This window comes from Lycorma delicatula, chromosome 9 (genome assembly GCF_047948215.1).
Source record: "Lycorma delicatula isolate Av1 chromosome 9, ASM4794821v1, whole genome shotgun sequence".
Lineage (NCBI taxonomy): Eukaryota > Metazoa > Arthropoda > Insecta > Hemiptera > Fulgoridae > Lycorma > Lycorma delicatula.
The window spans coordinates 59,248,102-60,401,534 of NC_134463.1; the positions used below are offsets into that span (position 1 = coordinate 59,248,102).

At 29.1% G+C, this 1,153,433-nt stretch overlaps 7 protein-coding genes across 19 annotated transcripts in view; 6 read left to right on the plus strand and 1 right to left on the minus strand.

Moving 5' to 3' along the window:
• CenG1A (Centaurin gamma 1A) overlaps nucleotides 1–187,269 on the plus strand; it is a 332,755-nt gene extending 145,486 nt beyond the window's left edge. The window contains exons 3-17 of one of the 3 annotated variants that reach the window (XM_075375074.1): nucleotides 31,069–31,301; nucleotides 150,921–151,062; nucleotides 155,254–155,388; nucleotides 159,209–159,396; nucleotides 160,616–160,824; nucleotides 162,278–162,479; nucleotides 165,716–165,863; nucleotides 166,959–167,049; nucleotides 168,810–168,964; nucleotides 169,130–169,257; nucleotides 172,580–172,697; nucleotides 173,302–173,419; nucleotides 178,499–178,729; nucleotides 181,575–181,719; nucleotides 186,474–187,269. In XM_075375074.1, the coding sequence (XP_075231189.1) occupies nucleotides 31,069–31,301; nucleotides 150,921–151,062; nucleotides 155,254–155,388; nucleotides 159,209–159,396; nucleotides 160,616–160,824; nucleotides 162,278–162,479; nucleotides 165,716–165,863; nucleotides 166,959–167,049; nucleotides 168,810–168,964; nucleotides 169,130–169,257; nucleotides 172,580–172,697; nucleotides 173,302–173,419; nucleotides 178,499–178,729; nucleotides 181,575–181,719; nucleotides 186,474–186,743 (2,513 nt within the window). In that variant the 3' untranslated portion in view covers nucleotides 186,744–187,269. Of the gene's footprint in view, nucleotides 1–31,068; nucleotides 31,302–105,245; nucleotides 105,359–150,920; nucleotides 151,063–155,253; nucleotides 155,389–159,208; nucleotides 159,397–160,615; nucleotides 160,825–162,268; nucleotides 162,480–165,715; nucleotides 165,864–166,958; nucleotides 167,050–168,809; nucleotides 168,965–169,129; nucleotides 169,258–172,579; nucleotides 172,698–173,301; nucleotides 173,420–178,498; nucleotides 178,730–181,574; nucleotides 181,720–186,473 lie in introns of those variants that run through there. The other 2 variants (XM_075375073.1, XM_075375075.1) reach the window with 2 other exon arrangements.
• A 23,473-nt stretch (nucleotides 187,270–210,742) lies between these two features.
• On the plus strand, nucleotides 210,743–242,693 carry LOC142330572 (germinal-center associated nuclear protein-like). The gene is made up of 8 exons (XM_075375950.1): nucleotides 210,743–210,866; nucleotides 213,172–213,306; nucleotides 216,737–216,946; nucleotides 218,827–218,988; nucleotides 220,822–221,031; nucleotides 226,989–227,129; nucleotides 232,188–232,374; nucleotides 242,562–242,693. The coding sequence occupies exons 2-8, from the start codon at nucleotides 213,230–213,232 to the stop codon at nucleotides 242,652–242,654; spliced, it is 1,080 nt and encodes a 359-aa protein (XP_075232065.1). The 5' UTR covers nucleotides 210,743–210,866; nucleotides 213,172–213,229; the 3' UTR covers nucleotides 242,655–242,693.
• A 39,578-nt stretch (nucleotides 242,694–282,271) lies between these two features.
• Nucleotides 282,272–343,303, plus strand: LOC142329807 (uncharacterized). Of its 9 annotated transcripts, none has more exons than XM_075374636.1 (9): nucleotides 282,272–282,482; nucleotides 287,369–287,447; nucleotides 291,551–291,754; nucleotides 296,954–297,115; nucleotides 298,542–298,745; nucleotides 302,694–302,834; nucleotides 308,549–308,735; nucleotides 318,454–318,476; nucleotides 343,073–343,303. In XM_075374636.1, the coding sequence occupies exons 2-9, from the start codon at nucleotides 287,377–287,379 to the stop codon at nucleotides 343,146–343,148; spliced, it is 1,068 nt and encodes a 355-aa protein (XP_075230751.1). In that variant the 5' UTR covers nucleotides 282,272–282,482; nucleotides 287,369–287,376; the 3' UTR covers nucleotides 343,149–343,303. The 9 variants fall into 9 exon arrangements, with proteins under 9 accessions (XP_075230751.1, XP_075230752.1, XP_075230749.1 ...); XM_075374637.1 differs by having other exon boundaries at nucleotides 282,272–282,403; XM_075374634.1 differs by having other exon boundaries at nucleotides 282,272–282,688; nucleotides 343,073–343,302.
• LOC142329808 (dnaJ homolog subfamily C member 9-like) lies at nucleotides 318,077–355,987 on the minus strand. 3 transcript variants are annotated; one of them, XM_075374644.1, is made up of 5 exons: nucleotides 355,736–355,970; nucleotides 354,670–354,822; nucleotides 352,340–352,459; nucleotides 322,600–322,811; nucleotides 318,077–320,628 (listed from the first exon to the last, which is right to left on the minus strand). In XM_075374644.1, exons 1-5 carry the CDS (start codon nucleotides 355,827–355,829, stop codon nucleotides 320,356–320,358), a joined length of 852 nt encoding a protein of 283 aa, XP_075230759.1. In that variant the 5' UTR covers nucleotides 355,830–355,970; the 3' UTR covers nucleotides 318,077–320,355. The 3 variants fall into 3 exon arrangements, with proteins under 3 accessions (XP_075230759.1, XP_075230761.1, XP_075230760.1); XM_075374646.1 differs by lacking the exons at nucleotides 318,077–320,628; nucleotides 322,600–322,811 and adding exons at nucleotides 340,032–341,836; nucleotides 346,217–346,425 and having other exon boundaries at nucleotides 355,736–355,987; XM_075374645.1 differs by lacking the exons at nucleotides 318,077–320,628; nucleotides 322,600–322,811 and adding exons at nucleotides 340,032–341,836; nucleotides 346,205–346,425 and having other exon boundaries at nucleotides 355,736–355,987.
• A 1,025-nt stretch (nucleotides 355,988–357,012) lies between these two features.
• On the plus strand, nucleotides 357,013–813,070 carry qless (decaprenyl diphosphate synthase subunit 1 qless). The gene is made up of 8 exons (XM_075374783.1): nucleotides 357,013–357,241; nucleotides 567,844–567,981; nucleotides 647,188–647,321; nucleotides 702,985–703,126; nucleotides 799,462–799,551; nucleotides 802,040–802,171; nucleotides 810,304–810,498; nucleotides 812,597–813,070. Exons 1-8 carry the CDS (start codon nucleotides 357,044–357,046, stop codon nucleotides 812,816–812,818), a joined length of 1,251 nt encoding a protein of 416 aa, XP_075230898.1. The 5' UTR covers nucleotides 357,013–357,043; the 3' UTR covers nucleotides 812,819–813,070.
• A 24,150-nt stretch (nucleotides 813,071–837,220) lies between these two features.
• Nucleotides 837,221–850,671, plus strand: mRpL32 (mitochondrial ribosomal protein L32). The gene is made up of 4 exons (XM_075375327.1): nucleotides 837,221–837,461; nucleotides 837,806–838,063; nucleotides 843,129–843,271; nucleotides 850,362–850,671. Exons 1-4 carry the CDS (start codon nucleotides 837,368–837,370, stop codon nucleotides 850,479–850,481), a joined length of 615 nt encoding a protein of 204 aa, XP_075231442.1. The 5' UTR covers nucleotides 837,221–837,367; the 3' UTR covers nucleotides 850,482–850,671.
• Nucleotides 850,672–1,011,423: 160,752 nt separating this feature from the next.
• The window catches only part of hh (hedgehog signaling protein), a 238,696-nt gene continuing 96,686 nt past the window's right edge, over nucleotides 1,011,424–1,153,433 (plus strand). The window contains exon 1 of the mRNA XM_075376113.1: nucleotides 1,011,424–1,011,917. Coding sequence (XP_075232228.1) covers nucleotides 1,011,636–1,011,917 — 282 coding nt within the window. The 5' untranslated portion in view covers nucleotides 1,011,424–1,011,635. The remainder of the gene's footprint in view (nucleotides 1,011,918–1,153,433) is intronic.

Sequence of the window (1,153,433 nt, forward strand, 5' to 3'; positions counted from 1 at the left end):
GTTAATCTCCCTCCCCCCTAACGACACCACCTTGGAAAATCTGACTGGGTGCAGTGGTGATTTCTACAAATTCTTTGGAAATCCTCTAGAACAAAGGCGGCTCCTCTATATATATATATATATATATATATATATCTTTCCTTATATATATCTTTCCTTTCGTTAAGTCGTATCTCTTTATACAGAAACAGTATAATCTAAATGTCGTACAGGCTCGTTTGGCGTGTACAAAGAGGAAATTTATAACATAAGCTGAAATATTAACTTATAATTTCAACATCTTAAAATAGAAACTAAATTCAATTACGTTTATTTTTTCGTCTTTAAATTAAACTATTATTGCAGTTACAACTAATTTTATTGTCGTTAATCTATCGTGATTATTTTTAAGAATTAAGTCAATTATCTTGTTTTTATTAGTTGTTGTTATAGTCATATTATGATGATGAAGATGAAAAAATTACTTCCGAAACCAGTCCGTAGTAATCAAATTCATATTAAAATTCTTTAATGCTATTATTATCTTGTACTCTTTAGACAGTAATGTTCCTTATACTTTTTCCTCTTTCTCTCTGTATATGTTCGTGTATTTTCTCTTTCTTTTTTTTCACTGTTGACCGGTAATGATGTGTGTCAAAACGTGATCACAAAATAGTTCATCTTTTACATTAAAATGTGTGACTGTATTTTTAATAGTACGTTGTACTGTTATAGTAATAGCCTTTTTTATCCCTTTATTTTAGGTTAATATTTATTGTCGAATACATTTAAATAATTGTTTTCTCTTCTATATGTTTAAATAATCGTATTACTTTGTTATTTAAAAATTATGTTATATAATGTTATTTTTTTATTATTTTGTAATGAATGTAAGAAATGTTTATTTTTTTACTTATTTCCCTGTTCATTTCAAGGATAAATAAAAATCTTTTGTAAGTTATTCATCATCTTCGTTCTTTTCTTACTGTTATTCTTGCGATATACCGGAATTTGAATATTTTAGTGTATAAAAGCCCTTCTGACTTTCTGAAAATCCATTTAAATATTTTTTATTTAATATACTTGCTGGATTATGTTAATCTACGTATATAGAATTTTTTTTTATCTGACTTCGATAACGTTTTTGTAGTATTATAATTGTTTAATAAAAATATAATAGTGATGTATAGGAAGTAAACGATGCGTTTAAAAATATTTTTAAATAACAAGATATCGGAGCAGGTTTCAAATTTCAGTCGTTATACCTGTAAAATATTTTGTGTATTGTATTGAAAAATTGTAAAATCTAAGAAAAAAACGAATCCTATTTGCTGCAAATTTTTTCCCTGTGTAAGGAAAAATTACTAATTTATTATTTTTTTTTACTCTTTATTTTGGATTTTTTTATGACTTTAAACGTATAAAGAATGTTAGATACAAGCGGCACTGTTTAACGTTGCTTTCTATGGGGCTATTTATATTCATTATATAGCCGATTTAGCGGTCAATGAAATACAGTGTGTCTGTAAAATAATAGTGAGCTTTTAAGCGGTTATAGCTTCGGAAAAAATCATTATAGAGAGATGAATTGTACGTTAAAAAGAGAATAACTCCAAGTTTCTTACCTTTTCAGAAGATTTCGGTTGCTGTGCTCTCTTAGTTGCCCTGCAAAACATCATATGATATTCAATTTCTTGCCATACATGGCAGAGAACATCCGGCGTGATAGAAAAAAACAGCTTCAGTGATCCTTTTTTTTTTGAACCAGTACTTGTGTTTTATAACGACGGCGCCACCATCGTTGGGAGGTTATAACCAGTGCGACTGTTGGCGAGTTAAATTAACTACGTTCTACTTTTTATCAGTAAGACAATAAATTAAAAATATTTGTTAAAGTTAACTGTGAGCTTATAACTAAAATGTATGCACTTTGAATTTGGGATCTTCCACTTTGTGAAGTGGAAGCTGTTAGATTTTGCAGGAAAAGGTATTCTTTAGAAGGGATGAAAATGTGCCAAAGAACATGATATGATTTACTAAGCATTTGGCACCGTTGGTACTAATATAATTGTATAAATTAAATTTCCACTTACCAACAATTTAAAAAGTGTAAATACTGTTTATTTTCGGAGCTGTTACTCCATCTTCAGGGATTTTCTAAAAGATGTTGATTTAAATTGAAATCGATAATCGTTTTTAAATTAAACTGTTATATTCATAATAGTCGTTCGTCAAGAATAAAATTAATTCGTACGCCAATAAGACAGTAACGTCAGGTTGTAAGATATTTGCGACTATTATGACTATATTAGTCTAATGTATTATGACTCATAGTAGTCATATAAAACTTCGCAAACATAAACTTGGAGTGTTTCTACTTCATTGAACGTACAGTTCATATCTCTACAATGCTTTGTTCGGATACTGTTTATCACTTGTGCTGAATATGATTTGTATTACGATGGGTTCGGTATGTTGACTTACAATTGCTATCCGGCATTCCACAGGCAGTCTGGAATAGACCGATTATCATCTAATATATCTATTAGGAAATGACCGGTGTCTCGTCAGGTCGACCACTTACCATTAACTTGATTTTTTCCGTTTAACGATTTACTATGCATCCGTATTAATGCCGGATTTGACTGATCAGTAGGATATACCCGGAGACAATTTTCTGTACGACGGCGGTCCAGAAAGTAACTTACGTCTGTGCCTAGCGTGGAGAGGGGTTGGGGGTAGAGCCGCCATCTTGGTGTGAAAACGTTTCTACACTCAGTACTCATCAAACTGTCGTAGCGGGTGTACTGTGATTTTTCTACTTTGTTCGTTGAAAAAAATGTGCATTTCAATAGAAAATCCCGCGAGTTGTGAGGTGCGTTCAGTGATTAGGTTTTTACTGGCAAAAAATTTCAAACCAATTGAAATTCGTCGGCAACTTTGTGTGGTGTACAGAAATGGAGTAATGTGTAAAAATGGAGTGAGGCAGGTGCAGTCAGTTTATAGCTGGCCGCACCAATGTTTATGATGAGGACCGAAGTGGTCGGCCTAGCCTTGTGACTGATAAACTGACTATGAAAATCGATGATAAATTTCGTGAAAATTGCCGCATTACGATTCTCGCTTCATTTCCCCCAAATTTCACGAAATTTACTGCATGAAATTGTATCGGGGAAGCCTGGTTATCACAAGTTTTGTGCAAGATGTGTCAAAAATCTATGGCGGTAGATTTCCACAGAGAAAGAATTGAAAAGCTTGTGCATCGTTATAAGTGCCTCGATTTAAATAGCGACTACGTAGAAAAATAATTTAAGGTTGTCCCTTTCAAATGTATATAATAAAATTTCTTTTTTTTATTGTTTGGGTTTTTATTTCAAAACGTAAGGTACTTTCTGGACAGCCCTCGATATTATGCCGTTATAAGTAATTTAAGGACAAATTATTTTATATCCCAGATGGAAATGGATGAGAGGGTTTTTTGAATGTTTGGTATATTTATGACCCTGAACGGATACTCATCGTCCCCTTATGTTTTGTCATTACCTCATAATTAATTTCGGTATCACGAGTATAAATGAATCTTACGTATAGATATAATTATTTTCTATGTGGTTTGCAACAGGTGTTTGGTGAATTATAAACAGGGCGAGTTTTGAAAGGTAGGCTATTATGTTTTTTTTTTTTTAAACTCATATTAATTTTTTAATCTTAAAGAAAACAATTTATTGCTCGGCCACCGCCTATCTGATAACAATTCCGAAAATATAAATTCTAATCGTTTACTTTCGATCACGTTTCCGAACTCGTTCCAGTTGGTTACACTCTATCTTCCATATCGTCCTACATATTATAACCATAATACAATATTGTTCATTGACGGTTATATGGTCTAGTTTTTGTATACTTTTTATCGATTATAGAAAGCATTAAAAAAAATTACTTAAAAAAAAAAAAAAAAAACATTTCCGTATACTTGTAGAGGTTGTTTCTAAGTGTTGATTAAATAAAAAAATAAAATTCTTTGAATGTTGTGAGAAAGTGGTTATTAATAAATACATGGACGTGACGGTGTAAACTTAGATTTGATTTGTGTCTTGCTGCAAGTCATCATGAATAATATGTTACATTGTTTAGAAATCAATCGATCAATTTATTAATATAGTATGGTTAAGATACATTCGATTTATAAATTGTCAGATTTTTTGTTGTTGTTTTTTTTTTTTAGCTTCCGGGATACCGTTAGATGTTGCTTCAGAGGATAAGATGAAATGGCAATTTTGTAGTGTGTGAAAATGACGTGCCTGATCGGGATTCAAACCCGGGACCTCTGGATGAAAGGCCGTAGCGAATTTACCACTCGCGCCACGGAGGCCGGCATTCTATATTGATATATACTTTGCATAAAAGCATAGCTCTAAAACTATGCTGCAAGAAGGAAAGTATAGTAATCCATCAGAAAATTGGGTCTGAAAGTTTCATGACACTGGGGCAATTTCAATTCTGTAAAACGTTTTACGATTTTATTTTTTTACAACTTTTTTTTTATTTTACAATTTTTTTACAAATTTGTAGAAACTTACATTTAACAATTTTTCAGAATTTTTTACGATTTTACAATACTACTTTTTGACCGGGGAAAATCGTGCAAAACTTTGCCAGTTTCCTATATATATATGCAAGAAGACCTGTCGTGGTCTCACCCGATCTATATGGTTATTTGTGTTTCTCGTCGCGGTCAGGGGATGCTTAGCCTCTCAAGGCTTGCTTCACTCGCCCTTCCGTCTAGCCAGGGGGCTCTGCCCTGTGGATCCATCTGTGTTTATTATACTCATGTTTGTGGGAATAATAAATAAAAACTATCAGCGTACTGTAATTTTTTCACAGCAACAGTTTAATCAGTACTGGCCTTAGCTTTGAGTAATCTAAAAATGTCGGTTTCGAAACAGTTGGTCTCTATCTTAAAAATATTAGTTATAACTGGTTACGGGTAATTGTATTATTCCCGGTTCTTATCTTTACCCACTAGGAAGTGACCGTACTTCGTTTTTAATTTCTTTTTTCTATTATTATGTTTTTTAGTGAAATAACCAGAGTCAGATGCAGCATTCTTCCTCGTACGTACTAGTAACTATGGCAGAGTTGGTTGAGCCGCCGCGCCGTACACCCCTAAAATAGAAATTTAAAAAAACTCGATAATGGTTTTTGGATATTTACCTGAAGAGTATTTGCAAGCCCCAATCTAGTGAATATCTCGTTTAATATAATCGAGAATGGAGAAAATTTGTAAACATTGTTCAAATATTTTTACCTTTCTTCACCTCTTTCAAGGTTGTATTTCGAAAAATTGGTTCTTAGATATTCACATGAAAATTACACACTCGTAAAATCAAGTTGATATCTTCATTTGTTACCGAGAAATTAAAATAAAAAAGTAAATTTCAGTCTATTTTAACCCTTTAAACTTGAAATTTCAAAAACTCTTTTCATAGTGTGCACTTACACCGTAAGAAGAACACGTATTCAAATTTTCATCAATTTATCGTCAGTTGTCTTTGCTGGGCGTTGATGAAGCAGTTTGTCAGTCAGGAGAAGTTTCTTTTTAAGTACAGATATATTTATATAACGTGACCGGTATTCTTATGTTTTTTAAGATTCATTAATTCATTGGTAGAATAATTTATTCGATTTTCTTAAAATAATTCAAGTAATCGATCTTAATTGTATCTTATATTGTTTACGAATTTCATGTATTAGGATTTTTCATTTTGTAGGATGGAACATAAATTTTATGTTTCATAATCATAATTTTTTTTGCCAATCCATAAATCAATTACGCATTAAATGTTTAGATTTAATGTGTATTTTAATGCAGGAAATGCTCCTTTTTTTTAATTAGCATATTCCATCTCGCATTTCCTGTAGTCAACCATTCATATCGATGTAATAATATATTCAACAAATATCTGTTACATTCATAAAAATATTATTAATGCACTGTAAACGTCTAGGATGTTGACGATAATAAAAAATCGGATACGGTTAAAGCCAACGTATAATCGACCTTTAATTAATTACTTTAAAACAACAATGAAAGGGTAAATAAAACTACTATTAAAGAAGATATAGAGAATAACTATCGCTATTTAAGAACAGAAAAAAAAACAGTAAAATATATAGAATTACAAATTGTTCTTAAAACATCGATTTCAATATTCAGAAAATATATAAGATTTCTATGCCAGTATTATAAATGAGTAGAATGCTGACTTATCTTCACATCGGAGGAAGTAGTCTTATCCGGAAGGACCCGGGCTCAAATATTTAGTCAGGTTTGTTATTCTGTATTGTGCTACAAATTACCCATTCCATATTCATACAAAAATGTTTTTCAAACGTATTTGGAAAAATTAATGATAAAAAGTTCGAAAATTAACTGATATTTTTTGTTATTAATATGGAAAATACAATCGATTATCTAAAGATAAGCCATGCAACTTATATATTTTAATTAAAAGAATCAAATAAGTATTTCCTTATTTTAGAATAAATTCTATTAAAGAAATTATGGTAGATTTATTATAGATTCTAGCATAATTTCTAGTTGTAATTTCACTAGGATTTAGACGCCATTATTTTGCATCAGGTTTGTTAGGTACTATTAGCGTAGCGAGTTTATACGGGGTGGTTCAAAAAGAACTTCACAAATTTATAAGCATAAATTGTTGTTCATCATCGTCTAACTGAAGAATTAGAAAATTTTGAAGCATGCCCAAATGAATGATACCATTTACGGTTCCCTCCTAGTAGAAGAACATGCCGTTCTGTCTGGAACGAAGAGTCTGTCTCAACGAAGTTTTGGTATCAAGACTTATTTGTATGCCTACCAGGAGTCTCCCTACAGTATTATCTACGAAAATTACATTGAACTGCAGTTGCTGGCTGCAAATCGTGAAACAAAAACACAAGCGATCATGTTCCCCACCGATAAATTTATCCATTTTTAAAACACTGGTGACCGAATTCTTCATTAATGAACTAGGTGAGTCAAAACGATATGTTTTGCTATGAAATGAGACCTCAATCGAATCTGTAGGTTATTTCAATATAGTTTTGCATACTTTTAAAGTTGTGAAGTCCTTTATGAATCACCCGGTATAGTCGACTTTGCTTATGTAAAAAATCACTTTCAACAACAGAATATCTATTTTGAAGAATAACAGATATTCCGTGACAGAATTACTAAAGAAATAATAAGTGAAGCGTTATTCACTTAATCGGTTTTTTCATTTAGTTGAATATACTGTTATAAATCAGTTCGCCCAGCCGATTGAAACTTGGTCAATACACAACCCATTCATTCTATTGAATATAGAAACCGACGTTATTGAATAAAGTCGGTTCTGTCACCGATTTATTGAACATAATGATTTGCAGAAAAAAAAAATTCTGATTAGTATATCTTCTACTTCAGGTTTTTTATGAGCGAACAAAACGATTTATTCTACTCTGTTGTGAAATCGTTATATTATACACAAGCCCTTTTGGGTTTTCATTTTAATGTATATTACACTATTTATTAATAGTTTGTTTTACCAAATCATTTCAGGTCGATAAAATTCAAGTAACAGTAAGGTAAGGTTAAGTAACAGTAAGGTTTTGTAAGGAGTAACAGTACAAGGTGAAAAGATAAAGATGCTACGATTTGCTGATGATATAGTAATTCTAGCCGAGAATAAAAAGGATTTAGAAGAAACAATGAACGGCATAGATGAAGTCCTACGCAAGAACTATCGCATGAAAATAAACAAGAACAAAACAAAAGTAATGAAATGTAGTAGAAATAACAAAGATGGACCACTGAATGTGAAAATAGGAGGAGAAAAGATTATGGAGGTAGAAGAATTTTGTTATTTGGGAAGTAGAATTACTAAAGATGGACGAAGCAGGAGCGATATAAAATGCCGAATAGCACAAGCTAAACGAGCCTTCAGTAAGAAATATAAGTTGTTTACAATTTAAAATTAATTTAAATGTCAGGAAAAGATTTTTGAAAGTGTATGTTTGGAGTGTCGCTTTATATGGAAGTGAAACTTGGACAATCGGAGTATCTGAGAAGAAAAGGTTAGAAGCTTTTGAAATGTGGTGCTATAGGAGAATGTTAAAAATCAGATGGGTGGATAAAGTGACAAATGAGGAGGTATTGCGGCAAATAGATGAAGAAAGAAGCATTTGGAAAAATATAGTTAAAAGAAGAGACAGACTTATAGGCCACATACTAAGGCATCCTGGAATAGTCGCTTTAATTTTGGAAGGACAGGTAGAAGGGAAAAATTGTGTAGGCAGGCCACGTTTGGAATATGTAAAACAAATTGTTAGGGATGTAGGATGTAGAGGGTATACTGAAATGAAACGACTAGCACTAGATAGAGAATCTTGGAGAGCTGCATCAAACCAGTCAAATGACTGAAGACAAAAAAAAAAAAAAAAAAATTCAAGATTACCATTCGAGAGAGAAAGCAGGAAAACTTATGTTTTGTAAAGAGTTTTTATTAGCAATGATGGATAAAAATCCTAACGTTTTCGATTACCTTGTAACAATTGTTGGAACCAATTTTCATGTGAATGCTTTTGCAAATAACTGTCACTGTTAGATAGAGAATAACCTTCGGGAATTATACAAAATCCCATTGCATAGATTTAAAGTTGTATACTGTGACTTGCATCGGATTATTGGACTTTTTATTTTTTTTTTAAAGCAGACGATGTTTCTGTAAAAACAATAGTGAACGTTAATGTGCATACTGGGATTTTTTTTGTGAATACTTGGTTAAATTTTTTCGAATGAAAGGTGTAGAATATGGTTTTAATAAGTTGGAGCTACTGCCCACAGGACCAGTGAATACAAAGTAGAGTGTTCCCTAAACGCCTTATTTTCCGGTATGTTATCAACTACCTTGCCTGGATATTTGATTTCAGCAGTGGATGTTTTCTTTGGGGAATATTTGAAAGCCAAGAACTGTGAGACACGGCCGATCAACATTCGTGAACTGAAGGATTGCATTCAAGAGACCATAGGTGTTATCCAACAAACCTACCGGGATGGTCTAATGGTGAACGCGTCTTCCAAAAATCAGCTGATTTGGAAGTCAAGAGTTCCAGCGTTCAAGTCCTAGTAAAGACAGTTACTTTTATACGGATTTGAATACTAGATCGTGGATACCGATGTTCTTTGGTGGTTAGGTTTCAATTAACCACACGTCTCAGGAATGGTCGAACTGAGATTATACAAGACTGCACTTCATTTACACTCATACATATTATCCTCATTCATCCTCTGAAATAATACCTGAACGATAATTCCCGGAGTCTAAAAAGAAAAAAGAAAGAGAGAAAGATGTTATCCAACAAGACTTTAACTATGAGTCGCACATTCCCTTCAAGGTAGAATAGAATAGTGTTTAAAAATTATTGTAGTGATTCAATGAACATTGTTTTTAATAATTAAATTATATTGACTTAAACTTATGTATATTTACGTAGCATTAGATTGTAGTTTTCTGTAAGTAGTCACAATTTTATTTGGAAAAGCATCTGCTATTTATGCTCACTCTGTATTTTTTTTTAACCGGAAATATTTCAAAATGTCTAATATCTTATTATATTTTTATTTTAATGTATAACTTTAAATATTTTCATTAATTAAATCTTTTAAATCTACATTATATAAAACTTATAATAACGCGTTGCATTTCCTTGTCTGCCCTCGTGTTTTGTACTTTATAAACGGATTAACATTATTCAAGGGAACACGTGACTGAATATGTCAAGTGAAAGGAAAGAAGGTGCTATTGTTAGAGTAGTGATTACATTGATTCTAGCTTATAGCGTCATTATACTTTTTTTTTAATATTTGTTTTACGTGTGTGTTTTTACTTAAGAACTTAAAATGTAAAATAATTTTACCAATTATTCATGGAATATAAAAAATATTCTATAACTTTTAAAAAAGTGATATAATAATTAAAACTTTTATTGTTTTTATTATGCAATGTGGTTTGTATATCTTATATATAAATGTGAAAATTTGTCTGTTTTTTTTGTATTAGCATCACGCGTGAACCAATCGATCAATCCCTTTCAAATTTGCAGGATACATTTGTGTTAACCCAGAGAAGGTTTTAAGCCATATATCGAGGCCCTATCCTCCTTTGGGGTGAATTCATCAATTAAAAATATTCATGAAAGAAAGAAAAAATTAATCCATTTAATTCATTATTATATTTCTGTTGCTATGACAATTGATATAGGTTTTCGGGTTTTCCTCTTCAAAGTTATGTATCTTTTAGTTGCCATTATTCTGTCTTTTGCAATCTAGTTTCTTTTTCAGATTTCTATAAAGCCTGAATACTTTTATTATTATAAATCAGTATTATTCTCGCAACCACGAGGGTAATGAATAATGGGGGAGTACAGGGGGCGGAGCCTTCTGGTCAGACGAGAATGCACGCTCTGCGCCCCTAAGTTCAGGCGCGTGATCACTGGAGACTCCGGGACTTGCTTGGGTCGACTGGACGCCGATAGACTGTCGGGCGAGCGAATCAAGCCCCCCCCCCCCCGACCAGCTAGTGTTTATATATATATATTTTTTTTTTTTAAGAAGAATTTAAAGATCTATATGTCATGTTATTAGATTGAAGTAATTGTTTTTCCTTTTTGTTTTACTTTTTTTTATGTAAAGAAGTACATTTCTATTCAGTTGTAGAACAATATGAATTATGAATGAATCTGGAAAGGATGGTAAGTCGGTTTGTATGAATAGTGGTAGGGGAAATAGAATCATTGGAAGTGTTTGTTAGATTGTAAGATAAGATGGATGTACGTGATCTTGATACTAATAAGCGGACAACTCAGCATTTATACCTGAGTTAAGTTATCCATTTTATATTATACGCACCCTATCTGACTGTTTTGTCAATTGCTATGAACGATGTTGAAATATGCGATTCTATAATTTCATGATCGTCAGACTTTTGATTTCCAACCGGAAATTCACCGCCGGATATTGGTGTTATTGATGCTTAAATTTTTTTTTTTGCTTATGTATTCTACATGTAGTAAAAAAATTTAGTCGGTTAAATTGCAATTAGTTTATGCCGTGTAAATCCATCTTATTTTTTATTAAATAAATAATATTAAGAAATATTTCTCACCTGTAGAGATTTATTAAGATAAAATTAACTTGCCTGGAGGGTGTAAGCTAAATAAAAATTTGTAACTATAATTTTTTCTTCTACTTGTTTTCGTACGTTCGTTCATTGAAGATCGGCTATCATCCTCGTAATCACAATTTTATCAACTTAACTCAAAACTATTCTAATCGTTAAAAAAGGAACCGCCAATTCAAATAACAAAACCGTGACATCTTTCTCTTCCTGACGTGACTACTTTTTTACCGTTTAATTTCCTCTGAATTATTGAATGAAATAAATATTTATTTACCACCTCTTGAAATATATAAAAAATGTGATGTGGACATTACATGACTACTTGTACACCTATTAAATTACATATACACTTTTTTTTTTAATGAAACGTGTATAAAATTTTATTTCATTAATAACTTCTGATATTTTTTCATATTTTTTTTTTATTGAATTATTTATTGTAAAATCTTGTTTACAATCAGAGGTTAATAATTATTAATAAATATGTAAAATAATAAATGTAAATATGTAAATAAATATTTAAATTAAAAAAAAGGAGATGAAGTCTTATTCCAACCGATGTGCCTTCCCCTTGTAAGATTAAAATATTTCATTAATTAAAACTTTATTTGGCTATAACTCTGGAACCAATGAAAATAAGTACCACTTATGATATATTGTTGAAAAGCTGTTAATGAGAGCTTAATAGTGCAGTTTAAGAGAAAGGAAAAAATCCAAATTGTTTGGATTTTGGGTTTTTTTGGACACTTTTAGTCCAGTCGATTGCAATCAAAAGGGGAGATTCACAACTAGTTGTTACAACAGTCCTAAATCCAAAATTTCAACATCCTACGGCTAATCGTTTTTGAGTTATGCGAGATACAAACATACGTACGTATAGACGTCACGCCAACACTAGTCAGAATGGATTCAGGGATGGTCAGAGTGGATATTTCCGTTGAAATCTGAAAACCGAAATTTTTCGCGATCACAATACTTTTTTTTTTACTTCGTACAAGGAACTAAAAATGCTCCATTCTTCATTTCTTTACTTTTTCTCCCGTTTCTGCCAATTGTAGAATACGTTACCACTTTTCTTGGCATTCCTCTCCTTACTTTTCTGCCAGTACTTTTTAAAGTCTTTCATTAACCGCTCTCCTGAATTCTTCTTTTACTAATATTTTTTTTTTTTTGTTTTAAAAAGAAAACCCTCTTTGCCAAGTTCTAACATTTTTTTCTTAATTTCCGTTTTAGTTAGTCCAGAATTTTTTTTCTTCACGTTGGTTTTAATCAGTTTTAACTTATTACAATGTACACTTTCAGGCTTTCTTTACAGATAAAAGAAGACGATTTTCTTGAGAAATCTACCAGTATTACACACTCATCCTTAAAATGTATCGTTTGAAAACCTATCTCCTCTTATGCGTTCTTTCTTTTGTTTCATTAAATATCTAATATAGAATTTTTTGGCGAATACAAAATATATATACGAATATATATATATATATATATATATATATATATATATATATACATATATACACACGAAATATTTTCCTTAAAATTCATTTCTTTCTTTTGGATTTGTTTTAAAATGTCCCTATTGATGGACATCAATAGGGTTGCCAATCACTGGTTGGCGTCGTCAAACATTCTGCAATGTTTTACGCTTCTAGATGAATCACTGTATTAAAATATCTTAATTTTGCAGTTAAAAATTTGTTTTTGTACATTTTTTGTGTTAGACATTAGGCATTCAATTCTACTTTGTTCGTTCGATTTCTAAGGTATACTTTTCAGTAACATTGAATACATTCTATAAGCAAGTACTCTGGAAGACAATGTAAATATTCTGCTGCATACAATGTTTGTGGATGCTTCTGGATCGCGGTATTCAAATGGCTTAATTTTGCATTTATAGATTTTTTTACTTACTTTTAATAAATTTGTTATTATTTTGCGTATTCCCTAAAAAATCATTATTGCAAATTCTTTCTGTCCAAACTATTTTAAGAATTGCTTGGTAAACCTATATTTTAAACGCTTTCAATTTTTAATGTTTTTTGTTTTAATCTTCAAATTTTTATACCATAACAGAGAAGTTACTGGGCTAGCCTAGTGGTTAACTCATCATCGCAAATCAGCTGATTTCGAAGTGAGAGTTCTAAGGTTCAAATCTTAATGAAGACGGTTACTTTTTTACGTATATTAATACTAGATCGTGGATACCACTGTTTTTTGGTGGTTGGGTTTCAATTCACCACACATCTCAGCTATGGTCTTTCGACTTTTTCTTTTCTTTTTCTGTTTAGCCTCCGGATCCTCCGTAATGTATTACTTCTGAGGATGAATGGGGATGATATCTATGAATGTAAATGAAGTGTAATCTTGTACAGTCTCAGGTCGACCATTCCTATGATGTGTGGTTAATTGAATCATAACCACAAAAAACATCTATCCACGAGTCAGTATTCAAATTTGCATATAAGTAACTGCTTTTACTAAGTTTTGAACCTTAAAACTCTCGACTTCGAAATCAGCTGATTTGCGATGACGAGTTCACCATTACACCAACCCAGTGGATTAAGTATGGTCGACTTGAGACAGTACAAGAAAGACTAGAACGACAAGAAAGACTTCATTTATATTCATACATATCATCCTCATTCATTCTTTGAAGTAATACCTTACGGTGGTTTCAGAGGCTAATCGGAAAAAAGAGACCATAAAGGAGAGTAGAAAATCTGATTAATTTGAAACTATGAATTAACATTCCTATCGGATAACATTTTTCATTATTTAAATTTAAGCAATTTTTGTACACTTCAAGGGACCTAAATCACCCGTTACAGTTTAGCAAAGGATTCGGATTTTTTTTAATATTAGTAATTTTAAAGCAAGCATATAAGACGTTTCGTTTGCAAAGTATCATTAGTTTGGATTTCTTGAGATTAATTCTTAAAACTATAGTCACCAATCATATAATAATTCAAGCTTTGACTAAAACCTTTAAATTTTCAATAATATCAGAAAGTAAAATAATATCGTCTGTATATCACATGCTATAAATTTCGTTTCCAAGGTGGTAAACGCATGGTAAAATTAGTTTTTTAAGTTCTACTCTTCCTGTTGTAGAGCTGTACGGTATGCTGTATAAGATAAAGTATGTTAAGCGATTTATAATTTACATCTCAGGATTTTTACAGATCTTGACATTTAATGATCACTTCTTATCAAAAAACAATTTTATCGTTAAAAAGTTATAAGTGATGTACGTATAATAGTTTTTTGCGTGGTATCTTCAGAATGGATGGATCGATTTGGATGAAATATGGCTCGACGATTTCTGTTTTTTATTGATGTCATTTAACATCAGTCATAATGGTCATGAGGACAAAGAATACGAACCTTATGGGTCTCGTATCAAAAACATTTTACTCAAAGTGTGGGTACATTTTTAATGGCTCTTAGGTAGCTTTCTAATTGTGTTTAATCTTACTGAAACCCCCATAAGTGTGGGGATAAAACTATCTTTTTTTCTTTTTTGTCGTTTCTGGACTCAGAAGTAATTTTCTTGACATTTTTTCATTACATTAGGGTCGGCTTGGTTATATATTCGAACAATTTTGTTCAGGAATGGGCAATAATTTTATCTTTATCGGATTTCCAAAGAAAATTACTATCGGATTTTTGCAAGAAATTACTTCTACGTTCGGAAAGATTTTCGAAGGGGTTGTCGAGGGAACAACTTTTCTTTACGTTTTGGAATCTTCTGAACACGATTCTGCAATGTTTACATACATATGTGTAAGATTTTTTTGGTCTGCTCTACCGAACGCAAATCTTAACCGATTATGGCGAAACTTGGTAGGGTGATGTAGACGTATTGGAAATAGGCCATATTGATTTTCAAGCGAACCGGTTTACAGGAACAGGAATTATAACTAACATAACTGGGTTTTTGGGTACATTCCAAAAATTATTACAACAGTGCAACATCCTTTGTTTTTTTAACTGAAACCGGAAATGCGCTGTTCTGACGCATTTACTGCTATAGAGTTTTTTTGTTTCTTATCATTTTGGTTGTTATTTTCAAACTGGGGTAACCGATTTTAATGAGATTTTGTACGATTACTTCTTAATATGAGTTTTTGACACCATTTAATTTTAGTTACAATCGGTCAAGGACGTGAGGTGATACGGTTACCTTGTACCCTTATCTTAAAATTTTACTAAATATGTAGAATAATTATTTACATAATACTTTACGTGTTTACTTACAGAATTTAATGTTCTATTTATTCTTCTAAATAGCAGTCTTCTTTCTTTTTCCTGTTTAGCCTCCAGTTACTACCGTTTAGATAATACTTCAGAGGAGAATGAGGATGATATGTATGAGTGTGAATGAAGTGAATGAATAGAGAAAAAATAATAGGACTTTAAAAAGCATATAAATGAAACAAATAATTTTATTAAAATTAGTTAAATAAATAACTGTTTATTTAATTAATTTATAATAATCTATCTTCGATAATTAATTAGTCAGAGATCTCTATTTCTTCAAAACGGTGTTTTATAAAGTGTGTTTAAAAATGTAATTTAAAACCTGTTAACGAAAAGTCTTTTTTCCTGTTTAGCCTCCGGGAATCACCGTCAGGTAATTACTTCAAAGGATGATATGTATGAGTGTAAGCGAAGTGTAGTCTTGTACATTCTCAGTTCGACCATACCTAAGATGTGTGGTTAATTGAAACCCAACCACCAAAGAACACCGGTATCCACGTTCTAGTATTCAAGTCCGTGTAAAAATAGCTGGCTTTACTAGGACTTGAACGCTGGAACTCTCGACTTCCAAATCAGCTGATTTGGGAAGACGCGTTCACCACTAGACCAACCCGGTGGGTCCTAAATAGCAGTCTGTTGAGGGCAAACCATCCGTAGCCGACATACAGTTTACACTCTATGCTGGTGTAGTTTTATTTTTTGAATCATTATTCATTTGTATGATTTGGTGCTACATTATTCTCTATTCCTTTATTTCCTTTAGTAATCTTCTAACATTAATCTAATTACTAATTCCTGCATCAAGTATTTTGTTTTAATATATTCCGAATTAAATAAAAATATCGTTCATTTGTTTTTTTATGAGTAAAATACTTTTTTTGATTTACTTTATTGTTTTGAATTCATAATTCTTAAAGTCTGAATTTATTATGTATTATTAGTATAACAATAAGTTGTATTTAAATATTAAACATAAGAGATATTTTGCTTTTTTAAATAATTTTTTTTTAAATTCTGTACGGAATATTATTCGTTGATATGGTAATTTATGGGATTAATTCTGAATATTTTTATGTGTGTATGTGGGCCTCATATGTAAATTTTTTTTCCTTTGATCATAAGCCATCTTTTGGTCTGACATGATTCATTATTACTTTAGGTTTGTGCTAATCTTTTTTATAATCTCAAAATTTATCCTACATCCTCAGTTAAACCTATTCATGTATTCTAATCGTTGATTTCCGTTAAAATTTTTACCCTTTATATTTCTTAATTTACAAATCCTGGATGTTTAAAAGATATTATTATGTCCGTTCCCATTACTGATTCTCTTTACAAGATCTTTTCTTGTCCTTTATCAAATTTATCTTTTATTTTTATATATTTCAACGCTTTTTTTATATATTTATGTATTTCTTTGAAATATTTCAAAAAAAAAATTTGTTATATACGAGGTGCGACAATAAAGTAATGAGATTGATTTTTCTTTGCAAGATGTGGCAACCCTGTAGCTTGCGTAGGCCCACCATCTTTGACCTTGGTCTATAAGCTACTTCTAGTCCAAGCGGCCCATTGATGCAACTACTCAGTCGTGAGTTGTGCTGTAATAAGTGAACACGTGTTGTGTCTCTCGTCACAGAAATGAAACCGCAAAATATTGCGCAACGGTATGCCATTTCTTTTTGCGTAAAATGGGGTGAAAACGCGACGACAACTTATGGTAAGCTTCAGAAGACTTTTGGAGAGGAGGTTATGTCAAGAGCTCAAGTTTTTCGGTGGCATAAAATTTTTAGTGAAGGCAGAAAGAATGTTGAAGATGAAGACCGCAGTGGACGACCATCAACCTCATGGACAGATGTCAACTTGACCAGGGTGCGTAAAATCGTACGATCTGATCGAAGATTATCCGTGAAAATGATTGCAGAAGAACTCAACATCAATCGAGAAACGGTTCGTCTAATATTAACTGAAGATCTTGGTATGAGAAAGATTTGTGCAAAAATAGTCCCCAAAAATCTCACACAACAACAGCGAGAAACACGGAAAAATGTGGCAGCCGATCTGTTAGAGCAAAGGGAAATCAATCCAGATTTGTTGAGCCGTGTTATCACTGGTGATGAAGGTTGGTTTTTTCAATACGATCCAGAGACAAAACGCCAAAGTTCGCAGTGTTGCTCAGAGGGATCACCCTCTGAACAACACGTGTTTTTTTGGGATCACCCAAAAAAAGCTCGCATGTCAAAGTCAAAAGTAAAATGCATGCTTGTATGCTTCTTCGATTCCAAGGGAATTGTTCATAAAGAGTGGGTGCCTCCTGGACAAACAATTAACCAATATTTCTACAAATAAATTTTAGAAAGACTTCGTAAACGAGTTCTTCGTGTCCGTGCCAACACTGCTGGTAATTGGATTCTGCATCACGATAATGCGCCATCCCATACTGCTCTGTCAGTACAGCAATTTTTAACCCTAAAACAAATTTCAGTACTACCACAGCCACCTTATTCACCAGATATCGCTCCGTGCGACTTTTTTGTATTTCCAAGAGTCAAAATGGCGGTCAAGGGACATCATTATCAAACAACCTAAGATGTCCAAAAAGCTGTGACGAGGGTCTTGGAGGATATTGCAGAAGATGAGCTCCAGAAATGTTACCATCAATGGCAGAAGCGCTGGAATAAGTGTGTGCAATCAGAGGGGAATTACTTTGGAGGAGACAACACTAAACATGACTAAAACGGTAAGCAACATTTTTTTTTTCACATCAGTCTCATTACTTTATTGTCGCACCTCGTGTGTTTGATACTAATAAGCAATACTTTTGCCTGAATGAAATACGTCCTCTCTTATTTACTTTTAGTCGGCCTTAACGTGATGTGAAATTTACTGATTCCAAGTGTTAAATGGAATGTCCAATGTTAAGTTCAGTGATAAATGAAAGATTGCTGTCTTATGTTATTGAATATAAAAATGTGTGTGTGTAGTATTCATCTTCTTCATCCATCCTTTGTAATTTTACTGCCTAAAGAATAAAATAGTTTGCCTGCTAGTATATTATTTTCTTTTACTTTTATAGTTAATTAATCTAGATAATTCTATATTTATTATCACTCTTTCTTTTCTAAGTTCAGTTTTATTTTTTCCTTCAGTTTCTTCGTCGCTTCTTTTATACGCAAGTAAAAAAAAAAAGTTGACAACAATTGTGTCTGATGGACGGCTTATACACACAACGTAATTAAAAATATTTATCATTTTATTTAAATATATTTTTTCGTTTATTTAATTCGATTCGCCACACGCGGGTGTGGCGTACTAGCGGAACTAATTAAACTAATGTAATCTCACAGCTTATGTACAACAAATTTCGCTTGTACGGTCGGCAGACTGGTGTAGCCGCGAGGCTTAACGCACCAATTACCGAGTCAACCGGGCGATCGAGTTCGAGACCCAGCCAGATTGAATTACTTTTTTACTCTTCAAATATTATTTATTTAATTCTACCGCTCACCTGTGACGTTACAACATAGCAGAAGACTACAACAGCATTTTTTAGGGGTGCGAATTTTTGCAAAGAATTTTTTTTTTAAATATTATTTTTTAATTTTTAACAAATGTGTCTTAAGAAAAATATATGACCTTAATTAGGAGAAATATCGAAATACTGACCTTACTCTAAAGCCTCATCCCCTTGACCTTTTAAGTTAAAATTTTAAATGCATCAATGCCCCATATGTAGAAGTAATCTAACCAAGTTTGATCCAAATCGGTCGTGTAGTTATGGAGATATAAGACAATTTAAAGGTCAATACCGAACACATGTACATGCGAAGATAACATCCGACAAATTTCCATCCGGTGTTTTAGGTTCCTTAGGTGTTAAAACGTAAAGATCCGGTGAAAACCTATTACAATACTTTCCCTTCTAGAGCTGCTACAACGCTTGATAGCGTTGTAGCTCTGCTGCAACGCTATCAAGCTTGAAAGTAAAAATTATTAGGATTAATTACGTCACAAATTTACTCTTCTTTTCCCCTTGTTACACGTATCCGCAAATTTTACTTTAAAAATACTTTTTTACTAAAAAAATATATTGTTTTAATAACATCTTATGCTTTACAAATTTGTGCAGGTGCGTATATTTTTTCTTTAGTTTTCCACTTAATTGTTTAAAAGGTAGTAGTTAGTTGTAATACTCATCTAATAAATTTCACATCAAATTTTATTCTTCTGTAAAAAAGTTTTTAATAATTTGGATACTTGAGATATATGATGGTATCGTGAGTTTTGCATATATTATTCCTGTTTTGTTTATTTTTAAATTTTGTGAATATTTTTTATCAGTACCGATTTTTACAGCGTGTTCGATGTTTCTCAATAATATCCGCTTATTTTTTCAAAAATATTCTAAAGCTATATCAAAGTCTGAATCATAATGTAAGATCTCAAGTGAAATCGATTACCGTTTAATTTTCTATTATTAATCTCATCGGATGTAATTTTCCCGCTTTCGTATAAATGTTTTATTAATTTCTGCCCCCTGTTAGCTTCTTCCATTCTTCCTTTCAATGATCTTCCGTGCACATTTTCGATAGAACATTTTGATTTAATTTTCTCTATCGTTCTGTTGTCTCACTTTTTATCTGTAACTTAATAATTAATTTTTGATTGTTCTTTTTTGCTGTATACTTTATATTAGTATGTTTATTTAAGTGTTTGCTCTTGCCTTAATCGTTTACTTTTTTTAACATTGTAGATTTTCATTTTCTGTAGCATCTGCTTTCTCAGTAATTTCCTACCATTCAGTTTTAGGTCTTTTACATTTTAATATTTGTGTATTCCATGTTTTTCTTTCCAATTTTTATTTTCCTTTTTAATTCTATTAAAATTCTTAATTCAGCTTATTTGTAATCTTAACCGTGTTTTTAAATTGATGCATATTACAGTTACGAGAGGTGGCTGAAGTATAATGTAAGTCGCTGATAACTCGCAAATTTAAGTAGATACTCAAATGACTGAATGTGAAAATAGGAGGAAAAAAGATTATGGAGGTAGAAGAATTTTGTTATTTGGGAAGTAGAATTACTAAAGATGGACGAAGCAGGAGCGATATAAAATGCCGAATAGCACAAGCTAAACGAGCCTTCAGTAAGAAATATAATTTGTTTACATCAAAAACTAATTTAAATGTCAGGAAAAGATTTTTGAAAGTGTATGTTTAGAGTGTCGTTTTATATGGAAATGAAACTTGGACAATCGGAGTATCTGAGAAGAAAAGATTAGAAGCTTTTGAAATGTGGTGCTATAGGAGAATGTTAAAAATCAGATGGGTGGATAAAGTTACAGATGAAGAGGTATTGCAGCAAATAGATGAAGAAAGAAGCATTTGGAAAAATATAGTTAAAAGAAGAGACAGACTTATAGGCCACATACTAAGGCATCCTGGAATAGTCGTTTTAAGATTGGAAGGACAGGTAGAAGGAAAAAATTGTGTAGGCAGGCCACGTTTGGAATATGTAAAACAAATTGTTAGGGATGTAGGATGTAGAGGGTATATTGAAATGAAACGACTAGCACTAGATAGGGAATCTTGGAGAGCTGCATCAAACCAGTCAAATGACTGAAGACAAAAAAAAAACTCAAATGAAACAATTATGTCCAAAAATATTTGTTTATTTGCTATAAGAACTTTACAGCTGCACATTTCTCCTAACGGTGAATCAGTTTTCTCATTACGTCAATGAATAACACCTGGCGGTCTTTCTTTGACCCACTACCTTATTGCGTCTTTCAGTTCATATTCTGTGATACCCTTAATATCACTCTTTAATTGCGGAAAAATAGCTAAATCTGCTGACAATGTAGGTGTGGAATAGGTTCAAATCTCAAATCCACTAGGAATTTCAGAGATTGCACCCGATGTATATAGCCTAGTACTATCATGTTGCAGAATTATCGACTCCTGTGGATTGTTGAACACGACACACACATCTCCTAAAGTGTTTTAACGTCTCTGCATATCGCACAGAATTTACAATCGACCAAGTTTCCAAGTAATCACTCAGGTATACGTGCTTGGAATCCCAGAAACTGTCAACAAAATTTTTTGCAGAGAATTGTGTTTATCTGGGTTTTTTTCAGAGAGCGTACTATCTGGGCGGCAATGCGTTGTCGTGTGATGCGACGGTCATTTTGAATCGTTTCATTCATCTCCTTTTGGTGCTTCTTTTCGGTTACAGAAACCGGTTGACTGCTGCGATGGTTGTCCTTACTAGCTTCTGATGTACGAAATTTTATTGCACATCTTTTCACAGCACTTCAAGACGACGATGAATATCATTATCGTTCACTTTTTCTACTGTTAAAAATTCAATTCCTGCACGATGTTCAGACGCGTAGACATTGCAGTCGTACTCTACACCGTAACAATGGGATTGACTGAAAATAAGAGGTTGTGCCGAGATTTTTAAGTAGTAGGAGAATAAAACTACGAGATAGCAGCACCTTGTTTGTCGCTTTTTGCAACATTTTGTTCTCGTTACGTTCCGATTTACATTAGATTTCAGCCGTCCTTGAAATGTAATGTATATCTTTTTTGTCTACATTTTAAACTGCATTTAAATTTAGTATTCAATTATTTATCATGCGTTATATTTATCGTAAATATAATTCAGTAGATTATGCATGTTTTATCTATTTCTCGTCTAGTTCATTTACAGGCGAACAATTTTAAACAGCTTCGTTCAGTACTTTTCATGTTTAGGTAGTGTTAATAATTCGTATTTAACTGATAGATGATCATCGATTGTGCGGTATTGAAAATTTATTTATCGAGGTGGAAAATATCTTTTGCAATTTTATTTTCTGTTTTATTAATTAAAATTATTTCTTTAGAATGTAAATAAGTATAATATACTGTGTAATTTTTTTTCTGCTCTTATTTTATTTGAAACCGTTAAAAAAAATAACTTTTGCAGGAAAGATTATTTAACGATTTCGTTTTTCATTTACAACTGTTCTGCGTAAAAATCTAACTTAAATTAAATCGCATAATTTTTTGCAGCTTTTTTTAAAAATTTAATTCCCTTAAAAATTAAACAAAATTCCTACATATGAATCTTATTTAATATCGTTTTGTATTTTGCCACTAATAAACGATCGACCTGGTAGATTGAAAGTTTACCAAACATTATTTTAATTTAAGCATAGACTTTAAGTTATGTATAGGTTGATTTGAATGTTATTTTCTGCCTTTCCTAGCAGTTTGATCCTAACGTTAATATAAAAAATTGTGAAAATTTCACGTACAGGATAATAAAAGTTATCTCCCATGGGAATCTGGGAAAAAATAGTTATAGTTCTGTCTATATTTCTGCTCGTAAATGCCTTTCGAATCCGAGTAGAGTCAAATTTTTTTTTAGTAAATCATTTATTATTTTTTGATGGCTTTCTAATTTTTAAAATAAAATACGTTTTTATTGCAGCATTTGTATATTTAACTGTATTACGCAAAATGGTCAATCAGTAACATACTGTTCCCATCCGGGTAAAAATTCTTCCATTTTCTGGACGACTGAAACTTGACAAGATCGAGATCTGAAGGGGATCTTGACTAATTCGTTTGATTTTTTTTCGTAATGCGGTTTCTCTGAGATAGTTTGTCCTTTTCAATTCCTACCCTTTTTTTCTATCCTTCATCCATCTTCCCCGTTTTCGGTTTTGTGTTTTGTGCTGACAGGGTATATCTGATCCTGATAGATCCAGAACTTACAAAACGGATTCATCGTTAGTTGAATTTCTTAAGAGCCATTTTGTAGTGAACTAAACCGGGAAACAAAAATACCAATGGTAGAGGTGCCTAATGGGTAAAGCCGAGTTTATCGCTCCTTAAAGAAATAAAAAAACACAAATATAATTAATCACATTTAATTTTGAAAATTTTGGATGAATTCTCTCAGTTTTTATTTCTGAATGGTTTTATTGAAATCCTTATTTGAGTACCGATTTCAGATTGGGTAACGAAGTATCATGTTCGAAAAATATTTAATTTATTACTCTTTATACAAACCGTGGAGAGGGTATAATCTTAATTTCAAAGTAGCAGCGTGTGAAAGAAAACTTGTATATTTAAACCTCTGGTGTACGTTATTTTATTTTTTAAGAAAGATAGAAAGCTTAAAGCTGATATTATATATTATGGTACACGGGCTATTTTTCATTAAAACTTTTTATCAGAAATGTATAATAATCACACTATGCGCGCCCGCGCACACACACACACACACACATACATACACATGTATATCACGAAGTTCTCCCGGGACATTCATAACCTATTCTGCTCGTGAAAATAATGGAAAAAGTTCTGATAAGCATGTGTCCTACAATTCTTCGTTTGCGAGTTACGGCTAGTGAAATCTTTCACTAGCCGTAACTCAATACGCTAGCTGATTTTGTTCGGTGAAGTGAGGTTTGCAAAAAGTCCAATATAATGCACTTTGGTCTAGCGTTCTGTTTCTAAATATAATTTGAATTTTTCTTTGTTTTATTCAACTTACATTATTTTCTTAATAATTAAGTTCTCTAGAAGTTTTGTTTAAAAGTTTAATGTGTTTATTACTCATTTAATAAAGTTACTGCCCGTCAAACATAAAAAACAGGATTTTTCCCCCCAATTTATTGGTTTTCACCTCAAATTTCTCAAAACATACTGCAAATATGGTTCAGGGACTTATTTTATTCGATGTATCCGGTAAAAAACCATAAGTAATCACTAATTTTGCCTCTTAATTAACGTCCTAATAATTTCAGTACGAACTCATTTCACCGGGGTAGCTGAAATCCAAGTGTAATATTTCACTAGCCGTAACTCGCAAACAAAGCATGTGTTTATATAAAAATTTTCCATTATTTTCGCAAGCAAAATAATTGTTTATTTTGTTTTTCTCTCTCACTCTATCTCTCTCTCTCTCTCTCTCTCTCTCTCTCTCTCTCTCTCTCTCTCTCTCTCTCTCTCTCTCTCTCTCTCTCTCTCTCTCTCTCTCTCTCTCTGTGTGTGTGTGTGTGTGTGTGTGTGTGTGTGTGTGTGTGTGTGTGTGTGTGTGTGTGTGATTATTTTTAATTAAAAATATTTTTTTTTTTGTAAATCAATATAACAGTTAAAACATATGTTGTCTTGTTTTGCACTTGTTAGAATAGCTTTTATTTAGCTATTTATTGTCCGCGCGTTCATTTATTTATTATTCATTCGTTGTTTTAATTAAGTATTATTGATATTTTATTATTTTGTCATTTTTTTAAACCGGTGAAAACAAGTTAATTCTAAAAAAAATTAAAAGTTCAATTACTCGATTTAATTGATAACATGTTGTTTACGTAATTTAAAATTTGCATAATTGAATTAAATTGTCAGTTTTAATTATTATTAATGAACATTTAAACTTTAAAAACAAGTTTAACTGCACATTTAAAATATAATCTTAACTTTGGATTGAGAAAAAATTAACTTCATGATGGAGTTCTTAAAGATGTTGTTCTTAAAAGTCGCAGATTTTACGGGCTATTTTTTTATTTTAAAATTAAATAAGACTTTTCATAAAGTTTCAACACGATGTACTTAGTTGGGATGAATCGACGTTATATTAATACCCAAGAAATAGTGCAATGCATTTAACGGTTTGTAGAAACAGAATCAGGTAGTACAGCACAACGTAAGAATAGAACTTGGTGTAATAAATCACTGTCAAACGGTCTAGTGTTAGTGCCATATTTAGTATTAAAATTTATGCCACAGAAGGGATTGAACATAATAACTAAGGTTACAGACCGCCTAGTGTATCTGACAGAAATTCGGAGTAGTGCAAATCATCTCATTATAGTTTTCTCAAGTGAACAGGAAAAGGCATGTGAATTGAATATTATTAGCCTGATTTTTTTCCATCAAATGTTATGAAAAACTTCAAATCGTATATCAGAATGATATTCAAATCGTACGTAAGAAAATACAATTATTCATAAGAATTTTACCAGCTTTTATTGTTGTACATTATTTATGTTATACGACTGTTGACCGGGCTTGGTCGGTCGTTTGGAAGATAATGAAAATTTTATTACCTAAATAAATTTTTCTTTGAGCCTACTTTTCTTACCTTAGGCATCAGAATTTCTAGTAGTGAACGCGTCTTCCCAAATCAGCTAATTTGGAAGTCGAGAGTTCCAGCGATCAATTCCTACTTAAGTTAGATATTTTTACATGGATTTGAATACTAGATCGTGGATACCGGTGTTCTTTGGCGGTTAGGTTTCAATTAACCACACATCTCAGGAATGGTCGAACTGAGACTGTACAAGACTACACTTATACATATTATCCTCATTCATCCTCTGAAGTATTATCTGAACGGTAATTACCGGAAGCTAAACAGGAAAAGAAAGAAGCAATGTATCAGAATTTAGAGCTCGAAAAACTAAATTTTAAAGCCAAGCACGTAAAAGAATAGTGTCGCCTATCAATCGATAGAGTTACTGGACATTTTCTGTCAGAGTTAGTGGACATTTTCTGTCCATAAAAAAAATTTGAAACTATGTTATCTCTTCATGCTGGAAAACTTTGCTTATCCTTAGCTACAAGAATTATAACTAATTATTTTACAACCGGGTAGTTCTCCAGAAATTTCCTAATTATTTGATTTAGTGTCAAAGGTCATTGAACTTATTTTATCTGAATCATAGTTGTAATCATAAAAACTTTATTTTAATTCATAAAAAGATTATGCATTACCTCTGTATCTCACTTAGTTATTTTGAAGGAAGAGGTTTACGTGATGTTAATATTCAAATAAGCGATTGAATCGATCAAAAATTCAGATAGTTGGTGCTCTGGTGATCATCCTGTCATTGCAAAATTTAAATTTGTCAGTGCAAAATTATTGTTTAGTAATGTTCTGTTTCCGTCGTGGAAAAAATTGGTGATATCTTCTGAGGGATTGTAGATAGAATAAGAGTCTGATACTAGAGTACGTTTTCAGTTATTCTCTGGATAGTTATGTTTGTCTACGGCTGCACGATCTTCGAAAATAAATTATGTTTATTAATATACTCCCTTTTCCTTTCTTTCACTTTTTTATTCTGAATTACGTAGCTGGAGTTATGTAGCATGCAAATTAATTTAATAAACAAAACAAATTTATTTAATAAAAAGAATCTTTATTTGGAAAAAAAATCTTATTTTTACAATTTATGAATATATAGTTATTAATGCGAGGGTTATTTTTTTTTCAAGGTCAGATCGGTCACGAAATTAAAACCACAGTGAAAATAAAAAAAAAAATTATTTGTAACAAGTACTTACATATTTACGCTATTTCTCTACATAGTCGCCACTCTGATTTAGACATTTGTCGTAGCGTGGTACCAACTTTCCAATATCCTCGTCATAGAATGGAGCCGCCAGTGTTTTCAGCTATGTTTCTACGCTGGTCTGCAGCTCGATGTATGTGCCAAAATGGTGTCCTCCTAGCCAGCGTTTCATGTGAGCAAAGAGGTGAAAATCGGATGGAGCCAAGTCCGGGCGGTATGGTGGGTGATACCCACCATATAGCCCGGTTGAAAAGTGATATTTCGTTAAAAAGCTTTCAATGAGGGATTATTACTGCAGTAAAATATAAATAAATAGTCCAAAACCAATTTTATTCGATTTTCGGCCTCTCTTGACACTTTTGGTCCAGTAGATTGCAATCAAAAGGAGGGGAGATCCACAGCTAGATGTTACAACAGTCCTAAATCCAAACTTTCAACATTCTACGGCTATTCGTTTTTGTGTTATGCGAGATACGTACGTACAGACGTCACGCCGAAATTAGTCAAAATGGATTTAGGGGTGGTCAAAATGGATATTTCCGTTGAAAACTGAAAACCGAAATTTTTCGCGATTACAATGTTTCCTTTATTTCGTACAAGGAAGTAAAAACAAAAAAATTCTGTTAATTCAATAAAATATTTTGATATTACGATTTAAACTCAATTAATCTATGTTTTTAATTAAAAAGCAATTTAAAGTTATTTAAAGTAATAAAAGAACATTGATAATTACAATCCAGTTACAATCTTTAATTGAAATATCTGAAAAAAATCTTTTTATGATTATCTCTATTGTAAATTGTAATCCATAATAATAATTGTACACACTACTGCAATAATTACAATTGATATTAAATATCTCAAATATTATTTTATTCGTTAACATTTTGTAGTACATTATAAAGTCTTGATTTATCTACTTCAAAAATCGTCATAAATTGTTCCAAAATAAAGATTTTCTAAAATTTTAATATCATACATTACTTTCGTGGCATCATAGCTCTAAAGCTATGCTGCAAGTAGGAAAGTATGGCAATCGGTCACAAAATGGGGTATGGGATTTTGTTTGCATTGCTCGACGGTTCACGATCCAGGGATCTCAAAAGATAAAAAAAAAGTTGGGGTATTGTTCATACGTATTTGTATTGATGTTAATAACATTTGATTGGATAAACCGATTTTAATAAAATTTGGCACGGAGACTCGTGTTTTTGTGGAAATTTTTTATTAAAATTTTGGGGGTCAGTATTTCCAGGGGGGGGTTTGAAGAGTCAATTTTCTCATGCTTTTGCAATTACTCTAAGCTCGGTACACGAGTACATGCTTATCTGACCATTTTTTTTTTTTTTGTCTTCAGTCATTTGACTGGTTTGATGCAGCTCTCCAAGATTCCCTATCTAGTGCTAGTCGTTTCATTTCAGTATACCCTCTACATCCTACATCCCTAACAATTTGTTTTACATATTCCAAACGTGGCCTGCCTACACAATTTTTCCCTTCTACCTGTCCTTCCAAAATTAAAGCGACTATTCCAGGATGCCTTAGTATGTGGCCTATAAGTCTGTCTCTTCTTTTAACTATATTTTTCCAAATGGTTCTTTCTTCATCTATTTGCCGCAATACCTCCTCATTTGTCACTTTATCCACCCATCTGATTTTTAACATTCTCCTATAGCACCACATTTCAAAAGCTTCTAACCTTTTCTTCTCAGATACTCCGATTGTCCAAGTTTCACTTCCACACAAAGCGACACTCCAAACATACACTTTCAAAAATCTTTTCCTGACATTTAAATTAATTTTTGATGTAAACAACTTATATTTCTTACTGAAGGCTCGTTTAGCTTGTGCTATTCGGCATTTTATATCGCTCCTGCTTCGTCCATCTTTAGTAATTCTACTTCCCAAATAACAAAATTCTTCTACCTCCATAATATTTTCTCCTCCTATTTTCACATTCAGTGGTCCATCTTTGTTATTTCTACTACATTTCATTACTTTTGTTTTGTTCTTGTTTATTTTCATGCGATAGTTCTTGCGTAGGACTTCATCTATGCCGTTCATTGTTTCTTCTAAATCCTTTTTATTCTCGGCTAGAATTACTATATCATCAGCAAATCGTAGCATCTTTATCTTTTCACCTTGTACTGTTACTCCGAATCTAAATTGTTCTTTAACATCATTAACTGCTAGTTCCATGTAAAGATTGAAAAGTAACGGAGATAGGGAACATCCTTGTCGGACTCCCTTTCTTATTATGGCTTCTTTCTTATGTTCTTCAATTGCTACTGTTGCTGTTTGGTTCCTGTACATGTTAGCAATTGTTCTTCTATCTCTGTATTTGAACCCTAATTTTTTAAAATGCTGAACATTTTATTCCAGTCTACGTTATCGTAGACTGACCATTTAAAAATAAAAAATTGTCCCTAAATTCTCCCCTTTCCCCAAAAATCGAAAAAGCTATTTTTAATTTATTGCATTTTTATCCAAAAATTTTTATATCATCCAAAACATAATATTACTGCAAAAGACCACCAAAAAAATACTTTGGAAGCAATATTGGGAGTGGAGGAGCCAATAAAAGTTTAAAAATTTCGATTTTTTTGAATCTTTAAAAACTTTTTTTAGTTTATTTTCAAGTATCATTATTTTACCGTTGTATGCAAATAAATGACCAATATTAGGATAGTATAAAAACTTTGTTGCCAGGATTTTTTGTGATTTTTTTAATATTATATCCTCTCAAAAATATGAAAATGATTTAATTTAAATCGAGATGTATTTAAATACCTGATGTTCCCATATTTTCCCTTATCTTTTAGATTCATTAAAATTTGATCGTTCCGGGGTGTGAAAAATTAATTATGTGCCGATCCGATCGTGCATAGTTCTAAAGCTGTTATATTTTTTATAATCCATATTTCAGGCTTGTTCTCTTTTTACGTCATTCACTGGGGTATAATTATTGTATCCATTCATTATTCTTATTTATTTTGAACGTCTTACGTAATCATAATTATGTATATTGTTTTTATACGTACGTATATAACTGACTGTAGTGTGTATCTTAACATAAAAATACCTTACTAAAAACCACGGTTATTATTATTTTAAAAGAAATATAAAAATTTTATTTAAAATAAATGTAATACAAATGCCCATTTCTGTGGCGGTATGGTAGCGTCTTGGCCTTTCATCCTTTCTTTTTCCTGTTTAGCCTCCGGTAACTACCGTTTAGATAATTCTTCAGAGGATGAATGAGGATGATATGTATGAGTGTAAATGAAGTGTAGTCTTGTACATTCTCAGTTCGACCGTTCCTGTGATGTGTGGTTAATTGAAACCCAACCATCAAAGAACACCGGTATCCACGATCTAGTATTCAAATCCGTGTAAAAATAACTGGCTTTACTAGGACTTGAACGCTGTAACTCTCGACTTCCAAATCAGCTGATTTGGGAAGACGCGTTAACCACTAGACCAACCCGGTGGAGTTGGCCTTTCATCCGGAGGTCCGGTTTGAATCCTGGTAAAGCAAATTTTTCATACGCTATAAATCTCAGTTTTCACTTTCTTTTATACAAACTTCTTCATAAGCTTCTGTGGTGAAGAAGTTTGATATCAATAAAAATAAAAGTCGATTAACTTGCGTCCGGGCAGTAGACAAATTTTTTTTCGTTATTTTAATCTAGGTTTAATACCATTTAATCTTGTTTATTAATATTGCTAAAAATAATCATTAATATTTTTAATGTTTAAAAATATTAAACTTAAAAAACCGGCAGATGAGGAAACGTCAACGTTCCAACTTGCAGCGTCATAATAAACTACGCTTCTAAATTGTCCCGCATAGATTCTTTCGACCTTAAATTGAGCTAACTGAAGAATGATTTAACCAATCTTGATAAAAGTTTCACATGCAAAACTTCCGTACACTACTATAATATATCTAAATTTAAAAGAAATTGATGTAGTTAGGAGATTTTCGAGCCACAAAATTTTGTATATAGTCTTATAAATAAATATATATATATTTACAATTTAAGTAAATGGTAAGTGAATTTTGGTGAATGTTTTCGTGCTCCTCATACGTAAAGAAAATTTATTTTCATCCCTTACTGCCACCATGCGACCGAAGGTAATACCGTACTTTTCATCGAAAAGTCATTAAAAATAGATTTCTAATTATGTATAAAATAGACCATTACTGTAATTAATTAACTTATAGATTTATTCATTGTTTCAGATTCGTTTGTGAATAGTCAAGAATGGACTTTATCTCGTTCTGTACCAGATTTAAGACTGGGCATAGTTGGTGCTTTGGCTTCAGGAAAGTCAGCCTTAGTACATCGATACTTGACCGGTTCGTATATGCAAGAGGAATCTCCTGAAGGCGGTCGATTTAAAAAAGAAATTTTATTAGATGGCCAAAGTCATTTACTATTAATACGGGATGAAGGAGGACCACCTGAGTTACAGGTATGTTTTTTATATTGAATATTTTTAACGGTAATTAATCTTTTCTAGTAAACAAAAATCGTACCTTTAGTATAATCATTAAATTTTTGTAGTTATAAAGTTTAGTAATCGAAACATTTTATCCTGCGTTCATAAATAGCATTTTCTTGGTAGTATTTTTGGATATTTACTATTTTATCCAGGACATTTTGATTTATTGTTACAATCATAATAGTAGCATCTTGAAGTAGGCGGTGAAATACTTCACTTTTTATTGCCTTAAAACATCTCTGGGACACCACACACTGGATGTGGCGTGCATTTCCATAGCAACTGCTACCTCCCCACCAACTGATTAACGATTAATGATCATCCCTTCTTTTTTGGAATGCTATTTCATATTTATACTTCAGCTTTTTAATAAATACTGCTGGTTATAATTCTGTTTTAAATGCAAAGAATTGTTTTGTATGTTAGATGCGATTAGCTACATTTTTTTAATGTATATTTTTATTTAAATTCAATTAGAAAACTGCGGCAAATTTTTAAAAAAAAATCGGAGTTGAGTTTGGTCCCGTGTTTTGTTTTATGTATTCTTTTATATTTATTTATTACAGAAAATATTATTTTACTTAGACTTCTCTGTGAAATATGTTTTAATATTTATAAAATAAAGAACTCGAAAGTTTCACTGCTTTTCACCAATGCTTTTCAACTTGGTTTGAAATAATGCCATGTAAACTTTCCGAGAAAATAATGACAAGTGCAAAAATAGGAACAAAGAACCACAACGTTAAGATTAAATGCCGAGCTTCTGCCGATGACATAGCACTCTGCAGAATCAGAACAGGAAGCAATTAGTCAAATTAACCAATTGAAAGATGTAGCTGGAAAAAAAAGGCTGGAGATCTTCTTTTCGTCAAAGATAGAAATGATGAAAAGTACCAGTTAATATCCCAAATAGACATTAGGAACAAACTGTGGCAAAATTAAGATCACGGACCATTTTAAATATCTTGGAGGAATAATTAGAAAAACTGTTAGAAATTGAGACCAAAAATACAAATTAAAACAACTAACGTTTTATAGAAAAAATATTTATAATAAAAATAACCTCTCAATAAACGCATAAGGTATTATAGCACAGTTTTAAGATCGGTCATCTTTTTACGGCATGGCGACTACAAATATAACTGGAATAGAAAATCTACTCGAGACAGAAAGAAGAATTTTAAGAAGGATTTATGGTCCAAGAAGAATACAAGAAGGCCACAGACTGATATCAAATAGATATATACGATAAAATTGAAGATCTGGAAGTAACAATAACAAAACGACAACTGAAATTCTATGGACACATGGCCCGAATGAATCAATCAAGGCTAAACGAGTAGATTTTCAATAAACTCGGAAACTACGACTACAAAGGTCAAAGTGGCTGTATTAAACAGATAAAAGAAGAGCTCAAAAAGTTCAATATTAGAGAAAACGACTGTTTAAATTAAAAAGAGTACAGAAAGAAAATTTTTAAATTAAAAGTTCCTGTAGGTGAAAGGAAAACTCAACAGAGGAGAATGAACTGAAGAAAGAAGAGCTAAACAGTCCGAAAGATTGAAGAATTTCTGGAAGAAAAAAAAATAAATTACGTGAAATTATATTTGCGTGGTGGAGAAAAAAAGGAACATGAAAAACTACAAATCAGAATACTTAAGTATTACCGAGTGTATACGTTAGGTATTAGTTAACATTCATATAATAAATCAAAAGTAAATCAAAAGATATAAGAAGAAAAAAGAAATTAAAAAAGCATTGCATAATTAATTAATCATCAAATTTAATTTAACCACAAAATTACATCAGCGTCACCGCATGAATAACAAACATTAAAGTTTAGTTTACATAGTCTACGATTTTAGTTGCAACATTAACATGTAATGAAGGTACATGTACGACGCTTGTGACCCCTTGTGGTTTTATAATAATGTTCTGGAGGATGCGGCTAATGAGTTTCAAATTTGTTCCAATTAAAACGTAAATTTTCTTGTATTAATCTCATTAATAATACAATGTACTTCGCTTGTAATTTTAATATTTTCGTAGATTTTAAAATCTTATATGTGTAATTTAGGTCAAATTGAGGTAAAATTAGCTATTGAGCTAAATTCTACGGCGCTTCGTAATTGTTCGTTCGATTTTTACTAGTCTTTTTAATTATTGTAGAAGAAGGGTTTTATAAATATCTGAAAACGTTTTATCTCTTTATAAGTATGATAATTAATTTTTTTCTTAAACTGAATTGAACTTACATTTTCATTAATTTATAAAATTATTGAACAATATTTATCAAATTTCTTTTTTATTTTTAACCGCCATAAAAAAAGAGAGTTCGCTTTTCAATCAGTATTTATTTTTTTATCTATTCTTTTTTAGGTAGATTTCATTAGAAAGCTACCTATTGTAATGGGTACCATGATTCGACTTCCGAAAAATTTCGAAATATCTTCGGGTTTCACATCCCCCAGACCCCGAAATCACCATCAGCACAAACGTATATATATATATATATATATATATATATATTGCACTTTCTTGTGGACATGATAACTGCCGTAATTTTCCGTCAATCACTTTCAAAATGTTCCCTAAAAAAAACTCGACCCAAAATCTCGGTCGAGTTCGTTAACGGCCAAAATCGGACCATGGGGGAGGAAATGCGGTGGTTTTTTTTCGAAAAAAACAAAATATCACTATAACTTTCTTATTAAGTAAAATATCGAATTCGTTTAATGTTCTAACTATTTTTTGGATATGGGCCTAAATCTTATTTAAATAATGTTTTTTGATATCACCAACAATTGGTCTACGGGTGGAAAAAAATGCGGTTTCGAAGACAAAAAATAATCATACCTCCTATAATAGACACGGTATCGAATCGGTTTAAAGTGGTCGTTAGTCCTCTAAATATTACCTAAAAGTTTTGTCTGAAACGATTTTTGATATGACCAATCCTTATGGCAAGGGATGACCAAAATATTACTGGAATTGTAAGAAGATGGGGCTTGTCGTATGCTAAACATGTGAAACTTTTTTTCACATGCAACTATTGTCGTATTGAGTAAATTTGAAGTTTTTCTGAACTTTAAGGTGGAAATCTTTTTTATCTCCTACTTAGCACCGGTGAATTCTACCTCCGCCTTCCGGCGTGCTGAAAGGGATTTTTTTTAATTTGTTGAGAAAGTTCCTTTGGTATTCGAGCTGTTATTTTTCACACCTTAGGAAAAAGAATTTCGTAAACAGGAATTTACATTATTTTGATGAACAATTTAAAGTTTTATTTTCTCGTATTCTTCACTTAATATTGAATAATTACAACGGTATGATAGGTATTCTGCTACAGTAATGATGGCATTCAAACTAGTTTCAACCAAAATTTGAAGAACGTTAATTGAAATATTTAGGTAGAAATAATATCTCCTTTCGTATATCAAAGAACTTTTATTTTATAAAAACAGTAAGAGTCTCTAATCGTTTCTTTACATCTTTTTTATTTTTCAAAACGCATAAAAAATACATATTCCTGCAATTCTAAAGAGCTTTTGCTCTTGCTAAGTTCTCTTTACATTGTTTTCTTAGTTTTTATTAATTAATGTGCAGGATTCTTATATTTGCGATTTTTTAAATAACTTTTTATCGTACGAGCAGTACTTTGTTAGACCTATCCAAATATCAAAAGGTCAAGGGGATGAGGCTGTGAAGCAAAGTCACCCTCAGTATCTCTAGATTTCGTCTAATTAAGGTCGTGCTTTTTTAGGCAAATTTGTAGATAATTAAATAATAATATTTGAAAAAAAAAGTTGCCAAATCGCACCCCCACCCAAAAAAAATGCTCTGAAGTAAGGCTATGTTGTGACGTCACAGGTTAGCGGTAGAATTAAATAAATAAATAATATTTAAAGTGTAAAAAAAATAACTCGATCTGGCTGGTTCTCGAACTAGATCGTCCGGTTGACTCGGTACCTGGTGCGTTAAGCCTTGAGGATACACCAGCTGCCGACCGTACAAGCGAAATTTGTTTTATGTAGGTTGTGAAATTACATTATTTTGCGTAGTGCCGACCGTCGCCGCTCGTACCGCCACACCCGCGTGAATTAAATAGGGTATGCGCGCGCTCGTGGTTTAGTTAGAATCGTTGAATTAAATAAACGGAAGAATATTATATTTAAATAAAATGATAAATATTTTTAATTAAGTTTTGTGTGAATGTATGTGTAAGCCGTGCATCCGAGACAACTGTGTTGTCAGTGTTTTAGTGGTTTTAATCTCTTTTTTTTAAATTTGGTTTGGCCTTTTCATTGCAGTTATTATTTTTTTTAACTTTTTGAAGAATTCAAAAATAATATTAATTATTATTTCTTATAATCTGTTATTTGGATAATCATATTTTTATGACATTTTTAACCTTGCTGGACAAATTTAGGTTTTTAGAACAAATCTTAGATTTTTTTCGTAATAGCTTTTAGACTGTGAATTCTTTACTATATAGGAAAAATATTTTAGAAAATTTATTTCTAGATGTATATTTACTATAAAAAGTTGTAGTAAATATTAAATTTAAATTGATATGGTTGTAAACTATTTTGAAGATCTTAATTATTCAAAAAATTCAGTGGATTATATATTATTATATGCTGATAATTTACTGTTTATCTGGACTCGTGTATATATATACTCGAGTTGTTTTTAAGAACCATATATCTTTAATTGGTCTGCTATTTACTTTCTTGAGGATAAAATATCTCTTAACAGTAATTTTCTGTTCCTATCCTAGAAAAATTGCTCCAATTTTCATAGTGATTATGAACGAAATGGGCCTCTCTTGCTAGGAGGTTGCCTTGCGTTTCCTGTGGGTAGTGGATTTATTTTTTCTGTATCTTGCTTTCTACGACAGTCGATTTCCGAGATCTTTAGATTTTGTGTATTTTTAGTGTTATCTGGAAGAAAGCAGTTTGTGGATCATAACGGCTGAAGCTCTTTTTCCGAATAAAGTCGAGCGTTCTTATCTTTCCTAAAAAGAAAAAATACAAACACACTATTAATATTACACAAGAAGGTACAATTAATATAAATACTGAGAATTTGTTGAATTGGTCATAAAAAAATTGGAAAATGATTCGGTAGTTTAAAAATAATATCGAATAAATAACATTATTGAACGTATCGTTGTAGAAGGCATCTTATGCAAATATTACAGATAATACTAAATAATGCAAATAATACAGATTTTCATCGCGTACTATTTTATGTATATTTATATACATATTTATGAAAAACTGATCGAATTCAGTTATTAATTCGTGTGAAATTGATTTCTTATAATCTTGATGGTAATATCATTTTTATGAAAGCTTTACCAGCTTTTATTTTTCTTTTTTTACAGGAAGCGAACAATTTCGCTTCCTCTAAACTAATTTAGAGTGAAAATTACATAAAAAAAAAAATTTTATTTTACATTCTACTATCGTGATTTCTAAACCTGTGGGCTTTTTGTATTATCTTCCTGGTAAAATCGACTGGAGATTATATATCGGTTTAGGGAATTTAATAATGATTCCACATACTTTACGTGGTACAAAAACTGTAAATAAACCAATTATAAAATTTAATTTTTTTTTTAAATCCCAACGTTAAAAAATGAAGTAAAAAAATTAAAAATAATAAAATGAAAATGACTGAAAATCTTCGGGGGAATATAACAAACAATTTTGTGAAAAACCAACTCGATATCTGCAATAGGTGCCGAGAAAATCGTCAACATACTCCGCATAGATAAACTACACAATAACCCCCTTTTTTCGTTTCCCTACGTTCAAGGGTTAAATATATAAAAAGGATAATCGAAAAGATAAGGAATATACAGGTAATAAGTAATTTGAGATAAAAAAGAAATTCGAAATAAAGATTAATGAAAAAAATAAATAAACATTCAGAGATTTTAAATCTTTTAAGATATTATTTCTCCTATCTGTAAATAAAACGTGCATAACAGTATAATTTACTATTGATCATAACGAGGAGATAAATTAGACTTCTGCTGTGAAGTGATATACGAGTTTATTGTTAATGACTTCACTGAAAATTAATAATAAATGTTAATAAGCTTAACTCGTAAAATAATTAATATAATTAAATGTTACATTATAATACATGTATGTGTATATATAACACATACCATTCATATTTTACAAACGATGTAAATTTAATCACAATTGCTTACTGCGACCTATTTCAAACTAACGTATATTATTATACTATAAACATTTTAATCACAAAATTAACTTTGATTTATGTAACTTAGAGTAATTACATTACTAAATCCTATACGAGAATGAATTTAGTTGTGGAAAGCATATCGGTTCTATGTATACTTTGAACAAACCTGTTAATCCGTTCGTTTCCTCAAACCATAAATTCAATTTATATATATAATATGTATTATCACATCTGAGGAAGGTAAATATTTTCATCTGACAATCCTGACCTAAGATAAATATTAATAATAAGAGAAGATATATATATACCGGGTGATATTCAAATATGGAAATAACTTTATATTGCACATGTGAGAGTTATTTGGAGCAAGAAAGAATGGGGTTCTAAATAGTTTTTAAAAAATCTGCATTATGGTGAGTTTTTCATTTTTGTCCGCCGTCTTGGATGTGCCATATCGAATAAAATATATTTTTTTTTTAGGTAGGAAAGTGAAGATATGACACATGATTTCGATTTAAAATTTTACAAGCAAAACAATGGTTGAACCTGTTTTTATGTTAATGATTTCGTTATCGAGTTATAAGCATTCAAAGTTGCAAATTACGGAAAAATCTTGTAATATTAAAAAAAGGTAAAACGCGCTGCATGAACAATTTTATTGCATATTTTATTTATAATACATACAATAACGATCTTTAAGCAGTGCTATAACTGATGATAACATTAAACAATAACTAATAATTGAAAACATAAATTAAATGACTATATCAACTGATATTATTTTCTAAATAAAAATTAACTTCCATTGTTAATATCAATTGGTATTTTTTACTTATCATAAATGAAACAAATAAGCTGGAAACACATCTTCATTTTTACTAGCACTATCAAATTTTACCATTACAAGTATGTTGAAGTAAAAATGTGAAATGAGGAGTTAATAAGTCGCATTGTTTCAACGTAATACAAATCGCATTGTAAATTAACAGCTGAGTACTCAAATAAATTTGTAATACATTTTTACTTCCTTGTACGAAGTTGAGGAATTATTGTGATTGCGTAAAAAAAAAAAATTTCGGTTTTCAGATTTCAACGGAATCCCTGAATCCATTTCGACTATTTCGACTTGACGTCTGTCCGTACGTATGGATCTCGCATAACTCAAAAACGATTAACCATAGAATGTTGAAATTTTTTATTTAAGATTGTTGTAGCACCTCCCCTTTTGATTTTAATTGACTAAAAAGTCCAAAAAAGCCCAGAATCCAAAAGCAGTAGTAGGTTATCGTTGAGAGCTTTTCAACGATATATCATAAGTGGTACTTATTGTACTTTTTCCAGAGTTATAGCCAAATAGAATTTTAATTAATGAAATATTTGAATCTTACAAGGGGAAGGTACATCGATTGGAATCAGACTTCATCTCCTTTTTTTTAACTTTTTTTTTTATTTAAATATATTGATTTATTTATAATTATTAATGTCTGATTGTAAAAAAAAATTACAATAAATAATAATTCAATAACAAAAAATTGAAAAAAAAAAAAACAGAAGTTCGTGTATCGATTAGTTCGATACACGAACTAGTATCTGTAATTCAATAGGCGAACAAGGAAATCATGCGGTGTCTACATCAGATTTTTTAAGTAGGTATTTCCAGCTGATTTGTTTTATTTAAAATCAGACAATATGTAAAACTGAATGAAGTTTTTTTTATAGCTTTGGAAATTATGAAGAAATTTTTTTCGCAGTATATTTTTTCTTTAAACTTAGCATAATAAAAATAACATTTTTGGTGAATTCGATCTGTTATGCAGTCTTTATACAAAAAATCTATGTACAATCTATACATTTTGTAGTGTTTTCTCGGCGGGATTTTTATTAGCGTATTACGTATACTGACAGTATTGTTGTATTTCATAACTAAATAACCTGTATAACGTTTTACTTATAATCTTAAGCTTTTTAAATGCTAAAACACACAAATATTCTACATTTGATTAGCTAAACTAGAGTCCAGTTCATTGATAATTAAAATTACCAATTATAATTTCAATTAAAATTATCAGTTATAATTAAAGTTAGTATCTCTGTGTATGCTATCTCTTGAAAAAGCTGTGGATTGATTATTAGCGTTATGTTGTATATTTGTCACTTGTTTATTTTGGTTAATTGCATATTTAATGTATGGGTCGATAAACTTACACAACAATATTATTATTGTTGTGTCATTAATAATAATAATAATAATACGGAGAGACGTCGATTTTCCCGATATCCAACCGTCCGGACTGTTTTCATCCGCATTAGACAATCTAAAAAAATAATTTATTTATATATAAAACGTACCGTAACCGGTCCAGGTATTTATGTGGTCTTTATTTTTAATTTAATTAATCCATTCCTGCCGAAAATAGTTGTTAAATATTCAATAAATAGTAAACTGTCGGTCCTCCTAAAAATTCTAAACCGGGAGAGGAGAATGAGAAAAAATTGACTGATTATTAAGCTATTAATAAGGCATTTCTTCGTAATATTTTTTCTAGCATCTCAAGAATGTAAAGTCGTATTAGATTAAAAAATAATTGAAAAAGCAGTTTTGTTATTAAAAAAAGAGATTCCAGTAATGGAATGAATTCCGATAGGTTTACACAAAAGTGATGAAGTAGTAAATAAAATATGATTTCCTTAAGTGTTTATAGTAATTAGGAAACAAATCTGTTATTAATACTTATCGGAAAAGATATGAAGCAATCTGATATAAAAAATCTGATGTGGACACTACAAGACTTCCTTGTACGAATATTAAATTACATATACACATTTTTAAAAAATGAAAGGTTCATAAAATTTTATTTCATTAATAACTTGTTGAATTCTAATTTATCGTAAAACTTTTTTTATAGTCGGAGCTTAATAATTATTAATAAATCAAACATGAACTTTATTTATACAATTAAAATTATTACAATTGGTATACATTAACTGTAAATAATTAACTTTTAACATCATTTTGTGTATATATGTTAATGATGAATTAAATAAGATAAATATATAGAGGAAGAAAACATTAAGACCAAAGAAATAATAAAAAGATTAATAGAAGATGATGAATATAAAGAGAGAGAAAATTTGAAAACCAAAGAACGGGTACACAAATTAAGATCAGAAGAATTATATCAAACCAAAGAGCGATTAAATGAATGGCAACAAAAAAAACAAATAAGTGAAATGATGATAAACCTCGACTTAGGGAGAATATTTTCAGACAATATCAGAGAAGTAACGAACTAATAGGTAAGAATCTTTTGCAATTTATTACAGATGGGGCAAGTATGCCTCAGTGTATATGTTGTTCTTCTGAGGGTGTATTTTTCAGTCACTGTAGTTAACTTTAATGTGAATAAAATTAAACAGAAATTTCAGAATAATTAAATAAAATTAAACAGAAATTAAAGTAGAAAATCCATAAATAATGCGATTCTAAATTATAATTTTCAATTAATATTAAATAATCTGATGTTTCACCAAATCTATTACATATACATATATGTAATAATGCCTATTAAATTACATATGCACATTTTTAAAAGTGCAGGAAATTTATTTCACTAATAACTTTTGAGTTTTTTCATTTTTTTTTTTTTTATTGTTATTATTGAATTATTTATTTTTTTTTTTTTACAATCGCGGATTAATAATTATTAATAAATCAATATATTTAATTTAAAAAAGAAAAGTTTAAAAAAAACTTTAAAAAAAGATAAAATAAAAAAGGAAATGAAGTCTGATTCGAACCTATTATCCTTCCCCTTAAAGATTAAAATGCTTCATTTGACTTTTGATGTTGTAATTTTCTGCTATAATTATTAGGTTTATTATTGTGAGAAAATTATTACTTAATTTGATACTAATTTACAGTACTAGAATTAACAATAAATATAAACAATTAATATATCATCAAATTGAACGGAAAGTGGTGTACATGAAAACAGACACAATTACATCAATTTTCTGCCATAACTTGACCGATTTTAAATATAAAATGTCAGTTTTTTCAAAATGAAAGGCTTAATATTTTAGCACGTGACATACATTTTGTTAAGACTTATATTTATGGAGATATAACGGATTGAATAATAAAAATAGCCTTTATTTTGTAATTTGCGAAGGTATTTACGTCCTGATTTTTTGCTAATTTTAAAACTTTATTACCAAGACGCTTTCCAAATATTAATGTGATTCGTCTATTCAGATATAAATTTTTATATAAAAGTAATAAAATGGTGGACAGGGAGAGAACGAAGGAGAAATTGATGCCTGGTATAAGTAAAACTGTTCGTCACAAACTGCTTGAATTATGCTAATAAATATTATGTTAATTAATTTTTAATTGTTAGCATGTATAGGTTAAAACAGGATTAAAAACTTCATTACTGACGATGACCGAAGAATCAAAATGACTCTGAATATATTAATGATCAGCTTTTTCATACCATCTTATAAGGTCCTTTTCTTAATTATCTCCTACTACCTTGTCATATATTCAGGTAGTATATAAAGAAGTTACACTCAGAATCGCATAAATTCGGTGAACTAGGGGAACTGATTTAGATCCTTTAATAATTTTCATTTATTCCTTGCCTCCCGTCTGTAACATTATTTTTTTAGGATATTAATCTCATCGGAATTAATTTTTTTTTAATCTAATAAAATATACTTTTAAATAAAAAAAGAATTTTTTAAATTTTAAATGCCACCCTTAAACTTAATTTTCTGCTATATTCGAAGAGCTAGAACCTTATGTAAATACGATTATTATTTAACAACTTGCTTAATATTCCAATAAAAAATGTTATATATTACTCTTCTTTTTTTTAATGAGTTTTTTTGTTTCCTTCATGCTGATTTTGTGCTCAAAAAATTTAAATTTCTTATTAAAGAAACAACTGGGAATATTTTAATTTAGTCATTATTGTGCATCTAGTTTATCTGTAAGAACATTTTTTAATATTCATCAGGCATATTCCTTGTAGTTTACTGTATACATAAAACAATATATTCGCAGGTTTTTATTACATTCTTGGTCATCTAACAGATTGCAATTTTATGAGTGTACTTCCGGATTATCATTTCATTTATAGCGTATTGTTTTACATAAATGGAAAATTACGTTAATATCTTATTCAGTTGTTAATTTTATTACTGCTGTTAAAGTATAAATTTAACGATTATGTTAGAATAATATACTTCCGGAAATCGTACATTGTAGAATATTTTCTAGTTATTTTACAGGCTTATAAAAGTATTTTTATTATTAGTAAAAGTGGCTTTTAATAACAATATTTAAATTCGTGTAAAAGTTCTAATTTGGCGTATCACTTCTTACAAAGGTGTGCCCTTTTGTAAGCGTAGTTCGATTAGCAAAAAATTTACCTAGTTTGTAACATAATTTTTAAAATATTGTAAAACTTTTGTTATTATCCAGATAAAATTAAAATTTGTATATTTATTAAGAAATCATGTATTTAAGTTAGTTGCAATAAATGTGCCTTATTTTTGAGCCGGGAATGGACATTTTAAAATTTAAGATTTTATTTTTTAAATGCCTCTCAAAAAAGAAATTTAAAAATACTGCTAAACGTCTTCAAAATTATACTCATAATGATTGTAATAATAATAGAAGAGATGACACTAGCCGTTTCAAAATTATCTTTATGAATCAGCATGGAAAAGTGATTATATTCGTTTTTATTTTTTTTAAATAATTATAAACAATAAGTTACAAAAAAGCTTTTTGATGATCAAAAATAATTTTTTTTTTATACGTTGTGCAATTTATATATAATTTACAAAGTGTCTCAGTAAGAAATTGGGGAAATATTCATGATATGTTCAACAAAAAAAAATTAATTAAAAAAATCGTATAAACATGGGTTCAAACACGCTAGCGAAAAATTTTGTCCAGATTTTTGCTCCAAGATAATAACTCATATTAAAATTGTTAGGAACATAAATTATCAGATAAATTTGATAGATTCGTATGGTATTTGACCTGTAAAAAACAATAAAACAGGGAAAAAGTGTATCTTTAGTAATATTTCAGAAAATTATTGTAAAACACAAAAACTTAGTGTCACAAAACACATTTTTTTAATGTTGACGTACAATTACTTCAGCGTTAGTGTTAAAATAAAAATTATACAGAATTCTGGGAAAATCTATGCAACGTCAACTGAATATGACGCGTTTAAGCTTTAAGAAATTTGACTTTTATTAAAAAAAAGTACATTGAAATGTTGTAGAAAAATGCTGTATTATAATTTTACTGTTAACAAGAATTTTTCAATTTAGGAAACTGTCTAGAAAAAACTATTAATGAAAAGAAAAGTTAAACATTGTGGTAGTATAATAGCTGTTAGGCGTAGTTCAATTATTCATTTTCTTTTTTTTATCGTGAAACGTCTTTGAAATCACATCGTAAGATACGGGTACTAGAACAAATATTTGTGGCGTAACGAAAAGGTCTATATCGTCCTACCTAAATAACTCCCTAACTGTTAGTCTCAGAGACGTGAATACGATGTCATTTTATAACTTACATGGTCAGCTCGCCGATACGACTGAGTTTGCGTCACTGACAAATGGTTTGGCGGGGAGGAAGCACAGCGCAGATCGGCCAAAACTGGCGCTCTTGCTTATTTCTATTCAGTGAACCTCACGACTTAGTCGTGATAGCGCTGTAATTTGTGTGTTTCTATTTAAAATTTGTCGAGATAGATAGATTTATGTAATAATAAGTGTATTTTGGGCAATATTTTACCTGTAAAAAATTAAAGTAAACATGTAAAAAAGCATAAAAATTCAATATGTCAGCCTCAGCCCGAGCAAAAGCCAGCCGGAAATATATATTACGTATGTCGTTGGAGAGGGGAGGTTATGGGCCACGCATAGTTACCCCAATGTCCGGTGCCGAGGAGCGAAACTGTTTCGGAAGCGTCGCAAAGCTGGCACAGCGCGCTCAGTGAACGACGCCGACGGCGCGAGCACCTCTACCGCTGTCAATTATGCCTTATCTCTCTTACTTCTCATATCACAGACCGATGTTGAACAAAATTGTCTTCGAACAGCTTAGTTGAAATAAATATCATGCATCATTCAGTGTCTGTTTTATGTTAAAATTGAAATAAATATCGTGTACCATTTAGTATCTGTTTTATGTTAAAATTAAATTTAGTATGTAGTCAATGTCTCTTTTTTTTTATTTCAATCCAATACACTAAAAGTAACTCACTGACGTACAGACCGACCAATTTATCTGTAAAGTTGGCCAAATGAAGGAACTAAAATTTTCCATTGGAGACTTGCAATTTTGTTAAAAAATAATACGATTGTGGCTCTCCCACACCACAGATAAGTTGCTTGGTCTGTAGCTCGGAATAACTTCAGCCAAGCTCTGTAAAGTTTCACGTTAAACTAACGACCGTGCGCACCGACACAGCTTCATCCGATTCTTTTCCCGGCTCTACATGAGGGAAAACAAGTCAAAAAATCAATTTCTGAGATTTTAATAAATCTTGACATTTCGAATCCTTAGTAATTTATTTAGACAAAAAAATAAACATTTTTCCGGATGTTTGAATGTACGTATGTTCATACGTACAAATGTATGTGTGACGTATTTTCTTCCTCGCTAATATTCAGAGTGGATGAATTAATTTTGTTTAAAATTGACCAGATATCCATGTATGAAACATTTATCATAAAATTTTGTTCAATTTCTTTGAGAGGTTGAGGAAAATTTGCGAATTCTTCGTTTTGAACTTTTTCCTTTTTTTTTTTTACGTACTCCCCCACAAAGTGGGGGAGTGTCGGACTCGTACAGGTTCGGCTAAATGTTGTTATCAGAACCTATGTGTGCCCGTACCCTACGGACTAAAACTCCTATTTCACCGTATCTCCCCACCCGAGGCCGGATTAACAGTCAAGCATAACACAACCTCGGAGGTGACTTTTGAGCTCAGGGTGTCAAGAGTCTCTGTGCCTCATCACCAGCACCCATCCGCTCAGGTGCAGACGAGTGATGGCTCCGCAGAGGGCTGTCCTTCACCCCTTCGCTCTCTGTTTAGTTTACGTCTTTTGGTCTTCCCAACCACCAGTAGTGTATGTTACAGGTCAGTTCTCTGTTCTGTTGGTTGCCTCTAGCTCCTAGAGTGAAGTGGCCAGTCCAACTATGTTGGCCAGGTCCATTAGTAGATTAGAAAACAACGTTTTTTTCTAAACTTAGAGTAAAATAATTTTCAAAATTGTTTACTCTTGCCTCCATCTTCAAAAAAGTTATATAGTATATTTGACTTTGTAATCTGACTCATAATTAAAATATTTTAAAGTAGATTTTTAACTTTAAAAGAAACAGCGTTCTAAAACATCTTGAAATTGAGTGAGAAAACAATTTTCGAAAGATTCTTTCATTAAAATGTTTTTTTCTACAATTTTTTATTTCTACAGTAAAATTATTGATTATTATAAAAAACTGGTTTTAATAGATCCTTGGAACAAAGGTATCTGTTAAAAGTAATGATTTTTGTTTTAATATCTATCGTAGCCATAATAATGAAATAAACTACGTGGAATTTTAACTTGTGTACTACATATTTTTTGGAATTTATGAGTTGTAAACAGAAATTGTACAGGTGAGTGGGCAAAAATCAAGTTTTACTGACATTTTAAAAATATCAACTGAATGTTTCTGTTTGTTTATGTGAGTTTTGAAAAGAATAAGTTTTAATTGATTTTTAATAATATTTGAGTTTATATTTATTACGCATATTATTTTCTTTTTTTTCGAAATCATAACAGTACCACTCAATTGTTTTTTTTTTTTTGTTTTTTTTGTTTGTTAAGCAAATTTATAAACTTATACTCTTTTAGGTAGAAGAAAGTCCTTCATATCACTTAACTTGGATCGTTCTAAAAGTTCTGCAAACTATAGCAATCCCGGGCAGTTTTTGCTGTTGAAATTGTCATTAATATCAAGAGACTGTAATACCAGTTATCCTAGAATGAAAGGTCCTAGAATTAAAGCGTTTTCTGTTTGTTAGGATCTTACCTTTCTATTTGGGAATGTTACCATTTTTGTTTAGAAGTATTATTTTGCATTCATAAAAGATAATTATTTGAAAAATAAAATAAACCTCGTAGTTGATGAGCCGTCGGAAATTTTCTTCAGTTTCTTATAAAAAATAAATAATATAATGGCTCATAGTAATCATACTTATTAATTATACTTTTTTAATTAATTATACTCGTATGTACAGTATGTTTTAAGTGAAGATCTTGTGTAATTATACAAAAATTTGATTTTGTGGTTTTTAAGGAATTTATGCCGTTAAAGAATCATTGAAACTCCAAGAACCAGTTCTTTGTAATTCTTGTGGTTTATCTCATTTTTTATCTACAGATGACCTTTCTCGTTATGAAATTAATGAACTATCTTATCTTACTACAGGAATGCTTTTATAAGTATATCTACAATTATACAATTAAGTGGCAATTCTGCGAGACGCTGTAAGAATAAATTGCTCACACACATACATTAATGGTGTATATATATATATATATATATATATACACCATTAAACGTAAAAACTAAAAAATATCAAAACTAAATAAAACTTATAAGCTTGTAGTTGGAAGTTAAATTAATAGTCACTATCTTGCTACTAAACAAGAATCCTAGTTTTTATAACGTACAGTTTGTTTTACAACTGTGTTTCATTCAACAGATAAACATTTGAAGAGCATCAATCATTACTATTTTACAGTCATTAAAATAAATATATACATTTATTTCTCCACTCTATACATTTTTACTACTGCAAAATAAACATTTCAATATGGCTTTATTATGCTCTAGAATAAAATATTCCAGTCACAAAATTCTTGTTCCATAAATTTAACAGTTAGTGGTGTATATATATATATATATATATATATATATATATATACTAGGATGGTATACCTTTTATTATATTGTATATATCGAACACTGGTGTACTTTTCATATACGCTTAAGCAGCCGACCACAGTGATGAGCCAGTTTAAATTTGATGCTTGTGTGAAGGGTCTACTTGTTATTTTTAATTATTTCATCAAATTACGGTTATAATAATTTAGTTTTCTTATAAGCAAAAAATATATTTCAGTATTAAATTTAAAAAAAAATTATACCTCCTTTAGTTTTCTAATTTAACTTTTGTTACGTATATTTCTTCTGAAAAAAAATTAACCAAAAAAATATATTAAATAAAATAACGAAACGTCGGTCTTGCGCAGAACTGCGCATGAATTTTATATTACTATGTTCTGGTGTGTTCTGTTGTAAAATTTTGTTGCATAAATAATAAAGATTTATAAAAAAAAAAAAGATTATCTAGTTTTTTTGAGTGTGGTTTATAATAAAATACCTTTTCCAAATGTTGATTATTTAACCGTTGAACATAGGATAATACAGTATGGAAAGATTTTCTCGCAATTCTATTGAGAAATCTTTTTCATTAAAAAAAAAAAAAACTCTTAATTTTGTTAATGTAGAATTATAGCTATAATATAATCCTTTTTCTGTTTATTTTTCTTAATACAATTCTGAATTATAGCTTTTATGAAATTTTAAATAATTAAGTATTTCAATATCACAAAAAATTAACTAACTTACTTTTTATTCTAATAGCATTTAAAAAATATTAAAGTTTGTCTGAAAAAAAAATCATACTTTATCCCGTAAGTAATAATATAATTACAAAATTTTCATCGAATTAGAGATTAATTGGACTTGAATTTATTTGTTATGTACGTTTTACTACGAATATTTATTAAATTACATTTTAAAATATGTTAATTCAAATCGTACAGGAAAACTCTTATTTGAGCAATACTTTTAGCTTTGTAAAGTTTTTCTGGCAATAACTTTTATGTTTGTACATATATTTAATGCAGAAGTTTGTAAAAGTTAAAAAAAAATTGCATCCTAGCAGCAGAACATATTAATTAATTAAAAATCCTTTTTCTCCTTTTCCCAGTCTTGTCGAATATTATTCCAGATACCAGATATCTCTGCTTCTTCAGAACGTTTTTTTTTAGTATAAAAGACAAATTTTAAAACTACAGATGCAGTTGTTTACTACCTCAGTTATTAAAATAAAATGTATTTTAATGACCGAGATATGCGACTGTCACAGCTTTACAGTTTACTGTTACAGCTTTAGAATTTCTTAGGTTATTAATTTTTTATATTAAAAAAAACTTTTTGTAAAATTAGAAATCTCTGTATAAGACGCTGCATGGGAGGAAGAGAAAAAAGTATGTAATTACTGTTTTAATTAATTTTAACAAATATAATTGTCTGTTCAAGCATTATTTATGAGCAACATATCCGTTTCCAGTAAAACTCGTAAATTTATTTGATAAAGCCTATATTTAAGTGTAGATTATATATATATAACTTTTCTCAAAAACATGCAAGAGGACGCTGCCTGGTTAGAGAAATAGTGTTTTTTTTTTTTTTTTTGGTTTTTTTTTAATAGAATGAAAATTTCTAATTTAACTAAATTAACCTCCTCAGCTTTTTGTATCATATATATTTATAAATAAGGAAGAATTTGTTTGCCTTTTCTGCAGATCTACTACAGTTTTATTTCGATCGTGATGAAATTTTTCAACAGTTCGAAACAAGAGGAAAATTGTTATCTGCATTTCATTTTTAGAAAAAATTACCCCACTTCCTCGTAAGAAAAATTTTAATATGCAGCTTTACGGTTTTCGCGAATATCTCGAAAACGACGAGGACTCGACCAAAGTGGAAAGTGATTTTCTGAAAGCCTATAAAATTTGTTATAAAATACAATTTTCCCGGCTCTGATAGCGTTTTTAGTTCTGAGTTATTAACAATCAAATTTGAAAATTAGTACACAATTGTTTTGTTCTTTACCCTGTTATGAGTGTCACCATTTCATCTTCAATCTCCTTTTCACCCGTTTTCCACCTCATTGTCGGTCTCACTCGCTCAGTGTTCTACAAAAAAAGATCCCACAGCATCCAGAGCTGCCGAAACTGAAGATCAAACGAGCGTCAGAGAGTTCAAGCTGTACGTTAAGTACGAGTTTTAAGCCGCGGGTAGCCGATAATATTTTAATAAAAAAATAATTTATATTTATAATATTTTGAATAACTTTTTTTTTAAATACATTTCAATTCATTTGACATTTTTCCGTTATTTGTACGCTTATATACAATATATCTATTCATATATACGGTGCTAGAATAATATCGTCAATATACAATGTATTTACTGAAAATCTTTTTTTTTACATTTATTATATTTTATTAGTAAAATAAAAATAAAATACAAGTCAATCTGAAAACATACAATTTAAAATAGCTTTAATAAAAGGCTTTGAGGAAACTACTAACCAATCACAGTTTTAAAAAAGGAAGTAAACCCCCGTTTATAAATAATCATTTGCGGTATGTCTTATGATATTCTAATCCGTTGTCGTTTCTATTTTTATATAAGGTCGATTGTTAGAACTGATAAGTGTAGATCGATTCTTACTCCATCGGGGTTACAATTTAGTTTACCCATAAAACGTAATTACAAATGGTAAAACCTATCGTTTATTTATGGAATCCATAAGAGTGAGCGTAATGTAATTTTTACGAAGGGTGCATTTGTTTCGCCTTAATATTTACGAAAGAAATCGTTGTATTTTAGATATAATAGATGTCTTTGAACATCAGTAAATTCTGCAGCCATAGACCCAAACAAAAAAGGATTTAAAATCCAGAAATTTTAGAAAAGGTGGAGAAATTAAAAATAAATACGAACTATAAAATTAGAGAAAATAGAAAACTGTATGATTTGTGTTGACATGATTATTTAGACCTATAATTTCTATGCTCGGCTTTATGGATATTAAATCTTTTTTATGTTTTTCCAGTTTTGACAGCTGATTTTTGTCTACCTTATTCGTAAAAATAAAAAAAAGCTTTTGAAATTATATAAAAATAGTAGATTATCACACATTATATATATCTTCTTTCTTTTTTTTTTTTTCATTTGTTATATCTTTCCTGTATTTTACTGTACAAGCTTCGTAACGGTATTTGTAAAAAAAAATTCCAATGAATTATTTTAATTTAAAAAAATGTTTTTTACGTATTAATGGGGCAGACTATTTAAGAATAGTTCAAAGCCTGATATTCTTTCTATCACTAAAAATAAAGTTCTTGCATGAAAAAATTGAACAGAGTCTAAAAAATTATTGGTATTATTTTCATTAAATTGCTGAATTCGGAAGCATTTGAAGGATTTAATTCATCCTGGATAAGGGAGTGGATTCCGTAGTGTTTTTTCTACATTTTTTTAATTCTTGATTTTTCCAGTTTTTTTGGTGGATTTTTAAATTTCTTTTTGGTTTTTATTATTTTTACCCACGCTTCATTTATATTATACGGTTTTTTTTTACAAATCGTTGATTTGACAAAGAAAGATTTCTATTAATAAAATATTTTTTTTAAGATTTCTGAAGCAGAAGTAAACTTTTTGATGTAACTTTGTAGCATTGTCTCGGCAAGAATCTCAACCTCTGCTAAACGGTAGGGGATCGATTGATTTGGATAGAAGTAAATTCATATAATTGTATAAACGTTAATCGTTACCGATTCAAAACACTTTTTAACGAATTTTGCGAAAAATTTTACTTTTTGACAAAAAAACCTAAAATCTGTCTCAAAGGTTTACTGGAAAAAGTATGATCGATTGAATAATAACTTAAACATTTTATTTATTTAGAATGAAATTTTAAGATGTTTCTGCAAACTTGAACGTTAAAAAAATAACAAAAAAAAAAGATTAAAAAAAAATTTTATATTTCTTACATATAATTTTTAAAATTACGAAAACATTACCCATTATTTCATCTTTACATAGTATTAAAATAGCTCACCGAGCTGGTCTAACGGTTAAGCTGACATCGCAAATCACTTGTTTTACAGCTGATTTTTGAAGTCAAAGTTCCGAGGTTCAAATCCTAGTAAAGTTCAGTTGCCTTTATACGGATTTTAATATTAAACAGTGGCTACCAGTGTACTTTGGTGATCGAGATTCAATTAACCACATATCTCAGGAATGGTTGGCCGAGTCTGTACAAGACTACACCTCATTTATTAGTCATACATATCCTCATTGGGCAATGGGGAGGGGGTTGCTTATTATTCAGTAGTTGAACAGATTACAGTGTACACGTTAGGAAGAAAAAAAATTAAAAAATTCTGTAGCAGTTTTCGGATGTTAACATGGAATATAATGTTCATAGGAGTACTGTAACTATACTGTGTACTTAATCTTCAGATTTATTTCTTAAAAAAATTTTTTTTACAGAAATGTTTGATAATTGTACATTTTTCTTTTGTTATAACGTCTTGATTATTTTTACTAAATAATTCCATTATATATATATATATATATTTAAAAAAATATAGGTTATGCATAGACTGTGTAAACTACGTATCAAAAGTGACTGTTCATAAAAAAAATAAACGAAGCTTTGTTCAAAAAAACGCTTCGCAATTTACATATTATTAGTAATTTTGCAATATATAAATGTATATATATATATATATATATATATATTTAAAATACATATACATATTTACAAATATAACATATAAATATACATATATACATTTATTATACATATATTAATACATTATATATTTATACATTTATATATGATGGTAAAATCATTTAACGTTATTGTATACCTTAGTCTGTCGATTTTTTAACCGATTAAAGGAAAAAAAATTGGTGAAGTTCATAGTTCGACAAGGATATTTTTTGCAAGATTTACTCTTCGAACAGATTGATTTCTTATTTTGTCTTTCACTTTCGGTTACGTCATTTGTGTTTTTAACATAACCTTAAAGGAAGATTGAATTTTATTTAACAAAAAATTATATTATGGATATGTAGATAATTATCTTATTTTTTGTTGTTATTTCTTAGTATCGGATTGTTAAAACGTATTATGTAAATACTAATTTAATTTTGATATTTAAACTACTCGTATTTCTCTAAGTTAATTCGTCGACGCTTTAGTTAAAGCGTCTAGCGGTTAATTCGTCGACGCAAATCAGTTATTTAACAGCTGATTTTCGAAGTTGAGGTTTAAATCTTAGTAAAAACAGTTACTTTTATAGGGATTTGAATATAGTTGATACCAGTGTACTTTGGTTGTTAGGGTTCAATTAACCACACATTTCAGTGATGTCGACCTGAGTCTGTACAAGACTAACCTCATTTATATGTACTAAACTTCATCCTCATCTTATTGGGTCGTCGATGGGTTGCTTATTGTTCACTAGTTGAACAGATGCAGCATAAGCATTTGGAAAGAAAGAAAATATTTTTACCTGGAAATTCATGATTGATCCGACAAAAAACCGTGTAAAACATAATACCTAGTTCTGCATTCTTTTTTCATTATTATCAAGACTTGGATCATTTCTGTTTTTCTGATATTTTTTTATTTGCAGTGTGTCATATTTGAAGTATAAAATACATGTGTATAAAAAAAAATAAAAAACGATAATGAAAATTTACAAAAAAAATTTTCGTTTCTCTGTACCAAATTAAATGTTAGTTAGTCGTTCTTAATTCAATGCTGACTTAAAAAACGAAATTATAAAACAATTGAAAAAGGATTAATTAAAAAATGTTAAATACCATTTTTTTAATATGCCAGTTAATAAATATTAACGTAATTAATTATTAAAATGAATACTATATATTAAATGACGATATCTGGGCGGAAAATACTTTAAATCACACGTGTATAAATTTTTATTTTATTATCATATAAAGGATATAAAATAGAGTATATTTAATAAATACTTTATCGCGTTGTTGGTTATGAAATACGAACCCTCGCGTACGTGTAAGAAAGAGTACGGAATAAAAAAAATATATCCCTGACACGTGTGAAAGGAAACGCTTAGATTTGCGATAAATAAAATAACGAAAATATTAAAATTAAATTAATCACTGCGCAAAAAGTATAGTTTATGTCAGGTCGCATTAAAAATTAATTCTGTCTGTATTTATATTTTAACTTTGTTTTTACTTCATATATATTTACATTGAGAAAGAGGAGCGATAGGGTGCGGGTGTGTAGAGAGAGAAAAAATATATATATTATACACGTCAGTAGGGAAAACCAATCGTTTTTAAAGGGTAGTTGCCCCCTGGTGATACGCTGATGACACGTGTGTTATATCTATCCCTGTCTTTTCCTCCTTGCCCTTCTCTCGTTCAATACAAGCACTTTATCACAGTAACATTGACAGACGTACGCGGGTACACGTATTCACACAACTTCTCTAGTTTATTACCCGTGTTCCACCTTTACCACCATCTACTTCACCGCAACTTTCCCTCGACACTGACCCGAGATGGAATTCAATCCGACACGACAGTGAAACTTCACTTCTTATGATTATGATATAAATCAAAACATCGTATTCAAACTGGGTTAAAAAAAAAATACCTACAAAATATTATCTTGAGTTCTTTGTACTTAAGGAATTTATAAGTGTGTTGGTTACATTCAGTAACATTTATATTTTCAACGTATTATGTTGTTTATAATTTATAATATTATTAATGTTTCTAAGTTAATATATTTTACGAACTACAGTATGCGGGAATATTTCACTTACTTACAAAGACCAAGCGTCCATAAACTTAAAAATATACTGTGTGAATGTTTTGTAAACTACGTATATATCAATGTATAAAAAGTGACTATTCGTAAAAAAAATAAACGAAACTTTGTTTATAATTTTTGTTAAAAAAAACGCTTTGTTCTCACTGTAGTTTTTCAGAGGGAAATTAACAACAGGAAACGTTCTATTTCATAATTTATTGTATTAACTAAACTCAGAAATTACTAATTAGTTTTAAAAAGTAATTTTAGAAAAGAAAAAAAAATTAGTTCTTATAAGGAACTATCTTTTGTAGCGTCTTATAAAAAAAGAAACATGTGCTAAAGTTATCTTTTTGTGTGTGTGTGTGTATATATATATTACGTTCCCGGCTGATAAAGTTAGAATAGTATTGAAGGGGAAAGTATGTCAGAAATTGGGTATCGGATTTTGTTGAAAATCTTTACATTTTAGGATTGAGCTAGTTCATTTAGCCAAAAAAAAGATATATGTATGTACGTAGGAATATATCTAAGTGTGTCGTATTGCTTTAGGCCTTATAATTCAGAATTGATCAAACCTATTTTCTTCAAATTAGGCTGAAATATTTGTATTCGTATATACAGGACGTTGATCGTATTAATTTTTTTCAAAATTCGTTTAGGGGAGGGAAGATATAAAAAAAAAATTCGATTTACTTCAGAGAAATTTTAGTGAAAACTATTTAAAGAAAATTTGTTACCTACAATGTATATATAAATAATCCACAAAAATTACAATGTATATATAAATAATCCACAAAAAATTTTTTTCCAAAAAAAACACCCCCTTCTTAAAATTGAATTATATGTTTTTATTTTATTCTTTTGCTATATATCTTCTTTATTTAAATATTTTTCAAACAGTTTTTGATAGTTTATACTTCATATCAAGCTATTTTTTTTTCATAACTATCAAGAAATGTCTTCAATCTGTTTTTTTATAGGCCTGTACCTATAATGTAGAAAAGTTTCTTGAAAGTTTTATTTTTATTATTTTAGCCTTTATCGAAGAGTATATTAGATTTAGAGAAAACCTTATTTAAGTAAATTTGTTTATATATCAATGTTTTTAGAAAATAATACTTAAAATTTATTCCCCATCTCTAAAATATATATATTTTTGTTTCAACTCTTTTAATTTTTGTTATTATTAGCTGGGAAAGTCAGATAATACTTAGTCAGCTTTTACATATGTTTTTTTTTACCTCCGGATCCACTGGTAGGCATTCTTCAGAGGATGAGATGAATGATTTGTAGCGTGTGTGAAAATCCCATGCCTGACCGGGATTCGAACCCGAGACCAGGAGATGAAAGACTGCGACGCTACCACTCGCGCCACGGAAGCCGCAGCTTTTATATATCTATACACACATACACATACACACACACACACACACACACACACACACACACACACACACACACACACACACACACACACACACACACACACACACATATATATATATATATATATATATATATATATATATATATATACAGCCGTTCTTTGTAAGAACGGCTGTATTAATTTTTAGAAAAAATATTAGGACGAACTTACCTTAACCTTGACCGGGATTAATGGAATTTTAGCTACGTCAGCCTAAAATATTGAAGTGGTTGCTCCCCCTTTCTGTAAGAGAAACAAACAAAAAATATTACTGGATAGAAATTATTGCAAAGTTAGATTTATAAATTTGTTTTTTCTTAACATTTTTGAGAGGTTGTCTCCTTTGAAGCGGGAATTTTATTTTTTTGCTCCTTAAGGATCTATTCTAAACAATAGATTTTAGATATAAAAATTAAAGAGAATTAAATATGGAATTGCGTTTTATTCAGAAATTTCAGATAGATTACATCTTAAATTATTTTATTTAATTAATTAATTAATTTATTTTTTTGTGATCAGTTCAGGCTTAATATTTAATAACAAAATATATTAAAATAATATAAAATAAAATCAGAAATTCTTAAGCTTTTTCGATTGATGTTTCATTTGTCCATTAATTACCTTTTTTTTCTTAATTTCTTTGTTGAGAATTTACGATAAAATAAATCAAAATTTCGATGAATTTTCAATGAAAATTTTTTTCTTAATTTCTAATTGAGGTTATTTTTTTCTCTGGTAAGAAGAATTTTTTATGCTTTACTAAAACAATAAAAAAATTAATTTTTTTTATAAATTATTCAATTTTAACGGGATTTTTTTTTAAACTTCCGTAAATTTTTCTTATTGATTATTCTATTTCATCTGTTATTTCTGTTAGGATATGGGAAACCACATTTCTCACTTTCCTGGTAAGGCTTATATCTTATCTTTGGTATAGCTTTGTCCGCTTCGGAAGTGGCATGCCCTTGTATTAGGACGCCTAAATTATTTTATCCATCACTTTAATAGTTTATGTAATACTGAATGAAATTTCTCTTTTTACTAAGATATCTAAGTTTTAACTAATTTTTTGCTGTTCTCATTTATTAATTTTTTTTTTAACAATTAATTATTCTACGTTTGTTAGTTGTAAATAAAACAAATTATTTGTTTTTGTAATCTTTTTACACCTTTACATTCAAATTTTGTTTCTCTCAATACAATTTCTTGAAAACTTTTAAATATTTGGAATACAGCTTATCTTTTTGTCTTAATTGCATCCTAAATTCAATTATATTCGAAAGTACATTTTAATATATTTTTTAACCTTTTTTTCGAAAACTTTCCAAACGGATATTTTTAACACGTAATTTTTTCTTTAACATAACTTGTAAGTTACACATCGATTTATTATACTGTAATTAAGTTCCGTAGTTGTAATTCTCTTTTGTCACGCGATACAGAAAATACTAGTATAACTTTTTATAACTTTCAATCACTTTTTCTTCCTGTAAAACTTGAATAATTAATTTTATTATTCGGAACAATAAATATGTGGTAGATATATATATATATATATGTATGTGTGTGTGTGTGTGTGTGTGTGTGTGTGTGTGTGTGTGTGTGTGTGTGTGCGTGTGTGTGTGTGTGTGTGTGTGTGTGTGTGTGTGTGTGTGTGTGTGTGTGTTTAATTTAACCAGAAATGGTGTATTATTTTCTCAATAAATTGTGTATTTTTTTGTTAGATTTCTATGTATAAGAGTATTTATTATTTTTATTATCTGCTGGTTTTGTCTAGTAATATTTTTTTACTACGAAAAATCTATCTATTTTTGTTTTTGAATGTGGTTTTTATAAAGAAATTTTTTTTACCTTCTTTTCTGGGCCGGATCCTGCAGTTAAGTATTTATTACACAGCTCAGGGAAGTGTCCATTACTCTAACGGGCCTCCACGTCGGCCCGCCGGTCTGATCTTACTTTGCGCCCGCCTCAAACCCCCAGAGTAGGATCCACCAGGCCCGGCTATGCTGTCCCTCGGTCCCCCACTCCGAGAGCCGAGACGCGGTCTTTATGCCAATGCCTCTAACGGGGACACCGGGAGTGTGGCATCCCCGCCGGGACTCGATCTTTTTCGCTTGGGGGTGCGAGAGTCCCCGTGCCTCAACGCTACCGTACATTCGTGCAAGCACGTGCGAACGGCAGCTCCGCAGAGGGCTGTCCCTCATCCCCGAGCCCCCCGATCTTTCTGAAGAACACTGGCTACGAACGCTGCATTAGTATCAAAACTCTTGGGGCTCCGCAACATGGTAGAGATGATGTTCTCTACGCTGAGGGGTCCGGCATTCGCCGAACAAACTAGGCGGTATTCATCCCACTCCAGAACACCACGTGTTCTGGAGTTATAAAGAAAATTAAAATAGTTCTTTAACGAATATCATTTTTTTTTTATAATTATCTTTGTGGTCTATTTGAATTTTTTATTAATTTGTGAAATCCTGCTAAAGGTTTTTAATTGTAGTTCAGATTAAACCCACAATTTCCTTTGAGGAAAAATAATATTAATATTTCATTAATTATTAAAACCAGATTTTTATCGTACAATATAATATAAGATTTTTATCGTAAAAATATATATATTATTATTATTTGCGCTACTTGTATTATCCTGACTTATTGTGACTAAATTTAACTTAAATAATAATCCATATATATTTTTTAAACAGCGTGGATATACATTTTGGTTTACACGGATTTTAAATACCATTCATTTTTATAAGAATTCCATTTCACCGGCGGTTGTGTTAGTGTTTATCTCCGAGATGTTTTATGGATTTGTATAAGTATTAGTCATTACTTTTTAAAAAAATGTAAATTTTTTAAGGTTGTGTTCGTGTGCAATTTTTGATATTTATTCTTCTGTATGTATATATATATATATATATATATATATATATATATATATGTGTGTGTGTGTGTGTGTGTGTGTGTGACGTAACCAAATTTTTTTTTTCAATACCTTTGAAATAACGTTTCAAATCCTTTCAGTTTAAAATCGTGAGTTATCTTCCTTAGGGACTTCGAAAATATAGATCATTATATTTTTCTATACTTAACTTTTGAAAAGTTGTTTAAGGATATCATACTTTATCAATATCATGTATGCGTGTATAATATATTGAGTGTTGAGCTGAAGAATAATTTCCCCTTTTATCATGCCGAAACTAGTCAAAATGGATTCAGGGATGATCAAAATTGATATTTCGGTTAAAATCTGAAAACCGAAATTTTTCGCGATTACAATACTTCCTTTACTTCGCACAAGGAAGTAAAAAAAAGATTAAAACACTTTTAATACGATTTAGAAGAAATGTCCTGAAATATCGAACTTCTCCCTTACGCGTTATGGTATAGTTAACTACTGAAGTACACATTTTTCCGATAAAGTTTTGCCCCGATTTACAAAACTATCTGTGTTAAGCTGTACACTGTACAGCTTAAAACTGTTAAAGTATTTGAAAAATATATCATGTCTTTGACGATTTCTTAGAATTTTAGAGATATTTAAAAAAATTGTATTTATAGACCGGTTTCGTTCATATTCAGAATATATATTAATTACGTAAAAAGAAATTTTTTTGCAAAAACTATACCCGCTAGATTGCGACGGTGTTGATATATTTACGAAACAAACAAACAAATATACAAACAGACTTTCTTCTTCTAGATATATATAAAAGGCAATGTTTGTATTTGTGTCCGCTATAGACTAAAGAACTACTGGACTGATTTACACGAGGGTTTTTGCAAAATGGTCCGCGTTGTCCGGAGAAGATTTAAAGCTCGATCTGACCAGTAGAAAGAAAGTTAGGGGTATTTTGAACCGACTACTGTATTCAGAGAGTAATTTGAATTAAGTCCGACAGGTGTGCTGTTTTGACAATTGGATTTATTTACATTATGACTTTTTATAAAATGAAAGGTTACGTTTTTTGAAGTTCTGTAATGTTTTGTAAGTCTCGTAATGTTCAGTATTAATTGTGATGATTTTGCAGCCATATCTCTTTTCGTTAAGAAGTTAAGTTATTTTCCACCGAATACTGTGTTTAGAAAGTGGTTTGAGTTAAATCCGGTAAGTAGTGCTATTGTTTTGCCCATTGGATTTATTTACATTCTGACCTTTATTAAGTGAAAGATTAAATTTTGTGTGGTTCGTAATGTTCAGTTTTTTAATGTTTTATCAAACTTCCCGTTGTGTTTATTTAATCTACATATGTACTCAAATCTAGCAATAGCGAAGCATTGCCGGGTCTGCTAGTTATTTATAATTAATTTTTGATTGTATGAAATGTTTACCTACGTTCCTTTAGAAGTTATGCGATAGATAATCTTACCTAATCTGATCAGTGATATTGTTTGTTATATTATTCTTATAATGTATACATTTTTAATCTTTACCTGATGTATGCTTGCGACTATAGAAATTTTAAAGGGAATACAGTAAAGTTAGTAGAAATAAAGTTCTTTTACATTCATTTTATTGAAATAGAAAGCTTTAGAAAACAGCATTCAATTCATGAAGGTTGCTCGTCTCAAGCGTGAATCGAACTCGAACATCGGGATATAAAAGCTTTGACTTACTCCATTTCTCAAAATTAGTTTACTTTAAGCAGACAGTCAGAATATTATTTTCTTTTCTTCTGAATATATGCGTTCGTACATCTATGTGAAAGAAAATCTGGCGTCCTTTACATTTTATTGTATGAATAGAAGCTTTTATTTTTTGTTGTTGTGGTGGAATTAATAGTGCTGGAACTCGCAGTACTATATTCAATAATTTTATATTTTAGTTGTAGATATTTTAATGATATGACTTTTTTAACAAAAAGAAATAGTATTACATAGATTCATTTTTAATGAAGACCATCCATTTTTGGGTTTTTTTTTTATTAATGATCACCTTGAAACAGAGTCAGTTAAATCAGTTTTATTTTTTCTTTTGTTTTTATCATTTCGATTTCCTTAAGTTAGTGTCAAATTAAAAAATTACCAATTTCTTACTAAACCTTAATTTGGCCCTGCCTCAAAAAAGTCGTAATTTATGGAATTGAAATATTATTCTTTTATAGAGGTTTTGTTTTTTATGTTTTTTACGTCACATTTATTTTTATTAGAAAACAAAAAAAGTCGTTTGGAAAAAATTAATAAAACGTTTCGCAAAAATAAATTTACAAAATGTCTTGTTATTTACAAAATAACAAAAGTATAAAAAAAAGGTAACAACAATAAAGAGAGAGGTATATATACAATATAGGTATATAAACCAGTAGAGGTATATAAACAATACAATTCGTTTGGATCTCGAAAAATAATGAAAATAAAACTGCTTTTTCCCGTTAAAAATTAAAAGAAAACAATTATGTTATTGGTAAATATTTAAAAAAAAATAAAATTAAAAAGAGTTTCATTGACGATATCGAAAAGAAAATGAAGAACAATTTGTAAAAAATATACACGATTCTAAATTTCACAAGATCTTTTATTTTTATTCGTCTAAAATATCGCCTATAATTATTTATTTGAAATCGAAATCAGTGGGAATAAGTATGGTTATTTGGTTTATCTATAATTTTTATGCTATAAAAATTTAAAAGATATGTATAAATAAATATTAAAAAACCGCAAGCATTCTAATAATAATTATAGCTATTTCTGCTAAAAAATAATTTTTTGTTTGTTTTTAAATCGCAACAATTTAAAGGTCATTAACAACTTCATTGAAGTTTATTTGTTATAATTTTTTCAATATCTTTGCCGGAAAGTTTTTAAAAATTCAAAAAATCGATATTTATAAACATCGTTCGACTCTCTCCCACCCCCTTATTATTGTCCACAAAGTATTTTTTTGTGGGGGGTGGGAGGTCGCTTGCACTACTGCTATGCGTAGTAAGACATTAAAAAAATTCGTTTAAAAAATATGCAATAAGTAAAAATATAGCTTTTTCGATTTTTTGGTGAAGGGGTGGTTTTGGAGAAAATTTTTTTAAGAATGGTAAGATAAGCTTGCACGCATTTACTGAGCTTAATACAAAATCGGTTTATCAAGACAAATGTTATCAAGCCTTTCGTCCACACGTATGTACGATTTTTTTAAAAATATGAATGAAAAGTCGAGAAATGTAAAAAAAATCGTACCTCATTTTTTGGTTGATTACTATACTTTCCTTCCTGCACCACAGCTCTAGAGCTATGATGCCAAGAAAAGAAAAATTTTTGTATCGAAATAAATAAAAAAATATAAATGAATTGAAGAAAAACGTTTTGATTAAGGCAGCTGATTTTTTGTTTTTAATTTTAGATTAATTTATTATCATATATGATTTTAGGAAGTAAAAGTGGCTGTCCCCGATAAGCCAATACCTTTTGTGACGGTAAAACATTAATCTTGGGAGAGTCGGAGCAGAAGTGGCGACTAGAGTTAAGGGAAAAGCAATGGGCATCATTACTTGACGAAAAGGAACGAGTCTCAGTAGATCTTCCAAGGGTAGAGGCCGTTGTACGGTTTCGAATTAAGACGGGAAACGACTATCTCCAGAGCCACCTTTACTGCATTGGGGTCGCCGAATCAGGAACATGCCCACTTTGTCGATAAGGGTCTATGACAGCCCTGCATCTATCGACCTGTCCTAAATTACGGGACGTTAGAATCACAGCGAAAAGTGAGGGTGAAGTTTATTGGGTTGCTGGACGCCGCATCGCCGAAATGGCTCAAGACAATAAAGGTATAGGATAAAAAGGAAGTAATAATATTTCTCGAATAAAATTTTAATCTTGTGGAACAGAAATTAAACTCTGATACGCGTATAGATGTTTCGGATGCTATCTCAGATTGTCAGCTTTAATTAGGAATTAGTTCTGATCGATTGCTTTTACTTCAGATCGCTAGATTTTATCTTTTTGCTCGGTAGTAAAGTATTTGAAAAATTCTGATTAATTTTTGAGATGCAAATTGGTTTCATTTGTAAAGAAAAAAAGAAATTTTATTGTCACGGCATAAAATTTTAATTAAATAGTTATTAATGAACACATGTTTTTTATTTTATTTTATTGTTATCGAAGTTTTATAACATTAAACGATTTAATTTAACTAGTTTTTTATGTGTGCAAATTGTATACTTACTGTATAATAAAATGTGAAACAATGTGAAAAAATAACACTTTAACTCACTTTCATATAACTTTCCATCTTAGTTTTACCACAATCAACAGCTACATTGTTTCTTCGTATTATAATTATACTTTCTGTTCATTCGTCTTGTATTTTTTTTTTGCTATGATATTTTAATTATTTTTAAAAGTGGACTTTTTAAGATTATAAAGACTATCTTGTTTAAAACACTTTTTTTAAAACGTATTTAAATTATATATATATATTTTTTTAAATCTTATTCTATAACACTTTATGTAGATACAGCGGGTTTGATGTAAATATGCTTGTGGTATTATTCTAAACCTAGAGAACACAAAAGAAATTATGGTGCTGGTTAGAGTCACTTTTTTCACCATTTAGAAGCACTCTTTACCGGATAAAGATCGATATATCGGCAAAAACAATTGCTTTTATTGCTTTTAGTATTAAATTAAATATAGCCATCATTTATCTGTATCGGATTAGATCTGTATCTTCTTTAGAACTCGCTTTCAGTGAACTCTTAAAGTTAAATCTTTTATTGTCCATTCATATTTAAAATGCTATTTACTGTCTTCGTAAATTAATAATATGGAGAAATAAGTTCTTTTTTTTTAAATACATTCTCCAGTTTTCATCAAGGGATGTTATAAAATATATAAGTATTAGCGATTGCTTTTAAAATTTCACTAGTTTTTTTTTTTTTTTTAATATAATTTTATTGATCGTCCTATTTATGCTGTTATATTATTTATTTATTTTCCTCTTATCAAATAGAGTTTAATAAAACACAAATATGCAAAAAATATTTTAATTTTAGCTTCAATTTATGTATTTATTTTTACTTTCCTGGCATCATAACTCTACAGCTATGCTGCTCCAAGAAGTATAGTAATCAGCCAAAAAATGGAGTATGTTTTTTTTTTTGCATTTCTCAACGTTTTATGATCCAGGGACCCCCAAAAACATAAAAGGTAAGGAGCTAATGTTCGCATGAACTATGTTGGCGTGTTTGAAACTTTTGACTGGATAAAACCAATTGTGAATACGGGGCAATTTACTGGTAAAAGTATGGTGTCGATATCTCCAAGTGGTTGGGGTCAATTTTATCAAAGTTTTTCAAACATAACTCCATTTTATATTAAGCTCAATACAATGCGTTCATGCTTATTTTACCATTTTAAAAAAAAACTTAACTGTCAAATTTCTCCACTTCACGCACTTAGCGGGCGGGAGGCTAAGGAGGCTACAGTGCCGCCTAAATTATCGAGCGATGGGGGCTGCATCTCCTAAGTTTTCAAGTTCTTTTGCCAGGTTCAGATAGTTCTTTCTGGAAAAGTGGATGAACTAAAAATCTTAGTGACGTATATTATGATAATAAATGTTCTGAATCTGTTGTCCAAGCGAAGAATCTTATTTGGTAGGAGGAGATAAAGTCATTAAATTTAAAATTCTATCTAGAAGTGATTAAGTATTGGATCACTGCAATAAAAAATATTTCCCGAATGTCCATTACCTTTTGCAAGTTTTAGCGTCTCTTCTGGTAACATGTACTAATGAATGCTCGTTCTCCACAGTGAAGAGAGTCAAAACGATTGCGTGTAAGAAGTCGGGGAAGGAAGATTAAATTCGTTAGTTTCTTTGTCACTGCATAGAGATATTACTGTTAATCCTGATGAAGTATTAGATATTATGGTAAGAAAGAAAAATCGACGACTAGCTTTCTAATAAATCATAACTTTTATTGGAGTGTAAATGTGTGTCTGAAGTAGTATAAATGTGGAGTATGAAAAATATTATGTACTAAAATTATGATTCTTCGTTGCGTAGTAAATGATGTATTAAATCTAAACATATGTTTTGTATTTTTCAAATGCAATAAGGTATTAAAAACCGTTTCAAATATAAAATTATTTTCATTATTACACCTTAGGCCCCCCTGAAAAAAAATGCTAGCTACGTGCTGGTAAATCCACCAAAATCAAAAATATCTTATTTATTGCATATTTTTTAATTGAATTTTCTTTTTTTTTGTCTTCCTAGGCCTAATTAAGTTACCCAAAAACATACACAAAGGGGGTAATATTGGTGGTTGAGGAGCTAATCAAAGTTTAACAATGTCGCCTTTTTTAATTTTTTAAAACCTTTTTTGATTTATTTAAACTTTTAATAATAATAATATAATAAAATTTAATCATAATTTACCCCCACCCACAAAACGAAAACTAAGAAATCTTTTATTGGTTGTTCATTTTTTAGTGGAATTTTTAAAAAATGTCTTTCATTTTTGATTTGTTTCAAAAATCAAAAATCTTTCATGGGAAGTGATTTTAGGGGCGGGGAACGGGAAAAGTAAAAAATTACCGTTTTTTAATTTTTTTTATGTATTTTTCCACTATAAAAATAAATAACCAATTCCAGGAGAGTATTAAAAATTTGTTGTCGATTTTTTAAAATATTAATGAAATATAAAATAAAATATTAAATTTCAATGAATAGTTTTTTTTAATTCGTAATATAAAATTGTTTTTTTTTTTTAAGTTTTTTTGTGTCTGGGAACCGATAAATCATTTTTTTTACGATTATCGTCACCTCAATAATGACAAAATGTGAAATGTTCTACTTGTTTTCCTTATTTTACTATTTTATGAAAAACCGTCGTATATTAACTTATAGATTGATCGAAATTGTTTTAAATATATAATTTTTAAGTTATAAATAGCTTAAAAATCGAATATAACTAAAATCGGCGTTAAGTGTTTTTTTCTAAAAATATAATATAGGTGCCCTTTGTTTTTAGTTAAAAAAAGCTTAATAAAACAAAGAAAAAAATATCAAAGATTTAAACTTTGTATGTAAAGGATTTTTTCAACGGATTATTAGAAAATTAAAACACTTAAAAATTAGGTTGTTTTCTTTCACTTTCTTAAACTAAAGTTTTATTTTTCAATCACAAAATGTGATGTTGCGTAATATGAAAATCTTATTGAATAAATTGAATCTTAAATTAAAATATACAAATATAAATATTGAAAGTTCGTAGTTTTGTTTTACTTAGCTTACTTATAAATTCAAATTTAAAAGTTTTAATAATATCAATTTTAAAGCTGTTTTTTATGCAAAATTATGTATACTAAAAATATTTTTAGAATTTTAAAATACTAGTGGTATATTCGTGGAAAATCTCGTTGTAGAAGAGATTTGTTTTTAATTTTTATGTAAAAAAAAAGGATTTACTTTGATTTTCTATAATGTTGAATTTGACCCAGTTTTTCCTTTGTCAAATTTATTTATTCTCAAGGTTTTTGCAATATTTCTTTTAAAATTATTTTTATTTTAATTCAGATGTTACGTCGCGTAAACAAAAAGAACATGATTATATTACAGATTTCGCTTTGCTGAGAATTATTTGTTACATTTTTAACATAAAATACTAAAATGCAAACCAGGCTACGTGACGCGTATTATATTTATTGTTGACAGTGTATCACTACTGTTTTTTTCTCATGTAGATTTAATTTTTTTCTACTTTCTTTTGTCTTTTAACATAGAATAAGTTTTTCAAAATTAATCTTGTATGTTTTCTAAGGTCGGTCGAATTGATTGGAACAATATATCTTTTTCGTTAGTTTTCACAGCACGAACGTGGTTTTAATATTGCATGTTAACCCTTTTATGTAACTCGTCCAAACGACATTGAATAAATGAAATTATCTGAAATGAGCGTATGCCGTACTCCCATTTCTTATTAAACGTAATCGAAGAGAAGGGTTTCCTCTCTTATGTCGGTTCTCTCTTTGATTTTTACCCTCGTTTATAACCATTGCGTTTCCGGATTGCCCTGCTCACTTGTAGTTTGGCGCCGAGAAAATACTTTGATGGGATGAGTTGAATTCGAACTCGATCAGTAAAATTTTTATTTGTCCTGATATTATATTTAACCCTTTCTAAAATGAAATTTAAGCTGAGTGAAATGCAACACGATTAAAAATATTTTGATTTTCATCGATTAATCTATAAATTTAAGCTTTTTTTTAAATAATTATTGCTAAATATTGTAAAATAACTAATACCTCAACCTGGGTGTATGGTAATATGAGAGGGTTCGCGAAATTAACCCTAAAACTTTTCACGTAAATAATAATGAAATCATTTTATATGGAAAAAATTCATTTATTATAAGCATTTTACTTATATAAGTACATATGTAAACAAAATAAATTACTGAAATGGTTACGTTTGATTTTCATTAAACGTTTCTCCATCAGTGGATCTATGTTAGAAATACACAAAAGCAAATTGTTTTCAGTGGTAAAAGACGATTCCTATTCTTAGTTTTTAGCGCAACCGCAAACGATGAACCCTATTCATAGCGGTAAAACGTGGCGAATTTTCAATGCTTCTTTGACTAAATTTCCATATTACCTTCGACGAGCAAGCCTAAACGTATCAAAATTTTCAGTTATAAATTGTAGTTGTAACGTTTTATAGACAGACGTTTCGATGAGCTGGTCGTGAATGTCGGCTGGTAACTTAGCAGCTGTAACAACGTTTTCACTAAATATTTAGTACCTAACTCTTCGAGAATCATTTTCATCTTCCGGGAAATACTCCGACAACTAAATTTTTAATTCACACAAATGTACCTTCAAGCTGTTCAAATTGTGGTGAAAAATAGTGTCTTCTTCAACCAAATTTTTTTCATTATAATCGGAAATGAGTGGAAACATATCAAAATTTTTGCTTTGAAGGTGAATAATCCGGATATCGAGCTTCTTAACGAAAGCATTAACTTTGTCATTAATAAAATGTTTTTATAATATCCTTGTAAATTCGCACTCAGGTCGTTTAAATGTGAAAATATATAAGCTAAGTAAGCCAACAGCAACATATACTCATTATTCTGTAAAAATATTAAGAATGGCCTTTACTTATCCTGGAGAAATATTATTAATTCATATTGCAATTTTTAATAACCGGGTTAACAGTTTCCCCCCGCAGTAACCATCTAATGTCTGTACGAAAAAGAAGAGATTTTTTTCTTTTCCCCTATTTCATTACATAGTTTAACAAACAGCCTGTTGTATAACGGTCGAATTTAATAAAATTAACCTTTTTTACAGATTTACAAAGAATTTGTTTGAGTTTTTTAGGCATATTTTTTGTGACTTTTTTTTTATTATATGACGACCTTATAATTTTTTTCAGAAATCCATTGTTCTTTCCCGTTATTGCCATCATCACTACGTACTGCAATAAATTTTGTCCAATCTATGCTATAGCTTTTAGTAGTTTCATAAAAAAATATCAAAATATCATTGTCCTGTTGCATGACCAGGCATGAACTAGCTACGACTTTTCATCCAATAAGGTAAAACCATAATTTAAGTAACTATCATTGTACAACCTTGTTTTTTTATCAATCGATTTACTTGATATAGATGGTTCACTTCGTTTTTTCACAAATTTATCCGTTTTGCATAAGAATCTAATTGAAAAAAAAAAACATTTATCTCGTTTGTTTTAAATATTTATCCCGCATACTATAAAATGGAAACCTCAATTATTATTTTCAATGAAACTACGCTTTTAAAATCTTAAATAAAGGTACCAGACGCACGCTTCGCATTCGAAACTTAATGACATTCTGTAATCCCTTACGGCTCTTTTATACTGCAGAGAGCGCATCGTGTTCAAATGCATCATATGGAACGGAACGGATCGTAAGATTGGCGGGAGTATCACCATTTCTCCCTACGAATCGCAGAGCCTGTACAATGTCCCTTGCTGCTGTGCGATTCTGTAATCGGATGTGTTTCAAGGGTTTTAACTTTTATTTATGGACGGATTTGGTGATTTGCCTTCTCATCCGTTTGGACCAGCGTTTTCAATTGATTACTGGGTCTGACCGTGGGAGATTAAGCTTTTTGAGCCTGGTGCTTCCGGCGTGATTCTCTTTCATACCGTCCACTGAAGTCCTTTCGGTACTAGAACCCTATGGGCTAGCAGGAGTACGCCAAAACGAGGCCCTAGTTGTTTCGAGGGAGCAATGCGTTCCCTTCTCCGGAGGGAGTCGCATGTATGGATTGAATTAAATTGTAAGTTTATATGCGTGTTTGAACATGACTTTCTTACAGCGAATATTATGCAAACAGACCAAATTACAAGAAGCCATCAAGTTGAAACCTGTAAATTGCTCATGTTTGTATAATTAATACGTATAAGTTCATACCTGTCGCTGTCAATGCAGCTAAATAGTTTTGACTGTGTTTCATTGGGTTGGAGTTGGGGGTCCCGAAATATTCATTGTATACTCGTATTGTTTTTTTTTTTTTTACTTTTTGGGGATCGTGGAGCTGAAAAGGTTGAGAATTACTATTGCTGTAACCTAATATTCGATAGGTAAGTGCTTAATCACTCAAGTCTGACCCGATATTACGAGTAAGTCATAATGATTTTTTATTAATGTTTTTAAGAGGTTTGATGAATGAAATATGATAACGGTTACATCACCACCTTTTGTAACGTTTACTATGAACCCCAATCCGTTTCATCTGTACAACTTTTTATAGGATAGAATTTTGGCAATATTGATTTTTTTTTTTATTAATTTTCATATCTACTCTTTATTAATTAAAAATTTTCCCCTCTTGTTGAAACCAGATACATTTCTTTAAAATGTTCTACTAAAGCTTTTATATCTAATCGATCGCCAAATAAATCTGTTTTTAAAGTATAAAGTATCTTTATTTGAAATATGTTAAACAGCTTTCTTTTTTCCATAGTCTGCACTACTTTTCGTTCGTTAAGTTGAAAAAATACATTTTATTTTGTCTGCGGCTTAAATTAAAGTATGGCAATTCAAGAGTATTCAGAAGTTTCTGAATTTATAAAACGACTTGCAATTCGTCGAGATAGTGGGCTAGTATTTATATAAATTGTTTTAATGGCAACGAAAGAACGGTACGAAGATTTATATTCATAAAGAAAGTTCTGCAAGTTATCATCGTGTTTTGTATCAGTTGCAAGCGGTTGGGCGATAGAGTAATCTACTAATTCAGATGGGCGTATTTTTATCTCTCTTTCTATCTCTCTCTCATCCTCTACCTTTTTGTCCTCTCTCTCACTCAGCTCTTTGTTTCTCAAGTACTATTCTATACGTATTTTCGGCATTAAATATGCCATTTTTACTTTCTTATACGGATAAAGGAAGTGTTGTGAAAAATTTCAGTTTTCAGATTTCAACGGAAATATCCATTTTGACCATCCCTGAATCAATTTTGACTAGGTTCAGTGTGACGTTTCTGTACGTACGTATGTATCTCGCATAACTCAAAAAATATTAGCCGTAGAATGATGAAATTTTTGATTTAGGACTGTTGTAAGGTCTACACTTCCTCTTTTGATTACAAGCGACTGAACTAAAAGTGTCCAAAAAGCCCAAAATCCGAAACAATTTGTCTTTTTCTTAACTGCAGTAATCAGCCCTCATTGAGAGCTTTTCAACGATAAATCATAAGTGGTACTTATTTTCATCGGTTCAGAGTTATAGCCAAATAAAATTTTAATTAATGAAATATTTTGATTTTACAAGGGGAAGGTACATCGGTTCGAATTTGACTTCATTTTCTCTTTATTTTAACCTTTTTTTTAAATTTAAATATATTGATTTTTAATAATTATTAACCTTTGATTGTATAATAAGTTTTACAAGTTATAATTCAATAATAATAATAATAATAATAAAAATATGAAATAAATCGGAAGTTATTAGTGAAATAGTAAAATTTTTGTACTTTAAAAAATGTATATATATATATATATATATATATATATATATATATAATTTAGTAGGCGTACAAGGAGCTGGCCTCTACGGAGGCCAGCTCCTTGTCCTTGGCCTCCGTTGAATGGTAGCGTCTTGGCCTTTCTTCTGGAGATTCCTGGTCCTAATCCCGGTCAGGCATGGCATTTTCATACTCGTTACAATTCATTCATCTCATCCTCGGAAGCAATACCTATTGGTGGTTTGAGTTAAACAAACAAAAAAAAAAACGCGTACGAGGAAGTCATATGGTGTCCACATCAGATTTGGTAAAACATCTGATTATTTAATAGTAATTGAAAATTACAATTTAGAATCGTATTAAAATTTTATGTACTTTTCATTTAAAAAAAATGTGTATATATAATTTAATAGGCGTACAAGCAAGTCATTGGTATACACATCAGATTTTTAAACTTTGACCCTTTCGGAGGACCTCCCCGTTGTTTCAATCGAAATTTCTTGAAAGACGTACCCCCTTTATTTATGATAGAGAACCTGAATCAAGTGTCAAAACTCGGAGGGCAAACATTTTGGATTCACCTGAACTGAATTGGTGATTGCTCGTCATTTATAATATTAATTAATTTAGTAATAAAGAGTAGTTCTCTGCCTCTTGTTTTTGACACATGATATCATCATAGTGATTTTCACCTTGTTTATAGATTTTCTAAATAATTAGTTTATTAGCCGTCGAATCATTTTCACAGTTTGTATACCTTGGAAATTTTTCATTGTTCAGCTCTATAATTTTTATTTACCCCAAAAAATCGCTTAAAACTACATTTCAAAAGCTTAAGTTTTTTTTAATTTTTCACTTGAAAAATGTTCTGTTATCAAAGTTATGTTCTACACAACAGTGTAGTAAAAACGTACAATACGAAATCGAAGTTCAAGGCTAATAACGCAGTCAAAAAAGATATTTTGTTAGTCGAATACCATACTTGCTGTTTCAACATGATTTCTTATTTCCTTGGAAGATTCATTCAGCCGAATTCCTTAATATTTATAAGATGTTACTTTCTCAGTTGGCAAGTTTCCGATATTCAAATATATTCTATTGTTTGAAATTTTCGTTATTTCTATGAATTTAGCATTTTTAAAATTTATTTTTACTCCATACAAAGTCTGTGAATATTTTTACGGTCTACTAGATGTTTTGCATTTATATTCTGTGTATTATTATTTTTTTTTATTTTTATAGATTATTTAAGGACCGCAAATTCATAATTTTTGATGTTTCTAAGGATCCATTTTTTTTTTTTTTTTAATACGAAGTCTTTTAAATATCGTTTATTCTGACTGAAATATTTTGCTGCCTTTAAATGGGTTAATTAAGGACTAAATTTTTTCACTTCCTTGTATGACGTAGAGGAAATATTGTGATCGCGAAAAATTTATTTTTCCAGATTTCAACCGAAATATTCATTTTTGTCATCCCTGAATCTATTTTGACTAGTTTCGGCGTGACGTCTGTACGTACGTATGTCGCATAACTCAAAAACGATTAGCCGTAGGATATTCAATTTTTGGATTTAGAACTGTTGTAAGGAACATCTAGTTTTGCACCTCCCCTTACTATTGCAATCGACTGGACCAAAAGTGAGCAAAAAAGTTCAAAATCAATTTTTTGGGATTTTGGATTTTTTCTTAACTGCAGTAATAAGCCATCATTGAAAGATTTTCAACGACATGTATCATAAGTGGTACTTATTTTCACTGGTTTCGGAGTTATAGCCAAATAAAATTTTAATTAATGAAATATTTGGATCTTACAAGCGGGAAGGCACATCGGTTCGAATCAGACTTCATCTCCTTTTTTTAACTTTTTTTTTTAATTAAAATATATTGAATTATTAACCTCTGATTGTAAAAAAATTGTTACAATAAATAACAACTCTATAACAATAAAAAAAAAAATATAGATATGAAAAAATATCATCAGATGTTATTAATGAAATAAAATTTTATGTACTTCTCATTTTAACAAAATGTGTGTATGTAATTTAATAGGTGTACAAGGAAGTCATGTGGTGTTCACATCAGATTTTTAGGTAAATTTTATAAGAAAGCTACCTATTGTAATGGGTACCATGATTTGACTTCCGGAAAATGTTGACATATCTTCTTGTTTCACATCCCCCAGACCCCAAAACCACTATCAGTTTAAAAGTGTATTTATGCATTTATATGTATTTATTTATTTCACTTTCTTGTGAACATTTTAATAGCCATAATTTTCCGCCAATCACTTTCAAATTTTAATATAAAAAATAACCACTTAAAATCTCGGTCGAGTTCGTAAATGGACAAAATCGGACCATGGGAGTGGAAATGGGAGGGCTTTTTGAAAAAACAAAATATCGCTATAACTTTGCTATTAAGTAAAATATCGAATTCGTTTAAAGTTCTTACTATTTGTTGGATAAGGGTCTAAATTTCTCTAAGTAAAGTTTTTTTATATCAGCAACCCTTGGCCCAGCGTGTGGAATTAATTTGATTGCTAAGACAAGAAAAATCATATCTCCCTTAATAGGAACAGTATCGAATCGATTTAACGTGGTCGTTAGTCCTCTAAACATTACCTGAAACGTTTGTCTGAAAAAGTATTTGATATGAACAACCCTTACGGTAAGGGATGACAAAAATGTTGCTGGAATTGTAAGATGTGGCTTGTATGCTAAATATGTGAGACTTTTTTCACATACAACCATTGCCGTATTGAGTAAATTTGAAGTTTTTCTTAACTTTAAGCTGAAAATCTTTTTTATCTCATACTTAGCAGCGATGAAATCTACTTCCCCCTTCCGGCGTACCAAAAGGGATTTTTTTTTAATTATGGTGGATTTATTGACTTTATTTTACATTTGTTTTTTTACGTCTTTATTTAAAGTAAACATAAATTTGTAAGAAAATTTATTATATGAAGTTACAAAAAAAAGTTTATATTTTTTATTTTTTTTAAACAAGACACACACACACACACACACACACACACACACATACGAGTGTTCAGAATTGTAAATCTGCTGAAAAGTAAATTATATTAAGAATCCTACACCTGGTATCATATTCGGCATATTGATGTAAAATAACACGTTAAAACTACTCGTCTAAGTTATACATCATCAATTATTTTGATAAAATAACGTAATTCTATGAAATAATGGAATTATATTACAACCACAGCCTGTGGACACATAATAATTATGTAGTTCTCATCTTATAGATTAATTAGGAAAATGGATGTGATGTCCGTCGATGTTGCAAACAGAGCCTTCAGCATAAATATTAAATAAACTGATTTTTGTACGATGTAACTTTGAAAAACATTAAATAATTTTGCTAGTAAATTCCTTACATAAAATTCCGTAACAAAAATACACTTCAAGCAGTCAGTGTAGCCGAATTCTAAATCAGCGGGTCTCGGATTCGACTCCTGGAAAAAATAAGCCATTTTGCTTTCCTGGAATCAAAGCCCTTTCCGCCAAAGTGTGTATATATATATATATATGTATGTATATACACATACATACCGGGTGCCCTAGATCCCCCATACCCATTCTAAAATTGAAGGAAGTAATTTTTCAGGAAAATGCACAAACGATTTGGTCACCATACCAAGTCGCGGGCACCTACCTTTTGGTCATATTGCCAACTGCCAGTTTCGACCGGAAATTCATTTTTTTTTAAATGGGACACATCTCTTCACCGCGAATTTTGATTCTAGGGGCAAACATATGTAAATCTTGTCCGAAACATTTTTCCATTAAGTGCCTTCTTTAACCTGTAAATTACCTTCGAACTTTACCTTGTCCTGAATTCCTTTCAAAAATTTTTTAAGCACCAAAAACTTGATTTGTAACAAACAAACAAAAATTTAAAACAGTAAATTATATATGCCAACTTCCGATCAAAACCGGAAGTTGGCAATATGACCAAAAGGTAGAGCGCACCCGACTTGGTTTGGTGATCAAATCTTTTTTGTATTTTCCAGACAAATCCTTTCTTCAATTTTAGAAGGGGTGGACTTGTGGTCTAGGCACTGATATATAATATATATTTATTTATTTATTCTTATATAAACTCTTTTTTTCTCTTTAGCCTCCGGAACCACCGTAACGTATTACTTCAGAGGATGAATGACAATATGTATGAATGTAAATGAAGTGTCTTGTACAGTCTCAGGAACGACCATTCCTGAGATTTGTGATTAATTGAAACCCAACCAGCAAAGAACATCGGTTACTATAATCTAGTATTCAAATCCGTATAAAGTTCTAGAATTTAAACTTAAGAACTCTCGACTTCGAAATCAATTGTTTTGCGATGACGAGTTAATCAGTAGACTAACCCGGTGGTTTCTTATATAAACTCAGATAAACTATACATATATATATATATATATATATATATATATATATATATATAAAACATCTGTAAATAGAAATTGCATTAAATCTAACAATAATAATACCCAAATATACGATACAAACATGTAATATGTATTAATCGCAAGCGATAATAACTTTGTTAGAAATGAATTAATAATTGAGAAAACAGTAATACTAATAAGAATGTTCATTCGAGAAAATCTTACTAATTTTTTTTGCTTTGAATTCACTAAAGTAGCTTTGAAAAGTTTGTAGAGTATTAGACATGGAATATTGTAGCCTAAGAAAAATTATACACCTGACCTGGATTCGAATCCGGGACCTTCGGATGAAAGTCCTAGACGCTACCACTACTCCACGGAGATTGATGAAATATTTTATTAAAATATTTCAGCTTATTCATTAGATTAGATTATATAGTATAAAAAAAGAACTATGGCAAAAATTAAACATTTCCGGACTTATGATTGTAATTTGTTTATTATTTTTATGTAAGAAAACTACTCCCAGTTTTTTTCAGAATTGTTCTGGGATTTCCTGTATTTATTGAATAAATAAAATTTGCATTTGAATTAATTTCACTGTTATAATACAAATCATATTGTTATAAAATTTATCAGAAGAATCAATTTCCTTTTTTATATCAAGTTACACAAGTGATAAACAATTGTGTCTATACATGATACTCCCAAATTTTATTGATTATTTAAATGTGGATTTGTGTTTTATTTGTACGTCATTTATCTCTTATCAGTATTAAATTCTGTATTTTTTTTAATCTACTTCGTGTGTATGTGTGTGTTTAATGGGCGGGGTTTTTACTCAATAATACTTTAGGGCAGATCATAGAGTTATTAAATTTGAATTTTAAATTTATTTGATCAGTTAGTAATGTTTGTTCGATTTGCTCTGTTATTATTTATAGAAATTTGTTCAAGCATTATTTTATACATCAGATATTTTATTTGTATTACTTTCGAAGTATTGTTGTTATTTGCTTTTAATGTCTGATTAAATACCCGATCGATATCATGTATATTGCAAAAATTGAAAGCCTGTAAATAATAAAATGCGACTGATTACACAAAAACAAACTACTGTTTGATAGAAAATCGGTTTTCATAATTTTCACCTTTTGTTATAATATTAACTATTGAACTTTTAATTTTTATTTGCTTATTTTTATAAAATTAAACTTTTTCTTTTATATAATTGAAACCGTTATTTATCTAATTTTATTGTCCAAAACCAAAAATATCTTACAGAAAACTTATTCATCATAATAAACTTAAATTATAAATAATATGTTTCCGTTTCCTTTTTTTATACATATATATAACTATTTTTGGTTTACTGCTGTGTAATGTTTTGTTTGATTATATAATCGCTTTATTGCGTAATAAACCTAGTGAATGTTAAAGAATTTAATATATGTATTTATTTTGGCATCTTCTGTATATTTATGTCTACGTGGACTAGTGCATTTTATGATGTAATTATTTCTGTATTATTTTAGCTGTTTATTTATTATCGACCGAGGTCCTGTTTTAACTTTTGGCATTTTGTCAGTTTGTTTTTTCCGTAACAAAATGGCGGCCATTTTATTCTTACATATCGGGGAAGATGTCAGAGAGGGGATGTTTCTAATCCCCAGTCACCGTCATTTGGTCTCCTCTTCATTCCTAATGCGATCTATTCAATCATCACCCAAGATTTCCAGTCTGTGCCTCAACGGCTACTCGTTAGATACCTTTTTCTTTATGACTACTTCATCTACAGAATTTATCTTTCAGACCGTTCTTGTACTATTTTACAGTTTTATTAGTTTCTCAGTACATTAATTAACTTAATCTTAAACTGGTTTTGGAAAAATAATTCTTATATTCATTTTTAACTTGCAAATCTTACTTTCGACTCGTACCTAAAATTAGTGTGGGGTACTGCTCCAGAAAATTTTTTCCTGGGTTTTTCTAAGAGCATGGTTAAAGTTTTCTGTAAATTAAAGAACCGATAAAAAATAAATCAAATAGAGTAGCTGAAAGTAGGATAATAATCTAATTCTATATACTTTATCACATTCAAGAATACGGTACACGGTTTTTAAGCACATTATGCTTAAAACTCGTATTCGGTTTAAGCGAATAAATAATAAAATAGCAATAGAGATAATATTTTTTAGTATTATTAGATAACTTAATAAAATGTCCACTTAAAAACACTTTAGTCCAACGGTGCTTAATTTAAATTTCTATGTACACAGAAACAACTACATAGTTAGTTTTTACTAATAACCTTCTCTTTCGCCCTTCTACCGTGTTTTTGGACAGATTTGGCATTCAAAGAGCCTTGTTTTCCGCCATATTCTGACACTATTGAAAAAACAACTGAACCGATTTCATATTCCTTTCACCGACTAAACTAGAAAAGGACGAACAAGGAATGTTCCTTACACACGCGGGGTAAAAAAAAACTACCTTCCACCAGCATGCCAGGGTCGGCACTGCGGGAGAGACAGTGCTCTCTTTCCCTCACAGTCTCGCGTGCAGCTTCCTATGTACGCATTTACACAACAGCATAACACCACGCCGCTGGAACTGTGAAACGCATAGTTCCATACAACGATTTTTTTTTTCTTAAACTGGGGGGTGGCTACTGACATTAAGCTTAAGGATTATATATTGCACAAGTATAAAGAAAGAATTAAAGAAAAAGGACTCATTATATTAAATGTTATAAATAATATCGAGTGGAAGTAGGGTGTGCTGCAGTTCCTCAATGCCTATTCGCGAGCCACCACTGCTTGAAAGAGGAAAAATAAAACAGAGAAATGATATAGATAGTCAGTTACTCTCAAAAATGTTACAGACATCTTTTAATAAGCATCCCATGCAAAATTTTAAAATCAAATTGAAAATTGAAGTAAATTTCCTGTCCCGTTAATTTGTTCAATTTGCACTGATATTTATTGTATATTATAGACCTTTAACTATATTATTTAATATAGACCTTTTAACTCATCGGTAATGATTAAAAGAAAAGAATACAATTTTATTGTAAATCACGTGCATCCTATCGAAAGGTGAGCTCATTAATTTCCAGTCTAGATCGGAATTAGATTATTTTGACAGTATCTCTATTTTTTTCGAAGGAAACGTAGTACTCATTACTACAGAACGGGAAGCTGTGTTATTGTAAATCATTGTTTTATAAAAATCTGATTTTTGGTGCTTAACGTCATTTAGACGTTAAAGATGTACTTCATGAAAAAAAATTTCCGACAAGATTTACTTATCTCTGCCCCTAGAATCAAAATTTGGAAAAGAACATATTCAACTAACATAAATTGGTATTTAATCTTTAAAAGCCATCGAAAAGAATTTATTTAACTATAAAGATAGATATTAAATTTAAAGATAATTAACAGATTTAAAGATTTGTAAGATAGATGTTTAATTTTTAAATAACCTTGGAAAAGAACATATTCTACTAATATAAGTAGGTATATTTAATTTTTAAATAACAACGAAAAAATATTTTAACTATAAAGATGGACATTTAATTTTTAAATAACATCTAATATAAACAGATATTTAATTTTTAAACCACCAGCGAAAAACTTTTTAACTGTAAAGATAGACATTTAATTTTTAAATAACCTTGGGAAAGAATATATTCTACTCATATAAACAGGTATTTAATTTTTTTAAAACCATCGAAAATAATTTATTTAACTATAAAGATAGATATTTAATTTTTAAATAACCTTGGAAATTCGACGTCTAGCGTGCGGTGTAAAAACTAAGATTTTCTTAGTAATCATGTAATTTCCCAGCACAATTTTCGTTGTCGCAAGATTAATTTGAAAGATGAAAGGAGAAAAAAAAAGGGGAAAGGGTTAAATAGGAAGGAGGAAAGGGAAATAACGGAAAGAGAAATGACGGAAGGAAAGAAAGATAAAAAGGAGAAAATGATGGAAAGGGAAGAAAAGAAATAGGGGAATCAGAAAAGAAATAAGGTATAAATGAAAATTGAAAAAAGGGAAGAAGGGTAAAATGGAAAAAAGTAAAAACGGGAAAAGGAGACAGAAAGGAGAAAAAAAAGGGAAAGGGAAACAGAAATGAAGGAGATAAAGGGAAACGGGTAGAAAAAGGAGAAAACTGTAGAAAGGGAAGAGGGAAAATGGTGGAAAGAGAAAAGGAATATGGTAAAAATGAAAATGGGAAAAAGGAAAGAAAGGGAAAATGGAAAATATAGAAAAACGTGGAAAAGGAAAAACGGGAAAAGAAAATGGAAAGGGGAAAGGAGAAAAAAGAAAACGGGAAAGGAAGGAAGGGAAATAAGAAAAGGAAAGGAAAAGGAGGAGAAAGTAGTGGAAAGAAAAGAGGGAGAAATGGGAAGAGAGAAAGGGAATATGTTAAAAATGGGAAAAGGAAAGAAAGGAAAATTGAAAAAAGGAAAAAAAGGAAAACAGGGGAAAGATAAAACGAGAAAAGGGAAAGGAGAAAAAAGAAAAAGGAGGAAAAAGGAAGAGGAAAAGTGAAATGAGGAAAGGAATAAGAAAGGGAGATAAAAAGGAGAAAATTGTGGACAGGGAAGAGAGGAATGGGGGAAAGAGAAATGGAATGTGGTAAAAATGAAAATGGGAAAAGGAAAGCAAGGAACAATTGAAAAAAGAAAATAGAAAAAGGGGAAGATGTGAAACGAGAAAAGGAATAGCAAAGGGGAAAGAAGAGAAAGAGAAAGGGTGAAAGGGAAATTAGGGAAAGAAATATGAGGGAATGAAAGGGGAAAGTGAAAAAGGAGAAAATTGTGGAAAGTGAAGAGGGGTAAAAATTGTAATGAGAAATAGGAAAATGGGAGAGGAGGAAAAGAACAAAGAAACTGAAAATGAGAAAGGGAAAGGGAGAAATGGGAGAAAAGGGTAATAGAAGAAAGGGTAAAAGGGAAAGGTTAAATTTTGTTAATTCCGTAATGTTCATTTAATATATATATATATATATATATATATATAAATAAATATATATATACTCAAATCTAGCATTAGCGAAGCAAAGCCGGCTTTGCTAGTATATATATATATATATATATATATATATATATATATATATATATACATATATAACACAGGTTTTTTTTTTATTTAACTTGTGTTGGCTGGCATCGACTTCAAAACTATTGTCTTAAATACCTTTACTTAGTTAATAAATAAAAAAATAATTGTTTGTTACATTTTAGTACTATTATTTTCCAAGTCGGTTTTTATTTATTTATTTTTATTATTTATTACTCTACTGACAAATACTAGTTACAAGAATGCCAATTATCGGTACATGTTCGAATGTCATCTCCGTCAAACGATGTCTCTGGCTGCATCAGAAGTTTCTTCTAAACAACGTTGAAAGCTGTCCATAACTCCTATTTACATATCATCAGTGATAATGGTTGCTCTGATGCATTCCTTCAATCCCAGTGTGGTGGCACCATGTTTTTGGAAGAATATAAGTTGGATAGTAGATACAGAATCGTTATTGTTAATTAATTTGTAACAGAGAAAGTATTATGTTTAGCAGTCCTGCTCTCTACGTCGATATGCGGTGTTATGAGATAATCTTCAGAATTTCAGTTACTAATTTAAATAAAATGTCCATTTTAAAAAATGTAAATTTTTGAATTAATTATATAATTGTAAAATTAATAATTACTTTATTTTATTCTTGTATTTTATCTCAAGATATCATCGCAGATTGTAGTCAAATTACATTTAAAAATACTAGTGCGATGAAAAATTACAATTATTTGTTATTACCAGTATCTAAAATGGTTCCGGTTTATTTTTTATTTTCTTTACCATGTATTTAAAAAGAATAGTTTTCAAGTTAGTGGATTTTTATCAAAGAATTTTTTAAGGTAGAAATTTCATCTTTTGTTTCTTTCCTTTTTTAAAAAAAAATTAGCTTTGTTTGTGGTTACTATTATGGTTTTTTAAACAAAAAAATAATAATAATAAATAAATAAACAAATTTTTAGTAAAGTACTTGGCTTTGTATTCATAAGGATGCATTGTGATACTGTTAAAAAGGATGTTTTTTTTGTTTTGTTTTTTTTTATATCTGTTGTACAGTGTTGTTGAAGAAGAGTGATACCGTTAGGGGTTGCAAGTGTTCTTACATAATATAACACTTTTCAACACTACACTTGAACGAGAGATAACATTTGTGGCGTATATGTTTTGTTTGAAATACTCCATGTTGTAAACTGGAGGCGTATCCATCCAACTACGCTGTGTTGTCATTTACAACAGCTTATCTACTCTTCTTTTTTTTTCTTTTAAGTGTCTGCGTTGCGTAAAGGATGATACACCGGTTTAGTTTTGTTTTCATCGTAACTGTTGTTAATCATATCCTTTGAGTCAAGCGTAGGTTTTGCCGATTGTTGAAGGTCGTGTTATGTTTGTTATGTACTTGTATTTATGTCGGTCTCATTAGATAGTTAGTTAACTTTGGGCAGCTTATGTTTGGTACTGTTCTTACCAGTTGTATCGTTTAATCGCAATTATTCATCTCTTCATTGTGTTATATAATTCTGTTATTGTTGTATTTTTTGCTACTCTTTAGCTTTTTGTTTTTTGACAACACTACTTCATTCTAAAAAACACACATTTCAATAAATTCACCCTAAAACACTTACATGTTTGTCCTACAAAAAATGTTCATTATTTTTATATTTAATTTATTTTTAAATATACGTGTAAGTAATTCTGTTTTAATTGAATGGCACCTGTTGATAAATAATTGTACGCTTTAGTTTACAATATAGTAGTCCACGTGTTTCTGTGCACTGCGCAGCTCCTTCTGAATCAGTTCGTCATTCGATTCTTTTCTTACCGACTTTTCGAACATAAGTACGATATTACTTTCGGTCGCATCATGCTTTGATTTGTCGGAGAGGGGGGTGAAGTGAATTTTCTTTACGTTTTGAGGATATGAGGAGTACAAAAATACAGTTCATTGAAATTTGTGGTTTCCTTATATATTTATTTATAGGCCTATGTACAAAATTTTGCGGTTCGAAAATTTCTAAAAGTACTCGATCAATTTCATTGAAATTTAAATATGCTTTAGCAGTCTATCTGAAGTTGGGTATGTCAAAATGTTATGATATTTTGAGTCATTCTTGAGTTACGGTCAAGATAAGGTTGAACAAATTTGAGCGGAACAAGTCAGAAGAGAGATTCGTTGTGATGCTGCAAGTTGGCGTTTTTTTTTTTTTTTAAATTTTAGATTAGAATCGAGATTATACTTTTTCTTAAAAGGAAACAAAATAAAATAACGAAAAGTTTCGTTCTTTTTTTTATTTATTTTTGTTCTCTTTTTTTATTGTAGATAGAGTTTAGAGAAAGTTGTTGAATATTATTTTTAGAAACAAAATTGTTTAATAAAAACTTATTTTGAACATTTTTTTCTTGTACGTATATGCAGCTGTTTATTATTAATAATTACATATTCTCATTATTAGCAGTATTATTTATTATTATAAGTGAACATGTGTGTAAGTTATTAAACGACCACACATACACGTAAAAATTTTCTCTTTACTTATTGTTTTTACGTTATGTTATTATTACTTTTGAAATAATGTTATTGATAATTATTTTTTAACTAATATTTATTATTTTTATTTCTTTTTCGTAAATTAAGTTCTTAGCATTTATTGTTGATCGTTTAACATCTAACGTTAGATCTTAGGAAAATCTTCTTTTTTTTGTAAATTATTAGCGACTTATTTTCCAATTTACGAGTATATTACTTTTATTATGTTAATAATAAAACGGACAATAATCCGTTTTCCTAAGAACCGGATATCTTTATCCTTCTTAAAATCTGTTTAGAAAGATATTCTCTTATGTTATTCTGCGGTGTTGTTGAAAGTATTTAAATGTACTGTATTTCTTTTTAATGTACTTATGTTAACGATATATCTTTACTTTTTTGTTTATTTGATTTTATTATTTGTATGTACCTAACACAGATAAGTGGCATAGATATTTTCTAAAACTCTTGATAACCGCAACTTAGCCGTAATTAGGTAAGATTAATAGAATCATAATATTTCTGTTGTATAAATACCATACTTTTTTCATGGTTATTCGCCTGTTTCAATTACCCATGAAAAAAATGTTTTTTTTTTTTATCTTTTATTTTCTTATGTCATTTGCAACTAAATTTGACTTGCTACAAAAAAAATATTAATTTTTTGAACGGCTGTTTTTTGTAACAAGGATATGATTGAAATAGTTTTTTTTTAATAATTTGTATTAATTTATTAGTTTTAATATTAGACGATGTAATTTCGGTTTCGGTATATGCATTAGAGAGAGTACGTTAGAAAAATATGATTAAAATAAAGAAGAATGACTCGACTCCTAAAGCAGTGCTTTTAAACCCCTTTCCTTTCTAGTGCACAATCTTCTAAAAAGGTAGGAATTGATTGATAGAAGAGAGAGTGACTGAAATCTAAAAAGTTTAAAGGGGAGGGAAAAAGAGAGCGAGGAAGTGAATTTATATGATAAGAGAATGGATCCATATAGCTTACCCAGATAATATAAATTTGATAACGTTCTATCAAATTCAGCGTCATGGGATGTAGGGTGAATTATACTTCATCTAACGCACAAAAAATTTATCTTATCGTATTTCTTTTCTTTACTCAGCGATTTTTTTTTTATAAAATAACGTAGAAAATCAATTTTTTATATATATTTTGTTATCCTCCTTATTTATTATTATTTTCTTTTTCAAGATAGAAGTCTTTTTAATTAAATTTCATGTTACACCTTCAGTGATGATGAAGAAAAATTTTAAAAACCTTATAATTCACTTGAAATATGTACAATAAAAATAAAATTATAAAAGTATTAGTAAAGAAATAACTAGTAACGATGAATTTTTTGTTTGATTTTTTAACTTTACTAATATATTACTATGGGAAAATACTAGTCAGGACGTCGGTCTACAGACGATTTTCAGGCGGGAGGGTTGCATTTCATCAGTTTATTTTAAAAAATTTATTTATATTTTTTTAGAAAATAAATAAATTTGTTAAATTTTTATAACTTAATTAATATTAAAAACCTCTACATCAGTTTCATAAGTTCTATACCACCTATTAACTAATATATTATGGTGTTTTAATTGCTTAAATTATACGAAAAGAACGTTGTAAACGTAAAGAAAAACGTAGTTTAATATATAAAGTAGAAAACTACTTACGTTTTAGAGTTTTCTAATTATAAATGTTAAACAATAATATTTAATATTATTCTTTAATATAATTATTATTAATAAATATAAAGCATTTTTCATACGCTACAAAATTCAATTTCCAAATTCCTACGTACAAGCTACAAGCATCTGTGGTGAATTGATTCACCAAAAAAAAATTTAATGAATATTTATAAATCAATAAAAAATATATATATATTTTTTTTTAATTTCTTTTTAAATTTGATGTACAAAATTAATAATTCTACGCAAATTTATTCTTAAAATATACAAATAAACGGAAAGAACTTCATGACATATTTTACAAGTTGAACATTAGTTCAGAAACGCTTCTTTTTTTTCTTATAACTTGCGAAAACTTTCACCTTGTTGTCCTCTCGAAAGCAAAAATGAAGCGATACTGAAATTCTTGGTACTTAAATAAAGAATTTAAATTTAATGGTTCCGTACGGTTTTTGACATGAAAAGTGAAATAATACACTTTCCAGAACTGTTCCTCTAGTAATTTTCGAGAAAATTATTGCAGAAAACAAAAAATGAGCATCGTAGAGTAATATTTTTTTTACGTTTGACGAACAGTATTTTTGTTAAATTTTTGTTAAACGAATAAAATTTGTAGAGAATTTATTTCTAAAAAAAAATATCTAAGTGATGTCGAATTAATTTGAAAAAAATCTGAGATTTTTTACTTTTTTATTAGAAGTAAAAATAACAGAAAACAAAATAACAAACCGTATTATTCAAAAAGAACTTCATAACTTTACAAACATATAAAAATTTATTTAGATAACTTATAGATTCGGTTGAGATTTCATTTCATAGAAACACACATAAAATTTGTCACCCAACATTCACTTTGGTTCGAGATGACTTTCATTTGTAACGTGACGTACATCCCTCCTGAAGTCTATTTCGTTCCAGGCTGAGCCAGCAAGTCGGGCACTATCTCTGCAGTTGCAGCATTAATTCGAAGTCTTAGGTCAACAAGATCAGCAGGCAAAGACGGTACGTAAATCCAAACTTTTTGAGATTATGAAGATTACGTACCAAAAATCAAATTAATATCTTCATTTGTGTTACCTAGAAAATCAAAATAAAGTAAATTTCATTGTTACTCCATTTTAACCCTTTAAATTCAATTATTCTTTTTTAGTGTGCACTTATACCGTAAGAAGAAGGTGTACAAATTTTCATCAATTTATTTATTTTATTTATTTCAATGTGTTTTCTGGGTGTTGATTATGAGAATCATTAGCGACATGTTTATATACGAATATATGTTATATATATATATATATATATATGCTGTTAGTGTTTAGTTCTTTAATATTGTATTTTTTTTTTTCATAATTTTAAAATTTATATTTTTTTTTCAGAATTAGTACATATTTCAAATGTTTTTAAATATAAAATTTAATTTAAGTTCGTAATCAAATTCTGTTACAAATTTAAAAAAAAATTAAGTTTAATATTATATCAGCTTATAATTAAGATATACATATTTATATATTGAAAATTAATATCATAAATTACAATTTTTTGTTTGGATTTCCGATCTCCATGGCGAAGTAGTAGCGTCTCGACCTTTAATCTGAAGATCTCGGGTTTGAATCCTGGTTAGGCATTGCACCTTTCTTACGCTACGAGATTCCATTTCCATATTTCACGTACAAGCTTCAAGCTTACGTGGAAAAATAAAAAATTAAAATTATATTACACACCTGATATTAAACTTTCAGTAAATTTTTTGTTTGTTTAGGGAAGACAATTTGGAATAATAACCGAATATTTTATTATGCTATTCTATTGGGGAGCGTGTATTATATATCATAGATATAGCCTAACTGTAGTCTACTGTATTACGACACAAAAGATCTATTGTTACATTTTGCTCGTTGGATCTATTATTCTATCTCATTCAAGCATTTTATATGTTGGTTTGCCAAAATTGATTTACGTATAATTTATTTTCATTACATCTATTATATTTTTATATTTGATACGAGAGTAGTTGCAGACCATAATGAATCTTATTTCTTACTTAATATTTTAAACCAAAAAAACAGCAAACCGGTTAAAACATTTTTTCACAACATTATATTTGTTTAAAAAATACCATATTTAAGTATACAAGTTTTGATCTGTATTTGCTACTTAATGGTATAAAATGCAGGAAATTTTAATGATGAGTTGGTTATTTCATGAGTTTCATTTTAATTAGTCCGAGTTTTCTATCTTCTAATGCCCATCTATTTAAGATATATGAAGTCTCCCAAGAAAAGAATTTTTTTTCTCTTGAAATAGAAAATATTGATGAAATTTTTTATTTAAAAAAAAAAAGGTATCTTGGTAAATATACTTCCCTTCGGATATCTTTAGATTTACTTCACATTTAATTTACGTCACGTCAGGACAAATATTTAAATCTCCTTAGGGATTACAGTAAGAGATAAGTAAGAAAGAGCGTAATTTGTTTTTGGAATCGGTAATAATTTAAATGTAATTTTAATTAATTTATTTAAAGTGTACTTTAGAACCGGCTTCGTAAATTAAACACAGATTTGTTTGTAGATAAACTAGTACAAAGTAGGTACTTTGTACTTATCCATGATATCATTTCACAGAAGATTTAAGAGGGGATTAATTTAATACAGCGATTTGTATTTTTTGCATCGTGCAATAGCTAAATCGATTTTACTGTAAGTTTGGAGCAACTTTTATTTTTAACCTAAATGTTATCTAGAAAATGATTTAACGTAAATTATTTACTGAAAATGTAACTCCATCCTAATGAGAATTAAATTCTACTATTTTAATAACTCAGAATATATTTTACCAAAAAAATAAATAAATTTGGAAAATAATTCATAAAATATTCAGGAAATTTTGTACAAAATGCAGCTGCGAATGATTCATTAATTTTATGAATGAAATGAAAACGTAATTAAATTCAATTTTATACCTTCTTTCCTTTTCTGCCTAACCTCCGGAACCACATAAGGTATTACTTAAGAGGATGAATGAGTTTGAAGGAAATTGATTACAGATGGAGCATCTGCCATGTTACAAAAGTAGCCAACCATATTGAACATTTGTAAGTAATACTTGAAGATATTCAAGTTGAAGGTACTTAGTGTTGAATCAAACATTTCTGTAGGTTATATACTTTTTTCATTATTAAAGATTACTTTTGTATAACTAATTTAGAAATACCCTTTTTATATCTCCTATAACACTAATAAACCTTTTTATCCTTGCTCGTTAAAAATTAATTGGTCCACCGGTTTTGATGTTCAAAACTTTCATTCTCTATACGGCAAGGAGTGTTCAATAATTAAAGATGCAAATGGTAACAGCGGAAAAACTATTTTAATAAAATAAACTAAACCTTTCTGATTGGCACCCCCACATAGAAAATATCAGCTGTTCTAAAAATATATTGAATACATCCTTTTAGGCTTATATTAACATTTTTGTTAATTTCAGAATAACGGTTTCACTTGAAACGTATACCGTGGAAGAACAACGTACTATGATAAAAAAAAACTTTTCTGATGGTGTAAAACCAGCAGAAATTCACCTGTGAATATTAAAATAGTGTAGTAAAAATGTGTTAACCGTAAAAATTTTTTTAAGTGGATTGAACAGTTTAAATCGGGTAGAAAATGTGTCACCGATTTTCATTGTAGCGGAAGAATAGTATGTTCCATTATCAGTGATAAGATGAACCGCAAAAAGTGTTCAATGTGAGTTCCGAGACGGTCACCTCGAGATCATAAGTACATCCAAATTAAATTTTTTTAGATCGCACAATTATTTGTGATGAAACTTGAATTCTTTATTTTGAGCCGGAATCCAATTGTCATATTATTGTATGAAAACAATCGATTTTTCCCACCAGAAAAAAAATCAAAACGTACGTGTTAGCCGATAAAGTAATGCTAACGGTGTTTCGGCCCAATTTAATGCCATTATTTAAAAGAACAGCGTACAGTCAACAGAAAGTCCTGTTGTGACCCTTAGAAAATAATGAATGCGGATTTCATTTCGCCCGGAGAAGATGTCCCGATTCTTTTTCAAAAAGTTTAATTCTTCTACATGATAACGCCTACCCGTACACCGCCTAAAGAGCTATTCAGAAGTTGTGTCAGAAGGTGTTGCCTCACCCAACGTACAGTTCCGATCTCGTGCATCATATTCTTTTTTGTTCGGTCCTCTCAAAAGGTTTTTACGTGGCACCAAATTCAGCAGCGATAAACAGATGAAGAATGTAATACAAGAATGGACACCAAGGTGAACAATTCTTTACCGCTAGAATTAGAACATGCACAGAAAGTTGGAATATGTTTCTAAATGTAAAAAAATAGCGTAAAGTTTCAATGTCATAAAATAAATAATTTCTCTACAGTCATTTGTCTCTTTAATTATTGAACGATTCTGCAACTTTAGTGTACAAAATTCTTCCAGCTGACATCATATCTGATCGATAGTATCAGCTGTGGTATTAAATATCACCTGCATTCGTACGGGTTCGACATTCTACTGTAGATACAATTCATTAACAACAGGAAGAGTAAAAAAAAAAAAATTATTCATAAAATTCGCTAGAAATTCTTGTTATTTTTACTTCCTTTTACGAAGTAATGGAAGTATTGTGATCGCGAAAAATTTCGGTTTTCAGATTTCAATGGAAATACCCATTTTGATAATCCCTGAATCCATTTTGACTAGTTTCGGCGTGACGTCTGTACTTATAAATCTCGTATAACTCATAAACGATTAGCCGTAGGACTGTTGAAATTTTGGATTAAGGGGTGGTGCACAACTAGTAACATCTAGTTGATCCCATTTTGATTGCAATCAACAGGACCAAAAGTGTCCAAAAAAAGTCAAAATCCAAAACATTTGGATTTTGTACTTTTTCTTAACTCAGTAATAAGTAGTCTTCATTGAGAGCTTTTCAAAAATATATCATGTGGTACTTATTTTTTTTATTGGTTCCAGATTTATAGCCAAATAAAATCTTAATTAATGAAATATTTGGATCTTTGAAGGGGAAGGCACATCGTTTCGAATCAGACTTCATTTTTTTTAACCTTTTTTTTAATTAAAATATATTGATTTATTAATAATTATTAACCTCTGATTGTAAAAAAAATGTGTACGATAAATAATAATTCAATAATGATAATAATTTTAAAAAACATATGTAAAAATATCAGAAGTTATTAATTTATGAAATAATATTTTATGTGCTTTTAATTTAAAAAAAAAAATGTGTATATGTAATTTAATAGTCGTACAAGGAAGTCACGTGGTGTCCATATCGGATTTTTTAGAATTATATACTTTATCTGGGAGGGATTTATTTTTTATGTGTTAAATTCCCTACCTAACAAACAGACTAAGTCCGTATCAATTGAATCGTTTGATGAATTTGTTGTAATCGTTTTTTTCGAGTATTTTTTTCTTGTACGAAATTCCCGTACAAACCATGTGTAGCTTGAATGAAATAAAAAACAATTCCACGGCATTAATTAATATTTATATTTGTGTGGTTGTTTTTTTTTTTTGTTATTACTTCCTTATTTATTTACTGTAGAATATCGATAGTAGAATATAAATAATGATTCAATATTTCATTATCGATTGAAAGTGTAAGAAAGATGAAGTTCAATTTTAAGATATATTATCTTATACCCGGAAATATGATGATTACAACAGCTATAACAATATGTAGGTCTGCTGATATGCATGTCGAGGTTATATGCAGAAACGAGGAGTTTTTCCCTATGGAACCAGACTGTAAGCGGAACAGGAACAGGTCAGGGACTCCCGGGAACTAGGGCATAACTACCTCCCAACCCTTCCCTTCGTATTTATGTTACCGTACTAACCGACCTCTATTATATCATTCCACCCTTGTTATTCGTTTTATATCTTTATTCTTACCCCCTTTAGTCATCATCTTCTTTTGTCGTAACTTAAAAAGTTATTTAATAAAGTTGTTGTTTTTGTGGGTAATCATTTGTTTTCATTTATTGTTTAAGTTAAAAATTTATTTGCAACACCTGCCATCGTTGTTTATTTTTATTTGTATATTTGTGTAATGTATATATGCGGTCCTTATTTATTTAATTATTTCTTTTTTTTCTGAATTGAATCGTGACTTTATATTACGTACTTTCATATCTGATTTCCGAAAAATCTCGAAAATAAATGTATTTCGGTTGGATTTTAATGTAATGAATATTTTGGAGATTTAAATGCCGTTCTGTTATATGTATATGTTATAACGGTGAAAATTAAATAATTTTACAGTTTTAATTTCTAAAAATCTCCTTTAATTGTAACCGTAAAAAACTGCTTTATACAATATCCGCTTTTTTTCACCGCTAAAAAATTTAATACAGCTATTTTAGATTATACATATAAATTTTTCTTACAGAATACGAACATTTTAAACCGGATAAAAATCTTTTTTTTTACAGTTTCCTGATTTGAGTAAATTTATCGGCTACTTGTTTCATGGCGTTTGCAGATGAAATTTACAACACACCAAGTTTTTCTAGTTTTTCAGAATTGAACGTAACCCTCTCACAAATACAGATTCTTATGTTATTTTTTTGCGTAATTGTATCTTTACTGGATTTTTCCCTTAATGTTCTTCACCTTGAATAATATTAGTTAAATATAAATAAAATTGCTAGTTAGAATTTTATTTTTCTGAGATTAATGGTGTTTTTAGTTCTTGCAAACCGATTGAAGGTTCACATGTAGCGCTAAATATTGTCTACGTTGTTAAAATTTTATTTTAAAGTAAAATTTTATTATAAAGTTAAATATATAATAATAATAATAATAATAATAATAATAATAATAATAATATTGGGTACTTACGTATTAACGCCACCGCAGCTACAGCTTTATTTAAAAACAAAGTAGTCAATCGGATTTCGGTGGAAAATGGGCCGATATAGAGTTTAACATAGATTCAAAACAGTCTCTTTATTAATTTTAATAAATTTTATAAATATATAATTTAACCAAACTTAACCAACGCTCGCTTCGCTCGCTAACCTTGACTAATTAACATCGTAATTTTTTGAGTATTTATTTAATAAAGTCAATAATTATTGTTATTTAAATAATTGCAATAATTACTGAATTTATTAAATAAATACTCAAACAATTACGGTGTTAATTAGTTAAGGTTAGCGAGCGTAGGTTAAGTTTGGTTAAATTATATTTATAAAATAAATAAATATAAATAACCATTTCTTAAAATTAATAGAGACTCAATAAAATAAATACTCAGTTTTAAATAAGCTGTAGCTGCGGTGGCGTTAGTACGTAAGTACCTAATATTGTAAAATATTATTTTATTACATTATAAAATTATAAATTTTATTATAAAATAAAATCGATTTTTTTTAAAGGCTAGGTGTGCATATATTCAACAGTATATTTCATTAACTGAAGAAGACAACGGTAAAATAATACGCCTGATTGAAATGCTTCTTACCTTTGTCATTTACGTTAACTATTCTGCTATGACTTGTATCTCATGTCAGGTCGCCTGAAACCGTAACGGCTGCTTAGCTGTTAGGTATGGTTCGTAAGATACCGTAACCTTACATACACATGCATATTAATAATAATTTCTTTTAATAAAAAGTATAAATATTCTTCTTATGATTTACTGATTTTATTAAAGTTTTCCACAGAAAAATAAGTGATTTTCTAGGAATTGATATCTCCTAGGGAAGTTGAAGATTTCCGATTCGTTATTAAAAATCTAAGAAAGGACGTAACAGAAAAGTAGGAAGAATTGTTTTCAGTTTTCATCAGTTTTTCAGAAAACTAACAAGTTAAAAGTTAGAATAACTTGAATAGTGTTGGTCTTCAAAACAAGTACTTTTTGCGTGTGGTGTTCACTCACGTGAACGCAACTACAGATGCGATTATTGTTTTTTAAAGGGTGTATATGGAAAGCTTTAACTAGTGATAATTAAAATAAGAGAACACTTTTATAGACTACTTCAGTATTTCAAGCATTAAAATGAGATGCTAAGAACAAAGAAATCAGCCGATCGAAGATTTTTTATATCCAGGAATCACTTTAAGAAAGATTATTCATTTCATTTTACATTAAAAATCCCAAAATTGTAGAAAACTTTAACCAAATTCACTTCATTTAATCGTTCAGTTTTTTTAAGGAATAAAGAAGGAAGTAAAACCATAGAAAATAGGATATTTATTACTGATTGGTTGGAATCATTTACCTCATTTCGATTATAAAAAAATCTTATTTGACGATAATTTTATTTTATCAATCACTTAATTTTTTTCATATTTTTATCATAGGCCTACGTATATCATTCTACCAACAAAAGTGAGATATAAACTATCTTAAAATAACTAATTAACCCCCATATTTTATCAAACGATTCGTTAATTTGAAATTAAAATTATGGCAAAAAATTATAAAATGTTTATTTAATTAATACGGAATTTTAAGGAATAAAGTATTAGTTTAATGCTATTTGTTAATTCTGTTTTAAGGCTATTTGCCTTGATATCCGATTGGCTGATATCTTTATCTCATTAAGTGCAAAAACATCCTCCGTAAGTTCTTATTGGCTGACAGCGTATGTATCAGCATCTATATTTTTTTAAGTTTTTTATTATTCAGTTTGTTACTATTATTAAACACAAAAATTCTAATTTCTGTTGTTTTATTGTCTATTTCTTTGTATAAATATATACTAGTATTTCCCGTCGTGGCTTCGCTCGCGAAATACATAATCAAACTTTGAACATGAATACGAAAATTAATTTTTCAATGCCAAGCTTATTTTTTGAATTACAATAAATTAATAATTATTCAAAAATACAAAGCGTCTTGGAAAAAATAACGCAAACAATATGCAATGTACATGAGTTGAAAAAAAGATAGCCGATCAGGGCTCACTTCGCTCGACCTTCCCGCAGCCCCCTCGGACCCTCATGTATTCATTAAACTCATGCTTTTGAGAATAATAATAGATAAAAATTAAAGCTTGTTCAATTTTTAAAAAAAACTATCAGTACGTTGTAATTTCTTCTGAGCAAGAGTTTGGTTTTTAGATTTCCATTGCGGCTTCGCTTGTGAAATACATAATCAGAATTAAAAACATAAATTACCATCACAATGTTACCAAAACGATTTATTCAATAGCGAGTAGCATAAAACAGTAGATTTAAAAAACCATTACCGTTTTTTTAATCCTTAAAATATTAAAATTTAAAAAAACCGAAAGTGGTTTTAAAATATTTCTCTGAAGTGTATTTGCTAGCCAAATCGACTGAATATCTTGTTTAGTATTATCGTAAATGGGAAAAATTTACAATTATTATTTGAAATCTTTTTATCTTTGTTCACCCCTTTCAAGATCGAATTTCAAAAAATTTAGAAATTATTTTTTAGATATTCACATGAACATTACTCACACGAATAATCTAGGTGATATCTTCATTTTTTACCGAGCGAGAAAAAAAGAATAGTAAATTTCATTGCTGCTCCATTTTATCCCTTTAAAGGGAATTTCAAAAAATTCTTTATCATTGTGCACTTACACCGTAAGGAGAACGTGTACGCAAATTTTCATTAATTTAGCTTCAGTAGTTTTTGCTCGGCGTTGATTATAAATCAGTCACGACATCTTTAAATAAATATATATATTTATCATTAATTTATCATTTGTATTTAACGTTTATTTTTTTATCTGTTTACTGCTGTTTCCGTTGTAGTGTCAGAACTCCATATAAACTACTTTAAGTTGACGCCTGGGAAAAAGCCCTATTGCCATTATTTCACTGCTTATATGTATAATAAAATAAATGTTTTTTTTTTTTTTATTTTAATTTAGTTAGTAGTAACCCACATTTAATTAAAATTTAAAAACTCTGTTCTTGTTAGAGTTTTAAAAATTAATAAATGATAATTCAGATTTATGAAAATATAACTATAATGTTTGTTGTATTTTCTGAATGATTGAATTATTATAATGAAGTCAATTGTTTTTTTTTTCTTATAATATAAAGTAAGAAAATATTTTTTTCTGAAGATATTCTTTACAATTGTGGGATGTGGAAAAGACTCTTGACGTACATTAAGTTAAGTAAATACGAAATATTTCTCTTTCAAATATTCTCATGGTATCAGAAATGTGTGAAGTACTTTAACAATGTGACGTCTAAGCCTGTTTATTGAATTTTTATCATCTTTTATTAGAATGTTCTTTGATACAGTCTGCCTTTTTACGCTAAGTATATATATATATATATATATATATATATAATTTCCGGTATGCTTCGTTGGACAATGGTGTTTTTAATCAAAAACGAATTCTCTTGTAGAAAATTCTTTTATCTCTTTAAGAATTCCATTGATAACTCTTCAATGGTATTTATAGGAACTTAATTTTCTGAGTGTTATTTATATTGTTTTTTAAAGAAATTTTTATTTTCTTATATTTACTTTTAATTAATTATTTACATATTTCGTTTGTTTAAATGTTACTCCAAATTGTAACATGACAAAGGTCGATATTTATCGTTATTACAGTTCTTCATCATCAAGCTCTTATATACGATAGGTCAATTAAACATAGTTATTTAAGCCGCTGCACCCACACACTAATTCAGTTAGTGGGCACGATTAATTACAACTTAATTATATTAGATATAAAAACAATACATCAGAATAAACTTTTACTTTTAACTGGATAACGTAAAACTACGAATAAAAACGGTAATACAATAACAACATATTTATAACTATTTAGCTACGTTAATACCGACGGGTATGAACACGAATGTATGAACTGTTGTACAAACATGGGAAATTTACAGGTTCAATCTTGATGTGTACATGCTCCTTGTATTTTGGTCTGCTTGCATAATATTCGCCGTGAGAGCGTCATGTTCGAACATGTATATGATACGTTTGAACACGTCGTACTCTCAGCAGTTTAAAAAAGGTGTAAGGGATTGCAGAACAACAGTTTACTTTCGAATGCGAAGCGTGCGTCTGCTACCTTTATTTATGTTTTCAAAAGCATAGTAACACTGAAAATAATAATAATTGAGGTTTCGGTTTTTTAGTGTGCGGTCAAACATTGTTACTGTTTCTTCTTCAGTTAGATACTTATGCAAAACGAATAAATTTTTGAAAAAACGAAGTGAGTCATCTACGTCCAGTAAATCGATTCGTAAAAAGACAAGGTTGTACATTGTACAATGACACTTATTTAAATTACGGTTTTACCTCATTGGATGGAAAACCACAGTGCATTGTTTACATTCAAGTCCTCTCCGATGAAAGCATGAAGCCATCAAAATTAATTTAATACTTGGAAACTAAACTTACGGATTATAAAAGCAATGTAATTTTTCGAAAGAAAATTACGTACTTTGAGAAATCAACGAGCTGCTATTTGTAAATCTAGCCATACTGATGAAAATACATTTGAAGCATCTTATATCTTAGCATTAAGAGCAGATAAGAATTCAGAGTAGATAAAGCGTTGGAGTAGGTAATGAGTACCATTGAGTCCACACAATTACAGAAAACCTCATATTGCCTGCTGCAATCTATGTGGTCAGTATTTTTAATAGGCGTGAAGAAGTAAAAGATTCTACTTTCTAACAATACAATATCAAAGCTATTCGATGACATGGTTGCCGATGTTTGCGATTAGATAATTCAGCAAGTGGATTAAAGAGAATTTTATAGTATTCAATTTGACGAATCAACAGATGTGGCAAAAGTGTCTCATTTCTTATGTTTTGTGAGATATGAATGCGATAGGGACAGATCAATGAAAGAAAATATGTTGTTTTTCAGATCAATAACTAATCATACAACAGGATAATGTGTTTTTGATGATTTTTTATGAAGCTACTAAAAACTGTAACATAGATTGGTATGTATTGATAGTGGATACAAAGGCGATAACAGGAAAGAACAGGGGATTTCTGAAAAAATTAAAAGACCGTCTTATACAAAAACGGGACACTGCTTCCTTCACAGATATCCTCTTGCCACAAACAATATGCCGAAAAATCTCAAACAGATTCTTTGTAAAGCTGTGAAAATGGTTAAAAAATGATAAAAAGTCGACCATTACAGAATAAGCTGTTTGCTAAACTATAGGATGAAATGAGCGAAAAGAAAAAAATCTCGTCTTTTCCATACATAAATCAGATGGTTATCCTGGGGGAAAGCGTTAACCCGGTTATTAAGATTACTAGATGAATTAATAATATTTTTCCAAGATAAACACACACACCATCGTCAGTGTTTTTACAAAATAATGAGTATATATATTACTGTTGGCTTACTTAGCTGATGTACTTTGGCATTTAAACGATTTTAATTTGAATTCCAAGGACTTTATGAAAACACTCTATTAATGACAAAGTTCACGCTTTCAATAAAAAGCTTGGTATCTGGATTATTCGCCTTAAAGCAAAACTTTTGATGTTTCCATTCAATTCCGATTATATTGAGAAAAATTTAGATGAAGAATATACTATTAACACAGTTTGGATAGTATGAAGATTTATTTATTATTAATTCAGTTGGCCGAGTATATTCCGAAATATAAAAATTATTTCTTAAAGAGATTGTACTGAATCTGTTTAATGAAAACGTTAATTCATCTGCTAAGTTACCAGTTGAGATTTACAACCAGCTCATCAAAATATCTTCCGATAAAGGTTACAACTGCAATTAGCATCTGAGGATTTAGATACGTTCTGGCTTGCTTGTCGAAGTGAATATGGAAATTTAGTTAAAGAAACATTGAAAATATTAATTCCTTTCGCCACGTCTTACCTCTATGAATAGAGTTTTTCGTCTATGGTTGCACTAAAAACTAAGAAAAGATATCGTTTTTTATCGTTTGAAAATAATTTACTTTTTATATTTTTAACGTAGATCCACCATATGGAAAAATGTTTAATGAAAAAAAAACGCAACCATCTAATTAATTTATTTTCTTAACATGTGTACTTATAAATTTAAGTAAAATGTTTATAATAAATGAATCTTTTCTCTCATAAAATGATTTCATTATTGTTTAGGTGTAATGTTGTAGACTAATTTCGCGACCCCGTTTTCATATCACTGCGACTCCCAGGTTGAGATACGCTGCCTTATTGTATCGTTTTATTACTAATTTAATGTACATCGATTGAAATGAACAGGTTATTCTTTTTTCAATTTAATTTATAGTCGTAGATAATCGTCAATAAATGCATTTTTTAATAGAAAATATTTTTAATAATGAACTGAAATTTTTTATTTAAGTTTATTTAATAATCTTTTTTATAAAATAATCTACCTTGAAATTTCATGTTGGTATAAAAGAAAGTCTTAATTATTTTTTATTTTATTATCATTTAATGTTGCAAAGGTTTATTCATTTTTAATAGATATAAAGTAATTAAATATGTTCGTATTTATAAATTATACTACTTTTCATAAATTATTTTCTACGCATATTTATTTTTATTTATTTTAGTATCGCTTTCTCTTAATAACATTGTAGTAATTGTTAATTATAAATTTATAAGGAAGTTCTGCATTTACTTGTTGCATATGAAAATTATTTCCCATTTTTTTCTTTCATTTAATGTTGCGGTACATTTCGGTTATTTCTCATATTCAAATATTTAATTTGTTTATAGTTACTACTTTAATCGAGCAAAAGCTAGCGAATATAATTATTATTCTGTTACCAGACGTAATTATACTATTATGAAATATTGTTCATTTTCATTCATACTTAATAACTTTAGAGATATTTTTATCTCTAAGACTACTGACTTTTATCATCATCTAATTTACTTCCTTACTAAAATTATTTTTCTCAACATTTCTGTTTATAATTAAAGTAGAATGTCAAGGTATCTAATAAAAAAGGAAAGAACTTTAGAAGTTCTGTAAGCGAAAGTAAAGAAAAAGGTTCTGGAGACAGGATCTGGATACACTTCGTTTTCGAGTTAAGCTTGTATAAAATTTCACCCTGATTTCTGATCCAAAGGTAAAATAAATCCGTATTGATGAAATTCTTGGAATTTAAATTTAATATTAAATTTTATTATTTCATATGGTTTTTGACGTAAATAATTAAATTCCATTTACAGGTCCTAGAACTGTGCCCCTAGAAAATATTTGTAAAAATACGAAAAGTGGTATCTTAAATAATAATTTTTAGGGTTTATGTTCAATAACTTGTTAATTCCTAGTAAATAAAATTTCTAGAGAATTTAAATTTGAGAAAATTTGTGTAAGTAATATCAATTAAACATAAAAAAGAATTTAAGAAATTTGGCTTTTATTGAAAATGAAATAGACCGGAACGTGGTAAAAATTTTTTAATTTTAAATCGAAATAAGAATCATTTCAATATTGGAAAATATCTAGGAAAAAAATCAGTCGTTAAATATAAATAAAAACATATTACTAAATTACTATTATAAAATATTTTTCAAAATGTTCTTTTTCCGCTGATTACAGAAATATTCCGTTCGATTTAAGATTCCTTTGATGGTTTGTCTTAATGTATCAAGATCGTTTCGAAAAATTTCAAATTCGTTGAAAATTCTTTTTTCTGCTTTTTTTTGTTAGATATTATAGAAATCATATTTCAAAATTTTCCGTAATTATAAACCTAAAAAACTATGTATTGTGAAACAATTTTTTTATGATTTACAAGTTTCTAAAAACTTACAAAAGATGCAATAAGTTACTAAAACTTACTGCATGGGTGAGCAGAATTTGGGATCTAATTTATTCAATTTTTAGGTCAAAAACAGTATGAAACGATCAAATTTAGCTCTTAATTTAAGTTTCAAGAATTCCATCCAGTACGGTTTCATTTTATCTTTGGGGTAGAAATTAGGACGAAACTTTTCGCAAGCTATATAATTTGAAAACAAAGCATTTCTGGAGCCACTTTTATGTGAACATTTTTGTTTATTTTCACTTGTAGAACATGTACTGAAATTCTTTCTGTTTTTTTTTTATTTTCGCGAAATACTGTATTATATGTATTAATTAATGAAACGTACTTGATTAATATGAATGGACAAATTTTTTAGCTTATGAAATAATCAGAAAAGAATGGGAAGTAGTGGTAGTACATCCGATTATTCACTCTCTTTCTCTTCCCTGGCAGAAATTACTAGGATCAACTTTTTTTTTTAATTCACTAAATAAACTGAAGATTTTGCTCAGGAATATGGTATAAATATTTATGTTACGTGAAAAATAGTCATTCTATCCGAGGTTAAAACCCCTGATCCTTCTGATAGAATGGTGGAGATTCTACCGCTCTGCCACGGAAATCCGTTATGATTATAGTGAGTTGCATTAAAAACATTACTATTAAACAGTTGGTTGTACTAGTTTTGTTTATTTTCAATGTATCGATTCTTTATTCTTTGAGAATTTGAAAATTTGTACAATTATTTATTATATAAAGTGGATACAAAACTGATTTTTTTGTTTTTTTATAATTTATAATATTGACGTCGATATCTTCGAATCGTGCAATTTTTTACGTCATGCTATAGATTGGTAGGTTTATCTCATTAGTGAGTCCTTTTGATCATTTATTAGGTGAATCAATAAATATATATTTTGATATGCAGAAAAGAATTTATTATTATTACAATTTTGATCGATGAAGTATTACCAACTGAAATATGACAATCCATTTAATGATATTTTACTCAGTATGGGTGGTTAGAGTAGCCGTTGTTATTGTCCGATGTAATTTGGCCAATATGAAATGATTGTGTTTAAAAGGGAATTTAAAAAAGTCAATTCTTGAGCGATTTGTCCGATCTATTTATTTTAATCTTAGCAGTATTTCCTCCACATTTTTAAAAACATGTTAATTAAATGTTTTTTTTTTTTTTTGTTAACTGTGTATTTACTTCACAAATATTATAATTAATGAATTAGGGATGCGTTTAATTTCAATCGTGGTTTACCATACGATCGATTCTATAAATTGTTAATTTCTGCATGGTGCGGTACGTGGTTAGTTTATCGTTTTGTAGTACGGATGTTGAACAGAATAAGGTAACCCACAACCGACCCACCTCCTTTTAGGTAAATGTATGCATCAGTTATTTTAATTCTTACATTTATCTGTAGACTTTAGGTTCTAGTGGCGGCTCGTAGCAAAAATTAGTGGGTGTGCTGTCCCAGAAAGTTGTTTTTGGGCTTTTCAAGATTATGGTAAAAGTTTTCTGCAAAATAAAAGAATCGAAAAAATGAATCAAATAAAATAGCTGGAAACAAGATAATAATTTAATTCTACACTTTATCGCATTCAAGAATATGGTACAGTCTTTTTAACCACGTTGTGCTTAAAACCCGTATTCGACTTAACCGAATAAATAATAAATGTCAATACAGATAATAATTTTTAGTATTACCAGAATAACTTAATAAAATGTCCGCTTAAAAACACTATAGTCCAGTGGTGCTTAATTTAAATATCTACGTACCCAGAAACAAATATATAATTAGTTTTTACTAATTATTTTCTCTTTCGCACTTCCAGCGAGTTTTTGAAGAGATTTGGCAAGCAAAGAGTCCTTGCTTTACGCCATCTTCTGATCACTTCTGAAAAAAACAGCTAAACTACATTCATATTCCTTCCATCGATTATACTAGAAAATGGAACGGAACGATCCATACACACACGGAGTAAAAAAAAACTACCTTCCACCAACACGCCAGGGTCGGCACTGCAGGAGCGACTGTGTTCTCTCTCTTCCTCGCAGCCTGGCGTGCAGATTCCTATGTGCGCGTGCGCATAACAACCAAACACCAAGCCGCTGGAACTGTGAAGCGCACAGTTCCATGCAAAGATTTCTGTACCTTTTTCATAAAATGGGGGATGGCTACTGACATTAAGCTTATGGATCATATATTGTACAAGTATAAAGAAAGAATTAAAGAAAAAAACGACTCATTATATTTAATGTTATCGATAATATAAAATGAAAATAGGGGGTGATCCAGTTCCACAGTGCCCATACGCTAGCCTCCACTGTTAGGTAATTGAATTAAAAAGTTTTTAAATAAAAAAATTATTACAAAAGTATGTTTTTATCTCGTAATAGGCCATTATCGATTTTATTTTAAGTTTATATCGATGTATAAAGAAAGCTATTTATATAAATAGTTTGAAGAAACGATCTTTTTCTCTTTAGCCTCCGGAAATCAGGTATTACTTCAGAGGATGAATGAGAAAGATATGTATGAATGTAACTTAAGTGTAGTGTTGTACAGTCTCAAGTCGACCATTCGTGAGATGTGTGGTTAATTGAAACCCAGTCACCAAAGAATATTGGTATCCACGTTCTATGAGGGATATCTCTAAAGTAACGACCGCTGGGAAATTTCTCTCCTTAAGGTTGGCGAACCTGTGTCGCCGGTGACCACGCTTGTAATTTACACACTGCATTGTTGTCTGTAGGATATCGCGTTGTAGTATCTTTGATTGTGTGTGAGTTGTTACGTTATAAAATAATTAGGAAAATCGATGTTGCCGCCGACTTTGAATACGTGGAGTCGTAAGTTTTTAAACCATCAAAACGTTTAGCCGGCTGAAATTCATAGGCAGTCGGTTGCTTTTACGGTGATAATGTAATGAATGAAAGAAACGTCTGAAAATGGTGTGAAAGGTTTAGAAATAACAAAATTAATGTGCACAATGAAGAACGTTCGGAGAGGCCCTCGATAATCACCGAAGACTTGTTGAAACGCGTCGATGATGAAATCAGAAGAGATCGTTGCTCAACGATTTCTGGCCCCCCTTTTTTTTATGTTTCAAGAGCCGTTATCGGTCGCATTTTTCATGAACATTTAGGCTTCGGAAAGGTTTGTGCAAGTTGGGTGCCGCACGTCTTAACGGAACTTCACAAAAAAATCCGAATGGGATCTGCTTTGGAATTTTTGATATGCTACACAGAAAAAGGTGACGAGTTCCTTAATTCAGTCGTTACTGGCGATGAAACATGGATTTCACGCCAAAGAGAAAACGGCAGTCAAATGAATGACATCATCGTCAATTACCAACTAGACTGACAAAGGTCGAGCCACAGCCATTTGAATGCAAACTGATGGCCACAGTCTTTTGGGATCGGTTTGGCATACTGCTGACCGACTGCGTCGTCCTGCTGCACGATAATGCACGTACACATGTTGCGGTTCGACACGTGATTTACTGAGAACATTTGGATAGAAAATTTACGATCACCCACCATATAGTCCGGACTTTTAGCTCCTTGTAATTATCATTTGTTTGGGAAATTGAAAGAATTTTTGAGTGGTGAGTAATTCGCGGGTGACGATGAAGTTAAAAATGCTTTTAATTAGTGGCTGAATGGACTAACGGCTGAAGAATACGACGAGGGTGTATTGAAGCTGGTGTATCCCTACGATAAATGTCTTAATTTATGTGGAAATTATGTAAAGTAGTATAAGGTATGTAGTTTAAGAAAAATAAACAATATTTATAAAGTTTTCAGAATAAACTTTTTACAATGAAAGGGTCTTTACTTTAGAGATGTAACCTCTCGTAGTATTCAAATCCATATAAAAGTAACTACTGCCTTTACAGTTTGAAGACACTGGAAAATATTAATAGAAGTAATTGAGAAAATAATGACTAACTGTTGTTTTATTAATAGTGATGTACTTTAAGTCTTCTGTGAGTCTCAAGACCACTATCGGTGACTAAAAAATATTAAAATAGATTGTAGTCTATAAAACGAGAATGTAAAGATTTTTTGTTTGTAATAAACCTAAACCTTGTAAAAATTTAAAAATATTTATTTAATGTTTAAAAAAAATTATTTTCTTTACATATCTACAAAGAAACCGTTTAAATTTAACCATTAATCAGTCATGTAGTTTTTTTATTTATCATTATAGAAATCTTTCGTTAGTTTTTTCACCTTCATCAGCTCTTTTGATCTCATAGCTTTTAAAATTACCATCGCGTAAAAATACTTTTAGTTTTGGAAACAAATAGGAGTCACTTGTGGGGGTGGTTGGACAAATCAAGTTAAATAATAACGAGTTCCCAAAAATATATTTGAAACAGCGCTTGCAACTTATATTGTGAATTAAAACAGTGTCATTTGATAATATTCATTTTATTTGTTTTATATAACGTGACAGTGCTGGTTAAATGTTTTACAATCAGTGAATTTTTTGTTGTGTTACTCGGCCTAAAATCAACGAACAGGACGCTTTTTCGGTACCAGGAAACCGCTTCCCGTTATTCTTCTTCTTCTCAGTTTATGCTTTGAAAAGTTTCTAAACGATTCCATACATTCGATCGGTGTTGAATTTAATAGTTTTATTATATTCAATATATCTGAATATATATATATATCAGATATATATATCTGAATAGATTATTATAGGAGTATAACGTTTATTCCCCTCTCCTGTATATCAAGTATGAAAATATTAAAACTACTCCAGACACATTTTTTTTAAATCTCAGATAGTTGTTCAGGAACCCATCCGGTACAAAAGTGTTTTTTTTTTTGTTCAAAGCAATTTTTTTATGGTTAATTCATCATATAAGCTTCAAAGCTTATGCATGAGAATATGAAATGAAATTTTTGTAGTGTATAAAAATGCCATGCCTGACTCGGATTCGAACATGGGAACTCCGAATGAAAGACCGAGCTGCTACCACTCTCCCACGGAGATCGGTGATTTCATGTAAGAGTGATCATGAAATTTAGTTTTGTGCGAATATATATATTTTATCTTTTAGTTATTGCTTTTCCTTTATTACGATTTTATTTTTATTTTTTTATGAAATATTTTGATTTCGGTGATCTTCGTAGTAAACACCATATTAATATTTATCTTATATTATATTTAATCAATTATGTTTCTAATTAATTTTTCTTTTAAAAAAATCTTACCTGATAAAGAAGCAGAATACTTTGATAAAACACTGAATGGAGATTATTTTTTTAAAAACTGGCCGTAAAAATATAATAAATAAAATAAAAAATTAAAATTTATATCTTCCTTTTAGGATGTAAATAATTATATTATTTCAAACGAAAAAGATATAATATTGAAAAATATAAAATCAACAAAAAACATTTTTGTGATCGGCAAAAATATCTTTTGGATGTATTTATTTATTTTTTTATCTCATATTTATAACAAAATATTTTATTTCAAAATTAATGAGTTTTTCAGTTTAAATAAATGCGGTTAATTAATTATTTGTTCGTATTTTTTTATTTTTCTTTTTAAGATTGCATCGTTTATTATTAGCCGTTGGTTTATCAATTAATTAACAGTACTTCATTAGTTATAATCAGGGTCGATCTATTTGCTATATTTGCAATGATTTATGGGTAAAAATCAGTAGTACTTACATTGTGCACAACGTCTGTCGTTCTGTCCGTCGCTGCAAATAGCGTTATTGGGTGATGCGGTAGGTATATACCTTTATTTAGTATTGTACATAACTTATATATATATATAGAGCATAGTGGCGATACTGAACGGTACAATTACAAACCGACTGAGACCGTGTGCTATCGCACTGCCGAGGTGAAGTATGTCAGGAGGGTTGGACGGTTTTGTAGACGAGAAGGGTTCTGTGATAGTGGGAGTGCGGTAGGGTTACTAGATCGATGGGATAGCGACGGCGCGGGGATGCCGGGCACGCGTCGGGTTCAGGCGACGCCAGTGCTACGTCAGCGACGGTCGTGGTATGACATGTACTCGATATAACTTCGACTAATTTCTCACCTATAATTTGTATCGGTTAGTTATTAGTACTATTCGCACATTATTTTTATTATATATTCGTATAATTAATTTTGCTTATTTACAGGTAATTATTTTAAAATAATTATATTTTTAATTTTATTGAAAAATTTTTTTTTTTTAAGCTTAAATATTTTATTTATATAAATTAATATTAATAAAAATAGCAAGTGTTTAAATATTAATATAATTGTTATGTTTTATGTATATTTTTTTCTTTTTTTTTAATGTAATTAATATTATTAATTCAAACATATATTAATTAAAAATTATGTCGGAATTTATTTGTAGTTGTTTATTTTTAATATTATTTTTCTATATAATTGTTTTATTATCGGCCATTAAATTTTTTTATGGTTCTACTAGAGGGCCAAGGTCAATCTGTTTAACAGGTTTACCGGCATAATTTTCTGTTTTATTGTATCAAAATACTTTGAAAAATTCGATTATAAATGGATCATATTTTATTTAATGAGTTTTTGTATAATAAAAAATATATTTTATTAAAAAGTAACTCCAATTTTTTTTTAATATATGTTTAGAAGTGAAAATTATATTTTTTAATGAATAATGAAAAAAAAACTATTTACATATATAATATATAATGAAATCATTTTGTATTATTGAAATCTGGGTAATAAAATTAATAATATAAAACAGTAAAGTTTTTAATGATTAAGTAATTACTATTTAATAATAAATAAAACTTAAGTATAAATTAATGTAATGTTACCAGAACATTTAAGAATCGATGTTTACCGACCGGGTTGGTCTAGTGGTAAACTCGTCGTCTTAAATCAGCTGATTTCGAAGTCGAAGTTTTCAGATTTAAATCCTAATAAAAATAGTTATTTTTAATCGGATTGGAAAAATAGATCGTGGATACCGGTGTTCTTTGCTGAGTGGGTTTTTCAATTAACCGCACGTCTCAGGAGTAGTTGTCCTGAGTTTGTTCAAGACTACAAATTTATCGGTGCAGTTACATTAAACTGGTAAGTCGCTAACCACTATAATTGTTGATGCGACTATAAATAAAAGTATTAAAAAAAAATTAAAGAAATGGATTTTATTCAAAAGAAAAAAAGTTAAAATTATAGCATGGATTGGTGTAGTCATTAGTAAAATAAATATATTTATTAGTTAATTTATATCAAACTAAACTGTGATTAACTGGAACCGGTATTTTTTTATTCTATTTTTCCCTGTTGACGTTTTACAACCGGTTGATCGTCCTGTATTTAAACAGTAATAATACACTATAAAAAATGTGTAGAATCACTTCGAATTTCATTTTTTAGCATTATTCTGTTATAAAATTATTCCAATTTGAAGCATTAAGTAACTCTACTTATTTCAGTGTATCCTGTTACGTTGAGGAATTATTTTACTTTACCTGATTATCCGAAACTGCTTTCCTGATTCGAAACAACCCATTTCTTTTTTGAGTGATCATCTTTTTTTCTTTCCTGAATTTTCCTTTTTTAAAACAGTACAGTATTTTATTTTATAAAAAAAACTTGAATACTGTTTGACCGAAATAAATTTTCAAATTTTTTTGTAAACGTTTTTATATTATACAATTTTCACAAAATTATTTGTTAATACTGTTTTAAAAATTTAAAAAAAAAATATATATATATATATATGTTGTATAAATATATATAAATTAATTTCTCGTAACTGATTGATACGATATTTGTAACATTTGATTATATTTATTTTTGTACATAAGTACTGAAGTAGTTAATTGCCCTTATTTTAAGCAATTAAAAGTATTTCTTTTCAATTTTTTTTTACGAAAATTAAATTTTTTCTCTTTAGCTTTCTACACGTTACTGGCTACTGTTTCAGAAATATCGGTTTAAGGAATATCGATAAAAAGAAAATTCCAAATTTTTTTTTAAGTTTTAAATTAAGTTAAAATAATCATTAAAGAATTTTTTTTAAATTCAGTTTCAAATATATATATATGTAGATTCTTTTATATTACCCTGAAAAAGGTGTCGTTTTCTTCAGTGGAATACTTTACATATTTAACCTTTGTTTAATTTTCTTATTGTTTAATCGTTTGTTTCACTAAATATGTTGTATTTTGTGATCTATCGGTAATCTATCTATTTAATTAACATAACTATTCCCTCAAATTCTTTCTTTCATTGCGAAACTTTTTTGACGTGAGAACTCTTTAATTCACACCGTAACATACTTGTACCAGAACAGAAATTTGTAGCGTATCGAAAAGGTCCTGCCTTAACTCCCTAACTATTTGTCTCAGAGAGGGTAAATGCGTGTAATTTTATAACTTATAGCTCGCCGATACGACTGGAGTTTGCGTCACTGTCGATTGGGTTGGCGTGAGGGGGTACAGCGCAGATCGGCCATAACTGGCGCTCTCGCTCATTTCCATTCAGCGTAGCTCACGACTTAGACGTGATAGCGCGATGATTCGTGTATTTATGTTTAGAGTTTATCGAGATAGATCGATTTCAGTAATAATAAGTGTATTTTGGACAATATTTACGTGTAAAAAATTAAAGTAAACATATAAAAAAGTATAAAAATTCAATATGCCAGCCTCAGACCTCTCAAAAGCCAGCCGGAAATTTAAATTACGCATATCGTTGGAAATGGGCCACGCAGAGGTACCCCAATGTCCAGTACAGAGCGAGCGGGACCGTTTCGGGAGCGTCGCAAAGCTAGTACGGCGCGCTCAGTGAACGACGCCAACGGCAAGAGCACCTCTACCGCTGCTGTACCGTAACTAATGGACATAACGAGTGAAGATAATACCCGTACATCTATCGAAGAAGTCCCCGGGCTGATGGATATCAACATCAGTCGAATTAATGCGATGAAGAACCATCGGCGTGAAACGGACAAACGTTTCAAAACGTATTTGAAAACAATCCGTTTTGTACATCTTGCAGCGTTTGTGATCGACTTTGGTTCGATAGAGATTAAAAACAGACGAAAGCTCGCAACATTTTCTCTTCTTCAGAAATTTCCGGGCGGAAAATGTAGCGGAATTTCGTTTACGTGGTACCTGTAGGAAGTCGATAGATGCTAATAAGATCCCAAGGCTGTCGCGCTCAAACGGATTTCGATATCCCCCGAAGGCGGACGGCCTGCCACCGCTTGACCCGATTACTGTTCGCTTGATTTCGCTGCGTTTACCCTTTATGCAAATTCGGCCTGTAGCTCAAAGGAACTTCATCCTAGGTTTGTAACGTTTCACGTTAAACTAACGACCGTGCGCCCTCGACACAGCCCCACCCGGTTTTTTGTTAAGTTATCAATTAAGATTTTATATTTGTAATAGTTAAATGTAAATTCTTAATGAACGGTGTTGCATTTCATATTTTATGGAAATTAATATTCCATATTACATTATAAGAATAAAGCTTTTTTACTTATGGTGACAATTTAAAAAATATATCTAGTTAAGTATTTATGCTTTATTTAAACATTTTTTTATTCTGTATGAACAAACAATCGTCTTTTCGTTAAAAAATTAGCTATTTTAGAATATATTTGTTAAGAATAATTAATTAAAATTCGTATTTTTATTTAAAAAGGTCATTGAACTTTTCTGAAAGTTTGTTAAATGTATTGATCAACAATGTAATGGTTTCGTAACAATTTTTTACCATGTTCTATAAATACTTGCTACTGTTTGGTTACCACTAATTGTTTTTTATTTAACGACTCTTATATGCTGTTTTTCTGACAAGTCTAGTTTTAACTTAACGTTTGCCGACAAATGTAATAATTATTCGTTTTTTTTCTTTTACTTACATGTTTGTCAGTTTGTAGTTAGAAATTACGTAATTGGATGCTAATGAATTTACCCATTGATGAAATAAAAAAAAAATTTTTTGTATAGAAAATAAAAGAAAGAAATGTTAATATGATTTGACGTATTTATCTTGTATTAGAATTTTTTCTCGCATAAATTTTTTTTTCTGGTACTATTATGGATTCCATTTATTTATTCCCTTAAAAATTATTATTAAGTATTTAATTGTTATTATTTATCAATCATTTAAAAATATGTAAATTTAGGCATTACTGTTTTTAAAACTGGAGCCTTCAATTTGTATATAATTTTTGTAAGTCAGGAAAATCTTTATTTGAAGTATCTAAAATTTATTTTATTTTTTTATAAATAAAATCGACTTTGTATCCAGGAATGTAAACCTCCACGATCCGTCCGTTTGTCAGGGAAATTATTTATGTGACTGGAAACAGCACAAGAGAAGTGGTAAGACGTGCCAACGGGCTAAAAGTACACATTACGTTTCGACGCTAGAAGAACATCTTCAAGCGCTGCGGCAATTCTTCTTGAAAAAAGTGCATGTCGAACCTCATCATTGAAGCAGCTAGGCAATATGAACGGTCCAAACAGCTGATTGTGAATAAGGCCGCACTACACATTAACGCTAAATCGGTGCTTAAAATTGCCTTCTACCGTTTAATGAGAATTTACTTATGCGCGTAAAATTGGGCGGGATTCGAACCCGGGATCTGTGGATGAAAAGCCGAAACGCTACCAATTCACCTCACAGTTTGGTGAAGAAAATGACATTAGTATTTACAAGAAATTATTTTTCCTGGAGAGTATTTAATGTAGTTGATAAATTTTTTCATCTTGGAATTTTATTTTAGGTTATCATTTTTTTTAAGAAAATCAAATTTTCAAACGATCTGTACGATTTATAATCTTATAATTTTTTTATTTAATTTTCATGATAATTTGTTACATGGCTTAAGTGAGTTAATAAATTTTTCCCTTTATCTGAAATAGATTTTATAAAACGTTAGGTAGATTTTTCGTTCGAAAAAATTATTTATTGGATATTAAATATGTTTTAGCAGTTTTCATTTTGATTTTGTTCCTTTTTTTTTTAAAGAAGGATTTATAATTTTGTTTCTTCAAACATCTTATATATCCTTTTGTTAAGTTAAAAGTTTTTCAAACTTAAAAAAAAAAAAAATAAACAGTGGAAGGATGTTTATGCGATAAATAAAGGAGAAACTTTATTATTTAATTTAGTTTTATTTACATACATTTTAATCGGAGAAAGTCGTCTGCCGGTCATTTTAATTGATATTATCTTTATTTTTATTTTTTTTTTACTAATCTGATGTCCAGGTGGACATTTCTCGATGTTCGATTTTTATCTTCCCGCAGGCTATCAAACCCATCTGTCCAATTTCTGGCTTACGTGCGCATAACCTTTTCCGTTCCGTCTCTCTTTTACCCGTTCTTATCTTTTGACAGCAAATAATTTTTAAAATTTTCTCTACCTATCCGTCTACTTCATATGATCTACCTCAGCTAGTGATATAATGGTAACAATACCTTCCTTCTCATCAATTCGTCATCTACCTCTTTATTTATCGATGGATTTTTATTAGGAAGAGGCAGTTGTTATTATTATTATTAATTTATTTTTTTATGAAATTCAGTTATGAATTTTTTTTAAATTTTTATAGGGATTCCTTAACGAGGTCAAATAGTAAATTGCATTTCTCATCGTTTTACTCTACTTGTAGTGTTTCGTATTATTGTGTTACATGCCTTTTTAGATACAAAAGGCATTAATCAGAGTTACTTTATTTAATAATTGTTATGTATATTTCAAACTTACTTTCTATAATTAACAGAATGGAGGTGTCTCGTGTAGGACTGAGTATCACTTACATTTAATCATCGGGCTCCGTATGCTGATATGCAGTCATATACTCGGTTCTGTGAAAAAGGCATTGGAAAATTACTTTTCCCTAGAAAGCTTGATATGTTTGTTCTTCGGAATGGGTTGTGTCATTTTAAAAAAAGATTGTCTAATATCAGGTTAACGGCCCCTAACGTTAATACATGTTTCTCGGGAGAAGCTGTGTTAACAATTCATATATAATAATTTTATTCTATCTACCTTATAAAGTTAGAAATGAAAATATTGTAATGAAAACTTTATTTTGACGATTGTTTTGAAGTATGATTCAAAATTTTTGATTCATTTTTACAATTTTTTTTGTACTTCTATATTTGTTTAAAGTGACAAATTATTAATACTGAAAAAAAAGTTATATATTTCAGTTTTTATATGTCCCTAACTCTTTAAGGAGAACTGACTCACAGAAAATTATTACTCATTCTCTCTCTTTCTCTTTCTATCTATCTCTCTCTATGTATATGTATGTGTGTGTGTGTGTGTGTGTGTGTGTGTGTGTGTGCGCGCGCGCGCGCGCGCGTACTCTTTCTTTCATGCTTCTTTGAAGTTATGTTATTACATTTGCATTTAATTTTACATCGTTCTGATGTCATCCCTCACTTCTCATCGTAACCTATTTGTGAGTCATAAAAATGGAGAAATTTTTTTTCCTCCATACGCTTGCGTATTATAAAGATTAAGTAATTATTATAATGATTTACATTTTTGAATTTAAATCACTGACACAATTTAAAGGCATGTCTAGAAATAATTTAACTCATTTTTTATATCTATAACTTATCTTACAGTAAAGTTTTATCAGATACACCTGAAATTATTCAGGTCTTATTTCATCATTATTAATTCTTATGTAAATATAATTCAGCGTTGTGTTTGCTGTACAATTTGATTGATATATTGAATCAATGTTATGTAAATAGAAGCGAACATTTTACTAGGTTTAATGGATTAAACGTGTTCTGGGTCTGATAAAATATTTAAATAGCCGGTACCAAGAAGTTCCCCAAACTGACCTTTTAAAAAGGTGTTAGTTGGAATGAATATTTGAAGTATTTTTCATCAAACTGAACTTTTTTGCAGTTTCAAAAAAAAATTTCTATTATAATCAGAAATTTAAAAACAGTTTTTGATTGAAAACGAAACTAATAAAATATTAAGTAACTCATAATGTTTTCCTTTTTTTTTAAAGATCACAATTACTAATTCCTAAAGTATATTACTAAATAAAAAGCATTGCCTACATAAAGGATAAGATTGATTCATTTATTTTTAAACTACTGTCTATTACTTGTTGAACTTTTAACCTGAAACATACACAATAACAAAAAAATAAGAAGAAAAAGAACAGCCTGATAAAAATTTATTTTCATTTGAAAATATATTTAACAGTTGAGGAGATTCTCAATTCGATCTTAATATTTTTATATAGGCTACGTTCAAGCCATCGTTATTCCCATTTGCACCAATTCAGATGATTCTGAATATATTTCTTAAGAAAACATCACTGGAAGATTCTTTAAAGGAAAAATTACAGCGTCACGTAAATGATTGGGATTGTTTTCTTTTTTTATCATCATTACTTACAATTGTTATAGCATAAAAATAATAATAATAATAATAGAATAGTTATTCTGATAGTTGCAATGTTGTACACGAAGAAAATTTGTTGAAAAAATAATAATCCGCTGTAATTTCTCTTTTTCTTATCTTTTGCATTTTTTTATCGTTTTTTTTTTTGCGAAGGAGATTAGATTTTTTTTTGGGGAATATTCATTTGAAATATTACTAAAATTAAAATTGTTACATAAAATCGATCTCCGTGGCGGAGTAGTAGCATCAGCTTTTCATCCGGAGATCCCGGGTTCAAATTCCGATCAGGCATGGCATTTTTTATACGCTACAAATTTCCATTTTCATATTATCACATACAAGCTTCTTTGTAAACTTCTGTGGTGAATTAATTCATCAGCAAAAATAGAAATAAAAATAATAAAGAAAAAGAGTTGGCAAAGAACCGGCTTTTCCCGATGAAACCAGGAAAGTAATGCGACTGTAGCTATCACTAAGAATTTCTCCCGTACGCATTATTTAGAAGAATAATTAAGCGGTACATTAAAGTATGTACCGCTCTATGTTTACTCACGTAAATAAATCTACATTTTGAGCCCAAATTTTGAGATATGGGATCCGTAATAACTGCATCTCCCCACCTCCTTCATCATTTTAGCAAAAATTAAATGGCATTAATGACCGATATTCAAAAATCATTACAAAAATATCGTAAAAATCGGTTGATCTAGTCTGAAGATATCAAACAGAACAATAACTGACGATAAAACAAAAAGATTAGGCTTATTATTATCCCTCAGCCCTGAATGAATTTGCCCAAATGTTTAACCAAAATGACATGCCAGTATATTGTAATGGCCTAATTAGTACAAGTCACCCATTTTGGTCTAATGGTGAACTAGTCATTTGATTTCGAAGTCAAATGTTCTAAAGTTCAAATCCTAGTAATCCTAGTACTTTTATACGAATTTGAATACTAGATCGTGGATACCTGTGTTCTTTGGTAGTTGGGTTTCAATTTACTACTCGTGTTAGGAATGGTTATTTTTAGAATATACACTTCATTTACATTCATACGTATCATCCCCATTCATCCTTTGAAATAATACCTTATGGTGGATCCGGAGGCTAAATAGAAAAAGAAAGAAAAGAATCGTCTAGTACAAGGATATCAGTTTGAGTCCAGTCAGTGGCAAAAAAAGGAAAAAGAGTCTTTTGCTCCTTAAGGCTTGAATTAGACCAAGCTAATCAGGAAGTATGTTAGATACCTATAGGATATTAGATTATGTGAAAAACTTACTTACACTGAGTAATTATTTGAGATGGGGGACCCAAAAGAAGTCATCTTCCTGCTCCCTTGACCAATTGTGACCAATATTAAATTACATCAATGCCCAAATTACATATGTAATTTTGCCAAAAATTTCATCCAGATTGATTAGTCTAGTCTGGATATATCAAGATAAAATATAGCCTGACATACACGCATCTTCCGGAATATTTTAATGCTGTTTTTGTGTTTTTTGGCTAGAAATAATCACGAGACGTCAAGATTTGTAAACACTACGACATGCATAGTTTGATCCTATTTGCATTCTTTCCTATTTTTATTTCTTATTTGTATTTATTTCTCTTTCTCATTCTTTCGTAAGTTATAATGTATAGCTTTACAGCTGTATAGTATAACCACATACCCTTAAAGTAAAATAATTGGAGAAATTGTCTACAACTACATTAAAAAGTAAAATACTATATTGTTCAAAATGCTATTGGCAATAAAATATAGTTTGTATTTCACTTAATGATAGTTAAAGCAAATACTTTGAAACATTTTTTTGTGTGTATTTTATCATCAATACTTATTCATTTCGGTTCAAACCGTATCGGCCTGGTCTTTGATTAATTTATAATCCAGAATTAAAAAAAAAATCCTTCGTTAAATTGGATACACGGTTGATAAACCAGTTTCATTGAAACTGTTTAAAATGAATGATTAGGTAAGGAATAGGATTAGCGGGTTGTCTTTCCCTGTAACTGGTAAATAATTTTCGAGACATAGTCAAACGAATAACATTTTAACGCTAACAGCTCTTTGATGCTCCCTTTTAGCCACTGTTCTGATTTTGTCTTCTAATTACAACACATCTCAGTCTGATATCCACAGATTAACGAACTACATGTTAACTTACTATACGAATAAGGAACTTAGCTGTTTATCCCTTATAAACAACAAACATGCATACGTATAAATTGCATTAATATCGTGTAGATTCTTCGATCAAACTACTTCGTGAACTCAGTGTCAGTAGGAATTTAAAAAACCCCTTTCGGCACGCCGGAAGGCGGAGATAAATTTCGCTGGTGCTAAGTACGGGATAAAAAAGATTTCCACCTTAAAGTTAAGAAAATTTTCAAATTTACTCAATACGACAATGGTTGCTTGTGAAAAAAAATTTCACATGTTTAGCATACAAGTCCCATCTTCTTACAATTCCAGCAACATTTTGGTCATCCCTTGTCGTAAGGGTTGGTTGTATCAAACATTGTTTCAAACAAGAGTTTTAGGTAATGTTTAGAAGACCACTTTAAACCGATTCGATATTGTAGCTATTAAGGGAGGTATGATTTTGTTTTGTCTTCACAAAACCTCATTTTTTCAACCCCCTGGGCCAATGGTTGGTGATAAAAAAAAAATTTACTTAGATAAGATTTAGGCCCTTATCCAAAGAATAGTAGGAACTTTAAACGATTTAGATATTTTACTTAATAAGAAAGTTATAGCGATATTTTGTTTTTCGAAATAACCCCCCATTTTCACCCCCATGGTTCGATTTGGCCCATTAACGAACTCGACCGAGATTTTGGGTCGTTATATTTTATTTATTAATTTGAAAGGGATTGGCGTAAAATTACGGCAGTTATCGTGTCCGCAAGTAAGTGAAATATATATATATTTATATATGTATAAACTTTTGAACTGACGGTGGTTTTGGGTTCTCGGGGTTGTGAAACGTGAAGTTATTTCGAAATTTTTCGGAAGTCGAATCATGGTACCCATTACAATAGGTAGCTTTCTTATGAAATCTACCTAAAAAAGTCGGAAAAAATATATTAATTGTTTATTTAGAATAAAATTAGCCGGTCCCAGCTTCAATTCCCAGCAAGAATTCTAAGTTTCGTATGTTTAATTTCATTCATGTCATATTATTAATTTAAATATGAATATAATAATGAAGAAAGAAGCATTTGGAAAAATGTAGTTATAAAAAGAGACATACTTATAGGTCACATATTAAGGCATCCTGGAATAGTCGCTTTAATATTGGAGAGACAGGTGATGGGAAAAATTGTGCAGGCAGACAACGTTTGGAATATGTAAAACAAATTGTTGGGGAGGTAGGATGTAGAGGGTATACCGAAATGAAAAGATTGGCACTAGATAGGGAATCTTGGAGATCTGCATCAAACCGGCCCAAAAAAAAATAAGAGCGAATCCAAAATAATATATATATATATATATATGACACAGACGAATTGAAAAAAATGGTTATTGCATTGCCTCCGGCTAATTGAAAAATGAAATATAAATGTATTTCCATTATTTCTTATAATTATAAATAAAAGCTAACCAAACGTAACCAACGCTCGCTAACCTAACTATCGTAACCTAACTATCGTAGTTTAAGTTACCATAGTAGGTCAAGTTAGTTATTAAGTAGGTTAAGTACCATATATATATTAAAAACAAAATTCTACGTGGAATATTTTAATAGATAAACGTATATATGCCTAGAAATTACTGATTGCATCTGTATTAATTTTATCACCAGAAATTTAAAAAAGTATTAACCTAATAAATTGAATAATGAATGAAAATATTCCAGGAAAAGTAATTAAGATGTTTTCAGCTGAATAAGAAATTTTAGAGTAGTCTTTTTTTTTACTTAATCAGTTAATACTCGTACTTTGTTGTTTGATTACATTTTTTTTATGACTTTCTTTCAAAGTAGGATCATGAATCGCCCATAACGCTTCGTTTAATGACTTGAAAGCGGTTCGTTTTACGTAATTTTATAATTAAAAAATCTGCAAATCTTTTTCAGTTACCTTATATGTTAAGAATATTTTTAATGGTTTTTTTTTTTAATTTTAAATCAGTTATTCATTTAATGTGTATGCAACATTGTCGTGATTTTAAACGATAATTAATACATAAATACATGTGTTTAAAATACATATTATATAAATAAGATTATTAAAAAATTATTTTTAAACTAGATATTTAAATATTTAACTTCTACCGTTTAAAAAAATTAAATCTTTCAGCTTCTTGTATCGTTAATTAAACTTGTCTGTAAAATGTGTTTTGTATTGTTTTACGTTTAAAAATATATTCTGTCAATTCAAACGTACTTTATCTTCAATCCTCTTTTATCACATGATCATAATTAAATGTTGTTTTTTATACCTTACATGTATTTAATTTTATCTTGAAATAGAATCTTTTAAAAATTAAGCACCTTATATTTCATCAACGTTGTAAATAGGATTCAAATTTTAGCGAGAGAAAGATAATAATTATTGACTAAAATTCTACCCTTGGGTAGGTTTTAATAAGTTTTTCCATTTCTTCCTTTGGGGCTCACGGTGTTGAACATAATTTTTTCATCTTGTGACATTTCAGGTCAGCTACTGATTTTTTTTTTAATCTTTCCCTATATATTTAATTTATTCTTCTTACATGTTCTTATAAATATCTTTAATCGTCTTTCTTATAACATACACCCTATCGATTGTTTTTCTTCCCTTTTCATTATATATATTTTTTTTTTATATTCTTGTACGAAGTAAAGGAAGCATTGTAATCCCGAAAAACTTCGGTTTTCAGATTTCAACGGAAATATCCATTTTGACCATCCCTGAACCCATTTTGACTAGTTTCGTCGTGACGTCTGTACGTACGTACCTACGTATGTTCGTATCTCACATAATTCAAAAACGATTAGCTGTAGGATGTTGAAATTTTGGATTTAGGACTATAACATCTAGTTGTGCACCTCCCCTTTTAGTTGCAATCGACTGAACCAAAAATGTCCAAAATCCAAAACATTTTTTGATATTGGGCTTTTTCTTAATTGCAGTAATAAGCCTTCATTGAGAGCTTTTCAACGATATAAGTGGTATTTATTTTCATTAATTCCAGAGTTACAGCCAAATGAAATTTCACTTAATGAAATACTTAGATCTTACAAGGGGAAGGCACATCGGTTCGAATCAGACTTATTCTCTTTTTTTATTTAAATATATTGATTTATTAATAATTATTAATCTCTGATTGTAAAAAAAAATTTAAGATAAATATTAATTCAATAATAATAATAATAAAAGATATGAAAAAATATCAGAAGTTATTAATGAAATAAAATTTTATATACTTTTCATTTAAAAAAATATGTATATGTAATTCAATAGGCGTACATGGAAGTCATGTGATGTCCACATCAGATTTTTTTCTCTCTAAGAACTGTAGTGATTTTTGTTACGTATTATAATTTTATAAACTTTATTTTAATTAATCCCACATAATAATTAATAATATTTATTCAAATAATTACGTTATAAATGTAAAATGAAACGGAGTAGAATTTTTGAGAGACCTTAAAAGCGATGGCGTTTTATATATAATATTGGATTTGAAACGAGATGGTAGTGTTGTTTTTAAATATAATTTCCTGGTTATTTGTTTTAATTAATTTTGATTATTTTATTTTTTTTATTAAGAAACGGATTTTAATCAACTACTGTAACAAACTGTAATTAATTTTGTAATCTATTTTTAGTGTGGATTAGGATATACTTTATTTTAGAATTGCGATTTCAGCTTAGTACTATCTATAGACATGTTTTGTGTGTGTGTGTGTGTGTGTGTTTGTATTTGCTGCAAAGCAATAGGTTAGAATTTAGTCACTGGACCGTATAATGAAGCTTGACAGGTGACTGTTACGATAAATAATATATCAACCGTAACCTCATACTCCGTTCTCTCTTAAACACGCGTTCTTTCTCTCTTTCACACAGGCATAGGCACTCGTGCGCGTACTCAATATTCGTAATTTATCCTGATTTTCCATGAATATTTATTCGATATTTGGAAAATTTTAGTTATAATTACCTATCTAGCTATCGTTTTGTATGAAAATGTGCTTACATTAAGTAAAAAGCTTTTATGTATTCATATTAACTCTTTTCGGTTTTAGTAGTTTTCGATCAATATTATCAGTATTTATCAGTTTTGTTTGTTAGTAGTTTCAATAAAGTGTTATTACTAAATAAAATCGTGTGTAATCAGATAAAAAAATCAATAATCTGATTTAATTCGGTACACTTTTTCACATTTGTATGTCTAGTACGTTGTACAGTATTTCTATTTTAGATGGGATGAGGAGGCTTGGTTTAACGCGATTGGTAATTTAATATTTAGGCTTATTGTGCTGTAGCCAGAAAGGAAATAGAATCCCTGAGTCGATACGCAGGGTCCCTTCCGGTTGGTGTCCATAATGAAACTAAGTCACGAGTATGAACTAAAATTGAGTTCACTAAGGGAACTGGACTAAATTTCGTTTTTGCGAACAAAATTTCTGGTGGTATGTTTTTGTTAAATTGCCTCGTATTTTGAGACATTTACTAGAAATAGGTTCAAAGTAAAGGTAGTACAAGGCGTGTGGTTCGTGCTTCCGCAAACTCGGTTAGCTAGTTCAGAGGGCAACGATGTAGGACATTCAAGATGTCCGGACGAGGCCTATAGCAAAGGCAAAAGCTGAGTTTGAAAATCACCGAAGTAAATGTCTACCGAGGCACTTACATCCGTGGCATCCCAACGAGACCTGCCTTATTACTGTGAGATGTAAAAAGTTAGTGGGCCAAAGATGACTCCCTTTAAAGCCCATCAAGGCTAGGACCCGTTGGGGGGGGGGGGGGGTGGCGACCGGAAGCGTTATAAGGCGGCTGTCTTCCCCTACGGGGTTGGGATGGTCCCTTCCGGTTAACACTTGAGGATGCAACGATTCTATAAGTCCTGGAATTCTTAGCTTGAAGGATGTAGATCCTCACAAAGTCAGACCTACATCCATAGAACCGATGATATTAAAAAAACATTAAGAATAACAAAATAGTCATTCGTTGAGAAAGTGCGATTTTCCCACAGATAAACCGCAGTATAGACGAACAACCCCTCCAAGAGAAAATCTCAATGTCACCATGGACAGCGGCTTTTCGTCCTCTCCCAAATCCCTCGGAAGATCGGGTTAGTTTTAATCAATCAGGTGCAATACATTACAGATCAACGATTCTGTGTCAATATCAACCTTTTAAATATACGCGTTAAAATTTTTATTTATCCATTAAGTAATTACGCGAGAAAAATTAGATTTCTGTAGGGAACAATTCTCCCATCCCCGGAATTGTTTAACGTGAGAAAGTATCCGATTGTAGAATAACCGGTTACGTCAGAACACCCCTGAAGATAGTAAACGCTTTAATCTTTCTTTTTTTGTTTTGTAACAATTTTTGGAACTATTTGAATAGAATTAATTTTTTTAATTACCAAATCCCGTTTAGGAAATCAACTAGAGGAAATTAATTTTTTTTTATTTCGATTCCTTAAATTTATAATTAGTTTTAGATAGGTTATTTTTAGTAATTTTAGTTGAGAATATCTTATAATTACTCTTAAAGCTATTGAATTGTAAAATTATTGCATTTGAGGAATCTAATATATGTTTGTATATACATATATATATCTTATCGGGTTTCCAAAGAATTTGTAAAAATCCCTATTTTCTAAGGGGGGTGGTGGACTAACTTTTCTTTATGTTTTGGAGTCCGCAATTTTATTTACATATGTATGTACGTATAACATTTTATCGTCCGTTCTGCCGGCTGCAAATCGTAGCCGATTTGACGAAACTAGATAGGTTGATGTAAACCTATTCGGAATAGAGCCAAAAATTGGCTTTTTGGGTACTTTTTCAGATATTTTCTTTTTACTGGGCGCAATTTTTAACCGATTGTAATGAAACTTGGTAGGATGATGTAAATCTGTTAGAAATAGACAGGGGTCTATTTCTAGGGATTGATTTTCAAGCTTATCGGTATACAGAAACCGGAGTTAGAGGAAAGAAACTGAATTTTTGGGTTCGTTTTCAAGGTATTCATGTTGAAAGTCTTGAAGGGTAACGTGTTAGAAAGCCAAATTAAGATTTTTTCAAGCATCACCATGTGCGAGCTGGTTTCCCAATAGTCCAAAACATCAAGTTTGTAGCCAAAATGATATTTTAAATAGATGATTCAAATTCAAAAAACATGTTTGAAGCCCAAATCAAATTTTTGCAAGGATCTCTAGGTGGAAGCTAATTTCGCTCTAGTATTTACTTTCGTAATAATTCAAAATATGATTTAGTATGAAGGAAAGGGGTTAGTGTCTAGAAAAATCAGTTTTGAAGTTTTAATCGTTTGGTTCAATTTGAAGTTTTTTTTTTATGAGCACGGCTCCAAAACGACACAAATTATGGGTAACAGTATCAAAATGGATTGTTGGCAAGTAACTGTGATAAACAAATCATGTAGTCACAAATCAATTATGTTAAAAGGAAGAAGATAAAAAATACAGATATACAAGTATAATGTATTTATTGGAACAATACAATACACAGTACCTCACAGCATTATAAAATCACATGATACTAACATACCATGAAATACACAAAAAAAAAAAAAAACCGAAGGCAATATTATTTTCAAAAATCATTACAGCAGTGCAACATCCTTTCTTTTTTAACTAAAACCGGAAATCCGCCCTTCAGACGCACTTAATACGACAGAGGTTTTTTTATTGACTTGGTATATTTTCCTGTTTTTTACTCGATCCACGTTGTCACAATAATATTAAATCAGTTTACTCTTATTTCTCCGTACCATTTGCGTTTTTTTTTGTACGTTCCAGCAAAGGTTTTTTTCGTTCTAAATACTGTAAAACCGTGCTGATAAAAAGAAAAACAATAGTAAAAAAAACATGGAATGAATTTTAACATTTAATAAACTATTTTTGTGTATCAGTTATATATAAAGACATTATGTATAAAACAGGATGCAAAACCAAGTTATGATAATGTTTATTTAACTCTTTTTTCATTTTATTTCCTTATAGGAGTAAAGGAAGTATTGTGATCACGAAAAATTTCGGTTTTCAGATTTCAGTTTTCAGATATCCATTTTGACCATCCCTGAATTCATTTTGACTAGTTTCGATGTGATGTTTGTACGTACGTATCTCGCATAACTCAAAAACGATTAGCCGTAGGATGTGTAAATTTTGGATTTAGAATTGTTGTAACATCTAGCTGTGCAACTTCCCTTTTGATTGCAATCAACTGGACCAAAAGTGTCCAAAAAAGCCCAAAATCCAATTTTTATTTTTTATTTTTGACTTTTTATTAACTGCAGTAAGAAGCCCTCATTGAGAGCTTTTCAACAATATGGTACTTATTTTGATTAGTTCCAGAGTTTTAGCCAAATAAAATTTTTAATTATTGTAATATTTGGATCTTACAAGGAAAAGGCACATCGGTTCGAATCCAACTTCATCTCCTTTTTTTAACTTTTTTCTTTTTAATTTAAATATATTGATTTATTAATAATTACTAACCCCTGGTTGCAAAAAAACTTTTACAGTAAATAATAATTTAATAATAACAATAAAAAAAATATGACAAAATATCAGAAATTAATGAAATAAAATTTTAGGTGCTTTCATACAAATTTTTAAAAAAATAAGTTTATATGTAATTTAACAAGGAAATCATGTGCCCACATTAGATTTTTTTTTTATATAACAAAACCGAAAAATAAAAATACCGAGATCACACATAACTTTAATTTAACAATAGATATAGAAAATGATTCTTTCGTAGCTAAATCCAATTTATTACCATTTTCGTAACGTTTGCAGTGACTTTTGGTGTTCATTATTGTTTGGAATCTGAATTCAGTACGTAGTAAAGTTGTCAGGTATATGAAAATCTTCCGAAAAATTATGCTTTGTAAATATCTTCCACCTAAAATAACAACTAATCCTGATGCATAAAATCAGATAATTTTGCTAGCTCAAGTCTTATAAAATCAAAACAAAATTAAAAAAATATTCTTGCGCAAGAAGATCGACTTTCCCCTTTATTTTATTTCCTTTTGAAAAAGTATCTACTCATTTTAATCTCAAATTTTACAAAGAAAACGAATTAAGAAATAAATAAGAAACAGAAATAATTAAAAAATCAAGAAGCAAATTAAAATAAAATAAAACTATACACAAATATAAATAATAACAAAAAAAAAAAAAATATATATATATACATACTGTAACAAGAAAATCAGTAATAAGCTAATAATTTCGACGGCCTCACTATTTCGCAGTCAGAAATTCATTAATTTTTAGAATACAACGCACTACGTACATTCGATTAACCTGTAGACTCTGCACACAAGCATCAAGTTTCAACTCACTCACCATTGTGATTCACTGCGTAAGCGCGTCTGAAAAGTACACCACTACACAGTCAACATAACCTTAGATAAAAAAAAACACATACACAGTCATCATAATCCTCAAAGTAAGTAAAGTTACCGGAGTACGGTAAAAAAGTAAGTAAAAAATATCTAGTGATATGCCTGTCGTATCCATTACCAATATGACTGAGGAGCACTTATTTTGCCACCGACATTTTTGTCCTTTCTCTAAGGTTGCAATAAACTGCCTGACTAAGTCATGATAAATTTCACCACCTACAGTTTTATAAAAACATAAGAACCTTTTACTCTGGGTGTTAGAAAATTCTACACCAAATTACTAATTTTATAGGTGTAAAAGTGTGAGATTTTTACGGCGCTAGATTTTGATTGTTGACGTAAATATTCGGGTGAAATCAGCCTTATCACTGAAATAAGCACGTCAGACCCACTTTCATTAATTAAAGATTATAATTGACGGTTACTATAAACGTTTTTCGTTGATTGTTTCTTACAATTAATTCCGTTGCGGTAAGTATTCGATTATAACTTAATAATTATGAAAAAATGTTATAATATATCAATATATTTAAATTAAAAAAAAAAAAAAGTTAAAAAAAGGAGATGAAATCTGATTCGAACCGATGTGCTCCTCCTTCTAAGATCCAAATATTTCATTAGTTAGACTTTTATTTGGCTATAGAAGACCACTTCATTTACATCCATACACATAACCTTAATCATCTTCTGAAGTCATACCTTATGCTGGTTCCGGAGGCTAGACTGAAAAAGAAAAAGATAAACCAATTTTGATGAAATTTAGTACATAGGCTCGTGTATATAAGGCAGTTTGTGGCTAAACGTTTGGGGTCAATATTTACAATTTGGGATCACTTTTCTCTTAAGTTTGCAAATATAATCCCGCTTTATATTAAGCTCAGTACATGTATGCATGCTTATGTAACCATTTTTTTTTTTATTGTTCCAAAATTCTTCTTTCTATAAAAATCAAAAAAGAGATACAAAAGAATTGTTCGATATTTTTTTTTAAATTGGGAGCTTCTCATCAGGGGAGAATTATTTTACTGATTTTGTTGTTTTGAGTATTAAGAATTTCAAATCGCGAAAAAAAAAGTTTTGGATGCTCTTGTACTGAATGGGAAGCATTCGGATAAAATTAAGTTTCAAAATCATAATCCCTAAATGGTGATAAAAAATTTAAGAAAATATATAAATGTTATTTATTACATATTTTTAACAGATTTTTTTTTATATCTTCGTAGTAGTATAGTGCAATTGACCCAAAAAAAAAAAAATACTTTGAGACATCATTGGTAAAAGAGCCGTTCAAAGTTTAAAAATATCGATTTAAAATTTTTTTCGGCTTATTTTCATGTTTATTTTCCCACTAAATAAGAATAAATAACTTATGCCAGGAAAGTTTTACAACCTTGTTGTCAGTTTTTCTCATTTTTTTAAAGATTTACGAGTATTAACACAAAAGAGTGAAAACTGAAGTGACAATATTTTTCCAGCTGCTGTTTATAAAACACCTCACGAAGAAGGTGATAGAATTTCAGGATAAATGAAAATAAAGAAAAAAATTTCATATAAACGGATCCTGAAACGCTCCGTTTTCGAGTTATAGTTTGCGAAAAATATCGTCCTGATTTCTAATCTAAGCGTAAAATGAAGCTATACCGAAATCCTTAGAGCATAACTTAGGAGTAAATTTAATGGTTCCATGTGGTATTTCATTCTTAAAGGTTGTGTAAAACAGATCTCAGGACTGTCGGTATTAATTTTTTTATAAATTATTAAAAAAAAAAACATGAAAAATTTGTAATACAAAACTTAATTTTTTAGGTTTGACGTATAATAATTTGTCAAATTGGTAGCAATCAAATAAAATATTAGAACAAAATCCTTCTAAAGACTTTTGATTTTTTTTAAATCTGTGAAAGCAACATCAATTGATCATAAAGTTTAAGAAATTTGACATTTATGAAAAACGTGGCAAAAGATTATTATACTACAATCTTCAATTTGAAAATGAAATGTTTTCGGACGTTTGTTTGTATGAGCATTTTTTTTTCTTTATTTTACTTATAGAATATAAGCCGTAATTTTTTCCTCTTCTTTGTGACATACCCTATCTGGTTAACCTTGTGTACAATGTTACTAACAGAGTAACGTAAAATTTACTCATGCGTAAGTTAAACACCCTCATATACGCAACCGTATGCAACCCTACGGATTGCGTTCTTTTTGAAACACCTTTGAATGTTTACCTATTTATATATATTGCGGAGATTATTTTATAAATTATTTCTATTTTTATTTAATAATAAGTAACATAATTATTTCTCTAATATTACATGTACCAGTAGAATAAAAATTGTATGTAATTTTGTTGTGTCTTTTCTTGTATTTATTTTAATTAAGTTTTTAATCTGACAAAATAAAAATGTACAGAATTATTTATAAAGCAAGATTTATTTTTCGTTTATATTTAATAAGATGTTATCTGTTTAAACATTTTTTTCTTTTTACATTTTAATGAATTTCGGCTAGTATTTGAGTCGAGTGGTTTAGAATAAGAAAAAGATGAAAAAAGGTTATAAAAATTGTGGAACATAAAAAAAAAAATAATGACGAGTCGTGTCTTAAACTTGATCTCTTTTAAGTTGTCTACTGTCTGTTTGTTGATAATTCTTTCTCTCTCTTTCTAGTAATATTTGTTTGCCTCTCTTTGTTTACTGGTCTCCCCATTTTGCATTTATTTCTCTCTGTGTCTTTTTTTCTGATTTTATTGGAATGATGTTTTTCACTTTAATCATGTCTCGGTACATTTTAGTGAAAGAGAAGGGGGTGAGCTGAAAAACGAAAAAGATGATTCGACTACAAAGTTTAGAAGAGGTAAGAGAAAGAAAGGAAAAAAATTGTGTGTGACATGAAGAGAGAGGAAGTGTCATTATTGAAGTACCAGTGGTAGCGTTGTATGTAGTACTTAGCTATTGCTGTCTTGTGTATCGGGGGATGAAGTATACCCTCAACTGTTTTAAGGGGTTATAGCAGTAAAACGTATAGGGTTGTATTTCCTACATACTACATATTATAATACACTCGTACATGGAAGTCCCTCGCTTCTTTTTTTTTACCCTTCTAACGTTTCTCTGTAGTCACAATATCGTTAAAAACTTGGGGAAGATTAGGGTAGAATTTTACGTCGTCATTACGGTTCTCGTTATTTATTAAAACAGATATTTTCATTTTTTAAATTTTACTTATTTTGTTGATATAATTTTGTCGATACGTTCATAGAACGATTTTATAACGGATGGACATGGGTTTCCTGAGTTGTACTCAGGTTGTAATGGATTTATACTTTTTTTTTAAAACAAAAACTGTTAATACAGATTGTTCAAAAAATGACGCAACCTTATGGGGAAAATGAGTAAGTTATAATAATTATTGAAAGTAGCCTCCATTATGCGGTTCACATAGTTGAATACGTTGCTCTTAAACAAATGTAATGTTTGTTTACGAATTGCAGCGACACATCGTTCAATTTCGCTCTGCATTTCGGAAATGGTGTGAAGATGAGTTTTGTAAGCAGCAACCTTAAGATATCACCACAAGAAAAAGTCAGGAGATAAATCAGGAGACCGATGGGGGCCACAGCCCCTTCGAAATCACTTATCCTTGAAAATACTGATCCAAGAAAGTAATAGTGTTGTTGGCTGTATGAGCCGTTTTATTGTCCTGCTGAAACTAAGTGTACTCTCGCCGGTCTGCAACTATAGTGTTTAGAAGTGGTTATTAAATCTAGCGCTCACGTAGCGCTCACTGTTCACTGTGCCATAAAAGAATGTCGTGAAGATTCGCCTACGTGAAATTGTTCTTTTTGTCCGTGAAGAGTAGATTCGTAAAGTTAATGCGTATTTTCCGTTCATCAAATGCGTGAATTCTGTGCGTTCACGTATCCATCAAGGTGGGAACCACGCCTCGTCAGACTAGACCCAATCATCCAGTTCTTCCCCGTCTGGCGTTACAGATGATATGAACCACTACAGAAAGCTACATGTTTTCCAATGTCTTCAGTAACAACTCCTGAAGAACACGAATTCTTATAGATGCATCTTTAAACACTTGCGCAATGCCGTTCGGGCATTACCAATGAAGAGACCAGACTGGCTAGATAGGCGTCGTACAAACCTCTTAAGAATAACAGAATACGCGGCTTACACGTCGATTAACGTTTCTGGTTAATCATTTTCGGTCGACCACTTTTGGTTACATCTACCACATTCCCTGTCTCTAAAAACTTGTACAGCCGCTTGATGGAGGACTTGTTTGGTGCATCCACACCATACTTTTCTGTGAAGGCATTCACAGTTAAGTTTTTACTGCTGTGCTACAGTGACTATAAAGCTTACGTTATACAAAGTTATTTCTTATGGTTGCGTTTGCCTATTTATTCTGATTTTCACTCATATCTCCGTTCTCTGTTCCTGATTGTATTGCTGGCTGAGCTGGTAAAAGATTGATGTACTGTATTTAGAAAATATATTTCGCCGCTAATTTATAATAGTGCGCGTATGCTTACATGCGTACGTGTTTGTTAACAGCGAAGACAGTTAACATTCTATCAAATCAACCCTTCTAAGAGATGTTCCCGTCCTATGAATTGCAGCGAAAAGTTTTATGTCCTTTACAACGTTCATCATGATTAATTGAATATTACGTTACAATAAACCTAACAACCCTGTCAAAGCTATGCTACTATTTTCTATGAATTGAAAACACTATAGAAGAAACCATTTTTAATCGTTAATACCTACGATTCTATTTGTTCTTCTTACTGATATTTAAAAACTCGATGAGTATATGCTACGTGTATTTAAAATAAAATGTTTTGCTACGATATCCTGAATGTATGCAAGTTTAGTTACTTTATATTCAAAAATACTCTAAAGTCAAGTTAAGTTTTTCACGAATATTTCGTTGTTTTAATGCAAAGTATAATATAAAAGGAAGAGTACAGTATTATACCTATTAAATGGAAAACTTTCTTTCTATAAATAAAAGAATAAGCCATTATTTTTTATTACAATTTAAGTTACTTTACAAAATAAATCTCATCGTCGAATATATTTTAAAGAAACGAAAATTTGTAAAGTAAATATATTTATAGTTTATTATTAATAGAAAATGACTTTATATTTTTTGTCGACTTTTTCTCATATACCACCAAACAAAATTGATATAAATTTATAATATGTATTTTTAGGTAGATTTCATATGAAAGCTACCTATTTTAATGGGTACCATGATTCGACTTCCGGGAAATTTCGACATATCTTCACGTTTCACATCCCCCAGACCCCAAAACCACCGTCAGTTCAAAAGTTTATATATATAAATATATATATTTCACTTTTTTATGGACACTATAACTGCCGTAATTTTGGGCCAATCACTTTAAAATTGATACATAAAATATAACGACCCAAAATCTCGGTCGAGTTCGTTAATGGGCAAGATCCGACCATGTGGGTGGAAACGGAGGGGCGGGGATTTTTCGAAAAAACAAAATATCGGTATAATATTCTTATTAAGTCAAATATCGAATTCGTTTAAAGTTCCTACTATTCTTTGGATAATGACCTAAAACCTGTTTAAGTAACGTTTTCTGATCACTAACCATTGTTCCTGGTGGTGGAAAAATTGGGGTTTCGAAGACAAAAAATCATGCCTCCCTTAATAAACACAGTATCGAATCGCTTTAAAGTGGTCGTTAGTCCTCTAAACATTACCTAAAATTTTTATTTATAACAATTTTTTATATGACCAACCCTTACGGCTAGGGGTGACCAAAATGTTGCTGGAATTGTAAGGAGATGGGGCTTGTCGTATACTAAATATGTGAAACTTTTTCCACATGCAACCATTATCGTATTGAGTAAATTTGAATTTTTCTTAACTTTAAGGTGGAAATATTTTTTATCTTCTACTTAGCACCAGTGAAATCTATCTCCGCCTTCCGGCGTGCCGAAAGGGATTTTTTTTATATCTATTAAATTTTTGAACTAATTGCCAATTTTAGCAAAAAAAAAAGCCGGCAAAGTGATATTTAAATTTCTTAGTTTTTATTTCATTCACGGATATTTATTTCAAATATGGCATTGGTTTTTCAATTGTTAATTATGTCATTACGCAATACTTATTATGGTTCAGTGGTGAAAAAGATCAAAATTCTCTGTAAAAAAAATTTGCATCTGGATTGATCTACTAGACGAAATGATATAATTATGCAGGGTTAGCATATATTTGAGAAAATAATAAAAATTCTTGGTAAATTATTTTGCGTTGTTATTATCGAATTTACAGCATAAATGTTTAAAAAAATTGGAAAAATATTTGGGTTCCATTTGATCCCCGTGCTCGACAGTTGCCTCGTAAGAAATTTTTAATAACAGCCAAAACTTTAAAAGGAAGAAATCAAAATTATATTTTTTTTATTCTTGTCTGGACCCATTTTAAAAAATGGGACTTTTTTATAAAAAAAAGTCCATATGTTGTTAACATTAATATTAGATTCAATTGGATTTTCAATCTTGAAAATCAAAATTAAAAAAAATATATATGTATTTCAAGTATGGGTCCCATACAACCCCGGTGGTATTTTGAGGGGCTTAAAAGTATATTTGTTGTTTTAATTATTTACTTTGATAAGCAAATTCAAGTCTGCTGAATGTTATTCAAGGCCAAAAAGCAATATATCGAGATGCAACCTTGTCAGATGGTATCTAAAATCAAGCAGAGTTGTATACCGGTATATATACCTAAACAAGACTTATTTTTCGATACCGAATTTTGCGTTTTTACGTCGAATATCTTAAAAACTACTGGAGTTACAATTCTGGAACCTGTTTTATCCTATTTACCAGCTCATTACATAAGAAACCACTAATTTTACTTCTTAATTTGTATCTCAAAAATTACAGTAGGGCTTCTTTTTATTAAGAGAGCTGAAATTCGGGTGAAATCTTTCGCTAGCCGTAATCACAAAATGTTTCCAGATGTTTTTTTTTTTTTTTTTTTGTTTTTTGTTGCTTTTACGACCTCATAGGATTACTTTAATTCAATTTCTGGGCCAGTCCATTTTTTAATCGGTTCTTCTTATTTCCGAATCGTATGAGTTGTTTTATTCTTGCTTCTTTTCTTTTTGCCCACATCCTTTTTAGGCGTTCCGATCTTTGGCGCCTGTGTCTGAATACCTTGTTGGATTTCTTTTTGATTTTAGATCCAAATGTTATCATATTAGTTAGTCATATTTTCCAGATTTTGTGATTAGATCTTCTTTGGAGATTCTCAACTCTTTCATATCTTTTCAAACTTCCTTTATCCATTTCGGTTTTGTTGTTCTTTTCCAGTATAAGTTAATTATTTTGTTTGCAATTCTTGTGTTTTCTGCTCTAAGTAGGTGCCCCAAGAGTGAAATTCTTTTTTTCCTGAAGAAATTTGTTAGTGGGGTTATTATTTTATATACTTCTTCATTTGGGATTATCCTCCACTGTCCTTCTACTATGTTTTTCTTGTTTATGCATTTTCTGACTATCTTCCTTTCTATCTTTTTGATCCTTTCTACTTCTCCCATTTTGTATGGTCCGAAGAGACTCTCGCTGGCGTATTGTATTTCTGGAAGAATTGCTACCTGGTAATGTCTGATTTTAGTTTTTGTCGTTAGGCATTTTTTATTGTATATGTTTTGGGTAGTTATTAATGATTTGTTAAGTTTCTCAGTTCTTTTTTGCCAGTTTATTTTCTCATTAATATTATGTGTTATGCTATCTCCTAGGTGTTTAAATTTTCCCGCTAGTTCCACTTTCTTTCTGTTTACGTTTACACGATTAATGCATAGTGGATCCCTCACCTTAATTTTAGTTCTTTCGTATGATATTTTCAAACATATTTTTTCAGCAAGTTGTTTTAGTGTTTCTATTTGGGTTATAGCTTCTGTTATGTTGTTTGAGAGGAGGGCTAGATCGTCTGCAAAACCCAGGCAGTTTAATTTATGACCTATGTTTATATGAACATTTTCATATTTTCACCAGTAGAACATGTCCTGAAAATTCCTCCGTTTCTTCGTGGGACACTGAATATTGAAAAACTTATTTTATTTAAATATTGGATTGATTATTTTACAGATTTTCATATGAAAAATAAACTTTTAAACCCTATATGGTTTTTGAAATATTTATTCTTTTAATTAAAAAAATAATAAATAAGTAGATTCAAACGTGTAATCTTGAAATTTGAAAGGCGTAGTTCTGTTATTAAACCGTCCTTAATTTACCAGATTTAAGAAAAAGATAAATCGTTTCAAATAACTGTTTTTATGGATAGATAGATATCTTCGTTTAAACAACATGAATTATTAATACATACCAGATAAGTATAATCAAGTTCTAAATAAAATAGTGATGTCATTAAAATAGTGTTGAAGATTTCACATTCTATGCGGGTGTAACTTAGTACGGTATGGTAACCGTATAAATTGTATCTCTTACATGTGTTTTTGTTTAGTATAATAAAAATAATTTAATTCCATCATTAAAAACAATCGTAATACTAAGGCGTTGTTAATAATTTAAATAAAATAGTTTTAACGTTATTCATGTTATGTAAAAAAAAGAAGAAATATCTTTCAAATTATTCAATAGATATTGTTAGAAACTAGCAATTCAGATAATTATCACTCGAGTATTAATTTATTGTACGCCAAGGTTATAATAAATAGTTTTTTCAAAATAAAATTATTTTTTACTCTGATAAAATTTCTTATATGATTCAGAAGTTAATTTTTTGAGAAATTATATGTAAATTTTTAGATGTAAATTTCCCAATATGGGAAAAGATGATTTTTTTTTAAAGCAGCATAAAAATTAAATTTGTAAAAGATCAAACTTTTTTATTTTCTTTATAGAATCGATTACTTCATTTAAAGAAATGAAGTAAAGATTTGACGTTTGAAAAGGGTTTTATTATGTTTACCAATTTTTAATGGTTAACGAGACCTGTATAAAAGATTTTTTTTTAAATCTATTTAAAAAGCCAGTTAAAGGACTTTCCCGAATGAACATTCTTATTATTATTACTGTTCTCTCAATTATTAATTCATTTTTAAAAAGTTAATATCTCTAACATTTACTCACGTTGCATATTTATCTCGTGTTTTGGCGGCTTTATGGCATATTTTTTTCAATGATCGAAAAGTAGGGTTTTTCGCCGTTTTTGAGTCCTAAACTTGATTTAAAAAATTGATATTTATGTATTTTATGCAGTTTAGTAAACCTTACATTTTTTTTATTTTTTATTTTTATTTCTTTAAACACCCCCAAGGCAACCGGTCTCCGCCGTTAGACATAACACGGTTGCCTCAGGTTTCCGTGGCCTGTCTCCCCTAGCTTGGCCCAACCCAGGTCACCCATCGGAGTCCCCCTGGATCGCAAGGACGCCCCGACTCCCTCTTTAGGGCAGCCTAGATGCCCCTCCTCTGGAGGGCTACTCGTCCCCGTGTCTACTTTATTAGGATCCAGGCATGCATTACGCATGCCCTTCCTCTTACAGGGACCATCTTAAATCGCAAGGGTAAACCTTATATTAGTGCATTTAAACTAAATTGATAGCTTACATCGTTATTGCGTTATAATTATTAAAAAATTTTAATTTTGGCGGGTTTTTTGAGGTGAACCCGATGGCCGATCACGCCATTCGCGTATTTTTAAAATCTACTTACGCTAAATTAATATAATTTATTTATCATGCGGTTTTATGGCATTTTTTTTTTTTACTATTATTAAGAAGTAAGTTTTTTCTCCATTTTGGGATCTTACTATTGATTTACGAAATTGATATTTATATTCGTTATGTATTTTTGTAAACCTTATATTATTGAGTTTGAACCAACTTGTAGATGTAAATATTTGAACAAACTTGTAAATTTTGTAATAATAATTATGTTAAGAGTCACTCTATTTTTCTTCTTATTAATTTATAAACACATAAACTGTCTCGTTTTTCTTATTCTTGTGTAAAAGTAACGCAAGTCGGTTTGTCATATTCGAGTGTTCAGAAAGCCGCAAAAAAATTGAAATTGTATCCGTATCGCGTACTATTAGTCCAAGAGCTTCAGCCTCCAGATTTAAACAAGCGATTGCAATATTGCCGTTGGTTTAAGTCTCTCGTAAATGATAACGGAATCGAATTTTTAAACACAGTGTTCTTTAGCGATGAAGCTTGGGTCCATCTCGATGGTTATGTGAGCAGTCAAAACTGTCGAATTTGGGCGGTTGAAAATCCTAACGCTTTACAAGACAAATCTTTGCATCCTGAAAAAATTGGTGTGCGATATCTTGTCATCGTGGGTCGTCGGACCCATATTCTTCGAACAGACAGTAAATGGTGAAGTATACAGGAATATTGTGTGCCAATCTTTGTCCCTCCTGGAACCTCAAGAACGGTATTGCTGGTTTCAGCAAGAGGGCGCTACATGCCACGCGTCTCGAGAAACCGTGGATTTTCTTCAAGAGTTCTTTGATGATCGAATAATAAGCAAGGGACCTGAAAGCCTCCAAGGTCCCCAGAACTCACATCTCCTGACTACTTTTTGTGGGGCTATATTAAGTCTGAGGCCTTCAAAAACAATCTTCACACTATTGATGAACTTAAAGTCAATACTACAGACTTAATCACGAATATTTCCAATGCAACTCTTAAAGGTTTCTGCTTATATGCTGAAAAGAGTCCGTGCGTGCATAACCGCAATGGGTGGGCATTTTGAGCATATTCTTTAACAATTATGTAAGTAATAGTTTTTTATTAAATCTCTTTTGTAAGTAACAAATACATTTTTTTATTCCACCTAAATTTCCCTTTCTTAAATTACATTTAAAATTGGGTAACAGAATTTTAAAATCACTCTGTATTACACCGAAGCGGTTAGTTATTCGAACATATTTCGCAATAATGGTATTACTGCGTATGATATAATATTATCGTTAGAGCGTAATGATATTACAAAATGTTAATTTTGGCGGTCATTTTTAAGTGAACCCGATCGCGATCGTGGCCGTTCTTGTACTTTTATAATCCTCTAACGATGCTTATTCCGAAATCAAAATCAAAATCTGAGACAAAACGTGTTCACATACATAACACACATACATGCACTTAAATGATTCTTATTAATGAATTTTTAATTATTTTCGTTTTTATGATTCGTTTTTAATTATGATTTTTTAAATTAATATTTACTTACACATATTTCCTTTAATGCTGTTTCGTATGTTTTTTTTTTTTTAATTATTTTTCTGATTAAGATTTTATTGAGATTTTTCTCAATTCGTTGAGGAGAATTTCGTTTATCCGTGCTGTAGCACACTTATTCATGTTTTTCATGCAATAGAACATTTAATCCAATCCTGACCCGATCTGTATCATAAATTATTATGTATCGAAATGAATAAATTATTTATTTATTTATTTATATTTATTCTGTTAGGTAGTAACTAACGTCTTGACATTTCGTGCGGAGGACCCGGGTTCGAATCCTGGTCAGGTATAGCACCTTTTCACACGCTACTAATTTCCACAGGCTTAATGACCATATCTGTTGATGCCTACTCTTATAACAGAAAAAAAGAATTCTGCATTTTTTTTTTAAAAATAAGGATTTTTTTCTAGTTAATTAATATAAATTTTTGATAAATGATAAGAGATTGTAAATGTAGTCGGATTATGAAGGTTACATCGATATATTATAAAATTGAGGTTCATTAATTCAAGAAGTAAATTTTGTTATTAGAAATAAAAATAATGTACATTGTTCAAAATCGTAATATTATTATATTTATTACATTAAAATTTTAAACCAACAGGATCAATTGTTTATCTATTTACATGCGTAATAATGTTCAATCTTAATTCGTGACTAAATTTATATTACTTTTTAATCAAGAATCGTTTCGTGACTTTTTATAGAAATTATTTATCAGCGAAAGTTATTATTCACGATACAAGTTATTTAAATAATGTTGTTTATCTCGATCTTATCTAAACTTTTGCATGAATTAATGAATATGTATATTTATAATGCTTCCTGTTTTACAGTCCTGTTGGTATGTTTTACTAGTGAAAGTTGCTTGACTTGTGTCGGTTTTTAAATGTTGCTTTAATTTTATTTTTTTTTATTTTACATTAAAATTTGAATTTCTTATATTAACATTTATTTAAGTTTTATTTTTAAAAAAAATGTTTTATCTTATTACCATTTTTTTTTGTTGTATTTTATAATTTTTTTTTTTTGTTTGGATGGATTGGAATTTTAAATTCGGGTATTTTATTTTATTTTTATAGTGTTATTCAGTATTCTCTATTTATAAGTTACTTTTTGGTTATGGGATATATTTATGATGATTTTCAATTAAAATAATGTTTTTTGACAAATAAATTTCAAAAATTAGCATACCAAATTTCCAGTATCCCAAACTTTTCAAATTGGATCAGTGTGTCTGCACTTTTGTGTGCACTTTTCTTTTCTTTTTTCTTTTTTCATTTATATACAAACTTATTTTTCAAAATTATTATTACTTTCTATTCAGTTTCTTAAAGATTTCTTTTAAGTATGCTATTATTGCGCTGTAAAGTAATTTATCTCTTAAACGAAAAAAACAATAAGGTTTGATATTTTATATTGCCCATAATATTAAATATATGAGCGCACGGTTAGGTAAAGATTATAAATGTTCATTAAATAAATTTTAATTATCGCAATATCATACAGTTCTTTAATTTTTCTTTCTTAGAATATTACATTTTAGGGAAAAATTTTTAATTTCTTTCATACAGAACACTAAAGATATTTGTTTTCATAAAAAAAAATACATGATGTAAAATGAATATATCATAAAATTATCATTTTATTTGTGCGATATATATAAATAAATATTTTAATATATATATATACATAACATACACATAACCACATTTTTTATGAACCACACATATATATACAGAGTGAACATAAATTATTCAGCACATTTTACTTATGGGTTAATAAAAAATAAATTAAACAATATAGCGCGCGTCGATTTTTTTTAAACATTAGTGTAACTATACACAATTCACTTTAAGCTATCTTGTTGTAAACAAACCGCGTGGTGTTGTAATAGATTGTCTCGAAAGTTACGCGCAGAAATTACAAATTATACGTTTTGATGTTTTATGTTTGATTTTTTCATCTGGCGCCGACTGAATCGAGTTATTTACGAATTAATTACATGGCAGCTGTATTTAAAGTTGTTTCACTGTTGACAAAAACACAATACACGATAGATTATATATATATATATACTTCTTTCTTTTTCCTGTTTAGCCTCCGGTAACTACCGTTTAGATAATTCTTCAGAGGATGATATGTATGAGTGTAAATGAAATGTAGTCTTGTACATTCTCAGTTCGACCATTCCTGAGATCTGTGGTTAATTGCACCCAACCACCAAAGAACACCGGTATCCACGATCTTGTATTCAAATCCGATATATGTATATACTGGTGAGGGCTAAAAAATTGAGTCAGCCGATACATTACTGCACTAACAAAGTCTCATACTCACTGCAGTAAATTCTCACCTCTGCAAACAACACCTAGGATAGCTCTTACTCTGAACACAGTATACTAAACTTATTGATAACCTTGAATAAACACGCTGGCGCGATGTAACGACAGTGGTATCGTCAGTTGAGCATTGGCTTCTGCGCAGGAGAAAACAATGTGTGCACTGTGGTTTCATGAAAGTGAACCCGTTTTTACTTATGGTAGACATTTTCGTTTAGAGTACGGCCGAGATCTTCCTAATAAACGTGGTATCAGCAGTTTAAGAATAGGGTAAGTATAGTTGACATAAAAGGTGTTGGTAGATCTCTCATCTCCGAGGAAGTTGTGGTTAGAAGAAGAGAAACTTTTCAAAGAAGCCTGTGTGAATCGACTCGTCATGCGAATTTAGAACGGGGAATACCATAATTGACTACTGTAAAGGTTGTACACAAGCGCCTAAAACTTCATATATACAAAATTCAGTTAGTGAATTCAATTAAAAATGACTATAAACCATGCCGTTACAATTTTATCGTGGGTATTCTTGATAAAGTGAACAAAGATAATGCGTTTTTAGAAAAAATAATCTCTGACAAAGCTACGTTTCATGTTTCTGGTCATGTTACCTTCATAATTGTCTGATTTGGGGTAGCAAGAACCCCCCTCATGTCTTTCAACAAACATAACATGATAGCCTGAAAATTAACTCTTTGTGTGTGTGTGTTAATTTTTTACGAAATGATCAGAACATTCTTCTTCACCGAGCCAACGGTTATAGTACTAATTTTCTGGGCATGTTACAGGAGTATGCAGTACCACAAATTGAACATCAACAAAATAATATGGTGCACCTTCACATTGAGGTTTACAGTAGTACTGTGAATTTCTTGTGACAATTCAAACCAAAAGCACCATATACTAATTTGGCTCTTTGTTACATAAAATATACTGTCTAGATGAATGTTGTATGCTGTTACATAGCAGTTTTCTGAGGACTTTTTAGAACCATCATTGGATGACAGGAAATATTCATGTGTTGATCAAGTTTGTCTTAAAGGATACACTATCTTATATCAATGACTTCCATCCTTGAAAATCATCTGAGGACAAGTTTCCTTAGTGGCTGAGATTAATTGGATTGCTGTACGGTTAGAAATCCGGTAGATATTGGCACATATATCGTGTATGTTGACAGAATTAAGGTATAGTTTATGAGATTAAACATCAACCTTGTTTCGATTGGCTTAACATTCTGATCCACAACAGGATATTCAGCAAAGAAAAAAGTTATGAAAATCGTTTACTCCTTCTTAAGGAATTCTGGTATGAAATATTTGTTATCGTTGAAAATGAGTGTACCATTTTTAGGAGTAAATTGTGTAACCCTTGCTGTTACAGCATTTAACAGACATGATCAATATATGTATATTTTTTGCAATCACTGTAATACTTTGTTCAATTTTTAATCACTTTATTGTTTCATTTATATTTTATGGTGTTTTAGTATTTTACTCCTACGTGTTAATTCAAGTACCTTCTTTTTTTTAATTATTTTGAACAATGTGAAATGTGTAGTAATTAATATGTATAATACCATGCTATAATTAGTGCAACCCCATTTAATATATGACTTAAGTGCTCACAACATTAAAACTTTGTACAGATTTTACAGCCATTCTATGATTTATTCTCTATAGTCAGTCACTAACCACCCTTCTATATTGTAAGCAAGTGCTTGTACTGCAAACAATAGCTATAGTATTCTATATTTTTTAATTGTTTATGCTCTTCTACATCAGCAGTTTTCCTCCCTTCTTTTATTTCAATGATGTATTTACAAAAAAAAAAAACTACCTCTTACACATCTGTGATTTAATCCCTACTTTTTACAGAAATTTATTACATATTTATTTGACATTTTATTCCTCTAATCATTAAAAATTATTATTTATCTTTGTCAGATCATTATGAAAAAAGAAGTAGGAAAAAGATAAATAGGTATTTACTAATAAATTGGTATTTTTATTTGTTTATATTTGAATAATTATAAATAAACATTTATTAGGAATTTAATTTCACACAATTATTTTTCTGAGATTTTTTTACTTTACTATGCTATATAGGTTTTTAAAATTATATTGATGAAGAATCTATGATTTAGATATGTAAAAGATAGATTTTGTACTATATTACAGTCAATAGAATTGATTTAATTGTAAAATACAAAGTGTACAATACTTCATGTGTTCACCTTTCTCCAAGTTTTGATGCTATTTGCATGATATCCATTTTTTAAATTGTCAATTTGCTCATATTTCATTAATCATTTTTTTCTATACTTTATTATTGTTTTTATTTTGATTAAGAAAGAGATATCGGCTGTAGGATCAGCTGTGGTAGAAATTTATTCGTATGACTTGGTATATCTTTAATTATTTTTTTGAAGACACTGGTTTACCTAACGGTTAAGTTATAGTTAACAGGTTAGTGATTATATTGATTAGCAGTTCAGTTTAAATAGCCTTGGGTTTTGTTCTCAAAAAGGGTCAGTCACTTTTACTTCCTTGTACGAAGTAAAGGAAGTAGAATTTCTTTACTGTGAAAAATTTTGGTTTTCAGATTTCAACAGAAATATTCATTTTGACCATACTTTAATCCAATTTGACTAGTTTCGGCATGATGTCTGTACGTACATATGTACGTATGTATCTCGCATAACTCAAAAACAATTAGCCATAGAAAGTTGAAATTTTGGATTTAGAGCCGCTGTAACGTCTCCGCTGTGCGTCTCTCCTTTTGGTTGCAATCGACTGAACCAAAAGTCTCCAAAAAAGCTCAAAATCCAATTTTTGGGATTTTGGACTTTTTCTTAACTGCAGTAATAAGCCCTCATTGATAGCTTTTCAACGATATATCATAATTGGTACTTATTTTTCATTGGTTCCAGAGTTATAGCCAAAAAAAATTTTATTAATGAAATATTTGGATCTTACAAGGGTAAGATTTGGTTCAAATTCTACTTCATCTCCTTTTTTTTTAATTTAAATAGGTTGATTAATTATTAACCTCTGATTGCTAAAAAAAAATTACAATAAATAATAATTCAATAATAACAATAAAAAAATGAAAAAAATATCACAAGTTATGAAATAAAATGTTTTATACTTTGTATTTAAAAAAAAAAATGTTTATATGTAATTTAATAGGTATACAAGGAAGTAATGTGGTGTCCACATCAGATTTTTTTTCACCTATCAATTCATTTAGCTCATCTGCCTAATTTAAATACTTGTAAAGAGTGTGTGATATAATACTAAAATAAATAAATAAAAATATGGGTTAAGATGTGACAGTACTATGCTTCAAATCAAAGTAAATTTTAGAAGAATTTTATTTAATTGAATTGTAAACTATTATGTTAATGGTATTTTTAGATCTATGGTACAATAAGTGGCACTGCCCCATCGTTTAATAATAATTATTCCAATGTAATTCTGGATAAGATGAATTTTTATGTTATATTTCCACTAAAAATTTCTTGTGAAATGTTAATTTATATTAAAAAAAAAGTTTTGTTGCTGTAATCTTCTTTTAGATTTAGTTAAGTATATATCTTCTGAAGAAAATTACTGATGAAATTAAAACATGTAGTTGAGTTGCTTACTGTTTAAGTTTTTTAAAAGTTTTTTTTTAAAATGATTAATACTACTAACTACAGTAATTAGTTCTACAGATTACTGTAATGATTTAACAGTTTTCTGTTGGTTGGACTATTTTTAAAAAAAATATTTATTCTTACAAAATAATATCCATCCTTACTAAATTAGAAACATAAATAATATTTTCATATAACTCAACTCAATACTTAGATTTACAAGAAAGGGCTTTATTACACTTCCAGTATCATTTTTAATAAATTATCAAACCAGTTGAAAAACTTGTATTTTAATTTTTTTTTAAATACAATTAAAAGATTTTCTTTTAGGGAAAAAATATTACTCTTTCAACAAATTTTTAGATAGTACTTATAAAAAGTAGTAATGAAAAAATCCGTGATTTTCTGTTTCCCATTCAACATGTGCAGAAATAATTTTTAATGTATTTACTTTAACATTATTTCAGGTTCTTGTATTTAAATAATTAATATCTGCTTTAATTACATCTGTGTTTTTTCTTATAATTTCTTTTTATATTTATAATTTATCTTATAATGATGTGCTCATTATTATGTATTATGTACCAACAAAAATAAAAAAAATTATTTTCACGGTGGGCTAAAAATCAGTTAATCTTTTTTGCAAATTTAAATTTTATAACGCTCTATTACAGTGAAAAATTTTGGTTTTGTAGCTGGAAGTAATAATCAGCTGATATAATTGCTATTTAGTCTGTATTCATCTTACATTTATATTACTATAGAAAATATTGGTGTGTAAGTACACCGAATAAAGAATGAGTTTTTGGTGTTTGTAGAGAAGTAATAAGGATAGTACCGCAGCTATCCATTATGAATTTCATGTGAGATTTCCCATTTCTCCATTAATGATTTCATGTGATTTTTCATTCTGAAAACCACCAGACATAGTATTTCTTTCAAATCCAAATAACCTAGAAAGTTTCAAATTTCTAATTGAAGATGCAGTTCATATAATTGGAGGAAAGCTTTAAGTAATTTACTGGTTTAATGCCGATACAAATGTGTGTGGGTTGATAGATGAATGACGTACTGAAAACATGTATATTGAGCATGTAATAATAAAAAAAATATTTTTGAACAGTTTTCTTATTGGGATAAATGACTTTTAGACAACATGGTACAATATAAAATTAAAAAATTAATTATTAAACATTATTTTATATATACAAATTACATGTAGAACATAAATAATATTTTAATGATTACATTGTTTTACTGTAATAAACACTATACAGTATATAATAGTTAAATATATACCAAAACAAAGTATAAATTATAAGATATTAATGTATAATATTATTTAATGATACTTTAATATTGTAATATTGTACATAGTAATCTATAAAATAAAACTAGACAATAGTTAGCCACTTTCAGCTCAGTTTCTAGTAGAGAACTAGTATGGAAAAAGATTTAAGAAAATCGTTCTTCAAAAATATATATCCATGGGTCCATGATTTAAAAAAAAAATGAAGTTAAATATTAATATTAGTTGAAATAAGAAAAAAAAAAATCATTATTTTTTTGGAATATCTCTCTCTATTATCAAATTTTTCTTATTAAATTTGTAAACTTTGTTATGATGTGAATTTGTGTTAACAGTTTGATTGATTTATGAACTGGAAACTAATACATTTGGGATTCATTTATCTAAACTCAAATCAACTTTGCAGTGTCAGAGCAGATAAACTGATTTCAATTCCCACTAGTATCCAACCACGTTTCTTTCATGCACCAATCACTTTATATCTATTTTCAGTATATTACATATATATATTTATATATATATCTGTACCTAATGTGTAATTTGATAAACTATAATACAATTATTACTTAATAAAAATATTTAACTTTATAAATATTTATAATTGAAACATTTCAAGAGATTTATCTTTATATTTTATTCATTAATTAGCTCTTATTTTATATATATATATATATGTATGCATGTGTGTGTATGTGTGTGTGTGTGTGTGTGTGTGTGTGTGTGTGTGTGTGTGTGTGTGTGTGTGTGTGTGTGTGTGTGTCTGTAAAAAGATAGAGAATTAAAAAACAATTAAGGTATTTCAGTGGTTGAATTATGGCAGTTATTTGGTGAATGTCACCGAAGTATTACAATCTATAATTCTTCAGTGTTTCAGAGTAACACAAATGAATCGATACTAACTTAAGCCTTCTTGGGCAGGAAATTGTTAATTTGAGGCCAGACTATGTGTTATCACTAATAGCTCCTCAGTACTGCCTTAACCAACATTCTTTAGTTGTGTTCCAATTAGCAACACGTTTAGGTCTGGTGATCAATTAATGTAACTAAGTACAAGTACATCCATTACAAAAACAAGGGACATAGCTATCTATTGACTCTAAATCAAGAAAAATGTAATAAATGCATGGTATATATCCAGAAAATCTCTTATAGTTTAATTTAATGAGTTTTATTTGGTACGTTAATGGGAAAGACATAGGTGGTTGACCACCATATCCTTTACCATTGAATTGTTGATTTTTGCTAATTATGTCCCAAATTAAGTATACAATTTCAAGAGGTAGCTAATTTATATTTAATTTACACTATTATTAATTATTTGCTCAATTATTGTATTCTTTAAGCAGTTATTAGTTTATCTTGAAAAAATTTTTAAAAGAATTGTATGGAAACATCCTCTCAAAAAACTTCTTTGAGATAATTATGTTGTTCCTTCTTCAGTGGAATTACCAGTGAGTGTCTATACCATGGTAATTCCTCAGAAGGAGCTTAAATTAGATTTGAAAGGTCTTTTGGAAAGTCATTTTCCTCATAATTTGAAAATTAATCATTAATAATTTTTAATTGTTTTTTACATGGTTCAGTGAATTAAAATTAACATTTTTAAAACTTCATTCCAAATGAACTGAGATCAAGTTTTTAACAAATCTGAATAAAAATGGTAAAATTATTTAACTAATTCTAAATTACTATTATTATTCTGTGATGTACTATTGTTGGGCAAAGATATCTTTAAACATTTTCTATTCTTATCCCTTTTTTGCTAAACTTGGCCAAATTTGCAGTAAATCTCTAAATATTATCTGTCTATCTTGTTTTTAAGTGATTTCTGTTTTTCCCCATTATACAGACTTCATTATGTTTTTGCTCTAGTTTTTTTCTGATTGACAAACAAGTTCAGTCCAGCTATATTTTTGTTTTTTCTTGTCCATACTCTTTTCTCTTCAGCATACTTCTTTCTATGGGTGTACACTTAATTTATTAGCTTGCCTTTATTAGTTAAAACTAAGTCTACAGTCTGTAAGTTAAGGTAGGCAAGATACCTAAAACGTTTTCTTCATTTCCAGTGGCAGATGTCTCCTTTAAAATACAGATCCAATGTCCAATATCTTTTCAAGCGGCTTTTATCCTTCACTGAGGTACCAAAAATACCTGAATGTATCTGCTTTCCTAAATACTTTTATTCATTTATACATTCTGCAGCATTATTGTTTAAATATATTTTAATTTTTCAGTTCAATTATTATCATAGCCATTTTCTTTATTGTGTTTACTTTAAGACCTGTTTTGTGTCATTTTTCAGCCATATCTGCCATCATTGTCTGCATTTTTGTAACACAACACAAACAGTGTAATTGTAATTTTTCTAATACAATAAAGTAATATCATTAGTTAATCTCAAGTTATTGGCAAACCTCAAGTTAGGTTTTTCAGCCTAAAACAAACTAAAATTATGTATTGTAAACATCTCTTAATCAGGTTTTACTTTTTTAGGTAAAAAGTAACAGGTGCTCTACAGCAATTTGTCTTGTTTAATGTAATCAAACTTAAAATATATAATATCCAAGTAAAATTAATTTGATAAATAAAGAAGATTGCTGAGAAATTATATTATTTATGTTCAACAATAATTTATATAAATGGTGCTTTGTTTGCAATATTCTCATTTTATAAATTACCAAAAAATTACCCATAATATAGTAACAAAAATGGGTGTAATTTCACTTTTACAGTATTATTTTAATGTATTCATTCTAAAGAAAATTTAGTATGATAGATTCAAGTGGTTAACTGAATTGCTTAATAAAATATAATGAAACTTAGCTAAGAAATTTTATAATAAAATCTACCTCAGTTTAGAAAACGCAACAAAATCAATCTATTGGTTTAGGTACTACGTGGGAACGCCCACATGTTGAGACAAGACATTTAACTCCCTCTTTTTTGTCATTAGTTAGTAACAGCTGTTTTTAGTTTTCATCAATATCATTTGTCACACTCCCTAAAATTTCACCTACACTCAATTTATTTTCTTATATTTACCTAAAATGTACTGTTTCGGGTACCTAATGCTAAAAAGTGGAGATTATTAAAGATAATTAAAGATATTGTGTCACGTATTTTAATCTAATTTTATCATAAATTTAAAAATTGTAGGTAAAGTATTTACTGAGAAAGTATTTGCAGAATATGTAGGTTTTATTTTGGTGGATGGGTGCTGTAGATGACCAGTTCAATTTCAGAAAGAACATAGATACAAGGGAAGTGATTCTGTCCTTGATACTAATCTTAGAACGCAGGGTTAAGAGGAATAATAATGCCACTTACATGGTATTCATAGGTCTAGAGAAAGCATTTAATAAGATTAAATAGAAGAAAGTGTTAAAAATTTTATAGAAAATTGAATTGAAGTATAGGTAAAGAAGATTTTTATACATTCTGTACAAGAATCAAGAGTATTTAAAAAAATATTAAATAAAGAAAAACACACTCTGATTCAGATAGTAATGAGAAAGGATATTACTGCTCCCAAACCTTTTCAACTCTTATCTAAACAAAAAGGAATGCAGAAGGAATATTAACAACAATTCTGAGTAGAAAAATTGTACATGGAAAAAAATTAAAATGTTTCACTGATGATGTTCTTTAAGCAGAAAGTGGATAAGAGTTAAAAGGAAGAGAAAAACATGGATTTATTCCTAGGAGAGATCAGTATAAAATAAATAACTGTAAAACAAAGGTAATGAAATGAGACACAAAAGGGGATAATGAGAATTAAATATTAACATAGGGGAACAAAATATACCACAATTGATAGAAGTTTACTACTTAGATAACAATATTACAAAGGATGGATGAAATAATGCAGACGTCAAAAGCAAATTGGAACAAGCAAGGGGAAATTTTCATTCAGAAAACTTTGAGCCACAAATTTTTTCCTTAGGCATATATATGTGTGTGTGCATGTATAAGGAAATTACATTAAGTGAATGGTATTTTCATACTCCTCATACCTTAAAACGTTAAGAAAATTCACTTTTACCCCCAATCACACCATGTGACCAAAAGTAATATTATACTTTTCTTTAAACTAACTTCTTTACTAACTTTGAAAAGTTAGTAAAAAAAGTTTACTAATGTCAAATATAAATCTAATTAGGAAGTGTATTTTTAAAAAATATCTGTACAGTATATAACATGAATAAATAATTTTTTTATGTGTATGTATACATACAAGTATGTAATACATAATATATTACATAGAACACACCAGGAAAGGGATTGATGCACTTTGTCACAGTTTAAAAAAAAGGAAATGACTGGGTAATTGCCCAGAAATTGACATGGTAAAACCTCGATTGGAGGAGCATCATAAAATACATAATTAATTACAAAATAAAAATATATATTAACTAAAAAGTCTATGTAATTGAAGACTTTAACTAATTAATTATTTAAATTATAAACACTGAAATAATATTATGATACTAAATATAAAAAATTCTGCCACCACAAAATAAATCACAATTCAAAAGAAGTTAATGAAAATTTTTTGAACACATATTGAATGGAAATACAGAAAATTCAGGATTTTTTATTATTTTAAATAAATTGAGAAAATTTTTTTTAAATGGTTTGATATTTTAATAAAAACGGCATTGGAAACATAATAAGGTTTTTTTTCATAGACCAAAGTATCATGATTAATTAGACAAAACATTTCTGTTCTTTGGTTTGATATAGGTGGATATTGTTATTTTTTAAGGATAAGTGACTATTATTTTTTGTAAGAATTGCAATATTCATAAATATATATTCTCTACAATAATGAAACGTGGGTAATAGGAAAATCATAAAAGAAAATGAAATTTATAATAAAAATGTGAATAATCTAAAGTAGAATATAGACTAGTGAAATTTGATATGGGAAAATGTTAAAAAATAGGTTAATTTTATTTTACTAGCCAGCCAAAAAACATTTTCTTTTATTTTTTCTTAGTATTATATACGACAGATCTGTAAATTCTAATCGTGATTGAGGCTGAAAGTTTTTTTATCCTGTTGACCTAAATAAAATGTGATCTATGTTTATGGTTGCGATACATAACGCTGGAATTGGATTTTGGATATATAGGCCATGTTGATTTGCTTGTGCTTATATGCCAACAAGTTGGAGCTAGGTTTTATTGTGACTATTTCAAAAGCCAAAAAAAGATGAAAAATATAGTAAAATGTACGTAATTCGTATTTCATTTGTAATAATTAGATTATCCTATTTTCTGAATAACTCTTATGAAATAATGTTGAGTTACTGATTTCTTTATTTTTTTATTTCTTTATTTTTTTTTTATTAACTATTATTGTTTTTTGTATAAAATTTGTGAGAGAGGGTGAATTATTAAAATTTTATCATTTGTCCAATTAAATAATTTGAACTTCCCTTAAAATATTTGAACCTCTTAATTAATATCTTTTTTTGTATTTCACATATTTACCATATCTGGTTCTTAGTGTAAATATAACCATTCTTAATGTAATAAATACTTATATCAATTACTTATATAAATACTAATATTACTTACTGTGAATTATAACTTCAGTTTTAATTGTGATCTCTTTTGCTATTATTGTTTATGTAGAACACCAATCCATTTTGTTGGATTGTGAAAAGTAATTAGGTTTATCTTATATACACCTCTGTCATCAGTTTGAGATTTTATATAGCCACCTGTTTTGTTTTGTTTATTTTCTATAATTAAAGAAATAAATATTTTATTCTGATCAGTAATAATAAGTATACTAATCACATCATGAATATTTAGATGTGCTACTCCATGAATAAAAATGAAGCTGCCTAATATTGCCTAGATGGATCAAGAGAGACTGTTGTATACATTAAGTAATATTAAGAGAAATACATAAGGATAATATATATATAAAACGACTTGGTACTTGTGTATTATGACGGCGCCACCATCGTTAGGAGGTTATAACCAGCGTGACTGGTGGTGAGTTAAGTAACTGTGTTCTACTTGTTATCAGTAAGACGATAAATTAAAAATATTTATTGAAGTTAACGGTGAATTTATAAGTAAAATGTGTGTGCTTAGAATTTGGGATCTCCCACATTGTGAAGAGAAAGCTGTTAGATTTTTGCAGGAAAATGGTATTCTTTCGAAGGAACAAAACTGTGCCAAAGAACATGATATGACTGTATTTTAGTGAAGTAGTCATTTGGCAATGCAACAAGAGAAGTTGCCGCAGTAAAATAGATATCTGCACAGGTAATTGGATGAAAGGCAGCAAAATAAGTTTTCTGAATGGAGTCCCATTTTATTTACACCTGACATATGAAATTAGTTCTTACAAATGGTGTTCACGTGAGCCAGACATGAGTAGTCATACATGTGCAGACTGGAACAACTACCTTCGTGAGGTATGCATTTCACAATTAATAAATCAGCCTGGAAAAGTAGGAGGTCCAGGTAGTAGAATAGTTGAAATAGATGAAACTCTATTTAATTGACGAAAAAATCAGGTTGGACGAGTATTCCCAACACTGGGTTTTGGGAGAGAATTTGTCAGGAGACGGGTGAATGTTTTATAGTCAAGGTTCCTGACAGATCCTTCAGTACTGTTTTGAATAAAGTCCTAAAACATGTTGAATATAGTACAACTCTGTATTCTGACTCATGGAGAGCATATAGGACAAATGAACTGGAGAAGCATGAAGCATGGTTACCAGCACTTCACTGTCAATCACAACTATAATTTTATTGATTCTGAAGTAGGAGTATACACACGAAATGTGGAAAGGAGTTCTTTGAAATGGAGAAATAAAAAACATAGAGGCACTGCCAGTAGAGTCGTAGAGTCGTATTTTTCTGAGTTTATGTGGCACCAAAACCATACATCCAACAATGTATTTCAAGAAATATTAACAAGTATTGCCCAATTTTGGCCACCGGAAATTTGAATAAATAATCCAATTTCTAGTTTTGTATTTCTACTTTATTTCTAACTGATACCAACGGCCATCATAAATTTACACATCTATTACATATATACTTCCAACTGTAGTGGCCCCATTATTATACATAAGCACCAATGACTTTAATAAAAATAACTACTTAGAAACTATTAATGAAAAATATTTGACAACATGTTAAAAGAGATGTAGAAAATTCTGGTTTTTTATATGGATACTAAATACCGATTTGACAGTCTACCTTTGTATCTTGAAAGCCCATTCTGATTTTTTGAGGGAATCCTAAGATATAATATTTTACATTAGATGGGAATGTGCATAATTAATATTTAATCATTTTTCCTGCAATTCTTAAATTACTATTTTACCTTCTTTAAAATTCAAAACTGAACTATGGAATAGTATGTTTAACGAGTAGTTATAAAATTTATTTTAAATTAACTTTAATATGTAAAATTCTTTCTGTTAATATTAATCTAAAAATATATTCTCTATTCAATTTATGTATATTTTTTGAAATTTTATTGTTTTATACATTTAATAGGTGTTTGGGGGGTGATGATGTTTGAAAATAAGAGAATAATAATAATTTTCGAATTATTGAATTGCTAAAACCTCTGTGCCTTACAAAAGAGAATTTTAATATTTTTAACCCAAAATTTTATTTTTATGTTCATTCAATTAAAAGTTGTAATGTTGTACAGTATTAAAAAATGAAGAATAGTTATTTACCTGAATATATTTATTTTCATGTTAGTATAGTTGTGTTCTGATGTTATAAAAATAAAAAAAATTATATAGTAAAAACGGAAGTAATTTATTATCATATATACATTGGTAATTGGAATTAATATGTATTGTATTTATAAAAGATAATTTTTTGTTAATTTTTGTTATTGACTAGGGTATGTGGTATGAATGTAACATGCTCTTTATATGGTAATTTTTTTCTTTCATTTGTCTTGAATAATAATCGTTGTTTATCATTATTTGTACAACTATTATAAGAAGAAAATAAATTCATTTAGTTTCACTTGAAAACTGGTATCTAAAGTAGACACCATTAAACATGTTGTTGGTTATTTTGCAGTTATGCACACAGTTAAGCCAAGTCCCACTTCTCTTTCCCTTTCATTGTTCAACAATATAATATAAAAATAAATTCATTTTTGAGGTCATAATTGAAAGGGGAGAAAACATAAAATACATGAAATTCAAGTAAAAATATGAAAACATGTCAATATATTATTATTTTATAACATGTAATAATTTGAGGATTTAAAGCACTTCCAAACTGATATAAATTTTCTGATTAGACTTGAGTTAAATGAATGAATCTATATAAGCATCTTACTTTATCCAAATTTTATTTTTTTTTTTATAGTTTAATTATTATAACTTTATATAATTATTAATATTAATATTTGTTCTAATTGTAGTACAAGTTTTAAACGTGATAAGTACTCATTCAAACAAACAAGGACTAAAGATGAAACATTCTCTTTGTTAAAATAGTTTTTTATTTTTAAAAAATATAATAAATTAAACAAGACAAACAATGTCAGTTAATGTAAAAATGTCTTTATCAAAGCAGTAATCAAACCCACACTAATAATCAAACTACCACACTACCTTTGACCATTACTGTCATCTACTGACCGAATGGTGAGATTTACTATAATTAAATAACAGTACATTTTCATTTGTGAATATGAATAAGTAATTTTTTTTTGTTATTAAATTTTTTATTATTACCTCTTCTGGTTAATTGATTTTATATTGATGCAGTGTTTTCAGGTATGATTGGTTGTTGCGGTAGCAAGCACCATTATTATTTATTGCTAATAATAATATTAATGCTGATTCTATGTGATAAAACTGTAACAATATCATTTAGGTTTGGTGATCTGTGGGAATTAATATAATGAATTTAAATTTGACTCATCATTTTATCTATAGTTCCCTAATTTTCTGATTGTTGCTTATTGAGATGTTCCAGCTATTGTAAAATTATTTTAAGGGATATAGTTTACTCTTGTACTATGGGTGCTACTAAATTAATTTAAATGGAATTGAAAATTTTTTTTGTATTTGTCAAAATGTCTTCCATCGAGATTATAAAAAAAATTGATTTTATGTTTTTTTTTTCAGTTTACTTCATGGGTGGATGCTGTGATATTCGTTTTCAGCCTGGAGAACGAAGCAAGTTTTAATGCGATTTATAGTTATTATACAAAAATGGCTCATTATCGCAATTCTGCTGAAATACCATTGATATTAGTTGGAACACAAGGTAATACTACTGTAATTATTATTTGTATTACATTTTGATTTAGTGTTTATATCCCATCTAGTTTTTTATTTTTTTTGTAGGATGAAACGTTTGTAATATTTTTTTAAAGTATTTTATTAAATGTTGCTACTTAAATTGAGCAACATGTTAATGTGTTGAAATATTTACTAATTTAGCAAGGTGATGTAAATTAATACATGCAATTAAATGACATGGGAACTGTATCCTATATTTGTGGATTTAATTCATATCTCAAGGCCAAAGCCTTGAGCAATAACCTTGGATCAATCGTTCACTACCCAAAAGTAGTAATTGTTAGTATCAATAAAAAGCATTTTTATTTATTTTTATACCTTTAGGCTGATATCAGTATAGAAACATAACGTCCTCCATCAGTGGTAATTTTCTTTATTTATTGTGGTTAAATTATAAAATGTTGATCCGTAAACTTTAAAGTTTAGTTAAAAAATATTCAGTTATTGACATAATTAAAAAAGATACTAATAATTTCTTTGTTGTGTTGTATTTCTTTTACGTTAAATGAAATTTCATTAATTTGGTGTTAAACAATACAAAAACTATAGACAGACCACTTACTCTGTAGAACAGAATTAAGTATTAAATTTACTTTCTAGTATCTATTGAGTTTATTATTGATCAAGTTGATACCTGGAAAGGATGCATCATCCTCTCCCTGCACCCAGTTGTTTTTTGTTCTTGCTTCAGATTATGGACTTTATATTAAACTCAGTTTTCCCATTATTCTTCCTTGAAAACTTTATTCATCTCTGTTCTCTTTTTTAGGTCTTCCTTTACATAATCTAATCTTTTTTATAGTCTTCTTTCTATTATATTTAAATTAAAGTTCAACTCAAACAGGCTGATTAGAGTCAACAGATTTAAGCAATCTTTTCAAAAAAAACAGTCATTTGCTCATGATTTTTTTTCATATTAAAATGACTTTTTTGTAGCTAATAACTTGTTCTGATAATGATGATCTCATCAGATTTGTAGTTTAAATTGAAGTTTCTTATTGATTGAAGCTGTATTTACTATTACTCTTTATTAGTTATTAACAAAGTTTAACTTTAACTAAAACTTTTCTTTAGTATATTACTGAGCAGTGTAGCAAACAGCTTGTGTGGACTAAATTCCTATCTTAAGCAGATCATTGGTAATAATTAGTTAGTTCAGTTTAATTAGTTTTTATTTAATTAAATAAAAACCATTTAATATACTAAAAACTTGTCAATTTTTGTTAAATATTTAAAAGTATTCTCAAATTCTATCATGAAGTAAAATTTCCTTATACTACAGAAAAAAAACCTTTTCACATCGTTATTACAGTAATTTAACATTATTGAAAAAAAAGTTTCATATTATTTTAATTTTTGGGTAATGGGGAGTTGTTCATATTTTGATTATTAACATTTTGACTTTGAATGTATTTCTTTCCCAAGAAAAAAAAGGATGGTGCATGTGAGTTTGTTTGTTTGTTTGATGTGTGTGCTCACATGTTTATTCTAGCTGCTATTGGTGCAGAGCGGAACACGTGGTGCACTGGGCAGTTGTGCATAGTGCACGAACGATTCATTCATTCAAATACTTTATACTTCTTTATATGAAAGATTTATCTAAAATTATATTTGTGTTTTGGGGATAAAAAAGGAAAAAATTGGAGTTAGAGCAGTATTAAAAAATTACAACTTAAGAAACAGCTAAAAATGTTCAGAATTTTTAAGCTTTTTGTGTAAAAGTTTTTATTGTTGTTAGTATATAAATTCATGAACGTTATTAAGTTACAGTTGGTAAAATAATTAAACAAAATCATATGAAATGAAACGTAAAGAATGCATTTTCTTGGCGGGCCACAAGCCTGCCTATTTTCTAGTACCTATAAACATATCGCAGCTCATAAAAATAAAAAATGATAAAAAGTACTTTTCAAGAGTTTTTACTGGGGAGGGTTTCTAACATTTTTCTTTTATAGACAATTTTTGATACCATATTTAAAACTGAAAAATTGAACTGAAAGCTTTCTTTTTTTTTGAATATGTTTTTACATTTTTAAATGCGAATACATATAAAAACAGCAGAACATGATTGAATTTAGAATTACATATTTATATAATTCTTTTGTTATTATATTTTTGTTCCTACAATACTTTTTTTGAAGCTATAAAGTAACATATGTTTAGCATGCAAACATTACGTGTATTTTATTCTGTGATATAAAGTAATTTATAATTAATCATTAAAAGTTACATTCAGCATAATGGTATCATTTATTATGGCAATTAGAATTTATACCAGTAAAGTGTTTACTAAGCCGTGATATGACAATTGCATAATAGTACTGTCAAAACTACAGTTAAAGTTAAAAAAAATAATAAACCAACACAAAGTTCTATTAGTTATCTTCAAATTAAATTATTTTAATTTCAAGATAAAAGTAGAATTTTGTGTTGGTTTATTTTTTGATTGAGTAGAAAGTGTATGTCAAATAAAGCCTCCTGGCAACAGTGATTGTCATGCTGGATGACTTATAACTGCAGTGATAATATACAGTTGCCAGCAGATCAATAACATTTAGTTATTTATATGCTGTGAAATAAATTATGTTGTATTGCTAAATTACAATACATAGTAAAACGTTTTAGTGAAAATTTATGGACATTCTGTATAGTACCATGATGAAATTCATAATAGAATGAAAAAGACAGTTTTGCATTTTAATACGTGTAAACTAGATTATAATGTACTTTTTTTTATTTTTATACTAACGTAGTATTTATAAAGAAATCATTTATTTCATTTTACAAAGATTACAGATAGTTTGAAATTTATGTTAAAAATTCTACATTATATTTGAAGTGCTTTATTTTCAGTTTTCTGTGAATAATGTAACATATTAACTGAAATGAAATTAAAAATACGAAAGAAATAATAAATTTTTCTCTAACTAATATCTGTATGTGTGGAGTTTTTTTTAAGTTTAAATTGTAAAAAAATTGAATGAATGAAATGAATCGTGGTGATTCTCTTACTACCTGGAGGGTTTGAAATTTCTTCTTCGGGGTTGTTTGTCTTATACTAAACTCTCAATGTTTAGATTGTCCTTTTCATACGTACCCTTCTTCTTTATTTTTTATCTCTTTCTTTTCCATATTTGGCTCTGTGAGTTCAACTGTACATGTTCTACGTCCAAGACAACATTCATTTATTGCATTTAATGGTATGATCCGTTAGAAGGAGAGCAGCCTTTGTTTATTATTTGCTAATTGCAAAATAAGCCTAATGTTTGAAGTACCAATTGGGCGTATTTCTTAGAATACTTTTAAAAAATAGATATAATATCAATTTTTCAGTTTTTTTATCAAACTATTTTTATTTATTTATTTTTTTTAACCTCCGATACCACCGTTAGGTATTGCTTAGGATGAGATGAATGAAATTTTTGTAGGATGAGAAAATGCCATGCATGCCTGTGATTCAAACCCGGGACCTTCAAATGAAAGGCCAAGACACTACCACAAATTGTTATTATTTATTGTTTTTTTTAAAACCTCACCCCAAGTGAGGTTTTAAAGGTGAATTAAATTTTCTTAATTTAATGAAACTATTTATTTAATAATTTCATTTGTATTCATATTATTTAATGGATCTCAGCTTTGTTACATATAAGTTCCCTGGAGTTTATGTGTAAAAGTATATTAACTAAACCTTACTACAGTTTAAGAGAAACTGATAATAAAAGAAGTTTACAGGTAAAGAATAGGAGATTTGATGCTAAAGATATATTGACATCAGGAACATAATGTTCTAATCACTGTGGGCAGCACATTTTGGTATAATTTTAATTTGCTATATTTTCATTTTCATATCAATTATATCTATTTTTTTTATTATAAACCAATGCAAGAAAATTATGTATGCATTCAAGAAGTTTGATTGTGAGATGTTTTATGTATACATCCACTGTTAAGTACTCATGCTAAACTATGCGAGTACTACTATAATGTTTAAGATTACAATTATAAAAATTAAAAATAATCTGAAAAAAAGATAAATTTTATTACGGTTACTATAATTCATTCATTTTTATTAATATTAACACAATTTTTAAATATAGAAAATAATAATAATATACTTTTATTTAAATTTTCTAATGTATATAAATTTTTTTTTTAGATGCCATTAGTGAAAATAATCCAAGAGTTATTGATGATTCAAGAGCTCGTAAATTAGCGACTGATTTAAAAAGGTGTTCGTATTATGAGACTTGTGCCACATATGGACTTAATGTTGAAAGAGTTTTTCAAGATGGTACGTAGTAGATTTGAATTTTTTTGTATAATAAATGGCGGCAATTATTATTGTCATTATCCAGTAATAAATTCCAGCTGAATGTATAGAATTTACTCTCAACATTATTTAAATTTGGCGATCTACTGAAATTGGTTTGGGTGTTAGCATTTTTTCTTACTTTGCATCCTAACATCCTTCAATTTTCCAGGATGTTCCTGGCTGTAAAGGAACAATCAGATTATATTAGATACTCTTTACCTTATCATCTTATCCAAGACTTGTAATTATTATTATTATAATTAATTATTTTTGTTATTGAAATATAAACTTTCATTAAAAAACATTTTAAATTTTCCTGGTGGATTAATTTCCAGGTTTTTAGTGATATTATTTACTTAAAAATTATATCATTAAATTATTATTTTTTTTTTTTTTTTGTATAATTTTGAATTAAAATTGATTTTCTTAAATATTATTGTATTTACTTATAATAGAATTTTTATCTGCAATTTTTGGGGAATTAATTTTATTATTTATTCTAATGAAGTAAAATTAGTTAAAATATGTTTAAAAATTTCAAAAGCATTGCATCTAAGAATCTCCAATTATAAAAATTAAAACATGTCATAGGAATTATAAAGAAAAATTCGGAATAATAAAATAAGGATTTTAACTTTTGTATGTATTTTATGAAGTTTAATCCATTCATACCTAATTATTACAGTTTACATTATTGGAAAAATTATTTCACGTATATAAATGTAGTCTTTCTTTATAGGAATAGATGACAGATAACTAAACTGAATAGAGACTTCACAGATTTTCTCATATTATTAAGTTGTTTTATTTGTTTAATTAATTTACTGGAAATCTGCTGTATACATTGTTCTGGAAATAAAAATTTAGATATACAGCTTGAATAGCTGTCTAATTTTTAATTTATACACTATATTTGCCTTCTACATAAATTGGTCATTCTTTTTCTTTTGTAAAACTGACCTAAGCCAATTGGTTTAGGTCAGTTGTCTTTTTTCACTTGTTTTCTATTGCTTGTGAAATATTAAGGGTATTATTTATTTTATAATAGTAATAAATTAATTTTACTACTGACTGTAAATAGTGTAAATACACTAGAGTTGATTGAATTAGTGGTTTGCAGCCGTTCAAGTGTAATCAGAACATTACCATGTTTGTATTATGACATTTAATCTGTCATTTATGTTGACATTAGTTTCATGGTGGGAGTGTTATGTAATATATATTTTCAACGTTATTAGTTAACTTAATAATGCTTTTATCAGTTCACTTTGTACATAATGTATTGTAAATTCTAAAAGAATTAAATTATTGCGAACAATTTAGAAAAAAGTAAACATTCTGTAAAACGAATGTTTATAATATTTTTATTTAGAAAAGTGTTTGTATTCTATCTAAATTTTTCAGTATTTGTTCGAATTATATAAAAAATAATAATAAATAAAAAAATAGCAGCAATTCTATTAAATTTTCTTTTCATTTATTGGATGTGTAATGTAATTCCTTTCCTAATTTTAAAATTAAAAATAATTTTTTCCCAAATAATTTTACTTAATTTCTTATTTGTTTTTTGCCTACTTCTATTTAAAAAATAATATAACTAGATTTTCTAGATTAAAGTGTTAAACCAAAAAATATATAAATTAAAGTTTTACTAAATTACTCTTTCTTAGGTCGCCGTAACATAGTTAAACACATTAAATAAGGTCACAAATATATTAAGTTTAATAAAATTTCAGGTTGATCTAATTAAAATGATAAAAAATAATTGTAAAGATTTATAAAACTCATGTTTCTTTATGTGTATTTAAACTCGAACCTCATTACGTAAGATAAATATAAATATTCAGGAGATCATCTTTTAACAGATTAATATATCCTCTGGTGTGTGTGTGTGTGTGTGTGTGTGTGTGTGTGTGTGTGTGTGTGTGTGTGTGTGTGTGTGTGTGTGCGCGCGCGCGCGCGTGTGCATGTATGTATAATATAATCTGGGGAATTAAAAAATAACACTGGGATTGGTCAACATTTTTATTAATTTATTGATAACATTACAGGTTGTACTTTTATTCAGTATTGTTGCTTAATAATGATTCTATGTTAATCTAAAATTATTTGCGTTTTTAAAATTAGTAAACCTTTTTCAAGAACAAAAGCAGTTTATGAAGTTGATTACTTCAAAATATATTGGATACTCATTCAGTTAACGTTTTTGGATTTTGAAAAAGATTTATTAATCTTGATTTATTTTTCAATATTTTACGATAACTTCATGAGGTTTTGTTTGTGGTCTTACCTTGCCACTTTCTAGACTAGTCTTATTTTCATCTATTGTATTTAGTGAGTTCTTATCATGGCCTTGGAAGCTTTTTGAGTTTGCCCTGTAATAATAATACTTAGAAAAGTAAACAGCTTTTTGAACAGCGGATTAAGAATCTTGTTAATGAATGTTGGTTTATTTTTATCTCTTTTCTAGTCCTTTTTGAATTAGTTAGCACCAAATCATATATGTTTTCCTGTGATTGATATTTTTTATGAAATTAATTTTTAAGTTTGTAGATCTCTGAGATCAAATGTCATCTTTGTTAAAAAAATATAATAATCTGCTGAGAGGACTAATAGGGAAATAAAAAGAGCTGATGCCCATTCCATAAGAAACTTAGTTTAAAATTAAATTAAATGTTCAGAGTGGATTGATGAGTTATCCTTATCATACAAAAAATCTCTGATAAATGAATCTCTGATTTGGACAGTATAGATGTTTGTAGAGTGACCATAATGATAAATTATCACTTAACCTTAGCAGTAATATGACGAGAATGGAAAAAAAATTATATTTGTGTAAACTATGATGAAGTGATAATAGAATATTGACTTGCCGGAGAAATAAAATAATATTACAGTGGCAACATTAAAATTGATCTTTATCAGTAATGGCAGAAATCCAGTTTCAATGTTCAGAAAGAAAGACAATGAAAGCAGTTTTTTTAAATATTTTTTCTTGATTCTCTTGTACAAAAAAGAACAACTATCCATAATTGTAGTACAATTTTTAAATGAATTCCTGGAATAAACCTTAGAATCCATTCCAAAACCAAGACAAGCCATGTTTCTCAGTCTTATTTTTGTTTCCTTTTGTTTCTATTTTCTCATTTATTGGATTATCACCTCTTCAAAGATTTTTTACAGGATATTTTTTCTTGATTCTCTTGTACAAAAAAGAACAACTATCCATAATTGTAGTACAATTTTTAAATGAATTCCTGGAATAAACCTTAGAATCCATTCCAAAACCAAGACAAGCCATGTTTCTCAGTCTTATTTTTGTTTCCTTTTGTTTCTATTTTCTCATTTATTGGATTATCACCTCTTCAAAGATTTTTTACAGGAAAGAAATTCAATATAAATAAGAAAAGATAATTTATGCCTGCTCAGAGTTGATTCAATATGCAACCAAAGGTTTCTACTCTCTGGGATCAAGAAACTTCTAAGCACTTGACAAGTTCTACTCTCCTGGAATGAAGAAACTTTCCAGCACTTGACAAGTACATTATGATTTGCAAGAGGATGTTGTAATATATTATTTAAGGCTTCATAGTATTTAAGTGTAATCAAACAATGGCAATTTATATTCTATCACCTTTCCTTCTTTAGTAAAAAGTTGTTCTTAAACTCTTTCATAGACTCTACATCTTAGTAATTTTTTTTTTTTTATAAATAATATATGACATTAACATAATTGTTGAGGAGTATAATTATTTACATGTTGTTATCTGAATGTGTATTTTATTAACTTGCATTCCAGCTTGCCAGAAAATAGTTCAGCAGAGGTTATCAGCATCTACCACCTGTTTAACAACACCAACTAATTCAAGACCGTCAACTCCAAGTAATCCATTAGCACCTACAAGAGGGATGCATCCTGCTCCATCTCCACCACTTACATTACCAACACCTCAATCACCTAGCCATGCACATACTATTTCTCATAAGGTATTAGTTATATCTAGTGTTATATGATTAACTGTAGTATTTTTTTTTTAATTCATTATATATTTTTTAGCTCGCTTTAGTTAATCTACTGGCTAAACTCGTCATCACAAAATCAGATGATTTTCAAAGTTGAGAGTTCTAAGGTATGAGTCCTTGTAAAGGCAGTTGCTTTTATATGAATTTGAATACTAGACTGTGGATACCGTGTCCTTTGGTGGTTGGATTTCAATTAACCACACATCTCAGGAATGGTCAACCTGAGTCTGTTCAGGACAACATGCTTACTAGTACATTTACACTTACATTTGCAGCTGCAGACCTGGCAAGCCAGTAGCAATAATTGCATTTGCCTAATACATACACATACAGATTTGGCAGCAAGCTGGAAAAACTGATTGATATAATATATATATATATATATATATATATATATATATATATATATATATATACATTTTTTTTTGTTTTTTTAAATAACTTCATTTTTTACAACCAAAAAATTATTTTTTTATAGTTCCGTCATAATGTTTACATATTTTTCTTCCGAATCTATAATCTTTTCTTTGAAAAATAAAGCATTCTCATACATTAAATATAGGTATCCATTTTCATACCTATCATCTCTAGCTAAGAATTATTCATCTCCATTCATGAATGCCTAAAAGTTTTGCACCTGTAAAACATCTAAAATAGATGATACATGACTGTTTTTTCATTCTAAACTATAAATTAGATTTTGCTTGGTTACAGCGGTCATTTTTATACTCTAAATGTGTCTGTTTTAACTTTTTTTCTTATGTTCAATGTGAAAATTTTATATTAAAATAACACATTGTGTTGTGCAGGATAAGGTGTAGTTTTGACTTTTGAGTATTTTTATAATATATTTGAGGTATATTTTTACATTTTTCTATATCATAATTTTTTAAAAGATGTTATCTGTAACAAAAGTTATTGAAGATTAAGTTAGGAAGTGATTTTTATTTACTTAACAATTTTTAAAGATTGATAACCTATATAATGCCTGATAATTTAGCTATGTTTGATGTAAGAAAAAGATTAAAATGAATAGGAAATAATGAAAACAGGAAGTAGGTCATAAAATTTTGATTAGGTAAAAAGTTAGAAAAATTTGATTAGATAGAAATTTAAGTTTTAGATAATAATTTTATATTTTATTATTTTTTCATTTGTTTGTTTTTTTTTTTTTTTGTTATAGGAATCATCTTTAGGTTTGAACAGACAACTTGTACATAATCATAATTTATCATCATCAACTCATCAATTACATAAACCAGTTATAGAAAACAATATATTGGATAATAATAATGTTGCTAAAATACCTCCATCAACACTAGGACCATCAGATAACCTAGCACCACCACCCAAAGATCTACCAACACCGAGTTCAACACCAACTACCACTAGGTAAGTTTAAAAGTTTTTAATAGTACAAGATGAATAATTGAAGAAATACAGTAGTCTTTAATATTCATAAAATGGATTAGTTTAAAATTTCAAATCTTATAAAGTTATAAAAACCATAAACAAAATTTTCTTCCCAGTTTTGGCATGTGTTTTTTTAGGATAAAAGTTAATTATCTCTTTGGATTATGTATAACTAAACATTTGAAAACTTATTGCAGTGTATTGGAGTTTAACTCCAGTTCTCCCAGATGTTGTTTTCAGAAGCAGTTTCACAATATTGGTGTATAACTTTCCTCTGAACTACATCAACTAAACCAAATTTAGCTGGAGATTGAACCTAAAAAAAGGGGAAAAAGAAGTTTATTTTTTTTATTGTTAGCAGTTTACAATTTAAATTGTTTTGAATAATCGCAAGGATTCTTTTATTTGCTCTGATTTAGAATATACCATATCGAATTTCTTATTAGCAGCAAAGGATTGTGACATTTATACTTATTTTGCCAATCTCATGTTTTCTATTATATTAAACTGTGAAGTGATTGTATAAGTAAGGCTTTCCATCTGACTCAAAAATATTATCTAGTGCTCACAATCAGTTAATTTTATTTCAGCTTCAGAAAGAGGATTTTACTTTATTAATAATTTGGATAAAAGCTTTTTGAAATATTACAGTCCTCAGTGAAAAACACGTTTTCAGTATATTGCACAAAGATTGCAATAGAACAAGTTTCATAGTACTCACTTTCCATGAACCTTGTCAATAAGCTTAGTGCAGTTAATAAGAAGAGTAAGAATCTTTTGTTCTACAAAGAATATTAATTACTTTCCTTGTGGTAATAAACATCCTCGTTGTCAAAAAAAACACAGAAGTGCAGTTGTGTATCTGGGGTGTTTGAAATAATTTTCACTACAAATAGTACAGTGGTAGGAAAATTCTACTGCGACAGGAAGCCAAATGTAGCAAGAAGCCAGTCCAACAATCCATCCCCATTCTGAGTTTTGTAAATTTGGAAGAACTTTTACATTTTGAATAGAAATTAAGCATTACAGTAGTTGATTAATAAAAGAATATTTTCAAATAAAAATTCTGTAGGATCTTGAGGTCCTTTTAAGTATTATTGGTTTGGGAATTGAAAGAACAGAAGTACCACTTGAATAAAACTATTTCTAATTAATTGACTGACTAGGAATGCAGTGTTTTTATCATTTTAACAATATAAAAAATAGGTATAATTCAGGTCATTTTTGTAGTTATGTAAAATTTAAATTCTTGTTTGTTCATTTTTAATTTTATCACATTTATTTTTTTAATAAAATCAACTGTTTTTTAACATTGACAAGGTAAGTGATAATTTCATGATTCCTAAAGAAAGCAAAATTTTAATTTTTTTTTAAAAATACAAATTTTTTCTTAATTTAATTTTATCATTTTCCTTTTTTCAAGGAAAACCAGAAGAAGATCAAATTTATTTACACCATCAAAAAAAGGTGATGATAAACTAAGAAATGGTTGCGAATTGGGTAGTGGGAGAGCAATACCACTTAAACAAGGATACCTATATAAACGTAGCAGTAAAGCTTTAAATAAAGAATGGAAAAAGAAATATGTGACATTATGTGATGATGGAAGGCTTACATATCATCCTAGTTTGCATGTGAGTATTGTAATTTATTTATTTATGGTATAATGATTACTACTTTCACTGGATTAGTATTGATGTAATAACAACAACATGTGTTTAATGTAAATATATGTCTGTTTTTGAATTTATTGAACTGTCTGTAACTTAAAAGTATTATTTTTTTATGTACATAAAATATTCGTAGAAAATTTTTGTTAGTTCTTTTTTTGTGAAATAAATACAAATATAGGGTTATACTCATTCGGTAATAGCCTGTGATTAATTAAAGTTGGACATTGCGTAGCTTTTATATATGTTTGAGAAATTATAACTGTTTAATTTTAATTTTATACAAATTATTTTAATAAATGAGCTAATGTATTTTTAAAGATATGTTTTTTTTGTGGTGTTTCATGTTAGAATCTCTAGAGGACTAAAACTATTTTTTGAATTATATTGCATCTGTTATATTAAACATAAAATATTCTATTAATTGTCATCCTCATCTAGTGACATGTCCCTTTTACCATCACTGTTTCCATCCATTTCGTCCCAAGTGTTCTTCAACTCCTTGTAGTTTCCAGTGTTCATCTTATTTATTAATTTCGTCATTCTTCTTTCTTGTTTCGTTTTTCTTTACTGGCCCTTCTAATCCAGTTGTGATTACACTTTCTTTAATCATATGCCCTAACCACCAGTTTCATTTCCTTTTATTTTCTGCATAAATACTCTTTCTTTTTTAATTCTGTTAATTACCTCCTTAATCTTCATTTTATCCATCCAACTTACTTTCTCCATATTCACATCTCAAAACCCTCAATCTAGTCCCTCTCCCTCTTCCTGATTCTGTGCTTTGGTAACCTCTTTCTTACTTTTAAGTCCAGACTCCTATTATATAATAATTTCCTCTTTTTACTGAAGGCTTCCTTTTCCATCACTATCCTTTCTTTTGTTTTTATTGTTCTCTCCAGTCTTCTGTTGCCATATTTCCCACCCAAATATCTGTACTTTTTTATTGTTTTATTAACATTACTTCAGTTTTTTATATATTTAACTCATTCCATATTCTTTCTCTTATTCTTCTTCCAGGGTTATTAACAAACAATCTTTGAAGTGTCATCAGCTAGAATTACCATATTTTCAGCAAACTTTAAGCATATTTCTTCTTCTCTTCTTATATATTCCTTATCATATCTTTAACATAACTGTTGAACAGTGTCAGTGAAATGCAATATCCTTACCTAACACCTATTGTATATTTTTATAAAGAACAAAGCAAAAAATGTGCCATTTTACGCCAGTTGTGTATAGATATGTATTATTATTATTATTGTCAAGGGAAATATTACAAAAAATTGACTACAATAGATCCTTTTTACTAATATGCTTCAAATATAATATTAATATTCTTTAAACATTAGGCATAAAAAAATAAATTTTAACTCTTGAAATATGAAATTTGCTAAACTTCCTAACTCAGCTGTACCAAGGAGTTGAGTTGTACATTATCAATTTGTGTTGTACTTTATTAATTTTCTATCCATTTATTTAAACAGAAGAAAGTGATTTCATCATTGAAAAAATATTTGTTTATCAAATTGTACAAATTGTCTGATTGTAAATACAGTCAAAAAACTGCTTGGTTTTATTTTACATTTATCTAGTCACGCTTAGCATGACATTTTATCTACACATTTTATGTATCACATTTTGTTATTGCAGCATTCTTGTATTATTTAAATACTGCATAAGTAAATGGATAATTTTTTTGAATGTTGTTAATTACACCTGAGTCATATTTTTAGTAACAAACACTACTCTTCTTAGTTACAAACTTCTTCATATATGAATGAAATTTTATTTTTTTTAATTTTTTATAGTGTCTTTGATAGTGTTTTAATACTATCTTGATAAGTTGTTGTAAATAAATGGTTATTTTAACTGTATTTTGCTGATGAAGAATGTGCCTAGGTCTTATGTTTTTTCTATGTTTCTTTCATTTTTTATTTTATTGCTGGAGAGAAATAATTTATGGTTAAAATGAAATTTATGTTAAATTCTTTCAGTAGCTCAAGTTTTTCTAAATAAATTGATATTTATGTTAATTGTCTTTGTAAACATTTAAATAATAAGTTAAAATTTGAAGTTTGGAAAACAGTTGAATTCAAACTGTGTATAAACATTACTCTTACTGCATTAATTATTGTGTTTCCTAAAAGTGCTTAATTTTAAAGTTTAATTTAAATCTAACAGTTTGACCAATTTTATAAAATTTTGATATATTTATGATTGTGTGGGGTACTAAGTTATTTAATGTATTATAAAAACATCTTAAGACAATTTTTTTTTAAGTTGTTTAAAAAAAAAATAATGTTTTCAGTAAATTTATTACTGGCGATCATTTTGGAAATATTAATTTCATAATAGCAGATATTTAAATCAACTTTAAGAAATAAATCATTATCATGTTTAATCAGCTAGAACTCTCTGTATACTTCCACCCAGATGAACTTTCTTAGTGTTAATAAAATTTTGAGGTGAGACTTAACTCTAGGCAGTGATAACTCAAAAATAAACAGATAGGAGCCATCACCTTACTGAAGAAAGTACAAATAAAGTCTACTCTAACTCATTAAGGTTAGTTATTGAAAGTTATGTGTTTGAAAAAATGTCCAAATTTAGCTATATTTTTAAACCTTCTTGTGTTCATTGCTTGTATCCTGACAGATATTATATGCCATCATCTAATTAATATTATTAATGGTATTAATATTATCATATTTTGTGTAGTTTAAAGGTGAAAACTGTAGTAAAGTGTTAAGTGTCTTACAAAAAGAAAGGACAGTATACAGATCATTAGTTATCTAAAAAACTGATTTTCAGTTTACTTCCACTTGTTAGAAATTATAGTATCGTTTTGTATACATATTGAGATATTTTGATGCAGATTTAATTAAGATTTAATTCTGTGAATGAGTTCCCTTCAAAGCATCTATTCTTTTTGTTGTTCAAATACATACAACAAATCTACTGAAACAATTCTCTATACTGTTTTGCCATTAAGATAAAGTCTATACTAAACTGATTTATTTATTAATTTACCTGATGATATATTTACCTAAATATAATGTAATTAGGGAATATATTTCTTACACTTCATTTCATTCTGTTGAAGTTTGAATGTAGCAACAAAATTATCACAGAATTATTAAATTAAGTATTATTATGTTAGTGATAGATTATTAAAATAAAATGGTTTGATATTTTAGGATTATATGGATGATATACATGGGAAGGAGATATCTTTACAGTATGTTACTGTTAAAGTACCAGGTCAAAAACCAAGAGGTTCTAAAACAATTACACCTCCAACTACAAATGGAATTAATGATAGTCTGTCGTCTTTATCTATTACCAGTAAGTATATGATCGTAATATCAAAAAATAAGTGTTATTTATTCTTTAACATTAAAAATAGTTATTTCTTTTTTAGTTTGTAGTCTGTAGGTATATTTCATTACTTTAGAAGCAGAATGTAAACTATTGTTTGAATATTGAAAGGGTTGCATTAATTTTTTTTCTAGTCTTTTGTATGATTATGAAAAAACTCTGGAGCTGGAGCAAACACTTATTAAAGTTGCTTTCTTTGATGTTTAGTGTCCTGCTACCACCTCACATTGATAAATGGTAGATATAACTGTTGGGACTGAATATTACTTGCAGCTCATTCAATGGGAAACCTATTTGTCATTTACCTTATCTAACATGGAATGAGGTGTTTATCATTGTTGTGAATAGTTGTACCATTTCTATAATTGACTTCTTTCTACTTTATTTTAATGGAACATCTAAAATAAAAAAAAAGTATGTATGTAAAATATCAGTAATTGAATTCTGTTCTACTGGATAGTTTTCAGGAAGGAAGTTTATGGTCCTTATTCTAAAAATGGGTTGGTCATAAAATATAGTTTAAGGGTTTAAGGCCATTTTGGATCTGTCTTGTTCCCCTCACACACACACACACACACACTCTCTTTCTCTCTCTCTTTTACACCCTTTCTAAAAGAGAAGTCAAATAAAATTAGAAATGAATTTATGTAAAGGTTTTAAACAATTTTTTCTAGAAGGTAAACTTACAAGAGCTTGGATTCTGTTAAAATTTTGGTTTAAAAGTTATTTAATGGATTTTATAATTCTGAAAGTGTTCTAAAAGTAATTTTTCCTTAATAATAGTAAAAATTATTACTATTATAGTTATTAGTATTATTACTATTAATATTAGAATATTTCAAATTAAAAAACTTGGTTTCTGCTCAAAAATTGTAACCTTACATAAGTTACAAGTATTAAAATAATAGTTATAACATTGTAGTTGTAATATTTCTTGTGCCATTTTATATAACCTAAACATATATATTTATTATTAAACATAAATTTTAACTTATAAAATATTTATTGTGTTAAAATTATATATATTAATTATTTAATTGTAAATATAAATATTTTTTTTAGGTTATCAAGGTAAAGAGAAAAGGCCTCAAGATAAAGTTCAATTAACAGCATTTGAAATACTAAAAGAGCCTGGAAGATTAATACAGCATAGGTTCGTTCTTTTTTAAATTTTATGTATTACATTATTTAAATTTGTGAAGTGTAATATGTAAGTTGACATAGTTTATCTTTCATATAATTCTGTTAGAATTTTAATTTTAAGTTGGAAACTGTGAAACTTTGTGAAGTTGTTGAATGGTAGGAAAGGTCTTATTTTTAGATGTCAAACTCATGGACTGAGGTAAAATAAAAGTTTTGTTCTACGTTATGCTTAATTAGTTCTTAAGTTTACCACTAAAGAAAGTCTGCCCTGTGTTATCAGGCTTTCTCTCTGTTTTATATCTAAACTCACATTTAAGTCATACCTGGTGACATCATATATAAAATATGTAGGAATTACAAAGGATTACTATAATAAAACTTTTTTTAATAACATAAAGTAAAAAGCAAACATATTTTTCAAAAATAAATATTTTTTTCAGAAACAAATCCTGTTTTATTGTTTTATTTTATAAATAATCTTTCAAATTTTGTAAATTAGATTAGAATAATCAATCTAATAAATTTATATAATATTTGTTCAGTTAGATTGTGGTTGAGTTACCTACTTATTTTGTTTATAGAAAAAAAAAATCTTTTTCATTAATTGAGTTGGTTTATATTCGTAAGATATGTAACCCTTAAATTTTTATTATTATTTCAAGTAAAGGTATTTTCAAGAAATTTATTGTTCTTTTTAAGTGTTAAAATGTGTTTTTATTGCCTTTTATATTAAGCAATCATAAATTGTTTTTTGAGTCAGCCAAATTAAAATTCATACTTTTCTCAACAAAATAATTTTAAAAATTACAATGATTTAAAAATAAAAAAAATTACAATTACAAGTAAATTTTTATTCTGTACTCATTTTTGTTTTTTTTGTTTTTTATGTACTGAAAAAAATTAAGTCCCCTTCGCCAAAGTAACATCAATTTGCCTGAAGCTTAATTTATTTTTTTGGGTAAGATATGTTGGCTATGATTTAGAAGGGGGGTGTGAAAAATATTTATGAAAAGATTTATTTTGAATAATGGATGAAGGAATGGATCATTATTTTGAGGATTCAAATTAAAATGCAGTGCTCAGAGAATTATTCGGAAACGGCTTTGATATAAGAGATATGAAAAAGAATAAAACCGAATACCATAAAAGGCATAATAAAGGTTTGGCCCTGGAACAACAAACAGACTAATGAAACCTTTTCCAACTGCAAGTATACAAACATCTGTAAAATGAATATAACAGCTGTTGTAGGCAGTGAAATTTTTGGAACGTATTTACAGTTGTAACAAGATCATTCTAATGGCTTAGTTACAAGATGATTGTAACAAGCCATAACAAGATGATTGTAATGGCTAAGTCATAAAATTTTTATGATTCAAAAAGTAATAAAACTTTTATCACTTAACCATTATACTCATCTTTTTCAATTCCTGCAGATGCATTCAAAAGTGTGATGAACACTTTGAGAAATAACTTACAATTTTTTTTAATCCAGGATCATTACTGTTGATCTAAGCGTAATTATTTTAGATGAACACATTCTTTTTTATTATAAAAACTGTGAATGTTGCCAACAGTTCATTGGGTTTATTGATTATTGAAGTTACAGTATTATTATTATTATTTTTTTTTTTTTTGTAATAAACTCTATTACTCTACAACAAATAGAATTACTCTTTTACTTAATAATTGTTTGAATTTTAAATCATTTTAAGCCCTTATTTTATATTTATCGATATAATCTGTAAAATATTAAATTTTTTTTTCTAGTAATGATGATCCAATGATTACGTCAAATAATTTATTAGTAAATGGAAGTAGTGGTATAGGTGGTATCCTAGCTGATGGCAAGGTTGAAACACCCAATGTTAAGAAAAGACATAGAAGAATAAAAAGTAGTGGAGTTAAAAATCAAGAATGTGAAGGTAATTTTTGTTATTGTTCTTTAAACTTTAATTTTTAATCAATTTATATTTTTCTAAATAAATTGTGTTTAAGCTTTAAAAATTATTACTTAAGAGTTAATATTATTTAATTTAATTTTATGATTTATTTTTTTGTAAACTCTTTGTTTTCATTTTTATTTTTAGATTCTGATGGTTATGAATTTCTAATTGTATCACTTGATAATAAACAATGGCATTTTGAAGCAAACAATTCAGAAGAGCGTGACGAGTGGGTGTCTGCTATTGAACAGCAAATACTTAATTCTTTGCAGGTCAGTTTTAGATTTTATTTCACTCACTTTATGTAAAATAGAACAGTTATTTTTTATTTATCTTTTCTTGTTTTTGTTAAGGGAATGTATTACTGAACATCATTTTGTAAGCACCATCAGACCTTATTTTTATAAAATATGTTTACATCAGCTGATCTGTTCAGCTAGAACATTTTGAAATCTTAGTATTCTAAGGGAATTGTATGATACTTTGAACATTAAAAAAATTGAAAAGAAATTTTAAAACTAATTCAAATTAAAAGCTTTTTCATATCAATGTGCCAATTCCATAAAATGTAGCTGATATTCTGCCCTACAAATAATGTCTTCATTCTGTTTGCAATAGGGATTGGTTGTAAATGAATAGTTTCAGAGAAAATTACTGTGAGCATCATCTCCTGTACCTCAGGTTTATTCACATGTCATAGTCATTAGAAAGATTGGGATAAATAGAGTAAAGCAACAAATAGGAGTACCTCTTCTCAATATGAAACTATACAGTGCATACAGTTTCTTCTCAGTAGTATAAGACTATTATGCAGTTATACTGGCTAAGGCAGTAAACTTCCTAATGGCATTTTCCTTTTTTACCTTATCACTTATTTCTAATTCTCATAACTTACCAATAATGAGAATCTATCCTTATTTCTCATTATAAATTCTGTTGGTGTAGTTAGATTCTTGATGCTGAAGATCATAGAATCTGAAGAGCCCATACATCTTCAGTATCTGGTAGCAAGGCTGCTTGTGGACTGACTCCAAAGATTCTTTTCCTATTTGTTTGTTGCACAAAAAGACCTATTACTGAGGTACCACAGGTAAATCTGGGGCTTCTAACCCTTCTACTAATATCCAGAACATCAGTAGTTTGATCTGGAGCTTATTAGAATTAATTTTTTATTTGCTTACAAGTAATTAAAACCTTCTTGGATGTGTGTATTCAGATGAAGTTATTTACTGAAGTTAACAAATGAAAATAAAATCTGTCCTACTTTAATGCTAAATAACAATCAAGGTTTTTTTTATGCTAATTACTAATTAAATATTTAATAAATAGTATTAATTAAGGAATTGGGTAGTCAATGATGTGCTCTTATAATAATTTCATGGTCCCTTAACACCTGGAATGTTTCAAGAAATCACTTCCTGAAAAGTGAATAGTGTGAAGTCAGTTTATAAAGCCGATAATTAAACTCATGTTTAATTAATTTAATTCATCTTGGCTACAGTTTAACTTCTAAATTGAGAAGTTAATGACACACTGTTTCTTTCTCAATCTAAGGATTGATTTCTCTTCTACATCTCATTTTTGCTAACAACTTCTTCTTTGTTTTTATATTACAACATTCTCACTAATCTTGATCTAATGCTTCTATTACTACTAACCTATACTCTTCCCTTAAGTTGTTCATTTTGAAAAACTGTTGTGCCTGCATAAATTTTCAACAATATGAACTCCTCATTTTAAATTAATCTTTTCCAAAAAGTTCTATTTTCATCAACACTTTTAATAATTTCCTTCTTCCCTTTTGCTGTGTCAGCACTTTATAAAATTTTCTGCATTTTTAACTGACATCACATTTTAAAATCCTCACTTTATTATTTTCATATTCTCTGAAAGTCTGACTTTCTTAGACAAATAATATGTATATTTAATGAAATTGGATAATTGTTCAACTAATAATTGCAGTATATAAAAAATCTAAAGTATTTTTTTTTTGTCTTCAGTCATTTGATTGGTTTGATGCAGCTCTCCAAGATTCCCTATCTAGTGCTAGTCATTTCATTTCAGTATACCCTCTACATCCTACATCCCTAGCAATTTGTTTTACATATTCCAAACGTGTCCTGCCTACACAATTTTTTCCTTCTACCTGTCCTTCCAATATTAAAGCGACTATTCCAGGATGCCTTAGTATGTGGCCTATAAGTCTGTCTCTTCTTTTAACTATATTTTTCCAAATGCTTCTTTCTTCATCTATTTGCCGCAATACCTCTTCATTTGTCACTTTATCCACCCATCTGATTTTTAACATTCTCCTATAGCACCACATTTCAAAAGCTTCTAATCTTTTCTTCTCAGACACTCCGATTGTCCAAGTTTCACTTCCATATAAAGCGACACTCCAAACATATACTTTCAAAAATCTTTTCCTGAAATTTAAATTAAATTTTGATGTAAACAAATTATATTTCTTACTGAAGGCTCGTTTCGCTTGTGCTATTTGGCATTTTATATCGCTCCTGCTTCGTCCATCTTTAGTAATTCTACTTCCCAAATAACAAAATTCTTCTACCTCCATAATCTTTTCTCCTCCTATTTTCACATTCAGTGGTCCGTCTTTGTTATTTCTACTACATTTCATTACTTTTGTTTTGTTCTTGTTTATTTTCATGCGATAGTTCTTGCGTAGGACTTCATCTATGCCGTTCATTGTTTCTTTTAAATCCTTTTTACACTCGGCTAGAATTACTATATCATCAGCAAATCGTAGCATCTTTATCTTTTCACCTTGTACTGTTACTCCGAATCTAAATTGTTCTTTAACATCATTATAAAAGTATTATTCTAAAAAAAAATTTAATTATTTAAAGATAAATTGAAAAACAAGAATATATTCAAAAATTGTTTTTACAAAATTTTACTTAATCTATATGAACATTTCAAATTTTTACACAATCATCATCAGTACGTAGTAATGAAATAGTGTATATAAGTAATACATTTTAAAAATAAGTTATCCATTTGAAAAATTTCTTAAAATTTTTTAGCTAGGTTTGCTCTTCTGACTGGGATTCCGTAAAATTATTAAAGTTATTTGTATTTTATACTCCAAAAACGTGAATACGCTTTGAATAAAAAAATAGTGTTTTAGAAGTGTATTTGCCAATTTATATTTATTATTATTATTGCTTCATTTTATTTAAATTTATTAATTTATTTTATACAAGTAATATTTCCTCTAACAAGTCTATATATTGAATATGATTGCTTAACAGTCAAATTTGTCATGTAGTTTTAGATTTAAAGCACAGTTTTTGTAAGTGATTTTCTTGTTTTCCAATAATCATTTAGCATTGCGTTTTTTGTATTATGTTTTGCCAAAATTAACTCGAGTGATTTTTAATAAACAATCAATTCATTTACATATTTCAGAATTTAAGTGTCTGGCTTATACTGTATACTGACTTGTTAAATTTTTATTTATATTTACTTATGCTCTACTTTTTATTATTCTTGTGTTGTTCAGATTAAAAAGATAAATAACTAAATAAATTTTATGTAACAATTTGCTCATTATTTCATATTATTTAATTACAGGGTAATGAAAGTTGTAAGGGTAAATCAAGGTTACATTCTTCTGTAGAAGCTGCTTCTATACATTCTATCAGAACTAGAGTACCTGGAAATACGCATTGTGTTGACTGTGATGCTCCTAGTAAGTATTATTTCTGATTTGGTTTTGGTATGTGATCATGTGAATGTGTTGTGTATATATTACATTTAAAAAAAAAGTATATATATATATATAATGAAATATAAACCACCAAAACATAGTAAATAGATAAGTTAAACTTAACTTATAATAAATATTAGTTACAAAGAATCAAAATCATATTAATCTCAAGATGGATTTTTACAGGATCCACATCTTCAGTTTTTATTAAATTCTATAATTTCATTAAACATATTTATTTAAAAATTTTGTTAATTTGTTGAAATTGTTTTTTTTTTTTTTAATTTTTAACTTTACTACAGATGAATACGCAAATATTATGTTGTCCAGTAATATTATTACATCATTACAGTACTGAAAATAAACTTATTTATTTACTATTTTTTGGTGATTTATGTTACATTCAATATTAAACTGTATTAGCGCAGTGGTCAATTTGAATTTTCAAAAAATATATGAGTATGTCTCAAAGGTACGTTTTGATACTTCTGGCATGAATTTTTATATCAATTTTTATGAATTATAACAAATGACATTATATTATGTTATTCTCTATTAAATAATTTTCTTTCTCTTTTCTTCATAGATCCTGATTGGGCAAGCTTGAATTTAGGTGTGTTGATGTGTATTGAATGCTCTGGTGTTCATAGAAATCTTGGTTCACATATATCAAGGGTTAGATCGTTAGATCTTGATGAATGGCCGTAAGTTACCAGCTGGATTATCTTTTTGTTTTTTTAATATTACTTTTTAAATTTCAAAATTAGAAATGAATTTTCTATTTCTGCATTGTTATAAAGTAACAATTTGCATGCAGTTAACCTGAATAAAGGCAGTTTGAATATTGATTGCCTTGTTTTAGCTCACTTAAGAGTCTGGCAACTTTGGAAAATCACATTAGGAAAGACATTATTTTTCATCAGTACTTTTTCTACTGCTTGAAATAATAATAAAGTGTAAGCAAAGCAATTGTTACATTTAATATTGTTTACCAGATGATTTTAATTTGTTATAACACAAAATTGTAGTAGATCCCAAAAATTCACATTCACAATGTGTTTGCATTTGGAGAGAAATGTAATCTCTACTCATAATCAGTAAACTAATGTGTGAAGGTGATGTCTGCTGGTTAATCAAAGGGGATTAATGGAAGGAAATCATTTAATTTTTTTTTGCAATTAATGTCAGGATCAATTCATATTTCAAATAAAACAAATAATGAAGGCAAATATTTTCTTTCACCCTAAAACTTCCTGTACAGTATTGTTTTCATAATGATTACTGACTTGCTAAATTTTTGCCAATCAGTTAGTTATGGACATTGAGAATTTGAAAATTTGAGAAAGCCTCTACTCCAAGTAACAAACTGAAACAGTTGAAAATGAAATTAAATATTGCTGAATTAAGAAATTAATTTTAGACTACAGGATTACAAACTATAATATTTCTTATCATTGTATATGCTTTATCAATTTGTAATCAAAATAAAAAAGTGATAGTTGTACAAAAAAAATATACTATTTTCATGTTAATAAATTAATTCTGTAAAAGATAATTTTATAAAATTGTAGGTTTCTCATTCAGTAAATAGTTTTTATTTATTTTTGAACTTGATTGTTTTCTACTACCTCAGTCGCCATTGATAGTATTTGAATCACATCATAAAAAATGTTTTCAAAATGGATAAATAAATATAAAATTCTTTGTTTGTCCTTTATTAAAGGTGTTATGTTTATTCAATCACACTCATCAACAGACTTAATAAAAATTTTAGAGTTTCATATTAAATTGTAATTCTTAAGTTAAGTTTAACTTAGTGATTTTGTATTTCACTTTTTGTTACCTATCGATCAGTCAAAGAAGTTGATTTTATAAATCTTTTAATAATGTTAGGGCTTTATCAGTGTACATTAGTGCTCTCCAAAAAGGTTTAATGAATGTATATTCAATGTAGATGCTTACACTTTTGATATCAGAATTCTGTTGAGCATAAAAAGTTTGTGCTTTAATACCTTTATCATTCATGTACAGCCCTCAGTAAATCTGAGTATAATTTAGGAAAAGAAAGGAATTACTCTTAAGCTTCTTCCTTTCTTTCTTTCTCCTCTCCACAGATGAACTACACAGCCTGTTCTAGCACCTACCTTCTGAAAGGTCTTCCTTGATCTTCACTTCCATACTCAACGTAGCATACCCAGCAGTTGCTCACAAGAATGTCATTTCTACTAATTGAATTTTTCTTGCTGTATTATGAGCCATAATTACTTCCATATAATAAAACGGTTATTACCAGTGTCTTATAAAATTTAATTCTTGTTTCCTTCCTTGTTTTATTTTTAAAAGTTTTGAACAGTTCCACAAATCGCTCTAAACTTGTTCAATTTATTATTAAAAACGTAATCAACTTTAAAAAAATAAGGTAATTAGTATATGGAACTTTTTCTAGTGTAATTTTATCAGTGGACTACTTTTGTTATGACTGGAAATTTACTTTTCAAGGCAATTGTCTTTGGTCTTATTTCTAATATTCAACGTCCATATTTTTATCACCGTATTCCTGTTATAACTTAAGTATTGTTTTCTGCAGGTTATCTTCAGTTTTCTCAACCATTGTCACTTTATCATCTTTGTACAACAAGGAATTTAACCTTTTATCAGCCACTTGTACACCTTTATCTTCCATTTCCTCAGAATCCAGTCAATATAGATATTAAAAAGCATAAGAGATATATTACAACCCTGCTTTACTCCCTTGTTTCTCATAATAGTGGAGGACAATTTATTACCTAATTGAACTACTCGATCAACTGTTTTAAGTATGAAAACTATATCAATGTAAGAACTCTCTTCTAAAATGCATCTCCCCTTCTGCTGTCAGAGACAATCTGCAATAATTTTTAAGCACTCATTAATTATTGAAGTGTAAAGTTTTCGAGTATAAAAATCATTTAGTGAACTGGCTCTATAATTAGTACAACCATTCCTGTTTCTTCCTTTTTGAACAGATTAATCACTTTAAATGCTTTGAGAGGTTGGTATTCTACATTCTTCCTTATGCATGATATATAGTTACAATAATCTTTACTATGTTTAAAAATAATAATAAACATACTTCAGCATATTTACATTAGCTCCTTAAAATTCAGCTTCTATATCTATACTAATCTACCCACTGACTCACTGGCTTTGTTGTTTTAAGTTTTTTACATCTTCCTATTCAGTTTATTTAGTGTGGTCACATCTTTTCTTTTCTGTTTAGCCTCCAGAACCACTGTAAGGTATTATTTCAGAGGATGATGTGTATGAATGTAAATGAAGTGTAGTCTCGTACAGTCTTTGGTCGACCATTCTTGAGATGTGTGGTTAATTGAAACCCAACCACCAAAGAACACCATCATTCACGACCTAGTATTCAAAAGTGTGATCACATCTGGTTAACAGTTAGTTCACTCTATCAGAATTGGAGCATCATACTCACTTGCTCAGTATACCATATATTTTTATAGTGTTTCTCTAACTACTTACCCTCTTCAAATGTGAATTTCTCCTCTAACATCAACATTTACGATTTTCATTTCTTTGTATGCTACCAGTTCCCATCTGCACAAATGATCCTCTATTTCATTAATGAGCAGTTCTAAGACTGACTATGTATTTCCCGGACTAACTTCTTCATTTTTGCTCTTGACTGTTTTATATAATGAAATTGTTTCTTCATTTTTGTAATTCACCGTTTTCGTGTATTGTTCCTGCTTCTCTGCCATTTTATCAGCTACCTCCTGGCACCTCTATATTTTCACTACTGCTGCATTTATTTTTGTACCCAGATGCTTGAAAAAATCTTGCTTAAAAGAATTTGGTAAATTCTGTATTTCTCATTTACATCATCACTAAGCGCATTATTATGTCTGTTTATGTTTTCATATTGTAGCAAGTTCACTTTATAAACTTTTCATTCTTGTACATTTACTATTAGAGGAAATACTTTTCTATCTAGAATAAAGGACTGACTTTGAGACTACAAGATAATGATCCAAATTGTTATCATTACTTCTTTACACTCTATCCTGTATTTGTCCTGATAACCTATTTGTTTACTATGAAATCAGTAGCTACCCTTGTATATTTATGTATGTCATACATTCTAAAAAAAATTTTAGTTATCTAGTTTATTAAGGCTGCAAATTTTCTAATCGTATCTCCATTTCTGTTGCAAAGACAATTTCTCTTTTTTTTGGTTTGTAGCTAACGAATCTTGCGTTTGGATCTTTAACTATAATAACAATGCATGTTCCTTCCACTATTGTTGACCTTCTGAATCTCTTTTTACATCTCTGTGGTTTTCAATATTTTCTCTTCTTCTAGAATATAAATTCTACAACCAATAAATTTCCTTGTAAATATTTGAGTTGTACTTTCACTTTCCTATCTGATACATGTCTGTGATCCTTTATTTTATCCTGCCACATTTCATTTATTATCAAGACTACTCCTTTACTTCTATGTTCCTTATTGCTGGTGCCACTGTATATCGTTAAATAATTATCAACATATATAAAACCTTGAAGCTTCTTTTTGTTTTTCATGATAACCAGAATATCTAACTTATATATCCTCCTCCACTATCTTTGTTAGTTCCTGCTTCTTACCAGCTGCTATGTGTATATTCCATGTAACAATCTTTAATTCATCTATTAAAAAAAAAAATATTAAAAAAATCTTTTATTTCTTGACATTCTGATATTTTATTAATGTTCCTGACCCAATAGCTAAGGCTATTTTGGGTGCTGCCAAAAATTAAAAATTTCTATGGTTGTATTATAAACACTTCGTAGGGTAAAACCAATCAATTCTATTTCTGCCTCCTTGAAGCATCTGAACATACACTGGATTTCATTTGAAAATTCATTCTAGGTTCTAGGTTCAATTCTAGGTTCTTTTGTCTTCTCTATCATTGAAAATATTCCTCATCCTCTGGAGGACATTAAGAGTTGTATCCTGTAACTCCAGCCAGAGGCTTTGTAATTAGGTAGTCATCCAAAGTCAGATGAACCTGATTTTTTCAATCAAGGTTTATTTTTGGGTTGAGGTTGTTATTCTTCACCCTTGCTACTTCCTTATTTATTTGTAAAGATGACCCAGACTTGGAATCAGCTTGCAGCGCTACTTTTAAGCTTCTTCTGAAACGTGTGACTCCTTAAAGATAAAATAATCCTATAAAGATAAAAAAATTGAATAACATTTAAATAGAGCATTATTTAATAATGAATTGAGTAAGTGTGACACGTTATTTATTAATCTCTTATTGTTTCATCATATTCTGACAACCTATTATTTTTTAGATATTTATTTTTAGATTGGTATATTTACTTCTGTCAATTTAGTCTGTAATTATGTACCTTTAGTATTCGCCTATCCATTTTTGTATGAATTTATTAAAAAGTAACTTTAACTTATAAATTAAACTGAATAATTATTACATATTCAATAATAATGAACTGAAATTCCTGCTTTTATTATTAATTAACCATAATCCTTTATTATTCAACTTGAAAATTTGAACTTTGTTAACTGAAAAAATGTTATTTTCTGAATTTATTATTGCCTAAGAAATGATTACTTTTTTGTTTGCAAACTGAGCAAGCATGATATAAATTATATCGTAGAGAAGAAAAACTAATAGATTACTAAAATAATATAATAAAAGATTTATTTATTTTTTCTTAAATTTAATTTTTTGCTTTATATTTTTGTATTTATTAATTAATTAATTTTGTTTGCAGTGCTGGACATTTAAGTGTGATGCTTAGTGTTGGTAACATAATGGCAAATAGTGTTTGGGAAGGCATGGTCAGATTAGGTAGAGCTAAGCCAACACCTAGTTCAAGTAGAGAAGAAAAAGAAAGATGGATTAGGAGTAAATATGAAGCTAAAGAATTTTTACCACCTTTACCAAATACTGCAGCTCAATCACAGTCATCTTTAACACAATTTATCATTGACACCGTATGCAGGTAATTTATGAGTATTACTTAATATAATATGCGTGTATTATTTATTTTTCCTTAACTGACATATTAAAATTTTTATTTTTGTTTTAATCTTATATGTGGTAAGAGTTGATTTTTTGGTGGTAGATCTAATATTAAAGCACGTTATTGATTTTTTTAACCTTGCTGCTCATAGTCTTTTGAAGGATTGTAATTCTCATTATTTAAAATTTTCTCAAATCGTTTTCTTATTTTCAGTCTCTTTTCATTTAAAAACCATTTTTAAAAACTGATTTTTTTTAATATATCAACACCCAAAAGAAAGTTAATTTTCTCTCTGAGCAGTTATTCACTTGTGACACATTTTAAATTTTGTAAAACTCTTGAATCATATTTCTAATGTATAATAATTGTAAGTCAAAGTTGTCTACCTGAGCTGTCATTGAAGAAGGATTTTTCCTAGAGTTCTGAGAATTTAGATCACCTGTTTCTTAACGTTATTGATTCTATTCCTTTGTTATAATTTTGATAATTTAAATATTTTTTTCATTCTCTTGATTCTATAGCCAAGTCTGGCTACTGAAGAAGCTGCCTTAACAGATTACTATTCAGTAGGAAAATTAATCTTCTGAGTAAACTTTTGAGATACTACTTTAATAATTGTGCATTTCCACCCTCTCAACCAGTTGTAACCAAAATTAAATGGCATCTATGACCCATATTCAAAAATCATTTTACAAAATGTTATAAAAATCAGTTCTAGTCTGAAGATGCAACAAAATTAGGCTTTATTATCTTCACCCCTGAATGAAATTTTCCAAATCCATAACCAAAATGTTGTACTAATGAAATGGAATCAGCTAATTAGTACAAGAATGTATCTTAAATCCAAAAACAATAACAAAGAAAAAAGGTTTTTTTTTTGTTCCCACCTTCATGGAGGTTTAAATACGACCAAACCCATCAGGAAATAACTTAGCTACATAAGGCGCATTAAATTATGTGAAAAAATATATCTAACCTTTTGAGGAAAATTTTCAGATTTAAAACCCATAAGATTTATATCTTCCTGCTTCTTTGCTGATAGTGAGGAAAATTAAATGAAATCAGTGCCTTTTATATAAAAATGTTCATGCCAAATTTCAATCAAATCATTCTATCCAGACTGGTGAAAAGGAAAAAACAGATCAATATCCATTTGTATCTATGTACATACTTTCTTTCCAGAATTTTTAATGTGAAAAATTTTATTTTTTTGTTAGAGGGGAAGGTGTTCATAAAACATTGAGATCTGACAAAATCGTGACCCAGTTGATCTGAAAAATTTACCCAATTACCATATTCTCCTTTAAAAAATGAATATATTATTTTTTAATAATTACCTTTCAGGAAATCAGAAATTTGTAATTATTAATTATAAAAATGAGTAATAAGCTCACAATAAATGGACAAAGAACAGTATTTATAAGCAAGATAGTATAATGCTCAAGATCAATTAATTCCCTCCACATATTGCCTTGCCTCCTTTCAACCTGTGATGAGAATAGATAACCAAAATCTAGTAGAATGTGTTTACTGAATTAACTGTTGTTTAATTACTGATATTTGTTCATCTACATTTTGAAGAAGATTGGATTTAATAAATATTTTACTAACACAAGAATTTAGCTTATAATTAATGCCATCATAAATATTATTGGAAATTACTGAAAAATTGTTGTAAAAAGGACTTCATTTCCTTTAAGAGCCATGTGTTTTATTGTTTTTTAACATAGTTTATTTACTAAACACATAGTGCAAGGACCTTGCCCTTGTAACACTGGACAGATAACCGTATGATGACTTATTTACTTTTTTAATCTATGGACTTAGAATTTTTTAAATTCTAGATTTTTTATTTTCTCTAGATAATTATTAAAAAGATGGGAACAATTTTCAACCCTTATAAAGAAAGAAGTAATACTCGCTCCTACAAACATAACAGTTCTATAAATTTACCTAACTTTGTATTTGGATAACCTATCACATTGAAATTTCTTTAATTACTTTTTTTTAAGTGTAGTATTAAAATGGGAAAAGTTTTCAGTCTAAATAAGTATATAGAGGTAAAAATAATTTTCACCTTTAAAGAGAATTAAATTCACCTTTGGTAAGGAATTTAAAATTTAAGCTCTCTGCAAATTGTCAGGAAAGTGCAACTATACTTTTTTGCAGGGGTAAGGTTGTGACCACAAACAAAGTCAGCTGATAAAGTTTAGGACAGTTGATGTTTCATATTATTATGTAATTTATGATTGATTACATCCAGATATTAATAAATTAACAGAAACAAATGATACTGTTGAAATCTTATCTAGTAATTATGAATTTGAGAAGCTCCTATTCATTAGTACTTTTCTAAATTATTGTTAGTTAATAATCATCTTTAAAGCAAAAATAACTTACACATTTTTTTTTCCTAGTACTCCAAAGCTTGAAATGCTGATTAACTCCTTTTTACAATGCATATACATTTTGTACATAAATTGTTATCGGTATACACATCAGTTTGTTTGTTAAAAGTCAATCGCATTCACCTACACCTCAGCAACAAGATCCGTTTAATATATGATCAGTGCAACCTGTGTAGTTACTTAATAACAATACTACTATAATTGTGGTGATGATTTACCACATTAGATTTTATTCATTTAAGTTCATTTATTTGATTAGCTTTTTTTGTTGGTACCTATTTGAAATAATTACCTTATAGAAACATTGTTGTTAATTTTTTACTTAAGTTAATTAAAAAATTCAATGATGTATACTAAATATTGTTTAGAAATTATACTGTTCTTTTTAACAGTTGTTATTATTTTTTCTTTTTTAGATCTGATATGAAGAATTTAATTCTAGCGTTGGCTCACTGTACACCTGAAGTAGTCAACGGGTATGTTAATCAGCGTGATTTAAGGACACCTTTACATTTTGCTTGTGCCATGGGTAATTTGCCTGTTGCACAGTTATTACTTTGGGTAAGTTTTTCAAACATGTGTAATATTTATAAATAGTTAATGAACTAATTAATTACATTCTTTGAAGGATGAGACTGTTGATTTGTTCCAAGTTGTAGAAGTTTTTTGTTCTTTTATATATATTTTTTTTCTCTCTGCAGTCATTTAAAATAAGTTTAATTTTTGTCAGATTATCTAATGAAATATTTATATGTCAGTAATAAAAACAGTTCAGCTTTCTTGTCATGTAAAATTAAATTAAAATTACAAAACTGATATTGTAAATATCAGCCATTTCCAGTATGCTTTACAAAGGAACCTTAGTCTGTGTGTGTGTGTAGATGTGTATATATAAAATTATAATGGAAATTACCTCAATAACTCATCACAAATTATATTTTTAGGTATTCATCTTTCTAAAAAAATGTAATAAATAAAAGTCCTACCCTTTATGATAAATATTTATACAAAAAAGAGAAATAATGATAAAAAAAATTTAATTTATCACAATAATTCAATAAATTTACTTTTGAAGATCCCATGACTGAAAAAGTGATTTTTGAAAATATCACTCTTTGTATCTTTTTCTCTCTGCAAAATTTATCTGCATAAGATAATTAGATTTAAATCAATTATTATTGATTTAATAATCCTAGTTAAAAATTTGAATCAAATTGAGAGTAAAACTTTCTTAAAAATATATCTTTTTTTTATGACACTTAAAATGAATGTGGAATTATTTTAACAAAAGATATTTGAATGATGTTTGGTTTTTTTCATTAATGGTGTGGAAGGTTTCACTGCTTTCAGTAAAAAAAGGAAATAAAACCCTTTTTTATTTTAATAGCCTTATTAATTTTTGTTAATATTTAAATCTACCCAGTATCTTACAGAAGAGATAGTTGTATAATAAATTATCTATCCTTCAGTATCTAATTAGTGTGTCTAGAATCTTTGTTAGACAATGCTGTATTTTAGTAATTACATTGTTTCTTCTTTTTATATAATTAAAAGCTATACAAAAAAAAACTGTTATAGAATTAATGGAATTTTTTCTTTAATTATACAAATTCTATTCTAAGCACTATGTTTTGCAGTTTTGCTTTTGCCCAGAAAAATTTTATGTTTATTTTTATAATTTTTGTTGCCTAATTTTGTGTCATTATGTCAAGTTCTAGCATTATTGTTTTAAATACAAAGAATTTTTTGCGTAACTGAAATAGTTTTCTTAAATATTGATGGAATTTGTTTAACCAATAATATTTTTTGGGGGCATTATTCATAAAAAAGTGTTTAACAATTTCTCTTGTGTTGATGTGCAGCTGTGTTTTCATGTTGGGAATACAATTGTGAAATATATGATATGACTGTCTGCCATTTATTTCTGTTATTTATTAATATTTAAAGACCTTTAGATCATTCTATAACAAATCTTATTTGCATCAATTTGCACAACAGTAAATTAAATATAGTAACAGAAAAAAGTTTGTCTTAACACTACATCCAATAGCAGGCAACTTTCATCTTAATGTAAAAATTTGTTCTTTTTTTCTCTGAATGTACTTTCATTATTTTTGGCCTGAAGCTAGTTATTTTCATTTAATATTTGCCAATTTTTAAATATTATCGAAGTTTAAATAGTAATATATATGTATTGTTTAATTTATCTTATGTTTTCATTTATTTTTTTTTTTTTGTACTTTTATTTACTATATTATTTTATATTGCTGAAAAAAAAGTTATTGTTCAGTGCTTTTATAGAAAATTTAATTTTTTTTTTCATTTTTAACTAACTGAAAATTATTGGTAGGAATAAGCTTTTACAGACTTTTCGAAGTATTTTCGGTCACATGATGGGATTGGAGGGTAAAAATAAATTTTCTTTACATTTAAAGGTATGAGAATTATGAAAATACCATTAATATATAAAATTTTATGTCTCAAAAATCTCCAAAACTACTTGATGAATTTCATTGAAATTTAGTTATCCTGTAGTTGTGTATCTGAAGTTGTGCATGTGAAAATTTGATGAAGATTGTTTGAATCGTTCTTGAGTTACTCTCAGTTTATCCAAAAAGTTTGAAAATTCTGTGGCTCAAAAATCTACTTTTTCAATTTCATTGAAATTTAGATATACTGTAGTAGTCTATCTGAAGCTAACCATGTGAAAATTTTATGAATATTGGTTGTGTCATTCTTCACTAACTCTCAATTTAAGGTTGATAACATAATTTCAATAAACAAAAAACCTCAAATTGAGGTTATGTTGACTGTGTAGGGGTGTATTTTTCATATACGCTTATGCATTCAGTCACAAGGGTAAGTGAGATGAAACTTGATGCTTGAGTGTAGGATCTAATCATTAATCAAACTCATGTAGTGTGTTTTTCTCTGAAAATCAGTGCAGCTCTGACTATGAAATAGTAAGGTTGTCGGAAACAAAAAACTGGTCTTCTTGTGCAGAACTGCTCATAAATTTTTTTATTATTTAGCTTATAATAATAATAATAATTTTATTCGTTTATATTATTATACTTCTTGTAGTTAAAACCAAAAATCCAATATTCAACAATAATCATAAGAAAAACTTGTGTGGTGAAAGTTGCATGTACAATGAAAAATATACATTAGTAAAAAAATTAATTTTATCAGGAAAAGTCTATGGTTATAATTTTTAGTACAAATCTCAGTGTACAGTATTTTTAGGAAGGATATTGGGATCATGAATGTATTTGTTTGTCTATAATATATATAACAAATTTTTTCCCCTTCCTACATCTCTGCACTGGATCAACAGTTAAGCATGGCTCAGCACAGGGTTATGTCCCTGAAACTCAAATGAGGGTCGCCGGTTAGATCTCTTCTTTTGATTTTTGCTCACTCTAGTGGGGGTATACCATTTCTGGCTTCCTCCCCTCCAGTTTGGGTCTTTTCTTTAATCGTCCATTCAACTGAGGGAACACCATTGTTGGCTCCCCCTACTGGTTCGGATCTTTTATTTCCCATTAATCATCATCATTCACAGCGAAGGGATCCAGAGTCCCCCCCCCACTTAACAACCACTACCGATCTAAGCAAGCCCAGATGAATGGTGACTTCATGAGGGGCTATCCTTCACCTCCTGGCCTCCACCTCCTTGCATAGCAAAATTCCATTAATAAACCCAGCTATCTTCTCAAAATTCCGTCTGTGCAATAGCATCTTGGTAACTATGTTCTCAACGTTCAGTGGACCAACTGATCTCTCTATCTTCTCCCGCCTCTTGGCTATCCACCTACGACCCTTTGTCTCCCATACAAATAAACCCTGAACCCACCATGGCCGGTTAGGAACTGAGTCAGCCAGAAATTGACCTCCCCAAATCCCCTCCTGGCCCACAGTCACAAACCTTATGAGGTAATGCATCCAGCACCCCTGGATTCTAATTTATAATAAATTAGAAAAACTTTAATTAATTTGGGATATTTCAACCTCAGTGTTTGAGTCTGTCAGTTATGTAAGGCTTATTTCTACATTATTTTTCTTTTAAGTAATTTCAAAGAAAAAATCCATAGGAGATAAATCTGTTGACCTAGTTGCTATAGACCACAGGAAATGCCTTTCTCCCCAAAGAGCTCATGTAGCACCAACATTGCATTATTCGCTGTTATACTATCTTGCTGCAGTCAGCAATAGTTTTCATCTTCTAGCGCCCCTATAAAGTCAGTTATAATCTACAGATAACATTCAGATGTTATTGTTTCTGTGAATAATATCAAACCCACGATTCTCTTCTGAAAAATTGCACAACAAACTGATGTTTACTGAATGTAATGTAGTCTCAAGAAAAGTGAGGATTCTATGCACTCCAGTATCGGTTGTTGTGATTGTTTACATAGCCACTTAGCTGAAATCATGTCTCATCATGAAATAAAGACATCAAAATATTATTATGAACAAAACTTACCATTTGCAATAAATTAGTCTTTGATGGTGAGGTTCTTGCAATTTCTTCCTGATAAGAGTACAGTACAAATGTAATTTTTAATCTCTTTGTGGATTTGCAGACACTCCGATATGATAATCCAATGTGTGAGATAAGCCTTCTTATTGACTTTCAAGGTGATCATTCAAAGTGTGCATGAACATATTTTAAAGATTTGTTGTTTAAACTGTTGGCTGTTTATGTTCTCTTAATGTAACTGTTCTGTTTATGTAACTGTTGGTAGTTTTTGTTCATCTGCATACTAGTTTCTCTAAAATGAGTGAATATATGTGAAATTGTTGACTTATTGAGTATATTTGATAGAAGAAAAGCTTCAATAAAATCTTCATGGCACTTAAACAGCGATTGTGAATAAAAATAACTCTCAAAAATAAATGCGTTTGAGACTGTAAAATGCATGAATTTTTTTACAGCACCCCTACCATTGAAAGACAAAATAAGGAGGGTTACTTGATTGTTGTGTATATGTTGTTTTCTGCAAGGTCAAAAATTACCAACCCATCAATTAGTGCCAAGCTCTAAGCAAATTTCCAATTTCAGTAGATTAATGAATTCAGAGTTTTGAAACTTTTCACTCGCTCTGTAATAAGAAATCATGATATATATTTTAATTTTATTTCAAAATCATGATTTTTCATGTTTGAACAAACTCAAAACATTAGGAGAAGATGAATTATTCACCTTGTTTAACCATATGTTTAGTATTAATAAATTCTAGTTCATTATTGATAATTAAATTAGTTTTGGAAATAAAAATTACATTAATTTTTTTATTTTTTTTAAATTACAGAATAATGCAAATGTAAAAGCTATAGATCATGAAGGAAGAACATGTTTAGCACTGGCTAGAACAGCATCTCGCGGTCATAGTGAAGCAAATAGTGGTCTGGCAAATAGTCTTATAGAATTATTAATTGCTCATGGTTGTCCTGAAGTATCGACCCAACAACAACAGTTACAATTACAATCACAAAATTGTGGTACAATGCCACGGCATCAGCATCAGTCACATTCTCCTCTACCTCAGCAACTTGATAAATTACCATCTAGTATTATATGATCAATGCCACCTATGTAATTTATTTATAAAAATACCATAATAATTGTGGTGATGATTTACCATATTAAATTTTATTTATTTGTTATTTATTTTTTTTATTTATTTTTTTTACTATCTCTGAAATAATTAACTTGCAGGAACATTATAGTTAATTTTTTTAAATTAACTAATCTCAAGAAATTCAATAATATATTGTGTGTTTTGTTTAGGAAATGTATTGATTTTATTTTCTACCGTTATGAAAAGTAAAAATTGGTTAACCTGTAATTTGATAACTTTAGTTAATTTTTTTTAATTTGATGAATTTTCTGGTGTATTGTTTATATATGTATATATGTGTTAGTAAAATTACACTGTTATTTTAATTTATTTTAACTGTTACTATTGTTAATGTGTACATTTTATTTTGAAAAAATGGATTAGTTTTTGTTGATGTTTAAAAACCTGTTTGAAATTTTTATAGAATTTTATTAAACAATTTAATAATTAAATGTTATATTTTAATGTTTATTTTTTTTCAAGTGTAATCAAAATCGTTTTAAATGAATTGTATACGTACTGTCTACTTTTGTTTTTGTTTTTTTATAATCAGAAAATCTTTTATTCAATTTTTTTGCAAATAATTACATTATTAGAAAAAAATATATAAATATATATATCCATTTTTAACTTTTTATTTTGTCATAAAAAATCCAAATTGTCTGATTTCTTGATTTTCATTAGAAAGAATACATCTTTCAATGTCATTTGTTAATTTTTCATTGTGATGATATTTTGAAATCTTAGAAAGAATTAAGGTATTAGTTTCTTTTTTATTTCTGGAAAGTTGGCTTTACATTACTGAAATATTTATAGCACTATTATTTCATTACATTGTATGTAAAAAGTACTTACTGTAAAAACTGAAAAATTAAAAATATATGTTCAGATGAAAGAAATTTTTAAATTATTGAATTTTTTTGAGATTATCAATTTGTGATTACTTAACTATTATTGTTTTTTATAAGTGTTTGAATTCTTAAAACATTTTTATGAAAATAATATCTGTCAAATTGTAATAAATAATGATTAATTTGCAATAAATGTGTATACAATATATTAATAATAATAATAAAATTGTAACAGATTATAGTTAAAGTAACTATATATATATATATATATAGGAAATTTTAACTTAAAACTGTTATCTTAAACAGAGTAACAGGTTATTAAATTGTCTAATAATATAAAATTGAGTTATATTTATTATCAAAGTATGTAAACTGAAAAATGAGTTGGTTTTTTTCTATTTCTTTAAAACAAAGCTAGCCTACCTGTGAGGTTTTTAAGCAACCAATTTTATTATTTTTTTACGTATGATAAAAAAATTGTATCTATTAAAATCATTTGTAACCACCCCATTGAGATGAGACCTCAACCAGTAAAAGCGAAATTGTCTCTTTTATAATGCATTATAAAATCTGTACATCATTGTAAAGAGATTCTTAACAAGTGTTACTACAATACTTTATTAATTTAATAAAATACAGACTAACTAAAATTGTTGATTGTAATTATTTCAGGCTTTCAATCATTTAAGAGTTATTGACACTTAAATACTATATACATACTACAGGTCCATTTTTATTAATATGCTCTTAATGGTTTCTTTTGGTGTTTCGTAGGGACAACATCAACGTTATTTATTTAACATCATTCCATTTTGCTAAACATCAGTCATTTTTAAATGTCATTTCATTTTACTGAACGTCATTTATGATTTTGATAAGTGAAAGCCCTAAAATTAAAACACTGTCAAAAATTAATGTAGACTTTTAACAAAAATGAGAAACTAAAATTTAAAAAAATAAACTGAGTACAATTTCAGTGAAATAAAAAATTTTGTCAAAGTGGTTAATGTGAAAAAAATTATAATTACCTAATTAATTATAACATGTCATTGTGCAGTGTCCACTAAGATAGATTGTAATCAAACAGAAAAAGCAAATGTAGTTTTATTGCTATTTAAATTATTTTATATTTTTTTAAATATAATTTCATGAGCATTTAAAGAAAAAGTTGTTAATGATTTATCAGTTAAAAATTCTTGTTTTAATTATCTTTTCTTAATTTTGTTTCTTGAATTGCAATCAGTATAATTATTGTAGAAGTTAAATTATTATATAATTAGAATTTTATCTATACGTTATTTAGAATAAAAAGTAACATGGTATTGATGTTTTTAACTAGACTAAAATAACTAAATGGAAGAAATATTGTTCAGCTGTGAATGGCAGATTAAACTGTGACCAGTTAAGAGGAAGTCCATTGTAAACATTTTACTCTTTTTAAATGCATATTTATAATTTATAGGAAATCTTTTATTTATTTTTATTTTCTCACTATACTGCCATTTTAATTTAAAAATAGATAAATATTTGCACTTTTTTACCAAGAAGTTTTCTATTGATACACCTGCTATTTTGAGTATTATTCCATTGTAAAGTAAGCTGAAAGTGTTACCATTTGTCCTTGGAATATGAACACCCTTCAACAAATTATAAATGAAACACACCATACAATATTTCCATATATTTGTCTCCTGTAGTCTGAGATTAGTTTGCATGATGAACTATTTTTTTTAAACATAAATTTTTGAATTTTTTATTGATAATGGTTTTTGCAGATTTTTTTTTAATGATTACTTTTTTGTTTTTCGTTAATCCTCTATTGCCAATGTTTTGCTATGTAATTGGTTCTCCAATGGAAAATGTGGCTTCATAACAACCAAAACACAAACTGGAGAACAACCTCAAGAAAACTATTTAAACAAGAACCCTAATTGGGGACCTCAGCCACATGATCTACTTCAGTGACAACAAGGGGTTACAAGCTCAAGAACAAGAGAGAGAATTGGAAGATCAATGCAAAAATGCGGGCCTTGCAGAACTGTATTTATTTATGTGTTTTTCATAAACACAAAAAAATCAGTAACATCAAAGACCATTCACTAAAAAGAATAATACAAACATTTACAAACAATACACAGAAGAATGTATTGAATTGAAGAAGTGGACTGCGACAGAGCCAAATGGATTGAGTACATGCTAAAAGAAAACAACCTAGACCCAATAGAAATATTTGCATGGATGGAAATAATAAAAAGGAAATAAATTTTAAAAAATCAACAGGCTTGTGCTATACAGTCAGTCCTACTAATGCAGGAAAGTCATTGATAGTAGATAATGCAATGCCTTAAGAAATTCCAAGAAAATGGGACAACAGTGAATTTCATCTAGATCAACTACATAATGCATCAGATACACTATTCGAAGAACCAATAATAGCACTAATAAATGTGGGTACATGAAAAGTGCTGTTGGAAGAGAAAACTGTAAAAACCAATATAAAACACTGACAAAGAAGAAATGAGGAGATACAGATCAGTCAATGTATAAAAATATTTACATTTACAAAAACAATATACCACAGAAATGAGGAATATACATTAAACAGAACACTGACAAATAACAGGCTACAAAAACTACTAGGTATAATTTATAACTCTTTACACTTTGCAATACTTTACATAATATACAAAGAACACATATTACAAAAAATAGTAAAGTTAAACAAAGACCATACACTAGACAACAATAACAGCCAAAGACATCTTTATTAGCATCGTCATGTTTCATTATCTCTTGGAACAGCAATAGATTTTTTCACGCAATTTAATTTTTCATCTTTTACTGTCTTTTACATTTTGTATTATCATGTGTAAACCTCATTCACTTAGATAGTAACTACCCCAAACTGGACATATATTTGGAATCATGATTATCATAAGCTTAAAAATTTTCTATTTCAAGAGACATTTAATGAGAACTGTTCATCTTGCAACACCGTAGATTAAAAAAAAAAATGAATTTACTATATATTTACCAATAAGCTAATTCATGATTAATTACCAAATAAGTTATTACATAAGGATTTCCATCTTTGCTTTAGTTCCAATAAGCTTTACATCTACATAAGTTTGAGCATCTTGCATGAATTTTTAGTTGCTTTTCATTTTAATACAGTTTACTCATGCAAAAAAAAATCAGATCAGTGACAGGTATTTATCTCTTTTTAAGTTTATTTTAAATATATATTTAGCCTGAATATTGTTGCAGCTAATCTCAATAAAACAATTTATTTATTCATAAGAATCTTTTGAAGTCTTTTTTAAGATTCTAATTAATTTTAGTTTCATTGGCTTAATAAAATTACTTTAATAATTATTTGGCATTTATTATATTCATAATAATTTCATGATTTTTTTTATAAAGTAACTAGTCTTTAAGTCTCATGTTATTTTCTAAACATTTAAAAAAGATTTAAGAACAACTGCTTTGGTCATTAGCCACTAATAAATGCGATCAACATATAGAGAAAAACCATCCTTAACTTTGGTAAGAGCAACAGAACCTAATCAGGTTCTGTTATTAAGTGTGAATTTTTGTTGCATAAAGTCACTGGACTCTACAATAGGTAATATTTGGGTCTTATGCAGAGTCCATTTTTACTATTGAGAATAATATTTCTATTAGAGTTTTTCTAAACTGTTATTCAGTTCTTAATTTAAATCAAATATTCTGAAAATTTTTATTTTATTTATTATTTTTAGTGTTTCTTTCTTTCGATATACAAAGTAATTCAAAATGATAGTCAATTTTATAACTCTGTATTCCAAATTAAGAACTAATGACAAATGTGAAGTAAATTACATCTGATAATACTCACAATAAAGTTTACAGATACAATTCATAAATGTTCAATGTGGTCCCCTTGGGCTGCACAGCACACATCTAAGCGGTAGCTGAACACATCCCACACATGAGAAAGCATATCTTGTGTTACTGAGTTCATTGCAGCTGTGATACAGTTCTGTAGGTTGGCCAGATTTGTTGGTAGAGGTGGTACATAAATTGTATCTTTCACAAACTTCCACAAGAAAAAGTCACATGGTGTGAGATCAGTGATCTTGGAGGCCAGAACTGAAGAGCCAGGTCTTCATTCCCGATGTGTCCTATCCATTGTTGAGGTAAAGTTTCCATTCGGATAGCATCAAACATCTAGGTGCCAATGGGGTGGTGCTCCTTCCTGCTTAAAAATGAATTCTTGTGAATCTTCATTTAGTTGAGGGAAAAGCCAGTTTTCCAGCATGGCAAAGTAAATAATATAGATTTTCAAATTAAATTTATATTGTAATTAAATAAAGTCATAAATAACAATTAATTTTTTTTTCTTTTTGTGTCTCAAGTTTTTCTGCTTACGTATTCTTTTTTTTTTTGTTTTTATTGATATCTTTAATATCTCTATCAATGGCTAACAGTTTAAATGAATCTATTAATACATTTATGCAGTTATAAAAAGTTCTTGATCATTTATGTTTCTTGTTTTATTTCATTAAATGTGTAATGTTTTTTTAATTCCTGACTCACACTTATCTGAACATTTTTTTAAAAATTTGTTCCCTCTTTCTCTTTTCATGATCTTATTTATTGATTTTTTTTTTAGTAATTAAACAATTCAGTTTTATTTTCTTATTGCAATATTTCCATTTCACTTTCCTACACCTACGTTTTAAGTTAATGTGGTAAATTAATCATTAAAATACATATATATATTTCTTACAATAGTCATGCAACTAATACTGTTTGAATGTAAAGAGATGATAGTAAGTCAAGGCTATAAAATGATGAGAATTTTTTTTTGTTTAAAGAATTACAAAAGATAAGGACACTAACAATTTATAGTGCTAATTAAAAACCCTTTTTTCTTTTAGTTTATAACTAGAATACTGTTTTTTACCTTTAAGATTAAAAAATAGATATTATGATTTCCTGATAAATTATTATTTTAATTTTATTACTGATTTTTTTTATGTCATCATAACCTATAAATTAATAATCTGTTAAACAAATTTTTATTTTCTGTAGATATGATAATGGAAGAAATATCTGAATATCTAGATATATGATGATGCATGAAAATTAAATTTTTATAAACAATTATTGTAAATAATTACTTTTTTTTAATGAATGTTTTATTACTTTTTGTCTGTTCTTTTTAATAATACTGTTTCATTAAGATATTATTATTGCTATTTATAATAACTGATTATTAAATTTTATAAATTTGTTATATATTGTAAATGAATGTAAATTATTAATTTATTGATTTTTCTGTTTGTTTCCTTTGTTTAGGTACTTGTGTGCATGAGTATTTAAATTATTGTTTTTATTTTCATTTTTAATTAACTTTTTAAATTGTTTTTCTTTTTATGTGCATTTATAAATTTATGTATATATGTATATGTGTAACAATTATAAATAAAAGTTTTTATTTTATTTAATACATTATAAATGATAAAATAATTTTAATTGTGTTTCAGATTGTATTATAAATGAATGTAAAAATTAGTATTGAATTATTGTTTTTAACACTGAGCACACACTACTCAACTTGCTTATCACTTTGTGTAAAAATAATTTCTTCTATGAAATCTCCTAAACGCTTATACTTTTTATTCATATCATTATCTATACTTATAAAGATTGTTATTTTTTGTGACTGCGTCAAGTTGTGAATTAGTAAAATAATGTACTTTGTTTTGTTGATCTCTGTAAATTTCTATATTCTTTAATATTTGAACTAGTAAAACTATTTTAGGTTTTTGGCTTTTAATTTTTTGTTATGGAGAAATCAAAATGTTGCTGAAAATTTATACAATTTTTGTATCACCTATGTTACTTTTGTAGAAAAAGGTTTTGCACTGTTTGCTTCAATGTAATATACAATCTATTTTTTTTAATTTTGTTTTTAAACAGAAGATTCTTTACAGTACAACACCATTTATCTGAAGTCTATCATATATATAAAATGAATCTAATAAAAAATTGTTGCTTACAATAAGTACCATTTTATTGTGTATTATTAATTTGTTATATATATATATAATTATAATTTATATAATTTGTATTAAGCATTATTATTGTAAAAATACCCAAAACAATAAAAAGTAATAAATTATTATTAAAATGTTACAGCAGTTTTCATTTGTGAAAGTTTACCTTTTATAAGCCATTTTATTTGGTTTTCCCTCACTTTGTTTAGATCTTAAAATATCATTGGCGTTTTGGCGCATGCTATTAAATAAACAGTATTTTATAAAAAAATTTTATAGTTTTTATTTTAATTTTAATTTTCCTTTTGTTCTCTTTAATATTAAGTATCCAAGATTCATATACCCCAGTTATTTTGGAAAGTGGGGTTGTACTGTATTTTGGATAATTTTTTCCATGTTTTCTACTAACTATATCAATTTTATTTTTAGCTTAAGTATTGCTTTGAACTTTAGCAGTGAGAATTAGATGTATTAGAAAACCTTAATAATACAAGATGTGTATGTTAGCCCGTCAATTTATATCACCATGAACTATATCTCTACCTTTGTAAATATGATGTACTTTCATTTCAGGAAAAAAGATCTGTTAAAAACAAAAATTAAAACAGTTAAAATACAAAAAAATAATAATTTTCAGAATTACGTTTTCAGTTTTATTAAACTAATTAAAATAGAATATAATAAAAAGCATTTTTAATTTTTTCAGAGGAATGACAAATAGAAGTTTTAAAAATTGCTATCGGAAACACACAGGTGTGTATATATTTATATATATATATAATATATATATAAATATATAAAATAAACTAAAAAAAGAGACAAACTATCCAAGTGATATTATAAATCATCATAAATTTTCAATTATAGAAGACAAAATTAAAAATTAGTGTTTATAATTCATTTGTAAATTAATTAAATAAGCAATAAATTTAAAATCAAAACTATTGAAAATAAGATTTGAAATCATGTCAGTTAAAATTATTTGTAAAATTAATCAATGTAATTTGTGATTAAGAAAGTGTGTCATTGTTCTTGTTCATTTTAAACAAACTTTGAATGGATTAAACATGGATTTATTCACCTGATCAAACAGTATGTGCTGGAAAAGCAGTATTGGAAAAAAGGGAAAAATCTTAAAATATAAAGCAGTTTTTGAAATACTTAATAATTTTTTTTTTGCGATCTATTTCAGTAAATTATTTACCATTTAAATTTTGAATGTTTCTGAAATTTTAGGCACAGTTTTGGTATTAAAAATATTTTTTTCTGATTTCAATTAAACTTTGTTTTATGGTAAAAATATTGAATACATAAATCAGTTGTTACATTTTGTTTAAATAAATATGTTAAGTAAACTTGAAGCTCTTCTTCCAAATTACCACATAAATTTTTCTACCATCATGTATGCTGTTGTTAGATTCAGTTTATTCATGTTCAACCTTTTAACAAACTAAGTAATATAATTTTTTTGTTAAAAAAAACTGACAACACAGTTATAGGACTTTCCCTTCATGTAGCTTTTTTCTGATTCACAGCTTATATAAACAATTTAATTAAAAATATTAATAATTTTATTTAAATATAATATTTTTGGTTTAATCCAATGATTCCAACTAAAGCGCACACATACCATTATTTCATTTGCGCAGATGTGGCACTACTAACTAAGCAGCTACTTTAAATACTTTTTTTACATATTTTTTAAATATTATTCATTTATTTAATTCTGTCATTCACCTGTAATTTTACAACATAGCAGACTACTACAGAGCTGTAAATCAGTGCTACACTAGCACTCCTTGTAATGAGAGGACCCACTTAGCCTCTAGTTTATTTAGACTATTTCTTAGGTTGGGGGTATGACTTTGCAAAAGTTTTTTTTTGGAATTATTTTTTAATTGTTTACAAATGTGCCTAAGAAAAATAATACCTTAATTAGGTGAAATCTCAAGATACTGAGGGTGACCTTGCTCTACAGCCTTACCCCCTTGACTTTTTAAGTTGAAAATTTAATGCCCCGTATATAGAAGTAATCTGACCAAGTTTGGTCAAAATTGATCCAATAGTTCTGGGGATATAAGGAGTGCAAGACCAAACACATACATATTGCATACTAACATCCGGAAAATTTCCATCTGATTTTTTTGGAAAACGTCAAGATCCAGTGTAAACCGCATATGCCCAAATTGGACCAATTACAATACTTTCCCTTTTAAAGCTATAGCAATAGACGAAAAAGTAAAAATTATAGAAAATAAATCGGTTAAATTTTTAATTTTTTTATCTGTATAATCCTTTTGAAATTAGAAGATTAAAGAGACAAAAAAAAATCTCATCAAGAAAGGGATGGTTAAAATTTAAAAAAAAATCTTCAACAGCTTTAATTTTTACTATTGTATGTTTTTGTTATGCTAAGAAAGTTTTAGAATTTCTGAAAAGTTTTAGATAAATGTTTTTGGTGATGTTTTATTTATCTTGTCATATGATTATTTTATATTTTTTACATACATGTAAGAAATAATTTTTAAAAAACTGTTATCATAGAATAGTGACATTTGATATGAAAAATTTAATGTAGACCACTACTGAATCAGAATTAAGATTCACAGATTTTTAAACTGGTTCAACACTATGTTGTGACATTATTTATACAAACAATCCATTTAACTGATGCTACAATTTTAAAAATTGGTATTCAGAATACAGAACAAAAAATTCTTCAATGTACACACACTGTATAAACTATTTATGATTACAAAATGTTTTGTAATGAATAATATTTTTTATAAATGATATGGAGAATTTACAGACATATCAAAATCAAATCCTTGGTATCCACATGACTTTGATGCCTAAATTTCTAAACTAATTTTGAAAATTTTTGGGTATAATTGCAAGGTTTGGTCTTATTCTTGGATCATCAAAAATTGAACTTGGATATAAAAATGATCAGTTTGAAAAAAAAAGTAGTTTCACTTCAAAAGTCTCCTAATATTCTTCATATAATCTATTTGAGAGTATGTAGGCTTTTCATAATTTTTTTAAATGCATTATTTTTGCAAAAATTAGTTAAATGCTTAAATATGAAATTTCTCGGACCAGTATTTTTGGTAATAGTAGTTATAATAATATGTATAAGTGTTTAAAATTTTTTTTTTTTTTTTTCAGTAACATTTAGATAATTACCTCTAAATGCTAAAAACTTGTGTGAATACTGATTACTTCACATAGCAGTAGACATAATTTTTGAAAAATTATGAAATTCATTGATTGTGTTTTTTTTTTATTTTTAATGTGGAAATTTAGCATCTTAATAGGTTCGTTGTAATTAATTACTGTAATGAGAGGAAACCATATTTTAAATCCTAGATTAAAGTAAATTAAATTATTACATTTTTTAACAAATAATAAACAAAAGTTTAAAAAAAATAATAAATTACAACTGTTCATTTTTGATTTCTAATTTCACTCTACATATGAAGTAATTAGTATTACAGCTTTGTTTGTATATGTTACTTTTATTTTTATTTGTTCTTGATAATTTTAAATTATTGTTTTTAATGTTTTTAGCTAAAAGTTTTAATCCTGAAATTTGTAAAAGAAAAGGAATGGGACCAAGAAGTATTTTTTTATGCTAATGATAAAATGATAAAAGTGTTAGTTGTGAATTTAAAAAAAAATACAATCTTTTATTAATGTTATAAATTTTTTCAAAATTTAAGCTAAAAGGGTGAAATCAAAATTAATAAAAATGCAAAGATTTCTACTTATATCTCAAATTTTCTTTCTCTTGATATTTATACAAACATTATGTTGGTAATTATCAGCCTAATATTATTACTGTCATATTTTTATCACATTCAGTCCTGACTTTGCTGGTAATTTGTTATGCTAGATAATTTATTGAAAGACATAAAATTAAATGTATATCTACTAGTTTTTTGATAAAGTTCAAGAAATTAAAATTTAATCATAAAATAAATAGTAAAATGTTTTCTCTGATTTCACTGGAGTGTTTCAATGTGTATATAAATGATGCATTTTATTTGGATTACCAATTCTTTGCTGTATTGTTACGTTAGTGTTATTCTGTGATAAATGTTTATATAAATATGGATTTTTGTTGTAGAATTTATTTACTACCTTAAGACATGCTATAACCATCACTTTTCAGTTTAATTATTCCTGCTTCTATCTTTTTAGCTTTACAATGTCATGTTTGACTCATGACTTATCCCCTATAATAATTTCGTTTACAAATTTATGCCCCTTTGTATTGTAATGCTTATGGAATATCAAGTGCTGGTCATTCTTTGAGATTTGTTCTTATCAATAAGTTCTTTTGGTTGTCACTAGTCATCTTGCACAGAATTTATGAAAATACAACCTACAAGCAATATAGGATTGTTTATTACAATCCTATAAATAGAATTTATATCAGAATCAGTTAAGTGTCACCCTTTTTCCATTGTCATGTATATTGTAAGCTTCATTTAAATTTTCAAGTATCAATCTGTCATTCAAAATATTATCGCAATAAGCACAGTGTTACCATTGATGGATTTTGGTGACAGTGTGTCCTTCCCTGTTGCAAAACTCAATGCACTCTATGCTCAAACAACTGGTGGAACATCAGTGACAACAAGTCCCATGTTTCATTACATGTTATTTTACCAGCACTGAACGGAATGAACAACAGATAGATATGTAATGAGATTGCATGAAACTGCTGGTGGCTTCTGTGGATATATTGTGTTCTACCTAGGAGCACAATATATATAGTGCCATTGATTGCGTTATTTTTAATAGCTAGTTGAAGTTAATTTTGAAGTAACATACATATAAACATTATATAATAAGTACACAATTCATTACATAGTACTAATAGTAAGCATACAGTAAAAATTATGCACTCAATAAAGGATTAATAAATAAAGGATTCTTTCCAGGAATATTTATTATCATACATTAAAACTAGCATCCTTGTTGCGGCTTCACCCTCACTGCTTGTTTGCGTATTTCCTGTCGTGGTCAAACGATATTTAGCTAGTCAGGATGAGTAAAGCAAGCCCTTCCTATCTAGCCAGGGGGCTCTGCCTTTTGGACCCCTCTGTGTTCATTAAACTCATGGTTGTGAGAATAATAATGGTAAACAAAAATTAAACCCTGTTCAATTTATAAAAACTATCAGTTATATAATTTCTACAGAGCAACAGTTTGGTCAGTACAAGACCCACTAATTGGATTTTAGATTTCCCATTGCAGCTTTGCTCACAAAATACATAATCAGAATTTCAAACCCTATTGATTCAATAGTGTCGCAAAAATTAAAAAAAAAAAACAATTATTGTTTTTTACCCGTTAAAATATTAAAATTCAAAAAACTCTAAATGGTTTTTAGATATTTATCTGAAGAGTATTTGCAAGCCCAAACCGAGTGAATGTCTCGTTTAGTATAGTTTGAAATAGGGAAACTTTGCAGTCATTCTTCAAAATTATTTTACATTTCTTCACCGCATTTAAAGTAGAATTTAAAAAAGTCTAGAAATTGGTTTTTAGATATTCACATGAAGATTACACACACCAAACATCAAGTAGATATTTTCATTTGTTACCAAGAAGTTGCATATAATGTACAAAAAAAATTATTAAATAATATAATCCTTGCTGACATTCATGGAATTTGTTTTCATTATGTAAATTACTTTTGTAACCATACTATTGACTGGATTTGAACAAGGCCTGCAACATTGCAAAATATTCTGTTTTATTTAATAACAGTTTTTGCTAGCAATTATAATCTTCAACTCTTCTATGAATTTAATTTTGAGATACCTTAGTAGCTTAATTTGGTAGATCAGCAGATACTAGAGTAATAGATTCAATTTTCATCTCATGCTTAGTATTTTTTTCATCATTCAAATTAATTTTGTTACTTTTACACAGATATAATATTTTTAATAAAGTATAAGGTTATTTTTAAATTATATTATATTGTAAATCTAATTTTCAGTCTGTTTATTGCATTAAACAGAAATACAGTAAATAACATTGTGCAAGTTATACCTTCAAACTGGTTCAACTGATTTTAGTTAATGATTGTCTATGAATATTATTTTGGATCATATTAAATTTAAATGTAGTTTTTAGCTACTTTTTTAGTGAATTTATATTTTAGAAAGCCCAGCTTTAATAAATAGGAAATTCAGCAACAGGCTTATTGTGCAGTCACAGGAAGCAGAGACAGTAGTCAACCCACAGGCAGGCTCTACGCTAGCAAATTACACCAAGGATGCATTCTTTCTATAGATCCAGTATCTCAGCATGGTTCTAGCTGGAGCTGACCTACATCCACTAAAAGCAAAATAGAATAGGTGAAACATGACTGCTAGAGAAGCAATTCCATTCTGACCTGAAAGCTTCTCTCAGTACCAGACACTCATTTTGCTCATAATTATTTGGGAGATCAGGCTATTTTTACATAGAATGATAGTTGCACGTTAGTGATCAATGTTTTCATCTTTACCAGTTTAATTCTATATAGCAAGAAAAGTTGTTTTTCCTCTAGAAATAAAAGAACTAAAGAATTCATTCAAGCTTCCTAAAGAAAATCTTTAGCACCTCCAGAATTTGATACCATGTACAAATATTTAACTAAAATATTAGCCATTCAACCAAACACCATTTAGAAGGGTTTTGTAGTGTACCATACTTTTTTAACAAATTTCAAAAAAGGGCATATCCTCAAGTAAATCTGTATTTTCAGATGTTTTTATGTTTCAACCTTATTTTTATCTAAATGGACTAATTGTAATAGTTCTTTTTCACTGAAGAATTTGTCTGGTGTTCCCATTATAATTTTTTGTAGGAATATTTAAGCGATAGATTTTTCTAACAAACTACATAGATAATTGTAAATATTATTTTTTTCATCATTGACTTGTTTTGAGTTTTTTAATAACAATTCTGATACTCATGAAAGATTAAAATAAATTTGTCAAATAACAGAATAAAAATATAATGAATATTTCTGCATTCCAGATAGATAGCTTTATCAAATGGTCAGTAGTAAATCTATTTATGTTTTTCACTAGAATGTTTACTGTTTATAAAAAAATTTGTTTTTCCTAGTAGGACTACCTAAATTTAAATAAAACTAAAAGATTGAGTAATAAAATAAATTTTAACAGTAATACCAACTTCTAAAAAATGCTCTAAAAGATAATATTTTTTTAATTCTTTAAATAAAACTTTTGGTCAGCCCCAAATTAAGATTAGTAAGTTTTTTGTAATTAAAATAATGCCATCTTCAGAAAGTCTGAATTTAAAGAATTAAAAAAGTGTTATTTATATTTTTTTGGATTATAATTGATTTTTTAAATGTTTATTTCATAAAATTGATGAAACAGAAGACAAAATATTGAAAAAAGGCTTTTTTCGCCTAAAGTATGGAATATATCCTTACTAAAAATTTTATTCTAGAAAAATGATAAAAAGATTATATACGTTGTTGACATTTTTATATGCTATATTACATCTTGATATTATGCTGAAGAAATCTATCATTTTACTTTTTTTAATGTATTTTATAATCTTGTTTTAAGCCACATTAATGTTTTCTCTTCTGAAATTTATTGTAACTTTTTATCACTTAATCTAGTAAAGCTTTATTTATATGTAAATTTGATATTTAGATTAGTTACTTGTTACTATGTTGCTAATTAGAAAAATTTTAGTGCAGTTTTATTATCTGAACACTCACATAAAATTCATATATTTTTCAATTTTGGATCACAGTGTTATTAAACATATTCTGTGACTTTAATTGGGAAATGTTTAGTTACAAACAGGCAGCAATATGCAGTTACATACTTCACATTCATCTAATTTATTAATTTTCAGTAATTATAAAGGTCACCTCCAGTTAACATCAAATTTAAAACTTGAAATACAGTATTGTTATAGTATCTATGAAATTTTTACTTATCTGTTAAAATGTTATTAATTCATAAGTGGTAGTATTAACAGATAAGTAAAAAAATATTTTAAAATAGAGATAGGTAGATACTTAGAAAGAGAAGTAGATATTTATATAAAATCTTTTGATTTTTAAATAAATAGAATACTAAAAAAAAGTGATAAAAATTATTTTACTGTATATTTTAATAAATAAATAACAGTGAAGTTATATTCATTAAATAAATACACTGTAAAGGTAATAATAAAGAGAACTTAAAATTGAGTTGAAGAAATTTGGCTCTAAAAATGAAATTATTATTGAAGATGTTTATAAATGTGTAAATATATTATAAAATGTTCTTATTATGTAAATTTATCTATTTACGTTGTAGATATATGTTGCAACACTCACCTGCCTTTAAATAATATTTGCCTTTTCATTAGTAATTAATTAGATGTATTATTAATTAACTAATGTTGCTCAATTTAATAATTATTATGAATTTAATTGTTTATTAAAAAATTTTAGCATGATTATTTTTATTATAATTTTTTTTTTTTTAATTAATACTGCTTCTTGTGGTGTACATGTTGATGTGGAATTATATCAATTCTTTTTTGTTAATTTAATTTAAGTGTATAAATTTATTATTTATAAAATTAGTTACTATTTGAAAAAAAAATTGTGATAATTTATGATATGGTGGTTAATTACATATTTCTAGTTCTAATTTTTTTTTCTTAAGGTGTCGGCTGTTAAATTCAATAAACAAAAACCGCCATATGTATGTTAATATGCAAACAAATAGGAAAATATGGGCTTGTTTTATGCTCCTAATTTTTTTTTGGCTAGCATGTTAAAATTTTGGGGTCTGATAATTTTGTATTTTTTAGTAAATATTTTTGTTTGTAATTTGTTTGTGTGATAGAATTATATTAATTGATTATATTTTTGTATAATCTTAAAGTACATATTTTCCAGAGTTCAAATCAGTGTTGTCAAACTGTTACATAACAACAAAAGATTTCTCTTATTTATTCTTATTAATCCTGAAGCTAAATAATTAGCTCAACTGGTACAGGACTGACCAATAGAAGAAATTTTGGATTAAAAAATTGGCTTAATTTTACATTGTTTCTTAATCATATAATACTATTATCTCAATTACAATTAGGAATTAAATATTGTTCCATGCTTTTTGTACCATGACAAATGTAATTATTGTCTCTAAAATGTAAATATTGATAAAAGTATAACTTATAGTTTATTGAAATCTATATCACTTACTGAGTTAAGATTAATCAGAAACAGTAAAATTATGTACTTCGTAATAACTTCCATAATACTAATACATATTTTAAAAATATAACAATAACAAAATAAACCCCAGATTGTAATCTGGGATGTTTATTGACTAAAAAGGGTATATTGATTTCTTGCTTTTCAGTTCCAGTTTTTCTTATAGCTCTCATGTATATAAAGCATCTGAGCATCATTAATCAGAGTCGCTTTCTGTGGGATAACATTTATTTGATTCCTTTAATGAACAGATTGGAAATATCAATTGCAGGGTTCAGTATTACTTCTATTTCTGTGGAATTCAGTTAGTGATATGCAACTTTATATTGTGCTGGTTATGAAGTAGACAATAGGAAATTACTTTACATCTTGTCTTTCCTTACAGCCTGGCATAGAATTCATGATTTTCTTTAGAAAGGGTGTGATATTTCTAGAAATAACTTGTTTTTTATGTTGGGTTACCTGCAATCTTCCTGGTTATAGCACCTGAACATATATTTAACTCTAATTACTTAATTTCATTAAATAAAAAAGAAAATTATTTTTTCATTGATGAAAAAACAAAGATTTTTTTTATTCATTATCAGAATAACCTGACCAGTATTTGTCAATTTGTCATGGTCCATACAGATTACACTGATTTAAATGTGTACTTTTCAAATGTTTGATTTAATATCATTAAAATATGTTCGTTGTGTTAAAGCATCATGATTGATTTGGTTGCACGTAAAGAATTATTGTGATATTAATCCAGAATTATAAATTGATTTAAAATTTTTCACTAAAATGTTGTTAATTTATATAAATAAGTAATTTTATTGTATGATTTATATTAATATTTTTTTATATAATTATCATTTTTACCATGCTTTCTAAAATGATACCTTTTTCAAATTTAATAAGTAGCAATTTACTTATATTTAGAATTATAACCAGAATATTTAAGTTTTTTGATTCACTTTTTATAATTTTTTGCACATAATTTTATTTATTTTAATATAAAAATAAAAAATATTAAAATTGTATTTAAAATTTCAACCATAAAACACAAAATTAACTTAATTTTAATGAAAGTTAACAAAAGAAAACAATCTTTTCTTAATTTTCAATTGTGTAAATAACTTCTTCTTTCATTGATGCATCTTAGTGGTTCAAGTTCTGAATATCTGCTAACTTTCAACTTTATGGAAAATCTTTAAAACTGAAATAATTTTTGGATATGATTTTAGTAATTACTGACATGGTAATTTTTGTTTGTTTTATTGCATACAATTTTATAAGATAAATGAAAATATAATTATATTCTTAGTTCATGAAATAAAAATGGGTTAATGCATTATTTACTGATAGTAACGTAATGCACTCACTTTCAGTTGATGTCTAATTTTATTAATTATAATTTGAGTACATTTTAGTGTATTACGTACTTCATTAATGATCTTATTTATTGTATGTAAAATTTTTTTTATTTTTTTATTAATTTGTTTTATGTATATGTAACTTGAGTCCTTTCTTATATGTGTATATCTTTTACAGTACCAACTAACTTAGTTGCCTTCATCACATCCTTATATATAAAAAAATGCACTGCTAAATTAAATACATTATAAATTAATAAATAAAATATCTGTGTAAAGTAATATTTATACATTAAAATATTTATATATCACATATAGTACATCTTTAATAACCTACTTGTGCATTACTGGTATGTTTGTTGCAGAAAATACATATTTATATATTACCATAAAACATTTAATATTGATTGCACTATTTAATGCTTTTATTTTTGTTTTTTTATTATTAAAAAATAGTACTATATAAAAAATATAGTTTTGTAAATAATTTGTTAATTTTTAGTTTTCATTAATTAAATTTTATTCATGAATTTAAAAAAAAATTATTTTAGATTTTTGGTATCCATGTAAATACATTTTTTTTCATATCAACATCCTTTGAGGTCCTCTAGTCCAAATAAGGGGTTTCAGAAAATGCTACAATTTAATGATATCCGTCCTAGAGGTTTGACCATCTTCAGAAATTTAAAAATTTAACTATTCCATTTTTGTTGTATGGATCCCTCTGTATATCTATAATTTTCTAAATGCTGATTAAGACACCACGAAATGGCATGTAAGGCCCATTGAAGGCCTTTGAAGAATGCAACTTCCTATAATTTTTATTATTGGAATGAGTGGTGGTAAAAAAAGTCACTGTTTTATAGAAATGGCAAATTAAACCTTCAGACAGGGAGCACGTGAATGTCACGCACATGTTAAGTTGTATGTATCTGCAAGTGGACGTGACAGTCTCGCAGTGCTTGCTTCAAAACTTCATAACACTGCCATCTCGTAATGTGTATTTGAACAACTGGCTCTGTTATCACAAGGCTTTGTTCTTCCCCTCCGTGTTTTTATAACTACGTAGGATTGCATATCGGTGAAGAAATACGATTTTGTTCTACAAAGTTGAATGCTCTTCTTTCAGTCAGTTGCGTCAGCTGTGAGTAAATGAAAATGGCGGGGTCAAGCACGTCGCGTAATCTTACATCGGAACAAATTATTGAATGTTTAGATGAGACGTGTGACAGTAACATTAGAATATTTGATAGTGACGAAAGTGATAAAGATTTTGTGCCAGAAAATCATAATGAAAATAAAGAAGATTTTGAACAGAGTAGTGGCTATAGTGATGACGATATTGATATACAAGTGAAGCGTACAAGAAAAGACATAGATTGGAGATGGGAAAGAGTGGATGATTCTTCTGCTGAAAATTTGGTTTAAATTGGTGTAATAGTTTCGAAGCTATAATTTTTTACTTTTAGTACTGTAATACAGCTGCTGGTTGGGCATTTAAATTACCGGCAGTAGGGTAGGGCTTTAAAAATTTAAATACCGGCTTGAAGGGTTAATTAATCTTAAAATACTGGAAATTTTTTTTCATAGGATCTTTGCCTTCTCAGAAGCACTTGCAGAAACTTCATTGAAGAAGATGTTACGTATTAGAAATGAAAGTTGCTAAGAAAAAAGAGATTGCAGTATTCTGAAAACCAAACAATTTAATATTTAACGTTTTATCATACTATTCAATGAATAATAAATTCCTAATTAATTAAATACTTCCTGATTTACCTTCCATTGTACAGATTATTATTGCTAAGTCAGTATTAATCTTTTTCTATTTTTGAAGAACAAGATAGATTTTTAGTTTTTTTTTTTGGTTCTTATGATGAATGAAAATCTTCTAGAGTACAAAAATGTAGGCATAAGTTGTGTATATGTATTAGGAAGCCCAAATTTATCATTTAAGCTCAAAATTGGCCACTTTGTATGGCCACTGGGTAAGAAATGAATCCCTGGGTAGATCTATAGACAAAGCCAGTGTGAATTTAAGGAAGAAGGTGAATAATTTGAATGAAATAATATACTGTTGTACAATCACAAAGCGAGACAAATAATTCTACCCAAAGGAGTGCTTCAAGGTTCTTTTCCAGACAATAAGTATCTAATACAACCATATTTTCTCAGAAGATATATATATAATATATATATATATACCCAGGATGGGAGCAACACATTATTAATCAGTGATTTTATATTGACTGGAATACATGCTCCAAGAAAGTACCTTTCCTTCTGATATTAAAGAACTGAGAACAGACTCAGATTTCACTAAGAAAACTGTATCCATTCCAGAATTGACCAAAATGCAGAAATACAAATCAATTCCTTTGCTCTCATAGAGCATAAGAGCTAAGTTATCCATCAAGTTAAATGTAAATTCACTGTTCTGCCATTTGTTGGATCACTGCCAGCGAATGAAAAAAATCTATTAAAAGATAAAAACCTATTATCTAAAAATCTATTAAAAAAAACTCCGTGGAGTATTGTTTCAGATTTTATTGTGTTGGTTTTTAAATCACAGAAAAATTGTTCCCAAATATTTAATTATTTTTAATAGTAAAAAAAATTTTTCAAGAAAATATTTTATTCCCAAATCACTAATAATATATTTTAAGTTATGTTCAAATAAGAAGGTGGATTTATCCATCATTCATGTGTGGATATTAATTTAGCCCCTGTAAGGACTGTATAAAGTTACGTGATAATATTTTAATCAAATTGTTAAATTTATAAATATACTCTTTTGTTTTTTTCTTTAATGATAATTTTACATGTACTGTTAATAAAATTTCATGCAGAAATCTGAAAAATATACAAATTTTTGTAATTGTAATATTGGATTTATATTGTTTATGTATCACAGAGTCTAAATGGTACTTCAAAAATATTTAGATCAGAATTAATAAAATAATAATACATACTGAATAATTGTAATGTAATTATACTCTAATTGTAAATATTATTGTACTTAAAATAAATTTAATTACAAAGAAAAATCATGGTAAAATTTGTAATTATTTGCAAGTGATATTGTTTATTATTCATATCTGTAATAATGATCATTATATTAACAATCAAATATAGTAAAATGTAATAAATAATTAAGAAAATTAATATTAAAAAAATATATAATAATTGGCCAAAGAAAATTTTATGAATTGATTACACTTATACTTATGACTGTAATAATGTTAATGTGTATTATGATTAAAATTTATTGTAATATGTATTATTTTATTTAAAACTGTAAAAAAAGAATAAATAAATGACCTATCCATGAATATACTGCTGCACTGCTTATTAATTTTTCCATTAATATTTGGGAAATAACAATGATGGCTCTTTTTTACCATATTATAAAAAGACCATACAGTAAAACATGAGTAATTCAGGCTATAATTTTATATATCATTATATATAGACATTTGATATAGTTTAATTTAATTTAAGTGTTTTATTTTTTATACAATCTATTACAAATTTTGTCTTTTTAATTATTTTTATTGAGCTTTGTGTAAAACAACAGATTTTTTTATTCTAAATGTTAAATTAAATTGATATAAAATTTACAGAAATTTGCAATAAACATTGAAAATATATTTTGGAAGAATAATTCATCTTAATTTGAAAATGATTTGTTAATCAGTTCTAATCTTTTAAAAAGTCATCATGTTTTGTCATAATAATTAACAAATATTTAAAATTGATGTGCAGTAATGCATATCAATAAGTTGAAAGTAATGTAAGCATTAGTGTGAGGACCCCTTACTTGAATCAGAAAAACAACATTTTGAAAATAAAATTTTGTTAAGAAATTCAACAAGAGAAATTAAAAAAAAACAGACTGATCAGATTTACTCTTAATTCTGAACCAATTAAGTTTATTTCATATGTTAGTTTGACTGCTTTTAAATATTTTAATACCTTGTCGATTTTGGTTACTTTATCATTTCAATCATCACCAGTTATGCATGGAAATTAAAAATTTATGTATGCAGTGCCATATAATGAAAAGGATCAAAAATATTAATGAAACAGTACATGGCAGATACCCATTAGATAGATTGAAGGATCACAAAGTGACAAGGAGAAATCCATACATTAACAAGTGTGTCATAAATTCAAAATTTGACTTCAACTTTGCTTAACCGATGATTTCCATGAGAATATTACATCTTTTATGTGTAATAGCTAATTGCTAAAATGGAGATTGAAATGAAATTGTCACCATATTTGTATTTGTTAACAATATTTTTAATTGTGGATGATGCGTAATTTTTAACAATATAGAATTAATTCAAACCAATTAAAATTATGGTTAAATGAGAGTGGATGGATTCCCCATTTTACTAAGAACTTTTTTGCAAAAAATCCAAAATTTATAATCAAAATTTTTTATAGTTTTTATTTTATTAAATAAGAATAACTAAGATAATCTTAAAAATTGATGCTCATCTTAATAAACTATCAAATTTTCCTAATAAGTTGCATCAAATTTAAAAAAGAAAATAAGTAACAAAACATTTCATTATTCAAAACAACTAATTAAAACATACTTTCAGAATATACAGTATATAGAAAACTAACAGTGACAGACATTCTTGTTCACATTTTAGACTACCTAATCCCCATGTAAACTATCTTTATTTGGAAGTATGAACCTCAGATTACTAATAAGTAGTCTATGGATAAGTTATGAATCTGAAAGCCACGTAGCGATATTTAAAATAATATAATATCTGAACAAAGAAACATAACTGGACACACATAAAATAAATAAAGGTAAAGAAAACAAAAAATGCATCATACTAACATACATAAACAAAGCTAGAGAAAATTACTAATGAGTTAAAAGAATCTGGGTACAGTGTTAACTTTCACAACAAACAAAACAAATTATTATTAAAAAAAAGTCTGAAATGAATTCAGATTCGAACCGATGTGCCATTCCGTTGTAAGATCAAATATTTCATTAATTACAATTTTATTTGGCTATAACCCTGGAACCAGTGAAAATAAGAACCACTTATGTATTTAGTTTAAAAACGCTCAATGAGGTCTTATTACTGTAGTTAAGAAAAAGGTTTTTTTGGGCAATTTTGTCACAGTTGATTGCAATCAAATGGGGAGATGCACAACTAGACGTTACAAGGTCCTAAATCAAAAATTTCAACATTCTACGATTAATCGTTTTTCAGTTATGCGAGATATTTACGTACGTACATACAGACGTCACGCCGAAACTAGTCAAAATGGATTCACGGATGGTCTTAATGGATATTTCCGTTAAAATCTGAAAACCGAAATTTATCGCAATTACAATACTTCCTTTATTTCGCACAAGGAAGTAAAAATGCATTTAAATCTTTAAATTTTAATAATTCGTATAAAACTTATTATATTTATTTTCAATTGATTTCTGTTCAAGCCAACTGATTTTGAGTTGACTTGTTAGTCAACTTGGTTATAAAATAAATTCTGAGTACAGTATCAAAAAACCTGATGAAATTTACATCCAGCTAATGTTAAAAAAACTCTGATGTGGACAACACATAACTTCTTGTACGCCTATTAAATTACATATACACATTTTCTACTTCCTTGTACGAAGTAAAGGAAGCATTGAGATAGCGAAAAATTTCGCTATCTCAAAATGAAAATTTCGGTTTTCATAAATCAGTATATTTAAATAAAAATAAAAAAGTTAAAAAAAAATGTTTGCAATTGCTAAATAACAGTTGTAAACATCTTAGTCACAAGACGTTTTACTTTTAACGTAGACTTATTTTAATTATTGACAATCAACTGCTATGGACATATTAGTAATTTTTACTTTCATTTTAATTCTTATGTTTAAAAATTTATATGTACAACTATAAAATTCATAATTTATCCCCGATGATTGAGGAATAATCCGAAAGCGCTTGGGTAATCAATACTCACAAATGTTGGTAAGTGTATATTCTATTTTTATATATATTGTATAATACCAACGATGCCAAATGTTAAGAAAATTAAACCTAATCTATCTATTACATTCGTTTGTTTTAAGGCTAAGATGATTCGAAGATGATTACGGAATCATCAAATCAGCTGCTATGACTAATATAGTTCCTCCACTCCTATATAATTTGCTGATTCCGACATAATATTAACTAAGCCGAATTTAAAACAGCATATTTTAGCAGTCGAGAGAGTACTAGGTGTGTTTAGTTTGTTCGTTCGAATCATAACTGTTGTCACAATGATTTTAAGTTGCGGCTCCTATAATAACTACTGACTGATTCGAGGCAGTAGAGCATGGGATTTGGATTCAAGGAGTTCGAACGATGGATTTGATCCGAGCAACAAATCATTAAATCGTAGCCAACTCTCTGTAAACTGGCGGGTTAAATGAATTCGACAGGTTATGTTGTCGAAATGTACATTCACAACAAAAACGTATTCTTTTTATACATAAAATCTTAACTTCTCTTAGTAGTTTTGTAAGAATTATAAAGGATATGTTAAAAGATATTTTACTGGTGAGTGAAATGTATAATTCTTTTTTTATATCATTTACCATTTGTGGTCTTAGAAGCCCGTTTAACCTACAAAAAAAGGATTTTTTTTTACTTCACACTTTTTTTATTTTTAAAATGATTCTTCACGTAATAATCGAAAAAAGGTACTTACAAAAAAAGTATGGTAGTAATTATTACATATCAAAGGATTAGAAAGAAATTCTTTAAAACATTTGTGTGGAGTGTACTGCATTATGGTAGTAAAATTTGGAAGTAGGAATTGAAATAGGATATGGAACTGAGGATTCTGATGTTGTAAATATGCTGAGGTTAAAGATCAACATATAACAGAAAGTCGTGGAGAATGGCATAACTAACTTTTTACATTAAAAAAAACCTGTTACATTTTGTAACATTACATTAATTTTACCATGTGTGGATTATCTAGTGCCATCAATTTGTTTATTCAGTGGATTATCTAGTGCACTTATCAACTAAAATTCATGAATAAAGATAATTTGAATGTATTAATTCCATATTAACAATTTGAATTTCTGTTTATTTTACTTCTGAAAGTAGAAATGAGAATAAAAAATATTTTTATTTACCTTTGAAAAACTTTTGTTCTGAACAAGGTTTCTTCTGATTTTTAAAGTTAAACTTTTTAAAATTGTTTCTTAATAAAATTTTATAAATCCTAATTTAAAATATTATTTTTTTTATTGTAAGAAAATACTGCTAACCCAACATGTAGTGCCAGACAGTGTTGAACCAAACTTACCTGTAATTTTAATAAAACATTAAATTATTTGTAAAAATAATCATGATATTTTATAAAGTACATTAAAATATGTAGATTAAAATAAAATTGACAGACTGGAGTTTCTAATAATGTGTTTATTACAAATAGGTATGAGATTAATATGTAAAAGTTGTGTGCTTGTAATCTTTTTTCTGTTCTGAATTATATTTAACAACATTGAACAGTGTATTAATAAATAGAACAGTGTAAATAACTTTTGGCAATCACAACAGTACATTCTATTTTTTTAATGCATGTTATGTATTTCTTGTTATTCTCTCCATGCTCAGCTGTATTTAATTTCCTTTTGTTTTACAAGTGAAAATATCTGCAGTAGTAGTTGTTATCAATGATAAGGTTTAGTTATTTTTATAAATTGAGTTTTCGTGTTTTTGATTTTGTTTCAAAATTATGTAAAACAAAGAGGTATCTTCTTGTAATATAATGTATACTACATGATAAAATACTATTACCTCTTGACTTCAATAAGAAATAATTTTTAATTTCTAAAAAACAGTTTATTGTTTTATCATATATGTTTAAAATACAATAGTATGTGCTCAAGAACCATTTAAAAGAAAGAAAACCTATAATTAGATGTGAATTTTGATTTAAATAATTATCGGTAGATATGAAAGGAATTAAGAATTGATCTAAATACAGAAAGAAAAAACTAATTGATGAATAAAATAAAAATAAGAGAATTTGAACATAAAATTGCTTAACCTTTGCATATGACCTTGCATTTCTAGCAGAAGATGTAGAAACAACAATAGAATAAATTAACATCCTGCAGAAGTTGGCAGAAAAAACATGTCTTAACAGATATTTTTGAAAAAACTCAATGTACAAAAACATAGAACTAACTCCCAAATATCTATAATCAAGATTTGAAAAATCAAGAAAACAAGAGAGATTCAAGTACTAGGCAAAATAATCCAACCACATGGATTAGATACAGAATCAAATTAAATAAGGATCAGCAAAATACAGAAAGCCAAAGCCTTTACAAAGAATTCATAAAATAATAAATGGAAAGGTGTAGGTATTATACTCGTATTATACACTTACTATAGTAATCCTAACTGAATGGTCCCGTATGATGCAGAATAAATAACACTAGATCAGGGAGAAGTAGATGGAATAGAAATTAGCGAGAGAAGAATCTAAGAAAGATGCTTGGACTAAGGAAAATGGATGAGGGTTGAAAACTAAACAAAAGTATACATTTTAAATTATAATTGCACAGTATAATTCAAGTGTTAATTATGCAGTCAATAATGTATAAAGAAATTTTACAAGCCAAAAATTGTTACACTATGCGAATATTTGCTAGCTCTATATGCAGTATTAATACTCATACTTTTATTAATTGGTTTTCTAGTTTGGCATTTAAATAATAGTTTACAACACAACCTGAAATTATTTATTAATTTTTATTCATTATTTAATAAAATAGAATGGTTAGATTTATTCGTAATTTTGGTCATCAATTTTCTTATATATATATTTTTTTAATTACAGCTTTTAAAGGTGCACGCACACATTTATTAGTAGAGGTATAATTTTTTTTGTAAGTTATATGAAAATGGAGTCAGATGAAGAACACTTTTATTTTGGAACATGTGACACAATGTGTCCAATAAGAGAAGCAAAGATGTAAGTCATAAATTTTATTATGATAAAAATAATTAAGATCATTCATTATTTACTAGGTTGTAGTATTTTGGTATTGAGTATTATCTTTAGTTTTAACTGAAGATTTTAATTCACTTTTCGGTACTATTTACCTAATGCTTTGATTTCTATCAGTTGCGAAGTATTCTTGTGACCATTGCTACAATTAATAGTTAGGTCAGTGAAAATAAATGAAGTAATAATGTTTAATAGAATTTAGTGTTATTAATTGAAATTATTAATTATTTTTGTATAATTAATTGATGTAAAAAACGTTTTGGTTAATATTCTTGGTATGTTATACTAATCTTTAATAACTTTGGCTTCATTTGTATTGAGTATTTTACATTAGCTTTTATGAAGTACTGTGACTTTGCTTGTTTCAACACTTTTGTAATTGGCTGAATTAGTAGTACAGATTTTTGCTCTTCTACTTACATATATGTCTTAGCTGGCCTACCAGTATAAGTTTGTTCAGTTGTGTATTCATATCTTAAAGTTATTTTTCATAGATCACTGTTACAATCTGTACCAGTAAATACTTGTCAGTAAATATTTTTATTATTGTGTTAACTTTTGTATGTCTATTATCGTTTTATTACTGCTGAACTATTTTTTTATAAATTTTTATAGATTTATGTTTGTGTGAATATTTTTTTTTTGTCGTGTCTGATTGTAAATGATGAGTAAAGTATTTTATGGTCAGACAGTTTTGATTTTAGGTTGAATCTGTGATGAATCAAGTGAAGATGATTTACTGGTAGAAAGTTTTGATGAAGAAGCTACCAATGAACATAGCAGATTGTACAAAGCACATGTTTGGGATAGGTTTGACCAAAACCCTCCTATCTTCCATAATCACTTCATCTTTTTTATTCATTGGTAAACTGAAAATTAATGTAGATATTAATGTAACTACACTTGTTCTTTGTTTTAAGCTTATTTTATTTTTTTTTTATTATACATTTACATGAGAGTATTTTTAAAATTAAAACATCTGAAACAAATGAATATGTTATATTTGTCATATTAGTGGAAGCAAATATATCTGTTTAAAAAAATTTAAGGGTGCTGTAAAAATTTTTCTATTCTTCAGGATGCTGTAAAAAGAAATCTTAATTTCTGTTGTATTTGTAAAAAAATTTTTACAGATTCTGTTTTGTTTTTAAACAATATCCTACTATAGATTTTTAGAAATAAAAAATATTTCCATTTCTCTGATAACACCTTATTTAATCCAGTGAAAACTCACCTGATTCCCAAACTGAGTATTATTTGACTCTTTTTTCACAATATTGTTGAAAACTTTCAAAAATCTTATTCCTGAAATTGATATTACTGATGAAAGCCTTTTTCTATACAAAGGCCAACTTCAACTGTACAAAGAGAAATAAACAGATAAAGTCATATTTTTAATATTTTATTGTAGCAATACACTTTCAAAATAAATATGGCAAAAAAATTAAACAACTATCTTGAATCACTTTAAAGTAAGCTGGAAACTACAAGTGATTGATAAACAAAGACCAATACTTATTTACGTTATGTTACAGTCTTCATTTGCAGAAGTCATATACGAGTATATAACATTTCAACACCTGCGCAAAGATAATGGCTCCATCAACCACAAGACGTACTCTTACACCATTTCTCCCCACTTTGATTACTTGTCTTTGAAGAACAACAATACAAACACTCTTCATCACAACTATCTTCATTGTTGGTTGACATAAGAGATAGTTCACCTAATGAAAATAGTTCTGAATCAGCTGAGGAACTGGAATCCTCAACTAATTTTATCTTTTTCTGGGGTTTTTTTGAGGTTTTGTTTGTATGTTTTTCTCATTGATATTTGAAATGACTGTCCTAAATTTTTTATAATTTTCGTAACATGTCCCACAGCTTTTATGGACTTTTGTTTATTTGCTTCTGCTCTTTAATTGCATTTTTTCTGGTGTGTTTGTTGCAATCATTGTTTTTCCTGGTTTTCTTCCTTGCTTCCTCTTTTTACGCTCTTCAGCCCTAGAATAAGGTTGAACTTGAACTTCTTCAGGAGTGACAAATGTCTTTATTTCATGCTTGTTGCTGGATGTTGTACAAATACCGCCAGGAAATCCAGGTATTGACTTAGTAACTGTTGTGATTGAAGCTGAAACAGAATAAGGAACCAAAGAAGCTGCTGATCCAGTGTTCAAAGAAACAGTTTGCTCAAGAGCTGAAGAAGAATAAGAGGAGCTAGAGGCTAAAGAAGTATAACACCCAGTTTAGTCAGAAGTAGAAGAGCAAGGGGATGAAAAATTAGAAGAACAAAGGGCTGAAGTATCTAATTTTTGTATTTAATTTATTACTGGGAGGGAATAGCATGCTTTTTTTGTAGTGGAAGGGGCTAATGACCATAGCAGTTGATGATCCTAAAGTTTCAAAAAAATAAAAATAATAATATTAGTAGTATTTAAGAACTATGAAATTTACAAACTTCTTTGCTTTCTAACAGGAACTTGATTGTGATTCAATATACAAGTGATTTAAAAATAATTATATACATATAATACTGTAATAGTAATAATTTACTTTGCTTACTGGAAATATATTCAGTAATTTCATAATTTTCTAATGTATACTGTATAAATTGTACATGCAGTATAAATATGTGTAGTTTACAGTATATGTTTTTAGTGTATGCTAATGTTTTATTTTAATTACATAACTAATCTCAGTTTAATTTTAACTTTTTTTCATTATTTTATGATTAGCAGTGCGTAAACATTTTGAATTTACTAAAAACAAGAAGTAATTAGGAAAATAAAATTATTTGTTGTAAATCTAAGAAATTATTCAGTAAATATAAATTAAGTATAAATTTTGTAATTAAACTAAAAAAAAAACCATTAAAAGCTGGAAAATAAAACATTACTTTGATATTGTGTCGGCATTTAAAAAAAAAGTTAATTTTTTTTTATAATTCTTGAATGGATGACTACCAAATATGGATGTTGAAACAGTGAACTAGGCCTTGATTACCTAAATTGTTTAAAATTCCCAAATTAGAAAGTTTTATTTTTATTTAACATAACATGTGTAGGCACACATGTGTGTTTTTGTGTGTATTAGTAGCAAAACTACTTCAATTACATACATATAGAAAAATTTCGTTCAAAATTTTCTTTGTACTCATAGTTTGTTTTTAGTAAAGAAAAATTACTAATGTATTTAAAAAGTGCTTGCATTTTGTATCTGAAAAAAAAATTTGTATTGAGAAAAATAAAACAAAATATTGTTACAGCTTTTCTCTTTCTAAATAAGTCTTGATGTAGCTTTAGTAATTTATTTTCAACAATTACAATGGTTTAATAATCTTAGCATTCAAAATCAATTAATTTCATAAAGCTCAATAATCTTTTTTTCTTTCCAGGAGACTAAGAAATGGATTAATGCACATTCTAGAAACAAAACGACGAAATGGTAAAAAAAATAAAATAAAAATAAGTGAAAATTGGTTTAATCTACAACTATTTGTCAAATGTTGTCAAATTTCTACTGCTAATTCAATTGACTTATGCGTTGAAAAATATTTACGTTGTCCAGAAACTCTTTTAAAGACTGTTAATTATCTTCTAACAAAGTATGTATAGTATATTTGTTTTAGTTTTACTTAATTTTCGGGAACATTGTATTTTATACAATAGGTTTGATATTTTGTTAACATTTTTTTGTATTCCTTAATTCATTCCTTACGCGTAATATGTTGATATGAGATTTCATGAAAAATTAATATTTTCCAATAAACTGGAATTTGATTGGAATCATCAGAATGCTGCATAAAATGTAGCATGCAAAATTTTTTATGAATTAACCTAATTTGTTATATTAGAACTTATCTAATATATTTTTTATTATGAACTAATAAAGTTTTGATTATTTTAGAAAATATACATTAGACACAATATAATTTTGTTAATACAAACATCATTTGGTCAAATGGGACCTAAAATCTTTTATTAAAAATTTAATTTAATTTTTTTTTTTTTTAGTAATTATATTCTACTTACGATATAATTTTGATGAACAAAGATTATTTGGTCAAACAAGACCTAAAATCTTTTATTAAACAATAAAATTTTAGTCTTATTTTAATCTCTTTTAAGTACTTGTCTTTGATTTATACTAAAATGCACACAATGTCTAATAAAAATTGTCACATTGTATAAAATATAACGCATGAGTAATTGTGTTAAATTTTTGACGAGAGTTCCTGAAGCTAAATTTACATCAGTAGATGTTTTTATTGATTATGCGCTATTTAATAAATTTTAAGGCTTGTAATGGCATAATTTTTCTACTGATTGGTTCCATAGCAAAGTGGTAGCCTCTCTACATTTTATTTGAAAGGCTCTGGGTCGGAATCTTGAACAGATATGGAATTTTTGACATGCAAAATTCACCTCTGTTAAAAAACCAAATAGCACAATAAACTGTAACTGGGTCAATGAATTATTTTAAAATAAAAATATAATTTAAGAACAATCATATTTTTTATAATTTCCGTGTTCTATGCTAAATTCTGAATGTGTTTAGAGAAATAATTACATTTATAAAATTTCAATTAAAATAAGTTTGTAATGTAATGCGGTGTGGCTTAAAAATTACTAATATATTATTAAAAGTAATACAATAAAATTAGTCTAGTAACATTGTTACTTTCGTGTCATTGGTATTTTTTTTTAACAAGCTGATTGACTTGTTATTATGAATAAAGAATAAAAATAAAATAAATTATCCATCTTGTTGTTAGTGCACCCAGTAGCCAAATCTGATATTGGGAATTCTATCTGCAAAGAAGTGCCTAAAAAATAAATTGAAGACCTCTCCTTAAATAATCATTAGTCTCCAATTACGTGGGTATTAATGGGAGTAGGGAATAAAACAATATTATAAAAGTATTAAAATTTAAGTAAAATTTTGAAGCCATCCTAAATTTTTCTTTCATTTAATATTTAAAATTATGCACATCATTCTTTATTTATTTTTTTTGGTACTGGTGAAGAAAGGAAGGAACTACACTTTTTAAACTCATTTGAAAAAATCTCAAATAATAGTTGAAAAAAGTAATTTAATGTAATTGTGTATCCAAACTCTATTTATTTATTTCTTTAAAAAGAAGTGGTTTTTAATGCAAATATTGCATTTTTTACCAAAAAATCCTCTTTTGAATGTATTTTTTTTCCAACAAGTTTGTTATGGTTAGAATCTTTTATAGGGTTTTCATTATTTTGGAGTAATAATATGATTTAATTAGGTTTTGGTGATAGATAAATTATGAAAATAGTTAAGTATGATTTTAATAGTACAAATATGGTCCCACATGGTAATGTAATACCTAAAACATTTCTGGAATTTTCTTTTTTGGTTAATGCAGTATAATTATAAAAATAGCATGGTACAGTGGAATTTAACTGAGGAATTTCTATCATACGTATATAATTATAATAAATAAAATTATAGGGTTATACTGGATGATCGAGTACCATGGAATGAAGTAGCTGATTTTCTCTGCGATCGCCTCAGAAGTGTCAGACAAGATCTAGTTGTTCAGGATGTACCAGGTCCAGACTGTCTTGAGATATTAGAACCTATTGTTAGATACCATGTGTATGCAGCGTACAGGTAAGGTTATTTTTGTAACTTAAAGTTATGTTTTTATAATAAAAAATGTAAACAGTTTTTAGTTTTAATGCTTGTATATAAATATGTGTAATTTACTTAATCATGTTTTATTTTTATTTGTGATCATATCACTTGATATTCAATGTCTACTACAGCAAAAAAATGAAACTTGATATTTTATTAATCATCAAGACAGAATGCTTTGGCATATGCTATTTTTCTGTCACGTTTTTTATTTAGTTTGTTTCTAGTTTTTTTCTATACTCTTTTCCTATCAATTTTAATTTCCTTACTATGTAGTTATACTGCATAGTTATACAGTATTCCATGTAAGGGAAAGTATGTTAACTAATCAAATTTTGAAGATATTGACCTCAAATTTGTTTTTTGCAGATATTGAAAATTCATGACCCCTCTAACATTTTAGCATTGAAAAACTCATTGTATATATATATATATATAATATTGTTGTTTACTTGAGAACTTCAGCATGGATGGACTGATTTAGATGAAATTTTACATAATGATTTCTGTACGTGGGGGATTGATATCATTTAATTTTGGCCAAAATCGGTAAAGGGTGAGGGAGATACAGGTGTTATGGGTTCCATATCTCAAAATTTAATTCAAAGGATAGATCAGTTTTGCATGTAATTTAATTGCCCTGAAATAGCTAAGATAATTTTTAATGGTAATCTTATTCAAACCCCCTGTCAGGTGTAGTGAGTAAAAAAACTCTTTTTTATTTTTTTGTCATTTCTAGAACTTACATTAATCTAATTAAATGATTTAATTGATATCGAACTACGCAAAACTCAGTGCCTGGCTGTAATACTCCTTTGGAATATTTAAAAAAAAGATCAAGTCAAACAGATATATTTACTGATTTAAATATTTGCCTGAATTATTATTTTTTACACCATAAGAAGCACCAGTTTTTTTTTGGTGGTCATTTTTCTCAAAGCAACATAATCCCACTTTATATTAAGCTCAGTATACATACTTATGCATACTTATCTTACCATTTTTTTTTAAATTTCTCCTTCCCCAAAACTGAAAAACCTATAATTTAATTTATTGCATATTTTTAACTGAACTTTTTTTATTGTCTTCCTAGGCATAGTAGTAGTGCAAGCAACCCAACAAAATACTTTGGGGGCAATATTGGGAGTGAGGGAGTCAATAAAAGTTTAAAAATATTGATTTTTTAAATTGCTAAAACATTTTTTGGTTTATTTAAACGTATTGTGATAATTTTACAATAAAGTTTCATCATAAATTACCCCCATTTCAAAATAAAAAACTTAGATAATATTTTTTAAGTATGATCAGTTTTCCACTAACATAAGAATAAATAACCCAATTCAGGAAAGTTTACAACTTTATCAACTTTTCTTTTCATAAAAATGCAATAGAATAATAAAAACCTTCTTAAAAGTCAATGTAAGGATTTGCATTCCTTCCTATAAAGGAACTAAATAAATAAATGCCTGATTTTTTACCTTTAATAATTTACTAATTTTTTGTTTGTTTAAAATTCATATTTTTTTAAAATTAAATACTCTTAATTCATTGAAATTAAATAATAACAATTTTAAATAAATTGATAAGTGTTGATAGTTCTCTAGGTTTTCTGATTTTGTTATTCTTGAACTAAATTTTACAAGTAAATTATTGATCCTTAAATGAAATATAAGTTATAAATATAAGAGATGATTATTATATAATAATGAGGAATGGTTCATCAAATAAGTAAGGGACTGGTGACAACAAAAATTTACTTGAGAGTTATTTAAACATAATTTAAGATAATTTATATCTGTGTCTTTTTAGGTTGAGTGGTGCATCTCTATCAGAATTTGACTTAAAATCAAATAATGATCATCTTACAATATGTTTAGATCAAGTTTTTGGTCTGTACTATAAAACAAAGATCCGTGAATACTGTGTAAATAGACCAGAAATGGAGGCTTTGTATCAAATCATTAATTTTGGTAAAACTGATGCTATCGTTAGAGGATTAACTTTTCTACAAAAGTATCAGTAAGCATTTTAATTAATATATTTACAAAGAATTTGTTGTAAAAGATTTTTTAGAAGACAGCATTATATCATTTTTTTTTTTTTTTTTTTTTTTTAGTCATTACATGACTGGTTTGATGCTATTCTACATTCATGTTTTTCCTGTGCTGCTCTGTTTTAACCTCAGCATATTTACTTTATCCTGGATCCTAGCCCATCAACCTTGTTCATTTCTACAAAATGTTGCCACAAATTCCTTTTTTCTCCTATTTATCTTAAGATTTAAAAAATTTTTAATTCAGCAATCCTCATTTTGAAATCCTTTTTTATTTTCTATTTTTCCCATTGTTTATGTTACAACAATGCACTACTATACTGCACACAAATATTTTTAAAGAATTCTTCTAATTTTTACAACTATATTTGATATATGTAATTTTATATTCTTGTACAAAATCAACATATTGATAATTTTTAATAGTATAGAATCTGTTTTGTTCTGGTATTTTTTTAACATGAATTCATGATAACAATTTATTTATAACAATAATCCTGTCAACTTGGAAGAATACAAAAATGCCACTTTTTATCTTTAATAAATAATCTAACACTGCTGAATTAGGTAAATATTTTTGAAAAAAAGCACTGCCTTCAAGAAAAATGTGCATTCTTATTATTATAAAATAATGCATTTTAAAATTGTTATACGACATTGGAAAGATGTGTTAGAACTAGAGTATCGCCAAAAAGTGGATACATCATATGATGGTTATTTGAATAGGTTAAAATAATATAAGTTATTAATAATAATACATTATTAGATATATATTTTTATTGGAGCTCTTTACATAACCTTGCATCAGTTTCATGTAGCAAAAGATTACAGAGATTAATGAGCACAGTTTTATATTGTAATGTTTTCATATTTACTTATTAACATTGTTTAGTAATTTACAAAATTAAATTTCCAAATTATATTGTGTTCAGTAAGAACTTTGCTGTTATAAACAAACTACCTTGAAATTATACAAATACAAAGTGGGCAAAATAAAACCAGCCACAGGAAATAAAAATTTTAAAATGAAAAAGTAATATTAAATTACTTACAGTATTGATTCTTGATTACAGTGCTTTTGAAAAATTTTTATAATATTGCAATGTAATTTTAACATCTCTGTTCAAAATGTTTACCACCTACAATATTGCAATGTAATTTTAACATCTCTGTTCAAAATGTTTACCACCTACAATATTGCAATGTAATTTTAACATCTCTGTTCAAAATTTTTACCACCAGCCGCTCAACAAAGTTCAGCGTGCTAATTATGTTCAGAAAAACTTTCTGCCATTCTCCAGCTGGAATCCAGGCAATCTCTTGTCATATGTTGTTTTTTTAACTCTTCCAATGTTCATAGATTTTTGTTGTAGGCTATCCCTTTCAGATAGGTCCTGAGATAAAAATTGCACGGTGATAAGTCTGGAGATCGAGGTGGCCATGCCACTGATATCCATTGATTGTTCTATTCTTTGTGAAATCTCGATGGATTTGAATAAGAGACCGTCTTGCTTCCAAGATGGAGCGAGTCGCTCTGTCTTGTATTTATAAGTATTCATAAGAAAGTTCTTCTGGAGTCAAGTTATCTATAAATTCTTTGTACAGTCATAAATAGAACCAGAAATGTCCAGAAATTGCGCACCAAACACCAATTTTTAAATCACGGAATGGTTTCTAATGGGTATAAAACTTGATAAATGGAACCACACTTCATACTTTGAAATGAAGAAAAAAGGATCAAGGAATCCTTCGTTGGTATTCTGTAAGAACCACTGGCAGTAATTTACTTGTTTACTTTTGTCATGTTGTTTTACTTCATGCACAACAGTCACATGATAGGTTTTCATTTGTAAACCGAAGTATGCGCCGACATAATGATAGAGAAACTCCAGTTTGTTGAGCTAATGATCTTGTTGTCTTGTGAGGACTCCTTTCAGTACTATTCGTCTTTTCACTAAATCTTGGTTTGTTTATTTTGCAAGAACATTGCTTTTAGGTTGTCCCTTGAAACCTTTCACAAACCAAATTTATCGAAGTTGACATAATATATATCAAGTATTATTTAACAGCATTATATTTAAAGTATTACTTACTTGAGTATAATTTCTGAAGGTTTTTGATGTTTAATACATCTCTATATGTGCATCATTCTTTGTCCTGCGTATGTCCAGACAGTAATCCAGTTCTTCCCATGTACTCGCCAGCATGTCTGGTATAATGGATTCTACTGCTGCAACAATCCTCTCCTGTAGGTGGTTGTTGTCACAGATTTTTTCCAAATAAACAGTATTTTTCACATACTTCCTCAAAAAGAAATCTAGTGGTTCATGTCTGGGCTCTTTGGTGGCCATCCAATAGGTCCTCCTCTTCTAATCCATCTGTTTTGAAACTGAATATTTAATGCCACACAGACATAGTTGCTGTAATGCGACGGAGTAACATCTAGCAGGTAGAAAATGAATCCTTTTTCTTCTTCAATATCATCAATCTGTGGAAGACATAAAGTTTGAGCGTATCAAAGAAAATATTCCCATCAATTATGCTTTCTACAAAAATGAACAAGCCCACAATACAGTCATTCATCAGTCCTCACCAAAGATTGACTCTAGGAGAGTCATGTTCACATTCAATAATTTCATAAGGTGGCTCTGATCCCCAAATCCTGTAATTGTGTTGATTTATTGACCCACTAATGTGGAATGTTGCCTCATCTCGAAAGACATTACTTATCTGATGACATTATTCAGGTAGTCCTCATTTTTATCGACGTTGTTAAGTAATGCATTTGCAAACTTAATCTTTTCACTTTGTCATTGGGTTTGATTCCATGTAAAAGTGTCTTTTATATGCACTTAGTCTAAGTCTTTTATGCACCACTTTGTAAACTGTAGATTTAGGTATTCCAAACTCTAAACTGTGCCTTGCTAATGTCTTTTTTGGGCTAGGCTTACAATATGCTCGAATCTGTTACACATTCTGTTCAGATACAGAGGGCCTGCCTGGTACCTTACACTTAAGATTAAGTGTTAAGATTACACTGTGAATTTCCTTAACTGATTAAACCACTGAAATATTGTTTTATTCATAAGCACAGCACCGCCATATTCATGTCAATAATTACGCTGAACTGTGATAACTGATCTTGTTTCAATAAACCAAATCACACACTGTGCTATCTGATGCAGTGTCATGACTGAAAGTGAGACTGCCAACCAGATACACAGTAAAGGTTACACAGTGGTGCCAACCTTGATGAATATTTTTGTTAAAAAACTTAATTATATAACTAACATAAATGTGAATACCAGATGGGTTTAACTGATTCTATTATTTCATTTCAATTTTTTGGAACCAAGGAGTTCTTATATATATATATATATATATATATATATATATATATATATAAGTTCTTATCTTATATCTTATATATATATATATATATATATATATAAGTTCTTATCTTATATCTTATATATATATATATAAACAGAGTGTCCCACAAAGAAACAGAGAAATGTTCAGGCTATGTTCTATAAGTGAAAATAATGAAAAAGTTCAGAAAAGTTTTTTTGAGTTAGCTAGTGAAAAATTTTGTCTGGATTTCAGTCAGTTCTAATGAAAAAAAATTTAGTGTTGAAAAACAAGTTTTGTTAAGGTTTGTAGTACAATAGCATTGTTAAATGACTTATAAATGCGGAAGATTTAGAAAAAAACCTATAAAGAATTTAGTCTTGAGAAAATTAATTTAAATAAAGCCAATGAAAAGTAAATAAAACATTTTAAAATCGGTTTTTTATGGAAGCAAAACAAATGAAAAATAGACAGAAAATTGTATTATTCTTTCTGTACCTGATAAACATTATTCTTAATATAGCAAAACTAAAAAATAAAATACATGAATTGCCTGGACTATGGTGAATATGCCGAATCACATGATGTTCATCATTAACATGATGGCTTACTTGGCATTCAACAGAAAACTAACATATTGGAAACTATCCTTTCATTTGTAAATGCTAATACACCAAAGAATGTTTGCCACTATTATAAGGCAAATTTCATGTTGAACTGGTTTGTAAAAAAGCAAATTGTGGCATATCCTACGGAAAGAAAATCTATATCCTTTACGCCTGCAGAAGGTTCAAAATTTGCAGCCAATAGATTACCTCCAGCGGTTAAACCTCTGTCATTGGCTTCAAGACAGTGCTGATAAGGTAAATTCTAATTACTCATGAAATCACTTTTACAAGAAATTGAGCCTAATTCTAAAAATAGTAATTTATGAAGCAAAGACAATCCACATGGTACTGTGGAAATTGGTTTCCAATATAAATTTCATATTAATGTTTGGTGTGGCATTATTTATGAAAAAATTCTGGGACCAATTGTTTTCAATGAAGACTTTACAGCAGATGTGTACATTAATTTCTTGAAAAATAATTTATCAACTCTTTTGGAAGATGTACTGTTTCAAACCAGATTGCAAACGATTTTCCGGCACGAAGGTGCAATGCCACATTTTTTGTTAGTAGCTAGAAATCACTTGAATGCTAACTTCTTAAATTAAATTGAATGTGGTGGACCAATCAATTGTCTACCATGATCACTTGATTTAATGCCATCAGATTACTTCATTTCAAGTCATATGAAAATGATAGTATACCGACAAAAAGTTAATACTAAAGAAGAGTTGCTCATTAAAATATGAAATGCTATTAAATTTATACGAAATGATCCTGAAATGGTAGGAAAAGCCACTAGAAATATTTTACGTCAGGTAGAGTGCTGTGTACATTGTGAAGGGAGGAATCTCAAACAATTACTGTAACTGAGGTTTGTTATTTTGTTACCATTAATCATGTCATGTATTTTTATTTTTTGTTTCCCTGTATTAATGATAATGTTTATTAAGTACAGAAAGAAAAATATGATTTTCTGTCTATTTTTTGCTGTTTTGTTTCAATAAAAAACCAATTGTAAAAATTCTTTATTTACTTTTTATTGACTATATTTACATTAATTTTAATAATCAGGATTAAATTCTCTACAAGTTTTGTGACTAAATCTCCCATATTTATTAGTCATTTAACAAAACTATTATATTACAATCCTAAAAAAAAAACATGCTTTTTGACACTGAATTTACATTGGTAAATGTGTTTTACATTGGGTGTCTTAAAAACTACTGGAGTTACAGTTCTGAGACATATTTTATACTATTTCTCAGTTCAAATTACACAAGAAACCACCAACTTTACTCCTTGATTTGGGTCCCAAAAATTACATTAGGGTTTCTGTTTATTAGAAGAGCTGAAATCTGGATGAAATCTTTTACTAGCCGTAACTTGAAAAAAAGAAGCATTTCCAGACCTATGTTTATGTAAATTTTTTCATTATTTTCATCAGTAGAACATGTACTGAAAGTTACTCTGTTTCTTCATTGGACTCAATATATATAATATACATATATATAAGTTTTAAGTAAATGAACTTATGACCAGGTTCAAATCCTGGTCAGGCATGGCATTTTCACACGCTACATTAATATTGTCATTCACCTCATCCTCTGAAGCAATACCTAAAGGTGGTCCCAGAGGTTAAACTTAAACTTGAACTTGTTTGCTACAGATAAGTCAAAAGATTACATTTGCTGTGAATCTTGTTTGAGTTATGCTGGTCAGTATGTAGAGTTAATGATGGCAGACCATGCTGAATTTCTTACCAATGTTGTGGGTAGTTCTTACAGTTATGTAATTAATACACTATTATATTAATGTAGTTACACTTATTATATTCCTTACGATTATCAGTGAAATTATGAACAATTGTTATGAGGTTAATTTTTTAATTATTAAATGAAGAGTGAATGGTGTTACAGGAACATTTTTACTTTGTTAAATTTTATCATATTTGTTTTTTGTAGGAGTGATGATTTGAAAATTGCAACAGAAATGTCATTAGCTTGGTATCGAAGAGATTACTTTACAATTCTAAAAAAATTGAAATTTCTTAACCCTATTTTACAAGCAGCAATAGTAGCATTTAAATTTCCAGAAATAAGAAGGTATTTATTTATATTTAACATTTGTATTTTATTGATGAGGTTATGCTAAACACAACTATGAGGATTGAAAACGGTGCTATTACTCTAAGTGGTTTTGTCAACTTTGATTTCAGTATTCCTAAAGAAGTTAAATTAATCTATTTAGTTTGCTTTGTTTTTATCCAGGCATTCAATGATGAAAAACTTTTTAAATAACAGATGAATCAAATCTAATTAATACAAAGTTGTTAAAACTCTGTAAATAATATTTTCAGTTATTTTTACTTCTATTTTGACCCTGGCATCAGTTGATGTTATAAGTCTGCCAGACATATGTTTAGAATCCTCTGCATAATCCCTCGACATATTCCTGCAGTCGGTTATCTTTTTTCCTATTAATAGTAAGTAGTCTTCTGTTTGCAACTCTAATATTAATATATTTTTGACGACATTTTTATTATTTTTTTCTATTTAAATTGTAATTTTTCTATTTCAGTTACTTACATTCTAGTAATCATGATTTCTCTTCTTCATAGATTTTTCCCTCAACCAATATTTTTTTGCTTTTTTTCTATTACATTTTTTTTTGTAATAACTTCTAAGCCTGCAATTGTAATCTATGAAATTTTAACACTGCATCAATCTCTTTTAAGTTATGTGTGTCCCATCTCTATCTCACATTTTTCTTAAACTTTAATCTAAATTTTTTTACCGCTACTTAACTATGGTCTGAGTCAGTATGTGGTCCTGAATATGTTTTATAGGCCACAATTTTGCTGAAAAATCTCTGTCTGATATTATGTAGTCTGAAACTTTCCTTTGATTTCTTGTCTTAGACATGGATCTCTTATTCTTATATGATTTTTAAAATGATTGTTTGCAGTCACTGGCCTATATTTAATGAAAAATTATAAAAATATACTTTCTCTTTCTTTGACTAAGCTCTTAATCCCCCAACTATTCTCCTCCTATTATATTTTTTCTGCTTTAACATTATTACTAAAATTCCCTCGTTGGTAGATCACCTTGTAGACTGTTCTATTTATTTATTACCTTTTCTATCTCTTATTAAGTTTTTGATTGAAAAGGTTGCTATATTAATCTACAGTATTGGTTTTGGTTTGGACCAGGAATCTGTTCTGATTGAAATAATTCTCTGTAATCTACTCAATGTACTAAAAATAATACAAGAGTTTAATTTATTATAATATCTCTTGGATGAGGTATACAGTATTGATTCAAGGCTAGAATCAAAGAGCCAAAATGGCAGGTTTAATTGTGTGCATGGCTGTAATTGTTTCCTTATATTTCTGGTTGTCAGTCCCACCAACAAAGGAGGCAACTCCTGAATAGAAAGTCTTCTTCTGTGTTTTGCAGTTTGCTAAATGTGAATCTATACTTATAGTTTGACATAAATTACAGAAAGTGTAATTGTGATTCTCCAAGTAACAATAATATGCCAGCCTCTGTGGCACAAGTGGTAGTGTCTTGGCCATTCATCTAGAAGTTCTGGGTTTGAATCTCGGTCAGGCATGGCATTTCACACGCTACAAAAATTGTCATTAATCTCATCCTCTGAATTTATACCTTAACAGTGTTACCGGAGGTAAAAAAAAAGTTGAATGCTTCAGGGAATCTTTCTGTAAACGTCTGTAGGATGGCTGGCCATGAACTAACAATGCCAGTGATGACTGGAATATTTTCAGGAAATGCTTACATATGTGTTCATATTATTTATGGCTGTTACAGACTTGGAAGCCTACTGATTACATTGTGTGTGCAGACATCGCAATCAAAATGTTGTAGCATGAAGATGACAGCTTTCTTGAAATTATTTTGTTTAGTGACGAGCCATCATTTCATTTTAGTGAAAAATTTATTATGAAAAATTATAGCCAGTGTCTGGGAGTCAGAAATTCTTATCAACTCTTACAAAGTGAAAGGGACTCCCCAAAATTAATTTTTTTCTTCATGATATCCCGATGGCAAGTTTACAGGCTGTTCTTTTTTACTAAAGTAAATGTAACGGAAGTTACTTATTTGTATGTGCTGCATGCATGGTTCTTTCCTCAACTGCAAGATGGAGCAGAAAATTTTATTTGGCAACCGCAATGGCATAATTCTATTGAGGATTGCTTGGAAGATGTTTTCCCCAACTGCTGGTTTGATCGCATGGACTCAATGACAGAGATTGTTTGCAGTGGCTCCAAGATCACCAGATCTAACCTCATGTAGTTTTTTCCTTTGGGGTTTTCTTAAAGGATACTGTGTATGTGTGTTAGCTACCTACTGATCTACCTGGTTTGAGGCACATGATTGAAGCAGTTGTTGCTTCCATTACTCCAGACATGCTTGTTAAAGTATGGGATGAACTCTCCTACCAGTTGGATGTTGTATGCCATGCGATGAAAGGTGCTCACACTGAACACTTGTTCAGAAAAACTAAGAGTTACTCTTTCATTTTATTTATGATTTTTTAATGTAAGTAAAAGTTAAAATATAATAAGTAGCTTTAAAATCCCTATATTCTTTTTTGTACTCTCTGTATACAACAGGATATTGCTACATTGAAGTATTACATTCATTTATATTGCACAATTACATAACTTATCACTCTTTTCTAAACCTTGGGTATTCCATAGTTGAAGTTAAAGTGACTCATGTGTCTTTTATTTCCTTTTGAGTAATTCCTACCATATATAAGATAAAGACTATCTTGCTTACCTCTGTAATATTTTACCTAGAAGATGTTGTCATACTGAATAAAAAAATTAAGATTATTCCACATTCTAGGAAGCTACAATTATCATCTTCTATTATTTTCAAGTCTGCATTATTCAAAGCATAATAGGCTGTATGCTGTTATTGAAGCTTGATATCAACCAAACAGTTAGTTGGCAACTTCATCATCATACTGCGAGGACTGTTTTGAAGAGTCCTTCCATCACATTTATTTTGGAAATCAACTTGTAGGCTCTTCTGCCCTTATTTCTCTTGGGATATTCAAAGGTTTACCATTTAGAGTAAGTAGTAAGTCATTTAAAACACTTGGGGTAGAACAAGAACCGACTAAGCACCGGGGCGTGACGTATCGTTAAGGCCGTTCAAGTTTGCTCTTAGCAGTGATTATTTAATGGCAGCACTGAGCATGATTTAACATTATTATAGGATATATCAGGATTGAATATCTATTCTGCAAAGCTTTATCAGTTGAATATAAACAATTTTTACTAATTTAATTTATTATCAGTGTATATTTATTATGTACTTAATGATCAAACATTAATGGCTTTTTCAAAATTCTAGAAAACCTGTAATTTTTATACCTATGGCAGGTTGTTATTTTACAAACTTAATTATTGTTAAAAAAATTAATTTGATTATTAGAAACTTTAGTATTTGGTGGTATTATTTTATGATTTTTTTTTAAAGCACTTCAATTGCCAGATTCCAAAAGTATAAGATCTCCTCAGAAAGATCTGGTCATAAGTCATGAAAAAGAAATAACGTACTTAGTTGCTTTCAACCCAAATGTCATTTAAAGTAGTCCTCTTATGGCTCCTTAAACATTTAACCCAGTAATCCTTTATCTTTTGGAGTGGCTGCCAGCCGTGCTGTCTAGTTCATCCTTGATGTCAAATCCTTTCAGAGCAGCATATTTAGTTTGGGGAATAAGCTGAAATTACAAGGAATCATATTTGAGAAGTAAAAAAGCCTGGCAAACCTGAGGAGTTTATGACCAAGGAATTTTGGATTAGTCCTGATGAATAGGTGGGTGTGTAATCACGATCCAACTACCACTTGTCCAATTCCTACAGCTCTTGTCTCTTATGCCAAACTGCATCACAAAGCTGAGGCAGAATCTCCAGATAGTATTGTTTGTTGAAAATTTGATTATTTGGTGTTCATTTTGTCATGCACACTTTGGTTTATGGAAAAAAGCAATCGGCATCATCTTTACTTTGCTCCTTACTTCGCTTGCTTTATGTAATCTTAGGGATGATGGTGACTTCCACTGTAATGACTGCACTTTTGTTAGGGTCTTAAAGAAGTTAGGATCATCACAGGTGCATCCAGCATGTTTCTGCAATGTAAAAAGAAATTTCTTTCTGTTTAAGTAAAAGTAGTTTTGGTATAAATTTTCTGTGAATGCCCAAATCATTGTAAGAAATTGTGTATGCAGAACTGTCACTAAGTGCAATGTCATTTGCAATATCTCAGACTCTGTTGATTTTGCATTATCAAAATTAGCATATATTTTTAATAATAACATTTAGATTTTGGCAACTGAAATTTTGACCATTTTGAAAACGGTTTTACCACGTGTTAATTGTGTGTTCCTTATCTTCATTCCAAAAGGCTGTTAAATTGTTTCATTTTGTTATTACCAAGCTTTTGATAGAACTTGATGAAATAATATTGCTTAATAATACATTTCATTATTATAGAAAAATAAAAATGTGACCTGTTTTATTACCTCATAATGGCTGTTGGATAATAACTGATTATAAGAAATTAATGCACACTAGGTACTAGTGCTGCGCTCTACCAAGCTTTATACTCTGTATTCAAATATTTTATGAGAAAATATCGTCAGATCCTGTTTGAATAGACCTCATACAGAAGAGTTAAATAATTAATTTAAACATTTTTTTCCATACAACATTTAGTTTGATAACCTTATATTTTCTTAATAATGATCATGCCAAACCAATCAATTTTTACTGTATTTGGTATTTATCAGTTGGTAACACCATATTTCGTAATATTTAACAAATACATTTAAAAACATAAATCAATTTCTGTAAAGTATTAAGGGCATTAAATAACTGAACTTGTGAGAAAGTTGGTAACACTATATTTCGTAATATTTAACAAATACATTTAAAAACATAAATCAATTTCTGTAAAGTATTAAGGGCATTAAATAACTGAACTTGTGAGAAATGGTAAAAAATTTAATTACTTTAATATATTAATGGCTAATCTGAAACCTGATATAAAAAACAGTTAAATAACCTCTATATTTATTGCACATCATTTTTTTGTTTTAAATTATCTATTACTTTGGTTTTATAGATGTGTACTAGAAATTATGTCTGTGGCATATAGTTGTAAAAATTCAGGGTATCCAACTGAATATTTGGCACAATTACTACTTTACAACTCTGTATCTGCAGCTGAAGAAGATTGTGCATATTATAATCTTCAAGTATCGAAAGGTCTGGTAATCTTTTGGAAGGATTCATTTGATTTACTAAAGGAGGTAACTGAAAAATTATTTGTATTTTACTTAACTAGGTAAATCTTATTCGTTCATTACCGATGAACTACATTTTGATACTAATAAATTTTTATTGTTAATAATCCATTGAAGGTTTCACTAAACATTGGTAAATTTTTTTAATACTAATGGCAGCATTAATCTGACTATATGTTAAGAAGTTACAATGTGCATTATGCAAGGAATTATTGTCACTGTGTTATGTATTTCTAGACTTAAATATGGGGTGGCATCTTTCATCTTATAAAGAAATTATTTTAACGGATTAATCATGTTTCAGGAGTCCATGAAGATCTTTGAGATTTGCTAGGTAACACACTTACCTAGCAAGGGGGGGGGGGGGAATGAAAAGCTATGATGGGTTACTAAAGGAGTGGAAGGGTAAGACTTGGTAACACTTGGTTAAACAGCCTTGAAAATAAATCCCCGTAAAACAAACTAATGACATTCAAACTGGATAAAAACAATTGATAATATTAAAATAAACCAGAAGATACCTTAAAATAACTGGTCACCATATTCTTCCCACAGTCAGGAGGTAGCCAGCCAGATCTACAAACGATAATAGATTGTTTTTATCCAAAAATTATGTAAACATGAATAAATCTTTCATAATAGTATACATATAATTAAGTGAACACTTTTGTACGATATTACTTCTGATTACATGGTGTGAGGGGGGTGGGTGAAACTGAATTTTCTTTATGTTTTGAGGAATGAGGAATACAGAAATACCATTTACTTAAATTGAGGTTTCCTTATGTTTGGAACACATTTTTTATATGTAGGTCTGTGTATAAAATTTTATTCAAAACTATTGAATCAATTTTACTGAACTGTAGATATGCTATAGTAGTGTAACTGAAGTTGTGCATGTGAAAATTTGATTTGAAAGTTTGGTTGAGTCGTTCTTGAGTTACGCCTAATTTAAGGTCAAAAAAATTTCAGCAGTGCAGCATGGTTCATTATGATGCTGTGAGTTAAAACATTGACATTTCTTTATTTATAGTATCTATTGTTAGCAGTATTAGACCAAATTAAAAAAAAAAATTAAAACCAAATTAAATGGATAATTGATTTTTAGTGTGTAGAATTGCGCAAGAGGTCTTTTTGTTTTTGAAGTGATCTTTCTGGAAAGCTTGTTGATGGACAACAAATTGGTCACAGTTAATACATAACTGTGACCTTAAAGATATAGTTTATTCAGAGATCAAAACTCCAAATTTTGATGTATTACAAAAGCTACTCCAATTATTGATTTAGGACTACCTGCATTAACTTATTTTTATAAAGCTTAAATCATTAAGCTTTATAACAAGCTTAAATTGTTTAAGAATTGCAGAACGAAATGAATACACGTGTAATTTACTAGACATTTTTGTGTAAGGAGATATTCTTATTTTTTTTTTAAGATAAGTGAATTTTAGAATTTTCAAAATAAATTTAACTATTTAGGGGAAGTAAGCAAAGAGAGTGGCCAAAATTCTTTATAAATAGATATTACATTGTTTACGAATGACTACTTTTCACCAGTTTACATTTCAGTAATCCTGTGATTGCAGTGCACAGATTTATATAAGAAAGTAAACTATTCACTTAAAAAATTCAGTTGGTGATAAAATTAAACCTGAGGATTGCTAGAAATCTTCAGATTTTGTTCAAATATGCATTAATGTGATTTGCAGATAAAAATTATTTTCTTATTTTTTCTGACAGCTGTATTTCATTCACCCCAAAGTTTGTGTTTACTGGCATAATTATTAACGCTGGATATCTGAATATTTTGATTAGGTATCTGAATATATTATAATTCTTAAAAAATTAATAAATAGCTTACACTGTACCACTAAGGTTATATTGGTTAAGTTTTTATTATGAAAAACAGTAACAAGTAACAACTACCTGTATTTTGCTTGAGCAATTTCTTTTACTGATTAATCAGTTTGTGATAGAATGATTTTCATTTAATATTCTAGCAGGATAGATGCCTCCTGCTAGAGAGATAAGTTAAACAGATGTTTTAGATGCATTGATTGAGGAATATGCGCTAATAGGAAAATTTCTTGGTGACAACCTTTTGCGTAGCTTCTTAAGGGCCTTGATTTAACATATTTGGACTTTTTGTAGGGATACATTGATTTTTCTTCTTCTTCAATTCTTCCAGAATTGTACATTCAGTTGTTTCACTTTATCCAAGCTGTTTTACTAATATTGGTTTATTTTAATATTACAGCGTGTACTAGGTCTGAAATTGAATACCAGTTTGATGGCTTTTGAATAACGAATGGATCTCATGTCTAGGCGGTACTTATTTTAGTAAATGAAATTTATCAGAGGTATAAAAAAAATCTAGTGGTGTCTATAATTCTGTTATTCTTTTACACAAAAGGTGTTAAACTAATTGAGCTGAATTGTTGCACGAATATAGTTTTTATACCAGAAAAAAATTAATTATTTGTAAGGAAAATTAAATTAATTACCTGAAAATTAAATGAAATTATTCGTAAGGAATATTTTCATCATGAAATGTTTCACTGCATCAAGATTATTGATGTTTTAATAGCTTGCAATAACAACCAGATTATGTTCTTTGCCAAACTATTGGTCGAATTGAATTTGAAATGGATTATTTGAAATTAGATTTTCTACAAAACAAGGTTCTTTGTCTTTTTTGATATTCTTTTGATAGTCAAGAAAAATAACTTTCAGTGTATGATATGGAAGCTGAACCAACACAGCCATTGCCACTGTTACTGTGGATGCAGTGTGACGCGACTAATTGTACCTTCCTCTGGTTACTTGACTAAAAAACATAAAATAGAATAAAGACACAAAAATGAGAAATGAAAGTATGGTCACCTCCTCATGGTGTTTATCAGGTAATTCTAAGAAGCATGCAAAGTACTTTACCTATATGAAGAATGATTAACCAGCTATAACTACTATCTAAGATAGGAGCCTACTATTCTGAAACCCAAATACTTCTGATTGCTTAGAGTTTCAAGTCCTGTACAAACCAAACTGTTGCTCTGAAGAAATTACAATATACTGATATTTTTTATAAATTAAACAGGTTTTAATAGTTATTTATCAGTATTATTCTCACATCTATGAGGATAGATTCCTTATGTCCTGTGATGGACTATTTTTTCTATAAAACAAGTTGCTACAGCTATAAATAATAATTTTATTTATATTCTTCATAAATTAAAAATTTTTATGAACTCCTGTTATTCAGAATAATGTGTCAATAAATTTACTCCACAGATCATTTGTTAAAATTAATCTACTATTCCCTATTACTAGTGAAAAATTAGGTCTAGCTGAAAAAGAACAGAATTTTTATTAAAGAGAATTTTGTGCTCTAACATTTTTTGACAGTTTTGTATCTGATAATATTTACTGTATGTTAAAGAGAAAATTTTTCATTTCTAATTGATTTGTTTTGTATTGATACCATATTGAATCGACACCAAAACAGTCATAGAATCAATTATTAACTTTCCAAAAGTACTTTCACAAACTACTCACATCGTCAGTTGGTGATGTTATACTTATATAAAATGATTAAATGAATAAAATGAATACATAGCATACATATAATTTTTGAGTATTAAGCATAAAATCAGCTGGAATATGAATTATGTTATGTTGTTATGAGTGTTGTTGGCAAAAGTTATAATTTATTCTCTTTAATTAAAACATCGTTTTCAAAAATTACTTGTTGGTTGATCATTTTATTTTTGTGTTTGAATTTATGGATATTGTATTTTTCCAAAATGTTTATTTTTTTATTGTTGTTGCAGGTTTCTAAAATTTCTAAGTTATGCTTGTAATCAGTATTAGTGTGTTTGTGGTTATAGCAGATGTTCAGCCATATTAGACATGTTTTTTTTTTCTTATTCTTGTATGCATTATAGTGTCCTGTGAATCTTTTTTTGAAAGATGTGTTAGATTTACCAATGTATGTATGTGATTATATATATAATCACAATCGTTACACTTAATATTGTAGATTCCATTTAAATTTTCTCCATTATTATTGTTTTTACTAATAACTATTAAATATTTTAAAATGTGGTTGTAGGTTTAATATACTTTTTTATATTTATTCTTATCGTAAACATCAATAATTGTTTCTGTTATTTTGTTTGTATAAATGTGTATTGTATGAAATAATTGTTAGTTCTTGTAAAACTATTTTGATGTTTGGTTGTTTATTTTTTATAAATTCTTTCAACAATTTAATTATCAAAGCTATTGGAAATTGCTATTTGTTTTATTGTATTTATTTCTTTTTTGAGCTCACTAGTTATTTTTTGTATATCACAATCCCTTAAAAATTAAATTTTTATGTGCCAATTTTTTGTGACTATGGATGACTGGAATCTTTGTGTAATATGATGTTATTCACTGTTGGTTTACTATAAGTGGTTATTTTTATAATGCTGTTTCCATTTGTTTCAATCTCGATATCTAAAAAGTGTATTTTTCTGTTAACCTCCATTTCATACATGAATTTTAAGTCAGTGTTATAATTATTAAGTCTATTTAAAATAGCTATATGTTCATCATTTGAAGTTGGATTGTATAAGACTAAATCTATCAAACACATATCTAATCCATAATAATATCTGATGCTTGTTCAAAATATCATGAATTATAATGTTTTCAAAATGTTGTATGAAAATTTCAGACATGATTGCAGATATAGATGACATAGGTAATACTTTTGTCTGTAGATAACGTTTGTTATCATATTCAAAATAATTTTGATTGCAAATATTTCTTATGATTGTGGTTCTGCATTTGTAAATTTTGGTGTTTCAGTTTTTAAGTTGTTCTTTATTATCTCATCGTGTTGTCAATTGTTATAGGGGGGTGCATATGCTGGTTATATCATAACTCAACCTTTTTTTATTGTAATTAGTTTTAATATTATTTTATTTATTTATAACATCATAACCAATTTTAACTCCATATTTATAATCAAGGTTCATTTTTAGCCAAAGGATATTATCAATTATTTTAATTTAAACAAATGTAACATACATAATATGTTACATCAGTAATATGTTCAATCTCTCACTTGCTGTGATTCATCATAAGAGAGAATAATTATTTTTAATTGTATTCTAACTAATTAAAGTTTTTTAAGGTTTCTCAATTAAAAAATATTTTCTGAAGATTATATTTTTTAAATAAATTTAATTTATTTTTTCCTTTTCCTAAATTCTTATTTTTTCTACAAAATGACTGCTAAGAAAAAATAATAATTATCTTTGTGCTTGAATTAATTATCTACTTTAACATGGGCTGTCATGAGATGAGATAATTAATAAAGCTTATCATATTGGCTGCATTGTTGATTTAAAATGCTGATAAATACAATTCACTTTGTACGTATTTTTAAGTTTCAGTTTTTATTTTTTAAAACATGTAATTTTTAAAATTCAACGAGATTTAAAAAAGAAGTATGATAGAGGTATGTAAAAATCATAAATCTTTAGAAAAATACAAAATATATTCATAAGATAAAAATATTTTCTTTGTATTTTTCTGCCTAGGTGAATTCATTAATGTGAACAATTTTTTTTTTCACATTTATTTGAACAAAATAAAATACAAAACATTTTAATCGCTTTTATTTGTAATTTCCCTCACGTTGTACATGTTTTTCCAATTTGTGGGAAGGGGATCCCATGCTTATTCTGACTGCTACTGGCTGTATGAAACTTGGCCTTGTCGTGAAGGAGGTTCAAATCTCTGATTGGCTAATGGCATATTTTGTTCTTGTAGGCAGCTTTCACATAGTGCAAAAGCTGGCACTAGTATGAAGCATTCACAGTGCATGGAGAAAATGTATGAACATTATGCCTTTCCAGTCTGAGTAGTATATAGCATTCACAGTGCAGCATTCATGGAGAAAATCTGTAAGTAATATGCTTTTTCAGCCCCAAAAGATGGTTGCAAAAATTTCCCCAACTAAGTTTTTGCCTCTACAGACAAGGCTGTCCATCCCAATTCTACTTCATATTTATAGATTTCACTTGGGAGTAATGATAAACCTGCATTTCATCTCATGTGACTGTTCAATGCAGAAAAGTATTTCCCTCTTATCGAAATTGATTCAGGAACATTTAGCAAATTTCCTGTCAGGCCTTTTTCTGATTTTGGGTAGAAATTCTTGAAGCCCACCCCGCTCAGACTGTGTAAAGTCAGAGATTTTTTGGAACTTGAGGTGCTTTAAGGTAATAGAGTGAGCTTTTCATAACTGATAACCACTTTTGAAGTAATTTTCATCAACTGTAAGCTGCCAATTGTCTTCAATGAGATCATAGATCGATTGAATCATCCATTACACATTCTTGAGTGCCTATTATGACTGATTTTCTGCAGCTCCATGCCTCCTTTAAATTTGCTATCCCAGTTGTAAACTTGGGTATGTGATATCAGATAACCAAACTGCACATGCAGTCTATGAGTGCTGAACTCATTTGAGTTTTATAATACTACATTGTTTAATGGAAAATTTCGGCCTTTACACCTGAGTAGAAGCTACAAAATTAGAATTAAGGATATGATCATTCGTAATCATTGTGTTTGCAGAAAACCTATTTTCAAAAATAAGACAAATATTAAGAATTACTTGTACATGTTTTTTTTATATTAACAAATCTAGGTCTACTTTCAAGTTATGATCAAAGTATATAAATAATACTGCATTCATTTAGCATCAAGAATTAAAAATTTAGATACATATGTTCCATTACATTCAAGTAAACAAAATTCAAAAGAGTTTGTGTATTTTAATTTCTTTCTTTTATCTTTTAACTCTCTTTTTAAATACTTAAATATCTGTTAAATATCTCATAGACTAAATAATGTTTCTGGTCTAATTCAACCCACTGTATAAAGAGGAAACATAATCTTTGTTTCATTAAGTGGTAACTTCTACTTACATTATTACATTTCAGTGTTTATTAAGTTGAGCCATTAAAGCAGGTGATTATAAACATTGGTTTTTTTCCTGTAACATTTGGTAATAGTAAATTCTTCTTCCTGTAGTATTTAATTATGATGGAGAATTGGATGGGTGAATAATACGCAATTAAGGTCCTTACCTTAATTGCGTATTATTCACCATCCTACAAAAATAGTAAGAGTTTATGGCTATGCAATGGTTGTTTTAAGTAAGGCCACTTTTTAATATCCATCAAAATAAAGTAGTGCAATAAGTCCATGCCATTAAAGTCTGGATGCATAATTTGAAGAAATTAGTTCAATTGAATGAGAAGCCTCCTGGTAAACAAAGAAATATCTGTACACCTGAAGATATAGATACTGGTAAGAGCTGCAATTCTAAAAGCCTCAAATGGTCGGCCTGTTGTCATTTGGTTTTATTTGACTTATTGACCAAGTTTAGCATTCCAAAAAATTTAGAATTCTAAATCTCTTAGTGCTCATTTTTAGTATTTTTAAGATTCTTCATAAGATTTACACATATACCCTCATGAAAAGAGTGGCTACACATTTTAAAATGATGCTGAGATAAACTATATTATTATTTTGCTGCCAACCTTTGAATCTTAAAAAAACATTAAGAAACATATTCACATTGCTTTAATTAGTGATAAATTAAATTTCCATCTTTGTAGATATATGAATATAAAATTTATTCAGGCAATAAATAACCCTAATGATATGCAAAAAAAGAACTTCTGTGCTACTAAAGTATTAGTCATGGTGTAGTATACACAGTAGGTCTGAAAAGTTCCCGAACTAAATTTCTGTAGTCGATACAAGTAGCGCCATCTCTAGGACTACCAAGGAACTACGTAGTACGATGTCTGCCGAGTGTGTGTACAAAATTTCATCACGATTCGTCAGTCCAGTCTCGAGTAAATTCGGCCGCGTACGTTGTGTTCATGTAACCTTGTGCGAGCTCACGACATCATATGGAACATTCTTACCCCATAGTGGAAGACACCCTCCATTTGACTTCTACGGTCGCCACGCCACCCATCGCAATGTGACATTGCGATCGGTGAAAAACAAAAAACTCAAAACAAAACATAAGTCTCAAAAACAGCAAAAATGTAACTCATAAGACAAGATAAAATTTTATGTTCAGACTTCAAAAATCTTTCGTTGAAACTTATTCTATGAAACAGCAAACATTCGGTAATGAAGCCGCATCTCACTTGTACTGCAACATACACATGATAGAAGCGGTTTAAAAACGATAGAGAGTTGTTGGATGACGACGAACGAAGCGGGAGGCCGTCAACAGTTGTTCACGACGAAAACGTTGCGAAAGCGCGCGCGCTCCTGCTCGAACAACCTCGTCTTACTCTTCGGGCAATAGCAGAAGAGCTAAACATCGGTAAAGCCGCGATACGTTCAATTCTAACAGAAAAAATACAACAAAAAAAAAACAGTGTGTTCTCGTTTCGTACCACACTTTTGAAAACAGTTGCGTCTTTCTTGCGCTCAAGATTTCGTTCAAACTGCGACCTGAATTTTTTGCAAATATTTGTGACTGGGGATGAAAGCAGGTGCTTCATGTATGATCCACAAATGAAGCGTCAATCCGCTGCTTGGTTGAGTCCAGAAACACAAAGACCGGCGAAAGTCAGGCAGCAAAAATGAAAACTATGTTGATTGCATTCTTCGACTCAAATGGCCTGATTCATCATGAATTTGTCCCAGCTGGCCAAACCTTGAATTCTAAATTCTATTTGGAAGTAATGAAATGCCTGATGCGTAGCATTCGTCGAATCCGGCCCGAGTTCCGGGTACCGGGCAGTTGGACTCTCCTCTTATCCCACCCACCCCATTCATCCGACTTGGCTCCAGCAGACTATTTTCTGTTCCCGAAACCCAAGTTGAAGATGAAAGGCCGCTTTTTCGAAGACATTCCGGCCATCCAAAGGGCTTGCACCAAGCAGTTGAAGGCGATCCCACAGTGATTTTTACAGAGCATTTGACGGGCTCTACCGGCGCTGGAACGAGTGCATAAGTAGAGAAGGATTCTACCTAGAGGGCTAATATGAGTAAATTCGTTTATCTCTAAATCTGTTTTTTTATTTAATTAAGTTCGGGAACTTTTCAGTCATACTGTGTACAGCATATACACATACATGATAAGATTTATTGGGTAGCATTGAAGAACCAAGATGGTTTGCTATATATTCATGTGGACTAGATGCCCAAGACAATGTTTACCAATAAGTAAACCACTTCCTGCATTCACCCACCATGTCCACAATGGAATTCTTATGACTTACTACTGTTCACTTGTTCTTACCACAGTCTTACTAATATCTCTGTCACCACAACTGCGTTGAACTCAGGCTTTCAAAACTGTTCTGTTATTACTTATTATCACGACTGTACTAACCTGCTTTCTTTGTCAGCTGGTCCCTGGCAGTATTTATATCCTTTTTTTCTTTTTCTGTTTAGCCTTCAGAACCACCGTAAGCTATTACTTCAAAAGACGAATGAGGATGATATGTATGAATGTAAATGAAGTGTAGTCTTGTACAGTCTCAGGTTGACCATTCCAGAGATGTGTGGATAATTGTAACCCAACCACCAGAGAACACCGGTATCTGCAATCTAGTCTTCAAATCTGTATAAAAGTAACTGCCTTTACCAGGATTTGAATCTTAGAACTCTCGACTTTAAAGTCAGCTGATTTGTGATGATTAGTTCACCACTAGGCCAATCTGGTGGGTAGTATTTACATTCCTGGCCTGCAGAACCAATACCTGCCTCATCCTTTTTAACATTCCTGGTCAACTAACATCTTTTGGAGGAGGTGACGTCTGTATTACAAAGAAAAGATCGTTAAATGAACCTGTTATTCTTAGAAAAAATTCCCTTTTATTTTCTTCTGAATTCTTCTTTTCATTATTATTTTCTCTTTCTTTTTTCTTAATTTTATTACACTGGTTCATGATAGTGGTCTTGTTGCAGTATAATTAAATATTAAATAAACTGCCAATTTGTAGTAAAGTTTTTGTAGTAAAATTTTTGTAGTAGAATTTGTTTTTAAAATATATTATTAAAAAAATTGTTAAATTTTTAGAATTGTCTGTTTTATTGGCTTATCCATTATACTACTTGTAAGAAAAAAAATTTTTTTATTTATTTTTAATATTTAGGGATTAAAACGAAGAGAAAATTGTCTAAGCAGATTTCTTACTTCTGAAAGTTTACCACAAATACTTTTGAGCACTTCACAAAGAAATGTTTAAAAAATGACAAAGGTAATGAAAATGTAAAAATTTAGTGTGAAATTTATGCTTCAGTTAATTGTTTAAAAAATAAGTGAGTGACATTGTGTAAATTTTCTGTTTAATAAAAAAAAATATTTCTAATCTTAGGAAATCACATTTGTTAAAGGATTGTAATTGTAAATATTTATACAAATTTAAAATAAAAATTATATTTTAATCAAAATAATTTATTCCATGAATGATTTCTTACAAGTTTCAACTGTGTACTTACATTGTATTATCACAATGCCCTATATGCAAGTATGTAGCATCAAATAAGGCTGTGAATTTTGATATCTAAAGACAAGGTTGTTTTTGTTGCTCACAGTAGGGTCCAGATTAGAGTAAAATGTAGATTTTTTTGCGAGTGCCCCTCTAACCATCATTACATCTCTGTTGTTAACTGTAGAAAACCAACCATCAACAACTTTCTTACACTATTTTATAACGATATTTTTTTTTATGTATCATAAATTCAACCCCTGAAACAGGTAAGTTGAATAACTAAGATAATCTCATGAAACTAAGATTAGGTAGGTTCCATGGTAACTCTATGCCATGAAACTAAGATAGGTTTAAAAAACAAACCAACATGCAATTGATTCAAGTATATGGCAGCCTACAAAAGTTAAGTTTTAATCTTAATAAAATAAATAAATGTCTGTCTATAAATATTCCTAATTGTTCTTGTAAAAAAAATTCCTAAAATCTGATATTGAATTAATTATATTTTACAATAACTCTTAGTTGAATTTTTATGACAATGTTCAAATCATCTATTTGAACATTTTAAAATAAAAAAAAATAATGCTAGTGTAAAAGAACATATATACTTAAATTAGATTTGAAAATCCATTAAGTTCATAAATGACAGTTCTGCTTGTTTTATTCAGAAATTCTGTTTAAAGAATATGTGAGGATTAATAAATAAATTTAAAAAAGTTGATTTCTTTATTGCAGAAACACGTGTAACTTCATATTCTATACATTCATTGTTTAAATCTGTTACTGTAATTCTAAATGACTACTTTTAATTTTTAATAACTTTTTTTAAAATTACAGTGCAAAAGTTGTTTATAAACCAAAAAATGTTTTGACTACTAGAAGGAATGGAGTACAGAATTTTTTTTGTAGTTTATGAAAAATGCCCATGCCTGGTCATGATTTGAACCAAAATATTCAGATGAAAGAGATGTTACCACTCCATTATATTAATAAAATAAAGATTCAATAAATTGGACATGTTCATTGGAACTACAGCCCATAACTTTTCCCTTTTGGAAAACTTGCTCCGATTAAATATACTCAACATGACTTTCCTTCAGTTGCAAATCTTCTATAAACTGAAAATCTGCAGTTTAATTAAAAAATAAAACAAATTATCATGTAAAAATGTCACATAAATTTATCATGTAAATCTTGTGTTATTTTACCTTTCCTGAGATATATGTTAATGATTTTAATGAATTTTCTAATGTTTACATAAATCTCTGTTAAAACTTTACTTATAAATTGCTGAAACAATTCCAAAAAAAAAACTTGCAGGACTGCTTTTAATACGATTAACATCTTGGTAATCTGCCTCTCTCTTAGTATGTTGTAAAGTGTTTTATTATAAACTATTCTATTAAAAATGTATTTAGGAAAAATTCTTATATTTAGTAATAAGTTTTATTATAATATTTTGGGAGGTTTGTGCCCCCTGCTTTTTATAAATCTAATGAAACACTGTTTCATCAGGAACTAAAAATTGCAGAAATTTTGCCTTATCACTGTTAGATTAAAGATTTATTTAAAACATTATTTGCTAATAGAATTAAATCAGTTTTTTGCAGATTTTATTATAAACTAATAAGTTAATCATAACTACTAATCCCATTGAATCAATGATTTAATTAGCATTTAAGGGATTGCAAAATCAGACTGCCAGGAAGGCCTTCGACTTCAACTAATGACATCTACATTCAGAAAATCAACAATCTAGTGCATGCAAATCACCAGTTGACTGTCAGAGAACTTACAGAAGAGGTTAGCATCTTGATTGGATCATGTCATGACATTGTGACTCTAAAATTGAACATGCATAGAGTTGCAGCAAAGTTTGTCCCTCATTTGGTGACAACAGAAAGGACATCAAGTGGACATTTGTCAGCAACTTCTTGAACAAATCAATAATGATGAAACATTCATGCAAAGAATCATAACGGGAGATGAAAGCTGGGTTTATGGCTATGACATCGAGACCAGCGTTCAGATATAACAATGGATTGGCAAAGGATCTCCACGCCCCAAGAAAACATGTCAGTTGCGATCCAGTGTCAAAGTTTTTTCGATTTTAATGGAATTGTGCATTTGAATTGTTGCCTCAAGGTGAAACAGAACTGTGCATACTATAAAGGTGTTTTACAATGTGCAAAAAGAGACCAGAGTTGTGGCGGGACAACTCATGGTTCCTTCACTATAACAAAGCACTCGCACACTCAGCTTAGTCAGTTCTTCAGTTTTGTACTAAAAATCAGATGACTGTCCTCCCGCAGCCTCCCTACTCGCCAGCCTGGCTCCTTGTGATTTTTTCTTATTTCTGAAATTAAAATCAGTGATGAAAGGATGCTGCTTTGAGACTATTGATAACATTAAAACAAATTCATCACAGATTAAAGGCCACTTTAAATGAAGCTATCCAGGACTACTTCGCGAAGTGGAAACGCTGCGGGGAAAAGTGAGTAAATAGGGGAGGGGAGTATACTTTGAAGGGGTCAAGAACCAATAATCTGTAAAATTAATAATAAAGATTAAAAAAAATAAAGTTCGGTTGCAGACCTTGTATATTAAGTATTGTAGCTTGAAAAGAAACTTTTTTGAACTTATAAAGTTTCTTTTAGTGCTAATGAATCAATTTAAAAATAATTGTTTTTTCAAAAATATTATAAATATATGAGATTAAAAGAAATATATGTGTGAATTAATTTTTTTTTATTTTGAAAATACTTGCAAATAATTCTGTATATAACAAGTATTTACTTTTACATTCTAGTAATTAATAGTATTTTGGGTCTTTTAGTATTTTTTGGGCACTTTTATTATAAACTAATAAGTTAATCATAACTTCTAATCCCATTGAATCAATGATTTATTAACATTTAAGGGCCACTTTTTCAGATGACTCCCACTGGTTGTAAGTTTCTTTACTACAATAGAAAATAACTTGTAGGCCTATGCAATTTTTTTGTTAATGAATGTAATTACAATATAAAGTCAATCGAAATTCAAAAAGATTTAAATATTAAAACAAACTGTCATATTAATTGTAATAAGCAGTATCTTCCAGTATTAACAGGAACGGATTACAGCTACCAAGATGATGTCTCCACAAGAACTCACACATGTAATTGTCTACCATACCTTGATGAGTTTCAAAGTGATGCTGGTTCCTTCTTTTCGCTTAGCTCCATAGTCCTTCCATACATTGTGTATGAGAACCAGTAATTTGATCAATAAAGTTATGTAAGTGATTTACAGTGAGTGTAGTTGCGGTTGGCATTTCTTATGCCGTTATACGCTGTCCATTGATCGGAATGGATAATTGTTCCTGGCCTAATGTTTTCAACAATTATGGATAGTACAGTAGCTTTGCATCAGGAATGGCATACAAGAAGCATTCATTTGTTTTGCAACATACACCACCAAAAACCCATTGACTGAATTGTTGTCACCTGCAGTTATATTTCCTTTTTTTTAAACCAATTCATCTACTTCAACATTCATATTACATCTACCAATTTTAGTTAAGATTCCTAAGCAATTTCGCCATGCATGGCTCTTGTAAACAGTTATTCCTTTTCGCCACTGTTTAATGTGAATTGTTCAACTCCCTCTCACAAAAAGTAATAGCTGCCATTTCATAATTCCAACAATACAGTGGAATAGTCTAGTTTTACTTGTTTGAGCCATGTGTCTTTCTTCAGCAGTACATCTTCACAACATTCCCTACAGTGACAATGCCAATGGTCTCTTCAATCAGATAGACATAGTCATTTCAAAACAAAGCGAACACATTTTAATAAAGGGTAATATTCTCATGCACTGCAAAAATTGAACTGTGTTTTCTTTTCAATTTACTAATTCATGCAACACAAATTTTAACTTTCAGAAAAAAATAACAATAATCATAAGAATGAAATTGCTATTGAACAACTCCCTCGCTCTGACTCTGTAAATAAACAGTTATTAACAACTAAACAAACTAATTTTTGAAATTTGAATTTATATTAAAAAAAAACATACTGAAATGAAATGATGCCCTCTGGTTGTTCAACACCAAATTGAAAATCAAGTCTAACACAGATTATAACCTTTTTTTTTTATTATAACCTAAGTTCACTAATGGAATTTTTTTCTGCTACCCTGGAAACTTCAAGTAGAATATTTTAAAATATAATTGGTGCTGTCTATCCTAAAGAAAACTAAAGATTAGGTCATATAACATTCAAATCCGTTGGGAACAAATTAACATACTTCACATACAATTTTATGAAGATGTTGAATAATACTGCATCCAGTAGGAAAATTAAGTTACAAATTAAAAATTGACTCCTGTTACTTTCTGCTACTGCCATTGCTGATGAATTATGAATTCGGGCTTGACTATGAAGTTTTTTTTCTTAATTGCGGATTTAAATTTTGTCATAACAAGCCAAAAACAAAATATTGCTAATAATAAAATATAAAACCAAGCTTTTTTGAATACATTTTAACATTTAAATGAGAAAAAACTTCATTAAAACTAAGAGATGACTAAGAAAGAGTATGAAAGTATTTATTATGTGCCTTTGAAACACAGCCCGAGTACCCTTATAGACACTAAAAATGAATCTTAAATTCATTTATTCATGATAATTTATGAAGGAATTGTGCTACTGCGTATAACTGAACTAAACACAGGGTGTGTATATGTGCGCATATTAGTGAAAGCATGTGCACAGAAGCCATCTCTTCTAAAATTGATCAATTTAGCGGTTGTTTATTTTTACTTAAATATATAAAACTTAAAAAATTATTTTAATATGTTAATACTAATTCTGATTTTGGTTTGAGAAAGGAGAATATAGGACTGATCCTACCCTACACTAAAGGGCATTTGTAAGTAGGTCTGTGTGTGTGTCCATCCCTCTTAGCTTAGGACCAGAATGTACTGATCACTAGCGGAAAATCCCAATTTGTTAGTACAGGTTTCATGCTGGTCAGGTGTATACTTGTTTTATTATTATGTATCGATATATCTGCGAAATATATATTAACATAGTTCTTTATCTATGTTATTGTTTTTCTTAAAAAAATAATTAACTATAACCAAAAAGTAGGCACCGGAATGTACCGATCACTAGCGGAAAATTCCAATTCGATAGTATCAATTTCAAGAGTTAAATTTTCAATTTAACTTCCGTTATATCAATTTTCATCTTAAAAAGAAATAAATATTTTTATAGAAGTAATCAATTTTGGAGACTTAATAATCCCACTCCGAGATGCCGTCCACCTGGGCAACCCGCCTGGAGGGCCTAGCTGCGGACTCTGCAGCTAGTTAATTACAAAATTTTAATTCTTATAAGTCATCAAAATAGAATAATTAAAAAATTTCTCAACAATAAAAAAAAATCAAAAGTAGATTTATTTTGTTGCTACAGAAACGTTGTTAATAAATTCTCATTTCATTAATAAGAGTTGCAGATATTACACATCTAACTGATTTTGTTACTGGAATGAATTTTAAGTTGATTTTACAGAGTGTACGTCCCCTCCGATCCTGTTATTACGCCAAAAACATAACACAAACAAGTCAGGATAGGTCAATCTGGTACCATGACACTTCGGATCGATTGAGGTAATGCTTTAAGGCTGTACCGGGTCGCTCTGAGAGTGTTTAAAAAAAAAGAAAAAAAAGTTGGTCTCACGTGGATGGCTGGGGATCGTTTTTTACTTTAATAATTTTTCCTCTTTTTTTCATTTTCTCATTTTCATTCACATTTCCACAGTATACCACTGTGTTTGTATACACCAACACAGGATCGTGAGACGGGCGAGTATCGTACAAAACAGACACTTACTTTGTAAAATACAATAACACACACATATAGGAACTCACACGTAGGGGCTTGCCTGTCAAATGAATGTAGATACCAAGTGTGTATTAGCAGGAAGGAGTGGACGTATCCCTCACAATTATTAATTTATGTTTTGTTTCAAAAAACAAAAACCAATAAACACAGAAAATAAAGAATATAATTAATTTGCACTAATGTATTAATTGTATTTACAACAATAACTTTTAAAATAAATGCTTTTGATTACTATTATTCAAAATAAAAATATGTAAAAATTATAAATAAAATAAATGCGTAGTGAACTTGAGAAAAATTATTCCTTATTCCCTAGATACAATAAAAAACTGAACAAAAACAATTATAACCATTTATTCAAATAATTTTATTTTTTAATATAAACAATTACTCATGAAAAATACACAGTTGATGTAAGAATACATTTACGGAAAGGGTAGTATAATGTGTATTACACCTTCCTCTCACAGCCAAGCTCGTTTTTTCATCTGGCGTACAATACAAATAACTATAGTACTACGAATTTTTATAAAAAAATTACAGAACTGATCAAATTTGACGCAGCTGAACACCTTAAGAACTATTATCAAGGATACCTACGCATGTAAAATATTGCACTAGGCTTTGTATAAATAAGAAAGATAATTTGAAACGGTATTTACGAGAGTCAAATATAAACCAAATATATCCCCCTCAAGTTCAACACGAACCTTCTCTTCAAGCTCGTATATGAGCATGAGGGAGCTGGCGCAAACGGAGATGTAAGAAGAGGCTGAACATTCCAGCAGTCTCAGCTTTCTTCTTTCTAATCAGTAGCATTTTGTCAGGGCAAAATTTTATTACTGAGAATTATCTCAAGAATCAGGGCTTAAATCTCTGAAATTTTAACTAAAGTTCATGCGTAGTTTGGGATGTGACGTCATGTACCCGATTTTACAACTTGAGTTAGCAAATTTAAAGAAGGACAAGAAGCTCTAGAAAATGAGCCGCAATAGGCGTTCAATGTCAAGTATGACAGATAATATCGATTGAACTGTGACAGAATAATCTTTAATTGAAGTTTAATATTTCATAATAAAATGTTAATACGTTGTCCGATTTAACTGACAAAAAAAACTGATGATAATATATCGTGTTTTTCACTAATTTGAGATAAAAATCCAGTTTTCTTACTCATTATTTATATTTTTCATAATATTCCTTCAAAAACTGAATATTTTTTTGGTAAATTTTGCTTAGTTCTTTCAAAATTAAGTTTTAAGTGTTATTCTGTGTTTTTGTGTGTGTGTGTGTGTGTGTGTGTGCGCGCGCGGATATTAATTTCCAGTAATACATTTGGAATTCGCTCGCTGAGTAAATTAATAAACACATTAAGGGAATTATTTTATCTAAAGGGAGAAGTCCTAAGATATAGCATGAAAATAGGCAGTAACGAAAAAAAATAATTCATGTTTAATAATTTCTTATATAAATTCGTATATAATAATAAGAATAGTTATACAAAAGCAAATATAAAAAGGGAAGATATGTATAGGTCTTTATATATTTATATTAAATTGTTTTTTATTTGAAAGGTAACAGGAATTATTTATTTAAAAGATAACGAATTAAACTAAGTAAAGAGAAAATATGGAATTGCGTGATATGAATTCATTACCGAAGGATAAATTCAAAGTTAGGAATAAAAAATAAGTTGATGAAATGTGACGTAAACGAAGATAATTTTAAGATAAATACTAAAATAGGAAACCATAACACAACCAGAATTTGAAATATGTATTTTTCTTACATAAAAATAAATTATTAAAAACCAAACAAATTACGTTCGATTAAACAAGCAGAGATATTTTAGTATTTTACCTCTAACAAACGTATTTTAATTAAAAATATGATATGGATGAAATTACGGTGAAAGCACATTAGATACTTACAAGAATCGAACCCAATATATGTAGAAAAAAAATTTGATAATATCAATCATAAATTCAGGAATTAGAAAAAGAACTTTTTTAATTTTAAAAAAATGTAACGCTTTATCAGAGTCAGAACGGGCTCCTTATACAGGAGAGTGATTTGAAGAATGGATAAATTTATACTAAACATAATTTATTACTATGGTCATTTTATATCTTTTCTAATGACTTGGAAACTTAATAATTTGCTTCATAATGTAAAACATGGAAAAGTAGTTTTTTTACAAGTGCCCAAAAAGGAGTGTAATGTATTTAGGATGTATATATGTATGTTCGCTCCACCGTAGCAGCTCAACGGTTGAACCGATTTGCTCAACGGATGATCCTGCTTTGGAATCCTTACATTACCCTGGTAGTGTCGTAGGCTATATATATGCTTGTGTGTGTGTGTTTAAATAAATGTCACCCACACGCTCTTTAATTATCATTAAGGAACAATTTTTTTTTTAGCAGTAATATATTCTAATTTTTAATATTTATCACTTGTTTCTCATTGTCTTCTTCCTAGCGTTCCAAATTTGGCTATTCGGAATAACGTTTTCCAGTTATTAGCCGTTTTTTTAAGATGTCACTATTTCAGTCAGGAATTGTTTTTACACTAATATATTTGTTTTAAAAACACAAAATATGTTTGATAATTAAACATTATCATTAGTATTCAAGAATATCTTTTAAAATATCTGTTTGGGAGGAAAATGTAGATTAAAAACTACATTATAACGTAAATATTAACATAATTTATATTGTGAATTTCTGCCGATAAGACAAACCAACAGTACGTAATTTTTTTATGAGAGTTAATGTAATTCGTCCAGTCTTGCGTAAAGTATTTAATCACATTTTATTTGTGAATGTATATTAACCATCTCACCAGTCACTTCATGAGTGTAATAATGGTTACGTTTATTTTGTATACTAATCATACACAGCATATCCAAACGAACATATTATTTTTTTTAACCAAGTTTTTTTTGTAATAGCTCTTTTTTTAATGGTCAATAACTACAAAATTTTAGTCCAAATATTTCAAATTTGAGTAAGAACGTGATTAAATATTAGTTAATATGAAGTTAATTTGAAATTATTAGAATTTTTAAAATATAAAATTATTAAAAGGGGTTAAATTTGAGTTAAGCTAAAAACGACAATGATTGTTAATGTCTACAAGTGCCCATGAAGATGATGAGGTAGAGTGTGTGTACTAAGAAATTGAAAAAGAAATTAAACACATAAAAGGGGATGAGAATTTAGTAATAGTTGGAGATTGTAATGCAAGCATCGGAAAAGTCAAGGAAGGAAGTATTAAGTGTGAATACAGCCTGGGCAAAAAAATGAAAGGAGGGGTTGACTTATTGAGTTTTGCGTCAAGTATAATTTAGAATTGCAAACTCAGCTTAAAAATAATAGTAAAAGAATAAGCACATGAAAAACGCCAGGCGATACTGCAAGGTATCAGATAAATTATATCATGGTTAAGCTGACATTTAGAAATAAACTTGACTGCAAAGCATATCCAGGAGAGCGACCATAATTTAGTAATAATGAAATGTAGATTGGGGTTTAAAAACCTGAAGAAAAGATGTCAGATGAATCGGTGGAATTTAGAGAAGCTTGATGAAGAGGAGGTAAAGAAGATTTTTGAGGACATCGCAGGAGGTCTGAGTAAAAAAGATAAAGTAGAAAATGTAGAAGAAGAATGGGAGAATGTTAAAAAAGAAATTCTTAAATCAGCAGAAGCGAACTTAGGTGGAACAAAGAGAACTGGTAGAAAACTTTGGATTTCAGATGATTTATTGCAGCTGTGGATGAACGTATAAAATATAAGAATGCTAGTAATGAAGAAAGTAAAAGGAACTATAGACAATTAAGAAATACTATAAGTAGGAAGTGTAAACTAGCGAAAGAAGAGTGGATTAAAGAAAAGTGTTCAGAAGTGGAAAGAGAAATGAACATTGGTAAATAGACGGAGCATACAGGAAAGTTAAGGAAAATTTTGGAGTACATAAATTAAAATCTAATAATGTGTTAAACAAAGATGATACACTGATTTATAACACAAAACGTAAAGTCGAAAGGTGGGTAAAAGATATTGAAGAGTTATGTGGAGGAAATGAATTAGAAAATGGTGTTATAGAGGAAGAAGAGGAAGTCGAAGAGGATGAAAGGGGAGAAACAATAATGAGATCTGAATTTAAGAGAGCACTAAAAGATTTGAGTGGCATTGAAAGGCTCTTGGAATAGATGAAATACCTGTAGAATTACTACACAGTGCAGGTGAGGAAGCAATTGATAGATTATACAAACTGGTGTGTAATATTTATGAAAAAGGAGAAGTTCCGTCAGATTTCAAAAAGAGTGTTATAGTCATGATACCAAAGAAAGTAGGAGCAGATAAATGTGAAGAATACAGAACGATTAGTTTAATTAGTCATGCATCAAAAACCTTAACCAGAATTCTGTACAGAAGAATTGAGAAGGGAGTGGAAGAAGTGTTAGGAGAAGACAAATTTGGTTTCAGAAAAAGTATAGGGACAAGGGAAGCAATTTTACCGCTCAGATTAATGGTAGAAGGAAGACTAAAGAAAAACAGACCGACATACATGGAATTTATAGATTTAGAAAAGGAATTTGATAATGTAAACTGGAATAAAATGTTCATAATTTTAAAAAATGATGAAGGGTTCAAGTATAGAGAAAGAGGAACAATGGCTAATACTTACAGGATTTGAGCATTTTAAGCTTATATTGTATTTTGTTACCTCATTTTTTATTGTTTAACTTTATTAACATAATTTGTAAGCTATAAATAAACAATACTAGACAAAGAGTTAAATCATATCGTAGTTACATATTATGAGATCATATCTAATACTGAAGAGCGAGTCTTCATGAACAAGCTTAATCATGTCTGTGCAGGTGAAAGCATGTAGCTGAAAACACAGCTGTGTTATTTGTATTAAGCACTGGATTTGGGAATGAATTTTATTCATTCATTCATTCATCAATTTTATTCATCTTATTGCTGTCTTAAGTTTTTTAACAGTGTAGTGTAAAATTTGTATTGTTCACCGGGAAGGTGAACAATACAAATTTTACACTAACTCTTTTACATTTTGGATTTGGATTTCTAAGGTAATATTTTTATATACCTATCGGATAAAATAATGCTGATGTTAATTTTCACGCTTCATTTTGGAAAAATAAATTTATTGTGCGGATGTTTCTCGATCTGTGTGCCTGAAAAATGTAAAGAGTTTTGATTTTATATGATGTAAAGTAAAGAGAATTCAGGGACAGTTTGTATTTTACCGGTCGATATTTGTTGTCTTCCTATTGGTTCGTTTAATTCATACCTTACGATTGATTAAATACAGGGATTACGATTGGTTGGAGATTACTGCCTTATAATTTTTCAGTTCCTTTCACAGCTGTTAATGGCTTGAAGTTGTAACTTTTTGATTGGTCAGTCATATTTGTACTTTTGACTATTTAGGAGAATACAGTATTCTGATTGATTGTATATTGAACTAATCTGTTGTAGCGGGGAAACTGAGTGTGAACCGCGATATGCTGGAATGAATGTGCATTATCACTGGTTTATTTTTATCGGCATTGTAATGGAAAGATTACAATCTTGTTTGCGACATGTTTTAGTCTTTTTTCGCAGGTTAAGTGGTTCTTATGAGTGGGCAAGTAATACATTAATGTTTATCTAATTGCACTTAATAATCTTCCTTTTATACAGATGTCAGAAAGTTCTTAGATGACTTATCTAAGAAGGTTTCCTACAGTTGAAGATGTGGTTAGAGTTATGGTACCAGGAGCTGATAGAAGATTATTGGCACATCATCAACAAAATGAATTTCTTGGTCGAAGTTAATGAGGATATACAAATAAACAAAACCACAAAATAAAAATAAATGTGAAACATTAATACCAAGTGATTTAGAAGGCGTTGATGCCTTTTGAAGGAATTGTTTTTTTCTGACATCAACTGTCTGTTTCGTAATCAAACTTCAATATAGTCGTTTTATAATCTCTCTTACTCTAAAGAATTGAAGATGAATATTTTATCTAAAAGTAGCACCCCTAAATAAACCTATCACACCAATATTTTCTGGAATGATATTATTCTAGTCCATTGCTCCTCCCGTATATTAAAACAAACCTTTTTCAACACTAGTCACAAAATAATTGATCACCTTTTTGTCTATCTCATGACAATGGGTTTTATATTTTAAATTGTTTTGTATAATTTATTTCCTTATCTTCTATTTTTTCTAATAACCTTTTGCCATCTTTCTGGCAACTTCATAATTCCGCGCTCATAGAACTCCTGGTCCTTATAAGAAAAAAACTGAACCGAATGCCATTTTAGGTCATCATCATTAGTGAAAGTTTTACCAAAGATGTGTTAGACCTTCAATCGTATTGGTGGAATACGATTCTTTTGCGATTTGCTAATTCTGGCCGTTTTCTTCGGCTGCTTCTTCCAGTTTTATTAGAGGTTTACATTTGAATTGATCCTTTGATTCCTTGAAAGTAATTTAAATTATACAAAGCCCACCGGGCTGGTATAGTGGTTAATTCGTCATCTCAAATCAGCTGATTTCGAAGTCGAGAGTTCTAAGGATCAAATCCTAGTAAAGGCAGTTACTTTTATGCAAATTTGAATATTAGATCGGGATACCGGTGTTCTTTGGTGGTTGGGTTTCAGTTAACAACCCATCTCAGGAATGGTTGACGTGAGATTCCTATACTTTATTTACATTCATACAATCATCCTCTGAAATACCTTACGGTGGTTCCGGAGGTTAGACAGAAAAAGAGAGGCAAAGGTGTCGGGAGTATGAATTTTTTTTTGGAGGGAGCTCAGAGAAAAAAAAGGAAAAATAAGTTACGAAATGATATATAGTATAATTTAAATTTATTTATAAATATAAAAACGTATATATAAATGTAAAAGAAAATTATTAGTAAACATACAAACAAAAATCTATAAGGCAATTCTTTTATTATATTCAAAAAACTCTTCTATTCAACAAACAAAAATCATTGTTCCACTTATCAGTTTAGACCATACAAACTTTCTCGAAAAACAATATTTTTTACTCGTTTATCTCTATGCTCTGAAGACAATTTCACTTTCATTCCACTCCATGCTTTTACTCTTGATAACGCAACAAACAATTGTCCATACCCAATAACTTCACTTCTCAAATCAATACCAACCAATTGAGACTTTTTGTCATACATTGCACAGGAAACTGAAGTCTCTTCAGTGAAAATCCTTTTGTACTCTCATCCAAAAGTTATTCTTGGAATACGCACTGTTTCTCCTTGTATATTTCCAGTCAGAAAACATTATTATCCATTCCTGTAACAAGAAGTCTCGTTCCATTGTATAAATCCTCTTTATGCTCAAATTTCTTAAACACATGACAATCGAATTCTTCCTTAACTGCAAAACATAATTTGAAAAATATATTAGCAACATGTTTCGCATATATATATATATATATATATATATATATATATATATATATATATATTAATTAAAGAAAAAAATATTATTAGTATAAATAAAAACAAGTACAAATAATAAATATATAATAATATAAAAAGTATAACACATGGCCACCACGGGACATGTACTAACGAATCGGGATTTTCCGCTAGTGATCGATCGATACATTCCGGTGCCTGTTGTCTGAGCACATTTTTACTTATTGTTGTACGGGGATTCGCATCACTTGGGACTACTGATGGTTTATGTGCTAAGCTGAGGGGGGCGGACACACAAACAAATGCCCTTTAGTAGGGTAGGATAAACATTGTTAATACTATAAAAGTATGCAATTTTTTCAAAATAAAAGTAATAAAAAAATAATTACCTAAGATAATCAAAGAGTTTTTTAAAAGTAACGTAAATAAATAATTAAGTGTTATTTTCATAATAACATAATTAATTTTCAAAATAACAATAATTATTATTATTTTAAAAATTAATCACAGAATATATACGTTCAACATTTTAAAGTAATAATTGTTTAAAGCGTTCGTCTAAATCTTACAAACATAAGATTTTAATAATTTAATTCAGAGATTTAGAAAAATGGTGGTACCTATTACAAACAAATAACAACATTAACATTCAACACAGGCTGGTATTCAAAGTAGGTGACATGGGAACACAATATAATGAACAGTGTTAATATCGGACACCGTAACATCAGCGGACAATTAGGTGATGCGTTGTATTACATAAACGTAGTTACAGTTTAACCGACGTAAAAAATAATAGTATTTGAAAGTGGTAGCCGGGGTAAAGATCGAGTGAGAAGAAATAAATCTTACTGACAGAAGGACAAGTCATTATCAGCCAGTCAAACAGTCGGTATAGCCAACTTAAAATTTGAATTACGGTTGAAATAGGTTGAAGTAAGGAGAAGAGTAGAGAAATAGCTGAAATGTAACAGTAGAAAACACAGCAGTTTAGAATTTCTTACCCTTAAATATGTTAATATAGATCCTGACCGAACCTGGAACTGACAGTTGGTGTATTACTTAAGAATTTTCCACATCCCTTCGTTAGTTTCACAAGTGAAAAAAAAAAAATTGTAATTATTTCTTAAAATGTATTATGTTTCTTCAGTTTTCAATATATATATATATATTTTTGTCTTCAGTCAGTTGACTGGTTTGATGATTCAGCTCTCCAAGATTCCCTATCTAGTGCTAGTCGTTTCATTTCAGTATACTCTCTACATCCTACATCCCTAAGAATTCATTTTACATATTCCAAACGTGGCCTGCTTACACAATTTTTTCCTTCTACCTGTCCTTCCAATATTAAAGCGACTACTCCAGGATGCCTTAGTATGTGGCCTATAAGTCTGTCTCTTCTTTTAACTATATTTTTCCAAATTTCTCTTTCTATATGTGACCATTGCAGTGACTCATCACTTATACTATACCCATAACGAGAAAGGAACTACTAAGCGATACCAGTCGCATCGTAGACCTAATTACGGCAAGTCCTTCAATGACCCACCAACTCTAGGATATAGCTCTACGAGCATGTTAGTGTGCGGAAATTGTAGCCACATACGTCAGAGAAGTGAACCATTAATAGACCAAATGAAGAATCGTAAGAAACGTAAATTTGACCTATCAATACATCCACTCAAATCTGCGTAAATCACATCGAGCTTCCACCATGACGACGGGAACATGTCGACCGTCCCCAAGTGTCACAAAATGCAATTTACTTATCCTAAAAGGATCAATCTTATAAAAGCATATAGTAAGATGTGAAATGTTACCTGCGTAGGAAGGAACAGAATATGGCAGTGGTAAAATTGAAATAATAATAATAATATCTATAAATCGGCAAAGTGAACTTAAGCGGAACAAAGAGAAGTGGTAGAAATCCTTGGATATTACAGGATATATATCATCTGATTGATGAACGTTTAAACTATAAGAATGCTAGTGATGAAAAAAGTAAAAGGAACTATCGACAATTACGATATACTATAAACAGGAACTGCAAACTAGCGAAAGAAAAGAGTGGATTAAAGGAAAATGTTCACAAGAGGAAAGAGTATCATTGAAAGAGTTCACAAGTGATCATTGGTAAAATAGATGGATAGGATTTTAAAGTGAGGTCATACATCTAAATCGGCTCAATCGTTGAGCTGCTATGGTGGAACAAACATACATACATATACCCTAAAAACATTACAGTCCTTTTTGGGCAGTCCTGTAAAAATGGTTTTACACCATGTGTTTTTTTGCAGTTCAAGTAATCTCTACCCTTACATACGATAAAAGTATCTTATCAATAAGATTTTACATCAAATTTACTTTGATGAATCATTTAATACATACCTGCTATGTTTATATAAAATAAACTTTCCAAAAATTCAATTGAACCTTTAAAAAACACAGTATTGATCAATTAAAAGAAAAATTTCAACTTTTTTACAAACGACTATCAACACCTTACTGATTCCCACTGTTCTAAAAAAAACGTTTTTACAGTTATATGCGTTTAATGAAGTGTTTGTCTTATAGCTACTTTTATGTGGATTTCAGTTCCGCAAGGCAGAGTATTTAGTATTACGAATTTAAGGAAAACGTGATTTTTTTAAGGAGTTATGACATCTCATGTACCATGGGTCAGTTTATTGTTTACAAATTTCCAGACTGTGATGTACATATATTTTTTTTTTTTGTCTACAATCATTTGACTGGTTTGATGCAGCTCTCCAAGATTCCCTATCTAGTGCTAGTCGTTTCATTTCAGTATACCCTCTACATCCTACATCCCTAACAATTTTTTTTACATATTCCAAACGTGGCCTGCCTACGCAATTTTTTCCTTCTACCTGTCCTTCCAATATTAAAGCGACTACTCCAGTATGCCTTAGTATGTGGCCTATAAGTCTCTCTTCTTTTAACTATATTTTTCCAAATGCTTCTTTCTTCATCTATTTGCCGCAATACCTCTTCATTTGTCACTTTATCCACCCATCTGATTTTTAACATTCTCCTATAGCACCACATTTCAAAAGCTTCTAATCTTTTTTTCTCAGACACTCCGATTGTCCAAGTTTCACTTCCATATAAAGCGACACTCCAAATATATACTTTCAAAAATCTTTTCCTGACATTTAAATTAATTTTTGATGTAAACAAATTATATTTCTTACTGAAGGCTCGTTTCGCTTGTGCTATTCGGCATTTTATATCACTCCTGCTTCGTCCATCTTTAGTAATTCTACTTCCCAAATAACAAAATTCTTCTACCTCCATAATCTTTTCTCCTATTATTTTCACATTCAGTGGTCCATCTGTTATTTCTACTACATTTCATTACTTTTATTTTGTTCTTGTTTATTTTCATGCGATAGTTCTTGCGCATAGACTTCATCTACGCCGTTCATTGTTTCTTCTAAATCCTTTTTACTCTCGGCTAGAATTACTATATCATCAGCAAATCGTAGCATCTTTATCTTTTCACCTTGTACTATTACTCCGAATCTAAATTGTTCTTTAACATTAATAACTGCTAGTTCCATGTAAAGATTAAAAAGTAACGGAGATAGGGAACATCCTTGTCGGACTCCCTTTCTTATTACTGATATTTTTTTGTTTTAATTTTAAACTTTATTAAATTTTTCGGTCCTTAATTGCTTCATATAAAAAAAAATTTGAAAGCATATCATTCACCAAGAAATAATCAAAATGTTTCTCTTTAAAAGAATATGGCAGTGTTAAAGTTGAAAAAGCTATAAAATGAAGTGAAATATAATTTTTGATAGAGTTGGCTTCCATGTAAGCTGGTCTAGATAAAAAACATTTAAAGACTTTCCACCAATGAAAGTTACACCGTATCCAGTACAATTATCGAGTAGGATTCTACAGAACATAAAGGGATGTAATCTAATCAAACCTTTCAAGAGATCAAGATCTCTTTCAAAAATGTGGAAACACGAAAAGGTCTCACAATATACTTTTATAAAACTATTGCAGATTTTACACGCAAACATGCAAATTATAAAATTTACAGCGCAGCTAAACCACACTATCCACTCACAGACCATTGAAACACCACACCAAATGTAGTGCACCAATACGTCCGCAGTAGACCGACTAGTCGATAAATTTCAAATTGTACATGTGTGTACTCTTTCTATATGTGACCATTGCAGTGACTCATCACTTATACTATACCCATAACGAGAAAGGAACTACTAAGCGATACCAGTCGCATCGTAGACCTAATTACGGCAAGTCCTTCAATGACCCACCAACTCTAGGATATAGCTCTACGAGCATGTTAGTGTGCGGAAATTGTAGCCACATACGTCAGAGAAGTGAACCATTAATAGACCAAATGAAGAATCGTAAGAAACGTAAATTTGACCTATCAATACATCCACTCAAATCTGCGTAAATCACATCGAGCTTCCACCATGACGACGGGAACATGTCGACCGTCCCCAAGTGTCACAAAATGCAATTTACTTATCCTAAAAGGATCAATCTTATAAAAGCATATAGTAAGATGTGAAATGTTACCTGCGTAGGAAGGAACAGAATATGGCAGTGGTAAAATTGAAATAATAATAATAATATCTATAAATCGGCAAAAGTGAACTTAAGCGGAACAAAGAGAAGTGGTAGAAATCCTTGGATATTACAGGATATATATCATCTGATTGATGAACGTTTAAACTATAAGAATGCTAGTGATGAAAAAAGTAAAAGGAACTATCGACAATTACGATATACTATAAACAGGAACTGCAAACTAGCGAAAGAAAAGAGTGGATTAAAGGAAAATGTTCACAAGAGGAAAGAGTATCATTGAAAGAGTTCACAAGTGATCATTGGTAAAATAGATGGATAGGATTTTAAAGTGAGGTCATACATCTAAATCGGCTCAATCGTTGAGCTGCTATGGTGGAACAAACATACATACATATACCCTAAAAACATTACAGTCCTTTTTGGGCAGTCCTGTAAAAATGGTTTTACACCATGTGTTTTTTTGCAGTTCAAGTAATCTCTACCCTTACATACGATAAAAGTATCTTATCAATAAGATTTTACATCAAATTTACTTTGATGAATCATTTAATACATACCTGCTATGTTTATATAAAATAAACTTTCCAAAAATTCAATTGAACCTTTAAAAAACACAGTATTGATCAATTAAAAGAAAAATTTCAACTTTTTTACAAACGACTATCAACACCTTACTGATTCCCACTGTTCTAAAAAAAACGTTTTTACAGTTATATGCGTTTAATGAAGTGTTTGTCTTATAGCTACTTTTATGTGGATTTCAGTTCCGCAAGGCAGAGTATTTAGTATTACGAATTTAAGGAAAACGTGATTTTTTTAAGGAGTTATATAGTATGACATCTCATGTACCATGGGTCAGTTTATTGTTTACAAATTTCCAGACTGTGATGTACATATATTTTTTTTGTTTGTCTACAATCATTTGACTGGTTTGATGCAGCTCTCCAAGATTCCCTATCTAGTGCTAGTCGTTTCATTTCAGTATACCCTCTACATCCTACATCCCTAACAATTTTTTTTACATATTCCAAACGTGGCCTGCCTACGCAATTTTTTCCTTCTACCTGTCCTTCCAATATTAAAGCGACTATTCCAGGATGCCTTAGTATGTGGCCTATAAGTCTGTCTCTTCTTTTAACTATATTTTTCCAAACGCTTCTTTCTTCATCTATTTGCCGCAATACCTCTTCATTTGTCACTTTATCCACCCATCTGATTTTTAACATTCTCCTATAGCACCACATTTCAAAAGCTTCTAATCTTTTCTTCTCAGACACTCCGATTATCCAAGTTTCACTTCCATATAAAGCGACACTCCAAATATATACTTTCAAAAATCTTTTCCTGACATTTAAATTAATTTTTGATGTAAACAAATTATATTTCTTACTGAAGGCTCGTTTCGCTTGTGCTATTCGGCATTTTATATCACTCCTGCTTCGTCCATCTTTAGTAATTCTACTTCCCAAATAACAAAATTCTTCTACCTCCATAATCTTTTCTCCTATTATTTTCACATTCAGTGGTCCATCTTTGTTATTTCTACTACATTTCATTACTTTTATTTTGTTCTTGTTTATTTTCATGCGATAGTTCTTGCGCATAGACTTCATCTACGCCGTTCATTGTTTCTTCTAAATCCTTTTTACTCTCGGCTAGAATTACTATATCATCAGCAAATCGTAGCATCTTTATCTTTTCACCTTGTACTATTACTCCGAATCTAAATTGTTCTTTAACATTAATAACTGCTAGTTCCATGTAAAGATTAAAAAGTAACGGAGATAGGGAACATCCTTGTCGGACTCCCTTTCTTATTACTGATATTTTTTTGTTTTAATTTTAAACTTTATTAAATTTTTCGGTCCTTAATTGCTTCATATAAAAAAAAATTTGAAAGCATATCATTCACCAAGAAATAATCAAAATGTTTCTCTTTAAAAGAATATGGCAGTGTTAAAGTTGAAAAAGCTATAAAATGAAGTGAAATATAATTTTTGATAGAGTTGGCTTCCATGTAAGCTGGTCTAGATAAAAAACATTTAAAGACTTTCCACCAATGAAAGTTACACCGTATCCAGTACAATTATCGAGTAGGATTCTACAGAACATAAAGGGATGTAATCTAATCAAACCTTTCAAGAGATCAAGATCTCTTTCAAAAATGTGGAAACACGAAAAGGTCTCACAATATACTTTTATAAAACTATTGCAGATTTTACACGCAAACATGCAAATTATAAAATTTACAGCGCAGCTAAACCACACTATCCACTCACAGACCATTGAAACACCACACCAAATGTAGTGCACCAATACGTCCGCAGTAGACCGACTAGTCGATAAATTTCAAATTGTACATGTGTGTACTCTTTCTATATGTGACCATTGCAGTGACTCATCACTTATACTATACCCATAACGAGAAAGGAACTACTAAGCGATACCAGTCGCATCGTAGACCTAATTACGGCAAGTCCTTCAATGACCCACCAACTCTAGGATATAGCTCTACGAGCATGTTAGTGTGCGGAAATTGTAGCCACATACGTCAGAGAAGTGAACCATTAATAGACCAAATGAAGAATCGTAAGAAACGTAAATTTGACCTATCAATACATCCACTCAAATCTGCGTAAATCACATCGAGCTTCCACCATGACGACGGGAACATGTCGACCGTCCCCAAGTGTCACAAAATGCAATTTACTTATCCTAAAAGGATCAATCTTATAAAAGCATATAGTAAGATGTGAAATGTTACCTGCGTAGGAAGGAACAGAATATGGCAGTGGTAAAATTGAAATAATAATAATAATATCTATAAATCGGCAAAAGTGAACTTAAGCGGAACAAAGAGAAGTGGTAGAAATCCTTGGATATTACAGGATATATATCATCTGATTGATGAACGTTTAAACTATAAGAATGCTAGTGATGAAAAAAGTAAAAGGAACTATCGACAATTACGATATACTATAAACAGGAACTGCAAACTAGCGAAAGAAAAGAGTGGATTAAAGGAAAATGTTCACAAGAGGAAAGAGTATCATTGAAAGAGTTCACAAGTGATCATTGGTAAAATAGATGGATAGGATTTTAAAGTGAGGTCATACATCTAAATCGGCTCAATCGTTGAGCTGCTATGGTGGAACAAACATACATACATATACCCTAAAAACATTACAGTCCTTTTTGGGCAGTCCTGTAAAAATGGTTTTACACCATGTGTTTTTTTGCAGTTCAAGTAATCTCTACCCTTACATACGATAAAAGTATCTTATCAATAAGATTTTACATCAAATTTACTTTGATGAATCATTTAATACATACCTGCTATGTTTATATAAAATAAACTTTCCAAAAATTCAATTGAACCTTTAAAAAACACAGTATTGATCAATTAAAAGAAAAATTTCAACTTTTTTACAAACGACTATCAACACCTTACTGATTCCCACTGTTCTAAAAAAAACGTTTTTACAGTTATATGCGTTTAATGAAGTGTTTGTCTTATAGCTACTTTTATGTGGATTTCAGTTCCGCAAGGCAGAGTATTTAGTATTACGAATTTAAGGAAAACGTGATTTTTTTAAGGAGTTATATAGTATGACATCTCATGTACCATGGGTCAGTTTATTGTTTACAAATTTCCAGACTGTGATGTACATATATTTTTTTTGTTTGTCTACAATCATTTGACTGGTTTGATGCAGCTCTCCAAGATTCCCTATCTAGTGCTAGTCGTTTCATTTCAGTATACCCTCTACATCCTACATCCCTAACAATTTTTTTTACATATTCCAAACGTGGCCTGCCTACGCAATTTTTTCCTTCTACCTGTCCTTCCAATATTAAAGCGACTATTCCAGGATGCCTTAGTATGTGGCCTATAAGTCTGTCTCTTCTTTTAACTATATTTTTCCAAACGCTTCTTTCTTCATCTATTTGCCGCAATACCTCTTCATTTGTCACTTTATCCACCCATCTGATTTTTAACATTCTCCTATAGCACCACATTTCAAAAGCTTCTAATCTTTTCTTCTCAGACACTCCGATTATCCAAGTTTCACTTCCATATAAAGCGACACTCCAAATATATACTTTCAAAAATCTTTTCCTGACATTTAAATTAATTTTTGATGCAAACAAATTATATTTCTTACTGAAGGCTCGTTTCGCTTGTGCTATTCGGCATTTTATATCGCTCCTGCTTCGTCCATCTTTAGTAATTCTACTACCCAAATAACAAAATTCTTCTACCTCCATAAACTTTTCTCCTCTTATTTTCACATTCAGTGGTCCATCTTTGTTATTTCTACTACATTTCATTACTTTTATTTTGTTCTTGTTTATTTTCATGCGATAGTTCTTGCGCATAGACTTCATCTACGCCGTTCATTGTTTCTTCTAAATCCTTTTTACTCTCGGCTAGAATTACTATATCATCAGCAAATCGTAGCATCTTTATCTTTTCACCTTGTACTATTACTCCGAATCTAAATTGTTCTTTAACATTATTAACTGCTAGTTCCATGTAAAGATTAAAAAGTAACGGAGATAGGGAACATCCTTGTCGGACTCCCTTTCTTATTACTGATATTTTTTTGTTTTAATTTTAAACGTTATTAAATTTTTCGGTCCTTAATTGCTTCATATAAAAAAAAATTTGAAAGCATATCATTCACCAAGAAATAATCAAAATGTTTCTCTTTAAAAGAATATGGCAGTGTTAAAGTTGAAAAAACCTATAAAATGAAGTGAAATATAATTTTTGATAGAGTTGGATTCCATGTAAGCTGGTCTAGATAAAAACATTTAAAGACTTTCCACCAATGAAAGTTACACCGTATCCAGTACAATTATCGAGTAGGATTCTACAGAACATAAAGGGATGTAATCTAATCAAACCTTTCAAGAGATCAAGATCTCTTTCAAAAATGTGGAAACACGAAAAGGTCTCACAATATACTTTTATAAAACTATTGCAGATTTTACACGCAAACATGCAAATTATAAAATTTACAGCGCAGCTAAACCACACTATCCACTCACAGACCATTGAAACACCACACCAAATGTAGTGCACCAATACGTCCGCAGTAGACCGACTAGTCGATAAATTTCAAATTGTACATGTGTGTACTCTTTCTATATGTGACCATTGCAGTGACTCATCACTTATACTATACCCATAACGAGAAAGGAACTACTAAGCGATACCAGTCGCATCGTAGACCTAATTACGGCAAGTCCTTCAATGACCCACCAACTCTAGGATATAGCTCTACGAGCATGTTAGTGTGCGGAAATTGTAGCCACATACGTCAGAGAAGTGAACCATTAATAGACCAAATGAAGAATCGTAAGAAACGTAAATTTGACCTATCAATACATCCACTCAAATCTGCGTAAATCACATCGAGCTTCCACCATGACGACGGGAACATGTCGACCGTCCCCAAGTGTCACAAAATGCAATTTACTTATCCTAAAAGGATCAATCTTATAAAAGCATATAGTAAGATGTGAAATGTTACCTGCGTAGGAAGGAACAGAATATGGCAGTGGTAAAATTGAAATAATAATAATAATATCTATAAATCGGCAAAAGTGAACTTAAGCGGAACAAAGAGAAGTGGTAGAAATCCTTGGATATTCAGGATATATATCATCTGATTGATGAACGTTTAAACTATAAGAATGCTAGTGATGAAAAAAGTAAAAAGAACTATCGACAATTACGATATACTATAAACAGGAACTGCAAACTAGCGAAAGAAGAGTGGATTAAAGGGAAATGTTCACAAGTGGAAAGAGAAATGATCATTGGTAAAATAGATGGATCATACAGGAAAGTTAAGGAAATATTTGTGGTACTTAAAATTTAATAACGCGTTAAACAAAGATTGTATACCGGTTTATAATACGAAAGGAAAGGTCGATAGGTGGAAATTAAATCTTACTTCTAACTCTCTTCGATGCTGCGCAAGTACGCTAGTAACCGTTAATGTAAATTTAGGAAAGATTAGGAAAATGTTCTGAGACTCCAACACATACACACACACACACACACACACACACACACGCGCGCGTATAAAACCCTAATCTAATACATCCAAATATTATCTAACAATAGTTATTAGATGATACAAAATATAATTTCTAATTTATACCAATTTTATCATAATTACAATTACTTAAGTATTTTTTATCTTTTAATTATTATAGTTTAAGGACGATGGTGTTTTGAAATGTGCAGAAATATAATTGTGAAAAATAAATACTGATAGAAATTATTATAAGAAATACAATATCTTTTTTGTTTTATTATATTATTTTTGAAGAAAGGTTTTCCATAGTAATTGCTAAAATAAAATTTCAGCCTCTGGTTGGTTAGTTGATAGTTTAACAACAGTTTTAGAAATTGGGCTTCATTACTTTATATAAAATAATTATAAAGAACAGTTATGTTATATAAAGAAAATATAGATAAAAAATGTTATTAGATAAAAATGTTTGCGGTCAAGAGGTGCGGAAAATTGGCCAGTTCCTTTCTCCTTTAAAAGCATAGAAAAAGATTGTAATATTTGCGATGATTTAAGAGATAATGTTTACAGATACAAACACTTAATTTTATTATTAATTTTAAAACCTACATAAACCACAAACTATTGCAGTTGATGTATACTTATCTTTTTTCATTTTGTAGTGCTGAAATTAATGTTACTGTAAAGGAATAGAAGAAACTCATAATTTAATAAAATGAATGCAAATAATTTATCGAATTGATTATAAATCTCTTCTTTCAAAAGTAATTTTCTGTGGTTTTATTAATATTTAGATTCAATTAAGCTTAAAAATTCTCTACTACGAATATTCTTTTATTATATTTATGAGGTATTAAAACTTCACACAAACCGGCTCCATTGCAGACTGAATTTAAAAAAAATATATACGTTACTAAGATATTATATTAATAATATAAAATTTACGAATGGCTTTTTATTTATTTTTTAATTAAATTTCACTAGGCGTTTTTTACAATAATTAAACTAACTAAACATTTTACAATAATTAGCATTTAAAAAAAATGTGTTTCACAAAAAATTTGATTGCAATTTGAGTAGTAGATAGTGGATATCGGTGTTCTTTAGTGGCTGGGGTTCATTCAATTCACCACATACTTAGAAGTAGTCGATCTTTCTTTTCTTTTTCCTGTTTAGCCTCCGGTAACTACCGTTTAGATAATACTTCAGAGGATGATATGCATGAATGTGAATGAAGTGTAGTCTTGTACATTCTCAGTTCGACCATACCTGAGATGTGTGGTTAATTGAATCCCAACCACCAAAGAACACCGGTATCCACGATCTAGTATTCAAGTCCGTGTAAAAATAGCTGGCTTTACTAGAACTTGAACGCTGGAACTCTCGACTTCCAAATCAGCTGATTTGGGAAGACGCGTTCCCCACTAGACCAACCCGGTGGGTAGTAGTAGTCGATCTTGTTGGAGATTACAAATTTACAGTTACGTTACCCTGATAAGTCGCTAATGACTTTAATTGTCGATGTGGCTACATAAAAAAAACCCCTCTTCTTCTTTATGTAGTAGTATAGGTTTTATTTAACGTAAATTTAATTCTATTATTTTTGTAATATTATTCATTCGATTGATTCGAATCGTTCAGTTGAAACCCCCAGCTAGAAAAGTGACAGGACTCTCAGTCCGCAGTTCATTAAATCATTTGCTTCAACCGGCAAATCTCTACTACTACATTTATATAATTTTCTTCGAAATGAAATATATCAAAAAACCTTCTCAGTAATGCCAAAAAAACATCGTTAAAAATCTGGTTGCGATTGATCGAGTAAAATAACAAATTTACTATAAGCAGTCATTACTGAATTTATAATTTAAATAATTAATCAAAATATTACTGTTAATTAATCGTCATTAGCGAGCGAATCTTGTTTAGGTTATGCTTAGTTAGATATGTTAATTTCGTATATTGACGAATGGTTCGTATATCACCATAACCTAAACAGACATAATCTATTCTCGCTTCGCTTCTTAGAAGAATTTTGTTATTTGGGAAGTAGAATTACTAAAGATGGACGAAGCAGGAGCGATATAAAATGCCGAATAGCACAAGCGAAACGAGCCTTCAGTAAGAAATATAATTTGTTTACATCAAAAATTAATTTAAATGTCAGGAAAAGATTTTTGAAAGTGTATGTTTGGAGTGTCGCTTTATATGGAAGTGAAACTTGGACAATCGGAGTATCTGAGAAGAAAAGATTAAAAGCTTTTGAAATGTGGTGCTATAGGAGAATGTTAAAAATCAGATGGGTGGATAAAATGACAAATGAAGAGGTATTGCGGCAAATAGATGAAGAAAGAAGCATTTGGAAAAATATAGTTAAAAGAAGAGACAGACTTCAGGCCACATACTAAGGCATCCTGGAATAGTCGCTTTAATATTGGAAGGACAGGTAGAAGGAAAAAATTGTCTAGGCAGGCCATGTTTGGAATATGTAAAACAAATTGTTAGGAATGTAGGATGTAGAGGGTATACTGAAATGAAACGACTAGCACTAGATAGGGAATCTTGGAGAGCTGCATCAAACCAGTCAAATGATTGAAGACAAAAAAAAACAAAAAAAATATGTACATCACAGTCTGGAAATTTTTAAACAATAAACTGACCCATGGTACATGAGATGTCATACTATATAACTCCGTAAAAAAATCACGTTTTCTTTAAATTCGTAATACTAAATACTCAGCCTTGCGGAACTGAAATCCACATAAAAGTAGCTATAAGACAAACAGTTCATTAAACGGCATATAACTGTAAAAACGTTTTTTTAGAATAGTGGGAATCAGTAAGGTGTTGATAGTCATTTGTTTTTAATTATGCCAACTTCAAAAAGTTGAAATTTTTCTTTTAATTGATCAATACTGTGTTTTTTAAAGGTTCAATTGAATTTTTGGAAAGTTTATTTTATATAAACATAGCATTTTATATAAACATATAAACATAGCATATTTTATATAAACACATTACACTCCTTTTTGGCCAGTCATGTAAAAACAAGTGATTCCTTTTATAAAATATTTTAAGTTATATAAATAACTTAACAATTAAAGTTAATTGTTATAATTAAAAAAATTATAGGCAACTTTACACAAGATATTAGGCACTTGAAATTAGGCAAAATTAATTTCAAGAAAATAAAAGTATCTCATGATGAGCTTCCTTAAGAAATTTCGAAGTGAGGTGGTAGTATTCCATTACTTTCTTCTGTCAGTTAATCATACTTTTTTGTAAATTTATATGTCAAACCTACTAAAATGTAGGTCCGCCCTACTAGTAACACCTTGAAAGGAACTGATTGTATAGTGAGTATATAAGTTGAAAAAAGTAATTATTGTGGTTGATGCCACTTACCTGTTGATTTCATTCAATAGGGGATTTCCTTTTTGGGTTTATTAAATTTATTATTTTTGAAAATAATTCAATTTAAAAAATATGTCTTAAATTCTTAAAAAATCAACCCCGACCTCATCGTATTCTTAATAATTTGGCTTTATAAATTTTTATTCTTTAAACTTAATGTGAAAACCTTTTTTATCTCCTTTCTAAAAGATAGATTATCATGATGGAAGTAAACTACCAACTTTATATAAGAGATGATGCTATCAGATGCAATAAAAAAAATTATACATTTTTAAAAATAATCTTTTTTTTATTAACCTGGTAGATCTGAATCATTACTCCTTTTTTTAAAATAATTAATTATTTAAACGGGTAAGAATAGTTTTCAACCAATAAGAACAACGTATTAAGCAAACTGTTAACACCCATACCATCTATAGACCAATCAAAAGCCAGAAATCTATGCGGGAAATTTCATTGAGAATTACATCCAGAAATAGTTTTAGAAAACGTTAAGTCGAAAGAACAAAGTTGATAAGTGCTTAATATAACTTAATTTTTATTTAAACATTTATTGGTAGTTTCATTAATAACAATTTATATTCTCTTTTAGACAACAACAGGCTAAACGATCGTAATTATAGCCGCTAATGAAAGGTGAATCTTTGTAGCGTATGAAAAAATGTCAAGCCTGACTGGGATTCAAATCCTCTTAGTGAATGCAAAAACGCTACCACTCCACCAAGAAGGTCGGCATCAATATTAATACAGTAGAAATCGCTTACAACGAGCAAGAATTTAAAAAAATGATCGGTTTCCTATATTACTAATACACAGTAAAGTTGTTTTAACGAGCTAATAACGAAATTAGAGGTCGGTTATAACGACCAAATTATTTTCTTTCGAATAATAAATTTTTCTTCGAGTAATTGTGATTTTAAAATTTAGATACAGAAATTAAATGTTAGTCATTTTGTATAACGACGTTATACAATTAGACCAGAGAGGCAATGGCCTGTTTCCAGATGCACTAATAAGCCATGTACAGTTTTGTACTGGCTATTTCTGAATTCTGATTCAGAAATGGAGGAATTCCATTCCTCCATTATTATGGAGGAAAAGTTTGTACCGGTAGTACGACGATGGAAAATTTGAGTAATTTTACAGTCGATTCTTAAACAAATTTGTTGCTGCTTTGTAGAGTACATTCGGATGTTTAACTCGAGCTGAAGTCAGTGTACTTTGTGCGAGCGTGTGTGGTGTTTTTTTATAACTTTTTTTGGCACAGAAGAAATATCGGGTGTTAAAAAAAATTTTTCAGTTTGCGACAAATTAGAAAACGGACGTCTAATTTTGACGTGTGTAAAACTCATGGGTTTACTCATGAGTCACTGTCTCAACGATTCGAAAGAACCGTTATAACTTAAGAAAAGCTTTCGAAAAAATCAGCTTCGGATAAAGAAGATAAGAAAGACTATGTGAAAAAAAATTATTGGATGAATCTCTTATTATTTGGTTCAAAGTAAAAAGGAGTGAAAACGTTCTCATAAATGGACCCATTTTGAAAATTCAGGCGGAAAAATTTGCTGACCAGGTAGGATACAAAGGAGACGGTTCTTTGTTTGTAGCGATGGTTGACTGAGCCGATTTAAAAACAGAACGGGAAATCGTTTTTGGTAGAAAACTTTTGATTTAGAATTTGGAGAATTATCAGCCAGTGAATTATGACAAGGGACGGAGATTATTATTAACTACCATTGATTCAGTAGAACGATTGGAAATTAATTTTCAGATCCCCAATTCATATCATAAAATTCTTCATTAAATCATAAATATTATTGACGAATTCACGGCCTTGATTATGAAGAAATTGAAATAAAATAATTTAAAAATTTCTCAACAATAAAAAAATCAAATAAAATACAATTTTGTTGCTACAGAATCGTTGGTAGTAAATTATAATTTCTCTGCAGTACGTGCAGTTGTACACGTACAACTGCTTTTGTCACTGGAATGAATTTTAAGTTGATTTTACAAAGGGTACCTCCCCTCCGATCCTGTTATTATGCCAAAAACATAACACAAACAAGTTAGTCTCGCAACTTCTAGCCTAGAACACCTTGGCTCGCCCGCACTTAAGAGCGGGGAAGTCGGGGTGCTTCCGATGATAGCACGGAGGACCCTGATGGTATGAGAAGGAGTGTTGAGGGGAAGGGCATGCGAAATGCTTACCTGGAACCTAGTACGTTATGGCTGGGAAGAGCAGCTCCATTGGGGAGGGTCACCTCGGCTATTCAGAAGCGGAAGTCGGGTTGTTCCTATGATCCAGGGGAGACCCCGATGAGGGCCTCTGGGGGGCCCAAGTCAGGATAGGTCAATCTGGTACCACGACACTTCTGAGCGATCGAGGTAATGCCTTAAGACTGTACCAGGTCGCTCTGGGAGTGTTTAAAAAAAAAAAGAAGAAAAACGTTAGTCTCGCGTAGACTGTTGGGGCTTTTTCGTTTTTTTTTTCATTTTCACAACACAGGGTCACGAGACGGGCGAGTATCGTAAAAAAACTTACACTTACAAGGTAAAATACAATAACACACAAGTAGGAACTCACACGTAGGGGCTTGCCTGTCAAATGAATGTAGATACCAAGTGTGTATTAGCAGGAAGGAGTGGAGGTATCCCTCACAATATTAATTTGTTTCGTTTCAAGAAACTAAAACCAATAAACACTAAAAATAAACAAAGGAAATAATAAATTTTCACTGTATTAATTGCATTTATAATGATAACTTTTAAAATAAATGCTTTTGATTACTATTATTAAAAAAAAAGTGTAAAACTATATAAATAGAATAAATCTATAATAAACTTCAAATAAAATTGTTTCTTATTCACTAGATACAATAAAAAGCTGAACAAAAAAAAATTATCTCCATTTAATCAAATAGTTTTTTATTTATTACTATAAACAATTACTCATGATAAATACATGGTTAATATAGAAATACATTTACAGATAGAACAGTATAACGTGTATTACAAGCATCTTCCTCTCACAGCCAAGCTTGTATTTTCATCTGGCGAATTGTACAAATAACTGTAGTATAAGGAATTTTTTTTTAAATTACAAAAAATGATCAAATTTGATGCACCTGAATACCTTAAGAACTATTATGAATGATACCTATGCATGTTACATTGCGCTAGGCTTTGTGTAAATAACATTTGTAGTAATCATTATAGTAATCATAAACATCATTTATAATAAGATCATTTTAAACAGAATTTACGAGAGTCAAATATAAACTGAATATACCCATCCTCCCCTCATGTTCACACACGAACCTTGTCTTGAAGGCTCGTATATGAGCATGAAGGAGCTGGTGCAAACGGAGATGTAAGAAGAGGCTGAACATTCCAGTAGCCCCAGCTTCCATCTTTCTGATCAGCAGCATCTTGTCACAGCAAAAGGTTATTGCCGAGAATTATCCCAATAATGAGGGCTCAAATCTCTTAAATTTTGACTAAACTTCATGCAAAGTTTGGGGATATGTCATGTACCCTATTCTACAACTGAGACATTCAACTGAGTCGATCTTCATTAAGTTTCATCATTTTTGATATCTTGACACTCCCTCTTTAAATGAATGTATACACAAGTTCAACCGAGTCATCTACCAAATCTTACCTTTAAGCAAATCAGAAATGAACTGCTTATCTGCAAAAACATTTTAAGTGAAAAAACAGATTATAATTGTTTGGTACTAAGTCTGAAATGTATTCCAAACAAAATAAAATAAAATTTTCCTTCAAAATTCATGATTAAATTCTGTCATATTTCCAAAATATGGTCTGATAATATCATACAGCAGGTGCCTTACTTTGGTATGATCATTTGATGTGAATTTTATATCATAAATGTTTCAGCAACTTAATGTAGATTTTTTAATTTATTATTGTGTTACTGGTTACAAATTTCACCTAAATAATTCTTTGTTTAAAACCATAATACACAAAACCTTCTTAGTCAATATAGTTGTTTGAATTTTATTTTGTTTTGGTTATTCCATATTCAGGAACCGATGGAGTAGTAACTTATGTGATCAAATATTTTGGTATTCCCTCACAGTCATTTTATCTCTAGCATTCTGATTATAGATGTTAATCATCTTTCCTCCTTGGAAAGACTGTAGAACTGATTCTAAATAATAATAAGATTCAGAATGTAGTCAAGATACATCAGTAACTAGAGGAACACCTTCACTCAAGTTTCATATAGATCAAGTTCTACTGAAGGAGATATACATAAATTTAATTAATTTTTTCTATATTTGTCTTATTTTAACATATTTGTTAATCTCGTACTTTAAGCTTTAATTAAAATTGTACATTTCTTTCATTTATTTTTATAGGTCTTAAATTGGATGTATTATTGGTAGTTGCTTTTGGACTATTGGAACTGGAATTAGATATTTAACAATGAATGAAATAAGGTTCACTTAGTGAATCTAATAAAAAGTTTAAAAGCACATAAATTTTTATGTATGATTATGTTTTAATTGCTAACTGAAAGATAGAAATGTTATTTATTAGACTATATTTAAATAATACAAGTAGATTTACAATACATTTAATACATGTAGTATTAAATTATTAAAGTATACTTTGTTCACATGAAATAAGAACTTGTAACTTTGAATAAAATGTACTTAGTTTCCTTTCTATAGAGTCTATGTCTATTATTCTCATATAATGTTCTGTGTTACTTAACATATATATTATATGTTATATTATGCTTATAAATGCTTGTATGCTTTTATTTCTTTGAAAATTATCTTACAAAAAAAATCAATACAAAAAAAATTTATTTAATTAACAATTAAATCCAATTTAATTAACAGTGGAAATTTTTTTTTGGCTTGACATTATCACAGAAGCTTCAAGCTTGTGTATGAGATATGAAAATGGAATATTGTTATGTATAAAAAATACCATGCGTTACTGAGATTCAAACCCAGGAAATTATACTTATTATCATTATTCTGAATGATCTGTGAAAAACATGGCTTCAACCACTGGTATTTTAACAATACTGTATATACTTTTCAAAATGTTAATGAGAAATTCCTAATTTTTGGACCCACCAGGTTGCAAGGCAGGCAATGCAGCTGACCGTTTAATATTTCTGATTTTTTACTTTTTAGAACATTTAAATTTATTCAAAACATTTACATTTTTTGAATAATTATTGTAAATTTGGAGTCACAGAATAAACCTCATCAGAATAATTTTTATGTTCAGTAAAGTTTTTCATCAATCTTCTTTATGGTTTCTTTAAAACTATTTCTTTTCAAAAATTAAATACATTATGTCAATGGCATAATTTTCTGTTTCCCTTTGGAAATAGGATGTGCTGTCGGTCCATCCATTCATCTTTTTATACAGTAATATAAGCAGGTTCATATATTTGTCATAAAACGTTCTACATAGTAGTATCATTTCATCAGAATCCAAGTCGATAATAAAAATTCACTTAGAATTTACATATTTACTTACATACATCTTTGTTGGGTATCTGAATTATAAAATTATGTTCAGTGCTTTATGCACAGCCAAGATTTTTCCTCCTCAACAGCAGAGTCATGAAATGCTACCACATTTATGCGGCTTTCACTAAGCGTTTCAAAATTTCCCATTTTCCTAATATTTCTTAAATTATTGGTATGTCAAATAATACGGAAAAAACAGAATTCTGGAAGAATATTTATAGTTGCCCATTAACTCAGAGAAGTATATTTGTTAATATAGTTGAATATAATTAATTTAACTGATGTAACAATTTAATCTGTCATAAAATTTATTCTACTGTACATATATGTTGATCCCGATTATATTTTTTTAATGATGGATGAATTTTTAATGTATAAAAAATGCCAAACCTGGCCAAGATTTGAACCTAAAATGTTCCATATGAAAGGCACCACCATTCTGTCACAAAGCAAAGTATGTAGTCCTTAATGTAAACTTTATAATATTTATTCTTAAAAATTATGTTTTTTATAGCTGTGCACATATTGGTGCTTTTGTAAATGCTATTACTGGTGTCATATTTGGACCATCTGTTGTTCTATCATCTACTTGGTTTCCAGTTAATCAAACAGTATCAGCTACAGGTATAATAATAATAATAATAATAATAATAATAATAATAATAATAATAATAATAATAATAATAATAATAATTACAGCATATAACGTTATAGAAATTATTTGTGGCAATATTATGTTTTATCTACTTTAATTTTCTGTTTGTTAATTTAACTATTGCTTATCGTATTTAATTTTCATAAGAAATCGAAACAAAACAGTAAATGTAATAAATTTTTTCACATCAGAAATGATATATTAATTTATACTTCATTCCTAGTTCTGATATAACACATGCAAATTCTTAAAGTACAGTTGGCATAAGTCAGAGTTCCTTCCTTTAAAGGAATAATATCCTCTATGATCAGTTGCTGAGGTGAACAGTACAGTTATTTAGGGCTGACCATTGCCTGCATTTTGGTGGGCATGGAATACTAATATGCAACCTAGTATTTACTTTGAATATTTATCTCATTGAAGATTGGAAGATCATTTCATTCCCCACTTTCCCTAGTAAACTTGGTATGTTTCCTACTAAATAAGCTTGTCAATCTTGGCAGTGACTATATTATATTTGGGAGTACTATGATTTATGATTGTATACATCTATAGTGAGAAAATCATTACTATAGATATGCTGAGCATGAATGAACAGGTGTGGCAGAGGGTTGAATGTCATTCTATAACATGCAGTACTAACAAAAACAATGCACTATTGAGATTTATGAAGAAAATTAAAAAATGAAACTTAAACTTTCTGATCATTTCAGCCTTTGAATCATCTCTTTATATTAAACATCTTTGGAGCTAAAAATTTCTGAATTCTCATACGCTTTTTCTATGACTGTGTGTACATTTATACTATATAGTTTATGTTTGTTTATATAATTTTTTTAAATAATCTGCACATTAATTTTAACTCATAACTGATTATGTATTTATTAAATAAATTTGTTACTAGAACAATAAAATAAGAGTCAAAAATTAAGGGAAGTTTTTCATCCCTTAGCCATCTTAAAATAATTAATAATCATTTAATTAATTATAATTTACAAGCTGAACAACCATTATTCTCTGAAATCAAAACTTATTTATTACAATTAAGGGAATCAATCCTCAGTCAAAATTTGAAAAACTACATTATTTATATATTATCCCTTAACAAGACTCACGAATCAAAATGTTGGGCACAAATCGAAATAAATCAAGCCATTACCTACCACAATCTAATGTATTTCTCCTAGGTCATGGAGGGCAGTCTGAGATTTGAGATTGTATCAGTGATGTAGATGTCTATAAGATAATTTTATTCTTTTAATTGGTATTGCCTAATACAACAAAAGTTGTTTATATTTTATAATTTTCTCTTACAGGTTAGGAAGCCTGTCTCTTTTGCCTCAGTTGCTGCCGTGCCTGCACCTAAGTGGGTTGGTCCACCACCATCAGGCATTGGCAGCCAAAATTAAGTGGGCCACTGTCAAGGTGATCCCGCTTAAACCTGGTCTGGGGGCTTCGTTAGTAGTGATGGAGCTAACCCTTAAGAAGGTCCTCGACGTGATGAGAGAAAGGATCCAAGTCTCTCGGGTCACAAAAACAAGAGACGATGGTGTGATCTTGGAAGTCATTAGTGAGCAGTGGGTGAAGCAGCTGCTGGAGGCTGACATTCTGCAGAAGAACAGGTTGAAGGCTCAGTTGCTGGCCGAGTGGAGACTGCAGATAAAGGTAGAGGAGCCCGAAATCCTCAGGGCCATGCACCGTCAAAACCCTACTTTGGATATGGCCGTCGAGGACTTCCTTAAGGAAACCAAGGTGGTTCAGCAGCTGGGGAAGAAGGAGCTCCAAAAAGTCACTGGGTTTTAGAGACCTCACCGAAGATCTGGCCAGTGAACGTCTGTTTTTCGAGGTGAAGCTCATGTATGGTTGTCGACCATATAGAAGTCACCCGATGCTTCAAGTGTAAGGGCTTTGGTCACACCTCTCTCTGCTGCAGAGTGCAGTCAGAGATGTGTGGTCACTGTGCTCTTCTGGGGCACAGGGTAGTCAATTGCCCTGCCAAGTGTGCTGCCTGTACCTTGGTGAAAGGCAGTGATGCCAGACACCGGATCGGGGGTAGACAGAGTAGGGCGTATGAGATTGCTCAGACAGTAGCTGTAAAGAATACAGCTTATGGTGATGCCTGAATTGGGGGAAGCCTTTGTGAAAGTGGTGGAGGCACTGTTGCTGTTGTACTTCCTACTGCAGATAGCACCATTACTACCTACTACATTACTGAAGAAGGGGCTTTATTATAATAATGACAGTTATTCTAAAAATATAATTTCATATTATTAGAAATCAATCATTTTTGACATATTTGTAAAAATTTCTATCGTATTTTGTCATTGTATAATGTAAGGATAAAGAAAATCTGTTTCTTGGTTGATCATAGTTTCATATATTTTCAACAAAATTCATCATAAAAGAGCTTCTACCAAGTTAAATTAGTTAGTAAAATCTCTCTTTTAAAGGTTTTTTGAAGATATTCTAAAATATTCTACAGAATAAATAATTTGTTTGAAAATTTATGAAGTTGGATTACTTTCTTTTATTACAGAAATTTTTAACAAACTTATATAACAGTTTGGGCTTAAATATAAATAAGAAGTTTTGTTATTTTGGTTAGCTGATGATTAACTCTTTGAAAAACCTATGATAAATATTTTCATTTGCTTTTAATACAAAATACCTGAGATAGTTTCGGATACCTACTAATTAATGATACAAATGATTAAAAATTGTTTATACTTCTGGTACGCTTTGTAGTTATTGAATTAATAATAAAGTAGTAATAATTGATAAAAAGATAAATAAATAAATATTATAGAATAAGGATATATTTTGTAAAAAAGTATAAAATAGTAAGTAGTAGAATATTTTATATCTGTATTTTATATTTTTATAATATATCAAGAATAAGAAAATCGGCAATTTTTATATTATTTGACTTTAAGAAATAGAAATATTTGACTTCTTGGTTTTGCTGCAGCTCTTTGTTCAGAAATGACAGGTCTACGGATATCACAACTGAAAATACTATTTTTTCTTAATATGGTTTTACTGTGGTAATTATGTATTTTCTTCTTTTTATAAACAATCATAAATCATAAAAAATAAAAATAATGACTGACTTTTAATATGGTAGACTGTCTCTTAACCAACATACAGATAATTAGGACTAACAGGGTGTTGAATAAAAAAAAAGTTGGCTTAATGGGTCATCTTTTTTTAAATTTTGTATTAAGCGATTACATTAAAAATCTGATGTGGACACCACTTGCCTTCCTTGTACACCTATTAAATTACATATACACAATTTTTTCTGCACTTCATTTAAACTTATTTCATTTGAAAGTGAGATACAATCCACCAATTCTTTAATAAAGTGGACAGTTAAACAATTGCTAAGTTGTTAATTATTAACATCAAATATTTATGCAATTATTATTAATTCAACAACCTTACCTGAAACACTAGGATAGAGTAAAAGCTCCTTTATTACTTTTTAAATAAATGTATGTCTTATGTCTATTTAACATTATGTTTTTTTAAATTATTATTATGTAACCATCAACAAAATGAAAACAAAAATGAATAATCAGATGTTTCACCAAAGCTGATGTGGACATCACTTGACGTACTTGTACACCTATTAAATTATATATACAATTTTTTTAAAATGAAAAATACATAAAATTTTATTTCAGTTATAACTTCTGATATTTTTTCATTTTTTTTATTGTTATTATTGAATTATTATTTATTGTAATCTTTTTTTACAATCAAGAGGTTAATAATTATTAATAAATCAATATAATTAAATTAAAAAAAAAAGTTAAAAAAAGAAGATGAAGTCTGATTTGAACCGATGTGCCTTCCTTCTATAAGATCCAAATATTTCATTAAGTAAAATTTTATTTGGCTCTAACTCTGGAACCAATGAAAATAAGTACCACTTATGATACATCATTGAAAAGGTCTCAATGAGAGCTTATTACTGCAGTTAAGAAAAAGTCCAAAATCCAAATTTGTTTGGATTTTGGGCTATTTTTGGACACTTTTGGTTTAGTTGATTGCAATCATAAGGGGTGCACAACTAAATGTTACAACAGTCCTAAAACCAAAATTTAAAATAAAAAAAAGTTTTAACAATCATAAATAATAGAATTAAAGACATGAACACCACAATTAAATTAAAATGGCTGATCTCCATGACAGAGTGGTAGTGTCTTGGCCTTTCATCCGGAGATCCCGGGTTCAAATCCCGGTCAGGCATAGCATTTTCACATGCTACAAATTATTCATCTCATTCTCTGGGCAACACCTTAATGAAGCTCATCATTTGAAGCAAAACTTAATGGTGGCCCCTGAAGTTAAAAAAAAATTAAATAAATAAACATCCCTACCATCATGATTATAGTGGCGCAGGCATACAATGGTTTTATTTAGTTCCCAACATTTCATTCTGCGGCACTGCAGAATGCTTCAATATTTAACCTTAATTGCATTCTATGCCATAAGGCCCCCTATCCAGTTATATAAAGATCAGTGATATAATTTAACCAAACTTAACTTACACTCGCTAACCTTGACTAATTCAAAGTAATGTTTTGAGTATTTAAATAATGAATTCAGTAATTATTGCAATTATTTATTATTTAAATAATAAAACATTACTGCTAATTAGTTGAGGTTAACGAGCATAGGTTAAGTTTGGTAAATTTATATCTATAATTATAAGCAATAATGCTTAGATTTTTAATGTGTAAAATATGTTAATGATCCCGTAACTTTAAAGTATTTTCAAAGTTACCAGATCATTATGGTTATGGTCGATGGGTTAATAGTACCAAAAAAAATTAAAGCAAGGTTTATGTGTTTTTTATATAAATTTTTGGTAGTATTCATTGGCTTAGTGATTAGCTATTTAAAAATACAAGCAGCATGCACTGCAACTACATTCAGTATTATTTAACTTAAGTGTTTTATGGGGATTGGTTTATTTTATTATAGCCTTGACAGTTGTTCTTTATTATTTTCTTCATTAAAGGACAGAATCTTTTAATTTTAGCTTATTTCTTGAGAGAGTTCAGAATGTTAGAACCGTCTGTTTGTAGGTAATAAAGTTTATCCTTGAAAACTGTGTGTCTTCTCTGTAAATCGTATTGTTAAGAAAAGTGTCTTTTGATACTGGAGAACCAAAATCTATATGCAGATAATTGTCAAGAAACACAGAATCAACTTCTTCAAGAGACATGATGTCCATATTTTTCTTGAAAATGATCCAGAAAAAAGAACAGTTTTATTTTTGAGTCATTTCGTTTTAAGAAAGTAATCCTGAATGACAGTGTTTAATGTTGTGTTTTCAGATAAGTCTATCTTTTAATAATAATGTATTAAGTCAACACACCTGTCATCTTTATAATTTTACATTGGATATACCAGATTTTTTTATGTTTAATTCACTATACAATAATTATACTATATTATATACATCATGACTATACTATTATAATTAACATATATTTAATTATTAAAGCAACACATTCACCTTTTCCTTAGGTGAATTCTATCATTCTCCAACTGAATATTGCTTCAGCTCATTATATACAAAATGAAAAATTGCTAAATGAAATAAATAAAAATTTTCTTAAATGAAAAATTGCTAGTCATTTGATTAGACAAGAGTAATGAATTTTACTCTGTCTTTACTTCTTAAAAATAGTTTTTTAATAAATTAATTATTTCTTTTTTTTTAGTTAGAAACAACAAGGGTTCGAGTTTGGACATTATATCAAGTTGTTGTCACTTATTACTGTCAGTAGATTTTCAGACTTACTTTAAGGTCATATAAACGGAATATTAAATAGGTTTATCGAGAAAATCAATCGTAACGAATTTGTGCTGATAACCAGGTGTTGTAATTGATATTTTTCTATTCTCGATTATTGCATTCGAAGAACATTAATGTACCAAAGTTGTCATAAATTTGAGGTTAGGTTAATATGATTTTGTTTTGATCGACAAACTATGTTTTTTGAAAATTTCTTTTTGTAGTCTGAAATGGTGTTCTGATGAGATTATCTTTCGATAATTTATTATTACGGTTTGTGATATGTAAAATACCACATATATTCTTAAATAATTTATTTTGATATTGCCAGTGTAATTGAATTTCCAGCGATATTTTTGAATCTATAGTAAGTATAACATTAAGCTGCGAAGTAGTTAATTTTATAAAAAAATTAATTTCCTTATTCCCCTGTTGGTTAGTTTATTCATATTTATATTATATTTTGGACTTAATATATGTTTTTTAATTAATTAATATTTCTGTATTATATTTTACGACGGTGTAGTGCAGTGCAACGACAATGAACAAGTGTATTTTATTATATTGTGCTGCTGTAATTACTCGCTTTCGTGTTAAACAAAAAAATTATTATTAGGGAATTGATAGAATATTCACAATTGGGATAATTAGTCTCATTAATATTACAGTGTGATAAACTGTTAACTAGATTAAAAATATTAGTTTGATTTACAATAAGAAAATTTTGACTAAATTGTTTTTGTTATGGTTTGTGAAAGCCAGAAAAACATTTTGTTATGGATTTTCACCCAGTAAATCCATCGATTATTTAATTTTATGTAATAATTTTTTTTTATAATAAAATACAATATGAGAATTTGAAAGTTTAGTTATCCAGTAAAGGTTAAAGAATCCACTCTCTGGGGAATGAAGAAGCAAAAGTTACTATGAAACTTAATCTAGAATTACCAACCTTGTTTTTGAGATTCTTATCTATACTACAATTTTTTATTTTATTCTGGTATCGTGCACATCTATGTTGAGAAACTTTTTTTTTTGAAAACGAATTTAGTATACTATACATATATTCATTTTTTGCTTTACACTATCTCTTCCAGTCTCATTTTATGGCTGTGTTGTATGTAAATACATATCTGATTTACCAGTGACCAGTGTTGCTGTCTTTGAGAATTATGATGTTTATGAGAAGATGGTTCCTGTGGTATACAGGTTAAGGTGTCACGTGTAGAGTTGGCACGTGCATTTCATTTGGCTTGGCATGCTGATATGCATTCATACATATGCATGAATATGTGAAAAATATTGATTATGTCACCTGGTTATCAGCATTAATTTAATAAGATCAATTTTCTTGGTAAAAGCAGGCCTAACAACCCAATTCAATTCTGCATGAAGTAGAAAATTGTTTTACTCCTTGCTTTTTCTTGTAAGTGTGGCATAGTATGCTTTTTATTCTTGAAGGTGACTCCATCATTTTTTGGAGTAACTTGTGATTAATTTCCTAAGTTGGCAGAGATGTATGAAAAGCATGTGGGGTTCAAGAGGAAGATACTTAATTGATAGACTTGAATACCGAATACCTTTTTTTGGTGCTTAATATGTTGATTTGAAACATTATGTATACATGACTCTGTTAAAAAAGTGGCAATGAGAAATCCTCACTTTTCATTATATTTATGGTATGGGATGCTTTTTGTTCTTGAGAATGGTTGCAAAACTTTTCATAGTGGCTATGACTTATATAAGGGGTTACTACAACTTTTCAGTTACAGCACAACAGATACATTTATAAAATAATGCATGTTAATCATTTTGAAAAAAAAAATTAAATTGAATGAAAGCCTTGTTCTTCTTAATCATATAAGTATGAGATCTTTAGGAATAGATTTTCAATATTTAAATTTGTATTTAAATATATATTTTATACAGTGTCTATCACAAAGTTCTCCTGGGATTTTCATAACCTATTCTACTCGTGGAAATAATGGGAAAAAATCATATAAACGTATGTCCTAATATGCTTTGTTTGCGAATTATGGCTAGTGAAAGATTTTGCTTGAATTTCAACAACTCCATTGAAATGAGGTCATAATGAAATTTTTAGGAAGTGAATTAAGGGACAGAATTAATGATATCTTATGGTTTTTGACTGTAAAAATTGAATGAATATACCTATTTATTGAAAATAGGTACCAAGTGAGAATAGGCCATATCTGCAGTTAAATTTTGAGAAATTTATGATAAGACACCAATAAATTTGGGTAAAAAAAAAACATTGTTTTTTATGTTTGATGTACAATAACTTTGTTAAATGGGCAAAAAATTTTAAGTAAAACTTGTACAGAATTTAATTCTGAACAAAATGGTATAAGATAAGTTAAATAAAACAAAGAAAGGTTAGAAAAATTCAAATTTTATTTAGAATCAGTACGTTACTACATTTGTCAGAAAAGTATTTATTTAATGTTTGCAAAAACCAAATTCTAATTTGGTGATAGAAATTAACTGGTAATAATTGCTGTTAAAAATTTTTTTTAAATTTTGAAAATTACACAATTGTAAAATGAAATTAAATAAATAGAAATTATCTGAAATACAATGAATGACAGAAATACAATAGATTATTTGAAAAATTATTATTTCAAAGTTGGCTATAAAATAACAAGACCTGATCAATAATTCGCAATACTGTACTAGTGTTTAAATCATTTTGAAAGGTAAATCAAGTATATTGTGTACTTTGAATTGTGCTGTCAGCAGTTTTCTTTGAATTTTAATTTAAATGTAATTGGTTTTCCATTGAGGTAATGTACTTATTTACATTAGAGGAATTTGCTGATATGCTATTTATTTTGGGTTTGTGTAATGGTAATGCTACAGCTGCTACATTTCTGAACCTGGGGATTGCAGTGATATGAAACAGGTTTGCGAAATGAGTCCACAACAGTACATATAAACAATAATGAAATAATTTTATGAAAAAAAAAATTGTTTATTATAAAATTTTACATTTATAAGTGCACTTAAGAAAATAAATTAATGAGATGGTTGCTTTTTTTTCTTTTAAGTTTCTCCGTATGTGGATTTATTTTAGAAACACACGAAAGCAGATTTTTTTCAAATGATAAAAGACAATTCCTATATTTAGTTTTTAGTTCAACCATAGACAAAAAACCCTTTTAACAAGGGTAAGACATGACAAAAGAAATTAATATTTTCAATCTTTCTGTGACTAAATTTCCATATTCACTTCCACGAGCAAGCCAGAATGCATCTAAATCTTTAGGGATTGTAGTTGCAACATCTTATTGGCAGACATTTCGATGAGCTGGTCTTGAATCTCAACCGGTAATTTAGCAGCTGCAACAAAGTTTTCACTAAATGGATTCAGTTTCAGTCTTTTCGAGAAGTCATTTTTATCTTCCAGGAAATACTCTGCCAACTAAATTTTTAGGTCATACAAATGCATCTTCATGCTATCCAAACTGTAATGAATAATTGTGTTTTCTTCATGTAAATTTTTCTCAATATAATCAGAGATGAGTGGAAACATCAACATTTTTGCTTTGAAGGCAAATAATCTAGATAAAAAACATCTTATGAAAGCATGAACTTTGTTACTAATAAAATGCTTTTATCACATTCTTATAAATTTACATCCAAGTTGTTTAAATGTAAAAATACATCATCTAAGTAAGCCAACAGCAACATATAGTCATTATCCTTTAAAAACATTGATTATGGCATTTGTTTATCCCGGAATAATATTATTAATTCATTTAGCAGTTCCAATAACTGGTTTAATGCTTTCCCCTGCAATAACCACCTGATTTTTGTATGGAAAAGTAGAGACCTTTTTCTTTTCGCCCATTTCATCACATACTTTAGGAAACAGGCTATTCTGTAATGGTTGATTTTTAATAAAATTATCCATTTTTACAGCTTTACAAAGAATTTGTTTGAGATTTCTGGCACATTTATTGTGGCAAGAGCATGTCTATGAAGGAAGCAGTGCCTCCATTGTGATATAAGACAATTATTCAATTTTTTCCAGAAATCTACTATTCTTTCCTTTTATCACCTTTGCAGGTGATAAATTTTGTCCAATCTCTGTTATCGTTTTTAGTAGATTCATAAAAGACAAAAAAAAAAAAAAAACAACATAAGAACTGACAAATGTTTGTCATAAAATTAAATGTTTGTTGATTCATAAAATGAATAATAAAAATCTCACTTGCTTAATTTTCTTATAGTGAATATCAGCAGCCATATCATCAATTTGCCTTGATACTGTGTCTTTAGAAAGCAACATTTTCTTTTCTTCTTCCATGCTTATTTAAACACTGACCATATCAATTGCAGCAATCAGTACGAGGTTTTCTGCGATTGTATGGAGTTTGAATATCTTAGTTACTCTTAATGCTATGTGATAAGATGATTCAAGTGTTCTTTTATCAGTATGGCTTGATTTACAAATAAAGCTTGTTGATTTCTGATAGTATGTAATCTTCTTTCGAAGAATTTCATGGGTTTGCTTTTACGACCCAAATGTATAGTTTTCAAGTGTCAAATTTATTTTAATAGCTTAATGTTTTCATGGTAGAGGACTTAGACGCAAACAATGCCCTGCGATTTTCCATCCAATGAGGTAAAACCATAATTTAAATTACTATCATTGTACAATCTTGTCGTTTTACTAATTGATTCTATGGATGTAGATGGTTCACTTTGTTTTTCACAAATTTATCCATTTTGCATAAGAATCTAAAAAAAAACGTTACCGTTTGATCACACACTAAGCTGCATCAAACCAATCAAATGACTGAATACAAAAAATTATGTTATGTTTCTAATTTATATACTTATAATTTATAAGGATATGTGCTTAAAATTTTTACATTTGTGAAGTACCGTAAGCTGGTACCTAAGCATAAATATTTGGAGACTAACTGATGCCATCTTTTTGTCTCTTCTTTCTTTGTATTGTAATTTGTTTTTTTTTTGTTTGGTGTTGCTCATGTAGTTATTTATAATGTATTCTTTACAGTGTTAAAAATGGAGAATGATTCTATCAGCTTTGTTCATGGAAGATGCCTTACTATGTGTCCAGAAGAAGAGATTAATATGTAAGCATTTGAATTTTTTAAAGAATGGTTAAAATAATTCAAAATAGTTATTTATATGTGATTAATTTTAATCGCAATGTATTTATAATGTATTAAGTTATTTTAGTGAGTTTACTGTTTAAAAAAATACATTAGAATTAAAAATTTGAAATTGTGAAATGATTTTTTTTAATTTTGGGAGCTCCCATACTCAAGGGGAAATATTCGAGTAAAATTAATTTTTAAGAAAATAATCCCTAACTTTTGATAATAAATTTAAAAAAAAAAACATCAAAATTGTTTAAAAAATACTAAGATACAGCCATAATTCTAAATAAAAAAAAATGTAATTTTCTAGGAAGATAGTGAAAATTTCTGAGTAAGTTTTTCAAGAAATACTAAAGAGTAATGGCTCTAAAAAAAAATCAAGTTACTTACATTTAAAATCAATGGGTAACTTGCAAGATGAATTTAAATATAAAGTAATCTTTAAAAATTAAAAAAAGATTAAAAATATATATTTTATTACCATAAACCGTTGGAGCCAGATGGGTAATAGCTTTTTTGTAGTGGTTTAAAGGCCTATTGATGTAGAAACTGTAGATGCCAAAAGCTCCCATTAACTCCTTTTCTGAAGCTAAATATAGTTAAAAATATATACGAGGTGTGTTCAAAAAGTAATAAGAAATTTGAAATTTCGCGGGTTGTATTAATCCAATTCTCAGGATTTTTTCGTTGTTATATCGGTAAACATGTCTGAAAAGTATCTGGATTTTTAGTCTGTTATATTGGATGTTTAGTCTGTTATCAGCTGTAAAAACAATAACATGTTTTTTGGTACGATGGGCAATTTTTTATTTGTATAAATAATGGATCAGAGAATTTATATTAAATTTTGCTATAAGAATGGAATAAAGTGCAGCAATGTTTTAAAAAATTTAAATATTGCTTTTGGTGAGTCTACTATGAGTAAAGTAAGGGTGTATGAGTGGTTTAAGCGTTTCCAAGAAGGTTGTGAAGACATTGAAGATGACAAGGGCGCCAGATGTCCCAGCACGCCAACAACAGCTGAAAACATGGAAAAAGTGAAAGAAGTGATTATGAATGATCACCAGATCACAATCAGAGAAGTCGCTGATAATGTTGGAATATCAATTGACTCATGCTATGAAATTTTTTTGGATGTTTTAGGTATGAAACATGTGACAGCAAAATTTGTTCCAAAATTGTTAAATTTTGAACAAAAACAATGGCGAATGGAACTCAGGAGTTGCTAAATGAAGTCAACAGTGATGCAGAACATGTCATAACTGGTGATGAAACATGGGTTATGGATATGATGTTGAAACTAAGGCTCAATCGTCCCAATGGAGGCATTCTGGATCACCAAGACCGAAAAAGGCTCGACAAATACAGTTGAATTTGAAGGTTATGCTCACCGGGTTCTTTGATTTTAATGGCATAGTGCATCATGAATTCTTGCCACAAGGCCAAACAATCAATAAGGAGGAGTATTACCTACAAGTTTAATGCCATTTGCGTGAAGCAATCCAAAAAAACGGCTGGATTTGTGGTGAAACTATCAATGGCTTTTGCACCACGATAATGCGCCTGCTCACACTTCATTGCTTGTTTGTCAGTTTTTAGCCAAAAACAATGCTGTAATACCCCAGCTGTCATATTTGTCAGACATTGTCCCATGTGACGTGAATTTTTTTTTATTCCCAAAAATAAATAGAACCTTTAAGTCATTTTAATTAGCGTAGATGAGATTAAAAGCATTCCAGAAGTGTTTTGGGGATTGGAAAAAGCACTGACATAAGTGTATAATATCTAATGGGGACTATTTTGAAGGGGATAACATTAATGTAGATGAATAAATAAAATTCTTTCCAAAAAAACAAAAATTCTTGTTACTTTTTGAACATACTCCATATATAATTTTTTGGAGAGGAGTTAAATGTATGTAAAAATGTTTGGTAATTTGTGATTCTGATAAAAAAGCTTCAACATTTGCAAGAAAAATGTTTGCTGAAGTATTCTAGTAAAGATTTAACATTTATTTTGGCTGAAACAACCCACCCCTTTTTCCAGTTTTTGCAAAAATGCATTTCATATTCTTTCCGCCCAAAGGTGGTACCAGTCTACCAAGTTTGAATAAAATCAGTGTACTAGGTCCAGAGTCATTAGACTAAATACAAGTCAGCATAGATGTTCATACAAATATCCATCTGTCAAAAATAATTTTTTTAAATTTGGAAGCATTGAGATAAAATCTTTTTTTACACATTGCTTACAATTTTTAAATCTATTCTTTTTTTTGTTAAAATTTTTTTTAAAAATATCTCCTGAAGAAACAAAACCTAAAACAGGCTAATTTTTTTTTACACTGAAATCAGAGTATATTCCCATTTTTGCTGTAGCAACTTATGTTGATATAGCTGGGAAAGTAAATGAAAAGAAAGTAATGTAAATGGGTATTGGCATACAGTTAATAGAATAATAAGAAAATAAATAAAATATGGTTACTACAGATTATTGAAATTAATACTAGGTGCAGTTTACACTCACTGTTAATATTTATATTCCAAAATTTACAACATTTTAGAACAAAATATTATTTTTTCATACAACCAAGGAGATTGTATGAGATAATTTACAATTTTCATCTTTGTATGATGAAAATCGTAAATAATCTCATACAAATAAATAAATAAAAATAAAATAAAATTGTAAATAAAAATATTAAATAAAAAAAATTGTAAATAAATAATAAATTGTAAATAATAATATTTCTCATTTTAGGAGTAGGTATTTAAAATATATTAGAATAAAAATATATTTGAAAATTTATTCTCTTCAGTGTACAATACTATGAGACTGACAGTTTTTTTACAAAAAAAAAAACCAAGGATGTTTTTGGGTAAATTTAAGTAAAACTATTGCAGATCTGTTGTAACATTGTAATAAATATGATAAAGTGTTCATAATATTCATGTATTAAACACTGTGTATTCCAAGTTATCTTGTATAATTTGATCATGTAACATTTTATCCTGCTCGTATAAATTATAATTACTGTTTAACCTAGAATTCTCAAAAAATAAATATTTTATTCTGATCGGTTTATTATAATACTAATAGTTCATTATACAGATTATAGTTCATTGTATAGAGTGAGCAACATAAAACTGAACCCATAGTGAAACTGTTACCCAACACTATTTAGGAAAGACTTTTACACTAGCCATGCTGGCTAGTGCATGTATATGTTACTACTACTGATTGCTGCTGCCATTTGTCAGGTGGTTAGTGTCAGTTCAGTATATATTTTGTTGCAGTGCAGTTGTGTTTGTGTAAAATCCAGGTGAAGATAGCTATAGTTGAAGCGTATATTCGTTCAAAAAATCTGTGGTTTTTTGAACGGTTTACAACAGGTTTGGGGTTTCAAATGCAAAACAAAATATTCAACCTTCTGTTAGGATTCCACAGGCCATTGTTGATATTGAAAGGAGAATGTCAGTCCAAACAAATCGCTACACAAGTTATCCCAACAATCTGGTGTTAAACACATATCTTGTCATAAAATTCTTCATGAATTAAAATTGAAACCATACTGTGTTACAATCGTGCAACAGCTGAAGGAGACATACAAACTGAAATTACTTGATTACTGCTACTGGCTTTTCAAAAACATTGTTGGTGGACAGATAGACTTGATGTTGTATTTCATGTCAGACGAGGTATAGTTTCATTTATCCAGCCATGTTAATTTGTAGAACATGAACTGAAGGTGAACATTCAATGAAAAATCAGTGCAATTGACAACAATGTTTTGGGTCAGATGACTCAATATGATCAGTCAAGCACTATTGTGCTCGACTGCATATTGTGCTGGGCATCAATGCACTATTGTGCATTGATGCCCAGGGTAGTAATTTTGAACATCTTTTGTAACAATAAGGTAGATAAATGCAACAGTAAACAAAACATGGGTAGTGAACTCCATAAACTCAGATTTTTATTTTTAATTAAAAACAATATAATTTTTCTTTATTTTATTTTTTATCTCTTTTAGTATTGTGTTATTAGTAGTGCGCAATGTAATATTTTTCCTTTTTCAGGAGGGTAAAAAATGGTTTAATTCACATTCTAGAAACAGAACGGATTGAAAATGTACATTCAAAAACATATTCAAGCTCTGAATTTGATCCAAAACTAGTTGTTAAATGTTTTCAACGATCAGCAGCTGGAGTTAATCTGTGTAATTCAAAAAATTTACGTCATCCTGATGTTCTTTTAAAAACTGTTAATTATCTTCTTACTGAGTATGTAATATATTTTTAATTTGTGTTCAGTTTTCTTTAGTAATTTTTTGCGATTGTGTATTAATCTTATTAATATGATTTATAATTAATTAAAGTAATAGTAGAGGGCTTTACTAATAACTAGAGTACACAGGAAATATTGATGACAGTGCAATTGACACTGAATCAGCGTCAATTTAATAAATAATGAAATCCTTTATTTTGATCAGTACATAATAATACATTATACAGGTCAGCATTATAAGATAAATTATAAAATTACAAAAACACAAATTATAAGATAAAAAATTGATGTGATTGAATTCTATATTAATTACTTAAATACAAACACATAAAATAATGTTAAGGTAAGTACATTAAATAAAATAAAATTAATATAATATAATTCAGAAGGCACCATTGAAAATTATTTTGAGCAGATATTTTATACACAAATGGGATGCAAAATTTTCAGGATTTTTTTAACATTTTTAATTAATATTATTTAAAAGTCCGTTGAAAGAGTAGTATTATTACTGGAAAAGAAAATCTTTTCAATACAAGGTTATCGAAAAAGGTTGCAGCAATTTAAAAAAATCGTACTCAGAAACTACTAGAGATAATCAAACAAGTATTTTTTTTTTAAATTCATCCACTCAAAAAGTTTTTTTACATATGTTAGAATGTTTCAATATGAACTCCGTTGGTTACTCTGTAAACATCCAGCTGATAATCGACTTCTGCTCAGGTCAGGTGGATCATTGCAGGCGTAACTGTGGCAAAAGCAGCAGTGATCCGTTGTCTTAAACGTTGTATATCACTGATTTTTTCCACTGTAGGTAATACTTTAATGTACTCCCATAGAAAAATGGTCTAGGGTGTTAAATCTGGGTTTCTCGGAGGCTAAAGCATAGGACTGGTCCTACTAATTCAATGATAGGGAATCTTTCATTAGGAGCACCTTGAACGCTTAGGCTGAAGTGTGTGAGCGTGCACCATCTTGTTGAAACATTACAGCAATGTTACTTTCTTGTTCAGTTTGGTCAACTTGTTAAAAACACAAGTTTACAGTTATTGCCATATATAGACTTTTCAAATGTCAAAAAATTTAATTAATTAAAATAAAAAAATTATAAACCTTATTTATTTATTAAATATTGTTATGGAAGCATAATAAGGCCCTTTCTTGAAAGCCAAAGTGTAGAATTGAGTTATACAAAAAACAGTTCCGTTGTCTGGTTTGATAAAGGTGGTTATTGTTATTTTTTAGAAATACTTGACCATTATTTGTTGAAAAAGATTGCACATTCATAAATATAAACAAGTATAAATTAAGATATTTAGTTTTTTAACTATCTGTTTACATGATTCATACTTATGGGTGCCAGATAATGATCTGAGCTCATTTTTGTATCTTAAAAATGTGTTCATACATTTTGAGAAGCTAATATACTTTATACAAGCAATAAATGTGGGCATAATAAATATTTAATAATGTTGACAAGCTAGCATTTTATTAAGGCACTTCAAAGAAAACAGTACGGTTTGATTTTGTTACAATTTGATCATTCCACAAGAAATTGTTATCTAATCAAACGCCCAGAAATTTTGCTTAGTGAGCAACAGAAATACTATTGTTATCATTAGTAAGAATTCTATCCACTCGATAGCAATGTTTGATACCGGTAAGTGCAGTGCTACAGTTTTATCCACATTTAAAGTCAGATGATTAAAATTCATTTAGTGAATAATTTTTGTGTTGTTATTGTACAATTTTCAATCCCATTTAAATAGTTATCTTCAAATATAGGTACAGTTGTGTCTTCTATGAAGAGAATTACAATGAATGACTTAAGATTTTGAGGCTTACCATTAATAAACAATAAAATAGCAAGGCACTGAAAACACCTGAGGCACTTAATATTCTACATCTTGAAGCAAGGATTTATTTTACATTTGTATTCTTATCAAAAGATAGAATTTCAAGTATTTGTTTACAGTTTGTAAGGTTTGACTTAACCAATTGTGCAGCGCCTCTAATGCCATAGCTGCTAAGTTTTTCCATCAGTAAAAAATATGGAACTAAATTAAATGCTTTATTACATTTTAATGTTTATTAATTATTTAATAAATATTTGTAGATGTTGTAGTATATAATGCGTATTTGTATTTATTTTTAATTTGACTGTCTAATCATTTATATAGATTATACTGTTAGTTTAGGCTATTAGTATTAAGCTATAGAAAAAGATCCAGTTTGTAGCAGTTTTTAAGGCTATATTTTTCATGATATGTTCTATTTTGCACAGGATTAAATTCTTTTGATATTGAAAAAAGGCAATAAATCTTACCTTTGGTACTTATTTGAAAGTATGATTATCCAAAATTGTCCTAAATTCTACGTCCATAACCAATATTGAATATTTTTTTGAAACTGGATATAAGGTGAGGGATTATTTAACTTTATTTCCTGGAATGGATAAAGCAAGCAGCTAACTACTTCAGTTGCAATCTTAACCTTAACCTTTCTTAATTTATTTTTAAATAAGGTATACATAACATCTTTTTAGAGATCATGAAGAACTAACTGGTTCTAAGATACAGAGTAGTATATCATAATAAAAAGTACCGCTAGTTATATGTAGTTTATAAGAAAACTTTATTTATTTTTATAGTTGGTTATTATCAAAACAAACTTAATTAAAACAATAAATAATAGTTGAATGAAACAATACATAAAAGTAAAAACTAGTTATAATAAAATACTGATGATGGATTGTACCAGTGATGTCACCAACAATTACATCCAGTCAGCTGAAATAGTATACGAGACAAAAATGTTAATAGAAATAAAAAGAAAAATGAAATAGGTTGTAGTTGAGTCACAAAGTTTGATGAATGGTCAATTCTCACTTTTGAATTAAGAATAAGGTAATTTTAAGGTGCTAATAACTATGAAGTAAATGAGGGAATAAAAATTATACTGTTTAGATCATGTATCAAGAAGAAATGACAGCTCCGAGCAACATGGTGGAAAAATATTGAATCCGTGATGAAAAATTTAAGTTTTAAGTGAAGATACAGAGAAATCTAATTTAGCAAAAGATCTATTTTTTGGGACAGGAATATTTGATGATTTTGTCATAGTTGGAGTGATATCCTAAACAATTGAAATGTCAAGGAGGAAAAATCATTGTTATGATAAATTATTAGTCTTACAGAACAGTAGTAATTTTATTAAACTAATGATTTCATTAATATCAAAATTATTATAATAAAGTCGGGGGTGATTCAAGAAATGAACTGATGTGTTCTATAAGATCCTGTTTCATTCCAGACTTGTTTATAATTTTTTAATTATGAGATTTATTCAACATTTTTCAGGACTACTTTACTTAGAATTGAAATTGTTCATCTTTTGTAATTGCTTAGAATATATAGTTATTTATAATAAATCTTAGTCAGTTGTGAGGCTGTCTAATCTTAAAACAAAAATTTCTTCAATAAGGTGTTTCATTTATTTATTTCTGTTTTTGTAGCCAAGAAACTGACATCATTTGTTGTAGAATTTTCAATAGATATTTTAGTAATTACAATTTTGATGCATGAAGTTACACGGTAATAAGACTTTCATAATATTTTGTGTATAGTCTTGGAGCTTTTATTTTCAGATACTTTTCTAGTGTTTCTTTCATTTTCCTTTTCCTCTCCATTGAATTATTTTTATTCTTCTTCTGTTATTATCATGCCCTTAACCTTATACTGTTGAATCCTCCAACTGGTTTTGTTCTGATTTTGCCCTTCCCTTCTACCAGTCCTCTTAAATAATGTTTGTCTATTCCTCTTTCTTGGATTGCCAACACCCTGATTTATTGATCCCATTCTTTCATGGGTCTCTACTATTTTATAGATGAGTCGGCTTCTTTTCTATCTAATGAGATAATATTCTGTGTTATAATTCATAAACCCTTTCTCTTTTCTAGTATATTTCCATTAATCCATTTCATTACATTTTTATTGCTTTTTTGAGTAATTGAGAACCTCATACAGATGGTATGAGATCATCAGGTTGTAAGGTAAAAACCAAGGATAGAATCTTCTGCCCTATCTTTCAGTTCAGATGGGATACCTGATCTAATTGGTTGTTTGATAACAGGGGCACCACTTGTTTTTTAAGTTTCTGAGTTCGGGTGAGAGAAGCTATGAGAATTCTGTTGAGCAAATTCCTACATTATATAATGAAAATATAGACCATCATCATTCCCATTCATCAGATCTGAAACTCTCTTGGATCACCAAATAAGGATTCTAAGGTCTTTATTTTAATTTCTTCAAGTAAATTTTCCCAGCACTTATTTCTGGTACATGATGCCCATATTTATTTCATCTTTATAAGTTTCATTATTTTTTTCTTTAACTAAAGTTATTGGCTTATTTTATTAGATTAATATATTATTTTAGCCGCAGTAACTTTTTAACAGAATTCATGTTGAAAACAGGATATTTATTTGCTTGTCTTTATATTTACTTTTTATTTTTCCCAGACTTGAATAAAAACCAGAATTCTATGAATCACAACTAATGATTTTTTACAATTCTAGAATTTTTATTAAACTACAGCTTTAAAAGATTTTCCAGTATCAAAAAAAAGTACTCATTTTTATTTATAAGTAAGTACTAATCTAATATCCTTTGATAAAAGAAAAACATTTACTTATTGAGTAAAAATGTAAACATTACCTTTGTAAAACTAAAAGATATGTTAATAGTGGTATAAAATATATAGGTTTCTGATAATAAAACAGTTTCTGATACTGACAGTTTATATGTCAGTATCAGTCATTTGCAGTAATAGCTGTTTTTTGTACCTAGTTTTTTTTAATAAATTTAAAGGGACTGAAATGTAACATTTATTGGAACATAACAATAGAGCAAACTGTCGTACTTTTATGCCATATTTATACCATTTGACTATCTCTTTTCATTTGTTAGTTATGAGCAATTTTTTATTACACTTCAGCCATCACTTGCATTCAGATTTTTTTTGTAAAATGAAGTCTTCTATCTTAATGAACAAGTCTATTTCTTTTAATGAATGAATTGAAGAACGTGTCATTTTAGATTATAATATATGTTGTACTGAAAACCACTTATTTAAAAATATTTCATTTAATGGTAATATGGTACATGTATATCGTTATCGTTTTTATTATATTATAGTGTCATAGTGGATGATCGGTTACCATGGAATGAAGTGTATGATTTTATCTGTGATCGTCTTAGAGCTGTACGTCAAGATCTAGTTATTCAGCAACCTCCAGCTCAAGTTTCTCTTAAAATTTTAGAACCAATTGTTCGATTTCATGTGTATTCAGCATATAGGTAAGATGCTTTGTTATCTGGTTTTTATTTTTAAAAATATTTAACTATGTAATACCATATAGTAGTTATCTAAAACAAAAAAATTAAATTAAATAATAACAGATGTCAGCAGACAAACTTTTAATTATTTATTTATGGTTTTATTTTAATATTTTAAAATAATATTATAATAGTGAGTTAAAAAAAATATATATATATATATAATACAGTGTGTTAATAATTTGATTTGATAAACGTTTTAGTATTAAACGAAAGTATTAAAATACTTTCAAGAACAGAATAAATTTCCTCGCTTCTTTCACTGTAAATACTTATATTTATTAGTACCTCTTCTTCGTCTTTCAAACTGCAACAATAATTTGATCGATTATATAATATTTAAAGTTTAAAAGTAATAGAGAGAAGCAAACCATACCTGCTCTCATAGTTGGTTTGAATAAACCTCAAACTATTTGGAAGAACAATGTTTCAGGTTAACAGTCTAACTATCTCATCCTACAATATAAAAGAAGTCATACTTTTCCATTAAAACCTTTCTAAAATATTGAAATTCATGTATGTTAATAAATAATAAGATTTTTAATTGTTTTACATGTTTTTATCGGTTCTGTAGTTTGTGTTAATTTGAACCTCTTTGTTAAGAGTTTTTTAATTTCTTTTAAAAAAGTAATAAATTAATCATGACTCAAATTACCTGGAAATATCCCTCCAGAAGATCTTTTCAGGATTATAATCAAGTCTTTTTCAGTAATGTTGCAGATGATACTGTTATTTGTCTTAAGTGGTATTTGTCCAGAACTCATTTTGTATGTTATCAAATAGTATGTTTGATCAGTTGTGCTTGTTCATTTATTTAGCTTATTGTTTTTACTTGTAAATTTGTTTTGTCAAGTGTAGTATTGTCAATTACTGTATTAGGTAAGTTAATGTGAAGAACACACATAAGCATGACAAGTGATATTAGGATCATTTTTTTTTTTTGTAAATCATCTCATGTAAATGGATTATGCAAATAAAGATATTAACCTTAACATGAAAATTTTATGTTTAACTTTTTGAAGTCAGTAATTTAATTTAAATACTTGAACTACACAAACACTAAATTTAAAAAAAAATAGCACACTGAATCTACAAATATAACACTGATCAAGAATATTATTTGACTCATCTTAAACTGTTCTCCTAACTGTTTTAAGATGAGCACTATCTGCTACACTAGTAAGTCAAGCGACTGGATTATACTGGAAATATTTTAAAAATTTGAGTCGTGATTAATCTATTATTTTCTAAGATTGTAAACTTCATATATCATGCTGATAAACAAATTTGTATTAAATTTACTCTACTACTATTTTATTTGATGTACTGTATTTTATTTTATTTGTATTCTGTATTTTTTTTCTATTTATATGTGTTGTTTCTTTAGGTTATGTGGTGTACCTCTAATAGAATTTGACCCAAAATTAAATATTGATCAACTTAAAATATGTTTAGAACAGATTTTTGTTCTTTACAGTAATGTAAAAGAATTCTGTGATAATAGAGAAGAGATGGAAGCTTTGTACCAGATTATTTATTTGGGTAACAATGATGCCGTTTTAAGAGGCTTTAAATTACCAGAAAAGTATTTGTAAGTATTTAATTAATATACTTGTAATATTTTGATTATACTATTATCAACAACAAATTTAGTTATTTAAACAGATAGTTATTTAAATTGCTATGAAAGAAAACATTTTTAACTAACATATTGTACGCAGTTTTAAGCCATTTGACATTAATTCAAAATCTATTTTGAATAATGAACAACTAACTAACCAAATAAGTCATTAAAAAATAAATAAATGCCAACAATTTCAATTCTACAGACACACCTTACTCCGATAAGGTCGACTAATGTGTGTTGCAACTGTCAACTAACTGTCCATATCCTTGTGGTTGTATCTGTTATGTACATTGCATCACAAGTTTAACTACAGGCTAACATGCAAACTATTCTAGGGGATAATGAAATGCTGTTACCTTATATTTAAAATATCTTATGGCCATCTGTTTATATTCAAATAAATTACTACAGTATGTCTCAACTATTCATGCTACTTGCCATAAAGCAGTTGGTAATTTTACTATTTTAATTGAGATATGTAATGTGATAGATCACATTTATTTTTATTTCACTTTTATCATGCATTACAGGCTTTTTACTTTGAAGATGTATTTTAACAATGCTAGGTTTTTAGTTTTTAATTAATTTTTAACTGTCCATTTTTTAATATTTATTTTTTACAAGAAATGTATTGTGTCCAGGCGATAACACAAAAGTGTTTCACCCAGAAAAACCAAATACAAAAAATAGAACCGAATGATACTATGCACCTCATAACTGGCAGGAGCTGCAACATTGCTTCCATATTTCATCATGTGGTACTTGATCAGTATGTGGCTGACTGCATGTGTACGATATTTAAAGTTAACTGATGTCTACTGTGCTTGTGTTATGTTGCTATGGAAATCTGTTTTTTTTTTTTGTAACACTGACCAGAGGTTAATCTATAAATACCCAACGTAATAATAGATCCGATTACAGAGTGTCAAATGTGCAGAACCATCCAGTTTCATGGATACACATAGAAAACGTTTTTACAAGAAAAGTTTATGTAATTTGAAATACATGTAAAATTTGATTTTATTCTTTAATGTAACAAATTTAAAAAAAAAAATTAGTTTTCATAATTAATTTTAGAACAGGCTTTGGCAGGGTATTTGGTTGGCATTTGTTCTATTGTAATACATTTATTTTATTTTATTAATACAAACTACAGGTTGGTATTAATTATTCTAATTACGTGAATGTAAAAGTTAATGCTTATAATTAATAAAATACATTGATAAAAAGAAAAAGAATGTGGTTGAATAGTAATCTTTTCAACAGTGGGGAGTGATTTATGATGGGTAAATAAATTATTAAAAATATATCAAGAATTTAAAATAAATATTTTGATATGTGATAAAAGAAAGGAAACGAGAAAAAAATTATTTTTGAAGATAATGAAGATAAAAATGAGAATAATAATACTGTTAAGAATAATTTTGTTAATACAGTTAGAGAACATTGAATGGAGCAACACTGTTATTCTGTTATTTTAATTAACACATTTATATCTTTCACATAATTAAGTGCTATTGGTGCACTTTTCATCAACAAGAATATGTGCATTTTATTAAAAAAATATAATTTAAAGGAACTGTTAAAAAGTACTTAAATTCAAATTTAAAACATTTTATGTTTTACAGCTGAAAAAATTTAATAATTTTTTCTTTGCACTGCATAGAATTAAATTTTTTGTGATAAGGAAGTAATTCATTTATTAAATGCAAAAAGGAAGGTTATTTTGGTTGTCTTTATTAATTTAAAAAAATTTGGTCATTTTGATATTTAAAAAAAAAGTCAACGTAAAATTGGTATTTAAGATTGTACAGAAGTATTTGCACACTTCCATCACATATTCAAACAATGCAATAAATATAATAGGTCCTAGAATAGAAATTACAATAGAATTACATGATCTGAAAACCATGATCACCAGTCATATTTAATTTCCATTCTTTCACCTATGTAACTGCCACTGCTGTAATTATTACAAACAGTCCAGCATTGTGGTGTAAGATTGAAAATTTGTAGCATCAGAGCAAAGTGCAACTGTTTATTACAAAATAACTAATGCTAACAGTAAATATTTTATTTAGATTCAATCTTGAAAATTTAGTTTGAACATGAACCTGAAAACTATGGATATAATTGCAGTATAACAGTTCAGAGTTTACTTTGAACAGCTCCTTCCTTATAATTAAACTGGGTTGAGCTTAAAAATTAAGCTTAAACTTAAAAATTTTTTTATGAGAAATTTTTCTATTAAATTCATATCTCTTGTTTATTTTAACACTGCTGTAAGCTGGTCCCATATTTCAAGAATATGGGGAAGTATAGAGGGGGAGGAGTAATAACCTTGAAAAAAAACCTGGGTCCATCTGGTAGCATCCAGTTATAGGGCCCCTGAATAGGGTTGCAGGTAACAACTAGCCAATGATCTTGAAAGCAGACTAGGAGTAGTTTCCCATCAGCGGAGAAGGCTGAAGAGCCTAGGGAAATGTAATCTCAAATAAAAATCCCTGTAAATGTGAGGAGAGTAAGATGGCAGCCCCATCGCCAAACTTTGCTTGTGTGGGACTCGTAACCCAACCAGGTGAAAATTTTTCTTACTAATTCCATAAGAATAGAAACCGGGCTGGAATTGAGGACAATTAATTTGGGTACAAACAAATATTATGATTTTGGAAAGCGGAATAAAAAACCAAATGAAAGGAAACGGAGATTTACGTGGAGGTAGCTGTCTGGAACGTTAGAGGGGTATGTGGAAAGGAGTCTGAACTTGAGAAGGAATTGGTGACAGCTAATGTCGATATTGCAGTCATATCAGAAACAAAAAAGAAACGTCAAGATTCGTGTAAGTTGACAAATTGTATAATGATCTATGCTGGAATGGAGAGAGACAGAGAGTGAGAGAGAGAGAGAAGCATGGTGGAGCAGTAGTGGCAATTTTAGTTAGGAAGAAGTTGTGAATTGTGATTCAGTTTTACTCATTTATAAATGAGAGAATCCTGAAAGTCTCTGATGATTCAATGGGAGTATATGGCAGTAATCGGTATATATGCTGCAGAGGAAGGCAGATGAGGAAATTCGATGTTGTTTTTTGAGCAATTGCAGGAAGTGCTTGATAAGCAGAATAGAACAGCTTTCTTAATTTTGGCAGGGGACTTTAACACTAGAGTAGGAAGTGTGTTTGTACAGAATGTGATTGGATGTTTTGGAGAACAAGTTTTAAATTATAATGGTAAATGTCTTATAGACTTTGCCTGCTACAATAAACTAAAGGTAACGAACACATTTTTTAAACATAAAGACATTTGTAAATTTACCTGGAATGCCAGAGTAACTAAGTCAATCATAGACTATGTTTTGAAAAATATGAAGAGTGCATCTTTGATGAGAAATACTGGAGTTTACAGAGGGTTTGATCCTTCTTGATTATATCTGATGTTTTGCTCCCAGTAAGATGGAAAAGGAATAAAATACCAATAATGATGAATCAATTTTCAAGGTGAACCTTCTAGAAGATATGAGAAGTAGGGAGCTTTTTCAGAATTATGTTAGGCAATGTCTGACAGATTCAGAATTACAGACATAAATTTGTAATGGAAGGAACTGATAACTATATTGGAGAAAACTGCTCTCGAGGTTAGTTATAAAGAAGAAAAAAAGTGCTATTGGAATATTGAATTAGATGAAGTAATAAAGGAGAAGAAAGAAACATATTTGAAGTACTAGTAACTCATTCTCTGCAAGTGACCTGAATTTCCATACAAAGTTAATATAGGCAAACTTAAAGGAATTTTTGCAGTTATTTATAGGGTATTTTAAATTAAAGTACGTGATATTCTAAATAGATATTATTACACATGTTACTTTTGAAACACACTTTACGTTAAATTTTTGTATATTTTTTGTTGTTTTATGTAGACGATATGATCTGAAGATTGCAATGGATATGTCAGTAGCTTGGTATCGTAGAAATTATTTTACTGTTTTAAAGAAATTGAAATTACTTAGTCCTTTGTTACAAGCAGCAGCAGTAATATTTAAACTTCCAGATATAAGAAGGTAATAATTATTTTATGAATTTTTGTTAAACAAACAATAGAGACTTTTTACATGTATAGGAAGAGTGAAAAACACTAATAACGAACATCTTATCTTTAAATATAGTATTATCAGTAATATTATGATTTGTTTATATTTTTTATACTAAAGAATTTATCAGTAAATTTAATGTGTTGAGTATAAAATTTTTGATTTTCACATTTTAAAAAAGAGCAAAAATTCTTTTTATAGTACTAGATTGTGCTGTTGTTATTATTATATGTAGTTATAGTTTGTTTATCTAGCACATTAATAATCTACTGCATTGTATTAATGACTGGTATGGTTATCTGAAGTCCATATTGTAAGAAAAGTAAAGTATATTGTAAATTTCTTTAATAAAGTTTTTAGGTCCTGTACCAAATTTATTGAAAAATACTATAACAAACTTAGGTAAAATAAAAACTTTAACTTAAAATAAAATTTCTTGTGTAAATAAGATACAAAAATCATACCTAGATGTTATATTTGTTATTAAAAATATTCTGTCTTTCTACTGTTAAATATAAATTGGATGATTATATTGATGAATTTGTTCCTTTACATGGAATTTGTGATAATTATAAGTTATGTAATGGTTAATTTTTTTGGAATATTTTTGAATAACATTTTTTAAAATTTTATATAAAATTTATTTATGTTACATACTTATATTACTTATTTATATCTACAACAAGGTATGAAAAAAATAATACTAGTTTATGTGTTTTATATATATATACATTACACCCTCAATTTAAATGTAATTTTTTTAAGTGATTTCATTTATATGTGTTTGAATAAGTAAGGAAAATTATTTCTGAATACGTGATAGATTTCATTTATATGCAGTTACTTTCATTATCATATTTTGTAAACCAGACAAAAATACTGTAGTACAGTACATATTTCGATTACAAGATTAAATATCCGCACAATTATCTTGTACTCACAGAAAATGCTTTTGAGTCATTGTAATGAATAGTGCACTGTTTTCACAATCATTGTTCATTTGCAGTTTATGTTAGCCTAAGTGTGTCTTTGTACAAAAACTCGAAGTTAAATACGTCTTGTTACTGTTATTGCAGCTATATTCATAAGACTATTTTTTTTTTATACTGTACTGTTCCTCTACTTACTCTGATAAAAAATGAGTGCTGTGTTAAAACCAAAGAATCAAAAAAAGATTTTATTGTTATTAGAAAAAAATAAATTTCTAAATTGTCTAGATAATAAATATGCTGTGGCTAGAAAGTTTAACTTAAATGAATCATCTGTGCATACAATACGGCTTAATAAAGACAAAATACGCCAAAGTATCATGGCCAGTGTACTGGTTGTTGAAGAATTAAGTGACTCAGAACTTATGGAGACGATAGAAAACAAAATTGTACAAGACATTAATGAAAATGAAGAGAAAATTTTGATAAAAAATAAAACAGTTGACTTAACAAATGTAGCCAAATTTGTAAACATGGCGGAGGAATTGAAAGAATTTATAATTGCTGAAGATCCAGTGATGGAGCGTAGTTAGTAGTTTCAATGGGAACTAGAAAATATAGTTGTGTCATACAAGGAAGAACAAAGACTTTTATTGAACAAATCCTTACACTCCACCATTACTTGTATTTTAATGTTAAGTGAAAAAAAACTAAATGATAATAAATGTTAAATGAAGTTAGTGGAAATAATTTATATACAGTAGCCTACATACAGTATATATTTTTTGCTTTTTAAATACAAATATTCTTTTTAGATACATACATTGTATTGTAATATCATTAAAATAATACAATGATACAGTAATAATAAAATATTAAAATAAAGTACAGTATTTTTTGAGTACAGTAATTTACGTATATCATTTATTACATAACTTAACAAGAAACTAACTTGTATTTCTGCATTAAATGTGAGTCTCAGTTTACGCTATTTCATTATATGCGGGAATTTTCTGGAATGTAACACCCACCTAAATTGAGGGTGTACTGTGTGTGTGTGTGTGTGTGTGTATAGATCATGTGTTTCAAAATGAATATCAGAGTTTTAAAGTTACGCAATATTAAGTTTTACTTATATTGATAAATTATATATGAAATGTAAGAGCAATTCAATTAGTTTTTCCCATTAGTGTTTACTGAGAGCACCATGGCATCACTTGGCATGCATCCAACCAATAGGGGAGTTCATCCTGTACTTTAATCAGCTAGTCTGGAGTAATTGATGTGACAGCTGCTTCAATTCTGTGTCTCAGGTTGGGTAGGTCAGCCAGTTACAGTGGCACATTTACTTGATCCTTTATGAACCCCAAAGAAAAAAATCACAAGGGATCAGATCAGGTGAACGTGGAGGCCACAGTAAACAAGCCCCATCATCTGGTCCCTGGCGACCAATCTAGCAGTCGGGGAGAATTTCATTCAACCAATCTTTTACAACATTATGCTATTGAGGAGGTGCATCATCTTGTTGATGAATAAATTTCTGTGGTTCATATTGCAGTTGAGGAAAGAGCCATAGTTGTAGCATATCAAGATAATTAATTTCAGATACACTTGCTTCCGCAAAAAACAATGGCCCATAAACTTGCGGATGGGATATGGCACAAAACACATTCAGTTTTGAGGATTCTCATTCACAATGCAATATTTTGTGAGGATTTTCTGATCCCGAGATACGCATATTGAGTGCTGTTATTTCCATTAACATGAAATGATGATTTATCATTGAATATGACACAATAAAGAAGGTCTTCATTGCCCACTGCATTATTTCATTTGTAAAAGTAGCATGCAAAACATAATCTGTAGGCTTTAGAGCTTGTAAGAGCTGTAAATGACATGGACACAGTTGTAAGCGTTTCCTTAAAACCCTCCATGCAGACATCACTGGAATTGCTAATTCGCAGCTAGCCTTCCTAACAGATATCCTAAGACTATGCACAAAAGACTCTTAACATGTTCAACATTGTCTTTGGACACACTCGATCATCCTGTACTCTCCCCTTTACAAATACCGCCAGCGGTTTCAAATTGTTTATACCATCCACGAATGCTATTATCACACGGGGGATCACAACAGAACTTCAATCTAGAAAGACTTTATATATTTAAATATAAAGGTAAATTTAATTTGATCAACCTACATACAGAGTATGAGGATGACACAATCATAAAGCTACTGTAGATAGCAGCACTTCTTAAGACACTGATCATTCATAATATTTCAACTCTATACAGTCACATAACTTTGGCTAGCTAGTCCACATGGATTTCTGTTTTGTTTAAATTATTTATTTTATTTTGTTTTTATTATTGATTTTTGTTTTAACTGAATTTAATTTTAGTAAATGACTTCATATTTGTATATAGGCAATTAAAAATTACTTTTTTAAATATAAGATTAAAATCTTATTTAAAAAAAATAATTTTTAATTAAAAATTTTTAGTTTTATTTTTGTTTTGATTTTAATTTGGAAAAGGATCTTTTAACAATTTTAAATTTTAAGTGTAGTATAAAATGATTTTTAATATCAATTTTAATATGTAATTTGATACGAATGATTTGAAAAAATTATGTGCAGCCACTGATGATGCATCAGTTGCTAGCAAAAGTGTAACTTGAGTAACTCGCAAAAGCACTTTTGCATGAATTATGGAATAAGGTAGGTTTATCCTATTTTATTTTATCTATTAATTCTGTACTTAGGTTGATCAGATTAATATAATTTGTACAGTGTAGAGGAATATGATTCTCAAAAGGATCAAAAAATATATATTACACTTTATATACATATTACTGGAATTATTCTTTTTAAAATTCATGTTATTCCTCTCAACTATTAAATTATATTTAGATTAATATATTAAATTATGTACATATCTCTCTCTCTCTCTCTCTCTATATATATATATATATATATATATATACTACTTTAATATTATATATATAATATTAAAGCAAACTGAAGATGCATATTAAGCGTGTTAACCTGAATTAGGAACTCATACAGGCAGTTGGATACATAAACAACTAACCAAAAGAAGCATTTAGTGACATTAGCACTTTAAGTTCGATTAAATGGCTGCACTTTGATATTCTGCAATCTGATTTAAGCATTTTTGAAATTAGAAATAAATATTGTATTTTTATTTCTGTAAGAGGTAATAATTGATCATTCCTGTATTGCCATGGAGAACTAGCCTCTGACACATCAGTAATAAATATAAGTGTACAGTTATGATACGAGATGTATTCTTTAAGTAAGTACTATTTTGACATATGTCAGCTGCAGCGTGGCTGTTGCTGTTTCATGCATGTGCAAAGTAACTACATCTTGCTACAGAATCCATTACGTGGTTGTTAGTCTTTGTTTATAGTTTACTTTGCATATTTAAAATGCCTATAACTAGAGACAGTGCTGCTAATTGTGAAATATGCATTTAATTCGTAAATGCAAGATGTACAAAAGTGACCAAAATTCATAGATAGATTAGTGAAGTGTATGAGAATAATGCTTTGTCCAGTGGAATGGTGACAAAATGGATTAGAACATTTAAAGAGGCTGTATGCATGAACACAATGTATAGAATGAGGGACCTTCTGTCATTACTGATGACCTGGTACAGAGAGTTAATGGAAAAGTCTGTGAGAATAGATGGTTTATGATTTCATTGCTATGCAATGAATTTCCTTTAATTTCACAAAGTTTTCTCGTAGAAATTGTGTCTGAACACTTAAATTATTAGAAGTTGTACTCTTACTGGGTACCAAAAATGCTAAGTTCCGCAAAAACAAATGTTTAGCTTGCTTTGAATTTTTTCACTAGTTACAGCAATGAAGGCGATTTGTTTTTAAGCTGAGTTGTTACTGGTGACTAGAAGGTGTCTCACATTGCACCAGAATCAAAACAACAGTCCACGGAATGGAGACGCTCAACATCTCTAAGAAAATGAAGTTCAAATAAACAATGCCAGCCTGTAAAATCATGTACACTGTGTTTTGGGATAAACAGGAGCCATTGCTTATTAATTTTTTCCTTGGTGTGAAATGATAAATCCTGTGGTAAATTGAGACCTTGACTAAATTGCACTGCACAATCCAAAACAGAAGGCATGCTGGCATGCTCAGTACAAGAATCGTGCTGCTTAAAAATTGTGCTCGGCCACACACGACACTATTTGGCTGAGAACAAATTGATTACCCACCATATAGTCCTGACCTGATGCCAGTGACTACCACTTACTTATTCCTGCATTTATGCAGCATGTCGGTGGTGAGCACCATGATATCAAAATAGCTGTTCAGCAATAGTTATTTTTTCAGGCGGTAGATTTCTATGAAGCTGGATTGAAGAAGGTGATCACGCAATACAACTATCTTAATATAGGTGGAAATTATGTAGAATTGTAGATTAAGATCCAGGTTTTCATGTGTATAATTTAAAAAAAAAAATTTGCTTATTTTTTATACCAAAATTGTACTTACTTAAAAAACATGCCTTGTATAATAACAATAGTAATAATGTGTGTGTGGGTAATTATATATTTGCATGTACATACATACGTTGTACATAAAAGTAACCTTGATTATAGACTTGTTATTTTATGTAGTATTTTTGGTTAGCTTAAACAAAAATAAAATGCATAATAATAATAAACATAGTAATTCAATCATTGGTATACTATTTTTCTTCTCAGATCTGTACTTGAAGTTATGTCTGTGGCATACAGTTGTAAAAATTCTTCTTATCCATTGGAATATTTAGCAAAGTTACTACTTTATGATTCTATGACTACAGCTGAAGAAGATTGTATTTATTATAATATTAAAGTTTCTAATGCCCATATTGTGTTTTTGAAGAGTTCATTTGACTCATCAAAGCAGGTAAAAAATAAAAATTGTTTGTATTTTTACTTTATAAGTTGACAAGTAAATTTTAAATAAAAATATACCTGAAAATAGTCAATACATGTTAACATATATCTCTGCAGTAGTTTTTGATTTTGTTTGGCTTTATTTATTACTTGTATCACAAAAGTAATAAATATTAAATAAAATATCTATTTTTGATATACATACCTAGATATAAATGAGGGATGACTGAAATGTAATGTGTAGCAATAAATGATGACTATGTGGGAAAATAAATGTAAATTCTTGTGGGAAATAGATTGAACATTTATGCCATATTTTTATCATTTGCAAGTTAAAAGAGATTTGCATTATATTTCTGCCAACCCTTGCATATTATTAATATAACATTGCAGCATATAAAGTTGGAATTCAGTTATTACATTAGTTATAATATGTATCAAAATATTCAGGTATGCTATTCAGAAAAGAAAAACCATTGATACATAATAAAATGTGTTCTTAACATACCAACAAATCATGCACTTACTTTAAATAGAAATAATTATGAAACCTTAACTTAAATACAATAGAACAGTATAACACAAATTTACAAAACATTTTGCAGTCATTCTTAATGAACAACTCTTGACACATATCTCACACTGATACATTACAGATATTTAAAGTAATCCTACCTTTTGATCTTCATTCTTAATTCACCCTTCTGTGTTCTTAATTAAGTCCCATCTTGCTTGAATTTATGTAATGGCTTCTGTATTCCCCTTCATTTTATAATGTTAACCTTTCCTATGTTTTTCTTTTAAGCTGTAAAAAAAAGTATATTTTATTCCTAAAGACACTTTTAAATATTTCTGTTTTAGTTTGTTAAGTAACAGTTTTTTTTTGTTTTTAATTTCTTCCAGGTTATTGGAAGGAGATTAAAATGTGTTACTGAAGCTGTTGACTCTATAGCTGTATCGCAATTACTTTTAAATTGTTCAACAAGAGAATATTAAAAAAAAGATATATAAAATTATTGTGTTGATACATTATTCTTTTAACCCCAGTCTTTTGTATAAAATTTTTTATTGCCTAAAAATAAATTCCTGAAGATAAAAATTATTTATAAAATCAGTTAATGTGACAACCATTTATAATGAAGTCATAAGGTGACAGAAAAACTGCAATTGAATTACTTAAACAAATACCAGAAATAGTTTTATGTTACTTTCCCAGATGCATGTAATCTGACACGAGTCATTCCAAAAAAAAATGAGAGCTGTCTTCAAGATCCCATCCCAGGATTACTCGAGAGAGTGAAGTGATATTGCATTGCTTTCTTCACCGTAACAAAAAATAATTGAATATCAGCCCAGCATGCCAAACTGATATCAGTGTTTATCATATATTTGTTCAAAAGTAACATATTAACTCTGTTCATTGAAGGGATTGGCTATATTGTAAAGATCATTACTCTTAAGAAAAGCAACAATATGCTTTTTTATTTTACATGCATTAAAAAAAAAAATAGGAAAGAGGTTGTAAAGCAGTAAATTAATTTATCCATTTTTCATATAAAATAGTGTGTTATTTACGCTATTTTTAACTCTGCAAGGGAACATGTTAAAGTATTAAAAGTAAATTGATTGAACTCTAAACAGTGTTACATATAAAAAAAAAAAACAACATAATGTAGGTAATATTTTTATTTAATTAATATTAATTTGCAAAACCCATGTCTGTTAGGAAATTATCAATGTATTTTAGCAATGCACTTTACAGAAGCTTCACAGCACGTACATTATAAAGCATTTTATAAACAACAATAATTATATGTAGAAGGTTGACTGTGCCATTTCCTTGTGTATTTAAAATTGAAATTTCTTGTAACAACTTGACTATTTCCAATTTTTATGTTTATTTGAGTTGGGTATGTTCTATTAACAGGAATTCACAGAATATTTAAAATTGTTTTCCATCAGTTATCAGTATGATTTGATATCAAAGTTGTTCATTAAGGAAGTATTATTTTTAATCATTAACGAATGATTATTTTTTTAAATTTATATATTTTAAAATAATTTTGATATTAACATATTGGTTTTCAATTGAGTCCAAAATCGTACGTTTATAAACAAATTGTTACCTCCTTTTTTTGCGACGGTTACAGGTTAAAATATATGTAAATTAAAAAAAAACTTTACGTGTAACAACGTATAAACTTTTTTTTCAATTTTTATGATTACATTTTACGTAGTAAAATACATGTTTTTTTTTTTTTTTGTAAATGTTTCCAGCATCGTAATTAGAAATCAATCAGAAATATCTTTTCATTTGGACGTTGCAGGTTAAAAATATATTTAAATAAATAATTAATAATTTACATGTAAAACCCAAAAGCATTGTTTTCTAACGTTAAAATTATTATATATTAAAATAATGTTGAATTTTAAGTTTTTATTAGAAAATGATTCGCTAATAGTAACTGAACCTCAACACTTACTATCTTTAATCCTGTGACGGTAAAAGTTAGCAATATAATAGAATAAATATTTACATTTTAACGCATAAGCAAATATTTTCTAAGTTTTAAATTCATATATTTTTATATAGTGTAGAATTTATAGTTTTCAATTTAATATGATCTCAAAATCGTAATTCCACATCGAAAATTATTATCTTATCGTTCGTTTCGCCTCGGAAAAAAATATTATTAAAAAGCTACATAAAAATTAACGTGTTATTAAAAGCAATTTATATAATAAAATAATTTTGATATTAACATATTGGTTTTGAATATGATTTCAAAATCGTACGTTTATAAAAAAACTATTACCTCTTCTTTTTCGCGACGGTTACAGGTTAAAATATATGTAAATTAAAAAAAAAACTTTACGTGTAACAACGTATAAACGTTTTTTTCAATTTTAATGATTACATTTTACGTAGTAAAATACATTTTTTTTTTTGTAAATGTTTTCAAAATCGTAATTACAAATTAATCAGTAATATCTTTTCATTTGGACATTGCAGGTTAAAAATATAATTTAATAAATAAATAATAATTTACGTGTAAAACCTGTAAATAATGTATCATAATTTTTAACTGAAAACATTGTATAAAAAATATAGATGAGGCCTGTTTATTAATTTACTACTATGCCTGCTGTAGAATTACATTATTTTAGCATTAGATCAATTAAAATCTATTAATCAGCTTATTGCCACAACGTCAACTTTTGTGTGCGGTATTATTATTATTATTACACATTACAAGTTTTCCTAATTACCCCTTTTGCATAGGATGATGAAAAAGTAATAGGTATGGGAATAGGTCATAAAAATATACTTTTAGTAAATTTATTCTTATTTTAAAATATGTTTCATAAATTGATCTGTATGATTCTTAAAATAATTTATCTACAAATAACATTTTTATCTATGTATTTTAAATAAAATTACAAATTTTGTAATATATTAATGTTAACAAAATTTTATACATATAGGTTCACTGAACTTGTTTACTATAAACAAAGAACCTTTATTACCATTGTATAATTTATATGCATGTTGCCCTAAAAACAGTAGGGTCAAGAGAATAAAATCATTTATGCATTTAAGACTTAATAACAATAGAGAGAAAAGTGATACATTCTATTTATTATGTAACATTGAGATATACAGTGGTATTTTTTTAAGGTTAGGTCAGGAAGATATTTCCATGGCTCATGGTCTGTGTCATTGCATTTCGCTTTCATTCTTTATTAAAACAGTTAAACTAATTAATAGTTCTCCAAGTCTTAGGTATTTCTGAAATAAAACTCAATGTTTTACCTTTTTAAAATAAAAAGAATAAAAAAAAAAACAAAAAGTATAACCATCTTCTAGCCCTTGTTTTACCATTGTCATGGAGTGGTTTGCACCGTGATTTTGCTGTTAAAGAGCATTACAAAAATTTTTGGTAATTGGTGATCTTGATAAAAAAAACAACTTTTGTAAGAAAATGTTTTTGCTAACGTGCACCAGTAAAGTTTGAAGTTTTATTTTAAACATAAAACCCACCCCTTTTTTCAAAACTTTAACGCATTTTTTTCCCAAAGGTCTACTAAGTTTGAAGAAAATCGATCAACAGGGTCCAGAGTTAAAAGATCAAATACAGGTCAACATACATATGTCCATCTGACAAAAATAGATTTGTTTTGATTTTGTGAGCAATGGAATAAAAAATTTTCACAATTTATTTAAATATATATTTTTTTGATAAAAATGTCTCCTTAAAGCACAAAACTTAAAAAAATCAATTTTTTTTTATCAATCTATATACAAGGTTTGTAAATAAATTAATGAGACTGGTTCAGAAAAACATTTTGTTTACAATCCAGTTGATACATGGACTCTATCACCTTTGAAATAGTTCCCTTAGGAAGCCATGCAATGCTTCAAATGGTTTTCCCACTTTTCATAGCAGTGTTGGAATTCAAACCGGAATATTCTTCAGATGGTCGATTACATTTTTTTTATGTTTCTACTGTTCCAAAATGGTGTTTTTTTTAACGTCGTGAACAGGAAAAAGTCACAGGGACTCAAGTCAGGTAAATAAGGTGGTTGAGGAACAACAGGAATGTTTTTCTTTGCTAAAAAATCATTAATTGAGAGTGCAGTGTGATAAGGTGCATTGTCATGATACAGCATCCAGTTTTCTTTGATGGCTGGTCTCGTGCCACGTGGACAACTCTTTTCTGCAGTCTTTCAACAATATCTCGGTAAAAATATTGATTTACAGTCTGCCCTGTAGGCAAAAACAACTTATGGACAATGCCATTACTATCGAAGAAACAAATTAGCATGGTTTGATTCTTGATTTTCTGGAACATGGTGAGTTTGAAGTGTGCCACTCCTTGCTCTGGTATTTTGTTTCTAGGTCATACTCAAATATCCAAGATTCATGACCAGTATTAACATTTTTAGAAAATCAGGATCAGTTTCAGTTCACCCTAGAAGATCACAGCACACTTCCACCCTGTTATTTTCTGTTCAACAGTAAGGTTTTTTAGGACCAATTTTGCACAAACTTTTTTTATGCCCAATTCATTTGTCAAAATTTGATGGCCTGTGGTAAGGTTCAAATTCAATTGTTCTGCAATCATTCTTACAGTTAATCGCTGGTTGTGTCATATCAATTCTCTTAACATTGTCGTCACTTTTTGACGTTAATGGTCTTCCAGGGCATGGATCATCCACAATTGATTCGCGGCCATCTGAAAATGCTTAAACCACCTAAAACTTGGGCTTGTGATAGAGTGTTATCTCCATATGCCCTTTTCAATTTTGAAAAAGTTTCAGTAGCATTCTCACTGAGTTTAACGCAGAACTTGATTGTACAACAATTAGTATCACTCACTGTTGTAACGCACAACAAAAGCTTGTTAAAAAAAAATGTTTGTTTACGTCTCACATGGCAACAATAGACTAAAAATATTATTTAATATCAGCAATAACAATGGACAAACTAACAGAACTGACGAGAGCATGAACGTGGCCCAACCAAAAGACAGAAAAACACCAATATTCGACAATAACGAACAAATACAGAACAACGATTTACAATGCACTGAGACGATACATGACACTGAAGAAGAATGAGATTACATCAACACAACACCAAATAAAAGAAGTCATAGCCAACACACACTTACATTTATTTACTCCGGATCTGGGTTCCAATTTTCTACTAATGGTGGGCGAGAGTGGGAGAGTTATATACTTGGCATTGACGAATACGTTAAGCCAGATTATACGAAAGACGATCTGATCCAGTATATCCACGATTTGGAGCAAAACTATCAGCTCGAAAAACGTGGGTACAACTGGGCCACAAACAAGCGGAGGTGGAATGTTACCAGACGAGAACGGAGGAGGATGCAGTGACGGTGATCTGCAAATCAAGAATGGAAGTGGTAGTGACACTACAGATGGACAATGCACTTCCGCCATGGAGATTTATGTTCAAAGTGATAACATACGCTGAGTCCATCACTGTCGTATTGTCTGTCCTTGTTCGTTTATGTTTAATTTTAGTCTCTTTGCCAGTAATGTTTTTTGTCTTTTGCTTAGTTCCCTTTTCTGTCCATACGTTATGATGGACAGAAATAACCCAGCCCCATTGCCAGAACATCAGGCACAGAAGCAGAAAAGGGAACTAAGCAAAAGACAAAAAACATTACTGGGAAAGAGACTAAAATTAAATATAAAAAAACAAGGACAGACAATACGACTGTGATGGACTCAGCAGACGACCACGAACTGAACGAGATGATGACACTGAAAGAGAAGGAGTTGGAGGAGATGATAAACTCTGTGGATACATGTTCATCATCCACCATTGAAATCAGGCAGGAGACTGCAGGAAGACCTCAAGTCTGAGTTCAAAAGAACTCCAGTTTGCACTATTCAACCACGGAGACCGCAGCCACATATAAACATATGTTTACTAGTAACTTTACAGTGTTGTCACTTTGGCTGCCAAAAAAATTAGTCTCTACATTATTTACTGTACATTACAATAAATGCTTAGAAATCATTTTAATACTCCTCATAATGATCCACTGCTTTCTGCCCACAAAGTAAAAAGATTAAAATTTTGTATCCTACCTGGTCAGCATGACAGAAAGCATTATTTCTGATCGCATTGTAAGGATCTGACTTCAGTTATTGGGTGTGATAATGGTTAATCCAGCTTTCTAAACCATCTTTTGATGAGCGATGAGGCTCATCTCCACTTTTTGGGCTCCATCAGTAAGCAAAGCTTTCCCTACAGGTCAAGTTTAAATTCTCAAAGGTTACGCTCCACAGTGTCAAAGTAACAGTCTGTTGTGCTATTTTATCATTTGGAGTTATAGGGCCGTATTTCTTTGAAGAAGACATTTGGTGTGCAGTTACAACAAATTCACAATGTTATGTTAATGTGTTGAAAAACTTCCTTTGAACTGAAATTAACTCATCATCCTGTTAAAACATATTATTTCAACAAGATTGTGCAACTTGTTGCACTTCAAGGGTTTCTGTGAAATTTGTAGTATTATCGTTTCATAATCATCTCATTTTGAAGAAAAGATACATTCTGCGACCAGCAAGATCACCAAATCTGTCATGATTTTTTTCCTTAGGGTACTTGAAATTTTATGTTTTCCAAACATTACCACCATGCAACCCTCCACGACCATACAAAGTGAATGATAAAAAGGACAGATGGCTCATATGCAAAATCTGCGACCATGTGTGCAAGGCTGCTGGATTGTGTAAAAAAAAGCTTCTTGTGAATCTTACTAATTAGTAAGACAAATATTAGTACTGCGTACTCAATCCTGGAAGTTTTTAAGTTTATGTCATTTCAAGACATGATTTAATTGAATTATATTTGAGAAACTCTAAACATACAAGATAACCTAATATCTTCCAACACTTGGAATAAATTTTCCAATTTTTTATACATTAATATTTTATCTGTTTATTTTATATTATCCTCAATTTAAGCTTACAATCAATAAAAAGAGCTAACTAGTATTAAAAAGTGGTCTTTCTGTTTAAAACTGATACTTCTAATTAATGATCATTTATTGGCTCTTTAATTACCAAAGTACAAGATAACAAGGACAACTAGATCCAATTAAAAGTTGCTCTTTCCTTAACAGATTTGTAAGTAGGATCTTGCTGACACTTCTTTTCCAGAAAAAAAGATTCTACTTCAGAAAGCAATGATTAATCAAAAATCACTATCCCAGTAAAACAATATAAAAAAATCTGATGTGGACACCTCATAACTTTCTTGTATGCCTATTAAATTACATATAAACATTTTTAAACTTAATTTAAACTTATTTCATTTGAAAAAAGTACCTTCAATTCTTTAATAAAGTGGACAGTTACACAATTGCTAAAATATTAGTTTTTATTAACATAACATCAAATATTAGGCTAGAATAAAAGTCCCTTTATTAATCTTTAAATAAATTGTTTTTTAAATTATTATGATGTTACCAAATTTTATAGCGATATTTATTATCAAGTAGACTGAAACAAATGCATAAATACAAAAAAATTATTTAAAAAAAAATATATATACAATCTTTTGAAAATTTTACTAAGAAAATACAAAAATAATACGATTCTAAATTATAATTTTCAATTAATATTAAAATAATCAGATGTTATTACATCTGATTATTTTAATATTACGATACTGACATTAATCTGACTAACCATGTATATTTACATGGTTATTACCAACATAACATTCAATTATGCTAAATGTTGACTGCAATCAAAAAGGGAGGGGCACAACTAGATGTAACGACAGTCCTATATACAAAATAATACAAATTTCAATACAATACAAATTTTCAATATTCTGTGTCTAATCGTTTTTGAGTGTGTAAAAGGTAAAACAAGATCGGCTTTGTAAATAAAATTATTCTAATATACTAAGATCATGCTTAATGTTTAAATTTCCTTAGCATTTTATATTAGTTTATATATTAATTTTGTTTCATGTCACTCAAGTAGAGATGTGGTGTAATTGAGAATGTGTTGGGTCCATAACCCACACATCAGTTTGAATCCGACTCATATAAATATTTTTTTTTTTAACTTTCTTTTATTTTAATTTAAATATATTGATTTATTAATTAACCTCTGACAGTAAAAATTTTTGAATTAAAATGAAAAGTTCATAAAATTTTATTTCACTAAAAAATTCAGATTTTTTTGTATTATTGAATTATTATTTATTGTTAAACACTTTTTTACAATCACAGGTTAATAAATCAATATATTTAAGTTAAAAAAAAGTTAAGAAAAAATATATGTATATGAAGTCAGATTTGAACCGATGTGCCTTTCCCTTGTAAGTTCCATTATTTCATTAATTAAAATATTTAATTTGGCTATAACTATGGAACGAATGAAAATAAGTACCACTTATGATATATCGTTGAAAAAGCTCTCAACAAGGGCTTATTACTGCAGTTAAGAAATAGTCCAAAATTCAAATGTTTCAAAATTGATACCCCCGCTTTATTTTGAGGTCTCACTGTATACTCATTTTTGGCCCAGTCAGTTACAATCAAAAGGAGGGGAGGTGCACAACTAGCTGTTACAACAGTCCTAAATAAAAGATTTCAACATTCTATGGCTAATTGCTTTTGAGTTATGCGATACATATGTAAGTACGTACAGACATCACGCTTAAATGAGTCAAAATGGATTCAGGTATGGTCAAAATGGATATTTCCATTCAAATCTGAAAACCGAAATTTTTCTCGCGATTACAATACTTCCTTTACTTTGTACAAGAAAATAAAAAACAAAGCAAATACAGATTTGAGTTTTATTTTTTAATTTTATAAAAAAAAAATGTATTACACAGACAATTACAATATTATACACTATACACATAACTGTTTCCAAACAACAAAAAAAAAACTAAACATAAGCTAATGAATTAAACTTTACATTATAATATCTTGAAACATTAAAATAATCACCTAACTACTAAAAAAGTAAACGTACAAATGAACAACGTACAAATAACTTATTTTATTTTATTAATAGCAGCCTGTGTTAATTTTGTGCATTTTTTCATTAGATTCCATCAGCAATAGAAAAATAAACAGATAAACAAAAATAGAAAATAGTGAAAATGTATTTATAATCTTTGAATTAATTATAACAGTACATTTTTTTCTTTCAGATTTCCTGTTTCACTTTATTCATGTAAGTCTTACAAACATGTCCTAATTGCATGATTAAAATAAATTTAATAATAATAATAATACAATAAAGTAATAGATTTCATAATTATATCAGATTATTAAAAAAAATTACACATCTAAATATGAATAGAAGATTATAAATCAGTCAGTAAAATATACATTTTGGTAGCAAGCCACAACATCAACTCTTTCACTGTAGGTGTTTCAGATATTTTTTTTAAACCCATCAAAAAATTATTTAATATGAAATATTAACGTGATAATATTTTTATCCTGCGAAAACCTCATGATAAAAGTATTACAATATATAAATTAGTAACATAGCAGCCATTAGTATCCGGTTTTTTTAAAAATATTTTTTCTAATAAGTAATAGCAAACAAATGAAACAACTTAGGTAAGAAATAGTAGAAGAATATGATAATTTTGGTTTATGACTAATTTATTATTTATAAAGAAAAATGGGTGTTATAAAAAAAAAATTAGTTAGTAATTATATAAACTAAAACTTTATACAATTAGAAAATAGGATATACATTTTTCATAGAATAACTTAGTAAAAACCAATAATTTTCAAAAATATTAGAATGCAACCAAGTTACTCCAATTTAATAATAATAATAATAAGCATACTATACGATAAAATTTATGAGCTACATACAAGATAATTCATAAAATATGTCACACTGATGGCTCTAAAGGACCAAATGAATTTGTAAAGGACCAAAACAAGTTAATAGACAGAGAGAGAGTGAGAGGGAGACAATTAACACTGACTCCCAAACCTGGGTATATGCCTGTAATTAACATTGTATTACTAAACCCAAGCTTAACTATGGTAATCTTAATTAACTGTTGGCTTTAAAGTCTTATTTGTTGATAAATTACAACTCAAATTGATTTGAATTATATATATATATATATATATATATAAAATAAAAAAATGTGCTGCTCTGTTTTATGTTGGTTTTATAAATAGTAAAAACAAAAATAAAATAATTTATTTTTTTATTTAAAAAAAAGATGTTAAAGACACTCCTTTATTTATCACTGTGCATTACATATTAAGAGTTTTCATATATTGTTTGGTAATGCATGCTGATATTTTTAACTAGTCAGTTTGTCTAACAATAGTAACTAATTTTGTTTTGGAAAAATATGTTTACTAATCAAAAACATTTACTCTATATATAAATAAGTTGTAAACTGTATCATGTAGACCGGTTTAAAAAACTTGATTTCATTCTATTCAGTGTCCCTTTGGAAGAAGAATATATTGAATTTGAATATAAATTTGTAATACTGTTGGAAGAAAAGTCAAATATTATGTACAATGAGTGACATAAAAGGAACAGAAGTTACATACAAACCAACTACAAACAATAATGAATGTGACATAGTTTATGAATATCCCTGAATTGTTAAAAATAAACAACTTGTTGAACATAAAGATTTGATATATATAAAATTCTGGAATATGTAATTTTTCAAAAAATAATTCTAAATCATTGAGCTGGTGTTTATGCACTAATATTACAGTAAACTATGTCCCATTACAGTACTTCAAAATAAAATCTACCCAGTTATTTAATGTTAGCTACTTTATGTTAAGCTTTACTAAGTATATGTAATGGTCCCAGTTCAAACCAAAAATTAATAATTAGAGATCCATTGCAGCATTTAAGTATTTTAATCTTAATTGTAATTAAGTTTTAGATAAATACTAACATCTGTACTAAAAATATTATTTTGGAGGTAACAATAAAATTAATATGCCTACACATAGAAAAAACCTGATAAACAGCATAATACTTTATAAATACAAAAATACAAGGTATAGACAAACAAAAATAAAATAGCAGCACAATTTTTGCATTAATATTAAGTTTGTTTTCTTCCTTTGCGATCGGTAGATGTTCGAGCTGTGTTTTTCTTTCCTTCTTTTTGTTTAGGAGAAGCATATTTTGCACCAAGGTGATCAAAAAATGAGTTCATGGAAGCTTCTCTGTTCTTTTTACGCTCCATTAAAGCCTTTTCCAAACCACCACTAAGTTCATCTTCCATAGAATTATCATCATATCTTGCTTTCTTTTTTTTTCTTTGCCTTTCCAATTCTGCTTCAAGTCTAGCTGCTTGTTGAGCTTCTTTTTCCCACTTAAATTAAACAAAAATAAAAGTTAAAAGTTAGTAACAGAGAAAAACTGTCCTTTTCAATGAAATAAGAATTAAATTCCTCCTTCCTTCAAACAGTAAATCAACTAAGTTTTCATTTTTTTCATTGCTAATACTTAAAACATGTATGTTAAAAAAAATTTACGATATAATAGGTACTAACTGTACATAATTAATCATATGATCTATTAAATATTAAAACATTATCTTTATTGGCAGTTAGTTTGCCAATACTTTCTAATGTTACTGATCTGTTTATGAGGTTTTGTTGAGTTCATTAATATAATCAGCTGCAGTTTTAACAATCATTCGCTTATAGTTTCATCATGTTTTAATATTGTAATTAATAATATGAGATTATGAGATCCTCTTTCAGTACAGGAAGGAGTACTTAGCATTTCTCCAATAAAGAGCAATCTTTCCAAACAGTTACAAATATAAGAATAAACAAGATATGAAGTTGTACGTTTTGGAAGTACACTTCAATATTATGTCAGGATATAAGGATGTTGTTTAACTAGCTAAAAGTTACATAGATCCCTTTCAAAACAATTATACATTTTATACACAACTGTACTGAGTAATTCATATCAATAGAATTCTGTTAATAGGCACTTAAGTATATACAAGCAGTCAATAATCAATGGGAATATGTATTTACGTGACGTTTGTTGCAATAGTAAATACAAAGACAATGTTAAGAAAATTGGTGTGGAAGGGCTTGTTACAGAAATGGATAAGTCTACTTATGTACAGCAAAAATCATGAAAGAATGTTACTACCAAGGCAATTACAATATGATTATACATTTAAAGAAAAAACTAAATGTGTATAGTATAAGTTCCAGATAGATAAGTGCACAAATTTAATGTTTTTAAAAATAGGATTGATCCAGATCAATTTTGAGCTTGAAGCTGTAGGATTTGTTTCCACATAGTTTGTGGATAACAGGGTCATCTTAATTAACTGCTTGTCTGGAGCTGCTCATATGCAACATATAATAATGTAGTGAAGCACACTGTTTACAAAACAATCTGTTCTACAGTGGAATTTCGATTTGCTGAGGTAGAATAAAATTGTGAGTAAAAGATTATAATACAATGTTATGTAACTGTTGTAGTATAGAACAATATTATAATTATACAAAATTGAAGTAATAACGTTTCTGCTGTAAGATACATGTTTCTGGACCAATAACTTTAAAATCTCCCACATAATAAAACAACAACATTTTCATTCTGCAAAATCAGAATGAATTTCCAGAATTTGAAAATGGGTTGTCAAATCCTTGTTTGAAATAAATTTGATTTTAGTAACCAATCTTAGAAAATTAAAAATTCTAACAGTAGTAATTATTCCCAACTAGGCATTAGAAGTCTTTTATGCATTTAGAAGGTATAAATGCTTCAGCCTTTAAACAACTTTTTAAAATAATTAAACAATTTAAACTTAAAACACTTTGTTTCAAAGACTTTAAGTGTTTAAAACAATTTAAGAGTTTTAAGCAACTGTTTTAAGTTTTTTTTTACAAAATTTATCATTTGTCATTGATGTAATAATAAAATAAAAAGCTCATAATAATCTACATACCATGACACAATTTTACTTAAACAATTACTCAATTACAATTATTCTTCATTTTTTGTGATTCTCAAAAATTGACTGATAGTATTGATCTGAACAATATAACTTGAAATTGAAATGTATTTTATTACTTCCTTTGTGTTTATCCTTATTATATTTTATTGTCTACAGCAAGGGAAAAAATGCCTGTAATATTTAAGATGATAAATAGCACTTATGTGATTAAAAACACTTATGTAAAAAGAGTGAAGTTTATGCAAATGAAACTTTAAAAGAATCAAGGTTTAGAGACTAAAGATATCCTAGATTAGTCAACTGATATAGAAAGAATAAAAAAAAAAGAAAAAATAATTTTATTTAAATATATACTTTACGCTTCCTTCGTTCACGTTTCTGTGGTGTCTCATTTACAAATGCATCATATTCTGGTACTTCCCCTCTATCAATAAGACCTTGTATCAGTTTACGCAAACGAGGTTCTTCATTAGTGTGTGTAAAAGGAACAGCCTCTAATATATAGTTCATATCACCTTTGCGATCCATATAAGCTCTTTTAAGATCAGCAAGCTCTTCATCAGATTCTGTAAATAAGTTGAAAAAGGTAGAATAAAAACAAATGCATTTTTATTTAATAAAATAGTTTTCAATCATGAAAAATGTAACTAAAACTGTAGACAAATAAGATAAATGCTTGACTATTAACTGTTAGCTTTACAAACCATAAATTCTTTTATTGCTTAAGTTTTAAACCTAATTTGCATAATTTTTCTATTGCTGTTTTCACATATGATTTATAATTTCAGAAGTCGTAATATCATGTTTGCTAGTTTTGGTTAAAATAGAAAAAATTATATCCATAAAGAGCAAATACACAACAGCTAAGTATGCTGTTAACATGTAAAGACAGTCTAAGAAGTAATGAGACAACAGTTTATTTTGAATCTACATTTACGTGTTCCTTTTCAAACATTGCTTCTAGAACTTTGTCGACTTTTCAAACACGAAATCAAGGCCTTCTTTTGTGTATTTTGCCTCCATGGCTTTTGCAACATCTAGATTTGTCTAACATTTTTGCCCTTTCAGGCCCTTAACAGCCAGAAGTCAAACAGAGCTAGATCTGGACTGTTTGTTGGTGAGGAACTATTTTAATTTATGGAACAAGAGGAGTACACTGGAAATACATATTCATGAATAACAATGAGTAGTACATTACCTTGCACACCAAGTTATTTTTCTATTCACCAGTTTAAGAGTTAATAAAATACAGAATAATCATTTACCAGTATCAAATTTTTACAATATACATCAATTATTATAAATAATATATTCAGTCAAGCTAATAAAAAAACAGGAAATTCTACATCTACATGTAGCTCATTTTTTGCAAGAGAAATTTAAGCCAGAATTAATCCAAATCTTTTACCACTTTGGGAAAATAAAAATGATTAAATAAATCACAAATTCAACATTTCAAACAAAAAAATGGATAATATCCCATAAATTTAGATGATGCTCTTTTAAACTGGGCAGAGTTGAAGATAGAGTAGCATATATCAAACAGAATTATAAATTCCACACTGATACTACACTAAGTGAGGTTATGGAAATGATTAAAATGGAAAAGAATATAATGGTATCTAATACCGACAGTTCTTGTAAATGCCTCTAGCAGTGATCTTATGACAAAAGATGTATTTAAAAATTGCTCATTAGATCTTCCTTTTAATTTAGATGGGTTAAAAGCTTATTGCTTGGGTAAAAAAGTGTCAATTTGATTAAATTCTTTTATCAGAATATTGGAGGTGTAAGAAGTCCTAATTGAACTGAAGCCAAAATTGAAAACATTAAAAACTGTGAATTAGTTTAGATTCTGACAATATTATTAGGTGTGACTGTTCAATTTTTACAATTCGGAAGAAGAGTGGGGAAGCTGTATTGCTAGCTTTGAAAAAAAAACATAGTAATATTGTACTTGTTGACAATTTATTTTACTGTGTTTTAGGCAACATCACATTTAATGATAGTAGTAATATTATTGTAGGAGTTGCATATATTCCAGCTGGTTCTTCTTCCAACTGTAATGATGAGTTTATAAATTCTATTTCTAATTCACTTAACCACAAACATTAACAGTGCAGTCACAGTTATATTATTATTATTATTAGGTGACTTTAATGTCCCAGGTTTTGTACAGGAAAACTTAGAAAATGTTTCTTAAGCTAAAGGTTATCCAAATTTAAATGTTCAAAATGTTTCAACTTACCTTATACATTTTTGTACAAATTGTAATTTTTTACATTAAATAATCTGTTGCGGTACTAAGTGGTATATTGCTTATGTCAACATTTTTGATTGTGATATATATCATCATTTATTTACCTTTATATAATATTATGTATGATTTTACATTCTAATCTTATATCTGATAGATACATAAAAGGTGGAGCAAAAGACGCATGTTTTTTAAACTAAAAAATTTTTATGTTGAACGTCGAGGCAGTTCCAAATTGAAATATCATACTTGGATGCGTTGAGGCATTTAAAAGCACTGGATTTGTGATGAATACTATACACTATAAAATAAAAATTGTCTTATAAATGTTTTTTTCATAGAAGGGGTGTACTTACCTCCTGATCGTCCCTCGAACATGTTTTTTTGAAGGGTAAATCTACCCAAATGAACTTGTGTATATGTAATGAACTAAATAATGGTTTTATATCTTGATGCAATTTATATTTTTTTAGTTGTACGCAAGATGTAGTTAATATCATATTTCTTATTAGAAAACTTGCTGCTTGTGGTTTTAATGGTAAATTAATCTTGTTTACATTCATTTCTATGTTAAAATTGATAATTGATATGTTAAATTGTATGTTAAAATTGATAATTTAATCAAGTCTATGTTACATCTGAAGCAGGGCAAGTAATGTATTTGGGGGCTCCAATTTTCTTAGTATTTAATTATACATTATTCATATTTTTTTTATAATTTGAAGATGATAAGAAATTTTGTAAACCTATTTATTACAAACCTAGTTGATATTCAATTACTTCAAATCAACTTCTGAACTCAGTGCAAAAATGGTGTGACTTAAATGATATTTCTTGAAATTTAAAAATAAAGTTTTCATTTCAATTTGGGTGATTTGTGAATGCTAATTATAAATTGGCGATCACAACTATCACATGGTGGATGTCTTCCCCTATAGGGTCAGGATGTTTAATACTGCAATATAAAAGGTATCTTCTATTAAATTTAGATGTATATTTTGACAGTATGTCATCCTTCAGTCAACACACTGGTTTTACTATATCTTAAGTCACCAAAAATGATAAATTTGATTAAGATTCTCTACACATTTTAGAAATATTAACTCTTACAGAATTTTGTATTATGCTTTTATTTATCTGATAGAATCTTTCTTAGATATGCTGCCTATAAAATTGATGGTTGTATGCATTTTACCCATCCAATTTATTAAAAATACAAAGTATTAAATCATCTCTGATGAGAATAGATTTAATATTTCACTATAAAATTTTAAAGAGTTATTTTGTCTGTCTTTATTACAACTTTTTTATATTTATGTACCAACTAGATAGCTTAGGCATAATTTTCAAGATTTTTATCTTTTAATAGATTCATAGATCACCTTTTTCTGGGCTATCTTTAATATGTAATGAACCTCAAGCTGTCTAGATATTTACAATACTAGATTAAATACTATTAATAACTTATCAAGAGCTATTTAAACTTATGAATGAAATTTTATTATTTTCTTAAATTATGTTTTTTTTATATGATTTTGTATTCATGGGTTTCATGCTCGTTATTTGAATTACATAAATAGTAAAGGAAAAGACATGGTTATTTTAAAAATGTAGTGTTGAAAGCTATCAGCTCATCACCTTTGCTGTAAAATACAATGAAAACCTTGTAGATTTACGACAAAATTTAAATTACTTTTATATTTTAATAAATTAATTTTATAATTACTGATAAAAACAAGAATAATATATTACATTATTAATGATGAGGTTCGAGGTAAAATCTTTAATTAAAGAGATTATGTAATATAAAAAATTAACTACACTTCTGATTTGTTGAGTCAATAAAAATAAATTATAATAAAAAGAAGTTAAATTTTAAAAATAAAAAAATAAATTATGATCTTATGATATTGAAAACAGAAAAAATAATTAAATTTGAAATTTAAAAAAGTATAGATTGGAGGTGGCAAGCTGGTAATGGTTTAGCAAATAGTTCTGTTCCCAGGGTTATGGTAATATTACCGTTAAAATTTTACTTGTGAAAGGAACTTTTTGTTTTATGTTAGCTTAAACATACAGCCTAAAACCTAATTAAAAAAAAAAAAAAAAAACTGACAGTGTAGGATATTATAATTCTTTATTTGTCTATTGAATTAAATAATAAAATTATTGGCATTAATAAATGGAAAATAAGATTAATTTAATTTTCCTCATTTAACTGTACAACTTGCTACTATTCATGTGTGTATATTTCCAGTGTTTTCTCCTCTTCTCTTGTTCCCTAAACAAATTTTTATTTTTACTCTTGTCCATTGTTATATACATTAGGTAGACTACATATATTCATTCGTAAGTTTCATTTACACAAGGACAATCCACAGATAAGGAAATTATTTTTTTCTGGAAAATTTAAAGCTTGCATGAATACCGTACCCAGATATATTGTCAATTTCTAATTGACAATAGTCTGCTGTAGTAATTGAATGTCAATGGTTGTTCATGTAAAGTGTTTTTGGGTAATCTTCTAGAATGGAAAAAATCAGAGGCTTGTTTCTGTGTTTGAAAAGTTGATCAAGTGGTGGAAGCTCCATTTAAGGGAGACTATTTTGAAAACAAACTTGTAAATATACGAGGGTTATTCAATAATTAAACAGATAAACATTTTTAGTGAAGGAAACACTTAATGTAGGCAATTGAAACTTATGTGAGTGTTAGTTGGCAACCTTGTGAAGCATGTTAGTCAGCTGTTTGATTAATATTTATGTAAACATAACATCTAAAGTCTTAGTTACTATGGCATGACCGCTCAAAGAAAGTATTTTTGAAGAACAGCGTTCTGTGATCTGAATTTTACTTTCAGAAAGTGTACAACCGTTAGAACTATTCTCTCGAATGAACAAACAGTACGGCAGTAGTTGGATCAACCATGCAAGTATTTACATGTAGGTGGAAAAGTTTAAAAATGGCCACAAAAGTTTGACCAACAAGCACTGCTCTAGGTGTCCAGTAACAGTGTTGACCTTGGCATTAGATTCTCATATTGATTCACTGATCCAAGAAGACCGATGACTTACAGTTGAATAAATTACTGAAAAATGTCAACTAAGTGTTAGCACATCCTGACCCCCAAAGGGGAAGACACCCTCTGCCACCCCTTAGTCCTTCTGGGTATTCTTAGTCCTTACGGGCTTTACCAGAGGTTATCTTTGAAACCTCAGCTTTTGACATATATCAGTCCACCTCGGCCAGGATGTCACCGATGTGAATACATTCTCGTCGGTGTACTACTATTTAGTGAAACAGAACACATCTCACAGAGCCTTAAGCAAGACTGAAAGGATTTAATGAAACAAAGGAATTGAACTACCTACCCATAGAAGGCAAAAGTGAGTTCAACACACACATGAAACATAAAAATCTTATACGGAACATAACAATAGTAATAATGAAACAAAACAAAACAAAAACATAATACAAGAGAAATCCAAGCAGGGTTCTAGATCCCTTCAGTAATCCTCTCCTTTGCCAAGTACATCACAAAATGTTTCACTATTACCCATTCGACCGGGCTCTTCCAGTTTACACAGAGATCCAACACCAACCCAATAAGATCAACCCGACAGATGGTCTCCGTGTGCATTAACTTGTACTATGAGCACTCATAAAAAAACATAGTAATGTCATCCAATTGTCCACACTGAGGACACATTCCAGAATCTACCAGGCCAAATTTCTGCATTCTGCAGTGCATCTCTAAAAGCACCACAGCCGGAAAGAGGGTGGGCGTATAACGCCCACCCTCTGTCTCATCCCATCTGGCCTGCCATGTTGTTCAATTTCTCAAACTTTATCTGAAGTCAACTCACCAGACTTTTTAGCAATGTATTGCTGCTGCTTCTCAGATGCAATCAAGTCTACTGGTTCCACACTGCAATCACCAAGACTGTCTCCCTTGAAATAATGCAGTAACCATCCGTTACTGTTAATAATATTAGGCGTTGAGGTCTTAATAATATGTCCTGATAATTTTTATATTTTAGCCTATCAACCCAAACAGGCGCCATATATAGCATAACAGCCTCGCAGATGCATTTATACAGGATGCTCATGGTCTTATAATTAAGACCTCAATCAAGATTCATCACACGCCGAATAGTGAAGAAGGCATTGCAGGCCTTCTCCTTCAGAAGGCCTGCAACGTATTGAAGATGCTTCTTAAATTGCAGTTTCTCATCTAGAAATACCACAAGGTACTTTTGAACCTGAACATACTTTATACGCTGGCCTATCATCGAAACACGGACACGTTGCCAAACAGCCTTTAAGGAGTATCATCGTAGTCTTTCCTAAGCTAAATGTTATCTTATGTTGATGATCCCACAGCACAAGCACCCAGCAAGCTTGAGTGGCGTGCAGTTCAACCTCCCTCCATAAGCATTCTTCAACTAGCAAAAGCCAATCATCAGCATATGCCATGATGCAACACCCATTGGGTAACCTCAGTCGCAGGAGGGAATCAAACTCCACCACCCACAATAAAGGTCCCAACATGCTACCCTGGGGACAACCCTTAGACAGTGTCTTGCCAACCTCATGGCTGCCCTCGCCGAGCAGCACATCCCAATGACCGAAGTAACTTTGCATAACTTGCAATTCACTTACATTACATTCTCTTTTTTGGAGTTAGAAAATAGCAGAAGGCCACCATATATTATTACATACGGGAAATGTCTAGGAAAATCCCCAGGACATGGCAACAACTCATTCCATCATTCAAAATAAGCTGACTTACCAAGGTGTTTCCCAGAGAGTTTACCATTCATCACAAAGCTGAGAGATTTCGCATTTGCACCAAACTCAAAAATTGTTTCAATAATGAAGATAACATATTTTTGGACAGGATTTTAACCTCTGATGAAACCTGGATACATCATTTTGAGCCGAAGTCCAAGCGTAAAAGCATGCAATGGGAACACCCTGAATCGCCTGTCTGTAAGAAATTCAAAACGTAACCATCGGCTAGTAAGGTAATGCTAACTATCTTTTGGTTTTCTTAACCTTCACCTCGGATTTTTATCTTTTTGGTCTGATGAAAGAAGCTTTACGTGGCATCAAGTTCAATGGTTCAATGACAATGAAGAGGTAAAGAAAAAAAGTACAAAACTGGCTTCGAGATCAAGGTAAAGAATTCTTCACTGAGGGGATAAGACTTGTAAAAGATGGGACAGGTGCAGAGAAGTTGATGGGGATTACGTGGAAAAGTGGGCAAAAATATTGTATTTATTTAATAAACCATTTTTTCTGTTCAGCCATTTGTCTGTTTAATTATTGAATGACCCTTGTAGATTCAAAATAAAGTTTTTTCAAACTACAACTGTTGTCTCATTACTGTTCAGGACACCCTTGTATGTTTATCAGCATACTTAGCTATTGGGTATTTGCTCTTAATAGCTGTAATTTTTTAAATTTAGTTTTATAAGTTATACGGAATGATTACTTTAGTGAAGGTGACAATCATCACTAGCAAACATGAAATAATGACTTCTGGTTTTATAAAAAGTTATATATATGTGAAAACAGTAATAGAAATAGTGTACAAATTAGGTTTAAAACTTAAGCAGTAAGGAAATCTTAGGGATTGTAGACCTAACTGTTAATAAGTCACATGTTTGTCTTATAAATTTTAGTGATTTTTTTTTTATGATTGAAAATTGTTTTATTAAATAAGATATGAATTTGTTTTTATTCTATTTCAGCTTAATCATTTATAGAATCTGATAAAGAGCTTGCTGATCTTAAAAAAAGTTTATATGAATTATATAATACAGTGTGTGCCTTTTACACATAGTAAGGATAAACCTCTTTTGTGTAAACTAATACAAGGTCGCATTGATAGAGGAGAAGTACCAGAATATGAACGGAGGAAGCAAAAAGTATATGTTTAAATAAAATCATTTTTTAATTTTTATTTTCTATTCTTTCTATACCAAATTGACTGACTAATCTTGGATATCTTATGTCTACATCTTTGATTCTTTTAGAGTTTTATTTGCATGACTTCACACTTTTTATAAAAATATTTTAATAACGCAAGTTGTATTTAAGAAAAAAATATTTTTCTTTATAAAGGACAATAAAATATGGTAGTTTGTTCACAAAAGAAGTTATAGAATACATTTCAAATCATAGTGTCACGGTCAATACTATCAGTCTGTTTTTGAGTACAATAAAAAAATATTGAGAGTAATTGTTTAAAAAAGCTGTCATACATTTTTTATTTATGAAAATTTGTATGAATATCAAGAAAACATCATGTCAATAATATATAGATTATTATGAGTTTTTCTGATAACATTATCAGCAATATATGATAAATTTTTGATAAAAAAAACACACTTCAAACACTTTTAAGTGTTTTAATGTTAACTTGTTTAACATTATTTACTGGATTCTTGAGGTTAAACAAGTTGGTAACAAAAAAAATTTTTTTTAGATCATTGTAACTGATGAAATAAAGACATTAGATCTTTATATAAAAAAAAGGGCTGCAAATTTTCATTACTTGAAAATTATGAAAAAATACTTGATAAGGCCAAAAAGTAATTATTAATTATGTAAGAGTGGTAGGTGGCTATTCTGCCTATTCTATAGATTATAGAAAGGAATTATACCTGCCTTGAAAAATCAAAGGAATAATGAAAACCAGTATTACAATCACCAAAGTATTAATTATGGATAAAATAAATGAATAAAAAAAGAAAGTGTTATATTCTGTACTAGTAAATACAAACATAATAATTTATTAAAGCAATAATACTTCTATGTAACAATACTATCTAATATCAGTGGCAAAATAAAGCAAAAATTTCAAAGGATTAATTGGATAATATTTAAGCATATGTTACATAAAAGTAGATATAATTTAATTAAAAATACGTTGTCTATAAGTAAAGATGTGTCAGATCTTTAGATAATTGTTTAAATATGGCAAAAAAATGTAATAAATTCCTTCCTTATAAACTAAAGCATTTGTGCTGTGCAAATGCAAAAACAGTTCTAATGCCTAGTTGGGAATGACTATTGTTAGAATTTTTAATTTTTCTAAATTTGGTAAACAAAAATCAAATTTATTGCTACCAAACATGGATTAGACAACCCATTTTTGAATTCTAAAGATTCATTCTGATTTTGAAGTTGCTCCATATTGTTTTATTATGAGGGAGTTTATAAAGTTTTTAGCTCAGAAACTTGTTTCTTTTGTAGAAGTGATTATGGACATTAAGTAAAATTTTCTTGATGTTATAACATCAATCTTATGATTACTTCTTATAACAGATTACTTGACTTTTTAAAAAAAACTGACATCATTGTATAGAACATCTAAGTGCCTGCATTAACAAGTGCCAGACACTGCTATAATTGTCACATACATGCAACTGAAACATATATTTAATTAACCATCAGATAAATATTCCAAGAAAATCATGCAATCTTAACTACAATCAATATTGTTGATAAGTATATGTAATAAAGATAGATTTATAACAATAATGCTCATGGTGTTTTCTTAATACCTTGTTTACAGTTTATATGAAAATGAATTTTTTTAACACTTAACATTATTATTTCAATTTTATATAATTATAATATTGTGTTACACTACATACTACAGCAGTTACATAGTAGGAGTTTATTATAATTTTTTACTCACAATTTTGTTTTACATCAGCAAGTCAAAATTCCACTGTAGAACCGAATAACATCTGATCCAATCTCTGATCATTATTCATGAAATATGAAGTCATTTCTAAATGGTATGCTTCATTTTACTATTCTATTTGCATACGAGCTCCAGTCAATCAGTCAGTTAAGTTGTGTCTTTGATTCACAAACAGGTGTGGATGCAAATCCTGTAGCTTCAACCTTTTATATATTTGGGTAGTCCTATTTTTGAAAACATTAAATGTGTGCACTTATCTATAAGGAACTTATATAATAAACATGTAGTTTTTTCTTTAAATGTATAATCATAAATCAATTGCTTAGGTAACCATTCCTTCATGAGTTTTGCTGTAGGTAAGTAAACTTATCCATTTTTGTAACAAACCCTTCCCCACCAGTTTTCATAACATTGTATTCATATACAGTATAACAACAAATCTCATACAAATACATATTCCAGTTGATTATTGACTTCTTACACATATTTAAGTGTTTGTTAATAATCTATTGAAATTAATTACTCAGTACAGCAGTGTATAAAATGTACAAATGTTTTGAAAAGGGTTTATCTTGTTAACTGACACCCTTAAATTTTGACAAGATTTAAGGGTGTACTTCCAAAATATATACCTTCATATATTGTTTATTCTTACATTGCAACTGTTCGGCAAAACTTCTTTTTATTGGAGAAATGCTAGGTACTCCTAGGATTCCATAATCTTGTATTACTAATTATGTCATGAAAACACGACGTAACTACAAGCGAATGATAGTGGAAATTGCAGCTGATTATATTAATGAACTCAATAAAACCTCACAGATTACCAACACTAGAAAGTATTGGCAAACTAACTGCCAATAAAGATAATGTTTTAATATTTAATATATCATTTGATACAATTAACAGTTAGTACAGACTATAGAGGAACAACATAAAACAGGCTTAAGAAATACAAAATAACAGAAACATATCAAATATGTATAAAACTAGATTAATTAGTTATTAAATAACCGAGTCTATACACAAATTACTTTATAATGATATTTTCTAAAGCAATGATTCTCAATTTTTTTCGCTCCACAACCCAAAAAAAAAATATAATGAATATTCATGACCTCCCAATCATAACCCAGTGAAACCTAGTTGCAACAATTTAGCTGCGTTGATAACAATGGATATGAACATGCATGTTTGAAGCGTACAAACATGAGAAACTTACAGCTTCATTACGCTTGATGTATACATGCTCCTTGCAATTTGGCCTGCTTGCGTAATATTCACTGTGAAAGTACCATGTTTGAACAAGTCGTGCTCTCAGCAATATAAAATAGGCATAAGGGATTGCAGAACATCAGTCTAGTTTCGAATGTGAAGCATGCATGTGGTGCCTTTATATAAGTTTTTAAAATCGCAGTTTCATTGAAAATAATAATAATAATAATTGAGGTTTCAGTTTTTTAGTGTTGGTCAAATAATGTAACCGTTTTTTTTTTAAATTAGATTCTTATACAAAATGCATAAATTTGTGAAAAAAAATGAAATAAGCCAGCTACATCTAGTGAATAGATTGGTAAAAAACAAGATTATACAATGATGGTTATTTAAATTATGGTTTTACTTCATTGGATGGAAAGCCACTGTACATTTTTTGCTTTCAAGTCCTCTCTGATGAAAGCATGAAGCCATCAGATTTAATTTCACACTTGGAAACTAAACATCCAAAACATAAAAGCACATCCTTGGAATTTTTTGAAAGAAAATTACATACTTTGAGACATCTCTATTTGTAATTTAACCCATATGATAAAAGTAAACTTGAAACATCTTATCTTGTAGCATTAATAGCTAAGATATTCATACTCCATATAATCGCAGAAAACCTCATATTGACTGCTGCAATTGATATGGTCAGTGTTTTAATAGGCATGAAAGAAACAAAAAAAAAAAAAAACATTTGCTTTCTAACAATACAGTATCAAGCCAAATCGATGATATGGCTGCTGATGTTCATTAAAAGATAATTCAGGAAGTGAGTTAAAGTGGATTTTTTAGTATTCAATTTTATAAATGAACAGTTTTGTAACAAACCCTTCCCCACCAGTTTTCATAACATTGTATTCATATACAGTATAACAACAAATCTCATACAAATACATATTCCAGTTGATTATTGACTTCTTACACATATTTAAGTGTTTGTTAATAATCTATTGAAATTAATTACTCAGTACAGCAGTGTATAAAATGTACAAATGTTTTGAAAAGGGTTTATCTTGTTAACTGACACCCTTAAATTTTGACAAGATTTAAGGGTGTACTTCCAAAATATATACCTTCATATATTGTTTATTCTTACATTGCAACTGTTCGGCAAAACTTCTTTTTATTGGAGAAATGCTAGGTACTCCTAGGATTCCATAATCTTGTATTACTAATTATGTCATGAAAACACGACGTAACTACAAGCGAATGATAGTGGAAATTGCAGCTGATTATATTAATGAACTCAATAAAACCTCACAGATTACCAACACTAGAAAGTATTGGCAAACTAACTGCCAATAAAGATAATGTTTTAATATTTAATATATCATTTGATACAATTAACAGTTAGTACAGACTATAGAGGAACAACATAAAACAGGCTTAAGAAATACAAAATAACAGAAACATATCAAATATGTATAAAACTAGATTAATTAGTTATTAAATAACCGAGTCTATACACAAATTACTTTATAATGATATTTTCTAAAGCAATGATTCTCAATTTTTTTCGCTCCACAACCCAAAAAAAAAATATAATGAATATTCATGACCTCCCAATCATAACCCAGTGAAACCTAGTTGCAACAATTTAGCTGCGTTGATAACAATGGATATGAACATGCATGTTTGAAGCGTACAAACATGAGAAACTTACAGCTTCATTACGCTTGATGTATACATGCTCCTTGCAATTTGGCCTGCTTGCGTAATATTCACTGTGAAAGTACCATGTTTGAACAAGTCGTGCTCTCAGCAATATAAAATAGGCATAAGGGATTGCAGAACATCAGTCTAGTTTCGAATGTGAAGCATGCATGTGGTGCCTTTATATAAGTTTTTAAAATCGCAGTTTCATTGAAAATAATAATAATAATAATTGAGGTTTCAGTTTTTTAGTGTTGGTCAAATAATGTAACCGTTTTTTTTTTAAATTAGATTCTTATACAAAATGCATAAATTTGTGAAAAAAAATGAAATAAGCCAGCTACATCTGGTGAATAGATTGGTAAAAAACAAGATTATACAATGATGGTTATTTAAATTATGGTTTTACTTCATTGGATGGAAAGCCACTGTACATTTTTTGCTTTCAAGTCCTCTCTGATGAAAGCATGAAGCCATCAGATTTAATTTCACACTTGGAAACTAAACATCCAAAACATAAAAGCACATCCTTGGAATTTTTTGAAAGAAAATTACATACTTTGAGACATCTCTATTTGTAATTTAACCCATATGATAAAAGTAAACTTGAAACATCTTATCTTGTAGCATTAATAGCTAAGATATTCATACTCCATATAATCGCAGAAAACCTCATATTGACTGCTGCAATTGATATGGTCAGTGTTTTAATAGGCATGAAAGAAACAAAAAAAAAAAAAAACATTTGCTTTCTAACAATACAGTATCAAGCCAAATCGATGATATGGCTGCTGATGTTCATTAAAAGATAATTCAGGAAGTGAGTTAAAGTGGATTTTTTAGTATTCAATTTTATAAATGAACAGATATGATAAACATTTCTCAGTTCTTATGTTTTATGAGATATGAATGCGATAGGGACAAAGGAATCAAAGAAAATATGTTGCTTTGCAAATCAATACCTGGTCATGCAACAGGACAATGTTTTTTTGTGAATCTACAACCAGTATTACAACATAGATTGGACAAAATGTTTTGCAGTATATAGTGATGGTGCAAAGGAGATAACAGGAAAGAATAGTGGATTTCTAAAAAAATTGAATGATTTTCTTATATCAAGGATGGAATGGATGCACTGCTTCCTTCACAGACATGATCTTGCCATGGTGTAAAAAGGGTTAATTTTATTAAAAGTCAACCATTACAGAATAGGCTGTTTGCTAAATTATGCGATGAAGAGGGTGAAATGAAAATATCACTTTTTTCACACAGAGGAAAATATCACTTTTTTCAAGTCAGATGGTTATTGTGGGAGAAAATGTTAATTGGAATTGTGAAATGAATTAATAATATTTTTCCACGACAAACAAATGCCTTTTCAATGTTTTTACAGAATAATAAGTATATGTTGTTATTAGTTTACTTTTAGCTGATGTATTTTTTCATTTAAATGTTTGATGTAAATTTACAAGGACGTGATGAAAACATTTTTTGACGAAGTTCATGCTTTCATTAAGCATGATTAACTGCATTATTCGTCTTCAAAGCAAAAATTTCGATATATTTCCATTCACTTATGAATATATTGAGAAAAATTTGGTTGAAGAAGACACTATTATTCATTACAGTTTGGACAGCAAGAAGATGCATTTGCGTAAGCTAAAAATTCCATTGGTAGATTCCCTGAAGATAAAAATGATTTCTCGGAGGTGGGTACTGAATCTATTTAGCAAAAATGTTGTTGCAGTTGCTAACTTACCATATTCATGATCAGCTCATTGAAATGTCTGCCGATAAAATATTACAACTGCAATTAACATCTGCAGATTTAGATACTTTTTGGCTTGCTCATTGAAGTGAAAATGGAAATTTAGTCACAGAAGCATTGAAAGTATTAAATCCTTTCACCACGTCTTTTTGTGAAAAGGATTTTTTGTCTATGATAGCGCTAAAAACTAATAATAGAAATTATGTTTTATCACCTGAAAACAATTTGTTTTTTGTGTTTCTAACATAGATCGACATATAAAGAAACTTTTAAATGAAAAACACACACAACCATCTCGTTAAATCGTTATTTCTTTACAAGTGTACTTATAAATAAGTGATTTTTTTTTATCTCGTAGAATGATTTCATTATTGTTTACATGTAAAACAGTAGGCTAATTTCCCAGATTGACAAACACTGATCTAAAGGTTAAGAAAGAATATATTTATTGTTATTTACATTAAAAAATAGAACAGCTTCATAAAACACATTAACATACAGAAACATTACATAATTCATTAATCAGTTAATACATATTTCATTAATATGTTTTTAACATACAATTTTAAGTTGTAACAACAAAAAAAAAAGAAAAACTTAATAGATTCATTGTCTGCAGGAGGAATTTAATTCTCATTTCAATGAAAAGGACAGTTTTTCCCTGTTACCAACTTTTATTTTTGTTTAATTTTAATGTAAAAGGGAAGTTCAAGAAGCAGCTAGACTTAAAGCTGAATTGGAAAGGCAAAAACACGAAAAGGAAGCAATATGTAGAAATTCTGGTTGTGATTTAGAAAAGGCTTTACTGGAGCTAAAAAGAGCAGAGAAGCTTACATCATCTTGAAGCAGAGCAGTTTTGATCACCGTGTTACAAAATATGCTTCTCCTAAACAAAAAAAAGTTAAGAAAAAATGCAGCTCAAACAAACTTAATATTTATGTAAAAATTGTGCTGTTATTTTATTTTTGTTAGTTTATACCTGGTATTTTTGTGTTCATAAAATATTATCACTTTATCAGGATTTTCTTTGTATAGGCATATTAATTCTATTGTTACCTCCAAAGTAATGTTTTTAGTAGACACGTTACGTTTACCTAAAACTTAAATTATAATTTTGATTAAAATACTTTGTTGCAGTCATTCTCCAATTATTAATTTGAACAGAGACCATTATATATATTTAATAAAACTGAATGCTAACATTAAATAATTGGCTGTACTTTATTTTGAAGTATTGCTTTCATATCTGCTTTACATTGAATTTTATAGTATAATGGGACATGATTAGATTTTTGTAATATTAAGTGCAGCTTCATGTTTTCTAATTATTTTTAAGAAAAATTGCATATTATAAGATTTTATACATATAAAATCTTTATATTGAACTATTTGTTAACTTGGATATTCATAAACTGTCACATTATTTTTTGTAGTTTCACCTCTCTTCCTTTTATGTCACACAGTATTTGATTTTTCATCCAATATTACTAATTTGTATTCAAATTCAATTTATTTTTCTTGTAAAGGGGCTCTGAATGAAATGAAATTTAGTTTTTTACAGTTTGTAACTTAGTTTTATTTAGAGTAAATTTTTTTATAAGTAAACACATTTCCCCCCATTTTTTTAAATCTTCATCTATTTAAACAAAAACTTAAAATACAGTATAAAATTAGATACTATTGTTAGATAAACTGGCTGATTAAAAATGCATGCATTTGCTTACAACATGTAAACTCCTAACTTGCAATGCACATTGGTAAATAAAATAATGCTGTAAATGTTCAAACCCAAAATAAAACGAAGTAGCACACTTGTGTATATTAAATTGAATAAATACTCGTAATTATAAATAGTCAATATTGAACAGCAAAGATAATTTTTACCACAAATATATTTTTATGTTTGTTTTTACTTAGCAGCATATTAACATATATTTACTAAAATACTGTAATCGCTGAGGATATCAAAAATGTTGATAAAAAAATTAATGGCTAAGGTCTTATGAAACTGATTTACATCAATTTCATTTAATTAAATTCAGTGTGAAATCAAGTTATGTAATGATTCCTAATAGCTTCATTATTTTTACAAAATACACTTTCCAAAGTGTAACAAAATAAAAATATTTAAAATGATTAACACACAACAAAATATACATTTTTACCTTACAGTAATATTGACATGTGGATTCTTAAACCACTTAAGTAAATTACTTAATATAGAAATATTGAAACATGACACTGCTTTAAAAATTAGGGTCGATGTAGGTTACACTCTTTAAATGCTTTAAAAAATTTGCTATATTAAAAATATAAACATTAGATAAACCATTATTTTGCAGATTATAATTCATTTAAATCTATTTATTTTTTTGATGAAAGTGCTCCTTAGGGCACAATACTTAAAAAAAAAGATTGATTTCTTTTAGACTTTTTTGAAAGTTGTAAGGAAATTGTTTCACAATCACCTCACTTTGATAAAAGGTTATCATTCTGCAGCTAGCAAGATCATCAGACCTACCTATGATTTTTCCTTTAGGGTATTTGAAATCATATTTTCCAAATGTTACCACCAGGCGACCCTCTAGGACCTTAAAGAATGGATCCAAGAACAGGTGGCTTAGAAACAAATGACAAACTTAGGTTTGTCATTTGAAAACATTTTAATTGAATTCTACCTGAAGTAACTGGAAATAACAAGATAAATAACATCATCTATCACTTGAGCAGACCTTCTAATTCTTTACACATTAATATTTTACAGGTTTATTCTATATTACCTTCAATTTAAGGTCACAATCTTTGATTTTTACCAAATCAATAAAAAGCAAATCATTATTAAAAGGTGGTGGTCTTTCTATTTCCTAACTAAAACTTCTAACATTTATTCAATTAATTAATATTTAATTAACAAAATGTAAGATAAGGACAATTAAAAATTGTTTTTTCTTTAACAGATCTGTAAGTAGGATCTTACTGACAATTCTTTAAAAAAAACTTTATTTCAGATAAGCAATGGCACATCTAAAATTGCTATATTAGAAAAACAGTAGTAAAAAACAAACACAGATTAGAGTTTTATTATTTAATTTTATTAAAAAAGAAATGTATTTTATTGACAATTATAATATTATACACTGTACACAAAACTGACTCCTAACAACAAAAACAAAATTAACTCAAAAGCTAATAAATTAAACTTTTCATTATTAAATATATCAAGAAACATAACTAAAAGAATCTACGAACTAATGTATTAACCATACAAATGAACAGAACACAAACTTATTTTCTCCTATTAACAACTGACTGTTAAATGATTCATAAAAAATATAATAAAACTAAACAATAAAAAAATTAACACATAAAAAATAGAAAAATAGTGAAAATGTCTTTATAAACTCTGCATTAACAGCAGTATATTATTTCTTTCAGATTTCATGCTTCACTTTATTCAATGTAAGTCTTCCAAACATGTTCCGATTGTCACAAGACAAACTCTTTTCACCATAAGTATTGCAAATATCAGTTTTTAAATCCATCCAAAAATAATTTAATATTAAATCTTAAGTTGATAATATTTTTATTACATGAAAAAATAATTACCTGAATTTAATTTTTTACTTCAAGATATAAGATTAGTAACACAGTAAAACATACTGTAGTCATTAGCACCCCCCCCTTTTTTTTTTGAAGAAACAACAAACAAATGAAAGAACTCAGGTAACAGAAAAATATGATTCTTTTGGTTGTTAATTTATTATGTTAAAGCAAAATGGGCGTAGAAAAAAAATTAGTAAGAACCAATAATTATCAAAAACAAGATGTAACAGAGTTACTCCAATTTAATATAGGCATACTGTGCAATGAAATTTATGATAAATGTGAGATGATAATTCACAAAATGTGTCACACTGATGGCTCTAAAGGGCAAACAGAATTTGTAAAGATGATGGTCAGAGAAAGTGGGATGATTAAACATTGAAACATAAACCTGGTGTAAGGATGTAATCAACATTTTATTAACAAAACCAAACACAACTCACGTTATATTAATTAACTGTTTGGCTTTAGTCTTATTTATTTGTTGATAAATTATATTCAATTTATTTGATTTGATCCTGCCAAATACTTCACCAAATAATGAACATTACATCAAACTGTGATTTGATTTTTTGTTGTTATTGCAGCATACATTTACTTTATTTATGTTATCTTGCTGTGACCTAAACATTTCTTTATTGAAGAATAAACATTTCTTTATTAAAGAATAAAGAAATGTAGTTTAAAATTAAACATAAATAATTTAAAAACTGTAAAATTCAATGCAAAGCAGATATAACAATATTAAAAATAAAGTACAGCCAATTATTTAATGTTAGCAGCTACTTTACCTTGTTTTACTAAATATATGTAATAGACTCAGTTCAAATGAATTAATAATTAGAGAACCGCTTCAACATAAAAGTATCTTAGTGTTAATTATAGGTAAGTTTAAGATAAAAGATAATGTGTCAACTAAAAACATTACTTTAGAAGTAATAATAATAGAATTAATATGCCAATACAAAGAAAATCCTATAAATGCGTAATTACTTTATAAGCACAAAAAATACAAGGTATAGAAAACAGAAAATAACAGCACAATTTTTAAATAAATATTAAGTTTGTTTTCTTCCTTTGTGACTGGTAGATGCTTGAGCTGCAATTTTCTTAATTTTCTTTTTTTATTTAGGAGAATCATATTTTGCAGTAAGGTAATTAAAGAATGAGTTCATGGAGGCTTCTCTGTTTTTAATTCCAGCCTAACCTTTTCTAAATCACAAACAAGTTCACCTTCTACAGAATTACTACATCTTCCTTCCTTTTCTTGTTTTTGCCTTTCCAATTCTGCTTTGAGTCTAGCTGCTTCTTGAGCTTCTCTTTCACACTAAAATTAAACAAAAATAAAAGTTAGTAACAGGGAGAAATGTTTTCAATGAAACAAGAATTAAATTCCTCCTTCAGATATTATACCTATTATGTTTTATTTATGATTAATATTTAAAATTGGTGTGTTAAAAACAATTTACCGTATACTACATAAGCTGTTTCTTCTTAAACTTAAAATAACAATGAATATATTCTCTTTTACCTTTAGATAATACCATTTATGAAATGATCTGTGCATAGAATCAGTTATTTAAGAACTAATCAATCTAGTTTTACACCTATTAAGGTATTTGTCTGTTATATAAATCCTTCCCTTATTTCTTAATGTACTCTGTTTTAATTTGTTTCCATATAATAGGTACTAAGTAATTGTAATGATTTGTTATCAATTATGTTTATTTTCTATTAGAAATTAAAACATTATCTTCTTTATTGGCAGTTAGTTTGCCACTACTGATTAGTGTTGGTAATCTGTTTCTGAGGTTCTGTTGAGTTCATTGGTATAATCCAACTGCATTTTTCACAATCATTTAGCTTGTAGTTTCATCGTGTTTTAATATGATAATTTAGCAATATGAGATTGTGGAACCCTCCTTCATAACAGGAAAGAGTACACATTTCTATTAATAAAGAACAGTTTTGCCAAATGGTTGCAAACATAAGAATAAACAAGATATGAAGTTGTATGTTTTAGAAGTACACTTTGGTATCATGTTGAGATATATTGTGTTGGTTAACTAGCTAAAGGTACAGTAGATCCCTTTCAAAACAATTATACATTTTATACACAACTTTGCGAGGTAGAATTCTTTTTACAGGCATTTAAGTATGTGCAGAAGGCAATAATCAATTGGAATATGTATTTTTATCAGTTTGTTCCTTATACTACAAACGAAGACAATGCTAGGAAAATTGTTAGGGAAGGGCTTGTTACAAAAATGTATAAGTTAACTTATGCAGAGCAAAAATCATGAAGGAATGATACTATATAGGCAGTTGGTTAATGATTATACATTTAAAGAAAAAAATTATATGTTTATTATATAAGTTCCTGATAGTTAAGTGCACACATGTAATGTTTTCAAAACAGGACTGACCCAGATCTACTACAAACTTGAAGCTGTAGGATAACTTAACTGCTTGTCTGGAACTCAAATGCAACATACAATAGTGTATTGAAGCACATTTTTAGAAAATTATCTTTTTGATTTCATATTTCATGAAAAATCACCAGAGAGTGGCATCAGATGATAACATTCTGTTCTAGAGTTGAATTTTCACTTGCTGAGGTAAAACAAAATCGTGAGTAAAAAATTATAATAAAATTTTACGTAACTGCTGTAGTGTGTAGTGCAACACCACCATATCATAATTATATAAAATTCAAGTAATAATGTTAAGGGTTAAAAAAATTCACTTTCACATAATCTGTAAACAAAATATTAAGAAACAATCATAAACATTATTGTATGCAACTATCATTATATATACATATAAACAATATTGTTTCTAGTTGATTTTCTTGTAATATTACCTGATGGTTAACTTGATATATCTTTCAGTTACACTCATATGACAATAATATTAAGCAGTGTCTTGACAACTGGTTAATGCAGGCCTTAGATGTTGCATAAGTAATTAAAAGGTTAATGTTAAGATAGTTAATTACGAGGTTGCCATGTTAAAAATTATTTGCAAATCTTTCATTAGTAAAAAAATAATTTCATTTGCAACTATTAATCATTATTATTACCTTAAACACATTGAAGTTTGATTCAAGAAAATAAAATGAAATCATGTTAAGAAATGTTTAATCTAGATATCCATAATCACAGCTGTAAAAGAAAGAAACAAGTTTCTGGGCTAATAACTTTAAAAACCCTCAACTAATAAAACAATACGGAGCTAATTCAAAATCAGAATGAATTTTTAAATTCAATAATGGGTTGTCAAATCCTTGTTTGGTGGCGATAAATTAAATTTTTTAAAACCCATTTTTAGAAAAATTAAAAATTCTAACAATAGTCATTCCCAACTAGGATTAGAAGTCTTTTTGCATTTAGACAGCATAAATGCTTGAGATTATAAGGAAGAAATTACATTTTTACTGCCATATTTAAACAATTATCTAAACATCTGAGACATCTTATAAACAATGTATTTTTAATTAAATTATATCTACTTTATGTAAATTATATTTTTCTATTGGCGATTTAAAAAAAATTAACTATAAGCTCATGTAACATATGCTCAGATATTTGAAATTTTTATTTTATTCTGTACCGATTTTAGATAATACCAGGCGATTCAAAAAGGACTTCACAGTGTTAAAAGCATATAGAAATTTATTCACATAACTTACAGATTTGGTTGAGGTTTCATAGCAAAACACAAAGTTCTGACCTGTATAGTTCATTAGTACCGAATTCAGTGTTGTTAAAAATGGATACATTTACTGGTGTGGAACGTGCTTACTGTATGTTTTTATTTCATGATTTGCATTTAGCAATTACAGTTCAATGTAATTTTCTTAGAGAGACAGTTGGGAGCCTCCTAGTAGGCAAACAATTTACTCTTGACACCAGACCTTCATTGAGACAGACTGTTCTGTTAAACATACAAAATCACCAGGACACTCATGCATCCCTGAAACTGTTGCGTAACAACTCTGAGAAAGCTATACACGTAGTTCAAATTAATCAACATGACATGCATTACACAAACAACTCTTTGGATATTATGTAAACGACTACATTTAAAGCTATACAAACACATTACAGATGACAAAGTTGCTCGGCTGCAGTTTTGTGTGGAAATGATGGATAGAATTGTAGACAATACATTTTTAGTGATTAGTCGAAGTTTCACACCAGTAGCAAGGTGAACACCCATAACTGCCGAATATGGGGTAGCAAAAACCATCATGAAATTTTTCAGTACATTCGTGATAGCTCTAATGTTAATGTTTTTTGTGCCCTAAGTAAACAAAAATGATATGGTCCATTCTTCTTCCAGGAGGCAACCGTAAATGGTATTGCTTATCTCAGACATGAAGTCTGAGATTTTTTTCTTAATACAAATTCCCATGTCGGTGGTTGGTCGTGAAAGTCCAATTGCATGGCCACCTTGCTCCCCAGATTTGATTCAACTAGATGTTTCTTGTGGGATTTCATTAAAGATAATGTTTATGTACCATCTTTGCCTGCTAAGCTAAAACTTCAAATTAATGCTGTAGCTGCAGATGCAATGCCAGATTTGTTGGCTACAGTCTGGAATGAAATCGACTTCAGCTGGGATGTAAGTTGGATTACAAATGAAAGTCGTATCGAACCAAATTGAATTTTGGGTGATGAACTTGATGTGTTTATCTATGAAATGAGGCCCCAACCAAATCTGTAAGTTATCTCAATAAATGTTTATATGCTTTTAAATTTGTGAAGTCCTTTTTGAATCACATGTTATTTTTCCAAAGAAGTAAATGTTTCAATAAATTATTACATTTATACTTACTAATACAGAATATAGCACTTTCTTTTTTTATTTATTTTATACTTAATGCTACTTTTCAGTCTTTCAAGGCAGATGTTGTAGTTCCTTACTGTAATCCATAGAATAACCACCTACCATTCCTACACATTGAATAATTATGTTTTGACCTTATTAAATATTTATTCATTTACAATAAAATGATCTGATAAGATCAAAATAATACAATAATTAAATAGCCCCAAGTAATGATTAAAGTTTTAGTGAATGAATGCATAAATAGCCAACTCTACTAATTTGTATTTTTTTTTATAATGATCAAACATTACTCATCAGTTTTAATGATCTAAAAAGTCTTTTTGTTATCAACTTGTTTAGCCACAAGAATCTAAAGAAATAACATTTCACACTTTGTCTAAGTGCTTTTTCCCCATAAATTTATCATTTATTGCTGATAATGTTATAAGAAAAAACTCATAATAATCTATATATCACTGACAAAACTTTATTCTCGATATGCAGACCAATTTTCATAAATTTATCTCCATAACAAAAAAAAAAAAGTATGTCAAATGTTTTTACTTAATTACTCTCAACATTTTCATTATTCTCATAAAATGACTGATAGTATTGACCTAGTCATTATAACTTGAGATGTATTCCAAAACTTCTTTTGTGAACAAAAATATATATTTTACTGACAATTGTAAAGAACAGGTTTTTTATGTTTAAGCTAATAAATACTACATATGTTATTAAAAATATTTTCATAAAAAGTAAGAAGTTCACGCAATATAACTCTAAAAGGATCAATGTTATCAAAGATATCATTGGTCAATTAGTTATAGAATAGAAAATAAATATTAAAAAAAAATTTTACTTTAATATATACTTTACGCTCCCTTTGATCACATTTCTGTGGTTCATTTATAAATGCATCATATTCTGGTACTTCCCCTCTATCAATGAAACCTTGTATCAGTTTACGCAAACGAGGTTTATCCTTACAAGTTGTAAAAGGCACACTCTTTATTATATGATTCATATTACCTTTGCGATTCATATAAGCTTTTTTAATATCTGTAAGCTCTTCATCAGATTCTGTAAATAATCAAGACATAATAAAAACAAATTCATATCTTATTTAATAACAGTTTTCAATAGTAAAAAAAAAAAAAATCACTAAAACTGTAGACAAATAAGGTGACCTGACCTATTAAATGTTAGGTTTATAAGCCTTAAGATTTCCTTATGGCTTAAGTTTTAAAACTAATTTGCACAATTTCACTATATCTGTTTTCACAGATATAACTTAAAAAACCAAAAGTCATTATTTCATATCTGCTAGTGTTGATTATCATCATCACTATAAAATGTTCATTCCTGAAAAACGTTATTTTGTTCAAAATAACTTTTTTTTTAAACTGCAACTGTTCGTCTGATTACTTTTCGTGCCTTATTTTCTATTCACAGCTGTAATTTTTTTTACAATCATTCAGTTTTTTACAATATTAGTCAGTTTTTTTACACCCATTGAAGTTTTCAGGAATGAACATTTTATAGTGATGATGATAATCATCACTAGCAGATATGAAATAATGACTTTTGGTTTTTTAAGTTATATCTGTGAAAACAGCAATAGAAAAATTGTCCAAATTAGTTTTAAAACTTAAGCCATAAGGAAATCTTAAGGCTTAAAACGTTATTTTGAACCTATTAATTTTTTTGAACCTTTATTTTTTTTTTATTTTGAACTATTTTCAAAATAATCTTAACATGATCTAACGTTTAGTTTTTTTTTCTTTCTTGGGCGCTATTTTTCTGAAGTCAGTACTATCTTAACCACACTGATGTACCACAGAGTATTTAAAGTTGTTCCTGTAGGTACCTGATTTCAGTATGTTAATCTTTAATGAAAAAAAAGAAATCATGACTTTTATTAATTTTGCATACAACTTTTGCTTTTTTCAAACGGGGGTAATGAAGTTGACTTCCACAGTTTTTTCTCCAAGAGATAAAAAAACAACCAAGACTAGCAACAGTTTCCACATTATGCAAAAAATGTGTTCCTTCCTTCTAAGAGCAAGCCGACAATTCTAAGCAAATGAATACACAGAATTACTTTTAGTCATGCGGCACAGCTGCAGGACCCAACAACACGGAATGCATCAGTTCACTCAAAATATTATGTACACTGCTTTTTGAGATGTGTGATAGCAGTTCTGCTGACTATTGTTCACCAATATGACCTTCTTGAATCATGTGCTCGCTGTGTTTCACCATAACATAGTTAACTTACTCTTTTATATCTTACACACACTCTTTTCCAGCCAACAAAACGTATTGCATGTGATGCATACACTTCCTTTGAATGCTTCTTTCAACATTTTGTATGTTTTAGAAGCTGATTTTTTAAATACATGAAACTGAAACATGTATGCCAATTGATACTTTTCCCTATAATAGGTGATACGTAACACACTATGCAAACGATCATTGACACTCAATGATTATAACAATCAACTTGAAACTGACAACATATCTGGGTACTAGTACAGATGCAAGGCTCTCACTTTGTGGGATTTAAATTTCCCAGCAAAAAATAGTCTCATTACTTTTTGGAGTGCCCCTGTATAAATGAAATTTACAAATGTATATTGATAGTCTACCAAATATGTGTAACAATGGAGAAGATTATAAATTCAGTAAAAAAAAAAGAAAGTATTTAGGAAAAAAGAAAAGAGTACAATGGAAACACATACTCAAATAAAGAGTAGTGCAGTTCCTTGCAAACCAAATTAACCTTCCTATTCAGCAATTTAACAGTTAATAAGGTACAGAATAATCATTTACCAATAAAAGATTTTTATAGTAATAAATAATAAATCCATTATTACAAATAATAGTGAATTAAGAAGTCAACCTAATAAAAAAAACAGGAAATTATACACCTACATCTAGCTTATTTTTTGCATGAAAAAGTGAAGCCAGAACTGAGAAAAATATTTTACCACTTTGGGAACGTATAAATGGTTTAATTAATCACAAATTCAACATTTCAGATGAAAAAATGGATGTGTCACTGAATTTAGATGATGCTCTTTTTAGCTGGGCAAAGTTGAAGATAGAGTGGCAAATATCTAACAATTATAAATTCAGCATTGATCCTATACTTACTGAGGTTATGGATAGGATTAAGAGGGAAAAAATATAATGATGTTTAATACTGTCGATTCCTGAAAACATGGCTCCAACACTGATCTGGTTATGATAAAAGATGTATTTAAAAATTGCTCATTAGATCTTCTTTTTGATTTGGATGAGTTAAAAGCTGAAGTACTGCCTGGGTAAAAATTTTACTTAAGGTAAGAATCAACCCTTTAAGGTTCTTTTCAAATCATCATATGTGAACTGAATATTTCAGAATAAAGAAATATTGCAGATGGTAAAAATGTTATTCAAGATAAAGCAACAAGCTTATTTTCATGAGGTGCACTCTGAACTTTCAACAAGGGCAGATTACAGTAAAGAGGATCTTTTCATTGCCTATGATAATTAAGTTCCACATATTGCCTGAAAAAGTAACTATATGACAGTGTTGCTTTGATTAATTTCTTTCATCAGAATATTAAAAACGTGCGAGTTCAGTTACTTGAATTGAAGATTTTTTAGGTTATAATATAACAACACTAATCGAAACATGATTATTTGAAGACATTAACAACTGCGAGTTAGGTTTTGATTCTTACAATGTTATTAGGTATGAACAATCAATTTTTACAAATAGAAAGAGTAGTGAGGGAAATGTATTGCTAACTTTGAAATAATCTTAACTATAGTAAAATTGTATTTATTTTAGTGTGTTTTACTCAAAATCATATTTAATGATAAAAGTAATATTATTGTAGGAGTTGCATATATGACAGCCTGGTTTTATATATGAAAATTTGGATTCTAAAGGTTATCATCCAAATTTAAACGTTGAAATGCTGCTACTCAATTTCACATTTTTGAAAAAATTATAATCTTTTTAATCCAATAATCTGCTAAAACTGTTGTGGTAATACTCTTGATTCAGTTTTTCTAATTTTATTGACATTTGTGTTAATATTGATTATTATGCAATTTCAAAATTGTGATAAATATCATTTGCATTTAAAAAGAACATTATTAAAATTTTGAATTCTAATTTTATATATGATATAAGCATACTAGATTATACAATACAAATTTTGAAACAATTCAATATTTACTAAATCAGAGTTAGATTCTAATTAATACTGATTTTGCATATTGATACTAAAATTTTTGCTGGGAATTGCAACTTTAATATTGTTGATAGTCATGTACCAAAAGTACTTGTAACAAAGGTAATTTTCCAAAGTGGTTCTCTAGTGAATTTATTGCAATTATTAAGGTAGAGTTCCAAAAATTTCATATACAGTAGGCTATTATTACGATCTATTTAAGAAATACATATAAAATACTCTTAGTCATAGAGATTTATTTAATTATACTGTTGAAGTTGAGGAATCTTTATCTAATGATTACAAAATTGACAATGGTAGATCTTATCAATCTCGTATGCATCTAAAAAAATGAGTACGTTGATAAGGGTGCTGCTATTGTAGAACTTTCTGTTGAAAAATTTGGGAGTGTCTATACTCATGATTTTTCTCGACTGAAATTACATTTACATATGATTGCTTCAGTAACATTATTTTAACCGAGAATGATGTTGAAGAGTCCATTTGCCAACTTAATCATAATCCTTCAATGGGCCCAAATAATATCCATTCTCTTTGAGTTAAGAAGTACTGTATTTTTGCTAGTGTTTGGAAAATTTGGTACATAAACCCACTATTAACATTTTGATCCTTCAGATAGCAATAATTATTGCCCAATCAGCAAATGCAATGTTTCTGCCAACCTCTTATAAGTTAATTTACATGAAAATTACACCTTACATAAAAAAAATTATAGTTCCTGAACAATGGTCTTTTAGAAGGTAAATCTATTCAACAAACTTGGGTATGTGTGTATATGTATGGAACACATTCTTGATGTGCTAAATAATGGTTTTATATCTTCATGCAATTTAAACTGATTTTTTGTGCGCAAGATATAGTTAATATCAAATTTCTTATTAGGAAACTTACTGCATGTGGATTTAATGATAAATTGTTGTCTTGATTACACTGATTTCTTGCAAAGAGAATTCAGTATGCTAAAAGTGATCATTTTATCTCTAAGCCTACTTATGTTACAATTGGGTTACAAGGCACGTATTTGGGTCCTTCAGATTTCCTAGTATTTATAAATGACAGTTTAATTATACATTATTAACATTTTGTATTATTTGCAGATTACATGAAACTGTTTTAAGTCTATTACAGAAATTGTTTATATTTCATTATTTTAAATCAATGACTTGAAAACCCAGTGCAAAAATGTTACCACTTAAATGGTATTATAATTATTTACTGAGTAATACCGCAATAAAAAAGGTATCTTCTATTAAAGACTTAGGTGTACATTTTCACAGTAAGTATCCTTCAGTGAACACATTGTGGTTTTACTTTAAGTCACTAAAAATGACTTTTTTTTAAAATTACTTTTTAAAATTACTAAAATTACTTTTTTTTAAAAGAAAAAACATTTAATGCTCTTACCTTTATACTTCTTTCGATAATTGTTGATGTCTTCAATTGTAACTTCTTTAAAATACATTCTTCAGCATTATAAAAACTAGATTGATTATTCATCTACTTATATATTTTCAATCAATCATAAATCATCTATTTCTAGGCTATCTTTGCTATGCCAACTCAAGCTGTCTACACATTTATAATAATAGATTAAGTGATATAAACAACTTATAAAGAACAATCTAAACTTATGAATGATAATTTTGTTACCTACTTATATATTTTTTTAAATATGATTTTGTATTCATGCCTGTTATTTGAATTAAATAAATTAACAGTAAAGGATGGTTATTTTAAAAATGTAGTATCTAACAGTATAGTCTTGTTTGCTTTGCCATAAAATCCACAGCAAACCTTGCACATTTCAATTTATTTTATATTGCAATGATTAATTTTACAATTACTGATAAAAATAATAATACTTCCAGGCCCTAGCCCCATTGGGGATTAAGATATTAAAGACAATCATTAAAGAAACAACAATTAATTCTTTATTTCATTATATTTCTATCTCCGTGGCAACACAAGGTCCTTTTTCTTACAGGCATTTTTTCAGTATCTAGTAAGTTATTCAGCAATGTGAAATTTAATATTACTTAAACATTTTATGTTGTATTCAGGTGCCTGTTAGTCGTAACACAGTGGAGGTCATTAAAGTCACCATCTTATATAGCCTACACAGACACCCAACTACAATATAAAATGTAGAAATAATATTTTCACACTGCTGATTACTTACTGTATCCTGAAAAGATTCTTCTAAGAAAAAAAAAACTTGTTTAATTTTTGTTTGTTTTTCATAATTATTCTAGGTAGGTATGTAAAATTAGAAGTCACGTTTTTGTTTTTTAATCATTTATTTAGTTTTTTTTCTGTTTACATAACACTTTACCATTCAATAAATTAGTCACCTAGATATGATACTGGTGTAAGTTTAAAAAAAAAAAACATGGTGCTATTTAAATAGAAATTTGAAAATTAATGAATGATAATGTACATGCGTGTAATATATATTTTATGTTTGTGCTAGTTGCGATGCCTTTTACTGAGCATATTTTTTGATTATTGGTAATGCACTTAAACATTCAAGAAGTTTTTCTAATTCTATGTGATGAATTAATTTGATGATGATGATTAAGTCAATTGCATGATGAGTTTTGTGATTTGGGGCTATTTGAAATTAAGACATTACAAAAATATTGTATAAATCCTTTGGGGTTCTCTGTGAGAGTCAGAATCCATTACAGTATATATAAAATTTGACTGGTCTTCTTTTAAAAGAAAAAAATATGTAATGTTCTTCTTACCTTTATATTTCTTTTCATAATTGTTGATGTCTTCAATTGTAATTTCTTTGAAAAGCATTCTCCAGTATTCATCCCAGTCTTTCCCATCCTCCAGTTCATCATCTTCATCATCCCAGCTTCCTAAGTCAGAACATGCCAATTAGTTTTAACAATTTAATTATTAAATTTAACACTGATTATGCTAAATGAAATAACATTTAGTTTTGTGTATTAATCATGCTGCTTTTTGTATGTATTTTTTAAAGCTTGTTTTAAAATGGTTAGAAATCCTGTTTATAGTACCTGGCCAAATAACAATTTATTTAATTTGACTGTCAAAACATAATAACTAGATGATCTATGAAACTTCTGGAAGTGTAATTTCAATATATTAATTATGAAAATTAACTTCTGGTAGAACTGATTAACTATTTCTACTTCCTTGTGTCATGTAAAGTTAGTAGTGTGATTGCGAAAAATTTTGATTTTCAGATTTCAACAGAAATATGCAATTTGACATCCCTGAATCCATTTGACTAGTTTTGGAGACATCTGTACATACGTATCTCGTATAAATAAAAATTATTAGCCATAGGATGTTGAAATTTTGGATTTAGGACTGTTGTAACATCTAGTTGTGCAGCTCCACTTTTGATTGCAATCGATTGAAACAAAAGGGCACAAAAAAGCCTAAAATCTAAAAAAATTGGATTTTCGACTTTTTCTTAACTGCAGTCATAAGCCCTGACTGAGAGCTTTTCAATGATATAAGTGGTACTTATTTTCATTGGTTCCAGAGTTATAACCAAATAAATTTTAATTAATGAAATATTTGGATCTTACAAGGGAAGGCACATTGGTTCGAATTAGACTTTATCTTCTTTTTGTAACTTTTTTTAAATTTAAATACATTGATTTATTAATAATTATTAACCTGTGATTGTAAAAAAAAATTTACAATAAATAATTATTCAATTATAACAATAAAAAAAATTCAGAAATTACTAGTGCAACAAAATTTTATGTACTTTTAAAAATGTGTATATGTAATTTAATAGGCATTATTACATATGTATATATGTAATAGATTTTGTGGAACATTGTATTTAATATTAATTAAGATTATAATTTAGAATCGTATTATTTTTGGATTTTCTAATTTAATCTTACCTACATTAAAGTTAACTACAGAGTGACTGAAAAATATACCCTCACAAGAACAAAATATTCATTGAACATACATGCCCAATCTTTAATGAATTCTTGTGATTTAGTTTATTACAACTTTGATATTGTCAGACAATATTCTCAGAAAGTTGGAGCTGATTATCATTTCGTTTATTTGGTTTTTGTTGCCAATAATTTAATCGTTCTTTGGTTTGATATAATTCTTCTAATCTTAATTTGTTTAGATGTTCTCTAGTTTTAGTAACTGTATACTTCATTAAAGAATTGGAGGATTGTATCTCACTTTCAAATAGAATAAGTTTAAATGAACTGCAGAAAAACGTGTATATGCAATTTAATAGGCATACAAGGAAGTCATGTGATGTACATATCAGATTTTTTATATCACGTGCTACAACTAATAGTTGTTTTTTAAATAATACACATATAGTTACATCTTAATTCCAGATTATTATTTATGGGCATTTAACTAAATAATAATTATTAGCATCTATTATTTAAATTAAGAGTTGCTTAAAAACAGGATATCTGTTCATAAACAAATTTTTAGTATGGTACATGGTTTAGCACACCATGTTTAACATGTTAAAGTAGGAATGTATGTAGTTTTTAAATTTGTAAGATTGAGGTTGTATGTTTACATTGCACAGGACTGAAAATGAAAAAAAATGTTTTTTGTATGTAGATCTTTCATTTGTTGAAACAATGTACTTCTGTATATATGATATGAGACTGTACTGCATGAAATGCTTTAGTAGATGCATTACACCTACATTGCAAATATTTTCATTAGTCATCACTGTATTCAGTATTTCATCATTCTCTTTGGGTAGCAAATATTTCTCTAATGTGTTTGTGAATATGCACAATAAATATATAGTATAATTTCCTGCTGTGATAGGATTTTTTACTCAACTACATCCCTCAGCTTCAGGTTCAAAACTAATCTACCTTCAGCCATATCAATGGGCAAATTACTTAATAATTTGGTAAGTAAAACTAACTCGCAGTAAATTTGTTAATTTACTGTATTCAATGTAATAAAGCTGTTGCTTATTTCACTGATAAACATGATAAAGAAATTTTTTAAAGAATAACTGCAAAATGCCATAAATTTAGAAAGCACACTTTTTAAATTATAGTTTATATTTTCAGTTACTAACCTGTACTATTATATAAAGCTCTTTTACCACTATCACTTAGTATTGTGTGAATTTTTCCTAATACTTTAAATTTTTCAGTTGCATTAAGTTTTTGTTCTTCATCAACGCGATCAGGGTGAACCAACAATGACAATCGGTGGTATGCTTTCCTGACTGAAAAACATATCAGCTATCAAAACATAAAAATTAAAATAACATTATATAAATTATAGATAGAAGTCTCAATAACCAAAATAATAAATACTAATTTACAGACATTATTTTTCTATTGTTATAATAAATATGAATAAACTATTCTGAATGTGTTTTGCATGTATTTAATAAAAACTTTAGCCTGGTAATAATAGAACTTTTGAGTACAAATAATAGAACGTTTTTGGGGAAAAGGTTAAATATCAGAAATTTGATGACTTAACAGCTAGATTAGGAATTTCTTTAAAAAAAACTGTTCTTTCTATAACGCAACTGTTGGCAGATATATAAAATCTGCATTCATGAATAGCCTATTCAAAACATGATAGGTTTCAACATATAACATTTTAATTCAGCACTTTTGGGTCTTGAATGTTCAACAAATTTGTCTTGTCTTTAACAGTAAACAATAAAACAAGGATTATAACGGTTGAACAGATCGATCCACACTCAATAACTAAGTTTTCTAACAAAACTTAAAAACATTCTAGAAGCTGTTAATATATGAAACGGTTACATTTTGTTCATTAAAATTTTTTGTTTTATAAAAAAGAAACAAAACAAATATCAAAATGAAGTAGGCTGTTAAAAAAACAGTGAACGTTTATTTAAGTCATCAAATTGTTTAAATAACAAACAATATTTTTATTTTCGAAAAAGCTTGTTCATCCTCACCAAACGTAAATCCCGCCAAAACTTCACAAACGTTTAAACACTTAAAACCACACTAAATTTTCCCAAAGTATCATTTCCACAAATTTATATCAGAATATCGTCTAGAATCACGCACATTCAGTTTATAATTACTTCCAATTTTAAAAATTATATTTATTTCATAAACATACTTCTCAAAACTAACCTAAATTCTACTTACCTTCTTTGTCAGTCGCAGTTCGCGGTATGTTTAGTATTTCATAAAGATCTTTACTTCCAAAGTACTTCTGGCATGATTCAATCAGACCAGGCATAGTGATCAAGTTGTAGTAAGGATAAAAAAAAAACAAAGAATTTTTTGCAGCGAAGTGGCGTTTTCACTGGCCAAAACCGACAACACACTTAACACAATAACACATTGACAACGGCGGCAGCTGATCGCTAGGTTTTTAAGATCACCTCTAAAGTACTATTAGCGCTCCTAGGAAGTTTTTATATAACCAATGTGATGAATCGTTACCGGACTATTATCTAAACGGTTTTCTGAACTTACGTTTATGTACACAGAAAGTATCAAAAATCCTTTGTTACCTTGAACTACATTTGTATATTTTTTAAGTTAACTGCTACTCCTTATTTTTTAATTTTACTGATGTGGGAAAATGCTCAATTAAAAATAAATATTAAAACATATTGTTTCTTATCGTCGTTGGCGCTAATAGTGGAAATTATAAGAACTATATTATGCTGCGTTCTGTTATCTATTTTTAATTAATCTTCATACATGCGTCCACTCTGTGATCACATTAACAGGCTGGATGTTTTATTTCTAATTGGTAAAATAATATTTTACACCATAAAAAATTTCATACAGTTCTGTTAACTACCGATTATTTTTAATGTAAATTTAGTTAATGATCGTCAGATTTCGCGTTAAAGTTAAAAAGGGTTTTCCTGTGAGAAAAACTTGTTTCCATAATCTACAGGAAATCTATTCCATGTAAAGAATGGAAAAATGAATTTCCGTGCATATCACACTGCCTGTTTTTTTGTTTGTTTACGAATGGATATTTAACACTAACAAATATGGGTTATTATATACAAAATTAAATCAAAATTCATATATCTTTAATAAAGTATACTTGTTAAAGGACCTATAATATTCTCTAATTTTATTTTTTTATAATAAAACTTTAGTTAAAAGTAAAATACCTTGAAAAGTAATGGTATTGGCAATATATCTATAATTAATTTCTTATCTCAAATCTGTTAGAAGTACGTCACTTTGCTTTATTAAGATCATTTTATCAGTAAACAAACAAATAATATATATGTTTTTAAATTAATTTATTAAACTTAATGGTATTCTATTAATTTACTTCTTTTACATTTTAACTGAAGTAATCTATTTGAAAAATGTATTATCAGTTTAAATCGATTAATCGATGTTTGTTCAAAAGAGAAAATGCCTCAAGAACGCACTCTTCAGTCAGCTGATTGAGAATGTCGGAACGACTTTCAAGCAAGCATGTTAGGTGATCGTCGTCTCATAACAGTCTGTACTATGGCGTGTTTAGGATCGGGTAGGCTCTGTGTTCGTGGTGTGGAGAAGTTGTGTCAATTTGGACAGAACATTCAAGTTAGAAGAAAAACATCGGCTGCATTTGTAAGGATCAAAGATACCGGCATTCAACCTTTCGCTCGAACTCTTTTAAGAAACTGCCAGGTACCTCTACAATTTATCTTTTGAAATCCCTACTCTGTAAGTGTTCTGGGGCTTAGTGGCTTTGTAAAAAAATTCTGTATGTTTTAAGCTTTTTATTAATTATAGACTGTCATTTGAACTCGTAATACAGTATTAAGATCATAACCTCAAAAGTTGAGGTTGTTAAAACTTGTCCGTTTATTTATTTTAAACGCTCGAGATATGCTGATTTATATTTTTTTATCAAAGGAAATTCGTTATCTATATTGACAATTAAGCTCAAAAGCTTTTCTTTTGAATAGATATTAAGTTAATATAAAAATTATAAAAGTGTTTATTCGTATTTATTTTTATTATTGCTGGCGAAAGTATTTATTTTTAATGTATTTTATGTATCTTTATTTTAAAAAAAATGTTATCATGTTTTTTAAGTTAATGTTTTTGCGTTATATTAGCAGACGACGGATGTATTTATCTTGATAGAGTTACTACGTAATTCAAAAACCGATAAGCCGTAGAAAACTGATTATTTTAGAATATTTGCTATTTTGATCTATTTATAATTACGAAAGTATTGATTACCGATTTGAAAATTTTTATTTATTTATTTTTATATAAAACTTTAAAAGTCATTGGCGGATTCATGTTTTACCAATCGCTTTAATAGGTTCAATATTCTATTTTACGTATATGTTCTCAAAGGTTGTCGTAATGTCAAGTTTACTTTGATTTGAAGGTTTGATATGTTGCTGTTTACATATGAACAAAAAATTAAGTGTTTGTTTCATCAAATTGTAATTTTACTTAAAAAATAATTTCACGAATAGGTAATAGATAATCAACTTGCTTGTTAATATTTATCTTTTTTTTTTAATTTTCGTCTGCTTTCTTTTAATACATTATTATTTATTGAATACTGTTATTGTTCAATTTTTTTTTGATTTGTCGTAATTAAGAATAAAAAATTGCCTGTATTCTAACTGAAATTTCAAAGTATCAGTTCATTTTTTTATTTATTATTTTTATTATTCATTATTGCCTTGTTATTTTTGCTAAAACAGATCTTTACTTAAAGTGTACACAGTTTGTTACTGTGTAAGTTCTTAAAAATTATTTATTTCTCCAGTATACTTTTCATTTAAAGATTTATGTTCAATTTTAATAATGCTATCGAGGGTAGATTTTTAACAAAGTAGGCCTTTAGAGTATATGATAATATTAGTATTTTTTGTTCTGAAATGTTTCCTATGTATCTCTTGATTTTAAGGTAATAGGTTTTGTCTTGTTTAGAGTACTAAATTTAAAACAATTTATTTAATGTAATTTACTTATGAGAAATAATTTTATTTTTTGTCTGTTTTATATTTTATAATGATGCTCTTTGTTTATTTTTTTTAATAACTTGTATTTAAGTAATGGTTTAAAAAGTATCAGATTTGTGCCTATATGCAGCTTTACCTTGATTATATGAAGTTTGGTTTTTTGATTTTAAGTAATATCAAAATTCAGCTGTTATATTAAAAATACAAATTTATTATTTATATTTTCTTTTAAAATCATTATCTAGTTTATATGATAGAAGATATTTGTTTTATTTATTTTTATTATATTTTAATGTAAAATATTGGAAACTGATTTGTAAATTTAAAAACGTATGATGCTTAAGAAATGTGTAGTTTACAGTCTGAAATCTGACTTCTGATGTTATGATATCCTAATATATTGATATGTAATTATATTTTTATTTTGAATTTATTATTCACAACTGTGTGTATGTTCTATATATATTGTTAAAAACTCAAAAAACTGTTGTTATTAAATCTTTTATTTTATATCAGTTGATCACATATTGATTAATTTCTAAATAAATCTTTTTAAATTATATTTTTATATTTTTCACTTATTATTTGTATTTAGATTACTCTGTTGTGTGTACCACCTATAAAGCAATCTGTACCACCTATAAAGCAACTTGTCCTGACCGACTGGCTGATTCATCAACGCCTTGTACATACATACATGTTCTTATGTTTTTATTGCACACTAAGAAAGGATTTTTTTTAAAAATTACTAGTTAAAATAGTTAAACGGAGTAACAATGAAATGTACTATTTTTTTAATTTCTCAGTAACAAATGAAGACATTAACTTGATTTTTTGTGTGTGTAATCTTCATGTGAATATCTAAAAACCAATTTCTAGATTTTTTGAAATTCATCCTTGAAAAGGAATGTAGAATGGTAAAAAATATTTGAGCAATGCTTGGAAATTTTCCCATTTCCGACTATACTAAACGAGATATTCACTAGATTGGGGGTTCCAAATACTTTTCAAACAAATATAAAAAAAACCATTTTCGGGGTTGTAGAATTTCTATTTTAATTTTTTTTTGGATTACGTTGTACGGCGCAGCGGCTGTCAACCGCCACGCTGTACATTGCGGATGAAGTCGTGACGAGGGAACGCTATATATATATATATATATAAAACACCCCTATAATCTGTAATAGATTTATATTTACTATTTTTTTAAAAGTTGATTTCCATTCGTTTTACTGGTGCATTTTCTTCTTGAAGATTCAATTAACTACTATAATTGATCTGACATTATTTTTATATAGCAGTGTTTGTAAATAAAAACAAGTAAATAATAAATCTGTTAGAGAAATAATTTCCGGCAGTTTCTTAATTTTATGTCTGGTAAATAATAATTATATTATGGAATATTGGAATTAGGATCAGATTTATAACTTGCGTCGTTTGAATGTAAAATATTTTATCTCTTAATTTACAGGCTTGCATTTTGTTTAATTTATTGTCTTAATTTTTTTTTTTGTATATTGTATTCAATAAGGATTCGCGACTTTTTGGTTTTGGTTTACAATTTTGATTCTTGCTGTAGTGAAAATAATCTCTTGTTTAATAATAAAAGCTACACAAGAACGACAACATAAAAAGGAATATTTTATGTACAAAGTTTATTAGATTATTGAATTAGTCATAATGTTGGTGCTACAGTATTTACTACTTTCATTTGTTTTTCTTGGTTGATTATTCTGGGCTAAAACCTAATGATCTAATACAATTGCGTACAACGCGAAACTGGTAATATTCGTGTTTGTGTTCTTCAAATAATTAAAACTTTTTGAATTTGAGAACAACATTTTAATTAAATTATTTTTACTTGTACGTAGTAAAGGAAGTATTGTGATCGCGAAAAATTTCGGTTTGCAGTTATCAACGGAAATATCAATTTTGATTATCCCTAATCGATTTTGACTAGTTTTGGCTTGACTTCTGTACTTGTGTATCTCGCATAACTCAGAAACGATTAGCCGTAGTACGTTGAAATTTTTGATTTAGGATTGTTGTAACATCTAGTTGTGCACCTCCCCTTTTGATTGCAATCGACGGAATCAAAAGTATCCATAAAAAGGCCAAAATCAAAAAAAGGTTTGGACTTTGGACTTTTTCTTAACTGCAGTAATAACCCCTCATTCAGAACTTTTCAACGATATATCATAAGTGGTACTTATATTCATTGCTTCTAGAGTTATAGCCAAATATAATTTTAATTAATGAAATATTTGGATCTTACAAGGGAAAGCACATCGGTTCGAATCAGACTTAATCTCTTTTTTTACCTTTTTTTTAATTTAAATTTATTGATAATTATTAACCTGTGATTGTAAAAAAAGTTTTACAATAAATAATTATTCATTAATAACAATAAAAAAAAAAAATATGAAAAAAAATTGGAAGTTATTAGTGAAATAAAATTTTATGTACTTTTAAAAATGTGTATATGCAATTTAATAGGCATTATTACATATGTGTATATGTAATAGATTTCGTGAAACATCTGATCTTTTAATATTAATTGGAAATTATAATTTAGAACCGTATTATGTTTGGATTTTCTAGTTTAATTTTTGTTTAATTTTATCTACATTAAAGTACAGAGTGACTGAAAAACAGACCCACACAAGAACAAAATATACAGTGAGGCATACATGCCCGATCTTTAATAAATTGGAAAAGATTCAAATATTTTAGTTCCTTACTCCTTTACTGTTGTCGGACAATGCTCTAAGTCGGAGTTGATCATCATTTCTTTTATTTCCTTTTTATTGCCAATCATTTAATCGCCCTTTGATATAATTCTAATCTTAATTTGTATACACGTTTTTTAGTTTTCAAATTTTCTTTCTCTTTATGTTTATCATCCTGTCTTAATTTTTTATTCTTTCCTTGGTTTTAACGTTTTCTTCCTCTTTATATTTATCATCTACTCTTAATCTTTTTATTCTTTCTTTGTTTGCAACATTTTCTTTTTGTTTATTTTTTTTTGGTTTGTAACATTTTCTTCCTTTTTTCATTTTCCTTTTTTTTACCTTCTTTTTTTTAATTTAAATATATTGATTTATTAATAATTATTAACTTTTGATTGTAAAAAAAAATTACAATAAATTATAATTCAATTGTGATAAAAAAAAGACAAATTACCAGAAGTTATTAATGAAATATAATCTTATGCACTTTTCATTTAAAAAAATGTATATATGTAATTTAATAGGCGTACAAAGAAGTCATCTTGTACGAAATAAAGGAAGTATTGTGATCGCGAAAAATTTCGGTTTTCAGATTTCAACGGAAATATACATTTTGATCAACCCTGAATCCATTTTGAATAGTTTCAGCATGACGTCTGTACCCTACATATGTATCTCACATAACTCAAAAACGATTAGTCGTAGGATGTTGAAATTTTGGATTTAGGACTGTTGTAACATCTAGTTGTGTACCTCCCCTTTTGTTCACAATCGACTAGAACAAAAGTATCCAAAAAAGCTCAAAATCCAAAAATATTTGGAGTTTGGACTTCTTCTATACTACAGTAATAAGCTCTCATTGAGAGAGCTTTTCAACGAAATATAATATGTATCATAAGTGGTACTTATTTTCATTGGTTCCAGAGTTATAGCCAAATAAAATTTTAATGAAATATTTGGATCTTACAACGCACATCGGTTCGAATCAGACTTTGTCTTCTTTTTATTTTTAACTTTTTATTTTAATTTAATATATTGATTTATTAATAATTATTAACCTCTGATTGTAAAAAAAAATACGATAAATAATATTCAATAATAATAAAAATAAAAATATATGGAAAAATATCAGAAGTTATTAATGAAATAAAATTTTGTGTTTTCATTTTAGAATAATGTGTATATGTAATTTAATAGGGGTACAAGGAATTAATGTGGTGTCCACATCAGATATTTTAATTTTTAATTCAGTAGGAGATCTTTATATACCTCATCCCGAATCGATAGTATTTATATTTTTAACAGTTGTTATAATCTTATTTTGATTATTTTTGGTATAGTTTTTGTTTTAAATAATGTAAAAAAATTCTTGTTATCAAATATGTAAATTTAACCCACCGGGTTGCTCTAGTGGTAAACTCGTCATCGTAAATGAGCTTCGAAGTCGAAGTTCTCAGGGGTTCTTTTTCTTTTTTCTGTTTAGCCTCCGGAACTACCGTAAAGTATTACATGCGGATGAATGATAATATATATGAATGTAAATGAAGTGTAGTCTTGTACAGCCTCAGGTTGACCATTCCTGAGATGTGTGATTAATTGAAACCCAACCACCGAAGAACACCTGTATCCACGATCTAGTTATTAAATCCATATAAAAGTAACTGCCTTTACTTGAATTTGAACCCTAGAACAACTGATTTGCGATAACGAGTTCGCCACTAGAGCAACCCGGTGGGTTAAGTTCTCAGGTTCAAATCCTAATAAAGGTAGTTACGTTTATTCGGATTCGAATACTAGATCGTTTTTTTCTTTAAATTTCCGGAACTACCGTTAGGTATTGCTTCAGAGGATGAGATGAATGATTTGTAGAGTGTGAAAATGCCGTGCCTGACCAGGATTCGAACCCGGGACCTCCGGATGAAAGGCCAAGACTCTACCACTCGCGCCACGGAGGCCGGCTTCTTTGGTGGTTGGGTTTCAATTAACCACACGTCTCAGGCGTAATCGCCTGAGTTTGTTCAAGATTACAAATTTACTGGTACAGTTACATTACATTAATAAGTCGCTAATGACTTTAATTGTTGATGCGACTATAAATAAAAGTATTAAAATAACCTTCATTATTTAAAAATAGTTTGAAATAAATTCATAATTTTTTTTATTTTGTAAGTCGACAATAATAACAACCAATCAGAAATTTAAATCAGTTGACATTATATAGATTTTTCTCACGATTACTTTTTCTCCAAATTTTGTAGCAAAATTATATTAGTTTACTGATAATTTAACAGAGTTAAGTATTGTGAAATCTAATAAATGATCGCGAATTTTTTTTAATAATAAATTGGCAAACTAAGAGTATTTTCTTAGAAGAAACAACAGTTCGTAATTACTTTTGCAAAGGTTTTGTATATCTTTGGAATTCAAGGTAAACGTTTGCCGACACTGTTTTCTGTAGTCTTGCAATTATCATTCAGAGTTTGTTTGGATTTTTATTACACTAGTTTGAGGTCTTGCCTATCAATTCGATTGTTTAGTGCTTTAAACTGAAAAAAAGTATTGATTTTTAGATATTTTATATTTTTTTAATTATTATATTTAAAAATTTTACGAATCGTTTTTGAAAAATTCAGTTTTGAAACTTTTAAAAATGGTTTTCAGTTGTTTACTTGGAATTTTGATAGTCGTTATTACTTGACACGATTCCTAAATTGTAATACAATTTTATATTTCAATGGAAAAATTATGTATCGTTAAGTTTGATTTATATTAGGTAGCCTTTATACAACTTTAACTTATACTATGAGGTATTACTGGATAATTTAAGGCAAATCGAATTAATACTTTTTACTTTTTTTAAACCAAACATTTGGTTGGTATTACTCTCCGATAATAATAATTTTAACTTATAAAATTTAAAACGAAAAAAATTCTTCATAATCTATGAAATGATTTCTTACTAATTTTTGATGTTAAAAACGTTTCGAAATGATTTATTACTAATAACATTTGTTGTTAATATTTCGTACTTGGATGTAAAGACTTTAAATGGGATCAAAAAGATTATAGTTGTGCCTCAACGATAAGTTCATTCTGTTAAAATGTGTGCTTTAAACATTAATTTTACGTACAATGGTTTGTGTGACAGTTAATCTACATTAACAGAAGTTGATTGTGATTATTAACAAATTACTGTCAGCGGTGGGAAACTGGAAATAATTGTTTTGTAAATAAGTTTAAATGAATTTCTGTAAGACGGTACTATTTAATTCTTCCAATTTAAAATAAAAAACTTAAATGGTTGTCTTATAATATTAAGGTACCGGGTAATTAACTGCTCAGCTGCGTACGGTATCCGATAAGCATCGATCACGTGGTCATACGAGTTGTCATTACTATATGACGTCTCGGCTAAATAAGTATGTACTACTTTTATTTGTGATTTAAGAATCGCGTGTATAAATAGATACTTATCATTATACTCCGTTTCTTTTGGAAAATGATCGTAAGAAATGGCGAAATTATAAATTTTTTTTCTTACTTCTTATGTTTTGATTGAATTTAATGAAATTTTGTATTTGTAGTTTCTTTTAATATCTGCTACCGGTCAAGGAACGTTTTATTTTTTGTAATTGTCTATATTCGTTTGTATGGTCTTTGCTGGAGGCTGAGTTTAAAGCTGGTGAAGTAAATTAAAAGTAATTTGTTTTGATCTGATCACAGAATGCTGTGGTGTATGTGACACTGAGAAAAAATCAAAATGGTAGGTAGGTAATATTCATAGAAGTTTTAAGCTTGGGTCAGAGATTGTCTAAATGAAAATGGTCGTTACGATTCGAAATGTTTTACTTTTCTTACATCGTACCTCTACAGCTATGCTGTAATAAGGAAATTATGGTAATTAGTAAAAAAACTGGGGTTTGGGTTTTTTATTTCCCGACCCAGGGACCACAAAAAACAAAAAAAAAGATGAGGAGTAATGTTTGTACACATGCACGTTTTTTGGCGTGTTTGAAGTTTAACAACTTTTGACTGTATGAACCGATTTTGATGAAATTTGACATAGAGATTCGTGTATATGGGGCAATTTGTCGGGATCAATATCCCCGGAGGGGTGGGGGTTGGGGGGTAGATAGTTTCTTAGCGGTCAATTTTCTCAAAAATTTGCAAACATAATTATTCCACTTTATTTTAAATTCAGTACATGTGTAAATGCTTACCATACCATTTTAAAAACATAATGTCCCCAGATTTTTCCCTTTCCCAAAAATCAAAAAAGCTATTTATTGTATATCTTTTAACAGATTCTTTTTTGATGTCTTTCTAGCATAGTAGTAGTGCAAGCGACCCAAAAAAAAATTTGGGGACAATATTGCGGGTAGGGAAGTCGGTCAGTGTTTAAAAATATGGAGTTTTTGAATACTTTAAAACTTTTTTTAGTTTATTTAAATTACTAATAATAATAATATTACAATAAAATTTTATGATAATTTACCCTCATCCTCAAAAAATAAAAACCTTTAGTAACTTTTTATTTATTGGTTGTACATTTTTCAATGGAATTCTTATTAGCGTCTTCCATTTAACATAATAAACTTAAATAAATCAAAACGTTTTCTTAGGAAATGAACATTTTCTTGGAGGTGAGGAGCAGAAAAAAAATATAGATTTTTTGAATGTTTTAAACTTTTTTCATATATCATTCATGATTGTTTTGTTTTAATCGATTTTATTTGTTTTATTTTCTTAGCGCAGTATAAATGTTTCTGTTAACAATTTTAATTTTGTTTTAGCTAAGTACGTTTATATTTACATTAATGAATTGTGTGTAACTGATTTTCAATCTTAAACACAAATTATTTATTTGATTACCCAAATGTTAATGTTTATATAGTTTCTTTATTGGATTATTGTAAGTTATATATTTTAAAGACTTCGTCTGCGGTATTAGTTTTGAGTTTTATTTTACCTTCTTGACTCTTGTTTTAGTAAATTTGTATTATATGATTAATATTAATTTTACACCTGATGAGTTTTATTATTTTGGAGTTATTTTAACCCTTTATTAATAAAATTCCGGGCGATGATAATGCCCAGCCGTTTTTCGCCAATAAACAAAAAAAATAAAAAAATGTTAATGTGTTGTCCCGTTTCCATGGGGGGAAAAGGTTTTTGGATAATTTTAGCTTTTTTTTAACCGTTTGAATAGTAAAATATCGTCTGAATCCGTAATTTGACTTTATCTTCCTTTTTGTTTGATAGACTAAGGAATATTTATATTATCGAAGAAGTCGTTTTTTTTTTAATAGTTCTTGTGTTTCAATTGCTTTTTTGATATTTTTTCTAATTTTAGGGTATGAAGTGATCAAAATAAACGATTTTGGAAATACTGTTATTCAAGAAATCGAGAATATTTACAAAGCGCGAATCAAGGCGTTTGCGCATGGAAGTATAAATATATACGGTATATTTTTGTGCCTATATGAATAAATCTAGCAAAATGCATCATAACAGTTGGATATAATTGTTTAAAAAAAACATTTATACAGTCCTATTTCACATTAAACTAATAGGTGTTCTCGAAGAGATTTCCGTCTCGTCAGACTTACGAATACATACGAGTATATATATTGGATTAAAAAATTTTCGAAAAATTGAAATATAGAGAGGTATGTTTACCTTTTCGGTCATTAAGAAAAATATTACGATTGATAATTGTATTTTTTTGTACCTCTTTATTTTAATTTTTCGGGTTTGTTTTTAATCCATTATATATTTCGTATTGATCTGTGCGATACTTAGCGTGGAGAAAAGAGATGAAACAGTGACAATGAATAAATAGTTTACGTATACTGTATTTGAAAGTTATTAAATGTACAATTATTCCTAAATGTAAATTTAGCCGGTTAAAAAAGTTAAGAAATTACGTAAATTAATTGAGTATAACTTGTAACCGAAGTTGAGCAAAAATTGGCCTTGAATTTTAAATATATGGATTACTGTAACTTAATTTATTTATGTATTTACTTTATATGAAGTTTTTTCTAATTTAAAAGGTTTAATGTTTTAAAATTACTACTGATATTAAATTTTTACTACCGGTAAGTTAACAAAATTAATATCCTTTCTTAACATATATATACAAAAAACTCCCCTCCCCCTTTTTTTCTTATTATTTTATTTTATATATATTTAACTTAGACGGATATGTATTTAAAATATATAATTATACAGTACACTTTAATATGGAAAGGTATGATAATTAATCAGGGCAAATTTTGCATGCCGGGTTGTTTGTAAATCTTGACGTTTTATGACCCCCTCCCTAATAAAAAAAATAAAATTTTAGAATTGAAAGATTCCGTAAGAATGTTAATGTTTATGAATGTTTTTTTCTGTTATCTTCAGACCGGATGGACCGATTTGGATGAAATCTGGCATGATGTTTTTTTGTATATGGGGCTTCGGTACTATTTTAATTACGACTGGTCATGGGGGCAGGGAGATCCGTACCTTATGGATCTCGTATCTCAAATTTTTACTTAAAGAGTAGGTACATTTTTCCTTATAATTTTGTGCCTCTGAAATAGCTAAGATACTTTCTAGTAGTGTTTATCTTATTAAAACAACCCACAAAGAGGTGAGAAGAAAAGATTTTTTTCTTTTTTGCTATTTCTGGACTTAAGACACATTCTTTTACTAATAAGATTCCATTACATTAGTATTTCACTTTGATTATGTATTTGGGCAATTTCATTCAGGAGTAATGGGTAATAAGTCCAATTCGTCGCTCCGGCCTCCGTGGCGCGAGTGGTAGCGTCTCGGCCTTTCATCAGGAGGTCCCGGGTTCGAATTCACTTAGGCATGGCATTTTACCGCTACTTGTCATTCATCTAATCGTCTGAGGCAATACCTAACGGTGGCCTCGGAGGTTAAAAAATAAAAAAATCGTCAGGGGATAATTTTCTTCGGCTGTTTTGTTTTGTTTGATATTTAAAGTCTGGGTTAAAGGATTTATATGAAATTTCGAACGATGACTTTTGAATATAATTCATTCATTTGATTAATTACCGCTACTTAATTTTATTAAAATTGGTTAACCAAGGAGGAAGGAGAATATACGTCACCATGGGTTCCGTATCTCAGAATTTTACGCAAGAGTAGAATAATTTTTTACTTTCATAGTTACATATTTTAGTATCCCACTTCATTTCCGACTTTATCGGGAAAAATATGTAACTCTTCGCCAGGGGTTTTTAAGTAGTACTTTTACATACTTGACATCATAGCTCTAGAGCTGTGCTTTAAGAAGGAAAGTATGGTAATTAGCCAAAATATGGGGTATGGGTTTATGCTATTGTTGACGTTTCATGACCCTTTCTCTTTTTTGTTTAGCCTCCGGAACCATCGTAAGGTATTACTTAGAGGATGAATGAGGATGATGTGTTATCGGGCCGATGACAGTCTCAGGTCGACCGTTCGTGACATGTGTGGTTAATCGAAACTCAACCACCAAAGAACACCGGTATCCACGATCTAGTATTCAAATCCGAATAAAAGTAACTGCCTTTACTAGAATTTGAACATCAGAACTCACGACTTCGAAATCAGCTGATTCGCGATGACGAGTTAACCACTGGACCAGCCAGACGTTTTATGACTCAGGAACGACAAAAAACAAAAAAAGGGGGTTAATGTTCATAGTACATATTTGAAGTTTAATAATATTTGACTGAATTAACCGACTTAGATGAAGTTTTGTACAGAGACTCGTTTATATGGGGCAATTTGATGGTTAGATTTTGGGGTCGATAACTCCAGGGGATGGATGGGTTTTGGGGGTCAATTTTTTTAAATTTTACAAACATTAACCCCGTTTATACATTAAGATCAGTACATGCGTGCAAGCTTATCTTTCTATTTAAAAAAAATTTCCCCTTTCCAAAAAATCAAAAGGTATCTTTTTATTTATTGCATATTTTTAACCGATTTTTTTAAACATTTCCTAGGCATAAAATAATGCAGTTGACCCCCAAAAATTCTTTGATGACAATATTGGAGGTAAAGGAGCTGATCAAAGTTTAAAAATACAGATATTTCGTTTATTTATACTTATTAAAAATTGAGATAATAAATTTTTTGTAATTTTATTTTAATAATATTCCATCATAATTCTTCTCCTCTCCAAAGAATAGATTTTAGGTAACTTTAATTTCCCGTCTAGCTGCTGCAGAAATTATTGAAATACAAGGGAAATTATTGTAATCGGTCCAATTTAGGCATATGCGGTTTTCATTTGATCTTGATGTTTGACACCTAAGGATCCCAAAAAAACAGATGGAAATATTTTGGATGTTAATGTTCGTAGGTACGTGTGTGTGTTTTCAGTGTTGATCTCTAAATCATCTTCTTATATCTCCAGAACTACCGGACCGATTTTGACCAAACTTGGTCAGATTAAATCTATATATGGGGGATTGATACCATTAAATTTTCAACTTAAAAGGTCAAGAGGGTGAGGCTGTAGAGCAAGGTCACCCTCAGTATCTCGAGATTTTCCTAATTAAGGTCATATTTTTCTTAGGCAAAAAAAAAAATTATTTTGCAAAATCGCACTCCTACCCCAAAAAATGCTGTGTAGTCTTCTGATATATTGTGACGTCACAGGTGAACAGTAGAATTAAATAAAGAATAATTTAAAGTATAAAAAAGTAACTCGGTCTGGCTAGGTTTCGAACCCGATCGCTCAGTTAACTCGGTACCTGTTGCGTTAAGTCTCGCGGCCACACCGTTCTGCTGACCGTACAAGCGAAATTTGTTCTATGTAAATTGCGAAATTATATTAGTTTAGTTTGTGCCGACTGTCGCCACTAGTACCGTCGCACCCGCGCGAATTAATTACGGTACGCGCGCGCGCTTTAGTTAGAATCATTGAATTAAATAAACGAAAAAATATTATATTTAAATAAAATGATAAATATTTTAAATTAAGTTGTGTGGGTAAACCGTACATTAGAAACAACTATGTAGTCAGCATTTTTTTTTCACCTATAATTATTTTTACACTGTGTATAAGAATAACCAACTATTAGAAAAGTATTACAACTTTGTTGTTAGCTTTTTTCTTGAATGTAAGAAAATAATATGTTTTCATTAAAAATGGAGTTATGAATTACGTGCGATTTGTTTTTAAAATCAGATTCCAAAATTTGATAGGCATTGTAGTTCTCACGACATAACGTATATCTTTTTCTCGAGGGAAATAAAAGGAATGTGCAGGGATAAAGATGATTTTTGTAAAAAAAATGTTATATTTCTTCCTGGTAGTGTGTAGGACTGTTTTTTTTTTGTGTAAAACAATGTTTCATGAGGTTCTTTTTCTGTAGGATTAAAATTTAAATAATTATCCCGTTATGTAATTGTTATTTTTTTAAATTTTTTAAATTAATTTGTTTTTATTAATGATTTAATGATTTTTTTCTTCCAATAAATGTTTTAAATTCTTTAAATTTATTTAAGATCTTATTTTCTTAATATTATCTTTATTAATATCATATTTATTTATTTTCGTTTACAAAACTGATATTGTTTACTTTTTTTTGGATTAATATGCTAATAATGTAATTATTACGAAACAAGCTTGTCTCCAATCAGACAGTACGTTGTGTTTTTTGTGATTTTTTTCTTGTTCACCTCCATAACATTGCTGTGCAATGCAATGTATCTGTGTTATTGACCCGATTTAATTTTACTCTTTTTTTCATCATTTAATTTATACTATAAAATTTTATAATAATCTTTTTATAAAAAACCAGTAATAATTTAATTAAAGTAACTAATTTAATTTAATAATTTATTTTATCAGTACTTCATTTGGTAATTCTTTTTTTCCTAAATAAGCAGTTTTATGGTTACAATTTTTAGTTTATTTATTTATTTTGTTTCTGATACACTTTGTAACTACTTATTTGAAATTTATTTAGGACTGTCGTTCCATAAAATCTAAAATAAAGTAGATTTAATTTTACCGCTTAATTTACATTGGCTTCCAATATCTGTTCTGTTCAGTTATTTTTTTAATAACTGATTTTTAATTTACAATAGACACACATTTTGGCCGCTACTGGTTATACGCGTACCAAATTTATGTTACTAGTAGGTTCTATCTGTGCGTTAATTATGAGCAGCCAGGAATTCCTGTTTGAAACGCATTGATAATTACAAGAATCTATATGATTTTAAGTAAACTTACGTATGTTATACTTAAGTTAACTCCGGTTTGTTAACCTAATTATTAAAATTATTACTAAAGTTTATTAAATTAATTTGTAGTTTTAGATGGGAATTTTGCTTTCGTTTTTGTGAGAAATTAATAATGTGAATGTTTTAAAAGCGATGCGATTTTAGGTTCATTATATACGAATCTTTAGAAGTTGAAGAAATCGTTTTTTTAATACTGCGATTCCATCAACTCATGTTATCGATGTTGGTTTTTATTCATATTTAAAAAAATTTAGTCAAATCGTACGTTAGATTGCAATTGCTTCTTTATTAGTTTTGTTGTCGGTATTGGAAGTATACGTTGCGTCTATCTTATATTAAATCTGTGCATAGTGAAATAGACTCACCAATTATTTTATGTATATTATTACTAATTATATATATTCCCATCATCTCATTATTCAGTATCACTAATTATCCTATATTTATTAGTACGTATAACTTTCACGTTCATCTGAACCCTTCAAACAATTTGAAGTTTACCAAAAAGAAAAACTAAACTGCGTTTTACCAAATGGACAGACGCATTCGCTTTTTTTTTATTATATCCTAAATACCTAGTTCCTAGGTTTAATATTTATTAATTAATAGACAATCATTGATAGGTTTATATGCTATTTTTGAGTGTATCTGAATTAAATATTGTTGTGGGTATCATTTTGTAGAAAAAATGTAATGTAATTTTAAAGGTGAAACTTTTTTTTTCACCCTTTTAGCTACATATTAGAGATTATTTAGAATGACGCAAAAGTTATTCAGTAGCTTTTATCCTCCCATATTTTTTTGAAAAATTATTTTTTCAGGTGTATAAAACGTATTATACCATTAATAGCTTAGTTACTGAGTTGTAAGTTACATAATTTATTAAAAAAGGGCATCATTTACATATTTGTCTCGTAAATTTTTCCACTTAAAGGTTTACAAAAACGTAGATATATATCTATTAAAAAAAAAAAAGAAAAGTATTTTAAATTAGTTTCATTTATAAGCTATATTTGTGTAATTGTTTGACAGTGCTCGCGTATTTGCCCGCGATCATATAACATTGTTTAAAATATAGTTGGATAATATAAAAAGCTGACAAGACAGTTAGTTGTAGGACTTTCCCGTCAAGCGGCTTTTTTTCTGATGAATGGCTTACACGCACAACTTAATTTAAAATATTTATCATTTTATTTAAATATAATACTTTTTGTTTATTTAATTTAATGATTCTAACTAAAAGCGCGCGCGCATACCGTATTTCATTTGGGTGTGGCGGTACTAGCGGCCACTTTAAATACCTTTTTACATTTTAAATATTCATTTAATTCTACTGCTCACTGTACTGCCACAGCATAGCAGACGACGACAACAGCTGTATGTCATTGCTACACTAACGCTCTTTGTGGTGAGAGGGGTTACTATTGAGGTAGTATACCCAATCGCCGCTAGTTTATTTAGATCATTTTTGGGGGTTGGGGTTCGATTTTGCAAATTTTTTTTTTGAAGTATTATTCATTTTTAATTGTTAACAAATTAGTCTAAGAAAAATTAAAACGTAATTAGGCAAAATTTTGAAATACTGAGGGTGACCTTTCTGTGCCTCACCCCCTTGACCTTTTAAGTTTATTTTTCTAAAGAAGTAGAACATAAAATATTTATTTTAATTAACCAAAAATGCGGAAAAATTGTTTTGAATGATTTTCGCCGTATTATCAGTAGTTTTTTTAAAGGAATAAACATAGTTATCAGCTTTTGTTACTATGATCCCTCTGAAAATGTTTTTTTTTTTTTTTTCAAAATTTAACCCTTAAAATTTACATGGCGCAGTAATATTGAATATCTTCAAATTAAATCATTTTAATTCGATATTTATGTTGGTGTTTGCTGTTCGTCATTTTGATTTTTAAGATTTCCATGTACAGATTGTAATCCGCACAGGGAAGACGGATTAATTTAATATTTTCATCATGTAATTTGATACAGGAGTTCATGATTTACGAGATGTAAAATAAATTAAACAATTTTCTACTTCGCGAATGCATTTCCTTCTTTCTTAGTTAAATATCTTAAAAAATGAAAAATATTGTAATGTCTAGTGTGTTACTCGGATACAAATTTAATTTCTGCCATTCATCTCGATTAGTGTTTGAATTTTTGTATTTAATACATATTTATCTCAAGAGGTAAAGTTTCACTTAGCGATTCTAATCCTTACCTATGGATTTTTTTAAATGTTATCTGTTTTTCTAACCGAATTTTTATAATGTTTTGAACCGAATAAAAAATAATTATACGAGATTTTTGTGTGTATATGTATAGTAATAGTAATAATGATTTTATTATACATAAATTTCTCTTAACAACTCACGTTTTACATGAGAATTAATTAATTAATAATGGAAGTAAATTTATATTATACATTTTATTCGTAACAGTATAATTATTAAATAATTAGATTTTAAGGTCCTTTCAAATTCTTTCTCTTTAAATTGTTTTATCTTATCTGATCGCTTTTGAGATTAAAATAAGAAAGCCGAATAGGATTTATAAGTAAAAAAAAAAATAACTGAAGTTGTGGTCGATGTTTTAAATTATGTCTCTCCATTTCCGAAAGAGTATTTAAATCCTGAGTAATTCCCAAATCCGGAAATGGATGTTTCGTACGAGCTTTACTAACACAAAAATTATTTTTAACATAAAATTTTTTCAAATTATCATTTAGCGGTGTTAATAATAATAATAATGAAGAGTCGAAGAGGAGTGAAGCATACAAGAAATACAAGTAAATACATTTAAAACAAAAAAATCAGTGATCAGTGATTACCTGAAATCACGCGTGGTTCTTATTTACAACAGCGAAGTTCTTCGGTATGATTCCTAGTTAGTGTTTGAAAAATTTGTAACTAATCAACCTTCTGGTAAGTAAAATTTGTTCCGTAAAGAACCGTAAATAATACAGAGTACATATTGTCAGATTATAACTTGTGTCATGAAATTGGAATGTATTTCTTTCATAAATTCATCAACCGTTCGATCAAAACTAAAATAAGTTTTGAACAATTTAAATTTCTTTACGTAATTTTAAGCAAAATTACTCCGGATTCATTAATCCGTTTTTTCAAACTATGATTTTTATAGAACGGTGGTACATGACGGGTTTTGTCCCAATGATACAAAAAATGTAATGATTGTAATTTTTTTTGTAAAAAAGTAGAGAAAGAAAAAATATAACTATTTTCTGGTAGCTGGATTAGTTAGACTGGAGTATTATAATAATAGTAGTTTAAAAACGTTAATGTAGACACCACATGACTATTATACGCCTATTAAATCACATATACACATTTTTAAAAGAACATAACATTTTATTTTATTAATAACTTCTGATATTTTTTATATATTTTTTTTTAATTACTGAATTATTATCTATGGTGTTTTTTTAAAAAATCAGACGTTAATAGTTATTATTAAATTAATGTATTTAAATAAAAAAAAAAGATGAAATCTGATTCGAACCGATGTGCTTTCCCCTTCCTTGTAAAATCCAAATATTTCATTAATTAAAGTTTTATTTGGCTACAACTCTGGAACCAATGAAAATAAGTACCACTTATGATATATCGTTGAAAAGCTCTCAATGACGGCTTATTACTGCAGTTAAGGAAAAATTCAAAATCCAGATTATTTTGATTTACAACAGTCCTAAATGCAAAATTTCAACATAACTACGGCTAATCATTTTTGAGTTATGTGGGATGCATACGTACGTACAGAAGTCACACGGAAACTAGTCAAAATGGATTCTGGGATGGTCAAAATAGATACTTCCGTTGAAATCTGAAAACCGAAATTTTTCGCGATCACATTACTTCTTTTACTTAATACAAGGAAGTAAAAAGGTTTTACAATTTTTTTTTAACGTACATTAAACTAATCCCGCTATCAGGTCGGATGTATACGAGGAAGACAAGAATAATATCTCATTTTGACTTTTCAAAGAAAAGTACAATATTACTTTCGGTCGTATGGTGGGAGATGGGTGGTGAAAACGAATTTTCTTTACGTTTTGAGGAATGAGTACGAAAATACCACACTCACTTAAAATATATTTTCCTCAAGTATAATAAGTGTAATTGTATTATAAGTGTATGCATTTACTTGTATTTCTTGTATACTACAATCCTCTTCGTGTGTACATTATGATTAACACCGGTAAATGTAATTTGAAAAAATGAAATTCTAAAAATAGTTTATGTATATAAACGAAAAGTCGTGTCTTCTTACGCAGAAGTCCGCAAGAATTTTTTTTTTCAATAAGGACTCAACCAGACTTATTAATTTTGTTTTTACTTCCTTGTATGCATTAAAGGAAGTATTGTGATCGCGAAAAATTTCGGTTTTCAGATTTCAATGGAAATATCCATTTTGACTAGTTTCGGCGTGACGTCTCTACGTACATACGTACGTATGTATCTCGCATAACTCAAAAACGATTAGCCGTAGGTTGTTAGGACTGTTATAACATCTAGTTGTGCAGCTTTCCTTTTGATTGCAATCAACTGACAAAAAGTGTCCAAAAAGTCCAAAAACCAAAAAAATTGGATTTTGGACTGTTTCTAAACTTCATTAATAAGTCCTCATTGAGAGCTTTTCAACGTTGTATCACATAAGTGGTACTTATTTTCATTGGTTCTCGAGTTATAGCCAAATAAAATTTTAATTAATGAAATATTTTTATCTTACAAGGGAAGGGACATCGGTTCGAATCAGATTTCATCTGCTTTATTTTTTTACCTTTTTTTAAATTTAACATATTGATTTATTAATAACCTCTGATTGTAAAAAAAAATTACGGTAAATAATAAGTCAATAATAACAATAAAATAAACAAATAACTAAAAAAAAGTTAGAAATTATTAATTGTTAATATTTATTTATTTTATTTATTTATTGTTAAATTATTATTAATGAAATAAATCTTTATGTACTCTTAATTTAAAAAAGAATGTGTTATGTAATATAGCAGGCGTACATGTGATGTCCACATCAGATTTTTTGTAATTTGTTTATTTTATTTTACAATTAACATTTATTTTTATTTAAAATACGTTTTAATCTACATTAAACGGTTGGCAAAAAGTGAGAAACTTATATATAAATAACAGCAGGAAAAATAAAAACGATAGGCTATATAAAAACGATTATTTTATTAGTATTGAGTACGAGCTAATTCTATTTGTAATGGAAGTAATATGTATTCAACTTTATGTTAAGATTTCTAATTAATTTCCTTTTATTTTCTAACATTAATTGATATTATAATATCTGTGTGTATATTTCGATATAATGATCCATTTACTAAGTAGTAACGTCAAAAAAAATCTTAATTTTCTTTTCACTTCTTATTTTAAAAGAACTTTCCTTCTTATGTATGTTTATTATTTTTTTTATTTAAAAATAATTTCCGTTTAAGATACGAAAAACCGTCATTGTGACAACTAGAGGAATTTTATTTACAGAATAAAAAGTTTAAGATAAAAGCTAAAGTTAAGAAAAAGTTTATTACTACTTGAAAAAAAGTTAAGAAGTTAAAGTTAAAAAAAAAGGAAAAAAGTTTAGGAAAAAGCCATTTTAATTGTTTTATTTGGTTTAGAGTAATTTTTTAATTACATAAAAAGGAAGAAAAACACATTAAAATTGAGCATTCTTCTCAAAAAAATTAAAAAACCAAAGGTCGAAAAATTTGAACAATGGTTTCTTATATTCAAAGATATTCGAAATTTATCTAATTTAACATAAAAAATTAAAAATTTTTTTTTTTTTAATAGCTGGTTGCTAATCCGATTTAAGAATGTATCAGATTCGATTTTATAAAATTAAAACGTGAAATATGTATTTAAAAAAAATTAAGCCCACCGGGCTTGGTATTGTGGTAAACTCGTCGTCGCGAATCTTGTTTAACTTAAGTGGAAGATTCAGAGGTTCAAATCCTAATAAAAGTTAGTTTTATACGGATTTGAATATTAGACAGTAGATACCGGTGTACTTTGTTGTGTGGTTGGGATTCAATTAACCACACGTCTCAGGAATGATCAATTTGAGTCTGTACAAGATTACATCTTATTTATATATCATGCTTATCATCTTCATCTCATTTGGTTATTGGGGGGGTTGCTTATTGTTCATTGGTTGAACATGTTCCAACGTTCACATAAGGAAAAGTGTAAATAAATTTGTTTAGTTTAATTAACAATGTACCAGCTGATTCTATTGCATATATATATATTTTTATGTAATGTTTATGTAACTTTTTTAAATGTTTACATTCGAACTGTTTTATCATAAGGATTTTTTTTTTTAAATGCGTGTACTATGATTTAATTTTAATTACTTTCTGCTATGTGAATATCCTGTTTTATGAGTCTAACATCTATTTTTAAGCTCTGTCTTTTTACAATAGTTATTTTATTACCTTTTTTATTTTTTATTACTTTTCTTTTTATTTTTTATTTTATGGTGTGTTGTATTTTATGACTCCGTTTTGGTGGATAAGAATGTCTCCAGGTTGTATTATTATTATTGTTTTATAGTATTATGGTGATGATGATTTAACGTAAAGAATCTATTTAGTGTATTAAATGTACCTGTCTTGCGAGGTACTCTGTAGTTTCTAGACAGACAGGTAGATGGAATTCCACAGAAAGGGATAGGAAACGGATGCAGATAGGTGAAAACAGAATAAGAACGGGGAGCGGGAGCTTGTAAACGAGTGAGAGAGATAATGTTGGAAAGGAGAGGGAGATATGACCTTGATTCTACCTACACCCCTAAGTAGGCCGCCCTGCAGTACTTTCTCAATAAGTGTAAGAGAGATGGTGATAGAGTTACCACTTTCTCACAGTGTCGGACGAGGATGGAACTGCGGTGAAAGTTGATTACCTCTTTTCCATTACTTACTATTGATGTTATTTATTTTATATATATATTGTTTGTGTATATGTATTTCAACCTAGGTTACCGCCCTTTTGGGATCAATGACTCTAATCCCTTCCTAATGGCATATTTTAAAATTATTATTATTATTAAATCTATTACTTGAAAGCTATAAAAAATTTATTAAATCAATTTTTTTAAAATTACATTTCAAAAATTAATCTAATTAACTGGTAAATAACGAAATGATATAATTGCGTAACGAGACAAAATAATTATGTAATTTTCTGAAATTATGTATTTATCCTAAAATTTTGAGTATATGAATTTTTTTACGTTCACATATTTTTTTATAAGTGTTCAAAAATGATCGCTAGAATCTCTACTGGACTCGTTAACATATTTTTTTATGTTCAAGCCTTATTCTTCACTCTGACCATTTGAATGATTCTTTTTTTATTTTGTAAAGGAAGTTATTTTAAGTATAACTTAAATTATAAAGCTTAGATATACTTAATTTTCAAATAATTGAGTAAATGTTTTATTCGAAAAATTATGTGGTCTACGTAGTTAATTGAAAGGTATTTTTCATTGTTTGTCATCCAGTGCAATTTAGTATTTGATCGTTATGATAATCTGACATATAGAGTATTTTCAAGTAAATATTCATGAAAATTAATTTGAAAAATTAAAATAAAGCTTAATATTTAAATAAAGCTCTTTACTTAATAGTAAGTATTATATTTTTTTTCATAATTTTACCTTTTGTCGGAGTATTTACGCATATTTTAATTAAAAAAAGTTAAAAATTAAAATAAAACTGGATTAAGAAAATTCACGCTAAAAATTAAAATGGATACTTTAAAAAAAATATTTTAAAAAATTTTAACTTTTGTCAAATTAAGCAGTAATAAATAGTTTTTAATTTTTTGCGCCCATTCGTGTCAAACTTTGTCGAAAAGTTAAAAAATTATTATTTTTATTGTGCTTTTTTGAAGTTAGCTCTTTTTTGAAATTGTGCTTTTTTCCAATTTCTAGATTATTTTTAACACGCTCTAAGCCTGACTACAGTTTTAAAGTTTGTCTTTTCCAGCCTCATGCTAATTATTTTTAAAACAGTGCTGTTAATTGGATTCCAATAAATAAATTATGTTAGTAGTATACGAACATTTAAAATCTATTTAAAGCTTAATTACATTTTTAAAATGATTTGAACTGTGTTCTTGGAAATAGATTACTATAAGTTTTTATACATTTAATTGAGTTTTTTTTTTATTAACGGCCATCCTAGATTCCATTACTGGGACTTTTTCGGAATCCGACGCCAGTTTTTTAAAACTTTTTTTAACAAAAACAAACTTATATTTTGGCAATACAAAATACAACTTTTTTTAGTCAATAAACAGAAATAAATTCACAAATTTGTTAAAACATTACTTCAAAAAGATATTCTTCATTTCTGTATCTATGTCTCCATAAAAATTGACATAAATAGAAATCCATTAATTCTCGGGATTCATTAATAGAATTTGGGAATTCATTAATTCACAAATTCTTTGTTTAATTTTTCTTAAAAAGTAATAATACATCTATTAAAATAAAAAGACTTAAAAAAGTGGCTGTCTGATTCCGAAAAAGAACCCCATTTCCGTATGTTATAATGTTTTAATATCAGAATATTTTTTTATCCTTCATTCCCAGTTTTTTTCTATGTACAGTGTTCCACGATGGTAAAACATTATTTAGGGAAGTGATTCTTAGACTAAAAGTAAGAAATGTTATTGTAAACATAGGTTAAAAAATGTTTCATTCTTTTTGTTACGATTGCCGAAGCATTTCACCTTAATTTTTTCCCGTAGGGTAAATAATAATGAAATGCAATATTGTAATTTTGTGTACATTAATTATAGTAAAAAAGCCGTTCAAGGGTTGCACATCTTTACCGGCTTTGTTCGTGACAGATTTTTATTTCTAATATACCATACACTTTTTAAATATTAATGATTTTATTATTAGTTAAAATCGATAAAATTAATTACAAAATACAAAATGGAAAACAATTTTGGAAATCGATTTCAGATAACGAATGTAGTAAATGATTTTAGAAAATGGTTTTGCGTTTATAAAGGTTCCAGTTATTTCACTATGTATTAGTAGCCGCTCGAGTGTAGTCTACCTCATGCAATTGTTGTCTCGGACTTAACTTCAAAATACGCAAAACTTTTTTTTTTAAAAAAACGTAAATACTCATTCGTATATACAAATTTTGGTTTATTGTCAAAATTGTTGAGCATTTTTTTGTGAAAAGATACATCTCATTGCACAAATATAATTTCAAACTGAGTTGTAGCTGAATACGTTTCAAGTATTTTATCTCTTTTCATTTTCTCATGTACAATTGTAAAATCTTGTAAATCCTGCTAAATCTACATCAGTTAACAGGACTACATTATCATATAACATATTACATTAACATATGGACTACATTATCCAACGTTCTTCCTGTATTCCTGTATGTAGAATCTTAAACAAACTGGAGTCAAGAGTTTGTAATACAGAGAGAAAAGATAAAAAAAAAATTTTCACACACACATACATATATATATATATATATATATAAACATCCCCGTCGTAGCTTCGCCCATGCTATATGGTTACTAGCGTTTCCCGTCGCGGTCGAGGGATAATAGGTTCCCGTCTAGCCAGGGGGCTCTGCCCCTTGGACCTCCTGAGTTCATTAAAGTCATGCTTGTGAGAATAATAGTGATAAAAAATATTTATAAAAAATATTAGTCTATTGTAATTTCTTTAGAGCAATAGTTTGGTAAGTATAGGACCCGAAACATTAAGTAATCTGAAAAATGCCGGATTCAAAATAGTCGGCCGCCATCTTAAAAATATTGTCGAAAAATCTAGAATAAAAATTACACACACCAAAAATCAAGTTTGTATCTCCATTTGTTACAGAGAAATATAAAAATAGTAGTTTCAAAAAAAAATTTAAACTCTGAATTTCAAAAATCTAGAAATTAGGTTTTAGATATTCACATGAAGATTACACTTACCAAATATCTATTTTATATCTTCATTTGTTACCGAAAAATTAATAAAATTGTAAATTTCATTGTTACTCATGTTTAACCGTTCAAACCCCGAATTAAAAAAAAATCCTTTCTTAGTGTGCCATTTATACACTGCAAGAAGAATGTGTATACAATTTTTCTTAAGTAGTTTTTGCTGGGCATTGGGGTAAATTTTTTACAAAAATAGATATATTTCATAATTTTATTTTTTTGGTGTAACACCTGTCATTAATTCTAATGAGACTGACGGGATACAGGGCAGTGTAATTTGAAATTATAAATATTACACATTTATAAAGCATTAACCTGTAATACATGTAGTTGAAAATTTTGCATGCAAATAATCAAATGCATACATTTTAAAAACTAACCAAGATAGGAGAAGATAACTGTTAATATTTAGCGATTACCCCTTATTTACCCCGTTTTATATTTTATGATGTAGGATAGCATGCATTGGTAACAAATCTTGAGGATATTCTCCTGCAATCTATAAAATTATTCAAGTTTTTGTAAATATTTATTAATGTGGAAAATGTTCGCCTGCAATCACATCATGTTGTTTATATTTCTGTAGAATTTTTGCGAAGTAGGTAGTAATTATTGATTTTGTGGTCTTCAACTGTGTCAGTTTCTGAAATTGTTGATCTCATTGAAGGCTGATTTTGGTGAATGTGATATTTTATTACTGACTGACTGGTCAGAAGCTCTTGGTGTAGGATTGCTAAATAATTTAATAATAATCAAGAGAAAATGAGCTGCAACTCCAAGTTGATTTCCTAATAATTTATACAAAAATATATTAAGATCAAATTAGTGATTGTTGGTAAAATATGTTTATGGCAATTATGATCCAAAAATCAAACAATAGTCATTTAAATGATACCATTTAGGCTCTCCCTGGCCAAGAAACAAGAATCCAAATGTAATATGAAAATGTATGGCCACAGGTGTTTTGAAATTTAATTTGACTATTTTGAAAAGGATGGAACTGTACATTGAAAGGAAAAAACAAAGAAGTTGAAAAAGAAATTGAAAGGAAATTCTTATCTGTTGTTATGACAGCAGCGCCAGAACAGTATTTTAGTGATAAGATATGAGAATTAGCAAATAAATGCCAAGTATGGTTGAACTTGAAGAATATGGAACATATCTAATTTTTTAGGTGTTTGTGGTCATTTCTTCTTGTATGCCCTTATATGTAAATAAATATTTTATTCTGTTCAATGTATAATAATTAATACATTATATAGATCACATGAGGTATACTACTAAGCATTGTACTATATCGAACAGTGGTACTAGACATAGGACTCCACAGATAAAAAAAGGACTGCCCACCATTTGTGTAGATGTATCAAAGGAAGCTGTAAGTAGATGAGATTAAAAATAAAAATGTGTGAAATGAGTACTAACTAAATAAAAGTTCAATATATTCACAATACAGAAGTCTAATAAAAATTATTTAAACACATATTTATGAAGAAATGGAATGCAGAAAATTCCAATTTTTAATTTTTAATTAGTACTGTTTTAAAATTTATTGGCAGAGTAATATTGTTTCTGGAATGGAAATCCTTTTACTTACATTTTAAGTAAATTGGTGGAAGTTTTTTAAATTGTTCAATAATTTAATAAAAATTGCTTTCAAAGCATAATAAGGGCCTTTCTCCTAAGATAAAATATTGTGTTCAATTATATGAAGACAGTTCTGTTGTCTGGTTTGGTAATGATGTTTGTTATTTTTTTTTAAAAATAAGTGACTTGTTATTATTTTTTGCAAAAATTGCATATTTATAAATATATGAAGTTAAAATTTTTAATTTTTCTAACTATGCCTACATGATTCATACTTATGGGCACCAAATAATGACCTGACAGCCCGATTTGTGTATTGAAAACTCCTTTTACTTTTTGAGATAGCTCAAAGAGATGATATTTTTACTTTAGATGGAAATACATGTAAGCATATAATAATTATGTAATAATAACAAACTTATTGTATCATTAAGACACTTCAAAGCAAAGCAACACGGTTTGATTGTCTTGCAAACAAAATCAATTTGATCATCCTAAGAGAACTTTACTTTAAATAAAAAATCCTAGAAATTTCACTTTTCAGGCAACAGAAATACTACCATTATCATTCATGGGAATTCTATTCATGTGATTAATAATGCTAAGTCTTCCTGAGAAGCACAGAACATTGGTTTTATCCATTTTTAAAGGTAGATGGTTGTAATCGTATTCAGTGAATAATTTTTTTAATTACTAATGTAAAATTATATTCAATTCCTTTTAAATTATCTTCATATGTAGATATAGATACAGATTCATTTGTTTCATTATTTGAAAGGCACTGAATTATAATTAATAGAATGTCTCTAAACATATTTTTATAAATTTAAATCGTAAGTTAGTGCAGATTCCAAATTAATGGAATTTTTTATTCTTCAGAGAAGCTCCATCTGTTGTTTGGTAATAATTGTATCGTAATAATCTAATTATATCAGATTCTATTATTTTATTAGCAGGTGTGAATTGTATTACATCTAATAGAAATCAGATTATTTTGCAAATTCTATTCCTTTCAAACAAAAAAAATGACCAGACAATTTAACAACAGTATTAATATCACATTGTGATGTTCCCATAATTATCTCATGTTATTATTTTAATAATTTTTAGGCATCCAGAGGTAATCTTGAATTTATTCCTCTACCGGCGTCATTAATAAATTAAATAAACAGGAGGGTTCCCAAATTTGATTCTTGGGGGGAATGCTTGACACTTAACTTGAAAATTTCTGTTAAACAGGTAGGATTTTATCCATTTTTATCAGTGCAGTATAATTTTTTTAACAAGATTGTATTAGGAACGGTGTCAAAAAGGTTTTTGAAAATTGAAATAAACTGCATCCACCTACCTAGTTATTAATTTACCAGCCCAATGAAATTCATCATAACAATTAAATTTGTAGCATTTGATCTTCTAGATATTAAGCCCTGCTATTCTGTAATAATATGATGTATCAGGAAATTATATAAATATCTATGAATACTCTTCTGAAATGTTTTATGTAAAACTTCCAAAACAAATACTGGTATATATTTATTAATTTCAGTAGGTATCTTTTTTGTTTTTAGCATAAGTATTACAAATGTCGATTTCTGTTGATGTAGGGAAACAACTGTTAAGTTTAAAAAAGGAACTTTATATTTTATAAAATATTTTTTAATTTTATTTTATGTCTGGGCCACACCCCAAGAAGTGGTTGAAATTTTATTTCTCATCAAATGGTAAAGTAGTTGACTGATACATTATCCTTAAAGTTATAATATTCTAGCTGGAACAGTTTTAAAGTTGTTCAGGGGATTCCATACTTTTGACTCGCTCTGTATAACTGTCAAACAGGCACAAAACAAAAATGCATATATCTAGATTTACTTATTAGGAACTTGACAGTGACCACCTCTATTAAGGTTACATGATTTTATACCCAAGTAAAATATATAAAAAATTAGCATATTATTATATAATATAGTAATTATAATATATTATACAGTATTATAATATAATTATAAGTATAATATATATAAAACCATTGCATAAAGGAACACAATTATTCATTTATTTGAGCTGAAATTTCTACTAATTTCCTATGAGCAGTGTAGTGTTGAAATATGTAGCAAACTACTTAATCAAAATTGCTCTTATAGCACATTTAATATATATTTTTTCTATTTTTTTACAATATAGTTACTTTAGGGTGTAGTGGAGGCTTGCGTATAGGCACTTTGGAACTGTAGCATTCCCGATCTTCACTTTATATTATCGATAACATTTAATATAATGAGCCCGCTTTTCTTTATTTTTTTATACTTGTACAATATATAATCCTTAAGCTTAATGTCAGTAGCCATCCCCCAGTTTATGAAAAAGATACAAAAATCTTTGTTTGGAACTGTGCGGTTCACAGTTTCAGTGGCGTGGTGTTTGGCTGTTGTGCACATGCGCTCATAGGAAGCTGTATGTGAGGCTGCAAGGGAGAGATACCATTATCACTCCCGCAGTGTCGACTTTGGCTTCTGGTGGAAGGCAGTTTTTTTTTTTACTCTGCGTGTATATGGAACGTTCCTTGTTTGTTCCCTTCTCAAGTTTAGTCAGTGGAAGGAATATGAATGGTTTAGTTGTTTTTTCAGTAGTGATCAAAAGATGGCAGAAAGCAAGGACTCTTTGATTGCCAAATCTGTCCAAAAACATGCTGGAAGGGTGAAAGAGAAGGTAATCAGTAAAAACTAATTATGTATTTGTTTCTGTGTACATGGAGATTTATAACATCATTGAACTATAGTGTTTTTAAGCAGATATTTTGTTAAGTTATCTAATAATACTAAAGAATATTATCTGTATTAACATTTTATTTTTTATTCGGTTAAACCAAATACGGTTTTTAAGCACAATGATGTGCTAAAAAACTGTGTACCATATTCTCGAATGTGATAAGGTATATAGATTATTATCCTGCTTCCAGCTATTCTATATGATTCATTTTTTTTTTAGGTTCTTTTATCTTACAGGAGCCTTTAACCATGGCCTTGAAAAGGCCCAGAAAAAAATTTTCTGGAGTAGCACAACCACTAATTTTAGCTATGAGCTGCTACTGCTTGGACATTGATGTATAGTTACATTTTATGTAAATGTAACTAACATTACGTTTACATAAAATGTAACTAAATATAAATGAGCCCCTAGATTGATCTAGCCTTAGTCATTTAATTGTGAAGTACTTTTGTTGAAGTGGTAAATTATATCCATTATTGTCAATGGCACAACTGTTAAAATAGTTAGGAAACCCCTTTAGTTAATACATGTAGTGAAATATGTGTAAATAAATTTGTGTTTAAAACTCATTATATGAAAAAATAAGATAGAGAATATTACATTATAACAAAGGAGTTACTTGATAACAAAGACTGGTGCGGTTAAATGTTATCACATTTTATTGTACTGTTAACAATGTAAATCAATATTTTATCTAAAATTTCTGTATGGAATAATAAATTCTTTGTCACATTGATTAATTTAGCTTATGATCTGTCTAATTCATCCATTGCATGAATGAATTAAGCAGAGCATGAATTACAGCTTTGTTCTCTTTTTATTTGAACATTAAATAGTTATTTAATGGTGCAATGGACTTAATCAAAGTAATAGTATTATATTCATGGTGAATAAACCATCGTGGTAAATATATTCACGGTGAATAAAGTAAATTTAAAAGTTACAAATTGGCAGTATAATGTGAAATATATAAATCGAGTATTAAAACAGTTCTTATGGTAATGACAGTTAAGAAAGTGTTGCTATCTATGAATGGCCCTTTGTTAACTTTTATCAATCTGAAAGAAGTCATTTGGAATTTTTAATCACTTTTAAGTGTTTACTGCATTCTGCCATACAGTTTAACAAATATAAATTAATTTCCAACTGATTTCATTCTGTATATAGAGTAGTAAATTCTTTTTCACTCAAGCCGTAATTACACCTCTTTTAATTCCACGGTTGCTGTGTTATCTTTTTTTTGTATACTTTTTTCTTTTTTGCATCCTGCAATCAAAATGCCAGGATTAATTTCATACTGAATGAACATTTAAGTAAAATAAATTAAAAATGTAATAAAGTGTGTATTATAAATCTGAGAAGAAAGTGTAAATTAAGACAAATGTAAAATGAACAAATGAATAAATAAGAGAAAGTTACAGAGATGTTTCTACACTTCTGAGATGGAATGATAGTTTTTCTCTGATTTTAATTTAGGTTCCAGGTTCTAATCCTGGTCAGACTGGGCATTTTTGATACAGAAACAGAATTTCCATTGTGTACATTTCAAATAAATTCACTTTAAACCTATCAGGAGAATTATATTAAAAAAATCATTATTGTCATTAAACAGTAAATAGTTACATGTTGTAGTAGATTTGAATTTTGAAGCATAGTGTACTGTTAGTAGAATAGCTAATCAAGATATACAGAATAGCTGGTCAGCTAATTTTGAAGAATGGCATTATAAAACAAAGAGAAACTTCTCACTTTTCTTCTTTGAAGATAGAGCAGGAGAATCACCTAAAGAATGTAGTTTTGGAAGCATTGAGATTTGTTTAACTGGGTCTGTCAATTAACACCTTTTTCTGCTGAGGGTTACATAAAGAATCCTTAGTGTCTGCAACTCAGTCAGTTTAGACCGAGATACTAAGTATCAGACAATACTCTTATATATGAAATGAAAATTTTAATAGATATTTCCATTTCAGGAAGTAGTGTTTTGTCAATTAAATACAAAGAAATTAGCCTAGATGAAGAAAATCTGTATGTAACTAATACATTTGTTATTATATCTTTGTATAATGAGTTGATTACTAAAAAACGTTTGAATAATAAGTTTCTGAAAAAGAGAATCTGTCAAACAGGACTCATTTCATACAACAGTGCCACAAATATACTGTAACTCCTTTTTTACAAATTAAAAGATATTTTTCACAGATTTGTGAATGTGGAAACAAGAAAACATTTATATCTTTGCACAAGAGTCTATGTATTGCATTCTATTAATGTCAAATAGATAAGTTAAGGATAAATGCTAAATAGATAAGATAAATGTTAAGGTCATTGTAACTCTCTCATTCGTTGAATAATATTTTAAGTACAGGTGTACGACGGGTCATTCTTTGATTTTGTACGACCTGGTTTTATTTGCACTTTTCTTCTCTCTAATTTTTAATAATTTTATATCTATTTTGATTTTAGTTTCAGTCAAGAAGTTTGATAAAAGTCAGTGTTATTTTATTCAATGAAATTAGGCAATTAGTCCTTTGGTACTAATAAATTTATAACTCCAGAACCTATCAACCGATTTTCAAATTCAAATTGCTCTTTCTTATAAACTAGTATACTTGCCCATTATTCGTTAAATTCAAAGATTTGTCTTTTTAGTTTGTATTTGAGAGAAAGAATAAATTGATTTATTTGATTGTTACCTTCCAACGTTATAAATACGTGTCTGGCCAAGATTTTAATACTTTATATTCAGATTTTTGAAATTTCTAAATTATCAAACCTCAATATTTGTTTTAAGAATTTTCTGTAAATGAATTTGGTTTTCCCCATTTTTTCTACGTTAAGTTTTCAAATTTTGCAGTTTAATAAAGATTTTAATTAGGTAAATATTATTAACGCCTTATTTTATTTCTGATCATTACTAGAAGCATCAGCTTTTCGTAGTCTTAATTTCAATCGATGTCTTAAATTTTGTATTTTATTATAATTTTTAAACTTAATCCCTTGTTAAAAAAGGGATTTTTTTTAGGTTTACTAAATTTATATCATAGTTGTTTTTAATGTCAGTGTAAAATGAAGAAATTGAAAAATCCAAGAAGACCGAAATTTTTGTTAGATCTGTTGGCAGTGTATTGGCTAACCTTGTGGAAATTACATTTAAATGCATTTTGTTGAGGTAAATAAATTAAAAAAATAAATGACATTAAATTTGTTGAACGACAACAACTTTTATCTTTCATATTTATAGCAAGTACTTAAAATATATTTTTTACAACTTAAATTTTGTTAAATGTTAAGTTTTAATTTTGTTATTACAATATGTAGAAACAAAAAATCCTATATATGATTTGTAGTGCGGCTCTTTTCTTGTAATAACTTAGGAATTAAGTAGTTGGCATCGCGTAACGTTAAAAAATTTTTTTTTATTGACATTCTTTAGTGGATGAAAGCGACACGTGGCTGCTTTGCACGTCGGTTAAATATTTTTTGTTAAAAATCAGTTACAAAAAGATATTTAATAGGCCGTGTTATAAAACATAAAATTCCGCTCAGGTGGTAATGGATGTACCTTAGTTAGAGATAAATATCGCATGACACCGCATTCTAGCTGAGACTCAAAATGGCTGTGATTTCAACAGAGACTCAAAATGGAAAATTTACGACAACTCAAGTGACTCAAATTCACTACAGCAAATAGATTATTGGAATGGGTTCAGAAAAGTATGTAGAATAAAATTGTGTTCTAGCGGACATGAGCGAATAAATACTTATTTGTTAATTAAAAAATAAAGGAAAATGTTTTAGTTTTTCGCCTATAGCGGCTCTATTTTTAATATGTATAAAAAAACACCAACAGAGCTGAGGAAATGATCGTATAAAAAACTTCTTGGGTACTTTCTTCTACCAGTAAAACTAAGGGCGCTCGCGAATTTTACAATAAGCCCCAAAATCGTGCTATGGTAGAGAAGCTTGGAAACCGGGTACCTTCGCGTATACAGTAAGACTAAATGGAGAAGTTAATAATTTATCCATAATTTCTTAATTTCGCGCGTAGAAAAAAAGTGTTTGGGAGCTTTTTTTTATGAAAAATTGTCTTAGTTTAATACTGGTGGTATTTATTTTTTCATAAGATTAAAAATAAACAAAATATTGACGAAAAAATAAATATTTTTCAAGAACGATGTTTCCATGTTGTTTTCCACAAAACAAAATTAAAAAATTTTTCATAACCAATCATGACTTCCTTTTACGCCTATTAAATGACGTATACACATTTTTTAAAAAATAAAATTGTACATAAAATTTTATTTCATTAATAACTTCCGTTATTTTTTCATATATTTTTTTATTGTTATTATTGAATTATTATTTACTGTAAAACTTTTTCACAATCAGAGGTTAATAATTATTAATAAATCAATATATTTAAATTAAAAAAAAGAAAAAAGTAGATGATGTCGAATTCGAACCTATGTGCCTTCTCCTTGTAAGATCCAAATATTTCATTAATTAAAATTTTATTTACAAAATAAGTACCACTTATGATATACCCGTATTGTTGAAAAGCCTCAATGAGGGCTTACTTCTGGAGTTTAGAAAAAAGTACAAAATCAAACTTTTTGAATTTTGGGCTTTTTTGGACATTTTTGGTCTAGTGATTGCAATTAAAAGGGGAGGTGCACAATTAGATGTTATGACAGTCCTAAATCTAAAATTTCAAAATTCTACGGCTAATTGTTTCAGAGCTATGCGAGGTACATGTACGCACATACGTACGTACAGACGTCACGCCGAAACTAGTCAAAATGGATTCAGGGATGGTCAAAATGGATATTTACGTTGAAATCTGAAAATCGAAATTTTTTGCTATTACAATACTTTTTCGTACAAGGAAGTTAAAAGTATTCGGCAGTTTTTTTCGTGCGAAATTTTTTTAGCTATCTAGTGGTGCTTTTTATTTTTATATCCAATTAAAAATAAATTCTCCATTTGCGAAAAATTAAACATTTTTTCTTAATTTGTTAACAGATTAAATAGTTAATCGCTTAGGATCCGCTAGGGCACACTTTTATTCTACATATTTATCCGAACTCATTCCAATAATTTGCTATAGAAAATGTTTTCGATGTACTAAATCTCTATCGACTCGGCTATTCCATTCATATTGCACACATTAACAGTTGATTATTTTGTAGGTTATGAAGAAGTTAATTGTTTAGACCAGATTAGTTCTGTATATCATGAAGTATGAACTATTATTTATAGTATTAATTTCGTGTTAGCTTTTTATTATTTTAAAGTACTAAAAAGGTGTCGATACACCTCAGTTATTATAATGGTTTTCTGTGTTTTATTGTGTTTATAAATTCAATAGTGTTATGCTAAACATTGAAAAATTATCTCATATAACTGCTTAATAGTCCAGCAGGATAGTAAAAAATGTGAATGAATCTGAATCGATATGTAAAATATTTGTAAACACTCCGTGTTCTCGTTGGAAAATTTTTGGATGTGTACTTTTGAATAGAGAAAATAATCTTTTAAACACTTCGATAGCAATGATCGCATTCTTGAAGATGTTCTACGCAAAATTAAACAGACATACAATTTTTTCTCTATTATAGATTTCTCATAATTATATTACAAAAACCTATTTGAAAATTTGAAATATTTATTGATATGTGAGGTGGCATCCGTCTTCTTAGATTAGATGTCTTTCATTAATAAGTAACTTTGTATCGCCTTCCCTTTTTTGTATTAAAATTTACTACAGCAGATCGATACGTTTTCTCTATTGAAGATTAATTATTTAAACAGCAGTGAGAATTTTCAACATTTTTTGTTTAAATTACTTTAATTTACTATTGAAATTATCTTGTTTTGTCCAGCGATGTTTTTCAGTTAATAATGAATAAATATGATTAAAAATAATTGTTTACTTTTTGGGAATAAAATTATTAAATATTAAAATATTATTATAATTTTCATTAATGTCCTCTGAATTGTGTGATTAATTTTGCAGTAATTCTCTATATTTAGTGTCTTACATTATTACTTTAACATGATTTCATGTGTTTATATTACTTACCTAGCAGCATTGCTCTTGAGCTATTCTGCAAGCAGGAAAGTATATTAATCAGTAAAAAAGATGAAGTTTGGGGTTTTTAACATATCCTCGACGTTTTATCAACCAGGGACTCCAAAAAACAAAAAAAAAAGTGGGAAGGGGTAATATTCATACTCTATGAGGGCTTTTCAACGCACAAGTGTTACTTATTTTCATTGGTTCCAGGGTTATAGCCAAATAAAATTTTAATTAATGAAACATTTTGATCAAGGTGTACATGGTTCTAATCAGACTTCATCAGATTAGCGTGTTAGAAGCTTAACTTTTGACTGGATTAACCGATTTTGAAGAAATTTTGTACAAACTCGTTTACATTGGTAATTTATTGGTAAAATTTTGGATCAATTTTATCAAAATTTTGCAAACATAACTTTAATGCTCAGTACATGCGTGCAAGTTTAATTTTTCCATTTAAAAAAAAAAAAAAGTCCCATTATTTCCCCTTTGGCAAAAATCGAAAAAGCTATATTTTTGTTTATTACGTATTTTTAACCGATGTTTCTTTACCTTCCTAGGCATAGTAGTAGTTCTAGTGACTCCGACAAAATACTTTGAGGTGATATTGGGAATGGGGGAACCAATCAAAGTTTAAAAAAATGAATTTGATTTCAAAACTTATTTTAGTAATCTAAACTTCTAATATTATGTAAAGGTTAGATAAACTTTTAATAATATTACTACAATAAAATGTTATCATAATTCACACCCCTCACGCAAAAAAGAAATTTTAGGTTACTTTTTACTGGTTGTACATTTTTTAGTAGAATTTTATTTTTAGTTTCTTCCATTTAACATAGTAAACGTAGAAAAATGAAAAAAAAATCTTTTAAGTTTATTGTGGAGGCGGAGGAGCAGAAAAACCCAGATTTTTCAAAATTTTTAAACTTTTTTCGTTTATGTTAAATGATAATTTTACAATAAAATTTCATCAAAAATTATTCCCACTCCAAAAAAAATTTTAGGTAATTTTTTTTCACGTATAATTATTTTTCCACTATATATGAATAAATAACCAGTATCGTGAAAGTATTATAATTTTGTTATAAGATCGGTTTTACTGCGTTGTACGAAGTAAAAGAAATATTGCGATCGCGAAAAATTTCGGCTTTCAGATTTCAACGGAACTATCCATTTTGACCATCCCTGAATCCATTTTGATTAGTTTTGGCGTGACGTCTTTCTTATTCCTATTTAGCCTACGGTAATTACTTTTCAGATAATACTTCAGAGGTTGAATGAGGATGATATGCGTGAGTGTAAATGAAGTGTAGTCGTCTTGTTCAGTCTCAGTTAGACCATTCCTGAGATGTGTGGTGAATTAAAACCCAATCACCAAAGAAAACCGGTATCCACGATCTAGTATTCAAATCTGTGTAATAATAACGGACTTTACTAGGATTTGAATGTTGAAATTCTCGACTTCCAAATCAGCTAATTTGGGAAGACGCGTTCACCATTAGACCAACACGGTCGGTTTTGGCGTGACGTCTGCGCGTACGTATGTGTACAACATCTAGTTGTGCACCTCCCCTTTTGATTGCAATAGACTGGACCAAAAGTGTCAAAAAAATTTGAATTTTGGCCTTTTTCTTAACTGCAGTAATAAGTCCTCATCGAGAGCTTTTCAACAATTTATCGTTGGTGTAATTATTTTCATTGGTTCTAGAGTTATAGCCAAATAAAATTTTAATTAACGAAATATTTGGATCAAGGGGAAGCCACATCAGTTCGAATCAGACTCCTTATTTTTAAACATTTTTTTTAATTTTAATATATTGATAATGTTAAAAATTATTACTATAAATAATAATTAAAAACTAACAAGAAAAAAAGAAAAAATATCAGAAGTTGTTAATGAAATAAAAATGTACTTTTCATTTTAAAAACACGTTTTTTTATTAAAAAAAAAAAAATTAATAGGCGTACAAGTAGATCATGGGTGTCCACATCAGATTTTTTAAATAATTAATAGCGCACCTACATTTTTTATTTTATTATTGACTATTTTATGATTCTATTCTGATCATGGTTTTACCACGGTTTCCCTTGTTCAATCCAGGAAAATTTTGGGTCGGTTACTTTTTTTTTATCCTTGGAATAACATATCTACCAATTCCTGACGCGATCTATACAATGTATTGTTAATACATTTCTAAACATGTTAATAAAAAAAAAAAATAATAATAATAATAAACCAACTATTATTTAAATGGTTATCTGATCTCTGTAAAACAATAATTATATCAAAAATATATTGAAACTTGCTTTATTCTGCTTCAAATCCATCAGTAATACTTTTAGCATGACCAATATAGTTTTAACAACCTCAAGCTAAGAATTTTTCAAATAATCTTCAAACAATCCCCATTCATCCTGCTGAATTTTTTTTGTAGATCAAGTAACTTTATCTAAATTGGAATCGACTATTAACAATTCAGTTTTAAGCTACAAACTAATATTTTATCTTTAAAAATTAAAGAGCTACTTGATATTGGGTTTAGGTTTATTTAAAGAAAACATTCACTTATCTTCAGGATCATTTTGCAGTGTGGATGTATCCAGTTGAACTACAAACCTTCCAGCGAGTTTCCTTCCCCCTCCATTAAGCAATGGAGAGTGATTAATAGTGAATTTATTTACAAATAATTAGTGTTTTGGAAGTTGTATAGTTTAAAAAAATTAAAAAAGAAATTGTATATAAATTATTAATGTTGAGATATAGCTCCTCGTATTCACGTTGAGCAGCTTCAGAATTTCTCTTACAAAATTAATAAATAAAAATTAAATCTGCATATTCCTCGTTAAGAAACTGCATTTTTACACTACGATATGATAACACTACACTTCCTTTATGTGTATGATAATTTATGACAACGCATTTAAAGTTCACAATTTTCATTTTTCACCAGCTGTTTAGTATTGCCAACCTGTACAATAATTTTTTTTAAATATTTCTAAGTAACATACATTTCAATTTAATTTTTTACGTAATTATTTCGTTTTATCTGTAAATTATTGCATATTAACATCTAAAGTATTGTTTTATAAATTTAGAATTTCATTTAAAATTATTTTCAATAATCCGCGTTTTTGTTTTTAAAAAAATGTTTATTAGATATAGAAAGAATAATACGGGTTTCTTGTCTATTTTTCTTCTGTTTTACTTTTTATTGGCTGTATTTACATTAATTTTTCCCAGAATTAAATTCTGTACAAGTTTCGTTACTTAAGCTCCGCGTTTATTAGTCATTTAATGACGCTATTGTACTACAAATCTAAAAAAAAAAAAAATTATTTTGACACCGAATTTTGTGTTTTACGACTTTATGTCTTACTATCAGAGTTACAGTTCTGGGACCTATTTTATCCTATTTCTTAGCTCAAATTACATAAGAATCCTTTCTCATTAATATCGATCCCAAAAATTACGGTAGGTCTTCTTTTTATTAGAACATCATAAATCCGGGCGAAAACAAAGCATTTCCAAACTTATGTTTTCATTATTTTCACCAATAGAAAATGTCCTGAAAGTTTCTCCGTTTCTTCACGGGGCATTCTGTATATATATATATATATACACATTTCTTTTTCTTTTTTTTTAATTCTGCACTTGATTTTTTTGTTTACTTATTAATTAAGCTCATTTTACTGTTTAAGCTCATTCAAACTATTTGTTAATGGCTATCTGTTTTTATCAATCAATACTTTCCTATGGTTTTTAAATGCATTATTACTTTACTCTTACTGCATTACGTGTACAAAAAAAGTCTTGAAAATTATATTGTTTAGCAAGGAATAATAATAATATAAATTATTTATTATTATTATTATTTGGAACCTATTCTGAACGGTTTACATTGATTGGAATGTTAGTAAAATTACGTATGCGAACTTTCTCGAATATAAGATTAAAAAAAATTATTTAATTTTTTTTCTCTATAATTTGACTAAGGTGTAACCGTAATTTAAATAAAAATCATATGTACTATTGTGATACATATAAAAGAAATCAGCTTATACTTTTTTTTCATTTTTATCAAATTTTTTTACTTAATAAATGAAATGTAAAAATTTTATATATCTTGGAATGGAGAGAAGATTCTGATGAAAGTTAGTAGTAGCAATTGGATACAAGTAAACTGAAAAAGGCGAAAGTTGTTGTTCGAAATGTTTACTAAGCGTGTTATATGTTTATAGTTATTAATAATACAGTTGGACGTAACAGGAGTTAACTTTTTTTTTATAATTGGTTCAGATAAGAGTTTAATATATAATTTGTTATAAATACATGAATATGTGTGTGTGCGCGCGTGTTTATTGAAGGCATTTTAAAGATATTATATACATTTATATTACAGTAAGTTCACCAATTTATTTAATACTACCAGGAGTTACTTGAGCAGTTATACTCTTAGTGTAGTTCTTGGAGATGAGAAAAGTAAATACTCGGACACAAAGTTTCATCCGAACAAGAATTCTTTATTTCTTTTGAAAAGAATAAATAAATGCTGTTCCATTTAATAATTAAAATAATTAATAAAAAAATTATAATAAATCGTCGTATTTTATTCGTTGATGGAAGGGGGTGGTTTGAGATTAAATTTCGATTAGAATTAATTTTTGTTTAACTAAACTTAACAACTGCGACTTTCTTACATAACAGACATGACTAACTTTATACTATCACGACCAGCTGTTGTGATTTTAACATTTTAAAATTTTACTTTTTACATAATTTAATTTTAATGATATAAATTGAAGAATAACTTTTACTCAGGATGGTCGAATGTCCGGAAATACTAGAAAAGAGACTGTGGTTGAATTTCATTTATTTATATATAAACAATATTATATATCAACTGTGCCATGTTTAAAAAACTTAACTAAAACTTACAACGAAGGTAAGGATAATTTTATTTAAAAGGTTCACAATTCTTACTGTTAGGCGATTCAAAAAACACTTCACAACTTTAAAAGCATATAAAAAATACTGAGATAACATACAGATTGGTTTGAGATATCGTTTCATAGAAAAAGATATAAAGTTTCTCACCCAACATTCATTCACTTTGGTTCGATATGGCTTCCATTTTTAACGCGACATACATCCCATCTGAAGTCGATTTCATTCCAGACTGTAGCTAGCAATTCGGTCGTTATCTTTGCAGTTGCGGCGTTAATTCGAATTAATGCCGCAGCTGTCATAAGCTCAAGAAGATAAACAGGAAAAAACGGTGCATAAACCCGATCATTAATGAAACCCCCATAAGAAAAATCTTAACGGGGTCAAATCTGTGGTGCGAGGTGGTCATTCACTTTCACGACCGATTCACTCGACCTGGGAATCGAGTAACAAGAAAATTTTGGACTTCTAGTCGGTAGTAGGGAGGTAGTGTCCCGTTTTGCTTATAGTAATGACGTCATCATTTCTAATTGAGGAATTAGAAAGTTTTTTAGATTTCCAGATTAAAGGTACCACCTGGAAGAAGAACTGACCGTACAGTCTTTGTTTGTTACTAACAACGACTATCTATCTATCATTATTTTAGACAATACTATCTATTATTTTGGTTACAAATGTTCAAAAGTGTGGGGAGATACAGCTCTTAAGAGATTCCAATCTCAAATTTTATTTACAAGAGTTGAATAATTTTTAAAAATAATTCATTATTTGCGTACTTACTCGTTTTTAAATCTTCCACTAGATTTCCTCCTAAAGGCAAAGCCCTCTGTAGTCAGAATTTTAAAAACTTTCTTTGGCCGGTTTTTTTATATATAGATTTTTAAAATTAATATTTGGCTGTTATTTTCTACGTGTTGGCATTATTTTTAAAGGTACACAATTTTAGCTTAAATATAAATTTATCTCAAGGTAGTGTTTCTTATTGTTTAATGAAACAAATTGAAACAATTTGTTTTACCCCGTAATAATATTCACATTATCGTCATGCTAAAACTGTTTATGGCGAAACATTAGGCATCCAATTACTTATGAGCTTCATAAAGTTTAAGTGAAAAAAAAAACTGTTAAAGTATCATTTTAAATGAAAGTAGTGGATATACAGAAGTATATAAAACTCATTATTTGTTTTTAATTTAATACATTTTAAGTAAAATATTCCAATATTGAAGTCTGATTACCATTTGAAAAAAATTGCAGAAAAGAAAAAAGATAATAAGTGGTGAACGATAAATAGTTAATAAAAAAGCTTGCAGAGAACATACGATTAAAAAAGTGATTATAGATAAGGAGCCAGTGCCTCTTCATATAGTCATTTAACCGACAACGATACGTACGTGAGATATACTAGTCAGTGTTATGTGTAACCCACCGGGTTGTTTTAGTGGTGAACGCGTCTTATCAAATCAGCCAATTTGGAAGTCGAGAGTTCCAGCGTTCAAGTCCTAGTAAAGTCAGTTATTTTTACACGGATTTGAATACTAGATCGTGGATACCGGTGTTCTTTGGTGGTTGGGTTTCAATTAACCACACATCTCCGGGATGGTCGAACTGAGACTGTACAAGACTACACTTCATTTACACTCTTACATATCATCCTCAATCATCCTCTGAAGTATTATCTGAGCGGTAATTACCGGAGGATAAACAGGAAAAAGAAAGAAGTCAGTGGTATGTGTATTCTGATGTGTTATTCATTAGATACAGATTATATTATTGCTACTGTATTTTAATTGCAAAGTTATAACGAAAGAAAGGATAACAATTTGTATTTATTTTTCCGATTATCCTGCTAGAGGTAAATCATCGTTTGGAATAGTGAATGAGAACTCATCTATTCCTGTTTTTTTTACTTTTCTTTCCCACTCCCGATTTCATTAATGGATGTCTTAAACGCTTTCCATTCCGCTTTTAGAGACTAAAAAATTCTCGGTCCATCTTAATTTTTCGCCCCTCCGCCGGGTTAATTTCAATATATTACATTCTTGAGGATTTTCGCGCGAATTTTACAGTAATGTTTCTTATAGATTCCTTGTAGAGACTCAGGCCAATCGTTCCTGACATGTGTGGTTAATTAAGCCATTTGTAACATTATGTTTTTTTGTTTTAAATTTAAAAAAAATTACATTTGAGGTTAAGGTATTAACCTTAAGCTCAAATTTTTAAGTTCTTTTTAATTAAATACATTCAAAAATTATGAAACCATAAATCGGGAGAACAATTTTTCTTAAAAGGCTTTACATAAATTGAAATTTATTTACTTTGTAATATATGTGAAAAAAATTTCGTTTGCAAATTTCGTTTTTTTCTATTTCATTTTTGAATCAATTTATTATTAAATGAATAATTTTGTTATTAGTGTTAATAATAATATTATATTATTAAGTTGTAGGTGAGTCTGCATTTGCCCGCGGTTATTTTTATATTGTATTTGGCTAAGTGTCATTTTAATGGTGAAATTGTTCATTGATAAATCCATTATGAAAACCAAAAACAATTTCTCGTCCATGATTATATTTATTCATGCTAGTAATTTTATAAATAACTTCCTGGTTATCTCATTTCAAATATCATATAGTTCTTTCCTTGTTTTTATACGGCTAACCATATTGATATTTTTTCGTAAACCGGTTTCTTGCTGTAAAAAAATGTTACTCTCTCTGGTGTGTATTTGTGTATGTGTATGCGCGCGCGGTTGTGTGTGTGTGTGTGTGTGTGTATTTGGTTGAATATAGAATAAGTAGAACCTTTTTTTATGATTAATTCGCTGTATTAGCTTCAAAGTTTGAGCATGGTAATATGAAAATTGAAATTTTGTAGCGTATAAATTTGGGATTCGAACCTGGGTTCTCCGGATGAAAGGCGAAACGCTACCACTCCGCCACAGAGAATTTTACTTTTAACTGTTCCTATCATATGGAGTCAGAATTGTATCCGAGTATATTTGGGGCAGAGGCGGATCCGCAAATGCGAGTGAGTGAACGTGTGAGCGTATGAGCATGTGTGTGTGTGTGTGTGCGCGCGCACACACGTGTATTTCTTCCTCTTAAATTTGTATGTGATTGTCGTAAAAAAATAAGCGTACGGTATATATTTGTTTATGTTGTCAAGGTTTTGAGTACGTATAGGAAAGTTAAGACTTATCTAAAAAAAATTATAGGTTTTGTTTTTGAACTGATTTTTTTCTCTTCCTTAAATTACAGAAGTTGCTCAGTTTTCCCCCTATGTATTTTTACTTCCTTGTACGAAGTAAAGGAAGTATTGTGATCGCGAAAAATGTCGGTTTTTAAATTTCAACGGAAATATCCATTTTCACCATCCCTAAATCCATTTTGACTAGTTTCGATGTGACCTCTACGTACGTAGGTACGTATGTATCTCGCATAAATCAAAAACGATTAGCCGTAGGATAATGAAATTTTGGATTTACGACTGTTGTAAGATCTAGTTGTTCACCTCCTCTTTGATTACAATCGTCTTGACCATAAATGCCCAAAAAAGCCCAAATTAAAAAAAAATTGATTTTGGACTTTTTCTTGACCGCAGTAATGAACCCTCATTGAGAGCTTAGGTGTTAGAGTTATAGCCAAATAAAATTTTAATTAATGAAATATTTCGATCTTAGAAAGGGAGGAAAGGAACATCGGTTCGAGTTCAACTTCATTTCTTTATTTTTTTTAAATTTAAATATATTGATTTATTAATAACTATAAACCTGTGATTGTAAAACAAGTTTTACAATAAGTAATAATTCAAAAAAAAAAAATATGAAAAAAAAACCGGAGTTACTAGTGAAATAAAATTTTACATACTTTTAAAAATGTGTATGTGTAATTTAATAGGCGTACAAGGAAGTCATGATGTTTCCACATCAGATTTTTATAATTTATTTTGAAAAGAAGTAGACAACCTTTTAAATAAAAAATACGATGTTTATCTCTAGATAATTAGAGATAAACAAAAATTAAACAGTAAGCAATAATAAGTGTTAAAAAAAAATATTTATTTTTTTGTAATCATTGTTCAGTAACTGATAATTATAGCTAAATGATACGTAACCTGAATTTATTTTTATATTCAAAAATTCTGGAAAACTTTTTTTTTATTCTCGAAAATTCAAGAAAGTTATATGCAAGTATTGTATCATTTTTTAAAAATAAGCAATAAAACAAACAATAGATTTTATCAGTATAATTATTTCACTTATTTTTTTAATTTTATTTATTCAGCAGAAGTGTGTGATGTCCGTTGTTTTTAATAATGTATTTCAATAATAAATGGGAAGGTTATGGGTTTTAAAAATTGAATAGTATCAATATGTCAACCCACTCCTGGGATGTTAAGAGAAATATGACGGCCAACACAAAAGGAAAACACACACACACACACACACACACACACACACACACACACACACACACACACACACACACACACACACACTATTGTTGTTGATTTTTTTATTGGTTTTTTATACCCGTAAAAAAATATATATCTTTAATGAGTTGACACATTAAGAATATTTTCCCTTATTACATTCTGTAACAGTCAGAAGATTAGAAAATACATGAAAACAGATAGACTGGAAATTTTTTCGTTAGTTTCTAAATGTAGAATCGTTTCCTGAAGTTTGTGTGATATTTTGTAATTACTCTTTATAACATTATAATAATAAAAAAATGAAGTCTGATGTGGACACCACAAGAATTCCTTGTACGCCTATTAAATTACTTATACACATTTTTTTTTAAATGAAAAGTACATAACATTTTATTTCATTAATAACTTTTTTAATGTTACTATTGAATTATTATTAATCGTAATCTTTTTTTTTACTGTCAAGAGGTATTATTAATAAATCAATATATTTAAATAAATAAAAAAATTAAAAAAAAGATGAGTCTGATCTATGTAAGATCCAAATATTTCATTAATTAAAATTTTATTTAGCTATAACTCTGGAACAATGTAAACATATCGTTGAAAAGTTTTCAATGAGGGCTTATTAATGCAATTAAAAAAAGTCCAGAATCCAAAAAGTTTTGGATTTTGTGCTTTTTTGGACACTTTTCGTTCAATCGATTGTAATCAAAAAGGGGAGGTCCACAACTCGATATGTTAGAACAGTCCTAAATCCAAAATTTCAACATCCTATGGCTAATCGTTTTTGAGTTATGCGAGATACATACGAATGTATCTCGCCGAAACTAGACGAAATGGATATTTCCTTTGAAATCTGAAAACCGAGATTCCTTTACTTCGTCCAAGGAAGTAAAAAATTTGCTTTTTTTATTACTATTTTTTTTTTTTAATCTGTGATAATGGTGATCATATTTCTTATATTTTATATTTATGAAATGGATTTAGATCTTTCATAACTAAATCATTTTACCTTCACCCCTTTGTTTTTAATGTGGTTTATTCTTTACATTTTAGGCAGATTTCATAACAAAGCTACCTATTCTTTAATGGGTTCCATGATTCGATTTCCGGAAAATTTCGACATATATTCGCGTTTTACACCCCCCAGACCCTCAAAACAACCTTTAGCTCAAACGTTTATATATGTATTTGTATATACTTCACTTACACGATAACTGCCGTAATTTTGCGCCAGTCACTTTGAAATTGTTTAAAAATAACTCGTTCCGAAATCTCGGTCGATTTCGTTAACGGCCAAAATCGGGTCATGGAACTGGAAATGGGGGGCTTTTTCGAAAACATAAAATATCAGTATAACTTTGATATCTCTAACCATTGGTCCACGAGGTGAAAAAAATGGAGTTTTGAAGACAAAAAAATCATACCTCCCTTAACAGGCAGAGTATTGAATCGGTTTAAAGTGGCCGTTAGTTCTCTAAATATTACCTAAAACGTTTGTCTGAAACAGTTTTTTTGATATGATCAATCGTACAGCAAGGGATGACTGAAACAAAAAAAAAATATCGCTTTAACTTCTTATTAAGTACAATATCGAATTCGTTTAAAGTTCCTAGTATTCTTTTTATAAGGTTCTAAAAGTTATTTAAGTAAACTTTTTTTATATTACCAACCATTGGTCCAGGGGGTTGAAAAAATGGGATTTCAAAGAAAAAAACAATCACACCTTTCTTAATAGGCACAGCATCGAATCGGTTTAAAGTGGTCGTTAGTTCTCTAAACATTACCTAAAAAGTTTGTCTGAAACAACTTTTGATATGACCAACCCTTACGGCAAGGGATGATCAAAATGTTGCTGGAATTGTAAGAGGATGAGGCTTGTCGTATGCTAAACATATGAAACTTTATTTCACATGCAATCATTGTCATATTGAGTAAATTTAAAGCTTTTTTAAGGTGGAAATCTTTTTTATCCCTTCTTAGAACCGGTGAAGTTTACCTCCGCCTTCCGTCGCACTGAAATGGATTTTTTAAATTATTACGTACTTTAAGATCAGTTTTAGTCGACAGTCATTAAAACTTTTTTTTTAATATATTCTAGATTCCTGTTGTATACGTAGCCTTAAATGTTTGAACAGTATTGAGTAATAAGAAATTAAGAAATCTTTAAGTGATTTTATGTACTTTAGAAAGAAATACCACTGGATGTCCTTCCTATACATATCATTCGACTACTGCATTAAAATATTGTATATTTGTCAATAAATCATCTAGCAGGTGTTTAAATAAAAATAGTCCCAGTAAAAAATGAGCTTTTTTTTATTTTTATTTTGTTATATTAGTGTGGTGTTCGTTTTGGGAGAACTGTTTTTATATTTTTATATTTTATTTCGTATGTCTTTTCTTTGATATTATTTTTGTGTTTATCTTTATTTGTAATATATGAATTTCTGTGACCTTCTAAGCTATCTTGTATTATAATTTAATTTGAATAAAACTGTTTTTGGCAGGTTTTAACAATATTTTAACTCAACGATTTAAATCCCTTCCTTAATTTAACATTCCCTTCCTTAATTTTGATAAAATATTATATAAAGATGACAGATTGTCATTTCTGTTTTGTTATGATATAGTGATACAACTTTACTTTCTATAAATAAATAAAAAAACAGCTACTTTAACTAATTTTTTGTATATTGCTCATTTATACAGTAATAAACGTTAGAATCAAATTCTATTTTAAAATTTTATGTTTTTATATTTTAACCACAGAGTTTAATAATATTTATTAACATTTACGCTAAGTAATATTTTTTCAATAAATTTAGCGTTCGATTTTTAATGTTTTTAAAAATAAACTGTTGATATGATTTGTGTTCAATAACAGTTTTAGTTTTTTTTTCTTTGTAATTGAAATTCTGTCTGTATTTCTGATAAAAACTTATATTCGAATTTTTAGTTAGATGTGAGAAATAGTAATATTTATTACTGAGAAATAATTCATAATAAAGACTTCTACATTTTTTATTCATTTGACTGTTAAATGTTATTAAAGCTAAATGAAATGGATAACGGTTTTTATTAATGTCCATGCGCTTACTTGTCTGTATATTTTGATAGCAAAGTTTTAGTTATCATTTCCATTCTAATACATTTTACTATTATTTTTTTGATTGATCCATTTCATTAGTCGAAGCTTGTACAGAAATTGAAATTTTGTTCGAAAATCCAGACTGGTTTTCAAACCTAAAACCTTTCGGGCGAATGGCTGAAACGTTCGGACAAAGTAGTAGATTCAATAATTTAAACGAAATATTGTTGCTTTATTTCGTTAAATAATGGCAAAAGGTTATCTTATTGTTATCATATGTGGTCCCCCAAGTTCTTTAATTTAGAAGCCCTATTTAATTTTGTTAGGATTTTGCGTATTTATATCGGTTTGACACGCCGATTTTTGCTTTATCGTAACGTTTGAGTGTTCATATGCATAGCTACAAAAAAAACCCTTTCGGCACGTCGGAAGGCGGAGGTAGATTTCACCGGTGCTAAGTAGGGGATAAAAAAGATTTCCACCTTAAAGTTAAGAAAAAATTAAAATTTACTCATCACGACAATGGTTGAATGTGAAAAAAGTTTCAAATATTTAGCAAACAAGCCCTATTTTCTTACAATTCCAATAAAATCTGTGTCATCCCTTGCCGTAAGGGTTCGTCATATCAAAAATTGTTTCAGACAAAAGTTTTAGGTAATGATTCATTTTAAACTGATTCGATAATGCGCCTATTAAGGGAAGTATGATTTTTTTGTCTTCAAAACTCTATTTTTCCACCCCCTGGGTCAATGGTTGGTTATATCAAAAAACTTTACTTACATAAGTTTTAGGCTCTTATCCAAAGAATCGTAGGAACTTTAAACGAATTCGATATTTTATTAAGCAATATTTTGTTTTTTCGAAAAAGGCACCCCATTTCCACCTTCATGGTCCGATTTTGGCCGTTAGTAAAAATCGACCGAGATTTTGGGTCGAGTTTATTTTAGGGAACAATTTGAAAGTGATTGACGCAAAATTACCACAGTTATCGTATCCAAAGTAAGTGAAATATATATAATTGTATATACAAACTTTTGAGCTGACGGTGGTTTTGGGGTCTGAGGGATATGAAATGGGAAGTTATGTCGAAATTTTCCGGAAGTCGAATCATGGTACCTATTACAACAGGTAGCTTTCTTATGAAATCTACCTAAAACGTTTCAGAATCTTAACGAGTAATATATTTCGAGTTATTTCCTCGTGATAGTATGTGAGTGTCATTATTCCTCGTGAGTGTCATCGTAGGGGGCGGGGATTGCTGACAGGATTCTACTGATTATCGTTGAAATGAAAGGAAGTGTGTTGAGCTAGACTTTTAATGCGCTGCGTAAAGTAAGAATAGTTTCAGATGAAATATTAACACTCTGTTATCGCCTGAAGTGTGTTCAGTTGAGTTTGTCTTGAGGCATATCCTTCATTAATTCCGTGTTGTCTAAATGTATGTATTTTCAACATTAAAACTATAATTGAAAAATCTACGGTGGAGTCTTGGCCAGTTGATTTTGTTTTACCAACTTACGAAATTATAATTTCTAAAATTTTTAATGTAATAGTGAATTTGAGAAAGATACGTAAGGTCTATTGTCTGAATAACATTAGTACTAGATTTTTTGTATTATTTTTTGAAATATTAACACTGTTTTTTGTATTATTGTACTTTTTAGGAAAACCAATATGCTTTTTACGTGTTATCTTTCGTTTTCATACGGTAATGGTTAGTAAAAATATCGAATTTCTTGAACTTGTATATGTTTTTTATTTGTTTATTTTACATAAAATTTCTCAGAATTAAATTCTTTACTTTTAATAAATGTATTTCTCTCATTTAAGTTTTGATAATAAAGTTTACGTATTTATTAATCATTTAACAAAGTTTTTGTATTGTAAACGTAAAAAAAACCTGGTTTTAGACAAAAATATTTTTGTTTTACGTCGGATATTAAGAAAACTTCTGGAAAAAATGGTTCTGAAACCTGTTTTATTATCAGGTAAAAAACCATATGAAATCCCTTAATTTACCCCGTAATTTAGGTTCTTAGAAATTTGGTATGGTTTTATTTCATTCTTTGCCCAGGAATCAGGGCGAAATCTTTCGCTAACTGAGCCGTTTCCGGATCCATGTTTATTGTACTTTTTTCATTATTTTCGATTGTAGAATGAGCTCAGAAATTACTTAAGCTTTTACATAATATTTCATAATTACGTAAAATACATTCTTCGGAATAGTTCGGTCCAAAAGCTAACCTTGGAAGGTCTCAATTTTTGATATCATCCTTATCACAGGAATATTTTGAAGCAAACCTGTAATGGCCGTTACCTGAGGCTTTGTTTTAAAAATTTGTGCGTACGGGTAACATAATTAATTTTATAAGATATCCTTGTAAATTTCTCTTTAATTTTTTTAAAATTTTGCTTTATTTCACCCATACAGTCCAGGTTAATCATATTAATGAACAGAAAAAAGCGTGATTCTCATTTATCAAAAGACAGGCAAGACATGTTTCTTTGCTCTGCTACTATGATAAACTAGACACATATGTTTTTAATTGCCGTTTTAATTAAATAACATGTTTCAACGTTATAATATTGAAGATTGGTCTTGTAGTATAATTAATGGTTTTTTTATTATGTTCAAATTAATTTAATTTAAAAAATTCGACGCCGAAAAGTTGAAAACTGAAAGCAGTCTGAACACAGCTTAACTTCGTAAAATTCCCAGTTATTAATAAATAATTTTGTTTTTAATCACTTTACAACCACTTTCTTATAATTTCGATAAATTTGTGAACGCTTTTAATGAATGATTTTTCATTTATTTTTCAAGTTTAGTTATTCAGCTAAAATGTTATTATTTCTAAAGATAAAAACGTTTTCAAGTAGTGATCCCATGCTGATTCGTAACGTTATAATTACAAAATAATATTGTATATTTTAAAAACAATCGGCAAAAAACTTCATTTCTTCACAACATATTTCACCCCCAACTCACTTGTTTCTGTCTTTCCTTTCGTATAAAAGTAAAATGCGTTCTCAAAACCTCTCTACAGTCCGTCCGGATTTCTACTGGATGGTTCGGACTGATTTTTAGGTAGATTTCATAAGAAAGCTACCAATTGTAATGGGTACCATGATTCGACTTCCAGAAAATTTCTACATGTCTTCTTCGTTTCACATCCCCCAGACCGCAAAAACTACCGTCAGCTCAAAAGTTTATATATATATATATATATATATATATATATATATATATATATATAGAGAGAGAGAGAGAGAGGGAGAGAGCTGCCTTAATTTTGCGCCAATCACTTCAAATTTTTTCCTGAAAAAGACTCGACCGAAAATCTCGTTAAGTTTGTTAACGGCCAAAATCAAACCATGTGAGTGGAAATGAGGTGGCTTTTTCGAAAAAACAAAATACAGCTTAAACTTTCTATTAAGTAAAATATCGAATTCGTTTTATATTTCTTAAGTTCCTACTATTCTTTGGATGAGGGCCTAAAACTTATGTAGTAAAGTTTTTTGATATTACCAACCATTGGCTCAGGGGGTGAAAAAAATGGGGTTTTGAAGACAATAAAAAATCATATCTCCTTTAATAGAGACAGTATCGAATCAGTTTAGTGTTCTTTAGTCTTCTAATCAATACCTAAAACTTTTGTCTAAAGCAATTTTTTATATGATCAACCCTTACGGCAAGGGATGACCAAAGTTTTACTGAAATTGTAAGAAGATCGGCTTATCGTATGCTAAACATGGGACATTTTTTTCACATGCAACCATTGTAATAAGAAAATTTGAAGTCTTTCTTAACTTTAAAGTGGAAATCTTTTTTATCTCTTACTTAGCACCGGTGAAATGTACGGTGAAATGTGATTTTTTTTCTATTCGCTCAAAACGATTCCCAGATATGTCGTCATACATCGATGGACTTTCAAAAAATCATTTTCCTGTGATTAGAAAGTTTCGCCATTAAAGAATAAATGAGGATTTCTCAGTGGAGACTGAAGTTTGGGATCCGATGTCGCTTGATGACATATCTGTTGGCCAATCAAAACTTGAACAGAAAATCGTTTTCTTCTATTAGAAAATAAATAAAAAAATAAAAATTGCTTGAACTACCAAAAAAAAATTGGTTGAGCCAAATGCCTGCTGATTAGGAGATGTTGGGCTTACTGTTACAGAAGAATGAAAAAACTGATAAGTAAACTGTTAAATAAAACGAAGTTTTTTTTAGAATAATACATAGATTTTTAATAACATAAAACCAAAAAAAGGCAAAAGTTTTGAATGCACACAATTTTTCTCTAACTTATTAAAATAAATTAAATTTTTTTATAATTTGCTAACTTGTTTTTGGTGTACTCCATCGAGTACTTTGAAGAGATATCTCTGCCTTTTCAGAACAGTTTTTTTTTTTATATACGAAATTAAAAAATACAATTCAATTTTAAAATTAAATAAACTATTCTTCCGCTATTTAATTTAATCAATTGACAGTAAAACAATTACTTTTGTACAATATTAAGGAAATTAAAATTACATCATATTACAGGAAAAATGAACACGTAATTTCTAGTATAGAAAAAATGATAATTTTATACATCAATAGAGACAAAATTAAATTTCTTTAATATCAAAAAAATTAAATATACAAACACAATATATATGATATATATTTGATGAACAAGTGAAATTTGAACTTAAGAACAGAAAAATAACCTTATATATTTTTAAAAATGGGCTGAAAACCGATTTTTAGTCCTTTTCGATGTTCTAAAAGACGGATAAAGATGATTTTGTTCGGAATGGCCAACAGAATGTTGGCCATTCAGAATGTTCAGAATGTTCCGAACAAAATCATCTTTATCCGTCTTTTAGAACATCGAAAAGGACTAAAAATCGGTTTTCAGCCCATTTTTAAAAATATATAAGGTTATTTTTCTGTTCAAAAATTGTGTGCATTCAAAACTTTTGCCTTTTTTTTGGTTTTATGTTATTAAAAATCTATGTATTATTCTAAAAAAAACTTCGTTTTATTTAACAGTTTACTTATCAGTTTTTTCATTCTTCTGTAACAGTAAGCCCAACATCTCCTAATCAGCAGGCATTTGGCTCAACCAATTTTTTTTGGTAGTTCAAGCAATTTTTATTTTTTTATTTATTTTCTAATAGAAGAAAACGATTTTCTGTTCAAGTTTTGATTACTGAAAAAATAGTATATGGCAACTTAAAAATAAGAATTTAGTATGTTTTGAAGTTTCGTTAAACTAAGAAGAAAAAACTTGTATATAGATACTGTTGATTTCAAAATGGATTTTGCTATTTTCACCGTACATTGTGTTTTTAACATTCAACTTAGTTCGAAAAGAAGTCTTTAAAGAGTTAAAATAATAATAATGAGAAATAGCAAGTGTGCGTACGTCATTCTGATAGTTATCTATTGGCTAAAGAAAGCGTTCGGTTTGTTTGTTTATACTGGTTGCATTTTGGAGAGAAAACACGCATACAAGTATTACAGAGCGTACTCTATATTGTACGTACATTAATTGAATAATTTATTATCTATTGAATGAAACGTGTCTGTATGTGTCAACAAAGAGTAAATTAAATGGGTTAAGTACAAGTATAAGGTAAAATTACCTGTATTCATTTGATTTTGTTTTTAACTCAAAATTAAAAAACATGTAAACATTTATAAAAATTTAACTCAAAAACGGCCGAACTGTTTTTTTATGATAAGGTAAAATAACTTTTAAATCTTTTGATTTGTTTTTAATATTGTGCTTAGAGAAGTGTTTGTGGTTAATGTCGATTTAATAAGGGAAGTAGAAAAAATTAAAAATGGTTCGAATTTCCCATTTTTCCCTTTCAAATTGTAAATTAGATTACTAATTCAGAAATCGTTCGACTTTGTTTCTCGTGTTCTTTTCTTTCCATTTTAAACACATTTTATTTCGTTTTATGTCAATTAAAGGGCGGTAATTTATATAAAAGTTCGATTACAAATAAACCTGTATTACGTATTCGTTTCTATTCGTTCTCTAATTTTAACATCCGGTAAATTTGTACAATAGTATATTAATAGTAAACAAACATGTAATATTTTTTTTTTAAATTGTAAGACATCTCAATATATAAAGTGAAAAACAAAATTTTCAGTAAGTTTAGGATTTAAACAAATTGTATTTTATTATTTATTTTCATGATTTTTCAACTTAAACTTAAAAATTAAACTGTTCAGTTTTTTTTTTAATTTGAAAAACTATATTTTTTAAACCCTGCAAAATACACTGAAAGTTTCCTTTTTATAATTTACATTTTAAAATTCTATTTTCAATTTAAAATAATTATTTTATGTGACGTGCTTCTCGACGATATTCAAACGATCTGTATAGTTTCTTTTATTAAAATCTGATACGTCTTCGTGATATTCGGAGATGTAAACAAACGATTTCATATGTAACTAATCATAATTGGGTTAACCATTTTTCGAAGTTATAATGATTCTAACATACATACGAGGTGTTAAATGGATTACCTTCTTTCGGTAGTCAGATAAATAAATAACTTTGCGTGCTCACACGTAGGTTATACGTGCGTGAGCACACGTCCGCATGGATTTCGACATTATGTTGCCTATTAGATTATTGTTTGTTACTACTTGTATAATAAATAATATTTTTAAAAAATTATTCAGTAATACATCTGAAAATTTTTTCTGTTAATTACTTTTTATTTTTAAATTGTAGTTTAGAAGAAATATATATAGTTAGTTTCTTGAAAATGTAGATCGTCTAAAATTGAAGTTTCTTTGTTTTTATATAATAAATATATAATTGTTTATGCAATTATTTGGATTTTCCAAGCTTGAAATGGCCAAAAATATTGCGTTTCTCCTTTATATTCTTAACCTTAAAAAATTAAAAAAGTGTTCTAATTTCTATTTTAATTAATAAACGTTTTATTATTAAAGCAAGAATTTCTAACCACTATATCCGAATGGAAGACGATATTTGACTAACAAATTGAAACAAATCATTTTATGTTTTATTTGCTTTAGTAATTTTTTTTTTCTCCTTTAGGGAAATAAAATAATGCTAACGATTTTAGGTGACATGACATGTGATAAAAATCATCCAAAATCACGACTGTCATTTTCAAGAACAATATACGTACAATTCCTGGTATATTAGTCAAAATAAATAATAAAGTGGTTTCCAGTTTTCTTCTTCGCTGAGCCAAACATATTTTTGCCAAAATTTAATCGATCATATCGTTTGATCTCGGTTAAATTTTTTGAAAAATATGTATAATCTATTAATGAAGAAAACCAGAAACTATTTATAATTTCTCTCTCACTTTTTTTCACCGCAAGGTATTATTTTCATGATATAGCCTTAATGCCTGTAAACGATCTGAGACAAGTAAACGTAATAGCCCTTTTTTTGTTTGCCCTTTTACTGATAGAATCCTTTCACTGATTAGAATGTACTATGTGTATCACTAAGACAAGCCCACCGAAATCCGTCTGATATTCAGATCTAAAAAACCTACTTTATCTCTGTTCATTACATTAACTGGCTATAAAGTTAATATCATCATTACTCTCATAGAAAGTACTTGTTGATTCCTGTTTTATATTCATCGTATTGTAGAAAAACTGGAAATGGTAGTGTATAATAGTAAAATGATGTACCCGTTCTATCAGAAAGCAGTGTATAATAATAATAATAATATTATTATTAATACTGTGACTAAGCTGAACATTATTACTTTCAGAGAAGGCAACCTGGACTACAGCCTCTTATATCTCAGGTTCTTTATGCGTTACAATCCTAAGAAAAAAATTATATTTTCTATCTGTTAATTATGCTCGATATTATTAAGCACGCTACATTAAGAAATGAGCGGAAGTTAAATCTTCACGCATATGTAATAAGGTGCAGATTTACATTTTATATCGTACCCTTATTTATGTTTATAAACACATTATTGCACGTATGAAATTTTTATATCTGCTACTCCCCACCATATGTGATTTTATAAATTTAGTAATATATTCGTTAATATAGCCAAGAATTAATTTGCATGTTAAAAGGTTTCATTTTCTGTCTGGTGAATACTTGTTCAGTTGTTAGGTAATAGTTTTAAAAGATTATTTATATATGTATACTTTTTAATTTCTCTTGTTTTGGTTAAATTTATCTTACGTAAGGGAAAGCAGATGCACCTTTTCTGTATTCAAAGGTTAACCGTTTATCAAAGAAAAAAACTGTTTAAATAAAACATTAGAATTTATTTTATATTATCCTTACTTTTTAATTATCAATTCCGTATTGTCAGTATTTTTAGTTGTACAAATTTTATTTTGTTGTAGTTTAATTTCTATTTATTTATATACTATATTATGAAGATTTTCTTATTCCTTGTTTTTGGCTTTTTTTTACATTTTTGTATATTTTGTTTATGAAAATCTGAAGAACTTGTGTTTTACCAAGTTGTAAACGAAGTATTTTACGATTTTCTCCATATAACGAAGTTTTCGGAAATTACTTTATCTTCGGTTTTTATTTTTACAATTATGTAATTCCGTTTAGCGAATCTTTCCTTCAGTTTAACGAACTTTGTAAATAAATCAGTATTATCCAAATTATTACAATTAAATACGAATTATTGTTTCGAATTGTATATTGTGTGCCTGTGTTTTTAACAATAATTTCTTTATTGAAAAAAATTAAATAAAAATGAATGATTGTTATATTAGTACGAGCCGCCTTTTAAGTTTTTACAAAAACAATGAAAGAAGGAGATTTTTTTTTACAAGTCGTTTTATTGTTTCTCAAAATATTCGCCTTTAAAGATTTATACACTTTTGCATGCGTTAGAACCAATTCTGAAGATTTCTTCCACTCTGAAGTTGGTACCTCAAAAACATGGTTATTGAAGGATTCAGCAGCTTCTTGAGGTGATCAAAGTTACTGACTAAGAATTTTTGTTCGATATTCGGGAACAAAAAGAAGTCGTTAGGCGATAAATCAGGTTAATACGGGCAATGATACATTAATTCAGCGTTTTTCTCTTTCAAATAATTATAACGTGCTGCGTAAGAATTGGCATTGTCAAGATGAAGAATGATGCTACATTTTCGGTTGTTTTTCCTGATTTCATGATGAATTTCCTGATTTCACTTTTGTTTGATTCGGTTAACACCCAAACAGTTGATTGTTGCTGGTTTCCGATTCGTACAAATATATCCAAGTTTCATCCCCTGTTACGATGTTGTATACGGATGTTGCATTTCCTCGGTCGAATGTTTTGAGCATTTCCTGACACGAGCCTGTTTTTGAGCTTTGATATACCTAAGGTTACCTCTATCTCACGGTAAGTCATATGCCGATTCTCAATCATGTTGCTTATAGCATCGATGTTTTTTTGGAAGAGCAACCGATTTTGGTCGACCACGACGAAATTCTGCAAACCAGTTGTAAATAGTCTTTTCTGACGGTGATACATTACCAAAAGTTGAAGAAAGCGATTCGAGATATTTTTGTTGAGTTAGGCGCGTACTAAAATCGAAAATAAAAATCACCTAAAATTATTTCAGGTGATTCAGGTTTCAGGTGAAACCTTCACCTGAAATTTCCATTTTTTCAAAAACTGTTTTTTCTTTTAAAGGCTCACTCGGCCCATTTCTAAGCTGCCATTGTTGTAACAATAAAAAAGTCAAATTTTAATACAATAGTAATGTCGCATTTTTAATAGTGCCATCTAGTGTGGTCATTTTTAAAAACTTAAAGGAGAGGTAAAAAGGATATTTGCAACCTGTTTCGGAATACCCGCAAATTCATTATCAACAATTCCAAAAAAAACTGAAAAAGGGTTGCATAAGTTTCCCAGCTTTACCCGTGAAAGATCGTTATTTTAAATCTCACCATTCTGTTTTTAAACATGTTGACCATTTTACTTAAAATCGATCAAATAAATTACGAAATGTAAATTGGAAATTATTTTGAAATCCATTTTAAAGCGAGTTTACAATTCTATAGTTGTATACTGTTTCAGCGATGTTTTACTAATTAGTACCGAATCTATCAATGTTACCTCGTGTAAAAATTAGAAAATGAATGGGTCGTCGTGGTCCGAATGAGTGGCCAGCCAGGAGTTCTGATTTAAATTCCCTTATTGGTTTGGTTAAAGGAGCAAATTTACTATACCAAATGAAAGACTTTGGAACAACTTAAATGGCGACTACGTATAGTTATGCCTTCTATTCCACTCGAGTTCCTGGTTAAATCAATTGAGCAGTTCCTGGGCGATTCGAGAAGCTGGTAGCGAAATCTACCATTTCGAATTAAAAAAAAAAAACATGCTAAACGCTTCCCTCTCGTATCCATTTTTTAAAAAGAATTATAGTTAATAAAGAATTTTGAAATTGGAATAACTTTTCACTGTATATAGGCCTTAAGTAAAATATTAGCTTTTTTAATCTTCGACGTGAAAACTGTTTAGAGATATTCTCATACCCCTAATTCCGATTGATTTTAAATTTTGTAATTTTAAACAAATTAATCAGTATTTTCATCGTACTAGTTCAATTCTCTATGAAGACTGTTTAAAGAATCAAAAATTCAAAATTGTGAAACTACCCCAGCCTTTTTGAATTTTTCCTTAACTTTAATGTCATCAGTGTATTTGGAATTTTTTAAGCCATTTTCTAAGAATTTTTGTTAAATTCTGGAGATATTAATCAAAATATAGAACAATTTACTTAACCATTTTCCGGAACTTTAAAAGTTTTAAGTGTTTTGGGTTTAGGGATCTTGAACTTCGACATTCACTAAAAAACTGAACATCGAAATTTTGGACGAATTTTATATTCTTTCCCTTTAGTAGTAATTGAGCTATAGCCGGGAAATTAACAAAACAAAAATCAAGAGAAGGAAACTGGTAACGTAAATTCTTACAGAAAACGCGTATCGATATATCTGAAGATATTAGTAAAGCTATATGGACACAGTTACTTGTTGCTCATTTCAAATATTTGCCTATGTTTGGCATTAAGTAAAAAAAGCTTTAGAATATACCAATGTGTTTTGCCATTAAGAATTTCGATGAAAAAACGAAAAAAAATTACAGCTTTTTTTTTTTGCAGTGCCTTAACAAAAGTACTAAATCTGTAAATAGTTTTGCGTATATGTATGTATTTTTTAAACATTACAAAAATAGAAAAACAGTTTACTAACTAGTTAGAAGCGTAATAATTAGTTAATATCGGTGGTATTATTGTTTTCTGTACAATGAATCTTTGAATCCGGCAACGATTCGCTGTTCAGAAGTTCTACTAAAAATGCATTTTCATCATGGTGTGATGGGTAGGGCTTTGGTATCCAGCGAATTTATTTATTATACACTTTTATCTTATCCGATATAACTTTCTTCAAAATCAGTTTTCATTATAATTTGATATAAAAGCTCTCGAGTGACAACAACGCGTTTTTCTTTGTTATCAAGTCAGCAGCCGTAGTAAATATTTTTCCGCAAAACGTATTTCGTAATGCGTAGGATTTATATAACTCTTCAGTTGTACATATTAATGTAAGCTAATTTAAACATTTTCTCGAGTTCAGTTGAAAAACTGCACATTAAAGAAAAAAACAAACAAATGTTGATTTTCATAATTGTCTTGAGTCCTTCTTTTGGTTATGAGTAATGTAACGCACCTAAAGTACAAAATGAACCAGTCAAGAGTTGCTTTCTCTGAGGGTAATGATTATCATTATAGAATCAGTGTGGTGAACAAAATTGTATTGTCATTTTTAAGGTTGAAAATTCCTTGAATTTTAGTGGGCTTGGCAACCGTTTGTTTGAATAGTGAGGAAGGAAGCGGGAAACTACTTGATCTAGTATTTTCAATAGTAATATTTGAATTAGATCTTGTTATTTTTGAGAGGGCTACGTCATCTTCAGGTGATCTGCCCATGTTATATTGAGTACAGTGATTATGTTTACAGCAAATATCATACACAATAATGTTAACACATTATGAACTTAGTTTTCTTAGTTATATTCTATGATCCGGTAGCTGATTTCTGCAGGTATCAATGAAACTTGATTTAAATGAATGATTAATAATTTAATACATTATTGTCAGATTGCCTAGCAAAAATTAGCCGCTATTACCGTTAATTAATTTATTTTAACGAATTGCAGCTATATTTTTTAAGTAATTGAACGTTATTTGAAAGAACATGATGAGAAGACTGTAAAAAAATATATTGCCAGCACTGTCAGCCGCAACCTCCAAGTTGCCAAGTGTAAACAGGTATATTATTGATAATTATTTACGCTCATCGTGTTTTTCAAAAAAAAATTAATGTTTTCTGTACACGATAGTTGCGCTGCGTTCTTGTTTACAACATAAAGCAGCGCGCGCATTCCTTATCTCTCGTTCACACTCATCCAGACTGAAAGTAATTAGTTCAAATAATTTTTACAGGCAACCATGTGTTGTCATGTACAGAAAAAATTAAACTTCAGTTTAGAATATTTTGAAAATCACGATAAGCCTAAATAATTAACAATAACATACCTGTTTAAACCTTGCAACTTGGAGGTAGCGGCTGACTGACAGAGATGGCAACCATTTTTTTTTTCACTTTCTTCACATCGTTTTCTATCAAATGACGTTTAATTCACTTAAAAAAAAATATAGTTGCGATTCGTTAAAATAAATTAATTACAATATATTTATTTAATTAAAAGTAATTGCGGCTAATTTTTGCCTGGCAACCCGACCAGTAATGTATTAAATTATAATTAATCATTCATTTAAATCGAGTTTAATTAAAAAAAAACAGATACCTGCAGAAATCAACTGCCGGATTTTTGTACTATTATTGTTGTATAAATGTTCGTTAATGTCATTCTATATTTGTAATAGCGGAGCTAAATTTTTAAATAAAATGTATATAATCTATACTGAACGTATATTTTATACGGAAGTTTAAGTTTTGAGATTAATCATATAAATTATTATTTTTTTTTTTTTTGTAAAAAAACTTTGGCTCATGAATCATATGCGTTTAGATTAAATGACGACGTACTGGGATTATTTCCTATTAAATTAAATATCAACCGGTATATTTACATTTAAGTATATTGTGAAGATTTCCTGTTTTCATTTTTAATAAAAATTTATTAATATTATTTATTGTATCATTTTGTAAATTTCCTTTCTTTTATAATTGAGAATTTTAAAGTGGTCAAGAAATGAATACTCTAATATACTACATTTAGTTTCTTAATGTTTGTTTTTTAAACAAGAGTTCCGTGCTTTAAATTAAAATAAATAAACATAAAGACTAAATATGTGCAGTGTTTCGGAAAGAAAAACTTGTTTTATAATTAAATAATGTTTACCTTTGTTCAATCAACAAGTTTGTTCACTATAAAAAAAAATCTGATGTGCACATTTCATGACTTCCTTTTACGCCTATTAAATTACAAGTACACAATTTTTTTTAAACGAAAATTACATAAAATTTTATTTCATTAATAACTTCTGATATTTTTTCATATTTTTTTTTATTTTTATTGTGATTATTGAATTATTATTTATCGTAAAACGTTATTTACAATCTGAGGTTAATAATTATTAATAAATCAATATAATTAAATAAAAAAATAAAAAATAAAAAAAGGAGATGAAGTCGATGATATTTGATGATCTAAATGTCTTTTCCTTGATGATCTAAATGTTTCATTAATTAAAATTTTTTTTATGCTATTACTCTGGAACCAATTATAATTACCACTAATGATATATCGTTGGAAAACTCTCAATGAGGGCTTATTACTGTAGTTAAGAAAAAGTCCAATTTTTGGGCTTTTTTTGGACAATTTTAGTTCATTCGATTGCAATCAAAAGGGGAGATGCATAACTAGATGTTACACTACAGTCTTAAATTCAAAATGTCAACGTCTTACGACTAATCGTTTTTGAGTTGTGCGAGATACATACGTACGTAAGTACGTACAGAAGTCACGCCGAAACTAGTCAAAATGGATACAGGGATGGTCAAAATGGATATTTCCGTTGAAATCTGAAAACCGAAATTTTTCGCGATCACAACACTTCCTTCGTACTTTTTATTATTTTATTTTAATTTGTGCTAGATTGTACCGGAACCGATTCAATAACCAGCATTATAATAGCTGTTGCGATAAACTAGTTAACTTTTACGATTACGTTTTATATTTTACATCGCTTATTTACTTTTCTCTGTGGGCTTTTCTAGGGACGGAATCGAATTTATGTATTTGAACCGTCATATTCAAATTATATATTTTACAAGTATTATCATTGATTTAAATTCTCGTAAGCTTGTGAGCTGGATGACTGTCCATTTGCTGAGGTAAGTAATATTAGAAATTCCATTGGAATCGTTTATCTCCCTTTGAAATCCTTTCTTAGGATCTATTATTTTTTATTACCTTTGAAGATTTCCACCTCGGTGTTCTCTGGATTTTGAAAGATAAAACCGCCTTCAAAAAATCTGACAGCTGTGGGTTGTTTTTGATGCACGGCTTACACACGCAACATGATTTAAAATATTTATAATGTTATTTAAATATTTTTTTCGTTTATATTTATATTTACATTCTATTTAAATCAATGATTCAAACATGGGGGTGTGGCGGTTCTAGTGGTGACGGTCGGCATTAACTAAACTAATGTAATTTCACGACTTAGAAATTACAAATTTCTACTGGTACTTACAAATTTCGCTGGTAGTTCGGGCCGCGAGTTTTAAGGCACCAGGTACCAAGTTAACCGGGCGATTGAGTTCGTAACCCAGCCAGTCCGAGTTTAGAGTATTTTTTGTAGTGAGGGTGTGATTTTGCAAATATATTATTTCTCAATTAACAAATGTGCTTAAAAATATGACTTTAATTATGCAAAATATCAAGTTAATGAGAGAGACAGTGACCTTGCTACACACCCTCATCAGTCCAGTAGTTCTGGAGATATAAAGTGGTTTAAGAGGCCGACACAGTCGTACATACGAACATTAACATCCGGAAAATTTCCATCCGTTTTTTTTTGTTGTTTTTTTGGGTTTCTTAGGTGTCAAAATATCAAGATCTGGTGAAAACCGCTTATGCCCAAATTGGACCGACTACAGTACTTTCCCTTCTAGAGCTATAGATAGCTCTATATAGATGGGAAAGTAATAATAAAGTATTTAAGTATAAGCACTTTTTTTTTGTTATAGTTGTAAATAATCGTGATTTGGAGTATGTAAATAGAACTTATTTGAAGATTTTTAATTTGTTTTAAGATCTATAGACGTAAATCGCTATGGTGTAACGTTTATGATAGAAAAGTAAAAAACTTTTTTACGTTTTTCTGTTAGTTTAAGGTTTAATTTTTACAAAAGTGTGTGTGTGTGTGTATGTGTATATGCATGTGCGCTTGTTTACGCGCGTACAAGCATCTTTGTTTATTGTGATGAAAGTACGGTTGTGTGTTTAATTTAAAAGTAAACAGAGCGTTAGGTATTAGACTAATAATAATCCATTTGTAGATTTTTTTTTAAAATGTTATTCTTTGTTTTAGAAAATCATGCATCGTGATTTAAAACGATTGTGTGTGTGTGTGTGTGTGTGTGTGTTAATACATACTACTATCACTAATTAGAAATGCGCTTGCGTACAGTTGTAGCTCTTTCACGTAGCAAAAGTTCTTTCGTTCGCTCATTTATTACTTTCTCAAGTGCAGTACATAATATAACACTTTCCAGTGACCAATTCTAGTATTGTGTTACTAGTATTGGACTCGGTTGCCAGTTTAAACAATATTTACTTATTTATTGGACTCTTTCTATTATTATTCATTTAAAATAGAAATATTTATTTTCTTACTTTAAAGAAATGAAGAGATTTTATCTGGCTAGTTACCGCTTGAGTATTTTATTATTTATTTTGGAAACATCTACACTTTAATATTTTTTTAATTTTGTTTACTTCCTTAATAATTCTCGGCCAGATGTCAGCTTTCGAAATATTCCATTAAATCTATGGGAAAGGAAAGTAAAGTTTTTGTTTTAAAACTGTTATAACCCCTAAATCGTTTGCGGTCAAAGATTAAAATATATCTTCAAAAGGAAACTTTTTACGTTAGTACTACAATATATATTAAAAATGGGCTAAAATGTTTGAAGATAAAATATCAAACAAGAAGTGCTAAGAAGCGTTAAAAGAGGAAAGGAAAATACCGGATGTTAAAAAGAAGAAGAAACATAATTGCATCTGCCAGGGGAGGGAATGGTGAAAGCACAAGAGGAAAAGGAAGAAGAGGATACAAGATGATAGATAACATCAGGCAAGGAAAGAAAGGCTGCAATGGAATGAAGAAGAGAGCGGAAGATCGAGAAACTTAGAGAAGGCAGCCATGACTGGACCTGCCAAAAGGCAGAACAACTGGTGATGATGAAAACCTATTAATTTTCCAAATACAGACTTATTTAAGCAAGCAGATTTTACTTAAATAATTTTATAAAAGAACCGGCTATAAATAGACGATGTTTTAATTTACACCGATAGGTATGTAGTTCTAAAACTAGGTATCATTTTTCATTTTACGAAGTGGTTACCCATTAATATGCACACATACAAAACAACTCATAAAAGAGGCTGTAGTATATCGTATGTTCATAAAATTCCAGAGCAACTGAAAAAAGGCAGTGTGTAATGTGTTCATCTTTTTTTTCGCGATGAGTCTGAGAAATACCATCTATGTATCCCCATAAATGGGGTAGTGTTGGATTCACATGGGCTCGGCTTGATGTTATTAAGAGCCTATGTGTTCCCGCACCCTACCGACTAAAACTCCTATTTCACCGTACCCCCCACCCAGAGCCGGATCAGCATTTAAGCACTTACTCAGCTCTGGGGAAGCCTGTTTCTAACCACCAAGGAGGAGCCGCAACAGGCCCGGCTATGCCGTCCCCAGCCCCCCCAACCAGTGGCCGAGTCTCTGTATTTTCGGCTCAAGGGGTCGGGAGTTTCACCGCTTCATCGCCGCCGTCCACCCAGGCAAGCCTAGACGAACGACAACTCCACGGAGGGCTGTCCCAATCCTCCTCGCTCCTTTCTCTTTTATCTGTATTTGGTGTTAATCTTCACTCCTGTTTCTTCTAGTTTCATCTTCCTTGGTCTTTATTATGTCAGCGGTTAACTTTGACACCTCCTCCTACTTAGCTCGTCCTCAGCATATATTCAACTGTATTATGTGGTGTCAGCCACCCCAACCCATAAAGATGCCTATTCTGATCCCATCTATGACAGTTGTAAAAGGTTATGTTCAGCTGTATTTTCTAATCCGCAGTATTGACAATCAGGTGTCCTCCTTCTTTTGAACTTAAACAGGTAAGAGGAAAACCCCCGTGTCCCGACAACTAATCAGTAAGTGGGTTCAGTAAGTGTAAATCGGTAAGTGGGTTCATCATGTTTCCTCCTAATCCATGGCGGTATTAGGTATGTATTCCATCGTCCCTTATTCGTCTCATCAATTATAGATGAGTCCTAGATTTTTCAAAAGATAAACTATGAGATGGAAGTGTACAGGATCACCTATCAATCTTTCAAGATATCCATTTTCTGTTCCTTGTTGCATTTATATGAGTATTATAATTGTTCTGAAATCGATTTACAAGCCTTATCGAGTGCATTTCATATACTGTATTACATCCTCAAGTTGTATTGTTAATTATAATTAAAAAAAATTATTCCCGTTATTCGATAAAAAGAATACGGGGAAGGTTCGGGGTGATTGTATTCTCGTAACATAGTTCTGAAAAACTGTACCTGTATTTCGAAAACCGATTTCACGATGACGTTCAAGATTTTCCCTTACAATGGTTTTCATTTAAACTGTTAAGGACAATAAATTTGTACTAACTAGCTAAGAGCTACATTTTTTATTAAAAGATTTTTTTCTAAACCGTTTAAGTAAAAAGTCGAAAATGAAATATTCGCTAATTTCCCCCCCCCCCTTCCTATTTGCGTGTGGTATGTACATCTATCAGGATAGTAATTTATTTTTTTATGGTTTTAATGGATTTGTTAGCGTGTGAAACGTTGGATATTTGTCAAAAACCAAGTAGATGATTTGTTTACTGATCATTATACTTTACTATTTATGAGTATGCTCGGAAAGAAAAAGGGAAAAATTATTTATAATTCTATCTGCTGATTTGTTTTTGAATTATCAAAAAATTAATGAATTATTTTACGCTTTTTAGTAATGTATTGGATGAAGTCTTACGCAAGCCCTTCCTAAATTTTGTTATTTGGGAGGTAGAATTACTAAAGATGGACGAAGCAGGAGCGATATAAAATATCGCTCCGATAAAATATAGCTGTGCCGAATAGCACAGCTTTCAGTCAGAAATATAATTTGTTTAATCAAAAATTAATTTAAATATCAGGAAAAGATTTTTGAAAGTATATGTTTGGAGCATCGCTTCATATGGAAGTGAAACTTGGAAGATTACCTGAGAAGAAAAGATTTAGAAGCTTTTGAAATGTGGTGCTATAGGAGAATGTTAAAAATCAGATGGGTGGATAAAGTGACAAATGAAGAGGTGTTGTGGCAAATCGATGAAGAAAGAAACATTTGGAAAAATATAGTTAAAAAAAGAGACAGACTTATAGGCCAAATATTAAGGCATCCTGGAATAGGCTCTTTAATATTATATGGTCAGGTAGAAGGAAAAAATTGTGTAGGCAGGCAACGTTTGGAATATGTAAAATAAATTGTTAGGGAGGTAGGATGTAGGATCACTAGATAGGGAATCTTGGATAGCTGCATCAAACCAATCAAATAACTGAAGAAAAAAAAAGTAATATCTATCTCTTTTTTCGTCTTCTTTTTTTTTTAGACTCGAATTTCTTTGTAATGGTTTACTTGTTATTTTTTAGCGAGTTATCAAAGAAAAATATGTTATTACTTTCAGTCGCACGGTAGGATTGGAGGGTGAAATTGAATTTTTTCATGGCTCGAAAATCTCCAAAACTTCAATTTCAATGAAATTTAGATGTGGTGAAGTAGTGTATCTGAAGTTGAACATGTGAAAATTTGATGAAGGTTGGTTAACTCGTTCCTGATGTACGCTCAATTTAGTATCGGCAACAAACAATATATAACCTGAATTTGAGGTATTTTTTTCGGTCGTATGTGGGATTAGAGGGTGAAAGTGAATTACACCCCCGTAATCCCACCAATGGTGGGGATTTGAGGCGTGTGGATTACAAAAATTCCATTCATTTATAAAATTTTTGTCGTGCGACAATCTCAAAAACTAGTAGATCAATTTCATTGAAATTTAGATATGCTGTAGTAGTATATTTGAAGTTGTACATCTGAGAATTTGATGAAGATTGCTTGAGTCGTTTCTTAATTAATCTGAATTTAAGACCGACAACAATTTCGATTTGAGGTTATTTGCAGTGAGTTACAATTGTTTGCGAGTTGAAGATTGATGCTTGTGTGTAGGGTCTGTGTTCTACACATTCATTTTTAATTATTTCATAAAATTACGGTTATAATTTTCATATAAACAAAAAGTATATTTTAATGTTAAATAAAAAAGGTTATACCTCTTTTAATTTACTAAATTAAGTATGTTTTGTATATTTCTTACTCAAAAAATTGTACAAGATAAAATAACGAAAAGTCTTCTTCTTGCGCAGATATACACAAGAATTATTGTTTTATACCGGTTATTTTTTGTATGTTTACTTACAATAAAATTATAACATTAAAAGGTTAATGAAAATAAATCTAAAAAAAAAAAACACTAAAAATGAAACAAACAAATAAGAAGCTTTTTGAAGTCCACATCAAAAATTAAGCTTAAGTAGCTTGTTAGTTTTTAATTTAGCAGCATCATCAAAAAGTCAAAATTTAAAGAAAAATGAAAGAAAAGGTTTCTTTTTGTTTTTTAGTTCTGGGCCTAATTTTTTATCATTAAGATAACTAATTGTAATTATTTAGGAAATATTTTATTAAAATGTAGGAAAAATTTTATATATTTTTTCTTTGTTTTTAAATTTTATTTACAATCCATTTTTTATTTAAAAACTGCTTATGAAAGTTAAGTAAATTTAAATTTCTCAATCCTCATATAATGCTGAAAGTAAATTGACATTGTATAAAAGGAAAGCTGTTATCCTTGTCGTCTAATTTTGTTTTGTAAATAAAATAAAAATAAAGAAAAGAATTAAAAATTTAACTTTTTTTTAAACTTTTTTTACTGAAATATCAGAATACAGTTGAAAAGTCTGTGGTTCGATTCTATTTGTGTAATAAATGTTTAAATAGTAGTAAATCTTTTTGGTTTATAATTGCCTATCGATAATGATACATATTTTACCTTTAATATGTATAATTTTCTTTTTAATTAGATTTTATGAAGAGAATACTTTTTTGTATGAAGGTTAACCAGTTAAAGAATTTGTAAATCTGTTTTCTTATGTATTTGATTTTGTAATACCGTTTAAAGTTCGATTGGAATCAATTTATGTGCATCAATTAGTATAATTATAATAATTTTTGGGCCATGTAGGTTACTATTAAATAATGTAAACTTTTAACAATAATTAATAATACATTCAATAATAACTGTTTAACAATAATTAGCTACAATAACTATTTAACAATAATTAGCTAATATGTCATATGGGAGATTTATCGGGATTTTTTTTACAAGTGAAAGTACTTGACATCAATTCTATTTTAGTCATTTTTTTCTTTTGTTGGTTATTAATTCTTTTTTCTTTATACATTATGCAATAGTGATTATTTTAGGGGTGAATTTAATAATGTTTCATTTCTTCTTCTTATTATTATTATTATAACTCTGTTTTGTACATATTTAAAAATGTAATCGTCTTAATAATTGAAAAAAAAGAATATTCAAACGAAGGGTGCATAAAATTTTAAACTTTTTTTTATGAAATAGATTTTTTAAATTTATTTGCTTTCCTCTTGTTGTTTTGAAGGTGTGTGTAACGTAAGTTTAGATATTATTTTTTATGACGAGAAATAATTTTAAATTTTGCATTAACAAAAACAATGACAATCACTCCTTATGTCTGTCGTAACGAGTCCGTTTAAAAAGATTTTTGTCTTTAAATTGGGTACAGATTTTTTATTTATCAAGCTACTTGACCAAAATTTGTCATGGGTACCAAAACGAATAACAAATTGTGTCATTAAAATATCAATTCTTTTTTCTTAAATGTAATAATATAGGGATTTTTTCAAAATTTAAATTAGTGTTCTTAATGTTTTAGAAAATTTATATGACTTTGAATTGACTTCAATTTATTCGTAAATTTAATAGTAATTTTAAGCTGAAATTTCCTTTAAAAAACTACTTAAACTGAAGGGTACCCAACAATAACGATCCATTAGTGATTTATAAATGTAATTTTTAAAATTTTATGTTTAAATATGATTTAAATGTATATGTGATTTTCCAATATATATTCTTTCTTTTAATTAGCTCCATAAAAAAATTTACATATAATTAAATTTGTAGAGTCTTATTGGCTAATTATAAAGCTTGTTACTCGGTTCCATACAACAACCCGGCAATTCATTACTTAACGACAGTTTTACTACGATTTTATCATGAATCGGAGCATTAATTTTTTTGGAAAAAGATTCAGTTTTTGAAGAGTAAATGGGGGGGGGGGGATTTGTTTGATTTGATGCAATTTATATATACTTGATTGTTTCCCAGTAGAAGGGGGTACATTAATTTGTTTTTTTCATAATCTATTCCAGTCTTATGAACAGTGACACATATAAGCAAAGTACAAAAGAAATGGGTCAGATATGCTTTCTTTGAGAGTTGTGATGTTCAATATACAGCCAGTTCCAGTGTTGAAGAGAATGTCACTTGTATGTCGGAATATTAGCTACATTTTATGATATGTTTAACTTATTTATATACAATTATAAATTTAGCTTAGTGAACAGGAAACCACGTTACTTTCTGTAATATAAAGACATTGAATACTTTTTATTTTTACAAAAAATACTTGATGATTTAACGTATTTGTTGATCGTGTGGTTATCAGTTACTTAATTAGATAAAAATCATCAGTAACGGACTAATCAAACTAATTCATTTTTAAATTAAGTTATTATTTAAGTACGTGAAAATAGAGTGTTCTACTTTCTACTAGAAGCATATTAACACGAAAGTGATGGATTTTTAAACCATGTTATGTTATTTAATGAGAAAGTAGGCCTAGTATGTTTAAGTTATCTCAAATAGTCAAGGTCACAGTGTAATAGCAAATTGATGAAATAATTAAGGAAGTTTCATTATGAATATTTTTTCATAAACAAACCAGTTTTGTAGCGTAATTTTATTTAAAGACAGGATTTATTAGATAAAAATTAAGAACCGCATTTTTTTCATTGATATAAATATATTAAAAATGTCGCAATAAGTGCGTCAGAAGGGTGGATTTCTCGTTTTAGTTAAGAAAGAAAAGATGTTACACTGATGTGATGATTTTTCAAAATAATATTGTTTTTAGTGTTTTAACTAGCTTTGGTGTTTTAGCTAGCTTTTGGTGTTATGTTATGTTAATACCTGTGTTCTTTTATAATACTGCGAGGTACTGTGTATTATTCCAATAAATACACTTTACACTGTATACTTTTACACTGTATCAATTGCTTATCAATGCTACTTGCGAACAACCAATTTTGATACATTACCCATAATTTGGAGCTGTGCAAAAAAGAAAAAGGTACAAACTGACCCAAAACGATGAAAACCCCAAAATTGATTTTTTTGGATTCAGCCCTTTTCCTTCATACACATTTTGAATTATTCCGAAACTACCTTACACCTGGCGGTGCTTGAAAACCTACGATTTTGGCTTCAATGATTATTTTTGAATTTGAATCAAAAATCACCTTAGAAAATCTGACCGGGCGCATTATCGATTTCTACAAATTCTTTGAAAATCTTTCTTTGAAAAAAGGGAATATTTCAGTTTAACGATTTACCTTGTTGTGGAAGGGGCTAATTCCTTTAATTTTACTTCCGTTTAATTTAATTTAAAGTTCTGTCGCTATTTTTTTTTCTTTTTTTTTAGGGATTTCCAAACATTTTGAATTCGCTATTGCCCCGGTCATGTTTATATACGTATTTATGTAAGTACAAGATTTTTTCGTCCATCCTGCCCGATGAAAATCTTAATTAATTTTGACGAAACTTGATGGGGGTGATGTAAACCTATTGGAAATAAGATTTCTATTGATTTGCAAGCGAATCAGTCACAGGAACCGAGTTAGAGCCAAAACAAAACTGACCTTTCGTTATTTTATTTCGACCTTTAATTGAGTTTAACTCAGGAACGGCTCAACCAATCATCAAATTTTCACAATGCACAACTTCAGATAAATTTGAATGAAATTGATGTAGCAGTTTCGAGGCACAAAATGTTTTTACACAGACCTATGTACGTGAGTATATAAACATACAAGGAAACCCCACTTTAAGTAATGGATGATATTTTCATACTCCTCATATCTCAAAACGTAAAGAAAATTCATTTTCACCCTCCACTTCAACTATGCGACCGAATGTAATACCGTACTTTTCTTTGAAAAGTCTGTAAAAAACGCAATTACATAAAAAAAGCTAGTTTTGTTGTAATTCGAAAGTTCTTTTTTAAAGAAGCGTGAACCTGTTTTCATGACTTTTAATTTTTACGGTTAACAGTCTTTATGTCATTATATATTTAAGCTAATCATCTCGATATCGTTGATAAGACATGTGTACCTATAACTTGCTGAATAAAATCTTCTCCGATGTGTTGAGGGTTTTGGGCGGAATAGGAATCTGCTGCCTATCGGGGTTATAAGTTGTTGTCCTTTTGAAAGGATTTTTTATGTTGTATTGTCGTGTTTTCTTCAGTATATCTTTATTTCATATTATCCATCTAATCTTTTTCAATGTTTCTTTTCTTTCGGTGTAGGTTAGAACCTGCTAAATCCATTTTGAGAATATTTTAGATCTGAAGAGCCTGTGCTTCCTGCTTCCTCGTGGATCTGATAGGAGATGGTTCCTTATGGAATTATCCAATAATTAATAACGAGCCGAAGTGTCTATATTAGATAACAGCCGGCTCGTCTCATCCCCTAAATTTGTATCAAATATAATGTTGTTTATATCTAAACAAAATAAAGGTAATAAAGGTTTTAAGCTCTTAGATAATTTCAATCCAATCACTGTAAAAACCGAGCAAAGAATTCTTGGAAACATAAATTTTGGGAACGAATTCATGAATTAATTCGATGGGATTTTTGACGACTTACATAAGAAAATATGGTTATAGAAACATGTAACTTATGAAAACCTCGAATTTTATTGGTTATCAATCTGTACACTTTGAATGAAAGGCTGGCAAAACTCTGCCGTTCTTATTTCTATAAAATGAAGCTTTTTAAGAGACGTCAGTAAACCTTTAATTCTGAATAAAATCCCATTATTTATTGATTGTCGGAATGTGGAATTAGGTTGGAATTATATGATTTTGCTGTTAGTAATTTTATTTTGAAAGTGCAAAATTTGACAGAAATATACGATGTTTTAGCGTAACGTACTACGTACAAACTTATCTAAACCTGTCTTCCAAAGGTTATACGTACTACGTTAATCTTTTTGTCTTCAGTTGATTTACAATTTCCATTACATATCGTAGAAATTTATGAAGTATGTGTATATTTTTGTTCATTAATTTTCGCTTATGAATTCTTTTCAGGATTGTTTAGTTATTTTTTAATAGGCCAGTCAAAGTTAAAAAATCAACATAGGCTTTTAATTAATGTATTAAATAAGATCGCATGCGTTATACACGTTTGTTTACGTAAACATATTCACGCACGCGCTTTTGTACTTTTGTACTACGGTTGCACATTTTTAAATGTATTTATCATTTTAAAATAATTTTGACAATTAATCATTAACTACAATGGGTAACATACAGGTATGAAATATTGCATTATAATTATAACAGCTGAAATTTGTTTTGTTTTTCTGAGAAAGGAATCGCGTTTATTCAGTGAAAGTTTGTTCTTTTACTTTGTTTGTTTACTTGTGTAAGCCCGTCAAACATGTAGTGACTTAAATCATATTGAACCTGAATCTCTAGACTCGTTTGAAATTTCTGTCCATTGTGGTTATAATAAGTAGTAAAAGATACGTTTATTTAGCATGGTTTTTCTCTCTGTTTCTTCTCTCTTTCACTTTTTTCTCATTTATTTTATATTATATGAACTTTTATATGAACGAAAATAATTATCAAATTTAAATTTCTAGCGTGATTATATTTCAATTTTTGTTTTTAAATGTATTTTTATTTCTCTGTCATACTCAATAATAATATAAAATAATAAAATATAATTATTAAATTTTCTGTCAGCATTCATAATAATTTAAATATAAAATGGAAGAAGAATAGATAATAATTGCATAATTTAATAAAAGAATTGTGTTAAGCTAATCATTTTTGTGGGTTTCTTTTCAGTGCCTAATGTGTTTTATTTTTTAATATCTGAATATTCATACTGTATATATCTTGTAATAACTTTAATCAGTAAATTACGAAATTTTTATCAGCAATTACAAACTCTATTAATTAAACGCCGTTAAGTTCATTTTTTAATTGATGTTGTCAATAAATTATATTTATTGTAATAATTAAAAATAAAAATATTCTTTTATTGTTTATGGTGTGGGATATGCGTAGAGAGAATTGCCTTTCTGGAATTTCGAATTAATTAAAAATAAAAATGTATTATGTCTTTATATGCTTTTTCTGAGAGTAATGTTGGCTAATAGACAGTTCTGTAGTGAAGAGAATGAATTTCAGTTGCGTTTTTTGATCGGGTTGATGTAAAAAAAATTTACGTTTGAGTTCAGCTAAGTAGAGGACAGAAAATCAACTTCAACTTCCATTTTATTTAGTAGGCTTGGCATGGAATGCTTCTTTTTAGCGTGGCTATGGCTATGTCATTTTTCAGCGAGGTTTGTGGGTTTTTTCCTTGTGATTTTGAATGTACCGGGCAGATAAACCTTTTTTTAAATAATATATAATTTTCTTTTTTAGTTACGGTTTTAAATGTTATTCCGGGCAATTATTTTAATTTTAGATGATTGGAATAAAGTGGCAAATGAATTGAATAATGTGATTTTCTATATACATATATCTTTTGCTGTTAGCGCTTTCAGTATTATTTCATGCTCTCATTGCTTTAATGAGGAAGATAAAATTATTGGTTTGTTAAGTGTAAAGGAAAAATTAGAAGACCGTTTGGAGAATTGAACCCGGGACCACCAGTTTCACTTGCTACTATATTGATATTTAAACCGGAATACCTTCGGTCTTCGTAAACCGAGTTTATCGTCCTGTAATAAATTATTAATTTAATTTCGTTTTATTTAATATCTGAATATTTTATATTTTCAGTTATAATTAAACATTATAAATTTGTTGTCATTGGATAAAGTGTAATATTAATGATGTGAAATCAGATGGGTGTATCATTGAGTTCATGAATTTTTAAAGATTGATAAATTACTCTTCAAAAATAAACCTTCAAGCAAAGAAAAAAAATTGCGATGTTAGTTTAAGAACTAAGGTAAAGAGAAATTGGTCTTTAGTAATAATATTGGTTAAACTAACTGGAAAATATTATTTTAATATCTATAACACTTAATTAAATTAAGACGTTTCATTAACAAATTGTAACCCGTATTGTGTGTTAGTGTACAAAGTGTATTAACGCGTACTGTTTGTTCTCTGTACTTCATACTTAATGCTAATGAAGATAATATAAAGTCATTATAGGGTTTTTTTGTTTCATATTTGTAATCATCTCTTATTCTAAAATTGAAAATTTCGTCTGATAGGTGAAATATTCATAAAGGTTAAAAAATAATTGTAATAGTATAGGCGTTTGTTTATGCATCCCGCTTAGTAATTATGTTGTGCAATCTGCATAACTATATTTGGCAAGGCGCTCTGCAAAATATATTAGGAGTTCTATTGCCCAATGATTTCACACGTATTTCATGTACTATTAATTATTGTTACCTGACTATTGTCATATTTATTTATTCTTTAATTACTTAGTCATTATTTTTTTCCGTAATATTTTTTCACAATTTATGTTTTATATTTTTTCGTTCAAACGGGTGTATTGTACTTTTTACTATTATTAGTAACTAATTTTTAATTATTAACGTTATTTTTTCCCATCTAATTATATGTATGGTAAATTATCTTGTTTTAGTGATTAATTTGGTTTAATAATTTACTGACATATTACCATGTCAGTAAAGAAGCTTTTTGTATTTTCATAAAAATTACAGTATGGAAAGAAATTCTTCTAGACATGAGAAATGATGTTAATACTCGTACATAGAAATATAATAAACACATTGAGTACATATATGTAAAATTTTCCAGATCATATATGTGACTAAATGTACAACAAAGTTTTTTGTATGTGTTTAGTTCTGTTTTGTTATGATGCACGGTATGGGAATTTGAATTTCGACTGGAATTAGAATTTTCCAATTCTTTTCTAATTGTCAATTTTTCCAAAAAAACGTGTGTTTTATATTTCGAAAACTAGATCAAACGGTCTTTTCTTTTATATTATTATTATCTTAATTATTATTATTATTATTATTATTATTATTATTATTAAACGTCGTGGTTGAACGTCTTTTTTGCGGGCTTCATTTACCCATGTGATACAGTACTTTAATTTTTAGTTTCAGAATTTGCCTGACATAGAAAGATTGTTGTTACCTGAAGGTATGATTATAACTAAAACGTATGAAGGATTTTTTTCTGTCTGGCCAGGTATCACTGTAGCCGATGTTTGTCCAGAAAAAATTTTTAAAGGACCATTACTTTAATTTTTTAATCAGGAAGATTAGTATATTTTTTCCGCGTAAAAGATGCTCGAGAATAATGAAAGCGATCGAATAATGTTAGACGATCGATCTACGAAAGGAACATTATAAGGACAACATCATCAACCATAACTTATAATTTTACTTCCAGGCAGCAAATAACCAAAATCATCAATTTATTTAGGAAAAATAAAAAGAAAGTCTCGGATTTTCTTGATATTCATTCTTGACTATTCTCGGGAAAACGGTACACAAAAGTATTTAAACTAAAGTACTTGCGTTGACTAAAATAACTTCATCGTAACATACAGGTGGATTGAAAAGTAGTACACACACTTTTTATTTTAAAAGGGGAGCTGAATAAAAATCATATTAAAAAAAATCTAATGTGGACACCACATGACTTATTTGTACGCCTATTAAATTACATATACACATTTTTTGCTGCACTTCACTTAAACTTATTTTATTTGAAAGAACTTATTTTATTCTTTAATAAGAACTGTCGTTTTACAGAACATGTTTTAAAAATATGTGATAGTGCAGAAAGAATGCAATGTTGTATGCCGTTCCGGCATGGTGGTCAGCATTCAATATTGGAAGGAATAGAGATAGAATGAAGAAGATACACAGAGGGAGTTGTATCGGCCTATACAGAACGGTCTCTTATGAGGCCCTCTGTGTCCTTTCTGGAGTTTTCCCTATAGATCTTATCGCTAATTATAATAGAGTTGAAAAATACTTAGGCAGAACAGATAATGAAGTAAAAGAAGAGATATACAACTTATGGCAGCAAAGATGGCTGGATGCAGGGGTAGCTAATTGGACTAGATTATTAATACCTGACATATTAATATGGACAAGTAGGCGTCACGGTGAAATGGATTGTTATGTTACACAATTTTTAACAGGGCATGGTTGTTTCAATGCATATCTTTATAAAATTGCCAAAAGAGATCAGCCTATGTGTATGTACTGTGTAGAACAAGAGGATGTTGAGCATACCATTTTGAGGTGCCAAAAATGGCAGGAGTTCAGGCAGTATACAGGTATTAGAGGGAAAACGCCGAAGGAAATATTTGACTATATGCTTGATAGTGAGGTAAAATGGAAAAAGGTTGCTGATTACATAAGAACAGTTTTAAAGCAAAAGAACATAGATGAAAGAAATATGGGGTACTAGTTTGTTAGGTGGGGTGGACAGCCTCATCAGTGAGAGACAGCATGCTGAGGTGTGCTGGTTTCAGTGATCTGCTGAGGACTCCTTGGGTATGTTTGGTAGGAATAAAAAATATCAAAAGATCCATGGGCCACACCACGGCATTGAGGTATGGTGTGGCACCACACCATACCTCAATGCCTAGGTGTGGTGCTATAAAGGACAAAAATGAAATAAACCTCAAAAGAGCCACCGGTTAGCCCGACCTGCCATGCCGGTAGATGGGGAGGGCTAATTAGAGTAACGGACACTCCCCTAGGTGGCGTAATACCATCAAGTCGGTCCGACCCAGGGGAGTAGAGGGGAAAAAAATTCTTTAATAAGGTGGACAGTTACACGATTGCTAAAATATTAGTTTTTATCAACACCAAATATTTATACAATTATTAATTCAACAATCTTACCTGAAATATTAGATTACAGTAAAAGTACCTTTATAACTCTTTAAATAAATTTAAGCCTTATATCTATCTAATACTTTTTTTTTAATATTATGGTATAACCATCAACAAAATGAAAACAAAAACGAATAATCAGTTGTTTTACCAAATCTAATTTGGACACCACGTGACTTGTATGCCTATTAAATTGCATATACACATTTTTTTTTTTTAATGAAAAGTAAATAAAAATGGATATTTCCGTTGAAATCTGAAAATCTAAATTTTTCACGTTCACAATACTGCCTTTAGTTCGTACAAGGAAGTAAAAATAACAGCTTAATTTATGTCGGATGCGGAAATATTTCCTAATTCCATATACCTTTAGGTCACATGCTCTGTAGCAGTTTTTTTCTTTATTATTTTTTAAAGATTTTATTATGGTGGAGGTTCTTTGTATACGAGCATTATCTTTTGTAATGTTCTCAATCTATTTCTTTTATAAAAATAAAAATAAATACTGTAGAAAGAAAATAACTTCAAAAAATAAAAGAAAATCAGTTTTAAAAAATTAAACTGTTATATATAAATGCGAAAGTTTGTCTATTTGTTTACAACAGAATCACGTGAGATCCAACCGACCGACTTATTTCAAATATTCGAACAGTGGCGGCTCGCGTATAGACACTTTGGAACTACAGCATCCCCTATTTCTACTTGATATTATCGATAACATAATGAGTCCTTTTTTCTTTAATTATTTTTTTATACTTGTACAATATGTAATCCGAAAGCTTAATATAGTGTAGTAGTCATCCCCCAGTTTATGAAAAAAGATACAAAAATCTTTGTATGGAACTTTGCGCTTCACAGTTCCAGCGGCGTGGTGTTTAGCTGTTTTTCGCTTGCTTCCGCGCATATAGAAAGCTGCAAGCGACGGTTAAAAACCGTGTACGTATTCTTGAATTAAATAAAGTGTAGAAAATTATTATCCTGCTTCCAGCTATTCTATTTGATTGGTTTTTTTTCAAAACAAGAAAAATTGATTTCATTTTCAAATGCATAAATGAAGCTTGAACTGTAACAATTCAGGTTAAAGTAAGTAAAAAATGTGTGATTATGTTCTTTTAGGATTTTATTAAGTGTCTGAATACATTTTATTTTTATGCATGTTTGCTTCCATTTACACAATTTTAAAACAAAGGCTAAAAAGTTTGTGGAGCAGTACCCCCACTAATTTGAGCTACGAGCCGGCACTGTTTTTGAATACATTCGTGTTTGCAGGGAAAGTTTTAAGCCATATATCGAGTCTATAGCCGTCTTGGGGGTGAAGCTTGAATTATAAATATTCATTAAAAAGGCAAAATTATCGTAATTCATTATATTTATAATAGAAATGAAGTAAAATTACTAATTCATCTTTCTTTTGTGAACATCTGTAAAATATATAATATTTATATTTTCTATTACTATTATTATTTTGTCTTTTGTAAAGACTGTGTAATTTCTTCTTCTTCGTTTCCTATTCTGTTTTATTTTTTTTGCGCATAACATCTTCTTTCATTATTTATTTTTCTTCTTCTTCCTTTCCTTTAGTTTTTACAATCTTTTTCATTATACCCTGTAAAAAGAAATCGAAGAAATCGTAGCTGGATTTCACGAGAACAAGAAATCAAACAAGAAAGAGGTAGCGCCTAGCAGTTGAATGAGCATATAAATGCGAAAGTTTTTCATAACCATGAGTATAACGAACGCGTCGGGGGTCCAGACAGTCCGACCGGCTAGTCTATATAAATAAAAGACAATTTTCGTTTTGCGTGTATTCTAACGACTCAAAAAATACTTAACCGATCTATTATTTATTATTTTTACTATTTATTATTTTTTCCGTTAGTATATTCATGTTATTAGTTCAATAATATTTAATAATATAAGAATTTAATAACATAATATTTAATCACATAATAACTGTCTGAAGAAGTCTATATTGACGTAGACGGTCGATAGAGACAATGACAGTCAGTGTAGACGATTTAATTTTCTTAACATTTTGCACCGTTGTTATTGATGTAATTTCTAAACAATATATTTCCACTTACCAACAATTTTTTTAATGTATTGTCCAGGCGCTTTCAGAGCTATTTCTCCATCACCAGGGGTTATTTAAAACTATGAACTTGTATCCGTGCATATAATGTTATTATGACACAAAGTTTGACGCAGAGACAAAGACGTGTCTTTGCTTGACGTTTTATTTTACTTTACGTATAACTTATTTTAATTATTGACGACCGGCAATTTTAATTTAATTTTAATTATAATCATACATATAACACCGTATGCATGGATACAAATCGTAGTTTTAATCCCTGATGATGATGGAGAAATGACTTGGATAATACATTAAACAAATTGTTGGTAAGTGGAAATATATTGTTTATACAAAAAATATAGACGATATCTCTTGATATATACGACGACATCGAATTTAGTAAAAGATAAACGTTTTAGGTTGGTTATTTATTTAATCGTTTTTTCAAAACCATAAGGATAACGAACGCATCGGAGTTTGAGACAGTCCAGTTGGCTAGTATTTTTTTTTGTATAAAACATAATTAAAAAATAACATTTTTTTCTATTTCACCTGTTTGAAATCTGTTTTAAATTATTATTTATTATCTTTTTATTATTATTGTTTGGTTGTATAATTATTAAGGATAATAACTGTTCTAATTTTACACCATTCTTTCAAAATAAACTTAATGGATTTTCTGCCCGTGTGTAAATCTTCGTGAATTAAATTTTAAACATACAACTCTTTTTTAGAGAAAAAATTATTTTTTTCTGAATTAATATAATTGATTCAATTCTGAAAAATAATTTAGTAATAATGATATTATTTCAATTTCAACATATTTCGTGATTATCATATGTAAAATGCATTGCATCTCATGTGATATGATGATGTAATATTCTTATGCAATGTAATATTTGAGAAATTTTGTTGAAATTATTATTATAGGTGGGAATTATATGAGATGAGATGATTGAAGAACTTTTATAGTTTAGTTTAATTTATTCAAATGGCTTGCTTTCTCTTGCTAAAGGGAATTTAAAATTAACCCATTACTTTACCACAGTTCATGATTCTACTTAACCACCTTAATAGCTAACATTTTTATTTACTATTAAAAAAAAATTACTTACATATCGCAACCTTGTGAAGAGCATTTGTTTTACTAATTTTGTAATATCATTTTATAATTTTATTAGTGTTTTTTTTTTTTAATTAACATATTTTTATTATTTATTGCTTGATTTTGAAAGTTAGGGATACTCAAGTCATGATTCGCTTACCTTTTAAAGAAGGTTTAAAAGAATATAATAATTTGTTTTATTTGAACAATCAAAATTATGGGGGCGACCTGATTTCGGATTTACTAAATTGAAAGCAATCAAAGATTAATTCATTAAGAAACATATTATGTGTGTCAGGAAAAAGGTTTTAAATTATATTGAAGGAAATTTGCGTGAAAATAAGGTTAATATTTTTTAATTATTATACCGGGTGATTTAAAAAGGACTTGACGAATTTAAAATCATATAAACATTATTTAGATAACTTACAGATTCGGTGGAGGTCTCATTTCATAGCAAACCACAAGTTTTGACTCAGGTAGTTCATTAGTACCGAATTCGGCGACCAGTGTTGTTAAAAATGAATACATTTACTGGTGCGGAACGTACTCGCTTTGTGTTTTGGTCTCACGATTTGCAGTCAGCAACTGCATTTCAACGTAATTTTCGTAGAGAGTACGGTAGGGAGCCTCCTAGTAGGCGTAAAATTTACTCTTGGCACCAAACCTTCGTTTAGACAGGTTGCTCTGTTAAATTTAACATCATCTGGACGCCCACGCTTCCTTGAATCTCCTGGGGTACGACTCGAAGAAAGCTTTGCACGTAGCCCGAAGAAATTAACTTGACGTGCGTCACGTGAGGCAGGAGTTCCAAAAATGACAGTTTGGTGCTTATTAAGTAAACCAGAGGTCGGCAACCTTTTTGTCAGTAAGGACTCGAAATAAATTCAAAACTTATTGGGAGCGCATGAAAGGTTATTGGGGGCGCCACACTATTATTACACTATAAGCAACATTTGCATTTAAAGTTAATAAGACAAGATTATTCTTCCCAACCAACATTAAAACAATAAATTCTGTTACAGTTATTCATGCATGATAGGTTATTTATAAAATCCGTTTAACCAGTACGATACGTATTTGATAGTGAAAAGCGCGACTATCTAACGTGATATGGTTACTTGTAAAAGGTAAATAATAATATATAGTCAATAATAATAACACTCAAAATACGTAGCACTCACAATACGTTAACATACTACCAAATTTATCAGAAGCGAGAACATTCCTACGTGCTAAGTAGCAAGTGTGTCAGTGTATTATGACCTTGATTGCTATTTGCTGGCACTGAGCTTGCGCAGTTGTACGACGCCGATACGGTTAATTGGGCTTAGTAGGTGTGTAATATAGTGAGGGCATATAAAAAATCTCATCGAGGGCGCCATGGCACCCGCGGGCGCCGCGTTGCCGACCGCTGATGTAAACGATTGCTCTTGAAGACATACAAACTAGACGTGGTTCAACAGATTTCAGATGACGACAAATCTGATGCTGTTTTGTGTGGAAATGATGTATAGAATTGCCGACAACGATACATTTTTAGACAATGTAATTTTTAGTGATAAAGTCAACTTTTCACATTGGTAAGGTGAACTGCCGAATACGAGGTAACGAAAACCTTCATGAAATGTTGCAACACATTCCTGACAGCCTTAAGGTCAATGTTTTTTGTACTTTAAGCAAACAAAGACTGTACGGCCCGTTATTCTTTCAGGAGGCAATCTTAATTGGTATATTTTATCTGGACGTGCTTAAAAATTTCCTAATTTCTCAGACGATGATCAAGATGGACGCCATTACTATCAGCAGGACGGGCCCCATATCACTACCGTCTAGAAGTCAGAGATTTTCTTGATAATTTGATTCCCAGGTCGGTGGATTGGTTATGAAGTTCCAATTACATGACACCCCACACAAATTTGACCCCACTAGAATTTTCTTGAGATGTTTCATTAAAGATTGGGTTTATAGTACCACCTTTGCCTGCTGATCTTGTTGAACTAAGACTGCGAATTAATGCCGCAGCTGCAGAGTTAACGCCCGACTGTCTGGAAAGGGATTCGACTTCGGGTGAGATGTATGTCGCAGTAAAAATGGAAGCCATATCGAATCAAAGTGAATGTTGGATGATAAATCTGATGTGTTTTATGAAATGACACCTCAACCGAATCTGTAAGTTATCTCAATAAATTTTAAATTTGTGAAGTCGTTTTTTAATCATCGGTTGTACCATTTATTATTCTGAATATTTTTTTTTTTTTAATTCGAAACTTTACTTTTTTATTTTTTAATTCTCTTTAAGACGTTTAACAAACCATCGTTTAATTAACAGTACATCAGAAGGCGTTGATGTATTATATTATCCAATGAATGGTAAAATTACTTGAAATGATGAGATAAACTATTACGCATAACTTTTAATTAAAGGCCCGTTAGAATGTAAAATATATGATGTTAAAATTGGAGTAGAAAATTTTTACCTGTAAAAAAAAATCCTGTTTCTTTTGTTTATAATACAGCGTCCACTATTCTCTTGATCGATGAGGAGTCTTAATAATCAGAACACTAATACTTTCTACACTTTTTTATCTTCATTGTGTCGCATCCTTCTTGATACTACACAGTATTAATCGATTTTATATTATTGATACTTTTTTCTGAATCTATGACCCTTTCAGTTGATTTTCCCTCAAAAAATTTTTGTAATCTAAAAATTACGTAATTTAAAATCGTTTTTGAAATTTTGAAAAACTTTTTCGGTTGTTTTGGATTACCGAGGGGGGCTAAAAAATGATCATTAAATTTAAAATTAAGATTAAAAATTAAAAATGATCATTAGATTTTTTTTTGATATGAAAGTGCGGTCATCAACATCTATAGTCATTAGCCAGTAGGAAATTGGTAGCGTATAAAAAATGGCATGCCTGACCCGGATTCGAACCCGGGATTTCCACTCGAAATACCGAGACGGCATTTCCTAAGGAGGCATTTCAGCCTCATCCAACCGGGTCGGCATCATTAAATTTGAATAGATTAAAACTACTGTTAAAGATAAACTGTACGAATTAAATTAAAATTTTGGGAATTGCTTTTAGTTAGTTTTTTGTTTATATTGAATTGTATTTATGATAGAATAAATTCAAAATAACAATATATTTAAAGTTTTTGTAATTAAATTTTTCTTTGTTTTTATTTAAAACCTTATGTAATCTAGATATGTGTCTTGTTTTCAATTTGAACAAATTATTTTCCCTCATAAGACATTCAGTGGAAAAAAGAAAAATGTAGGTTAAACGTTTAAACTTAACCTTTTTTTTTATTTTTTCGGAACGTTTTGTTCCGAACTGAAACGAAGATAATTGTCAAAAAAAATTTCCTTAGTAAAAATAAATCATATTTAAGTCGGCAATGTAGGTGCATAACTTTATCTATCGGCTTCGTTATGCAGTTCATTTTAGAAAAAAATTTCTATTCATTTTGTGGAGGCTTCCATATAAAAGGGAAAAGCATTGGGGTAAAATAATTTTTAAGAAAATATTCAATTAGTGGTTGGTTGATGATAATAGATTTAAAATAATCTAATGTGGAAACTACGTTAGTTTCTTTACGCCTGTTAAATTACATATACACAAATTTTTAAAAAGAAATTAAAATTTTAAAAATTATAAATTTTATTTTGTTAATAACTTCTGATATTTTTTCATTATTTTCTTTATTGTTTTCTTTTTTGTCTTCAGTCATTTGACTGGTTTGATGCAGCTCTCCAAGATTCCCTATCTAGTGCTAGTCGTTTCATTTCAGTATACCCTCTACATCCTACATCCCTAACAATTTGTTTTACATATTTCAAACGTGGCCTGCCTACACAGTTTTTTCCTTCTACCTGTCCTTCCAATATTAAAGCGACTATTCCAGGATGCCTTAGTATGTGACCTATAAGTTTGTCTCTTCTTTTAGTTATATTTTTCCAAATGCTTCTTTCTTCATCTATTTGCCGCAATACCTCTTCATTTGTCACTTTATCCACCCATCTGATTTTTAACATTCTCCTATAGCACCACGTTTCAAAACCTTCTAATCTTTTCTTCTCAGATACTCCGATTGTCCAAGTTTCACTTCCATATAAAGCGACACTCCAAACATACACTTTCAAAAATATTTTCCTGACATTTAAATTAATTTTTGAGTAAACAAATTATATTTCTTACTGAAGGCTCGTTTAGCTTGTGCTATTCGGCATTTTATATCGCTCCTGCTTCGTCCATCTTTAGTAATTCTACTTCCCAAATAACAAAATTCTTCTACCTCCATAATCTTTACTCCTCCTATTTTCACATTCAGTGGTCCATCTTTGTTATTTCTACTACATTTCATTACTTTTGTTTTGTTCTTGTTTATTTTCATGCGATAGTTCTTGCGTAGGATTTCATCTATGCCGTTCATTGTTTCTTCTAAATTCTTACATTTTTTTATCGTTACATTGATTTATTTACTGTGAAAAATCTTTTACAGCCGGAGGTTAATAATTTATTAATAAATCAATATCATTAAATTTGAAAAAAAAGGAAATGAGGTCGGATTGAACCGATGTGCCTTCTCCTTGTATTTCACACACATATATAAAATCGCTATAGCTGGGAAAGTAATATAAATTTCACCGTATTAATCCTTCATTGTTCTAATAAAATTTGAACGTAAAAATTAATTACATACATATAATCGTTTAGCGTGCGAAATTTTAATTATCAAAGTGGTCTACGCTTTTTAAAATGTTGAACACTTCCTATAACATACTTATTAACTTGTTTGTGATGGATAATGAAAGAACCTTCACGTTAGCTTCCTCTTTCACGTTTGGTACAGAATACGTTTTACTTTTTTTTTCACTATAAACTCCAGATGCTTGAATGAGTAATCATTTTATTATTATTTTTTATAACTTTAATAATCTTAAGTTTTATATATTTTTATTATTATGAATAAAAAAAATTATATTAGGCTCTTGCAGGTAGTGACTTTTTATTACCAAATTATATTTGAAAAAAATATCATTTTTATGGGAAATCTAATGTAATCATAGTTTTTAGAATGTTTTTACTTCCTTGTACGAAGTAAAGGAAGTACTGTGACGTCGAAAAATTTTGATTTTCAGGTTTCAACGGAAATATCCATTTTGACTAGTTTCAGCGTGATGTCTGAAGGTACGTATGTATCTCGCATAACCCAAAAACGATTAGCCGTAGGATGTTGAAATTTTGGATTTAGGACTGTTGTAAAATCTAGTCGTGCAGCCTCCCTTTTTGATTGCAATCAACTTAACCAAAAGTGTCTAAAAAAGCCGAAAATCCAAACAATTTCGATTTTGAACTTTCTCTTAACTGCAGTAATAAGCCCTCATTGAGGGGTTTTCAACGATACATAAGTGGCACTTATTTTCATTGGTTCCAGAGCTACAACCAAATTAAATTTTATTTAATGAAATATTTGGCTCTTAAAAAGAGAAGGCACATCGGTTCGAATCAGACTTCTTTTCTTTGTTTTAACTTTTTTTTTAATTTAAATATATTGATTTATTAATAATTACTAATCTGCGATTGTAAAAAATAATTTAGGATAGGCAATAATTCAATAATAACAATAAAAAAAAATATGAAAAATATCAGAAATTATTAATGAAATAAAATTTTATGGACTTTTCATTTTTTAAAAAATGTGTATATGTAATTTAATAGACGTACAAGGAAGTCATGTGGTGTACAGAATTTTTTAGATTATGCAAATACCAACTATTATTAGTAATATATTTCAAAATTCTATCAGAATTTCTTACTGATTAGTGTATATATTGGATTTTTCCCCTGAGAAAGAATACATTAATTCGATTGCTTTATACTATCTCCTCTAGTCTTTGGATAATTTTGATTTATGTAAAAATGACATACAAGTAGAGAGATTAGTTATGTTTTCTTTTTTTGAGAATTATGATTTTCATTATACAACTATCCTATGTGGTAAATGTAGTCAATTTGTTGCACTAAATTACATTTTAGCTTTGAAGGGCTTATAGTATAGTGATGTGAAACAGGAAATAGGGTTCATTGAAAAAGGCGAAGGGAAACATTACTTCTTCTTCATTTCGGAGCTACAGGCTGTGATTTTTTTTTTAACACTAAAAAAGAAAAGGCAAAAACCACACGGCAAAAAACACAGCTTTGAGCCTTGACATTCTCAACAAATCTCCACCTCACTCTAGTTTTCGCTCTCTCCTCCATCTGTCATCTCAATCTCGGCCTACCCCTTCTTTTATGGTTTATTTTTGCACTTGATATCAACAAATCTTATTTTTTAAAAAATAATTAAAATTTTTCTACTGTATTATAATTTAATTAATTTTTTTTTTCTTACAGGTATGTGCGTGATTAAATAAATTTATTACGTGAAAATTCTTTTTGGTCAGTAATTAAGGTAATTAAAATTATAATTATAATTAATTGTTAATAATAATATAACTATATAATTTTTATGAAATTATAATATATTTCAAGTAATATTTATACATTTTTGTTTATATTTTTTTAGTAATATTGTGAAAATAATATGGTTTCATTCATACACTCGTAAATGTATTTATTTTATACACACTGAATTAAATTACTCCACTTCTAGTGTCTTATTTTAATAATTTCTTTCTTTTTATTTTTAATTTTTAAATATCTTACTTTCTCGCTCTGAGGAAAGTAAGCTCGCATACTTATTATACTTTCTTTTTTTATCGTGAAAATTTTCCGTGTTTAATTTTTAAGTGATCGTGCGTTAATTACATGTGGTTTTAGCATTCATGACTCTATTAAATGACTTGTATGTGCGCGTGAGTATTATTTACGTATGTATGTCATTAAATTGATATATGTTGTAGAAACGTAACGAATTTGTTAAGAATGAAAAACAATAGTTATAAATTAATGGATTAAAAAATGAAGCTGTTTATTTAAAGCTAAAAGCCTAGTTAAAAAGAATCTTAGAATTTAGTCGGTTTAGTGGTATTATCGGTATTATCGGTTTTAGTCGGTTTAGTGGTCATTAAGCGCATTCGGTTAAACGTTTTTGCCATTGACAAAGAATGAAAATGTGTGCTTTTAGTTATTTATTTTCCTGCTTTAAAGAGAAATGTTAATTATTTTTTATTACTATTCCGGTTGTGGGCATTCAGTTAGTGAATTTCGGGAGTGCTGATGGCTATGTATTGGCTGATTTGGGGGAGGTGGTAATCTTCTCTTGGTATCATTCTCCAAACACTGATCTGGGCACTACATAAAATTCTTAGATTTTCTCTTCGGTGACGTCACTCAGTTTCTGGACGGAAGCTTGTCGTTCTGGGCAACTTCAATGCCTAGTCTCCCGATTTTACATGCCTGCAACGGAACACCCATGACCTGGTGTGTGTCAGTGATGATGTACCAACGTTCTGTTAGGAGTGACTTGTCATCTTGCATCGACTTTACTTTTGTGAATTCTCCCCGTGTGGATTCTTACTTTTTTTTGCTTACCTAACTTTTTGGATTTTATATTTGCACCATTATGATAAGCTTCATTTTTTAAAAATAATTTTTTCACGGTATTATTTTTTTATGGGAGAATTATTTCAATAAAGTGGTTTACTATGAAATATATCTGTGGAAGGAAAATTAAATAGAATCTACTAGATTGTATTTTTACCAAGTTTTTGAAAGAAGTTCTTGTCATATATTAGGTTCTCTCAGAAGTATTGAGTCTTTGAGGTCAAAATCGAAACCATATTTATGATTATTGGTAAATATCATTATGAGACCACATATACATAATATTTTTTATGACTTATTGCCATATTTCGACATCTGTAGAACTACTATGGTTTCCGGTCAAAAATTTGTGATATGTAGTTTTCACAGGCCTCTTTTGAAACTAACTTAACACCATTCAAGGGGTCCTTCAGAAACCGAAACAAATGATAGTCTGAAGGTGTCAGGTCCGGGTTATACGGTAGATGCATTAAAATTTCCCAGTCAAATTTTCTCTATCTCTGACGGGTGGTTAATAGATGTATGCGGTCTGATGTTGTTCGCGCGGTATGTGACACCTTTTCTGTTGACCAGTAATGCCGTTTATTTTAAATAGCGCAATCGCGTTAATCGTCGACAGTACTGGTCTGAGTTTATCGTTTGCCTGGCGGTAACACCTCGTGACGCAGGATGCTCTTCCAATCTCACCAAACGCACATGATAATCTTCCTGGGCGTCAGTGTGGGCTTTACGGCATACCGTGGAACTTTTCGCTTCAGCCAAGATCTTTTTCGCACATTGTTACCTTAGGTTATCCATTTTTCATCACTCGCCTCTTTTCTTCAACCGCTTCAGTAACGGCTCGATTTCGTTATGTTTCAGTAGAGATTCGCAGATAGAAATTCGATCGAGTAAAATCTTTTGAGTTAAATAGTGCGGCACCCCAAACGTCGAGTTTGTTTCTAACTTTCTCAAAATTGTTTAACGCTGTTTGGTGGTGGATGTTTAAGTCATTGGCGATGTCATTACTGTTTGCGTGCCGGCCTTCCTCGATACTTTTTAGATTATAAAATAAGTTTATATATATATCCTTTTTTAATTGCCTCTGCTTAGATTTATTATTGAATATTCTCGGGTATTAATTAGATCTATGAATATATGTATGTATATTGTTTGTAATTTAATGTTGTGCATAATTATTTATAATTGATGAATTTTAATGAAGGATGGAGTTACGTCTTGAACATAATAAAAATATAATAATAATAACTGTTAACAATAGTCATCTCACGTTGAAGGACAAAATTTATCATACTCATATATACATACATATACCATCTTACTATACATATAAAACTAACTGTTGGGAATCTTTGCTAATAAATTTACATCATATAATGTTACGTTATTCTGAGACTGTAGATGTTATGGTCACAACACATCCTGATTTACGAACTACATAATTATTATTACTAGCCTACTAGCTTAAGTGACAAAACTTCTAATACCAATGGAATGTTCTTTTTTATTTATTTATACGTGCGTTTATCGGCAATAAAATTAATTGTAAATTTTATTCTATTTTACTACTTTTTTATATTTTGTTAATGAGTAAAAAGCGCATGTCAGATAAAACAGTCTTTTTTTAAATACCGTGCGTTGCTTAAATTTTTTGTTTTACGATTTTTTAATTTTCTTGTGTAAATGAACTGATTTTTCTTGAATATTATATTAAAAATTTTGTTACTATTTGTAATAAACATGATTTTCTCATGTAAGTTTTATTTTTACGAATTAGTCTTCTACATATTTTCCTTATTGTTTTCATTTTCATCATTATTTTTCCCGTGTAGCATTTTTCTAATTTTTCGATATTTTATTTTGAAAATTATTGTATTAATCTATTACAGTTATAATGTGTGGGCCAAAAATAACGCCGGTTTTAAAAATTTATCGCCATTGTTGTCTGGAATGAATATCCATCTTGAATGTTTTTCTTATCTTACCCACATTAGTTCCGATTAGTAGACATGGATTGCTACACTAGAGAATCGCATTGTTTATGGTGGCCGCCTTTAAGTTTTTACAAAAACAGTTAAAGAAAACAAAATTTTCGTACAGATCGTTTTATTGTTTCTCAAAATATTCTCCTTTAAAATTTATACACATTTGTATGCGTTAGAACTAATTTTCGAAACATTTTTTTCACTTTGAAGTTGGTACTTCAAAAACATGGTTTTAAAAGGATTCAACAGCTTCTTGAAGTGATGAAAATCGCTGTCAACGCATTTTTTGTTTGACATTTGGGAACAAAAAGAAGTCGTCAGGCGATAAATCAGGTGAATACGGTCAATGAGACATTTAACTCAGGGTTTTTCTCCGTCAAATAATATTGTTTAACATGCTGTGTGAAAGTTAGAATTGTCATGATGAAGAATATTGCGACGTTTTCGATTATTTTTCTTGATTTCATTGATGAATTCTGACAAAATTTGTTGTATATCATTCAGCATTAACTGTTCTTCGATCCTTTAAAGCAGTGGTTGCTACATGTCCAGTATAACCAAAGAATCAAGCGATCGATTTCTTGGAAGTGCTCCGCGAACGAACCACTTTTGTTAGATTCGGTTCATCTTAGAACACTCAGTTGATTGTTGCTAGGTTTTCGGCTCGTACGAATATATCCAAATTTCGTTTCCTGTTACGATGTTACATACGGATTTTGCATTTTCTCGGTCGATTTTTTTCAGTGTTTCCTTACACCGATTGACACGGGCCTGTTTTTGAGCTTCGGTCAAATTTTGCGGAATCCGTTGGGTATAGATCTTTTTCACAGCTAAGTGTTCATACAAAATGGAATTTCCTGTAGTCTTCGATATTCCTAAGGATATCTCTTGGTATGTCTCACGCCAATTCTCTTTGATCATGTTACGCATAGCATCGGAGTTTTTTAGAACAACCGATTTTGGTAGACTTTCATGAAATTCATCGCTTATGAAAGCACGACCACGACGAAATATACAAAATATTGTAAATATTCTTTTCTGATGGTGAGTCATTACCAAAAGCTGAACGGAGCGATTCGAGGCATTGTTGTTGAGTTAGGCTAGGCCCTTACTAAAATCGTAAAAATTGATCCAACGGAAACCTTGACGTGAAATTTACATTTTTCCACAAAGCTGGTTTTTTAAACGCTGTAAACAAATTACTCCGTCGATTTCTGAGCGGCCATGTTGTAACAATAAAAAATGTCAAATTTTACAGCAATAGTAATATCACACTACAATAGCGCCATCTCGTGATCGTTTGTGAATTTAAAAGGCTGCATTCGTATTATTATAACTCCCTACAAATGCAGTGAGTGTTTTGCGGGAAAACATTTTGGGAGATATTTGTTAGAGAAAGCGCAACGAATAAGTCAGATAGACATAAAACAATCTGGTCACCCTCACCACGGCCGGTCTCTAATCAGTGTGCGGCAGTGTTGTAGCAAACCCAAAAACATCGACACATCTCAAAAAAACTTGGGATAACGAGAACAACTTCAAAAAGGGAATTCTAACAAAATAATTACCATATGCACCCGTATAAAATAAAATTAACATGCTATTTAACCCCAGAGAGTTTGTTAATTTTGTGTTGTACTGTCAAGCAGTAACCAGTGATTTTGCAAACACGATAATCGTTAATGTTGTAGCACATTTCCATCTTGATGGATATGTCAACACGCAAGATTGTCGATTTGGGTGACAGAAAATCTTAGAGTTCTTAATGAGGTTCAGATACATCTACTGAAAGTCAATGTTTCATCTGAAAGAGTTATAGGCCCATACCTTTTTGAGGTTAAGGTCGGAAATGAGGCTACGTTTAATGAGAACGATACCGTAATATGCCGACTGAAAGTTTTTGACCACGGTTAGACTATATTGGCCGCAATAACTTATGATTTTATCAAGACTGTACAACGACCCACTGCGGGAGAAATACTGTGTTTCGTGAGAAATACCCAGGGCGCGAAATTGCCACCGACATCATGCGATCGGTCATGATTACTTTTTTGGGTGTTCTTTAAGTCAAAGGTTTTTGAAAACTCTTCAGTCAATTCCTGAGCTAAAGGGGAGATTCAGTTAGTGACTGCAGAAATCGAGCCAGACCTATGTTTGAAAGTGATGGGAAACTGAAGTAAAAGAATGACGATATACCAGCAGAGGAGGATATTGTTTGGAGGACATTTGTCTGGCGTTTATTCCTCTTCTAAAATGATAAAATGTGTTAAGGTATTGTTGATTTCCGAATAAATTCTCTGTTTTTTTAATTTTCAAAATAGGCATTTATTTTTGGCTTGCCCTATACTGATATTGGCTTACGGGAAATGCGTATTTACATTTCTTGGAATATAATATACCACTTCTTTTAGAAGATGTGAAACAAGAAATAATTTTTCAACGTGATGGGACTCATTTTTTATATTTTTTTCTCAAATTATTTTACTCATGTTTTCTTAAAAATTCAGGAATTATTTGAAGATAAGATTTATGAGAACTGGATCAGGCGAGGCGGACCAGTTAATTAGACTCTTAGATAACTTGATTGATCATCAATGGACTATATTATCTGTGGAGTCATGAAATCATTAGTATATGGAAAAAAGTATCTAAAAAGACTAGTGACTTAGTGATTTTCAACTCGATTTAAACTATACGGAACAGTAGTACACATTAAAAAGTACTATCCAAAAAATTTTAAATCGAGCAGAATTTTTTGTTGACAGTAAAGGAGAATATTTTCAACAATAGTAATAATTAGATTATAATACTTTTTTATTTATTTTTAATAATTTTTTTTCTAGATATTTAAAAAAAAAATTGAGTTGATTTTTGATTTGATTTAAAATGATAGATTTATTTCTGCTACATTTCGGCCTGTTTTGTTATTAATAAAAGTCAAATTTCTTAAACTCTTTGTGCTTTGTGGACGTTAGTCCACAATAGATATTCTCAGAATATAATTCCGTTCAAATTGTGTTGCAAAATTTTATTTGTTTACTAGCAATTATACTTGAAAAATCGTGTTTTTCGTTACCAATTTTTTTTTTTACTATATTTTTTTTAACAAAATTACTCCAGTAACGGATTAACACAGTTGCTTGACCTGTTTATTCAATTTTTCAGGTCAAAACCATATGAAACCTTAAAATATTTCTTAATTTTATTTTCAAGAATTTCAGTATGATTTTATTTTACTTTTGGAGCACAAATAAAGGTAAAATATTTCGCAAGTTATAACTCGAAAATGAAATGTTTCCGGGTTCACGAACGCGGATATATATATGATTTTTTTCCTATAACTTCTTTCTTATAATATACGTATAGTTTTTGTACTTTGGGATTTTATTTTTGGGTCAAGGTTATAAAATTATGTTATTTGCATAAAAACGAATAAAAACAGACTATTTTACTACTTAACATTAAACAGGTTCTCTAACCAAAACGATGTCATCATTTTTTATCTTTTTTATTTTATAACAACGTCATCTAATGACGGAAGTCGATTATAATTTTTAAAAAATTAGACCCTTTCCTGTAATTCTCTTTTTACTTACTTATTGTAAGAAAAGTAGAGCATTACTTTGGATCTCATGGTGGGAATGGGGATGAAATGAATTTTATTTATGTATATAAAGGCCTATGTATAAAATTTTGTAGCTTGAAAATCTCCAAAAATACCAGATCGATTTCATTGATATATATATATATATATATATATATGCTGTAGTAGTGTATTTTTTTAATCTTAAAAAGTTTAGACCAAATTTCCTAGAAGTTTAAAAATTATATTCAGTAGTTTCTTGACCGACTTTTTAGTCTTTTCTTTGCAATCTTTTCTTAAGTTTATTAAACTGAAAATATTCTCCCATACATTTCTTACTTGAGATTTTTTAATATTAGCTTACCGGGGTTTTTTTTTGTATCAGAATAAAATTAAACTTATTAAACTTAAACCAATTCTAAAACACTTTAACCTGTTTTGATCTAGTTGTGAATTCGTCATTGCAAATCAGCTGATTTTAAAGTTGAGAGTTCTGAACTTCTGAATAGTAGACTAGGTGTTATATGGTGTTTGGGTTTCAATTAACCACGCATCACAGAATGGGCGATGTGAGACTGTACACTTCATTTACATTCATCCTCTGAAGTAATACATTACGGTGGTTCTGGAGGCTAAATAGGAAAATGTATTCCAAAATACGTTTAAAATAATATACTTTTTCAGTTTTTTCAATTGGTATTTAAATTTTAAATGATTAAAATTAGCGCCCAAAAAAATAAATAAGTTGATATATTTTTAATTTGTTGCCGAAAATTTGATAAACACTTATTTTTAGTTTTAATATTAAGTTTTTTAACATCAAATTTGATGATTATAAAAAAATAACTAAATATTAATAACTAATTTTTGGTTAACTAAAATTATTTTAGAATGTATACTTTAAAATTCTTTTGTTAAACTGAATTAAAATTCTTAAAACTTTTCCTAGTAAATTTTCTTTTTATATTCATATTCATTTTGTGGTTTATATATATATATATATATATATATATGGTTTTTATATATATATTCTCTTTTTTTTTTGTAATTTTTTATTTTGTACTTCCTCATGGACCATGAATATAATTTTAGTTATACTTCTTGCGTTTCCAAAAATCATGATTAATTTATTATGTTTTATTTATTCATGATATGCAATGTAAAACATGTTAAGTTCAGTAAAAGACATAAAGCAATAAGGCAGACAATTGGCAATTTATGTTACATGTGCCAGCTTTGTACGTGTTTGGATTATAGTTGAAATTCTTTATGAATACGTTTTTCTCATTCATAAATAGAAACGTTTCACTCTACGGTATTTATTTTATGCGTGTACGCATGTTTGCTTATCTATACATATTTTTTTTTTAATTTTTGCAATGTGAGAGTAGGTTCTTGGCTACTTATACGATAACACTTCTTATACGATAATAAATTAAAAGAAATTACATACAAATTATCAGTTATGTTAATCTTTTCTCCCTTTTTATAGAACTGTAAAAAAAAATGTTTGAAGTCGTATTATTACACATTGAATTTTTTTATTATCCTCCAGTTCTCTGTTAGATATGTGGTTGATTTTTCTACAGTGATGTAGAGGACAAGGCGTATTGGGTAGTTCCTGCCATTATTTATTTATCTTTCTCCTTCAGTTTTAAGACATCAGTTTCGAAACTACTTTCGTAAAATATTTCACATTGTTTTCTTTTATGTTTTGTATACAGAGTGATTCCGGAGGATTGGGAAATAATTTGGATACTGATTCAAGAGCTTGAAATAGGGAAAAAGGTTCATACAAATATATGTCTGGAAACACTTTATTATCGAGTTAAGGCTAGTGAAATATTTCGCTGAAAAAATATTCAAACATTACCTGAAAAATCGAATAAAATAGGTCCCAGAACTGTATCCCCTGTAGCTTTCATGATTTTTATAGTAAAACTGAAAAATTCGATGACGAAAATTAATTGATTTTTCAAAGGTATAAAATTATTGAATTAAAAACAGCTGTTTTTAATAAATTTTGTTTTTAATAATAAAAGTATTTTTTTTTTGTTTTACGTAAGATTACATAAATTTTCTCAGAATTGAATTATCTACAAATTTTGATAAAACTTACATTTTTTTTAGTCATTTAACAAGTTGTACTTCAAATTTAAAAAAAAATCTCTTTTGGCACGCTGGAAGGCGCAGGTAGATTTCACCGGTGCTAAGTAGGGGATAAAATAGATTTTCGCCTTAAAGTTAAGAAAAACTTCAAGTTTATTTAATACGACAATGGTTGCATGTGAAAAATAGTTTCAAGGCCCGTCTTCTTAGAATTCCAGCAATATTTTGGTCATCCCTTGCCGTAAGGGTTGTTCATATCAAAAACTTTTTGAAACAAAAGTTTAAGGTAATGTTTAGAGGACTAACGACCACTTTAAACCGATTCTATACTGTGCCTATTAAGGGAGGTATGATTTTTTTGTCTTCATAACGTCATTTTTTCCACCCTCTGGCCTAATGGTTGGTGATATCAAAAAATTTTACTTACATAAGTTTTAGGCTCTATCCAAAGAATAGTTTGAACTTTAAATGAATTGGATATTTTACTTAATAAGAAATTTATTGCGATATTTTATTTTTTGGAAAAAGCCCCTCCCTCCATTTCCACCCCCATGGTCCGATTTTGACCGTTAACAAACTCGACCGAGATTTTTGGAAGAGTTATTTTTAAGGAACAATTTGAAAGTGATTGGCGCATACTACGGCAGTTATCGTGTCCACAAGAATGTGAAATATATGTATACAAGTATTTATATACAAATGTATATATAAACGTTTGAGCTGACGGTGGTTTTGGGGATTGGGGGATGTGAAACGCGAAGATATGTCGAAATTTTCCGGAAGTCGAATCATGGTACCCATTACAAAAGGTAATGGGTACCTTATGAAATTTACCTAAAAACCTGATTTTTGTCAGCTAATGTTTTTGTTTTGCTTTCGATATCTTGAACCCTCAAGGGTTCTAGGACCTGCTTTATTCCATATTGTAGGTAAAAAAACATAGCAGATCAAGTTAACCCCTTATATAAAGCTTTAAAAATAACAGTTCATTTCATCGGGGAAACTGAATTCCGGGCGAAATTTTTCGCTAGCCGCAGTTTGAGAACTAAGCGTTTTCGGACATGCAATTGCATGAACGTTTTTCTTTATTTCAAACTCTAGAATCAGTTCCTAAATTATTTCCCTTTCTATCTGTGTACGTTATAATGTTTAACATTATATTGTTTAAATTTTTTAATGAAATAAATTTTACGTACGATGCATGTTTAAAGCATACTTTTACAGTAGGGATCTTCATGAATCATGAGTAGAGGGGGAGGCTTTATACTTCAATTGATACATACGCAATCCTGCAATATGTTGCCTAAAGGTTGGATTTGTAATTTTGAAGATTTCCGAGATTGTTTTTAAGATTTTCTATTTGTTCTCGGCTTTTCTGGTGAAAAGCAGTCTGATTTGTTTTTACCCGACCCGGACAAAATTATTGATCTCCTGTGGGATTAGGGACACCTGTTGCCTGTAGGTGAGGTGACCTTTAGCTACAGGTTCGATCCGTCCTCTGGACGAGACGGAGATTATTTTGTATTGAGGTACGTCGAATAGGTACCCATTTATCCCGTTGTTCCCAATTTCAACTTCTGTATCTGTTCTGACGCTGCTAGAGTTTTTGTTAAGGATTCCAGGATCTAATAAAGCTAAGGGTGTTCTGATTGGGAAAGGCTGTCTGGGGGTTAATTCTGAGTTAGCAGTTGTCCGACAGGTGCAAAGGTTTAATAGTTGAAGTGTCTCAATGGTAATAGTAATTAATGCAAGGACTCCTACAGAGACAGTAATATTTTTAAAAGGGTGGATTATTAGCTAAACATTACGATCGCTTTTATATTTTTTTGTTTTAATTTTCTCCAAAGGAAGAATTTGTTTTAAATTTGATTTTGACGGAAAAATTTATTGGCGAAGTTTTTGAATGGGAAATCTATGGAATTAATCTAAAGTATTTGACTGGGAAAACTGGGAAATATCCAAAACTTTTGATTTTTAGGAAAAGCAAACGCATGAACGACCGTGAAAATGTAACATATTACAGTTAGATTCTGTTTCAAATACATATCTGAAGATTCACAAGTTGAGAAGAAATTTACTAGTTGAGAAATAACTCGAAATGAACTGTCTAAGTTGGGAATTGAAACGTAAAAATTTTAGATAGAATCTTTGTGGTCAACTCAAAGAAATGTTATTAAAGAAAAACTAAAGTTTTATGCTAGATAAAAACAAATTATCCAAGGCTTATGTCCGGAAATAATTCAATTTTTTTATTTAATATATTCAGTAATGAATGAACTCTGCTTCAAGAAAATTCGTTTATATTTAAATCTGTTAATTTAGTAAGTGGGTGTGTGTTTTTGATTATTCTTACAATTATTAATCTATATTATTGCAGATTCAATTTAGATCATTTCCACCAGCAGAATTATTTATCATATATTTGTAATTTAATTATCCGTGCAGAATTGTTAAAATTATTATCAGCAATATCAATCAGTTAATTGTTGATATATCGAAAACAAAGATCCGATTTTGATAAATAGAATACTTAATTGTTTTTTTAAATTTGAGTGTAGATTTGGTATAATTATCTTTAGACAAAGCTCAATTTTCTAGAAATTATTCATTTACTTAACAATTTTAAAACTTGAAATAAGATCGACAGATTTTATTTAATGGGTTAAAAATCTAAGAAGAACTTATTTGATCATTGCCGATTATTAACAGCATTCCGTACATATTACAATCGCTCCTTTACGGAAGTCTACGGAATGTTAGCTGACCTCCTTAGCTGAGTGGTAGCATCAAAGTATTTTATCCTGAAGGTCACGAGTTGAAATCCTGGTCAGACTTGGAATTTTTCATACGTTACAGAATTTCTATATCGTATTCCTATACATAAGATTAACTTATGTAATGAATTAATCATTAAAAAAAAAGTTGTACATATAACAACAATATACGGATAAAGGAAATTGAGTTTAAATCAGTTAATCTTTTATTTATTTTTTGCTTTGGTTTAAATGCTATTTTTTAAAGCATCAGTAGAATTTTTTTTACAATATAATATCACGTAGATATAGGAGGGAGGGACAAACAAAGATTTTGTGATGTGTGCTAGACACTGACATTGGTATCTAAAAAAAAATCAACAAAAGATACTAATCTTTTCGGACCACCTCTGCGTTAAAATAGCTGTACATCTCATATTAATTCATTAATAATGCCCTGTATTGTTTATTTTTATTTTGGTCTAGTAATTTATATGCTGAGTGTAAAACGGTTCGATACATATCTTTGTAGTATTTAACATAATTTTAAATACTTTTTCACTTGCCCGTCTATAGTGATATATGCTGCTATAGCAAGGAGGATTTATAGGAGGTATAGTTATACCTCCTATAAATGGAAAGTACATATATATGTAGTTCCATCAAAAATTTCGGTGTCGGTTTTTTGTCGTGTAACTTTCCGCGACCCCCGAATTTAAAAAACTTAAAAAAGAAACTGTAGAAATTTCCTGAAGATGTGTGTATGTATGTATGTGTTCTGATTAATTTTAGAAAAAAAGAAAAAAGGGGAGGGGTAGATTTTTGCATTTTGAATCTTCTACTTTTTGTAAAGTGGTCGTAGAAATTCGTAAACATAAAGTTATTTGAAATTCTAAAGTTTTAAGTCAATCGTATTTTGGAGTAGGTGATATGCAATATAATTTCTAAACAGTTTTTGTCTCGTATCTCGAAAATCAGTTGACTGGAAAAGTTTGGAAGTTTGTCTTTATATTCTTATACCTCAGCTTCGGTTTGATTTTTCACCCCATCGGACTATGTACCATCACGGTATCCTGCATTTCGCTCTCCCATAAATAGCTGTAAAGAGTATCGTAGGAGGTGCTGGACAAATATAAGGGACCGATTCAGGACATGAAAATAAACAAAAACGTTCATGTGGGAAAAATAGCCTGATCTCGCTTCAATTTTCGTCGTTCCCGTTTATTTTTTTCAATAAAAATATATATGTTAATGGATTGGGATTTTAATGAAATTTTGTATGTATGTACCCAATAATATTTTCTACAAAAATAATAAATTTTAAAATTTTACCGTCGGATTTAAAAACAAAAATCTGATGTGGACGTCACAAGACTTCATAGTACGCATATTAAATTACATATACACATTTTTTATTGCCCTTCATTTAAACTAATTCTATAATAAAGTGAACAGTTACACAATTGCATTGTGGTGGACACCACATTGTATGACATTTTTTGTGGTGCCCGTATCAACATTTTATATTAGTTTATATATTAATTTTGTTTCACGTCGCTCAAGTTCAAGTAGTTATTTGGTGTGAGACGTGTCGAATCCCATAACCTTGAACATATCGGTTCGAATCCGACTTCATATATACGTATTTTTTTTTAACTTTTTTTTAATTTAAATATATTGATTTATTAATAATTATTAACCTCTGTAAAAATTGTTGAATTAAAATGAAAAGTACATAAAAGTTTATTTCATTAATAACTTATGATTTTTTTTCATATTTTTTTTTTCGTGTTGTTATTAGTGAATTATTATTTATTGTAAATTTTTTTTACAATCAAAGGTTAATTATTATTAATAAATCAATATATTTAATTTAAGAAAAAAGTAAAAAAAAAAAAGATTTATGTATATGAAGTCGGATTCGAACCGATCTGCCTTCCCCTTGTAAGATCCAAATATTCCATTCATTAAAATTTCATTTGGCTATAACTCTGGAACCACTGTAAACAAGTATCACTTATGATATATCGTTGAAAAGCTATGAATGAGGCCTTAATACTGCAGTTAAAAAGTCCAAAATCAAATTTTTTTGGATTTGGGGCTTTTTTGGACATTTTTGTCCAGTTAATTGCAATCAAAAGGGGAGGTGCACAACTAGATGCTACAACAGTCCTAAATCAAAAATTTCAACATTCTACGGCTAATGGTTTTTGAGTTATGCGAGATACGTACGTACGTACGTACAGACGTCAAGCCGACTAGTCAAAATGGATTCAGGAATGGTCAAAATTGATATTTCCGTAGAAGTCTGAAAACCGAAATTTTTCGTAATCACAATACTTCCTTTACTTCGTACAAGGAAGTTCAAAAAAATATGGTAAAGTATTTATTGTTTTATAATTATTAATTTTATTGAATTACGTTTTATTAGATAAAATGTTAAACAAAATGATACATCTCATTTTTTCAAATCGGTTGACTAACAGTTTAGATATAAATGAAATTGTTTTAAGTAGATCGCTAAAATCGTTGGTGTAAGCAGGCAAATAAAATATTAGAATAGATAATTTCCAGTCCCTACCAAGAAGCGGGTATAGTACTCTTTTAGCAATTATATTAAATACTGTATAATTGATTTGTCATCTTGAAATTTTTTTTTGACACAAGGGGTCAACTGGACCCCAATTATTTTATTAAGAATTTAGTTAGGTTCCTCAACTTTATTTTCCATACTGCATAAATTTTAAGGTAAAAAAGTCAGCTGATCAAGGTAGTCAGACCTTGATCAAATGATCATTACCTCAAGGTAACGGACCCAAATTTTTTACTGAACACTGAAATTATTTTGCAATTATACTTTAAATATTTCATAATTGAATCACTAATATTTAAAAAAATTTGGTGTGAACACCACATACCACATGACTTTCTTGTACGCCATTTAAATTATATATACACATTTTTAAAAGTACGTAAAATTTTATTTCAGTAATAACTTCTGATATTTTTTTATCGAATTATTATTCAGCGTAATAATATATTTACAATGAGAGGTTAATAATAATTATTAATTAATCAATATATTTAAATTTAAAAAAAAAAGTTAAAGAAAGAGATGTATGATTCAAACGGATGTGTCTTCCCCTTGTAAGATCTAAATATTTTATTAACTAAAATTTTATTTCGCTATAACTCTGTAACCAATGAAAATAAGTACCACTTATGATGTGTATCGTTGAAAAGCTCTCAATGAGGACTTATTACTGCAGTTAAGAGAAAGTTCAAAATCCAAATTGTTTGGATTTTCGGCTCTTTTGGACGGATCAGTCGATTGCAATAAAAAGGGGACGTACACAGCTAGATGTTACAACAGTCATAAATCCAAAATATCATCATACGGCTAATCGTTTTTGAGTTATGCGAGATAACATACATACGTACGTACAGACGTCACGCCGAAACTAGCCAAAATGGATTTAGGGATGGTCAAAATGGATATTTCCGTTGAAATTTGAAAGCCGAAATTTTTCGCGATAACAAACTTCGTACAAGGATGTATAAATAACTCTGTGGCGTATTTGAAATAAAAATCTTGTCAACAGTAAAGCTGGAAAAGTTATGTAAACTTTTGACAATTTTTTTCATTTTATTTAATTAATTTTTATGTATAATTTTATAAAATAATTGTACAATTTTTTTTCTACGTTTATAGCAATCTTTTTTATTATGTTCCATAAAAATTAAGGTAGATTTTTATATCCAATCATTATGCTAAAATCTTATTTATAAAATACTACAAGTTGATTGACATATTTTATTACATAAAAAATTGTTTTCACTTCAATTCAATTTACACACTTGCTTTGTTGTGCTATTTAATTAATGATTTATTACCTTATAATAAAAGTGACTTAAATTTTACTGTGTAATGATTTGAAAGATCAGTTTGTATTAGTTTTATGGTTATATATAAAGTATTGTTTAACTCAGTCGTATGTCTTATTTGTTGTGAAAGTTGCTGCTACAACTTGTTTAATGTCAATAGTGAATCTACATTTTACTACCTTTGGTTTTATTTTTAATACCAGTTGTTTTTTACGTCTTTTCTATTTGTGAATTTAGTTTTAAACTGGTTGTCTTTTTATAAAAAGGATTATAATAATTTGTGTAAAACTTATTGATTGATTATTAATACATTTTTTCATGTATTAAGAAAATGTTAACGATTAATAGTTATTGATAGATCTGTAAAGTACACGTTTTGCTACTTTTCAGGCAGTTGTTACTTTTTCTGATTTAAATATTAATTACTTTAATGTTTAACTATGTAGTGAATTCGCACGGTTATGTGATCATTTTATGGTTCTATAATTTATAAAATATTCATAAATATTGAGAAGTCTAGAGTTTAAAATCAAATCATGCAGTATGAATTTTATTTTTTTTTACAATGATTTTTTATGAATATAATTTATAAAATTTAAGTAAAATATTTAAAATAAAATTAATAAAAATTAATATGTCAATTTTTAATTTCACTTGTGTTATGAAAAGATTTCCATCGAAATTTTTCTTCAGTTATAAATTCAAATATTCTTCTTGGTGAAATTCAATGCAGTTTTTATATATATTATCCATAAGCTTTTTGTAAAATTTTCATCCCGGTCTAGGTATGTTTTGTTATTAATAAAAAAATAAAAACTATTAATAAATAAGAAACTATTTCTAAAAAGGAATAATTCATAATAATATGATTTAAAAAGAAACTGTGATGATGATACACGAGGTCTGTTAAAAAAATAACCGAACTTTTTTAATTACGCGCCAACGGAGATATATAGTTACGTGCGGTTGGCAACATTGCGTTCTGCATAACCTCCTCTGTAATCCCATGTTCTTGGATTGTTGATGTCTTGTATAGTTTTCGTGTTATTGTTATTTGAGTGCAGCATGTTTGAGTTTTAGTAAGCGATTTTTGTAATGTTCGTTTTTCGGGACCAACGATACAACGTAAAATTTTGCGTGAAAATGGGGAAATCTTTTCGAGTTTTGAAAAGCTTACGGAGATGATGTTTTGAGTCGTACGCAATGCTGCGAATGGTTTTCACGATTTAAAAGTGGTCGTCAGTCGATTGAAGAAGTACCTCGACTTCAACTGAGCACATACGTTCGGAAAATCAACGATCTGGTGCTTGCAAATCGCCGATTGACTGTTAGAGTACTTGCGGAGGTTAGCATCTCTATTGGATCATGCCCATGACATTTTGAATGAAAAATTGAACATGCATCGTGTTGCAGCAAAGTTTGTTCCTCATTTGATGACCGAACAGCCGAAAGAACATAAAGTGGACAACTGTCGGCAAATCCTTGAATGATGAAACATTCATGCAAAGGATCGTAAAGGATCATGCAAAGGAGACGAAAACTGGGCTTTATGGCTACGACATTGAAACAAAAGTTCAATCATCAAAAAATCGCACATTACAATAAACGATATATCAACAGTCCAAGAACACGTGGTTATTGAGGAGGTTATTTGGAACACAATTTTGCCAACCGCATGTCACTAATTATCTCCGTTGGCGGGTAATTAAAAATTTTCGGTTAGTTTTTGAACAGACCTGGTATATATAAGAAATTTTTCAGGTTTTCGTCGATAATATTTTTTTTGAATTATTTCTAGCAATACGCAAGAAGTATGTATGTAATATTGTTATATGAACGATGTAAATTAATTGTTAGATGAGATATCCAGTTTAAAATTTAATAGTGATGAAGTTACTTAATTTGTCACGCAATTCTGCGGGAGTCGCTTAGGATTATCTTTTAAAAAAAAGCAAAATTTTACCCGATCTGAAGAAAATACTATTTGCTTCGGCATATATTTTAACCGGTTGAAAGTTTCAAGGTAAACCATTACGTAGATGGTTGTTGTAATAATTTGGGTAAAGGATCACGATCTCTCAAGGAATTAGGATCAGGATGAATGGAACAGCCTTGAAGAAGTTTTTTCTCCATCCATTTGGGGTGGCCATGTTTATTTCATTCCATAAAATTATGTATAGATTATGGAATCATTTCTTTTTATATTGCCTATCCTTTTATTTTCCTGGGATCATAGCTCTAGAGCTTTGTTGCAAGAGGGAAACTATGGTAATCAGTCAAAGTATGGTGTATTTTGATGCTTCATGGCCCAAAAAAAGGAAACACGTGAGAGGGGTGTTGGTCGTATGTATGTATGTGTGAAACTTATTAACTTTTGACTGGATAAACCAATCTTGATGAAAATTTTTACAGGAAACGTGAGTATGGGGCAATTTGTTGGTGATAGTTACAAAATAATATCTTCAAGGGGTGGAGTAGACAGTATCTTTGAGGGTTTATTTTCTAAAGGTTTACAAACATAACCCCACTTTTATTAAGCTTATGTACTGACATAAGTGAATGTTTGTCTTACAGTTAAAAAAAACTCCCAAAAATTTCCCCATTTTTTTATTTATTGCTTATTTTTTAACTTATTTTTTGGTCTTCCTAAACATAATAGTGCAAGTGGCCCAAAAAAATACTTGGGAGCAATATTGTTGGTGGGGAAGCTAATCAGAGTTTAAAAATATCTAATTTTTTGATTTTTAAAACTTTTTTTAATTTATTTCAACTTTTAATTGTAATATTACTTTTATATTTCATCATAATTCAACCCCATCTACAAAAAAGAATCTTGGGTAAATTTTTATTGGTTGTACATTATTTTTGTGGAATTTTTTTGTTTCTAATATTTAACATATTGAACGTAGCAAAATCAAAAAAAAAAAATCTTGGTAGCTGGTTATGAAGGTGGGAGAACAGAAAAAGAGTAAAAAGATTGTTTTGTTTTTTAATTTTTTAAACTTTTTTAGTTTAAACTTTTAATTGTAATATTACAATAAAATTTCATCAAAATTCACCCCTCCACCACCAGTTTAAGTTTTTATTTTTTCAAGTAAACGTTAAAACGTTTTTTTGATTTTTCTACGTTTACTATACTAAATGGAAAAAAAAACTTTAAAAAAATGCCACTGAAAAATGTACAACCAATAAAATGTTACCTAGATTTATTTTTTCTTGGTGGGGGAGGGCTGAATTTTGATGAAATTTTATTGTAATATTACAATTTAAAGTTTAAACTAAAAATATTTTTAAAAATAGATATTTTTCCTACTTCCCCACCCTAAAAATCGCCATCCAAGATGTTTTATTTTTTTTTCTACGTTCAATATGTTAAATATAAAAAAAAAGTCTTGGAAGGTGATTTTCGAGGTGGGGGAGGAGAAAAAACAATTTTTTTTTAATAATGGTTTTATTAAAATGTTATTATTTTGGTAATTAGAGTAGTTTCTCAAATTTTTAGATGAAACATTTGAATAAAATTCGAGATAATTTCACTGTAGAATCTTTTTAAAAAAATAGAACCAGGACTGTGATCCATATCCTTAAAATATCTACAGTTTTGTTAATCGTTAATAGAAGAAAGTATAAAGTTAAAAATTATAAGCTTATACCTGTAATTTGAGGATGCCAATGTAATAAAAATATCTTGAAGTTTAATTATTGGTATGCAACAAAAAGAAATGAAGAATTACTCAATTTTAAAAATAGAGTTAACTTACAATAATATTGAGTAGTGTTCGTTGATTACACCAATAACGTTATTACTGCGTAAGTCTTCGTATTTGTAAATGTACTTATTTTATGTGGATATGCGTGTACTTGTATTTAATTTGAGTTTGAGCCAAAAACGTTGTAACTATGACGGAATATTTAGGCATTTTATGTCTGTTTAAAAATATGTGTAGAGATTACATTTAGTATCTTATTTTATGTTATAACCTTTTATATTATGCAGAAAATACAAATTAGAAATTGTTTCGTAGATGTTGCTTCTTTATTTTCCATTATTAAAATCCAGTTTCTTGATTTCTATTTGATATAAAACAATAAAATTATGAATTAGTTTTATTCAGTTATTTAATAAATGCTGGTTACGTATTTATGGAGTACATTCACTGACATAGTTTTCATTAATAAATACATTAAATATATTTTACTTGTTTTTATATTCCTTATATAATTCATTCTTTTTTCATTAATTTTACCTGTATGGAAATAATTACAAATAAATATTCATGTTTTATAAAAAAAACTTTTGTATTCATTATAAAGATATTTCATTATTTATATATATATATATTTTTAAAAAAAAATTTTGTGTAGAAAAATCTATTTGAATAAAACATTTAGAAAGTTTAACAACTGTTATTTGTTTTCTTTTTAAAATGTTTATTTATGGTTTATTGATAAGCTTTTTTATATTAATACGAATAAATTCTCTACATAGTACGAGGGTTATTTTTTTTTCAAGGCCCGATCGGTCACGAAATTAAAACCACAGTGAAAATAAAAAAAATTGTTATTTGTAACAAGTACTTACATAGTTACGCTATTTCTCTACATAGTTGCCACTCCGATTTAGACATTTGTCGTAGCGTGGTACCAACTTTCCAATACCCTCATAGAACGGCGCCGCCTCTGTTTTCAGCAATGTTTCTACGCTGGTCTGCCACTCGATGTCTCTGCCAAAATGTTGTCCTTCTAGCCAGCATTTCATGTGATCAAAGAGGTGAAAATCGGATGTAGCCAAGTCCGGGCTGTATGGGGGGTGATCAAACACTTCCCAACGAAAACGCTGGAGAAGCTTCTTTGTTACAGCTGCAGTGTACGGCCGACGATTGTCATGGAGAAAGAGAATGCCTGATGACAACATTCCTCTCCGCTTATTCTTATTCACCCACCATTCCCTTGAATTATTTATACATGTTCCTCTCAAATGCGTGATCGCCCTGGATGGACTCTTCCTCCTTTTATAAAAACTCCGATTCTTCAAATTGTTTATACCAGCGACAAAATTTTTCAACCGATGGTGTATCAATCTTGAAACTCTGTCGAAATGCATTTTCATCCGATTTTATGGACTTTGTCTTGCTAAATTGTAGAACCATTAACGCTTTCTTTTGTTTAGACGCCATGTTGTTTACGACTGAATTTAACGTACGTTTGAGTACTAGTAGTGGAATCTGGCGGCCGGTATTTAAAACACTAGTACGTGCTCTTTCAAATGGTGCAATTTCAATTAAAAAAGAAGGGAAAGAAGAATTAAATATTAGGCAGGTGAAACATAATCAACCGGGTTAGTCTAGTGGTGAACTAGTCACTGCAAATCAGCTGATTTCGTAGACGAGAGTTGTAAGGTTAAAATGCTATTTTTATACAGATTTGAATACTAGGTCGTGGATACCGGTGTTCTTTAGTAGTTGGGTTTCAATTAACCACACATCTCAGGAATGGTCGACCTGAGACTATGCAAGACTACACTTCATTTACATTCGTACATATCATCATCTGAAGTAATACCTTAAGGTGATTTCGGAGACTAAACAAAAAAAGAAGATGTGAAATATAATATACTAGAAGTTAACAGAATTTTGGTATTAAGAAGTAAAATTTCGAAGGATTGATGGTGAGATTGACTTTAAAAGAAAATTGGCGGCAAAAGGTTTAAATGCAAAAAATCAATCTGATTCTGTCAAATGTAGATATAAGAATTATATAGATATTCTTAATAATATTAATCAGGAATGTTGTGTTTTATTGGATTTAAATATTGGCAGCGAGAAAAACAAAGGAAAAGAAATTGAAAGTAAAGGAAAACAATTTTAAGAGTATTACAGAAAGATATAGCGAATTAATTGAGTCGATAAATTTCGAAATAAAGAGGTGTTAAAACGAATAAAAGAGTAGAGGTCTGTAGTAAAATCTTGTAAAGGAATGAATTATCAAGGTAAATCATGAATTAAGATATCCTGGTTTAGTTAATTCAATGGACAAAGATGTGTGGAAGGTAAATACTGTAAAAAAATACAAATATCAGCTGGTATTTATGAAACAGATATCTCAGATGTACGGTGTCATTAATGTGTTGAAATATTGAAAATGTTGAATGATTAGCACAATAAAGAAAGCATTGAGGAATAGCATAAAACAATTTAAGTGATTTACAAATCGTTTGGCTATATAATTAAAAGATAGTTTGTTAATTTCCTTTATTTTACTCTCATATAAATTAATTTTTTTTTTTTTTGTAAATTTGATTGAAAATTGGGGAATAGTTTTTCTAATAAAAAAATTCCTCTCTCTGTTTTAAGAACTTTACTAGTGTTAGTTTCCAGATCTTTAATTTCAAATTTCACATCTTTGCTACCTTCTTAATGGCAGTATATGTTGTATACTTAAAATTTGCGTAATATATCCTGAATTCTGAATAATCACACATGGATTAGTTTTCGTTGTGTTAATATCTTTGTAGCTACAGCCTACGCTGAAAGAATGGTGTTGAAATTTATGTTTATTTGTTTTATATATAATTAGTCTAACCGTATTGTATGATATAATTATTGTTATCTTATTTAATTAACCGGAATATTAGCAAATTTAGCAGCCTTTGGCATCCTTCGAAGAAATGTAAAAAAATGAGAGGAAAAGTGGTAAAGATAGGTTGCTATTAACCGCTCTCACTTCAGTATAATTTCTGATGTAATTCTTGACTGTTGCATTATATCTTTGAATACACGTAGGGTTTTTTTAATAATTAAAGGTCTTAGTTATAATTATTACGCAGTTTTTTCCTTTTAATAAATAAATACACCGGTATTTACAATTTATGAATAAATATTATTTTTTACGTTGTAAAATCGAGTTTTGTTATTATTTTTTTTAAATAACCAATGCTCTTATGTTAGTTTTTATATCTGCAGGTTGTTAGTAATTTCAGAATTTACAGACATGAAATTTTTTGGAAAAAAGATTGTTTTAAAAAATAAATTAAAATAGTGTAGTTTCGGGCAGTTACACACACGGAGAGCGCATGCACGTAATTTTATGTATGTACGAACATCGAAATTGCGCATACGGGCTTGCCTTATATGGATCCATTTGTGGATCCGATTGTGTTAAAAGTAAAACAAATTTAACAAAAAGTAGATTTTAAACTGATATAAATCATATTTAAACTTTTCTTTTATAATGGGTTAATATTTATATAAATCAATCAGGCATGAGCCAATCAACTGGCATAAACCTCAGATTTTTTAAAAAAGTTGAAAACATATTTAAAAAAAAAAAAAAAAATTGTTACAAAAAAACATGCCTATCCTCAAAAAGATCTTTGATATATCACAAACCAAAATTTTAAATTAAAATAAATAAGCAAAAAAAAAAAAAAAAAAAAAAAAAAAATAGGAAAACAATGAACAAAACGATGCTATCATTTTTTACATAGTACAAGGTATATTTCGAAGAAATGAAGAATTTTTTTACATGTTTTAAAAGTGAAAATAAAAAAAAAAATCATGTAAACATGAGTTTGAAACCCTTCATTTTTGAGTAATAGCTTGCGAAAAATTAACTATTATGACTATTGACTATTGTTTATTTAATTTTTGTTATTTATTTTTTAATAATTGATTTTGTTTCTGGATTTTTCTATTAACCCAATGATTTTACTTTCTCGGCTGTAGCGTTATATGCTGCTATAGCTGTAATGGAAAAATATGAGTATGTAGTTCGTGAAAAAAAATCTAAAAAACTGTTTATTCCAATTCTCGCAAGTCCAAAATATCAATTTTTGTCAGACGCTTGTTTGTGTGTGTGTGTATGTTAACCTATAACTCTGGACAACGTTTACCGATTTTCTTTAAACTTGTTTAGACAGGTATTATCTTCGTGGAGGGGGGGGGGAAGTATTAAATTTTGGCAAAAATTGGAGAAAGGGTGGAGGTGTTTTGGCCGAAGTAAGATATCAAAATTTTTCTGGGGTACTTTAGCAAAATATTTTTCTTACTTGAAGTTTTTTTTATCAAGATCGCAGTTTACCAAAAGTTTATTTTTAATATTAAAATATTCACCGATTTCCTCCCCCAAAGAATTACTTTATATATATATATATTTTTTTTTATTTTGCTTCAGAAAAGAGAGTTAATGGGAATATTTTGCAAGTTATATTTTCTACATCAATAGTCCTTCAAACCATTATAAAGATTTTCTGTCCATACAACCAATAAATAGTCTGTGATAACAAAACGTATCTTTTAAATTAAAAAAAAAAAAATATTAAATCCATCTCACGAGTTACCTACCATCGCGTTTAAAATGGAAAAATCGAAATTTTTCGATAGCTTTAACTCTTATTCTTTTTGAAAAAAAAACCAAAGATTTTCTCCCCTTTCCTAGAAAATTACAACTTTGTTTATTTAGAATTATGTTGTGTCTTTGTATTATAAAAAGTTTTTTTAAATTTATAATCACCACTTAAGAATTATTTTTTAAAAAAACTAGTTTTCCCCTAATGCGTTTCCCCTTGAGTATGGAAGCCCTAAAAGATTTTTTTTCGTTTTGTTTCAGCTTTAGTTTTTTTAATGTTCAAATTTTATTTTGTTAAACAGTAACGTCAGTAAAATAACGTAATATTCCTTCCCTGATTTCTTGCACAGATTTTGTTAGAACTAAATTCTCTACAAATTTTGTTGCAAAATATTATTTGGGCACACATATTTTTGACGAAGTATAAATTTCTCAGGATTCGCCAGATTGCATTAGTACTTTATTACTGCTACAGCTGTAGTAGTACAATATTTGCTGGGCATATAATGGAATTTATTTTTCCTAATATTATACTTAAAATTAGAACATTCGTTAGTCTCCTGATATTTAATATTTAAGGTTAATTAGAAGAGGTTAACAAGCGAAGCGAGCCTAGGTTATGTTGATGATATACGTACGGGGTTCGTCAGTACATGGAATCAATATAATCTAACCAAACATATAACCTTCGCTCGCTAATTTCGACTAACAGTAATGTTTTAATTATTAAAATAATAAATGTATTTATATGAATTAATTTATCTTTTCCGGCCCTCACATTATTTTGTAAAGTAGAAAGATATTTTTTTTAAATTACTTAAAATTAGCGTTAGCTAAATATAAAATACATGATCATAAGAAAATTATGTAAAATAATTTGCATGCAGGTTAATGCGCAAGTACCATTACTTGGTTAAGGGAAGTTTGACAAAGTCAAACCTAAAAAATTTTAAGTTTTACTGTACCAGTTTTTTTCTGTTTCACAATAGTTTTCTCAAAACTAGAGATATAGTTCTGGGCCCTGTTTTATTCAAATTTTCAGTTCAGAAACCATACGAAAATTCATAATTTGTTAATTTAGCGCTTAATTTAAGTTCCTTAATTTCAGCATGTTTTCATTTTCAATCAGATATTAAAGCGAAATTTTTCGCAAGGTATCACTCAAAAATGAAGTCTTTAGGATTCGTGTTTGTATTTATGATCCTTTTTCTTTCTTTTCACTTATAAAACATGTCCTGCAATTTTTTCTGTTTCTTTGTTTGGAACCTATATATGTTTGTAAGTACGTATTTTTTATTATTGGAAAGATCTTGAATTCCGCTTGCTTTGAAAATTTATATCCTTCGATAGAATCGAACCCAGGAAATTAATTTTAGTAAAAAATGATGCTACATCTGAACTACTAAACCTGTCGCTAGCTATATGTACATTTATTATATTAATCACGATTGCAGCTTCTTAAGAGCTTCTATTTAACAAAAATGCATTAGATACGGCTTTAGATTTTTCTTTTTTAGTTCGGGAATATGATTCATTCTGTCTCAACGTAAAAATTATTACTTCATTTTACTGTTTTATCAATTTTGCTATTAGTAAATTCATGCTTCTGAGATAATTTGCATTAAAGGTTTGATTTAAGGTTTTGATTCATTTAGGAGTTATGTTTTCCCTAGATTTTAATTATATTTTTAAGTGTAAAATTTACATTTAAATTAATTTTCTCCGTTTTTTTCTCTGCTTGTTGCTTTAAAAAAGTAGTATCTGTGTTAATTACGCGTTTACTTTCATCAAATTACTTTTGACGAAATTATTGTATATCATCTCAAGGCCATTTTAGAACGGTCTTAATAGTTATTTCATAACAGTAATATAAAATTTCTTCATTCACATATATGTAATAGACATAAAATTTCATTAAATTAAACATATTAAAAAACTTTTTTTTTATTAAATATTTACTTTTTTAACTTTAATTTTTTAATTTTAGTATCATGATAAATGAAAAAATACTTGAAGCTGCCCGGGAATCGAACCCGAGATCAGTTGATCAAGAAATCAGGATGTTACGATCCAACATTAGGATTGCACTAATCGTTACATTAGGCGGAGTGGTATCGTCTCATCTGAAAGGTTCTGGATTCGAAACTCGGTCAGGTGTGTTCATTGTGTTTTTCATGCGCTAAAAAAATATAAATATTCTATAAAAAAATAGAATAAAACGAGTTATCAAAAAAGTGTAATAAGACTTTCACGAACGAACATTCTTATTATAATTACTGTTCTCTCAATTATTAATTCATTTTAATACAAGAGTTTGTTGGGGTTTTTCCGGGGCCCCAATCCCCGGAGCCCAGGTTAACCCAGGCGAACCCCGGAGCCGATCCAGGGGTTCCCCGGGGACACGGATCCTACCCGAGGGCCGCAGAACTCGCTTCGATCGACATTCCTGTCTAGCCAGAGGCTTCACCTCTTGGCCCCGCACAGAATTTTTTACCCTCTTGGTTGTGAGAGTAGTAGTGATATATAACAATTAAAGTATTCCGGCTTTATAGAAACCGGAAAAAGAAAATAAATTACAAAAGATAGAATAGTAGTAACTACGGTAACTGAAGTACAAACATCTTCGACGATAATAACGAAGTTGTTATCTCTAACTTCTACTTAACTCAGATTGTTGTTACGTATTCGTATAATAATATATTTGAATATTTTGTATGATTTTACATATTTTGTTATCATAATTTCATAGTCTTATATAATGTTGGTTCGTTTTCAGTATCTACTACAGTTAAAAAGTTACACATTTTTTCCAATTTTAGAAATAAAAGATTTTTTTTTAAATCTGCATGTGGCATAGAGATTTTTATGATTTTAATAAATCTTTATTGGAATCCTTGATACACTAAGTTAATATAATTCATTTATCTAATTTTTTTGGTGATTGATATCATATATATATATTTTTTTTCAATTTTTAAAAAGTTTGTTTTTCCGCCATTTTGGGGGTCTACACTTTATTTATAAATTTTATATTTAAATATTATATGCATTTTAGTAAATCTTACAGTACTATGTTTGGGCCAGCTTGTGTTAGCTTATATCGTTATTGCTTAATGATTATTATAAAATTTTAATTTGGGCGACCATTCTGAGGTAAACAGCTGATTGCGGCCGTTCGTGTGTTTTTTTAATCCTCTAACGATACTTAAAAATCAGAATCCGAGACTCATACACAGTACATATTAAATTCAATAACAAACTATTGGTTCGCTGAGAAAAAGAAAGTAATTTATTGTAATTGGGCGTTCGCCTGTTGTCGCCGATACGAATAAATAAATAAATACATTAAGAATAAAATAAGAATCCGTTTCAGAAAAAAAATTTAACAGTTTTATATTATGTATTCATAGTAAAAAAAAAATATTATTTTACATAAAAATGTTGTACTTAATTTGATCATTATCACATATATGTTGATTGGACGTATTTTTGACGGGTTTTAACTATATTTACATTTTATATACTGGTTTATATATATACACATCACATTTCAAACAATTTTTATATACTCTTACTTAAGGGGTTCTTAATATAACCGGGAGGTTGATTTAATTAACAGTGTCAGGTAAATGTTTATATTCAGTATGTTATAAGATTAATAATACGGCTAAACACACAGGGCTCTCAGAATACTGAAATAAATGATCACTAAAAAAGGTCTATTTATTTTCATTGTACACCACTACATAACAAATCTTTAATTTTTTTCAAAAACACTTTGTCACATTTTTAAAAACTTATACATTTTTTTAGGCTTATTATTTCAGTTATTTTACATTACGGATAGAATATTTATTTAGCTTTGTGGATTCTGAAAGCGCGGGAATTTTTTGTTAGACTAAAAAATATAAAAAGAATTAAGAAAATGTAAAATTATTAAATAAAAACCTAGAATCTAAACCGGCGGAACCCAGGTTAAACTAGGAGAACCCTGGAGCCGATCCGGGGACACTCAGCCTACCCTTGGGCCACAGAGCTCGCTTCGGTCGACATTCGTGTCTAGCCACAGGGCTTCACCCCTTGGCTCCTCGCAGTATTTGTTACCCTCATGGTTGTGAGAGTAATAGTGATAAACAGTGTTCGAGCTTTATAGAAACCGGAAAAATAAAATAAATTACAAAAGATAGATTTGTAATAGTAAAACTACGGTAACTGAAGTACAAAAATTTCCGATGACGAAATATTCATAATTTATCTATTGCCATGGTGACAGATATAGTAATGAAGTAAAATGAGTAATATTTTTTTTCTTTAATATCAAATATCATTAATTGACAACTTTACCGCTAAGAGGGCTTGGGCCTCGCTCTTGGACTTAAAATCTTCTCTGGGATAACACTAATGTATCCTGAAAATTTGAAAGCAGTCGGTAGGTTGGTTCTTGCGTGATGCGAGAGCAAACGGCAAACTTTGTATATATTGGAAAATATCTTATATACACGTTTTAATGAATAATTTCTCATCTCAATTATAGCCCATGACACTCCGGATTATATATTCCTGTTAAACGTTTTTAGCGATTAGTTTAGCGGTTCTTGAGATTTTTTCCGACATACAAACGTTTCCTGTTTATATAATAGAGAGATTGAGAACAATGTTAAATTTTTTGGTCCATTTTTATTATAAATTCCAAATTATTTTGGAATATTAAGCTGACATTTAAAATTGTTGAATCGTGCCACACAAGAAATGAAATTCTCAATTTTTGAAACCCCCTACACTTGGGCAAAGTAAGACTTGCATGAAACTTATACAACACATTTCTAACGTACATTTTCATTTAATGTGTGATGCAGTCATCACACACTTGGTGACAGTCTAATCGATCATATTTTCTTACCATTAAGGATTTCAAGATTGCAGTATTTAGATTTCTTTTAAACGAATCTGATTAAAAACTGAAGATGTGGTTTATGTTTGCTGACATAGAGACTCGCTTGCGTGGTATTGTAAGAATATTTAAATAATACATTCGTTATTTAGATGAATTGGACCAGTAAAATGGCCATTGAATGTCCCGATTCTCAACATCAAATTATTTCTTTCTTTGGAGTTTGATGCGGTCGTTAGTTTATTATACACGTTTCAGCAGGTAAGAATAATTAAGAAATCGCATCATATAAAGTGTAGTATTTTTTTTTTTGTTAGCCTCCGGAACCACTGAAAAATATTACTTCAGAGGATGAATGAGGATGATATGTATGGATGTTAATAAGTGTAGCCTTGTACAGTCTCAGGTCGACTATTCCTGAGATAAGATGTGTGGTTAATGGAAACCCTACCACCAAAGAACACCGGTATCCACGATCTAGTATTCAAATCCGTATAAAAGTAACTCCTTTACTAGATTTGAACGTTAGAAATCTTGACTTCGAATTCAGCTGATTTGCGATGACAAGTTTACCACTAAACCGGTGGGTTAAAAAGTACAGCGATTACTAGGAATACGTTTGACGTTATAAGATGTACTCGAGATGTAATAAGATGTACTGAACCGCTGAAAATTTCTCTCTACGGTTGGCGAACCTGTGCCGTTCATGGCCACGCTAGTAATGTACACACTGTATTATAGTCTGTAAGTTGTCGCGTTGTATTATCTTTGATTACGTGTGAGTTATTACGTTATAAAATGAATAGGAAAATAGATGTTGCTGCCCACTTTAAAATACGTGGAGTCATACGTTTTTTAAACTATCAAAACGTTAAGCCGGCTGAAATTCATAAGCAGTCAGTTGCTGTCTACGGTGATAATGTAACGAATGAAAGAAACGGAGACTGGTAATAAACGAGGACTTGTTGAAACGCGTCGATGATGAAATCAGAAAAGATAGTCGCTGAACGACTTCCAACCTGGCCCTTCATTTTCCTGATGTTTCAAGACCTATTATCGGTCGCATTGTTCATGACCATTTAGGCTTCAGAAAGGTTTGTGCACGTCGGTTGCCGCACGTCTTAACGAATGTCACAAAAAATCCGATTGGGTTCTGCTTTGGAATTTCTGATACGCTGCACAGAAAATGGTGATGAATTCCTTAATTCAATTGTTACCGGCGATGAAACGTGCATTTCGTATTACACGGCAGTCAAGTGAATGGCGTCTCCTCAATCATCAACCAGACCGACAAAGGTTAAGTTACAGTCATTTGGACGCAAACTGATGGCCACAGTCTTTTGGAATCGGTTCGACATACTGCTGATTGATTTCATGCCACGTGAAACTACTATAAATTCAGAACCGTACTGCGAAATTCAAAATCGGCGATGTGGGCGGCTGATCGATGGGGTTGTCCTGCTGCACGAAACTGCACGTCCATATATTAGGGGTCCGACACGTGATTTACTGAGAGAACATCTGGAAGAGAAATTTACGATCATCCACCATGCAGTCCGGACTTGCTCCTTCTGATTACTGTTTGTTTGGGAAATTGAAAGAAATTTTGAGCATTAAGCAATTCGCGGGTGACTATGAACTTTTAAAAATGCTGTTAATCAGTGGCTAAATGGACTGGCGGCAGAAGAATACACGAGAAGAATACACGCTGGTGTATCGCTACGATAAATATCTTAATTCATGTGGCGATTACATAGATAAGTAGTATAAGGTAATTAGTTTAAGAGAAATAGAAAATGCAAAGTATTCAGAATAAATCTTTTTACAATGAAATGCTTTTTGCTTTAGAGATAACCTTTCGTAGATCATTTTGAAACTTGATTTACTTCAATTTTCTAAAATTAAAGTTTTCTACAAACTCTGTTTGAAATTTTTATTTGTTTATTTTCCAATTTAACGATGTTAATTTACAGCAAACCTAAAAAAAACGTTTTTGACTATAATTTTTTTTGGCTTTGCCATTATTTCATCGAAAAATACTAGAAATACAGTTTTGGGATCTGTTTTAATGAGTCTTGCAGATCGAACATAGAAAACCACCAAATCTGTTTTTCAAGAGAATCAACAAATGTTTGTCCCAAGAAATTTCTGTGCAGCTTCATTTTCCCCTTGTAGCAGAATCAGAACGAAATATTTTCCTAGCCGTAACTTGAAACAAAGCTTTTCCCAAAATATGTTTGTAGAAATTAATTTTAGTTATTGTCTCAAATCAGCTTCTGAAGTATTATCATAAAATTTTGAATCGTTTAAGAAATATGGAAATTTGTTTCAAATAAATTTAATCTTTTATTTGGTATTTTAATTTATTGCAATCCTATAAAGGTTTCAATATTATTCAAATGACTTTATTTTAATTGTGCTTATTTCATAGTCGGTATTAAAAATTTTTAATGAAACCGGTTTTTAAAATATTATTGCATGTTTATAAAGGCGATTATGTGTACGTGGCATATGTTCTCTTGTCATATGTTTTACTTTTTTGTTTGCAAAGCAAAATTTATTACTTTTAGTTAGGTTAAGGTAGTTTTTTAATGGTAATGTAATAATATAATAGATATAAAAAGCTAACACGAATAGTATTTGTTAACTTTGTGGTAAGGAAATGTATTTTTTTTATTTTATTAAAAGTGGGGTAAAACTATTCTGTTATTCACAAGATTTTATACTAATTATATTCTGTTATTACTATTATTATTATATATACTCGCTATAAAATATGAATGAAAATATTTCGAAATACTTCATTCATTAGTATTTCCCACCTAATATTTTGTAAGAGTTTTTTGTTGCTTTTATAGTCTATTAATTAGATATTCAAATAAATTCCAGTTGCTTAATTTCTGTAAAATATTACTATATATATTTATAATTATATATATATATATCATCACACACATACTTATTTATTTTAAATATTATGCTACCATATTTCTAAAATTTTGCCTATAAAAAAAATGTTTTCACACGGCTTTTTGTGGTTTACTAACTCCAGTACTCGCATTAAAACCGAAGTAATCAGACACGTTTAGTAAATATGATGTTGTCCATTCATAACAGCTGTCAATTCATTAAGTGTATGTCCGAAAACGATTTGTTATCGAGTTACGGCTGGGGAAACATTTTGCCTGGATTTCAGTTCCCTCGGTGAAATGAAGTCATAATGAAATCTTTAAAGCATTATATAAGGGGTAAACTTCATGGTTTCTTATGTTTTTGGACTCGAAAAATCGAATAAAACAGTTCAAAAAACTGTCTCCAAAATTTTCACGATACCCAACGTAAGACGGAAAGATTTGGTAACAAAAAACATGTTTCTTTAGGTTTGAAGTACAATTACTGTAAGTGATTAGTAAATTTTATTACTTGATTGTACTTTTTCATACAATAAATTTAAATCTTTGAAACATTTACGTTGGATGTCATGAAAATTATGTGTGATGCAATTTTTTTCTCTTTTTCAGGTCAAAAACTTAGTAAACCATAAAGTGTAAAGTTATGACCCTTTATATGACGCCTTAAAAATTTTAATTTAGTATCTTAACCGATATTAAGTAACTAGTATAATTTCGTGAAATTCGATGCATATGTTTTGGAATTTAATTTACCCACTATATATATATATATATTTATATATATTTAAACACCAAGTTTCTTTACGAAGAAACTGAAATTATTTCATGACATGTTCAACAAGTGAAATGAAGAAAAAAACCCATAAATTTAAGCTCAAAAATACTTAGTTTTAGAATTATAGTTTGCGAAGAATTTTGCCCTGATTTCCGCTCCAAGAGTAAAATGAAATGAAGTCATACTAAAATTCTTTGAACTTAAATTAAGGGGTAAATTTGATAGTTGCATTTGGATTTTGACCGTAAAAATAGAAAAAAAAAAAAAAAAATAAAAAAACAGGTCCCAGAAATGTAATTGTAATAAGTTTTGAAAACATTATTGTAAAACAAGCATAATTTTTTAGGTTTCACAACTTTGTTAAATTACCAGTAAACAAATATAATTTTGTTATACGTTTGGCGATAATGTAATTCTGAGAAAATGTTAACCGATTTCAATTGCTGATCGGTTGTTAATACTGTCAACTTACAAAATAAAACAAATTATGAAATTCTAATATATATATATAAAATTTTATTTATAGTCGCATCAACAATTATATTTATTAGCGACTTAAATAACTATATTATCATAAATAATAAACAATGAAAAACACCAAAAACAAGAAAAAATATCACTATTTTTAAGTAATGTTGTTTAATTTGTTATATTTTTAACATAACAATGAAATTTTAATAATGCTATTAGTCTTATATATTTTTTCTTTTTATTTATTTTTAATTGTTGATTTTGTTTGTAGATATTTTCAAATGTTGAAATGATTCTTGTTTCGGTTTAAAATTATAATTTAATATTTTTCTAAAAATATAAATTATAGATTCCGCTTACCAACAATTTATTTATTTATGTTCTAGTGTTTTCAGAAAAGCATAGAAATTGATATGCTTTTATCGACGTATAAACGTATGACTTTTTATAATTAGACGTTCAATTATAATTTTTATATAAATTTTATTTTATTTTAATCTACATCAGTTTTAATATGTGAAGTGAGTACTTATAATATATACAAGTACATCACGCGTTCCTGAAGGTGGAAAACAATTTTTCCGAAAACGCTAGAACATACATAATTAATTACGGGCAATGCTAAATAAAATTAATCTAAATATTTTTCTATACGTTTCGGTTACTCATTTATTTATACATAAATAAATGAAATTAAACCTTACCAAAAGTTCGTCCGCGTTCTCTTTTGTAGCACTTTCGGTCATTTGACCATCCTCGAGAAAGGTTATTCTTTAATTTCAGATCATTATTAATAATATATGTAAAATGTATTAGAAGAATATAACAACTGCGACCTTCTTACATAACAGACATGATTAACTTTATCCTATGACGACCCGTTGTTGTGATTTTAACATTTTATAAATTTAAATTTTACATAATTTAATTTTAATGATTTGAAATTAAATAATAACCTTTCCTGAGGATGGTCCAATGACTGAAAGTGCTAAAAGAGAACGCGGACCAATTGTGTTGGTAAGGTTGAATTTTATTTATTAATGTATAAATATTATATACCAACTGTGTACCTCGTTTAAAAATAAATCATGTTTTACGGGTCTAATGTTTTGTGTTTAAAATGGTAAAATGATTCTCCATACAATTCTGAGTTCATTTATATCCAGTTAAAACTATCAAATTTAACCCTTAAAAAATTTAAATCCTAAGAATTTCAGTTTGGCTTCATATTAACCGTAGAGAAGAAAACAGGGAGAAAATGTTCGCAAGCTGTAATTCAAAAACGAAGCGCTTACCATCCGTATTGAAAAAAACTTAAAAAATTTTATATAATTTATAATTAAGAAGCCCTAAAACTCTTCTTTCTTCCTCATATATACATATATATTTTTTTTGTTTTCATTCATTTGAATGGTTTGATGCAGCTCTCCAAGATTCCCTCTCCAGTGCTAGTTGTTTCATTTCGGTGTACCCCGTACATCCTACATCCCTAAAAATTTTTTTTACATATTACAAACGTTGCTTGCCTGCCTGCACAATTTTTTCCTTCTACCAGACCCTCTAATATTAAAGCGACTATTCCTGGAAGCCTTAATATGTGGCCTATAAGTCTGTCTCTTCTTTTAACTATATTTTTCCAAATGCTTCTTTCTTCATCGATTTGCCGTAACACCTCTTCATTTTTCACTTTATATCCACCCTTCTGATTTTTAACATTCTCCTATAGCACCACATTTCAAAAGCTTCTAATCTTTTCTTCTCAGCTACTCCGATCGTCCGTTTCACTTCCATATAAAGCGACGCTCCAAACATATACTTTCAAAAATCTTTTCATGACGTTTAAATTAAGTTTTGATGTAAACAAATTATATTTCTGGCTGAAAGCTCGTTTCCCCTGTGCTATTCGGCATTTTATATCGCTCCTGCTTCGTCCATCTTTAATAATTCTACTTCCCAAATAACAAAATTCTTCTACCTCCATAATCTTTTCTCCTCCTATTTTTACATTAGTGGTCCATCTTCGTTATTTCTACTACATTTCATTACTTTCGTTTTGTTCTTGTTTATTTTCATGCGGTAGTTCTTGCGTAGGACTTTATTGTTTCTTTTAAATATTTTTTACTTTCAGCTAAAATTACTATATCATCAGTAAATCGTAGCATCTTTATCTTTTCACCTTGTACTGTTACTCCGGATCTAAATTGTTCTTTAACATCATTAACTGCTAGTTCTATGTAAAGATTAAAAAGTAACGGGGATATGGAACATCCTTGTCGGACTCCCCTTCTTATTACGGCTTCTTTCTTATGTTCTTCAATTATTACTGTTGCTGTTTGGTTCCTGTAAATGTTAGCAATCATTATTCTGTCTGTGTATTTGAACCCTATTTTTTTTTAAATGTGAACATTTATTCCAGTCTATGTTATCAAATCGAATTTGGTATCAAGTCTGTTTAAAATGGTCGTCCTCTAATCATTACCTAGAAAGTTTGTCTGTAACAGTTTTTTGATTTGACCAACCCTTACGGCAAGGGATGACCAAAACAAAAAAAACAAAAAAAAAATACTATCGCTTTAACTATCTTATTAAGCAAAATATCGTATTCGTTTAAGGTTCCTACTATTCTTTGGATAGGGGTTAAAACAAAAAATAAAGTTTTTTTAAAAAGTAAAGTAATATTGTTTGTTATCATCAATCATTTTCCCACGGGGTGGAAAAAATTGGGTTTCGACGACAAAAAATGAATTTACCTTCCTTAATAATAGGCAAAGTATCGAATCTGTTTAAAGTGGTCGTTATTCCTCTGAACATTACTTATTACGTTTGTCTGAAACAATTTTTGATATGACCAACCCTTACGGCAAGGGATAACCAAAATGTTGCTGGAATTGTAAGATGGGGTTTGTCGTATGCAAAATATCATTGTATTGAGTAAATAACTTTAAGGTAGAAATCCTTTTTGTCCCCAACTTAGCACCCTTGAATACCTTCGCCTTCCGGCGTGCCGAAAGGGATATTTTATTGTTTTTTTCTTAAAATAAATGTTTTTATTGTTGCTCCAGAAGAGTCTGATTGAAATCCTTCTCATGCTTGATAAATTTTTAATGTTATAAAACTTATTTTTTTTATCAAAAAAAAAAATATATATATAATAGTGTTTGGGTGTGGTTACTTGAGATAAATAAATTCCATTATAATTGGATTTACCTTAAAAAACCTTTTTATTTTGTGAAGTCAGTGTGTTATGACACACAGTGTTGGTTTGTTTTTCCCTAGGTAAATTTCTTGAATATTATTTAGTCGTAGTAAATCAGTGGTTAGCGCCTCACCTTTTGTCAATGTTTATGTTTGCTAGAACACTTAGAAAGCATTCATGTGACACTTGCCTATGTTACCTAGTTACTTACAGGTTTAAATGATAAATTGTGTAATACCAGTGTTTGTATATTACGTTTGTGCGTATCGGTTAGATCAACATTTTAAAGTTTTTGTTTATTTTTTGTTAAGATTAAATTTTGTTTACCGGGTGATAACGTTTTGTAATTAGAAAATCACGGTTGTTTTCTTTAGTACCTATTACGAAATCTTCAAGGTATGTAAATTGAAGCGTAGAAATTAATTTACTTAATGAGTTAGTTTGTTGCTAATTTTGCTTGTCTGGTAGTTGGGGTTTTCTATTATAAATTGATATGAAGAGGTAGTACATCCGGGGTTATTTTTGTCATAAACAATTATTTGGTTTTATTTTATATAGTGGGTTTAATTTTTGTTTAATCATGGAGAACAAGGTATAAAAAAATAATTCAACAGATTTGATTAATTCAGTAACGGTTCCCTATTTAAGTAGATAATTTATTTGTTATTATAAGGGTGATTTGATTGAAAAAACCTTTCTGTGTGAACATTATCGTTTCTTAAATTAATAATATGATCTTGGAAGGTTTTATGTTGGTTTGCTTCTGTTACGGTGAAATTTTTATTACCTAGGAAAACCAAAGTTTAAGAAAAATAGAACACAATTTAAACTTAAAAAAATTTCAATATTTTCCTAAATCTTTCTTTGACCTTTCTGTGGAAGCTTCGCTATCCAATGGCAATTTTTAGGTAGATTTCATAAGAAATATACCTATTGTAATGGGTACCATGATTCGACTTCGGAAAATTTCGACATATGTTCGCATTTCACTTCCCCCAGACCCCAAAACTACCGTCAGTTCAAAGGTTTATATATGTACATTTGCGCCAATCTCTTTCAAATTGATACATAAAATATAACGACCCAGAATCTCGGTCGAGTTCGTTAGTGGGCAAAATCGGATCATGGGGGTGGAAATTGAGGTTTTCGGAAAAACAAAATATCGCTGTAATTTTCTGATTAAGAAAAATATTGAATTCATTTAAAGTTCCTACTATTCTTTGAATAAGGGCCTAAAACTTATTTAAGTAAAGCTTTTTGATATCAGCAACCATTACCCCAGAGAGAGGAGAAAATGGGGTTTCGAAGACAAAAAAAAATCATACCTCCCTTAATAGGCACAGTATCGCATCGCTTTCAAGTGCTCGTTAGTCCTCTAAATATTACCTAAAACTATTTTGGATATGACCAACCCTTACGGCAAGGGATGACTAAAATGTTGCTGGAATTGTAAGATGAGGCTTGTCGTATGCTAAACATGTGAAACTATTTCACATACAACCATTGCAGTATGGAGTAAATTTTAAGTTTTTCTTAACTTTAAGGTGGAAATCTCTTTTATATCCTACTTAGCACCGGTGAAATCTACCTCCGCCTTCCGGCGTGCGGAAAGGGATTTTTTTTAATCTTATTAGAAGTTATCATTAATAAACCTGCACCTCTAAATATAAATGATCTATACATAAAATCTTTTACTGTCAATCTCTGTCCCCTTGAAATTTTTATTTTATTTTCCCAGCGAATGTGACTGGAATAGTTATTTTAAAGGGGACATTAATGGTGATCATGTAAAAAATGAGGTATCGGGTTTTTTTTTTGAAAACTTACGTTTTATGATCCCCTATTCATTTGACCAAAAAAATATGTGTATATGTCTGTTTGTGTTTCGCAATGCTTGTTGGCCTTATATCTCAGGATTGACCGATTTTCTTAAAATTTGGCTCAAATATTGCTGTATATCCAGCTTTGATCTTTTTTTTCCAAATTCATATAAGGGGGGATTGATATCCTGAAAAAAAATTTCGAATTTAGTCAGAGTTATTCTAGAGAAAATTTTATAAAGCAATTTGTTACGTACGATGTTTTTATAGATAATCCAAAAAAAAAAATTCAATGAATCCAACTTCGCCTTTTAAAATTGAAATATATTCTTGTTCTTTTTCTCCATCTCCGTTTGGTTAAGTTTTTGAAAGTTTATGCTTTATATATAGCGCTATCAAGAAATGTCTACAATTTAAACAAAATTATAGATCGGGCCTAAATGCAAAAAATGTTTTTGAAGATTTTTTTCTAATTTTTATCTTTATAGGATGGGTGTAAGATTTCTGAAAAAAAGAAAACATTTCTGAAGCACAATTTTTTAAGCTTTAACCTATGTATGAATGTTTTTAGAAAACCATTTCTTAAAATTTATTCTCCATCTATAAAAAAATATATATTCTGTTTTTTTTTGTTTTTTTTTTTTGGCTCTAACTTATTAATTTTTTTTGTTGTACTTTATCACTTAAAGGGATATTGCAATTAAGTTCGCTTTGGCCCCCAAATTATATTCCAGACCCATCATGAGAAACAATTTTTTTTCATTACTTTTATAGAAGTAATATTTTTAAGGATTCTCTTGTAAATTAATTTTTTTAGGGGTTACTCTTCTAAATAATATTTCCCACAGTATAAGGAAATCCCTAAAATCAAAAATTTTCTTATTTGTAATTTGGGAATTTTGATGATTAAATTTTATTTTTATAATCAGGACTTTTGATTGGCGTAGTCGGGAACGTCCTGCAATATATGCCAGTTTTTTGTAAATAAAATTTACTAGAATTGAAATTGTTTTAAATCTTAATTTTAATTGTGAAAAGTGGATAAATTCTATTTTCTTTTCAATTTGTTTGTTGACACACCGCACTTTATTGTAATTAGATTTATGAATCGTTACTGTAGAACACACGGGATTAAATTTACTCGAATTTAAAACCTCAAATTATTTTTATTCTTTTGATAAAATACAAATAATTGATTTACTACAAAAGCCGTAATTATAGTAAAAATTCGGAATTGCGTCACAATTGATTTAATTTTTAGGTTTTACGGAAATACCAGGAATGATTAACAACAGTCATCACCAGTTTCTTTTTTTTATTTACCACAATAGGTTATGTTGGTATTTTTTTCTTTTTAATTCTAAACTTTTTTCTGGATTTTTTGAGTAATTGGAGTTTGAGTTTTCGGCATTACAATTTTTTTCGCGAAACGTATTGTTTATGTACGTATCAATTAATTAGTGATATTAATAGAACCGTTTTATACTTTTACTTAATAGATTGGTATAGTTATATAACTTGTCCACGTAACCACATTTACCTGGATTTTTTCTGATGATAAATTTTCAGTTGTAAAAAATGTTTTTACGAAACTTACGATTTTTTTGAATCTTAGTATGAATTTAGTTCATTCAAGAGAAAGTTACAAAAAACAAGGCCTAATTCAGCTCAGTTTTTTCTTAAATCTTTACCATTTCTTTATATAGGAAAAAAAATTTTTATCAGCTGTATTTACTTTTGTATAAAAATTAATTTTTAAAAAAGTTTTTCTTCGAGTTGTTAAAGAGATATGGAATCAAAATTGTTTCTGCTTCTATAAAAAACAATTTTTTTTCTGTTTTCTTCATTTTTTGTACAATTTCTCATTTATGTTTAGTCTTAATACTAGCATATTGGAATTGTACGAGAAGTTAAATTTTCATACTTTTTTTTTACATTAAGAATTAAGTATTTGTAAATTTTTTCTATCAGTTTAAAAAAAAAAAAAACGTTTAATTATTTTTTTTACAAGAGACCGGATTATATACACCATAAAAAGCTTTTGAAATATGAATGAAAAATGCCTAAAATATGCATAGAAAGTATCAAAATATGTAACTTTAAATAATAAAAACATAGTAATTTTTAGTTTATTTCAAAATCAGCGAACAATTAGTAAGTAGTTGAATAAAATATCGATAAATTCAATAATTAACAATTATTTAACATTTTGTTACTTTTGTAAACAGTCAGAGGTACTGTTCCGCGGCTGCTAAGAGCCGTGCGGCTAATAGGTTTGGCCGGCTACAACTAAGATTTAATATATTAACAAGGGACCATACCGAAAAATATTGAAAATATAGCGAAAATACACATCGTCACTAGATTTTAAGGAAAATATGCAATAACCGGTGAGAATGGGCTTAATATGCAAATGCATATAATCCGGTCTTTAATTACGACATTTATAGTGGAAAGGGGTTAGAAAATACATAGGAAATTGATTTACTTTTCTTGTTTAAATTTTAACTTTTAATTGTAAATACAGAAAATATATGTTTAAAAAACAAGAATGTATAACATAACTTGTTACTTAATTTCCTATCTCTAATGTATTTTACATTGCTAAAATGGATATATTGAAGTTTTAAGCGCATATGTATTTGTTTGTATATCTTATATTAGATTAATAAATTATGTGTAGGCGCAATTTTAAATAACTAGGCCGCTGCGATGGCGTGCATGTCTTTATGCATTGCATAATCAAGTACCGTAATTACAACAATGAACTTACTTTGGTTGGCTATAAATAATATTACTTTAGTAATATTTATTAATTAAAATAAATAAAGTAGTATATATATGTATATCTGTCTGCTGTAAGTATATTTAAAAAAAAAATCATTTTTTTAAAAGTTACTTTAAAATTGTCTGGTGTTCTGCATTGTAGAATACAATAAGTCTCGTGGTTATAGAACCCTTTTGTTGTTTATAAATTAGAAAGAAAATCTGTTTTACTTTCCTGTTGTAATAAAATACAATCAGTATTGTTATTGTGTCAAAAATTACCTACTGAGATTTAGACCCGTAGAACGTGAAACTCCTTGCAAAAATTTGTGTTTTTTTATTTGTGTAAAATATGTTTTCGGGTTGCTAAATTAGAGTTTTTGAAAAACATTTAAAAGGGTAGAAAAGTTAATGAATTTCAGCTTTTAAATTGAGTTTACATAAAGATTTAGTAAAATTACTTCAATTTGTGAGGTAATGTAAATAAATTTTTGAAGGTGTGGGGAAAATAGAATAGTAGCGAGTATGGAATGTTTTTATTCCTTTATCAATAAGAATAATATTTGCGGGTTTTTAAACAGTCTTTTCACAAAAAGATTCAAACAGTTTGAAAAAAGTTTTCAATTTTTCAACGCAAATTTGTTTTCATTGAAAAAATTTCAAACGGTTTTTCACCGATAATGGTTTTTACTAATTCAGTTGTGATGTAATAGTTTATTATTACTATTATACAGGGGCGAAGCTGGGAAAGATGTGCAACTCGATGCGCTTTTTTCTTGTTTAATTTTTTTTTGAACAAAGCAATTTTCTTCTTAAAACTAGCATGGCGAATAAACTTTCGCTTAAAGCAGTTGGTAATATGATGCGGCGGCTCCCAGCTGTTTCAAGTTTTATTATTTACTTTCAACTGTAATATAATAGTCTATAAAAATACGCTTACATTTTACTTTAAAATTTTCAAATTCTGAAAAAAATTATATGTTTACTTCGTAATTTAAAATGCGGTATCAATACACATAAAAGTATTACGCGATAATGAAACGTTCGTAAAATTATTAAATTTTGTTTTGAGATCAATAAGCGGGTACGTTTTAACATTAGAAAGTCTAATTTACCTAAACAGGCGCTTCAGATTTAACGTACATTACCGGAACAGAAAGAAGAGTACGTCGGATACGTTCAGAAACAACCACGCTAACTGTATCACACAAATGACGGGCTGGGTTTATACATCCCCTCATCTTCAGTGTGCTTCTAATGGATGTTATGTAAACATTTGAATTTAAATTAGATGGAAGATATAAAAAAATTAAAACAGGGTCAGATGGAGAGAAAGAATGAGATAAATAGAAGGAATGATTATTTGAGTAAGTTATCTGAAGGACAGCTTTAGGGTTCTGGCCCACCGGGCTGATTTCGAAGTCAGAGTTCTAAGATTCAAATCCTAGTAAAGGTAGTTACTTTTATACGGGTAGGAGGGGATGATGGATCGTGTGCAACCTTACATCTGTAGAAGTATACAATCCTAAAACTGATTCTTGGTATATGCTTTCATCTTCAATGAGTATTGGGCGGAGTTATGCTGGTGTAGCTATTATTGATAAACCTGCAACCATGTGAATTTTAATGAGACTGACTTATTCAAATTATTTATTGTCGTATACGTCAATCATCATTATTTGAATACTAGATCGTGGATACGGGTGTTCTTTGGCGGCTGGGTTTCAATTAACCATACATTTCATGAATGGTCGACCTGAAACTGTACAAGACTTCTTCATTTACATTCATAATTATCATCCTCTGAAGTAATATCTTAAGGCTAAACGGAAAAATGAAAGAGAGCTTTAAGATTCTGTCGAGCAGTGAGTACACACGCCATCCGTAATTCCATATAACGAGACATCTTAATCAGAATCGGAATAGCTTATTACTAATCGACAATTATCGTTGGCCGAGTCAAATTATGCGTAATAAAAAAGGTCTAAGTCAGAACATCCTCAAAGTTTACCAAAGAAAACCCTCATTCATATTCGGAATCGTTTGATAATTTCTTTAAGTAGATAAACCCCCTCCAATATTTAACTGAAGACTTTATCTCTTAAAGTGGTATAAGGCCTTATACCTCAAAAGTGAACGAAGGCCGTTTGAAATGTTCTCGGCCTGACAAAAAAACGCAAGATTTTTCAGAAATCTTTATTTATCAACGTAGTCGCCTTGAAATTCATACAATTAACAACTTTCCAAATTTTTAATACCCTCATTATTAAAAATTTGGAAATTTGTAGATTTAACCGAAATTCAAAATTTCCAAATTGAAAATTTAGTAAGCGATTTTCAAACTCTGCAAAATAAGCAGTTGTCTCAACTTACCCTCATCGTTTAAAGTAAATCTTCGTCCAGCGAGCCATTTTTTCAGTTTCAGGAAGAAGAAATAATTGATGGGAGCCAAAGGCAGCGAATACAGCGCTTTTCAAAGCACTCGAAGCGTGTCATGGGATTTTGCAGAAACAACCTGAGGGATGTGTGTAGGCACCATTATACGGGTGAAAGAGCACTTAGATTTTTCAGCTGTGATCCTTTAGCTTGAATGGCACCCTTAAGTCGGTTAAGTAGTGAAGCGTAATACTCCCGAGTGATGGTCCCTGCCTTTTTCCAGGTAGTCTACACCATAGATTCCCAAACAAGACCATAGTCAGACCTTTCCTACAGATGGACCGTTTTTGCTTTCTTGCGCAATTTCACCTGCTCTCACCCCTATTTGGACTGCTGTTTGGTCTCTGACGTGTAATGGTAAATCCATGGTTTATCTACTGTTATAAAACGAGAACAAACTCAGCAGAATTGCATTTAAATAAGTTAGATTTCGACGAAATTCTGTATAGAAATTCTTATATGTGGTATAGATTTGCTGGTAAAATTTTGAGCTCATTATCTCCACGGGGTAGGGTAGATAGTTTTTTGGGATCAATTTTCTCAAATTTTTTCAAACATAACCCAACTTTAACCTCAGTACATGCGTGGTACTTATTTTAGCCATTAAAAAAAATAACGTCTTCAAATTCTCCTTCTCCCCCAAAAAAGATATATCATAAGTGGTACTTACTTTCATTGGTTGCGGAATTATAGCCAAATAAAATTTTAATTGATGAAATATTTGAATCTTACAAGGGAAAGCACATCGGTTCGAATCAGACTTCATCTCTTTTTTTTTTTACCTTTTTTTTAATTTAAATTTATTGATTTATTAATAATTATTAACCATTGATTGTAAAAAAAAATTACGATAAATAATTCAATAATAACAATTAAAAGTAATATATATCAGAAGTTATTAATGAAATGAAATTTTATGTACTTTTTATATATAAAAAAAAAGATGTATTATTTAATAGGCGTACAAGGAAATCATGTAGTGTCTACATCAGATTTTTTATAATCGAATCCTTGAACCATGTAAAAAGATTTTAATACCTTTTTTGAGTGCAAAGGAATAATAGTTTTCTGTATTTGGTGTATATGATGTGCGTGCTTGATGCTTAAAATACACGCACATTCATATTTGAATCTGTTTTTATTTTAAAAATAAAATTATAAATAAAATATATTATAAAATTATAAATAAAATGAATTAAACGTTTTTGTATCAAAATTATGATATTTTAATTATAAAATTTAATTATAAAATTATCAAAATTAATATATTTTATTACTAAAATTATCATGTTTTATTAATTAACAACAATAATAGTTTATTATTTTTATTATTTCTTAAAGTGTGGATGAAAATATATATTTATAAACCTACATTAATCTTTTTTTCATTCTTTTATTACTACGGTATTGACGGTTATTATTTTCACGTAATTTTGTATTTATTTACTTACTGTTTTTTCTAAATGTTTGTAATTACGGCACGTAGATAAGGTGAATCTTTTGCCAGATACTTTCCCTTGTATTATTTTCTTTCACGTAGAATTTTTTTTAAATTTTATATCTATATGTACACGAGTACAATATTATTCTTAGTTTGCTTAATCGGTATTTTTCTTATATTATTGTTATACTTTTTCTTTAATCGTAAAATACTTTATTAAAAAAATTATATTGTTTATTTATTTACAGTTTATTTTAATTTTTTTTTTCGAATATGTAATATTCTTTATGTATTAAATAGACAGAATCGTTCAGTAAATTCTGATCTTTATTGTTATAATAAACAAATTGTTGGGGATGTAGGATGTAGAGGGTATACTGAAATGAAACGACTAGCACTAGATAGGGAATCTTGGAGAGCTGCATCAAACCAGTCAAATGACTGAAGACAAAAAAAAAAAAATTGTTATAATTCGTGAAAGATCCTTCAAATTGCCTTATTATTCTCTTTACAGCATTTAAAAAAAAAATAATTTTATTGCGTAGTTGTTTAAATACTCACAAAATTTATTAGGTTTCAGAAAATCATGTTCTGAATTTTTTTTTTAAAGATTTAAAGGAGGAACGAAAAATTCTCCGTATTTCGAAGAGCCTTAGTTCAACCATTCTCTTTACGCTGTTCCTTCGCATTCATTATTTATTATTTTTTCTGTTATGTTATCTTTGCATATCATTTTTTTGTATTGGATTGTACAGGATAGCGTAACCTAGATGGCATTTAGCAGCACTTCGGATAGCTTGAAGTTATGATCAATAGTATTAACATTATTTGCTACTGTGAATTATTTTTATCAAGATGTAGATTTTTGGCCTTTGAATTTCTTGTGGATGGCTTTGTGTTTATGCACGGTTCTTTTCCCGAAGAGGCGGAAAATATTACAATACATATGTTCTAAAAGTAAAAGTAAAGAAAAAATTCAATGAACATTGGTCCTTTACGCTTGTTTATCAAACTATATTCCGCGAAAACGTTTTCCCTGATTTTTGTTCCAAGAAGAATTATTTTTAATTGATATTGTTTTTTTTTTTTTTTAATATATTTTCCAATACTGAAATGATTGTTTCGTTTTAAAATGATAATGCAGTATTTTCTGCCAAATTTCGGTCTGTTTTGTTTTTAATAAATGTATAAATTTTAAACCTTTCGACGTTATTCTCAGAATTAAATTCTCTAGAAAATTTTTGGAAATCTTTTATTTGTTATTTACTTTTAATCTATTATACATTTTTATACATTTAATAAAAAAAGAAATGTGTTTTACACACAAATTTTTTGTTTTTTAAAATAATTTTTTCAACAATTAGTTGTTTTGGGTCTTTTTTTTCAAAATTATTGCACGAGACATTCTATATATAATAATTTACGTCGGCGATGAAGAAACAATCAACTTGTTACATCTATTATAAATGACAGGGTATTGATATCTACCATAATCCCGGACGCACTTATTTAATCTGTATATTTTCTATCTTGATGTTAGACAAGAAAAATGGCATATCTTACGATTAACATCAATCAAAATTACGTTTTTACAAATAGACATCAATCCGAAGATATTAGCATAACATAGATTTAAAATCTCAGTTTGTTAACGGTTAACATAAAATATGATTACGTTACTCTGATAGATTAATAATCATCAGAGACAAAATCATTTTACAAATGCTGTCTACAATAAATCAACACCACTTATCAGTTTTTTAACAGTAATTGATCGTACAAAATTAAATAAAATTAATAATAAACGTTAATGTAAAACATATGTAATTTTAAATATTAAAATTAAATAAAAAAAAAAGAATATTTGAAGGAAACTTAATATAAGGAAACACGCTTAAGGAAACACAATATAATTAAAAAAATTGATGTAAACACCACATGACTTCCTTCTACGCCTATTAAATTACATATATACTTTTTTTAAAAAAAAAGAAAAGTACATAAAATCTTATTTCATTAATAACTTTGATATTTTTTGATATATTTTTGTTGTTGTTATTATTGCATTATTATTTATCGTAAAGCTTTTTTTACAATCAGAGGTTAACAATTATTAATAAATCACTGTAATGTGATTATAAAAAAAAATTTAAAAAAGAGATGACATGTGATTCAAACTGATGTGAGACTCCTTGTAAGATCCAAATATTTTATTAATTAAAATTTTATTTGGCTGTAACTGTGGAACCAATGAAAATAAATACCACTTAAAATATATCGTTGAAAATCACACGGTGAGAAATTATTACTGCAATTAAGAAAAAATCTAAATCCAAATTTTTTTTTTGATTTTCACATTTTTTGGATACTTTGGTCCAATCGGTTGCAATCAAAAGGGGAGGTGCGCAACAGATGTTACAACAGTCCTAAATGAAAATTTTCAACATCCTACGGGTAATCCTTTTTGAGTTATGCGAGTTACATACAGACACACGTACGTACAGAGGTTACGCCGAAACCAATCAAAATGGATTCAAGAATGGTCAAAATGGATATTTCCGTTGAAATCTGAAAACCGAAATTTTTCGCGATCACAATACTTCCTTTACGAATTAAGTAGAAATGAGAATGAAATCTAATTGTCAACATCAAATTAGTTATTCTTAATTTGTAAAAAAGTACTGTTATTGTTAACAAAAAACGTATTAGTATAAGTTTTTAATGTGATGTTTTAACTCAGATTAAATCTATATTTAAAAAAAATATGGTTTTACTTAAAGTATGGTACAGACAAAAAAGTTTAAATATATGTATATATATATATATGTGTGTGTGTGTATTTTATTAATCTGCTTTGTATTCTTTATACCTTTTTCAATTTTTTACTCGCCCGGCCATGTTTACAAACATTTGTATGTATTAAGATTTTTTCGTCTGCTTCATCGGACATAAATTGTAACTGATTTTGATGAAACTCAGCGGGGCAATGTAAACCTATTAGCATAGAGCCCTATTGATTTTCAATTAAATCGGTTTACAGGAACCGGAGAGCCAAAAAACGGGGTTTTTGGTTACATTTTCTGTTTTTTTTTTCGTTCAACTGAGCGCAGTTTTTTTACATTTACTTTTATTTTCTTATGAATACATTATTTTAAGAAGTAAGACTGGTTTGATGCTTATTAATTGTTCTATACAAATTGTATGTAGTATACACTGATGAATCAAATGAAATACTTTTATTCTTATTGTCATAGGTAATATTTAAATAAACGATAATTTATACTAAATTAAATTTTAATTATACGCCAGTAGAAATATTTTTTTGATTAGATTTTTTATATACTAACATATAAAGTTAAATATATAAACAGTAGTACAATAAATATTAACTTTTTTTGCGGATTTCAAAAAAAAAAAGTAGACTTCATTCACGTTTTTTAAAGATTTTGTCGATGTGGGAGGGGGGACCAAACTTTTCTTTACGTTCTGGATTCTCCTATAAACGATTTTGCAATAAAAATTGAACAAAAAATTTAAAAAATAAATTTTTAGTGAAGTTATCGAATAGTGGGGAAATAAACAGAACATACAAACTTTATTCCTCAAAATACATATTTGGCTCTAAGCCAAAAGCCATATTCGTCAAGGCTCTAAGCCTTATCGGCAAGTGCCCATTCAATACAGTACAAATACAATAATAATGCTATACTCGTACATACAAATACAGAACGAAATACATTAATAATTTTATAAAAAGTCTGATGTGGACACCACATAACTTCCTTGTACGCCTATTAAATTACATATGCACATTTTTTGCTGCACTTCATTTAAACTCATTTGAAAGTGAGATACGATCCTCCAATTCTTTTATAATGTGGACAGTTACACAATTGCTGAAATATTAGTTTTTATTAACATCAAATATTTAAACAATTAATAATTCAACAATCCTACATGAAATATTAGGATAGATTTATTACTCGTATTTATAGATCAGAAAATTTTAAACCAAAGAAAGAATAAAAAAAGAAGAAAATGTTGCAAACCATTGCAAACAAAGAAAGAATAAGAACATTAAGAGAAGACGATAAAGATAAATATAAAGAGAAAGAAAATGTTAAAAACCAAAGAAAGATTAAATAGATTAAGAGAAAATGATAAATATAAAGAGGAAAAAATGTTAAGACCAAGGAAAGAATAAAATGATTAAGAGAGGATGTGAATGGACAGAGAGAAAATTTGAAAACTAGAGAACGTGTACACAAATTGGAACCGGATATACCTTCCCTTGTAAGATCCAAATATTTCATTAATTAAAATTTTTTATTTGGCTACTCTGGAACCAATGAAAATAAGTTATATTGTTGAAAAGCTTTCAATGAGGGCTTATATTACTACAGTTAAGAAAAATTTGGGCTTTTTTGGACACTTTTGGTGCAGTCGATTGCAATCAAAAGGGGAGATGGACAACTAGATGTTACAACAGTCCTAAATCCAAAATGTGAACATCCTACGGCTAATACTTTTTTGAGTTATGCGAGAACGTACATACGGACGTCACGCTAAAACTAGTCAAAATGGATTCAGGAATGATTAAAATGGATATTTCTATTGAAATCTGAAAACCAAAATTTTTCACTATCACAATACTTTTTTACTTTGTAAAAGGAAGTAAAAAACGAAACTAAATTGTGTATTACCAAAATGTACTACTAAGTTTTATAATAAAAATATTATTAATTATTAAAAATATTTAGCGGCGTCGTAAAGTGGTTGCTGTAAAAATTATATATTTAATCGTAATAAAAATATTAAACGCTTTAACTATTGCTTTAAAATTAACAGATATCTACAGTTTCAGAGGCTAGCCACCGAAATACTTCTTTCTTAAATAAATTATATTTGAATAAGTGTCGAAAAATTAAAAGTTTTGTTTTACTCGATTTTTCGATACAAGTAATATTTGTGAAATTTTTTTCAGAAAACCACTAATCCCCCAAAAATTTCAAATAATAGTGGTTTTCACAAATTGTAACATGTTTCCAGGAAATAAATAAAATTCTTGTAATTTTTTTTTAAAATTCAATTTATTTATTATTAGAGATCACATTTTAAAAAATATTTAAGTTAGTAAATTTTAAGCAATTTTTTTAACAGACTTATCTTATAACTTTGTATACGGGTTTTTCCTTTACACCAGTTTAACAACTCTTTCTGTAATTATTAAAAATGTTTCTGTCCTTTTGAAAGTTTATTTTTATGTTGCATAAGAAATTTATAGAAATAAAAGAAGTCAAACTTTTAATTTAGTTGTATAATAAATTCGTTTCATGGTTTGTTTCATGTATAATACAGATTTTAATTTTTTTATTTTTTTTTTTTTTTTGTTTTTGTTTTTATTTAAATAAGTTGAAACGTTCCATAAATGATTCCGTTTCTCATATTTTGACAAAATTTATAATTAATTTTGTCATATTTTTATTTCTAAATTAGAATAGTAACTTTCTTTAGAACATGATATGTATCGTATCTTAAAAGTGTAAAAGATAAATGTTAATATTTCGTCTACAAGTGCGTTCAGTTTGGTTGGTTTAGGATGAAAGAATTTTTGTTTTTTACTGGCATTTTGCCGCAATCATATTTAGAATTTCGGTGTATAATTTTTTTGTGGGATTATGATTAATGAAATTGAACATTAATTTTTTTTTCTTTCCAAATGATTGCATTCATACGTAAATTGAATATTCTGTATGCGTCTTCTGTCAGGAGTAAATAAATGAATTATATACTAGTAAGTTTTTTTTTGTTGGTCGTGTTAATACTCGTTAACTTTCTTCCTTGCGACCTTGCCATACTTACTGTATCCTGTTTTTGTGCAGTGTTCCACTGTTTGCTTCGGCTGTGCGTTAAGTACGTACCGACCGACCGACCTGTTATCTCTCAACTCTTGCCTTTCACTCACAATTAATTCTTTTTACGGAGTGATTCTGAACTTCTGGGTCACTAACCGGTCTATATGTTGTTGTCGGATCTTGTCCCACGACCCACGTGCCACTGGTCTTTCTTTTAAAGTTAACGAACCTTTAAGATGTATGTTAACCGAATTGATCCGCCTACTTTATAGTGGTATCGTAGGATCTGGATGTATTAACTGATTTGCTTTGCGTTGAAAACATTCTTTTAAAATAATTCGTTTTTCTTATATTTGTATTTATATTTCTTATATTTTGCTCTACTTTATTACTACGTTTAAAAAACGTATAGTTTTAAACTCTTCCTAAAGAAGAATGTGTGTGTTTCTTCTTTTGTTTGTCTTTAATACCCTTAAATGGATGCATCAATTTTTCCATTAAGTATGAAAATCTATGACTCCATGTTTCAAATAATACTAGATATTCGGTAGTATTGAGAAGAATTTGTGTTTGTTTTTAAAGTTATTTTATACAAGGAAAAATAAAAAATCTGATGTGTAGACCACATGACTTCCTTGTATGCATATTAAATTACATATACACATTTTTTTTTTTCAACTGAAAAGTACTAAAAATTTTATTTCATTAATGACTATTATTATATTTTTTAATATTTTTTTTTATTGTTATTATTGAATTATTCATCGTAATTTTTTTTAACAGAGGTTAATTATTAATAAATCAATATATTTAAAGTAAAAAAAGTAAAAAAAAAGAAAAGGAAATGAAGTCTGATTCGAACCGATGTGTGTATCTTCTTTTGCAAGTTACAAATATTTCATTAATTAAACCTTTATTTGGCTGTAACTCTGGAACCAATGCAAAAAAGTACCAATCATGATATATTTTAGAAAATCTCTCAATGAGAGCTTATTGCTGCAGTTAAAAATTCCAAAAACTAAATATTTTGGATTTTGAACTTTTTTGTACACTTTTGGTCCAGTTGAGATTGTAATCAAAAGAGGAGGTGCACAATTAGATGTTGCAACAGTCCTAAATGCAGACGTCATGCCGAAACTATTCAAAATCGATTCAGGGATTGTCAAAATGCATATTTCCGTTGAAATCTGAAAACCGAAATTTTTGGCGACCACAATACTTCCTTTACTTCGTACAAGGAAGTAAAAATCGTCTGGTACTCATTTATCCGTTCATATAGAAAGTAAGACGAGAAAGAAGTTTACGGTTAATTTATTTAAGACGATGGAAAAGAAATAGTATCATTTTTTTTCTTTTCCCGATATATAATAGGTAATCTAAAAAGGTAGCAAAGATGGCCGGATGCAGTGGTAGCTAATTGGACTAGGTTATTAATACCTGACATATTAATATGGACAAGTAGGCGTCACGGTGAAATGGATTATTATGTTACAGAATTTTTAACAGGGCATGGTTGTTTGAATGCATATCTTCATAAAATTGCCAAAAGAGATCAGCCCATGTGTATGTACTGTGTAGAACAAGATGATGTTGAGCATGCCATTTTGAGGTGCCACAAATGGCAGGAGTTAAGGCAGTATGCAGGTATTAGAGGGAAAACGCCGAAGGAAACAGTTGATTATATGCTTGATAGTGAGGTAAAATGGAAAAAGGTTGCTGATTTACAGTTTTAAAGCAAAAGAGCATAGATGAAAGAAATATGGGGTACTAGTTTGTTAGGTGGGGTGGTCAGCCTCAGCAGTAAGAGCCAGCATGCTGAGGTGTGCTGGTTTCAATGATCTGCTGAGGACTCCTTGGGTGTGTTTGGTAGGAATAAAAAATAACAAAAGATCCATGGGCCACACCACGGCGTTGAGGTATGGTGTGGTGCTATAAAGGACAAAAATGAAATAAACCTCAAAAGAGCCATCGGTTAGCCCGACCTGTCATGCCGGTATATTGCCGGTAGGTGGGGAGGGCTAATTAGAGTAATGGACACTCCCCTAGGTGGCTTAATACCATCAAGTCGATCCGACCCAGGTGAGTAGAGATGGGGAAAAAAAAAAAATCTAAAAAGTACTTAGTTTTTTGCGTACGAGATAGTGTTAAAAGTATTCTGGTAAAAATTAAGAAAGACCGGCATATAAGCAAGCAGTCATGATATCGCCAATGAACTAACCATCCATCACCAAACAGTATTCAACGATTTGGAGAAAGCCGACTACAAAAGAAGCTCGACGTTTGGGTGTCACTTGATCTAACGTGGAAAAATTTACTCGATCGAATTTCTACTAAAACTCTTTACTAAAACGTAACGAAATCGATCCATTTTTGAAACGGTTGATCAGAAGTGATAAAAAATGCCCTTCGACAACAGTATGCGAAAAAGGTCGAAGTGAGGAGACGTTCCACGGGTTGAGGCAAAACCCACATTGATGTCCTGGAAGATTGTGTTGTTTGTGCGTTTGGTTGGATTGGAAGGGCATCGTGCTTCACGAGCTGCTGCCCTTTTCGGTGTATAATTTTTCGGTGCCCTTTTCGGTGTATAATATTTTTGTGGGATTATGATTAATGAAATTGAACATTGTTTGTGCGTTTGGTTGGATTGGAAGGGCATCGAGCTTCACGAGCTGCTGCCCTTTTCGGTGTATAATTTTTCGGTGCCCTTTTCGGTGTATAATACACCTTTTCGGTGTATAATTTTTTTGTGGGATTATGATTAATGAAATTGAACATTAATTTTTTTTTTCTTTCCAAATGATTGCATTCATACGTAAATTGAATATTCTGTATGCTTCTTCTGTCAGGAGTAAATAAATGAATTATATACTAGTAAGTTTTTTTTTGTTGGTCGTGCTTCGACCAAATGGCATCGTGCTTCACGAGCTGCTGCCACCAGGCAGAACGATAGACTCTATCAATTAGCGTGAATGCATCTAGCGATCCAAAAGAAACGGCCTGAACTGGTGAACAGAATGGGTGTCGTATACCACCCTGACAATTTCAGACCACATACATTTTAAAAACTTGTCAGAATTTGATAGAACTTGACTGGGAGGTTTTAGTGCAACCATCATATAGTCCGGACCTGGCACCGTCAGACTATCATTGTTTCGGTCTCTGCAGAACTCTCCGAATGGTGTTTAGTTAGTTTCAAAAGACGCCTGTGAAAACCACATGTCTTAATTTTTTGACCAGAAGGCACAAAGGTTCTACAGCGACGGGTGTTGCTGGAAAAATTGTAGGAGGTCATAGAAAAAATGGTAGATATAATGTTATTTTCCAATAACAATAAATGCGTTCTCAGTTTTGACCTCCAAAAGCTCAATACGCTTTAGGCAATTTAATATTTATATTGCAAACTATATATAAGAGAAAGTATGTTAATGGGTACAAATTTTAATGTCGTAGTTTTTACATATCTTGTCGTTTCATCACTCCCTCGAACCAAAAACACAATTTTAGTATTGAAAAATTCTGAAAGGATATTGGCATGTTGTATATTGGACGGTTTTTTGCTTGATATCTCCAGGTTAAATAGAACGATTTGTATGAAATTTGGTTAGATTACTTCTACTGATACTGATTTCATTCATTTTTGACACAGTTTGATACGGAACGTATGGTTCCCGTATCTCAAAATTTTATTTAAAGGGTAGGTAAATTTTTTCACATAGTTTTATACCTCTTAGGTAGTTAATATGTGTTTGTTTGTTATAACTCCCATAAAAGGATAGAACAAAATATCCGTTTCTTTTTTCTTTCTAAATTTTAATTCAAGTTTTTCTATTAATTAGTTGAGCCCTTTACATTAGTTTGAGCAATTTCATTCAGAGATGAGGAATAATAGGCATAATGTTTTCGTTTTGTTCGAAAGTTTTGCTTGTTATCTTCAGATCATATTAACCGATTTCTATGAAATTATATAGGATTACTTTCTAAATATGGCTCATTGGGCCTTTTTAATTAGTTTACAATCGGTCAGGGAGGTGAGAAGTCATCATTTTTCGTGTACCTCAAAATTTAACTCGCATTTTATTTTTCACATTCAATCGGTAGCAGTCTACAGAAGAAAGGATAATTAAAAACCTTTTTTAAACGCCAACCAATTTTTTTGAGGGAATATTTTTTGACTAAGTGCATGCATAACTAATTTATTTTTTCTTATTAAGCAACCTTAATCTATTGCCTTCTCTTATTCAATAGTATATGTATGTTAATATTTAAATTTTTCAAGCCTAGCAGGATGTAGTCGTAAACGTGTTGCAAATCAGTTAACAGCTGATTTTCAAAATCGAAGGTTCTGAGGTTCAAATCTTAGTAAAAATTAGTTGCTTTTATACGGATTTGAATACTAGGATAATGGATACCGGTGTACTTTGGTTGTTGGGATTCAATTAACCACACGATCCAGAAATGGTCGGCCTGAGTTTGTGTAAGACTACATATACTTCATTTACATGTCATACATAGCATCCCCCTTATTTGGTTGGGCCGTGGGAGTGTTTCTTGTTCCACTAATTGAACAAATTAAAAAGTCCACATTTGGAAAATAAATAATAATTAGAGAGGATATAGTTTTCAAGTCACTCTGGTATATTATGGAGGCAAAATTTATAAATATTTTTTTTCAAATAGTTAAAATTCTTTTCATTTAAAGAATTTATTTATTTAAATCAGATTGCATAAAATTTCTGAAAAGAATACAAAAATGTTAACTTAACCGTTATTACAAATGCACATTTATCATTCTGTAGAAATAAGGTAACTTATTTGAACATAGGTCCGGAAATTAAAAGTAATTATATGGAGATATAAAAAGTAACGGTGGAGTTGTAAAAAGCCGATAGTAAATTGCATAACTTTTTCGGCTACGCCGGTCAAGAAATTTTTTTTTTTCGAAAATGTATTTTATCAACAGAAGTACATTTGACAGAATCATGGATAAAAAGATTTCTGACAGGCGAAGGTAATGTCGAGGCATTCGGGTAAAATTAATATTTACGAAATAATCCCTAAGTGGGGAAAATAAAATTAAAGAAAAAAAATTTTAATTGATTAAAAAAATACAAAAATACAGCCACAACTTTTTTATCGATGTCACAGCACTTGTTTGTGGTAACATAAAATATTTATTTTACATTTAAATCCATATTGCAAGTTACCCATTTCATTTAAAAAGTAAAAATGTCAATTTTTGATAGTAGTATCTCTTGAAAAAAAAATTACCCAAACATTAACCCAATTCTAGAAAATTACAATTTTGTTTTACTTAGAGTTGTGGCTGTATTTTTGTATTTTTTTAATCAATTAATTTTTTTTTTCTTTTTTCTTTTTCTAGAATGGGGTTAATGTTTGGGTAATTTTTTTTTTCAAGAGATACTACTATCAAAAATTGACATTTTTACATTTTAAATGAAATGGGTAACTTGCAATATGGATTTAAATGTAAAATAAATATTTTTTGTTACCACAAACAAGTGCTGTGACATCGATAAAAAAAAAGTATAATAGTTTAAAGAAACGACTATAAATATTTGATGTAGAAAATAGAAGTAAGAAATTTCCATTAACTTCTTTTCTGAAGGAAGATATAGTTAAAAACAGGAAAATATACAGTCATTTTTTGAGTGTGTAAATGTTAAGTAAAAATGTTCGGTAATTTGTGATTTTCAAAAAGAAAAGGTCGACTTTTGTAACAAAAATGTTTTTCTAAAGCACCACAGGAAAGATTTGAAATTTTATTTCAGTCAAACATCTCAACCTCAATTTCCTATTTTTAAAAAAAAAATTATATATTGTTCCCGTCGAAGTTAACTCTGTCTTTACCATGTTTGGAAAAAAAAATCGGTCAACGGGGTCCAGAGTTAGAAGACCAGATACAAACCAACATATTTACGCACAAACATTTGTCTGATAAAAATAGATTTTTGAACGTGGGAACATTTTAATAAATAATTTTTTCGCAGATTATTTACAATTCATTTAAATGTATTTTTTATTAAATTTTTTTAAATGTGACCTTAAGGCACAAACTTAGCTGTACTAGCGACACTTTCACTCTGTTCACCAAGGGAACTGGGTAAAATGAACATCATTATTCTTAGAGAAAGCTACTAATTATTATTATTATTTCGAAGCATATTTCGCTATACCCGGGAAAGTAAAAATAAGCTTATTATTTTTTAAAATAAAATAGTTTATTATGATAAAAAATTCGGCATTACACAAAGTTTTTTAAGGTTATTTTTAAAAGTCTTTCCTATTACATAATATAATTTTAGTTCATTTGGAAGGATAATAAGATGTTGCACGGTAACGTAACTTCTATTAGAAAAAATAATTTTTTAATTTTACCACAGTTTTGTCTTTACTTCTAGTCTTGCTATTAAACTCCAAAAGTAACTGCACTCTTCGTATAAATAACAGAATTATTTTTATTTACCTGTAGGAGCACTGTCTAATTTATACTAACTACGTTTTTGTAACTACAACTTACAGAGTACTTAGGTTGAAGTTAGGGTTGGGTGAGATCTTTTATTCATATACAGATTCAGGGCTGTGTTAGAATATATAACGATACTACACTACAAAGGCAGGGATGACGAGGTAGCAAGGGGGTGATGGACAGCCACCTCTGGAGTCGTCGTTCGTCCGGGCTTGCCGGGATGGGCGGTAACGATGAGACACAAGGACTCCTTCGCTTTCAAGCTGTTAAGACCGAGACCCGATGTGGGCCCCTTTGTGGGATACTCAACATTGGAAGCAAGCATCAAAACAGAGTCCCGGCCCCTAGGGTGTGGTCAAGGACGACATAGTCAGACCTGGATACATTGCTCTAGGGGTAAGAGGCAGGCACTGAAACGACCTGATAGAGTAGACAATCTCCTGGTCTGTGCTTATGGTTCACGGTGAATCCAGCTCAGGGGAGTAGGGAAACAAGATAAAAAAAAAGCTTCTTGTGCCAGGCTTACTAAATAATGTGAGGTGTGAAGTGTTCTTTTGTCTTCTTTATTGAGAAACAACCCCATATTCGGGTTGTATTATTAGTACGTTGTTAATCCAGTGAAATTTATGCGAAATTTAACTGTACTAGTGACATTTTCACTCTGTTCACCAAGGAAACTGGGTAAAATTATTAGAGAAAAATTATTATTATTATTATTCTCTACCCCTCTACCCCTCTTCTCCTACAGTCTCAATTTCACAATATTTTGAGTTTCCACATGTCCTAAAATCAAAAGTTTCAGTTACAAAATTAAGTCAACATTTGGTTTACAAAATTTATACATATGTTGACATATTTTATGGATTATATCTAAGGAATGATGGATGTATCTAACATACAATAGTGAAGTCGATAAAATAGCTTGAATATTATACAGATTAATCCTTTTAATTTTTTTAAAATATGTAGGGGCGTTAAGGTATTGAGAGACATTTTATTAAAATGTGTAAGATTGACTGTTGAACAATTTTAGTTTTAAGCGCACAGCTAAAACGTTATGAAATTTTACAAAAACGTTTTCTAAAATCCATCTATTGACTATTGTATATTTGAATTTTCAAACCTTTTTAGTGGTTTAAAAAAATTTCTTTAATGATTTTCAGTAATTTTTCTTTAGATAAAATATATTTAAGATCGTTTGAATGAAAATAATTTTGAACTGTTGAAGTTAGAAGAGAAGTTACGTTTTAAACTATATTCAAATACTGGAAAATTTGAGCGATACTCATCTATGTTTTTTATTTATCTAAAACTGAGGTGTTGACGTAATTAAACAAATATGAACTTCATTGCGATATATTCATATTTTCATAGTAAAGATGTTTTTTTTTTAAACTGTATTCTAATATCATAAATTTTGTATTGTCATCTGATGGAAATCCCTTTTCTTTGTGATATAAAATCATGAAGTTAGTATCTATTTTTAATATCGGCTTTAATTATTTTAATGAGTTAATATATATATATATTTTTAATTTTTCTTTTGTCTTTTTATTTCATAAAATTAATTATTAGATGCATGTTTTAATGTCTTCAAGGAAAAAAATGAATGTTAATTCAAGGTGTACTCTCTACTTCTTATGTTTATTAGACTACGTCTATTATAAATAAAACTGTAAATGACCAAGGTTATTTGATTAATGTTGCATATAATTAAATTTAAAAAAAAAAAAATGTAAAGATTCCGCTTTATTTATTTATAGAATTATTACGTTTTATACATGATGGACAGCGTCCAATTTTATTGAAATTCTTTTACATATACGTACTATTTGTGTTTAGAATCGCAAAATTTCTTAATTTATGAAATATTATTTGTGCGTAATAAAAAGTTTTTTTTTTAATGTTTTTATTCTATAAAAATATGTAACTTTATTTCCCCATTATGTATATGCGATTATTTAAAATTCTCAAATCGTATTGTTTTATTGTAAACTGTTAACAAAAATATATATATATAATTTTATAATTTAAGATTTTTGTTTAGCAAAGATTTTAATCTAAAATTTAAGTTCTTAAACTCAGTTATATAGCTTTTTAATAAATAATATCCTTGCAGCAATGCTGCGAGAAGGAAAATATGGTAATCATAAAAAAATGGGGTATGTTTTTTTTGCATTTTCGACGTTTCTTTGCCCCAGGGACACCAAAAATAAAAAAAGTGGGGAGTAATGTTCGTAAGTATGTACGTAGATAACGTGTGTTGACGTGTTTGAAGTTTAATAACTTTTGACTGGATGAACCATTTTGATGAAATTTAGTACAGAGAATCGTGTATATGGGGGTCTGTTAAATGTGTATATAACAGTTTTGTTAAAATTTTGGGATCAATGGCTTCAGGGAGTGGGATAGGTAGTTTATTTGGGGGTCAATTTTCTCAACATATTTCTAGCATAACCCCCACTTTATATTAAGCTCAGTACATAGTATATGCTTAAATTATCATTTATAAAGTTACCTTCAACAGCTCCCGTCTGCCCAAATATAAGAAAAGATTTTTTTTTAATCTATTGCATACTTTTTAACCGAATTTACTTTTTATGTCTTCCTAGTAATGCAAGGGACCCAAAGAAAAAATACTTGGGGGCATTATTAGGTGTGGGAGCATTGATCAGAGATTAAAATATCTATTTTTAAAATTTTTTTAAACATTTTTGGTCTATTTAAACTTTTTGTTAATAATTTTACAATAAAATTTTATCATTATTCACCCCTCACCATCACAAAAGAAATCTTAGATAGCTTTTTATTGGTTGTACATCTAAATTTTTTTTTTTAGTTTCTTCTTTAACATATTTGAAAAATAAAAAAAACTTCTTGGAAGGTGATTTTGGTGGTGGTGGAGCAGAAAAAATATGATTTTTTTTTTTTAATTTTAAAAACCAAAAACTTATTATTTTTCACGTATTATTTTTACCACTTAATGATTAATTCGTAGTATCGCTAAAACGTTACCCAAGATTTCTTTTAGGTGGTGGGGGTGAATTATGATGATATTCTATTGAAATATTATTACTAGAAATTAATTATTTAAACTTTTAATATTATTAAAAGTTTTAATAAACCAAAAAAGTTGAAAAAAATCAAAAAAATTGATTTTTTTAAATTTTTGATTGGCCCCCCCAACCCGAATTTTGATCCAAAATAATTTTTTTTGGATCGCTTGCTCTACTATTATGCCTAGGAAGACATTAAAATAAAATCGGTTTAAATATACGCAATAAATAAAAGATAGCTTTTTTCCAATTTTGGTAAAGGGGGAATTTTGAGGTAAATTTAAAAAACAAAATGGTAAGATTAAATATGTATATATGTATGTATTGAGCTTAATATATAGTGGGATTATGTTTGCAAGTTTTGACAAAATTGACCCCCAGAAATTCCCTCCCTCACTTCGTAGACATTGACCCCAAAATTTTCTCAAAAAATTGTTACATATGCACGGGTTTAAAAAATTTCATAAAAATCTGATAATCCAGTTAAAAGTTTCAAACACGCCATACATATATACGTAGTACGAATGTTATCTCCTTTTTAATGAGGGGATTCCTTGGTCATTAAACGTCGAGAAATACAAAAAATTGCAAAACTTATTTTTTGGCTGATAACTCTACTTTCCTTCTTGCAGTATAGCTCTAAAACTGTGAAGCCAGGAAAGTAAAACTGTACCAAAGATATATTTATTTTAATTTTGTCTTTTTAAAGTCGATTTCAAATTAAGGGTTAGTTGGTTGTTTGCAGATTTGGTTATTTCGGCACTGGTTTCTGCGGTACAAATTTAAAGACGTCTTAAAAAGTTTTTGTTAATTTTTCAAATTTTGGGTTTTTAAATATATTATAAAACTTTGCATTTTTATTCCTAAATGTTACAAAATTATGTATGGTAATGGTGCGCCAAAAAAAAAAAATGATGTGAACACCACATGACTTCCTTGTACACAAAATTACATATACAAAAAATTAAATTTAAAATTTTTTTAAAATGAAAAGTACATAAAATTTTTTCATTAATAACCTCTGATTTTTTAGTTTTTTTATTGTTATTGTTGAATTATTATGTGTTGTAAAGCTTTCTTTTAAAATCAGAGGTTAATTATTGATAAATGAATAATTTAAATTAAAAAAAACGGTTAAAAAAAGAAAAGGAGATGAGTTGATTCCAACCGATGTGTGTTTCCTTATAAAATCCAAATATTTTATTAATTAAAATTTTTCCAAATATTTTATTAATTAAAATTTTATTTCGCTATAACTTTGGAACCAATGAAAATAAGTACCATATATGATATATCGTTGAAAAGATCTCAATGAGGGCTTTTTACTGTAGTTAAAAAAAAAAGTCCCAATCCAAAGTTTTTTGAATTTTGGGCTTTTTATGGACACTTTTGGTCCAGTCAATTGCAATCAAAAGGGGAGGTGCACAACTAGATGTTACAAAAGTTCTAAATCCAAAATTTCAACATCCTACGGCTAATCGTTTTCTAGTTATGCGAGATACGTACGTATGTACAGACGTCACGCCAAAGCTAGTGAAAATGGATTCAGGGATGGTCAAAATGGATATTTCCGTTGAAATTTGAAAATCGAAGTTTTTCTCGATAACAAACTTCGTACAAGGTGTATAAAAAATCCTTTGGCGTATTTGAAATAAAAATACTGTCGACAGCAAAGCTGGAAAGTTAAACTTTTGACATTTTTTTTTATTGTATTTAATTCATTTTTAACAATAATTTTATAAAATTATTGTACAATTTTTTTTCTACGTGTAGCAACCTTTTTTTTATTATTTTCCATAAATGTTAAGGTAGATTTTTATATTCAATCATTATGCTAAAATCTTATTTATGAACTACTACAAGTTGATTGACTATTATATTTTTTTTTTTTTATTGTTTATATTGAATTATTAATTATTATTTATCGTAATTTTTTTTTAAATCAGAGATTAATAATTATTAATAAATCAATACATTTAAATTGAAGGAAATGAAGTCTGATTCGAACCGATTTGTGCCTTTTTTTTGCAAGTTCCAAATATTTAATTAATTAAACCTTTATTTGGCTATAACTCTGGAACCAATGAAAATAAATACGAATTATGATATTATGTTGAAAAGCTCTCAATGAGAGCTTGTTACTACAGTTAAAAATTCCAAAAACCAATGGTTTTGGATTTTGAGCTTTTTTGGACACATTTAGTCCAGTTGAAATTGCAATCAAAAGAGGATGCGCACAATTAGATGTTGCAACAGTTCTAAATGCAGACGTCATGCCGAAACTATTCAAATTCGATTCGGGGATTGTCAAAATGGATATTTCCGTTGAAATCTGAAAACCGAAATTTTTCGTGATCACAATACTTCCTTTACTTCGTACGAGGAAGTAAAGAATTATGACGCTATGTCAGCATTTCTCTAATCATAGTAAGAACAATTAGAATTCTATTTAGAAAAAATATTTTGTTTGCATGAATATTAAATTAGTAAGAGAGTTCTGTTTATTTACGTTTTTTTGAATAATTTCTTTTAATTGCTAATTTTAATAATAATAATTTGTATATTCTTCAGGTAATATCTTAATGGATCGTGTGAATGTAACAAGATAGAAAACCTAGGTATTCGGGGTTATTTATTATACTCTTTTCCTAAGTATTATTTTTTTTTGTAAATATTATAATATTTTCTTATTTCTTCAACACGTTTAAAGTAAACAATGAATAAATTATTATTATTTAATAAAAAATATTATTATAATGCTGGTATTTCGTAATCACCGTCATCTGGTGTGTAGGACATTATAGGACCATAAATACACTATAGAGTATATATATATATTATATATATATATATTTTATTTTATTTTATTTTTCTTTTAGTATTAGGTATAATAAGCGTAAAAGATTACCCAGTAACAATACGGTTGCAAGAAAGAATAAAAAATAATTTGCCAATTGTTATTGTTTTATAATATACATGTACATTTAATATTTCCTTAACTTTCTCAACATAAAAGCCTATTTTTCATAATTTGTCCTTACGTCATAAAATGAAAATTAATGATATATCCTTGAAAATGTCCTGTCAGTGAAGGATGCAATTAAATTACTATTTGTTATGCTATTGTATTTGTTTTTTATTATAATTATTTTTATAATATTGTTCTTATAACCCTACAAATGTTAATGAAAGTTATTATTAAAATATATTTTATTACTCCGCTACTGGTGTCTATATATAACTTGCTTTGTAAAATCAACAATTATTTTGTTTTTTTTTTTAAAGTTAGATCCTGTTATCTTAATGATTAATTTTTATTTTTAAATTATTTTGTTTTTCTTTAAGATTTTCTTAGTTTTTATAATTCAATTTTAATTAAATTTGGCTGATATTTCTGCAAGAATGATTATTTCATGAACGTGATTTAGTATTATTTGAATTTATTGTAGGAGTTTTGAGAAGCAAGATAAATTAAATAGCTTGTAGTGTTTAGTGTACACGGATATTTTTTTTATAATAATCCAGTAAATAAGCTTGAATGAATCCAAAATAAACTTTTGAGAAACGAATTTTTACAAAGGTTTTTTTTTGTCATAACTGCCCATGCCATCAAATATTTATTTAAAGATTTTATTCAGCAATACGCTACATTTGAAATTAATTCTAGAATGTATTCATGTTTTTTGGATATTAGTGAACCGTCGTTTTTATTCTACACCCATGTTATAAGGAACTATTTTTCATCATTAAATAAATTTCTGAAATATTATATAATGATTCCAGCGATCTTAATATTATCAATGATTAATTTAGAGAATTATGCGTATTCCTTTAATTAATCGATTAATAATTTTTAATTTTTTGTTTTGATCGTATTTGTTTTTTGAAATTTTTATTGGAAGCGTTTCACTACAACGATGTTTCAATCATTCTGTATTTTGTCATCGTTTTTTATTATTTTTACTTCCTTGTACGAAGTAAAGGAAGTACTGTGATCGCAAAAAATTTCGGTTTTCAGATTTCAACGGAAATATCCATTTTGACTATCCCTGAATCCATTTTGACTAGTTTCGAAGTGACTTCTGTACGTACGTTTACGTATGTATCTCGCATAACTGAAAAACGATTAGACGTAGGATGTTGAAATTTAGGATTTAGAACTGTTGTAACATCTAGTTGTAAACCTCCCATTTTGATTCCAGTCGACTGTGAACCAAAAGCGTCCAAAAATGTTGAACTTTTTTTTAACTGCAGTTATAAGCTCTCATTGCGAGCTTTTCAACGCTATATCATGAATGGTACTTATTTTCATTAAATATTTGAATCTTACAAGAGGAAGGCACATCGGTTCGAATCAGATTTTGTTATCTCCTTTTTTGTTATTTAAATTATTCTTATTATTAACCTCTGATAGTAAAATACGTTTTACAATAAATAATAATTCTATAAAAAATCAAAAAAATCTGAAAAAATATCAGTTATTAATGAAATAAAAATTTTATGTTGTTTGAAAAATTATGTAATTTAATAGGCGTATAAGGAGGTCATGATGTGTCCACATCAGATTTTTTAATTTTTATTTATTAATGATACATTTATTATTGATTAATCCTCTTTATAATTATTTATCCTTTTTTACTTTTCCGTCTAGCGCTATAACCGTAGAAGGGAAAGTATTGTCGGTCAGTTTGGGCATACGCGGGTTTTTACCGGATCTTGACGTTTTGACACCTAAGGAACCCGGAAACCGTATGAAAATTTTCCGGATATTAATGTTCGTATGTACGTGTATGTATTCGGTTTTGGGCTCTAAATCACCTTATACCTGAAAAACTACTGGACCGATTTTGACCACTTGGTCAAATTACTTCAATATATAAGACATTGATGTCATTAAATTTTCAACTTAGAAGGTCAAGGGGGTGAGACTGTAGAGCAAGGTCATCCTCAGTATCTCAAGATTTCGTCTAATTAAGGTAAAAATATGTATTTTGTCACACGATGTACGTAGTCCATTTTCATCAAGATTATATATAGTGTTTGGGACAAGTTTGATAAACTTAAACTGATTTAGGACAACAAAATAAACAAAACCGTTCATAAAGAAAAAGTCACTTCATTTTCCTTCCTATCTGACATTTTGTGATTTTTAATAAAAATGATATCTTAAGAATAGAATAAGATATTTTTATGAGATTTTCTGTAGATGTATCAAAATTTTTTTTTTTAAATTCCTTCTTGAATGCGTAATGTAGAAAATAATGATGGTTTATGCCAGTGGTTCCCAAACTTTTCCGAGTCGCAGCGCCCTTTTTCAATTAAAATTTTTCCATGCCGCCCTAACCCAATTAAAATTAGGACTACTCATACGTAAGAGATAATAATAAATAAAACTCGTGTATATTCATTATATTTTTACTTTATTAATATTAAATTAATAATTATAAATCTCTTGGTCCAATTAATTATGAAGCTTTTGCAATATTTCGCGACGCCCGTGTGAAGAGGCCGCGGTTCCCCAGGGCGACAGTTTGGGAATCATTGGTGTATGCCATTCGCAGGAAAAGTGAATTATTTATTCGATTCAGGTTACTTGTTTATCGTTTTTTGGGTAATTACTACATACATACTATGTATGATATTATGTAAATATGATTACTCATACTTACTTTTGTACTATTATGTACTATTATGAAATGTGAGTTCAGAATTACGTGATTTTGAAAATTGTTTAAACTAATTTTTGAAAATTTATTAAACTAATTTCCAACTGATTTATTAATATAAGACATATAAATGCATATAAAATTAATAATAACGTTTAATGAAAGCTTAAAATCCATGTACGATGTGCGGGCTATTTTTCTAGTTGCTCATGGTACATGGGTGTATATGATAATAATAACTTTAAATGCGCTTTTCGCCCACGGTATTCTACCGGTTCATGAAAAAAGTACTTCAGAAATTTAAAAGCATACAAAAATTTCATAGAAAACCATATCAAGTTTGTCACCCAACATTCACTTTGGTTCTGTATGGCTTCCATTTGTAAAACGACATATATCCCCACATAAAATTGATTTCATTCCAGAATGTAGCCAGCAAGTCCGGCGTTACCTCTGAAGCTGCGGCGTTAATTCATAGTCTTAGCTTAATAAGGTCAGAAGGCAAAGGCGAAAACCGATATTTAATGAAACCCCACAAAGAAACTCTAGAGGGGTCAAATGTGGGGAGGGAAGTGGACATGAAATTGGAGCTTCACGACCGATCCACCCACCTGGGCGAGTATCAAGAAAATCTCGGACTTTTATGCAGCAGTGAGGTGATTAATGATACTCCACAAGAAAAAATATAGCTTGGTCAAATCTGTGGAGCCATAAAATTGGACCTTCATGATCGATCCACCGACCTAGGAATCGACTTCTAGACTTCTAGACGGTAGTGAGGTGATGCCCCGTCTTGCTGATAGTAAGACAATCCTGGTCATTAGAAAATTTGAAGCATGTCCAGATAAACGATGCATGTCCAAGTAAACCATTTACGGGATGCGACTCGGAAGAAGAACGGGCCGTTAAGAAAAACAACCTTTCTCAACGAAGCTTTGTTACCAAGAGTAAATTGTATGCATACTAGTACGTTCCCTACCGTACTCTCTACGAAAATTACGTTGAACTGTTTTTTGGTTTTCTTGGTATTTCTCCTGCCACCACCCCATACGGTCGCTTTAAAACATAAGACCGAATGTTTGTGCCAAAAACGGTTATTGAGTCGTTTAGCGACCACTGTCCTAACTAGCTCCTAGAGCTAACCTAAAAGCATGAGCGGAATAAGCGTGATACCGTACACCACTCGCTGTCGTGTCCCACCGCCCACTTGTCATATATCACTAAAATGGGTAGGCGCACCCCTTCAACTATTAAAACATATATGACTATCAATAATTAAATTTATCTCGTCGAAGACAGCAATTCGCTGCCACTCCTAGGCCGCTGAATGCCAGCGAGTACCTGTACACCATTAAAGCGCTTGGAGCCTTAATCTAGCTGGTAGCCAGCTGTATCTCTACAGCAGCGCGGTAGGAGTCTTTTCCCTTATCTAAACTACTGATGCCGGTTGAAGGAAGCAACCGCATCAAGGAACTCCCACACGGTCCGATAATGCGGCTCTTGTCACATTGACTCGCCGCTTGTTAGTGGCCAATTTTCCCCTTGACCACTAAGTTCCAGGGGGGCCTGAGTTCTACCCCCCTCCCAAGAGCTGGGCAGTTGAAGATCATGTGTTCGTTCCACTGAACTTCCCCATAGACGCACAGATCATCAGCTGCCAGGAGGAACCGAAAAAAATATTGGTTTAAATTTACATGGTTGGAAAGTACTCGGGCTCCCGTTGCCATTAAAAACGAAGGAGAAGCATGATATTCCCCCAGATCCTGTATAAATCTATACAAGGACCTTCCTTGAGTCGTGGCATGCCATTCTTGTTGCCACGCTTCCATCGCGAGGCTGTAAAGCCTCCTCCGCAGGCCGGAGATAGGCAACTATTCGAAATTTAGAACCGGTGCATTGAGATCACCGTTCCGCTCCGATATAGGCCCGGCTCAAAACCTCTTCACAAATACCTCGGCCTCCCTGCCTCTTCGCAATTTCCAGATGGCCACCCGAACTTTCACCACAAAATCGATTGGGAGAGCCTTTCCCAATACCTCGTAGCCTCGTAGCCTCGTAGGAGGTTGTTTTAAAAACAACAATTCAGGCTCTGCGCTGTGCACTCCTTTTAAATTTTGAATAAGCGCTCGATTTCTTTCCAACCTATGCGTCCAAACGGACGCCGCTTAAGAGGTCATACTTTCGAAGACACCTCGGTACACCATGAACAAATGACAGCCCGACAGTCCGTAATCCGTAATGTTGAATTGCAGTTGCTGACACACTGCACGTTCCGCACCAGTAAATGTATCCATTTTTAACAACACTGTTGATAGCAATGGTGGACGATTTCGGTACTAATATGTCAAAACTTGTTTTATGAAATGAGACCAAATAAATCAATTTTTTTGTGCTTTTAAATTTAAGTCGTTTTTGAATCGCCTGTATTTTAAGAAAACAGTTGTTCGCGGCTATTCTTTCTGTTATTCCAATTAGCAGGTCGTGTTACTTGTAAAATTATTTTCGTTAGTAAATTTAAAACCCTTAATTTATATTCCTTATAGGCCTAGTAAGTTCCTGTTATAAATGATTCGTATTTTCTTATGTTGTCAGATATAATATGTTTGTGTCTTATGTAATCTTTATTATTATTTTTATTACAATAGACAGTTAATTTAATGTCATTTACATTTAAAATAACAGGAAGCTGCGTTATTAGCAAATAATGACATTGCTATCGTACTAGTGAAATTTTTATTTATATAGAAATTGTAGTATATTTTTTTTTACGATTCCTTTTTTTCATTTAGTTGTATTATTTAGTTTTTTAATTTTAAGTTAAAATTTTAAAGCAGTTATAAAAGAAAGTCTTTTTAATAAAAATTTTTAATGTTTTATTTTTATTTATATTAATATTTTATAATAATATTACGTTTGTTTATTAATCTCTTGATTATTCACATAGCTTTATGGAAAGTCATAGCTTTGTGGCAGTTCCTGGCAAGATTACGTTTAAATTTTATTATATTTTAACGAAATGTAATTTTGGTTTATGGTTTTATTATCTCTAATTAATGAAAACTTATGATTATAAATGCTAATGACTAAATGATTATTTAGTTAGTTCCGTTTTGTATGGATGTAATTTATATCGTTATTGTGTTTTTGTAAAATTTAGTGTTGTTTTTTTTAATATACGAGATTGCAGTTTCATGTAACAAATGATATGTTATTAATTAGCATTATTCTTTATAATTATTTGTCTTGTTACAGTCTACCAGTTGTGTGTTACAATTTATTTTATTTAATAATTGAATTAAAATGAAAATCATTTTTTTTTCATTAACTTTGCTCATCGTCTGTAAATAATTTCAGTCTTTTACTATTATTATTATTATTATTTATGTGTATGTATTATATATAAATACAGTTTTTCTTTTCATGTATCACGAAATTTAGTTACGGTCTAAAAAATCTTCATAAATTTAAACAAAAAATTATCAATTAAGAAAAGGAATAAAGAACAATAAAAGAATATAATTTTTAATCTATTCGTTTCCGAGAAGAAATTTCATGCAAATTGTAATTTTTTTTCTATTGTTTCTTGTAAAAGGTTTCCTAACTTTTCAAAACTTATAATTTTATAATTTTTTTTTCGTTTCGCCTAATTACGCTTAACATTTGTTAATATCCGAAATTTCTCTTCTTATTAAGTATTTATTTATTTTATCACAATATATGCTTTTAGTTTTTGTTTGTAAAAAATAAGGATTTTCTTGGGAATTCTACTATTATTTATCCTTAAAATACGATTTGTAATAGAAAATCTCTCATGCGTTATTATTTTTAAATTTCTGGAATATCATTTTTTGATGGTGGAGTTGTATAAATTGTGTCGTCCTTGGTAGGGGCAAAAATTTAAAAACCTTTTTTTGTTTCTTTTGGATTTCTTTTTAAAAATCCGTGTCGATAATTTTCAGCCATTTTGTTACGTAGAATTCTCCTTCCTCGTACACATTCGGTGTTAGAGGAAGGCGAGGAAATTACGCTTCTGCGAATCGGTTAATTTGATCGTTTAGGGTTGTAAGTTATATTAGGTTATGTTACTAGTTATGTTTGGAAGAAGCCAAGCCCTTCTAGTGGTTAACTCATCGTAAATCGGCTGATTTCAAAGTCGAGAGTTGTAAGGTTCAAATCCTAGTAAAGGCAGTTACTTTTATATGAATTTGAATACTAGATGGTAGATACCGGTGTTCTTTGTTGGTTGGATTTCAATTAATCACACATCTCAGGAATGGTCGACCTGAGACTGTACGACTTCATTTATATTCATACATATCCTCTGAAGTTCGGTGGTTCCGGAGGCTAAACAGAAAAAAATAGGTTGGAAGAGGCCATGCAAAGGTAAAGGCGATAGGTTGCGTAAATACGCCGATTGGAAACGTCTGCCGGGGCATTTGCATCGGTGACATCTTGACACAGACAAAACTGATGACTATGATGTGTTATCAGTTTAGAGGGTCTAAAAGACGACCTCTGGTAAAGCCCATCAGAGCTAAGAAGGAGGAGGTTGTGTGGCGACCGGGATGGTTACAATGTGTCTTCTCCTATAAGGATCAAATGCTTCTGGACGAATCATTGTATTCAATTTCGTTAATTTTACATTCATAGAGTAAGATTTTTTGCTGTACATATTTTTTATATAGGACGACAGAGCGATTTTATATAGGACGACAGAGCGATTCCATTTTATCCGTCGTTTTGTAAGAGTTATTTTTCCCTGGCCGTTCCATTCTATAGTTTCTTCACGGCATTTGAACTATTTATCTTTTTCTATTTTTCCATATATGGTTTTTAACAGATTTATTTTTATTTTTAGATCTATGCTATTTTAAGTTACAGTAAATTTTTTTAAAGTGATAATTATTTTACTTTTAATTATAAAACCGATTCAAATACAGGTGTTTAAAGCAGCCGGGTTATCTATTATAGTTATTTGTGTAATAAATTCTGTAGAACCCTGAGAAGTTATATACTGCTCGATTCAGTAGTTCTTTAGCTATGAATGAATAAATAGATAAGATATTATTTAGAGCTCGCTATCCTGATTTTTTTATGTATTTTGTCGTTAATAGATAAAAATATTGATCTTTCGTCTCAAGGTTTTGCTAGGTTTTGAAAAAAATTTCTGACCTTGTTAAAGTACTTTCCTTAAATTTACCTCTTTCTCTAATGATAAAAACAAAAATTATTTTTATATTTATTTTCTTATGTGAAAAAAGTTTATGATTGATTTGTCAAACCGGTTACAATAAAAAAGCATTCTTTTTTACAAATTTGTAATTAGTATTGTTGAACTTTGTACTTTGTTGTATTTATTTTCTTCAGGTTTGTTCCCTCTCACTGCGAAAATCATTAAAATCGCTTCATGAACTATCTTGAACTATCATTGAACTATCATCCCTCAATTTATTTTTAAAAAAAAATCAATTCTCGTGGTACATAGATAATTTCTTTATTGTTATTTAATCTTTTTTCTAAGATTTAAACCTAGTAGATATCCTAGCAGTTTTTTTTTTGTAAAAAATAATGTACCAACAAATTTTCTTTTACTACCAACAATTGGTCAAATAAAAATCTCAGTGATATGAGAATATGGAAATAACTTACTTTCTAGTTAATTGATTTATGATAAATTTTTTATTGTTTTCATTTGTGTTTGTTTTATATTTATATATTTTTTCTTTTTTTTTCAGGTAAGAATGATTTATCCACTCAACATCCTGCAATCAATGTAATATGGAATTTTTTTTAATAGAAATATAAAAATTTGATTTTTAAAATTCTCGTAACCACGTATTTTTAATTATTTTTGAATGAATTATATAAATAAATATGTTATCCATATACTTACTTCTCAATCATTTAGTTATTAATAAATAGAATATTTAAAAAAATATTGCTTTTATAGAAAAATAAAAAAATATAATTAAAAATGAATAAAAAATTGGAGATGTTGAATTTTTTCTTTTTTTTCTTAATTAAGTCTGAGATCTCAGACTTAGTATCAGCACTGTATGTGTCAACAGTATCAACACTTTTATGTATCTTCTGTAATGAATATTACAGAATATTTTCTGTAAAATTTTGATTTTACAGAAAATCATTTTGATTGTAATTAAACTTATTTTCTGTTCATTTAAATTTCTTTTCTGATGTTGTAAAATGAATTATTCAGTTATGGATTTACTTTAAACTCAGTAAGGCAGTTTTTTCTAGGTGGATTTACTTAATGTAGCTCAAAATATGATATTATAGTTTCAATCTGTTCGTACTATAGTACTGTTAAAACTCGTTATGAAACTATTAATAAAATTACGGTTATTAGTACTGATCAGCAAAATGAAAATATTTTTCCTATGGTTATATAAGGTCATATATTAATTGTTGAAGTAAAATCTATTGCTACTATGATTTTTCTAATCCCTGCACGATATTTAGTGAAAAAGATTGTAGATTACTTCTGTAGATTTTTTATTTATTGTGGTTGTTTAAAGTATTATTGAATTATTTATCGTAAATTTTTTTTACAATCAGAAGTTAATAATTATTAATAAATCAATACATTTAAATTAAAAAAAAAGAAAAAAAAGAGATTGTCTGATTCGAACCGGTGTGCCTTCCCCTGTAAGATCCCAATATTTCATTAAAATTTTATTTGGCTGTAACTCTGAATCCAATGAAAATAAGTACCATATATAGTTTAAATACTCTCAATGTGGGCTTATTGCTCCAGTTTAGAAAAAGTCCAATCTCCAAATATTTTTGGATTTTTGGCTTTTTTGAACACTTTTGGTTCAAAACGGAAAGTGCTCAACTAGAAGTTACAAAAATTCTTAAACCAAAATTTCAACATCCTATCGCCAATCATTTTTGAGATATGCTTACATTCGTACGTACAGATATCATGCCGAAACTAGTCAAAATAGATTCAGGGAATGTCAAAATGATTATTTCTGTTGAAATCTGAAAACCGAAATTTTTCGCGATCATAATACTTCCTTTACTTTGTACAAGGAAGTAAAAATATTAAAATAACGAAAAGTCGTTCTTTTTGCGCAGAGTTGCGCAATGTTTTTTTTTTTTTTTTTTCAACTAACTTGGCATCTTATTAATTTTGTTGACCTCCGTGACGGAGTGGTAGTCTCTTTCATCCTGAAGGTCCTGGGGTCGAATCACCAGTCAAGTTTGGTATTTTTCACTAGGAATAAAAATTCATTTTCATTATTTCAGCATTTGTAATAAGGCTAATTAATATCTGTAGTTACTTATATGGTTAGATAAATAATACTTGCAATTTGAAAGAATTATGATGTATATATGTTAAACAGTCTTATTATGCGCTTGCAGTTTTGATTTAATTTAATTATTCATTTGCTACCTCGTTATTGTTTATTCATAATCGTATTTTATTATTTTGTTAAGTTTTAATTACATATTACACAGCTAATTAGAAAGTTTCATCGAATAATGTATTAATTAACTAGACATATTTCAGTTTCTAATCTTTGATAAGTCTTAATAATGAAATGATAAATTTATTGCTCATTACTTTGCGTTTATTTTATATATATATATATATATATATATATATATATATATATATATATATTCGCGCACACACTCGCGCGCGCGTAACATTATTTATATTTGTATAATTTTAATATATTTTTGTTAAGTAAATTTATTTACTATTGCTGTTTGCTGGTTTTTTGTTTTGCTGGAGTGTAAAATAAGATTAAGATTCTTTAATGATTGTCATGCGTCATATATAATTTTTAACATTCTTAGAGAAAGTTCTTTGTCGTTTATTATTTTAGTGTGTTTGCAAATCTAACAATTTTCACAAAATTTTCTTATGTAACCTTTTCGCTTCAAGTTATTCATTAAAATTACACGTTTGTTTAGTTATTTATTTATTTATTAAATCTCTCGTTATATAAAACAAGTAAATAATTTTGACATTTTTTAGTAATGACTAAAAAAATTTATCTTTACTTCTATGTTAATAGTGGCTTTGTTTGTAATTTTAATTTTTATCAGTTTTTTGGTAATCTCTTTTAATCATTTTTGCAATTTTCCAGCTAATATGCAATAAAAAAATTTGCCATTTTTTAAATTATTAATATTTTTTAACTTTCTTTTTGTTTGTGTTTTTATGAAATGAATTATTTATTTACGTAAATAAAAATGTAAATGTTCGTTTGATCAAAATCTTAAATCTCCAAAAGTTCTTCACCGATTGCTTTGAAATTTTGACACAACATTACATTCGAATACGCGCGCGTTTTTATATACCTACTATTTATATACCTATGATGTCACACCTGTGACAAGTAAAAATATGATTTTTTAGAAAAATATCGTTCTCTGTTGGACGTTCCGATGTTGGACGTTCTCTGTTCAATGTTTCCGATATGTGTGTCCGCTATAGACTAAAAAATTACTAGACCGATTTACGCCCGGGGAAGAAGGGTGAAAGGGAAAAATCGGAAATAGGGGAAAATTTAAAAAGGTAAAAGGGAAGAGTGGGAAAATGGAATAAAGAAAAAAGGGGAAAATAAAAAATGGGAAAAGGAAATGGGAAGGGGAAAGGCGAAAAAATAAAAGTGGAAAAGGAAATAAGGAGGAAGGAAAGGGAATGGGGAAAAGAGAGAGGTAATATGGAAAAAAGAAAACGGGGAAAAGGAAAATGGTGAAAGGGAGAAAGTGTAAAAGGAAAAAAGGGAAGGGTTAAATTTTGTGAAGTTCCGTAATATATTGCCAAATTTTTGAGAAAATTGACTCCAGAGATACAATCTACCTCATGTCCTGGAAATATTGACCCCAAACTTTTACCAACAAATTGTTCCATACTCACAGGTTTATGTGCCACATTTCATCAAAATCGATTTATCCAGTCAAACGTTATTAAGCATCAGACATGCTAACATAAATATATTCATACTTATGAACATTACTCCCTACTTTTTTTGGATCTCTGTGTTACGAAACGTCGAAAAATAAAAAATAAAAACCATACCTCTTACTATCCTTTTCTTCTTGTAGCATATCTCTAGAGTTATGATGCCTGAAAACTAAAATAGATACGATTAAAATCTACATCAGTTATTTAAAATACAAACACGTGAAATAATATTAAAGTTATATATGAAAATACTAAATTTATTAAATAATTCACAATTCATTAGTGTTAATAAAAATTATCTAAGTACATATTTATGTTCACGTTGAACAAATGTAGAAAATTCACGTGAAAACATTTTTTCAATTAGTATTATTTAAAAATTCATGTATAAGTAATACTGTTTCTGTAAAAAATATATATATATTTTTATTTGAAGTAGATTGGTGAAGAGACCTTTTAAATTGTTCGGCAATTTATTAAAAAAGGCAAAAAGAGTATAAAAAGGTCCTATCTTAAACCGATGTATTATACTGAATTACACAAAGTAGATAACTGGTTTGATAGAAGTAAATATTATTATTATCTTTAAGTGACTTTTATTTTTGCTAAGATATGGTACAATCATGTAAACGTATTGTAGAGAAATTCTAAAACTGTATATAAAAATTTATACTATATTGTCGTAGCCGAATATATTTAGGTAAAAACTTTATTTTCAATGTATTTTAAAATAATGTCTCAACCCTACTCCTTCCATTTATGTGTTGCTTGCCATGAGTTAATCGAGGACTGGTGGCCTCCTACGAAAAATGGGTCGTTTTGTCATAGGAAAATTTGATAATTTAATTTCATACGTTCTGTGGAAGCATAGATCTCTGCGAGTTTGCTTAATTTAGAGTAAAGAAAAAGAAAACCCGCGCGCATGCACACAACACACACACATTCTCATGTTATGTAACTGAAGCAATCTTTTCAAATACTTCAAAAAGGAAGTCAGAGCACGAAAATATAAAAAAAATTATAAAAAATATATAAAATTAATAATATAAATATATAAATAATATTAATTCTTAAATAAATAAAAACAGTATACACTCATAAATAAATCCAACCATTAAAATATAAAATAATAAGTACAATTTACCTTTACAAATTAACTTTACTTATTATTAAAGAATATTTAACGTTTTAACAACGTTAAATATTTAATGTCAGTCAACATGAATCTCTCTTAATATTATCACTAAATTTAAAAAAAATGAATTTATAGATTTTCTTCTGTCATGCAAAACGTTTCACAGCAGGTATTTAGTTACTCCAGTTACAACTCATTGTATTATGATCTACCTTTTTGTAATACATAATAATGTTAATTTTACACGATCTTCATCGAAAGAGAATTTATCGAACCAGCCTAAATCATTTATGAGTACATTTATAACAAAACTTAAGTATTACTTTTGGACCTGAGATTTCATTTTTTCAACATTTTTTTTAAGAGTGCTGTAAAAAGGGCTTCGGTTTTTTTAAAGAGGGCTTCGGTTAAAATAGATCTTTTAATTCGTTTATTGGAAAATTATGAATAACATAAAATGAAGCCATTTTCGTTTCGGATGACGACAAAGTCCAAAGATTTTTACGACAAAATTATTGTTTTTCAATGCATTTTAAAATGACTTATCATAATCTTACCTTTTCTATTTATAAATATTGAGTTGCTCCCCAAACAGGTTAACTGTGGTGGTTTCATACCGAATTAAGGTAAGAGAATTTGCTAAATTAAATATTTAAAAATTTTTTTCTACGTTCATCATTCAAAAAACTTTTTATCGATTACCGTACTTGAATAATCTCTATATATGAAATTTAACTAAGTTTTAGCTTAGTAATAATATATATCATAAATAATTTTTTTTACGTAAGGTTTTAATATAGTAAGTAAAAAATTAACCCACCGGGTTGGTCTAGTGGTTAACGCGTCTTCCCAAATCAGCTGATTTGGAAGTCGAGAGTTACAGCGTTCAAGTCCTAGTAAAGCCAGTTATTTTTACACGGATTTGAATACTAGATCGTGGATACCGGTGTTCTTTGGTGGTTGGGTTTTCAATTAACCACACATCTCAGGAATGGTCGAACTGAGAATGTACAAGACCTACACTTCATTTACACTCATACATATCATCCTCATTCATCCTCTGAAGTATTATCTAAACGGTAGTTACCGGATGATAAACAGGAAAAAGAAAAAAAAGAAAGTAAAAAATTACAGAGTAGTTAGTAAAGTTATTAACAAATGTTTTTTTTTTTTGTTTTAAGGGCTTTATTAGCTCGTAGTTGTAAATAGGTTAAATTTAATGAATGTATAATTTCGTTAAAATTACGTGTAGTCCGTTCTTTAGAAAATTCCAATTTTTTCCCCTTGATATGTTTGATTCATATTTTAAGGGTTAATAATACGTATGAGCATTTAAAATTATTGTATATAAAATTATAGATTTGTTGATGTAATTTAATAATTTTTTTTGCAGCCTTAGTCTATAACTACCCGATTAAGGGCGCTGCCCTCTGTACTCCTTATGATCATTAATCTCATGCTTATACGAAGAATAACGACGAATAAAAATTAAAGCCAATTCATTTTATAAAAACTATCAATGTGTTGTAATATCTTCAGAGTAGCAGTTTGGTCAGTACAGAACGAAAAACTTGGATGATTTGAAGAATGCGCGTTTCAAAATAGTCGGCCTCATCTCTCCATTTTAAAAATAATAATTATAGCTTGTTTTCCTTCCTTCCTACGGGCAAAAATGTATTTTGTCCTGTTCTTAGCGTTATCCTGGATTATGACCCCTCCCCCCCTCCATAGGGGAAGACAATCGCCTTTCCATTTCACCATTCCATTTTACTGGAGGTCATCTTTTAAGTCTCTAAACCTGATAATACAACACAGTCGTTAGTTTTGGTCTCTGTAAGGATGCCACTGATGCAAAAGCCTCGACAAACATATTACAGTCACTTTATTTACACAAATTACTAACTTCTTAAGGCTTCTTCCAACTACGAGCGCACCTATCATAACTTACAACCCTGAACGATCAAGTTAACCAATTCGCGAAAGCGCGATTCTCGCACCGAAGGTTTCACATAAACATTACTAGGTGGTGACCGTAATTCGTTTTTCATTTTTCTTTTCAATTTTTTTATGAATAATAAATTGCGCCGTACACCGTCACACTCTTAAAAAGAATTGAAATTAAAAATAAACCGAAAATTGTTTTATTTCAATTGATATTTCATTTGTTACCGCAAAATTAAAGTATTAGTAAAATTCATTATTACTTCATTTTAACCCGTTAAATTCGGAATTTCAAGAAATCCTTTCTTATTGCGCATTTGGCACCTTAAGAACGCGTATAAAAATGTTTATCAATTTATCTTCAGTAGTTTTTGTTAGGCGTTGATTCTGAGTTAGTCAGGATAACTTTTTTTGTAGGTAAAACAAGATAGCAATCAATCTTAATGAAATAATAAATTTTATTCTGTTTTAATTGTAAGCGGATGTTTCATAAATTTATTATTTGTTGCTTTTACTGAATGTATTATAATTTCCTCTTATTTCTTTTCATTAACATCAATGCCATTTATTATATTATTTTGCAATTATTTTCCAGTGCTGCACGTTAAATGATAATTTCTAACTCGCTTTTCTTTCAGAATAATATATAATTACTATTACAAAATTATGCCTGGTATGTGTACATCTTTTTTTTTTAATTGCTCTTTACTGCAATAATTAATTATGTATTTTTTACATTAATTGCTTGAAGTTATTTATTTTTTAATTGTTAAAGTAAAAGGTTTTACACATCCTCATTACTAATCTTTTCCTTCCCTTTTTATATCGTTTTCCTTTTCCTGTTTTTTAAAGTAGAAAATAAACATTTTCTACTTTCATGTATTTACTATGTTTTATTTTAACGATTTATAATTAGTATAGTTGAATGGTTTAACCCAAGAGATTAATAAAGATAATTTTTAAATAAAATATGTCTTGTTATTATATTTAATTTTGTTCAATCAAGAGAAAAATGTACTTAAATAAATTACATTTAACTTGATATATAAATATATATTAAGAGAGAGTGAGGGGGTATCTGCTCGACTGTTATCGATCATTGGTGTCCAGTATCCCTGAAAACGGTGATAATGAAGTCAAGAATACAAAATAAAATAAGATTTTGTCATTTGCGAAATATTTCACAATAAAATTAAGATCGGTATTTTTATTTTGAATTGTATTTTAACTTTTCCTTTGTTAATCAAGTTTCATTTTAGAGTTTTGTCATTAAATTCAAAATGAGTAGAGTTATTACTACCAGTAGTAATAATAATAAAAATAAGTACTCTGAAACATGCAGTGTAGGTTGTAAAACCGCACTGTTACTATTGTTTCTTACTAGTGGACCCTGCAATGCTTCGCTGTTGACAGAATCTTTACTACAGTTCAAACCTCAGCAATCTCACTAATATATAAATCATCAAAAAAAATATAAATAAGTAACCTAAAACTTCTTTTACTTAATTTAATGACGTTGTATATATCGAGAGATACTCGTACGTTTATATCGATTGTTATTGTCTATATCGATCGTTGTCTACATCAATATCAAATTCCTCCGACACTTATTATATGATTAAATGTTATGGAAATTATAACATGCAAACACCCCCGGAAAAAAATAATAATAAATTGTTTAATTTTCAACAAAAAAAAGTAGTTTTTGAGTTATTAGGGTTCACACAAAACGAAAATTGTTTGTTATTTATATAGATAATCTTTTATGATTATAATGGGGGATTGGTATAGTATAAGATTTGTCGCATAACACGAATTCATTCCGTTTGTTCTATACATTTATTCCCATTCGTTGAAGTCCTAACTTTAGAAATTGTACCAACCGAATTGAAATTACAAGGAAACTTTAAATATTTTTCTTTTTGACTAGTTTGATGCAGCTCTCCAAGATTCCCTATCTAATGCTAGTCGTTTCATTTCGGTATACCCTCTACATCCTACATCCCTAACAATTTGTTTTACATATTCCAAACGTTGCCTGCCTACACAATTTTTTCCTTCTACCTGTCCCCTCAATATTAAAGCGACTATTCCAGGATGCCTTAATATGTGGCCTATAAGTCTGTCTCTTCTTTTAGCTATATTTTTCCAAATGCTTATTTCTTCATCTATTTGCTGCAACACCTCTTCATTTGTCACTTTATCCACCCATCTGATTTTTAACATTCTCCTATAGCACCGCATTTCAAAAGGTTCTAATCTTCTCTTCTCAGGTACTCCGATCGTCCAAGTTTCACATCCATATAAAGCGACGCTCCAAACATATACTTTCAAAAATCTTTTTCTGACATTTAAATTAATTTTTGATGTAAACAAATTATATTTCTGACTAAAAGCTCGTTTCGCCTGTGCTATTCGGCATTTTATATCGCTCCTGCTTCGTCCATCTTTAGTAATTCTACTTCCGAAGTAACAAAATTCTTCTACCTCCATAATTTTTTCTTCTATTTTTACATTAGTGGTCCATCTTCGTTATTTCTACTACATTTCATTACTTTCGTTTTGTTCTTGTTTATTTTCATGCGATAGTATTTGCTTCATCCATGCCATTCATTGTTTCTTCTAAATCCTTTTAACACTCAGCTAGAATTACTATATCACCAGCAAATCGTAGCATCTTTAACTTTTCTCCTTGTACTGTTACTCCGAATCTAAATTGTTCTTTAACATCATTAACTGCTCGTTCCATGTAAAGAAGAAGAAGATATTATTAAATATCTTAGTTTATATATATATGTAAAAGGGAGTATTTCCACGTGTTAATATAAATAAATATCCTTGAGGAATATGTAGATAATCTGTCGTGATAATTTGAATTATTCGGAATTATATCGGTGTGGATTATATGTGAATTACAAAACTTAGCCATAAAAAATTATGCAACTTAACCGTGAGGTTTTAATTTTAATCTTATGTTTAATTATAATCGTTTTATACTTAGAATATTTATGATTGGTTTTAATATTTTTGTTGTCATTGTTTCTTTAAGTTGATCAATTAAATGAATTGTTTTTACGCAAATAACAGCATAATAATATTATTAAACTATTGTTAATTATATTTTATTTTGTACTTAAGATTTTACGTCATCTGTAAAACAGATAAATTTATGTTTAAATGTTAAATATGTATATTTTTATATTTAAAAAGGTCGAATAAAGACGATTATTTTGTGTTTTATGTTTCGAAATAATTGACTGGACTAGATTGTTAGTCTTTTAAATTCTACTATTTAATAGTCTTGTCGTGATTTATTCATGGCACAGAATTTTGGCAATTTATTATTTTGATTCTATTCCATTCACGGCACACCTATATTTATCAAAAATCATCTCTCTTTTTTCCTATATTTACTTTCTAATTCTGTTTATTTATGTCGGCATATTCTTTTTAACTTTATTTTAATATAAGAATAATATTTTAAATATACAATATGTAATTTTATTTAAAATAATATATTTTATTTGATAAGCTATATTATTATGTAAATATTTGATGGTATCAAAAATATTCAGTTTATTATATACGAACAGTTGACGTACAGCTTTATCAGATTACTGGTTGCTTGTCACTTATATATCCTTTTAGATTCGGTAAATGTTTTCTTATGAATATTAGACAATGTGATGAAAGATTAATAACAAGTAATTTTTAGTAATATAATAATAATAATAATAATATAATAAATTTATAATTAAATATTTTAGTATTACCTTATTAGAGTAAATTCAAAAATGTGTGTATAGTTTTTTTTTAGATTTAGATGGGAAGAAGAAACCCACCGGGTTTGGGATTTCGACTTCCAAATCAGCTGATTTGGAAATCGAGAGTTCCAGCGTTCATATTCTAGTAACGGCAGTTACTTTTATACGGATTTGAATACTAGATCGTGGATACCAGTGTGTTCTTTCGTGGTTGGGTTTCAATTAACCACACATCTTGACTTGAGGCTGTACAAGACTACACATCACTTACACTCATATATATTATTCACGATCATCCTCTGAAGTAATACCTGACGGTGATTCCTGGAGGCTAAAAAGGAAACAAAAAAAAGAAAAAATATATTTCCATTTATTTAATTTTTTTTGTGCGGGTAGAACATGAAAGGATCACGAAAATACTTTTGTGCTTCTTCAGTCCGTTTTCTATAACTGGGCTTTTTGTATTCCATATGCATGTTCAATTTGTACAAGAACTTAATATACTCATTTCAGTTTGAAAAAATTTCCTGAGTTAGATTGGATTGTATTTTTGTATTTCAAATTTTATCGAAGATTTGTTTTTTCATTCTAGATTCATTCAGTCTAATCATATGTTTAAAAAGATATCTTAATCTTATTTTTACACGACTGCCCAGTAAGGAGTGTAATGTATTTAGGGTGTATGTATGTTTGTTCCACCGTAGCAGTTTAATGGTTGAACCGATTTAGATGTATGACCCTGTGTTGGAATCCTCACGTTACCGGAAGTGTCATACGCTACATATATATATGTTTAAATAAATTTTAAAAATTTGAAAATAATTATACTATATACAAAATTATCTCCTGCATGCTCTTTAATTATTTTATGTTAGTAATTATCCTATAATGAAGTGCAATGTTTGTCGGCAATGTTTTTACTTCCTTGTACGAAGTAAAGGAAGTATTGTGATCGCGAAAAAATTTCGGTTTTCAGATTTCAACGGAAATATTCGTTTTGATCATCCCTGAATCCATTTTAACCAGCTTTGGCGTGACGTCTATACGTACGAACATATATATCTCGCATAACTCCAAAACGATTAGCCATACGATGTTGAAATTTGGGATTGTTTTAACATCTTGTTGTGCACATCTCTTTTTGATTCCAATCGACTGGACCAAAAATGTCCAAAAAAAGCCCAAAATCCAAAACATTTGGATTTTGAATTTTTTCTTAACTGAAACTAATAAGCCCTCATTGAGAGATTTTCAACGATATCATTAGTAGTACTTATTTTCATTGGTTTCAGAGATATAGCCAAATAAAAGTTTAATTAATGAAATATTTGGATCTTACAAGGGGAATGCACATAGATTCGATTTACCCTTCATTTCCTTTTTTTTTTAATTTAAATATATTGATTTATCAATAATTTATTTACCTGTGAATATAAAAAAAACCGTTACAATAAATAATAATTCAATAACAATAATAAAAGAAAAAATATCAGAAATTACTAAAGAAATACAATTTTATTTACTTTTAACTTAAAAAAAAAAAAAAATGTGTTTATGTAATTTCACAGGCGTACAAGGAAGTCATATGTTGTCCACATCAGATTTTTATTCCTGGTGGTCGTATATTTAAATTTTAATATTTATGTCTTTTTCTGCAGTCTGTTTATAGCGAATTTTGATCAATTTTTTTTTGTTTGATCTTTATCTATAAGTAGTTTGGTTCTTTTTAGGTCCGTATATTTTTCTGAAGACTTTATATTTTTTTTTTTTTTGTTTTTTTTTATGTGTTAAAATTTACAGTTTCCATATGAGATATACAGATTAGTTACTGTATTGCGATGTCTAATTTTAATTTTAATTCATCATTTTTTTTATAATTTAAAAATGTTTATTTAAAAATGCTATTTAAAAAATATACATATATATATATATATATGTAGTAATTTCTTTCTTAAATAATATAATTTTTAACACAAAATATTCATATACTTCGTAAATAAGTTTGGTCTTCATCATATTGCATTTTAAAATAAAATTTGTCGTCAATATATCTTTTTGTATATCCATATATTTTTTCTTAGCAGAATCGATCGAATTTTATCTGTATGAGGCTGATTTCAAGTCATGAATTCGGACTATCCGGTGTTTAGTTGTCAACAAAAATGTAAAATTTTACATGAATTTATGATAAAATTACCAGGTTTTTTAAACCTCTTCAATAGTCGCAAGAGATGATTTCAATGCATCCTTTATGTCAGGCATCCTATATATGAAATTAGTAGCTCCAGGCCAGGCCAGTTCCCCGCTGGCAGGTAATTCATTGGATAATAGTTGGTCAAGAAACTCGACAATAATCTGCCTTTTTGCTTGGCTTTAACGGTTGATCGATTGTCTAACCTTTACTGGAAATTGTTCGTTGTGAACAAAAAAAATAATTACTTATCGATAATCTAATTTTTCTCGTTTACTCTTTTTTCGAATAATACTTAGGATCATAGTTAGGAATATTTTTAAATTCTAATTTTAATTACGTAAAATTATCTAACAAAGTACTTTTTTCCTTTTATCGGTTTAAACTTGGTAGTTTTAGTTCAATGATATTTGTACCGTAATACGTTGGCCATGTTCAGAGCGTTATTGATGGGTTGATTTATAAAAAGGAATTGAAAACAGTGTTGAACGTAGATTTTAAACAATGAACCAAGGTTATCAATATAAATTGTCGTACTGTCTGTCTGATAAAAAAAAAGAAGGGAAACGTCTGGGTTCGAATACATTATTAATGATCATTTCTTTCTGTTCCATTTCTTCTTCTTCTTCTTCAGTGTATGAAAAGATTTAATAATGAAATAAGCACTGTTCATTAACAATTATAATATTTCCTGAACATAGAAACAAAAATCCTCGACCGCGACTCGTTTCCTCACATTTAAACTCGGGCTGTATGGACACAGGTAATATTTCTTTAATACAATAAACTCCTTTCTTTTTTTTTGTGTTTTTATTGTCTATCTTCACATCAAGGACTTTGTATCTTAAAAAATTGTACCCAGATTGTTATTTTAATCATTCATGATAAATTCTTTAAAATGAAAAACTTTTCCTTGATCTTTATGGCGTTATTTAGTGCATATATGATTTTCGAAATGCATACATCGATGTTATGTATTTTGTTAACCTTGCATTTAATGACCTTTATTTTTATTATTATTATATCCTTTTTTAATTATGCTTATATTTTTTATTATACAGCAGTGTAGATGGATTAATATTATTATATTGTTTTTTCTTTTTTTAAATTTAATTCTTAAATGATATTTATTTATTAATAAAGATATTAGTATAATGGTGCTTAATGATTACTATTTTTTGATATAACTGTATTTATTGTGCTTAATGCATTTAAGTGATTGTATAGTTTTTTACGCCTTTTTTTTTTTTTTTGAATTAGTTGCTATTATTTCCAACAATCACTCACTGCAATTTTAAATTACATCAACTGTTATTATCTACTATTATTATTATTATTATTTGTTTTATTCACTACCTCTTTCCATTCTTGTTTCATTTTACATTATTCTTTCTACTATTATTGCCTTTAATCATATTAAATACTTTGTATAAATTTTTATTTTTTTATTCCTTCTGCAGTTTTTATTATAACTTTCCTGACCTTCAAAATAATCTTCCTGCTGTAATGGATTGCTTCATTCTATTCGATGCTATGAAAAAAAATTTCTCTTTGTTTGTTCCGACCCAGAAATACCGTCTTTCCATCTCTCTGATTTTAATTATTTTTTACTTTCGTAGAATATAACTGTTTATTAAGAACAGTCTGTTTTTGTCTGTTTTTTCATACATAGTCTGAGATGAAATACGTTTTATGGAATATTTTTGTAATCTCTCTGTGGTTTTTAAACTTTTTTTTTGTTTTATTTATTTTTATTAAGGCATTTAATTTATACAAAAACCATGAATTGATTATTTCTTTTTCTTATTTACGTGCCATCTTCTATCGAAGGTCGAGTATCGTCTTGACAATACAACTTTATTAACCTTAGTACTAAATAATTCTATGGTCGAACAAAGGAATCATCCTCGAAAATTCTCGAGCCATAAAATCTGTCTCTTCTTGATACGTTACTGTTCAAGTTTCCTTGAATTATTAAATGAAGTGTAGAATATTTCACTCCTCTCAAATTGTGACCTAAACAGTGACGGTTCGCTTATAGGCACTGTGGAACTGCAGCAAGAAATAAATTAAAAAAATAAAGCAAAATCAGTTTAAAAAAATTGAAATGTTATATATAAATGCGAAAGTTTGTCTATTTTTTTACAACAACATCACGTGAGATCCAACCGACCGACTTATTTCAAATTTTCGAACAGTGGCGGCTCGCGTATAGACACTTTGGAACTGAAGCACCCCCAATTTCAACTTGATATTATCGATAACATTTAATATAAGTCCTTTTTCTTTAATTCTTTCTTTATACTTGTATAATATATAATTCTTCAGCTTAATGTGAGTAGCAATCTCCCAGTTTATGAAAAAGATTCAAAATCTTTGTATGGAACTGTGCGCTTCACAGTTCCAGCGGCCTGGTGTTTGGTTGTTGTGCGTATGCGCACATAGAAACAGTGCACGCGAGGCTGCGACGGACAGAGAGAACTGTCGCTCCCGCAGTGGTCAACCCTGGCGTGCTGGTGGTAATTTTTTTTTTTATTCCACATGTGATCAAGGAGAAAATTATTAATATTTTCGCGCAAATTGAAACAAGAAGAATGGATTTCATTTTTAAATTAATAGATCAAGCTTGAACTGCAACAATTTTTATTAAAGTAAGTAAAAAATGTTTGATTTTGTTCTTTTAGGATTTTATTAAGTTTCTGAATAAATTTTATTTTTATACTTGTTTGTTTCCTTTTCAACAATTTTAAAACAAAGGCTAAACATTTTCTGGAGCAGCATCCCCACTAATTGTAGCTACGAGCCGTCACTGGTCCTAAATATTGGAATTTTCTTGGGCAAAGGGTGAAGTAAAATCGTATTGAAATTCTAGAAATCAAAACTTAAGGGAAAAAGTGTATGATTTTTCATCTGATAAATTGAATAACAGAACAGTTCCAGAACCACATTTCCACTAGTTTCCTTGATATCTGACGTAAAACAGAAAAATGTGTTTTATAAAAACATGCTTTTTTACGTTTGTAATACAAAACATTTGTTAAATGTCTAATAAATGCATAAAATTTATCAAACTTCTATAAAACTATTTATAAAACTTCTGGAGAATTAATTCTGAGAAAATTTATGTAAAATAGCCCAATAAAAAACAAGTTCAAGAAATATGATTTTATTACTAACACTTATCGTATGAAACTTTAAACTCTTTTATTCAGTTTGTCAGGTCAAAAACTATCCGTCAAGTTTATTCCTTAATTTGGGTTCGCAGAATTTCAATATAGTTTTATTTCTGCTCAGGAATCAGGAGAAATCTTTCGCTAGCCGTCACTAGCTAATGAAGCTTTTCCGGAGCCATGGTTTATATGAACGTTTTTCATTATTATAGAGTCAGTCGCTAGTATGAAGTCAGAAAGCGCCGGTAGCGTTACATGAATCAACCTGTAGAAGTAAAATTCATATTACATAAATCAAATAAATTTAGTAAATAAAAATACTAGTTATGTTACGTAAACAACCTCTTAGCATCTTTTTTAAAAAAATAAAATAATTTCCGTTTTTTTAAGTTAAATAATGTTTGAAAGTAGAAGTAACAAAAATAAAAGTAAAAAATCAGATAAAGCTTCTCATTTTTAGAAAATCTGAGGTGACACCACATGACTTCCTTGTACGCTTATTAAATTACATATACACATTTTTTAAAATGAAAGTACATAAAATTTTATTTCATTAATTATTCTTATTTATAGTGAATTTTTTTATAATCATCAGTTAATAATTATTAATCAGTACATTTAAATTAAACAAAAAAGTTTAAACAAAAAGGAGGTGAGGTCTGTTTCGAACAGACGTGCCTTCCCCTTATAAGATCCAAATATTGCTTAATTAAAATTTTATTTGGCTATAACTCTGGAACCAATGAAAATAAGTACCACTTACGGTGTATCGTTGAAAAGCTCTCAATGAGGGCTTTTTTGGACACTTTTGGTCCGCTCAATTGCAATCAAAAGGGGAGGTGCGTAACTAGATGTTACAACAGTCCCAAATTCAAAATTTCAACATCCTACGGCTAATCGTTTTTGAGCTATGCGAGATACATTCGTACGTTCAGACGTCACGCCGAAATTAGTCAAAATGGATTCAGGAATGGTCAAAATGGATATTTTCTTTAAAATCTGAACCGTAATTTTTCGCGATCACAATACTTCCTTTACTTCTTACAAGGAAGTAAAAAGGAACGGAAACGCGCGATTGTAAACTTGCAAACGGGTGGAGTAGTTTGCAAGAAAGAAGAGCAGCATTAAATAATCCGTTTTTTACAGTATGAAGGTGTATATAAAGAGCCGAAATTTATAAAAGATGTTTGACATAATACGGGGACAGTGTTCCCGTATTACGAATGAATGTCTGTAAGTGGATTGAAAAATTGTAAAATGGTTGCACAAGTGTTAAGTGTGAAGGAGCCGGAGGTCCGGTTATCGTTATAACTCAGAAAATCAACTGGGCTAAAGTGCGTTGAAAAGAAAGATAATTACATTGAAAATAAGTTCAAAAATTTGTTATTTTTATTCAAATAATATTATAGGCGCACTTTCTACTTTGTCATTAGTCAGTTGATTGGTTTGTCATTTGACGATTTTCTAAATTCATTTTTTTTCCTGTCAATATTTTAATTACAGCATATTTACTACATCCTAAATTCTTAGTAATTTACGTACTTCATTGTCTTTTATTATAGGTTTTACTTCCACACATCCTTCTATTACGTCACAAAAAGCTGAATGTCTGAATATTTATCCAACAAATTTAGTTCATCTCTTTACAAGATTCTTTCACATATTTTTCCTTTCTCCTGTTTTCTCTTCATTTCGAATTTTAGATCTACCTAGTTTTTAGCATTTTCCTTTTCTCTCTGGTTTTCCTACTTTCTTTTGTCACTTTATCTTAGTGTGTTACATTCTACATATATATTTTAAAGAATATCTTTCTAATTGTTATTTCTTTATTTGATGCTTGGAGATTTATTTTTAATAAAAAGTCTTCTTGGTTGGGCTAGTCTTCTTTTTATATCTAAATTACTTATACATTTTTAAATTGTTATTGCCTAAATAATAAAATCACATAATTCTAATGTATTAATATTATATTTCTCTAACTTAATAATTAATTCCTTTTTATCCTAATATTGGTAAAATTGAATTAGTTAAAATAACATCAGTTTCTATTACTTGTAAAATCAGATGGTTAGAATAGTAAAATTTTAGTCTAATGAAAAAAATAAATTTTTTTCACTTGATGAATTGAAACTGTAACTATAACGGTATTTCAATGCAAAACATAATTCTAACTAAATGAATAAATTTGGTACTCTGTCATCTTGATAATTAAAATTGGTGAACCGGTTTTTCTTTTTAATGTTGAAAGAATGCTTCTTGGACCTTTAAAGGTTGGGGAAAAATATTTAAAGGATTAGATAGTGGCATATCGGAAAATGTGTCAGTATAACTTCATCTAGAGGGATAGTGTAAGGAGCAGTATGATTACAGAGTAACTGAAGTTGAGAAGCCTTGTTGAGACATTTGGACTATCAAAGCTCAGGTATTTGAACTTATTGAAAGGATGGATGAGAAAATATTTCTAAACAGGTTGCTGCATGCAGAGGAAAGGAAACAGGTAGAAGACCAAGGGGTAGACCAAGAATGAAGGGGATAAATACGGTGATGGAGGAGGTGTGCAAGAGAGGGGATGTGGTGAGAATAATGGAAGAGAGATGGTTCATGGATCGAGACATTTGGAGAAATCTTGTAGAAGTTCCAACCGATACTTCTAGGAGGAAAACAACAACCGAAAAACTTTTTCGGGCAACCGAAAAACTACAAGGAGGAGGAAACTTGGATTAAAGAGAACTGAAAATGATTGTGATTATAACTTCATTAGATCGTTAGAAAATACCTTTTTTGTTTGTACATTTTATATTAAAAATATTTAAATATAAAAATGTTAGATAGCTTTAATTTGTAATTCATTTCTTTTTTCGACTTTTATATACGGGTAATATGTTACTGCTTTTTTTACGGTCGTTTAACATTTATTCCGTTATCTGTGAATGATCTTTATGTATATATGTAATCTTGTACAATAATTGCTAAATTTAAATTTATTTAGTCTTACAAATATTTTCAGCCATTATTTGATTATGTATTAGAACCATTATCAACAGTTCTACTCGTAGCAGCTTCTTAGTTAGGCGATGCGGATCTGCCTCACATAGTGAATCAGCTGGAATCAGGTAACCGTGCAAAGTTAGGATTGGCCATTTTCAAAGTCTAAGATGAGCCCCGGGGCTCACCTTAGACTTTGATTTCCCCAAAACAAAAGGGTTCAAGTGTAGTAAAAAATCACAACCTAAGATTAAGGAATAACTAAAAAAGGGAACTGATGAACTCAATAATTAATTTAAATAAATAAGCAAATAATAAAATAAATTTATTTTTAAATAATAAAGACAAAAAAAAAATAAAAACCAAAATCCGTTTCTAGATACACTTTTCAGTACATCTACTTTGTTACGACTTATCTCAATTTATGAGAGTGACGGGCGATATGTACATAATTAAGAGCAAAATTCAAAAAATTACTATTAAATCCAAAAAATTACCGGCTTCACCTAGGATGAAGATTCCTTGCTTTCAGTGGTACCCTACTAATAGCGGGGAGGGCTGCTTAACTTAACTCGAGCAAGCATACGTGGATTCTTGCTGGACTTTGACTGGCGGTTGGAAATGCTAGTGGGCGGATAAATTTCGCTTCACAGTCCAAGGGACATGTTAATGGTTGAATGATAGCTAAAGCTTTCCGAAATTATAGTTGTCGCTGCATTCTTAACTTTCGGTTGGAAGGTACGGGTGATATTAGTGATTAAATCATGGGTATGGAAGTCGGCTTTATAGAGCCCCCATAGAAGTAAGTTCATGGTCACTTGTCGTTCGTTGTTGTACTTCTATCATTCACACAGAATGTATCGTTTCTATTAACCGTATTCTTATCGTCTATTTAAATAGTAAATAGAAACTCCGCTAGGCAATCATTTGTATTTTTATCTAAACAAGATAAAGATTTTGATTAGGAAGCATGATCCTAAATTTGTTTTTTATTAGCAGCCGTTTTATGAAGAAAATGAATTATAATGTATAATTTCATATAAAACATGAGGTTAAGGTTTTTGATATGATACTGTTAACGCAGAAACGAAATAAAATTTACGATTAGAAAATTTTTTTCTTACTTTCAAGTCAAGGATAATAATTTCTCCGTACGCATTATTTATTAACACGTTTAAAACAGCTTTCTTTATATTTTAACTATTAAAACAAATATGAGTCTACACATCGCAATCTATATTAGCCTAAATAGCTAATATCGCCTGTGTATGCAATAACTTTGGTAGCATAAACGTAACTTATTTAGTAAATTATGAAATGGTGTTATTGTTTGTTGTAGTTATTACGTAATTTTAAACCCATAATCATTTGTCACGATAAGCAAAGAAGTAAAGCAAAAAAAGTATTCTATTCTTTCATCCGTGATTTGAAAGATCGTGTTAAAGGATTCCATTATTTCCTGTTCAAAACAGGTTCAAATTCTTTTTACTGGTATCTTATTACTCGCGACCAGATGTATTAAAATCGGGTCACTTTCTTATAATCTTTATTCATTTATTTTCATACGAAATATGGTATAATAAATGTGATTATTATTTTAAATTATTTAGATTATGTTAATATAGTATATGCGTATTAAAGGATGAAATCATCATACCTTCTGATTGCAGGTTATTGCAGTTGGATATAGTTTAAAATATATTTCTTGCTAGATATTCAGTTCTAATTACACTGGTCAACATGATTTTTGTCTCAGGAGTACAAATAGATGTACTTACTGCAGTTTTTTATCCTGTTTTCAAATATGTATTCGGAATTTCTCCATAACCCACAATTTTTTTATTTTAATTTTTTTAAATATTTAAAAAATTTTTTACTTGTCCATTGTCAAGTAAAAGCATCCCGGTCAGGCATGGCATTTTTCACACACGCTACAAATCATTCATCTCATCCTCTGTACAGTAATGCTTAACTGCGGACCCGGAGGTTAAACTGAAAAAGAAAAAAAAGTAAAAGTTCCTAGAGCATTGTAAATGAGCTAACTCAAAGGGTAGCGTTGTTACTATTGTGCACGATCAGACGTGTGTAGACATGTACAAATGTGATCTAGTTTAACACACATTCATCAGAACAATGCCAGTTGTGAGATAGTAGTGAACTAGTAAACACTCATTGTGAGTACTTTGTATGTCTGAATTATTGTTATTACATATTTACAATTTTATTTTTTTTTAATTAGTCGTTAATTACAAAATGCCTAGAGTTTGTTTAAATCATCATAACAATTTTTCCTATATTTGTGGTGAAGTGACGCCAAGTCCTAAAGTAGTCCTAAAGGCGAAACATTACTCCATCAGTAAAACAGTTTTATGAACTTTACTTTGGATGTAAAGTCGGAGACCAAACAAGGGCCTGGGTTCCACACATCTGTTTATCGTTTTCTAGGCTTCTCACTTTAAGGAAAAATGGCACACGCCATATGCCATTTGCTATCCCTTTGATTTGGAGGGAACTTCTGTTATTTCTGCTTCTGTTTTTCTTTTCTTTTTTTAACCTCCGGGACCACCGTTAGGCATTGTTTTTGAGATGAATGATTTGTAGCCTGTGAAAATGTCATGCCTGATTGAGATTCGAACCTGAGATCTCCGGATGGAAAGCCGAGAAACTACCACTCGCGCCACGGAAGCCGGCTCTGTTGTTTCGGCTTAACATAAATTAAAGAGATTGCATCAAAATCAAAACGTAAAGTGGTGTACCCTAACTTGTAATCTGCAGACTAGTTCCACACTGCGAAGAAATGCCCATATCAAAGCCTCCAGAACATGTGACATTAGATGAAGAGAGTTCAGAATCTGATGGAAGTAAGCAAAAAAAGAAAAAGATTCTGGTGATACAACTTTTGAACGTAGCAGTTGTCATCTGAGCCTCATTTACTGACTTAAGAAAATCTTAAAGATGTCATACGAGATTTAAAGTTATCCAAAATACAATCTAAAATGCTTGCTTCCCGGCTAAAGGATCGAATCTTCTTCAAAAGGTAAAGATATGCACTTAACGTAATCGTCATTCTGAATTTAAAGATTATTTTTCTGAAGAAAATGGCTTAGTATTTTGCAATTATATTTATTCTCTTATGTAGACACTTTGTAATGAACATAACCCAAAAGAATGGCACTTGCTTATTGATTTCTCAAAGTTCGTTTAAAAGCTGTGCTTCTACATAATTGCAATAAATTCCCATCAGTACCGGTAGCTCCCTCTATTATTATGAAAGAAACATATGAAAAATTTAAATTTATTTTAAAATAAATTTAGCTATATTTATTTTAAAATAAATAAAGCTTTTTGGAAAAGCTTCAATATGCAGTGTATGAATGGAATATTTGTGATGATTTGAATCTACCTCCGTTATATATCAAACTAGGATTAATGAAGAATTTTGTAAAGGCAATGGACAATACTCCTGATTTCATCTACTTAAAACAGAAGTTTCCTAAAATTAGTGATGCAAAAATTATAGAAGGAATGTTTGTGGGTCAACAAATACGATCATTAATGCATGATGAAAAGTTTGAGGAATACTGAATCCACTGGAAAGCAGCTTGGCAAGCATTCAAAAGTGTTAATCGGTGTTTTTTTTTTTGGTGGGGGGGGGGAAATCGAAAGGCGGAAAATTACCGTATACGGTCTTATAACATCTTATAAAAATTTGGGTTGTAATATGTCCTTAAAAATGCACTTTCTGCACTCACACCTAAATTTATTCCCGGAAAATCTTGGCGCAGTGGGCGATGAGCACGGGGATCACGTTCATCAAGAGATTTCATTTATAGAAAAGAGGTATCAAAACAAATGGAATCCTAATATGCTGACCGATTATAGTTGGACCATCAAGAGGGATGCTCCATAAGCGAAATATAACAGAAAATCGTCATTTGTTACTTTCTAGGTGAGTCAAATGATGAATATTGTTTAGTTAAGAATGCAGAAAGTATTAAAATGTTTGAAATTATAAATGCCGTCACTCGGAAACCTTCCGTTATGGAAAAACCGATATCATATTTCAATTCAGGAGAAAAAAATACTATCAGATCATATATTTTTCTTCCTGAGACAAAAAAAAAATTATTTTTTTGTTCCCCAGTGTTATTATTATGGTACAGTATATGAAAAGAAATATTAAAATAATAAAACGCTATGAAATCTTCACATTATTCATTAGAAAAGAAAAGGTTTACTTTTGAATAAAATATCTTAAAAATTAATGAGGAAAAAAACGAGTTTTTGTACCTTTTAAAACTTACTTTTTTGCGTTGTTTTGTTTTTTATGAATTGCCATCTGTTTGAAGAAAACTTGTACGAATTAAGGAAAATGAAGTGTAAAAAAACCTGCATTTCATTTTCGTGTTTTATTTTTGTTTTCCATAGCTTCGTTAAAAAATTGTTTTTTACACGACTGCCTAAAAAGGAGTGTAATGTATTTAGTGTAATGTAATGTATATATGTTTTCTCCACCGTAGCAGCTCAACGGCTGAACCGATTTAGTTATATGAATCCGCGTTGGAATCCTTACGTTACCGGAAGTGTCATAGCCTTTATAAATATGTAATAAATATATATATATTGAACTGTGAACTGTGAGTCTCTATCACTGTGTGAGCTGGGTTTGAACTGAATGATTCGAATCAATCGAATGAATAATATTATAAAAATAATAGGATTAAATTTACGTTAAATAAAATAAAATAGTATTAAATAAATTAAAAAAAATCTGTTTATTTAATAATAATAATAATAATAATAATAAGTTTCCCGTGGGCTAGAGTGGTAAGGTGATGCGAGCATTTTGTTCGAGGCTAGATCGATCATCACTATCAACTGGTATGGGGTGCCCTTGGGGCGCTGTTTTGGAAGGTGCAATGGGATGCTCTTGTAATATATCTGCAAACAATCGTCCGATTTTCAAAATTAAAACGGGGTATTTGGTTAGTAGCTTGAAGGCTAACTTTTACATACTTCAGGTACACGCTCAGATCACGGTTATTCTTAATGTTTTATATCTTCGTAACCAATTTTCAGAGTTCAAACAGGGTATTTTTTAGTATAATACAAAATGACGATGGAACCAAACCAGAATAAAAAGAGCAATGCTTGTCAGCAATGGTTTTTTTTTTCGGCAGTCGTGTTTTTTAATATTTATCTCTTGTTTTTTTAATGAGTGTATAGTTAAATATATAAAACGTAATATTTAATCTCTCGTTTTATTAAAAAAATTATTTTTTTTATTATTTTTTACAGGTTATTTAAACTATTTTACTATTTTTGTGTGATAATTAATTTCGTCAGCCCTCAGCACCAGATTATCTCATAGTTTTGAATTTCTCTTATTCTTCAAAACGGTCTCAAAATAATATTAAATCGTTATTTTATTGTTGAAATTGATTGAGTTAAATAATAAAAACAATTTTTTTTTTTTTTAAATACACGAATTTATAAAAATTGATCAACCGATATGGTTTATCGGCGGTACAGATTTATAAATTGATGTGAAATCTATGTATAAAAGATTTATTTATTCCAGCGAATCGTAAATCAAAATTGGATGCTACCTTTCTGTCCTGAGTTACCTCCAGTTATTTATTCAAATTACTAGTATATTTAAGTAAAATAAAATCATTATCTTTATATATAGAAACTAACGAAATACAGTTACAAAATAATCCTTTTTAAAAATATATGTTCAATGTTACCGGTATCCTATAAATACAGGTCTTATCTCATTTCATGGTAATTATAATACACGTGTCAGTTTCAGGTCGAATTCGAGGCCATGTAGAAATTCCAGTCAATGAACTAGCTGATTTAGCTGCTGTAAAATCTTGTGACCTTCATAGATTGTGTTGTTGTCAGTTTCATTTATTAGTGCTTTGTGAGGCGTCGGTTGTAATCTATGCGTCAGAATGTTTAGTTGTTTGTTGTCGGCTGCTGGCTGCGACTAATCAAAATTGAAATTGACGTGTATATTACCGTGGAAATCTAAAGTTCGTGCCAGTTTTAGTGAAAAGATCGTCTTTTACCGTTTTGGTTTTGGATACACCGAATTAAAAAGTAGATTCTTCATGTCGTTTGATGATATTGCAATAAGCTTACTTGATACCTTCCGCTTCTTATTAAATTTACCTCTGTTCTCTGGTATTTGGGTAAAAGTTGAAGCTGGGGTGCCGAATTTTCAATAATCATGTGGTAAACGTAGCTGGTAAATATTACTTTTTTTTTTAAACTGTCTAAACTTTTGTGAAATTTTACCACATTATTTTTTGCAGATGGGAACCCTATTACAATTTTCCTCTCGAATTATATTAAATGGCTCGATATATTGTCTATTATTACAATATTTTTTTCAATTTTTAAAGTAATTTTTTTCCCGAAGTTTTTTTTTGTTCGATGAATTAATTCACCACAGCAGCTTGAAGTTTTATGTGGGGACATGAAAAGAGAAATTTTGCGTATGTAAAATGCCATACTTAACTTGGATTCGAACCCAGGACCTCCGGATGAAACGTTGATACGCTAACACCCCGCCGCAGAGATCGGCAATTTCGATAATTATGTTCCTTTTCGTGTAATGCCTTTTATAGCTTTTTCATCATAATATTGTCTTTAAACTTACGATAATCAGTGGTAAAATTAGTATAAAAGTATTAATAATTATTTATTACTAACAAGTTATTACCAATAAATTATGTAATTTTAGCGCTTTCAGTTGTAACAGCATCCTCAGGATCAGTTGAATTGTAAGTTTCAAAAATGCATATTATTGTTAAACAAATCAATTTTAAATGTTTTAGCTTTGTAGTCCAAAATATTTTGGAATATTTTAATAAAAAATGGACCATAACATTTAACATTGATCTCAAGCTGCCCATTATATAAAGAGGAATCGTTTGTTTGTGTGTTAGCAAAAATCTCAAGAACCTCTAAACTAATCGCTACCAAATTTTACAGCAGCTTTATTAAGTAATCCAGAGTGTCATAGGCTGTATTAAGATGAAAAATTATTCATTAAAACGTGTATATAATAAATAATTCGTTACGGTGCTCCTCTTTTCATTCGGGCCGCTAAGTGGCGAGCCTTTTTTCATACTCCTTTCTTATGGCGTGTCACTCCCAAGATATTTTTCAATAGCTATATTATATATATATATATATATATATATATATATATAAATTTGCCTGGTTGTTTGTTCTCTTCCAACCGGCCGATTACTTTCAGATTTGAATGATACATTTGTGTTATCCCAGGGAAGGTTTTAAGCTACAGACAGAGACCCTTCCTTGAAGGTTAAGATATTAAAAATATGCATTATCTTTACGCCCCCAAGTTGGGCGAAGTTGTGAATTAAAGATATTCATTAAGGGAAAAAAGATTAATCCTTTTACTTCGTTATTATATTTCTGCCACCATGGCAAAGAAACAAGTTATGAATTTTTCGTTGTCAAACGTGTGCGTATTTAAGTTACTATAGTTATTATTCTTTCTTTTGTAATTAAGTCTATAAAGCGTGAATACTTTAATAGTTATTTATCAGTATTATTCTTACAACCATGAAAATAATAAACAGTGCTCCGGGTAGACGGGAATGTCGACGGAAGCGAGCTCTGCGGTGTCCAGGGCGCAGGTCCCCCTGGCAATACGGGAATGACGACAAAGCGAACTCTACAGTCGTGGGGGTCCCCAAGCAACCCTTAAGTTTGCTCCACAGTTTACCAGGGCCCCGAGAGTCCAGGTCTGGCTAGACGGACCGGCTGTTGTAATTTATTTAAAAAATTTGTATCATAAATCGTTGTTTCTGATTATATGACATCCTGACCCCGTAAGGGAAGACACCTAACATGTAATAGTTGCGGTCGCCACGCCACCCCCTCTGTACATAGCCCTTATGGACTTTACCGGAGGTCATGTTCAATACCTCGGCAAAAGGCATCTCTCAGCCTTGCCTCAGTCAGGATACCACCGATGGGAATGTCACATGTGGCATCTCTAAGAAATCCCCTAAGAAACAACAAAACTAAAAACAAAACACATCTTACGTTAGTCTCAAACAAGACTGAGTGAAAAAAAAATGGAAAGTAATTAAAACTCATTATCTACCCGAAAGCAAAAGAAGTGAGTTCAACACCGAATTACAATAAAACACACAAGAACAAAAACTTAGTAACTACAAAAAAAAAACAAAAGAAGAATGCGGAAAAACTCAGGCGACAACCTAAAAGCCCTCGGTAATCCTTTCTTTTGCCAAGTAGTGTATGAAAGTCTCAACTGTTATCCATTCGGCCTTGTTTCTTTTTTTCCTGTTTAGCCTCTGGGAATTACCGTTTAGATAATTCTTCAGAGGATGAATGAGGATGATATGTATGAGTGTAAATTAAGTGTAGTCTTGTACATTATCAGTTCGATCATTCCTGAGATCTGTGCTTAATTGAAACCCAACCACCAAAGAACATCGGTATTCAATCTAGTATTCAAATCCGTATAAAAGTAACTGTCTTTACTAGGACTTGAATGCTGGAACTCTCGACTTCCAAATCAGCTGATTTGGACAGGCGCGTTCATCACTAAATCAACTCGGTGGATTTATCCATTCAACCTGGTTTAGCCAATTGACACGAAGATCTAAAGCTGCTAAAGCTTTTTTATTATTTTTTGTTGTGATTGAATTTTTTTCCTTTTTTTTGCTTGATGAATTAATTTGTTAATTCACTACAGAAGCTTTGAAGCTTGTATGTGGGAGTATGGCAATGGAATTTTGTATCGTATGAAAAATTCAATGCCTAAGCGGGATTCGAACCCGGGATTCCCGGACGAAAGACTGAGACCTTGTCAATCCTCCACGGAGATCGACAATTTTATTATTTACTTCTGCAGTTTACTTTCTTTGTTTGATTTTTTACTATTTTTTGTTAAAACAAAGTATATTCTACTTAGCAAAATTAAAAAAAAAAACTTTTTAATTATATTAATATTTATCTTCTTGTCAAGTTTATAAATTTAAAATAAGCTAAAATTTTTGATATTTAAAGGTATTTGTCCAAATGGATTTCTAAGGAAATAGTTGTATCAATATAAGACACAAAAGAAATGATGAAAACCGAAATAACAGTTAAGTGATATTTATAATATTTTTCTGTATTAGAATGTAAAATAAAAAAAAAATATTTAAAGTAGTTGAACTAAGAATTGTTTTGAAATATTGAATTTTGTCTCACTTCACGTAAAAGGTCGGATACAGTTATTAATTTCATGTGTATTAAGAAACTTTTAGTATTTTGATAAATTAATTACATTAAATTATATCTCTGTAAATTTTTTGAATATTATGAAATTTGCAAATTACTAGTTTAATGATAAATCATGTTTATTAAAATTGTTATGCATATTCTATATTTAATTACCAGATTCGTCACGACTTTTTTTTATGTACGATTGGTTTTTTTAATTGTTCAATTCAGTTAGGTCTGAAAGTTTTTTTTTGTCTTTCCTGTTTTTATTTGATTTTTTTTAAATGTAGTAATTGTACTGTAAGGGATAATTAAATTTTAGTTTATCTATATATATATAAAACTCGAAAGAAAAATTATATACAGATTTATAAATTTAAAAACAAATTTTCGTAGTCTGAATAAAATTAATTATGTACTACTTTCATTATTACAAACTACTTTTTATATTATATAAAAACATATGTATATAGTTCTCATTAATAATATTTTGGTTAAAATTTATTACTTTAGAAACGGTTCTTTACAAGCGCAATCAGGATTCATTATACGATAAAGATATATAAACCTTTAAATTTTAAAGTTATTTTTATTGTAATGGTAAAAGAGTAAATGTAGAAATTTAAAATTAATACTACGCTAATGACATGTGACGTAAACTATCCGCGAAAACATGATGGCGATATTACGTTTTTTATAACATTAATATCCGCTAGTTTACCTTCGTTTATATAAAAAAGTTATTTGACCTAACGGATACATTAACATATAGCAATATTTTCTTGTATTTTTTTTTTTAATTTATCATCTAAAGTAAGTTGTACTTCCTATTACAAAATACAGTAAATAAAGATTTAAGCATTATATTTTAAAATAAAACAGTAAATTACTTTTTGATATTTTATCTACACAAAGTCTTTCTTTCCGTAATAAAAATCAATATTAATAGAAAAAACGAGTTGTAAGAATGATGTAAGAAAAGTAAGTAATAATTTCTTTATAATGTTACATGTGTATACTGGATAAGAACAAAGCTATAACTACGAGTACAATTACAAAAATCTCTTTCATCATCGTATGAAAAATACAATTAAGTTTTGTGTGTGTGTGTGTGTGTGTGTGTGCATGTGTGTGTGTGTGTATGTGTATGTGTATGTGTATGTGTGTGTGTGTGTGTGTGTGTGTGTGTGTGTGTGTGTGTGTGTGTGTGTGTGTGTGTGTGTGTGTGTGTGAGCCGTGCATCAAAAAACAACCCAGAGTTGTAGGACTTTCCCGAAACGCGGCTTTAGTCGCGTGATGGGAAAGTTCTACAACTATGTTGTCACTTTTTTTTTTCTTGTAGCAAAGATTGATTTATATATTTCTTTATTTATTAGAATAAGTACAAGTTCACTTCAAATTACGTAGCTTATATTTAATATTACATGGGAACAAATGCGAATTATTGCTGGAAATATTTTGTTAAATTAAACCTGTTTAAACCTAAAACTAAAAGATTCTAAATTGTGATATACTAAATCAAAAACTGTAATGAGCAGCCGAAATATCAGGAAAATGGTACATTTGTTAAGTACGGTATATTAAATATGTTAAGTATTATATATATATTAAATATTTGTTGAGTATGGTATATTTGTTTTAAGCTATTTAATGTGACTCCCAGAACTGGGATAACTTGTCTTAAAATAACAATCATCCCATTCCAGGCTTAATAAAAAAAGTTGAATGTTTTCCCATTGCCTTGTCAGTGTACCAGGCGTATCGATATGCAGGTGATATTCATTCCTAGAAGGGATTCTTCACTTACTTTGTAAAATATACATAGATTATAATAAAATAATTCATTTAATAGGTGATCTGATTCACTTGGCGCTTTCTTGCGTTCATCATTATATGATGTCATCAGTCAAGTAGAGTTAGTGATATATTTTTATTTTTAAGCTTTATTATCTAATGTTCTCCATTCTTTTAGAAAAATATTTTTTTTTTTTCTTTACATCCTTGTACGAAGTAAAGAAAGTATTGTGATCGCGAAAAATTACAGTTTTTAGATTTCAACGGAAATATCCATTTTGACCATCCCTGAATTCATTTTGACTAATTTCGACGTGACGTCTGTTCATACGAATGTATCTCGCATAGCTCAAAAACGATTAGCCGTAGGATGTTGAAATTTTGGATTTAGGACTGTTGTAACATCTAGTTGTGTACCTCTCTTTTTTATTGCAATCGACTGAACCGAAAGTGTCCAAAAAGCCAAAATCCAAAGAAATTTGGATTTTGGACTTTTTCTTAACTGCAGTTGTAAGCCCTAATTGAGAGCCTTTCAATGATGTATCATATGTGGTTCTTATTTTCATTGCTTCCAGAGTTACAGAGAAACAAAATTTTTATTAATGTGATATTTGAATTTTACAAGGTTATGGTACGTCGGTTCGAATCAGATTTCATCTCCTTTTTTGTAACATTTTTTTAAATTTAAATATATTGATTTTTTAATAATTATTAACCTCTGATTGTAAAAAATGTTTTACGATAAATAACAATTCAATAACATTAAAAAAAAGATAAAATATCAAAGTTATTATGAAATAAAATTTTATGTACTTTTCATAATATATAGTATATGTAATTTAATAGGCTTACAAGGAAGTCATGTTGTGTCATCAGATTTTTTTTTTAGTAGATTATATAGGAAGTTCACAAAAGACTGTTTAAAGCGCTTTATTTAATTCGAAAAATAAAAAAAAAGTATATAGAAACACCATTGTTTGTTGTTCTTTTTTAATTTATTATTTTATGAAGTCGTAAATAATGTTACAATTCGCCCACATTGTTCTTTTGGCAGGTATTATAAAAAAATTAGTTAGATGAAGTTTTGGAATATCATAGATGTATTATTGAAAGAAATTAGTTTGAAAAAATTAAAACGTATAGTTAATGAATTATAGTATAAAGGAATATAGAGAGATGGAAATTTGTGGTTATAGAAGAAAATTAGGTAGATCTATTAATTATGAAATGATAAAAGTCTTAAAGACTTGAAGAAAGAATGAATTGATGAAGGAAATTTGTGACAGAATCTTGTAAAGAAAGGAAATATCGCTTGTTTATCTGGTTTAATTAATATGGTAATAGAGGGACGTGTAGAATGTTAAAATTAAAAACTATAGTGGAAGAAAAAAATTGGGATATACCAGGACGGTCCTTAAAGGAATGAGACAACAGATATAGTTCAAAATATGTTTATTTTTAATCTACATTTACATTTTTCTTTTCGGTTAAGGGTTTCCTTTAAGTGGAATACACAATTTCCAGCGCTTTATTTACTTTTCAAACACGATATCTAGGCCACCTTTTGAAGGCACTTTGGATTTTCTCTTCCATTGTAAGCATTGCATCTGGGTACTTATATACATGTAAGGCTTTCACTTAGCGAGATTTAAATTTCCCCGTGAAAATCAGTGTCATTATTTTTGGATCGCCCTCGTATAAAATGGATGATTGAGAATGTATGATATAAAAATAATTTTATTAAATAAATTAAAAGGAAAGGAATTAAAAACAGCATCAAACCAGTAAACAGATGGATCTTTAAAGAAAAATAATATAATTTATGCTGATAGAAAGGAAATAAATTGCTCGGCTGGTTTTATCTAATATTTTCGTGATTTTATAGTTTATTTAAGAAAAAAATTCACAAAAATTGATAAAACTTACGAGTTTTCGATCGGCATATCAGTATAATGTTGTCACGTTCCAAATTATTCACTTTTTCTAATTTATTTTAATATTATATTTCGATTACAAGCATTATTACAAAATTGAAAATATTATTCAGCGTATTACTGTTAATCGAATCCTCACGTGAAAGTAGTGTGAATTGTGAGCTATTATAACCTTGCATTCCTTGACATGCTTTGCGTTATGTCTCTCTTCTTTTAATTTAGGATAGAAGAACCTGCTTTCTGTAAATTATACAACCAAATTCCTAAATATATTTACTCATATATATATATATATATATATCTAGGTTTTTTTATTTATGTATAAGGAGTTGGAAACATAATAATAAAAATAATAGATTTTTTGTTTTATTACTCTGTTTACTGTTATTTTAATTGTATAATAATTATTCAAAATTTATTGTTTTGTGTTTTGTGTAATAAAATATTATTTAGAATCTTGTAATGGAATTTTTATATACAGAGTGATTTACGAAGAATGTAACAAACTTTATGGATATGTTCTGTTGGTGAAAATAAAGAAAGTTTGTTAAAGTTGCAAATGCTTCGTTACTAAGTGTAGGCTGACGAAATATTTTACCCTGATTTCTCTGCCTTTGATAAAATGAAGCCAGACTATAATTTTTGCCAACCGAATTGAACAGTAAATTTTTAATTTATTAAATGGTTTTATATGAAATCTGAACTGAAATTTTTTTTTCAAAATGTATTTTTAATAGTTTCGAGAAATCTGGAATAAAATACAAAATGTAGGGCTCGAAAAACACACCACTATTTTACGTTTGGCGTAAAGTAACTTTGTTAAATGGGTATTAAATACAAATTTTTTGAATTAAAAATTCCACTTCGAGTAACTGTGGCTTTATTGGTAAACAAAATTACGTTAACATTGTCCAGAATCCAGTAACAGAAATTTAAAGTACAAAAAGATCTCTAGGAAGTCATTTTTTTACTCTTTGTAGATTAAGAGGTTGAAGTTTCTTTTCGAAGTATAAGCCATTCCTTATTTTATGGTAAATTACTGCAGTAAGAAACTCTTCTGGTATTGATGTCCGAGTTATGTTCAATGGTCTGAATAACATTTGTCTAATAAATTGTTTTATTTGATTTTTCTACAATATTTAGTTGTTTTGTTTTTAATAAACTTTGAAATTCTTACATTTGATTTAGTTTCTTTGGACTTGATTTATATCATTTTATTTAGAATTAAATTCTCCACAAGTTTTGTTTGAAACTTTTATGTATTTATTACTCATTTAACCTTTTGTTTTTTATCCCAAATTGTAGAAAAACTATTAAAAATACAACTCTGGGACCTTTTTTTAAAAAATTTGTCAGATCATATGTCATATAAAAACCACTAAATTTTTCCCTTAGGGTCCTAAGGGTTACAATCTGGTTTAATTTTACCGAAGGCACAGAAATCAAGAGTGAAAGTTTTGGCCAGCTGGCAGTCGCTAATGAATCGTGTCTGAACCTATGTTTATATGAACTTTCTTCTTTATTTTCATGGTAAAACATGTCCTGAAAGATTATTACGTTCTTCGTGGAATCATTCCGTAGAAATTTACCTATTGTAATTATGTTGCGTTCATCGATAATATTATACTGTTCGCTGTGTGAAGATATCAACATAACTTCAATATCAATCTATCGATTTCTCAGTCAGAATAATATATATTAATTTTTTAATCGATATATTAGTTGTAGAATTTTATTACACGGTTAGTAAAATTATAAAAAGACGGACGAATTAAACAAGAAAAAAATTTCTTTCGGGACATCGGAAGACGGAGGTAGATTTCACCGTTGCTAAGTAGAGGATAAAAAAGATTTCCGCCTCAAACTCAAGAAAAATTCAAATTTATTCAATACGACAGTGGTTGCATATAAAAAACGTTTCACATATTTAGCATACGAGAAGCCCCATCTTCTTACAATTCCAGCAACATTTTGATCATCTCTTGCCGTAAGGGTTGGTCATAGAAAAAATTGTTTCCGCCAAACGTTTTAGGTAATCTTTACAGGACTAACGACCACTTTAAACCGATTCGATACTGTCCCTATTAAGGGAGGTATGATTTTTTGTCTTCGAAACTCTTTTTTCCTCCCTCTGGGCCAGTGGTTGGTAATATCGAAAACCTTTACACAGATAAATTTTAGACCCTTATTCAAAGAATAGTAGAAACTTTATAAACGAATTTAATATTTTACTTAATAAGAAAATTATAGAGATATTTTTTTTTCGAAAAACTCCCCATTTCCACATCCATGGTCAGATTTTGCCAATTAACGAACTCGACCGATATTTTGAGTCGTTATATTTTATTTATCAATTTGAAAGTGATTGACGCAAAATTACCGCAGTTATCGTGTCCACAATAAAGTGAAATATATGTCGGAGAATAAAGTACAGTGGAGTATCTTCCGACAAAACGATGAGAATATTCTTTAGAATATCTGTATTTTTAGTAGTTTTAAGAAATGTACTATTACTAGTAATATTTTGTAAAATAAGGTTTAAATTGTTTTATTGCGGTAGGCTTAGGCCTAGGTAGGCACATGGTTGTCAACGTAGTCGGGATCCCAGGACGATAGGGGTATCATAAAATTAATAAGGAAAAGGAAATATGCAGTAGGTATATTATTTGAGAATATGGAGAAAGGGTAGTCTTGCTTTGGAACCCAGATCGAACAGACGTCCTGGTGGTCGCGAATTCGTTATTTCCCTGAGCCTCGGTCTATCGCAAGTTGTTTTGATATTATTTGAATTCTAAATTGAATTAATCTTATATTGTAATTCGTGTGCTACTGAGTTATTGATAAGTGATAATTATCATTTGTAATTATTTCATTGTACGAGTTATCTACTCATTTTTATTAATTGAACTTTATTGTAATCTTATATATTCTCCACTTGTAATGGTGGGAATGAGTGAAGCACAAAACGTTGAATCCCTGACAAATCTCCTCGCCTCTCCGACATATATATATATATATAAACTTTTGAATTTACGGTGGTTTTGGGGTCTAGGGGATGTGAAATGCGAAGATATGTCGAAATTTTCCGGAATTCCAATCATGGTACTCATTACTAAAAAAGGTAGATTTCATAAGAAAGCTATCTAAAATGATAGAAACAAGAGATCTTGCAAACAATATCGTTTGCCGCTTTTCTTTCTTTTAATTGTTGTTCATACTACATCTTTTGAACTATTTTTTTTTTATATATATTTCAGTGAAATTCACGTAGTTTTGTTTTTTTTACTTGGGAGGGGTGGGCAAAAAAATCTAGATATATTAGTATTGTATTGGACTAATATGAATGGAAAATAGAATGAAAAACTAAATAAACTATATATATATAGGTTCACAATATCTGGCATATAAAATTTTCCCGGTTTTTTTTAAAGTGAATTTATAATTCTTTGATTTTAAGTTTCAAGAACAAATCATGAAATTTTATTGTTATTTTGAAACCGCTGGTAATTATTATTGGGCTTTGACATGTAATCGTATGTACATTTAAAGAATCTAATATTTTACTTTAATATTACGTATTTTTTTTAATTTTTGTATTATTGAACATAGATATTCTACATAGTTTGTTAGTAAAAGAATTGTAACTAGGTCGCTTTTATAAGCTCTTTGTAGATATTGTAGTGTGTATGTAGATTCATCTCATTCCAGCTGAATCAGATTGGATACACTTTCTTGGACGATACTATTTATAATGGAATCTGAAAGGAATTCTCTTCATTTTATCTAAAAAAAAAAAAAAAAACTGCTACTTCTGTTATTAAATCTGGAATAATCTGTAGTTACATATTTACTGTTTTTTAATTTATATTTTTTTTTTATTTAAGGTAATTTTATTGCGGTTTGCTTAATGAAAAAAAAAACTGCTGAATTTAACTATTTATAGTTAAAAAAAAGGTTTTACATTTTCGTAATAGCTCCTGTTTTCCCCACCTAAGTTATTTTATTAAATAATCTATTTTTATAACAAGAAACATGTCATTTATAATTTAAATAAAAACGCAGAAAAAACGCATTTTTTTTAAGCACGTCTTCTTCTTTGTATCTTATTCCAAACTATATAAAGCAAATCCAAATAAATATGTACTAGTATGTATAATTTACCTTTACGCCGCATCAAATTCCACGTAGTTTCGTTTATTAGTTTGGCTTTACGCTCTAGCGGATATGAGCGATTAACTATTTGTTTATTAAAAGATTAAGTAAACAGTTTCAGTTTTTCGCCAGCAGCGGCTTTATTTTTAATCGCATGTAGAATTAAAAAGCATCATTAGATAGCTGAGGAAATTTTTCATGAAAAACCTCTCGGGTACATTTTTCTACGAGCAAAACTAAGGCCGTTAGCGAATTTTATATAAGCATCAAAGTCGCGCTATAGCTGTATGAGTTTTAGGAAGTAAATATTTAGTATACTTCGTAAACATATGAAAATGACGCAAGAAATAAATTGTTATAAAAACGAATGAAAACAGATATTTTTATGCAACTTCGTAGATTTATGTAAAAATGCATCATTTATCAATCTTAGGTTTGATTGATTTTGCAAAATTTTACTGTTTGTGGAAAAAACATTTTTTTGAGAAAATATCTACTTTTTCGTTAATATTTTGTAGTTTTGCATAAAGAAGTTTCCGAACACTTTTTTTCTACGAGTAAAATTAAGATGGATAAATTATTAATTTATCAATTTAGTGTTACTGTATACGAGAATGTACCCAGTTTCTAAGCTACTACTCTACCATAGCGCGATTTTGCTGCTTACTGTAAAATTCGCTAACGTCCTTTGTTTTTCTCGTAGAAGAAAGTACCAGGAAGGTTTTTTCATGGGAAATTTCTTCTATTGGTGATTTTTATTTTTACGTATGATTGGAAATAAAGCCGCTATTGGCGAAATATTAAAAATGTTATCTTAATTTGTTAATAAACAAATTAAATAGTTATTCGCTGGTGTCCGCTAGGGCACACTTTTATTCTACATACCTTTCTGAACCTATTCCAATAATATATTTGCCGAAGTGAATTTTTTTGGGCCTTTTTGGGTCTGATTCAGTATCATTAGATTTTATAAAATTATTCTGATCATCCCCAAATATCATATCGAAAATATCGTATTGCGCTTCAACGACAACGTCTCCTACTATTTGCAATGTTTGTCTTAGAGGCTACGCGTGAGATACTACTTCATTCTTTCGTTTAATTTCATTTTTAAAACTAACGTCGCTCTAAAACGATACTATTGTACAGCTTCGTTTTTTTCTACGATTTTAAATAGTGTATTTAGTTTGATATTGATCTATGATCTTATTTTTTTATCGTTTTTTTTTTCAAACGCATGATATATATATATATATATATATATATATATATATATATATAAAATAGAAAAATAAATAATGTATGAAATACATGGGGATAGGGTGAAATATTTCTTGATCGCATTCAGTCAGTGATATCCGTCCGTTGTATTTATAAACTGTGATTATAACATCGCTAATAGAGTAAGTAACACTACTAGCAATGTTTCAAAACCAGTTATGACCAATAATTACGTATTCTATATTAATTTTCACTAAATTCAGTTTAGTTATATAGATCAATTTGTTGAATTCGTCACAGAATAGTTGCCTCTATTGTTTACAGAATTGCTAAAAAATGCGATTCTGATTTTACGGATGAATGCAATTTTTAGTTTCTTTGCTAAAGCCATTTACTGCTGTGAAAAGATACATTTTTGCCTAAAGCCTGAAATAATAATTGGCAAAAACACTAGAAAATTGATAAAAATAAAAGGAAAATCTTCTAAAATAGTACATTTTTATGATGTTTTATTATTGTTTTATATAAGTTCTTCTTCTTCTTAACTGTTTAGTCGCGTCTGACTCTCGGTCATTTGATGGATTATGCTTCTCCACTTCCTCCAGTCTCTGACAGTTTCTTTCAGTTACCTCACATTCCTGCTGGTTGCTTCTTCGATGGTGCCCAGCAAACGGGTTCTTGGTCGGCGACCCATTCGTCTACTTCCGTTTGTCATGCCTAATAAGATATCCATTTCCAAGTAGTTATTTTTCCTCATGACGACCAAAGTATGGTAGTTGCAGCTTCAGCATTTGGTTTTCTGAGGAAAGATTAGGGTTGATTTTATCTAAAATTTCTTTGTTAGTTATTTTGGGCACCCTCGTGATTCTTAGCACTCGGCTCCAACACCAGTTCTCAAAAGCGTCGTTTTTTTATTCAGTAGTTTATATAGCTACATTTTTCGTTTGTGTACTTATTAGATAGGTTGGTAAAATAAGAGTTAGGAAAATATAAAAGCGTGTATAAGCTGGATTTATGTATACGCTTGCATGAATCCAGTTATGCATGACAGAAATATTAAGCGATATAAACTGATTATATCGTAAATGATTTTATTCAGGTCGAACATAAATCTGCAGTAGTATGTACTCAGAAAAATCATTCGACTCGTTTCCATTAGAATTTTGTTCGTTATATCTGGTTCGTTATATCTTTGCTGATATTAAAAAGCGAGTTCTCTTCAGTATAAATTAAAAAAAATCTTATACTCTTTTTGCGTTCAAAATTTTATAATAAATTTTTTTTATTTTATTATTTTTAATCGTAAGACGAAGTTAGACACATGTGAAATTCTCATACGTATCTATACATTATAAAAAAGATGCATCTCAATAGTTACCAAACTCAAACATTACAAAATTGTAATCAGACCTATAATATCATATGGAAGCGAAACACACTTCAAACTAAAATCCAACATTTCCTACTCAGCAGAGATGCAAAGAATAGAAAAAAGAATTCTATGAACATGAATAAATAAAAGACGACTTACTGATGGGGGAGAATGGAGACTTATACCAAACCAACAGGTACATAAAGACGTAAAACCAGCTCTAGAATACTTTAGAAAAATAAGAATCTCCTTCTTTGGACACATAACAGAACCGAACAGGCTCGTCAGGAAACTGGTCGATAAATACTGGAAATAGTCCAAAACACTGACCTGAGTCACCGAAATTAAACAAGATATGCAAGAACTAGAAATCTCAATAGAAGATTTACGAAACAAAACTGACGATATAAAAACACTAAAAGAAGCAAACTCCAGATTTAAAATTAAAGAAAAGAAAACAACAACAAGGGCTTGTTCAAAAGAATTCTAAAAGCCAAGATCTGACAAAATGAAGTATTGGGAAGCAAACAAGGAAAAAAAACAAAAAGAAAAGACGAACCAGAGTTGACTATAAAGTGATCCACTGTGACCTCAAAATCCTTAAAAAAATAAGAAGATTCGATTTATAATAACATATTAGTAATTAGTTAGCTAACTAATCTTTTCTCATTTCCCTTGTCAAATTTGTTTTTTTTTGTAATTAAAAAAAATGGAATTTTCAAAGTATTTAAAGCTGCATCAGTTAGTAATTTTTAAAAATACAAAAATCTAATTTGTTCGTTTTAATGAAGTATTAAGTAAATATAAATAGTAATGAAAACTAAGCGTTATTACTTAGTTTATTATTCATTTAAATATTTCGCGTCAGCGGGCGATTTACTAATAGCTTTCGTACGAAATTGTTAGCCCATAAATCGTCGTAATTATTGGTAGCTGTCCACAACATAATCTGTGCAATTTGTCTCATCTATGCGATAATCATAAAGATTTAATATGCATAATCTTTGCAAATTTTAAAGAGCTTTTTCCTCTTTTACGATAATTCTAAAAGAATTTTTATTTTCAAATATCACTACTATGACTCACTATCTCTTTCTTATTAATTTATAAATATATAAGCTGTTTTGTTCTACTTACTCATTTTTAAAAGTAATTAAATTTGTATATTCAGCTAGCCTATTTTATCAGCTGATATTTTCTATTGGTAGTTCATTATTACTAATGCATTGTTCAATCTAAATTTCGCTCTCATTCTGTCATGTACACTTTCATTAACAATGTAATCTTCTTTTAATATAAACTAAAACTTAAAACATATAATGACCATTATAACTTAATAAAATTAATATTTAATGTTTTAGTTTGAAATAAGATTACATTGTTAATGGAAGTGATGAAAGTGTATATAACAGATTGAGATCTAATTAAACTGAACAATGCATTATAATGAATTACTAATATAATATATCAGTTGATAAAATAGGCTAGCTGAATATGCAAATTTATTTACTTTTACAAAAGAGTAAGAAGAACGAGACAGTTAATGTATTTATAAATTAACAATTACATTTAACAATTACATTTCTTGAATGTTTTTAAATATATTTTAAGATAATCTTTGGGTAGAGTACATAACACAGAATTTAAGTTATTTAAACTTTTATAATTTTTTATTGTTCAGCAGTAATTATGAACAGTTTTTGTTATGTTATCTTTAAATTTAAAAAAAAAGATACAAATCTGATATAATTAATAATACCATCTTGATATCGTCCTAAATTACAATAATGTGCCCACAAAATTTCTTTTAAACCTTTTGAAATTTTCATGTTACCTTTAGACAGACAGGAATAACCAAAATTCCAGGTTTTTTTAGCTTGTATTCTGTATCTTAATTTTACTGGTGTGTTAAGTATTTTTTTATTTTTACACAATGTTACGTATGTTGATCTGTATGTAACATCTGAGGAAGTTACTGTGTACCGAAAAAGCTGTCATTTTTAAATAAATTTCGTGAAAATCATAAAACATATTTTATTTTGTTATTATGGATTTTGAAAAAGTAGAAGCTTTATCCATCGACTACATATATGTTAGCCTAACGATGTCCGATCATGAATAGAATTTGTTTATTTGTATTTTGAAAGTTTTTATTCATTATGTTTAAAAGATGTACATTCATAAAATTTTATGTAAGGCTTGATTGGTAATTCAGATTTGCAGAAGAATAAAAAACAAAAGATTGTTCGTTTATTTTCTGGTCAATTTTAATTGTTAATATTAAGTTAAAGAAATTAATATTTGTATTAGTATGGAACTAAAATAATACTACTTAAAACAGGTTTTTCCCGATTGTAGTATTTGGAATTTCTTTAAATGTTACGTTATTCCTTCCCACCCTCTCTCTCTTTCAATGATTATTGGTTACCTACAGATGTAATTGGAATGGGGTCAAGGACGTTTCAGGACTTGTTGCTCAGAAATTTCTTATTTGTCGCGTGACATTCATCTTAATTTAAAACTGTTTGTTTTTCATGCTTACCTGAATGTTTCGTTATATATAAAAATCAGGTAACTTATTTTATTTTATAATTATTATTAGTATTTTTTTTCATGTATATTTAATAGTAATGATTCGTTTACTTTTGGTTTATCTAAAAATTACAGCTTTAATTTATTCTTTACATTTTCATTTAAGCAGAAGCATATTTTGTAAATTTGAAATAAACAGAATTATTTTTAGGTAATGAAAAACAAGGTATTTGCGTACCGCTACGGGTAGTCTGCTTGTGCGTATATATAATATATCCAGTACATTTACATGTGTAGTGCTTTAATTACATGTTGCAAAGGTGTAGCTCGCTACGAAATCGTTTGTCACCGACCTATTTCGGAAATCGTAGTAAAATAAAAATGTATTATTAAAAATGAATGTCAAAATAAAATTTGACCTTCGGTGAGAAACATATTCTCGTAAAAACCATACAGCTACATACTTGTATTAATTTATGTTTGTGTGTATGTGTGGTTGTGTGTGTGTGTGTGTGTGTGTGTGTGTGTGTGTGTGTGTGTGTGTGTGTGTGCGTGCGTACATTGAGATTTGGAAGGAAATTCGCAGTTACCATTTCAAAAGATATTTAATATCTTAAATCTTTTATTTAAATATCTTTAATTATCTAAATATCTTAAAATCTTAAATATCTTTTATTTTTTTATTCGTAGAAAAATCGTTTTAAATCTTAATTGCTATAATTGTTGTCTCCCTGAAATCGTTTATTAGAATTCCTCTGTACTTTGTTAATTCCAGAAAGAAAACTGTTTCTCCAAGAATGGGGAGAAAAGTCCCGATAGGATTTTAAGAAGAATTTAATGAAAGTTGTATACAATTTTGTTTGTTTTAATTTTCATCGCTTGTTATTTTTATTTATAAATGCATCTTGATTATGTAAATTTGAAAATACGTTAAGAGGAATGGGTTAATTTTTTGTTCTTTTACTTTTACTTTACTGCTACATGAGTAGATGTCAAACATCTTTTCTTTTTTTTTTTGTTCAAGACGGTCTGGCTTGCCGGTAAATATTTCAAGTTAAACCAGTTATCAGTGAAAAGTCTAGTAAGACTGTCCCGAACTAACAATCTAATAATTATTATTATTATTATTATTATTATTATTATTATTGCCCTCTCAATTAATTATTAATTCATTTCTTAAAGCTATTATCTCTAGCTTTTACTTAACTCAGATTACTACACATTACATGCTTGGATAATATATTGAAGTATTATTGATGGGTTTCATATATTATGATAATCATAATTTATAGTTTTATATGACGTGGGTTCCTTTTCAGTATCTGTTAAAACTTACTAAAACTACTATTAAAACTAAACTAAAATTTACGGGCGCCTAAGCAGTGTCGGGCTCGCTAACAGGTTCCGTCAGTTATGATCAAAGGCGTATGTATACTTGCGCAATACCGACTAAATCTCCACCCCTGGCTTCCCTCTTCCTTGGTCCGCCTATAAAAATATTTCACCAGAAGAAGGGGAAATCGCCTACACACACAATCACAACAATCCAATAATGTCACACACCACACAAACAACAATACTGGAAACAACACATACAGCACGTCAAAAATACACATACTGACAACAACACAAAAGAACCTGCAGAAAACAGGACAAGCTACTAACACCCTCGCAGCCGTCAAGACAGAAATCTGAAATAGTCCCCACTACTTACCAGTAGCCACCATCATAGTGACACTATGCACGAGCATAGTGTCCCCGGCCTCATCGCACCCAGGCGACACCCACACCTACCAGGTGACCCCCCACGCCTAGGGGATCCCTAGGGAGCTCCCCTAGGCACTCAACCGAGGACCTGTCCACTCCCACTCCTTCCGGCGCCGTTCTCCTCTACTGGACTCCTCATGTAATTAGAGCTTTCTCATGACCGTCCTGACGAATCTTTCCACAATCTTCCACTGTGACTCAACTTGTAATAGGACTCGTAGGGTATCTTCAGAGAGAAAGGTGTGCTCACGTCTCAGGTTGCCGAGCATCTCTCTACGCTCTAGGGCGAATCGCGGACACAAAAAGAAAACATGTTGGGGGATCTCTTCCACCTCGCACTCCGGACAATTTTCAGATTGATGGAGCCCGAATTTATACAAATAAAACCTCTGATGTTTCTGTTAAAACTAAAAAGTTACACATTTTTGTAATTTAAAAAATTTTCAGGTGGCCCAAATGAGTTTCTTACGATTTTAATAAATATTTTGGGGTCCTGCTTACGTTAATATAATTTATTTATATCGTTTTTTGGCAGTTTTATGACTTGTTTTTCAATTATTAAAAAATTAATTTTTCCGCAATTTTAGACTGTTAAACTTAATTAAAAAAATTGTAATTTATGTATTTTATGCATTTTAGTAAACCTTATATTACTGCGTTTGAACCAACTTTATAGCTTACACCGTTATTGCATGATAATTATACAAGATTCTAATTTTGGTGGCCATTTTGAGGTGAACTCGGTGATCAATCACTCGGTGGCAATTTGTGACTCAGCCATTTCGTCACTCGGAGGCAATCCTCGTAACGATGTTCAATCCAAATCTGAAATTAAAATCAAAATCCGACAAAAAGTGTTCATATACATACACAGATTGAATTCAATAACGACGAATTCTTCGTTTGTTGAAAATAAAAATTACTAAGATTTTATTCGTGGAAATATCTATAGTGTATGTGTATGTGTGTGCGTGTGCGCGCGCGCGTGTGTTACCTTTAGAACAATTTCCTCGATTTAAAAAAATATGAATGTCGAAATAAAATTAGCTTTTGGTAAAAACACCATACCGGTACAAAAACTATCTCTTATAAAACATGATTTGTGCGCGTGCGCACGTGTGTGTGTGTGTGTGTGTGTGTGTTTCCAAAGCTTATTAAACTGCAATACGTTACACCGCAGTGCTATATCTTAAGGCAGCGGCTATCACCATGATTAACTTAACTCTCGTTTCTATTCCTGCAAACATCCCTCTCTATTCATTGGTTGTCTAGCTATCTCAGGTCGTGTATTAGTAACTCACTGTATTTATGGTAGTCGCTATCGTTGTCTATAATAATAATAATCCACATGTGTGCGCATACGTGTCGGTATGCTGACAAATTAGACAAACATTCAAACACAATGACACCAAATGATTTCCTGAAGTCATTAAATTTGCTACGTTTAGTTACGTGTATGTGAATCTATTATACGTAATCCCTTACAATAATAGAACACATACAAATCGAGGTAATTCGTATAATTGAAATAAACAAAGACGTTCAAAAATTGTCTTTTTGGTTTTGTTTTTTATACAGTACAAGGTAACATTAAAATAAAATGCTGCTTTGCAATTATTTACAGATATAACTTTTAATTACATACATGCTGCACATCATTTATGATTTCATACATGTAATGCTCGCTACGAAAAAATTCTGTCATCGATCTTAATAATAAAAAAAATTGGTGTGGACACCTCATGACTTACTTGTACGCCTATTAAATTACTCATATACAATTTTTTTAAAATGAAAAGTACATAAATTTTATTTCAGTAATCACTTCTGATATTTTTTCATATTTTTTATTTATTTATTGTCATTATTTAATTATTATTTTATTGTAACAATCTTTTTACCATCCTAGGTTAATAATTAATAATAAATCATTGTATTTAATTTTTTTTAAAAAACGTTAAAAAAAAGGAGATGAAGTCTCAATTCAAACCGATGTGCCTTTCCCTCGAAAGATCAAAATATTTCGTTAATTAAAATTTTATTTGACTATAACTTTAGAACCAATGAAAATAAGTACCACTTATGATATATCATTGAAAAGCTCTTAATTAGGGCTTTTTATTGCAATTAAGAAAAAAATCCATTGATTTATTTTTGGAGACTTTTGATCAAGTCGATTGTAATCAAAATGGGAGATGCACAACTGGATGTTACAACAGTCCTAAATCCAAAATTTCAACATTCTACGTCTAATCGTTTTTGACACATACGTCACACCGAAATTAGTCAGAATGGATATTTTCGTTGAAACTTGAAAACCGAAATTTTTCCTGGTCACATTACTTCTTTTACTTCGTACAAGGAAGTAAAAGAGTAAACAGATATCCCATACCAGACTTATTATTAGGGAACATGAAGAGTGAAGTGGTTTCTTATTGCTTTTTTCACTATACTGAATAAACTTACGTATGGGCACGACAGACCCAGCGAAATGTTAATGATACTCAAGCTTAAATTTATATCTTCACTCTGATCACAGGTAGTTGTTTGCAAATATTCATATTAATCAAAATAAAACCGTAAATAAATAAAAATTTAATAATATTTTTTATGTAGAATTTAATTTATGTTTTCCATTTATTTTATCGTTGTTTTTAAATGTTGTAATTATGTTAAATAATCTTGCAATTGTTTGTTAGGTGCAGGATGGTTAATGTTTTATTAAATTAAAGCAATTTGTTAATGAAAGATGCTCGTATTTGTAGATTAAATTAAAATGCAGTACAAAAGCGGGTCGGTTTTATTTCAACAGTTGTGTATTGCAATAAATTATTTTGCTTTCAATGTTATGTTGTGAAAACTTTTTTTTTCTTTTTTAGTTATAGAAGAGTGAGTAAAATGACCTTTAAATAATTCTTGAGACATTTAATCGGTTTCGATTTTGCTAAACATTATTCTTTCGTGTTTATTATTATTATGGTGTTATTACTTCTTAATAATGATGAAACTAAATCCGTAGTCAGGTTTGTTATATGAAAATATTATTGTATGATGTTTTTGTCAGTAATAATTATTACAGTGAATGTACGTTCGCGCATGTTGCATCATTGTACTTTTTTTTAATAACTCGTTCCGACTTACCTGTAGTAGTAGTAATATCACTGTACTGTTATATAAAAGAGTACTCTATTTAACACTTTTCTTTACCATACATTGTACTTATTCAGCAACAAAAGACTTCATAACTTTTACCCTTCACTGTTATCTGGTCAAGGTGCTTTTTTTTATTCTGTTGCATTTTAATACTTTTTTTTTTTTGTATGTATGTGTGTATTCACAAAATATCTTGCTTACTTTTTAATTCTTAAGCCGAATATTTAATTGTTTTAAGTAATTAAATGTCCTTGAATTGCAGTTTAATTTTGATAAAATAATTCAACTCCGAGACTTAAAATGAATATAAAAACCACTATTATCATTTATTAATATCTTCTCGCTCAGGTATTTTTAAGTTAAAAGTGAAAGATTTTACACGTCGGGACAAATATTACAATTTTTTTTTGTGTTGGGATTTAAATGTTTGTTGTAACACCGTTCTTGCGTATAATTAGTTATTTTATGATTTATTTTTCGACCGGCAACAAATATAACAATGTACTCTTTATTATTATTATTAATAAATGCCTTATTTAAATCATTATTTAGCTCTCTACTGTGAAGTGGTAGCGTTCCTTCATTTAATTCCGAGATTCTGGTTCGAGTCCAAGTCAATCATGACATTTATAAAAAATGAATTATTATTATCATCATCATAAGTAAATGTTATCGAGTATAAACCTATTGTTGTAGATAAATAAATAATATTTATTCAGTCGGCGATTTCAATGTACACATTGCTCATGTTTAAAATTTCTGATTTTGAAAATAAGATATCCACGAGTTTGATTTATATTAATAAGGTACCCGATGAAAGTTGAAGAAGCCTTGCATAATTAAAAATGATTTAAGCGCTGTAAAATTGTAAGGAAATGAAATTCATTTCATAAAATGATTTTAACCCTGGAAAAAATGTACAAATGGAATACGGTGTGTGTGTATTTACATTATATATATATATATAGGCTTTGATAGAATTGGTAATGTAGGAAGGAAAAATATATACGTAGCTAGATAATAAGAGGTGGTTTACCTCTGTTCAAAATTATTTTACAAAGATTAGAAATACAACCAGAATCTTAAGAAGGCAGGACAGGTACGAGGGTCAGTCGAATATAAACCGAACTTTTATTTATAACATTTATTGTACAGAAAAGAAATAAAAAACATATTTATTGCTTTCTTCGTAGTCTCGCTGAAGTTCTACACATTTTTTGTTTGTAGTGCTTGTAGAGCCCTCCTTCAAAAAATGTTTGAGGAATTGTCACAAATTGCGCACAAATCACATCGTTGTCGCTATGGAATCGTTAAAATTATTAAAGTTAGTGGGGGTGCTGCTCCAGAAAATTTTTAGCCTTTGTTTCAAAATTGTGTAAAACGAAACAAACTTGTATAAAAAGAAAATTTATTCAGAAACTTGATAAAATCCTAAAAGAACAAAATCAAACATTTTTACTTTAACCTAAATTGTTCCAGTTTGATTTATTCATTTAAAAATGAAATCCATTCTTCTTGTTTTGAAAAAAAAAAAATGAATCAAATAGAATAGCTGGAAGCAGGATAATAATCTAATTCTACACTTATTACATTCAACAATATGGTACACAGTTTTTAAGCACAACGCACGCGGAATAAAAAAAATTACCTTCCACCAGCACGTCAGGGTCGACACTGCGGTAGCGACAGTGCTCTCTCACCCTCGCAGCCTCGCGTGTAGTTTTCTATTTACGCATGCGCACAACAGCCAAACACTACGTCGCTGGAACTGTGAAGTGCACAGTCCTATACAAAGATTTTTGTATTTTTTTTCATAAACTGGGGGATGGCTACTGACATTAAGCTTAAGGATTATTTATTGTACAAGTATAAAGGAAGAATTAAAGAAAAAAGGACTCATTATATTAGATGTTATCGATAATATCAAGTGGAAATAGGGGTTGCTGCAGTTCCACTGTGCCTATACGCCAACCGCCACTTGTTTTACTCTAATGACTCCTTCAATGATCCAAACAAAAAACATCAAAGGGGATAAACGTTAATTATACGTAGAATATTCGAAGGTTTGCCTATAAATCTCGTTGAGTTTATCCCGATTATGTAAGATCTGGTGATGTACAGGAAAATGACATCTATGATTGACTAACGGCGCCTTTTGTTCCTGTAGGCGGCTTTCACTCCGTTCAAAACCTGGCTGTACGCAGCATTCCCAGTCGATGTTCGTGAGAAAATCGACGAGAAATACGCCTTTCCAGTTCCAAAAGATGATGAAACTGGTGTAGCTGAACGGATTAAGGCGACAGTCTCAAAAGATGGTTGCGAAAACGTCCCTAGCTGACGTACACGTTTTCGCGTTTACAGGGCAAAGCTGTCCATTCTTACGCTACTCAGTACTCACCGATTTCAATTCGGGAATGTAGTGATGATTTGTTTCTCATCAATGCAGAAAATTATTACTGTGTCGTCGAAATCGATTCAGGAGCTTTTGCCAGATTTCCTATCGGGTTTGTAGCTAATTTTGGATAAAGAATCTTTAAATCCATCTGACTCCCTAACGGTGCTTTGGGATAATGGCACTTTCATGATTAATACCCATTTACGAAGCAGTTTTATCAACAGTAAGATACCGATTGTCTTCAGTGAGATGACGCATCTATCGATGTTGTCATCCGTCACTCGTGTCCTTAAACACCTATTGTAAATCATTTTCTACAGCTTCATTTCCTTTTTTGAATTTGCCGGTTCAATCCAAATTCTCGTAATCAGAATCTCGGGTTTGACATCCTCATTCGTGAGAAACTTCACGATAATACGTTACACAACCCATAATGGAACTTCTTGCTCTGACATGATGCTACTGATCAGAAAGATGAGAGAGCCTAGGTAGCAGGAGCGTCCATTCCTTCCCCTCGTGACTATCGTCGATATTCCTCCGGGTCAGCCCATTCATGTTTGTACGAGAACCGGTAAAGGCTAAAGTCCGGTTTATATTTGATTGATCCCCTTAAGTTGACAATGTTTGATAAATTAACAATAGTTTTTTATATTTAAATATTGTTTTAATGTTTTATTTTTTATTTATTGACAGGTTAAGTGCTATGAGAGACATATTTATCTCTCGGGGAACAAATCCAAGACTGATTATTCACCAAAAAAAAAGTTTGGTCATTTTTGCTGAATGTTTTTTTAAAAATATTTAAATTTATTTTAAAGTAACAATTAATCAGAAATATGTAAAGTAAATATGTAGTAGTATTATTATTGTTTTTTGTACTATTTATAACCAAAAAAAGTTGAGAGATAAATTTAACCAAAATACGGTGTAGCACTCAACCTGTTACAAATAAAAAAACTCTTCAGAGGAATCTTCTTATAAATTTAAAAAAAACTATGTCTAAGAATGATTATAATTCAGATAAATGCGATTACTTGATCTATTTGAAATGTTTTATCACTGTCATAATATTTAAGTAATGGATTACCGATTTGACCCAATTTTATACACATTATTCCTCAATGACAAAGAGGTTGCAACTCTAGTTGTGAAGTGATTTAAAAGAAGACGGTAATAGAAATAGTGTAAAGCACGATATAATGAATTGAATTAATGATTTATGTAATATTAATTAATGAAGTGGATAATATCTTATGAAATATTAAAATTAATGATATTTAACATTTATATTAACAATCGATCTTCAGCTGTCTACATGTTATATTATTCATTTAATATATTTTTTCTGTTAAAATGTGTAACAGTTGTAAGAATTGTTTGGTTGGAGTTTTTTGTCATTAAATTATTTTATAAAACATAGTAAGTTTTTAACAGTTGTTTTAATAAAATAATTTTAAAAAAATAACTCTCAAAAGGCTAAAATAATACTAAAACTAGATGCATATTTTGATTATTAAGTTATCACCTTCGATAGTGTAAAAAGATTAGTAAAAAATAAACATAAATGCAAAAAAAGAAGTATTTCTAACTATATATATGATCGAAAAAACTAAATACTTCATTGTTTTGATCAAGCTAAAAAAGTTTATAAATTAAATACAGTTTATACAGCGTGAGCAATATAAAACCGAACCCATAATGAAACAGCTGGCCAACACTATTTATGGAAGACTCACACAACTAGCGCGACTAGTGGATGTATGTGTTACTACTGATTGTTGCTGCCGCTTGTCAGGCGGTTACGTATCAGTGCAGTATACGTTTTGTTGCATTGGAGTATTGTGGGTGCAGTTGTGTTTGTGTAAAATGCCTTATTCAATCTCCAGGAGAGGATAGCTTAGTTGAGGATAGTTGAGGTCTATATTCGTTCTGGATCGTTTGAAGAATCACGTCAAGTATTCATAGAAACGTTTCCGAATGTCTGTATCCCAGCGAAGAGTAGTAAATGGTTTCAAGGTTTCAAATGCAAAACGAAATAGGCAACCTTCCGTTAGGACTCCACAGGCCACTGCCTAAATTGAAAGTAGAATTACTGCCAGTCTAAAAAAATCATTACACAAGTTATCCCAACAATCTGGTGTTAAATACACATCTTGTAAAATTCTCCATGAATTAAAATTGAAACCATACCGCGTTACAACTGTGCAACAAGTGAAGGAGACAAGCAAACCGAGACGACTTGATTATTGCCACTGGCTTCTCGAAAACATTGTTGATGGACAGGTAGAGTTGTCTACTTGCGATTTTTTCCTTTGGAGCTAATTAAAGGAGAGAGTTTATGCATCTAATTACTAAAATATTAATGAACTGAAGGTGAACATTCAACGAGAAATCAACGCTATAGATAAAAGCGTTTTGCGTCAGACAACTCTCAATATGATCAGTCGAGCACAAAAGTGCATCGATGTCCAGGGTGGTCATTTTGAACATCAATTGTAACAATAAGGTAAAAAAATGCAAAATTTAAATTGTTTTATGTTTTTCTTATTTAATTTATCCGTATCATTCATAAAATTTCATTCCAACATAACCTACCGATTCTGCAGCGGTTACGTTATGGGTTTGGTATTATGTTTCTCATCTATATCATCTGACCAGTCCAAGCACAACTTGTTTGATTTTTTTAAGATACTGTCAGTCCATGTTTTATGTGTTTTGGTGATGAAAATTATTCTATAATTTAACCTTTTCACTTACAGTTTGGACTGTGCTGAAAATGAAAATAAATAATGCAAAATCAATTTTTTTTTTAATATTGTGTATATTCATATTATTTTTATTTATATCTTTCGAAAAAATACGCCAAATTTTCCGGGGTAAGGGGGGCAAGATTAGCTCGGAATTACGTTTAAATTAATCACGCCCAAAATACTGCTATTTACAATTTTTTTACAGGACAAAGAAGAAATAAAAACAAATTTTATTTTGTACTCAGTCGCGACATATAGACAAATTGTTTTAAAATATTAAAAAAAAAAAACAAATACTGAGGATGTTTTTTTAACTATCGAAATGCGTATTAGTTCTAAATTTTTGACTTTATATCAACGGTTTATATTTCTTATTATTTTACTCCAGTTACGGTTAAGCATATCTTATTTTTTTTATAATCATTTCAATGACAGTTATCAGCAAAATTTGTTTTTCGTAAAATTTTTAAAGGATCTAACCTTTTTACTGAATAATTTTTTTTTTTTTTTAATTTTGACAGTAAATAAATACAAATTGTAATAAAATCTTAGTATTTTTGAGATAATTTGCTGAGGGTTTTCATCATTTAATTTTTGGTTTTCCGAAATAATTACCTTCTCCCCTCAAAACCGATTGCTATATTTTTTGTAAATTTCTTTTTTTGGTAGATAAGCCATTATCTATGATTAGATATAATTTATTGAGTACGGGTTTTAAGTATAATTTTTAAAATATGCTATTTCAGTTTAGATGGTTTAAGAATTTCGCCAATATGACACACAAAACCAGGAATTTTAGCATAACTTATAAACGTCTTCTTTTTTTTAAATAAAAAAGGATTTATTTTCTGGTAATTAGATTTTTCTTTTTTACGATTTTTTTTTTTAATAATAAGAGATTTAGTGTTATATTTTATAGACTACCGTGTAAATCTTATATTGTATTATATAATTTTTATATAAGTTGGGAGAAAGTCATGTGCTCACGATTTGCATGTGAATTATGGAGCACGATCCATTTCGTAATTTGTTCTTTGATATTTTTAGTTCTGAATTGATATCATCTCGTTAAAGTACGTGTTTTTAACCCTTTATCCAACGTTGGTTGTTATGATTTTGAGTTATTATTTATTGACTTTAAAGTAAAGTATCTTTTTCTTATAAAGTATTATTTTACCAATCGAAGTCCGGAAATAGTTTGTATAGTTGGTCTAACAGGTAAAAAAAGGGTGTAAGAATTATTCAGCCTGGTTGATTATATATCTTGACCTATAAAAGTAAAGAACTGTAAGGTAGGAAAATATAAATAACTTTTTTGTAGTATGGGTAATAAAATTTGATCAGTTAAAACCTTTTACAGTTTAAGGTTTTTAGGCGTACCAACTAAACCTTTCGGTATTCCTAATTTTAAAGATGTTTTTTGTCTAAAATGAGAGCACTTTTTCTCCTCTTTACATTGTTGAAGATAAAAATTACCTCTTGAAGTTTTCTCAGCTGTAATTAAATTTTCTTGACAAATGTAGATAATTTAAGGAACAATCAATTTTTCTGAGATTAATAGTGTTAACTTCTGTTTAGCTAGTTTTTATTGCGAAGCGATTAAGTCCTAGTAATGTAGTTATTTTGACACGGATTTGAATACTAGATCGTGGATACCAGTGTTCTTTGGTGGTTGGGTTTCAATTAACCACACATCTCATGAATGGTCGAACTGAGACTGTACTAGAATACACTTCATTTACACTCATACATATCATCCTCATTCATCCTCTGAAGTATTATCTAAAAGGTAATTACCGGAGGCTAAACGGGAAAAAGAAAGTTTTTATTGCGAATATAGTCAAGGATTCATTTGGAAGGCTCACTATGATCTATATTTTATCGGTGAAGAAGGCAGCGGAAATCTATTTACTATATTACTTACCTTAGTAAGCTTGGCATGAGATGCATATTATAATTGATAAAGCCCATTTTAAATGCCTTTTATACGTCATTTTTGTCAATAGTTGTTCAGCTATAGCGCCGATCTAATGGGTATATTCAAATACTATTTTTCTACTTGATTGAATTTATATTTATCCTTTAATTTTTTTATGTTTCAGGATACAAAAACTCAGACAGGATGCAGATCACTAAGTTCACATCAAGTTGGTCCTGGTTCAATGCCAGATTTTCAACCGGTCGATCCATATCGACTGCTAGAAGATGATCTAAAAGATATTTATAAAGATATACGGAAGGTTAGTATTAAATTTTTTAATTTTGTTTACTTTTTATCACTCTTAATGCTAAAAATCTGATAACTTAATTTTTAATTTATATACACAGGTTCAACAACATAAAACCGAACCGCTGCAGATCAAGCACAGTTGCGATTTGTAATATTATTATATGAATGAAACGAAAGATGTAAACGCAAAATAAATTAAGTTCTGTATTCACATTGGAAAGGTTTTGTAAAAATATTTATAATATTTTTACAAAAGATGTTCGAAATGCTCCCCTGCTTACTCATTCGTTTTCGTATTCGAGTAATTATACTGAAAGTAACCTGACAGAAAATGTTGTAGTCATGCCATGCCGTCGATTTCTTGTTGAATGTTCACCTTCATTTCTTCGATTGTAATGTAGGTATTCAATTCATAAACCTTACCCTTCAAATAGCCCCAAAGGAAAAAAATTAACAACTAGGCAAATCCGGGAAATGCGAAAACTGCCGCCCTCTTCTGACAGTTTATTCATTATAAATATAAAAGCCGTACGAACGCGTGCGAGTGAATCGTTTGATGTTGCGACATGTTGCTCCGTACTCTTTGAAGAACTCGTGCACGAGTTATGCCAGTTATGACGTTATTAGGATAGATGCAGCTTACCTTCTATGGATCTAAAACGTCTGTGCGGGTTCAAAGCACAGCTGTAAGTGCCTCCATGGACGGTTGTTCATCCTCAACAGCATATCAGGGGTGGTCATTTCAAATGCTGACCGCACAGCGTCTTGGAGCTGCTCGTTGTTGACGTATCTGCGTTTTCGGATCTTTTCTTTTATAAAACCCCAGAGTGCATTGTAAGGTTTGGTGAGGTGTCGGTGCTTCTTGCTGGCCAAGGCAACGGGCCTTGGTTATCGGCCCGTTGCTCTGCTGACCCACTTCCAATTCAGTGATTCGGATAAATTTTATTGAGGCGTCTGCGGATATTCAAAGCAAAGTGCGCTTGAACATCGTCTTGCTGAACGTAATGATGTCAGCGATCCCTTTTGCCGTTAATTCTGGAAGCAACCGCTCGTCGATCATTCTCAGATAACTGTGTTGATTAATTTCGCCATCGAAAAAATAAAGACCAAGAAGGATATTCAGCTATCACCCCAGCGCAAATCAAAACATGAAACGGATGATGATGATCGATTTCCTCAAAATATTCAGGATTGTCTTTGACCTAGAAAAAAACATTTCGGATACAAGAGCTTCGATGAATTGCACGTCTGAGAACATGACGTTCTTTTTATCGCTTGCTTTCGGAAAGCGTTCAAGCAACAATTGACATGCACAAACACTCGATCAAGGTCATTGTCCTCAACTCATCAAATGTAGCTGGACGAAAACATTTATTTTCCAAGTCCTTCCTCATATAGTCTCGCATTGTCGATCGTGGAATGCCTAACGTTCTGCAGATCGTTTGCGCGTTGATTTCATCGGTGATCGTTGAATCGATGCTTCCGCAGCAGCACACATCTCAGTTCCAGTGCTCGGCCTCCCGCTGTGTGGAATATCAAGAACATTTCCCGTTGCAAAAACCTTGTTCAACCATGTCAGTAACCTTTGCCGTAATGGTAACGATTTCCCAAAACGCACAAAGATGCGTTTTTAATGTTCTTCAATATTTTATAACACTGTGTTGACGTTTGTGGACCCACACGCAAGCTAACAAACGCTCTTCAACAGTGAACGCACTCGTATCCGCCATCGTTCCACTCTCGACTATAACCAAGGTCATCCCACTACAAAACATCGGACGATTCCTACCACGGCTAATCTTCCCCATCTTTTCCAGCAACAATGAGCGATATCAGCGGTGATAATTGGCAGCAGTAGAGCCCGATTAAATTGGATTTATTATTTATAAAGGATTTGCCGCCCATCCCGTACGTAAAGTCTAAAATACTGTCTTTTGCGACACCAATTTGTGTCATTTATAATAATTTTCTCAAAACATACTAGTGATACAGTAACGGGACCTAATTTTTCAATTTTTCAGGTCAAAAACCATCACATTTACCTCTTAATTTAAATTTCAGAGTTTAAATATGGTTACGTTTTATAATTGCTGTAGAAATCTGGACGTAATTTTTCGCAAGCTATACCTCGAAAACGAAACGGAACTTTCTCGATCGGTGTTTATATGAACTTTTTTCTTAATTATCACTTGTGGAGCACGACCTGAAATTCTTTGTAATTTTTCTTGAGACACCTTGTATGTTGCCCAATTAAAATTCATAATATTAATCCGTTTAAGAAAATACTATAAGATGTAAAGTATATATATATATATATATGCACCCGTATAGTACATATTGAATTGATTCGTGGGAAAGAACTGCTTCTTTAATTTATAAATATATTATTCTAAACTGTTCGTTTGTAAAATGCCTAATAAATCGATTTTCTATGTTTATAGTTTCGTAATCTAGCAGAGATTCTTCTAGCTGTTATCTAAACAAACCTTTTACCATAATTTATTATTTCGTTTCATCGGTTATACGAATGGATATACCAGTCGTATTCTGGACAAGTAGAGGTTATTTTATAATACAGATTCAAATAAGAAATAACTGATTCAGGTTTGTGCATGGTTTAAATATTTAACTTTATATTATTGTTACCCAGTGTGAGATTGAGATTTATTAAATTTAATTCCTCAGCCGTTTTTTTTTTTTAAATTCGAAAAAATTATAAGGTAAGAAAATCTTATAAACTCAGAAATTTAAAAAACAGTCTTTATATAAGATATTTAAATTTCATAATGTTTATTACAGCCACAGGCACGTTTCTGTTTATTTTAAATTGTATTTCCTTTTCTCAAAAATTTAAAATACGGTAATGAATTTCTGAAATTTGTACTTCATAAACATTTTTTCATTATAATTGATAAAAAATCGATTGCATTCGCTGAATAAATATAGTGATCTCATTTAACGTGCACAAATTTGAATATTCTTCGTTTTTATGTTTGTATTGACATAGACCTTCGCTTAAATCTTTAAAACCGCTGATCCGATAAAAATAATTCTTTTACGTTATATTTTTTGAACTTTGAGAAGGTTTTAAGTTAATTTTTTTTCTTATTGGAGAATCTATGACTAATAAAAAGAAAGTTCTGTTTTTACAGATTCCTTCTTTTAAGTTTTACATGTTTTTTGATTTTTCGATCCAACCTGTTAGTGAATACATAATTTAAGTATTCAATTTTATTCAATTAGTGTTTTTAGTGAATTTAACTTTATCGATTGATTTTTTACGTTTAAAAGAGTACATAGCCCCTTTTTTTTATTTTAGGACCACATTGGCTCACTTAAGTTTGTCAATTCTCCTTCTGACTTTCTTCGTTGGGTTGATCTTCTGTTTTTGTCAATATTTCTTTAAGTTATCGGATCTAAATTTTCTTAGTTCGTCCGAAACCCTTATATTTCGGGTAATTTTGACTGTAAAAAAATATCTTGTTTTTAAAGTAATTATTGCTTTATCATTTACGTCTTCAATTTTTAGTCTTTATTTATTTCGTTAATACGTTATTTACGTCGTTATTTCTGTTACGTATTTCCTACCATTATTCAAGCTCAGGCTTCTGATTACCAGTTGTTTTAGTAATCTATTTTCTGGCATTCTTATGATGCGGAAAAGTGCGAAAAAGTTCGTTTTTTATTAGATCAGTAATTGGTTCTGTAATATTTTTGTAAACGATTCTCGATACTGTTGATTCTCCATGTCTGTTCTGATTAATCTTCGTTCTGTTTTGATCGTTTGGTCACTTGTAATTTGGAATAATGTTTCGCAAGCATAAAGTGCTTTTGGTAAAATTATTGTTCTTTAGTGTCACATTTTTGCGTTTATTGACAAACATTTTTTATTGTATGTTGATTTTGTTAACATTTGAGCGTTTCTCATTTTTGTGGCTCTGTTGTTCCAGATTGAATTTTCTATTAATCTGTTATCTATAATTTCGCCCAAATATTCAAACTTCTGTATTAATTTATATCTTATTTATGCACGATGGTTTCATGAATATCTTTTCATATAGAATTATAACTCTAATTTTCTCAGCAATTTTTTCCAGGCTGATTATTTGCTTTTTAACTTCTTCTGTATTTTGGGCTAATACCGGCTAGATCATCAGCAAATCCCAAACAGTTTGTCTTTATTGCGTTGATCCCAGTTCCGATTTTTATATTTTGTTGGTTTTCTTTGGAGAATAATTTCATGATAAAATCCAGAGCAATGTTGAAAATATGTGGCGAAAGTCCATCACCATGTCTTAATCCCGATTTTATTGTAAAAGTTTCGGAGATTTCTCCTTTGAATTTTACTTTTGATTTTGTGTTTATTAAACTCAGACCAATTATATCTTCCATAAAAAGGGATGGTACGTGGGTTTTTTGTTTGACGTATGTGCTCACATTTTTATTTTAGCTGCTATTGTAACAGAGCGGACCACGTGGTGCGCTGGGCAGCCACGCGCAGTGCACGAACGATTTATTCTTTTCTAACGATTCATTCGTTCGTTCAAACGATTTATCTAAAATTATATTTGTGTTTTGGGGATAAAAAAGGAAAACATTGGGGTTAGAGCTGTGTTAAAAAAACTCAAGAAACAGCCAAAAACGTTCTGAATTTTCGTTGTAAAAGATTTTGTTGTTCGCTAAATTCATGAACGTTATTTAGTTACAGTTGATAAAAACATTTAACAAAATCATGCATAATAAAACATAAACCATGTAACGTTTTTGCGACGGGCCATAGGCTCACCTTTTTTCTAGTATGCACTAATTTTGGGTGTAATCCATATTTTTTAGAATTTTTAACAGGGTTTGTCTGTGAATATAATCGTACGGTTTTTAGTCTATAAATGAAATAAACATTTTTTTGTATAATTTTCCATAATTAATTTTAATTTAGAATTTGATCTTAGCAACTTCTGTACTGTCTAAATTCGCCTTTATATTCTCAGAGTTGTGGTTCTAGAGTATTTTTAATTTTATTTAACATTATTCGTGATAAAATTTTGTACGTACAATCCAGCAAAGTAATTCCTCTGTAATTATTAGGATCTGATCTCTGACACCCTTTTTAAGCAACGGGTGAACTCCTGCTGTCTAGTGTTTTGGTAATTTCTCGTTGATCGCTATACATAAAATTATTTTTACGCTTAATTAATGATTACGTTATCATTATTTAACAGTTCGAATTCTCTTTCGTTAAATAATTTATAATGTAGTAATAAATCTATTTTTATTAAGTATTTTTAATTAAATTTCCCTGTCTGTTTTAAATATTTTTGCTAAAATCTTATATAAAATTAATACGATTAAATTGAAAAAAGTGTACTTCAGTTCAAAACCTTATCTGTTTCCTGATCGTAATTAATCTTTAATTGATTTACTAATTAATTTGAAATATAGTTAATTAATTATGTTTTCTTGTTTAGGCTACAATATCCTTGATATTGAAAGATATTTCCTAGGTTAATTATTATTTTGTAAATTTATATGGATATGTTATTTAGTTGGACGTCATATCTTTTTATTAATATTTATTTTATTGATCAGTAATTCACTATTTTAATTTATTTTCTAGTCCTTAAATTCTAATTATTTCCTTATAGAAAAATTTCAGTTTTTATATTTGGCACTGTATTATAGCTTTGACTTTTTATCTTATTAAATACATTATTATTATTTATAATACATTTTTAAAAACACAGCAATATAAGTGTTGCCTTTTTCTTAATTATTTTATGATTTAATTAAATCTTATTAACAAGTTTTATTTTGCTTCAGTTATTTGGTATCTAGATGTACATGTATGTGACTTTTTTCAATTTTGTCTGCTCTTTTTGTTATGAAGAATCAAAAAATTAGTTTCGTGTGGTATATTTTATATATTTGAAGTTAATTTCAAAATTATTAAGTCTTAAGCTTTTTGTAATCGTACTTTTAAATTTGATATTATTTACAAATCTTAACTGAGATAAGCCTGATTTTGAAGTGTGAATTTGTTGTTATAAGGAGATACTTTGGAACTCTCACCATTAAAAGTTTTTGAATCTGAAAACGTGTGTTCCTACCACTAAATAAGATGATTCCTTCTGATATCAGCGTAACTATTTAATTGTTAAAAGCTTTATAGCAATAGATTTCATTAACGTAATAACATGTAATTTGCCTCGTATTTATACTTTTTTTATATGTACGTCAATTTTGTACAAAAGAATCGATTTCAATGATTTTTTTTAAATTTTATTTTATAGAGGAAGTAATTTTAGTGGACCCGTCAAAAATTCATTTTAGATAACTTCATTGGATGATTTATTTTTAACAAATAATAATTACGTTATCCTCATTATTTTAAGAAATTTTTAACGACAACATAGATTAGTAACTGGTAGCTATACGGTAAGACTGTATAGATTGATGTTATTGTGATATTTGAAATGTATTTTAGTAAAATTTCAAGAGTTATTTGAAAACGTGGGAAAAAATTATACGGTTTTTTCATGCGGCAGCGGGTTTCTTTTAGCGTAATCATGTTCTAAATTTAAAAAAATAAATAAATTTAAAAATAATATTAAATCAACATCATAAAAAACGAGTTGAAAATTAAAAAAAAAAAAAAAAATAATAATTGCTAATAAATTACTTTTACTTTCTCGCCTAGCACTATAGGAAAGCTATAGCTTTAGGAGGGAATATTATAATCGGTCCAATTTGGGCATATGAGGTTTTCACTGGATCTTGGCGTTTTGACACCTAAGAAATCCAAAAAACCGGATGGAAATTTTCCGGATGTTAATTTTCGTACATGGGATGAGTTTTCTGTGTTGGCCTCTAAATCACTTTATATCTCCAGAACTACTGGGCCGATTTTGACCGAACTTGGTCAGACTACTTCTGTATATGAGGTATTGAAGTCATAAAATTTTAAATTATAAATTTAACCTTTTATTTTCACTTTAAGGGGGTGAGGTTGTAGAGCAACGTCACCCTCAGTATCTGTCGATTTCGCCTAATTAAGGTCATATTTTTCGTAGGCTCATTTATTAACAATTAAAAAATATTTACAAAAAGAAAAAAAGTCGAAAAAGAGTCGTACCCCTACCCTAAAAAATTTCTAAATAAACTAGTGGCTAAGTGGGTATAGTACGTCACTAGTACCCCCTCTCAACACAAGGAGCGCTAATGTAACACTGATGTACAGCTGCTGTAGTCGTCCGCTATATTGTAACGTCACAGGTGAATGGTAGAGTTAAATAAACGAATAATATTTAAAGTGGCTGCTGGTACCGCTACACCTGCGCGAATGAATACGGTATGCGTGCGCGCTTTAGTTAGATAGAATCATTGAATTAAATAAAAAATATTATATTTAAATAAAATGATAAATATTTTAAATTAAGTTTTTTTTGTGTAAGCCGTGCATGAGAAAAAAAACCGTGTGACGGGAAAGTCCTATAACTGTGTTGTCAACTTTAAAAAAAAAAATTTATACGTAAATCAATCATTTTTTTGGAATTAATTCAATTCGGTTTATCTTCATTATTGTTTTTAAGATTTTTATTATTAATATACAAGTAGTTTAAGATTTTAAATCAGGTTTTATATAAAGAATTTTTTTTTTAAATTAAGGGAATTGGTAATTTTTTCCGTATGTAAAAAAAGTTACACTTAATTCTAGATAATGTGAAAATTTATTTCGTTGTAATTTTTACTTTATCAGCTGATAGTAAATTACAGTGAGCAGGATGCTGTTGGTCAAACAATCCCAATCCTCCTGATTTTTATATTTCACAATGAAGTGCCTGAGCCCAGAAACATCGTAAGAGTTCGACAACATTGTTGCCAGTTTTTTATTGTTTCAACAAAATAGTTGAACTTGTAATGCCTTTTACAAAATAATAAAACATTAAGAGGGGTATTAACTGTATAATAAAGAAATTAATAAAATGATGAGTAAAAGTAGACTAAAAATAATTTAACAATATTCCTTATAACATTTTATCCTCACTTGGTGACCTTGAGTAACTGTAATACGAAATTTAATTTAACAAATTAGAAGAATTAGAAATTTGTCCCATAATTGTAGGAGCGAAAAAAGTAATCAAAATCGGCTGTGTATCTTTCGCACAGATGATTTGTCAGTTCTAACATAAAATTTTGGATCATCAGAGATTCAACATAACTTTCTCCAAGAAATAGTGGAAAACTCCGGATTACAAATTTCCAAAGAAAAAATTAAATTCATGACAAATGTTAAAGATTTGATGTAGACATCACGTGACTTCCTTGTACGCCTATTAAATTACCTACATATACACATTTTTTTTCTGCACTTCATTTAAACTTATTTCATTTAAAAGTGAGATACGATTCTCCAATTCTTTAATAAAGTGAACAGTTACACAATTGCTGAAACTAGAGAACGCGTACACAAATTAAGATCAGAAGAATTATATCAACACAAAGATCAATTAAATGATCGGCAACAAATAAACGAAATGATGATCAACTCCGACTTAGGAAGAATATTGTTCGACAATATCAGAGGAGTAATGAACTAAAAGATAAGAATTTTTTATAATTTATCATAGATCGGGAATGCATGCCTCAATGTATATGTTGTTCTTGTGAGGGTCTATTTTTCACAGTCATTCTGTAGTTAACTTAATGTAGATAAAATTAAACAAAAATTCAGAATAATTAAATAAAATGTAACAGAAATTAAACTAGAAAATCAAACAATAAAACGATTCTAAATTATAATTTCCAAATAATATTAAATAATCAGATGTTTCACCAAATCTATTACATATGTAATAGTGCGAATTAAATTACATATACGCATTTTTAAAAGTACATAAAATTTTATTTCACTAATAATTTCTGTTTTTTTCATATTTTTTTTATTTTATTGTTATTATTGAGTTATTATTGTAAAAAAATTTACAAACACGTGTTAATAATCAATATATTTAATAAATCAATATATTTAAATTAAAAAAAAAGTTAAAAAAAAAAGTAGATTAAGTCTGATTCGAACCGATGTGCCTTTCCCTTCTTAGATCCAAATATTTCATTAATTAAAATTTCAATTGGATATGACTCTGGAACCAATGAAAATAAGTATCACGTATGATATATCGTTGAAAAGTTGTCAATGAGGGCTTATTACTGCAGTTAAGAAAAAGTCCAAAATCCAAATGTTTTGAATTTTTTACTTTTTTTGGACACTTCTGGTCTAGTCGATTGCAATCAAAAGAGGAAGTGCACAACTAGATGTTACAACAGTTCTAAATCCAAAATTTCAATATTCTACGGCTAATCGTTTTTGAGTTATGCGAGATATGTACGTACACCCAGACGTCACGCCGAAACTAGTAAAAATGGATTCAGGGATGGTTAAAATGGGTACTTCCCTTGAAATCTGAAAACCGAAATTTTTCGCGATCACAATACTTCCTTTACTTCGTATAAAAAGGTTAGGAAAAAAAATGGGAATCCATGAAAGAATTGGGAAAATGAAGAAAGCGTACGGAATAAAAAAGGTAACTTTAATAAAAAATGTTTTTTCATGAACTCAATACAAGACTTTAAACGCAATAATTAAACCCAAAAGTCTTTACGCATCGGACTTTTTTATTCTTCTTCTGATAAACAAATTCTTAAATTTGTAAAAAGAAAAAACATTTTTAAGAGACTTTTATAACCCAAAAATAGTGAAATCTGGAGAATAAAAAATAATTTCAAAATGTACAAAAAACCTTGATTCGATAAGAAAGAAAATGTTAATGATTAATGGTATCGTTTGTACAAAAATATTTTTGAATTTTTTGAAAAAAAGTAAAATGCTGAATGAACTTTGTTCTTAGAAGTTAGAAAAGGCTTTAGAGAAAAATAGATCTTTGATAATAAAATCTAGTATACTAGAAATCTTTAGAAAAAATCCAAAAAAAGGAAGGTTTCCTACGGAAAATAAAATAATCACCCTTAAAACTAGATCCTCTGGTTGGAAGAAAAAAGAAACGGCGCTGTGAAACGATGGAATATTGAAAAAGGGAAAACAAAAAAATGAGGCGAATTAAATAAAAGTTGTTATACCGTCCGTAGTGATCATAACGTAAAAACAATACTTAATTGAATGTGTGACTATGATTTCACAAAAAAAACTCTATTGGCTTATTGTGTATTTATTCATGTAATTCTATCTACTCTGTTGAACTAATAAACAATTTCTATTGTATTTATTATTATAATTATTAATATGAAAAGCTCTTAACTGTAACATACCATATATTTATTATATAATAAATTAAAACTTATAAAAGGGTATTTTTTTTTTATCAAACGTTTAGTTTCTATTTGTTGAATTTACTTTTAAAACATCGTATGTACTTTTTCAATATTATTATTATAATCTTTATGTAATACGTAATATTAGGTTATGTAATTTGTAGGTCTGTTTATACGATAGCGAAAGTTCTACCTACGAAGTTGTACTTAAATAAAACATGGCTTTTATCGGAGTAGAAATGTGTGTTAATGTTTCTAAGGAAGCATTCTTTACCGTGATTTATTTTATATATATAAACCGATCCTTTTTTATTTGTGGTGTATTTTTTTAATCTTTGTTACTGAATTCGTGTAAAGTAGATTACATAATAATTTAGTGATGTCTTATAATCACATGCCGTTAATGCTTTGTATTAGTCTTTTTGATTCAATAAATTTGATTAATTTTTGCATTGTAACAAGACGGGTATAGCGGACCTGAGTAATGGATTCCTACTAATTAAGAAGAAAGTAGTAGAAAGTATAATAATGGGAGAAATCTAGAAAGGAACCCTTTTAGTAAAGGTAACAGGTTTTTTTAACAATCGTCTTTTGTAATACTGCCCACTGACACACCTAAATCAAATGTTCTTCTGTCAGAAGAGTTACCGGACCCAAGTTTGGAATGCATGGGAACGAAAGAGCTCGGACGATCGTTCTCACTCTCAACTGGGGTCTGGTCCGTCAGGTAAAGAAGATAAGAGAATAAATACTCCGGGGAAGACCAGTTAAAAATGGTTAGGTTTAAAAAAAACTGCAAAATCAGTTTAGGCGAGTCGTTATGATGTCAATCTGCGAGATGTGAGTCGGCAAGGAGAGTCTGCAAAAGGAGTATCGCGAGATCTCTACCTCTGCCTTCCGGTGTGCCGAAAGGGATTTTGTTTTTTTACGACTGCCCTAAAAGGAATGTAATGCATTTAGGGTGTATGTATGTATGTTTATTCCAACGTATCAACTCAACGGCTGAACCGATTTAGGTGTATGACTCTGCGTTGGAATCCTTAACGTTACCGGGAGTGTCGTAACCTATATAAATGTGTGTATGTGTGTGTGTGTGTGTGTGCGCGTGTGCGTGTGTTTAAATAAATTTGAAAAAATAATACTTACGATTACTACATTTTCAAAATTGTCACCTGCACGCCCTTTAATAATGTGCCCTTTAATATGTCCTATATTAAATTGAAATGTTTGTCAGCTTGGGTTTTTTTTTGGAAATCGTATGTTTTAGCATCTTTTGTTTTCTTTAATGAATATTTTTAGCTTCCTTCCCTTAAGATTTTTCGCTAAAGATTTAATTCAGTACTTCACCTCTAAGAAAACCAGGGTTTCAATCTACAGCTTAAAATCTTCCCTGGTATAACACAAATGTATCTACAAATTTGAAAGCAATCCGGTCGGTTGGTTCTCGTGAGATCCCAGAATACGCGAACAAACAGATTTTAAAATAGTTTTATTTCATTTAAAGTGTATTATTATTTTTATGAAATTAATATTAGTTTTTAATTGTATGATTTCCCACAAATTATTCGCAGAAATAATATATTTCCTTTTCTTTTGTAATGCAAAAATTTGTTTACATTTTTTTATGGAAATATTCAAATAATTTAATAAAGTTTGTGTAGACAGGGTTTTTTATTTATTAAATTTATCTCTCTTCTTTATTATTTATTTATTTTGGTTTTAAAAGTAAAAATGATATAAAATTAAAATAGGAATGGCTACTGAAGGATTTAACAGAAAGAAATATTAAATGATGTAGTAAGATTATGAAGTGATGTATTTTGAGTGCCCTTCTGTGTAGATTGTATTGTATGTATACTAAGAAAAAGATAAAAAGGAAATTTGGGCATTTTAATTGCTTTAAGAAGATTAAATTAATATAAAAACGTGAAAATTTAATAAGTATTGAGGGAAGTTTACGAAAATAGATCAGTTCAGAGTAGGAAAGGTAATTGTCAGGATATATCTTGAAAAGAGAAGAATTTTTTAAAGTAATGCTAGAATAATGAGTGGATAGTGTAAATAAATCTGATGTGAACATCACTTGATTTCCTTGTACGCCTATTAAATTACATATACAGACTTTTTTTTTTACAGAGGTTAATAATTATTAATAAATCTATATATTTAAATTAAAAAAAAAGGAAATGAAGTCTGATTCGAACCGATGTGCCTTCCCCTTGTAAGATCCAAATATTACATAATATTTCAAATATTTGGCTATAACTCTGGAACCCATGAAAATAGGTACCATTTATGATATATAGTTGAAAAGCTCTCAATTAGGGCTGATTACTGCAGTTAAGAAAAAATTCAAAATCCAAAATTGTTTGGATTTTGAGTTTTTTTGGACACTTTTGGTTCAGTCGTTTGCAATCAAAATGGGAGGTGCACAACTAGATGTTACAGTCAGGAACAGAACAAGATTCAGGGATTGTCGAAATTAATATTTCCGTTAAAATCTAAAAAAAATTTTTCACGATCACAATACTTCCTTTAGTTTGTACAAGGAAGTAAAAATAGTAAACATTGAAATTTATAAACGATATAAAATAAAATGGAAGCTATATTTTAAAAAGTTAGCTGGGAAAAGACAAGAAGTAGAAAAGGAACTAGTACATGGAACCTGGCTCAGGGGAAAATAATTACAACTACTATTTTCTTGTAATGCTCTATAGTCCGTGAGAAAGATTACGTAAAGATTTCTTTAATCTTGTAGAGCCGTTTACGAGAAAAATAAATTTGATTTTGGATGCCATTTTTCAATACGGTTGACTAAATTACCATCGTTTAGGTGTTCAGTTTTTTTTTTTTATTAAAGTACAAAAAATCGTCTTATGTAGAAATAAATAACTTACCAACAATTGTGAGTATTGACTATCCAAGCGCTTTCGGATTATTCCTCCATCATCAGGGATTACTGATTAATTATGAATTTTATAGTTGTTCATATATAGTTTTATAAATGGGAATTAAAGTGAAAATAAAATTGAAAATTATTACTTTCTCATCAGTTGATTGTCAGTAGTTAAAATAAGATAACATTGAAAGAAAAACGTCTTTTAATGTTATAGCTGTTATCTATGATATATACTATCATATATATATATATATATATATATATATATATATATATATATATATATATATATATACAGTATGATATAGTGATATAGCTGTTATCTATGATAAATATCAAAATATAATTTTGTCATCAAATATAACATTTATAAATATATCTATAAATATCAAATTTTAAGAAAATTTAACCTAAAAAATCGCTGTGTAACTTTAATTTTCCTCTTAAATAACCCCCACTTCTTAAATCTTTGAACGAAGTGTTTTAATTTTGGTGTGTAATTGTAATTTAATCGATTGATGTTTTTGTAGTTTGTTACTAATTGAAATGTAATCACGAAGTGATGTTACTTGTTAGGTAACTTTATGTATAAATCGAACTGTGATTGAATTGTTATATACTTAAGCAACATGTAATACACGATGTTTTGATTATCCTTTCTTCTAAATTACACGTTAAAGATGAAGTTCTAATGATTCATTCAATGTAATTACTGTTTATTTCATGTTATTACCAACATATAACTTCTGCTTGTATATTTATATATTATGTTATTTGTTACATGGTTCTTTTAATCTAATTAAGTTAATAATAACATATCGGTTCTATAATTAAATATAAATCTTAGCTGATTGGGTACCTTAATGTATAGTGAAAGAGAATGTTACTTCTGACGTTAAGAAAAATGTTGAAATGGTTTATCGCGTGAAAAGTCATATCTTATAAACTTAATTGACGTTCACGAAAGTACGTAACTTATTTTCTATTCACGAGTTTCTCTATCGAAGTAATTACTTGACACGTATAAATTGTATGAATGTTCGCTTAAAAAAGCTTATCGTAATGAATTTATTTCATTATAACAACGATATTGATAATGATGCTTGCCCTCTTGTTGTTACTGAAATATATTAAACGTTTGTTCAATCGTACTGGATCCGCTGTAAAAGTAATTTGTAAACCGAAAGGAGATTAATAATTAAAATTATTAATGGCTCTTGTTTTATGTTACCTTTTTATTGATATTAACTCGTACTGGTTAATTTTGGTTTTAGTAGGCGTGTAGTTCTACAAGTGAAATGGCGTCTGCCTTTCCTTTAGCATCTATCTTATTGATTAGAATGTGCGATATTAAAGAACTGACATCGAAAGCGATATTAAAGAACTGACATCGAAAGGGATTGAATCGCTTTAACCGTTTATCCCCACCAGATAAATTTCTTAAGACGTTTTTTTTTTTATTTTCTCTCTATTCCCTTCTACTCGTTATTAACAGCTGTTCTAACCCTGTAAATAAGAATTGATGAAGTTACAATTAGTGACAAAATACATGAACGAGAATACATATAGGATAGTGAGTGGTGAATAGATGAGATGAGAAAGCAGCTCTTATGTATAAGAGCACGGTGGAAGAAAAATTTAACGAGTAAAACTATTTCCTGTTGCTGTTTAACGTAACATTTTAATTCTTTAAAATCGGTTACTTTTTGGATAAAGCTGTTCTTTAATATTTTTTATTTACTTATGAATGAGACTTATTAGACAATCGAGTGTACTCCGGAAAAGATCGTCCATTAATAAAATCATTGATATTATTTAAATGATACGTCCATAAAATTATTGGAATAAATACATCCATAAATTTATGTAGATAAATACGAGTAAAATCATTGATATTATGCTGAATCGGTAGATGGAAATATTTTCCTAAAGAAAGTTCATATATTCCTCTACGTAGAAAAGTCAAATATTGTTAACCTAAACTTCTTAGCTGCTGTTTTTATTATGTATGTTATTTTTAAAATTGACTGGTTCTGTGCGGGTTTTTTTATTCATATTCTAGAATATAGTCTTGCTTTAATTTTCTGCCGTGATTCTTACTTAAAATCAATAAAGCCTGGAAGGGCAGGACTTCACCAGTAGTGATTTACATATAGTGTATGAATAAAACATACTAAAATAGTTTAGCACTTATTAACGTAATAAAATACTGCAATTTTGAAGAAAATACTCAGATTTCTGTTGTTGTAAATTAGGTTATGCTATATAAAGCTGTGATAGCGTGGTTTAACAATTCGGTATAATTAAAAATTCTTAATTTTCAAGTTAGTTTTTCTTTATTTTTAAATCTGCACTCAAGTTATTTAAATTTTAAAGTAATTTATTTTTATTTTAATTTAATTTCACTTGGAATATATAGTGGGCATAATGTAAAAATACTTTTTTAAATTACCACGCATTCGTTTCCGATAAACAGTTTTTTAATATTCAACGTTTAGAGAACCAGAACGAAGGGACAACTTATTATCTGAGAAATATTTTTGGTTCTCTTCGCTTAGTAGAGAACAAATTAATCCGAACAAAGGGAATTTTTGTTCTGTTGTAGGGAATTTTCATTCTGTGTCAGACTTCTTGTTGTTTCGTGTTTCAGGTTATGTTGTTAGTTCATATACAAACAGAATTAGTGGTTTTTGTGGTTTTATATTTCATTGTCAATTAGTTTTTGGTGACCTTGTGAGTTTCTGTTATGAGTTTGTTATTCGTTTCTAGTTAATACAATGGATATAACCCCCACGAAAGCAGTCAAAAATTGTTGCTGTATCCTAACACACACAGATGACTGAAAGACAGATTGCCAGTGAGTGTAGTGTGGGGTTAGATACTGTAAACGAAATCGTGAAAAGGTTTAGGGAAACAGGTTCGGTCTCTCCAAAGAGAAAAGGAAAATGTAGACGGAAAAAGAAAACTTCGCTTACACAGGATCGATTACTAATAAGAAAAAGCAAAATTAATCCACGATTGTCAGCTGTTGACCATAATAGGGGGACTTGAAAGCCAGTAGGACTAATGTTTCTGATATTACAGTCCGTAGAAGATTGTTGGAAGCGCGAAGAATTCCTCGGAAACCTAAAAAGAAGCAGTTATTGACACAGGTTATGGATACAAGAAAACTTCGATGGATAAAGAAACATAAAGAATGAACTATTAAGATATGGAAAAAGTTATTTTTTCAGACGTAACTCATTCCTTTGCCCAAAGGGAGAGAGTAGCTACATTCGTAAGACAGCAGATGATCCAACAGGACCTTTCACTATGTCACACGTCAAAGAAAGCAAAAGAGTTTTTCAAAAACCAGAAAATTCGAGTGCTCTTGTGGCCAGGAAACTCCCCGCTCTGAATCCGATTGAAAATTTATGGACCATACTAAAAAGAAGACTTGGGAAAATGAATTGTGGCACAAAAACTGACATTAGTTCAGTGATACAGCTTTGGTTTCGTGATGAAGAAATCAAAAATTATTGTTCTATAGTGGAATGAATACCAAAGAGGATTAATGAGATAATCAAAAACAAAGGAGGACACAAACGATTTGAATAAGTTTGACTATTAAACATTTTTTCTTTTAAAAATAAAATTTTCTATTAAAAATACTGTGTTCGGATTAATTTTTTTCGCTACTGTACTTACAATGTAAGTCGATCCTTTTGGTTCATATAAAATTTTCCGCAATTTTATGTATTATTACCGTCATTAATTTTATACCTTTGTATCCGATTCTGGGTGAAAGAAAAAACCGGTCTTGTTTAGTAGAAGTAAATTACTAGATCGTAGTAGACCTCGGTGATGGTTTAAATTCCAACGAATCATTTGTTATTTATTAGTTACTATAATATTTGTTTTGATTTTTTACGTTTTAAATTTATTATTTTTTTCTTATCTTTACAATGATTTTGAGTTTTCAAATACGTTTATTTAAAAAATTGCTTTTTTATTTTAGTTTTTAGAATATCCGTTTGCTGGTTTAGGATTAGAAATCAACTAATTTGAATTAAAAATCATTATTCTCGGAAAAAAAAATCGCTGTACATATAATAAAGAAAATGTTTAAAATTTACGGTTATGAAACAAGTGTTAAAATTTAATAAACAAAGTCGTATGATTATCTAAAAAGGACTATACATAAATTATCATAAGTGATGATTTTTGTTTAGTTTAAATATTAAGAGAACACACAAGACAAAAAAAATATTTCTAAAGCTTAAAGTATTTTGAGAATCTCCGCGGATTTATTTACTATTTTGATAAATGTGTAATTTGTAATTTTGTAAGAAAGGCCTGTAGCGTGTTTTTTGGTGCATTATTTTTTTTAAGTTAATTCTGAGCATAGTTTATTCTTTACTAGTTTATTTTCTCTATTTTCAATAGATGTTCTTAAAACATTATAAAATATATTATTTTGTTAATTATAGTCATTTTTGTTACTAGTATTATTTATTTTAGTAATATTTAATACCTATACTCGTACTTATTTAATTATTGTTTTCAATTCTTAGAACCCGTAGTGTATTGACATTTTGTCATATTTATGCACGTATAAACGTTGCCGACCGAGCTTGTCAAGAATTTGTATGAAATACAAGCGACAAAGAAAAGTATTTAAAAAAAAGAAAAAATACAGTCAAGAAGCTATTAAATTTGTCGGTCTGCAGGTTTTGAATACTAATGAGACGAATTGTCTGTTATGTTAAGTATTATTTGCAGATACTTGTTCAGTTTTGCCATTATGAATTTTTTATGTAAATATTAGATTATATGGGCATCTTCTTCATATAACAACATAGAAATACAGCTGACTTATTTTGAAATATATTCTTTGGTTGTCGATTAAAATATTTATTATTTAATTGTTTTTGTGATAAAATAATTTATAAAAGATAATAATTTTTTTTATAATTCTCTTATAATTTTTTTTAGTATGTAATGAATTTTTTTTTGTCTTCAGTCATTTGACTGGTTTGATGCAGCTCTCCAAGATTCCCTATCTAGTGCTAGTCGTTTGAATGTAATGAATATTACAGATTAATTAATTTAAAACACTATTCAACTGTTTACTGAAGATGTCTTAATTGCCTAAATTACACGCGTCAAATATATTTTGGTAAAACAAAATTATCATCTATTGTAATTTTTTATTTACGAATTTTATAAATTAAATAAAATTTAACATATCAGAAAATACCAAACATAAAATTAAAACAGAAACGTACAAATTTATTCAATAACTATTAATTAATATTTTAATATAGAGTTTTTAAATTAAAATTACTATTAGTAAAATTATTACCAAAAACAAAAAAATTTTAAGTAAAGATCGATTTCCTGCAGATTTTTTTTTCATAAATCGGTCAATTTTTGAAGCTAAAATAAAGAACGAAAATAATTTCTCAAAAACGTATTTTTTGAATTTTTTTTGTTACGTTTAAAGTTTACGATCTAACTACTAGGAAAAACAAGCATAATATAAACATATTTTCTATTGATGGGAAGGGGTTAAGAAATTCAGAAATTAAGCAAGTTTACTCGATTATAAGAGATAACTCAATTTTGTTTTATCGTAGACTGTAAACCAAAAAACCAAATTCCAGGGAAATTTATTATGAGCTTTGTAGGTAAATATACGAGTATATTAATAAATAATTAAAATATAAAACCCACTTACCAACAAATATTTTATGTGTTCAAGCGCTTTTGGAAACTAATTCCATCTTCAGGAACTTAATTTTTTTTTTCAATATTATTCTTAATAAAACTAAAACTTCGTTGTCATAAGTCAAATTGTTATGTAAAGTGTATAAAATATATAACAGCGATCGTCATATGTTTAATATTGTGTCGACTTAAGGTCCTGTCATGAATGTCTCCACCGTTATGGTAAAATTTTTATCTTTAGTTTACCATAACGGAGGAGACATTCATAATGACAAGACGTGTTAAGTCGATACAGTTTTAAACACATGACGACCACTGTTATATATTTCATACACGTTATATAAAATTTTACTTATGACAACTAAGGTTTAGTTTTATTAAAAATTATATAAAAAAAATTAAGTTCCTGAAGATAGAATTCGTTTCCGAAAGCGCTTGAACGCATAAAAAGATTTGTTGGTAAGAGGGTTTTATATTTTTATTATTTATTGTATAACCATACCAACGGGCCGTTAGTAATATATATATATATATATTACATATTATATATATATATATTTATATTATTATCATATTATATCCGCTTACATAGCTTTGACTTATTTTTTTTCCAAAAGGCTTTCATTCTTTTGCTCTGTTGTCTTCTTTCTTCCGTCCATCTTTTGAGATTTACACGCTTCTTTTTTCTCTCTGGAGACTTAGATTCTTGAATCACTTTCTTACCTTATCTGTCTTTACACAGAGCCTTAGAAGGTTTAATGTTTTTAGATCTGTTTCTGTTTCTTTAAACCAATTTGTGTTTGTTTGTACCTCTGTTTATGCAGAAACTAAATATTTGTTTTGTCAATCTTGTCGTTTATTCTGCACAGTGTCCATAAAACTGTAATCTTTTCTGGATTAAATTCCCTATTTTTTCTGTATGTTTGTAAATCCTTTTTATCCTACTTTTACTATTTCTTGTTCTGCCCCATATAGTGCTTTTGAAAGGACTACAGTTTTATAGTACCTCAATTTGGAGTTAAATGATAGGGATTTTTTTATTGTAAGCGTTCTTCGTGAGATGATTGGCAGTTTACATTTTTCATACTCTTCATCATCTCATTTTTTATACAGCTACAAATATATATATGTTTTTTTTTTGTTTGTAAAATCAATAATTGTTAAGTATTGGCAAAAAATTACAATTACATCCAACCACTGTAATACCAAAGTAGTTCCTATCAGGTTCTCCAAAATCTGAAAAAATAAGTGAATCTAAATATGCCAAATAAAAAATCAGAAGCCTCTAATTACTTCCATTTTATATTCTGTTTTTAACCTATTTTTGTGTTCTATATACTTAACTGATTTCCTTAGCATTTTATTTTTTTTTAAATAGAAGTTGATTATTTTTCGTTACTCCAATAGGTCCAGCCGATTCTTTCTGATAAATGGTCTCTTTTTAATTCTGTCGATCGCAAATTCCATTTCGTTCCGAACCTTACGTTTTCTATATCATTATTATACTTTTTTTTTGCTGTTGCTTACATAACAGATTTTAAAACAACTTTTTTACGTAACTTTTATTTTTATTCTATTATCTAATCTTGAATTTAACCAAAACGCTTTTTATAAGAAATAATTACACGCTCTTCTGGAATTTATATGAGATTCCGACAATATCGATTTTTTTTTAATTTTTATTGTGGTTGAATCATGAATGTGTCAGTCTTATTCAGGGTAGAAAATTAGCACGAGTCGAATAATAATTACAAAACAGTAATCAGGAGAGATTATACTTCTATTTCAGGGGATTAGGAAGGCCAAAAAGTTTTCAGTTTCCCAAACAGATTTAATCAAAAAGAGCTAAGTCTGGCCTTTGTGGTGGGTGATTGTAAATTTCGTGTTTTCAGAGCAAAAGAGAATTTTTAAGAAATAAATAGACCTTTAATGTAAAGAAAAGAATATTCGCGAGTTCTGCTCTGGGTTTAAGAAAGTTTTTAAGGAAGGAGTAGACATAACAAAATATAGCAATGGGGATTTTGTTGCACATTCCAAGACATTCTTAAGGAATAGATGAATTACTTCAGCAAATTATTGAACTTCAAAGGAAAGAAATATGCAACAGTTATAATATACTTTCAAGTTCATTCAGTCTTCTGAATCCCACGTGATTAGACCATCCATCAAAGAGGTGAAACAATCGATAATGGAGCATCATAAAGCTTACCAGATAGATTACGTTGCTTCAGAATTAATAAAATCTAGGAAAATCTTGGGGAAATCGGGTATAGGGATCACAATGAGGTCGGATTGATTGAAGATAGTTAGAATTTACGAACATTTCTTAGTGCGCCTATGGATTTTCGAATTTCCGAGAGATATCAGTGATATTGCCATAATGAAATCTGAAGGATTAGCAGTGCCATTCATTAGCTTTTATCTGTTCGTAGACTAAATTTATTACTGACATATTCTTGTCATCTTCAACTTTTTTGAAATTAAACGGTTTATTTAAGTAAAACTTTATGAAAATGAAAATTTTACTGTCATTTGCGATTTTTATGTTGTGTACGATAGGTACCATTTACATAATCTTTATGTTATAATTTTTAAGTATTTCATTTTTAATAAACCTGTAATATGTAATTGTATTAGATTTATTATCTGAAAAAATAATAATTTCAGAGCTTGGTGTTCTATTAAATTCAGACTATCCTTTTTCCTTCACTTCTGTTTCCACCATTTTTTCCTAATCTAGAAATAAAACTATGATTACCTAGTTGTAAGTTTTACCGGAACATTTAATTAATTTATTTTGGAATGCGGCTATTTCAGAAAATAAGTAAAAAAGGTACGGTTTACTCTTAACATAGACAAATATGCTTATTTCAAAATTAAAGAATATTAAAACAACAATTATAAAACTTTTACAAAATTTTTCAGTGAAATGGTCTTTATAATATTATTTTATATTAAGGAGACTGATATATATATATATAGTTTATATCATAGATAATGACGTAAAATATCTGTCAGGTTCACAGTTGCAATGATTTTTCAATAAATATACAGAGTGTTTCTAAAATGATGGGCTGGCTATACTTTTTCGGATTCTGCTTGTAAAACTAAACAAAAAATATCCTTAGGAAAAATGGAAATTTCTTCTTCGTTCTCACGCTGTCCGCCATTTTGTTATTTTTATATAATAATTTATATCTCAATTCGGATAGACGAATCAAACTAATATTTGGTGAGCGTCTTGGTAATAAAGTTTTAAAATTAGTAAAATATCAGGAATTATACCTTCGCAAATCAAAAAATTGCGGCCATGTTTATTTTTCAATCCGTTTTGTCAGCATAAATATTAGTTTTATCAATATTTATGTTATTTGCTAAAATATTAAGCCTTTTATTTTGAACAAAAGTACATTTTATTTTTTAACAAATAGTCGAGTTATGGGAGAAATTTGATGTAATTTTGTGTCATAATTATTAAATCTATTATTGTGAGAAAATTATTACTTAATTTGATATTAATTTAAATAAATTAATTTACAATTAAAAATACATAAAAACAATTAATATTTCATTGAATTAAACAAAGTGGAGGACATGAGAACAGACACATAATTACCACATCAATTTCCTTCCATAACTTAGCTCTTTTTTAACCGATTTTCAAAAATAAAATGTCATTTTTTTCACAATAAAAGGCTTAATATTTTATTAAATAACATAAATTTTGATAAAACTAATATTTATGAGGATATAATTGAAAAATAAAAATGGCCGTCATTTTGAAATTTGCGAAGGTATTTAAGTTCTAATTTTAAAAGTTTACTATCAAGACGCTTACCAAATATTAATGTGATTCGTCTATCCGAACTTAGAGATAAATTATTATATAAAAATAACAAAATGGCGGACAGCTGGAGAACGAAGGAAAAATTTCCATTTTTCTTAAGGATATTTTTTCTCTACTTTTACAAGTAGAATCCGAAAAAGTATACTCAGCCCACCATTTTATAAACACTCAGAAGAATATATATATATATATATATCTTCTATGTATAAAAAATGAATGTTTGTTTGTTTGTCCCGTATGCCTTCCTATACCATTCATCCGCTTGCGATTAACTTTGGCGAGTTGTTGTGCGCACGCCGGCGAAGATTTCTGAATTAGTTTGGATCCGCTGGGGTAGAGATATTTCGAAAAATTATATATTTATGGTCCGATTTGGCTCATATTCAGAATATATATCTGTTAAGTGAAAATAAATATTTTTGCGAAAATGGACCGGTTAGGTGGCACTGAGGTTGATATACTTAGAAAAATTGTATTTGTGGACCAATTTGGCTAATATTCAGAATATATATTAGGTAAAAAGAAGAATTTTTGTAAAAACTATACTCGTTAGGTAGCGCCGGTGTCGAGATATTTACGAAACGAAGAAACAAATATATAGACAAATAACAAGAAACAAATAACAGACTTTCTTCTTCTTTATTTATAAAAGGCAATGTTAGTATGCGTGTCCGCTATAGACTAAAAACCTATTGTACTGATTTTCGCGCGGGTTTTTGAAAAATGGTCCGCGTAGTCCGGAGAAGTTTTAAAGCTATTGGAATCCTCGATCTGACCAGTAGAAAGAAAGTGAGGGGTATTTTGAACCGACTACTTTGTTTACAGAATAGTTTAAATTAAATCCGATAGGTAGTGTTGTTGTGAAGTTGGATTTTTTTACATTCTGACTTTTATAAAGTGAAATGTTAAATGTTAAATTTTGTGAAGTTCCGTAATGTTCAGTTTTTTAATGTTTTATCAAACTTTCAATTGTATTTATATAATCTATGTATATACTCAAATCTAGCAACAGCTATGTACTGCCGGGTCTGATAGTGTATATATATATATATATATATATATATACGAGGGCTATTCAGAAAATAAGGAAGGAATCTTTCCACCTGACGCCGCCAGGCGCACTGCAATCGCGTATATATTGGTGTGCTCGTGCTCGGCACCTCAGTTAGCGTCCAGCCGTGACAACGGGAACATCTCCGCACTGCCCGTTTTTTTTAATATACAAATTTGAAATGTGTGCTGCAATAGAAAATCCCACCAGTTGTGAGGTGCCGTCTCTGATTCGTTTTTTGTTGGCAAAAAACTTAAAACCAATAGAAATTCATCGGGAACTGTGTGAAGTGTATGGGAACAACGTAATGAGTGAAAGTTCTGTCAGGAAGTGGTGCATTCGGTTTAAAAATGGCCGAACAAACGTTCACGATAAGGAGAAGAGTGAACGTCCGAGCATTGTGACTGACGATCTGGTCTCCAAAGTAGACGAAAAGATTCGTGAAAACCGCCGTTTCACAATAACTGAGCTTTCTCTATGTTTCTCACAAGTTTCACGGATTTTATTGTTTGAAATTGTTTCACAGAAGCTAAGCTACCACAAATTTTGTGCAAGATGGGTGCGTCACTGAGTGGTTGAGATCACAGGCGGCAGAATTCTATGACACAGGAATTTCAAAGCTTGTGCACCGCTATGATAAGTGCCTGATTTTGTATGGTGATTATGTTGAAAAGTAGTAGTCCCTCTTTCACATGTATATAATAAAAAGTTTTTCTTTTACTTGTTTTTTTTTAAATTCCAAAACGTTCCTTACTTTCTGAATAGCCCTCGTGTATATATATATATTTGTTTAGTTGCTAACACTTGATAAATTTAATATTTGTTCTAATATAATCAATCTTTTCTTCAAATTTATTAACAAAATTAAGTGTAACATCTTCGGGATATCTAATTATATAATTATAGATTTGTATTAAATTTTCGAAAATGAAATATATTTAAGTAAAATATATAACGTTGCACTGCTAAATATTACTGAAAACTAAAAAAAAAAAAAATTCTCCAATACAAAAGTATTAAAAACTTGTTTAACGAAATAAAAATTTCAAAAAAATCTGTTTACATCTATGATTTCGATGGTCTCGCAGTCTACCAATAAATAAAAATAATTATATTATTATGATCATTTTACAATATACGTACATTTTATATTTATATATTTGGAGTATCTCACGAAGAAACGAGAAACTTTCAGGGCATGTTCTAGTAGTGAAAATAATAGAAAACCTACAAGTAAACGCAGGTCTGGAAACGCTTTGTTTCCGAGTTACGGCTAGCGAAAGATTTCTCCCGGATTTAAGTTCTAATAAAAAGAAGCCCCACTGTAATTTTCTCGACCTAAATTAGAGTAAAGTTGGTGGTTTCTTTTATGGTTTGAGCTGGGAAATAGGATAAAGGTCCCAGAATTGTAATTTTGGTTGTTTTTAACATATCCGACGTAAAATATAAAATTCGTTGTCGAAGAAGAAATGTTTTTTTAGGTTTTTGGTACAATAGCTTTGTTAGATGACTGATAAATGCGGAAGATTTAGTAACAGAACTTGTAGAGAATTTAATTCTCAGAAAATTAATGTAAATACAGCCAATAAAAAGTAAATAAAATCGTTTAAAAATTGTTTTTTTATTGAAGCAAACCAGACCAAAAATAGATAGAAAATCGTATTATTCTTTCTGTACCTAATAGACATTCTTCTGTGTATCATTATTTACGAACGGATGGGCCATTTCCAACGTCTTCGTTTTTTGTTGAACATCAAGTAAATCATCGTGTCACAGGCAACACTGATAAGGTAAATTCAATTTTATTTACTGATGAAGCCACTTTTACGAGAAATACGGAGTCTTCAGTTTTAAAAATAGTCATTTATGCAGCGAACACGTAAAACGGAGAAGCACCAATTTGGTTTTATTTTTTAGTTAGTTTTACTGTTTTCTTAAAAGAATTTTTTAATGATCGAAGCTTATGCCGTTGGAATATATTTTATGTTCCTAATTTGTACGTTGCGATCTGTTCCAACTAGTGAGCAATAAGCAAGTCCCCCATTGCATAATGAGATGAGGATGATATACCTGTATATGACGTGTAAATGAAATGTAGTCTTGCACAGACTCAGGCCGACCGTTCCTGAGTTGTGTGTTTAATTAAGCTCAACCACCAAAGTACACCGGTACTTTGGTAGTATCCACTATGTAGTATTCAAATCCGAATTTTTTTGTTTTACGTTGGTTATTATGAACGGGAAGTACAGTTCTGGGACCTGTTTTATTTGATTTTCAAGTCAAAAAACATAGAAAAAGACCATCAAGTTTACTTCTTATATAAAATTCAGTATGACCTCATTTCATCGGGAGAACTGAAATCCGGGTGAAATTTTTCACTTGTAGTAACTCGATAATAAAGCGTTTTGGAGCATATTTTTGTATAAATATTTTTTTTAATTTAAAGCTCTAGAATCAGTTGCCAAATGATTTTTCCCTTCTTCCTGAATCACTCTTTATATTTCTTAATTATTAATTACTTAAATGACCTCACTTATTTACACGTGATTTTATTAATATTAACGAGTTATTTTCGTGACTGCTATATTTGAATGGCGTTTGTATTATTTACGCTTCCTCAACTTTAATGTAATGTAGAATACACAGTAATAAATACTTCGTTATGCTGTTAGGAATAAATAACTGCAACTGCATTAACTGTCCAATATGCAGTTTGAATGCATATATTGTATTGTGCTGTTAGAAAGCAGTGACGTCTTCTCTGCAATATTAGTGATAAATTTTACTGTATATTTTTTTGTACGTTTAAAAACGTTGGAAGATTCCACATTGTTTAACTGTTTACTTTCAGTTTTATTATTGACATATCGCAATACGTTTCGTCCTGAATACTTTTATTAGTCTTGTTTATAATCGTTTAGTTTTTTTGTATTGCTTAATTATTATTCTCTCTCTTTTTTTTTGTTATTTATTTTATATAATGAAGAAGTTCGATATTATAAAAAATATTTATTGAAGTCGTTATTTTACGGATTTTTTTTATGATGAAATTCACTACAGAAACTCCAAGCTTGTGTGTAGGAAAATGGAATGTAATTTCTGTAGCGTATAAAAAATGTCATGCCTGACCGGGATTCGAACCCGGGACCTCCGTATTACAAGCATAACTTCAACTGTGCTTTTACGTCTTCAGCAGTAGAGGACGCGTATTGAAATGTGTGCGTTTTCAAAACCATGGTAGTTATGTAGATCATATTATATAAATAAAAATTATTTTCATAAAAATATATTATATTTCTATGTATGGAAACTTAGGGACACTTTGTGTAATAATTGAATAAAGGAGAAGGTTCCTAATTTGACCCATAGGTATTTTTATTTACTTCCTTGCACGAAGTAAAGGAAGTATTGGGATCGCGAACAATTTCGATTTTCAGTTTTCAACGGAAATATCCATTTTGACCATCCCTGAATCCATTTTGACTAGTTTCGGCGTGACGTCTGTACGTACGTATGTATCTCGAATAACTCAAAAAGATTAGCCTAAGAATGTTGAAATTTTGGATTACGACTGTTCTAACATCTAGTTGTGCACCTTCCCTTTCGATTGCAATCGACTGGACCAAAAACGTTTGGACTTTTTCTTAACTGCAGTAATCAGCTGTCATGGAGAGCTTTTCAACGATACATTATAAGTGGTACTTATTTTCATTGGTTCCAGAGTTATAGACAAATAACATTTTAATTAATGAAATATTTGGATCGTACATGGGGAAGGCACATCGGTTCGAATCTCACTTCCTTTTTTTAACCACCGGGACCACCGTAGGTATTGTTTTAGAGGATGAGATGAATGACAAGTAGCGTATGAAAATGCCATGCCTGACCGGGATTCGAACCCGTGACCTCCGGTTGAAAGGCGGAGACTCTACTACTCGCTCCACGGAGGCCGGCAAATATATTGATTTATTAATAATTATTAACCTCTGATTGTAAAAAAAATGTGTGTATCATTTAATCGGCGTACAAGGAAGTCATGTGGTGTCTAGTCAGATTTTTTTTCGTATGCATATACAAATATTGCTCTTCAAATAGATTAATTTCCATGATTTTTTTTTTGTTTTGTGGAGAGGAAGAATTTTTATCTTGCTCTGTTAACAAGTTTTATTCCAGTTGATTTAAATTGAACAATCTTTACTAAATTATTGAGCCCTAATTATAAATTTTTAAACGGACATAAAGAAAATTTGGTGATGACTAAGAATAAATGAATAATGATTTATTTGTAATAATTTTATTTATTAAACTATCAGAAGAATTTAATGTTTTATTTAGTAATAAATTTATTACAATATACAAATTTTATAAAATAAATATAGAAAATAAATGATAACATATTTTAAGATCTTCACTTTCATTGTTTATTACAATTTATATAATTTTTTACTTTCCTGGCATCATAGCTCTGACCTATGGTATAAGAAGGGAAGTACGACTAACCAATACCCCATTATATGACTGATTATCATCAAATAACGGGGTATTGGTTGTTTTGCATTTCTCGACGTTTCGTAACCCAGGTACCCCTAAAAAAAAACAAAGTGGAGGGCAATGTTCGTATTTATGTACGTGTCTTGGCGTGTTTGAAGATTAATAACCTTGGATAAAGCGATTTTGATAAAATGTTTTACAGAAAATCGTATGTATGGGACAATTTTTTGGTAAAAGTTTGGGGTTATATCTCCAGAGGGTGGGCAAATAGTTTTCTGGAGTCAATCTTCTCAAAATTTTGCAATTGTAATTCCGCTTATTCCACAATTTAAAAAAAAATTACCCTCAAACTCTTTCTTTACCAAAAATCTAAAAGATATCTCTTTATTTATTGCATATTTTTTTCTACAGATTTTTAAAAAAATGTCTTTGTAGGCATTGCACTAGTAGTAGTAGTCAAACGACTACCAGAATACTTAGGGCAGTAATTAGATTGGGGGAGCGGATCAAGGTTTTATAACATCAATTTTTTGAATTTTATTATTTTTTTTAATTATAAAAAGTAAGTAATATTACAATAAAATTTCATAGTAATCCACCCTATCCTTAAAAAAGAAATCTTGAGTAATTTTTTATTGGTTGTACTTTTTTTAATATTTTTTTTCCATTTAACATAGTAAACGTAGAACCAATCAAATAATCTTCTTTGGAATGTGATTTTGGAAGTAGTTGTGCAGAAAAAATTAAAAAAAAACCAATTTTTTGGTTTATTAAATATTGTAGTAATATTGCAGCATTATAGTAATTTTATAATAAAACTTCGTCATAAGTGACCCCCACCCCAAAAAGTAAATCTTAGGTATTTATTTTATGTACCATTATTTTTCAACTATATAAAAATAAATAATCAGTGCCAGGAGAGTATTACAACATAGTTATCAGCTTTTTTGATTAATAGTTTATTTTGTTTTAGCCAATATGGAGTACGTTTTTTCAACTAATTACTTTTTTATTTTATTTTTCTTCCATATCTCCTTCATTATTTCCCAATGTTTTTTTTTCTATCTAATGACTAGGTATTCTTATTTCTTCCATTGCTTTTGTTTTTCCTGGAAACCTTTGATGTTTTGGAATTTTTTCTCAGTGGTGATTGGTGTTGATGTGTTGTGTTATTTTCAGTTTCTTCATGTGTCTTTCAGGACCTCTGATCCAAATGTTATTGCTTTTAGATTTTTAAAGTGTGTAAATGGCATGTTTGCCAGTCCGTTAGAGTTTAGGTGTCTGTAGAGAACCCACCGGATTGGTCTAGTGGTGAATTCGTCATTGCAAATCAACGGATTTTGATGTCGAGAGTTGTAAGGTTTAAATCTTAGTAAAGGCAGTTACTTTTAAACGAATTTGAATTCTAGATCTTGGATACTAGTGTTCTTTGGTGGATAGGTTTCAATTAACCAAACATCTTAGGAATGGTAAACCTGAGACTGTTGAAGACTACACTTCGTTTACATTGTTACATATCATCCTCTGCAGTAATACCTTACGGTGGTTCCGGAGGCTAAACAGAAATATAGAGAGGTGACCGTAGAAGATCATTTTTCTTATTACATCCGACTTTTTCTCGTATGTTCATGTATAGTTGATTTTTGTGTCTTCTTCTGTAATCTTCTTCGACTTCGTTACGCTCTAGCCTTTTCGAGTAATATTCTTTTTTTGTTTGTAGTTCATTCATAAGAATTCTTTTTTTTTTTGTTAATTGTCAAGACTAATATTTTATTAATATTTTTTTTTTTACACAACCAGGAACTATTTAATACTATTATTTTTTTGGTACTACTTTTATTTTAATCTAATTAAGTGATGAGCTTTTGGTTTTCGATAGTTTTGTAATATTTACTTTACGTAATACAGTCTTTACAGTGTTAGAAATAAGTATTTGGAATAACGTAAGATCTTGAAATATACGAAGGTTAACACGCGTTCTCGTTGATGTTTGAACATTAAATGCAATTATTTTCTTATTGAATATTAAGTTTTTATTCTTATTATCTTGGAAATTGGCGTTTATAAAATTATCCCATCCTATACGAACAACAAAAAATTATACGATAAAAATTTTTACGACACCATACTGTAGTCAAATAGGAAATTAATTAAATGTTATTTCTTATTATACTAAAACATAGTTCACTACCTTGAACTATTGTGAAAAAAAAACCTTAACAACAAAGCTTGAAACAGGTTCTTTATATACTTTTTGGAGTGGTATCATCTTTCTTGAGATTTGTGATTTTTTCCTCTATCGTTCTTTAATAAAATTTACATTTAGACATGAAGTAATAAAAATAATTGAGTACTACAATTACGGAAGGTTTAACATGGAATAAATTAAAGGTAGCTTACTGTGGGAATAAAATTAACGTTTTTGCATTGTGTATACGTAATATTTTGATAATGAATTTTTTTTAATAGAATTTAGGCTGTTCGGGTTCGTAAGAATAAATGTTAAGTTAAGGGTTTCTATTCTTTTACATTGCATTGTATTTGATTGGTTTGATTTTGTGGGGGGGGGGGGGTGAAATTAAATTTTCTTTAGGTTTTGGTATTTAAGGAGTACAAAAATATCATTCACCCTTGTTTATATATATATGTATGTATGCCTATGTATAAAGTATGTGGCTCGAAGATCTCCAAAGGTAATAAATCAATTACATTGAACTTTAGATTTGCTGTAGTAGTGTATTTGAAGATGTGTGTGTGAAAATTTGATGAAGACAGTTTTTTTCTATTTTTACCTACCTCCGGGAACCAGATCCCCAATTAAGCATGAACACGATTCCGGGTGGTGCTTTTGCCTAATCGCCAGGCCCCCGGCTATGCCGTTCCCGGCCTCCATCACCCAGCAATCGGGACTCGGTCCTTTGTACTTCGCTGCTAACGGGTACACCCCCAAAGGGACGACCCCGCCAGGACTCAGTCTTTTAGCTCAGGGGCTCGAGAGTCCCCGCACTTCATCACCACCGTCCACCCCTGCGATGAAGACTGTTTGAGTCGTTCTTTAGTTACGCTCAATTCTTCCAAAACATTTGAAAATTTTGTTGCTCGAAAATTTCTAAAACTACTCTGTCAATTGCATTGAAATTTAGATATACTGTAGATATGTGAAGTTATGCATTTGATTAAGATTGAGTGTGTCATTTTTTAATAACACCCAATTTAAGGTGGAAAACACGTAACCTCAAATTGAGGTTATGTTGTCTGTTTTCCACGTTTGTATTGGTGTATTTTTCACACCCGCTGATGCCGTGAGTTACAATGGCGAGTAAGTTTAAACTGATTGCTTGTGTGTAGGATCTACCCGTTATTTTTAATTATTTCATCAAATTACGGTTATAATAGTTTATTGAAATTGTACTTCTTTTGGCGCTTTAGGAGAAACTGATAGGAGTGTATTTTCAGCAAGTTACGGAAGTTGCGTGCGCATATGTAACACACCATGAAGATTTGCGCAGGTCCAAGTGGATCAGTATTCACGCACAGCGTGTAGAGTGTCTAATTCAGTTAGTCGTTCAGTGTAATTAACTGATTAGCACGTGTTGTAAACATAACAGATTTTAAGTTGTAATAAATATATATTTATATACACGGATTTCTGAAGACGGATATTTTAAACTGTGAATTGTTGTTCATATTCATAAAACTTTATTTATATTGCAGTGTATATTTATTTATTTATTTTTCTTTTGTAAAAATTGTGTATCAAGATTTGAGCTTATATTTATATAAGTATTATTTTTGATGAGTAAAATTATATTTTTTAATGAGACAGAAAATAGCATACATCAGATAAATTCTTGATTTAGCATAAATAATTTTAAATTTACCAAAAACAACGTTTTTGATAAAGTACACTATTATAAAATAGAATTATTCGTATCATATTTTTCATATCATAAGCCGCTTATAATCCTGGTGCCTATTTAATCGTCATGCGAAAAATTAATGGAACTAAACTAATCGAAATATATTCGATGAACTTTGTTTTATATGACAACGAATACTTCAATACTTTTTAAACTGTATAAAAAAATTGTATAAAATAAGTATTATTTAATTTAAGTATTATTTATTAAAACTTTTATTCGTGGTATTTAATGTCGTTTATCGATCGTTTGACTCAGTTCAAAATTGTTTGAATGTGCAAAAAAATGATTTTTTACTTACTCCAAAGAAGTATAACTTCTTACCTGCCTACGTAAGTATACACGATTTTTTTTTTTTTTTTTTTTTGTAATTAACCGAACATATATTTTAATATTAAATAAATAAAAAAAATTTAGTTCGTTTAGTTTTTTATATTTCTTGCGCAAAAAATTATACAAAATAAAATAACGAAAAGTCGGTCTTGTTTTGCATAGCTGTACAAGAATCTTTTTATATATTTACTTTTTTAAGAATAATTTTATTTCAGTTATGAAATAAATATAACAGAAAATTTAGTATGGAATAAGGTATGACCACGGATACATGTTTATTTGAACCCTTTACCGAATTTCCGAAGAAAAGTATGGTATTATTTTCGGTCGCATGGTTGGAAAGGGAAGAGGGGTAAAAATGAATTTTTTTTACGTTTTGATGTAGGAATAGTACGAAAATAGTATTCACTTAAATTGTGGTTTCTTTATTTATTTATTTTTCGGCCTGTATTGTAGCTCGAAAATCTCCAAAACTACTAGATCAGTTTTATTGAAATTTAGATATACTGTAACAGTGATCTGAAGTTGTGCATGTGAAAAGTTGTTGAATCTTGTTTAAGTTGTTCTTGAGTTACGACAATTTAAGGTCGACAATAGAAAACATAACGTCAATTTGAGGTTATGTTGTTTTTGCAACGATGTAGTTTTCATACCCGTTTATTCAATGAGTCACAGTTTTGAATGAGTTAAAACTTGATGCTTACGATACCCATGGTATTTCATGCAAAAATTAAAGAAAATTAGTTGGATTAATTACGTTAAAAATAATCTTTATTCAAAATAAGCATAGAAAATTCAATTTAGCATAGACTGGATTAGCTCGGGCTTTATAACAATCTATACGTCGTACGTGGTTTTTTTATTATTTTTCACACTTTGGTTAAGATACAGATTTATCTTTTACTGCTTCTGCTAATGATTTTTTTTCTTCATATCAGAAAATTTTTTTTGCAGACACAGCTATATTTTAATTAAAACTTTGGAAAACTTTTTGAATAAAATTAATTAAACCCGACTTCAAATTATTAAAAAAAATGTTTTAAAACGTAAAATATATTTTTTAAATTTTGACTTTATTAAATTGATATCAAATTAAGGGTAGTATAAATTGTTGGTACTGTTATGACTCGGGTCTCATTTCCTCCTTTTTTATTTGTAAAATTAAAAAATGTTCACTTTCTTCCTATTCTTTATAAATTCTCACTTATTTTGTTACTATTATTAAATGAATTTGTCTAATGCTCTATTTTTAGTCAGTCTTGTTCCATTCTTTAAAGACCAACATGTGTTTATTACGAATGTATAATTAAATTATACAATAATGTTGTTATATATATATGAATTACAAGTTCAAAGATCATAATAAAAAATAATTTATATTATAAATGAAATAAAGACTTTTGCTTATTTGAATGACCCAGGAAATAATAAAATATTTAGAATAATTAAAACTAACCGAGGTATTTGTTAACCAAGGCGACATATTATTCGACAGGTACCTTTTTTTCATCTAATATCTATTTCTAATGATTGAAATTTTAAGAATAGTTAAGAATGTTTTTTTTTTTTTGTAATTTTTCGTAGATTTTAATCGATTTTATTATTTCTACTTTCCTGGCAACACTGCTCCAGTGCTACGCTACAAGAAGGAAAGTATGATAATCAATCAAAAAACGGGGTACTGGTTATTGCGTTTTTTTTTGGCATCTCTCGGCATTTCATGATCAGTGATCCAAAAAAAACCAGAAACGTGGCGGTAATGTTCGTACGTACATGCGTTGGCGTGTTTGAAGTTTAATTATTTTTGATTGGATAAACCGATTTTGACGAAATTTTGTTTTTGGGTGGGTTTTGAGAATCAATTTTCTCAAAATTTACAAACATAACACCACTTTATATTAAGCTCAAGTACATGCGTACATCTTTATTTTACCATTTAAAAAGAAATTTGCCCCTAAATTCTCCAGAAAATTTTAAAAGCTATGTTTTTATTCATTGCTTATTTTTTAACCGATATTTTTGTAATATCTTCATAGGCATAGTAGCAATGCAATGGTTTGAAAAATATTTTAAGGGAAATATTGTGGGGAGCCGATAAAAATGTAAAAATGTCGAATTTTTGAATTTTTTCATGTATCATTCGTTTTTCACTACATAAGAATAAATAACCAATGCCAGGAAAGTATAACAGCTGTAATTTAAAAAAAAAAAATATTTTCGTATGTAATTTTTTTAACGTCATGTATTATACGAAATATCTTTACTTGGTTAAAAGTTGTGGATTTGAAAAAAATACGGATAGTTAAATACGAGTTAATGAAAAACTTGTTCAAGTAGGCTGTGAAAAACGTTTGATTGGGGGAAAATATGAAGGTATTTTTAAAACTGCGCTTTGCGAACAAGCTGAGCGTGTCGACCTGAATTAGAGAACCGTGTACTTCATTCATTTATTAAAAAAGATACATGAAAATCAAGTGAGCAATTCTTTAAAACATGTTTTTGCTTTTCCGAAATGATCAAGAGATATCTTCAACATTCATAAAAGTTATAGATGTTGATGAAGAAACATTTACTTTTTTTAGTAAATTATTACTGTTCACACGTGTGTTTGCACACGTATATTTTATATATATATATATATATATATATATATATATATATAAAATAATACTAGTTTTATAAATTAAATAATTTATAAATAATTTTTTAACTGGTATCATTTTAGTAATCACTTTAATCGAATAAGTAACTCAACCTAGAAAAGTATCAAAATCTTAATTTAAAATCCAGTGTATAAGACGACTATTCCTGATTTTTTTTACTTGTATTTTTTTTGTCTCAAATCTCTTACTTATGTGTCAACATTTTAGCCATATACGTTTTTAAGATGTTTAACAAATCATAGTTGTAAATTATTGTGCCGCTGTATAATTTAATTAGATTTTCCATGTGTCCTACGAAGAGGTATACGCTTTTGATTTAGTATCACTCGTCCATTCCCCCATAGTTCTATTGAAACAAAAAACAAAATGACGGCCTTGAAATAAAAACATCAATTTTAGATATACTACATATTTTATTCATTGCAAAATAGCTGGTAAAAATCATTAAAACCAGATGATGTACTGTTACATCATCGAAAGTAAATCTTGTTGCTACATATATAAGTGAGGTACTACACCTCATCACACTGAAGTGCAATGACATATATCTTCGACTGACTGGAGCTAATGAAAGTATACTGTGTGGATGTCAAACTCCACTAATGTGAATCACAAGAAAAAAAAATTTGGAGGAACTGGCAAAAAAGATTCTGTTGCCAGGGGGTCGAATCATGAACACGTGCAGGGCCAGGGAGGCAGCCTCTTCGCTCAGGGCGTTTGGGTTCAGCAGATGGCTGGATCAGGACGTTCTGATGGCGCATTGAGGACCTTCGAGGTTTGTGAGGTGGGCGCGCGATCGATTCAGGGGAGGTATGCGTGGTATGCATACCCGGACTCAGACTAGGTGATAGGGATGGGAAGGATAGCCCTCTTTGGGAGAGTCACCATGGCAACCAGGAGGGATGACGTGATATCTTAATGATCCAAGAGGGGCCTCGTCGGGAGATCAGCTTCAAGCTGCACTAAGGGGGGGGGGGGCTAGTCTTCATCCACGTCACTTGGGAGGCGAAATAACGTCTTCTAGGCGGTTACCGGTTGCTCTCAAGTGGTAAAAGAAAAAGATGTATTGTTAAACAGCTGTTTAAATTGAATAAAACAAGTTATTTTTTTTCTTTTAAACTTCCGGGTCCACCACTGTTAGGCATGCTTCAGAGGATGAGATGAATGATTTGTAGCGTGTGTGAAAATGCTATGTGTGCTAATGCTACCGGGATTCGAATCCGGGATGAAAGGCCGAGACGCTACCACTCGCGCCACGTAGGCTGGCAAATTAATAATTTAGTCATAACCTTGCTTCACTTTCCTGTGTAAACATTTAATTGTTAAAATGCGATTTACAGCTCAACAAAAAGTTAAATGTTGTGCACGGATCATTGCATTTGAGAGTCTAGAAGAGTCCATACGATATTTTAGAGCTGAATTTGAAAGCCGCCATTTTATTTTTATAAACCATAGAAGGTTGAAATTTTTAGAGAACATTTTTAGAACCTTCGTTAAAAGATCTGTAAAGTTTCAATCTGTTGAGGAATGTGCGAATGATACCAAATCAAATGTTATACCTCTTCGTTGGAAACATTGTATGACTACACCTCATTTACATGTCTTTTCTCATCTAATTGGGCCAGGAAGGGTTTGTTTAAAATAAATATGTGTAAATTTATTCATGTATAAAATATGTTTTTATAACAAAAGCCCGCAAGCATCACGGATACCGGGTCCGTTTATTCCAATATTTTCAAAATAACAGCCCTTAAAGGAAATTAAAATTGTTTTATGAAGATTTAATATTGTTACCTGAAATTTTAGTTTGGAAATCCCTCATTTTCTAGGAATTCATATCATGTATTTATTTTATTATTTGTTCTTAATTACCGGCCTAAAACTAAATTGGTTGTAATGCTTAGTTTTTTATTGCGATGATTTTGTATTACCATTTAACTAATTAGTGAATTAATTTACATTAATTAATATACAGAATTATTCTATTCCTTTACAGAACGATTCAGTTTGAATTTAAATTTATAAAAACTTAATTGCTTTTTATATTTCGTTAATTATTTTATGCTAGATATGAAACAACTGATCTTCACTTTAGGTTTGCATCTTTACTTTTCTTTTCTATTTTTACTGTGAGGAGAAAGCGTAAAATAACGCATATTTGCTTGTAATTTTCTCATTTCTTTATATATTTTTATCTTCTCTTTTTCTCTTTCTCTCTTTTATTTCTATGTAATTCTCATTATTGAATGCATATTTTCTCTATTATGAGGACATTTTTCTATAAATTTACCACTCCATTATTTTGTGTAACTCATCGGTGCAAAAGATTTATATACAGTGGAATTATGCTGTTTTCATTATTAAATGTATATTTCGTTTTTTTACCTCATTTCTTATTAGTAACAAATTTATTTGTTTTTTTTTGTTTTTTTTAAATCTATAATACATCCTTGTTCAGCCTCAATGTTTCATTTCCTCATCATTTCTTATAAATAAATATATTAACTGTCTCTTCTTCTTTATATAAAGGTATATATTCAGTACAAAATGTTTATCGAATAGCGTCTAGCTTAATTTTTCATTATTCATTACTGCAAGCACTGGTTCAGTTTTCTATTAAATTAATACATTATTTACATTTGTTGAATATTTAATATTTTTTATTAATGTTTACATATTTTATTTATTATTATGTTTAATATTATTTACATTGTTGTAGTTTATTTGTAATTTATAAATGAGATGAACATGATGTACGAGTGTTTCAACAAGAGTAAACAGTAAAATGAAAAATAATAAAGTATAATAAATCACAGCTATAAATTAAGCCAATTGAATACATATCTTTATATAAAGAAGAGGACGACGAGACAGTTAATATATTTATTTATAAGAAATAAAGAGGGCCGGCCTCCGTGGCGCTAATGTAGCATCTCGGCCTTTCATCCGGAGGTCACGGGTTCGAATCCCGATCAAGCATGGCATTACCGGAGGCAAAAAAAAAAAAACAGGAAATGAAGTATGAGACTGAACATACTGCCCGTCAAAAGATTAAATTACGATATCTTCCTTCCTTGATATTATAATAAAAATATTGCAAGTAATAGCATAATAACGACATTAACAATCTTTGATTTGTAATCTCAAAAGTTGTAAAAATATAGTTGTAAATGTATGTTATACAGTGTAGACAGAAAAAAATATATAATGTAATAATTTACGTAATACTGAATGTTAATAACGAACAAGTTACAATTGCGCATATCAAATTGATTAACAATACAAATATAATACAGTGTAATAGGATCATGTAACTGTACATAAATAAATGTAACCATTGTATTTTATCTTACCTGATAAACAAAGTTGTAGTATACATATTTCTATAATACTATAATAAAAATAAATGTTTGAGTCAGTGCATAAATTAAATTGTAATTACACTCAACACTCATATTATAAAGTAATAATTGTATATTTAGCGAATAATAGTCATAATGCTCATATAAATTGAAGTTGGTTTACAAATCACATCGTCTTGCATATTTTTAAGTGATTATACCTTGATCAATCTATAATCTGAACATTTAATTAGTTTTTACGTAAAGTCGAATAGATTTAGAATATGTTTTTCTTATATGTTGTCCGTGAATCTAATGTGAAGGTGTATTCAATGGCCGGTATAATCTCGATGATATTGGTGACATATGTGTGTAAAATCATTTTTGGTATCTACTCTGCATGAATATATAATAAATAAATAATAATCTTGGGCACTTAGTCTGCGTGAACATATAGCAAACCATCTTGGTGCTTCACTGCTTCCCAATAAATAATCTTATAATGTATTCGTATATGTTGTACGCAGCATATCTAAAAAGTTCCCGAACTAAATTAAATAAAAATACAGATTTAAAGATAAACGAATTTAATCACATCAGCCCTCTACATAGAACCCTTTTCTAGTTATACTCTAGTTGCAGCGTCGATAGAGCCCGTCAAACGCTCTGGAGAAATTACTTTGTGGGATCTCCTTCAACTGCTCGGTCCTTTGGATGACCGGAATGTCGTCTAAAAAGCGGTCTTTCATCTTCTACTTGAGTTTTAGGAACGAAAACTAGTCTGCTGGAGCCAATTCGGGTGAATAGGGCGGGCGTGATAAGACGGTGATTGATTTGCGATGTAATAACATGTTAAAACTGTTGACATGTGCGACGAGGCATTGTCGTAAAAGTCCAACTGCTCGGATCCTGGTACTCAAGCTGGATTCGATGAATGCGACCCATTAGGCATTTTATTACTTCCAAATAGAATTTAGAATTCACGGTTTGACCAGTTGGGATAGTTTGACCAGTTGCGCGCGCACTTTCGCAACGTTTTCGTCGTGAATAGCCGTTGACGCCTCCCGCTTCGTTCTTCGTCATCCAAAAACTCTCTATCGTCTTTAAACCCCTTCCACCACGTGTATGTTGTAGTACGAGATGCGGCTTCATCACCGAATGCTTGCTGTATCATAGAATAAGTTTCAACAAAAGATTTTTGAAGTTAAACGCAAATTTTTATCGCGCTTCTCTGGTCCACGTGGCGAGCTTGCGCAAGGTCATATGACCACAACGTACGCGTCCGAATGTAACTCGAGACTGGAATGAAGAAACGTGATTAAATTTAGTACACACACTCGTTACACATTGTAGTACATAGTTCCTTGGTTGTCCGAGAAATGGAACTAGTTGTATCGACTACAAAAATTTAGTTCGGGAACTTTTCAGATACTGTGAGTATGTATGTGCATGTATATCTTTCTCTATGTAATTGTCTTGGGCACCCAGTTAACATGAATCTATAATATAATAAATAAATAATTGTCTTGGGTATCTAGTGAATATGTAATAAATAAATAAATAATCTTATAATATATGTGTATAATGTTGTATTTATGTGCATGTATATGTTTGTGTATATGTATGTGTATGTATGTAAATGATACAGTATGATCGTTACCGATACGGTAGACAGCTGGTCCCAAATTATAAGGTATTTTTCTTCCAGCAGTGTACGGAACATTAAATTTGTGTCTAGTAACTCGTATAAATAAACAATGGTATTTGTACCGGATTATTCAAAAAGGAGTCAATCTTAAATATAACGACAATAGAGACATCCTGTCCCCATAGGGGAAGACACCCTCCATGTGACGGTTTCGGTTGCCACGCCACCACCTCCCTCTCTAAGCCTTTTGAGCTTTACCGGAAGTCATATTCAGTACCTCGGCAATGACATCTTTCAGTTTAGCCTCAGCTAGAATGCCACCGATGCGAATGCCACAAGCGATATTCCCATCGGTGTATTACTAACATAAACTCCAAACAAAACACATCTAGCCAAGCCTCAAACAAGACTGAATGACTTTCTAAGAACGAAGGAACTCTACCTACCCGAAAGGTAAAAATGAGTTCCATACACAACGAATCATAAAACGCAACACAGAAATATAACAATAATAATAAACATAATAGTAACATAAAACATAACTAACGAAAAACAAACAAATCTATAACCAAACAGAAACAAAAACAGCAACAGTTTAGCAAATCGTAAAACAAAATAAGAATAAAACAAACATAAACACAAAGAAGAGAAGTCCAAGCGGAACATCACACCCCTTCAGCGATTCTTTCTTTTGCCAAATATATGATTCAAATTTCTACGATCATCCATTCGGCCTGGCTTTTCCAAAACAGACACATATGATATATCACTGAATAAAGGAAAGTTCAAATTTTTATGTGTACAGCAGCGGTGTGGTTTGTTTACGAGAAAATTGCGACGCCACAGGTAAAGTCGTTTTGTGTGCTGCAGTATACAAAGAGTGAATCCATTGTTTCAGTGCGGCGTGAATTTCATTGTAAGTTCAACAAAGAGCCGCCTCATCTAAAACAGATTTACGATCGATACAAGAAATTCGTAGAAGATGATTGCATATGCAAAGGGAAAAATCGTCCTCGTACGTTTGATTTCGAACGTATCCCTAGGAATTCCACAAGCAGTGGAAACAGAGAACTTGGAATTCCGCAACCAAAGGTATGGCGTGTGCTTAAAAAACGTCTGCATCTGAAGTCGTATAAGTTGTAGTTACTTCAGTCATCGGATCTGGTGATAATGAAAAAAGATAAAAATTTTGCACTACAGTTTTGCACGGTGGCAACATGATCTTGTTAATATCTTGATCTTGGCAACATATTGATCAACATGATCTTGGCAACATCATCTTAAGTGGTCTCAAAGGTCACTAGATCTGACCCCTTGCGATTTTTATCTTTGGAAGTGCATAAAAGACAGCGTGTATATATTACCTATATCTGCTACTCTTCAATATCTACGAAATCGAATTCTTACAGCAGTGAATTCAGTAACGATGGACCAATTAATTCGTGTGTGGTAATAAATGGACTACCGATTCGACGTTTGTCGCATAACAAATGGTGCTCATGTTGAATACATAAAATTAATTTTTGAACTTTCCTCTATCTAGTGATTTATCATATGTGTCTGTATCTATTGTTCATTAGAAATAAATATTTCAAATCTATTCCTTTTTGAACAATCCGGTAAATATTTTAAGTGGACATCGATCTACTTTCTAATTAACTATTTTTTATTTTTAAATATAATTTTTAGAGAATTTTCTTTCATAAACTTAGACGAAACGGTGATGTAACTCGAAGAGACAAAGAGATCGACTTTACGAGTAAGATGAACGATTAGAAAGAAAAGTGAAAAAATGCAGGGTTTTTGTTGGTAGTGAAATAATGACGGTCATCTCGACAAATACATCATGAAAAATGAGGAAACGAAGGGTGTTTACGACAAAATTTTCTTAAGCTCTACTTAGAAGTACAAGTACTAAAGTACAAGTTTCCTAAGTAAATTTCTTACGGGAAACGGAAGAACTAGTAGTGAACTGTGGTAATGTGGTTAGGTTCTAAACCGTAAAGTCTTCATAGTAAAGATTCAAGATACGATATGTAATCTTTAGCATTCTCCTCTCAATATAAAAGTAAAGTGTTTTTTTAATATTAAGCCTGTTTTCCAAACGTCTTCATTCCTGTTTATTTTATTTTTCCTCTTTCCTCATAAGATCAGTCTTAAAATTTAAATTACTGTGTTAGGATCTGTAATTTGGTAATTTGGGTCTTTTTAATTATTACAATTCGAAAATCTTAGTGGTTATTCATGACGGAATTTTAAACAGAGAAACTAAAATAATGAACAGAATACTTCAACATTTATGAAAATCACTAAGGGTTAATATAAGTTATGGTTTATAGCAGTGGTTTTCACATTTTTCCGAGTCGCGGCGCCCTTTTTCAATTAAAATTTTTCCACGGTGCCTTACCCTAAGAAAAACTATGACTACGCGTAAGAGATAAAAATAAATAAAACCCTTCATTATTTACCTTCTTTTTTTTTTACTTTATTAACATTAAATTAATAATTATAAATGTCTTGGTTCTATTAATTGTCGGTTCGAATCAGATTTTATCTCCTTTTTTGAACTCTTTTTTTAATTTAAATATATTGTGATTAACCTCTGATTGTAAAAATATTTTTACGATAAATAATAATTCAATGAACCTTTTACAATATTTTGCATCGCCTCTGTGAAGAGGCTGCGGCTCCCCGGGGCGCCGCGGCGCACAGTTTGGGAATCACTGGTATAGTATTGTATCATTGTTACTACGTGGTAATATTTATTTATTGTATATAATTAAACCCAAGTTTTTATTTAATAATTATTTTATTTTACATTTTGGAACGAAAGTTAATTTGCATTCGTTTTGACTGTTAGAATGTTAAGGGGTGGGTAATATATTAACTAGGTGATGTTTATGTTGTCAAATAATAATTTATTTATGTTATAACAGTATATTTAATATAAGAAAAAAAAGGTGGATCACTCACTCCCATTATAGACCACTCCCAAAATACCTAAGCTGGTGTATTACAGTTGTAATGAAAAAAAAAAATTAGTTTTCCTTTGACACAGATATTTGTTGTGGAGGTGATGGCTTTATTTTGTATTGTTGTTGCAATTTTGTTTGGATGTTGAAAGTTTTTATCAGTTATTTCTATCTATTATGATTTCTCTTAATAATTTCCTCTGTCTTATTAAATTAGATTAATGTTTTTAAATCTTATAGATGACTAAACTGATAATTTTAATAAATTTTTATTAGTTAAACAAGTTGCGTAATTAGTTTTTATTTGTGGCTGGAGTCCAGTTTTACATGAGGAAATTCGCATAAGTTTATTATTTCCGTATAACTAGACGTTGTGGAGTAGTACGAGTAAGTACTAAACAATAGGGAGGAGGTCGTCTCTAGTTGTTAGTGGTCGGTTATTACATAGTAAGTGTCAAGTGGGAGAGACGCGTAACTCGTTTTGGCTTCGCCCTAGAATAAAGCCAGCAATCACATACTTAACTGTCACAACACACACACACACACACATGAATGTATATATATATTCTTTCCCTATCTATGTGCTTTTGTGTAGTTGATATTTACAATAACTATATGTCTGGTGAATTGCTTGACCACTTGTTATTGAGCAAGGTGGACAAGTTAGTCATTGACTTATTTAAAAGAGAAAAAAAAGGTTTGTCGGCTGACCATCACGCAGATGTTGTTTAGGTCACGTGATAAGCCTCTAGCTAAATTTATAAAAATGAATACCGCGCGCGCAAAGTATAACCGAGTAACCGACTGACGAGAGCCAGGTCAATATTCTTATCCTCTCGTCACGTGTCTGTCGCAACAAGAGAAAGCGAAGTTCTCGACTGACTAAAGGAGGTATGTTATCTGAAAAAGGGCATTCCAATGAAAATAATACTACAATGCAAAAGCTGGGAATATATATATATTCCATCTTTATTTATATATGCCTACTTGCCTAGTGAAGGCTTTTATAAAAAAATGATGTAAAATATTTACCTGTAATGCATATCTTAAAACATATAAGCTTGTTATGTAATTATCTACAGGTTTTATTTTATATTTTTTTTGTAATTTTATTTTTTCCTTTTCATTTCTTTACAAATTATAAATATAATTTTTATCAGTTGTAAACTTCCTCATGTAAAACTGTTCTGCGGTCACGAATAAAAACTTATTACCTACTTGTTAAACTAATTATAATTTATTATAACCGTAAGTTTAGTCATCCACACGATTTAAAAACATTAATCTAATTTATTTTTTTTAATCGATCCTTTCGAGAATCATATTCCTCTACACTATACAAATTATATTAATCCGATCAACCTAAGTACAGAATAAATAAATAAAATAAAATAGGATGACATCTACCTTATTTTATAATTCAAGCAAGAGCGCTTTCGTGAGTCTTTCGCATCATCAGTTGCTCTATTTAATTTTTCAAATCATTCATACCAATTTACACATTAAAATTGAAATTAAAAATCCTATACTATACAATGATTTAAAATTGTTAAAAGATCGTTTACCAAATTCAAATTAAAACTAACATTTTTTTTAAACTTAAATTAAAATTAAAAAATTTATGACTTTAATTTCTCATTAATTAAAATTTTATTGTCTATAACTCTGGAACCAGTGAAAATAAATACTACTTATGATATATCGTTGAAAAGCTCTCAATGACGGCTTATTACTGCAGTTAAGAAAAAGTAAAAAATCAAAATTTTTGGATTTTGGGTTTTTTTTTATACTTTTTGTCCAGCCGATTGCAATCAATGGGGTGCACAACTAGATGTTAGAAACGTCCTAAATCCAAAACTTCAGCATCCTACGGCTAATCGTTTTTGAGACGCGTGATACATACGTTCATAGAGACATCACGCTGAAATTAGTCAAAATGGATTCAGAGATGGTCAAAATGGATATTTTCGTTGAAATTTGAAAATCGAAATTTTTCGCAATCATATTACTTCCTTTACTTCGAACAAGGAAGTAGTAAATAACGAACCCGATTGATCTAGTGGTAAACTGATTGTCATAAATCAGCTGATTTCGAAGTCGAAGTTGTCTGTTTCAAATCTTAATAAAGGTAGTTGTTTTTATTTGGATTTGAATACTAGAATACGGTGTTCTTTGGTGGTTGGGTTTCAATTAACAATATCTCTCGGGAATAGTCGGCCTGAGTTTGTCAAGATTACGTATTTATCGGTACAGTTACATTACATTGATAAATCGCTGATGACTTTATTGTTGATGTGACTATAAATAGAGTATAAATTAAATTAAAGTATCGTAATCTACTATTACTTTCTTCGCCAGTTTTTGTTAAAAATAATTTTTTTTAATGTAACCTTTTATTTAATTTTACTTTAATTGCGTGTTTTATATGTTAGAATAAGTCGGTCAAGGCCTTTCTTCGCGTCCACTAATTTACTGTTCACTGAACGTCGTTGACGACGACCGACTGAGTAAGGTATTGAGAAATTTTTCAGACCGGTTATTTTTCTATATTTTGTATTCGTTGACCGAGTTGTTTCATGAATGATTTTTTATAAATAATTTCATTTACATTGAAATAGTTTTGATCTATTTAGATGTTCGTAGCATGATTTTTTTTTTTAAATAATTTTCATTGTTTATTTATTTTTTTTATTGAGGTAAATACGTATTTGCTATTAGTTTTTTAATTTTTTTTTTTTTTTTAATTAAACAAATTGTAATTTAGTTTGACAATTTTATATTTAAAATAAGGTGCGTATTTCATAGAAAATTACCCTTTTTAAAATAACTCCCTTTTTATGAAGCATATTTTATTTGGTATTTTTTTTTCAGAAAGGTCTTCAAAATTAGAATACTTAAAATAGGATCAAAAAAACTTGTTTTTAACAGGTTTTGAAGCGTTCAACCCTAAAAGCATACAACTGAAGTACACAACAAAAAAATAAATAATCAAAACAATTTTTTTTTTTGTATTGATGTAGTTGTGATTAATTTCTTTGTTTTTGGGTTGATTTGTTTGAATGTTTTTTAATAAGTTAATTGGATTTGATTTTGTATTGGTTTAAACGTACATGATGGCGCACGAAATGATTCAACATTTGGTTTTGTTAAAAATATTTATTTCAATCACCATACAGAAAAGTATGTTCTGCTTATTGCATATTCAATATGACCACCATCACGTCTAACAACTTCTTCAACACGAACTCCTATGTTGTTAACAACTCGACCATACATAACCTCGGTTATTTCGTTGCACCCCTCAATAATCAGCACTAGCAGTTCCATCACTGTACGAGGATGTTTAGGGAAACTCTTTTCCTTTAGAAATCCCCAAAGAAAATAATCACACGGTTTCAAATCAGGACTATTCGGGGGCAAGTTCTGTCCACATGCAAAACGATTTGGAAATCGGTTTGAAATGACATTCGCTTTGAAGGTTTTATACAGAAAGTCTAAACAACATTAGCTGTGTGTGGTCTAGCTCCACGTTGCATGAACCATTCGTTTCTAATTGAAACCCTTTTGCAAGAAGCTGAGAAACAAAATTATTGCATGTTTAGATAACTTCACTGTTCACTGTCTGTTCAAAACGAATGGCCCTATAACCCCGTGACTTGGGTTGAGATAGCGGCCCATACCGTAATTCTTGAATTTTTTGTGATGCACCATTTCATGAAGCACGTGTGGATTTTCGGAAGCTCTAAAGCGCACATTTTCTTTTTTAACAACCACGTCTACGTGAAAATGTGCCTCATCTAAAAACCAAACATTGTTCAACAATACGTCTTGGTTTACATTCAACGAATGCCGTTCATTGATATTTGATGTCAACCATCAATGTAGGCAACACTGTTATTTTGTACTGATACAAGTGAAAATCGGTTTTTAAAATTCGCTGCACAGATCGCCTGGAAATCCTAAGTTGTGCTGCTGCTTTTCTTGTTGATTTGTCCGGTCTCCTCAGCAACGCTGCTCTGACAACTTCGACATTCTGTGGGGAACTAACATTGGCAGGCCGTTCGCGGTTACTCTCAATACTGAACCGTCACTATTAATTTTTTCGTAAAGTTTACGTATTGTTTTAAATGAGGGCGACCATCGACTTCGAATATGTCTTTGTGTAAGCACCACACTTTTCGTTTTATTAAAAAACAACACGGTCCTTACGTACTGTTCAACAGTCTGTCTTCCTTTGTCAGCCATCTTGAAACAATACACAAACAGCGCACTCGGAAAGAGAAGAAACTAATATTCATGAACTGCTGTCACTTCTGCCAACATAAAACACATAAATAATTATTAATCTAACCAATTATTGCCAAAACAAACTTGGATCATATCGTACGCCACCCTATAAGTTTTTTATAGTCCTTCATATGTTCTTTAAATGTTTGTTACTGAAATTATTGTTAGAATTAGGATGTCCGACTTTCTACCGTTCATATTCATATGATAATCTTTTAAATCTTATATAGTCTGATAATCTAATTATACAATCACAGATGAGTATTTTTCAGACTGTCCTTCACTACTAAATACGTTTTAGATTTACGTAAATGTTTTGTTTATGAGATTTATTTGAAATAAAATATGTTTTGCTTTTTAAGTAGAAACAGCGTTAACGCTTGAAAGAGTATACAAGAATTAATAAAATAATTTAAAGATGCTAAAATCTGAGTACATTGTTAAACGAACCAATATGAATATAAAATATTAAAATAGTTTAAATTTGAATAACGGAAAAATTATATTTATATCTGAATATTAAATGTTTTATATGACTACAATTTATACATCTATAAATATTTTTCTTCTTCTTCTTATTAATTTAAAACAACATTATTGTAATGTCGGGAAACCGATTTCGTCTATTAGTAGTCCACTTGTACCCTTATTCTGTCTGTGGTAACAGGGTACCACTTGTACATTTTTATACAAAAATTAAGTTTCATACATCATCTTACTTTTAAAATTTGGAATATTTTTAAAATATGATTGTAGTTCCAGTGGAATTTGGAGGTTCTGTTATGATCGAACAGTTTATATAAATCCGTAAACCGCAGTATTTTAAGAATAGATATAATTACTCTTTTAGGAATCCTGTTATTTTTTCCGTGGCTCGTTTAACTTGTATAAAAAATATAATTTTTTGCATTGTAAAGTAAAAACGTTGATCGCGTAATAGTGCTATCATTTTTGATAAAAAATACCTTATTCCCCGAGGGATTGTAGGCGGAGAGGTGTATGCTATGGAGAGGATGTCATGATATCCCTCTGGGTTAGATTATTAGTTCTTGTGCTGTGATTTTTTCATAGGTAGATCCGTCTTTTTTCGTCATTCACCTCTTCGGCATATATGTAAAACCTTCTTACCCACTTATATGTGTACTAACTCCCCGTCGCAGTTTCGTCCATGCTATATGCGTTTCCCGGTCAATCTTTTTATTTTATGTTTTATAGTCAAGTAACCGAAGGCAGATGCAGCTATTCACACATATATAGTAAAATTGGTAGTGGCTGTATTGGTTGGTGGAGACACATCGCCGTTTACCTTCGCACCCGTTAAAAAAATCGGAATTAAAAAAAACCCAAAAATGGTTTTAAAATATTTATCTGAAGAGTATTTGTAAGCCCAAATTTACTAAATATCTAGCTATAGTCAGGAATGGGAAAATTTACAATCATTGTTCAAAATTTTATTTTACTTTTCTTCATTCCCGTTCAAGAACGAATTTAAAAAATTTAGACATTGGTTTATTGACATGAAGATTACACTCGCCAAAAATCAGGTTGATTTCTTCACCTGTGATGAGAGATTAAAAAAAAATAATAGGGTTTCAAAAAAAAATTCAAATATCACCTTTAACCCTTGAAAATCGGAATTTCAAAAATCTAGAAATTGCTTTATAAATATTCGTAATCATTCAGTTAAAACCTAGCTCACACAGTGATAGACCCTCACTTCACAATTCATTAAAGTTTGTGTTTTAACCGGAAAATCTTCATTAGTACACATATATTATATACACTACATTAAACATACATACATTATATACATATATATACACTACCACATATATATTTTTTTTCCGCCGAGATGAAACGTATCTAAAAACTTTCTCAGTTATGCCAAGAAATACGGGTAAAAATTTGGTTGCGAATAATCTGGGAAGTTTATACTGAACAAACAAAACCCCTTTTATTCTTATGTAATACAATAGATAGATTATTTAATGTAAATTTAATTCTATTATTATGTAATATTATTCATTCGAATTATTCAATTCAAATTCTATTCACAGTTCATTAATTCATTTCATAAAATTTTGTGCTTCAACCGGCAAATCACCATTATTATATATACGTTTTTTTTGAAATTTTTCGAAATGAAATATATATAAAAACCTTCTCCGTTATGCCAAGAAACATGGGTAAAAATTTGGTTCCGATTGAACGGGTAGCGCAGTTTTTTTTTGTTTATGCCGAACAAACAAAAAACACTTTTCTTCTTTATATAATGTATAGATTATTTATATAATTTTTCACTTTCCAACAATCTTTAATAGTAATGTTCGAGCGCTTTTGGGATTATTAATCCATCCTCAGGAACATTGATGTGTTATTCATTATAATTATTTACTTTACATATCATTAATTATACTAACTTGAATTTTAAAAACCAATATTATAAATATAACAGTTTATCATCAAAAGGTAAAATAAAGTTAACGTTATCTGTCATGTCAGTATGAAGTTCTCAATTGTTATCTAACTTTACTATTACTCTAAGTTATCAATTGTTATTGATAATTGTAATTGTTGTATTCAATTGTTATGAAAGTCACTAACTTTTATAACAATTGAAACCTTCATACTGATATGACGGATAACCTTAACTTTATTTTACCTTTTAACGATAAATTGTTATATTTATAATATTGGTTTTTAAAATTCAATTTAGTATAATTAATATGGAAAGTAAAAAATTATAATGCATAACACATCATTGTTTCTGAAGATGAATTAATAATCCGAAAGCGCTCGAACATTACTTTATATAAATAATTTATTATTTATACCAACGAGCCATGCTTAATAAAATTCATTTAAATAATAGTATAGATGTCAGATATTGCTTTTATATTCAAGCTGAAAATTCCAGGACCTGTAGAGTCAGTTTATCCATAACTGTTAGGGTGTTAGACGGGGGAATTCTATACCCTCCTTTTCGGTGACTTTACATTAAGCCTAACGGCTGAATTATCTTTTATTTATATCTTTTATTTATATAACTAGACTTCTCCTAAACGCTTTTAAAATACGAAAAAAATGAAGTTATTAGAAAAAACAAGAAGTGTTAAAATTCAATTTAAATTTTATTTTATTTTTTAAACGAAATTTTTTTGTTAAATGTAACTCAATTAATTAAAGATAAAGTAATTGTTATAATAAAAGTAGTTTGATTTGTTTGTAATTATTGAAATTTAATCTAGTTCCTGCAAACAAACAAAACATTAAGAATATTTTGGTTAAGCTTTAAAAATGGGTTCTCTAGAACTCAATTTTAATGTATTAAAATGTAAATGAGTAAAGGTATTTGCCGTAATGTAGAAGGAAAAAGGAATTATAATTAATTTTAATAGATATAACAAAATGCTTCGTTTTAATAATTAGAAATATTCTCATTAACAGTTACAATTAACTAGCTAACTGTTGTTTAATGTTTATTATTTTGCAAATTCATATTTACGTAATATTATACAGTAATTATTTGCCATTACGAACAATTGTATGTTTATTAACGATTAGCATGTAGAAAATGTAATTGTTAACAGGCTGCAAAAGTATATATATATACACCGTAACTAGGTACCCGACTTAATACATATGATCTACTTATTGAATAATGATAATTGACCCGTTGAACAACATTTTGCCAAACAGCTGTTTGAATACATTCATTAGTTGAATACGGTGTTCTGAACGTACAAGGACATACCCTATTCGAATAGAATAGTACTTTATGAAGTTTGGTCGACTCCATGTTAAGTTGTTCTCGTTCTTGATGATCATGGCAGTGCTTATACCATATTAAAAATTAACCGGTTAAACCTGTAACTTACAAATTCGTGTTTTATAATATCATTTAACTAACGTTAGGTTTTAGTTTTTCTATTTATTTATTTATTATTATTAACATATTAAGTTTATCATTTGGATGAAAAAAAAGTTACACAAACCTTTTTCTATTTATTTTTGTAGAGTTTTACGTTCGTTCGGAAAGTTTTTGGCCTGACAAAGAAGACACAAGATTTTTCAGAAATTTAATCCTTTTTTTTCTATGTAGTCATTTAGCAATTCGGTACATTTAGAATTTAGAGATTTTTAATACTTCTGGTACGATACGATTTATCAAACCCTGCAAAATAACCAGTTGTATCATTTGAACTGAATCTTTGTTCAGCGAGCCATTTCTTCAGGAATGAAAGAGGAAACAATCACTGGGATCCAAATACGGCGTATGTGGGAGCACTTAGAAACGTAAGGTATAGGAGTTTTGCATCAATATGCAAAACTGAGACGTCAGTATATGGTCAGTATCATTTTGAAAGAGTACTTTCTTTTTGGCCAGGTGTGGACGTTTAGCTTGAATAACACCCATCAATCGGACCAGTAGTGAAGTATAATACTTCCCGCTGTTAGTCCTGCCTTTTTCCAATTATTCCATGAGCACCACACTACGAGAATTCTAAAAAAAAAACGTATCCATAACTTTTCCTGCATGTAGGAAACGAAAATTTCCTTTGGTGTAATTTCACGTGCTCCCACCCGTGTTTGGACTGCTGTTTGATTTCTTGTTTCTAATGTTGAATCCACGTTTCATCTGCTGTTATAAAACTTTGAAGAAACCTAGGGGAATCATGTTTAAATAAGTTTTATCATCCTAAGTAGTGTTTAGTCGATTGCGTTTTTTATCGACTGTTAACAAACACGGAATCCATAGAGCAGAAAGCTTTTTCATACCCATTACATCATGTAAAATGTAAACTACATGATCTCTCGATATATTTGTGACCTCAGCAAACTCACGTATCTTCAGTCGGCGATCATTTAATTATGTCATTGTTCATTTTTGTGACAGTTTTGTCGATCGTAGTGGTTTTTGGGCGTTTAATGTTTCATCACCTCGAGTGGATGTACGATTGCGTTTAAATTCAGTAACCCACGTTTTTTCTGTCGAAATTGAAGGTGAAGAATCCATTAAAGTAGTATCTAATCTTTTTTTTATATATCCGTCAGGGTTGAACGTTTTAAAATAATTTTTTTGGGTTTTTCTGTAACAGCCTACATTCAATTTTATAAATTTTTCAGCTTAACTTGTTTGCTTTACAAGAAAATAAACATACGCGTCTAAACTTTTGTTGAACGGTATCTAAAGGATCATGCTTCACAAACATCATAGTCTATTCTTACTTTTACCATCACTGTGTCAGCGGGAACTTTCCGAACATTCTTATAAATAATTATGATTTATGAATTATGTCGGTTTTTTTTTGGATTCACATGATTTATCTAAAAATAAATAATTTATTTCAGTAAGATCCTGCCTTTATATAAGGATCATTCTGATCAGTAAATAATACGCAATGATATTATTTACTACAGAAACAGGTCATAATTTTTTTTTTTATATTATAAATTCCAGTTTTTCTCGTAGCTGTGAGTAATATAAACCATCTCAGAAAGAAGTGGTATCGTTCACGCTTTCTCTAACAATGTTCACTATATAGTTACAGACATTCCTGTTGAAAATAGGGTGATGTTGATATAGATTTTAGCTATATATTTGCTTCATTAGAAAAGGCAACAGAAAACCACTTTAATCCTCATTTCATTTAGTACGTTTGGCAATGACATACTTGTTATAATTCTTATGGTTATTTCATTTTTACGATTCAGTTAAGGTCATGTACGATCGTTAAGATTATAAGAGACTGACGTGAATGTCGCTTGGGGCATTCACATCGGTGGCATCGTGACAGCGGCCAGATGAGATACGTCTTGTGAGGCCTTGAAGATGACCTCCAGTAAAGCACCTAAGAGCTTGGTACGGAGGGGGTTGGCATGACGGTTGGACCCGTCACATGATGGGTTTCTTCCCCTCGGAGTCAAGATATAAATGACCTTAATAACGAATAGATATGGATACTGAACTGATAAAAAAAAGAACTGCCCTCAGCATTTGTGTGGATGAATCACAAGAAAACGTAGTAAAAGTTGATCGGATTAGCTTCAGAGAAAAATTAAATTAATTTATAAATAATAAAAGCGGTTAAAGTCTGTTTTAATACTTAAAAATAATGAATACAAAATTAATAGAGAAATACATTTGTGAAGATTCTCTAAGTATATAAAGTAATTACAACAAAATAATGAAGTTAAAGAAAATTATTTATCCACAAATTAAATAAATATTCAGAAATTCATCTCTGTATATTGCTTTTTAATTAGTATTATTTAAAACGTGATCTACAGATTAACATTGTTTCTACGAGGGTCGTCCAGAACGTAAAAACCGTTTTTGTTTTATATCAAATTTATTGTATTTATTTTTAACTTATTATGCATTTTAACTTAAATTTTGCATCATAATCTATACTTTTTAAGCTACTTTTCCATATAATCACCCCCCAAAGTTTAAGCATTTATCAAATCGTCGCACTCGATTTTGTATGCCGTCGTCAAAAAAGTCTGCCGTCAATTCATTAAGCCACTCACGAACATCTATCTTGACGTCATATTCACTTTGATAGCGGTTCTCACCAAAAAATTCCCTCAATTTTGTAAACAGGTATAAGTCGCTTGCATTGTACAACGGATGATCAAAAAAAATTTAATCCGAAACCTTTGAGAAGTTTTTTTTTTGCGGCATGTGGACATGTACTTTCATGAAGCAGACACACTCCACGAGTCAAAAGAATACGCCGAGGTCAAAAGAACCACTACCATCATATACGGCAGTAACTTAACGATGAATTTCCACTGGAAAACACTTTGGCGTTCAAAAAATATATGACCGATCATAACTCACAGTCGGCGGGATTTTAAATTTTTGTATTCATTATAAACAACACGTAAAATCCCCCGGTGTCACAGTACAGCTACAAAATTTCGTACAGTAGTAACAGAACAACTAAGATCAACTGGCCTTGACTCATTGTTGTGAGTGAAGCTGTACGCATGCGAACGCAAACGGTTCTTACTCTCTGGACGAACATAATATAAACAAAACCTTTTTAATTTTGTTGTAAATGTTCGGCGGAAAGAGTAAATAAACAAAATAAATACATTATTCAGATTGTTACGTAATTACATACTATGAAGATTACATCATGAATGGTAGGCTAAATATAAAAAAAAGAATTGTCCAGCATTTTTTTAAGATCGGAGCAGCATTACAGAATATAAATTTAAACAAATAAATATAGAAATAGAAATACAAATGTAATTGAAAATAAATAAATTATTGACCATATTCTTATAAATTGCATATTAATAAAAATAATATTAATTTAAGTATGCGATTTAATTTAAATGAACGGGTTTATAAAAAAAAACCCCGTTCTATTGTTTGATTTGATAGAAATGGGTATTTTTCTTTATATTAAATCGGTAATATCTGTTTCGGTTCCGCCTGGTAGCTAATGAGCTGTGCGTCGGCGGGGAGGTCCAGTCAAAAGAACACCTGATGTTTGACTACCCTGGTCTTATGGTGGTGGGGGGGGGGCTAAGACCTGGCCTCCCTGGAACTTAGAAGTCAAGGAGAAAATTGGCCACTCACAAGCGGCGAGTCAATGTGGCGAGAGCCGTATTGTCGAACCGTGTGGAAGTTCCTTGATGCGGTTGCTATTTTCAACCGACTTCAGTAGTTTACTTAAGGGAAAGACTCCAAACGCACTGCTGTGGAAAGCTAACCTTGAGATATATGACTGACCACCAGCCAATTAGGGCTCCAAGCGCTTTAATATGGTGGACAGGTAGTTCCTGGCATTCAGCGACCTAGGCATGGCAGCGAATTGCTGTCTTGACAAAGTAAATTTTAATTTACGGAGTCGTATACATTTTTAGTACCCATTTTAGTAAATATATGACAGGTGAGAGCGGTTGGGACACCTAAGCCGGTGGTGTATGACTCCGCGCTTAGTCCTCTCACCCTGTTAGGTAAGATTTAGGATCTATTTAGGACACTGGTCACTAAACTGTTTTGAGGCTAAATAGCCGTTTGTGGCACAGATATTCGGTCTTATGCTTTAGGGGGTAGCCGAATGGGGTGTGGCGGGAGAAATGCCAAGCAAACCAATTGCCATAAAAAAAAATCGGTAAAATTAGATTTATTTATTCATTTATGTCAATGAATCTTTTTTATAAATGAAGTTAAGGCTGTTGATAATTAATTTACGGGACGATTGTGCTTTTTTCCTGTATTTTGATTGCCACAAAAAAACAGCTTTATCACGTCGTATCATGCAATCGCCGAATAGATAAGTCTCCGTACAAGTCCAACGATACAACCATCGACTATTCGATCACGGCGATGTCGTACTATAGAACGATCAGTCAGACGTCCTTGTATCATTTTAATGAATGGCACTGGAAACCAAATAATCCCAATTACCAAGCATAGAAACAAAGGTTAAAATTTAGTAAAAAGTTACTCCCAGAGAGATCAGGACAAACCCACCGGCTTAGTCTAGTGGTGAACAAGTCTTACCAAATCAGCTGATTTGGAAGTCGAGAGGTCCAGCGTTGAAGTACTAGTAAAGTCAGTTATTTTTACACGGATTTTAACACTAGATCATGGATACCGGTGTTCTTTGATGGCTGGGTTTCAATTAACCACACATCTCAGGAATGGTCGAACTGAGACTGTACTACACTTCATTTATACTCATACATATCATCCTCTGAAGTATTATCTGAACAGTAATTACCGGAGACTAAACAGGAAAAAAAAAGAGAAATCGGGACAAAAACCCAACGATCCTAATCCTAGGGATGTCTCACACTTCTACTTTAACAAAAATAAAAGTAAAATGTTAGTGATTATTGATTTTGCTTGGTGCCCTCAAATAATTCCGTAAAAAAAAATTATTCTTTCTGATTTTAAACAGGCTCTGGTTTACCAGAAAAAAAAAATTCTGGTCACAAATGTTATATGGCGTGAAAAAATGATAAACTGAATTACAAACTTTTCAGCTAAATCCTCGGCTTTGGTATTATTCTTTGTTTTGTTTATATCTGATTTTTACGGTTACTATTTTTAAACGTGTTAATTTGAATTATAACTACAACTGGAACAGGCTTAACTGGATCACATTTAGAAGGAAAATAGTCTGTATTTGTAAAGAAATGAATAAAATTAAAATTTATTTGATGTATTTTAAAGTCATAGTATATATCTAGGAGCGACTGTGCTGAAAGCTGTACTATTTTGAAAGAGGATTAGATCATTGACAAAAAATGACCTTTTAAACTCCTATTAACTGCCGTATTGGCGAAATATATAAAAGCTAATTTAAAATGTTTCGTTTTTCAGCCTTGTAGATAGTTAATAGAATCTTAATCTAATCGTCAAGTTAAAAATATGGAGGAGCCTGCCTGCCATTCTAAATTCTTTTGAAGATGAATGTTATATGTAGGGTAGAGTAATCGGTAATGTATTACCAATTATGGTACCGTGTTAGCGACTTAATAAATCTTACGTGAAAGATTAGTATGATTTATTACATCTTAACCTATATGAACAGTTAGAAAGGCAACTAGCCTGGAGTGTTATGGATACGTAAATTTTTTGTATTTACGCTTAATATTAAATTAACTAGTCCCTCTAAAAAAAAAAATTGGTGCAATATATTAAAAATATTAAATTACTAAGAGACGATAAAAGATTTATCATATTCACGTTTATAAATTTTTAATTTGTCTTGTAATACCCGATTATAATTTGTGTTCTGAGAACAAATGTTAAATGTAGTAAAGCGTGACAATAACCTAACTACATTCATGTTGCTTTTGAAACAGTAAAAATCTGGAAGAAGTTTTTATATTTTCACTCGGGAAAATTACGAGTTAAATCATAATAACTTCGGTAGCAGTAATACAGAAAAAGGAATATAAAAAAATCAATATTACTGTAAAATTATTACCTCATCTGATTCCTGGAGGTATATAAATCTATTTTTAATAATCCAGTTTCATTCATTCATAGTGTTCTGCCATTACGGCAGGTCCTGTCACGGTTGCTGCTCTCCACCTTGTTCTATCCTTTGCTAACCTCTTTATTTCCGCGTATTTTTCCTTTTCCATAATATCATCTATCATTCGAAATCTCTTCCATTCACCAAAGCTTCTACAGCATTCACTAATAAACATCCATTCTTCTCATATAATGTCTTCATAGCCAGTTCCTTTCACTACATTCAGTCACAATTAAGATTTTCAATAACATTTTAATAGTTTATTAAATTCTGAAGTAAAATAGTGCTACCGGTTAAAATGATAAACTTTTTTCACCCAGAGCATGGTATTTTTTAACGTTTTGATGCCCCCTAATCCAAATATGCTAACAATACAAAATTATTAATTTAGCGTAAATTTTGCTTTAAATTTCAGGAATTTTACTGTAATAACATTTAATATAGATAGATGATATAGAAAGATCCGCACATTGTCACAAATGAAATCGGATTACAAACACGATCCCATAATACTATGTATTATAACCGTATGTAGTGTTCTGCCTTTTGGCAGATCCCTGGCACCATTGTTGTCTCCAGCTGTTTTTGTCCTGTCCTTTTCTTTTCGTCTCATCATAACCTTCACTACACTTTATGTTATTTATTAACTTTTAGCCTCTTCCTTCCTATTTTTTTTTCACAATTTTTCTTTTATTTTTCTTCAAAAACAATTGATAGCAACTGAATTATTTCCTATACAGTATACACTATCATACGAGTATTTGACAAGCAGTATGTCTTTTCTGGTAATGAAAAATATTCCTGTCACAATTTCACTAAAACTTAAAACTTCAATACTTTGAATTAATAACGAAATCAATAAAATTTATACTATATATTGAGTTGTATTTAGGATAATAATAAGTTTTAATCAAAAAATTAAAAAAATGAATATTATAAAAAAAGTGGCTCCTAGCTGATCTGCTGTGTTATTATTACAAAGTTATATTTTAAAAAGTCTGATGGAGACACTACATGACTTACTAGTACGCCTGATAAATTACATACACACATTTTTTTTTAAATGAAAAGTACATACAATTTTATTTCATTAATTCTAATTTTTTTTATGTTATTATTGAATTAATATTTATTGTAAACATTTTTTTACAATCAGAGGTTAATAATTATTAATAAATCAATATATTTAACATAAAGAAAAGAAAATTAAATAAAAGGAGATGAAGTCGAATTTGAACCGATGTGCGATCGAAATATTTTATTTATAAAAAATATATATTACATATAAAAATAACGCAAATATTTCATATTTTGCGTTGTAAAATCCAAATATTCATTAATTAAAATTTCATTTGGCTATAACTCTTGAACCAATGAAAATAAGTACCACTTACGATATATCGTTAATAGCTCTCAATCAGGGCTTATTACTGCAGTTAAGAAAAAGTAAAAAATCCAATCCTTTTGGATTACGGGTTTTTTGGACACTTTAGGTTCATTCAGTTGGAATCAAGAGGGGAAGTGCACAACTAGTTGTTACAACAGTCCTAAAGCCAAAATGTCAACATTCTACGGCTAATAGTTTCTGAGTTAAGCAAGAAACATAGTACGTACAGACGTTACACCGAAACTAGTCGAAATGGATTGAGGAATGGTCAAAATGGATGTTTCCGTTAAAATCTGAAAACCGAATTATTTTCGCGATCACTATACTTCCTTTACTTCGTACAAGGAAGTATAAATGGTATAAAAACCATTTTAAATTCCATTTAAAACACGTTTCACCCCCAAAACTCTTGTTTTTCTTTTTCCTTTCGTAGGACAGGTAAAACGTGCTCATAATCTACTTCCAGTCGTCCAGACGTTCTAGTGGACGGATCAGGCTGATTTTTTTTGTGTAAGGAATGACCCGCAGATATGTCATCAAGCATTATGATTTTCCTGTTAGTAATAACCTCGAAGACTTCCTGTATTAATTAATAAATGAGGATTTTTTAGGAATTCTCGGAAAAGACTCAAGTTTGTGGTCCGATGACGCTTGATGACATATTTGTGGGTCATTCCGAGTAGAATGAAAAAAAAACCACCCCGATCCGTCTAGTAGAACGCCTACAAGGACTAAAAATAGGTATTTAGCCAGATATTTTTAATATATTATTTATTTAATTTAGATATTTTATTTTGAGATTCCGAAGATTTAAAAAAAAATACTTTGAAGAGAGCTATTTAAAATTTAATACAGTCTTGTTATGGATTTCACGAGTTACTAGCTAACGTGTAAAAGTAAAAACTCGGCGCTTTTTTATGAATTTACTTAAAGAAAAAAGATCGCTATAAGGTTTAAAATTTATTATAAGCGGTTAATAAACTTAAACTATACAGATTAAAATTTTACGTATACTTTTTAAATATTTAACTGTACATTTCTCAGATATTTATACTCAAACTTGACCGCACCTACTATTTAATTGGGATGTAGATTTATCTCTTCATATTATTATTGTAAGTATTATTGCTTGTTTCATTCTGTTCTATACGTATTTTTTTACCGACTTTTCGAATAAAAATACGATATTGTTTCGCACGGAGGAGGTGAAATAAAATTTTCTTTACCTTTAGAGATATGAGGAGTACGAAAATACCATTTACTTAAAATTTAATTTGCTTATATATATATAACTTCAATTTGAAGTGATGTTGATTGTGTAGTGGTATATTTTTCATACGCGCTTATGCAGTGAGTCACAGTGATGAGTGAGTTGAGATTTGATGCTTGTGTAAGGTCTACTTGTTAATCGAACGTGTGTAGTACCTTGTAGTTTGAAAGTCAGTGCGTTTCTGACTGCGAATAACTAGGGCGTTGGAAACGAAAGTCAGTCTTCTTGCGCAGAACTAAACGTGAGTTTTTTTTAATATATTAATGTAGAATTATAAGATTCTACAAAATTTATGATTAAATTCTTTGTTTCATTTTAAAATAATTTTTTGTCAATTTAAATTTTTAATACTGCTTTTACTTTTATTAATTGTAAGATTATTTATGTATTTTACACATATTTAGGATTCGTTTAAAAATTTTATTACAATATTTAAATTGCAATCTTATATTTAAGTTAATATTGTTATTATTTTTATGGAGTTGGATGAACGGATATCCGGTCGTAGGAATACAAGTGAATGTGGGTCGCGCAGGTAACCTTGCAAGGTCAAGTTAGAGAAACGGAAATGGACGGCTGTGGCGTTGGTGGAGTTTCCGGAAGAGAGGTGGTAATGAACTTGAGATCGTATTATGCTTGTTATTCCCTTGTTTTGTACATGTTGATTCATTTTTTTATTTTTTATTATTTTTTTTATTCATTTATCGGTATTATATAATAATATTAACTTCGTTTTGATTGTTATCCTTTTTTATTCTATTTAAAGCTTTTATATATATTTGCTTTTAGTTGTATACTCTTTTAAAATGTTTAGATTTAACCACACTCATTTGCTCTTTAACAATAATCTCCATTTTTTTTTTTACCATACTTTGAAAATATTTTAAAAATTACTTCGAATTTAGGAAATTTAACGGTTTACATAATAAATCATTTTCAGTCTTATACTGTTATAAAGTTATTTATATTTAACCTATTTTAACTCAATTTTTGAACTCTGGTGAACAATTTTGAAATTCATAGTTTGAACTATTATATCAAAGTTCTCTGCTTATCTCTAGTGTAAACGTTTTCATGAGAGAGGGTTTGGTTCAGGAAATAGTCAATCTCACAGAACTGAATTTTAAAAATATTTTAGGAAAATGTTTTGCCTTTTGATTTTTTTCGCAATTGATCGATTGTTTATTTTAATTTCATGATTTCGATATCCTGCTCCGTAACTTTTTAAAAATTTTTCCGTTATATAAATTTTTTTAGATATTTGTAGAAAAATTAAAATAAATTCTAACTTTCTTTATTCGAAAATTAGTCTTGGAATTACGCTGATTATTATATAGGAAGATCCTTATTTTGTTTCCTGGATTCCCTGTTCTGAAATGTTTTTTTTTTTTGTTAGTTTATTTCTTTTAAATCATTTCTGCGTTAATATATTAGTTTTCTAATGTCTTATTTGTTTTTATTATTTTATGTTTTAAAACAGATTTTATTTTTGAGAAAATCATAGACCCAATTTCAGCTAGAGGCGGATGAGTATTAACACTATATCAACGATTAAGATATTCTAGTGTATCTTAAACTGGAATTTGAGTTTTGTATTATTATTAGGAAAAAATAATCATTGGGTGATACGTAAAACTTAGGTTACTTTATTTAAAGTTTAAAATAGTAGGTCACTTATACTAAGTAATAGCGCGGTTACTCGTCTTTTTAAAAGTTCGTTCGTATATCGTGAAAAGTATTGATCGCCGTTAAAAAATACAAAGTTATTATTTAAAAATGGAATTATAATTATGCTTGATATAGTAAGTATAATTATACTAAAATATAACAATCTTATGAAATAATAGCGATGCTTATATATAAATAAAATAAAATAGATGGAATAAGATATCAGTTTTAAAGGCGTTCATAGAAAAATCGAGTACACATTTAAGTACTTGTTAAACAAAAACGTTGTAGAAAATTCAGATTTAAATACTCATGATGTTAAATCAGGCATAGCCAACATGCGGAGCAGATCCGGCACGCGAAAAATGTTTCAATATTAGCTTCTTTTTTTTTTTTAGCAATTGAATAATGGAAAATACAGAAATTTAAAAACTTAACACATACAGCAGTTTTTTTTTTAATTTGTTGTCCTAAATTTCTTGTCCTAAATTCATAAACATCGTTTTTGTATTTAACATTTTTTTTAATTCTAATATTTCGATCGGTCTGTGAAAAAAGTTTTATTTCCAACTCGGCCCGAAGGCGCCTGTAGTTAAATACTCAAATAATGTAGTTTAAATACTGATAATGAAAGGAATGATGCTGTTTCTACACAACTGCCCAAAAAGGAGTGCAATTTATTTAGGGCGGATGTCTGTGTGTTTGTTCCACAGTAGCAGCTGAACGGTTGAACCGATTTATATGTATGACTCGCGTTGAAATTCCTACGTTGCCAGAAGTGTCATAAGGTATATATATATATATATATATATATATATGTGTGTGTGTTTAAATAAATTTAACAGATTATACTATATACAAAAGTTGTCGCCCGCGCACTCTTTCATTATCCTAAACTGGTAATTATCCTTTTTATTAAATAGTAATTTTTTTTTGGCAGTCGTGTTTGACGTGACTTCATGATTTCATGACATGACACAACACATAACTTCCTTGTATCCTATTAAATTATATTTACATATTTTTTTTTTTTTAGTTAAAAGTACATAAAATTTTATTCAATAAAAACTTATAATTTTTAGTTTTTATTTATTATTCATCGTAATTTTTTTCACAATGAGAGGTTAATAATTATTAATAAATCAATATATTAAATTTAAAAAAAAGTTAAAAAAAAAGAAGATGAAGTCTGATTTGAACCGATGTGCTTTCTCACCTTTACCAAATATTTCTTTAATCAAACTTTTATTTGCCTATAACTCTGGAACCAATGAAAATAAGTACCACGTATGATATATCGTTGAAAAGCTCTCAATGAGGGCTTATTACTGCAGTTAAGAAAAATCAAAACCCCGAATTTGTTTGGATTTTGCATCAACTTTTGATTCAGTCGATTGCAGTCAAAAGGAGAGGCGCGCAACTAAATGCTACAACAGTCCTGAATCCAAAATTTCAGCATCCTGTGGCTAATCGTTTTTGAGTTATGTGAGGTACATATGTACGTACAGATCACGCCGAAACTAGTCAAAATGGATTCAGGGATGGTCAAAATGGATATTTCCGTTGAAATCTGGAAACCAACATTTTTCGCGATCACAATATTTCCTTTACTTCGTACGAGGATGTAAAAAAGGATTTTTTAATTTAATATTAAATAAATGTGTTAGAAGTATATAACGGTAATGAAAGCTTAACAATACCCTAGTAAGTTGAGTTATTATGTCATATAACGTGAAAATAGTTCTACTGTCTTATTTGATATAAAGGTAACAAAAATTATTATTTTTAGAATTTTTTTTTATTTTCGACAAAGTTTTATAATTCTTAATTATGAACTCAAGGGAAAATACGTTATTATTCTCGTTAAATTCAGTAAAGTATAAATTCGTGAAAAAGAAAATGTTTAATCTATTACAAAACACGTACACAATTTGCACTAAATTTGATAAGAAAGTTTTATTAAAATCTCATCTTGTTGTTTTGACAGTCCCAAAATTTATTTATTTTTTAAAATTTTAAATAGGTTTAAACTTCTATTTGCAAAATATTATAAATAACCACAAGCTTTATCTGATTAAGGCTTCAAAATGAAAATAAAACTCTTACTCAATTCTGCGCAAGAAGACCGACTTTTCGTTTTTTTATTTTGTTTCTTTTGCCCTACTCAAACACACATCATTGCTCAGTCATCAAGATCTTCAAAGTAGGTAACGCTACCTGAATACGTCGAACAATATTGTTGATAATACCGCAGAAAAATAAAAGTCAACGTTCCAACTGATAATGATTGGAAAATTTCTAGTGAATGATATTTTCGTACTCTTCGTTCCTCAAAACTTAAAGAAAATTCATTTTCATCCCCCACTCCTACCATGTGACCGAAATTAATACCCCACGTTTCTTCCAGAAGTCTGTAAAATATTTTACGTTATCAGCACAAAAATATTACTATTATCATAAATCGAATACGATCTTCGCAGTTTTAGCTTCTACTTGGAACTGCTTCAATTGTTTATCCGTTTGTCTTTATTAAGTTGTAAACAACTAGTAATTAGAAAACTACATTTTTTCATTGGCAAAAACTTAGCACAGGATTTTATCCTCAAACATAACCGAAATTTTAATAAATATAAATTTTATTTTATAATCTATATATTTTCTTGAAAAATTAATTTCATTTTGCTTTTCGAAATCTCCCGAATATGAAGATTTATAAAAAAAAATTATTTCAACAATAAATATGTCATAAATTAAATTAGCATTATAATAAATAATTTTACTTCGATTAAAGTAAAGAGGTTAATCGTGTAGTATTTTATTGTAATTACTAAAACAGATTGTAAAACCATAAAAAAACTTAAATTAATCTATATTTTTATAGATTAAAAAAAAAAAATAGTAATTAATACTTCATGCTAAATAAATTTTTCCCGTACTTCATCAAGTCTTCCTTTGATTTTCTATTTAAAAATATTTCTATATCTGCAGCTAACAGTATGTATCTCTCTTTCTATGCGTTTCAAGTGAAGCTATTATTTTCTCTTTCTATAAATAAATTTCATAATAAGAAAATCCAGATCAGCAACGATTTCTAAAGTACTATTATTTTTGACATTGAGACTGACCTTCAATATTACTGGATGATTAATTGAGTAATTATTTAATATACGAGATGAATAAAAAATAAATAAATTAAAAGATAGTGGAAATTATTTCATATAGATTATGAAACTGATTGTTAATATTTAATGTTTTTTGAAAAGATAATAGTTTTATCATTTTTTGAAACTTATCATAATATAGTAGTACGTTTGTATTGCTTTAAAAAGCAACAGACTTAATTTTTTTTATCTCGTAATTCATAGAGGTTTGTAAATTAATAACAATATTTATTTATTTTTTTAAAGGGCTATTTGCAATAAATATATATTTCTCCCTCACGGTAGTCATTATGAATAAGGTGATTATGACCAGATGGTGACTTCGCCACAATCTGCTCGAAGTAGCGAATTAAAAGTACTTGGTTATTTTAACCAATTACTTGCAGGAATTGAACGACGGAATTGGATGTTCATTATTCTGTCATATACTGTTCACTGACCCACCCGTTCACAGTTATCCGATCACCAAGACCAAAAACCTAAATGCTCAACACGGTGGAGCTCTGACGTCCCGCCACTACAATAATTCTTCCTACACATTAAGAAGCATAAAACACTTTTTTATCAGAAAAATTTTGATAATCGGCTTTCAACCGAATACCTGATTCTGTACTCCTGGCCAGAATCGGCCTTTTCAGCGCCAATCTATTAAAGTGACACCAGCCTGTCTCAGCACCTCACCTACCACCCACCATCCTCTTTACCTAATTCTTACAATATGGCCCCAGCCGGCACCCTCCGGAAAGGGGAGTTCATTGCTTCTCCAAACACCAGGGCCACCGGTAGGTGTATTCCTGTTAGGCCGAAAGGCGCTAGCACCGACGGTTCCGGGGACGGACTGAAGGGGAATCACGCCGGGAGTTTGAAGTTCATATGCACCTAGTCTCCCACGATCAGTGGGATATTATGTTTCATACTTCAGATATCTAAGCTATGATGTCACCTACGAAATAAATGGAAATTCTTTTATATGATTAATTCAACATATAAGCTCGAAGATTGTGTATAGGATTATGATATTAAAATTTTGTAGCGTATGAAAAATGCCTTGCCTGACCGGAATTCGAACCCGGAACCTCTGGATAAAGGCTGAGATGCTACCACTCAGCCACAGATATCGGCAGATTATAAGATGAGTAAATAATTTTCAGATATTGTGTGGCTTTAAAAATTGAATCTTTTCAAAAAGGGCCAAGATGGATATGCAACTTTGAATATATGATGTAATATTAGTTCTGTTATTATTGTAATTGATTTAATTCGTGGATTCTTAGCGCATCATAATTAAAGGCGGTAGAAATAGCTGAAATGAAATTTTTAAAGCTTGTTAATATGCTTTTTAAGAGATAAAATGTAAAGTAGTGGCATCCAAAATGAGATTGAAAGAAATAAAACTTCAAAAAATAAATAAATATAAAGAAACGTGGGTTTAACTTGTTGAGAGAATAAGGTACAGGTTCCGTTAAAGTTTATCCAATATAACCCAGTGAATAGGAAAGAATTTCGAAGGCCCAAAAATAAATCATATGAAGTTGGGACAGAGATGCACTCTAATCTATAAATCATTGAAGATGAATAAGAAGATTTAGTATGTACCGTTTTATTTTTAATATAAATCAATTCTTTTTTCTTTTTTCACGAAAATATTTTACATTAAATGAAACAATTACAATGGTGATAAAATAAAATATGAAAAAAATAAAATAAAATATGAAAATCTGTAATCCCCAATACATTTTCGACTAATTTAAATGTTGTGCGTTGATCTTAAACGAATTTAAATTAGAATTAGTATCTTATTTAGAAGCCCGAAATCAGGTATTTATCTCATTACGTTAAAAAAACTATAACTTGAAAAAAAATTACCGAATAAAGGTGTGTAGTGTACTAGTCAATATTTGTTTGTTTGAAAGTATCGATTATATTACTATTATGATTAACATTTTTACTACCAAAATTAATACATCTTTTGCGTGTACTGACTGGTAATATTATTTTAAAAATCACGGTCATGGTCAGAGGAAATGCTTAAACTATTGCATCCACCTTACGAATTTATATGACGAATTTTAATGTACCGAATTACGAATTGAAATTTGTCTCGCGTAAAACGCCGTCTGAATTTTATAAATCTCTCTGACTGTAGACCCCTTCCAAATTAATTTATTATTAATTGTTGTCTGTATATTATTACTGTCCTCATCTCTCCATTTAAAGTAACTTCTATGTTAAAAAGGAGATTGTATAACACTTGCATTCGTATTGCATAATAATTTGAGACTGCAATTAAGTAACATCATATAGTAAAATTAATAATAAGTGTAATTGTAATCTATACGTGTAGTTTAAGTTAGTCTACCACTGAAAGAAAACTTTGTATTTATTTTAATTTGGCATTTATGTAATACTCATAATTGGAATTTTATATGATTCGATTGGAAAATGTTTTTCAATAAAGCTTTCTCCATTTTATTTATTTTGTTAATGATTTATAATATTTTCCGATTTTAATTTTTTTAAATTTGAGATATTTAGTATTTACTTTTTCTCTAAACTTGCAAAGGTTTTTTGAAGTGTATAAGCTACGTTATGTAAGATAATGTCTCTCCTGAAAAGGTTTTGTTTCAATCGATTATATTAAAAATTTTCGGAAAAATAAATTATAAAAATGTTTCATCTGATTGCAAGTAAAAAAACCCTGAAATTTAGTTTCCATATTGATTATTTTACACATAGTTGTTATTCAGGAAGAAATGAAATAATTTGGAAACTGATTCTAGAGCTTGAAATAAGAAAAAGAATTCATCTAAACAAATCTCCGTAAATGCTTTGTTGTTGTACGGCTAGCAAGAACTTTTTCCCGGTGAAATTATCGAAAAAATTTCAGTTTAGCTAGCGAAAAATATTAGTTCTCCCGGTGAAATGAGGTCATTCTGAAATTTTTATGGCGTTATATAAGGGGGTAAACTAGGTGATATCTAATATTTTTTGACCTTAAAAGTCGATTAAATTAGGTCCCAGAAGTGCATCTCCTGTATTTTTCATGATATCTAACGTAAAACAGAAAAATTTGGTGACGAAAAATACGTTATTTTAGGTTTGAAATACAATTACTTTATTAAATGGTTAATAAATCCGTAAATTTTATTATAAAGGATTTAATTTTGAGAAAATTGATGTTAATATCTATGTAATATCTATGAAAAACAAAAAATAAAATTCAACTTTTATTATTAAAAACTTAATAAAAGAATTTTATGAATTAATAATAACTAAACAGCTGTAATAATTAATTTTGTACAAGAACAAGTCACGGGAAGTATTACAGAAATTTTGGTTTTTTGAGCGGAAAAAATAATATTTGCGAGACTTTTACTGTACGTTTTTTTTTACCGTTCAATCAATCAATGAAATTTACAATTTCATTATAATTTTTTTTTTTTTTTTTTTTTTTTAAATAAAGTTTCAAAACTGTTTTTTTTTATGAAGTTACCAATTTCTTTGTTTTAATTTCAGTGTCATGAAACAAACATTGATTTTTTAAATATTAAAAATGAGATTATTTGACTGAAGATTTTATTATATAAGTGATTTAAGAGGTAGAAAAAGAATAGAAATTTTGAAACCTATCTTGTAAATCCTTTCGGAATATGAATATGTAGGATGTAAAATTGAATATTTTTCGTATTGTTTCCATTTTATTAAAAAACATATTTTGATTTATATGGCAGTTTTTTTCTTTATTAAATACTTATGTTTTGCTACCACAAAAAATTACAGTGTTTTTGTTTTATGCAGAATTTAGATTTTTAATTAAAAAAAAAAAATTAATATAACGTAGGTAAATATTTAAGTTAGCAAATATTTACACATATATCATTAATATTTTTCTGCATTATTTACTGATTATTGATCAATCGTGTTTGAAATTTTACCAGTGTTTTTGTCATCCAGAATTTGGTTATGTTCGATAAATAGTAGCTATACAGTGGAGTTGTGCAAAAAGCTGTCGAGTGGTGGGGTTCGTGTGCAAAATTTTATCGTAGTATCTGATATGGAGCTGTTAACTCTGTAGAATGACAGTGAAAACTTCTACTATGTTAGGTTTTTAAGTTTTTTAACCGGGGCATTAATAGTCTTTGTGGCTTGGGAAACTCTAGAAAATAGTTTCTAATACAGTTTGGTTTGGGATTTTGTACCTCAGCTTGACTCAAATTCGACTCAAGTTTCGGGCTGTTAAAAATTCAAATCTACGAACTCATATCACTAAAACTGTTACCATAAACTGAGTTATCTCATTACAGATAAGCGCAACAGTTGCGATTTTCACGGTTGTAATTTTTTAAATATTATTTGAAATATATATTAAAAATATGATTTGCAATTAATCTCCAGTCTTTCTAATTTTCAGCAATCGTTTAACTCCTTATAGGTTTCCCATACCATATCTTTAATAATTTGATCTATTATTTGAGCCTCTGTCTTTGTCTAGCACATTTTCCTTCCATTATACCTTTTAATATCGTTTTAGTTAACCGGTCACGTCTTTAAAAAATGACCAATCCAGTTGCTTCTTCCTAGTTTTAACTAGATCAAGAGACAAGGTTTATCAATACACCAACCATTCTTAATACCTTCTCATTAGTCACTTTATCCGTACACTGGATTTTAGTTATTCTACGGTAACACGTCGCAAAAGCTTTAATTTTCCTTTCCTCCAAATATAAGTGTCCGTTATTATTACTATTATTATAGAAAAATAAATTAACTGTAATGGATAGGTCGTTTACTTTGAGAATTTCAATATTTACGTTTTGTTGTATGTAAGACTTATGTACGTCATTTATTTATTCTTATTCCTTTCTTTTTACGGCTTTAAACATTTCTTCGTATCAGGCGTGGCTAGAAGAGAAGTATAAGGCCATCATCCCCCTCTGTAAAAAAAAAATATAGTTATTATTAACTTAGTTAATTTGCCGCATACTTTTTTGTTTTACCATGTCAAGAGGTAATAAATTTAATTACTCATTTATTTTCTCTTAATGTAAAAACTGCATTATATATAGAATTGTAGAAAAGTAACAATATTTAAAAAAAAAATTACATACTTTAATGTAAAGTTTGTAACATTTACCGTTATTATTTTTACTTTTTTTAAAGATCTATAATTAATTCGTATAATTACGCAATTATAACTGAAGAAAGTAGCTTAAGGAATGTAATTCAAATCGTACCTTTACTTTCACTCGCAATTGTTTATAATAATAACAATAATAAATATAACAGCACTGCCATATTAAGTTCCGTTGGCCCCAGTTGTTGATGCCCGTACGTTATTATATTTAATCACGTTTTTATAGTCGCCTTCCTTGTTTAAAATATTTTATTTTACAATAGATAACGTAGTATTTTAACAACACTAGGTGCCGTCTTTGGCAGCGATTTATAATAACACGCAAAGTGAAGTAAGTATTTTAGGTTGACAATATCAAAATATTTAATCAAATGTTTGGATGTGAAAAAAATTCATAAACAGTATTACTTTTTTTGTAATGTCCTGGTATTTTTATAATTAATATTTAACGGTTGTTTGTTTTTTTCCACTTGTTTCTCTTTTACTTTTATAATTTTATTGTTCGTTTGATATATTTTTTTAAATTTTATTTATATACATTTTAGCCAGTAAGTAAATGTATGATTATTATCTTACTATTATCACCTATAGTTATCAACTTGCAAATATTTTTTTGAATCTATTTTATTTTGAGTTACGTACAATCAACGATCAAAAAACTCATGAAATAAATATTTAAGATTCTGTATAGCCCAGTTTATTATTTTTTTAATATAAATTATTCAGTATTTTTAATTATTAAGTAAGTTAGTTAAGTTAATTAAGTTAAAAACTTAACCGAATAGTTTACTGATGGTTTGGTAACATTATGATTTGTTTTGATATCAATAAAACTAGGCAATAATTATTTTTCCTTTACGACTATATTTTGGCATAAACATGGGTAACATATCCTAACTTGACTTTTTTTTCCACTGAATTTTATAAAATTATTTTCTGAATATTATTTTTCTATAAATCTTTTAACAATTCCATTATTTCTAATTAAAATTTGTAATCTTATTTTTTCAATAAATTTGCATTATTATACATTGATGTGATAGAGAATATGCATTTATTAATGTTACAAAGAATAAATGTATTAATTCATTTCACACCTTTTGGAAAAAAATTTGTTAAAAAGCAAGCAGTGAATTGTATAATTTTTCGGGTCTTCGGTCAAGTTATGTTTGACCGACCGACGTTTTTAGATTGAAAGAAGCTAACCTACCGGTTTGATCTAGTGGTGAACGCGTCTACGCAGATCAGCTGATTTCGAAGTCGAGAGTTCCAACGTTCAAATCCTAGTAAAGGCAGTTACATTTATACGGATTTGAATACTAGATCGTGGATACCGGTGTTCTTTGGTGGTTGGGTTTCAATTAAGCACACATTTCAGAAATGGACGACCTGAGACTGTACAAGACTCACTTCACTTTCAGTCATGTTTATTATCCTCATTCATCCTCTGAAGTGGTAATACCTGACTGTGATTCCGGGAGGCTAAACAGGAAAAAAATATTGAAAGAGATGCTAAAAAGAAGGAAAACATGTTTTTAATTTTGGGGTTTCCATACTCAAGAGGAAGCATTCGGGTAAAATTAATTTTTAAGAATCCTTAAGTAATAAATTACAAAAAATAATAATTTTTATAATTAAAAAAAAAATTAAAATATACAGCCATAATTATAAATAAACGAAGTTGTAACTTTCTAAGGGGATGAAAATTTGTAGCTGATTATTTCTTTTTTTTTTAATAAAAAAATTCAGATTTTTACATTTTAAATGGTAACTTGCGAGATGGATTTAAATTTAAAACTTTTTTTAATTTAAAAAATTTTTGTTACCACAGGCCATTAGAGTGGGATGGGCAAAAAAATAATTAATGTAATTTGAAGGTCTATCGATGTAGAAAATATAGATGTATAAAACTCTTTTACCTCCTTGTCTAAAGCATGATATATCTAAAGAAAAAATTATAAATTTATTTTTTGTGAAGGGGTGAATATTAAATAAAAATCTTTGTTAATTTGTGATTTTTATTAAAAAAAATTCAATTTTTGTAAGAAAAATCTTTTGTTTAAGTATCCCAGTAAAGATTTAAAATTTTATTTCGGCCAAAACACCTCCATCCCTTTTTCCAGTTTTTCAAAAATTTAATACTTTTTAATAAAAATTTAATTATTCTTTCCTACAACTCTGTGAACAGAGAATGATGATGTGTAAAAGTGAATATCAGCATTTTGGTTGGGTTTGGCCTGCTGATATCCTATTATAACTAGGTGAAAACTGCAGTAAGAAACAGTTTCCCGGCTCTTTTCCGAATAAACGTAACATGAGATGTTTGTTAAGTAAAATATATTTTACTTTCAGGAGTGACTTGTGATGACTCTAACTTATATGTTAGATGATACTACTTGACAATCGCCTTCCATTTTTTAACTATTATTAAATTGTCTGCTCTTGTAAGATATTTGTAAAGGATTGAATTTATGCTGATCTTTTTACTTTTTATTAGCGTTTAAAAAATCTTTTGTGTTTTCTCCTTTTATAAGAAAGAATATAAAGAAAATCATAAGATTATTTTCGTGTATTTTCCGTTCGACAAAGTTATTGAGAGATTAAGATTCATAAAAAGTTTTATAAATACAATTTAATACTATTAACTTATAATGTAAAAAATATTTCAATTATAAATAAAAAAATACAGCCTTGATTTACTATACACTATACGATAGCAAATAGAAACTAACACAAAATTAACAACAATTTATAACAATTGCAATTACAAAATCAGCAGTTCATTTTATGCAAGAATTACTTATTTTTAATATTTATAAATAGAACTTGCTTATACTTTATAGATGAATAACGTCAATTTGACTCCTGTTCACAAAAAACACTGTCCAAAACTGTTTTAATGACTATCCAAAATGTAATACTCGTGACGCATCCTTCGTTCGTTTGTTACAGCACACTTGCTCCGAATGCTTTCGCCCTCTGTGATCGCATTTATGGCAAACCGTATTCGTCTTTATCGAACTTCGTGCTAATCTTGTTCTTATTGTGCTCCGCTGATCTTCGGTAGTATTTATTTCTCCACACCTAGGGCCTGGCCTGTAGTATCAGGATCCGACCCGCCCTTTTATTTGTTCAAGCGTAATATGATTTCTATTGTCCGCACCTTCCTCTGTTTTCTATAAATTCTTACTGTAACATGAGATAAATATTAAAAATGTAAAAACACGACTACCAAAAAAAATATTGTTCTTTAATGTAAGATAATTACTAATATAGAATAATTAATGAGCGTGCAGGTGAATAATTAAAGATGCTGTATATAGTATTTGTACGAGGCATGTTTTAAAGTAAGTACCGTTTTGAAATTAAAAAAAAAAAAAACAAGTACACTATTCTTAACAATTTTACTTTTACGTGAAAACGTGTTCTTTAATCTACTTTTCTACATAATTGTTACCAAATTTAAGGCATTTGTCGTAAAGTGCCTTTAACATGTTTTAAGCTTTTAAGCCTTTGAACACCGTCGTCATAGAAGTCTGTCGCCTGACTTAACCTCTGCAACACGGTCGCTTTGACACCATCATCGTCGTCATGGCGCTGACCATCCAGATGTTTCTTCAAATGCAGGAACAAGTGGTAGTCACTGGGCGTTAAATCGGGACTGTTTGTACGTACATACACCCTAAATACATTACACTCCTTTTTGGGCAGTCATTTAATAAATTATCAGTGCATAAACCACATGAGTATTTTTTAAAAATTAAAAGTATTTCAATTTTTCAAAGGTCAAAATTTATTGTACTAAAAACAGCTGTTTTTAATTTTTACAAATTCATACGAATTTTTTTGTTAAATTTGTTATCAATAAAAGTTGATTTTTTTTGGTTTGCTTTTCATAGAGTTTATTAAATCAATTTTCTCAGAATAAAATTTATGCATTTATTAGTCATTTAACAAAGTTATTGTACTTCTAACGTAAAAAAAAAATGGGTTTTGTCAACAAATTTTTCTGTTTTACGTTGGATATTATGAAAAATACGGAAGATACAGTTCTAGGACCTGTTTTATTCGATTTTCAGGTCAATAAGCGAAAGAAACTATCAAGTTTATCCCTACCTAATATACCGAAATCCGTGCGAATTTTTCGCTACCCATAAATCGATAACAAAGTGTTTTCGTACATATGTATGTGTGTATGAACTTTTTTCCTTATTTGGAACTCTAGAATAAGTTTCAAGATTACTTTCCTTTTCTTTTGAATCACTTTGTATATATATTTATATATATACTACTTATGTAGCCTATGACACTCCTGAAAACGTAAGGATTCTTACACCTAAATCGGTTCAGACGTTGAGCTGTTACTGTGGAACAAACATACATACATACTCCTTTTTGGGATACTCCTAGATACATTACGCTCCTTTCTGGGCAGTCGTGTAAAAAATGATCATTTCTTCTAGATTTTTCTTTCTTCATTTTCTGTCTCTTTTTTCTTCTGAAAGCTTTTTTACCCGTAACAATATTTGTAGAATTAAATTTTATGTTTTACTTAATTGTATGAAAAGTTTAGCTACATCGTTTCTATGTGTTTTCTTTTTAAATCTCAACTATTTCAGATTTTTCCTTCGGATTCTTAATGTTCTGTAGAAAGTTGAAAAGCAGAGGAAATTCCTACTTTTGTCGCTTTTTCCCGTACTGGAACATATCTTTGCTCTTCTATTTTAATGAAATCTTTGTTTTTTATTCAAATCATATTTAACTTAAAATAATAAAAAAATGTTGTTTTGAAGGAAATACGATAATAAAAATCAATCTAAATTACGTTTGGTTATTTTTTCCCACTTTGTTTTTTAAGCAGAGTTTTTTTTAATTATGCGGTGTTTTCTGACGCCCCATAATTTTTTTCAGCACCTGTTAAAGAACTATTTTCTTATCATATCCGGTTGTTATTTAACTTCCGTTCTCATCAATTCATACTTTATTAAGTTTTATTGTAACATCTATTCCATTAGTTTTTACGAAAATATTTATGATGAATAGGATAAAAATACATTTCAAGAACTGACTTGTGCAGATGACAATTATTTCGTTAATTTTTGTTGGTTTTTATTTTATGAATGGTAGGTTTATACGTTATTTACATTTACATCTTCTGTACAGTAAAGAAGTTAATTTTTTTTAATACTTGGTTTATCTTGATGTCCTTCAAATAAATCGTGACCAGTTTGTTATAAATCGGAAGTTAGCCGTGAAATCTTTCCTGAAAAGGTTATCAGGAACTAGAATAGATAGATATTCTCAGTTACAATTCTTCCTGTGATTTGCTAGCCAATTTGATTTCTTTATATCTTTATTTGTTTTAAAATACGTTTTAAATTAATACTATGTATTATTTACCTATAATAATGATAAACCTTGAATACCCTGTGTTAGTGTTAAAGTCAACTTTTCCGTTGTAAGTGTCAAGTGTTAGTGTTTATGGATAAGTACTAAAGTCATGAAACTTATGTATTATATTCACATATTAAAGTAACTACGTTATAAAATTATCAATTACATTTTTTCCATTTTAGTACAGTTCTTTTCTCTTATGGTAAATATTTATAAAATTTATTTCTGAATTTGAATTAAGCATTCCTACGAGCATGTTTTACTTGATATAGTACTAGTTAATCGGTGTTTGAATGAATTAATTAATTTTTACAGTAATCTATTTCTTTCTTTCAAATAGCACTTAGATTTATAAATGGTAACATTAAGGTTATTAATTTGATTATACCAGGAAATATAACTGCAATTTTTTTAAAGGCCTATCGTGGAATTATTAGAGGAAACAACGTGTGGTTTAGGTTAAATAAATAATAATAATCGGTTAAACAAGGGCCTGCAGGAGATTTGCGTATTCGGGTTGAGGGCGCTGATAAGGCGGTTGCGCTGAAAGCGGTTCTGTAGGATAAAGCTAAGGACCTGCATGTGGACATGAAGACGAAGGGCGGTCGCAGGTCCGGATATAGAATGTATTACAAGTGGAATGAAGATTACTAAGGCCATACGCCGAGTGGTTGGTGAGTCGGCCGAGTTTCGTCGGTTCGTCCAGCTTATGGGGAAACGCAGAACGCCACCGTTGTGACTACGTACGCTGTTGCGAGGAAACTGATTGAAGGTCGGCTGGGTGAATTGTCGGGACACCATGAGAGATCCTGATGACAAATGTTATCGCTGTTGGGGCCGAGGCCACATGTCCTCGACCTGTCGCGGGACTGATCGCTCGGCGTTTTGTTATAATTGCGGGCAACCGGGTCATCAGCGGGCCACTTATGGGAACCCACGGGTATGCGTTATTTGTGGAAAGACGGATCACCGGACGGATGAGTATACTGATCGCGAGTGAGTTGATGTTCTGATGTTTATAGACTTTATGGAAGGTAACTGTTACTCAGTGTCTGGCTTTTCAGTTTCTCCTACGTGGCATTCCGGTTTATTGCAGTACCGTGAATGGTGAGGATAGCAGTGGGGTGCTGGACAGCTCCTTGTGGAGACGGCATCTGTCCATGCTTGGGTGGGTGGCCGTCGATGATGAAACACGGGGACTCTGGTGCCCCAGAGCTGATAAGACCGGTTCCCGGCAGGTGCGATCTGCAGATCGCGCTTGTTAAAGGCAGGCGCTTGAAAGACCGACTGCCGGTGGAGGTGACCTTCGGGTTGGCTTCGTTTGAGGCAAGCAATGCAAGACCGAGTCCCGGCTTCCAGGGTGGGGTCGCTGGTTACGACTTTGTCGGAACTGGTGCCTTTGCACTGGGGTTAGTGGCAGGGCGAGGAAATTAAGATACTATTGGCGTGCCTGCCTGTCATGCCGGACTTACAGCCGGTAGGCGGGTAGGCTCCTTACAGTAATGGACAGTCCCACAGGCTTTGTTTATCTTTCACGTTGATCTAGACCCGGCGAGGAGATGAAAGAAAAAATAATAATAATAGTGGCAAACATTAATGGTTTTAAGTGATCTAATATATCCAAGTCGATACTGAACAAGAATAACAAACATCTCATGCCTTAATTTCTTTGCAAAGTAATAAATGAGGTATTTTTCTGTTGCCTTCTTTATTAAAATTATAAATTTAGCAAAGTTTAAATTCTACAAACGAATCCTAGAGTGTGTTCAATATAGGGACGGGTATAATATAATAACTAACTTCATTAGTCTCAGAGAAAACAACTTTTGATTGGGCTCTTTTGTAATTTTGCTCTTTTACATCTGTCATAACCTATTTATATTACTTTCCTACCATTATAGCTGTAGAGCTATGTGTAAGAAGGAAAGTTGACTCAAAAAATTGGGTATGGTTTTTTCTTGATTTCGTGACGTTTCATGACCCAGTAATTCCAAAAAATAAAAAAAACGAGGGGAGAGTAATGTTCGTAAATACGTATGCACGTGTTTGACGCTTGATAACTTTTGACTGGATAAACATTCTTTGATGAAATTTTGTACAAAGACTCGTGTATATGGGGTAATATGTTGGTAAACGTTTGGATCAAATCTCCAGAGACTGGAGTCGATGCTTTCTTTGGGGTCAATTTTCTTAACGTTTTTCAAACAAAACCCCGCTTTATATTAAGCTCAGTACATGAGTACATACTTATCTCAATATGGGGGGTAGAAGTGAGAATAAAATTTTAAAAATATAGATTTTTTTAATTTTTCTAAACTTGTTTTTGTTTATTTAAACTTTTAATAATAACGTTACAATAACATTTCACCATAATTCACCCCCACTCTCAAAAAAGAAATCTCAGGTAAATTTTTATTAGTTATACATTTTTCAGTGTAATCGGTTTTAGTTTTTTCTATTTAATACAATAAACAAAGACAAATAAAAAAATTTTCATTGAAGATGATTTTGGAGATGGAGGAGCTGAAAAAAGTAAAAAAATATCAATTTTTAAAATTTTTGAGAATAAAACCTTTTCTTTTTCCAGTTTAGCCTCCGGTAATTACCGTTTAGATATTACTTCAGAGGATGAATGAGGATGATTTGTATGAGTGTAAATGACGTGTATTCTAGTACAGTAAGAATAAATAACCAGCGCCAGAAAAAATATAACATTTTTGTTTTCTTTCTTTCTTTTTCTTTTAAACTTTGTTAATGTTTCGGTAGTTGGAAAACGCTCATACAAAAAAAGTAAAAATCTGTTTTTCTGCGTTTAAAACTTTTTACGGTACGCTTCGTGGTAACAAATATTTTTAATAAAATATTAGGATAATACACTTTAATTAAGCCTATAGAAAGATTTTTACATTATTTTTTTAAAAAAAGAAACCGATTGAAACAAAAAATAAGCTTAAAACTAAATATTTTCTTTTATTAGATAAATATTAGTTAAGCTGTATTCTCATATAATTTAACAAATTTAATTCTTTACAAAATGTTTTATATATGCTTATAATTAAATATCAATATTTTTAATTATTTCTTTTGATTGTAACAAAAACAATTTTTTGTGTTAAAAAATAAAATTGTTTTAATTTTTTTAAAAGTTTAACTAAATTTTTATTTAATCCATTTTAATTTATTTTTATTATTTGAACTTAGAAATTTCCAAAATCCAAGCTTTATCCCGCCGCCATTTTGGGTACAGGCATCGCACCAAGTTTTTATTTATACCATTTTTCTTGTCTTAAAAAAGTCCTTTAAAGTGATGTATCATTGTATGATATACTCATTGTATCATTGTATTTTTATGTCATTGTATCATTTATATCTTTATATCATTGGATGATGTATGGATGTTATCATTTAAAATATTGAGTTACAACCCCTGTGTCACCATCCAAGAAGCGTTTGAAATTTTATTTTTCGTCAAATGGTTAAGTAGTTGACCGATACCTTATCCTAAACGTTACCACAGTATTCTATCTGAAACTGTAGTTTAATATTTATTGAGGGGTTTCCATACTTTTGACTTCCTCACTCTCTCTCTGTCTGTCTGTCTGTTCGTGTACGCGCGTGCCTACTGTCTCTACTGCCTAGGAATGTATGTTTATTTTCCATGAAATAATTTTTTTGATTGTAAAAATAGTTGTTTGTATTTTACAGGAAATACATTGGAATACAAATCAAGAAGAATTACGAAAAATCGCCTCATATTATTTCGATGGTCAAGGAAAAGCTTTACGTCCAATGGTTGCTATATTAATGTCACGAGCGGTTAATTATCATATAAACAAAAGGTAAACACTATTTTAATTTATTTATTAATACAATTTTTTTTTCTGGAATCTATTAGTAATTGATGATGATTTGTGTACTATTGGTAGGGTAGTAACACACCTAACATTTGATACTAATTTACACATGCGTTCGCACTCAATATGTACAAACACTCATAAATAAATATGTATATTTTTATTTACTTGTTAGATAATTTTTTTCATTCCATTATGTTGTCATAATATTTCATTTCAACATATTTGTCATCGATTTGCAATCGTATCTTACATCGATTTTTTTTTACGTATTGTAGTAATCTTTTTTTTTTGTTTTCTTTTATTTCTTAAATTATTATTCTTATGGATATATTAAATTTAAATACATACGACGACGAGATTTATTTATGCAATTTTTTAGCACTATCGATATAGCCATCATTTTCTCAGTATGTAGTTTAAAATTGTAACATTTAAAAATTAAAATATTTCATTATTCTTTTTCTCATTTTGGCCAGCTAAAGAACCGTGTACAATTTTCACCTAACTTTTTTCCAATATATTTTTCATTCTTTCTCAGTTGTATTCTTCCTTGTATGCATTAGTTTTCGAAATTTTGAAGGGAAATTCGTTTCGAAAACATTTTTCTAAATATTTCTTCCGTTCTACTAGCGACCGTCGCCGCTAGTACCGCCATACCCGCGCGAATTAAATACGGTATGCTCGCGCGATTTACTTAGACTCTTTGAATAAATAACGAAAAAATATTATATTTAAATAAAATGATAAATATTTTAAATTAAGTTGTGTGTATAAGCCGTGAATCAGAAACAACCCACAGTTGCAGGACTTCCTACAAATGTGTTGTCAGCGTTTTTTATTTGCGAAGTGGTCGAATATTTTCTTGTTAATCTATTATTATTCATAATAAGACGGGCCGTAAATTTTTTTTTTTTTTTAATTGTATTAAATAATTTTTTCTTATAGTTCTTCATTCAGTTTTATTTTCCAGCCTTTTCAGTTTTCTAATTTCTAAAGATTTTTCTTTCGTAATATACTGTTTTTTTCTCTTTTGGCTTTCTGGATAGGATTTTTTTTTGTTATAAAAATCTTCAGTTATAGGCTTTATTTAGTTTTATTATTCATTCTTCGAGCGCTTTCTTTTCTAGTTTATTTTGTTATATTATTTCACGAGGTATTTGAATCTATTGATTTTCTATTTTTCCATTCTGTGTTTAAAAGTTTTGATGCAGTTTTAAACTTTTTCATGTGTTTCCTTTTTTTGCTGGAAATTTGTAGAACTATTATGGTAGAAATTTTATTTAACATTCTGTTTTGTTTTTTTTTACCGTTGATTCTAGATTTTCTGCATAGAAGATTTTATCATCGGTGCAAGCTAAACATTTTTTTTTTATAAATTTTGGTTTTTGAAATTTGCTGAGCGGATTTTGTTAAGTTTGAGATTTTTAGTTTGTTTTTTATATTCTCTTATTGTTTTTTCCAAAACAGTAATTGGATAAAATCGGTGAGATGGCAGCATCTTGGCGACTACTTATACTTAACAGGAGGAGTTCTGAGATTCCAGTTTGGACTTCATTTCTATTAGTCTCTAATTATATTTCTTGTTTTCTGTCTATTCTGAATTCCTGTAAAATATTAAATGCGTTTATTTTATCGTAGTCACATATCTCGTAGTCTATAAAGATTATAGCATAACTTTATTTATTTATTTAAATTTTGAATTTTAAAACTAAATTTTTGAAATTGAAAGTCGATAAATTAATATGCAAATGGTTAAATTCTTTTAATACGGGTTTAAATATATATATATATATATTTTTTATTAATGAGACTGCTTGGTAACTAACGAAAGTTCTAAGCAATTTCATAAATAAATCTTCATAAAGGTTTTTAGATTTAATCTTATATATTTATAATATCTTGTAGATTTAAAATTTATATTAAATCTTTATAAGATTTATTTATAATTTCATAAATAAATATAGTAATCTATAACTATATTTTAATATTTTGATATTTGATTAACCATATCGCAGACAATACTTAATAAAAATATACTTAATAAATACTTAAATACTAAAATATACTTAATAACAATACTTAATAAAAAAAATACTTCTCAGGCTTTACAATTCATACCGCTTAGTGCTGGGTATTCCGGTATCTCCATAAAAGACTCGCCAACTTTTGTACGCAAGCTTTTCTTCTCCATCATTAGAAAACCCGTTTCATCTTGAACTTATTAAATCATTTTATTTTTAGTGTTACCGTCTCTTATTGCACTATTAAAACACTTAAAATCTGTTTAATTGTTCATGTTTTTTACAACCATATGCCGTATATCTCACAGAAAAATTTATTTAGTTTTTACTGCCTTGTACGAAGTAAAGAAAGTAAAAACTAATAAACAGTGACCTTGAAAGATTTCGGTTTTAAAATTTCAACGGAAATATCCATTTTGATCATCCCTGAATCCATTTTGACTAATCTTGGGGTGACGTCTTACGTACGTATGTATGTATTTAAGTACCTATGTATCTCGCGTAACTCAAAATCGATTAGCCTTAGGATGTTTAAATTTTGATATAGGACTGTTTTAACATCTAGTTGTGCAGCTCCCTTTTTTATTGCAATCGATTGAACCAAAAGTGCCCAAAATCCAAAAAAAAATTGCTTTTTTACTTTTTTGTAAGTGTAGTAATAAGCCCTCTTTGAGAGCTTTTCAACAATATAATACAAGTGATATTTATTTTCATTGGTTCCAGAGTTATAGCCAAATGAAATTTTAATTAATCTAATATTTGGAACTTGGAAGGAAAGGCACATCGGTTCAAATCAGACTTCATATGCTTTTTTTTTAATTTAAATATGTTGATTTATTAATAATTATTAACCCATGATTGTAAAAACGTTTACGATAACTAATAATTCAATATCAATTTTAAAAAAATGTGAAAAAAATCAGAAATAAAATTTTATGTACTTTTAAAAATGTGTATATGTATTTAATAGGCATTATTAGATATGTGCGTATGTAATAGATTTCGTGTAACATCTGGTTATATAATATTAATTGAGAATTATAATTTAGAATCGTATTATGTTTGTATTTTGTAGGTTAATTTTATCTACATTGAAGTTAACTATGGAGTGACTGAAAAATAGGCCGTCATAAGAACAACATATACACTGAGGCATAGATGCCCGATCTTCAATAAATTGTAAAACACTCTTACCTTTTAGTTCATTACTCCTCTTGATATTGTCAGACAATATTGTCCGTAAGTCGGAGTTGATCATCATTTCGTTTATTTGTTTTTGTTGCCAATCATTTAATCGCTCTTTGGTTTGATATAATTATTCTGATATTAATTTGTGTACACGTTCTCTAGTTTTCAATTTTCTCTCTCTCTCTCTCTCTCTCTCTCTATATATATATATATATATATATATATATATATCATATATCATCCTCTATTTAATCTGTTTATCTATTTTATATTCATCATTCTCTAGTAATCTTTTTATTCTTTCCTTTGTCTTAACGTTTTCTTCCTCTTTATATTTATCATCTTCTCTTAATCTTTTTATTCTTTCTTTGGTTTTAATATTTTCTTCTTCTTTATATTTATCATCTTCTGTTAATATTAATGGGACGTTTACTATATCCTAATATTTCATGTAAGAGTTGAATTAATAATATTATAAATATTTGATGTTAATAAAAACTAATATTTCAACAATTGTGTAATTGTTTACTTTATTAAAGAATTAGAAGAACGTATCTCACTCTTAAATGAAATAAGTTGAAATGAAGTGCGGCAAAAGGTGTGTATAAAGAATTTAATAGTCATACAAGGAAATTATGTGGTGTTCACATCAGATTTTTTAAATTGTATTTTTAATTTTTAAACGGTTAACCTTCTTTTCTACATGTTAACCTTCTTTTTTCGTCCTATTACTTTTGATATCTTTATTTTACTTTTTTATTTTATTTAATTATTGTAAATTAATCATTCATTTATTTAATTCGATGAAGTAAAATCAGTTTCTTTAATTGATAACTTCCTTTCGTTAAATTAGATAATTTTTATTTGGTATTTGTTTCTCAGCAAAATCATGTCTGGTTTCACCTTTTCAACAATAAAATATTCGGCCTTTATAAATTTGGTATTTTGCATTTTAATAACCTTCATCGTTCAATATTTTGAGATTATCTGATGAATAATCTCAACTAATCGGACCTGTTTTTTTTTCTCTTCTTTTGAATGAGGAAATACTACTACGAATTAAAATTTCTTTCATTATTTAAAATACTCTTTTCATTTAATTCAACAAAATTTTATTTTTAATAATCTATTTCGCTCGTCGCTTATTAGTTTTACATTAAAAAATTGTTTTTCGAGTTTTATTGCCAGTTTTGTTTACTGTTCGATCTACAAGTCTGAAACTGTTCCGTAAAATTTTCCCAACAACCAAAGTACATCTGAAAACAAAACCAGATAATTTGGTTTTAACCCTATTGATTCGATTATCAGTAACAAGTCATTAGGTTATACTTGTTACATTTTAAATCGCTAATAATAAGTTAAATAACTATTATGGAACGATACTGTTAAGTATCGATAGTTCTTTAAAAAAGTTTAAATTCCGTCTTTGTAAAAAATGCAAAAAAAATGCGGAATGCAAAAAAGATTTGCATTCCGTCTGAACCCTTTCGTTAAAGTACAACTTCTGTGAAAAATAAACAGTTTTCGCACGAAGTCTGAGCTCCTGCCTTTAAATTTATTTTCTAAAATGAATCTTTAATGAGTAAATAACAAAACCTTTTTATAAACACGATTATAGAGCTACTATTTATAATTTAAAAAATAGTATATTCAGATTCTGTTTTTTTTTGTGTTTCTTTTAAAATCTTTAGTGCAATGTATCTTTTACAAAAATAAAAAAGAACTTTTAAAGTTCAACATATCAAAAGATTTTTTTTCATAAAAAATTTGTAACAATAGTTTTAATTTTATGTGCTTACCGTTTCGGTAGTGATCGATGTGATATGCAGATTTTTCATACGTAGTACACAATTTTATGGTTGAGTGAATGTTTTTTAAGTAGGTTTAATTTTTTCTTGGACGATCCTTCAGTTATTAAAATAGTAAATAATTTTTGTTGCGAAATATTTTTATACAGATCAACATAAAATCATTCAACAGTTATGTGTAACTCTTTTCGTGGGGTAAATCTGACTCATTTCCAGATGAGTGTAGGACGCTTAATAACTGAAGAGGGTCGTGGACGTATGTATTCTATTGGTGAGGTTATTTGTCCTTTGTTATTTGTTTTCTGCTGAAGGATCTTCCTTTTCTATTATCCACTTCTTTTTTTTATTCCTGTTCTTTTTCTCTTTGGATTCCGTGGGTGAAGGACAGATCCCACTAGTTCCATATTGTTTCGGGACCGGGTGTATTATTGCTGTGTGTCGTGGTTAGTGGAGACTGCTTCAACTCTCCGCAGACTACTTATTTGAGAAGAGTATTCACTTTCATAATAGCTCTTCTATTTTTATTTTTCTTAACTGCACTCTAAAATAGTAAATACTATATCGCCATTTTTTTTTTTTTTTTTTTTTTTTTTTTAATTAAAGGTCTCTTGTAAAATATGATAAATTTAATTTTTGTCCCAAAAAGTTTAGTGTTAACATTTTAGGTTGAAATATGAGTCAAGATACGGAAGATTCAGAAAACTATAAAACAAAAACGAATACAAAATGGAATCATTTACTTCAGATATACTTTTATGTATATATAGTATACCTGATACTATATACGTATACCTGATATGTATGTATCAGGTACATATACATATCAGTGTATATATATATATATTCCAAATTGCATGGTAATCTCTCCAGAGATGATACTACAGCCAAAATAAGAAAAAAAAAGTTAATAAACGTAGGTCAGAAAGCTGTTTTTTAGCGAGTCTGAGCTCGCGAAACTTTCAACCGTGCTTTATGATTCCTCTGTGAAATTAAACCGTGCAAAAACTTTTGGGATACAATTCAAGGCATGAATTTGGTGCTTCCTTAGGATTTTTGATTTATGAAATTGAATAAAAGTGGTCCCAGACCTATGGTTTTAAGAAAAAAGGGATAAAACACGAAAAGGTTATGTCGGAAAATACATTTTCTTTTAAATTTGAAATGAAACAACTTTGTTAATTTACCAATAAACATAAAATTGATGTAAATAACGTCCATTAAAATTAAACACAAATTTTAGAAATTCAACTTTAATTAGAAACGTAACGTATAAACTGAATCGGAAAAGTGGTACGATTTTAAACAGAACATCAATGTTTGAACAACATAATGTAAATGAAAAAAATAGAAAACTTATCACTAATAGAAAAAATTAATAAAAAATAGATTTAAAAAATAAAAATCGCATACCATTTGGTTTTTTCTTTCTTGTTTGAAACAATTTTTTTTTTATTTTGAAAGAAAATTTCAACAGGGTTGTTATACTAGTAGTTTCTGTACTAAATAATTCTTGTATTACACTTTTGTTCATTTACTAATTATTCGTGAATTACCTTGTACATATTGCTACAGGGCGCACGCGCTTCTATATATATACCTATACAGTAAATATATATTTTATATATATAACAATATGAGAGTCTTAAACGGGAATTACATTCAGTCTGTTTAATATTTTAACAAATTTGTTATATTTTACAAAAATGAAATTGTACATATTGCTACAAGGCGCACGCGCTTCTATATATACACATATACAGTAAATATATACTATATATGAGAGTATGAGAGTCTTAAACGGAAATTGCATTCAGTTCGTTCAATATTTTAACAAATTTATTATATTTTACAAAAATAAAATCTTAATTTGTTACAAAAAATATACTAAACTTCATATTGATATGAATAATAAATACTTATATTAGTTTTGCTGGTATTAATTTTCTTTTTCTCGTGATTTACTTCAAAACATTTAAAACGCCCACAGAGAAGACACCGTAGACTACACCCACGGGAATATAATAAATAACCTTTATAAAATTTAAATATAAATTGAAGGTCTTGTACCTTCTTCAGTTAGATCTTCGTTACAAAACTCTACCTTTTATTAAAGAAAATGATTAGTCATTTCTTTAAATATTGATCTTTATATATAGGAAAGAAGAAGAGGGAATTATACATTTGCTGTTTCTGAGAGATTATGTAGGTGTGTTTATGGATTTATAACTATTAATATGTATTTACATAAGGATAGGTTATAAACCCGTACAATGTCAAGTGAAGTTATGGATAGAATAATTGAGACCTTGGATGTGTAATAATAGTTTATTATATTCTGCTTACCGTGATGTTTATTACGGTAACAGCTAGGAAGTGTTTATTTACTATATATATATATTCACTGTTCTGTAATTTGAAATCATTAAACTATTGAAAACGCATTTATTAATCAAGCAAATTATGTTCAATTGTTCTACGATGCTTTTGTATTACAAGTACTGTAATCGAATTAAAAAAAACATATACAGAGCGTTTCATAATGTTCTTCGGAGTTTCGAAAATTCATTAACAAAAAACTATTTCACTCATAAGAATATAACAAGTATTGTACGAAAGAGTACTTCAAATAGTTTTTCCACATATACTAGGCAGTTAGTAAACCATTTGTTCGTTAGGCGTCAACAGTAGAGAAAATGGCTGCCACGTGAAGCGATAAGTCATTTTGTGTGTTAGAATTTCACTTGTCAAAGTCAGCAATTTCTGTGTGCAACGTGCGTTTCGGTTGAAATTTCATAAGGAGCCACCAAGTGACAATTGAATTCGTGCATGGTATAAACAATTCAGTGAAACCGGTTGTTGCTTGTGCACGCGAAAATCAACCGTTCGTCCATCAACCTCAGAAGTCAATGTCGAACGTGTGCGTGCAAGTTTCATTCGCAGCCCATCAAAATCGACTGCGGCTGCAGGCACAGCATTAGGAATTCCGAAAACAACAGTGTGGAGAGTTCTCCGTAACCGTACCGTCTTCAATTAATCCAGCGTCTTTCTGATGGAGATAAAACACGTAGGGTCGATTTTTGTTTACAGTACAGGAAAAGATGTTGTTAGATGAAGATTTTCTAAACAAGATAATTTTCAGCGATGAAGCTACTTTCCATATTAGTGGCAAAGTAAACCGTCATAACGTGCGAGTTTGGGGAACTGAAAACCCACACGCTTATGTGGAACACATTCGGAATTCTCGTTTTTTGTGCGATCTCTCGTGAGGCAGTGTATGGGCCATTCTTTTTTATGGAAACCGGCATGATATACCTGGATATGTTACAATTATGGCTTATGCCTCAGCTACTCAACGACTTCATTTTCCAGCAAGATGGTTATCCTGCCCGTTTTCAAAACGAGGTTCGACAGTACCTTAACACAATATTACCTCGGCGCTGGATAGGACGTGCGTCTGAAGAAGACCAACACATTATGCTGTGGCCACCAAGATCACTAGACCTCACGTCATGTGATTTCTTTCTCTGGGGTTACGTGAAAGATAAGGTATTTATCCCACCAATGCCGCATGATATCACTGAGATAAAAGATCGCATAATCAATGCAATCAACTCTATCGAAAATGACATGTTTAGAACGAGTTTGGGAAGAGCCTGACTTTCGTGTTGATGTGTGCCGTGTCACCAGAGGAGCACATATTGAACATTTATAGATTTTAACAAAAACTGTTTGAGTCCCTGCATCACCTCGTACAACTTTCATTTAGGTAAGAGAAATACTTTTTTTGTACTGAATTTTTGTAACTCCTAAGAACATTATGAAACGCCTTGTACTTCTAAAAAAGTATTTTTTTAAAAATTACCGTTGCTTGTTTATAGAAGTGATTGTTTTATTTATGGTTAATGGAAACTTTTTCTCAACTATGGTCAGAATGAATTTTTATCAATGATAGTCCAACAATTTAAAAAACCGTCCTTGATCAGCGGCAACTTGAAGCAAGTGGTTGAAGTTGGTATGGAAGGCACGCCCATAAGTTGACGTAGGAAGTAGCGTATAGGAATAGTTGCTACCATCAAGACGACTAGATTATATTCATCCCCCAATATTTCTCACGTACGTTACTTTTTATAATATTTGATGATCGGATTATTTTAGTGAAAATATTAAAATAACACAACCAGTATTCGAAAAAAGTATTTTACTTACATTAAAATAAATTATTAAAAACCAAACAGTATAAAATTGCGTTCGAAAAAATAAGCAGAATCGTTTTTATTTTAATATTTTATCCCTGATAAACGTATTTTAATTAAAAATATGAGATGGATAAAATTATGGTGAAAGCACACTAGATACTTCCAAGAATCGAACGCAACATATATATAAAAAAAATTTATTAACATCAATCATAAATTCAGGAATTAGAAAAATACCTTTTTTTTAATTTAAAAAAAAATGTAGCGCTTCATTGGAGCCAGAATGGGGTTCTTACAATGGTGAAATAGAAATAAAATGTTAAAAATTAAGTGATTGGTAAAATCAAACTGAGAGAAAATAATTGCTTCATAAATTTGTATTAGTATATGAAATACGAGTAGTTGGTGTATCATACAATGGAGTATCATGCTCATACATTGATACGATAAAAATCATAAAATAAGTATTGATTGGTTTGACTGGCATTTCTCCTGCCACTACTCCAATTAGTATCAATTTCTAGAGTTAAATTTCTAATTTAACTTTCATTTTATCAATTTTCATCAATCAGAAAAAAATAAAAATATTTTTACACAACAGGTAATCAATTTTGGACACCTAATAACCCCATTACGAGACGCCGCCCATCAGAGCAACCCGCCCGAAGGGTCTAGCTGTGGAATTTGCAGCTGGTTAATTACTAAATTCTAATTCTTATATAACTCATCGAAATAAAATAATTAAAATTTTTCTCAACAATAAAAAAAAAATCTAATAAAACAAATTTGTTGCTACAGAAACGTTAGTAATAAATTCTCATTTCTCTAATAGGAGTTACAGATGTTACATGTACAACTGCTTTTGTCACTGGAATGAATTTTAAGTTGATTTTACTGAGGGTACCTCCCCTCCGTTCCTGTTATTATGCCAAAAACACAACACGAACAAGTTAGTCTCGCGACTTCTTGCCTAGGACAACTTGGCTCGCCCGCACGTAAGAGCGGGGAAGTCGGGGTACTTCCGATGATGGCACGGAGGACCCTGATGGTATGAGAAGGCGTGTTGAGGGGAAGGGCATGCGAAATGATTACCTGCAACCTAGTACGTTATGGCTGGGAAGAGCAGCTCCCCTGGGAGGGTCACCTCGGCTATCCAAAAGCGGAAGTCGGGTTGTTCCTATGATTCAAGGGAGACCCTGATGTGGGCCTCTGTGGGCCCCAAGTCAGGATAGGTCAATCTCGTACCACGACACTTCGGATCGAGGTAACGCTTTAAGACTGTACCAGGTCACTCTGGGAGTGTTTAAAAAAAAAGAAAAACGTTAGTCTCGCGTAGACGTTTGGGGACTTTTCGTTTTTTTTATCTTTTTTTTCATTTTCACCAACACAGGGTCGCGAGACGGGCGAGTATCGTACAAAATTTACACTTACATGGTAAAATACAATAACACAAAAGTAGGAACTCACACGTAAGGGCTTGCCTGTCAAATGAATGTAGATACCAAGTGTGTATTAGCAGGAAGGAGTGGACGTATCCCTCACAATAATAATTTGTTTTGTTTCAAGAAACGAAAACCAATAAACACTAAAAATAAACGAAATAATAAATTTGCACTATGTTAATTACATGTATAATGATAACTTTTAAAATAAATGCTTTTGATTAAAAAAAAAAAAAAAAAGTGTGAAAATGTATAAATAAAATAAATCTATAGTAAACTTGACATAAAATTGTTTCTTATTCACTAGATACAATAAAAAGCTGAACAAAAAAAAATTATCTCCATTTATTTAAATAGTGTTTTTATATTTATTACTATAAACAATTACTCATGAGAAATACACGGTTAATATAGAAATACATTTACGGATAGAACAGTATAACGTGTATTACAAGCACCTTTCTCTCACAGCCAAGCTTGTATTTTTTTTTCGTCTGGCGCATTGTACAAATAACTATACTATAAGGAATTTTTTTTAAAAATTACAAAACTGGTCAAATTTGACGCACTTGAACACCTTAAGAACTATTATGAAGGATATCTGCGCATGTTATATTGCACTAGGCTTTGTATAAATAACATTATTTATAATAATCATCATTATCATGTTAAACATCATTTATAATATGATCATTTTAAACAGTATTTACTAGAGTCAAATATAAACCGAATATATTCCTCCCTCATGTTCACACACGAACCTTGTCTTGAACGCTCGTATATGAGCATGAGGGAGCTGGCGTAAATGGAGATGTAAGAAGAGGCTAAATATTCCAGCAGCCCCAGCTTCCTTCTTTCTGACCAGCAGCGTCTTGTCAGAGGAAAAGGTTATTACCGAGAATTATCTCAATAATGAGGGCTTAAATCTCTGAAATTTTTACTAAACTTCATGCATAGTTTGGGGATATGACATCATGTACCTAATTCTACAACTGAGACATTCAACTGAGTCAGTCTTCATTAATTTTGAGACATTTTTTTTATCTTAACACTCCCTCTTTAAATGAATTTGTACACAAGTTCCACCAAACCTTACCTTTAAACAAAGAGTTGAGCTACCAACCCTTACCTTTAAACAAATCAGAAATGAACTGCTTATCGGTAAAAACATTTTAAGTGAAAAAACACTCTGCACACACAGAGACAGTGTGTGTGTGTGTGTGTGTGTGTGTGTGTGTGTGTGTATGTATATATATATATATATATATATATATGTGTGTGTGTGTGTGTGTGTGTGTGTGTGTGTGTGTGTGTGTGTGTGTGTGTGTGAAATTATGTATTAATTGCTTTTAATACATTCGGAATTCGTGCCCTGAATAAATTAAAATTAATAAACGCAGTACATAGAGGAATTATTTTATCTAAAGGGAGTAATACTAAGATATAGCATGAAAATAGTCAGTAACGAACAAAAACAATTCGTGTTTAATAATTTCTTATATAAATTCGTATATTATAATAATAATACAAAAGTAAATATAAAAAGGGAGGAGTAACATTTAAGGTAATTATTATTTTGTACGAACTATAAATTCAATTTGAAAATAAATAAGTTAGGAATAAAAAAGATGTTAATGAAAGGTGACATAAACGAAGGTAATTTTAAACTGAATATTAAAATAAGAAACCATAACACTACCCGTATTCGAAAAATGTATTTTACTTACATTAAAATAAATTATTAAAACCAAACAATATAAAATTACGTTCAAAAAAATAAGCAGTTTTTTTTATTTTAATATTTTACCTCTGACAAACGTATTTTAATTAAAAATTTGAGATTGATGAAATTATGGTGAAAGTACACTAGATACTTCCAATATATATATAAAAAAATTTTATAACATCAATCATAAATTCAGGAATTAGAAAAATAACTTTTTTTTTAATTTTTAAAAAATGCAGCACTTCATCGGAGCCAGAATGGGCTTCTTACAATGATGAAATAGAAATAAAATGTTAAAAATTAAATGATTGGTGAAATCAAACCGAGAGAAAATAATTCCGTCACAAATTTTTGTTAGAACAAAAAATACGAATAGTTATACAGTCTCCACTGTACTCATGCATCATAATCATGCATTGGCACGATAAAAATCCTAAAACAAATACTAATGTATACTGATCGATGAAAATACCATCGGTGTAATCCCTTGCCGCTAGCCTATTTTACTTCTGTTTTCCTCATTTTTTAATTCCTCATCATTCGCCAGTAAAAAGATCCTTCAACCTTTTTAAACAGAAGTATATCAGGTATATTAGCTATAAAATGGAAGGAAGTTGTAAAATCGAAGTTATGAAACGGAAAGACGTTGTAATGTCCTTCGAAATCTTTACTAAAAAGAATACTCACTTATTCTTAAAAAAATGACAATATCCATGTAAAATATTTGATACACCTCTATTTAATGTAAAATATTTGAAGTGTACACCTCTATTTCTGTAATCAGAACGGTTTTTTTTCACCTTATGAGAAACGGTTTTTAGCATGGGTATTTTAATATTTATCACTTGTTTCTCATTGTCTTCTTCCTAGCGTCCGAAATTGGACACAAATTTGGGTATTCGGAATAAAAGTTTCCAGTTATTAGCCGTTTTTTATATCGCTATTTCAGTAAGAAATTTTTTTAAACTAATACATTTGTTTTAAAAACAAGAAAATAATAGTTTGATAATTAAAAATTATCATTAATACGATGGGCATGAATTAGTATTTAAAAATATGTTTTAAAATAACTGTTTAGGAGAAAAACTTTGAGTAAAAACTACATTATAATGTAAATATAGCATAATTTATATTGTGAATTTCTGCCGATAAGACAAACCAACAGTACGTAATTTTTTTATGAGAGTTAATGTAATTCGTCCAATCTTGCGTAACGTATTTAATTCCATTTTATCTTTTTTCTGATTTAAACACTCCTAAGGCAACCAGTCCGGCAATCAAGCTCAAGCATCACTCGCATCACTCAGGGTATCGTGGCAGCAGCCTACCTTCCCTGTCTAGCCACCTGTAGAGGCATCCCACTGGGGTCTCCCTAGCGTCATCAGGATACGCCGACTTCCTCTGCTGGACAGCCCTGACATCCCTCAGCTGGAGAGCTGCCCTTCCCGTCCCTAATCTACGAAGCACTAGGTGTGCGTTTCGCACATCTGGTTTTTACCCCACGCGACCCGTCTTCTCACACCTTGAGGGTCACCCATACCATCATCGGGTAACTCCGACCCCCACTCTTGCATGTGGGTGAACAAGAAAACCCTAGGCGTGAGGGTTATTTCCCTAGCCCTAGACGTCGCTACGCTTAGTCCCGTGCTTCATCATTTTAGTAGATCCCTTTATGAAAGCAATAGAACCCATCACCACAAAACTACACAAGACTCAGCTTGCATTCCAGACGCTGTACTCTGACTCCTTCTTTCGCAGGATCACAGCAACCATTTTTTCAACCGTCTGTTATTGCTCGGCACCTCGTAGCATGTCGGTACTGTGTTCTCCGCCGTGATCCGTCCTGGTCCCACTCCTATCTTGATATCGTCCCATCTGGAGCCCTCATAAAACGTGTGCTCCGTAGTATCCACTAGTCCACAATAAATGCAATTAGGGAATTCCCTTCTCCGAAACCTGTAGAGGTAGGATCCGAATTCTCCGTGACCAGAGAGGAGCTGGCAGACGTAGTAATCAACGTTCCCATGCTTCCTCCCCAATCACTCCTTCAGCCCTGGAATCATCCGAAGGGTCCAAGCTCCCGTATTCGTGGTACCCCACCTCTCTTGCCACTCCTGAAGTAGGAAGGCAATTCCATTTTATTTGAAAATTTATATTAACCACTTCCCTAATAATGGTTGCGTTTATTCCGTTTACTAAGTTTCGTACACAGCATATCCAAACGAATATATATATATATATTTTTTTTTTGTAATAGCTTTTATATAATGGTCAATAACTACAAATTTTAGCCCAAATATCTCAAATTGGAGTGAGAACGTGGTTTATATGAATTTAATAGTTTATATGAAGTTAATTTGAAATTACTAGAATTTTAAAAATATTTTTAAATTATTAAAAGGGGTTAAATTTGAGTTAAGCTAAACACGACAACGATATTTTATGTCTATATGACAAATGAAGAGGTGATGCGGCAAATTGATAAGAGAGAAGCATTTGGAAAAATATAGTTAAAAGAAGAGACAGACGTATAAGCCACATATTAAGGCAACCTGGAATAGTCGCTTTAATATTGGAGGGACATGTAGGTGGGAAAAATTGTGCATGTAAGCTACGTTTGGAATATGTAAAACAAATTTTCAGTGATGTAGGATGTAGGGGATATACCGAAATGAAACGACTGGCACTAGATAGGGAATCTTGGAGAACAGTCAAATGACTAAGACAAAAAAAAAGCATAACTTATATCTATATAAAAATATTATCTTTACCTAAACAATAATATCTCCTCTGTTATAATTAAAATACTTTTTTTTAATAAAATAGAAATATACGTAAAATAAAAGTTGGTTGATTTCCTTTATAGTATTTTTTTTTTTTTCATTTTAATCTGACATATTTTTATATCCATTACTTCATATCTTTCGTCACTTCATATTTCATCTTTCATATTTTTATATTCATATTGTAATGTAAAAAAATTTTAATGTCAAATTTAATATATACTTGTAGTTTACATCTGAAAAAAGATTGTTGATATTACAGGTAAGTTACAACTACTCATGATAATAAAATAAATAATAATAGTTGTTTACTTACTTGTTTGTAATAATTTATCGCTTCTTTTAATAATTAATTTCATCGTTATTGCTTCTATTGTATATTCTTTTAAATTTTTAAATTATTTTTTATTAAATCTATCTTTTCCTTTTTAACATCTTTTTAAATTTTTTAACACAAAAACGTTTCCTGAAAAAACTTAAAATATTGGAAAAAAGTTTTTAATTAAAATAAAGGAAATGTAAAAGATTTTCAAACTTACCTTATTTTAAATCTAGCATCAAAAATGTAAAATGTTGAAAAATATTAACTAATTATGCTCCGCTATCAATTCTTACTCATTGTGTTTATGTCATAAGTTCATTTTATGTTTTTAAGTTGTCTTTCATTTTGAAAATTTTATAATAAATGTGAATGTTATTTTTTTCATTAAAACCTTTAAATGGTTGTTATTGAACAGAATTTTAATAATTTTACTGTTTTAATGTTAATTTTGTATTCTTTGAGTTGTTATTTTTGGTATTATTATTATTTATTGTGTACAGCTTTTTCTTGTCCTTTACATGAAGTACTTAATACTTTTTAGTATTATTTTTTCAGCCTTAATAATTACATCTTTGGCTATTAATCTAATACAAATACTGAAAATTTTGGATTAGGTCAATAACCAAAGAAGTTTTACAATAACAATTTTAAAACGGTTATTTTTAAACCGTTTTAAAATGTGGTGAGTGGACACCACGTGACTTCCTTGCACGTCTTTTTAAATTATACCATTTTTTTTTTTTAAATGAAAAGTACGTAAAATCTTATTTCATTAATAACTTCTGATATATTTTCATATTTTTATTGTTATTATTTATCTTATTTTTTTTTTTTACAATTAGAAGTTAATTATTAATAAATCAATATATTAAATTAAAAAAAGTTTAAAAAAATAAATTAAGAAAAAACCTTTTCTTGTGATATCCAATTATTTAATTAATTAAAATTTGATTTGGCTTTAATTCTGGAACCAATGAAAATAAGTACCAGTTATGATATTTCGTTGAAAAGCTGTCAATGAGGACTTATTACTGCAGTTAAGAAAAAGTCCAAAATGGGCTTTTTTTTGGGCACTTTTGGTTCTGTCGATTACAATCAAAGCGTTGCACAACTAGATGTTACAACAGTCCTAAATCCATAATTTCAACATCCTGTGGCTAATCGTTTTTGAGTTATGCGAGATACAAACGTACGTACAGACGTTACGCCGAAACTAGTCAAAATGGATTTAGGGATATGGTCAAAATGGATATTTCCGTTGAAACCTGAAAACCGAAATTTTTCGGGATCACAATACTTTCTCTACTTCGTCAAGGAAGTAAAAATTTTAAAATGTTGATTCGATCATTTTGTGGTTACCATAGAATTTTTCTTGTTATAGTACATAATAGAAAATATCAAATCGCTCTATCATTGTAAAAGAGTAGATGATTTTAACCGAATTCTCTCTGCCTTTGATATCGAGAGTTTTTTGTTTTTTTTAATTTATTCATAATGATAAAAAATCTCTTTCTTAAACACTTTTTTTGTATACATTTTTTATGTAAAATTAATGAAGCTTTTAATTAATTAAAATTTTATGAAAAATTATCTGAGCTCATTATTATTTTTTTTTTGACAGTTTATTACAAAATAATTATGCACTGTTATTCATTGTGTTATATATGAGTAACAGCGGGTAGTTACTTGATGTAACTGATTGTAATTAGTTCGTTGATGGCCCTTTGCTGTTTTTACTTTTTGTCAATGACGTTGCTGATTTCATTCCCGTTAGACTGAATATTTGTGCCAATGATATTAAAATTTTTCTTAGATTACAGTAAAGTATTTAGCGAGCGTAGGTTAAATTTGGTTAGATTACATTTATAATTTCTTATTTCAATATAGCGTTTCAATGGTGTCATCTAAGACGTAACTACTAACTAACGGAAGCGTTGTCGTCATATAAGGATTTTGACCGAAAATAATTTTAAAATCCTTATTCTTATAGGGAAAGTATGCGTTCATAAAAATATACAAAACGTAGGGTTGACCGATCGGTTAGCGTGCTAGGACTTCTAAATCGAAAGATAGAAATACTTTTAATAAAAATCTTGTAGAAGAGTTAAAACGTGTACCACATTTAAAGTAGAAGGGCTTGGTAAGCAAATATTTGGACTTCTAAAATATTTGTAACATTCTGGAGATTAATGTAGAATGAACATACGTCTGGGAAGAGCAAACGATTTTTGTTTTTTTCGTGTTCGCGAATTTAATTATATTGCGACTGTTTATACATATATTTCTGTTTATTAACCGAATAAATATAACCCAAAGAATAGCTAACTTTATATTATATGTATAACATGAGTAACAAAGTTAAAACTGTATTCTCTGATTAACATCAGTTTTTAGGTTATAAAATATTTGTTTAGATAAATTATTTGTAAATGCTATGAGGTCTATAATAAAGAGATCAAATTTCAATGTACTTTCTTCTACGCATTTAATTGATTTTTTTTATTTTATTTTATAAAAACTGGCTGAAGAAAGTTACCTACCATATTGCCTGGGGCTAAAAACCAGACTATGTAATTACAGTAAAGTAAATGAAACACAAATAATCATGAAACAACCACAATTATATTAATTACTTACAGATGAATTGATATTCTGCTTCCCTTCTTGTGTATATTCGTACAATTTATGAACCGTAATAAGAATTTACAACCGAATGCTGTTTAAACAACATGGATAAATTTCAACGACGAGAAGTACAATAATCTCATTCAGTAGTAAAAGTGTTGTTTGGGTAACCTTTAGCTCTGTGTATTATACAGCACGCGTTGATCGGCTGTACTGACGTAAGGGAGTGGGGGGACGCTCCATGTTGACAGATCGAGAAAATGATCCACTTCAACATTACAGCAGGCAATTCATCAATGGGCAAACTGGCAAACAGGCTGTCTAATCAAAACTTGTTTGTATGATTCTGAAATAATTAATATCGCGTTTTCACGTTAAAAATAATCTTCGGCAAAGGTTTAAGTATTATCCAATAATTTCACTTAATTTTTTGTTGTCCAGTAAGGTTTACTGTATTTCCTGATAAACCATTTAATGTACATTTAGTTAGATTTGTTTTTCTTTTGAATATGTATATCAAAATCGACGTATTACGTTTAACATGTGCTTCTGTTATTCCGGTGGATATTTTGCTTACATTTATTGGTTCTTTCTAGAATATCATAATCAGAACCACTGCGTGTTCTCTTGTGTTAGTAAATGGTTAGCATTATCGTGTAATATTTTGTGATGATGCATTTTTTATCTATGTTAATCAGTTTTATGAGCTTTACATCTAATATTGCATATCTATTTGTGATAGTGTGTTAAGTAATGATATCTTCGTGTACTGTGTTATATTTCGCATGGTATAAGTGACTGAATTCCGTAGGAGTAACTGTAAAAATTATCCTAATGCTTGGGGTTTAAAATTTTATTTATATATTTATTGTGCTTTGACTGTTTTTATTCAACTTTTTATTGTTATGTAAGTGTTAGATCCTGCCCGTGAAGTCCATAAAACGTGTGGTAGATTTTAGAGCGAGGTTGGACTGTATATTCATAGGTGATAAATGAAGACAACGTCTTGTTGCTTGTTGAATAATGGTTTAATGAATTGTTGTCTTGACATTTTGATAACGTGTAATTGAACATTTAATATATAACTTTACTCAATTAAACTTAATAACATATAACTTATACTAATAAAATAATCGTTCATCCGAACATGTCCATCCGGACTGAAAATGCATACGAACGCTCCGTGCGGGATTCTAACGTAGAATCCTAGTACTAGCATAACTTTCCGGTGGGGGCCAGCACCCACTAGATCGCAGCACCGGACGGCTTGACGTGGAACGGAACAGTAAAATTATTGTGATTAACATTATTATATGTATTGTGGTTAAAGTTTATTCTGTCTTAATGGCCCTTCGTCCACTGCTGCAATGCAAACAACGCGTTTATGACTCAAATTTAAGATAACTATCGCAAACGGGTTGCAAATTCCTGTTATCCTCGGCCAACCAACCGTCTTAGAATTCAATAATGTCAATATGTATCGCAGTGTCGAATTACAAGGATATTGATATTATAGTCGCACTATACAGAAAAAAGAAGTTAAAAAAATGAAAATATTGGGTCCATCCTTTCAAGTAAAAATTAAAATCAGAATGGCATTTGTTACAGCTAAAAAACCTGAAATAGATAACGTAAATTTTCAATTTGTCTACAAAATGTGTAGGGATTTTTTTTTGAGCTTACGGAAAAACTACGATCTTGCATATAAGGTTTTAAAAATTTTATATAGAAACAAAAAGAAACAGCACAACACTCTTCTATATCGCATCAAAGTTGCTTTGAGAATGGCCAGGTCGGTTGCTCGGCAGTCAAGTCACAAAACTACTGGATCCAGATAGCGTAGCAATTTCGAGGTGGAAGAACTTTGTTTTATATGTTTGATAGCGATCGGTCCCCGTACAATGGCTCAAATATAATATTTTTTACTTCCTTGGTCGAATTAATGGAAGTATTGCAAACGTGAAAAATTTCGGTTTTCAGATTTCAACGGAAATATTCATTTTGATCATCCCTGAACCCATTTTGACTAGTTTCGACGTGACGTCTGTTCGTGTACGTTTGTATCTCGCATAACTCAAAAACGATTAGCCGTAGGATGTTGACATTTTGTATTTAGGACTGTTGTAACATCTAGTTGTGCACCTCCTCTTTTGACTGCAATCGACTGGAACAAAAGTGTTCAAAAAAACCCAAAATCCAAATCTTTTGGATTTTGGACTTTTTCTTAACTCCAGTAATAAGCCCTCATTGAGAGTTTTTCAATGATACATCATAAGTAGTACTTATTTTCATTGGTTCCAGAATTATAGCCAAATAAATTTTAATTAATGAAATATCTGGATCTTAGGAGACATTTTTTTTTAACTTTTTTGTTTTTTAATTTAAATAAATTGATTTATTAACTTCCGATTGTAAAAAAAAAATGTTAACAATAAATAATAATAAAATAATAACAATAGAAAAAAAATCATCAGAAGATATTAATGAAATACAATTTTATGTACTTTACATTTTAATTCAGAGGTTAATAATTATTAATAAATTTTTTAAACTTTTTTTAATATTTAAATTAAAAAAAGTTAAAAAAAATGAGCTCAGATAATTTTTCATAAAATTTTAATTAATTAAAAGCTTCATTAATTTTACATAAAAAATGTATACAAAAAAGTGTTTAAGAAAGAGATTTTTTATCATTATGAATAAATTAAAAAAAAACAAAAAACTCTCGATATCAAAGGCAGAGAGAATTCGGTTAAAATCATCTACTCTTTTACAATGATAGAGCGATTTGATATTTTCTATTATGTACTATAACAAGAAAAATTCTATGGTAACCACAAAATGATCGAATCAACATTTTAAAATTTTTACTTCCTTGACGAAGTAGAGAAAGTATTGTGATCCCGAAAAATTTCGGTTTTCAGGTTTCAACGGAAATATCCATTTTGACCATATCCCTAAATCCATTTTGACTAGTTTCGGCGTAACGTCTGTACGTACGTTTGTATCTCGCATAACTCAAAAACGATTAGCCACAGGATGTTGAAATTATGGATTTAGGACTGTTGTAACATCTAGTTGTGCAACGCTTTGATTGTAATCGACAGAACCAAAAGTGCCCAAAAAAAAGCCCATTTTGGACTTTTTCTTAACTCCAGTAATAAGCCCTCATTGAGAGTTTTTCAATGATACATCATAAGTAGTACTTATTTTCATTGGTTCCAGAATTATAGCCAAATAAATTTTAATTAATGAAATATCTGGATCTTAGGAGACATTTTTTTTTAACTTTTTTGTTTTTTAATTTAAATAAATTGATTTATTAACTTCCGATTGTAAAAAAAAAAATGTTAACAATAAATAATAATAAAATAATAACAATAGAAAAAAAATCATCAGAAGATATTAATGAAATACAATTTTATGTACTTTACATTTTAATTCAGAGGTTAATAATTATTAATAAATTTTTTAAACTTTTTTTAATATTTAAATTAAAAAAAGTTAAAAAAAATTATATGTGTATGAAGTCGGATTCGAACCGATGTGTCCATGGTTACGGATCTGACACGTTCTCATTTACACCACGTAACTAATTGAGCGACGTGAAACAAAATTAATATATAAACTAACATAAAATGCTGATACGGACACCACAAAAAAAATGTGATGCAATGTGGTGTCCATCACAGTGCAGTTGTGTAACTGGCCACTTTATTAAAGAGTTGGAGGATCCAATCTCAATTTAAAATGAAATAAGTTTAATTGAATTGGAGTAAAAAATGTGTATATGTAATTTAATAGGCATACAAGGAAGTCATATGGTGTCCACATCAGATTTTTTTAGTTGCAGTTGCACTTCATTTACAGAAATGGATTATCAGCCTTAGGTTTTACTTTTTATTATCAGCTCAATACCACTCACGTTTAGAATACTTTCCGTGCTAGGTTCTGTTACAGATTCAGGATTGGGCGTGCCGTATTCGTTAATTAGTTGTGTAGAGGGTAAATTTTTTCAGTGTTATCGTTCTATATTCTCTCGTAGCATTTTACTTAAAGAAAAAATGTTTCTGGTAAGCTTTCAAATGTAGCTGTAGGTCGTAAAATTAGACAAATAATTATGTATTTGTACATCTTATTAATTTCGTTGAAATATAATAACTTATTGATATAATATTTTATAATTAATAACGTACAAAAATTAATTAATATTTAACTCTTATATTAATTTATCCATTCCGTAATATATCATTGCAATTTAGTAAAACTTATTAATAAATTTATGTACACGCTGAAGTATTATCACCACGTAAACCGTGTTTAGTTTTTTTTTTTTTACTTTCCAAGTTAACTCGTTTTAAAAAATATTTCGCCAGACATCATCCTCTCTTCCTCTGTATTTATTTATTATTATTTCTCGCTTACTTCTTTCCCGCCATCAATTCCCTCCCCCCGCAACAGAGATAACCTACTTTCACATACTACCACAACAGATACAAGACCGGTCTCTTGTACGACCTTTACTTCGCAGTCATTTTACTTTTGCTTTGTACATTTACTTTACTGTAGTAAGAGTACTCTTAATAGTATGTACTTATTGACTATTATCTACCTAATTCTTCTCAGTTCTTATTAATAGTTTGTGGCTTTTAGTTCGTTTTAATTTGAGGATTATTTTTTACACAGAAGTTGGAGATTTTTTTGATTTTTTAAGTACACTGTAATTTAATAAATCACTTTCACGTATTTTATTACTTTCTAGGGAATCGTTTTATTTCGATATTAAAAATATGGAGTTTTTTTTGTTTCTTCATATAATATATATTCTAATTCAACTGTGTTATTAAATTGTTTAAAAAGAAATTGTTACATCGGTTTGGTGTGATAAAGTATTTCTTCCGGATTCTTGATCACACCTAATAGAAATAAAACATTAAGATTTTATCTATTTGACAAAGCTGATATTGCAATTAACTTTTTAAAAGATTAATCTATTTAATTTAATTAGATTAAATTTTAATTATTATTTTTTTATTAAATTTTTATACGATTGCCCAAAAAGTACTGTAATGTATTTAGGGTGTATGTATGTTTGTTCCACCGTGGTGCTCAACGACTGAAGCGATTTAAATGTTTGATCTCACGCTGGAATCCTTACGTTACCGGGAGTATCATAGACTATATATATATTTTTATGTAACATATATTTATATATTTAATATATATCATTTTTAATTACGCGCAAAAAGAGATATTTAGTGACGTGCGGTTGGTAGCATTGTGTTCCGCATAAGCTCCTATGCAACCACATGTTCTTGGATTGTTGATATCTCGTTTAATTTTCATATTTCTGTTATTCGAGTGCAATATGTAGGTATTAGTAGAGATTTTTGTAATTTGCGATTTTCGGGAGCAACTATATAACGTAAAGTATTGCGTGAAACCGGAGAAAAGTTTCACAGAAACATTTTAACTTCTGAAATAAGCTTACGGAGATAATGATTTAAGTCGTACGCAATGTTACGAATGGTTTTCACGATCTAAAAGTGGTCCTGGTTTTACCAGGAAGACCTTGGACTTCAACTGATGACACTCGCGTCCAGAAAATCAACGATCTGGTGCGTGCAAATCGCCGATCGACTGTCAGAGAACTTGCAGAAAAGGTTAGCATCTCGATCAGATCATGTTATGAAATTTTGATTGAAAATTGAACACGCATCGACTTGCAGCAAAGTTTGTTCTTCGTTCGATGACCGAATTGCAGAAAGAACTCGAGTGGATTTTTGTCGGTAACTTCTTGAACAAGTCGATGACGATTCATGCAAAAATTCATAACGGGAGACGAAAACCAGGTTTACGGCTACGAATCGCGATTAAAGTTCAATCATCAGAACTGATCAGCAAAGGATCTCCACTCCCCAAGAATGCTCGTCAGTCTAGATCCGATACCGAAGTTATGCTCTCTCTTTTTTTTCGATTTTAATGGAATTTTGTATTTTGAATTAATGTCTCAATGTGAAAATGTGAACTGTGCGTATTATCCAGGCGTTTTACAACGGTTACGTGAAAAAATCCGCAAAAAGGGACCAGAGTTATGGCGAGACAATTCACGGCTTCTTCATCATGACGATGCGGCCGCACACTCAGCTTTGTCGATTTGCCAGTTTTGTGCCAAAAATTAGATGACTGTCCACCCTCAGCCTCTATACTCGCCAAACCTGGCTCCTAGCAGTTTTCTCTTATTTTCGAAATTATAATCAGCGATGGAAGGACGCCGTTTTGAGATTATTGATGACATTAAAGTAAATTTGATATGGATCTTAAAGGTCATTTCAAATGAAGCTATCCACTGCTTCGCGAAGTGGAAACACCGCTGTGAAGAGTGTGTGTCGAGGAGGGGAGTACTTTGAAAAGGAGAAGGACCAATATAATCTGTAAAATTAATAATAAAGATTAAACAAATTAAGTTCGGTTTTTTCTTAACAGACCTCGTATGTTTAAATACATATAGAAAATTTGAAAAAAAAATTATACTATATACAAAATTGTTACCCCCGCTAGCTCTTTAATTATCGTACATTAGTAATTATCCCACATTAAAGAGCAATGTTTGTCAGCACTGGTTTTTTTTTTGACAGTCGTGTTTTTTTCATTTTTAATATTTATCTCATGTCGTCTCAGTCGATATGACAGTTTTAAGTGTTCCCGATATCCCTCTTACCCATACCGAGCTTATCCATATTCAGCTCGTGTAGCTTCTGGACAACACTTAATAATTTGTTTGGGCATTGTTTATACTCATCCCACTGTTTCCAGTGAGTTCCAAAGTATAACAGGTTTATTTGACCTGTTCTTTAACAGGTTTTTACTTAACTGTTCTTTAACAGAAAAAATATAATATAAAATCAGGTATGGTTTATTATAACATTTTTTTAAAGATTCAATCGGTCCATAACCAAATTTCGATACCGTACCCCAGAATAAAAAGAAAATTAATTCATATTTAACCCAGGTCAACAGATTCTTAAGGCTACATTGAAGATGTTGTAGAATCGCATCAGTTATTAAACAAGTGTCTTAATTACTATCTGATTGTTATTGAAATATCTTGTTTTAGCAACTTTGAATGTTTTAATGATTAAATTGAATTGTTTTGTTTAACCTGTTCTGTAACAGCCCAGAGGAACGAATCCGGATAACTTGAAACACTCTAGCTGTTGAGTCTGTTATTCCGGATTTAAACCTAAAATGAATCTTACAAACCTACGTTACGCCGATTATATTAGTGGTTTTTATGGATTAATCGATTCAGGAATTATTTAATGTTGCTACTCTTATTATAATTCGTGTGAAAGTCGGTTTACAATAAAGTATTACTTTTAAATCGATTTTAACATCCAAATTGTCTTATTATTTGTTTTTTTTGGGGGGAGGGGGTTAATTATACGGCGTTTTCGTAGAATTAATTGGGATGAACTGTATACTAATTATAAACAAGCAGAGAATAAATTTATGGATGTAACTTTGCCGTTCTGAAGTCCTTCCATTCATTCGATTCACTGTTACATTGGTGAGGATTCTGTTGTATGTTTTTCTTTTGATGCACATTTTTTTAATTATTTAAATTAAATAAAAAAAGCTGATAACAAAGTTGTAATACTTTCTTGCCATTGTTTATTTATTTTTATTCAGTTGGAAACTAATTACACATGAAAAAAGTTACATAATATTTCTTTTTTGTGATGGGTGTAATTTATGTGTTTTATCGGAAAATTATTATGATATATTTAAATAAACAAAAAAAAAAAAAATTAAAAAATTTTAAAACCCGGTATATATTTTTTGTTCCTTCACCTCGAAAATCATCTTCAAAGAATTTTTCCTCAACCAATAATAAAATCATCTTCAACCAATAAAAATTTTCCTCAGATTTCGTTTATAGTGGTGGGGGGTTAATGTTGATGAAATTTTATAGTAATATTATTATTAAAAGTTTATTATTTAAAAATTATTAAATTTTTAATTATTTGATATATTTTAAATATATCAAAAAATTTGGAAACTTAAAAAAAAATCGATATTTTTAATCTTTAATCAGCTCTCTCATCACCAATATTGCCCCCAAAGTATTTTTCTTTTTGGGTCGCTTCCACTATAACTATGCCTAGGAAGCCATTAAAAAAATCTGTTTTAAAAAAATTGCAATAAATAAAAAGATTTCTTTTTCGATTTTTGGGTAATTTTTTTTAATGATAATTTAGTTTCGCATGTATATACTGAGCTAAAGTGGAGTAATGTTTGTAAAATTTTGAGGAAATTGATCTCCCAAACCGACACCCCTTATCCCACTGAAGATATTGACTCCAAAGATTTACTAATAAATCGCTCCATATACACAAATCTGCAAAATTTTATCAAAATCTGTTTATCCAGTCAAACGTTATTACTTTAAACACGCCCACACACGTACATAAATATTAACTTTACCCCCACTTTTTTGTAGTTGTAGGGGTTGCTGGGTCATGAAACAAGAAATTTAAAAAAATACCTTTCGGTACGCCGGAAGGCGGAGGTAGATTTCACTGGTGCTAAATAGGTGTTAAAAAATATTTCCATCTTAAAGTTAAGAAAAACTTCAAATTTACTCAACACGACAATGGTTCATGTGAAACAAAAATTCACATGTTTAGCATACGAAAAGCCCCATCTTGCAATTCAAGCAACATTTTGGTCATCCCTTGTCGTAACGGTTGGTCATATTAAAAATTGTTTCAGATAAAAGTTGTAGGTAATGTTTAGAGGACTAACGATCACTGACCCCATTTTTTCCACCCCCTGGGCCATGGTATATCAAAAAAATTTACTTATATAAGTTTTAGGCCCTTATCCAAAGAATAGTAAGGACATTAAATGAATTCGATATTTTAATTAATAAGAAAGTTACAGCGATATTTTATTTTTTCGAAAAAGCCCCCCTCCCATTACCATCCTCATGGTCTGATTTTTCCCGTTAACGAACTCGACCGAGATTTTGGGTCGTTATATTTTATGTACCAATTTGATAGTGATTGGCGCAAAATTACGGCAGTTATCGTGTCCATAAGAAAGTGAAATATATATATATATATATATATATATATATATATATATATATATTTTTGAACTGACGATGGTTTTGGGGGAATGTGAAACGCGAAGATATGTCGAAATTTTCCGGAAGTTAAATCATGGTAGCCATTACAATAGGTAGATTTCTTATGAAGTCTACCTAAAAAAACCCATACCCCATTTTTTGACTGATTACCATACTTTCCTTCTTGCAGTACAGTCCTAGAGCTATGATGGCAGGGAAGTAATAGATGCTTTTTTATAAGTTGGATGGTAATCATTCTTTGTATTTATGGAGCTTGTATATTTATTAGGTAAGGTAAAAGGTAATAATATATATTTGTTGTAAATATGATTGATTTTGGAAATCATCATACACAAAGGAAATGTTTCTAAATTTCAGTTTGACGTTTAAAATTATTTATTTTGCGTAATTCAGTTTCAAATCTTTATTTTGTAAAATTTCCTCTTTACTATCTGACCCATACAGAACAACAATAACAGATTCCAATCTTTCTACTGAAAGAAGAATGTTGTATTGTGTAATAATACGCAAATTAACTATGATCATATTTATATTTTAATTAAAGTATGTAGTTAATATAAAAGGTTGATTTTAATATATAATACAACCTTTTAATTTAAATAATTTTACGGACATGAAATTACTTTTTTACATTAATATTGTAATGAAATCGTATGGTAAATATCACGGTTGTTAACTTAACTATGCACTGTGTAAAAATTGTTAAGGATTTGATTTGCATATTAAAATATTTATTTTCTTAGCACATCTACAATAAATTATTGTTAGTTTGCTTAGCTTATTTTTTTTCTTACTTTAATTAGGTTAATTTATTTTATTTTTCATATTGATTGTGAATTATTATATTGACAGAATAATATAATTACGTAATTTTCCCCATATATAGAGTGATTCAAAAGTATGAGAAACCACTCAACAACTTTAAAACCGTTCCAGATACAATACTGTAACTTGATAAGATATCGGTCAGCAACTTTACCGTTTGACCAGAAATAGAATTTCAAACTCCTCTTGGGGGGGGGGGCAGGTATTCTAATTCAAATATTTTAATTAGTAACTAACACCCTTTGTGTGATACATCATTTTAAACGTTGCTTTAAAACAAAAAAAAAATTGTATTAATAAAAACTTGGTACAATGTCTGTATCCAAAATGGTGGCAGGATAAAATTTGGATTTTGAAAATTATTAAATTTTAATAAGTTCAGATAATTAAAATCTGAATAATTTAATTAAAATCTATTTTAAAAGTTTAATTTTAATAAATTTTAAAAAAAATTATTTTTTAACGCCTAAAAATCGTTTCTGTTCCAATTTAACGAGTAAATAAATAAAAATAAATTATGCTGATTAGCTTTTCACTGATCGTCTGTACCATTGTTGCAAAAATGAAGCTTACTTCAATATTGTGTATTATTGCATTTAGAGTGCTTCATTACTACACTGCTAGTTTCTTATGAAAATTTATTGTGATCGGTTGGCTAATTGATTTTGTCTAACTTTACCGCATTTCTAAGCCAGTTTTGTTATATACATTTTTTGTAGTTTTTTTACTGAATTAATTTTTACTTTCCCGTTTAGCGCTGTAGCTACAAAAAGGAATGTATTGTAATCGGTCCAATTTAAGCACATGCAGTTTCACCGGATCTTTACGTTTTGACAAGGAATCCAAAAAACCGGATGGAAATTTTCCGGATGTTCTTATGTACCTGTTTGTTCAGTGTTAGGTGTCACACCTTAAATCACCTTACATATCCAGAACTACTGACCGATTTTGACTAAACTTGGTCAGATTACTTCTATATATGGGACATTGATGCCATTAAATGTTCAACTTATAAGGTCAACGGGGTGAAGTAAGGTTATCCTCACCATCTCGAGATTTCACCTAATTAAGGTCATTTCTCCTAGGCACATTTGTTAAGAATTAAAAAATAACAATAGTTGCAGAAAAAAGTTTTGTAAAATCGCACTCCCACCCCAAAAAATGCTCTAAACTAGTGACCAAGTGGGCATACTGAAAAGTATCCCTTGTCACCACAAGGAGTGCTAGTGTAGCACCGACATACAATATGCGCACGCGCTTTAGTTAGAATCATTGAATTAAATAAAGAAAAAATATTATATTTATATAAAATTATAAATATTTTAAATTAAGTTGTATGTGTGTATAAGCCGTGCATCAGAAACATCCCACAGTTGCACGACTTTCCGTTGTAGGATGGCAAAGTTCTTCAACTGTGTTGGCACCTTTTTTCTGTGCTACATTGTTAACAATTCGTAACGGGAGAGGGTCACACTTTTAACGATTAGGGGCTTTGGTGATAAGAGTTAGATCGAATAATGAATTTTGTGAATTGTTTATTGCATCATTTAATAATCGTAACCTTATTTCAAAAAGTACAGTGTCAAACACCATCAAACGATTTGAAGAAACAGAAAGCATTGATAATTGGGGAAAACCAGCGACCAATTTATTTATTTTACCAGGGTCCAAAAACCAATCTATTAAGAATCGTCATTCCTCCACTCGAACAGCAGAACGAGAACATAACATTAGCCAGAATTCGGTGTTTTGAACATCCAAATTTCGTCTGATACAAGAACTTAATGAAGATGACTACGATCGAAAACTTGAGTTCTGCGAAATTATGAATAATAGTACAGATTCTATTTTATTGAACAACATAGCTTTTACTGATGAGGCTACACTTTTTTAAAATGGCAATGTAAATCACCATAATTGTCGATACGGATTGATATTAATCCACGCTGGTATTGTGAGGCATATACACAGTATCCAGTCAAAGTAAATTTATGGGCAGGTATTGGTAGACGATTGTTAGGACCTATATTCATTGATTGAAATAAAACTCAGTGAAATATGAGGATTTGTTTCTCGATCATATCATTCTAAACATGCAAAACGTTGTTGGCCCTAACTTCAGATATTTGGTTTCAAGAAGATGGTAGCTCGCCTCATTTCGTTCTTCAGATATGTGAAATTTTCAATGCATTTTTTCCAGAAAGATGAATTGACCGAAGTGCCAGCCTCCGTGGCGCGAGTGGAAGCGTCTCGGCCTTTCATCCGGAGGTCCCGCGTTCGAATCCCGGGTCAGGCATTTTGACACACGCTACAAATCATTCATCTCATCCTCTGAAGCAGTACCTAACGGTGGTCCCGGAGGTTAAATAAAATTAAAAAAAAATAAGGATTGACCGAAGTGGTCGAATAGAATGACCAGCGAGAAAACCCAACTTATCACCATTGGATTATTTTCTATAAGGCTGCTTCAAAAGTATTGTTTATCAAAATAAGCCCCAAGATCCAAGATATCGATAGCTTAGAAAATAGAATTCGAGGATAAGTAGGCTTTTTCAGTCTACTTTTTTTGAAGAGAATTTATAAATAATTATTTATATGATAAACATCTTTCAATTCAGTATGTTCATTATTATCTATATTACTTAGCACAAAAAAAAAACACGTGACCCTCCATAGATTTAGCATTTAATTAATTTACGAAAGCCGTATGTAATGAGGTAGTATAATAAATTGAAGCACCCCTCTCATATATGTATTGTCGCGTGTTCGCGACAGGATATTGAGAAATTTGAAAAATGAAAATGTTTATATAATTATACTTTATTAGTTAAAGAACATAAATAAAATAAGAAAATCAATAATAATGACAATAGTAATAATAATCGTAAATAACAATAATAAAACAAATAATAAAAATAGTAATCACAACTACAATAATAGTCAGATTAATAATAACAATGACAACAGCAAACAGTAAAAATAATAGTAATCACAACCACAATAAGAATAATAATAAATGTCAATAATAATAATAAACAGTGATTACATACACACCGGAATTTAAAGTAATCATCAGGATTTATTCACAAGTAGATAAATAATGAAAACCAGAATTCAGTCCCGTTGACAAGAGACAGGATTTCCGCTAGTCTTAATACTTTAAACTACTAGTCTTGTACTAACAACAATAGTACAATAGATAAGCCAAGTTTAAAGTTCTTTTACTGCAAATACTTTTGCTGTTCACAAATAACTACCCTAACAGTTTATGAATGAAATCTGGAATTACTTGTGACGTCACCGTAATCGCGTCGGACGTGTACGCCTAGAAATTCGCTTCTTCACTGATCTCCTCGCAGAATACTCTCGCTGACTGACATCTCGCAGAACTCTCATCACATACCCACATCATAACGTCTCGCTTAGATTCATTTCGCATACTAATTTCTACTGGTCTTCTCCGGAGTATTTATACTCCTATCCTCTTTACCTGCTGGATCGGACCCAACTCGAAGCGCGAGAATGATCATCCGCCCTTACAAATTTACATGAAATTCCTACCCTGGTTCGGTAACTCTTCTCACGGAATGACATCTGTGTAGGTGTGTCAGTGGGCTGTATTACAAAAGACGATTGTCAAAGGGACTTTTTACCTTTACTAAGGGTTCCTTTTAGTCCCTTTCTGGATTCCTTCCATTATTATATTTTCTACTGCTTTCTTCTTAATTGGTAGGAATCCGTTATTCAGGTTCGTTGCAGTATTATTGTTACCGGTCTTATTATAGCAAGTCATATTTTACTTAAAAATATGTGTTTTATTTAATTCTATCCAATCAATACGAAAATAAACTTAAATAAATTACATTTAAGTTAATATTCATATATATATATATAGTTTGTATGAAATAGATATATACGTGTGTGTGTGTGTGTGTGTGTGTGTGTGTGTGTGTGTGTGTGTGTGTGTGTGTGTGTGTGTGTGTGTGTGTGTGTGTGCGTGTGTGCGTGCGTGTGTGTGTGTGTGTGTGTGTGTGTGTGTAGTTTTTGTTTGTAAACATGGCCTTCTAAGTAAAGTAACAAATTCTATTAATATATTTGAGTCCAGTTTTATTGCTTGATTTCCACATATGTTTAATTGGTGTGGCCTTTTTTTATGAATACTGTTTGTTTAATGTTATTTTATCAGTATTCTGTTTTGTTTATATTTTTAGGTTTTCGTTGCATGTTAGTATGTTTATGAAATTATGAAATATAAAAATAAGAAAGTAAATTTTGAATTTATTACAAAAAAAAGATATTTAAATATGTGTCGTATTTATATTATTAAATATTGTTTTAAACATATGGTTTTAAAATTTAAGGTATTTGTGAAGTTATCTTTTTCTCTCTTGTTATAAGCATAGAATAATACTGTTCTTAGTAGAGTTATTTCATGGTTTTAAACATCGCTTTTATTTTGTGTAAATTCGATTTAGAGCACTTGCGTAAAAGGATAATGAGAACACCAGGTTCTCATTATTCACCAGATTCCAATGAATCTGAATGAAAGCAAATTATAGATTTGATATCTTATATTCAATAAATTGTTTTCATATAGGAAGTTATTAAGTGAAATGAGAAAATCTGAATATTTAAAAAAAAATATATAAAGTTTAATTTTGACAATCAAAAAGGTACCAGAACACCAAATGGGATTTTTTCTAAGAAAATCGTAAGAGTAGAAATAGTTTTCGCTTAATTGTTAGGAGGGGGTTTTAATTAACTTTTGTTTAAATATATAGGAAGTTAAAATTTAAAGTTTTAAAATAAAAATTTAATTAAAAAAAAAATCCTTGTACGAAGCACAAGAAAGCAATACAAAGGAAGTATTGTAATCGCGAAAAATTTCGGTTTTCAGATTTCAACGAAAATATCTATTCTGACCATCCCTGAATCCATTTTGACTATTTTCGGCGTAACGTCTCTGTACGTACGTATGTATCTCGCCTAACTCAAAAACGATTAGCTGTGGAATGTTGAAATTTTGGATTTAGGACTGTCGTAACATCCCTTTCGATTGCATTCGAGTGGACCAAAATTGTCCAAAAAAGCCCAAAATCCAAACAATTGGATTTTGAATTTTTTCTTAACTGCACTAATAAACCTTCATTGATTTTCAACGGTTTATCAAAGTGGTACTTATTTTCATTAGTTATAGATTTATAGTAAAATAAAATTTTAATTAATGAAATTTTGATCTTACAAAGGGATCTTACAAAGGCACATAGGTTCAAATCCGACTTCATTTCCTTTTTTTTTTTTTTTATTTAATTAATTATATTGATTTATTAATAATTATTAACCTGATTGTAAAAAAAATTACAATAAATAATAATTCAATAATAACAATAAAGAAAAATGAAAAATAATCAGAAATTATTAGTGAATTAGAATTTTAGTACTTTTAAAAAATGTGTATATGTAGTTAAATAGGCGAACAAGGAAGTCATGTGGAGTCCACATCAGATTTTTCTGTTTCGTTAAAATGTTTGCTTAGAAAAATATTGTATGATAAATGTTTTTTACTGTAAATTAATTTGCATAGAGTTAAAACAGTATTTCACCGTTTCTTCTAATCAATTATCCTTACATACTGCTACTGGTATGATTTGAGATCTAAATATTTTTCAAACGCCTATTTATAATTTTTTTTTTTTTAAATCTTTTACTTTTTTTTATTTTTTTTTCTTCGTGGTTTACTTTTTATTTTTTAATCCATCCCTTGTAAGTTTGATGTATTTATTAGTTTGAAATTTTCATATTTTATAATAATTTAATATTTTTTTTGTAATTTTAATTTTTTTTGCATAATAATATATTACTATGTAAAATAGTAATATATTACTACTTTTTTGAAATCATAAATAAATGTGTGTAATGTAACAAAATAGTCATGTTAGATTTTCCTTTTTTTATTTCCTTGTACGAAGTAAAGGAAGTATTATGATCACGAAAAATTTCGGTTTCTAGATTTCAACGAAAATATCCATTTTGACCAACCCTGAATCCATTTTGACTAGTTACGGCTTGACGTCTTTACGTATTTATCTCGCATAACTCAAAAACGATTAGCCGTAGGATATTGAAATTTTGGATTTAGGATTGCTGTAGCACCTAGTTGTCACCTCCCCTTTTGATTGCAGTCGATTGGACCAAAAGTATCCAAAAAAACCAAAATCCAATAAATTTGGATTTTGGACTTTTTCTTAACTGCAGTAATTAGCCCTCATTGAGAGCCTTTCAACGATATAAGTGGTACTTATTTTCATTGGTTCCATAGTTATAGTCAAATAAAATTTTAGTTAATGAAATTTTTTGATCTTACAAGGGGGAGGCACATCGGTTCGAATCGGAATCATCTCCTAGTTTTTTAACTTTTTTTTTTTAAATTTAAATTTGTTGATTTATTAATAATTATTAACCTCTGATTGTAAAACTTTTTTTATGATTAATAATGAAATAATAACAATAAAAGAAAGTATGAAACAAATATCAGAAGTTATTAATGAAATAAAATTATGTAATAAATTTATGTACTTTCATATTTTTATTTTTAAATGTGTATATTTAATTTAGTAGACGTACAAGGAAGTCATGGGATGATCACATCAGATTTTTTTATACTACATATGAGTCATGTTTTTTTGTATTTTTTACATTATAAAGCTAACAATAAATAAATATCTTAGCGTATTCATTTGTAGTAAATAAATTTTAATCAAAATTTAGATATTAAAAGTAGTGTTCCTACCGGCAATGTCACTCACTTTTTTATTTATCGCTGCATGTTTAAAATAAGTGCGCCTCAACGTGTATAACTCATCTTTGGGAAATAGAGACTGTTTCATAAGCTTATTCTTTAACTTATATATTTCTTACGTTGTCACAAACTTTAATTAAAAAAGACTGCCAAAGCATTAATTTACGTAACTATTGTAGAGTTTATTCCACGTAAATGTCTGCCTCGAGGATATTTCTCTTGTATATTTGAATACTTTAATTATAGATGCGTTTGGGCATTCTACAGAATATATCTACATATAATACATATATAAATACATCATATAAATCACGTAAATTTGTTTGAGATTTTTTTTTATTTCTTGTTTTTGTTAATCTTAATTTTTGTACGTGCTGTTTATGCTTCCTTTTATAATTTATTGGTTATTTTCTCATGTATTTCATCGTTTAACTTTTTTTTCTTTTGTGTAAAAATTTAAAATAGCTATTATTTTCTTTCAAGGTTAAATGATTCACGAAAATATTTGACAAATTATTATTTAACATAGGCTTACATTGAATTTTTACTTTCATTTTAATTATTACATTGAAATCGTGGATTTATGATATATTAAAATGATCTATCTCTTCACGATTCTAAAACAATAAATTTGTTTTTCGTTGCACGTGCTTGTCAATTAATATTAATTTCTTTTGTGTTAAGATTTTTAATTTTTTTTAAATTTATGTTTATTTTTATTTTTTATTTTTTGAATAGAAAGGACGGAAATTATTTTGGTCACTCTTATTTTGGCTTAATAAGAGGAATTTTGGAAAATATGTTATTTTATTGAGTTTTTATGTGTAAATTTAATTTTTAAAGTATCTAAAAATATGAGTCCGTCAATGGAAGTTTATTTCAGTTTTTGTTATATATTTATTTAGAGGATTCTCGAGTAACGTTTGAAATTTTTAAAGAAAATTTTTTTAAATTAAAAATTCTGTACGAATATAAGATTACAAAATATAATATTTTTTCAGCCGATATTAAATTTATTTATATTTGATTCTTAGATTTTTGGAACCGGTTTTAACGAGATTAAAAACAAAATAACATTGAAAAACCCAAAAACATACATTAAAAACTCTCTAAAAAAATCTGATGTAGACACCACATGACATCCTTGTACGCCTATTAAATTACATTACACCTTTTTTTTTTTAATGAAAAGTACATAAAATTTTATTTCATTAATAACTTTGATATTTTTTCATTTTTTTTTTATTATTGAATCATTATTAACCGTAAAAGTTTTTTTTTTACAAGCAGTTGTTAATAATTATTAATAATCAATATATTTAAATTAAAAAAAAAGGAGATGCAGTCAGATTCAAACCGATGTGCCTTCCCTTTGTAAGATCCAAATATTTCATTAATTAAAGTTTTATTGAGTATAACTCTAGAACCAATGAAAATAATTACCACTTAGTATATATCGTTGAAAAGCTCTCAACGGGGGCTTATTACTGCAGTTAAGGAAACTTAATTGGTTTTTTGAACACTTTTTTTGGACAAGGGAAGCTGCACAACTAGTTGTTACAACCGTCCTAAATCCAACATTTCAATATCCTACGGCTAATCGTTTTTGAGTTATGCTAGATACATACACACATACGTACGTACGTTCAGACGTCACGCCGAAACTAGTCAAAATGGATCCAGGAATGGTCAAAATCGATATTTCCGTTGAAATCTGAAACCCGAAATTTTTTGCGATCACATACTTCGTATTAGGAAGTAAAAATAATTGAGTATTAGAACTTTAAGAGCGCTAATTTTTCTTATGATCGTTTGAGGTGACGGGCATCGACTGCTTTGGTCATTTTGCCTTACGAATATGGAAATTTGTAGCTTATTACAGATGCCATTCCTGACCGGAATTTGAACCCAGAACTTTGTGATGAAAGGCTGAGACGCTACCATTCCGCCGTAGAAATCAGCGCGCTAATTTTTAAGTCAACCCCCAAAAAAATATTTTTGATAATCTTACCCTTTTTTTGGTGTCAAATTCAAAATTTAACGAAGAATTGAATAAGAATAGTTTTTATAAATTAAATATGGGCTATTGCCCTCAGAGCTATCTCCATTTACAACTTACCGGATAAGATTAAATGTTTAGATAATGGATTTATTCCCTATTTTTTAACGAAATCAGGAAGATATTGAAGTTGTTCAAAAACTACTTTGCCTCTGCACAGCGAAGTTCAGGAGTTTTATTATTCCTTTTATTTTTTTTTGGATTGCAATGGTTACATATTTTAATCGTGTTATCTGTTTGAATATCTTCAATTTCAGATAGTTATATTCAGAAATGAAGATTGATTTTGAGCCGAGCTTATAAATTGCCTTTCAAGTTTTTGAGAACGTTCTTTCATAGATTCGCGCTACTATGATCATAAAATCTAGTAAACCCTAGAAGTTTTTCCTAAATGTGTCTTCGCTAACCTAGACATTATGAAAATATTAATACCGAATTGAAAGTTGAATTATGTGTATGGCTTACCTTGATGAAATTTCTTTGTTCGGGATATAAAAATCTACAGAGTATTACTTTGCTTGCTTGCAATTAAAACATTGTTGAAAGTTTATTGGTCATCCATTATTTTATTTAATTAACTACTGCTTAAGTCCTTTATTTCCATACCGTGTTTTCTTTTTTTAGTTCGATTTATTGTAGTTTTTTACTTCAATTTTTTTTTGTCAGTCGTGTATTTTAATTATTATAATTTTTTTTATTATTACCTTTATCGGAAGGAAGAATATGAAAATTCTCTCGTTTTAAACAAGTTAATATTGAAGGACATTCTTTAGCAGTTATTGTAGATGTAAACAGGCTATAAGAACAGGATTGATAGACAAGTATTTGTACCTGTTGATACCGGTCTACGAATCCTTTCAGGGACGTCCTTGGATTCGGAGGACTCCAGGGCCGCTTTGCTGTTGTCTTCTGACCACGAACGGTCTGGATTGATGCAACATGCGCGGAGAAAGTTGCTGCTGCAGTATCTGGTAGAACATGTACTAGTAGTGTAAGTTATTATTAAGTATACCAGATATCGTATTCGTAGAAGTTCGCCGATTTATTTAATATTTAGTCTAACTTTAAATAATTTTGTTAACTTTTTTAAAAAAAATATGAAAATCCAGTACATATTATACTGTTATTTCAATTCTTTATATTTTGTTTTTTTTTTTAGTCGCATCAACAATTAAAATCATTAGCGACTTATCAGTGTAATGTAACTGTACCAGTAAATGTGTACGGGGTACGAACTCAGTTCGACTACTTCTGAGATGTGTGCTCTCTTTTTCCTGTTTAGCCTCCGGTAACTACCGTTTATATAATACTTCAGAGGATGAATGAGGATGATATGTATGAGTGTAAATGAAGTGTAATCTTGTACATTGTCAGTTCGACTATTCCTGAGATGTATGGTTAATTGAAACCCAACCACCAAAGAACACCGGTATCCACGATCTAGTATTCAAATCCGTGTAAAAATAACTGGCTTTACTAGGACTTGAACGCTGGAACTCTCGGCTTCCAAATCAGCTGATTTGGGAAGACGCGTTCACCACTAGACCAACCCGGTGGGTCCTGAGATGTGTGCTGGTTAATTGAAACCCAACTCACCAAAGCCGGCCTCCGTGGTGCGAGTGGTAAAGTCTCAGCCTTTCATCCGGAGGTCCCGGATTCGAGTCCCGGTCAGGCATGATATTTTCCACGCGCTACAAATTATTCATCTCATCCTCTGAAGCAATACCTAACGGTGGTCTCGGAGGTTAAACAATAAAAAAAAATTAATCCGGTATCTACGATCTAGTATTCATATTCGAATAAAGTTATTAGGATTTTAACCTCAGAACTTCGACTTCAAAATCAGCTGATTTACGACGATGAGTTTACCACTAGACCTCCCCTTTGGTTAAAATGTATTTTAATCTACATAATAAAATATATTAATATATTTATTGAATTTAAATCTGTATTAGATGTATATGTAAAATTATCAGTTAAAAATAAAGCTAAAGACGTTGCGTTAATTATTATATTACTATTCAAATATTTTTCATTTAAAAAATAAGCAATCAGTGATTTATGTAAAGTAAAAAAACGGATATGACTCCTCAAGAAATTCAGGATCTGTAATATTTCTAAACTAAAAAAACTTGTTTTGTTTTAGCAAGTGTTTGGTGAAATAATTTATCTACCTTAAAAAAAATTAAAACTATTTACTTCTGAAAGATTGTTTGATTAATTGACATTAGATTATACTTCAAAAGTTTACATCTTAACAACAAAAAAAGTTCATAACACAGTTGTAGGACTTCGCCGTCTCGCAGCTAAAGCCGCGTTCCGGGAAAGTCCTTCAACTGTGGGTTGTTTCTGCTTACACAGAATTTAAAATATTTATCTTTTTATGTATATATAATATTTTTTCGTTTATTTAATTTAATTATTCTGACTAAAGCGCGTGCGCGCATACCGGTATTTAATTCGCGCGGGTGTGGTGGTACTAGCGGTGATGGTCGGCACAACTTAACTAATGTAATTTCACAACTTACATAGAACAAATTTCGCTTGTTCAGTCGGCAGACTGGTGTAGCCGCGAGGCTTAATACAACAAGCATTGAGTCAACCGGGCGATCGGGTTACTTGTTTACACTTTAAATATTATTTATTTATTTAATTCTATCGATCACCTGTGACGTCACAACATAAAAGATTACAACAGTTTTTTTTTTTGGGGAGATGCAATTTTGCAAACGTTTTTTGCAAATATTAGTATTTTTTAATCGTTAACAAATGTGCCTAAGAAAAATATGACTTTAATTAGGTGAAATCTCGAGATACTTAGGGTGATCTTGCTCTGCTGCCTCACCCGCTTGACCTTTTAAGTTGAAAATTTAATGGAATCAATGCCCCATATATAGAAATAATCTGACCAAGTTTGGTCAAAATCGGTTCAGTAATTCTGGAGATATAAGGTGGTTTAGAGGCCAACACCGAACATACGTACATACGATTATTAACATCCGTAAAATTTCCATCCTGTTTTTTGGGTTCCTTACGTTAAGATCCGGTGGAAATCGCATATACCCAAATTGGAACGATTACAATACTTTCCCGTTTAGAGGTATAGCTCTGCTATAGCGCTAAGATAAGAAAGTATAAAAAAAAAATTCTTTTAAAGTTAAAAAGTTTTGAGTTTAAAATTTTAAAGTTAAAATGCCAAACTTTTCCGTTTAATTTTTTTAACTTTTCCTGTTAAACGTTTTACACGGAAAAGTTTAAATGGAATTAAAAGCGTTTCAATTTCTTTTTTTATATCGATTTTTTTGGTGGGCGAGGATGGGAGTCATCACTCAATGACTTGTTTGATGCTGTTCTTCTTTCCTTTCTGTTCCATGCTAATCTTTTAACTTCAACATAAATTACTACGGCTTACGATCTCTGGTGTCTGTTTTATAAATTACTATCTTTGTCTTCCTATACATTTTCCCTTGAAGTATCTCTTTATCACCAGTTTAGTTTATCACCTGGATATCTAGAATTACTTATAACACCTAAAATATTCATTACTTTAGCACCTTGTTGTTATTTATCTTTTTTAACGAATATTAATTATACACATTTATAGCTTATGCATCGCATGCAAGAAATTAACACATATTCGTAATTAATTTTTGTAGAGGAATTTATTATCATAGCGTACATTTTAATTTAAGAATATATATATTCTTGTATTTAAGCATATCTTATATCCGACTTAAACCGGTTAAAATGTATGTAACTTTTTATGGCATTCTACTATATGGAACCATATTTTCTATACATTTTTACCGGTTTAAAAAATGTAAAGATTGTTATTAAGTTTTAGTGAAATTACATCAGCGATTCCTGTTTGATTATAGAACTGGTAAAAATCTCACTGAAGGTTGTTGGTAGGGGATGCGTGTCCATAGTTCTACGTTCGTCATTATATACGTATACGTAAACCTTATATCTCTTTTAGTACTTTCTCTCTTGCTCAATTCAGCGCATCTCAAGAACAAATTCGTTTTAACTGAATATCTAATTTATATTAACATCTGTCGTTCGTTAATATTCATAAACACAGAATTTATAGTAGGAATAATATAAATTGGCCGGTTGGATGATTTAACTAGTGAAAATTAAACTCCTTAAATTTTTGAAAATTTTCATATAGTGTAAATTTTATAATAAAAAAATGCTCCAACAAACGATAAAATAATGTAAAATGGGTTAAACAAACGAATGAGATCTCTGATATTCTTTATTTCTTAACTCTGTTTTATTTACGTGTAATTCCAGTGTTGGCGGGGAGAATTTTTTTGGCATTTCGTAAGGGTTATGACCGGTCATCTTATAGTATTTCAGCTATATGTTTCTTTTCTTTTTTTTACATTCCTCTTCATCTTCAATCCATTGAATTATCATAAACCATTGGTCTGATCATATATATATATATATTTTTTACACTAATTCTTGAACATGGATGGATATTTTAATTTAATAATAAGTTTTATCTTGATTATTTTATGGTGGGGCAAGCAGTATAACAGCTGTTTATTTTATTGTTTTTCGTATAGTGTAATTGTGGGGGGCCAACAAATTCACGATCATATAAGATGCTTCCACTCTTGTATCTTGTAGTACTTATTATTTTTATTTTAGCAATCGATAACATAGGCCACTTATAAGGTCATTTTATTCATACTTATTTTAACGTTAATGATACAGAGGATAACGTCAGTATCTGTAACATCACCATAAAAACAATAAAAAGAATATGATACTGATAAAAGTGTTGACTACATTAAAAGGAATGTTTACCAGCTAGGGACTTAAATAAAATGCAAATTTTCTTTTGGTTTCTGATTTTTATTTTCATTTATTAATATTTAATTGTTTGATTCAGTTCTGAGTTAAATACATTTATATAAATTAATCACTCAGATTGTATTTTATAAGAAAAAATCAAAAAGTCAGAATTTTAAGTAATAAACCTTCTAAAATAACTTTTTCTTAAAATATTGCTGGACGTTTTTTCATGATAACACTATCACTAATAGTTTTAGTGACAGGAATACCGGAGCGAATGAGGATGATTTGTAATGTAAAACATTTGCATTACTCAATATACCCTGTGGTAGAGTAGTGGCGGTGTGGCTGAGAAAATATATAATACAAATGGATACTTCTACACCTCAGGCAATTTTGGAGGTGGACAAGAGTTTTTCTTTAGTAAAGGCTCAAAAAATTAAGGTTATTCTTAGGATTTGTCGGTTTTTAAAAGAAAATTATGCAATTTAAAAACCGTTTTTTTCATTTAAAAAGACTGTTTTAAATTTATACATAAGACTTATTAATCCGCTATAATGATTTTAATGTAAGAAAAAAGTACACGGCAGGTTGTATATACCGGAGAAAGGTATGGCAACATTGTTGCCTGAGCGGAGTACGACTGCACGAGAACACGTGGTATGCGTACTAGACATTTATATGCCTTGTCTGATCGGTGCGTGCAGTGAGCCCAATGAGCCAGACTTTATCATACTGCAGGAGTGTGTAATTGACTTGTTTTTTTGAAATTCAGAACCTGTTTCAATGTTTATTATTTCGTGGCATACACTACAGTGTTTATTCATCTGATATTATTGTAATTTTTATACTGTTAAAAATATCGATTTATTTATATTTATATTAAAAAATAGTATTTTCATTTATTTATTTTTTTTTTTTAGTCCAAAATGTCAGATGTTTGGAATTACTTCAAAAAGGTTGACAAAGATAAGGCGCGTTGTAATTACTGTAATTAAAATATTAACTTGCAAACGATCATCCACGAGCAGCCTCCACAATCATTTAAAAACAATCCACGAAAAAATAACGGACAAATAATCATCTGATGCCGGTCCGAGTTCACAAAAACAACCCAGCATCTTTAACTTCTTGAAAAGGAGTAATTTAGAAGAAATTGTATGAAGACTTGCTTGGATTGATTATCTAATAATAGCATTACAGCAAGTTCGTTTATACGAGAGTCATTACAACAACGAGGCTATTCCTTACCACAAAACAACTCTTGAGTAATGAACCTCACTTACTCATTTTATGAAACTATCAAAAATGAAACTATAAATGAATTAGATTGTATGAAGAATGATGAATGAAACTCTAGATGAATGGACTTGTAAGAGAAACCGCAGATATTTGAATATCAACGTACATCATCTTGAAAAATATTTCTATTTAGGATTAGCTCCGATGACAAGTTCGTGTGATGCTAAGACAGCGTTAAAATTGGTTTCCGAAGCTAAAAATTTCATTTGGATCTAGCAACTGATATTGTTACATCAACAAATGATGGTGCTGCTGTTATGAAAAGGTGTTTGGCCAAATATCAATAATTAATCAACTGCTATTCACATGTCGTACACTTAGCAGTTACTGACATATAAAAATAAAAATCTTGATCAAACAGATGTAAAAATGCTACAAGTGAGGAATCTGAAAATAACGATTGTGAGGATGACTATGAGAAATTAGATTCTATTGACATGGGTGATTTTAGATTACTTATTCTGTATTATTAGTTAATTACCAATAACTTATCTCTCAAATAATTTTGAGAAAATTCCCTGACAGAAATAGCATCTTTAGAATTATGTAACGGAAATACCGAAAAGAATTAAATTTGTTCCTGACCGTCAAACGAAATGGAATAGATTGGAGGCCATGTTAGCAATACAAATGTTTTACATTAAGGTCATTCAGAGTTATTGTTTTAACTCTGAATGGCCTTAATGCTTGTCACATGTGGTATGAAGATGAAGAAGAATATTGTAAAATTGTAGAGCTTCTTAAACTTTTAGGATCGAGAAGATTATCAGCCAAAGCCTTAGGCAGACAAGTCGCGAATTTATTAACAAGTGAAGGCATATTTGAATTTTTGTTTGGTGAATTAAAAAATTTGAAAAACTGAAATTAGTTGCAAGTTATCACACGCTATAAAGATACGAATTGAAGAAAAAAGAGACACGGTATTAGTAACATTTCTCCTCTGTTTACAAAATTCACAGACCATCTGGACAAAATCTTATAGTAAATTTATTCCATTAGCTAAAAAAACTTACATTATTAAGTTATCTGGACAGATATTATCAAGATTATATAAAGATTGTTCTACAGAAGATGACTGCGATGTTAAAAAAAGTGACGAAGAAGAAAATCAAGACACATCTTTAACCCACCGGGTTGGTCTAGTGGTAACGCGTCTTCGAAAATCAGCTGATTACGAAGTCGAGAGTTCCAACGTTCAAATCCTAGTAAAGGCAGTTACATTTATACGGATTTGAACACTAGATCATGGATACCGGTGTTCTTTGGTGGTTGAATTTCAATTAACCACACATCTCAGGAACGGTCGACCTGAGACTGTACAAGACTACATTTCATTTGCACTTGTACTTATCATCCTCATTCATCCTCTGAAGTAATACCTGACGGTGATTCCTGGATGCTAAACAGGAAAAAAAAATAGCCATATCTATGATATGGCTTTTATTTGGTTTTTTAAAAAGTCGGCTTTTGCATAAACCCTAGTTATTCTCATTTCATTTGTTCATTCATAGTGTTCTGCCATTAGAGCAGGTCCTATCATGGCTGTTGCTGTCCACCTTGTGCTATCCTTTGCTAAGTTTCAGCATTATCTTCCCCTTTCCATAATCCCATCCATCATTTGAAATCTTTTCCTTTCTCTTCTTTTCCTTCCATTCACTAAGCTTTTTATCACATCTACTGATAAACACCTTCTTCTCGTAAATTTTTCTAGTCAGTTCTTTTTCTTAATTCAATCACATTTAGCATTTTCCTGTTCTCTCCGATTCTCTGTAGTACTTCTTCATTTGCTACATCTTACATTAATCATTTTGTGCTGCACCTGCATCTCAAAAGCCTCACTTCATTTTATGTGTGCCCTTCTGATATGCCTTTCTCAAAACATTAATCTCTTTTTTGAGTATTCATTTAAAAATAAAGTGAACTGAATATTAAATTTTGACAACTTTCCTATTACGCGATAAACAAATAATTTATTTATTATTTTAATGAATCAGAATACAAATATCAAGATTCTCAATTGAAACTCCAATCACACCGCTTTTGATTTATATGGATAAAAATATAAAATGAAAGAAAAAGATGAAGACAGAGGAAAGCGATGACAAATGGTCTCCCTCAAGAATATTAACAATTTGTAGATTAGGGATTACAGTAACCATTCATTGTTTTACTTAAAATTAATTAAAATGTAACATAAATTATTGCAGCATTCCTGCCTCAATCCCTTCTAATCTCTATTATTCCTGTCATTTCATCTTGTATCCTGATTTTTATCTTCTGGTGATAGTACAGCTAAACAGTTGAAACTATTATGCACCTCTCTTTCCAGTCAGCTTCCTTCTTTTCCAAACTGAACAGTAATTTACCCCTAATTTTTTCGAACGCCTTTTCTAAATCAACAAATGCAACATACACTCTCCACCTTCTTTCCATCTATCTCTCACTTATTACTCTTAACCGCCCTATAGCATCTCTTCTAAACCCATACTGTTCTTCCTCAATACTGCCTTCCAATATGTTGTAGATTCAGTATATTTAGAACCCTTAATAGTACCTTAGCCGCATGTGATATTAGGCTAAATTGTTCTATGTTCGTCACACTTATTTGCATTTTTTTCTTTGCTATTAGTAGTTATTATATCCTGGAAGTCCTCTGGCCACTTTCCTTCTTCAAATATTCCATTGCATAGATCTACTAATAACAATTCTACTGTCTCTCCTAGTGCTTTAAACAGTTCAATTAGTATTTCATCACATCCCTCAGCTTTTCCTTCTCTCATCATTTTAATTGATTTTATTTTAATTTTTAATATACTGTACCATTTTTCATTTTCTTTGTACATTTTCTTGTACACTCCTGTATGTATTTCTCTTGTTTTTTCTCCTAACGCATGTAATCTGCAATGTATTCTTCCTGCATTCTTTTTAGTTCCTACTTCTCATTAAGTGTTTCCCCATCCTTGCCACTATTTGACACATTCCGTTTTCTAGTTTTTCTTTAAAAACCATGTCTGATGCTTCTTTACACATTAGCTCATATCTGTACATTTTTCCTCGAGCCACTTTTCCTTAGCTTTCTCAGTTTCCCTTTTTGGTATATTATTCACCATTCTATGTTTCCTTCTTACTGTCTTCTGTTTGTACATTCTTCCACTTTCTCCTTTCATTCTTCTTGTTTAAACAAGAAGAATGAAATTTCACTTGTAACCCAGTATTTCCATATTCAGTACCTGCTTTTAAACTTTATCGTCTCTTTTGCTGTTTCCTTTATACTCTTAATTTTCATCCACTTGTCGTCTGCATTACTTGGTTTATCTCCCATTCTCAATTTTTCCAGTATCACTTATCCATTTCATAAACTGTTTCCTGTTTCCTTAGCTTCTGCAAATCATAGTAATTTCTTCTCCTGCCACTCCCAATTTTTTTTTTTACAAAATGGTTTCAGTAATCTTGGTTTTACCCACGGTAGATGAAAATATCTCGATCTCATGAAAAAATTGTAGGTGGATCCTTGAAGCATTTCTTTGAATAAGTTTGTTTCTCGTTTGGTGGTCCTTCTACGGCTAATTTTCTTCTTCCTTATTCTCAAATCAACTTGTTCCTTTTCTCCTCATGAGGAGAGGTTTTAGTTAAGCGCTCACTTCATCCGTGCCGAGGATGTGGGTGGATATCTACAAACTTTCTCTGTTCTTGGTATTGGTTTTGTGTAGGCAGATCTGTTTACGAATGAGTCAGGAAACTCTTTTACCTATTCGGTGGTTGTAAAAATATTTATTCTGATTGGGTCTCCTAATTTGTTCTTTTGTATAATACATTTTTAAAAATATGTAAAAAATTACTATAAAGGTAAAGTATGCTAATCGATTCAAGTTTTGTATGCCGGTGTTTTGAAGATTTTGACTTTCATGATTTCCTTTAACCAAAAAACGTAATTTTAGCATTGAAAAATTCGGGAAGGATGTGTGTATGTATATATATATATATATATATATATATATATATATATGTGTGTGTGTTTGCTTTTTTTCTCTCGATATCTCCAGACTGGATCGATTGATTTGAATGAAATTCGGCATGATTATTTCTGTATATGGTGCATTGATAACCTTTAATTTTGGTAATAATCGATCAAGGGGATAAGGAGAAACGGATCCCGTGGGTCCCGTATCTCAAACTTTAGTCAAAGAGTAGGTGTATTTATTTTGCATAACCCTTTAATTAGTTAAGATACCTTCTGATCATGATTGGTCTTATTTAATCCCGCATAAAGGGGTAGCGGCTTAAAAATCTTTTTTTGTCGTTTTTGGACTCAACATCAATTTCTTGTACTGGTTAGGTGATTTCATTTGATTAGTACGTCTTTTTGGTTACATATTTGGGTAACTCCATTTTGGGAATGGAAATAATAAGCCTAATTATTTTTTTTTGTTAGTTTTACTTGATATCTTCAGACTAAATTAACCGAATTTTATGAGATTTTTTAGGATGACTTCTTAATATGGGTAATTAATGCTATTTAATTTTGGATGTAATAGTCAAAAAGATTGGTGAGATACGGTTCTGCTTCTCCAAAAGAATTGTGCAACTCTTAGCCGGTTTATTAAATTATGTTAAAACACGCTGTTGTTAATTGGTTTATGCCAGTTAATTAGTGGATTGATCTTTATTCATTCGTCAATTTTTTTCTCTAGGTACCCAGATTTCTTAACCTTTTATGTTTATTCATAATGTTAAGCAATAGTTTTAAGCTGTCATTGAACTTCTAATTATGTACTCAACTATCGATTCGATCTTGAACTTGTCTGTTTCGAAATATTATTATTATTAAATAACAAATACCTCTTGCTGGGCTTACTATGAAATATAAATAGTTAATAAACTCTATTGTAATAATACTATAACTTATATTTGTTGTTTAGTATATGATTAGTAGTTAGCTTTTCACTTGTCAAACGTTTCATTCATAAAACCATTCTTCTCTTATTTGACTTATGTTACTGTTAAATGTTAAATAAATTGGTGTTTTTTTTTTTGGTTTTTTTTTATTATTTGATTTAGTATAATCTTATTATCACAGCTTTGTTAAATTTTACTTTTTGGGTTTTTCTTTTTAAATTTTAGTTATGATGTAATGTATTAAAAAAAATTTGCTTTTATGAATCAACTGGTCACACCTTTCATACGTAATATTTTGTTATATGTACGATAATATTGTCGGTAAATATTGTCTTGTTCATTAATTTAAATTTCTTTGAAATATAAATTTTAGAACAGTTTATCGTAAAATAATCCTGAGATAATAAATTAATTCTTAGATCATTGATCAAATTTGCTTGTAACTTTTTTTAAATCTTTATTTCAATTGACTGTTGAACAAGAATACTTTATCAGGTGTATCGAAGTTAAAATTCGTTTTAGTGATATAAAAATAAAATAAAACATAGATGTAATGTACAGTTTTAATAAATTGTGTGTTTTTTTGTTATTATTAAAAACAAAAAAAAAAAGAATTTTCTTTGCATTATATTTACTTTTATATTCACATAATGCCAGAAATGATCCTAATTAAAAGTGGAACTTTATTGAAAGTTGTTAATTAATTAATGTAGTTTCTGATGATCTGGATCTATCTTGCGTAACGGATTTTGTTAAAGTAAATACGGGTACACAGTTGTCCAGCGACTCATGAAAATGTAGCAGTTATTTTTTACTGATTTTAATACATTTACGAAGGTTGTATTGGACAGAATGCCCTTTAAATTGTTTCTTTTTCAAAAGTTAGAAGTTATCTCGGGACAAGGTAGACTTTGTTTACTATAGTCTACTTAGAAATTTACATGGGAATTAAAAATTAAGATTACTTATTTAGATCTCAGTTGTGAAATTAAAGTTTTCAGATTTTTCAAAAAATTATTCCGGTTAAAATTTAAAGGCAACTGGTTATTCTTTATCGTCTTAATGGGATTGATAATAATAAAAAAAGTGCAATATAAACTATATAACAATGAACTTTTCGGGTTATTCTAAATTATTTCTCGTGATTTGAAAAAACACCTTTATGAAATAAAAAATCACCGAATCAAATTTTGGATACACATACATCTTTTTCTGGATATTTCTAGAGGAGATTTTTGTAAAATTATCATCAAGATTTAGGTTACAATTATATTTATGTTTACATGATATACGATGTGTATTAAGAGATTACCATAAATAAATGTTGTCCGTGTTGAATTGTAGAAAAATGTGATGAGTTTCTTAATTCGATTATAACCAGCGATGAGCTACAGGTGTCCGATATAAAACGCAACCCAACCTTATATTGGTAGGTATTAAAATAATAAAAGGCATGTGTAAATGTAAATGCAATTTTTATTGTTACCATCCATTACCTTACATTTAGAGTAAATGTTGGAAGTGGCTGCCATCTTCTCGAATACAAGCTTCAATTCTTTTTACAGCGTTTCTTGCAACTTTTTTCAAAGTTTGTGGCTGGATATTTAATACAGCTTTGTTTAATATTGACTTTCAATCTTTCAAGTGTTCGTGGTTTGTTGCTGTAGACTTTTTCTTTGAGGTAACCCCGTAGAAAAAAATCCGCCGCAGTCAAATCTGGAGATCATGGTGGCCACAAGCCTCGACCGATAACACGATTACCAAAGAATTCCTCAACGAAATCAGAAGTTGAACCTGCGTAGTGCGATGTCGCACCGTCATGTTGTAGCCAGCAGTGTCGTGTCTTCCTCTTCCAAGAGTGCAATGAACTGAAATAAAATATCCTGATATCGTTCTGCATTAATGGTGTACTAGAAAAAAATAGGACCTATTATTTTCTTCCGCGATATCGCGCACCACACGCCCAACTTCTGCGGGTGTAATTGTTTTTCATGATAAACGTGGGGATTTTCAGCACTCCAAATTCTGCTGGTTTGGCTGTTTACGTAGCCATCCAAATGAAACCGTGCTTCATCTGTGAAAAATAACGAATCCATAACATTAATTCCCTCACGCAGAAATCGACGGAACCGTTGACAATATTGTAGCCGTTTTTCTTTGTCGGGCTCAAGAAGTCGATGAACCGTTTGAATGCGATAAGGTCGTAATTGTAATTGTTTGGTGGTCCGATGAACAGTTGATTTAGACAAATTAATTTCAGCAGACAAACGTCTGATGGATTTATTTGGCGAGGCGAGTAATCGGTCTTTGATTTCAGTGACCGTATCTGTATTCGACACTGACGCAGATCTTTTGTATTCTTGTTATTAACAGAACCGGTCTCTCTAAATTTTGCAACTAACCTTAATACTGATGTTTTGTTAGGAGCTGGTTTATCCGGGTACTTTTTTTTATTTTTTTGTTTTTTTGTTAACCTCTGGGGCCCCAGTTAAGCATTACTGTACAGAGGATGAGATGAATGATTTGTAGCGTGTGTGAAAAATGCCATGCCTGACCGGGATTCCGGGACCTCCGCGTGAAAGGCCGAGACGCTACCACTCGCGCCACGGAGGCCGGCATTATCCGGGTACTTTGGCGAAACAAATCTTGCACTGCAACCACTGATTTCGTACTGAAGTACGACTCAACAATGAAAACACGTTCATCTAGCGAAAACACCATCTTGTCTAGCAATACACTGAACGTTATGATTGCATTGTTGTTACTATCGGTAGTGTTCTACTGCGTCGCCGCGATGTTCAGATGTTGGACGAGTCCATTTCATTAACGAGTAGGGGAGTAAGCTTGACTTTTGAAATTTCATGGATGAGTGATTGATGGGTTGCGTTTTATATGGGACACCCTGTATAAACGTTCTGTATAATTGTGTTGAAGAAGTAACCGTCTCTTAAATGGCATCATTAGAAAAAATTACGAATTAGAAGCAGAATCTTTCTCCACTCCAGTTGATGGGCCTTGTATTATAGGATCCGTAAGGTATCTTGGATCGATTTCATGGGCAAGAAATTTTGAAATTTTTCAAATATGTATACATAATAACACTGGTCAACTTGATTTTTGTCTCACGAGTACCAGTAGGTGTACTTATTGTAGTTTTTTATTCTGTTTTCAAATATCTATTCGGAATTTCAATTTTCTTGAAAATTGAAATTTTAAGAGCCTAAAAAACACTATGTTTTATACTTAGGACTGTTTATTAGTTTAAATTTATATTTACATCAGTAGAAATGTAGTTAATTTTTTCTGGTGAAAAGTCAGTTTAGCATATTTTTTTAACTCCAGCTGTAACAAAATGATCTAGGAAAGGTATTAATGTCTGTATAAAAATGCCCCCTCCATATTTTGAATATTTCAAATTTTCTGGAGAATCCCTCTTGATGGTCTAACAATAATCGGCCAGCGTATTAGTATTCCATTTGCCTTGATACCTCTTTTCCATAGCTAAAATCTCCTGATGAAAGTGTTTCCCGTGCTCATCCCTCACTGCGCCAAGGTTTTCCGGGAAAGAAATCTAGGTGCGATAAAGGAAGTGTACTTTAAGGACATATTACAACCCAAATTTTTATAAGATGTTATAAGACCGTATAAGGTAATTTTCCGCCTTTCGATCTTTCAAAAAACTCTGAGTAACATTTTTTAATGTTTGCCAAGCTGCTTTCTCCAGTGGATTCAATAGTTCCTCTAACTTTTTATCATAAATTATTAATCGTATTTGTTGACCCACAAATATTCCTTCTTTAATTTTTGCATTATTAATTTTACGAAATTTCTGTTTTAAGTACGTGAAACCAGGAGTATTGCCCATGGCCTTGACGAAATTCTTCATTAATCCTAGTTTGAGACGTATAGTAGGTAGATACTCATTTTTAGGATTACACCATGGGTCATGTTTCACATCTTTCAGTTCAGGAATGAGTGATTCGCGTTTAGGCCATTCCTTTCTAATGGAATGGTTTTTCTGTTCCTACTATTCCATTCACACAAAAAACAACAGTACTTTGTGTAACCAAGCTGCAGACCAAAAATAAGTGCAATTACCTTCAAATCATCAAACATATTCCATTCATACACTGCATATTGAAGTTTTTCTAATGTAAATTTAAATTTTCATGTGTTTCTTTTATACTAGCAGACTGAGCCACAGGTACTGATGGGAATTTATTGCCATAAGAGAAGGAATGTCATTACAAAATACTAAGTCGTTTTCTTCAGAAAAATAGTTTTTAAATTAATACGATTACGATAAGTATATATCTTTGTATTCTTTTGAAGAAGATTCCATCCTTTTAGCCGGGAAGCAAGCATTACAGACTGTTTTTTGGGTAACTTTAAATCTAGTATGAGATCGTTAAAATTTTCTTGAGTCAGTAAATGAAGCTCAGATGAACTACTTTGTTCAAAAGTTGTATCACCAGAATCTGTTCCTTTTTCTTCCTTACTTCCATCAGACTGAGTTCTGTTCATCTAATGTCACATGTTCTGAAAGGCTTTGGTATGGGCAATTCTTCGCAGCATGGAACTGGTCTCATTGCAAATTGCAAGTTAGGGTACACCATTGTATGTTTTAATTTTGACGTAATCCGTTTAACGTTTGTTAAGCAGAAATAACAGTCAGAAGAGTGATCTTTGGGTTGCCTCCAAATCATAGGGATAGCAAATGGCATGTGGCGTGTGCCATTTTTTTATGCAGTGAGAACACGATGAACAATAGACAATGGAGCCCAGGCCCTTGTTGGGTCCCCGGCTTTACACCCAAAATAAAATTCATAACACTTTCTTACTAATGGAATAAAGTTTCGCCTTTGGGACTTGAGCGTCAATTCACCACATACATAACAAAACTTGTTAGGATGACTTAAACAAACTCTAGACATTTTGTAACTAACGTTTAATTAAAAGAAATAAAGTTGTAAATATGTAATACACAATAATTCAGACACACAAAGTACTCGCAATGACGTGTTTACTAGTTCACTACTATCTCACAACTGACATCGTTCTGATGAATCTGTGCTACACTAGATCAGGTTTGTACATGTGTATACAGGTCTGAACCTCAGAACGGTATAACTTATAATCATAAAATCTGGTATTGAAACTAGCACATTATAGAGTGATTCTATTATGTCTATTGAACAAAATTCGAATGATATTAAACGGATGTTATATTTTGAAAACGTTAAAGACTTTGTGTGGATTTTACTCTTTGACATTTGTCATGTTATCAAAATAACAATATCATCTGAAATAAATGATTTCCGTGGCGGAGTGGTAGGGTCTAGGCTTTTCATCCTGAGATCCTGGGTTCGAATCCAGGTCAGGTATGGCATTTTTGATACGCTACAAAATTCCATACCCATATCCCACGGACGATAAGCTTCAAGCTTATATGGCGAAATCCTTAAAAAAAAATAAAAATTTAGAGAAACCTAAATGGGAGATTTGCTTATCTAGTGAACGGTAAATCAAGAGTCTAACTCGATTTTAAATAAAACTAAAACTTTAATAAAAGTAATTACAAAACAATAATAATAATAATAAGAATAACACTAAAATGACTAGATAACACTTTTTCATTTATTTAAATTACAACATTTTGAAGTCGGCACCAAATTAAACATTTAAGTGTTTGTCGTGTTTTTTTGTTGGCGTGAACTTCAAAAAGTAAAAATTTAACGATTCGAAGTATTGTTTTTTTTTTTTTTTTTACTAAGTAAATCTTTTGAAGTCGATATTAATTGTTAGTTTTTTTTAGTTTTTATTGAATCGAGGTTAATTAAAATAAAAATATCATATTTGAAAGAAAAACTGCATAAAATAAACAGTAAATAAATTCATAAATGTAGATACATAAGGAAGGCCAATGGTGTTTTTTTTTTTCACTGTTTAACTGGTCTTTGACCCGACGTGGCAGTTGTCAATTGTGTTCTGTTCTTATTAATTAGCCAATACTTTTATTTTTTTCTACAGAAATGACAATATTAACATAACAATGTTAAGCACTTCTCAATACAAAGTTCCTTGTTCTTATATATTTTGGTTCAACCAAGATATACGTTAACTCGTTTATTTTTAGGTGTATTTTTCATTTATGTTCTTTTATTTTTTCTTATAATGTTAATTTGTTTATTACATGAAATCATAATTATTTTTTAAAGCATTTTCGCTGTATAAAAATACAAATAGGTCTATAATTTATGTATAAATTTATTATGAAAATTTACTTTTATTTTTTACATATAGAGAAAAGAATTTCTTTAATTATTAATTTATTGATAAATTAAATAAGGACAGAATTCTTACGTAAAATTTATTATTTTTTTAATTACAAACTGATAGTAGTGATGTAAATATCTCGCTTTATAATTGTAAATAAATAACACACTTGATTATAATAGGGGAATGAGATTCGTTTTATCAATAAAGTCTTGCTTCATAAATTTTCACCATTCTTTGTTTTTTTTTTACTTTTTTTTTTAGCAGTTTTTCTACAGTTTTAACTTCTATTCTTACTGTTGATTTTCTATTTAGGTCAGTAAAATCAGTGAAAAATAATTAATTTGTCATGAGCCGTTTGTTGCTTGACTGGTTTTATGCATTTACTCCATTCCTATCTAACACTAATCTTTTATTGTAATATATTTATTTTATTATCATAAATTGTTTATCCCATTTATTATCCGTTTTATTTATTCTTATCATTATAAACCATTTTCGTAAAGAAAAATAGTAAGTTTGTTAGATTTTCTTTCTTTTTTCTTCATTCATTTATAAATTAAATGGAAATTTCGATTAAGTATTATATCTATTCTTTCACCATTCCTTTCTTTACGTTAACATATATAGGTAAAGAGTGATTAAAAAAAAATGTATTCACGCTTTGAACTGTCATAGAAAATTTATTTTCTTCCCTGCCTGGTTAAATTTCTGGGAACAGTAAGGCTACAGACCTATTTGAAAAGTATACTTTCTGATGAAACTGAAAGTTCCAAATAGTAGTTAAACTAAATGTTTAAAATGGTGGCCTTCAGCATAGATACATTTCTTAATACGAGTCACGACTGATTCCGTATCTCGCACCAATGTGTCCAGTGGGATTTCTATACACACCACTTGAATCCCATCCCTAATTGTGTCTAGGTTACGTGGTTTCTTAACAATATAATAACAATGTATACGTTATAATACCAATTGAGACCTTCATACTGACATGACGGAGTACGTTAACTTTATACCTTTGACAGTCAATTGTTATATTTATATATTTTATAAAATTCAATTTAATACAATTAATGATATGTGAAATAAATAATTGTAATGTATAACACATCATTGTTCCTGGAGATTGATTAAAAATCCGAAAGCACTCGAACATTACTATTAGAGATTGTTGGTAAGTTGAAACTATTATATAAATAATTTATTATTTATATATACCTATATTTTCACATTCCTTGGTTAAGATTTAAATTTATTACTCGTTTAGGATTTTTTTTGTTACATCTGAATGTACGTTACTTGAATTTTAATATTAATGAATAATAATGAAGTAAACTTTTTTTTCAAGTCTTTTAATAGTAAAGTAATTTTTACTGAACATGTTATATTATATTTTTTATTTTTATTTCAGTGGTCTTCTGCCAGCACAAAGACAAGTGGCTATGATTGCAGAAATGATCCATTCAGCATCATTAATACACGACGATGTTATCGATCAATCAGATTTCCGTCGGGGGAAACCCTCGGTTAACGTTGTATGGAATCATAAAAAGGTAGGAATACCTTTTATAGTTGTATTAAATAATATATTTATATTTTCATTAGCATTTGATTTACTGTCTACTAGAACATTAGTTTGGTATTTAATGATGACTCATATCCTGTCTATGTAAATTTTTTCTTCTTTAAACCTTTTTTAGTTTTTCGTACTTCCGTTTCGTCCTTACAGTTACAATTTCTTTGAATAGTTTTTTGTAATATATTCTCGTATTAACTATAATAATTATTTATCGGAATGATAATCTTAATCTTGATAGAATACTGCTCGTAAATTTTAATTTATTGTAGAAGAATATAAATTAATTAATAAATGTTTTTATTTATTTTCTTTACTTTCATAATAAAAATTTTTCTTTAATAAAATAAGACTCGTCATTCAGAAAGTATATATGAAGAAATAACTGTATAAGATCATAAACAGATAAATTTGTGTTTGTACGATTTGTTAATGTTATTACAATGTTACAAACAAACTTAACGATTTCTGAAAGAACGAAAGTTTTTTTAAAAAGTCACCTAAATTTATTTTAATACATTTTATATATATCTTAGAAGTGTTTTTGTAAATTATTTTAAAAATTCTCTTACTGTCTTAAAGCAGAATACAAAAACCATTTTTTTGAAGTAGAAAAAAAATTTAAATAACTTTTTGGTTATACCGTTTGCTCCAGTATTTTTATTTAAATACGAAAATCTTTCAATAATTAGAAACAAATGAGAACAGGGGTAAACTAATTAATTGAATAAACTGAAAATGTCTGACGTTTAAGTTGGTACCATTGACATAGAAAATTTCAGCTGTTCAAAAAAGAACTTCAATTATTATCATTATAATCTTATTTTTTTTTAATTCATAATATCGACCCGCTTGTAACGTGTACAATGGAAGATCAGCGTGCTGTGATGAATTTCTTATTTTATAAAAGTGTAAAACTGGCCGAAATTCAATCACACATGTTAAAAATAATTTGATAAAAAGTGTATTAACCTTAGAAATTTTTGTTACTGGATCGAACAGTTTAAATCAGACAGAACAAGTGGTCATCTGTCGAAAAAAATAGTGGTCCTCGATTTTCATCGTAACAAAAGACCGGTGAAAGTTTCGACTTAACCCTTTGCAAAATCCAATCGTACTATCCAATCTTATTCACAAGGAGAGACGTATCAAAATTTGGAAATTTGTTTTCCGAGTATCGGCACTCTCCATTCCATAATCCATGATAGTCCAACCAAATTACAATTTAAAAAAAAAATTGTTACTGATTTGTACAAGTGGAAATGGTAAAGGGGATTATAATAAAAGTAAAGAAAATAAATGCGTGAGCGGAGGTGGTGGAGGGGTTATTTGGGGGGTTGAAAAAAGAATGTCAATACAGAAGTTGTAGATAATGCAAAAGTCTACAACTTTTGTAGAAGTCACCGTTACGTTCCCCACTTTTAGTCGTTTGGAGCTGCTACCTAGCGAGAGCTAGACCTTCCCGGCAAGCTCTGATCATACGATGTTTTACGTCATGATGCCGCAAGGATCGGTCATGATCGTTTTAAGTAACCTGTATTCATTCGGCGCCCGAATCCTGCAAAGAGCCGTATTTTTCATTTCGTCCGAATGGACAATTACTGTTACTAGTAGTATACTTGATAATGTTAAATCTAGTTATGTTAGCATTTATTATTGTCATGTTAGTTATTATGTCAAGAGTAACGACATATTAAACATAACTATTCAAAGGCAACAAGGAGTTGTTTCATTTCCTCATCATCAAATACAGTCCATACTCGGTTTAAAATCTACCAGTCACTTTTTAACATAACCTCAAAATTTCCGATAAGAATATCAAAAATCATCTTTTTTAATTTTTAATTTCCGCAAAAATAATTTAATTTTTACAAAACTTGGTGAAAGTATACCTTTCTGTGCCTTAAATAACCACAAATTTTTTTGACATCAACTTTCTTCGGAAATCGCAATAATACCATTTTTCACCTCTTCTCAACTCCCCAACTCAACCCTCGCTCACTTATTTACTATTTTTTACTTTTATTATAGGCCCCTTTACCATTTCCATTTATAAAACTCCAGGTAACAATTTTTCCCTCTAAAAGTGTTATTTCGATCGGTTTAATAAGCTGGATTACCGTAAAATGTGTTCGAGGTGTGGTGGTCGACTCAAAATAAATCATAAAGACATCGAATTCACATATGTATGGAACTTAAACAGCGGCTTTTAGTGAAAGGTTTTATAAATCGCATAATAACTCGTGATGAAATTTAAATCCATTTTATAGTCGGAATCGAAACGTCAGAGTATTCGTATTTTAAATCTTCTCTTTCCTAGTACCTGTTCTTCCTCTCTAATATTTTAGTTTTAATTCCTTTTTTCTTTCCTAATATTTTACTTAATTCGTGGCAAAGATTCATCTTTTCTTTCAAATATCAATTCTTTTCGCTAGAATGTTTCTTTTTCTTGGACGCAAACCCTCTTTATTCCAGTAAATATTATTGAAGTTAAAATTTACATACAATATTTTATTTAAAACGCTTACTAGTCTTTTTTTCACGTGTTCATTAAATAAAACTATTCAATTTTTATTATTAGCATTTTGATTTCAAATTTATAAAAAAAATTTAATTACTTTAAGTTTTTTAATCTGTACTCAGTAAATTCTATTTATTTTAATTCTAAGATATTTTTGAGAGTTCAAATCTTATCTATGTATTTACTAAAAAATTAAATTACTGCTCAATAATAATCTGTTGTTTTTATTTTGCTTTATTTTTGTAAGAGGTGGTTTTTTATTTCAGAATATTTTAACGTTATTAAAATAAAAACATTAATATTTTATTTGGATATCTTTTCTTTATCATTCCGACCATTAGGGAAGATGTTTCCATAGTTTTGACTTCTTTTTCTTTTCCCAAAAGGTTTTCATTCTTTTGCTTTGTTGTCACCTTTCTTCCGTCCATCTATTCAGGTTTATACCCTTCTTGTTCTTTTTCTCTGGAGATGTAGATTCTCAAATCACTTTTCTAAATTTATCTCTGTCTTTAACTAGATTCGTAGAAGTGTTTATTGTTTTTAGATCTGTTTCTATTTCTTTAAACCATTTGATCGTCGTGGTTCTGTTTATGTAGGAAGTAAATATTTGTTTTGTCAGTCTTTGTTTGTTCATTCTGCATAAAGATCTGTAAAATTGTAATTTTCTTTTCCGGATTAAGTCCCTTATTTTTTTTTTTTGTGTTTTGTTAATTTATTTTTCATTTTTCAATTTATAAATTCCATCTTCATATTTTGGTCCATAATTTTTTTTTAAACTTCTTTTTTCTATTTTTGCTATTTCTTGTTCTGAAAAAATGTAGACATTCTGCCCCATTAGTGTTTCTGGTAGGATTATATTTGTAGTCAATATTTGTAGTCTCAATTTGTAGTTATATTACAGGGATTTTTTATTGTAAATATTCTTCGTGAGATGATAGGCAGTTTCCATTTTAGGCAATTTCATAAGAAAACTACCTATTGTAATGGGTACCATGATTCGACTTCCGGAAAAATTTTGACATATCTTCGCGTTTCACATGCCCCAGATCCCAAAACCACAGTAAGCTCAAAAGTTTATATATATATTTCTCTTTCTTGCGAACACAATAACTTTCACTTTCAAATTGTTCCGTAAAAATAACTCGTCCCAATATTTCAGTCGAGTTTGTTAACGGCCAAAATCGGCCCATGGGGGTGGAAATGGAGCGAGGACTTTTTCGAAAAAAAAATTTGCTATAACTTTCTTATTAAGTAAAATATCGAATTCGTTTAAAGTTCCTACTATTCTTTGGATAAGAGCCTAAAACTTATCTAAATAAAGTTTTTTGATATCACCAACCATAGGCCCAGGGGGTGCAAAAAACGGGGTTTTGAAAATAAAAAAATTCATACCTCCCTTAATAGGCACAGTATCGAATCGAGTTAAAATGGTCGTTGGTCTTCTAAACATTACCTAAAACTTTTGTCCGAAACAATTTTTGATATGATCAACCCTTACGGCAAGGAATGACCAAAATGTTGCTGGAATTGTAAGAAGATGGGACTTGCCATATTTTTTCGCATGCAACCGTTGTCGTATTGAGTCTTTTTAAATCTTTATATCTTATTTATAAATATAAATCTATTTTAAATCTTATCGTATTTAAATCTTTTTTATCCCCTACTTAGCACCGGTGAAATCTACCTCCGCCTTCCGGCGTGCCGAAAGGAATTTTTCCGTGCTCTATTCTTTTTCACATTTTTTCGTTTATATTCGATGTTGTGATTTCTCTTAAACATTTAAAGTTTTGAACTCTACTTATTTATTCGGACATGATTAAAGAATCCAATTTTTATTTTAAATTAAGCAAAATTAAAGTAACTTTTTTTTCTTAACGATAAATCAAATATTTCATTTCATATAAAAATTATAAATGTCCCCTCGAAAGAGCTACAAGTTAGTTCGTAAGTATAATAATTGCAATTTTGGATAAATCAGAAAAATTTAAAAAGTATATTGAAATTATTTTTAAATATAATTTGGCTTATTCCAAAATATAGAATACCAGAGAAATTATCTCTAGTTCATGTCTGAAAACTAGCCACAAAATCTTCTACTTCATCTTAGTCACGGCATAGGCATCTCCGCCTGTTTCGGTACTTATAACCTCAATTCACCCTATAGTCACTCCTTCATTCCAAGACAAGTTTTCGGTCATTATATCCCATATGTCATTTTATATCCGATGCCACAGTACGTAGATACTTACTGTATTTACGTAAAAGCAAAAAAAAAAGTTACACTTATTATTACAGTATTGGTTTAAAACTGTGGACCCCCCCCCCCCACTCTTCTAGTTGAGCTGATAGAGAGATTTTAACCTCAAAAAATTTTACTATAGCAAATAAATTATTGGAATGGATTCGGAAAAATATGTAGAATAAAATTGTGCTCCAGCGAACATTAACGATTAATTATCTAATCTGTTTATTAAGAAATTAAGGAAAAATGTTTAGTTTTTCGTCAATAGCAGCTTACTTTTAGTCGCATGTAAAAATAAAAAACACCAATACATAGCTGAAGAAATTTCGTATGAAAAACCTCCGGGTACGTCTTTCAACAAGCACCAAAATCAGGCTATAGCTATCATTCATAGGTAGCATACTCCAGGACGCTCAATAAATAAACTTCCATAACTCTGTTTCTATTAAAAACAAATAAACGATTCAAAAAGGTACGGATTTATAAGACCCAACGCTATAAATCAGTGAAATTTTCCAATTATTTTTAATTTCTAGTCGCTCGTTAATCCGGATCTGCTGGGAAGATTTCAAAGTTCTTGATAAAACGCATGTAACAATAAACATATTCCAAAAAATGAAAATGTCTGTATAGCATTCTGTTCTTGGGCTTATTCCTACTCATTCCATAAGGGATCTCTATATCTTATTTAATTGTTTATTTATTAAAATTTGAAAAGTCAATTTTTTTTAGAAAAAGCGTGTTTCGGTACCTTGGCTAACGCTCAAAACCGATCGTTTTTAATTCCATATTTTCAAATATAAAAATATTTTAATTGTTATTTGTAAAGTAAAACATGTACCTTAAGATGACATAGATGGGTTTTCAAAAACTTTAATTTTTCAGTCAGTTTCAGGAACTAATTGTTAGTATAATTCGTAAACACGTGAAAATGACGGTATAAACAAATTGTTATAAAAAAATTAATTTTCACAGATATTTTTATGCAACTTTGTAGATTTTTGTAAAAATAAGTCATTTATCAATACTTAACCTTAGATTTGATTAATTTTGCAAATTTTGCTGTTAGTGGAAAAAAACGTGTTTTTTTTTTTAAATATCTATTTTTTTCGTCAATATTTTGTTTCTGTTTAATCTTATGGAAAAATCAATACTACCAGTAGAAAGCTAAGACAGTTTTGCATAAAAAAAACTCCGGAACACTTGTTTTTTTACTAGCGAAATTAAGAAATTATGGATTATTTTGTCTGTTAGTTCACTGTATACGAGAAGCTACCCAGTTTCCAAGATTCTCTACCATAATACAGTTTTGCTGCTTATTGTAAAATTCGCTAGCGTCCTTAGTTTTGCTCGTAGATAAAAGTATTCGGGAGGTATTTTATGCAAAATGTACTCAGCTATATATTGGTGTTTTTTTTTTGTTTTTTTTTTTACATAGGATTAAAAATAAAGCCGCTATTGGAGAAAAACCAAAGTTTTTCCTTAATTTGTTAATTAACACATTAAATAGTTAATTGGTCGTGTCCGCTAGGGCACACTTTATTCTACACACTTTTCCGAACCCATTATCGAAATAATATCCGCCTTGGTGTAGTATCTCGGTTAGGCTAATTACTCTATGTATTTACCGCTGGTTCAAATAATAAATAAATGTAGACATTTATCACTTCGTAATTAGGTATGATCCTTTAATATTTGACCGAATAATACAAGATTATTATCTATAAGTGTATATAAATGTTTTTAACGATTCCATAAATGATATATTGTTAAAGAATATATATATTATATTATATTTTGTACGTTTCTACGTTGAGTCCATGAATATTTATAGAAGAAGGCCGGAAGACGACTGCTTGAATGGAATGGAATGGAATGCAAAGTTGGCGGGAGTTTCACAAATTCTCCCTACAAATCGCAGAACCTGGACAGTGTCCCTTGCTGCTGGATGATTCTAGAATCGGGCGTGTTTAAGGGTTTATTTTTAATGATGGGTCTAAATGTTAAATTTTCTGTTATTTTATATTTTAGATTTTAAGGACGGATTTAATAGCATTCCAATCCGTTGTTTACCAGCGTTATCGAACCCATTTTATGGTCCGACCGCGAGAGGCTAGGCTTTTGAAACCTGTCCTCCCGACAGGTTTCCCCCTTCAGACCGTCCACTGAAGTCCTTTCGGTGCTAACGCTTTTTAGGCTAGCAGGAATACGCCACAACTGGGCACTAACTGCTTGAATGTAGTGCGGAGCCGGCTTATATAGTGTGTACGGAGCCGCTGAATCGTCAGGAGCCGAATGCTTCCGAAAAAAGCTGTTGAACTGTACGGAGCCGCTGAATCGTCAGGAGCCGAATGCTTCCGAAAAAAGCTGTTGAACTGTACGGAGCCGCTGAATCATAAGCATCGAGTCTGAACACCCATTCCAATAATTTATTTGCTGTAATGAATTCTTTTTATAAAGGTCTTTTTGAGTCTATCTTGACTCAGCTAATCGTTTACAGTAACACATTGTTTTTTAATATTAATATGCTTTTACTGAGTTACTAAGCGTATGTTTTTTAATTAATAAAACTACTAATTTACATCATACAGTTTCAAATCAGATTATAATTTGAAATTTTTGAAAAATTGATAGATAACCGAATACGAATCTATAATATTAATTCATATGTTTAGTTTTAACATGCACATTATTAACGTTCTATAAAAATGAAACGGATTTAAAAATTTACATATGACATTATTGTAAATTATTGATGATAATAATATATGTATATATTCTTCGTTCGAGAAGCAATGCAACGGAAGTTGTATCTTAATTGTTATTCGAAGGTCATTTTTAAATACTTTGGCTACTGTTGTTTGCGTGTTTCGTTCAAATCATAGAGATGAATGAATGTATTGTGTACTTGTTTGTCGCTAATTTGAGAGTTCTTGAGATCAATTGTAGTAGTCGGTAATTTTAACATATATATATATATATATATATATATATATATTGAATTGTTTTTTCTCTCTATTTTTTCAAGGTTACTAATAATGCCTATAAGTAAATTTATTTTATCATGGATAGGTGAAATAACTAACTTCCTTCTATATCTATTGTTTTAATAATCTGTATTGTTTCTTTTTCTTTTCTTTTTAACTTTTTTAATAAGTGTCGTTCGTTTTTAATGAAATTGTGTAGTGTATACCTTTTTTGTGTAGTATTTATCTAACGATAACAGTACAACCTGCGTCTAAGCTGTTGTCCTGTAGTTGTTGCTGATACAAGACAGACGTCCGTCCGTTTCACTCGCTCCTATATACTACACTGCTTTCTAAAAACATTTCATTGCTTGTATTTGAACATCACTTTATAGTCGATATATTTTATAAATTAATTATAACATAGATATTATGTTCTTAATTAAACCGTATAAGAAAATTGTTTGTTTCATTTTGAAAAATCAATTAGGCCTGCTTATTATCAATTAAAACATAAATAAAAATTTATAATCAATAATGTTTTAAGCATTCATTCTTAAAAATACTCAACTATTTTGGAATTTATTTTATACTACTACACAATTACGCAATTTGCATACAATTTATAAATTATTTTCTAGTTTTGAATAGAAAGTGACTGATTGATTCATCTTAATTACGTTTCGTATATATTTAATTATTTTTCGTGGCAGAATATCTGGCAGTTAATTCAGTTTGACTCGTTACATGAATACCAAGTTGCTTGGGCAAAAATTCTTATGTACAGTATATTATTACTGTTATTGTTTTACGCAATGGATAATACATCTTATTGGTATTCAATTAATTAATTAAAAAATATAACTCGCTTTAATAGCTAGTATTAAGCGGATAGAACTTAACCACTAATAATAATTAATCTCTTTTTTTTAGCATCATAATAACATTAATATAAAAAAAAGAAAAATATATATAAGAGACGACGTATCAAACCATCTTCATAAAAGATTGAACAGTATTGATTCATTATTCCCTCTGGTACAATACAAATAATAATAATTTTAATTCTCCATGGTGGAGTGGAAACCTCTTAGCCTTTCTTCCGGAGGTCCTGGGTTCGAATCCCGGTCAGGTGTGGCAGTTTTCATACGCTAAAAATTTCCATTCTCATAGGACAAAATGACCAAAGTCGATATCCCGTCATCTAAATAAATAAAAAATGTGTTACTGTAGCTTAAAATTGTTTTATAAACGTTATATATGATTACTATTCATCAAATAATTTGAGTTTATTATGTATTTTAAATGATATTCATCGCAAATTTAACACCATTGTAGAATAAACATTTATGATATGTTAAATCATACTATTCACACGCTTTAAAATTTCATTTCTCACGTACAAAGATTCTCTGTAAGCTTGTGTGGTTAACCAATTCATAAAAAAAAAATTCCAGTTATGATACACGCGTGTACGTATATATACTCGTGTTGTGTGTATGTATATATATGAACTAAACTCAATAAACAGATCTACAAATATATGTATTTGAACAAACATCAGATGTTGTCTAGAACTTTTTATCTCTATTTAGAATAGATTAGGAAAAATAAAATAATTAACTAAGTGAGGTCAATTACCTTCGGTAATCTGATTAAATATACAGGTTTTCTCACGAAAAAATGGAAAAAAATTCAGGAAATAATCTATAATAATAAATATTAAAAATTAAAAAACACGATTGCAAAGAAAAATCATTGCTCTTTAATATAGAATAATTAAAGAGTGTGCGGGTGACAATTTTGTATAGTTTAATTTTTTTTCTAATTTTTTAAACTTCCTTAAACATTATGTATGTGTAAATATATATACTGCAGTATATATATATATATATATGCTGCCGGTAACGTAATGATTCCAACCTGGAGTTGTACATCTTAATTGTTTAGCCGTTGAGCTGCTACGGTGGAACAAACATACATACAAAAAAGGGCGTCCGGGTGACAATTTTGTATAGTTTAATTTTTTTTCTAATTTTTTAACTTCCTTAAATGTGTTGTATATATATATACTGCCGGTAACGTACGGATTCCAACCTGGTGTTATACATCTTAATTGTTCAGCCGTTGAGCTGCTAACAAACAAACAAACATTCTAAATACATAACATTTCTTTTTGGTAGTCGTGCAAAAGAAAGTTCATGTAAACATGGGTCGGGAAAAATTCTGTTCCAATAGCAACTATCGATCTGCAATCGTATTAAATTAAAGAAAAATCGAGTTTTAGCTGATGACTGAAAGTTTCGGTTGATTACACTTCACGGTGACTTGGTTCCTACGTAAGTTTGATGTGAAATAAAATAGTACAAAAAATTCGTTATTTTACATAAATAAATTGTAACATTCCATTCCTAAAGTCCATTCCAGGAAATAAAAGTAAAACCTTAAACACTGTTAAAAACAATCTTCAATCCAGACTAATTGAGATGAGTATTTTCAATACAATACTGCAGTTCTCCCAAACTTTTTAACTCTCTCCTCTGGTCTTCCTTAGAACTCTACAAATGTTAGGCTCCACATTTTGAAAATATTACTTTTGATAACGGTTTATGAAATTATTTAATTAATGACGTAAATCATGTCATATCTTAATAAACCAGAAATAATGAATTTTTATTAAATTGCTCTGAAAAATGACGATGTATTTAAGAGGGGGATACTGCAATTGCTACGTTACAATATATATGTATTAAGTTAACATTTGTTTTGCTTTCAGCTTAATATTTTCACATCCAGTTTATATTATTAATTAAAAGTGTGACCGTTGTGTATATAAATAATATAAATTCACCCATTTAACTCGATCTATTCATAACGAGTTAGTATTATCTTTTAGATATTATCTTGAAAATGAACATATTTTGTACGGCTGTGAAGGTTATCTTTTTTACTTCCTTGTACGAAAGGAAGTATTGTGATCGCAAAAAATTTCGGTTTTCAAATTTCAACGGAAATATCCATTTTGACAATCCCTGAATGCTTTTAGACTAGTATCGGCGTGATGTCTGTACATACGTATGTATGTATGTGAGATACGGATGTATCTTGCATAACAAAAACGATTAGCCGTACGGTATTGAAATTTTGGATTAGAACTGTTGTAATATCTAGTTTTGCACCTTCCTTTTTGATGCAATCGACTGAATGAAGTGTCCAAAAAACCCCAAAATCCAAAAGAATTTGGATTTTAGAATTTTTCTTAATTGCAGTAATAAACCCTCATTGAGAGCTTTTCAACGATATATCATAAGTGGTACTTATTTCCATTGGTTCCAGAGTTATAGCCAAATAAAATTCTAATTAATATAATATTTGGGTACATGGGAAGGCACATCGGTTTGATTGAGACTTCATCTTCTTTTTTTAACTTTTTTTTTAATTGAAATATATTTATTTATTAATCTCGGATTGTAAAAAATATATTTACGATAAATAATTCAATAATAATATTTAAAAATATATATGAAAAAATATCAGAAGTTATTAATGAAATAAAATTTTATTTACTTTTAATTTTAAATAGTTTTAGTATTTTTTTTTAAATTCATCTATATTTATTAAAGGCGGTTATTTAATCATCAAAGTATATATATTTTTTTAAATTAAATATTTATTTTTTGTTTTTATGACCTTAAATTATACTATTTTGATGTTTTTTGTTTTTTTTTTACTTCTTTTTTTTAGTTTAATATTTAATGTATTGTAAATATTTTCAATACTTAAAAAAAGGCAAATGTATTCTTCGAACACATTATGTTTTTGTATGTATTTTTTTTAAAGCAAGTGTGACAATGTACACTATAGTATAGGAATGACTGACCAACTGGTATTGAAATAAAGGATATGGAATTTCTCTTTGGATGCATATCCTGCTTTCTACATTTATAATACACTTTAATGTTGTTATTTTACTGTAATGTATATATTATTTTCCTTTTTTTTTACGTGTTATAATGTCTAATATTTCTTTCACTAATATTACATTTACTGTACGTTACTAAAAAGTATAGATATTTTATTTTTAAATAATTATTCGTATATTACATATTATTCATGCAATTTAAATGGTACATTATTTTAAATTACCGATTTTAATTTTTATTTTGTATTTAATTTTATTAAAGTGTTACGACTTTTGGTGTATGATCTTTGGTATTTTTATTTGAATGATTCTATTCTTAAACTCTAAGTTTCATTCAAAAATTAAGGCAATTAGCTACGTATCTTGTTCGTGTATCTGATTATAAGAATAATTTGACCGGTTTTAACTAAACGTATGTATTCAATTTATTTGTAACCGAACTGAAATCTTACATTACGTCTTAAATATTATAAATTTAATTAGATATTACGTTCCCATTCCCTTAACGAAATATTTTTTACCGTTTGTTTTCTCAACATTATTAAAAAATAATATTACATTCCTGTAGAATTTTTTTATATGCTTTTACTTTCCTATCACGGAAATATTCTACTGGGGAGAGAGCATCTTTCTAGAAAGTGTCCTGTCGATTACTCAGTCGGTTACCTCAGTAAAATGTTAAGATTGGAGAAGGTCGTTCTTTAAGGAACCATACTCCTCTATTTAAATTCTGAAAGAACCAATTACCAATTTAATGATAATAATTTCTATCGGGGTATATTTAAGTTTTACAACACAGTGGGCCGCTTTGATCTAAGTAAAACGGCCCACGAGGGCCGTTTTTTTGTGAGGGATTATATATGACATTGACGCTAGCTCGCGTGGAGGAGTTCTTGAGCGCTTTTCTTTCGGTTGGAGTTGGTAGTTTCGTACTATGATTCCGCCACGGTTAGTTTCATCATTCCTTTTCCTTTTCTTCCCCACTTTTGGTTATTTTTGTGTAGACATGATATTATTCTAGGTTTGAGGAGCTGAAATTTGATGAGCATCTTCGGCGTGATCTGGTCGCATGAATTTCCTTTTAGACCAGATACTGAAATTTATTTTCTTGTAGCTGTGCAATACAGCCTAATGAATGGATTAACTATCGGTTTAAGCCAGGCCTTTTAATCCGTTGTAAAATACAAAATCAAGAAGAAATATACTTTTTTGTTGTTTTCTCAAACCGGTTTTTTAGCTACTTCCGGGTCTGGGTGTGAGAGTATGGGCAAATACAATTACCGCTACCGGATTACCAGGCCTCACATAGCTGTAGATGTAGTGCAGTGTAAGTGTAAATATATCGGTAAATTTATCAGGTCGACCTGATAAGGTAAGATAAGGTGGTCGACCTGAGGCTGGAACAGACTCAGGTCGACCACCAGTGAACACCGTTACCCACAATCTAGATCAAATCCATATAAAAGTAATCGCCTTTACAAGGACTCGAACCTTAGAACTCTCGACTTCGGAAAATCAGTTGATTTTGTGATGACAAGTTTAACTACTAGACTAACCCAGCGGGTTATGTAATTACATCGACATAAAATGCTTCTTCCCATCTGGACTTCTCTACTTTTTTGATGCTCTATTATACAAACATGCCAAAGGTTTGTTATAAAAGTATGTATGTAAGTGGATTTGCGGAAAATAATAAAATATATTTATTTTCCTTAAAAAAAAAAATAGTTTAGTTGTGATTAGTCTTACATTAAAAAGTATAATTTACGATTATTAAGCACACCATGAAACACTATACAATTTCTTATTTAAACCTAAAAATATTGCAATTAATTAAACAACCTGATTTAAACAAGTAGTTACTTAACAAAAAACAATAAAAATTTACAGTTAAAAGTTGAAATTAAAATTTAAAAGAATAAAATAAATTATAAAAAATATGACAAATTCATTAAAAAAAATTAAAATATATGTCATATTTAGTTAATATTGAATTCGAAGAAATTAGGTTAAACTTCATAATAATTAAGAACAATTGAGTTATCTTCTCCTTTAAATTGTGTTTAACGGAACTGAACGCAAGTGTGTCGGAAGATGCTGTATTCCTCTATTTAAGGCAAAACCTGGACATTTTTCACTTGCTGCTGGGTTTTTGTAATTAGATGTCGGGGAGTTTATTTTTTTGTGACGGGTATAGATTATGTTTAATTTGATTTTATTGTTCCGAGTTTGGGATTGCGTTCCTATCCTTTTCTGAACTGTGAGTCTTTTAAATTTACTAGGTTTATTCTTCGGGAGAGTTGCAAAATTATGGGTCCTTCTCCCGGCGCGATTTCTCTTCAGTACGTGCTCTGAAGGCCTTTCGGTGCTAGTGCTTTTTGGTCTTATTCCTAAGTTATTGATGATGGGTGTGACAGTCGGTGGTTGAAGAAGATTTCCTGCCTCTTAATTAATGATACGTTAAGGATGGGAACATGGGTTTTAGAGATCCTTCTTCTTTCGATGTGTTCTTGGCAAAATTTTCTTTGCTTTCGTTGAACAGTCTTTTTAGTTCTTTTGCTTCTTCTTTCTTTTTTCTACCTGATTCTCCATGTTTTTGGTTTTAATTATTTACAACCATTAACTTCAAAGAAACGGAGGAGATCATTTTTTGAACTGTTCATGTTGTGGTTGTGGTGCACGCGTGCGAGTGTTTGTTATTTCTTGAAATAAACTTCTATCATCTTGAAATCTGTTATAAAAAGGGTATTTATATTTAAATCATGTTCGTCAATCTGAGTTGAGTTTAAATAGATAGGGTTGTTGTTAAATTAAGTTTCCTCTTTCGACTGGGATTGTCTAAAACCATAAAGATTTATGTTTTTGTCAACAATTTTTTAGTTTTATAAATGTAGATATACTATTATTTTTTTTAGTGTTTCATTATTGTTATTTATTTACTCAGTAATCATTAATTATTTTTTTCATAGCCATTTTTTACTTTTTTTTATAATATTTCTTTCATGTAATATTTCTTAATGTCATGTTTGTTTAATTTTATCGAAATATTCAACGTCTTTTGGTTTATTAATTTTTGTTTCTAAACAGTATTTGAACATTTTATGATTTTTCTTCAGTTAAAAAATATTAATAAGTAAATTGTAAATAAATAAGAAAATTAGTAATGTTGTAAAGATAACAGTAATATTTTCAATGTTATCATTTGAGGGAAGGTTAAATGGGAAAGTTCATCGATGTCTTTTGTCAGCTTTATTTAGCATAAATCTAGGACATGGTTATCCGGTGTAGGGATATTTCTCACATAAACTAATTGTTTTAAAATTTAGAAATTTTAATTCTCTTTTTTCTTTACGCGCATTAATTTTTTCATTTACGAGTAATGAATTTTGAATAACTTATAATTATAATTTCTTTCAACATTTAATTTATTAATATTCATAATTAAATGACGAATACATTTTCATTTTATTATTATAAAATAATAGATTTTTTTCAGTGAGTCATGAGTTATGTAATTCTTTATTTGATGTTTGTGCACTCTACATCTTATGAATGAATGCATATTTTAATTTATTTTTCAATATATTAAGTGACTACGCAAGTTGATTTAATTAATCAGTTTACTGTATTTTCTTTTAATGAATTCTATTAATATAATATAATTATGCACATTTAATAATTAATCATTTTTATTTTATTACCATATATTATTTCCTCGTTACCGAGAAATTTAAACTAAGTCCATAATGTGTTGTTACACAACGTAGATGAGTAAATAAATTTGTTATTTTACACTGTGTAATTCATTATATCTTATTATTCTGATTGGTACGCCTTTTAAACTTTAGGTAAATTATGTGTACATAATTTATCTAAGTTTAAAAGACGTAAAAATAAGAATTGCTTTCTCAAAGAGTCGTGATGTTCACTACTATACAGTCCTAGTTATGATTGACCCACCGGGTTGGTCTAGTGATGGACGCATCGTCCCAAATCAGCGGATTTGGAAGTCAAGAGTTCCAGCGTTCAAGTCCTAGTAAAGTCAGTTATTTATCATTGGATTTGAATACTAGATCGTGGATACCGGTGTTCTTTGGTGGTTGGGTTTCAATTAACCGCACATCTCAGGAATGATCGAACTGAGACTGTACAAGACTACCCACTTCATTTACACTCATACATATCATCCTATGAAGTATTTTCTGAACGGTAATTACCGGAGTCTAAACAGGAAAAAGAAAGAAAGGTCCTAGTTTTGATCAGAATAAAGTTTTCATTTGTACGGCTGAATATCTGTTAATTGTATTTTTAATGGGCTTGGCATGTTCGGTTCATTGCAGAAGGTTATTTTCCATAATAACCCTGATATAGGATTTGCTATTCTTGATAATAGTTATGCTGTTTCGGGAATGACTACGTGTTATAGTTATGGCATGTAAGATATATACTTTATTTTTATTTTTGTGTAATTTAGTAATTTATTGATAAATAATTGTTACACAACACTATTTACAAATTCAAATGTTTGAATTAAATTAATTTGTAACTTAACGAACAATATTAATACAGAATAAAAATTAATTCAGCTAGATATATTTTCTACATTTATATTAATTTTGGTTAACATTTATTTTTTTGTTTATTTTTTTTATTTCTAAATTATTGTAACGATGAAAAATCCCGTGTAAAATTGTAGTTAATATCAAAATTTATTTATAGTAATTATGAGTAGATATATGTTTATAATTAATGAATATTAATAAAAATTTATGTTTGAAATGTTTTGTGCGGATGTAAAATCCATGGACGATAAGGTCAGTGAAGAAAAGTAGGTTGACTTCTTTTCAGCTGTAGTGCTACAGAAAAAATGCCGAGGAATTGATTGAGAATGAAGAAGTTCATGTAAAGGAAAGAGAATGTAATACTGCTTGGGGGAATATTAAAAAACAAGTTGAGGCAGAAAGAAGCTGCATAAATAAACCCAGCTTCGCCAGAAATTAAAATTCCCATAAATAATTTCAAGTTAATGTTTTAAATTTCTTTTAAAATATTTATTAAGCGTTTTCAAAAACAGATTTTAATACAGTAAGTAATAACTATTAAATTACAAAAGGATTTCTAAAAACAGTGGTTCATTGAAATTGGTATGCTTTAAATTTCTTTGTTTTAAGAAGATATGGTTTTCTATGAAAAAAAAATTAATTAATTCGACGTTTTTATCGAAATATGACACGTACATCAATATCCCCCCCCCCCCGGTTGACGGATTTTTTCAAAAATTTACATCAGTACCCCTTGTAAAGAAGTCATCGTATTAAATATTTAAATTAATCCATTCCTAAGATATTAAGCGAAATAAAAATCAAAACACACAATATATTTTATTTGAGCGATTTTTTTTGCTGGATGTTTCTCAGAGTCAAAAAGTATATGATTGTGTATATATTTATACATGATAATTCAGGATGAGAGGATGAAATAATTTGAGAAACGATTCTAGAACTTGAAATAAGGAAAAAGGTTCATACAAACTGTCCGAAAACGCTGAGTTACAGCTAGCGAAAATTTTTATCGGATTACAGTTTCCCCGGTGAAATGACGTAATACTGAAATTTTTAATGTATTATAAACCTTTTTTGTGGTAAACTTATATTATTTTTTCATATGTTTCATGTGTATTTTCCATAGGTTTCATATATTTTTTAAAACATTATTACGTAAATTTTCTCTTAATTAAATTCTGTACAAATTTCGATCATAAAATTTACACATTTAATAAAGTTATTGTAAATCAAACCTAAAAAGGTTTTCGTCACCGAATTTTTCTGTTTTATTCAATTTTTCAGGTCATAAAAATAAGAAAACATTCCTAAAACAAAAAAAAAACAAGGGCCTTAAAAATTTCGCTAGCCTTAAAAATGTTTCGCTAGCCATAACTCCATAACAAAGCGATTCCGAATATGTTCGTATGAATCGTTTTTCCTATTTCAAGCTCTATAATCAGTTACTAAATTATTTTCCTTAACTCCTGAATCACTCAGTATATACAGGTTATTCTTCCAGTAGCACAAATTGCAGAGATTGCCGCTCAAATAAATATTCAAATGCTAGACACTAGAATTAATTCTTGATCAACTATTGTTGCTAAAATATGAAAAAATAAAGATTCTTAATATGCTTTGGGAGAATGACTTTCAAATTTATTTTTGTAATTTTTTGCATTATGTAAATTATTCTGTTTAAAACTATATCACTTTTCAGATCCAGTTTGTGTGTTTTGTTTCTCGTTAAAATTGAACTTTTTGAATTTGCGTTTAATTTTAATAGGCATTATTTACATCAATTTTCTCAGAATTAAATTCTCTGCAAAGTTAACTAGAAATTTTTATTTGTTTATTGGTAAATTAGCTAAGTTTTTTTATTTCAAACCAAAAAAAAAATGTATTTTCCGACAAAACGTTTTCGTCGTTTTCCTTTAAACGTGTCTGCCGAGGCATTTACTTCGGTGGCATCCCGCGGAGGCCTGGCTGATGACTGTGAGATGTAATCAGTTACAGGATCTAAAGACGACCTCCGGTAAAGCTCCTCAGGGCTCAGAACTGAGGTGGTATGGCGACCGGAAACGTCACAAGGTGGGTGTTTTCCCTTACGGGGTTGAGATGAGATAGAGGTCTGGGACCACTTTTTTCTATGGCATTAGATCAAAAACCATAAGGAAGCACCAAATTTGACCCTCAATTTTTACCCCGAAGAATTTTAGTACGGTTTATTTTCACAGAAGGACCAAAAAGCAGGCCTAAATGTTTCGCGAGCCAGAACTCGCTAACGAACCGTTTTCGGACCTATGTATATATTAACTTTTTTTCTTATGTTTGGCTGTATAATTACCTCCCGAGATATTGCCGTGCAATTCAGAATCATATATTTATATATATAATCTGGAATCTGGACGGGTCGTTTTTACACGATAAGAATACTTTCTCTTTATTATATTCTTAATTAGCTGGACAAGTAATAGAAATACAAGATTATTAGATCATAGTCTAAGATTAAAGAGCTTAATTAAAAAAAAACTATATTGAAGGGAACGGTGGCGTAGAAGAGGTATTAAGTTCCGCATGAAATGTGAACACCAAGTTATATGATGAAAATAGCAGAATATAGAGGTGAATGGAGAACTACTGCAGGAAGAAACTCAAGAAAGTAAAAAAAATATCAAAATTTGGGCCCGGTTTCAATCAGACTTAAGTCATTTTAATCGATTTTGATAATGGTTGACTAGTCCTCGAATTTTATGGCATTATTTTTGGTATATCTGCGTATAACTTTAAGTAAAATTGATACAATTATTAATATACGTCTAAGTATTTATAATACGCGGGCACGCATATATATATATTTTATATAGTAATTATTTACATATATGCATATGATTATGTAGATACGTTATTTATTAATAGAAGTTGTACTTCCGATTAGTGAAAGTAAAAATTTCTCCAGGTCACACCTTCTCCTGGAATCTGAGGTGTGGTAGTAAATGAATATTTTGATTGGTTTTTAAGTTATCCTGAAACTGGGAAAAAGATTATTATTAATCATGAACATGATTCATTAATATATTTTCCGTGAACTTAAAATAAATTTAAAAATTAATTATTTTATAATATGTTAAATTATAATTTTTATCGATATAAAACAATACGTATTTTTTGCATATAATATTTTTCACTAATTTAAATATATTTTAAATGTTATGTAGAAATGTGTGTTTTAAAGTTTAAATATCTTTGATGTTAGTAAAAAAATAACAATAGTCTTGTTTTGTTGTGGCCGATTTTTTATGATGGGAAACGAAGGATTGGTTTTTAAAATGTCACTTATTTAGAAACAAGTTTCTACTGTAGTTATTTATAACAAATTGGATAAAAATAATAGAATAAAATTTAAGATATTTATTTCTTTTTATTGTTATTATTCTATACAAATGTATCAATTAATTATTGATGTGTAAATAAAGTATACATTTTAATGAAAGTGAACCGTAGAAATGGCTGAGTGATAATCTCCGATTGGCTGTAATCGTTTATCTTGTATATTGAATAGATATGTTATACTGGATTATAAGTTTTCTTATTCCACGCATTTTATCAATTTTGTCGTTTATCTCACCATTTATCCGTAATAGTTTAACATTTAAATTTAAACATGAAGAAATCTAAAGGTACACCTGGTCGACCGTACCGTCTTATTCCGTGAACTTATTTTATTATTATCTCGTCGTAAGAGATAAGTAATAAAATTAATTTATAATAAAAAATTTAATACCATTTTTTCTTACCATTATAAGATCAATAACCTTTAGTTAGATCTCTATTCGTTGTTTATATTTTACTGTTAATATCTTTTGTGTTTCTTTCTTGATTTATCGTAATTTATATGTTACTTGCTAATTGAACAGAGATACAAAATACTGTAAATATTCTCGGTAAATTATGATTATGTATATAATTGAAAAATATTTAGGTTTCCTAGTCGTTTGACTGGTCTCATGCGTCTTTCTTTCTATTCTATGCCAATTGTGCTTTTTAAAACATATCTATAATTTACATCCTCAATTATCTGTTTCATACATGCTATAGTATTTCTCTTCTTGTGCTGTTTTTAATTCAACAGTCTTCATTGTAAAACTATATTTATTAACTTCGATTACTTTAAAATGTGCTTTTGTCAGTTCTTTTTACGTGATTTTGTCTCAGTCCTTTCTCTTCTTTAGTTAAATAAATAAATCGTTTTTTAACGGAATATTTAGTACATTAGATTCATCACGCAAGCAATGTTTTAGTTATAATATTTCACGGATAGAAAAAAGGAACGACCCAGTATTTCCTGGATGGATCAAGGGTAACTGTAATAAAGTCTTGATCAAAGCATCATCACAAAACGCATTTTATTCACAAAAAAAATAAATTAATAAATAAAAAGTGGTTTTAAAGTCCATACTAAGAGCGGGAACCGCTGTGATTCTTAGTGTAGTGGAAATCGGTAGCGTATGAAAAGATTTCATGCCTGACCGGGATTCGAACCCGGGACTTCTGCACAAAATGCCGAGACGTTACCTTACTTGGCCCCGGTGGTCGGCTCCTTTAATTCTATTTTAAATATATTTGTGAAAAGATTTTTTAAACGTAATTTATTAAAGATGACAACGAAAGCCGGATAAGTTCCCTTTCTCGTAACCTGAAATATTATTACATGAATTTATGCTAAATGAAAACATTTCTTTTGCTAGAGGTGGACATTGCACATAAAGAATTCGTTTAAAATTTGTTCGTTTCTAACAATCCTTACTAAATTTCCAACTTCTCCTATTTTTTTCTTGCTTCTCTATTTTCATTTCTGATTTTTATCAATTATCACTATAAATTATTAGAAGTGTTATATTTTATAGAAAAGATTTCAGTTCTACATAAAATTTCCTACGGTTTATAAAATTTTATTTTTGTTGTTCTTTGATTTGTTATTGTTACCTTTTGATTAAATATCAAAACTCTGCAATTTTTTCTGTTCAACTATTAAAACATTAGATTATCCTTTTTTCTGTTGCGTTTCATTTCACTTCTGTTCTAATTTACATCCCATTTTAATTTTTCTCCAAGTTTGTATCCATTAACAATTGTAATAATAGGGTAAATCTGTATATATATTTTATTTTAAATAAAAAGTTTTTTATTATAAATTGATCTTATCGCTATCTTAAATAACCTAATTAACAACAAAATTAATATTTTAAATTATAATTTTTTAATTAAAGATATGTCGGAAAAATCACAAAAAATATTATTTATGTAAAGGTAATGTATATTAAAATATTTCTGTTAGTGCTATTTTTTTTTTCTTTTATTTTGTTGAAGTCTTTTCGTAAAACACCCTTTTTTTTGAAATTAAAAAAATTTTCTTAATAGATTCAGATTTTGTAAGTCCGGAATTTCTACTCCTGCTTTCTATAATTTGTTTTTAACTTTATATGCCTAGTTTTTCTTTCTAGATAAAATGGAAGGATTTTCCTTGGAATTCTAAATATCGTCCTTAAAATGTAGAGTGTGAAAACCAGTCTCCTGTCATCCATTTTTTTTTCACTTACTTTTCGAAGAAAATGATGGTTTTACTTTCTTGCGGTGGGAGTAGGTGGCGAGGTATGAGGAGTACGAAGAAATACCATTCACTTAAATTAGGAGGCGGTTTAAATCTTAAGGAGGCGGTTGGTAAAGCTGGAAGAACCCTTGATGCACTTACAAGACTAATGAGTAACAAGCAGGATCTTCGGGCCGGAAAGAGACGGCTCATCCTCTCGTTGGCCACCTCCGTTCTGCTATATGCGGTGCCGTTTTGGACGGAGGCACTGAAGAGGGTGAGGAATGAGAGGCTTCTCTCCTCACTCCAGAGGAGGGCAGTGATCAAGATGGCCCGTGTGTATCGTACGATTTCGGGCGATGCGGTAGAGGTCATCGCCGAGGTCCCCCCGATTCGTCTGAGAGCAACACAGCTAACGAGAAGGTTCGACCGGATGACGAAGGCTGAGACGTGGGGAATTCTACTGGTGGAGTGGCAGGCCAGGTGGGATGCCACCACTAAAGGCCCCTGGACGAAGAGACTAATCCCAAGCATTGGGCCGTGGATTCAGCATGGGGAGGTGAGTTACTATCTCACCCAGTTCTTCTCTGGCCACGGGAACTTCATGGCTTACCTACATCGGTTCGGAAGAAGAGCTTTCCCGGAGTGTGCATATTGTACGCAAGTAGACACACCAGAGCACACTTTTTTAACTGTGCTCGGTGGGATCACGTCAGGGTACAGATGAGACTGGCGTGGCTCACCCCAGATAACATCTTGCGGTACGTGCACCTAGGCAGGAGGGAATGGAACGCCGTGGAGAAAATGGTCGGCAGAATTTTGGGTACGAAGGAAGAAGGCAGACTTGGGGAGGCGGCTCTACGAGGCGCCTCCCCAAGAATTTTCTTGATGAGAAATGCTTGCTTTGAGGAAGTAACGGCCATGTGATGCTTGACGACATCGCGATCAAGGCGATTTATATATATATATATATATATATATATATATATATATTTTTATTACTTTGTTTTACAGGAGAAGTAGGGTGAGAGGTGCACTCATGTATGTATGACGGAATGTTATAATTTAAAAAAAAATAGGATCTAAGCGTGGCGACGTGGAGGGTCAGGGAGGTAGTCTTTTTTTCTAGGGTGTTCGGGTCCGCCCATATTCAAGAGTGGAGGGGTCGGGACTCCCCGATGATGGCATAAAGAACCGTCAAGGTATGAGTGGGTCGCGAAGTGAAGAATGTGCGCGAAACGTACATCTGGAACTGTTAGATTAGGGACAGGATGGGTAGCTCCTTAGCGGAAGGGCATAACGGCTATCCGGAAGAGGAATGTCGGTGTGTCCTAGTGAAGTTGGGGAGACCCTGGTGGGAAAGCCTCAGAAGGCGGCTAGCTTGGGTGGAAAAAGACTGCTACCACGACACTCCGGGGTGACTGTGTTTTGCTTAACGGCGAGGACCGGTTGCCTTGGGAGTGTTTAAAAAAAAACAAAAAAAAAGATGGTGATTACTACACTAGTAAAATGACTGCAAAAATATTTTTAGTGCATTAAAAACAGTACAGTCAAATCCATTAAGCTGCTATTTCTTAAACAATTGAAAAAATTACCACTAAAAAATTAAAGTATTTGAAGAGTTCTATGACAGATGTTCACCTCTTATTTACTTACCCCACCAAATTTTAAAGTAAGAAGTATCCAACAATATAAACATATAATAAAATCTGCATTAATATTAATTTACACTTTCATATTTTGGAATATCCCTGAATGTTCAATAGATGTTTTGAGGAGTAAAAATTTCACAACCTGACCACCTGCGAGGGATATCCTAATCAAATCACAGGTGATTTAAGCATGTCTCTGGTACTATAAATCAGATTCCAAGAATGTTCATACAGGACAGAACCATCTGCATATTTTATAGGTATACCTCAGAGTTATCTATAGGATTGAATGTCTTTTATATCCACTCCATAAAAAAGGAATTCATTCAAATCCAAGCTACAACGGAAAAACATAAGGGTTCCCTTATATATAATTTAATAACGTAAAAATATATTTATTTTGCTTCAATAAAAAATGTTTTAACTTTTTATTGGCTGTATTTATATTAATTTTTCTCATAATTATATTCTCTACAAGTTTTTTTTACTAAATCTTTCGCATTTTTTAGTCATTCATTAAAGCTATTATACTACAAACCTAAAAAAAACTTGCTTTTCGACACCGAATTGTGTGTTTTACGTCGGATAACCTAAAACCATGTCCTGAAAGTTTCTCTGTTTCTTCGTGAAACACGTCCTGTATATAGGCTTATATATAGAATTCTGTGGCTCGAAAATCTCCAAAACTACTAGATCAATTTCATTGAAATTTAGTTATATTGTAGTAGTATATCTGAGAGGTTGTGCAGGTAAAACGTTTATGTAAATTGGTTCGGTCTTTCTTGAGTTACGTTCAATTTAAAGTTGACAAAATTTGAGCGGGGCAAGGTAAAAGCGTGGCTGTTTATGATATTGCAAATTGAAATTTTGATGTTTCTTTATATGCATTATGTAATGCATTATAAATAAATCAAATTAAAAAAAAAATTAAAACCCCAAACTAAATTAACAAAAATTCAATCTTCTTGCGCAGAACTGCGCAAAAGTTTTTTTAATTTCTACCTTGGCATTTTGTAAGGGTGGGGTGTGTATATATAATATACACACCCCATAATTTCATCCTTAATTAAATATTTTCTTTAAAAATTGTTATAAAAAGCTTTTTTCTTCATTATTATTCTGCAGATACAGCACTTCTGAATGAATTTTCGTATTCAAATACCTTAATTTTGAATTTATAGATTTTCTTTTTGGTGCAAGTTTTGTGTTAGAAAACCGGAAGCCTTTATTATAGATATATTTTTTAAAACCATTCTGAGTGAATAATTAAAACAAAAATTACTTGAATTTTGGTTAAAATTTGTACATGTTTTGTAAATTTAAGGAGACTGAAATATTTACGAACTATTGGTTTTTATTATTATATTTTATTATGAAGGTAAATAAAATTACTTAAATATTTGAGTTTAAAAAAAAACTGAATACAGAAATATACACCAGAGTATATTCTACTCTGAATATCTTTCGGTTCAATTGAATTTCTTTGTTTTTTTTTTAATTTTACAGTTGCATTCTGCTTTCTTTAAAATTGGTGATCGTGAAATTCCAAAGCAATCGTAGACTAATTATATAAGGAGAAAGCCGGACAGGTTTAATATGTATAGATTATAATTTCAATTCTTTGAATTTTTGATTTGTAATATTAATTCTAATGGTTGCGGTTAACTCTTCTTTCTTATAAAATAAAATTTAATATTTTTTAAAAGAAAAGTTATGATTTTCTTGGGAAAAAAATGTATAAAGACGTAGATTATCATTAATCATAATAATCAATTTAAAAAAAAAAATTAGTATTATATGATGGATCAGTTGTCAGTAACGTTAAAGTACGATATAAAATGATTAGTATATAAAAGAACTCCTGTTGATTCAGTTATTTACCGCATTACTCTCACTCCTTTAGTTGTCATAATATATATAGTACATTATAGTCCTAGTAACAATCATTTATTCTCGTGTCTATTAACTTTTCTTTTTTTTTACCGACTTCATTGGTCTAATCCACATACTTTAGTTAAACTATCTATTGTAGTTTAATGTACATTATTCAAAGTAGTTTTATTATAAACTTCAGTTTTAGAAAGTTATTAGAATTTTTTTTTTTGCTTAAATCTTTTGGTATTTATCTCCGGACAGGTGTATTGCATACCTTTAGTTATTAAGACGATTAAAGACTGTATGTTTTTGTAAATATACAATATTTAAATATTTTAAATATAGTACCGAACAATTGTTTGTGATTGTTTGTTTTGTTAACCTGATTAAAGTTATGGAATGTGTGTGTATATACATACACAAATACTTAAATATACTTAAATGTAATAATTAAGTTAAAGATTAAGTTTTTTCTTAAAATAAAAAAAAAATAATATATACTTACTGAAAATAAAAGAATATATTCATGTTCAGCTGAACGTCTGATGAGTGATGTCATAAATCAATAAAATACAAAATAAAATTAACATAACGAATTGAAATTTTAAAAAAATAATAGAAATATATAAAAAATTAATAATTAAATTTTTTTTAAATACTAAAAAATAGAAAAAAAATGTAATAAATTGATAAAATAATTACCTAAAAATATAACATGCTGATTGAACAGAACTTATTATATGCATAAACAAGGTGAATAAAACAAATCTGATGTGAATACCACGTGACTTCCTTGTATCCCTATTAAATTACATGTATACATTTTTTTCTGCAGTTCATTTAAACTTATTTCATTTGAAAGTGAGATACGATCCTCCAATTATTTAATAAAGTGAACAGTTATACAATTGCATTGCGGTAGACACCACAACTATCACATATTTTTGTGGTGTCCGTATCAGCATTTTATATTAGTTTATATATATATATGAATTTTGTTTCACGTCGCTCAAGTAGTTATGTGGTGTAAGTGAGAACTTATCGGATCCGTAATCATGCACACATCGGTTCGAGTCAGACCTCATACATACATTTTTTTTTAAATGCATTGATTTATTAGTAATTATTAACCTCTGTAAAAGATTTTGTGGATTAAAATGAAAAGTACATAAAATTTTATTTCACTTATAACTTATGATGTTTTTCATTTTTTTTTTATTTTGTTATAGAACATGCATCACATTTTTTTTATGGTATCCGTATCAGCATTTTATATTAGTTTATAAGTATGAATTTTTTTTCACGTCGTTCAAGTAGTTTTTTAATTTATCTTTTTTATTTTATTATTGAATTATTATTTATTGTAATTTTTTTTTTAATCTGAGTTTAATAATTATTACTAAATCAATACATTTAAGTTAAAAAAAAAATAATAAATAAATAAAAAAGCTTTCCCCTTGTAAGATCCAAAAATATAATTAATTAAAATTTCATTTGGCTATCTGAAACCAATAAAAATAAGAAGTACCACTAATGTTATATCATTGAAAAGTTCCCAATGAGGGCTTATTACTGCAGTTAAGAAAAAGTCCAAAATCCAAATTATTAGGGTTTTTGGGCTTTTTTTTGAGACTTTTGGTTCTGTCGATTGCAATCAAAAGGGAACGTGCACAATTAAATGTTCTAAATCAGTCCTAAATCCAAAATTTCAATACTCTATGGCTAATTGTTTTTGAGTTATGCGAGATACATACGCCGAAACTAGTCAAAATTGATATTTCCGTTGAAATCTGAAAACCGAAATTTTTCGCGATTACAATACTTCCTTTACTTCGTACAAGGAACTAAAAAGGTTTTCCAATATTCGATGAATCCATGTTATCGTTAAATAACAGATTGTTGTTCTACAAGGTGTTTTTAAAGGAAATATGGACCTACGGGATACAACTTCTTTATCCCGCGGCTACACGCAGTAATGTACTCTTTTTAATTTTGTTTTGTTTTTCTGAATATTCTCCCCATATCGGGGCCGCATATAAAATTGCTGACGTGGTAGCCGCAGTTATCAGTCTCCTTATTACCATATTCGGTGTACCATGGTTCTAGAAGAGAGTCCTCAATGCCTTAATCAAAGGAGTGACCTTCTTACAAATCATCTCTACGTGTTTGCTAAATCTTAGGCTTTTATCCAAAAGAACCCCTAAATATTTTGCTTCTTTGACCTCCTTAATTCTCTCTCCTCTAATGCTTATATTGAGGTTTCTAATAGATCTTCTATCTGAAAACACCAAACAACCGGATTTGTTAGGGGATATCTGTAGCATGCTTCCTACCAGCCATTCATCAATTTTTCGTAACGCCTGATTTGCTTTATCCTCTAGGTTATTAACTTCTCTGTCTTCCACTAGGATAGCAATGTCATCAGCATATCCAACAACAAAAACCCCCTCGGGATAATCCATCTAAACATTTTGTCATAAAAAAATATTCCACAGTATAGGCCCAAGGACTGATCCTTGTGGAACTCCTCCAAATATCTCAAATGTGGATTTTCCTTCTAACGTTTTAACGTCAATGAATCTATGGTAAAGGTATTGATTAATCTCGTTGACTAGATAATCATTTATATTCATGGATTGTAATGCTGCGATAATGGTTTTCCAAGGAACAGATCCAAAAGCAATTTTTATATCCAACATTATAATAAGTGGGATTTTCCTAGTTCTCCACGTGCCGTTTCTACTATTTAATACCCAGGTCTTAACTTTGTCGATCGCGTTTATCGTAGACCAGCCTTTTCTAACCTATGTGAAGTTATATTACCATTTAATTTTTTTTTTCTTAATAGTTAATTGTCGAATTGCTCGTACTTTGTTGCGGCTAGTTATATTTTTATTGGTTATACTTTTTATCGTACTGTACTTTGTTTGAACTTTTCTAATGTCTTGGAAAGTATCTCTGGATACCTCCCTTTCACGTCATTACTAACAGTACAATTTACGTATAGTTTCATTGTTTAGGAAACTGATTGTAAATAAAGTAATACACAAAAAAAGATTCGATGTTATCTTTAAACCTCAGCAAAAATAAGTTCGAACAAAAACTTTTAGTTTTTATAAAATTAAAATAATGGAGATCTATGTTTTATGATTAAGTACATCGCCATTTTATGTTTTTTTGTAAGTAGACATTTATATCTCCAGAATTAATGAAGTTTAGTATTTTTTTTTACATAAGTAATATTGTTAAGAGAAAAAAAATTTTGTTCGTATGTCTCAAAGAAGCTTTCAATCAATTTTTAACTCCTCAGTAGCTCAAGAATTACTGATGAAGATATCATAAATATAAGGATCTTTCAATAATTAAACACATAAATTACTCGAGCTAAAACGGTATATGTTATCAATGTGATATTATTTTCACTTTTCAACTTAATCTGCAGCAATATTAATACACTTTTTGCATCTGTGAAACAGCTGATTTATGCCTGTTGCAGAGAAGAGCTCTTTGTTTTGTCAGAGCCAATTTAGCACATCTTCTTTGACGTCATTGCTATTAAACCTTTTACCACTTTATACGTTTGGTACACTCTTTGAGTGTACCAAACAAATGGAAATTCGATTGGACCAGGACAGGACTGTATAGGAGAATGAGGTGGTATTTCCCAATTCAATTTACTGGGTGAGGCCGGACGTTATTGTGAAGCAGATGGGTTCTCTTGCATGACCTCTCGCTTGTTTTGCGGTTCTTGAGGTTGTTGGTGATAATATTATAAACTGTTCTTGAATGAAAGTCTACACCAATGAAAGTTTCAAGCGCTGGAGTTGAAACTTCAAATGAAAATGACGTTCGTCAGCCACTAAAGTTCTATCGTCTTTAAATTTTTCTACCCTTTAATTTTTTTTTACGGTTCATATAACTTTGTCGTATTGTTTGATCATATGAGAATAAATTTAAATCGGGTTTCCCTTCGGAAAACAAAAAACGAATCACTACACGTTGTTTAAGTAATTCTCAAACTTCAGAAGGATTACCGTCGTAAAATGTTAAACCTTTTAATCTGAAAAAATTGGCAATTTGTTTTTTTTTTTAATCAAGGTTAAAAAACTTATATTGTAAAATATTTTCGTGAGTATTCTCAAATTTACAAAATAATTTCGTTCCAAGTTTTATCTCTCCTAAAAACTTGGTTTCTTTTGTTTTTTGTTTTTTTTTTGTATCTGAAGAATGAATATTTTTTTTACCGGTATTGTATCTCCCGAAAATTTCATGATATCCACCTTAAAACAGAAAAAAGTTTTTGACGAAAAACACGTCTCTTTTAGATTTGAAGTACATTAACTAATAAATGGGTAAATTTTATTATCAAAACATGTGGAGAATATTTAAATATTAGAAGATTGATGTAATAAATTATACGAAAAAGAAATAATAAAGGCTTACTTTTATACCGATTTGAATACTAGATCATGTGTACCGGTGTTCTTTGATGGTTGGTTTTCAATTAACCACATATCTCAGGAATGGTTGACCTGAGACTATACTAGACTATACTTCACTTACACTCATACATATCATCCTCTGAAGTTATACCTGATGGTGATTGAAATTAAAATTAGTTTAATTTTTCAAAGGTCTAAATTTACTTTAGTGAAAATAGCTACAAGTAATAAAATAATTTAAATTATTTATATTTCCTATGTTAAAAATAATTAATCATAATGTTAAACAATTTATAAAGAATAAAAGTTATTTAACAATTAAATAAATATAGTAATTATTTTTAGCAATTAATATAGTTTTCAGTAATGACATACGCTGTTTTAATTTAATTTATTTTGTAATATTAATAATAATGCGCATAGAAATAGCTATGAATAACTGTAAGAAAGAACTAGGTATGGAATATATGCATTACTTTCCTCGTCTCTCTTCACATATGAACACTTTCTGGTATTATTGAATAAATTACGTCTTCATCCGTAGGTAGGGAATGAATTTAGTGTTCTTGTAACATTTGGTAGAGTGTCAGTTCCATGTAAAAATATAATATAATGGTATTTAGATAAAGGTGGGCGGACATTCTTTAAACTTTTCGAACCGGTAATCTTAAAATTAAATAAAACTAAAAAGGCTACACTGACTGGATCATATATGATTTGTTTTATTTATTGTTATTTATGCCGTTTTATGTTGCTTAATAGATTTTATTTTCGTGAAAATATTTTTTTCATAGCTGGAAAAGTGTTTCGGCAATTATGTTAGTAGTTAATTTTTTTTTTTATATTTACTTTTTTTGTGATCTGTTATATTGTAAAAACTATAATAATGACTGAGCGATAAAGAAAAACTAAATTCTATAAAGATTGGACTGCAATTTTCCTTCGTACGTTGTTGTGTAGGAAGGAAATCCGTAGGCTTTTCTTATTTAGTATATTTCTTTTAATTTATGTGGAAACAATCTTAAAAATTTTTGAAACCTGTGTTTTTAGTGATTTGGATTTTCTCACGTATTAATAACTAGCAAACCCGGCAATGCTTTGCTTTTACTAGATTTGAGTATATAGATTAAATGAACACAATTGAAAGTTTGATCAAACATTAACAAAATGAAAATTACGAAACTTCACAAAATTTAACCTTTCCCTTTTACCCTTTCTTCCTGTTCCCCTTTCCTTTTTTATCTTTCCCCCATTTCCCATTTTCCTTTTATAATTTTAATTTTCCCAATTTTCATTTTTACCATATTCCCATTTCCCCCTTTCCTCCCCATTTCCTTTCATTTATTTAACTTTTCCTTCCTATTTCTTCCTTTCCCCCGTTTTCCCCTTTTTTATTTTTTCTATTTTCCCCTTCTTCCCTTACATCCTTTTCGATAATTCTGTTTTCCGATTTTTCCCGCGCGTAAATCGGTCCAGTAGTTTTTTAGACTGTAGCGGACACACATATCGGAAACATTGAAATGGAATCGTAAAATATTTAATATAGCGTGTGTTGCTTTTACGTCCAACAGATAGCGCTGTTTTAAAAAAAAAACATGTTTTTACCTGTCACAGGTATGACATCTTAAGTATATAAATAGTAGGTATATAAAAACAGGGCGTATTCGAATGCAACATTGTGTCAAATTTTCAAAACAATCGGTAAAGAAGTTTGGAGAATTAAGAACATTTAGATTTTTATTTATTTAGTTGATAATTAAATTTTTAATGAAATAAAAAATCATTTTTTTTTTATCCAGTCGATTACAACCAAAAGAGAGGTGCACAACTAGATGTTACAACAGTCCTAAATCCAAAATTTCAACATCCCACGGCTAATTGCTTTTGAATTATGCGAGATATATACGTACAAACGTCACGCCAAAACTAGTCAAAATGGATATTTCCATTGAAATCTGAAAACCTAAATTTTTCGAGATCATAATACTTTTTTTATTTCGTACAAGGAAATAAAAATATAAAGAAAATTCATTTTCATGCTCCAGTTCTCCTCACCATGCGACCGAAAGTAATAAAGTACTTTTGTTCGGAAAGTGGGTAATAAAAATAATATTTGGGAGATTTTTTTCAGTTAGTTATTCAATTGAAGTATACAAGATACAAGGTTAGAATTTTTCTTAAACCTGTTATCTTCCTGTTAAATCTGGCCGAACCGGATCGAGTTATTCGTGTTACTGTATAACTTAGTATTTCTTTTGCTCCGAGTATTACTATACACAAATTTATTTCCAGAATTCATTAGAACCGTTGCATATGTTTATATAATGGAAAAAATAAATCTTAGTTAATAGTCAAACAAAGAAAATAGTTAGTCCTGAAGATGGTGTAATACTTAACAATCTGTACTCGAAATAAAGTTTAAAAAAAAAAAACAATTGGTATTTGTTATATTTACGTTTATAACAGCTTATTTTTTATTATTTTTTTTTTTTAGAGAAAAGTTACCTAGTCGAGTATTATTTTTTGTTATTTAAACCTAAAATACAGCTTGTTTACTAACTCCACTATAATTTTCTAATTCATTGAATTCTATTTGAAAATTAATATTGTTGACAGCATAATTTCAAATTTTAATTTGATTTTAATATGTATATATACTTCCGGTTTTTTTATTTCCTTTTATTTTAACGTTTACTCTTCTTGTCCTTCTTGGCTTTCTATTTTGTTACGTGTTTGGTAACCCGTACTTTCAACTTGTTTACCATATGATCAATACGTAGATTGATATTTATTTTTGCTGGGAGCAAATAAGAAAAAAAAACGTTGAATTTATTTTAATCGTTCATCGTTGTTATTTATTTGATTTCTTCAAGTGGACATAACGTGTTTTAGTGATCTTTTATTTTTTATGCTGTGTCCTTAGAACTCAGAATTCATGTACCAGTTTTTATAAAAGAAGATCAATGCATTTTTTCATGGAAAATTCTGAATGTGACTCTGGATAATATATTATTATTTATTTAAAAAAAAATATATATATAGAAAAATGGTGCATGCCATTTTTCCCAAACTGAAATACCAAAATGGAAACTGATACGATAGATTAAAAATAGTAATAAATGAATAAACTGAATAGTTTATTAAAAAAAAATCTTTTCTGTTCATATGACATTCCAAATAATTGATTTTACAACAATACCGGTCGTGTTTCAGATTTTCATCCAAAAGGTCCAAGTTTGAATCCCAGTTAGGGTTGGTATTTATCAAGTGCTACAATGTTAAAGATTAATAGTAAGACTTAAAGATTATGTTTCTAAATTCTTATAACGGTAATTCTTTTATGTAATTTTCTACGTAAAGTTTTTTTAGTAATTTTACTTAAAATTACTTTATAGTAATCTTTGATAATTACTAAAAATTACTTTTACTTAAATATTAGTAATTGGAATGAAATAAGCTTTAAAGATCATTTAATAAAAAACTAAATAAATACGGAAATTAATATAAGCAGCTAATTTTAAATAAATAATAATTGTTTTAATTTTATAAGAGATAGTTTTTACTTCCTTATATGAAGTAAAGGAGGATGTTGAAATTTGAAATTTAAGACTGCTAAAACATCTACTTGTGCACTCAAGTTGATTGCAGTTGTTTGCAATCAACTGGTCCAAAAAGCCCAAAATCCAAATTTTTTTGAATTTTGGACATTTTCTTAACTGTAGTAATAATCCCTCATTGAGAGCTTTACAACGAATTATCATAATTGATACTTATTCTCATTGGTTCAAGATAAAAGTTTAATTAATGGAATATTTGAATCTTACAAGGGGATGGGATATCGGTTCGCATCCGATTTAATCTCCTTTTTTTATTATTTTTTTTTTTTTTTATTAAAAATATTGATTTATTAATAATAATTAACCTCTGATCGTAAAAAAAATTTATAATTAATAATTGTTCAATAATAACAATAAAAATAAAATATGAAAAAATATCAGAAGTTATTAATGAAATAAAGTTATATGTACTTTTCATTTTAAAAAAAATGTGTGTATGTAATTTAACAAGCGTACAAGGAATTCATATGGTGTACACATAATAATTGATAAGTTAATTAATTGCATTTTAGTAATAGAAATATAATTGTTTTGTTAAAATTAATTATAACATTTTTCCCTTTACTCATTTTTTTTCTTTTAGAATCTTTGTTTAGTTCGTTTGCAAAGATCTTCTAAACGGATTTTTTTTGTTACAAAACATTAATTAAAAATTAATTAAGACTATAATTTTAGAGCTGTTTACTATCTCGGTCATTAAAATCAAAATTATTTTCATTGCGAAAGTAAATTACCAAAGAATATAAGAAGAAAAGTATGAGAACGAAATTTTTAAAATGGTTTTTTTAATAAAATAATTAAAACTGTTTTGATTTTACATTATTTAAGTAAAAAAAGTTTAGATTTTTATAAGTAATGTAATACATTTTCTTATATATTCTACGAGTGATACTGGTTGACTTGAAACAGGAATTTAAGCCAATTTTACGGAAAAATTTTCGCAATTTCTGGGTTTTTCGAAACCACTGTAAGGTATTAATTATTCAGAGGATAAATGAGAATGATAGGTATGAATGTAAGTGAAGTGTAGTCTTGTACAGTCTCAGTTCGACCATTCCTGATATCTGTGGTTAATTGAAACCCAACCACCAAAAAACAGTGGTATCCAAAACCAAATCCAAAATCCAAATCCAAAAAAACAGGTATCCACGATCTAGTACTCAAATCCTTATAAAAATAACTGCCTTTACTAGGATTTGAATGTTAGAACTCTTGACTTCGAAATCAGCTGATTTACGATGACAAGTTCACCACTAGACTAGCCCGTTGGGTTAAATTTCTGGGATTAAGGATCACAATTAATAATTATACGGTTTTCGTCTTATTTTTGACAGTAAAAATTTATTTTTTATTATTTTGATAAACATTTTGACATAGGTAAATATGACTAAAGTGTAAACGTGTTTCTTATCCGAGAGAGTTTTTTACGGAGTTTATTAATTATTTAAAAATTATCATATTTCTTGTTATTTTTTTCTTTTCTTTCCTCTCCCCTCTACTTCTCCAGGTCGGACCAAACTGGAAGGTATAACCCCGCCTGAAGGAGTTTTTGGTTACTCTAATGACCGTTCCCACCTACCGGCTGTATATCCAGCACGGTAGGTCGGCTCAGCTGCCAAACACGGCGGCAGGTCTTTTCTCCTAGTGCTCAGCCTACTATCCACTGGAGTCCCCAGAGGTTCATTGGTACTGTTACACATGCATGCCAGCCCTCGCCCCAGAGGCGCGGGCTGGTATGCCTTGGTGTAAAGTAAGGATAGGTATAAAGTAAATAGGTAAAAAGTAAGGATCTCTTGATCCTTACTTTTTAGCACTTCCTTAGCGTATGCGTCTACTCTCCTCCATTGATCTTCACTGCTTAACATAAAGTCCACCAGGTCGTTTGGTGTACACTGAGCAATTCCAGCTCTATTCCGCAGTGTGTCCCATCGTCGACATCTGAAGACTGTTGTTCCACAGAGTCTTCCTCCTCACAAAACATACTTGTCGGTAACGTTTACCGATTTTATGTAGGTAATCCTGAAAATTACCGTGTCCCGTTAAAATCTGTGCTGTTTAATAGTTCACATCTCCAAATTTCCTTCCGTTCCGTGCTTCTAAATCATGTATGTTCCTCTTGGTCCACTGTGCCACCCCTTTGCTCTCCAACTGTTCTTCTATTCGGTGATCAATTTCACTTCCTCAGGCCTTGTGCTATGTCTACCCTTTCATTCACTTGCAACTCGATTGGCGGGATCGAGGCAAGAACGCATAATGCTTCGTACGAAACCGTCTGGTAGGCAGAAATTATTCCTATCAGGGCTCTTCTGTGCACATGTGATAGGTTCCTTTTAACTCTTAAGGCTTTACTGTTATATATATTACACTGAAACACACTCACACACGTCACGTACAAATAACGGTCATTCTCTCTATTTTTTTCGTATGTTCTTAATCATCTTATTTTAATTTTCTGGTCTACAGATAAGCAGTTTTTTTTGTAACTTTTCGTGTACGTGAAATAAATGGTTCGATCAGTTACTTAATTGAAAATTCTTTAATTACCAGTTAAGTTTATTTTATTTATTATTATTACATCTTCTGACATGGTTTTACGCGCATTTTAATAATATATTTCTTGATTGTCTTCTAAAAATTCATTTCATTTTCTAATTTTTTTCGATTTTTCATTACTTTTATTTTTTAAATTTACATTTTTTTGTGTGATGAAGGGTGTGTATTAAATATTAAATTGATATTACGGTGAATAAAGTACAGGGTAATTAAAAAACGCAGTTGTAATATGAAGACGCTTATTTAGACTTGGTTGAGATGTCAGTTTTTAGCAAAACTACAAAGTTTTGACTCGCGTAGTGCTACAAGTTTCTTGATTTCTTCGATAAGATAAAGGCAGCTTGTTATGTATCATGAGTAAAAATAATTATTCCGATAAATTGAAATGAGATGTTCTTTGTAAACATGAAGCTTTAATGAGTCGACATTTTACGTCAACGGTATAGTGTAAATTCGCATCAGTAAGACTGGTGCAGCAAAAATCTACGTGAATCTCTTTTGTATATGTTTGTGATAGCCCAAAGATAAATGTTTTATGCTATTTTATCGTGTTAAAGTATGCTACTCATTTTTTTTTAATTGAAAAACATAATTATAAACGACGTACTGTTCCTGGATAACTACAAATTTTTTTGTTATTTCATTATTAAACATTGGTGTCCAAGAAGGACGCTTTTCCTTCCAGGTAGACATTAGACTGCCGCGTAGAAGCTCGACATTTTTTTTGATATCTAGGTCGGTGGATCGATCACATATGTCTATATAGTTCTCCTGAATGGGGTTTTATGGGATTTCATTAAAGATCAATTGTACATTTCATCCTTGTCTTTCAATTTTACTGAACTCAAAAACCAAATCGCCGGCTGAATCGAGTTCCACATGAAATCAATTTCATGTGGGTTGCCTATTGAATTAACAATCACGCTCGCATCGAACTACAGTGCCTATTATGAAAAATTTGATATGTTCTGTTTTAAACTGATACCTCGAGCGTTCTCGAAAGTATTTTGTATAAATTTCTTTCTGTATACGACCCCCAAGTTCTAAAATCATTTTTGAATCGCTCTGTATCGTTTAAAATAAGAAATTATGTATAAGTATGCTCAATTATTTAAAAGTAATCACTGAAATTTAACTCGTATATTATCATTTACAGTATTTCACATACCTAGCAATGAGAGTAATATAAAAGTCGTGCAGCGTATTCTTTTCTGTCGATCTAAAAACTGCTATCTCTGTGTTCATTGTTGTCATGTGATTACATAACGTGAATATTTACGCTTGTTTCTACTCGTACATAAGAATTATTAGTCTTGTATAGTACCGTGCTTTTGGGCCAAAATATTTTTTAATTATTTTCCTCTATTCCTTCTTAATTAAACTGTTTTATGTATACATATATATATAATGTAATAATATAATGTAATTTTTAATGAAAATAATATTTGAACCGTGGTTTAACATTTATATATTGGATCAAGTTAAAAAAAAATACTACGTTCAATTTTTTTTTTTTTATTATTCGTTCTTCTTTTTTCTATTTATAAGGGAGTGGGACAAAGAGAGAAAGTGAAGATAAGGTTGGGAAGATCGGTATACCGGTAATGATGGAAGGAGTAAAAGGGGTCAGGGGGTCGCATTCCAGACGGTCCGGACCGGTCAAGTCACTGGGTATTGGTGGGGAGCCTATCAGGAGACAGCTACACAGGTGTACACAGGTGCAATAGCTGGTAATCTGTTTGAATATCATCATTCTTATTACTACCATAATCATCATTCCTTGAATATTCATTCAGGATCTTCGTCCTGAATGAAATTTATTTTTTCTTCTTCATTTTTTTTTGTTATTATTATGTATATTAAAAAGAATATATATTATTGCCATCCGGTTTTGTATATTTTATATATATAAATATATATAATTACAATTAAACTAAATTTATTTTTTGGCTGTAATAATTACAACACACAAAAGCATGGCAGTGCGTTTTTTTTTTTTTGTTTTAGGTATGTTCTTCTAGATTTTGTTTTGATGTATTTATGTTTCCAGTTCGTCGTATTTAAAAAAGTTTAATAATAATAACTTACCAGTCCATATTACGTTATGATAAAAGAACTGAAGAAGATCTCAGCGGGATAAATATCTGGAGTAAGCTTGGAATAAAATTTAAATATGTTGAATATTATTTCGTTTTTGTCGTCTCCTTTCTTGTATATTATACAAAAGAATAACTTATCTGTAATATTGTTTTAAAAATTGAGATTCCAAAAATAGCATACAAAATTATGATTATTTATTAATTTTTTTTAATAACATATGTAACATTATTTTTTATTTTTTTATTATATATAAAACCTAATGTTTACTCCCTGAGTGACCAATTATGTAATAATTTATTAAGTAGAAAATGCTGCTTATCGTTTAATTTATTTGTATTTCGTAGGCTTTCTTATCGCTTTGATTTATATAAAAAATTTTAGTTAACAGAAATCCAAATTGCCTTGTCTAAAAATAAACGATGCTTATTTTTTATTTAGTCCCTAATACAGAATGTTGATGTTGCTTTCAGTGGTAAATATTTCCTACATTTTGATGGCCTTCGCATGATGACAGACATCAGTATATTAAGTTTAGTGAGGAAAACCGGTTATTTCTTATTTTCCCTCGTAAGCCCGTTTTACAATGATTGTGCTTTCTTACTGTATGTTTTAACAATTTTCAAAAACGGCTATTGTTTCATATTAGGTCGCGTCAATCTATTATTTTTATCACATAATGTACGAGGATGGTTCAATAATAATTAAAGAGGCAAAAAGCAACAACAGAAAATTATTTGATAGAAATTGTTTGACGTTTAATTTTGCATTCCGGACATAGAAAATATCAGCTGTTTGAAAAAAATGTCAATTATTATAACGTTTTTTGTTTATTCCAAAATGTCGGGTCCAATTGAAACGTATACCGTTGAAGAACAGCGTACTGTAATAAAATTTTTATTTTCTAAAGGTGTAAAACCGCCTGAAATTCACTCGCAGATTTTAAAACCTATGATAAAAAATATATTAGCCTTTATAAGTGTAGGGCTAACGGTTTAAATCGAGCAGGAAAAGTATTACCAATTTTCATTGTAATGGAAAACCAATGGAAGTTTCGATTGACGCTTCGCAAATTCGCAATAAAAGCATTTGTACGGATACTTAAAAATTTGGGAAATCGCTGAAATTTGGTGTACGAGTTTCAATACAGTTCATTTCATTAGCCGTGATAAGTTAAATTACCAAAATTCATGATGGATTCACCGTTCGAATGGGTCGACTTTTTATGGAACTTAAACAACGGTTTTTAACGGATGTTTTTTAGATCCCAAAATAACTCGTAAAGCCGGAATCCAAATGTCAAATTATGGAATTGAAATATCTTAATTCCCCAGCCAGGAAAAAATTCAAAACCTATGAGTCAGACGGTAAAGTGATGCTAACGGTGTTAAAAAACCCTGAATGGGGGAAGATGGAGGGTGTTTTTTGCACTATAAAGGATCAATTTATTTTGATTGTATAGAAGAATTACGCACAGTCAACAGTGAGTACTATTGTGAGACGGTAGAAAATAAAGTAAATCCGCAATTAGGAGGGTTTCCAAAATCGGTAATTTTTTTGCATGATATCGCCCACCTCTCCTATACCGCTCAAAAGAACCGGGTTGCAGCGGCGACTCGCGTATAGGCACTGTGGAACTTCAACACCCCCTATTTCCACTTGATATTATCGATAACATTAGATATAATGAGTCTTTTTTTCTTTAATTCTTTCTTTATACTTGTGCAATATATAATCGTTAAGCTTAATGTCAGTAGCCACCCCCATTTTAAGAAAAATATACAAAAATCTTGGTATGGAACTGTGCACTTCACAGTTCCAGCGGCGTGGTGTTTGGCTGTTGTGCGCATGCGCACATAGGAAGCTGGACATGAGGCTGCGAGGGTGAGACAGCACTGTCGCTCCCGCAGTGTCGACCCTGGCGTGCTGGTGGAAGGTAGTTTTTTTATTTCTCCTCATGTGTACGGACGTTCCTTGTTCGTTCCCTTTCTTAGTTTAATCGGTGGAAAGAATATGAAAGCGGTTTAGTTTTTTTAGTAGTGATCAGAAGATGGGGGAAAGCAAGGACTCTTTGTTTGCCAAATCTGTCAAAAAACACTCATGAAGGACGTAAGAGAAGGTGATTAATTAAAACTAATTATGTATGTGTTTCTGTGTACATAGAAATTTAAATTAAGTACCATTGGGCTATAGTGTTTTTAAGCGGACTTTTTATTAAGTTATTGTTTAATAATACTAAAAAATATTATCTGTATTGACATTTTATTATTTATTCGGTTAAACCGAATACGGGTTTTTAGCACAATGTGCTTAAAAATCGCGTACCATATTCTTGAATGAGATAAAGTATAGAATTAGATTATTATCCTGCTTCCAGCTATTTTATTTGATTCATTTTTTTACGGTTCCTTTATTTTACAGAAAACTTAACAATAGCCTTGAAAAGACCCAGAAAAAGATTTTCTGAAGCAGTACCCCCACTAATTTTAGCTACGAGCCGATACTGCCGCGTTGGAAGTGTTACCACATCTGTTCTTGTACGATGTGATCCATTTTTTTTGTTTGGTGTTCTCAAAGATTTTTTGCGTAGCGCCGCGTTCGGCAGCAGTAATCGGGTCAATAATGCTCTACATGAATCGTTCTGACACTTGATTTGAATAGTTTTTTACTTCTAGAATAAAAAAGCTCATAGAATGATGAAACAAGTTCCTAAATATAAGCAGGATTATGTTGAAAAGTAGTTTAGTTTTATTTTAATTAAATAAACAATCATTTTTTACAGTTTCTTCAATTATTAAACGATAAAGACGTGGGATTCACTGGGTTAATTTTATCAACAGTTCATGTAGTAAATGAAATATTTATTAAATTATAATTTAATAAATATGAGCAGAGTTTTTTTATTGTTATATATTTTAATACTTATTATTACATTTTTAACTTGCCTTGAATACTAGGACATTAAATATATTATTCATTTTCAAAATAATGAATTTTTTCTCGCTTTTTATTGGAAGCTAGTTAGTTACTTTATTTTGCTGAAGTTACCTGTTCTTCCATATCATAAATGCGGAAGTGTTAGCGTATGAAAGTATACTTTTTAAACTCACTAGTGATTATAATAGCTTAATAGTATAGCATAATGATTTCTAATCAAGCTTTCTTGTTTGTATCCGGCTGGAATTCTAAAAATTTGTAATATAATATATGGTTATTTTATCTACATTATAATTCAAGTGCATAAAAACACGTAAGTCTTCACTTGATAAAAATGTAAAAGATAATGTTGTTATCCACACTAGTTGTTTTTTTGCTTGCTTGGCTTAACTATATTTATTCCACGTTCATAATTCTTCTTGGAAGTAGAGCTTTTGGTTCTGAATATACATTTAAGTTAATAATTTTCTTTCTTAATAATAATAATCAAAACTGACAACAAAGTTGTACTTTACTGGCATTGGTTATTTACTCGTATTCTTATACAGTTGAAAAATAATGATACATGATAAAAAAGTTTTTAAATAAAAAAAAAATCGACATTGTTTACTTTTTTTGCTCTCCATCCCCACAATACCTCCCAAGAAATTTTTTTTTGATTTGTCTACGCTTATTATCTTAAACGGAAGAAACTAAAAATGGAGGTAGAGTTGCACACTTTTGATAAAATTTATCTCACGTAACAATCTACCCCTCTCTTTTTTTCTTTTTTTCCATCCCTTATTCTCCTTGGGGCCGGACCTAGGCCGGCGAAGCACGACTCAAAATCATGGGTGCCTTTGCCTCTAACCTCCCGAGTGACCATTCTGCACTCGGCTATGCCGTTCTCAGCACGGGGTACCACCCGGCCGGCCGGCCGGGACTGGGTCTTTTCTAATGCCTTGCCTCTAAGCGGAAGTCCCCCTAGAGAGACCTCCATCCAGGACTCTGGTCTTCCTTTATGCCTTACCTCTAAGTGGAGAGGACCTTCCACCAGGGACTCCGGTCTTTACATTTTAACCCTCTAACAAATCCCTCCCCCCCTGGAGTTCCCTTTCAATCATCGACTGTAAGACACTTCGGTATCCCACTCCTCCTGAAAGGGGCTATCCACCCAACCCCTAATCGAAAACCCTCAAATCTCCGTTTTCGAAGTTCCCCTATCGTACAATCTACCTCCCCCCCCCTAAGATATCTTAGATAAATTTTACCTCCTAATTGTCCCATATACCATACCGTAGTCTCTGTGCCAAATTTCATCAAAATTGGTATATTCAGTCAAATGTTATTAAGCTTCAAATACACACGTAAGTACGTACAGAACATTATCCACAACTTTATTTTGTTTTTTGGGGTTCCTGGATCTTGAAACGTCGTGAAATGCAAAAACATCCATACCCGATTTTCTGACTGATTACCATATTTTCCTTCTTGCTGCATAACTCTAGAACTATGATGTCAGGAAAGTAAAATTACATTATTAATCACTTAACTAATAAAATTATTGTAGTCGATTAGCTGTACCAACTGTTTTGTGAAACGAAGGAATCTAGTTCAAGAACAGTTGTAGGATTAGCTATTTTTAACTGAATATATTTTTTCATCATTGAGATTCAGTTAACGACACTGTATTTTGAAACTCTGACTGAGACTGCTTGATATTAACTTGTTCTAATTAATTATATATAATCTTTTAGTAGAAATACAAAATTATTGTTGGGTTTTTTCAGAATATGTTGTAATGAACTTTTACTCTCAATAATGTTATACGTACAAAACATTATTTTGAAATAATTTGATCATGCCAACTTCGTAATTTATACGTTTATTATTCTGATATGAGAATTGAAAAAGTAAATTGCACTATTAGCAATAACTAGAACACAAGTCGTTCGCTACGTTACAAACGTCGTTGGTTACAAACGAACGTTTGTAACCACAGAATCTATAAAAATATTTGTATTGAAAATTGCGCAATTTAATAATAAATCTCTGGTAAATTTTAATATTCCTGTTCACATTGTTATGATAAATAATAATAATGTTGTGTAACAAAAACGTTATTTTTAATATTTTAGCGTTATATTATTTCTTATTATTCTAATAAGCCTTTAATTTTATTATATTCTAGTTCATAAATTGTTTATTTCCCTGGGTTTAAGCTTTTAATTTATTTACCTTTTCTTTTAAAACTGTATATTTTTATAATAAATAGAGAGATTTTCTTTCTATCTTATTTGTTTATTAATATTACTATTTATAATTTTTGGTGTACGTAGGGTTGATTAAGTCAATTTATATTGAAGTATATTATATAAAGTACGTTTATATGAAACAAAAAAATTTAATTATTTTTGAAAAATTAAATATTATGATAATTAAAGTAAATAATACCAGTTGACGTAGCCATTTAATTACTAATAGTGTTGCAAATTCTTACATTAAAATCGTGTCTTACATATCCACCATCGTATCTCTTTTAAAAAGTGTGATTTAATATGGCGGATCCAAGATGATGGACAAAAGTTATTCTGTATTATTATTTATTATTGTAAAGACTATTATTATTAGTGTTTAGGATATTAATTATAACATTAACTGTTTAAAGTTTGTTATTGGATGTAATCTTGAAGGTAATACGAGATAAAAAAGTTACTACGGAGCGTTTTATTATTACCGAAACTTTTTTTGTTTTTGCAACTTTGATCGCTTATAGCTCAAAAATTAAGGCATTTATCGAGAAACGGTTCTAGCCGTCGTTTTTCTTGTAAAATCTTACACAAAAGTCATGTTTCACATGTCTAACATAATATCTCTTTTAAAAAGTGTGATCTAATATGGTGGATTCAAGATGGCGGACAAAAGTTGCAAAGACACATTGGAGTAATAACTTTGTAACTATTTACTTTGCACTTGATTCTGTCTCATAGTATCTCTCAGTTTTGAAATATGAAGCCGTTTCCATACGTAACATCAACTGTATTATATATATATACACACACACACACACACATACACAATTAACCCGGCAGTACGTTTGCCCACCGTAATGCAAGAGCGGTTCTGTTTTACCTGTTTTTATTTCCTCCACTAAATGTAATAAAAATCATTAATAGTAAATAAATAAAAATGACTGGTAGTAAATTAATAAAAATTATCAGCTTGCATTACGATGCGCAAGCATACTACTGGGTTGATTATCTGCAATAACACGATTATTTGTCAATAGATTTTTACAAATGAGGTGTAATTTTGCTTAAAATAAAATGCTTAATAAATTTTGTAATAAGTTAAAATTTTATCAAACAAATAATTAGCAGTAAAAGCAAAGATTAAAGAGTTAAGATAGCCGTCATTTTGAAATTTTTGAAGGTAAAATTTTTTCAACATTTTTTTAATTTTTTTAAATAAGACACTAGTTTAAAATTTTCCCAAATTTAATTAAAGTAGATTTACTCGTTCCTGAGGTATAATTTTTTGTTGAAAATCACAAAATGGCGTTCAGAAGGAAAATAAAGCAAAGTAGGACTTATATTGATATGAACGTTTTTGCTCATTTTGTTGTCCTGAATCAGTCCCTGAAGATCGGCGAACACATTCCATATATACGGAATACATTCTGTATGTATATGTCTTTTTCTTTACTGATAAGTTCAGTTTTTTTTTCGGAAAATACATTCATTTAAGTAAAATTTAAACGAAAAACGTAAAAGCGAAGGCATTTAATTAAGTTCAGGATTGTAGTTTATAAACATTCAACAAGTGATCAAACAGGCATGCAGAACATACCCTTACTATATAAACTTGCGTAAGACTTGTCCTCAGCTACGATAATTTTGATGTAACGGGTGATTCAAAAAGTACTTTACAAATTTAAAGGCGTATAAAAATTTATGTAGATAACTTACAGATTCGGTTGAGGTTTTCATTTCACAGAAAAACATATCAAGTTTTGAATTAAGTAATTCATTAGTAACGAATTCGATCACTAGATCTCTCACCAGTGTTGTTAAAAATGGATACGTTTACTAGCGCTGAACGAACACGCTGTGTGTATGGTTTCACGATTTGCAGTCGTCAACTGCAGTTCAACGTAATTAAGCCTCCTAGCAGCCATAAAATTTAGTCTTGACACCAAACCTTCGTTGAGAGAGGACGTTCTGTTAAACATACAAAATCACCAAGACGCCCACGGATCTCTGAAGCTGCTGTGGAACAACTCGGAGAAAGCTTTTCCAGGTAGTCCGAAGAAATTAACTCGACTTGCTTCCACGTGAGATTGGCATTCCACAAATGTCTGTTTGGCACGTATTACGTAAACCATTGCACTTGAATCCGTACAAACTAATCGTGGTTCAACACATTACAGATGACGACAAAGTTGTTTGGCTGCAATTTTGTGAGGAAATGATGAATAGAATTGCAGACAACTATACATTTTTAGACAATTAACTTTTAGTGATGGAGTCAACGTTATACATCAGCGGCAAGGTGAACATCCATAACTGCCGAGTATGAGATAGCGATAAACCTTATGAAATTTTGTAGCACATTCGTGATAGCCCTAAGGTCAATGTTTTTTGTGCCCTTATCAAACAAAGCTTGTACGGCCCGTTCTTCTTCCAGGAGGCAACCGTAAATGGTATCATTTATTTGGACGTGCTTCAAAATTTTCTAATTCCTCAGTTAGAGGATGATGACCAAGATGGATGCCATCACTGTCAGTAAGATTGGGAACCACCTCATTACCGGCTTAGAAGTCTGAGCTGGTATTAAGTTTCTTAATACTCGATTCCCAGGATCGGTCGTGAAGGTCCAATTGCACGGGCATCTCGCCCGCCTTGCCTTGCTTTACCGTCTTGCTCGCTACAGTCTGGAATGAAATCAACTTCAGGTGGGAGTACAAATGGAAGCCATATTGAACCAACGTGAATGTTGAATGACAAAATATGCGTTTTTTATGAATTAAGTTCTCAACCGATCTGTAAATTATCTAAATAAATTTTTATATTCTTTTAAAGTAGTGAAGTCCGTTTTGCATCATCTGGTACTTTATTTTGTTCATCTCATTTTTTCTATTCTTCTTCTTACCACTAACTATCATTCTTTTATTACTATTATTACTTAATGTACACATATACATACTAGGCAACCACAGGCTGACCCCAATTGCAGTATATCTCCCTTCTTTTGTTTGTTTTTATGTACCAGATGAATTTTTTGTGTATATTGTTAAAAGCTTTATTAATTTTGGTTGGTAAGGTTTTTTCGTTTAACAGCATTATTTCATTAAGTATATACGTGGCATGATAAAATGATTAAGAGAGGAATTTATGTTCCGCCACTAATTTGGTATATTACGGTATTACTTTATTACATATATAAAATATATATAACAAAATAATATATTAAAAATTAAATTAATAAGTAACATTAATTACAATATGTATATAATTCTATTACATATGAGTAAGAATTTATTAAATTGAATGCAATTATAATAATGATAATGATGAAAATTAAAAAAAAATTCACTAGTAGTAGTAATAATAATAATAATAATAATAATGAAATAGAATTATTAAGAAACTAAAAAAACAAATTATAAACAAGAGATAGAAGAAGCAGGTGCACAAACCATGCATAGTTATTATTATTAATTACACGCAAACTTGCAAACGCTGGTAATATGACTGTGTGTGTCCATGTATGTATGTGTAGTGCTTTACTTTCCCTAATCAACAGTTGTATCCGCTTTTATTTCTTTTTTCTTTTTGTAATCGTTGATAAAAATAACGTTTTCAATTAGACAAATGAATTAAAGTAGGTTATATAAAACATATTTCAAATAATAATTTATTGAAATAAATGTTTAGCTTTTTTTTAATATATATATAAAATTCATGTGTGCGTTAATTATCTATTTTTTGAATTATATTGATGTATTATAAGGTCTTGTTTAACATTGACCTATTTTGTATAGTTTCATTTTAGCATCTCCAATTTTATATTTAACGTTTTTTTTTATCGTTGTTACGTTTTTTATCCCAATATGAGCTTTCTTAAAAACGTTTTTAAGACAAAACGTTTTATTGCATCAATAAGAAATGATTCAATTAAATATGTCTAAAAAAAATGTTCAAAGTCTGATGATAATGAAGCTTTACTTTCGTTAATAATCAATTAATTATAAAATAGATGATTTGTTAAGAGGTTAAAGAAAAGCTATGAGGAAGATGAAGAATACAAGCCTACGTGATAAGGCAGGTGACTTTAAGGTCATGTCTACAATTTATCGCCTTATTAATAGAGAACCGTTTATTTTAATTGAAAACCTATTCCGTAACACAGAAAAGGGCGATTGCAGGGTTTTTAATGTGGACGTTCAATATTAACGAGACAAATTGATGTAGAGAAAAAAAAACGATTTATTCAATGACAATGAAACTTACACTACTTTTCAACATAGTCTCCAGCAACGTTTTAATACTTCTGTGAGTTTTCTGAATCCCGCAGCGTAGAAGTCTTTACCTTGCTGTTTGAACCATTTGTGTACCTCTTTTTTGACCGCTTCGTTGTTGTCGAACTTGCTGCCGCGTAAAAAGTCTTTGAGTGAACAAATGAAAATTGGACGATGCGAGGTCTGGGCTTACAGCAGGGTGTGGCAACAGCTCCCAACCCAATTTTTTTAGCCTTTCTCCAGTTCACTGAACGATGTGAGGGCGCGCGTTGTCATGCAAGAGAAACACCTTTTGAGATAGCGCCTTGACGTTTTCGCCTTATAGCTTATAGCCTTATAGCCTTATTTTGTGTTGGAGCATGTTAAGATAGTATTCACTCTACACGGTACGTTCTTCTAAATAGTCACTAAAAATCCCAGAAGACCGTCAACATCACATTACTGGCTGAAGTGTGAGTTTTGAATTTGTTTTTGGTGGGCGAATGTGGATGTTTCCACTTAAGACTGCCGTTTGGATTAGGGCTTGAAATAGTGTATCCACGTTTTATCACCGTTTATAACAGTTGACCAAAAAAGGTATCAACACCCAAAAAGAGTGTGACTATTTACTGCGAAATGCAGCAACAGCCGTAGTCATGGTGGGGGTCGAATTGTAAAGCGGTGTTTTACAATTTTAGTTGTAATGGAGACGTTTACCGGAGAGCAACGCGCTTTTTACTTACGGGCATTTTATCAAAATAATAATTCATTCGTGACAGCACGCTGTCAGTATCACGCGCATTACTAGTTGCGAGACATTCGCTTATCACCTAGCCATATAAATAAGCAAAGTTTCAGGTACAAGTCTGACAGCAATCCTTGCAGAAAGCATGAACGTCCACTACACAACCCCAAGGTGGTCGTATGGGTTGCTATACGATGTCTTGTAATGGCATCATCGGACCTTACTTTTTTGGTATCAAAATGAACGAGAACTTACCGTTAATACCCAGCGATATTGTGCGATGTTGCCAGAATTTCTTGCGCCATCTTTACAACAGTTTCAAGGCTTTAATTTAGAAACTTGGTTTGAGCAAGATGGTGCCACACTCCACACATCAGACCAGACAATCGAAGATGTTCAGCAATTGTTTCCCAATTAAGTGATTTCAAGAAGAGTCAATATTAACTGGCCCTTAGAAGCCTCGACTTATTGCCTTTTGATTATTTCCAGTGGGATTATCTTTAAAAGTAAGGTCTACGAAAATAATTCAGCTGATACAAATCAATTAAAGGCAAATATCGAGGCGCAAATAAGATTGATCTCGAAGGAAATCTATGAATGCTTTATCAATAATCTTCGTTCTCAATTTGAAGAGCGCATATAATGCAACGGACATTATTTACATAATATTGTTTACGGTTTATACATTTCCGTAGTCTGTACATTGCTTTTTCATAAATAAATGCTTACAGAAATTTTAGGATTTTTATTTATACATAAATCATAGTGTCATACCCTTATTGGTCACCCTATACAATCTAGAAAGTAAGCTTTCGCTAAAGCTCCCCTTCCGTTTCAAACCGTTCTTTGAGCTCAGAACAAATGCGAATCCGGGTTTCTATATGAGCTTGAGTCAACTATTTTGGAACCCATCTCGAACACGTTTAGCGATATTTCAGCACGTCGTGAATGATTGAATGCGCATTTCCAAAACTAATATTACACAAACTAGCAATTTGGTAAATTTTAACTCGCCTGTCTTCACGAATAAGATTATTTATGCGATTTTGCAGCGTGGTAGTCGAAACTTCAACTGCGATGGAGATTCAACTTCCAGAGCGATGGAGATCAGTCATACTTGTTCTGCCCGAATTAAACGTTCCATTCACTTATACACATTACTGCGGTTTAAACGATTTTCACCGTACTGTTTTCAACATATTTGAGTAAATTTCCACCGGTTTCACACCTGATAACAAAACTCTTTATCACTGAACGTTCTCTTTCGGTGTATACGTTTAGTTGAGCTGACATTCTGAAATCAATAAAAGAGGTATGTTTAGATTAATTATGATCGAATAGCTGATTAAATGTGTTGCCTACTTGACCCTCAAAATATTCATTGTCATTAAATCTATTTTTTTCTTCTTTACAATTTGTCTCGTTTATTATTTAAGTGAACTAATATAACATTATTAAAAACGCTCTAGCACTTGAATTAACTATTTTTTAAACATTATTTTAAACAATTCGCCTATCAGCAAGATTACTCGTATAATAAAATCTAATGTACAAATTTTTGTTTTTTAACCAGAAACTAGATTTACTTTGTTAACTACCCTGTTTTTTTTTTTTTTGTTTTTTTTTTGCAAGTAAATGCTACGCTCAACGAGGACTTACTACGGTAGTAATAATAAAACCAAAATTCATTGTAAAGTTTATTTTTAATCTTATTAAAATGGTTTTGTTTATTTTTCATATCGCACTATTTTTGACTAATCTTCATGGTAAGGATATGTAGATATTTTTTTTTTTTTATTGTTCTGATATCTAGCTTAATTACGTTTATTTTCTATTTTAAGGTATGATAATTTTTACTTCCTTGTACGAAATAAAGGAAGTATTTTGATCGCAAAAATTTCAGTTTTCAAATTTTCGACGGAAATATCCATTTTGATCATCTCTGAATCCATTTTGACTAGTTTTGGCGTGACGTTTGTACGTACGTATGTGCGTATGTATCTCGCATAACTCAAAAACGATTAACCTTATTGTATGTTGAAATTTTGGATTTAGGACTGTTGTAACATCTAGTAGTGCACCTCCCCTTTTGATTGCAATGGACTGAACCAAAAGTATCCAAAAAAGGACAAAATCCAAAATAAATTGGATTCTGGGCTTTTTATTAACTGCAATAATAAGCCCTCATTGAGAGCTTTTAAACGATATATCATAAGTGGTACTTATTTTCTTCGGTTCTTTGGTTTAAATTAATGAAATATTTGCATCTTGCAAAGGACAGGCACATCGGTTCGAATTCGACTTCATATACATTTTTTTTTAATCTATATATATTGATTTATTAATAATTATTAACCTCTGATTGTAAAAAAGATTTTACAATAAATAATAATTCAATAATAATAAAAAAATAGGAAAAAAGACATGTTATTAGTGAAATAGAGTTTTATGTACTTTTCATTTTAATCCAAAAATTTTTTACAGATGTTAATAATTAATAATAAATCAATATATTTAAATTAAAAAAAAAAAGTTAAACTAATTAGTGTATGAAGTCGGATTCCAAACGATGTGTCCGTGGTTACGGATCTGTCCATGTTAAGTTCTCACTTAACACCACATAACTAATTCAGCAACGTGAAACAAAATTAATATTTAAACCAATATAAAATGCTGATACGACACCACAAAAAAATGTGATGCAATGTGATGTCCACCGCAATGCACTTGTGTAACTGTCCACTTTTTTAAAGAATTGGAGGATCTCACTTTCAAATGAAATAAGTTTAAATGAAGTGCAGCAAAAATTGTGTATGTGTAATTTAATAAGCGTACAAGGAAGTCATGTGGTGTCCACATCATATTTTTTTAAAAGAAAAATGAAAGAGTTTTTCATGCGTAACATTTCGACTTTTATATATTCCATAATATTTAACCAAATTACAAGTTATTTTAACATTTTTATCTCCGATTCTTTCATTTTTCAGCTGATGTCATAAAGCTTAATTTAAGGTATTTCGATATTTTTTCTTAGCAGGTGATTTGTAAAAATTAATTTAAAAAATATTCTTTTTTTTTAACGAGACCATTAAATTTATTATGGAACTTTTGCTTTAGCCAAAAAAACGTTTTATCAATTTGAATAAAAAAAAATTGCAAATTTTTGTTAAGTTTGCTTCTTTCGTACTTTTTTAAACCATAAATGTTAATTAAATCAACCTGAATTTAAAACGTTAATTTTTTTATACGCCTATTAAGGTATACACATAAATAAACCTGATGATAACCGTGATGCTAATCCGATATGTGATGCAATGAACACAATACGTGTGATACTCGCCCGCCAATAATCAACCGACTGATTCTTCTAGCCCACCAATATGCCGTGGGTCAGATGTCAGCTCGGCTTTGATTTCACTAACCACTCTCCATTGTCCAGCTTTCTTTTCGTCGGTTTCACTTTTGTCTTTCTTTCATTTTCTTTTCATTCGACCCAAATTTTTGTCGTTAATTCTTTCGTACATTCATAGATTACGTTCTTTCAGCATATTATAGTTACGCACTGTTCATTAGAGTATTCTCTTCATTTTTATCTCTGTTTCTTTTTTCTTTTACTTTGTTTCATATGTATAATTGTAAACTATAAAGGTTGAAGCTCAATTATATATATATATATTTTTTTTTTTTTTTCTATAAAAAAAATCGAATTTATACAACGTTTGAGATTAGATAATTTGCAGATCTGTTTAAATCTGAAGAAAATTTTATACCTTTTTTTTTCATATTATATAAGTAAAAATATTTAAATGTTTACGTTTTTTTTTTATAAGTTTTTATTCAGGAATATTCTTTAAAAAAGCTTTATTGTAGTATTTTTTTATCTTTCAAATGCCTGATTAATATGATTGGATTGTTTCCTTTTTTTTAAGAAAAAATTATAATTTCATCATTATTAAATTTTTGGTTATGTAAGAAAATACAGGCATTTGAATATAAATAAATATGTATAAACAGGCTGATAAAATCAACTAGCCTTATCATCTTCCTAATATGAAATCTAGTTTTATCAGTCCTTTTCATTTATCTGTAAATTTCACGGGTCGTATTATATCGTCTGCAACTGAAATATCATCATAAACTACGTCATACGATGTATACGTAATTGTGGATTTTTTTTTTAGATATAATTTGTATTCGATTACAAGCAACAGCATGATCCTGTGATCGGTTTGCATATTAAAACTAAAGTTTTACACTGTTATTAATGACAGTAATCAATCATGCATGAATTTTTTGCTTGACTAGTTTCACAGTCGACGTATTTTTATTCCATTAAAACTTAAGCAGGGTCGTTGATATTTGTCGTTTGTACAATCCATTAACTTATTTTTTATATAATGTAAACAAAAAAAAGTTAAGAGATTCGTGATTTACGTAAAAACGTGTGTAAACTTTCTGATCATTCACATGAATGAATCTGTTTTAAGATAATATTACAATAATGGCTTAACTGTAAAATTTATGTATAATGACACAATTTTAATTTATCTGAAAGGTTGCTTACAAATAATGGACAAAATATCTGATTGTGAACCACATGCTTGTACGCCTACGTAATTACTTCTAAACATTTTTTTATACTAAAAGTACATAATATTTTATTTCATTAATAACTTTTGATGTTTTTCAAGTGGTTTTTTATTATTGTAATTTTTTTTTACAGAGGTGAATAATTATTAATAAATCAATATATTTAAATTAAAACTAAAAAATAAAAAAAGGAGATGAAGTCGGATTCGAACCGATGTGCCTTCCCATTGTAAGCAAAATAAATCATTAATTAAAATTTTATTTGGCTATAGCTGTGGAACCAATGAAAATACGTACCACTTATCATATATTCTTGAAAAGTTCTCAATGAGGGCTTATTACTGCAGTTAAAAAATTCCAAAATCCAAATTTTTTTTGATTTTAGAGTTCTTTTGGACACTTTTGGTCCAGTCGATTTCAATCAGAAGGGGAGGTGCACAACTAGATATTACAATAGTCCTAAATTTAAAATTTCAACATCTTACGCCGTTTTTGAGTTATCCGAGATACATATGTACGTAGGTACAGTCGTCACGCCGAACTAGTCAAAATGGATTCAGGGATGGTCAAAATGGATATTTCCGTTGAAATCTGAAAACCGAAATTTTTCCCGATCACGATATTCCTTTACTTCTTTCAAGGAAGTAAAAATGTAAATTTATTTAAAAAAAAAAAGATTAAAACAGTTTTAATTGATTATATTTTATTGATTAATTTCCTTCCTCATTTGATCTTACGATAATAATAAATCAGAGATATATACCCGCACATTATAAGTTAAATTTTTACTTATTTATTTTTATTACTTCTGTATTATTTGCTTAAAAAAAAGATTTAAACAATTTTGATATTAAAAGCAGCAACAAAATTTGATTTGATAATTATTTTTAGAATTTAGAGATAATAAAGTATATATTTTTAAATCTACCAACTTTTCCTTATTGAGCACAGGTATATATCGCGTGTTCGAAAAAATTCTTTGGTTTTAAATTAAATTTACTTTATTACTTTTTTTAGTCTCCGGGACCACCGTTAGGTGGTGCATAAGAAGACAAGATGAAATGGCAGTTTTGTTTAGCGTGTGAAGATGTCTTGCCTGACTGGGATTCGAACCCGAGACCTCCGGATGAATACTTTATTACATTTAGAATTTCAAATTTATGAGTTTTATTACATGAAGGTGTAAAGGTATTTTTTTAACTCTTAATGGAAATCTTAATATGAGCACCGCTTACCGCCTTGCAAACGTCAAACCGATAATCCACCTCATCCCACACTCTGATGAGAGTATCTGCAGAATTCGCTTCCACAGCTACTAGTATTCTTTGGTACAGGTGGTCGAGTGATTGCATCTTTCTTGATACAGGATGTTTTTTACTTAGCCCCAGATGAAGATATCGGAGTCAAATTGAGATTTCGCGGAATCCAGCGGTGGGAACTTCTTTGCCTGTCCGGCCTTTTGGGAACCCGTCCTTGAGCGCAGTCTAGCACAAATGCGTGATGTGGAGGGGTTCCATCCTTTTAGAAAATTAGGCCCTCCATTTTGCAGTCTGCGGAAACACAAAATTTTTTGACATGGCTGTGTATACCGCTCTTAATGGTTTGGTCATGGGAAAAAACTCACAAATATTCGATTATTCATACCCTTACCGTATTTATTGCCATAAATACCAGTAATATTTAACCTCAGCTTTAAGTTTTCCTTGTTTATCAAGTTTACGGAAACCGTTTTATTAAACTTTTTTCGGCCGTTAGAATTTTGCCCATACTTCGTACACTTTTGCTGTATTTTTGTGGGTGTTTTCGGTGTTCTGAATCATCGAAGGGATTCAGTTTACCGTATTTTGCTGTGTTCGGACTGATTAGAAAGCCCGGATTTAACTGTGCTTTCCAGGTTGGTTTTCTTAACCCACTGGGTTGGTCTAGAGGTGAACTCGTCATAGCAAATCAGCTGATTTAAGTCGAGAGTTCTTAGGTTGAAATCCTAGTAAAGACGATTACTTTTATACAGATTTGAATAGTAGATCGTGAATACCGGTGTTTTGTAGTGATTGAGTTTCAATTAACCAGACCTATCAGGAATTGTCGACCTGAGGCTGTGCATTATACATATCATCCTCGTTCATCCTTTGAAGTATTACCTTACGGTAGTTCCGGAGGCTTAACAGAAAAATAATGGTAAGATTGGTTTTCTTTTGCAGACACCAGATTAGTTTTGGATCCATTCTTATTATACCGCACAAGTTCCAAGGTAACGTAGAAGTTCCCACACTTGGATCTAATGGAATTCTAACAAGACCCGCCAAAACTTTTCGGTAGAAAATGATAAAAGATTAAATATGTATGATGTTAGGGAATCGATATATTTTACCTATAAATGAATCGCGAATCGAGATAAACAATCTCACAAAAAGTTGTACCTCAGTCTTCCATTTTAGGCAATGGGCATTCCCATCCACAGTCCTTCGAGAGAACGTAATATTTTTATTCCGATTGGGCAGAGCACATTATTTTATCAACGATTTTGCTTTAACACGGTTCTATTAGCAAGTACCAACTATTTAAGATGATATACAAAATTTTATTTTCTCAGGTTACTGAAAAATTCTGACGATTTTCCTTAAGAATGCCTGATCATATTATCAGGTGGTTTTTCAGTATCCTTCGAAAAGACAGTTTTATATATCATCTTAAATAATAAGAACAGGCTTTCTAAAGGAAAATAAAGGATCGTTTTCTTTCTCATTGAAGGTATTAAAACCTGCGTTGTTTTCATAGATTCGTAAATCGGATCGAATTACCTTAGAAAAATTTCTTAAATAATCTTAGTCACAGTACCTGTTACTTTTTATGAATAACAACCTTATTTTTTTTTACATGTGTTATGTTTACTAAATATAGCATGGCATTAATTCTATTGGCGCTTGAAGTAGCTTTGATAATCGTCAAATAGATTATGAATACCAATTTTAATATACAAGCTAAAGTGTTATAATTAATTTTAATTTCCCAGGACAGTTTGTCTTCTACATATTCAGTAAAATGAGTGAAGGTTTTGTGTCATGTCATTTCGATAATACAACAATAAAATGTATGTTTCGTGATTTTATCAAAATTAAAAACTAACTGGTTGTTTGTTTGGTGTTTTGATAAGCAAGCATATGGTGACTTCTAGATCAACTGTTCATTTGGGGTTCAATTCCTGGCAAGGGTCTAGAATCTTTTCCCCTATAATCTCATTTACTTCATTGCCCTCGTGTCAAATGTCCGAAATTCGTAATAATAATTTATAATAAATAGTTGATTTTTTTTTTACATTCTTATGAATTAAATATTTTTTACCATAAATCCAAATTCTTCTAGTGGTTTATTTTATATTTTAAAAATGTCATATTCAACCGTATATACGTTTCATTAGCTGTTTGTGTAAAGCCAACATAGCAATTTATCTTTACTTATTTTAAAACTATGTGAATAGTTGCAGTAGCAGTAGTAAATGTAATTGGATGCAGTTAAAATTACATTTTATACTTCTAAGTATATTTTTTTGTTTTGTTGTGACTTAGTACGTTTTTCTTTTAACTTAGTTTTCATTAGATATGTTGATAAAAAAGACGTTTTACATATTCTTGGGTTTTTTTAATAAAAAAATAAAAATTAACTCGAAATATATATACTTACATGACTGAATTAAGGTTGTTGTACTTGTTTTTACACAATGTTTTTATTGGATGTTGAAATTTTAGCTATTATAAGTCTTTAATGATATCTTCTTGTTTTGTTGTACTAACATAAATTTTTTAAAGACATTTTACTCATTTCATAATTGATTTTAATATTACAGTAATAAATAATTATTTTATTATCATACTATGATTTAAGAAGAAAAATATTACTGAAGATTGGATTTCGTCAATGAAGTTTCAAAATGTTTTATTTTTAAAGGTTATAATTATTAGTTTCAGTAGTTTTGTAATAATTATTACTAATCAACATATTTTTCTTCATATACATATTTTTTTATATTTTTTTTAATGTTTGGTGATTGACTTATATAATAATATTATACAAGTTTAACATTTTTACAATTATATTATCATATTATGTTATCTGCCCTGAGGCAGGTTCTTTGTAACAAGTTTATCACCATTCCCTTCTATTCCCGGGTGAACGTTTGAATTCTTAATACCTTCCATTTCCTTCTTCTATCATTTTTTTATCTTTTTCTTTCCTTCTCTTTTTTGAAGTACTGCCTACTGTCTTTATCCCGTTCTCATGATATATCCTACCCGATTATCTTTCCTATTCTAAATTGGTTTGATTAAATTCCTGTTCTTGTTTATTCTCCTCATTACTTCTTCATTTTTTACTCTGTCTATCCATTTAATCTTCTCCTACCTCCTTCATTCTCAAATTTCAAATGATTCCCTTTTTTCTTTTACTTAGTGTCCATGTTTCACATCCATACAGATCCATGTTTAAATCGATGAACGAACAGTAGTTCATTATTGAAATTCAATATGTATGTCTGTGAACATCCGAGACTTTTTGTCTTGGTTTTTGACTCTGAATATTGTTAAATAGCCCATCTAGTTCGTCTAGTCATTATATATAAGTGTTATCGATTAATAAATTTTGTATAATGACTTAAACTATATGTAAAATAATACTTTATTTTACTATAAATACATAACATAAAACATTATAATTTTTTTTTTTTCTTAAATGGATTCTTCTTTAATTTTTAATGATCATTATTTTTTTTTTTTTTTTTTTACTCGTATCGGCGACAACGGGTGAACGCCCAATTACAATAAATTATATTGTTTTTTCAACGAACGTACAGTTTGTTATTGAATTCAATATATATTGTGTATGTGTCTGAATACTCTTTGTCACGGATTTTGATTTCGGAATCGGTTTAAGCATCATTAGAGGCCTACAAAATACACGAATGGCTGCGATCATCGAGTTCATCTCAAAATGGCCCAAAATTAAAACTTTATAATTATTACGCAACAGCAGTGTACGCTATTAAGTTGATTCAATCACACTAATATAGTTTACTAAAATACATAAAAAATATCAATTTTGTAAATCAAGTATAAGACTCCCAAAATGGCAAAAAATTTTTAATAATTGAAAAAAATGAAATATGCCGTAAAACCATCAAAACACGATGTAAATAAATTAAATTAATTTGGCGTATGTAGGATCTCAAAACTACCTTAAAACTAACAAGTATGTAAGACGCAATTTCTTTTTTGATCATGGCGCCTTCCTCCGAGACAGACTGCAACGATTTGGCTTGGTAGATTCTGGAGTGTGTATCTAGATTATGGACAACTAGGTGATGCATACCATGTAATTTACGAATGCGCACGGACACTATTTGTCTGCTCGACATTAAATTTCCGTAAGAATTGGAAAAACCGGGATGAATGGGTAATCGTTGAAAATTTCATCTGATATCTAGCAAGAGAACGGACTGCCGAGGGAATTTAGGGTTCCGCGTGGTCTTTCCTGTGTTTTGGTTTTGATATTCTTGTGTTATAAGGTTTGATGTTTTTGTAGTGTTTTGTTTATTTAATTCTAATTTTATTTCTTGTTTGGTTTATAATATGGTTGCTTTTCTTCTAACCTATCGGGTAGGTAGTTGCGTTTTTAATTTCAGTTCCTTCATATCACTCAGTCTTATTAAACACTCGACATAGATGTGTTTTGCTTTTGTTTTAAAGAGTTCATTTCCTAGTAGTACACCGATGGGAATATCACATGTGGTATTCGCATCGGTGGCATCCTGACTGAGGCAAGAATAAGGCTGAGACATGCCTTTTGCCGTGGTTCTGAAAATAACCGTCGGTAAAGCACAGCTAGGTATGAATGGGGTGGCATGACGACCGAAACTGCTACATGGAGGGTGTCTTCTCCTACGGGGTCAGGATGTGGCACCTCAATAGAGATTTATTAAAATCATAAAAAAATTCATTTTCGCCACCTGCAGATTTTTTAAGTTTTTTAAATTTAAATTAAAAAATGTGTAGTTTTTTAATTTGAACATCTAATGAAAAGGAACCTACTTCATATAAGACTATAAATTATGTTTAACATAATATGTGAAATCAAACAATAATACTCAAATATATTATAAAAACATGTAGTATGCAATAATCTGAGTTAAGTAGAAGTTAGAGATAATAACGTTGTTAGAAATGAATTAATAATTGAGAGAACTGAAATAATAATAATTATAGAATGTTCGTTTGGAAAGTTTTACTACTTTTCATTGATAACTGGTTACTTTTGTAATATTCTGATTATATGGTACATAAAAGTACTTGTACTTTTTTATCTATTCACTTTTTCCTTTTGTTGTATAGACATTCATTAATTTATCATCTCCTATCCTCAAAATACTTTTGTTTTCTTTACGTTCATCTTCATTTCATATTCTGTCATAACATCTAATTTTGTAATCATCTATTGAATATTTCTATCTCCTCTCCTAAAAACACCATGTCGCCAACGAATTCAATTTTTTTTTTCCTAAGCTTTATCTACGATTCTCAGATCGTATCAAGATTCATCCTCTGCAAGAACACGTTAAACATAGATAAGCCGGAGTAGTAGCGTCTCAGCCTTTCATTAGAGATCCTGAGTTCGAATCCCGGTCAAACATGGTATATTTTTCATACGCTTCAAATTTCAATTTTCATAAAGCACCAAAGCAGTCGGTGCTCGTCATCTTAAAAAAAAACAAAGTTGGGGATGTGCAACGTCCTCATGTGGGTAACTGCTCTCCCTGGATCAAAAGATTCAATTTATCCATCCCTATTTTCATAAATAAAAACGTGCATAAGAAGGATGACTTATTTTAACATTTAAAATAGTTTTTTCATTGATAATTTTATTAATTTCTTATTACTATGTTTATATAAAATTTATTTCATATTTTAGTAGAACAGTATTTTTTTTTACAAAAAGGGAAGAGGCTTATAATAAACTGACAAAAAGGATTGAAATAAGTTGTCATTCCTTAATTTTTTTTTTGTATTTGGATGTCAGCGAAATGATTACTTTTTAAATTTATTTCCAATATTTTTTTTTTACACTTGGAAAAATGTTAGTTTTCTAAAATCGGGATTTGAAAAATGTGTTTATATTTCATCCATAGGCAATTTACAAATTTTCCATTTATTTTATTGCATAATTAAGATAATAAACCCGTTAATTTTTTTTAAACAAAAAATTGTATGTGATGTTCTAACAGACTAGCCTACGGAATGGTAATTTTTTTAAAGAAAAATATTGTTTCTTTTCTGTTATTGAGTAATCTTGAAGAAGTTACTGAAAATTCTTTTGTAATCTAACCTCTAATAAGGTAAATATTTAATTAAATTGCTCCGAAATGGATTAAATATTTTTAACAATCTTTTGTGTGTATATTTATAGTACTGTAAATCAGAAACGGCTGGACCGATTTTCATTAGTTATGTATCAAACATTTTGTCTAAATCTTTTAAAAAACACAGAATCGTAAATCTTCCGTTATAAGAAACTCTGACATTCTCCCCTGACAGTGATATAGATCCCATGGTCATTTCTTATTTACAATTCTGCTATCAGAACTCATTTTTTATTCAATGTTCTTCCTCTTTTTTAATGATAAATTTTTTTGTTTATTTTTTTATAATTTTGTTTTTTGTTATTTTTTTACAATTTCTGTATATACATACGAGGATTATTTTTTTCAAGGTCCGATCGGTCACCAAATTAAAACCACAGTGAAAATAAAAATTTTTTTATTTGTAACAAGTACTTACATAGTTACGCTATTTCTCTACATAGTCGCCACTCCGATTTAGACATTTGTCGTAGTGTGGTACCAACTTACCAATACCCTCGTCATAGAACGGAGCCGCCTGTGTCTTCAGCCATGTTTCTATGCTGGTCTGGAGCTCGATGTCTGTGCCAAAATGTTGTCCTCCTAGCCAGCGTTTCATGTGAGCAAAGAGGTGAAAATCGGATGGAGCCAAGTCCGGGCTGTATGGTGGGTGATCAAACACTTCCCAACGAAAAAGCTGCAGGAGCTTCTTTGTTACAGCTGCAGTGTGCGGCCGAGCATTATCATAGAGAAAGACAATGCCTGATGACAACATTCCTCTCCGCTTATTCTGAATTGCCCTTCGTAGACGTTAAAGAGTCACGCAGTATGAGGCTGCAGTGATGGTCGTGCCACGTTCCATGAATTCCACCAAGAGAACTGCATTCCGGTCGCAGAACACAGTACCCTTACACTTTCTGTTGGAGAAGGTTCGCTTGAACTTCTTTGGTTTACTGGGAGAATGAGAATGCATCCACTGTTTGGGTTGCTCTTTTGTTTCTTCAGTTTCAAAATGAACCCATGTCTCGTCTCCTGTGACAATTTTTTTCAAAAAATCTTCTCCTTCATTGTGGTAGTGCTGGAGAAACGTTAGGGAGGCATTCATTCTCATTGTTTTGTGATGGTCGGACAGCATCTTGGGAACTCGCACACAGTTTGCGCTACTGAAGTCTCTCACTAACAATGGTGTAGAGAGCTGTTCTTGAAATTTCAGGAAACGAATCGCTCAATACAGAAATTGTGAACCGACGATTTTCTCGGATTGCCTCGTCCATACTCGCTCAACGAGATCATCGGTTGACACTCGCTTCCTTCCCTGACCGCCTGCATCATGAACATCTGCACGTCCTGCACCATTGTCGCACTTTGCTGTCACTCACTGAAGTTTCACCGAACTCATTACTTATTCGTCGATGGATTTCAGCTGCATTGCACCCCTCAGCCTGGATAAATTGAATTACCGCACGCACTTCACACTTGGCGGGAGATGCTATTGTTGTAGACATGTTTACGTGCTAGCTGCGTTCAGATTCAGAACTAAACGAAGTGATGCGGTGTGATTGAAGGCCATACTAGAGACGCTGCGCAACACATATGCGTAAAGGCTCATCCGATTTTTGTGCGGGTTTTTATTTCGCGACCGATCGGACCTTGAAAAAAAAATAACCCTCGTATATTTATTAAAAATAAAACACTAACCGCTCTAAATATATCCTATAGATAAATATAGGATACAGTATTTTTTTTTTTTTCGATTTTTTTTTACAGTATTTTTACAGTAAAATACAGTATTTTTCGATTTTAAGATACAGTATTTTTCGATTTTTTTTTGAAATGGTGGGTTTTCCCGCAGTCAGTATTTTATTCGGTTAATTTATGTTGCTTGTGAAATATAATTCCCAGTTTCATTTTAATATTTAATGTTATATTATTATTATAATTTATTGTATTAACTGTTTTTATAGTTTCATAAGAATTGCTTATCATTTTTAATAAGACTTCAGGTTTTAATTAATATTTTTAAGCCTATAATATTTAAAAAAAATTTAAACCTTATTACCTCACTGAATTCGTATCATTCCAATATGACAGATATTTGTTTAAGATTTGACATCTAATGTATAATTATATAATTTAGATTTAAAGGTCACCAGTAAGGAAGGTGTCAGAAATGTCCATCTGTGTCATGTTGTTACCACGTATGATGTGCGTTAAATTACTCGATGGAATAATCGTTGATTTATTTAATGTAATATACAGTATATTTTTACTTATACGTATTTACGTACATTTAATACGTAACCTATTTGACTGATAGGTTTTTAATAATTAATATTAAAATTATACTGTATAATTATATGTATACTGTATAATTATACCTTTTGCAAATATGATATTATAGTTGTAACCATCTATTAACATGAGTTTGATGAAATTGTATTTATAATTCTTTTTAATGAATAGTTTTTGTTTATCTGATTTATACCCCTGACTACTTACTCTTATAGATACATTACAATTTTCTATTAAATAGCTGATATTGGTAAACGATAACTCACTTCTGGTAAATTAAAATCAGGCTTTATTTTATATATCTCATATGCGAGAACCATCTTAATATCTCTTTCATAACTTGATTTGGTGAGAGAATCAAATTATTAACCCAGGAAAAGTGACGCTGTAGAATACGATATTCTTTGTTTATGCTTTATTATTCCTTGAATTATTTAATTATATTGATAAATATATACTTAAATTTACGCTCAAAATTCAGCAAAGAAAGTTGTGCACCACCTCTCCTTTTGATTGCAAATGACTGAACCAAAAATGTCCAAAAAAGCTCAATGTCCAAAAAAGCTCAAAATCCAAAGAAATTTGAATTTCGGACTTTTTTTAACTGCAGTAATAAGCCCTCACTGAGAGATTTTCAATGATATATCATTTTCATTGGTTCCAGTGTTATAGTCAAATAAAATTTTAATTAATGAAATATTTGGATCTTATGAGGGGAAGGCAAATCGGTTAAAATCAGACGTCATCTCCTCTTTTTTTAACTTTTTTTTAAATCTAAATATTGATTTTTTAATAATGATAACCTCTGATTCTAAAAAAATTTACGATTAATAATAAGTCAGTAGTAATAACAATAAAAAAAAGTTTGAAAAAACATCAGAAGTTATTAATGAAATAAAATTTTCTGTACTTTTCATTTTTTTTTAAATGTGTATATGTAATGTAATAGGCGTACAAGGAAGTAATATGACATCAGATTTTTTTTTTCATTAATAAAATTAAAGATTTCTTGTTACAACTCTTCAGCTTATCTTAGATTATACATTTCATCCTTATATTTTGGACTACATTTATTTTTTGAGGATCATTTTTCAACTCGTAAAAATATTTCAGTTTTATTAAAATAGATTCTAATAGATCTGTTATTAAAATAAATTTTAATAAAACCATCAACGGAAAAAATGGTTAAATGGAAAAACGGATGTTGTTTTTTTTTTCAAACGAAAAAATTAATTTATCAACAGGAGTATCAAATTAAAAAGATTATACAGTTTTTCTCCGAAAAATTATTGTAAAAAACTAAGAAAATTATTATTATTTTTAAAATAAGCATTAATAGTTGTTAAAATAATTAAAATATATTTCAGATCATTAAATAAATCATTAGAAACAGAAATTAACAGAAAACAGTAATCTAAAAAAATTCTCGTATAATAAATCTTTTAAAATTTGAATCTCGGGAATTTTCTCTAGAAATTTTTGGAATTTGATTCCAAAATAAACCAAAAGAAAAATTGATCATTTTACATAATTAATATATGTAAATAAAACTTTTTATCAAACAAGGGTTAATAAGAAGTTGTCCCTGTGCACCGCAATGCGCAATTTGGAGACTACTGATAATTAACTCCCATATTGTTTTGATATTGAAAGTATTTTATTTTATTTATTTCCCCAATTTTCTCAGTTGCAGTTACATAAAATGATGAGAGACAAATTTTGTAGCATAAAAAACCAAGTCTGATTGCGATTTAAATACCTTCAGAATGAGAGATCTTCAGGAGAAGAAGTAAAGATGTCATCATTCTGCCTGATTTTTAAGTTTAACGTGAAACTTAGAAAAAAACTTTCTGGAAAACTTAAGGAAAAATTATTACTTATACTCATTATTAAGAGAATTTTAACTTCTTTTTTTATTCTTCTTAATTTCTTAGTTTCTTTATTTTTCTTAATGATCTACGTTTTTACATGTTGCTTTATTTGAAAACGCAAATATAGCCTGTTTTTTAAACAGTTAATCAGGTTGTTTAAGATAGATTATCCATATAATAAAAGTAATAATAAAAAAGTTAATTAAAATAATAAACACACTTGAAAAAATATATTAAGATTGATAAATTTCTTTTTTAATTATAAATTCTCTAATGTCGGCGAAAAAATTAAGTGTTTTCTCAATTAATTATTTTATTCGTATTTTATATTATTTATTGGTATTGGTATTTTCTTTTTATTGGTGTTTGGTTATTATTTTTGGTATTTTTTTTTGTACTTTTTTATTAGTATTTTTTTTTATTTATTTGGCACCGACTTTGAGAGCCCGAAATGTAAAGAATAATTGGGATAAAGAAAATCCCAAAGGATTTTTAAATATTCATGAAATAATAATTTTCTAGTCTTTTTAATGGCTTTTTTTATCTTTCTTTCGTAAAAGAAATAATTTGTTTGAACCTTTTAAAAAATATGCTGACATAATGTATTTAACGTGTTTAATAATTTTTAGATTCTTACGTAATTTATGTTGTTATTCCTAGTTTTTAAAAACTGCTTATTGTGTTACGATTTGGCATATAAATTTTGGTTTAATTTTATAACAGCTGTATGTTTTTAATTCCCCTTTAATATCGGTCGGATTTTTATAGACTTCTTTAGATACAAGGAAATATACATAAAAGAAAGAATTTAAAAAGTCTAATAATATATAGGCTTTTAAGATTTTAAGACGTAATTTTTTTTTTTAAGTTGGTAGTGAAGATGTAGTGGGTTTTATTTCAACTTTATTCTCAGTATGTATAATACAGTATTTATGTTTTCTTCTTTTATTTTTATTAATGAGTTTTTTTCTTAAATAAACGACATTTGTGTAAAAAGATTTTTTTTGTGTTGTCATGGTTTCTCTATAAATACACTAATGATATTGCTGTTCAGTAACATTTTTATCTCTACCATTGTTAAGATATTATAATATATACACTTTTACACGTGGTTTGTTCTTTATAAGTTACGTAACTTTCACATACCATCAACGCATTATTAGTTTCTCATGAGGTAGTCTACGTGTAACTCTATTGAAGATGCAATGGCCTATACGGGGGTATAAATTCATTTCAAGGTCATGAAAGACCACCTCCTTTGTACGTAAAGAATTTAGCCTCCAGCACAACGCATAGGCTTTTTGTGGGTCTAATTTTCTTTCTTCTTTATTTTTTTTTAATGATTGTCATATTTTTAGGGTTATTATGAGGTATATTTCTACAAGAATATACTACTATTATGTTATTATCTCTGATCCCTTGGTATTTAAATTACTTAAGTTAATAAGAGTTTACAGCTGACATTTATGCATTTTTACTTAACTATTATCTATAAATTTTGTTAAAGTATTGCATTCATACTTAAATTCACTGAACGCTGTATTCTGTGGTTTCTGATGTGGTTAAATATTTATTTATTCAATATTGCATGTTGAATTTTTATTTAAAACGAAGTATTTTTTTTGCTACAACTTATCTTCTAAATCTAAACAAACTTATATGCATTGCAAAATCAAATAATTCATTGCTTATTTTTTGGTATAAATTAATTGGTTTCTAATCATGCTTAATATTTATTTCAATTTATTGCTTATTTATAAAGAAATCATTTTTAGATTTATAAAGAAATCTGTTCGGATTTTCGTCAAATTTGGCTCAAATACTTCTATACGGTTGGGGGAGGGGGGATTCATTGACCATGGTTTTTTTTCAAAATTCGTTAAGGTTGGTTGTTATGAAAAAAAAATAATTTTGATTTTCTTCGGAGGCATTCTATAAAAAACTTTATTAAAGCAAATTTGTTACCTGTAAAGCTGTAAGTAATAAAAACAATTTTTTTTTTTAAATTTTTTTTTTATTAATTCCCTAAATGGGCATAGCCTGTCCTTAAGAATGATATGTTTTTATAATATTAGATTTATGAAACAGATAGGAGACAATAATTTGTAATCAAAAAATAAACAAAATACAAACAATAGAATAATTCAATGTGTAATGCAATATACAATGCGTGATATAATCACAATAATACAATTAAACCTTGGAATTAAAAAAATGATGAATAAATATAATGTAAATCTTTCTTAAATATAAATTTTATTTTCTGTTTAATGTTATTTATAAATATCATTGTAATATAATAAATTCAAATATTATCGTCTTAATGTAAGACGAAACATTATAAGGCGAAACATTTTCGATGTTCCTTTAAAAATAACCAGGTCCACTTTCCAGGTTTCTTTTTCTTGAAATAACTCATTATTTGATTTTCGTAAGTAAAAATAAATATATCGAGAAGCAAATTCATTAATTTTAGTGCTATTCACAAATTGCATGATGTGATTAGATGAAGAGAGTGTCTGACGAAGTATCATACAAGATGATGGAAAGTAATAATATATTACTTCCACCCCCCCATCATATATTATTTAAGATATAAATATATATATATATATATATATATATATATAGCTTGATTTCTAAGCAGTAAATATATTATATGTTAATGAACAGTTAACAAATTTATTAATGTTAAACAGTCTACAAAAGTGCAAGAAAATATCAATTTAGTAGTGTATAAAGATGCTTGTATACGTTATGCTACGAGTATTAATATGATAAGTATATTAAAATACGCTCGTTTATTAAATGTAATATTGAACTACGCCATTTTTATAATTTTTATTTTCCCGGCGAATATCGCTAAAATAATTATATTAAAGAGGAAAGTATAGTGATCATGTCAAAAATTTATATCGGGTTTTTTTTGCCAATCGTTATGTCTTAGGGTCCAACTAGTTCATCTAGACATTTATTCTCAAACTTTTTCGCCCACCGACCACATTGAGAATCAAACATTTTCTAGCGCCCCCAAAATTTTTAAAATTACCATCTATTAAAAATAATAATTTCAAACAGCAATTGCAATTATTGTTTTTAAACGTGGCACATTCTGAGTTGAAAAAACGTTCATTTTACTTTACATTTTAGTTTGAAATATCAGGAAACAATTATTTTTCCTTTTTTTTTAATTAACCATCGCCTTCCTAGAGCGCCTGGACGCCCCCAACTGTCTGTGGGCCTTCTACCGCTCCCCCCGAAGGCCTCCAGTGCCCACAAGGAGGCGTTATCGCCCACTTTGAGAACGAATGATCAAAAACTACATCAAAACTAGATCAAAAATGTACGTATATACTATGTGTGTCGCACTGCTTTTGGCCTTATATATCAGGATTAATTGAACCGATTTTCTTCAAATTTGGTTCAATAAATTTCTATACATGGGGGATGCATTAATCATGATATTTTTTCAAAATTCGTTAAGGTTGGACATTGTGAAAAAACTAGTTTTGATTTTCTTCAGAGGCATTTTAGAGAAAACTTTATTAAAGTAAATTTGTTACCTATAAAGCTATAACTAAAAACAATTTTTTTCAAAAACTCAACTCCCACCTTCTTAGAATTGAAGTATTTATTTTTTTGCTCTATCCTCCTTCGGTTTTAATATTAAAAAAAAAAAAACGGTATATTACATCATATTTAGAGCTATCAAGAATCTACAATTTTCCTAAATTATAAAATCCGAACCTTAAACACAGGAAAAGTATTTTGAAAACATTTAGTTTTTATTTTAGTTCTTATTAGAGGGAGTGTTAAATTTAGAGAATAATTTACTTAAGCAAATTTGTTACGCTTAACTTATATATGAATGCGTTTAGAAATATCCTTTTTTTTAATTTATTCCGCGCCTCTAAAAAAATAATATTCTGTTTTTTGGCTCACTTTTAATTTTTATTAATTTTTTTTTTTGTCACTTAAGGATAATTATAAATCTTAAGTAATTTTGGCTCCTCTAATATACTCCGGGCCCAAAATAAGATGCAACTTTTGTTTTACTATCAATTTTTAAAAAATTCTTTTTTTTTAATTTATTTTTTGTTAAGAATCACTTCTTTATAAACTTTTTTTACTAAATTGTCTTCATAGAGTAACGGAGCGCTGAAAACAAAAAAATTATTTATTTGAAATCTGGAATTTTTTTATGTTTAAATCGTGTTTTGATAATCATTATAATAAAAAACATGTCCCATTGATTCGGGGGCCCCAGAATTTAAAAAGATTTGAAATTTTTTTTGTTATATTTAAACGTTTATTAGAAAATAAAAATAAAACCTTTTTATGTAACTTGGAAAATGAAACGTATAAATAGAACAGTTTCTAATATAAATATAATGTTTCAAAGAGAAAATTACATTTTTATTTCCTAATTCATTTGAAATAATCCTTTTATGATTTACTGATTCATAGTATTTATATGTTAAATAATAATTTTGTCTCAATTTATGATTTATCTTAAGAGAAAAAATAATTCTTCATAGTTTTTGAATTATTATAAGTTTTTTTTTCATATGATTTTATTAATTTATAAATCTTAAAATTATATACAGATTTTTTTCTCGGAAAGTGTATTAGAAGAAAGTGTAAAATTATTACGAAATTTAGTTAGTCCTGGGAAACATCATGTTTTATTACGAAGGGCTTAAATTATAAAATACATTTATCTCCTAATTTTGGAATTGTCACCTCTTGAAAACTAAAATAGTCTTTTTTAAATTTTGATTTATTATATCTGCATTAGTTTCTAGGTCCTTTATTTTTTCCAGTTGTGGATGTGTTATTTATTTTTATTACGCATACACTTACACTAATATAAAACTAGAATGTGCTGATAATAATAGTATATATGACTTTTGGATTATGAAGATATCGTTATTTTTTATTCTTAACAAAAATTAAGGTTTTTGTAATTATCAGTTTTATTTCTATCTTTTCAGTTATTCTCCGAAATTTCAATGTATGACATTGAGAAGTGTCCTTTTTTGTAAGGCCAAATTACACAATCTTGGTTAAAAAGGAACTATAAATTATTTTAATTAATCATAATTTAATGCTTTTGTTTTAATTTTTCTAATTAAATATAAAAGACAAGGGACACATAAAATTCCACGCTTTAACATTTTCATGGACGGTTATGCTCCATGGGAGCTTCAAACTGTATTGTTTTGCTTTGAAACGCCTTAATAAAGCACTAAGCTTCTCTTCATAATTATACATTTACTAGCGTACCCCGTCGCGAACTTCGCCCATAATATAGATCTCGCTTCACTCGCAATGCTTCTTTAATAGAAAACTTATTTTTTTATAAATAAAAAATATTTAAACAACAATATTATATTTAGATTTTCATTAAATCCTGATAAAACGGTAAATAATTTTTTTTTAAATACTGAAGGAATGTACGATAAACAGTGAATTGTTGCCCAAACTTAAACAAAGGAAAACAAAAAAAGGAAGATAAGAAAATTGAACAATATTTGTTAGACCAATCCATTTTATGAATGAATTAAAATAGTTCAGTATAAAAATCCAATAAAGATAAACAAAAAATTTATTACAATCCCAAATCTAGGATCTCCATCGCGGCTTCGTCCGTGCTCTATGGTTACTTGCGCTTCCCGTCACGATCAGATGGTCATGGCTCGCTTCGCTCTCCCTTCCGTCTCCCGTTTCTCTTTCCCTTAATTTCCTTCCCCTTCCTCTTCCCTCATTTCTCTTTTCCCCTTCCTCTTTTCTTTTTTCTCTTTTCCCTTTCCATTTCCTTTTCCCGTTATTCCTTTTCCCCGTTTTCCCCTTTTTTATTTTTTCTATTTTTCCCTTATTCCCTTTTTACCCTCTTCCCTCTTCCCTGTTACCTTTTTCGATTTTTCCTTTTCTCCTTTTTCCCCGCCCGCAAATCGATCCAGTAGTTTTTTAGTCACTTTAGTTTAACGCACTACAAACTTATAAACGTTATAAAAAAACATCTACTGAATAATCAATTGTAAAGAATATTACTACTATATAAAATTCGTGGTTTTAATAAATCATTTAACACTTACGATGTTTAAAACAAATATATTTTTTTCAATTAATTCTAGGCAATTTTTAATTTTATTTATGTATCTACCCACTAACTCAATTTAAAAAAAAAGTATTAAAAAGAGAAGCAAATTTATTAAAAGGATTAATCAACCGAATTAAACAGTAAAACTTTATTAAAAGAATAAATAAAATCAGGAGGGTAATAAAGTGAAAGTTATACAGGAATGACAGGAGCAAATCTCTTAAAAGTGTGTGCATATTTAACAATTATAAATTGCGTAGTCATTCCAATTGTTTGCTAAATGTCATTAACTACTTAAAAATTCCCCGACAATATAACACAATGAGATGATGGTCTTCCTCAAATAAAAATCTACTATGTTAATTATAATTTCATATCAAGGATTCTACGCCCTCTTATCTATTGTTCAATATCGTAATATAGTAACATAAAAGTCAAAGTTTAATGAAAATTTATTACCTACAAGAATTTCAGCTTTCTAATCAATAATATTTTTAAACTACGCAAAACAAAACAGTAAGATAACTTAAATATATAACTTTAAATTAAAACCGTAAAATAAATTTTAATTCTGGAATTAATTGCAATAGATGAATAAATAAAATGTAAAATGTAAGCAAATTTTATAATTAAATACAAAAACGTAACATATTCGAAGTAGGATGATAAGAACAATTTTAATCAGATTAAAGTATAGGATTACGGCAGATATAATCAATATGGGATACGCAAAACTTTCCTACTGAATGAACAATTAAAATATACTTATTTAATGCTGTATTTCATGATAGGAAAGAGTAACCTGTTAATTATATTCTTCCTTACACTATCTACCTCAACCTATAAGCATGGAATATAAATCTTTATTCAGGTCGATACATAATAATACATTATATTGATAATGATACATTATAATATAATAATAATAATACATTATAATCAATTCTTAATAAGATAAATTATAAATATAAAAAAAATGTAAGATAAAAAAATAAGTGAATTAAATTTCATATTAATTATTTAAATATATTCGGATTAAATAATGTTAAGGTAAATATATCTAAATATACAAAATTACTACGGAATAATTCACATTTCAGAAAACACTATTGAGAATTATTTTGAACATGTACATATGTACACATTGAACGGGTTATTTGTTATTACTTTTAAGACTAAGTGACATTATTCTTCTTAGAAAAGATTGTACATTCATAAATATAAAAATAAAAATAAGTTAACATATTTATTTTAAACATCTGAAACAACTTCAAACTTTCTGAAACAAATAAGAGTAGGTAGCATCTCTGAGAATTCAAACTCTTGCGAAAGAAAAAGAAACACCTGTACCAGGAATATTAGGAAAATGAAAACTGGATTGGTCTCTCCTTAGGTTTTTTTTTACTTTTCCGGTTATAGCAATATATGCTGTTGCTACTTGCTATAACGAGAAAGTATATACATTAGTAAAAAAAAATCAAAAAAATTGTCTTTTTAGTTTTGTGCTTTAAGGAGATATTAAATTTAAATAGAAAAATTAAATAAATCGTAAACAGTCTGCGAAAACATATTTTACTCCAATATTCCTAAGTTCAAATTTTTTTTTGTCAGACGGAGACGTTTTTATTATGGAATTTTTTAGAACCTCAACTGTCCCCGGAATTTAGCACGTATCTATTTTAACTGTAAAACATGACTTGGCCTTTCATCCGGGGGTCCCGGGTTCGAATCTCGGTCAGGCATGACATTTTTCATACGCTGAAACTTCAGTTTCTATACTCCCACGTACAAGCTTCAAAGCTTCTGTGGTGAATTAATTCATCAAGCAAAAAAATAAAATAATTTTTCATTTAAAAAATATGCTTTAGTCTTTTTATAAAATTTCTTTTTTAGTACATGTACCAATATCATACGATCATCTCTCCATGAACTTTGATCCTGCATTAGATAGTTTACCTTCAAGTTATGCGGTTGTGTAGACTTCCTTAATTAAATCTGCTTATTGCATACTTGTTATAATTATTGTGTGTTTCATAATGTTTTTCCCTATAATTTTATATTTCTTGATAGATTGCTTACATGTTTCATATTGCGTTTTTATTTCTTTGATAAATTTCTTACATGTTTCATATTGTCTTGTTCCCAGTAAAAATTTCTTTTGTAGACTAAAAGTTCTTACTAAATTTTGTTCACATAATGAACCTCGATATTGGACCGATAAATTTTCAATCTGTGATAAACTGACTCGTCAATTCATCATAGAATATCATAGATATTCTGTTCAGAAAAAGCAATAGAAATAATAGATATTCTGTTCAGAAGAAAGCTCAAACAGAGATGTTTGAGCTTTTTTTTTTGTTTTGGAAATGTAATTTACACGGCCATTCCAAGAGAGGATATGTTGCAATATATTATTATACATCTAAGAATTTCACTAATAATGACTCTTCTACGGTATTGTAATTATGTATTATGACATTAATTTTATTTTCTTGTTTGTTAAATAATGTAACAAAATAAGTTTTATATCCAAAGAGTTGCTGGAGTTAAGAGTTACAAAATAAAAAATAAACAATCGTTCAAAAATCAAAAAAAAAAAACTGGAAAAGAAATGTATAACTTTCCCGAATTCCTTCTTCACAGATTTTAGTTTGTACGTCATTGGGTTTTTAAATATTAATGACTATTATTTTTACTAACAAAAGTCTTCGGAACATTCTGTATTAATATTTACGAGGGAGGAAATATGGTACCATGATGTTTCTTTGTTCGATAGGCTCGAAAATCAGACCAAAGCTTATGTATATAGCTTTTGTCCCACAAAAGAAACTTTACAGATCTTTTAAAAAATGTTCTGTGAAAATTTCAACCTTCTAGTATTTATAGAAACAAAATGGAGGCTTTCAAACAAAAACATCAATTTCGGATAATTTTTTATTCATTACAAAATATCTGGTAAATATGATTAAAAACAGATAATGTATTGTTAAATAGCTGTTCAAATTGAATGAAACAAGTTAATATAACTGTGACTAATTATTCTAGTTCTAATTATCATCTGTTTTTAATCATTTTTCCAGCTATTTTGTAATGAATAAAAAATGTGGTTTATCTGAAATGAATGAGTTTATTTTAAACCCGCCATTTTGTTTCTATAAATCCTAGAAGGATCTAAATTTACACAGAAAATTTACGAACCATCGTTAAAATATCTGTGAAGTTTCGATGGAATCGGTGGGTGAATGGGCGGGGGATACTAAATCAAAAGCGTATACCTCTTAGTGTGTGTGTGTGTGTTTGTGTGTGTCACTCTATCTACCTTCCAACCCACCCCCTCACACACTCTCTCACTCTCTCTCTCTCTCACTCTCTCACTCTCTCTTTCTCACTCTCTCTCTCTCTCTCTCTCTCTCTGTGTGTGTGTGTGTGTGTGTGTGTTACGGTAAATTTGATTAATCCGGTATTACGCATAATTACCGGTGAATTTGATTAATCACCTCCAGTGTTGGAGAATCACAATATAATTTGTATATTTAACATTAATTAAACGAGGTTAGCTAGCGAAGCGAGCGTAGGTTTGGTTAGGTTATGTTGATATAGTACGATTTATCAGTATACGGAATCAATATAATCTAACGAAACGTAACCAGCACTCACTAATCCCGACTAATTAACAGTAATGCTTTGATTATTTAAATAATAAATTCAGTAATTACTGCTTATAGTCGAGTTGTTATTTTAATATGTTAATACGGAAAATATGTAAAATGACCGGTATATTTAATAAATTGCTATATATTTTATTAAATTCTCCAACATTGGTGGCGATTAATCAGATTCACCGGTAATTATGTATAATCACCGGATTAATCAAGTATATATATATATATATATATATATATATATATATATATACAAATGTTTGGCTATATATATAGCCAAATATTTGTTCCTAATTTCAACTTTTTTGGCCTACGGGTTTTCAAAATATGAAGCAAAAACTGTTTAAAAATAATGATGAATATTTCCGCATCCCTAGATCCAGTTGACTTAAAACTTTGGAATTTTTTTAATAATTTAATATTTAATTTTATTGTACTGAATCTGAATTTCTACGACCATTATATGTAAAGTTAAAAATATCAAAAACTACCCTTCTGCCTTTTTACTTCCTTGTACGAACGAACTATTATAATCGCGAAAAATTTCAGTTTTCAGATTTCAACGGAGTTATCCATTTTAACTAGTTTCGGCGTGACGTTTGTACGTACGTACGTATGTGTTTCTCATAACTCCAAAACGATTAGCCGTAGAATGTTGAAATTTTGGATTTAGGACTGTTGATTGACTAGTCGTGCACCTTCCCTTTTTATTGCAACCAACTGAACCGAAAATGTTCAAAAAAGTCCAAAATCCATAAAATTTGCATTTTGTACTTTTTCTTAGCTGCTATAATAAGCCCCCATTGTGAGCTTTTCAATGATATAAGTGGCACTTATTTTCATTGGTTCCGTTGTTATAGCCCAATAAAATTTTAATTAATGAAATATTCTGATCTTACAAGGGGAAGGTACATCGGTTCGAATCTGACTTCATTTCCTTTTTTTTAACTTATTTTTTTTAATTTAAATATATTGATTTATTAATAATTGTTAACCTCCGATTGTAAAAAAAATTTACAATAAATAATAATTCAATATGAAAAAAAATGTAATAAAATATATAAATTTATAAAAAATATATGTAATTTAGTAGGCGTACAAGGAAGTCATGTGGTGTCCACATCGGTTTTTTAATTTTTTCCTAAGTTTATTGATATCAATGCTCCACTCATAAATGCTTTAAGCCATTATCGAAGAATTTATGTTAACCAGACCAGATATATTGATCAAAATATAGGCCAACACATGTACGCACGTACAAATATAGTTCATCTTCTGGAAATCTCAAAAATTCTTTTTCGTGTTTTTTTTTTTTTGGATTATGAGGGTCTTGAAACTTCGATATTTGCAAAAATCGCACAATAAAAAAACCAAAACGTTTGGCCATTAGCTATACTTTGTATTTATAGCTATGCTGCTTTAGCAACAATGAATCTATAGACGGGAAAGTAAAAAATAATAATAAATGAAACCATTTTAAGTTTTTTCAGCTTCGTTAGTATAATCTTTCATTAAAATAATAGTCATTGAAAAAATCTAAACTATTTCAATTGTCGATGTGCATTGGTTGGTGAATTACAATATTAATGTTCCACTGTTTGAGGCTCCATAAATCGTCTGCTGGTTGTAATTGAGATTACGGCCTGTTATGGAAACTGTTAGAAGTAAACAAATAAAACTGGATAAAAGTAGTTATAAAATTAATCTTGGTTCACATAACCTCTTGTTACATCAGTTCAACATTATGTCGCCGATTCACGGAATTTAATTAACACAATTTAATTATATTAATTTGTCCTTTATTACACTGTAATATTAAATACATAGTTTATCTGTTAGTAATGGTTAATGTATCATGGTGTGTGTGTGTGTGTGTGTGTGTGCGTGTGTGTGTGTGTGTGTGTGTGTGTGTGCGTGTTGATGAATGAGTAAAGAATAATTTACTACAATAATACAGTTAGACATTATACATAAATCTCAGCTGGTAGCTAAGCAGCAATATAATATAAACAAACTTGTTTACATTGAGATAAAGAGGAACAAGAATGAATATATTTATTTATGTTAAAAGGGGGAAAATAGACACGGGACTGAACAATGAATGGTTTTAACTTTTCATTTTTTTATATTATTATTTCTTTTTTCGTAGCTATCCAAAGTTAAAAAAAAAAACTGTTTCACATTGAAAGAGATGAAGATCCTGTAACAAATAACTTAAAGCTGTAGTTAAAGTAAAGGATTTATATAATTGTTGTTAACTTTTTATTTTTTCAAGTTGAAACAGTCATAAAAAAAAAGAAAAACTTTATACCGTAATCCTCAGAAAAAAAATTAGAAAGAACATAAACATAATTTTTATTATTATAACTTATTCGTATTTTTTCTATACTTAATTATTTATTATTTTCTAACTTTTTCTTTGATTAGGCGGGAAGTATTTATAAGAATCTTTACAGCCGGACGCCTTTCCTGATACCAACCTACTTGAAGAAATTAATAATTTGGTATAGATAGATAGCAGATTTAGATGCAGGAATCGTAATTTTTAATTAATTTCAATTAAATTTCTAGGTTTTCCTTTCGTTTCTATTACTTACTTCCTGATATAATTAGTTTATCGGAAACGGTGTGATACCACGAAAATAACGAGAGGGATGTGAAGGAAGGCAATTATTAATAATAATTTCTCTTAATTATTAATAGTAACATCCAATTATTTCGTGTCTTTGTTAGTCACTATTAATCTTTGTATTAAGTTAAATACGTTGCAAAAACAGGGTAATTTAAGTTAACGTCCTATAAAATTGATGAGCTATTTAAGTAAAATAAATACTTATTTGTTAATTAAAATTAACTACAGTAAAATCATATTTATACGGATTAAATTGGGCTAATTATTGTTTTACTTAATATATATTATGAGAAAGTCTAGAAAAATTATGAAAAGTATTTGTTAAAAACTAAAAAAATGCTTTGGTTATGGTTTTGTTTTTTAATGTGATTAAATTTCAGTTCAGCATGAAAGAAATCTTGTGGTAATAAATAATTTTTTTACAAAAAGATAAAATTAAGTTAACCCACTTACATCGAGTGTTATGTAAAAAAAAATTAATGCTGAAGGGCAGCTACTGATATGATCTGGGCTCAGTTGTATTTCAACTCGTAGCAAGTGAATCACTGTTTGTAGAACGGTCTTAAAAAAATTACTTATCATTTTTTTGTATATATTTGTATTTAGTGTTATTTCATTATAAATTAAATCTTGAAGTCATCTCGTAATTTATTTACTCGATAAAATGAATAATGTAATTTACTGAATAAACTGAATGCTTGTTTGACTTTTCTTCTTCAAACGTTGAAGATTGGCAAATTATCATGGTGATCTTAACATTTCAGAAGATGCTGCTCAGAACAGATCATTCGATAAACATTCAAAATACTTTCTCAGATTACGTAGCCAAGGTATTCTTCCTACATCTCTTCCTTTCTTGGATTTTTTGTAGTACTGTAATTTGTAAAATAAAATTTTCGCAACTAGTATTGTGTGATCAAGCATTTTGCTCTTAACAGTTTCCTCAATTTCTGCATCTTGCTTCATTATTCTTTTCAAAACTTCAACCTGATTTGTCCAAGATTTTCTTAAAATTACTCTGTAGCCCCACATTTTAGATTCCTAGACCTTCTCAAAGATTATTGAGTTTGATTATTTCTCCATTTCAAATTCAAGCTAAATTTCCAGACCATTTTCATTTGACTGAAATTCAATTACTATGTTTATCGGTAAATTAATAAAGTTATTTGATTCCAAATCTAAAGAAGTATATTTTGCGACAAAATATTTTCATGTTTTACCCCGTTTTCCTTAAAACCTAAGTGAAATAGAAGTCTGGCACCACCTTTATTCAATTTCTTAGATCAAAAAACTATCAGAAAGGTCCAAATTTACCCCTCGATTTGTACCCCAGGAATCTTAGTACAGTTTAAACTGTACTTTTAGAGGTTTAAACTTTTTCAGAGGGAGCACAGAAAACATGGCTAAATGTTTGGAAAGCTGATACTCACTAACTTACGTTTTCTAACTTCTAAATTTTCTAACTTACGTTTATATAAACTTTTTTTCTTATTTTTGGCTATAGAATCATCGTCTGAAAGATTGCTGTGCAATTTGGAATCATTCTGTACATATCTTTAATGTAATCTCTTTGCGGATAATTTTGAAGTGACATTACAGTTGTTGATAGAAAAAATTTTATAAAATTTAATTAAGAAACCACCCTTGATTTCTTACTTTAGTTATGAAATGATTTAAGCTTCAAATTCATCATCTTAGATAAAAGCAATTAACTTATGATATTTTGGCAACATGATTTTTTGTTATACATTATCCTTGTGATTACGTAATATGTAATTTTTAATTTGCATTGAATTTCTGGTGACTGGAATAATACTTTTAAATAAGATTTACACTTAAATAATATCACATTTATAATAATAATAAAAATTATATAATTTTGTAATTATAATAATAATACGCCGGATATGATGTATCCATAATTATTTTTCACTGTTCAATTTTATTTTATTACAGGCTAAAGCCATATCCATGTAATCTTTATGTGTAAATTATAATTATTTAATTTCAACATAAAAGTTTCGTATAGTATACTATCGTAGCTGGTGTAACACAGTTTTACGTAGTCTATATTACAGTTCTACATTGTGTCTATATTATATTGTTATTTAAATCCTTGTCCTAAATACTGAAGTTTATTTGTATCATTATTATTATTTTGTATTTTTATCCTATTACTTTTAAATTAAAATTTTTTCTTAAAAAAAATGTATTATATTAATAATTTATTACGATGTATGCCAGCATACATTAATGGGAAGGTAGATATCAAGATTACTGGATTATAGTGTTTAATTGCTATCAAATTATTTTAAATTAAGCAAGTTTTTTAATTAAATAAAATAAGAAATTATTTAGTTATGAATTCATTATGTGTTCGGAGAGCAGTTCACCCCGACTGGGGGTTAATTTCAGAACCATGCGTGTTCTACATACATATGTATGTGAAGTTATAATGCTGTATTCTACACCTGTGTGATGTTATCGACTGAGGTGCAAATGTTGTAGGAATATTTTGTTGAGAGTGCAGCGTCTCCTATTGTTATCTGTGATTGGTCCTGCAGGACTGTCGAGAAGCGGTCCTTGTTATTTCATTTTAAACCCATTGAGATATCCTTGCGATTTTGCATCAATTATGTTATGATGCTAAGAAAGTATACCAACTTACCTTTGGATGCATAAAAAAAATGCACGACCAATGTTTCTGTTTTTGGCAGGTCAGGTGGACTGAACCGTTCAATGGTCGTTACACGCTTGGTATTTTTCCTGATGTGAGAAGTATGCAGTTAGGTGGATTTCCCTCGATCGGCATATTACACAATTTATTTATGGACATGGTGTTTTTCAAGTTAGATTAGCCAGATTTGGTTTAATTCAGACTTGCGTCTAGAGTATAGGGCCATTGATGATGTGCACCATTTCATATGACTGTCCCAGGTACAAAGCTGAATGTACCAAAGTAGCTTGATAGCTTGTGAGTATCAATTCTAATTTTGATCTCTGAGTTAATCAGAAAACCAAAAGGGAATGGAATTGCTTCCTTAATTTCTTAGTCCTGTGCAACCTGGGTGGCTAGGGGCCCGCCTGGGTGATTACTTCACCAAGGGTAGGTGTTTTGGCATTGAGCCTAAGTTAGCTGAAATATTCACTGTTAGGATGAAAATTGATGTATAGAGGACTCTGTGATGGAGCTGCGGTGTAGGAGGGTGTGTAGGAATTGACCTACACACCAAAACCGTACCAGAACAGAGACAGATAGGGTATGTTTTCATTAGAGGCTTATTAAATTTATGAATCTGTTTCCTGATTTTTAAGTAAATCAAGAGAATTTTGAGTAAATTGAATTGTAGAACAAAACTGTTGTTGTTGCAATCAGGACTTGTTTTGTTGGATGAGGGCAGTATTTTTGGTGTTTAATGACTCGATCAAGTAATGATCTGAGTGCATAGACTAATTGAAGTTAGATGTAGGAAGTTCTTGTGTGAAATTTTTGGTGTTAGAGGAAGGTGTAGAGATTACGCTTCCCTAATTAGTTAATTTGATTATTGAGAGTTGTAAGTTATGGTACATGGTGTGTTTGGAAGAGGCTATGCGAAGGTGATGGAAACATCTGCCAAGGTATTTACATTGATGACATCTTGGCAGAGGCCAAATTGATGACCGTGTTGTATTATCAAGTTTAAAGGGTTTAAAGGATGACCTCCAGTAAAGCCAGTCAGGGCTAGGAACTGAGGAGATGGTGTGGTTTCTGAGAATGGTTTGGCAGCAGGTGCCTTCTCCTTTGGGGTTATATACTTTTTTCAATTGCAGTTGATTTATGTGTAAAGATAACAATTGGGATATCAAGATGTTTTGGTAACAGAATATTTTATTTCAGAAATTCAGTTTGGGTGTATGTTAGTACACTCATTCACACATACATATACATCACTGTAAATAATTGGTTTAAATAAATTAATAAGTTTGTATTTTTTATTAGGATAAAACATACATCAAAATCTTGACTGTTTAGATCATTTTAACATTTCATAAAAAATGTCCATTCTGCTTTTTTTACTGGAAAAGACAAATTTTTATTCAGATCAGTCAACCTAGTCTGGATGTTTCAAGCATATTTATTTATTTAAATATTTAGCATATGGCACCAAAACACCAATTACAGTCAAAATTAAAAACAAAGATTTAACAAACTAATATATGTTACTGATTTGGAGTTACCATCAGGAAATCTTCAGGATTCCCTTCATAAGCTGTCCTAGGGTAAACTTCTGTGATGTGTCTGACAGTTTGATTTTCACCACACTCACAAAGGGGCATCGATGTTTTACCCCATTTATACAGGAAATAGGCGCACCTACCATGCTGAGTCCGTATTCTGTTTAGCGTTGACCATGTCGTATGTGGAAAGTCAAAATCCGGCGGCCTTTGAGTAATACATGGGATTTGGTTATTCTGCTTTGTGGTCCATTCTCGATGCCAGGCATCAGTTAGGTTAAATCTGTCCTCTGTGACAGCAATTGCTGTTTTGATAGGTGGCTTTCTAGATCGAAGGCGACCACGATTGGCATCCTCAATGTCCTCATGTATTGGCAGGTTTCGATTGTCCATAATGTTCTTGTACACTCTTACAAGAGTGTTCATACAGTGCAGGTTCGGGGGTAGTATGTGGCTCAATACCGGGAGCCATTCCACAGGAGTAGACCTGATAACCACGGCAATCATTCTCATAGTGTTATTAAGTTGAGCATCAATTCTATGAACGTAAGGGCTGTTAAACCACACTGGCACACAATCTTCAGTAGCCAAGGAGACCAGGTTTAGAGCCAATGTGTGCAAAGTGAAAGCCGATGCTCCCCATGTCATTCCACAGAGCTTATGTATGATGTTATTTCTCGCTCTCAATTTCCCTGCAGTTTTCATTAGGTGCTCCAAGCATAAATAAATACAAAATACATCCTTCCAGAAACTTTCAAACTTACCTTTACATACTTCAAACTTTACTAATCATCAATGTAAAGTCTAATAAGACTTTTCCCAACAAACTTTCTTATTATTATTACTGTTCTCTAAATTTTTAAATCCATTTCTAATAAAATTCTTAACTTTAACAAAATTTATTGGAGTCCTACATATGCTAAATTAATATAATTTTTCTATCTTGAGTTTTGGCAATTTTATGGCTATTTTATTTTTTTTTTAGTAGAATTACTAAAGATGGATGAAACAGGAGCGATATAAAATGCTGAATAGCACGGGCAAAATGAGCCTTCAGTCAGAAATATAATTTGTTTACACCAAAAATTAATTTTAACGTCAGGAAAACATTTTTGAAACTATATGTTTGGAGCCTAGCTTTATATGGAAGTGAAACTTGGACGATCAGAGTACCTGTGAAGAAAAGATTAGAAGCGTTTGAAATTTGGTGCCATAGGAGAATGTTAAAAATCAGATGGCTGACATCTGAAGGGACAAATGAAGAAGTGACAAATGAAGAGATGTTATGGCAAATCAATGAAGAAAGAAGCATTTGGAAAAATATAATTAAAAGAAGAGACAGACTTATAGGACATATATTAAGGTATTCTGAAATAGTCGCTTTAATATTGTAGGGACAGGTAGAAGGAAAACTTTGTGCAGGCAGGTAACGCTTGGAATATGTAAAACAAATTGTTAGGGATGTAGGAGGTAGATTTTTATAATCTTGTTATGATACTTAATCCAAATCCAAAATCAAAATTCAAGGCAAAAAGTGTTAACACATACACATTTAATTCAATAATGAACTCTTTGTTGGTTGAAAATGAGTTTCGGTTGGAGAGATTATGGAATATCAAGATCTGAAAAAACCCTGACATGGAAAATTTGATCCAATTACCATACTTTCCCTTATATAGTATAATTTTGTAGGTAGGAAAGTAAAATGATTATAATAGATACCTGTAGTATAATAAAGAAATTAATATTGTACTCCTTTCTTTTATAATACTGTGCATTACATTTGCTGGTCCTATTTAGTTTGAGAATATGTAGCATTGTTATGAGAAATTATTTATGAAATGAATAAAATTATTATTGGTTTTACCAATCAAAAGATATGTATTAATGAGTATTAGGTTAAAATTCTTCATGCTATATAACAGTACTTTCATGTTTTTAATAGTGTGAAAGTAAAAATCTGAATATTTTAAAAATAATTAAAAATTATTTAAAAACTATTTTTAGCCTTCTTTTCAATATTTTCATTGGATATTTGGTAATTCTAGTTATATATGAAATATTGCTTGTATTTTTTATTGTCTGTAATAGCAAATAAATATTTGAAAACATACTTGTATAAGTAATTTATTTATTTATTTTTAAAAAGGTTTCTCTTATTATTATAATAAATTATGCATAATAATGATAAGGAAAGGATTATTATATTTCCTTTTTTCTTTTTATTATTAATGTGTATATATATATTTTGCAGTGAAATAAATAAATGTACTTAAAATTGAAAATATAATAGAGGTTTCACTTTATGTAAAGAATACAATTGCACAGCAGGGATGTTACAAAGAAAACATATTTATATTTGTGAGATTCTTTCATTTTTTTTATAATAATAAAAAAATTAGCTTAACTAAATTATTTACTCTCATCTGAAATATAGCTCTTTAGTTGAAAGTAAATTTTAATTATAAATAAATATATATATATATATATATATATATATATATATATATATATATATATATACTGGAATATTATTGGATAATATATTTTCATTTATTTTTACTTCCTTGTATTTTTTATTCATAGAATAAAAACTATAATTTGACTACGGAAGTTCACCATTAAAATTATATCATTATAAGATATTAATATTAAAAATAATTTTTGTTCTAAAAGTGAAATGACATTACATAGTTTATAATTTTTGTATAGACTATTTTATAAGCAATAAGAGAAGCCTCTTGATTTTCTCCTACCTTATCCCACTGTCAAACCCCTTCCCATTTTTATCTCTTCTCCACATTGTTTGTAAAAAAATAATACTTCTTTTGTAAATTTAGCCAACCAGGCTGGTCTAGTGGTTAATGTATTGTCACAAATCAGTTGTTTAACAGCTGATTTTCAAACTCAAAGGTTCTGAGGTTCAAATCCTAGTGAAATTTAGTTGTTTTTATATAGATTTGAATACTAGACAGTGGATACTGGTGTACTTTGGTGGTTGGGGAACAATTAACTACATGTTACAGGAATGGTCAGCCTGAGTCTATACTAGACTACACCTCATTTACACGTCATTCATATCATTCTCATCTCATTATACGGGGAGAGGGGTTGTTTATTGTTGACTAGTTGAACAGATTGCAATATACATGTTAAAAGAATAATATCTTGTACATTTTTACATTTTCTTTAAAAATATTTTTGAATGGGAATTAAATGGAGCTGTGATTAACATAATATTGGAAACTTTGTCTTTCAATCTTAACTGAATTATCTTAAGAGTGTTTGCTTATATTTAATAAACATAGTGTATAAAGTAATATTGATGTGCTATATTTTATCAATTTCTATATTTTAGTAATTATTTTATTAAATACCAGTTTTCACCTTTAATTATATACTGAGATTCTAAGGTCTGAATCTGGTCAATCATTTCTTCATAATTAAATTGTGTCTTCATTAATAATTGTATTTCAGAAAATGTTTCTTATTCATTCCAGACCATGAGTTACGGGATAAAAATAGTTACTTTCTTATCGGCATAAAAAATAACTATGAGAAATGTAATAACGATTTTATCATAAACATAGATAATATTTCCTTAAATTATTTTTATCAACATCTGCCTTTATTTAAAACATATTCTTTTATCTTTTTATGATTTCACATCTATATTAAGATAACGATTTGTTTTAATAATCAAAGTGTTATCAATTCATTAACTTTTTAAATTATACATAAAATGTGAAATAAATTAAGTTATTGTTTTCTTTAATTTCATAGTCATCCTGAGTGTGTGTAACACCTCATTCATATGTCACAAACAAGGGAAGCAGCTGCCTGTAGGCCTCAAATCCAGAAAGCTGCATGGAATATCTGGAGACTTCAGGAATATTAATATGAAATAAATAAAATAGCTTTTATAGTCTTAATATAAAAAAGTATTTAACAAAATAAAATAAAATATTTTATTTATATTTTTATTATCTATATTTATTGTTCACCTTTATTTATACTATTATATAAAGAGGAAGAGGGTTTTTGTTTGTTCGTGAAAAAACAAAAAAGCTAGTCGATCAATCACAACCAAAATTTTACCCATGTTTCTTGGCATAACTGAGAAGGTTTTTTAAAGATAAATTGAAAGACATATTCCATCTCAAAAAATTAAAAAAACATATATATGTAATAGTGGAGATTTGCTGGTTGAAGCAAAAACTTAAATAAATTGAATTAATGAACTGTGAACTATGAGTCTCTATCTCACTGTGTGAGCTGGGTTTAAACTCTATGAGTCATCAATTGAATGAATAATATTATAAAAATAATAGAAGTAAAGTTACGTTAAATAAAATGGTATTAAATATATTAAAATAATTTCTATTTAATAATAATGGGTTTCCTTGTGGGAACGGTGTGTGAGGCTAGAGTGGTGAGATATGCAAGCTTCTCATGGGAGGCTAGACTGATCATCACCATCAACTGATAAAAATGGGGTGTCCCTGGTACACTGTTTTCGAAGGTGCAATGGGTTGCTATATGGTGCAATGACTATAAGATGCAATGGGTTAATATCTCTGCAAATAATCATCCAATCTTCAAAATTCAAACGGGATGCTTGTTAGTAGGTGGAAGACTAACTTTTGTATGTACCAGGTACAGCCTCGATCTAACAGATAACGGTTATTTAGAAATGTATAACAATTTATAATAATATGTATATATTATATAATATAATAATAATATATTATAAGTATTTATATAAAGTTTGTCTGTTTGTTATTCCATCATGTGAGAACCAACTGACCGACTACTTTAAAATTTACAGAATACATTCGTTTTATCCCAGAGAAGATCAACTGAGGCCCTAGCTCCCCATGGAAGGTTAAGATATTAAAAAAATTCATTATTTCTTCACCCCCAAGAAGGGTAAATTGTGAATTAAAGATATTCATTAAGGAAAAATAGATTAATCGATTTATTTCCTTGTTATATTTCTGCCACTATGGCAAAGAAATAAGTTATGAATATTTTACCATCAAAGAATTGTGTACTTTAGTTACCATAGTTACCTTCTTAAGATAATTATTCAATAAAGATAACAACCTTCTTAAGGTTGTTATTACCTTTTTTGTAATTTATTTTTTTTTCAGGTTTCTATAAGCCTGAATTCTATAATTAATATTTTTCAGTATTATTCTCACAACCATGAGGATAACATACAGTATGGGGGTTCAGGGGATTGAGCCGTGTGGTGGTCGAGAATGGCAACCGAAGCAAACTTTGCGGGTGTCCAGGGTGCCGGTTCCCCTGGAAAATTGGGAATGGTGAGCGAAGCAACCTCTGTGGCCATGGGATAGGCTTCTTCAGCTGGGTAGGACCCCAAGGAACCCCTGAGTTGGCTCTGGAATTTGCCTAGGCTGATCTGAACCCAAAGGATCCAGGTTCTGGCTAGATGGGTCGTCTAGTTTCTCAATAAAACTCTTTTTCAAAATAATCATATTTATGACACATTTTAAAGAAAAGTAGTACAGCATTGTTTTCCGGTTACATGTTGTAAGTGTGGGAGAGGGGGGGTGAAAATGAATACATTATAATACTCTTTTCATTTTTTTTTTTTTTAAAGTAAATTTTGTGAAAATCAAATCATATTTTGTTTAATAACATCTTCAGCCATCAATTATAGAAATTTGTTGTAGTCCATCAAATATTTTGTCTTTTTTATTAAATAAAAATGAAAACACAATTAAAATGCAAAAGTACATATAATTAAAATGAATAACTATCCTTCAATACCGCAAAAATATCTTAAAATACAAAAAAAAAGAGATTATAATTTTAACTGGTACTACTCTCACTGACTTGCTGTGTAGATTGAATCAGATCTCTTAGAATTGCAAGATATTATGCTACCTAATAATTATTACCTCGTAATTATAATATTATATTATTAAGATTATTATAGAATATAAGGTAATTATGCTTAGATTTGATCTAAGCAGATTGAAAATAAATGTTGCATAGACTTGTTTTGTATAAAACTGATTGTTCATGTTCAATGATATTAATTAAAAGAAAGGATTTGCTACCACAAATACAAAACTTAAACTTTCAGTTAAAAGACTTAACGTTTACTGGTACCTACACAGGAATGAATTTTTTTATAACGTACAAGTACATGAAAATATTTTCACATTTTTTGGTTGTTATTCAATGTATTTTTTTAATACACTTTTATAATATTTTGTTTTGTAAATAAGTATATCTTAATTTTGTTCTGAAATATTAAACATGTCATACAAATATTTATATGAAAAATATTTTTTAGTTAACGTAAGAAATGGAATTAAAAATTACTAGAATAAAATGTATCACTGCAATCCTTTTAAAGTTATTTTTAACCAGTTCTTTTTTTTGTATATTCTATTCCAGTATGGAAATATTTACTTTACAGTGTATTTTAATCGTATTTTTCTTACACTTTTTTTTAGTTTATTCTAAAAATAGATTATTATGAAATTATGTAAGTTGTTTATTAACCTTTAATTGGGTGGAGGTGTGTTTTCTTTAAGATATCAGCATGTTACATTTCTCCCTTCTGTTTCTTTTTTCAGTGACTTATCAAACCTGTTTCATTTTAAACAAAAATAATTTCAAGGAACATTTTCTTGTTTATTTAAGTTTATTAATTGTTCACCTTTATTTCTCTATAAATATCTCTTCCACAATTTTTTTTTTAAATTAAAATGTTATTTTCAAAAGAAAAAAAATAGTACCATTATTTAAATATGTATTTAACTTATCAAATTAGCTGTGTAATCCCATTTATGAGGTTCAGTCAGTAAGTTATACAACATTAGTAATGTTGTCAGGCATCATTTTACAGCTGTATTAGGATCATTTGCATTACCAGTAACCATGTTGATTTAGTCAAAATCAGTACGAAGAATGGGTTAGACCAGCACAAATTTATTACAGCATGCATGAAAATTCTTTTCTATTGTTTTTATAATAGTTTGATCAGTTGTTATCTAGAATTATATCTTAATTTTTTTCTTTTCGCATATGTTAAAAAATTACTTTATGTTATGTTACTTCATGTTATGAGGTATTCTTTATGACAGTAGTCACCATATTAATAGCTAGCTAATTTTATACATTTTTATTGGTATCATTAATTTATGCCAAATAAGGCAGATTATAAATTTATTTCTAGTAGATTTTATTTAGTTTTGAATTATTTAACCACACTCAACAGTCCCCGCATTATAGAAATTTCCATTTTAAAGGAAGTGGCATTTTTTTAAACACAACAGCTTCAGTCATATTAATTTTATTTTCCAAGTTATTACTCACGCGAAACATTCCACTTGTGGAATCATTAAGTTGTGTGGATAAAAAAGTAATTGATTTTGAAATATGTAAAAGACTAAAAGACTAATAAAATGAGAAAATTTATTTTTTGGAGACATTAAAGGCCCAATTTTGGGTTGTAGGAAAACATATGCTTAGCAGTCAGTACTATGATGGTGCACTTAAAATTAAGAAAAAATCCTATTAGAAAAAAGAAGTTATTGAACAATTTTTTCCTGCTTTAAACTTAAATCAAATAATACTTGAATACTAAATTTTAAATTAAATTAATACTTGAATAAATTATCCCTCCCTTTGTTAAGTAGAGCTTTTTATAATGCATTGTTTCTCAGATATATTAATTTGTTGCTTTACATTATCCCTCTGTCAGTCTTATGACTGTTACACAAACGTAGTTCTCGAAGTTTAAAATATGCTTTTTAATATGCTTTCTAAGTCTAATTTGCTTTCTTTAAGAATAATGATGCTTATTGTACTGTACCTTTAGTGAACAGAGAGTCACTTATACTGCTGAACATCCTTTGTATTTAGGTGAGTTTGTCATACTAATGCATATATTCAGGTGTATGAAGAAGTGTATGAAGAATATAATGAGAAACCACTTAATTCATAATTTTCCTCAGTAAGCCTGGCGTTCATTACTTAAAAGTGGCAATGCCAGTTTCTAGAGTAATGTATTTTATATCTCAGATTGCCTACAACCTTTTTGGTTGAGACTTACACACATTCACATAGACGTATATTTATGTATGTCAGTGTCATGTGTGAACTGATATGGACATCGTTAGCCAGAATAAATGTCAATAGCAACCATTAAAACTGTATCCAACAGTATTTATCTTAAGTAATCTTACTGAAACCAATCTATTAATACAATTTTGGTTGTAACAGTTTATCTTACTTCACACCCATCATTCAAGGACGCTACTCTGAGTTGTTGGAGGTGTTATAGTTTTATCAGATAAGAAAATATAGTTTACCATGTTACCTAGGATATTTTATATTATCCTAGAATAAAGGATAATAAAAAATATATAATTTTTTTATCTTCATAATTCTTCATCTAGTGCTGTAGGATTTGTGATCTTAAGTCAAACTAATACCTTTTTTAAAGCCAGAATGTAAAAAATTTCAATCCAAATATTATATCACTGATTTTTGAAATGTTTTCAAGCAACGTTTTCGATTTCTAAAATTACAATGTTTTGCTTAGCTATTTTTGAGCTTAAATAGTTTTTTTAAATTTCACTATTTAGCATCATTTGAATTTCCCTTAGTGATTTAATTTATAATTTTTTTTAATTATTTTTTGTTTCTCTTTTTTACTGACTTTGCCTGTTCTGCTGATTCTTTGGCAGAATGGTAGCATTTCTGTTCTTCATCTAGAAGATTCTGCGTTTAAACCCAGATTAGACTTTTCTGTCGTTATTCAGTATAAAATTCATATGTCGTAAAGTGACTGCAATTTTGTCTAATCCTACTTTTGTCTCCTTGTTATTTAGAAAATAAATAAATATGTATTTTTAGTCATTTATATTTTATGGCATCGTTGTTATTATTATAGATATAATCTCCAATAAGTTTTTATTAAAATTACATCTTTTTCGTGTTGATTTTTTATTTCAAAATTTTAAAATTCACAGAAGTATTTTATAAGTCAAGGTAGAGTAATAACATTATTTAAAAATGAAAGAATATGTTGTGTTGAAATTTATAAAGTAAAGGGTGTAATTACCAAAATTGAAGACTTTTTCTCACACAAATAATTATTACATAGTTAATTCACAGATAAAAAAAATCTCACCAGTGAAATTAGTTTTGTAATTGTTTGTAATAATTGATAATTAGTACTTATGTATGAGTAAATTAATTTTGTTAGCATTGTAATATTTTTTAGTGGTTTTTTTTTTTTTTAATGTGTTTACCAGATTAAAATAGATTATTTATAACAGTAATTGCTTATTACATTTTAATATAAATTATTATAGTTAATTAAATTAAAATTACATCCATAATAACATGTGTATTTTATTGATTTTTTATCTAATTAAAGTTTTAATTACTATTAATTGCCATTACAATGTTTTTTATTATGATTATCACATTGGTAGTTTGTTCTTTAACAGATTCTTTGTGTAAGCAATTTTTCTAATTAGTCTTTATAATTAATATCATCCTGCAGTTCCCCTTTTTTCTAAACAGGTTAAAATCTATATGACTCACTGTTTTGAGAGGATCCTTTTAAAACCCTGCTTTAGTTCCTTTCTCTATTAGTGTTACAAATGGCATTAATGTAGGTGATGAAGTCATAGTTTCATTTAGGTGAAAGTTAAATCTTTTTATACTTTTAATTTTTTATTCCATGTATTATCTATTTTTCATGTTATCACTCTTACATTAATTACATTATTATATCAATTTAAACTAGTATTCTACATATTTAAAAAAAAAGTTTTATTTAATTTTTATTTATATGATTTTGGTTGTATTATGTTCATTATCTTAACAAGGAAGATGAAGTGATTGGTGAAAAATTATTACTTACTACTAATTATTTTATTATCTGCATAAGTTAATTATTCATAATCAAATAAACCCCAGCACATGGACTTAAATTCTGTTACTTGTGGCAAAATTTTGGTTTTGCAGTTGGTACTAATTTTCTTATGTAATTACTATTCAGTTGTTCAATTAATTTTTTATCCACAAAAGTTTCTTTAAATTTTTTATCTGTTTTTGCATTTAAAGTATAAAAAGATGCTGATACAATATTATATATACTGTTGTTATCTATAATAAATTATACATATGCATGAAATTTCTAATTCTCCATTATTGAAGCATTAACACTTGCATAAGCTGAACATAAAATTTGAAAACACTGGAGGCTTTAAATATCCTTCATGATTGGATAGACCTAGTTAGTTGTATTTTAGAAAATAAATAATTTTTTTTTTATAGATTAGTAGAGAGATTTTTAAAATCAATCAAAAAGGCCTTCATTAGGCTGGCAACATCCTGAAAAAGTTTATGAAAAATTAAAAGTTAATTTAAGTTTAAGTGTTATCAACCAAGATTACTTCATGAAAAGGATCTTGATAGAAAGATGGAATTTTGTGATGAATTTATTCATAATGGTGCAGATACTCATTTCTTTAGCTTAGTTGTATGGTCTGAGAAGGAAGCATTCTTAAAACTGGATCGGTTAGTAAATCATCATAATAATTGTGTTAATTGGTCTGATAAATATCTTTATGTAATTATGAAGAAGGGACTTCGTGCCTGGATTTCACGTTTGGTAAAAAAAAAAATTTTCACAAAAAAAAAATATTAACATATTATTTTTTCAACAGAAGTGTTTTAGACAATTTATATCTTGAGATGTTATTTCTGAGCTATAAAACAACCCAGTATGACATCGGTTGCCTCTATGTTTGGCTACAATGTGGTGGGCCATCTGCTCACTATGTTCTTCAAGTTAAGATAACATCAATCAAACTTTCTTTTGAATAGATAGAATGTTAAGAAGCAATTGGATAAGCATTACATTAATATGTAATGCTTATTGTGATTATTCATTCAAGGATTCATTTTCTCCAAATCTAAATGACTCTAACTATCTCAAGCTGTAATTGAAAATTCAGTCAATTTTTTTAGTTTATTTGAAAAATAGGTGAAATTAAGTGGTTCACTGATGTTGTAAATGCATAAGGGCAGAAGGTCTACACAGAACACTTCCTCTGATTTCTAGTAAACATGTTGTAATGATAAAAAACATTTTTTTACTTAAATTTTATTTTATCTGTTTTCTTATTAGAAATTGTGGAAACTGAGTTTTAGTCCTTCCATACATTTTTTGTGTTATAGTAAATGTAAATTTGAAATATATTATAACAGTCTTTACAGTTATAAATGCCACAAATTATATAATTACTAAATTTTTTTTTTTAGGGAAAAAAATATATAACTAACTATTTAAATAAATTTTTCTTTATACACAAGTTGACATATTTAAAAAATTAAGATTTAATTTTAAATTAAATCTATCCAAACTTGACATCTTTGGATCATCTTGTAATAATCTTTTTTTAATGACACCAACATAGAATGTTCATTGTTATATTTAATCTTGTCACTATAGAATTAACAACACTAATTTATTAACTGAAATTCAGCAGAATAATTTCATTATTTCTCAATATATATTTTTTTACATGATAAATATCTTTGATTCTGAAAAAATTAGATACTCTCATCTTTTTAAATAATATAATATTTATTATTAATATTTTCAACTTATCATGCATCTAATTAAATATATTTTTTACTTGAAAAAATTGATAAAAATTGATAAAAGAAAGTTTACTTTATAATTGTTTAATACAATATTTTACCCTTGAGATTATGGGAGATTATATCCAGAATTCTACAATCCATGACTGAAAGTTTAATAATAACAATGCAAGATTTTTTTGATTTTTTTTTAACAATTCACAACAGGGATGTCTAAAACAAACTAATCATTTATTTTTGAACCTGAAAAAATTAATAACTAAAGATTCCTTCCTCAAAAAATAATATTGTATCCTATGATTAAATTAACATGAGTATTATAGATTACTGTAAACAAATTCAGTTTTTGTAATTGACATTATATATGTATTATAAATCTGCTTTATTAATTCTCTTGATTAATTAAACTTATCAATATGGGGTTCTATAATAGACTAATAACTAAAAGACTAATTCCCAAAATTGAATACAACTTTTTTTGATAAAACCTCATTGTTAATATTAACATTTAAAAAATGAATTTTTAATTGTAAACTACAAATAATTTGATTTCTTCATATCTATTGAAAGGTCATTAGCAGAAAAACAGACAATAACGCTGTTGAGTGTAATAGATCTTTTGTCGTATAACAAAGAATCATTTTCTGTAATTGTTAAAAAAATTTGCATCATTTGCAAACAAAATAGTTTTGAACTGTTTATATTACATGCCGGGTCAACGACATGTAATATAGTAAAGATAAAAATTAGAAAGAAAGGATACTTATTAAAATTAGAAATGAAATTTCATAAAACTTTCTGAACTTATGCGTAGAATGCTCACATTATTTGATAATTTAATCTACTGGCAAAAATCTTATCTAACTGGTTTTTTTTCTTCGATTAATTTTTTTTTTCAATTACCATTCTCTCTGCCTCAGATGTGTTTTTGTCTGTTAATAATTATATTACATATCTTATGTATCCAAGTACTTTCATTATAATCTCGTAACTTTCTGTTGCATTCATATCTTTTAATCAAATCACATACTCAACCCTGAATAAACATAATATTTCTAAAATTTTTATTCTTTATTTACAGATATAAATATGATTAAAAAAAATTTAATATACCAAGACTTTTCATTTATAGCCTTTGCATGGATTGAAATGAATTAATTATATTAGAGTTTTGAGTTAATAAGTGATATTATAACTCCAAAAAGACTTGGATTTTATTTAATATTTGTTTCTATAAGCAAATAATTTATATTTTTCTTAAGTCCATTAGTTTTAGTGAAAATTCAAAAATAAGAAGAAAATTGGGTTGATTGTTTATTTAGTTCAGTTATGTTAATTTTAAGTAACATTCAAATTTTAAATATTCTGATATTTATCTGAGGTAAGCTAATTATTTAAATATTTTAAAAGGTATTCTAAAGAAATAAGGATCTTAGTAAATTTTGCACTACTGTTCTTGTTATTCTTTTACTTTGGTGGAGAATAAACTACTCCTGAATCATATATATATTTTTTCACAGACATCTATTTATTTTGTAAATTTGGTTGAGCAATTTTAGGTCTTTGGAGATGGAATTAAATAATCCATTTTCATGTCATTTTCAGCGTTCGTTTATAACCTTTTTAGTAACTTTGCCTACTTTAAGTGGCACTTATTACAAAATCATTTGCTATTTTTTATTATTTAAATATGAATAATTTCTTTGTATAATGCAGTATATTTTTTTGTTTTTGGGTAATAAAATGATGATCAGATCATAAAAAGCAGAAAACATGTGTTTTTCTGGCTTCCACCTGATAAAAGATTATTTATGAATTTTTTCATTAAAACAACCTGTAGTTACACAGATTATTACAAACTAACTGTTAAATGTTGTGAAAATGTCAGCAAGCAGAGTACAAATGTAGATTTCATTTATTATTTTTTGTTCTGACCTATAGAATTAAATTACTATCACTCTTTCAGGAGTAGCTATCCTCTCCACTCTGTCGTAGTATAAGCGAGTTTGTTAAATTAAATCATTATTGAACTTTGTCTAAAATAAATCATTCACTCAGTTTTTTTCTCTCTCTCTCACTTTTCCCTGTAATATCAATGGTTTATAATTATTTTAAATTATTATTGCACTTTTCAACAGCAGTATCCATTGTTAATTTTTTGAGAGCCTAACTTATCAATCATAGTTAAAACTTACTTTAACCTTTTGTTCTTCAATTATTATATTTATCTCAAATTTATAATAATTGTCTTGCTTTCTAGTTTTGAATAGTTTCAAAACTGTTTGGCATATTCATTGTTCACCAACGCTGTCTACATTTCCCCACCATATATTCAATTTAAACTTTGTTGTATGTAATATCTATTTATCATTATTTATTATACTCTTTTACAAATTACACAGTACTGTAGATGTAGACCAGTTACGCCTGTGTGTGGATGTACAATGCCATATATAATTAATAGATTGTTATACATTATAAAAATTGAAAATATCGTACATGCTAATTAACTATTTGTATACAATTTAGTCTTTTGAAACAGAACAAAAAAAAAGCACAACTTAACTCATAAAAACATATGTAACTTATAAACCAAGAAATATTCAGCACTCCTTAAACCTTTTGGCAGGAGCAGAGAATTTTGTAGCTGCTAATATTTAATTTAGGTTCAAGATTTATATTATTATATTTTAACTTTTAAACTTTATCTTGCTTCATGATGATTTCTATCAACATTTAAAAAAGTCATTTTGAAATCTGATATTGAAATTTGATTTTGATACTACATCACTTCCAGTGAGGGCCTAACTGAATAGTTTATGTTCAGTTGGATACTTCCATATGATACACAGCTTGGTGTTGTTGTTAGGACCTCTTTGACTGGATTTATATAATTTAAAAAATGTATGTAAAATCATGGATAAATAATGTGTTGTTGCTTCCTTGGTAAAAATTCCCCCATAATGCTCTATAAGGATTGGACACGCATTGCATAGACAGGGCTGGCAATTGCAAAAAAAGTTTTTTACTAATGACTACATGAAATTAATGGATTAGTAAGTTTAGTTTTTAAAGATTACTGCAGAATTGTAATAAAGAGAAGTGTATGGTGAAGTTTGTATTGTATATTCAGATATAAAATCTAATGATAAAACTAGATTTAATGATATGTGTTGTTAAAATATTATTTCATTGGGATGTACCAGGACCTTTTGGGATTCACCTGTAACAAGCAGAATAAACCATCATTGAGGAAAATAAAAATGATTTGCAAAACTCTGCTGCCCACAAGGTCCTAAAAATTCTTACTGTAACTTATAATTTATACATATTTTTGTGATTAACTCATCAGTCTGCTATAAAATAAATTTAATTTTGAATGTTTTTGAGTGCATAGATATTCATCTGATAATTAAAATAATAAAAAATAAACCTGTTAAAAAGTAGACAAGTAAGTACTGCTTTGTGAACATAAAGAATTCATAGACCTTGACATTCATTAGTAAGAAATTTTTTTGTTAATAGCTATTACATGTAAATTATGTTCTCATTAAATGATACTATTACACTTATGTTGACCCCGTTTTTAAAATTATATAATAAAATAATCTGTGATATTATTTAGCCTAATAACTTTAAACAGGTTATATATGTTTATTGTTGGGAAATAAAATGTGTCTACATAGTTTAATTGAAGTTATTAATTTGTATATTGCAGGTTACAATGGCCGGTGATTATATTCTAGCTGTAGGAGCAATGATGATTGCCCGATTACGAAACGATGATGTTACATTAGTCCTCAGTCAGGTATTATTATTATTATTATTATTATTATTATTATTATTATTATTATTATTATTATTTCTGAAATTCTATTATAAAATTACTAATTGAAAAAAAGTATAAAGTTATGTTTTATTATTTTTTTATTTATGAGTAGTTTGTAGAACTCTTAATACTTTGTAGATGTTTTTGTTTTTATTTTGTTTGTTGTGATCCCAAATATGCTACACAATTATTTTAACAAGATGAAATGGTAAATAAAAAAAATTTGACCTTTGCCTGACATTTTTTGAGGCAGTAAACCAGAGATGGTAATTGAACCTGAGACTACCTGACCTAGATGATTATTAATTCATCTTAGAAATAAATTTTGTCTGTCTTATAATATAAACTTAAAATATCTCTGAATAAATGACATCAGATAAATCTGACGTCATTTTTTTCTTGATTTTGGCCAGCTGAAAATGATCAGTTTTCATTTCATTTAGCCTTCTTTTTTACTCTTAATATTTTTCCACATTTTTTCATTGTTTTTCTCTTCTTTGTTGTATCTATATCACTCCTCTTTCATTGAGAGGGGAATTGCTGTCATTATAATTTGATATTAAATTTTTTTTCTCATATTGAATACTAATTGACATTTAGCCAAAAAAATCTCCAGGTTATTCCCCTTGTCCATTGTATTAACGAAACTGTGACTCTTTGAAATAGGAAACAAGAACCAGATTTCTCTTTGAGTATGAATTACCTTGTTATTAGTGTTAAAACATTATTTTTTATAGAAAAGAATTATATTCTTCCTAAACAGTTATGTGCATGTTAGACCAACATTATAAATAACATAGTTTATATATAAAGAAAAAGTTATGATAAATTATTGAAATAGATTTGTAAACAGAAAACACTCAATAACCATTTATTTATAAATAAATAAAAATTTAAAACAAGATATGTATTTCAGTTATTAAACACTAACCAGTATATAAAGGGAAATTAGTGAAATCAATTATTTTTGAAATAATTAACCATTTGTCTGATTTGATATTATTATTCTAATTTTTTTTCTACGCTGTGGTAATATTGTAATCTCAACTCATTTACAACAGTTTACATCCTCAATTATTTCTTTTATTCCAGTTTTAATATTATTCTATTATTTTTTTTTTTTACAATCTACATGACCTTCCATCATCAAATTAAATTAACTAAATATTGATGTCTTAATTCATATTTTCATGTCATTTTCTTCTCTTTACAAATGTCTCTCCTTTGCTATTCATCTTATAATCTCTTCACTTTTAATTTCTTTTAGATATTCAGATCTATATTTGATTGAACAAATTTATTTTCTCCATGAAAATTTTCTTTGTTTCAAACTTTTGATTTCTCCATTACTTTGTCCATTGAAACTTTACTACCTAAATAACAAAATTCTCTTACTTTAACAAAAGTTAAACTTAATCTACTCATTTTTATATAAAGGTAAATTAATACTAACAAAAAAGAATATAAACAAGTAATAATAACAGTTATCTAATAACTAATAATTACCAAACTGACAAATATTATTTGAGCTAATATAACAGAGCTAATATAATATTTTAAAAAGTTTGCATGTTTCTAAAAATTATTCATCAGGTTATGTGATGTTATTAGTCATCGAATAAACTCACTATTCAATATGCCAATAGATGAAGTGTGGGTCTCTTCAGCTCAGCATAATAGAGGTCGTCACAAGCTGATGTCTGTCACTTTGGTTCTATATGTTGTATTATATGGGCACCTTTTAGTAGATGATATAATAACTGTTTGTTTTTTGGGGGATCAATTATGGTGGTTATGTGCCTATTAGACTGTCTGGAAAATTTTATTTTATCTGGGAGTTGCAAAAGAAACCATAGTAAAGGCCAAAGGTCTTCTCAGGTAAAGCTGACTCTTCTACTTCTACTAAAAAGTAAGTCTAGTATTATCTCATCATATCTTTTCTGTTTGTTATAAGAAAGTACTATTATTTAATTGAAATTGTATTTGTATATGTGTTAATAAGAATTAATGTTAGTTTTTTGTTGTTGAATATTTGTAATTTGATGACACTTTTTGTGAGTGTACCATTATCTTTCTTTAATTTTTTCTAGTGAGGAATATATAAAAAAATAGTTTTAGAAAAAAAAAAATTTTTGTCTACGAAACTTATTCATTCAGAACTGAAGAGAATGAAAGAACTAGAACAATTTAATATTTAATTTATCTTTGAAGAAATGAAATCTTATCAAATTATTTTTCAGAAGTTTTATGTTTTTTTGTTTTTGTTTTCATTTGGCCTCTTTTCATAGTAGATTCATAATCAAAAAGATGTATAATGCTTATAGAAAACACTAAATTTTTTTTCTATTTTGAATGTTTTAATATTGTGAAAAATGTTTAATGATATCACAAAATATTGAACTGTACTTGTCAGCAACAACATTAAATCAGTCCATTTTATTTAAACAGTTTTAATTTTTATTTTTAGATTATTACTGAACTGGTCCAAGGAGAATTTATGCAGCTTGGTTCAAAAGAAACAGAAAACGAGAGGTTTGCACATTATTTGACGAAAACATATCGTAAAACTGCCAGTCTAATTGCTAATTCTTTAAAAGCCGTAAGTTACATAATTTTTTGTTCTAATTGTGTAATAATTTTAATCATAAGAAAGAGAAATAAATAAGTTCTTTTCATCTTGAATTTACTTGAATTTTACTTGAATTTTCCAGTAAAACGTTTTTTAAGTAGTAACTATTGGCCGTGATGGGTTGATATTTCAGGAAAAAATTAGTTAAATATTTAACTTTTTAGTTATAAACTTAGACCTTTTGCTTGATAATTTGTATATCTTTCTGATAATTCATTTTGTCATTAGGAAATTTGAAGTTTTTTTTAGTAAATTGTATTAGATTATTAGTGCATCTTCAAACTGAGAAATCTGATTATAGTTTTTGTCAGTTTGAATTTTAATATTTCTGCTTGATTTTACATCTTCAGAATGGAGTTTTATGAAATAACAGTTGTACAAATAAATTTCCATATCTTTATTAATTCTAAGGAATAATCTTATGCAACCTTTATGGATGACAATTATTAGAATTTAATAAACTTAGTTTAATCGTAGTGTTCTCAATAATGAACAAAGTTTTTTTTAAGTATTACAGCTGTTCAAACCCAGTAGTGATTGTTTATTTTATATATATATATATATATATATATATTTTGAAACTGAAACTTAATTTGCCTACTTGCAAGCTATGAGCTCAATTAATCAACAAACCACAAGGTAACTTCCACTTCGTTACATTTATAATGACAGTGAATCTCTGCTGTAATCAGGATAATTACAAACTGATAATGAGAAAAAATGTTTTAAACAAAGTTGTTGAAAATTTTATGAGATTAAACCTTGTTATTAATCTGTTTTTAATAATGAAATTCAGGGTGAGAAAATGAAAAAAAGGTTTCTGATCTAGAATCAATGGCATGTCCCAGAATATTTTTAAAGTGCTAAACCGACTTGAGAGTTTTGTTAAAAACGGACCAGCCATTCATGAATGGATATATATCTTTAATCACCTTAATCGAGTAGTTTAACTTTTGCCTTAATTTATCATTTTTATCTTCTTCACAGATGTCTTTGTTAGTAAATCTATTAAATCATTGTATCTGCATTAATATGAATTTTAGATGATCTTAAAAGAATTAGGTAACGGATCTGTGTTTTAATCTATAATGGATATGAGTTTGTGTTTTAATTAAATAAGAGAATTAAATTTAATTTTATAATAATAACGATAAGATGTTTGAAATTACTATTAAATATATAAATTTTATGCATCTGTACAAATCATATAGTGATAACTGATGCCTGAGGTGTTTGAAAATATTTATTTCATTTTTACTTAAAGCCATGGATTTTGTACATTGTTAAAATTGCTGACTAATGTAAGATTATTGCTATTATTTATTTATTTTTTTTTTTGTAAAATGTATTTATTTCTTATATCCACCAGAATTCTCTAATGTATATTGCCAATTTGTGGAGAGCAAGATTTCCTTTTTCATAATTAAGAGTTTTTATATATAAATTGTATACATAAATAAATACATTGCACAATTGTTTTTACGCTTTTTATGTTTATGTAGGATGTGTTTTACTGTTTCTATAGTCTTAAGTTAAGCTAAATGTAGGAAAGTGTACTATAAAGTATCATAATATGAAATATTAAAATGAGTTTGAAATATGATGTTCGATGCAAGTTTTAATTTTTTAGTTTTATTTTTAGGCAACCTGTAGTATTTATTATAATTATTATTAACTTAACCATATAAAAGAAAAATCTTTTTTATAAGTAGCAAAACATTGAGATTATATGAAAACTAAAATACAACATTTTCAGTTATTATTATTAGTGAATTAAATTCAAAATTAAACATTTATATGCTAATATAAAAAAAAATTTAAGGATAAAAAACATAAATTAATAATACTACAAAAACAGGTTCAATTCATATTAACAGCAAATAAATAAAACTACATAAGATGCTCCTTGTTTTCATCTAGGTTGCTTTCACCGAGGTAATTTAAGATAATCAAGTAACAGGTTAGATAATAATAAGTCCTTATTGAAAACCTAAAGTTAAAAAGAAACCTTATAAAAAAGAAGCTTGCTGATTAGTATAAAAATCATGTTCTTCATTTTTTGGTGGTCAGAAACAAATTTATTACTGCATGTTAAAAAACGAATCTTCAAAACTTTTATTGAGTAATTATAAAGTTCTTTAACACAACTAATTGCATTGGTCATAAGAATGTCATGACTATAATTGATTAGGTAACTCTCATGAATCAGGTATAGGCTGGGCACTTGTATGTTGTAAGAGATTCTTTTTTCTTGCCACCACAAACTGCCCCAAACAGTCAATTTTCACATTACAGTTTTTTTATTTGTATTGTACTGTACCGAAGAGTCATAGCTGATATGAGGTAAATTTTATCAGTGCTACTAGAGGTAAGAAGTGAAAAAGTAGGCTGGATAATTATAGTAGCTCATTGCTCTTTCATGGTCTTGCTCCTTCATTGTAATTAGACCAACTTGGGCCCAGAATTATATTTTAATTGTGACTCTTAATACTTTAATAACTTCATCTTGTTAACAGAAGATAAAAGTAGTCTTATTTGAGAGACCTAGTTATTTTTTAAGATTGTTCCCTTTATATTTAACAAATACAGCCTCTGATAACTTTAGAAATCTTTTTAGTGGCTATGTCCAACAATTTCATTAATCAGTCTTGATCACTCTACAGTACAGTTGTTGATGGGTATAATCCTGGGTTTTTAATCTGATGAAATAGCATGGTGAACATGGTAACAGCTGCCTGATAACCTAATAAAATGAAAGAATATTCACAGAATTATTAGAATCCTGCTAAAATTTTGATGAAAGTGTCTTGGATGGATTATTAAAATCTAGCAGGGATTATACTTCCATTTGTCCCAAATAAATTAAGGACCATGTTTTGGCTGAGTTTAGTGACACACATAGTATAATTTTAAAAAAACACGTATAAAACTATAATAATAAAAATAATACTGATTATGGATAAGTTAGTACACTGCATATCTTACTATAAGCCATTTCTTATAAGGAATCTTTTATGATTTCAGAATGTCTGGGATGTACCTTAAAAATTGAAGTAAGAACAAAATGGCTACAGCGAAATCTACATTTAATAAAACTAATAATAATTAAAGATTAAATAATGCATAACCTCCATAAAACAAGTACTAACAGCATGCTGTAGTTTTAACAGAAATATTACATCTCTCATTTCCAAAATAATAAAAAACAAAAATAATGCATTCATATTGTTTTACATCCATTATTAAAGCTTGAATGTTCTGTTTAACATTATTTTTTTTTTTTTTATATTTTAAATTAAAGACATTTATTAAACATATTTACTTGAACAACAATAATTCAGTCTGGAATTAATCAACAATCTTTTATTCCATATTGTTGCAACTGACTTATTGTCTATTTAATTCCAACCTCTATAGGATAAAATCTCCATTAAGTTAGATTCTCAGTTTAAAAAAAAATTGGCTAAGAAATAATAGCACTAATAAATTAGGATGCTAATAACATGGTTAGAGTATTTGTATTAGGATAAGTTTGTATTAGATAAGGAAATTTTAAAAAGTCTTATAAAATATCCAGAAAAATATTTTTATGGTTTAAACAGTAAACTGAGTAAACAGCTGTTGTTACCTAAATGGTTATGTGACATTATCATGAATAAATACACATTACTTATTACAACTAACCACTCCACTGATCTTCCGTGGTGGAGTGTTAGCAATCTCTGTCCTTTATCTGGAAGTTTCTGGGTTTGTATCCCAGACAGGCTTGGCATTTTTCACACGCAAACAAATTAAATTTTTTATCATAATAAAAATGCAGGATGGTAATTACTTGTATAATTGGGTGAAAGCCTGTTATTGCCAGAATGTGAAATATAAATTTATTTATATTTGTTTTATCAATTATTTTATTTTAGTTTTTTTTTACTTTTATAAATAATTTAACTATTTTCAGTAAATTTTTATTTTAATAATATGATGCAGAGAAACAGGAAAATTAAAAAAAAATAAAGTAAAGTTACTACCTTTATTTGATGTTGAAAATATTCTCTACAAGAGTGGAAATTTCAGTGTACATTATTTTTTAAAAATTACTTCACTTAAGTACTGTCCATGTTTCCATATATATTCAGTAAGTCGATTCTGAAAATTTTGCGTAGCATGGCACCTGTGTTCTCCAGAATGCTGGCAATTTCCTCTTCAATTTGTGTTTTGAGCTGAACAAGGTTTCTTGGTCTAGTCTGGTATACAATGCTCTTCAGATGTCCCGATAAAAAGAAGTCGTAACTGAAAGGTCTGGAGATCGAGGCGCCCAAGCAATGTTAGTAGTCTTTGAAATTATGCGATCCCCAAAACAAATGTCTCACTGCTGTCATAGACTGTCAGAAGCGTGTGAGGTGGCTCTGTCCTGTTGAAACCAGGTTTGCTGAAGGTCAAGATTTGGAAGAGAATGAAACCTAAAAACAAAAAAATGTCTAGCATGTTGACATAATGTTGAGACGTCACAATGACAGCAGAGCCTGTTCACCTTCAAAGAAGTAAGAGCATATCACCCCACGATATGAAACTGCACACCATACAGTAAGTTTAGCACTGGTGAAGCTTAGCAGGGTTTGTTTGTGACCAGTAACAGAAGTTCTGCTTAGTCACGTATCCACTTGTAAATGGGCTTCATCTAGCACCCAAAGATTTTAAATAATGTTAGCATTCTCATTGATTTTAGACAATAGTTTTTTATAAAATTGCAGATGCAATACACAGTCGTTAGGTTTCAGTTCTTGGACAGTTTGAAACTTATAAAAATGAAATTTCAGTTTATGGAGAATTCTGTGCACACTCCTATGTCCAAGTTCCAATGATGAGGCAATCTTCTGCACCGAATGACGAGGACTCTTTACTACTACAGGTTTCACGGCATCAATGTTTTCTGGCTTAAGTACAGACAATACAAGCCCACTAGGTTTTTTCAAAGCCAAATCAGTTTCTCCAAAGTTTCGAACCCAAATTTTGATTGTGTGTATAGAAGGAACTTGACCGCAGAGAGGGACCGCAGAGAGGGTCAAGTGTTCTCATCTCAAGTGGATCTCATAGTGTTGTCAAAGCACTCTTTGTGCAGCTGTCACACTGTTACCATGTCAGTAAAATCCCCTCACAGCAACCGCATGTTCTGCACCATTTCTCTACTCCATCACAACTAAATGTCTGTTATTGCTGTACAGTTTAATGTCTTTCTCCCACATATGTACACCTATTGGACTGTCTACATCAAATTCAAAATTTTCCATTTTTCTGAGCCACTCTGTACTTATTTCTATGCAGCTCTAACACATTTTTGAAAAGAATCCTTTCAGTCTTAATTACATAAAATCTTAATTAGAAGGATTAAAATATTGTTTGTTATAATTTTAACTTATTTTCTATTTGTCTTTCCTTTTCTAACCATTTCATGTAATTTCCATATTAAGTAAATTTTGTTATCAATCAGTATTGTTGTCTCAATTAGATTGGATGATTGGTAGAAGTATGCTATAAGAAAGTCAATAATTTTTGGTTAATTTAATTATGTCATCAGGCATATCACATAATATGTTATTTTATATGAGATTATTTATATGCTCAAATTATAATAATTAAATGAAAATTGTAAATAAATTTGAAAGCAAAATTTGTTTGCCCTAGTGTTTAAATCAATCTGGTAACTTTCTATTCACATACATAACATGTAACTTGTGTTACATACTAAACTTACACCATGTATGAAAACATGTTGAGTTTTTTAATTAAAAAAAAAAAGAACTGGAAACTGGCTTAACTTTCTCAGTAAAGATATTGAATAGTGTAAAAAACAGGGAAAATAGATATACCACCCCCTTACACACTTTCCTCTAGGGACCAAAAGCTTAATGCAATTAAAGAATAATACTCAGAAATACTTTGACCAAATTTGGTGTTTAATGATTAAGCCAGTTAAGAAACATTAAGCAAAATTTAAAACATAATAATTTTGGGTAAGCCAAACCCTTTTTAGATTGAAGCCAAAATTTAACAAAAGCTAAAATTTATGTAAACTTACTTTATCCAAGTAAACTCAAGACTCATGTCATGAGTTTTTACTAATATATTGAGAAAAATATATAAAAAAACTAAAACAATTAAGGTAATTATTTCCCCACTTCTAAGTCTGATTGACTTTGAATTTCAGTAAACAACAAATATAGTATTACTTCTGTACTGGATTTCAAATTCCTATGATGCCCCCACAAAAAGTTGAAATTTTAAAATGGTGGAAAATACTCCACCCCCTTGTCTTATTAATTAAAAAATTTAATGGGTTCAGTCCCCCCATTTATTGAAATATTTGAGCCAAATTTATAGTTTTTATATTCAGACAGACCAGAGATATTTACCAAAATAAAATACATCTTTCTGGAATCTTCCTTGGATTTTTGTGTTTTTCAGTTTGAGGTGGGCTTGAAATATGAGATTTACAAAATGTCATCTCCAAGATTTACATACTTTCTCTTTTACTGCTATATCACTATACAGCTGTTGCTGGAAAAGTAAAAGTAGTTTTATTAATTTTTAAAGTTTTAAATTTGGTTTTAATTGATGTTAGAGTAGTAATATTAGAATATATTCAGCTCTTGAAGATATTTTGTTAATTGTAAATAAGGCCATTGAATAAGTGAAAGTATGTTTAAAAAAACCTGTTAGAATAGTATGAATTTAAACAACAGTATATCAAAATTATTTTATATTAATTTTGACTTTTACTGTCAATTTCACCTGTGGAATTCAATGTTTAATTGTACGTAATCATTTGAAGTCATTTTTAGTAAATATAAAGTAAGCTGTTGCACTAACATATTTTAATTTTACTTTGTATGATGGTTATTTGTACTATAAACATATAATTGGATTAAAAATTTGAGGAAAATTTTTTTATAGTTGGCAGCATTTATAGTTGGGGTAAGTGAGTGTTTTTAAGAAAGCTTACAATAATATAGATGGAGAGAAATTACATCAGCAAATTTTCCACAGATAAGTGAATGAGGTTGATTATGTGAAATTGCTACTAAAAAAGATGAGTACAGAAAATGTAGAAATCCAGAATAAACTTGACAGTACCAAGTATGTACGCTCGTGGAAAAGTGATGTCAAAAAATTATTCTTACACTTACTAAAATCACAGTATATAAAATTGTAACCCAGTTTACTCAAATACCCAGAAATGAAATTTTAGCTCCTTCAAAAAAAGAATGAGAAACTAATATTTGAGAGTGAAATTCTACAGAAGATATTTGGTCAAACTGAAGTGGAAGGAAGTTAGAATAAGGAGAAATACTGAAATCAAAATGTTGTTTATAGATGCATCTGTAGCTGTCATGAAAGCAAGAAGATTATGTTGGTCAGAATATATAATAAGAAGACTAATGGGGACTAAGCTGAAGAAATTACGTAAGGGAAACCCAGAGGGAAAAGACTGCTAGAAAGACCAAGACTCAGATAGTAAAGATAGGTGCAGAAGGATTTCAATCATTTGGGAGCAGAAGAACAGTTAGCATAGAGTAGAAAGGCATGGAAAAGGCTATGAAGATAAGAAATGAATTAGATTTGTGTGAACACGGCAATTAGTAAGTAATTTTCTATCGTTATTGTATATATTCCTTTCTAGGAAGTCCTGATTCTAAAGAAAGTTTGTTTCTAAAGCTTACTAAAAGCCAGTATTGTAGAGCTAAAAAAGCTCTACAGTATCAGTTTTGGATATTAGTATTCCCATCTTTAAAATGTTTTACCTGCATTTTGCTGCTGATGCTCATCCAAAAGTTTAATCTTTTGGTAAATGTTAGATGCTGAAATTTCCTAACGTAATAGAAATTCAGTATCATCATAATGACTGAATGAAATCATACAACCAATTATTTTAAATTAGTGAATGCAATTATCAGTACCTAATGGTTAGAATGCTTTAGAGAATTCTACAGGCTTTCAGTTATTCTTATTGCAACATGTCTGAATGAGACATTGTTCAATACTTTTGTTGTGACCCTCATACAATAATTTTTCTGTATAAAATATTATTTTAATTTTTTCATTTTCAGGTAGCAATGCTTGCTGGAGCTGATGAAAAATTAGCAGAGATTGCATTTCAGTACGGTCGAAATGTAGGTTTGGCATTTCAACTCGTGGATGATCTTTTGGATTTTGTTTCTTCTTCAGATGCAATGGGCAAACCTACAGCTGCTGACCTTAAATTAGGTCTGGCTACTGCTCCTGTACTTTTTGCTTGTGAAAAAGTAAGTTGTTTAAATGAAAAAAAAGAAAGGATCGTTCAAATTATATTCATCTTACTCGTTAGCTAGTTGAATGGTTATCTCAATCTCCTATCAACTGTAATACAATTATTGATCTGTAATTTCTGAAGGACCAGTTAAAAGCAGAATTTTTCTTAATTAGATTCAACTTCTCCTTGTTACCTGTTCCTGAACCTTGATTGTTGGGGTTTAATTAATGATAATATATTTGAAATAATAAACATGAATTTCAAATATACCATCTTAGAATTACAATTAAGTTTTTATTAAACCTCATAAACCCTTAGTGTTGACATAATATCCTCATCAAAAGCCTTTTCCAAAATTTTCACTTTCACTGCACTTTTTTCAATTTTGAAAAATATAATTTTTTGTAAACCCTTTGTTCCTTCATTTTCAAAAAAAATGTTAAGCATTTCATTATAACCAAAATTATGACGGCTTATATATGAAAATTAATCAACAAACAAACAAAAATTATTCAAAATTGATTGTTTGCTGATTAATTACAGAAACGTTACCAACAATCTTAATTATTACAGAAACTTTATGCTAAACATTTGTTGAAAATTACTGCTGAAACCTTGATTGCATAATGGCAATGAGGATTTTCTTGTGCCCACCAATGATTATTATGGAAACTGATCAACCTTTTCAGTTGAATCCAACTTGATCAGAAACAATATTATAGAAAGAAATTACAGATTAGTTATTAGTTTTTTAAAAATCACTTGCACTGTCTGTACATGTTGTAAATACAGTAGTAGTCTTCACAAAATTTTCTAAGCACATATGATCAGCATACAGAAGCTTCTTCATCTAACACAGCCTTTCTAATACTGTTCTCTAGATTTTCCTCAATATATTTTAGTACCCGTTCTTTCAGCTCCACTAAACCTGTGCTTTGTCATATTTCTTAAGTATGAGTGCTAAGAAAAAGGTTTCCAGTCTCATTTAGACTTTCATGCAACATTTTTTAAAAAGTCACTTGTCAAACAATGATTAGAGAAAGGTTTTGCAAACAGGCAACAGCATACTTCAACTTGATTGCAATCTACCAGTCCATACATATGATGCTATTTTACTGAATGACATTACAGTCTGCCATTTCAATGAATAACTTTAACTTTATTTAAGAATAACTTTAACTTTCAAAAAGTAAAAAAAAAAAAACAAGTAAAGAAAAGTTTGTATTAAAACAAATTAATAATAAATTTTCAAAAATATAAAAACGTTAACAATGAAAATAAATATAAATACTATTATATTAATATTAAATAATAAATAAATATTAATATTAAATACTGTATAAATATAGTAGTTACTGTTACTAGTACTATCACAATATTGTATTCAGTATAGTAACTATCTTAAAAAATTTACACTGTAATTATTTCTTGTTATAGAAAGTTGGTGTACTTAGATAAACATGTTTACCAAATATTATTGGTTACTCAATCCAATCTTGAGATATATTATAAATGAATTTTTGTAGTATTTGAACAATGTCTGGCCTACCTGAGGTTCAAACATAGAACCTTTCTAGTCTCATAACCCATTATATAATTCTTCATCAAAGACATTGTTCCAGCCATTTCCAAACATATCACACCATTTTCTCTCACCACCCTTGCTCATTAGATTCTTCAAAAAACTTTGTAGAGATAACTTATTTATTTTTCAGTCATTCTACTAGCTAAAAGAAATCTTACTGTTGAGTATACTTCACAGTGAAGGATTCTCAGTTGGTGTATACATTTTAAATGGTTGTTTCTAAATGTGCAGTAATAACACAGATGTCTTTTTGCCACTGCTAAAATTCACTTAGCCTCACTACACTGCTGGACTATGCAGGTGCTACCCATTCCTTACTTGTTGCATCTAAAACATAAATTACTTTTAAGGTAATGCTCATTTAACTAAGTTGTAGTAGTAAAGTATATTTCCCATTGCCATATGGTTAATTAGATTCCTGTTCCATTTTATTTTAGTTATTTCTTTAAATTCATTTATGAAAAATAAAATTGTTTTAAAATTTTGATGGAAGTTTTATCATGTTTATGTTTTTTGTTTTTTTCAGTATCCAGAACTGAATCCAATGATAATGCGAAGATTCCAGGAAGCTGGAGATGTTGAAAAGGCTTTTGAACTTGTGCATAAATCACAAGGACTGGAACAAACTCGATTTTTGGCGAAAAAACACTGCTTAGAAGCAGCTCGACTAGCAAGTTCTATTGCAGAATCACCATACCAGAAAGCACTTATAGTAGTTTCTGATCTTGTTATTAATCGTATGAAGTAGCAGTTGAATCACTGCCTTTATAGCGCTTACCTTTATTGCTTAACACAAGGATTCAATTCCGTTCCAGCGTCATCTTATTATGATAGACGTTTTACAATGACTGTCCATAAATGATGAGAATGAATCTGTAGAAGTATTTTGACCGGTTAAAAGCTATGCCATCTTCATCTTCATCATTCATAAATACCATCTACATGTATTATTTGTATTACCAAAGGTGAATAAAGTTTTATTTTTATTTTTTTAAATATATATATTGTATACAGTTTTTTATGAGGGAGTATCAATTAAGGTAATTCAATGTACTTAAAGCATAAATTAATTACTGATAATGCAATTAAAGATTACATCTTATGATAGTAAAAATTTATTTCAATGTTTTATTAGTGTACGAAAATTTTTGGATAAAAATTACTTTAAATTATAAATTCCTATTTGATAACTAAATGTTTTCAAACGTCTGTAGCTTTACTTTGTTTTTCTAAACTGAGTAATATTTGTTTGATATCCATCAAATGTTAAATTTGAACAAAGAGATCAACATGATTCATAGATTTTGCATCATGATGAACCACGTGAAACTATTTCATATATTACCTGACATGATCAAAACATAAATTAAATATGGTATCAATAAAAATTCTTGGAAACTAACATTATACAGCTAGTGAATTGTAATAAGTCCAACATAATAGATTATAAATTAATATAATGAAATTTGGATGTACCTAATTGTAGAAGCTGCTACTTTTGTAAATATTACAATGAAACTGATGTGACATTACTGCGAATACAAAATAAATAATGAAAACAAAATGTTAAATTCTTTATATTTAATTATTCTTATCTATGTATTAAAAAAATTTGATAAACAAATAAAAAAAAATTAGTTTTTCTGCTTCACTAATTAATTCAGTTACAGACTTCGTTGGGGGTCTTAAAACACTCATTACATCAGGCTACAGATAATCAGCATTCACCAACTATGCTCACTCAATTATGAGAGGAGTTTTAAGGAAACATAGCTTTTCTTGTACTCAAAGCCTTACCTTATGGCATTCAAATCGAGATATCTTAGCAACTAATTAAGATAGAGAATTTAGTCTTAAAACAGTCACAACAAGCCCCATTAAATGAGCTCAACACAATTCCAAAGAACGTTTTGAAGGAACATACATATTTCCTCACTATTAAAAATATACTCAAACTGCTGTATGTCAGCAAGTAATTAAGATATATAATTAATTTGGGTCTTAAAACACTCATCACAGCAAGCACCATCAAATTAATCCACAGTGACATAGTCAGAAAAATGTATGATAACAGTTTGACGGTGGAAATTATAACACGTGTGAATGTTGGACAACGAGTACTTCTGCCTTAAATTGATTTGACACTACTGTCCCATTTTCTTTTAAATGAAGACAGTTTCGTTACAGTTAGAATTTTGCGTGACCATCAAAGCACAAGGACAAATTCTGAACCAAGTAGGAATCTACCTACTGGAATCAGTTTTCAGCCATAGACAATTAATTGTACATGGGCTTATCATGCACATAATTTTTAAAAAATGTGAAAATGAGATGAAACCTAAGGATCAATGGACAGCTAATGTTCTCCAGAATGAAGTCTTATGAACCACAAAGTAAATTATCTATTATTATTTAAGTTAATTTATTTATGCTATTGTGGAGCAGCAAGGGTCCCCTATTTTTTTTTAGCTATCATTCATTATTCAGTTTTAAAAAAATATATTTCAGTTTTATTCACTATACTTTATTATTTATTATTAATATTAAAAAATTGTTATATTTTTTTATAACATTGTTATTTTCATTACATAATTTTTTTAAATTCATATAAGTTATCACCATTTATTGTGAACACAGTGAAATAACCTTTATGATAACATATTATTTTTTTTTTTTTTTTTTTTTTTGTTTTCAAACAATAACAGTAACTGAAGGGTGATATTTCTCTTAATTTTACATCATTACTGAATTATTAAAATTAAGCCTACAATCTTTAAAAAAATATAACGTATTATTATGCTGGATCATAAAAATATGAAATGGGTATTGTGGTTATTAATAAAATGTATAACCAAAAATGTTTGCTTAATAAAATTAATATATTATGACAAATTAAAACCATAAAACAAAAATAAATTTTTATGAAACATGTTTGATTTTGGACATGATTTCTCCATATATTTTATTAATAGAGTAATGCTGTAACTATTTTTTCACACATTAATAAACACGTAAGTTACAAATTTTAACTATTGTACATCCACAGTACTCATTAAAATTGAAATCTAAACAAAACAATATATTGCTGTTAAACTAATTTTTAAAACGGTTATAAATAGTCAATTGTCTGCTCTCTTTTATTAAAAGATAATTTATTAAACCTATCGTATTTGTAATATTTCTAAAAATCTTCACATTCCTTTTGGATTTACTGATAAACATTTGTTAAAGCTTTCCATACTACTTTATTTATTCTTGCGGACAGAGTTTGTTCACAAATATCTACATTATTGTCGCCCACTTCTGTCTGTGTTACTTTAGATGTAGAAATGTTGCTTTTTAAATATCTTGCTCTATGAATTTTACCAATATAGTTAGATATTCATCTATTGCCACCCAAACTTACCCATTCTTTGTTAAATCTCTAGGTTGCATTTTTCTTTTGAGCATTTTTCAACAAATATACCTTTCCTTTCTCCTGTTTAGTTTCTGGGAATGAGAATAATATGTACAAGTGTAAGTGAAGTATAATCTTGTAAAGTCTCAGGTCGACCATTTCTGAGATGTTTGGTTAATTGAAACCCAACCACCAAAAAACACTGGTGTCCACGATCTAGTACTGAAGTCTGCATAATAGTAACTGCCTTTATTAGGACTTGAATGCTGGAACTCTTGACTTCCAAATCGGCTGATTTGCGAAGACGCCTTCACCATTAGACCAACCCATTGGGTAAACAAATATATCTAATATATCTACAAATATGCCATCTCAGTTTATATTGAGAGCAAAATGGTTGTAGTAACCAAAATGGCGATTCAGTAAATAGAATATTTTTAGACAATCTGCATACATCGTTCAGATATTTGAAAAAGCGATAACATTATCTGTAATTTTAATAAACAGTGACCAGTATAATGTAACTTTTTAAATGAATAAATTCTTAGAACTGTTATTATATCTGTTTGTTCTTGTTGCCATTAATTAAAATATATTATTTAATGTCTTCTAGTCCAGTTTAGATCAGCCAGTTGATACTGTATAATATTCAGTCCAATATATTTGTTGTTAATATGTTTCAACTTGTAGCAATTTTTATGTTAATGGTATTACATCTGATATGATTCTTAAGAAAATACTAAAAAGACAGTGGCTTTTTAAAAATTTATTTTATACTGTATATTTTTACTATTTAACTTTGTCAAATTAAAAAAATATTAACTTAATTATGATTAATTGTATTTTATAAATTGTATGAAAAACAATAGTATACTCATTATGAATAGTTATTAACTTTTGTTTGACTTTATATCATTAGTTGTGAAACTGAAGTTCCCTGGTTCAGTTCCCTGTAAGGGTTCATGGTGAGAGTAAACTTTAAAGATTTCCTTATCAGTAAAACCATATGCTAAAAATATATATATCGTATGAAAATTGTGTGATGTAATCAACAAGATATGTATTTGATGTAAATTAAATTGTTTTATTAGGGAAAAAAATGCTTTAAGTACTGGATTATGAATATATGGTTGTATTTTGTTTTTTTTTTTAACTTTAGCTGAAGAGGTGAAATAATTTAAATTACCTATTAAATTATTGTTTGCTCAATTCTTGAACAGATTGTATATTAATAAATAATATTTAAAATATTAATTTTATATACATATATATAATATATATATATATATATATATATATATATATATGTTACCTTATTATTATAGATTATAAATAGTCATAGTTATATTAAATATTGTTTAACAATTTATTCTTAAAAGTAATATTTTTATATGTAATATACTTTTTTTAACATTATTTTATGTGTACTTAGAATTTCTGCTTCCAAAAAAAAAAAAATATTTTTAATAGAATCTAATACTTATGTTGCAATGCAGCACGTTCATTATAAAAATCATTCAAATAAAAATCTGTTTTAAGGCACAGTTTCTGCCAAAGGACAATCAGTACCTGTTTTCATGGCTAGTTTTTATCACTACAATGTACCAGTTGTTTTTACATCAGTTGATATAAATATAACAAACCAAATGTAATTTTTACCAGTATGTATTTTTTTTGTTGTAATTATTGTTTTTTCTTTAATGAAACGCCATTATTAATATTATCCTTAATTTCTTGCAAGTGTGAAGAATAAATACAAGAAATGGACAAAAGAACAAATTTTAATAATTATGTAACTTGTAAGATTTCTGAACTTACAATACATTTAATGAATCTAATTAATGTATTATTATGTAAAATAAAAACATAATTAAATGGTTCTTTAAAAAACCTATAAAAAAGTATATTGCATTGTATTTATTATATATATTATTTATTTTTTGTTTACTATAGCAGTTGAAATTATCTTTTTTTTAAAATTCTGTACTTTCAAACTTGGAAGTTCCCAGACAATACTGGCAGACTTTAAATAACTTGTCCCTGAATGAAGGATACTATTATTACCATTATTATTCTTTTAACTTATTCTAATTTCAGAACAAATTAAATGTAGTAACTAAAGAATTAATAATAATTTGAAATATTGGCTTATTATTAGAGTACATTTTAAGTTTGTATATATTAATATTTACAAAAATAATAAAATTAAAAAATAAATCAGAACAGCTATTCTAAGTATACTGTGACATGAAATTCATATTGTAATATATAAATTATATATATATGGGCCTATTCTCTACATTATTATATAAATAACTTTTCATAATGAAACTATTTTTTGTAAATTCATTATTGGCTGCCGTACTTATTTATTTTTTTATTTTTTTTTTAAATTAAATTGCTCTTATTATTATTATTATTATTTCTTAGCTATGTTTTAGGTTATAATATTGTAAATACTTTGATAAACTTTAAGTTTTTTTGATTAATTAATTATTCAGGTCACTCTTTTTTAATATTTAAGATTAATTAGCTAATTTAATAATGAAACACTATTTTATCCTATATATTTATTAATTGTACTGCCATAGTTTATTATTATTATTTTTTTTTAATATGTATTACAGTTATATTTACCACAATTATCATAATGTATGACTTTTTTTTTGTACTGAATTATATTTATTTTAAAAACATTTCCTATACCAACCTTATTTATTTACATTACTTTCTTTTAACAATCTTAGATAAAATTATTTTATATAATATAACTTTTGTTATATTTTTAACGTAAAACTTCTTGTAATGTACAGAATGTATAACATTGTTATCATCTGTAGTAGGGTAGAGCCCTGATTATCCCAGATGAAACAGACCTTGCCCTCTCAGATAATCAGAAACTAGGATAATCCAGAATTTTATTTAAATTTTAATTTATTAAGTACAGTATTGTGCTTTAAGTACATCTAGTATTTATCTGATTTTTCTGTCTGTTTATAGATAATGAAAATATATTTTTGAGATAAATTGATAAATTCTATTCTTAATTGATTATATTCTTAAACATTACTATGTAAAATCACTGTGATTTTTACTTTTAATTGTTATATTCAGAGATTATAATATTTTAACAGTAACTTTTAATGTTTAGTTCAACATGTGTTTGATTATTCATGAAACCTTTCTCCAACAATATATCTTGAAAATATGGGATCAAATTTAGCAATTGCTAACAAATTTACAGATAATTGTTTGCTGGTTCCCGTTATCTAATGGATATTGAAGTACATTTTAATGTTTACTAGCAGTAAACTCACCCACCACATACTTGTTTCAACAAGTGTTTTATTTACAAATAAATCCTTCATCTTCTAATAAGTCTACATGAAAAAAATTTGTCTCTTGTAAAATTAGACTAGCAACATTTTTGAATAAATCATAGGAATAAAATGTTTTCTCCTCTTCATAAAAGTCATTATTATTAATTATTTTTAGTTCAGCTGGAAGGGAATCTACTGTGCATATTTTTTTATTTATTTTTTCTTTCTTATTTTGGCCAACAGTTGTCTTACCTCCTCTATCTTAAGAGGAAAATATTTTGATAGATTCAAAACAGAATTTTGATTAAATGAAGCTATAAGTAAGGAAGGGTTTTTTTTTATTTAAACTATATTTCATGTAGTTTCATATTTTACAACTGTCAAAAATTGTCATTATTTTTATACATTTCCTAACTTTTATAACAGCACCATTAAGCACTTATGAAATATAAAGTGAAAAAGTTAAATTTGAACTCAAAAGTGATGGGGTCTACTTCAATTGTTTTGATATAAATAAATAAAAAAAACTTATGTTACTAGCTTTACAATATATACGTAATATACTTAACCTACTGGTCAGATTATTAATTTCTTTTTGTTATTACTGATCATCCGTTTTTTGGTGCTTCATTACAAAAATGCTTCAAATCTGGTTAAAAATTTAGTGTTTGAATATATGTGTTATTAAAAAAAACTTAATGTTATTATTAAATTAATCATCTCGGAAACAACATAATTTTTACAATTATTTAAAACAAAGACTATTTTTTTATTCTGATAATCTTCTATCATCAATTGTTTCATAATTTAAGTTATCGTGATAAAATCAGATCAAATATTCTTGATGTAATCAAGCTAAGGTTTTTTTTTAATCTTTGTACATGATTTTCATTTATTAAAATAAATGAAACCTTGTTTTTGACATTCCCACCACTTGTGAAAAGGTTGGCATTCTGGTTTCTAAATCTGGTGTTAGATTTAATTCCTGACAAGGGTCTGGAAAAAGTCGTCTCACCTTTCTCAATAAAATACATATAATGCTCATGTTACTGAAAAAAAAACCATTTGGTGATTGTAAAGCACAAATTTTTATGAAGAGAATCTGTCATTTTTAGTTGTGACTGAATAAACAGCACAGTTTTGATAAGATTGAAAAATGTATGTTTTTAATTAATATATATATATATATATATATATATTCAACCTAATAATGTATATTTCGATATTTGATATGATAAAAATGTACATTTTTATTTTTAATATTTGACTAACAATTATTATTCAACTGTTCAAAGCCTGTTACCGTTTTTAGGTGTCTCCATGTATTTTAGTAGCAGTCGGAGGTACTGTTAGATGAACTTACACAAATATTTTTCATTTCAGGAAAAGTAAGTTTTTTTACTTGTAGTGTTTTATTGTTATTAATAATGTGTAAAGAAAATATTATTATTATTAATGAATGCATTGCTGTTATTATAATCAGTCTTCTAAAAACTCTCCATTTAAAAATCTATGTGATTCATTATTAGTTGTTTTACTACAGAGTCATTGATTAGAATTTTGTAAACAAATAATTTAATCATTGAAATTTTGGTAAAATGTTGGAAATAGAGATTTATAAATCCAAATTATAAGTATGGTATAAAAAACAGTTTAAATTTGATGATGGGATTGCCATTTGAGTGTTAAATTTTATCTTTAATTTTTTCATTTTGCTTTGTAGCAATTGTTAATTACAGGATTAAAATCTTGTACCTTTTTTGAGTGTGATACCTTTTTCATAAAATTTTATAGATTTATTCCAACTAAGATTGACTACTAAACACCCATCATTTCATAGTTAGAAACTCAAAAGATGCCAGTTAGTAGCCTGAGCATTCGTTGTTAGTAAATAATTGCATTCATTTTAATTTTCGAGGTAAAATTTTAATATAACTCCTTTTTTGCATTTACTTTATAAACTAGTTTTAAATTATTTTATGATTTTATTATTTTTTTTAATTCTATACCGGTATTTGAAATTTGAATTGTTATAATTAAATATAGCTATTACCTTATAAACTAGTCTCATTTTTAATGCTCTAATCACCTTTTAGTGCAATAATTCTGATTATGAAATATTATTCAGATGTAAAATTTTAGCATACATGTGAAGCTGCTGAATTTATTATTTTACTACTCCATATTCAGTAAAAACCCTTTTAAGTGTCACCTTAAAAGCTTATGTTCAACAGGGATCTAATCTTGACAAACCATTGAATAATTTAAAAGATGCAGGTTAACTTTTGTAAAAAATAAAACTAAATGAATTAACAATATAGCTTCCAAAATTTAGAAATAAATGTTAAAAAATATTCTCAAATTTCATTACAAGGATGTGAATTGAAAGTACAGTAATGAGTTAAATCTGAAAATAAATAAATGGGTAAATTTGATAAATTAATTGAATTTCACTGATTAGATATGAACATATTTGAATTGATTATACTATTTCAGTTGCACTAATCGTTTAAGTATATGATTTATTGTTAGGAAAGAAAAGTTGTATTAAAAAATAATTTAAGACTTATTAATATATAAAATAAAGCCAGTTAATTCAGTGTAAAATTCATACTTAAAAAAAACTTTTAAAGAAATTTATTTTATCACAACAATTTCATGTTTTAAGTGATAAATAAAGGAAGACAAAAATTTCCTTTATTGAAATTCAGTAACGATCTGTCATCCCAAACTTGAAATACGTTTTGTCATTATGTTTACTTAAAAAATTTTATACTATTTATTTGACGACGCAGAAATTATTTTATATCCATTTCTGTTTTAGAGGGGTTTGAGCATATTATATGCTGGAGTGAGGGATTGTCACATAATCATAATTATTTTAATTGAAAGGGAAAAATTTTCACCAGAAATTATCTTTTAGAGTGAACATCACTGATCAGGAGGGCCACTTTAAAGAGGTTTTAATGAGAAGTATTAATATATATATATATATATATATATATATATATTTTACACACACATATACTCATTTTAAAACAATATATTTTTAATATTATTGATCATTTCTTAATTTAATTTTATAATCTGAAACAGCTATTTTTTCCTATATATTTTTAATTATTTATTAATATTAATGTTACATTATTATTGTTATTGTATAATTATAAAATTAGAATTGGCCCAAAATAATATTACGAAGCTTTAAAATTTAAGAATAGTTTTATTATTATTTTACAGTAATTCAGTGAAGTGTATGCATAATGTAAAATGTAAATAAATGCAGTTGAAGGAGTATAATAATGTAGAGGCAGTGTGAAAGTATTCTGTGTGTTATTTCTCTTATATAGACATTAACTCATTTACAAGAATGAATAAGATATGTTTGAATGTAAAGTTTTAGAATTTTAAGTTTGTTTTATATAATAAATATTAAATAATTTTACTGCCATTAATGCATAAAATACATTAATGATAAAAATAACAGTAATATTAATTATTATTATTTTCTTCTATATTTATATATTATACAATAATGTATTCACACAAAATCAATCTATATATTATTATACTATAAATAACACTATAAATATGTATTATATGAAATTTATATATAACTGAATATATGTATCAAAGTGTAGAAATATATGTTGTAGATGTAAAATTTAGTTTTTATGATGAAAAAGTATTAACTTTTGGGTTTGTGTGTGTGTGTGTGTGTGTTTGTGCGCATGCGCGCGCACATCTGTGTATGTGTCTTTTGTTTTACTATTAATATTTTTTTATATAATGTGTCATTAATAAACAGATTATTGAGTGCCTTTATTTAAGTGTTAGTTTGTGTACTAAATATCAGTAGTAACATCTGTAGAGCTCCAGAGTGAGTTGATTGTATGCCTCTGTGTCTGATAGATCAGAAACAGAACTTAAAAGACATAAAATCAATTGTTGTACTAAATGTTGATAAATTGGAAATACTCTGAAGCTGTGCTTGTTGTAAGAAGGTCCCTTATAATTATTTAAAACGTATAAATATTTTACCATTTATTTATCAAATACTTATGCAGCGCCATCTGATTTTTATTATAGTCTTTTTATGAATGTGTTTTGAAATATGAATTTATGTATAGGGACTATAATTCTAGAAAAAACTGTCACTTTAGATGACAGATGATAAATGGAATGTAACTTAATGACAGAAGATTATACATTAATAAAAATATATAAAAGAAATTACATTATATAAATCATAAGGAAGATCTTTTTCTTTATTTTTAATTTTAAGATTTAAATAATTAAGATCATATTTAATATATGAGTGCCAAGCATGAATAATGAATGGAGGCGATTATCTGATCCCACTCTTGTTGTCACTATTAAAGAATGAGTAACTACTTATAATAATAGTTTATGGTAGTCCTTAGCACTTGCATTGTGGCAATATAAAATTATCTCTTTGTTTGTGCGATAAATCTAATTTGTGCGATATTATGCTGCTACATGCCTCATGCTGTTTTCTACTCTTTGTAATTAACATGAAGATATTCCAAAAAAAAATCAGGGATTATTTTTATTACATTATAAATTTATCAATAATATGTTCAAGTTGTACACTTTTAATCACATCATTTTAAATAAACAGTATATTGAAGTCAATATCAATAAAAAAAATAAAAAAATTTATAATAAAATAAATATAATTAATTTTACTTTAAGGTTATTATTAATTTTTCCTAAATGTTATTTTTTTAAAAAAAATAACATTATTGACAAGAAATGCTACCAAAGTGAGATTGGGTATAATTTAACAAACATATAAAGCAGTATAATCTTAAACTAAAACTTATGTTTACATATATAATTAATTTTATTTTACAGTTTACAAATATGGTTAATGAAAAACAAGCTATGTAATCAAGAGAATTGCAATTTTAACAATTCTTATCTCAAAATACCCATCATTTTTTTAATATTTCATTTTAGCTACATTTTAATTTGTGTATCCTTTATAATCTCAAGAATCTGCTGGGATTTGTTTTTTTTTAAACCTTACCAAAAACTGAATGAATATTCATGTAAACCAAATCACTTTATAATATTGTGTTGTGCATTAAAATTTTAATTACGTCTGTATTCTGCCATCTTGTTCTTTTTTTACCAATTGGGATTTCAGTTAGGAATAATCAGGTTTATATGACTGAAAGGCCATTATGTATTTAACCACTTGTTGCATGCATTTTAGTATTGTAAATATAACATACACACATACATGTACATGGTGTGTACATATATTAACCATTTAAAATTTTTAACCATGTGTTAAAAATGGTTTATCATTACACTTTTTTAACGTAGATTCCACAACTGTAACAGTTCTGTTGTAAGTGATTTAACATATATACCAAACCATTTTGAATGGTATTGCCATTCTGAAGAATAACCAGCAGCTGACACTATGCTTACTAGAAAAGTAAGTAATATATTGTACAGTATTTGTCGGGCATTTAGTAAAACTTAAAAGAAACTTGCAATGGTATGATGTTCATGTCCTTTCTGTTATCATTAGTATTCTTTAAAATTTACAGTAATTATAATATTTTATTCCCAGTCAGTCATTTTAATATTGTATTTTATTGTTTAATTGAAATATTAAGTAATATTAAATAGAATTACCACATTTTATTCTAATTATTTATAATCTTTGGGTATGTCGATGATTTGTCCATCTGCTGTTCATTGTTTTATGATAGCGATGACAAACTATTTTGTCTTTCATGATAGGACTATTTTACCTAATATCTTTAGACTGTGATGTGATTCAAAGCCATTCTTTCCACACATTATTAGCTTGACTACTACTTCCAATCTATCAGTTTACATATATTGTCCCGTATTGTATTTAAGCAAGCTTTATTTTTTGTTTGTTTTTATTGTAAATGTTTTTAAATTTAATTGAAATTTTAAAAAAAATTAATAAAACAAATTAGATTTCATAAAATTTAAAACATTATACTATTTAAATAAAGTTGAAATTTTAATAAATCGTAATTTAGGACATTATTGATATCAACTGTTTAGAATGGATATAACTATAACAAGTAACTGTAGCAAGGGGTTTATTAGTTTATTTGAAAAATCAAGAATATATGCGGGCAGAGTATTGGAGTTAATGGGCTATTTGTGGATAATGATAGACTGAAGCAGGTGGAAAATATATGTTAGTTGTTTTATTAAATAAAAAGGTAGACAATAAAATATCAGTTAGTTATTTATAAAAATTAAAAATATTTCTTTGCAGCAGAGACCTTAAATTAAGGTTAAGATGAGACTATTAAAATACTTTTCTTGTTCTTCTGTATGGGATGTAAGCTCAGACATTTTATGAAGCATCAGTGAGGCTTTTTAAATGTGAGTTTGTAAAAGAAAGTCAGATAGGAGGAGCTACAACAAATGAAAGTATTCTTGAAAGAACACTGAAAAATAGAGAGGTGTCGAATATGCTAAAAGCAAGGAAAGTTATTTTGCACAGATTTCTAAACAAAAGAAGTATGACATTAAAGAAAATTTTACTCACAATCTCGGTACCTTCTCTTCTTTTTCCTTGTTAAATGCCATATTTTTATTAAAAATGAATTTCTTTACATGACTAAAAAGGCTCAATTATAAGTAAGGAACAGTTGAACATGCATCTGAGCATAAATATTACATTACAAGCAGGAAGGAGCTTCAGTGAACATACCATTAGCAAATATGTTTATATTCTATATTATCTATTATAATTCTTTTGTTTTTAATTAATATACATTATTTTTAGTTACTGAATATGTACCTTTTTCTAAGAAAAAGTTTCTATATTTTGAAAATTATATTTAATGATCATGTTACCAATATACGTTGTTGTATGGTTTCAGTTAATGGCATTATATAAGGAATGGTTTGCCTTAAATTGAAAAGATCAACTGTTAAATTATAATTAAGGTTACGGTCTCTGAAGAAAAAAAAATGTTATTAGAATATTTTTAAAAACTGAAAATTTAAGTTTACAATTTAAATGACAGTAAATGAATCTCACCTACTGCTTTTAGCTTACCTACTGCTTTTTATACCTGTCTATAATACATGAGAGTAAATATTATACAAACAATATTTTTATGATTAACCAAACCAAACATTAAGGTTTTTTTTTAATAATTTAATAATGTTTTGACGTATATATAGGTAGCTATTAATTAGTAGCCTGTTTATTCAACATCTATGAATGCTACCTACCAATCTGTGCCTGAAAATGTTTTGATTGTAGAAAAGTGATATATCAAATTTGGTTCGCATTACCTGAAAAATAGTTTTATTTATTTTATTCTTAAAATAAAAATTCATAAACCAAATTATAAAGGTAAAAATTTAGTTAATAAATTAAAGTAGTAATTATTTCTGCTAGTTTAATTTAATTTTGTGTATCCAAGATATAACTGTTAAATTTCTGAGGTATACTTTTGATATGTTTTATGCTCAACACATTTTCAGATTAATTTAATTATTAGAAAAACTATTTATTTAGTACCATATTGTGTGTGCAAGATAAAATTTTCATATTTTTGAATGATATGACATTTATCTGAAGAGTATGTACATATAATATATATATATATATATATATATATATATATATATATATAATGTATACATTTTTAATGTTTGTTCTGTTATGCATTACTGTATTTGTATAATATTTTAAAATATATTTATTATATAATGATTTAAACTAATCGAATAAAATGTATTAAATATACTTTTTCATGTTTATATATTTTATTCTATTAATTCATGTAATAATGTTTATTATATCTTTTTTATAAAAAAAAAATACTTAATTATTAAAAATCTGTACATAACCATTTATCTGTAATATTCTTTTTTAAAAAAATTGGTTGTCAAAAAAGGTTTAATATTAGCTTCCTTTTTTATGACATTAATAAGTTATCCGAATTTTTTATAATTTGGTTAAGGGTTAAATAATGTACTATATTAGTAATTTTAACAAAATGAATCTGTTTAAATATTAATTGAAAAAATGTTGGGTTCTTAGGCCATGTACATATATACTTTTTAGTGTTATTCTTTATATCATTGTAATTTTGTTTTCCTTCCTCTATTTTCCCCCAGTTTTTTCTTTTCCCATATGTTATTTTATAATAAAATATACTATTATTTTATTTTTGTTTTGTAACTTTATTATTCATCTTACTTGATTTTGTTAAATGTATTAGAATTTTTGTATGTCTTAAGTTTTTGATGTAATTGGTAAGTACTGTAGAGGGAGCTCAATTCACTAATCATCTTAGGAATAGTAAGGCATCATAAATTTTATCCAAGGCATAAAATGGTTACAGAATTTAGTAAAATATAAAACTGCCATATTTACCTAAGTTTTGTAAGGTTGTAATGCCTTTAATTATTAAATCTAAAATTAAAGTAAAGATGATTTTAACCCTTCTACTGGTTTGTGAGTAACAGAGTTACATTACATGGTTTGTTATTAACATTACATTTGTGTAAAATACCAGATGTAATTTAATCAGTTTAAATGATGTTTATAATCACATGTTCCTCCTATTTTTTCCATCTAAAATAGTAATATTTATAAATTTTTGATATTAGTGTATGGAAAGTCTGTATGATCAGAATATTTAAAGTGAAAACAGATCAACTAAATACTAGAAACTAATTTAATTTTATTTGGCATAAATTGTGTGTGCATTGCAATCAAGTATATATATGTTTAATATTTATATATCTATATTATTATAGAAAAGGGAAGAGAGTTTTTGTTTGTTTGGGATAAACAAAAAAACTACTTGATCAATCGGTACTAAATTTTTACCCATGTTTCTAGGCATAATTGAGAAGGCTTTTAGATATATTTCAACTAAAAAAATCTCAAAAAAAAAATTATGTAGTAGTGAAGATTTACAAATTGAAGCACAAACTTTAATGAATTGTCAACTGTGACTGTCTATCACTGTATGAGCTGGGTTTGAACTGAATGATTCAAATCAATCAAATGAATAATAGAATTAAATTTACATTAAATGAAATAATATTAAATAAATTTAAGAAATTTTCTGTTTACAATTATTAGTTTCCTGTGGGGACTACGTGTAAGGCTAGCATGATGAGGTATGTGGGCACCTCATTGGAGCCTAGACCAATTGATCAGCCTCAAATGGTAGCAAACAAGCATTAAATGTCCCTGAGGTGGGGGGGGGGTGCTTTTATGGAAGGTGCAATGGGGTGTGCTTTCAATATCTCTGCAAACAATCGTACAATTTTCAAAATTCAAATGAAGTATTTGTTAGTAGGTTGAAGGCTAACTTTTGAATGCATCAAATACACTCTTGATGTAACAGACCACGGTTATTTGGAAATGTTTGTTTGTGCATATTTAAAGTTTCCCTATCTCATCACGGGAGAACCAACCGACCTGATTACTTTCAAATTTGTAGGATACATTTGTATTATTCCAAGAATATTTTAAGCCACTGACCGAGGTTCTAACTCGCTTGAAGAGTAAGATTTTAAAAATATTCATTATTTCTTCTTCTCCAAGGAAGGTGAAGTGAATTAAAGATATTCATTAAGGAAAAAATAGATTAATCCTTTTACTTCATTATTATATTTCTGCCACCATGACAAAGAAATAAGTCAATTTCAAATAAGTGAATTTTTCATCGTCAAAGGTGTGTGTACTTCAATTACCATAGTTACTATTATTCTATCTTTTGTAATTACTTTTTTTCAGGTTTCTCTAAAGCCTAAATACTATAATTAATATTTATCAGTATTATTCTCACAATCATGAGGATAACAACATAGATGGGAAGCCCTCTGGATAGATGGCAATGGTGACTGAAGCAAGCTTTGCAACTGTCCAGGGTTCCAGTTCCCCAGGCAGATTAGAAATGGTGTGCAAAGCGAGCTCTGTGGCTATGGGATAGGCCCTGAGAGGCTCCGAGGAGCCCCTGAGTTGTCTCTGGGATTCACCTGAGCTGACTTGAGCCCTGAGAGTCCAGGTTCTGGCAAGATGGGCCAGCTAGTACTTATATATAGATATAAATCATTTATATGTGATTGAAATATGAAATTGATGAATATTAGCTAGCAAAAATTGAATTTGATAAAAAATATATATAACTGAGTTTTTGCTTAGATGACGTATATTTACAAAATAATTAGTAGATTGCTATAATAATCTTTAAAAAGTAAATATGAAAAATATGTTTATGATTACTTAATCTGTGTCATTATGAGTTACGTCTTTAATAAATCAAATTTTATTTATAGTTATACAGCTTTCAAATGTTAAAAAAAAATGAATTATTATTAATTTTTTTTTAAACACAAGTGCCTAATAAAAATTCAGTTATACTACTATCAACAAGTATTGCTAAAATAAAAAAATTCTATCCTTTATCTAAATAATAAATAATCGAACCTAGCCCACTGATTAATGAACTTATACATTTGAAAAACTAAATTTACGACCTTCAAGAAAAAATATAATTTTTTACCATAAAGTATATGTCACATTGAAGAACAGATTAAAAATATGATTACAAGAAAAACAGACAGAAGGTCAGTATGCAGGAAGCAGCTGCCTCTATATGCTATTTTAGATTAATTACATAATTATATAATTAGATTAATATGTCATTTTAAATTAATTATGTGGTATAGAATAAAAAAATACTGAATAAAATATTGTTTCTTTCTAACTTGATGGGAAAGTTAATAAGATATACTAGTTTTTGTTTACTCAAAAAGTGTATTTAATATTGATTCAGTTATTATATTGGGTCATTTATACATATTCTGAAAGTTTTGTTTGAAGCTTTCTAAAACTGAAGAAATTAGTTTTCTGTAACTAGTTAGTTGATGTGAAATTTTTATAAACAACATCACAATAATATTCAAAGATGTTCTGAATTTAAAATATTTCGATGAGCAATATTCTGATTTCATAAAAAGTTTTGCTAATATTGATCTATGAAGATTTTCGCCATCAAAACATTTATCATATTTATAGTCAATATGAGTTTTCTGTATATCTTCAACATCTATTAAATATAAGCTTTGGTGCCATATTGGCCATATTGTCCATTTTCATGGAGCTATATTGGCCACAATTTAGAAAACAGTTGATATCGATGTTTTCCCAGACCCGTTCAACCAACCATTCTCCAGCAACTTACCTAGTACCGGACTGATGAGATAACTACCGACCTCACTAGGATCCATTCCTGGTTTTAAGAGCACCCTCTCCAACGCTACCTTCCAACAACCCGGGAAGCAGCCCAATTTAAGGCATCCCAAGAACAGCCTGACAAGTGGCTCTCTTATGACAGGCAGAAGGTGGTAGAAATGTCCGGATCAAGTTGGTCAATCCCCAGTGCCATTTGAGAAACCGCTAGCTCTATATCAACGGAATCCACGGCCCGCACGCCAGGAAATGATGTCTCACCCGCCCCGACGCTGACTTCTGTTTCAGCCTCCGGAGCATTTGAAAACAGAGTATCAGGAACGCCTGATAAATCGCTGCAGATGTTAAAGTGTGGTCCCAACCAACAAACCCGCATCGAACACAGGACAACACGTGCAAGGGCTTTGGCCGGTAACATGATTTCGTGAACTGCCAGGGGTTGCGCTGCAACTGGCGTATTGAGTCTTGCCAAAGTTTGAGATTGGCATTCTAGATGGCGTGAATAGACTCGTTGCGGACGATACGTTACGGTCGGGAACGGTATGTCCGATTTAGAAAAGTCAAACGGATTCTTAAGCTGTACAAGCTAAGGAGTGATACTGTTTAAACTAGAAAAACTACCTGTACTTCGCACGGGTGGTAAAAAGTATAATTATATATATATAACTCGGGAACGTTATGTCTGATTTAGAAAATCAAACGGATTCTTAAACTGTACAACCTACGGAATTATACTGTTTAAATTAACCACGCTTCACAAAAGTAATATTTTTTATATTAAAGAACTTATATATGAAAATAAATATATAAATAATTTAAGTATGTGTTTGTGTAAATAAAATATAGACGAACCTCGAAGTTGAGCCTGGTCATCTTGGCCCATAGGCGGCGATCGGAGACGAAGAGCACCACGAGATCTGCGCACCAAGAGTTCGTGCTGACTCGTACTATATAACATTAAATATAAATTATCTTAATACTTTGAACCTTAGTACCGGCCTCCGTAGCGCGAGTGGTAGCGTCTCGGCCTTTCATCCGAAGGTTCCAGGTTCGAATCCCGGTGAGGCATGGCATTTTCACACGCTGCAAAATCATCCATCTCATCCTCTGCAGCAATACCTGTGGTACCGGAGGTAAAAAAAAATTCTTTGAACCTGCGCATGCCTACCAACCGGTCCGTTACTGCTGAACGGCATTATAAAGAATAGTATAGCCAATTTAAAAACATTCATTGAAATCGTTCATCTTAATTCAGGCGATTGCGATCTATTTACCATTAAGTTTGATAAACTGTTAGAATACGAAAAACCATTTTTCGATGTTCGATCTGAATTCGAATTGCACCAAGACGTACAGAAAGACACATAAAGACCTACAGAATAGGCACACATATGATAATATTTTAGATGAACTTAAATTAAAACATAAAAAATTAGAAAATCGATTCATAATTTCAGAGGTAAGTGATGCAACTAAAGTGATTAACAAGCATAATCCAATTTCTTTAAAACCTATACAAATTGAGCCCTTTCACGGTGATGTGAAGGCTTGGCATAAATTCTTTAATCTTTTTAATAGTTTAGTTCATAACCGAGAAGAATTCTCTAATGTTGAAAAATTTTATTACCTTACAAATTTCTTAAGAGGCAATGCTCTTGACGTAATAAAAAATTGATCAGTAACGTTTGAATATTATGAAACTGCAATAGAACTACTTAAAGCTCGTTATGATAACAAAAGCCTAATAGCAGCTAAACATGCTTTAGAAATTATTAATTTAAAACCATTAGAAAAGGAAAATTCTGAAAATTTATCTAAATTCATTAACCAAGTTAATTCAAATATTAATGCATTGAAGAATCTAAATATTGACTATTTAGAATTTATTATAATGCAGTTAATTACTTAAATTTAAATTAAGAGACTGGAGAAAAACATTGGAAAATAATGAATTTCCAAAGTTAGAACAACTCATTTCTTTCTTAGAATGTAAGCGTAAACTACTTGAATCCATAGACACCATTCAAATTAATTAAAAACCACAGCCGCCTAATGCAGGATTTAGCGGCAAAAAACATGATTATTCAAAACCTGGTTATAGTAAAAATTTATTTCATGTAAATAATTGTATGTGCGCATTATGTAAAACTAGCATTCATAAATTGTATCAATATGATAAATTTTTAAGTTATAATGTTAATGGAAAAAAATTTGTATTTCAAGAAAAATGATGTCTTTATTGTTTGAGTAAACAACATATTGTCAAAGATTGCCCAAGCAATCATAAATGTAAAAAATGCTCACTGAAGCATCATACGCTAATTAATTTAGATAAGGCGCTGCAAGACGCAGCAAATAAATCTTCTAAGCAGAATCAAGCTTCTTCAGCTAATAGTTCATATTGTACTTTAAAATCAGAACCTAACAAGTCTGTTTTACTTGCAACAGCAGTAGTTAATGTAAAAGATAAAAAAGGTAATTTCATCCAAGCCAGGGTCTTATTTGATTCCGCTTCGATGATTTCATTTTTTACTGAAAGTTTGCCGCCAAACTTGGGCTTCAAACCAAACCTGTTCTAATGCCGATCACAGGTATTAGCAATGTCGTTACCTAATCTAAGCTAAGTATTGATTTAGATGTTAATTCTATATATGAAGATTTTAATTTTAACTTGAAATGTCATGTAATGCCATCCATTACAGGCTTGTTACCCAATCATTTTGTAAACGTAACTGACTGGGAAATTCCTTCTCACCTTTTTCTAGCCGATCCTCATTTTAATATTCATGGGCAAATCGGCATTCTCCTAGGAGCTCAATATTATCTTTCTCTACTTAAGCCTGTTCAATTAAATCGTAAATCCAATCATACTATACTTCAAGAAACTCGTCTTGGTTTCATAGTTTCTGGTCAAATCCCTACTAAATCTAGTAAGCGGAAAAACAATTCAAATTCAACATTACTTTTGTCAGCAATGAACAGCTTTCCTCTCAATTAGAGTCATTTTGGAGATCTGAAGAGATCGAAGATCGTTTACCGACTAAGGAGGAATCTTTCTGCGAAAAATATTTCGTTGAAAATGCCTTTCGTGATGACAAAGGCAGGTTTATTGTATCTCTTCCTCGTAAGGAAAATTTTGCTTTAGGAGATTCGTATGAGAATGCAAAGCGTTGTTTCAACTTGTTACATCGTAGATTTCAGAAAAACGCTAAACTTAAGGGAAACTACTTCCATTTCTTGAAAGAATATCAAGAACTAGATCACATGCAACCTGTAGATTCTTCTCAGTCCAAGGTTCCATCTGAAACCTTTTATTTGCCTCATCACATTTCATAAATCTTCCACCACTACCAAAACAAGAGTAGTATTTGATGGTAGTGCGAAAACTTCAAATGGCCAATCACTCAATTTAATTCTTGCTATAGGTCCAGTAGTATAACAAGATTTATTTTCAATTATAATTCGTTTTAGAACTCATACCGACACGCTATCAGGAGATATTCCTCAAATATACAGACAAATTCGCATTAATTCTCGAGATTTTTCATGACAAAGAATTCTCTGGTATGATGTTACCAACTCATTAATCATTCCATATAACTTACAGACAGTTACTTATGGTTTAGCACCTTCAAGTTTTCTAGCTGCAAGATGTTTGATTGAAATTTCCAATCAAAATAAAGCCTCTTTTCCACAAGATTGCAAGTAATTAATCAAGATTTTTATGTCGATGATCTGCTCACTGATTGTGACAACATCGATCAGTTGAAACAATTATATAATGATGTTTCGTTATTGCTTAGCAAATATGTACTTTCACTACATAAATGCTATTCAACGTTCCAGATATGTTTGACAATTCTGATTCTTTCATCAAATTAGATAAGGATGAAAATATCAAGACACTTGGATTATTTTGGAATCTTCAAGGCGATGATTTCGTTTATCAATTCAAACCAAAAGATAATAACAGCAAGCGTTCCGTCTTGTCAATCATTTCTTCATTGTTCGATCCTTTAGGACTACTTTCTCCTATAGTCGTTCCGTTTAAAGTGCTCATACAAGAGTTATGGTGCGCCAACCTTCACTGGAATGAAGTTCTTCCCGCTCCGTTAGCAGAAAAATGAAATTCTCTGTATTCTCAGCTCATATCAAGTAATTTTAAGATTCCTAGATTAGTTAAAATTAGTTTTAGTAAGTGTTATCAATTACATGGTTTTTGTGATGCAAGTAGTTGCGCATATGGTGCATGTCTTTTCATCATCATTGTTGATAGCAATGAACACATTGAAATCCACATATTGTATTCAAAATCTAGAGTCACTCCAGTCAAGCAAATCTCTATTTCTAGGTTAAAGCTGAATGCGGCTCTTCTATTATCTCGTTTATTCAATAAGGTTAAGTGTATTTTAGGTATAAGATTTAATTCAATCCATTTTTGGTCGGATTCTAAAGTAGTACTTTACTGATTGTCTTCGCTTCCTAATAGATGGAAGATATTCGTCGCAAATAGAGTTTGCGAAATTCAAGTGCTAACTAAGGAATGCTTATGGAAGAACATTCCTTCAAGGGATAACCCCGCAGACATCCTGTCACATGGTTGCATGCCGGATGCATTAACCTCGCCACAACTCTGGTGGAATAATCCGTCTTTTCGAAGGAAGAGGAGAACGCCTGGCCATCCAATTCGCCTATCATTTCTATGATTCCGCCAGATTCGCTCAAGGAAGAGAAGTCCAGCAAAACTAATGTGTTCTCAGCTGCTCTTCAAGCTACAGAAGCTGTAGAACTTTAAACCATTTTCTTCATTCACACGAACATTAAAATATTTTCATATTGTCATCGATTCATTCACAATTTGATAAATAAAGATAATCGCTTATTGTCAGATCTGTAACCAGAAGAAATCTATTCCACGTTGGAAATACCTATCCATCATGGTGGGCGGCATACATCTGATCCTGTTGCACTTACTCCTGGAAATTTTCTAACCTTCGCTCCATTAACTTCCTTACCTGATCCTGAATTCTCAAGCATTAACGTCCATAAGCTCGCTAGGTGGCAGCTTACACAAAAATTACTAAGTGATTTTTGGAAGGCATGGTCTGACGACTATTTACATTCTCTACAACAGAGAAGTAAGTACAAAATTTCAAATAATAACATTTGTGTTGGCAATGTAGTTATAATTAAAGAAAGTAAAATTCCTCCACTGATGTGGAAATTAGGAATAATTATTGAAGTGTGTCTAGGTAATGATGGACTAGTTAGATTAGTTGATCTGAAAACTAATAACACGGTAGCAAAAAGAACTATTAATAAATTGATTGTTCTTCCAAATTTAAGTGCTTGTAATGACATAAGTCATTCCTAATGTATTTGTTTATTTCAATTTACTTTGGATGTAAGCTTTACCTGTATCAATATTAGATTTGTTGAGTTAACTTTTAATTTTTGTACTATAAAAGTTTACATAATTATTTTATGTAATACTCTTTGTTTGTATATTAAGTTTCATTTCATGTAATATTTAACGAAATTATAATTTTGCTAATTATAATTGGTGGACGGTGTGTTCCGTTCCACGTCAAGCCGTCGGTGCTGCGGTCTGGTGGGTGCTGGCGCTCGCCGAAAATTTGTGATTGTACTAGAATTCTACGTTAGTATCCCGCGCAGTGCGGTCACATTTTTCATTTCGTCCGGATGGACAATCAGTGCTACTCATAGTTACTAGCAATCTGATCCAAGCAGGTCACGTCATACTCTTAGTCCGGATGAACTCTATTCTTTGTTCGGATGAACGTTAGCTTTAATGTTTTATATATTTTTATACGTCAAGTTATACGCTATGTCACAATTCACTTCATTAACTGTCAAGATGACAATTCATTAAACCATTATTCAACAAGGAACAAGGCGTTGTCTTCATTCATCACCTATGAAAATACAGTCAACCTCGCTCTAAAATCTACCACTATATGTGAAACTTTTTTCTAGTTTCATGGTCTTTAAAGTAGCATACTCCTTTTACATGAACACTTTTACTAATTACAGTTGTACACTCTTTAAAAGTTCTCTAACACTACCACAAAATTGAATTGTCTGCTGCAAGGAAAATTTGGACATGAGAGACAAATAAACTAAATAAAGAAGAAATAATTTTTTTTGTTGTTATAAAAAGCATTCAGTTTTCATGAGTTTTATGTAAACCAAGTGGAATTGTTTTTATGTAGTTAATCAATGCTTTTGTTTTTTATGTTAATGTTAGCATTAAGTTATTTAGTAATAACTAGACCACATTTACAAAATTATATGGAGAGACCTTAAAATGTTAAATCCACTCTTCTACTGTTTAACACTATGATATAGATGTTGAAGCCTCCCTGTTTCTATTAATTGCATATCGATTTTTTTTTAGAGTATATATTACTCTGGATAATATTTATATTGTGGTGAGGCCGGGTTCCAACTCACTAACTGCACAAATGGAAAAAAACGATTTTCATAATTCGTCAAGTGAAAATACAAGGGCCTATTGGGAGGCCTGCCTTCAAACTGAGAACATAAGGGCGTGCAGTGCTTTATTAGGAAAACGAGTTGAATACAATTTTCTTTTACACGATCACAACTGCAGCAATGATTACGATTATCATATAATTTATTGTATCACTGAAAATAGAGGCGTTGCATCACTGGTGGTTCCAGTCGAACAGTGGTTCTCCACTTTCGCAATTTAAGGATTTAAGTTGTAATTTATGAAAATTGCTATTTCGTAATTCTACCCGCATATAGCTTTTTCGCAACTCCAGTTCGTTACCAGCCGACTTCTTTTTCAAAGGCTAATTAAAAAATAAAGAACTAACGCAAGATTTTAAGAAAAGATGAAATGATTAATTCTAATAGAATTCAACTCTATTAAAATATTATATTATTTACCAAAAATTTCGTGAAACTGTAAAAATGAAAAGGGAGGATTGGTTCATCATTCAGGACATATAAATGAATAGTTGCTGATAAAAACGTTTGTACCATAATATGTATTAGAGATTTACCTACAAATTTTATTTTAATGCATTTTTGTACTTGTATTTTTTTGATGGTGGTATTTTCCCAACCTTGCTTTGAACTGTAAAATGAATTCAGATAGAATGATACACACCCGTGCATCGCCGCCATTTTTACATGCTGTACGGTTGGTTACTTTGTGCGTTACACATAACCTCAGATTTACTAGGGTTTGTGTCTGCTGCTAGCAATATTGGGTTGGCGTTTTGATTACATTGGAATTTATTGGGTGGTTACGTTTGAGGTATAACGGAAAGGATGAGTGTAAATCTCTATTTACAAGCTATGCAAGCTTTAAGAAGAGTGGAGAATATGATAGCATTTTGGATTACTGGAAGTCGATTTCCACCGGGTATGTTGTAGTGTTCAATTACAATGTTGTGTTCTTTTTGAATTAGCTATTAATTAGTTCATGATTTAGCAGTTGATTTCCCACTAGTTATTAAGTAAAGAAATTACGTAGACCATTACCTTACTACTATCAGCATATTCTATTTATTTCATTTACCTAGTAAAAATTATACTGATAACAGTTAACATATGACAAAATAGCAATAATATGTGTGTATTTATATACTGTTGTAAACCGTGAACTGTTCAACGTAGTTTCTTTTTATCACTTGAAAGACAGAATAGTTAAGTAATTCCTTCTTAGTACTATATATTAAATAATTTAAACTAATTTTTATGTCTCAGGTGATTTATGTTTGGCTAGTTCTTCAGATGTATCAGTCATAAGTAAAAATGCCTTTCCTTCAATCAGTCTTGAAAATTTAATGCAAGAAAGTTTTTTACTGGCTGTACCAAAATCTCGTAGGACAATTGAGAAAAGAATGCAAAGAAAGTTTGGTTGGCCAGAATATGGACCACATGGTTGGAAACCATTAGTACCTAGGACAAATTTGCTTACCTGCAATGTTTGTGGGCATAATTATGAAGCTAAATGTCTTTGTCGTAAGTTTTTATTGATTTATTTTAATAAAATAAGTGATTGAATAGATCTACGTATTAGAAATATATATTTATTTTATAATAATATTAACCTGTGTGTGTGTGTGTGCGTGCTTGCGCGTGTATACACACAAAATAAAACCTGGGAGGCGTTAGCCCTCATAATTATTTAGGACATAAAAATAAACAAAAAAATTGATGTGGATGGATGCTCTAAACTAGCTTCATCTACCTAATTTTTTTGTATTTATACAATAGAAATTGTTATTTTGAGAATGGATTGAGATATTTTAATGAAATTTGGTTTATATATACCTAACAATATCTTCTACAAAATAATAAAGTTTGAGAATTCTACTTTTCAAAATGGTGGCCATTACAATTGCTTAATTTTTAATACATCCGCAAATATTAGCTTGATTGAATTTTGTTTTATTAGATTGAATGTTAATTGTGAACAAAATAACACCTCAGTTCAAATCATTGAGATATGGCTGAAATTGTTAAAGTGGATTGTAAAAATTATGCGTGAAAACTGGCACAAAATTATCACTGAAAATATGCAAAATAATGCATATTTGTCCTCATGAACTGTTTTCTTTTGATGCCCTGGATTAGTCCCACACATATATTAGTTGTACACAATTTACTTAAGATTTATAATAATCTTTCTAAGAATTGTTTCTAGTTTATTCCTTTTATGTTATGATGTCATTTGTAGCTTTATTGTTAAATGTTTAAGTTCTTTTTTTTTTTTTACTTGGAGCTATATTGTTATTTCTTTTTTGATAATTATTTTTTTCTGATTTGTTTTTCCTGATGTGGTATTGAATGCTTACTTCTCACAATTGTTGCTGTCTGGGAGGAGGGCAGCAGGCTCTTGAATCTCTCAGAATGGGATTGTTTTGCTCTACTCTGAAATTTCTTAGGGACTTCAGGATGAATAAATTCTTTTTTTTCCTGTTTAGACTCCGGTAATTACCTTTCAGATAATACTTCAGAGGATGAATGAGGACGATGTGTATGAATGTATTCTTGTACAGTCTCAGTTTGACTATTCATGAGATGTGTGGTTAATTGAAACCCAACCACCAAATAACATTTGTATCATTTGTATTGTTATGATCAATAGTGTTCAAATCTATGTAAAGGATGAGTAAATTCTATTCTTTCTTAGCATCACTTTTTTCTAATCCTTGACCCTTTCCCCTATTCTGAGTTATGTGTGTGTAGATCAGATCCTACTAAGTCCATGATGAAAATGCCAGGCAATTAGGTTTTAGAATGTGAGGTCACCACATCCTTATTTGAATGCATCTTCGCAAATCAGCTGATTTGGAAGTCAAGAGTTCCAGCGTTCAAGTCCTAGTAAAGCCAATTATTTTTACACGGATTTGAATACTAGATCGTGGACACTACCGGTGTTCTTTGGTGGTTAGGTGCTTTGGTGATTAACCACACATGTCAGGAATGGTCGAACTGAGACTGTACAAGATTACACTTCATTTACACTCGTACATATCATCCTTATTTATCCTCTGAAGTATTATCTGAAAGGTAATTACCGTCGGCTAAACAGGAAAACAAAAAAGATAACCACATCCCTGGTGGTGGCCTGAAAGGTTGGCCTGTGCACCTGTTCAGGGATTCTAATTTTCTGTCTGGTTAAGCCTGTTTCCTCATAAAGTGCAAGATCTAATCAGTTCAGGTGCCATTTAGATTCATTTTTAAGGCATTAAGTTTTCAGTGAAAAAAAGAATGTAGAATGTGTATGTCTGTGCGCATGCACATGTATATATATATATATATGATTTCTGTATTAAATGAATTAATTTTACTTAATATCCGTAAATTACAATTAAGATTCAGGATTTTAGAAAGATAGGATGAAGTAACAAATTTGAGTTATCAAGAGTTCAAAAAATAAATTTAGTAGTTTCTATACAATTGTTTTTTGTGTCAGCTAAGGCTGTTTTCACATTTCTTTCATTTGAACGTTTATTATAAAAGGAAAGTTTCATTGCAGTTTTGTTGAAACAGTTGTGTTTTGCTTGTAGTTGCATTTTTGTTGTTTTATCAAGAGTAACACATTGATGTATACAGATCTTTGCTTGGATTTTTCATAGAACTGATAGTCTGGAAAAGACAAGAATAATGTAATTATATTTATATATTAGTATTTAGTAATACTGAATAGGTCTCTAGGGTCATTTACTGTGTTATATAGATCTGAAATAAATGTCCTGAAAAAAAGAACATCAAGTTTGTGTTTTATGTTTCCAAGTAAATGTAATAAATCCACAATATGAAAATACATGTGTCACCATAGAAGAGTTGTTATCAAGATACCCAGCATCTTGACAGACATTACCCAGAATAGTTCTTCAGTGGCATGAATTTTTGTCCCCTAATATGTAACTTACATATAGTTCCATAATATTATTGCTATCTATCAAGTGCTCTTCTGAACTTGAGATAGATTCAAGAAAAATATTCACATTTTGAAGTAGTTATTAGTTGCAACTTTACTTTTAAAATGTAGGTTCTTTTGCAATTGCCATGGAACTGTAATAGTTTATTTTCATGGAAATTTAAGTGTCATATTGAGATAACCTTACCATTTCTGCTTCAACATTCAGGCGTTCTTGAAAGGGGCTTTCTTGTAACTATTTTATTTTGTAGCAATTATTTCACAAACATTTCGGCAAGGATATTGCGTTTACTTTCTTCTAGGAACCTGAAGACACAGAACACATCTGTTTGAGTAAATTTTTTAATTAATTTTAAATTACACAACATTCAGTTTATAATAACAAAATTGATATTAGGAAAATAAAATCCATTTATAATGATTATAAAGCAGAGAATTTTATGGGATTGTTTTCAAATAATGTACTATACTTCAATTATTAAACATAAATGAATTTTATTGATATTATTTAACTTAAAGAATTTATTTACATCTTATTAAGTTTATTCATATTTTCATTATTTTATTTTAATGAATTCAAAATAAAATATTTTTAGTACAATTATATAAAATTGTAAACCATATAAATGATAATTATTTTTACTTGCTTATCCAGTGGTGATGTACGTCTGTTGCACCCATTTACCGCACTCTGATCACCATTTTTGTTTATAAAAAATGTCCTCACATTTAATCTCTCATATATTTTTGACTTAATATCCATCAAACTCACTGATGAAGCAGAGATCTTTGTAAACGTATTAAACAAACAGGAAAAAATGAAGCAGCAAGTTGGAAATTTAATTTTTATAAATAGTTATATTCTGCTACTAGTATGCCATTTGGCTATTTCATTATTTCCATTTAGTTTATACAGAATTCATAACAGATAGTAATTGAGAGCCTCAAAATGTAACAATTATTTTGAGAGCTACAAAGAATGTAACATACTTTCAGGATATGTTCTCTACTTGTAAAAATAAAGAAGAAAGTTCACATAAACGTAGGTTTGGAAATGCTTCGTTTGCCAGTGTTGGCTAGTTGAAAACTTTGTCCTGATTTCTATGCCTTTGGTAAAATTAAGCCATACTGTAATTCATGGAACTCAAATTAAAGGGTAAATTTAGTGGTTTTATTTGAAATCTGGGCTGAAAGATTAAAATAAAATAGATAGTTAAAATTATTTTTGTTAATTTCTTTAATTAACTGATTAAAGGAAGATTGTTTAATTTAGATTTAAAAAGTACTAAAACGTATTTTACTACATTAAAGCTCTTTTCATTTCTTCTAGGTTATTATTATTATTTCATTGTATAAAAATGTTTAAATCACAAGACTGCATACAGTGATGTATAGATATTAATTTATCTCCTTTAAAAGTCAAATTATTGCTGCATGTATAATAGATAGATATGATAGAGTTGCCTGAAGAATGTCAAACAGTGGCCTCAGCTTCTTGACATATACTACTAATTGATATTTATTAGATGTAGGATGCGTGAATTGCTCTTTTACTTGACTTATTTGCATAAATGTTAATGTAATTGACTCCAATCCATAGTTTGTGATAAAAATCGTAAAACCAACAACATTATGCCTGATTCTGAACAACGGATGAAATCACCAATTGTGTACTTAAGCATATACATTGCCTGTTATGTTGTTATGAAGGTATATTCATTGCCTAGTATGATGTTACGGAGGCATTATTCTTGAGGTTGCTGTTGATGTTTTTGTTACAATCTGATCATTGGCGTCTACTGGTTAACTGTTTTCTATTGGATTAAGATAATTATGTCTTGGAAAAAGCATTTATATTGTGATTTAATGTTTTCACTTCATATTTGTACACATCAGATCGCATCTAATTTGATGTCACAATTGTATACCTTTTTACTCTGGTTACTTGCCAGCAGCTGTAGTTTAGCACACCAATACTTCCAGGTAATTACATTCTTTACTTGTGAATTGCCCTTGTAATTATGGTTATGGACTTTCACCAACTGAGATGCCATTTCTAAGTTAATACTGTTGTATTGGATTTTACACCTATTTCTTGTGTAGTGACAAGAATTTTATGCAATTAAATAAAATAAAAATTAAAAAAATGTAATCTAATGAAGAATGAAAATCTACAATATGCAAACTATATTATTTACTCTATAATAATAGCTATCAAAATGTTGAAAATGTGAACATCCTCAATGAGAAAACAAGGAATGAATATAAATTATTTAATGAAATACTGTACATAAGTGTGGAATGCTGAGTAGAGATTGCTCAGTAATTGAGGTAAGTAACTTTGAATGAATCTTCATGTAATTATTTTATTTTACTAATATTTTTAAATAAATATGTCGTTTTTTACTCTTGCTTATGAATTTTTCTTGGTGTTTGTATGTTTGAATTCTCTTTAGTTAATATATTCACTAATTCTTTGTTAGCCAATCTGTCATTCCATTCAATAAAAAACTAACTGCAAGAAAGAATGAGTAGGAGAAGTAGGGATGAGCATCGTGCAAATAATGCATACTTATATCCCTTTCTGGGTATTGATATTAATAATATATATTTATAATACAGTAACTTCTGTTTCAGCTAACTGTTACAATAAAGTTCAAGCAGAAACAAAAGCTATGCAAGATGCTGTGCAAGCTGAACTTGGTTTAGAACCTGTCGAAAAAGAAGTTATTGTTTTGTATAAAGGAGAAAAAGAGGAACATCCTGAGGAGTTTTGGGAGGTAAAATTATTCATGTGTTATTATTTATTCTTTTTTGTAATTGCCATTTTGTTGGTGATTGTTGTAATTAACTGTAATTTTACCATCCAGTTAGTTGTTATTGAAGTTAGTAGATTCTGTTATATATTTTATTATTTCTTCCCATTATTATTTTATTTTAATATAATTGATATTACAAATCATTAAAACCAGTAGTTAAGTTAGATGGTTTATAAACAAGAAATCAGGTATGTCATTGATGAAATAATGATTTATTAATAGTTTTCTGTAAATTATTATGTAATTAACTTTTTAAGCTTATCTTGGTTCTTTACAAATGGTTCTTGTATTAATAAAACCCTCAGTTGTTTTATTCATATAGTTTCATATTATACTATTTTAAATATTAACTTCTGTTGTAAGAAATCATATACTTTTCCACCTCTTTTCAGCAATATGACATTTCCATTGCCACGTAGTATAATTTTTTTTAATGTAATCTAAAAGGTATTTAAGTATTTTATGCGAATTTGTTAATTTTATGCTTGAAAGTAAAAAAAATTATAATCAGTAGCACACTCTAAAGTGTTATAGGCAATGTCTAAGCTACTGATACCATATCCATCACATGTGCTGACATAAAATTGTTTTGTGCAAAAAATCATTCATTAATTCTAAGCGTTTATAATTTTATATAGATTTATAGGTTATGTTTTGTTTTAACGTTATGGAGAAAATTACATTAATACAGATAGTTTAATAATGATGTATATTTAAAACATTTGAATAAATCTGCTCAGATATGCAAAAAAATGCACGTGTAAAATGTATAGATGAACAGAATTTTAAATTATTTTATGTACTCTAAAAGTAGCAATATTACAACCAACAATAAACTAAAGATATTTCTTAAATAATATGTTTACATAAGAAAACAGCTGTTGTAACTTTGACACCATATTTGAAAATTTAAAAATATTAAATATACATAAACCTTATTTAAAAATTTAACAGACATGTATTGATACATCGTGGTGTAGCAGTTAGTGGTAAACAGGTAAACAGAGTGAAGGGTGCTACTTATTCAGAGCTAAATAATATCTTATTTTGGTGGGATTGGCATGCTGATATCTAATTGTATATTCAGTTTAGTGAAGAAAACAGAAAACCCTAATATTTCTATCATGATATGCTTACTATTCTTGAGAATTTGCTATTTTTAGGTTTGCTAACCATGTATTGTGTCATAACCTAATCTTGTGAGTCATTGTACATAATAGACTCACACTGCTACTCATTGAATATCATGATTTAGAGCATGTTTGGTCGCCGTGGTACCTAATATACATAATCTAGAAAACATGGTAGTGTTTTGGACTAGCAGAGTTCTCTACACTGTTGACATTACTATGGTATCTGAATCCTTGATGAAATAAATGACAACTCTTAATGTCCCTTAATTTTACAATGCAGCAATTGTTTTATTTTTTAAGTGAGGGAAAAAATCAAATTCTGCTAACTAGTTGTGGAAAAATTGTTACACAAGGTCTGGCAAAAAAACTGGATGGTTTTGAAATAACTATAATAGATCAGAAATAGGGTGTAAAAAAAAATGTATTAATAGATTTGAAACATCATTTCTTGCTATTATTAATTATACCGCTTAAATTTCTAAAGTTTATTTTGCTTTAAAAATTTTGTCTAAGTGATGACCATCATTCCGCACACATTCCTGTAAATATAACTGTAAGTTTTCCTTTGCCTTCACCATCATGTGATTTGGTATTGCTACTGTTTCATTGCAAATAGCTAACGTTAGTTCTTCAGTTATTTAAGGCCTTCTTACATACACTTTTAATTTCAAATATTCCTATAGAAAATAATCACATGCTGACAGATCTGGGGAGTAAGCAGTCCATGAAAGGTCACAATTACTTGAAATGCCATGTCCTGTAAACATCTGTCTTTGCATATTCATTGATATTCTTGCTATGTAAGCAGTAACCCCATCCTTTTGATACCATGTATATCCAGAATTAATTTCTCAAGATGATGTAACTCTGGTACAAGGAAATTTATCATTTCTACATAATGAACTGAAGTAATCGAAATTGCTAGACTGTTCTTTTCATAAAAATATGAACCTATCACTCTGAATTTAGCTACTGTGTACTAAATTGTTACACATTCACAATGAAGTGGCCTCTTGTGAAACTTTGAGGATTTTCTGCCATCCAGTATTGGAAATTTTGTCTGTTCACATGTCAGAAAGGTGAAATTGGGCTTCATCTGACATTATGATGATTGTGTTGTTAGTAAGAATGTTCATAATTGAATCAGCTCAGTCTTTTTTGTTTTGGAAATCATGTACACTTAATTTTTGAACTCTTATATGGATGAAACTGAAGATCCATATGCAACATTCAATGAACACTCTGATCGATATGCCCAGCACAATGGGATGTTATGTTGCAGGACAGCTTGGACTCCTTATTATTGACCATGCCAAACTTCAATATTTAAGGGAGTATGAACGGTATGTGGACAGCCTGTGGGTTTCCTTTTTAAAGATGAAGCCATCTCTCTAAAATTATTTACCCAGTGCATTACTGCATTGCGACTGGGAACACTACCGTGCTTACAAACTCCAAACTTTGTATGAAACAACTGCTGATTTTTGACTACAGAATAGCCTGAATTAAAATTTGTCTCTAAAATTGCACATTGTTGTTTGCTCTAGGAATCCATTACTACTGAAATGGCATTGAGCAAGGTGTATAATGTCATTGGTTTGGTTCACCCCACTTAAATAAGCAAGACTTATGGCCTGATTTAAAATCATTCAGTTTTTCAGCTGGTTCCTATATGATAATTTTTTTAATTTTTATAAACTTTGTCTTTTGACAGTCTTTATTCCTTTCTGCTGGCTTGATTGCTACTTATTTTATGTAAATTCTGTTTGTTCATACATCTGGAAAGCTGACACAATAATGATCATAGTTTCATCAGTATGAATGATAATTGATCCAGCACATTTTTTTTGCTTAGTTCTTGTGGTTGTTATAATTGCACTTGGGGGGAAAATGAATCTCCATGTTCAGCATCCTGTGAACACAATAGTCTTACATGAATACTGAATGATTCAACATTTATGGGAGTAAAAACAATATGTGGCTGATCTTGCGTGACTAGGCAAGATATTGTTGTTTCTCTGTTATTCTTAACCCTTACAAAACAATTACTGATTCAGGTTCTTCTCTTGATGTCAGAATTACCCTGTTTTTAAATGTTTCTTGATAAACTGCTTGATGTCACTCCACCTGAATGCTTCTTTGTGATTAAATTGATGTAGCTTGAGGTATTGAAGGCTGTTGCTCTGCCTCACTCCATTCAAATAGGGGAGATGTTTAGTCTTTCAAAACCGTGCTTTATTTTTTCACTATTAATTGTAATAACTTTTACTATAAGCTCTCATTCTCAGAAAGAGCTTCAGGCTTTATGTAATCTGCCAAATAGAGTTCCTAGCTGTTTGAGGCAAATTATTAATCTGCTTTCCTCTTGTAATGTCCCTATGGACCTGTTCCCTTCTTGGATAGTTGGTTGCTTATATTAACTTGTAATGTATTTAATACTTTACAATTCAATGTATAAAAAATATAAAGATTTATTACAGCTATAAAGTTAATCTACCAAAAACAGTAGTCTACAGTTCTCCCTTTATGGATGCCAAGAATAATCCTTACTGCTTTTGTAGAATATTTTGGGCATGCACAGAGTGCCCCCTATATTTGCAGGTCATGAATCTAATGATATCAAAATAGGCCACATGAAGAGGTTCAACACCCATGTATGTGCTTTCTCAGTACAAAAAGTACTTGGAAGGGTTTATTTCATATATGTTGTATATGAGCTCTTCAGGTACATTACAGTTCAATGTGAAAATTTAAGAGATCTTTTCAGTATCGTTCTCTGTTTCCCTCAAATCTGAATGCCATCTGCTAGATTTTACTGTCATTAATTCTATAAAACTGCTCTCTAACTCCAAGAAAAGGTTAAAAAAACAGGCTCCAGAAAGGTGAGTAATGTCATTGGCATATAATACAGGTTAAGAGTTCACATATTTTTGGCAGATCATTTACTGTTATATGGAAAGGCCAAGAGTAAATCCTTGAAAAACACATTTTTCTTTTTCTGTTTAACCACTGGAACCATCCTAAGGTATTACTTCAGAGGATGAATGAGGGTGACGTGAATGAAGTGTGGTGTATAGTTTAGTCCTGTGTAGTCTTCTAGTGGGTAAACTCGTCATCACAAATCAGCTGATTTTGAAGTCGAGAGTTCTAAGGTTCAAATCCTAGTAAAGGCAGTTAGTTTTATATGGATTTGAATATTATATCATGGACACTGGTGTTCTTTGGTGGTTGAGTTTTAATTAACCACATATCTCCAGAATGGTCTACCTGAGATTGCACAATTCATACATATCATCCTCTGAAGTAATACCTTACAGTGGTTCTGGAGGCTAAACAGAAAAAAGAAGGTCGACCATTCCTGAGATGTATGGTTAATTGAAACCCAACTATCCATGATAGTGGTGTTCACTAGTATTCAAATCTGTATAAAAGTAATTGCCTTTACTCAGATTTGAACATTAGAACTCTCAACTTTCCAATCAGTTGATTTGTGATGACAAGTTCACCATTAGACAAACCTGCAGTAACCTCTTTCAGTCCTTAGTGATCACTTTCATGAAAACAGTTTGTTTTCCTTGCAACAAGTATGATCTGAAAACTGCAAGGCCATATGATTATAATTACACAAATCAACTTGTGGGAACAACATCTAATGCCTTTGTCAAATCACATAAGCTTAAACGTACAAATATTTATTTTTAAAGGCATTAACAATTAATTTAATTACATAATCTAACACTTCTGTAGCTGAATGTCTTAGCAAAAACGCTAATTGATTACATTTAAGTAGTATATTATTGTCAGAGAATGCAAGAACCTGTCAATAAATTAGGCGTTCAAAAATGTTTGAAAAAATGGGAAGTAGAATGATCAGCCAATAACTTCCCAACTGAATCTTTGTTTCTTTTATACAGGTATAGTCAGCTAATTTGAAAGAATCAGGAAAAACTTCAGAAGTGAAGGAATTGTTTATTAAGAAAATTAAATGAGTGAAGCTGGGATTTATAGTCCTTTTAACAGTATTATTTAATCAGGCATAAATATTTTAAGCTTTATAGTTAGATAAATTCTGAATTGCATTATGTGGTTCCAACACTGTTAACTGTATGGCAGTTTAATTCAATATGAACCAGAAATCTCATTCTAATTCTTTCAAGGAGCAAATCATTATATATATATATATATATATATATATGTATATGTATATTTATATCCCTCAGACTAGAAATAATTTTAACAGTGGTATTAATAAAGAAGGTGTCAAATTTGTGTGAAATTCAGGTGTGGTCTTTCGTGAAACCATACCACAATCTTCACATTTAATTAATTGCCTTGCTGGCTTACAGTGATTAGAGGCAGATGCTTGTTATATGCGTCTTTTTTTTTTAACTGTATATATGGTAGTTCTTTTTTAATTCCAATTGTGCATGTTTAACATCAGTTTCAGTATTCTTAAACAGTTCATAAAGTGTAAAAAATTTTGATCAACCTTAATTAATCATATCAGTAAACACTTCCTAATCTGCTTCAGATTTTTAACATGATAAACCATTACAATTTATTGCAAAATACTTGAATTAAGAATAATTTGGATAAGATTACTTCTATGAGAATATTAGTGTTTTCCAAAATAAAATTTTATTTTATTAAATATCATATCTTATTTACAGTTGTTGTTTTGAAGTGGGAGTGTATTTTTGTAGTGTTTAATATTTGGTTTTTCTGTGAAATAGAAACTTGTGAGTCGAGTTTTGATAGTGTTATGATGGATTTTGAAAATATGTTGTTTTTAATATTTTTATTATATGTGCATTTTTATTTTTACTTCCTTATACAAAGTAAAGGAAGTATTGTGATCGCAAAAAATTTCTGTTTCCAGATTTCAAGGGAAATGTCCATTTTGACCATCCCTGAATCCATTTTGACTAGTTTTGATGTGACGTATGTAAGTCATACAGATGTCACTACATACTACTTACGTACATACGTATGTATCTTGCATAACTCAAAAACGATTAGCCATAGGATGTTGAAATTTTGGATTTAGGACTGAACCAGTCTTAAATCCAAAATGTAGGTGAGTTGCGCACCTCACCTTTTGTTCATAATCGACTAGACCAAAAGTATCCAAAAAAAGTCCAAAATCCAAAAACAATATTTATTTTGGACTTTTTCTTAACTACAGTAATAAGCCCTCATTGAGAGAGAGAGCTTTTCAATATATCATAAGTGGTACTTATTTTCATTGGTTCCAGAGTTACAGCCAAATAAAATTTTAATTAATGAAATATTTGGATCTTAGGGGAAGACACAACATCGGTTGAAATCAGACTTCATCTACTTTTTTTTAACTTTTTTTTTTTTAATTTAAATATATTGATTTATTAACAATTATTAACCTCCCATTGCAAAAAGAAAAAAAATACGATGAATAATAATTAAATAAAAAAATATCAGAAGTGTTTAATGAAATAAAATTTTATGTATTCTTCATTTTAAAAAAAGGTATAAATTTAATTTAATAGGTGTACAAGAAGTCATGTGTTGTCCACATCAGATTTTTTTTAATCATTGGACTAGCCAGACTAGCCTATGGCTAATAAACATGAATCAGCTGTCAGCTGGTCCGAGTGATGATGATAACCTCTCCTGGGCCTTGCATAAGAACTAGGAAACGCAGAATGCTGGTGTATCCAGACATGGACCCAAGGAGATCATCTCGCAGAAAGTTAATTAGAGGCTATATTATTTTCACTCTCGCTGATGCTCCAGAAAGAGATGTGATATCACAGACTTGCAAACGCTTTGCTGTCCTTTTGATGTGCTGTTGATATCTTGAAGTATATAAGCGCATGAATATTTTTTATTTATTTTATTCTTATAACCATTATTATATTTACCTTAAATTTATTTTTCAGGGTAAAAGAATTGTAGAAATAGATAGAGAACGGCCAGTATGGTTTTCTAAAAATCTTTTGGAGAAAACTACACAGGCACCTTCTACTAGTAAAGATGTTAAACCGACTGAACTCGCTTAGTTTTTGTTGTGTGATTGTTTTAATTACATTTTATATGTTTTCGTAAACTTTAAATCTTGTTTGATATTGTTATTTAGATATATAAATTTTGTTAGACATTTTTGAACTTTGTTGTGTAATTAGTATGACTGTGTATTTATTATATTGTTTACATTAAAAACTCCAAACTATACTATAAATGTATTTAATATTTTTGTTGTTGAATTTGTAAGTTTCTTTGTATTTACCTATTGTAAATACAATGTTGTACCACTGAAGAAACCATCACACTCCTTGTCAAAAGGATATATGTAAGTTAGGTTCATGTAAGTATTTTCAGGATTCCTATTTTGTTAGGAATATTTTTTTGTGCATAAGGATTTTAGAACCATAGTAGGCCTATATTATTGTAAAATAGTTTTTATTTTCTTTTAAATTTTATTGCAGAGTACTTTTAAATTAATTAGTTTTGATTTTGAACATTATATTTGTGTTAAAGAGAGATCTTATATTTAAATTATTGAGACTGATAAAGTTTAAATGATTAAGTATACACTTCCTCAAAATGTTTCATAACTTTGTTATTGTTTAGTTAAGTTAATAACAGCATTTTTCTGTTTTAAAAAAAAAATGTTAGAATCTGCATCAATCAGTTCAATGTGGAGCCATTTTCAGATTGCAGATTTCTTAGTGAAGATAGGAAATATGCACCTAACTATATTTTAAACACCATGGTGTTTATACCTTATGTATAGCATGATTTCAATTGAATATATTACACAAATGTCAGCTTCAGTGATTTGCAAGCATTTGTTCACCTTTCCATCGTCCATCGTTCGCATAAATAATAAATAAGAAAAAATTATAGCAGGTTCATCAGTGTCTTTCAACACCAAGGAAAACTTCTCAACAGCCAAACCCTATCTCAGGGCTTGATGATTTTATTATCCATGTTATCCATATTACAATCAACCACTTGTGACATTTCAGAAAAATGTTTACCTTCTGTTGGTACCAAAGATATACATATTTACATAAAATTTCAGCATTTAAAGCAGCATTCAGGGACTGTACCTATTTTATTGGTCAAAATTTGATGTATTGGTAAGCTCACACCTAATGATTGGTTAAAAAATGGATTTTGATTGGTTGGCTCATACTTTCTAATAATTTGTCAGTTCCTTTTACAATTGTGATTGGGGTGAATTAGTGATTTGGCTTTCTGATTGGTCAATTGATTTTTGTACTTTGAGTTTTCTACTAATTACGGTAGGATTAGTAAATTACTGAAGTAATCTCTGGGGATAGTGAATGTATTGTCAGTGGTAAATTTTTATCGCCTTTGCTATGGGAGTATTAGAAGAGTATTGGTTTGGATCATATTTCGTTCTTTTCTGCACGTTAAGTGACTGTTAAGGGCAATTTTTATTTACTTTTTACAGATGTATTTGAAAAGTAAAATGATGTAATGTATCATGAAACATTACCTGTTTGGAAATTTTAAAAGGATTGAATATCTACTGTGTAATTTCATTAATTTATAAAACTTTTATCCAATTTATTTCAAATTATGACTTTTAGAATTTACCATCCAATTCGTTATTTTAATTTTGAATATAAAAACCATTGTAGTTTTAAAATAGAAATATAAAGTAGTGTTACTGTATTTACAATAATGTCCATATATGTTAATTAAGAAAAGAATAATGTTAGTCGGTCTTAATTTATAATGAACACAAACACTTATATTGTCTTTAAGGGCATACAGAGATCTTTCCGTAATTCTTCTGAATTTTTTAAAGAAAATCACCAGTTAAATCTATTTAGCCATTAAATTATTGAGATTTCTGGTCTAATTATAATGGAGTAGAACAAACAGAAAATGAATGTTGTAGAGAGATCAGATCAGGAGGAAGGTGTAATGAATTTTTGCTAGAGGGTTAAATATTTGTTTACAAAAAGAATTGTAGAATGTACTCAAATTATTTTTATTTATTTTCTTTTTTACAAACCACTAAAAACATTGAACAATGGACACGCTACTTTGCAAATAAGTAACATAATAGTAGGTGTGTATGATAGTGCTTGACTTTAGCATTGAGGCTGCTTCAACTTGTCACCTCTGGACTGGGATCTTATGTTAACAGTTCTTACTTTCAAAACGATGTTCATATTACCTTATATTAATAAAAATAAATGTTTGATTTTAAAAGTAGAGTATTGACATTTTTTCTGTTTATCACTTTATATTACTATTCATCTAATTTTCCTCGATGAAATAAATGTGTAACAAGTTTGAGATCATAATGCTAAAATTAAAAAAAAAATTACTTTTTTGTGTTAATTGATTTTGAGGAAGTAACAACTAAAGTGGTGCAGGAAATCCTGTACTTTTATAGTAAAGTTTATGCTTACAAAAAGCAGCACACAGCTTTATGCCTTGTATACAATGTATGGTATATAAATAGACAGTTAAAAAATTTCTCTTCAAACAGCTAATATTCTATTTTGTTATTTGACCTAAGCAAGGATTCAGAAAGAAAAATGTATTGATGCAGTGGGCTTTGAATTATTTCTTCTGTATCACAAAATTCAATATGCAGCCTGAGTAGTAGAGAGCTTATATTATTCAACTATGTTGTTCCCGCATAGTGTTTAATAACCTAAGGACCCTGTACTTCTACTATATTGTTTCCTTTATAATGCTCTCTTTTTTGACAGTTGTGAACATATACACTGTCTGTGCTTGGAAAATGTAAATTTGCTTCTTTTCCTATATAAATGTGTGGAAAATATCTATGAAAAAATGGATTTATATTGCTCAACAAATCATTGTCCACATCAATCTGACCACTTAACTTATATATATGCAATAAACACTGTATATGGAGTATCAGCATTTTCTATTAATTGTTAAGTAAAGCTTTCTTAAAAATTTTATGAGAAATTTTATTAATTTTTTTGTATAGATAGATATACAGTCATTATATGGACAATATGTTATGACTTTTGAATTGAGCTATTTATTTTAAAGTTGACCACTGAATCTGATATCTAAGTTTACATAGCTTTCTTTATATTCTCATTGTTTAATATGTTACTCACCTTAGATTAAAATAAAAATATGCCAACATTTTTTTATGAAATTCAACGCATTTAGATCTTTATAACTTATGTTCTTTCACACAAAAACTTCTCAACCAATTGATCTGAAATTTTGCATGAACATAATTTTTATATCTGGAAAGAACATAGGCCTTTGAATGTTTCACTGTTTCAAGATGATGACCATTTTAATGGCTTGCAGTAGCAACTGGATTATTTTCCTTGGTGTTATTTAATTTTACAAACCATTCATCAAATCAAATCAAATGCAGAGACCACTGCCACTGTTACTGCACTGCTGGCTGTACCGGTCTCTGGTTAATTGATTAAAAACAAAAAAATAAAAATGAGAAACAAAGTATGGTCATTTCCTTGTAGTATTTGTCAGGTACTGCAAAAAAAGAAACATGCAAAAAAAATTTTTACTTGTACAAGACTGATATAGGACCTGTGACTACTATTTTTAAGATGAGAGCTGACTATTCTGAAACCCACTTACCTCAGATCATTCAGAGTTTTGAGTCCTGTGCTGACCAAATTGTTGCTCTAAAAAACTGACTAGGCTTTATTTGTTATTTTTCAATATTATTCTCACAAACGTGAGGGTAATGAACAGATGGGGCTCCGTTCCTGGCGAGATGGGAAGGACAAGTAAAGTGAGCCTAGACCAGCTAGTTAATATTTTCTGTAATTTTTTTCATCGTATATTGCATGTAAAAGTTATTGTATAACGTCAGATTTGTCAAATTTACCAATAATGGCTATAGTGTTCTCTTGATTTCATCATATACTTAAATGTTTAATGACTGGCTAATCTAACATGCCTTTCATCTCTCAACTTTGATCGCTATTGCCTAATTATAATTGGTCTCATTCACTTCTGCACTAACTTTTGCAGTTTTATAAGTTATGTTTTTGTCCTTTATTTTGTTTTGTATCAATGTTACTGTGTAATATTTTTATGTTTCATGTTGTGTCTTGAACCCACTTTTACCTACTACGGGTAGGTAGTTCAATTCCTTTGTTTAGTTAGGTCTTGACTGAGGTGTTTTGTTTTTAGTTCATTAAATAGTAGTATATCGATGGGAATGTCCATTCATGGCATTTGCATCGGTGGCATTCCAGCCGAGGCAGACTGGAATATGTCAAAGCTGAGGTTTCAAAGATGACTTCCAGTAAAGCCCATAAGGGCTCAGAATGGTGGTGGTGGTGGTGGTGAAGGGTGTCTTCCCCTACGGGGTTAGTGCAGTCACTTCTGCACTATAAGTTTCTGTTCAGTTAACTAGTGTTTATGAACAGAATTAAATTTCTTGAGAAAGAAATATCTATTTTGTCAAAATATCTTTAACACCCATTTTGTTGCAAACTTAAATTCAATTAATTTATAATGAGTAAAAAGAACTAGACAGTTGTAGTTTTATTTTATTTTTACAAATAAAAAGGAGGAAAGGAAGTATGAATCTTAACATAACTGCTTGCCAAAAAATCAGATTTTATTTTTAGTTTATCATTGTAAATGAAACTTTTGAATTGCAATAACAATAAATTGCAAGAATATAAATAAAGGAATCATAACAATTGTGAATAAATACATGATACAATCTGTAATTAGGTTGAATGGTATTTACATTCATTTGTGATATAATATTAGTAGTACTCATACAAATGTATAATGAAGTAATTAAAAAAACTCAACAAATATAACCTGTAATTAGTATTATCTCAAATATTATTATGCATATTACTTAAATGAATATTGTAATCTATAATAGGTTGCAATTACATTCACATTGATCTTAAAAAATAGATTACGAACATAATAGTATACAAATAATTAAATCAATAAAAATTTATCAGGAACTAATTCTATATGAATAGCTTTAGTAGTGGACTTATAAAAAGCGTGATATAAGATTTAATTAAGGTTTTAGACCTCTGCCTGCCAAATTGAATCATAATAGGACTGCCGTAGTATACTGCGCAAGTAGAGAAAGGTAGTTGGTCCAGCTGTTGAACCTGGGCTTTTGCGTTAAAACGGAAACATATGATATGATTGTGAACATGTTTATGAATGATTGAAGAAATAATTCTTTTACAGAATGATGTGTTAATTAAACACCAGAATGCAAAAGACGCAAGTGTTCAGCATTAATAATTGGTTTGGTAATATCTGCATTTGGTTGTAAAATAATGGATGTTTAACAGTAATGCAATACAGTGTTATAATCTGCCTCCTGCACGAAGTAAGCCTACATTATCCAAAAATGGATAAAATGATATAAGTTTGCTTTGATTAGAAATAGTTGCTTGTTTTTAAGATTTATTTCATTACCAAAATACATGTGTTGCGATTTTTAAATGAAATAGTTAAAGAGTATGATTCTTTCTGAATGATTTAATTTAAGATTGTGTAGAAATCTAAAACAAAAACTAAATGTATGAATTAAAGTGTGTAGTGGTGAAGAAAATTGTTCTGTGTAATTGAATACAACAGTAGATACAAATAATAATATATTTTTGCATTTTTCTATTAAACATTCAGAATTCTTATTACAGTTTTTAAAATCAATATCATTATCTTTTGGCCAATGGTATGAAGGTTGTAATAGCCAAAAAGGACCATGCCACCAAATTGACATCAATTAATTTACTTGGTGTATAATCTCTTGACAATACGTCTGCTGGACTATCATAGGATTTGACGTAATGCCAATTAGCATTTGAAGTATTTTTTAAATCTCACAGATTCTATTCTGATAAATACCTTCCAATTAGGTGGTTGTCGATGGATCTAATGTAGTGATATAGTAGAATCTGTATATGAATATGATTTCATCAAACTTCGTTTAAGGTATTAATTACCTTTAATAATAAACGATCAAGTAGTAAACAACTGCCAAGTTCAAATAGTGTAATTTGTTTTAAGAGGGCTAACTTTGATTTTGAACAAAGTAAATTAGATGTAAATTATATTTTTGGCGTATAGTTTGTACGTATATGGAACAGCCATAGCCCTTTAAGGAAGCATCAGAAAATCCATGTATTTGAATTGAATTAATTCAACTATGAATATTATGTTTGATGAAACGATTTATTAATTGATTAAATCAGATGCAGCTGATTGTATAAATTAAGCCATTGGGTTAGTAATGTGTTTGGTAATATTTCGTTCCAATTAATTTTAAGTTGCCACAACAATTGCATAAAATGTTTATGTGAGAATGAGTATTTGGAAAAGTAGTGTGTCTAAGATTGTTCCATAGAGCTCCTAAAATCTGTAAATTTTGTTCTTGTTTTGATGGAATGGAAGAGTTGTCCTCAGAAGAAGAAATAGTACGATTGTTAGAAAACCATTTATGGAGTGGAAAACCATATTGTTGTAATAACTTAGAAATATCAATTTTCAATTGAATAACTTCATTTAAGTATTTGAACCTGTTATGAAATCAACAACATAAAAATCATTTTGAATGGACTTACATGAAAGTGAAAATTTCATTTTCATTTGCAATTTGAATTAGATATCATGTGGCTATGGTGCACATGTTATGGTCTGTAATACGTAATGTTTTATTTTTTGATCTGGAGAATCACGCCAAAGAATATGTTGTAAATTGAAATCACTAGGTTTAACTAATATCTGATGATACATTTTAGCAATGTTAGATGTAATGATTTAATTATGGAGTGAATCTAAGCAATATGGAAAATAGGTCATGTTGGACTACAGGTCCAACTAATAAAGTATCATCAAGGGATAGGCCATTAGTGGTTTTAGCTGAAATTCAAGACAACTAAAATTTTGGTAGTTAGACATTGAAGGCTTGAATACTGCTTGGTGGGGTAAATAGCATACATTCAATTTGTTAATTAACAAATCATTGGAATTGAGTAAAGACATTTGGCATTAAGTCTGAATAATCCTGAATGAAAGTGGAGTAGTCCTTTTTAAGGTCGGCATTATTAATTTATTTTCTTTCGAAAGAATCTATTTTTAGCATTAACAAAAGAATCACCTGGTGTGTTTTGGCAACAATACAACAAATTTGCCTTTAATATTATGAGTAGTGGTGGTTTGAAAATGTTTTTCACATTTACAGGCTTCATTAACTGAAGTATCCAGTATTAACTTCTTCAATTTTCCAGAAATTCTCGATTTTTATGAGTTATAAGCAAGAAAAGATGCAACAGTATTGTTGCTATTAACGTTATTAGGAAAATGACCACCACTAAGTATATATACTAATTTAATTTCCTGAATAATAGGATATCTGAAGTTATGAATGAATTTCCCAGGCAAAATAAGACTCAAATAAAACTGAGCTCCAATTAGTATGTCAGCATTATCAGATAAAACAGTACATTGCAGCGTGAACGAAAAGTTCTTACATTGAGAGCGTCAGATTATTTGGATTGAGGTAATGAGCTATTTATGCCTGAAATGGGGAGATCATTTTTATTAAGTATTAATTTTCAGGCAAATTTATGTGTGCAAAAATTTGCCTGGCTACCAGAATCTGGTTAGATTCTACATGAATGGTGATTACCATATATATATCACTAGTGTTACATATGGCTGTAAATAAAATTATATTTTATTAAATTAATAATTTAATAACTCGTACACATTATGCTTTTTAGTATAAATCATACATAAATTTTTTGAGTAACACTCATTAATAGAAAGGCCTTTTTTAACAAATAAAACAACAATTATGCATCAAAAAATTTCTGCGTTCATTGATGGACAAATTTAAGAATTCTTTGCATTAATGTAAGTGATAGTTTGAATTACAAAATAAACATTGTTTAGACTTAAATTTTAAATAAAAACTGAAATTTCTTTTATATTGTTTATGATTTATAAAATGTTTGTTAAAAAATTTGGCTGTATTGTTATAACACTTGCCTTTGATTTCATTTTCTGTTTTGTGAATGCATTGATATTTTCGAGAAGGTGTCTTGAATTAAATTCGATAAAATCTTTAAAAGTGGGAAATCTTTGATTTGACAACTTTTCCTTCTATAATCTTGAAGTATTGCAGTTTCAATTTTGATGTTAGAAATTGGAAAATAATAAATTCATGTGTTAATAGGAAGTTGCAGTGCTTCAAGCAAATTCACATATGATGAAATTTCATAAATAAATTTGAATAAATTATCCATGGATTCTATTTTTATAGAATCCACCTTAAAATGTGCTCAGCATTTTGACATGCAATTATATATTTGTTGTCAAATCGTGTTTTTAACAAATTCTAGTACCATAATATAATTTTTATTTGTCAATGGTAAATTTTTAATCATAGCTAAGGCTTCAATCCTATCCTTCAAGGAAGAATGTAGTAGTGTAATTTCTAAATATTAGTTAAAGTCATCTATGTTGTTAACTAAATCGACTAAATGTTGTAGAGGAATATTAATTGGTTATAATTGTGTTTGTTTAATTATTAAATGATTTATTAATGATTTTTGACTATTAAATTTTGTAATTTGGATTTTATAGTAGACAAATGTTCTTTGACTGTATAAGATCAGATTCTAAAATCTCATCAAAGTATTTCAATTCAAGTTTTGATTGAATGGTATCATATTTGCTTTGAAATTCAAGAAATTCCTTAAATAAATGATGAAAGAATGTAAAAATAAATTAATAAAGATATTACATAAATGCTGATGTATATCTAATTGTTGCGAGTTCTTAATTGTAATGTGTTGAATATGAACATTCTTCAAAATTTCAGATTATATATCCTGGCTGGAGGAAAAAACGTTTGAACATCTGCGTTGGCTTGTTACCTCTGTTAGGATTAATATTTCAAACATTTAATTATTTTCAGATTCAATAAAATAAATAACATTCCTTATTTAGTTTATTTCTTAATACGTTATTAAAATCTTTAAATTTCTATTTTATACATATGACATTGTTGTATGTTAATTAGTTATACATTGATATTATAAAACATACAGAGTCTTTGATGGCTGGTACTAGACTGACAATAGAGAATTAGATACATTGTTACAATATTCATATAAAATATCAGCTGCGGCAGAGCCAACTTATCAAATGTAGATAAATTAAATTAATTTTTAATGAATAAAAAGAACTAGAAAGTTATAGTTTCATTTTATTTTTACAAATAAAAAAGAGTAAAGGAAGTATGAATCTTAACAACAATCAGCAGAACATTAAATAATAAAGATCAGTTTTAGGGAAAGTATATTACTTCGGTAATTATAAAAATAACTTCAAAAAGTAACATTTTAACAGAAAAAAATTATGTATAGTTTTTGCACAATACTTTATTCAAGCAGAAATAAAGAACATGAATTTGCTAAATATTGTTTTTGAATGAAAACCATTAATGTTTTGTTTTAAGTATATTTTTCTTTACTTATCTTTATGAGTCATTATAAGATCGAATAATTTAACTATATAATATAACCAGAAAATAAATTATGATGAAAGTAAAAAGATCATTTAGGATCCATAATGACCGTACTTTGTATAGCTGTACTTTTGGATTTGGGGGAGGGAGTTGTAGTTATAAATATATTCAATAGGTAGCGTTGAAATGCTAACGAACGGAATTGTTTTGATCAATTCTATCGGCGGTAATTTTATTGTGGCGGGAAGTTCATATATTTTGTTAAACGTGTATACTAACGTAAAGTGGGAGGTTTAAATGGGGGCAATGTTTTTGCAACTGATAGTAGAATGATATTAAACAAAGAGAGAAATATGAAACTGACACCTTGTATTGTTTTACCACAAGCTTTTAAGACTAGGAAAGAATCTTTGGAATGTGAATATATAGAACAGTCCAAAAACCTGTTTACTTTAAAAAAAAAATTGTGGTTATAAATGATAAATAGTTAACCTATAAACCTATAAGTAATTTGCGTGTATAATGTTGTGTGTATTGTAAAAAAATATTTTACGTTTTTGTCATCACCATCTATTAAAATCAAATTTTAGTACAGAATTTATTTTAAACTTGAATTAATTTCAGTGTCAGCTAGTTTTTTCCGCCGGTATAATATTTCTATTTCCTTGACATTCTCTGCATAAGGTTCATCGGGCTTACTTAATCCAGTCCTCCAAATATCTAATATTATACCTACGGAATAAAGAAAACGCTGACAAAGATATTAACAATTCAAAGATCTAAACTGATTTTTTGAAATGTAGAGATTTATTTCTACATTTCTGAATAAAATTTCTTTTCATTCTAGTTGAAAAAAATTTCAGATTTAAACGTTTTTTAAACTAGTTTATTTAAAAACAAATTTCTTTGTTCTTTATTTATAAATTATCTGATTTTTTAAAATGTAGCTGCACGTCCAGCTACGATTTTTGTAGTCTTTTTTTTTCTGCAAGAAGAAATATTCTCAACTTTTTCATTAAATATTACTAAAAATGTAAAGTTTTATTTTAAAATTTCAGATTAGTTCATTTTCTTCATTTTATATCTGTAATTTTTTTTTTAATCTTACTTTATCATTTCATTTTTTTATTTTTATTAATACTTTTAAGTTAAAGATATTATTTCAAGCTTAATTTTTTATCATCATTAACGAACTGTTTCTTTAAATTCTTGTCCAATTACTGTTTCATTTAAAATAATATTTATAGGAATTTAAATTGCATTCCCTTTCTAGGACACTCGTCGTTTTCCACTCGTCATAAAATTTTTGTTATTCTGTCAAATTCCATTCAAACTGTATTATTTGTAATTCTTATCTATAGTTTTTTATTATCTCATCATTATTTAGGTTTTCCTTCAACAAAAATCTCCTCTACGTAATGCGTAGTCTCATAACTAAATCTCATATTCGTTTGATTCCGAGTCTGGCATTGATTTCAAGTGTGGAAATCCGAGTATCTGAATTTTTTTTTACTTGAGTATTACTCTTATCAGAATATATAACTTTTTTTTATTGTATCTTCTTCCTATGTTGATGAGAGAAATTTTATTTAAATCCTAAAACAAATATTAATGTAATTTAATTAAATTATTTATTTTCTTTTTTTTATAATTACTTCTTTGTACGAAGTAAAGGAAGTATTGTGATCGCGAAACATTTCGGTTTTCATTTTTCAACGGAAAAACGGACCTGAATGAATCCATTTTGACTAGTTTTCGGCGTGACTTTTGTACGTACGTACGTATCTCGCATAACTCAAAAACGATTAGCTGTGGATGTTGAAGTTAGTACTGTTGTGTTATCTAGTTGTGCATCTCCCTTTATGAATGGAATCGAAATTAAATTTAAATCTTAATGAAATATTTGGATCTTAAAGGGAAGGCACATTGGTTCGAATCAGACTTCATCTCTTGTTTTTTATTTATTTATTTTTTTAACTTCTCTTTTTCTTTAATTTAAATATATTGATTTAATAATTATTTACCCGTGATTGTAAAAAAAATACAATAAATAATAATAAAAAAAAAAAATGGTAAAAATTATTTGTGAAATAAGGTTTTATGTGCTTTTAAAAATGTGTAAATATAATTTAATAAACATTACATATGTGTATATGTAATAGACTTGGTGAAAACTTGATTATTTAATAATAATTGAAAATTATAGTTTTTAGAATCGTATTATTTTTGGATTTTCTAGATTAATTTCTGTTTAATTTTTCTAGTATTTCTGTTAAAATTTATCTACACTAAAGTTAACTAAGAGTGACTGAAAAATAGAACAAGATAACCTCACAAAAACAAGATAACACTGAGGCATACATGCCCGATCTTTAATAAATTGCAAAAATTCTAAGTCGGAGTTGATCATCATTTCGTTTATTCGTTTTTTGTTGCAATAATCGTTCTTTGGTTTGATATAATTCTTCTGATCTTAATTTGTGTACACGTTCTCTAGTTTTCAAATTTTCTCTCTATATTCATCATTCTCTCTTAATCTTTTTATTCTTTCTTTGGTCTTTACGTTTTCTTCCTATTTATATTTATCATCATCTTCTCTTAATCTTTTTTATTCTTTTTTGGTTTTAACATTTTCTTCCTTTTTATGCTTATCATCTCTTAATTTTTTATTCTTCCATTGTTCTTAACGTTTTCTTCCTCTTTATATTCACCTTCTCGGTTTTTTGAAATATATCTCTTCTTGTTATCTTTATTTTTTCTGCATTATTGTCTCTTTTTCATATTTGATTATTCACCAAATAATGTAATAATAAAAACTGAATATTTTACACCGTAAGGTTGAAATTAACATTTGTAACCATTAAATAGGAGTTCACTAAACGGAATATTTTAATTATTATTACCTTTATTTATACGACACATCAGAAATGAAACTTTTGTTAATCAGCAGTTCACGAAGATACGAATGACACTGATCTAGTAATACGAGTAATAAAAGGACTTCTTTTCTATCCTAGTATTTCATGTAAGAATGTTGAATTAATAATTATATAAATATTTGACGTTAATAAAAACTAATATTTCAGCAATTGTGTAACTGTCCACTTTATTAAAGAATTGGAGGATCGTATCTGACTTTCAAATGAAATAAATTTAATTGAAGCGCAGCAAAAGATGTGTATATGCTATTTAATAGGCGTACAAGGAAGTCATTTGGTGTCCACATTAGATTTGTTTTATAGGGTGTAAAGAATTTTTTCTGTGTAATGCTCTATTGTAGAAATTTTCATTTTTGAGAAATATTAAAAATTTGAGCAATATTAATTAAATTACGATTAACTTGAGGACATACAGCCTATGTACTTCTTACAATGAACATACAAAATTTTGTTTTCGTTAAAATTAGGCATAGTATTTTATTAAATGGATATTAATGACGTTTTCATATTAACTTCTACACGATTTGATGCGTAATAAAACTACATTGACAACTTAAATATGTGAATTTTCGTGACTCATTATTAAGATAATATACATCCGTTTCAAAGTACATTTAAAGTAAGGGATTTATACTTTATATATTCGCTTTTTATATAATTTTTTGAAGAAAAAACAATTTCTGAAATGCGTTTATTTACGGTCTTTTACATCCGTTTTTCGCCAAGTTTAGATTTAAAAACAAACCGAATAGTTTGTATAATGGTTTTTTTAAAAACAACTGGTTCTGTGTACAGTTCAAAACTTTATTCGTCTAATCTTTATTAAAAAGATTACTTAAGTAAATATTTGTGGTTGTTAAATTTAAAAAAGGTTTTCTTTATTCTTGAAATTTTTGTTTTTGAGTGTAGTAATCGTCCGTTGCCTTTTTTTTAAATTGATTTTTTAAATAATATATTTAGGATAATGAAAAATTTTCATAATAAAAATTTAAAAAATGTATTTCTAACATTATATAAATCATATTTTTCTAGATAAGAACAAAAAAATAAAATAAATATTGTAGCTTGTGTATTAGTTTTACTCGCCTAGTGTAGTCATCTTATTAGATTTTATCATTTGAAATAAAATCCTTCCGCTTTGATCTTAATACTGTTATAAATTATTATTACGTTCGGTTTTAATTTGCTACGCTATGTAAACAAACCGTTATTTGTTTATATATCTTATAAATATATTAGAATTTTTAGTAAGAATGCAGTCTATTTTGTAGCGTTTATAATAATAATACTGTCAGATTTCCATTTTGAAGGTAGAAATATGATTTTTATAAACCTAGTTATCTCGTTTTCGGTCCGTAGTTAAAAGACTATCGAAGGAGAGAACATAAGATCTACTAGACAGAGAGACGTTTATTCAGGGTCTACGACTAAACTAGAAGCCAATCAAGCCACAACCAGGACGCAGCGCAGCAAGTTTCTAGCGAGTTTCTCACGGTCCAGGAATTTGTCTGACCGCCACCTTCAGTACGACCTGCCCTCAACACTCTCTCCCCACTCCCTTCTCTCATCGTAATACACCTTCTAGTTCTTCTTCTTCTTCTTCTTCATCTTTTTCATCTCCTTCTTCTATTCTACCGCACTACCAAAACATCAAACATTAAACCTATCTTGCACCTATACAACAACAAAACTACATCAACAGTAAAGGCAACTAACTACACATGGACCAAGTTCTACACTTAAACTAACCTTCTACTCTGTCAATTTTAAATGATTTCGAGATCAAAGAGATGTTGATTTCTTCCCTTCTCTCTCGCTTTCTCACTCTCTCTCTCTCTCTATTATTCTCTCTCAAAGCCTATTTTTGCAGTGTTTTAATAATAATAATAATTTTAAAGTACAGTACCTTAATTTAACAAAATACAAATGGATTTAACAATAGAATACCTAATTATATTTCAACTAATATTACATTCATACACGTATACTCGATATCAAATTCTGGTTCATCTATACTCGAACTAAAACTAAGAAACAATTTTTTTGTTTTTTAAATAAAATTTTCTTATTAAAAACCAATTAAAAAAATATAATAATATTTTTTTTTTAAATACGACTTTTAGAAATCTCTGTCAAATTAAAAAAATCCCTTTCGGCACGGCGGAAGGTGGAGACAGATTTCACCGGTGCTAAGTAGGGAATAAAAAATATTTCCACTTTAAAGTTAAGAAAAACTTCAAATTTACTCGATACGACAATGGTTGCATGTGAAAAATGTTTCACATTTTTAGCATACAACAAGCCCCATCTTCTTACAATTACAACAATATTTTGGTCATCCCTTGCCGTAAGGGTTGGTCATATAAAAAATTGTTTCAGACAAAAGTTTTAGGTAATGTTTAGAGGACCAACTACCACTTTAAACCGATTCGATACTGTGCCTATTGAGGGAGGTATGTTTTTTGTCTTCGAAACCCCATTTTTTTCCACTCCTGGGCTAATGGTTAGTGATATCAAAAAACTTTACTTAGGTAAGTTTTAGGCCCTTCCAAATAATTGTAGGAACTTTAAATGAATTCGATATTTTACTTAATAAGAAAGTTATAGCAATATTTTGGTTTTTTTTCGAGAAAAAACCCAATTCCATCCCCATGGTCCGATTTTTCCCATTAACGATCTCGACCGAGATTTTGGGTCGTTATATTTTATGTATCAATTTGAAAGTGATTGGTGCAAAATTATGGCAGTTATCGTGTCCACAAGAAAGTGAAATATTTATATATATATATATATATATATATAAACCTTTGAACTGATGGTGGTTTTGGGGTCTGGAAAATATGAAACGTGAAAATATGTCGAAATTTTGCGGAAGTCGAATCATGGTATCCGTTACAATAGGTAGCTTTTTTATTAAATCTACGTAAAATAGCTATTAACAATTTATTAACTGGTAATTTATTCAACTTATGCCGATAAAATGCTAACGTCTTTGTTTTTCTCTGGAAAGAATTCCGGGTTTGAATCCAGGTTAGGCATGCTATAAAAATTGATTATCACGAATCATAGTAAACTTGTTAATAACCGTGAACAGTATGTTATCATATATATATATATATATATATGTATATATATATATATATATATAAATATATCACTATATATGTATTTATAAAGAATAAGATCTAATGTTTATTTTATATTTTATAAATGCCTATTCATAAGAAAAAAGTTCCAAAGAAATTCTAGTTTTTTATAAAAATAAGAAAAGGAATATTAAGAAACGATAATAGAACTTGAACCAAGTCTCCCTGGTATGGAAAATTATTTACCCTAAAATTCTCAACGAATTTTTAAAAACTTTTTTAATATCTGAATGATATCAAAGAATATACTCGTTTATCATTGGAATTATTAACGATCTAATGCTAACAGAAAGTAATGGTGTCGATAAAAAAGTGTATATCTTTAATTATAGATAATATAATTTTTCATTTAAAAAATTACTTTTATGTTGTTTAGAAGAAATTTATAATGGTAGTAGATGTAAAGGAACTTCGACAAAAAAAAATAAGTTTCACATTGAAATCGGTATAGAGAAGACTTAAAATGTTTTTAATTTTTAATCTATTCTGAAAGGAAGGCATACTTCCTCCTACAGTAGAGATATTGTTTACAATACGCTTTTTCGTGATATAAAAGGGTAGAATAATTTGTTGTTTTATACACACACGCGCACGCGCGTGTATATATATATATATATATATATATATTTATACTTAATTTATATTTTATATTTATACTTATATATATATATATTTCCCACAGAGAAAGTAACACACAATGTACCTCACATGTTTTACATTCTACACTGCCAAAAGAAGGTTCATATATAACAAACTATTAACCCGTAATTTGACGTGTGTGTGTTTTTATATATGTAATAGTTTTTTATATATGAACCTTCTTTTGGCAGTGTAGGATGTAAAACATGTGAGGTACATTGTGCGTTACTTTCTCTGTGGGTAATGATGCTCTTAATATAACCTACAGCCTGTCAATGTAGAGTATATAGTGAATGTATTTATTTTTATGAATAATAATAACATTTTAAGCTATGCAAATTAAAACAACAGGAAACCAGTTTACAGTCTTTTCCTTACACGCCTCCTACGGGATGCTTGTTCTTTATGAAAAATCAATAACTATATCGTTTTGGGAAGTAATTTTGGTTTCACATAAGGACATTTACAGTTCTCTATTATTAAATGAACGATTAATTATATAATGTAAAAAAGTTTTAGATTAAAGTTTTAAAAAAATCCAAAAATTTATATATTTCAGTTAAATTATAATAGTAAATTATTATGTGAAATATGCTACTAATTCGTTGAATAGGTTTTAACAATTCGCTTGACCTTTATGTTTCCAAAGAGTGCAAACCTTAAATGTAGCTTGTATAAAAAATATGATTTATATTATCTAACTGCTGTTTGGTTTTTATATTTTCTAATAAATATAGAAAAATATAATAAATATACTCACCGGGCTGATCTAGTGGTTAATTCGTCGTCGCAAATCAGATGTTTAACTGTTGATTTTCGAAGTTAAAAGTTCTGAGGTTCGAATCCTAGGGAAAGTATTTTGAACAATAAATAGTGGATACCGGTGTACTTTAGTGATTGGGGTTTAATTAAACTACACTTCTCAGGAGTGGTCGGCCTGAATCTTTATAAAACCTTCTCATTTACATGTCATACACATCATCCTCATCTCATTTGGTTTTGAGGGGCGAGGTACTTATTGTTTATTAGTTCAACAGATTGCACCGCAGACATTAGGAAAATAATACAGTTAAATTCAGATCATTATTATTCCATAATTTGGAAAAAAAATGTAAAGTTTACAAAAAGTTCGATATTAATTGATCGATGGATAAAGCCGTTAATTTATGAAAATCCATCATAACAAAAAAAAAATAAACAAAATATGTTATTTGATTTTTTAACAATATTTTAAAAATTACGACAGCTGTCGTGATTTTTTAAATAAATTTTGTTAATATCATTATTTTGTTTATTTCTTTTTTCCGATATTAATTGATTCAACGATTCAAACTATTTTGCAAAAAAGAAAAAAAATTATTTTTTTATTATCGTCATTATTATTGTAATTTAAATAATTCTACAAGTTGTTCTTGATTATCATTTAGCTTTGAACGACTACTTTTTTTTTTCAAATTGAGATGTAATTATATTAATTTCTTTTCTTACTTTGAACATTTAGTTGTAATTCGTAATCCTTATCTAAAAACACCTCCCAAGTTTATGTTAGGCTTTATACAGCATTTAATTTGATAATGTATGATTAAAGACCAACTCTGATTCAGAAAAAATCGATAAGAAAATGTAATATTTAAATTTTATATAGAAGAAGCAATAATAGGGATTGAAAGAAACATTTGAGAGTGGAGTAATTATCTAATTGGAAAAAGCAAAGATGTTTAAGATGAGTTGATGGTACTCTGTTTTTGACAGAAATCAAAGATGAGAAAGAAAATATAAATAAATGAACGGCATTAATTTATTGTTTGAGGAGAACTTCAATTAGAAATAAATTTAAAACAAGGGGAATAAAATGTGAAAGGATAAATATGGATTTAGTTATTAAGAATAGGACACAATATAATAGAAGTTGCTGGATTTTCTTATTTAGGACGTAAAATTAAAAAAAATATGGACGATAAAGTAAAGGCCAAAAGTAGTCTAGAATAAACAAGGAAAGCTATCATGAGAGAAAGAAAACTACAACCAAAAATATTGATCTCAGAATTAGAAAGAAATTCTTGATGATATTTGTAACAAATTAGAATTATGGAACAGAACGGAACGCAAAAGTGGCGGGAGTTTCACAATTTCTCCCTTCGAATCGCAGAGCCTGGACTGTGTCCCTTGCTGCTGTATGATTCTGTTAATCGGGCGTGTTTCAAGGGTTTATTTTAATGTCGGGTCTAAGTTTAAAGTTTTGTTTTAATTTTATGGACGGATTTTTGAATAGCGTTCCATATCCGTTCGAATCCAGCGTTCTCAAACCCATTTCTGGGTTTAGAATTATATAATAATAAAAAGGTGGACAGAAGGAAAAACAGAATGAAATAAAAATATATAGAAGAAATACGGTGTTACAGGATGATGTTAGAAATTATGCGGGTCGATAAAATTCAAAATTAAGAAATCTTTAGATGAATAACTTGTTAAGTGACGATTTGTGGGGCGTTTATTAAGTTAACCATCCAGGTTTAGATAAATTGGGATAGTAGAGGGATGTGTAAAAGGTAAACCGTATAGTGAAAATAATGGAAAATATGAAACAGGTCATTGAACATTTTGGATGTATAAATAAATATGTTAAGTTTAAAAAATTAGCACGAAATAAACATGAATGGAGATTAGCATCAAACCAATAAACGATTGATTATTTTTAAAAAAAGTTACGGTACTGATTTTGATTTTATAGATAACTTCTAATCATAGGACATTTTCATTATGATACACTTTTCTATTGAAGTGTATAATCAATAATTTTCTGGTTTACTATAACAGGTACTTCAGAAAAAGAAATTCCTTATTATTCTGTAAATGCCAAACAAGTGGTATTAAATCTTCCATAATTTCTAAACTTTAAATAACTTATGGTGGTGAATCGTGAAATTCAAACCGGTTGAGACCTGAAAAATTATAGTCTACACAGGTTTTTGCTTTACAAATTCTCTTATTTAAAAAAATTGTTTTATTTGTTTTAGAGATGCTCTCACAAGTATTACTTATGGTTTATATGAAAAATATTAAATAACAAAACTAGATTACATACCTTATAAAAATGTCATTACACCGGGAATTGAATCGAGTACCTTTCGAATAACATGGTAATTATATCAATGACCAGCTTATTATATTCATATTTATTGTAAAATAATATTTTTTTTTTAGTATTTAAAAAAAATATATAGCTTGGTATGAGTGCTATGAAGTAGTTTCGTTTCGGTACGTGTAGTTTCTTTGCGTTACAAGAATATCCTAAACAGTAGCAGCTCGCGTATAGGCACTGCGGAACTGCTGCACCCTCTATTTCCAATAGATATTATGAGTTCTTTTTTCTTTAGTTCTTTCTTAATACTTCTACAGTATATAATTCTTAAGCTTAATATCATTAGCCATCCCCCAGTTTATGAAAAAGATACAAAATTTTTTGTATGAAACTGTGCTTGAACAGGCTTGGCTGTTGTGCGCATGCGCACATAGGAAGCTACATGCAAGGCTGCGAGGGAGGGAAAGCACTGTCGCTCCCGCAGTGCCGACCTAAGCATAATGCGCTTAGCCGACCATTTAAGTACAATATGCTTAAAAACCGTGTTCCATATTCTAGAATTTGATAAAGTGTAGAATTAGATTATTATCCTGCTTCCAGATATTCTATTTTATTCATTTTTTTCGATTCTTTTATGTTACAGAAAACTTTAACCATGGCCTTGAAAAGGCCTAGAAAATATTTTCTGGAGCTGCACCCCTGCTAATTTTAGCTACGAGTCGCCACTGTGAATGACTGTATGTAAAAGATACTATATCGTTTAGTCAATAATTCGTTATGAGTTTACTAATTATAAGATACTCAAAGTAGACGGAAATTCGTTGTACAACGAAAGCCGCCTATATCACAGGGCTGTAGATGAAACAATCGATACATGTATATCTTTGGTTCAGTAATGTGCGTGTGTAGGTGTTTTTCTCTTTATATTATGTACTTTTTTTGAGTTTCATTTTTCTTGTTTATTTTTATTATGGTTTTATTATTGACCTTCTTCTTGGTCAATTAATTTTGCTTTGAAATTATATTACATCAGCTTAGTCTGCAGGTCTAGGCGACGTTTTTAAAAATTTTTCTTGCCCAACTTCAAGCTGATATTCATAAGACAGTGTCACTAAGTGGACTCCAACAAAAAAATGATTTGTAGATCTACTATATTTGAATATATTTGTATATTTAGATATATTTGTAGATCCAATTAAACTATGTTTTTTACTGGATGGACTGTTTTTATGAAGGTGGTTTGGTGTGGTGTGAGTGCGTGTGCATATGCGCGCGCGTGAGTGCGCAGTAGATTTTAAATATCTGTATTCTCATGAACACATTATTTTCTACTGATTCCAGAATTCCAAACTTAAATAATAATAAAAAAAAAACTAAAAAAAAAACAATTTTTTGATACGTTTATGGCTCTTTAATCTGAAATGTAACCACATATACTCACGCACATATACGTGCGCGAGCATGCATGCATAAATACATAAATTTTTTAATATTGAATTTTCTTTCGGTTTTCAATAAATTTTATGACCGGAAGTTGTAAAATAAAAATTAGTAGCGACTTTTATATATGTTTATTATACACGTTACATGATTTATATTTGTTTTGGTAGATTATTATTTTATGTCAATTTTTTTATGACAAAATATTCTCATATCATAAAAAGAAATATTTGAAAAATTGAAATTATTAAATAATTTTTTTTAATAACATTTTTTTTCCAAACAGTAAACAATTTTTTTTAAACAGTGAAATAAGGAAATTTTTTTTTATTATTTCACGTAATTTTTTTTTATTCCGGAAAAATTTTATGAAATTTTTTCATTAATATACTTTAAAAAAAAAAAAAAAAATATATATATATATATATATGTTTTTTTTCAGTTAGTATGTTTGTATTAAACTTATTAATAAAATTACACTTGTTATAAAAGATATAGTATTGATAAAATGTTAAGAAATAATAGCTATACTTTATAAAACAGGAGTAAAGAATACATGTTTAAACGAGTGGGATGCCGGAAGATCTACGGGGGCCACACAAGTGGCAGCACGCGCCACACTTCGTATGTGTTCGTTCCATTGACGGGGACCACACATGTAGTAGCACGTGCTCTAAGTACACTTCGGGAATCTTCGTAAACGATCGTACTGTCTCGTTAAACTTCGGACGCTAATGCGAACGATGTGAGCACGCGCGGAACAGCAGCAAGGAGAGGTGTTTTACGTACACCCATGGGTGTTGCTAGTATAATAAGATACCAATTTGTCAATTAGTATCTGAGAAAAGCCCACCCGTACTCTAGTTTGACCAGATTTCTTGTAGCAAACAATTCAACGTTTCTGTCAGCACAGATCCTTATATCATTTATCCTACTTATAATCTTTACTATCTTTAAAAATAAATTATTTCTACTTGAACTTCACTGAATGTTAAATTCTTAAAAAATGTTTTTCTTATCTTTTTACATTCTTTTCTTTATGTAAAATGTTGTGTTTTTTCATAATATAAAATAATTTTTATTAACTTAATACAAGCACAAAGAAAATCCGTTACTCACACATAAAAATTTCTAACGACGGTTTCGTCTTCTGTATTAATAAAAGTAGTTTATAAAAACTATTTAAAAAAAAGAAAACAAATTACTACTTACAACCTCATATTTTAGTTAATTTTATTTCATAAATTATGTCAACAGATCTATCAGAAAATTAAACCGACCTAAATGGTGAGCTGGTTTCTTTTCCATGATGCGGAGGTTCTGGGTTCAAATCCAGTCAATAATTTTCTCCACATATTACAAATATGTATTATATATTACGTCCTTAATTTGGGACATTAGAAGAGGTATCCGGCTAATAGCTAATGAAAAAGTCCAAAACCCAATTTTTTTGGACACTTTTGGTTTAGTCGATTGTAATCATAAGGGACGGTGCAAAACTAGATGTTACTACATTTCTAAATCCAAAATTTCAACATCGTACTGCTAATCGTTTTTGAGTTATGCGAGATACATTCGTACGTACAGACGTCACGTCGAAACTAGTCTAATTGGATTCAGGGATGGATATTTCCGTTTTAATTTGAAATCCGAAATTTTTCGCGATCACTATACTTCCTTTACTTCGTACAAGGAAGTAAAAAATATCCGTGAGGTTTTTTATGTCAAATTTCCTCTGTTTTGTATTTGTGATTTTTATTTTAACATGCGATTAAAAGTAAAGCACTATTGGGGAAAAACTAAATATTTTCCCTTAATTTGTTAATAAACAAATTCTTATTCGCTCAAATCCGCTAGGACACACTTTTATTCTACATACTTTTCCGAACCCATTCCTAGAATTTATTTGCTGTAGTGAATTTTTTTTAGAGATTAAGGCCTTTTTGAGTCTCTGTCGACTCAGATTTTAGTACGTATATAGGTACTTAAGGTACATAAAAATATCTTTCCGGAATGTTTGTGTTGAAATTATGTTTTTTAGTTAGTATATTGTATATTAATACACTATAACTACATAGCCGGAAAAGTAAATATCTATCTGTACTATTTCTTTTGTTTCGGTTAAATAATTTACATAATAATTAACACAATTCTTTTACTTTCAAGTTTTACTTATTTTTTTTTTACAACTAAGAATGTTTAATATTCTTACTTAGCCTGTTTTATTTCTTATGTCTCTTGAATAGGCATTTATACGAGATCCTTCATTTGTCTTGATCCTGAGCGTTTACTTTTTATTAGTTTCATTTTCATCTCTGTTGATGTTATAAATGTTATTATAAATAACATGTTTATGTTATCATAAATAACATGTTTATGTTAATAAATATAAATATAATATTACAGTTGAAGTATTCCTTTTTTTTCATGGTCTTCCACTGTTGATAAATGCTACGCAATAAATAATTTATGTGTGTTTTCCTTTCATTTGTCTTTTCCGTCATTTCCTCTTTTTTCTCAGTTTTCTCATTCTTCATGACTATTTCTTTTTCTCTATTCTTTTTTTCACAAACGTTTCAAGCTGCTTCTTTTCAGCAGTTTTTTTCTTCTTTTCATTAGCTCCGAGTTTCAGATTAGTAAGTTATACATGAAATACTTGTCAAACCTCTTTCGTTGTTCCAATTTGATATAAACAAATTTTTTAACTTTTCTAGTCTTCCTTTTACTTTATTAACATTCCTTCGGCGATGTCTTTCTTCATACAGCTTTCATTTCAAGACATGAAATTTCTGAATGATTTTAACGGTTAAGCATCATTTATTATTTTTCCTTCCGGAAGGTTGGAGACTCGAATTCCGGTCTGGCATGGCATTTTTTGTACTTTATAATCCACATTTATCACTTACTAACCGTAATTGGGGGTCAGATTGTTATGGATGAAGATAAACAATTCTGACAGAATATTTTTTCTATGCCAGATAAACTTATCTTATTATTCTTTGTCAGTGTTTACCAATAACTATGAATAGACATACATGCACATACCAGATTTATTTTTAAATTGCTTTGAATTAAAATGACTTCAGTGATGTAATGGGTAGATAAAAATGTTAATTTTTTCCCAATTTCTAACTTCGGTTTATGAACAGCCTTAATTACTATTATTGTCTCATTTAAAACAATTATTCTTCAATAAAAAAAAATCCATTATATTAGTTTATCTTAAATTTGAATTTATTATAAAATAAATAAATCTTTTATTTCGATCGGTATATAAATACGTTATGTAGATCATTTCAGGAATGAGTGGATATGCCTCCCTTCCAAGGATAAAATAAAGGAACATTTTCCAGCATTTGTTTAGACGGATCAAAGAAAACCGTGGTAAAATTTGTTCTGAACAAAACTAAAAATTAACAGTTAATTATGAAATAATAAATAAATTTTATTACAGTTCATATAATAGATCACAAAAGAAATAATGTTGAAGGTAAATATATAAAGATATTAAACATAAAAAAATCTGATGTGGACAACACATGACTTCCTTGTATGCTTATTAAATTACATTTACACATTTTTTTAAAATGAAACTACATAAAATCTTGTTTCATTAATAACTTGATATTTTTTAATTTTTTTTTATTATTGAATTATCATTCTTCGTAAAATTTTTTTCAGTCAGAGGTTAATAATTATTGATAAATCAATATATTTAAATAAAAAAAAAAAAAAATGTTAAAAAAATGGAGATGAAGTCTGATTCGAACCGATGTGCTTTCCCCTAAGATCCAGCCATTTCATTAATTAAACGTTTATTTGGTTATAATTCTGGAACCAATGAAAATAAGTACCGCTTATGATATATTGTTGAAAGGGTCTTTATGAGGGCTTATTGCAGTTAAGAAAAAAGTCCAAAATCCAAATTTGTTTGGATTTTAGGCGTTTCTGGACACGTTTGGTTCAGTCGATTGCAATCAAAATGGGAGGTGCACAACTAGATGTTACAACACTCCTAAATCCAAAATTTCAACATCCTACGGCTAATCGTTTTTGAGTTATGCGAGATACTTACGTACATACATATATATATATTTATGTACACCGTACGTACAGATGTCCCGCCGAAACTAGTCAAAATGCATATTTCCGTTGAAATCTGAAAACCGAAATTTTTCGTGATCACAATACTTACTTTACTTCTTACGTAGAAGGAAGTAAGAATAACTAAAAAATAATTCACAATTCTAAAAACCTTTATGAAAATTATTTGTGCAAATATTTATGTACACGCTCAAAGGGATGTAGAAAATTCAAAGTTTCTTTTAACTTTTTTTTATTTCAATATTCACGGACAGATTAATATTGTTTCTGTAAAAAAAAAGAAATTGTTAGTTTTATTTTAAATAAATTGGTGGGAAGTATTTTTATGTGATAACGGAAATATAGTAAGGCCCTTCTCGTAAAGAATGGCTATTAGTGAAATGAGAGAAAACGATTTGCAAGTTTAAACATGTCTGAACTTGTTACAAACATGTCATAGCAAATAAAGGAAAAAAATTCTCATTTACACTTGAAGTATCCCCTTGTATACTTATATGACAGTAACAAGTTTAAAAGATTTACAGAAATTTAGTATTAAAATATTAAATATTATAAATTAATTTTTCTAGTTTCTCGGGTTTTTTTAAATTATTTTTTAGCAGTAGAACCTCGAGAAGGTAATATTTTAATAACTTTCCGACATCATTTATTATTTTGAATGTAATGGATTTTTTTGTCTTCAATCAATTGACTGGTTTTTTTTTACATTCTTAACTGTTCTGTTATTTTCCTTTAACCTCATTATATGTACATGCTTCATTCTATGCGTCAAAATATCGATTTTATGTATTGGAGTCTTTATTTGTTCTTTATTACTTTGTACTACCAAATTAATTAAACTTGAATGTCTTAATACACAGCCTGTATTAAAATGTCATTCCTAAATTAAAACCTCTTTATTTTGAATTTTCGACCTTTTCTAATTGTCAACTTCTTCCAGTAATTGTTTATTTCAAAGGTTTCTATTCTTTTCTGTTTCTCCTGATGACCATGACCATAAAACTCTAAAATAATGTAATATTTGAAGAATTTATTTTTAATTCTTAGATTAATATTAACAGAATTCTTTTCTTTTCATGAAAATTCTCCTTGCTAAAATATTTTTCATACCCGTGTTATTTTATAATATTGTCAAATTCCAATTATTTTTGACCCACTTATTTAAATAAAATAAAAAAAGTATTTTGAATAATGTGCAAGTTAAATTTACCTTAATATTAATCTTATTTTCAGATGAAATAGATAATTCTTAAATTGTAATCCTAGTGAGGAGAAAGGAGACGGTCTGAAAGCTCTCGTAGAATAAATTCTATATCATCATGGCATGTAAAGGATCTGTAGTTATTGTTTTTAACATTCAAGGCTATCAGGTATATTTTACTAATATATATATATATATATATATATATATTATTATTATTATTAGTATTAGTACTAATATGTATATGTACGAGTATATATTTAATTTTAATATAAAATATTATTTTTATATGAAAGTATTTGTTGCATATTTATAAAGGTTTATTATTTTTCCGTATATAGCTCTGTTGCTTTAGCAGCAGCAACAGCAACAGAAATATAGTAATCGGCCAAAATTCTGGATAATGGGATTTTTACAAATATCGACATTTCAAGTCCACTTTAGTAAAAAAAAGCCCGAAAAATTTGAAGAAATTCCGAAACATGAATGTATGTTACGTGTGTTGGCCTGTTTTTCATTTCGGGCTGGTTTAATATAAGATCTTCAAAAAGGGTTCAGAAAATTTCTAATTTATACCGTTAAATTTTCGACAAAAGAGAAGAAATGGTGAGGGACAGTTTTCAATATCTTGAATATTTTAATTTTTCTAAAGCGGGCATAGAAGATTGAGCTTCAATACAGTGAATATTTGTTAAATGATTTAAAGTTGCAAAGTTTTAAATCATACGGAATTAAAGAATTCCGCGTAATTTAAGAGTAGGAGGATATTCAATATTTTTTTCCTCATTCTCAAAAATCTTCGGCCAGAAAAGATAAATTTGGCTAAATATATATCCAATTTTGGTTTAATTTTCGACGGTATCTGATATGGTGGGTATAAAAATTATATTTTACTAAAATATAATTTTTTTTGCCTATTAAATAATATTGCACCAAATAGTACCCACTAAGTAAGGTAAATAATTACTTCGATAAATAAACTTTTAATCCCCCCCACCAAAACAAAGGGGGGTGAACGAGGTTTATACTTCATCAATTTTTTTTTTTAAATTAAAATTTTTAAACGGGATTGGACTTGGGAATTTAAATATTTTTATAATTTGTGATACTTTATCTGTTTTTCAAATTGTGGCTGTTATTAAAAATGTTATAAAAGGTAGCTGTTACCATGGGGATCAACTGAAATTCAACATTTTGTACTAAGAATTTTTTTTTCACAATTATACTTTAAATACTTATTATTTTTATAATACAAATATCATTTAATCAAGCGTGTCAAATCCGGACCGAAATCTTGATCTCTGTTTTTTTCATATTTTATTTTAAATATTGTGTAATTTAGGCATTGATATTCAAAAATCAGTCAAAAGCTGGGATTGGAAAGTTAGGCAATCCTTTGCCGGCTTTTTTTCTCTTTATTATCAAATTATAATTTCCTTTACTTTCATCGGTATTTATACGTATAAATTCGGTTTGGTTTTGTATTTAAATTCAGTCGTTGGGAGAAAAATAATATTGCGATTTTAATTGGTATAAGATTTTTATACTTGTAATTTAAAATAAGGCCTGAACAATAAAAGCTGCTTATGTAATATTTATCTTTTTTCAATGATGTAAAATTTTAATTATAAACCTGGGAAAACCTATAAATAATAAATAATGTTTTATTTGTTAACCAATTTAACTTCTACTTAATAATTAAAACTTTTTTGTTGGTATTTTATGCTACTCAAAAATTTTAAAATGTGAAATGAATAAGTTATGGTTTATTTATCTGAAGTATTTAATTAATTTACGCAAGTAATTTTCTTCATAACTACTGTATCTTATTTATTACATAGGTTTTTATCTCAGGTAATTCTGTCAATTTACATTTTACGTAAAAAATCTTAGGCAACTAAAAGTTTAAGAAAAAAATTTGTCAATGGATTTTTACTTTTCCGGTTTGTAAATTTTTTTGCAAATTTCAGGTAGATTTCATAAGAAAGCTACCTATTGTAATGGATAATGATTCGACTTCCGGAAAATTTCGACATATCTTCACGTTTCACGTTCCCCAGGCCCCAAAACCACCGTCAGTTCAAAAGTTTATATAAATATATATTTCAATTTCTTGTGGACACGATAACTGCCGTAATTTTGCACCAACCACTTTCAAATTAATATATAAAATATAATGACCCAAAATCTCGGTCGAGTTCGTTAATGGACAAAATCGGACCATGGGGTGGAAATGGGGTTTTTTCGAAAAAACAAAAAACTGTAACCTTTTTATTAAGTAAAATATCGAATTCATTTAAAATTCCTACTATACTTTTGATAAGGCCCTAAAACCTGTCTAAGTTAATTTTTTATATATCACCAACCATTGGCCCAAGGGGTGGAAAAAATGGGGTTTCGAAGACAAAAATAATCATATCACCCTCAATAGGCACAGTATCGAATCGGTTTAAAGTGGTCGTTAGTCCTCTAAACATTACATTACTAAAACAATTTTTGATATGACCAACCCTTACGGCAAGGGATGACCAAAAAATTTGTAAAATTGTAAGAAAATGGGAAACATGTCCTAAATATGTGAAACCTTTTTCATATGCAACCATTGTCGTATTGAGTAAATTTGAAGTTTTTCTTAACTTAAGGTGAAAATCTTTGTTATCTCCTACGTAGCACCGGTGAAATCTACCTCCACCTTCCTTCGTGCCGAAAGGGATTATTTTTTAATGCTTTTATTTACAGTCGTACCAGCAATTAAAGTCATTAGCGACTTAACAGTGTAATGTAACTGTACCGGTAAATGTGTAGTCTTGAATGAACTCAGGCCGACCACTCCTGAAACTCGTGGTTAACTGAAACCCAACCACCAAAGAACACCGGTATCCACGATCTAGTATTAACATTGTTTTAATTTTGGCTCTATTTTGCATCTAGCATACCGCATAGACGTTTTGCATCTGTTTAATTTTTAAGGTAAATTTTAATTGTTAATTTTTAATTATTTACCATAGTAATTTTGTGTCCGGGCTTTGATAAATACACCTCGTTGTGCGCCCAGGAAAAAAAATTGACGTTTCATAACCAGGAAAATAGGTTTCTAACCAAAAAAAAACACAATTTTAGCATTGAAAAATTCCAGGAAGATGTATTGGCCTGTTTTTTGTTTGTTACCTCCAGATGGATGGAAATTTAGTTTGATTATTTTTGTATGTGAGGCTTTGATACAAATTAATTTTGGTTACCTTTCAAATGAATTTTAATTAAATTAATAAATTAATATTTATTCGTTCCGTATTTGTTTTTACCAATCAATATGGATAATGATGTCGGATTGAATCAGGATTATTCTATTAATGACCGCATATTTTAGAAAAACAATAGAGACATAAAACAACCAAGGTTTGTTTTAAAACAAATCAGGGTTGATTTGCTATTCTGTCGGTAGGAAGATATTGTTGATTAGCCAACGTGTTCATGGAAATAAGCATCCTCTTCTGACGCTGAGTATAAAATGCCAGTAATAATTATTATTTGCATAACTTTCCAGAATAAAACTTGTACGTTTCAAGTAACGTACTTCCAACTTACCTAGAATCCCTCGGGAAATCGGACAATTTTTCATCCGGTTGATATTAGTTCATTTCTAATAAATTATTTAGCTTCTCAAATTATATATTTATTGAAACCAAAGTTGTTTTTAGTTTAGAAATAAATGGGTCGTCGAAGGAAAGGAGCAGGGTAAATTAAAAATGTGCAACGTTGCCCATCGTAAGAATTATATACTCGTAGTATGCGGAAATATTCGGCTGAACTTAAATCATTCAATCAGATATTTAGTTGATATGATATTAGAATATAAGTACAATGCATTCATACAGTCAGCTCTAGATAATCCGACATTCTTTAGTCCGACACCTCTAGTAATCCGATATTTTTAACTGATGAGACAATTCGTTTAATGCCACTATTTTTCTTATATTTCTGACTTTTATGCAAGCCGTCACAACTGATAAAACAGAGAAACACCACGGTTGAGTTGTGACTATGAAGTGAGTGGGCCGAGGTTACGTAGAATACTCTAATAAATTATAGTACAGTATTTCTGATCGTTGTCGACAACGTCATTAACTGGGTCTGCAGTTGAGCGCGTGGCGCCGCCGGCTGGCGATTTGTACGGTACCGGGTTCTACAGACGGAATTTAACTTCTTACAGTATCTACACGTTTCAGTATCCCACGATCATGTGCCGTATTTAGTTGTTATATTCGTTTTAACTTATATAGTTTTCCTTATCTTAAAGTGTCCAGTTTTCCGTATTTTAAACAGCGTCTGAACATCGTTGTTTTTAGTTTTGGAGATGTCGAAACCACAAAAAAACGTAAGCACATCACGCTAAGTTTATTTCAAAAAGTAGAAATTCTTAAAAGAATTGACAATAGCGAAAAAAACTGGTGACATAGCTTCACTGTTCGCAATTGGAAGTGCAACGATTTTTCCAAAAAAATCGGATAAAAATGAAAAAAATTGTAATAGATAATGTCAGTGGTAAAGGTGATCGGAAAACATTAAAATCTGGCACGTTCTCGGAAATGGAAGATGCACTTTACGTTTGGTTTATCCAGGAACGTTCCAAAGATACTCTTCTTGCCGGCGAAATCGTTAAAGCTAAGCTGTTCTATAAAGAAATGATAAAGAAAGAAGATTTCCGCGCAAGTGACGAGTGGTTCGACAAGTTCAAGAATCGTAATGGAATCCGTTTACTAAACACCACAGGTGAGAAACTTTCTTACGATTTTACTGCCGTCGAGCCATACAAAGAAAAATTGATATAGAATATCCAAGAATTGGGTCTTGGTCCTGATTTATAATGCCGATAAAAGTGGGTTATTTTGAAGGCTGCTCAAAAAAAAACATTCGTCCGTTGTGTAGAAAAGAGCGTTCCAGATTTTCAAAATATTGAAAAACAGAATTACGTTTACGCCTTGTTCAAACGCGAGTGGTTCCTATTAACGTGAATTGCTTGCTATAGGCAAGTCCAAAAATCCTAGGACTTTTAAAAACGTTAGACTTCCTGTGAAATACAAAAATCAAAGCCAAGCGTGGATGACTGGCGAAGTATTTTTTGAATAATTTAACGAGCAGTTCGTGTCATCAGTAAAAAAATAGCTTAAAAAAGACAGTTACCAGAAAAAGCATTGTTACTTTTAGACAATTGTACGGGGCACCCAGATGAGGAAGACTTAGAAAGTAAAGATGGGTTTATCCGTGTCCTATTTCTTTCAACAAATGTTAGGACTATCATTCAGCCGATAGATCAAAATGTAATCAAGATCGTTAAGACAAATTACAAAAAGAGTCTATTGTGTAGTGTATTGAGTAAGTTGGAAAATACGCCTATTTTAAAATGTTTAAATAAATAAATCTTAAAGACGTCGTGTTTGATCTCACAAATGCATGGGAAAAGATTCCTGCCAAAATAATAGCATGCTCTTGGAAACATTTGAGGCCAACCCAATAATACCACAAAAACTGCAAAAAACCACCGGAACATAAACAAATACCGACGACATCCGTAAGTAGGGATTTTAAGTCCTGTTGCTGAAATAAACAACATTAGGGAATCGCTAGCCCAACTGTGCAGTCAAAACGACTCAGAAGGATTGACACAAGACGACGTAAATGAATGGCTGATAGGAATTGAAGATGAAACTTATCAATTGATGACCGACCGGGTAGATAATTGAAGATGTGCTGGATCAGTACGAAGACGATGACAGTGAAAACGTAACTCCTTCGCCATCGATTAGTACTGTAGGTCACGAAAGTGCTTTAAGTGCGTTTAACGTGTGTATCAAGTGGGTTGAAGAAAGTGAAGTAACAGTTGCCGATATTTTAACATTAAAGCGTTTGCGAGAAAATAATTTGAAATTGTCCATTAAAGCAAAAAACATGAGACTTTTGACTAGTATTTATCTATTAAGTAGTTTTATAATTGTTATTTTCTTAATCAAATTACATCAGTTATTCAAATTAATAAATGCATATGAAAATACGTAACGTTTTCTCTTAGTTATAACATTGAAATTAGGATAATTCCAGTAACCCGATAAATTCCGATAATCTGACACCAGGACTGCCCGACATGTGTCGGATTATCGAGAGCCTATTGTATTTATTTAAGTGGAATGATTTTCTTTTTTGGTTGGGAAAATATGGAACGAGAATTTTTAGCGTGTAAAACATGACATGCTTAAAAGTTAAAATTTGGCCAATTATTTGACTATATATATATACTATACCCTAGTTGAGTTTCCCCCCACCAAACAAGGGGGCATCACGATACCCATATCTCTTATTAATAAATTATATTCTTTTTAGCCTTGTTGTATAATAATGCATATATCGAGTCAATTTATTGAAGTAAATAACACAATACATAAAACTATAACGACCTCTGTGACGCGAGTGGTAGTGTCTCGGCCTTTCATCTGTAGGTCCAGGCATGGCATTTTCACACGTTATAAAATTGCCAATTCATCTCATTTTCTGAAGCAATACCTAACGGTTATTCTGGAAGCTAAAAAAAACAAAAAGCAAACCTTTAGTCTTAAAAAAAACCTTTAACCCTCCCAAAAAAAGCAAAGGGCTGACCATAAGTAAAATTTTTTTTTATTTTAATTAAATGTTCAGTTTTGAATTTTGATGATAAAAACGATATTCGATCGGGATCCACACGTTTTTATTACGATTTTAATTTTTTTTCAATTATATGGCATAATTTTTAAGGTAAAAACGTCATTTGATCAAGCGATTAAACTTTTTACTGAACTTTACGATCGTTTTTGTAATTGTACTTAAATCTTGTATAATTCAGTCATTAACATTTAAAACCCTTATGACATAACCGAAATAAAAATCTGTTAATGGCAAAGACGGGAAATATATCCAACTCTTTCTCGGATTTTTGAAAATACCACTTCATCACCAGCATAACGATGGTTATTTTAATATGTAGCTATGATTTTTGCAAGATTTATGTATACATAAAACAAAATGTGTCCTGCCTGACTACTTCATTAAACCACAGCTCACACAGTTTAACCTAGTTCGATGAATTTTGGAGGATACATTATTTTTATTACATAGGCACCCACTAAGGAGGGATTTTGGAAAACTCCATCTATAAGGGGGTGAAAAGTAGGGCAATTTTTAAAATTAAATTCCTTATCTGAGGAATGGAAGGTGTTAAAATCGTGATAATTGGTATTTAGCTTTTTTTTTTTGAAAACAAAAACCTACATGGTCACTATTTTAGCAAAAATCCAATTTTTGGCGACGGACCCGTCAAGGGATAAACCATACTTTTATATAAAAATTCTAAATCTCAACGATGTATAACGAATAATGATTGTATTCTAGGTGATGACTCCAGTCGTCCAGTGCAAACCGGTTGTGGCCAAGGGGAATCTGTGTTTATTTCACGAATATCTGTTATACCATGAAGACCTTTTTTTTGAGTTCAAATGACTTCAGTTTCCTCTAAAATTATGTTTTCCCATAACTATCAACAAGTCTCATAGGCAGATTCTGAAAGTGATGGGAATTGATCTACGGGAAGAATGCATCTCTCATGGTAAGTTTTACGTGCCTGTTTCAGAATGGTCATTTTGAAAATGAAAAGAAATACAAAATATATTGCTTTTGTAAATTTATTCTAGGTACAAATAAAACATCCATGCGAGCGAAGTCACGGGCAGCAGCTAGTATATACATTTTCAAACGAATAAAATGAATATCTACCCAGATTTTAATTTTTAAAAAGTAAGTTATTCTTCCAGTCGAATGGTTATTCGACTGGAAGAATAACTCATGATTGAAAAACGAGTAAACGTCAAAATTAGGGGGGGGGGGCAACGAGGTAATACTGCTTCTTTGTCGATTAATGTTTATCTTTATTACTTTTTTTCTTTATACCTTTCTGCAATGCCTGCTGGTGGTGATTGTTTAATAATCGTTAGATTTAGAAAAAGTAAGAAAAAAGTAACGGGTTTTAAGCGTAATCTTGTATTGCAGTGATCTTTTCCTTTTTTCTTGAGTTTTTAAGAAAACTTTCAGTTATAAAATGAAGTAATATTGTAGATTAACAGATGAAATACTGGAAATGAAATAAGACTGTTTTTGACTATTTACTGTTATGTTTCAAATTCACAGGCAAAGAAAGAACCCGTCTAGTGTATGCCCATTTTGTGTTTATACGTTTTAATGACTCTGCTATGAAGTTGGTTTAAATGAATCTACCATTATTTAAAATTAAAGAGACTGTGTAACGTTTTGTTTTTGGTTGAGTGGTTGGGATCTTTATGTTGGCTATTTAATAATAAAAACACATCTTATAAAGATAAAAGATTATTCGTAGTGTATTTTCTTTAAGTTAATAAATTATGATATTATAAATTTAATCGTAACAATTGTATTTTCTATTTCATTTTACAGTTATACAATAAATAATAATAAATGAATAGAAATAAAAGTTTTATCTCTTGCTATCATATTCTATATGCTGTGCGGTAGACGTATAAGAAGTCGGAGATTTTAACGGTTGGTTAAGAAGTGCGTTGAATTCTATACAAGAATGTTTTAGGTCTACTGTTGTAGCTGCAGACCAAACGAGCGACTATACTACAGAAGGTCTTGTGACACACCCACGCTCATTCACATACACACTACACTGTATATATATATTTATACTATGTCCTTTTTCTTTCATTTTCTATATAGTAAAACTATTATCATTGTTACTACAGGTATAATTTTAGTAAATACTTTTTTCTTTTCCATGAATTTAATTCATTTAGATTTGTTTCTTGAATTTTCTTTCTTTTGATTTCGAGAAATCTTTTTTAATTATTTTAATATGAGATTAATTTTAATTAGAATTAAATAAATAAAAATTCTTAGAATTGTTATAGTTCAGTTACGTGTTGCCACCTTACATAATCATGAAATGTACAAGCAAAGGCGTGTGTTATCCCTTTAGAAAATGACTCTTTTTTGAAGTTGTAAACGATTTGTTTCATCATTTTTCTTTCTTTCCCCCTCCACTGAAGAATCCTTTAAATCAATAGGAAAACATTTCAATTCTTCACTTTCTCTAGAGTAAACCTGGCTTGGGATTTTTGTTAAGCTTGAGACTATCCTTTTATGGGAATAACTTAAGTTTCACATCAAATCTTATGTAACCGATTTAGTTATTCTGCTTAAGTATATATATATATATATATATATATAGTAATTGTAAGATATTAAATTTTAAAAATAATGAAAAAAATAGAAATAATCTTATTAGAATATTAATGTTGGGGCTCGAGGTACAATTTTTAATTATATAGTTATTTAAAAAAAAAAAACACGTATATAGAATTATAAGATTCCCACTGTCCCTACCGATGCTGTGTATTATATATAATGTATATTGGGCCTAAAAGGTTTAAGACGAGATATATCTATTTTTGTAGATTTTATTAACGGCGTTACATTTTTTATGCAAAAACTCACTTTACCTGCCGTACTGAAGACCATATAACATTATCTAACGTGACGCATACATATAGACTATCAGAATTCCCACTGTCCCTACATACTCTCCAGACTGCAAAACATTCTTTTCTCATATTTTTAAATCGATTTTTTGTCTAAAAACGGGTTTCAACATCATATGGTACCACCGCAAAAAGCAGCTGCATCGATTGCAGCAAGACGTATTTCAATCAAACGAATACGAAAAAAGTTATGCGAACAAACAACAAAAATTTACGGGTCGAATACATAACTTCCTTTTTTGAAGTCTGTTAAAAATAAATTTTTTTGCTGATATAAAATACACTTTTATTGAATCAATGAAAATAAATTATATTAAGTATTTACTGATTAAAAAAAAAAATTATACTCGCGCGCGTGTGTGTGTGTGTATAAATAAATCTTTTGTGCCTCTCAATGGGAGTCAAATTTATAATATACAATCATTATAATATGCAATCTATTTTTATAATTTTAAATCAAAAGTCTTTGCATGTTATTTTTCCTTCAAAATATTTCTACTATTTAAAATATAAGAAATTACTGTTAGAAATTCATGTTTAACTATTTAATCTCATATTTTTTTGTTTAACCTCCGCTTTTGCTTTACCACCGTTAGATATTGCTTCAGAGGATGAAATGAATGATTTGTATATAGCGTATGTGAAAATGCCGTGCCTGACCGAGATTCGAACCCGGGACTTCCCGGATGAAAGGTCGAGACGCTATCACACGCACCACGGAGGCCGGCAACTAGTTTTAATCTAAATAAATTTGTTGTAACTCGATGTGTGTTTCCTGTATTATTGATTTACATTGATCTTTCTACAAAGGATAATTATGTAAGAGAAAGTGTTAAATTTTCGTAAAATCTTGAAATTCATCACTTTAATCAAGCGTGTATTTTTTTTATTTCCCTTAGTAAAAAAAAAATAAACTTTTTATGCCATTCTTTTATGATTTTTTTTTTTCATTTTTTCGGCATTACAATTTTATCTAATTTTTGTTATATATTTTTAATACGAATTAAATTTTTTCTTTTTTATTTGATAAAAATTCTCAAATACGACCCAGTTTATTTCTTTTTTTAAATATGCAACATATTTTGAATAAAAAAGTTTTTTTTTATACAATTTTTTTTTCATTCTGTAAAATTCAATGACTTTAAAATCCCGTAGAGTATTTGTTGATTAAAAAAAGATTTTATTTGGAGAAAGGTTTTAATTGGTGATTATTCAGGAAGGTTATAATCACCCGATATAAAAAGGTAAATGACTAGTAATAATTTTCTGAAAAAAATATTTTTTTTGAAATTTGAAAAAATTTCCCAAACATTTGTGCATATTAGTAGAAACTGAAAGAAGTTGTAAAGAGTTGATAAATCAACAAAAAAAAAAAGTTAGAATTTTCCTTACTCGAAAATGTTATAAAAAAAACATAATTATTATTAAAGAATCATATAAATAATAATCTGTCTTTGAGGTAGATTATATCCAACTTCATTCTTCAGTTAGCTTCTATTTTGTTTTAGATTATTTATCATTTTTATTTTATTTAGTCTCTCCTTTAGCTCCTTCTACTGATGCTTTTAGCATTACTTTAATCCACCCTTCTCCTTTGATGACATATACGATATAATTGTTATTCTACTCTTGATCGCTCAGATTAAACTACAATTCTCGTTAATTATCTTCAGTGCTTTTTATTTTTCAGTCTATTTTTCACTTAAATTCTCCAATTTTCTCCACGCTCCAATTTTAAATGCTCTCAGCCTATATTTTTTCTTAGGATTTTTCCACATTTTCCACCTTCATATAGAAGTATACACCAAAAGTTAAACTTCAGGAAACGCTTTTTTTTTAATCTAATCCCATCTTATTACAAAAAAATAAAATTGTTTCTTTGCATCAATAGCTAAAGAAGCATTTATCCATTGCTATTCTTGTTTTTATTATTTTTCTTAGCGTTTACCATATTATCTTAACACGATATCAGTACCATTATGGTTTAACTTGTTCTATTCTTTCCTCTTTTGTATAGATGAATATCTATGCAAAAGAAAAATTAACCGACTTATCGTCTCTTATCATTATTACCTTTGTTTTCCTCACATTCATTTTCATGCAATATATCCGGTAATATTCTCTAATTTTGAAATCACCTGTTCTTAATCTTCTAAAAACAGCGTGTAATTTGCGAACCTTATAAAATTTATTTTCCTTTCTTTCATACTAAGCCATTTATTCTCTTCAATAATATTTTTGATCATTTTCAACACAGATAATTCAAAAAGTTGGTGATAGGAAGCACATTTATGTTACTGTTCTATAAAATAAATAGTTTATATATCCTTTATTTTCATAGGCGTTTTCTGATTTAATCATAATTTTTGCATTAATATTTTTAATCTAGGTTCAATATTTAAAACTAAATATTAAAACGGGGATTGTTATCCATAAAAGGGTGACTATTATAAATTTGTCACTGAATAAACAATGCGGACAATTGATAATTATATATGTATCGTACAGAAATATATTTATACTAGCGGGCCCTTCTAGACAAAACCCGGAGTCTCGGGCACAGGTCAGCCCAGGCGAATCCCGAAACTAACATAGGGGTTCCTCAGGGCCTTCTGAAGCGAAGGGGCCTACTCCATGGCTGCAGAGCTCGCTTCGCTCGATATTCCCAATTTTTTAGGGGGACCAGTGCTCTGGACACCCGCAGAGTTTGCTTCGGTCGCCTTTTCCATCTACCCAGAGGGCTTCATCCCCTTATTTCTTTGCATGGTGATAGAAATGTAATGATGAAATAAAAGGACTAATCTATTTTTCCTTAATGAATTTCTTTAATTCACAACTTCATCCTCCTTGGGGGCAAAGAAATAATGAATATTTTAAATTTTTTAACCTTCAAGGAAGCCTCGGTCGATGGCTTAAAATCTTCCATGGGTTTTCATGGGAAATATAAATATATCCTGCAAATTTGAAAGTAATCGGTCGGTTGGTTTTCGCGTGATGTGATAACAAACAAACAGAGAAACTTTATATATACATACACATTTCCGAATAACTATGATCTGTTAGATCGAGAGTATTCCTGATGCGTGCAGTAGTTAGCCTTCAACTTACTAACAAATACTGTTAGTTTGAATTTGAAAATCGGACGTTGTTTGCAGAGATCTTATAAGAGAACTCCATTGCACCTCCCAAAACAGCGCCTCAGGGGAACCCCGTTTGTTACCAGTTGATGGTGATGATTGGTCTAGCGTCCCACAAGGTGCCCGCATACCTCACCACTCTAGCTTCACACGCAGTCCCCACGGGAAGCCTATTATTGTTAAACAGAAATTTAAAAAACATTTATTTGAATATTATTTTATTTAACGAAAATTTAATTCTATTATTTTTGTAATATTATTCACTAGATTGATTCAAATCATTCAGTTCAAATCCAGCTCACACGTTGATAGAAACTCATAGTTCATTAATACAATTCATTAAAGTTTGTGTTTCAACGCCAAATCTCCAGTACTACATATATGTTTTTTTTCAAGGTATTTCGAGATGAAATATATCTAAAAATCTTCTCAGTTATGCCAAGAAACATGGGTAAATATTTGGTTGCGATTGATCGAGTAGTTTATTTGTTTATCCCGAACAAACAAAAATTCCTCTATATAAACATCATCATCATCCGTCATGGATTAGGCTCATTGGCCTGTTGCGGCATACATTTCTTTCTTGGGCGTCCTATTTCTCTTCTTCCCCTCGGTTTGTATCTCCATACTTGAGAAGGAAGTCTACAAAGCGGCTTACCTATCAAATGGTTACTCTTTTACAATATTCCTTTAATGTACCAAATAGTGGCATCACACTTAGCTGTCTTCTTATATCCTCATTCCTTATTCGGTTTTTCTCGAGTACATATTTTGACCGAATTCAAAAACCTCATCTCAGCAGCTCAATAGTGTGACTCATCCCAAATCCGCAAAATCAATACTTCAGTACCATAAGTAAGAATGGGCACTGCCATTGTTTTGTAAAATCTTAACTGAGTTTCCTGTCTGGTCTGTTTCCCGAACGTCCTGAGCATTAAACCACAGACTCTCCCAAATCGGCTCAGCTTCTTATCGACATCTGTATTTCTGTCGTATTATACATCCAAAATAATTAAAAACTCGTACTTGTTCCAAGATCCAAGACTATTTTCGAGCTACTGGCCATTTACCTGTAAAAGTCGTAATCTTTGATTTCATAAGTGTGATTTTCATATCCAATTGCTTACTTGTTTTATTTAGGGTATAAATTGCAAGTTATAGTATATATATATATATATATATATATATATATAAATCAATGTTTGTTTGTCTGTCTGTTCCAACTTAACTCGAGATCTAGCGGACAGATTTGTCTAAAATTTTGCACAACTACACTTTGAAGTCCTGCGGTGGACATAGGCTAATTTTTTTGCCTAAGAAATACAAAACAAGCACATATGATGAAAACTGTTCGTGCGGCAGAAACTGAAGACGAAAGACAGTCAAGATTGGAAAGCGACCGAATACGCACAGATCAATCCCGCTCGACTGAAACAACTGAGCAACGGGAAATGTGATATGCCACCGTTACTGTATGTGTGACTGACTGCACCTGCCTCCGGTTACTTGACTAATAAATATAAAATAAAAAGATTGACCACCACGGGTAACGCAAGTAACCATATAGGGCAGCGAACCAGCGACTGGGAGCTAGTTTTTTTTTTGTCTTCAGTCATTTGACTGGTTTGATGCAGCTCTCCAAGATTCCCTATCTAGTGCTAGTTGTTTCATTTCGGTATACCCCCTACATCCTACATCCCTAACAATTTGTTTTACATATTCCAAACGTGGCCTGCCTACACAATTTTTTCCTACTACTTGTCCTTCCAATACTAAAGCGACTATTCCAGGATGCCTTAGTATGTGGCCCATGAGTCTGTCTCTTCTTTTAGCTATATTTTTCCAAATGCTTCTTTCTTCATCTATTTGCCGCAACACCTCTTCATTTGTCACTTTATCCACCATCTGATTTTTAACATTTCTTGTAGCACCACATTTCAAAAGATTCTAATCTTTTCTTCTCAGATACTCCGATCGTCCAAGTTTCACTTCCATATAAAGCGACACTCCAAACATATACTTCCAAAAATCTTTTCCTGATATTTTAAATTAATTTTTGATGTAAACAAATTATATTTCTGACTGAAGGCTCGTTTCGCTTGTGCTATTCGACATTTTATATCGCTCCTGCTTCGTCCATCTTTAGTAATTCTACTTCCCAAATAACAAAATTCTTCTACCTCCATAATATTTTCCTCTCCTATTTTCACATTCAGTGGTCCATCTTTGTTATTTCTACTACATTTCATTACTATTGTTTTGTTCTTGTTTATATTCATATAATAGTTCTTGCGTAGGACTTCATCTATGCCATTCATTGTTTCTTCTAAATCCTATTTACTCTCAGCTAGAATTACTATATCATCAGCAAATCGTAGCATCTTTATCTTTTCACCTTGTACTGTTACTCCGAATCTAAATTGTTCTTTAACATCATTAACTGCTAGTTCCATGTAAAGATTAAAAAGCAACGGGGATAGGGAACATCCTTGTCGGACTCCCTTTCTTATTACGGCTTCTTTCTTATGTTCTTCAATTACTATTGTTGCTGTTTGGTTCCTGTAAATGTTAGCAGAGTTCTTCCATCTCTGTATTTGAACCCTAATTTTTTTTAAATGCTGAACATTTTATTCCAGTCTACATTATCGAATGCCTTTTCTAGATCTATAAATGCCAAGTATGTTGGTTTGTTTTTCTTTAATCTTCTTTCCACTATTAATCTGAGGCCTAAAATTGCTTCCCTTGTCCCTATACTTTTCCTGAAACCAAATTGGTCTTCTCCTAACACTTGTTCCACTCTCCTCTCAATTCTTCTGTATAGAATTCTAGTTAAGATTTTTGATGCATGATTAGTTAAACTAATTCTTCTGTATTCTTCACATTTATCTGCCCCTGCTTTCTTTGGTATCATGACTATAACAATTTTTTTGAAGACTGACGAAACTTCCCCTTTTTCATAAATATTACACACCAGTTTGTATAATCTATCAATCGCTTACTCACCTGCACTGCGCAGTAATTCTACAGATATTCCGTCTATTCCAGGAGTCTTTCTGCCACTCAAATCTTTTAATTCTCTCTTAAATTCAGATCTCAGTATTGTTTCTGGGAGCTAGTATATATATATATATATATATATATATATATATATATATATATATATATGTGTGTGTGTATGTATAAAATACGATGGTTCAGTATAGAGATCCCACCAGATTTAAAATATAAGATAATATGCAAGTAGAAACTAATGTTTAGTAAACGTAAATCTAATAACTCTATGTAGTTTAAACAGTTCGCCGACTGGAATACTACTTTATAAAGTACTCAGTTTAGAAGTATGTGACGAAGTCGTTAATTATTATGTAGGCCTACTGGTGCGTCACCAAACAAAATGAATAATCATTTTGCGTTAACCTGGTATAAACAAAGTGCAAACGGTAAGGTTCTCTTCGTTCAAACAGACTGTATCACAGTGATGAGCTCTAATCAACGCATTGGTTATGGGCGTTGAATATAAGTAAAAAAAAAAAATATTTTGTCTTTCATTTATATAAATGTCTTCAAAAATGTAAAATACAGAGAGGCCATTAGGTTGGAACCATTGGGATAAACATATTTATTTAATGCAAAACGTGCTCCTGGCACACTCCATTAATCTTTCACCATGTTTCCTTCCCTTTTTTCAATATGTAAGGATCGATTACAATGTTTACTCCTTAACGAAGATGGTCCAGATCCAGGATTTTTACAGCATGCAACTCAGATTTCAAAATTTCTTATAAGATTGAGATTATTAATGCTCAGTCAACGGATCAGAAAATTTCCAGGCCGATCAAGGATTGAAAAAACATATCATCCGACCAGAGGCCAAATAAATCATTTAGAATGACAGTTGGTTACAAGTTGGTATCATTTCATCACATGTGATGAAATGTGATTTACTAATGTGATTTTCCTGCAGATTGTTGATTCGAGGAAGAGTAGACAAAATATGTTTACGTCTATTAAATAACACAACATCATCAATTTTTGAAAGGCTTACATTTTATTATAGATGAACTAGTAAGGGTTCATATTTGATCAGTACTTGAAATTTTGATTTTTTCTCTAATAACATAAAATTTATTACCACTCTGATCTTAATAGAAAGGTTATTATCACTCGGTCATCCTTCGTCTCTTCAAGTGCTCAAATGTAGTCACAAATCAAAATCATTCCAGAAAATCGTTCCAGATTTAATGATCACTTTGTATTTTAAGTAACAAAACTAGTAGAAAAAGAAATCTTTTAGTCGGTTGATTACCTTTTGGTTAGTACTTTATACCAGTATTACCTTTTTCTTTTCGTTATTTTTACTTCCTTGTGCGAAGTATTATGATCGCGAAAAATTTCGGTTTTCAGATTTCAACGGAAATATCAATTTTGACCATTCCTGAATCCATTTTTACTAATTTCGACGTGACGTCAGTACGTAGGTATGTATCTCGCATATCTCAAAAACGATTAGCCATAGGACGTTGAAATTTTGGATTTAGAACTGTTGTAACATCTAGTTGTGCACCTCGCCCTTTTGATTGCAATCGACTGAACCAAAAGTGTCCAAAAAAAAACGTTTTTTTTAAATTTAATTTAAATATATTGATTTATTAATAATTATTAACTTCTGATCCAAAAAAAATTGCGATAAATAATAATTCAATAATAATAAAAAAAATATCAGATGTTATTAATGAAATAAAATTTTATGTACTTTTCATTTAAAAAAAAAAGATTGTGTAATTTAATAGGCGTTCATGGAAGTCATGAAGTGTCCACATCAGATTTTTTAATTTTCGCCATCGAACAAATAACACCAAATGGTGATGAACTTATTATTTATTTATTTATAATATCCGGACTAATAGTGATTATCATTACATTTGTGTATGTATATGTGTTTGTGTGTGAACATGTATGTGCGTGCGCATCTACTCTTACATTTACATGTTTATATATATATATATATATATTATTTACTTACATGATGTTAAAGGGGAATCTTTTGTTACGGCGAATTGTAGCCATTTCAGATTTAATTTATGACTTTGATTTATGGTAGAGTATATAAAATATCATGGAAGTTATATTACAACCCGGTTGTTAGATTATCGGCGATGATGGGTTGTCGTGAACCAAACGTTAGTTCCTAATGGGACAACACTACGGTATATCTAAATGAAAGAATCAACGAATTCATCCTGTTTCATTTTACACTTGTTTACTATTCATTCTAACTTTTATTCTTCCTTTTATTTTCTCTTCTCACCTTTAATATATCTCTTTCTCTTTTTCTTTTAAACACGCGTGCGTGTGTTATCGTTATCCTTCTTTTACTCTTGTTGTGTCGGTCGCCAAGTCGGTGTATTTAGTGTTTTTTTAACTTCTTTCTTTTTCATTCTTTTGTCCTCATCCTTGAGAAATTCAGTTAGAATTCTTTATTTAAATGCCACGTATTTGTATTAGTCTTATTTGAATATATAATTTCTAATGGTTTTTTAATATTGGTTTAGTTAGAATACAATTTAAGCTAATAATATTTTAGAAACTAAATCGTGCTATGTACGCGATAAAAATTATGAAATTTGTTTTTTAACTGATAATTTTTATTTGTTTTATATATATGTATAAAATTTCAAATTTATCTGTTATCTACCGTTTTCCGCAGCAAAATGCACTTTTTCCGTAGTATAGAAAATTTAATTTGGAATTTTTTTTTTTAGCGAAAATATTACGGTCTCATAAATTCTATATTATTTAATATTAAGCTCATTTTGTAAATCAGAAAAATTTAAATTCTATTTGTGTTCGCATATACTCGTATTTAATCTAATAAGGAGGTGTACTTAATAAAAATTATGTGGAAACTCAAAACATGAGATCTAGAAAATTATAAAATTGAGAGGAGATAAAAAATGGTAGATAGCCTCTCGGAGCCGGCATCCGTGGCGCGAGTGGTAGCGTCTCGGCCTTTCATCCGGGGATACCGTGTACGTTACTTATCGTTACTTATCCTCTGAAGCAATACCTGGTGGTCCTGGAGGTCAAAAAAAAGGTAGCGTCTCGGCATTTCGTGCGGAAGTTCCGGGTTCGAATCCCGGTCAGGCATGGCATCTTTTCATACGCTGCCAATTTCCAACGGACTAATGACCATAGCTATTCGTGTCCGCTCTTTCGTAAAAAAAAATTTTGCGTAAATAAATTTATTATTTTTTTATTAGTTTTTCCTTCATTCGAAGTTTTGGAAACATAATAATTCATTATAGAACGCTTGGTTTCTTCCTTTTATCAGTTTTATTTTAATACTTAATTTTTATTATATTATTCGTTTTACAGTATTTGTAAATAAAAAGTCTAAACTTGAATTTATACATTTTATTGATTTTTATATAAATATGTTATCGTGAAAGACCGTTAACTGACAAATGTTGATACTCTGCGTGGAATGTCGACACATAACAAATACGTCGGTGAAAGACCGAATGAAATATTTTCTTATTCGCACTTTCGCCGGTATATGTCGACTAACACAAATAACCTCTGGTGGGGGTCGAAACTATTACTAGAAATTAAAAAGAAAATCGTTCAATGCTAATCTCAAAGGTAAATAGATCGTAATCTACTTTAAAAAAAAAGGAAATTTTATAAAATAAATGGAAATTTAAATTTAAGCCAAACATAACCTACGCTCGCTTTGCTCGCTAATCTCGTCTAATTAACGTTAAATATAAAAATTATATATGTTATTCTCCAACATTGGAGGCTATTAATCACCGTATTTATAAAAAAATTTAATCAAATTTTCAGTATTTTATGAATTGAATTGGGCCATTCAGGATATACAGAATATCTTAACTGAGTGGATGAAGGGTAACAATACAAATAAATGCTCAGATGTGATTTTGGCTTTTGTTCAATTCTTTAATAAAAATATTTTTATTCAGCTTTCATTATCAAATATTTTGATGAATTTGAAATTTTTTTTACTTTCTAGTTATCATTTCGACTCCCACCATAGCTTATCTGTGTTTGTCGATATATACCGGCGAAGGCCCGAGAACATAATAATAATATAAGCAAATATCTCAGCGACAAATATCTCACCGACGTATTTTTGGTATGTGTCTACCTTCACCGAAGAATATTGACTGTCTTTAATTTCGGTCTTTCATGGTTACATATATATATATATATATCATTTTTTATAACTAGCGACTAAGTTCTCACCTCCGTTGGTGCTAAAAATAAATTTCTTTTTCTTCTTTCATTTGTATATCTTGGTGAATCTTTTTTATCTCTAATTTACGCTAAGTTAATTACGCTAACTTCTAATTACGCTAAGTTAATATAATTTATTTATCAATGTTTTGGCATTTTTTACTTCCTTATATGAAGTAAAGAAAGTATTGTGATCGCGAAAAATTTCGGTTTTTAGATTCCAACGGAAATATCCATTTTTGACCATCCCTGAATCTATTTTGACTAGTTTCGGCGTGACGTCTGAATGTACCTACGTATGTATCTCGCATAACTCAAAAACGATTAGCCGTAGAATGTTAAAATTTTGGATTTAGTAGTGTTGTAACATCTAGTTGACCACCTCCCCTTTTGATTGTAATCGACTGAGTGACAAAAGTGACCAACAAAGCGCAAAATCTAAAAAAAATTCTATATTGGATTTTTTCTTAACTGAAGTAATCAGTCCTTATTGAGAGCTTTTCAACGATACGAGTATATCATAAGTGGTACTTATTTTCATTGATTAAGAGTTATAGCGAAATAAAATTTTAATTAATGAAATATTTGGATCGTACAATTGGAAGAAGGCACATCGGCTCGTCCGACTTCATTTACTTTTTCTAACTTTTTTTTTTTAATTTAAATATATTGATTTATTAATAGTTATTAACCTCTGATTGTAAAAAAACGTGTATATGTAATTTAATAGGCGTACAAGGAAGTCATGTCGTGTCCAAATCAGATTTTATGTAGATTTCATAAGAAAGCTCTGTGTTGTAATCAGGTACCATGATTCGACTTCCCGAAAATTTCGACATATTTTCGGGTTTCACATCCCCCAGATCCCAAAACCACCTTCAGCTTAAAAGTTTATTTATATGTATATCTACGTATGTATTTCACTTTCTTGGGGACAAGATAGCTGCCGTAATTTTGTGGCAATTACTTCCAAATTGTTCCTTAAAAATAACTCGTCTCAAAATCTTGGTAGAGTTCGTTAATAGCCAAAATCGGTCCATGAGAGTGGAAATTGGGGGGTGGCTTTTTTGAAAAAAATAGTATCGCTATAACGTTCTTATTAAGTAAAATGTTGATCGTTTAAAGTTCCTACTATTCTTTGGATAAGGGCCTAAAACATATGTAAGTAAATTTTTTTTTTATATCACCAACCATTGGCCCAGAAGGTGGAAAAAATGGGGTTTTGAATACGAAAATATCACACCTCTCTTAATAGGCATAGTAACGAATCGGTTTAAAGTGGTCCTTAGTCCGCTAAAAATTACCTAAAATATTTGTCTGGAGCAATTGTTGATATGACCGACCTTTACAGCAAGGGATGACCAATGAATTGTAAGAAGATGGGGCTTGTCGTATGCTAAACATGTGAAACTTTTTCACATGTAACCATTGTCGTATTGAGTAAATTTTAAGTTTTTTTTAACTTTTAAGTGAAAATCTTTTTTATCCCCTACTTAGCACCGGTGAAATCTACCTCCGCCTTCCGGCGTGTCGAAAGGGATATTTTTTTAATTATTAAAAAGTTATTTTTTCCGCCATTTTGGTGGTCTTACACTTGATTTATATATATTTTTTTTTTTTTTTACAGTTTAGTATACTTTACATCACTGCGTTTGAATAAACTTGATAGCTTACACCGTTATGACGAAATGATTACTACAAAATTTTAATTTTGGCGGTCAGTTTGAGGTGAACCCGATGGCTGATCGCGGCCGGTCCTTGCATTTTTATAACCCTCTAACAAAGCTTAATTCGAATCGGAAATCAAAATCCGAGACAAAAAGTGTCATACTCATACATATTGTATTCTATAACAAACTGTGTGTTCGTTAAAAATCATGTTGACGAATATAACCCTCAAAGTAGATAGCGATACCTGAATATACCGAACAATATTGTTAATAACAGATACCGCAGATAAAGAAACGTAGGCGTTTCAACTTGCAGCATCATAACGAACCACGCTTCTAACTTGCCCCGCATAAATTTTTCAACTTTAAATTGAGCGTAACTCAAGAACGACTCAACCAATTTCTTCAAATTCTCACACGCACAACTTCAGATATTCTTCTACAGCTTATCTAAATTTTAATGAAATTGGTCTAGTAGTTTTGGAGATTTTCGAGCCATAAAATTTTATAAATTGGCGTGTATATATCATTTAAGTTATAATTTAAGTAAATGGTATTTTCTTACTCATATCTCAAAATGTAAAGAAAATTCATTTTCACCCCCAATTCCACCATGCGATCAAAAGTAATACTGTCCTTTTCTTCGAAAAGTCGATAAAAATACAATACTTTTTGCTTTATTTATTTGTACGTAATGAAGTTTATTATACGTTTACAATCTTAATTTTTCAATTATTCCCTCTTTTCATTTTTTTTTTTTTTGTGTATAATGTGTTAAATTTTTTTATATCTACATCTAATGTAAAGTATATCATGTAAGTTGCCGAGTTGTAACATAATTATGCGTGTTAATTTTTTTTTAATAAAAATTCAATACAATTTTTTAAAGTCTTTATAAATACTAACTTATATGTTAAATAATATGTAGAGCTACATTATATATATTTAACTAGTTTAAAAATCGTTTAATTTAAATTTTACACCGAATAAATTAATAATAAATATTCATTGCTATAACCTTATAAGAATTTAATAATTTAAAACAATTTATGTGGGTTGATGATAAGCGTTGTTTTGAAATGCGTTATAGACAAGTTGCCTACTACCTTAAGGCATTTTATATACATATATGTAATTGATTCAGGCCAATGGATGGTTTTTAAAAAACACTTAACTGACTTAGTGAGAGATAGGTATAGCATCTCATGTCCGTATTCAGACTCTACACTTTTGTAGGTAGACGGGGTGTTAATTTATACAGGTGCGATTTGGGCAATGATCGGTTTCCAAATAACTGTTACCCAGTTCCTCTCCTCTATGTTATCTTTTTCTCTTGTTCTTTCTCACTCTCTTCTGGTTTCTTTCTTTATAAGCCGGTCTTCTACCGACTTATAAATCTCGTATAGAGAACTTCGTAGCCGCCGTTGTGTTCTTGCGCTCTTGTGAAACTGGAATTTCCAGTTCGCTGGACTTCTCTTTTAACATTGAACGTCTTCAGTCTTTATTCCTTAATATATGAACGGATGCATACACGCAAACGCGCGTACAATAAAAGTCGATAAAAAATTAAATATATTTTATTTTTATATTTTTTGGCAACCCTTTTTTTGTTAACAGCAATTTTGTTGTAATTTATTTATATCGTTATTAATTTATTAATAAAAGGAAATTTTATTTTAAACACAATCTAGTTGAAAAATGATGAGTGCCTTTTTTTAGAATATAGTTATAAAGCATACTTTAAACGCTGAATCTTCCTTAAAGGCGTTTTTTTTCTAATTTCTACAAGACTAATCTTAATAATTATTACTTCAGCAGAAAATTTTCGTAAACTATTAGAAAATAATCAAAACGTAACTTTTTTCATTTACAAACGTATTCTTTTATTGTTAAAAAGACAGAACCCTTTTTGGCCAGGCCTGTAAAAGAAGGAACGTGTTGAAAAAGTGAAATATAAGAAGAAAGATCGGACGCATTTGTTTACCAATATAAGCTAGTAAAAATAAATCGTTAAAAATCTAATATGAGCTGAAAAAATTTTAGATAACTAAAAGCCATGCACCAAATTTATATCTTAATTATCTTTTTCATAGTCCAAAATTCTTCGATACCAATAAGCCCTTTTTTCTTTTACAAAATCCTAGAAACATATTATTTTCTGATCACTTCTGAAAAAAAAAGAATTTAAATTTAGAAATATTTCATTGTATTTTTTTTTACATGAGGGGTGGGCAAGAGGTCCCGAATTTTTTTTGTACAAATTAATTCTTATTGTTTATAATACGTTAAAAATGTAATTTCCTTTGTTAGTTGAATGTTACTCGAATTTCCGAGAAGGAAGATTTGGGAAGTCTCCACATTTGCCGAACCATGTGAAAATAACCTTTCTGAAGATGGTTTTCTCTTTTGTGAGAAATCCATTATTTATGTATGTTATTCAGACGTACCTAGTTTATACGCACCGCCGAATTTACTAAATCCCATTAATTAGCGTTTGATTTAGGAAACATTGATTTTTATTACGAATTCAATACTAATTGAATTGTCATATACTAATTGTGACAATACTGATTGTTTTGTACGTAACAAATATAGATAAATATTTTTTTTTTCACGTTAACACTTAATTTACACAAATGATAAACTATACAGATTGGTTTTTTTAAACCTAAATAGGCTTATAATTTTTGTTAAACGTGACATTTTTAACATTCTGTTGGGGTTTTTAAAAAACCATACATTAAATCTTAAAATTCCATTAACTGTTTAGTATTTTGGTATTAACACGGCTCAACATGCCTCTACTGAAACCTATCAAGCCATGACGACGTCATGAGCTGCCATAAATCATTTCTTAGACTGTTAACTATAGACTGATTTGTAATGGCTCTTCTGGTTAAAATGGAAAATTTAATTAGTTACATGTTTCGATGGCGTGCGGCGCTGCCGCTCTTATGTTAGATTTTTAACGATTGGTTTTTACTAGCTTATATTGGCAAAGAAATGCGTCCGACCTTATTACATTAGATGGCTGAACGCTTTAACACAAGTGTATGTCTGTTCAAGTTTGTAGGTATGTTTGTGTGTGCACACGCGTGAGAAAATGGTTTTAAAAGTGTTTAAGCTATGGCGTATTTCATAACTTATCACGTGGTAATTGACTTTATATATTTTCTTGCCAATAATGAACCGTAACGTTACATCGTACTATTACGCTATTGGATATTACTATAACGAGAAAAGCGCAAACTGCTTTTTTAACATGGATTCCCTTTTACTATTACAAATGTAGAATTTACTATATAGGCTTTTTGCTCAATTTAAGACTTTTCCAATATTTTTATTCTTTTATTCACTGATGGATCTCCGAAGTTTGTATTAAAAAATTAAATCAGATAAAGTAAAGAAAAATATTTTAATAATTAAATATAAATATATTAAATCATTTTCGGATTGCCCATACGTTTGCAATGTAGATAATACAATGTATATATATATATATATACACACACACATCTGTTACCGGCAGTAACTCCGCGTAAAATTACAGAATATCAAGTGAGTTTTTTACATTACTCTTTTTTATAAATTATTTAATTAAAATGATTTTTGTCGACTATACATATGTGAGCGAATTTTTTAGGAAATTAAAATAATAAGTCAATTATTGGAACAGTTTTGATAACAACCTAGTATGGCACATTAAAACTAGTTTTTACTCTCATGTCATTACAGCTTTACAGCTGTGTTGCAAGAAGGAAAGTATGGTGGTAATTAGTCAAAAGTTGGGTAAGCTTTTTTTGCATTTATCGACGTTTCATGATCTAGGAATCTAAAAAATCTGATGTGGACACCACATGACTTCCTTGTATGCTATTAAATTACATATATTTTTTACTACGTATATTTTTATGTTATTATTGATATATTAATTATTGTAAAATTGTTTTACAATCAGAGGTTAATAATTATTAATAAATCAATATATTTAAATTAAAAAAAAGTTAAAAAAAATAAAGGAAATGAAGTCGGATTCTTACCGATATCCCTTTCTCTTTTTAAGATCCAAATATTTCATTAATTAAAATTTTATAGGGCTATAACTGGAACCAATTAAAATAAGTACCACTTATGATATATCGTTGAAAACTCTCAATGAGGGCTTATTACTACAGTTAACAAAAAGTTCAACATCCAAATTTTTTGGATTTTGGTCTTTTTTTGGACACTTTTCGTCCAGTCGATTGCAATAAAAAGAGGAGGTGCACAATTAGATCTTACAACAGTCCTATTTCCAAAATTTCAACAATCTACGGCTAATCGTTTTTGAGTTATGCGAAATACTTACGTACTCACATACATTTGTACGTACAGACGTCACGCTGAAACTAGTCAAAATGGATTCAAGGATGGTCAAAATGGATATTTCCGTTGAAATCTGATAACCGAAATTTTTCACGATTACAATACTTCCTTGTACGTATAAGTAAGTGAAAAACAAAAAAAAATGTGGGAGAAGGATAATGTTCGTACGTACGTATATACGTGTGTTGGCGTGTTTGAAACTAAACTTTTGACTGGATAAGCCGGTTTTGATGAAATTTTGCAAAGAGATTTGTGATATGGGGCAATTTGTCGGTAAAAATTTTGAATCAATAAGTCCAGCGGATAGGATAGATTGTTTCTTTGGGGTCAATTTTCTACTACACCACAACGGGTTGGTCTAGTGGTGAATTCGTCTTCCCAAATCAGCTGATTTGGAAAATTGAGAGTTCCAGCGTACAAGTCGTAGTAAAGTCAGTTATATTTACAGTATTTGAATACTAGATCGTGGATAACGGTGTTCTTTGGTGGTTGGGTTTCAATTAACCATACATCTCAGGAACGGTCGAACTGAGACTGTCCAAGACTACACTTCATTTACACATCATTCATTTACATATCATTCTCATTCATCCTCTGAAGTATTATCTGAACGGTAATTACCGGAGGCTAAACAGGAAAAAGAAACAAAGGTAGAACTAATACGCATGTATGTGTTTACGCTTACTAAACTTAGAAGAGTAATATTATCATTGCATTGCATTCCAAGGTTATATCAATCGACTACGGATTAACTTTCTATCACATGGCGGATGTTCCATCACCATTTTCGTGGAAATTTCTGCCTCAGTCTCTTTTTCTATTTGATGATTAATTGACATTATATATTACTAAAATAGTGATGTTAAAATATATATATAAAAAATAATAATCTCATATCCTTACTTAGAGCGGAATAGGGTTTTTTTTGTACTGAATTTTTCTTTTTTAGTAAAAATAGCTCTCGTATTGCAATCGACTGTTGCATTGTTTTTAAAATTACGAAAACAACAGTTAAAATTGTGTTTTTAAATTAATATAATTAAAGTATAATTTTTTGAGTAATTTATTAATGAAATAATGAACGTTGAATTGTAGTACTGTGAGAGCAGACAAATAATGAATACTTGTAAGTGTAATTTACTGTAATTTTTTAAAAGTCTCCTTCAAATAAATTTTAATTCTTTACTATAACACAAAAAATAATAAGATTTATCGTGGTTATAAGATCGTTTTTCCATCAAGTATTTCTTAAGAAATAACTTTTTGTGATAAATACTACATAATTTTATATTCACTTACAGATAAATTGCTCTAAGTATTCAAGTATGGCATTACGTATTTTGTGCATTACTAAATGTTTAAAGTATCAGGTTTTATAAAACTAGCGTAAACGTTTGCTGGTAAGTTATGAACGTGAGTCATGTACTTTCAGTAAGACTTGGATACATAGATTTTTATCTTGCTTTGAATTTACTGTTTCTCTTTAGTTGTCCTTTATAGTAGCATTTTAAATGCACATACTTCTTCAATGCATATAAATATTTAAAAAAAACACAATACATTTTTACTAATAATCTGCGTTAAATCTGCTCATTGAAAAAAATGTATACTTTCCCAGCTTTTATATTAGTAGTATTGTGAACAGTAAATTTCGCTTGTTTTGTACTGAATTTAATAAATTAAGTTCCACAATGAAATTGTATTAATAAAGTGAAAATGGGATTGTAATGGGTATGCGGAATGAGAAGAACTGATAAGAATGATAGTGACAGTATATTATAGCTACTCACAACGTAACAGGGTGGTTGAAGGTTGGATACAACGCTAAGTAGTCAGTTGCATTACGTGCACTGAGCAATGTGCTTATTCCCCAAGATTGGTGGACAGTAGTAAAAACACGTTAATAGTGAAGAGGATACAGAATCTTCTATTATATTAGCAACGGAAACTTCCGTACGCTTATTATCTCCATCTTTCCCTTTTATAAAAAAGATAGCATCCAAATAACTGATACGATAAAAATTTAAAGCTCATTCAGTTTCGTGATAAATTTGAAACGTTACTAACATCAGTAGTTACTCATTTTCTTAAAAATACAACAAAAAAAAAACTAAAAAAATAACATTCATTATAGAGTTCACAATGGTTAAGTAACCGTTACAAAAATACAGAATTACTAATTAATTTTTTTAGAAAATTTAATTCTCTAACTGGAGATTTGGCATTGACATTTAATTTGATCACTACTTAAATAGTTGTGTTGTAAGTTATAAGATCTTAAAGTTAAGGTGGCGTTATTTTTAAACGAAACATTTTATACAAAAATTGTTCCGACTGATATTAAGGATTATTTTTTCAATTACGTACAAAATTGAATAAAAATTGGAAAATATGTTTGACTTTATCTTCATAACAAATATACTACATGAAAGATCGAGTTAAAAATAAGATTTCACTCTACTAGGCCAATAGTACAACAAAAGGAAAGTATTGCAAAAAAAAATTACCCCAAACTTTCGATTTTTACGTCCTTCTACGAAGTAAAGAATGTATAACTCCAAACGATTAGCCGTAGGATTGCGAAGATTTTGATTTAAGACTATTGTAACATCTAGTTGTGCAGTTCCCCTTTTGATTGCATTCGACTGAACCAAAAGTGTCCAAAAAAGCTCAAAATCCAAAAGAATTTGGATTATGGCTTTTTCTTAACTGCAGTAATCAGTCCTCATTGAGAGCTTTTCACATAAGTGGTACTTACTTTCATTGGTTCCAGAGTTACAGCCAAATAAAATTTTAATTAATGAGATATATGGATCTTACAAGGGGAAGGCATATTGGTTCGAATCTGACTTCATCTCCTTTTTTTAACTTTTTTTTTTAATTTAAATATATTGATTTATTAATAATTATTAATCCCTGATTTTAAAATAAGTTTTACGATAAATATTAATTCAATAATAACAATAAAATAAGAAATATGAAAAATATCAGAAGTTATTAATGAAATCAAATCTTATGTACTTTTAAAAATGTGTATGTGTAATTTAATAGGCTTACAAGGAAGTCATTTGATATCACCATCAGATTTTTTTTTTAATACTTTGAGTTCAAAATTAATAAAATCTACGTTAAACATGTTTGTACATGTGAAGGATAGGTTTTTCTTATAGAAAATATGATAGTAAGATTTTTTTTCAGTTGAAATTAAGGAATATTTTACTGGTGCGTTTAATTTTCTTATTAGAAAATAGTATTTCCAAAAATGTAATTGATAATTTTATAAGATTACATATTTTTATAAGTTTAATAAAAACATCTAATTCATAAAAATTACAAAAATTAACTTAAAAATTTTGTGTTTTCAATCTGATGAACTTTGTTTTCTTCATGCGAGACGTCATTGGGAATGGAGGATTGTGTATTAATATCAAAAAGATTTAGAGGATGCGTTATAAACCCTAATTTTAAATATGGGAGTTTTATTTTTTGTTCTTCCATTTTATTCATTCCAATGACTAGAAAACTTAAAAAAAATTTTTAATGTAACGTAATCAGACTACATACAAATATTTAAACAATTTTTATAAAGAGAAATGCGTTTATCCTCATATTATTTAAATTTGGTTGTTAAATAAGAATTTAAAATAATGATAATTATTAGTTATTTCTTGAATGATATTTCTTTGTGATGTAGTTTATATTTTTATTGGAGAACATTTAAAGCAACCGATTTTTTTACCGATATTTTTTTACCTGAAACGTCTTTAAAATCACTACAAAAGATACGGTTAACAGAACAGAAATTTGTAGCGTAACGAAAAGGTCTATTTCGTCCTGCCTTAATAACTCCCCAACTATTAGTCTCAGAGACGAAAATCCGGTGTCTTTTTATGGTCAGTTCGCCGATACAACTTTGAGTTTGCGTCTCTGGCGAGCGGGTTGGTGGTGAGGGGGTACGGCGCAGATCGGCCAAAACTGGTGCTCTCGCCCATTTTCATTCAGTGTAGCTCATGACTTAGACGTGATAGCGCAGTGATTCGTGTGTTTGTGTTTAGAGTTTGTTGATATAGTTCGATTTAAGTAATATTTGGACAATATTTATGTGTAAAAAAATTAAATAAACATGTAAAATGTATAAAAATTCAATATTTCAGCCTCAGCTCGCCCAAAAGCCAGCCGAAAATATAAATTACGCATATCGTTGGAAAGGAGAGGTTGTGGCCACGGACAGGTATCCCAATGTCTGTTCCCGAGCGAGCGAGACTGTTTTGGGAGCGTCGCAAAGATGGACGGCGCGAATACCTCTACTGCTGCTTATTATGCCTTATGTCTCTTCTCGTAACACAGACCAATGTTGAAAAAAATTGCCGTCTAATATTAATCGAAATAAATATCATGTACCATTTAGCGTCTGTTTTATGTTAAAATTACATTTAGTACGCAGTCAATGTTTCGTTTTTATTTCAATCCAATATACTAAAAGTGACTCGCTGACATACAGACCGACCAATTTATCTGTAGAGTTGTTGGCCAAACGAAGGATCTAAAGTTTTCCATTGGAGAATATTAGTTTTGTTCAGAAAATACGATGGTGGCTCTCCCATTTAACTCTACAAATAAGTTGGTCGGTCTATAGCTCGGAGAAACTTCATCCAAGCTCTGGAACGTTTCACGTTAAAGCGACGGCCTTGCGCCCCGACACAGCCCCACCCGATTTTTTACCTTTCTATGACGCAATGTTCACAAATTTTGCATTTTTGAACATTTATCTGGTTTTTTTTTGCGGTTGAAATAGAGCTTTACTGTGATGGTCCTATGTCATAATCAGACTTTTGAAGGGGTTTTAGGCTTTATAATAATTATCCTAGAAGTTCTTTAGTTTTAAAAACAATTTTGAAATTATGATGAAAATTTCAATAAAATTTTGAAACTTTAGTCACATTATTTACTACTCTCAGAATATATATATATATATATATATAGGTGTTAAAAACTTTTGTAAAGATAGAATTATGAAGTATACTATAAAATTAATAGTTATCGTCACTTTCATCACCGCCATAAAACGCTTTCGAAGGAACTGCTGGAAATGGAAGTTCGCATCAATTCGCTTTCTGTCACATATCTTTTCTACCTCCACCCGTATGGTATTTTTAGACATCCTCTTTACTAACTACAAAATGCCTTCTGCATTTAACGTAGGTAATTTATTTAAACAACTAATGCATTTATGTGTTCTGGCCCTCTTAATTCGTCTGTAACGGCGGCAATAATTTTTATAAAATATAGATATCAAATTACGCGAGTATTACCAGTTAATGATTTAAAGAGACAAAGTGATAAATTGTATATTTTACTTTTTTCTCCAAACGACAAACCAAATGTTTTGAAAAGTTTTTTAAATTTGAAAAATATTTAAGCAAATTTGAAAAAAAATTACTTGAGTTTTTAATTATTTAATAAATTACTATTTGCTAAACGGCTTTTGAAATATATTGGAAAACAAGATTTTGGTCAGAAAAATTTAAATCAATTTTATTTTAAATATAAATCAAATTGGCATTTCGATTTTTAATTAATCACAAAAAATAGACGCATAGATATACTAGATTATAAAAATTCAAACAAAAGTAAATAATTAATAAATAATGAACAATATAAATTGATAAATAAGTAGTACTTGTAAAGCGATAAAATTTGTATTTTTTGGGTGTTTTAGGAATACGATAAAAAAAAGAAAAGTAACAAAAAATATAGCTGTTGTTCTAGGCAGTTCCAATAGAAAACGTAAATTATTTTATATATTCAAAACATTTAAAAACAGACTACTCACGACAATTAAAACTCTTTTTACTTCCTTGTACGAAGGAAGTATTTTAATCGCGAAAACTTTCGGTGTTGAAATTTCAATGAAAATATCCATTTTGACCATCCCTGAATCCATTTTGACAAGTTTCGGCGTGACTTCTGTACGTACGCCGAAACTAGTCAAAATGGATTCAGGGATGTTGAAATTAAAAAAAAATTTTAATTGTGTAAATGTTGAAATTTTGGATTTAGGACTGCTGAAACATCTAGTTGTGCACCTCCCCTTCTGATTGCAATCGACTGAACCAAAAGTGTCCAAAAAAGCTCAAAATCCAAACACTTTGGATTTTGGACTTTTTCTTAACTGCAGTAATAAGTCCTCCTTGAAAGCTTTTCAACGATATGTCATAGATGGTACTTATTTTCATTGGTTCCAGAGTTATAGCAAATAAAATTTTAATTAATGAAATATTTGGATCTTACAAGGGAAGGCAGATTGGTTCGATCAACTTCATCTCTTTTTTTTAACCTTTTTTTAAATTAAATATATTGATTTATTAATAATTATTAACCTGTGATAGTAAAAGGTTTTTAAAACAAATAATTATTCAATAATAACAATAAAAAAAATCTGAAGTTATTAGTAAAATAAAATTTTATATACTTTTAAAAATGTGTATATGTAATTTAATTGGCATTATTAAATATGTGTATATGTAATAGAGTTGGTGAAACATCTGATTATTTAATATTTATCGAAAATTATAATTTAGAATCGTATTTTTTGGATTTTCTAGTTTAATTTTATTTAATTATTCAGGTATTTCTGTTTAATTTTATCTACATCAAAGTTAACTACAGAGTAACTGAAAAATAGACCCTCGCAAGAACAGCACACACACTGAGGCATACATGTCCGATCTTTAATAAATTGCAAAAAATTCTTATCTTTTAGTTTAAAACTCCTTTGATATTGTCGGACAATATTCTCCCTAAGTCAGAATTGATCATCATTTCGTTTGTTTCTTGTTGCCAATCATTTAATCGCTGTTTGGTTTGATATAATTCTTTTGACTTAATTTGTGTACACGTTCTCCAGTTTCAGCGATTGTGTTACTGTCCACTTCATTAAAGAATTAAAGAATTGTATCTCACTTTAAAATTAATCAAGTTTAAATGAAGTGCAGCAAAAAATGTGTATATGTAATTTAATAAGGATACAAGGAAAATCTCATGTGGCGTCCACGTGAGATTTTTTTTTCAAAATTTTTCGAGATGAAATATATATCTTAAAAAACTTCCATTTGTGCCAAGAAACATGGGTAAAAATTTGGATGCGATTGATCGGTGAGTTTATTTTGTTTATGCCGAACAAACAAAAACCTTTTCCTCTTTATATAATAGTTCGCTTCTTTGACAAGTTTATTTTTAGCGATCCGAGGATAGAGGCTAATTTCCTAGACGAAACTATGGTAATGTTAAAGTTGTGATTTCTAAAAATATTTTTTACCTTTGTTGCTATAAGGAAGGGATATTTTATTTTTATTCTTGCTTTCCCCGATCCTTCTTTATTTTTCAGAATTACTGTTATTTTGCTACATTTTTTGAATTATTTGTCGATTAAATATGACTGAAAGCAGCTGTATCTTTAATAAATAAGCCTTCAGATTAAGTGAAATTCAGTTTGATAAAAGAATCTAAAGAAGAGAGTAATTTACGTCAAAATCTTGAAAAGAGACTAACTTGTTTTGTTGTCCACATATTAAGATATAAAGTTTTAGTTAATTTAGCAATAAGGGTTTGTATAAAGTAAATAAAATACAAGTTAATATATAAAACAGATAACAAAGGGTGTAAGATGTAATAATTTTATTAAGGTTAAAAGATCAGGATAAAATAGAAAGGAAAGGAGAATAGCTCAAATCAATCAAATAATTGATGACTCCGGAAAAATAAATTCTTGTATTTTAAATATAATTTTTTTTTTGTCTTCAGTCATTTGACTGGTTTGATGCAGCTCTCCAAGATTCCCTATCTAGTGCTAGTCGCTTCATTTCAGTATACCCTCTACATCCTGCATCCCTAACAATTTGTTTTACATATTCCAAACGTGGCCTGCCTACACAATTTTTTCCTTCTACCTGTCCTTCCAATATTAAAGCGACTATTCCAGGATGCCTTAGTATGTGGCCTATAAGTCTGTCTCTTCTTTTAACTATATTTTTCGAAATGCTTCTTTCTTCATCTATTTGCCGCAGTACCTCTTCATTTGTCACTTTATCCACCCATCTGATTTTTAACATTCTCCTATAGCACCACATTTCAAAAGCTTCTAATATTTTCTTCTCAGATACTCCGATTGTCCAAGTTTCACTTCCATATAAAGCGACACTCCAAACATATACTTTCAAAAATCTTTTCCTGACATTTAAATTAATTTTTGATGTAAACAAATTATATTTCTTACTGAAGGCTCGTTTCGCTTGTGCTGTCGGCATTTTATATCGCTCCTGCTTCGTCCATCTTTAGTAATTCTACTTCCCAAATAACAAAATTCTTCTACCTCCATAATCTTTTCTCCTGCTATTTTCAAATTTATTTTATTTTATTTATTATTAAATATAATAAAATGGTAAAAGAAATTTTTTGTTTTCAAAAAACTTTGATTTTATGTGACTAAAAATAAAAGATAGAAGGGTTTTCATAATTAAAAATGACCTAATGGTCTAGCAAATTTAAAAGTCATGCTTAGTATTTATAATACAAGCGCTCCTCACTTTTATATCTAATCAACATTAATGAAAGTGTCAATAATCGTAAAAAACCTTTTATCAAAGTAACGGTTTAACATTAATATTCATAGAAATTTTAATTAATATTAATCATTTTATAAAAAATGTATTGTTGTACATAAACGTTTTAAATGATAACGTACTACTTTAGTGGTGATAGACTGAAACACTGGTTTTTTAAATAAAACTTATTGTACAACTTCCCATATAATAAGTTCATTAAAAAAAGGATCTATAAAAAATTTTACTTAACCAATTTCTTCAATAACGCTCATATTTAGGCAAATTACCGAATGTAATTTTAAAATATTGATTCTACCTTTAATTTTTATATTACGATGGATGAAATAAATGAATAAATTTTAAGTTTAAAAAAAATACCGGGTGATTCAAAAAGGACTTCACAACTTTAAAAGCATATAAAAATTTAGTTAGATAATTTAGAGATTCGGTTGAGGTCTTATTTCATAGCAAAATACATCAAATTTTAATTCACGTAGATTATTACTACCTAATTCGGCCATCGCACTGTCAACAGTGTTGTTAAAAATGAATGCGAAACGTGCTTACTGTGTGCTTTGGTTTCATGATTTGCAGTCGGCAACTGTAATTCAACATAATTTTTGTAGAGAGTACGGTTGGGACCTTCCTTGTAGGCGTACAATTTAGTTTTGGCACCAAACCTTCGTTGAAACAAGTTGTTCTGTTAAACATACAAATTCACCAGGACCCCTGGGCGTCCCTTAAGGTGCTGTGGAGAAAGCTTTGCACTAGTCCGAAAAAATTAACTCGGAAGTACGTCACGTGAGACTCTTTATTTTTCTGTTTAGTCTCCGAAATCACCGTAAGGTATTACTTCAGAAGATGATATGTATGAATGTAAATGTAAAGTGTAGTCTTGTACAGTCTCAGGTCGACCATTCCTGAAATGTTTGGTTAATTGAAACCCAACCACCAAAGAACACCGGTAATCACGATCTCTTATTCAAAATCGTATACATTTAACTGCCTTTATTAGGATTTGAACCTTAGAACTCTCGACTTCGAAATCAATTGATTTGCAATGACGAGTTCACCACTAGACTTATCCGATGGGTCGCGTCAGGAGAGATTGGCATCCCGAATTTTTAAATTATATCAATAAATTTTTATGTGCTTTTAAAGTTGTGAATTCCTTTTTGAATCATCTGGATTATTGAGTATGATGTTCCATAAAAACATATTATTTGTTAAAATCAAGTTTTTAAATGTAGTTTTTCAATTTGTATATGCATCTCAAACATAATCCAACCCTTAATTTCTTACTATTTGTTTTTATATTCTGCATTTTTATGAAAAACCTTTTGTTATTAAAATAATAAATGTCTAGACCGCATGACGAAATTAATTTTATAGTTATAAAATTTCGACATTATATTCTAAATTCCTGGAAATGGTAGTAGAGGATATCTAAAATAAAGACCGTTTCAGTGTAAAGAAGTTTATTCTGAAAACTTTATAAATATTTTTTTATTTATCTTAAACTACATACCTGATACTACTTGTCTACATAATCGCCTGGATAAATTAAGACATGTACTGCAGCGCTACACCAGCTTCAATATACCCTCGTATTCTTCTGCCGCCAGTTCAATTAGCCACTGATTAACAGCATTTTTAATTTCATCGTCACCCGAATTACTTACCACTCAAAGGTTCTTCCAATTTCCCAAACAAATGGTAATCTGAAGGAGCAAAGTCTGAACAATATAATGGGTTATCGTAAATTTACCATCCAAATATTCTCAGTAAATCACGTGTCGGAGCTGCAACGTGTAGATGTGCATTATCGAACAGCAGGAAGACGCCGTCGGTCAGCCGCCCACGTCGTCGACTTTGAATGGCGCGCCGTTACGTAGATAGAGTTTCTCATTAGGCTTCTGCATTTATAGTCGTTTGACATGGCATGAAATCAATCAGCAGTATGCCAAACCGAGCCCAAAAGACTTTGGCATTTTGCGCGCAAATGACTGTGATTTGACCTTTGTTGGTCTGGTTGGTAATTGAAGATGACACCATTCACTTGACTGCCGTTTTGTTTCTGGTGTGTTATACGAAATCCATGTTTCATCTCCGATAACAATTGAATTTAGGAAATCATCACATTTTTCTGTGTTGTGCATAAAAACAGATCCCATTCGGAATTTTGCGACGTTCCGTTAAGACGTGCAGCACCCAACGTGCACAAAACTTTCTGAAGCCTAAATGGTAGTGAATAATGCGACCAATAACAGCTCTTAAACATCAGGAAAAAGAAGGGCAAGGTCGGAAATCGTTGAGCGACGATCTTTTCTGATTTCATCATCGACCCGTTTCAACAAGTCCTCGGTGGCTATCGAGGGCCTTCCGGTACGTTCTTCATTTTGCAGATTAATTCTGTTATTTCTAAACCTTTACACCATTTTCGAAGGGTTCTTTCATTCATTACATTAATACGGTGCACAGAATCAACTGCCTATGAATTTCAGCCGGTTTAACGTTTTGATGGTTTAAAAAACGTATGGTTTCACGTATTTCACAATAGGCGGCAACATCGATTTTCCAATTCGTTTTATAACGTAATAACTCACACGTAATCAAAGGTACTACAACGAGACATCTTACAGACAACAATGCAGTTTGTTCATTACTAGCGTGGCCATGAACGACACAGGTTCGCCAACCTTAAGAAAAGAAATATCCCAGCGGTCTTATTTTAGAGATATTCCTCGTATGTATGTTTCAGAAGCTCATTTCCAGACTGTAATCTAGATTTATTATTTGTTAATTTATTACTAAGTTACATAACTTATTTAATGTATTTAAATTATTTTTATTACTTATTTATTATTTTTTCCCGTGTAAAGTATAATAATTATCTGTTGTAGGTATCTTAAAAATCAGAACGAATTTTCCGAAACACACAAAAATTAGCTGTCAGATCATTGGCGTCCAGAATTATGAATGGCGTAAATCGATATTTAGAAAACTAATAATGTGAATATAAATTAACACAAGGATAACCTTGTTTATATTAGAAGTATGCAATCTTTGCAAAACAAAATAGTCGCTTATGATTATAAAAATAACAATATCCACCCATTATCAAACCAGATACCAGAATTGTATTTTAATTCTCAAAAAATACTTCATTTTACGAGATTTAACAAATTTACTTCATTTTTAACAAATTTAATACAGAACTATTTAAAAAAATAATCTCACCAATTTATTTAAAATACGATTAATACATTTTATTTTACTGAACAGTTTTACTCTGTTGATGATTTTTAAATAATTTTAATTTAAAAATATTACAAAAAACTCTGAACTTTCTGTATCCCTTTCAACGTGTACATAAATAAGTGCGTAAATAATTTTATGAATAACGCCTTCTAAATGATGATTATTTTTATTTTTTATTTTTTTAACTCATTATCTTTATGTGTTTACACGTTTTTATAAAACGTGAAATAATAATTAATACGCCCTTTAACCAGATTTATTTATTATTAAATAATTAATTGTATAATCTGTGATACTGATCTGATCAAGGTTATATTACGACGTTTTGCTATCCAAATGTTGGGCAGTCCCTTTTATTGTCTGTGAAGTAGCTTTTTTTTAGGCTGCGGAATTTCTGTTACGTATTACTTCAGAGGATGAGATGAAATTATAGTTTTATAACGTGTGAAAATCCCGTATCTAACCTGGACTCGAACCCGGAACATTCAGATAAAAGCCCAAGACGCTAACCATCGCGCAGCGGAGGTCGGTTGGAGTAGCATATTTACCTAATCCTGATGTAGGATTGGATTATATAATGTATTATTTCGTACCGATCAAAATAAAAAGATTTAATTATGAATATTGTTGAGGCGATTGTAAATGTTTTTTCTGGAAACTCCTTTGTTACGTGGTCAAATTCTATGTTTAATCTGAAATGATTTGTTTAATTTTATAATTGCGTAATTTTTATGAAATTTACTATGTTTTAAATTTCGTGTTGTTTAGATGTTTTGAAATCTTGTTTTTAGGTAATTATATATAAAATTTGAATATTGTGTTTAATATCTTTATGTTAGTGTACAATCAGTATGAAGTGATTCGCAAAAATTGATTCCAATGTTTGTCGTTATAAAGCGTATTCTTTATAAATATCAGTGTGATTTAATTTGTACACAGCTGGATTAATTTGAATATCCGGCAATGACTTGCACTTATAGGTATATAGCATTTTGCATAAAATACAGAGCAATAAAAAAAATTTGAAACCCATTTAATGCCAAAAAATAAATGATATTATCAGGCGCTGGGAAGAAAAATGGCGAATTCAATGAAAATGAAGTTTTTGTAGTCTATAAAATTTAATACAGTAGTCCACTCACTTTTGTCAAATCCGGCTTGAATATTCTGGAAATAAATGAATATGAAGTTTACTTTTGTACTGCGACATCTTTTATTTTCTGTAAAGGTGCTAGTAACAGTAAAATCGATTTTTTTTCAAAACTGCCTTTTGTTGAATTCATCCTTCCTGCTTTCATCGCCTATATATATATATATATATATATATATATATATATATATATATATATATATATATATATATATATATACTCTATGCGCGCGCGCGCGTGAGTGTATATATATACAGAGTGATTCATGAAGAATGTAACAAACCTTCAGGACATGATCTACTTGTGAAAATAAAGAAAGTATTACAAAACAGGCCGTTAAAATATGGAAAGCCATAAAAAAACATTGTTCGTCGGGCAGAGTGCTATATTCACTGTAACGGAGGACATACGTATTCAGCAGTTTTTTATTGTTTTGTAAGTTGGTTTCATTGCTTATATTTGTTGTTTTCTAAAATATTTAAGTCTTTTGGTATGTAATATTGAACATTTTGTTTCCTTTAATACATAATTAAAATCTGTCACATCGAAAAAAGGTTTTTTCAAATTTTTTAAATTCTTATGTCTATATTTAGTTTCTGTGAATTTTATTCGTACAATTTTACTCAGAATCAAATTCTCTATAAGTTTTGTTAAAACCTTTATGTGTTTATTACCAATTTAACCAAGTTATTTTACGGTAAACATAAAATATTTTTTTTTTACCCCAATTTTTTGTCTTTTACCACCCTAGATTTCTCAAAAACTAGTAAAAATTCATTTATGGGACTAATATATATTTTTCAGGTCAGATTTCTTATAAAATACCCCTTAATTTTTGTCCTAAGAATTAAAGTCTGACTTATTTTGCCGAAGGCGCAGAAATAGGGCGAAATGTTTCTCTAGCCGACATTTGCTAACAAAGTATTTCCGAACCTATGTATATATTTACTTTCTTCTTTATTTTCATCAGTAGTACGTGCTCTGAAAGTTTGTTATAATCTACGTGAATCACTTTATATATACAGTATTATGATTTTATAAAATTTCCAACATTTTCAGAAAAGAAAGTTACTTTCAAAACTACAAACAAAATACATAAAATCTTACAATATATTAACAAAGCTCTCGTTGACCGGGCAAATCGGACACGCATTCAACTACATACACAAAGAATGTGTACGAACTATCACACATTAGAAACAATATTTGCATATCATTCCGTAGTAAAGCACACATACGGATGTATATATTGGCAACGTGAAAATTTTACAAGTAGCGCATTTAAACCTAGAAATCCACACATTTGAATTAAACGAAATTTTTAAATACGGTAAATTAAACAAAAACCATTTATAATAATACAATCACAACGCAGATAAAATATATAATTTAAATTAGTGGTAAACGAGTTTACTGCCCTTTTCAGGACAAATATCATTAATTACATCAAATATCATTAATTATATCAATGGTAACGCGAAAGTGCGCTGCTGGTAAATTGTGTTTTATTTTGTTTTGTTCTTTTTTAATAGCATTGTATTCTTGATGAAATGGATTTAGAATGTTTAAATGTGTATGGTTTTTTTATTCAGTAGCATGCTGTTTTATTTATTTCTGAAGTCGAGTGATTTAGTATTACTTAGTATTTCTTGATACGTATTTAAATATAAAGTAAAAATCTAAGGATAATAATGTTAATATATTATCAAAAAAATAAGTAGCAATTGCATCTTGTTAGAAAATAGTGAAAAAAATATTTTCCTTAATATAAAAATTTGCATACTACATATTGGATTGTTAATTAAATTTGATAACTTTATAAAAATATATATTTTATACTATTATTTAAGACTACATGAAATATAATTGCAATGTTGAAAATTAGGTATCTTTGTATTTTACATCAAATACTGATTGAAAATAAATAAAATTTAAATACCCATAAAAAGTAAAAACAGATTATACTCGTTTGTGATAAAATATTCCTTTTTGTATAAATTAATGTTTGCACTTACCAACAATTTTCAATGTATGTGTCCAAGCGCTTTCGGAGTCACTTCTCCATTATCAGGGATTTTATTGAAGTTGTTAATTTAATATTCATGTATATAAATTTTCTATGTACAATTATAATTAAATTTTAAGTTAAAATTTTTATGTTCATAATCGTCGATCGTCAAATAATAAAATAATTTATACGTCAATAAGAATGTACCGTCATGCCCGAAAAATTTTTACGACTATTAAATTAGTGCTAGGACACATACTTTGAAAATTGTTGTAAGTAGAAACATTAATTTATACAAATTGTATTAATAGCAACGATGCCAAATGCTTAGAAAATTAATATATATCCTTCTCGTTAGATCTGCAAATGAAATCTGAATTTTGTACGAATACTATATCTTATTCTTAGCTATATGTTTTACCCGAATAAGTACAAATAATTCCCAAAAGATTTTTACATACTGTTTATTTTAAATATACCGAAAGATTAGATCGTCCCTCCTATGTAATAACTGCCTGTATCTTCTATCAATTGTGCGTTTATTAGTAGCATATTTATGTCATCTCACTTGTTTGTCGAGTTAGCGCGGAGAATCACATGACGCCAAAAGACTTTTATATTGAAAAAAAAGCGGTCATGTATCACCTTCTATAATGTTTAAATGTAACATATTGCATTTTTGATGGATTGACTTTAGTACGCATGTTTTTAAACTAGATTTTTACCAAGAATACATCTCTGTTATTAAATGAAGAACGCTGCTCTATAATATAAATTAAATATATAGAGCAGTGCAACTAGAGTACTGCCTTTTAAATGAAAATTAATTTCTTATTCTAATTTATTAAAGATTTTATACCGATATAGTTTCTATTTGATAACCTAACGATACATCGAAATAAAACAATGTTAACTGCATTGTCTCGGTTATAAATATTATTTATTTTTAAAGTTATGTTGTTCCAGACATATAAATTATATTTGTGATTGATATATTTGATTCATGAGGGTGTAATTTGAAAACATTCATTTATTTTAATCATTTAAAAATATTTTCATCAAGTGTTGACGTAATATAATTAAAAAAATTATTGTATAATAATAAACATATGTTGCTAAATATAGAAAATTAAATACTAATGACTTTGAATGAAGACGCCGGCGTGATATAACGACAATGGTGATCGTCAACAGCTACCGAGCTGGAGAAAGCAGTGTGTGTATTATGGTTTCATTAAACCGGATCTCTTATTACTGTTCGTAGATGTTTTTCGTTTACAGTACAGCTGTGATCCTCCTAATAAAGATTCCATTAAACGTTGGTATCAGCAGTTTAAGGATGCAGGAAGTATAGTACACAAAAAAGGTGCTGCAAACCTCCCGTTTCCGAGGAAGTTGTGGTCCGAGTAAGAGACACTTTTCAGAAAAACCCGGGTAAATCGACTCGTTGAGTTAGTTTAGACAATTGTGAAGATTCTACACAAGCGCCTACAAGTTCATATAAACAAAATTCAGTCGGTGCTTGCAACTACAGATGAGGATAAACCACGATGCTACAATTTTGTCGTGAACATTCTTGACTGAGTGAATGAAGATAAAGCGTTTTTAGAAAAAGTAACCTTCTTTGACGAAGTTACCGTACATCTTTCTGGTCGTGTTCACCGCCATAATTGTCAGATTTGAGGTAGATAGAATCCTCATGTCTGTCTACAAACAAAACGTGATAGCCCGAAAATTAAGCGTTGACTGTTAGATAAGTGATCAGATCATTCTTCTTCGCCGAGCCAACAGTTAGTAGCGCAACGTATCTGAATATATTACAGGAGTATGTAATACAACTTGAACATCGACAACCTAATGTTTATCCAAGAAAATGGCACATCACCAAACTGGGGTTTACATGTTAGGGACTACCTACATGAACAATTTCCTCAACATTGAATTGGCTATGAAGGGCCGATTCCCTGGCCATATCGATATGCCAATCGATTTTTCTTTCTTTGGGTGCTTATCGAAGACAGGGAGTTCGCAGTAAAGATTGTCGACATCAATTAACTAAAAAGAAGAATCGAAGGTGTAATTAATGGGTTAACTTCATCCAGATATTCTTCGTAATGTGTGGCGTGAAGTTGAATATCGTTTAGATATTTTACGCGCCACATAACGTGCTCATGTTGAACTTGTTTGAAGTTAATAAATGTAAAAAAAAAAGTTTAAATTCCCTTTTCAACAATAAAACATGTATGTCATCGCCTTATTTTTTTATTAACATCTAAAATGCGCTGAACAATTTATGATCATCCTGAATATTAAAATATTTTATTGTATCATACGTGTTTGAAGGCAATAATGTTTTAACTTACATCTTCATAGCCTAGTTTTAATAATTCACTGATTGTACTGAAAACTGTAGGGCGTGAATGGGTTCGGAGAAGCAAGCGGGGGATTAGTAATAAGTACTCTTGATCAGATCATCGTTTTTAGCACCAGAATTGAGCTGTACGTTTTGAAATAAGTCGTACTAGATTTTAGTTTTAAAGTAAATTTTTAACTGGGTCAAATATAGGTTCCTATATTTCCAATTGATCTCAGTGTATGTGAATTTTTGAATTTGAAAACAACTTTTACTATATGCGTAAAACTACACTCTTTTACAATAGTGTTTATTTTATTTATTTTTTTAATTCCTTGTACGAAGTAAAGGAAGTAAGTACTGTGATCGCGAAAAATTTTGGTTTTCAGATTTGAACGGAAATATCCATTTTGACTAGTTTCGGCGTGTACGTACGTATGTGTGTATCTTGCACAACTCAAAAACGATTTGCCGTAGGATGTTGAAATTTCGGATTTAGGACTATTGTAACATTTAGTTGTGCACCTTCCCTATTCATTGCAGTCAAGTACCAGAAGTGTCCAAAAAAGCCCAAAATCCAAAAAAAAAATTGGATTTTTGACTTTTTTTTTAACTGCCCTTGAACAATTTTCTATGATATATCACAATTGGTACTTATTTTCATTGTTCCAGAGTTACAGCCAAATAAAATTTTAATTAATGAAATATTTGGATCTTACAAGGGGAAGGCACATCGGTTCGAATCAGATTTCATCACCTTTTCTTTTTTTTCACTGTGTTTTTTATATACTCGTCTATTGATTTATTAATAATTATTAACCTCTGATGGAAAAAAATGAATAAAAATCAGAAATTATTAGTGAAATAAATTTTATGTACTTTTAATTTTAATCAAAGTTTTTACGGAGGTTAATAATTATTAATAAATCAATTTATTTAAATTAAAAAAAAAAAATATATGGATGTAAAGTCGGATTCGAACCGATGTGCATGGTTACGATCTGAACGTTGTCAGTTACACCACATAACTACTTAACACGTGAAATAAATTAATATATAAACTGATATAATATTCTGATACGGACACCACAAAAAAAATGTGATTCAATGAAGTGTCCACCACAATGAAATTGTGTTACTGTTCTCTTTATTAAAGAATTGGAGGATCGTATTTCACTTTCAAATGAAATAAGTTTCAATAAAGCGCAGCAAAAATGTATATATGTAATTTAGTAGGCATACAAGGAAGTCATGTGGTGTCCACATCAGATTGTTTTAGATAAGGGAGATTTTTTATAAAATGTTTTATACATTTCTTTTTCTTTTAAATTTCGTTTTGTTTTTACACGTTTAAAATATAAGAAAACGAACGGATAATTTGAAATAGTATTATTAAAAGATGTAAAAGGATTAGTCTATACTATAGGATGAGTTTTTATTATTGTATTGAAAGACTTTAAGGGAAAAGAAAAGATGTAAAGCCTGTTTGTTACGTGTGGCCTATATCGGTTGTGTACTAGTTTATGTATATATTTTAAGAGTTAGTCATGCAATTTCATATATCACTTTAGAAAATATTTCATATATTTATTATCGTAGTGTTATTCGAGCTACATTATTCTACGTACGTCTCATTACTTTAAGAATTTATTATTTTATTACACTAATTCTATTACTAATGATATTTTAAGTTTAATGTTTCCTATATAAGAGGAAAGAAAGACATTAAAGTGTATTCTAAAGAACCATTTATTATTGTTGTTGCTCTTTATAGAAAGGAAGTTAATAGTTATGTACGTAAAATATGTGCGACAACTCTTTTCAACTCGTAATACGCGTATACTAAAATACAATGAAAATTGTTAATATATTTTGCATAAATAAGTTATTTCATCTTATTTCTATACACAGGTCTAATTTTATTGCAAAATATTTAACAGTTATTTGATTTATATATCTGGTTAAGTTTTCAGAATAACTTATTATTCTGAATACGTGGTAAATGTTCTTTATTTTCCATTTTGCAATAAATGTTATTTTGCTGTTATTATTATTATTATTAAATACTAATATATTCATTAGTATTATATTTCTACTTGTCACAACTTATACGTCTTCTCCTACATAATTTTTTGACAAACATATCAACAAATGCGTATATGCGTATCGATAGCTATATGATGTTGATGGTACTAACAACGCGATGTTGTTATCCTGTTAACGACTGTATTTAAAATGTAAATTTATTGTTAAGTTCTAAATTTTTTAACAACTCGGGACTTTGTTTTTTTAAATTTGAATAGTAAGTGATCATAATTAAATAACTGATGTGAAGAATATTAGTATTAATTATTTATTAAAAACGCATAAAAATGTGATTGTTCAAAATCCGTTATATGCCCACAACGCTAAGTTGTTACGGTTAAGTTTAGACGTTAAGGTTAGTTTATTAGTTATTAGATGGCTCCACTAAAACACTATATAAATATATATTATAAATTATAAATATATTTTTTATTTTTATTTTTCCTGTTTAGTCTCCGGGAATTACCGTTTAGGTATTACTTCAGAGGATGCATGAGAATGATATAAATGAGTGTAAATGAAGTGTAGTCTTATAGTCTCAGTTCGACCGTTCCTGAGATGTGTGGTTAATTGAAACCCAACCACCAAAGAAACAGCGGTATCCACGATCTATTATTCAAATCCGTGTAAAAGTAACTGCCGTTACTAGGACTTGAACGCTGGACTCTCGACTTCCAAATCAGCTGATTTGGGAAGACGCATTCACCACTAGACCAACCCGGTGGATTTATAAATATAATCCAACCAAACTTAATCTGCGCTCGGTAACCTTGACTAGCGAGCGAAGGTTAGCGAGCGAGGCAACCATAGGATAAGTTTACTTAGATTATAATTTATTTATAATTTTATTTATTTATTTTCTTATTTAAATATAGCGATTCAGGGGCAACATCTAAGAACTAACTACAGTTTGAACCCGGTCAAAATCCGTTGGGGGCATATAACGGATTTTGACCATATGATTTTTGCTTTCCCGGCTTTAGCGATATATGGTGTGTTATAGCAGCCATAACGGGGAGGTATAAATTAGATCAGAAAAAATCTGTTGTGGCCACCATATGGACTTACTTGTACGCCTATTAAGTTACATATACACCTTCTTTTTTTTTTAAACGAAATGTGCATAAAATATTATTTCATTAATAACTTGTGATATTTTTTCATATTGTTTTTATTGTTATTGAATTATTATTTACCGTAAAATATGTTTACAGAGGATAATAATTATTAATAAATCAATATATTTAAATTTAAAAGTTAAAAAAAAAGAGATGAAGTTTGATTCGAACTGATGTGCCTTCCCCATTTAAGATCCAAATATTTTATTAATTAAATTTTTATTTGGTTATAACTCTGGAACCAATGAAAATAAGTACCACTTATGATACATCGTTGAAAAGCTCTCAATGAGGGCTTATTACTACAGTTAAGAATAAGTCCAAAATCCAAATTCTTTGGGATTTTGGGATTTTTTTGGACACTTTTGGTTCAGTCGATAGCAATCAAAAGGAAAGGTGCACAATTAGATGTTACAACAGTCCTAAATCCAAAATTTCAACATCCTATAGCTAATCGTTTTTGAGTTATGCGAATACATACATATGTTTTTTTTTTACCAAATTTTTCACAGATTTTACAATTTATTTAAATCAATTTTTTTCTTAAAACTCTTTTTAAAATTTCTTCTTAAGGTACAAAACTTAAAAAATACCAATTTATTTAGATTTTTTACTTCCTTGTACGAAGTAAATGAAGTATTGTAATCGCGAAAAATTTCGGTTTTTAGATTTCAACGGAAATATCCATTTTGACCATCCCTGAATCCATTTTGATTAGTTTCGGTGTGACATCTGTACATACGTATGGTGGTGGGGGGGGGGGGGGGCTTTTCGAAAAACCAAAATATCGCTTTAACTTTCTTATTAAATTGAATGTTGAATTCGTTTAAAGTTCTTACTATTCTATGGATAAGGGCCTAAAACTTATTTCATTAAAGTTTTTTGATATAACCAACCGTTGGCTCGGGGTGAAAAAAATGGGGTTTCGAAGAAATCATACCTACCTTAATAGGAACAGTATCGAATCAGTTTGCAGGGGTCGTTAGTCCTCTAAACATTACCTAAAACCTTTGTATGAAACAATTTTTGATATGCTCAACCCTTACGGCAAGATGACTAAAATGTTGTTGGAGTTGTAAGAAGATGGGGCTTGTCATACGCTAAACATGTGAAACTTTTTTCACATGCAACCATTGTCGTATTGCGTAAATTTTAAGTTTTTCTTAACTTTTCTATCTTTTTTATTCCTACTTAGCACTGGTAAAATCTACCTCCGCCTTCCGACGTTCCGAAAGGGATTTTTTTTACCCTTTTGTATTAAATATATCGCCGAGTGAAAATTTTGATTTTTCCAGGCCTAATCCGCTTATTTTAATTATTAATAATGAAATAAAGTAAAACTATTACACAATTAAAGTGAATGGATGAATTATTTGTACAATAACATATATATTTTTTTTTGTAGGAAAGAAATTATGATTAAAAATTATGCTGTAGTTAGTACACGGTTAGTGAATAAGTAATGTTATTGGTTATTTGGTTTTACTGTATGTTTATTTCTTGTCCTTTCACTATCTTTATTTTAAATTTATTATAATTGTTTTCTATTAAACAACAAACATATTTTATTACCGCGATGTTTTTTTTTACAGCACGGCGTAAATTGTACTTAATGTAGAGAAATGCCCTGTAATTAGTACTATTATTACAAACATTCTATTTTGATAGAAAGTTTGCCTTACTTGAAATACACGAAAAACAGTCTAATAGTTATAGAACTGTCATGGACCTAACCTCAATCTACAATAAAAATCTGTTGCAGCATATCTATAGCTAAACTTAATCATATTCTTGTCTACCAATTCATTTTTATTCATATATTTCGTTGTTGTTTTTTTTGTTGTTTATTTTTTGTTATTTAATATAAGCATTTTAAGATCCTCCACTGCGATGAGGTAGTGTTCACAACAGAAAGGTTACATCAGTTAATTCTTACCTTTCATTAATTAGTTATCCTAGCTTTTCCTTAGAGTTATTCCAGATTTAAGACTAAGAAATATGATTTCGAAGTACTTTCCATTGGTCATTTTTGAGGTTCTAGACTGAATTTTAACTTTTGGTAAGGTTTAGTGTTTGTTGATATATTACTACATATTGGTTTACCAAAAAAACCCGATTGAAAGTTGGTAAATTCATCACTTTTTTCTACGATGTGTGAACGTTCGTTATTATTTTTTAAATAACGACGTTTAAAGACGTAATTTAAAATTCATCTTAAGTTATCTACAACTCTTCAGTTTTACTACCAGATAGATAAACACAATTGTCATATGATTAATGATAGAATTAATTAGTTTTTTTGAGTCTTACTATAGAAATTAAAGTGTTTCTATTTTTAAATAGGTTTGTCTTTTTTTCTACCTAAAAATATATTTATGGAGACTTTTTCGAAATAGCAATCTAAATACAATTTTGTTTTTATTTTTAGGAAATTTTTTTTATCAATTTTTTTTTTAGCAAAATAAATTTATTCCAGTATTTTTATAATTAGAAAAAAATTGGGATTATTGATTTCTCAAAACGCCCAAATATGTTTTTTTTTTTTTTTTTTTTTTTTTAATTGATTACTTCGTTGTTTGATAAAAATTAATTTGTAGTAAGTTTTTTTATATTTGTTAACAGTAAAACATATACGTGCTAAATCTGGAAACATGGTAAATTTATAAAAACAATGTGTAGCGCAATTTTGTTTGTAGAATTTCTGGTGGATCTCACGACAAAAAAGGTACTTAGAAAAGGAAAACCGGTTTTAATATTGTGGGATTTTCTTAAAGCTTGCATAAAGTTTTACCCTTTCCCCTAAATTATTCTTACAATCATGCTTTTTATATATTAAATGACTTTATTTTTTATCAAAATACAAAAAAAGTTTTTCTTTTAATTTCAAAACATTAAACAGATTATTTAAATTAGCACAAATTCAGTCCTATTAAAAGGTACACAATTTTTAAAATATCATAAAACATAATTAAAAAAAAATCTCAAATAAAATAATATTTTAATACAAAATTGAGTTTAATACGGATATATTTTGCCTTCTATTTTAATGGTAAAGAAACGAATTTAATGCCTTTGATGACAAATTTATAAGAAAAAGATATTTAAAAATAAGATAAAGGTGTCGAATGTTAGATTAATTTATTAAATTCAGATTTTTATGGGCGGATCTTGGTATCGATAACATCGGTTTACAATGACAATTGTACAAAGAAAATCAATTGCGCAATTAACATGAAGCTAATCCAAGCCTATCCACACACACACACAAAATAAATTGTTTTTTTGAACCCATAGCTCTTCGACACTCAAGAAATACAAAAGGAACTCATTTTTTGTCGATAATAGTCTTTTGCAAATTAATAAGCTGGGAAACAAATATTAGAAAATGTTTTCATAAAAAATATTTTTTGTGTTACTTAAGAAATTATTTTTAAAATCAATTTCAATCGAAGCAAGAACAACCTCAAAAATTAATCTACAGTAAATCTTGGTTATAACGAAATTCAAGGGACCAATCTCATATTGTCATTATTTTTCGTTACTTCCGAGTTGCCACCTCGTAACCGTAAATTTTTACGCCGTCATTATCTATTATAATACAAAAAAATATACTATATACCTAAATATACCTAAGAAGAAGGTGTTTTAAAATAAAATATTGATGTGTTTTGAATTCTAGAATAATAAATAATATTTAGATGTAATACAATTTTTAGACGCTAATACGTTTTGCTTTTAACCAAAACTGTAAGCGTTTAAAGAATTTGCAAAAAAAGAAAAGTAATAAGTGTGCAGTAAAACTTACCAAAATCATCGAGGAAAGTAATAACTGAACACAAAAAATTCTGTCATACGTTTTTATGTACAAACTGTATTTATTAAATCTAAAAAATCATTCTATTCTATTTTTTCTTCATTCTAACAGAATATTTCAAAACTTAATTCCACATACACACTAATTAGCCTTAAAATAATCATTTATTATTTTTTTTTGTTTAATAATCGTATACCTGTAATCATCAAAACAGTTTTGTAGTTTATTCAAGTACTCCAAAAATTCATCACTTACGTGGTTAGTCTCACTGAACTCTATTTTTTAAACATTCTGTACCGTCAATTATTAATACGACTGGGATAATAGTAGATTCATCTTCGTTTTCAGTTTCAGCTTTGCTATCACCTGCACGACTCTGAGTTACCTCAGTAATAATGACTTCATCAGTCGGAATTTCTATAGTATGTACGTCGTCATCGCCTGTTGCGTAGTCATTGAGTATTCTTGAAAGTCTGATTTTTTGTCAAGAGTTTGAATCCATTCTGAGAGCGGTTATCGTAATCATAATTGTAATCTTCTTCATGGCTATCTATGTCGTCTGTGTCACATAGCCTGAGTTTTTTTGCTTGCGGGTGATTTTTTCAAAAGAATTTGAAATTTATCGTGACTCTACTATTGAAACTGTTAATAAAGAAAGTCCATGTTTTTTGCAAACTTCCGAATTTGATAGGCCTCATTCCAGTTCTTGGATAATTTGGATTTTATTACTCACGGACAGTTGTATCAATTTGATGGCCGACATCGTTCATTATAAATGAACCCGATTTGATATCCTATCGATCACATTAACGCAATATTATTTGTTTAACTGATTCTATGGTTCAGTACTGTATTTTTAAAACTGGAAATTATGACTACTGAATTTACCACCGGGGGTAGGACAGGTAAAATTTATCTTTAACCACGCCTCTCTTCAGACTTTCACTTAAATCGTTTATAATGTGCTATAGAGTTCGATGAACCTGTTTGGGCGGTTTTGACGGATTATTGTTTGGCCCCAGTCTTTCCTGGAATTTTGCAGACAGAAAAACCCGAGTAATTAAAATAACTACCAGCCTTTGTAATACTGCAATGAAACTTGTACTGTACAAAGTCTATTACAAACCTTTTTTCACTCTTCAGACCTGACCTGAGCAAGCCTAAGATAAAATGTCGCAATTTTTACTTATAAATCGTAAATGTGTAGTATTTCGTAAATGAAGAAATGGAATTTCCCTTTCGTTGAATTATTTGGCTATTTAACCTTTTTGAATTATAGTATTTCAAAAAATGAAATACTTGTAATTAGAAAGTTTATGATGCGTCGATGTCTCGCTAAAAGCAAGTTAATTTATCATAATAAGATAGAAAATCAAATATATCCCAGCATATTACTCATTACAATCAAGTTCTCGTTACAAATCTTATCCATACCTTACTTTCTAGATCATTTGCGATTTTCTCTTTCATCTTTTTTAATTTTATTTAAACTTCATTTTGGTTGATTGCCAACCATTATCAGAAGATGGTTAAGTTAAGGTCAAACGGGTGTTGGTTGGGTACCAGAGAAATTAAGTTAAGCATACGTATAAATACGTATAGCAGAACGTAAGCATACGTTCCGCTAGTCATATATAACGTTTAACCCACCGGGTTGATCTAGTGGTTAACGCGTCTTCCCAAATCAGCTGACTTGGAAGTCGAGAGTTACAGCGTTCAAGTCCTAGTAAAGCCAGATATTTTTACACGGATTTGAATACTAGATCGTGGTTACCGGTGTTCTTTGGTGGTTGGGTTTCAATTAACCACACATCTCAGGAATGGTCGAACTGAGAATGTACAAGACTACACTTCATTTACACTCATACATATCATCCTCTGAAGAATTATCTAAACGGTAGTTACCGGAGGCTAAACAGGAAAAAGAAAAAGTCATAAATAACGCATTCAATTTATTTTTTACTGAATCATAACGTGCAGTATGATCACCCAAAAATATTTGAAAGAGTACGAGATATTTTGATTATTCTCTTATTTACCCGTCTTCCACTTAATCATGGTGAAGGGAAATGAAAGTAGCGTAGCCTGTTTGCTTCCAAAACTTTTCTCACGACGATTCTTTTCTTCATCTCTCCGGTGTGTCGCTCCAGCAGTCACTCAGTCACATTTAATTATATGGGCGTAAGTAATTCTCTTGTCATTACTTCCCTTCACTACATGTCGGTGAGGTAAAAACATTTTTTTATACACCAGGAATTTAATTCATAATCTTCTTCTGTAATGTGTCATCTATGTATGATAATCAATATTCTTTCCTGTTTACTTCTGGCAGATCGCCCGCTATCTATTTGTTTATAATGATATGAAATAGTGTATTCAATTTAGCGGAAAAAGCAGTTGGTAAGTGAGAAAGGGTTTCCCTCTATTAGAGCAATTTTTATTAGTTTTGATTGTGACTATCCAGTCGTATACGTGGTTATCACGTAATATGTGTTAAAAAAACGAAAGATGTCTTTGACGAATTGTAATTTACATACTATATGATTGATAAATTTGAGTTTAATATAGCATTAAACAATTTTTATTTTTCATATGAACTATGAGTGGTCACTTGCAATAAATTAATTTAAAGAAATATTGTAAAAAAAAAAAGATCGACGTAATACTATTGATTGATACCCTTAATATCTTCCTATAGGGACATTAAAAACAAACGTTTATAACTCTCAGCTAATGTCTTTTAAAAAATTAAGGGAATGTAGGAGGATTTTACCAGAAATTTTTCAAAATGTGAGAGAAGCTTTCGAGCATCATCTGTATTACTGCATGGAGAAACAGGGAGAACAGTTTGAACATTTAATACGAGCTGAGAAGCAATAACATTTTTTAACTGAAATAATTAAATTAGGCGGTATTTTTAATTCATTAGATTATAGAATTTTTTATTAAAATATAGAACTAATTACACGTGAAAAAGTAATTAAATTGCGAACTGTTATCTACTTAAATTAGATAAAATTATTCGATTGTAAGTTTAATTAAAAGAAGTACTTGAAAACTTTTCATAATCAACTTTTACAATTGTTAATTAACGTAATGACATTTTTGCGGTCACCATTTTGGTTTAAATAGTCAGAATTTATTATTCTTTTTGATACCATGTTGCTTGTCTCGCAAAGACGTTTAAAACAATTATGACATATGTCCCATTTAAAATTTTTGAGCCTCCCCTGCTCCCCCGCCAAACCAAAAGGTTGAATACTCGACTTAAATTCGAGCTTATTGAGTTAGCCTCTGTTATGGGAAAAGATTTCCAAAGAGAGAATCGGAATACCTCAAACAAAAAAATAAGAATTAAAGGGAGCATACAACCATACTTTCTGAAACAAACACATTGATGGGCGCAATTTTGGATTGGGCGATCAGAATTTAGTTTTAATTGTCATTTTTCTCGTCTCGTCCATCTCTTTAAAGTGATATATTAAATGGTCATTTGATTCTTTTAAATTTTTGAGTTGCCCTCCCGCTTACTGAAAATCAAAAAGAATAAAGTATACTTTCATTGAAGTAGCCTCTCGGTACAAGCAAGAATGCCGCAAATCGCATCCAGTTGTCTCAATTATATAAAGAAATTACAGTGGTGTAAGTTACTTTTCAGCCACCAAGTATATATTTAAAAAAAGAGGTTTTGTTTTTATAATTGTCGCAGGAAGGCCAGATGTTCTTCCTGTAATATGCATGGACACGCCCCTGGAAGCCGGGGTTGCAAAATTACCCATGGGGCATGAGAATTGGCTGCTGCTGCACCTTGATACCACACAATTCCGGTCTGGGACAGCCCCGACTGGGAGGGGTGGGATGCCCCGGCGTCTCACTTTCGATGATTGGGCGAGGACTGCTGCCGGAGCTTCCGGGGGAAAAATTAAAACCGGAGTCCCGGCGAGGGTACCTCCTCGGGGGTCTCCTTATTTGAGGCATGGCAAGAACAGACCGAGTCCCGGTTGCCTGGGTGGGGCCTTGGGAACGGCATAGCCGGGCCCAGGGTTATTGCCGAAGTGATTTGAGGCAATGGCTCCCCCCAGAGCTGAGTTTCTGTTTGAGTGCGTGTCCGGCTCTGTGGGGCGGACAAATAAAGAAGGAAAAAAACATACCCTCAAATTTTTTGCTCTATTAAATACCATTTTTTTTAACAACCCTTTTTCCATTCTATTATTGAATGAAATTAAAAAGCTGTATACGTATTGCAAAGAAAAAAATTACTTTTTCTTAAGAACCCATACTGAACTAATTATAGAACATACTTTTTTTTTTAAAAAAGGGACTTACTAATTCGTCAAATGAAATACTGTTGTTAAATAATTTTTTTTTCTTTAATTTTTATATAAGGTCGTATTGAAAGATATGGACCATTGAAATTTTCATTACTGGAATAGACAAAACGGGGAATAATTTATATTCATATTTTTTCATAATTTGTACAGATTTTTATTTTTTTGATTGAATGTCAACTTATAAATCATAATAAAAATTTAGAAAATAATGAAATGTAATCCGGTATAAAACTAGATTGTTTTTCTTCATCAAGTTGTTTATTAGATATCAAACTTGAAAAAAAGATCTCGTGATATGTGCTACATTAGCCGTAGCTTACCCTTAACTACATTTTTATGTTTCTATTTTATATCTTATATTTAAAAAAATTCCTTTCGGCACGCCGGAAGTCGGAGTTAGATTTCACCGGTGCTAAGTAGGGGATGAAAAATATTTCTACCTTAAAGTCAAGAAAAACTTCAGATTTACTCAATACGACAATGGTTTTATGTGAAAAATTTCACATGTTTAGCATATAACAAGCTCCATCTTCTTACAATTCCAGTAATATTTTGGTCATCCCTTGCCGTAAGGGTTGGTCATATAAAAAATTGTTTCAAACAAAAGTTTTAGGTAATGTCTAGAGGACTAACGATCACTTTAAACCGATTCGATACTGTCCCTATTAAGGGAGGTAGATTTTTTTTGCCTTCGAAACCCCATTTTTTCCATCCATCGGGACAATGGTTGCTGTTATCCAAAGAGTAGTAGGAACTTTAAACGAATTCGATATTTTACTTGATAGGAAAGTTATAGCAATATTTTGTTTTTTCGAAAAAGCCATCCCATTTCCATCCCCATGGTCCGGTTTTGCCCATTAACGAACCCAACCGATACTTTGGGTTGTTATATATGTATCAATTTGAAAGTGATTAGCGCAAAATTACGGCAGTTATCGTATTCACAAGCAACTGAAATATATATATATATATATATATATATATATATATATATATAAACTTTTTAACTGACGGTGGTTTTGGGGTCTGGGGGATGTGAAACACGAAGATATCTCAAATTTTTCCGGAAGTCAAATCATGGTACCCAGTAAATTAGGTACCTTTCTTAAGAAATCTACCTAAAAAATGTCTAAACCATAATTTTTACAATCCCCATTTAGGTTACCATTTCATTTCGAGTGGATTTAGGCGCCTGTTATTATTATTACTTAAAAAAAGAAATAATAATGCATAATATATGTACTAAATATATTATGTATGTACATAATAGTAGTAGATTTTATATCTTTATATATATATATATATATATATTTCTTCTGTCCGTGTGTGTGTGACTGAACTCCTCCTAAACGGCTGTACTGATTTTGATGAAATTTTGTCTGTGTGATTAAGTTGATTGGAGAATGGTTTAGATTCATAATTTGATCCGATAGAAAATGTTTTTTTAAATTAATTAATTTATTTATGTGTTGTTGTTGATCTTGGGATGGTTAAGGTTCACAATTGGATCCGGTAGGCAACACTGCGATCGCGTTTTAGAAATTTTGTTTTTAATTTTTGGCATATCAGTCACATCCGGTAGTTGGTGCTGCGATCGGATTCTAGGAATTTTTTTATTTTGTTGCTTTTTCGCATATCAGTTGCTTACGTCGTAGTTTAGTGTTGTTATTACATTAAAATTATATTTATAATTTCGCGCTTATTGAGAATATTATATTATAATTTATTGAAATAACGTTTTAAAGTGTAATTAAAAAATATACATTGTGCAAATTTGTAAGTTGCAGTATTGAAGTGAGTATTTTACATGATTTTTCATTAATTTTAATGATTTATACACGTGCATTCAATAACAATCAACTTAACCTACAAATTTAAATTGTCAGTTCTCATTTTATTCTATACAACTTATGAAGTATTGAACGGCTCTTTAAAATAAAAAAAAGTTTTTAAAATAAATTATAACATTTATAAAATTAAAATATAAGTTAATTATAATAATTATAGTTTAAAGTATATTTAAAAAATTGAAGTTATAATTTTTGTAGCTGATTAATTTTTTTTTTTAATTTTCTAAAATTGTTTTTAATTTACAATTATCTAAAATTTGGTAAAATAGATGTTAAAATAAAGAATGAGAAAAATAATAAAAATTTCTACTAAAATTTTAAGTACGTTGCTTTTTTACAGTGCCTTAATTTTTTATTAATTGATTAATTAAGCTATCGCATGGTTATGAAACTTCAAAATTATTTAAAAAAAAAAAATGTAGGAGGTACGTTTTTAGAATGATCTTAAGTGAAAATTAGCAGTGATGTGGATGAAAATGTTAATTACACTAATTATTCATTTTACAACGTACACGGTATGCACAAATAGTCCATGACCGTCGGTTAAATAGAACGGCAGAAGATCAATTGACGGACAATGTAAATTTAAGAGACCGGGTTGCAAACACACGTGCAAATGAAAGTCGAGAGCATCACAATGAACGTCTTCGAGCTAATGCATTGACACAAAATACGTCAACGAGTCACCGACGCACACTGAGCACATGATCGATAGCGGGTGCAAGAACGTCGCGCATTGACAAGTGCATCACTTCACCGCCTTGCGTTCGAATATGAGCCGGAAATAAACTATTCGTCACATGCACTAATTGTCATCAGCAATATGGACAAAAAATGCCAACGCTGTCATGCATTTAAATACAATGGTGAATCGGCCGGTCGTTGCTGCGCATCAGGAAAAGTTTCACTTCTACCATTGAATTCGCCGCCAGAACGATTGAAAATGCTATTGGCTGGAGCCACATCTCAATCGAAATTGTTTTTGCGTAAAATTTGTAAATTCAATTCTTGCTTCCAAATGACAAAAATCGTTTAGAATGATGATGGTCGTAATTTTGAATCAACATTTAAGATTCAGGGCCAAGTGTATCATCAAATTGGTCCTTTGTTCTCAATGCCGGATGCCGATCAAAAATTTTGCAAATCTACTTCATGGGCAATGAGGAGCAACAAATTAACACATGCTGCCAATACAACCACATCAAGCAGATGGATGAACGAGAAATAGTGGCAACTTTGGAAACGTTTTTGCGTTGGCAATTGCTTCATCAGGCGTTGCAGCGACCTTGCTTGATGGTGGGCGGACTGCGCATTCAGCACTCAAGTTGCCATTTAACATTCACACAAATCCAGACGCAATGTGTAACATAAATAAGCATTCAGGCATGGCTGAAGTTTTGAGAAAATACAAAATTATTATCTGGGATGAATGCACTATGGCTCACAAGCATTCACTTGAAGCTCTCGATAGAACGCTGAAAGATCTCATAGGTCAAGTTGTGATAACTGTACGCGTGTTGGCGTCGGGTATTTCAAAAATAATTCTTTTTTTACATATTTTTTTCATCAAAACGGTCCAGACAATTTATAGTTTATTTGACAATTTTTTTAATTTTTGGATTTACAACGTTTGAACAGGATAACTTCTGTGGAGTCCACTAGTATATATATAATTTCTTATCATTTTGAAAATTAAGAAAATAAACTAATTTTAAGTGTAATACTCGGAAATTATAGATAACTGATAATTTGGTTTTAATTAGATTCTGTAGTAATAGGTATAATCTATTATTATTACTGTTTACTGTATTGCTATTATTATATTACAAATAATTTATGGTTAGGTTTTAATTAATATCTTTAAAATTTTCAAAAAATTATATACTCTGCCAAGTTTTTCAGCATCTAAGAATCGTATTTTTTCTCTTATCGCGCAAGTTGAATTTAGTAAATTTTATATTCGAAATTGTTGAAAAAAATATTATTATTTTACTTTTTTATTAATATTTAATAAAATTAAAAATATTTTAATAATATTTACTTATTTTAAAAAAGAATCCTAGATTTTTTTTTTTTTAAATCTAGGATTTTTTTTAATTTAAAAAAAAAAAGATTTTTTTTTTTTTAAATGAAAAAAGTGATTTAAAAAAGTGTCCTATCGTGGGATGTTAAATTTAGCATTTATTTTTATTTTTTATAATTTAAAATAATTGTAAATGGAATATTGTATTATTCTTTATCTTTTAAAAAGTATTTCTTTTTAAATCTATTTATTAACACTGAAAGATTCGTGTTAACTTAATAGTTATTTCGGTTTATTTTGTTATGTCATATTTAATAATTTGTAATGTTAATAATATGTATAGGTACAAACCATTTTAGTATTAATTTATTCATTTATATGCATGATTTCTTAGTATTTTTAACTGCACTATTATTTATATTATTATTATTTATTTATATTTATATTATTTATATTTACACTTATGTGTAAAAAGCATGTTTTATTTTTTGTTACGGCTATTTTTTTTTCTTTACTTACTTATTTTTTATAACTTTTATTATTATCTGAATATCATATATTTTATTATAAGATTTACAGAATAGATGAAACTCAATTTCATATAAATTCACTTGAGAATAACTACGTTTTAACAGTTAAAATAAATCCAATTAAATATTAATATAATTTAATGATTAAATTTAATTTGATTATATATCGTTGTTAAAATCATTATTTTTATTTTTTCGTCGGGCGCTAAAACAGAGCTATAGCTTTTAAAGGGAAAGTATTGTAATCAGTCCAATATGGGTACATGCGGTTTTCACCAGATCTTTACGTCTTGACATCTAAGGAACCCAAGAAACCGGATGGAAATTTTCCGGATGTTCGTATGTACGTGTTTGTGTTCGGTGTCCCACCCTAAATTACCTTATATTTCCAGAACTACTCGACCGATTTTAACCAAACTTGGTCAGATTACCTCTACATATGGGGCATTGATGCCATTAAATTTTTAACTTAAAAGTTAAAAGGACAAGGCCGTAGAGCAAGGTCACCCTCAGTATTTCGAAAATTCGCCTAATTAAGGTCTTATTTTTTTAGGAAAATTTGTTAACTAAAAAATAATATTTCAAAAAAAAATTGCAAAATCGCACCCCTCCCCCCCAAAAAAATGCTTTAAATAAACTAGTGGCTAATTGGGTGTAGTGCACCATTAGTATCCCCTCTCACCACAAGGAGCGCTAATATAGCACTGATGTGCAGCTGCTGTAGTCACCGGCTATATGGTGACCTAGAATTAAATGAATTAATAATATTTAAAGTGTAAAAAGTATCTAAAGTAGCCGGTAGTACCGTCACACTCGCGAGAATTAATTACGGTATGCGCGCGCTTTATTTAGAATCACTGAATTAAATAAAAAATATATTTTTTAAATAAAATGATAAATATTTTAAATGAAGTTGTGTGTGTATAAGCCGTGCATCAGAAAAAAACCGCGACTGGAAAGTCTAACAAATGTGTTGTCAGCTTTTTTTTAAAGTTTATAATTTTATTTAGGAAGTTATGAAAACTTAAATAACGTGTGAGTCTTGTGTCTTTAATATCTCTCTTTTAAAAAATTATGAAGTTAAATTAATATAAAATTGTACTGAAAAATAAGCTTATGACCAGAGACAAGAATATTCAGACAATCGTTGAATCAATAAATAAATAAAATAATTGGTTATTAAAATTAAAATAAATAAAGAATAGAATACAGATAGAATAAAAAATATAAAATTAATAAAAAAATTAGTAAATTAAAAAAAAACTAACCAGATTTCAGATCTGAACTTGAAAAAACAACGATGCTACGAAAATTCTTTGTGTGTAAAATCTAATTTTTATGGACGTGGATCAGTAAAGATTTCAGTCCGTTTTACTCGAGCAACTGTGTTAATAGATTCAGATTTATTAATATTTTGAAAGTTCAAGAATTTACAACAATTTTTAAATTAAAAATATTTTTTAACTATTCGTATTTTAATTTATAAATATAAGGATCCTTAAATTTAAGGATCGTTATTTTTCTTTGAAAATAAACTTTATTGGTGCATTCTTGATGATGGTTAACCTATATGAAGAAAATTCGGTTGCCCGGAAAGTGGAGAGAGATTGATGGTGGAGTTCTTATCAAAGTGGAGATAAAGAGAGAGAAAGATAGAAGAAGACGTTTAGGCTCGTTACACACTAGGCAATCAGTTGCCAGCGACCAAGTTGGCAGGAGACCAAAAATCAGAGACCAGAGTATAAGACCAAACTGACAAATAAGAATTTATCATTATCGCATAAACTAGCAGCTGAATAGATATCGAGGAAGTAGCTGTAATTTTTAACAAATATTTAAAAATTGAAACAAAAATGAAAAGTAAATATCGGGTATTTTCTTTTGGGAATTTTGAAAGAATGCCTATAAAATCGTTAAGTTTTCTGTAAAATACATTGAGATCCCCAATAAGTGACAGTAATACGAATCTTAGACCTTGAATTTCTCCTGAAGAAAAATAAGCTACGCAATCTGCAGGTCGCTCACGTTATCTTGGTTACCGGTTGCTGCGACCAAGTGCACAGCATACACTCATATTAACCTTTGAGTTTAGTAGTTGCTGTCAACTTGTTCGCTGGAAATTGATAGTCTAATGCTTACGAGTCTTAGGTTCAACGGCCATTGCACGAGTCGCGGCATCTATATAAACAAATTGTTAACTAAATTAAAAAGCTTACTAATTAATTTTTTTGTGGTTGATAATTTTGTTTTTGAAATTTATATTAATAAATGTTTTCCGTTGTTATTAAGCATAATGTAATGCTTACATTATGCTTAATACTTGCATTTTATTGTGTGTGTATAGTATCCCAACCCCGTAGGGGGAAGAGACCCACCTTGTGACGTTACTGGTCGCTACACCACTCCCGCCGTTCCGACCCCTGAGGGGGTTTACCGGAGGTCGTCTTTAGACCCCCTAACTGATTACATCTCACTGTGTCATCAGCCAGACCTCGGTCGGGATGCCACCGATGTAAATGCCTTGGCAGACATTTGCATCAGTAAAATAAAAATCAAATTTTGCTTTGACAGCACCGTTCGTAACTGTGAATGCTTCAGAAAACGAACGAGTTGAAAGGTAAATCAGTGCTACACTCATACCAATCAAAGTTATGTCTTTGAGTATTATATTAATATATTTTCTCCGTTGTTCCCTTAAATTAAATTACATTATGCTTAATACTTGTTTTTATTGTGTGTGTATAGTATATATATATATATATATATATATATATATATATATATATATATATATATACAGGATAATAATAATAATACTTTATTATATTTATATTATACCTGAAGAGTAGGACCTTAACAAAGCAGCGCCACCTTGATCTGTTTTCCGTGTAACTTAACTTTTCCCAGTTTTTTCCTCATCACCAGGCTCCTTCTCAATCATCTTTCACCAAATCATTCTAGGTCTTCATTTTCGTCTTACAGCTTGCACATATCAGTTTAACATCTTTCTTTCTACAGCATCAAGATTTTTCTACAACGTTTGTCCAAACAAAAGCAAATTTCATCTTTTAATTTTCATTTCTATTTTTATTTTCTATTAAAAGCCAACAGTTTGTAATTTTCCATTCGGTGATTCTAACTTATATTCAAAAGCATTCTGACACCTATTAATTAAAGAAAAGAAACCTTCTTCATTCTGGAGATTCAGCTTATTTTTAAGTTAATTTCTAGAAAGCAAAGATACCTACCTAGTTTAGTACTTCTTGTACTATCAATCGTTTTCTTGTATAGCCGTAAATATGCCAGTTGTTTTTGTGAGTATATTTGTTTTATCTTTCCTTAAACTATCGGTATAAGCTAAACTCTTGGATCCAAATGCACAAACCTTTCTACGTCTTCAATATTCTTCCCAATTGTTTAAGATTTAAGTGTGTATTCTTAGCTGTTTTCATTGATTATCAACAGATTTTCTTTCCTGTTTCAATATTTTCCTTTTCACTTCATTTGTGTTATAAATAATAAAAATAAATAAGCAATTAAAGAAATCTAGGTACTTCTGTCTCTCATCAGATCCCACCTTCTATTGTTTTCTTTTCCACTTATCTGTTTTTCCTAAAACTTTATTGCCACCATTAAGAAAATAAAAATTGATAGATCCTTGAAATGCTGATTATTTTACAAGAAACTATATATGCATGATTAGATTCAACGTTTCTTTTTACGTAGATTAAAATATTTCACTGGGAAATTAGATGTTTTCATAATTGATTCCCTTCCTATTGAATTAAAACGTTCTCACAAAATCTAAAAAATATTGGCAAACATCTCTATTCCATTATAAAAGTTTTGAAGTGTTTCTTTTAACCTACACTTCATCTTTTCTTCTAAATTTTTCCTGTTGTCTTTTTAGTTGTCCTTCATTCACTTTTCTTATTTTACCCACTAATATCACAGCTGTAATATTAAGTTTTTTTATTTTTAATTTAAAAAGGTATTCTAATCGTATAACATCAATTATCATGTAAGATTTTATTTCTGTCATCTATATAATCAGGCATAAACGTTTTACAGGATCTTCAGAGGAACTTTTTTCAAAATAAAATAAAAATTATAAAAATTCTGATGTGATGTAAAAGATAAAGCTTAAATATAAATTAAAGAATTGGTGTTGAACGGAGGACCTTTTTAATTTCCTTGTATGAAGTAAAGAAAGTAATGTAATCGCGAAAAAATTCGGTTTACATATTTCAACGGAAATATCCGTTTTGATCATCAATGAATCCATTTTGACTAGTTTCGGCGAGACGTCTATACGTACGTATTTATCTTGCATAATTCAAAAATTATTAGCCGTAGAATGTTGAAATTTTGGATTTAGAACTGTTGTAACATCAACTTGTGCCCCTTGGTTTTTGATTGCAATTTGCTCGACCAGAAGTGTCCAAAAAAGCCCAAAATCTAAAAAATTTGAATTTTGGGCTTTTTCTTAATTGCAGTAATAAGCCCTCATTGATAACTTTTCAATGATATATCATAAGTGGTACGTATTTTTATTGGTTAAAGAGTTGTAGCCAAATAAAATTTTAATTAATGAAAATTTGGATCTTATAAGGGGGAAGATACATCGGCTCGAATCCGACTTCATTTCCTTTTTTTTTAACTTTTTTTATTTTAATATATTGATTAATAATTATTAACCTCCGATTGAGGAAAAAAAATAAGAAAAAAATCAGAGGTTATTAGTGAAATAAAATTTGTTGTACTTTTCATTTTAATTAAACAAATTTTTACATTTTAATAATTATTAATAAATCAATTTATTTAAATTAAAAAAAAAAGTTTAAAAAAATATAGATCCATGAGGTCGGATTCGAACCGATGTGTGCATGGTTACGGATCTGACACTTTCTTAATTAGACCACATAATTACTTGAAAGACGTGAAACAAAATTAATATTTATTAATTTTACATAATTAATAAACTAATATATAGTAAAATGCCGATAAAGACACCACAAAAAAATGTGATGTAATGTGATGTCCATCACAAAGCAGTTGTGATCGTACGAGTATATCACTTTCAAATGAAATAAGTTTTAATGAAGTGCAAAAAAAGTGTGTATATGAAATTTAATAGGCGTACAAGGAAGTCATGTGGTTGTGTCATGTGTCGACAACAGATTTTTTTTTAAGTAGTTAGAAAATGATTTTTCTTCAAAATGAAGTTATTTAAGGATGCTTAAAAATGCAGATTATATTGCTTTAATAACAATAAGTTGTCTTAATTATAATTTTATCGAAGAGTTATTAAATATACAGACTTCAAAACTATAAGTTTTCAATTCGCTTTACAGGGGTTTGTTTTTATGTTTAAACCTGATTTTTCATCAAATGGACAGATTTCGATGACTCCTTTTTATTTCATAGTGGTAATTCCTCTGGTAATACGATTGTACGTTTTTAAATATAACCTTAAGTGAAAAAGTTTTTTAACGAAAAATTACACTGATTACGTAATGTTTTAATTGTTTTCTTATTTCGTTTTTTTTTTACATTTGATGTAAATCACGTTTTTAAAGAATTTTCCCATAAAAAAAAACTCGTTAAATGAAGAAAATTAGAGTACTTAGTATTTCTGAGTTCTAGTGAGCCGTTACTCAAGGTTAGTTGTAAACTACTTAAAACATTTCTATGTTGTTTTTTTTTAATAAAACGCAGTTTTTCGCATTTTCGGATCTTTTATATTTACACTGACTGTATGTTTTTTCATACCACCAACGAACGATTCTTTCTAAATAAATCCATATATTAAATAAAAATAAAACTAAAGAATCTGAAATACAATTTACTTAAAAAAAATAATTATAAACCGATTTTTAAAAAAAATCGTATCAAAGAACTAAAAAATATTTTGTCAATTTTTGTCATAATTCAACTTTTTGAAGTTAGCACCGTATTAACGATAGGGGTTTATAATTGTTTTTAGTTTGACACGAGTCAAAATTTAAAGAAGAAATAAAAAAAAAAATTAATTCTGCTTTAATTTTAAATCGATTTTATTTAAATATATGGAGCTTTAAATTTTTTTAAAATATATTAAAAATTGTATTTTTATATAACGTTTATGAAAAAGTTGTTTGCTTGCGTCCTAAAATATATCAAAAAATAAATGCTATATCTATCAATAAAAGTATTATAATTTTATTAAATCTTTTAAAGGACTCTTTATTGAGAAACTTGAGAACGTTAATTAAAATTATTAGAAAATATGAGTATATTTCCTTCCTGGTTTTTTAATGATAATAATATAATTGTATAAATTTTACATTACCGAAGGTTCACTTAAATATTTTTAATAATACAATAATAAATAAAATTAGTAAATAAATATATAAAAAAGAAAGAAAAATGTAAGGAATCATAAAAAGAAGAAATAGAGAAATAAAAAATAATTCTAAGATATATAAAAAAATTAATAACTTTCAGATTCAATAATAAATAAAAGAAGAATGGAGAAAAACTAATTGATAAAAAAATGTTTGAAGACAGAAAAGACTTGAGAGAAAAATAAATCTCTGAAGGGAAAAAATCCAGTACAGGGAAATTTATAAAAAAAAGATCCAAAATTGGATGGTTTCCAAGCTAAAATAAAAACTACTAATTAAGCTCTAGTGGTCGAAAGAAAGAAAGAAACTGTTCAATGAAATGATGAAAGAATATTATAAAAAGAGAAAACTACAGGATTAGAAGAAATAAAAGTTATAACGCGGTCCTTAGCATGCATATAAAAAAAAATAATTAAAAAATAAAAATGGCCGATAAAAGTAAATGAAGATAGTTTCTAGTTCCAAAACTTTCCTTAGATGTCGAGTTGATATGAGTGTATGTAATTATGCAGATCTTTTCAACCGAATTTTTTTTCTTTATAATTTTGTTATGGATTGTAGTAACAACTCCGTGTTGTGTTAATGTTAACTAAATTTTAACTCTAGGGTGGGATTAATTTTCCTTTAATAAAAAAATAAAAATAGAAACTACTAAGTTACTGAAAAATCTATTCTACTAAAAAAAATTTCTAAAACCTATATATATATATGTATGGATTGTGCATACGTAGAACGTTACGTACAATGATTATTAGTCATATATATGTGTGTGTGTGTGTGTTTGTGTGTGCGCGCGCGCATGCATATAAAAGGCAAACCTACAATTCCCGCAGGCAGTCTATTAAAATCATAATTCAAATCTGTATGTGGTATTGAATATAGAATAACAACTAAGAAATGATATTTATACAGATATCTTTGTAATTAAAAATACAGTTTTTTATTATTGGTTTTTTTTTTAGTGGGCGTATTTGTATCATAGCAACGCCTTTTCCGATTATTAAATATACCACAACCAATTAATAATTCGCAATAATAATTACTACATATACAATTTAAAACTATGAAGGTTGGCTGGAAGATTAAAGACAAACTCTCTTGTTTTGTATGTACACACTATACATACATACGAAATAATATGAGCGAGTATGCATGCATTCGCGCCCCCTTATAAGCTATATATTTTGTGATTTTCCTACAGTCTAATTGAATGCTAATAGAATTACGTTGCACTGGCCGTTCATAATTCTTTTAAGTAGTTTTCTTTGGATGTATTTAAAATTATTTTCAATTACAAACGATTTAAAATTTGTCAGGAGTATTTATGTTATGTAATTTAATGTAACATCTATCCTATTACTGTAGGTCTAATAATAAATACTTATGACTCTGTAAATATAAATTACTTTTCTTTATTATTTTATTATTAATTCTTTAATATTTCATTATGAAACATTAATTTTGAAATTTAATAAGTTAAAATGCAAATAACACTTTTTCACTTCTTTAAATTTCGAATTTTTTATGTCGGTATAAAATTAAAGATTTCTTAGTTAAGCCGTTGGAAGTAGTTTTATAATTTGACGTCGACATCAAATCGTCGAAATGTAAAGAACTGAAATTGCTTCAATTTCACCTTGTAGTATATTTAAAAAAAAAATCTTTTCTGCTTTTTGTTTGAATAGTTTTATTTTTTTATTATAATTTTATTTTATTTAAAATACAAATAGTTACATAAAACCCGGTCCATTTAAAAAAATAAAACGTTCAGTAGAAAAGAAAACTAATGATACTGTGTTTGGTAAAAATAAAAAAAAGGAATGCCGATCATTAAGAGTAGATTATTTCTGGAATATAATATTATATAATATATAATATATATATATATATATATATATATATATATATATATATATAATATAATATTATATAATATTTCTGGAATTTCCGAAAAATATTTTAAATGTCAGAATGATTTTAGGTAAGGCTACATCTTTAATTAACCGTATAAAAATCCAGTATTAACTGATGACACTGGAAAAAAAGGAAAATTCTTTGAATAATTTTTCATAAATCACGTGAATTTTTAATTTTAATATATTGAAGTTATACAAAATAAAAACTTAGAAAATTATCACCGAAGGAGTTTCCTAAATAAATAAGAATCATTGAGATCGATTTTAGTAAATATAAGTATTGAAAAAATAATTTTTTTCATTAAAAAAACAACGTTTTTTCGTTAATTTAATTTGGTTTTAAAATTTTATTATATTATTTTTATAATTTAGTTTGGTATTGCTAACGAAAGATACCGCAAGTAAAGAAACATATCAGCGTTCCAACTAGCAACATCATAACGAACCACGCTTTTAACTTGCTCCGCACAAATCTTTCGACCTTAAATTGAGAGCAAAAATGATTCAACTAATCTTCATCAAATTTTCACATGCACTACTTCAAATTCACTACTACAGAATATCTAAATTTCATTGAAATTGATGTAGTAATTTTTAAGATTGCCACAAAACTTTATACATAGGAAGCCTCAATTTAAGTGAACGGCATCTTCGTACTCCTCATACCTCAAAAACGTAAAGAAAATTCATTTTCACTCCGCAATCCCATCGTACGACCGAAAATAATACCGTACTTTTCTTCGAATATTCGTTAAAAAAATAATAAGGGGTCAAAAGTATGAAATTCCTTTTCTGAAATAAATATATATTCTATAATAGGGCTTGAAATCTATTAAGAAATTTTATTTTAATTTTCCATATGTTATTAAGGACGTTTTTTAAAATAATTTAAGATAAAAAAATTGGTAAATTTTTATTTAGGAAACCTAATACTTTATATGATTCAGGTATATACCTGAATCATATAAAGTATTAGTAAAATACTGTTGTTTCGTAAAATATTAACGGAAAATCTCTAATTTTTTCGTTTGTTTCAATTTAATAAAAACTTCATATATGTATCTATAGATATTTTTATCCAAATTTAAGAATATTCTAAAATTTTTATAAAAATATTTATTTCTATCCAAAAATTGTAATAATATAGTCTTTTTAGTGTCCCGTTTATTAAAATTTAATTTAAGTTTAATAATAATTAATTAAATTAGTATAAATTTTACTTTTCGTAATTGGCCACGTATTTAAAAAAATATCTGTATCAATAATTTACTTATTCCTAATTTAATCCTGACTTAAAAATGTGAAAATTTAAAGAAGGGATAAAAATGAGTTGCAGTTTTTTAATTTTTTTTTTTTTTTAGTATGAAGTATTTGGTTAGGCTTTCAAAGATTGGTGACCGATTGAAGAAAGCTTTGATATCTGTTGTATGATGATTTTTTCAACCGTACTAGAGTTGTGTAGGGTCAATACACTTCCAAACATACGTTTTCCTTTCGGTAAAACACAAATTGTAAAAAATTATGTTCATTAAAAATCCTGCTAAATTTAAATTATTTAATTAACATAATATATATTTTATTAAATAAACCCATAATTAATTAGTAAAAGCTTAATAGTAATATATTACATACCGGTATAGAATGAATGAGAACAGATTAATTAACTCGAACAAATTAAATATTTAAAAAAAAAGTAAACTGAAAGTAAGCTGGTTTTAAGAAACAGAATACGTTTTTAAAATACTTAATTTATCAAAAAACAGAATTCTGAATATAGAATTTTTCAGAAAAATATAGATGAATCTGTATTTCCGGAAAATCAGAATAAAAATTTAAATTGTAAAAGAAGTGATGAGATTAAAAGAAAACTGCGTGAAAGAATAAAGAATTTTTGGAAAATATAAATGTCTGAGCTAAGTAAATATAACCCTTACAAGTCAGATAGAAATAATAATAATAATAAACTTTTAACTATAAACACAAAACAATAAAATTGCTATAACATTTACAACTTTTACATTAAGGAGTATTAACATTTTTAAAACACATTTATTTAGAAATCAGTGTTATACAGTTTTCATCTAAATTCGTTAAATATTCAGCATAAAATGGTAACATTGATCTCAACATAAGTATGTTAAAAACAAATTCTAATTCGAATAGTGCTCCTGAAGATGATGTAACACTCGAAAGCGCCAGGAGATTTTTTTTTATTTTGGTAATATGCTGTAAAAGATTGAGTTTTATTATTTTTATAATAAAATTTTCTTAAATCTCGTTTAAAATATGGGATATATTAAATAATAGAATTATAAATAAAATTTGTTTTATAAATGCAAGAAAGTCCCTTGTGCAAATATTGCGTTTGGTTGACCGTTCAAAAATTGTTATAGTCATCTTTTGAATGTTATTGTTGTAAAATACTAGACATTTTTATTATAAATAACTAATATACATTTTTTGTTTAAAGTTTAATAATATTGTTTAAGTAATAATTAATGTAATATATAAATTAATTATTTTGCTATCCATTTTTGGCTATTAAACTTTTATTAGAATGCATAAGTAATTTCTTATACAACGAATAACTGACTTTCTTTAACATTTACTCATTTCATTTATATGATTTTATTTCGTCAATAAATTTATTTTGAAAATAGTGGTGATTTTCGTAGATGAATTAATATTTATTATTTTGAAATAGTACGGAATCGTTAACATGAGACTGTTTACACTAAGAAAGTAAAATTTTATGATTTGTTTCTTGCTGTAATGATTTAAATGCTGTTTTATTTTACAGAAGCGGATAGTTTTATAGCGGTATGCCGGTTTAACGACGGTTTTGGTCGTATAGTTTAAAGAATGTATTAAATTTAAAATAAAAGAAAAGTTTTTTCGTTCTTTTCCAATGAATTTTGTTCATTACGTCCGGGAAGTTAAACGGATAATAGAATAAAGAAGGAAGGACACAACAGTGCTCCCGCCGGTGTTGCATTGTGATGCAAAAGAGCACGTCGGACGGTTTCTCTCTCGGCCGCCCGGCCGGTTGCGGCGCGCATATGAGGTTCCGCTGCCGTAGAGTAGGTGGTATGCACAGGACTGTCTTGTCGTCTCGGTCAAATAATTTAGAAGGCTTTTAGGTCGCAGGCGGCAATGGTCAAAATGGAGCTTTGTTGCGGCTAACAATTTATGGTTTCTCTAAAGAGAAGGCAAAGGGACCGACAGCCCCTGAAGCTATATAAACTCCGCCCACTTTAAGATCCAAACCAATCACGATACGCCATCAGCTGATCATCATTCCTTCGTCGGGTACAAATTATATCAGGGGAGTTATACAGAAAAATAGTATTTTGTCTTCCACATAGAAATATCGTATCTACAACGTTTTACTGCGAACGAGACAAAATACTTTGACTTGTCTTCGGTGTATCGCAGTCTACGGAAAGTATAACACCGAAGTAAATCTTTCGAATATACATAACCTACCCGAACTTTTATTCACACATCGAATCCCATAAGAATATAACCTTTGTAGGTCGTAAGTTATACTTTGTATGCAATAAATTAATACATAAAAGGAGATATTCGCATTAAACGATAGAATTAGCATAGTCCATATTAGACTTGTTGAATAATACTTTGTTGTTGGGATTTTTATTCTTTTGCTTTAACCTGATTTCAGTCAGACGTTAATCATCGTAATCGTGAACATTTTTTTTTTTTTTAAGGAATTGTTTCTATTTGTCCTCCCGTTGTTTTACAAAATGCTTTCTTATTAACCATATTCTCCCAGAATACTCCATCACGTTGTCCAGCCAGCAGAACAATTCATTTCTAATATTTTATATAAGGACATAAAGTTTTCTTTTCCATTTTTATTTTTTGAGGACATCTTACACTTATTTGATTTACTTCACTCTGCAACATGTACTTATTTATATGTGTGTGTGTGTGTGTGTGTGTGTGTGTGTGCGTATTAGCTTAGCAAAATCAATTCTTTTGTTATTGTATTTGTTCATTCTTGTCCATTTCTTATCAAAACCGCCTTAGATGCAGCAAATTTATGTAATATAAATAAATTAAAATAGTTTAAAAAATAAAATAAAAAAAAGAGTACAATAATGTATGTGGGGTTAGCCACATAACAAACATTTTTTTAATTTTTATGACTACATATTTTTATATGTTTACAATTTTTATTAACTGACAATGAGAAAAACCCTCGAAATCGCTTTTATGAAATAAGTATAAGCATAAGGTAAGAATCATTACTGAATTCTATACTTTCTTTCTTTCTTTTTCTTGTTTAGCCTCCGGTAACTACCGTTCAGATAATACTTCAGAGGATGAATGAGGATGATATGTATGAGTGTAAATGAAGTGTAGTCTTGTACATTCTCAGTTCGGATTGAATTCTTTACTGTTGATGGTAAACTGTTTATACTATTGTCTTTGATATACATAAAATATAGTTTAAGTATTTATTTTTTAAATAAATAACCCAGAGGTCCTGGGTTCGAATCCCGGTCAGGCATGGCATTTTCACACACGCTAGAAATCATTGATCTTCATCCTCTGAAGAATGCCTAACCATGGATCCGGAAGTAAAAAAAAAATATATATATATATTTTTTATTAAAAACAAAGAAATCTGAAATATGCAGTTCATGTAATGTTATTAACCTACTCCTGGTGTAATTTTTACAAAAAAAAAACTTTTTGTGCAATTTTTAACAATGACAATGATTTCATAAAATTTTTATGAAAATCTTTAATATTCCTGTTTACTTTTTAATGAAGTTTTCTCAATAATTCATCAACTTTCACCATTATTATTTTTTTATTTTTAAATTTAATAAGTGTAAAATTTAATTAAATCTTTCTGAAAATGTATTTATTTTATATCTTTCCGTAAAGTATTTTTTTAATTACCGAGTGAACAACTTAAAACTATAATACTATAGATTACTGGCTTCCGTGGTGCGAGTGGTAGCGTTTCGGCCTTTCATCCGGAGGTCCCAGGTTCGAATCCCGGTCAGGTATGGCATTTTTACACACGCTACAAATCACTCATCTCATCCTTTGAAGCAATACCTAACGGTGGTTCCGGAGGTTTAACCAAAAAAAAAAACTGCTATAGACTAAACACAGTTGCGACATATCATGAATAAAATGAAAAAAATACAAAATTTAATTAAATTCTGTATCTAAATTACAAACGTTTACATATTTACCGTATTTTTACAACAAATGTTCGAAAAGAAAGCCATGCACAGTGATGCATTTTTGTGCACGAGTGATCATATCTAGAGTCATCAGACACAAAACGTTGTTGTCAATGCCCTCGATTTCTTGTTGAATGTTTGCCTTTAGTTCTTTGATTCAATGGGGATTCGATTCGTAAACTCTATTCTTCAAATAGCTCCGAAGGAAAAAATCGCCACTACACATATCTGGGAAACACAGAGACTATCGCCCTCAGTTCATTATTTTGTTAAAGCGCATAAAGGCGTGCTAGTGAAACGTTTGATGTGCAATACGCTGCTCTGTCTTGTCGGAAGAAGTCGTAATTTTTTCTTTATCTGTTAATTGAGCGTAGAATTCTTCGAAAATTTTACGATATACTTCGACAGTCCGGTCAAAAAATACTGGATCCACTATACGACTATCCAAAACAGCACACCATACACCGATTTTATGATCGTTAAGTGGACACTCAAACATCTGAGCGTTCATGTTACGATCAGAAATTCGTTAAGTGGACGCTGTTGAGATAGCGGAACCTAATGTGCGAATTAACATCCCCTAGATAAATGAAACCGTTTCTCATCTGACCTGAAACACAGCATCGGATCTATCTGTTTATCGAAATATTTTCGAGAAGTTAGTCGCAGTAATTGCGGTTAGTCTGCTCTCTTAAGTTGTTGTACAGTCGTTACACGATGCTTTCAAATTTAAATCACGAAGAATCTTAGGCAAGATGTGTATTTTTCACCGCTTTGTTGTGATAAAATTATAAATTTTTCGGACTGACAGTAATTCTTCTTTGAATATTATGGTATTTGGAGTCACTTATTTCGATTTGCGTTCGAAATCAATCCTGTTGTATGCCATTTTTTTAATCGTATTGAGTATGCTGCTCTTTGCTGGAATACTAACATTTGAAAAATTTTCCGCGAATATTTGACGCGTTTTTTAAATGATTCAGAACGTATATAAGCTTCCACTATAACAACCCTTTCTTCGAGCAAATTAGGCTTTTCAAGAAAAAATAACTGCAAAGTCCGATATTATTTTGGACTGAAGTATGAGTAGGTTACCGTTGTCAACAGTAGAAGAGAGTAATAATAACATACACAAGAAATATTGGAGGTAGAAGTAGTAATAGTAGCAGCGACGGAAGCAGTGTTAAAAGTGACACTCAAATATCTTTAATTCGAGCCGGTTCGGTTCGGTTTTATGTTGCTCACTCGTTATATTATTTCTAAGTTGAACTGAAATTGTGTCATTATTACTTCCTTGTACAAAGTAAAGGAAGTTTTGTGATCGCGAAAAACTCCGGTTTTCAGATTTCAACGGAAATATCCATTTTGACTAGTTTCGGCGTGACGTCTGCACGTACGTATGTATCTCGCATAACACAAAAAATATTAGCCGTAGAATGTTGAAATTCTGGATTTAGGATGTTGTAACATCTAGTTGTACATCTCTCCTTTTTGCAATCGATTGGACCAAAAGTGTCCAAAAAAAGCCCAAATTCAAAAACATTTGGATTTTTTACTAATTCTTAACTGCAGAAATAAGTCCTCGTTGATAGCTTTTCAAACATATATCATAAGTGATACTTATTTTCATTGGTTCCAATGAAATAAAATTTTAATTAATGAAATATTAGGATATTACAAGAGGAAGGCACATTGTTTCGAATCCGAATTGATATACATACAATTTTTTATTTTTATTTAAATATATTGATTTATTAACAACTATTAACCTCTGATTGTAAAAACTTTTTAAAATAAATAACAATTCAATAATAACAATAAAAAAATCAAAAAAATCAGAAGTTATGAGTGAAATAAAATATTTTGTACTTTTCATTTTAATTCAAATATTTTTCATAGGTTAATAACTATTAATAAATCAATATATGTATATTTAAAAAAAAAGTTAAAAAAATGTATTTGTATGAAGTCGGATTCGAACCGATATGTGCATGGATACGGATCTGACACGTTCTCACTTACACCACATAAGTACTTGAGCGACGGGAAATAAAATTAATAAATAATCTATATAAAATGCTGATACGAACACGACAAAAAATGTGATTAAATGGGGTGTCCATCGCAATGCAATTGTGTAATTGTCCATTTTATTAAAGAATTAGAGGATGTTAACTTACTTTCAAATCAAATAAGGTTAAATGAAACGGAACAAAATGTGTATATATTTAATTTAATAAGCGTAAAGGACATAATCTCATCTCATGTGGTGTCCACATCAGATTTCTTCATTATTTTAAAGGGATGAAAGAATTTAATTTTAGAGTAAAGAAGGGAAAATACATATTCTTTGTTAAAGATTCATTGATAATAATATTCTTTTAAGTGAACATAAAATTAATTAGAAGAAATTATAAATGAGATTGGGATTTATATTATTATAAAAGAAATTTAATTTAAATATAAATAGGAATTAAATATAAACAATGAAGTATGACAAAGAAAGATTATAATGAAAAAAAGCTTTCATGCAGAAAATAAATCTGGAACTTTAAAAAATAAATTTAAGTATCTTCTATTATTTTTTGTTTTTTAACAGTGTAGGTCATTGATCTATTTTGGCTTCCCATAGTTTCCTCGGTCTTCCTATTCGTCTTCTTTCTGGTACAAAATCAAAAATCATTTTTTTTTATCTTCACCGTGAATCTTCTACACGGTGAAAACATTATTCTTCTGGTAGCTTTGAATTTTGGCTTACATGGTAGATATTTAAATCCTTTCTAAATGTTTTTTTTTCTTAATTTATCGCTTCAAATAATTTCTTTGATACTCCTAAAGAAGTCCATTTCTACGGATTATTATTATCTCAACTACTGTATTATAAGTGATTATGCTATACTAAAAGATGATAGGAATATCATTGTTTTATATAATTTAATTTGATTACCAATATTTATGTTATTTTTGATGAACTGTAGACATGTGCCATGTAGACTTTAAATTTAATATTTATGTCATTAAGTACTGAAATAAAAAAAGGTTCAAGTGTAAGTTATTAAACTGTTAGTTATATTTTAGAATTCTATCGGATATCAGAATTTTACAAAAAATATTTCGTGTGATTTTAGCGCTTTATGGTGATGAAATATTGACAATGTATAAGATTGAGTCCTGTAAAATGCGATTTTAGAGGAAGATAAGAAATATATTGTAAAATTAAACTTTCTGCCTTAAATAGGGTTAAGACAGAAAGTTAGGAGAGAAAATTTGTGGCAAATTCCTGTAAAGAGAAAAGTTATTGTTAGTTTTGAAACAAAGGAATATAATACATAAAACTGTTAATGTAAGATTTAGGCATTAAATATTGTAAGGTAAAATAAATTAATCAACAGAAAAACAAACAATATGTTGAATTCAGGTTACTACTTTGTTCTGAATATAAGTTTAAAGATTTAGGCAGGAAGGTATCTTAAATTAATTTTTCTGAAAGAGAATTTTGACTTTTAAATCTTATATAATAATCTTGATTATTGAGTAAATTTATATCGTGAAACGTAATTATTTCCGATAAAGTATTTTTGTTTATTATTTTTTTTTTTTGAAACGAAATTTATACATACTATTTATTACAATATTTTCGTTTAAAATTGAAGTTTCAAGAATAAGAAAAAATATACTGATTTTAGATAAAAAAAAAGAAAAACAAACGTCGTATCGTATACTTTATATTTTGAATCTGAATAATATTATCTTTTAACGTGGTTTATTTTGTCTTTTTTCATTGTGATAGATTTCATGTGGACAAGTTTTAAATATCACAGGTTTTTTTCTTGTTCACTATTGCCAGAGTGATTTCAAGGTTACTTAATTCTTTTGTTCATAGATCTCTTGCTGCACAGGTCTGCATATTATATATGCGTCCTAAATTTTGCAGAATTTTTATGTTTTACAACCAATGAATAATTTTATGATTAAAAAAAAAGTGTGTGTTTTTTCATAAAAAAATAATAAATATTCGTTACCTTAAATGGAAATATCCTTTTTATTAATAATTATGTATGACTTGAGATCATTATTTATTTTTGTTTTAAAATTATAATGAAGTAGTTAAAAAACAAATAATAATAATTCAATAACAATAATAATAATAATTCAAGTAATAGAAAAATTACTTGAATAAATTTAAAGATTTTTTAAATTAATAAATGCTAAACGGTTACTGAAACAGGTTTGAAAATAAGAATACGTTCAACAAAAGAAGTTTATTTAAAATTTAAATCTAGATTATATTTTCGAATGTTAAACAATCATCGTCAGTGGACCTCTACCAAAAAGTAATGTTAATTGAAATTAAACATTATTTACGAAATATTGTAAAAGAAGCATATCTAATCGGGATTGTAGAAAAATAATAATAAAATAAAACAAACATGATTTACTATTATTTTTTTCAACGAAAAATACATAATACAAAACATAAATTAAATTTGTAACGTTTTTTATTTGTTATATTTTCTAAATTTTTTATTATTCGGTAAAGATATTTATTTTCCAATGAATATTGTTTATCATTATTTTTTATTTACTTTTATAAATTCTGTTTCCGTCGTGTGTAACTGATGATGATTAATTAACAATCAAAATTACCATTTAGATTATATTTTAATAAGACTATGCGGTTTTTGGAGCGTAATCTTATTTTCCAAATAATAAATTTACAAAAAATATGGTATAATTCAACAAAAAAATTATTAATTTTTTGATTTCGTAAAATAAGTTTTATTAAAGATGTTTTTATATTAAAAAAAACCCCCACCGGGTTGGTCTAGTGGTCAACTCATCCTCGTAAATTAACTGATTTCAGGGTCGAAGTTCTCAGGTTCGAATCCTAATAAAGGTAGTCGCTTTTATAAGGATTTGGACCGGTGTTCATTGATGGTTGGGTTTCAATTTACCACACTTCTCAGGAATGATTGCCTGAATTTGTTCAAGACTGCACATTTACCGGTACGGTTACATTGCACTAATAAGTCGCTAATGATTTTAATTGATATATATATATATATTTTTTTTTTATTATATTTTAATTTGTAAATCGATTCATCAAGTTTCATATCTGTTTAAAAATTAGTCTGGATGAGATTTTTATATCCAAAACATTCTCCGTATATTTTTTCTTTCTAATTTTTAAGTGGTTTGTGATCTTTTCTTTCCAATTCTTCATTAAATGAAAATATTTCCATTTCGTATTCCTATGCACAAGGTACGAAGCTTGAATTAACCGTAAAAAATTTGTAGATGATCTTTTTTCATATGTATTTTAAAAATATCAGATGTCTTGTCGGTTACGAAAAATGTGCTCCGGAATTTTCCAACTCATTCTTTTAATACTTTGCAGTATAATAAAATTCTTAAAATTACTGGAAGAATATTTTAAGACATATTCAGTCGATTAAATGTTGCAGCCCTTAACTCGCACCATATTTTTTTGCTTTCAAATTGGAACTAAATTCCTGATATTAAAATAAAAGGAAACCGAATCAAATTTAAGAAATATATAAATGAAACGCGGGATTTTTTTTTTTTTAAAAAGATAATTGAATAATTTTTTCTTTTGAAATAAATATAAATTGCCTTTGTTTTTAACTCTATACATGTTAAAATTAGTTACATTAGCTGTATATATGGCGTTCCTAGTTGAATTTTTTTGTTATTCCTAAAGGTTCCAACTTTTAAACGGAGGGGCCTTAGTTAATATTTCAACAAAAAAATAAACATATTTAAAAATATTTATTTCTTTAATAGTAATATCTTTTAATGGTATGGTGATATCATATATCAGCAATAAGTAAAATGATGTAAAGAAATTTTTTCTACTGGAAACGACGAAACGGTTTTTTCCAATGAATTTTTTAAAATATACATTTCCAGTGAAATTTGATTATAATTATATTTATGTTAATTTTTTCCTGTATGAAAAAGAAAATTGTACAAAGATCCTGTGTAAGAAAATTTTCTTTCAAAGCGATCCATTTTGAAAGAAAATTTTCTTTTCTTTTATTGAATATAATTTTTGTTTCAACCATATTTCTCTAAGAGGTTTCTTTATCTTATTTTGTTTTAATATTCCAATATTTTGACAAAAACGTCTTTAGCGTATAAATCACCAAAAAAAAATTGATAATTGAGTTTAGACCGACCTAACTTTAAAAGGAAGACCTTTTATAATCAGCCAAAATGTTTTTTTTAAAATTAAATTTAAGCCTAGTCTTTAACAACTGTACCGGTTTCGAAGATTTTGTTTTAATTTATTTGAGAAGGTTCCTGCTTGGGTCACCTTAGAATCTTTTTTTTTTAGATTGTAAGTGGAATTGTTTTGTAATATTGAAAGCGTTAATTTAATGGATTATTATAGCGTAATGATAAATAGTAATTTTTTATCATAGTACCTTAATCATAATGATGTAATTTTAATTTTTGAACTATTTTCATGAAAAAATATTTTTCAAATTTATCAGAAATAAAAATAAATACTTTCGTATTCTTAAATGTTTTAACTTTTCTAACAGGTTTTACATCATTTCTTTAGAGTCTTTTTTCTTACGTTTTATTAAGTCGTAAATTTCTTGCTTTAACGTTTCTTGTGGATGAGTTTCTTTAAATGTGTCAGCATTTATTATAAAATTATCCATATATTAAACAAAATAATACTGAAATATATAAAATTAGATTTAAAATTTTAAAAATTATATATTTTAAAACTTATTGAAAGGTGCAACCACAAATTAAGGATTACTAAGCTGGTGGTTGTTTTGTTTTTATTTTGACGCTGGCTTCTAAAAGTCAAAATTTGCGGAAAAAATAAACATAATTTTTTTACTTTCCATTATGGTATTTTTTTAAAAACTTGGTTACATTATTATTATTTTTTTTTTATTTTTATTTTTTATTTTATTTCAGAAATGTATTCTAAGGGAATAAAACAAAAAACTATTTTTCATTATTCGGGAGGCAATTTTTTGGAAAATATTATTAATTATAATTACGTAGATATATTTAGATAAAAATGAAAGAAGCGTTGTCTGATAATTTAAAAAAAAAATTGTTCAATGTTTATCCATGATATGTAAATATTTTTAATTAAAAATTATGCTAACGAAAAAGTTGAGATAATTTAATTCATGTATATATCTGTGAAACGTAAAGATATCAAATGTATATCAATTAATATATGAGTGATCGATGTATGAATGTATTTATATATACTGTCTGTCAATGTCAATGACATATCAGTTCTTGAACGAAGATTGATTGACGTATTTACCAAATATTGCTATTTTTACAAAGTAACAGATATGCACATGTAATCTGACCAAACCCTACGTAATATATTTGGTGTATCTCGGATGATGAGTTTGAAGTTTAATAAAAAGCGTCATAAAAACAATAAAACGTTAGTCTTGTCAACGAACGAATTCAAGATGCATGAATTGAATTCTCTCTCTCTCTCTCTCTCTCTTTGTGTGTGTGAACAATTTTATCTGAGATTTTTGTTTTGATTTCTAATTCGGATTAAGCATCATTAAAGGATTACAAAAATATCTGAATGGCCGCTATCGGCCGTTGGGTTCACCTCAAAACTGCCGTCAGAATTTTAAAAAAACGTAATGATCATTACCAATAGCAGTCAACTTACCTATTAAGTTGATTCGAGCGCACTAATGTAAGGTTTACTTAAATGCACAAAATATAAAAATATTAATTTTGTAGATCAAGTGTAAGACTTCAAAATGGTGGAAAAATAACTTTTTAGTAATTAAAAAAAAAAAAAAAGAAGTAATATTCCATAAAACCTTCAAAATACGAGATAAATATATTATATTAACTTGCGTAAATAAGAGATAATAACTTTGTTAAAAATCTCGTCACAGAAATTTTTCTTAAAAAATTGAACAAAAACTAAAACATTATTACTGAACACTTATTAGACTTTTTTTTGGTTTTTAATCACTTGACTGGTTTGATGCAGCTTTCTAAGATTTCCTGTCTATGCCAGTCGTTTCATTTCCGTATACTCCCTAACAATTTCTAACAATCCGTACATTTCTAACAATTTGTTTTACATATTCCAAACGTTGCCTGCCTGCACAATTTTTCCCATGTACCTGTCTCTCCAATATCAAAGCAATTAATCCAGGTTGCCTTAAGATGTGGCCTATAAATCTGTCTTCTTTTACCTATAATTTCCAAATGCTTCTTTCTTCATCGATTTGCCGCAACAGCTCTTCATTGGTCACTTTATCCACCCATCTGATTCTTAACATTCTCCTGTAGCACCACATTACAAAAGCTTCTAATCTTTTCTTCTCAGATATTCGGATCGTCTAAGTTTCATTCCATATAAAGCTGCGCTCCAAACATACGAGGTCTGTAAATAAAGTAATAAGACTAGGTTTTTTTGTCAGCCAAAGTGACAACACTGTAAAGTTACTAGTAAACATATGGTTATATGAACAGCTGATTTATATTATTAATATTTTTATTCTATTGTTGCCACGTGAGATATAAACTTTTTGTAAAACGAGTTTTTGTTGTGCCTTACAAAATGAATGATACCAATTATGAGCACGTTGTGCAATCAAGTTTTGTGTTAAACTCTGTGAGAATGCTACTGAGACTTTTTCAAAATTGAAAAGGAAGTATGGAGATGACGCTCTGTCACGAGCCCAAGTTTTAGGCGGTTTGAAGCACTTTAAGATGGCCGGGAATCAGTTGCGGACGACCACGCTCTCGAAGACCGTTAACGTCAAAAAGTGACGACAATGTTGTGCAAATCGGAGACTTTTGGAATTTTTGTCTATACCACGAATCAATATGATACTACTTTAATGACTTTTAGTGATTAGTAACAAGGGGTGCGCCTCCCCGATCTAGATTTAGTTTGACAAGTGAGCGGTTGGGACACATGCGTGTGGTGAATAGCACCCTGCTTAATCCGCTTATGCTGATAGGTAGCTCACTAGGAGCTTTTAGGTAACGAGGTCGCTAAACTGTTTTAGAAACACAGCAGCCGTATCTTGGCACTGACATTTGGTCTATGCTCTAGGGCGATCGAATGGGGTGGTGGGTGAGAAATGCCACGAATCAATATGTTTACCACGAAATTCTTGAAACACTGCGGAAAAGGGTTGCCCGCGTGAGACCAGCCACCAAAGACAACTGGATACTGCATCATGACAGTGTATCTTATCTGTCACACTGTACTCTCAATTAATGAGTTTTTTGCAAAGAAAAACATTCCTGTAGTTCTTTAACTACCCTATTCACCTGACTTGAGTCCCTGCGACGTTTTCCTGTTCCTGACTTTAAAAAACACCTCAAAGAACATCATTTTGGAACAGTAGAAAACATTTTAAAAATGTAACCGACCATCTGAAGGATATTCCGGTTTTGAGTTGCAATTAACGGTTTTCCCACTCTATGAAAAGTGGGAAAGCGTTAAGAAGCTTTGAAGCGTTGCGTAGCTTCCCACGGAAACTATTTCGAATGTGATAGAGTCCATATTGTAGATGGATAGTAAATAAAAAGTTTTTCTGAACCAGTCTCGTTATTTTATTTACAGACCTTGTTTGTATATTTTCAAAAATGTTTTCCTGATATTTAAGTTCATTTTTGATGAAAACAAATTATATTTCTGACTGAAAGCTCGTTTCGCCTGTGCTATTCGGCATTTTATATCGCTCCTTTTTAAAAATTCTAAAATATTAAAAAAAGTTTAATAATTAATTTCAAATGAACGTCATATTAACTAATATTTATTCAGCGTTCTCACTCAAATTTGAGGTATTTTGACTAAAATTTTGTAGTTATTGACCTTTAAAAAAAGAGCTATTAAAGAAATTGGTTATTTAAAAAAATATATGTTCGTTTGGATATGCTGTGTAAAAAAAATAAACTACCGAATAAACTACTACTACTACTACCGAATAAACTACTACTACCGAATAAACTCAACCATTATTAGACTCATGGATGAAGTGACTTGTGAGGTGGTTAAAATAAATTTGCAAATAAAATAGGATTATATACGCAAGATACTTTACGAATTACAATAAATCTCACAGAACAATTACGTACTGTTGGTTTATCTTATCGGCAGCAACACATAATGTAAATTATGTTAATATTTACGTTATAATGTAGTTTTTATTCTACGTTTTTTTCCCAGACAGTTATTTTAAAAGATATTCTTGAATACTAATTCATCCCCATCATATTAGTGATAATATTTAATTATGAAACATATTTTCCTGTTTTTAAAACAGATATAGTTTTAAAAAAATCCTGACTGAAATAGCGATATCTTAAAAAAAAAAAACGGCTAATAACTGGAAAACGTTATTCCGAACACCTAAATTTCTGTCCAATTTCGAACGCTAGGAAGAACACAATGAGAAACAAATGATGAATATTAAAAATTAAAATACACGTTTGCTAAAAAAACATTGCTCTTTAACATGTGATGATTAAAGATCGTGCAGGTGACAATTTTGTATATAGTATAATTTTTTTCAATTTATTAAAACATATATATTATATAGCATATTGTTTTATGTGATGTTTGTGTTATGTTCTTCTATTTCGCTGTTGTTTGGGAATCGATATCCTCTCAGTGCCTCTTTCAATAACCCAAACAAACACTAATCAAAGGGAGAATGTAAATCGTACGGGCGATGCTTTAATGTTTCTCAGTAAATTTCGTCCAGTTTATCCCGATTTCTAACGGCTGTATGAAGCCTGGCGTTGTCGTGAAGAAAAATCACATCTCTGATCGATCGACTGATGGTGTCCTTTGTTTCTATAGGTGGCTTTCACTTTGTCCGAGAGCTGGAAGTAATACGTATCATTTATAGTGCAACGGTTGTGGAAAAATCGACGTGCAATACACCTTTCTGATCCAAAAAGACGATCATGAGGAATTTTTTAAGTTAACGAACGCGTTTTCGCCTTTATAAGGCTCTCCGCTCCTATGAAACTATACGAGGAAATTTCGATTCGAGAGTGTAATAAAGGACCCATGCCTCACCATTTTAAATCTTGAAACCTACCTCTCACAAACTTTGTGGAACTCTAGGTGCTTTGTGATAATGGAATGGGTACTTTCACTTAAGAAGCAATTTCATTAATCGTAGAGTTTCCATCATCTTCAATAAGGTCACAGTTTGATCGATACTTCATCATTTATCACACTTTTCCTTGAACGCCTAAGGTATTCAGGTGCGTCATATTTGATCAGTTCTGTAATTTTTTTAAAAATTCTTAGTACTGTAGTTATTTGTACAATGCGCACGAACGAAAATACGAGCTTAGCTGCGAGAGGAAGGCGCTTGTAATATACATTATACTACTCTTCCTGTAAATGTATTCCTACATCAACCGTGTATTTTTCATGAGTAATTGTTTATAGTAATAAATAAAACTATTTGAATAAATGAAGGTAACTTTTTTTTTGTTCACATTTTTATTGTATCTAGTGAATAAGAAATTTTATCTCAAGTTACTATAGGTTTATTTTATTTATATATTTTTACATATATAAATATATTTAATAATAGTAATCAAAAGCATTTATTTTAAAAGTTATTGTTATAAATGCAGTTAATAAATTAGTGCAAATTTATTATTTTCTTTAAATATTTTTGTGTTAATTGATTTTTGTTTCTTGAAACAAAACAAATTAATGTTATTGTGAGGGATACGTCCACTCCTTCCTGCTAATACACACTTGGTATCTACATTCATTTGACAGGCAAGCACCTACGTGTGAGTTCCTACTTGTGTTTTATTGTATTTTACCATGTAAGTATAAGTTTTGCACGATACTTGCCCGTCTCGCGACCCTGTGTTGGTGTATAAATGGAAATGTGAATGAAAATGAGAAAATGAAAAAAAGAAAAAAGAAAAAAAAACGAAAACTCCCCACCAGTCTTCGCGAGACCTACTTTTTTTTAAACACTCCTAGAACGACCCGGTACAGCCTTAAAGCATTACCTCGATCGCTCCGGAGTTTCGTGGGACCAGATTGATCTACCTTTACTTGGCCTCGCCAGAGGACCCCATTGGATTCTCCCCGGGATCATAGGAACAACCGGACTTCCGCTTCTAGGTAGCCGACGTGACTTTCCCCAGGGGAGTTGCTCTTCCCAGCCTTAACGTACTAGGTCCAGGCGTGCATTTCGCATGACCTTCCCCTCAACACGCCTTCTCATACCATGAGGGTCTCCGTGCCATCAGTGTCCTTCGAGCGGGGAAGTCGGGGTACTTCCCCGCTCTTACGTGTAGGCGAGCCAAGGTGTCCTAGGCAAGAAGTCGCGAGACTAACTTGTTCGTGTTATGTTTTTGGCATAATAACAGGAACGGAGGGGAGGTACCCTCAGTAAAATCAACTTAAAATTCAATCCAGAGACAAAAGCAGTTGTACATGTAACATCTGTAACTCCTATTAGAGAAATGAGAATTTATTACCAACGTTTCTGTAGCAACAAAATTAACATATTTTTATTTGATTTTTTGTTATTGTTGAGAAATTTGTTAATTATTTATTTTGATGAGTTATATAATAATAAGATTTAGTAATTAACTAGCTGTACAGGCGTTCCTTAGCCACGCCTTCCGAAGCTAGGCCCTCCTAGCGGGTGGCGTCTTGGAATTGGATTATTAGGTGTCCAACATTGATTATCTTTTGTATAAAAATAATTTTTTTTTAAAAATGAAATTTGATATAACGGAAGTTAAATTGGAAATTTAACTCTTGAAATTGATACTAACGAATCGGGATTTTCCGCTAGTGATCGGTAAATTCCGGTGCCTATGTTTTGGTTATAGTTCATTATTTTATGAAGGAGAACAATCACATAGATAAAAAAAATATATTATTAATATATATTTTGCATATATATGTATATATATATCGATATATAATAATATAACAAATTTACACCTGACCACCACGAGACATGTACTAATGAATCGGGATTTTTCGCTAGTGATCGGTACATTCCCGTCCTAAGCTGAGGGACACACACACGGTCCCACATACAAACGTCCTTTAGTAGGATAGGATCAGTCCTACATGTCCTATCTCAAACCAAACTCAGAATTAGTATTAACATTAATGATTTGCTAAGTTTTATATATTTAAGTAAAAATAAACAACCGCTATATTGATCAATTAGAAGAGATGGCTTCTGTGGGAATATGTTTGCACTGCGTACGTTTCTTTGTAATCGCTTACACCCCTTCTTGTGTACACGCACTTACTAACTTGCGCACACATACACACCCTGTGTGTAGTTCAGTTATATGCGGTAGCAAAATTCCTTCAAGAATTATCGTGAATAAATTAATTTAGATTCAATTTTAGTGTCCTATAAAGGTACTCGGGCTCTGTTACAAAGGCACGTAATAAATACTTACATACTCTTTCTTACGTTTCTTAGTTTTTATGAATTTTTTTCTGGTTTAAACGTTAAAATGTATCAAAAATGCTTGGTTTTGCATTTTATTATTAGCAATATTTTATTTTTGGCTTGTTATGGCAAAATTTAAATCCGCAATTAAGAATTAAAAAACTTAATAATCAAGCCCATGAATTCATCAGTAATATTTATGATTTAATGAAGAATTTTATGAAATAGGGATCTGAAAAATTAATTTCCATTCATCCTACACAGTCAGTGGTAGTTAATGATAATGTCCATCCCATGTCATAACTCACTAGCTGATAATTCTCATAATTCTAAATCAAAAGTTTTTTTGCAAAAACTATTTCCCGTTCTGTTTTTAAATCGGTTCAGTCAACCATTGCTACAAACAAAGAACCCTTTCTTTGTATCCTACATGGTCAGCAAAATTTTCTGCCTGAATTTTCAAAATGGGTTTATAAGAACGTTTTCACTCCTCTTCACTTTGAACCAAATAATAAGAGATTCATCCAAATAATTTTTTCACATAATCTTTCTTATCTTCTTTACCTGAGACTCATTTTTTTTGGAAAACTATCCTTAACTTATCATGCGGTTCTTTCGAATCGTTAAGACAATGGAAGTAGAAAGCGCATGAGTTTTACACACGTCAAAATTAGATCGCCCGTTTTCTAATTCATCGATAATTTTTAATTTGTCGCAAACTGAAAAAAAAATTTCTTTTGACTCCCGACATTTCTTCTGTGCCAAAACAATTTATAAAAAAACACCACCCACGCTTAAAGAAAGTATACTGACTTCAGCTCAAATTAACTGTACATGGCTTACTACTGCATCTGGGAAGAGGTCATTGCCTCTTTGATCTAATTGAATAACGTCGTTATAATATTCAGTATTACAAACATGGTAATACTAATGAGTTTAACATTTAATTTCTGTATCTGAATTTTAAAATCATTCAATTTTTTTATTTACTCGAGGAATAAATTTATTATTCGAAAGAAAATAATTTGCTCGTTATAACCGACTTCTGACATCGTTATTAGCTCGTTAAAACAAATTTACTATGCATTAATAATATAGGAAACTGGTTGCTCGTTATAACCGGTTTATAGATACAAACGACCTCGTTATAAGCGACTTCTACTGTACTACTATTGATGCCGATTTTCTTGGGGGAGTAGTAGCGTTTTTGCATTCACTGATAGGATTTGAATCCCGATCAAACTTGATATTTTTTCACACGCTACAAAGATTCACCTGTCATTAGCGGCTATAATTATGATAGTTTAGCCTGATGTTGCTTAAAAGAGAAAATAAATAAATTATTATTAAAGAAGCTACCAATAAATTTTTAAATAGAAATTGTGGAAATATTAAGCACTTTGTTCTTTTGACTTACGTTTACCAAAAACTATTTCTGGAAGTAATTTTCAATGAAATTTGCTCGCATTGATTCCTGGCTTTTAATCGTACACAGCATGGTAAGGGTGTTAACAGGTGTCGTAATAGGTTGTTCTTATTGGTTGAAAACTATTCTTACTTTTATAAATAATCAATTATTTAAAAAAAAAAAAAAATAATAATGAAAATGATTCAGATCTAACAGGTTAATAAAAAAATATTAATTTAAAAAATGTATATATTTCGAGGTTTCTATTGTTTCTGAGAGCATCAACTCTTATATAAAGGTTTTAGTTTACTTCCAACCTGATAAACCTTCGTTTAGAAAAGAGATAAAAAAGGTTTTCACGTTAATAATTTTAAAGAATAAAAATTTATAAAGCTAAATTTTTAAGAGTACAATGATCCAAAAAATTTGGATTTTAGACTTTTTCTTAACTGCAGTAATAAGCCTTTGTTGAGAGCTTTTTAATGATATATCATAATACTTATTTTCATTGGTTCCAGAATTACAGCCAAAAAACGTTTAATTAATGAAATATTTTTATCTTATAATGGCAAGCCACATCGGTTAATCCGACTTTATCTCCTTTATTTTAGCTTTTTTTTTAATTGATAAATTAAAAAAGCTTTAGCTTTTTTTTTACTATATTGATTAATTACCAAATTATTAACCAGTGATTGTAAAAAAATTTCTACAGTAAATAATAATTCAATAATAACAAAAAAATATGAATAAAAATCAGAAGTTATTAGTGAAATAAAATTTTATGTACTTTTAAAAATGTATATATAATTTCCACCTGCCGAATAGCGCCTGCTACGGTGAAACAAACAACACACATACATGCATAAACGCATTGCACTCCTTTGTTCAAAAATTAAAAAAAAATTTTAAACATATGTATATTTATTTATATAGCTTATGACACTTCCGGTAACTTAAGGATTCCAACGCAAGGTCAAACATTTAAATCGATTCAGCCATTGAGCTGCTACGGTGGAAAAAACATACGTATTTTCATACACTAAATACAACACACTCCTTTTTGGGCAATAGTAAAAATTAGTTAATATGCAGCTAACGGAGCATGATTTTGGAAACTTTTTTCACATTTCATTCGAAGATAAAAAAAAATTCAAGATAAAACGTAATCAAAAAGAATACTTTTCTTTGTTTTTCTTTGTTTATTAATGTTTGTTTTTGAATAATTTTGAAAACGCGTGCCCTAACTATTAAGAGATTTTGGTATGTAATCATAAATAGTTTCATTACTTTTTTGTTAATGTTGTGTTATTAATGATATAACAAAAACGAACTTAAAAACTGTTTTACGCTCTTGTAAAAATAACATTTTTACAATTCGGACTTTGTCATAAAATATAGTTAGAACTGTTTATATATATATATATATATATATATATATATATTCACCGATAAAAAATAATCTGTTAGATTTTGGTTATGGCTTTAAACAGCAAGCAACCCTCTTACCTGTTGATAGCCTTAAAACCCTTGGGACGTCTCAGGAAATAGTTTGGTTGTTACGTTTACTTATTTGGATAGTGACGGAAGGTCACAATGGTAAGGTTGGTTCTTTTTGATATTTCCTCTCTACTCAGCAACCTTGGAATTGGGATAATCGTCCATATAAATATATATATATTCTGTAGATGAAGAAGCTACTATGATTCAGAGAAATACAACATCTCAGATAAAATGAAAGAAAATATATCTTATAGGGTAGCTGAATGTAGAAATGTTGTTTTATTATATTTTAATAAATATTTTGATTTTTAATATTCAAGTCATTGTAAGGATTAAAATATTAATATTAATTTTAACGGCCGTGTAACTTTTTTGGTATGAAATTTAAAGAATGCATTTCAAAAATATATTCAATCAATACGCATAAAAGTAGTGCGCTTCTTTTTATTATTTTTTGGTAATTAGGAAAGAAAATATGCAATTTATTTCATTAACATGTTTATTTTAAAAATGAAATATTTTGTTGTGAAGATATTCAAGAAAATAATGAGTAAACTGATGTTAATTGAATAATATTAAAATAAAATAACTCCATGTAATATTTTTAAGAGACATTTTAAAAAAATAAGAAAATATTTAAGAAATCTTTTCAAAAAATATTGAGACTTATTTTGAAAAATGTACCTTTTTATCTTTTAAAAAAAGATATTCATACTATTAAAAATTCATTTTCATTCTCGTAATTGAAAATATTCATCTACTACACTTATTAACTGGAAATATTTGTTTCTTTTTACGACTTAACGTGAGGCTGATAATAAACTGATTTGAAAAAAGTTTCTCGCAGTTTAAATGCTTACTTTTTTTCGAAATGCTATAGGTTCAGTATGTAAGTATGCACACTTTATATATAGGTATATGTATGTACTAGCATGCCCTTCGCGGTTTCACTCGCGCTGTATTGTTTCTTGCGTTTCCTGTCGCGGTCAGGGGATGGTTGATCGGTCAGGGCACAGTCTCCTGGACCCCTATGTTCATTAAATTCATGCTTGTGAAAATAATAATGATAAATAAAAATTAAAGCCTGTTCAATTTATTAAAACTATTAGTGTATTGTAATCTCTTCAGAACAACAGTTTGATCATTACAGGACCCACTAATTAGTCTTTAGATTTCCCATTGCGGAAATACGTAATTAGAATTACAGACATAAATTGCCATCACCGTGTTACCATATTTCATAAAGATTGATCCAATAGTCACAGCATAAAACGGTAAAAATATAAATTTTTTTTTTTTTTTTTACCAATTAAAATATTAAAATTCAAAAAACCCGAAAATGATTTTTAGATATTTATCTCTAAAGGTATTTGTAAGCCCAAATCAATTGAATATCTCATTTATTATAGTTGGAATTGGGGAAAATTTATCAGTGTTCGAAATTTTTTTTACCTTTCTTTATTCCTTTTCAGATTGGATTTCAAAAAAATCTAGAAATTATTTTTTAAATATTCACATGAAGATTTACACATAATCCAAAAATCAAGTTCATATCTTCATTTACTTCCGAAAAATTAAAAAAAAAAAAACAAATTTCATTATTGCTCCATTTTAAACCTTTAAACTCGTAATTTAAAAAAAAATTTTTTTTAGTGTGCACTTCTTTAAGAAGAACGTGTATAAAAATTTACTTAATATCTTCGGTAGTTTTTGCTGGGCGTTGATTATGAATCGGGTCACGAAATGTTGTTGTGTATATATATATATATATATATAAATAGAGTGAGAGAGAGAGAGAGAGTGTACATGAATTATTCTTCATGTACATCCCTTTTTGGTACCCCTTAGAGATAATATATATTATAATGTATACTCCAATTAGATAAATAATATCTGATTTAAAAAAAATTTAACTTCTTTTCAAAAAATCGAATCCTTTTGTTCTTATCCTTTTAGTAATATCATTTATTTCATTTGTTCACGGTATGAATTCCTACAATATACACGTAATCTCTTTCCCATGATTAATATAGGGAAAAATTGCATACATCCGATATTTTAAACGTTATTTTTGAAAATATTAAAAAAATAGTATTATGGAAATTCATAATTAGCTTTCTTTCACGTCCCACGTCTTATTAACCAATCCATTACTATATATTGTACTAAGCGCCTTTTCGACGTAAAAAACAGCCTTGTCTTTTCTACGTAAATGTAAAAAAACAGCACTTGAGTGTTTTCCACTTTATTCTTATTGCATATTAAACAATTTTGTTTGTCAGAAGGTTTTTGGAAAAGTAAAATTTAGACGGCTATAAAAAAAATTACAGACTGCGATAAAAATGTGATGTACTGACATTTTGCTCATCCAACCTATAATTATCACTTTGCAAATCACGAGTTCGGTAAAAGGATTTTTACTTTCCCGCTTAGCGCTGTAGCAGAGTTATAGCTTTAGAAAGTATTGTAATCGTTCCAATCTGGGCGGTTTTCACCGGATTTCTACGTTTTGACATGTAAGGAACTAAAAAAACCGGATTGAAATTTTCCGGATGTTCGTATGTACGTGTGTGCGTTCGGTGTCGCACCCTAAATCACTTTATATCTCCAGAACTACTCAACCGACTTTGACCAAACTTGCTCAGATTACTTCTATATATGGGGCATTGATACCATTAAATTTTCAACTTAACAGGTCAAGCGGGTGAGGTTTAGAGCAAGTTTACCCTCAATATCTTGAGATTTCGGTTAATTAAGGTCTTATTTTTCTTAGGCACATTTGTTAACAATTAAAAAATAATAATATTTCCAAAAATATGTTTTTGGAAAATCGCACTCCAGCCCCTAAATATGCTCTAAATAAACCAATGGCTAAGTTGGTTTAGTACGTCATTAGTAACCCTTCTTACCACAAGGAGCGCTAGAGTAGCACTGACGTACAGCTGATTTAGTCGTTTCTGTTTCTTTTTTGGTTTAGCCTCCGGAACCATCGTAAAGTATTACTTCAGAGTCTGAACTGAATGAGGATGATATGTATGAATGTAAATGAAGTGTAGTCTTTTACAGTCTCAAGTCGACCATTCCTGAGATGTGCGGTTAATTGAAACTCGACCACCAAAGAACACCGGTATCCAGGATGTAGTATTCAAATCCGTATAAAAGTAACTGTCTTTACCAGGATTTGAACCTTAGAACTCTCGACTTGCTGTAGTGTCATCTATGTTGCAACGTCATAAGTGAGCGGTAGAATTAAATAAATGAATAATATTTAAAGTGTAAAAATTATTTAAAGTAGCCGCTAGTACCGCCACACCCGCACGAATGAAATACGGTTTGCGCGCGCGCTTTACTTAGAATCATTAAATTATATAAACAAAATATATTATATTTAAATAAAATGATAAATATTTTAAATTAAGTTGTGTATGTAAGCCTGTTGTATCAGAAAAAAACCTGCGTGATGTGAAAGTCCTACAACTGAGTTGTCAACTCTTTAAAAAATCCATTTCTTTTTTGCGAAAGAAAACTCATTGTGAGATCTGGCAGGCATTTTGCGACAAATTTAGTTGGTATCGTCAGTGAAGCACGATTGCGTTTACAACAACTTTAAATCAAAATAAAATGATGGAAACGCGCAGTGGACTTAAGTTTAAAACTATTTTACGATTCAATACCGTTGGGTGGAGGTGGAAGGCAAGTAATGGAATACGAATCTTTCTTTCTTACTTCTCTGGTTTATTAAATATTTAATAATAATCAGTGAAAGTTAAATTAAATAAATTTAATAATAATGTAAAAAACGTCACGGCGTATTATTGATAAAAAAATGCAGTTACATATTGCATTGCAACCAGACTGTACTCGAACGAGAGAACCGCCGTTCCACCCTTGAGTTTTTAATTCATAAAATAGTTTCAGACCTACGTACATGATGCGTCTCCATTAAATTATTTAGATTTCAAATTGTTGTAGTCAAATTCGTGTTGCGAATTCCAACGATACCAAATGTATCGCAAAACTTCTGTTGATTAGAATACTAGGTGACCTTATAGAATACTAGAACAATACCTATCTTAAAATATAGATCACAACAAAAATCTTTGTGCGTGATATCTTTCAGTTCTATTCTATAAATCAGTTATTTTTACACACACACACGCGAGCACGCGCGCGCACACACACACACACACACATTCACACAAAATAATAATAATAGATGTATTAATTGTATTATGTTTAATTTACTATTTTTTATAATGTACACACTTTATTACTGTATTGTTTTTAAATAATTCTGTTGCATGCAATGTGTAGTATAACTGTTTAATACTCAGTCAACTAAATATAAGAATACGTCGATACAAAATATAAAAACAGTTAAGACATTCTTTAATCGTAACTATATAAAAAAATTGACTGTACCACTCGTTGTAGGATACTTTCCCTAGCACAACGTAAACAGAATTGGTGTTTGCGCCTTTATAAATAACTTTTAATCTAATACTGCGATGATCTCTGTGTCCTGCTTGAATGTCTACGTATTAGAATGAAATAATAAAAAAGCTTTTAGATGTAATATTTTGTTGAATCCCTAAATTACTTTAATTAATTATTTTAATGTAATTTTTGTTTCTTGAATTCCATTTCATTTGAGTGCTTTGTTATATAATAAGCCTATTATTATGCAAATTGATTAATAGATTTCTCTGACCACCTGTGTAAATAATGATATTAATAAAAATTACGTTAAAAATGATAATAACTCAATTGTTTAAATTATTTAAATGCGATTGTAAAATTTAAATAAGATAATAAAAAGTGTTTATATAATCTTCTATTATGAAAATTTTTTGTTTTGTCATTTATTTCATAAGTGTAATATATTAATGTACTAATATGATCGTAAAATTAATTAAAAGGTATAAAATTTAATCTTTTGCTTAATTTTTTATTGATTTTTAATATTTTAATTATTGTTTATCGCATTAAATAAGTTATAAATCAGATAATTTCATTTCCTTATACGATTTATTACATTTTCATAAAATGCAAATAATTGTTCTAACCATCAAATTTATTGTAGATATAATTATGCGTTACGTAATGTATAAAATAAATTTTTATTTAAGATAGTTTTTATATGTTAAAGTCGCATATTATAACATATGTTAGTTAGTATTACTAGAGGATTAAATTAAATGGAATTTTATCATTTAAAATGAGAAGCCCAATCAGAATTTTGATTTTATTTTCTTCAATTTCATTAAATTTTGTCTTATAATGAAATGAAACTTTCATACGTTCATTTTAGATATTATTTTATTACGTATTTTAAATTTCTAAAATAAATAGGACTGTGCCCCATTTGCTTGTTACGCTCATCAATCCTCCTAAATTTTTATATCGGGTGTTTCCAAAAGGACTTCACAGATTTAAAAGCATATAAAACTTTATTGAGATAACTTACAGAATCGGTTGAGGTCTTTTTTCATAGCAAAACACATGAAGTTTATCACCTATGTAACATTGAATGTTACATTACCATGTAACACTCTCTTTAGTTCGATATGGCTTCCATTTTTAAAACGACATAGATTCCAGACTGTACTCAGTAAGTCGGGTGTTACCTCTGTAGCTTCGGTGTTAATTCGAAGTCTTAACTCAACTAATCAGGAGGCAAAGGCGGCATATAAACCCGATCATTAATGAAACTCCACATGAAAAGATCTAGTTGAGCAAATCTAGGGAGCGAGTTGGCCTTGCGATTGGACCTTCACGACCAATCCACCGACCTAGAAATCAAGTAGCAAGATAATCTCGTACTTCTAGGCGGTAGTGAGGTGGTGCCCCGTCTTGCTGATAGTAATGGCGTCCATCTTGGTCATCATCTTCTAACTGAGGAATAGAAAATATTTAAGCATAAACGATACCATTTTAGGATGCCTCTTGGTAGAAGAACGGGCCGTTCTGTCTGAAGAAGAACAACCTGTCTCAACGAAGGTTTGATGCCAACAATAATTTTTTTGCCTAACAGGACCCTACCGTACTCTACAAAAATTACGCAGAACTGCAGTTGCTGACTCTAAATCGTAAACAAAAACACACAGAGAACACGTTCCACACCAGTAAATGTATCCATCTTTACCAATGGTGGCCGAATTCGGTACTAATGGCTAATGAACTACGCGGGTCAAAACTTGATGTGTTTGCTATGAAATGAAACCTCAACCGAATTTCTAAGTTATCTCAATAAATTTTTATATGCTTTTATAACTGTGAAGTCCTTTTTGAATCTCCTGGTATTAAAAACATGCCGTCGTAGCGCTCAGATTCTTTTAACAATTGTTTTATGTTTTCCTTATTACCTTTCAGGTAAATAATTAATGTTTTTACGCGGTACCCACAGTAAGCCTAATCTTATCTACGTGTATATATCATGCATGTACGTTTATGTATATAAATATATCGTAAATATATCTATAAAAAAACGCTTTCAATTATTTCAAAATAATTTTAAACTTTATCTTCTTTTTTTGTTTCTTTTTTTTATGTATCACGTTACAAAAATCATATATTTTTATTTAGTTAAATATTGCATTTTTAATTAGTTCTTTTATTAATCATCCTATTATAATGATACGAACTCGCGGCTAGCGCTCAAGGTTTCTTTTGCTAACTGCGTCAAGGATAAAATATGTGGAATAAAATTGTAAATGTATTTTTCAATTGGCAGTAAATAAATTTTGATTTATATACAGTATTTTAATTTAGATTTTTAGCATGTGGTGTCTTTAATTGCAGCATTTGTGTCGTGCATCAACAATTTTTCTGTTTTATTAAATGTTTAATTACTCTAGAAAATTTATTAATATAAACTCAGCTTTTACAATAATTTTTAATTATATTTTTTTGTAATAAATAACTTCGTGAAATGTTATTTTTATATTTTTTAAATTGATTTTTTCCGCTTAGAAAAAAAACCGTGAAGTTATGTAATTAAATTTTAAAAGTAATAATAATCGTAATTAAAAATAGTAAAGTTTTTTAAAAGTTTTGCAGCTTTGGATTTGAAAAAACTCTTTTGAATTGCTTATATTTTATATGAATTTAGCCAGTGATGAACTGGTGCCGTAACGCCGATCCGGTACTGGTTTTTGAGGGAAATAAAAAATAGTCTTTTCACATAAAAGTTTTTAACTCTAAATCTGGTCTACGTTTATTTTAACACTAAGTAATCATTGTTATCACATTTTTTTTAATTAATGATATTATCACTTCCTTTAAATGGTGTGTGTGTGACCAATTCGTATAATGAATATTCTTGTATTTAATTTTGTTTGTGGATATTAAAATTATTTGGTTTGATTCCTACAAGTAAAGTGTTTTCACTTCACTTTTATTTTTACTGATAAGATATTAACAAATTATGATCCGATAAAAAATATAACCGAAATTACAAAAATCAGATCGCGCAAAAATGTTTTTGGATATCGGTAGGCAAACGGCGATATACATAATACGAGTAACTAATTAAAAATCTAATTCATGAAAAAAAATTAAACATTTGACATGAAAAAGATAAGTTTTGATTCTTATAAATGTAAACATCGAATTGAATTTGCATTTTTCATAACCTTGTTGTCAGCCAGCCGCCGTTGACTGTAGACCGTATTCTTATGGTCTGTTATAATACAAAATCAGACGTTCCGGTATTGAAAAATGTACGAGTGCACCCCTGAATGTAGTGTGTAAACTGAAGATAAAAATATAATATTTATACCGCGTTAAATCAGTAAGCTCAGCTCACGTTCGATAGTAGTCTCTTTTTATGTTGTTTCTTTACATTCTTTTTCTAATATTGATAAAAATAATGCAGAATTTTCATCTTCTTTCTTTACTTGCGAATAGCTTTTATTTCATACGGGGAAAATTATTTTTTTTGTACTTATTCACATTTTTATTTAAAATAAAATAACTAAGTGGAATAAAAAGTGAATTATAACGTAAAAAAATATATATAATACTTTCTTTTTAATTTTAACTTTTGATGTCGCCACAAAATAATTGGTTAGTAAGTTTTTAGTTCTGATTCCAAAGCTTCTACATTAATAATTTTTTTTTTTTAATTTTTGTGCTGTTTTTCGGTTTAATTATTTTTTGTATGTTTATTTTCAAGAAATTTTGTAGAAATGAGACATATTTTAAAACTTAGTAAGGTTTTCGAAAGAAACAAAATATATTCAAATTATTATTGTTTTCTGTTCCATTTTTGATATTTTTTCTTTTTAGGTTTCACAAGTAAATAAAATTAAAAATAATAATGCATGCATTCATGTATTCATTTATTTTTAGTATAGAAATTATTTAATTTTTTTTTTTACTGTAAAACTATAGGAGTTAAATTAAAAAGTAGTCTTGTCAGATTTTTCAAAAATTTTATTTTTATTCTTTTGTGTAATTTTTACGCTACTAGAATAATGATACATGCTAAAACAAATTTTAATGTTTAAACTTTCTTACATAAAAAAAGAAACAAAAAAAATACATGCTTTAGTTATATATACTTGTAAATGAGGTATAATTGAACTTTCAATAGTCCACTATTTCTAAAGACCTGACTTCGTAGTTTTAACGATTAAATTTCAATATTTATTCAGCCTAACCCGAACGTAAATGCTACTACTTTAGCTTCATAACAAGAAAATACACCGCTACGATTTTTTTTTTTTTTAAATTTTAATATTTATTATTATATTTAAGAAATACGAAAATAGTTTTTAAAAAAATAATTATTCATAAAATTAATCTCTTTCATAAATAATAGAATCTGACGACTTCTTATGTATAAAAGTGTTTTTAGATGATTTAAATAATTGCATTAGTCTGATGATTCTGTGACTAATTGAATAAACAAGTATTTTATTCCGATTGGTACATAACAATAGTACTTAATAAATAATATCACAACAGTAATAGATAACTGCACTGAACTACATTTAAAAAAGTAATCAAATTTCCTAACTTGGCTAATTCAGTGATTCATAACCTTTTTAGCTGCTTGACCCACTCCCAAAAAAAAAGATATATATAATGAATATTTCGTACCACAACCCCAACCCATGAAATCTAGTCAAAACTATTTAGCTGCGTTGATAACGACTGGTATGAATGAGCATTCATATATGAAGTATATGAGCAACAAGTACATGTGAACTTGATGTGAACGTGCTCTTACAATTTGGTCTGCTTGCATAATATTCGTTGTGAGAGCGTCATATTCGAATGCATATGATACGTTTAAAAACGTGGTGCTCTCAATAGTATAAAAGAGGCGTAAGGACCTGCAGAACGGCAGTTCAGTTTCTAATACGAAACCGTGCGTCTGGTGCCGTTATTTAAGTTTTTAAAAGCGTAGTTTCATTGAAAATAATGATAATTGAGGTTTTGGTTTTTTAGTGTGCGATCAAACGGGGCGTAACATGATTTTTTTTTTCAATTAGATTCTTATGAAAAATGGATAAATTTTTGAAAAAACGAAGTTAGCCATCTACATCAAGTGAATTGATTGGTAAAAAGACAAGTTTGTGCAATGACAATTATTAAATTATTGTTTTACCTCATTAGATGGAAAGCCATAGTGTGTTGTTTGCTTTGAAGTCCTCTTCGGTAAAGGCATGAAGCTATCAAAATCAATTCGACACTTGGAACTAAACACCTGGATCATAAAAGCAAACCTTGGAACTTTTTGAAATAAAATTACGTGCTTTGAGAGATCTTCTATTTGTAAATTGAGCCATACTGATAAAATTTACACTTGAAATATCTTATCGGGTAGCATTAAGAGCAGCTAAGATGTCCAAACCCCATACAATCGCAGATAATTGCAGCAGTTGATATGGTCAGTGTTTTAATAAGCATGGAAGAGGAAAAATAATTGAAAAACATTCCGCTATCAAATGACACAGCATCAAGGCAAATCGATGATATGGCTTCCGATGTTCGAGATCCGATAATTCAGCAAGCGAGTTCAAGTGAATTTTTTAGAATTCAATTTGGAGAATCAATAGATATGGCAAACATTTCTGAGTAATGTTTTATAAGATGTGAAAACGATAGGGACAGATCAATGATAGAAATTAAGTTGTTTTACAAATAAATAGATGGTCATACAACAGGACAATGTTTTTTTTATGAAACTACTAAAAACTATAACGTAGATTGGACAAAATGTATTGCAGCATGTAGTGATAGTACAAAAGCGATAACAGAAAAGAACAGTGGATTTCTGAAAAAAATAAAAATATTGTCTTATACCAAGGACGGAGTGGACGCACTGCTGTCTTCACAGACATGCTCTTGTCACAGAAAATATGATGTGGACATATTAAATTATATGTGGACATTTAAAAAAAAAATGATAAGTACATAAAACTTTATTTCATTAATAACGTCTGACATTTTTTTATTTTTTATTTTTATTTATTGTTATGATTGAATTATTATTTATTGTAAAACTTTTTTTACAATCAGAGGTTACTAATTAAATAAATAAATTAGATCAAATCAAATAATTAATTAAATAGATAAATCAATATATTTAAATTAGAAGAAAAAAAAGGAGATGAAGTCTGATTTGAACCGATGTTCCTTCCTCTTGTAAGATTATATAAAATATAATATTTCATTAATTATAATTATTTCAAATATTTCATTAATTAAAGCTATAATTCTGAAACCAATGAAAATAAGTACCACTTATGATATATCGTTGCTCTCAATGAGGGCTTATTACTACAGTTAAGAAAAAGTTCAACAATCAAATGTTTTGGATTTTGGGCTTTTTTGGACACTTTCGGTCCAGTCGATTGCAATCAAAAGGGAAGGTGCACAACTAAATGTTACGACTGTCGTAAATCCAAAATTTCAACATCCTACGACTAATCGTGTTTAAGTTATTTGAGATACATACGCACATACGTACGTGCAGACGTCACGCCGAAACTAGTCAAAATGAATTCAGGGATGGTCATAATGAATATTTCCGTTAAAATCTGAAAACCGAAATTTTTCGCGATTACAATACTTCCTTTACTTCGTATAAGGAAGTAAAAATAACATACCAAGGCCTAAAATATATTTGGAATCTCCGCAGTTTCAATGTAAAATTTTGAATGGAAGTTAAATAATTTATTTTGTAAAGGTTTATTTAAGATTTAATTTTGATTAAAAAGATCCTAATTGTTTTTGGAAAACTAATAATTGCCACTTTTTCTACTTTTTTATTGTAAAGCTGTTACCAATTTCCAGGAAGTTTAAGTATCCTTCAAGATTTTTTACAGATAGTTTAAAATAGACATCATTGCACATTCTACTAAAGGAGCAATTAGGCATACGTGGGTTGGAGTTTTTGAGAGTAAATATTACAACATGAAGAATGCAAAAGAGATGAACAATTTTTGTAGCTAATATAATTGATTCGTACATCCAAAATGAAAATACTAAGATCTCCAAGGGAAAATAATCGGATTGCTTATCCAAAATTATTGGAATCGATATATCATTCAATAAAACTCAGGTCATTAATTTACAGAACAGTTCTTCCTTTTTAAAGTATTGTTTTATGTGGAGCTAAAACTCGGACAGATTTATGGAGTCCCTTTTTTTGTCTATAAAAGATAAATAAATGGGTTCTAAGAAATCATTGTAATGATCAAAAAAGGAAAAGAAACATTAAAACTAGAAAAAATATTGCAGTACTGGGGACAATCATTTTTGTTAATGAAAGGAAAAGTGTGCAGTGGTTTGAACATGTCAGCAGAATAAGTGACATAAGAATATCAAAACTAGTTATGAGCAAGATTCATCTACTATGAACATAAATTGGTTTTTTTTTTTAGGTTGGAGATTATCCTTAGTAATGAAGAAATCTAAAAAAAAACAAAGCAAGGTGCGGTGAGCTGAGTTTATAGTTAACATAAGTACGTATATTCCTTAAAGCTATGTTATCAACAAGGCACAGTTGTCTTTTTAACGTATTGTCCTAATTCTACCTTGAGTTTACCAATACGGTATTCTCATTTGGTATTATTTTCAAATAAAATGTGTTTCAGAATCCATGTAGAGTTTGTTCCTGTAGCGTAGTAAGATTTTTTTTGAGACTCGCTCAAATACTTTTTTCGTTTTGGGTCTTTTTGAGTTAAAAAAAAAATGATCAGGGATTAAGATTAAATTGGTTTTCCTGTACTTATGAACTATTATGAATCTCAATTAAACATAATCTTTTATTTTTATGAAAACAAAAACGTTCATTTAAAAAAATATAATTTTTATTTTTGGCGACTTATCTAATTTCTTTTTAAGTTTATGTAGCTGTGATTAATTAAAAAATATAAATTGTTTAGATTTTACATTTTTAATCGTTGTTAAAAAATATGTTAACTATTAAAGATAGGAAATAATAAAAGATAGGATATTTTATATCAAGTGATATAAAATATGTTGCGTTGTTATTTTATTAATGATGTATGATGAAATATGATAAGTAATTTGATAGTAATAGTAAAATTTCTGCACAGTAATCTTTGCATTACATTACACTTTTTTATTTTTAAATTTTAGTTATGCCAGCTCAAGTACTCGATTATTAAGTTATCTACAGATTTTTTTTTTAACTGTAAAGCCAATACGTTTGACAAGTACAATTTTTTTTATTTATAAGTATTTTTAATTTGTGGTGTTTATTAAGGAAGTTGCATTTTTTAACATGTTATAAATATGGTATTTTTCAGAAGTTTCCAAGAAGTATTGAAAGGGCTTTTAACTAAGTGTACAGATATCCATCAGTTAAGGATTAATTTGAATTCGATTTGTCATTAAAATAATAATATAATAATAATTATACAAAATACTTAAGGTAAATAAATATCTTTAAAAAACATACCGTTCTCTTGAAATTATTTCTATTTTTTAAAGTTCATTTTTTAAATTTTCTGTTAATTAAAAATAAAAAATAAAAATACACCAGCAACAAAATTTTATGCATGAGGATATATTTATATCTGTTGACATCAATTTATCTTTATTTCTCAGATTGAATATTTAATAAAATCATGAAATTTCATATAGTGTTGCGTATTCTAAGGTCATTACAATTTTATGTATACTTTTGAAAAAATTCGATAAATTTTCAAAATTAGAAGTAAGTTCAAGAAAGCAGTAAGCTATTTCGGAGATATTTATTTACCTTAAGCATTTTGTACTCATATTATAATAATAATATTATTATTATTTTAATGACAAATCGAATCAAATTAATTCTTAATCGATATCTCTACCTTTATTTCAAAACTCTTTCAATCTTTCTTGCCAGTTACTGAAATATATCATATCTGTAACACTTTTTAAGAATGCAGTTCATTAATAACCACGATAAATTCAAAACCCAAAAAATAATACTATTTAAAAATAAAATATTCTAAAATTTAAAATTTTATTTATGTAATTTTTTATAATCCCTACTATTATTAAAAATAACATTTTGTATTACGTTAATTAAAACCGCCTTTTATAATATTGATAGCTCAATAAGTTTGTTTTTTCGTCATTTTCAATAAGCCGAGGGTTTGCGGTTCATATTAACGACTCAGTTTGGATTAGCGACTTTAATGTACACGAAAAACCAATTATTTTAACCAGATATTGTTATGAATAATTTATATGGAAACTAGTATATATACAATATCTTTACCGATGATTGCTGTTTCTTTTAAAATAACATTTAAAAAAATTGAAACTGGACTTATTTTACTGTCTAATATTTTTTCCTCTTTTAACTTAACTCTAATTTTGTGATTAAAGCTTTCTATTAAAAAAAATTGAATGAACAGTAAAGAAAACTACTAATTTTAATTACTTTTATCGTACCTGAGCTTTAAATCGGTGTGAAAAACTAAACACCCGTCTAATGATAACTTTATTACTTTGTGTCATTATAATTTTTTTTTAATTTTTTTATTTTATATATATTGTAATAAATTAAGTGTAAATGTATTCTATTTTTTTAATCAAACTTGTACTATTAATCTTATAATTAGTATGTTATCTGTTACAATATTTATTTTTATTACATAACTTTATATATAAAATTGTTTTAATCTGTTTTGTCAATTTAGTTTTGTTATATAATAAAAAACACAAAAAAAGTTGTATAATTAGATGTTTTTATGTTAAAACTCAGATAATAATTTTTTGTGGATTTTTTTTAATACTTTTATATTTAAAAAAAAAATAATTAATATTTTTTGAGTTTACTTGAAATATACATATTTTTTAAAAAGCCTTTTTTGTAGGAAGGTTTTCTCAATATTGGCAATAATTTACTTTAATATTAAATAATAAAGATGTAGATCATAAGTAATTTTTTTTAATAATATAATAACATTATATTATTTAGGTCATCATTTATAGATTTTACTTTATTATATTAAAATATTATAAATCATTATTATCAATTCCAATTATCTATTAACTAAATCATTTCATTTATCTAGTAAAATTAGAGAAAAATTACGATAAAAAAGTTTGTTCCAAAATGTATTTTAACGTTTATTAAAGTATAGTTAAGTTTACTGTGAAAAGTCGGCCTCCGTGACGCGAGTGGTTGCGTCTCGGTCTCTCATCCGGAGGTCCCGGGTTCGAATTCCGGTCAGGCATGGCATTTTCAAACACGCTATAAACCATTCATCTCATCTCTGAAGCAATACCGGTGGTCCCGGAGATTAAAAAAATAGAAAAAAAAGTTTATTATGAATGAACTTACAACCAAACTGAACGTAATATTATTATATTACGTTCAGTAATATAATAAGCCAAGATAAAAATTATGGCTCAGCGTTATTACGCTGAGCCATAATTTTAATCAATAAATTATCATCATCCCACTTTGTCGTAAAATTTTATAGTTTCGATCTAAAGTAAAAACACGTAATTTAAATAATTTATATTACATTACTTTATATTCATTTTTGAACACAAAATTACTTGAATGTTCACCGTCACAATTGATACTACACTGACCGACGAATGTTTTTTATGGCTTGTATTTCAGTAGGGGTGTTCTTTATTAGTTGTACCGCACTAACTTTGTTCTTAATAAACTTCGAAATTCTTACGTTTGTATTTAGTTTTTGTGGATTTTATTCGAACCATTTTACTTATAATCAAATTTTCTACAGAGAATACCACAGGAAACTATCCTAAGTGTTACTTTGTTTGCCGTATCCATAAATACTATAACGAACTGCGTGCGAAACCCCGTTGTGTGTGTTCTATATTTGATGATTTTTTCATTTACGCAGCGTCTAAAACTTTAGCTGCTGTTCAGAGGCTACTCCAAAACATAATAATCCGTTTAGAATCATGGTATAAAACGATTGGATTCACGTTTTTTCTGAAGAACAAAATTCATCTGCTTTTCAAGCTTGAGGGAATATGTTGACCCTCAACTGTTTTTACATGGTGAATCAGTTGAACCATACACACGGTTATAAGATTATAACTCGTTATAAGGTTATAAGACTTATAAGGTTATAAGACGATTAGACGACTAACTTTGGTAACACATTTAAAGGAGCAGAAGGCAAAGTGTTTAAAATAGCTAGACATGCTGAGAGTTTTATTTAATACTGGTTAGAGAGTTGATCGAGCATGCATGTTGCGTTTCTACCGAGCTTCGATCCGTACTTGCTTAGACTATGGATACGTGGCTTACCACTCCGGGCTACCACTAAAGATCTTCGATGCAGTCCATCATTCATTTATCCGTCTTGCTACAGAAACGTTTCGGTGTAGCCCCGTAATAAATCTATTAGTGGACAGTGGTGAGCCATCTCTTTAGAATAGAAGAAACCAAATGATATGCTCCTATGTGGCTCGCACTAAAGCGCAATCAAATCATCCAACCTTTGATGGGTATTCTCCAACCAGCATGTTAATCGATACGAGAAACGGCCATCATCTGCTGCTATGCTAGGCATCAGAGTTCAACGTCTTTTCTTAGCTCTAAATAATCAGTTACCCCCAGTTTTTATTCTTACTCTATGTTATTAACCCTTCTTGGCTGCCTTCTCAAATAAATTACTGATTTGGTCTTTGTCGCTATTGTAAGAACTCAAATCAGGTTAAATTACGAGAAAACCCGATTTAGATATGTGACTCCGCTTTGGAATCCTTCGTTAGCGGGATTGTTATAGGCTATATACATATATGTGGTAGTGGAGATTTGCCGATAGAAGCACAAACTTTAATGAATTGAATTAATGAACTATGAACAGTGAGTCTCTATCACTGTGTGAGCTAGGTTTGAACTGAATGATTCGAATCAATCAGAAGAATAATATTACAAAAATAGTAATTTATTTACGTTAAATAAAATAAAATAAATTTAAAAAAATATGTTTAATAATAATTGGCTTCCTGTGGAATGGTGAGGTGATGTGAGCACCTCGTGCGAGGCTAGACTAATCATCACCATCAAGTGGTAACAAAAGGGGCCTCTGAGACGCTGTTTTTGGAGGTGCAATGGGGTGCCTTATAATATATCTGCAAACAATCGTACGATTTTCAAAATTCAAACCGAGTATTTGTTAGTAGGTTGAAGGCTAACTTTCCCATGCATCAGGTACACTTTCGATCTAACAGATTCTGATTATTCGGGAATGTTATATCTTCGCAGCGAGTCTATATTTAAAAAATTTGAAAAAAAACTTTTAGTATATGAAAATAGTATTATAAAAGATTGTGACTCGCATGTCCTCTTTAATTATCTTATATTAATAATTATACTATATTAAAGAACAATATTTGTCAGCAGTGTTTTTTTGTTTTTTTTTTTTTGGCAGTCGTGTTTTTTAATTTTTTAATATTTATCTCTTATTAAAAAAAAATCTTTCTTCACGATTATTTATGTCCTGGATGTTTTAAAAAAACATTCTGGTAAAGATTTTTTATTTTTCACGATAAATCTTTTCTAATATATATTATTATATCATTTAAGTTACGTTAAATAATGAAATAAAAGTTAATTTTTCTCTACTAAACTTTTTGTAAAAACTTTAAATCTTTTAGTTATTTTGCATAGGTATAGTAATTTTGATAGGTTGACGTTCATAAAGGCAAGTAAAGTTTATGAATCTTTCAATTGGTATCCAACTTTGAAAGTTTAATCTGCTTTGTTTCCTAGTTTTAGATTAATAAAGCAGTAATAACTTTTGTAGTATTATTATTTCAAATTATGTATCAGGTGAAAGATTTAGAAGCTTACCTGCAGAAGCGGACATCCTAAAAAAATTATTTAACACTTAAAATTAGTAGGATTAAACAAAATTAATTGTAAAGAAAAAGTCGAGTTATTTTACCTGTGTACAAAGGTAACTTTATCTTAAAATGTAACTGGAAATATCCTCTTCAACACTCCGTTGAGGATAAAATTTTCATTATTATAAGTAAACAATCCTATTATTCTTAATTAAAACTATTTTAAGATTTAAAATCTTACATCATCGAACAGTTTTCTTAAAATTTTATCCAACATTTTTACAAATTTAATAATGATTTGCAAAAAATGTGTTAAAAAAATTATTTATCTAAACCACATAAAGTAGTTTATTTACAATTCCAATTATATGATAAAGTAAATATGTTGTTTGCATTTTACTTATTACTACCGTTTGTATTTTACGCTTTAAAATTCATAGAAAATATTTTGTTTAATTTTCCTTACCGCACCTATTAATTTTTTTTTCTTAATGAGATCATATGACGAAAACGTGTCTTACAAAAATCAGTAATAAAAATATAGCATTCTTGTTCTCAATAATTATCGAATCAAGTACAGTTTATCTCGTTAAATAATAAAATTAGGTTGGGTAAGTTGTTTAATACCATAAACTTGGCAAATGTCATAAATAATCATATAAATTTTATTAAATATTATCATTGTAGTATTTAGAAAAAAATAAGGAAATTAGTAGATATTATTCACCTTCATGAATCATATTTGCTGCGTATTATTTCATTTTTGTAGTTAGTTTAGATAAATTCTAAAAAAAAAAAATGAAAATCGAATTTTTTTTAAAAAAAGATTGCACTAGAACATTTCATATCAATTCATTGGAAAACTTGACTTAGTTATTTGCAAATTCATTCATATTTTGTTTGTATTAATCGTATAATACAATATTCAATTTTATCATTTAATTTTGATTTCAAAACTACTCAACTAGATTAATAGAATTATGCTTCCTTAAAAAAAAAACAGTTGACAACAATATTGCGTTACTTTCCTGGCTTGGGTTACTTATTTTTAAATAGTGGAAAGATAATGATAAATGAAAATAAACCGAAAAAGTTTTTAAAAATTCAAAAAAATCAATATTTTTTAACTTTGATCGGCTCCCTAACCCAAAGTATTTTTTTGGGGGGTCATTACTACTACTACTATGCATAGGATAGCATAAAAAATGGGTTAAAAATACGCAATAAATAAAAAGATGATTTTTTTGTGAAGGCAGAATTTGGGGAAAAATAATTTTTAAATGGCAAGATAAGCATGTACGGAAGTACTAAGGTTGATATAAAGTGAGGTTATGGTTGCAAAACTTTGAAAAAATTGACCCTAAGAAACTATCCCGTGAAGATGTTGACTCCAAACTTTTACCAACGAATTGCCATGCACTACATACATGAATCTCTATACCAAATTTCATCAAAATAGATTTATCCAGTCAAAATTTATTAAGTTTCAAACATGCCAACATACGTGCAACAACAAACATTACCCCCATTTTTTGTTTTTTCAAGTTCGTAGGTCATGAAACGTGGAGAAATGAAAAAACTCACGTTCCATTTTTTTTTTTGTTCATAACTATACTTTCCTTCTTGCGTTATAGCTCTAGAGCTATGATATCAGGAAAAACTTAATATTTGCAATTTTTAAAAGGTTTTAGTACTTTTGAAGAAAGGTTATATAGACAAGTAATATAAAACTAGACTTTTTTTATTGGTCATCAGTTTACAAGTAATCAAATAAAAAAAACTTATTTAATAAAAAAAAACCTCTTAAAAATATGACTTTTAATCCTGTTCTTTATTATTTCGCATTGTTTGTAATCCAAAAGAAACCCATCGGGTTGGTCTAGAGGTAAACTCGTCGTCGTAAATCAGCTGATTTTGAAATCGAGATTTCTAAAGTTCAAACCCTAATAAAGGTTGATGGTTTTATACGGATTTAAATACTAGATCGTGGATACCACGATCTTTGGTGGTTGAGTTTCAATTAACCACACGTCTGAGGAATCTTTAAAAAAAATAAAGCAGACCGGGTCGGCCTCCGTTTTTTAAAGATTATATACATTTACCGGTATATTACATTACATAATTACAGTTAAACTAATAAGTCGCTAATGAATTTAATTGTTGATGCGACTATAAATAAAAGGATTAAAAAAAATAAAAGAAACTATTTTTTATAAAATGAATATATTAAAATACAAAAAAAAATTATAAGGTGTAAAAAATTTTACTACTGTAGAATTATGAGTATATATATATATATATTCAAGCTAATAGTTATGTTTTTATACACAATTAATTATCGAAGATACACTTATTTTATCGAGATTTATAAGCTCACTTATAGTTCTCGAGAAGCTGTGATGAATATTAAGCTATAGTTCATTGTGTGATATTATTGGGTAACCTGTAAATACATGCTCAATTATTTCTCATTAATGGCCTCAGTTATGTATAAATAGGTTTTCAGTTACAGAAAATGAAGAAGCTTCTTTTATTTTCTTAAGAATTCATTCGTGAAGCTATCAATTTGTAGAAGATATCAAGGGTGGAGTTCAGTTTGGTAGTCGTAATTTTAATTGTTTTTTTTTTTTTTGAAAGGAAGTTCTCATTTATAATTCGAGTAGTATATATATTTTTGTTTTTGTTTGCCTGAGTATAACATTTCGCCAAATACAATAATTTGGATGAACTTATTTTCAAGCAATATAGAATTCTGGACCACTAAAACGAAACATATTGGGCCAGAAATTCCGTTCTAGGCAGTAGAATATATTTATTGTTTTTCGAAAAGCTTCTGCATTGAGTACAAGCCTTAGATTACTCGATACTTCACGCATTCTCTATAAAAGAATATAAAAGAGTCTTTCATCGGTTCTTCTTTACTCAATTTTTCACTCTTACAATAGCCAATCAAAGTGAACGTTCTTCAGACGTTTCATTTCAAATATGTTTATAAATCGATGAAAAACGATGTGATCTTTGTTCTTGAGTCTCATTTCAAAGGGACTTTCAAAGGGTCTCTAATCATGTCGATGTTATCTTTCAGACTTTTTTTTTGTTTCTGACAATTTAGATTTCATATATTTCCGCATTTCAGCAGCCTTTGTTAATGTAAGATATCAGATTCTTGATTCAGAATCCTAGACATCCTTTCGCTCGGATCTTGAAGTCGTTTTAAATAAGCCTTATTTTTTTCTCTTGAAATTTTGTGTGTGGAAGATAGAAATGGAACTTTAATAGCATATGAAAATTGCTTGACGGGAATTGGAACCCGGGACCTCCGGATGAAAATCCGAGACGCTACCACTCGCGCCACTAAGACAGGCATGCTTGTTTTAAGAACGTTCTTTTCTCTTATCAGCTGTCTCTTTTATAAGCTTGTCTACATTTACGCTTCGAAGGCGTTACAAAACTAAAAAGAATAATATTAGAAGAAAAAAAATTGTACTTAAAAGGTAAAAATAAATTTTCTATTATGCCTTCAATACAATCTTTGAACCTCATTTTATGAAGTAGGTGCCAAATTTTAGGATTACTCTGAAACTTTTAATTCAAATAAATTTCCTACTCTCGTGCACTCGTAAGCCATTTAAAATTTGGCGCCAATTTCAAAAAATAACTTTTAAAGATTGAATGGAAGGCGTAGTAGAAAAATTATGTTTTCCGTTTTCAGCGCAATAATCTATTTCTAAAATCGGTTCATTTTTTCAGAAATATTTTAACAATTATTGAAAAAATTAAGATTTTATATTTTAGTAATTTTAGTTGTTAAGCTGTGGTTTTCCTAAATTATTGAAAACTAAAATATACAATTTAAAAATTGCCATTTAATTTTTAAATAAAGAATGAAAATGTTTTGGTTTTTTGTGATTTATTTTGGTGATTACATAAAACTTCGTCCAGTTAAAAAAGTAAACATTTTTTGAGACGGTGTATACTATAAGTACATATTAGGGGACTAAGGAGGCAAAAAATTTAACTTAAAGTATTAATAAATTTACTGTGCGTGAAATTTTCGAAATATTAATTGCACAGAAAAAATATATAAGTATGAAGATAATTTTTTTTTTAACAAAGTGTGAATAATAATTTCACGTAAATCACTTATATTTTTATCTTCACATATTTCTGCTCGAATATTCTTCATAAAATGTGCTAGAATCTTTCTTAATAAGACTTTGATTTCAGCACGGATATAATCATACATCTGCTGAATGTTTCAGTGTTAATTTAGATTATTTTTATACATATTTCGTTTTAAATAACCCTGTAAGCAATCACGCTCTATTAAACCTAGATAACATGCTGGAAATTCAATACTAGCTCGCTTTAAAATTTAAAAGCGAGCGGTAAATGTGTTGTAGATGCTTGTAATATTGTTATTGTTAATCCTGAAAAACTTTATCTTTTACAGAAATTAGAAGTGCCTTAAAATGCATCTTAATGATGTTCTTGGCAATTATAACCGGAAGACGATTTAGCTTTCAGGATTCCTTTCGACCTTTTCTTTCACGCGTTGAATATTTTACATTTTTAAAAACAGATTCCGAGATCACAATTTTCCTTGTTCTTGGAACTCCAAGAACAAGGCAAATTGATAACAGATCTTGCTGAAAACGGGCATAGTTTTTTGTATAATCACTCCTGACGTTAAAATTATTTGTATTATCGAGTTCTAACTACGGAATAAAAATTATTAAAAAAAAAAAAAAACTAGATAATTTCCGATCTCTAACTCTTTTAAAATTACCATAGAGAGTATGTAGTCCACCTCTATGTGTGTATATGGGTCTGTCTGTCTCTCTCTCTCTCTCTCTCTCTCTCTCTCTCTCTCTCTCTCTCTCTCTCTCTCTCTTGTGTATATAGCACTAGTAGCAAACTTATAAGTATATTTTTTCATAATTAGTGAATAATTAATGTTATTTACAAGTAAAAAGATTTCCAGCCTTTCTTTGCTCAAATTTATTGAACCCTTTTTCTTTTATGATATTAAGTAACTTCATTTCCTTTAATTAATCTGAGAAAATATACAGAAGAATAACGCTAACCGAATTTTGATGCCTTTGAAAACATTCGAAATCATTTGAAAGGAGAACAGAGAATATTTGAAAGGATGTTATGTATTATGATCGTCTTCACGCTTACTTTGTCTTGAATGCCGGACACTTCATCGCAAGTTGTAAATTTGCGTTTAATGTCAATTTTCAAAACAATCATATTTTTTTAAATGCTGTTATTAAGTCCGATATTTATAATGTTGTATTAAGTAAGATTATTTTTAAATAATTAAGTTAATTAATTAATTTTAAGTTCTCTTCTCTAGTATTCAGTATTTGTATTTTTTTCTCTTTTATTGATATGATTATTAGTGAAAAAATAAAATATGGCTAGTCATTCAAGCTGATTTTTTGTTATAACTCGGTTATTTTTTTATCGAATTTAAACGAGAACGATGACTTTTTGTTAATAATTAAATGTTTCAGGTTTTTTATAATAAAACAATATATATATAGTAGCGAACAAATTAATCCGAACAAGGGGAATTTTTGTTCCGTTGTAGGAAATTTTCACTCTGTCGCAAGTGCTTGCTGTTTTAATGGTTTGGACAACAAAATTAATTAAATTTGACAAACAATATTAAAATCTGATAACAAACAGAATTAGTGGTTTTTATGCTTTTATAATTCGTTGTCAACTGGTTTTTAGTGACCTTGTGCGTTTCTGTTATAAGTTTTTTATTCGTTTCTAATTAATACAATGGATATAATCCCATGAAAGCGGTCATAAATTGTTGCTCTGCCCCAACACATACATTTATTACATCAATACATACATTTGCCAGTGTGTGGTATGAGCCAGTGGGGTTAAAGTTTCTGATATGACAGTTCGTAGAAGATTGTTGGGAGTGGTAAGGATTGCTCGGAAACCTAAAAAGAAGCAGTTACTGACACAGGTTATGAAGACAAAAAGACTTCAATGGGCAAAGGAACATAAAGAATGAACTATTGAGATATGGAAAAAAGTTATTTTTTCAGATGAGACTCACTTCTTTGTCCAAGGGGAGAAAGGAGTATCCTACATTCTTAAGTCAGCAAATGAGAAGACTACTACGCCAGCACACCTGCAACAAGCTCCCAAACATCCAGCCAGAAAGATGTTTTGAGGATGTTTTACACACGAAGCACCAGGAGCACTTATGTCTGTGGGTTGGGATGATGAAATCGGACCAATACATTAACATATTCCAAAGAAAAATAGTCCCACTTTTGCAGAAGAATCCAGAACTCATTTTCCAACAGGACCTTGCACCATGTCACACGTAAAAGAAAGCAAAAGAGTTCTTCGAAAACCAAAAAAATCGAGTTTTCCCGTGGCCAGGGAATTCCCCCGACCTGAATCCCATTGAAAATTGATGGGCCATACTAAAAAGAAGACTTGGGAAAATGAATTGTGGCAAAAAACTGACCTTATTAGTTCTGTGATACAGGTTTAGTTTCGAGATGAAAACAATTTTTGAAAAAATCAAAAATCAATGTTCTACCTTAGTGGAATCAATGCCAAAGAGGATTAATGAGATAATCAAAAATAAAGGAGGACACATAAACTATTAATTTGAGTAAGTTTGACTATTAGACTATTAAACATTTTTTCTTTTAAAAATAAATTTTTTTGTTAAAAATACTGTGTTCAGATTAATTTGTTCGCCACTGTATACATATATATATATATATATATATATATATATATATATATATATTTGATTTCAAAAGTGTTAATGTATTTATAGTTATATTCAATTTATTTACTTACACGATTGCAACTGGCCGACAATAACAGCTGTCGATAGATGATAATAAATTTTTAAGTATAGTAAAACGCCTTCCCTGAGAGGGACTTGAACCTCCGGATTAAAGGCAGAGGTGCAACCACTCCGCCATGGAGATCAGCAGAGTGATCAACCACATTAATTTTTAAATTAATATGGCGACCATTTTGAAATTTATTTACAAAAAACATTTTATATTAATATTTTTTATCGAGATATTTACTTAAAAATGATATTAAAATATCTCAACTCTTTCTTGAGATTTGAATTTATATTGACCATACATAAAAAGGTCGTTGACGCAGAATTAAGTATTTCCGGAAACATAGATATAGAAATTTTTTTTCTTGTTTTGATCTGAGAAATTGCTCCGAAAATATCTTCGTAAATTTCAGGGACATTCTATACATAAAATTTAGTTTAATATTATTTAATCTATATTTTATAAGCAAAATTGCGATTTCAACGATTTAAAAATGAGTTATCGTATACATATACGTATGTTATAAAAAAATTAAATAACATAATTTATTTAAAGACAGAATTGATAAGTTTTATTTTTTATTATTTAATTTGATAACTGATAAATTATAATTAAGATCTGAATAATAGATTTGAAAGCATGTTTTCTATGAAATCATATTAAATTAGGTTTGAAATTATTACTTTTTGTGAAAAATAATTGATTTTAGATCCCGTATTTGTATGTTTAACGACATATTTTTTTTACTTTTTTTATTTACCGATTTGTGATTTATATTATTTATTAATTTATAATTATTTTTTATTTACCCATAAAGTTTTATGATTATTAATAAATATATATCATTTTTTAATAGTTTATTTTTGCAATCAATTTTTATTTTAATTGTAGTCATAAATTTTTTTTTTATAAAAAAGTTAAAATTTTATTGCAAAAATGTTATAGAGAGTAGTTAATTTATTAACTGTTTACTTTATTATTAGTATTATTTTAATCGACCTATTAATATCGATTTTGCATACAATGTACTAATAGTTGAAGTTTTATGGTCTTATATAACTACTGCGATGTTATTTATAACTTTAATAATATTAATTAATTACTACTGTAACATATTACAACAAAATGTTTCGTTTATTTTTGTATATATTGCACAGTACCAAATTTCTGGACGTGGTGCTTTACGAGATAGGTTGGCCAGATTTGAATTAATTAATTCAGGCTTCTTTCTGGAGTGTAGGGCCGTTGATGTGCACCATATTTTTATACGTCTGCCCCAGGTACGAAACTTAACATACCAAAGCAGCTAGAGCAACCCGGGTGGGTAGGAGCCCGCCTGATTTTTAAGATTTAAAAAAAAATCGACATTTCATCAAAAGGGTCGAATCGGATTACATATTTTTGCTGTATTTTTTTATTTTTTTACACAATTTGACCTAAATATTGGATAATTAAGTTATTAATTTTAAAAGTCTTATAGCGTATCCAAAATAAAAGAAAATTAAGTAGCCTTTAGCCACCATTTTATATATATATATATATATATATATATATATATACACACACACACACATACACACATATACGCGCACGCGCGCGCGCACACACAGAGAGAGAGAGAGAGAGTGTGTGTGTATATCACGAAGTTCTCCCGAGACTTTCATAACCTATTCTATTTATGAAAATAATAGAAAAAGTTCTTATAAATGTAGGTTCTAAAATGCTTTGTTTGCGAGCTACGGCTAGTGAAAAATTTCGCTCGGAGTTCAGCAACCCTACTGAAATGAGGTCGTACTAATCTTTTTTAGAGTTAATTAATAGCATAATTAGTGATTTCTTATGGTTTTTTACCTGAAAAATTAAATAAAATAAGCCCCAGGACCGTATCTGCCGTAGATTTTGAGAAATCTGGGATCTATATTCAATATCGATATTTCATATGAGGAACGGCCATCATCTATTGCTCTAATAAATATTTCTAATAAATATTGCTCTAATACAAATATTTTTATAATTAATGGCTAAATTTTAAAATGTAATTTTTTGATATTAAAATATAAATTTATCGTATTTACTTGTTATATTGAATAATACTTCTTTACAGATCAGTTTAGCACTTTTTAAATAATTGTTTTTTAACGAATTATAGTATTTTTAAATTTGAATTACGCAAATATATAAATGGATTAAGCCCGGAAGTAATTTTTCTTTAATCTATTAATGAAATGTATTTTCTTAATTTTTGTTTTCAGTTTAAACAATTAATCTCATCTAGAATCAATAATCATTGAAACGTTAATATATCACCTCATACGAGTATATTTAGTTTCTAGTTTTTGATCCGTTACTTGTTGATAGCGGTCAAGCTTATGTTTTACTGGCAACAGCTAAAATAAAAAAAAATTTTTTTTCTTTTTTTACAGTCATTTACAGTCGCATCAACAATTAAAGTTATTAGCGACTTATCAGTGAATGTAACTCGGTAAATATCGGTAAATTTATGGTCTTATCCAACTCAGGTCGACTACTCCTGAAACGTGTTGTTAATTGAAACCCAACCATCAAAGAACACCGGTAGAACACCTGGTCCACGATGTAGTATTTAAATCTTAATAAAGTAACTGCTACCTATCTTTATTGGGATTTGAACCTGAGAACTTCAATTTCGAAATCATCTGATTTACGACGACGAGTTTACCATTAGACCAACCCGGTGGGTTATTTATTTTTTTTTTTTAGATTTAAGTATGATTTGATATTTGTTATTAAAAAGAAAAAAAAAGATATAATGTATGATGGAAAAAATAGATTGAATTTAAATTAGTATTAGTTTGAACAATTTTACAAAATTATATAAAGCAAAATTGTTTGTTTTTTAATTTAGTGACCCATTTTCATTACCAACTGTGGCTTTAAATATTTATCAGCGTAATCGATTTAAGAGTGAATAATTAATGTAGTGTCGAATTCTTCGCATGGGCACGCTTTACCTACAAGGGACGACCATATTTACAAATCTGTTGTGCTCCATGATAGAATCATTTATCATCGCCTTTCATTTAGAAAGTTCTGGGTTTGAATCATCAAGAGCAGGGTTAATATTTTTCATAAGCTACTAGGTATACATTTTGACTTAAATTATAGCTATAATATTATATGTATAATGTTACGGTACAATTAACTTGCGAAATATATAAGTATATAATAAACGTTACATGTTCACTAAAATAGGTGATTTAAAAAATTGTATTAACAAAAACAAATCTTTAACCTAAATTAAAATTGAATTACGTTGTTTTTTAATAATAAGCAAGTAGAACATACGTTTTGGATAATAAGGAAATATTCATTCCAAAATATGTTCATTAATTAGAACAAGTAATAACTATACAGAATGAAAAAATAGTTTGGCAATAATTAAGAATTACTAGCAGACCCGGCAGTACTTCGCTATTACCAGATTTGAGTATACATATGGTTTAAATGAACACAATTGAAAGTTTGATAAAATATTTAAACAACTGAACATTACGAAACTTGGCAAAATTTAACCTTTCACATTATAAAAGTCAGAATATAAATAAATCCAATTGTCAAAACAGCACTACCTATCGGATTTAATTTAAACTATTCTCTAAACACAGTAGTCTGTTCAAAATACACCTAACTTTCTTTGTACTGGTCAGATCGAGAATTTCAATAGCGTTAAACCTTCTCCGGACAACACGAAACATTTTTCAAAAATCCTCGCGTAAATCGGTTCAGTAGTTCTTTAGTCTATAGTGAACACACATACTATAATTGTCTTTAATAAATATAGAAGAAGAATGTCTGTTTATATATGTTTTTGTTTCGTAAATATTTCGACACCGTCGCCAGCGAGTATAGTTTTGAAAAAATATTTCTTTTCACGTTACTAATATATATTCTGAATATGAGCCAAATAGGAGTGTAAATGTAATTTTCCCAAATATTTCAACCGCAGCGCCATATAGCGGATCCATTTTTTGCAGAGGTATTTCTTTCCATGCAACACATATTCTAAATATGAGCCAAACCGGACCACAGATACAATTTTTCGAAATATCACAACCCCAGCGCCACCTAGCGCGTCCAAACTAATTCAGAAAACTTCACGGGCGTGCGCACAACTCACCAAAGTTTCATCGCAATCTGATGAATTCTATAGGAACGCATACGGGACAAAGAAACATTCTTTCACTTTTATATACATATATAGAATAAGAACTGCTGCTGCCACCTATAGAAAAAAAGAAAAGTTATAATCTTAATGAAATAATATCATTATCAGTTCATGTATGTAAACTTCCACAGGATGAACATTTTTATATTATAAACATTTATTTTTTATTATTGTTTATAATACTCGTACTACTTGACTACACCTGGATTACGAAAAGTAATTTTTAGTAGAAAACGTTTGGGTAAAATAAATAAAGTATAATAAGTAACAGTTGTTAGATAATTTTTTAAATTAAGATCACTTAGATGATCATTAGATATCAAGTGCACGATGTCCCGGCTTATTTTAATTACTTACGTATTGAGTTTATAAAATAAAATAATCCCTTTCGGCACGCCGGAAGACGGAGGTAAATTTCACCGGTGCTAAGTAGGGGATAAAAAAAAATTCCACTGTAAAGTTAAGAAAAACTTCGATTTTACTCAATACGACGATGGTTGCATGTGAAAAAATTTTTCACATGTTTAGCATAAGATAAGCAAGTCCCATCTTCTTACAATTCCAGCAAACATTTTGGTCATCCCTTGCCGTAAGTGTCATCATATCAAAAATTGTTTCAGGCAAATGTTTTAGGTAATGTTTAGAGGACTAATGACCATTTAAACCGATTTCGATACTGTGCCCATTAGGAAGATATTTTTTTGTTTTCAAAATCCAATTTTTTCCACCTCCTGGGCCAATTGTTGGTGATATAAAAAAAATTTACTTAAATAAGTTTTAGGCCATTATCCAAAAAATAGTAGGAACTTTAAACGAATTCGATATTTTACTTAATAAGAAAGTCATAGCGATATTTTGTTTTTTCGTAAAAGCCCCGGCCCATTTCCACCCCCATATTTTGACCATTAACAAACTCGACCGAGATTTTGGGTCGTTATATTTTATGTATAAATTTGAGAGTGATTTGCATAAAATTACGGCAGTTATCGTGTCTACAAGAAAATGAAATATATATAAACTTTTGAACTGACGGTGATTTTGGGGTCTGGGGGATGTGAAACTCGAAGATATGTCGTAATTTTCGAAAGTCGAATCATGATACTCATTACAATAGGCAGCTTTCTTATGAAATCTACCAAATTAATCGATAACATAACATTAATTGAATCGAAAATTATTAAAATTTATTCACTAGCACTAAAAATTAAATTATTTTTGAATAATAATTTGTTATAAAAGTTTGACTGGAAAAATGTTTTATAAATTTGTAAGGAAAATATTATTTAAAACTTATAACCTATCGTGTATTTCAAATATGACCTAATCAGCGTTTACATATATTACAGCGTATTGAAATGCTGCAAAGTTGAATTATGTTTTTTAGAAAATCAAGGAAAACATTTTTTTTAAATTAATAAATGTTTAATATTCAGAGTTTTTTCTTTTAATATTCAGAAATAACAAATTGAAAAGAACCTTCATTCGTCATTAATAATGCTAAATATATAATTGTTTTTATATGAACAGAGAATAAATAATTGTAAATATAGTTTTGTAAGGTAGCGAAAATTTTCAATTAATAGAAAATTTAAAAAATGTTCTTTTGTTTCATTTAATATTAAAACAATTAATTTTGATTCAATTTCGAATTAAACACCTAAGTGAAACCTAATAATAAGATAAAACAAGATAAGAATACATGAAGAGTAAGACTGAATATGGATCTTTTGCTTTTGTTTAAAAAAAATACTTCTTTTAAAAATATAATAATACCAAATTCTATGAAACGAGAAAAAGATCTGTTTTTTCTACATTAAATAATAAAAATACTTTTCACGAAATTATTTAATATTAATTAACAGATTTTCTTTTATAAAAAAATCTGATGTGGACACCACGTGACTTCCTTGTACGCCTATTAAATTACATTTATATATTTTTAAAAGTACATAAAATTCTATTTCACTAATAACTTCTGATTTTTTTTCATATATTTTTTTGTATTGTTATTGTTGAATTATTATTTATTGTAAAATTTTTTTACAATCACAGCTTAATAATTATTAATAAATCTATGTATATATGTAAATTAAAAAAAAGTTTAAAAAAGGAAATAAAGTCGAATTCGAACCGATGTGCCTTCCCCTTGTAAGATCGAAATATTTCATTAATTAAAATTTTATTTGGCTATAACTCTGAAACCAATGAAAATAAGTACCGCTTATGATATATGGTTAAAATTTCTAAAGAGGGCTTAGTAGTAAAATTAATTCTCCAAAAAAAAACTGCTTCTGTATTTTTAACGTATTCAAATAATATGTACTCAGAAAACGTTTGTAACCGTCTTCTGAATTGTTATCTATTTTATAATTTCATTTGTTTACTTATTTTTAAATATTAAAATGGGTTTCAATAACTTCTATGTTTTTTAAAATATATAAATAATTTTAGGTTATATATTTTGTTTTACCTTGGTTTCCCTTGATTCGCCCAGGTAAATGCTGGGAAATTAGTATCATTTGTCTAAGATCATTGAGAATAATTTATGAAAACTTAAATGGATTTATTGTTAAATGTTATCTCTAATTATGGTAAAAAATGTACAACTTATTATTCACTTTTAGGTAAATTTCATGAGAAATCTACCTGTTGTAATGGATACCATGATTCGAGTTCCGGAAATTTTTGACATATCTTCGCGTTTCACATCCCCTAGACCCCAAAACCACCGTCAGTTCAAAAGTTTATATATACGAGGTCTGTACATAATCAGACTAGTTCAGAAAAACTTTTTATTTGCAATCCAGTTATACATGTACTTTATTACCTTCCAAATAGTTCCCTTGGGAAGCCACGCCACGCTTCAAACGGGTTTCCTACTCTTCATAGCAGTTTTGGACCTCAGAAACCGGAATATCCTTCAGATGGTTGATTATATTTTTTTATATCTTCTACTGTTCCAAAATAGTGTCCTTTGAGGTGGTTTTTTAAAGTCGGGAACAGGAAAACGTCGCAGGGACTCAGATCAGGCAAGTAAGGTGGATGAGGAATACAGGAATATTTTTCTTTGTTAAAAACTCATTAATTGAGAGTGCAGTGTGACAAGATGTATTGTCATGATGCAGCATCCAATTGTCTTTGATGGCAAGTCTCACGCGGACAGCTCTTTTCCGCAGTCATTCACGAAAGAGCTGTCGTGTAGATAAAAACACCTTATTGGCAGTGCCATTACTATTGAAGAAACAATTTAGCATGATTTTGATTTGCTAATTTTTGCTTTTCTGGGACGTGATGAGTTTGAAGTGTGCCATTCGTTGCTCTGGCGTTTTGTTTCTGGGTCTTACTCAAATATCCACGATTCATCACCAATAATAACATTTTTTTTTTAAATCAGCATCAATTCGCCCTAGAAGATCGCGGCATACTTCTACCCTGTTGTTTTTCTGTTCAGTAGTAAGGTTTTTTGGGACCAATTTTGCACAAACGTTTTTCATGCCCAAATTGTTTGTCAGAATTTGATGGACTGTGGTATGATTCAAATTCAATTGTTCTTTAATCATTCTGACAGTTAAAGTCTGATTAGCTCAACATTGTCGTCACTTTATGACGTTCCAGAGCGTGGATCGTCCGCAACTGATTCCCGTCCATCTGAAAACGATTTAAACCCCCTAAAACTTGAGCTCGTGACAGAGCGTCATCTCCATACGCCCTTTTCAATTTTGAAAATGTTTCAGTAGCATTCTCACCGAGTTTAACACAAAACTTGATTGCGCAACGTTGCTCATAGTTAGTATCACTCATTTTGTAACACACAACAAACATTCGTTTCACGAAAAGTTTGATTACGTCTCACGTGGCAACAATAGACTATAAATATTAATACCTAATATAAATCATATAACGTGGCAACAATAGACTATAAATATTAATACCTAATATAAATCAGCTGTTCATATAACCATATGTTTATTAGTAACTTTACAGTGTTGCCACTTTGGCTGCCAAAAAAAACTAGTCTCATTACTTTATATACAGACTTTATACATCGAGTATATATATATGCTCGATACATCTTTATAAAATATATATATATTTTTTAAATATACATATATTTTATATATATATCACTTTCTTGTGGACACGATAACTGCCGTAGCATAAGAAAGCTGCCTATTGTAACGACTACCATGATTCGACTTTCGAAAATTTCGACATATCTTCGCGTTTCAGATCCCCCAGACCCCAAAACCACCGTCAGTTCAAAAGTTTGTATACGAGGTGCGACAATAAAGTAGTGAGACTGATTTTTCTTAGCAAGATGTGGCAACCCTGCAGCTTGCGTAGGCACACCATCTTTGACCTTGGTCTATAAGCTACTTCTAATCCAAGCGGCACATTGATGCAACTGCTCAGTCGTGAGTTGTGCTGTAATAAGTGAACACGTGTTTGTGTCTCTTGTCACAGAAATGAAACCGCAAAATATTGCGCAACGGTATGCCATTTATTTTTGCGTTAAATTGGGCGAAAACGTGATGACAACTTAGAAGGCTTTGTAAGTTGAACGCGACTTCAGAAGGCTTTTGGTGAGGAGGTTATGTCAAGAGCTCAAGTTTTTCGGTCGCATAAAATTTTTAGTGAAGGCAGAAAGAATGTTGAAGATGAAGACCGCAGTGGACGACCATCAACCTCACGGACAGATGTCAACTTGACCAGGGTGCGTGAAATCGTACGATCTGATCGAAGATTATCCGTGAAAATGATTGCAGAAGAACTCAACATCAATCGAGAAACGGTGCGTCTAATATTAACTGAAGATCTTGGTATGAGAAAGATTTGTGCAAAAATGGTCCCCAAAAATCTCACACAACAGCAAGAAATACGGGAAAATGTGGCAGCCGATCTGTTAGAGCAAACGGAAATCAATCCAGATTTGTTGAGCCGTGTTATCACTGGTGATCAAGGTTGGTTTTTTCAATACGATCCAGAGACAAAACGCCAAAGTTCGCAATGGTGCTCAAAGGGATCACCCAGACCAAAAAAACTCGCATGTCAAAGTCAAAAGTGAAATGCATGCTTGTGTGCTTCTTCGATTCGAAGGGAATTGTTCATAAAGAGTGGGTGCCTCCTGGACAAACGGTTAACCAATATTTCTACAAAGAAATTTTAGAAAGACTTCGTAAACGAGTTCTTCGTGTCCGTGCCAACATTGCTGATAATTGGATTCTGCATCACGATAATGCGTCATCCCATACTGCTCTGTCAGTACAGCAATTTTTAATCTCAAAACAAATTTCAGTACAACCACAGCCACCTTATTCACCAGATATCGCTCCGTGCGACTTTTTTCTATTTCCAAGTGTCAAAATGGCGGTAAAGGGACACCATTTTCAAACAACACAAGATGTCCAAAAAGCTGTGACGAGGAACACAAACACGTGTTCACTTATTACAGCACAACTCACGACTGAGCAGTTGCATCAATGTGCCGCTTGGACTAGAAGTAGCTTATAGACCAAGGTCAAAGATGGTGTGCCTACGAAAGCTCAGGGTTGCCACATCTTGCAAAGAAAAGTCAGTCTCATTACTTTATTGTCGCACCTCGTATATATATATATATATATATATATATATATATATATATATATTCACTTTCTTGTGGACACGATAACTGCCGTAATTTTGCGCCAATCACTTTCAAATATTTCCTTAAAAATAATTCGTCCCAAAATCTCGGTCGAATTCGTTAACGGCCAAAATCGAACCATGGGGGGGGGGGCTTTTTCGAAAAAAACAAAATATCGCTGTAACTTTCTTATTAAGTAAAATATCGAATTCGTTTAAAGTTCCTACTATTCTTTGGATAAGGGCCTTAAACTTATGTAAGTAAAGGTTTTTGATATCACCAACAATTGGCCCAGGAGGTTGAAAAAAGTGGATTTTGAAGAAAATAAATATCTACCTTAATAGGCACACTATCGAAACGGTTTAAAATGGGTATTAGTCTTCTAAACAATACCTAAAACTCGTCTGAAACAATTTTTGATATGACCAACCCTTATGGCAAGGGATGACAAAAATGTTGCTGGAATTGTAAGAAGGTTGAGCTTATCGTATGCTAAACATGTAATACTTTTTTTCACATGAAACATTGTCGTATTGAGTAAATTTGAACTTTTCTGAACTTTAAGGTGAACATCTTTTTTATCCTCTACTTAGCACCGGTGAAATCTACGTTCGCCTTCCGGCGTGTCGAAAGGGAATTTTTTGTTTGTGATTATGATCTATTTTTCTGAACGATATTATATTAAATTAATTTAATTAAAAATATATTTGCAAATCCTCAGAAATATATTATAAATTATCACAAACAATCTTTTATGAAAATAAACCCGTATTATAAGATAAATATTTCTATTATTTCATTGTTATTTTATTCTCTTTTATGATAGGAATGGTACACACCACACAACTATAAGTTATATTTGTTGCTATTTATTGCTACATTACAAATAACGTGGGAGTTGTGTAATATACTGGACTTCATTTGTATCTTACCTAACTTCTATGTACAGATGGGAGTTATCTTATGTACACCGGGAATCAATTAATTAGTTTTCCTTTCATTTTTTATTATTTTTAAAATTTATGTTATTACATTTCTATGAAGTAACGAAATATTTAAACAAATTATCTTTAATTAAAAAAAAATATATAATTATACGGTGGTTCGTGTTCTTTACTTGTTTGAGATCAGCATTCATTTATTATTTTTGATATATTCTGAATCTTTACAATATAATATAACCGGACATAAATTATTTTAATATAAAATATAAGTTTCCTTCCGGAAAATTCACAAAAAAAAATATTCACTAAAAAATTATACAATATTTTATAAATTAATGTTACACGAATGACAGTACAGTAGTATATTTTATTTGTAAATGTGTGTATAGACAAATTATTATTTATACTAAGTATTATTATTTAATACCAATTTATCATCGTGTAAATTGTTTGATTCCCATATTCAAGAGCATAAATTTATTATCAAATTACATTAATATAATAATAATTATTATTATTTTAAATCTCTATATTATCTATAAAAAAGATTAATTTTGTTTAAATAGTCGAATTGCTTTACTACAATCAATTATTATAATAATTAATTGTATTCGTTTGTAAACAATCCTGTACAAAGTTTAATCATTTATTTACCTAATTAGAATTTCAGTTAATTTTTTTGTTTCTATTTCTATATTTTTATGAGTAGATAGAAGTTAAAATGTTTGTAATTTAGGCTAACGTTTAATAAATTTCGAGGTGATCATTTTACTGGTCTATTTCGACCAATTACTTTACTAAACGTGTTAGTTAAATGATTCATCACATCACGACAGCAGTGAGCAGGTGCGTCATCATTGAAGAACTACATCCGCACTCTATCTGCAAGTGGAATATCTTCCAAGAGTTCCATCAGATTCGTTTGCAAAAAAGCAAGTATCGCTCTAATGCCATTAAAATTACAAGAAAAGCCATTACTGATGAACAGGATTCATCAGTAATTGGACTATTACTTAGGAAATCGGGATGATTCATATTTTCTAATTTACCGTCATAATTTCATCCGTTTATCAAAATCAGGTGGTAATAAATCTTGTACACATGATATATGGAATGGGTATAATTGTTACTCCCGTAACGTTTGCCACACACTTCATTGAGAGACATGAAAGCGATGTGACAACCTTCTGGTGCTTGAGGTGGGAGATAATTGTACCGCATTCAACATTACTTCTTCAGCGTTGGCATTTCTTACAAAACGTTGTCGACTAGCATCGAATCGTTGTGGTTTAAGTATATCTGTTTCTCATACTCCCCTCTCAAAAATTTCAAATTTTTTACGATCCAGTACACTTCGATCTGGATAATTTTCCCGGTATTCACGCAAGCAGCCAATCCATTTTTATTTACTTTACCACTAATTAACATGTCAGTCAACTCTCCATATGAAAGCAAATTTGTTGGGTCATCCTCCGTGAATGACTGAACGAACAAAAACAACACAAACACGCGGAAATGAATATTCAATATGCTAGATGCTAAACTTAATTGTTGATCAGCTGTTACTGCCAACCTATGAAAAAATAAAATTTTTTAATATATTTTAGATGGATGTCTTTTAAATTTTATTTTTATAATTTTTAGCATTTGTATGTAAATTATTCTGCTTAAACTCGTATCACTTTTCCGATCCAGTTTGTGTGTTTTGGTTGTAATTAAAGTTGAACTTCTCAAATTTGTGTTTAATTTTAAAAGATGTTATTTATATCAATGTTCTCTGAATTAAATTCTCTACAAAGTTAACCAAAAATCTTTATTTTTTTATTGGTAAATTAACAAAGCTATTTAATTCCTTATAAAGTATTTAAAATTTAAATCTAAAAAAGTGTGTTTTTAACAAAACCTTTTCGTGTTTTACTCCGTTTTTCTTAAAACTTAAGTGAGTGTTCTCTTTTATTCAATTTCTTAAATAAAAACATCATAAGAAAGCACAAAATTTACCCTTCGATTTGTATCCCAAAAATTTTAGTACGATTTAATTTCACAGAGGTAGTAGAAAGCAGAGCTAAACGATCGTCTCCTCGTGTAGATGTTGAACCGGCTGTTTACGATAAAGGTAACACTAGCTTCGTTTTAAGTGTTCTTCAAACCGTCGAATGCAAAAACTCCGGTCCGCTTAGAAAGACGTCGTGTACTGACGCTTGGATTGCATCGATTTCATTGACAATAATTTCATCAATAACAGCGTCGTGTTATTGATGAAATAACAACATCGTACAGATCGTTGGAAGCTGGTACGAATAAATAGGTAGTGAACATTATGCCCGAAGATTGCGAAAAGTCGCGCTACTTGTTTCGGGACCTGGAATCCTGATTCGGAAAACGTATTTCATATTCTACCGCAGCAGCTGTAGCATAACCATTACACACACAAAAATACCATCTATGCGTATTCCTCTGTTGTAAATAAGTACCGCATTACTTCAACGGCAAACTGATTACGTTCAAACTAAAATTTTCAGAAAACCTTCGGTAGCGACAGCACAAATGTGCTAATAAGATGATTATTCACCTTTTAAATATTTATCATATTTATAGAATTCCTTTGCCGTAAAATACAAACATTAAAAAAATAAATCGATTAATTTAATTATCATGTCATCTTGAATTCTTTTTTAAGAGAAATTCTTTATCCTGAGTTTCTAGATTTTTACTTCATTTTCAGCAGAAAATGTTCATTTGATTTTTTTTCCTACCTTTTCTTTCTTTTATTCATCAATGTTTTTTAAATAAAATATTCCTTATAAATCTTTTATCTTTCTTTTATAAATACTTTTCATTTAAATTTCCCTGGTGAACTTTTGTTTTTATTTTCTTTAAACATTACGACTCAATAAAATAACTATTAATTGTCGTTTTTTTAATATTTATTATGATACTGATTATTACAGTATTTCTTGTGATTGTTTTTTTACTTCCTTGTAGGAAGTAAAGGAAGTATTGTAATCAAGAAAAATTTTGATTTTCAGATTTTAACGGAAATATTCATTATGACCATCCCTGAATCCATTTTGACTAGTTTCGGTGTGACGTCTGTATCTCACATCTCAAAAACGATTAGCCGTTGAAATTTTGGATTTAGGACTATTGTAACATCTAGTTGTGCACCTTTCATTTTGCTTGCAATCCACTTGACCAAAAATGTCCAGAAAAGCCCAAAATACAAAAAATTTGGATTTTGGACCTTTCCTTAACTGCAGTAATAAGCCCTCATTTAGAAATTTCAACGATTTATCAAAAGTGGTAATTATTTTCATCGGTTCAGAGTTATAGCCAAATAAAATTTTAATTAATGAGATATTTGGATCTTACAATGGTTCGTACGTCGGTTCGAATCCGACTTCATTTCTTTTTCTTTAACTTTTTTTTACTTAAATATATTGATTTATTAACAATAAATTTAAATATTTATTAAAAATATTTTACAATAAATAATAATTCAATAACATTAAAAATAAAAATAAAAATTGAAAAAATTCAGAAGTTATTAGCGAAATAAAATTTTATGCGCTTTTCATTTTAAAAAAGTGTGTATATTTAATTTAATAGGTTTTGAATTTTAAGAAACTCATGTAGTGTCCGCATCAGATTTTTTTTTTTTTAATTTTGAAGTGGTTCAAGAAAATAAAAACAGTTATGTTTTAACCAATAGAACAAATAACGCCTCATAAATTAACGGGCTGTGAAGACGACAAGAGCAACGTTTTGAATTTATTATAAAGAGTTGATTTTTCGTTTATACTATAGATTCCTCAAATTTGTTAATCGTTTTACTTTATTAATTTTTGATACATGTACTCTGAAAATGGAAGAGGCTCAGTAAAACTTGAAATTAAAAAGAAAAATTATAAAAGTTTCGAAAATGTCTATTTCTCTTATCATACAGAATGGCGCACGAAATAATCTAACATTTGGTTTTGTTAAAAAATATTTATTTGAATAGCAATACAGAAAAATAAAATACAACGTGTTTGCTATATACCTACAGATTATGTTCTGCTTATTACATGTTCAATATCACCACCCCATCACGTCTAGCAACATCTACACGAATTCCTATGTTTTTAATAACTCGACGGCACATATCCTCGGTTATCTCGTTGCACGTCTCAATGATCAGTACCCGGATCCATCACTGTACGAGGATTTTTAGGTAAAATCTTTTACTTTAGAAATCCTCAAAGAAAATAATCACGCGGATTCAAATCAGAACTGTGCTGGGGCCAGTTTTGTCCACACGCAAAACGATTAAGAAATCAGTTTGAAATTCCATTTACGTTAAACTTTCATGCAGAGAATCTAAAACAACATTATCTATGCGTGGTCTGGCTCCATCCTGCATGAACCACTTGTCTTCTAATTGAAACCCTTTCGCAAGAAGCTGAGGAACAAAATTATTACGCAGAATGTTTAGGTAACGTTCACTGTTCACTGTCTGTTTAAAAAAGAATGGCCCTATTACCCCGTGACTTGAGGTTGCGGCCTATATTATAATTCTTGGAGGGTGATGCACCTTTTCATGAAGCACGTGTGCATTTTCGGAAGCCCAAAAACGTTCATTTTGTTTATTAACAACCCCGTCTAGGTGAAAATGTACCTCATCAGAAAACCAAGCATTGTTCAACAGAACGTCATGGTTCACAACCCATTCAGCGAATGCCATTCTTTAATGTTTGTTGTCAACCGTTAATTTTGGCAACACTTATTTTGTACGGATACAAATGCAAATCGGTAATTAAAATTCGCTCCACAGATTGCCTTTTCTTTCTTTTTCCTGTTTAGCCTCCGGTAACTACCGTTTAGATAATTCTTCAGAGGATGAATGAGGATGATATGTACGAGTGTAAATGAAGTGTAGTCTTGTAAATTCTCAGTTCGACCATTCCTGAGATGTGTAGTTAACTGAAACCCAACCACCAAAGAAGACCGGTATCCACGATCTAGTATTCAAATCCATGTAAAAATAATTGGCTTTACTAGGACTTGAACGCTGTAACTCTCGACTTTCCAAATCAGCTGATTTGGGAAGACGCGTTAACCACTAGATCAACCCGGTGGGTCTTCACAGATTGCCTAGAAATCTCAAGGTGTACTGCTGTTTTTCTTGTTGATTTGCCCGGGCTCCTCAGCAACTCTGCTTTCTAACAGCTTTGACATTCTGTGGAGAACGAACATTGACAGGCCGTTCACGCTTACTCGCAAATACTAAGCCATTACTATTAAATTTTTCGTAAATTCTATGTATTTTTTTTTAAATGAGGGCGACCACCGAGTTTGAAAATGTGCACGACACCATCTTTGTGTAAGCACAACACGTTTCATTTCAATAAAAAACAACACAGTCTTTACGCGCTACCCCACCGGGTTGGTCTAGTGGTGAACGCGTCTTCCCAAATCAGCTGATTTGGAAGTCGAGAGTTCCAGCGTTCAAGTCCTAGTAAAGTCAGTTTTTACACGTATTTGAATACTAAATCGTGGATACCGGTGTTCTTTGGTGGTTGGGTTTCAATTAACCACACATATCAGGAACGGTCGAACTGAGACTGTACAAGATTACGCTTCTTCTACATTCATACATATCATCCTCTGAAGTATTATCTGAAAGGTAATTACGGGTGGCTAAACAGGAAAAAGAAGAAGTCTTTTATGCGCTGTTCAGCAGTCAGTCTTCCTTTCTCAGCCGTCTTGGAATGATACACAAACAGCGCACTCGGAAAGAGAAGAAACTAATATTCATGAACTGCTGTCACTTCTGCCAACATAAAACACATTAATAATTATTAACTTAAACAATTATTGCCAAAACAATAATATGTTGGATCATTTCGTGCGCCATTCTGTACTTGCGTCATAAGTTTTACAATCAGACTTTAGTACTGAAAGTGATGGTCTTTTCTTTACAATTTCTATTGCTGTAAATTATCTTATTAAATCATACTGGCATCCCCATCACGCCTTCGCCCACGCTATATGGTTACTTGCGTTTCTAGCCGCGGTCAAGGAGATATTTAGTCGGTCAGGGTTTTGCCCCCTGGATCCCTTTGTGTACATTAAACGCATGCTTCTGAGAATAATAATGATAAATAAAGATTAAACTCTGTTCAATTTATGAAAACTAACAATGTATTGTAATATCTTCACAGCAAAAATTTTGTCAGTACAAGACTCACTAATTTGTTTTTTAGATTTTCCTTCCCGGCTTCGCTTGCGAAATACAAAATCAGAATTACAAACATAAATTATCTTCACAATGTTGCCATATCTCATAAAAATAGATTCAATAGCGGTAGCATAAAACGGAAAAAAAGTAAAAAAATAATTTGTTTTTTACCCTTTAAAATATTAAAATTAAAAAAAAAAACGAAAATCGTTTATAGATATATATCTGAACAGTATTTGGAAGCCCACATCGAGTAAATATCTCGTTTAGTATAATCGTAATTGGAAAAAAATTTGCAACCATTGATCGAAATTAACCTTTCTTCACCCCTTTCAAGGTATAATTTAGAAATCGGGTTTTAGATATTAACATGAAGATTACACACACCAAAAATCAAATTGATATCCTCATGTATTGCTAAGAAAAGAAAAAAATAGTAAATCTCATTGTTATTCCATTAAATTCGGAATTTCAAGAAATCCTTTCTTAATGTGCACTTCACCGTAAAAAGAACGTGTGTATACAAGTGCTCATCAATTTATCTTCAGTAGTTTTTCAGTCGTTAAATTTCTTATGTACGTACAGAGTGAGTTAAAAGTACGGAAACCCCTCAACAACTTTAAAACCGTTCTAGGTAGAACATTGTAGCCCACCGGGCTGGTTTAGTGGTTAACTCGACATTGCAAATCAGCTGATTTCGAAGTCGAGAGTTCTAAGGTTGAAATCCTAGTAAAAGCAGGTACTTTTTATACGGATTTGAATACTAGATCGTGGATGGTCTTCTTTGGTGGTTGGGTTACAATTAACCACAGATCTCAGGAGTGATCGACCTGAGACTGTACAAGACTACGCCATATTTTTACAATATATATTCGAATAGAAGCGCCCTGCACGGTGATGCACTTTTGTACTCGAGTGATCATATCTAGAATCATCGACGCAAACGTTGTCGACAATGCCTTCGATTTCTTGATGAATGTTCGCCTTTAGTTTTTTCAACTGTGCGACCTTCTCCTGAGCAATTAGCCCTATCCTTCAAATAGCCCCGAAGGAAAAAATCAAAACAAATCTGGGGAATACGGACGGTTTACCGACAGTTCATTCTTTTGTAAAATTTACATAAACGCTTGTTAGTGAATCGTTTGATGTGCGACACATTGCTTCTTCTTCTTGGAAGATGCCGTTTTCTTCTTTTTTTTTTATCTGTTAACTGAGCGTAGATTTCTACGAGAATTATACCGCTTTTAAGTTGCTCAACAGGTAAACTAGGAAATTTATAAATGATGATGGGCAGAAACAAAATTTAAAAAACATAAATGGAAAAATAGCCTTTTCGTGATCGAAGCACATGTGATCAGAGTGGACTAGTCAATTTATCGGGGTTGGACCGCACAATTGATTTTTATCGGTTATTTCCTTTTTTTACTTGCTTTATTTTAACACGCAATGTTATTCAATTTATTTTTTCATGTTTGCCCTCAAATATTGCATCCTTAATTTAACATACTTCTTGACATTGACGATTGATGAAATTTTGCAGTTATTAAGGTCGGGTAACAGTACAATATTCTACCATTACTTTTGAAAACATTCCCCCGTACGGGGGGAAATTAAGGGTGCGTGTGTAATAATTTAACATACTTCCTCACATTACCTATTGATAAAATTTTGCATAGTACTAAGGTCGGGTGACAATACAATATTCCACCATTACTTTTGCAAACATTCCCCCGTACTGGAGAACATTTTTTAAATGTATATAAGTGAAAAAAAAAGTTTTGTTAATTTACAATTGTATTTCAATAACCAAAAACGTTACTATTTCGTTAATTTCTATAGTAAATGTTTGATGAAAATGTGTTATTATATTTTATAAATGTATTAGAAATTTCAAAATACGATGTTATTTTTTTAAATCCAAATGAACCTACTAATTAAACTCATGTAATGGATGAGAATAATTTGATTAAAGTTAAAGTATAAAGCAAAATTTAAATTAAAAAAAAAAAACTCTTTGTAATATTATTTTTATTTTATCTTTAATTATATTTTTTATTAATATTCTTCTTTAATATTTCACTTTTTAGCTTTTACTTTACTTTATTCTTACTTTTTTTTAATGCTTCTATATAAATTACAGATATTTATACAAGAATACAAAACATTATAATTTCGGACTTAACCGCCCTTATGTGGTGGTACAAGTTTTTAATATTAAAAAATATTAACGTTATTTCACACTAGTTAAATACAAAGAACTGTGAACACGATTGTTTTTGTTCTTTCAAACTGGTTATGTGAGAAATTAATTAATAAATTGCTACAGCAAGTAAGAAGAGGTCTGTCCAAAACTGCTCTCTTAAAAAAATGTATTTTTCCATATTGAAATATAACATTCTGAGTTGTAAAATTGTTATAATGTATTGTTAGTAAAAATTAACTTTCATTTTGTTGTAAATAAATAATAAAAATTGGGCGTTTGAATCACGATTATAACTTGTTTGCGATAGAACCATTGCGTTTGGTGTGCGATCGCGTAAACAAATAACATGAACGTTCAGTTTCGAAATTTTTTTAACGGGGATTGCTAATGCTTCCTGTTATATTACTTTAAAAGCACATGAATAAATATACAAAAGGTCAATTTTTTATTAAAGAATTAAAATTTTAAAAATCCTTAATTTTTTTAGTATATTAGTAATATTTTTAGTATTTTAGTAATACTTTTATAGTATACACACGCGTATACTATAAAAGTATAAATATTTCAGTATAAATATTTTAAAACAAGGGAGTTGTGTTTTGATTAGAAACACTACTTGAAGTCACGACAGAAAATGATAGTTTGAAAAATATTGTTCTTATTTTCTGGTTTTTTTTTCTTATAGAAAGAAAAAAAGAAAGGTGTTGTGTTTTACCTTACCTGGTGGGGTGGGTGTATAAAGTTTGAGGGTGAAAGAAAAAGAGGGAAGTTATGTTAGAAGAAGATAAATCGAGGAGGGGAGTATGTTTGGTCATTTCTCTTCAATGACAAGGTGGCGGGGATAAAGAAAAAAGAGGGGTGATGTTTTTAGGAGGGGAATGGGTGGAGAGAGATGAAGTAGGGGAATAGCACCTTCTTCTGTAATCAGTCGTCAATGCATGTTAACGTTGTTTGTCGGAGGATCTCACAGTTCTCTTATTTTTCTCACTCGTTAAATGTGTTGTCAGTTTCATACATTCGATATTACTTTCTACTTTTTTTTACAGTGCGCTTATTTCTAATTACAACAGTTAACGTGACATTTAATTGTAATTAATTAATTATAAAATAATTAAATTATATTTTTTTTTTACTGTAAAACAAATTTTAATTACATTTATTAAATAGGTATAAAGATTTTATTAAAAAATACTAATTTTATTTATATTTATAATAAACATATATATCGCAGTTTAAGTGAAAATATCTGCAGTGAGATAAAAATAAAATTCACGAATTTGTTTTATAGAATTAAAAATAAAATCTTTACTAAATTTATCATAAATTAATTATGTATTACAATTATAACAAAGCTACAATGAAAAATATTTTAACATAATGATTTTATATATTTTACAGTTACTATATTATAAATTTATAAATAGGTAGCAATAGAATTAATAATAATAAATTATTTTGTATTCTAATTTGTTTATTTCAAAAATGTTTTTATCGAAAATTATTTTTTAATAAAATTTGATTACACAAATTTTTTTAAATCCCTTTAGTTCTATATCTATTTTTCCATTACTTATCTGTAGCAATAATAAATAACTATTTTGTAATTTATTATTATTATTATTATGATAAAAATTGATTAATCACAGTTTACTTAATTAATAAAAATAATTGATTTTAATTACATCAACATAAATTTTTAAGTGCAGTTCACATAGTGTCATTTTAATTTAAATTAAAGAAAAAAACACGTATTTTATTAGCTCGAAATTTAATTGTCACATTATTTTTATACAACCATTATTTCAAGGACAGATTTATGTTTATACGATAATAATAATAATAGTAATATAAATAATATATTTAAAAAAGTCATAAGGAAGTGTGTTTAAGACTAATTAAACGTATAACGTTATTTATTTATTGTTTAAATTATTTATATCTATATATATTACTGTTATTAATCTCTGATAAAATTTAATAATAAAGCAACCTATATATACATAGTTATTTATATAAAAAAAAATAAATAAACTGATAAGACTGAAATGTAATGTAAAAGACTGTTTTTTTTTTATTATTATTATTGTTATTAAAGTGTAGTTGATTTTTAATCCATTCTTAAACGTTTTTATTATGCTATTTAATAAAAAAAAGACAAAACTTCTTCTTTATTGATAGATCATTCAGATTCTTTTTTTCTTTGTGTAATTTGATATTTTTAAATTTATATAAATTTAAGTTTAGTTTTTGAAAAAAAAATGTTGTTAAACGATACTAATCTATTGTAATTTTTTCATAAAATTATATATATTTAATTTTTTTTTAAATCGGTTAAACTTATATAATTTTATTGATTTTAAGTTATTTTATTATGTAATTAATTAGTTGTGTTATCTATTCATAGATAAATCAATTTTTTGTTATAAAATAAAATTTCTAATCGATTTTTTCTAATAAAATAATGACTATTTTAATATCATATACAGTTAATGCAGTACTGACGATTTATAGTGAACTATATACATTTACGTATAGTATTTAATTGTTTTATAAGAACGGAAAAACTTTTCGTATTGTGCTAATGAAGTGATAGAATATTTATTTATTTGTTTTTTTAAATATATATATATTTATTTGGAATTTCTATTCGAATAAATTCGTAGATGATTGTCGTGGATGACGAGAAGTGGATTGGCGATGATGTAGAGTGAGTCCAATGAAGGGGGTGTTCCTGTACTGTCTGATGGTTTTGTCAGCGGCAGCAGCCTGCGGACCAGGCAGGGGCGCCGGGCGACGCCGGGTTCCCAAAAAGCTGACACCGCTTGTCTTCAAACAGCACATCCCTAATGTCTCCGAAAATACCCTCGCTGCCAGTGGTCTTCAGGAGGGCCGTATCGCACGTAACAGTAAAAAGTTCTTCGAGTTAGTACCCAATTATAATAATGATATTATTTTTAAAGATGAAGAAGGTACTGGAGCCGACCGTCTTATGACACAGGTATGATTTGTTTTATTTATTTATTCTTTTTAACAAAAAATTATCATTTTTGTATATTGCATTAATTGTAATCACAAGTTTAAGTAGTCACAGTTTGATATATATATATATATATATATATATACTAGCATTTTCCGTCGTGGTTTCGCTCACGAAATAAGAATTTGAACGTGGATACAAAAAGTAATTCCTCAACGCCAAGCTTATTTTATTTATTTAATTACAAAAAAATGAATTATTATTCAAAAATAAGATGCAACTGAAAAAGAAATGAACACAGATAGTACGAAATGTATTATATGTAGGTAAATACTTATAGTGAATGGTACGTGTAACATTTTACAAAATAGGCGAATATACATGCAAATTAATAAGCGTATCATTGTTTCGGTGCTGTTTATGTTTAGGATAGATTCTGAGAAGATTTTAGTATTTTATTTTAGTACTTTTTTGTAAATTACATTATTAATCTTTTCTTCTGCAGCCAAAATGAATATACTACTAGGCGAGCTGACCAGAGCCGGCTACATAGAATAAAAAATATGTATATGTTTAATTTCTATTTTTCTGATTATTCAACTTCTATTTGAGATAAACATGAAACTGAATTTCTAGAATTTCTCTAAATTACCATCAATAAATATAATAAAGATTGATTTAATATCGGTAGCACAAAACGGCAAAAATTAAAAAAAAAAAAAAAAAAACAATTTATGCTTTTTTACACCTTAAAATATTAAAATCCAAATAAAAACCGAACATATTTATCTGAAGATTATTTGTAAATCCAAATCGAGTAATATTTATTTAGTATAGCCGGAAATGGTTAATAATTGCCAATCATTGTTCGAAATTTTTTTACCCTTCTTCATCACCTATGTGGTAAAATTTCAAAAATTTAGAAAATGATTTTTAAACATTCACACAAAGATTATACACACAAAAAATCAACAAGTTTATATATTCAACAATTGTTACCGAGAAATTAAAAAAAAATAGTAAAATTTAATATTATCCCATTTTTAGCATTTAACTCGTAATTTTAAAAAAATCCTTTTTCCACCGTAAGGACGTGAATAAAATTTTTCATCAATTTATCTTCAGTTAGTTTTTGTGTTGATTATGAATAAATCAGGACATCTTTATATATATATATATATATATATATATATATATATATATATATATACTCCGGTATATATATAATTAATTATCGAAAAATAATTATCGATTTTAAAACGTCCTATACACGTTCGACAAGAAATTTTCCACTTATTAACTACAACGTTACGATGTATTATTGTATGAAATATTTTTTTGTAAATTTTTGTAGGATGACATCATAGCCTTCATTTCATATTAAATATATATCGAAAATTCATGCGCGTTTTAATAATCCATATTGAAATTTTCTCCGTTAATTTTTTTATCACGATTATTTCTGAGATTTATTACTTTCAATTAAACGTGTGATTATTTTTATTACTACACTTTATTTCCGTCATTTGATTTTTAAATTTCCTCGTTAATATTTTATCAAAATTATAATTATAAATATGCTTTGAATTATTTAACTTATAACGTTATTAAATAGAGTTTATTTGTTTTTCAATAGGCAACTTTTATTATTTTTTATTTAAATTTTGTATTATCAGATACATTATGGGATTTATTCTTAATAGATTTATTTTAATATATTTATATTAATTATTTTGAATAAAAATATGTAACAATAAGCAGTTCGTAATTTCGGCAAAATTTTAGAGAAAAAAATGTTCTAGAATTAATTGTTAGACGTTGAAAAATAATAAATCCTTTTAAGAAAAATATCATCTCATAAAATTTAAATAGTTGAATTAAAGAAAAGGTCAAACTTAGAGCAACTATTCAATTTGTTAATATCAAATATTATTAGTTTGGGATAAAAATCTATAGAAGTTCCAATATGATGAAGGTAATAATATTAAAAAATTTACCAAATGATAAATTAAACTAAATGTATATTCAAGTTTTTTTTTAAACATAGTTCTAAACGTTTTCAATAAATTTATTTATTTAAAAAAAAATTTGATATCAAAGCCAGTTTCATCCAATAATTAAAATAATAATTTTTCTTTTTATCTAATATTCAATGACGGTTTTATTAACTAATTAAATTCAGTAAAAATTAAGATAGGTTATATTTTTTTAAATTATTTATGGTTTCGTTAATATTTTAGTTAAACAATGCACCTTTCAGATTAGTCATGTCAACAATATTTATATCGGTGAATAAATCTTTAAAAAAAATTTTATTATCATTAAAAAAAAGTTATTAATTTTTTAATATGTAATTTTTATTGCATTCAAATCATTTTGTTCATTCTCAAACGTGACATAATTTACGATGCGGAATAAGTAAAATGAATCATCTCATATGAATAAATTACGTAGCCTTTATACATAAATATAAGAAAAGGAACAAATTTTTTAAAAATTAATTTTTAACTTTCCTTACAGAGAAAAGATAAAAGGTTTTTCTGCTTTAGTCAAATTGATTAGATAAATAAGTAGTGACTATTATAACGGTGTTTTATAACATAAAATACTTATAGAATGATGTCTTGAATTATTTATGTAATTCCGCCTTGAATTTGAATGCCTTAAATCTATATAAATTTAGATTATTCCTTTATGTTAGATTTATTAACAAACTGGTATTGTTCATTTTAAATACATAATAGAATTTAAAATGATTACGTAAATAGTATCTAATAATTTTTGAAATGTTAATTTTCTAAATTCCTATCGATTGAAATATATTGCTAGTTAAATTAAGCGAAAGCTTTGTTTAAAAATAAGTTTATATGTTCAGCTGTTTATTCTCTCCACGCGGATTTCAGTGTACTAAATTTAAATCGCTGGTTTAATATTTTTTTACTGGTTTCGTTGTATGTAATTTTTGCGTAATTGAGGGAACTATACGGGTTTATTAAATTAGATATCGCTACTCAAAACATTTTAGGATTTTTTCGATAGTAGAGTCTTCCATTTTTATAAATATTTCGGTTGATTTAAAAAAAAATAATTTCTTTGTTATCATTACTTGTTAAAGCTTCTGCCTATTATAATAATAAATTATGTTATTACTTAAATATTTTAAAATAGAATGAAAAAATTTTTATCTCTAGTACGCTTTTCAAAATAAAATAAAATATGTTTAAGAGATAATTTAAATTTTAAAACGCATGATATTAAAATGATTGATAAAATACTTTGCGTTGATTATTATTTTGAGATTTTAAGTTCTTCAAATAAGTTATTTAAAATTAATCTCTGTAGATAATTAAAGTTTTTTCGAAAATAATGTCTTCTATTGTTACTTTTTGATAAAATATTACTAATTAAATAATAAATTGAAAAACTTTGAAAAAGAAAATAGTAGTATTAATTAAACAGTACTGCTTAAAAAATAAACCGTACGCTATATACATTTTTCTTATTGGTATATCTGAATGGATTTTGAAAAGTTTTATTTTCTAGTACCCTTATTCTTTTACCTTCTCGGTACAGTAATTGGTTAAAATTAAAAAAAATAATAAATGATTTATACTAAAATTTGGATTGTTTGGAACACGGTGTAATTTAATTTTAGTTACAATTATCATCTCTTAATGATGGATAAAAATAGTTGGAAGGAAACTGTTAAAAATAAATTATCCGTAATGCCGAAATCAGCACATTTTTTGATTAAAAAATAATAATAAATAATAAAAATTAATGTGAAATTAAAAAAAAATAAAATTTGACATTTTCAAATAAAATTTGACATTTTCTTTTTATTTAGATTACTTTATATTAAGTCTGTACTCATTTAGGGTTTGGCCGTTTTGTTAACGTCTTATAAAAATGATAAAAATCTTATAAATAGGGCAGTATTATATCTTTTAAGATGTGAATAAAAAATGTTAAGATACGATTGAAAAAATCAATAGTATTTGGATTTAAAAAAAAAAAAACTAATTGATTAATTCAACAGAATTTTAAATTCTGTTAAAATTAAAAAAATTTAAATCGTTTTTAAATTCTCATTAATTAGACGTATATTGAAATATACGGTATTTATTCAACAGATTATTTTTTGTTTGTATTACTTTTTTTATGTGTAATTCTTTGTTTAGATTTGAAAAGTTAAAATTTATAAAGCTTTCATTTGAAATATGAAAAATTTACAATATAAAATAGACTTATTTTTTTATGCTAGAATAGTGTTGTAATCGGTTGTATAATTAATAAACAAAATTAAAAATTCAGTAGAAAAACTGTAAAAATATAAGCTGTAAATTAGTTGATAATAATTTTGTAATGCGGTTTTAAATTTTCTTGAAGGATTTATTTTTTAAAAAAATAATATTATAAACCGTAAAACAATGTATATATTTTTTGCGCTTAAAGATGTTTCTATTCTGATTAAAAAAATGTATAGAAAGTCTATTTCCGCAAGATTTCATTAGAGTTTTCTGGGCAAGTTAACGAAAATCTTTAATAGAAATTTAACATTTTATTTTTTATAAGTATACGACATAGATCTCTTTTTTTACATCAATTCTTAGTATTGTCTATCGAAATTTTTTTTTTTTTTTTTTAATAAATATTATGTTTTCACATATGTGTGCGCGCGTGTGTATGTATGTTGTGTAATAACAATTCAAAATTTTTTTAATTATAACTTGGACATTAATTATAGAAAAACTTTTCTTTATCTATTGTATGTTTTACGATTATGAAATTAAATTTGATTGTATGGTATTTTTCTGTTGTTTTACAAATGCTACACATCTTTCAATCAAAATCAGTAGTCTGATATATTCGTATAACGACGTAAATTTTAACTATTCCCAGTGATTTATAAACAGTATTCTTAATGACCTGACCGTTTTAAAATAAATTAACCAATCCATTAGCCAAATTTCTTTAACCCTTATTCATTAATACCGTCCTACTTTCTTTGAAAATATTATAATACAAGTAGATTCAATTTATAAATAGATAAGATAATATGTTAAGATAAAATTGTGTGTGTTTGTATACTAATGGATATATTTTGTCTTTATGATAAATATTCAGCTGGAGTTTTATCTTAGGGTATTGTTCTAAATATCCGTGTTCTAAATCATTAGCTGGGTAAAAATTAACAGTTTTTAATTTATTTAATAAAATAAAATTATATATATATATTTTTTAAAGTTTAATATTAACAGATTATTTTATAAACAATTTTTATTGTTGTTTAACAGTTTGCTAATATAAATTATCCTTAATGCATTTACTTTAAACATAGTAATTTTATAATATTGGGAAAATTTTTTTTTATTATAAAATTGTATTAATGATATTTTCATGATATAAAACTATTTTAAAATAGACAATGCCGTATGTATAATAACTAGCAACACTTTAATGCTACAATATAAGGCCTGTTTATGTATTGAATGTTATTTATGACTTTTTAGATAATAAATTAAATGAGTTTTAATAAAAATCTTCCAATAAATCTTTTTTTTATGATAGTAAAAATTATAAGTGTTATTGTATTTGAAATATTTCTATTATAATTTAATTTTTAAAAATTGGTAAATCTTTAATTCCGCTTTAACGTATAAAGAAATAAAGAGGTAATTGTTTGTTTTAATTTATGCTACTATAAAATATTATTACACTTTATTAAATAAATAATGAAATTATTCTTTTATGTAAGTTGAAAACATATCACTTATGCAAACATTTTTAATTTAATTTTAGTATTGTTTGTTTTTTAAGTTATACAAATTTACATATAATAAATTATTTTTTATAATTGAAATTTTTTTGTTAATGTTACAACAAATTTCAATTATATTTAAATTTAGTTTAATCAAGTCATAATTTATTTATTTTTTTTTATATAATATTGTTTTAGTGTAGTAGATTATCATGGTGCAATTAATATTTCATATTTTTTTTTATATTAAATTGGTTTTTTGTTTAAGCTTATGAAATTTTCCTGAATTATTGTGCGAGTAAGGAAGTAGCTCAACAAATAAGGCTTTTTAGATTTAAATCCCGAAATATTAAAGAATTTTTTAAGTTTAATTTTTAATAAAATTAACAAAAGTTGATTTTTTTTAGAAAAATTCTCGGAAGATAAATATAAAAGACTTTCTTAAAATTCTAAAAGAATTAATTTAATTAAAAACTACTTAAAAATTTTAAAAAGCTGCATATTTTTTTATAAAAGATACTACTATAAAATAAAATTAAAAAGAAAAATCCTTCAGTTATTTTTAAAAAAGTCTGATGTTAAATTTTTTTTATTTAAAAAAGTTTCTTTTTGTTATCCTTTTTCTATTGTAAATAAAAGAATTACGGTTTAAAAAAATATACGTATGTTATATATTATATTGTAATATTTTAGAAGCTAAAAAATTCATTTCAATTCAAGCCGATTTTTATCTTTAAAAACCGAGTGAATAAAGTATTTAATTTCTATAAGGGTTTTATAAATTTGTGTATAATTTTGGATTAAATAAAAACCGTATTTTCTATTTTTAAATTGTGAGGCTGGTCTAGTGATTTTAACGTAACCGTAAAAACTACTAGACCACTAGACGCTAGTGGTTTTTTTTTAATTGTAGCGTAAACTTTTCGCTAGTCGTAACTCGACAATAAAGCGTTTTCGGACATGTGTTTGTAAGAATGTTTTTCCTTGGTACAAGAATCAGATCCCAAATTATTTTCCAGAATTATCCTGATATATGATCTACTTCCCTAATTTGTCTTTTTACACGATTCTGTAACAAACGTGTCTTTTCTCCTACTATTGTTAAACCTTTGTCATTTAGTATTTTATTAAATCACTTAATTTCAAACATCTTTTTATAACACTATATTTCATACTTATATTCTTTTTCCCCTTATTATCTATGTTAAGTTCCACACCAGTATATCAAAAATACATTTCTAATTCTTTAATATAAATTAGGCGTTATGATTTCATCGTTATAAAAGTTTTTCCTGTATATCAGACGTTTTTTATATCTACCTCATTTCGTTCGTCTAATGATTTTACTCCTTAAATAACAAAATTCTATAACCTCTATTACATTATATTTTCCTATCATACGTTTAATTCCTTTTTAACCTCCATTTTATTATAATTTATTACTTTAATTTTATTCTTACATTATTTCTTATATTTTTCTATAATAATGAATTTTACTATTAACAGTAATGAAATTTTACACTTGTTTTATTGTACAGTTTATAATACTCGTATTTAGTTCGTGTTAATTTATATATCAATTTATTCTTTTTATTTTATTGATTTGCCGGATAAATAGTAGTTAATGATCGCATAAATTATTCTGTAATAATATGTACTTAGTAAGAATAGGTTATGTTACACAAGATTAAATTATTTAGTAGTTTATCATATATTGAAATAATAATTTTTTTATTCCTTTGTATTAATTATAATGAACGTATTAAACTAATTTAGTTAAATTCTAATGATATTGAATGTAACAATTTTTTTAATATTAAATTTCCTTCACAATTAAGACTGGTATCATTTTACTTAAATTATTAAAAAAGGAATTCAAGGTCGCTTTTCTACATTTTTTTCTCTATTATATTGGTGGAAGGTTTATAAGGTTAATGAGAGAAACGAACAGAGAGAAATTTAAATTGTAAATTTATTTATTTCTTTTATTTAAGGAATTTTTGTTTTGATTTTATTATTGTTTATTTAATTTTATGTTTAAAATAAACTTATAATAAAACAGTACATGTATTTTATTACATTATAGAATTTTAATAGATGAATGTAATATTGCGGATTGTTTTTAATTAATGGTTTTTATTTTAGATTACTTTGTGTATGTGTGTGCGCGCGCGCATATTAAGTTTACTTCTTTTTCAACTATTATTTTATATACATTTTATAGTACTTGTAAAATTAAATTCAATTAGTATTACTAGTTAATTATTTAAAAATATTTATTTATATAAAAAAAAAAATATTGTGCATTTTCCGCTTTACTTTCTTGTACAATGTTAACGAAAAATTTCGGTTTTCAGATTTCAACGGAAATATCCATTTTAACCATCCCTGAATCCATTTAGACTGGTTTCGGCGTGACGTATTGTACGTGCGTATGTATCTTGCATAACTCAAAAACCATTAGCCGTAGGATGTTGAAGTTTTGGTTTTATGACTGTTGTAACATCTAGTTGCGCAACTCCCGTTTTGATTGCAATCAACTGGACCAAAAGAAAGTTCTAAACTTTCAAAACTTTTAGATTTAAAACTTTTGGATTCAAAACTTAGTTCAAAACTTTTGGATTTGGGCTTTTTCTAATCTGCAGTAATAGTCCTTCTTTGAGAGCTTTTCAACGATATATCATAAATGGTACTTGTTTTCATTGGTTTCAGAGTTAGAGCCAAATAAAATTTTAATTAATGAAATATTTGGATCTTACAAGGGGGAAAAGAACAACGGTTCGAATCTGACTTCATCTCCATTATACCTTATTTTTTTTATTTATTTTTTTTTTTTGTTTAATTTAAATATATTGATTTATTAATAAACTACTAACCTATGATTGTAAAAAAATGTTACGATAAATAATAATTCAGTAATAACAATGAAAAAAAAAATATGAAAAAATATCAGAAGTTATTAATGAAATAAAATTTAATGTATTTTTCATTTAAAAAAAAAATGTGTATACGTAATCTAATAGACGTACAGGGAAGTCATGTGGTGTCCAGATCAATTTTTAAAGCACATATTAACAATCCGGATTTCAGATGAGTTTTCCAGATTTATTTTAGTGTAATAATATTATTAATAAACGGAATAAAACCAAAAAACTCACCGGGTTGATCTAGTGGTGAACTCGTCATCGCAAATCAGCTGATTTCGAAGTCGGGAGTTCTAAGGTTCATATCCTAGTAAAGTCTACTTGAATACGATTTGAATACTAAATCGTGGATTCCGGTTTTCTTTAGTGGTTGGGTTTCAATTAATCACACATCTCAGGAACGGTCGACCTGAGATTGTACAAGACTCCACTTCATTTACATTCATACATATCATCCTATGAAGTAATGATACCTTACGGTGGTGGTTCCGGAGGCTAAAACAGAAAATGAGAGGATTAAAACCAAAAGAATTTATTGAACTTAAATAGAAAAAAAATAAAAAAAAAGCTTCATGGTGTATAATATACACATGGTATATTATATAAGCGTATATAATTTTAACGATAACAATTTTAAAAATTATCAAAAATTGTCTGATCTATTTATTAATCTATTTCATAAATAGAGGTTTGATTTCTTTCAGTACAAAATTAAATCGTCTTAGTTAATACTTGAACTCATTTAATAATCAATTCGATTTACACATTAATTTTTTTTCTTTTTCCTTCTCCTTTTAATAATGTTTATGTTTACCAATTATATGCCTTGTTATGTTTTATTACTCATTTAAATATTAAATTCAAGGTCGTTAGAAAAAAATCGTACTATTAATTTTTTTTAATCATTTTTATATTACACGCGTATATATGTAATGTAGATTGTAAAAAATCCATTAGTTTTTGTATTATTGTTTGAAATGATTTTTACTGCATTATAAAATAAATTAGTTTCAATAAAATATTTTATTAACAACTTTACAGTTATAAATTAAAAATGTAGTGATTATATTTAATATTATTTATTTATATAATAGTTTCCACTACCAACAATCTTTATTAGTTTGTTCGAGCGCTTTCGGATTAGTAATCCATCCTCAGAACATTGATGTGTTATAATTGAAAAGGTAAAACAGTAAAAAGGTTGAACAATGAACTTTAAATTGACATGACTGATAACGTTGACATTATTTTCACTACTGATCATTTTTATATCACATTTTTATTGACATTTTTTATATCACTACTGATCAATTGATCAATTGTTATATTTATAATTTTAATTTTTAAAAGTAATTAAAAATAATGATATGCGAAGTAAATAATTATAACGCATCAATGTTCCTGAGGATGAATTACTAATCTGAAAGCGCTTGAACATACTATTAAAGATTGTTGGTAGTGGAAACTATTTTATAAATAAATTATATATCAATACCAACTGGCCATGATTAATAAAATTATATTTAATATATACGTAAATTTTTAAGAAACTCTTTTTCTATTTATTTGAATGTTTAAATTTATTCTATTTAAATGAACAATTATTACAATGGAATAGAAATTATTGTGTAATTTTCATTAATATATTTCATATTAGGTTGTTATAATTTTTAAAAATGTATCGTTGGTTGGTACTTTTACTTCCTTGTACGAATTGTGATCACAAAAAATTTCGGTTTTCAGATTTCATCTCCTTTTTTCTTTATTTTTAACTTTTTTTGCTTCCTTGTACAAAGTAAAGGAACTGTGATTGGGGAACATTTCTGTTTTCATATTTTAACGGAAATGTCAATTTTGACCATCCCTGAATCCATTTTGATTAGTTTTGGCGTGATGTGTGTATGTATGGCGCATAACTCAAAAACGATTAGCCGTAGGATGTTGTGAAAATTTGAATTTAGTACGATTGTAACATCTAGTTGTGCACCTACCTTTTTGATTGCAATCGAAATTAAAATAAAATTTTAATTAATGAAATATTTTTATCTTAAAGGGAAGGCACATCTGTTCGAATCATACTTCATCTTCTTTTTTTAAATTTATTTTCTTTAACATTTTTTTTTTTAATTTAAATATATTGATTTAATAATTATTAACCCGTGATTGTAAAAAGAGTTTTACAATAATAATTGAATATAAAAAAATGAAAAAAAAATTATTAGTGAAATAAAATTTTATGTACTTTTATAAAAATGTTTAAATGTAATTTAATAGGTATTACATTTATGTATATGTTATATATTTAGTGACACACCTGATTATTTAATATTAATTGAAAATTATAATTTAGAATCGCATTATTTTTGGACTTTCTTAGGAAATTTCTATAAAAATTGTATATTTAAAAAAAAAATCATTTTATTTAATTATTTGACAGAAAAATTAAATACAGTTTTGAATTGCATTCAGTTTAAAGTGACTGTTGATTTTTTTTCCACTTTTGCTTAATTTTCACAAGATTTCTGGTGTGTAATTCAGATTTCTGGTGTGTCGTACAAATATAAGTTAATAATAATTAAACTACTCCGTTTAGTAACTCTTGTATACTGGTTATAAATAATAATTGTTAACTTACGATGCAGAATAATCAGTTTTTAGTATTGGATTATTTGGTAAACAATTTATTTAAAGAGTAGTCAAGGGACTTTTACCCTAACTTAATATTTCAGTTAAGCTTGTCGAATTAATAATTGTATAAATATTTGATGTTAATAAAAACTAATATTTTAGTAATTGTATAACTGTCCACTTTTATTAAAGAATTGGAAGATCGTATCTCACTTTCAAATGAAATAAGTTTAAATGAAGTGCAGCAAAGATCTGTGTATGTAATTTAATAGACGTACAAGAAACTCATGTGGTATCAACATCAGATTTGTTAAGTTACTATACGCGATGCAAATGCATACGATAGTGCTACTTTTAAAATTTTTTTGTAATGATGAATGTATATCATGAAATAAAACTATAGGTAATTGTTACTAACTGAAGAAAGTACTAGAAATCCTTATCTCAACCGCTGCGGAAGGGACGAGGGGTGAGAATCTTAAAACATTATAAAAGGTTAAAATTCTTGAACATTTGGGAATATTCTAGAATATTTTCAAACACTACGACAATTTGGAAATGTGTAGAATTTTAAAAGTTTCTAGAACATACATAAAAATATTTTGACAAGAGTAGAAAACAAAAAAAATAAATAAATAAATAAATTTGCCGAAGATCGAACGGTAAACAGGCTAGCTTTGAAAGAAGAATCGATCTATATAAACCGGGTTTATAGGCTAGTTTTTAATTTTTTATTTTTTTATTTTTACGTTGGGAACTGTGTTTAAAATAAAACTGCTAATACGTGTATTTTAATCGATACAGCTTAATGAAAATAACCTACCGGGTTGGGCTAGCGGTGAACTCGTCATCGTAAATCAGCTGATTTCGAAATCGAGAGTTCTAAGATTCAAATCAAATAAAGGCAGTTGCTTTTATACGGATTTGATTACTAAATGATGGATACCGTTGTCTTTGCTGATTGGTTTTCAATTAACCACACATCTCAGGAATGATCACCTGAGACTCTAACAGTCTATACTTCGTTTACATACATGCATATCATCCTTTGAAGTAATACCTTACGACGGTTCCGGAGGCTAAACAGAAAAAGAAAGAAAGCTTAATGAAAATAAGTTAAAATTATTATGGAAAAGTTTAAACTAATAATAAGTTTAAACTATTATCAAGAATTATAAACATACCATGCCAGGCTTTTAGGCGGAAAATTATGATCATTATAATTTAAATCTTTTATTGTAAAAGTGTTTATAATTATTCAAAGAAAAATCCATTTTATACTACAGTAGAGGACGGAAATATTTAATTAAAAGCGGTGAATAATTTTTAAAATTAAATGAAATAGAATAAAAGTCCATATTTTAATATATGTTCGTTTAATATTTTTTTCGAGTTAATTTATCAAAATGTTATGGAGCTTTTAAATCGTATATTAAAAAAAAATGCGAAAAATCATTTTTTCTGTTAAGATTTAATAAAATATAAATACACGTTTCTTTTAGTTAAAGAAATTAAAAAAAAAAAAAATTGGAGAGAACTAGCTTTAACTTGTTCAGTTTGATACGTAATAGTTTTTTCTTTAGTTCAAATCAAAGTATTGAACTTTTGTTAGCCAAGTTATAAATCTTACATTATTGAATTTAAACGTCACGTACCAATGCATAAGTCGTCTTTCTAAGATACATATGCATTTAAAAAAGAGAAAAAAATATATGTATATATACTTTTTTGAGGTGTTTTCCTCTTTAGGCTTACACATATAGATGGTAAATATTTAATTTTAAATACGTACTTGCTAAAATTTTATGAAAATATTTGTCCTTTTTTCCCCGTTATTTATTTCTTCTTAATTGTCAAACTAATACAGTTTCTATGTTCTGTGCATATTTCCTAATCATTTGACTAATAAATATTTAATTTATTTTTATTTGATTTTTAAATTTGTGTTTGCTTTATCATTAAACTAATATTATTTGTTTTTCATATGAAGTTTTTGAGAGTGTTGAAGTGTTTCTCAAATAAAAAACTTATGCTTTTTTTTAGTAAAATATTAGTTTTTATACAAATAATTTTGTCGTCTTTATAATGCTACAATAAGGTGTGTGCTTATCTTTGTGTGTTCTTTTTTGACGTGAAGACAAAATCTATAATACAACTAACAATATCAAATTACACACTCTCGGTTAACAACTTGTGGGTACATTGCATTTTTTTTGGAATTTATTACGTTTATGCATTATTATTAGGTAAGAAAAATGGCTTATAATTATACGATCTCAAACGATAGAGAAAATAATTTATTTAAATTTTTTTTTATAACTTAAATTGCATAAATATGGAATTATACTCGCTAATATTTCTAAATGAATAATTTATTTTTAAGTTTTTTGAATAATCTTTTAAAAATATACTTTCATTTGCTAAACATATGTACAAAAATTAGGTACATTAGATAAAAATAAATTATAGAAATGAGGAAACCATTTTTGGGTAGAACAGGTTTGAAATTTTGTAAAATAATAATTTTGCTTAAACGGAAATGTAAAGTTTTCATTCGGCTAGATTTGTTATCGTATTCTAACTAGCAGTTCGCTCGCTCTACTTGAATGGTGGTTTCCTTTGGATTAGTGATTTTTTTTTTGTTTACCAACCCTGTTCCCGTAGACTCAAAACTGAGTGTCAGTGGGTTAGAAAATTAAATAAAATATAATCTTAAATAAAAAAATACCTAAACTATTTATTTATTATTAGGACTGGAAAGGAATTTACCATGGGAGGAAAAAACTGCTTTTTTAACCGGTACGATTCTCATATCTTCTACATTCATATTTCTCATACGTTCACATTTTTACTACTTCCTTGTACTAGAGCTTTTCGACAATATACATAAGCGGTACTTATTCTCACTGGTTCCAGAGTTATAGCCAAATTTTTTATTTTTTTAATAATTATTTACCTCTGATTGTAAAAATATTTTTACGATACATAATAATAAAAAATAAATTAAAAATATCAAAAGTTATTATTGAAGTAAAAGTTTATGTACCTTTCAGTTTAAAAAAAACGTGTATTCCTAATTTAATAGTCATACAAGGAAGTCATGTAGTATCCACATCAGATTTTTCTATGAACTTAAACAAACTAGATACATTTTTGTGTCGTATTTATGAAAATATTTATTTAAAAAAATGTATTATTATTTTTAAAAAAAGTTATTTTTACTAATGTTTATTTTTTCATAAATAAATCATAAAAGAGCAGACATTTATTATATTTCTTTAAAAAATTGTTTATGAATTTTATATTTCCTTATTTTTACCACATGTTTAGATGGCCTTTTTCTATAACCTAAGATATTTTTCTTAGAAAAGAAAAATATGTTCATTACGGTCCATGATATTTTGCTCACATCAATATTTTATCACAAAGCCTATTTATTAATTTTTAAAGAGAGATATATTTAACAATATTTTTTTTTTTTTTTTTGCAAATGTGTATTACATCATTCCAAAAGAGGTTATGTGATCAATCCATTAACTCAGTCTAATAACAATCAATCTAATGTCATAACAATCAATCAAATAACTGTTTTTACAGTATAAAAATTTTTATGGAAAGTACCACGCCTGAACCCGAGGACCTTCTAATTGAAAGTCTGAGAGGCTATTACCCTGTCATGGAGTTTGGCGAATCATTCATTTATTATTTAGATATTGATATCGTCATACAATAAAAATATAAATGTCCCCCTCCATTAATTAATAATTTTAAGATTCTTTGGTCTTATATACGTATATATATATATATATATATATCACAACTCATGACACACATTTTCAAGTTTAATCTGTAGGAAAATATATTTTTATGTACATGTATGCGTAAAAAAAAATAATTTCTCTTTTTATATTTCTAGGTGAAGTCTTTGTAATATTTTTCCATTATTTTTGATAAGTCTCTTTCATCTTCCCATATCTATTCATCTATATAATTATGTAAAATTTTATTTTTAATTGTTAAACCATATCTCTATGAACACATCGAAATATTCGGTTTTAAATGTTTTAATTCAAATTAATTTTCTTGCAGTTTCCAAATCTATTTTTTTTTTTTTTTAATAAATTTACAACAAAAGGTAGATGACAAGAGATAGTATTTTAAAAGATTTAACGTATTTTTTATAAATTATAAATTAAGTTAAATGCATTTTTTATAGTACGCTAATGATATCTTAAGGATTCATGAAGGTGGAATTTTTGTATATTAAAATATTATGTAGGTTTTTATTATACTTTAATGGAAAGGGTTTCTTATGTTCATGTTGTAGGAGTTAATAATTAATAGAATATTTAAAATAGTAAAAGTTTTTATAATGTATTAAATCAAGAATCTTGATATCGGCCCAAGTAATATGCTGTGAGTTGTTCCTAAAGGTTGTTTCTTCTAAAGTTTTATTTTATAAATTTGTAAAATTTTATGAATATATTTTTTTTTATTGAATATTTTAATTTTAGTAAATAATTGTGCAATAATCTTATGGTAGTGTGTCATTCGAGTTAACTTTCTTAATTAGTCTATTCATTTTCGCAAAAATTGTTGCTATGAGCCGCTGGCTATTTTTTTCAATCGCATCATAATTTCATCCTTCGTTTCTTTTTTTTTGTGTTAAATATGCATGACAAAGAAGAATCTATTTTACAGTCGGTGGCTATTTGCCTTGAAGTGATAAATTATAATTTTGTGGATGCCACGCCCACAAATTGCATAGTCATGCACTTTTATTATTAACTACAAATAAATGTATAGATGGCACCTGCTATTAATTATGAACATATGTATTTATATATATATACATTTTTTTTTTGTGTGTGTAACTTATTTATGATGCTCTTACGTTATGGTAAACTCGTATGTTTCTGTTTTCTGATACATCCTACCGTACATTGAAGTTAAATTTAAGAGTTTTCGTGGATTTTTATTCTGTTTTATTTTTTAAATCTTATTTTGCAATTTTATCAACCACAATATATGCAAAACGTTTTTTGATTTTTTTCTTTTCATAAAGAGTTTTTTTCCATAAAAATTCCAGAAAGTTATCTTAAAAAAAAATTTAAGTTTTGTTTTCTTTAATTTTTGCTTGTATATTATACAAAATTATTTCACCTATATTGTATTCATTTAGCTGTAAAGTGAAGAATAAACAAACCTTGCGTTTATGTTAGTGATTTTGTCATGTTTTTGCTGAGTCACGTCCCTTCTGTCAGTGCCGATTCACAACGCGGCCGTATCTACATACAACACAATAATCATTACTCATATTAGTCACCATATAATTTATTTATATAAATTAAAAATATATGTACAATTTTTGTAAAATATAATACCGCGTGGTTACTGATTATTAACGTCGCGTAGTTTCTTTTATATGCATCAGTATGTACAGGAGACTTGTGAATCGGCTGCCTGAACACTCGTACGCACAGTTTGTTGACGTCAACTCTATAAGTTAACTGAATTTGGTAGAGTCGGGTTTGATACCTGGTGTTCCGATTGAGTAAATACCGAAAAATATTTTTGTGAAGAGGGAATACACAATACCTTACAAAAAAATTTTTTTTTTTTTATTGGAACTGTTGAAAATTACATCAGCAAGTATAAGATTTTATATAAACCGATTCACCTATTTTTTTTTTGATGCTTTAATAACCAAATGTAAATCATGTGATTAGTTAGTTTATTTCAAATATTTATTTTTAATAAAACACAAGAATATCAATAAAAAAATCTGATATGAGAATACCACATGACTTCCTTGTACGCCTATTAAATTACATATACACATTTTTTTTTTAAAATGAAAAACACATAAAATTTTATTTCATTAATAACTTCTGATATTTTTTCATATATTTTTTTTATTGTTATTGAATTATTATTTATTGTAAAAACTTTTTTACAATCAGAGGTTAATAATTATAAATAAATCAATATATTTAAATTTAAAAAAAAAAGTTAAAAATAAGGAGAAGTCGGATTCGAATCGAAGATCCAAATATTTCGTTAATTAAAATTTTATTTGGCTATAACTCTGGAACCAATGAAAATAAGTACCACTTATGATATCGTTGAAAAGCTCTTAATGATTTTTTTTTATTTTGGGAGTTTTTGGACACTTTTGGTCCAATCGATTGCAGTCAAAAGGGGAGGTACACAAATATATGTTACAACATTCCTAAATCCAGAATTGCAACATCCTACGGCTAATCGTTTTTGAGCTATACGAGATGCGTACTTACGTACGTACATACGAAACTATTGATGTCACGCCGAAACTAGTCAGAATGGATTCAGGGATGGTCAAAGTGGATATTTCCGTTGAAATCTGAAAACCGAAATTTTTTGCGATCACAATAATTCCTTAACTTCGTATAAGAAAGTAAAAATGAATACATTGATAAAAAAAATTATTACTTTGAATTAGTAACTACGAAGTGCAATGTTTAAGAAAATATAGATAAATCTGTAAATCAAACACATTGCACTTTATTATAATTACACTACTTCGTTCTAAAAATTACAATCTTTACTTGAATCTTAATTAGTTTTCGCACTAAAAATAATATTTTTTTAGAGAATGCTGCTAGAATTATTGTTGCCATTGGATGTTGGGCTATTCGGATTTCTTGTTTAAATATATCTTTGTTGTTCGTTATGTAATCGAAGAGTATTTGTAATTTAAATTGTGTTCGTTAATTAAAATATAATATTGTTATTACGTAGTGTTTTTTTGAATTGTTCAAGTGTGTAGGTTTTTTCGTAAAAAAAAGGACACAACAATGTTCTCCTAAAAAGCTAACTCACATTTAGGTGAAATTTTATAAATTTTACATTACAATAAACTGTATTGTTCACGATTTAAAAAATGTTCTTTATAGATTTTTTATATACGTATTATGTAAGGATTATGCTTGTTAAGGCGATATATATTTTTTTAATGTGTATTTATCCATATATCGTAACAAATACAGTATAGGTGTTCTCAATATAATTCACAAAACTGATTAACATAAGTTTTATTACAGTCTAAATTGTTTTTAATATAAAACAATCACTTTATATTCTAAATTCCTCTTGTGCATGAGAATTATTTTATTATAAAATAATAACTTGGCGGGAAAATTTGTAAATCAATAAATATATATCATTACCGGTTTTGAAATTCCAAAAAATTCAAGTTTTTTTTATGTCTATGGCTGGCTATATTTTAGAACTTACGGCTTTTTAAGATGTACATGTTAAGATGAAATTTATCAAAAAAAATATTTAGGATAAAAAATTTATTTAGTTTCAAAGACGGTGGAAAAATTAAAATTTAAAAAAATTTTCTTTGTTTTTAGGTAGATTTCATAAGAAAGCTACCTATTATAATGGGTACCATGATTCGACTTCCGAAAAATTTCGACATATCTTCGCGTTTTACATCCCCCAGACCCCAAAACCACCGTCAGTTCAAAAGTTTATATATATATATATATATATATATATATATATATATATTTCACTTTCTTGTGAACATGATAATTGCCGTACTTTTGCGCCAATCACGTTTACAGTGATACATAAAATATAACGATCCAAAATCTCGGTCGAGTTCGTTAACGGGCAAAATCGGATCATGGGGGTAGAAATAAAAGGACTTTTTCGAAAAAAAAAATATCGCTATAACTATCTTATTAAGTAAAATATCGAGTTCATTTAAAGTTCTTATTATTCTTTGTATAAGGGCCCAAAACTTATGTAAGTAAAGGTTTTTGATATCGCCAACAATTGACCCAGGAGGTGAAAAAAATTGGATTTTGAAAACAAAAAAATACCTTCATTTCATATGCAACCATTGTCGTATTGAGTAAATTTGAAGTTTTTCTTAACTTTAAGGTGGGAATCTCTTTTATTCCTTACTTACCACCGGGAAATCTACCTCCGCCTTCCAGCGCGGTGAAAGGGATTTTTTTCTTTAAATATGTTGATAACTGGATAATAATTAATTCGGTTGATTATAAATACTTTGCATCTAATAAAGTTTAGATTATTTTCATTGTTTAATGATTAAACAAGAGCATAATCTCTACTATTCAAGGAATACATTATGAATATTTGTTATGTACATGTTTCCATTTCTGAGGTTATCACGATTTTGTTCTATGCATACCAATAAATGAAATTAGTAATTTACTTGATTACAAATAAATTTCTATATGAATCGTAAACCTTAATTAGATACGTCATAATTCCATATCTACGTAAAACGAATTTGCATTTGATGTGTTTTTAATGAATTAATTCTATACAGAAAGTTAATAGAAGGTTGTACGTGGGAATATAGAAATTGAATTTTGTAGCCTATGAAAAATGCAATGCTGACAGGGATTTGAACCCGGGACTTTCGGATGAAAGGCTGAGACGCTATCACTCCATCATGGTGGTCGGAATCTGTAGATATTTTATTTATTTTTTAAATAATTTTTTTTTATTCAACTTCAAAATTTGTTTTATTAAAAACACGCTCACTATTATTGCTGTTTTAATAATTAAATTATTAAATCATAATTTTAATTAATTATTTATTTTAAATGATATAACACGATAAAATTAATTCCAGCTACTAGCTTTTATTGAGCTGAAAATATTTTTACACATTATCATAGTTATATAGTAAGCATTACTACTCTAAGAGAAAATAATTCTGAGGAAGAATTAAAAGAAAGTAATTAAAAATCATAAATTATAAGTATAGAACTGAGAAACAAAAATGTTGACGGAATGAACTTCCGTCTACGATAACCTAATCCAAAATGGCACCATTTAATATTTTTTCATAGCTAAATTCAAAATAGGTCATAGCATTACCTGTTTTAGAACTGTGCTAATAGTACAGTACTAAAAAATTAAGTTTAGCAAATGGTCCTAGCTTCAAACAACCTTTTTTTTCGGTATGAGACGTTTACTTGAAGTGAACTATAGGTAATTTTTGAAACTCGTTTAATTAGGGTTGTTATAGTTTGAAGTTTTTTATGCCTAATTTTTATTTTTCAATGACATTTAAATAATGTGTCACAATCATATCCTTTAAATGTAATATTGTTGAATTACATGACTTATGGTTATGGTGGCTCCATACCGAAAAATAGATCGTTTCGAGGTTGAAGTATATATACCAAATTTCATTTTTTCATGTTCAACAATTGAAAGTTATTAAGGGTTCCATTGTTTATTTTTAGTTTGGCCGACTGAGAACCATGTGAAGCAATATTTTATATTTATTTCCCTCTTTTTTCTTGCAATTTTTCCTGTTTTTTTCAATATTTCTTCATTCATTCGCTTTGTCTTTATTTTTTTTTTTTAGCTCCTTTGAAATCTTGTCCCAGTTTGTTCTATTTTGTACCGTTTTTTCAGATAATTTCATTTCTTTTAGAACCAGGTCCATTGATTTCAAAGTTTTTTTTGTTGTAATTCGGTTCGAAATTTGTTTTGTGAACCTGTTATCATTCACTCTCATAAGTTGGCTGAAGAATTTGGTTCTTATTTTGATGACGGAAACTTGACATTTTCTCAGGTTCATTGTGTCTTTAAATATCTTGATTACTTATGAATTTGTATTCGTTTTCACCTATTTTTATTGGCTAATTATTTTTCTCGAGATTTTCTTTTCTTTTTTATTTCTAGTGGATTTATTTCGCTTGAATTTAAACTGATCTGATGCGTACATGCTTTCTGGTTTGATTATCATATTGTAATGTCTGATAATGGCTTTTAATGACATATGTTCTTTTGTTGTAAATATCTTTTATTAGTTCAAAGGCCAATAATATTTTTCTCGCTCTTGTTTGATTGGCTTCTTTACCTTAAACATTGATTTGAAGTTTTCTCCCACGCATTTTTATTTATTGACTTTGTTGATTTTTCCATATTTCGTATTTAGAGAAAACTTTGATCAAGAGTTCTGTCTTTTGAAACAAATTATTAATCCTACTTTCACTCCAGTTTCTTTTAGGTGGTTGTACTGGTGTAGATTTGAGATGCTCTGAGAAAATTGCATTATCGTCGGCAAAGGCGAGGCAGTTAATTCCAATTCCTTCTAGTTTCGGAAACAATATTATTTGGTGGTGTGTCCCAGTTTCTTTTCCCATTCTTTTATTATTTTCTCTAAGATACAGTTAAAAAGATTTGCTGGTAAACCGTTTCCTTATCTTACTTATGATCTAATTTTGAATTCTTCAGAAAGTTCTTCCATGAATGTTTTTTTTGCTTGATGAATTAATTCACTACAAAAGCTTGTACGTAGGAATATGAAAATTAAAGCTTTTTAGCAATGAAAAATTCCATTTCTGAGCAGGTCGAATCCTTCTCAGAAATGGCATTTTTGTGAAGGTCCCGAAGTCGTCCGGGACCTTCAAATGAAAGGCTGATACGCTACCATTTCGATCTTGGATCTTGGATACTTTTTATCTTTGGATTTTACTATCATAACTGTCTGTTTATTTATGTTTTTTTGCTCAAATCGAATTCTTCTTGGATGTTAAATAAGGAAATTCTATCTATTGATTCGTGTGCCTTTTTGAAATTTCATAATTCTTTTACTTTGTCACTTTATCTCGTATTATTGTTTTAAAGTGCCAGATCTGTTCTGCCCATGATCTTCCTTAATAAATCCCCTTTGGTATTTTCCTGGTTGCTTGTCTACGGTTGGTTTGATTCTATTTTAAAGTTATTTTGAGAGAATTTTGTCTGTCACAGGTCAGAGGGAAAGTTATTTACACATACACACACACACACACATGTATATATATATATATATATATCTTATTTATTTTAATTCCAGTTATTTTAATTTTAAAATAAACGCGTACCATTAATTTCTTTCTTCTCTTTGTAGTTTATTAGATATAGATTATTGAAATTTTATTAAAACAAAAGATAATAGTAGATACCAAAATAGAGATGACAAATTCAGTTATAAAAATAACGTATGTCAGCTACGTATCATAATTATCTGTTGTAGAAATTTGTTATCCGACGACACATTGTAATCATGTAACAATTAAATGATGGATGGTTTTTAAGTATTTGTTTGTGCTTCAACTATACAGTACCATTATGTTTTTTAGTTGTACCTATTATGTTATATTTTATGACATCTATTATAATTGTTAGTTTCATTGTATTTAAACAAGCGTTTTTAACATATACATACATCGTTCTTATTATAAAACAGGTTATCTTTCGTTTCAGTTAATTGTAATAAGTCTAATAGGTACTATATCAGTGTAGAAAAGAAAATTAAATTTATCCTAATGGAATTCTTATCAGTACTATCTTATATATATATATATATATATATATATATATACACCCACACATAAAATTTTTATTGTGTATGATTCAGTACATAGAATATCTTGTTAAAATATTTAAAGAATTTAAGTTCTATTATTATAGAACTTAAATTTTTGTATGGCTTACCATTTTATTAAATTGTAAGCCATACAAAAAATATATGTTCAAAAGTTAAACTTTTAGGTTGAATTTCCAAAGAGTTAGGCGTAAAAACTGGATTGAGCCAAGGCGTTGATCTCTCACCAATATTGTTTAATTGCGCGTTTTGGAAAGATTAATTCTAAAATGGAATAGGAAAATCCAAATTCTTATTTTCAACAAAAATATAAAAATGGGGACAAAATTGAAATCTTTAAATGTAAACGTTTTTAACATTTTCTGATGATCTACTAATTTTAATAAAAGACAGTAGAGGGGCGAAAATAAAAATTCAAGAATGAGGAAAAATGTGCAAATAAAATTGACGTACAAATTTCGTACGTAAAAAAGAAATGGTTTTCAAATAGTAAAAGTAGAATCTAAACGATGTAAATTTCAGAAGAATCAATGAAAAAAGATCAAAAATTAAAACATTTAGATGAATGAATTATCCAGAATGTTTTAGAAAAAGAAGGAATAAAAAACAGAACAGAAAAAATGGAAGTAAGAAACATTTAAAATTCTTATCCAAAACCCCGACATTAAGACACTGTAGAACCGTACACTTATAGACACTATATAACAGGAAGCGTTTAAAGATCTATCGAATATCTCGGGGAAAAAATCTGTTCAAAAAAGAAAAAAGCTTTCAAGAAAAAATTGTAAGCTCAAACCTGGAAGATGTTATCTCTCCAGTAAAAAAGTTTAAAAACATGTTTTTAAACATCTTTCTTTTCAACGAAATAATATGTATAAATCTGTTTATTTTCGTAAGACCACAATGAAAAGCATGGGGCGCGACCTCAGTTCTATTTTGCACTTTAACATTAGTTCATCCGAAGAAATTTACTAGTAAATATATTGTAATAATATAATTGCAATAAATATATTGTATATATTTACAATATATACAATATATTGAAGCTATCATTTCCATTTTGCATCAAAACCTTTGTCATATTTAAAGAAAGGATTAAATTTTTTATTTATTTCTAAAACACAAATATAATTTTAGATAAATCGTTCGTATAAAGAAGTATAAATCGTTTGAACAAATGAATTGTTCGAGAAGTATGAATCGTTTGTGCATACCTACCTATTTTGAAACTGCCATGTTTGAATCCCGGTCAGGCATGGCATTTTCACACACGCTACAAATCATTCATCTTCATCCTCTGAAGAATGTCTAACGGTGGATCCGGAGGTTAAATAAAAAAAAAAATACCTATCTATTGCGCATGTATACTACACCGTGGAAGGAAAGTGAGTTTCACCATTTTATTTTGAATGAAGCGCACGAACGATTTATAGTTCTCGAACGAATCATTCTATCAAACGATTTTAATTCCTGATACGAACGATTTATATAAAATTATATCTGGTTTTTGGGAGGAATAAAAGGAAAACATTGGGGTTAGAGCTGTTTTAAAAAATCAGACTCAAGAAATAACTAAAAATGTTTAGGATTTTGAAGCTTTTCGATGTAAAAGGTTTTGTTGTTGTTAGTACCCCACATTCATGAACGTTATTTGGTTACAACTGGCAAAAAAATTTAACAAAATCATGTGTAATGAAACATAAACCATGTAACATTTTCGCGACGGCTTTTTTTTCTAATTTAGTTTATAAATTATGAAAATCAGAAGAAATTTACCAAAATTAAAAAAAAAAAATTTCACCATACAGATTGAAAAAGAAAACTCACATTTTTTGGTCACTAGCTGAATTAACAAAACACCGAATAACCCACCTGATTGGTCTGGTGGTGAACTCGTCATCGCAGATCAGCTAATTTCGAAATCGAGAGTTCTGAGGTTCAAATCCTAGTAAAGGCAGCTACTTTTATACAGATTTGAGTACTATACGTGGATACCGGTGTTCTTTGATGGTTGGGTTTCAATTAACCACACATCTCAGGAATGGTCGACCTGAGACTGTGTACAAGACTACATTTTATTTACATTTATCATCCTCACTCATCCTCTGAAGTAATACCTTCCGGTGGTTCCGGAGGCTAAAAAGAAAAAGAGAAAAACAAATATTTACCTTTTTCGAGAAAAGGTAAACCAAAATATGCTAGTTTAAAGAAATGAAGAAAGATCTAAAATTATTAAATATTACCAAAGAAATAATTTTTTTACCTACAATATTTCTGAACTATGGTTGAATCTAAATTTCAAGAAAAACAAAAAAACGAAACATAGGATGAACCCAAGGAAGTAGGGAAAAGTTAAGGGTAAGTATGAAAGAATTTTGGGAAGGGAGATAGTAAGTACTATGTATGCATGATTCTTAGGTGGACCGATCGTAAAGATAAAAAATATTTGTTTTAAATTTTATTATCAATTACTGTTATAGCAATTCATATATATATATATATATATATATATATATATATATATATATGATGGAATATTCTGAATTTATAATATTTTATCCCCCTTCCGCAGCCCAGGTAGTAATACAAAGTGTGTAATCTACAATAAAGATGAATCTAGAAATGCGACAATTCTATTTTTTCTCTATGGAGGCAAAATTGTGAGTCCTAGAAAAGAAAGAATTTTAACTAACTCCATGAGATGAGATTTTTTATAACGTTTCAAAGTTGCTTTCATTTGAGTATAATTTAAAAATCTATTTAGTAGGATTAGGGTATGATATCGAGAAAATTGTAACAGTACCTGCATATATGCCTGTAAGTCTACATTTCGAATCATAATGGCCGATATAAAGGTAATGTTGTGTATGTTGTAGGAATCGATCTTACAACCATATGTTTAATAGGAAAAGATCTTTTGTAAAACAGATTCATCTTTAACTATATTTGTATTTCGCTACCTGTTTAATACAATTTAATTCTTTCTTTTTCCTGTTTAACCTCCGGAAATTACCTTTCAGATAATATTTCAGAAGATGAATGAGGATGAAATGTATGAATGTAAATGAAGTGTAGTCTTGTACGTTCTCAGTTCGACCATTCCTGAGATGTGTGGTTAATTGAAATCCAACCACCAAAGAACACCGGTATCCACGATCTAGTATTCAAATCCGTGTAAAAATAGCTGACTTTACTAGGACTTGAACGCTGGAACTCTCGACTTCCAAATCAGCTGATTTGTGAAGAGGCGTTCACCACTAAACCATCCCGGTGGGTTAATAATGCAATTTACTTACACTTCTGTACCTTTACCTGTATTTTTCGTACATAGGTGCATTTAAATGTTTATTTTCATGAAAAATCTTTAAAATTAACCGGTAATTATTAGAGTTATTAACAGGAGTTCGGTTTCACCTCTAAACCTTTTACTTTTGCCACATCATTTTAAAACTTATTGTACATACTGCCTTTAATTTTATTCGTAACAAATATATGTTCGAACTCATTTGATGACCTGTTATTGGGGTACAAATGATAAATGAGTATTTTCCGTACATTATAGCCACCGAAAATTTCATAGTCTCTGTTATAGTTAATAGGCGTTTTACGAATCCATTGTGCTAGTCATTCTATAGTTCTGATAGGTGAAAAACATTTGACCTACAAACGGCATCAAATACAGTTGCTTTTTCTTAGAGTAATGATGTTCACTATATAAAAAGATATTTTAGTAAACAAAATGAATTTATAAGGTTGTTGAATATTACTCGTATTTTAATGAGCTTGCCCTTATGTACAAGAGTGTAATTGGTTCATTACGGAAACCAGCGGGATACCACTTCCTTCTTCACATTTGTAATAGCAGTAATCTATCAGTATTATTAATATTCATACATCAAATATTTTATTTTTTTCTACACCAATGCATTTCAGTCGTTTAATTGTAGATTATACTACAAAGGCAGATCCAGTAAAGCATTGCTAATATGACATTCCACTTCTCCACTGCAATAATAACTAACTACATTCCTTTCAACTTCTCAAAGCCTGGAATCGGATCTGATATCTATAGAATGTTTTTATCTGCCCTTACTGCGTTAAAAAAGTGTTTACAACGTGTTGTTTAACATCAGAAATGTAGAAAATTACTTTCTTTCTTTTGTACTACTAATTCAGTCCTTTCTTATGAATTTAACCCGCTTGAGACACAGTATGTATTACTTTCTCTGAGAATGATGATAATGTTTATTATATCGCCAATTCTTATGCTAAAATATTTTGATAAAATGTAATTATTTATTTGACTGGTGAAGAATTAAAGGGTATAACACTTTTTTCATCACTCTTCTTAGCAAACTGGACGTATTAAGTTTCTTATTCTTGAGAATAAGAAACTTTTTTTGCAAATAATTTGGAATTTGTGTCACGTGTCACTCATTATGGTTATAGCATTAAGGTAACTATTTGCTAATTTATAATTGGGCTGGTTCTTTTTTATTTAAATCTTTTTTTTTAATAAATTTTGTTGTCCATTTTTCCAGATATTTTTGATTTAGTTTAGGTGTTTTTTTAAATACACCTTACTCTCGGTAACTTGGATGAAATTTAATTGATTAAAAAAATATGTATTACCTTCAAAACTGGTTAAGTTAGAAGCGTATCATTTTTTTTTTGTATCAAGAAGTGTGTTGCACTTTGTTAAACAAGTAATTTCTTTTATAATTCGTACAGTTGTTTGAATATATCATAATAACATGTTACTGATGTAATAAAACTAGTATAACAGAGCTGACAAATAGAGTTAATCAACATTAAGATTTAAAAAAAAAACTCTTGATAGTTAGCTTAATTTTAAACTATAAAAGATTTATGAACTTAGAAAAAAGTATCATTTACATTTTGTTTATTTATTGGTGTATTGGCATTTAAAAATAGGTTAACATTACCTGTTCCGTTTAGGTACGATCGTTTATATGTTTAAACAGATGTATAACGCGTACCGTTCTTGTATAAAACTGTTGTTTATAGAAATGAGTCGGAAGTTAAAGAAAGTTATTCAGTATTTAGTTGTTTACGTTTTTTTTTTCACTAAATTACCTGATAATTAGTTAGCTTGTTTACGAGACCTTTAAATAAGTTAACTGTTTATTCTATTAACGTTTTTAACTTATTTATCCTTTAACATCTTTTAAATATTATTTTATTTTTATCTGAAGACTTTTTTTCTATTTTTAGATTACAATTTAAAATACGTAACTTTATATTTTCAACTTTATTAATTATTATTATTATTATTATTTTTTATTTAATTAAAAGTTTAATCAATTAAGATAAAACATAACTTCGGCTTAATGTTACGTACAAAATTAATATTTGTTCTTTATACCATAAATAAAAATAATAAACTTATAATTATTTTTTAATACTATAATAAATGTTTAAATCTAGTATTAACAGTTTTAGTCAAATAAGCACGTACATTTAAAAAAAAAATAACATTATCTTTGTTAAATTCATTAAAAAAGCTGACGACAAAGTTGTTATAGTTTCTTGGCATTGATTATTTATTCTTACATAGTGGAAAAATATATACATGGAAATTCTAAAAAAAATTAAAAAATGTTTGATCTGCTCCTTCATCCCCAATATTGCTCTGAAAGTATTTTTTTGGGGACCACTTGCACGACTAAAACGCTTAGGAAGACATACAAAAAAATTGGTTATAAAACATACAATAAGTAAAAAGATAACTATTTAGATTTTCGGGAAGGGAGAGAATTTGGAGGCAATTTTTTTTAAATGGTAAGCTAAGCTTGTACACATATTAATATAAAGTGGAGTTATGTTCGTAAAATTTTGAGAAAATTTATCCGAAAAAACTATCCACCACACCCCTTGGAAATATTGATTCCAAATTTTACCAAATAATTGCTTAATATGGACGAGTCTCTGTGCCAAATTCCATAAAAATCGGGTTTATCCATTCAAAAGTTATTAAGTTTCAAATACACCAACGCAACTACATACGTACGTACGTCCAAATATTACCTCCATTTCTTTTTTTTGTGATCCCTGGGTCAGGAAACATCAAGAAATGCAAAAACTCTGTACCTTATATATTTACTGATTACCATACTTTCCTTCTTGCAGCATAGCTTTAGAGCTGTGATACCAGGTAAGTAAAATACATAAATTAAAAACGTATGACAAACACAACAGTAATGCAGTACTTTGTTTCACGTTTACGTCTGTTTTATTTTAATAACAGATTTTTTAAACTTTTCATTTTCGGTCGTTGTTACATAGATTTTTGAGAATTAAGTTCTCTGGAAAAGTTTTTCCAAAATTTTATTTGTTTCCTCTGCAATTTTATCAATTTATTATCCGTAATATTAAAACAAAAAATTGTTTTACGATACCATTTTTTTTTTAGAAAAAATGTTTCTAAAAAGTTGCTCGAAATACCGTTCCTGGACTTGTTTTAGACTAAAAATCATATCATAAAATAACCATAAAATTTATCCCTTAATCAAAATTTTAAAAATTTCAGAATGGTTTAATTTTATCCGTCCAGCAGAAACCAGGGCGAAATTTTTCGCATGCTGTTACTCAAAAAACGAAGCTTTTCCGGACCCACGTTTATATGAACCTTTTTCATTAATTTTCACTTATAGAACGTGTCCTGAAATTCTTTCTGTTTCTTTTTTGAGACATTCTGTATACACAGTTTCTAAAATAATACATTTATTAATCCACTGATTACTTCACTAATATTATGTTTACTATTATAAAAAAAATTTGAAAAAATCATTATTTGTAATTTATTATTATTATTTATCAATTTGTATGATTTTACTTGTATTAAACTGAATATTTTTATTCCATTTGGTTAATAGAAAGTGGTTAACAAAAAATTAAATGACGGTTAATCAAAGTTCTTAACTTTTATCACACTTTTACAAGTTTATTATTTGTTAAAAATAAAAAAGAGCGTTAAAAAAGTACTAAAAATTAACTTCAGTTGTTGAGATTTCCACCAAAGTGAATCAAATTATTATATTTTCTACGTTTATTTATAAATATTGGAATATAGATAATTTAAAATGTAAGTAATTTCGTTTAAAAATGTATTGTATGTGGTTTAACTTTCATTATTAATGCAAGATTTTGATTTATTATATTGTAAATGAATTAAGCGGATTTATTTTCTTCATTTATATTTTTATTGTTGATGATTACTTTGCTTATCGTTAATTTTTTACCGAATGAAAAACATTGATTTAAATAATTTAAGAATGGGCTTAAGGTAGTAATGATTTTCATCTGGATTTTTTAGTTTTATAACGATTTTGATGTTTTTCTAAATTATCTTAGGCAAATATATTCAAAATTTTCATGTACTTTTTTATTCATTCATTCGTCAGATCCTATCCTATTTTTCTGTTTAGGCTTCGGAACCACCGTAAGATATTACTTAAGAGCATGAATGAGGATGATGTGTATGAATGTAAGTGAAGTGTAGTCTTGTATAGTCAAAGGTCGACCATTCCTGAGATGTGTGGTTAATTGAAACCCAACCATCATACAACACCAGTGTATCCACGATCTACCATTCAAATACGTATAAAAGTAAATGTCTTTACTTGAATTTGAACCTTAGAACTCTCAACTTCGAAATCAGCTGATTTTTGAGATGACGAGTTCACCGCTAGACCAACCCGGGGATCAAAGGGCAGATCCTGTCACAGCTGCTGCTCTCGATCTTGTTCGTTTCTTTTGCTAACCTTTTCGTTTGAAAAGATTACTAAAATTTCATCATTTGAAATCTGTTCCTTCCCTTTCATCCACAAAGCCTTCTATCGCGTCCAGTAATAAACACCTTCTTCTCGTACAATGCCCTAGCCAGTTCCTTTCTCTATATTCAATCACATTTAGCATTTTCCTGTTTTCTCCGATTATCCTTAATATTTCTTCATTTGTTATATGGCCTTGACCCTCTACGCTGCACCCACATTTCAAAAGCCTCAATTCGTTTTCTGCCTGCCTTTCTCATCGTCCACGTTTAAGCACGTTAGAGCATCACACGACAAATAAATACTCCATTAATATCTTCCTTCTAAGTATTAAATGCCTGCTCTAAAACTTAATTTCTTATTTTGATCTCAATCCTTTCTTTTCCACCTAATACCATAGATTTTGTCTGCTTTTTTTTGATCCAATATCCTGACTTTTGCAAGCTTCGTTTAAGTCATCAAGATTTCATTTAGTTTAATTGGGCTCTCCACCAGTACCGTCATGTCATCAGCAAGACGTATATATTCAATTTTTCTTCTCCCGATCTTTATTCCTCTTTTCCCATTCAGACAGCATCTTATTAGAGATGGAATTAATTTGTTCTCGAATTTTTGTGAATTATATGCGTCTGCTCCTTCCAAATTAATAAATCTTATCTATTGTAGTTGAGGTGCACATTCCAGTTAAACCAATGATAATTTAAAACTCTCTTGTTCATTTACTTTAGTAACAGAACAGAAAAGAAAAGAAAAGGAAACTTATATATAGAAGTTTTTTAATATGTACTGGAAAATAATTTTTTTTATTTCGTAGAGACACGGGAGAGGAGATCCTATGTCCTTTTCCTTTAGAGGAAATTAAATTCAAATACAAAACGCGAAATGAAATTTGAAATGAATTTGTTTATCATTCAAATACAGTTTTCTAGAACCAGTTTTATTTTATCGTTCAATAAGTTTTATTGGTAGTTCACTAAAATGTTTCACTAAAATTTATATGCTTGTTAATATCGTTTAAACTTTATAAAAAAATATTATCAAAGAAACACAAATATCCATTTATAAAAATGAATATTTTTAACTAGCCGGAAAGTATTATGAGAGATCTAACATAACTTGTGCAATTACTGATTAACAAAGCATCTCGTAACTAAAACGGATATTAGTAACCCGCTGTGTCAGGACACGTAAGATTTCGATAAGTTGACGGGAATTCCAATCGTTCTCTTTTATACCTCAGGATCTTGGAATTTCAGGCAATTTATTTCATATGATCATAAAAATAAAAGTATTGCACAATATAAGCTTTTAAAATACTCATTAGATCTATCAGTTTGTTACCTGAAGACCACTGAAAGATTACAATGATGAGTCATATTTTTGATAAATATTCATATTCCTTACTGGATTATTTAGTCGGCTTTTTAACTATATTATCTTTATTTTCCATTTGATTCGAGTAATCGGGTTGTTTTGATAAAATCGGGGTTTTGTTTATTGTTTAATCAATCCAAATAATTTAAAAATATTCTTTACAGATTTTTAATATTATTTTATTTATTTTTAAACTAAATCAATAAATTTATTGTAAAAAACGTTAACGTTCATCTTCGAATTAGCGAGTTTTTTTCCAATAATTGCTTTTCAATTTTCTTGCACGCAATAAAAAAATTGTTTTGTTCTTATTATAAATAGATACGGGTTCGTTAACTTTAAAGAAAAATGTTGTTTTCTTTTCTAGAATAATGTTTATTATTACTTTTTTATTGCATTCTGAATGATAACGATCTAATTAAAAATAATCATAAACTTATTATATCTTGTTTATTTTTTATTATTTTTTTTATAGCATACAGTACGTTAAACTAATAAATAATGTCTGCTGTTTACATTACAGATAACGTTATCTGCATTAGTAGCTATAGTAGTTGTAAAAACCTCTACATCATTCATGAAACATTATAAATCTTGTAATGTGTACCGTAATTTTAAATTTATAATTACATTATTATAAAAGTAAAAATAATAATTATTATTTTATCTGCTTTTTCTGTTATTATTCAAATAATTGGAATTTTTATTTATTGTAGAATTATGTATATATTTGGTTCTCTAATATAATTATTAATAACTATAATATAAATTTTCATGAAAATGAAATATAATAATGTTATATGTCTCTGGAGTTCATGAAATTCTGTAGACATAAATAATAGAGCGAACCGCAAAGAATTCTTAGACATTGTTAACTCATACGTATTCTTTACTAATAATTTTATTTTAGTTTTTAAGTTCTAATTTTTTTCAACATATTTCCAAAATCAAATTGTTATTTACTGATGATGTTAGGAAATAAAAAAAAAACTTAAAATGAATAAATCTGGAAAAATATGTTGGACGTAACGCTATTTTTTTTTCATAATACTCATTTCCTGAATTTACTTTACAAATTAACAGATATAAAATTTTATACAAGTTAAATCTGTGTAAAAAAAATTTAGCGCTTGTAGGACTATATTTAGTTATTATCCATGAATTATTTTATACAGATTTCAATGTATTTTTTTGAGTATTATATTCATAAAGGATTTAGAGACGACATGAAATAAACGTAAAAATGGTATAATCAATTTTTATAATTAAATAAATATCGCAGGTCAGGTTTACTAGATAAAAAATCTGATATGGACACCACATGACTTTCTTGTACGCCTATTTAAATTACATATACACTTTTTTAAATTTTATTTCACTAATAACTTCTGATTTTTCTCATATTTTCTTATTGTTATTATGAATTATTTATTGTAAAACGTTTTTACAATCAGAGGTTAATAATTATTAATAAATCAATATATTTAAATTTAAAAAAAATTAAAAAAAGGAAATGAAGACGGATTTGAACCGATGTGTCTTCCCCTTGTAAGATCTAAATATTTCATTAATTACAATTTTATTTGGCTTTAACTCTGGAACCAATGAAAATAAGTACCACTTATCATATATTGTTGAAAAGCCTTCAATGAGTTCTTATTACTGCAGTTAAGAAAAATTCCAAAACTTAAATGTTTTGGATTTTGTGCTTTTTGAACACTTTTATTCCAGTCGATTGCAATAGAAAGGGGAGGTGCATAATTAGATATTACAAGATATTACAGTCCTAAATTCAAAATTTCAACATCATACGGCTAATCGTTTTTGAGTTATATGAGATGTACATCCCAACTCCGTAGGGGAAGACACCCGCCTTCTGACGCTGATGGGCTTTAACAGGAACGTACGTACGTATAGATGTCACGCCGAAAGTAGACAAAATGGGTTCAGGGGTGGTCAAAAAGGATATTTCCATTCAAATCTGAAAACCGAAATTTTTCGCGATTATAATACTTCCTTTTACTTCGTACAAGGAAGTAAAAATGAAAAGTGATCGATTTCCCATTGGTTAGTTCACTGAGCTGACTGCGTTCTGTTGCATATCAGCGCATTAGACTCATCTAAATGGTGAAATTCATTTCTACGCAAATGATATCTGTACACTACATTGATTAGATATGCAATGAATATGCAATGTCATCAGAGAGAATAACTCTTGACTGATATCTTTTATTTCTTTAATGCTTTACAGGAGTTATAGTCATAAAAAAGACGAACAGATTTGTTAATCAACAAATAATATGTTCCTTTGTCCATTGTCAAATCGATGCAAAAATATAGGAGTAAATTCTCTTCAGTCGGTATTTTAATGCTGAAATAAACAGTTAGGATTTAACCATCTCATTAACCAATGAAAAGATGTGTATTTTACATAAATCTTATTCATAAACGTGTTGAAATTAAAAGATTTAATCCGATTTTGCATCTTAATGTTAAAAACAAATCCTTGCATCCTTAATCTATATATTTATATTTATGTGTGTACAATCTTTGCTAGAAACAGTTATAATTTATTTTAAAAAATTAACAATATCAATTTACCAAATCAGTCAAAAGAAGTGTTTTTAAAAGAAAAGCCTTGTTATACTTCCGTTACCATTTTTAATGAATTACCCCAAACCGTTTAAATGATCACACACTGATTTATTTTTTAATAAAGTTAAAAGATTTTTTCTTTTACAGATTTAATATTACACTGTCTTTGAGCTTTTAAATAATGGTAATTAAAATAATAACCGGAAGTTTTGTTAACGTTTAACATTTACATATAGGCTCAAATAATTTTAGTTAACGCATTTTAAATTATTTATTTTTATCTTCTCTAATATTTAATTTATGATTATTTCATGTATTTACATTTTAAATTATTAATGTGAACTTTAATCACTTCTATTTTTCTTTTTTAATTAAAAATTATTGTATTTTGTGATACTGTTCTGATCAAACAGCAGTTTTCGTTTATCTATCCACTCATATATCTGGAGAAATTTAATTTTTTTATCCGTGGAATAGTATATCTACTTATTTCTGACTTGACTGATCTGTATCATGTATTATTACGTACCGACCAGAATAAAATATTGATTTATTTGTACACTAAACTATGAAAAAATAAATTTCATCCCGTTATGTAACAGTATGGGTAGTTTTGAAATCGGAACCCACCGGATTGGTCTAGTGGTGAACGCGTCTTCGCAAATCAGCCGATTTCAAAGTCGAGTTCTAGGGCTCAAATCCTAGTAAAGGCGGTTACTTTTATACGGATTTGAATACTAGATCGTGGGTACCGGTGTTCTTTGGGGTTGGGTTTCAATTAACCACATATCTCGGAAATGGTAGACCTGAGACTGTTCAAGATTACACTTCATTTACACTCATACATATCATCCTCATTCATCCTCTGAAGTAATCCTAACAATGGTTTCAGAGATTAAACAGAAAAAGTTGTGAAATCGGACCCTAAAAAAATTCGTTATCACTTAGTTGCATATGGCAAAAATCGATTTTCTAAAAAAAAAAAATTATTTAGAGATTTAAGCATTTTATTAATTTTTTGGTACTAAATCGGCGGTTCCGCAAGGTTCAGTCTCGGGCCCGGTTTTGTATTCAGTCTACTCTGCTGACCTTCCTAGTACAGTGAATATCGCTCTTACGTCTTTTTCTGATACCATGGCGGTTACACAATAGTAGCGTCGGTAAAATTGCATTTGGAGTTAGATCTTCTCAATGAATGGCTAGTCAAATGGAAGGTACATGTTAATACTGCAATGTTGAGTCATGTGATATTTGCGATAAGGAGCTCACAAAGCTGCCTAGATAGTGATCACATCCTTCATTCGAACAACGTACGATACCTAGGACCTAGGACTTCATTTGAACCGCCGCCTAACATGGAATAATCATGTGAGAGGAAAGAGAAAGAAACTAAATATCAAGCTTTGAACTGGTTATTAGAAAGAAGGTCCGTGCTATTGTTAAATAACAAACTGTTGTTGTATAAGCCGTTTTTAAACCTAATATAAGCCTACGCATATAACTTTAGGATACGGCAAGCAATAGCAATATCGACATCATCCAAAGGTTCCAGAACAAAGTACTGAGGAACATTTCGGAGACGCCATGGTTTGCAAAGAACAAGGAGATCCACGATTACCTAGGAATGCCATCTATTCATGAAGAAATTCACCGGCTAAGTTCAAAGCGTGTACTTAAACTTATCCCGCATGAAAACCATCTGGCTGTTAATCTTTTGGATAATAGTGAAGATATGAGACGACTACAGAGGCTGTTGTGCGTTGAATATTTTGCTTTTGTTAGTGAAATTTTGCTGATACTATTTATGAATTATTTTAATTTAGTAATATGAATTATTTTGTTTTGTTGTTTAAAAATTGTTAAGTTTAATGGTTTTGACTTTGTTTCTTATATGTAACCAATGTTAATTTATTATGTCTCTTTTGGTACGACTTGTGACAATTTAATTTATACTCAGTTGCTTGTTCTTGTTAACTATTTAATTTTATTGTTCTCAATACCTTTGTTAACTATTACTAGCTGTTGAAGGTAGTAGTATTTAATATTAATTACGACTAGTCGGTGAGGGCTTGCTTCACTCGCCCAACCGTCTTACCAAGCTGCTTCGACCCCTGGATCCCCGACGCATTCGTTATCCTCATGGTTGTGAAAATATCACATATTTTATAGATATTCATTAAGGAAAAAAAATAATTAGTCACTTTACTTCATTATATCTATTGCCATGGTGACAAAAATATAATGAGGTAAAAGGATTCATTTTTGTTTCTTTAATGAATATTTTTAATAACCCGCGAGATGGTTAGGGCCTTGATCTATGACTTATAATCTCCCTAGGGATAACATGAATATATCCTGAAAATTTGAAACCAATCAGTCGGTTGGTTCTTGCATGATGATATTGAATATAAACGAACTTTTACATTTATATATAAGACTAGCTAATCCGACAATGCTTCGCTATTGCTAGATTTTTGTATACATATAGATTAAATGAACGCAATTCAATTCAAACCGCTCTCTAAACACAGTAGTCGGTAGAAAATAACTTTTTAACGGAAAGAGATATGGCTGCAAAATCATCACAATTAATCCTGAACGTTAAGAAACTTACAAAACATTACGGAACTTCACAAAATTTAACCTTTTACTTTATAAAAGTCAGAATGTAAATCAATCCAATTGTCAAAACAACAGCACTACCTGTCGGATTTAATTCAAACTACTCTCTAAACACAGTAGTCTGTTCAAAATACCCCTAACTTTCTTTCTACTGGTAAGATCGAAGATTTAAATAGTTTTAAATCTTCTCCCTACAACGCGAAGCAAAAAAACCACGTGTAAATCGGTCCAGCAGGTTTTTAGTATATAGCGGACAGATATACGGACATTGCCTTTTATATATATAGATTTAATATTTCTTTGTGATTTCAGTTTTGATTTTTATTTAAAATCAGGTGATTTCTTCTTGATTCCAAACATATGTGTGTTAGTATGTCTATAAACACATGTCTGTAATCTACAAACACGTGACACATAATTAAGACTATTAAATTATTTTATATGTATGTATTTTTTTTATTTGTATGTTATATCATTTAAATACTTTGAATTAATTATGTATGCTTTTTACAATAATTAATTGTTTACTGAAAGATTTGACCTACCTTTATATATAAAATTAGTGTTCTAGATTTCCATATGAAACTACACGCCACTTAATCAACCTTGCTTTAAAAAAAAAAAAGAAAATAAAAACCGGTTTTGAATGTTATCTTGGTTTATCATTCAACATGTGGTTTTTTTTAGAGAAATACGTATTTGGAAGTTAATTCTCTCCCACATCCAATTGTAACGTAAAACTTTTATGGTTTTTAACAAAATTTTCTTAGTTTAAAATTAAATAATGTTAATTTTTAACATTATTTAAAAAATTAAATAATTTTTTAAGCTATTTAGATAATTAAAAAAAAAGCTGTTTGTATTGTTTAATACACAATTTATTTTTTTTAACTTAAGTTTTTCATTTTTTCGCATAATTTACTAAAATTAAGACTACTTTTTGTATTCGTTTAATTAATTTTTTTTTTGTAACCAATGTTGTTATGTAATTTTGTTCATTTTTTGCTTGATGCTATTTCTTTCGTACATAGTATGTATTGCATTATCTACATTATTACATTACATACATACTTAGTTTTTTTATTTTATAAATTTAATATTATTTATTTTAATTGTGAAATTAGTTAAAAAAATAAATCCCTAAAAATTTAATAGGATAGAAAATCAGAAAACAAAATTTTAAACTGAAAACCTGGATAATGGGGATAAATATTTTATAAAAATATTACTTAGAAATTTAAAATCTGACGATCATTTCCAGTTGTTATAAATTGTTATAAAAATCCTAGGAAACACTGATGAAGCGTATCCCTCGTATAAATTAACTAACCGGGTTGATTGACTGATTTATGAAAATTGACTATTAATTAATCTTCAGCATGTTTCAAAAAATATTTATTAATAAGGTGCTCATTAAAAAAACATAACTTAGAGATACCATAAAACCATGTTATATCATAATTTTCTTTCTTTCGCCTTGACGATGAAGGTCAAGTTCATATATACGTATATATATGTATGTATGCATACATACAAAACTATTACTTAATTATCTTTTCTTCTTTTAACTTTCTAGTTGTTGAATAATACCATTTATTTATTCAACAGTTAATAATGTTATATAGAAGGTCATATATACAATAAATTTTTCATACGGTTCACGGATTGTGTTAGCAATAAATGCATTTTCTCGCATCTTCTTAGGAATCGTATAACGGGTATAGAATGATATGCAATTCATAAAAGAAAGAAAAAAAAACAGTTACTTGGGCTGTGTTATGTTGTATTTTAAGCATAACGCATTTTTTTTAAATGTGTTTTGTTATGCTTTTGTATGGAATTCATCCTTGAATGCATATGTTACATAACAGTTACACTATTCATAAATGCATATATATATATATATATATATATATATATATATATATATATATACACATATTGAGGTATGAAATGAAGGAATGTAAATTTTTGTATACCAAATGCTTCTCTTTAGAACTTATTTGAATTATTATTATTATTTTGGCTTTAATCATACTTATATATATATATATATATATATATATATATAATATATATATATATTCTGAAAGTATGGATTTCATTTTCTTTTTTAAATATGTTAAACTTGTTTCTTTTTCTTGACTTTCAAAAGCCCGTTTGAAATATCGAAAAACTATTTCAAGCTAAGGATGGTTACATCTGGATCAAAGCAATAAAAAAAATTATCAATTTACTATTTAATCTTAAAATATAATTAAAAATTGTTATTTACTTTTCATGTTTGTACAACGTGGTGTCGTGTGGTGAAATTGAATGATTTTTACTCTCTTTCTCGCTCACTCTCTCTCGCTCTCTCTTTATCTATATTAGTTTTTTTTTTTGTTATTATTCCTTAGCAGGCCTGAATATATTATTTATTTATTATTATTTTTGTTGAAGTTAGGGAGTAAAAAAACATTTTTTTAACAATGTTTTGTTAAACTGATTATAATTGGTCTTTAAATGGTTTAATGTGCACTGAAACTATTTTTTTTTTTTTTTTTTTTTTTGTTTTAACGGCGCAGGGTGGGTGTATTGACATTGTCACTACTAACAGTTGAACAGAAGTAAGTACAGTAGAATGAGAAGTTAATGTAGAGGGATCAGTTGCGTGGGAAGAATTTATTCTACCTTTTCCTAAAATAGACAATCTGTAGTACATTTACTTGTGTTGTTTAGTAAATTAAAATTATTTTTTTTTTAACTCGATTTTCTCAAACACGGTTATTTTATTTTTTTTTTTTTTATTATTTTATTTTTTTTAAGTACACCACGTACAAGTTTGTATCTGGGTTTTTACAGTTATGAAAAAAAAATTAAATCTGATTTGCAAGAAATGGATTCCTTCGTTGTTTACAGCTCTCTCCCTCCTAGATAAATAATTGAAAATTTTAATTAAACCTTCTTTTAATCCCTGTATAGCAATGGCATTATTAATTACAATACAAGGAGGAGGTTCTAAATTCGTTCTTATTGCTTTTTATGTATATTCAAGTTTTACTTTTAGCCAAATAGAACTATTTCGATGATTGTGTTGTTTTTTTTTTTTTTTGTTTTATCTTTCCATTTTTAATTTTATTTCCAAATATCTAATATGGAAAATTTCAATGTTTACATAAAAGATATTAAATTATAACATATTGATATACCGGCTGATTCAAAAAAGACTTCTCAATTTTAAAAGCATATAAAAATTTATTTCGATAACCTACAGATTTGGTTGAGGTCGCATTTTATAGAAAAAAACACATCAAGTTTTGACTCGCGAAGTCTATTAGTATCGAATTGGGCCACCAGCGCTCTCAACAGTTTGTTGAAAATGGGTGGTTACTGATGCGAAACGTGCTCGCTGTGTGTTTTGGTCATACGATTGCAGTCAGCAACTGCAGTTCAACGTAATTTTTGTACGGTAGGGAGTCTCCCAGTAGGCGTACAATTTACTCTTGGCACCAAACCTTCGTTGAGATAGGTTGTTCTGTTAAATATACAAAATCACCAGGACGCCCACGCATCACTGAAGCTATAATAGAACTCAAGGAAAGCTTTGCATATAATCCGATGAAATCAACTCGACGTGCGTAATGTGAAACTGGCATTCCACAAACCACTGTTTGGCACGTATTACGTAAACGATTGTACTTGAAACCGTACAAACTAACTGTGATTCAACACATTACAGATGACGACAAAGTTCTTTGGCCGCAGTTTGGTGTGGAAATGATGGATAGAATTGCAGACAACGATACACTTGTAGACCATGTAATTCTTAGTGATGAGCCAACGTTTCACATCAGTGTCAAGGTGAATACACATAATTGCCAAACATGGAGTGGCTAAAACCCTCACGAAACTTTGCAGCACATTTGTGATAACCCTAAGGTTATTGTTTTTTTGTGCCATAACCAAAGACTGTACGGCCCGTTCTTCCTGGAGGCAACTGTAAATGGTAGCCTGCCACCGTGGCGCGAGTGCTAGCGTCTCGGCCTTTTAACCGGAGGTCCCGATTTCGAATCCCGGTCACGCATGGCATTTTCACACGCTAAAAAAATTGTCATTCATTTCATCCTCTGAAGCAATACCTAACGGTGGTCCCAGAGGTAAAAAAAAAATAAATAAACCTGTAAATGGTATCGTTTATCTGGACATGTTTCAAAATTGTCTAATTTCTCAGTTTGAAAATGATGACCAAGATGGAAACCATTACTGTCGGCAAGACGAGACACCGCCTAGAAGTCTGAGATTTTCTTGATACTGGATTCCTTGGTTGGTGGATCGGTCATGAAGGTCCAATCGCACGGACACCTCGCTCCCCAGACTTGATCCCGCTACATTTTTCTTGTGAGGTTTCTTTAAAGATAGGGTTTATGTACCACCTTTGCCTGTTGATCTTGTTCAGCTAAGACTTCGAATTAACACTGCAGCTGCAGAGGTAACTGCCGACTTACTGGCTACAATCTGGAATGAAATGACTAAGGTGAAATATGTGTCACATTAGAAATAGAAACCATATCGAATAGAAGTGAATGTTGGATGACAAACTTGTTGTTGTTTTTATATGAAATAAGGTCTCAATCAGATCTGCAAGTTATCTCAATAAATGTTTGCATACTTTTAATGTTGTGACGTCCTTTTTGAATCATTCGGTATAATCTGATATTAGAATACTCAAAATAATTTCACGAAAAATCGAGAATTTTTGTACAAACATAATTTAAAATTTAATATCATTTTCGCACTCAATAACTTAAGTATTGAATGAAGAAAGCCTTAAGTAACGCTCAGTGCAATCTCTTTATATCATTTCTCTGGAATTCTTTTCTTAATAATATCATATAAGGTTTTCATCGTTATTTTTCTTTCAAGAAATTTTTTTTTTTACACAGGCTGCGGTTTTTTTTAATAAGTAAAACTTCTACTTTTTGCACAGTTACTTTTTTTTTTAAATTGTTCTTCTAAATACTATTTCACCTTCTGCTGTACAATAATGATTTTAATTTGTTTCATTTACAGTTACCATTTTTATATTTAGCTTTTTAAAACAATTTATTTCGTTTTTAAAAATTTTTTTATATTTACATATTGAAAAAAATATTGATATTAATTACTGGAAAACAATTTGTCCATGAACATTCTAATTCGGTAAGGATAATGAAAAAAGTTTTAATTAAGTGAATTTTAGATTTTTTTCTTCATGATTTACATGAGCGATTTATGTTAAAATTTATTAGTTTTATTTTTTAAGAAAAATTACAATGATTACGAAGCGAGTTGTTAAAGCCTCAAACTCATCGTAAAGATTTATAGCGCTCAAAGTATAAATTACATTTTTCTTTTATAAATGACCGTAAATAAATGCAAAAAGAAAACTACATCACGTCGTATTATATGCCTGCCTATACATTCTTCATTTTAGCGTCAGACAAAACAATGTAAAATATTGTTAGGTGTCGACAGACTTTAACACAGTCTCTGGTTACGTTTGTAAACAATAATAATCATTATTATACGATGTTTAGACTGCAAATTATTGAATGTAGTACTAAATTCATATATCTACAGCAAATGACAAGTAATATTGAATAGTATTTATATAAGTGGTTGTTATTTTATGATACGATTATGCCTGTTGTTGCTTTTAATTTTACCTTGAAATAACACGTGACTAATTCAGTTTATTGAACTAACTTTACGCTTACCCTTTACTTCCATTGCGATTTATTCAATATAGGTCTACATTACACCAAATATCAAATAACTTATGTTTATATATTTTTTACCTTTATATTAAACAAAACAAAAAAAAATTAATTGTTTTTACCTCCTCGTTGGTATCCGAAGCAATAGCGTGCTTTTCTGCTATACCGAAGATTCCAGGTTTGATTCCGGGTTTGGGTGTGGAATATCTGTGATTTAACTCTGCTGTAATCGCTAATGATGCAGTATTTGCTGATCTTAAAAATTAAACATATAAGATCGTAAATGTTATGTGATATGTTATAATACATCTTAAATAAGTAATCAATTTATTTATCATACGTAAGTAAATAAAAATAATATGATTTACGTTTTTGTTTTTCTGACAAATAATGTTTCTACTGTTCTTTATTGAGAAAATAAAATAAAGGAAACAGGAAAACGGAAATAAAAAATAAAGAACAATATGTGGTTACCAGACTGTCATTAAAAATAGCTAAAGGGTAAAAATGAACGTTTCGAAATGGTGGATCATAAAATAGGCTATTAAATTAGTAATAATTCTGCTACTACTAAAATATTTTGTTTTTATTGTTAAAATAAAAATAAAATAAAATAAAAAATTATAAATATTATGGTCCTTTTTATGTCAAACGTATTAAGCCTATAATAAAACCATTAATAGCATTACTGTGTTATGCTTGCATACAAAAACAGTTTTACCCACGGAAAGAGTTTTCTTTGTTATGTAAAATACTTTGATTTCTTGTTTCACTTATTTTTATAAAATCTCTGTTTCATATACTCTTAAAGTTAATAAATAAGTTGTAGATCATTTATATATAAAACAAGTGTGAAAATGCCATGCCTGACCATCCCGGTCAGGCATGACATTTTCACACGCTACAAATCATTCATCTCATCCTTTAAAGCAATACCTAACGGTGGTTCCGGAGGTTAAACAAAAAAAGAAAAAAAAAATTGTCCTACCTGACCGACCGTCTGATTCATAAACGACAGTCCTAAAGGCGCTTAATCTAGGTAGGTGAGTTATTGGAGGATATAGTATTTTTATAACATTAGGAAAGGATTTGGAAAATTTCAGGAACCAAAGGTGTTACAGTCATGAAAATTGGTATTTAGGCACTCCTTTGAAAATAAAATTATACATCAAAGATTATTTTATAATTTTTCAAAAACCCAATTTGGAAGGGGGACAACGTTTTTCATTAATCTATATGAAGCTGAAAGTGAAGACTAAAATCCTCGCCAAAGTAAATCGCCAAAATGCTAAATAATGCTAAATGATAAATTTGCCAAAATGCTCATTATAGCACCAACCTTTAAAATTATGGTAGATTTTAACAAAAATGTAATGTTTCTTTTGAAAAATTATTTTATTCATATCCAAATTCCAAGCTAGTGAAGCCATGGCTAACAGCTAGTGTACCATATTCATAATTTCCATCCTACATAAAATGTGAAGCAAATTTCTAAATTTAATTAAGAATTGTGTTGTAAAAAAATGAGTAATCAAATTCTGAATAATATTTTTAAAATAATTTTTTTAATTAATTAATTTATTTTTTTAAATTTATTTATAGTCGCATCAACAATTAAAGTCATTAGCGACTTATCAATGTAATATAACTGTACCGGTAAATGTGTAATCTTAAAAAATCTCAGGCCGACCACTTCTGAAACTGGTGGTTAATTGAAACCCAACCCACCAAATAACACCGGTATCCATGATCTAGTACTCAAATTTTAATAAAGGTTTACTACCTTTAACGGATTTTAACCTGAGAACTCTTGACTAAATTAAATTAATTATAAGTAAATTAATTATAATTTACTTATTCTTCTACTAGGTGTTAATTCTTTCCTATTATTAGGAAGATATTTTTTCATAAAAAATAACTCCAATAGGATTTTAATTTCTTATAAAGGAAGTATTGTGATAGCGAATAATTTCGGTTTTCAGATTTCAACGGAAGTATCCATTTTAACCATCCCTAAATCCATTTTGACTAGTTTCGCCGTGACGTCTGTACGTACGTATGTACATCGCGTAACTCAAAAAAGATTAGCCATAGGATGTTAAAATTTTGGATTTAGTACTCTTGTAACATCTAGTTGTGCACCTCTCCTTTTGATTGCAATCGACTGTACCAAAAAAGCCCAAAATCCAAAAAAAGTGGATTTTGGAATTTCTCGTAATTGCAGTAATAAGCCCTCATTGAGAGCTTTTCAACTTATTTTCATTGGTTTCAGAGTTATAGCGAAATAAAAGTTTAATTAATGAAATATTTGGATCTTACAAGGGGAAGGCACATCGATTCAAATCTCACTTCATCTCCTTTTTTTGGTAATTTAAATATATTATTTATTAATAATATTTAACCTCTGAGATTGTAAAAAATGTTTTAGTATAAATATTACTATAAATAATAATTCAATAAAAATAAAAAATAAAATATGAAAAAATATCAGAAGTTATTAATGAAATAAAATTTTATGTACTCGATATTGTAGACTGGAATAAAATGTTCAGCATTTTAAAAAAATTAGGGTTCAAATACAGAGATAGAAGAACAATTGCTAACATGTACAGGAACCAAACAGCAACAGTAATAATTGAAGAACATAAGAAAGAAGCCGTAATAAGAAAGGGAGTCCGATAAGGATGTTCCCTATCTCCGTTACTTTTTAATCTTTACATGGAACTAGCAGTTAATGATGTTAAAGAACAATTTAGATTCGGAGTAACGGTACAAGGTGAAAAGATAAAGATGCTACGATTTGCTGATGATATAGTAATTCTAGCCGAGAGTAAAAAAGATTTAAAAGAAACAATGAACGGCACAGATGAAGTCCTACGCAAGAACTATCGCATGAAAATAAACAAGAACAAAACAAAAGTAATGAAATTTAGTAGAAATAACAAAGATGGACCACTGAATGTGAAAATAGGAGGAGAAAAGATTATGGAGGTAGAAGAATTTTGTTATTTGGGAAGTAGAATTACTAAAGATGGACGAAACAGGAGCGATATAAAATGCCGAATAGCACAAGCGAAACGAGCCTTCAGTAAGAAATATAATTTGTTTACATCAAAAATTAATTTAAATGTCAGGAAAAGATTTTTGAAAGTATATGTTTGGAGTGTCGCTTTATATGGAAGTGAAACTTGGACAATCGGAGTATCTGAGAAGAAAAGATAAGAATCTTTTGAAATGTGGTGCTATAGGAGAATGTTAAAAATCAGATGGGTTGATAAAGTGACAAATGAAGAGGTATTGCGGCAAATAGATGAGAAAGAAGCATTTGGAAAAATATAGTTAAAAGAAGAGACAAACGTATAGGCCACATACTAAGGCATCCTGGAGTAGTCGCTTTATAATATTGGAAGGACAGGTAGAAGGAAAAAATTGTGTAGGCAGGCCACGTTTGGAATATGTAAAACAAATTGTTAGGGGTGTAGGATGTAGAGGGTATACTGAAATGAAACGACTAGCACTAGATAGGGAATCTTAGAGAGCTGCATCAAACCAGTCAAATGACTGCAGACAAAAAAAAAAGTACTTTTCATTTAAAAAAAAAAAGTGTATACGTAATTTAATAGGCGTACAAGGAAGTGATTTGGTGTCCACATCAGACTTTTAAATTTTAATATTAAAATTTTTTAATGTAATTTTTTTCTTTTTAAAATTGTTGATTTGAATCTATCCCTAGATTGTAAATTTGCTAAAAATTGTTTCGTCTAGAAAGAAATAGTGGTCCTATTAAAATATTAAAAAAAAAAATTTTGAGGGCCAGTCTGATTCATTCATGGTTACATAATTTTCTCATAAATTTACATTTAAATTAGGGTAGTAAATTAACTAATTTGATTTTTACTATATTGATTTTATATACGTTAGAATCTTTTTTTTTTTATTATTAATTCTCAAATAGTCGGAATTCGAATAATAAAAAAGTGTTATGGAACCGTAAAATAAAACGTAATAAGAAAAAACATTTTTAATGAGAAGAATCTATTTTTATTAATACTATATTTCTAAGTTCAGGACTAAATTTTGGGTAGAACTTTGCTTTTAATATTATACTCCCAATCTCTCTTTGGTAGCATTATACCCTCAATATAATATGATTCAATGGACCAGTAATTTAAGCTGTTTTTTTTTCTTAATTCAGACAATAATATTTTCATGCCAATTTTTCACTACTTTTAGTCCAGTACGATTGAATTTCCTTTTTGTTTCATGCAAAGAATATAAGTCTTTTAAGCTCTTTCAAGTACTAGAAAAGATATATGGAAATAGATACTCTGAGAAAATTACTTATTCCGTTTTATATAGGAAGTGCAATAGGAATCACTCGATTAAATTGCCATGTAAATAAAAAAACAAAAAAAATAAAATAAATCGTTAGTTTAATTACCATGTAACTAAGATTGTTATAAGTTTCCAAAAAATAAAAACAACTTTAAATAAAATAAATTAGCCTTATTTCAAAACACATATGTGTTGTATATGTATACTTTGATCTGGAATCCCTTCATGAAAGCATTTCAAACTGTTAAAGTCAGTATTGGTTATATTCAGTATAGTTTATTGTTAATTGGTTCAAAAACGTTTGGTTAATTGGATAATAAAAATCAGGCTGCAGTTAATAATTTATTCTTTTTTTTAAATACTAAAAATTAATTTTTGTTTAGTTGAAACAAATTAATTATGTGAAATATAAAGTTAAAAAAGTTATTTTATACTTTTATTGAATTATAGATTGCGTTAATGAATATGCAATAATCAGCTTATCTTGAAAACATTTTAGAACGATGATTCACCGAGTAGTTATGTTTAATAAAGTTAATTATTCCAAGCTGATCGTTCGTGTAATAAATAAATTCTTATAAAATAACTTACATTGGTTTGTAATTAATGATACAAAAAATAGGCGTTGATAAAATGCCAAATCCGATAAGAAAAATTATATTATTTTTTACATTAATCGTTTTCTCCATCATCGTGTCATCGACGCTCATCAAATACCATAAATCAAAATAATATATCTCTTCGGTCGTTCGTTCGCTCATCGAAGCAACATTTCAATAACCAAAAGTGTGATGGCGGTTGCTCAAATAAAAGTTATGAAATTAATTGCAGACAGATAGATAAAATTCAAATATGTTAAGAATTTATGTAGATAAACCGAATTGTCGGTTACGTATTAACTAGTGTTATCTAGGAAGCACTAAGATTTGTTTCGAGGTAGACGTGGAATTTTGTATTAAGGGAACACCAAATTTCGGGATCAGATTGTGTTGGTAAGGGAACTGGATTATTTCAACAATAACCCTTCCAGAACCTTCTTCATTAACACTGGAGAAGAACTGGCATCAATTTACAGTTATTTATTTTATTTAACTGCAATATGTGGGATGTGATTTTTAAGTTAAAATAAGTTCATATCACAGGCCTCCGTAAACGCTCTGAATTACGACTAGCAAAAAATTTCGCCCTGATTCTTGTTCTAAAGGTACTAAAATTCTTCAAATTTAAATTATAGAGAACACTTATAACTTTATATTATTAAGAAAAAGAGGCTTTATTTGATATTTGACACCACAAAACAAAAAACTCTTGCGTAGTTCTGCGCAAGAAGACCGACTTTTGGTGTCCGACACCCTCAATATTTCACGTTTAGAAATGCACTGATTTTTAGAGTACAACGTACTACACTACATCGATTGAGTACACCCTACACACAAACATCGATTTTCAACTCGCTCATCACTGTCGCGCGTAAATTATGCACCACTACATTAAGTAAGCTGAAGGATTGCCCCTATCTTTGTCAACCAAATTGTCGGCTAGTTTTGATGGGAGGGGGGAACGGGGTTTGTTGTACTATCTAACCAGATGATATCATCCGATTACTTAATAACATGACACATTTGTATATAATATGCAAACATAACAGTCTATTACAATACAATGGCTAGTATACTAGATACAACAGTTGTGAGGGGCAAACACCCACAGCAGTTGGAAGGGGGTTTCAGCTTTCGTTTTATACTACAGTCAACATAACTTCAAATTGAGGTTATGTTGTCTGTTGTCGATTTTATATTGAGCGTAACTGAGAAACGAAACGACTCGATTTACAAAAACAATACAAAAAACTTTTTAAATTGCAAAAAGAAGTCGAAAAAAGACACCGGTGTAGACTTTCCGTAAAAGTTTCTTTTATTAATTTGTTAATAAACAAATTCAACTTTGGAAAAAATAATGGAAAGAATTTAATTCTAAGGATTTAATTTTAATTCAATTTAATTTTAAGGATTTTCAATTTAATTCTTATTTAAGTTACGAATAACTTAAATCTGTTATTTTTTTCCTTTTTAGTTATAGATAAAATAATCATTATAAATTAAGTTCACATTTTAATTAAGTCTAACGATACAAACATAAGTTTAAGAAATTTCATATTTACCTAAAAAATAAAATAGACCAAAATGTTAAATAAAGTTTTATGATTCTAAACGAAAACAAAATTTAAGATTAGTATTTTTGGCGAAGCGTGTGGCATTCGTTCTTCCATTCTGCATGTAGAAAAAGTTTTATCATTTCCATTTGTGTTATTCCTCATCAGATTGTAAAAACCGTAAACATATAGATGCGTTGTAGCTCTATGTGGTATGTCTGAAGTAGTTTAGTATATTGGAAGGGATAGTGTACCGCGACAGGACGTTGAAAGAGCAAGAAGCCAATCAACAGTACAAGTAACACATTCTCATTGTGTACATCAACTGAGTTTTCTAAACTTTACTTAGAAACTTACCCCTAAATTTTGATTTAAAAATAAAATATTTTTATATTAAAATTCATTTAGCTGAAGAATATAATTTATTTACCTTGAAGATACTGTTCAACTGTTTAAAATTATATCCTTAATTACTTATAAAAAATGTTGTACAGTGTACAACATTTTATGTACTCCTCAAGCTGCTATTTTTTTTTCTTTTTAATAAGCCTGTCATGTAGAACTATTTGGCGGGGTGTTACCGTCTTCACCTTTCATTCGGATGGTTTTACGTTTGAATCCCAAACAGACTTGACGTTTTTTCATGCGCAAATCTATTATAAAAAGAAAAATCTGATGTATACATCACATGACTTCCTTTAACGCCTATTGAATTACATATACACTTTTTTTTTTAAATGTAAAGTACATAAAATATTATTTCGTTAATAACTTATGATATTTTTTCATATTTCTTTTCTTTATTGTTATTATTGAATTATTATCTATCGTAAAAGTTTTTTTCACAATCAGAGGTTAATTAATAAAGGTTAATTAATAAATTAGAGGTTAATTAATAAATCAATATATTTAAATTACAAAAAAAGGAGATGAAGTGAGATTTGAACCGATGTACCTTCCCCTTGTAAGATCCAAATATTTTATTAATTAACTTTTATTTGACTATAACTCTGGAACCAATGAAAATAAGTGCCATTTATGATATATCGTTGAAAAGCTCTCAATGAGGGTTTATTACTGCGGTTAAAAAGTCCAAAATCCAAATTTTCTGGATTTTGGGCTTTTTTTGGACACTTTGGTCAGTCAATTGCAATCAAAAGAGAGGTGCACATCTAGATGGTTCAACAGTCCTAAATCCAAAATTTCAACATCCTACAGCTAATGTTTTTTGAGTTATGCGAGATACGTACGTACGTACAGACGTCACGCCGAAACTAGTCAAAATGAATTCAGGGATGGTCAAAATGGATATTTCCGTTGAAATCTGAAAACCGGAATTTTTCGCGATCACAATACTTCCTTTACTTCGTACAGGGAAGTAAAATCCAATTATAACTGGTTTTATCAGCTTGTAGTTGTTATAATTAAATAAATTAAGGTAACATAGAATTCAAATTTAGATATTAATTGAACAAAATTCATGAATAGCACAAATTTTTTAAATTACTTCAAACCTTGTAAACAAATGTGTATTATTACCGTAATAAATTTAGTATTAGTGTAACATTTACGAATAACTTAAATCTGTTATTTTTTTTCTTTTTGGTTATAGATAAAATAATCATTATAAATAGTATTTTGAATATTTAAGTACATGATTTATTTACAGTACGCATAAACATAATTAAATGACGACGTAAATGGTATTATGGGCCAGTATAATATTAATAAAAACCGCTATTTTTATTTTTATTGCACTATTATCTTATCCGTTAACCTTATTATAGTCATTTAAGTACTTTGTTGCGATTACATTTTATTACATTTATTTGTAGGTCTATTTAGATAGAGAAATTTTGTTGATCTATATTACCAGTCACAAAAATACACGTTTTCTTATTTTTATGCTCGTTTTAATGGTTTTATTTCATTTTTTTTTTTTTGAGTATTTCTTCCTGTTATCGTACAAAATAAAAGAAAAGGTTATGTATTCTCAGTTTACTGTAACATTTATCCTGATATAAAATACAAAGGCTTGTTGTACTAATAGTTTAGCCGTTTATAATACAAGCGCACACTGTCTCCAAAGTATTATTCAATCGGTTAATTACTGATATTGTGATCTATCTTAAAACAGCTGTACATCGTAATGATAAGCCAACCAAACAGATCGTTTAAAGTCTCTATAACTATAAAATGGGATACAATTTACAGTGAATTTAGTTTTGTTTTTTCATTATTTTATCAATTGAACCAGTTTTATGTTATTGAAAAATTTTGCCGGCATTTATGTTATCAAAATTTTAGTGGTAAAACAGTGAGGGAATATTAAGTATGTAACAGTTCACTACTAGAGATTTTTTTTTTGTTATTCATCTTGATTGATAATGTTTATTATTTTTCAAAAGCAAGTGTTTCCTGTAGTAAATTAACACAAAATTTATAGAAAAAATAGTCATTTCGTAATATATATATATATATCGATCGATAAAAAAAAAACTTCAGAAAATAAAAAAAACTTGATGTGGACACCACATGATTTCCTTGTACGCCTATTAAATTACATTACACATTTTTTGTTGCACCTCATCTCGTTTAAATTCATATCATTTGAAAGTGAGATACGAGACTCCAATTCTTTAATAAAGTAGACAGTTACACAATTGTTAAAATATTAGTTTTTTTTAACATCAAATATTTATATAGTTATTAATTCAACAATCTTAACTGAAATATTAGGTTAGAGTAAAAGTCCCTTTATTACTCTTTAAATAAATGTAAGTCTTATATCTATCTAAGACTATGTTTTTTTTTAAAAATTATTATGATGTAAGCATCAACAAAATGAAAACAAAAACGAAACAGAAGGTTACTAAATTTTATAGCGATATTTATTTCAAATAAACTGAAACAAATGCAGAAATAAAAAATAACATGATTCTAAATTGTAATTTTCAATTAATATTAAATAATAAGATGTTTCACCAAATCTGATCTGGACACCATATGACTTCCTTGTACGTCTATTAAATTAAATATACACATTTTTAAAATTACATAAAATATTATTTCACTAATAAATTGTGATTTTTTTCTTTATTTTGCTTATTAAATTATTTATGGTAAAATTTTTTTTACAATAAATAGGTTAATATTAATAAATCAATATATTTAAATTTAAAAAAAAAGTCAGAAATGAAGTCGGATTCGAGCTGATGTTCCTTCCTTGTAAGATCCAAATATTTCATTAATTACATTTTTATTTGGCTATAACTCTGGAACCAATGAAAATAAGTACCACTTAGATATATCGTTGAAAAAAGCTCTCAATTAGGACTGCAGTTAAGAAAAAGTCCAAATTCCAAATTTTCTGGATTTATTTTTTGGACACTTTTGGTCCAGTCAATTGCAATCAAAAGGCAAGGTGCACAACCAGATGGTACAGCAGTCCTAAATCCAAAATTTCAACATCCTATAGCTAATCGTTTTTAAGTTATGCGAGATATATACATACGTACAAGCGTCACGCCGAATCTAGTCAAAATTGCTATTTCTGTTGAAATCTGAAAACCTTAATTTTCACGATTACAATACTTTCTTTATTTCGTACAAGGAAGTAAAAATTGTTGCTCTACTCCGCGTACACCACCGATATTTTTTACCTTAAGGAAATATTAATTATAGTGATTACAAGTTGAAACAGTATCGATTTGTACTTTTTCAGGACCCTTCAGTGTAAAATATATGTTGATTTTTGTTAGCCTTGATCAAATCGAATCAGAATTTTTAAACCTTTTACGAATTTTTTCTGTCCCGTATTTCAACAATATTTTTTAAACGATCTTGCGAAAATTATGTTCAGTTTGAAATATAGACGTCTGATTTCCTCTTCCGAAATAAACATTTTTGTTGTGTTTTAAATTTTAATTGAAAACAATTTTAAAGATTTTTAACTTTTAAACAATTTATCGAAATATCGTTCATTATTAAAAAAAATTGTAGGGTTACTTTTTTTTTAGTTATAAATTTTTAAAGAAGGAATGTAAAAACTATTTAGGTTTATTAACAGTTATTTATTTACATTTAATTCTAATCGCAAAAACTTTCGGTTTTCGATTTTAACGGTAAATGCTTTTTCACCATCCTTGAATCCATTTTGACTACTTTTAACGTGACGTCAGTACGCAAGTATGTATCTCGCATAACTCACAAACGATTAGCCGTAAGGAGTTGAAATCTTGGATTTAGGACTGTTGTAACGTGTAGTTGTGTATCTTTCCTTTTGATTACAATCGACTGAACTAAAAATATCCAAATAACCCAAAATCAAAAAAAAAAAAATCTGAATTTTGGACTTTTTCTTAACTGCAGTAATAAGCCCTCATTGAGAGCATTTTAACGATATATCACAAGTGGTGCTTATTTTCATTGGTTCTAGAGTTATAGCAAATTGAAAGTTTAATTAATAGAATGTTGGATCTTACAAAGGAAAGGAAATTTTTTGTACTTTTTTTGTAATTTTAATATGTTGGTTTATTAATAATTATTAACCTCTGATTGTAAAAAAAAATTACAATAAATAATAATATTCAATAACAATAAAAAAAAAAGTATCAGAAGTTATTTATGAAATAAAATTTCATGTATTTTTTTAATACTCATTTTAAAAAAATGAGTATACAAAAAATGAGCGTACAAGGAAGTCGTGTGGTGCCCACTTCAGATTTTTTGGTTGTTGAAATGAACATGTTTGTCGAGGTAACATTAAATACATCATTTATTTATATATAAAAGAATCAACATGTTTTATGGTTTTAGGTATTGAATATTTCAGTCAATCTAATTCAATTCTTTTCAACCAATCATATATGTAGTTTTTATGAACTGATTAGGATTACAGATGGGAATTTATTCCCACTTCGTTGGTTATTATATTAGCTACTCAGTGGTGGGTATATCGGATTGGAAAGTAAGAAATATTGGAATAAATGTTTTATTTTATTATTTTTTTTACACAATAGGTTAATGACTTGCCTGTACGAATACGATGCTTTATATTTTTTACGTATGAAAAATATTAAATTTTACTGGGATTCGAAAGCAGAACCTTCCAGAAGAATAACGAAAATGATATAACTCCGCAGCGAAAGTCGGCAAATTTATTGTATATTGTTAATACCGTAATTAATTAATCATTATTTAAGATTGCGCTATTTGTTTGTAATACATTTTATGGGCATTTAAGATTAAGATAATTAAATTGTTAGCATTAATTTATTATTTTTTCATTGAAAAAAAAATTTAATTATAATTAATAATTATGTTGTATTATTCAATTTTTACGAAATTTGCAACATTTTCTAACGTTGTTTTAAGATTATGAATTCATGATTAATTTTATATACATGTGTGTGTGTGTATATATATTTTATTAAAGCAACTATTAAAGTGTTTTTATATTTCTTCAAAGAAATCAAATAAAAATAGCTATCAATATCATAAAACTCAACGACTGTGAAAGTTTTTTATTTACTTTTTTTGACACGAACATCTTGCATAGGCGCCAGGTTACCAAAGTAGCGAGCGAGTTGTCTACTTGTGTGTTCATGTGTGTATGTGTCTGTGTGTGGTGTGATAGTAAATCATCCTAGATGAATGTCTAGAATTTAATTTCTCCTTGTTTGTCATATTGATTTACACTTGCTCTAACTTGCTTAGGTTTTATCTGCCCACGTTATACTACTACACGGATACTGGTAGGTATTTACGGAACCCTAAGCCGGTGAGCTGCTATCTTAAAGAAGAAACAACCGAGATATAGTTCCTACCACAAACAACACTACCACCGTAACACTACATCTCTTTTTCTTTCTCTCTCTTTTTTTCCTTTTTGATATATCACCCTAACTCTCATTTATGACATTAATAAATACTGTCATATTAAATGACTAGTTACGGTTAAACTGACATCTGGCGGCATTACACTGAATCTCCATTATTATTTGATACTACGTCTACCGCTGCTTGTTTGTTGTTAGTGTATTTGTTAAAACAACCACCCACTCGTACATTTATTCAGGTATTTTTTCTAACTAAAATGACACGTATTTTTTCATCTTTTTTTACTAAAATGCAATTAGGAGATAAGATTGTCTGCTATCATTTTTTTTAATAGTAGCATTATGTTGTGTTTATTAATGTTTGTTTATAAAAATTTACATAACAATGGTAATAGAAAAGGTACTACTAAACTATTGCTTTGTTGTAAGTATACTTCTATTATCATAGTCGGTAAATATTTTTATAAAACTAAAAAGGAACTAATAGCTTTAAATACGAGGCAGTTTTTGTAAGCTAAATTAGCAATTCCTACCGAAAGAAAATCATTTTTTTTTTCTTTTATGTTAAAGGTATTCTAATTATTTATATATGCTATAAACGATTTTCGGTATAGCAAACTACGTGTTTGTTCAATCTTTATTGTAAATTTTAGAAAATTATACTGTTAGTTCAAAGTAAAAATTTTCTAAAATATTCTTTAAATTAGATATTTAATTGGAAATTATTGTTTGGATTAATGAACAAAAAAAAAAAAAATACGAGCAAATGAAAAAAAAAAAAATTATAATTCACCTATTCAATATAATTATTAATTAAGGAAGGAGAGCTTATTACATGCATGTAAAAAATTGTTTTACGATTTATTAAGAAAATAAACTACTAATTTTAACTAATTTTTTTTTTGTATTTTACTAAAGAAAGTTGAAGGAAAGTAAAAATCGCACAACTAATAGTATAATAACGAACATGTTAAACTGATAAAATTTTATTGGTGCGTAATCCCATTTCAGATGTAGAATAAACTTAGAATATCATTGATTGGTAATTTCCGTCAGCTCCAGTAACGTGGTGCGGATAATAAAACCCAATCCAGTAAGAGTTTTATTTCCTGCTGTTTTTATTTACATTAACCATTTATATTTTTTCGTTTATGTTTAATTTTTTCTTTGCTTTTTACCAATTTATATATAACAATAACAATTTATTTATTTAACTTTAAATATCCAAAAAATGACAATGAAATTGTAAACCGTACGGTAAGAATCACGCATATATGATTTCTTCCGCTCAAAAACAAAAATTTCTGTAATATAAATAAAACTGTTTTTAAAAAACTATACTGATATCAAAAAAGGTAAGACACTACATTTTTGTTATCAAAATCTATTATTAATTAAGAAATTTCTTTAAAAAAAATACATGTTGAATGTATGTAATAGACAATAGATATACAATAATAGATAATGTTACAAATTCTTACCGGCTCGATTTCATTTATTAAACAACGAATAATCAGAAGAATTTTATTATTTCTATAAATGTGATATGTATTTCATATAAATGAAATCGAGCCGGTAAGAGTTTTAAAACCAATTTTCCTTTTTTTTTTTGCTTATTATATGGAACGCTTAAACATCGTTTATTATCTATTATTGTATATCTATTGTCTATTACATATATTTAATATGTATTTTTTTTAAAGAAAATTCTAAATTAATAACAGATTTTGATAATAGAAATGTAGTGGCTTACCTTTTTTGATCGTTTTGTTAAAAATAGTTTTATTTATATTACAGAAATTTTTGTTTTTTGAGCGGAAGAAGTGATATCTGCGAGACACTTACCGTACGGTTTACAATTTCATTGTATTTTTTTTTTTTTTGATATCACTGCGTTTTGTTAGATTATTGTTTTACTTTTTTTTATGAAGTATTGATTGGTATCTTATGGATTTATTATTAATTTATTACCTTAGAACAAACAAATTGAATTTCACTGCCAATTTTTTTTGTTGATATTCATATGATTCACCTTCATACCATATTTTTCCTGTTTTAATAAAAATAGTGTAATGAGCTTTACAAATCGAAAATCCGTGATATAGTATTGCACTTATTACTTTGTAAGTGTAACCCTCGATTTTTATCGTTAAATTCGATTTTACCAATCGAATTTATCTCTTGTTTTCTTTATTACTTTTTTAATAAAACTAATATAATTTCTTGTAAACTAATAGTTTTATTTTTTTTTAAAGAAGTAATGGAAATTAAAAAAATTGCTTTATCCTCAGTACTTTCATTTACACAACAGCATTTTGATTAAAACAAGCTGTACTATATTTTCTTTTAAATTTTATTATTTCAAGTACATTATCAAGTTTTTGTACGCTACTTAATACTATCAAGTACTGCTATCTAGCGGCGCGATTCGTAAAGGTACATTAAAAAATGAATAATATGACATATTAAAGTCTCGCATTTTTCCCATTTTCATTTCACTGTTAGATTAGGTCATGTTTAGAATTGTAAACGTAGTTCGTTGACTTCGTCGCATCTTACAGACGAAGTTCTAACGAACTCCGTGATTAAATTGAATTCTATGATTTTTCATCGGGTTGAAATATGCGTATAATTTATTAGTAATCAACGAATATGAAGTTTCCAATCCGCTTGTATACGTAGCATCCTGACCCCCGTAGAGGAACACCTATCTTGTGGATACGTAACAAATCAAATTACAAAATATATATATCGTGGTGGTTGTTAAGACAACAGATAATCTAAAATTAATTCAGACTAAATATTAATGGCGCCAAGAGTTTTGATCTAATCAAAGTTTCGATAAAAAGAATGAAATTCGGTTTTACTCTTTTATCGTTTTATTCGGTTTCAAAAATAAAAATAAAAAATTTAATTATAAAATATATAATTTTTATACTTTTCAAAGCTAATAATAATAATAATTTTAATTTTTTTTTACTTTTATTAAGATGCCTCCTCTCTCCCCTTATACCCATTTCAACCTCCACGAAAAAACCACTCTAAGCAGGGAAGCGGGATGATCTAACAAGTAGATTTGCGGTAGAACAGTCTCTGAAAACCTTAATGTGTTGCACTTACTAACAAAACTAGTATCAGGAAGAATACAAATAAAAATACCCCACAAGATCTAAATAGATAGAACCTAACATCTAGTACGTAACAATTAACATTTAACATGTATAAAACTTGTACATGTAATTAAAATACAAAAATTAAATCACTAATACAACTCTCAGTTAAAAAAAAAATTATCAAACATGTAAATTTAAAAACAAACAGGTTATTACAAATGAAAATCTAATAATAATAGTTGTAAGTATAAATATACTTTACATATACTTTAAAAACACATCATAATGATAATAATAACAATAATAATTATAATTATAAAATTATCGGGAAATGTATTTTTTTAATAAAAATAAAAAAAAAACATTATCACGTGTTTGTACCAAAACTTTAGTTAACAAAAAAAAAATTTAACCTATTTTCTATTTTTTGCAGTATTAAGGCGTAACCAAATTTCTGTCTTTAGCTGTCGATAATTAAGGATTAAGTCGTGTTGCTTAATTGGTTAATATACCACTTTTTCATATTTTAAAATATTTATTACGGTACAAATAAAATAATGCTTGAAAGTTAAATTTCAAACCTTTTAAAAAACTGTAGTTAATAAAATTAATTATAAAGAGTTAAGTAAAGAAATATTTACATATTTGAATTAATTGTTATAAATTAATTGTTTTTTAGTTATGTTTTATATATATATATGTATAAATCGCTGTACCTATTTAATCATGATATCTTATCTATCCAATGAAAGTTTTTTTTTTAAATGACTGAGAAAAGATAAAAGTAAAACTGGTAGTTATTTATAAAAATATAGCATTCTTTCAATTCAAATTAAAAAGGAGTTAAAATTTTAAGATGCTAGATATTCGATGTTTATTATCACGTTAATAAAAAATCATGTTTTCCTTTTCATTTAAAATGTATCATTCGGTATAAATTCTCAAGCGTCCGCAAATCTAATAGTATAAAAAATCTATTAATAAAAAATAATCTCATTTAAATTTTAAAATATACGGTAAAAGGTGAGCGGAAAACGAGAAAAGTAAACACAACTTTATGAACAGGGTGTAGTATTTCTGCCTCATTAGTGAAGAAGCTGTGCGGTTGCGTGTGCGATTAATGGTTGTATACTTACTATTTTATTCCTTTAATTGGCTCACACTCTTTATTTATCAATAAATTCCTCACTAACTCATTCTTTCTTTAAACTAAACTCCCTATGATAATCTAAACTCACTTTGTTTTAGTTCAATTGTCTTTTTCCTACAACACTGATCTTTATTGTACCCAATTAAATTAACTGAATCCTGTTTAAATTAAAAAAATAAAAAATAAAAAAAAAACAAACACTAAGAAGCACGTTAAGATATTAGCTTTTTAACAACCTGTACGCGAGGTGATGTTTATTTTTTATTATTGTGTTTTCTTTTTTTATCTTTTATGCCCATTTTCCCCAGATTCTTCTGGACTTGGGAAAAAGAAATTTGTAGAAGTAAAGACAGATGTTTTTCCTGATGTAAACTGCTAGATTCCATCAGTATACGATGTAAAATTTAAATCAACGTCGCATTTTTTTACTTATCACCGTATCATTTAACTCGGTTGTTGTTATATAAACCAGTATATTAACGTGGTTGAGAGACCGCTTTTTATAACTCTTTTAGATCTATTGCTTATAAACCTATCCGTATAATTACCGGTTCCACTTTCTAGCTTCATATCAAAAAGATTACATCCCGATATCAAAGAAAGTTACAGACTCATATTCCTTGATCCAAATAAATTATCATATCTTATAAATAAAGTATTACAACAATATTTGAAAGCTGGTTTTAATAAAAGAAATTTTTTCCTATTTTTTTATTTTTTACTTCCTTGTATAAAGTAAAGGAATATTGCAATAGCAAAAAATTTCGGTTTTCAGATTTCAACGGAAGTATCCATTTTGACCACCCCTGAATCTATTTTGACAGGTTTCGACGAGACGTATGTATCTCGCATAACTCAAAAACTATTAGCCGGTGATTGTTGAAATTTTGGATTTAGGACTGTTGTAACATCTAGTAGAGTATCTCCCCATTTGATTGCAATCGACTGGACCAAAAGTGTCCAAAAATGCTCAAAATCCCCCATAAAATATGAATTTTGGACTTTTTGTTAAATGGAGTAATAAGTCCTAATTAAGAGCTTTTCAACGATATATCATAAGTGGTTTTTTTTATTGTTTCCAGAGTTACAGCTAAATCAAATTTTAATTAATGAAATATTAAGATCTTACATGAACGCACATCGGTTCGAAACCGTCTTCATCTCCTCTTTTTTTAACTTTTTTTTTAATTTAATTATATTGTTTATTATTGATTAATCTCCAATGGACAAAAAATCAGAAGTTATTATTGAAATAAAATTTTATGTAGTTTTCATTTTAATTTAAAAATTTTTGCGGAGGTTAATAAGAATTAATAAACCAATATATTTAAATTAAAAAAAAAACATTTGTATATGAAGTCGGATTCGAACCGATGTGCGCATGGTTACGGATCCAATTCTCACTTACACCACGTAACTACTTGAGCGACGTGAAACAAAATTAATATATAAACTAATATAAAATGCTGATACGGACACCACAAAAAATGTGATGCAATGTGGTGTCCACCACAATGCAATTGTGTAACTGTAAAGAATTGGAGGATCGTATCTCACTTTCAAATGAAATAAGTTTAAATGAAGTGCAGCAAAAAATGTGTATATGTAATTTAATAGGCGTACAAGGAAGTCATGTGGTGTCCACATCAGACTTGATTTTTTACTTTAAAATTGATAAAGCCAGTCCCAGAACTATACCTAGTCATTTTTGGGAACTATTAGAAAAAAATACTGTCAATATAAAAAATAAAATATTCTTAATTTATTTTACCAAAACTATTTCTAAATAATAAATCTTTCTTTCTTAACATTTTTATCATAATATAATGAAATCTAAATAACTATTAAACTACCGAATTATTTAATCATTCTTTTAATTTTTTTTGTTTTTTAATACTTTCCAATGTAGAAATGATTCATGTTTTGATTTAAAATTATAATACAGTATTCTTCTGTCACGTTTCGGTCTGTTTTGTTTTTAATAAAATTATTATTTGAGGTTATATTGACTTTATATTGGTGTATTTTTCATTCGCGCTTATGCAGTGAGTTCAAGCTTGATGTTTGTATATAGAGTCTGCTCCTTGTTCTTAATTATCTCATCAGATTATGATAATAATTTAATATTAAATAAAAAAAAAGTATATCTCTTTAGGTTTTTACTTTATGTTTTGTATATTTCTTGCGAAAAAAATTATACAAAATAAAATAACGAAAAGTCAATCTTTAGGTTATAGATCTCATAAACCCATCTCATTTCAGTATCTGCTTGGAGATATATTTTAAGTATTTCTGGTTTTCTATCTATTTTTATAAAAATCTGTTTATTTAACAAATTTTAAGTTTCCAATATATATATTTCTATGGCTTAATAAGGAACAAGTTTGAAGAGAATATACACTATTAAATAATTTTTTTTATAAACAAATACACACAGTATTAAGAACTAATTTTTAATAAAAGGATATAATTTAATCTTGATTTTTATTAATTTTTACGAGTCAAATTTGCTTATTTTTTTTTCATTGATATCTTTTACATATATGGTATATGTTTAAGTGGTAAAGGATTAAAAGTTACGCTAGTTTTATACATCGGCCTTATGTCCAAGATGAGACAGCTATGTGTGTAAAACAACTATAGTTTCATGGTATCATATTCCATTTGTTCATGGATACGGAAGAAGGACTTCATGCGGTTAAAGTTTCGGTATAGATTTTCAATACGGATCGGTGGAGTTGTTTGCTGGACAAATATGAAACCGTCTCACCTTCAATGCATAGCATAGCTTATATTATAAAGTAGTTTTTTCATAATTTTTGACAGTAAAATAATGTGTTTATACTTTTAAAACTGTCAGTGCAACAGCCGACAATAATTTTATTAGTTTACTTTATCAAATTCACCGATCACAGTTTTGTAATAGTGTGGTATTGTTTTACAATCTCATCCTCAATTAATTGACTTTTACTTTTTTAAGTAATAAATTTCAATCTCTTATTATACATATCCAACGGTTTTTGTTCATTCAAATTGCTTAAATATTATTTCATCTTACTTTAGATATTATTTTTTATTAATTTCTTTTTATACAGTTTTTTCAACTTAGATTTTAATTTCCTGGTAACATAGCTCTAAAGCTATGTTGCAAGAAAAAGTTATGGTAATTAATCAAAAAATGAGATATGAATTTTGTTCATTTATCGACGTTTTATGATTCAGAAACCACAAAAAATGTGGTAATGTTCGTACGTAGTGTGTTGGAGTGATTGAAGCTTAATAACTTTTGACTGGATAATCCGATTTTGTGGAATTTTATTTTACCAGATACTCCTATATACGAAGCAATTTGTTGGTAAAATTTGAAAATTAATATCTCCAGAGGGTGGGATAGACAGTTTTTGGAGTCACCCTTTTCTCAATCTTTTAGAACATGCGTGCATGCTGATCTTACTTTTTAAAAAAAAAGAAAAATTGCCCCAAAATTTTTCCCTTCACTAAAAAATCGAAAAAAGTTCTTTCTTTATTTATTGCATATTTTTTGAACGAAGTTTTTATATCTTCCTAGGCATAGTAGTAATGTAAGCAGCCCCCAAAAAATACTTTTGGGGCAATATTTGGGATGTGCGAGCTGATCAAATATAAAAAAATATAGATTATGAATTCTTTAAAACTTTTTTTGATTTATTTTTATGTATCATTATTTTCCACTGTTGGAAAGTACATAACTAATCAGGAAAGTATTACAAGTTTGTTGCAAGCTTTTTCCACTACGTTTTGTAGTTTTAATAGAAATCTCTAATTTACCAGTTTGCGTTTTTATTTATTTATTTTTTATTAAATTAAAAATATGATTTAAAATATTATCATAGAGAAGTATATTTCAAATTTCAGTCACTAGTATAAAATTTGTCTCTATTTATTAAAATCTCATTGAATCATAATTTAAATGAATTATTTCTCTAAATAAATCATTGTACTAAATTTTATTTGTTCATTAATTATATATATTTATTATTGGTTTTTATTATGTATATTTTCTCAACAGTAAATTATTTTAATCTTTTCTCTACTTAAAAATATGTGTTTATTTTCTCTTGTATGATCAGCGTAATTACGTTTTTACTTATTATATTAATTTTTATTGTATATGAACTGTATATAGTCAGTTATAATTTTAATTAGGACTCCGAATTTATTTTCCTTTAACCTCCCTCCCAAATTTTTGTAACGTTTCTTTGCTTTATTCAACTTATCTTACACCATTTTGTTCAGAATTAAATTCTCAACAAGTTTTGTTTGAAGATTTTACGCGTGTATATCCATTTAACAATGTTATTGTAGATTAAACATAAAAAACAAGATTTTTTACCCCAGATTTCTCAAAAACTACTGCAGATACGGTGCTGGGATCTATTTTATTCGATTTTTCAAGTCAGAAACCACATGAAATCACTAATTCTTCCCTTTAATTGTCGTTTTAAAAATCTCAGTATAACTTCATTTTACCACCGGGGTAGCTGAAATCCTACTGTAATTTTCATTAGTCGTTATTTTGCAAACGAAGCATTTTAGGACATATGTTTATATAAATTTTGTCAATTATTTTCACAAGTGTGAAAGTCCCGGGAAAACTTCGTAATAATTGTGTGTGTGTGTGTGTGTGTGTGTGTGTGTATATATATTTATTTATTTATTATTATTAACAGAGTATTTATCAGTTTATATCTTAGGAAAAAAATTACAAAAATGTTGGAAACTTGTTGGAATAGGATATTGTAAATTCAAGAATTAATTAACACGTCAAAAATTGAATAATATTGTTCTTGCATTTATAATTTTGTAATTGAAAGAAATTCTATTTAATATTAATTTGTTCTTTTTGTTTCGCTTATAAATGAAGAAATTTTAATGTCGCAAGGTCGGGATAATAAGACAGCTTATCGAAAAGTATGATCAAAATTCGCTAAACGTAGCTCGGAATGTGAAAATAAGTTGTGGAACCTGTGAAGCATCATTGAAAAAACTTTTTGTTGAAAAACTGGGTATTCTGGTAACAAAGGCTGACGTTAATAGTTGTATCGGTTGATCCGTAGAGTGGTGGAGAAAGAAAAACTTTTAAGATATGAGGTTCAATTTCTGATAGAGGAAATTATAAAAATAATGAGTAGGTTAGACAGTCTTGAGGAACATTTTCGACATAACAGCCTGATTTTTAAGGAGTTGACATACAAAAGTCGAGTAAAGTAGTAAATTGAATAATATATAATTATTAGCTTCCCTGCTGAGTTTAGGTAAAATATATAATACGTTGTTTCGTATCAGAAAAGGGTTGGCATTTATTTATTACTTTACACTATTTTCCTCAATCTTTCTTACAGCTGTAACTCATATTAAGCACCTGAAGATTTGGTATTTCTAAAAACATAGTTTTACCGTTCAGTTAATGTCTATTATTAATAGAGTAAGGTATCACTTGTAGAGCTGAATACCATATGTATTTCTATGAATTTGGTATTCAGCTGAATGAAGAAGGCAAAGGGAAACCATTTCACTTGTCATTTCCTTAATAAACATAGCATAAGGTGGTTATTTTTGAGAAGAGAATGCTTATTGAACTGCCTGATATCTGATGTCAGATTCATTACAACCTTAATATTGTGGTATTTTGTCTTTACCTATATGTGTAATAGAAAAAACCATTTTAAAACATATGTGAAAAAAATTCCAGAATTTTTTTTTAATTTACTTCAAAGGAATGGAGTCTGATTTTAAAAATGAATTCAGTATTCTTATATCTTATGTGAATAATTTAGGAAATAGGATTAGACAAAATCAGACAGCGACTACCCAAAAAAAGGGAAGTGATGAGCAATGATGCAGTATTCCGTCTGTCCTTAAAGCAGTAATATACATGATGACATGTATGATATCTTCCAAATTTAGTACAAACAGAACAGCGATATACGTCTACATCTTCTCAAATATAATATATTAAATAATATGTCGGTATAAATATTATATATAGCTGAAATAATATTGAAATGTAATACATTAAAATAATATAACAAGTAATAAATCTGAAAATTTTAAAAACTCACGAAGCCGGTTTGAAGAAACATATCTACTGCAGCGCCCTCTGGTGGCTTATAACTGTAAAATTAATCTAAGAATCTGCTCTGATGTGATAGCTATGTAATGCAAAAAAACTACATCGAAATCGGTCCAGTAGTTTTTGAGGAAAATTGTAACAGACATACACACACACACAACCTCTTATCCCAAACGCATATTCCGTTCGTGGGTAAAAAAAATACTAATATTACCGCTTTAATAATTATAGAAGATTAAAAAAATGTGAACCTAATATATAATGTGAAACATTCGTGGATGTTTTATCCAAATCGGGTTACATTGTATCTATTTTTTTTAAAGCAGGGGAAAAGATGTAATCAAATGTGACATAGAGGCTAAGAATAAAAATGTGATGTGGACACCACATGACTTCCTTGTACGCCTATTAAATTACATATAAACTTTTTGTTAAATTGAAAGTACTTAAAATTTTATTTCATTAATAACTTGTAATTTTTTTTTTATTGTTATTATTGAATTATTATTTATTGTAATCATTTTTTTTTATAATAAAAGGTTAATAATTATTAAAAAACCAATATATTTAAATTAACAAAAAAAGTTAAAAAAAGGAGATGAAGTGGGATTTGAACCGATGTGTCTTCCCCTTGTAAGATCCAGTATTTCATTAATTAAAATTTCATTTGGCTACAACTCTAGAACCAATGAAAATAAATACAACTTATGTTATATAGTTAAAAGCTCTCAATGAGGGCTTATTACTGTAGTTAAGAAAAACTCCAAAATCCAATTTTTTTGGATAAAAAATCCAAAAAACCAAATAAAAAAATCTAAAAATATCCAAATAACCCAAAATCCAATTTTTTGGATTTTGGGTTATTTGGATATTTTTAGTCCAGTCAATTGCAATCGAAAGGCGAGTTACACAACTAGATGTTACAAGAGTACTAAATTCAAAATTTCAACACCTATAGCTAATCGTTTACGAGTTATGCGAAATACGTAAATACGCACAGACGTCACCCAGAAAACTAGATTCAGAGTCAGAAATGGATTCAAAGATGGTCAAAATGGATATTTGCGTTGAAATATGAAAACGGAAATTTTTCGCTACTTCCTTTACTTCGTACAAGGAAGTAAAAATAAATTTTTAAATGACTAACATCTTTTATAGACATACCTTAAATTTATGTTTTATTTTCATTTAATTTTTTAACTGTATTGTGCAACTCGAACAATTTTTAATTGATATAAATAAAATTAGTTACTTATTTTATACAATAAATAAGTTACGGGAACGCAAGGATACCGGATGATTTATGTATTCCTCTACTGATAGCAGAACTTGGACAATAGTCCCTTGTTGCTGTTCTTTGTCCTTGTCGGGCAGATTTATTGTGAATATAGCAGCAAAAATCACGAAGAATGGTCGCAAAAATTAATTGAAAATATTTTGAAGTCAAATTTTTGAACACGTTAAATTATACAATTTTCCCTCTTCCTTGGTGGAGTAATATCGTTTCTCTCTTTCATTCGGAAGATTATGAATGCAAATTCCAGTTATGATTGCCGTTTTTTCATAAACTATAAAATTCAACTTTCATTACTTTAATTGGGCAGTTAACATGAGTTGCTGAGATAAATAAGTAATTGCATTTGTTTCGGTTATTTTTACAAAGGACTAAATAAAAAATTTAATTAATATAACTTTAATTACTGTCCAATGTTTTTGTGATGTATGCATGAATTTTTATTATTTAAAAAAAAAATTATAATAATGATAACAATAAGATAAATTTTTTATCATGGATGTCTTTTTTTAATTTTGTGCGATTTGTATTGGAGTAATTGATTAGTTTGACATGTGCCACAAATTTTCATATAATTACGCTTTATTCTCTTTTATTTTATAATTTATTATCTTTTATTTGTATATTCTCTTTTATTTTATTATTTATTATTTTCTTTATATATAAGAAAATAAATCGCGTAATATTTTCATATTTTAAGTTCATTTATATTATAATAATTTAGTGTAACTCTTTATACTTTTCATAGCATTAAGTATAAATAAAAATTTAGAAAATTTTATGCCGAAGTTTTTTTTTTAATAAATATTGCTAATACGTCATCGTTTTGTCTAATGAAATATCCTAAATATGTTTCATACAAACTATAAACTAAATTAGTATTTAGTGACATAAATATTTGTAAACTGCCATTTCAAAACTGGGAACGTAATTAATAAAATAGTTTAATTTTATTACTTCCGGTGATATTTTTATGTCACAAGGGTGTGTTCATAAAGTCAAAATACGCAAACAAAATTCTTGGTATTTTATTTTTATTCTTTTTCTTTTTTTATAAATTTTATTATAAAAATTCATTTAGTGTGTAAAATACGAGTAATAATAATAATAATAATAATATTAAATTAATATTAATTTATACCTATTTTTTTTTTTAACAGATTCCATTCCATTGGTATCATTATTATTAATAATATTCAAATGTAATATTTAACGAAAAACGAAATTTTACCGGAATAAATATCATTTTTATTATTCGATTTAAAATTACGTGAAATATTTTAAGTTAATAGAAATATAAAATTTTAAAAACTAGAAGTTTAATATGCTTATTTCAATAAATACGTGTTATATTTGCCGATTTACTGTTAAAAGGAGAAAATCCAATAATAAAGATTAATTTTTTTAAATTTATTTATATTTTATACAGCTGCAAAATTAAAAAAAATATCCTTTTCATTTTTTTAAATGGAGTACATTAAAAATTGATATTAATGATCAAAAGAATTTAAAAAAAATTATTTAATGTTTTTAAAATAGTAAGAGATGTTTTGTATCACATTTTGTTGTATGAACACGTTAAATTATACAATTTTCCCAAGTATAGTTAACGACTATCTATACTTTCACACATGTATATGTGTGAAAGTATAGATAGTCGTTATCATTTTAATGAATGAAATACAAACTTAGTTTTATTAATTGTTATATTCGGTATTATCTTGTGTATTATTTAGAAATATTATATGAACAATTGAGCTGAAATTATATATCGAATATATAGTTTGTACAGCAAGTCATATATGTTTTTATAAGAAAATTCAGTTTTCAATTATAATGTTCTTTTATTAGAAAGAGAATAATGTCTTTGATTAGTAAATATTTGTTTGTCTTTTACCCCTGAACTCCTTAATGGTCCGATTTTCATGAAATAAATGACAAATAATTCGTCTTATTTACATTCACCCACCGGTGTCAAATAACACCGCTGTATGAATATTTGAAAAAATAAAAATAAAAACAGTAGGTAAACGCCATTTTCTCATGGCTGAACAATTTAAAAAAAATCATTGCCTGATCTATAAAATAATATTTATTGAAAATAAATTAAAATTATTATAGGATTCCGTTTCAGTGCTATTTACAAAAAAATAATTATAGTTTTAAAATTTAGTTATCATTTGTGTTTGAGTAATAATTATAGAATAATTAAAATGATACTTAGTGATTATTATGAAATAAATTAATAAATATATCTCGTACATTTAATTTCAAAATTTATAGTCTGTACTACAATCAGATGTAGGAAATGAAGAAAGGAAAATTTTGATCTAAAGGAGAAGGATGGAGCAGTTGGTATAGTGGCAAACTCGTCATCGCAAATCAGCTGATTTCGAAGTCGAGAAAAGTTCAAATCCTAGTAAAAGCAGTTACAGTTACTTTTATACACATTTGAATACTAGATAGTGGACACCGTTTTTCTCTGGTGGTTTGGTTTCAATTAACCACACACGTCAGGAATGGTTGATCTGAGACTTTAAAAGACTACATTTCATTTAAATTCATACATATCATCCTCTGAAGTAATACCTTATGGTGGTTCCAGAAGCTAAATGGAAAAAGAGAGAGTTTTTATCTTTTACATATTAAATTGCATATAAAAGAAGCAATACAGAAATTGAAGGAATCATTTGAGAATTGCGTTACTATTAAAGAAAATAGATAAAGATTCGCTAATGATATTGTTATTTTGATAAAAACCAAAAATGAGTTGGATGATTAGCTAAATAGAGATAAGTTTATTTCTAGGAGAAATAGGTAGGGGTTATTACTTTGAAAATAAATGTGTTAGAAAAAAGGATAATGACGAATTACATATTGAGATAAAGAAACAATTATAACAAAAGTAGACATTTTTTTTTAATTTAGGTAATAAAATTACAAAAGTTGAACGAATTAATTATAGACATCAAAATCAGTCTGCACAAGCAATGAGAACTTTGATAAAAAGAAATCCAATATTATAAATTTAAAAATTAGAAAAAAATTCTTGAAATTATTTGTTTAAATGGAATTTAGCGCTTTGTAGTGAATTATAGGCAATAAGGAAAACGGAAAGAAAAAAATCCTTTGAAATGTAAGGTTAAAAATTAGTTGGGTTGATAAAATTAAAAACGAATATATCTTTAGACGAATAGTAGACGAGAGAAATTTGTGATAGAATTTAATAAAGAGGCGAATTTGTGGGGCATGTTGATTTCAGGTTTAGTTAAGTTGGTGACATTTGATTATATGTAAAATGTAAAAATAGTAGTAAAACGAGACAAAATTAGTGATAATTGAGGATGTAGGTTAAAAGATTAGCATAGAAAGGAATTGAGAATAGCTAGCACATTTAATTGACTAAAGACTCGTAAGAAAGAAATTAGTTAGATCCTATAAAAAAAAAAAGATTATAGGAAATTATATTTAAAAATAAAAAAAGAATAATGACCACAATTTTCTAAAAAAAAAAAAAATTAAAAAAATATAAAATTAAATTTTACTCGTAATATAATGTGATATTTACGACTCGCTTTCTAAATACTTCACTTAAAATCATGCTTCTACATGAAAGTAAAATACTTCTAAATATTTTGAAATTGATTCCTAAATGTCATTTATTTTATGAAATAAAATAATATTATTTCGTTTTGATTATCACTTAACGATTATTTCCAAACGTAATTTTTTTTAAATTTACACCGAAAATTTAAGGTAAAAAAATAACGTTTCCAGACAGCCTTCCTGTAAACTTGGTATTATTGGTTATCTGCATACTTTTTCACATTTTATCAAAATCAAAGTTTTTTCTTTGCCTTTCTTATGCATGGGGTTTTTTAATGTGCTCAACAAAAAAATGTAATTCATTTATTTATACTGTAAATAAATATAAAATAATTTTTTTACAAAATAAACTTTAAAAAAAATAATAAATTACAAAATATTCATAAAAATAATAACTTTGAATTATTTAAATACCAACTTTCGGAAATTGGCTTTAAAAAAATGATTTGTAGATATTTTTTAATTTTGATTTTTTTAAAATTATTTTATGAGTAGTCCACCAACAATTAAAGTCATTAGCGACTTAGTGAAATGTAACTGTACCGGTAAATGTGCAGTCTTGAATAAATTCAGGCCCACCATTCCTGAGACGTATGGTTAATTGAAATCTAACCACCAAAGAACACCGGTATCCAAGAAAAAATAATCTTTGTAAAATAAATTTTATTTTTTTTTTTTATTATTTTTCTGGGAATTCGCCATATAAGCTTAAAGCTTGTGCTTGGGAATATAAAACGTAAATTTTGTAGCGTATATAAAATGCCATGCCCGACCGAGATTCAAACCCGAAACCTCCGTATGAAATGCCGAAACGCTATAACTCCGCTACCGAGATCGACAGTTGTCGTGCTAATTTAATAAAAATGAATTGACTAGAATTATTTTTTTATGTAAATTAAAATTATCGTTGGATTGGTACATACCAATCCAACGATAATTGATGTTTAATTAGATCCAAGTTTCTAATTAAACTTTCATACTTTTTTTTTTTTGTTGAATTATTATATTATTTTTATTAGAATAAATAAAAATATAAAAGTAGAATAAATATAAAAGTATATTGACATAAGCAGAAGAATTTACCACATCGACTAAATTGGTAACCCACCGGATCGGTCTAGTGGTGAAAGCGTCTTCCCTAATCAGCTGGTTTGGAAGTCTGAGAGTTCCAGCGTTTAAGTCCTAGCAAAATCAGTTATTTTTATACGGATTTGAATGCTAGATCGTGGATACCGGTGTTCTTTGGTGGTTGGGTTTCAATTAACCACACATCTCAGGAATGGTCGAACAGAGACTGTACAAGACTACACTTCATTTACACTCATACATATCATCCTTTGAAATAATACCTGAACGGTGATTCCCGGAGGCTAAACAGAAAAATAGAAAAAGAAAAGGCTAAAATGGTGATGTTATGTCAGAAACTCACCTTGGCCGTTTTACCTGAAATTAATTGCATAAATTATAAATTAATTAATATTAGATTTAACGTCTTACCAATAAATATAAAAGTATAATTAAATAATTTAATGTTTCGATTATTATACTATTTTTAGGCGATAGAAAATTAAACATTCAGAAAAAATGATTTAAACATAGATGAAATATTTCCTGAAGATTTTGTAACAACCGAAGCGTTATTGGTTTTTTTTAATATTTATGTATATATTTATTTACAGAAATTTTTATTTTATTAATTTTATCATTATACAATTATTTATTAATTTTTGTGGGAATTATATTAAAATATATATATATATTACATAATAATAACCTGTAATATGATTGTTATTATGTTAAAAGTAAAAAAAAAATTGTTGACAAATTTAATAATTATCTGTTTACAATAGGTATTTGTATGGAAGAATACGTGTGTAATTTGCATATGTAAGAAATTAACTAAGTAAAGACTAAAGTGTATTTGAGACTGGAGAGAATACCGGTAACTCTTTGTATTCAGCCGTCAGCTGTTCGTGAGATGAATTAATGAATTTAAAATTTGGTAATAGTATTATGATAGAATTAGAAAATTTGTTTTAAGTGTAAATAGAAAGAGGGATAGAGACAAAGATAAAAGTATATATTTTAATATTTTTCAGACGAAGATACATTTAGCATTAACATAAGCTGGCGACATGTTTATAACCATCATAATAGATATAAATTTGTAGTGTACCGTCTAGGTTGGGTGCGGTTAAAATCGTCCATCCTTTTTTTCATACAGCCGTCACTCATCGTTGTCTGATGAATTGAAAATGGTCTGTCATCTTTTTGACCGCATTCTAGTTATCTGCATCATCCTTAATAGTATTTTCTTTCGTTTATATATTTTTTTCTTCTCTTAAGTTAATAATACCGTACACTTAACCACAATTTTCTTATTAGTCGTCATTATTTCTATTATATTTAAATAAATATTTATGAATAATTCACTATAAGTATTGTATTAATTAATGTGACATTTATGCTGATTTATATATCTTTTTTTCATAGTATGATGATAATATTTTGCGGTTGTAACGCATTATGATTTTCAGGGTTAGTTTACAGGTTTAATTATTTATTACCGTGATGACTTGACGAAGCTTCTTGTGATTCGCTATCATTATTATAGTCTTACATTTCATTTTAATATTTTTCATATACAATATAGCAGCATAGTACATACAATATAGTATTATAAATATGTAAACAAACACACATTTTAGCACAATAGATATTAAAATTCTATTTAGATCTCTTTTATGCATGCGATTTTTTTTTGCAACAAGAATTTTGTTAGAACAATTTATAAGGGCAGTTGGATGAATCTTTGATTTTACTTATAGGTAGAACGATCTTGAATGAACACGCCGCCGCGATATAAAGGCGGAGGGTGATCGTCACTTGAGCAATGGGTACCTTGGAGGAGAAAGCAATGTGCGTACTATGGTTTTATGAAAGCGGGTCTGTTATTACTGTTCGTAGATGTTTTCGTTTAGAGTAAGGCCATGATCCTCCTAATAAAGTCCCAGTTTAAATCAACAGTTTAAGGATGCAGAAAATGTAGTATACAAGAAAGGTGCTGGCAGACCTCCCGTCTCCGAGGAAGTTATGGATCGATTAAAAGAAACCCGAGTAAATCGACTCGTGTGAGAGTTTAGAATTAAAAATCCCGCAATCGATAAGGTTCTACACAAGCGCCTAAAACTTCATGCATACAAAATTCAGTCGGTACATGCAATTGAAGATGACAGTTACAATTTTACCGTGGACATTCTTGATAAGTGAACGAAATAATGCGTTTTTAGAAAAATTAGTCTTCTCTGACGAAGCTCCTTCCATGTTTCTGGTCACGTTAACTGTCATAATTGGTGAATTTGTTGACTCTGCTTGATAAGCGTTGACTCTGCTTATGAAATGATCAAACTGTTCTTCTTCGACGAGCCAACGGTTACTAGCGCCAGTTATTTAGAAATGTTACAGGAGTATGCTGTACCAGAGATTGAACATCGGTAACCCAACGTTTACTTTCAACTAGTTGACGCCCCACCGCACTGAGGTTTACATGTTAGGAACTACCTACATGAATAATTTCCTCAACGTTGATTTGACCGTGACGTACGGATTACTGAAACCTCGATCACGTTACACCAATGGATTACACCAAAATTCAGTTGATTTTTTTTGTTTGGGGGTTTGTCAAAGTCAGGGTGTACGCAATGAAGGTTGTCAACACCGGTGAACTAAAAAAAGGAATTGGAGATGTAATTAATAGAATAACTCTTGATATTCTTTGTAATGTGTAGCATAAAATTGAATATAGTCTAGACGTTTCACGCGCTAAAAAGCTGCTCATTTAGAACGTGTTTAAAGTTAAAGAGTGTTGTAAACAAAACTGAAATGCCCTGTTTAACGATAAAACGTACATGAACATACATCAGCGTTTTGTTATTTTTTTATTAACACCTAAAACATGCTGAATAATTTATGATTAATAAAGGTTAATCGTAAGTTAAGATTAATTATCGCAGTAAAGACTAGGATAATTTGCAGCTGTTCATAAAAACATTAATTCAAAACGACGCTCGTATAAATCATTCGATAAAATTTTATTGAACAAGAAAAAAATTGCAAGCGTGAAAGGTTGGTAGATTTCATTTTCTGTTGGCTAATTTTTATTTATTAATTTTTTTTTAAAGTTGTACAGAAATATAATCAGCAGAAATAAAGCAGCTGATATCGATTCAGATGTTATATGTTACTAAGAATAACAACAGTTTTGATATCATTCTGTGTATTTCACGTACATCTTGCGTATGTCACGTATATTAATCTTAAAAAAAAATGTATGCACGTTTTTATTTTTATACGTCATTTTCTTTTTATTACGAGGTAATGGTAGAATGGTTCTAGTTAGATTTTTGTTTCGTTCGAATACGTAAGAGATTTTTTTCACTGTAAGCATTTAAAAAAAAAGTATTTCTTCATCATTATTTGTTATCAGGTTATCATATTTGTTAAGTATAATTTTTTTTATAATTCCGTCCAAATAGCTGTAGTTGTATTAAAATTTAATAGTTGATCCTCTCTAGTCTAGAGGATATTATTTCTGAGATATATCTGCTACATCTCGCTTATCATTCTGTTCTTTTTCTTACTGGTTCTATTTATAAATATTTATCCATTTATAAATAGAACCACATTCAGAGAAAAAGGACCACATTCAATATAGCTATGTATATTATAGTGCTCTATTTCTTTCTTAAACACACATATACGGCTAAAAAATCTATGTCAGTTATTTTTTTAAACAGTTCATTTTATTTATTCAATGACAATGAAACTAATGCTATTTTTAAGGTAATCACCGGTAATATTTAGATACTTTTCACATCTTTCTGTGAGCTTTCTTATTCCAGTAGTAAAGAATCGTTTACCTTTGTTTCTGAACGTTCTTGACCCGTTCATTGTTGTTGAACTCAATACCACATAAAAACTTTTTGAAAGAACAAAATAAAATCTAAGATCGAGGCTATAAGGTTGATGAGGCAACACATCCCGACTCGACTTTTGAACAGCTTTCCGTGACTTTTGAGGAACATGATTAAAGGCGTTATGGTACAGAAGAATTACTACTTTTTAAGAGAGATATTTTCCTCAAATTGCAGGTTCAATTTATTTTCTAGCGTGGCACAGCAGTATTCGCTGTTGATTATATTTCGTTGCTTGAAATAATCACCGTAAATAGGGCCTTTTATATTCCCAAAATATCGTTAGCATCACATTACCTGCTGACGCGTAATTATTCTTTGTTCCTGGCGGTTGTACTCGGATGTTTTCATTATTTTCTATGACGTTTAGATTCCGACTCAGAATTATATATCCAAGTTTTATCACAGGTTATGCAACCTGAAAAAGCCATTCATACATAACCTTCCGCTAAAAAATTTCGTTCAAGTTTCTTACAAATCTGAATTTGGGTGTCGTGATTTTGAATCGATTCTCTCCGAACCCATTTTGAACAAGTTTTATGGTAATTCAGCTCATCATGGATAATTAAATGAATATTGCCGATATTCGCATTACAAAATTCAGTAATTTCCCGAATTTTTATGGATCCGTCCTCACGAATAATATCTTTAATGCAATTTTGAAAAGTATCAGTCGAAATTTTCACCGGCATTCAGCTACGATGAAAAGCAGTAACTCTTGTTCTTCCCGATTTAAACTGTTTGATCCGCTTGTAAAACTTTACACGGTTAATACATTTTTCATCATACCGTATTAACATCTATCAGTGAATTTCAGCCAGTTTTCACCTTCAGAAAATAAAACTTTTATCACTGCACGCGTTCCTTCCATGGTACACGTTTCAAGTATTTTAAAATAAATATAACAGCCTATAACAATGGAAATTCATTTCGAACAGATGATATTTTATGTCTGGTGTGCCAACTTTAATGACATACAGTATCAGTTTATTCCAATTTAAATAGTTTTTCCGCTATTCTCATTTGTCTCTTTTTTATTAAACGGTCATTGGATAATAGTGTCAATTGTTTTCTACTGAAACATTTGAGGTTTAAACGCCACTCGTTTCTAAATTCTCTCATCATCTGGTCATTAGATTCTCTCATAAAGTGAACAGAATAAGGTATCAGTTTTGGGCTGAATATTACCGGTTCTATTTAAAATTCTGATGTAGAACAGTATATTCGGCTCAAAAAAGAAAGCAGTGGAAACCATTTTACTTCTTAATTTCCCTACTAAGCCTGGTATGGAATGATTGTTATTTTTAAATATGGCTATTTCATTTCGGAAATAATTTGTAATTTATGTCACCGTATATTATCCGTAGAAATTTTTATTTAGGAACAACTATCCTTTTTTATATGTCCTCTATACAATATCCACTTCGAAAGACTGACAAAAAAATTATTATTTCATTTGAAAATCTTATTACATATGAAAAATTATGGTTATTTAGTAATTGAATTTATTTTGAAGAGTTAAAAAGGGAAATAAACAAAATAAAAATTTGTATAATTGTATTCAGATGAATTTAACATATGAATCATAATTAGCTAATTGATATTTCATGGAATATATTGAAACCATGGAATATATATATATATATATTTTTGTTTTATAAGACAGGAATTTAATTTTCCTTTAAATAAATGGATCTTTTTCTGAATTCTTGGAAATATTTCCTGTTTTATTATTTTTTAATAAAGCTATTATTATTACTTATTAAATAATATATTTTAGTTGTTATTGGGTGTTGGGTGGGAATTCCATCGGAAGGACATTACGAATAAATTTATTGATAATTTAAATCAGAAATCTCTGAATTATTATTATTATTAAAATTGTACGTTAGGTCGGCTAGTTAATGCGATTATTTTTCTTTCTATAATTTATACAATTCCTTTTTTGTTTTTAGTATAAATTTATAAAAAAGTAAAAAAAAGAATGGATAAAAAAATTGCCTACGTGTATGGAAAAATTATAGGTTTGTGTTTGTCAATCTTCATGCAATTTATTTGATTTGAAGTTATATTTAAATCTACCCAAAATGATTTGATTTTAACATTTTAAAATTTCAGTTACTTTATCCAAATGAATTATGTTATTTTTACTATTTAATAATATTTTAAAATACTTAAATGAACATCTAAGATTTAAAATAAGAAAAGTTCACTTTTTTTTTAATCAACCTTTTTGACTAAAGTTACTGGTAACTAAAAAAGCAATTAATAAATAAAGCAGTGGTTCCCAAACTTTTCCGAGTCGCGGCGCCCTTTTTCAATTAAAATTTTGCCATGGTGCCCTACCCTAAGTAAAAGTATGACTACTCGTAAGTAAGAGATAAAAATAAATAAAATTCGTGTATCTTCATTATTTTTTTTACTCTATTAACGTTAAAGTAATAATTATAAATGTCTTGGTTCAATTAATTATGAAGCGTTTACCATATTTCGCGGCGCCCCTGTGAAGATGCTGCGGCTCCCCGGGGCGCTGCGGTGCACAGTTTGGGAATCACTAAAATAACATTTTTATTATTTATTTATTTAATACTCATCAGAGATAGCGTACTTTCTTCAGCCCTTATATATTCTGATAAAAAAAAATAAGCAACCACTGAATTTATTTGTTTATTTTTTTAATAAAGTTTGTTCCTATTTATTAAATCAACTAAATTATCTTGAACAGTTTGAAGCGGTTCAGATAATTTCGATCTGAAGAAAATATTTCACATTTGAAGATTTTCCAGTACGAAAAATTACGAACCACATGAATATGTTATCCATAAAGTTGTTCCTTGTTGTTCTGGCCATTAAGGAAAATAGTTTTATTGGAATAGTCGTCTTACTGCCAAACATAGAGACAGGCAATGTCAAACACAGTGTTTTCTAATAGCTAGAGAATTACAATATGTAAAGTTATGAATCGCCTGTTGCACTTCCGTGAAAGAAGTAAGATCCCAAAGGTTGTTTTATTTTGTAATCCCAGATGTAATCTATAAATAAGATTCGCTGGATTTTCCAGACATTTGTTCATATAATTCTTATGTACTGTGAGTATAACATTTGTTAAATATATTTATGAAATAAATTTTTGGATCAAACTGTAGTATCATACGATTTATGATATATATATATTGGAATTGGTGACTATTAAAAAATATTTTGAATGAAAAGCTTGGATGGATCAATTTAAAAATAATCAGTAAATAAAAATTTTTCATAGTTATTTAATTATTAAAAATATTAAATACTTGGTCAAAAGCTTTAAATTTCGCTAGTAAAATATTTTACTGAACATCCTAATTTTACTCATTAAACAAGACTGATTAAATGCTAGTGTGAAGAAATACTGTTGAAACAAGTTCACTTGTACGTTAAATAAATTAATATAAAAACTTAATTATAATTAATAGTAGTAGTATCTCAGTTGCCCAAGTCGACTGATTCTATGGTAAACTTCCTTAAAGTGTTTTAATCGGCTAATTCGCGATTCTTTTAAAGTGTCGAATCAAATAGTATAATGATGATGATGATAATAATAATAATAACAATTAAATGATTGTTAGGCCGATGACGATTATGACATGCAAACTGTTAGGAAAGAGCGCACATGTTAAAAAAAGATTATGTGTAGTCAACAAAACCACCACTTATTATTATATGGTTGCTTAACTGGCGTATACCCGTACATAGTTTATTCTTTTTTGGTTTATCTTCTGAATGGGCTATAGATATTAGAAGATAGATATAAGAGCAGATATATGTACGGCTCCGGTCGGTTCTTTCTTGTACTGGACTCGAGAGCCCGCAGGAGGCTGCTCGTTCGTCGCTTGCTTTCTTTCTTGCTCGTATGACGTCACAGTATGGCGGATTGCAATTACCCCTACCCATCTATCTGCTATCCAACAGCACAGGTATATCTTATACCGTATCCTATAGACATACCGAACTCAGGCATGCTGGATTCTCTGATTGATGTTCAAACTCAGTGGGGGCAACATTGAAAATGCTATATAGAAACCATATTGAGTTGATTTTTGATTACAAGTTAAATTACGATTTTTTAGGATACGTTGAAATCCAAAAGTGAAAAAGCGTGTACACAAAAATACAGTTTTAATATAATTATTAAAAATCAGCAAATTTATTCTTTGTTTCTCTCAAATACAAAAAATAAAAAATAAATGCATTTTGATCACAGAAAATTAAAATCAGTTAGATAAAAACTATAGATGATTACCAAAATACCAACAAAAAAACTTCTGCTACTGGTATATAGTTTAATTATTACATTTTTTAATGTAAATTACTGAAATTTTAATGTATGTATATTCATAACAAGCACGTCTTCTTTCGATACTATTTTGATTCGCAGTAATTTTAGACTAAAAGTCAAAATGTATATCAATATAGAAAACTAACCGAAAGTGAAAATTATGCAAATCTTTTTCTGATGACACTAGTAAGATTTAACGGCAGGTATATATCATTATACTTAACTTAGTGTGTTTGAGGATAAATATAAATCTATTCTTTATCGTTATTATATAACTTTCTTTTCTTGGTTTTTGTTTTTACTTCAAAAACATCGTCATTTCATTATATATTGATAAAAAAAAATCTCTTACACTATTCATACAGTTATCATATAAAACATACAACCTGTATGAAATATATTCACCATATAAACTGTTGTTACATAAATAACCTGTTATATTGGACAAACAGGAAGGTCATTTTATATATATTTAAACGAATATGAAAAAAAAAACATATAAATAAAAATATACAACAGTTTTAATAATGATGACATACAGATATACGTACATAGATAAAAATATAAGTTTAAATTAATATTTACACATGTTTAGCATCGGAATCAAGTAGTCTTTTCGTAAAATATTATTAAGTTTTATTAGCTTAAATAAGTTTATCTTCCTTTTAAAATAATTTAAATTGTAATAAAGTTGTATTTTTACATTTTCTGCAATATAAACAAGAATTTAATTAAGATAATCTTAACTTTTTTTTCATTTATCATTAATACTAACTTTTTCGACTCAAGTATTGATAAAGGGACGTTTTAGATTTTTTTGTGGAAAATATTTGTTTCAAGATTGGTTTGACATCCAAAATTTTTTAAATAAAAATTTTTTCATAATTTTAAATCAAGGAGTTATTTTATCACTTGCTTTGATTTTATTCTTATTGTTATATTTTTTTGCACACGCACACGTTTAAAATTGACTTTACTTATTTGTAAATTAATGTAATGATTTTTTTTTCTTATAAGAATAGAAGACGTGTAAGGTAAACATGAACTATCTATTGAATTTTTCTTTTTAATCATTAAATATTACTTTTACTTGTTATTCAAATATGAAATGTTTTATTTATTAGTAAGCAAGTTAATTTAGTAATTTCAGTTGAGTTGGTTTCACTTAAATAAGCTTATTAATTTCATTATATAGAATTTCTTAAATTTGTTTCAGTATTTTTCGACCCTTAAAATAGTTTAATAATATTAAAAAAATTGCTTTTATCCGTTGTTCCGGTAATACAATGGGTAGTTTTCGCAACTTCTTAATCAGTAATCTTGTAAATGATTTTTTTTCACATAAACAATAATTTTATTAAGATTTCAATTACTACCACAAATATGTTGTGATTACTTCTTAAAAAAATTCAGAATTTTTGTTCATTTTACAACTTTGTGTGAAATAAAAATTGACAACGTGTTAATAAAACTTGTATTTTTATATGCAGTTTTTAATCATAAAAATATTTACAGCTTAATATCTAGCATAAAAAGTAAAAAACAAACGGAACTGAACCCCCAACCCTTCTGGTTTATTTTTGGTACTTAAGTTTTAGAATATTATTGGCCCAAAAAGATGAAAATTATCATAATTTTCCTTTTCACATAAAAAAAAGAAATAGAAAAATAAAAGAATTTCGAAATTACAAAGTAAAATAAACTAAAAGTAAATATAAGATGCAACTCACCGGGTTGGTCTACAGATGAATTGTGCAAATCAGGTGATTTCTGAGTCGAGTTCCAACGTACAAATCCTAGTAAAGAAAATTACTTTTATACGGATTTGAATACTAGATCGTGGATACCGGTGTTCTTTGGTGGTTGAGTTTCAATTAACCACACAAATCAGAAATTGACGACCTGAGACTGTGCAAGACTACACTTCACTTACACTCATACATATCATTCTCTAAAGTAATACCTGACGGTGATTTCCGGAGGCTAAACAGGAAAAAAATATATGTAAAATGCAGCGAAACTTATATAAGATAAGGTGTGTTTAAAAGGAAAGTTTTCTACGAAATTAAAAAAAAATGTGTTACTGAAGCTAAAAGAAGTTCAAATTAATAATATTTATTTAATCTCCTAACTGAAATTCGACCAAAAGGGCGATAAAACTTGAAAGAAAAGATGATAATGAAAATAATGGTTATTACTGAAGAAAACGTTTGTAAATCTAAAAGAATTTTGACTTTTTTTTTGCATTTTTCTTCATCACCATTCATCTGCATGTTAGTTTCTGTCTCATTCTTCTAGAAATTTTACCTGCTGTGTATCCTTCCTTTAATTAAATTAAATAACTAACCCGAATTGTTTCTACGAACCGACAACGAAATTTTTCTTCGATTAAAAGTTTTTCACTGGCCTTTTTTTCCAATTCGATGAGTAAAATTTCACTAGATTTTGAAAATTTTTTAATACAATAAGAATATATATAATATATATATAATATAATATAATATATATTTTGATAACGCTACATTTATATTAAGCGTATATTTTACTAGTGGACTGGGCAATGCTTCGCTATTGCCAAAATGTTTACCACAGTTCATACCTCACCAATCTCGCTACTATAAAAATCATAAAAAAATCTGACGAAACAGTTATAGGATTTTCCCGCCACGCAGCTTTGTTATGATGCATGGTTTACATAAACAACCTAATTTTAAACATAGCGTTACAACATAACAGACGACTAAAAAGCAGCTGTACGTCATGTGCTATACTAGCGCTCCTTCTGGTGAGAGGGGATACTAATGATTCAGTATATCCACTTAGCCACTAGTTTATAGAGCATTATTTCGGTATAGAGCGATTTTTCAAAAATATTTTTTGGAAATATTATTTTTTAATTGTTAACAAACATGCCTAAGAAAAATAAGACCTTAATTAGGTGAATTCTTGAGATACTAAGGATGACCTTGCTCTACAGCCTCACCCCTTGAACTTTTGAGTTGAAAATTTATTGACTTCAATACCCCATATATAGAAGTAATCTGACTAAGTTTGGTCAAAATCGGTCGAGTAGTTCTGGAGATATAAGGTGATTTATAGTGCAACACCGAAAACACACGTACGTACGATGATCCGGAAAATTTCCATCGGATTTTTTGGGTTCCTTACGTGTCAAAACGTAAAGATCCGGTGAAAACCGTATATGTCCAAATTAGACCGATTACCATACTTTCCCGTTTATAGTTATAGCTCTGCTGTAGTGCTAGGCGGAAAAGTGAAAAATTTGTTTTGGGCACCACATAACTTCTTTGTACACTTATTACATTACATAAACACTTTGTTTTAAAATGAAAAGTACATAAAATCTTATTCCATTAATAACTTCTGATATTTTTTCATTTTTTTTTTTTATTATTGAATTATTATTTATCGTAAAAACGTTTTTACAATCAGAAATTAATAATTATTAATAATTCAATATATTTAAATTAAAAAAAAAAGTCGGAAATGAAGTCGGATTCGAACCGATGTGCCCTTGGTAGATCCAAATATTTCACTAATTAAAATTTCATTTGGCTATAACTCCTGGAACCGATGAAAATAAGTACCATATATGATATATGGTTGAAAATGTCTTAATAAAAACTTATTACTGCAATTAAGAAAAAGTCTAAAATCCAAATGTTTTGAATTTTGGGCTTTTTTGGGCACTTTTAATTCAGTAGATTGCAATCAAAAAGGGAGGTGCACAACTAGATGTTACAACAGTCCTAAATCAAAATTTCAACAACCTACCGCTAATCATTTTTGAGTTATGCGAGATAAATACGTACGTAGTACATTCTTGAGTTCCTCAGACAGTTATGTCTTATCGTCTTCCTCAGAACGTTATTATTTTATTAATTCTCAGTAAAATCAGTTTAGTAGTTTTTGAGTTATTAGGGCACACACAAAACGATTGTCTTTTATTTATGTAAATTATAATAAATTTTTATTAAATTTTTTTTCATATTCTTATTAAAGTCTTTTTTGTTGAAATTTAATGTAAAACCAGTTTTGAAGTTCAAATGTTTTGAAAATATTAAAATCATATACGACGTAGTAGATTCATTAATTTTTACAAGAAACTATAAATGTTTGAACGTGAATTAACATTGTATTTAAGGTTAACTTTCCATGTAGACTGGATTGTCTACATGGAAAGTTATATTGTTTTCGATTGAAAACGAAATTTTAAATCAACATTTTTTTTTAAATTTTTAATCTATAAATATGTAGAAGAAGTACTCCTTTGGTGTATGTGTGAGTGTGTGGGATATTATTAATAATTTATTTAATATTATTATTTATTTTATAATAATTTTTGTAGCAGTTATTTATTTTATTACAAAGTTTTGTTTCTATTTTTTTTTTTTTGTTTATTTTTATGTTACCTTAACTAATTCTCCCTTTATCTTCTGATGATGATTGTTTAACAATTGAAATGTGCATTTAGTTTATGTAAAATTTTTATGTAAACTATTTTTAACAGTTTTCTATTTACGATTTTATTAACTTATTTTAATTTTTTTGTTTAGTTTTATATTTTTTATGAATTATTTTAGTTAAAGGTTTTAAGTAACATTATATGAAATTTATTATGAAGGCTAGTTTTATACTATTGTAAGGCTATAGAATTTTAAAGTGTGATAAGGGTAATGGCTTATAAAGAAACCTAAATTGTAATTTATATTATAATGTAAGAGTAGATAGATATATATAAGTTATATTTATATACATCGCTTGAAGGTGTAATGTTGTTAGATAGATGTAGCTTAAACGATGAATCGGCAAGTGTCAACTGACCTGAAGGCCCATTATTGCGCGAGCGGCGCGCGTTATTTCATTCCGCCATCTTTGAACTACACCACCACCATTATTTCCCCGAAATTCATTATAAAATAACATTTAGCTGTTGAAAATAGTTGCACTGAAGAATAAATTATATCCAATCATCCATTAGCATCTCACCTCACCCGTTATCTTGTTGGGCGTCTGTTGTCTGCTGAGTCTGGTTTGCTGAGAGATCATCATTTAAAAAAAAATAAGAATAAAAGTTGTAAGAAAAAAATGAAATGAAAAGGCGCGCTCCACCTCTGCTTCTTCATCTTTTTTATACTTCTTCTTCTTCATTTCCTCATCATTTTTATCTCTTTCTTTTTATTTTCTTTATAGTTATTAATGATTTATCACTAAATCATGTCTAAAGGTTATTAAAACGGTATTTATAATATTGTTATTATCATCTATATGTATACAGACATATTATATATTTAATTATTAGATTTAAATATCAAATGAAAAAAAGACATAACTTGCATGAATGATAAAATATATAAAATATTGCAGTAATTATCCTTAATGTTAATAATGATAATATTTGTTAGAAATTATTATTATTTTATTAATATACACCCATAAGTAATATAGCTTTTTTATTTTTTAACCATTGAAAAATTAAAACAAACCTCACGCCTTATTTTCATTCAACTAAAAAGTTGTGAAGATTTCAAAATTAAAACTTATTAAATAATTTCTAATGATTTTGAAGTTTGTCCTCTTTTTAAGCAAGTATTTTATCAAAACGTTATCTTCATTAAGCCTGCCTTCATTTAAAGAGATTTAAAAATCTATTAATCAGTCATTTATGAATTAATCAAATATAGTTAAACGTTGATAATTCGTTCCTTTTTTAATTCAAAATCTCCTGAAGTTGAATTTATTTTCCTTGAATAAAACCTCTGAAATTCAAAATAAATCAGTTATCAAAGAAAATTGTAGTAAGACTTTCCCAAACGAACATTTACTGTTCTCTTAATTAGTAATTCATTTCTAACAAAGTTATTATATCAAACTTCTACTTACGCTAAGTTAATTTATTTATATCGTATTTTGGTGATTTTGCGGGATATTTTATCTTTTTTTCAATGATTAAAAACTGAGTTTTTCCGTCATTTTGGGTTCTTACGTTGATTTATAAAACTGATATATACATATCTTATGCATTTTAGTAAACCATACATTAGTAGGTTTGAACCAACTTAATAGCTTACGCCGTTATTGCGTAATAAGGGCGTAAGCTATTACGCCGTTATTCGGCGTAATAGCCGAATAACGGCCTTTTTTGTAATTAAGATTTATTACAAAATCTTAATTTTGGCGGCCATTTTGATGAACCCGACAGCCGATCGCAGCCATTCTGCATTTTTTTGATCCGGTAACGATGCTTAATCCGAATTCGAAGTCAAAATCAAAATCGGAGACAAAAATTTGTTTACACATAAACATTACACGCATATGGAATTCAGTAACGAACTGCTCGTATGTTGAAAATACAACATTAAATCGATAATTTTAAGCTAGTCTTGGTAGCATATTTTTGTTTTATAATTCGAATTTTTAACAACTATAGCGTTATATTTCGAAGAAAACCTTTTTATATCTGTTTCAAATAGTTATGTTATCCCATTATTTCGAAGTAGGGAACACTGGTAAATGTATAAAATTATAAGTATATACAATATTGTTCTTCTATATTTTAGAAATCGACAATGAGATTGATAATATTATTACATCGAGAAAGAATGACGTATGTGAGTTTTTTTAAATTTTAGCAGTGATGATATTCACTGCTGGTTGTTAGTTGCTTCAGGATCGATTCAATATTCAATATGTTGACGAAAATGTGGAAGATACAGACTGAGGAGCATATTAAAAGAAAAAAAATATTAGCGATTATAAAGGAGGAACCAAAATTGTATTGAACGAGCTAAGAAGCGAACTATATTTAGGAAATCTAGCAAATAGAAAACATTCTTTGTATATTTATAAGGATTGAAAACAAAATTTATCTCCAGGTATTTTGTAAAATAAAACTAACACATTTTTTTATACAATCATAAGATTTATAGTTTTTTCTTTTATAATTTTTATTGTATTTCGAATTTAGTACTACGATTGATTTTTTACGAAATTCTTCATTTACATTTTTTTTTAAATTTAAAAATACATTAATTTCATAAAGCTTTATTATGAACAGAATAATCGCCCCTTACCGTCTAACCTTTTCTCCTAGTGATCTTCTCAAATCTTCTAGGGAAACGTAAAATAAAATTTATGTCAACCGACATTGGGTTTAATCCATTTCTATTTTCTTCTTTTAAGTTATCTTAATTACGGTCGATATTTTTGATTATAAAAACTGTGTTAACGTAGAAACTTCTCGAAAAATGTTATATTTACTTTTAAAAACATATTATCCAACAGAAGAATTATATTTCTAATTTCTAATTAATTATAGAGGTTTATGATAACTTCTAACTCACCTGTGCTTTAGAAAATAAAGAAAAAACATTTTTTTTTTTTTTAATATGACATGTAAGAAAAATATCTGCTTTAAAAATTTATACCTTTCAAAATAAATAAAAAAATCTTGCGGAATTCTGTATAAGAAGACCGACTTTTCGTTTCCGACACCCTAACTATTTCGCAGTCAGAAACCCACTGATTTTCAGAGTACAACGCAGTACATACGTTTGATTAACGAGTATACCCTACACACAAGTATCAAGACTTTTAAATTACAAAAATAAATATTTGATTTAGTTGCAAGATTATGCAACCTTGCAACTAAATCATAAGACACCAATGTAAGGAAAAGGATAGTAAACTGCATTCTCTAACAGCAGGATAGTTCCATAACAGCTAGGTTATTTCATGAAGTCACATCCTGAAACGTAAAAAGATGTATTACAGGATAAAATTCCAAACCTCTCATTTAATAAACCAATTCTTGTAAATCAATTAAGTTAGAAATGTGGAGCACAGTTATCCTAGCACTGGCTGCTGCATTCAAGGACTGCTGAAGGAGAATAACTGCATACTGAGACATTCAGTGACTAACAAGTAGAAGCGGTAAACGTCACAAACAACAAATAAACTAAAAAATTACAACTACATTATAATGAAAAGCCTTTTTACAAATAAAATTCCAGAATAAATTATTACTAAAATAAATAAATACCTTGAACTAATCCTTGTAGGTAGATAGATCAGATTGCTCTTGAGAACTAGAAACTAAATGTTCATCTTCATTATTAATGTCTTCATTTAAATTTACACAATTTACAATTTTATTTGTTTGTTTTTCTTAAATCAGATTTAATGGAGGCGATTTTCCCTGATTTTTTTCAATTTTTTTTACAATTTAAATTTTTAGTTCTCTCCTCATTTTTAACAAATGATTTGATGGTGTTCTGCTTTTATATTCAATTTCAGTAAAATACTCTTTGTTTACTTCATTAAAATTAAAAATTAGTAAATTGTTTACTTCATTATAATTATTTGTGTGTTTCTACACACAAGTATCAAGTTTCAACTTACCAGTGTAACTCAGTTACTTTTTCTGTTTAGCCTCCGGAATCACTGTAAGGTATTACTTCAGAGGATGAATGAGGATGATATGTATGAATGTGAATAAAGTATACAGTCTCAGGTCAACAATTCCTAAGGATGTGTGGTTAATTGGAACCCAACCACCAAAGAACACTGGTATCCACGATCTAGTATTCAAATCCGTATAAAAGTAACTGCCTTTACTAGGATTTGAACTTTAGAATTCTCGACTTCGAAATTAGCTGATTTGCAATGACGAGTTCACCACTAGACCAATCCGGTGGACCTGACACTGTATAATACTACACTTTTTTTTAAATTCATATACATCATCCTAGCTAAACGAGCCTTCAGTAAGAAATATAATTTGTTTACTGCAAAAATTAATTTAAATGTCAGGAAAAGATTTTTGAAAGTGTATGTTTGGAGTGTCGCTTTATATGGAAGTGAAACTTGGACAATCGGAGTATCTGAGAAGAAAAGATTAGAAGCTTTTGAAATGTGGTGCTATAGGAGAATGTTAAAAATCAGATGGGTGGATAAAGTGACAAATGAAGAGGTATTGCGGCAAATAGATGAAGAAAGTAGCATTTGAAAAAATATAGTTAAAAGAAGAGACAGACTTATAGGCCACATACTAAGGCATCCTGGAATAGTCGCTTTAATATTGGAAGGACAGGTAGAAGGGAAAAATTGTGTAGGCAGGCCACGTTTGGAGTATGTAAAACAAATTGTTGGGGATGTAGGATGTAGAGGGTATACTGAAATGAAACGACTAGCACTAGATAGGGAATCTTGGAGAGCTGCATCAAATCAGTCAAATGACTGAAGACAAAAAAAAAAAATACATCATCCTCATTCATCTTCTGCAGTAACCACCGTAAGGTATTTTACTATGATTCCAGAGGCCAAACAGAAAAAAAAGAGTGTAACTCACTGCATAAGCACATATAAAAAATACACCATTACACAGTCAACAAAACCTCAAATTAAGGTGAGATGAACGATTTGTAGCGTCTGTGAAAATACCGTGGCTGACCGGGATTCGAACCCGGGATCTCCGGATGAAAGGCCGAGACGCTACCACTCGCGCCACGGAGGCCGGCATGGTATCTGTTATCGAACTTAACTTGAGCTAACTCAGGAACAACTCAACCACTCTTAGTCAAGTTTTTACAATTAAAACTTCAGATACACTGCTACAGCATATCTAAATTTCAATGAAATTGATATAGTAGTTTTGGAGATTTTCGTACCACAATCTTTATACATAGTCCTTTCTCTAAATATACTCGTATTATATATAAAGAAATTACATTTTAAATGAATGGTATTTTCGTACTCCTTATTCATCAAAACATAAAGAAAATTCAATTTCACCCCAAATTCCGTAGTAATACCGTACTTTATTCCAAAAATCTGTAAAAAACTATTAATTTTTAGTCTCAATATTTTTTTCTATTTCTAAAATTTTTCTAGATTTAAAATTTAATTAATTATAATTTTTATTTTATTTAATTAAATTAAAATTATTTAAATTTTTTTATAAGAAAAATTAGATTATTTTTTTCTTTTTATAGTTATTTTTTAAAAGTCATTTTCTTATTTTTAAGTTTATTTTTCGTTCATTAGTTATTAATATTGTTTGCTTATTTATTTATAATATTAGTAGGCTTACAAAAAGTAGTGTTTGTATGAAAAAAAAGTTTTTTTAAAAAAAGCAGAAATGTCTTCCAAAAAAAAAAATAGGTAAAGGAATTAAGAGAAATGATGTAATGACAATATACGTCAACTAAGGTGCATTTGAATGCCGGTATGTATATTACCCTTTTATTTTCCTTGTTTTTCGAGTTTTCTTGAATGTTTGTACCAAAATATCTTAATTATTAGAATTACATTAGGTTGTTCACTAGAATTAGTGTATTGTTACATTATAAAGATGCACTTCTAAATTATGTTAATGACAAATGATGGCTTAAAGACTCCACATAAATCATGTAATTTTTTATTTAAATATATTTTTACGTAAGTTCTAAAAAAAATTCAATGGGAACTCCAGAAAAGGTTCCTCTAGAAATTAAAGCAAAAAAATCATAGAAATTGATGCGCAGAGTTAAAAAAAATATCTTAAATTACCTTGCGAACTCAGTTTTTTTTATTACGTCTGGTAAAAAATAAATTAATGGATATTTAAACATGAACTTTTATTCTACATAAGAATCGTTTACCTCTGTATTTTATTTTTTGATTGGAACCTATCAAATCTGTTCAACAAAATAAAATCAAACAAGGAATTAATAAAAAAAGTTTGTTTTTTTATTTACATTTGTAAATACAGTGCTTATATTGTGGAAAGAATTATTAAGATCAGCAGAATTTAATCAAAAACATCCTTAATGCTTAATGTAATTTGTAAATTAATAATTGACTTTTATAAATATATCAAATATTAAAAAAATTCTTGAATTTATTTTATTAATAATATTTGTTTTTAAGTGTACTATTACAGATTTAATGTATAATTTTAGTTGTTTTGTCTTTTCTGAAATTAAGGGATTTAAAATGTTGATTAGTTTCTTTATACCTGAAGGGTAATCTGAATGGAAGTAGTTTGATGCATCTGAAATACACTCTTTATGAAATAATGCTTACATGCAATCATTATTTAATCTGCTAATATAAGTTAAATTTACTTGTATAAAGGTGTAAATATTCTAATGTACTTTAATATGCTGTTTGAACGATTTCATTGATTATTTCGTGGGTAAATATTTATGTAATTATTAATAACATACTTATATTATACTTTCTTTTTTTTTCATTCTTCTGCATTTTTTACAAGGCTATAAAACCAGTTTCTATAAAACTCATCGTAATATCCTCTTTGCATTAGATTTAATACAATATGTATGTATGTTAATTATTTATTTTTTCTATTTGGATTATAAAATTCCAAACAATTCGTTGAACTTTTTTTTTTTTTAATATCGATTAATTCCTAAGCAGTTGTATATTTTTTAGTAATTTAGAAAAAAATACGAACATTTTTATTAATTTAAAAAATTAACCAAAAAAACCTTTTTTCATTTGTAGGTGAATTTCTATTAATATTTTCACTTTATTATTATCATTTTATGTTTTATAGGGGCAAATATAAGGGATAAAAACATCAAAGTTATTCGTTTTGTATAAATAACTGACATATCTTGAAAAAGTTTTTTTTACTAACCATTAAATTATCTAAAAAAATTATTCATACGAATTTTTTTTAATAAAATTTTTATGCTTATTCCATCCTCACTGAAAAAAAGTACCAGCATATGATTTACCGGGAGAAATCCTAAACATATCTCCCGGAGAACGGTTTGGAATTACTAATCAATATCTTAAAAATAATTTATTTTTTGATTTGGATGTTTTCGTCTTTAATGGAAGATTACGGAATTTATGATTTTTTAACTTGGAAAGGTACCCTTCTGTTCTAATATTTTACTCTATTTACCGGCCTAATTACGATAAGAATCTTCAAAAATTCTGTCTTAAACCTTTTATAAAACAAAACAACCTTATTATTTGTAATCATCAAAATTTTAATTTAGATAAAACTATTATAATATAGAACAAATGCAGTTAGACTTTATTTGAAATGGGTTAGTATATATTTAATGGGTTAGTATTTATTTGAAATGGCTTCGATATATCTTTCGTAAGATTTAAATTAAATTATTCAATAAACTTATTATAAAATTTTAACAATCATTTCTGGCAAATTAAATTTTATTACGAATTCCCTAATTTTTGTTTAATATGTGGTAGACCTGAAGGCAGTATATAAGTCCTATTTTTTTTTTTTGTGTGTACTAAATACTACTGACCTTCCAGAATAAAAATCAGTAACTACTGAGCAGAGCATGAATAATTTTTTATATTTGAACCTACCCCCATATTATACCCATTATTTTCATATAAAACAAAAAGACAAGAATTAGTGGAAAACGTTACGTAAAAAAGTAATATATATATGTATATATGTATTCTTATTTTTAGACAGGGCTTGTTTACGCTTGTTAGTTTTTATGTCCATAATTATTTCTTCTATTTGTTAATCCAGAAAGGTTTTTTTGCGTTTCTAATGAATGATTTTTTTCATAAAATGATAAAATTAAATTTAAAAAAATAAATAAATCGATTGTAAAAATAAAGGGAAAACAAAATAGTAAAAATTGTATAAATTAAGAATTGATAAATGGTGGTATTTTTTTAAATTTACCACAGACTTAAAAAAATCGAAATTTTAAGAGGAATTGAAAAAAACTAAAAATAAAAAAAATTAGCTGTGAATCTCAATTGTCGATGCAGATAATAAACTTTATAATTGGCATACCTTTTTTTAATGATTACATTAAATTTTAATAATCTTTTCATCAGAAATAAGTATTTTTTGGGAAGATTTCAGATTTATCCATACTGGCAAAGCCAATTAGTAAACTGACGGTTTGATAAACTAGATTTTACCTCAATCTGTCGACACTAGTACAATGTATTTTTCTGATAAATAAATCGTTAATTTGTTTTTTACGTGATATCTCTCAATATTACTCCTTCATTTCTTATTTAATTATTTATTACACAATATTTGTTGTTTTATTCAGAAAATTTGTGTATTAATTTTTTTGTACTTCATGCAGTTTGATTTATACTTTGTTTCAGAACCGTTTTAAAATTGTTTTATGTATGTATAACTTGTCCTGTTGTTATTGTAATTAAATATTACAAAATAAAAATTTATTGCTTATTAAAGGATTTAAATAAAAATAAGTAACATATAAATTGATTTTACATAAATATTTTATTCAATAGGATGAATTTTCTTTAGTATTTTTGGTAATTTGTATAACAACGAGATTAAATTATAATCTAATTGTACTCGTATTTATGTAGTAAAAACGATCGTACAGTTTTATATGAAACTGTTTCTCTCTACCTCATTATAAACGGAAGATAGTAATACTAACATTATCGTTTGTCATAGTATAACAAAAATATGTTTGCCCAAATAAAAATAATTTTTAGATGTGATCTTCTTTTTAAGAGATAGAAAATTTTTAACGTTTTATTAACTTCTTGTTTCGTTAGAGAATATATATAGTACGCTAAAATTCGGGGAATGGTGAATCAGGAAAATAATATTTTTGTTTTTACGTTGAAATTTCTTGTTTCATTTGAATAAAAACTTATATTATCTTACATAATCCTCGTGTATGGTTTAGTATGAAAATGTTTATTCTAAAGGATTATTTTTAAAAAATTTTAATTATTTATTCCTCAATAAACACTATTCGTATTTGAATATAAATAACTGAAATCTGTTTTATTATTTAATCTTTCTTTTAAATACGTTACATACATTATTAATTATTGTATTATATGTAAGAAATGAAGTTGTAATGTCTGGATTAAATTATTATCTTATTTATTAAAATAAAACTACGTAAATTTATTTATTTTTAAATTGTCTTTTTTGACGCTTAATTTAATATTTTAATGAGTTACTTAGATGCAGTTTTATAGACTTTATAACTGTTTACATATTTTATTTACACATTTAATCTTTTTTATTATTATAAGAATATTAATACTGTTTATTGACTGATTGTCAACTTTCCTTTGGTTTTAACTAAAGAAATAAAATTATAAAACATTATAAAAATGTAAATGAATTAAGTAATTGTTTTCCTTATTCTTTTTTTATTATCGAGAACATTGATAATCTCTTGCTTCATTAATAATCCAACGTGTTTTACGTACATTCATCACTTTTTAAGTTTTTATCACATACAAGTGAATTTATATTTACATTTAATATTAGTAATTTAATCATTTTAATTACAATGTATTTTTTTAATTATTATACTCTTGAGGTCTTTTAAGTTTTATTATATGTTGCCTACATTAAAAAATAAATATTTATTAAGTGCAAAATACATTTAAAAAAAAAAATTGGTTATGGTAAACTGTCAATAAAATTAACTGGTAAAGTATATACTCAGAAACAGTTAAAAAAAAATTAACAGTTATTTGAAATCTACAGCTAAATGGGCATTTCGAATTAATTTTTAAACAATTATCATTAAGAGATGCTAAGATTAGATATGGTGCTGAGATATATATATATATATATATATATATATATATATATATATATATATTTCTATTATAGTTTGTAGAATAAAAAAAAAAAAATGTTAATAAAAAAAGAAGTATCGTTTTAGGCAATCCCAGTTGAAAGCGTAGTTAACCTTAAAACAATGAAATTTTCAACCCAGATTATTCGTTCACGAATAAATATACATACTCCTTTTGTAAGTTAGTTGGACTAACATATATGTAGCTGAAAAAATTTAAAGATAGTATGAACAGATCAAATAAATATCCCCTCCCATTTACAAATTTTAAAGGTGCGGATAACCGGTTTAATGTTCTTATAATAGAAAATTTTCAAAAAAATATTTTTAATAAGTTTAGAATTTTAAAACGTTATTAGGTTGCCTATTAGTCTTTATCGTTATTCAATAATGAATTTTCTACATCATTATTGATAAAATATATTTCTAAGTGTGCAATTCCTGTTTATAAAAAGATATATTATAAAAATTTATTTTTCTAATTATAAATTTATTTTGTAACAAATTTCAAAGTGATCATTGGTTATTGCCGATTTTCCTGGTCTTTATATATATATTTTTCCCTACGTATTCTAAATTGCATTTATTTTCTTTCTTTACAGATCAGTTCACAAAAGCCCTTTCTTTCGAAAGTTTAGTTTTTCTTTAGCGTTTCTGAATGTAGAGGTCAGTTGCCTAGTTCTATGCACGGCAAATTTAATGTTGTGGGATTTTTTTTCTTTAAACTACACTGCTTTTATATGAAAAGCTGTATGCTGTTATTTTTCCATCTTTCTGCCCTGCTGTACTAAAACATTCGTTTTCAAAGTGGACGATAACACCCATTTGTGGGTGCTGAAGGCCTTCAGGGGTTGAAGGCCCACAGAAAATTGGGGGCATTCAGGCAGTCTAGGAAGACGATGGGTAATTAAAAAAGGGAAACAATTATGTTTCCTGATATTTCAAACTAAACTTAAATACCTACTACACTAGTACAAAAAATTAAAGGGACACCTATATTTAGTGATTAAAAATGATTGTATTCAAACTACTTTAACTCTGCAACCAAGAGGTTTAGAGAGACGAATAAAAAAAAAAGATTAATGGATTTAGTGCTGTAGCAACGTTGCTAACAAAAAAGAGAAATCGGCTGCATGTTACCGAACGCGGTGACGTACGGCTGTTTTTAAGTAAATTCGAACTTGATATTAACAAACTCGTTAAAGCACATCAGATTTATCATTCACATTAATGTAAATAATTTTTCAATTGAAAGTTTTGTTTTAATTATTGTATTATTATATTGAATATTCTATCACTATTGTTATATAACTATATAGATACAATTGTAATTTTTTTGAAAGCAATTTTAATAAAAATACTTCCAAATATGATTAAATATGGATTTTAATTGCTCTCATTTAAAATGTAAGTTCAACTCAGAAATAGGATATGCCACGTTTAAAAACAATAATTGCAATTGCTGTTTTTAAGAGCACGTTTTAAAAACAGCAATTGGAATTATTATTTTTAATAGATGGTAAGTTTAAAAATGTTGGGGGATCTAGAAACCTTTTGATTCTCGATGTGGGCAGTGGGCAAAAAAGTTTGAGAAACAATGTTCTAAAGTAAACTTGCTGTATTTCTAAATGTTTTCTGTATTTTCTAAATGTTACTTTTTTCTATTTGCTGTATTTTGTGGTTTTTCTAGGAAAAGCTATTGGAATTCAGTTATATATTTAATAAAATTGATTCATATCTCCGCAATAATCTTCCAGATCAAGTGGCAACCGTATTTAATGTAGTGGAAAAATTATGATAAATGAAAATAAACCAAAAAAAGTTTTAATAATTAAAAAAAATCGATATTTTAAAACTTCGACCGGTTCCCCTACTTCCGAATTATATTTTGGGTCACTTGCATTACTAATTTGCATAGAATGGACTTTAAAAAATCGGTTAAAATATATGAAACAAATAATAGATAGTTTTTTGCTTCCTTGTCATAGTACAAGGAAGTATTGTAATCGTGAAAAATTTCAGTTTTCAGATTTTAACGGAAATATCTATTTTGACCATCCCTAAATCCATTTTGACTATTTTCGGCGTGAAGTCTGTATTTACGTACATACATATGTACGTATATATCTCGCATAACTCAAAAACGATTAGCCGCAGAATGTTGAAATTTTGTATTTAAGACTTTTGTAATTACTAGTTGTGCAATTCCCCCTTTGATTACAATCAAGGACCAAAAGTCTCCAAAAAAGCCCAAAATCCAAAATATTTAAATTTTAGAATTTTTCTTAACTGTAGTAATAAGCCCTTATTGAGAGATTTTTAACGATGTATCACAAGTGCTACTTATTTTCATTGGTTCCAGAGTTATAGCCAAATAAAATTTTAATTAATAAAATATTTCTATCTTACAGGTCGGATTCGAATCGCTGTACCTTCCACATCGATTCGAACCCGACTTCATTTCCTTTTTTTTTATCTTTTGTTTTTAATTTAAATATATTATCTTTTGATAATTATTATCCTCCAATTGTAAAAAACTTTTATAATAAATAATTAAATAAAATCTTTTAAATATGTGTATGTGTAATTTAATAGGCGTACAAGGAAGTCATATGGTGTCCACATCAGATTTTTTATTTTTGGGGTAGGGGCAATATACTTTTTTTAATTTGGGAACAAATTTTTTTAAACAGTAAGATGAACATGCATACATGTACAAGAGCTTGATATAAAGTTCGGTTATGTTTGCAAAATTTCGGGAAATCTGACCTCAAAATTTTACCAACGAATTGCCTCATATATACGAGTCCCTGTGACAAATCTCATCAAAATCGATTATCCAGTCAAAAGTTATTAAGCTTAAAACACGCAAACATCCCTACTACATACGTACCTACATTAACCCCACTATTTTCTGAAGTCCCTGTGTTCATGAAACATCTAGAAATGCTAAACAGCTGTACTCAATTTTTTAATTCATTACCGTACTTTCCTTGTTGCAACATAGTTATGTTGCCAGGAAAGTAAAATCAGTTGTATAAATTTTATTTGATGTATACTATCAACAAGATTGTGTAATACCGAATATTTAAATATTAATAAGTTGTCATCCTCATTCATTTATTTCTCAAACTCCACTAATTAATTTTTTCTTCTTTTCTTGGAATGTCCTTAGGGATTATTTCAACCGTTATTGTGAATCCTACTATTACCAATCTGACCGTACGTTAATTATTGATGTGTATGTTTAACGGTGGCGGGGGGAGGAGGAGGGGTTCAGTGCCATATTACATTTTTTGTTGATCGTAAAAAAAATGAATGCGTAGTAATTACTGAAACTCCTAATTTAAATACTTTAAATTGAAATTTTTTTTTTTTTGTTTTATATTAACGTTTATGTGTTGTAAAAAGAATACATATCAGATAAATATTTTTTTATGTAATTAATTTGATTTATTTAAAGGACAGGTGATCATGAACATTATATTAAAAAAAAAACAAAAACAAAATGTTTTAAGATATTTCTGTTTGAATTCCAACAGAATCCATTAAACAATATTGTTTTGTGTTCTTTGAGGGGATAAAAACAGCATAACCAATTGTTAAGATTTAAATCGACATATTTTTGTGTCATTAAATGAAGTATAAATTATTTATTGTTTTAAATAATTATTATTATTAATAAAACATGATATTTATAAGAATTTAAAGCGGTATATTTCAAAGTAATAAAGAAAAATGTAAATAAAATTAAATTTATATAAAACAAATGTATGTATTTTAAAGAGAAAAAAAACGATGTTAAGTGTACAAAGAGGTGACAAAGGAACCGAAGAACGTGGTAGTTGTACTTAAACGTGGGGCGGCAAATTCTTTCCAAATCCTCATTAATTAATTTTCTTTTTTCTTTTTAAACTTTGTTAACCGTTTTTTTCCGCGTAGTCTACAAAGTTGTCGGCGGTATGTGCTTTATCTATTGTATTCACCGTATAGCTTTCTTTTTTATCCGATTCTTCACTTGTCATTTTTCCAAACCTTGTTAGTTGTTTTTAACAGTCAACTTTTTATCTGACGTCGGAATGTATTTCGGAGCCCATTAGATGCCCGATGATCAATTAAATCACTGTTTGTATCGGCTTGGACAGGTCTTCTCTTGTGTCTAGAAGAAATTATCCTTTTAATTAGGTGCTCGACCCTGTTTTAATACATAACATATATATGTATTTATGTATTTCATTTTAATGATACCTATTTGTTTTTTTTTCTTTTATTTTTATTATTATTAAATTGTTCTTTCCTCCGTAAATAAACGATATAAATTGTTCAAATACAGTTCGATTATTATCGAATATTTCTGTCAGCATTAAATTAACATAAATCGTATTTAACATTCTTGATATATTCTTTGCATTTTTATTGATTGTAAAATATTTTACATTGTAAACATAAGTTTTATTTTAAGTAAAAATTTCTTATTTTTTTTTTTTTTAATGATTTGTTTTATTTATGTATATATATTATTAATTTTATTTTTTGCTAATCGGTGTTCAGAAGTATTTTATTATATATTAATAAAAAATGATCTTCATATCAACATGTTTCTTATTTAATTATCATTTGCTTATTTATTTTATTGGAGTTATCAATCAGCTGACTGGTTTGCTGGTATTTTCTATTAGTTTTTATTTTGTGCTAATGTTTTAACCTAAACATATTTACTACATCCTATATCTTTAATTATCTCTTTTATAAATTCCAATTGATTTTTTTCTTCTAATAATAATAATAATAGTTTTCACTCAAATAAATGCCCCATGTGTAACTCAAAAAAAAACCCTTTACTAGAATCGTTTGGAAAATTCTCCATGGCGTGCTGCGAAGTATCAGACTTGTTTGTTGTTTGTGGCAAACAAATAAAGCAAACATTTTTTTATTTTCTGAAAAATGAATAAAATTGAAGTTGAAGTATTTATTTTGAAAAAGTTTAACCCGGCGAAAAAACAAAAAGAGTTAGATTCCAATTTAAAGAATTTTTTCTTCTTAATTTTTGACGGTAAAAAAGTGGGCTGCTTAATTTAAATTTAGGTCGTACATACATTCAAGATGATGAACGCTCGGGTGGCCCAAAAACCACTACTACCGACAAAAATTTACAACGCTAACTTCGCAAACATCTAGATAGACCATGTCCACTATATTCTACACGATTTTTGAGTATGAAAAAGCTTTCCATTCCGATTTTATTTACAGTATACCGAAAGCGCATTCAACCGAATACTTCTCAAGAGTGTTTAAACTGATTTAAATGCGATCCCGCTGAGTTTCTTCGACTTTTATTACAGTAGATGAAACATGAATTCATCATTTACACGCCAGGGACAAATGAGTTGGAATAGGTGAAAGTGCGCTTCAGAAAGCGAAAACGGTGCTGTCTTCAGTCACGGCTACGGTTTTTTGAGATTTTTATAGTTTGGTGCGCATAGTTTACCTTAGAAAGGCAGAACAATCATTGGAATCTATTACGCTTCATTACTGGACCGTTTGAAGGGTCTTTATTATAAGCATTGTTTTATTTCTTCCTTAAACCTTTTTTCTCAATGAAAACCCTTCTTAAGTGGATCGCGCTTCTCCAATAGGAAAATTAACAGTTATAATTAGTATTTTGTTACCGATCTTCGTGCCTAGAATGGTAGGGCATCTTCTTTTCATTCGTAGGGTCTGAATTCGATACCCGGTCATGGTATTTTTTCAAACTTTACAAAAAATTCATTTCCTTATCATCCATTGACTGCTGTAACAGGGTTTCACCTTTTTTTTGTTTTTGAAAAAAAAATCTCTGAAGCAATACCGTAGTTAGGTATTGCTTCAGAGGATGAGATGAAATGGCAATTTTGTAGTGTGTGAAAATGACGTGCCTGATCGGGATTCAAACCCGGGACCTCTGGATGAAAGGGCGAGACGCTAACAGAGTCCCATCTAGAATAAAACGAAATATCGAGATATTAGTTGCCGTTTGGGCTTTCTCTCCTTCAAATCAGTTAAACATATCTATTAACTATTTTGAGGGAACAGATAGTAAATATTTGTGTAAAAAAAAAAAATTAATAAAAAATATTTTTTTAAGTTTTTCTTTATTGTGTTTTTCTTATTTTCAAAAATTATGTAGTATTACCAATATTTTTTTAATTTGTGTTTATGAGTACGAGAAGATTACATTGATTCAATAATTTTTTCTTTCTACAAGAATCTGATAATTAACATATCAATGCTAACATTACATATTCTGTTTCTCTAGCGTCTTAAAAATATTTCTAGGAGACTAGAAATATATGGCTTCACTGGTAAGGTTATGATTACTGTTAATATTTTTCAAGTTAAGGTTATGAAACTCAGGTAAATTATTTGGTAAATTTTAAATTTTATAAAATAATTTTGGAAATTTCTTAATTTTTTTTATTTTATAAAATTATTTACAAAATTAAATGTTTTTTTTTTTTAAATCTGATAATAAGAATATATTATTATTTACAAATTATTTGTTTATTTCAATTAAAATTGTATATGTCACAAAATTATATATAAAAAAAAAAAAACAGTTAACTAAATATATCAAGACTGGTTATATTTTTATTTTCCTAATGTGTACGTTGCAATTTGTTCAAACAATGAACAATAATCAACCCCCCTCACACCACAATGAGATGAGAATTATATGTATGACACGTAAATAAATGTAGGCTTGTACAGATTCAGGGCGACCATTCCTGAGAAATGTGGTTAATTGTACCCCAACCATCAAAGTACATCGGTATCCACTGTCTAATATTCAAATCCGTATAAACGCAAGTTAATTTAACTAGAATTTGAATCTCGGAACCTTCAACTTTAAAAATAGCCGTTAAACAACTGATTTGCGACGACGAGTTAACCATCTGGATATATCAAAAACAAAAAAACACAATTTTGGTTAAAATTAACAAAATTTAATTTGATTAAAACAGCGAATTGTTTTTGTTAATTTAATCGAACTGAATTCTTTTGGCAATTTCAATCGGTAATCAATATTTTAGTTTCCGTGGCTAAATATAATGTGTTAAAACAATCAAATGTTTGGTTTATTGCAAAGTTTTTCAGTTCTGTTAACCAAATTTCTTGTTTTTTCCAATTTATAAAAAAATTGTTTACCAGAAATTATTTTTTGGTTAATTAATCAAAATTTTTTTTATTACATTAGTTTGCTCTCTTAGATTTTTCTTTACCTACCGGGTTGATCTAATGGTGAACGCGTCATCTCAAATCAGCTTATTTCGAAGTCGAGAGTTTTAAGGTCCAATCCTAGTAAAGGCAGTTACTTTTATACGGATTTGAATACTAGATCATGGATGCCGTTATTCTTTGGTTGTTGAGTTTCAATTAACCATACATCTCAGGAATGGTCGATCTGAAACTGTACAACAAGACTTCATTTACATTCATACATATCATAACTTACGGTGGCTCCAGAGGCTAAACAGAAAAAGACAGTTTTTCTTTAAGGATATTGAGCTTATTACCTCATCGAATCACAATTATGTTTAATTCTAAGTGTTGTCAAGGCCTTAAAAAACTTTTCTACAAACGTTTAAGAAAAGCTTTAAGATATAATTGTTTATATTCAGGCAAAAATATGTATATTCTATGTTACTTTGTTCTATATTTAAATTTATTAAAAATAAAATTTTAAAAATGTTTACTTTTTCCTTATAAATAAATTTAAAAAAACATATTTCTTTACTATTAAGATACATGTTATTCAATCATACATACACTGATATTTATTTACGTTTCATTATTTTCAATAAATACTGTACAATAATCATTTTATCTTAGTACTCAAAGAAAGTGAAAAAAAAGTGAGACCTTTTATGTACTTACTTGTATAAATAATGTATTTTATGGTTACTATTATCTAATCAACTTGTTAACATATAAATCGTTGTTTTGTTTATTTATTTATTCATTTTTATTGTTCTATTGTAAACACAGACAACAAGTATCTGAATATCTGTAAGTATCTAAAAGTACTTGACATTTTTTATTTTTTTATTTTTACACTCGTAGTTTTACAGCTACAAATAAGTACTTGCGAAATTAAAAAAGATAATATTATAAAATTGTTGATATGCCTAACACACTTAAGCATATTTGTATAATTAACATTTTTATGATATAATTATTTTTCTTTATTATACTCCAGCAATTTTTAATATTAAAATTTAGTACTTTGAATATTATACAGGATTATTATTTTAAGTAATTAAGTAAATATTTTCCTTTTTTAATACTGTATTTGAATTTTTTTTACGTTTTGAATTAAAATGACGTTATTAGATTTTTGTAGAGTTTTCTATTAAAATTATTAAATAAGTTTTTATCTATTTGTTTTATCCACAATCGATAATATTGTACTTAATCAAAATTCATTAAACCCAACGGGTTTTTCTAGTGATAAACTCGTATATCAGCTGATTTCCAAGTCGAAGTTCTCCGGTTCAAATCCTAATAAAGGTATTTAGTTTTATTGGGATTTGAATACTAGATCGTGCATACAGGTGTTCTTTGGTGGTTGGGTTTCAATTAACCACACGTCTCAGGAGTAGTCGACCTGAGTTTGTTCAAAACTACAAATTTACCAGTACAGTTACATTACACTGATAAGTCGCTAATGACTTTAATTGTTGATGAGATTATAAATAAAAGTATTAATACAAAATTAAAAAAGATTCATTAATTAGCTACATAAATTATGTTTTTTTTTTAATAAATTTTGATCGGTTTCGATGAAGTTTTTTTTTGGTAGGTGATTTATTCTCCATATTAGCTTGATGCTTATGTAAGGAATATGGAATGGAAATCTTTAAAGCGTATTAAAAACGCCATGTCTGACCGGTATTCGAACCCGAAACGTTCTGGATGAAATACTAATACACTACCATTCTGTCAAGGTGGTCGACACAGTTTATTTTCTTGCATGAGATTTTATTACTTAAATACTACACAGAGGGAAAAAGAGAGAGAGAGAGTTTTTAACTTATAAAATTCATTTATTTTTTATAATAAATACAATGTTTCACGATTGCAGCTTTTAAACTTTTAAAATTTTTGGTTTATTTCAATAAAAATATAAACATTTTTCCTTAAAAGTTTTTCATATTCTGAATATGAGTGCAATTTTTTATTTTTTCAACTATCTTGCTTTTGTATTTTTCAGGACACGATTATTTTAACGATATTATTTTTACAACCAATAATAAATAGAAGCGAATAAATTCGTTATCATGATTTACACCTATCTGATTATCCGAACAGCATTAACACGCAGTACCGATTTTATTACTTTGTGGAGAGGAATAGACAAAAATGCCACGTACCTGAAGCACTTGCTCGAGGTGTCTCAGGAGACCGAAAAAACGGTAACCGCCATTGGTCAGGTAATAACCAATATTGGGAAGATCTCTACACATCAAAGCGAAGAGTTTTGTTACAGGAGGTGCTCTTGAAAGTGTTGCACAGCACGGCCTGTTACGCTGGAAAAGGGGAGAATCAAGGCAATTTTTAACCGTAGTTTTTTCGGATATGCTGCGGTTACAGGTCCATTTCGGGCGATCCCGCCAGTGTAGTAACCGGACTTGAACCCCTGGACATCCTCTTTTGGAAGAGGGAGGCGATCGTACCAAGGAAGTTATGTAAAGCGGAAGCGAAAGCATCGCTTGTTCGCTAGTGGCAGGCCTGATGGGATCAGTCGATGTCGAGTAGATAAACCTTTTGACTGATCTTGAACCTCCAGTGATGGCTGGACCCAATCACGAGGAACTAGGATATGAGTTCATCCAATTCCTGACCGTTCACAGTTAATTCAAAGCATATCTCTGCGCCTGGACATTGAGACCCTGCGCTGAGTGTAATTATTACGGAAGCGAGGACACCACAGAACACAACGTATACAACAGGTATCGCCTTGCTTGAACGTTTATAGATCAATGGGACATTTTTCGCAAGGTATAACTCGAAAACAACGTTTCTGAACCAGTTTTTTGTTTGATCTTTTTTCTTTATTTTCATTTATTGAACATGTCTTGAAACTCTTTCCGTTTCTCGTAAGATACCTCTTAATATACAGTGATATCTCCTTATTCGTGCTTCCCGTATTTGTGATTTCGTTATTCGCGGTGCAATATTTTCTGATTTCTTTTCTATATTCGCGGCTAAAATTTTTGGTTTTTAAATACATTACATTATGTAGTAACATTAAAAAATTTTAATATTTAATGGCGCAGGTAGAGTATGAATGTGAAGAGGTAGAAGATACGATCTCTGGAGAACAGTTAAATGTCGAAACGCTTACTGAAGACAATAAACCATCCTCAGATTTATCCAGTTTTTTATAGATGCTGATCCATCTTTGGATAGACGCTTATCCTTAAGCGCAAAATTAAAGATTCCATGCAAGAATACCCAGAATTTCACACGGATTTAAAAAAAAGAGCGAGACAAGGTAAAATTACAAATTTTTGTAAATGCAATCCAAAATACTGTAGGCTAGATTTGCAAATTTCCTTTAGAGTAATTTTCGTTTTAGTGCACGTAGTACTGTAGGTGTTTTCTTAACTTTTTAAGGCGCTTACAGAATACGATTTGAAATTGTAATACCGTTTTCTAATGCAGTACATACTGTACGTACTTATTGAGTTTTTAAATCAAACAGTTAGGTAAGTGCTTACGAGTAAATTAGGAAATGCACTCTATTTTGTTAAATATTTTTTTTTGTAGTGTACCTATATACTGTACTAAACCAGTACTTATAATTGATGTTGTCTGCATTTCATCAATAACATCGCCCTAAGTAAGTACGCATGATTTTTTCATTTTATATAGAACCTAACCATTCTTCCTTTAATGCGTATTAGTTCCGTTCTATATTCGCGACATTTTTACGGTCTCTAACCTCCGCGAATAAGAAGATTTTACTGTATATAACGAATAGAGGATGCATAAAGGTTTTTTTTTAAATGTATAAATGCAGTTGAATTTGGATAAAAAGATAAGATAAAAAATAAGATTAAGATAAAAAAATAAAATTTTTAATTACATTAGGTTATGTACCTCCAACTTTAAATTATTTTCATTTTACAAAAAAAAAAATTACTTGTTTAGGATATAAGAGTTTAAAAGTTGACATTTATATAGCAGCTACAATATCAACCATGGTATTAAAAGAACTGTTCTTGTATGTATTCATCATAATATATGAAGTAAGAAAACCGCAGAATCGTTGACACCAGAGAAAGCGGTTAAAAATTAAAGAGTATCAAATTCCTGACGTCCCTCAATAGTTATTCCAGATAGGTTGAAACATTTCATTGTCTACATCATTCTTTTTTTTATTTTGAAAAATATTATTTAAAAAAAATGTAGCCTTATAACATTGAAATAGATAACTTATTGCAAGACTTTAGGGTTCAAGAAAAGCATCAAATTTTTAATTATATTAATCAGTTTCATTCGATTTTATTTTCACTTATCCAATTACTTTGATTTACTGTTACGTAATAATTAATAAATAATATAAATGAAATTTTATATAGTTTATAATCTGTTAGATAGAATACATATTTAACGTAGTAGAACCGATGTACTGATTTATTTTGATGAGAATTTTAAATTCGGAATTTTTTCTAAAGTTTTTTTGTATCTAAAATTACATTTACAATCAATTTAGTAGATTGGAAGCCATAAGTAAATGTCATGACAATATTCAAGTTTTAAAGGAATTTATTTTGAAGCACCTTAATTAAAACAACAATAAATCCAGTGTAGCATTGATAAAGTCCAGCCAGTAATGTACTATAAATCATAATAATGTCCAGTAAGTATTATGAATAAAACCATATAAAGAAATAACATTAATGTAGGGAACAAATAACATTAGAAACGTAAATGATGATAAACATGATCACTTTGACGACGTACAATTAAAGAAGAGATGCCTCGTCCTGAGAATCACTATTAGGATCCTAGGTCCAATACATGTACCCAAGTTAATCGCCTTACACCTTTCCCGTTCTTTAAGAGTTTAACTGCTAGATACTAGACCTGGTCGTTGTCTTATTTTGTACTTATCTGCAAAAAGTACTACTTCCTTTCGAACACCCGGTAACCCTAAGTACTCGTGAATTTCCGTACGAACCATGGCGCTTGTGTAAAGCATTTCACGAGGATTGGGCTGGATCGTCATCGACAACTACGATTGCTATGTCGTCGGAAAACAATGTTATGTGTGTGACTGGAAGGTCCGCAGCGAAGATGTAGTAAAGGATAGGCCCCAACACTGAGCCCTGAGGAACAACCGAGGAAATATCATGGAATTCAGATAACTCATACTTGTATTTAATCTGGGAGAAGCATCCGGCCAAGTAAATACGCAATATTAAATAAAAAATTTGAGATAGATTTGTTTTTAGTTTGTAGAGCAGACCATACCTTATCGAATGCTTGCTATAAATCTAGAAAGGCAGCAGAACAGAACTTTTTCTCCTTCAAGCAGTTGGTGACAACACGAATGATCCTGTGTGTCTTTTCAACGGTGGAGTGACCACCGCGGAAACCGAACTGGTGGTCAGTAATTACTTGTCGCTTCTCTAATGCAGGCCATAGCCTCTGAAGGAATAGCCTTTCAAATACCTTAGAGATAATAGATATTAACAGGCTTATTGGCCTGTACGAAGACACGTTATGCACTGATTTGACCGGCTTTGATACCATCACTACTTGAGGCACCTTCCACACCGAAGGATATTATTGAACAGTTATCATAAATTACGGCCTTAGATGGGAGCATAATAACCGTTTTTTTGGTAACAAAGTCAAAGCCAGGGGCTTTTCTTAAGATCATTAATGAAATTTTATAAAAATTAATTATTGTTTATGATAATTTTTTTCTTTTGAGAAAATTTGTATGTTATATTTGTTTTCGTTTGATAAATTATTCCACACATAAGTCTGAGGCTTGCCGTTGGGAATATGGAAATGGAATTTTATAGCGTAAGAAAAATGTATGCCTGACCGGAATTCGAACCCGGAACCTCCGAACGAAAAACCGAGACGCTACCACTCCACTTAAGATTGGCTCACTCATTATGTTATGTAAAACGAACAAGGAAAAAATTCCGCATAAATCTCCAACAATGTAAATTTTAGGTAGTCTTTCTGTTGTTATTTTTAGTGGTATGATTTTTTTATAATCTAAAAACCTTCCATTAAAGTTTTTATTAGGTTCAATACTTTTATATTACATAGAGATATGTAGCTTGTTGAGGTAAATCTTACAACATCTAGGAAATAGCAGTCAACTGGCTGTTTTTTGTTGTTTTTAAATTCTTTCAATTAAATTATTACTATGTGTTAAATCTTTTGAGTAATAAACGTATAACAATTGGCAAAATGTAATCAACTAATAAAATATTAAAGAAATATTAAAAATATTATACATATACGAACTGATCTCACTCAATAAATATATAAATACATTACAGATCATTTCAGGATGAAAAAGGGACTATTTTAAATAATAAGAAAGGAAATTTCCACTGCATTTGTATGAGTGGTTCAAGGAAAATCAGAGCAGTATTATAAATTACTAAGTTAATTAAAACGAGAAGTGTTTATAATTTATAAAAATAATAATTGTATGAAACAATATTGATCCAGCTACAAAAAGATAAATTTTTATATAAATACGAAAATTTGTGTGTTTCTTTGTAAAATCATCATGTGAGAACCATCCGACCGATTGCTTTTCAGGATACTTTTGTGTTATCTCTGGGAAGGTTTTAAGCCATAGATCTAGGCCCTATACCTCTTGGAGGTGTAGTTGTGAATTGGAGGCTTTCATTAGAAAAACAACTATTCCTTTTACCCCATTATATTACTGTAACTTGGCAACAGAAATACAGCGATGTAAAATTACTAATCCAGTTTTATTTAATGAATATTTATAAAATATTTAATATTCATAATACTATAGTTACTATTATTCTGTCTTTTGTAATTTAGTTTTTTTTTTCTTCAAGTATTTGTAAAGTCTGTATGCCTTCATTTCCCATCCATCGTCGTTTCCTCTTGTCTTTTCTTTTTTGATACGTAACATCCCTTTTATTATTCACTATTTTTCTTCTACCTTCCAAGTAGTTTTTTCAATCTTTTTCAATATGCTCTTTAAGAAGAGATCGAATCTAGGACGATCAAGTGCCGCTAATGGTAGCCAGGTCTCAGGAGTACAAGAAACCAGAGGAAAGCGGTTAGCGCCTGGAGATTGAACGAGCATATAAATACGAAAGTTTCTCACAACTAGGAGGATAACGAACGGGCCGGGGGTCCAGGGGGCTCGACCCTCCTGAACCGACTAGTAAATAAATAAAATCGGTATAGATAAAATAAGTATGATGAAATATTTGAATTTCAAATGCGTTTGTTGAGAAATATTTATGTATACGTTAAATTATTATGCAATAAATTCAGCTTTGTCTAATTGATACTGCTTAAAAACTCATCAATCTACCGAGTTGTTAGAAGGAATATTTTAATTTAATTTTAAATAGATTATTTGGAAGATCATTTACGTCATTAGCTATTTATTAAAATTATGAAACTGAAGCATAACGAGATCTTTTCTTGTAGGTTGAAGAATTATGCTGAACAACATGATGATAATTTGTCTGGTTTGATACAAGTTAATTGTTTTTTTTTTTTTTTTTTTTTTTTTTTTGGTTAATAAAATCGTAATATTAGGAAATTTACTAATAAGATTTCCAGTTGTAAGGGTTGTCTTTTCGATTGTAAATTTTCTTGACTTATTCTTGTGAGTTGTTCTGAAAATAATATGAAATCGTTAATTTTATTTATAAATTAAAAAGTAGTAAAAGTAAATTATTATGTTGCTTTTATAACGGCTCTAAACTAATAAATCTTCCTGCTTAAAGTATAGATTTCCTGTTTGAAATATCATTGTCAATGGTTTTCTATCCTTAGGCAGATCCCTTGCTCTGTGTAAAATTTTAAAATCTTAATTCCATTTTTCTTTTAGGTCGTCTATAATTTTTATTTTTATCAGTTTTATGCACCTTCTATTGATAATTTTAATCAACTCGTCTCTTGACATACCCTAGCTTCTCTATTTTGAATTGTTCTGATTAAGCTTCCATTTTCATTCCCTTTCTTTATTACTTCTTCAATTTTTAATTTTGTCTATTTAATCTTTTCCAATCTCTCCTCAATCTCCTTATGTTCAAAATTTATTTAATCTAAAAATAAATATTTTATGCGTATTTTATTGAAAAATTTAGTTACAATTTTTATATTTATAAATATATGAAGTTTAGCAAAACTTTAAAAAAAAAAATTCGTTCATTACTGAAAACGACAACCTTGAATCCAAAACGAAACATTCCAGCTATCTTCTTTCCGTTATCTTTGCCTATAACTTTATACATTTTTTAAATTTCTTCTTGAATTACGAGTATATTTGTAATTCTTCTTTATCTAACATCACATTTTTTTTTAATACTTACATATCCCATTTATATATAAAATCGATTATTTCTTGACGTATTTTATTATTCTTGTTTTTTATTTATATAGTTAATCATGTTTTTTTAGCTTATTTTGCCTCTTTTAATGTAAGTAAATTGTTACAAACGTGCAGCATACAGTCAACTTAAATTGTTAACAAGAGATTACAAAAGAAATCAACAAATTAGTATCCATTCTAATAATTATCATTTTAAAAATGACCTGTAATCTTTTTAGTGGGAGTAGATCCATTTTCTTTTTTTTGTACGTAATTAAATTAACATACCAAACAAGTTTTCTCCGCTGATGTAGTGGCAAGTTCTAGCAAACGATGCACATACTTTCACATTTGTGTGTGTGTGTGTGTGTGTGTGTGTGTGTGTGTGTGTGTGTGTGTGTGTGTGTGTGTGTGTGTGTGTGTGTGTGTGTGTGTGTGTGTGTGTGTGTGTGTGTGTGTGTGTGTGTGTGTGTGTGTGTGTGTGTGTGTGTGTGTGTGTGTGTGTGTGTGTGTGTGTGTGTGCGCGCGCATGTAATCGTATATATACTTTTTTACCATTCATTTTTAGGAATGCTTTGGTTTTAGATAACTTTATAAAATTTTAATAAATATAAAAATTTGAATTCGATGTAATTTGATTATATTACTTTTAACTGAATTAATCGATTTATGATATTTGTGATTGTGTAGTCAAGAACAGATATCATGTTCAGTTTGAATTCCTGTAATAAATTTCAGGAATAATTGTAAAAATCGTCACTCGTTAGTCTTGATTAAAAGGACGTATTTATTAATGGAATTAAATTAATTTAACATACATTGCTCAGAAATACAAAATTATTAAAAAAAGTATGTGAAAAAAAAAAACTTATATTTGTGAATTATGTTACATCGTTACTAATTGTTAATAACTTTATAAAATTGTGCACTGTTATTGTGTTACAGTAATCGATCGATATTTTACATTTTTTAATTAGATAAAAAAAATCTTTACAATAATTAAAGCAGCTTTTATTTCTTTATACAGATATTGTTACATTAAATGAATGCAGATACTGTTATAAGTAAAGGATATCATTTTTATTATAAAAGAAAATAAATAATTTAAAAATTGTTGTGTAAAATTTACGAAAAAAATGAATTTAATATTTGTAAAAATTGAATTATTAATTTGATCTTATCTTTTTTTAAAAAAAAAACTTCACCATTTCTAACAAAAGAATAGAAGGAATTTCAAAATAATTTCTACAAGCAAAAAAAAAATCCATATAACATATTGTATAACGTAAAACTTAGTGTAGCGAAACATAATTTTTTAGATTAATCATACAATAACTTCGTTAAATTATCAGTAAAATTTTTGAAAAAAATTTGTGAGAAAATTTATATAAATAACATCAACTGAACATAAAGAAAAGTTTAAGAATTTTATTAAAAACAAAACAGACCCAAACGTGACAGAAGAATACTGTATTATAATTTTAAATCAAAACAAGAATCATTTCTACATTGGAAAGTATTTAAAAACAAAATAAATAAAAAGAAGGATTAAATAATTCGGTAGTTTAATAGTTATTTAGATTTCATTATATTATGATAAAAATGTTAAGAAAGAAAGATTTATTATTTAGAAATAGTTTTGGTAAAATAAATTGAGCATTTTTTATTTTTTTCTAATAGTTTTTCAAAAATGACTAGGTATAGTTCTGGGACTGGCTTTATAAATTTTAAAGTAAAAAAAAATCTGATGTGGACACTACATGACTTCCTTAAACGATCCTGAATTATTATAATATACTAATGTTTTAACATGCTTAATGCTAAAAAAAAAATTGTTTTTCGTAAGCAAATTATTTCTAATTCTGAAAGAAAATAACTATAGTGGCCTTTTTCTATAAAACGTTAAATCAGTATAAGGAACCTACGATCCATGTTACTCTAGCTAAAAAGAGGAAGGCCACGGACTTTGAGACACCGATTTGAACCATATTGCGAATGTGAATAGTGTACTACGTGTCTTATCACAAAATACTAATATATATCAATTATACTCAAGAAAAATGGCCGTAAAAATTTCTTTAGCATTTTATATTAGTCTATATATTAGTTTTGTTTCATGTCGCTCAAGTAGATATGTGATATAAGAGAGAACTTGTCGGAACCGTAACCATGCGCATATCGGTTCGAATCCGACTTTATATAGTACATATATTTCCTTTTAACTTTTTTTTTAAATTTAAATATATTGATTTATTAATAGTTATTAACCTCTGACTAAAATGTTTTTATAAAATTAAAAGTACATAAAATTTTATTTCACTAATAACTTCTGATTTTTTTAATTTTTTTTTATTGTTATTATTGATTATTATTTGTTGTTAAAGATATTTTTTTTAATCTAAGGATAGGTTAGGTTAGGCCCTTGTAAAATCCAATTATTTCATTGATTAAAATTTTATTTGACTATAACTCTGGAACCAATGGAAGTAAGTACCACTTATGTATATCGTTTAGAAGCGCTCTCAGCGAGGGCTTATTACCGCAGTTAAGAAAAAGTCCAAAATACAAATGTGTTGGATTTTGGGCTTTTTTAGCCCATTCGATTGCAATCAAAAGGGGAGTTGCACAATTGGATGTTACAACAGTCCTGAATACAAAATTTCAACATTCTACGTCTAATCGTTTTTGAGTTGGAGATACATACATACATTTGTACGTACAGACGTCAAGCCGAAACTAGTCAAAATGGATTCAGGGATGGTCGAAATGGATATTTCCATTGAAATATAAAAGCCGAAATCTTTCGCGATTATAATACTTCTTTTACTTCCTTCAAGGAAATAAAAATTACACAAGCCATCAAATTTATCTCTTAATTTAAGTTTTAAGAATATTAGAATGGATTCATTTTCATGTTCGTTGGTGTAAAAATCAAGGCAACATTTTTCACAAGCTATAGCTGAAAATTAAACTTTTCAGGTATTTTCAACATCTTCTGAAATTCTTTCAGTTTTTCGTAATATACTCTGTTTTAATTTTATCTTAGTATAATGTATTATGCTTAATTATTTATATTAAATTCTACCACAGAAAATCTACTGTATTTTCCATGTCAATGTTCTGCACACGGATTAATGTGTTAATGCCATTCAATAATCCATGTTCTGGCAAGGCTATTTTTTCGTGGCCAACACTCTATTAACTGCGAATAATCTTAATTTTATTAAAATACAAAGTATTTGAATTATTCGATTATTTACAAATAAAAATTGATTTTTGTAGGTTGATGTAAAACTATTAATGTTGATATTAAAAAAAAATATTTTTTTTGTTAATTGTTGCAATCGTAATTGCTTTAGGCAATCTGAATGAGCCATAAATCTCTTCCAAAAACAGCATAACCATTTTCAAGAATAACTATCATTCCATGCCAGGTTTATTAAGAAATTTAGGAGTTGTTTCACGTTAAATTTTTCATTGGGCTGAATATACTGTTTAAAATGAAAATGATATTCAACTCTACAAGATAATAATTCTGTCTAGCCTCCAAAGTGACTGAATCATTAAAATAAAAATATTTACTCTCAGAAAAAATAACTTTGACCACCGGTGACACTTATACTTCAAGTTCTTTAAATTAATTAAACCCATAAAAGATAATGAAATATTTGATGTAGAATAACAAATTAATTATTTTCATCCGTTTTGATAATTTTTAGACTTAAAAGTAAATGAATGAATATCGAAGTAAGTTCATAAGGGTAATACTAATTCTCAATTTTACCGTTGTAGGAAAGATTACATTTTATACTCTAAAAGAATTCTAGGCAAGTTCAGTAATACGGATGCATTGTTTTTTTAAAAATATTTTATTATTTCAAACAAAGAAAATAATTTTCGTAATGATTGATTAGATTTCGTGAGTTATAAGATTAATTCTTATGTTTTAATTATTTATTTAACATAATTTAAGTTTGTCCGGTATTTAAATAACTGAATGATTTATTTGATACATTTTTCTTCTTTTTGAATAACCCTTTTAAAAAGTGTACGACTACGTTTCCTAATTTCAATTTTCTTTGTTCCCACACTTCTTTTATCCTTCAAAAGTGTTGTTTCTTCTTTTCTTGCCGCTATTCTCTTCCATTGGTCAATTTTTCCCTTAAAAATTGCTTCTTTTTTTAGTTTCTTCTTTAAAAACTGTTTTGCTTCTTAGTGCCTCTGTAGATCTCAATTTTTTTTACTTTTCCTATTTCGCTGAGCCATATGATTGTAACTGCTTATCAAATCAAAGATCTCTGATTAGTTTGTTATCCGTTCTGGATATGTGTTCGTAGATTTGTTGTGGTTTTTTCTCGTTACTTGTTGGTTTTTCAGATTTCAAATATAGTTCTCAGTGAGATTTCAATTTGTATTCTAAACTATTGTTACTTTTAAGGTCCTAATATTTTTCTAAAAAATTCGTTTTTGATCTTTTCAATTTTTTTCAGATCTCTAGTTCTAGTTAATTTAAATATTGCATATTAAAGAACCATTATTTGGTAGCGGCTTAGTTTTGTGTAAGAGGTTAAAAATTTTTGTTAGCCCGTTTCTTATGATATGAAATATTTAAAAATCTGACGTGCATCGCTAATGTTTGTCGTGAATTGTGATTTTTCAAAGATATTTGTAATTCTGCTTTCACTGTGGTAATGTTTTGATTTTATATTTATATTATTACTGGAAGAATTTTTCAAAATAATATATAAATTAAAAGCCATAAACGTTTACTGTAATATCGAATTCACTTTCAACATATTTTTTTTTTTGTATGTTTAGTCAATACAACTTCAAAAATTGTTGGTTTCACAGTGAAAATGGAGCTGTCATCGTTATTTCCCACGTGCGGTTTCCTTGAAAATATATTAGTACCGCTTCAAAACATTGAGTTATTTTATTATGGACGTTGCTTTCTTTACTAGAAAGAGTAACACATACACGCGCACACACAAGTAACACACACTCCTCTTGTAGTGCATAGTGTAATAGAATGTAAATAAATGTTGCATTTACTTTTCTTGTTGTAAAAAGGTATCTTTCAATACAATATCTTAACAATACATTTACTAGCAATCATAAACTTCTCTTTCTAACCAAACACTTGGACAGTTCACAGGACAAACGTTACGTTCATATACATTCATCTTCTTTTATTCAATTCTGTTCGCTGATATTTTTTATTTTATTTTCGTGCCATTCATAGTGTGTGAACGAAGGTATTCTTTATCCAGTATTCTTAATTCTTTATAATTATATAATAAACATTGATTTATATTTTAATTATTTCATGTTTATTAGTTAAAGATAATTATTTATTAAAAAAATATACGCTCATTCACATTTACTTTAATGTTTTACCTTTTATTATAAAATTAAACATTGTATATACTTACATTTGATTTATCTCATTTCCTTGTAAGAAAAATAATATTGTTTTTAAATTATCCATAAAATTTAATTAAAAATTCTTTCGTAAAATACATTTAGGTAAAGTAAATAATAGTTAAGTTATGCAAATCGGTAATATTATTACCAGAATAGAATAGAGGAACAAACATTTTTATTTTTCTGAATTAAAAGAAGTTGCTATATAAATAGTAGTTAATGTTAAAAAGAAAATTTAATGAACCGCCTTATATATTTTTTTAATTAAATTTATTTGCCATTTTGTTTATTGGTTCGAAATAATTACACATGTTGATAACTTTTAAAGCTGATTTTACTGGAAAGATGTCCAGTAAAGTGAGAACTTCAACTTACTTTATTATAAGTCAACATTAATTTGCATAACTTTTTTTTCTTTTTTCAATATATAATCTTTGTCTTAATTTCTTTCTGGTTTTTAAAATTTTACAATATTTTTAATTTCCATATTTTTTTATTTCCTTGTACGAAAACAAGGAAGTATTGTAATCGCGAAAAATTTCGGTTTTCAGATTTCAACCGAAATATCCATTTTTATCATCTCTGAATCCATTTTGACTAGTTTCGGCGGACGTCTGTACGTATGTATCTCGCATAACTAAAAAAAAAAGATTAACCGCAGGATGTTGAAATTTTCTATTTAAGAATGTTGTAACATCTAGTTGTGTTGTCTTTCCTTTTGATTGCAATCGTCTGGACCAAAACTGTCCAAAAAACCCCAACATCCAAAATATTTGAATTTTCGACTTTTTCTTAACTGCAGTAATAAGTCCTCATTGAGAGCATTTCAAAGGTATATCATAAGTGGTATTTATTTTCATCGGTTCCAGAGCTGTAGCCAAATAAAATTTTAATTAATAAAATATTTGATTTTACAAGGGGAAGGCATACCGGTTCCAATCAGACATCATCTCCTTTTTTTTTTATTTTATTTTTGTTTTTTATTTACATGTATTGATTTATTAATCATTATTAACCTCTGATTGTAAAAAAAATTACGATAAATAGTAATTCAATAATAACAATAAAAAAAAAATATTAAAAAATATTAGAAGTTATTTACGAAATAAAATTTTACGTACTTCTCATTTAAAAAAATTGTTTATATGTAATTAAATAGGCGTACAAGGAGGTTATTTGGTGTACACATCAGAATTTTTATTAGAAAATCTTTTATTTAATTTGAAATAAACTGCTAAAATTTTGATTTAAATTAGTTGTTAATTTATTAAAAATTTCATCGGAAATATTTAATGAAGTTTTTTTTGCATATTAAAATTTTGCATTGTGTTATGCGAAAATGATTCTTTTTCGATTAGATTAGAGAAATTAGTTTTTTTACATAAGATATCTATTCGAAATATGTGTGTGTTTGCGCGTTCTCGCGTGCGAGTATATTAGTCTGTCTTGGACTTTATATATCGAGAGCGGTGTAACCTGCAATAATTAAATTTGGTGTAGTATCTTCTATAGATTTTATATTAAAATTTGATTGATTAATAAGTGGTTACTACAAACGTATTACTCAAAAGGGATTGAATTTTTGAAAATTTACTTAATACGTATTCATTGTTATATAATAAAAAATATATTTATTAAATTCAATAATGAAAAGTTCAAGAATATTACTTTCATTCCTAAATTAGTTTAAACCAGTTGACGTCGTGTTTATTTTTTTTTTTTTTCTAAATGAGTCATTGACTGAAAAAATACTTTTTATCTTATCATATTCTAGGTTTAATCTATGCTTCCATTTTTAAAAATATGATTTATTCATTTTTTTAATACTATTTATTTGATCTGTCGATATGAAATCTTTTAAAATTTTTCTCCGAATGAACCGTAGTTATGATGGAAGTACTATTTTCAAACGGAGAATATATAATAAAACTTTTTCAATGAGAAAAAAACGTTTTTATTCAAATTATCAAGAATATTAGAAGTGTTCTTACATTTAATGATATATTACCAAAGCATTTCTGCACATGAAGGAGTTGTGCAACTTTTTACTGGTTTAACAGATCAGTAAAGAATTCTGTTTGTTAATTTTTTTAAAATAAAAATAAGTGTTGTAGTAAAGAGTTAAAGGAAAGTAGCGAAGGTGGGATTAAATTTTAATCTCCAACCACGTGAATGGAATATTCAGCGACATCATTGCCAGATCTTTTTTCTTTACGATAATTCAGCTAATTTCTCATTATTTTGAAATATTTATGTTTTTAACGGAAAAAATTAAAATCAAATCACATAAAAATAATTAAAATAAGTTAATAACATAACGGATTTTATAGTTTTAAGGAAAAAATTTCATGAAGTGACCGAAGAAGTTACAGCGTTAAAAGAAAAATCATAAATCTTCGAGTAATTTCCCTTCTACTTTTGTTACTATTGTTTGAAATAACAGTGGACAACTTCTATAGTCTCCGTGTATATGCGTACTCAATACTAGTATATACTAAAGAGCGTGGGAAACATTGTGCTTCAGGTAATTGTTCACTCCTTGCTGGGTTGTTTCTTCTTTGGATGTTTGGACATCAAATAGTGTTTTATGTTTACGTTTCTTTTCAATTATTCTTTCATTTTACTTCTTTTATTACTATCATCTTTTTTTCTTTTTTAATATACAATTTCCCATTCCACCTATAATTTATCTTTTAGTTTAAAGAAAAGAATAGTTAATTATGTACATTTGTTTAATTTTTAATCTTTATTTATTTCAGAATTACTCTAGTGAAGTGATATTAAAAAAAAAAAACTCTTTTGTTTATCTATTTAGATAAAAAAAGAAAGATTTGGAAATTATGCCCGAATATTTGGGGAAACTACTGCTTACTACCCCAAAACATTATAAAAACAAAGAATTTTCTTTTTGAATATTTCTTAAAATCTTAAATTCATTTCTTCATTCATATTTAAAGGACTATTTACAAAGGGTATTGGTAACCAAAAAGAAGAGTGGAAGTTGATATAATTTCATAAAAGCAACCATTATATTGGGGAGGGGGTTACCATTTATTAGAGGTTCCTTTTCACACTTTCTGTTGAGGTGCTTTCTCTCTTCATGTAAAAACTTTGTACTAAATGTACTCTTTTTTTCTGTTTAGCCTGCGGAACCACCGTAAGCTACACTATTATTTCAGAGGATGAATGAGGATGATATGTATAAATGTGAATGAAGTTTAGTCTTGTTGAGTCTCAGGTCGACCACTCCTTGGCTAGCAGGTCGAGGGACTTCCTCCTCTCGACCTGCTAGCCAAGGAGAGCAAGGACAGTAACGAGACTAGGCGAGATCTGTTGGCTTGCTGGCAGAGTAGATGGGAGGATTCCCAAAAAGGGCGATGAACAAGAAGACTGCTGCCTAGCGTCCAAAACTCGGTGGATAGAGGGTCGGGGGAGTAGGACTTCTATCTCACCCAGTTCTTTAGTGGACACGGGTATTTTAACTCCTATCTGTTTGAGAGGGGGAGGAGAGACACCCGTGAATGCGTGTATTGCAAGGGAGCAGATGATTCTGCCGAGCACACATTTTTTGTGTGCCCTAGATGGGAGCTTCTGAGAATGCAGGTAGTCCAAGAAGTGGGCCCCATCTCCCCGGACAGTATCGGAGAGATAATGTTAAGAAGTGAGACGTCCTGGGCTGTCGTGGCCACGTTTATCAGGGCAGTAGTGAAAAAGAAAACCGAGGAGGTGGCAAGGTTTTATCCATAAATCCCAATAAGGTTGACGATAATAGAAATATGTTGAGTCGCAGACTGCTATTGAAGTCGCGATATATCTGCGTGTTCGCAAAGGGGTGGTTTTAGTCGGTAGTCTGTTGATTGACTTCGTGCGTTAATGCATTTCCACCTCCGCTGAAAAGTGTGGTTAATTGAAACCCAACCACCAAAGAACACCTATATCCACGTTCTAGTATTCAAATCCGTATAAAATTAACTGCCTTTATTAGGATTTGAAGCTTAGAACTCTCAACTTCGAATCAGCTGATTTGCGATTACTAGTTAGCCATTAGATCAGCCCATAGGACATATGTACCTAATGTACTATACAATTGTACTAATTACACTGTATCAGTCACAACTGTCAATATATTTTCTAAATATTACCAACAAGAAAATAAATGATCTGCTGTAGGGGAAAATAATAGAAGTATAAATAAGCGTATTACGTACATAGTAGTTCACATCTGTGAACGAAAATATTTGTTGCTGGATCAACAAAGACGAAAGAGTTATCAGCTTTTTCTGCTTTTGATTATACTTTCAAGAGAGTTAAAAATTACCTTATGTTTGAATCAATATGAATATTAATAATAACCGGTATTTTAATTATTTTAAATTCATTTGGTTTTTTTTAATATTTCAATACCTCTTTTGAACAGCTGTAGGCGATCTGACACAGAGGAAAAATCAAGCGCGGAAATAGTATAAATATTCCAAAAAAATAACAAGCATTCCAAGTGCATGCCAAGTTTTCTTGGCACGGAATGCTTTGAAAGTCAAAAGTGAAGTGGTCTAACGTTAACCATCTATTCACTTACCGAATATACCATTTTATGTATATATATATATATATCAGTATGTCAAGCCATCCGAATTCAGCCATACAATGAATATTCATTGTATGCGACGAATTCATTTTGTTCATATCCCCATGTGGCTTATGTGTAATAATAATTATGCCGACTTTTTGGCTGAATAGGTAGCGTCTCGGCATTTCGTACGGAGTTCCCGGGTTCAAATCCTGGTCCGGCATGGTATCTTTTCATATGCTACTAATTTCCACCGGGCTAATAACTTTAGCCCACCGGGCTAAAGTTATTAGCCCGGCGGGCTTCATAGATTTTGCCCAATCTTCCATAAAAAGAAAAAAGAGTGATGGGCTTTTTCCCACAGAAAACCGTTGAATCAATCAACAAAATTTTGAAGTGGTATCAACTTGGATATTTAACTCAATTGTTTTTTTTAATGATATACTTCCAATAATGGTTGAAACTACAACCTTTATTTAATTATTAAAAATTGTTTGTATTTCATAGTGCAAATAGTTTTAAAAATAAATTTAATTATTTAAAGAATAATAAAAAAATTATTTTTAAAAACCTATAAAATATTTTAATTATAATTTTTTCAATTCTATAGATTTCTTCCTTATGAAGTAGCAGCCAGATTAAAAACAAACATCCAGTGTCTTTCGATCTTTAATTCTGCGTAAATAATATACATTTTTAATTAGCTAAACAATTGAAAATGTATAATTTTTTTACGTTTTACATCTTACATCTAATTTCTTTTAAATTTATTTTAATCTTTAATGTACAATTTAACTTGTACGAAACCAGTAATTTTATCTTTAAAAAAAAAAACGACCGCAAGAAATTCAGATTGTAAGAAACCTGCATTACTTGTTAAATTTCAAAAAGAATGCAGACGTAAATAAATGCCTACCGATAATAGTTAACGCGCTGCGGAATGCTGTTTTTTTTCTTACTAATTTTTGTGAATTTCGCCATAAAATATTTTGAAAATCATAATGATATTAAGTTGTAAGTTTATGGATAAATAAAAATTATCTTCCCATATTCTTATGTTATCTGATAGAAATTTATCATTGGACCATTACAGGGTACTTATGGTATACTGAGTAAAGGTTTTTAAAAAATAATCGTGCAAAGAGGTTCATTTGGAGAAATTAAAGCTTGAACATTTTTTTTTAAGTGTTCCGATTGAGACTTCCTTTTTTAAAGGCTTTCGAGAGTATAAATAGAATATAAATAACAGAGAATAGTATAGATAGAATCTTAAAACCAAATATATATACACACACCATATTTTATTTTTAAATTTCCGTAAAATTTGTTGAAATTTCAAGAAAAAGTAGTTTCAATATTAGAATGATATGTGGTTATATTATCATTATTTTAACAGTCCAATATTAAGAGAAGGTAAAAAAAGAAGGATTATATATTTTTTTAAATTTTTAAATTGTCTATTCGTCTATACAAATCATTTTTTTTTCGTTAAAAACAATTTTATTACTTTGATTACTCGGAAGAAATAAATATATAAAAGTTACAAAAAAACTCTTTCGCAGTAAGTGCTTCAGAATGACTGATTTCCGGTTTTAATAAACCTTGAAAACGTACCAAAAACCCAGTTTTTTACCTCTAACTCCGGTTCCTGTCAGCCGGTACGTTTGAAAATCAATAGGGCTGTATTCCTAATAGGTTTACATCAGCCTACCAAATTTCGTCAAAATCGATTGAGATTTGTGTCCGTTAGAGCGGACAAAAAAACATTATATATACATAAATAAATAAATAAATATATATATATATATATATACATGACCTGGCGCAGTAGCGACTTCCATATTTCTTTTGTAATCCGCTAAAAAGAACGATGGAAATCGGTGAACTTACCCATAATGTATATCAAGCGTAAATATACATTAAATAAAAAAATTAATGAGTTTAAAAGAATATTCCGGTTAAATTAATAATAAATCTTTTATTTTTAAGGCAGTTTAAATGTTGAAAAGTTGCTTTTTTTCTTTATCTATCCACAATTAAGAAATAATAACTAAAAACTGATGATTTGAAAAATTCAAGGGATAACATTCATACTAACATGTACGAAGCTCATATGCGCTTAGTTTCCCACGATCAGTCCCAGTCCATTATTTCTCATTGGTCTAAAGAACCGGAACGCAAATACCAACTCCGTTCATAAATAAAACACAAAAAATTATAACCGTCACTAAATAAATAATTACCCGCCCGATAAACGAAAGACGCAGCAGCAAGGGATATTTGCCCAGACTCTGCGATTAGAAGGGAAATAATAAACTCCCGCTATCCTTGCGTTCCGTTACACGTATGTGTGTTGGCGTGTTTTAAACTTAATAACTTTTGACTGGATAAACCGATTTTAATGTAATTTGATGCAGAACTCGTGTATATGGGTCAATGTTGATAAAATTTGGGGTCAATATTTCCAGAAAGGGGTATTGCAGGTAAATTTTCTCTAAATTTTGTAAACGTAATCCCACTTTAGATGTATTATGTTCAGTACATGCGTGCATACTTATCTTACAAATCTTAGAGAAAGATTTCCCCCAAAATTCCCTCTTTCCCCAAAATTGAAAAACGGTGCCTTTTTATTTATTGCATATTTTTTAACCGAATTTTTTAATATCTTCCTTCCTAGGCATAGTAGTAGTAGTAGTGCAAATAGCCCCAAAAAATACTTTGGGGGCAATATTGAAGGTGGTGAGGAAGTCAATGAAAGTTTAAAAATATCAATTTTTTGAGTTTTTCGTAACTTTTTTTTATCTATTTAAACCAAAACAAGTTGGTTTAAATAATAAAAAACTTTTAAAGTTCATTATTACATTTTTGTAATAATATTACAATAAAATTTCATCATAATTCACCCCCCCCCCCGTCAACCCAAAAAAAATCTTTGATATCTTTTATTTGTGGTAAAGTTGTTACTAAATTTTTTAAATTTCTTTCACTTAAGATAATTAATACAGAAAAATCAAAAACATTTCTTGGAAGTGATTTCGTAGGAAGTAAAGTAAAGGAAGGAAGGAAAAAAAAAATACCGATTTTTTTAAAAAATTTTTAAATCCTTTTTTTTGTTTATTTAAAGATATAATGATAATTTTACATTAAAACTTCATCATAAATTACCCCGATGCCAAAAAAAAGAAATCTTTTGTAAATTTTTTGATGTATTTCCACTATATAAGAATAATTAACCAATGCCAGGAAAGTATTTAAACATTGTTGTCAACTTTTATTTTAGTTTAACGTGACAGATTTTGACAAATTTAGCTTTTAATTTTTATTTTTATTTTTAAATTTCATTTTAATTAGATCCGTAATGTTTTTATTTTGTCACGCCTTTGTTAAACCAATAATTACATATTGTTCTCTACAGTTCATAATAAGAATCGATTATTAAGTTCGGGTTCTTTTCTTTCAATATTCACAATTAGAATTACATATCTAAAAATCAATTCAAATAAAACAGTAAAATTATTTTATTGCTGAAAATGTATGGTTTTTGAAAATTGATTTTAATATTTAAATATCGTAAAGTAAAATCTACACTCTCTTTTTATAAGGCTTTTATAAGGAATTGATTTCAGGTTGCCCTATTGAAATGATAAAACGTAATAATAATCACATTAAGTACTAAATTAAAGGAACACCGATATTATCGAACGTCAAAAAAAAGGATTTATGTATATATAAATATATATATACATTATCATTATCAACTATCGGTGTTGTTAGTATACAGAACCCGTCAACCTTTTAACCCCTCGCCACTAGTGTCAACAAGGAAGAGGGTGATTCAAAAGTAATAGAAGAGTAACAGTAGAAAAGGATAGGGAGTTTAAAGAAGTAGAAAGAACGAAGGGAGGAGTGTTGTCTTGTATTTGGACAGCCGACCACCCACATACATTCTTTGTCGGCATTTAAAAAGAAACTTCCCTACTTTTATACATATATCGACCTATCTATCAGTACTGCTAACGTATATTCGCACAGGAAATGACCAGTACAAAATTTACTTAGTTTACACCTAAACAAACTAAAATCAATTATTTTTATACCGATTGTGTCATATAAAACACACACACACATATATATATATATATATATACACATATATCAAGCTTACCCAGGATGTAATAGGATATTATTGCTCCTTATAAATTCAAACCTAAATCTAGTTTACTTCTTTAACTTCTATTTACTAAAAATAGTTATATATTTTTTTCTTATAAATTCTATGCATTAAATATTATAAACTAACAGAAAACCTACATTATAAGTAAACACAATAACTTGTAAATAAACGTCAGTTATGATTTATTTTAAATTTAAAATATTACAAGCTAAACTGTTTTTTTTTTTTTTTTTTTTTAGTTTTTTTTTATAGTTATTAAATTGGTTTGCAATATTTAACAAATTATATCAATTTCCGTTTTTTCATTTTTTTCGGTTTTGGTTCTAAAATTTATATGTTAATCAACTAGTTCCTTAATATATCTTCTGATATGTATCACGATTCTCATTAAATAAAAACGTTTATACGATTAAAACATACTGAAAGATAACATTATTATCGTTGAAATTTTAACAATTTATCTCTTTGTAAATTAGATTAAATGGATTTTTTTATCCATGCTTAATTTACACGACTGCTCAAAAAGAAGTGTAATGTTTTTAAGGCGTATGTATGTTTGTTCCACCGTAGTAGCTCAACGACTGAACTGATTTAGATATCTGACCCCGTGTTGGAATTCTTACCTTACAAGCAGTGTCATAGGATATAAATACATATATATAAATAATTTTTAAAAAATTGAAAAAAAGAATTATACTGTATACAAATATTTTAAACAAAATTTCCATCCGCATGTTTTAGTAATTATTCTATATTAAAGAGCAATGTTCTTATTTGGCAGTCACATTTTTTAATTTTTAATAACTATCTATTATTTCCGTTAATTATATTACCGTAGATAGAAAGAGAAGAAATATCAGAATTTTTTTGCTGTTTCTTTTTCTTTTTTCTTCATATAAAATTTAAATATGTATAAAAAATTGATTATAGTTAAAAATTTTTGATTTTATTATTTTGTATTTTTTTTTTAATCCAAGGATTCTTTATAATTTGACGAAAATTTTACTCGATTGAGTAATTTACAAATTTAATATCTTTTTAGGAAATCTTTTTTTTTTTTTTTTTTTTGTTGATCTTGTCACATAATTTAAAGCTTGTGTCTGGGAGATAGAAGTGGAATTTTTTAGGGTATGAAAAATGCCAAGCCTGACCGGGATTTAAACCTGAGATCTCGTATAAAAGACTTGAGACGTTACCACTCCACCACGGAGATCGGTATTTGAATTGATTATGGAATTTTAATAATAAATTAAAATACTTAGAATAAATAAAATTAATATAAAAAAAATAAATAATAAATAATTATTTTATTTTAATAAATTAATATATAAATAAGAGCGATCGGTTTTGTTACCAAAGCGCAGTTTTTATCGGAATATGTTTTGTTTGATCCTTTTAAAAAGTTAGCTTTGTATTAAACATTTTTCCCTGTAATTTCTTTAAAATATATGATAATATCATTAAGGAAGTTTAAAACAATAAATTTTAATTACTTTGCCCTGTTGTAATAAAAATTATAAATGGAAAATGAAAACTTATTGTTCAAATATAAATTTTACCTTTTTATTTGAGATTTTTTATAACTAATATTTATTATTATTACTTTTAAAATAATAACAATTTTTTTTATTTAAGTACTTAACTTGCATGCTTATGTGCATGATAAGAAGGGGAGGTTTTTTAGCGAGTAGGAGCCCCGCACTGGCATCAGTGCGGGCCTGACGGCGGCTGGCAGAGCTTTTCCTCCCCCTACGGAAAAAAAAAAAACAAAAAGAAACGAAAAAAGTACTTAATTTACATTATAAAAATATTTTATTTCTTTATTATGATTTTTCTATCTATTGATGGTTGGTTAATTATTTTTGAACTAATTATCCACAGCCAATAGAATTCTTCAAGATTAATTTATTTTATGATTATCATAAGTCAATATTTTTTTTTAATATTATGTCATTGTATGAAGTAACTTAAGAATAAAGGTAAAAAAAAGTAAAGTAGAGCTGATAAGTGCCATTTACTGAATATTCATAAGTAATATTGCATTGTTATGATTCTCCCCGCAGTTGTGCTCTGTCTCAGATAGTTAAGTGTTGCGTTTTAGGATCAGTTTTCATAATCATTTACACAACACTAACCGGTTCTTTTTTTACCTAAATAATTAAGGATGATATTTTAACAAAACCCTTTTTCTTTGTCGATTGTAAAACAAACAATTTTACGTGCCGGATTTTATAAAAATACTATTAAATACTTTTTAAAAATCATATTTTATTTATGAAGTAATCTAAATTAATTACTTAATAATGACCCATAATTTTTTTTTATCGTCATTTCTGTTTTGTCAGTGTTTAAGGCTGATGTTCTAAAAAACATTATTGCTTTTTCATGCTAGTAATAATAAATTAAAAGTGACAAAAATAAGTATTTTAAGGTTAATAATTGCACCTCTTCATTTTTACTTCCTTGTACGAAGTAAAGGAAGTATTGTGATCGCGAAAAATTTCAATTTTCAGATTTTAACGGAAATATACATTTTGACCATCGCTGAATGCATTTTGACTAGTTTCGGCTTGTCATCTGTAAATACGTACGTATGTATCTCGCGTAACTCAATAACTATTAGCCATAGGTTGTTGAAATTTTGGATTTAGAACTGTTCTAACATCTAGTGATGTTGATTACAATCGGTTAGACCAAAAGTCCAAAAAAAGGCCATAGTTCAAAACTTTTGGATTTTGGACTTTTTCTTAACTGCAGTGAATAAGCTCTCATTGAGAACTTTTCAACAATTTATCATAAGTGGTAATTATTTTCATTGATTTCAGATTTATAGCCAAATAAAATTTTAATTAATGAAATATTTGGATCTTAGGGGAAAGCACATCGGTTCGAATCAGATTTTATCTCCTTTTTTTTTAATTAAATATATTGATTTACTAATAATTATTATCCTCTATTATAAATATATATATAATAAATAATAATTCAATAACTACAATAATAAAAAAATATATATATGAAAAAATATCAGAAGTTATTAATGAATTAAAATTTTATATACTTTTCATTTTAAAAAAATGTGTGTGTGTAATTTAATAGGCGTACAAGGAAGTCATATGGTGTCCACATCAGATTTTATTTTGATTTTGGCCCGTTTAAGGACCGTATATCAACTTTCATTTCGCATTTAGCTTTCTTTTATTTCTCTTAAAGTTTTCCCGAATTTTTACCACTTTTTCTGAATTCTGAATGATTTCCTCTTATTTCTTGTAACCGTTTTGCTCTTTCTTTTTTGGAAGGAGTTTTTACTGAAATCTTTTCATGTTTTTAATAATATTTCTCTGTTTTAAATATTTATTCGTTAATTTATTATTGTTATTTGTAATATAAATTTTGCCGTAAAATTGTAGTATTTTCTTTTTAATTGTGTAATATAATTTTTCCGTTTTTATTTTTTTTTTTTATTCACCATATATTTCGAAACTTTTGCATAATAATATGAAATGGGAATTTTTTAGAGCATGGAAATTGCCATCCCTGTTCAGGATTCAAACCCGGACCTACAGATGGAAGGCTGAGACGCTATCACTACGTCACGGAGATTGGCAAAGTTGTTCGTATAGTTTTTCAATGGATTATATTTTCCAGCGTTCTTCGGTTTTTGTACTTTCAATTTATCACTTTGATGACTTATTTGTAATGAAATCTTTTGGATTTTGATCCAAAATTTAAGATCAATGAAGGTTAAGATTATATATCCATTACCGCGTGTTGACACAAATCAATTTATCGTAAATCGTTTTCTCTTATAATTAGAAGGCTTCTTAATGTAAACCCTGTTTAATTATTTTCAAGTTTTCCAATCTCATTTGTATATTTCTGTAAAAAATTAATTTCATCTTTCGGTTTGAAAAGAATTTTAATTTTTTTTCTACCCTTCTCCTTCTTTATGCTATTTTTTTTTTTTAACTTACGGGACCACCGTTAGGTATTCCTTCAGAGAGTAAGATAGACGATTTTGTAGTGTGTGAAAATGCCATGCCTAACCGGGATTCGAACCCGGGACCTCCGGATGAAAGGCCGAGACGCTACTACTCGCGCCACGGAGGCCGGCACCTTATGACCTCTTATATTTGATCAATCTAACTATGTCTTCTTTGTTCTATCTCTTGATTTTTTACTTTTTAACTCTAGTCTATGACACGTTATTCCGGTTTCATTTTTTATCCAATCTTAATATTTATATCTCATTTAATTATACCTCATTTTAGCTCATATTATATCTCATTTTCTACCGAATCTTTCTCTTGTATCTGTATTTTTGGGAAAATGTTTTTCATAGACCCATTTTTTATTCTCGTTTTAAAACTAATATTATGCAATGTTTCGTACTAGTAAAATAGGTATAAAAAAATTAGAATGATATACGCGAAATGAACAATTTTTAAAGTGTTCTTTTATTTTTAATTTAGGTGAATTAGAATATATATATATAATTAATTTATACCTAATATACATAATTTTAATTAGCTTATACTGAATTTGTATTTTATTTAATAGATAGACATATTATTAAAGAAACCATTGGTATTCAATCGTATTCAAGATTGAAGAACAAAAAAAAAGAGATGGTGTGGGTGTCTTGTGTGCAAACACTTTTAAAAGCAGCTGCTGAAGAAGAGAAAAACACAATTTATTGTCTCCTTAACACTGGACAAGACACTTGCCTCCACTTAAACATCAAACCGACCAACATTCCAGTTGTAATTGATTACCTTAGCCCATCTATTAACATACACCGGTGTGCACTTTTGTGTCGCTGCTATCTGTTTGTTGCGACAGCGTACACAGACACACACGCGAAACATACATGTACACACATATACACTGCCGCCTTGCTATCCAAGGCGACGTCACCTTAACTACCCGATTTACCACGCATTAACACAATACCTGTAACAACCTACAACATTGGCATAAAAAGATTTACTGAAAATCACGGTGTGCGCGCGCGCAAACACATACATACACATATATTCAAATGTTACCTATAATCTAACTTATATAAATGCAACTTTGTGATACAAGCCTGAAAAAAAGACTTAATATTTTCTTTTACAAAGAAAAAAAAATAAATGTTTTTTTTATTTTTATGGAAAAATAATGTGTTGATAAGACTTGAAATTAGCGTAAATTAAAAGCGCAACTCGGGAATTTGATTAAAAAAAATATTTGTCTAAAACCTTGATTTTTATCACATTTTGCAAAGAATAAGTTTTATACGTTTTTATAAAATGTTTAATACGTAAAGCAGTATGTTGCTGATTTAAAAAAAAATTAATTTATCTTCTCACCCTTATTGTTTAGCTGTTGAAATTTTAAATAGAGGAATTAAAAAATATTTTCTTAATATGAGTAAATAAGTTGTTGAAGCCTTCTTTTAAAGAAATAAGTTACGAGTAAAAATGTAACAAAAAAATTGTTACCTTTATAGGCCAACATTAATTTTTCCTTTTTTAATTTATCAAATTTTTCATTACCATTATCTTCTGGATATACTGTCAGACAAGGTTTCATTTTCGTTAAAGGCAACAGATTTTAATTACATTAATATTCACTAATTAAACAATCCAGTTTCTTCAGACTGAATGAGAATTCATTAAACTTCAAATTTATTTGATATTTTCTAGTTTTATTGGTTCCTGTATCTGTTAACGATAAATATTTTAAAGATTTTGATATAAGCAGATCTAATCACGAAAAGAAATGTTCTCAAATGATGTATGATTACGTACATGATACCATCACCAATACATTTATTTATGATATGTTTTCTCTAGACATTTTCTTCGGAAAGTATGACATCATTAAGCACAAGGTCATTATTACGTAAACCTTTGTATTTTTTATAATTTTTTTTACTTTCACCTCATTGAAGTTCTTGTGGTTACTAATCTCAAAATTAAAAAAAAAGATTAGTCAAATTATAAAAAATAACCAACACATTCTCTACAAAGTAATAAAGACTATTTCAGTATTATAAAAATGAGTTTTAAAACCCCTTTACAACCAAATCAGTTTCAAATAACAATGAAATAAATAAATATAACAATGAAATTTTGATGGATTATGAAAAAAAAACAACAAGACAAAAAAATAAAGTGTTTAAGGGATAAAGGATCTCAGTTTAAAAAAAAAATTATTTCCTTATTAATAAATTATGAGGTATGCATGCTGTTGAATGCGTATTTATTTAGCTTTCTATTTTTGTACTTAGCTTTTCCTAAAATATTGTCTAGTCCATTAAAAAACTTTTCGTTTAATTAAATATGTTTAAAATCAAGTTTATTTGTTGGTAATTTTGTTCATTTTTATTATTATTTTTTTTTAAATTAAATAAAAAAAACAATTTACGGAAAAAAAATTATAATAATTGTTTACGTCTTTTATCAGAGGTATTTCGGGTTCGTATCTCAATCTTGGATGAATTTTTATATGCTAAAACTTTCCGTACCTCATTTTCTTTCGTATTTTTTTTGTTGCTGTCAGGAAATGGTATCCGGTTGTAAAGCCCGCCTAAATCGGTTAAAAATTTAAAAAAATGGATATAAAAAATTGAAAAATATAGCGCTCACTTTTAGTATAGTTAATCAACGAGTAGATGCGATATCAATTGAATTTGAAGTTTAACACTAATTCATTAAGAGATTGAAAAAGATTCAAGGGGTCTTTTCTTTTAAAATTTTAAGAAATACAAAAGAAAAGTTTTCGTTTTTACTACTTTTTAATCTAATTTTTTTCATGCGAATACGTAGCACGAAAAAAAGGTCAGCCAAATATTAACTCTAATTATTTCTTATTTTCATCAAAAAACGGGCAATGTATTACGTGACTTTCTCGGCTGTACCGGTCAGTCATACAGTCATACCTTGCACAGCTTTTTTGTAATATTTTAAATGTTATATTTTTAAATATATTCTGTTATTATTTTGCTAGATTTATAATTATAAAAAAATTGTAGACATTTCTTAATAGCTCTATATATGAAGTATAAACTTTCAAAAATTTTTTAAAAATGTCTAAACCGAAGGGAGATAAGCAGAAGGACAAAAATAACTCGTATTTCAATTTTAAGAGATGAGTTAGATTTTTTGTAAAATATTTTGTATTATTTATATATGAATTGTAGGTAAAAAATTTGCTTCAAGAAAATTTTCTCTAAAATTCCTCTAAAAAAAATTTAAATTGGTTTTTCGCGATTTCCCCCCTCCATTAACGAATTTTGAAAAAGATTAATATGACCATGACCCATATTTAAAAATATTTGAGCCAAATTGGTTTTGTCCATCCTGAGATATAAGATCAAAAACAGTGCGACACACATACGTAGGCTCATACATACATGTGCTTCTTTTTGTATAGATGAACTAGTTGGACCCTAAACCGTAAAGATTTGAAAAAAACCCGATAAGCCATTTTTGACATGATTACTTTTCCCTTTAATACAGCTCTTCTAGCTATATTTAATGTTTCTAATATAATTAATTTTTATAAATAATTATATCTGCTATTGATTAAATTTGCTAATTTAAAAAATAAATCATGTTTAATCTAAAATCAAAAATTACATCCATTTTTAAAATATTAACTTTAATATAATGAAATAAATTTGTTTTATTATATATGTTTACAATTAATTTTAAAAAACGGGTGTTTTAAATGGTTTTATATATATATATATTACACATATAAAGATAAAAAAGGATTTAAAGATGTAAGAAAATAAATAATAAAAAAAGAAACTATGATGGAATGAGGTGAAGCGATGTGGTATAAACCTATATATGTTTGAGCCTGAATCCGTCTAATAACATAACACCCTGCAGAGTAACATAGAGCATGTTATAGATAATATCAAAGTCCATATTATTAGTCAGGCATTCCACAGAATTAAGGAAATTAACCGGTATCATATTACATACATAATATAGGCAATATAGACAGAAAGACAAAGATGGAATGACGGCATATGACCTTCTCTTTCAACCCTGTTTTTTTATTTATTTATTTTTATTTTTTATTAGATTTTAAATACCCATTCATTTTTACTAGAATTTTCTTCTTCATCGTCATCAACATCATCACAATCATCTTTTGTCTGACATTTATATTCTCTTTATTGTTTTATGTACGTAAATGTTTTAAGTATTTTTAAATTCAACTCATAAAAACAAAATTAAGGAGAAAATTATACAAGTTATTAAACTGATTAATGTAGCTTTGTTTGAATTTTTTACTATTATTATTATTATTATTACAACTTTACTGTAAATAGGATTCTTTCATGTGCTACAACATTTTTTTTTTACAATTTGAAACGATTTACCTCAAAGTAGTAGTGAATTAAAATTTTATTTTTACAGATTCAACAAAGTAATATTTTATTGAAAAAATCTTGCGCAATTCTATACAAGACCGACTTCTCGTTTTTATTTTGTGTTATTTTTTGCCCAAGAAATGTACAAAACATAAATTAATTTAGAAAGTTGAGGTATAATTTGTTTAAATTTAATATTAAAATATATTTTCTGTCTAAAAGAAAATTAAAGTATTATAACCGTAATTTGATGAAATAGTTAAAAATAGCGAGTAGATCCTACACACAACCATCAAGTTTAAACACGCTCATCATTGTGACTCACTCCATAAGTACGTATGAAAAATACACTAATACAACGCCATCTTAATCTCAAACTGACAATATGTTGTCTGTTATCGACATTAAAGCGAGCGTAACTGTAGAACGACTCAACCAATCTCCATCAAACTTTCACATGCAAAATTTCTGATACACTACTACAGCATATCTAAATTTCAATGAAATTGATGTGGTATTTTGGAGATTTTCGAACCACCTATATATATATATATATATATATAAAAATTAAATTTTAAGTGTGTGGTATTTTCATAATCGTTATATCCCAAAACGTAAAGAAAATTACATTTTCACCTCAATTTTTTCTTGTCATGCGACCGAAGTAATACCATACTTTTTTCAAAGGGCTGGTAAAAAAAATCTGATGTGGACACCACATGTCTTCCTTTTTTTCCTTTTTTTTGTTATCGATGAGTTTGAGAAATGCCATTTACGCTTCTCCCCATAAATTGGGAGTATCGGACTCGCACGGGTTAAGCTAGATGATATTAAGACCCTATAAGTAACTGCACCCTACCGACTAAAACTCCTATCTCACCGTTTCTCCCCCAACGGGGCCGGTCCTGCAGTTAAGCATTGGGCGGCTCCAGGATGTGCTCTTAGGGTCCAGGGGTCCAGAGTCCCCGTGCTTCATCACCGTCACCCATCTGTTCAAGTGCAGACGCACGACGGCTCCATAGGGGGCTGCCCTTCCCCCCTTCCCATTCAGGCCCCTTTTTTCGCCTGAGTGTCAGATCTTTTATATACAACTCTAATTCGTTGCTGGGTCATCTTCAATTCTCTTACTGATCTGGGTTCTAAATCAGGCTCCATCCCATTCTCTAGCTTCTCTCGCTTTCATGACTCACTCTCTTGTTAAATTACATATAGATATTTCTTTTTTAAATGAAAAGTACATAAAATATTATTTCATTAATAACTTCTGATATTTTTTCATATTTTTTTTTTTAATTGTCATTATTGAATTATTATTTATTGTAAAAGTTTTTTTTATACAATCGGCGGTTAATAAACTATTAATAAATCAATATATTTAAATTTAAAAAAGGGTAAAAAAACGATGAAGCCTTATTCGAACTGAATAAGAATGTGCATTCCCTTGTAAGATCCAAATATTTCATTAATTAAAATTTCATTTGGCTAAAACTCTAGAACCAATGAAAATAAGTACCACTTATGATAGATATCATTGGTAAGCTGTCAATGAGGGCTTATTACTGCAGTTAAGAAAATGCCAAAATCCAAATCTTTTGGATTTTGGGCTCTTTTGGACACTTTTGGTCCAGGTGATTGCAATCAATAGGGGAACTGTACAACTAGATGTTACAATAGTCCTAAATCCAACATTTCAACATCCTACGGCTAATCATTTTTGAGTTATGCGAGATACATACGTACGTACAGACATTACACCGAACCTATGGATATTTCCGTTGAAATCTGAAAACTGAAATTTTTCGTGATCACAATACTTCGTACAATTAAGTAAAAAAACTTAACTACATAAAAAAAAAGCTAATTTTTCTGTAATAGTTTAGTTTCGCAGTAATCCAAATTGTGATCTGTTATCAAGGAAAGTGAATCGTTGTCAAAAAACCAGGTTTGAAGCTTTAATCGTTTTGAACACATGATACTAATACAACATGAAATACAAAAAATAACTCAATACCCCTCCCCCGTCCACTATACCACTGTGCGACCGAAAGTAACTTCGTATTTTTTTCTCGAATATTTAGTAAAAAAATCTGATGAGGCCACATATTTAAGAAAAATTTATTATATTGCATTGATATAAATCATCAAAGGGGAGATTATTTTTAAGGCATTTTTTCTCTTTTTTTCTAATTCCACAGAACATTATTACCTTATAATAAAAAAATTACCTTTAAATATTAAGAACATAAGTATATATAAATTATTTATTCTGTGTACAAATATTTATATTACGTAGTTTAAATTACAAAACCCATCGGGTTGGTCTAGTGGTGAATTCGTCATCGCAAATCGACTGATTTCAAAGTCGAGAGTTCTAAGGTTCAAATCCTAGTAAAGGCAGTTTCATACAGATTTGAATACTAGATCGTGAATACTGGTGTTCTTTGGTAGTTGGGTTTCAATTAACCATACATCTCAGGAGTGGTCGACCTGAGACTGTGCAAGATTACATTTCATTTACATTCATACATATCATCCTCATTCATTCTCTGATGGAACCCTCCGGAACCACCGGTGGTTCCGGAGGGTAAAAAAAAAGAAAGTTTAAATTACAAAAAAAAAAAATAATATAATTTTTATTTATTTTATCATATAGTACGGCTTTCTATGAATTCTTTAGAATTTTGACTAACACACTTAATATCGATCGTGTCTGAACACAAATTTAGAACAAAGAGCCATACACAGAAAAAAAGTGATGTAGACGTTCTCAAAGCAAATTATGCGTGCTTGAAGCAGAACTCTCCTATATCCAAAATTATCAAAACCCTGATAATTAACAATTATAAGCAAAATTAGCAGTAATTATAACAGTAATAATCTAATTAATATTGGTAAACATGAAATAGTTCTGCTCAAAGCAGATATGTTTTGTTTGATATACTAGTAATTCTTAAATAAAATAAATTTTCTGCCTATATTTATTATTTAAAAAATTATACTTATCAAGAGTTATGTTTCATAATATTTTTAATTGGGTGGAAAATAATTAAATCTTTCTTGTAGCTGGGGTTTTTTTATAGATTACCCATTAAGGGTAATGATGTTTGATATTTATATATTTTTTTTTTATGGATTATTATAAAACTATATTTTTAACGATGAAATTTCAGTTATAATTTCAATAACAAAAAGGCGAAAAACCTGAGTCTTGCAAAGTAAAATATACGCACAAAATTTTGTATACATACTACTACCTAGGATGAGCTAAGGCTCTATGAAATTCAGAAACATATATTCTTTGTTCATGTTAAATTTTTAAAATAACTCTTGGAATTGTATAAATATATTAAATATCAGAAAGGAATTCAGTATTTTATGAGGTTCAAGTCTGTATGCATGTTATCTCGAAAATGGTATACGAGTTTCGGAAATGATTTATATATCGATGTCAAATTATATATTTTTTTTTTTTTGTTACGGCACGTAGCATACATATAGAGCGTGTAATATTTATTTAAAAAAATTCCGCTTGAATCATCTTAAAAAATTTACTATCGAAAAAGTTTGCTTTAGAATAGAAATAAAAATGTATTCCTCGCAGTCGATGCATTTGGTAAAATGTAAGACTTAAATAAACGTTAAAAAATACGTACCGTTCGAATTAAGATCTTGCTCATTACTGATTTTGCCGGTTAAAAATTAATAAAGTTAATAATAACACTATTACCAAGTTTAAAAATTTCACGAGTATAACTAATATTTTTGAAAATTAGTTTTTTTGTTTAATTCATAAAACAAGTTTGGAAAGTTGTGTGTGGAAATGTGAAGCGGTTGTTTTTAGGGTAATTCAGATTAGGATACGAACTTAGGACCAATTCACTCTATCAGTATCCAGATAGCACTATCAATCCACCAAAATGGTCGGCATATCAATTAATTTAACATTTCGAAAGTTATTTCTTTACAAGAATTTTTCTAAAATTTTTGTTTCGAAATATTGTTATTTTTACTTCCTTGTACGAAGTACAAGTGTAAACTGTTGTAACATCTAGTTACACTTCCCCATCTGCGCACTTCCCCTTTTGATTGCAATCGACTGAACTAAAAGTGTCCAAAAAATCCCAAAATCCAAAAGATTTGGATTTTGGACTTAACTGCAGTCGTAAGCTGTCATTGAGAGACTTTCAACCATGTATCATATGATACTTATTTTCATTGGTTCCAGAGTTATAGCCAAATGAAATTTTAATTAATGAAATATTTGAATCCTAGAAGGGTAAGGAACATCGGTTCGAATCAGTTTTCATCTCCTTTTTTTAACTTTTTTTTAAAATTTAAATGTATTGATTTATTAATAATTATTAACATCTGATTGTAAAAAAAATACAATAAGTAATTCAATAATTACAATAAAAAAAATCAAGTTATTAGTAAAATAAAATGTTATGTACTTTTCATTTAAAAAAAAAATGTGTATATGTAATTTAATAGAGGCGTACAAGGAAGTCATGTGGTGTCCAGATCAGATTTTTTTTTAAATAGGAATAAAATAAGGATTTGATATATAGATTGATATTTAAATCGTGTTTTATTAATTTTCTTTTTATTAAATAAAGACTTATGATTTATTAAAAAACCTTTTTAATCATACTGTGTATAAATTATTTGACATTAAAAATATTACTTCTTTGGTTCATTTAAAACTTATAATTTTATTTGATGGATTGATTTAGTGTACGAATTCACTGTTTCTATTTATTTTTTTATTGTTTCTTACATGTAAAGTTTGATGTAGACCATAGTGAATGTATATTTTTTCCAATGTAAAATACAGGTGTGGTTTATTCGATTTGTGATTTCGTTGTCCGTATACAATGTGTTTTTTTCTTTTTTATATCTATACATATATACATTTATGGGATATAGTTTATACATAAATGTAGGTGGGTTTATATGTTATAATAATTTACAGTAAATAAAATAAAGTGAAAGTACTGTCACAAATATTATTATTATAATTTTATGTTATTTTATTTTTATGATATGATTTAATAAAATTAATATGTGCTAATTTTGTTCATTTATAAAAATAGTAAGCCTGTTTTTTTATATTTGCGTGGATTAAGTATTGTGTGTTTGGATTTATGCCTACTTAAACGTATAAATGGTTTTAAACGCAATTGCTATTTAATCCGTGAAAAATGTTATCGACCTCATAAACTTAATGCGATATGCATATGAAATCTTTCAATAGATTTCTCCGTATGGTTATTGCATAATGCAGTCGGCCATGTTATAAAATATCATTTTTAAAGGAAAACCTTGTATATATTAATACATTTTTTAAAGTTTTAATTTATGAAAACTATTTGATTCAGTAAAAATCTTTTAGAGTAAAGGTCGAAAATTCTATCGGGAAAATTTGATGAAAAACTTGTTAAAAAATCAATTGACCAAACATGGTATGAACATTAATTTTACAGCATTTAAAAACTGATTGATTTTTCATTAATAAGGAATCTAATTAATAAAAACTCTTCGTCTGTTACCTGTGAATTAAACTGGATCCATTCAAAATAAAACAAAAGAATATAATTTTTTTAAGACCCTATAATGATTTTTAAAGAAGAGAAGAAACCTGCCATTACCTATCATATGTTTCATCCTGTTTTTTCCTTCTTTAATAAACTTTATTTGTTTACTCTTTCGATAAATATATTTGATGTATTTTTTCAACTAAATGTAGTTTTAATGTATTGTTAATTTTATCGGGGATATACATATATATGTACATATAATAGAAAATAAGCCTAAATTAATAACCTAATTATTTAGTTTTTTATGAAGAACAGATTAATTAAGGCCGAATTAGCTTTTAACACGTATGAAGAAGACTAAATCAGTGTGATTTTTTTTATGTTATACTAGTGTTTTTATAACAAATTTCATAACAAAAGAAACAATCTTTAAAATTCCTTCGTAATATTAAAAAAAAAATTAATTATGACTTCATTTATACCGTGTGTTTTTTGTAAAACGCAACTCCATTTAAAGAAAAATAATATTCTATATTTAATACAATTAGTTATAAATATTATAATTATGTGTGCAAAACTATATTGAGATCAAATTTTTTTATAATAAATGCTGAAAGTAGGTGTCCACGATTTTCATTAATTCAAGTCTTTACCCTCATTTTCATATTCCGCGAAACCTTTCGAAGATGTATCTCTTCCAGTTTCTCGTAATTCTTCAGTTATGTTAGCTTTCAGTTCTTCAATGGTGTGTGCATTATTTTTTAATTCACAATCTTTTATATATCACCAGAGAAAAGAATTTTCAGGAGAAAGAGCAGGTGACCTAGCTGTCCATAAGCTAGTCGATATTATTCTTTCACCAAAGAAATTTCACATAAGATCCCCATTGCTGCTCTTACCGTGTGAAATGTGTCTCCATCTTGTTAAAACCAAGAATCTCTCTCATTTAATTCTAAATTTGCAATAAATTGTGTTACGATTTCTTGGTAGAGAACTGCATTAAGAATGTTTTCAAATAATATGGGGCTAGTTATTCGCCTACCCACCGGGTTGGTCTAGTGGTGAACGCGTCTTCCCAGATCAGCTGATTTGGAAGTCGAGAGTTCCAGCGTTCAAATCCTAGTAAAGCCAGTTATTTTTACACGGATTTGAATACTAGATCGTGGATACCGGTGTTCTTTGGTGGTTGGGTTTCAATTAACCACACATCTCAGCAATGGTCGAACTGAGAATGTACAAGACTACACACTTCATTTACACTTCATACACTCATAAGAAGTTATTCTTCGCCTGGAAATTGCACACCACACATCAATTTTTTGGGGGTGTGGAGGTCGTGAATGGATGATATGGGGATTGTTGGAGCTCCAGTAGCAATCATTCTGACTATACGGTAACCATTCAAATGAAACAAAGCCTCATCTGTAAAAAATATATTATCTAACTCTTTAATGCTCCCCCGAATAAACTGATTAAGTCATTGATAGCAGTGGAGCCTAGTAGCATAATCTACTGAGTGTAATTCTTGAATTCGGTATGGCTTTTAAGTAAAGTAACCGGATAGCTTTAATGGCACTATAGAGAGATATTCCTTTATGTTGCACTTCTTCGTAATGTTAGGTGATTTTAAAAAGCTTACCCAAACATCTTCCAATGTTCCGTCATTAAATATTGAACGTTTCCGGTTATATTTCTGATTGAAAACAGATCTAGACCCTCTATCAAACGGTGTTGAAGATTTATTTGCTTCATTATTACTCGGAAACTGCAAATTAAAAGCTTCTTGGCACAAAAAAAAAGATTAATTGTCAAATAATTTTCCACAATAAAAATCCTTTCTTCCGTATTCAAAACTATTTCTTTATAAAACAACAGTAAGTACAACCTCTTCATCAGAAATTATTGTATTAACTTTTCTAAAAAGTATTTTTGTTGGTTTGCGTTTTAAAACAAACACCCACTATAAGTAAATTTGAATTTGGGAGTAGTAAAATTGAAAGTAGTTTGAGTCTTTAGGCTTGAGGGGGATGTATACCCTCTTTTTTTGGAGTAACCTTCCATCTCGCATTAAAGAGGAATAAAATAATTTAAGATACTCTTTAAAAAATGAGGTTATGTAAAAACTTTACTCCTCCTTTTAATATAATTGGAGGAAAATGAAAGTGTAATAATTTTATGCTTTTTTTTTACGATTTCTTTTTGTTGTTTATGTATTGTTCTATTAGTAACCCACTACCTTTCTTTATTTTTATCGAATTAAAATGCAGTTTAATGTATGCTACATTTTTATGTCTTAAAAAAATCTTTAATCTCAAGATAACGTTTAACTTACAACATTTTTTTTAATTGTAGCTTTATTTAAATCTATTTAAAAAAAAACAGATTAAATTGCTTTTAAAGTAGATGTTGTTTATTAAATTAGTGCAGTGTAATAACTTTTTTTTTGCTTAATTACTTTTTGTAATTATTTTAATTATGTACTAATAAAATATAAGTGAACGAGCTTTTTTTTTTAAATGATATCGTTATAATAAATAAAATAAAATAATATTTGTAGTTATTATTAATTTTATATTGTGATTTAAAAAAAATATATTATTTGTGAAATTGCACTTTTATAACATTATAATAATTTAAATATTAGTTTATTTAGGTCCTTAATAAATAAATTAAAAAAATTAGACTTTATCGTAAATTATAGGTCATATTATATTAAAAATCAATAATTAAAATTTAAATAAATTATAATATAATAAATTTCATCAATTTTAAACTATTTACGTTAGATAATTATTGTTTTAAAAAAGTCTGAAATAATGATAAATAATAATTAATAATTGTACCAAATAATATAAGATGAGAACATATTTTCAAAACCGTTAATTTAATTATGATTATCACTTTATTTTTTTTTAATAAAAGTTATTTCTAAAAATTACTTATGCTAAAAGTTATTAATGTAATTGTAAAGCAAGAAAACACTAAACAACCACAATGCTATCGCTTTTTATCCTATTTACATATAACCATAAATATATTGAAAATGGTAGGCTATGTTTTTTAACTTGGGTGTATGAACATCGGTATAGAAAACAACTTGGCATTACAAGTTTATCTATTAGACTCTCTTTGTACACTTGAGTTGGTATAGGCTAGTAGGAGGATAGAAAACATTTATTATCATACGTCTAATTGTTGAACATATAGGGAAAGTTATGGATATTTTTTATTAGATAATAAATTCTCTGGGGATTATCAAATTACGTCTCGGTTTTTTTCTCAAAAGACGTAATTCCTCTGTACGCTAACGCCGTGCCGCTTTAAACACTCGGGAAGCTATTAAAAAATCAGGACGGGAAGTGTTGCCGTATCGACCTTACAGCCCCAATCTCGCAGTATCCTTTTTTTCCGTGGTAACGAGTACAGCAACAATGACCGTATTAAGAATCTGGTAGAAGAATGGCTTGAATGGTACAACGGTAAAGTATTTTTAGGGCAATA

Bases quoted from the DNA above. Each gene is read 5' to 3' on its own strand.
- LOC142330572 (XM_075375950.1), top strand. From the start codon at position 213,230: ATGAAAATGGAGTCAGATGAAGAACACTTTTATTTTGGAACATGTGAC. The intron at 216,947-218,826 runs GTATGTATAGTA...ATAAAATTATAG, and splicing joins GTTAATTATCTTCTAACAAA to GGTTATACTGGATGATCGAG. The intron at 232,375-242,561 runs GTAACTGAAAAA...TTTAATATTTAG, and splicing joins CATTTGATTTACTAAAGGAG to GGATTAAAACGAAGAGAAAA.
- LOC142329807 (XM_075374634.1), top strand. The intron at 298,746-302,693 runs GTAAGTATTTAA...TGTTTTATGTAG, and splicing joins AAATTACCAGAAAAGTATTT to ACGATATGATCTGAAGATTG. The intron at 308,736-318,453 runs GTAAAAAATAAA...TTTTTCTTTCAG, and splicing joins CATTTGACTCATCAAAGCAG to ATTTCCTGTTTCACTTTATT.
- LOC142329808 (XM_075374644.1), bottom strand. From the start codon at position 355,829: ATGCCTGGTCTGATTGAATCATGCCAGAAGTACTTTGGAAGTAAAGAT. The intron at 352,460-354,669 runs GTTAGTAACTGA...GTTCTGACTTAG, and splicing joins AGCTTTATATAATAGTACAG to GAAGCTGGGATGATGAAGAT. The intron at 322,812-352,339 runs GTAAGAAGAACA...ACTTATTTACAG, and splicing joins TTATGAAAAGAAATATAAAG to AATCTGATGAAGAGCTTGCT.
- qless (XM_075374783.1), top strand. From the start codon at position 357,044: ATGTTAGGTGATCGTCGTCTCATAACAGTCTGTACTATGGCGTGTTTA. The intron at 357,242-567,843 runs GTACCTCTACAA...TTTATGTTTCAG, and splicing joins CTCTTTTAAGAAACTGCCAG to GATACAAAAACTCAGACAGG. The intron at 802,172-810,303 runs GTAAGTTACATA...TTTCATTTTCAG, and splicing joins TTGCTAATTCTTTAAAAGCC to GTAGCAATGCTTGCTGGAGC.
- mRpL32 (XM_075375327.1), top strand. From the start codon at position 837,368: ATGAGTGTAAATCTCTATTTACAAGCTATGCAAGCTTTAAGAAGAGTG. The intron at 837,462-837,805 runs GTATGTTGTAGT...TTTATGTCTCAG, and splicing joins TGGAAGTCGATTTCCACCGG to GTGATTTATGTTTGGCTAGT. The intron at 838,064-843,128 runs GTAAGTTTTTAT...CTTCTGTTTCAG, and splicing joins TGAAGCTAAATGTCTTTGTC to CTAACTGTTACAATAAAGTT.